A 1,044,548-nucleotide genomic window follows, 5' to 3' on the forward strand; every position below is an offset into this window, starting at 1 on the left:
ATATACACACGCATGCACGCACGCACATGCACACACACACTGGAGGAGGAAATGGCAACCCACTCCAGTATTCTTGCCTGGAAAATCCTGTGGACAGAGGAGCCTAGTAGACTAGTTACAAAGAATCAGACATGACTGAGTGACTGAACACGCACGCATATACATATACACACACAATATAATATTATTCCACCATATGTTAAGTGAAATAAGCCAGACAAAAACCAATACCATATGGTTATCACTTACGTATGGAAAAGAAAGGAAGTGGGAAAGAGACCGAGAAACAAAGGGAAGGAAAGCAAGCCAATTTCACAGAAACAGAAAATAGAACAGTGGTTGCCAGGGACTGTGGGGGAGGAAGAAACAAGGAGATAAAAAGGTCAAAGGGTACAAGCTTTCAGTTACAAGAATAAGTTCTGAGGGTCTAATGTACAGCGTGCTGACTATAGTTAGCAACTCGTTACTGTATACTTGAAAGTTGCAGAGTAGGTATTAAACATTCTCACCCTGTGTACGTGGGTGCATACATACACACACACACATACACACACACACACACACACACACACACACACACAGAGTTAACCATGTGAGGTGATGAACATGTTCATTATCTTGATCTGGGTAATCATTCCACAATGCGTATGCATTAATATTAGAAGTTTCACACTGTGCACTTTAAATTATACAATTATATTTGCCAATTATTCCTCAATAAAGGTGAGGGAGAAATGGGAGAGGTGATGACACCAGAGGAGCAGGCATGTGAAGACAGAGGCAGGGATTAGGGTGATGCAGCTACAAGCCTCGGATTGCTGAGGATTGCTGGCAACCACCAGAAGCCAGGAGAGAAGCATGGAACGCGTCCTTCCCTAGAGCCTTCAAAGGGGACGTGGCTCTGCCAGCACCTTGATCTAGATCTCCTAGCTTCCAGAGCTGTGAGAGAATAAATTTCTACTGTATTATGCCATGCAGTTTGTGAGAATTTCTTCCAGCAGCCCTGGGAAGCTAATACATCCTTTCAATAAAGTTAGTAAGAAGCAGCTAACATTAAAAAAAACAGAAAAGGAGAAGGGGAGCGGCAGAGGATGAGATGGTTAGATAGCATCGCTGACTCAATGGACGTGAATCTGAGCAAACTCCAGGAGATAGGAGCCTGGCACGCTACAGTCCATGGGGGTCCCAAAGAGTCAGAGGTGACTTAGCAACCAAACAACAACAACATCAAAATAGACTTGGAGGATAAAACCACACAAGAGAGAAACCAGGGAGCAAGGAAGACAGGCCCCAGGGCAATGGGGATGACAAGGGGGACGGGAGGGGAAACCTCCAGGCTGGACATGGGCCATTGTTAGGGTCCTAGCTTTTGATTAATGGGCTACATGATGTGAATCACGTGATTAAAATAGCTGTGGAAATGTTTAAGAAAATCAGGTCATGCAAGGACCAAAGAGAATACACCATGATCTGGGTTATGATTGGTCCACCATTCTCTGCACCTGAAGTTTGCTAATAAAATTACTTAAAATCAACAATAACAAAAAATTACTTAAAAGGAATTCCTGCACCACTGCCTTCTTCCACGTCTGTGACAGAGTGCCCCTCTCCCCTGCCCCTTCCCAGTCCCCACGCTTCTCCCGTTACTGTCTTTCCCTTCTTCCCCAGCGCATACACGGTCTGACAAACCCTGCAGAGTACTCATTTCTGCGTTTATCATCTGTCTTCCCTCGGAGATGCTGTGAACGCCGTGAGGGCTGAGGTTCCCATCTGATTCACGCCTGGAGGGAGCTCCCCAGGAGGGAGCACAGTGCTTGGCACAGAGGAGGTGCTACATAAAGATTGGCTAAATCAATGAAAAAACTGAGTAAATAAACGAAGGGTTTGGTGAATGGGCAGTTAAGGGGCTCCGGTGCTCAGATGCATGTGTGTGTTTAGGGGTGGAGGGTGGGTACCACACGTGGAAATACAGGACAGGCTTCAGGCAGGGAGCAACCTGCAGGCAGTCGTGCCCTCCCTACTCCCCAAGACTGCCCCTCATCACGCTGATAACAGACGCCAGAAATGAAGACCAGAACCAACCCAGGTTCCTCTCAGCTCATGACAACCCAGCTGGACGCAGGAGCCCATGAGATGCCTCTGCCCCAGCTGGGGGCTTTGTCTGGCACTGAAATAAGAGCACCGGGCTCCGAGCCGCCGTGGGGTTCGCCTCTGGCGCGTGCTCCACTTCAGCCTTCCACCTGCCCCCATCTTCACCACTGCTAGCCTCCTAACCATCTCTAGTTATTTCTATTACACTTTGCTTTAAATTTGCCCACTTCTTTTTTTTTTTTTTTTTTTTCTCCCTGAAGAGACTGATTTAAAAAGGAATGGAGGGGGCTGGGGAAGGAACTCGCTGGTGGTTGAGTGGTTGCATGTCCACCTGCCAATGCAGGGGACGTGGGTTCGGTCCCTGGTCTGGGAAGATCCCACACACCACGGGGCAGCTGGGCCCGTGCAACGCTACTACTGAAGCCTGCGTGCCCTAGGGCTTGTGCTCCGCAGCAGGGGAGGCTGTCATGGTGACAGGCCCGTGCTCCACAATTAGACAGTGCCCCTCGCTCCGTGCTACAACTGGAGGGAGCCCATATACCTCAGCGAAGACCCAGCACAGCCAAAGAGAAAAATAAAGAGCAAATTTTAAAAAATAGTTTAAAAAAGAGAAAGGAATGGGGGAAATTCCCTGGTGGGTCCAGTGGATAGGACGTGGCGCTTTCACTGTTATGGTGTGGGTTTTAGTCCCTGGCTGGAAACCTAAGATCCCACCAGCTTCGCAGCAGAGCCAACATAAATAAATACATAAAAAGGAATGGGTATGTCACTATCATAAACGGAAAAGCAATATCTGGGCCAAAAATAGACAGTAACATAAACTGCAGAAAACAACACGTTGTTCAATTTGAGATGGGAGTGTGGATTGCCCAAGACTGTCAGCCTGAGGTTATAAGGTTATAAGGGGGCCGAGCTAGCGCTAGAGAGAGGCCAGAGAGATGTTATACCCACCGACCAGCAAAGGCTGATTTCACTCCTTGACCCAGATTGCTGGGTGACTCAGAGTTAGGTAACACCCTGTCTGTGTCCCACCTAACCTCACCCTGCAGAACTCACCTCTCACCCTTTGCGGAACTGCCCTCTGGCCCAGCAGTTCTCTTCATGTTTAGGCCTGGAACCCTAAGAGTAGTGGCCTGGGCAGGAGGCCCCACTGGAGTCTCCCCAGAGGCTGGCTGAGGCCTCTCTATTCCCTGGCAAGCCCCTCCCTTGTCCCAGCCCCTCCTGTGCCCCAAGGGAAGTGGGCACAGGACCAGGCTGGCACAGGGCAGGCCCAGCTGGGCCCCAGCAAGCCCCAGGGAGCCAAGGCGAGCTCAGCCCTCGCCCTTAATTATCTTCCTGGCTAATGAGCATCTAAAAACCTCCCTGTCATCGTCAGGAGGACCCCTGGGATGCTGGGGGCAGGGCGGTTCTATGGACCAGATGTCACCAATGGAGCGAGGTATTAGCACCCACCCCTTCCCGGAGAGAGGAAATGGGCTTGGGGAGGGGAGCTATACTTCCTGTCTCTTTGTAGGGGAGAAAGCTAGGGTTGGGGCAGACAGTTAGGGTGGACTTGGCAGTCTACTGGGAGGGCTCGAATCAAGGCTTGGTGCGCACCACCTGTGACCTTTAGCAAATGCACTAGCCCCTTGCGGCTCAAAGCGTGGTACCCAAACCATCACTACCACCCGGGGGCTTGTGAGAAATGCAGAACCTTGGGCCCCAAACTACTGAGTCAGAATCTACAACTTAACAAGACCCCCCAGATAATTTCTGTGCATATGTGTTGCTCTGTGCCTCAGTTGTCCCATCTGTAAAATGGGGACTAAAATGGGTTCATGTATATGTAGTAGTGCTTAGAACACAGTTTGCTGCTCTTATTATTTATTCGTTGTTATTATTGTTGAAGCAACTCACTCAGGGCAAGACAGATAGCTGGGCTATTCCCAGCCCCCCACCTTTCAGCACCCCAGAGGTGGGTGGTCCCTGTGAAGACCAAGAGCCTGAGGCTCACAGAAATGCAGTGATTTGCCCAAGACCCAAATGAGGAAGCCCAGGTTCACTCCTACACCGATCCAACCCCACTACTAATGTTAAGAGTGAATGGAGGACTTCCCTGGCAGTTCAGTGGTTAAGACTCCATGCTTCCAATGCAAGGGGCACAAGTTCCATCCCTGGTCAGGGAACTAAGACCCTACATGCTATGTGGCATGGCCAAAAAAACAAGTATTTAAAAAAAAAAAAGAGTGAATGGAATTGTTTCCTCTGTACTTAACCCTTGTGGTGCTCACAAATGCCCCGTCAACTCCTTCACAATTGCCTTTGCTGTCACCTCCATTTTTCAGGCAATGAAAGTGAGGGTCAGAGAGGTCAGGCTGCTTTTCTAAAGCTACCCAGCAGGAAAGGCTGCACTGTACCCAGAGAGTTTGATGCTCATCATCCATGCTATGCTATATCCCCCCATCACTATTTTTTCCTCCCAGAATTTTTTCCCCCAAAGTGTCCCTGAGTCCCTTGTCAACGTTTTGCCAACCCTGGCTCTGGGGTTCTGGGCCTGCCCCTCCCACCTGCTCACCACTAATGAGGTCTTTGGCCACTTGAGGCTGGGACCACAGAGGCCGCTGAAACTGACTCTGTGGGAAAAACTTGCTTCCTTTCACCCGGGGCTCCCAGGTGTGGCTGACTGGGCAGGAGCCTTTGAGGGTGGTGCTAAGCCAACTCAGGAGTAGGAGCTGTGTTGAGCTATCTGGCTCTGGCCTCTGGGGAGCTGGCCTGGAGCTGAATGCCCCTCTGCCTCTTTGTCCACTCTCACTTAACCTCCAGCTCACCTCCGGGGCCTAGCCTCTTGGCTAGGGTGCAATGGGGTCAGACCTGGAGGTCTGCCGTCTGCCCATTCATTCCTTCCTTCAGACAAGCAAATATCATATACTCTTGTAAATGTACAATTTTGCAATGCACAGGCTAGAACATAACCTACAACAGCACTGGGTGGAAATCAGGGAGGGCCCTCTGAAAGATGGAGTGGAAGAACGTTTCAGCTGAAGGAAACAGCACAGGCAAAGGCCCAGACGTGGGAAACAGCATGGTGCATTTGAAGCAGGAAGACACCAACCCAGAGTGGATGGAGCAGGAAGAGCGTGGTGACTATGGCCTTGAGGGTGGGGCCCTCCATCTTCTCCCAGAGGGCTCTGCTTTTTTTTTGTCTGTGCTGGGTCATTGTTGCTGCCCAAGGGTTTTCTCTAGTTGCAAGGAGTGGGGGTGATGCTCTAGTTGTGCTTGGGCTTCTCAATGCAGTGGCTTCTCTTGTTGTGGAACATGGGCTCGAGGGTGCACAGGCTCAGCAATTGCAACCCATGGGCTCAGTACTTGTGGTGAGGGGGCTTAATTGCCCCACAGCATGCAGAATCTTCTGGGACCAGGAGGCAGGTGAATTCTTAACCTGTGGACCACCAGGGAAGTTCCAAGGACTCTGCTTGAGACTGGAAAAGACATTTCCAGACAAGATGACCAGTTCTCAGGATGAGGTGCTCCACCTGCCCCCTCCTACCTTGCAAGCCAGAGGCAATGGTCCAGGGAACTTGGGCCACAGAGGCCTTGAAGGACCCACTCTTGCCCCTCTTACAGCCAGCTGGCCACAAGGGGAAGGGGTGTCCTCGTCCTTGACGACCTTCCTGGGTGGACAAGTGGACTGCCTGGCAGTCATTCCCAGGGCAAACAGGCCTGGCCTCCAATCCTGTCTTTATTATATGTGGGCTGTGGTACTTCAGTTCTCTGGAACATCAACTGCAAAATGAGCAGCTCTTCCTTTCCCAGTTGTCTCCATGAAGTGTGTTGAGAGGAGAGCACAGGGCCTAGCGCTGGGTGAGGCCTAATCGCGGGGGCTATTATGTTCAATAACCATGATTAAAAGAGGCCAAAAAGGCTGCAAATCCTGTTTCAGCCCGCAGCAGAATGAGAGCTCTGCTGAGGTCAGGGTCCTTGCTTGTGCTGTTCGTGGTTATTCCGGCCACCACTGGTACACCCAGCGTACATGGTTGGCGTTCCACAAACGTCGAAAGAATGGATGGATGATGCAGTAATGAACTAATTAATAAACAACTGAATGACCAGCTCCCGCCCCGAGGGAGGACATGTAACTCAGGGGTCCTGCCTGTCTTTTGTCCTGCCGGGGCAGCTTGCCACACTCTTACCTGCTCTGCACCTCAGTTCTCGCTTGTTTGCTGGCGGGAGTAAGGGAAGCCTCTGGGGGCTGGAGGCGGGGGTTCCGGGCACCGGGGCCCCGCACCCACCCGCGCCCAATCGCCGTGCGCCGAGGCCGATCCCGCCCCCCGCCCCCAGTCCTGCCAGCTGCGATCAGCCCCCGCCCCGCCTGTGCGGCCCGCCTCGCGCGCACGTGACTCCGCCCCGGCCCGCCCCGCCCAGTCGTCCAAGCGCGGGCTCCCATTGGCTACTCAGGGAGGACCCCGCCCCCCCTTTCGGGGGCGGAGCCGGAGACGCCCCGCCCGCCGCAGAGCGGGGCTCCTGCGTCCGGACGGTGCGCGGCGGCCGGACCGGGCTGGCGGGCGGGCGGAGCCGGGCCCCCGGGGCTGCTGCGGGGCGATCGGGCCGGGCTGCGGACGGCGCCATGGTGAGCGGAGCCAGGAAGGGCCGGGGAGGGGGCGGGTGCCGGGTGCTCGGGCCCGGCGGGGCCCTGCAGAAGGGGAAGGGGCGGCCCCGCCTGGGGTTGGGGCGAGCGCTGGGAGGCTCGGTCGCGGGCTGGGGGGTCGCTGCGGCGGGGGAGGGGCAACCTGGGCTGGGGGCGCGGCTTCGGGGGGAGGGTCTGTTCCGGGGGGCCGCGCCCGCGGGCGGGGGTTCTTTGTCCGCTGCGCTGCGTAGAGATCGGGACAAAGGAGGCGGCGGGGGGCGGCGGCGGCGGCTTTGCAGGGAGCGAGTGTACCCCCCAACGCAGTGCGTGCCCCTCACCGCGGCCCGCAGTTGGGCGCCCCAGGCTGGCCGCGGGGCTCCTCGGGACACTTAGAGATTTTCAAAAATTAACAGGAGGCGGGGATCCTGGCAGCCTTCGGGGTGGTCAGGAGGAATCCGGGGGGTAGGAGAGGGGGTCCTGGCGACGTCTGGCGCCCACTTCGTAGGTGGGGAAACTGAGGACGGGCTGCGACGTTTGGTGCCCGGTTCCGTCGGCGGTGACTGCGCGGCGTGGGCATGACTGGGTCTCGTGGTCCCGCGTCCCCCAAGCTCCCTCCCCCAGTCAAGCCGACTGGAATTGCTTCTCCAGCTGTCGTTCCCCTCCAGCTGTCCCCCCACCCCGGGCCGCGTCCCTTCCTCTCTCCAGCCTTTTCTTAGCTCTTTGGTAGAGGTGGGGAGACGACGGAGTCGCCTGGCAGGGTTAAATGAGAGGGTGCGTGGAGCGCGCCTGGCATCGCCTGGCATCGCGCCTGCACGTCGCCGGCGCTTGGCACGCGGGAACTGACCAGGCGCTTGTCATCCCCGTGTCCCCAGCATAGAGCCCTCAGCTCCAGTCACCCAGACTGCTCTGATGGGGGCGGACTGGGCTTAACCTGTCCCCCTTGACCTCTCAGGCATGGGAGCGGGGGAGGTGGGGTCAAAAAATATGCCATTTGAGTGTCAGAGTTGAAATCCCAGATTCTGGCTCCAGGGCTGCCTGGGTTTGAATCCCTGCACAGTTACTTTCAAGCTGTGTGACCTTGGGCAATTGACTTAACTTCTCTGAGCCACAGACTCTTGAGGTTGAGAGGTGATGATCTTTGTGAAGTGTTTAGCCCAGCGTCAGGCACAGAGTAATCACTGCCAACTTCTGTCAGGCATCTACTGTTATTACCAAAGTTGTCTGGCAAGTGGGCCTACCCCGGGGCAGCCTGTGAGAATGACCAGTGGCTGATTCACAGGGCACGGGCATAGGAGACTGAGACTGACCTTGGGGCAGTCCCTGGGACTCTGCCTGCACCAGCTTCCTCTTCTGCATAGGGGAACCTAGAGGGTTCTGGTGCGAATTTCCTCTTCTGGAGAACCGTGGTGTAATGGGTGGGTGGCGGAAGGTGAGGGTGACACTGGACGCAGAGCCAGGCACAGCGCAGTTAATCTCTCATCTGCATCGCCACTGTCCTCGCCCTGGCTCGTCAAGGGCAGTGGCCTGTGTGATGCTCCCTTGGGTCCGAACCCCGGCTCAGGCCTGGCACAGAGCAGATATTCCACTTGCCCCTTTGACGTGCCCCATCCTCCCCAACTGTCCTGTGTTCCTCATCAGAAACTGGGCAGGAAATGTTTCCAGTTTGTGAACTGGGGTCCCCCGAAGAGACAGAGCAGGGTTTGTTGGGACACCTGACGGATGGCTCTGTCGGGGGAAGGGGCATGGCTTAACTGTGCGGAGGTGGTTGGTCCCCTGTAAGCAGGACAGTCCCAGAAGGTAGCGGCTGCAGGGCGGAGGTAGCTAACTGGGGTCTAGCTGGGCTGGGTAGCACTTGTGATGTGCCCAGTTAAGCGAGAAGGTGGCAGCATGTCCCCTGAGGAAAGTGCTGTTTGTGGCACTGGGGCTGGACCAGGTTTTGTGCCCTTCTGGGAGCAGGTCCTTTGGAGAGGGGGGTGCTGTGAGGGGCCGCCCTGAGGTCTCCCTGTCCTCCCTGTGACACCCAGGAAGGTGTGGGGCCTGGCGACACACAATCCTGGTGGTTCCAGAGTCCCGTTGTCACGTTTCTGATCACTTCTCAGCCTCCCCACAGCCTGGCTGGTGAGGTCAGGGTCTCGTTCCCATTTTGCAGGCTGAGAAACTGAGGCCGTTAGGGGCAGCTTGCTTGGCTGAGTCATAGTAGCTCATGATATTGAGTGGAGGGATGGGATGGGGTGAAGAAAGGGACTCGAATTGAATCTGTTCTGTTGGAGGCTGAGGCTCTACTAGGCCTGGGTGCAGGGACCTGTGGAGTGGGGTTAAGACTTCATTTTGGGGTCCCCTGAAGAGGCAGGGGTGACACACACAACCTTACATTGAGGAAGACCTAAGCGGTGGGCCTCTGAGGCCAGCAGGACAGTGGGAGATGCCTGGCTTGCTGGTGGCTGAGGCAGGGGCAGTCCTTTAAACCCACTGGTGGCTGGTGGGGGCCAGGGTGGCAAGCTCAGAGAGGTGGCGTCTCAGGCACTGGGCTTGCATCTTGTTTTTCCAGGAGCAGTGAGTGAGGTCCCAGGGAGGTGGAGTGGGAGCACGGAGGGTTGGCACTGTGTGTTTGGGGGTCCAAACGGCCTTGAGCTTCCAGCGCCAGCCTCCCTCCTGACTAAGGGAGCTGGCAAGGAGCTGCTGCGGAGGTTGGGGGAGCATGGCCCGTCGCCCACCCCTAGAGTGCCTTGGCTGTGCGCTGGCTCCCGGGCTGGCCTGCCCCTCTCCGCCTGCACTTGGAAGCCCCTGCCCTTTGTTCTGCTGGGCCCCACTTTTGGGTCCATGTTTCTACCCGGGTTCACTCTTGGATAATCCGCTCAAGCTCCCCCCGCCTTAGTTTTCCCACCTGTGAAACTCAGATGGGAACCCTGAGGATTGCTAGTTGCCAGCTTATTAGGAGGATCAGATGATGGTGTGGGATAAAGTGTTAACCACTTGAATGAGTGTTCTGAAGGGGTCCAGGTTTCCCACGTACCATTCTGGGCATTTACCCAGCCTGCGATCCTCCCTGTCCTGCCCTGTGCCCTTTCCTAGCTCAAGGTGAGGAGGGGTCAACTGACTTGCAGGAGACATCTTAGCTTAGCAGGAGGGAAGCCCGGAAGAGATGGAGCCATCGGTAGGGTCCAGCCCAGGCCATGAGGGTTGAGGGGGGGAACTGACCGGCCTCAGGTTGCTCTGGGATCTGTATCTCGGTGACATCTTCCCTTGTCCACAGCCCATGTGGGGACAGCTGCCCCTCCAGGGGCTCAGGTCAGGCCTGCCTGGGACCCACCCCGACGCTCAGGCTGCAGCCTGTCCTTCCTCCTTGGTAGCTTTGAGATTCGGGGGTGTTCAGGGGTGGGAGCTGCCTAGGCCAGCTGCCTAGGACTGCTGCTTCCCCCGAGCTTGGAGTGGTGGGTCAGCAGACAAGTATTGAGCACTTGCTGTGTGCTGGTGACAGGGCTGGGGCTCCAGCAATGGGCAGGATGGATGGCACCCTCCTCCAGGCTCAGAGTCCACTGCGGGAAGGAGTTGGCAGCCAGGGAAGCACCTTTCCTGACCCAAGAGAATGTCAAGTGGCAAAGAGCACCGGGAAACAGGAGGAAGTAAGACAAGACCAGGGCCAGTGGGGGTGGGGGGCGTCTGGAGCCTGGGGAGTCTGGGGAGACCGTCCCCCCCACCACCCCGCAGAGGCATCTTCTGAGAAAGTTCCCTCTGATGGGAAACAGCCAGTCACGGGACGTGCAGGGAAGAACACCACAGGCAGAAGGAACGGAAAGTGCAGAGGCCTTGGGGAGATAGGTCGGAGGCAGTAGGGTGTGAAGAAGCTGGGGAGGCAGGGGAATTCGGATTCTCTGCCGGTACTGGGGAGGGCTCTGAGCAGGAGATGACGCGACCAGATTTTGTAAAAGACGGGTCCTCAGGAAGTACTTGCGGAGGGAATGAAGTAATAAACACACACATTTGGGGGTGGGGGAGGGAACTCCGACCAAGTGTGACTGTGGCCTGGTCACCTGGCTCTGTGCTCCCTCGAGGGAGACACCCAGACCTGGTTCCGCCCCCTCCTCCTGGCCTGGGGTGCCGGGGGCGTGGGGAGGGGCAGCAGACAGGGTTTAGAGGTCACCGCCCCTCTCGGAAGGTCCCTTGGAGATGGGGCTGCCTCTGCCTCCGTTTTTTCATCAGTCCTGGGAGCCCTGGTTCTCCCCCAGGACTCTGGGGGCACTTCCTGGGTTCCCCAGCTGGTTTGGCCCCTGGGGTCCCCATCCCCAGGTTCTTGCTGCCATTGTTTGATTTCTGACTTCCTGTCCCCAAACCCACTCCCTACCCCCTAGTCCCCAAACACACACACTTCCTCTTCCGAATTGATACTGACTTCCCTTCCTGTCCAAGAACCCAGAGTGGGGGCAGGCACCCCAGCAGGCTCTGGACACCCAGGAGGGCAAGTGGAGAGGGCAGGGTGGAGAGGGACTGGCGTGCTCCCAAGTGGGAAGAAAGCATGGGGGTTGGGATGGGTTTACCCGGTGCTGCCAGCAGGCTCTAGTGGGAGTGGGGTTGGGGGAGGGGTCACCTGTCCTACCTGGAGGCCCGAGAAGAGAACGGGCTGAGCAAGGTTGTGGAAGCTGATGGCAGCCCTGATGGTGGCAGGGGAGAAGCCAGGAGGACATGCCCTGGGCGGCACAGAAGTGTGTGGGGCCACCCCTGGAGCAAGTATGCCAGCCTGGTGCTGACACTGAAGCCAGGGTGGCAGACTGAGATGGGTGCCCTGAAGGGAGGAAGGGAGGAAGTGCAAACCGCAGGACCAAGGGGGCTTCCTGCACTGAGGGGTCAGGAAGGCTCCCTGCCTGGGCTGGAACTAACCAGGGCAGAGTTCTCAGCCTCCGCATGATGTTTGGGACCTTTGGGGAGGCATCCGCAGCAGTGTGGGAGGTTTAGCAGCACACCTGGTCTCTATCCAGTTGGTACCAGTAGCAACCCCCCCAACCCCACACCAGTTATAACCAAAAATGTCTCCAGACATTGCCAGATGTCCCCTGGGGGGCACGACTGTCCCCACTTAAGAAGCACTGAGCCAGGGTTAGGGGAGCAGAGCATTTGGGCAGAGGGACCCGGCTGGGCAAAGGCCTGGAGGTAGAAGGAGGTGGGGTCAGCGGGAGATGAGCACGGGCTGGGGCTGCTTCGTATCGATTCTGAAGGTCACTGTAAGGACCTGGGGCCTTTCTGCTGAGTGACGGGGCACTGGCTGCAGTGGTCCAGGTGGGCCGGGGAGCCCGTTGAGAGTGATGACAGCAGCCTGGCCCTGGAGGTGGTAAGAAGGGCACAGACTCCAGGTGTGTCGTCCCCTCCAGCCCCAGACCCCCCTGCCAGTGTGGTGGTGGGAGCAGGGCAGGAGTTTTCTCAAGGCCTGGTCCCTGGACAGACTCAGGGACATTGACTTTGCTGCCCAGAACGTGGTCCTGGGGTGGGGGTGGGGGGAACTCCTTGGTGTGGAGGAGAATCATTGCTAATTAAGGCTGTCATTGCTCAAGGACAGCACTCCATCCTGTTTGGAGGGGACACCTTCCCCTTCCAGCACTGTCTACCTGTACTGATGTCAGTCTTCTCCAAAAACAGCAGCTTCAGACAGCTGAGCACCAGCTCTGCGCCAGCCCGGTGCCCAAGGCGCCCCGGTCTCTCCTGCACTCTCACGACCACCTGGCTGTTACTATTATTTGCTCCATGTGTGGTCAGGCAGGAGACGTTAAAAAGGGCTCGGTCTGGGACCCAGGGGAGCCACCACCTCCAACCTCAGGGGGCTGTCCCTGCCTGCCCCTCCTCTACCCCATACAAACCAGCTGATCTCCACTGGCTGCATGTGGAATCTTCCCAGACCAGGGATCAAACCCCCTCAGCTCCTCACGCTTGCTAGTGGACCCACCTGCCTTCCGAGCCTTAGCAGATGGTGTTCCACTGCCAGGAACGCTTCTCTCCAAGGGCTGACCTTCCCGCATGTCCCAGCATCACCTCCCCGGTGTGTGTCGCCTGCTCCGCCCAGTTTAACCTGGTGGCACCTGGTCCCCTGTGTTCCCAGTGTGACTTTCCTGCATTTGTAGCAACAGGTGTGTGGCATATTGACCTGTCTGTAGTCTGGCTCCTGCACTAGACGCTGAGCCCAGTCAGGGCAGAGGCCAGTCTCTCCCGCTTCTCCTGTGCCCTCCTCAAAGTTCCCCAGCCAGGGCAGCTACAGCTCCTTTGGGAGCAGAGGCTGTCACCCGCTGCACAGTCTCACAGGTGTACCGGAAGGCTCGCTGAGCTGTATACTTCCCCGGTCGGGGCTGATGTCATTTCCCTGCTTTCGAATCCCTCGTCTCTGTCTGTCTCGAAGCACTGGCTCCTTTCATCTGTGAGCACTTACTAAACACCCAGTGGTGCTGGGTTTCTAGAACATCCATTCACCTGGAACAGACGCTCTTTCAGCCTCCACTGCGGTGGGGTCACAGGCCTCGGGTGCTGCCTCTCCTGCCTCTGCCGCACAGGTTCCCTCCCTGAGCGCGGGTGACTGGCTGGCTGGTAGCAGAGGCACTGAAGGTATGAAATGGAAGCAGCTGGGGTGAGCAAAGAACGCTGGTGGCATCGTGAGCCAAAAAAACCAGCAAACGGCAACCGGCCTGTTTTTCACTAGGATGAGGGCGGCCCCGGTCAGGCTTACAAACTGATTAAAAATAGACCCGGTGGAAGACCCAGCGAGAGCGTGTGAGCCGCCAGGGTCCCCAGCAGAGTGTCCCATCGTCTTGCTTTGTCTTTCAGGGCTTTCGGGTCCAGCCTTGCTGAGCTGTCCCCTCGCGAGACCTTCCTGCGGAGCAAGCCCCTGCCCCTACGAGCGCTGACCATGTCTATCATGGACCACAGCCCCACCACGGGAGTGGTCACGGTCATCGTCATCCTCATCGCCATCGCCGCCCTGGGGGCCTTGATCTTGGGCTGCTGGTGCTACCTGCGACTCCAGCGCATCAGCCAGTCGGAGGATGAGGAGAGCATCGTAGGGGATGGTGAGACCAAGGAGCCCTTCCTGCTGGTGCAGTACTCGGCCAAGGGACCGTGTGTGGAGAGGAAGGCCAAGCTGACCCCCAACGGCCCTGAAGTCCACAGCTGAGCTGGGATGCAGAGGCTCCTGGGCCTGTTTGTAGCCAGCCGGGAGAGGCACAGGAGGGGCGAACCCACAGACATGCCTCCGCCTAAGAGGAAGGGTTGACACTTTGCTGGCATGGCCTCGCCAGGCTTCATCATCGCATGCACTGACTCCCGGGGTCCCAGCAGTCCCAATCCGGGGCTCGCTGGCCCTGGGCAACCCCTCAGCGTCCTGGTGGGACTGCCCATTGCAGGCAGTGGGCAGACCTGACCTAGCCGGGGCTCTCGGCCCCACAGCGCTTTTGTTACTTGAATGTTTAGCTGAGCCTGTTTTTGATGGAGCTACTACTACTGTAACGCGTGAACTCACAAGCCTGTGAACTGTAAATAGGCCCCGGAAGCACGTGCTTAAGCCTCTTTTGCTGATTTTTAAAAATATCGCGTGTAGAGCACATGGGATTGTCCGAACTAAGGCTGAGCTGAGTCAAGGCAGTGGGGGAGAGTGGTTTTAGACGTGTAAGGCCCACGTGGCACTTGGCAGGGGCCTCTGATACACGTGCGTCTGTACGTATAGGACGTGACATGTCGGTTTTAAGCCTCCTAGCAGACCCTTCGGGGTGCCTTGGTGGTTTGCTTTGTGAGCGATGAATGGAATCGGGGGCGCCATCCGCCCCCGTGCCCCGCCCCGCTAGCTCCTGGTAGATGAGGTCGTTAAATGGCTGTTCCCTGTTGCCGGTGGAGCGATTGCAAGGAAGCTGCTGCGGCTGCTTGGGAGCCGGTGAAGGACGAAGTCAAGGCACGAGTCCCGAGGCTGTCAGGCGTCCCAGTGGCAGAGCAGTTTCTGGCCCCCGTGGTCTTGAGCATGCTGGGCGCCCCGCCCCCCACCCGGCTTTACTGAGCGCTGGCTTTGCTGGAAAACACCAGAGCTGCCGCCTTCACCCGCATCCGAAACCCAACTGGCCCAGGAAGGGGAGACAATGGCGGCTTTAGTTTGTTGTTGTATTTAATGTTTTCTGCACTGGAGGGGGGCGGGGTTTAGTTTCCCCTCTGTTTCCCCCTCCTGCCCTTTTCACAGATCTGCTTCCTTTCCGCTCAGATTCCCACCCACCTGCTCCATTTCACTGTCCTCAGCCGGCCACCCACAAGGAGGGTCCCCTGACCTTGCTCTGAGAGTGCCCAGTGTCGTTTCTTGGGTCCCTGAGGAAGCAGGAGCCCCGAGCAGCCTGTACTTCAGTAGGCGGGTAGGGGGAGAAGGGGCTTAAGGTTCAGGACTTGGTTTTTGCAAAGATGAGGAGCTGGATGGCCACGGACACCCCACCACCACCCCTTGCCCCTCCACAGGGTCCCTTGTGTAGACTTCAGTGAACTCGGGTTTTTAATCACACCACTGTAAACAGTCCTAAACGATGATTAGATGGTGATTTGTGTGCGCATCCTTGGGAATAAACTGGAGGCCAGCCCTGGCAGAGCTTCGGAGCGCTGGCCCCCAGCACTTGAGCCTCCTGCCGCAGGAGAGGTGGCGAGCGCCTGGCTAACCCCAGGCTGCTGCCACCCTGTCAGAGCTCCCCCCCAGAGTTCTGGCCTCCTGGGCACGCTGAAGGCGGCTCCTCTGGCCTCATCCAGATTTCCCCTAAAAAAGTGTGTTGAACTAATCCAACTTTCTAGAACCCCTAGGAGGGAGCTTAGGGAACACCTTTCTTAGCAGTGTACCCCTCAATTAAGGGTCCAACCTTAAATGATGGCTAGGGGGGAGGGGAGGGGTAGCTAGTTAAAAGACAATTTGAGCTGAAAGCAGGGTTGAGACAGCATAGGATGCTACTGAGGGATCCTTAGAAGGTGGCCGGGCTTTAGAGCAGGGGAGAGGCTGCCTTTGGTCCCTACCCGGGGATGGCTAAGTGTGAGACGAGACCAGCAGAGGCCGGACACAGTGTGGGCTGCAGGCGGGTGTCAGGTTCTAAAGGGGTTAACTGGAAGGTCAAGGAGGTGTGCTTTCTAACGGAGGACATAAAACTGGGGCAGGTGTGGGGGTGTCTGATCCATTCCCCTCACATTTCAGAGCTTCGGGCTTTCTACCTCTACTTTCTGCAGCCGGTGGTCAGCAGCTGAGACTGTCTGTCCTTCCCCCAAGTAACCGAAGCACATGTATTTTCAAATCTCTGAACCTGACCCTGAAAACGACCACCGCTTGACTGTCAGGCTTGCCCCGAGCTTCTTACCATGCCCCTGCAGTTTCAGTTTTGAGAACATGAAGCGTCACTTTCTCCTTAGTTTCACTCTTGGGGGGTCCTTATCTGTTGACATCTATGCCTCTGGCACCGGGCACATCAGCATGGTGTCCTTGCCGGTTCAGAGGCACAGTGGGGCTCTAGTGGGGTCTCTGGGGTAAGTGGAAGGGCCCACAGGACTGGTGACCAACCACACAATAGCTCTCATTGTTCTTTGTCAATAGCTACTTTTTTTAGCAGAGACACCAGAGCCACGTACTCCAATGGCTCAGTTAAGTTATGACCTCTCATTGAATTCTTTCTGAATAGCCCAACTGTTGCGTCCAAGTTTCCTGACTTGTCAGTCAGGACGTTAGCCTTTCATCCTGCGTGTCATGGCAGAGGCAACAGGAGGGGGATGGGGAGGGAACTCCGACACTGAGCCACTGAAACAGGGACTAACTTTTCTGACGAATCTTCACATGGACTGTGCTACTGTTTTTTGTCTCAAAGCTACCAAGTTTGTGCAATAAGTGGAGGGGATGTCACCCCTGTTCAATAAAAGCTGAATGACATTCAAGTTGATTTTCTAGACCACTGAGAAAATCTTTATTTACAATAAATTTCAATAAAATTTGCATAAATATATTCCCAATGTACAGTTTTCTCCTTTGATTTCTTCATGTCATTTTCCAAAGTCAGTCTGTCCGATTCTCAGGGCTCCCTTCAGAGGCCAGTGTGGAGCTGATGTTGGCAGGCAGGGGCGTGCTGGCGGGCAGCCGGGGGGCACCTGGGGGCTCGGGGTGCTCTGAGCGTGCCTTGCTTGGGGGCACGCGGTCATCCGCCCCGTCCCTGCCCTCCAGCTTCTGCTCCATGGTAGCCACCAGGATCTTGAGCCACGTGTTCTCAGTGAGGAGGGTTTCCGAGGCGTCAGCCAGCTCCTGGAGCTTGCGGGCCACCTCATCAAGCTCCCGGGTCTTATGCTCGTAGAGGGCCTGCAGCTGCTCGCTGTGCAGCCGCAGCAGGTCATGCTGCCGCTCCAGCGTGTGCTGCTGCCGGAGCAGCCGGTGCTCGTCCCTGCGTGCGCTGGCGAGCCGGGCCTCCACCTGGACCTGCGCCCGCTGCAGGGTGCCAATCTCTGCCCGCAGCTTCCGGATCTCTCTCTCCAGGTGGGCGATGTGCCCCTGCTGCAGGACCGCCTCGTTCTGAAGACACTCTGCGGTGGGAGGGCCAGCCAGGTTCCGGGGGTCGGAAGCTGGGTCTGAGTGATGCAGGATGAACCGCAGCAGGTTGGGAAGGGTGATGGGAAGGTCTTCAGGGTATTTCACACTTAGGTCCTTTCTGGAGAGAAAGGGGGAAGGAGTCAAAGATCAGAGAGCCAGGCCTATGTTCTTAGTCCAAAACCAGGCTGCCAGCGAAGGTCAAGCTGCTGTTTCCTACCAAAAGGAAGTCCGCTCGGGAAATGTCATCCGGAAAAATGTTCCACACACATGAGGGTGTCCCTGTGCTGGTTCTGTAATTACAGTGGTTTATCTCAAAGACGTGTCTGCTCCTGAGGACAAAGGGCTCGGACTCTGTTCACAACCTTCCAGGAAAGATAAGAGCTCCCAGGCCGAAAGCCAGTGGTGTGTCAGGAAGAGTGTCCTGGGGCCAGATCGCCACCACATCATTCCTGTGGCCATCAGCAATGCTTGGTGAGATGCGGAAAACCTCCAACACTCAGCCTGGCTCTTCAGCAAGCATTTATTACACATTATCTGAGCAAGAGTTCTCAACTAGAGTGACTGTATCCCCAACCCTTTGGACAGTGGGCAACACCCGGAGATACATTTTATTGTCAAGATGGGGAAGGTGTTACTGGAGCCCCACCCTTGACAGACAGATTGAGGGGCTCTGAAGAATGAAGGCTGCCCAGCCCGAAGAAAAGACAAAAGGTGTTCTATCAAAGGGTAGCCCTTTCCCTATGAAAGAAAGATCACAGGGAAATTAAAACCAGATATGCCCCATTTTATATGTTTATGGAAAATTTCAGGTAAATGGAATAATTTTTTTTTAAACTTTGGGGGTAAGCACATAACCATGTCTTCCTTTAAAGCATAGTTTCCTTAACATGTAAGGTTTCTCCACTGGGGCCTCCCAGCCATTCAATCGACAACTGAGAACACCCTGGCCCCTGTGAAGAGCGGGCAAGGACGGGCAAGCAGAGATTGGATCTGCCCCCAAGTTCTGCAGCACAACCTGATCTTCCAGGACACAGCAAATGTGAACCGTCCCCAGCAAAAAGCTTAGTGTGTGTATCTGGGGACACAGGACAGAAAATGACACTGGTAAGCATGCTGTTTTTCAGTATCTGGAGCAATCTCCATGAACCTACCTGAAGGGTGTGCTAAAATACTTTCAAACTCCTTTAGCAGCAAGGACACAGAGCGTCAACAAGCTGCTTCCCAAATGGTAATCGTTTTGCAGGAGTGGTGGTAAAGGTCCCACTGTTTATCTGACTCTTCTGGAAGTTCACCAAGAGCACATGTATGCACCTCTATCTAGCACGCAATAAAAGGCCAAATGCAAATTGGCCAATGGACTATAATAGAGAAGGAGGGTAGGCTGCTCCTCTAAAGAAGCGAGGTCCTTCCCCAGGGGCCACGCTAGAAGGAACCCCCTCCTACTTCCAATGTGCTGGCCCAGCACCGGGCCAGAGTACCTGCCTTGTGAAAGGTCACACAGAAGACGTGGTGGAACAAGAGTGGCTCTGAGATGCCCCTGAGTGGGAAGGTAGCCCTGCAGGAGGAGGCGGCGGCCCAGGCACTGTGGCAGAGGACAAGCTCTCTCCTACAGTTTCACTTTCATGATTATTAAATCCAACGTGCTCACTGAGGGCAATTTGCAAAGGGTGTAAAAAGCACACGAGGCATTCACCAGACCACTTGTAAGCCTCACTCCTGCAAAACCATCACCATCAACCCCTTGATACCTTTCCTTCTGCACATATTTTAACCCAGTGCATGTGTAAATTTATATTTTACCAAAACGCATATGCACTTTTACATTCTCTTCACGGAAGATAAGCATGTGACTGTGAGGAAGGTCTTACCGCATGTTGTCAGCCTTTTCATGTCCTCTTTTGCAAGCTGTCAGCTCTCTCTGCCCATCTACCTTCTGAGTAAACTGAATACTCACCTTGGACCAGCTAGTGAGGAGCTTATTCACTTCTGATTACCATTTCTTTTTAGGAAATAAGAAAAAAATTCTGTTCCTGGGCTGCCCTGGTGGCTCAGTGGTAAAGAACATGCCTGCCAATGCAGGGCACACGGGTTCGATCCCTGATCCAGGAAGATCCCACACGCCGTGGAGCAGCCGGGCCAGAGCACCACAACTACTGAGCCTGTGCTCTAGAGCCAGGGAGTGCCAACTACCAAGCCCACATGCCCTAGAGGCCCAGGCTCTGCCACAGAAGAAGCCACCGCAACGAGAAGCCGGCACACTTCAACTAGAGAGTAGCCCCTGCTCGCCACAACTAGAGAACACCCTCATGCCTCAGAGAAGACCCAGCACAGCCAAAAATAAATAAATATTTTATAAAAAAGAAAGTTTCCATTCCAGGGCAGTAAGACTTTGGTTCTCAAGCTCTCTGTTAAACTAGAACTGGACAGTCTTCTCTATTTAGTATTTACTTCCTTGACTTTTCAATTCAGGGAAACAAGAAAGGGCTGCAGCACCCTTCCTGCAGGGCATGAGCGACTCCCTTGGGTGGCCTCAGAGTGAAAAGTGCCCAACCCAAACACGAAACCATCTAGCTGCTGGGAACGCCTTCCTGCAAAGGCATGTGATGGGGGTTATGACTTCACCGCTTTTTCAAACTAGGCTTGAAATTTGAAAAATGAGGCGTTAAACTTCACCTCTGTCCGACAAAAGGTGAAATTGCTTGTGTCACTGTCCATGCTTCCTGGACTGTGTGGCACTTGAGATGCTTCTTAGAAAGAAAAAGGCTCATCACCGCTCAGCGGTGGAATGGGGTGAGTCACGCTCTGTTTTTAGTGCATGATCTGAAAAGACCCTACTACCACAGGAAGTGTACCAGCAAAAATTCTTTGAGATAGAGAGGAAAAACCAAGGAAATGAATCAATACACGTGAAGGAAGCACTCTCCTTAGAGAAACACACGAAGCACGACAGTGGCTGCAATAAATAGTAAAAGCGAGCGCTGGAGAATAAAACACGTGAGGTAGACAGCATTACTAAACTCATCCTGCGAGTGCTTTTCCCTGAGAAGATATTGTCAAACCCATGTGACTGAGTCTCTGAGGACCCATCCTTTTAAAAACAAAAAGGAATTTATACAAAGAGAACATTTGGTTTGTCAGGCTTTAAAAGGCCAAGAGCTAATTTCCTTTCTACCAAAACATCCGGATCCACGTTCGCTGACTGCCAGGTTGGCGTTCTTTTGCTAACCTAACGACCATCCTGTGCCTGGGCTCTCAGGGAGGGTGCCCTGATGGCTGGCCTTGGAGTGCCCTTAGATGAATGTGGAGAGATCAAGGTGACAGCCCTTGAAGTGACATTCACGGGAAGAAGGCTCTGTGAGCCCTAGAGTGGGGGTGCAGCGGGTAGGAGAGCCTCTTTCCTCCCTGCACCAGGGAGCCGAGGAAGCCATCCGCAGGGCTCAATGAGAAATGAATGACTCACGTGGAAGCAAGCAAGCCAGGCCTGCGTCCCCGAGAGCCCAGCCATGAGCTACTATTTTGCCCACTTGAACCTGGGGCTCTTTGCTGTCAATCTCAGCACACACTGTGTGCTCATAAGGCCAAGAAGGGGAACGAGTTCCAGTGGCCATATTCATGCTTGTGTAAAGCACACTCCGGGAGGGGCACATTTATTAAAACCACTACACCTGACACCCTGACACCAAAGCCCTTTTCCCCTTGGTCCCTAGTGGTACGTTTCAAACAATGCATTTTATTCTCAATATTTTAGTAATATATAATGATTTACGTTTCACTTTTGTGAATTACCTCAAACCCATTTTATTTTCAGCAAAAGAATCCCATCTGCCCAAATACTGGGGGGAAAAAAAAAATCAGCATTACCTGTTACAGGGAAAAAATAAGACAGTAGGAAGACGATCAACCATGAATTCCCAAGGAAGATCATTCTGAGATACATCGATCCTGGTAAAGGGAAAGAACAGAAAATGTAAAAGAGTGGCCCAAGAAACTCCAACCCGGAACCTGAAAGCATCTTCTCAAGTAACTTAAGAACCCGGAGCGCTGTGTGTGCCACACGGACCGGCCCCTGGCAGTGAGCACACCACTGGCAGGCACAGCGCACGCGAGAAACACCGAGGCTTTCAGGACAGGCAACTGCTCACCTGACTCGCGGAGGGAAATGTAGTGGGGTTTTGTTGTTCCTTTGATGTGGACAATTTTTAAGTCTTTTATTGAATTTGTTACAATATTGCTTCTGTTTCATGTTTTGGTTTTTTGGCCAGGAGGCATGTAGGAGCCTAGCTCCCCGACCAAGGATCAAACCTGCACCCCCTGCATTGGAAGGCGAAGTCTAAACCACTGGACCACCAGGGAAGTCCTGAAATGTAATGTCTTGAAAGTAAAAGTGAATTCCAAAAAAGAATAAAAAAGTCTCACTGACACCTGACAGGTAGTCCACCTCACTGACAGGATGTGGGCAAGTACTTCAACCCATGAATCAACCCTGGAATAAGGAAATCACTGCACAAAATACATCGAGCCTCTGAAAATGTAAGAAAGCTGGGAACGAAAGATAATACTCTACATTTTGTAAGTCTAGACAGAGACCAAAAAAGTTGTATTTTCTTACCAGATTTTAGATTAATTTTCTAATACAGGAAATGACATCTGGGCTAAATTACCCAACCTGTGCGCTTGCTTTCTGCTGAACGAGGTGGAGGCACCTCTTCAGCCGGCACTGAGCTGGACCTGGAGGAGGGCCTCCCCACTCGCCCTGGGGACTGCTCAGCTGAAGCAAAAGGAACATCCTACGAGGAGGACGCAGACCGAGGAAGGCCCACTAGGCCAGGTGTCAGTATCCACAAACAGTACATACAAAAGATGGAAATGTTCTGAATCATTAACTTGACAGAAGTTTTCAGAATGTATAATTGGGAGCGGGAGAAATCAGCGCCATGCATTTGTCCAGAAGGATGAAATTCGCTTAAAAAAAAAATGACATAACCAAATCATAGCAGTTTTAAATAGCTTCACTAACAAAACAGCACTCCCGCCTCCCCCTGTGAAAGGCTACAGAGAACATCAGTCCTATTTTTTAAGCAAGTGGTTTATAATCAAATGCTTTTACTCCTGATTTTTTACTTCAAGGAAAAACTAAACGGTAAAATCAAAAAATATATTTGTAAACATCCCCTCCGAATTCCATTGGGCTAATCAGGACCTCCTTTCTGCCATTCTCATTCAAGTTCTGGTGTCTATGTCAACATACTGTGAAGAGCAGCAGTCGTATTTCACGTTATATTCTTTTCAAAATTAACTGTATGAGGTGCATTGTTCTAATGAAGAGGTAAAAATCCCATCAAATGCTCAACCATAATTTATGTAACCATTTTTCTCCTGTCAGATATAAATAACACTGCAATGATGAGCACATGCTTCTCTGGGAGTCCCATTTCCTTAATTCCCCAAAGTGAAATTAACTGGGTCAAAAGTATATAACCATTTTTGTGACTTCTTACAAATGGTACTAAAATGTTTTCCAAAAAGCTTATGCCAATTTACTTTCTCTATTAGCTACATCTGACTGTGACAATTTCATTTGATTTTATCAACACAAGATCCTACCAATGGGAATTCCCTGGCTGTCCAGTGGTTAGGGCTGTGCTTTCATTGCCCTGGGGACTGGGTTTGATCCCTGGTCAGGACCTGGAAGCCACATGATGTGGCCAAAACAAAACCAAACAAACAAAGATTCTACCACTCAAGAGCATTCATTAATAAATGTAAATGACATTTTGTTATTGTTTTAATTTACACTTACTAGATTATCATTTCCCTACTTCTTTATTCACTCTCTCCTCTTAGGTGGAAAGTCTGTTTTGTGACCTTTCTCTCACACTGCAGTCCTTCTCAGCTGTTTCTCCCTCCATCCCCCACTTCCTCTGTGGTAAGACACACATAACACAGAATGTGCCATCTTAACCATTTCTAAGTGCACAGTGCTTTCATAACGCTGTGTAACCATTACCAGCATCTGTCTCGGGCTCTTTCATCCTGCAAAACAGGAACTGACCCCACTCGACAACCACTCCGGTCCTCCCCACACCCCTGGGTAACCACCATTCTGCTTTCTACCTCTATGACTCTGACTACTCTAGGGGCCTCGCGCAGGGAAAGCGCACAGCGTTTGTCCTTCTGTGTCTCATTTCACTTAGCATGAACATCCTCAAGGTGCACCCATGTTACAGAACGTCCTTCCTAAAATTTTTAAGGCTGAGTAATATTCCACTATACGTACAAACGACATTTTTCTCTCAGCAGTTTCCTTAAACCACTTTAATTTCTCAGGGTCTGGAGTATGAAGGCCTGATTCTGAATCCTGATCCCTTATTTACAGGTTGCTTGACTCTGGGCAAGCTGCTGATATTTCTATGTCTCAGATTCATCCTCAGTAAAAGGACTGGTGATCACGCCTGTTCCACTGACTGTCCTAAGGATTAAGTCAGATACCGTGTATGTATGAAAGTCTCCCAGCACAGTGCCTCCTCCAGTGTGGCTCTAAGTCATTTGCAGCACACACAGAAGGAAAGACACACGTGCTGGCAAACACAGCTGCTGTCCTTCTGTGAGTCGGTTTTCTGTATTTTCACTGCACACTTTCCTAGTGAAATCTGTTCATCTTTCTTTCACTATTTGGCAAGTTTCCACCTCTCAAAGTAACCAGCAAATCCAATATTCTATTTTCTGTCATTTTCTCTGATTTGATCTTTTATATTTAATTCTACCTATCTGAAGGGGTTTTCTTGGGGAGGAGGGAGAAAGAAGATATAGCTTAAATTTAAATAATTTTCCCTCCGAACTGCCTACTACCTCATCCAAAAACTCTTTGAGCACTGTTTTTACAAAACAGTGATTTAAAATTCATTTGTTTACTGAAGATCCCACATACAGTGCCATGGAATCACACAACTAGAACACCACATGGGTATTAGCCCATCTTTCCTCTTCCTTTTAGGAATGAGGAGGGAAACAAGGCCTGCAGGAGAGATTCACTCCAGGTCCCAGGGCTGGTTGACAGTATGTCAGAGACAGGCCCCCTTTTGCTGGGCCAAGGCCCCAGTGATGTATATTCCAGAAAGCTGGCCACTTGGGGGGCTGTCTAAGCAAACAGGTCAGCACTGCTCCCACAGAAACACCCTCAACATCATGCAAGGAACACTCAGTATTCACCAGGAAGCCTCTGGCGCCAATGAGGTTTTGCTCATAGCTTCCAGCTGACAATCAACTCAGTCTTATCCAAGTCCACAGAAAACTGGCAGACCCTTGCAAGCCACGTGGCTAAGCTGGAAGCAAGAACAAAGACAGGCACCCAGCCCAGAGTGCGGCAGCATGGGCTTCCTTACCTCGCCACAGTGAATGTGTCTGAGGGCAGGAGCCGAGCTAGCTGGATGAAGACGTGATTGAGGGCTGGACAGAAGCCGCACCACTGTGCGTAGTAAAGTAGCAACACGTCCTGTGGGAAGAAGAAGTTGGCTGTTACTGGGCTTCTGGGGTCCTCACTGTACTTAAGAGCCTGGCAAGCATTCCATAAATGCTGCTCATGCACAAAGAACAGTGAAAATTTGATGTCTGGGTATTTTTTTTTTTTAATATTTATTTATTTGGCTGCACTGGGTCTCTTAGTTGTGACATATGGGATCCAGTTCTCTGACAAGGGATGGAACCCAGGCCTGTTGCACCGGGAGTTCAGAGCCTTAGCCCCTGGACCAGGGAAGTCCCTGATCTTTTGTTGGTGTTTTCAGTTATGTATTTTTAAGGATGCTTTGCACTCACAAAAGCACCATGTAATTCACGCACATTCTGCAGTAAGGCTGTCATGTGGCTAGTCTTCTGTACGTCAGCACCAACTGCTCCACCCATGACTGCAGCTTTGGAAATTATTTTAATAGGGACAGATAGCTTGATTTCTGCCTCGCTCGATTCCATACCTGTTTCTGAAGGACTACTTCCCAGAAAGTATCAGTCGTCACTTCAGTGATTAAACGCTGAGAAGTGAACTGGGTAGAGTCACTTCCAATAAGATGCCTTTTCAGGGGACTGTAGAGAACGCTGAAGTTTTGAATGAAAGACTCTAAAAATAAAGAGAAAATGAGATCAGCTCTTCTCTTGGTACAAGGAGAGTAGCTGGCCCACTTTATACTTTAAAAAGTGGGCTGGCTTCACAGGCCCACTGAAAAAAATCCACACAGGAGGGGACAGGGGGTTGCACTTTAGTTAACAAAGCACCACTCAAGAGTTCCATGGTCTACTGTGCACGGGCTAGGAATTCAATGCTCTTTTTTTCTAACACTGGTCCACAAGACACCAGAGACTGGGTAAGTCATCAATGAGTCACCATCGAGATTTCAACCTACAAGACCAAGACCTTTAAGCCTAACTACTGATGTAGTAACTGCACAAGCTACTGTAATGTGGGAGGTGTTCAAACACTCATTCAAATGAGGGTGAGGAGCTATGGTTTGTGTTTCCTTTACTAAAGTTCCTCAAGTTTCTTCTTTAATTAAAAGGTTAAGCGAAATAAACAACTATATTTAGTGGGAAAACAGCATCAATAAGACCCATAAATAATACAAAACCCTAACTTGAACCAGCAGTTTTACCCTCCCCACCAACGACTATGTTTTCAGATTCCTTTGTTTCATCTGTTTCATCTGAAGCAGCACTAATCTGAGTTTCATTTTTTTTCCCTTCTCTCTCCATTCTGAGGTCCTAGTGAACAATGACAGGCTCCATGGAGGAAGGAAGAAGGGAAGAAGGTTGAGTGAATACTAAAGAGAATCAGTCATCAACATCTGAATGACACTTAGTTGGTTTTTTCAAACATAAAACCCAGAACTGTTCACTAATTTGAATGAGGGCTGAATTCTGAAACTGCCCCAGAAATGGCTGACTTGAGAGTCATCTCTCCAAAACAACACAGTGGATGTTTTTGTATGAGAACTTTGACAAATTTTGTCACCAACCACAGGACAGAGAACAACAGAACTAGATGTTTCAGAGTAGATAAAGAAGATGAAAAGAAATCAGATGATGGCGTCTTTCATATCACCCTTAAATTCAGGGGGGGCCCATCACGAGCTCACTGAATGCTTGAGCAACAGCACAGGAGGCAGGAAGATCCAATCAACGCTTACTTTAAAAATACAGGCTTGTTTCATTTTAAGAAAACTCAGTACACCAAAATATAACTTCAGGCAACATGAATGAGGAGCAAGGTGTGATATCAAAAGTGGACGCACTTCAGTGACTATTCACGGGGTTCCTCTACACATTCAGGAGGCTTCATGTTTTAGTATATAATTTGATGTAGGAAAAATAAATCACTATTTACATAAGGCTTTTCAAACGTGTCTAATACAGGAAACAAGCAAGCTTCACCTGGACTTAAAAGACAGCACCTAAAGTGACTAATATTTAATAAGAGTTTTGAGTTTCTTACTTTCATGCTCTCCAAAACTTGAAAACGAAAGGTTGCCCTCCCCACCACATTCCTCCTGTCTCCATTTAGCAAACACCGAGACTTTCCTCCATGGTTCCAATGAGGCTGAACTAATACAGCTTTTGAATTCACACTTCCTTGTGTGCACATCAAGGATGTCAGCGAAGCCCTGGGAACAGGACGCGTGGGCTGGGTCACTGCTGCTGCCAAGCTCTAAGGGCAAGCTCACGGTGCTTTCCCAGAACAGTGATTTACCCCCTTCCCAGCCCTGCCCCCAAAGTGGGTCTTGCTGATTTGGTCTGACACTTGCTTGTTACCATCTAGGCACCCAAGGTCATAGCAGTATTCCTCAACTTGCTAAAAAGGAGCAGCAGAATAGGTCTGGTAGCCCTGATATGTAGTTAAACCTGCAAGACATAAAGGGGGCCAGGTGGTTCTATCATTCCACTGCTTTCTGTGAAGCTCCTGCCAGGGCTGTTCATCAGCCAGGGGAGTTACCACCAGACCCACTCACCACCACCCTGTTCGTCACTGTGGCCAGGTTCCCACCTTGGAAATGCGGCGGGCACTGACAATCTGGGATGCTGGACTCTTCCCAAGGGCTAAGTGACCAACTTATCCAGAATTTGGAGTTAGGGAGTTTCTGTTTCATTTAACAGACAAAATTAGCTTCTTTTAAAATTACGACTGCAGTGTAAAGATTTAAAATGAGCTAGTAAGAGCCAGCTGTCATGAGATCCCTAAATAACAGTCACCTATGGAAAGTTAAGCAAAGCACTAGGCTTGGGGAAGGAAATGCCCATGGTACCTAGGGTGAACTTCATAAGAGCCTGTTTTGGATCCAAGATATAGTGAGACTCTTCCTTCACGTCAACAATTGTAGCAAACTCCTTCACCCGTGCGGCGCTCGGAGCACCCAGCCTCTCCGCATACAACCAGAACAGATTGGAGTCCAGAAGGTAGATGTTTAGGGTCTTGTTGGTTCTGCAGCTCAGGCCTGTGAAGCTCGAGCTGCTCGTCTCCAGTTCAGGAAAGAGATACCTGTTCTCCTCAATGTGAGGAACAGAGCCCGGGCTCTCAACCTCGCACTTCTTCTCTAGGGAAGAAAATGCAACAGGCGGGGTTTCAAAGACACCTTGTTCAGAATCAATGAAGCCCGCTACGCCCCTGTTTATGGTCCTGCAACATGCAGTGTAGTAGCTGAAAGGGCTGTAGAAACTTAGAAAATTGCTGCATTCTATGCTGTCTGATACCACATGATAAAAGGTCTGCTCCTTGAGGTAGAAAGAATCCAGAGCTGCTGCCATCTCGAAGAAGCTGCACTGGGGCATGCTGACCGAGCTCGGCCTGAGGCCACCGGCCGTCTGGTTGACACACAGTTCACACACATTGTGGGTTCTGGAGATGGAGTGCCACCGTGGCAGCACCACCGTGTTGCAGCAGGGTGACGCTGTTATCAGCGGCGGGTCCGGGAGCCGGGCTGGGGGATCAGGTGCCAGGGACTTGAACGCGGGGGCGTCCACTCGCCGCAGGTGCTGGAGGAGCCGCTCCACCACCTGGTCCCCGTGACAGTTGTTGTACTCCAAGGCCACTTCGGTGATCTGAAACACAGGGCGGAGCTCGTGAGAGGCGTGGGGTGAGGTAGGGAACCAAGGGACTGACACTGGGGCTTGTAGGCCTAGAGAGCATCCTGTCTGATTCAGAAGGAAGAGCCCTGGCCGGAAACAGCAATAAACAGGAAGCTGTCACACCTAGAGCTATTAATAGAGGGTTCCGGGTCACATTTCAGATCATGTCACTCTGTTAAATACTGAACCACCTGTTCAGAGATAGAAGGGGTCTTAGAGGGAGATGTCTTAGCCTATCACGTGATGGGGTGAAGCGGCTCACCCCACAAGACACATCTGGGTCATCGAAGAACCAGGAACAGAATCTAAGTCTGAACACCCAGCTGAGTCATTTTCCTTTATATCCTTAAACTCCTCCAGAGGAAGTCTTCATTCTTCCTCTTAAATATAACAGTCTAGCCTAAAAAAACTTGCCAAGCACCTAACGAGTAGATCAACTATCTCCTGGCATCTATGTTTCCAAATAAATTAATGCACCAGAGGAGCCCACGAATTCAACCTGTTCCAAACCATACTCCTCCATTTTGCCTTCCTGCTCCTGCACCAGCCTCTCTGGAAAATGGCACTGTCAAACCAGAAACATCAGCCAGCCCTCAGTTTCTCCTCCACGTCACCCACGCCTCCAGTCAGGCCAGCACTGACCTGGGCAGCGTCCTTTTGCATCCCTACGGCCACTGCCTCGACTCGGCCTCACTCCTCACAGACCGCCATTCTCTCCCCCGCCCACTGAGCTTCCACACTGCCACCCCTTATTTTTAAAAATACCAACCAAAGCATGAGGCTCCTCTGCCAAACGACATTCAGTGGCTCCCCTTATCTGGAGGGTAAAACCAAACACAGTCTGACCCAAGTCTGCCTTTCTGGTTGGTCAGAGCCTCCTCCATCTGGCAAACCTCAAGACTCTCCCCAAGACTCTACACCAGTGAAGGTGACCCCACCCCAGCCGGGGGAGAGGCAGGCTCCCCATTTTTACGGTCCCAGAAGTCCTTCCCAGAGAGCCTCACAACTGTCTGTCGAGACACCCCTCTTCCCCACAGGCTCAGGGATCCTCACGGGCAGGACTGGGCTTGATTTATCCTGCCGTCCCCTTAAGCCTCGCCCACTGCCAGGCACGTAACAAAGGCTCAGTAAACACCTGGTGAACGAAAGCATCTCGGGGGAATGAATGGACACACTCCCGCTTCTTGGTGAGATGATCGGCTTTACCCTGAGATCAGTGCTAGCCATTTAGATTCAAGTTGCATTCCAGGACTCTTCCATTTCCAAACTCAGGAGCTTTCACCACCCAACACCACCCCAGTTTAATGCAAAAGACAAGCAAGTCATTCTAATCCAGAGGCACTCATACTCCCTAAAACAGAACTGTGCTAACTTAAGTCAAATCCTGCCATGGGTAGTTAGTTAAAGGGTGTTAAGTCACTCAGGATTTTGTTTCATTAAAGAGGGAGCATGTGTGTGCGCATGTGTGTAAAAACCATTTAGTAAGTACTTTTCCAATTTAAAAGAAAACCCATATTTTATAACACATGATACTTACGGACAGAGTTAATTTAAGACATGTGTTTGTACAAAAAAACAAATTGTTCGAACAGTTCTTGGGCATAAAAAAGGTTACTTTAGATGATAAAACCAGTGTTTTGGTCCCCCCCTCCCACACACACATGTACACACAAGAACATCTCAGCCCTTCTTAAAGGGTAAGGCTCCGACAGCACATTATACTGAAAAGTTCAAGCCTATGTGATTAATAAAGAGCCCAGCTGCCCTATTGCCTCATCTGGGTACTACTTTATATTCAAAGACAGATCACCACCCCCAGGCCCCCACCAAACCCACAAAAATTCAACTACAGTCAGCCCTTCATATCCTGTATCAGCAATTCAAACAACATGGATCAAAAATATTTGGGGGGAAAAATTCCAGAAAACAAAGTTTGAGTTTGCTGCACACAGGCAACTATTTACATAGCATTTATATGGTATTGAGACGTACAAGATGGGGGTTTGATCCCTGGGTCAGAAAGATCCCCTGGAAGAGGGCATGGCAACCCACCCCAGTATTCTTACCTGAGAAATCCCCAGGACAGAGGAGCCTGGCAGGCTATGGTTCAAGGGGTCGCAAAGAGTCAGACACAACTGAGCAACTAACACTGTCACTTATACAGTATTAGGTATAGGTATTATAAGTAATCTTAGAGATGATTTAAAATATACAGGACAATGTGCGTAGGTTATATGTAAATGCTATGCCATTTTACAATACAGAACTTGAGCATGTTTGGAGTTTGGTATATGCGGGGGTCCTGCAACCAAACCCCCATGGATACCAGGGGATGGCTGGTTGAAAACCCCACATTTACTAGAAACAACTTTAAAAACTCTTAAGACTAGAGCATCTTAGTAAAGTAAGAGTGTCTTAGTTCACAGAATAACCGTGTTGTGAAGATTTTCCAAAGAAATGAAGTCTTATTACTTCAAGTCCTCCCTAATCAGAGAATCAGCAGATCCATTTCACTTCCTTTTCCTCCCTCCTCTAAGCCACAGGAGCAGCGTCCACTCAGAAGGCCCCCAGCGGGGATGAATCATGTCAGCAAAGAGGCTCCAGAGTAGTCACGGGAGGGGCCTGGCCTGCCAAAGGTCCTGCCTTCCCGTTCCCTCAGGAAGGCTCCTGAGAGGGCCCGGGAGAAGCAGCATCTGGTGAGCCTGGCCAGTGGTTCACGGACTCTCTGAAATTGGTTTTGGCCAATTAAGGGATCCTGGAGGGAAGGAAAAAATTAAACCCCCAGTAAACCCAACTGAGCAATCCCAGGCGCTCTCTGCTGATTGTTATTGCTCTAAGTGCCCCCAAACGATCCATACATAAAATAAACTCACACCCAGAGACAGGCAACACACGCAGAAGAGGCAGGCAGGAGGGGCTGGCTTCTGTTGACGACTGGCTCCGAAAACCGCTCTGTGAGCCACAGAAGGGTCAGGAAAACATGGGGTCCCAAGGTCACCCTGCCACTGCTGGACTGAGCATGGTCAGGGCCACCAGCCTGGCCAAATGCCTGTGATGACGGCACCCCCAAGGCCACACTAAACCCCGCCTGTGCTGTCCACCCGCTCCACACCTCTCCCGAACATCAGTCGCTGCAGGAAGAGGGAACCTGGCCCGTCTTCAAGGAGGCCTGGTTTGATCGCCCTGTCTGCTCTGCCTCAACCAGACCTGAGACACTGTCAGTAACGTGGCTGGAGAGGCCATGGTGGGTCCCAACCAAGAAGGCACAGGCTCTCCTGCCCACTTACAGGAAGGAGTGATACCATGAAATGCAGCAGCCACTCAGCGAGTAAGGGAAACCACTCTGATAGTGGAAAGAGAGAAGCCAATGAGGTTCGCCTGTTGCTTCTGAGACGCCTCTTCCCACTGTGGCTCTTACCTCATCTATCAAAGGGTGACTCTCGGCTAAGGGATTAAAAGGTATGAATACAAAAAGGGCTGGTCCTTTCTTCAGCTCGTTGTTCAGCAGGAGACTCTTGCCGCCATGCGGCCACAGCCATCGGACGAGCGTCTCTCGGTTTTCTAAGGCCCACTTACAGATGTTCTCAGCGGTGTAGTTGATGACCTCCCTGGGAAAGACCTGGGAAGGACAAACGCAGAGACATAAGAGGCGAGGTGGGACGGCAGCACCACCCCTGCCCAGCCTCAGCCCTCTCTTCACAGGTGAGGAAAACGAGGCTCGGAGCGGCCTGGGCGGCTGCACTCTGGCTCTGCCACTCCAGACAGGGCGCTTCCTCACAAGCGGCTTGGAAAGCAGAAGCTGCTGTGAGAGGTGACTTTCAGATCATGTGATTCATCTTTTCCCTTTAGGCAGAAAAGATGAATTTGTTTAATCTACCAACAAATAAGTTTCCCTGCCTGCTGCTGGCAACAGTGACCTCTACCTTCCTGCGTAAAGCTATTGCTAAGGAAACAGAAATGATGCAGTCGGGGGTCATTTTACCCTTGGGAAAATCATGTTTCCCTTGTCCTTGGGGACTCTCTGTTAGAACAGAAGTTTATACCTGCCTTGCTCACCTGTCTCCCCACCCCCATACCTGGCACAGAGCAGGAACTCAACAAATATTTGCATGAAACCCTGAGTGACCTAGAACTTGTATACAAGGCCACAGATCATACTTTATGTGTACAGAATTAAGGAGAGATATGCCTAGATTTTTTTTGCTTTTTTGCTAACAGAGTATGTCAACATAAAATTATTTTTGAAATTCCAATGATGTAAATTACAGGGTTTCAAACAAAACTCCCCCCCAAAATGCTTGGAGAGTTCCACAAAATAAGATATTTTATACTTCCCCAAATAGAGGTTTAAACTGACTTATAACAAGATGTCCACTGCTTTTACTTAAAAAAAAAAAAAAATACTGGTATCCCATTAATATTTCATTTGCTGAAAGGAATTCTGCTGCTCTGTCAATGAGCCACCCTTAAAAACTATGGAATTGACACCATGAATTCAGTATCTTTTTCAATATCTTTCTCATAGTCCTATCTTCTTTTCGCCATCTATTTTAAATTTCTTTCTCAGTACCCGTTACTATACATAAACATGATATACGTTGCTTGTAAAGCATGTTACAAAAGAAGGATGAAGGAAAATGATAGACAGCAGAAGCAGATGAAGTCCAAAGAAACTTAAGACAGAGGCACAAGGAGAATGGGCGGGCGGCAGGAAAAATCGTCAGATTTTTATTCCCAGAGTGGGATGGTGGGAGGTGGAAAAAAATGTTAATTGTCTTCATGAACAATTCTATCTGGAAAACATGGAATATATTTGACTTTGGGAATATAAACTGCAAGAAGTAAAGCCATCTGGGTTACTAGAGAAAGGCAGAAGCCAGGGAGACTGGCCACAGGGGGCGCCCCTCAGCAGTCCCCCCACAGGCAAGAGCCTTGTACGCTGAGCTGAGGGGAGCGTGGGTTTAAAGGCTGGGCACACTGGTACGGGGGTTCGGGTCCTCACTCGACCTGTAAGTCACTGACGCCGTCAATGAAGTCGGAGAGAGAAAACACTGAAGAAAATAAACTCAGCGCTGGGACTGAGGAAGTAGCAATAAACAGAGCAGAAGCACAGGACTAAGCACAACACAGCTCAGAAGCTCAGAAACAGCTAAGTTGGGGCCAATCCACCAACAAGCAAACAAAATCAGGGAACAAAGACAACAATGGAAAACCCAGGCGCTCTGGGGCGGGAAGCCACCAGCTTCTCACTGTGACTTGACAAGAACTTCCAAGTCCATCTCATCAGCTAAAGGAGAAAAGCGTGTCACGTTGCTACTCTTGATAAATGCAACAAATGAACAGAGGATATTGCCCAATGGAACCTTAGCCTTTGAGAACATGGTCCCAGAGGAACACTTCTCCAGTACAGCAATTCTGCCATTTCATCCAAGAAGGAAAGCTAACAAGGCTGCGTCAAAGTCTAAGACTATAAACATAATTTCTAGCTGTTAAATCCAAGAGCTCTGGGGCACAGGCTCCAGAAGGGGCTGAGGGGACTCGGTTTGCATATAAAACCATGTGCACTCTCCTAGAGACAGCGTCTATAGATTTCACCCAGTTCTCAAAGAAGTCTGTGATCTAGACAAGGTTAAGAACCACTGCGCTAATAAAAACGTGATTTTAAAATACTTACAAGTGATGTGTTGAAATGTCTATGTAAATACACACTTCCAGAGTGTACTAAGGATACCAGTTTCGCAAGATGCTTATTTGTGATAACCCCAAATCGTACTGTTCCTAGGTAATCTGAAACAGAAAATTTTCCTTTATTAAAAAGAAAAAGCCTATGCCTTAAAACAACCACAAAACCCAATGATCAAATCTTGACACACAAATTTCCCCGGAGCAAAGCTCGTTTTGGCCACCTAGCCTAGACCGAAAAGGAGGAGCCAAAGAAACCACCTCCTAAAACAGATCGCATGTCTCCTCCCGAGTACCTGCCTCTGACTAGGACCTGCGCTGTTTCAGTCCCTGTTCCCTACTCACGAGCCTCACCTGAGAGCCCAGGCACATGCTATTCTCTCCGTCTGGACATTTCCATGCCAGTTCCTTCTCATCATTCAGATCTCGGCTCCCACCCCACCTTCTGAGAAGGCTTCCTTGACCACCTGCTTCCAGGCAAAAACACTTGAAAGGATGGTCTGTAAGCGGACACCAAGGCTCCCTCATGACTCAAGCCTTCTCTTTACTCTAAGCTTTACTCTAAGCTTTTAACAGCACTTACTAACATTTACATAATCCTACTGATTTATTTAGATTTTCTTTGGTCCAACTTCCTCTTAAAACCTTGTTTATTGCTGTTTACCCCAGCATCTACAGCAGCATCTGGGCATGTGTGTACTGATCTCTTGAGCAATAAATGTTAGTTACATGAATCAATCTAGCATATACAAGGAACTCATGTGAATTACTAAGAAAAATAAAACAGTTAAAAATGGGCAAATCACAGAAAAGGAAACGTAAGAGGCTAACTGTGCACTTAACCTCGCTATTTTGGAGGAAAGCAAATGAAAACACAATTGCCACTTTTCACCTTCAAAATGCCCCAGATCTGAGACATAGGAAATACCAGATATTGGTGACCAGTAAAGAAATGAGTGCTCTGCTGCAGAGCTGCTGGAAAAGGCAGACTGGCAGCCACCTGGGAGAGCAACCCACTGTGCTGTCCACAATGGAACCCGGACACGGCCCACAGCCCCCGATCCACCTTTTGGTGCCCACACATGTGCCCTGAGAGTTACACCCAAGGGCAGTCACCAAGGAATTGCCTTCAGATGTTGAAAACAGTGGGGCAGGGCAATCTATACAGCCTGAACAGATTTTCTAAGACACATGTGAGTAAAAAAGCAAAGACACAGTGTACCTTTTATGTGGAAAAATCCCTCACACTTATAAAGTATGTTTTCTCCTACAGGCACATATGGTTACAAATGTACACAGAATCTGAAAGGATAATAAAAACTGTTTTGTGTTGGGGGTTGGAGATCAAAGGGGACTTGATCCTTATGTGTGAAGCATTCTTTTTCCCCCTAAGGAGTATATTTAATGTAATATTTGTGTGATTAAAAGTTGACTAAAACATGTAGTATTAAAAGAGGGTGGATAAAACGACATAGGAAAAGGTACATTTTTTCCTACCCTCTTTCTGCTTTACTAGCAGGTGTTGAGTAAAGTATCAGTTAAACATTGTGTGCTACACTGTCGTTCAGTCATGTCTGACTCTTTGTGACCCCATGGACTGTAGTCTGCCAGGCTTCTCTATCCATGGAATTTTCCAGGCAAGAATACTGGAATTGAGTTGCCATTTCCTTCTCCAGGGGATCTTCCTGACCCAGGGATCAAACTCATGTCTCTTGTGTCTCCTGCACTGGCAGGTGGATTCTTTACCACTGCGCCACCTGGCAAGCTCTGACTCAAGTCTTATGAAAATAAGTCAAAATCACTTAAAGTGTCCTGTGCACAGAGACGTTCACTGCACCATTATTTACAGAACAACAACAAAAAACTTTTGATGTTACCAAGTGATATCTAAGTAAACACACGAAGCTTCTAGCTTACTTACACAAGCCCTCCTTCCAGCAGGGGTGGCCTCTTCCTCTCAGAGGAGGAGTCACTATTGAGGAAGAGGCGAGAGTGACTGTGTCCCTCACACCAGGCTGGACAATCTAACATAAACCTGATGAGTTGAAAATGGCACAGAACCAAAGAAACACAAGAAGAATAAGCCCAAAATGACAGGAAAGGCTTATATATAGGGTGGATGGCAAAGCGCGGGGTGCGGTGGGCAATGGGAGCCAGAGAATGGGAGTGAGGCAGCCTAATCTTCCTCTCAGCACCAGACTTAGAACCACAGCAACGTTTCACAGCCTTCATGATCAAAACCTAGACTCATTACACCAGCCACCGAGTGGGGATCCAATGTGGAACACAAGCACTAACAGATAAACCTGCTGCTGCTGCTAAGTCGATTCAGTTGTGTCCGCCTCTGTGCGATCCCATAGATGGCAGCCCACCAGGCCCCCCCGTCCCTGGGATTCTCCAGGCAAGAACACTGGAGTGGGTTGCCATTTCCTTCTCCAAAGCATGAAAGTGAAAAGTGAAAGTGAAGTCGCTCAGTCGTGTCCGACTCTTCGAAACCCCGTGGACTGCAGCCTACCAGGCTCCCCCATGCCTGGGACTTTCAGGCAGGGGTACTGGAGTGGGGTGCCACTGCCTCCTCCGAGATAAACCTGACGGCACTGCAAACCTCAGCGAGGGGGTGGTGGTGGGTGAGGACAAAGAACTGAACCAGAGAAGAGCTGCAAACAGTATCTTGACTGGATACTGTCAAGACAGCGAGAGCCAGGCTTCTCGGGGAAGGAGAAAGAAGTTATATATGAAGAGAGGAAAGTTAGAGTAAACGCTGCAGTGTTAGACTGGAATCAGAGGAAATTAAAATAAACTTACAACTTTTAGTATAAACTTATGACTTAAGACACAGATAATAGATATAGAACAGAGGCATGCATGTGCGTAGGAATAAACACATATATGTCTGAGCTCTCTACCTGCTGAAAGGGCCTAGAAGTAATGACACTGAGTATCAAGAAGCCCCAGATCTGGGTTTCTAAATGTCATTCTCCAATAAAAAGAACCCGGGGCTTCTTGGAAAAGAAGCTGATCCCAGCGCTGGGGCAAAGGCAGTACAAGATGAGCCTGAAACATCTTGTTGAGTCAGGAAAGAAGTGCTCATAAAAAGAGGAAAATTTGTTCAAGGGACACAGGCACCAACCCAAGACGCTAATGGCCAAAGCTGGAACAATCTGAGCAACAAAATAAACAATCAGTATTTTTCAAAAGTGTCCATGTTATGGAAAGTAAGAAAAGAGTGAGGAACTGTCAGAGGAGGAGACTAAGGAGAAAAAATAATTAGCTGCGATGCAGGATCCCAGACTGAATCCTGGAATAGAAAACAGACTTTACTGAAAACAATGGCAGAACTCAAATAAGGTCTGCGGTTTACAGACCTTCACACTGGACCAATGTTAATTTCTTAGTTTTGACAAAAGCACCACCACAAATGGTTAAATCATGTTAACACTGGGGGGAGCTAGGTGAAGGTAGAGCGTTAGGAAACTCCGGATCCATCCATCCGCGCAACATTTCTGCAGCTATAAAACTGGTTCAAATTTGAAATTAAAAAAAAAAAAATGGCATAACATATAATTTCAGATTCCAAAGCTGCTGGAAGAAAAAGCAGGACTCAGGAGGGGAAATGCACTGGTAGGAGAAAACACACCACCCTCCATCCAGCAGTAGGCTCAATATTGGCAGACCGCCACCGATAGAGAGAGGGGTGAAGGAGAAGCAGCCAGTAGGAAACTCATTTGAGAGTCCGCCAAAGTCACCAACATGATTTACTGGAGCAGACGAATCAGGAGTGACAGTCTAACTCAAAAGCTGAAAGGGGCCATTCAAAAACCAGCTTAGCTGCATTCATAAGAATGGACAGCCGCCTGCACGGGGCAGATTTTAACATGCCCAAACATACTACAATTTCAAAACTTTATTTTTCACACAGAAATGTATAAGAATCACACCTTTTAAAAGTTCCTTCAGATAGTGGAAATCTTGCTGGAAAAAGCAGTTTATCTGTGCAGTCTCCTGTGTATAAGGAGCACTTAAATTAGCAGGCGAAGTTCACAGTGTAAGAATGACACACGAAAATAACACTTCTCATCTCCATATCCAGAACATTCTGTCAGGCAGGGTTCCAGGGCTTTCTACAATAGGGGTCTTTGTCGATTATAAAACGAATAATTTTGTCCCAAAATGAATGAAGCTTTAATATTTTAACTGAGGATTCTGAATGTACTGAATAATAAAAAACAAATTCAGAACCATGCTCTTCCCTCCCCTACCAGTGGGTCCAACAATGGCATGATCCTATTCAATTAATAATAATAATAAAGTCTTAATAAATTCTGTTAGCCAGGTAACCAGCTGACTACAGTCTATGAGCCATCCAGGGAAAGGTGTCAGAAAGACTACTGCAACATGCATGACATCCTGAAAGAACATCTGGGTGAAAGCAGGAGTTACTGAGCAGTTTCTGTAGCTGGTCACACAGACATCAAGATGACCACAGCAAGAAGACTGGCTTGTCTACTGTCTGCTACAAATAGCTTGTCTATCGTCTGAGTCCTTGGTCTGGTCTCCCTTAGCTACATGGCAACCTACTGGGCACACAGCCACCGCTAGGCTCCCCATGGGACTAGGGATGAGTGGACAATACAGCACGGCGCTTCGCTGTTTGCGTGCTTTGAGGAACAAACAGCCTTGCTTTGACCCATGAAGCCTTGCCTACTTCCAGCACTTACTGCAGGTTTACCCCTTGCTACCTTTCATGAGCTTGGGGTTCTTTTCCGTCACTCACAGTGCTCCACTCCTGCTTCCCTTACCCCTCTGGGTGGAGCTTTCATTGACCTTCCACACACCACTTCACCATTTACCTCCTGGCAACCACCAAGGACACATCGAAAATGGAAAGACCTGAAATGCCATCTGGTTTCCACTCAGACTCATCTGGCTCACTTGTGATCTTTCTGGTATGCTTCAGGGGGTTTTGTTTTTGGTCACTGCATAATGTTTTAATATCAGACTACTTTTATTGCTTAAAACCACTGCTTTAAATTCAATTTTTAACATTAAAACTTCAGTTTGGTATTAAGGTAAACTGCATACATTCTGCGGAGAAGGCAATGGCACCCCACTCCAGCACTCTTGCCTGGAAAAATCCCATGGATGGAGGAGACTGTGGGCCGCAGTCCAAGGGGTCGCTAAGAGTCGGACAAGACTCAGCGACTTCACTTTCACTTTTCACTTTCATGCATTGGAGAAGGAAATGGCAACCCACTCCAGTGTTCTTGCCTGGAGAATCCCAGGGGCGGCACAGCCTGGTGGGCTGCCATCTCTGGGGTCGCACAGAGTCGGACATGACTGAAGCGACTTAGCAGCAGCAGCAGCATACATTCTGAGGCAAGACCTCAGTGAGGCAAAATATTAAAATTCTCAAACATTCCAGAAAAGAACAAAAATTAGCTCCTTTTGTTAGCAAAAGGTTTTTTGTTTCCCTTTTTATTGAAGTATGGTTGATTTATAATCTAGTATGAGTTTCAGGTGTACAGCAAAATGACTCAATTTTATTATATTTTTTCAGATTTTCCATTAATAGATGTTTAACTGCTTTCAAATTAGTAATAAGTCTTGCCAGAAGCAAAGCTACACAATTCACACTCACCAACTAACAGACTACCAGGAGGACACTGAAGCATCAGCTCAAGGAGGTGCCTACAGGAGACTCAGGATCTTAGGATATAATTGCTTTTTCCCAGGACACCGGGATAATGAGGCCTAGGTCCTAAGTGCACGGTCCTAGGTGGTTGTGAGCACTTGAAACATGAGCAACTGGGGGACTAAATTTTTTACTTTATTTGACTTTTAATTTGAAAGTGATACTCAACTCAGTTACAAGGAAACATTCAAAAGATGAGTTTGTAACCTTAAACTAATATCATATTATAAATAAACTATATTTCAATAAAAATAAATACACAAAATGAAACAATATAAAACCGTTTGGTATGTAAAACACTTTTTCAGCTGTAAATTGTATGAAAGTGCTGTTACATATAAAAGACTTGGTTAAAAAATGTAAAATATCTCAACAGTTTTTATGCTGATTACATGTTGAAATGCTAATAATTGGGGTACACTGGGTTAAATAAAATAAATTATTCAATTGATTTCACCTATTTCTTCTTCAATTTTAAGGCAGCCACTAGAAAATTTTAAAATATCTCTGTGGTTCATGTTAAAGTTCTACTGAACTATGCCGAGGTGACCATGACGAAAAAGCAAGATTCATGTAACTCAGGAAGAAGATTAGCCTCAGATAAGTCCAGCAGCCAGTAATCCTTAATAATGGACAGTTATCTGGGAAGGACACATAAGACAAAGATGTTTTCCATGAAAACCTCTCTAAATAGCAGAGAATGGTTACTTTAAGAATGTGTCCCACTCTCTCCTTCAGAAAGGAAAAGGTGGGGCTCTAGACCTTGTGACTCTGGGTACAAATGGCCGAGCTTCTGAAATTCTCTCTCAGAGGGCTACATTAAACAGTATTTGGTGTCCTACAAAGTGAGGTACCCAAGGATACACTGAAAGAATGAGCAGACATGCTGGAACTGAATGGGCCATCTGCTCTCCAGGAGGCTTCTGCGTGAGCTAATCTCTCAGGGCTCTCAGGGCAAACTGGAACAGCAGGTTGAGAAAAAGACTGATACAGAATACTACTAACTAATAAACCACGATATTCTTCAAAACTGACCGAGTACCACTGGATTAAGTCACGTAGATTTTAACCTACATGGCTAAGAAGTTATTTACTCCCTGGGAAAATTTCTCTCAATTCTTTACTCTGGGAAGTGGTCACATTCCCAAAGGCAAAACCTGTATTGTGGTCCCTTCCAGGCCGCCAACAATTCTCACTTTACTCTCTACTCTGACGTTTTTATTAACTTCTGCTTTCCCACTCTTCTTTACAAGCTTTTGGACAAGGAAGAAAAAGGAAGACGGCAAGACTGTATTAACAGGGATAACAACAGCCCCTCCAAGGTTACTTAGGGTTTCCACTGTAGTGACTCGGCATCAGCCACCGGATGATGACTTCATGCACTTCCAATGCTACATGCATTCATCAGAATAAAAAAATTTGCGAAGAAATGCAACTGTATAGAAATGTTCGTCTTCAGCACATGAACTATAGCTATGGCTGGCATTTTTCCACAGAAATGTGACTCAGAGATTTATTACATTGTCAATTTCTTTTTTTTTGGCTGTGCGGCATGGCTTACTGGATCTCAGTTCCCCAACCAGGGACTGAACCCAGCCCACGACAATGAAAGCACAGAATCCTGACATCAGGCAACTCCCCCAAAATCCTAAGCACAAAACAATTATGTAGAAAAAAGTCTGGCATTTGGGCACCACAGACACACTATGCATGTTCTGGTGCTTGCCAAAATACTGCTAAACTCCAAGTAAACATATAACTTCTTAGCAGTGATTTTCCTTCTACTTGTGAGTTAGGAAGGAGGGAAAGAAAAACATCATTCCAAATTCATCATTTGCGGGGAACATAAACTATAGAGCTAAACAGGCACTGTCCTATACACTAACACGACTGTAAACACCCTCACACCATTGTTCTCATTTAGTCAGAGCATAACATTAAAATGATACATCTTTTTATCATGTATGTAAAATACATACATCTCTTGTATGTATTTCAATTAAGTTCCTCTTTAAAAAAAAAGCCTCAGGGAGGGAAAGACTTCACTAAAGAAACATTATCTCCTTAGAAATTCCTCCTCTATCCCCTCTTACACTGCACTTACGGTCTAGCATTGGTGTCATTCATATATATATATATATATATATATATTTTTTTTTAAATCATGCTTTACAAAAATAAAAACAATTCTTAGCTACCAGGTCTAAAAAAAAAAACAGGCCACAGGCCAGAGCATTTTCAAGCTGAAGTCTCCTTTAGAGGCAACTAGGGCAAAGCTCCCTTACGCCGCAGGTGGGGAACCTAAAGAGTAAGCCGTGGTCACACTGGACACCTGCCACTGACACAACTGGGCAGGAGAGCGAGTCCCCGACTACAGGTAAGAAGATGCCACTAACGCCCAGGAGAAACCAGAAAACAACGTTGGTTGCTAAGTGGGAGACACAGCCAAGCAGTGCAACAGGAGTTCCAAGGAAGGAGCCGGTGGATGGAAATCTCCACTCTACGTCCACAGAGCGCCAGATGTCACGCTGACTGGGCAGTATCTACAACTCCCACAGGACTTCGGCTAGGCCCGGAAAAAGACAGACACTAACTAGGGCGAGGCTCTGCATTTTACGTAGGATCATGAGCAAAGCCTTGGAGGTGAGAACCACTACCTCCTCATCCCAGGAGAGCAGAGGCAGATGGAGTGATGTGGTTGCGGTTCCTATCACATTCCTCACGTACTGGACATGACTATATTAAGTCACTGTTATTGCTGTAACAAATTACCCACTAATTTAGTAGCTTTAAAAAATACCTTACAGTTTGGAGGCTGCAGTCTAAAACGGGCCTCATTGGGCTAAAATCAAGGTGTCGGCAGGGAGTGTTCCTTCCAGAGGTTGCAGGGGAGAATCCATGTCCTTGCCTTTCCTACCTTTCAGAGGCTACTTGCATTCCTTGGTTTGTGGCCCCTTCCGTCTTCAAAACCAGCAATGGCCAGACAAGTCCTTCTCTCACTGGATCACTCTGACACTGCTCTTTGCCTCTCAATTCCACTTTTAAATCCACATGCAACCTCCATTTCCTCTTGTCATGCAATGTAATATATTCACAGGTCCTGGGGTTAGAATGTGGACATCTCTGAGGAGCCACTGTTCTGCTTCACAGTGACCTGGGGTCTGTGAGGTCAGTGAATGAGGCCTCCAAGCCTCAGTCTCCTCAGCTGAGATAGTTAACACTGAGAAGGTAACGTTCTACTTCAAAGAGTGGCAGTGAAGATTGGATCTTCCGGGTAAAGTGCTCTGTTCAGCATCAACTTATCGTGCTCAATGTTACATAACAAGCAGTCAAGTGGAGGGCAGAGCTGGGTTTGTCTGAACCGAATGGCTTTACTATAAGTGTGTGACTTTATTATAGAAGGTGATCCCTGAGAGGTTTTCATGATTTTAATGTTTTGGGTTCTTTGCCTAGGAGTCTTATTTCAGCTTAAAACAAAAACAAAAACCCCACCAAAAAACCCCCAACAACCCTGAAAAAAATAGGATCAAAAATCAAATCACACACAGACAGGGACTTCCCTGGCGGGCCAGAGGTTAAGAATCCATGCTTCCACTGCAGGGGCACAGGTTCCATCTCTGGTCTGGGAACTGGGATCCCACATGCCGCACAGCGTGGCCAAAGAGAAAATCCCCAAAACACAACAAAAACACATATACATACACACTCATAAAACAGGTAAACTTCAAAAAGGTAGAAAATACCACAAAACAATTAGAAAGTAAAGACAGTGAAATTTTTCAAACACACGGGTCCAAGGAATCAGAGTATCTACAAGTGACCACTAAGCTTGATTCTGAGCTCTCCGCACACTTTTTGCTTCTCTCAGCACCACCTGTCTTCCACTCTCTTGTTCCTCATCCTCACTCTCTTGTTCCCGACTCCTCATCCTCCTGGGAAACCCAGCCCACCTCCAGTCTTCCCTGACTTGACCCGCACGCCCCCACACCTCCGTGCCTGTCACAGATGTGTTACTGCACTCGCTCTGTGGACAAGCCCACCTGAGGGCCACCCTATGGGGGCACTATGAATGGTAAGAAGTGTTACTCTTTTTCACAGCTGGAGTACAAAGTGGACCCTCCAAAGTTCGCTGAATTAATGTCATGCTTCTGAATCTAACTCAAGAACAGTAATGTCTGGTTTTGGGCTTAGTGCTTATCTAGCAGGGAGTTGGTGATGGACATGGAGGCCTGGCGTGCTGCAGTCCATGGGGTCACAAAGAGTCGGACATGACTGAGAGACTGAACTGAACTGAGCAGCACTTACAAGGCTGAGGAAATGTCATAATGGGAATAAAAGCATTTCCTATGAAAAATGATCATATCCTTGCTAAAATAATAGCAACATAATTAAAAGTCATTTTTAAATGCGAATAAAGACATATGGACTTCCTAATATGTTTACTCTAATGTATATTAATCAGTACCCAGAGGGCCTCAGATCACCAGCAGTTAGTTAGAAAAAGATTTCTCTCTCCAAGTGAGTATAGTGACAACAATACTCACTAATCAGAACTCATTAATACTCAATAATCTCAACAAAAAGATTATCTGAGAAAACCAACTGATCAAGAACCTGTTTCATTCATGGAGAACTGTTAAATCCAATGCCTGGTCCAAAGTTCCAAGAGTTAGACCCAGGAACCTGAGGAAATACAGTAATCTCAGAGTCAACCTTGCCTAAGAAGTCAGTCCTTTGCTTTTTGGGTTTTTTTTTTAATGGTTGTCGGCCTTTTAAAAAATATTTATTTATTTGTGTGTTTCTTAGTTATGGCATGTGAACTCTTAGTTGCAGCCATGTGGGATCTAGTTTTCTAACCATAGATCAAACCTGGGCCCCCTGTGTTGGAAGTGCAGAGTCTTAGCCACTGGACTGCCAGGGAAGTCCCAGCTCCCTGTTTTTTCAATGACTTTAAGAATGTCACTTACAGGATAAGAAAATCCTACCTTTCAGATCTCTTGATGTTGTATAAAGTTTCATAATTTAACAGAAAAGTGCTCCAAAAAAGCTTTATTCATGAAGGGACCTTTTTGTGTCCTGACGGGATTGTCCCAGCAAATAGCAGCACCACAAATCGCCACCTGGTGGAGGAGAGGGACCCTACACTGGAATTACTTCCTCTAATCAATTTCTATTTTAAAAAATTCGCTGCAAGGGTTATTTTCCAAAAGTGTTCCTTAGAAGACTAATGTCACAAAGTCTGCTGTCAACTACACTCAGGAATTCCTAAAGGTGAAAGAAGGGAGTGGGTCTTTAGTTAACAGTTCAGTGTATTTTGAGGATGACATTTAAATGTCGTGTGTGTGTGTGTGACTCAGTCATGTCCAGCTCTTTACGACCCCATGGACTATAGCCTGCCAGGCTCCTCTGTCCATGGGATTCTCCAGGAAAGAATACTGGAGTGGGCTGCCATTTACTTCTCCAAAATATCATGTGTATTTCAATTCAATCCATTAGGATTCTAGTGTCAGGAGACAGTGAGAAGCCAAGCATGAGCCAGGCTAGGCCTCCGTCCAGCCCAGGGTGAGTGACTCCTGCAACTCTGGTCTAGGGAACCTGAAAGGACAGACATAAGGGGACATGGAGGAGGTGGGCAGGAGATCCAAAGTGACAACATCCCACTGAGAAGATCACTCCCTTGGCAATCTCAAGGTAACATGCTCTTTACAACTTACTCATTCAAACTTTTAGCTAAACTCTAAGAACTGCAAGAGCCCAATGACGAAACCTTGGCCTCAAGGCACTCAGTAAATACTGTCTGAACAAACTAGCTCACATTCCTGTGGGATAGAGATGCAGTCAGTTCCATGGGGAGAACACCATGTCTCACCGTCACCCCTTGGTGTCCACAGGGAACCGGTTCCAGCCCCAGCCCCAACTCCTCTTGAATACCAAAATCCAGGGATGCTCAGTCCCCCGTGCAAAACGGCACAGCATTTGCATGTAACCTACACGCATCCTCTGGTATACTTTAGATCACCTCTAGATTACTTGTAACACCTAATACAGTGTAAATGCTCAAAAAATAGTTGTAGATACAATGTAATGCTATGTCAGTTAGTTGGCAGATGTGTGACAAATTCAATTTTTGCTTTGGGGAACTTCCTAGAATTTTCCTAATATTTTCAACCCAGGGTTGGCTGAATCCACAGGTGGTCACAGAAGGCTAACTACACAAAAAACAGCAAGGATGGAGAGCTCAGGGAAAGGGAAGAGGAAGACCTGCTGGCTGGTCTAGGTGCAGAACACCTGGTGTAGTCGCCTGTAAGAATCCAGACCCAGAACTTGCTTCAGGCGCTTTCAGTCGGTGGCTTTCCCATTAAACTACTACAGACTTTCAGACTATAACTGTATTCACACACAACATAATTCACACATGATGTGGCCTTGTAAAACAAGCACTTACCCTCTCACCTCCGCTCTCTCCCATTTTATGGCAGAGAAACTCAAACACAGAAAAGGTGCGTGTTTTGTCTAAGTTTATGGACCCTGCCGGGGCAGACAAAGGCTAAGGACCAGATAGCAGCCCCTACGACCCCGCTTTCCCCTAAGGAAGCACTGCATCCCTTCTGAAGGTCAAATGGACGAAATTCCTTGCAAACTTTCTCTTTTAAAAAGGGCACTGAATCATAGCAGACTATAACAACATTTTACCATAACACATCTTTACAGTAAATAAACAAGCATAAGACAGAAAAAAATCAAGTAGGCACCCTAAAAATATCAACCCCTCCATCAAGTTTTTTTTAGGCAAAAGAAGAAAGAGCCTGTCTGCCAAGATCAAGGTGAAAAGGCTTAAAGAGGAAAGGCTTGGCAGTCTAGAAAGAGGAAAAGTACAAGGGACCAGCGTCCCCAGGATGTGGAAACACACCCAGAATGCCAGCCCGCAGTTAATCATTCAGCACTTTGCAAGGATTAATCAGAAATGAGGGTGTGTAAGACCTGTGGGGCTTCACAGGTGGTGCAGTGATGAAGAACCCGCCCGCCAATGCAGGAGACACTAGAGATATGGGTTCGATCCTGGATCAGGAAAACCCCCTGAAGGAGGGAATGGCAACCCACTCCAATATTCTTGCATGGAAAATCCCATAGACGTAGGAGCCTGGTCAGACATGACTGAGTATGCATGCATGCCAAGACCATTTACAAAAAACTGAAAGGGAGGTTTGAATAAATGAATAATGATGCTGTGAGCCTAGAAAGGGAAGCTAAATTTTATGAAAATGTCAATTACCTCTAAGTCAATATAAACACTTAATAAAATTACCAGCCCAATGCATAGATGGATATAAAAGAACATTTCATAAAACACAAGAACTAAAAGAAGCAGAGTCCAGACTTCACCAAGTACTCACTTACAGAGCAAGAAATGAAATTATATTTACTCATACAAAAAGAGGTTTCTAGACCAAGAAAAAACACAGAAAATAGACCCAATTACACATAAGAAAATATTTTTTGGTTAAGCAGGCATCATCAAGATGAAGGATAAAGGAAGTATTACTCTGTAAATAGAGCTAACTGATTAGTCAGTAAGAAGTGAGGAAAATCAACTGTGCTCTGTATTTTAAGCCAAGGTAAACCCAGGCAGCACAAAGTGCTAAATAATTTTAAAATCCAAAGAGAAGAAAGTGAACTAATTAGTGATAAGATTTTAAAAAAAATAAACAGATCAAGAAAAAGAACCACAGATTTAACTACATGAAAATACAGAACTGCTATATAAAGGAAAAAAAAGATAAAAGTAAAATGGCTAGAAAATAATGGACAGAAATATAACAAAGGGCTACCGCCCACAACCATCTAACAGCAGGGCCAACATAAACTGACAAACTGGCACCTGGATGGAGACCAACAGGCAGAGGACACAGGGGACTGAGATGGCCTCTCGCAGCAGCCCACCCCCAACACCAGGCAGAGTGCTTCATACACGGCACATTCTCAAAATATTTGTAGACCAATGGCAAGCTAAACAAACGTTAGAGAGTGTCCTGGCTATTTCTAAGGCAATTAAAAAAAAAACAAACATAAGGCAATGGAAAGACATGTGCATTTTATATATGCCCGTGGCCTGGTGAACCAGGACATCTGCTTTCTACCACAACAGTCTAAACACTTCATCAGTTAAGCTCTCTATAACCAAATGTTAAACGGGTCAAATGTTCCTCAGGCCTCAATTTGTGTACATGACAGAAACGCAACAATGACCTAGAATTTACATTTCAAACTGTCCTGTTAAAAAAAAAAAAGCCTGCATACTGAGCATCGGCTATTAATAGTAAGTAAAATTCCATTTGACCTCAGTGTAGGAGAAAGCAAAGGTGAAAAACACCCAGGGGCCCAAGGAAGGTTTACTTCAGTAATCCTTCACAGTACACAGTTCTTAGAAAGTCAGCCTTCCAAATTTGTGTTTTTCTTCTAAAAATGGCTCATTAAAGCTTAAGTGGGAGCTCAGCCACAAAAATGGAGTGAAAAATTATTAAATACAATGAACTCAGTTCTTGCAAAGTCCATAAGCAACAGGATTTTACAAGACCCAACTAGAGAGGGAAGAAATACAGTAAATTTTCTGAGCTAGATTTATTCCGAGAAGAAATTTGATATAATCATTTGTCAAAATTAGTCATATGATCAAAACATTTGTTTTGTCCCTTCAGGTAGTCTTAACCCATTTGTTACCCTCCTTGCTTAAAAAAGGAACAGAAAAAAAAACTTATTGAAAAAACTTTTATTAAGTCAACTACATTTAAAAAAAAGGGAATAAAGACTACTACCTTATATTTGGAAAGATTTTTTCCAAAAGAAGCAATGTTTTGGAAACCTCTGAATGAAAAGGTAATTTAAGATGAAACATTAACACACATTGTAAGTTAGCTGGATAACAACACACCCTTTCAAATCTTGAAACAGCTTCTCTAACTCAAGAACTTGAATGCTGCCATTATTCTAGTGACTAACTCTAGGCTACCCTTTTATACATCATCTTCAAAGGACTTTATTTAGTTTTCTAAGAGGATTTTTGAACATCTGCTTAAGCTTATTTAAGTTGGCAGTATTTTGTCTTCAAAATTCAAACTCTGACTCATGAGCCTCCTTAGTCACCTGAAGCTGTGCAGCCCAGTCTTAAAGGGGACAGAAGAGACACCTAATGTGACAGGTTGAGTTCCTCTCCCAATGTCCCCTGCGTGAAAAGCATGCACACAGTAGATTCTCTATGCATAAAACCTTAAGACAATGTACACACTAAAATGGCCAATAATATAACTGTTTGATGTATTAATAGTATGCTATCATACTATCCCCCCAAATACTGATGCAATGTAATACCCAGTAACAGGAGGATGGCTGAAAGATCAGTGTGATCCCTCATCTGGCAAACAGTGACTGAGCCCCTGCTATGTGCCAGATGCTGCAGAAAGAACACCGAGCTGAAGACACACGGTCCCCACCCTCAGAACCTCCCAGTCCCAGGAAAACGACAGACAGTAAACAAATCATCTCACAAGTAGACACATCATATCAACTAGGCTGAGTGCTATGAAAGAAAACAACAAACCTCTCCCCAGCGTGGGAGACTGAGGAGGTGGGTGCTATTTGAGGGGAATCTGGAGGATAAACAAGGGTTTAAAAGGTGGAGAGCTGGGCCCTGGGCCCTGGGCACAGGAGGACACATTTCAGGCAGAAGGGCTGGCACAGCGGCCCCCATGTGAGGAAGGAGGGTGGAGACTGGGTACCAGGTAAGTGCCCACTGGTCTCGTCCAGGGGTGGGAAGAGGCTTGGACCACAGCTTGTAATGAGATGAACAGCAGATGAAAGTATCTAACAGAGAGCTGATTTAAGGCCACAGCTGATACAGAGAAAGAAAATGGAGCAACGTGAAAAAACGGGCAGGATACAATGTTTAACTTACAAAGCAGGGCTTCAAATAAGATATGATTCAGCTAAGTAGAAAAACATGTATATATGGATCTGAGAGTAGTGAAGCTGGCCATAGGCTGATGCTGTAACATGACATGACTTTCATACAACCTACAAGCACTAAAAACTGTTATCAAAACGTCCAACTCCACACAAAAGGAGAGAATATAAGAAAATTTAAAGTGCAAAATACAACACTGTAGACACTGTGTGATCAAGCTACATTAAAAAAAAAGTCTCTAAACATTTAAGAGACTGTCCTTGAAACAGCAAACAATTCTGTCAATAGAACATAAACAATGTAATACAAATACAGAGAAAAAGAATCAAGAGAACTAAAATGTATAAATCACAAAGATAACCTATGCAAAAGTAGGTATCAGTATACATACATTTTGGATAAAGCACTAATGTGTTAATATGAATCCTGTTTACCTTTCTTTAATGAATGCAGTGCTGAGGTGAAGAAGGTCAAATAACCGGGTGGCTGGGGTGAGCCACTGAACTCAAAGTACCCGAGAACTCCAGGCTGTAGAACAAGAGCAGAATTAGGTGACTGGGTATCGTTGGTCACTGCATAAAGAGAAATATTTCAAAACAAGAAAGACATGCCATTACAACTTCACATTTGCAACCTGCTGCATTCCCGTTTTTAAAAATCTAACAGAAGCCCATGAAAAAAGTTGCCGGTTAGCACTGACCCTTTCCCTCCATTTAGACAACAGGCAGGGTAAGGGATCGAGTTGAGCTGCAGCAGCTTTTACAGGGGCAGTTAGCTCAGAGCTGAAACGTCCTAGGCAGGCCTCTCACCCTCTGTGGGCAGTTCTCCTATGCCCCTGGTTTGAAACCTCACCATCAAGTCCAAGTACTCATTTGCCTTTGTTTGGCAATTCTAGGCAAACCCGTTCAATGATCTGTAACCTTTCTTACATTTCTTCCTCCCCTCACTCCAAACACACCTTCACGCTCACTGGAAATCAGGCTACCCCTGAGTGGCTCCACTGGTGCTCAAGGTCATCCTTCTAGGAGCTCCTTCCTCTCCCCTCAGAGCCCAGCATTCCTCATGGGCAACGCTCCTCTCTCGTCAGGTCAGTCTGTGGAGAGCTCTCTTGGTCCTCCACCCCAGCTTCCACCTGCTCATTCCATTTCTCTAAGCTTACAACCGCGCGCCCCTCCATTCTGCCAAACCAATTAACTGTGTTCCACCAGACCACATTCTGCTTTCACGTTCAGAATAATTTCTTCCTTCTCAGAAGGCCCCGCGGGCACCATTCTGTCTGACTTTGTTCTGTAACTAAATGTTTCTGAAGCCCAACTGTGAGATCCTTGAGCAACGAGTGCTGGCTGGGAGTCAGGAGCCCTAAGCTCAAGTCTGACAGCTCAGTGATCTTGGGTGAACCCTTCAATGTGAAGCTCAGCTTTCTTAACTAAGGGGACCATTCATCCTGGGGTTACTGAGAAGAATGGGCTTGATGAACATAAAGCACTAGGCAGAGGTTAAGGAGGCCTTTCTAGCCCTAAAACACAACACTGTTTTTAATAAATAATTTTGGAGCTGATGTGATCATTGGGACAAAGACCTAAATAGTAAAATAGAAATTTACCCTGTTGGTAAAGTTTAAAATCAGTATGTTGTACAAAAAAGGACATTTCTGATCTATAATGGAACATACTATCTTTCAAATCTAAAGCACTTGTTTAGTCTAATAAGATTTTATTTTAAATAAATTAACTGCTTTTCATTCTGGTAGAGACTGAGATAGTCAATGTTTAATATAAAAAAAAAAATCCAACAAATACCTAATTTCCCAAACAACTGAGGAAATAAGAAAGTAACAGGATTTTTTTTTTTTTTGCTAAATTTCTTTAAATGTTTTCAACAAGCCAATCCAGAACTGGCTCAAAGTAGAATAATACACTGTTTGGGTTCCTAATGTTTTAAACCAACCTATGACGGAAAAACATCTATTTCTGCTTTATTGACTATGCCAAAGCCTTTGACTGTGCGGATCACGATAAACTGTGGAAAATTCTTCAAGAGATGGGAATACCAGACCACGTGACCTGCCTCTTGAGAAATTTGTATGCAGGTCAGGAAGTAACAGTTAGAAATGGACATGGAACAACAAACTGGTTCCAAACAGGAAAAGGAGTTCGTCAAGGCTGTATATTGTCACCCTGTTTATTTAACTTATATGCAGAGTACATCATGAGAAACGCTGGACTGGAAGAAACACAAGCTGGAATCAAGATTGCTGGGAGAAATTTCAATAACCTCAGATATGCAGATGACACCACCCTTATGGCAGAAAGTGAAGAGGAACTCAAAAGCCTCTTGATGAAAGTGAAAGTGGAGAGTGAAAAAGTTGGCTTAAAGCTCAACATTCAGAAAACGAAGATCATGGCATCCGGTCCCATCAGTTCATGGGAAATAGATGGGGAAACAGTGGGAACAGTGTCAGACTTTATTTTTCTGGGCTCCAAAATCACTGCAGATGGTGGCTGCAGCCATGAAATTAAAAGACGCTTACTCCTTGGAAGGAAAGTTATGACCAACCTAGAAAGCATATTCAAAAGCAGAGACATTACTTTGCCAACAAAGGTTCGTCTAGTCAAGGCTATGGTTTTTCCTGTGGTCATGTATGAATGTGAGGGTTGGACTGTGAAGAAGGCTGAGCACCGAAGAATTGATGTTTTTGAACTGTGGTGTTGGAGAAGACTCTTGAGAGTCCCTTGGACTGCAAGGAGATCCAACCAGTCCATTCTGAAGGAGATCAGCCCTGGGATTTCTTTGGAAGGAATGATGCTAAAGCTGAAACTCCAGTACTTTGGCCACCTCATGCGAAGAGTTGACTCATTGGAAAAGACTCTGATGCTGGGAGGGATTGGGGGCAGGAGGAGAAGGGGACGACAGAGGATGAGATGGCTGGATGGTATCACTGACTCGATGGACGTGAGTCTCAGTGAACTCCGGGAGTTGGTGATGGACAGGGAGGCCTGGCGTGCTGCGATTCATGGGGCTGCAAAGAGTCGGACATGACTGAGCGACTGAACTGATCTGACGACGGTGTACCAGCCTTTATACCAGGAACAAAGGAAAACAAGACCTTCAGGAATTTCAGTCAAGTTAATACTGGGTAATACAAGATAAAATGAAAAGTGATGGAAAGAAAATACACCCATTTAAATTTCTTTCACTCTCCTAAATCAAAACCAATTGGAATAAACTCATTCTAAATATTAAGAAAGGTTTCATGGCCAAAAACTATATGAAGTGAGCTTCCAACTCTCTTCTCCCGTGATAGGAGAAGACATATGGCCCATAAACAAGCATCTGTTTACATGCAGGTATGTAATTACATGTGTGTTTATGTAAACACACCTCAATGGAAATAAAAACTACCTGAATTCTATGTCTTCATGAGAAATGCAGATTAAACCTTTAAAAACGAATAAAGGCTAAACCATTCGCAGGGGTCCTCTGCAGGCCTTTCAACAGCGTAAGGGTTTATCCCTGTTGATGGCACCACTGCTGTGGTTTCCCAAGGGGCTACACAGCTTGAATGAAGGAGCCTCTATTCTCAGACCTGGTACTGAAATTTCCAAAAAAATTCCACAAACAATACAAAAAACCCACAGGTAAAATTATTTTTACTTTTTACTGCCAAAAATATGAATATCATAAAATTCAACAACCATATGAAAGGATTAACAGTTGCATAAATCATAAAATATGATCTATTTTAAAGAAACAGGCAATGTCTATCTATTTTAGGTACTATTTTTCAAATATTCATAGTAGTGTGACAGTCTGTATTAAATTTTGAAAAGTGGCATGTTTCAGAATGTCACTTAAAACATTTCAAAATAATAAAAAGGAAATAAAGTGACAATTATCTGTTTATTTCTATTGCAAATTACCATTTAAAAGTTATTAAACTGGCTCTGGTTATGCTTCAGGTAAAATAAATTTCACAAGCATTTCCCCAAAGTTTCAATGTCTCTCCAACCAAAGCTGTTATCTGAGAAATCATTATATATTTCAGTTTCCTCCACAGTTCTTAAATCTGCAAAAAGGGAAGTTTGGGGAACAAAACACATGCCTATCCACATACACGATCGTGCCAGGTCTACAGCCCTTGTTTGCTGGGCTGTGTATCAACCCAGGGGCTGGTTCAAAGCAGACACTGGGGCCCCTGCCTCATATACTTTTGAGGCTCTCTTTCAGATGAGCAGGCCAAGCAGGTGGGGCAGCCTGACCCTGGGCTGAGGTTGGGGTGGAAGCCTGCTGGCATGCACGCTATCGCTCCTCACTCTGATGCCCACCAGTGTGTAAAGGTGGTCCCACCCTAGGGTCCAGCCACAGCATTTCCATCAGTGCCCTCTGATGCCAGGACGGCTGCCCGCAGGAACCTAGCTGCTGGTATTCCCCTTTCCTTCGTCTGCCCACCTCATCAAAGGTGTAATCAGGACACACCGCAGTCTCAAGACACCTCTGTGCCCTCGACTCCCACCACTCTCCCCTTGGCTCTAGTCACTGCCCCGCCAAATCCAATTCCTCCCTCAGGACCTCTGCACTCACTGTTCCTGCCTCCTGGAGCATTTTCCCCAAATTTCCTCAGGGATGGATCACATCACACAGGCTTCACTCTAAGTCTCTGTCCAAATGTCGCGTCCTCAGAGATGTCTTCTCTGCCTTCTAAGACACTCACACCTCCCTCTCTGCTCTCATTTCCATCCTGTCCCTTGTCTCTGTCTGTAGCAATGGTTTTCTGATATTACCTCATGTGTTAAGCTTTCTAGGGCTGCCATGACAAATCACCACAAACTTGGTGGCTTAAACCAACAGAAGTTTTTTCTCATGGTGAAGAACAAAACACGAAGAGTACCAGATTATACCCTAACCCAGTTTGTGGGTTTTCAACTCCATTCCATGATGTACAGTATATTCAGTACCTGCTATAATGAGGCTGGAAATAGGCTAAATGGGCTATTTATATGAGGCCAGCACAACCTCATCAGCATAAAAATGTCTTTCCTACTTGAGCACCCTTTGCAGTGTGGCATAAATTTCAGCAGATGGTGCGCACGCCCTCTAGTGGCCATGAGAACAGTTACCTCCATGTGTTGCTTTCCTCAATGGCAACAGTATTTCTGAATTAATGTTGCTGCTGCTGCTGCTAAGTTGCTTCAGTCCTGTCCAACTCTGTACGACCCCAGAGACGGCAGCCCACCAGGCTCCCCTGTCCCTGGGATTCTCCAGGCAAGAACACTGGGGTGGGTTGCCATTTCCTTCTCCAATGCATGAAAGTGAAAAGTGAAAGTGAAGTCGCTCAGTCATATCCAACTCTTAGCGACCCCATAGACTGCAGCCTACCAGGCTCCTCCATCCATGGGATTTTCCAGGCAAGAGTATTGGAGTGGGGTGCCGTTGCCTTCTCCGAATTAATGTTAACTCACATTTATTGGAGAAGGAAATGGCAACGCACTCCAGTGTTCTTGCCTGGAGAATGCCAGGGACGGGGGAGCCTGGTGGGCTGCCATCTATGGGGTCGCACAGAGTCAGACACGACTGAAGTGACTCAGCAGCAGCAGCAGAAAATGTAAAGCTAAAGTTGTACAGAACTATGTATCTACTTCTTTGTGCAACATCAGAGTACAAACAACACTTTTACTAACAAACAACAGGATAACAGCAGATACCAGGCAGCATTCTAGGTTTGTCTCCAAAGTGCTCAGATTTCTGTCAATTGGCAATTTACCCAATGCCCTGCTTCTCCCTCCAAATACCTTCCAAATGTTCTCTTATCCCATTTAAATTTAAAACAACTTGATTTATCAAAACTTCTAAGAATAAATGAATGGATATATGCTAAATCACTGCTCTTAAAAAGATAAATTATAGAAATTCATGAAAAGACTTTGAAAAGATTTTGGTTACAGATATGAGTTTTACTGTTGGCATCTGGTGGTAGACTAAAAGGTACAAATCAGATGATTCTGTCACATGCTTTAAAATATAAAAAAGTAAGAATATTGACACAGAAGCTACTGATACTTAAGACAAATTACCGACAGAGGAGTCATAAAATTAGTGACTATGAAAGTGACATTACCACACTCAGTCCTATTCCCTTTCCAATCAACTTAATGTCTAAATAAAAGTGACACGGGTATGTCTGACTATGCTGTCTCCAAGTAATAAACTGTCTTGTCTGTCTCTTAAACAGTTATAAAGAACTTTCAAGGAAGAGGAATTTTATCATACAATTAGAGTAAATGAAGAAAGGAGAATTTCTTAACATGGTTTGCAACAAGATGACATAAAGCTCCTGATCTCTGCCTGCAGTGTCCACCAGGAAGTCCATTTAGTTTTAGCTACATTCATGATTTATAAGTCAGGTATGATTTTAGTGCATATCTGGGAAGAACATTCTAGACTCTACCAAGCGTCAATCCTATGATTTTCATACACATAACACTCCCAGTTCTACAGAATAAATACTAATGACCCAATTAATAAAACTTTGCTTCTTTAATAGTAAGTCAATAGCCCATCCTTTATCACTAATTATTCTTAGAACCATTATTAAAGATGAAGGAAAAAAAGTTACAGTCAAGTTAAGATTTATTTCAAAATTTTTCTTCCATGAAGGATCAAAAATGACACAAAAATAATTAAATATTCAAAGTTTTAACCTCTAGTTACATAGTAAAAATTCAAATCAGAGACTTTAATCATTCCTTTGTAATAAGGAAGAATCTTGGGACCCAGAAGACCTGGACTGCAGCCCAGTCTCACTTAGGGTAAATCCTACCCTCTCTGCCTCTCTGTACCTTTATCTTCTTAATCTGTTTAGAGGATCTACAGTTTTCAACTACCTCACATGGCTGCTGGGAAAATCAGAAGTAAAAGCACTTGAAAACTGCTGGTCACTTACCCAAGCATAGTTTACTCATTCTTTGCTGATAATGTCTAAGGTATTTTAGAATTTACAGAGTCAAGCACTTACAATACTCACCCTTTAATGTCTTTCTGCAATGTTCAGTAAATTAAACGCAATACTGTTTTCCTAAAAATAGCATCTGGGTTTAGTGTCATATTTTACAAACATAAAAGCATGGTGAATGATGAGCAATCTGATTTGGTTAGGTCTGATGTATTCTACGTCAAATAAAATATTGGTTAGGGAATTCTCCAGCAGTCCAATGGTTAGAACTCGGTGCTTCCACTGCAGGGAGCGTGGGCTCGATGCCTGGCTGGGGAACTAAGAACCAGCAAGCCGTGCGACACTGTCACAACTATATACACACGTATATACATACATGCACACACACACATGTATTTTCTCCATTTGTTAAAAACTTCTGCTCTTCTAGGTAATTATCAAATAATCTGAAATAGGCTTTTAAAAGGATTCATCTATAGGACTTGTAAAAATTCAAACCAACCTAGAATTAGAGCATTTCTGTTTATAACAGCATTAGAAGCATATGTGAATAGAGTGCAGTATACACAGAATAATGAAGTTTATGTCAATATAGAAAGTTGTTAATTGCAGAGTAGCATCACTGCCCAAGTAATAAACACTACACAATCTTACAATGATCTACACTATTCATAAATACCTGGATTAGAGACAAACTTATAAGTAACCAATATGGTTTTTTTTAATGAGGAGGAAATTATCAAATGCATTCCTGTAACACATCACAGACACATCTAGAGACAGAAGCAGTGCCATCCTAACAAACCTTAGAAGTGCCACAGAAACATTAAATAATTATTTCTGCCCAATTTTAGTATACCTAAATTTAAACACACTTGATATTGAAATCCGTATTTGTAATTTCATGGAATTATCAATCCATATTAAACACACTTGATATTGAAATCCATATTTGTAAAGACAACATTTGGATATTGTAATCCAAATACAGATTTGATATTGAAATACATATTTGATCAAAGCAAGTATCTGTCATACTAAGATTTCTTTAAATCAGCAATACCCTTAACATACTTAGGATGCATGCTTTTTTGGGGCGGGGGGAGGGTGTGGTACAAACAAACTGAGTAAAAAGCTGAGCATCAGGGACATCTACAGACGAAAAATAACTCACTCCAGGCTCTAGCTCCCCACGGGTAACACTCCAGAAGTTTCTAGTTAAGGCATTGCTTAATTTTCATCTCTCTACTGACACTGTGATAAGCAGAGACACTTGAAATAATTAGATTGCGGCTTTCTGTGTGCTATATGAAAAAAATGTGTGTTTATACTAAGACCTGTGAGGCATCCTAAAGACCTTATTTGAGGAAACAATCATTCAGAACAGCGGTTCTCACCCAGGATGATTCTGTGCCCCTAAGGGACACGTGACAATGCCTGGATATTTTTGCTTGTCACAAGTAAGGGGGAGGTGCAGTGCTATTGGTATGAGCAGGTGGAGGCCAAGGATGCTGCTAAACATTCTGCAGAGCGCGGGACAACCTGCCACAATACAGAATTATCTGATGCCAAATGTCAATACTGCCGAGGCTGAGAAACCTTAATTTAAAGGATGCCTATAACGTTTATTATGGTCCAGAGTGAGGCCTCTAAAAATTCTTTTAAACTTTTTTATTTATTCAACTATCAAAACCATGACAGTGGTTTCATTTCTGGATCGGAAATTGTGTCTTTATGCTATCTTACAGAGAGTGAATGAAGCTGATATTGCTTCTTTCTAAGGCAGTATCTGGTATGTTTCACAAGATAAAAGACTTCCCATTTGAAACCATGCTGGGCGCAACTCCCAAATTCTTTCACAATTAATCAAATACTGTGTCTTGCCAACCCAACAGTTCCATCTCAGTGAACAGAAGCCCAGCAAAGATGATTCTAACAAGATAAAAGCCATCTGCAGCTTTCAGGAGGCATTTGAAAGGCCAAGAGAAGCTCTACAGGGTTCCATCTTGGCAGCACTCTCTTGGGTCCCATCTTAAAAGCAGTCTAACCATTGTTGTCATCTTTCTAATTAAGTGGGCTGCCGAAAACAAACAAACAACTTGAGTAATGTCACTGGCACAACACCGAGTCTGATGTGAACTCAACAACAGACTTGGAGCATCATCACTGAAAGCTGCTGCTGAAAAGCGGGTTCTAAGAATGGAGAAGCTCAAGGTCAGGAATCATCCTTGCTGCTCAGTCATAGCTGTGCCCTCGTCTCTCTCCTGCAGATCCAACTACAGAGACACTACAAACATCTTAGAGACAGTAATAAAAAAGGGTCAGAAAGATCTCTGATACACATGCTCAAAGGCAGTTTCAAAAATACTCTCCCAACCAAAAATGATAAATCTTCTTTCGTCTGCCTCTTTCCAACCTCTAAACTCACCAAAGCCAAAACAGGAGGGATTATCTGAGCCATCTCCCTTACTTCAGAGATGAGAAATCTGCATAAAACGCAGAAATCAAAGATTTCTGTCAGAGCTAGATGTCAGGGCTAAAACCCAGCCCTGTAGAGTCCTGCTGCTGCTGCTGCTAAGTCACTTCAGTCAAGTCCGACTCTGTGCGACCCCAGAGACGGCAGCCCACCAGGTTCCCCCGTCCCTGGGATTCTCCAGGCAAGAACACTGGAGTGGGTTGCCATTTCCTTCTCCAATGCATGAAAGTGAAAAGTGAAAGTGAAGTCGCTCCTAGCTGAGTCCATCTCATCACGTGACCTCTGCTTAAGAACTGGCTCAAAACTCTCTGTACACAAATCTCTCATAGAGCTGGATATAATCATAAAGCCACCTCTCTGTGCTCTGTAAAGCCAAATCATCTCCGGTTTTTTTCCACACTCTTTTGGGGCAGCTCTTCTCCCATTTCTTTACTTTCTAGAGGACACTGAGTGAAAATGTAAAGGGAAAAACAGAGGGCAGCAATCCAGGCCCAATGTTCCCCAGAAGTCTCAACAGAGTTCACCTGAAGGAAGACCTCTTGGCCTCTGCAGGTCATTTTTTATCATCTCAGTTACAAAACAAACAAAAGCTTTTTATATAAGTAGGGAATTCCAGCAGATGTTATGCATTTTGAGTTCTCTCAGTAGTGCTAACTATCCAGGATTTTTCCACAATGTAATTTTCACTGACAGATTTTCATTTATTATGACTACATCCTACCTGGCATTTTCTTTTTAAAATCTCATTTAACCCGTTTTACCAATGAGAAAATGGAGGCATAAAGAGGTTAAGTACTAGCTGGAGGCCACATAGCTTAGAAGACAGAGGTGAGTTTGGATTCAAGTTTGTCTGAGTCCTGATTCTTCACCGTCTTGCTGGACCACCCCAGTGACTGACTGTCATCTACTGAAAATCTACATGAAAACCCTCATTGCACAATCACTGCACCAAAAGGAGTCTCAGGAAAACCCTGTTCCCGGACCTTGACGCCTGGCAGATGAGTGACCTGCCCCCAGTCACAGACCCAGTCAGTGCTGCCAGAGGGATGGGCCCAGGTGCCCTGCCTCCCACTGTAGGTCCTGCTCACCAGCCTCCCAGGAAAACCTACCCTTTATCCACGTAGGAAGAAGCATTCATCCTAAAGCACATCTGGGAACTAGAAGCAGAATACCTGGAGAGGAACACTGCTGCCTAGAGAATCTGCTAACAGTTAACACAAAGTGTTTCTGACACAACTGGAAAAAGCTGTAAATGATGTTCTGGGGAAAGAAATTCATATCCCACCTATATAAAATATACACAGTGCAAAAGGTAACTTTTAACCAAATGACAGTTACTAAATTCTCAAGTATGAGAGGTGGATTCATATGCTTTTTCTCTCTACTAGGTACTTATAGTCTTGATTTTGTTGTAGCTAAGTATCATTTTTACCTGTGACCAAGAGGCTCAGATGGTAAAGAATCTGCCTGCAATGCAGGAGGCTCAGGGCTGAGAAGATCTCCTGGAAAAGGCAATGGAATGGCTACCCATTTCAGTATTCTTGCCTGGAGAATTCCATGGATAGAGCCTGGTGGTCCAAGGGGTCCCAAAAGAGTCAGACACAACTCAGCGACTAACATCATAAGTATGATTTTACATTTGATCCAGTGAATTTTTCTGTGGAACTATTTTTATAATTTTTGAGATTATTTTAAGATTTATATTGGTCTCTCAATAACAACCTGTCCTGAACACGCATTGAGGACCCCAACAAAATAATCCATCAGGGGTTTACTGGCAATAGGAAAACAGTTGAGATGCCATGTTAGGAAACTTTCTGTTAATAAACCTTGACAGTTTTACACATTTAATAAAACAGAAAGAACATATTCCTAGCTTTTTTTTAAAAAAACTACACTACAACTTACAAGAAAACCAGGTATCTCACAGTAAAGTGCTGTCAGCATCATATACAATTTTTAGAAATCTATGTCCTATGTGCTTCAGTCCCTTCAGTCGTGTCTGGCTCTTTGCAACCTCATGGACTGTATCCCCCAGGCTCCTCTGTCCATGGGATTCTCCAGGCAAGAGTACTGGAGTGGGCTGCTGTGCCCTTTTCCAGGGGATCTTCCCAAACCAGGGAATCTTCCTGACACAGGGATCGAAGCCACGTCTCAAGTCTCCTGCTCTGGCAGGCGGGTCCTTTACCACCTTTACCACTGGGATGCCCAGAAGTGCTGTGTTATCTTCTATTTAGAATCCACAAGTGCATATAAATTGTAAATGAATCCTTACATACTCCATCTTATATTCAGAAATCCACAAGTGCATAGAAATTGTAAATTAATCCTTACATACTCTAAGTTAATCGTGAGACAAACTGAAAGTTTGTTTAAAATTCCCGAATAAAAAATAGTACTCACAAGTTTTCTGTTCTCTAAAAACTCACTTGGCCAAACCATCCCTATAATTAAGTATCTCCAAAAGCATTTAGTTGGGGCTTACCTATAATGTGATCTTTTAATTGCTGCAAATCAGGAGGTATAAAGACTCTTCTAATAAAAACAATCCAATGCAACCCAGTGAAGCCTGAGGAAATGGGAGAAGACAGGAAAGACAGGTACCTCGTAGTTTGAGAGAAAATCTAGTAATTCTGATTGAGATGGGATGTAGAGAAGTGGTTTCATCACTCGGCGGACAAACTTCTCAATGTAAACAGCACTCATGGGGCCTTTGTATTCGATTGGTCCAAAACTAGTACCAAAAAAATAAAAATAAAAAATAAAATACATCATGCATTAAACCTGTAATATGTAACTGAAATCATCAACACCACAAAACGAAAATGTCTTGTTTTAGGATCCCAACTGGTTCATATGTCAGTAGCCTTCCTTGTCTCAAGAGGGTAACTGCAGGCCTAATTAAGAGCAAGCATTTTATGTGAGGGGAGGTACAACTGGCCATTACTTTTTAATATGAAATTAATTCTGCAAACTGAATTTCAGAGCAAAGTTCATTCTAGTCTCTGAAAAAAAATTAATTCTCACAGTAACATTGCTATAAAAAACAATAAACAGGCAACTCTGAAAACTGACCAAATGCCAAAGGATTCCAGGATCTTTACACAATTCTGCTGCGGGGTGGGGGAGGGGAGAAAGGCGGGGGAAGGGGTACACTTTCCTTTTCAAGTCACCGTGAAATTAGGAACAAGTTGAGCAGTTGGTCCTTGGCCTACTACAAAGTAGTCATTAAATATTCTCAGAGGCACTTACACAAAGGATCACTAAATAAACCTTAAACATACTTAAAACTTTATTACAACAAAAAATCATATGAAGATATGAAGTCAGGGAACTGTACAAATGATCTTCCCTGTTTTCTCAGGCAGTTGTGCTTGGGGACACACAGGAATTTGATTTAGTACCGATAAGCAATACTGCCAACACCGAGTTACCCTCCTAAGCTAATCAGAATGCTCACAGGGCTTTCTTCACTCTTGCACAACAGACATTGCTCAAATATAATTGGATGGTATGTGGCAAGGATGGGGGAGTACGGCGAAATTCAGCAGATCTATACCCATTCTTCTCTCTGAATAGAAACTGACACCAAGTGTCCTGTTAACAGCAACAACAGAGCATAGAAAAGAACTACGTAAATGGGGATCACAATATTAATATATGATAACAGAAATTCATACACATACACATACATATAATGTGATGACATAAACAATCTTCAGTGTGCACTGCAGAATATGACAGCAGACAGAGGAACATCAGCAGAAAGAGGTAAAAATAGCATTCTACACACAGTGGAGACACTGGGTCAGCGACTCTATGGATTCAAGACTTACTACAATTCATTTGCTAACTAATTTTGTTTTTAATTTACTACCACCACCAACCCTATCATCCACCACCAATTTTTAATTTAAAGGAAGAAATCAAAAAAATCATCTGATAACTTATTTTGCTTAGCAGAAAGTGGGCCAGGGACCTGGAAACCTCATCCACTCACGCAAATCAGGCTCTGCTGAGGTTCCCAGGTCCCGTGTTACAAGGGTCCCAGGGATCAGGTGTAATGAGAAGATCCCCAGATGCGGATCGTAGAGCACGTTTTGCCAGCACACCATGGCCACTGCTTTCGGACAAGCTGACTGAGGGGAGCTGAATTCTGCACAGAGTGTTTTGGGAAAACTACTTCCTGCCTCAGAGCCTTTCCTAAACTGCCTTTGTGACTGGCAGTAAAACAAGACAAAAAAACGGAGTCTGCTCTCACAAAACAGGAAAGCCTGTTAATTTCTATAGGTAGCTACTACTAGTTAAGCTGTTACACAAACAGCACAGAATACAAAAAGGCTACCTTTTGGGTGTCTCTGCCGTAGCACTTTATTTTCTGGTACAACGGGAATGGTAGATGTTGAAATGAGTATTAATGGTTCTGAACCAACTCAAACAAGTAAAGGTTTAACAGGCCAAGAGGAGGGGCAGGCACTTTAAGGTATAGCAGCCTCAGATTCCCCATCTGTAAACTAAGAGGGCTGGACTAAGTATTTCTGACGTTCCTTTCATGTCCTTTCAATCTTTCTATAAAACTAAGAAAACCAGTAGTGTAAGACAGTGCTGCACACCCACATAACCTGAAACGACATTTGTACTCAATTCAAGGGAACTCTTGTGATTTTAATGTCACATCAAGCTAAGTCTACCTCTGGGCAGCGGGCTTGGGTACACACTGTTGCAAGGCCTACACTCCCTGCTAACCATCTGCACCCTATTTCCAAAAAAAGACACACAGGGATCTCTTCAGGGCAAGCTCATCGCCCATTACACATTACCGAGGTTTAGAACTTTCAAATATTAATGTAACACCACATACTTAACTTAAAAAAATAGAAGTGACCATCAGAAAGTTACTCAGAGAAACTGTTTATACCCAGAGGGAAATTTGAGGGTGGAGATGGGGAAGGAATGTGTGTTTTTGCCCAAATACTATTTAATAGCTCCTGAGAAACAACACTCTGAGCCACACAAGTTTTATGTTAGAGACACAGGAATGTGCTGGAAGGGGACAGATAATCCACACATGACAGTCTGGTGATATCTATAATAAATCTGCACTGATTAAGGCCCAAGAATTTTAGAGGGAGGTAATAAAGCCTAACGAAGAAGGCAATGGCACCCCACTCCAATACTCTTGCCTGGAAAATCCCATGGACGGAGGAGCCTGGTAGGCTGCAGTCCATGGGGTCACTAAGAGTTGGACACGACTGAGTGACTTCATTTTCACTTTTCACTTTCATGCACTGGAGAAGGAAATGGCAACCCACTCCAGTGTTCGCACCTAGAGAATCCCAGGGACGGGGGAGCCTGGTGGGCTGCCGTCTCTGGGGTCGCACAGAGTCGGACATGACTGAAGTGACATAGCATAGCATAGCAATAAAGCCTAAAAAGTAAAGTTCTTACTGGTCAACTCTTCTTAACCCTTCAGTAACAAACTTCAAGCCAATTACACTGAACAGAGCCCAGAATTTCATCTTCTGTGTCTAAAATCCTTCAAGTCAGATTTTAGACCTAACATCCACAGCGGGATTTCCCAGGGGTCTCAGTGGTAAAGAATTCACCCGCCAACGCAAGAGCCACAGGAGACACAGGTTCAATCCCTGGAGGAGGAAATGGCAACCCACTCCAGTACTCTTGCTGGGATAATCCCATAGACAGAGGAGGCTGGAGGGCTAGTCCATAGTCACAAAGAGTCGGACACAACTGAGCAACTAACCAACCCGGAGCAAGGCCCGGGCAGTTCTCCAAAGTCAAACACCAGTATTTCTGCAGCAAAGTGAGTACAGAGGCACCTGATGTGGTACAAAGACTATGGGTGGCCTCCTGGTACTTTAGGCCAAATGAATGCATTTGGGGACGATGTTCATGGAACTCTCTCTCTCAGGTCTTCAAAGCTCTCTGGATTTCAGAATGATACATTATAGGATTGCTGACTTGTAGTTTTTTCTTCCCAATTTGAAAAGATGTTAGATACCCTCCTGACTGTGTTATGCTGCTAGATAACGGGATAAGGACTTTAGTACATTTTTATTCCATAAAATACTTCTATAATATTTGAAACATACAGCCACACAGTGGAGTAACCAGTACAATTGAAAACAATGCTACTGAATATGTCATGACATGGAAAAATGTTCACACACAAAAAAAGCAGTTGAGGAGATATTACTACTATCAATACATGATCCCTTTTTTTACGTTAAAAAAGGGGGATGTGGATATGTACAGTCACAGGAGAATATAAATCAAAACACATAGTGATTATGGATGGTTGATAAATCACAGATCCTTCTATTTACTTATTTTTGCTTGTTATTTTCTCAATTTTCTATAGTGGATACTTTTAAACAGGATAAAACAAAAATTCACTTTGAAACTGATAAACTGAATTGGATTAGAAACACTACTTGAAAGTTCTTACCTCCGATGATACAGATATATTACAGGAAAATAAAAAAAGTGTTTCTGTTTTCTGCATTTCCCCTGATTCCACCAACAGTTAATTGCGACAAACAACACCTGCAAGTCAAAGAAGGTTTCAAATGACTATAAATAACAACTGAAAAATCACCAAGATTTAAAAAACAAAATAATAGAAATGAAACAATCCCTCTCTGAAACAGAAAGCATTAAAAAAATCGTTTTGGGTATTCAAAGAAGGGCATCATTTACCCTGACAAGGACAAAGAAAGACTCCAGTGTCCAGCTGCGACTCTGAATACTTTACAGTCTGGTCCAAGAGGAAAATGAGCTGCTCCAAATCCTGGAGTGAATGACACCAAAGAACTTTTTCTAAGCATGATTATACTAAAACTTACCAGTAGGATATGTCTTTTGATAGTCAAACTGAGAATCTGAGAACAAAAACAATTCTTACCTACAGCTGACATACCAAAAATTTCAAAGGACCGTTTTTAATAATGATATTAAAAACCAATAAAGATAATAGATGACTAGAACTATGCTCTAAAATATACTATCAGAGAGCAAAAATATGGATTAAATATGTATTTATAGGCAGATGCTGAAGTATTTAAGGAGACGTATCCCAGTGCCTGAAATTTACTTTGAACTGTACCCAAAATGGGATGGATTAATAGTTAGGTGCAGTTTCTCACCTTTGCTACTACCGACACTTTGAGCATGAACTGATACAGGTTTTTTGCTGCTGTTTGTTTTTGCTGGGGGGCAGGGGTGAGGAGGGCACACAGTGGATGTCGGATGTGGTAGGATCCCTGGCCTCCCCTCTCTAGCAGTGACAACCCAAAACCTCTCCAGTCCGTCCCAAAGTCCCCTGAGGACAAAACTGCCTCTAGTTGAGAACCACTGATTATGTGGATGACAAGATGAATAGATACATGATAAAACAAGCCTAATGTTATTAGACGTTAAGTGGCAGACACAGCTCACCTTTGCTATTATATGTTTAAAAATCTTTGTAATAAAGTACTGAAAAATATGAAGACTACAAATGAAAAGTCACTTTCAGATGCCTTATACTGACCAGAGAGCAGTACTACTCAAAACTTAATGTAAACTCTCCAGAACTCCTTTTATACTCTACCTATACTTTCTAACAGTACCTTTACCAAGGCTGACACCTCAAAAAAGGGCACAATCTACCACATTTGCTAATTGTATTAAGTAATGTGGCTCCAGAAATTTTTGCCTGTTTTCAAAAATAAATCCACTCCTTTTCCCTTCTGAGAACACAGAACAATAAGCTCTCAATTTAGAAGGAGCTGAAATTTTTTCTGAAAGAAGGCAGAGCGCATCAGCTATGGATGGCACTGTAACCTCCACCACTTGTCCTGCAGCCTTTAACAAACTATTCTGCCCTCTAAACCCAAGGTCGTGCTTCAGGGCAACCAGCATCAGCTTGCAGGGCTGTTCTAAGGAGCAGGGGCCTGCACACCAGCACGCAATCCCTACAGTCACTCTGAAGGACATATTCCTTAGGCTGGCAGTAATATAACAAGTAGTTGACACTTACCCTAAAATACAACAGACTCTCACATTTTCCCACAAGTGCTCTAAATGAGGAATGACTTACAAAGGAGTGACTTCTTTAAGCTTGCCTCCCAGAGCTCCCTTAGGGTTATTTTCTTCCCACAAGTGTCCCCAGCTTGATTACTATCAGCCATTCTTAAAGGGAGTTGTGGCGTGGTGGGGGCGGGGCGGGGGGGGGGGGGCGGGGGTGGGGGTTGGGGGGAGACAAGGAATAGATTGATTCCATGGGTCCAAAGGGGGGGGTGGGGGGGTGGGGGTTGGGGGGAGACAAGGAATAGATTGATTCCATGGGTCCAAAGCTGGAACACAAAATCACAACCCCCTGAGAATCAATGCTATCAATACAAAAATCAATGTATTTATACAGTACTTAGCATCAAGCTCAGGGGTATAACTTAATTAAAAAGGTTTTGCTAGGCTGGGCAGGAAGTCTAGCCAACATTTATAACATTGTTTCTAAGAAAATCCAACTGAGAGTTCTAAATGAACTTCTGAAACTGGACTGTGCCACAAGTCACCCCAGATCAGTGGGTCTGGACAGCAGCCTCTTAGAAACCTGTGGGATGCTTTTTGGCTGACTGCATCGGTCGGTGGGTGCTAGAGGGCATGTGGCGGGCAGGGGCCGTGGCCCTGAAGTCTGCAGTGCTCCAAGCTGCTCTGCACATGGAACGATCCTCCATATCCCCCAGAGCAGTTTTAAACGTCCTGCCAAACACTGATGTGGAGGGAAACCTGTTTATTATTATTAAACTCAGATTTTGACTCCATTTTATATATGTCAATCCAAAGCATGGCTTCTCTGTTCACTGAATTTCTCAAGAAGGCAACATCTGTTTAATTGAGGTCAGAAAGGACTTTCGTCGGCTCAGAACTTTACCAAGAGCTGTTCACCATTTAGAAAAATCAAGTCACTGAGAGCAATGCCCTCGTGGCCCCTGTGTGGCCAACATATCCTACTTTATGAGGCTGCGTTTGTAACTGTTCCTGTGTTTATAACTCATAGCGGTTCTACATAAAGGTACAGGGACCTAACTTACCACAGCACTTACATACTAAAACACGTTTAATTATATACCACTTTTCTTTTTCCCCTTATCTTTATGTTATAATTAGTGCATTAGATTGGCTACACTGAAACTATATGTATAGGGGAGTTTTATCATCTATGAATACCTTCTGAGGACAGAAAAAGGGATATCAAAAAATACTTGTTTTATAAAGGTCAACTGGGATCCACTGGTTTGAAAACCACTGCCAGACAGAAGGCCTATTTATCAATTGTCTATACATCCCTCTTACCAAGCATGAAGGTGGCGTTCATTAAATTTTTGTTGAATGTAGCTATGGTCTAGGTATTTGAAAGGTCTGCCTAGTAACACTGTAATCATGACACATAAATTTCTCTTACGTAAAACAACTAACCAGCAAATGTTGACAGTACATTCAATGAGGATTTTCAGTCTCCCCACTGAAACCAGACAACCTGGCACCCTGAGATGAGCACTGGCCTCATCACGAGAAAACGTGGCATCTCCTCCCACTCCTGCCTCTAACCAACTATGACAAGCACAATCAGAAAGCCTCTGCTCACAGGGGCTTTACGATTTAGGCTCAAAATAAGGCTGTTGGCCTTCACCCTGGCAAAACCAGCCGTCTGGGAAAGCTGTCTCTGTGGGAGAAACTGCCCTGCGCCTGGCCTGCCAGTCATCTGACGGTCAGGCTGAATGCCCACCTTACCTGGTCTGAAAGCCGACTCGCTGCTTGTTCAATTTCAGCCCTGGCGGCGATGGACTGGCCACACCACGGAGCATAGAAGAATAGCAGCACCACCTCCGAATCCCGGCGAATGTGCTCTGCGTAGTCCAGCTGCCCCTGGAAGAGGTCAAGAACCGGAGACCTCGAGGAGAAAAAGCTGACAGGTGGCTTTGCTGGAATTATCACATCTTTTGCTCGACTAAAAAAAGAGCAAACACAAGATTGTTTAGTTTATCTTCTTCTAACAACAGCTCTGTGTAGAAAGAGAACAAAGCTTAAAAGAAAAGTCTTCTCTTAAATAAGAAAAGGGACTTCCCCAAACACTGGCCTGGAGGATAAAAGCAGTACTTTGTGCTAAGCGAAGGCAAGATTTGACTGAGAGAATGCAAGACAAGACTCAATGACATGTTAAAAACATTCTCTAACACTGTCTGCCCCGGGTGCGGGGTGGAAGGGCAGGGGAGAGCACAGGAGAAGAGTGTCTGAATAATTCGGACTCTTGCCTCCCCGACCCAAAAGACTCCATCCTTATCTCTCTGCAGCCTTGCTCTCCACAAGCCACTGATGTCCAGGGTTTCAGAGCCACCAGTGAGCTTGCTCAAAATCAAGAGGGGGGAGCACGCATGGCACCACTAGGAGGCATGGGAAATGCTCACAGCCCACTCACATTAAGTTCATTAGCTGTGGCTGGCCTGTACTTGGGACACTCAGGTAAAAGTAATAATAATGTAGATGTCTCCATTATGCATCATGATCCAAAGGTTAATAAAGATGAATAGCAAAGCAACTGCCCATTTAACTGGAAAACAGGTTTCCTAAGTATGTACTTAAGACTCACAGAAGGTCAGGGGAAGAAAGAAAATAAAACTAAACAAGTGGCCAGAGCCAAGACAACAAGGTCTGTGCCGAAGCTGCATCCCATCAGGTTAAAGGGCCCCAGTGAACACTCTTGAGCTGTCCACACATCTGGATTAAAAGAGTATAAAACCATTAGAGAAGCTTAGCTAAGAAACCAAGAGAGGAAATAAAAATGGAACCCTACGAAAATTCAATTAACCCAAAAGAGGGAATTTCCTAGATGTTCGGTGGTTGACACTCCATGCTTTCAAACTGCTGAGGGCCTGGGTTTGGTCCCTGTTGGGAAACTGAGATTCCTGAAGACCATGGGGTAGCAGGTTAGGGGGGAGGGATGGGGCAGGAAGGTGAGCAGAAAAAAGACCAAGAGAGGAAGAAAAACCAGAAAGTATAAATGGAAAACAAACAGCCAGATGGTAAACACAAACCCAACCATATCAACAATTACATTAAATATAAAAGGACTAAACCACCCAATTAAGAGGAAGAGATTGCCAGGCTGGATAATGAAGCAAAACCCAACCATATGCTGTCTAAAAGCATTTTAAACATAAAGACATAGCATGAAACCACAGGGATGGGAAAAGATAAACTACATACATAGTAAGCACAAAAAAAGCTGTAATAAATCATTAGGTGAAAGGATAAACTAATTTGTGTGTTCTTACAATTAAATGTTCCTCAGTAATATAAAAGACAACAAACCAATATATGCTATAACTGGATGAATTTCAAAATACACTGAAAGAAGTCAGACACTAAAGAATACATATAATACGAATGCATTGACATGAAATTCCGTAACAGGCAAAACTAGTCTATAATGAAATCTATCACATCAGCAGTGGTCTGGACTTGGAAGTAGAGCAAGGAAGACTGACTGCAGAGAGCGCTGAGGAAAGTTTCTGGGGACAAGGAATTAAAAGGGTAGCGGTGGCTACACTGGCCAAAAGCCATGGACCTACATATGTAAAATATGTGAATTTTACCAAATGTAAATTATAGTACAATGGCACTGATGAGAAACTTTGGCTGATGGGTCACCTCCTTGGTGAGGACTGCTCTGACGATTCTCCCAATTTTTTTTTCTTCTCTCAGGTTCCTATTATTTGCTTTCAACAGCCCTCACCATAATCTGTGACTTACTTATTTACCTGTTTATTAACTCCATAAGGGTAACAACCCTGGCTCTTTTTTTCACTGATAAATCCTCACTGGATTTGCAGCTCCCAGTACTGCAAAGGTCAGTAATGTGTGAAATGAACAAACCTACCCTACTCACCTCATTTGAATATATGTGACAGCAAATTAAATCCATACAGACATATATTATTAATCTGAATCAAAAATGTCAGAAGGTCCATTTGCTTTGCAAGGCATGATTCTAGAACTCTGTTCTAACTTTAAATGTGTTCAAATGAACTTTGAACTCTGGTCTCTCAGTATATAGCAAAGTAGCAGGATGGAGAAACAGGTAGGAACATGCCACCAGCTCTGAGATATGCAGCAGACAGACAGATACTTAGAACCAAAAAAGAAATCAGACATCTGGGTTGCTTCCACGTCCTGGTGGTGGTTTAGTCGCTAAGTCGAATCTGACTCTTGCGACTCCACAGACAGTAGCCTGCCAGGCTCCTCTGTCCATGAGATTCTCCAGGCAAGAATTCTGGAGTGGGTTGCCATTTCCTTCTCCAGGGGATCTTCCCCACCCAGAAATCAAACCCAGGTCTCCTGCACTGCAGGCAGATTCTTTACCAACTGAGCTATGAGAAGCCCTTGCATGTCCTAGATATTGTAAATAGTGCTGCAATGAACACTGGGATACATGTGTCTTTTTCAGCTATGGTCTCTCAAGGGTATATGCCCAGGAATGGGACACAGAAGCAACCTAGATGTCCACTGACAGATGAATGGGTAAAGAAGTTGTAGTGTAATACAATGGAATATTATTCAAAGCCATAAAAAGGAATGCATTTTGAGTCAGTTCCAATGAGGTGGATGAACCTAGAGCCTATAATACAGAGTGAAGTTAAGCCAGAGAGAGAAAAACAAATACTATATATTAATACATGTATATGGAATCTAGAAAGATGGTCCTGATGAACCTGTTTGCAAGACAGCAATGGAGACACAGACATAGAGAACACACTTGTGACACAGTGGGGGAAGGAGAGGGCGGGATGAATTGAGAGGGTAACACTGAAACCTGTGTCACCGTATGTAGAATAGACAGCCAGTGTGCACGCTGTGTGACGCAGAGAGCTCAACCCAGTGCTCTGTGACAGCCCAGAGGCGTGGGGCGGGGCGGGAGGTGCCAGAGGGAGGGGACGTATGTGTACCTGTGGCTGATTCATGCTAATGTACGGCAGAAAGCAACACAATACTGTGCAGCAATCATCCTTCAGTTACAAATACATAAATTAAAAAAAAAAAGAAAGAAATCATACAAACACCCAAGACCAAAGCTACTCTTAAGAGCCTTGGATCATTTAGTTTGAGGAAAAGAGTACATACCCTTCTCTACATCTAGAAGGTGTCAGCTTCCTGAATTAAGACAGTTTTAAATATATTGCTTCCCCATTTTAACCAAAAATTATTAACATCATAAAGTAATGCTGTTAAAAGTCAGAGCAAATCTCCAATTTACACACTCACACTAATATTTTAACTCTGCAATCAGGGAGCTTTGTCTAAGTAAAACATCTTCATAACCCCAAAAACTCGGTCACTTACACAATAATTCCAAAAAAAAAGTTCAATGAGCAAATGTTACTGGGCTTCAGGCACTGCTGTATAGGAAGTAAGGCTATAGGAGCAGGGACCTGTTCTCAAGGGGCTTCCTTTCTCAGGGAAGAAGACATGCAAACAAGCAAACCTGTAAACAGACATAAAACCATACAAAATGAACATGCTCGCTGGAGAAGTCAACACAGAAATGTGGCAGGGCACCTGGAAGCTCCTCCATGGGGTGGTGGTCAGGGTGGTGTCTTTTAAGCTGAGATGTGAGTGACAGGGAGGCAGTCACCCAGAGGCAAGGCCCTGAGGCAAGCTGACACATTCTCAGCAAGTCCAAAAGTCTTGGAGGTATTATTTTTCTACTCTTCAAATTTGGTGGTAAGAGTTAAATACGCAAACGGAAGGAAAATGCAGGTCTGTGACAAATCAAACAAAGGACAATCATCAGCCTAGTACTATTGATGAGCCAGCTCCTCAAGTAAACAAGCCAGACAAGCCCGTGGCCCGTCAGAAAGCAAACGTTAACCAGGGCAGAGAAACCCGTATGTGTCTGCCCCAACAGAAGCATTCATGAGTCGCCATTTAACTCCTAAATTAGCTACTGTTTTTGAGAAACTAAATGGAGATTAAAGATTTCCTGCAGCTTTGAAGCCAAAGTCTCAGGTACCAAAAAACTCAAAGAGCTGATTGCAAACAAGGAAGTCCTGTCGCAACTCCCAATTTCTATACGAGAATCATGCTCTACACCTCCTTCCAAAGAGGGTCTGAGGCAGCTTTGAGCTTACAAAACAAAATAAAGCAAAATGAATATATACACATAGAGAGATAATGGGGGACAGGGAAGCCTGGAGTGCTGCAGTCCCTGAGGTCCCAAAAAGTCAGAGATGACGGAGCGACTGAACAACAGAGATAACAGAGACAGACACCCAAAGACATACTTATAACTTTTCCCCCACAAAAACACACCCACAAAGCAGGGTAAAAGGAAAGGATGAAGTCATGGACATTCAATGCATAGAAAGGCAGCTAGGACAGAGATTAAGTGCTCAGAAATGTACAACTAATTATTAATAGTGTTTCAATCCCAAATCAACCTTTTTTCTTTTTTAAAAAATAAGCAATAAGACACTAAAGGGGGTTGTCTTATTTCAGGTCTGGAGCTATTAATAAAAAATAACTTAAAAAAAATTCTACTCTCCTTTAAGCCTCTGTCCTTATTAAAACACAAGATCTTAAAAGCAAAATAGGAAAAGAGCGGCAGAAATGTCAGAGTCAGTTGTAGAACAATAAAGCAGTATCATGACACCATTCAATCAAAGGAGATTATAAAAAATCAATTTGAGTCTATTAAAAGACCATCAAATTTGTGGCACAGAAAGAAGCTGGACAGGCAAACAGGCTGTTCACTGGCTCATTCTCCTTGCCTGAAGCAGGTGGGATCTCACTCAGCCTGCTCCATTAACTGGATTTACACTTCCTGAAATCTCAAAGGACTTTCATATCTACTAAGTCTTGTTCTCTCAGAGAAAATACTACGCTTTATTGCTATAAATGGACAAACTGATGCAAGCAAGCTGTCCACTCCTGAAGGAGAGAGAACCTCTCTTCCTCATCTGAACTCGAATACCACATTGCCATATTCTACCTTGTAAAATACTTCGTGTAATTCCCTTGTGTAGGACGTGACACAGAACACAGTTAAGAGCCTGATTTCTGACAATAAAGGATTCAAATTCCAGCTCAGCCACTTATTAGGTGGAAGTGAATTGGGGCAAGTTTTGCAACATGGCCAAAGCTCCACTCCTTCGTGTGTAAACTGCAAGAGTAAGAACATATATATATGCGTGTGTGTGTGTGTGTATCTCTCTCCAGACTTTACTAGGTGACTTAAGTGATCCACAACAGGCTCTCAGGTCACGTGTTAAATAAATAAATGCATTCATGGAATCTGTAGTTCTCAAACAGGTGACTCTGTTCCCCAGAGGACATCAGGTACGATCTGGAGACATTTCTTATTGTCACATTGTGGGGGGTGGCGGGTAAGAGCAGGTAGTAGGTAGAGGTTAGGGATACCGCTGAACACCTCAGAACGTACAAGGCAGCCCGCTACCACAAGAATTATCTGAGTCAAAATATCAACAGTACCAAGGCTGAGAAACCCAGCTGGCAGGCTGCACCTGGCACAATGGCAAATGCTCAATAAGGTTTTTTGTTTAGTTTTTTTACTATATGACTTTTTTTTCAATTAGGGATATAGTTGTTTTACAATGTTGTGTTAGTTTCTGCTACACAGCGAAGTGGATCAGCCATACATATACTTCCATGTGTGTGCACACATGCTCAGTTGCTCAGTCATGGCCAACTCTCTGCAACCCCATGGACTGCAGCCCTCCAGGCTCCTCTGTCCATAGATTTTCCAGGCAAGAATACTGGAGTGGGTTGCCATTTCCTTCTCCAGGGGATCTTCCTGATCCAGGGATCAAACCCATATCTTCTGCATCTCTTGCACTGGCAGGTGGATTCTTCACCACTGAGCCACCTGGGAAGCCCATATGTATCCACGATCCCCTCCTTTTTGGATTTCCCTTCCATTTAGGTCACCAGAGAGCATTATGTTGAGTTCTCTGTGCTGTACAACAGGTTCTCATTATTACCTATTTTATACATATTAGCGTATATATTGGAGAAGGCAATGGCACCCCACTCCAGTTCTCTTGCCTGGAAAATCCCATGGACGGAGGAGCCTGGTAGGCTGCAGTCCATGGGGTTGCTAGAAGTTGGACACAACTGAGCAACTTCACTTTCACTTTTCTCTTTCCTGCATTGGAGAAGGAAAGAGCAACCCACTCCAGTGTTCTTGCCTGGAGAATCCCAGGGATAGGGGAGCCTGGTAGGCTGCCATCCATGGGGTCGCACAGAGTCGGCACGACTGAAGCGACTTAGCAGCAGCAGCAGCGTATATATGTCAATCCCCATCTCCTAATTCATCAGCAATAATTATTATAACTTCTTCTTTCTACTAAAATCTCCAACCTTTTGACATCTCTTTGACAACAGGGGTCATATATTGTCCTAAACAGACTCCATAAAATTGTTCCAAGTTGAAATCTTCCCAGTGGCCGCTATGCCGGTCAGTGGCACCACAAACTAATAAACTGGAGTCCCAGGAGACACACTATGGACACACTAAAATACGAAAACACACTGGACACGCTAAAACATAAAGCAAAACTTGTACTGGTGTCCTTTTCCAAAGCAAGACACATTAACTGTCTTTCCCTCCCCCACCCCACCCACTAGCTCCAGCCTAGGCCTTTCTCCCAGTTTCAGGAAAACACCAGTCCACCAGTCTTGTCCAGCCCCAGGACCTTTGCACCTGCTGTTTCCTTTACCCTGGACATCCCCCCTCCCCCGGATCTCCCCAGTGCTAGCCCCTTCCCCTTCTTGGGTGATTCTCCAATGTAGCTCCCCAGGGAAGGTCTTTAAGCCCCACCCTCATTGCTTCTATTCCCTGCACAGCACTTACTGAAATCCTTTAAGATTATGTTAAGGTTACTCGTTTACTGCCTGTATACCAACCACTGGAATGGAGAACAGGAACTTCTGATATTCATCACACACCCTCGAGGAGCCGTCAGCATACAGTAAGTGCGGATAAATAATCGTTAGATCCATGAGTGCATGAATTCTCAACGTCCGGGACGCTAGTGGTCGTCTACGCCTACCCGAGGCATAGGGAAATAAAATGGGTGATAAATAAGGGTCCTACAGCATGGGCAAAAGGCACGGATGCACCCCCAAGAAATCCCAACACGTGACAAGCACATCTGAACCTGGCCCACCTTTCCTCGGTATGAAAATGGTAGGAAGAGCGCCGGGCAGCACCTCAGAGCCTCGCCTGAGGGCTCGCTGGCCGGCGAGAAGAGAAAGCGGCGGGCAGGGCCGCATGAGGCAGGCGGCAGGGTCAAGTCCACCGGCCGGGGCAAAGGCAGGCCCGACTTCCGGAGGCCGCTTCGACCCTCGACTCTGAGGCCGCCAAACCGGTCACTCGCCGCCGGCCCGGCCGAGGGGCGCCGGGCCGGGGTGGGGTGCGGGCCGTCTCACCTGCAGGTAAACTTGAGGGCGAGGAGTAGCGCGCAGCCGAGCGCCACGGCCCCGCAGAGCAGCTCGGGCCGCCGGCGCGCCATGAGAGAGGCGCCGCGCAACCCGCGGCGGAGCCGGCCCTCCGAGGACGCAGCCGGGGCCGGGCTGAGGGAGCCGGAGCCCGCGGGGCCGCCGCCGCCGCCCTCGTCCTCGGCGTCGTCGCTGCTGCTGCTGCTGCCGCCGCCGCCGCCGCGGCCTCCGCATTCCGACATTACATGCTCCCCGTCGCCGGCTTTATACCGCCGTCGCCGCCGCCAAGGGCCCGAAGGCCCGGCCCGGCCCGGCCCGTCGCTCCCCAATCCCGCAGCTCGCCGCGCCGGCTAACCCGGAACCTCCACGTCAGCCCGGCCGCCGCCGCGGCTCCCGCCCTCTCCGGGCAGAGGGCGGAGCCGGACACCACTCGGAAGCCCAACCCCCGGAGGGCCACGCCCCTCGCTCGTGGCGTCTGCGCGGCCCCATCCCTCACCAGCGCCGCCGCAGAGGCGTGTTCGTCCCACAGGCCCCGCCCCGTCCCTGGAGAGTGTGCGCACGCCACGGGTGCCACGTGCTCGCCCCGCTTACGCCCGTCCGTCCACTGAGTCTGCGCAGGCACAGCTGCTGGGTGTCCGGCTGCTCTTACGCTGGTTAAACCCAGCGCTGCCCTAAAGCATCCCCGGGCTGCGGAGAGTCACTGCCTGGTTCCGGGAGCTTAAAAGAGCTATGTTGGTGACAGCAGTCGTGTCTGGGACACATCTGTGGAATTGCAGTGGCATCAGTACTGACCTCACAGGGGTGCTTTGAAGGTTAACCTGAGGTCCTTGATGTAAACTGCTGGGCCCATAGTGAATGCTAAATAAGTCTTAGGGACTGTTCTCTCCCAGTGTCCATTTCCTGCACAGTGAAGTGCTGTGCGCCACGGTACCACGTCCCTACACCACGGCCCTGGGAAAACGGTCTGTGCATCCTGTACTCACTTTAGAGATGGGAAAACCGAAGCGGCTTGGAGAAGCCGCTTGACCGCGTCCACTAGGCATTAGATGGGAGTAGACTCGAAAACAATTTGGTTAACAAGCCGCTCCAGCGATCCTCTGCCGACTCTAAATCCTTTCTGACTCTAAATGTTAATGAAAGTGAAAGTCGCTCAGTCGTGTCCGATTCTTTGCGACCCCATGGACTATGCAGCCCTTTGAATTCTCCAGGCCAGGATACTGGAGTGGGTAACGTTTCCCTTCTCCAGGGGATCTTCCCAACCCCAGGGATCGAACCCAGGTCTCCCCGCATTGCAGGCGGATTCTTTACCAGCTGAGCAACAGGGGGAGCTCCAAATGTCCTAAATGTTAGGTCATTTCTAAATAAGTTTTTGTGATTAAAAAGGACAAGTCGGAGAAGGATGAAATGTGATTTGAGAGTGACTGGGATTGTTTACCTGGGACACGTGTACCTGGAGCTAAGAGAATGTCCGTAATTACCCAACAGCTGGGGCCAAAGATCTAGGATAGACTTCTGCTGTCAATAACTACAAACCAGGTAAACAAAACGCAGAGAGAACTAAGGCAGTATGATACCACAAAAAAACAAAAAACAGAAGATAAGAAGTCACCTATGCCACAAGCCAGCGTGCTAACCCTGGTGCAAGGTTTCCAGGGAGGTAAAGGGCTCTTACTGACTATGCCAAAGCCTTTGACTGTGTGGATCACAATAAACTGTGGACAGTTCTGAAAGAGATGGGAATACCAGACCACCTGACCTGCCTCTTGAGAAATCTGTATGCAGGTCAGGAAGCAACAGTTAGAACTGGACATGGAACAACAAACTGGTTCCAAATAGGAAAAGGAGTACGTCAAGGCTGTATATTGTCACCCTGCTTATTTAACTTCTATGCAGAGTACATCATGAGAAACGCTGGACTGGAAGAAACACAAGCTGGAATCAAGATTGCCAGGAGAAATATCAATAACCTCAGATATGCAGATGACACCACCCTTATGGCAGAAAATGAAGAGGAACTCAAAAGCCTCTTGATGAAAGTGAAAGAGGAGAGTGTAAAAGTTGGCTTAAAGCTCAACATTAAGAAAACAAAGATCATGGCATCTGGTCCCATCACTTCATGGCAAATAGATGGGGAAACTTGCTGACTTTATTTTTCTGGGCTCCAAAATCACTGCAGATAGTGATTGCAGCCATGAAATTAAGACGCTTACTCCTTGGAAGGAAAGTTATGACCAACCTAGATAGCATATTGAAAAGCAGAGACATTACTTTGCCAACAAAGGTCTGTTTAGTCAAGACTATGGTTTTTCCAGTGGTCATATATGGATGTGAGAGTTGGACTGTGAAGAAAGCTGAGCGACGAAGAATTGATGCTTTTGAACTATGGTGTTGGAGAAGACTCTTGAGAGTCCCTTGGACTGCAAGGAGATCCAACCAGTCCATTCTGAAGGAGATCAGTCCTGGGTGTTCATTGGAAGGACTGATGCTAAAGCTAAAACTCCAATACTTGGGCCACCTCATGTGAAGATTTGACTCATTGAAAAAGACCCTGATTCTGGGAGGGATTGGGGGCAGGAGGAGAAGGGGACGACAGAGGATGAGATGGCTGGATGGCATCACTGACTCGATGGACATGAGTCTGGGTGAACTCCGTGAGTTGGTGATGGACAGGGAGGCCTGGCGTGCTGTGATTCATGGGGTTGCAAAGAGTCGGACGTGACTGAGTGACTGAACTGAACTGAACTGAAAGGGCTCTAGGAATGGCCACATTCCTAAGTGGCCCAGAGCATTCAGTTTGTTCACCATGGAGGCTCAACATGTTGGTAGCTCATGTTCAAATGCCATTTTGCTCTTTGGTTTGTATATCTCATCTTTTTTTTTTTTTTTTTAATACTGTTTTTTTGGGCTGCACCAGATCTTAGTTGCAGCATGAGGGATATAGTTCCCTGACCAGGGATGGAACCTGGCCCTCCTGCATTGAAAGTGCAGAGTTTTAGCCACTGGGCCACCAGGGAAGTATCTCCTCTCACAATCCCATTTTTTTTTTTTTTTTTTTTGCTCTTTACTTCCTTCCTTTATGTTAAGTGGCTCTTTTCTAAAACACTGTTAATTCCTTTAATGATTTAAAACTAATTTTTTTCAGTTTATATTCTTAGTGGCAGCATTTAGGGATTGTGCGTTAGTTGCTCAGTCGTGTCCAACTCTCTGTGACCCCACTGACTGTAGCCCACCATGCTCATCTGTCTGTGGAATTCTCTAGGCAAGGATACTGTAGTGGGTAGCCATTCTCTTCTCCAGGGGATCTTCCTGACCTAGAAATCAAACCTGGGTCTCCCCCATTGCAGGCAGATTCTTTACCATCTGAGCCCTTCAGAGATTACAGTATACATTTTTTTCTGAATCTACTTCTGATTTACACTAACTTAATTCCAGTAAGATACGGAAACTGCTCCAATATAGCTCCATTTCCTCCTTCCGTTTTTATGCTATTATTGTTCTTTTTTAATCTACTACAAACCCAGTGTTATGTTATTGTTTTGTATAATATTGTTGGAAGAAGCTGAGAAAATTTTTAAAAATGCATTTCTAGTTTTTTAACAAGATGTTAACTTTATTTACCATTTCTAGTGCTCTTGATTTGTTTAGATCTGAGTTAACACAGTATATTGTTAACAAAAACAAATACAGTCCAAAGTCATGGGTACTCATTCACTGTAGGCCAGTAGGGCAGAATCCACCCTACTCTTTCATAAGACACCTGTCCTTTGCACAGGATCAAGTTCAAAGTGTTTTGTTGCCTCTGGGCTATTTCATAAGACCACTATATCTTATGGCTGTGCAGGGTGGTGTCTTACAAGCCAGGAGACCAAAGTATGTTTCCTTTACTCCTCTGTTTCCAGATATTGCTGCTCCGGCAATGATGGACAATGGGAAATTCATTTCCGATGACACCAGGCCATCTGGGTCAGGCTGCACTGCTCTTCAAGGTTTGTTCTTGTTGTTCAGTCATTAAATCGTGTCAGCCCTAACTAGTCCACGTCAACCAGTATCTGTTGTGCTTTCATGGTCACTTTTCATACCATGATCAAGGTGGTGGCATTTGCATAGGGGCCAGGGAGAAGATTCCATGTATTTCTTTCTTTGTGCGCATGCTCAGCCGTGTCTGACTCTTTGTGACCCCATGGACTGTAGCCCGCCAGGCTCTTCTGCCCATGGAATTTTCCAGGCAAGAATACTGGAGTGAGTTGCCATTTCCTCCTCCAGGGGATCTTCCCAATCCAGAGATCAAACCCATATATCTTTTGTCTCCATGTTGGCAGGCTGATTCTTAACCACCATGCCACCTGGGACATATATTTTCCCCAGGTATTAATCCTGTCTTACAATTGGGGAGAAATAATTACTTGTTACTTTTTTTTTTTAATTAGAGCTCTTTGTTTTTGTGTATGTGCAAATAATCATAACTTTTCCCCTGCCCAAAATTTTATAATTCTGTCTTTTAAACAGAATTTTAAAATTCTGTCTCGTTACTATTGTTTCTAAGCCAAATTTAGTTATTTTTAAAAGTGAGTTACTATGTTAACTCAGAAAGCAATGCAATCACTTGCTTCAAATATTTTATTCTACTTTGTCCCTTCATCAGCTTCCTTAAATCTGAGTCTCTGGTTTGGTATTGTGTCAGTGTTTCTTGTACAAGAAAGCCCATATTTTACATCCTGTAGTTTCAACAGATTTTTTTTTAAATTGAAGTGTAGTTGATTTACAATATTGTGTTAGTTTCAGATGTACAGCACAGTGTGTTTTGTGGATTATGTCCCATTATAAGTTACTACATGATATTAGGTAATTCCCTCGGAGAAGGCAATGGCAACCCACTCCAGTACTCTTGCCTGGAAACTCCCATGGACGGAGCAGCCCGGTAGGCTGCAGTCCATGGAGTCTTGAAGAGTCAGACAGGACTGAGCGACTTCACTTTCACTTTTCACTTTCATGCATTGGAGAAGGAAATGGCAACCCACTCCAGCGTTCTTGCCTGGAGAATCCCAAGGATGGAGGAGCCTGGTAGGCTGCTGTCTACAGGGTCACACAGAGTTGGACATGACTGAAGCAACTTAGCAGCAGACTTAGCAGGTAATTCCTTGTGCTATATACAAGGTATAGTAATTACAAGATATTCAGTAATTCCCTGTACTATGTAGAAGGTATAGTAAATCCTTGTTGCCGATCTATTTTATGTATAGTAATTTGTATCTGTTGATCCCATACTCCTAATTTGTCCCTCCGTCTCTCCTTCAGTAACCATAATTTGTTTTCTGTTTGTGAATCTGTTTGTGTTTTGTATACAGGTTCATCTGTATTATCTTTTTAGATTCTACATATAATGGATATCATATAGTATCTTTTTCTGATTTATTTCACTAAGTATAATATTCTGTGGTCCATCCAAGTTGCTACAGATTTCACTTTCGTATGGCTGAGTTAATATTCCATTGTATGTATATGTATATATGTGTGCGTGTGTATATATATACACACATATACTTATATACATATATATAACATGTATACACGTGTTGTTGTTTAGTGTCTCTAAGTCATGTCCGACTCTGTGGCTTCACGGATAGCCTTCCAGGCTCCCCTGTCCTTGGGATGTCCCAGGCAAGAATACTGGAGTGGGTTGCCATTTCCTTTTTGGGGGGAATCTTCCTGACCCAGGGATTGAACCCATGTCTCCTGCATTGCAGGCAGATTCTTTACTGCTGAGCTACCAGAGACATGTATTTATCTGTGTGTGTGTGTATATGTGTGTGTGTGTGTGTGTGTGTGTGTATGAAACATCTAATGCTTGATAATTTTTTTTTGCTTGTTAATTTTTAAAGCCTCGAAGCATTTACTTAGTAAACAGGATGTGCCTAACAAGGTACAAGTTGGCAGGTAACGCAGGAGGGAGCCCACACCCTGAGCCTACTTGTAAAGCTGGACAGTGGTGCTGTTTCTTGGAGACTTTATATCAAGATCGAAGAGTTGGCTTTCCATGAATTGGCGCTCCTTGTTCCCTTGCAGCAGGTACTGACAGAAAACCCATAGTCTCATCTCTGCAGGTCAACTAAGGAGTGTTTGAACCCGCACTAACTGCCCAGGGAACATGCTGTCCTTCGGTTTCCCGGTGGGGATCACTGGAACTCAGTCAAAGGCAAACAGCCCTCAAAGAGCAGACCCAAGAAGGGTGAGGATGATGGAGAGGGGTGAGCACTTCCAGCCCCGGCCTACTGTCCAGGCACGTCCAACCTGGGCGGGAGAACTGGGCAGAGGAAAATCTACCTGCCACCTCCTGACACCTCTTCAGGACTGATGGGACCAGCTCATTGTGGCCAACACAACTTACACATGAATGTTCCTATTCACAGGAGTCCAAAGGAGGGAACAAGCTGAATGCCCATCAGCAGAGGAATGGGTAAACAAAACGTAACAGATCTGCAAAATGAAGGATTATTCAGCACTTACAAGGAATGAAATACTGATAACATGCCCCAGTGTAGATGAACCTTGAAAACACTGTTATTGTTCAGTCACTAAGTCATGCCCTCCACAGACTGCAGCAAGCCAGGCTTCCCTGTCCCTCACTATCTCCCGGAGTTTGCTCAAACTCATGTCCATTGCGTCAGTGATACCATCCAATCATCTCATCCTCTGCTGCCCTCTTAAACATTACACTCAGTAAAAGAAGCGTCAGAAAAGGCCACATATTCTATAAGTCCACTTACATGCAATGTCCAGCACAGGCAGAAAGCAGATTAGGGACTGCCCTGTCCTTGTCTAGGACAACCCTAGACAAGACTCTGAGCTCAAGATGCAGGGAGCCTGGGTTCAATCCCTGGTCAGGGAACCTAGATCCCACATGGCACAACCTGGCACAGCCAAATAAATAACATTTTTTTTTTTAAATAAGAAGGAAAACAGATTAGTGGTCACCTACAGCTTGAAAATCAGAGGGAGCTGGTAGACTAGGGTATGGGTTTTATTTTCAAGGAGTAAAACACTTTTTCATTGTGGCAATTGTAGCACATTTGGATTCTACTAAAACCATGGATTTCTACTTTAAAATGGTAACATTTGGGGGTTTTAAAATTGTATCTCCATTTGTTAAACATTGAAACAAACAAAAAATCCACTCTGGAGGAGATAGGCAGGTCAACCTGTCCAAGGAGACACATCAATTTATTAGTTTCCAATGCTGTTAGTACTGCAGTTTTGCTCTTTTATACCTTATTTTCCTTCCCTCTCCTCACCCCAATACTACTCTCTTCATTTCTGGGATGGGGATGTGACTTCATCATGGAGTAATTAGACTGATTTCCTGATGCTGAATATTCACTGATGCTGGAAGGACTGATGCTGAAGCTTCAATATTTTGGCCACCTGATGCAAAAAGCTGACTCATTGGCAAAAACCTTGATGCTGGAAAAGAAAGTCAAAGAGAAGGGGGCAGCAGAGGGTGAGATGGTTAGAGAGCATCACCGACTCAGTTCTGGGCAAACTTTGTCAGACAGTGAAGGACAAGGGAGCCTGGAGCACTGCAGTCCATGGGGTCGCAGATTAAGATATGACTTAGTGACTGAACAACTGTAAATCCTGCTGCTGAGACCAAGGCTGTGGCCTGCAGGGTTCTTAGGTGGAAACCAGAGCAACAAACTGGACGACTTAGGCAGAAGTGGGATTTACTGCAAAGATGGTTCAGAGCACAGAGAACTGCAAGAGAGCCGAGGCACAGAAAATTTTGAGGTGGGGTGTGAAAATAAAAAAAAATTCTCCTCTTGACCAGTCAGAGGATTCCAAACTAGGTTTCAAGCCTAGATTTCCAAGGTTAAAACAACCAACTTTTTAAACTGCAGGTTGAAACAGAACAGCAGAGATATCTTTTTTTAACATCTATTCTCCCTGGAAAGAGCACAAAAGAAGTCTGGAAGGATGGAGAAGAAAAACGTCATGAAGGCCGTCAGACTAGGGAGACTTAGCAGAACGACAACGGTGCCTTTGTCTCTGTGCTGACCATATCTTCAGCGGTCTTTCAACAACCACAACGACCCTATCGAGCGCATCTCGCTCGACGGCTATCTCTGCGGAGTCCCACAGCCCACGTCCTAGCTGACCATGCGTCCCCTTGCTGAGTGTTCATCTCAATGAAACACAGAAGAGTTCCCAGAGGGGTTAGCATGTCGGTCAATAAGAGAAGCCTTTTAGCAACCCGAATCGCAGGAGAGTGAGACAGGAGGCAGTTGCTGCCGTGTCCCTCTCATTTACTTTCTGTCATTGATTGCTTAAAGAAAAGTGTTTTTAAAAAAATCTAGGGAATTCCCTGGCGATCCAATGGTTAGGATTTCACGTTTCCACTGCCAAGGGCCCAGGTTCGATCGCTGGTTGGGGAACTGGGATCCCACAAGCTGCATGGAAGGCCCAGAAAAAAAAAGATCTAACCTTGTGGTTTTAGGACCCAGTTTTAACAATTCTTTGTGAGGCAAGGACCATACCACAAAATGAAAGACATCTATATATAAAATCTTTATTACAGGCAATATTGGTCCATACACTACGCAATACCAACAGTACAAGTGTAATCTTTCAAAATCATCATTTAAACAGCAAAAGACCAAGAAATAAAATTTGAGTCAACTGATTATTTTTCAAAATAGTCTCAATGCACATTATCCTCAGTTCCCTTATTATAGTGAAACATACAAATACAGAAAAATACCCCATTTAACATATACTAGTGTTAAATGGTTATTTGGCTTAAAATCTGAGTTAAGAAAATCCTTTTTAGCAACCTACGTACAGATAAGTAGCGAACTTTATTAGACAAATGCGTTCCTCTTAAAAACGCGTGAAGAATTCATTCATCATGTGTTCTGATCCTAGTACAGGGTTTCTCTCTCACCATCATGGTTCTTATCTGAAGGACCAACTCAAGGAGTCGGCCTGGACATCACCTCTTCCCAAACACAATTCATCCAAAAGTCTGTTCAACAGATGGCAACCGGCAGCGGTCACTTCGCCATGTGACGCCCTAAGAGCCTGGCCAGACCTGTCCAACAGCCCGTTTTCCTACCTACTGTGGGTTGCTGCTCAGGAGGGACGAGAGACGCCAATACAAGCAGGAAACCTGCAGCTCCTCTGCTACGTGCCTTACAACACTTTCAATTTTTCTGGTCAATGCCCTGATTAGGTAACATACATAAAAGCCAGCATATTAGTTTAAATCTTTAAACAAAAAACTATATTTTCCAAAGTCATTATCATTGGGGGCAATTAAGTGATCTTTTCGTGCTTTGTTGAGCTTCATCTTTAGGGCGTCTCTTCTCTCTTCCCATTCGTGAAGTTCAGCGTTGCCGTGTGCAAATTTACAGCTGCTTCCTTCCGTGCAGGTACCATTCATATACCTGTTAGGAAAAGTCAGCTTGGTAAGTGTCCACCCATTGTTTAGAACAATCTTTAAAATGTGCTCTTCACTACCTTTATGGTTTGTGTTAAACTTTTAGCTCAAATTCATAATCCTAGAAAAATGAGTATTTTTAATACTTTTATATTGGAGTATAATAAAAATGAGTATTTTATTGTCTTGGCAGAAATGAGTACCTTAAACTATTTAAATGCATTAGTTAATGAAAAAGACTGATTGCTGGGGGAAAAAACACTCCACTCCTTCCTAATGCAGTAGAAAGAAAATCAGAGGGGACGGGAAGTAGAAAATAATCTTCAATAATTCTACATATCACGTGGATCTAAACTGGGAAATCAAATAGGAATGGCCAACAACAAAATAAGGAGCAATTCAAAATTACCTAGCTTTTCAATGAAAAATTTTCTAACTATACTTAAAAGAGTGATACTATTAATACTACTTCCATCTGACCTGAGAAAGTTCCAGATTGACACTTGGAATATAATTCAAAGGCAGTTTCAAAAGTGATGACCATCTACTACGAAAAGATGGTTGTGAAGAGTCAGAGAATCCTCACTGCCAGCTCAGAGATCATCTGGGCAAGCCTGAATGAACTTCCTTCTCTGTTTGGTTATCTTAAGATGTCTCACTCCAGTACAGGCAAACTAGTAAATCTTTTCAGGTAACTCAGGTGAGTGAAGGAAATGTTCAAGGAGCAACTAAAACTCTGAGCTCAGATGCCAACATCCAGGATTAGAAGACTTTGCCACCCAGGTACCATGTCTACTGCATCCCAGGTAGCTCTCAGTGGCAAAGAACCTGCCTGCCAGTGCAGGAGAGGTGAGTGATGTGGGTTCAATTCCTGGGTCAGAAGATCCCCTGGAGAAGGAAATGGCAACCCACTCCAGTGTTCTTGCCTGGAGAATCCCATGGACAGAGGAACCTGGAGGGCTACAGTCCATGGGGTCGCACAGAGTCTGACAACAGAAGTGATTTAGCCTGCACCCTGTCTACTGATACAATGACTGTGGAATTCAAGCCAGACCAGCAGAGTTCACGTGGGAAGCTACAGAGACCCACGTACCTATCACAAATACTAAAATACCCCGTTGGAAAGCGGTGCTGCCAGCAGTACTGGTCATCCTCAGTGTGGAAGACCTTCTCTTTGTGCTTCTCGGAGGAGATGTGGCCCTGCCACTGCTTCTCACTGTTGCAGTTCTTCCCGCACATCCAGCAGTGAAAGTCCACCTGCAGTGCATGGAAGACAGGAGTCGCGTCAGCAGCTGCTGTCCGGGGGGGCCCCTGATGGGTCACCCGTGTTCAGGCCCCAGATTGACTAAAAACAACTCCACCTAAGGCCCACATTCTATTCCTGGGGAGCCCTGCCAGCAGGGGTAGCTGGGAGAGATGGGCTGAGGGTGCCCCCAGCACATAGGAAGCAGAGAACCGGGGCAATGAGCTGGGCCAGGGGTCCAGGCACTCTCTAGCAAGAAGCCGGTATGCCAACAAGGGTGTCTTGTCGGGAGGATGGGGGGCCAGGTTCAAACCAGGGTCCCGGGGAGGATAAATACCATGAGGAAAATCAGAGAGGATGCGAAAGCCCAGGGTTCGCCTGCTGTGCAAGAACAAGGAGTAGCAACTCCACTCTTGCACGTGAACTGAGCCCCTACTGCGGGCCAGGACGTGTGCCAGGGGCCAGGGAAGTACCCATGCTGGGAAAACGCCACCCCGGGGGCACAGACCCGCGAACTGTATTAGGAACCCTGTGCTGCCACAGATGCAAGTGTGCGGTGTTTGAACAGCACTTCCCAAGTGCCCTGTGTCAGAATCCTGTGTGACGCTGGGTAAGAACAGGTTTACAGAGGGACTTCCCTGGCAGTGCAGTGGTCATGACTCTGTGCTTCCAATGCAGGGGATGTGGATTTGATCCCTGGCAGGGGAACCAGGATCTCACATGCTAGGCGGTGCTGGGGGGCAGGGGTAAGGGGGCAGAGAGAACAGGGTCACAGTGACTCTCACGACCCAGCAAGCTGGGGTGACCCTGCTCTGGAAACCCCAGCAGTACTTTAGGTGGCAAGGCAATCGGCACTGAGCCTGGGCAGAGAGGGCAGAGTCCACAGGGCTTATTGTGAGCAGAGACATGTCCCTGACCTGGGTCTGACTGATTCAATTCAGAGAGAGGCTAAAAAAACTGGAAACAAGGAGCAGAGTTAACGCACATGTCTGTGTCAGTTTAAAACACCACGCTGGGCAGAACTACAGATTAGGAATAGACAGTCCAAGATATGGAGACACGGCCTGGAAAAAGACACACTGGACCTGGTCCCTCTGGGAAGGGTGACAACTGGGGTTCCAACCTCATCTGTGACATTTTATTTACCCAACAGAAGCAAACACGGCAAACTGTTAACATTAGTTGACTTGGGATGGTCGGCCCAAGATACAAGCAAGCCCAGTGAAACACCGCAGGTGACTTATGTCTGGGGTGGAACCCAGAGACAGAGGCCAAACTGCAGGAGGACAGTAAGGGAACACGAGGACTCTGGGGCGAGGTGGGCAGTTCCCTGATGGTCTAGTGGTTAAGACTCCAGTGCAGGGGGCATGGGTTTAATCCTTGGCTGGGGAACCAAGATCCCACGTGCTGCATAGCATCCCATCCAGAAACAAGGAGGAGCATCCTATCCAGAAACCCAGCTGGGGGTGGGGAACCCTCGGTTCCTGAGCACCTGCGTGGCCCAGCCGCGGGATACACCCGCAGGCTCATCACGCTTTGCGTCTCCCTCACAGAGGCATTCCGTAAGCTACCCAGGGTCTCAGGCCAGTGACTCACCAGCTCCTGCTTCCAGAGTCAGAAAAAGGAGGCAGGAAAGGAGTTTTTAGGACAGAGAGGCTTAGACTCACAGAAAGGAGCCAGCGCAAAGAGAAGATGAAGACACTGGGAGGCGGGCAGGCCAGCTGGGAGCAAGGGAGCCAAGTTTGGGAGAAGGTGGGAAAGTAAAGAAAGGCCTGGAAGCACAGGCAAAGGCACCAACCTGCGGTACTTACAGTAACTTCCGCGTAATCCGTCGGCATGTGGATTTGCTTTCCATTCTCTTTGCTGGACTGACTGGCTGCATCATCGCTTTTTTCACTTTTTTGGCTCTTTAGCCAGAGTTCATAAAACTGCTCCATATCTTGTACTACAGAAAAATGAACTCCTTTCAGCGGCAAATATTTAAAGACACCATTTAAAGCATGCACTCTTTTTGCATCAGTCAGCATAATTTTCAAAAGAAAATCAAAAGGCAAACAGAGACTGATTATGTATTAAGCACGAGAGACGGGCCAGTTCCAGACGCTCAGGGTAAGAACCAAATTCAGGTCTGTTAGGGTACAGACAAACATTAGTTTTCAAGATTGATGAACTCCTCCCTGGATTTGCAAGACACCTTGTGGGTGTTTAAAATTCAGAAACCCAAGACTTCCCTGGTGGTCCAGTGGTTAAGATTCTGAGCTTCCACTGCAGGGGACACAAGCTTGGTCTCTGGTCAGGGAACTAAGATCCCACATGCCGCATGGTGCAGCCAAAAAATAAAATTCAGAAGCCATTTCAAGGGCATTGCTGAAAAGGAAAGCCACGGCTTCACAATGGCCCACGTCAAACACACGTTATCAGTGCCGTAAACACTCAGGCAACTTACACAGCTCCTCACTGTTTACTGAGAAAGGTGAGAAACCTACCATAGGGACCAAGATTCTGACCCTGATGGGGCCCCGTCAGGCCAGCTCCTGTCCCAGGGGACTGACACACAGGGGTGCAATTTACAACAGCACAGTGATGACCAGGTCCCGGGCTGTGGCTGCAAGCTGCTGCTTACAGTAGGAACAAGTGTATCCGGCACTACCACCCACTGATAAAACTAAGGTTTCTTGGCCTCAGCCCCCCGTGTGCTGAGCCGGATAATTCCTTGTGGCTGGATAAGCCTTGTGCACTGTACGATGTTTAACAATCTCCCTGGCCTCTGCCTACCAGCTGCCAGTAGCACTGGCCCACAAGTCATAACAATAAAAAAGGTCCAGATGCTACCAACTGTCCCCAAGGGGAGAGGCGTGTGGGTGGCAAAATTCATTCCTAGCTGAGAGGTACTGAGTTTAAAAAAAAAAAAAAAGCTGGAAATGAGGATCTGGTCAAAACCCGGCTCTACTGTCTGCTCAAGTGTTTCTAACAATATATCTCCAGCTAAGATTAGAGATAAAATAGGAAATCCTTCTTCCTTCAGGCCAGTGGTAGCAGGAATTGCTGCAAGAGCCCTGATTTGTAAGGATACCTTCAGGAAGGCCAAGCTCAAGTCCTCACTCCAAGCAAGGAGTCCCACTCACACAAGTCACTGAATGTTTACATGGCTGAAATACAGTAGGTGATGTGCTTAAATCAGATTGGTTCTTGAAATCCCCAGATTGCAGATCTTAAGCCATCCATAAATTTTGATCAGTTTACTTAAGACTGAAGAACAATGATCCTGGTAGCAAAACCTTTTCTGGTCGGAAGTGAAAGGTTGCCTGAGGCTTCTTTCCAAGGCTCTCACAGTAAAACTGATGCTTGACCAAGACAAACATTCTCTCCTTGGGCCTTTGCGTCTGGGCCTGTTCTACCCATAAGAGTTCCCAGAAGAAACCTCCAGTTCCAACCTGATGAATTCAGGGGTGACTCTTCAAACAGGAGCAGGTGATCTGACCCAAGCACTCGTGGAAGGAATGAACTTCCCCAGACAGTGACTCAGGGACACGCCTATGATGTCAGAGGATGCTGACCTATGTTTTTGTATCCAAATTTGACCTAAGCAAACATGATTGGTGGTCAGACTCTGCTTCACTGATAAAATGAGATAATGGTTTACAGCACAGACTGCCTTCTGTGTTCCCTGTAAGCTGGCAATTTACAGGGAGGAAAGAGGCTTCCAGGCGAGCTGGATTCCGTGGGTGTCGAGGCCATGCTTAATCATCAACTTACTCCCGTTCTCCTTCATGTAGGTCCACACTTCTCGTTCCTCAGGACTGTGAGCAAAAGAACAGTTTCCAATGTACTGACATTTTTTCCCAGAAGCAATATGATTGCACAGCTGTATAAAAAAAAAATACATGAATATGCTTTAAGACAGAGTACACTGAGTAAAACTGCCTAATTTTTACATGTAAGCAAAATAAATATTATTATTCATGCTAATGCTGAATACAATTTTTAAATGAGATTAATTTGCTCCTATTCAAATTGACTATAAGCCTCAAAGACATGAGATGATATCAAGCTTTCTGTCTCAAAACTTTTCAAAAGAGCATAAGTATGGAACTGGAATATGGAACATTTTCTTATGAGAAAATGTCAACAGATTCACTTATTCAGAGTATCTGCTTTTAACACAGCAGAGCCCTTTATCTCTGTGGTGCAAGTCTCTGGCCCCCTCAGTATGACATATGCTACTCTCCTCTGCCTGACACCCAAGATACCTCCTTGTCAGCGCTTGGGAAGCAAGAAAGAAACTGCAGACGCCTCCAATAAATGAGGTCAGAGAAAACCTCCGATGTTTTCTTCTCACTGACAATGGCCGCTAATCTCAGCCATCATTCACTATCTCTGCAGTGTCAGAAGACAATTACTCCACTAACCAGGCCATCCAGTCATACAGCATTCAAGTAATACCTCTTGTGGTTATTTGCATTTTTATTTTACAGAGTAAATACAGTGATACTGATAGGAAAAATAAAGTGATAGCAGTCAGCAGAACACAGATTTCCCTAAGACCCGTGACTATTAAGAACGAGGAACACCACTGTCACCTAGAGCTCATTCCTAAGTATTATCAACGTGCTTGTCTTTATGGAGCATGAATCCTGGTACAACTCACTGTTAGCTTGTCTTAGTTTATCCGTGATTCAACAGAGCTGGCTCTATGTATTAGTTTACAAAACAGTAAAGGCTTAGCATTGACTTTCACCAAAAATTAAGAAGCAGTTAACACTAAACACTGCTCCTTTCCTCCTCTGAACCAAAGTCAGGGACCCCCCCCAAAGTCAGGGACCCCCCAACCCCTTTACAATTTTTTTTCAGGAAGTCAATAGTCAACAAAACATTCTTGTGATGGATTTTCTTATCTTCTTTTCCCAGTCAAGCCCCAGGAAGTACTTAGGTATTACTAGGTAGACACTGATCATTGTCTTTCAAAGCTCAGTGATAAGGAGCAGGGAGAAGAGAAGATAAAGGAGAAGGCCGCTCTGTGCTGGGTTTTTACACAACACCATCTCACCATGTTCCCTAGGATGCAATGATTCCCATTTACAGATAAGCAAACTGAGGCTAACTAACTGGCCCTTCGGGCAGACCCTGAAGCCCATCCTCTCCCCGCCTTGCCACACTGCCTACACACATACACACAGGCAGAGTATTATTTCTTCTTTTAGAAAAAGGACCCCTTAGCAATATCTAGAGGGGTAGGGAAACAGAGGAAATGGGTTCCTGTAAACGCAGTGTAGAACACCGCATCTGCAATGAGAGAATAATCAGCGGTTCTAGGCAGCTGCCTCATGAGCTAGAACTGTTCCCAGTCGTCTTTGTTTTGGCAAAATTTTGAGGAGTACATCTATAATCTCCACCATCTACTGAAGCACAAGATAATCACTGGTTCTAATAAGCCTTCCTCCTCTCTTTTTATAGCCCACTAATAAATCACCCGTATCTATGAGGCTGAAACCACAGTGGAGAAACACAAACACATCACCTCCTTCAAAGACTGGCCTTGTAACCTGTGTTAAGTTTCACGAACTCCAAGGTGCCCTGGGTGATGGGAAATGGACCCGCCTCTCCCTCAGCTCCTTGGCAGTCTGGAGAAGGAGCATCGCCAGTGGAGACTCTGCAGTGCATCTGCACTGCTGCTCTGGGCAAAGGACTCTCTCCATGGAAAAATAAAGCGCCCGCTGGGGCAGAAAGCGCCCCTCACCTGAGCTCAGGTATAACCCCGCCAGACCCTCTCTTGGGAACAAGCAAGTCGGGCCAGTTCCAAGCTTTGCCCAGACGACCGTGTAGGGGACCAGAGGGACCAAGATGAAACGTGCCACCTTGTAAGTCAGTTTGGTGTTCTCAATCTAAGGGCTTTGGGGGAACATGTTGCTCTAACAGGAAGCATTTTTCCCTTGGGTTACTTCAAGAAAATCCTGTAACATTAGGTATCCTTTAGCGAGCATCCATTGCTTCAGTAAAAGAAACAGGCGTGATAAAAAAAAAAAAAAACACACCAAAAACTCATCAATAGAGTTAATAATACAGAAAGTCTTGGGTTTGATAGCAAAGCTGAGGAATCAATGAAATTCTCTCTCATTTGCTCACAGTCATCCATCTGGAAAACAAGCTGAGTCTAGACCATCGCTTCTCTCTAGCTCATTTTCTACGTCTCCTAAGTAACTCATTCCAATCAGCCTAAACACTGCGCCAGAGCCACACACACCAAAGGGGAAGGAGAACGAAAGGACCACTTAGATTTAGTAACACGGCGAGCATCATTTAAAGGGCACCAGTTTCCATCTGAATTACTACTACTTTCTAATGATTTGAAATGCCTAATAAAAAAAAAAGTGGCTTAAAAATTACGTATGTACATCAAACTGTAAAGGCATTTGTTTCTTTGTGGGAAGAGGACGGATGTTCATCCACTTCTTACGTTCAATAGACATCACTCTCATCGCACGACGATCTTTGGTCCACCTAAGAAAAATGGAGTTCAGAAAAAACAAAAACACACTGGCAAAGGCATAATATAAAGGGGCAGGTACAAAGTCTGTACCTAAGGGACCAGAGATTTTTTTTTCAACCCTTCTAAAAGAAATGCCTTATGATTCTGTCATTTTACTTCCTGTTGATATTTATAGACAGACATTCCCTATGAATGCTAAACAAGGAAATGGTAAAATACAGGAAAAACACTATTGAATTTTGTTGAATTCTTAGCTACTAAAGCCTAAAAATCTCTTTCCTTTTGGTTTGCAATTACTCCTAAATTGTCTGCTTTCCTCTGCTCTCCTCACAGCCTTAATCTTTTTTCTTATATGTACGATTTTACGCCCCTGAAAAGAAACAGGCACTCTTTGCACACACACACTACTTACGAATGCCTTGCTTTTGCACTGCAATATTTTCTGTTTTTGTCTGGTTCAATGACTTGGCCATTTCTCAGACACTGAGCACATACGAATTTTATCTTCATATTAAGGGATCCAGGCATTATTTGATTGCCAAGTACCTTAAGTAATTAAGAGATCAGTTTTAATTGAACAGAAAACCATTTTCTGAGAACACATTCATTCACCATGCACAACTGTGAGCTATTATTTTTTTTTAATATAACAGCACGCAACTTCTGTTCTTGTCTGGTCTGATGATTTGACCACTATATATATGATCTGATAACTAAATCTCCAGTTCTCTACCCAAATATAAGAGAATATGATGAAAGTAGATTACAGATGCCAAACCTCAATTTAGCAAAGCCAGCTCTGGTGATAATGTTTAGGACTTGTGGGGAGAAAGGAAGAAAGATGGCTGGATAAAGCAGTCTGGCTAAGTGGTAAGCAAAACTACATCGTCTACCTCCCCTACTCCGAGGATCCCCACAACCCAAGAACCCAACTGTTTTGCCAAATAAACTAAATAAGAAAACTGTATCCTGGAACATCCCTGAGAGTCCAGTAGTCAGGACTCTGCACTTTGTACTGCAGGGGATGTGGATTCAATCTCAGGTTGGGGCACTAAGATCTTACATGCTATGTGGTGTGACCAAAAGATAAAATAATTAGAGAAAATTGTACCCTATATTCTTTTCTTCTTTGGCTATGCAGGATCTTAGTTTCCTGACCAGGGATCAAACCCATGGCCCCTGAAGTGGAATCGCAGAGTCCTAACCACTGGACCACCAGGGAATTCCCTAACCTGTATTCCTGGCAGGTGCTATGAGATGCCTAGTTTTTTGTTTTTTTATCTTAATGATAATCAACTAAAATTCAGAAATTTTTTTTTCACATTTATACAATTTTTTTTCCCATTTAACTCAATAAACTCAAGAGAGTTACTGGATTGTATGGAAGTATAAACTGCATCTGCCAACTACTAACATCCACCAGGCAATTCCAGAAAAGATCCCAAATGCAGAAAGGATAAAGGAAAAACATACCTGAGCTCCAGGTACGTTTGCTTCCAAATTTTGCCAATATCGTTTAGATTCCTGGGCAATATCATCATGTGAGATACCTGAGAAATGCCAAAGACTTTTTTTTTAAGGATCTTAACGCAATACCAGGCCACCTGTCTAGGCACAGTCAGACTCAATTCTTTACCCCCATTTGGCATAATCTGTCACCAAGGAGGAATATCATACTACTCTTTTGAAATGGAATCTTTACAAATACAGCTCTTGGTGCCTTCCGAAGAATCTTTCTTCCTTACGGATCCGTACTGCATACATGAACTTGTATCAGCAATTACTTATACGAGACTACATTCAAAATAGGCCACTCGAAAGATGAAGTGACTCAGGTTTAAGACTCAGGATAAAATCTACAGTGCTGCCACACCAGACTGATGGAGAAAGGTCTTCGATACCCTTTCGTAAACCCTGAATGCTCTTGAGGGGACTTGTCTCAATCTCGCACAAACCTACCTGTTTCATTTTGCAATATCCAGACTTTCAGTTCTACAAGACTATGTGCATAAAAGCATTCGTCTTCCCTTAAACAGCCATATCGAACCTCATGTCGACATAAATCAAGCTGACACTGGCCATGGAAAGAACGTATTTTGGAATACTTTACTGTTGTCTCTCGCAAAATGTGGACAAGGCACCTACGAGGAAAATAGAGTGACATTTTACTACTGTTCTACCATAGCTTGTTTTTTTAAAAAATGTATATACACGTGTGTGTGTGTGCTTAATCGTTCAGTCATGTCTGACTCTTTGCGAGTCAATGAATTGTAGCCCGCCAGGCTCTTATCTATGGGATACTCAGGCAAGAATACTAGAGTGGGTTGTCATTCCCTTCTCCAGGAGATCTTCCCAATCCAGGGATCAAACCCACATCTCCTGCATTACAGGTGGATTTTTTACCATCTGAGCTACCAGGAAGCCCATATACATATACAAAATGTAAAATTCTAGACTGAAAATACATTTTAAATCATTATCAGAAAAAAACAAATCACTGTATGCAAGTGTAGGATTAACTGGGGAGAGGAGAGGATAATTATATTAAGCTATATTAAAATACCTAAATCCATGTCATGAGAAGCTATAAATCAGTATTGATTTTCTGTATTAAATATTAATAATTCATTTAAAAATTCTAAGCAAAACCTATTAGCCGTTTAAAAATAGTTACCATCTTTCAAATCAACAAAAGGAGAGGGGAACGCCTGGGAAGATACTACTCTGGTTTTATTGGGATCTAAAAAGAGGATTAATTGTCTAAAAATATTAGAAAATACCAACATACTTATTGTCTTCAAATTCATGCTTTGTAACCGGATGAGAACAAGAAGTAGAATTATCTTTGTTTCTTTTACTTATCATTCTAGGCTTATGATCAAAACATTTCTGAAACAGAGAAGAAGAATTATCGTAAAAATGTATTACAAGATGATAACTTTTGTGTGATGCTGATGACGTTCATACTTACACATTACAAGCATATGTCAATTAACACTCGGCAGATAGGATGTCTTAATGTTATTCTTTTGGATAGTAACAGTGGCTACCATTGCTAAGCAAATGCTTTAGCATACAGCAGGACCAGAGCGAAGCCCTTGATACTACTGGGTCAGAAACCACCACCTGTTTCACAGTTGAAAGAAGACTTGGAGACAGTACCTCACAAAGGAATATAAATTCTCCAAGATGCTCCTGGAACAGTCTGAACACGGTAAAGCTGATCTTTCCATTGCCACCAAAGAAAGCCTCTCTGCTGAACGCCCCCTTCCGCTCCAGCGTCCAGACATCTATCTCCTCCTGGCAATAAGCAAATGTGCAGTGGCCTGAATATCTACATTCCTCCTCAGCGGCAACATCTAGAAAGACAGGAAATTAACAGAGGTGGGATGGATTAAGAGATTGGGATTGGCATGCATATACTAATATGAATAAAACAGGTAATTAATGACAACTGACTGTATAGCACAGGGAATTCTACTCAATGCTCTGTGGTGACCTAAATGGGAGGAAAATCCAAGGAAGAAGGGATGTATGTATACGTGTGGCTGATTCACTTTGCTGTAAAGCAGAAACTAATGCAACATTGTAAAGTAACTATCCTCTGAAAAAGGAAAAAAAAATAATAGATTTTCAAACAAAATTTAAAAAAAAACACTAGGGGGGAGACAGGGAATTAAAAGACATTTAAAACATGGGCCACTGTGTTTTCAAAACCAATGAATATTAAACACACTAAGGGCACTGTTTAAATTTTTGTAACAATTAATGGATAGCTTCAAACCACTGTACACATATTACTATGCAGGAATGGTGTATTGAAAGCATGAAAGTGTTAGTTGCTCAGCTGTGTCTGACTCTGCGACCCTGTAGCCTGCCAGTCTCATGGAATTCTCAGGGCAAGAATACCAGAGTGGGTAGACATCCCCTTCTCCAGGGGATCTTCTTGCCCCAGGATTGAACCTGGGTCTCCCGCATTGCAGGGAGATTCTTTACCATCTGAGCCACCAGGGAAGTTCCAATGGTATTAACTCTTAAAACAAACAAACGAACAAACAAAAAATAGCAGCACAATTCTAAATTACTTTTACTTCAGACAGGGCAAAAAAAGCCCTGATGTTTGCATGGTCACCACTTAAGTTTAAAAAATCATTTCAGTTCAGTCACTCAGTCGTGTCCAACTCCTTGAGACCCCATGGACTGCAGCACGCCAGCCCTCCCTGTCCATCACCAACTCCCCGAGTTTACTCAAACTCATGTCCATTGAGTCAGTGATGCCATCCAACCACCTCATCCTGTGTCATCCCTTTCTCCTGCCTTCAATCTTTCCCAGCATCAGGGTCTTTTCAAATGAATCAGCTCTTCACATCAGGTGGCCAAAGGATTGGAGTTTCAGCTTCAACATCAGTGCTTCCAATGAATATTCAGGACTGATTTCCTTCAGAATGGACTGGTTGGATCTCCTTGCAGTCCAAGGGACTCTTAAGAGTCTTCTCCAGCACCACAGTTCAAAAGCATCAATTCTTCAGCGCTCAGCTTTCTTTATAGCCCAACTCTCACAACCATACATGATCACTGGAAAAACCATAGCCTTGACTAGATGGACCTCTGTTGGCAAAGTAATGTCTCTTCTTTTGAAAATGCTGTCTAAGTTGGTTATAACTTTTCTCCCAAGGAGTAAATGTCTTTTAATTTCATGGCTGCAATTACCATCTGCAGTGATTTTGGAGCCCCCCAAAATAAAGTCTGACACTGTTTCCAGTGTTTCTCCATGTATTTGGCATGAAGTGATGGGACCAGATGCCATGATCTTTGTTTACTGAATGTTGAGCTTTTTTTTTTTTTTTTTGAATGTTGAGCTTTAAGCCAACTTTTACACTCTCCTCTTTCACTTTCATCAACAGGCTCTTTAGTTCTTCTTCACTTTCTGCCATAAGCGTGATATCATCTGCATATCTGAGGTTATTGATATTTCTCCCGGCAATCTTGATTCCAGCTTGTGCTTCTTCCAGTCCAGAGTTTCTCATGATGTACTCTGCATATAAGTTAAATAAGCAGGGTGACAATATACAGCCTTAATGTACTCTTTTTCCTATTTGGAACCAGTCTGTTGTTCCATGTCCAGTTCTAACTGTTGCTTCCTGACCTGCATACAGATTTCTCAAGAGGCAGATCAGATGGTCTGGTATTCCCACCTCTTTCAAAATTTTCCACAGTTTATTGTGATCCACACAGTCAAATGCCAATTGACTACTGGCATATTCAATAAAACATAAATAGATGTTTTTCTGGAACTCTCTTGCTTTTTCGATGATCCAACGGATGTTGGCAATTTGATCTCTGGTTCCTCTGCCTTTTCTAAAACAAGCTTGAACACCTGGAAGTTCACGGTGCACATATTGCTGAAGCCTGGCTTGGAGAATTTTGAGCATGACTTTACTAGCGTGTGAGATGAGTGCAATTGTGCGGTAGTTTGAGCATTCTTTGGCATTGCCTTTCTTTGGGATTGGAATGAAAACTGACCTTTTCCAGTCCTGTGGCCACTGCTGAGTTTTCCAAATTTGCTGGCATATTGAGTGCAGCACTTTCACAGCATCATCTTTCAAGATTTGAAATAGCTCAACTGGAATTCCATCACCTCCACTAGCTTTGTTCATAGTGATGCTTCCTAAGGCCCATTTGACTTCACATTCCAGGATGTCTGGCTCTAGGTGAATGATCACACTATCGTGATTATCTGGGTTATGAAGATCTTCTTTGTACAGTTCTTCTGTGTATTCTTGCCACCTTTTCTTAATATCTTCTGCTTCTGTTAGGTCCATACCATTTCTGTCCTTTATTGAGCCCATCTTTGCATGAAATGTTCCCTTGGTATCTCTAATTTTCTTGAAGAGATCTCTAGTCTTTCCCATTCTATCATTTATGGACATTCAAAGCTCATTTCCTGAATATTCATTAGAAGGAATGATGCTGAAGCTGAAGCTCCAATACTTTGGCCACCTAATGTGAAGAACTGACTCACTGGAAAAGACCCTGATGCTGAAAAGGATTGAAGGCAGAAGGAAAAGGGGACAACAGAGGTTGGGATGGTTGGGTGGCATCACCGACTCAGTGGACATGAGTTTGAGCAAATTCCAGGAGTTGGTGATGGGCAGGGAAGCCTAGCGTGCTGTAGGCCATGGGGTAGCAGAGTCAGACATGACTGAGCAACTTAATTGACTGAAAGCTCATTTAGGTGGAGCGGTCTGACAAAATGAAAACACTATGTTTCTCTCAAAAATATATTAAAAGAGTAACATTATCAAAACCTTAGTTCAGTGTTCTGATTCTGTTTAGACTATGTCAGAGAACCCAAAGTTTGAGACAGTTTTCTCTTTAAAACCTGGTAAAATCCCTATTTCAATAAATAACTATAAAACACCCACTAGACAGCAAATTAAAAGCAAAGGTAAAAATAATACAAAAAAATACTAATCTTTCAAACCAAGGAATTTGCTGTTAACTAAACATTTTTAGTAACAGTAATACTAGGACCACTGCAATAAAAGTAGCAAATTGTTTCTCAGCTAGGCCATGTACACCAATTAAGTAATTATAGCACATACCTTTACATATATAATAAGGTCCTTCATAATTTGTTTTTGTCGGTCTTGGACGTATTTTTTTCCATGACTTATCTTCTACATTCTTTATCCTACCAATTAAAATATCTTTCTTACATTTATGGTCTAAATTAGCATGATAAGTGAAATCCATTAGCTTAGGGCCTGAAAAAGATATTAAAAGGATTGTTCACATGCACAAGAAGTATCATTTCATTTTACAGGCACAGTTATAAGCAGATGTGAGAAACTGAATAATGATTATTAAATTCCCATGAAAAAGTCCTTTCATAACCCCCAAGTATAAACAAGCTAGGGAAAGTAATTTTTGTCTTTTGTGCTGTCAGACAAAACACAAAAATCAGAACAAAAACACCAGTGCTCCAAGATATAACCCTTATTTAATTATTAGAGTAAGAATTCTAATGGCTTCTAAAGGTAAAGTGAAAGCGGAAGTCGCTCAGTCGTGTCCGACTCTTTGTGACCCCATGGACTCTACAGTCCATGAATTCTCCAGGCCAGGATACTGGAGTGGGTAGCCTTTCCCTTCTCCAGGGGATCTTCCCAACCCAGGGATCGAATCCAGGTCTCCCACATTGCAGGCGGATTCTTTACCAGCTGAGCCATGAGGGAAGCCCAAGAATACTGGAGTGGGTAGCCTATCCCTTCTCCAGCAGTTCTTCCCAATCCAGGAATCGAACCAGGATCTCCTGCATTGCAGGCGGATTCTTTACCAACTGAGTGAAGGTAAAGCATATGCTTAAATAAACTAAGAAAGAAAATGAATTTGGGCCCCGTTTAGAGTAAACTGTGTTTGTATCACTTGACTTAGGGGTAAAGATATGAAATAACCCAACAAAAAGTACTCTAATTTTCACAAACACTGTATCACATGCTGGTCTTAAAATGCTTTTTTTCTAATTCTCACTCTATTTGAAAATGTTCACATTCTTAAACATATACTTAAAATACAAAGAATTTTCAAAATCAGGTCAATATTCTATTCCAAATGATTCTATACATAAAATTATATCAAAGAAGAACCGAGACTTATCCTATTAGACTCTAAAGGCTCCTCCTAATCAATAACTGCTGCTTCTTTAGAAAGAACTCAAATAAAGATGCAAGAGTCACAATAGTTGGTGTTTCCACTTAGATTTACAAATTCCTAAGAACTCTCAGGTTATTGACAAGCTCCTTGCTTTGGTCCTGACCTGATTTTACGAAACAGATCTGGCAAGCTTGTCTCAGTTCATGGGTTCCTTCAAGGGGATGTCTTGGGGTCACTGAAGAAGTGGGTTTAGTTACTGCACTTCCAAAAAAGTTTCCAAAGTCATTCCGAGGGTGACTTGAAATTCCCAAGAAACTCTCAGAAGCAAACAGACTGCCTGGTCCATTCATCTGCAAGAAGCATAAGAAAACAAAAAACAAAAAAACAAAAAACAGCCAACAAATATTGCACTATCACTAAAGAAGAAAACAAACGCATCTGAAAAATGAGACATTCTGCACAGACTAGACAGAGGACTATCCTGTCCTTACTACGTTTCTATTTGAAAACCATTGCCTTCTACATTTTCCTGTCTTTGGGGTCTCTAGGCCCCTCCCCCACATTTTGGGATGCTCCATGAGTTGTTATAAGCGATGGGTAATTGTTCTGCTTCATCAGCCAACAGGGTTTTCATGCCCTGATCTTGCATTTCTTCGTCATTCACACTGTGCTAAAGCCTCTTACACTGTTGATTAATTTGCCATGACAGATCCAGCCTTAAACCCAGAGCACTTATTACTGGATGTTCCAGAAGAGTCTTATTTTAGCACTCTTTCCCACAGCACACACAAAATTCCAGGGAGCTGGTACCGTTCATTCAAATAACTCAGTTACTTAAGTAAAAGACCTATTTGCAATTTAAGCGACGAAGTTACAAAAGAGGAAGTGGCACTTACAAGTAAAAGGGAAGAATTACTGTTGTTAAGCGCTGTTCCCTCTCTAGAAGTTGAGGTGGACAGATCTAAAATAATAAAAAAACTTCAACAGACCTTTTCATTCTAATCATGTAATAAGAACATCAGGGCTTAGCAGCTCACTATGGCTTCCCACCTTATTTCCCCTCCCAGTTCCGAGAAGTTTTCTTGCTCATTATTGACATCCAAAGAGGGCTATGGAGTCTCTCCTCTCCTCCAGAAACCAAGGACATAAATAATCCTTAGACAAACAAATTTCAATAAAAAGCAATTTTCAGAAACATGAGCTAAGGCAGGGCCTATCAAATGGGAATGTTAAAAAGACTAAGAAGATAATTCATATTAAAAATGGGAAAGGATTCTCTCCTTTTGAAAGTATGAAGCAGAAACTCATCAAAACATTAAAGAGAATCAGTCGGGTTCAATTTCTTTCTTTTTCTTAGTCTACCACTCAATTACTTTCTCTCTGCCCTCTGTTTTCCACAAATTTTCATTTGTTCAGTTGCCAATCTTTAAATCAATTATTTTGATGTTGATTTGTTTAACTGTAATGATGACTGACAAAAATATGAAGATTTTTCTTGTGGCTACTTAAAGGATACATTAAGCCTAGGATTACAAAAACAGGAGTCAGGCCCAAACCTCAGCAATCCCTTGCCAAAGTAAGGCACTATAGTTTGCTATGGATGAAGCCAAAAATACATGGTTCTATTATCATTCGAAACACTGATTTTAAATTAGTCTTAACTAAGTATTGCCTAGTTCACAATTTAAAAGGATAACCTGTCTTTAAGACCCTTTAAGAGGGGGTTATCCCTTTTCTAGAGAAAACATTAAAAGTCATTTCACGCCCCCCCAAACAACAGACACCCACCTTAACAAGTTATCTTATTAAAACAAACAGTACCACGTGTACTCCTACTCTCAGGCCTCTGCTTCTTGACCTCCACAACGGCACAGGTAAGTCCACGTGAGTTTAAAACAGGAAGCTTCAGGTTTTAGAGCTACAGTGTGTTTTCAGCTACAATGAAAATAACTCAAGTACCAACTACCTAGTGTTAGTTAAACAGACTGTCTTTTTTAGAAAATGAACTGTAACCATTTACATAAGCAGCTCGAGTCTTACCTCGTTTGGATTCACTCATTGAAAATGAATTTAAAGAAGAACAGAAATCTTCTAAGGACGAAGTCAAAGGCGGATACAGCTCTGAGAAGGAGGGCGCGGGCGCATACCTCGCCCCGATGGGCAAGGCGCCCAAAAGAGACGCCGCAGAGAAGGGGACGCTCGGGCCAATGCTGGCAGTTGGGAGGGGGCCTCTGACTAAGGCTGACGGCTGGGGAGGAAACAAGACCGGATTTAAGTCCATGAAACTCTGTCCCAAGCTAGCCAAACTGCTTTTAATACCAGCACATAAGAACCAATTAGTCCACTGGGTGATTTTGTTAGGTAACAAAGTTGAAGTCATAACCAAGATGGCAGAATCCAAGCGACAGAGCTGACTTCTTCTCCAGCCCACTTTTTAAAAAGTCTGGAGATGTGACTTCTAATATCACTGTGACCCAAATGAGAAGTCCCTGCTTCATTTTCCAAGCTTCCTAGGATTGCTAACATTTCCTGCTCTGAGCCAACCAGAAGGTTTCCTCAAAGAGGAACCACGAGGGCAAGTATGGGGCCAGGGCGGAAGGAAGGGTGGTCTAGAGAAGGGAGCTGGAGCAGCCTGGAGAACTGGCGACCATCTTTTTGGAGATGTCAGTGTACAGCCTCATGAGAACAAATGGAACGATGCCTTGCCCCTCCCCGACATAGTGACAATTTTTCGAGAGCCTCCTATATCAATTAAAATACCTTCCACTATTTTAATATACTTCACGGCAGGAGTCAGTGAACTTTTCTATAAAGGGCGGGATATACCGTCCATTTAATCCTCCTAACCCTCTGAGGTGCACCCTACAAGGACTGTCACCATACAGATGAGGAAACCGAAGGACTGAGAGGTGAAATAACCTGCCTCAGATCAAAGTGGAAGGAACCAACTCCCCCCACCCACACCCCCCATCGTCTGTCTGCCTTTTACACCTTCTCTTTGTCAGCTCCACACGGACATCACTGGTTTTACTCTCCCTGGAAACCAGCTCTGAGTTTCCCTCTCCACGCCATCATTCTAGTATCACTGCTGCCACTATCTTAATATACTTCACAGCAGGAGTCAGTGAACTTTTCTATAAAGGGCTGGATATTAACACAGCCCTATTAACATTGTAGGCTTTGTGGATTACACGGTCTCTGGTGCAACTACTCTACTCTGTTACTGCAGTGTCATGAGATATTTTCATGTATCTTAAAACATTATTCTTCTTTTCCCTTTCTTCCAGCCATGTAAAAATCTCAAAACCAGTCTTAGTGTTCGGGCCAGACAAAAGAGGCAGCGGGCCAGATCTGGCCTGTGGACCCGAGTTTGCTTTATGGTTATGTAGCTATAGGAGAATCATCCTTAAGGAATGAGAAATCCTTAATCCATCGACTCATTTTGCCTTACATACCAAATGTCTATTTTTTGCCAGGGAGTTAAATTTCCCTTTCCCATAACATGTGATTCCTAGCATGTTCTGTTTTTTTAATTTAAAAAAATGACAAAATTAGCCAGTTACCACTGGAAAAGGACAAAAGTAATTTTCAAGAAACCCTAAGTTTAGCCTACAGTCAATACTGAAAATACCTAGCAGGTTATATCACAATTTTTTTAAAAAGGGGGGGAAAAAAAGCCAGGTTTTAAGGAGTCAGACTGAAATTTACCATGACGGTTTCATTGGCTTCAGGCGCAGAATCCAGGAGATCGTCTATTTCATCTCCGAGGACCATGTCTCCATCATCTAAAAACACCTCCGGTGTGCCGAAGGGCATCTTCCCCCCATTTGCCAACACCGTCGATGGTAGAGAACTCTCTTCCACTTGCAGTGGCAAAACAGAAGTTAAGGGCATAATAGAAATTGAAGCCAGCTCATTTCCAACTTGGTGAGAAAAACTGGATGCGGGTATAGAAACAACAGACAGTGCTTCTTGCCTCGGAGTTAATAAATCTGTAACATGAATGGACATATGCTCACTTATTTTCAGTATATTTACGTAATACTAGTGTTAATAGCCAGTAACAGAGAAAATGAAGAGCAAGGTGAAAATATGAAAGCAATTATAAACAGAGAGATACAACAGTGAAAGCAATTCAAATAAAAGAGTAAAAGCAATTCTAAAAAAAAAAAGAGTTTCTTTTGCCCAGGAACAGATATATTCACTTGTGAAAACGCTTCCTCCTTTCTCAAAATGCCTGGGCTCCTTTTGGGTGGGGCTACTAGAGGGTGGTGACGCCACGGTGGACACCGAACAACTGCTCACCAACAGTCAGCACCATCAGTCACTACTGACACAGCCAGAGGCACAGAGGTGGTTTCGGAAATTGCTCTTGTTTTAATACTAATGACCCAGCAATCCTAACTGACAACACTATAATGTACATAACACCTGAGGCTGGCACTTTTTTTTTGGTGCGTAGTGAGGCATGCGGGATCTTAGTTCCCTGACCAGGGTCAAACCTGCACTCTCTGCATTGGAAGCGTGCAGTTTTAACCACTGGACCACCAGGGAAGTCCCCAAGGCTGGCACTTCAGATTAAGAGGGCGTGTGTGAAAACATACCTGGTTCGATATCCTCCACAGAACAGTTCAAAGCCTAGAAATTGAACCAAATAATAGATCATAGTATTTTCAGGATTCTAGACTAGAAAGCAAGCTATAAAACTCACTCTAAGAAAGCAATGCCGATTCTCACATCTAACCTCCTTCCAATTAAGACAGAGACAAACAGAACGTATAAACCTTTGCAATGGCCAGTCCAGTGCATGCCCAGTCACGTCTGACTCTTTGTGACCCATGGACTGTAGCCAACCAGGCTCCTCTGCCCATGGAATTTCCCAGGCAAGAATACCAGAGTAGGGTTCCATTTCCTTTTCCGGATCTTCCTGACCCAGGGATTGAGCCTGCATCTCTTGCATCTCCTGCATTGGCAGGCCACCTGGCTGGGAAGCCCAACCTTTGTAATACGTAGGATTAAACAGTGCAGGCCTCTTGCCACTCATTTCGTGTGGCTTAGTATTTCTCCAAGGATATTCAGGAGCCTTCCAGTTCCAGAGGGACCCGTGTAGCCACTCCACCCTCCCCAACTCACAGCGACCTCCTAACAGCTCTAAGAAGACTTATCTTTAAAAAAGATAAATCTTGTTAGTTGTGTTTAACCCAATGACTTCTAAAATTAGTATGTGGCCGCAACCCACTTTTTCTAACAACACCTAACTTCTATGAACATCCTGTAAAATGCTCCATGGGCTTTCAGGAAATACTGATTGAGAGTAAAAGATATGACTGGAGATGTTTGTTTTCTTTTCATAGGGCAGGAAGCTCTGGCCACTTAGGTGTATAAGGAATAAAAAGGTCTCAAAAATAAACAAAACCCAAAAATATTAAAAGCAGAACTGCTAATACTTCTATCTTTTCTTTTTTCAAAATTATGATTCTTACAAGAGTAATAACCTTACCTTTGTAGCCCCATCCCCAGGAACTGATTTTAGTGAGAGCTGAAAGAAAATTAAGATGCTAATTTAAAACCAGAACTGACTCCAAGTTACAAAACAAAATGAAAATACCTTATGGCGAGAACTCTAGCTTACCTCGGCTCTAACATATGCTTTTCTTATTTTAAATCCCAATTTCTGAGCTAGTTCTTGAGTTAGTTTTATTACATGTTCATCCTGAAAAAAGTCAGAATATACGATTAACGGAGGGTTATATTTACTAACCGTAGAGGTGAAGGGACAAAACAGGTCTAATTTATCCTTGTCAAGACACTTGCTTTATGGGCAATTATTCCCAGCTGCAGCAGGTGGACGGCTGGCTGGAAAACATAACTTTTTGATGCCATTCGTCTACATAGAAGCAATAAAATGGCTAGAATGTAAACAAATGAATTAGAACATAAATACCATACCTGAGGCACTGCCAAGGAGCACTTTGCTACAGCATCATAAGCCTCTCTGAATCTTCCTAAATCACTTAGAGCCTTGGATTTCCGATACAGAGCTTTGTAGTTACTGGCATTTAAACTGAGGACTGTATCACAGTCTTCTAAAACTTTATCATGGAAACCCTGGTGAGTGAGACCAAATAAAGTTAGCAATCAATTCATGTCTTGCAATGATGCAAACACAAACAAATTCAGATTCTCCTCTCAAATGGATTGGTAATGGTTTTTATTTGTCTTTTAAAAATTATTTTCATTATGAAATTTCAAATACAGAAAAGTAGAAAGAATATCATGGCTACCTATGTACCCACCACCCAGACCTTTGGCCATACAAGACCCCAGATCTTCAAGAAAGAAAGCTGTCCAGGTATAGCTGAGGTCCTAAGTGTGAATGTCTATATGAAAACTTTAACAACATCAAAATACTACTTTTTAAGTTTAGATAAGTGAAGAGGTTGCGTTAATTCTTTTGAAGGCTCACTACTCCTTTTTTTTAAATTAAAAAATAACAATAACTCCTAAGAGAAACATAAGGAGCAAACTGTCAGTTGAGATACCTGATACCCTCATCTGTGAATACCTGTATCTTCCCAGGCTGACTTTTTTTTTTTTTGTAAGAGCAGATTACCCCTGCCCCCCCAAAGCCATACTCAAAAGGGTATCTCCAAGGACCAGTATCTAAAAAACCAATTATTTTTAAAAATTCCTAAGTATTTGGCCAAAACTGATTTTTCAAAGCTTGAAGCCTCTCTAAAGCAGCTAATACATCTTTCCTATAAATTGAAATTAGAAAGCTGACTTTTGCTAATGTACTATGTTATTGAAAAATCTTTTTTTCTCTCCAGAAACACTGCTTTACAAGTCACAACTCACCATATTGGAATAGCAAGCAATACGATTTATATATAGTTTTTCAATGATTTCTTTAGGGATTAAAATTTCTTCAGACTTTGCATAATCAGCTATACTCAAAGCTTCTGAATACTGACTTATAGAGTGGTTCCAATCACGTTCGCGATAAACATCATTTCCTTCATTAAAAAGATTTCTCACAAGAGCATGTAAATATACCTTTAAAAAAAATAAAAAGAATGTTACCCCTTGAAACTTTTTAAGGAACAAGTCAGAGTGCAAGCAAATTTTAATTTCTGTATCTAAAACTTCAGAGGAAATAATTTGACAGAGCAATAAGCACTATTGTAAGAAATTATGAAATCTAGGCCAGGTCACTACTATCTCAGCTAGAGTTTCCTCCTGCTTGCTTTTCCCAAGAAAAAAATCAATTAAGAAAAGTGCTGCAAAAGCAGCCTGTCAATATTTGTTGACATCGCCAACTCTGTGCCGAGGACAAATTCCTACAAGTGGAATGAGCATTTTAAGGCTTCTAACTGGTATTTATTGTTGTTTTCCAAAAAAGGCAGTAACGATGAATGTGTATAGTGGCTTGCTTGAGAGTACCCCTGCCAACACGTGTACACACGTGCGTGAGCATGCACACATAAAATCTACCAATTTCTAGGGGGAAAACGGTAACCTTTACTTATTTGCATATCTGATTACCAGCAAGGTTGAACTTCTTCACATTTTAATGGACCATTTGTATTTCTTCTTTTGTAAATGTTCAGGTGGCTTACTGATTTAGGGGGTTCAGTTCAGTTCAGTCGCTCAGTCGTGTCCGACTCTTTGCAACCCCACGGACTGCAGCGCGCCAGGCCTCCCTGTCCATCACCAATACTCCCAGAGCTGGCTCAAACTCATGTCCATCAAACCGGTGATGCCATCCACCCATCTCATCCTCTGTCATCCCCTTCTCCTGCCTTCAATCTTTCCCAGCATCAGGGTCTTTTCCAATGAGCCAGTTCTTCGCATCAGGTGGCCAAAGTATTGGAGTTTCAGCTTCAGCATCAGTCCTTCCAATGAATATTCAGGACTGATTTCCTTTAGCACTGACTGGTTTGATCTCCTTACAGTCCAGGGAACTCTCAAGAGTCTTCTCCAACACCACAGTTCAAAAGCATCAATTCTTCAGTGCTCAGCTTTCTTTACGGTCCAACTCTCACATCCATACAAGACCACTGGAAAAACCATAGCTTTGACTAGACGGACCTGTGTTAGCAAAGTAATGTTTCTGCTTTTTAATATACTGTCTAGGTTGGTCATAGTTTTTCTTCCAGGGGATGTCAAATCTTTTTTTTTATTGCTTTTAGTACACATATTCTTTTGGTAGGGGCAAATGTTCTTTGAGTTTCCTTCAGGATTACTATCATTGCTTTAAGATTTTTAAAAGTCCCTTTCCGGGACTTCCCTGGTGGCCCAGGGGTTAAGAAACTGCCTTCCAATGAAGGGGACACCAGTTCGATCCCTGGTCATGGAACTAGATCCCACATGCCTCGGAGCAACTAAGCTTGTGCACCTCAACTAGAGAGTCTGTGCACCGCAATGAAGACCCAGTGCAGCCCCCAAAATAAATTAAATAAATAAGTAATCCTTTCCTATCAACGGGGCAGATAAACATGCAGCTCTTCATCTCGTTTCATGAATTCACGTCTAAGCTGATGAAAGTGACAAAGGAAACTGTCCAGATCGATCTTTAATGACTGAGGTGACTTGAGAGACAGGCTGGTTCCCCTCTCTGGGCCCTGAGTGCCCGTCTGTAAAATCAAAGGACTGCTCCACATGATTGCTAGCTCTCATACTTTACAGTTCTACATCTGTTTGGAGAAAAGGAAGGAAGAGACTGAAATGAACAGAGAGGGAGGGAGGCAGAGAGAAAGGAGCGACGTTCAGAAACACCAAAACCCGCAGAGACACAAAGCCAAGGGGAACTAATGGTCTGCAGAGATGAGCATCTTTAGTTCCAGGCCTAGTCAACTGGGCTTTCTCTCTAACTCAATTCATCTCCAGCTCTTTCATTTGATTACCCAGCCACCCTTTTACTGTGACAATTTCTCTGCTAAAGAAAAACCAGAAGATACTCTGTCCCTCTCATTCATAATCTGTCCCTCTCATTCTTCCTGAAATGAAAGGCTAAAAGTAATTGTCAAGGGACTCAAAAGAAATTACTTCAAAACTACATTAACAGAGGAAAGAAAATACACAACTGTCCAAGTATGCCAGAAAAAACTAACCTTATCTTATATACACAAGTTGACAAACTTTTCCTGTAAATACCCAGACAGTAAGGATTTGAGGCTTTGTGAGCCATACAGTCTCTCTCAACCATGTCATGAAAGCAGCCAGATAACACACCAGCAAATGAGCACGGCTGTGTTCTAATAAAACTTTATTTACAAAAACAGACAGAGGGCTGCATTGGGGTTTGCCAAGCCAGGCTACATGTGACCGTTCACAAGCTACTTTCAAACAGATTTTTTCCTTACCGCATATTGTTCCTGTGTTCCTGGATACGACAGCGGTGACCTAAGAAGAAGAAACCAGTTAATTTTGATGATCAGGTCCCTGTCAGGATTTGTTCATCCAGAAGTGACCCTAAAACTGGGCTTCTCATTAGCTCATCACTGGTTCAAAGTACATTTGAAAGACCTACTTGTCCTCTATGACCTTGATTCACATATAACTGTAGTCGCAAAAAAAAATCTAAAACTATTCTTTTGTATCTTCTTTAGGGTAACATTTACCTTTCAAATCTACTTCTACTAACAGAGGGCCTAATTCTTCAAATGTCGAAAAAGTTTTAAAATAGTACAGAACCACTAGTTCTACTTGTTCCAATTCACTGCAGACAGAGGGAAAGAATATCCCCTTCCCAGGAGGGACAAAGAAGTCTTTCTGCCTGGACACGGCCACCCGGGCTGTGGTCCTGTCACTTCGTGCGTCACGAAGGCCAGTTGGAGACCGGGCTTCTCAACAGAAGGAGTGTGACCACAAAAGCCCTGGGTGCTGACCGATGTTGACTTTCCCTCATCAGAGTGAAACTAGGTTCAAATTCCTCCGTCAAACATTCTGGGAGATAAGTCAGGATTTTAACCCTGAAATATCGGTGATGGCAAGATCCACCTTGGAACACAAAGGGACTGATGTTCCAGGAACAGAAGGCATTGCTGGGACAAAAATATCCGATTTCTAACCCAAGTGAATAGGACTAAAAGTATCCCATCCCCTCCTAAATGCAGAGCCACAGCAAAACGGAACTGTATGTGGCGAGGACACAGGCGTGCAGGGAGCCCTTACTGTATAAACTGTAGTCCTTCCTTAATGTTCTGCTGCCTTTTTCTTCTCTCCTCGGACACACTGGACATGTTATCCCACACATCCACTTTCTAAAGGAGAAACCTGGAAAGAAACAGGCAACAAGTTACACAAGGCACGGGGCTCCTGGACCCCAATTAAAACACTCAGGATCGAGGTCATGCCGCACAATTAACAACTGTGGACGCATCCATCTCCTCCGGCTTGACTAGGGTCTTTGAGGCTGAGGACACCATCTGAGCTGGGCCCGTGGTCCCCGCTGTCTCGTGCGCCTCGAGCAGAGGATGTCCACATTCTGCCTGCTCCACGTTGAACAGCCGGGCAGATTCGGCAGGCCCCTTCTAAACAATCCTCATGCACAAGTCACCTCTCTCTCCCCCTCTCATCTACCCTCCTTCAACTGCGGGTTTTGTTTCTGGCCTGTCTCCACGCACGCGGAAGCAGCTATGAGAACAGTCCTGGCCTTGTTTTGCTTCTGGAAACCTTCCAGGAGCAAAAAGGTTTCATATCCGCTTGCCTCTGAGGGATTTTGACTTCCTTATGAGCAGAGTCTAAGCCTGATCCATACTCTGTTACACAGACTTTTGAAACAATCCTTGTTGATATAACTGATAGAATGAGGATCTAAGAGAAGTTACTTTAATCGGAATTTTCTAGACGGTAAGGGTTTACCTTAAATGTAACTCAGGTTGATGTCAACACCGGGGGTATTTACCCTGACTGGCCATTGTTCATGAAGTATTTTCCAGAAAGCTACAGGAGACCCACAGAGAAGAGAAATGGGATAAAACATCACCTCTCAGCATCCTAAACCAGGGTCACTCAATCTCAGCCATTCGGGGACAAACCCAGACAGCATATTAAAAAGCAGAGACATCACTTTGCCTACAAAGACATACACTTTGCTATGATTTTCTAGTACTCATGTATAGATGTGAGGGTTGGACCATAAAGAAAGCTGAGCACCGAAGAATTGATGCTTTTGAACTGCGGTGTTGGAGAAGACTCTTGCGAGTCCTTTGGACTGCAAGGAGATCAAACCAGTCAATCCTAAAAGAAATCAACCCTGAATATTCACTGGAAGGACTGATGCTGACGCTGAAGCTCCAATACTCTGGTTGGATGTGAAGAGCTGACTCGTTGGGAAAGACCCTGATGCTGGGAAAGATTGAAGGCAAAAGGAGAAGGGGACGAAAGAGGATGAGACGGTTAGATGGCATCACCAACTCAATGGACATGAATTTGAGCAAACTCTGGGAGATAGTGAAGGACAGGGAAGCCTGGCGTGCTGCAGTCCACAGGGTCGCAAAGAGTGAGTGAATAACAACAACAAACTCTCTTAGCATGGAGAGCTGTCCTGTGTGCCGTGGGATGCTAGCAGCTTCCTGACCTCTGCCCACTAAGTGCCAGCAGCATGACTCCCCTCAGATGTGACAAACCAGTATCTCCAGATATTGTTAAACGCTCCCTGGTGGGGTGGAGAGGGGTTGGGAGGTCCACACAGTCACCCTTGGACGAGGACTCCTGAGAGTTAATTCTAAGAGGACATCGTGTCACGCAAACTATGGATCTACACCCATGTTTCAAGTATACATAACTGAATTGTTTTAGTTTCATTACTGCTTACCATGTGTTATGCAAGTTTTTCAAAGTGTAGAGTGGGATGGAGGCTGGAGTGCCCTGAAACCTGGGAACTGGTGCTAAGGCTTTTTCCCTTTCTTCCCCCTTTCAGTTTTATTGAGATACCACTAAATATAGCACTGTGTAAGGTTAAGGTGTAGAACACAATGATCTGACATAAAAACCTCATGAAATGATTACCGTAACAGGCTTAGTGAACATCCATCACTTCACATAAACACAAAATTAAAAGAATATAAAAATTTTTTTTTTTTCCTTGTGATAAGAACTTTTACTGTACATTCTCAACAACTTTCATGCTTCCCTGGTAGCTTAGCAGTAAAGAATCCACCTGCAATGCCAGAGACATGGGTGCGATCCCTGGGTAGGGAAGATCCCCTGGAGAAGGAAATGGCAACCCACTTCAGTATCCTTGCCTGGGAAATGCCATGGACAGAGGAGCCCGGCGGGCTACAGTCCATGGGGTCACGAAGAGTCAGACACGGCTGAGGCAACTGAGCATGAGCCACAGACGAGATAGCTCCAGATGGATTTACAGAAGCAACAGCAGTGAGAGAAACCTGGGGGCTGGGAGAGGGTAAGACAGAGTCTCTTCACAGCAAACCTTTAAAAAATTTTTTTTAATCTTGTGGATAAATGACCTCTGGAAAAAGAAAGTACTCAAAGAAGCCTATGTGGCTTCTGAGCCCTTCCGGGGCCACTCGAGTTTTCTCTTCTTTATCTTAAGGCAGAGTCAGAACCTTGGAGCTCAAAGGCACCCAGGGCTGCACTTGGGGGCCCAGGGTGGTCAGGCCAGAGTGACTGGGATGAAAGAAAAGAAGCTGCAGGCAAGAAGCCTCTCCTCTCCTCAGTGAACGACGGGCCTCTCCCCACCCTTGCCTGGCGAGCTGCAGAATTAGTCTGAGGTTCACTTGAGAAGTAAACCTGGCTCTTGGGCCCGGACCTAGGTGGCGGCTACCTGGTGAAATGCACCAACAAGGTCAGAATCGTGGGCAAACACGGGACCTGTTATGATGCCTCCCTCAGTAAGCCGGTGAAGAAAACTGAAACCAGCCAGCATGCCAAGCAAACCTGCTCCTTCTGTGGCAAAACCAAGAAGAGACGAGCCGTGGGCACTTGGCACTGAGGTTCCTGTGTGAGAACAGCAGCTGGTGGTGCCTGGACCTTCACCACCACCTCTGCCATCACAGTCAAGGCTGCATCAGAAAGAAGACTAAGGAACCGAAGGACCAGGAGAAGTACCACCATTTGATAACGTTGCCTATAATAAATGGGTTCATTTACGTAACAACAACAAAAAAAGCAAATCTGTGGACTCAGAAGGGACTCTGGGTTAGGATAATCTGCCAAGATAAGAGCCTTAGAGCTGCTTCCCCAGGAAGTGCTCAAAAACCTTGAACCTTTGCCCTCTTAAGGACAAAGGGCAGCAGAGAAAGAGCTGACGACTCAAGCCAGCGATTAAGAGAAAGTAAGATGTAGATTCTTAACAGCAGGAAATGCCATGCCACTTTCACATGTTTAAAGACTGGGGAACAGAGCATGAGCTGACATTTAAATATAATATGACACAGCATTCCGTGTTCTGTAGAATTTTCCCCTAAATTTTGTTATGAAAATTTTTTATACACCCAGAAAAAAAAATTTTTTTTTTACCATGAATACCATATACCTCTATACTACCTATATCTTACAATTAATATTTTGGTATATGTATTACATCTGCCCATCCTTAATGACGTCTGCCCACCCTCCGTCCATCCACCAACACAATTTTGTAAACTGCAAAGTGAGCTGCAGACATCAATTATAACTCACCACAAAACACCTCAGCATTATGTGGAGTTCAACATCTGTTTGCAGTTTTTAAGGTAAAACGCACATACGTTAAGGCAGGTTTTGACAAACGATACATTCGTGTAACCCAGACCCTGGCCTTGAGACACACCCCTGCCTTCACTTCAGGAAGCTCCCTCGGGCCCCTTCTCCGGCCAGTCCTCCCCTACCCTGCACCCAGGGCAATCGCTGTTCGGATTTTTTCCCACCATAGTTAGTTTTACCTGTGAAATGAAGCCTCCCCCCACATCTCATTTTAAAATAAAACAATAAAGGCTTTCCACACCATCTTATTTTGGGATCCAGTCAACAGAATCCAGCCTCAGTTTTAAAGTGAAGGAGAACTTGATAAAGTTAATCCAACAACCACTTCTCTTCAAATTCAGCAGAGGCAGGGGGCTTCACCTCCAGCTGACCTCTAAACGTGAGGGCCCTGGGGGGCACCAGAACCCCTCTCCCTGTGTCCCCCCCTCTCTCCCCTCAGGAACCCCCTGCCCCACCCAGATGTGAAATATTCTCATCAAGGGCCCAACAATGCCCATGTCCATCCCCTGGCAGAGCTCACAGATACCTTCTTCCTGGTCGTTCTACTTGGATGTCCAGACGCCACCCACTGTCCAGAAAGCAGGCCTTTAAAATACCATGAGAGTGAAAAGGAATGTCGTCTTCCCAGCCCGATCATTCAGCCACTTGTGTGCCCTCTGAGGGCAATCAATCAACAGAACATCATTGACACAGATCTGCTGGGCATCCTGACGAAGACACTCTGTGAACAAAGCTGTGCCTGGACTACAGAGGTGGTTACATGAATCTACACGTGGGATAAAACTGCCCAGAAACACACACACACGTAAATGAAGAGCTGAGTAAGGTCTGTATTATACAGGTGTCAGTTTCCTGGCTTGGCTACGGCACTTCAGGTAGGCAAGACGGCACCACTGGGGGAAGCAGATGAAGGGTTTGTGGGAGTCAATATATGACTTTCGCATTATACTGTGAGTATGTAATTATTTCAAAATAAAAAGTTAAAAATATCCTGTGGATACGCTATTTTTTATACAAACTGGGGCTTCTAACACGTGTCCACACCTTACTTTTCTTGACTGGCACCTCGTCTTGAAGGTCAGTCCACGTCAGCACATATCAAGCTGTGTTAACAGCCATGCAGCGTGCCCGTGATATGGCTGCACCCGAACGTCACCAGGTCCCTAGGACACTGTGGTTGTTTTCAGTCTTTAAAAGTTCACCAGATACACAGGACATTTCATATGTGCATTATCTTCAAAGAATTTCCAAGGAATGAAGGGTAGGTGCGTTTCTTTATTTTGCCAGCTACTACCAAGTTTTACCAAATGACCCTACCCAGCACCAGTGCACAAGAAATCATCGGACGTTTCCACTGCCGTCAGGGAGCTGACAAACAGCGTGACAACTGTGGCTGGGGCTTTGTTTGTTTCAGTCTTCCTATCATTAGTGAGGCTGAACATCTTTTAAGATTTAAGAGCCGTTTGTACTTCCTTTTCTGTGAACTGTTGTTTCATTTCCTTCATGCATTTTTCTTCCAGGCTGAGCTGTTTTGATTCATGGAAGCTCTCTATGTGTTGAGGAAAGCAATCCTTTGTGATGTTATTATTATTTTCCCCAACATGATGTCAAACATTTGATGTTGGTTATGATACTTTTTGACAGCAAAAGTCTTATTTTTAAGTAGCTCAATACTTTCTTTTATGGCTTCTGGATTTTGACATTATCAGAAGCGCCTGGGCTTCCCTGACGGCTCAGTAGTTAAGAATGGCTGTCAAGCAGGCGACAAGGGTTTGATCCCGGTTCTGGGAAGATCCCACATGCCACGGAACAACTAAGCCCGTGTGCCACAACTACTGAGCCCACATACCACAGTTATTGAAGCCCGCAAGCCTTCGAGCCCAGGCTCTGCAACAAAAGAAGCCACCACGAGAAGCCCATGCGCCGCAACTAGCGTAGCCCCTGCTCGCTGCAACTAGAGAAAAGCCCTAGCAGCAGTGAATACTGCCAAAATAAATAAAGAAGTAAAATTATTTAAAGAAAGAAAGAAATGCCTGCACCACTCTGAGATTATGAAATAACTCTCCAGGTTTTCGTCTAGTAGTCTCACTGTTTCATTAAAAAAAATTTTTTTTTTCCTTAAACCGGATCCACCGGTTTACTCTAAGGAGTGATATATATATACACACACACACACACACACACACATATTCATTCGCAAATAGCTAACAGGTGTCCAAATGCCATTTACAAAAAGGCCATCTATCCTACAATGACATGTTTAAGACCCATAGAGAATTCTGGGCCAGTGTGTGACCTTTACTCAGCATTTCTAACTGGAAGGCCCCTAATGTTATACTCTCGTCCTCCCAAGCCTAACTCTGCCCTTCTCAGTACTGAAATCACCTCCTGGCCAACTACTCAAACTAGAAACCTTTCTCTCACCACATCCAACTAATCTACCGGCAAAGCATCTGTCGGTGACACTGTCAAAAATACATGCCAGGCACCCCAAATCTGAGCACATCAGGCCTCCTGTGCCACCCCGGCCCCAGTCGCAGGGGGGTGTCGCAATTCCCTCCTCCCTCACCTCTGCTCTGGGCCTCCGAGCTCGCCACTGTCCCTCCCCCACCCCGTCCCCACACTACACTGAAAGGAATGCTCTTTAAAAACACAAGTTGGGTATCACGGTCCACTTAAACTCCTCCAGAACCAAATCTAGACTCCTGACGGCGACGCCACCCTCACCCGGCCCGGGTCATGCTGTTCCTCTTCCTGTGGGTCTCTGGGGTGAGTCAAGGGCTCCACGCTTCCGGGAGCTCATGCATGCAGTTCCCTCTGCCCACGACACCCTTCTCAGATCTGCCCTGAGCTGGCTCCTCTCAGCCCTGAGTCTGGGCTTCAGGGTCAGCTTTAGAGGCTGTCTCCCCCATCACTCCCTGCCAGGAGAACCCCTGTCTTTCTTGGCCGCGATCACCTCACACTTCCTGGGTCCAGGTCAATGACAACCTGAGCAAAGAATGAATGAAGTGGCCAAGTGTAAAGAGAACACTCCATTCAAAGTCCCCAGGACAGCGGTTCAGTCAAAGCAGGCGTGATAAACCAAAGGATGGGGCCAAAGTGGAAGTGACCAGACGCCAGCGGGGCCGGCTGAGGGGGATCCCAAATCCTTAGGGAGCAAACAAGGGAGTGAATCAATAGGGTGGGAATCAACTGGACAGCAACAGAGGAAAAACCTGAAACCCTAAGTCACTCCTGAAGGAAACTGCCGGGAGAAATATCAATAACCTCAGATATGCAGATGACACCACCCTAATGGCAGAAAATGAAGAGGAACTAAAAAGCCTCTTGATGAAAGTGAAAGAGGAGAGTGAAAAAGTTGGCTTAAAGCTCAACATTCAGAAAACGAAGATCATGGCATCTGGTCCCAACACTTCATGGGAAATAAATGGGGAAACAGTGGAAACAGTGTCAGACTTTATCTTTTTGAACTCCAAAATCACTGCAGATGGTGACTGCAGCCATGAAATTAAAAGACGCTTACTCCTTGGAAGAAAAGTTATGACCAACCTAGATAGCATGTTGAAAAGCAGAGACATATTACTTTGCCAACAAAGGTCCGTCTAGTCAAGGCTATGGTTTTTCCAGTGGTCATGTATGGATGTGAGAGTTGGACTGTAAAAAAGCTGAGCGCCGAAGAATTGATGCTTTTGAACTGTGGTGTTGGAGAAGACTCTTGAGAGTCCTTTGGACTGCAAGGAGATCCAACCAGTCCATTCTGAAGGAGCTCAGCCCTGGGATTTCTTTGGAAGGAATGATGCTGAAGCTGAAACTCCAGTACTTTGGCCACCTCATGCGAAGAGTTGACTCATTGGAAAAGACTGATGCTGGGAGGGATTGGGGGCAGGAGGAAAAGGGGACGACAGAGGATGAGATGGCTGGATGGCATCACCGACTCGACGGACCTGAGTTTGAGTGAACTCCGGGAGATGGTGATGAACAGGGAGGCCTGGCGTGTTGCGATTCATGGGGTCGCAAAGAGTCAGACATGACTGAGCTACTGAACTGAACTGAACAGGCGAAGAGCCAGTCAGCCACACCCTCTTCTCCTTAAACGGAAAGGAAGTTGTGGGAGGGTGAGGGGGGAGCTTTGAACAGTAAAAATAAATAAACAAAATCAGCCAGAAACTCCGGGAGATGGTGGAGGACGGGGAGCCTGGAGTGCTGCATCCAGGGGGCCTGAGAAGAGTCGGACACTAGGTAGCCACTGAACAACAACAATTCATTAATTAGCTAAACTGTAAACTAGAACATACATCACCTCTCTGGAACCAGCTGATTTTAAGTTCCTTACTCACTCTGAAGCTTCACAGAAGGCAAGGTACCCTGGCTCTCCGGTACGATTCCTTATATATTTATTCTGTACCTGTGACATGACACCCACTAGTCGAAGCCTAGTACACAGCTATAACTAAACCATGAAATGCGAAATTGTGAAATTCTGGCCTTTCATGGTAACTTTGGGAACCCGCGTCCATTATCAGAAGACACCAAGGAAGCGAAATGTGACCACAATATACGGCAGAGGTGAAAATCACAGCCATCACTGACGGCTCTGGCTGGATGCCAGGCATTGTTCCAAGTGCTTTCCGAGGGTGAAATCATCTAATCCTAAGAATCCTGAGAGGCAGGTACTGAGAGGAAGCTGAAGCAGAGAGGTGACGCGGCCGGGCCAGCATCGCACAGCCAGGAAGGGGCCCAGCTGCCCGGGCTGGCCCTGGGCCTGAATTCCCATCCAAGGAGCTCTGCCAGGAGGGCCAGCGTGGCTCTGAGGGCGCCGGGGCTGGGCTCTGAAAGACACACGCAGCTGCCACAGACAGGTGGGCACTTCAGTGCCACTCAAGAGGAACCAAATAAATACAGCCCTCTGCACACTCAGGCACACAGGATGACGTCGGCAAGGGATGAAATTTAAAGCAACTCAGAGAAGCAGACGGGGTCGATGGTGTGGACACAGGGAATTTTAGGACAGCACTCCAGGGCCAAGTGGCGAGTGGAAATACCCTCCGCCCAGGACATCATGTGTTTAGAAAGAGGAATAAATATTATTAAACAGCCGTACTTCCAAGACATCCTCACACAGGACCAGAGAAGGTGCCCCAGGGAATGTGCAGCACAGTGCCTGAATTTTTGCCTTAAAAGGCATTCCTAAGCTGCAAGTGAAAAATTATAATCATCAGCCTGTAGTCAATGCGGCCCTCAGACTCAAGCCTCTCTGGGTCAAGCCGCAAACAACACACAAAGTAGTTAAAGTAACTGTTCCCTGTCACCCCGGCTTGCAACACTTACAAAAGCAGGTGGACACATTACATCCCACAGAGACCACAAACCAGGGAGGGAAAGGTTATTATAGATGTTCTGGCACCTTCTTGGACATCTCCTCCTGGATATACTTATGAGACAGTTTGCCCCTTCTACTGAAAATGAAAGCCCCAAGATGAAGGCTGTGCTAAGCAACAGCAGGGAGGAAATTTCACACTTCTACTCCACCCCCAACCCCTCTCCCCACCCCACCCCCAGCTGTTCACTTTGAACTTGCTCTCAGATCTCTCAGATATAACATGTGCCAGGTGGCCCTTCCAGGGCCCAGGCCTCCTAAGGCCCTGGGAACATCTTGCCTGACACAGGAATCCTTATGGGACGAATGGACAAGAAAGACAAAAAATCTTGCAGACAGCTTGCCCAGGGGCACCCAGGCCCTGGGTCAGTGACATGCCCAGGACTGCAAAGGTGTGCTGAACTGCCAGATTACTACCCTGCTCCAGACTCACATATTCTAATAAAATACAAAGGTTCCACTTTCTCATTTGTGCAACAGAAAAATTTCTGCCTTTTACTGTATCCATTATCTGGTTCCCAAGGCTTCACAGTATGTGAAATTAACAGTAATTAGTTAACTAAACAACACATTGCTAAACTCATAACAAAATTAAAAAGCAAACTCCTTATTTGGGCAAAACCTGGTAAGGATAAATGACCCTGTTTCTTTGCATCAAAGGAAATTTTCACCTCACTTAATATGCTTCTATTGTGTGTGTGCGCGTGTATGTGAATTAAATTTTTTAAATTGATATTTGGAACAAGTATATATTTTAAACTTCTGGATGAATATTTTCTTATTTCTCCACCCTAAAAATACTATCTAAAGTTTTTCTGATGATTTGTAAACATTTCACACTTTAGAAAACACAAATTTCACTTTCAATCCTAAGATTTTGGAGAAAAAGTATTTTCACTAACACACACACACTTCAAGATATTATCTGGAAATCCAATCTCCACACATTATACTTTCTCTTGAAAGTCATTCTAGAGTAACCAAGGCAACAGAATACAGACACCTTCTATTCTACCTTGTCCTTTACTGGAAGGCTCACAACTCTCCAAGGGTCACTGTCACCATTACTGGGCTTGAGATTGTATACTAATTGATTCTCTCCCACTTAACATTGATTTAACCCTCCCAAACTGACAGGCTTTACAGTTAGTCAAAATGAAGAATTAGAGGACAGAATCTGACAACCACCATTTGTACTTGTAAAAAGTGACAGTATCTAACAGTTGGGAAGGGAAAAGAGTGTAGGTCAGTGTGATGAGCACCCAAGAAAGAGCCATGGTAACTTGAAGGAAGGCATTTAGGTGGCAGAGGACCTGAAAATCAACATGTTCTTTGCATTACACACACACAAACATACACCCCCCGCCAAAAAAAAATATTCAGCTTCAATAGCTCAAGGTCTGATTCTGAGTGAAACTATTTGCAGACTCCTGTAGACAGCAGACGGAAAACATTTTTTCAGCAAAGAAAATTCCGTCCACTAATTTGAATTATTCTGCAAATTAGGACAAGATCCTCATTAAGCAATCAGCTGGGCAGTCCAGCTGAGGGTGAGAAGGAAGAGGCAGGGGATTCCTTGAGAGCCTAGCAGAGAAGGAGGCCACATGCCATCACAGAAGCAGGAAAAAATAAGCAGATGGCACAGGCTCCTAATCACCCCTGCCCCATTCCAAGGCTCTGGCTGAACGCTGTCCAATAGAAATATAATGCCAGTCACATATCTAATTTTAAATTTTCAAGTAGCCATGTTAAAAGGAGAAGAGAGAGCAAAATGAAACCAGTGACATTAATTTTAAGAATGTATTTAAGTTAACCCAATATGTTCGAAACATCATCTCAACCTGTATGATTTAAGCAGGAAAAAAATTACGAATGGGGGTGTTTTACTGTTTTCTCCTAAGTGATTTAAAATCAGGTGTGTTTCTTTCACCGAAGAGGACATTTCTAGGAGGTCAAGCCACATTGCAAGCGCTCCGGCGGTCAGCGGCCACCTTCCGGGGGCAGCTCACACGAACTTCAGGCTGACGGTTGGCCTTTAAAATACCCAACTACGTATCGGAGTAAGGGGTTGGGGGGAAAGACCCAAGTCCCGAAAATTTCACCCAATCAGGGTGCAGGCGCGACCTCTCGGGACCAGCCAGAGCTTTCCAGCTGGACCACACCCCTGCAGCGACCGTCCCCGACAGGAAATTCACGCTAATGGGAACTGACAGGTCTTCATTCTTCAAGGGTGGGGAAAAGAAACCTCCAGCCCCGGCCGTCTCGGTGTCCACAATAAAGACAGGAAACCGTTCGTGCACGTCCTAGACGTGAGCCCCGTGAAAAATAAATAAATAAATAACGGGGAGGTGGGGCGGAGAGAGTGACCCGAAATTAACGAGCCAAGCGCCCCAAGCATCCTTCCCGCTCCCAAAACCAAGGTACCGGATTGGTGGGGGGTGGGGGGTCCTCGATCACCAAACAGACACAAATAGTACGGGAAAATATATGCATATATATATATGTGTGTGTATATATATATATTCTTTTTTAGTTAAATAACCAGAGAGGGGGTGTTTTGTCAACCGAAACACATGCGGTAATGGGGAGGACGGCGGCGCCCCTGCGCCCCACTTGGCGGAGACGCGCCCCCCGCCGCCCCGCAGGGAGGGAGGCACCGGGACCCGCCCGGGGGCCCCCGTCGGCGCGCCCGCGGGGGCCCGGGTGGCGGCGCGCGCTCGGGCCGCCCCTGCGCCGGGGCCGCGCGCCCTTTGTGGCCGAGCCCCGCGCCCCCGGGGCCGCCGTTCCGCCGCTGGGCGGCCGAGAGCGCGCCCCTCCCCCGCCCGTGTCCGTTACCGGCCGCGCGCGAGCACGAGGCGGCGGCGGGCGGGGGCCGGGTGGCGCGCGGGCCGCCGCGCGGGCGGCGCGCACCTACCTGCGGGGACGGCCGGGCCGGCGGGCGGGCAGCGGCGCGCGATGAGCGGGCGACGGCGGCGGCGGCGGCGGCCTGGGCGCTCGCTCTCAGCTTCCCTCCGCGGCGACCCGGCGGCGGCGGCGGCGGCGGTGGTGGCGGCGGCTCCTCGGCCTCCGCGCGGCGCCCTCTGGCGGCCGGAGGCCGCGCCCGCCGCCCGGGAGACGCCGCCATTGGCTGCGCCCGCGAGCGTCGGCGCCGGGGGCGGTGGCGGCGCCACGTCGGGCCCGGCGGCGGCGGCGGCGGCGGCACCGGGAGGCGGTCACCCTCGGCCTCGGCCTCCGGGGCCGCCCCCGAGGCGGGCGCGCGGTCCTCGTTGGGCTGCGGCCCCGGGGCGGAGCCAGTGGAGGGGCTGCGCGGCTCCCGGAAGCAGCGGTCCCGGGAACCGATTGGGGGTGGACGTGCGGTTCAAATGGATGCTCGCCGGGCATGTGTTTTTCTGGGCTCCGCGACCCCGGAGCAGAAGAGCTAGGAGTTAGAACAGCGTCTCACAGGGAACTGACCTCGTTTCGGGTGTCGGGAGGTGCCTTCCCCGAGACACTGTTTATTTAGCCAGTCCTTAGCTGGTGCTCCCGGAGAAGGCAATGGCACCCCACTCCGGTACTCTTGCCTGGAAAATCCCATGGACGGAGGAGCCTGGTAGGCTGCAGTCTACAGGGTCGCTAAGAGTCAGACACGACTGAGCGACTTCATTTTCACTTTTCACTTTCATGCATGGAGAAGGAAATGGCAACCCACTCCAGTGTTCTTGCCTGGAGAATCCCAGGGACGGGGGAGCCTGGTGGGCTGCCGTCTCTGGGGTCGCACAGAGTCGGACACGACTGAAGCGACTTAGCAGCAGCAGCAGCAGCAGTAGCTGGTGCTCCTTACTCTCCGGCTTGTGAACTGTTTGGAGCCTGTGGACATCGTTGTTGTCCTCTTTCCTGCAGATGAGGAAGAGCACGGAACTCAGTCGTGGCTCTGACATGGACGGCTAGAGGGCCTGGCTCCCGTCCTTCCAATGCCACCTCATCTACGTGTATTTTCTTGTTTCTTTTTTTAAGATTTTTTTTTTAATGTGCACCTTTTGTTTTTCCCTCCACCAGAGCATCACTTTATTATTAATCTGCCGTCAGCAATCGAAAACTCTTTAATAGGTACCCCCCTATCCTGGTGATGTGGACCTTTTTAAAAAGTGTTGGATTTGGTACAATGTTTATGTTTTGGTTTTTCGGCTTCAAGGCATGTGGGGATCTTTGTACTCCACCCCCACCCCGCCCCGACCAGGGATGGAATCTGAAGCCCCTGCGTTGGAAGGCCAAGTCTTGACCTTTGGACCACCAGGGAAGTCCCCCATCCACCTGTATTTTCTTCAGCCAACGGTGCTCGGGGCTCTGGCGGTGGACAAGGCAGGGTCCCTGCCCCATAATGGGATGGGGAGTAGCAGTGGGAACCCACCAAGACGCAGAAAAGACCGTTCTGGGCGGTGAAAAGCCAGGAGACTCAGGTCTGGGTTAAGAGACCGTGATGGGACAGCTTCATTTACAATAGAGGGGAGGGACGCCTCTGCGAAGGTGAGTGTGCAGAGCTGAAGAAGGTGCTCTCGGCAGAAGAAGGGTCAAGTGCAAAATCCGGGAGGCTGGAGCTTGTTGTCTGCAGAACAGGAGGTGTGTTAGAGGGTAGACAGGTCTGAGTAACCGAAGCGGGCCACTGTTTGGAATTTGGAGCTTGTTCTGCGTGGCTGAGTCTGAATTGGGAGTGACAGAATGTGATCTGCATTTCAAGAAGTTCTCTAGGGCTATTGCGCTGAGACTGGGCGTAGTAGGAGGAACAAGAGGGGGAACGGGGAGACTGCTGGGTGGCTCTGGCAGTGGGCTGGGTGATGTCAGTTTATAAACCTGGTGTACTAGCTCAGGCTGCTGTAACAAGATACCAACAGACCTGGAGGCTTTAACAAGAATGCATGTTCCCAGAGCTCTGGAGGCTGGAAGTCCAAGATCAGCGTGTTGGCAGGGTTAGTTTCTGAGGGGAACTGTCTGCTTGGCCAGCAGAGGGCCACCTTCTGTCTATGTCTTCATGTGGTCTTTCCTCTGTGTACAAGCCTTTCTCTTCCTAGGAGGACACCTATCATATTGGCTTGGGGCCCCACCCTTATGACTTCATTTAAGCTTAATTACCTCCTCGAAGGCCCTGTCTCCAAATACAGTCATGTCAGGAGTTAAAGTGTCAACATATGAATTTGGAGGGGACACAATTCAGTCTGTAACACCAGGTAAGCACTGTGACAGAAACGTTCAAGGAGGGCTGACCGTCTAAGGAAAGGATTCTGTTCATCACTCAGGTCTCAGCTCAAACGTCTTCTCTTGGAGAGTCCTTCCCTGACGGTCACCTAAAATTGCCCATTGTCTCAGCGCTCTCTGGAATGACCTTGCTTAATCATTTGGGTTCTTATTTGTGGTCTTCCTCCTCCCCTGTAGGACAGCAGAGACTCTTCCTGCTCTGTTCTCTGTTCCCAGCCCCTAGCATAGTGCTGCTGCTGCTGCTAAGTCGCTTCAGTCGTGTCCGACTCTGTGCGACCCCAGAGACGGCAGCCCACCAGGCTCCCCCGTCCCTGGGATTCTCCAGGCAAGAACACTGGAGTGGGTTGCCATTTCCTTCTCCAATGCATGAAAGTGAAAAGTGAAAGTGAAGTCGCTCAGTCGTGTCGGACTCTTGGCAACCCCATCTAGCACTCTATAAATTTTTCTCAAATGGATGTCCCCAGGTAACTAGGAGCTAAAGTCTGCAGGATGAGCAAGAGGTAACTGGCTGCAGGGGTGCATGGAGAGAGAGGAGACTTAAGTCAGAAGATGCTGAAAGGGGACTTCCCTGGTGGTCCAGTGGTTAAGACTCTGCACTTCCAATGAAGGGAGTACAGGTTCCATCCCTGGTCAGGGAACTAAGATCCCACATGTTGACAGAGCAAAAAGAAAAAAAGAAAGAAAAGAAGATGCTAAAAGGTCAGAGTGGCTAGACCACAGACACCTGAGTGGGGTCCCAGGAAATTTAGATAGGATATGAGCAAAGGCCAGGCCCTGAAGGGTGTTGTATAGCTACATGAAGATGGACATCATTTTGCCAGTACAAGAGAAAACTCCATGGGATTGTATGAGTTGCCTCTGGCTGCTGTAACAAAATCACCACAAACTTAGTGTCTTAAGATAATGCATATTTACTATCTTACAGTTCTGGTGATCTGACAGTGGGTCTCATGGGCTAAAATCAAGGTATGGACAGGGCTGATTCCTTCTGGAGGCTCCAGAAAAGACTGTTCTCTTGCCTTTCTCATCTTTTGGGGGCTGCAGCCTCCCTTCACTCATGGTACCTCCCGTCATCTTCAAAACCAGCAATGATTAGGGAAGCCTTCCTTAGGATGCATCTCCCCAGCTCTGCCTCTGATGTCATGTCTTCTCTGACTCTCCTGCTTTCTTCTTTCCCTTGTAAGTACCTTGTGGTAACAATGAGCCATCCAGATTATGCAGGATAATCTCCACATTTATCTCATCTATCTATGGGAGAGTTCTTATGACCAGAACTGTGTATTCTACTAAGCAAGAGAAGGCAAACCAGGCCTGTTCTTTTTTAAATTAATCTATTTTATTTATTTGACCATGCTGGGTCTTAGTTTCTACATGCAGGATCTTTCATTGTGGTGCACAGGCTCAGCAGTTGTGGTACATGGGCTAAATTGCTCTGTGTCTTACAGGATCTTAGTTCCCCAACCAGGGATCAAACCCCTGCGTTGCAAGGTGGATTCTTAACCACTGGAGCACCGGGGAAGTCCCAAGGCCTGTTCTTTTTATTTTAATTATTTACTTTTTAATTTTATTTGGCCTGTTCTTTTTAGATGGGTTTTATTTTTGCCAAGGTGTGTTGCATTCGTTTGTGATCCCAGTCTTCCTGCTGCTGCTGCTAAGTCACTGCAGTCGTGTCCGACTCTGTGCGACCCCATAGACAGCAGCCCACTAGGCTCCTCTGTCCCTGGGATTCTCCAGGCAAGAACACTGGAGTGGGTTGCCATTTCCTTCTCCAATGCATGAAAGGGAAAAGTGAAAGTTAAGTCACTCAGCCATGCCAGACTCTTAGCGACCCCATGGACTGGAGCCTATCAGGCTCCTCCGTCCATGGGATTTTCCAGGCAAAAGTACTGGAGTGGGGTGCCATCGTCTTCTCCCCCAGTCTTCCTACCCACCTTGAATTCTCCACTCCTCTGCATGTTATTCTGTCAAAATTCTCAACTGTATAAGGAGTCAGTGTATGTCTATTTTTGGTTGCCTTGGTTTTTCCTTTTAGCAGGGCACCAAATTAGGAGTCTTAGTTTAAGAACCTCATCTCGTAGCACTCATCTGGAAATGTGGGAGTGAGTTCTTAGTGGGGATCTCTGGCCAGTAGCTCCTGCATCCTGGCAGTAACATCAGTGATGGCTTTGTTTTGTGTATAAAGTTTGCAAGATTCTCAGTTGGAGCTGTCACGCACACATGACAAAAGTGGGTTTTGTTTTATATAGTCACATCCTAAGTCCCCTCCAAAGGGAAAAAGAGGTGTTCATATCATTATAAACACGATTCTCTCTCACTCAAGTTCCTCCAAATCAATACGAAGTGGGGAGACGTCAGGCTCCCGCGGCCGGAGCGGCGGCCCCGGCTCGGCGCGGCGCAGCGCAGTCTGGTTGAGCGCTCACCGCAGCGAGAAGTTTTCCTCTGCCGTCGCGCCTTCCGCCGCCGCCGCTGGGTGGTATAAAAAAATAAATAAATAAATAAATAAATACGAAGTGAATGTTGTGGCATGAATATTTGTGTCTCCTCTCTTAAGTTCATGTATTAGAAATCCAAACCCCCAATGTGATGATATTAGAAGGTGGGTCTTTGGGAGGTGATCAGGTCATGAGGGTGCAGCCATTATGAACAGGATTAGTGCCCTTATAAAAGAGGCACGAGGGAAATGATTTCTCTCCCCATCGTGTGAACACAAGGAGAAGGCAGCTGTCTGCAAGCTGGGACGAGGGTCTCACCACACATGTCAGATCAGTTGTCGTCTTGATCTTGGGCTTTCCCAGCCTTCATATCTGTGAGGGGAAAAAAAATGTTTCTTGTTTAAGCCACCCAATCTATGGTTATTTTGTGAGAGCAGCAGGTACAAACTGAGACAGTGAACATCCAAGATACAAGCAGTTGGTTAGTGGGAGATAGCACAGTGGGGAGGGAACTTGGAGTTTGGGAAACAAGGGTTAAATCCCAACACGCTCCTTACCCATCTGGATGGCCTGGGGCCCGTTTCTTACATCTCAGTCTTGAGCTCATCATCTTAACATGTGGCTAATAATCCCTCTCTCGTGGTGAGGATTAAATAATGTGTACATAAGGCGCCTGGCGCAGAGAATGGTCAATAATTAGCAGTTACATTTCCCTCAGGGTGTTGACTAATGAATAAACTTGCCACCATGATCTTGGAGGTGGGGAAGGGCACTTGCACCAGGCCCCACCCCCAGACACCATGAAGCATGCTCCCTAGTCCCCCTACATTTGGAAAAACTGTTCCTGAGGGGGGCATGATGGAAGGGTGACAGATCTCTTAGGTATCCTGAAGGGGAAAAATGCTTGTGCACTGGCTTGAAAATGGAACCTCAGGGGACTTCCTGGGTGATCCCATGATTAAGACTTTGCCTTCCACTGCGGGGGGTGTGGGTTTGATCCCTGGTCTGGGTGCTAAGATCCCTCACGTCTCTTGGCCAAGAAACAAAAACATAAAACAGATCTGAGCAAAAACATAGAAACAAAAACATAAAACAGAAGTCATATTGTAACAAATTCAGTAAAGACTTTAAAAATGGTCCACATCAAAAAAAAATCTTTAAAAAAATGATTTAAAGATAGACCCACCATCGCAGAGATAAACCCACTATCCTGAGGCTATTATCAATGTATTATCTACAGAAATGGATTCACCACAGGGCCAACCTCAAATAAGAATGAAAATAGAAACGATCTGTGTGCAAGTATTGTATTCGTTGTTGTTGTTCAGTCACTAAGTTGTGTCTGACTCTTTCCGACCCCATGAACTGCAGCATGCCAGGCTTCTCTGTCCTCACTACCTCTCTGAGTTTGCTCAAACTCATGTCCATTGAGTCTGTGATGCCATCCAACCATCTCATCCTCTGATGCCCCTTTCTCCTCTTGCCCTCAATCTTTCCCAACATTAAGGTCTTTTCCAATGAGTTGGCTCTTTGCATCAGGTGGCCAAAGTACTGCAGCTTCAGCATCAGTCCTTGCCATGAATATTCAGGGCTGATTTCCTTTAGGATTGACTGGTTTGATCTCCTTGCTGCCCAAGGAACTCTAATCAAAGAGTCTTCTCCAGTGCCACAGTTTGAAAGCATCAATTGATATACGTGTTCTAGAAAAGGAAAACCTTCAATTTTATGGTGACTCAGAACAGGAAACACACATGTTAAATATTTGCTAAATGACCACATGATACTTCGACAAGCCACACACATGAATTATGTCAGTGCTTCTATGGGAGGGAACCTGTGCTGGAACCTACATGTTCAGCATTTTTAAAAATGTAATATTATTATATTCCTTCTTGAATAGTCATATGAACTGAGTAATCACAGTAAATCACTGGTACTATACTTCCACATTCTGCTTTGATGAAGTGCTAAAATATAAGAAAGATACAAAAAGTATAAACTGGATTCCTTTATTTGGCTTTGTAGGCATTATATGGATTAGGCATGTGCTTCCTCTCCACTTTCTCTTGTTATTTATCTCAAGTTACTCAGCTTTGAAGATAGCTTTCTGAAACCTCCACCCATGGGCTGGTGGCCTGTACATCAACTTACATGTGTGACGAAGTGCCGGGGAGGAGACATCCCAACTCAGGGATGGAAGCCGGGTCTTCTGCGTTGCAGGCAGATTTTTTACCATCTGAGCCACCAGGGAAGCCCAGAATAGAGCAAAAGAGCCCTAATTATCCAAGAAAATAAAAGAAGCAGATAGATAAATAATTTGGGGAATAAGATGAAAGACTTTACGTTTTACTTGAGAGCATTTTTTTCTAGGAATTCTTCGGAGTTCCCCCAAAAGAATACAGTGGTGGGAAAGCAGAGTTCTGCCTCCAAATTATGTTCCCGTGATTCTCAGCCTGGACTTGATACTAAGTTTGGTGCCACAATATATCACACAGTTCCTTTCTTTTATGTGGGGAGACACATTTAACATTTAGAAAAAGAATTGCTCCAGTTCCTGTTAATAGCAGCTTTGGGGGATGGAGGATCATGAGAAATCCAGGAGTGCTGTCTTCACAGCAGGAGTTATTTTCAATTCCTTCCCCTACTTCTTCCTGCCCCAAAGCTGGGAGTACAAGGGTCCCCTTTCCATGTGTTCTGTCTTCCCCTCCATACCTATTCCCAGCTGACTTTTCCTCCCCCATCCACTGATTAATCCAGCCCAGGCTTTCTACTGCCTCCGGCCTCTGGAACTCAAACCACCTGGAAATGGTCCTTCTGGAATAGTGGATGGGATCCAGGGAGCTCCATTCATCTGTTCAACAAATGTAAGTGCCAACTACATTCAGTGTGCTGAATTCCAAAACCTACAGCCAGGGTTCCTATACTCAGATGCTTAAAATTATACTTGCTATTTGAAGATCCTCCAAGATGTGGGCTTGGGAAATAGACAATTAGAACAGGAAAGAGCACAGGGACCCTGGGCGGGCGTGCTAAGTCTCACAGTCACGTCAGACTCTTTGTGACCCCATGAACTGTATGTAGTCTGCCAGGTTCCTCTATCCATGGGATTTTCAGGCAAGAATACTGGAGTGAGTTGCCATTTCCTCCTCCAGGGGCTCTTCCCAACCCAGGGATTGAACCCGAGTCTCCTGCATTGGCAGGTGGTTTCTTTACCACCAAGCCATCTGTGAAGCCCCTATGATGAACCTAAAGCACAGGTTAAGTGAACGTGATCTGTCTTTTAACATGTGAAATTCTCAGGACATGTGTACATGAGGAGGATTAACATGAAATCAGAAGAAAACTTACCACGGACACTGCAGTTTAAAAGGTACTTACTGCCTCAATTAAAGGAAACAGCTGGCAGGCTCCTTTAATCCAACTAATCTACAATAGGGTGCTTTTTTTTTTTTAAACATGTTCAAGGATCATAAATTTTACTCAGTCTTTTATAGCCTTTGGCAGGGTGCCAAGGCTTATTAAGAAATTGCAGAAGCCATAAATATAAAAAATGTACAAATTCTCCCTTGAGTAACCACATGAATGTTTCCAACAACATGTCCAAAGCCATTTTCCCCCTTCTGTGAAGTTGTTATAAAATATACTTGGCACAGATCTACATCTGCTGCTCTAGACTGATTTATAGCAAAAATTTAAATTACTGTGTTTTTAAGGACATTTGCAAAAAAGGAATAAATGTGAATAAACTCTAAATCTGAATCATAGTCATCTGGTTATGCTATAAATTTTAAATATCAATTAAAAAAAAACAAAGAAAAAACCCAAGCTGGCTCTGCTCCCTATCATTCAGCGTCCATCCTTCAGGCATGCTATTTAAGGCCTGTGTTGTCATTAGAAAAGACGTTTCTAGGAACACGAGTGTGTGTGTGTGTGTGTGTGTATGCTGCAACTCCCCAAAATTCATATATTCCACACAAATTTATTATAGGATGGGCTTAAATCTCTTGTTTCTTTTCTAGAACAAAATCTAACTAGGTCTTAGGGACTTCTCTCTGGCAGTCCAGTGGTTAGGACTCCACGCTTCCATTTTAGGGGCACAGGTTCAATCCCTGGTCGGGGAACTGGCATCACACAGGCTGCACAGTGTGGCCAAAAAAATAAAGTTTATATTTTTTAAAAATCTAACCAGATTTTAAACATTCTTAGGTTCATCATGACTTTGTAAGAGCTGTCTTTGCGTCTCAATTCAAATGTTACTCTTCCTCCCCTTATCTACAGTATCAGCAAAGTCTGCCTTGCTTTTCTTCAGCTTTGATCAGAGGAACAAGTTTTAACTTGGCTAATTTATCCCGAGTAAACATTGCAGTAGTTGGCACCTTGGGAGTACATCAAGTTCTGGCAAAGAAGTCCCTCTAACCAGGGGAACCCAAAGTCTTAGTGATTTACTTACCATTTCAGCGGCAAGATCCTCTTTAAGGACAACCCTTTACCGGCATCTTCTTTCTTTTTTTCCCCTGGCTGCACCACTTGGCTTATGGGATCTTAGTTCCCCAACCTGGGATCGAACCCCAACCCCTGTCATTGGAAGCATGGAGTCCTAATCTCTAGACCACCAGGGAATTCTCCACTGGCATTTTCTTTAAAGTCTATGAATGGGTATATCAATAATTTTTAGTAGCAATGATCTTTAAGTAGGGGCCCTGCTTAGCCTAGATTAAGGCAGAAAGCAAGTTAAACTTAATCACATGTAAATTCACCTATCCAGGTAAAGCCAGCTTCAATGTCAACAAAACCCAGTCTTTCTCTATCAGTCAACTCTGTTTGTCTGTCTCAGGCAGTTCCTCCCTTTACAGAGTCCAGAGAGCTGCTAGCAGTTTCAGGCTTATGGGGCGTCTTCTAAGCAACCCCCACAAATATTCAAGGCCTGAGTCTTATTGACCAGAACCAGGTCATCGTCTGACCATCCCGAATCAATCCCTGAGGCTTGGGGGATGTCATACAATTGAGTTGTTGTCCATTGACATTGTATACAATCAACGTTAGAAAATAATGACTTAGGCTTCAATTATATACTCACCCCTGGTGCTGGGGGGTCAGTATATAATTCTGTTTCTTGGTCAAGCTCTGTCAACTCAGACAAGAAAGGGAAAAGAATTACCCCTCCAAGGAAAAGTACTTGGTACCTAAAGAAGATTATAAGTGGCTGGCACATTTTTCCAAAACAAAAACTCTATTTCTAGTGCTGATAAAAGAACATAATAAATGGGTTTAGGTCCTCTTCTTTTCCAATTCTCTACCGTCCTAGCCAATCTCATTGATGGTTCTGGCCTCCATTGTTGTTTATGCACTGATGGCTCTTCCATGTAGGTCTCTAGCCCAGATCAGTCCTGAGTCCCAGCCCAATAAGTAATCCAACTGCCTACTTAACATCTCTTCTTGGACAAATCAGAAGCATTTCAACATCGCATCTCAAAAGTTGAACTCATGGCCTCCCTGTCCCCGTACGACTCTTTCTTAGGGAAGCCTTCCCTAACTTTCCCAAGGAGATCAAGTCTGCCCAGCAGAGACAGCCAGTGTATGGTGTACCTCCCTTTTGGCGCTGGACACAAGCACAGGGTCACATTTGTTTGCATGTTGTTTGATTCGTATTTGTCTCCCTTCCTAGACTGAAGCCCCATGAGGGTAGTGACTGTATCTTTTTTCCTTAACATCATATCCCATAGAGACTGGAACACAGATATTCAATCAACATGTCATTTATTATATTAGTATTTATTGGTACATAACTATTTATTGAGAAGTGTGTCCCACTACTGTATAAATACCCTCTAAGAAAAGACAGTTTGCTAGTCAGAAATTAATCCAAAGTACAGAAGACCAGATGGGTGGTAGTGGGCAGGAAGATATTGATTATGAATACATGCTCCTTGACACCCACTGCCCTGCAACACTGATCTCCTAAGGTGAATTTAAAAGGCCACCTTGAAAGATTTCCAAGGGTGTGAGGGCTCTCAAAGACATGAAAGTAAAAAAGATTGAATGTAATATCATATATGTATATATTTTTATTGCATATGCATGCATTTATATTTCTATTCAACAATACAGCAGATCTATTCAGTTCTACATTTGGGTTCCTCTAAAATGTATAGAGCATTCATATTTTTTCTCTAAAGTTATAGATAGCGCTTTTATTACAATGAAAATGCTATAATCTTTTCATTAAGTTTCCTAAGCTATTAAAATTTTTATTGACTAAAAGATTCTTTAAATTCTATAATGTTTATAATTTTCAAATGTTTCCCACACACGGTTTCATGTAATCCCCTAAAAACCCTCATCTCCCCACCCCTCTGTGTCCCCTCTGCACTTACTCCTCCCCACTGGTTTGTTCTCTGGTCTCTGAATCTGCCTCTTGGGGATTTTATTCACTAGTTTGTTGTAACTTTCACAGTCTACATATAAGGGATACCATAAATTACTTGTATTTCTCTGTCTTATTTCACGTATGTTCTCCAAGTTCATCCATGTTGTTGCAAATATCATTCTTTTTATGGCTGAGTAGTATTCCATTGTGTGTGTCTCACATCTTTATTCATTCATCTGTTGATGAACGCTTAGACTGCTTCCATTCCTTAGCAATTGTAAATAATGCGGCTATGGACCCTGGGGTTCGTGTATCTTTCTGAATTTGTATTTTATAATATTTTATATTTAGTTATGAAAATCAAGCAATTATTGAATAGCATCCTGTCCATTATGGTTGAGATGTCCCTGTGTTAGAAGTGATCAGCCCAGGAGGAAATAAATCAGAGACTGATAAGATCAGAGAAAAGGGCAGGGAATGAAACGCAGACAAGGAAGGAAAAGTCAACAATAAGATGTGATCAGCCAGGGAGCAAACTGTCCTTCAAGGAAGCCAACTCTGTGACAAAGTTCAACATGTTTAATAAACAAATGTAGCAGTTCTGGTGGTAATTTTTGTGTTATGTGCTTTTTTACCATTTTTTAAAGTGGCAGTTCTGGAAATTTTTTGTCCCATAAAAGCAATTAAGTAGATTACCAGAAGGCTGTGAAGTAAAACAGCTTTAAAATAGTGAGGAGCTGTTAGTTTTATAGACAACAGCCATCATAATAAGAATCTATTCTTTTTTTAAAAAAATTTTATTTATTTATTTTGGTCGTGCTGGGTTTTAGTTTCAGCATGTGAACTCTAACTCACAGCATGTGGGATCTAGTTCCCTGACCAAGAATCACACCTTGGCCCTCTGTATTGGGAGCTTAGACTCTTAGCCACTGGACCACTAAGAAAGTCCCCTAAGAGTGAAAGACTGCAGAGGAATACTGAAATATTAAAATCAAATGCACAAGTTAAGAGAAAGGACATGGGGAAAGTGAATAGCATTCATGAACAGCAGGAAGCAAACAAGGTGAATTTACACAACCGTAATATCAAGAGATTAAAAAGTAAATTTGCTAGAGGAGAAAAAAGTAAAAGTTTTCCCCCATTAAACTCTGAAAGCTTTACTTCACAATACTCTGAGAGCATCCTGGTAACATTTGAAACTATCTGATTTTATTAGCAATTCTAAAGAAGGAAGTGACATGGTATATTGTTCAAATTCAGTAATTATTAAGTGATCATAGAATATATCATTTCATTTAAAAAATCACGAGGCTAGTTAAATCATATTGATGATTTGGTCTAAATTTATAAAACAAGCTACCTTTAAACTTTTTTTTGCAAAATCAGGACCAAAGTTTGATATACAATAAACATGGAATACAATATACATATTTTATGTGCATACACACATATGTGCAAACATTATTTTGTAGGTATAATTATGCATTTGCACACATTATAACACAATATTTAATCCAATTCAGGTTAAAATTGTAATTCGATTCGGTGAGCTCCAAATTAGGACAGTTTTATAGTATTGGCAGCAACTGGTATTTCCCATGCCTGCATTTATTTTCTTAAGTCTCTTTCTTTTTTTTCAATGAAGTTATTAAAAAAATTTTTTTATTTTTTATTTTTCTAATAATTTATTTTAATTGGAGGCTAATTACTTTACAATATTCTGGTGGTTTTTGCCATACATTGACATGAATTAGCCACAGGTGTACATGTGTCCCAACATCCTGAACCCCCATGTGTCTTAGATTTTTACTACTTAGAGTGTGGTGGGTGGACCTTTGAGCTTGTTAGGAATGTAATTCAGTACACCTGGGGTGAGGCCTGAGGGGAGGTTTTTTTTGGTTTTTTTTGCACATCTTACAAATTCATAGGCCATGCCAACACTACTGGTCCACAGACCACACTTCTGAGAAGTGAGATTCCTCTAGAGACTGTCTTAAATGCCTTGGGTAAACTCTATACCTTTTCTTAGGGGTTTCTGTGTTTTCATCTTAAAAAAAAAAAGAATGAGATACTGGGACTTCCTAGTGCACCCAGTTAGAAAAAATATGTTTGAACATATTCAAATATATTAAATTTACATTCTTTATTCTTTAAGAAGAACAACTCCTTTCTTCCCAAATGACAACTCTTATTTAGTGAGAGTTAAAAACAAACTTTCAGAGAGCTATGACAGGCCACTGGTGACACCCTGTGGTCAATCCTTATAATTACAGTAGCACTCTTGAGAGTCCCTTGGACTGCAAGGAGATCCAACCAGTCCATTCTAAAGGAGATCAGTCCTGGGTGTTCTTTGGAAGGATGATGCTAAAGCTGAAACTCCAATACTTTGGCCACCTCATGTGAAGAGTTGACTCATTGGAAAAGACTCTGATGCTGGGAGGGATTGGGGGCAAGAGGAGAAGGGGACAACAGAGGATGAGATGGCTGGATGGCATCACCAACTCGATGGACATGAGTTTGGGTAAACTCCGTGAGTTGGTGATGGACAGGGAGGCCTGGCGTGCTGCAGTTCATGGGGTCACAAAGAGTCGGCCACAACTGAGCGACTGAACTGAACTGAACTTGGGGTATTTCTTGGTAGGGGGCTTCCCTGGTGGCTCAGATGGTAAAGAATCTGCCCACAATGTGGGAAATACAGGTTCGATCCCTGGGCTAGGAAATTCCCCTGGAGAAGGGAATGGCAACCCACTCCAGTATTCTTGTTTGGAGAATTCCATGGACAGAGGAGCCTGGCAGGCTACAGTCTATAGGATCACAAAGAGAGGGACAGAACTAAGCAGCTAACACTTTCACTTTTACTTTTCAATGTAAAATTAGACAAACTGACATTAGGTGGTTTTGGTTTTGGTTTTTTGTTTTTCATTTTTATTGGCGTATATTTGGTTTACTGTGTTGTGTTAGTTTCTGCTGTATGGCAAAATGAATCTGTTATATATACATATAGCCCTTCTTTTTTGGATTCCCTTCCCGTTTAGGTCACCACAGAGGACTGAGTAGAGTTCCCCAAGCTCTACAGCAGGTTCTCATCCATTTTATACATAATATCAATAGTACATATCTGTCAATCCCAGCCTCCCAATTCATCCCGCCCCTTGCCATTCCCACTTTGGTATACATAAGTTTGTTCTCTTCATCTGTGTCTTTATAGCTGCTTTGCAAATAAGTTCATCTGCATCATTTTTTAAGATTCCACATATAAACCTTAATACATGGTATTTGTCTCTTTATGAGTTACTCTATATGACAGTCTCCAGGTCTATAAATTTCAGTAGTCTGTGTTTTCATACAATTTAATTTTAAAACTTATTATTTTGGAATAATGACAGATTCATAGGAGATTGCTAAGAAATGTATGGGGAAGTCCCTTGTGCCTGTCCCCCAGCCTCTCCCAGTGTTAGTATTATACTATCAGCACCAGGAGGCTGACACTGACCAGATTTCACCAGTTAGACTCATTTGTGACAATAGCATTTTGACAGGTCAAGGAAACCACAGTAGGTCTATAAGAGTATTTTATGTTGGTGCTTCGTGGTTGGTCGCTCAGTTTGTGTCCGACTCTTTGTGACCCCATGGACTGTAGCCCACCAGACGCCTCTGTCCATGGGATTTTCCAGGCGAGAATACTTGAGAAGGTTGCCATTTCCTTCTCCATGTTGGTGCTTGCTGCTGCTGCTGCTAAGTCACTTTAGTCGTATCCGACTCTGTGCGACCCCATAGATGGCAGCCCACCAGGCTCCCCCATCCCTGGGATTCTCCAGGCAAGAACACTGGAATGGGTTGCCATTTCCTTCTCCAATGCATGAAAGTGAAAAGTGAAAGTGAAGTTGCTCAGTCGTGTCCGACTCTTAGCGACCCCATGGACTGCAGCCCACCAGGCTCCTCCATCCATGGGATTTTCCAAGCAAGAGTACTAGAGTGGGGTGCCATTGCCTTCTCCGATGTTGGTGCTTAAATAATATTAAATTCAAAGACCAACTGGAAAGTCTCCCTTAGCACTGTGGCAACGTAAAGTGAATCTTGTATTCTAAAACTCACAGTTTTATTGAGACAAATATTGCAAACAGTGTAACATAGTAAAATCACCACTGGACTGAGAACCAGAAAGCTCGGGTTCTAGTTCTTGGTTTGATTCAAGAGAGCTGTAATCTCCCCTAACTCTTATGTCTCTATAAAAAGCTTTCACTTTCTTGGTTTAAGAATTTGTTTCTGTAAGGTGTGCGTGCATGCATGCATGTGTATGTGTGTGTGTGTGTGTGTGGCCGCACGGCATGTGGGATCTTAGTTCCCTGACCAGGGATCAAACCCACAACACCCTGCGTTGGAAGCTCAGAATCTTAACCACTGGATCACCAGGCAAGCTCCTGTTAGGCTTCTTGAGAAAGAGTACATGTCAAGCCAATGTTTCTGACCTTGTGTGTCTGAAAATATCTCTATCCTAACCTCACCTTTGATTGATAATTTTCCTGAGTATGGCTTTTCTTAGGCAGGAAATTATTCTTCTGTTGGGAATGGGAAGGCACCCTGCATTGTTTTATTCTTTCCTAGTTCCTTTTTTGTCTTCTTGCTTGGGTGACTCATTCATCATAGAGCTTTCTTCAGATGTTTGGTAATTCTTTACTGCCTGTGTTAAGAATAAAGCATCGAAAAGCCATTCAGGATCTCCTCAAACAGGCTTTTCAACCGGTGAATTTGCAGAAGGAGCATAAAGAGGCCAACCAACTTTTCACTGAGTAAGCCTAGGTCTATCTGTGTTAAAGTGGTAAGTCTCCTGCGAAAGGAGTCTCCCAGTCCAAGGAGAAGTTGGGGGCTGGAAATAAAGATGGACGAGAAGTCTGATGCCCAGTTGACGTGGGTGAACTTGATTTTAGATCAACATACGTCAGTTTAGGCATAATGTTTAACTGCCTCAGTACAGCCATCCAAGAAGTAAATTCTTCTTCTTTTTTTAAATATGTTTTACTTATTTATTTATTTGGCTGCACCAGGCCTTAGTTGCAACACACAGGCTCTTTCACTGCAGCATGTAAATTCTTAGTTGGGCATGTGGGATCTAGTTCCCTGACCAGGGATTGAACCTGGGCCCCCTGCACTGAGAGCTCAGAGTCTTAGCCACTGGACCACAAGGGAAGTCCCAGTAAATTCTTATATTGACCAAGTTTCGTGTATTTTAAGAAGCAGAAGGTAGAATGGAGGGGGAGAGATAAGGAGAGTTGGAGACTTTTGAAAGGAACCAATCACGGTGAAATACAGGGTCTAACTCAAATGAGGGGAGACATGAAGACATTAGAGGATTCATGGAAATTGAGAGAACTGGGAGATTTTGTATGTGTGTGTCTGTATATGTTGGCAGTCTCATGAGAAAAGAATTTCAACAGTGGGAACAATAGCATGAAGGACCTGAAAAGGGCTTCCCTGGTGGTCCAGTGGTTAAGAATCCACCTGCCAATGCAGGGGACACAGGTTCGATCCCTGGTCTGGGAGGATTCCACATGCTGAGGGGCAGCTAAGCCCATGCACCACAACTACTGAGCCCCCATGTCCTAGGGCCCACGCTCCACAGCGAGAGAAGCCACTGCGGTGAGAAGCCTGCACACCGCAACTAGAGGAGCCTCAGCTCACCACAGCTAGAGAAAGCCCAGGCACAACAGTGAAAACCCAGTGTGGCCAAAATAAAGAAGTTAATTAATTTTTGTGAAAAAAGAACTTAAAAGGTTGGAATGATTAAAAGTGAGAATTCAAGGCACTGTTGTGGGTGATAAAGTATGGAGTGTAGCAAAAAGGTCATTGGCTAGAGAGAGCCCAAAACCAAGCTGCTGCCCAAGTAGTGAATGAAGAAATAAAATATGGTCTCTCCATGCAATGGAATATGATTTGGCAACCAAAAATGAAGTACTGATACAAGGTACACATGGGGGAGCCTAGAAACATGCTAAGTGAAAGAAGCTGGCTGCAAAAACCTACATGTGCGTGAAATGTCCAGAATAGGCAAATCTCTAGAGACAGAAAGTAGATTATTAGCTGCCTATGTCTGGGAGGAATGGAGAAGGAAAATGGCAACCCATTCCAGTATTTTTGCCTGGAGAATCCCGTGGACATAGGAGCCTGGTGGGTTATCTGGTGGGTTCTAGGCCATGGGGTTGCAAAGAGTTGGACACGACTTTGCACACACACACACATGTCTGGGAGGAAATAGGTTACAAGGTTGGGGTGGGGCAAGGAAAATGTTGTACAGTTGGTGATGATTGCACAATGGTGAATATACTGGAAACCACTAAACCACACACTTTAAATGGATGGGTTTAAAAACAAAAATAAACAAATGGGACTTAAAAGCTTTTGCCCAGCAAAGGAAATCATAAAACAAACAAAAAGATAACCTACAAAATGGGAGGAAATATTTGTAAATGATGCAGCCAATAAGGGATTACTTTCCAAAATATACAAACAGTTCATGCAGCTCAATATAAAAAAATAATAAAAAAATGTGCAGATCTAAATAGACATTTCTCCAAAGAAGACATAAACACAGCCAACAGGCACATGAAAAAAAATGCTCCGCACTGCTGATCATTAGAGAAATGGAAGTCAAAACCATAATGAGATATTACCTCACTCTGGTCAGAATGGCCATCATCAAAAGGTTTACGAATAATAAATGCTAGAGAGGGTGTGGAGAAAAAGGAATCTTCCTACACTGTTGGTGGGAATGTAAATTAGTGCTGACACTATGGAGAACAGTATGGAGATTCCTTAAAAAACTAAAAATAGAGCTACTATATGATCCTGCAATCCCACTCCTGGGCATATATCTGGAGAAAAACATGATCCAAAAGGATGCAGATGCATGCACCCCAGTGTTCATTGCAGTGCTGTTTACAATAACCAAGACATAGAAGAAACCTAAATGGCCATTGACATAGGAGTGTAAAGAAGATATGGTACATATATACAACAGAATATTACTCAGCTATTAAAAAAATGAAATAATGTCAATTGCAGCAACATAGATGGGCTTAGAAATTGTCATATGGACCGAAGTAAGTCAGAAAGAGTAGGAGAAATATTTTATGACACTGCTTATGTGTGGAATCTAAAATGAAATGATACAAATGAACTTACTTACAAAACAGGCACAGACTCAGAGAAGGAACTTACGGTTGCTGGGGAGGGAAGGGGGAAGATGGGTGGAACAGATAGGGAGTTGGGATTGACATGTACATGCTGCTATATTTAAAATGGATAACCAACAAGGTCCTACTGTGTAGCACAGGGAACTCTGCCCAGTGTTATGTGACAGCCTGGATGGGAGGGGAATTGGGGGGAGAATGGATACATATATATGTATGGCTGAATTCCTTTGCTGTCCACCTGAAACTTATAACATTTGTTAATCAGCTATACTCCAATATAAAATAAAAAGTTCAAAAAGTCCTGTGATAACTATAATGGGAAAGAATATATGTGTATAACTGAGTCACTTTGCTGTAGAATAGAAATTAACATTATAAATCAACTATACTTCAATAAAATGTGTTAAACAATGAAAAAAAGAATTTTTTTTAATGTGGACCATCTATGAAGTCTTTTTAGAAAAAAATAGTAATTTATTTGGCTTTGTTGGGTCTTGGTTGTGGCATATGGGACCTAGTTTCCTAACCAGGGATCAAACCCAGGCCCCCCACATTGGGAGCAAGGAGTCCTAACCCCTGGATCACCAGGGAAGTCCCTTGTAAAGTCTTTATCGAGTTTCTTACACCATGGCTTCTGTTGTTTATGTTTTAGTTTTTTTGGCCAAGAGGCATGTGAGATCTTAGTTCCCCAACCAGCGATCAAATCCACACCCCCTGTAGGATGGATTCTTAACCACTGGACCACCAGGGAAGTCCCTGCAATCAAAGTTATTTTTTTAAATTCCAACAAGAACCAAGCAGTTTTTGTGCTGATGGGCCATCCCTGTCCTCAAGAATAATAGTCATGAGAGCAAAACAGTAGGACAGGAGAAGCTGTCAATGGCTGATGGGGGATGAGGAATAAGGTGCCACACGGTGTGTCGGACCTTAAGAGGACAGTCCCAGGCGGAGGAGGCGTGCTATCACGAGACGGCACGAGTTTTGAAGAATGAGCGTTTCAATAGGAGGAAATACCAGTTCAAAGGAAGAGGGGGGACTTCCCTGGCGGTTTGGTGATTAAGTCTCTGAGGTTCCAGTGCAGGGAGTGCAAGTTCGATCCCTGGTCAGGGAACCAGGGACCCATGTGCCATACTGTGAATGAAGTCAGCTATGAATGAAGCACTAAGGAGAGAAGTCAATAAGACAATTGGTGTTGGCTGACAGCTATGCTGGGAACATGGGTTGTATGCTAAGTCGGTTTGGTCTTGTCCAACTCTTTGTGATCCCCTGGACTGTAGCCCACCAGGCTTCTCTGTCCATGGGATTCTCCAGGCAAGAGTACTGGAGTGGGTTGCTGTTCCCCACCCAGGGATTGAACCCACGTCTTCTATGTCTCCCGCATTGGCAGGCGGGCTCTTTACAACTAGCACCCACCTCTTAAGCTTCCCTGGTAGCTCAGACAGGAACATGGGTTACTGGCACTATATTTCCATTCCAAATCATTGGATCCACATGAGAACTGAGGCTGGAGCCTAACAGATCATAGTACAAACTCCAGGTCTATCTCTGGAGAACTGGGCAGTTTGAGGCCGAGATTCAGGGGCCCAAAACAGATTTCACAAGTCTCTGTGGATGAGTGGAAAGACTGGATTCTACAAGAGAAGTCCGTGTAGGTATCTCTTCTATATGGCAAGGTTCAGCGTCATCACCTGTACTCCAACATTCCCTTCTTTCACCAGAGATCAGAAGTCAACAGTCATGAACTTCTATAGCAAATCCAGTGCGTTGGTGTGGCCAAGTTAAGAGAAAAAAAAAAAGGGACATTGAAAATCTCTTTCACAGTAGCTTTCAGAATTTTATTTCAAGTTTGAAAATGCTGCATAAAACAAAATTGGAGTCCTAGAGATATTCAGATTAAATATGAGGTTATAAGCAGATGCTGGCCAAGAGTTCAGGCTCTTGATGTAGAACCTGACACCACATGAGGTGAATGTTCTCAGCTGCCCCTCGTGCTTCTAAGGAGCTCTGGAAGCACGAGTAGGTGGTGTACATGTTTATACCCCCCAAAATACCAAGAAGGACACCCAGAAAATCAAGCGTCATCCCAAGGAGGACAACCACGTTGTTAAAAGCTCCGATTGTGATAGCAATTCCCAGAGCCAAAGTCACGAATCCCAGGCTGGTGAGGATGAGGGAATCCCGGTAGCGAATGTAAAAATGTTTTTGCAGCATGCTTTTTGGTCGCCTTATCCTCCAGTTATGAGGCTCAAACATAGTGAGTCTTTGCTGCTGCGGTTGCAAAAAAAAAAAAAAAAAAGTAATGTGTTAGATATGCAAAATATTAATATTTCTCTCTATTTGAGATGACATTTTATTTAAATACAATCTAAAAATCTACTGTGAACATGACTTGTTAGACTATTTATTGGATGTAATACTCTTAGAAGATAACGTAAAGGGCTAGGTGTGGGTTTTTGTTTGTTTTGTATTTTTTGCCACCTTGTACAGCATGTGGGATCTTAGTTCCCCGTGTGTGTGTGTGCTCAGTTGCTCAATCGTGTCTAACTCTGCGATCCCACAGACCGTAGCCTGCAGCTCCTCTGTCCATGGGATTCTCCAGGCAAGAATACTAGAGCGGGTTGCCATTTCCTCCTCCAGCTTAGTTCCCTGACCAGGGATCAAACCCAAGCCCCCTGCCTTAGGAGTACCGTGTCTTAAACACTAGACCGCAGGGAAGTCCCAAGGCTAGGTTTCAGACAGTACTTTTGTCCTCCATGAAGATCCGTCAGAAGTTACCGTCTATATACCTTTTAGATGCACTTCCCAGGTGTCTCAGCAGTCAAGGATTCGCCTGCTTGAGTGCAAGAGATGCCAGTTTGATCCCTGGGTAGAGAAGATTCCCTGGAAAAGGAAATGGCAACCCCCTCCAGTATCTTGCCTGGGAAATGCCACAGACAGAGGAGCCTGGTGGGCTACAGTCCTTGGGGTCACAAGAGTTGGACACGACTTACCAACTAATGTACTGTCTTTGGGGATGGAATTACAGTAACAGGCACTGCAGGTAATATCCTGGCATCCATTTTTACATCGGATTAGCTATTCATTCATGCATTCATTTCCCAGATTTAAACAATCTTCTCAGTGACAAAGAAGTTATCAACAAACTGTTGTTAACTATACGGAAATATGAATGCTTCATGTATAATTAAGAAATACTCTAGTTTAAATTCAGCATTCAACATCATGTGTCCATGCTAAATCGTTTCAGTTCTGCCCGACTCTTTGCAACCCCATGGACTGTAGCCTACCAGGCTCCTCTGTCCATGGGATTCTCCAGGTGAGAATACTGGAGTCGGTTGCCATTCCTTTCCACAGGGGATCTTCCTAACCCAGGGATCGAACCCGAGTCTCTTACATCTCCTGCATTGGCAGGCGGGTTCTTTACCACTAGTGCCACCTGGGAAGCCCATTGAGCATTGTATCAATATTTAAAAAGAAAACACACGCACACATATAGCCAACAAATAATGGCTATCCCAAGCACGGAAAGATGGCTTAGCATGACAAAAATCTCACATAACACAACACCACATTTAAAAAGTATATGAAAAAAAGCCCATATGAGTATTGCAATGCTGCTACTGCTGCTAAGTCGCTTCAGTCGTGTCTGACTCTGTGCGACCCAATGGATGGCAGCCCACCAGGCTTCCCCGTTTCTGGGATTCTCCAGGCAAGAACACTGGAGTGGGCCGCCATTTCTTTCTCCAATGCGTGAAAGTGAAAAGTGAAAGTGAAGTCACTTAGTCGTTTCCGACTCTAGCAACCCCATGGACTGCAGCCTACCAGGCTCCTCCGTCCATGGGATTTTCTAGGCAAAAGTACTGGAGTGGGGTGCCATTGCCTTCTCCGGAGTATTGCAATAGGTGCCGATAAATCATTTGATTACATTTCAGAGCCATTCACGATTTTTTAAAGTACTTATCAAAATGGTAACTGAAATTTTCTTTTTTTTTTTTTTTACAAAATTTTCTTAATTCAATGCATATATCTGCAAAAAGTTAACACTTTCATGAAAGACAGTCTTGTTTTACTTACCCAGTAGTATGTAAACCTAAAAATGAGGAGGAGTTTAAAGAAATCAGCTAGCAGGCTTTCCAACCTAACTGGCGTAACCTTCGGAGAAGAGTTGAAGCCTTTCCTTTTCCTTTTAAGAGGGAGAGGAGCTTGATTAGATAATGAGAGTAATGTGAACTTTCTGGGGATGCCATTGTTAAGCCTCAGATGAGCACTTAGTCCTACTCAGCACAGTAATTTGCCCTCTCTGGAGGGCTATGAAGGACTTCACTAATGGGAGTGGTAGTAAGTTTACTCTTGTTAGTGTTAGCACAGGGAACACCCAGGTATCTCTGAATACTCTCAAGACATTATGGGTCTATGTCACACGGATAACGTCTTCCACTGAGGAGCTAATAGACATGGTCCTTCTACTGTTTCGTCTTCTACTAGTTTGTTAACTACTAAGTCAGTGGTTCTCTACTCTTGATGTATATCTGACTCACTTGGAAGCTCGACATAAATACACAACCATATGTAAAATAGACAGTTAGTGGGAAGCTCCTGGATAGCACAGGATTTCATCTCAGTGCTCTGTGATGACCTGGATAGGTGGGAATAGGGGTAGGTGGAAGGGAAGTCCAAGAAAAAGAGAATATGTGAACAGCTGATTTGCCTTGTTGTACAGCAGAAATTTACACAACATTGTAAAGCAATTTTGAAAGTGAAGGGAAAGTGAAAGTCACTCAGTTGTGTCTGACTCTTTGCAACCCCATGGACTGTAGCCCACCAGGCTCCTCTGTCCATGGAATTCTCCAGGCAGGAATACTGGAGTGGCGTGCCATTTTTTTCTCCAGGTGATCTTCCTGACCGAGGGATCAAACCTGGGTCTCCCACATCGCAGTCAGACTCTTTACCGTCTGAGCCACCAGGGAAGTCATTATACTCCAATAAAAATGAAAACATACCCACGGTGTCATCCCAGCTACTATATCAACACCTCTGGGGATGGTGTTTGGGCCTCAGGAGGTCCCCAGATGACTCTAATATGCAGCCAGGACTGAGAAGAGTGGTGAGAAATTTATAAACTATTTATGAGAAAGGTCACCATCAGAAATGCTATCTCCTGTATGTTACTTTAGGCCAAGTGTTTTACGGACAGAATCTTGTGAGGCAGGTATTATCATCCATATTTTACCAACAGGAAAACCAGGTACAGACAGTTAAATAATTTGCACAGAGTTTTCAGGCAGGAAGTGGCAAAATTAGGATTCAACTCGGAGTCTGTTTTCCTTCTACGGTCTCTTTGGCACCATAGAGTAGTCATAACACCTTTGGTATTTCGTAAAACCTCCCTCTCAGACCTGGGCAGGTGGAATAGATCAGAGTTTCTCAAAGAGAGTTCTCCAAGGTAGCAGCAGCACCATCACCTGGGATCTTGTTAGAAATGCAACTTCTGGAGATTCCAACCTAGACCTACCAGATTAGGAATTCTTGGGGGTGGGATCCAGCAGTCTGGCTTTCAGTAAGCCCTTCAGGAGACTCTGAAGCCCTCTCTGTTGGCTTCCCTGGTGGCTCATCCGTAAAGAACCTACCTGCCAATGCAGGAGACGTGGGTTCGATCCCTGGGTCAGGAAGATCCCCTGGGGAGGGAAATGGCAACCCATTCCAGTGTTCTTGCCTGGGAAACTCCATGGACAGGGGAGCCTGGAAGCCTACAGTCCAGGGGTTCGCAAAAGTGTTGGACATGACTGAGCAACTAAACAACAACAGCAAAGTTTAAAAATGACTGAGTCAAGGACTTCCCTGGTGGTCCAGTGGCTAAGACTCCACTCCCAGCGCAGGGGGTTGGTGTTCGATCTCTGGTTGGGGAACTAGATACAACATGCTGCAGCTAAGAGTTCTCATGCCGCCATAAAGATCAGCGATCCTGCTTATCTTTAGTGCTGCAACTAAAACCCAATGCAGCCAAATAAATAAATAAATATTAAAAATAAAAACGATTGTTTCAGATATTCAGTTCTGTTTGGCCATCCGCACAATGCCTGGAACTCCTCATACAAAGAAAGGAAGCCTCTGTCTTTGCATACTCCCAAGTAGACTGTACATCTATTTTATCTGATATTCCCAGTTGAAAACTACACCAAGGATAAGCAAGAATCTCAGAAGGGGCTGAGAAAGATTTCTTGATGAAGAAAGAAGATAATTTTAAAGTATTTCATTAAAAGCAGGAGTCTACTGCTTCTTCTATTACCAAATCAAACTTGGGTCTGCTTACCCACATGCAGTAAGATCTACTCACAGTGGGTCTTGGTGAAAGTGCAGTGTTTATTGCAGGCACCAAGCAAGGAGTCCAGGCAGCTAGTGCTCAAAACACCCAAACTCCCCAACGGCTTCCAAGATAAAGGAGAGGGGTTGTGGGCACATAATCAGCTCATGAACATTCTTCTGACTGGTTGGTGGTGAGGTAACTGGGGAGTCAACATCATCAACCTTCTGGTTCCAAGCTGGCTGGGGTCTATGTGCTTGTGGTCAGCAAGCAGTTAACTTCTTCCACTTGATGGGAGTTGAAATACTTGCAAAAGACTCAAAAACATAGCTCAGAAGATAACTGGTAGCCCTTGAGGAAGAACTAAAAGTCCTTGACTTTGTTTAATTGCTAAACAAATTATTGCTAAACAACAATTGTTGTTTATTGCTAAACAACAATTACTATTGCCTTGCTTGAGTATTTCCTTTTGTATATAATGTAATTTCTACATTTTCTCACTTCTCTGATTAAATTTATCCTTTGGAACTCGGGGAAGGTCTAGGAAGCCAAAGTTTTCTGCAGACAAGAGGCAGCTGGAGGACATGGGTTGGGGGTGTGGGATAGTCTGTCCCGGGAAGGCCCCCAAAGGTCCTACTGGGTTACACCCCCAGTTCATCAGACAGAACTACTCACTGAAACCTCATCAAATCAACAGAATCAGAAGTGCCCCTGCTCAGCCTAAACTGATGATCTTCAGCTGGATGTACACATCAGAATTAGATTCTCCTGGCAAGCAGACTTTTTAAAAAAATTTTTCATCAGGTGATTCTGTTCTGCATCTAAAAACAACAGGCTCAAATAAATTGATTTGTTGGTACAGTCTACATTTTCTCATCATGAGGTACGAGTATGCATTAACAGAGGGTAAAAATCAATGTAGTCAGGTAGCTAAGGATTTATAGAATTATGTGGCTCTTGGGGCATCATAAATCTCATTGACACCAACAATTCTATGAAGAGCTGTGATAAAAATTGCTGTATGGAGATCCTCATGGCCTCGTACTTTTTGAAAAAATAGGAAGAGGAACATCAACAGAAGAGGCAAGAAACACATTTGCACATGAACTCTGCTGCTGTGAACTCACGAATCCTGGATTTGGTCAGCCTTTCATTTCCAGTGCATATGTGTTGTTTCTAGCAGATATTAAAAGTAAGACCAACAGGGACTTCCCTGGTGGTACAGTGGATGGCAGTCCACCTGCCAAGGCAGGGTACATGGGTTCGATCCCTGGTCCAGGAAGGTTCCACATGCCGCAGAGCAACGAAGCCCATGCACCTCGACCACTGAGGTCTGAGCACCTCTGATCTGCAACAAGAGGAGCCTGTGCAATGAGAAGCCCGTGCACCACAGCAATGAGTAGGCCCCACTTGCTGCAACTAGAGAAAGCTTGCTTGCAAAAACGAAGATGCAGTGCACCGCACCCCCCTCCACAAAATACCAGTGAGTGGTCTAGAAGGTTATTAGGGGATGACTCATGGTCCTACTGGAGAAGGCGATGGCACCCCACTCCAGTACTCTTGCCTGGAAAATCCCATGGATGGAGGAGCCTGGTGGGCTGCAGTCCATGGGGTCGCTAAGAGTCAGACATGACCGAGCAACTTCACTTTCACTTTTCACTTTCATGCATTGGAGAGGGAAATGGCAACCCACCCCAGTGTTCTTGCCTGGAGCATCCCAGGGACAGGTGGGTTGCCGTCTCTGGGGTTGCACAGAGTCGGACACGACTGAAGCGACTTAGCAGCAGTAGCAGCATGGTCCTACAGGTTACGAAATCCCCCTGAGGACTTCAGCCTCAACGACCAACTTTAATCCTCTTTATCATTTGCAATTTAAAGTATATCTTCTATAGCCCTTCCTTTATGTTAGCAATTATTGCACCACCCCCAAGTCATACATTGGTGGGAACTTTCATTTGAAGTCCTTTTTTTCCCCCATATCAGTTTGAATCCTGTTTTCTTCTGCCATATCCCATTTCTAAAAAATGATTTTTGATTGTGGTAAAACAGGCATAACATGAAATTTACCACTGTAACCATTTTTAAGTGGACATTCAGTGACATTAAGTACATTCAGGTTGTCAGTGCACTCTGTCCAGAGAACTTCTTGCATCTTGCAAAACTGAACTGTTTTTTTAAAAATCTCATGTGTTTAAACACTGTTTCCACTGTCCCCATCACAAATGGCTGACCTTGTCGACTTCTCTCCTTCATCTTCCAAATCTTTTCACTTTTCAATTTCTGCCCTCGTTTTCAATTTCCAAGTGTCCTTGCCTTGGTTACTGATCCTTCACACAGTCTGATTCTTGTTTCATTTTGTGATACAGCCTACTACCCCAGACCTGAGGATAGTAATTATATGTTGAAAGAAAAAAAATTGTCCTCTGTTTACTATCTGCATCGGCTCCCTCTGCAAATTACTTTTAGCTGTTCTAGCATGAGAGAAGAATTGCTTGCAGGTCCTTGATTCTGGACTCTATCTTCCTATATCAAGGACCATTGGGTAGGGCCGTTGACTGGTGAGATTTCTAGAATGAGTAGGTGGCATGGTGAGTCCATTTCTCAATGGTGGCGGGGGGAGGGGGCACCCAGAAACATCAAACAAAGGGAAGGAAGATATTCTTTTGAGGCACTTTTCTCGCAGACACATTTGCCAGTTCCCAGCCTGGCAGCAAAGGAGAAGATATAATGAAATAGAAGGATCGCAGTATGGGTGACTGGACTCTGTGATCATGATTTGAAGGACACTTTCTCGTGTCGTTTGCTCCAGGAGGTGTGGCTTCTTGGGTTTCTGGACTACGTGGATAGGCCAGTAAAAGTGCCAGGAATATACAGGAGGGTCAGAGGGGGTGAAAAATTTGGAGCCCAAAAGGGACAAGAAGAAAGTCAAGGCGCTATGGGAGGAACTTCCCTGGTGGTCCAGTGGCTGACTCCTTGCTCCCAGTGCGGGGGGCCCGGGTTCCATCCCTGCTCAGGGAACTAGATCCCACAGGCCACAACTAAGACTTGGCACAGCCAAGTAAATACATATTTTAAAAAAGAAAAATGTAAAAAACCCCACAGACTTAGAGAATGAACTTATGGTTGCCAAGGGGAAGGGATGTTTAGGGAGTTTGGGATCGACATGAACACACTACTGTATCTTAAATGGATAACCAACAAGTTACTATTGTAACACGTACCACCTACTGCAGAGTACCTGGCACTGGGCTCCATGTTATGGAGCATCCTGGGTGGGAGGGGAGTTTGGGGGAGAATGGATACATGTACATGTGTGGCTGGGTCCCTTTGCTCTTCACCAGAAACTATCACAACATTGTTAATCAGCTATACCCCAACACAAAATATAATTTATTTTTTTAATAAAATGTTAAGCTAAAAGAAAAAAAAAAACGGGGCTGTGTGTTTAGAGGATGCAGGGTCTTGAGGAGGGCTGTGAGCTAGGCACCTGTGGGCCTGGAAGGGTCTGCTCTGTGCATGTTAAAGTCCACAGGAATTGATGTGAAGAGAGAGTGAGAAGCAGCAACCGGATCTTAGTGATGGGTGGAAGGGAGCAAGAAGGTTGGTAGTCATGGCAACAGGGAGGCGAAACCTGGTTCCTTCATTTGACGTGAATTCGAAAGAACAAGGATTTCTGCAGAAAGATTTCATAGAGGCAAGAACATTCCAAAAATCAGATAGTAAGCTTTTTAAAAGCCAGAGTTTATTTCTTTTTAAAACAATGCTCAAGGGATTTTTTAAACTGTCCAAAGGCACAAAGGTATTTGGGGTTTAACATATAAATAAAAATAAATATAATATAAATAAATATAAATAAATAAATAAATATAAATATAAATAAAAATAAATAAAAAGCACTATAAATCAGGTGCTTGTGGTTGGTGCTCCCATTTCAAAATTGCTATTTCTAAGCTTCTGGGGGTTTCTAAGGTTTGATAATTCTTCTAGGCTTAAAGGTGAATTTTCTGGGTTTTGACAAGCTTCAGACAAGGCAAAGATTGCAGGAATGACAATAGAAACAGTTCCAGAAATAGCCATCATCATTGCTAGACGAAAAGGTATCTGATCAGCAAAGAAAGCCACTGCAGAGAGTTCCAGGAACAAAGTGATTACTCCAAAATAAAAAAGCCAGATGCATTTGTATAAACTCTGTAGTCTCAGCAGCTAGCTCCTCAGGTTATGAGCTTGAAAAGTTGGGATCATGACGATCTTATCTGCAGAGGTTAGAAGAGAAAAATGAGGTCAAATAAATCAGAGGTTGACTGGGAACCCATCTCTCCATTTGCCATGACATTGCTTTTAGACAAAGTTTTTTTTTTTTTTTTCAATTTTATTTTTGCTTTTAGACAAAGTTTTGAATTCTATTCACTCTAAGTTGTAATGTGTCCTGATGGACTGAAACAAAGGGCTAGGGTCTAGGATGACCAAGGAAGGTTGCCAGGAAACATAAGTATGTTAATTTCCTTTAAATGCTTATTTCAATAACTTTAATGAAACTATCACAAACTTCTGGAACATTTCCACAGAGCACTTGGGCATAGCTCATAGTCCTGAGGTTTGCTTGGGGACGAGAAGAGACTCAAGATCTCATTTTAAGGAAGTGTCAGAATTACTTAAATGCATCATTTAAAATTGTTATACTAGTTTCAGTATGGGTGATACAGATCACAAAGCAAAACCCCTATTAATTTAGGTTTAATGGAGTAGAGGCAGAAAGCAAGGTGTACTTGAGACAAATGCTATCAAAGGTAATTTGAACTCTTGCATGCATGTGTGAGTGCTCAGTCGCTTCAGTCACGTCCTACTCTTCACGACCCTTTGGACTGTAGCCTGCCAGCCTCCTCTGCCCATGGGATTCTCCAGGTAAGAATACTTCAGTGTGTTTCCACGCCCTCCTGAACTCTTGCATAGGGTCCCTTATATACACAAAACATTGACAATAAAGAAAGAAAACCAGTAGAAAAACAGACGGTATAACAAGAAACTGTGGAATTGCAATGGCTGGTGAACTTGAAAAGGTATCCCTGACCTCACTTAGAAATAAGAAAAGGAGAGTCTTTAATGACTTTCAGACACATCGCTGCTTTTATAAATAAATAGAGGTGATGGTGGGGTTTACCTGGTATGAAATGCAGCTTTTTCACAACAGAAACCAGCAAACACACCTCAAGATGAGATGCTAAACACAGCAATTTCTGTTTCTTTTATAGGAGACAGGATCCTGATTGGGTAACTGCAATAACATGGATTCTATGGAAAGCCTGTTTCACGCATCAGCTTAGCTGTCTCCCAATTGAGCCAATGATATAAGATGCGGGGGTCTGAGAAAGCTTCTTAAAGGAGAGATTGATGACAAACACTTGCTCTATAGTTTGTTATTGTTGTTTAGTCCCTAAGTCGTGTCTGACTCTTTGAGACCCCGTGGACTGTAGCCCACCTGCCTCCTCTGTCCATGGGATTTCCCAAGCAAGAATACTGAAGTGGGTTGCCATGCCCTTCTCTGGGGAATCTTCCTGGCCCAGGGATCGAACCCATGTCTTCTGCACTGGCAGGCAGATTCTTTATCATTGAGCCAGCAGGGAAGCCCTTGCTATGTGGTAGTTAAGAATAATGTGTCTTGGAAAAAACCTAGGAAATGATCATTTGTTCTCCCCCGGCTATTAATGGTGGTTGTTTCATTTGGCTTCACCTGATGGTTTGGACTTCCTTCCCAGATGACAGTAGTGGTAAAGAACCTGCTTGACAATGCAGGAGCTGTGGGTTCAGTCCCTGGGTCAAGAAGACCCCCTGGAGGAGGGCATGGAAACCCACTGCAATATTCTTGCCCAGAGAATCCCACAGACTGAGGAGCCTGGTGGGCTGCAGTCCACAGGTTTGCACAGACTCAGACATGACTGAAGTGATTTAGCACGCATGCACCACAATGATGGTTCGGTAAAGTTGAGGAAAGTGTCCTTGTCAGCTGCAACCCGCCTTATACCAGTTTTTCCCAACCACCACTGGGCTTGAAAAACCCCAGGGCACTTGTTGAAAGCACAATTCTCCAGATCCTTTCTTGAAGGACCAGTCTTCCACAAGCACCTCTGGGGAATCGTAACACCATTACCAAACCAGGCACAGCAAGCCAAACGCTGAGGTGCCGAGGCTTTGCCAAGGGAGGTGACAAACTAGAGAGAGGAGAACGAGTCTCAGATCCACCTCCCCAAAGCTGAAGGGGGTTGGGATAGTTGTAAGATGAGCAGGATGGAATTGGGCATGAGGGAAAAGTGATTGGAGGTAGAGGGAAAGGTGAGGTAACTCTAAGTTCCTGTGTAACAACTGAGCCATGCGAAGCTGGGCAGGTATGCAGCTAAACAGAGGAGACAGAAAGAAAGGGAAATAACTGATCCAGCGTGGCCAGGGAAGGCAGTTTACAAGCAGAGGTGTGTTAGCCAGCTGCTCCCTGATCTGTCGCTCTGCAGGACAGACCCAAGAATTCCTGTTAGGGCTTCCTTGGTGGTCCAGTGGTTAATAATCTGCCCAGCAATGCAGGGTTCAATCCCTGGTCCGGGAAGATCTCACATGCCACGGGGCAACTAAGCCCGTGCACCACAACTACTGAGCCCGAGCACGCTAGAGCCCGTGCTCTGCAAGAAGAGAAGCCCTCATGCCATGAGGAAGAGTGGCCCCCGATCGCTGCTGCAACTAGAGAAAGCCCTCACACTGCCACAAAGTTCCAGTGTAGCCAAAAAGAAACATTTTTTAAAAAGCACCCCTGTTTATTGCAGCACTATGCATGAGAGCCAAAACATAGAAACAAGCTAAGTGTCCATCAACAGATGAACAGATAAAGATATGGTGTGTACACAATGGAATACTACTCAGCCATGAAAAAAGAATGAAATCATGCCATTTGCAGCAACATGGATGATCTAGAGATTGTCATACTAAGTGAAGTAAGTCACAAAGAGAAAGACAAGTATCATATGATTTCACTTATATGTGGAATCTGAAATATGACACAGATGGTCATACTTAAATATGACCCTGGTGGTCCAGTGGTTAAGACTCTGCTCTCAATGCAGGGGGCACTGGTTGGATCCCTGGTTGAGGAAGATTCCGCATGCCATGTGGTCTGGCCAATAAAATTTTAAATTAAGAATTTTTTACATATATAAAAATCAAAATGTGACACAAATGAATTTATCTATGAAACAGAAACAGATTCATAGACATAGAATAGACCTGTGGTTGCCAAGGAGGAAGGCGTTGGAGGTGGGATGGATTGAGAGTTTGGGATTAGCAGATGCAAACTATCATATAGAGAATGGATAAACAGTGAGGTCCTACTGCATAGCACAGGGAAATACATTCAGTATTCTGTGATAATCCATAATGGAAAATAATATGAAAAAGAAAGTGTATATGTGTATGTACATGCATGTATAACTGCCTGCTGTATATCAGAAATTAACACATTGTTAAATCAATTATGTTTCAATAAAATAAATTTTTTTAAAAACCATGCTCTCAGTTAACAAGAGATGACAGAGGGGTATGGAAGGAAGGGAAGCCAAGAGTCCAGTTCAAAGGCAATTTCAGTGACATTTTTTTGTAAGATGTTACTGACTCGATGGACGTGAGTTTGAGTGAACTCCGGGAGTTGGTGATGGACAGGGAGGCCTGGCGTGCTGCGATTCATGGGGTCGCAAAGAGTCGGACATGACTGAGCGACTGAACTGAACTGAACTTATACATTATCTAGGATTTTTTTTTTAAGTAGGATGCCTATATTATCATCTATGGTGGGCCGTATGGCCGTCCAGCAAATTTAACAATTTGCTGGGTTTTGATTAAAAAGCAACACATATGTTCTTTGGGAGACTTTGAAAAAAATAAGAAAGATCCAAATAGAAGTATTCCACCACCCAGAACCAATTCCCATTAACAATGGCTTCCACTGTGTTTAGTTTTTTGAGGCATACTTACTATATTAAAAAATCATACCTATTTGATATATACATTTTGATGTGTTTGGACATATACCTATACCTATGGTATCATGATCAAAATCAAGGTAATAAATATATCCTTCACCTCCAAACCATTTATTGTGCTTCTTGGCTTTTTTTTTTTGTAAGAATACAACATGAGATCTACTCTCTTAAGTTTTTAAGTGCACAAAACCATTTTTGAAAATGGTTTTGATGTCAGTTTTAGGAACAGTAAAATAAGGTCATGTGACATTGTGTGTGTGTTCCAGGGTTGATTTGTTTTCATTTCTTTGGGGAAAATTCTTGGAATTGTGGCAGCTTATGTCTTGGCTACAGTCCGATAATCATGTCATTAATTTCTTCCACCTGGTGAGGGGTTTGGTCTCTACAACACAGCCCACAGGATATGGCTCAGAATATTATCTATAATCCTTGAGAAGGATCTAAAGGTCCTTGACTTTGCTTACTGACTATTGTTTTGTCCTATTTGACTGCTGTTCTTAGCTTCCGCCTTTTCTCCCTCTGATTAAAGTTATTCTTTGGCTCAAGTTTTTTTCACACACAAAAGGCAGGCTGAGGACATGCAGGGCAAGGGCCATAGGGTCCTGCTCCACTTCAATAGCGGAGATAAGACTGGGACATTGCAAGTGAGGAGTCATGAGTTGGGAACCTGGAGTCTTCAGTGGGTCACCTCCGTACATGATAAAATTAGCAGGAGCTGATATGAAAAGCCAGAGTAAGAGGTAGGTTGTAAGTGATGGGACGAAGAGAGCAAGAAGTTGGTACAAGCAAAAATTTCTTGGAGGAAGGACTTCCCTGGTGGTGCAGAGGATAGTAATCTGCCTCCCAATGTAGGGGACACAGGTTCAGTCCCTGCTCAGGGAAGATCCCACATGCGACAGAGCAACTGAGCTTGAGAGCTGCAAATACTGAAGCCCAAGCACCCTGGAGCCCGCGCTCCGCAGCAAGAGACCCCACCGCAGTGAGACACCCATGCACTACAGCGAAGAGTAGCCCCTGCTCCCCGCAACTATAGAAAGCCCACACAAACCATCGAAGACCCAGTACAGCCAAAAATAAATAAAAACAGGTGGGAGAACACTGGTATATTTGTCTGTCACATATTTGAGGGGAAAAAAGGGCTTTCCCCAGGAAGAGATTTCACAGAGGCAATAGGGAACAAGAACTTTCCAAAATCATAACCTTTTAAAAAGTCAACGTTTATTCCTTTTAAAATGCTCAAACGACTAAAAAGGTTCAAAGTCCCAAGGAGGTTCAGATTTCAGATAAGATGATAGTCAGGTGCTGACGATTGGAATCTGTTGCTGAAGCTTAAATTTCAATGTGTTCGATTCTATACCTCCATGATTCTTCCACTTGGGGAGGGATAAATTCCTCCAGCTTTCGGCAGACTTCATAAAAAATGAGCACTCCAGTAATGATGAGAAAAACGATGGCAGTAATAATTATTGTGATTACCAGGAGTAACGTCTTGCGATCCAGAGGGAAAGCTGCCATGGCAATTCCAAAAAGCAAAACGATGAATACAGCAAAGAACAAAAAGAATTGTTTGTATAATTGATATGAACACTTGATGTGAGTTATTCTTGGAAACCAGTTTGACTGACCATAAACTCGAGGTGATGAGATCATAATGAATCTTGTCTGTAGGGATAAGAGGGGGAAAATGTTAAGGTTAGATAAACCGAAAGGTTGACTATTGTCAATGCTGGAGATGAGGATTCAATTCCTGGGTTGCGAAGACCCCTTGGAGAAGGAAATGGCAATCCACACCAGTATTCTTGCCTGGGAAATCACATGGACAGAGGAGCCTGATGGGCTACAATCCATGGGGTCGCAAAAGAGTTGGACACAAATTAGCAGCTAAACAACTGTATAGTACAGGGAACTCTTCTCAATACTCTTTAATGATCTATGTGGGAAAACACTTTAAAAAAGAGTAGAGCTATATATAGCTGATTTGCTATACAGCAGAAACTAACACAACATCGTAAATCAACTGTACTAGAACAAAAACAACAAAAAAAATTTTTTTAAGCAAACCAAAAAAAAAGGTATACGTGTTCTATGACTGTAGGTGCGATTCTTAAAAGTTTTCGGTGTTTAATATATTTTTGTGTTGTAATATATTTTCTCAGTCTATTTAGGCTGCTCTAACGAAATGCCACAGACTAGGTGACTTATAAACAGCAGAAATATAGTGATCATGGTCTTGAGGCTGCAACTCTGAGATCAGGAAACCAGTATCACCGGTGAGAGACCTCTCCTGGGTTGCAGGTTTTTCCTTTTATCCCCACCTTGGGGAAGGGGAGAAGGAGGTCCGTGGGATCTTTTTAAGAGCATTAATTTCACCTATTAGATCTCAGTCCTTTTGACCTAGCCACCTCCCAAAGGCCCCCACCTCCTAATACTATCGCTGAAAGGGGTAGGATTTCAACATATGAATTTGGGGACACAGATGTTCAGACCATAGCAGTGTTAGTTTGATCACACGTATACGAATTGTAACTGTAACCCAGTTCAGAAGAAGTTTTACAGTTAGAACATCATGGTCAGAAGAATTTGCCTTAAATCCAAGCATATACATATACATATTAATATATATCTTTGTTGCAGAGAACAATGATATGAGTGATCAAAAAAGACTTTAAAGCATAACATACTATATTAAGACACATTTCAGGAGAGATTGAATGAAATGGAAGAACAGATTAAAGAGAAGTAAATAAGGCAAAGCTTGAGATAAAGAAAAATTTGTTTATGTGTATTTCATATGAATGATGGTGGTGAAGACTGAGGCTTATACTTACATTTAAAAGTGGTATAGCAGTTTTATTTTGATGGGTCAGCATTTACAATATACCAGACGGTGCATTCTTTGTGACTGTTGAAGGTGACGGAAAACTTTAGAAGTCAACTTAATGTATAAGTAACTATGGAGTTTCTCCAAAAATATTTGATGCATGAGATCAAGGAAACTGAAGAACTCAAATACAGGGAGAAAAACATCGAAAATTGCCTCACTTTGTAGAATGCCTTTAGCTCAAATGCTTTGGTTGTTTCACCATTCTTTTACATTATTTGTGTTGGCAGATTGTCTTTTTTAGAATCAGCATTTCTATTCTTTGAGAACTTATCAGCAATTGCAGGGAATTGTGTCAAATGCATTTGCAGCACTTGCTGGTAAATGTGACTTTCTGCTTTTTTTCACTAATATAATAAGGTTTATCAATTTTTCTAATTTGGACCTATCCTTGTGTTCTTGAAATAAACTCATGGCCATCTTTATTAACTGGTACAAGTAATTTTCTAATCCATGGTGGCATTCAGTTTTTGTAGGAGAATGCCCCCTCCTTTTTTTTTTTTTTAAACAGGAGATGCATGTTCAAGCATTTAGGCAAGAAATTCATAAAGTCTGCCACTGATTCTTCAGTGATTCAGCCAACAACAATAAGAGCAACAAATGTTATAAACATGTGCTAAAGTTACAACAAAATGTTAAGTTGTTAACATTAAGGAGGGTAGGTGAGTGTTCATTGTGTTTTAACATTTTACACACTTGAAAACTGTGGTTACATGGAAGCAACCTAGACGTCTATTGACAAGAATGGATGAAGAAGCTGTGGTACATAAATACAATGGAATATTACTTAGCCATAAAAAGTAATGCATTTGAGTCAGTTCTAATGAGATAGGTGAACCTAGATCCTATTATACAGGGTGAAGCAAGTCAGAAAGAGAAAGACAAATATCACATTAATGTATATACACATGGAATCTAGAAAGATGGTACAGATGAACCTATTTGCAGGGCAGCAACGGAGACTCAGATACTGAGAACAGACTTGCGGACACAGAATGGGAAGGAGTGGGTGGGACGAATAGGGAGAGTTGCATGGAAACATGTACCCCACCATGTGTAAAGTAGATAGCCAGTGGGACTTTGCTGTATGACTCAGGGAACTCAGACCAGTGCCCTGTGGCAACCTGGAGGGGTGGGATGGGGTAGGAGGTGGGACAGAGAGCCACAAGGAAGGGGACATATATACACTTATGGCTGACTCATGTTGCTATATAGCAGAAACCAACACAATATTGTGAAGCAATTATCCACCGATTAAAAATAAATAGACTTTTAAAATTGAGGTTAAAGGTTGTTTAAAAATATTTTATTTGTTCATTATGTTAGGAACTTTACCAAGAAGGTTTTTGAGTTAGACTATGCCCCAGTTTCATCATGGAGATTTTTACGGGTGCTGGGCTGAGGTAAAATTATCTTGATAAAAAGGTGCCTTTGAAAGGTTTCCAGAGCTCAGAGCAATAGGCCACTCAGGCTCTTTAGGTGGAGGTGTGAATTTATCTTCTGGAGTGATTTGTCTGCTCTGTTACTTCTTGATCCGTTTTGGTAACTTTTCAAGGAAACTATCCCTTTCACATAAATTATCAGGTATTTTAATATGCAGTTGTACATTACCTTTTACCTGACTCTATTTCTTGTTATTGCTCACCAAATGCTCATTAAAACAACAAATTGATCTACTTGTCACCGTTTATAAGAACAAGCTTTTAGTGTTACCCTTCAGGCATGGTATTGTATTTGGTTCCAAGTTTAATTTAGGCTTTTACATTTCCTCCTCTATTTCCACTGATTTTATTTATTCTAGTTTCTTAGATTGAATGCATATTTTCAGTCTTGCTAAGTAAGGGAAGCACTTATATATTACTCAGAAAAATGCAATAAAGGAAGAAAGAAAACTCTTGAATGGCATTAAGACATCACAGACAAAGTTCTGGTAAGTCACTATTTTATACACATAGAAGAGTTAATGTCCTTCCTAAACAAAGAACATCAACAAATTAAGGAAAAAAGAAAAGCAGACAAACGGCAAAACAGGAAAACAAATCTGAGGAACTGCAATGATCATTGAATCTAAAAAGATACCCCCCCCCAAAAAAAAACTCTCACCTCACTGAGTAATGACGAAAAGAGCTTCTATAATGATTTCCAAACACACCACTACAGTTACGTGCAAAAAACTGTAGATCCCTTTACCTGGCTTGCAATGCAGCTCTTGAACAAGTAGAAACGTCAAACTCCTTTCAAGATGAGACATCCAACACGGCTCTTTGAGTTTCTTTTATAGGAGACAGATGTTGATTGGATAACAACATGGACTCTGTGGAGGGCCATTTCACTCATTAGCTCAGTTTTCTCCCAATTCATCCAATGATATAAGATCCTGGGGGTGCTGAGAAAGCTCTTTAAGGGAGATCCTGGTGACAAACCCTTGCTATATGGTGGTTAAGGGTCATGTACTTGTGGAAAACACTAGGAAATCGCATAGGTTTTTTCCCCTGCTTGTTGATGGTGGTGGTTTCCATTTAGCTTCACCTGTTGACGGTTTGGTCAAGGTGAGGGAAAGTTCATTCTTTCTCAGCTGTGACCCGCCTTAAACCAGGGTTTCCCTACTTCTCCGAGCTTGAGAATCACTGAGGCTCTTATTGGAAGCACAGTTCACCTGGTGCTTCATGGAGTACTCAGCAGTGGGACCAGGAGTATGAACTTTACACAGCACCAGGGGCTTCTTTTTTAAAAATTCATTGTTTTGTTTTTTGAATTGTATTTTGTTTTCTATCACATAATATGGCATATGGGATCTTAGTTCCCCACCCAGCCAGGGATCCAACTTATACCCCCTGCAGTGGAAGTATGGAACCTTAACCACTGGACCACCAGGGAAGTATCTAATTTTTTGGATTCCATGTTTCAGTGAAAACATACAGAATTTGTCTTCTTTTTATCTAGCTTATTTCACTAAGCATGATCCTTTCCAAGTCCATGCATGTATGCATGCTAAGTTGCTTCAGTCGTGTCTGATTCTTTGCAATCCTATGGACTGTAGCCCGCCAGGCTCCTCTGTCCATGGGATTCTCCAGGCAAGAACACTGGAATGGGTTGTCATGCCCTTCTCCAGGGGATCTTCTTGACCCCAGGATCGAACCCAGGTCTCCTGCATTGCAGGCGGATTCTCAACCGTTTGAGCCACTAGGGAAGCCCTCTCCAGGTCTATGATGATGTTGCAAATAGCAGAATTTCATTCTTTTTTATGACTGATTGTTGTAGCTAACACTGCTGTTCTGTGCTGTGCTTAGTCGTTCAGTTGTGTCCTACTCTTTGCAACCCCATGGACTGTAGCCTGTCTGGCTCCTCTGTCCATGGGGATTCTCCAGGCCAGAATACTGGAGTGGGTTGCCATGCCCTCCTCCAGGGGATCTTCCCACCCCAGGGATTGAACCTAGATTCCTGCATTACAGGCAGATTCTTTACCATCTGAGCCACCAGATAAGCCCAAGAATACTGGAATGGGTAGCCTATCCCTTCTCCAGGGGAACTTCCCAACCCAGGAATCAAACCAGGATCTCCTGCATTGTAGCTGGGTTCTTTACCAGCTGAGCTACTCGGGAAGCCCAGCTAGTACTTCTAATACTATGTTAAATAGAAATGATGAGAGTGGGCATTCTTGTCTTGCTCTTGAATTTAGAGGAGACACTTTCAGCTTTCCACTGTTGAGTATGTTAATTGTAGGTACTAGGAGCTTTTTAATATCAGCAAAGTTTGGAGAAACACTGCCTAAAATAATTCACTCTATGCTTCTTTATTCACTTGAATGTACAAGTGAGGTACAAAGCCAACACATATTCAAAATGTACAATTCATTGAGTTTTGGCATGTATGAACCAATAAAAGCATCAGTCTAATTAAAATTAAAAATATATCTATCACCTCCAAAGTTTCATTGTGCTTCTCTGTAATCCACACCTCCTCCCTTCCATTCCCAGGCAACCACCAATCTACAATCTGTCATTAGAAGTGATTTCACATTTTTATATAATGACATTCTCTGGTATGTACTTCTCTGTGTCTGGCTTGTTCCTTCAGCATAATTATTTTGAGATTCATTCATGTTGTCTTGAGTATCAACAGACTTTTTTCATGTTGAATAGTATTCCATTGCAAAATGAAGTGAAGTGAAAGTCTCTCAGTCGTGTCTGACTCTTTGTGACCCTAGAGACTATACAGTCCATGGAATTCTCCAGGCCAGAATACTGGAGTGGGTAGCCATTCCCTTCCTAGGAAATCTTCCCAACCCAGGGATCAACCCCAGGTCTCCCGCACTGCAGGCAGATTCTTTACCAGCTGAGCCATCAGAGAAGCCCAAAGTGGGCTTGGAATGGAAGGGAAGAGGTGTGGATCACAAAGAAGCAAAATTCCATGCAAGGATAAACCCATTCCCTCTGTGAATGGATATGAAAGTTGGTTCCAGTCGAGACTATCACAGGTAATTCTAGATACCTGAAGAGGTACAATGAAGGAGAGATTGCTTTTCCCTTTTCTTTTGAAAAAAAACCACTAGGAAAAAGTTGAATATGACAGATGGTCATAAAGAAGAGAAGAAAAACACCCTATGTACATGGAAAGATGGTCAGAAAATAGACCATCCTTCTGCTTGAGAAGTGGGGACTGGAATATTATTTTCTTATAAATTCTCAGTCTCAAAAGTGCAAGACAGGGCTTCCCTGACTGCTCAGGGGTAAAGAATCCACCTGCCAGTGCAGGAGACATGGGTTGGGTCCCTGATCGGGGAAGATCCCACATGCCTCGGAGCACCTGAGCCCATGTGCCACAACTATTGAAGCCCTCACTCCACAATAAAATTCACTACAGTGAGAAGCCCACTCGCCACAATTAGAGGGTTGCCTCCACTCACCACAACTAGAGAAAAGCCCTCAACAGCAACAAAGATCCTGCTTAGCCATAAATAAATAAATACATATATTTTTAAAGTGCAAGGTACTTCAAAAACATTTAGGGGGTGTATCCATAGTTCAAGGGTAGAAAACTCAAGGCAAAAAGTTATAGCTGTCTTTAAAATGTAGCACGCATGAGAGATGCGCCCAACACTGGTACCCACATAGTCTTCTTGCCACTGGATAGCACAGGAAGTCTCCCTTTTGGAAATGTAATTTCACGTCATGGATTCTTTAACCAGGTCACCTGGATATATTTTATTTTTCAACACTTGATTTTTTTTGATGACAGAACCTTGAGAACTTTGGGGGGAAAAAAATTGCAATTTTATTTTTTGACATTCGATTTTTTTGATTACAGAATCTTGAAAATTTTGGAAAGATAAAAAGAAATATTCAAGTACAAATAGGGTCGATAGTTATTCCAGCCCCCGGAAACAGTCAACACTGATGATGGTTTCCTTTTGTGTTTCTATCTTTTTGATATCAGTTAGGGATGGTAAGAGATTTCACGGTCTTGTTCTATTGTATCAAGATTTTGAAAAATTCTTCATTGCTGGACATTGTTTGCAGTTTTCCCCCACTGTAAGCTGCTCTTCTTGAATATTTCTTTTTACATTTATTGTACCCAACTTTTTGAATTAAGTTCTGCTCTCATTTTAAAAAAGAATTTTACTTTTTTTTAATTGGAAGATAATTGCTTTACCATGTGTTAGTTTCTGCTGTATAACAACATGAATCAACTATAAGTATACATACGTCCCCTTGTCCTCAAGTATCCCTCCCACCCCTCTATTTTTTTAACTTTTTATTTTGTATTGGAATATAGCCAATTAACAACATTGTGACAGTTTCAAGCGGACAGCAAGGGGACTCATCCAGGCATATAAATGCATCCACTCTCCCTCCAACTCCCCTCCCATCCAGTCTGCCCCATAACATTGCCTGAACTCATAATTCAAGAGTTCCTGCTTTTTTCTTATGAATCCTTTATAACACCCTATCGTTTCAATTATGTAGTATGTTCTAAGTGTCTGAAAATGTCAGTTACATAGTTGAAATCTTGGTCTGTTTACTGCTCCCTACACTCTCCATGCCCTCTAACATCTTCTGAGTTTGCAAACCATGGCAGAGGCTTTCTCAGAGGGTCCTAGTTTCTGGGCTCTCCATTCTTATTTCAGAGGGAAGACCCCAGGGCTTTTGGGTAGGGCTTGTTGGAGGATAGGGTTTCCTTGGTGAGTAGGTTTTGTTGTTCAGTCACTAAGCCATGTTTGACTCTTTGTGACCCCATGGGCTACAGCATACCAGGCTTCCCTGTCCTTCACTGTCTCCTGGAGTTTGCTCAGATTCATGTCCATTGAGTCAGTGCTGCCATCCAACCCTCAGGTCAGAGTAGGTTGAGCAGTGTTTTTATTATGGGATCCCTACATGTTAGGGGAGAAGGGACAGTTTTTCTTTGGCCAGTAAACTTAGCAAGTGAAAGTGAAGTCACTCAGTCATGTCCAACTCTTTGTGACCCCATGGACTGTAGCCTACTAGGCTTCTCCATCCATGGGATTTTCCAGGCAAGAGTACTGGAGTGGATTGCCATTTTTTTCCCCAGGGGATCTTCCCCACCCAGGGATTGAACCCAGGTCTACCTACATTGTAGGTAGATGCTTTTACCGTCTGAGCCACCAGGGAAGTCTTAGCAAAGAGTCTTCCAATTCCTGCCTGAACTGAAGGACTGGAAACAGCTCAGAAAAGCAGGACAGCAGTGGTGATCCCTTTGGTGAATGATCATGATTGAAAGGAATTAAAATCCCTGCGGCTTTCCTGGTGGCTCGGTGATAGAGAATCCCCCTGCCAATGCAGGGGGCATGGGTTTGATCCCTGGTCCAGGAAAATCCCACATCCCTAGGAGCAACTAAGCCCATAAGCCACAGATGCTGAGCCTGTGGTCTAGAGCCCAGGAGCCATAGCTACTGGGCCCATGTGCTGCACCTACTGAAGCCCACATGCCTAGAGCCCATGCTCTGCAACAAGAGAGGCCACTGCAATGAGAACCCCACAACCAGAGGGTGGCTCCTGCCTGCCGCAACTAGAGAAAAGCCTGAGCAACGTGAAGACCCAGCATGGCCAAAAAAATTAATAATATTTTAAGAAAAAGAAAGGAAGAGTTCACCTTTATTGAGTGATTATCTCCTTGGATTCATGTACACAGGGAGATAGCTTAGTTCAAGCGGGTTCACATGTCCACACGTCACCAGGCATGTAGAAGGGAATGTATAAGGCAAGAATAAGGGGAGGGAAAGTAGAAGGTAATTCCAAGAAGAAGCCCCAAAGAGATAAGAAGTCGAGGCACTATGGGAGAGTAAGGAGACCTTAGCATCAGAAGGGTAGACCACACCATTACATCAGAGGATGGTCAGGTGAGGGATGCCAGGGGAACTGACCAAGGATGATAAGGGCTGTGTGGTGGGAGGAAGGGGTGTCTGAAGGATCGTTTTGGAGACTCACAGGCAACAGTCATGAAAGGTTACAGGACAGGACGATGGACAAGATCAGGGCACTGCCAGGGAGGTTGGCCATGAGCTGCACACCTATGGTCTTGGATGGGTCAGTTAATATCTGCAGGAGTCCACGTGAAAAGCCAGAGTGAGAGGCAGGGGCTGGGTCTTCAGTGATGGTTGGAAGCATGCTGTGGCAACAGGGAGAAGGAAACTGGTCCATTCATCTGGCTGGAACTTGAAAGAACAGGAGCTTCTTTAAGAAGACTGAAGAGAGGCAATAGGGAATAGAAACATTCCAAAATCAAATAAAAACTTTTTTTTTTTTAAAAAAAGGCCAGAGTTTATTTCTATTTAAACCATTAAAATATCCAAGTCCCAAGGATTTCCAGGTTTAAGATGATATTACAGTCAGGTGGCAACCGTTGGTTGTTTTTCTTTCTAAAGCCTTACAAGGATCCTGAGCAATTCTCCTCCTTGAAAATTTTTCTTGTATGAAAGCTGATACCTTGTTTGCTTCACACAAGTACATCAGTCCAGTGAGGATGAAAAACACAATGCCGGTAGCAATCATTGTTGTTACCAGGGCGAAGGGTGGATGATCAGAGGACAAAGTGATGAAAACACCGCCGAGTAGCAGTGCTAACGTCACAGCGTAGAACAAATAGAAGCACAACCAGCATCTACGCGAGACCTCTTCTTGCGAGATTCTTTGAAACCAGGTCCACTGACTGTTAGCTGGAAAAGCTGGGATCATGATGAGTTTTAGCTACAGGGATTAAAGGAAGGAAAAAGTAAAGGTCAATGAATCACAAGGTTAACTTGATGGGACTTCGCTTTTAAATGAAGTTTCAAATGCCATTCACCCTAAGTTATCTGCCTGTCAAGGCAGGAGACTTCGGACATGAGGGCTTGGTCCCTAGGTCGGGAGGATCCCCTGCAGAAGCAAATGCCAACCCACCCTAGCATTCTTGCCTGGGAAATCCCATGGACAGAGGAGTCTGGTGGGCTACAGTCCATGGTGTTGCAAGGAGCCGGACATGACTTAGTGACTGAGCATGCATTCACGATAAGTTATCAAGTGTCCTGGTGATAGAATACATAGGGCTAGTAATTAACACAACCTAGGAGTTGAATTCCAAAGAATGTGGCTAGAAAAATAAGGGATGATTGGTATTTAATCCGTATTTTTTTTAATTTTTATCCTTTTTATTTTTTAAATTATGCAATATGATAACACATTTAAAGGAGACTTGGAAAATCCAGAACAAAAATATATAGTTCCACTTCATACCTATTTTTCTTTAAAAAGTCTACTTAATGTAGAATAAACATTGACCAAAGGTAACCAAAACACCTGAGATCTCTTGTTTCCAGAGATCATTTGCGTGCGTAATACTCAGCTTGGTTGGATCTTGTTTTCTTTGTTCTGTTCTTACCCGCCCCAAATATCACACGTGGTTGTTATGTGGATTAAATAGCATAAATTATGTGAAAATCTTTATAAATTATAACTTGCTATGTAATATCAAGTGCACTTATTACAAGGAAGCTAATCTGTAGGTATTTTTATCCAGTAGAAGGAGTTAACTCTATGTGTTTAAAAAAATGTGAATTTCTCCTCCTGTTAAAATGATTTATTATTATGTCAGTAAATTTTTGAAGCAAAGTATATACCTATTAGAATTCTTTTTTGCTGATATACCAATGATAAAATCTTTGGATGCAAAGATATTTAATAGTATATTAAATAAAATGACAATGTACATTTGATTCTTTTGAAGTACATAATATAGGTAGGTTTAATTTTGTATTTCCTGCTACAAGAGAAAGTGGTTCATAGTGGATACAGTTTATATCTTCGATCTATTGACCCATTTCAGTCTCGAGGCTACTGTGACCACCAGTGTAATGACCAGTAGTGAAAGTGTTGGTCACTCAGTCTTGTCCACCTCTTTGTGACCCCATGGACTATAGCCTGCCAGGCTCCTGTGTCCATGGGATTTCCCAGGCAAGAATACTGGAGTGGGTTGCCATTCCCTTCTCCAGGAAATCCGTATTTATTTTAAATATTTCTTTCAATATCTTCATGAAGCTGTCTATCCCCAACTTCTGGGTCATTTTTAGAAAGACCACTAGGGATTGGGTATATCACGTTGTCCTGAGGTTTGCTGGCAGACATGTAAAGACTCAGAACACATGTTGCACTTTATGGGAATATCAACGTTACTTGGAGGTGTATCTAAGATTGTTCATCAGATACAGATGAAATGGAGCACCAAGCAAGGGCCTCATTATTTAATTTAGATACAGGTGTATGGCTTCCCTGGTGGCTCCGAGGTAAAGAATCCTCCAGTCAACACAGGAGATTCGGGTTTGATTCCCGGTTGAGGAAGATCCCACTTGCCTCGGAGCAACTAAGCCCCTGAGCCTGTGGTCCAGAGCCCAGGAGTGGCAACTGTTGAAACCCAAGTGCTCTAGAGCCCTGCTCTGCAACAAGAGAAGTCGCAATGAGAGGCCCGTACACCGCAACTAGAGAGGAACTTCCCGCTCAGCAACTAGAGAAAAGCCAGTGAAGCAGCAAAGACCCAGCACAGCCAAAATTCTTAAAAATTAAAATAACATTCTAAAAAAAGATTATAGATACAGATATAATGGAATGGAATGCATGCTAAAAGCAACACACTCTCCACACAAAACATAACTAGAGAAATTTGACCTGCAGCCCACGGGGCTGTGATTTCCTTCCTCTGCCAGTGGAAGACCCAGCTGCAAGGTTTGACCAACAAGACAGAAAGAAGCTTCCAGAAGGAAATTCCCACCGATGCCCTTGTCCTTGCCTGAGTGGACTGAAGAGGAGTCTTGAGTTCACCAGGCTTCCCAGGGCCACTTGGGAGGGCAGAGTTAAGGAAGAGTCAGCAGATAACTCCTGTTTTGATTGATGTCTTATCAGACAGATGGGCTGCCTGCTGTCTCAGGATCCACCTGACAAAGGACAGGGTTTCTAATTAGCATGGTTAAGGGCCACAGTCTCCACAACATTGTAAATCGACTATAATTTAAAAAAAAATAAAATTTAAAAAAAGAGCCACAACAATCTCAACTGAATCCCAGGATTTATTACTCTCCATTATATTATTAATCTCTACTTTCTCAGGTATAAAGTCCATTTGATCAACACATCCTGGTAGTAGCACATTTTGTTACATTTCAAGAAACATTTAAGGAATAATACCCCACATCAATACTGTCAAGTGTTACATTTTAATAACGGTGTCCTTCATTTTAATCCGTTGACCATGTTTGTACTTTTGCTTGAAAAGGAACTCTAGATTCCCTCCTAAATGAATAGCCAAGTAGTCCTCTCCACTTACGGAATATTTAATCCTTGCACACTGTTTTGAAATGCTGCTGCTGCTGCTAAGTCGCTTCAGTCGTGTCCGACTCTGTGTGACCCCATAGACGGCAGCCCACCAGGCTCCCCCATCCCTGGGATTCTCCAGGCAAGAACACTGGAGTGGGTTGCCATTTCCTTCTCCAATGCATGAAAGTGAAAAGTGAAAGTGAAGTCGCTCAGTCGTGTTCGACTCCCAGTGACCCCATGGACTGCAGACTCCTCCGTCCATGGGATTTTCCAGGCAAGAGTACTGGAGTGGGGTGCCATTACCCCTATCATATTAAATAACTCTACACCATAGGATGTGTTTCAACACTCTATCTTCCATTCGTATCTAGTCTTTTGCCAGTCCCAATTTGTACTGATTTAGACCCCCTTTTGTGATCCTGTTCAAAGTGTTTCCCAACAGCCTGTTAACCATCTCTTGGCATTACCCTCAACAGCCGGAGACAAGTTGGGCCTTATAATTGAAATTGAAACTAACCATTTCTTGGAAAGACATTGCATTTTTAATAATAAGAATTCCTTTTCAGGAAGGGCTCTCTAGAGTTCATCTTTCTAGTCTTCATTACTGCTTTATGCTCAGTTCTTATTTAATATTTATATTTCTGTTCCTTTACTTCTATGTATAACACAAAATTACAATTATATCCAATGACATTAACTTAATAATTAAAATTTTTATTCATTCTAACTGGCAATTACCATCATAAAGGAAAACTGCTAGATTTGTAAACCATTTCTTATCACTAGACATTTAAATTTGTTGTACTAATTCTAAAACTCTTCAGTTAAATCCTGGATTTTCTAGGTATAAAACTATATCCATAGGAATAATTTTCCCAATCATTTTACTATTGTATTATCCTATTTTATTACCTCGTCTAGAACAGTGATCTTCAAATGAACCCACGTGTACCTTCAAGGGACGCAAAGTCCACCCAGGTGCTTTGTGTTTGGAAAGTTCTATCAAGCTCTACAACCTCAGCCGTGGTCCTTCCTACAGCTGCTCTGCCTGCAGGTAGGGTATCCCTTTGGCAGATGCCCTTTACCTTCTTCAAACGAAAATCATCTCATTCGTATTTATCTTGCTATGGTGCATTGCATTACGGTAGGTATTAAAAAAATATCTGAGGCACCAAATACAGGAACAATTAGAAATGTGGGCAGCTATCTTAAGAAAATAAATGACTAATAACCGGGTAACAGTTTTACAAGTGGAAGTCACTTATTTTTTGCTGTTAACAAAAACTGGAGGAATCAATGGAAGCTTCAGCTCAGGAAAATAACTCAATAAAAGATCTTGTAATTTTTCCATGTAACCTTGAAGGAGTCCAAAATATTAAATAACATCTCTGTACATGCCCATCTCTATGTTTGTGAATGAGTTTGTCTTGGAAAAATAAAAGAAGTGTAATGATGCTGATATTGGTCTCATTCTAGCTATGAGAATTCTCTACATATGAATTTTGAAAAGGGAAAAAATGAGAAAAAACATATTATTACATCATTGGAGATGAAGCCCTTACCAGTTTCCTTTTCCTGTTCAAATTATGATTTGCACTATCTTATTTTGATCACAAGTATAGTAACTGTATTTTTAACTTAGAAAAAACTTAACACCTAGAGTCTTATAGTCAAAAATATTTCTTACAATTTAAGTTTATGTATACTCTTACTGCAAAGGTCCATCTAGTCAAGGCTATGGTTTTTCCAGTAGTCATGATGTGAGAGTTGGACTATAAAGAAAGCTGAGCACTGAAGAATTGATGCTTTTGAACTGTGGTGTTGGAGAAGACTCTTGAGAGTCCCTTGGGCAGCAAGGAGATCCAACCAGTCCATTCTAAAGGAGATCAGTCCTGAATATTCATTAGAAGGACTGATGCTGAAGCTGAAACTCCAATACTTTGGCCACCTGATGCGAAGAAGTAACTCATTAGAAAAGACTCTGATGCTGGGAAAGATTGAAGGCAGGAGGAGAAGGGAATGACAGAGGATGAGATGGTTGGATGGCATGACTGACTGAATGGACATGAGTTTGAGTAAACTCCAGGAGTTGGTGACGGACAGGGAGGCCTGGCATGCTGTAGTCCATGGGGTCACAAAGAGTCAGATACGACTGAGAGACTGAACTGAACTGATACTCTTACAGCAGAGAACTACGATATATTGATCAAAAAAAGATTTAAGGCATAACATATTGTATTAGGACAGCACATCTAGGTGAGAGAGCATGGAATAAAAAGGAAGTGGAATAAAAAGGAAGTGAAGAATGTGAAACTTTGAATTTTAATGAAGAACTCAGTTCATGTATATTTCAAACAGATGATGGAGTGACAGATTCAAATTCAATGCATGCATTTAAAAGTGGTATAGCAGTTACTTTGAAACACCATTTACAATATGTCAGTGCATCTTTTGTGAATATTTTAATTTACAATGAATTGTTTTAGAAGTCAGCTTAATGTATAATGAAGGACACAATTTTCCTCCAAAAATGTTACGGTTCTTGGGACAAGGAAAGTGAATATCTCAGACACACTGGAAACTACAGAGCTGTGTATATTACATTTCTCAGAAACACTTTGATTGTTGTTCATGCTCTTGGACAAGTGCTGATTCTCTTTTGCACATTTAGAGAACATTTCTGTTTTTCTGTGACAAATTGTGATGAAAATTTCTAGGGAGTTTTTTCAAACACATTCTCAGTATTTGTTGATAAATGGGACTTTCGGTTTTCTTTTATTAGTACAATGACATTTGATGATTTCCCCAATTTGGATTCATCTTTGTGTTCTGAAATAAACCCTCATAGCCATCTTGATTATATTAAAATTATTTAGTAATTTTCCTGCACATAAGTGAGTTACTGTTGGAGAATGTTTCTACATGTAGAAGATGCAAGTTCAAGTGTTTAAGGGTGAAATGTCATGAAGTCTACAACTTACTCTTCAAATCATTCCAATAACAATAATAATGATAATAATTACATACACATGTACCAGTTATGACCAAATAATCTGTTAAATCTAAGTATAGATAAGCCACCTTTTGATTATTTAAATTTTTGTAAATAAAAACTATTATGACCAAGTTAAAAAAAAAACACAGATTAATTTTCTTGTTTTGTTAGGAATTTTTACATATATGTTTTAAACTTAAGACCCCAGTTTTCTTGTGGGAATTTTTATGGATACCAAGACTAGGGTAAATCTGTTTACCTTAGTAAAATAATTGCAAAGCTTTCAGCAACTCAAAGGAATCACTCCTCAGGCTATCCCTAGGTAAATATGTGACAAACTTTTAAAATTCTTTGAAGAACATGGTTTGTTTGGAGTTTCTGTCCTCTCTAAATTTAATTTTGGTAATGTCGGTTTTCAGAAAATTACTCATGTAGTCTAGCATGTAAAGCATATAGGTATGAAGTTGTCTGTTGTCTTATTTATAACTTTTTGTCCAATATTTCTTGTCTTATTCATAATAAACTTTAAGTTTTTAGTTGACTTGACAGGGTTCCAAAAAGAAAAATACCTCCCTTTCCCCAAAACCAGCTTTTACTTATATCCATCAACCATAATGTTTGCTCTCCAGTTGATTAATTTTAGATGCTCATATTAAATTCCTTCTCCATTTCCAATGTTTAAGGAGCATTTTTCTCAATTCCAAATTGAATGAATGTTTATGTAATTTCAGTCTTGCTAAATAAAGAAAAAAGTTCAAGTTTTTACTGAAAAAAATTAGCACAGCTGCCATAAAGGAAAAAAGACACTAGAGATGAAGTTAAAGTGACAGATGGGAGTATATATTTTCAACATAGAGAAGACAAAGAGTTAAAATCCATTACAAACAAAGAACACCACAAATTAAAGGGGAAAAAAATAAACTGACAAAGGGCATGAGAGAAAACACACATCTCAGGAATTGCAATGCTCTGTGAATCTCAAAAGATATTCCTGACCTTACCTAGTCATGAAAAAAAGAGCTTTCTTAATGACTTCTAATCACACGACTACTTTTATAACAATGTTAAAAAAAAAAAAATCATGCTTTACCTGGTATTAAAAGCAGCTCTTTCTTAACAGAAATCAGCAAACACCCTTCAGGGTAAAATGCTAAACACAGCTCTTTGTGTTTCTTTTATAGGAGACAGGATCTTGATTGGATCATTGCAATAGCATGGATTCTATAGAGAACTATTTCATTCATCAGCTTAGTTTTCTCCCAGTTCATCCAATGATATAAGATGTCAGGGGACTAAATAACTTCTTAAAGGAGAGACAGGTGACAAACACTTGTTCTAGGATGGTTAAGGATAATGTGGCATAAATAAAACAAACGATCATTTGTTTTCCCCTTGGGATATTAATGGTAGTTGTTTCATTTGGATTCACCTGATGATAGTTTGGTCAAGATAAGAGCTGCCACTCAGTGGGTACCAGGGCTTTCCAACTGCCCCAAGCTTGAGAATTCCCAGGACCCTTGTTGAGAGCACAGCTCACCTGGTGCTTCATGGAGGCTCCAGCAGTGGGCCCAGGAGCACGGACCTCCCACGGCACCACAGGCTTCCTAATATCAACACACTGATATTAAGCCTGCTGGGGGGACTCTGCTTAAAATGATCACTCTGTGCTTCTTTATCACAGCTTCATGGATGTACAAATGACATACAAACGATGGCACAAATTTAAAGTGTAAAGTTCAGTGAGTTTTGACATATCAATGAAAGCATCAGCACAAACAAGATCATTAAACACATCCCCTGCCCTCCAAAGTTTCCTGATGTTCCTCTTGTAGTCAATGCCTCCCTCCCTAGACTCAAGCAGCCACCCAGACTGATTTCTGTTACTAAAGATTATTTTGCAATTTATGTAAATAGTATCAAGTATGTATTCTTTTCTCTTTGGCTTCTTTCACTTAGGATAATTATGTTGAGATCCATTCCTATTGTTGTGAGTATCTATAGTTTGTTCCTTTTTATTTTGAGAAATATTGCACTGTATGGATATATCGCTGTTGGTTTAATCCATTCTTTTATTTATGAACATTAGGTTTTTTCCAGTTTGGAGCCATTACAGACAATTTAGGACATTAAAGAGTAGAAATGCCAGTTTACTGTTTCTTTATTGAAAAGGAAATTTTTTTCTGACAAATACTTGAAAACATATAGACTGGGAATATAGATTAAAAGTTAAAAGCCTTATATATTTTGGGAAAAGATCAGAAAACCAATCATCCTTATGCTTGGAAGTTGTTGGATTTGAATATCTTTTCTTACAGAGCTTTTCAGAAGTGCATTCCAGTGGTAGAAAAGCCAACACGAAAAGTTGATGATTGTGTTTAAAATAATACCAAGAAACGGTCTGTATGTGATATCAGCAGACAAGCTAGGTACTGTCTTTCAGCTCCTTGCCACTTTTGGAAGGAATATATTTTCATTTCCTGTAATATTTCACTGAGCCACCGAGATAGAGAGAGACATCCATCCGTACATATCGATACATATATACATAGATAGATGGATGGACCTATCTATAAGTGAATATGTGTATGCATATATACACATATATATGCAATTTTGTTTTTTAAACTATTTACTCTTTTTTATTGTTGTTTTTGTTCAGTCACTCAGTCGTGTCCGACTCTTTGCAACCCCATGGACAGCAGCACGTGAAGTTTCTCTGTCCATTTTATTGCCATGTAATAAAAAAAAAGCCTTAGTGAAATGTTGGGAAAATCCAAAAAAATTCAACTAGAAACAAAGTTCATTACTTACCCCACTGAGAAACAATCACCTAAATGGTGATTTCCTATTATGTTTACTTCTTTGTGACATCAGTTCAGGGATGGTAAATGTTTCTTTGTCTTATTCTATCGTGTCTTTCAAAAAGTATTAGTGTTTTCAGTATTTTCCACTGGAAGTGATTTGTCTTGAATTTATCCTGTCACTTGTATGACACAACAGTTTTAGATTTTGAATTTTTGCCCTCATTTTTTATTTTCAAGAGCTCCCGCATTTTTTTTTTTCCTGGATCCTTTATGACACTCTATACTTACTTCTGGAGAAGGAAATGGCAACCCACTCCAGTGTTCTTGCCTGGAGAATCCCATGGACAGAGAAGCCTGGTAGGCTGCAGTCCATGGGGTCGCACAGAGTCGGACACGACTGAAGCGACTTGGCAACATACTTACTTCATTTATATACTGCTTCCTACATGTCTGAAATATTAAAGATACAGGTTGAAAAATGTTTTTTCTCTGTGCTGCTCTCTGCACTGTTTGAGCATCCTCTAAAGACCTTTGAGCTTGCCAAGCATGACAGAAAGAAAAGTGAAAGTGTTAGTCACTCAGTCATGTCTGACCCTTTGCGACCTCATAGACTGTAGCCCACCAGGCTCCTCTGTCCATGGAATTCTCCAGGCAAGAATATTGGAGTGGGTAGCCATTCCTTTCTCCAGGGAATCTTCCCAACCCAGGGATCAGGCTAGGATCTCCTGCACTGCAGGCAGATTCTTTACTTTCTGAGCCACCAACCGTAACAGAAACTTTCCCCAAAGGTCTTAATTTCTGGGCTCTCCCTTCATGTTCAGTGAGGTACTCAGAGCTGTTGGTAGGGCTGGTGCACTGGTGGGATCTGTAGGGTGATTAGGTGAGTTGGTGGCATAATAAGTCATCATTTCATTGTGGAACCCCACACACACACTTGTTGAGGGAGCAAAGACGTTTGGTCAATTATATTAAAAGACAGGATTTCACTCTTGGGAATTCCTTGACCATCTGTCCAGTGGTTAGGACTCTGTGCTTCCATTGCCCAGACCTGGAGTTGATCCCTGGTTGGGGAACTAAGATCCCGCAATCTGCATGGTGTGCAAAAAAAAAAGATTTCACTGTCCATTAGGACTGAAGGAGTGGGGAACAATCTCAAAAGGTGAAATAGAAGTAGGGCATGAAAATCACGATTTTCAAAGAAGTCACTCAACCTTGTAGCATGACTTTCTCTAAGATGTTTGGGTCTGTAGAGTCATATCCACAGTGGAAAACCTCAGTGGGCTTCCTATGTGCCCAGGCCTGGAGAGTTATAAGGTGTAGAAAATTGGGGGTACTTTCAATGACAAAGTGTCTCTTCTTGACCCAGATTTAGTCTGGCTCCTCTGAGTCCTCATCCCAATCAGGACTCAACTTCTGCACTTCTGTGCTGGTCTTTGCATCTTCCAATCTGAGCTGGAAATTTGCTAAGTTGGTTTAGTTAGAAACCCCCACCCCTGATGGCTGATCAGATTCCTGTTTCTCCCCACCGCAGCTCTCAGGTGATCTCACCTTGACCTGCCTTCTGCAAAAATCCTGTTAGGTTGATTTAGCCAGATTCACCATGTCCTTCCCACATACCCCTAATGTTTCCTCAGTAATTTTCTACCCAGTGACTGATTTCCAAACTTCACCTGCACCATAAATTCCCACTTGAACATGTTGTAGGCAGAACTCAGCCCAGGGGGCTTCCCTGGTGGTTCAGTGGCATACATTCTGCACTCCCAATACAGGGGGCCTGGGTTCGATCCTTGGTCAGGGAACTAGATTCCGCATGCCACAACTAAGACTAGGCTCAGTTAAATAAATACATATTTTAAAAAAAAGAAGAAGAATTGAGCCCAGTTCTATGCTGGGGTCTCTTTTCCCATTACAATATTTCCTGAGTAAAATCTAATTTTATTACTTTAACTACTGGCTGGCTCTAGTTTTCTTAGACACCAAGAAGCAGCTCAGAACTTCCCTGAGGGAAGTGTGATGAGCCAGTGAGGTGTCTGCAATGATGTTCTAGGGGTCTCACAGGTAGCATTTATGACAAGGTACAAAACATGACCATGGATGGTGAGAAAAGAACAGGACATGGCATGTCATGAGGGCTGTGAGCTCGGCCCCTGTGGTCTTGAAGGGGTCACCTCTGTGCTTGTTGAAATCTGCAGGAGTTGACAGTGAAGACCCAGATGAGAAGCACCAGTGATGATAGGAAGAGAAGAAGCAGCTTGGGAGCTGCAGAAACACGCAGGACAAAACTAGTTTCAAGATGAATTCGAGACAGAGAGGACTTCTGAAGAAGAACGATTTCATACAGGCAAGAGAGAACAAACACATTCCAAACTCAGAAAACAAAACTTTTTAGAGGTCAGAGTTTATTTCTACTTTATACTCAAGGAACTTTCAGAAGGTTAAAAGACCCAGTGATATCTGGGTTTAATATATATCATAGTGAGGTGCTGATAGTTGCTGCCTCTGTTTCAAAACCTTCAGGATGACTGTGGGCAGTTCGATGATACCTCACTAATTCTTCTGGTTCGAGAGAGGTGTAGTCTGAGTTTTGGCATAATCCATACAAGAGTATCCCTCCAGAAATAAGGAATAAAACGATGCCAGAAGCAATTATTGTCACTGAGAGGGAGAAAGGTAAATGATTACCAAAGAAGGCTACCACAGCAATTTTGAGGAGCATAATTATTAATCCAATACGGAACCAACAGATGGGCTTGCAGAATTCTTGCTTTAGTCTTTGAAACCAGGTCCACTGATCACGAGCTTGAGTAGCTGGGATCATGACGAGTCTTATCTGCAGGATGAGGGGTGGGAAAAAATGTTGTTTGTTGTTTAGTCACAAAGTCATGTCCGACTCTTTTGCAACCCCATGGATGATAGCCCATCAGTCTCCTCTGTCCATGGGATTTTCCAGGCAAGAATGCTGGAGTGGGTTGCCATTTCCTTCTCCAGGGGATCTTCCTGACCCAGGAATTGAACCTGTGCCTCCTGCATTGGCAAGCGGATTCTTTACCACTGAGCCATGTGGGAAGCCCAAGTTAAAAATTAAGGTTAGAAAAATCAAAAGGTTGACTAGGAACCTATCTCCTCAATTGGCATGACAGTACTTTGGATCAAATTTTTAATTATATTCACTGAGTTACCAAGTGTCCTGATGTATAAAACAAAGGCGACCTGGGAATTGACTTCCAAAGAAGATTGGCAGAAAATCCAGGAGGATGAGTACATATTCTTAATTTCCTTTCCACTATTTCTTTCAGTAACCTCCAAGAAAGCATCTATTACAAACTTCCAGATTATATCCAGAGAACACTACAGAACTGGGCCATGACCCATAGACCTGAGGTTTGCATGAGGACATGGTCGCATTTTATTGAACCATCAGCCAATTCTCAAATGATTCAACAAATAATTAGGTACCTATGCACCACATAAAAACATTAACAAGCTTCTGCAGCACAGTGGAGAGTAGGGACTGTGTATTGTGCCTTTCTAAAACTTGTCTAAATGTTTGTAAATTATGATTAAACATTTTTAAAAGACACGATTTGCTTGCATTGTTAAGAATTTTTCCATTATATTTTTAGTTTTGTCAAGAGGATTTTTATGGGTGCTGAGGTTAGGGTAACACTGCTTTTATTAGATGACTACAAAGCTGTTAGAATTGTCTTTTCAGGCCAGCATAGGTAGATGTGTGACCTCCTTTCTCATTTCTTCTAAAAAGGTTGGTTTGTTCTGATGTTTCTACTCTCCTTGATTCAATTTTGGTCACTTTTGGTAACGTGCTTTGGTGACTTATTTAAGAAAACCATACGTTTTATGATATGTCAAGTGAAATAATGAAGACAAAGACAAATACTGAATGACCTTACTTATATGTGGAGTCTGAAAAAATAAAACAACAAACAAAATGAAAATTGACTCATGGATGCAGAGAACAAATGGGTCGTTGCCAGAAGGGCAGGGGCGGAGACGTGAGTGAGTGAGACACGTGACAGGGATTAAAGGTACAAACCTCCACTTATAAGTCACAGGGATGAAACAGACAGTAAAAGAAATATGGTCAATAAAATTGTAACTTTGTATTGGAACAGATGGTTACTAGACTTGCTGTGCTGATCGTCTCATAATATAAATGCAAATATCAACAGTACACCTGAAACTAACATAATATTGTACATCAATTATATTTCAATTATGCTGCTGCTGCTGCTAAGTCACTTCAGTCGTGTCCGACTCTGTGCGACCCCATAGACGGCAGCCCACCAGGCTCCCCCATCCCTGGGATTCTCCAGGCAAGAACACTGGAGTGGGTTGCCATTTCCTTCTCCAATGCGTGAAAGTGAAAAGTGAAAGTGAAGTCGCTCAGTCATGTCCGACTCTTAGCGACCCCATGGACTGCTGCCTACCAGGCTCCTCCATCCATGGGATTTTCCGGGCAAAGTACTGGAGTGGGGTGCCATTGACTTCTCTGATATTTCAATTATAAAAACTCTCTAAATATGGCCAGACACAGAATTAATGTATTAACATTTGTTTAAATAAATGGTGAGAAAGAAAAATAAAACCGTTTTTTTTTTTTTTGCCTAAAATGCCAAGTATATTGCTATGAAGTTTTACATGAACTTTTTTATAACTTCTTTTATCTGACTATATTTCTTGCCTCATTCATACAATTTTCACTTTTTTTTTTTTTTGGCTTGCCACGTTTAACTACTTGTCACCTTCTTCAACAACTAACTTTGAGTGTTACCAGGCATGGCTTCAGTTTTCCAATTTATTTTGTTCCCTTATTAAACTACTCCTGCATTTCTATTGGTTTTATTACTGTTTTTCCAGAGCCTTAGGTTGAAGGCATGTTTTGGTTTTTCTGGCTAAATAAATACTTTCAAGTTTTTCTTGGAAAAAAGTGAAACAGGTGCTTCAAAGGGGAAAAAATGATCAGTTGGGAGAAATATACTTTATATGCATAGAAAATAAAAACATGCAGAGGGCTTCGCAGATGACACAGTGGTAAAGAACCCACCTGCAAATGAAGGAGATACAAGAGACTCAGGTTTGATCCCTGGGTGAGGAAGATCTCCTGGAATGGGAAACGGCAAACCAGAATACTGGCAACTCCAGTATTCTTACCTGGAAAATTCCATGGATGGAGGAGCCTGGAAGGCTGCAGTCCATGGGGTCTCAAAGAGTCAGAAACTCCTAACACATATATACAGAACATCGATAAGTAAGGGAAAACAGACAAAAGGTAAAATAAGAAACACATCTGAGGAACTGCAATGATCAGTGAATCTTTTCTAGCTATACCTGAGTTCACCTAGTAACAAGGGAAAAAAATATTCAATGACTTTCAAACATACCACAACATATATTTTTTAAAAACATAGTTCACTTTACCTGATTAATGAATCTCCTTAATAACAAACAGGCAAACAACGAACAGGCAAACACATCTCAAGATGAAACCTTGAGCACAGCACTGCGTTTCTTTTATAGGAGACAGAGTTGTGGTTGGATAATTGAAATAACGTGGATTCTATGGAGAGCCTTTATCACCTGTCAGATTTCATCCCAATTAATCCAACGACAGAAAATGGTGAGAGGCTGAGAACCTTGCGGGACACTCACGTATCATATACTGATTAAGGATCGTGCATTTATGTAAAACACTAGGAAGTCATAGGTTTGTTTATCCCTGGGATGTTGATAGTTATGGTTTCATTTGGCTTCACTTGATGATTTGGTCAAGATGAGGGAAGTTTCTTTCCTTAGCTGTCACCCAGTTGGTACCAGTGGTTTCCAACTGCCCTGAGTTTGAGAAGCCTGGGACTCTTGTTTTTAAAGATTTCTTCATGTGGACCATTTTTAAAGTCTTTACTGAATTTGTTACAATATTGCTTCTGTTATGTTTTGGATTTTTTGGCCATGGTGGATGCAGGATCTTAGCTTCCTGACCAGGGATTGAACCTGCACCAATTCATGAGTTTTTGAAGTGCAGTTCAATGAGTTTTGACATATGTATATATATATTTATCGATGAAAGCATCACCACAAATATGGTCATAAACACATCCATTGCCTCCCAAAGTTTCTTTGTATTTCTTGGTAATCCACATCTCCCCTCCCATCCCCAAGCAACAACCACTGATGTGCTTTTTGTTACTATATTTTGCTTGATACTGAAAGAAGTACAATTAAGAAAAGAGAACTTTTCTTTTTTCATTAGAATAGAAATTTTATGAGTGAAACTTGAAAAAATATAAATGGTTAAAAAAAGACAAGGAAATGAAAAATTCTGCTTGTATAAAACAACAATAGAAAATACACTATTCTCATATGTTTTGGATGTGGGGTTTTGGATATTATTTTCTTGTAATGTTTAGTCTTTTTTTTTTTTTTGACCACGGGGCTCAGCATATGGGGATCTTAGCTCCCTGACCAGGGATCAAACTGGCGCCCCCTGCAGTGGAAGCTTAGAGTGCTACCCACTGGACCACCAGAGAAGTCCCTAGAACACACCAGAATCTGGTGGTACTCAGGGAGAAACTGGAAGGGATTTAGAGGCATCTATATGAAGTTTGTCGGAGAAGGCAATGGCACCCCACTTCAGTACTCTTGCCTGGAAAATCCCGTGGATGGAGGAGCCTGGTAGGCAGCAGTCCATGGGGTCGCTAAGAGTCGGACACAACTGAGCGACTTCACTGTCACTTTTCACTCTCATGCATTGGAGAAGGAAATGGTGACCCACTCCAGTGTTCTTGCCTGGAGAGTCCCAGGGACGGGGGAGCCTGGTGGGCTGCCGTCTATGGGGTCGCACAGAGTTGGACACGACTGAAGCGACTTAGCAGCAGCAGCAGCATATGAAGTTTGTGGGAGGAAAATGCAAAACATTTTCTGTAATCTGGAATTATATTAAAGTACACCCTATTAGGAAAAACTAAATATTGAATTTTTATAAAACTCCCCGATAGTAGGTTTTTATATTTGTAAATGAGAAGTTTGAACTTGCTTCTGTGAACATTAGTTCTTCTTATCAAAGCTGTTCGAGATATAATTCATGTAACATACAATTTACCCTTTGCAAGTGTACAGTTCAGAGGGTTTTCGTATTTTTTTCACAAGACTACAACCATCAGCATGAATTCCAGGACATTTTCATCACCCCCAAGGAAACCTTGTACCCATTAGTGGTTACTTCCCATCCCCTCCCTCCCTCTGAACCTGACAACCACTGATCTACTTTTTGTCTCTATGGCTTTACCTATTCTGGATATTTTATATAAATGAAATCTTACAATGGATGGTCATTGTGTCTGGCTCCTTTTACTTAATACAGTTAAGTCCCCTACATACAAATTCCATTTCAAGAGCAATTTCGTAAAGTCCAACGAAGTTAGTTAGGTACCCAACAATGCGATCAGCTATAAAGTACTGTTTGACCACTTCCAATTTACCTTGATTCATGGACCTAGCAATCCAGGTTCCTACGCAAGATTGTTCTTTACAACATCAGACTTTACTTCCATCACCAGTCACATCCACAACTGGGCATTGTTTTCACTTTGGCTCCATCTCTTCATTCTTTCTGGAGTTACTTTTCCATCCTTCTCCAGTGGCATATTGGACACCTACCAACCTGGGGAGTTCATCTTTCAGAGTCCTATCTTTTTGCCTTTTCATACTGTTCATGGGGTTCTCAAGGCAAGAATACTGGTTTGTCATGCTCTTCTCCAGTGGACCACGTTTTGTCAAAACACTCCACCATGACCCATCCTTCTTGGGTGGCCCTACGTGGCATGGCTCATAGTTTCATTGAGTTAGATAAGGCTGTGGTCCATGTGATCAGTTTGGTTAGTTTTCTGTGATTGCAGTTTTCATTCTGTCTGCCCTCTGATAGATAAGGGGCTTATGGAAGCTTCCTGATGGGAGAGACTGTTGGTGAAACTGGGTCTTATTCCAATGGGCGGGGCTGTGTTACCTCCCTGTTGTTTGGCCTGAGGCCAAACTATGGTAGGGGTAAGGACTGTAATGGCCATCTCCTTCAAAAGGACTTGTGCACGCACGGCATTACTTTGCTGACAAAGGTCTGTTAGTCAAAGCTATGGTTTCTCCAGTAGTCATGTATGGATGTGAGAGTTGGACTATAAAGAAAGTTGAGCACCGAAGAATTGATGCTTTTGAACTGTGGTGTTGGAGAAGACTCTTGGGAGTCCCTTGGACTGCAAGGAGATCCAACCAGTCCATCCTAAAGGAAATCAGTCCTGAATATTCATTGGAAGGACTGATGCTGAAGCTGGAGCTCCGATACTTTGGCCACCTGATGTGAAGAACTGACTCCTTGGAAAAGACCCTGATGCTGGGAAGGATTGAAGGCAGGAGGAGAAGGGGACGACAGAGGATGAGATGGTTGGATGGCATCACTGACTTGATGGACGTGAGCTTGAGCAAGCTCTGGGAGTTGGTGATGGACAGGGAACCCTGGCATGCTGCAGTCCATGAGGTTGTAGAGAGTCAGACATGACTGAGCAATTGACCTGAACTGATATAGTGCTGTACTGTAATAGGTTTATAAAACTTTTCACACAAATAGTGCATTAAAAACAAACACAGAAATCAAGGAAAATATTTTTAATCTTAGGATACAGGACCTAGGACAGTACAACAGCTGGCATTAAGCGGCTGGCATCGAGTGAACAGGCAAGAACAGTGACTGATGGAGGAGGAAGAAGATAGTAGCATTGAAGGATCACCAGCAATAGGAGATGGAGGGTGAGCTGCAATTTCACTCACCCCTGATGTTGGCACAGGTTCTGGTTCCTTGCTAGATTCAATTCTATCCACCCTCTTGCTTCCAGACACCCTGGGCTTGAAATAAAGATACCATACTACTGTACTCTATATAGTACTGTACATAAAAGCACAACTACTCACAGAAGATGCACACCTGACAATATATGCCAGGCACGTGAGCCACCTTATGTGACTGCACTTGCAAACACACAATCCCACCTTGAAAGTTCGGACTTGGAGGTTAACAGGTCATGGTATTTTCAAGGCCCATCCATGTGGAATGATGTATCAGTCGGTCATGCCTTTTTGCGGTTTAATAATATTCCATTGAATGGATATATTACATTTTGTTTATCTATTCATCAGCTGATGGACATTGGGTTGTTTTTACTTCTCCATTATGATAATGCTGCTATAAACATTCCAAGTACAAATCTTTCTGTGGACCTATGTTCTTAACGTCCTTGGGTGTATACAAAGGAATGGAAGTGGTTAACTCTGTTTTATGCCGTTTCAAAAAATGACCAGTTTTCCAAAGCAGCTGCACCATTTCATATTGCTATTTGCAATGCATCCCAATTTCTTCATATCCCTCTTGTCTTTTAGGGTCAAGTGGTGTATCTTGTTGTGGTTTTGATTAGCATTTTCCTGATGACTAATGATGATCATCTTTTCAAGTGCTTGTTGGTCATCTGTGTATCTCTTTTGGGCTAATGTCCATTCTGATCCTTTGCTCATCTTAAAAATTGGATTGCCTTTTTATTTTTGAATTATAGGTTTATGGTCTTAAATACACCTTCCCATAGAACCTAGTTTCTATGGGAAGGTAAACAAATCCACTATGCTAAACCCTGACATTAAATGTAGTATACTCACTTTAAACAGTCTAAAAGGACAATGGAGTGAGAAACTGTTTCAAAAGCTTTCATGGTTTAAAAACCTGGAGAACCACCTAAACTCATTCTTTTAGTCGTCCCATTCATCAATGATGTGATCTTTGAAAGCATGCCTCACTTTGCCCTTTCTGTACTGGTGACTACATCACTTACTAGAGACGTACAGTTCAGTCGCTCAGTCGTGTCCGACTCTGTGACTCCATGAATCACAGCACGCCAGGCCTCCCTGTCCATCACCAACTCCTGGAGTTCACTCACACTCACGTCCATCGAGTCAGTGATGCCATCCAGCCATCTCATCCTCTGTCGTCCCCTTTTCCTTCTACCCCCAATCCCTCCCAGCATCAGAGTCTTTTCCAATGAGTCAACTCTTTGCATGAGGTGGCCAAAGTACTGGAGTTTCAGCTTTAGCATCATTCCTTCCAAAGAAATCCCAGGGCTGATCTCCTTCAGAATGGACTGGTTGGATCTCCTTGCAGTCCAAGGGACTCTCCAGTCTTCTCCAACACCACAGTTCAAAAGCATCAATTCTTCGGCACTCAGCCTTCTTCACAGTCCAACTCTCACAGCCATACATGACCACAGGAAAAACCATAGCCTTGACTAGCCAGACCTTTGTTGGCAAAGTCACGTCTCTGCTTTTGAATTTGCTATCTAGGTTGGACGTAACTTTCCTTCCAAGGAGTGTCTTTTAATTTCATGGCTGCAGTCACCAACGTACACTCCAGTTCAAATTCAGTGGAAGTACCTGCAAAGTCAATTTACTGCCTCAGATATGTTTGACGATGACCTGAAGTTTTAGTCTTTTCTCCTGAGCTTCCTCCCCTAGGAAAGTAAGTCTATGTAGGGTGAGGAGTAATCTGGAGGAATAAGGAAAGGCTATGGGAAATAAGTATTTTCTCGCCTCCAATGTGCAGGATTGGATCCAGGGCTTCTCTAACTGATGATAGTTAATTTCCCTCAACAAATTCATGCTAATTTGGTGATCTGGAACCTTGGGCCATGGAATCAATTATTTTATTTCTGATTCAAGGGTCTTTCCCAAGATCCGTCTCAGCATGGGGGCCATGAAACTGGAGTTGGTCACCAGTTCCATGGCTGATTCGCATGTAAGTCCACCAGTGGCCTGCAGACAAGCTCTGGATACGTCTGCACAAATTACTGTAATGGAGCTGTCAAGTGAACAAATGGTTGAAAGCAGATGAAGTCAAGAATTATCTCATAGGCTTTATTCAAGTAAAACACCGACAAGATCTGGAATGCCAACAGTGTATCGTGAAACAAATGTGACACTTTAATAATAAAAAACACAACCACGAAGAAGCACTATACTTTCCCTCTATTACATTAGCAAATACACAGAAGAACAACAAAATAAATGGACCTACTTCCAACCACTGGTTCTCATACACCCATGAATATTTATCAGAATTACTTGCGGAGGTATTAAAAAATATACTGAAGTCCAGGTAGCCTCACTCTGAGGTTGCAGCAGGGGTCAGAGTCAGAACCCAGGTATTTTTTTTTACAAGCTCTTCGGATAGCTGAGTTTCCTGCTGGTTGAGTCTCTGATTTTAGGTTGACTGGGGTACTTTGGGTTTTTTGGGTCGCTGTGTCAGGGTACGGGGGGCTTTTTTCACAGAGCTACTAGCAGTGGTGAAGAACTTGGCCTCTGGCTTTTTGGGAGTCTGTCTTGGGTCTTTTTTCCCCAGGGAAGAGTTTCTTTCTTTCTCCACCTCTTCTTTGACTCTGGCCTTCTTCCCTGGGCCTTTCCCTGGGGTCTTGGGCTCCGCAGCTATTGGGGTCTCCAGGGCTGGGGAGGCCTTTCTCTTCTTCGCACGAGCTGTGTTGGGACCAGGACTCTTTTTCGGAGACTTCTTTCCTATTGCAGCTTTTTGTATCTAAGAAAAAGAAAAAGGGGGGTGAATATGGGCCAGACTACTAACAATGTAACCAAAAGAGCTTCTGTTCTTAAAATTTAGAGAACCCCTAAAAGGCACACTGCAGCACAAATTGAAAGGAACGGCTTTTCCTTCTGCCTTGCAAATGTTTTGAAAGGCAGCTAGCTGCATTTCATTATTAATGACTGTAGAAAAGGACCCTAGCATTTTCTTGGTGCAATCAGCGGAAAACCATCTTTTCCTATGGCTGGGGCTAAGGGCTCCGCGAAGCACACGTTGGGAGCACAGCAGGGAGACCTGTGACCTCATCCTGACTTTTCTTCACCCCCAGGAGTAAATTCCCTATATGTGTGTTAGGGCAGTGGGTTACCCTGCTGAAAACCAGGTTGATTGGCTGGTTATCCAGTTAAAACCAACTGTGGGGCGTGTTAGAAAAAAGTGGGGACTGTACTCCAGGCTGGGATGCCTGGATTTTCCAAACACCCTAGATGATCTGAGGACAACATTCCAGCAATGGATTGTGTCCCACACAGAGAGACAATATAGACAAAACCACCAAAAGGACTTTGTTTCTGACGATATAAAACAACAGACGGAAATTTTGAAAAACATTAAAAATATGATGAAACTTTCGTATCTTTCCCCAAATTTCCTAGGTGGTTCAAAAGGCACACACACTTCTACACTCTTTTCCAACCATGCTGCACAGCTTATGGGATCTTAGTTCCCTGACCAGGGATCAAACCCGGGACCATGGCAGTGAAAGCGCCGAGTCCAACCACTGGACCTCCAGGGAACTGCTGACACTTGAATACTCTTGAATTGTATAACCCCGGCAGCGATGCTTTCCCCTCCAGCATATCACCTTCCAGTCACGTTAAAACAAATACAGCTTACTTCTAGAAACAATTATACTGCTTACAGTAAACATACTAATCATCAACATTAATTTCAAGTGTATTAAAAAAATCTCAATAGCACTGTGGGGATACTTTAAAAGGAATATTTTCACTAACAGAGGAAAATTATAATTCTGTTCAAAGAATTTCAACAGAATTTGAAGGATTTTAAGGATTACTGTTACGAAAATATACCTAATAGGTAAAATGCAGGGACAGCCATGGGACAACCCTGACGGGCTATGCCCAGAGAGGCTGTGAGTCTCCCAGACGTATGGCGAGGGCCACCCTCCAATCTCTTAAAAAGGACCCACTGCTCCCTTCTGACTCTGAGGTCTCTCCCCAATAGCTGGATGGATACTCTGAATGAAAACATTAACAAAGCACCCCAAAATAAAAAAACTCAGTTCCTTTAAACTACCTCCTCTGAAACCCATGAAGTCAGAATTCTGTTAAGAGCCACGCAGGGCCGAGTGTTTACAAAGGTGTTAGAGGCAGGACCCAGCACCCAAGTTTCCCCTCAGGTAAGTTTTCTGAGATCAATTATGTGGTGACTGAGGACTCACCTTTGCAAACGGAATCTGCTCTTCAAAACCACAGGCAACATGGTTGAATTATTAGCATTATTAATATGGCTGAGTCTCCCTTGATTCCAAGGTACATGAAGAAAGCCTTGGCTGACTACAGGTCACTCCAATATTTAAAGAGGGGGGCAGAGTCAGTCAGAGGTTCTTGGGGCTCACCCTGGTATTTTTCATCCCTTGCTTCACAAATTTCTACAAGAGCTGCCTCCCAGGTGTAGCACTCCCCGTCCCTCAGCAGTGCCTGCCGGCACACGTGGGCCCCAGAACCCATCCACAACGGGAACCAATATTAATGAAAATACCTTGGTGCTTCCTGCAGCTGGAGTTTCCTTCAATGGCACCAGCAATGGGATTTCATCTTCAGAATCATCTTGTGCTTTAGGAAGGGCGCTCACCCCACCGGTTTCCTCCTGGGGTGCAGGGTCCTGGGTTGGAACACCCCCAGTTTTGGGGGCCACTGCATCGGTTGTTGGGGCAGGTTTGGCCTTTGCAGCCTGCTTCAGAAGCTTCTTTTCTTTCTTCTCCTGCTGTCTTTTAAGAGCTCTTTCTGTCTTCTTCCGGCTTTTCTTTGATACCTCCAAAAAGAACCAAGTGTAATTTTAAAGGTAGAATCTTCTTAGCACGTGTAGTCAGGTCTTTCGTCAGCTCCTGAAAGGGCCTAGACCTGCACAAGATCCAAGCAAACGAGCCCCACTGCCACCACTTGAAACTCAACTCCACAGCTAAAGATGCATTTTATGTGGTGAATTCTATCCAGAACCTGGGTATGTGAAGCGTGTGGTCACCGGCTGTGTGGAAGTCAACTTCGTCTATAGGTCGAGTTATGAATAATTCGGAACTGTACAGTATGTGTTGTGAAATAGCTGGTCTTCCATACACACAGGGTTCCATATCTACAGACTCAACCAGATGTGAATCAAAAATATTCGGGGGCGGGATCCCCAAAGTTCAAAACAGCAAAACTTAAATTTACTGCACTCTGGCAACTCTTTACATAGCGTTCACACTGCGTTCAGTATTATAACCTAAAGATGATTTAAAGAATACAGGAGGATGTGTGTAGCTTACCTTATATACTGGACATTGTTGTTCAGGCATGTAAACAAACAAACCAAAAAACCACTCACTGGACACATGGATGAAGAGGGCTGGAGAAAGACTGAATCAACTAGGAGACTGGTCCAGCCAATAACAAAAGGGTCCACTTTCTCTCCTGCCACTTTTCACAATAGTACCAGCAGTACTTAAAACCCACACACCAGAAGCAAGAGGCATGTCAGCCTCAAGCAGTCTTACATTTTGCCCACAAATAACCAAGTACTCGACAGCCTAGATTTTGGGTTTCCTCTTCCTCTCAGCCTCTCCTGCAGGTTCTTCTGAACCTCTGTTCTCTCTTCTTGGGCTGTGCTTATAGACATGATGAAGCCTGTCCAGGATATGAACTTCTACTAACCTTTTTCAACAGGTCTCGTGTGCGGAGTCCCTTGGCTTCACCCTGACTGCTGACAAAGGAAGAGAAGACAGGCAGGGAAACCGACCGCTCAGTCTTCACGAACAAGAGCTTCACGCTCTCCCACTTCTAAAACAGAAAGAAGAGCAACGTCACCCGTGCGGGTTTTGCTTCTTTAATATGAAGGACTGACTGCGAGACATCTGCAAGACCGTACCTCTGGCAGTTTCTGTGAGAGACTTTTCGCAACAGCAACGACATTTTCAACGATGTGCTGAATCGGCATCCCCGTGTGACCGATGCGGATAGTGCTGGAAAAGCATCCGACACAGAGATGTGAAAATGTAACTTGCTTCTCAAAATAAAGCATAGGCTGGTACATGACAAACAGAAGTACACAACTCAAACTTTTTTTTTAGGGTAGAAACTCTAAGATCTTCAGGTCCTCCATTTATTTTAAGAGAAAATGATCATCTTTCCTGTTCTAGAAGAAACACCTTCCTCCTGAAATATCAAGAGGTGATTAGCCACTGCTCTCTGGTGACCTAGATGGGAGGGAAATCCAGGAGGGAAGGGGTACGTGTATATGTATGGCTGATTCGCTTCACTGTATAGCAGAAACTAGCACAACTTTGTGAAGTAACTATAGTCCTGCCATCAAAATAAGAAGTGACTGAGGAGCTGGCACATAATTGTGTGAGGTTGGGAGGGTCAGTGGGGAGGACCACAGGAAATTCTACCTGCATTCTAGAGAACACAGGTCCCCGAGCCAGCCCTCAAGCTTTGCTGAGGGTGATAACCCCCGATGGCTGCTCTGGAAAGGACCCACTCCCAGGAGGACCGCTTGTTATTTTCATAGCCCCACTGCCCTGACGCAGCATCAGCTGCTCGTGGAATAGCATATTCTGGCCGAGAGCAAAACTATCTCCTCAGCTGAAGCAGAGGGCACCCACGGGCCAGTGGAGAGTCCAGAAGCGCCCACAGCTCAGCCACCAGGTCCCCTGGTCCTGCCAGCTCCCACTCTCCCTGCCAGGGGAGCTGACAGGCAGGCTGGCTGTTGGTGGGGTATCTGCAGAATGAGGGTGACACGGGCTGGTGATCCCACCTCTCTCAAACCAAAGAAGGGGCTCGCCCATCCTGTGTGCCCACTGGCACCGACCTGTAACCACACCCTGAACCAGGCCTCTGACCCTCAAGCTAACTGATTCCCAAAGACCACTGCTTTTATGTCAGCCTATATATATATATATATATAGTGGGGGATCCAGCCTGCCCATCAACTCTACTCAGCTGCTTAACTCACCCAAGTAGGAGGGTTCCCACCTGCAGGCAGAAGATGACACCAGAGTCCATCGGTCTCCCCAGCCACGCCCTGCTCTAACTCGCCCGGAGACACTGCTGAGGGCTGGCCTCCCTGGTGAGCCTGTTTTGTTATGGATGTGACTACTGGGTCCACATGGGTTTCTGGGGTATCTCTGGGTGGAAAGGCTCTACAGCCCTGCCCTACTGGCAGCCGCTCATCCCTACACCACAGATGTCCCAGTCATCAGATTATGTGTTTTATGAAATGATGTTGAATTATGTTCCTCCACACAACTCAAACTTAACCATCCCTTCAAGCACTCAAACTCAACCTGCTTCTCAGTCTAATTTAAAAAAAAAGAAAAAGGCTGAGCTGCTCTGTCCACCTGAAGGCTGGGATGCAGTCACTGTCCTAAAAGGTCTTTGGTGGGTGTGGGGATTCCACCCAGCTCAGCATTCCAGCAAAGAGAAGCTCCATGAGACCATGCCGAGATATAAGACGGGCTGGTAAAACATGGGAGATGCAGAACTCACTTCTCAAGAAGTTAAAGCAAGACTGAAGTGGGCCTTGACTTTAAAGGACAAATGATGCTGGTCAACACAGAAGCCCAGAACTACTAACATTCCCTAAGCATCGGTCTTATTCTCCTGTTTTCCTGAATATCTGGAGGTGCCCTATCCAATACAGTAAAAGTCAGCAAACATGCCTTTTTAAATTCAGCTAAAAACAAGTGAAGTTGGAAGTTCGGTTCTTCAGCTGCAGCAGCCACATCACGAGCTCAGCGCCCATGCGTGGCTCATTCTCCTGTGAGACTGCACAGCCACAGACCGTCTCCAGCACTGGGGAAAGTTCTAGGGGGCAGCACCGTTCTAGAGAACTGCATACTTCTAAGGAATGAATTTTAGTTTATCTGAAGAATCTGATTTCATTAACACCATCTTATAAATGTTTATACAGCCATCGCTGTTGTTCAGTCATTGAGTCGTGTTTGACTCTGCAACCCCAATAAAACCATTACTAAAGACAAAATTAAACAGAGGCCCACATTCACGCCTTTTACCTACCTGCAAGAGCCGCTCTTAGAAATGTTTAAGACAGTTCCCCCAATGCAGTCGTTGATCTCTCTAGATAAAGTCTTGGACTGAAGGTTTACAGATACTGGAACCCTAGAACAACACAATGGCTCTTTACCGCAGCACATAACAGCCATAAACATCACGTTACTCAAGTCCGGTCAGTGCTGAGAAACTTACTTCTTTCTGTTGTAGAAATGCCTCCCCAGATGTGAGGGCAAGAGCCGCCTGATTCTGGCATCTGTAATGAAGAAGTCAAAACTACCCAAGAGGCGGAGCTTGGCTTCATAGGCTTTATATTCCTTTTTTAAAGTTCGGAAGGGGATAATCTAGAAAATTTAAGAAAATGTAAAAACATGAATATACAAAATAGAAACAGACTCAGTGACACAGCAAACAAACTTATGGTTACCAAAGGGGAGAGGGGAGGGGAGGGACAAATTAGGAATTCGGGATCAACAGATACAAAACGATATTGTAAACCAACTATACTTCGATAAAAAAGAAAAAGGAGAAAGCAAGCAGAGGGGAAAAAAGAGAAAGTATAAAAACACAAAAAAACTAAGAACCTGGAGAAGAAAAAGAAACACAGGGACAATTTGTGTTTAGATTCTAAAATGCCCTGGAGTCACAGCTGCGTGGACACGAATGTGCCCAAAACAGCGCAGGCACTAGACTGACCGCTGGGGACACAGAGGAGTGAGCGGGACCCTCGGCTAAAGACACTGCACCACCAACCACAGAAACGGCGAGAAGCGCTGAGCCAGAGGCAAACCCAGGACACCCCGAAGGAGAAAGGAGCAATTTAACAGAGCAACCTTCTGTAAAATCTTCAAGATAGAAACATCACTGATGCTCATGTAGAGATCTTAGGCCAACCAACCTCAACAGATCACTCGTTACAAGCTGGAGGGAATATGCCCTACCCAAAGCCAATGGGTAAATTAAGTTAAAAATTAAATTCCCAGGAGAGGAACATGTACTAGGTAACGTATTACTTGTCACTTCAACTGAAATCTTTTTCTTGGGGGGGTCAGGCGCAGGGGAGAGCCAAAAGGCATGAGGGATCTTAGTTTCCTGACCAGGGCTCAAACCCAGGCCCCCAGCAGTGGAAGCACAGGATCTTAACCACCAGACCACCAGGGAAGACCCTCCTATCACTTCAACTGAATCCAAACTTTAGTTGCCTTGAAAATATTAACCTGCTCCCTACCTGAGAAATGGTTTTGATCCCATGGTTGTTTAGAAGCTTCTTATAATAACGTTCTGTCTGTTCAGAGCTTAAATTTGGTTCATCTTTGGTAAATAAACAAACGTCTGCTAAATCTGATCGAATACCATGAGGCAAAGACCTGCAAAATACATGAGACAGACCAAGGAATAAAGCATTATAACTGATCATATATATGTTTATATCCCACAGAATACACAATAAATCCAATCATTTCAATAAACTTTATCCATGGTTTTTAAACAAATAAGCTACTGAGCACAGCACACACGTACGCATAGTTTTCAATGGTACAGAAAAGTTAAGATTCAAATACTAAATCACCACAAATATCCACAGACCGAAATACCATTAACATTTGGGACGCAATTAAGAGTTAAAATATATCAAGGACTCTCAAAATAGTACAAATGTAACTATTATTTGGCCACAACACACATGGCATTTTAATTCCTTCCAGGGTTCAAACCTATGCCTCCTGCATTGGGAGGTGGAATCCTACCCACTGGCCCGCTAGGGAGGCCTGATCATTATATATTTACTGTATATACACATGTACTATGAAGCACGAGAATAATCCAGTTTCATCAGGGCAGTTCTGGTTCAGAACGCTACCTTGCAGAAACCTCTGGGCTCCATAATCATAACTCTTAAGAGCTGAAACAGAAAAGAGAGCAAACCCACAGGCCCCAGCAAACATGCATTATGCTGAGTCTCAAAAAGGGCAAAAAAGGCTTAGCTCGGGCGCTAGGTCTGTGTGTCCTGAGGAAACATTTCCTTAGTTTAAGAGGAGAGCAAGCCACAGCAGCAGGGCTTGGACAATGAGATGGCAAGTGGCAGAAATCACCAAGAGGTGAGCGGTTGGGAAAATAACCTGGATAATGTGAGGGCCACAGTGTGGAATAAACAAAGAGCACGCCCGGATATGCGAAGCAGGAACTAAAGCAACATGGCTAGGGCTGCTCATGGCCATGAGTTAAGAGTCTGAGGGTTACAGGGGTCTTCCCAGTTTGTGATCATTCTTTAAAAAAAAAATTGTTTTTAGATGTCTTCAATGACTTTATTACAATGTTTCTGTTTTTCGTCTTTGGCCAAGAGGCATGAGGGATCCCAGCTCCCCAATCAGGGATCGAACTTGCACCCCCCAGCATTAGAAGGTGAAGCCCTAACCATTGGACATCTGGGGATAACATCTCCAATCGCAGTTATTCGTAACCCCTATCCTCCACTCTTATGGGGGAAAGAAAAGCTACCCCGCATCTTGCTTTCTATAACAGAGCAGCTAGCTTTGGAAATGAAGGATTCCACAGAGAGGCAGGTTACCAGACAGAATATAGGACACCCAGTTAAACCTGAATCATTTTTTAAGTATAATTATGTCCCCATGCTACATGAGACCTACTTACACTAATAAAAAAATTCCCCCGTATTTTTATTTGCTAAGTCTGGCATCTTTGACCTAAGAGTTCTAGCAATAAGAATGTGTAATCTTCATGGGTTTCTTTTCTGTAAGGAATTCACTGTCAAATTTTTAATAGTCTCTGTATATAGGAATGAGTTTAGCGCCTCAGTAATTTTAACTTGGAACTAGTTGGACATGGAAAGATAACAGATTCTATGAAAATATGAAAGCTGTTTCATTTATTCTAACTTTTGTCCTCTCAAAAACCAGGTTTTCAGATTCAACAGAACTGAATCTGGCTTTGGTCAAATCATCCACCAATCATTCAGAAAACTGATGGAATTTTTAGAAAATTTAAGCATGTCTAAATCCGATGGTTTTCAGATCAGATATTTTGAGTTTACAAAGTTTCCACCAAAAATTAAGTTGACAGCTGTTAAAGTTCCACGAAACAGCCAAGCAGTTAAGACCAGCAAAAGTAGAAAACAAGAACTTACAATCTGACCCTCAGTTCTTTACTTGGAATTTTCCATAATACCACCATTAAAAAGAAATTTTCATTCTCGTTCAGAAGTAATCCATTTGCGTTTTTCCTGGATCTGGAATGTGCCAACAGAGCCTCCACTGCCTTCTTAACCTGCAAAGTGGAGATACACAAGTGAGTCAAATTTCAATTCAATTTAGCAAAATTCAAAATCTAGCCCCTCCCCAGAATTCGCCCCTGCTCAATTTCTATTTTCACAGGTAATCTCCACAACCATACTCATCAAGATTGTGTAATTTGTAAACAGAGGAATGCAGCCACCCGAAGTCCAGCGGTTAAGACTCTTGAGTTTCCACTGCAGGAGGCACAGGTCCCCACAAGGCCAAAACAAAACACTAAGTGGGAGCACGCTTCCCCCGCACTCAACAATGAAGGCAGCAAACCCCATAAAAGCACAGTACATCTGCGTCTCACACTTGCTGAGTGCCTATCATGCGCCAGGCCCCCCCGGCCCCCTTGTTTTGTTTGCATCACCTTCTCTGATCCTGGAGAGCAGAGCCCATTTTTAAATCTGAGGAAGTTACCAAGGATCAAGCAACTTGGCCAAACTGCAGGGGTATGTGTATACATACAGCTTATTCATCTTGCTGTACAGCAGGAACTAATACAACGTTGTAAAGCAACTATACTCCAATAAAGATTAACAAAAAATAAAGCTTTCTAATTTGCAGCTTTATTTCTAACAAAGCCTAATCAGAATGTTAAAGGGAAAAGCAGTCCATCCTAAAGGAAATCAGTCCTGAATATTCATTGGAAGGACTGATGCTGAAGCTGAAACTCCAATACTTTGGCCACCTGATGCCAAGAACTGACTCACTAGAAAAGACCCCGATGCTGGAAAAGATCGAAGGCAGGAGAAGGGGACGACAGAGGATGAGATGGCTGGATGGTATCACCGACTCAATGGACATGACTGAGTAAACTCTGGGAGTTGGCAATGGACAGGAAGGCCTGGTGTGCTGTGCTTCATGGGGTCGCAAAGAGTTGGACACCACTGAGCGACTGAACTGAAAGGGAAAACTTGGTAGGACCTTAAAAAAGCATTCCTTTAAGAATACCCAGAAGGAGCCAAACCAGTCGTGTGGTTTTCAAGGTATAATTTGGGCCTGTTTTAGAGACATTCCCTTTTCTCTTGCCCCACTGTACTGCTGTTATAAGGTGATTCCTTTTGTGTTCTGATACCTACTCATCTTGTGAAAAACTTAAAACATTTAAGCAATGTTAAACTCGGAGAAGGGGGCAGCAGAGGATGAGACAGTTGGATAGCATCACTGACTCAGTGGACATAAACTCCAGGACATAGTGAAGGACAGAGGAGCCTGGCATGCTCTGGTTGGACACGACTTAGTGATAGAACAACAAAAACTCTGTGAGGCAGTTCAAAATGGAGTCACAGTGGCCAGCATGAACTTCCGTATCAATTGTTTTAAAACATCTGCTAGCAGTTTCCCTGGTGGTCCAGTGGCTAAGACTCTGTGCTTCCAATTCAGGGGCCTGGGTTCCAACCCTGGTCAGGGAGCTAGATCCACATGCAGCAACCAAGAGTTTCCACATGAGGCCACTAAGGCCCAGATCTGTCAAATAAATATTTTTTAAAAACCTGCTGTAACACTGAAAGTGTCTCAGAGTGATAAACTGAGAGTGTTACTTTAGATGAGAAATTTGATGGGCAATGTGTGTGGGACAGAAGGAGCAACTGATAGAACCATAACCCACTCCCCTGCAGTAACTGTGTGAGCTAAGTCTCTTTAGTGGTGTCTGACTCTTTGGAACCCCATGGACCCACCAGGCTCCTCTGTCCATGGGATTCTCCAGGAAAGAACACTGGAGTGGGTTGCTATTTCCTTCTCCAGGGGATCTTCCCCACCCAGAGATCAAACCCTGTGTCTCTTATGTCTCCTGCACTGGCAGGTGGGTTCTTTACCACCACTCCTCAAAAAGGGACCCTGGAGCCAAGAGACGTGATGTCTCCTCGCTGGACGACGAGTCTCCATGCTGCTGAGAGCTGGTGCAGACGGATACTGCCGGAGGCCTTGTTTCAGTAGGAGCCTGCTTCCCTCTCGGGCTTGTTAAGAGACCAGCTGCCAGACTGCTGCTTGTGCTGCGACGCCTCCTCCCAGGACTTCTCCTTGGAGGCTACTCTGTGTTCTGCGCTAATCATTTGCAATCAACTAAGAGATTTATCGGAGAAGGCAATGGCAACCCACTCCAGTACTGGAAAATCCCACGGACGGAGGAGCCTGGTAGGCTGCAGTCCATGGGGTCGCTGAGGGTCAGACACGACTGAGCGACTTCACTTTCACTTTTCACTTTCATGCATTGGAGAAGGAAATGGCAACCCACTCCAGTGTTCTTGTCTGGAGAATCCCAGGGACGGGGGAGCCTGGTGGCCTGACGTCTATGGGGTCACACAGAGTTGGACACGACTGAAGTGACTTAGCAGTAGCAAGAGATTTATGAATTATCAGAAACAAAAGCAAAAAAGGCAAACGGCAGGGAAGCAGAACCAGGTGGGCCTCACTCCAGGGCCCCAAGGTATATCTGAAATCCAATTCAGGATCAGGGACTCGCCTGGCGGTCCGGCGGTTAGGACTCTGAGCTCACACTGCAGATGGCACGGGTTTCATCCCTAGTCTGGGAAGTAGAACCCCGAAAACCGCGCGGAGCGGCCACTAAAAAAAAAAAAATCAACTCAAGAGAGCCAGGCCGCAGGGCTGGAGGAGGCGGGCATCTAGCCGGCTGTTTAAGGCAGCGGGAGAGCGGAGGACACCGCGAACGAGCGACCCTAAGCCCAGAAGGCGTCCGCACCCGCGCGGAGCCCGCCCTCGGAATCCGCGACTCACAAGGCCTCGGCAGCCCCGCTTCCGAACTCCCCGCCCGGGGGCCACTCACCTGCTCTTCGTCCAGCTGCTCCGGGCCGGGCGGGGTCTCTGGAGTCGAAGCTGAAGTCTCGGGTGAGGTCGACGGCGGGTTAGAAGCCGAAGCCTCCATGTTGCCCTCACCGCGTGGAGACTCGCGTGCCGACCCGGGAACTCGCTCTCCGTGCGCACGCGCGGACGCACGCCCGTAGCCGGAAGCTGGGAGGCGGGAACCGGACACTCGCGTCACTTCCGGGAGCGCGGGGTCGAACGCTTCGGCGTCGCGGCGTCAGAGATTGGCGGGCTCGAGCAAACTGAGGTAGGTTCTTCCTTTGGGATCTGAGTCGCTACGATGAGGGGCATAGATGCCTCTCAAGTTTCTTCAGCTCCCGGTGTCTGTGAGGCGCGGGGAGCTGCGTGGCAACGCCTGGCTCTCACTCTTCCACGAAAGCGGGCGAGCGCCCTGAAGCGGAGAAGGAGGCCGGTCCGCCCACCCGGTGGGGCCACCCTTTCTGGGTGGACCCCGACTTTGGAGCAGGAGGCGCTGGGCGTGGGGAATCTGGCCCCATCACCTACCTGCCGGGTGACCTGGGGCGAACCCCCGCCGCTCCCCAGCCACAGGCCTTTCCCCGCCGGCTGGTGACGGTTCCGTGCACGGGAAACACCGGGCGAGTCGTTAAGCGGTGTGGGGCCCGAACGGTGAGCCGGGGCCGGTCTCCTGAGCTTCGAGTTTCACAGAGGCGGGAGGTAAGAGCAAGTGCAGCTAACGGTGCAGACTGGAGAACGGGAGAAGGCCCCTCTCCCTCCCCGCGGCCCCACAGGTGACCACTGGTTACCTGTTTCTCCTGGAGCTTTCCAGGGATGTTCTACGTATGTTTGCTGCTGCTGCTAAGTCGCTTCAGTCGTCAGAGACGGCAGCCCACCAGGCTCCCCCGTCCCTGGGATTCTCCAGGCAAGAACACTGGAGTGGATTGCCATTTCCTTCTCCGTCTACGTATATTTAGGAAACTTATACTTTTTTCTCTTTATGGATGGTTGGGCTTCAATTTAGTTTTTTTTTTTTTTTTTTTAAGACAAGCAGTAGGCTCTATGCCCATCGTTCTGTACGTTGCCCGTTTCTCTTAAGGTATCTTAGAGGTTGTCTAAGTCAGTACTTAAGTCTTTGCCTCTTTGTTTGTTTGTTTTTACAGTCATATGGCCTTTGACCACGGAGGTAAACCAGAGGTTTTTTTAGGAGCTTTTTGATGGATATTCAGGATGGCTCGTTTTGCAAAGAGCTATAGATACATGTGTATGTATGGCTGAGTCCATCTGCTGTCCACCTGAAACTGTCACACATTGTTAATTGGCTATACTCCCAATACAAAATAAAAAGTTTAATTAAAAAGATTAAGTACAAACTACTGTACATAAAATAGATAAGCAGCAAAGAATTACTGATAAAGAAATTAGCTGAATCGCTGTGTTGTACACCTGAAACTAACACTGTATTGTAAGTCAAATATGTTTCTTAAAAAGCTATGAAATTTTGAAAGGATGGGAGTGGGATGCTTTCCATGTCAGTTGCTTTCAAGGAAATGCTCCTTCCTTATTGCCAAAGCTGAAAAAAGGGGAGTTCTGCTGATCTCTAATACTGACTTTGTCTTTAAAAAAAAAATTATTGAAATACAGTTAATTTACAGTATTATGTCTCGTTTTGTCTTTAAGCAAAAACTTGTAGGAAAAATGTTCTAAACCTTCGGCACCAATTCCCACTTGCCTGTTTTAGAATCTGGAATTCTAAATGGAATTCCAGATTGATCTGCTAGCAGATTGGAATTCATTTTAACATGATAATGAGCTGTTACTTTAGGCTGCATGTACTGTGTCTCCTAGTATTCTGAAAAGAACATTGGGGCTGCCACATGTTGTGTCACCTGAATTCAAGTCCAGAGCCAGACTTCCAGGCCAAGGGAACAGTGTGAATTCAGGCAAAAGAGGATGGTGGTGTTTGGATGTAGTAAGTGGCTGGAGTAGGGATGTGCAGAGGGGAGGAGGAGGAGATGAGGCTAGAGTGGGTAGGTTAAGGAATTTATTATCAAGCTGAGTTTTATATTTTGGAGAAACCATACGGATACAAGGTTTTTGAACTGGTCTCAGGGAAGAAGAGAAGGCAATGGCACCCTACTCTTGCCTGGAAAATCCCATGGACGGAGGTGCCTAGAAGGCTGCAGTCCATGGGGTCGCTGAGGGTCGGACACGACTGAGCGACTTCACTTTCACTTTTCACTTTAATGCATTGGAGAAGGAAATGGCAACCCACTCCAGTGTTCTTGCCTGGAGAATCCCAGGGACGGGGGAGCCTGATGGGCTGCCGTCTATGGGGTCGCACAGAGTCGGACACGACTGAAGTGACTTAGCAGCAGTAGCAGCAGCAGGGAAGAAGAGGAATTAGTAATGAATTAGACTTTAGGAAGGTTGATCTTTCTGTGGTATTGTAGTGGTTAAAAGAGTCACATGCCTACAAATTGACTGAAGCCTTAAGTGATGGAGTTTCATTCCCCTGTGGCTTGAGTAAGGGCTCGACTTAGTGATTTGCTTTTAGTAAATAGAATAGAGCAGAAGTGAGGGGATGTCACTTTGAAATTAGGTTATAAAAAGACTATAGGTTCAACCTTAAGTGTTCTTTTCCCCTCCCTCTTTCTGTTGTTCAAATTACTTGCTCTGGGTGAAGCTTTGAGAAGACTACTCAGGCAACCTAGTGAGACTTTACTGGTGGTCCCATGGTTAAGACTCCAAGCTTCCACTGCAGGGAGAACTAAGATCCCACAGGCTGCACAGCAAGGCTGAAAAGAAAAAAGGAAACTGGAAATACATGAGATTGCCACAAGCAGTAGCAGAGAGTCAGAATAGAGGTATGGAGAAACCCTGTTAGGAGACAGGAGAAAAAAGAGCCTATAAAATCGAGAAATTGTTTAGGATGTAAAAGAAAACCAAGAAGGTGCTTAGAAATGGGGAAGTGAGGATGTGTTAATACCATAAATACTGAAGAACTTCTGAAAAGCCATTTGTTGGGCAGTTAAGTCATGGTGACCTTATAGAAAACAATTTCAGTGAAAGGATAATGAGAGATATGAGTGAGAGAGGAAAAGGAACATTGGTATATTTTAAACTTTTATTTACCATTAAGGCAGATGAAAGTGAAAGTGAAGTCGCTCAGTCGTGTCCGACTCTTTGCGACCCCAAGGACTGTAGCCTAACAGGCTCCTCTGTCCATGTGGTTTTCCAGGCAAGAATACTGGAGTGGGTTGCCATTTCCTTCTTCAGGAGATCTTCCCGACTCAGGAATTGAACCCAGGTCTCCCTCATTGTAGGTAGATGCTTTACCATCTGAACCACCAGGGAAGCCCACGCTAAGGCAGATGAAGTAAGTGAAATTATTTTCGTGTCCCAGGGGATTCTTTATATCGCCAGTTCTCCTTACTATCAATGATAACATATATAATAGCACTTGCTTATCTACCTCTCTGTCTTCCCTGATGACTCAGTCGTAGAGTCTGCCTGCAGTGCAGGAGACACGGGTTCAATCCTTGGGTCAGGAGGATCCCCTGGAGAAGGAAATGGCAACCCACTCCAGTACTCTTGCCTGGCAAATCCTATGGACAGAGGAGCGTGGCGGGCTACAGTCCATGGGGTCACAAAGAGTTGGACATGATTATATATTTAAATATAGATTTATGTAGATATAAATGCTATGTTAACCTCTAAAGCATCTGTTGAATTACTAGTTAGCATTTTTTATTTCTCCAGATTGAACATCTGTGGTCTTATCCTATTCACTTTCAATAGGTCGCAGCTCATGTATGTGCTTACTACCAGGGAGTTTACAACTTAACAGGGCAATAGGGCAAAGTAAGACCTATGAGGCAGGATGTGATCAATGCTGTAATTTTTATAAGCTGCCGCATGAACTCAGATTACTTACAAACTGAAAGAATAGCAATGGTAAGAAGCATTCTTCTCTAAATTTAGTGTTTTCACCCTTGTGTGATAGTGACTGTTGATTAGTTTGTTTCCTCTATGCACTAGATTGAGTCCTTTGAGACCAGAACTGGGGTTCAAGTTTACTTGGTACACACAAGGTCTGCGTGGCACGTGGTGAGTGGACACTGAATCTGTGAATCCCTTCTTACTTTCTGAAGGCTTTACTCTTTTAATTTGCTCCTCCTCCATTGTCTACATTTCCCTTTTCTCCAGTAGCTGGCTTTGTGCTTCATGTATGTTCTTAAGAAATAGTGCCGTGCTATTTTTTTTCCCCTACCTTGTTTTGTCTTTGTAGTCAAGTGCTATAAAGTGCTTTCAGCTTTCTCCTAACTCTTTCATTTCAATCACACTATTACTATTCCCTCTAAAGTCATCAATGACCTTTTAATTCAAATAATTTTTTAAAAAATCCTCATTCTTTTTGCTCTGTTGTATTTGAAACCATTCTCATGTTCAGTGAAATTTCTCAAGGAATTTTATCCCTTTCTAAATATCCATGCCTGCTATTTATTAAGACCTAAATTAGCCATTAGTGAGCACTAGTTTTAAATGTGAATTGTACTTCATTTGTTTCCGTATAGATGTAGTTGCCACAGTATGTTATTTAACTTTGGGATTTATGCTGGAAAATATTTTACTCTTGTCAATTAGTCTTTTACGAGAACTAACCTGAATAATCCACATTATTCTATAAAGTTTCACTCAATACCTGAGGGTAAATATTTCATTCATAAATTAAGTAACTTAAATTTTTCTTAAACTGCAGTCAATTTTACCTCTTCTTTTTAAAACTTTTTAAACTCAAGATATTGTTGAACACACACAAGATTAATACTCTGTAAACTTTATCCAGACTCCACCTACTTAATTACATTATTTATGCCCATCTATCCTTTATCCAGTTTTAAATGAATTAAATATAATTGCCAGCCAAAATGAAAATTGTACTTGTAAAGGAATAATAAAAGGAGTTCTTTAGTGGAAATGGAGTTAAAGGAATAGTAATAAGTATCTTGAACCATATATGCAAATTGCTTTTTAAAAATTAATACATTAACATCTTGGGGAAGAAATCAAAGTCATTAGCATGTACATTTCTAATGGGACAATTACTAAGTTTTGTAGTATTTCTTTTCTAGTAAGCATATATTAAGTAAGAGTCAGTCAACATTTTGAGTATCTAGGTCTCACTGAATACTATTGTTTTCCTGAAGGTACTAAAAGGTTTCCCTTTATTTTTGAAATTTTTTTAGTAGTTGCAAATCTGCCTGCTTATTAACAAAATGGCATCAACTGTATGCAAAATAGTATTTAATCGTATAAAGGATTTAATAAATCATAGTGCAACTACCTGCAAAGAATGTATGAAGATGTTGCTGGATGGTAAACAAAGTTTAATAACAAATTTAATAATGGAGCTCAAATTCTAGTTACTTGAAAATAAATATTTGCTAGAATCAACTAGTAAATCTAGACAGCCCTGCAGAGTTAAGATAATTATTAGTATAAATGGCAAAACAAGCCATATAGTTAAATATCCATGTCTGAGTTATCTAAAAGCAATTTTTAAAGTGTTCTGTCAGTGTCCTCAAGATCCATCCTGGTATTGAAATCTGCTAGGAAATATTGATCTAGGCATGAGGGGAAACAGTATTGCTAACAGGATAGACTGTTACATAAGGGAAATAGGAAGAATATGGTCTTTTTGGTCAGAAAGATTTGAGTCTGGATCCTAACTCAGTAATATAGTAGTTATTTAGCTTTGGACAAGTCAGCTAATCTCCCAAGCCTCTTTTTTTTTTTTTTTTTTTAAATATGTAAGAGGAAACTAGTTCTGCACTGGAATTGTTAAGAGAATTGAATGAGATAACGTATATATGTACATAGTACCTGGCACATACTGTAATAGGACAGGCTTAGCCCTTTGCTGAAAATAATCATTATTAAAAGGATTGGAAAGTGGAATGTGCATCTTAGGGTCTGAAAGAGGGGAGGCAGTGTGCCTAAACTCAAGGAGGGAAGAAGAGGTTGTTAAGTCAAGAAATTACTAGATTCTGATTAAAAAAAAAAAATTAGGAAATGAAGGCCCTAGTGAATGAGAAGCAGGAAAACAGTGAAACCAGATAAAATTTCAGTAGGGAAACTATTAACCTGTTTGCTATTCCTGTTTAGCTCTCTCCTTGTATCTGTGTAGAGCTGTGTGGGTGCCTTGAGCACCCCATTTAACTCTGTCTCACAAAGGACACCAACGCCTCCTTGTACACCATTTAGGAAGACAACTTTTTAATCCTATCAGCCTTATATTCCCTGAGAAATGTCATCAAGACTATTCTCAGAAGTGATTTCTAGGCTTAAAAAAGTGTGTGTGGGGGTGCTTTCAGCACCATTGATCATATTTTATTATTGAAGATAAGCAGCTGACAACTTCTTGGAGGACTGTGTTCATTTAACCACAACAGTATGTAACTGGTAAATGTTATTGATAGTCAAAGTGCATCTTTACTTAAATTAGGAAGGTTTTCAATAGCCTCAATATTTGGGCTTCCCTGATAGCTCAGTTGGTAGAGTCCACCTGCAATGCAGGAGACCCCGGTTCAATTCCTGGGTTGGGAAGATATCCTGGAGAAGAGAAAAGCTACCCACTCCAGTATTCTTGCCTGGAGAATTCCAGTCCATGGGGTTGCAAAGACTTGGACAGGACTGAGTGACTTTCACTTTCAATAGCCTCTGTGAAGTATTATGATAGGTCAATAAGTGATCAATAAAAGAACTTCTAAAAGTTATTCATACATGTAATTTAGTAAAATCTACCAAAAAAGAAAACAAGGACTTAGCCTTGAGATTTAAAGAGTTAATCAGCAGAGGTACAAGTCAGATGAACTTGGCTCTAACAACATGAAAGTCTGATAGGGACAATCTAGTATTTTTTCTCTTAGTATTTATTTATTTGGCTGCACGGAGTCTTAGTTTTCTGCATGGGTTCTAGTTCCCCGACCAGGGATCAAACCCAGGCCCCCTGCATTGGGTGCTGAGTCTTAGCCACTGGGCCACCAGGGAAGTCCTGGGACAATCCAGTGTTATAACTGACAGGGCACATCAAAGAGAACAGAGTGCAGCAGGCACTCAAGACTGATAGATCGGGAGGGAAGCTCAAGTTATTTCACCACCTTTAAGGAATACTAAGTGGTCTGTATGTGGTAACAGCTTTATAAAAGCAGATAAAGGAAAGAGATGTGAAGCTTTCCTCTCTGGCTTATTTACTCATTTGCATTTCTAATGATAATTCAAACAAATTACCCAGCAGTAAAGAGAATAAACTAGTGATAAGACAGGTGAGTTAATTAATCTCTGAACACCCCTGGAAAAAAGACATCTGGGTGCATAATATGATTCCATTTACCTGGAATTCAGAAACAGGCAAAACTAATCTATGGCAGAGTAGTGATTGCCTTGGCAGGAGTAAGGGATGGCTTGGAAAGAGGCAGAAAGAAACTTTCTGTAGTGATGAAAATGTTCTATATGTTGATGGGGATGTTAACATAATTGTATATACCAGGTTAATTCATTGTTAAACTTGAGATCTGTGCAGTTCTCTGTATGCAAGTTTTATCTTAATTAAAAAAATTCTCCTTTGTGTACACATTCTGTCTGCCTGACCTTCTTTATAAATAGTAATTACTCTTCAGAATCTAATCTTTCAAAATTTCTTTCTTTTATTCTAAAACTAAGTGTATTTGCCAGGAAAATAGCAAAGATGGCAATGGAGATAGTTTTTGTTTGAAGTGTAACAATTTGTGTGATTTATTAGCAAAGTTCTTTAGGAAGACTGTACTGCTCAATTCAGAGGGGTGAAGTCTCAACCTAGACAGTCACAAACAAGAGTGCAAAACAATTTCAACATGTTTCTTTCATTATGTCCCCTCTAGCTAAACTATTGTTCGGGTAGAAATTATCAGTAGCCTCGCTCTTCACTAAACTCTCTTAGAACTTTTGGTGAAAATGCCTTAGAATGCAAATTAGGCTCATATAAATCATAAAATTACAATTTCTTTTACTGCTTATTCTTGTTTATTTCACTTTAAAGACTAATGTTGAGTTTAGAGGACAGATTAAATACAAATTAAATACAAAGAAGCTCAGCATTCAGAAAACGAAGATCATGGCATCCGGTCCCACCACTTCATGGGAAATAGATGGAGAAACAGTGGAAACGGTGTCACACTTTATTTTTTTGGGCTCCAAAATCACTGCAGATGGTGACTGCAGCCATGAAATCAAAAGACGCTTACTCCTTGGAAGGACAGTTATGAACAACCTAGATAGCATATTCAAAAGCAGAGACATTACTTTGCCAACAAAGGTTCGTCTAGTCAAGGCTATGGTTTTTCCTGTGGTCATGTATGGATGTGAGAGTTGGACTGTGAAGAAGGCTGAGTGCCAAAGAATTGATGCTTTTGAAGTGTGGTGTTGGAGAAGACTCTTGAGAGTCCCTTGGACTGCAAGGAGATCCAACCAGTCCATTCTAAAGGAGATCAGCCCTGGGATTTCTTTGGAAGGAATGATGCTAAAGCTGAAACTCCAGTACTTTGGCCACCTCATGCAAAGAGTTGACTTATTGGAAAAGACTCTGATGCTGGGAGGGATTGGGGGCAGGAGGAGAAGGGGACGACAGAGGATGAGATGGCTGGATGGCATCACTGACTCGATGGACGTGAGTCTCAGTGAACTCCGGGAGTTGGTGATGGACAGGGAGGCCTGGCATGCTGCAATTCATGGGGTCGCAAAGAGTAGGACACGACTGAGTGACTGATCTGATCTAAATACAAAGAACCACAAAAAGATGCCATGACTGTATATGACTTTTCGAAATCTTCATGTTAGCATCAAATTTTGGTTCTTTTAAAATTCAGAAAACTTAAAATCTAATCGTAATTTGGTCATCATTTATTCTAGACTGGGAGATAAAATTCTCCACTAGAAAGCTAAAACATCCAAGGTACTAACGCTATTTTTCTGCTTTAAGATGTGTTGATACAACTTTTGTATCTGACACTGGTTCCATGGGCCATAAAGTATAAAAAATACTCTATTGTCAACCTTGCACACACAGCTATACAGTGCCTATGTGTCGTCTGATGCCTGAACACGACATTGAGAACTGTAAAGAAAGCAGATACACTCAGAGTATGACAGAATACAGTAATTATAAACAAATGGACAAATCCTTCAAAAGGGAAGATGACAATTTTTATTGTTATTACAAAAGCAAATTTTTTTTAACTTCAGTCATTTGAATAATTGCAAGAGCAGACTAAGGGCTTAATCCTCACACAGGCACCAAGTCAGGCACAGTAGGTAGCTACAAATCGTAAGAAAAAGGTTTCTTTACCTTGGATTCCCATAATTCCTATCTAGAGCATTCTGCCATGCTTTTGAATTAGGTTAAAAACCCAGCAAACCTAATCAGTTCCCTTCAATTCTGTCTTTTAAAAAAGGAGAACTAGGTATTAACCTGCCATCTAGTGAAAACTAGTCACTAAATCCTGGCCTGAGAGAGATCCACATTTCTTCTAGAACAAAGATAAGAAACTAGTTAACTAAGATGTGTGCCAAATGTTAAGTCCTTAAAATGTAGACCTGGGCTCAGACCTAAGTTTCACCTAACGCATGTGGGTGGTCTGGTCGCCTGAGGTGTGCAGGAGCTCCAGCTCCAGCACAAACACTCTTCCTGGGCAGCAAGCAAGGAGGTAGCAGGGACTTGGGCTGACAAGCACTAAGCTAATGTGCCTGGCAGAGGGGAGCCTTGGGAAGCACAATGTCATTCTACCTTTGCTGTCCACAAACCTGAGGTTTCCACGGTACATAGTAAAGGGCACAGTGGCATGTGTGACAAGGCAGAAAAGACTACCACCATTCTGAGGGTCACTTAAATCCTGCCTAATTTTCTGCCTAATCAGACATGGTGCCTTACTGCTTCTCCCTTATTTTGGAGAATACTCCAATATTCCCACACCTTCATGCCCTTAAAACACTTCTTAATAAACAACTCAGCTAGCACATTACTGTTTCAAGGAAGCATAGGATTAGAGGTATGTGAAAAGTATATTTACTGAAGGAAGACTCAGTTATGTCCTAAGATATTGAAAATTAAGAATATCCTAGAGCCAAAACCATCATAAGTTGAACCAAATTTACCCTATCTGAAATTTGGCAGTACATTGGTTCAAATGGAAACCACTGAACTACAGGGAAATAAAAACACTTCCTATTCCATTTACTATGAAATCTAATATAACCAACTGACTGCTAAATTTAAACCTACTAGTCTTTGAGTTGTGCACGTGTTAAGTACATTTATTTACTTAAGTTGCTGCCATGGCAAGATCTGTAGAGGAAAGAAACAAGATCATAAAGGTATTAGATGACATCTGCTACAATCATGGAAAAAATCAGCTGGAGGAAATATAAGCCATGTTATTTGGAGACAGAAAATCGTCCCCTAAATTCTGTTGATTGCTATCTACCTTATGTATGTATGTCTGTGAGAGGATTAATGGCACAGTTTATTCTGTTAAGACAGGCCAACACTGAACATTTAATCATTCCACAATCAGCTATAGGGCTGTTACCAGAATTTTCACAAAGGGTTTTTAAAAGCTGAAACTTGCTTGATGTTAAGAGCTGTAATAAAAACTTTCCTACCCAAACCAGTGAAGCTGTCATCCATGAAGCAGCAGTCCATAAGAAGTCCACGCCAGTGAGGAAAGGTGCTAGAGTGCTGCCAGATGGAACAGCCATCAAAGACCATGGAGTAATTACAGTCACAGCTAGTGTTTCTGAAGATTGCCAGGGAGTTTTCTTGATTTTTTTCAAAAGTTCATCATGAAAGCAGTTTTTGAGCATAAGTTCACCTTTTTCTTGGGTTGCAAAACTGCAGCTGGTTGAACGTATGACCCCCAATATCTGTAGCACTTCAGCTGAGGATGCCAGTATCTGTCAACTGCATCACATTCAAAGTCCATCCTATTTTGTAAAAGTAGTTCTTGTAGTTTATGTAACTAGCAGACAAGTATGAACTACCTCTTGTTACAGTGAATAACCTTATTCTTCTACAATTCACAAAGTTTTTACATTCAATTATCACATATTTCAAGACTCAATTCAAAACAAATATACATGGGCTTAATTATTCAAGAATACCTTACTATTTGTCACTTAATTTCATAGCATTATATACTCAGTCCATCTCTTTTAGTTTGATTTTACATAGATTTTCACTGGATGAATTATGTTTGCAAATTAAAAACAAGAAACCTATTTCCCCTTCTCCCATAGTAAGAAATAAAGGTTGAAAAATGGCAATTATTTAATGTTTATTTCAGTATCTTAAGTTTATTAATTTAAAAAACTATGATTAAATAATCTAGCATGAAAGCTGTATAAAGAACATCATTAATGTAAAAAGATGCAAAGAAAATTGTGATTCTAACATATCTAGGCTAAAGACAGCAAAGAAAAATGTTTAGGTCTGTCCTAAGTCTGTAGCCAGTTACCCTGTTTTTGCATTGTCAACAATATAAACACACTTGCACTTGCAGAAGACAAAATGACAGCATAGGAATCTGTATATTGCTTTTCATAGGTCTGACATCTCCCCACACTGCCAGTTCACTTCAGACACATCTGCCCATCCAAGTAACCAGGCAGTGTAATGAAGGTTTTTAAATGCATCAAGTAAGCATTCTTCCCACAGAACTTCAAAGCCCACAAAAATGCATGGTGTTGGTTAATTTAACAATGAGGTTTCTTCTAAATAATCTTACTTGCATAAATGTGCAAGAATCCATCAAAAGTTTTATTTCATAATTATATTTATTCTCTTTATTTTTTTAGAGGTAGGCCCTTCACAGTTGATATCCAAGTCATTTTGAGTCTTGGCAACATGCACATAATATTCTAAAAGTGTAACTGTTTTAATAGCAAACATAACTTTTTTTCAAAAATGTGTTCAATTTAAAAATGGAAATATATCTCTGGAAATAATTTCAGTGACTCTTGAGCTTTTAAAGATTCATTAAAATCCAAGCAGTTGCTAGTATTTTGTTCTTATTAACTTGGAAGTATAAAAAGTTATAATATATTAATTAAAGCTCCCACATATTCCAGAAAACTAAAAGCCCAGATTTGCAAACATAGTGTAACTTAAATTTCATGCAACTTTAATAACCATGAGTATAGTTACAGGAAACTGCAGGACAGTAACTGTGCTCTGTCCATAAGCTGTAGCGTCATTCATGAAATGAATGGGAATTTTACAGTTATGAAAACATGATAGATTTAGTTTTGATGTTTGTGGCTGGAAATAGAGGAGGCTTTTCTTTTCTGAGGCAGGAAGATTACAGGGAAGTGACATGTCATTAGATATACACTTACAAAGTATCTTATTTAGAGATTAAGCCAATCTAAAAGAGGCCAAGTCTTCTGTAAATGGCAACACTCAAAATCAAAGTGGGGCTTCTAATAAACCCAGAAAAAAATCCCTGAAAGTATCCCTTCCATTTCCCATTTATTCTCATTAAAAATTTCAAAATCATGACAGTTGTAGCAGAAGGTCAGGATTCAATCTAAAAACCACCACAGTGCTGCACTCTGGGCCATCCAAATCATAATTTAGCAAATTTCAGCATATATTTAAGAAAACAATTTTGAATAATCGAGAAAAACATAATTCTACTTGTTAACTTTCCTGTGCAGATTCTGATGGTTCTAAATATGTATTCATTTAGTTACTGGATGAGATTTAGCTTTAACCAGCAAGAGTCATCCAGCCTTTAAAATTACTGATATAAACAATAAATAAACTGAATAATTTGTAGAACTGGCACTTGCAATTGATATGGTTTTCATACTAGTTGCATGCAGCTCTTATAAATACTAAAGGAGGCATTTTTGCCAGGTCTCAACATGCTGTTTTTATTGTAAATTCCACTAATTTAACAAGTTAATGGAATTTTTTGTAGGGGTACAATTTCATTATGCTTTATACTTATGAAAACTACAGATATGCTGTTCCTGTGTCTTAAAACCACTTACTTTGTTTAAGAAACCATGTTAAAATATCAGTTGGCAGAAAATAACTGAGAGACCTAATAAAGCAGTGTCATAGTTGCATAAAGATATTGTATGTATGCATTAACCATCAAAAGAAGGGTTCCATCTAATTCTTTCTTTTAATACAAACTTGAACATGGTTTGTAAGTGCCTCATTTAAGTAGTGGAGAGGAAAAGAGTTTAGAAAAGTCCAAGTAATAAAATGTACTTGATTACTTGGTCCAGTTAAAAAGCTAATGCAACAATGTTACATCCAGATAAAAAACAGTATTCAAAAGCAATTCAAATACCAAAAAGGGTTTCAAATTGAATATTTTATTAACATGGTAGTTGTCTTTGTAACATGTGCACACACACTCGCACACTCAGAATGATCTGCCTCGGGGGAAAAAGACTAGGTATGCCTAAGGGGAAATGAAAAATAAAAAAATTCCTGGTAGGTTTTTCATTATTGTAGGCGATTATGTCCACATCACTTACAAAGCTATTGCCAAATCTGTCCAAGGAAGCAGAGTTTGAGAGGGGAAGAAAAAATCTTGGGAAAAATTCAACAGTGGCATAGCAGAGCTCTCAATATGAGAAAGCTGACATAATGTGGACTTTTGCTGTGAATTTTGTCTTTGCAAAATATGGGGAGAGTTTTGTCAATGGGCAGAAAATAAGAGAAGGCGGTGTGAAGTAGGCTTTTGCAGTCAATTTTCCTCACAGTATTGTGCAGGGTCATCAAGAAAATGCTTAGTCTTTCTCTGGAACCAGTTTCAGAACTTTTCCAATTGCAATGGTCTTACCTAGAAATGAAATTTTTAAGAAACCTTTTCAGTAGTTAACAGCAAGGCTATGTTAGATATTAAAACTTTATCATTATTTTACAATGTATTACTAATTAAAACCTATGCTGAAAAGTAAAGTATGGATATATCTGTACAGTAGAATTATTATTTGGCAATAAAAAGGAATGAATTATATACATATCACAGCATGGGTGAACCTCAAAAACATGCTGAGTGAAATAAACTACACACTAAAGGTCACAAACTATATGATTCTGTTTATAAGTCATGTCCAAAAAAGGCAGGCAGAGAAAAAGTAGACATATGGTTGCCTACAATGGCCAGAGGTGGATAGAATAATCGGTGGTAACTTGGTAAACAAGTATTTGGGTTCCTTTTTCAGATGTTATAAATGTTATAAAATTAGGATGTAGTGATGACTATACAACTCTGAACATTCTAATTCACTGAACTATATACTCCAAACAGGTCAATTTCACGGTATTTAAATTATCTCAATAAAAGCTGTTAAAAAGGGCTCTCAGACCCTATTATTAGAAATACAAAATCCATTTGGTCTTGTGAAAAACCTAAAAGCCAAGCTATTCTTTAGGGGGGGGGGAAAAATCTGAAGTTAAAAATTCTTGCTACATTAATTTCTAATTGCTAAATAAAATTCTCATTTTGTTATATTAATAGGAAAGCCCCAATAGCCAGTTTCACTATCATCAAGAAGACTTTTAAGATAATGTCTTTAAATGTATACCATCTTTATATAGTTTCCTCTGAAATAAAGCTCAGGAACCATATCCATCATATTCCCAGTGCTTGGCACAACTCCTGACATTCAGTGGATATACAGTAAAGTTTTTGCTGAATTGAATTAGAACTAATATATGAACTGACTATTCTGTATTTTAAGTGAACCATAAAGTTTTATGTAAAGTCTTCCATAGTCTTAAAATAGTAACCTAAAGTAATACTCTATAAGAGAAATGTTCTATTAAACACAAAGTCATTTTGTTTCTATGATACCAAAGTTTCATAGCTGTTTGAAATAGGAAAATTACAGCTATTCCAATTCACTCAGGCAGAAGTGGACACACACACACAAGAACATGAACATTAAACCCTGAAATAAATAATAAATATTAAAAATATAATAAAAATATTTTTATTTTATATTACCTTTTATTTTAAATATTTTTATTTATAAAAATATAATGAATAAATACTAAACCTTGAATATATTAGGCATTAAGGCTATCAATCTATGTACTCCTTTATCTCCTCCCATTTCAGTGCAGTTAAAGTTTATCATATTGGATTTTAAAATGATTTTTTCTAAAAAATAAGCATGTCTACCTCAAAGGTTTGCTTACTAGCAAAAATTTGCTCTACTGGATAAAGTCCTTCAAGATGAGGTTTTATCACACATATTAGAGAGGATTTTATCATAGAAATATCTTATTTAGCAATAAATAAAAGGACTCCCAAAACCTACTGCCTGCAAAATATCAAGATTAAGGTTCTTCATCTAGAGCATTACTACTAAAGTGTATGGTCAAGTCTGTTTAATTCATTCAACTCATAAAACATATATAACATATATTATAAACAGGTATCCAAGTTTCCTATGAACTTCTAATGTGCACTGTACTCAGATGAAAACTACCAAAGCTAAGCACCTTAGACAAACCTCTGGACATCAATTTAAAGGCTTACCCTCATCTCTTAAAGTAAAGCGACCCATTTGAGGGAAGTCTTTAAAGGTCTCAAGGCAGATGGTTCCTGCTGTCCTCAAGCGGGCAATGCACACTTGATCCTGTTTCACAAAACGGGGTCGAGTCTTACTTTTTTCTCCTGATTTCTTGTCTACCAAGCAGATTAAGGCCTATCCAAGAAAAAAGGATGAGATTAGAATAATGCCTAATAAAAGAATCTTTAAGACCAGAAGTGTGAATAATGGTCTTAAAACAAAAACCCCAATTATCTTAAAACTCACTGTTATTTCAACTTCTTCAATACAGGTATGGATATGCAGCACCGCATTATAACCTGGGCAGATGATGGACTTGTGCTCTATAATCACTATCTGTCAAACAAAAAAAATTATCATCTTTATCCCTAGGTAAAAAAAGAATTCAATGTGTAACTCACAATTTCAGTAGGGCAGCAACTTATTTTTGTGTTGGAAGTGATAGGTCAGATTGGGTTACCTCAAAGCATGACTTTTTGATATCCTTATCCTACAGATCTTCTTGGCAAGTGCCCAAACTTTAAAAACATAGGCATACTTTCTTCTCTGGGAAGCCTTTCCTCTATACTCCTCCACCAAGGCATTCACTGCTGCTCACATGCTACAATTTTCCCTCCTGATATGAACTTAGTTTTATCCATTTCCCAGTATCCAAGCTCCAAAGTTAACAAGCTTGTATCTGACAGAAAAACCTAACTTGACTAATCATCATGTAACAACTCAAAAATTCTGTGAGTTGTACCAGTTAACTTACTCTGTTATCCTCCTGGGGAAGTCAGGTTGCTAATAACATGGAGAAATTAATTGTTTTCCTATCTGGAAATTTGCTTGCTCTGAATAAGCAGACAAACCATGACTTCCAAGGCAACTATGCTCTACTTAAAGTAGAGCATAAAGACACTTTAAGCAAAATATTAAGTATCAATATATATTATCAACAGAATATAAAAACTAAAAATGCATACTTTCTACCCAGGACTTGTACCATCAAAGACCATTTGGGTATGAGATATACATCACAGCTGTTGTGATCTCTATATATGGTTTATCCTATTTCAGTTCCCCTTCTGCACACAATGGCATATCATCAGTTATCAGGACAAAGGGCATTTAAATCCTAGCCTCATTGTGACAGTGAAGGTCATCATGATAACAACAATATCTGGTTTACCTGGGCATCAAATGTGCGACCAGAATGACAAAGATTATTAGGATCACAAAGTATGAACCCTGGAAGAATCTCCTCCTCTTCAATTCCTTTCAGTCTGATTTTGAGGTTTTCACCTGGGGCTACAGAATCGGTTTCCACATCATCAGAAAGGATTCCAAGAACTTCCACATTGTGCTTAAAAAGAAACCAAGATTGGAAAACTTGATACATTCACTACATTTTAGAATGGAAAATAATGTTTGCTGAAGACTTACAAGTCACATTTTTCTGTGGTTGTTGATTAGCCAAAGTAATTCTTTTGAGTTTAAAACTCTGTAACATTTGTATAACATGAACTTAATGAAAATCATATCCTAGAATTACAAGCTGCCAATTAAAAGATTTATCTGTCATCTTTTAAATATCACATCCTAATAATTTCCAAACAGAATATCTACCTTTCTTACTTTTCTAAAATTAAAACATAAATCATTTTAATTTTATAGATATAACTTTCATTATTCTTAAATTTCAGGAGTTAAGAGACATAGCTTCTGCTGCTGCTGCTAAGTCGCTTCAGTCGTGTCCGACTCGGTGCGACCCCAGAGACGGCAGCCCACCAGGCTCCCCTGTCCCTGGGATTCTCCAGGCAAGAACACTGGAGTGGGTTGCCATTTCCTTCTCCAATGCATGAAAGTGAAAAGTGAAAGTGAAGTTGCTCAGTCATGTTGACTCCTAGCGACCCCGTGGACTGCAGCCTACCAGGCTCCTCCGTCCATGGGATTTGCCAGGCAAGAGTACTGGAGTGGGGTGCCATTGCCTTTTCCGGACATAGCTTCTATTACCTATCAATCCCCAAACATCTGAAGAATGTATTTTTCTAAGGTTATTTGAACAACTAAGCTTTAAAAGCACACTGACTGTTTAATAGGTAGAGGTTTCCTTCTAGGGTGATGAAAATGTTTTGGAACTAGACGTGGTGATGGCTGCACAATACTGTGAACGTACAAAATGTCAATAGTGGTAAAATTTGTCTTTTATTACAATAATTTTTTTAAGCATATAGATGGGGAAAAATGTTAAAAGCCATACCCACAAAGTAGTCCCTTATTTTACTCCATTTCCTCCCTTGGAGATAATTCATATTTTTAAAACACATGCCAGAAAACAAAACAAAATAACAACCTTCAAGACAAAAGTGAACTTTCTCATTGGATGGTATATAAACAGTAGAAAATCCAGAATCATTGTATTACATACCAGAATTCTACAAACTGTCATTTGCTAAACTCCAGTAGTTTCTCCCCCATACACATACACAAGTAATGGCTTTCTTTCCCAAAAGGTAGCTTATACCTTACTGATACCTGTCTTGAAATTCATTCCAAAAACTAGCAGTACAGCCATATTTGCTAGCAAATTCTTTAGAGTAATGGAATAAAGAGGTAGAAACTAGCAGTTCCATCATATATAACCAAACAAGTATGTTTACTACCTTTTGCCCAAATAATCCAGTGTAACAATTCCTTTCCCTAAATGAAGACTTTTATAACTAAACAAAATAGAGCAAGTCAAATCTGTAATCCATACTTATGAAAAATTAAGATTAATTTTTTAATTACTTTCTGAGAGGTAGTAAAGATTTTATCTACTCAAAGTGCTTCACAAAAGTGGAGAGTCATACATGATTTATGTATGTATGGCTGGCTGGCTTATTTCACTTAGTAGTAATGCCCTCCAGGTTCATCCATGTTGTAGCTTATATTAGAATATCCTTCCTTTCTAAGCTGAGTGATACGCCGTTTTTATGTGTACACCGTTATTTGTTTGCTCCTGCTTCCGTGTGTTGGGTGCTATGGACATTGGTTCTTCAAGGTCTGTTTTCAGCTTTTAAGGGTGTATACTCAGATGTGGAACTGCTGGATCATGATTACTCTATTTTTATTATTATTTTTGTTTTTGAAGAAATGCCATTAAGTCTTCCCCAGCAGCTGCACAATTTTACGTTCCTAACAACAATCCAGAAAGGGTTCCAAATCCCTACATCCTTGCCAGCATTTGTTATTTTCTGGGTTTTTCTTTTTTTTAAATAGCCATCCAGATGGCTGTGAGGCATTATCTCACCAGAGAAGGCAATGGCAACCCACTCCAGTACTCTTGTCTGGAAATCCTACGGATGGAGGAGCCTGGTAGGCTGTAGTCCATGGGGTCAAGAAGAGTCGGACACTTACTGAGTGACTTCACTTTCACGCATCGGAGAAGGAAATGGCAACCCACTCCAGTGTTTCTTGCCTGGAGAATCCCAGGGACGGCGGAGCCTGGTGGGCTGCCATCTGTGGGGTCGCACAGAGTCGGATGCGACTGAAGTGACTTAGCAGCAGTAGCAGCAGCGGCAGCAATGATTAGTGATGTTGAGCTTCTTTTCATGTGTTTGTTGGCCACTTGTTCATCTTCTTTGAGAAATGCCTGCTTTAAGTTCTTTGCTAATTTTTTAGTCAGGTTCTTTCTTTTTGTTGATGAGTTGTAGTTCTTGATATATTATGGATAGTAACCCCTTTATCAGATTTATGATATACAATTTCTTACCCCCATTCTGTAGGTTCACTACCTATAATTTTTCAGTGTAAAATAGTCTTACATCTGGGCTTCCCTGGTTGCTCAGACAGTAAAGAATCCAGCTGCAATGCAGGAGAACTGGGTTCAATCAATCCCTGGGTTGGGAAGATGCCCTGGATGAGGGCATGGCAACCCACTCCAGTATTCTTGCTTGGAGAATCCCCATGGACAGAGGTGCCTGGTGGACTACAGTCAATGGGATTGCAAAGAGTTGGACACGACTGAGCAATTAAGCACAGCACAGCATAGTCTAACATCTTTTAAAACATAATTCTATTCCACTGAAACTCAGGGACTGAAGTAAACTGAGTTCTTAAGGACTGATTAACACCTGTAAGATATGCTACACTGAACTGTTCAGTAATTAGTGTAAAGTGATAGTTTCTAAAGAGAACTAATATATTGAGTCCCTTCACCTTTAGCTACAGCCCAGCACTCAGTTCACTTGCCCATAGTAAGTACTTTTCTATTGTGATAAAATACTCATATTTACCTTTTAAAACTATTTTACATCATACAATTCAGTGGCATCGACATTCACAATGGTATACAACCATTATCAGTATCTGGTTCCAAAACATCATTACCCCAAAAGGAAGTTCTGTGCCCATTAAGAATCCACTCCCCATTCTTCTTCCCCCAGCCCCTTGCTTCCATCTCCACAAGCAAATTTGACTTCTGTGATTGCTCAACAGACAAAATACAAGGATTCAAACTGACCATTATTTTCACTCGTTTATCACTGCATAATTACCTCTTAAAGAAAAGACACTATGATAGCATACTCTGATCTCCAATGCATAAGGCATCAAGACCCCTGAAGTATACTTTGTAAGGTTTCAATTAAAACTCAACAGTACATTGACAATTGTCTTTTGTAATATTCTTTGCCTGGAATAAGCATGGTAAAGAAATTCTCAGTTAAATCTAACAAAATGTCTATTTGGAGGTTCTGATAATTCAGGCCTTTTCCTACGTAAACAACATCTTTGGATTGTTAGAGAAGTCCTCTGGAAAACAGGTAACAGTTTCTTAGTAACAGGTCATCTGCAATTACCAGCAACTGACCAGTCAAAAATAACACAAAGGAATATAGTTCATTGAGATTTTTTCATGTTATTTAATGAAACCCTCTGCTATAATGAAGAAACTACAATAAGGTATTAAGAGTCAAGAAAAGACCCATTTATTATTAAAAAAAAAAAAAAATCCCTTTCTCCCCAAATAAATTAGGGGCATAGCTTGGACACATTTTATAGTATCCAACATAACTACTATGTACAAAAAAGAAAGCTAATTATATTAATGTTAAACCTGAGTTTTCATCCCTGGCTCACTTACTAATCTAGAATGTTAACAGAAGCAAATCACTCAACCACTACAAATCTCTATTTACTTCCTATAAAATAACTAACTGAAGCTCTCATGATGATGTACTTTTTAACTCTGACATGGTGCCAATACTGTCCCTTCTCCATTTGTCAATAAATAACACCACATATTCTTGATTAAATTTTGCACTTGACATTAACTAGCTCCGCATAGCTCAGTTGGTAAACAATCTGCCTGCAGTGCAAGAGACCTGGGTTCGATCCCTGAGTTGGGAAGACCCCCTGGAGAAGGAAATGGCAACCCACTCCAGTATTCTTGCCTGGAGAATCCCATGGATAGAGGAGCCTGGCAGGCTACAGTCCCTGGGGTCGCAAGAGTCGGACACAACTTAGCAACTAAACCACCACCACCACCACCAATGTTGGATTTAAAAAGTGGTTTCTTTTAATGAAATCCCTAAGATTGAAAAGTTCTGATTCCTTACTAATATTTTCAAGAGAAAACTTAAATGAACAAGAGCACTATGAATTCTTACCTTGTTTGGCATCATCACAAGCTGCTGGCCTTTACAAATAGATCCTGATTCCAGCTTTCCCAGGACCACAGTGCCCATATCCTGTTTAAATTTAAAATAAAAAACCAAATGTCAGACTTCTGTTACTACTATACAGGAGTTCAACAACCCAAAGTGAAATATTGCAAGGCTTATTCAGAAAAGAAAATCTTTAGCTCAAGTGGTAGAATCCTTAGGATTAATCTTAGACACAGGCAACAAATATACATATATATAATACTAATAAATAAGTATGCCTAGGGATTTAAAAAGAACACACTGCAGGAGACAGAATTTTACGTTTGAAGATCTAAATTTGTTGTTCAAATTGAGGTTCTCTCAAAACTATCTGAGACATTCCCTATTTAAAAACTAAATTTCAAGAAACTTAGCATGAAGCTAATGAAATAATGACGTATTTGAAAAAAAGCAAAATACTACATATTGATAGTGCAGTACTTAAAATGAAGCTGAAAACATAGTTAAAAATAGTGAAGCTTATTATTTTTTTCTTTATTTGAAGCTTATTTTTTAAAGACTACATCCAGTGTTGGTTAGGCTATGGTAAACACGTTCATATGCTGCTGGTGGCCATGTAAATTAGCACTGCATTTTGGAAGGCTATTTGTCAGTATCTATCAACTTTAATGTAGAAACTCTTTCAGAAGTTTTACTTATAAGAATCTCTCACCAAAAAATGATCACTGGCTCCTAGAAAAACAACCAAATTAAATTAAACTGATTTAATTATGGTCTATATCACTGAATAACATAATCTTTATTAAAGAGATACCTGTGTTATGTTGTTAATTATTAAAGTTATTTCATAGTTTAAAACAGAACACAAAATAATTTGTCACCTCCCATAAAACCCAGTTTCTTTAACATTTTGGGTACCTTGTACTTATCCACAATTGGCAGCCTGATTGGTCCATCAACTGATCTATTGAAGTTTGGCAAATTATCCAGATATGGAATAAATGGTAATCCACTGAGAATATAATAAAGAGTCAACATAAATGTTAAAATTTTAAGAAATTACATGGCTCTAACTTTATCTAGTTCATCTCACTTATTCCTCAGAAATGTTTTCTAAAAAAATAACATAATAGATCAATATAATGAAAAAGTTTCCCTGTAAACTTATAAAAATATTTAATGGCAAATAACCCACATGTTGTAATAAACAGAAGCCACACTATATAACTTAATTTTTCATGGACTTTTTCCAGCTCTGAAATCAAGATTCTGTAATTTCCCCTTTAAAAATACAGTATGTGAATTGGGAGGTATAATATTGCCAAGATTGCAATGTTCCCCCCAAACTGATCTACAAATTCAGTCAGTTCTTATTAAAGTCCCACTGCCTTTTTGCAGAAATTTGACCAGCTGATCCCAATGTTCATATGGAAATTCAAGGGACCCAAAAAGGCAAAATATTCTTGGGGGGTGGAGGGATAAAAGTCAAAGACTCACATTTCCCAATTTAAATACTCACAAAGCTGAAGTATTCAAGACTTTACCTTATAAAACATTAATCCAAAAATGAAACACACACCTAAGAGCTTCAATAGGCTTAAATGAAAATAACAGGTCTAATTCTTTATGACTGGATTGGGCAACAATTCCCTAGGCATGACACCAAAAGCACAATTAAGAGAAAAAATAAACAAGACTTCATCAAAATTAAGACCTTTTTGTATTTCAAAGGACACTATGAAGAAAGTAAAAAGATAGCCCACAGAATGGGAGAAAATGCTTGCAAATCATGTCTCTGATAAGGGAATTGTACCCAGTGCATAAAGTACCCTAACAACTCAATAACAAAAAAGAAAACCCAGGTAAAAGACAAAGGTCATGGCATTTTTAAAGCCAAGGTTACACTCAATATTTTCTTAAATTATTGGGCTTCCCAGGTAGCTCAACCCATGAAGAATCTGCCTGCAATGCAGGAGCCCCTGGTTTGGTCCTTGGGTGGGGAAGATCCCCTGGAGAAGGGAAAGGTTACAGTATTCTTGCCTGGAGAATCCCATGGACAGAGGAGCCTGGTGAGCTATGGTCCATGGGGTCGTAAAGAGTCAGACACGACTGAGTGACTAACACACATAAACACACTGGGCCTTCCCTAGTGATCCAGGGGGGCACAGATTCGAGCCCTAGTCAGGGAAATAAGATCTCACATGCTGTGCAGCCAAAAAATTAATTAAAAAAAAAGATTACTTAATAAGACACAAACTTTTAAAAAGATTACTTACATGTACCAAGGACAGAAATCTGATTGCTCCTTAAGATTTGCTCCCGTCAGTCCTGAGCATGGCATGAAGTGAATGTCCTTTTTGGGATTAAAGCCAACTTTTTTCAAAAACGGCACCAGTTTCTCTTTACATTCTTCATATCTATGAATATTTATAAATAATTATAATGTAAAGCAACTGAACTCTATAGTTTCAACATTAAACAGAGTATGAACAAACATTAAGACATCCAAGCTTGCCTCTCATTGCTCCAATTCACTGTTGGGTCGTCCATCTTATTAATGAGCACAATCAAGTGTTTGACGCCTGCCGTCTTTGCCAGCATGGCATGTTCTCTCGTCTGTCCTCCTTTCTCAAATCCAGTTTCAAACTCTCCTTTCCTGGCAGAGATTACCTGTTCCAAGAAATCAACAGTTTATTCTTACACATTCAAGTACACTCTTCTAGCAATACAACATTTTTCTTTTCAGTTTTATCAGAAGCATCTTGCAAGAAAATAGAAGTGAGTGAGTTAGTCATTCAGTGTGTCCAGCTCTTTGTGACCCCACAGCCTGACAGGCTCCTCTGTCCACAGGATTCTGTAGGCAAAAACACTGGAGAGGGCTGCCTTCTCCAGGGGAATCTTCCTGACCCAGGGATTGAACCTGGGTCTCCTGCATTGAAGGTAGATTCTTTTATCGTCTGAGCATATATGTACTTTTGAATGTCACAATGTCTAAATACTTAAAAAAATTTTGGTATATGTTTCTTCTCATTCCCAATTCTCCAAAATCTAGTACATTTTTATATTTTATATTTTATTTTTACATTTATATGTAAATTTATATTTTACATTTCAAACATATATGTGATTTAGTGCTAGTACAATAACTACCCCCAAATTGCAAAATGACTGAAGATCTTAAACAGATAATTTCTTACTCGTTTTTGTACTCACAGGATTGCGTACAAAATGGATTAGGTTTAGCAGTCAGTGGACACTAATTTCTGACACAGAGATAATAGCAATGGTAGAGAAAAGCAGAAACATTTTCATAAGTAAATCAAATTATGAAGATTTCTTGGGCAGATTAGTGAAACAAAGTGAAAACTGTAACTTTGTATATTTTACAGTTCACTGTAATCTAAATTCTAGCTTTTAGAAGGTAAATCCAAGTGTTTATATTTCAAGTTGGGCTGCGAACAAATACAGGGATGAACTGGAAACATCTTTCCTTACCAGTACAGCCAAATCAGCTTGAGAAGCACCACCAATCATATTTGGGACAAAACTCTTGTGGCCAGGGGCATCTAGAATTGTAAAATGCTTCTTTTCCGTTTCAAAGTAGGCACGACCCACTTCTACTGTTTTACCCTTGTCTCTTTCTTCCTGATTTGTGTCTAAGGCCCAAGATAAGTACCTGAAATAATTTTAAAATAACAATACTGGTAAGAACAGGAGTTTTAAAAATATTCTTCTACCATTAAACATGTAATTAATGGTAGAAGAATTTTATGTTCAACATACATTTAAATCACGAACAGGACTGGGTAGAAGTAAAAATTAAATGACTAAAACTTATATTCTTCTGATTCAAACACTCAAGAGCTTTTATATATATCCAGTGTCAATTATACATTCTGTAAGCAAATATTATGTATAATAACAAGATGACAACATACATAGAAAGACTATTTAGTACCAATGCCAATATCACTATGAGTTAAGTAATGAGTTCCTTTATATTTCATTTTAAAAATCATCTAGCACAAACTATAATACAAGTAAGGCTGTCTAAGGGTACCTTCTAAAAGTGAAGGCCACTAACCCACCATTTGGAACCAATGGTTACTTGCTAAGAATTATTTGGTTATTTCTTTGCCATATAAAATTACATATATAAATTCAAACCATCCGTAACAGTGTTAATTTAGATTACCTCATCACATCATCTGTATTTCATAGTAAGTAAGAAATAACAACAACCTAAGATATGCAGATGACACCACCCTTATGGCAGAAAGTGAAGAGAAACTAAAAAGCCTCTTGATGAAAGTGAAAGAGGAGAGTGAAAAAGTTGGCTTAAAGCTCAACATTCAGAAAACGAAGATCATGGCATCTGGTCCCATCACTTCATGGGAAATAGATGGGGAAACAGTGGAAACAGTGGCAGACTTTATTTTTTTGGACTCCAAAATCACTGCAGATGGTGACTGCAGCCATGAAATTAAAAGACGTTTACTCCTTGAAAGGAAAGTTATGACCAACCTAGACAGCATACTGAAAACCAGAGACATTACTTTGCCAACAAAGGCCAATTAAGCTATGGTTTTTCCAGTAGTCATGTATGGATGTGAGAGTTGGACTGTGAAGAAAGCTGAGCACCAAAGAATTGATGCTTTTGAACTGTGGTGTTGGAGAAGGCTCTTGAGAGTCCCTTGGACTGCAAGGAGATCCAACCAGTCCATTCTAAAGATCAGTCCTGGGTGTTCATTGGAAGGACTGATGTTGAAGCTGAAACTCCAATACTTTGGCCACCTCATGCGAAGAGTTGACTCATTGGAAAAGACTCTGATGCTGGGAGGGATTGGGGGCAGGAGGAGAAGAGGACGACAGAGGATGAGATGACTGGATGGCATCACCGACTCGATGGACATGAGTTTGAGTGAACTCTGGGAGTTGGTGGGAGGCCTGGCGTGCTGTGATTCATGGGGTCGCAAAAAGTTGGACACAACTGAGCGACTGAACTGAACTGAATCCATTTTTTAGTATTATATTGATTAGGAACTTTTCCCCTTAACACAGAATAAAAAAAAAAAAAGACCACCAATGTCCTATTGAGATAAAGCTTGTTAACTTAAGAAAAAATAAGATAAGGTTAGAAAGAAGAAAAGAGCTGACCCTCTCTCCATGCAAAGGCAACTTACTGTCAATATATTATTCCATCTATTCTTTTATCTTTCAACGGTTTACTCACATAATGATCATACCCTTAAGTACTATTATGTTATCTGCTTTCTCCCCAAATTCCACTGTAACATCTGTTCCTGATTATTATAAATTCTGTGAATGAAATTTTGTAGCCAGGTAATGTCTCAATTAAATAGATGCTTTATATTTATCCCACAAGTCTCCTCTTATGAATTTATATGTTAGTAGACTACAAAAGCATAAGTCATTTCCTGAAAAGTAACTTATAGTGTCATAAAAGTTTACCAAGTTTCTCTGTTTTTTTCTTTAGCTTCTCTTTCATATTTCTCAAGTGTCCTTTTGTCAACCATTCCAGTCAAATACCTGAAAATGTTGAAAGAAAAGAGAAACAAACATTTAATTACTCATGGATTGCTCAGTTGTGAAGTTAGGAAATCTTTAAAGCTCTCGAAGGCAATTTGAATTCCATAAAAAAGCTACTTTAAAGTACAAGTGCCACTGGGGTAGATGCTGAAATCATGGAGAATTTCAGTGGAAAAGACATTTACAGTCTCAGATTACCTCCCCCAAGATAATGGGAAAAAAATAACTTTACAGTGCTAAATTCTGGCAGCGGACACCTTAACCAAGTAATCATGGCTTTTATCACCAGTAATAGATAAAACATACTGAATATTGCAATCATCTGCACTCTCATACGAGCACAACATACCTTCTGAGATATTCTCTTCCAAAATGCATACCCTCAGTCTAATTATTAACACTGTCAAACCCAAATTGAAGAATATCCAATAAAATAACCAAACAGCACTCTTCAAATTATGAAGGTCATGAAAGACAAGACTGAGGAAATGTCACACGTTGGAGGAGACTAAAGAGACATAACAACTAAGTGTAATGTGGAATTCTAGAACAGAAAAAATGATACTGGTTGAAAAACTGGTGAAATCCAAATGCGATCTGTAGTTTAGTTAGTTTGTACCAGTGATAACTCGCTAGTTGGGATGATTGTACAATGGTTATTTAGTATGTTAACATTAAGGTAGGCTGAATAAAATTGTCTAACAATTCCACTACTGTTTTTGGAACCTTTCTATAAGTCTAAAATTATTTCAAAATAAATTTTTTTTTCAAACAGCACATGTAAATACTAATGTAAAAGAAAGGAATTCTAAGTGCTATCCAAGCAATTAAGTCTTACTGTTTAATATTTAAAACATACTAGTCAAAATGAGATCATGATTTTTAAATAATACCCAACTGCTTCCCTTGACTCTATCCAAATCAAATCCTGTTCTAAGCTTCTGTCTCTGGGTGTTCTCAATAGTCATCTAAATCAAAAAATATACACTTGCATAAAACACAACATCAAATGGGCCTGCCACTTCTTCCCAGAGTCTTAGGTAACAATTCCTGTATAATAGCCTGCTTTAGGATCTGTTGTAGAAATTTTCAGCAGTAACTGGCAAATTTACTGATTAAGATTACTTAACAAAGCAAGACAATGAAGATATGCCCTCTATACCCTCTGTTATCCTTTAAGATAACAGCTTAAAGAAATGCGTCTACTTTAGGAGAGATTAAAAAGATGTTTAAATGAAAATATTTTTCAATTCTAGAACACATCACTAAACATCAACCATGGCATTTTCATACCTAGATACCTTCTATATATGATAAAAAAGAAAAAAAAAGCATGTTAGCCAGACATTCTGATTAAATCCACATATATTTAAGGAGTTGATGAATAAGGAAACACCAGTTGCCCCAGATTCATTATTCCAAAGAAAATTATATTTAAAACAAAGTAAAATTTCTTATAATTAGGGTTCTATATTACTTTTTATTAACAAATCTAAAAGACAGCTTTTAGAAATACTTTTAATTAAGGTTTCATGAGAGTCTTACAGTGATAACAAAAGGTATTTAACAAAAAATATACTTACATTATTTGTCCTCCAATGGTTGACTTGCCAGCATCTGAAAGTAACAACATAATCAACAACAGGCAAACCGTAGGCGCAGTCAAACCAAAACACAAGGACTATATAGGAACACAACCAAAGGCCCATTTAACATACCTAATTACAGCTTGCAAAAGCAACTGCAAAGAATAGAATCTGGGTCAGAAGTTCCGGTTAGTTACCTTCTCTCCTTGAATCTAAGACCCCCCCCTGCAGCTCTATAGTGACCTAGGACTACCTTACTGACAATATGAATTACCCAAGGGGAGCCTCAGAAGGAGAACTAAAGTAGCCAAGACCCCTGAACTACATTTAGGTAGTCTGCTTTGCACTTTTAGCCAGTATAGGTATTCCTTTACAAATTTCAAAGGAGTTCTTGCTACCATAAAAAGCAGAATGGTCTATCATCAAATTCAAAAGAAGGCAGAGATAAGAGAAAGGAAAGAAAAAGGGGGACATAATTCTGTTATTTTCTTTTCACACAAAAAAATAGACTTTAAAAAAAAATACTAACTAACAGACGTTATAACATGCTGAGCCATCACCGGTGGCCTACAGACCAATTATGTATCACATACAAATATACTTATTTTCTTCCAGCTACGATGCCACCACAGCTTCCAAGAATACACTGCTGGCAATGTTCTGCCAGCTAAAAAATCTATTGAGTTAAAAATCAAGACGTTTTAGATTAGTTCAGTTTCACTAAATATTTCAGGTAGCTAAATAAGATATTCTCTGATGGATTCAGTAACTTTGGTCATTTCTTATCATTGCTACAAGTGCAACTCACCTACGTGCCCAATGAATACGACATTTACGTGTTCCTTCTTAGGAGCGCCTGGCGGCGCAACCACAGATTTAGGTTTTGGTATTTCCTCTTCCTCCTCCATCATTTCCTGGGCACTTTCCTCTGCAGGCCTTCCATCTCCCAAAGAACCACCATCTGGCTCTGCTTCACTTATTTCTTCTTTGTGCTCCCATGATTCTTCTGGGGACATCTCTGTCTCCCCATTTTCTACTGAAATAAAACATTTTAGTTTAGTATTCTGAAAAAGGTTTATCATCTATCTATACATTAAAACACAGATGCTTTTAAACAAACAGAACTTAACATATTCAGTTCCATATCCTAACATCTAGTGACACACAAGAAAATCTCGTTCATAAAAGAAACATACAAGCTGGCCTCACAGGTGACATCAGAGCTCTGACTCAGATTAGGAGAGACTATTTTAATGGAGCTTCATCTTCATAAGGATGAACAAAATATGAACAGGACATCTAACACTCCCAACAGCCCAGTTACTCTGGCATCAAGATGTCCTGACAGAAAAGGGGAAGTTCAAAATCAGAATACAAAAAAGTGTGAAAAGATTTAGATTTCTGTTTTTCCTTTGGAAGTAGCAGAACTTCTTTACTGAACACCTTGGGAATATGAAACCCTTAAGGGTAAGAAAATTACAAAAAGGAAAAAAAATTTCACAAACGTAAATTAAGTACACCTATTCAAACTGCTTTAGCATTTCCTCCATTTGATTCTTTTATATTTGCCATCACTAAATTTATCATGGCAGTGTTAATGCCCCATTAGCTCTGCTTGCTAAATCCTAATGGCAAAGACTGTTTTCACTGTAGTTTTAAATGTAGGCATTATAATAATGATAACACTTAAACACTTGTACCTTAAATCTTGAGACTGAAAGAGTTTCATATTACTGTATTAATATGGTCAGAAATTTTCTTACCAATAGGTTCTGAAAGTTCCATGCTAACAGCTGAATTTGAACCTAGACAAGAAATTGAGATATATATTTACCAAACACTATCTAGATTTACACACCACAGACAATTTAATGCTTTCTCAATTAGTTGTTCAAAGAGTCACATCACAGAAAATTACCTTCACACAACAATGACTGTTCCTCTTGAGAAGATTCCACAGGTGCTGTTTAACAGAAATAAGCTCTATTAAAAATTGAGACCTATACATCCATTTTACTTATCTTTTAAGAAACAGGAAAAACAGAAGTTCAATAGCAAAACAAAAACCTCAATAATTCAGAACAATGACAACTAACCCAGGGTTTCAAATGACAAATCTGTTTAACCTAAAAAAAATCTACCAACTACAGCCAATTTTAAAACATTTTCAATGTTTAAAATGTTTTCACAAAAGCATGTTTATTCTCTGACTCTACTTCATAAACTTTTCCTTTACAGATGCTGTAAAAGTAACCTGCAGCCCAGCACAAATCAAATTAGATTTTACTCAACAAATACACATTACTACTCTAGATTCTCTAGCCCAAGAAGTAATGATTAGTCCTTGTTAAGATTCTGTAATACATGTTATCATCAAGATCCTTAAATAAATTCTATTCGATACCAATAAAATGAAAAGGACATTCGTATATAGTCTCTGGAATGCATCCAGGCCCTTACATCATCTCAGAAAAAGTGGTTATAATGATGCTGCTGCTGCTAAGTCGCTTCAGTCGTGTCCGACTCTGTGCGACCCCATAGACGGCAGCCCACCAGGCTCCCCCGTCCCTGGGATTCTCCAGGCAAGAACACTGGAGTGGGTTGCCATTTCCTTCTCCAATGCATGAAAGTGAAAAGTGAAAGTGAAGTTGCTCAGTCGTGTCCGACTCTTAGCGACCCCATGGACTGCAGCCTACCAGGCTCCTCCGTCCATGGGATTTTCCAGGCAAGAGTACTGGAGTGGGGTAGTTTTCTCCTATATTAGAATTCTAAGGTCAAGCAATAACCCAGTTTCCATAACTATCACATTACAAACTTTATGGAAGTTTGTAATGGAAGAGATGTATGTGAAATATACACTAATATCCCAGTCCATACATTTATTTTTTATACTAAATACTTCAATACCTAAGTACTCTTGCTTTAAAGCATCTACAAGAGGCAAAAGAAACCAGAGAATTTGAAGTCACATGAATCCTCCACACCAATAAAGAACAGTGAATTCTTAACCTGCAAGACTCACATTTAAAATCAGTGTCCAGTCTGCCTCTTTAGCACAGTAGGCAGCACATCAGTCTCATAAAATCAGTGCCCAGGAAGTATTAACACCCGTAAGTCAACAAAAAGCTTGGGGCCCAATCTCCCAATAACATGAAGTGCTGAAGAAAGTTAATTCCTGAGAGGCCCCTGGTGGCCTATTAGGATTCCAGGCTTTCACTGCCACAGCCCTGGGTTCAGTCTCTGCTCAGGGAACTGAGACTGCACAAGCCACATGGCATGGCCAAAAAAGAAAAGAAGGAAAGAAAGAAATTCCTGTCCCTGAAAGGTCAAGGGCAACAGATTTTTTTTGAGGAAGGAAGTGACATGCCAAGTGTGACTTAGGGAGATCATTCTAAGGTAGTACACAAATGAACCAGAGAGGTAAAGATACCACAAGTCAGAAAGACCAACAACACTACTTACAAGAAAGTATGCCATCAGAACAAATGAGTGGTACAACCAGAGAAGGAGTTCAGTGCAAAGATAAAGGGAGCAAAGATCTGACAGGAACAGGGAGGAAGAATGAAAAGTCTAAGATGACCCCACCCTGTGTGATTAACAGGGTATTTTAACAGGAACTGGGAGGAAAAATCCTTTGAACTCAGTCCACAAAGTAAAAGGAATTGTACTTCAGATATAATATAGATTAGTGGGTTTTTTTGTTTGTTTTCCTATTAAGAAAAGTTTACAGGTAAGATAAGGAAAAATTACTCAATTTTCAGAAAAAGTCAAGTTCATATGCCACCCTAGGGATGGAAGAGGCGGCACAGGGTAGTAGCAAAAGGACAGAACTGAGCTGATTCCTGGCTTGAAATCCTGGCTTGTCATTTGTTAGTTCTCAGATACAGTTATTTCACTGGAGTCATGAAGATGACATGCCATCTGCCAGACAGGATTAAATGAAAGAATAATTTGTTTAGTTATCAAATAACTCGTGGCACCTAGATATTCAACAAATGAGTCTCTACCTCCTAACATGGACTGAGTATCAATTCTATCAACTAACATGTACTGAGTGTCTATTATGGTCTAGACAGGGATTAAGAAGCATTCCCCAAGTCCTGGAGGTAAGGAGGGAGTTGGTGGCAAATTACCCTAATTCCAATTAACCTTTATTGAGCCCTTATGTGCTAACCCGTGTCTCTTCTAATTCCCTTGAAAACCCTATGAAATAGACAACTATCATCTAACATTCAGATGGCCCCTGTTGAAAATGACTCAGAAAAAGTGAACTGAATAAATGACGATATACATATATTCTAAGGCAGGAAAAGACTAAGATAACTGGTGTAGTAGACTCTCCTGTCACTTAGTAAGATAACCCAAACTGCAACTGAGCTTTATAAAATGAAATAGTACATACACCTGAGCACCTAGTTCTAGAACCAACTGTTAAATTTAGAAATACACAACATATGCATTAGGCTGTAAGGCACTTCTCCTGACAGTGACATCAGTAATGAGTTCACCGCCATGGGTGCATAATGCAAAATCTGTTCATGGTTTTATTTTTCAAGGTGTCTTACTTTTATGGAATATTTGTCTTAAGTTTACAAAGCTTAGAGACAAAGTACCAAAAGCAATCAAGTGCTTAATATACACCTAATGATATGCATTCAGACCACAGAAGACGTTATAAACTTTTTGATAATGCTAGCGACATTTGCAAACTGATGTTTTTCGAATTAATAAAGCAGTAAAATCACATATAACAAGATGTTCCTTAAATTTAAGCTTCTCAATATCGTTGTACCCAGGCTTTACACATTCATGTAAGCCCTTCTTGTTCATTTTACTCTGGTCTTATTCACAATGCACATCACATCCAGATTTTACTGGCTACTATTAATCCTGGGCTTAGAATTCTACTAGACCCAAAGTCATTTGTTCATGGTTAGCAAACAGGATTTTTAGCGCTTGATTTCTCAAGTCTTGCACAGTTCATACCTATCAGTGAAAGAGAAGAAAACCCTCCCAAGGAATGAAATTATGGTTTCATATATTCCAATGGTGTCTCCATGTTCAGACACACATTCTTATCGAGTATTCGAAGGAATAATTCTAATAAAGTAGGAAGGTTATCAGAGTGTACAAGTGATTAAAACTGCCACACCCTAAGTTAAAAGGAGAAACTAATAATTGTGGTGAAATTATTACAATTTTTTAAACATGACTTGACCAAAAGACAGCCAGGCAACAGTACTGCCTGTGTTTTAACACAGATGATAATCTGGGTCTTAAAACTGCTAGTTAAATATGATCATGGTGAAATAAGCCAGTCACAAAATGTCCTATGTTATACCATTCCACTTCCATGAAATATTCAGAATAGGTAAATCCAGAGAGCAGAAAGCAGACTGGTGGTTACCAGAAGCTGGAAGGAAAGGGGAATGGGAAGGGGTGGCGAAAATGCTTTGGAACTAGACAGAGGTGACAGGTTTACAACACTGAGAATGTTTTAAATGCCATGAATTGTTCACTCTCAAATGGTTAATTTTATGTTATATAGATTTTTTTAATATAAAAAAAATTTAAAGATACAATCATGGATCAAAGGACTTCACCGTGGCAACTCCTATTTTGCCAGCTTACAAGTAAGGACAGCACAAGTTAGTCAAGACCATACATGTGGCAGGTAATGAAAGCTATGTTTTAATTTAAGCTACATATTTTAAACATAAACGATGACCAATTCTCAAAAAGTGCTTAATTCATCTATTTCATAAATCAGCAAGTTAAATTTGCACTGCTTTAGCTATAAAACCAGTCTCTAATCCCCTTTATACACTAAAACAGCTATTTATAATGCCATCTTAAGTAAAATATCTTCCTCCTTTACGCTAAATGGTGTGTTCAGTAAAGAAAAATAAAAACGACTCCAGTGCTGTCACAGAAGTAACAAGTGTCCTACCTGCATGGATCTGAGGAATAGTGATGATTCTGTCTGAGTTTCTACAATGATGGAAACATCTGTGCTGTGATGATAGTCACTAGCCACATGTGGCTCTTAAGCACTTGAAAGGTAGCTACTGTGACTAAGGAACTGCATTTTAGATTTTAGTTTTAAAATTAAACACCCACATGTGCACAGTTGGCTCCTCTGAAGGAGTGACCTCAGTTGCCCTATGAACTTGCCTTATCTGGATTTCCACTTTGCCCTATTCTCCAACCACTTTCCACCTGAAGAGCTAAGGACCTGGCTTCTTGACTCCTCTAAGATATGACCCTCTTTCAATTATAGATCCACCCACACCCACAGCTTAGTTCTTGTTCCTTAGGAGATTATGGACTTCTAGAATGACTGGTTTTCTGAAACAAGGAGACTTTTTTCTCTACTTTGTCTCCACAGGTTGGCACAGTGTACTGTATAGAATAAATACACACCTAATTTTTACTGAATTAACTTCAGCAGTAGGGTTCAGAACAATTTTATATGTGCCAATTTTCTAAGGGAGTTAGAGAAACAATATCCAAGAGATGTTAAAGAACAGTTTGAGTAAGGAACTAAAATTCTCTGGCACACAGGTGACCACATGGTCTCACAAAAGCTCAGGCATTTTCTCCCAGACAACACTGGAAAATAGTAAAGGCAGGTATCAGAAAGAAAAGCCTGCAGAACATGTACAAGGGTCCATGGTTTTGCCTTAACTACCTAACCCTCTAAAAATAAAAAGGCACAATGTTACAGATAGTGGTGATCACAGCTGTTTACTTTATATCATTTCCTAAAGTGTTTCAAATAATTTCAAAATGTTACTTTAAATTAGAGCATTGCCATACTTCATGGGTGGCTCAGTGGTAAAGAATTCGCCTGCCAATGCAGGAGACACAGGTTTGCTCACTGGTCTTGGGAACTAAGCCCATGCACTCCACAACTACTGAGCCTGTTTGCTGCAACTGCTAAAGCTCGTGAGCCACAAGAGAAGCCACTGTAATCAGAAGCCTGAACCGTAACTAGGGAGTAGCCTCCACTCACAACTAGAGAAAAGCCTGCACAGCAACAAAGACCCAGCACAGCCAAAAAATAAAATAATAAAATTTAAAAAATTATTAGAGCATTGCCTACTTATGACGTGTACCCAGCTACTGCTGAGAAAGAACATGGAGACAGTGCCGTGGTGCACAAACTCATAAGCCCCATTTTTGAAACTGTCTCAGCCAAAAGACTGTTTAGCTTCTAATTACAAGGAAAAACTAATGGACTTACTATTGCTAGGATAAGCTCTGAAATCAGATCTAAGTTCTAATCCCAACTCCTCCATTTATTCATGGATGTCACGTCCCCTATTTATTTAGCTTCTCTGAAACTTAATTTTCTTATCTGTAAAAACAGGTCATCAGTATCTATACCTCAAGACGTTGTTGTGAAGGGCATTTTAACCAAGTGGTAACTGCTCAATGAATATATTATTATAATAAGCATTTCAATGTCCCATAATGATTATAAAAACTTTTAAGAATGAAATATAAGAAAGGCAAATTCCAGGACCACTTTCTCAGAAGATCCATGCTGGCTGTAGTAATTAGCTCTGGGCATGCTCTTTTTTTTTTTTGTCATTATTAAACAGCATGGTGTGGTAGAGAGCACTAAATTAGCAACTGGCAAATTTGGATTCTAGACTCAGCTGTGTCCTTAAACCTGTGAGTGACCTCAGGCATTCATTCAACATCTCTTATTATTACTGCCAGGTCATCTCTGGTCCTAACATTCTGAAGAACCTATTTACTCAGTCACTAAAGCATATCAATCTGAACAGGCTTTTCTGTAGAGTAACTTAAGTTCTACTCTATTTTTCAAACAATGCTAAAAGATAGTCTTTATAATTTATATACTATCTGCTGCAAAAAGAATGAGATATTTAATTTCAGATACCACAAAAAAGTACAAAGATAACAGAATACCATGCACGTGAAACCAACCACCACAAAGGAGATGGGCTCAGTAGTACTATAAGAACTCCTACTGGAGTTCCACAGAAACAGGCAACCTGATGACATTCTAAGGTACATACTTTTTTAAATAAATTGAGGGATAGTTGATATACAATATTGTATAAGTTTTGGATGTACAACACAGTGATTCACAATTTTTTTTTAAAAATTTATTTTTTTGTGATTCCAATTTTTAAAGGTTATACTCTATAATTACTATAAAACACTGGCTGAATTCTCTATGCTATACAATATATCCTTGTAGGTCATTTTATACATAGTAGTTTGCTAAGGTATGCTTTTTTTATTTCAAGTGAAGAGAAATACAATTACTTAGAATATGGTCTGGAATTAGGTTTGACCACTCTCAGACAAGGCTAGCTCAAAAAATCCTTGAGAACTGTTCCTCTCACCTAGAAAGGAGAGTATGATGGGGACTGGTTTAACTTGGAGTAGTAATGTAACAACTAACCTTTCCTTAGAACAAAGTCATTTATGAAAAAAACAACAACATATCTGTAGCTCAGCCACACTTCGTTAAAATCTACCAACAGCAGGAAGAAAACTCTTAAGAAGTTTCAGTATGAACCATCAACTGACAGCTAAAAAAGGAGTATGAGGACCTCAGAACAACCAAGTAGCCAAAATCTAACTTCTCTCAAAATTTTAAGAACTGTGAATTGAATGATGAAATTGTAAATAAGGAGCCAGAATCAAAGTAACTCACCCATGTTTAATACGAAATAAACAAGTCTTTACTTAGAAGTGGGCTTTCCTGGTAACTCACATGGTAAAGCGTTTGCCTGCAATACCGGAGACCCGGGTTTGATCCCTGGGTCTGGAGGGTCTGGAAGATCCCCTGGAGAAGGAACTGGCAACCTACTCCAGTATTTTTGCCTGGAAAATCCCATGGATGGACGAGCCTGGCAGGCTATGGTCAATGGGGTCGAAGAGAGTCGGACGTGACTGAGCGACTAACACTTACTTACAAGTAAAGATGACTGGTACTCTAGCAAATTCCTAGGAAACTTGAAGTCCAGAAACACAAGAAAGGTGAATTTTATGTTAATTGTACCTCAGATATTCACAGAGAACACTTAGTAGAAAACAAATCTGTGGTTTTATGATTAGGGTGACACGAGTGAAATTATCTAAAGGGACCTGTGAACGGTGCTCCCCAGCTTTGAAAGCCCTCTCTGTGCACTCTGTGTATGGCCCTCTTATCATGAAGGGTCTTCCATTAGAGTAGACTGGGTATCATCTGATCCCTTTCTGGACTCCTTGAGAATCAGTTATCCATCTTGGTGGTATCACTTTGAGGGCCTAGCACAGTATCCTGCCTTCTGCAGGCAGGCAATGTCTGTTCATTAACTGCCATACACATACCTGAGCAAAACCAGAGATTCACATCTCGAAAAATTCCATTCCAATTCAGCTAACTCTTCAGGAAAGATGATCAAATCTCTTTTTCATTCCTTCCTCTCCAATTAGAAAGACAACACTATTTTAACACTTTAAGACATTTCCTCTCCAGCAAATAAAACAAAGCTAAAAATCTGTTCTCTACAATATTTCCCAACATGCCATGATATGTTTTCATCATCTTTTTATGCAGTACAATTCCAGAAAAAAAGCAAAAAATAAACAAAAGGAAAAAAAAGCAGTGAATAAAACCTGCTCTAAAATTCCCATGGGAATTCCCTAGCAGCGCAGTGGTCAGAACTCCATGCTTCCACTGCAGGGGGAAATAAGATCCCAAAACGGCAACGTGGCCAAATAAATAAAAAATCAAACTTATTCCCAAAGTTTCTAACAGTTGAAACAGTTGCTCAATATGGTGCGGCCTTAGTGGATGCCCTCACTTGTTTCCTGAACCCCCACACCTGAGCCACTCCACATGTAAAATCATGAAACGAGAGCCAAAATTGAATGATCTCTAATAATCAGTATGACATGGTAGGAAAAGAAATACTCCTCCAGGAACAATACTTTACCTGATCTTCTCAGCCCACTTACTCCATTCACTGTCTCATCTGAAAAGTCCTTTCTATTACAATTGTTACTGCAGGCATTCAGTCACAAGAAAAACAAAGGGGCAACCATATCTACCATCTCTTTAAACTTAACTATCAGTCAACTGGTATTCTTTAACATAAAAAAGTGTAAGAGCCCTTCAGGACAAAACTGACTATTACTTTGAGTCTGTATCTTCTCTACTCTGGTGGCTCAGAAGAGGTCAGTCACCTTTGGGAAAATTCAGTGAATAACAGCATCCACCAAGTGACTTAAACCCCTCCTAAGGACTAACTGGCTTCCCTGGTGGATCAGCAGTAATGAATCCACCTGCCAGTGCAGGAGACATGGATTTATTCTTGGATTCCCTGGAGAAAGAAATGGCAACCCACTCCAGTATTCTTGCCTGGGAAATCCCATGGACAGAGGAGCCTGGCAGGCTACAGTCCACAGAGTCGCAAAGAGCTGGACATGACTTAGTGACTAAACAACTGCTGGTTTTATTCCATATCCATTTCACAATGGCAGTTTTGAGAGGCAATGAGGGAGGGATGACAGAACTCTATGCCATTACTTTAGAAGCTCTGGCCAAGTTCTATGGCCTGTTTTGTGTTCCTCCCCAAATCCCTATGTTGAAATCCTAATGCCCAAAGTAATGGTATTAGGTGGGGTCTTTGGGTGGCCTTAGACCATGAGGGCAGAGCCTTCATGAATGGGATTAGTGCCTTTATAAAAGAGGCCCCCAGAGAACTCCCCTGCCTCTTCAGCCCTGGGAGGACACAGAAAGCAGTCAGTCAGCAGTCTGTTATCCAGAAGAGAAAAGAGAGCCTCACCCAACCAGGCTGGCACCCTGATCTCAGACTCTGAGCAATAAACTTCTGTTGTTTACAAGCTACGAAGTCTACAGTATTTTGTTATAGCAGCCCAAACACACCAAGCAATCCTGATGAACACTGGTGAACTTGTTTCTCATTTAACAATAAAAAAGCCTGAACTTGGTGCAAATTGGAACCGAAAATAAGTACATTCGATTATAGAAAATGTTTGTTCTGGCACACACAGCACTTGTCTACATTTCATTCATCTGAAGGATTCTAAATGACCATTACTTAGCCATTTTACTTGGATCTGGAGAGAACTGTACTTAAATGAATTGCATGTAATTACACTTACATGGGTTCTACTTAATCATTTCTTTGGAAACTTATGTTAAAAATTTTCAGAGATCCAAGGTCAACACTGAATCCCAAGCTGTGACTCAGGATATCCTATAGCTGGATATAAGGATTAACCAGCAGCCTGCCAGTTAAAGTGGATGACTTTTTGTGCAAAAGCATCTCCCCTTACCGGTTGCTCCAAGTACCACTGGAGGAAAAAAAAAAAAAAGGAAGAGAGAAAAAGAGAAAACTAGCCTTCTCTTTCAGGAGAATGACAGATACTCATCCTATACACGTACATTTTAAAAGCTGTCAATTCTTGGGCCTCCCTGGTGGTCCTGTGCTTAAGAATCTGCCTGCCAACGCAGGGCACCTGGGTTCAATCCCTGGTCCAGGAAGACCCCACAAGAGGTGGAGCAAGTAAGTCTCTGCACCACAACTACTGAGCCTGCGGGCATACAGGCCTGCTCCACAAGAGAAGGCCCGCGCACAGGAAAGAAGACCCAGTGCAGTCATAAATAACTAAAGTCGTTCGTGATAGCGCTCTTCCTCTAGACTCCTTCAAGAGCTCTCCTGAAGTTTTTAAAGTTTTAAAAACACATCCACCACCAGTTTTAGCTGACTTTTAGCTAACAACAGAAGAACACTTAACAGAAGCTATGACTTAGCAACACGCTAGCCCTACAGTTGATTTCCTCACTAAAAAATACTTGCACCCTTTATGGGCTTCCCCTTCACAAATTTCAACCTAAGTGCCATGTCAATGTTTTCCCTGCTTCTTCCAAACACAGTTCTTTGCTCTTATGCTAGTATAATCTATGGGCCTGAATTTATGCTGGAACGTGCAATCCAACAGTGCCACATTAACTCTGGACCATCCATTCTTTCCCAAATAGACATCCTACAGAGGATGGGTGAGTTGTTTTTTAAATATTAACTGGCATTTTGTAGAAACAGCTAGTAAGAGTCAGTAACACCAAATTAGGTTTCTGATTTTAAAAAAAAAAAAGAAGAAAAAACTGACCATAATGTAGGGATCCCTAAGGTAGGAACAACCACTCCCCTACACATTCTACATCTCCAACTTCTGGCAGTGTCACAGAGGAAAGGATTAAGAGTAAAACTTCACATCAGCACATAAATATCAGGAAGAGAAAAGACAGTCCATCATAAGAGGCAATGCCTACTCATTCAAGAATGACCACCCTTCCAGACCACTGCTCTAACGACTGCCATCCCTTGACGACTGGCTGATGGCTACATAGGCTGGAAATAGAGTCCTAGGTCTAGTCACAGTGATACTAGTTAACTCCAGATTTACAAGTGAGGGTCAAAAAAGAAAATGGCTGGATAAGAGCAAACTGCATGATAAGGTTTGGGGAACTAGGCACTTTTAGGAGTTGGTAAGTGAAGAAGTTTATGTAGACCAAAGTAGTAAGCAAAGTTAACCTTCTGTTTAAAGGGAAAACATCAACGGCTTCACACAAGTAAAAGAAATACCAGTCAATAAAATAACTAAGTCCAACTGTGTGCCCAAAAGCATTTCCCCAAACTCTCTTTTTGCCTCAAGAGAGAAAACTGCAGGCAAAGTTTCTTAAGAAACTAAACTCCTACAGCACTTTTACAGTGTCTACCTATCCAAGAAATAGGACAACAAAGAACTAAAGAAAGGAATCAGGTTCACTCACTTGACAAAATCAGTACCTGAAAGCATACTATCACTAAGCAGCCCCTAAGTACAGTGAGATTTTTGAAGACTTAACTTGAAGTCACAGAAAGTCACTCGACTAGCCATGGTCAAAACTTCATATGACCCCTAAGAAGTTTTTAACAAATGCTCAGGTGTCTGAACAGACTAACTCCTGACACAAGAACAAAGAGAATGAGTTACACCAAGCAACCTGAATGAGGCAAACGATTTTTAACGCAATAAAAATTCTAAACGTGTCATCAACTAAAGGGAAGAATCCGAGTCCCATTTAAGAAAAAGGGCACACAGATCAACGTCATTTCCTACACAATTTAATGTTAAGTATAGAACGCTAACTTTGCGACACTCTGTTTACTTCACAACCTTACAAAATGCTAAGGATCTATTGACAGCCAACAGTTTCGGCCCGGTGGCAGGGCTGCAATGCATCCTGGGATTCCGTCGGGACTGTTGGGGTCCGTGGACATTTAAAACGTAATTACACTTTCAGTAACAGGCATTGCAGCGGGGGAAGCTCTCTCGCCCAGGCCCAAGGTGAAGGTAAAACGCGAGCTTTCGTCCGCCCCAACTCCTCAGCGCTCTCAACGCCCATCCGGCCGACTCCTGGCTCCATCTGTCCTGGCTTCTAGGCCTCGTGGCACTGACCCGCTCTCCGTCCCATACGGTTCCCACTTCCCAGCAGGGAACTGCTCCCCTGCGGGGGGCGGTGAGAGGTCGACCCCAGACCCCACCGGTGCGCCCCGCACCCTGCTCCCGCCCCCCGCCGCGGTCGCCCCACGCAGACCCCCTCTCCTGCCCCAGGTCGCCCCACCCAGGACAGCCGGCGCCGCTGTCAGCGGCCCACGTGCCTCCCGGCCCCACGGCCACGCGTCCCTCGCCGGGCGAGGCGCGCCCCCGATCCTCTCCCGGGCCCCGTCCCAGGTGGGCTCTGGCCCCCAGGCCATCTTCCCCAGCCCTCGCAGCACGGTTTCCTCCCGTCCCGGGGGCTGATCCCGGCCCTTTACCCGAAGGGCCTCCCGCGCCGTTGCCGGCTCCGTGGTTGTTGGCGGCGGCGCCAGCTGGGGATGCCGGCAACTGGGCCGGGCCCCGCAGGAAGGACGGCACGAACTCGGCGGCGTGGACGTTGGGCACGAAGGGCTTGGCGTTGACGTTGAGCTGCCGGCTGAAGGCCGCGCTGAGGTGCTCACGCTGGGCCTCGGCCACCGCCGCCGCCAAGGGGCCGCCGGCACCGCCGCACGGGCCCGGCCCGGGAGCTTCCATGTCCGCCTGGTCCCAGCAGTCGGGCGCCGAGTCGCTGCTGCTGCTGCTCCCGCCGCCGCCGCCGCCGCCACCGCCACCACTGCCGGGATCCATGATCGGGGGGGCCGTGTGTGTGGTGAAGAGAGGGCGGGAAATGGAGGCGGGGGAGACGGGCTGGGGAGGAGCAGGCCGCGCTGACCCAGGAAAGCGGCAAGGCAGAAGGGCCGGGGGCTAGCGGCACAATCCTCGGCGTCGTCGCGGCGGCAGCTCAAGTTCCGACTCCGCACTCGCGACGACTACGGCGGCGGCGGCAGCGGCGACTCTACCCTCCTCGTGTGTGCGCGCTGATCTCCACCCACCCAGCCCCAACCACCTCCGACCGTCTCAGCGCCAACCCCACGCCCGGCGCGGTTTGACCCCTCGCCGCCACCCGTACCTTCGCCTCGGTAGTTCTCGGCCCCGGGCGACCCCGTTTCCGCTTATGAAGCGCGGCAGAAGGCGAAACTACGAGTTCCGGCAGCGCCCGCGCGGACCCCGCTGCGGTTTTCCCGGGGGCCGACGGGAGTCGGAGTTCGGGGCCGAGAGCAACCGGAAGCGGCGCCGGCTCCCGGCAGGCAGCGCGAGGAGGCGGAGGTCTGGTTGCCTCACGGCTGCCCCACCTGTCACCGAGTGGGGGCGGGGGTGGGAGCGAACCTTGGCGCGACTCGGCGCGGGGCGGCGGAACGCGAGCCTCTCAGGTCGCGGGGGTGGTCTTTTCCGTGCTGTTCTGCACAGAATGTGGGAAAATGGACAGCAGTTCCAAGGTGGAGAGAAAAGCCTTCAACTCCTGAAAATCGTTCCCTTCTCGTTTCACCAGCCCTCTCCGTTCCCTGCCTCACAGGCATCTTACCTCGTTCTCTTTCTTTCCACCTTCCTCCTCCCTGCCCCCAGTCAGAATTTGCCCTACATTTCAAAGACAACTCAGGGCGTCTTTCATTTTCTGTATTCATTTGGTAGAAGAAACCATAAAACTGTGAGCCATTACCATTTAAACTGCTTTGTGGCTCATAAAGCCCAGCCCGGCAGAGGGGATTATTAACTGGAAACTTACAGTGACTCACTGTCTGTATGACTAGTCATTTAAAGCCTTCACTCAAACTTTTCCATCCCTTCCTCCTCTCGGCCAAGGGCTTTGTAAATTAAATAGAGGATTACCATATTCCATGATGTAACCTGCTAGTCCCACCTAACAGGGTTATTTTTGTGCTTCATTGTACACCTTCCGGTGAGGTGGTTTTATTTTGAATGGCCGAATTTGCTCAGGTTTTCCCGAAGTACTTTATTGACTGCTGCTGCCAGTTACTGTTTGGTAAACATAGGAAAAGGAAAAAAAAAAAAAAGCAAAAGATAAATATATAGATCCAACTGCTTGAAGTAGGAAAGTACCTGTTAAGTTTTCCTATAATTCTCCCTTGCGGAACCCAAGACGGAGAAAAACATATTGTTGATATTTTTCTCCAAGAAGTCTAGACAGAGTGCAACTAACTAGCTCAATAGAAATTACGGCATAGAAGCAGGAACACAGAATGTTTCTTAAGAACCTTATGTGAAGATCTCAAATCTAGATATTAATTTTAATTTTAAATGTCTGTTTTAAGGATAAAAAGAGGACCCAGCCTAATGAGACAAATCAAAAGCAAAGCTGTCAGTTATCTTTGAGAACAACTACTACTCTAAAGTGGTTTGAAATTGTGTTTAATATGAAATTAGCAAACTTGCTGGTTGCATTGTTTCTTTAACACATAACACTTGGGAAGTTGAACCCTATAAATGTAAAGAAACCAGAAATCTCAATTATCACGAGGCTGGATTTAAGCTTCTGGACAGGTCTGTGGTTCATGTTCCCTGAAATTTTCTGGACCTAAATTCCACCTCCACCCCCCTAACAGAGGATTTATTCCTCTCATTAATACAAAGTTCCGGTTACAGCCTATTAATATAGTTCTCTGAAGACCCCACTGAATCTTATATGTTCCACTTTAAACTTGGTGTTAAGTGGATTGTCCTCAGGTTTACAGAGAATTTATCAATGACTGATATAAAAACCGGACCTTCTTTTATATATAGGAGGCCACCTTTGCTGTTGAATCAGAGTCAGGAGAAGAAGAAAATACAATGTATCCAAAATAAAGTGCCTGATGTGCTCTCACAGTCAAGATTTGCTCTCCCCAACCTGCTCCTAAGAAAATGTCAACACAAGCAGCTGACTGAAATAGTGAACCACAGTGTCCTTCTCCAACCCCATGTCATCGGATACCACACTTCAAGAGGAATCACCCTGAGGGCACTGGGTGATCACTCTGATAGGTTAGTTCTTCACACCTAATTACATCAGCAGAGTTTCTTTGGTGTATTTTTCCTAAGATTGAAGAAACTACTAAAGACTGCAGCTTAGAAAAGTTGATGTCATTATGTCATTGATGTCCCTGAATAGGATAATTATTCAGGAAAGAATCCACTCTGTTGGTTTTCAAAAGCCTTAAGCTGCCTGGGTAGAGATACTGCTCCAAGCAGAAAAGGAAGAAGCTTTTTTTTTCTTCTCTTTTTAAATGAGATATAATTGATTTACAGTGTCTTGATAATTATCGTTGTGCTAAGACTGAGCAATTTGAGGTTAGAATCTTTTGTTCATCTTCTTTGTATTTATAATGCTCAGTATAATTCCTGGCATAGAAAACATGCTTAATAAATGTTAGATGAATGAATGGGGGAATCAGTAGGGAATCTGGGACAATACTGCCCTTTTACACTCATTGGGGCTATTGAGACAAAGGATTCTCAACTTAAAGAGTTAGTTTTCCAAGGACAACCTGGTAGTCCCTGTGATGCACACACAAAGTTAGTTGACAACAAGAGGAATCACCCTAAGGGCCCTGGAATTGGAATATGGAAATAGCTCCAAACTGTTAACAACCTAAATGTCCATGAACAGAGAAATAGTTAAGTAAGTGATGTATGTAGCACGGGCTAAGTCACCTTACTCATGTCGGACTCTTTGCGGCCCTATGGACTGTAGCCCACCAGGCTCTTCTGTCTATGGGATTCTCCAGACAAGAATACTAGAGTGGAGTTGCCATTTCCTTCTCCAGGGGATCTTCCTGACCCAAGCATTGAACCCAGATCTCATGTGTCTCCTGCACTGGCAGGCAGGTTCTTTACCACCAGCACCACTTGGGAAGCCCCTAAGTAAGTGATGGTGTATCAATATTATGAGATAACATTTAGCTATGAGGCCAACTTGGAAGTACATGTGTAATGAATATGATGTATCACTATTATGGAATAACATGTAGCTATGAGGCCAACTTGGAAATACACGTATAGTATATGGTAAAGAAGGGGGGATAAGAAAGCTGTGGTACATATACACAATAGAGTATTACTCAGCCATTAAAAAGAATACATTTGAATCAGTTCTAATGAGGTGGATGAAACTGGAGCCTATTATACAGAGTGAAGTAAACCAGAAAGAAAAACACCAATACAGTATACTAACGCATATATATGGAATTTAGAAAGATGGTAACAATAACCCTGTATACAAGACAGCAAAAGAGACACTGATGTATAGAACAGTCTTTTGGACTCTGTGGGAGAGGGTGGGATGATTGGGAGAATGGCATTGAAATATGTATAATATCATATATGAAACAAGTCGCCAGTCCAGGTTCGATGCACAATACTGGATGCTTGGGGCTGGTGCACTGGGACGACCCAGAGGGATGGTATGGGGAGGGAGGAGGGAGGAGGGTTCAGGATGGGGAACACATGTATACCTGTGGCAGATTCACTTTGATATATGGCAAAACCAATACAATATTGTAAAGTTAAATAAAATAAAATTTAAAAATAAATAAATAAATAATTTTAAAAAAAAGAAGGGGGAAGGCGAGATATCTAATACGTGTATAAACATGTAGTGGATCACTGTGCCTAGTATACAGTCTTATTTCTGTAAAGATACCTAGCTTCTTTTAGTATTTTTTTTTTTTTTTAATGTATTTGGTTGTGCCAGGTCTTAGTTGCAACATTTGGAATCTTTAGTTGTGTCATGTGAGCTCTAAGCTGCAGCATGTGGGATCCAGTTCCCTGACCAGGGATGGAACCTGGGCCCTCTGCATTGGGAGGGTGGAGTCTTAGCCACTGGATTGCCAGGGAAATCCCAAGATGTTTAGCTTTATTTCCTTTGTCTTGAATTCTCTTTCCATAGATCTTCACCTCCCTAATTGTCTTCACTCATTTCAGATGCCATCATTCATTTCAGAGACCTTTACTAGCCACCCTGGCCCTCCACCAACCCACATCACTCTCTACCATCTTTCCCACTTTTATTTTTTCAGAGCATTTACCACAACTGAAAATCACATTCACTCCCAAGCTTACTGCCCATCTCCTACTAGAAAATTAATTCCTCCAGCCTGTCTTGTTCACCATTGAGTTTCCCATCACCTACAACATCGCCTGGCTCACGTGGGTATAAAGTCCTCAGTAAGCCTCCAGGAGAGAAGGAAACATATGTATCTCTCTGGATACTATAAAGCTTTTTAAAGTTTGGAGAGTTTTATATATATATATATAAACAGTTAAGGAAGGCTTCCTTGGTGGCTCAGTGTAAAGAAGCCACCTTTCGTTGCAGGAAACATGGGTTCGATCCCTGATCAAGATCTCACATACTGCAAAGCAGCTAAGCCCGGGTGCCCCAACTACTGAGCCTGTGCTCGAGAGAGCCTGAGAACTGCAACTACTCAGCCCATATGCCACAATTATGAAGCCTGTGCACTCCAAAGCCCGTGTTCCACAACAAGAGAAATCACTGCAATGAGAAGCCTGGGCACAGCAAGCAGAGAGTAGACCCCAGTCTCTACTGCTAGAGAAAGTCCAGTGCAGCAGCAAAGACCCAGGACACCCAAAAAGAAATACAATGCAATTATAAAAAAATAAAAATAAAAGACCTCCTCCCTGTAAGACTTCCCTTGTTAACTTAAAAAAATAAATAAAAATTAAAAAAATAAACAGTTAAAGGAAGGTATATTTGTGGGATGGGATTGGACATGGAGATGAGCAGCTGGGAAAAGAAATTATAATTTTTTACTTTTACCTTTATGTTTAGATTTTCCTACAACAAGCAAATTGCTTTAAAAAGCTTTTTTTAGTAAGATGAAATTCACATAGCATAAAATTGACCATTTAAAATAAGTAAGATATTCAGCAGTATTTGGTGAGCTTACAGTGTTGTGCAACCACCTCCTCTGTCTAGTTCCAAAACATTTGATCATGGCATAAGGAAACCCATAACTGTTGTGAGAATAATCCTCATTCCCATAGGATCCTGCTCCCCATCTCCTCTCCCCACTGCCCCTGAAACTCACCAATCTCCTTTCTATCTCTAGGATTTGCCTGGTCTGGTCATTTCATATAAATGGAATCATACAATATATAACCTTTTGTGTCCGACTTCTTTCACTTAGCAAACTATTTTCAAAATTCATCCATGTTGTAGTATGTTGTTTAGTCGCTCAGTTGTGTCCGACTTTTTGGGACCCTGTAGACTGAAGCATACCAGGCTTGTCTCTCCTTCACTGTCTCCCAGAGTTTGCTCAGATTCATGTCCATTGAGTTGGTGATGCTACCTAACCATCTCATCCTCCGCTTTTGCCTTCAGTCTTTCCCAGTGTCAGTGCCTTTTCTGATTAGTCAGCTCTTCACATCAGGTAGCCAAAGTATTGCAGCTCCAGCTTCAGCGTAAGTCCTTCCTTGAGTGAGTATTCAGGGTTGTTTTCCTTTAGGGTTGACTGGTTTGATCTCCTTGTTGTAGTATGTATTGGTATTTTATCCCTTTTTATGATGGAGTACTATTCCATTATGTGGATGTACCACTTCTTATTTATCCATTAATTTGTCGATGAGCAAATTGCTTTTGTAACTTAAAGACATTAAAAACAAAAGAAAGGTTAAATAGGGAAAGTCCCAGTAAGGTGTCGAGGCTACTTAATTGTACTGTGGCAATGACAGTTTCCTGGTTTTGATAGTGTACTATGGTTATGTAAGGGGTTGCGGTACATTGGACCTTTTGCAATGTTTTTGAAAATTCTTATAAGCCTATGGTTACTTCAAAATAAAAAGTTAAAAGGTTAAAGACTATCATACTGGGATTTCACTGATGGTCCAGTGGTTAAGACTCCATGCTTCCAGTGCAGAAGGCACAGGTTCCATCCCTGGTTGGGGAACTAAGATTCTGAATGCCGTGTGGCACCACAAAAACAGATGAAAAACCTCTTATATAACAACAACAAAAAAACACCCCATATATTCTGAACTCTTAGAGCCCACCTGTAATTTTACAGACATTAGCTTAAGTTCCCTAGTCTTTACCAAAAGATTTTTTTTCTGTCCTTCTTAATTAATTTTGTTTGGGCCAGGGGTAGCATTAGGGAAGCTTTTTTTTTTTTTTTTTTTTAATCTTTGAGGATTTTGTAAATATAGAAAAGTACAAAGAATCATAAGCATACACATACCTACATACAATCCCAGTATTGTCAATTTTTAAAATATCATCATCTTGTTTCATATTTTAAAATCAGAAATAGAACATTCCAGTGTACATGCTACCTCTTTACTCCCACTTCTGTCCCATTCTATCCCTCCAAAAAGGCAACCACTATTATACATTTGAAAGTGAAAGTCACTCAGTTGTGTCTGTCTCTTTGTAACATATACGTATATGTATTGCTGATACATATATGTATGTGAACCATGAACTTCCAGGTGTTCAAGCTGGTTTCAGAAAAGGCAGAGGAACCAGAGATCAAATTGCCAACAACCGCTGGATCATCAAAAAAGCAAGAGAGTTCCAGAAAAACATCTATTTCTGCTTTATTGACTATTCCAGTAATCAATTGGCATTTGACTGTGTGGATCACAATAAACTGTGGAAAATTTTGAAAGAGATGGGAATACCAGACCACCTGATCTGCCTCTTGCGAAATCTGTATGCAGGTCAGGAAGCAACAGTTAGAACTGGACATGGAACAACAGACTGGTTCCAAATAGGAAAAGGAGTACATCAAGGCTGTATATTGTCACCCTGTTTATTTAATTTATATGAAGAGTACATCATGAGCAATGCTGGGCTGGATGAAGCACAAGCTAGAATCAAGATTGCCGGGAGAAATATCAATAACCTCAGATATGCAGATGACACCACCCTTATGGCAGAAAGTAAAGAAGAACTAAAGGGCCTCTTGATGAAAGTGAAAGTGGAGAGTGAAAAAGTTGGCTTAAACCTCAACATTCAGAAAACGAAGATCATGGCATCTGGTTCCATCACTTCATGGGAAATAGATGGGGAAACAGTGGAAACAGTGGCAGACTTTATTTTTTTGGACTCCAAAATCACTGCAGATGGTGACTGCAGCCATGAAATTAAAAGAAGCTTACTCCTTGAAAGGAAAGTTATGACCAACCTAGACAGCATATTAAAAAGCAGAGACATTACTTTGCCAACAAAGCTTCGTCTAGTCAAGGCAATGGTTTTTCCAGTAGTCATATATGGATGTGAGAGTTGGACTATAAAGAAAGCTGAGCGCCGAAGAATTGATGCTTTTGAACTGTGGTGTTGGAGAAGACTCTGGAGAGTCCCTTGGACTGCAAGGAGATCTAACCAGTCCATCCTAAAGGAGACCAGTCCTGGGTGTTCTTTGGAAGGACTGATGCTGAGGCTGAAACTCCAGTACTTTGGCCACCTGATGCGAAGAGCTGACTCATTGGAAAAGGCCCTGATGCTGGGAAAGATTGAAGGTGAAAGGACAAGGGGACAGCAGAGGATGAAATGATTGTATGGCATCACCAACTCAATGGACATGAGTTTGAGTAAACTCTGGGAGTTGGTGATGGACAGGGAGGCCCGGCGTGCTGCAGTCCATGGGGTCGAAAAGAGTCAGACATGACTGAGCAACTGAACTTACTGATACATATACATGTGACTGTATAGCCCATGGAATTCTCCAGGCCAGAATACTGGAGTAGGTAGCCTTTTCCATCTCTGGGGGATCTTCCCAACCCAGGGATCAAACCCAGGTCTCCCACATTGCAGGTGGATTCTTTACCAGCTGAGCCACAAGGGAAGCCCAAGAACACTGGAGTGGGTAGCCTATGCCTCCTCCAGCAGATCTTCCCGACCCAGGAATCAAACTGGGGTCTCTTGCATTGCAGGCAGATTCTTTACCAACTGAGGTATCAGGGAAGCCCTATGAGATCCATCTATTTAAAGATAGATATATATATACGTATATATATATATATATACGTATAAGTCAATGAAAAATACACTGTATTTAGAATTTACATATAATATGCAAAATCTGTCTTTCACGTCATGTGTTTATCTTTAACTACTATATAATAACTCCATTTATGTTTATACATCTTTTTTTAAATTCACCCATTTCCCTAAACTTTTAGGTAATTTCCAATTTTTTGTTATACCAACAATAATTATACAAGTGTCAGGATCCTTTCAGAACCAGTTATAGAAATTTCAACTCAAAGTAAATTTAACTTTAAGAAATGCATTTTCTTACTTAACTATAAACCCTAAGATAGGACTGACTTCTTAGTCCATTGGTTTGGGAGCTTAATGACATCACCAGTGACCTACATCTTTCCATCTGTCTGCTGCCTTGGGTGGTGGCTTCAGTCTCCGGCTGGCCCCAAGATGGCTGCAGGGTTCCAGATAAGAGAGAGTTCCAGATGCACCCAGAGAAGTAAGAGAGAGCATCTCACCCTGCAGCCCTCTTCTAGGAATGAGGAAACTTTTTTCAGACGCTCTCTATGAGATATCTCCTCCCATGTCACTGGCCAGAATTTGGATCACCTTCCCATTTTTGAAAAGGAGATCTCTCTGTTTTTATTGTAAAATAGAGATAACATAAAAAATGTACCACTTCAGCCATTTGTAAGTGTACATTTCAGTGCCATTAAGTACCTTCATGCTGTTGTGCAGTCAACACCCCCATCCATCTCCAGAACTTCTTCCTCTTTCCAATCTGAGACTCTGTATCCATTAGAGTAACTCCCATCCTCCCCTCCCCCCGCCCTTGGCAACCACCATTCTGCCTTCTGTGTCTATGATTTTGAACACTTTAGATGTCTCCTAGGTTTCCCTGGTGGCTCAGAAGGGAAAGAACCTGCCTGTAATACAGGAGACCCAGGTCCTATTCCTGGGTCGGGAAGATCCCCTGGAAAAGGAAATGGCAGCCCACTCCAGTATTCTTGTTTGGAGAATTCCATGGAAAGAGGAGCCTGGGGGGGCTACAGTCCATTAGGTCGCAAAGAGTCAGACATGACTGAGCACACACACATACACACACACACACACATACCTCATAGAACCCTATGGTGACAAATACTGTACTTAATTTAGCATAATGTCCTCCAGTTTCATTCATGTTTAGAATATATTAAAATTTATTTCCTTTTCAGAATTTCCTCTTTAAGGTAGAATAATATTTCATTGTCTCCACATACTACATTTTGTTTATCCATCAGTCGGTAGGTACTGGGGTTGCTCCCATCTGTGGGCTATTGTGAATAATGCTGTTTTGGATATGAGTGTACAAATATCTACTCAAGTTCCTGTTTTCAGTTCTTTTATGTATATACGTAGAAGTAGAATTGCAGAATCATATGGTAATTCTATGTTTAATTTTTTGAAGACTGCTATGCTTTTTTTCCACAGTGGCTGTGCCATTTTACATTTTCACCAGTAATTCACAAGGGCTCCAGTTTTTCCATATCCTCACCAACACTTGTAGTTTTCTGTTTTTGCTTTGTTATTTTCTTTTTATTTATTGGCTGTGCTGGGTTTTCGTTTCTGTCTCTGGGGCTTTCTCTAGTTGCAGAGAGTGGAGGCTACTCTCTAGTTGCGGTGTGCGGGCTTCTCATTGTGGTGGCTTCTCCTGCTGCAGAACGTGGGCTCTTAGGCTTCAGTAGTTGCAGCTCCGGGGCTCTAGAGCACAGGCTCAATAGTTATGGTGCACAGGCTTAGCTGTTCCTGAGCATGTGGGATCTTCCTGGATCAGGAATCAAACCTGTGTCTCTTGTATTGACAGGTAGATTCTTTACCACTGAACCACCAGGGAAACCCTGGTTTTGTTATTTTAAATAATAATCATCCTCATGAGTGTGAAGTGGAATCTCACTGTGGAAAATGGATCTCTTAAACTAGTGGCTTGCACTGTTGGTTGCAGATGAAAATTACCTGGGGAAACTTTAAACCCAACCCATATCTAGATTCTGATATTCTTGGTCTGGGGTAGGAACATGGACACTGATTCTTTTTAAGTACATTCCACCAAAGGCTTCTGTGTGAGGCCAGGCTTGAGAACCACTGGTCTAGTTGTTTTCATTCTTTAAAAAAAAATTTATTTTTCGGCAGCACCTGGCAGCATGTGGGATCTTAGTTCTCCAACCAGGGATAGAACTCATGCCACCTGCAGCGGAACCTCGGAGTCCTAAGCACTGGAAGGCCAGGGAATTCTCCTCCTAAAAATTTTTTTAAATTGAAGTATCGTGGTGGTGGTGGTTTAGTCGCTAAGTCGTGTCCAACTCTTGCGATCCCATGGACTGTAGCCTGTCAGGCTCCTCTGTCCATGGGATTCTCCAGGCAAGAATACTGGGGTGGGTTGCTCTTTCCTTCTCCAGGGGATCTTCCCAACCCAGAAATCGAACCCGGGTCTCCTGCATTGCAGGCAGATGATTTACCAACTGAGCTATGAGGGAAGCCCCAAATTGAAGTATAGTTGATTTACAAATATGTGTCAGTTTCAAGTGTGTGAGTGTGTGTACGTGTGTATCTATCTATCTATCTATCTATATTTTCAGATTCTTTTCCCTTTGGGTTATTACAAAATACTGAGTATAGTTAGTTCCCTGTGCAGTAGATCCTTTATTATCTATTTTATATATAGTACTGTGTATATGTTAATCCCAAACCCCTAATTTATCCCTGCCCCCACCCCCACCAGCATTTTGTTTTTGCTAAGTACAGTCAACTCTGACTTATTGATAGAAATTTGGAACCAGATAGCAATAATGAACAGAAAATACGTGGCTTGTTTTAATTTCCTCACCCAGCAAACATTTTGTCAAAATTGGCAACAAACACTGTGATAAATTGATTGGTTCTGCACTTTGGCTAGACTTTCTCATTTTATGTGTTGTGTTTGTTTTTAACAGCTTATTAAGATTTAATTCACAAGCCGTACAGTTTGCCCATTTACAGAGTCCTGTTCAGAGGTTTTTAGTCTATTCTCAGTTGTGACACACTGTCACCAAATTTAATGATATTTCTTTGTTTTTTAAAGTCTAGATCAATGAAAATGGCCCATTGGAATGAAATTACCTAAGAGCTGACATCAAACAGAAAAGAAGCAGAGAAAAGGGCTCTCAATGAGTCACAAATACATAAACAAGATTGCACTGTGCAAGATATAAAGGTAAGGACAGATTGAATTACTACAGATGATGATGATGATGGTGATATTATTACCCGAAAAACTGGGTTCACCTCTGGGTAGGTATCAAGCCAAAAGATTTATTACCTGCCACAAGTAAAGAAGATACCAGGCATCTTTCTCTAAGCAATGTCTCCCTGAACAACTAAATTGGGAAAGTTTTACGGTAAGGGTTTATGCATATTCATGAAGGGGCTTGAGCAGAGGAGAATTCAGGACGGAACTGGGGCCAGGGTCAACGGAGTCCGAGCTTTAGCTGATCAAAGTCACGAGGGTCCACATCACCATTCCGTTCTCCACCCGAATTACTGCAGAACTCAAAGTCTGTTATCAGATTGTTCCTCCCTTGAGGAAGAACTAGGACCCTGTCTTACCGCTGAACTATGGTTTCCTGACTGCTTGTTCTTTGTTCCTGTGCTCTCCCATTTCTGAGAGCCCGTTCAAGGGCAAGCCTGATGGCCAGGCTTGCATCACAACATGGCTTAGGCCAAAAATGGCTTCTTTTATGTCAAGAATTGTGAAATGTCTTCTGCTCTATGCTCTACTGGTAACCAAGGAACGAAGATGTGAACAATCAAGAAAGAAACTTTGGCCCCAGATCAGATCAGATCAGTCACTCAGTTGTGTCCGACTCTTTGCAACCCCATAAATTGCAGCACGCCAGGCCTCCCTGTCCATCACCAACTCCCGGAGTTCACTCAGACTCATGTCCATCGAGTCAGTGATGCCATCCAGCCATCTCATCCTCTGTCGTCCCCTTCTCCTCCTGCCCCCAATCCCTCCCAGCATCAGAGTCTTTTCCAGTGAGTCAACTCTTCACATGAGGTGGCCAAAGTACTGGAGTTTCAGCTTTAGCATCATTCCTTCCAAAGAAATCCCAGAGCTGATCTCCTTCAGAATGGATTGATTGGATCTCCTTGCAGTCCAAGGGACTCTCAAGAGGCTTCTCCAACACCACAGTTCAAAAGCATCAATTCTTCAGCGCTCAGACTTCTTCACAGTCCAACTCTCACATCCATACATGACCACAGGAAAAACCATAGCCTTGACTAGATGAAGCTTTGTTGGCAAAGTAATGTCTCTGCTTTTGAATATGCTATCTAGGTTGGTCATAACTTTCCTTCCAAGGAGTAAGCGTCTTTTAATTTCATGGCTGCAGTCACCATCTGCAGTGATTTTGGAGCCCAGAAAAATAAAGTCTGACACTGTTTCCACTGTTTCCCCGTCTATTTCCCATGAAGTGATGGGACCGGATGCCATGATCTTCGTTTTCTGAATGTTGAGGTTTAAGCCAACTTTTTCACTCTCCTCTTTCACTTTCATCAAGAGGCTTTTGAGTTCCTCTTCACTTTCTGCCATAAGGGTGGTGTCATCTGCATATCTGAGGTTATTGATATTTCTCCGGCAATCTTGATTCCAGCTTGTGCTTCTTCCAGTCCAGCGTTTCTCATGATGTACTCTGCATATAAGTTAAATAAACAGGGTGACAATATACAGCCTTGATGTACTCCTTTTCCTATTTGGAACCAGTCTGTTGTTCCATGTCCATTTCTAACTGTTGCTTCCTGACCTGCATACAGATTTCTCAAGAGGCAGATCAGGTGGTTTGGTATTCCCATCTCTTTCAGAATTTTCCACAGTTTATTGTGATCCACACAGTCAAAGGCTTTGGCATAGTCAATAAAGCATAAATAGATGTTTTTCTGGAACTCTCTTGCTTTTTCCATGATCCAGTCCAGTTCTAACTGTTGCTTCCTGACCTGCATACAGATTTCTCAAGAGGCAGATCAGGTGGTCTGGTATTCCCAACTCTTTCAGAATTTTCCACAGTTTATTGTGATCCACACAGTCAAAGGCTTTGGCATAGTCAATAAAGCAGAAATAGATGTTTTTCTGGAACTCTCTTGCTTTTTCCATGATCCAGCGGATGTTGGCAATTTGATCTCTGGTTCCTCTGCCTTTTCTAAAACAAGCTTGGACATCAGGAAGTTCACGGTTCACATGTTGCTGAAGCCTGGCTTGGAGAATTTTGAGCATTACTTTACTAGCGTGTGAGATGAGTGCAATTGTGCAGTAGTTTGAGCATTCTTTGGCATTGCTTTTCTTTGGGATTGGAATGAAAACTGACCTTTTCCAGTCCTGTGGCCACTGCTGAGTTTTCCAAATTTGCTGGCATATTGAGTGCAGCACTTTCACAGCATCATCTTTCAGGATTTGGAATAGCTCAACTGGAATTCTATCACCTCCACTAGCTTTGTTCGTAGTGATGCTCTCTAAGGCCCACTTGACTTCACATTCCAGGATGTCTGGCTCTAGGTCAGTGATCACACCATCATGAAGATCTTTTTTGTACAGTTCTTCTGTGTATTCTTGCCATCTCTTCTTAATATCTTCTGCTTCTGTTAGGTCCATACCATCTCTGTCCTTTATCGAGCCCATCTTTGCATGAAATGTTCCTTTGGTATCTCTGATTTTCTTGAAGGGATCCCTAGTCTTTCCCATTCTGTTGTTTTCCTCTATTTCTTTGCATTGATCGCTGAAGAAGGCTTTCTTATCTCTTCTTGCTATTCTTTGGAACTCTGCATTCAGATGCTTATATCTTTCCTTTTCTCTTTTGCTTTTCGCTTCTCTTCTTTTCACAGCTATTTGTAAAGCCTCCCCAGACAGCCATTTTGCTTTTTTGCATTTCTTTTCTAAGGAAATGGTCTTGATCCCTGTCTCCTGTGCAATGTCACGAACCTCATTCCATAGTTCATCAGGCACTCTATCTATCAGAGAGCTAGATGCATATGAAAGAAATGATTTCAGCAAGACTGGACCCTTGCATATTCCTATACACAGAAGATCACTAATTCTCTTCAGTTTTGTTAATCTTTTGATATTCAGATTTCCTGCCCCTTGCTGCAAACTTGTGTGTAGCCTGGCTCCTACCCCACCTCCTCAGAGTCAGCTCTCTCGGGGGATTGCCTGAGATACTGTCTCCCAGACTTGAGTCCTTAACATTCCCACCAAATAAAATAACTCTCTATTTACAGGTTGTGACTAATTTTTTTTTTTTCAATCGACAAAAGCCCTGCCTGGTCCTCTTTCTCCAGGGACTCCCTGCCCTACCTGTTTACAGTATTGTTAAAACTTGGTGATGCCAAGGAGATTACAACTTTGAGCCTGAGAACTCCGTCTTAATCAATCAACCTGAAATTGGTTCTTGTCGTGAAATTGGCTTCCTCTCTGCTCCTGTGTATTATCCGCCTTTCGATGAACTGCTACAAAAACCTGTTGCTCTGGTTTCTCCAGAATTCAGAGGGATGCTTCTGTGAGTAAACCTTGTATGTCACTTTTCCCATTCACCTGAAGCAAATGCTTGTTTTCAGAGCTCTTGGTCAGTTAAATCCTGGGGCCTTCCACGTCCGAAATCCAGGAAGTTTAATGACTGCTGAACCCCTGGAGTCCCTTTAAATGGGTTTGTCTCCCTGTACTAGAATGAAGCCACCAGGACCACCCTAGAAGCTGCCTGGTTCCTCAACCGGCAAAGCCCAATTCTCCCTGTGTTATCAGAGCGGGGCCATTAAAAGGTGTCTATGTAGCAGCAGTCCCCAGGTTCCACTGGCTTATTGATTTACATTTCAAATAGCTGTCTCAGTGCTAACGATTATCTCATTACATCCCCTTTGTGAATGTAAAAGACCCATGTTGGAGAGCTGAGAGAAAGTCTGATAGTAATCAGCTGACTCAGATGAAAAGTTGATTCATTCTGCAGAAATAAGCGTTCGTGATTCCTGAGGTATGAACATAATGTTGGTGAGATTTGACACCCAAGAGCCCCGTGCCTTTCATTCCAGGGTCGCCACTCCCCAACCCCCTCCCAACATTTCTACAGACCTCTTACTGGGAAAGGTATGTTGTAGGTGGGAAAAGCAAAACTCCAACTTGGTTCAGTAGTTTTAAACTTCACAGCTAGCCTATGAAATCATGTATATATTATAACAAATATGTAATAATAGCAATGATATTTTATTAACAAAAATAACTAGCTTTATATTTCTATTTTTTAAAGAATCGGGGTAAAATATACGTAACACAATTTACCTGAACTGAACTGAACACAATTTACCATTTTAATCACTTTTAATAAAAAAAAAATATTTGTGTATTTGGCTGCTCCAGGCCTTAGTTGTGGCATTCAGGATTTTTAGTTGCAGCATGTGGGATCTAGTTCCCTGACCAGAGTTTAAACCCGCAACCCCTGATTGGGAGCTCAGAATCTTAGCCACTGGATCACCAGGGAGGTCCCTTAGTCACTTTTAGTTCCCTGGCATTAAGTACATCCACATTCTTCTGCAACCATCACCACCATCCATCCCTATAACTTTTCCATCATCCCTGACAGAAACTTTGTAAACAATAACTCCCCTCTCCTAGCCCCTGGTAACCTCTATTTTATTTTCTATCTCTATTAATTTGCCTGTACTAAGTACCTCATATGTGGAATCATACAGTAGCTGTCCCTTTTTTCTGGCTAGTTTTTCACTTAGCACATTTTCAAGGTTTATCCATGTTGTATCAGAATCTGATTCCTTTGTAAGGCTGAATAATATTCCATCATAGGTTTATACCATATTTTGTTTATCCATTCATCCATTGATGGCCTCTTGGTGGTTTCCACTTTTTGGCTGTTGTGAATAATGCTGCTATGAACATTAGAATACAAGAATTTTTGAGTCCTGGCTTTCAGTTCTTTTGGGTATATACCCATAAGTGAAATTGCTGGATCTTATGATTATTAAGCGCAGGCGGCTGCGACGGGCGCGCTAAGCACAGCCGAGAGGAGATACCTCACGTCTGAGGTCAGGGGCAGAAGCCGGGCAAGAGTGCCAGACTGCGACGGCGCAGGAATGGCCGAGAGGAGCCACCCCACGTCTGAGGTCAGGGGGGGCGGCCGAGAGGAGATACCCAGCGTCCGAGGTCAGGGGCGGCGACGAGAGGAGTTACCCTGCGTCCGAGGTCAGGGTCTGCAGCCGGGAGGAGATACCCTACGCCCTTTTAAGCCAGAGGCCAGGGGCGGCGGGCGGGAGGAGCTACCCCATACCCCCACGCCCAAGGCCAGGGGTGGCGGGCCGGGAGGACCAACCTCACGCCCAAGGCCAGGGGCGGTGGCCGGGAGGACCAACCCCACGCTGGCTGTGCGGGCACAGGAGGGCCTAGAGGAGCTATCCCACGTTGAAGGTCAGGAAGGGCGGCGGTGAGGAGATACCCCTCGTCCAAGATAAGGAGCATTGGCTGCGCTTTGCTGGAGCAGCCGTGAAGAGATACCCCACGCCCAAGGTAAGAGAAACCCAAGTAAGATGGTAAGTGTTGCAAGAGGGCATCAGAGGGCAGACACACTGAAACCATACTCACAGAAAACTAGTCAATCTAATTACACTAGGACCACAGCCTTGTCTAACTCAATGAAACTAAGCCATGCCCATGGGGCAACCCAAGATGGGCGGGTCATGGTGGAGAGATCTGACAGAATGTGGTCCACTGGAGAAGGGAATGGCAAACCACTTCAGTATTCTTGCCGTGAGAACCCCATGAACAGTATGAAAAGGCAAAATGATAGGATACTGAAAGAGAAACTCCCCAGGTCAGTAGGTGCCCAAGATGCTACTGGAGATCAGTGGAGAAATAACTCCAGAAAGAATGAATGGATGGAGCCAAAGCAAAAAGAATACCCAGCTGTGGATGTGACTGGTGATAGAAGCAAGGTCTGATGCTGTAAAGAGCAATATTGCATAGGAACCTGGAATGTCAGGTCCATGAATCAAGGCAAATTGGAAGTGGTCAAACAAGAGATGGCAAGAGTGAATGTCGACATCCTAGGAATCAGCGAACTGAAATGGACTGGAATGGGAGAATTTAACTCAGATGACCATTATATCTACTACTGCAGGCAGGAATCCCTCAGAAGAAATGGAGTAGCCATCACGGTCAACAAAAGAGTCCGAAATGCAGTACTTGGATGCAATCTCAAAAACGACAGAATGATCTCTGTTCGTTTCCAAGGCAAACCATTCAATATCACAGTAATCCAAGTCTATGCCCCAACCAGTAACATTGAAGAAGCTGAAGTTGAATGGTTCTATGAAGACCTACAAGACCTTTTAGAACTAACACCCAAAAAAGATGTCCTTTTCATTATAGGGGACTGGAATGCCAAAGTAGGAAGTCAAGAAACACCTGAAGTAACAGGCAAATTTGTCCTTGGAATACGGAATGAAGCAGGGCAAAGACTAATAGAGTTTTGCCAAGAAAATGCACTGGTCATAGCAAACACCCTCTTCCAACAACACAAGAGAAGACTCTATACATGGACATCACCAGATGGTCAACACCGAAATCAGATTGATTATATTCTTTGCAGCCAAAGATGGAGAAGCTCTATACAGTCAGCAAAAACAAGACCAGGAGCTGACTGTGGCTCAGACCATGAACTCCTTATTGCCAAATTCAGACTTAAATTGAAGAAAGTAGGGAAAACCACTAGACCATTCAGGTATGACCTAAATCAAATCCCTTATGATTATACAGTGGAAGTGAGAAATAGATTTAAGGGCCTAGATCTGATAGATAGAGTGCCTGATGAACTATGGAATGAGGTTCGTGACATTGTACAGGAGATAGGGATCAAGACCATCCCCATGGAAAAGAAATGCAAAAAAAGCAAAATGGCTGTCTGGGGAGGCTTTACAAATAGCTGTGAAAAGAAGAGAAGCGAAAAGCAGAAGAGAAAAGGAAAGATATAAGCATCTGAATGCAGAGTTCCAAAGAATAGCAAGAAGAGATAAGAAAGCCTTCTTCAGCGATCAATGCAAAGAAATAGAGGAAAACAACAGAATGGGAAAGACTAGGGATCCCTTCAAGAAAATCAGAGATACCAAAGGAACATTTCATGCAAAGATGGGCTCGATAAAGGACAGAAATGGTATGGACCTAACAGAAGCAGAAGATATTAAGAAGAGATGGCAAGAATACACAGAAGAACTGTACAAAAAAGATCTTCATGACCCAGATAATCACGATGGTGTGCTCACTGACCTAGAGCCAAACATCCTGGAATGTGAAGTCAAGTGGGCCTTAGAAAGCATCACTACGAACAAAGCTAGTGGAGGTGATAGAATTCCAGTTGAGCTATTCCAAATCCTGAAAGATGATGCTGTGAAAGTGCTGCACTCAATATGCCAGCAAATTTGGAAAACTCAGCAGTGGCCACAGGACTGGAAAAGGTCAGTTTTCATTCCAATCCCAAAGAAAGGCAATGCCAAAGAATGCTCAAACTACCGCACAATTGCACTCATCTCACACGCTAGTAAAGTAATGCTCAAAATTCTCCAAGCCAGGCTTCAGCAACATGTGAACCGTGAACTTCCTGATGTTCAAGCTTGTTTTAGAAAAGGCAGAGGAACCAGAGATCAAATTGCCAACATCCGCTGGATCATGGAAAAAGCAAGAGAGTTCCAGAAAAACATCTATTTCTGCTTTATTGACTATGCCAAAGCCTTTGACTGTGTGGATCACAATAAACTGTGGAAAATTCTGAAAGAGATGGGAATACCAGACCACCTGATCTGCCTCTTGCGAAATCTGTATGCAGGTCAGGAAGCAACAGTTAGAACTGGACATGGAACAACAGACTGGTTCCAAATAGGAAAAGGAGCTCGTCAAGGCTGTATATTGTCACCCTGTTTATTTAACTTATGTGCAGAGTACACCATGAGAAACGCTGGACTGGAAGAAGCACAAGCTGGAATCAAGATTGCCGGGAGAAATATCAATAACCTCAGATATGCAGATGACACCACCCTTATGGCAGAAAGTGAAGAGGAACTCAAAAGCCTCTTGATGAAGGTGAAAGTGGAGAGTGAAAAAGTTGGCTTAAAGTTCAACATTCAGAAAACGAAGATCATGGCATCTGGTCCCATCACTTCATGGCAAATAGATGGGGAAACAGTGGAAACAGTGTCAGACTTTATTTTTCTGGGCTCCAAAATCACTGCAGATGGTGACTGCAGCCATGAAATTAAAAGACGCTTACTCCTTGGAAGGAAAGTTATGACCAACCTAGATAGCATATTCAAAAGCAGAGACATTACTTTGCCAACAAAGGTTTGTCTAGTCAAGGCTATGGTTTTTCCTGTGGTCATGTATGGATGTGAGAGTTGGACTGTGAAGAAGTCTGAGCGCTGAAGAATTGATGCTTTTGAACTGTGGTGTTGGAGAAGCCTCTTGAGAGTCCCTTGGACTGCAAGGAGATCCAACCAATCCATTCTGAAGGAGATCAGCCCTGGGATTTCTTTGGAAGGAATGATGCTAAAGCTGAAACTCCAGTACTTTGGCCACCTCATGTGAAGAGTTGACTCATTGGAAAAGACTCTGATGCTGGGAGGGATTGGGGGCAGGAGGAGAAGGGGACGACAGAGGATGAGATGGCTGGATGGCATCACTGACTCGATGGACATGAGTCTGAGTGAACTCCGGGAGTTTGTGATGGACAGGGAGGCCTGGCGTGCTGCGATTCATGGGGTCGCAAAGAGTCAGACATAACTGAGCGACTGATCTGATCTGATTTGATGATTATTACTAATGCAAGAAACATGCCTACTGGCCTAAACTCAAAGAATGGACTTGGAGAAACAAGCTGCAGCCAGAAGCGATTCTTTAGTGATGGTCTTGCAAGATCGGTGTCTGGTGGGCAGGCACACCCAGGGTTGTTACACTGAGCACCTTATCCCTAGCACACAAGTCCCTCCCCTAGTTCCTCATTGGCTGGGCACTATGGGTGAACAATCTTCCTGTATATTGCCTAGGTTTGTTCCCTCCCTCTTTATGGGCTGGCCCTTGCCTTACATCTTGTTTCCTCCTTTCCTACACACCTATTTCTGTTCTTACATTTTGAATTCACCAATAGGATGAACCCGCACAAAACCCTAATCCCATTCTTAGGTTTTGAATTCACCAATAGAATGAACCCGTGGGAAAATCCTAGGCATCCCGCCCTCCCTTTGTTTGCCCGGACTTTCCAGTTTTCTTAGGACTATCAGCTATTATTATCTCAGCAAGCTGTGACCCAGAGCTAGCTTTTCTTGAAAATGGACCACTTTAAGTTTTTTATTTCTTATATTGACATCTTTAATGTAACTTCAGTACTCTTGCCTGGAAAATCCCATGGATGGAGGAGCCTGGTGGGCTGCAGTCCATGGGGTCAGGAAGAGACGACTGAGTGACTTCACTTTCCCTTTTCACTTTCATGCCTTGGAGAAGGAAATGGTAACCCACTCCAGTGTTCTTGCCTGGAGAATCCCAGGGTCGGGGGAGCCTGATGGGCTGCCGTCTATGGAGTCAAACAGTCAGACATGACTGAAGCGACTTAACAGCAGCAGCAGCAGCAGTGTAACTTCAAAATTTACTTTAGTGTCACAACGGCCGTGAAGAGCCATGTGTTTTAGCTCCTTCGTCAAAGGGAGAAAATTCAAATTCAGAGAAATTAAATGACTTGAACCCAGATCTGTCAGACTGCAAAGCTGGGGCTCATCCTCTACATCTTCACACATAATCCTAACATCACTGGTATGTCTTGCATAGAAACTCAGTCAGAAACTGCACAGCAGCTTCCCTGGTGCTCCAGTGGCCAAGACTCCATGTTCCCAGCTCCAGAGGGGCTAGGGTTCGATCCCTGGTCAGGGAACTGGATCCCACATGCCGCAACTAAAAGATCCTGTATGCTGCAACATAGATCTGAGATTCCACGTGCCACAACTGAGAAACTTGTCAACTTCCAGAGCATTGTATAATAAAACTGTAGGGACAGTAATGCCAAAAAGCATGAAACAAGGGGAAAATTAGAAACTGAAATATAAAAATAGGAGAAGGGAGACAGTTTATCAAGATTTATTGATTGAGGAAGGGTACATGGACTTAGCTCCAGTTCCTCAGCACAGGGTAAAGAGAGACAGTGAGCGATGTCCTTCTCTTTGGTAGTTGAGTACACACCACTTCATTTATTTATTCACTCATTCATTGGCTCATTTTTTTTTTAATATCTTTTTTTTTTTTTTTGGCTGCTCTGTGTCTTTGTTGCTACACACAGGCTTTCTCTGGTTGCAGCATGCAGCCTTCTCATTGCAGTGGCTTCTTGTGTTGTAGAGCATGGCCTCTAGGGTGTTCAGGGTGTTTGTTCATTTTATTTCAGGTCATTGTGAGTCTACTGAGAGCCAACAAACTTCCTTCTGATCCTGATGTCATCCCCTGGAAACTGACGTTAGCACAACCTACAATGTTGGGTTCTCCTTCCCTTCCTGTGTGCATGTGGGCTAAGTTGCTCCAGTCGTGTCCAACTTTTTGAGATCCTATGGACTATAGCCTGGCAAACTCCTCTGTCCATGGGATTCTCCAGGCAAGAATACTGAAGTGGGTTGCCATTTCCTCCTCCAGAGGATCTTCCCCACCCAAGGATCAAACCTGCATCTCCAATGCCTCTTGCATTGCTGGAGAATTTTTTTACCACTGAGCCACTGAAGAAGCCCCCTTCCCTTCCTAATGTCTAACATTCCTAAATGTGATTGGCTTTCATTATTTCCACTTTGTTGAGGTCATGACAAGCATGCTCAAAAAGGTGGATTAGACATTTATCAGTGTATAATTCAACATAAGCTTAATATGTAGCTTTCCGAACATGAGAAACATCAAAGACCATCTCTACCCTCAGTTCTTCAAAGATGGTCCCTACCCTCAGTCACTGTCATTATTCTTGCCTCACTGATTCCTCCATCAGCAGTCATCTGGTTCTCTGACACCTTTTGTAGTGGGGTTTCTTCCTCTAGATGGCATCAGGATTCTGAGAACTAGCAAAAGATGCACCAAGAACTGCTGATTGCTTTTCTGAGCTTGAGTCCACCTTGTTCTTTCCTTATTCTTTATTCTTGAAGAGGGAGGGAAAGAAGTGGAGTGAGGGCATGGTTTTAGCCATATTGGGGTCGCTAAGAGTCGGACACGACTGAGCGACTTCCCTTTCACTTTTCCCTTTCACGCATTGGAGAAGGAAATGGCAACCCACTCCAGTGTTCTTGCCTGGAGAATCCCAGGGAAGGGGGAGCCTGGTGGGCTTCCTTCTATGGGGTCACACAGAGTCGGACACGACCGAAGTGACTTAGCAGTAGCAGTAGCATAACTAGTTAGTTGTTTCAAAAAAATATCTGACACAAATATTGCAAAATGTTTTTATTTAACTCTAAATGATGGATAGGCAGGTGTCTTAGAAGTTATTTCTCTGTAACTTTTTGTGTTTGAAACACTTTGTAATTTTTAAACATCTAATTTGTGCAACAATAGAAATCTCTGCATGGCTTCCCTGGTGGCACAGCCAATAGAGGATCTACCTGCAATGCAGGAGGCACAAGAGACACAGGTTCGATCCCTGAGTGGGGAAGTTCCCCTAGAGGAGGGCATGGTAACCCATTCCAGTATTCTTGCCTAGAGAATCCCAAGGACAGAGGAGCTTGGCAGACTACAGTCCATGGAGTGGCAAACTGAAGGACACGGCTGAAGTGACTGAGCAGCAGCAGCGGAAATCCATGCAAGGTGATTTTCTAGCTGCTTATGGGATTTTTTTTTTTTCATCTTTATTGAAGTATAATTGACAAATAAAACTGGAATATATTTAAAGTAATAATATGATGATTTGATATACATTGTGAAATGATCACCACAAACAATTTAACATTTATTACCTCATATAGTTACTTTTCAGAGAAGGCAATGGCACCCCCACTCCAGTACTCTTGCCTGGAAAATCCCATGGACGGAGGAGCCTGGTGAGCTGCAGTCCATGGGGTTGCAAAGAGTCGGACGCGACTGAGCGACTTCACTTTCACTTTTCACTTTCCTGCATTGGAGAAGGAAATGGCAACCCACTCCAGTGTTCTTGCCTGGAGAATCCCAGGGACGGGGGAGCCTGGTGGGCTGCCGTCTATGGGGTTGCACAGAGTCGGACAGGACTGACGCGACTTAGCAGCAGCATAGTTACTTTTGTTTTAATGAACATGTTCTCCACACGATTTAAGGGGAAGGCAGAGTAGGGAATATGTACCTTCATTAGGAGAATACCCAGAAGGCTTTTCTGAGGAGGTGACCCCTTAGCTGAGTTCTGACAGATAGATAGGAGTTCACCAGAGGAAATGATCCTCAACATAAACTCAGCATGACATGCATAATTCAGTTACAAGAGGCTTTGGGGAAGGGAAGTGTATGGTTCAATAATAAGCAGCAGCTGCTAAGTTTTATAAAGGTGATGGCCCAGGATCTATGTGGACTTTGGGACCAACCCACCCTCAACCTCACTTCTCCAACTGCGTCTCCTGCCTCTCTCCATCACGGGCTTCTCTGTACACTTCAACTGCTCCTTTCAGATTCCCCGACTCACCAAGCTTGTGTCTTCCTCACGTCCTGCACTCTTGCCACTCCTTCTGCCTGGTATGCTGTGTCCCCTGAACCTCACATGACTGGCTGCTTCTCATCATTCAAGTTTCAGCTGAGAGGTTACCTTCTCCTCAGAGAGATTGCTTTCTTAAAATTGAAATCCCCCTCCTCCTCACTCTCTATCACATCACACTGATTTACTACTCAATCCTCATTACTTGCAGGTTTGATGTTTGCGAATCTGTCTACTTGCTAGAATTTATTTGTAACCCCCAAATCAATACTCAAAATGTTTTCTTGGTCATTCTCAGACATGTATAGAGTGGAAAAAAAAATCCATCATCTGACATACACTTTCCCTGCTGAGTTGGAGAAAGACCATCTTCTGTCTTGGTTCTGCTGTCACATTATAAGCAAGAGTCCTCCTCAGGAGGAGATAGGGACACAGACTGCCTGAAATTGTCCCGTGTCTGTGTCTTCTTGTTGATTACTGCTCATCTATGAGCCTCAGCAGTGGAGGTGCTCTGAGAGCTGCAACCTCAGCTTCCACATCAGGGCTGTCTCCCCTGTGCCTAGCAGGCATTCAATGTGTCCCATTAGTGAAGAAACGAATGAAAAGGTCAGTCTATTTGCACTCAGGAGAGGGGTTCAGGAGCTGAAAGAGTCCACTGATGGATGACCATGGAAGAGATGAAGGCAAAGAGCATCCAGGCATGCCAGTGTGGGACTCATCCAGAAATAGCCTTTTCTGTGTTGCTTACGTGGCCAGGGATGGACCCTGTGGGGACAGACTTCTGAGTGTTTACCAAGAATGTGGTCCAAAGGTAGGCGGATCAATCGTCATAAAAATAGCATCCACTGTTGTTGTTCAGTCACTCAGTCGTGTCTGACTCTTTGTGATCCCGTGGAGTGCAGCATTCCAGCCTTTCCTGTCCTTCACTATCTCCCAGAGTTTGCTCAAACACATGTCCATTGAATGGATGATGCCATCCAACCATCTCATCCTCTGGCGCCCCTTCTCCTCTTGCCCTCTATCTTTCCCAGCATCAGCATCTTTTCTTCCCATCAGGTGGCCAAAATGTTGGAGCTTCAGCTTCAGCATCAGTCCTTTCAATGAATATGCAGGGTTGATTTCCTGTGGGACTAACTGGTTTGATCTCTTTGCTGTTCAGGGGACTCTCAAGAATCTTCTCTAGCACTACAATTCGAAGGCATCAATTCTTCGGTGCTCAGCCTTCTTTATGGTCCAATTCTCATATCCATACGTGACTACTGGGAAAATCATAGCTTTGACTATACAGCGTCCATTGAGTGGGCTGTGTTTATGAGTCAGATGCCTTACTTGGTGTGGCGCTCACATGTTTAATCCCCACAACCTCTCTGTGGGGATGGGTTATCCCCTCAAACAAGTGAAATAACCGACCCAGAATCCCAGAGCTAACCCTGATACACTGACCATTGGCGATGTACTGTTGGGTTATTTTTTTTACATTTCTGAGCTATAAATGCATTCTGCTTTCAACTATCTGCCAAAAGCATAAATAGCTGAGCTTTAAAATGACACCTAGCTAGATCTCTATTTGTCTGAATAAATGCTGCATATGATATGTTTGTAACTGTTGCAGTACTCCTTTTCTTCACCCTGACAGTTCTGTGGAGATACAGTGTATCATTTTATAGAATTTAAAACATGTTCAACACTTTGTGCTAAGGCACTGCTGCTTCAAAAATGTTTACAATTTGAGAGGGGTGGGGCATCAAGAGAAGCTGGAAAGGCTATAGGAGTCCTCCTGGAGTCTTAAGTTACAGAGCCTGATGGGAGTGGTGATATCAGAGGATAAAATGCGCTTGCTGTAATTCATATGAGATAGCTGGGAGTTTAAGTCAAGGGTGATATTGTGACATCTCAGAACTTGCAGATGGCTTGGATGGTTGAGGGAAGTTACTGGAAAGGCTTTGGGGAGGGAAGAAAGGTGTGTTTGTCTTTTATTTCTCTCTCTCTTGTATCCCTCACCCTTAATCGTTTTATGGTGACCATGCCTGAGATAAGGAGATCCAAGGCATTTCTAAGTTCCATTATAATGTTTCAAACCATTTTTAAAAAGTTAATAAAGGTTTTATTTATCTATTTTTTGACCTCATGGCACGTGGAACTTCCCTGACCAGGGGTCGAACCCATGCCCCCTGCATTGGAAGCACAGAGTCTTAACCACTGAACCACCAGGGAAGTCCTCTCTCTATATGCATTTTAAATTACTTAGTTGGATTTACTTGCAACATTTCATCTCAATATTATTTATGGATAAGCAAGGTGCCGTGGCACTTGTGCTGAGACCTGTTTGCCTTTTTCATATCACACCTTTTGTTGAATTCCAGGGGTGCCCCGTCAGCCTCGGAGGGTAGCTATGCCTTCATATGGTCCTGATGGTCCAGGGTCTAGTGAGTTGGCTTTGTGTATTTTTTTCAAATCATTCAGAGGTTATCAGACTCAAAAACTGATTCATAAATATGAAAATATTGAGAACCTAGTATAGAAAGAAAAATGTCAGTTCACTTACGTACCTAGAAAACTGTCACTGCTGAGATGACTGGAATCCTGTGCTGGTTTGATAAGCAGATCTCTACTATACAGGAAAATGAACATGGGACTTATAAAATAATTATCTTTTTTGTGTTTGGCTTATTTCACTTAGCAGAATGTCCTCTAGATTCATCCATGCTGTAGCAAGTGTCAGCATGTCCTTCCTTTTCAAGGCTGAACAATATTCCACTTTGTGTGTTTCCATGTTTGGCTTATCCATTTATCCATCAGTGGGCCTTTGGGTTGTTTCCACCTTTGTCTATTGTGAGTGAACATTTGGCTTTTGCTATTAACATTGGTGTACAGATATCTGTTCAAGTCCCTGCTTTCAATTCTTTGTGTATATACCCAGAAGTGTAATTGCTGAATCATTTAGTTGTTGTTGTGTTCAGTCATGTCTGACTCTTTTTGGCCCCACAGACTGTAGCCTGCCAGGCTCCTTTGTCCCTGCAATTTTTCCTGGCAAGAATATTGGAGTGGGTTGCCATTTCCTCCTTCAGAGGATCTTCCCAACCCAAAGATGGAACCCACATCTCCTGCATTTCAGGCAGATTCTTTACCACTGAGCCACCAAAGAATCATAGAATACTTCTAAGTTAATATTTTTGAGGAGTCACCATACTGTTTTCCACAGTGGCTGCACCATGTTATATTCCCACCAATACTGCATAAGAATTCCAGTTCCTCCACTCCATATCCTCATCAACATTTTTTGTTTTCTGTTTTTTTTTTTTTTTTATAGTAGCCATCCTAATGGGTTTGGAGTGGTGTCTCATTGCAGTTTTGATTTGCATTTCTCTAATGATTAGTGATGTTCAACATTTTTAAAGTGTTTTTTTTTTTTGCCATTTGCATATGTTCTTTGGAAAATGTCTCTTCTTCATGCATCAGGGTATCCAGTTCTGTAGCATCTCTTTTCATAGTACTCTGTCGTGTGGGTGCTCTCTTGTTTGTTGCTGTTCATTCACTAAGTTGTGTCTGACTCTTTGCAACCCCAAGAACTGCAGCACACCAGGCTCCCCTGTCCTTCTGTCTCTCTGAGTTTGTTCAGGTTTATATCCATTGAGTTGGTGATGCCATCCAACCATTTCATCCTCTACTGCCCTCTTCTCCTCCTGCCTTCAATCTTTCCCAGCATCAGGGTCTTTTCCAATGAGTCGGCTCTCTGCATCAGGTGGCCAAAGTATTGGAGCTTCAGCTTCAGCATCAGTCCTTCCAATGAATATTCAGGGTAGATGCTCTAAACCAATTTCTCACGGTTTTAAGCAATGTGATGATGAGCATTCTTGTAACCAAATTTTTGAAAGGTTTTTTAAAAGTTATAATTCTATAAAATAAATTCCTGGATGTGGACTTCTGGATCAAAGAATGTACCTACTTTCAGATCTTTTCAACCCACATTCCCTAATGCCTCTTGGAGCAGGAGCACTGCCTTCATCCCTCCCACATTGTAAGAGACAGACACTGCAGTAGTTAGTGTTCAGAAACACATTTTAAGCCTTTATCCCTTATAATATAAGTTATAATTACGTCCTGTTTCTTTGGGGTTTCAATTGCCTTTGTCAGATTAGCCCGGCTGGTGGGTGCTAATCTTCACGGCTCTTACTAAACACTATTAATGTCACGAAGCTAATAACAGCAGCAGCATTCGACTCAGCAAGCTTGCGTCTCACTTCCAGCCAAGCGATTAGAGTCTGTTTGTAATTGCTTGGTAGAAAGACTGGCTGATTTCCAATTAGCAAACCAGACAAATAGTGTTCATTTGCAATGTTTGTTAGTGTATAATAAACTGAGTGTTTCCATAATTCACTTTCTAATTAAACATAAAATCAGAGAATGATAACTTGCCTGATATTTTCTGATACTTCTTGGATAAATATTTGCACCCTTGTTATTGAATATTTGTTTCTGAAGATGCATTTGGTTTTTGTTTTCACTTGTCCATAGCTCTTCAGTGTTAGATGTAGGAAGGACACGAAAGACTTGCGCAGATCTGCGCAATGATATTCAAATGAAAATGGCTTTGTCTTCGTCAGAGTGAACCAGCTCTCACTTGTTTTATGTCTACATGACATTCATGCTCTTCTCTTGCATGACCTGTCATGAATGGGTGGCCCATTTCTAAGAAGACAGCATAAAAAATAGGGGGCTACAGTCAATTAAGATTCTGGTTGAGGACTTCCCTGGTGGTCCAGTAGTTAAGAATCTGCCTACCAATGCAGGGGATTCCGGTTCAGTCTCTGGTCCTGGAAGATTCCATGTGCTTCAGGGCAACTAAGCCCATGCACCTCAAGGACTGAGCCTGCATGCCCTAGAGCCTGTGCTCTACAAGAGAAGCCATCACAGTGAGAAGCCCGTGTACTGCAACTAGAGGAAGTGACTGTGCACAGCCACGAAGATCCCAGGCAACCAAGAATAAATAAACAAATAAAACCTTAGAAACAAACAAAAAGATTCTGGTTAAATACTGAGGTTGAGCCCAAACTTCAGTATGTGCCTAATATTTATTTATTTATTATGTAACATGTTCTATGGCACTGATACATATATTTTAAAACACACACAAAACATTTTAAATTAAACCTTAAGATAGAAAAGAAATAATGGTCTAGGGCCGGAAAAAAAAAAAAAAGAAATAATGGTCTAAAGCCCTAGACTCAGAGAAATTTGGTTCTACTATGTACCAGCCTGGATAAGTAATCAAATCTCTGTGTGTATCAGGTTCATCTATAAACAGGCACCATAATAATCATAATCATAGCCTCCCTTTAAATGATAAAAATGTCTAGCATGCAACAGAAATGTAAAACTATTCCCTTTGTAAATATTAGGTATTATTATTGTTGTTCAGTGGCTAAGTCATATCAGACTCTTTGCGACCCCATGCACTTCAGCACCTCAGGCTCCCCTGTCCTTCACTGTCTCCTGGAGTTTACTCAAACTCATGTCCATTGAGTCGGTGATGCCATCTCATCCTCTGTCACCCCCTTCTCCTGCCCTCAATTTTTCCCTGCATCAGCGTTTTTCCAGTGAGTCTGCTCTTCACATCCGGTGGCCAAAGTATTGGATCTTCAGCTTCAGCATCAGTCCTTCCAGTGAATATTCAGGACTGATTTCCTTTAGGATTGACTGGTTTGATCTCCTTGCATTCCAAGGGACTCTCAAGAGTGTTCTCCAGCACCAAAATTTGAAGACATCAATTCTTTGGCACTCAGCTTTCTTTATGGTCCAACTCTCACATCTGTACATGACTACTGGAAAAATCATAGCTTTGACTATACAGACCTTTGTCAGCAAAATGATGTCTCTGCTTTTTAATATGCTCTCTAGGTTTGTTATAGCTTTTCTTCCAAGGAGCAAGCATCTTTTAATTTCATGTCTGCAGTCACTGTCCACAATGATTTTGAAGCCAAGAATATGAAGTTTGATGCTATTTCCAATTTTTTCCCCCATGTATTTGCCATGAAGTGATGGGACTAGATACCATTATTAGCATCATTGTTATAATGCCTTCCAGATCTTCTTGCAGAAATTGGTAGTAGAACATTTGAGAAGAAAATGGTGTAACAAGAGCTGTACTTCTGGTGATAAAATGTTGTTTCAGGTCTGCTAATGGTATTTTGGGTGCTAGCTTCCCTGGGTTGGGAAGATCTGCTGGAGAAGGGATAGGCTATCCACTCTAGTATTCTTGGGCTTCCTTTGTGGCTCAGCTGGTAAAGAATCTGCCTGCAACGCGGGAGACCTGGATTTGATCCCTGGGTTGGGAAGATCCCCTGGAGAAGGGAAAGGCTACCCAATCTAGTATTCTGGCCTGGAGAATTCCACGGAGTGTATAGTCTATGGGGTCACAAAGAGTTGGACACGACTGAGTGACTTTCACTTTCCCTGGGCCAGAGAGACATTTGAACTTGTTTTGAACATAATCAGGGCTCTTAATTCCTGTGAGAGATGTGCCTTATCAACTCATAGTCTTTATGTGGGTTAAGCAGAATAGTTGAGCCATTGGCACTGAGTTTAAACTCTGGTGCATTCACAGAGTAGGTGCTCAATAAACCCTCTTGACTGTTGTCCAGGGATTTAGTCAAAGGTGTTTTGGGGAGCACCATCACCATTTCCCCTCTCTCCCTCCGTGTTTTAGGTGACTTCCTTCTTCTTTGAAAGTACCTGCGATGCGCTTTCTGAAGCTGGTTGTATTTGTGCTAGTTTATTCCACTTACTTGACACGGATGGTTCAAGTGTCAGGTTACTGACACCTGGTTCAGAAACTGCCATTCTGATGCTGAATGCTCAGCTTATCTGTACACCAAATTGAATCTCAGAGCCAGAGTTTTGGGTAAAATAGAAAAGGATAGCTTTATTACTTTGCCAGGCAAAGGGGGCCACAGTGGGCTAATGGCCTCAAAACCATGAGTCCCCACTTGGAAAAGATAGACGTTCTGTAGTAATTGTTCAAAGAGGGTGTGATCAGCTCGTGAACATTCTTCTAATGGATCAGTGGTGAGGTAAGTAGGAGTCAGCATCATCAAACTTCAGGTCCAACTGGTCTGAGGTCTCTATGCTTGTGGGCAGCATACCATAGTTAACTTCTCCACCTGGAGGGGGTTCCAGTATCTGCAAAGATATTGTCTTGTGCATCCTTTGATGGGGATACAAGGCCTTGCCCTGAGGCTTCCTTTGACTGTTTCTCACTGGTCTCTCATCCCCTCCGTTCCCTAATTAACAACTGCTTAAAACTGCCCACTGGGACTCAGGGAAGGCTGTAGAGGTTGAATGAAGGCTGCTTCCTATAATCAAAGAAATGGGGGACACAGAGAGGCCTTGTGCCCAGGAGCCCCACAGGGCCCTGCATGCTATCAATACTTCTAAGGAAGACTCCTTCCTTGCCTTTGCTAGCTCCTGGTGATAGCTGGCAACTCTTGGCCTTACTTGGCTTGTAGAAACATCACTTCAGTCTCTGCCTCTGTCTTCACATGGCTTGCTCCATGTGTGACTGTCCAAATTTCCCTCTTTAAAAATTTTTTTAATTAATTTACTTTTTTTGCTGCACTGGGTCTTCATTGCTGCGTGCATGGGCTTTCTCTAGTTGTGGTGAGTAGGGGCTACACTCTAGTTGCAGTGCCTGGTCTTCTCACTGCAGTGGCTTCTCTTATTGGGGAGCAAGGGCTCTCTAGAGCATGGACTCAGTAGTTGTGGTACAGACTTAGTTGCCCCTCAGTATGTGGAATCTTCCTGGGCCAAGAATCAAACCCTGCATTGGCAGGCAGGTTTGTCACCACCAGACCACCACGGAAGTCCTCTCTCTTATAAGGACAGCAGTCCTGGATTGGGGGCACCCTAATGACCTTATGTTAACTTGGTTACCTTATGTGACCTGATTACATCAGTAAAGATCCCAGTTCCAGGTAAGGTCCCATCACAGATACTGAGGGTTAGGGCTTCAGAGTACCTTATTCTAGGGCGACACAATTCAACCCGTCATGAGCGGGGCACACGCTGTTCTTTTGGGTTGACAACATAGACCAGAAAAGGAGGGCTTCAAGAGCAGAGTGAGGACAGGACAGGACCTCTGTCCTTCGGTGGGAAGGTCCTAGGTGTGTCTGAACAAAAGCCAAGAGGACAGTGTGGCTGGAACAGAGTTCAAGAAGAAACTGAGGCCAAACAGGTTGAGGGGTAAGGGACCCAGGTGGTGGGTGCAGACCCTTCCCTTTATACCCTGTTTTTTCCACAGGACAGTGCTGGCCCATGATGACCAAAATGACCACATTTTTAACAGAGATTAGAAATCTAGATTTTTAAAATATGAAACTTCTTAGTTTTTGAACATTAATAACAAAATTCATTTGATATCAGTTCGCAGGATGGCATTGGAGGAGAGGAGGGAGTCCAAAAAGGCATCATGGAGAAGGTTCGAGTTAGTGAATAGGAATGAAAAAAATAAAGGACCCAGTTACCAGAATCCAGAGAAAGGAGCTGTAGATGTGGGACAGGGCTGCCTGGCAAGAGTTGTGGCCTGTAGTAGAGAAATACAACCAACACGCCGTATCTTGGCAAGGACGGTGCTGAGGATATTAATACCTCAGCCTCTTTCCTCCTGTGTCCTATTCGTCTGCAAATGTTTTCAGTTGGCTGAACCCAACTATGAGCTAGAGGGCAGGGATTAACTGCCGTTGATGTGGTCCACACTGCTCAGCCTCCTGGGGCAGAAAGCAGGGTAGAGGCATAGAGGGTGGATCTGGATGAGTACGTGGAAACCATTCAGCACAGGAAGCAACTCCATATGTCCTTGGCAGCAACGTAGAACTTTCCAACAGTCCATAGATAGAATGGGCCACCTGATGGATGAGAATGGTGTTATAGACAACTTAGTGGGGTCAGACATCAGCTGAGAGATCGGGCTACATGACAAAGTCTTTATTAAAGACTTTAAGAGATTAAATGATTCTGCGAAAGGTATTGCCACCAGCTGTCCTCCTCCTTTATCTATAGATGGGACAACAATAGTAATAACAACAACAATAGTAATAGTAATAACAATAACTGCCAACATGTAATTAACATGTAATGGACACATGGTGTTTGAGGTACCGTGCTAAGCTATTTGCATGTGCCACCATATTGATGCCTCACGATAACACTATTAGGTAGCTACTTTTACTGATGCCATTTTATGGATGAGTAAACTGTAAACTGTGGATGGTGACTGTAGCCATGAAATTCAAAGATGCTTCCTCCTTGGAAAGAAAGCTATGACAAACCTATACAGAGTATTAAAAAGCAGAGTCATCTATCGCTTTGCTGATACAGGTCTGCATAGTCAAAGATATGGTTTTTCCAGTAGTCATGCACAGATGTGAGAGCTGGACCATAAAGAAGTCTGAGTGTGGAATAAATGATGCTTTCAAATTGTGATGCTGGAGAAGACTCTTGAGAGCCCCTTGGACAGCAAGGAGATCAAACCAGTCGATCCTAAAGGAAATCAACCCTGAATATCTATTGGAAGGACTGTTGCTGAAGTTGAAGCTCCAATACTTTGCTACCTGATGCGAAGAGCTGACTCATTAGAAAAGACCCTGATGATGGTAAAGATTGAAGGCAGAAGAAGAAGGGGGTGGCAGAGGATAAGATGGTTAGATAGTATCATTGACTCAATGGACATGAATCTGAGCAAACTCCAGGTGATGGTGGAGGATGAGGAGCCTGGCAGGAGTTCTGCAGTCCCTGTCCATGGACTTACAGAGTCAGACATGACTTAGCGACTGAACAACAACAACAACAGTATCAAACTGAAGCTTAGAAAGAACAGTAATTTGCCGGAGGTCATACAACTGTAACTGTCAGAGTTGGCACTTGAACCCAGGTTTCTGCAATGGATAGATGTAACCTGAAAGCCAGGAAAACAGTAGTGGTCTTTCAGTGAGAATGAGGAGGATGTATGGAGTTCCTCTGAAAAAAGTGAACCTCCCAGGCATAGGCATCTCTAAGAGTGGGATCCAGAGTTCGCTGTGGTCTCTCTCCAGTGTCTGGAGACAGGGGCTTTACTGGCTTCCAGAGCAGCTGAGGTCACCAGTTTCAGTTCTTCCTGACAGTTCACTAGGGCTCCGTCAGCTTTTCAGTCTCTGGCTGAGTCATCCATCAGCTAAGTACATAAACAGAGCTCCCTCTCCAGCTGGGAGAAAGGAGAGCTATAAATAAAGTTGGGGTTCCGCCTGGAACCAGATTCTCATGGGAGAGGACACTGGTGGTGGCCAAAGTCTGTCAGTCTTCCTCTTTGCTGATGTCCAGGCCTGGCTTCTGCTGATCCATGTGTCTTGGCAAACCGAATGGAAATGATGCCCTCCTGAGGCCTCTAACATAGATCAGCAGACGCTTTGTGCCTATGACCCAGGGCAGAATTGAGGGTCCTATTTTTCAGAGAGGAAGATAATAGTTTCAGGGCCACATGGCTCACTGTGGGGAACTATACTTTACAGCTGGCTTGTACTCAGTCGTGTCTGACTCTCTGTGATCCCATGGACTGTAGCCCACCAGGGTCCTCTGTCCATGAAATTTTTCAGGTAAGAATACTGTAATGGGTTGCCATTCCCTCTTCTAGGGGATCTTCTCAACCTAGGGATTGAACCCACATCTCCTGTGTCTCCTGCATTTTCAAGCATATTCTTTACCACTAAGCCACCTGGGAATCCCATACTTAACAGTATGCAACTATAAAATGGGATCATCATTGAATCCACTGCACGAGGCTGTAATGAAAACTAGAGGGTACCACGTAAAAAGTATGTGTAGATGGTACTTGATACCAAGTAGTCACTCAGTAAGTGTTTGTTGAATGAAAATGCCTCACGATATAATTCTAGAAGGAACACTTCTCTGTTAATTTTGCCCCACTATGTGTAACATTCTTGGATGAATTACATTAAATGCTTTCTCTACATGAATTGTGATAATCATATGATTTATTCTTTTCAGACTACCAGTGTGATAAATTACAATGATAGGTTTTCTTATGTTGAGCCATCCTTGCGTTCTGGAAATATACCCTACTTAAGATATACTATTTTCTGAATACACTGTTGGATTTTCTTGGCTAATTTTCTGTGTAGAATTTTCTTTCCTTTTTCCAGCTTTATTGTGTGTAATTGACTAGTAGAAATTTGTATACTTAAGGTATACAACTCGATAGTTTGGTAAACACTCACATCATAAAATAATCACTGCAATCAAACTAATTTGTATGAATCACTGCACATATTTACCATCTTCTTCTCCTGACTTTTTTTTAATGTGGTGAGGACACTTAAGATACATCCTGTTAGCAAATTTCAAGTGTGCAGTATAGTACCATTATTCATAGTAAATGTTGTACATTAGATCTCCAGAACTTATTCACTTTGCATTACTGAAACTTCGTACCTCTTGACCAACATCTCCTTATTTCTCCTTCCCTATAGCCCTTGTCAATCACCATTCTACTCTTTGCTTCTATGAGTTTGAGTTTTATTTTTTAAATGTTTATCTTTTTATTTATTTACTTATTTTTGACTGTGCTCTTCATTGCTGCATGCAGGCTTTGCAGTAAGTGGGGGCTACCCTTTGTTGCCCTGCATGGGCTGTAGGTACACAGGCTTCTGTAGTTGCTGCACACGGGTTTCAGGAGTTGTGGTGCACAGGCTTAGTTGTCCCATGGCATGTGGGATCTTCCCAGACCAGGGGTTGAACCTGTGTCCCTTGCATTGGCAGGCAGATTCTTAACCACTGGACCATCAGGGAAGCCTGAGTTTGACTAATTTAGATTCCACAAGTGAGATAGTGTAATATTTGCCTTTCTGCCTCTGCCTTACTTCCTTTAGCATAATGTCCTTCAGGTTTATACACGTCATTGCAAATAGCAGAATTTTCTCCTTTATAAAGGCTGAATAATAGTCCATTATTTAGATATATACCACATTTTCTGAATCAAGAAGTAGAAAGCCTTAACAGACCAATAGGAAGATTGATTCAGGAATTCAGTTAAAAACTTCACAACAAAGAAAAACCCAGACTGCAGGAGTGAACACTACCAAACATTCAAAGAAGAATTACTATTGATCCTTTTTAAATTCTTCAAAAAAAAAAAAAAAAAGAAGAAGAAGAAGAAGAAGAAGAAGAAGAGACAATACCTCCAAACACATTTTGTGAAGCTAGCATCACCCTGAGACCCAAACAAAAAAAACTACCAGAAAAGAAAAGTACAGACCAATATCCCTGATGAATATTGCTGTAAAAATCCTCCATAGAACATTAGCAAACTGAATTCAACAGTGCATTAAAAGGATCATATGCTATGACCAAGTGAAATTTATCCCTGGGATGCAAGAATGTTTCAATACTATGTAGGGTTTTGGGTCTACATTCATAAATAAAATGGGCCTATAATTTTCTTATATTGATCTTCTCTGGTTTTAGAATCAAGATTATACTAGTCTTGAGCTTCCCTGGTGGTCCAGTGGTTAAGAATCCACCTCCCATTGTAGGGGACACAGGTTCAATCCCTGGTCTGGGAAGATCCCACATACCATGAGGTAACTAAGCCCATGTGCCACAACTGCGGAACCCACATGCAGCAACTGCTGAAGCCTGCAGGCCTAGAGCCCATGCTCTGCAACGAGAGCAGCCTCTGCAATAAGGAGCTGGCATACCACAACTAGAGAGCAGCCCTCACTCACTGCAGCTAGGCAAAGCTCACGCACAGCAACAAAGACCCGTCACAGCCAAAAAAAGAGAAGATTATGACAGTCTCATGTTATCTGGGCAGCTTTCTCTCTTTCTCTGTCTCAGATAGTTTCTTGAAAGTATCTACTTATAAAATCATCTGGACATGAAATTTTGGGAAGATGGAAGCCTTTGGTGATTTTTTCATTTTAACACTCATCAGTTTATTTTAGCTTTCTATTCCTTTTACATGCCTGTTCCTAGGAATTCATCTATCTCCCAAGCCATTGTAATGGCTGAATAAGAGTTCATCTAGTCTAGGTATGTGTGTGTAGGGGCTTCCCAGGTGGCCCTAGTGGTAAAGAACACGCCTGCCAACGCAGCAGATGCAGGAGCCATGGGTTTGATTCCTGGGTTGGGAACATCCCCTGGAGGAGTGCATGATGACCCACTCCAGCATTCTTGCCTCAAGATTTCCATGGACAGAGGAGCCTGGCAGGCTACAATCCATAGAGTCACAAAAGTCAGACATGAATGAAGTGATTTAGTATACACACACGCACACGTGGTAACTCATAGACCAGCTGGGGTCCTGCCTACTACAAGAGGGATAGATGACATATGAAATTGTCTTAGAAACACCTACCATCTTACACCCCAGGGGATGTGGAAACCCAAAGTCCTCCTCTTATTTTCTGTTTCTTTCCAGGAAGTTTACCTTTTCCTGGTGTTCCCTGCCCCTTGGGGTTCTGGTTTGTCTATGTGCCGTCTCTTTTCCACACCAGGTCACACCTGATGTGAACTCAACTTCTTCAGTTCCCACAACAGCCAATAAAGCAGAGATTTTAGGGGAAATAATGGAGAGTGGTCCTTCCGTATAGTGCATGGCTTTCTACCACCTTACTGACGTTTTATCTCCTCTCCTCTTCCTGTCTCTGCCCCCCATCCTCTCCCTCTAAGATTCACCCCCAGCATCTTCTCTTTTTCTTTTTTAAAGTAGCTTCCCCTTCTTCCAAAGCCTTAGTACCCCAAAGCCTGAGAAAGAAGTGGAGACTCATTTTCTTACCCATGCACTTATTTAGTCACATTTACCAATAAAAGGAATTAAGTGAAGAGGAATTAAAGAGCCTCTTGATGAAGGTGAAAGAGGAGAGTGAAAAAACCGGCTTGAAGCTCAACATTCAAAAGATGAAGATCATGGCATCTCGTCCCATCACTTCATGGCAAATTGATGGGGAAACAATGGAAACAGTGACACTTTATCTTCTTGGCCTCCAAAATCATAATGGATGATGACTGTAGCCATGAAATTAAGACACTTGCTTCTTGGAAGAAAAGCAATGGCAGACTTAGACAGCATATTAAAAAACAGAGACATTACTTTGCCTACAAAGGTCCATATAGTCAAAGCTATGGTTTTTCCAGTAGTCATGCGTGGATGTGGGAGTTGTATGATAAAAAAGTCTGAGTGCTGATGAACTGATACTTTTGAACCTTGGTGTTGGAAAAGACTCTTGAGTGTCCCTTGGACAGGAAGGAGATCAAACTAGTCAATCCTGAAAGAAATCAGTCCTGAATATTCATTGGAAGGACTGATGCTGAAGCTGAAGCTCCAGTACTTTGGCAACCTGATGCGAAGAGCTGACTCATTGGAAAAGACCCTGATGCTGGGAAAGATTGAAGGCAGGAGAAGGGGACGACAGAGGATGGGATGGTTAGATGGCAGAGTTTGGGCAAACTCCAGTAGTTGGTGAAGGACAGAGAAGCTTGGCATGCTACAGTCCATGGGGTCGCAAAGAGTCAGACACAATGGAGCAACTGAATAACAACAACCAATAAGACTGTTCTCTCTCCCTAGAAGGGATTCTTATTTTGCTATTAAAGATATAATTTTCTCAATTTTTTGAATCTATCCAACTTTGGGTATTAATTATCCAATGTCTAGCTAACATTTGGGCTATTGGGTCTTTATTAAGATGAGAAAAGGATAAATAGAGAATGACTGAACCTATACTCTGGAATGAAAACTCTACAACTTTAATAACTTAAATAGAAAGGCACACAATGGATTAAATGTTCTATACGATGGGATTCATTCTGATATTAATTTCTTGTACTTTCTCATGAAGAAACTTTACACTCTTCTTAGTTTGAGCTAAAATAATATTTTGATTGTGGTTCAGTTGAGTGTTCTTTTCTCCCCACTATTCTCTGTAGAAAGTGAAAGTGAAGTCGCTCAGTCGTGTCTGACTCTTTTGTGACCCCATGGACTGTAGCCTACCAGGCTCCTCCCTCAATGGGATTCTCCAGGCAAGAGTACTGGAGTGGGTTGCCATTTCCTTCTCCAGGGGATCTTCTCGACCCAGGGATTGAACCCGGGTATCCTGAATTCCAGGCAGACGCTTTAACCTCTGAGCCACCAGTGAAGCCCCCACTATTCTCTATACTTTCCTTTAAAAATGTTTTACTTATGAATACATTTAAAAATTACTTGTTTATAGCATGTGGGATCTATCTTTGTTGCGGCATGCAGGATCTTATTAGTTGCAGCATTCGAACTCTTAGTTGTGGCATGTGGGATGTAGTTCTCTGACTGGGGATTGAACCCCGGCCCCCTGCATTGGGAGCATGAAGTCTTAGCCACTGGACCACCAGGGAAGTCCCTCTGTACCTTCCTTTGTTCTTATTCCTTGATGTCTCTTCTGGAGGCAGTTGCTTCCTTGTTTCAAGTCCTTTGTGTTCTTTGAATTGAATTCTTAGTCTTCACCTCAGCAAGTATGCAAAGTTCCCTCCAAATACCCCGTGTTTGCCTCAGAATTGATAAGGGAATGTGTCCTTCTCTACTCTATTCAATAAACTGCAAGTTACAGAAAATCCAAATCAAGCTGGCTTAAACAATGGAAAGGATTTCTTGGCTCATGTGATGGAAGAAGTCTGGAGGTTGGATGGACTTGGAGTACTGTTTCATCAGTGTTCTGAAGCTGTTCTTCTGAGTCACTTTGTCCTAGAATAATGGGAAGGTCCTGGACCTCACAGCTGTTTAGAAGAAACAAGATTCCTGTTTCTTCATGCCTTGCTCTTAAGAGCAAGGAAATATTTCATGAAAAGATGCCAAACAATAATCATTATTACAGAAATGCAAATTAAAACCACAATGAGGTACTTCCCTGGCAGTCTAGCAGTTAAGACTCCAAGCTTCCACTGCTGGTGGCGTAGGTTTAATCCTGGGTTGGGGAACTAAGATCCTGAATGCCATGTGGTGAGACCAAAAACACCCCCAGGAAACTACCCCCCTAAAAACCCATAATGTGATACCACTTCATTTCTATTAGGGCAGCTATAATAAAAAAGAATAACAAATGGTGAGGATTTGGGGAAATAGGAACCCTTATATGTTTAGGGGTTCTAAGAGTCAGACACAACTTAGTGACTAAACCACCACCGCCACCACCACCGAACGTTTGTGGTAGGAATATAACATGGGGTAGTCACTTCACAAAACAGTTTTTGGCAGTTTATTAAAAATGTAAACTTAAATTTACCATCTGATCCATCAATTGCCAAAGTATTTTATAAGTGAGAGAAAAGAAAACATATGTCCCCATAAAGACCTGTACAAGAATGTTCACAGCAGCATTACTCATAATAGCCAGAAAGTCAAAACAAGTCAGATGTCCATCAACTGATGAACGAATAAACAAAATGTGGTATATCCTTATGATGAAATATTATTTGGTGATAAAAAGGAGTGAAGTACTGATATCTACTACGGTGCAGGTGAACCTTGAAAACATGCTAAGTAAAAGAAGTCAGCCACAAAAGACCATGCATTGTATGATTGTATCTGTGTGAAACGTTCAGGAGAGGCAAATTCAGAGACAGAAAGCAGATTAGTGTTTGCCTGGGGCTTGGAGTGGGACTAGAGTTGTCTATAAATGAGTATAAGGGCCCTTACTGAGGTGATGAAAATGTTCTAAAACTATGGTGGTGATAGTTGTACAGTTAAGTAAATTTACTAGAAATCATTCAGTCGTGTACCTGAAATGGTTCATAGTATGTTAGAAAAAAGAGAGAGAGAGAAGAAAATAAGAGAGAGAATGTTTTCCCAAAAGCCCCTAACAAACCACTTCTTCGATTCATTGGCCCACGCTGTGACTTAGGGAATGGGATGCACTGATGGGCCTTGATTCTGGAAAGAGAAAGCCCATGCCTGGAGCTGGGACTGTGGTTAGCTCACCTGAAGCACGTGGACTGTGGGGAGAGAGCACCACCTAAACCAATCGGAGTGAGGCAAGGAAAGTAGAAGTGAAAGCTGAGTGTGCAGCCACTAAGGTGTCAGCCACACCCAAGACTGACTGCTTAGTATGGTGACCCTACCCCTGCATTCTCTGGTCTGTTACCATGTTTGGTCTGAGTTCTCTGCCTGGTATGGCAAAGGGAAGGAGAGGTTATGGGAAGAATCACTTCGTGAGAACATGGAACCTCACCTAGGGTGACCAACCGACTCGGTTTCCCTGGGATGGAGTGGTTTCCTGGGATGCAGGACTCAAGGTACCAACACTGGGGAACTCACAAGCAAACAGAGACGCTGGTCACCCGATGACCTCACCAAATACAATATTGAAGCGCTTCTAATGAATTGATCAATCTTTGCATCCATGGCTACTAATGCCACAGAAAGTCAATCATTGTGTGCCTCTGATGAACACACACCCAACACCACTTCTGAAATTTTTTTTTTTGGCACAAAATCTGAACCTAAATATAAAGAAATCTGTAGATATAATCAGTTAATAGGAAATACAGAGGCCATGGATGATGTGAAATGATTGCACACAGGCATTCTAGGACAAATGACAGATGACCTAAATTCTTCAATGAATAAATTGGAAGGGGAAAAAACAGGGATGGAGGGAGGATCTGTAGGTTGAAAGACACTTAAGAAGCATATCAACTGATTGCCTTATTCAGATCTTTTTTTTTTTTTAACTTTTATTTATTTACTTGGCTGCACTGGGTCTTAGTTGAGTCTTGTGGTATCTTTAATCTTCATTGCGGCGTGTGAACTCTCAGTTGTGGCTTGTAGGATATAGTTCCCTGGCCAGGGATTGAACCTAAGCTCACTGCATTGCGAGTATGGAGTCTTAGCTACTGGCCCACCAGAGAAGTCCCTATATCTTTTTTTTTTTTTTCTAAATATTTATTTATTTGGCTGCACTGGGTCTTAATTGCTACATGTGGGATCTTGGTTCCCTGACCAGGGATCAAACTCAGGTCCCGTGTATGGGAAGCAATGAATCTTAGCCACTGGGCCACCAGGGAGGTCCCACCCAGATCTTATTTGGATCCTGATTTGAAGAAATTAAGAGTGAGAGTGTCTGTGTGTCGTGGAATGTCTAACAAGATATTTGATGATATTAAGAAATATGTTCAGTTCAGTTCAGTTGCTCAGTCGTATCCGACTCTTTGCAACCCTATGAACCGCAGCATGCCAGGCCTCCCTGTCCATCACTAACTCCCGGAGTCCACCCAAACCCATGTCCATAGAGTTGGTGATGCCATCCAACCCTCTCATCCTCTGTCCTCCCCTTCTCCTCCTGCCCTCAATCTCTCCCAGCATCAGGGTCTTTTCAAATGAGTCAGCTCTTCGCATCATTTGGCCAAAGTATTGGAGTTTCAGTTTCAACATCAGTCCTTCCAATGAACACCCAGGGCTGATCTCCTTTAGGATGGACCGGTTGGATTTCCTTGCAGTCCAAGGGACTCTCAAGAGTCTTCTCCAACACCACAGTTTAAAAGCATCAATTCTTCAGTACTCGGCTTTCTTTATAGTCTAATTCTCACGTCCATAACAAGGATTTACTATAGAGCACAACAAACTATATTCAACATCTTTCAATAATCTGTATTAGAGAAGAATTGGGAAAATTTTATATGTGTAACTGAATCATTTTGCCATACACCTGAAACTAACACAATATTGTAAATCAAATATACTTCAATTTTTAAAATTATTGGTATAATACTGTATTGCGGCTAAACTTTCTCAGAAAGAGTCCTTACCTGTTAGATATACGTACTGAAATATTTGCAGTCAAAATGGTATGATGTCTACGGATTGCTTCAAAATAATCTGGGAGGAAGTGAGTGGGGGTCACACTAAAGACACGTTGGCCTATAGTTGATAATTTTTGAAGCCACGTGATGGTATACAAGGGTTGTTATATTGTTCTCTTTACTTTTTGAAGGGTTGACATGTTCCCTTATCAGAACAATTAAAAGCAGCAGCAGGGTCTACGTAACCCTCCCTGCTCGGGGGCTACTCTTAGTCACAAGTAGGTCAGGGTCTCACCAGAATTTAGACTTTCACAAAATTCTGTGAATTTTCCAACAATTTGGGTGAAGGACAAGGCCAACTTTTCCTTATGCCAAATTAAAACAAAAGAAAACCAGGAACTTCCCTGGTGTTCCAGTGGCCAAGACTCTGCAGTCCCCAATGCAGAGGGCTAGGGTTCGATCCCAGGTCAGAGAACTAGATCCACATGGCACAACTTAGACCCAGTGCAGCCAAATAAGTAAATAGAGTGGAGAAGATCCCAACACATGGATTGAAGCAGGGTCTCCCACATTGCAGGCAGATTCTTTACCATCTGAGCCATCAGGGAAGCCCAAATAAAAAATATTAGAAAAAGAAAAGAAAACCAAACAACAATTTACAACTCCCATCTACTTTCAGCGTCGTTTCATTAAAGGAAGAGCATACAGACACCAATAAGATCATTTCAGAAGAGCTCAGTCTTTCACCTGGGCACATGAGCCTCACAGACAGCCTTGTTCTGTGTCCCCCATGTGTCAGTTCACCCTGAGACTGGCTACCCCAACACCCTGGGGATAGAAAGGGAGGCTGGAGGGCCAGCTGCTCTCACTTCTTTCCTGCTAATGAGGGAAGGACTTGGAGGCTGCTGTCATTACCATGTGTAGGGCTCTCAAACCTCCAGCCTCTCTAGAGGTTCAGGTGAGGGTCCCCCCCAACTGTGTCCCCTGGGACTCATGGATGCACTTCCCTTGAATCCTGGTAGTGTGTCTGTGGGAGGAAAGGGAGTTGTCAACTCAGGGAGGGCTTTTCTGCTTGATGAAATGCTTTGTACTTGAATGCAAAATAACAGCTGGGCTCAAGGCAGCAAGGGCCCTCTGTCTGTGCTCAGCTGTGGTGAGGGCTCCTCTGAGACCTCAGAAGAGTGGAGCTGGCCTCGCTCTTTGCATCCATTGGCTGCCTGGCTGTGCCCCTGAGACCCAAGCTACCACCTCATACACTGACTTGCTCCATTTTCCTTCTCTTTCTCCTCTCTCTAGCACCCCACCTAACAAGGGATTTTGATTTTTTTTCTGAAGGCAATACATTTAAGGATCAAAGCCTCCTTTTCCTTGAAACTCAGGCACGTGGAAGACAGATCTTCTTTTGGGTGAAGAAATGTTCTAAAACTAGATATGGTGATAGTTGCAGCACAATGTTAGAAATGCATGACGTCCCACTAATGGTAGATGATATGTGTTTATTCATCATTCATTCAGTTGCTCAGTCGTGTCTGAATCTTTTGCAGCCTCATAGACTGTAGCCCTCCAGGCTCCTCTGCCCATGGGATATCCTGGACAAGAATACTAGAGTGGGTTGTCATTTTCTTCTCCAGGGGCTCTTCCCAACCCAGGGAACAAACCCACTTCTCCTGCATTGGCGGGCAGATTATTTGCCACCGTGCCACCTGGGAAGCCCGTGCTATATGTATTTTACTACAGTTAAAATAAGAAACAAACAAACAAAAAGAAACAGAGGTCCCTTCTGTTCTCTTTGGGGAAAACTCTTAAAGAAGGTCCAATATTAGAACATTGGAAATGGAAGAGATCTTAGAGGACATCTGGTCTACCCTGGCAATTCATAGATTAAGGATCCTGAAGTTCATCCTGGAGAAGTGATGGACCTCAGGACCCTCAAGACCACACAGCAATTTAGACAGAATTTCACCCTCTACCAATGGCTCTTGTTCCTGACAAGGGAGAGGCACTGGTCTTGTGTCTTTTCACAGTAATGATCTCTTGGACCTGGGCACCCTCAATTTATATGCAGCCACCAGACATGTTTTATTTGGCTGTATTGTGTTTAATATTCAAAATTAATTGCTAGCATTTAAAATCAGGCAAATTCTGGGATTTCCCCAGCAGTCCAGGGGTTAAGACAGGACTTCCTATGCAGGGTGTGAGTTTGATCCCTGGTTGGGAAATTAAGGTCCCACATGCTGTGGGGTGTGCAGCCAAAAAAAAAAAAAAAATTAAATCAAGCAAATTCACATAAATATCCAGATTTCCAGCATCTTCTAACAGAAAGTCTGGCAGCGTTGGGCCCATATTCCCACATGGCAGTGATGGGAGCTGATAAGTACCGGGTTCTTCCCACTTCTCCATAGTCCCCACCCCTCCCCACTGCCTCCCACTTATCCTCAGGCATCTGTTGTTTTTCTAATGTTCAGCCTGCTTTTGTCATTTCTCCTGCCTGCCTGCCCTGGGGAGGCAGGAGGATTGGCAGCCCTGCTTCAGCCTGGATTGGAGGACTGTGGGTCTCTGAACATTTTTCCTAGGTGCATTTCAGCTGCTGGATGGAGTACAGTAGGCCCTTTGTATCTGCAGTTTATCCACATCTGTGGGTTCAACTAATCATGGATCAAAACTGTTGCAGGAAGGGGGACCTCTTCCAGAAATGTTCCCATTTTACAGATGGGGAAGCTATAAGAGAAACAAACAGGGATGTGTCCAGAGAAGAAAGTCACTGGAAGGCTTGGCACTGTGTTTGAATGGTTGCAGGCTTAGAGTGATACCTCCATACAATGGAATATTATTCAGCCATAGAAAGGAATAAAGTTCTGATACATGCCACAGTATGGATGCACCTTGAAAACAATGCCAACAAAAAGACACGTTTCATATGACTTGACTTATATGAGGTGCTTAGAAGAGGCAAATTCATCGAGACAGAAAGTAGAACAGAGGTTACCAGGGACTGGAGGGAAGGGGGGTTGAGAAGGTATTATTAAATGAATATAGAGTTTCTGTTAGAGGTGGTGAACAATTTTGGAAAAATAAAGTGATTATGGTTGTAGGACATGCTGAATATAATTAATGCCACAGCATGGTTCACTTAAAAATGGTTAAAATGGTACATTTTATGTTATATACAGTTTATCACAATAAACACAATAAGGAAATAACAGAAAAATGTTAACATCTGTAAGAAGTTCCACGTGGTGTTGCTGCATCTTTCTCTAAATACAGAGACAGAGAATGTATTTCTCTAAATACAAACATGGTACTAAATACAGAGAAACAGGAATAAACATTTTTTAAAGTTTTGTTATCATCTAGGACACCACTGAGAAGTGAGTGGCCATTCCATTCCTACTCTTGACAACAACAACAACTCATTCCTCACACAGCAGTTCACCTGTTGCGCCCCTGTCCTTTGCACTCCCAGAATTTTGCATTCACAGCATTTAGTAAGTTGCAGTATATCATCTTTCAGGGTGATGATCTGATTAATGTGTTTTCTCGCTTGGTTATAAGCATCACAGCATCATGAGGGCAAGAATCGGGCCTGGTTTTTGGTTCGGCATTATATCCCCAGCGCTTAGCCCAGGGCCTGGCATATAGTTAGGATCTCAACAGATATTTCATGAATGAAAAGACTAGAAGTTCATAAAGAAGGTGTACTGAAGGTCAAAGTGTCACCAGTGAAGACACATTCTGTAGCTGCCATGTTGCCCAGAGGGTACTTCCTCTATGATTCATGCAGCTTGGGGTTATTCTGCATTTTTGCTAGCCAGAGTCTCTTTCTACTGTTGGGAACCAAAAAACAAAACAAAAAAAACCTTCCATTATATAATCTCCCTGAGCCTGAGTTTCTTTACCTGTAAAATAGAGGTAATAATAGCTTGCCACTGTTGGGACAATTATGCTTAGCTGTATCTGACTGTTTGCAACCCCATGGACTATAGCTTACCAGGCTCCTCAGTTCATGGGATTATCCTGGAAAGAATACTGGAGTGGGTTGCCATTTCTTCCTCAAGGGGATCTTCCGCACCCAGGGATTGAACCCGTGTTTCCTGCATTGCAGGCAGATTCTTTACCACTGAGCCACCTGGGAAGTCCAGTAATGGAAGGTACTAATACTAATAGTACCTTCCATGTATTCATTTTAATAAGGACTACATCAATGAACTCAGTGTTCACCAAGATGATGAGAGAAAAAGAGGAGAAAGATGGCGCCAAGTGTATTTCCTATCCTGCTGTAACAAATTACCACATATTAAATGGCTTAAAACAATCACATTTATTCTCATATAGCTCTGGAGATGGAAAGTCCGAATTGGGTCAGCAAGGCTGCCTTCCTTCTGGAGGTTCTAGAGAACAATCTATTGCCTTGCCTTTTCTAGGGTTGCCCTTTCTTTCTAAAGGTCACCTGCATTCCTTGCCCCATGATCCCCCATCATTCCAACCTCTGTTCCTGTTGGGATCCCTCCTTCTCTGCTTCTTACCCTCTTGTCTCTCTCTTATAAGGACCCTTATGACTGCACTGAGCCCATCTGGAGAGTCTATGATGATCTCTCCATCACAAGATGCTTAACTCAATCTGCAGACTCATTTTGCCAAGTGCCTTTTGTCATGTAAGGTATCACTTTTCTTTGGAGGGCTCTTATGCAGCCTACCACTCCATGTGTCTGAAGTTTTGATTTGTAATTGTTTATGTGGTTATAAATATTCCAAGATTCCAAGAAAAATAAGTTATCTTCCCTGCCTTCAATGCTTACAATACTGTTGGGGAACGAACCATTTATCAGTTTGTGAAGACCCAGGTAGTGATCAATGCTGCCCTGAGAGGTGAAGGTGATGTTTTGAGAATATGAAGATGAATGTAAGGATCCTTTGTTTCACTGGGTATCTCCTCTGCTCAGACCTGCAGCTTACAACCTCATAGGCTATGCCCTCTCAGATTCTGGGGGCCACCTTCCCAGGAAAGACGATGGGAGTGTTGTCTCCTGGAAGTGTGTGACACAGCATTCCTACCTTCTCCTCACAGGAAGTGAGAGCTTTGGGAAAGGCAAGGTGGAATCTCTTCACTAGATCAGCAGATGTCTTTACTTTCTACTTTTGTAGATTCCTGTGGTCTGCATGTCTGTGTTTTCCCCAAATTCACATGTTGAAATCCTAACCCTAAATGTGACAGCATCAGAGGTAAGGTGTTTGGGAGGTGCTTAAGTCACCGTTCATTGGTGAGTTCTTAGTTTTTCAATTGGCATCTGTCCTGGGACCTGGTCCATGAACTCTGCTTTCCTAGAATAAAAATTGTGATGTGTGTCTCAGTAAGGATTACTTGATATGTGTGAGCTATGTGCCAAATACGAAGGTCTTAAAACTTACTTATATGTCAAATTAAAAAAAATTTTATTATGTGCTTATTCATTTGGCCTTGTTGGGTCTTCGTTGCTGCATGCAGACTTTTTTTCCCTAGTTGCAGTGAGCAGGAGCTTTTCTCTAGTTGCGGTGCACAGGCTTCTCATTGTGGTGGCTTCTCTTGTTGCAGAGCTCAGCCTCTCGGACACCTGGGCTTCAGTCATTATGGCCCACGGGCTTAGTTGCTCCACATCAGGTGGGATCTTCCTGGAGCAGGGATCGAACCCATGTCTCCTGCATGGGCAGGTGGATTCTTTACCATTGAGCCCCCAGGGAAGCCCTTATTGTGGTTTTGATTTGCAGTTCCTTGATGGTTAATGATGTTGGGCATCTTTTCTTGTGCTTATTGGCTGTTCGTACATCTTCCTTGGAGAAATATCTGTTCAGATCCTTTGCCCATTTTGTAATGAGTATATGCAATCTTGAAGGGTCTCCTAAATGATTACATGCAGCAGCCACTATAGAATAGTGATTCATTGTGGGAGCTCTGCTGTTGGTGGCCTCCATTTGAATCTCACTTTGGCCACGTATTAGTACATGACCTTGACCATTCTCTCCAGACCTCAGTTTTTCCTGTCCTATTGGGATAGAAATATTAGCGACTTCTTAAGGTTGTTGTAAGGATTAAAAAGGCAGCACATATCAAAGGCTAGGCTATGGTTTTTCCAGTGGTCATGTATGGATGCGAGAGTTGGACTGTGAAGAAAGCTGAGCGCCGAAGAATTGATGCTTTTGAAGTGTGGTGTTGGAGAAGCCTCTTGAGAGTCCCTTCGACTGCAAGGAGATCCAACCAGTCCATTCTAAAGGAGATCAGCCCTGGGTGTTCTTTGGAAGGAATGATGCTAAAGCTGAAACTCCAGTACTTTGGCCACCTCATGCGAAGAGTTGACTCATTGGAAAAGACTCTGATGCTGGGAGGGATTGGGGGCAGGAGGAAAAGGGGAGGACAGAGGATGAGATGGCTGGATGGCATCACTGACTCGATGGACGTGAGCTTGAGTGAACTCCAGGAGTTGGTGATGAACAGGGAGGCCTGGCGTGCTGCGATTCATGGGGTCACAAAGAGTTGGACACGACTGAATGACTGAACTAAACTGAACTGAAATATTATTGATACCCATAATGGAAATAACATTAACACTTACCAAATATATGACATCTCATTTCATCTACACAGCAATCTTGCAAAATAGGTTTGCTGCTGCTGCTGTCACTTCAGTCGTGTCCGACTCTGTGTGACCCCATAGACAGCAGCCCACCAGGCTCCCCCGTCCCTGGGATTCTCCAGGCAAGAACACTGGAGTGGGTTGCCATTTCCTTCTCCAAAATAGGTTTAATCATCTCCATTTTACAAGCAAGGAAACTGAAGCTCAGGGAGATGAGGGAATGTGTCCCTGGCTACACAGCTGGTAAAAGACTGAGCAGATTCCTACCTGGATCTGAATGACTGCAGTGCAATGCCGTGCTTAGTCGCTCAGTCATGTCAGACTCTTTGTGACCCCCTGGACTGTAGCCCGCCAGGCTCCTCTGTCCATGGAGATTCTCCAGGCAAGAATATTGGAGTGGGTTGCCATTTCCTCCTCCAGGGCACCTTTCCAACCCAGGGATTGAACCCAGGTCTCCCAAATTGCCAGTGGATTCTTTACCATCTGAGCTACCAGGGAAGCCCATATATATATATTTATATGGTGGCTTCTGATTTTCCACCTTTAATATGAGAGAGGTTGCTCCGGTTTATGGAGGGAAATGCCTCCACCATAGTGGCCTTGATTGGAGCAGGACTCTGTGACATCTAACACAGTAACTAACTGAAGGCCCCTCCTCAAATGTTAGTCTCCAGAAAGGTTTTAGGTTCCTACTGCTGCTGCTAAGTTGCTTCAGTCATGTCCGACTCTGCGCGACCCCATAGACAGCAGCCCACCAGGCTCCCCCGTCCCTGGGATTCTCCAGGCAAGAACACTGGAGTGGGTTGCCATTTCCTTCTCCAAGGTTCCTGCTATTCAAGTGCAATTGTCATTAAGCAAATACTGTCAGAAAAGAATCAGTCTTTTGGCTCTCTGAGCAGCACCATGGCAGTCGACAAGAACAAGAGCCTCATGAAAGGTGGTAAAAAGGGAACCCAGATGAAAGCAGTCGACCCATTTTTTAAGAAAGATTGGTATGATGTGAAAGCACCAGCTGCGTTCAGTGTAAGAAATATTGGGACAACATTTGTTATGAGACCTCAAGGAACCAAAATCGTATCTGATGGCCTCAAGGGTTGTGTTGAGGCCTGTTGGCCTGTTGGTCTGTAGGTCTGTAGGATGATGAAGTTGCACTGAGAAAATTCAAACTCATTACTGAGGATGTTCAGCACAAAACTGCCTAATTTCCATGGCCTGGATCTCATCATTGACAAAATATGCTCCATGGTTAAAAAAATGGCAGACCATGATTGAAGCTCATGTTGATGTCAAGATTATCCATGGTTGTTTGCTTCATCTGTTCTGTGTGGGTTTTACTAAAAAATGCAACAATCAGATTTGGAAGGCTCCTATGCCCAGCACCAAAAAGTCCACCAGACCTGCAAGAGGTTGATGGAAATCATGGCCCGAGAAGTGCAGATAAACGACTTGAAAAAGGTGGTCAATAAATTGATTCCAGGGCTTCCTTTTTGGTGCAGTGGCTAAGAATCTGCCTGCCAATGCAGGGGCACCAGTTCAATCCCTGGTCAGGGAAGATCCCACATGCCACAGGGCAATTAAGCTCATGTCCCACAACTACTGAGCCTGCACTCTGGAGTCCCATAAGCTGCAACTACTGAGCCCATGTGCTGCAACTCCTGAAGCCCGTGCACCTGGAGCCTGTGCTCTGCCACGAGAAGCCTCCACAATGAGAAACTCCACATGCTGCAATGAAGAGTAGCCCCCGCTCACCACAACTAGAGAAAGCCTGAGCGTGGCAATGAAGACCCAGCACAGCCAAAACTACCATGCATAAATAAATAATTTAAAAAATACATTGATTTCAGACAGCATTGGAAAAACATAGAAAATTCTTGCCAGCCTTTCCACTCCATGATGTATCTATTAGAAAAGTAAAAATGCTGAAGAAGCCCAAATTTGAATTAGAAAAACTCATGGAGCTACACGGTGAAGGTAGCAGTTCTGGAAAAGCTACCGGGCATGAGACAGGTAGTAAAGCTGAACAAACTGCTGGATGTGAGCCACCTCTCCAGTAATTTTTTTTTTTCCTAATTCAGACTTTTCATGGTGACAAATAAAAGGTCTTATTTGTGACATTTTTGGGGGTCATTCTTTTTAGATAATCTGACAGCTTGTTGACTTATGTGTTCTGATTTGTTAGTAATGTGAATTTTACTGGAAAAAAAAAAAAAAGAAAGGAATCAGAGAAGAACGTATTCATGAAATCAGCACCAGCTTATTTGGACAGAGAAAAACTATAGCATCCCATGGCCAAGGATGTGTTCATTTCACTTTGGGCAGGTTTTTGAGTCTGAGGATCTTTTTGTACAACCCTGGCAAGCTCTCCCTGTTTAGCATGGCTTCTTCTTTGAGAACCTCACAGAGCTAACTGGAAAAGGATGAAAGACAAGGATCCAGGGAGGCTCCCTTTTCCCAGAACCACTGTTTAGGATTCTTGTGTAGTTCCCCATAGTGACATTAGGCGTCACCTTTGAGTCGTCTGAGGCCAGTCTCTGAGCAACTGACAAAATGCCTCATTTCCTAAGAGTTTCTGGCTCTCTAAAATCCAGTTTGGAGGCATTCATTACCAGCACCCTGGCCCCAGAGCAGTTTGGATAATCTGGTTCTCATTTACGGAACCAAGCTTGCCCCTAAGAAGAGGCTCCCAGCAGCTGGATAAGCTAAAAGGGGCTCTGTGCTTGTGACTTTACAATTGATTTCTCTGTTGTTGAAAGGGGGAGGTGATGGATGAGGCTTCCCTGATGGCTCAGCAGGTAAAGAATCTGCTTGCAATGCAGGAGACATAAGAGATGTGGGTTTGATCCTTGTGTCGGGAAGATCCTCCGGACGAAGGCATAGCAACCCACCCCAGTATTCTTACCTGGAGAATCCCATGGACAGAGAAGCCTGGCGGGCTACAGTCTATGGGGTCACAAAGACTGAAGTGACTAGGCACGCATGCACTATATATGGATAACAGACAGTTTATGTAAAGGCCCTACCAGCTCAGAGCCCTATTCTCCCAGAGTTCTCTGCTCTGCCCTGTCTGATCGTCTCACACCTGTGTCTACACTAGGCTGTGAACAACTGTGGGCAGTGGGGGAGTGGGGACTCTTTCCTTTCCTCCCTTCTTCCCTCCCTTCCTTCTTCCCTCCTTTCTTTTCTTCCCTTCCATCTTTCCTCCCTCTCTCTCTCGATTCCTTCCATTCCGTGCATATTAAGTGCCAGACACCGGAGCTAAAACAGAGAACAAAACAGCCAGTCTCTATTCCTTCATGGAATTGACATTCTGATTCCTCATTTGTCTGTAAGTTCTCAGCACTTAGCACGTGGTAGGCACTTAACTGCTTTCATGGCTTGGTGTATACTCTTCCAGTTTTTTGCTATGTGTATACTAACACGATACATAATATTTAAATTTTAGATGGAAATGAGATCATGCATTAATACTATATATATATACATATAGCATATGTATATATAGTATCTATATATAGTATATGTATCGGAGAAGGCAATAGCACCCTACTCTAGTACTCTTGCCTGGAAAATCCCATGGACAGAGGAGCCTGGTCGGCTGCAGTCCATGGGGTCGCTAAGAGTCGGACATGACTGAGTGACTTCACTTTCACTTTTCACTTTCATGCATTGGAGAAGGAAATGGCAACCCACTCCAGTGTTCTTGCCTGGAGAATCTCAGGGACGGGGGAGCCTGGTGGGCTGCCGTCTGTGGGGTCGCACAGAGTCGGACACGACTGAAGTGACTTAGCAGTATATGTATATACATATACTATATGTATATATATATTCTGTAACTCACCACCCCCCACTCCAGCTTAATAGTGTCTCGTGGCATCTTTCCAGGTTAGAATATAAAAATCAACTTCAGGGTTTGCATGTCCCCAAGATGCCATTTTGGAGAAGGAAATGGTAACCCACTCCAGTATTCTTGCCTGGAGAATCCCAGGGATGGGAGCCTGATGGGCTGCGTCTATGGGGTCGCACAGAATCGGACACGACTGATGTGACTTAGCAGCAGCAGCAGCAAGATGCTATTTGGGCTTCCCAGGTGGTGCTAGTGGAGATGCTAGTGAAGATCCCCTGGAGAAGGGCATGGCAACCCACTCCAATATTCTTGCCTAGAGAAATCCCATGGACAGAGGGGCCTGGTATGCTACAGTTCATAGGGTCACACACAGTCGGACACATCTTAAGGGACTTAGCAAGCAAGATGCTATTTGGAGTCGCTCCGCCCCTTGGAGTTTAGAAAAGACTGGCTTCAACCCAAATTTATTCCCCGTGGAATCTCAGGGTCAGGTTAGGATTGTGAATGGGCCAGGTGTTCATGTTCTCATGGTCCCTGTTAATTTCATTCAATATATTTGATTAATCTCCTACTATTAGACATTGAGGTTGTTTCCAGTCTTTTCTTATAGCAAACAGTGCTGTAGTGAAAAAGCTTGTTCATCCTTTGTTTTATGTGTGTTGAATAAATTGCTGTAACTGGCGTTGCTGGGTCAATCTATATTGCTATAGATACAGGTATTATAGTATCTATGAATACTGTTTAATTCCCTTCACAGAAGCTGTGCTACTTTTTATTCCCAATAGGATATGTTACAAATTGTGATTTTTGCTTAACTGTGCAAATATACACACACACACACACCTTTTCATATTCTTTTCCTTTTTGTTTTTTTTGGAACTGTTGATCTGCAGGAGCTTTTCACATGTCAGAGAAACTATCCTTTTGTAACTTAAAAGTACAGATATTTTTTCTTAGTTTATTATTTATTTTCTTATCATCCTTTTTTAAAAAACAGCTGCTTAGTATCCCATAAATAATTTTAAGCAGTCTCTTTTTGCTAGACATCTTGGTTGGCTGTTATAAATGACACAGATCTTTCTACTAATCTGCAGTGCATCTCTTTATGCTAAATTCCTAAAAGTGGAACTGCTTGGTGAAAGAAAGTGCTGTGCTGTGCTTAGTCGCTCAGTCATGTCCAATTCTTTGTGACTGCATGGACTGTAGTCCGCCAAGCTCCTCTGTCCATGGGGATTCTCCAGGCACAAATACTGGTGTGGGTAGCCTATTCCCTTTGCCAGGGGATCTTCCTGACCCAGGAATTGAACCGAGATTTCCTGCATTACAGGCAGATTCTTAGCCAGCTGGGCTACCAGGGAAGCCCTGATGAAAGAATATGGACCATAAAAAGCCTTTTGATACATATTGGGCCTTGGATATTATATTTTTTAAATCTTGTATTTATTTATTTAACTTTTTTTTTTTTTTTTTTTGGTTGCACTGGGTCTTAGGTGCAGTATGCAGAGCCTTTAGTTTTAGTTGTGGCCTGTGGGATCTAGTTCCCTGACCAGGGATTGAACCTAAGCCCCTTGCATTGGGAGCGCTCAGACTTAGCCACTGGATCACCAGGGAAGCCCTTCTTTTTATTATTTAAAAACAACAATTATTTAGTAGTTAAAAAAAGAATGCCCCATGTCCCATTGGCCCATCTACTCAGAGAGGTGAGTCTAATCTATCCTCCCACCCTTTTTCACTTGCTCTGTATTATTTTGAAGGAAATCATTTCATCTATAAAGATCAAAGGATATAGAGAGATGCTATCTTTGGATGAAAAATTCACCGTCTCTCACCCCAGTTCTTCTAGGTAGTGGCAATGGAAAGCTACCACGATGCTGTTTACAGTCTTCCTCCTGGAGCCTGCTGGGGGGCAAACATTGAATCCCATTGGCATGCCCCTTCTCTGGAACTCTGCTCTTGTTTTGCGGACAGGACAAAATGTTCACCCACATAGATGACTCAGCTAGCCCCAAGCCTCTTTGGTTCACTGCAGAATCCCCACAGACCCAAAAGCTTTGCTTCAACCGTACGTTTTCACTTATTTTTATTCATTCCAGAGGCAGGCAGGAAATTGCCATTGGTCCATGAGTCATGCAGGAATCTTTCCTCTGCCCTTTCGCATTTGGATGTGGCTTCCTTGAAAAATACCCAGGTGGACGGGCACTTCTCCCATGCAGTCCTGACTTTGTGGGCACTGGCTGGTGGAGGGCTCTGTCTGTTCCATGGCTGAGCCCCGGAGCCTTGGGGCATTGCCCAGAGCCTACCCAGAACCCTCCAGGCCATATTCTGAAAACTCCTCCTGCTTCTGACAGGCCTCCAGTCTCCTTCCTTAGTTGGCTTCACCCCGGGGGTACTGGGCATTGAGGAGGTTGGGGTGGACACTGTCAGCCAGGCCTGCTTCCTCATTTACATGGCACCAGTTATTGCCAAGACAGCTGCTAGCTCTCAGAATTTGGGAAGCAGAGAATCAATAGGGGTGCAGCAGTATCCATAGCAGCTGCTGGCTGCCTGGCTGTCTCTGCACGAATGACCTGACCCAGTGCCGGCACCATGGTGCTGGGGCCTTCCCACCTAGCTCACTAAAGCCTCCAGTGCCCTGCAGACAGGCATTTCATTATTCTGATTTTACCCAAAAGGCTCTGAGAGACCGAGGGACTCAATGAAAGTTATATAGCTTGAGCAGATCCTGGTTCTGGAGTTTTGAATCCAGGTCCTTAAGCTGGAATTTTGACCCTAAGGTCCTCAACCTTTTGATTCATTTTTAAAGTTCATTTTATTTTTGTTTATTTGGCTGTGTCAGGTCTTAGTTGTGGCACTTTGGGGCGCTTAGCTGTGGCTCAAGGGCTTGGTTTCCCCGGGCATGTCGGGTTTTAGTTCCTCGACCAGGGATCAAACCCACGTCCCCTGCACGGGAAGGCAGATTCTGAACCACTGGACCACCAGGGAAGTCCTTTGATTCATTTTTTTAAAACAAAGCAGGTAGAGGTCCTAGCAGAGAGGCTGTCCAATCAAATCCCACTCTGAGGCCCAACCTGGAGAAACCAAGGGCAGTAAGGTCAGGTTGGGGGTGGCATGAACAGTGGCTAATGACACTTTTCTGGGTATAAGTGATTGCCAGATGAGGCTTCCAGAGGGAAAATTTGCTTGTAAGTAATGGCTGCTGACCTCTTTGGGGTACTATCTGTGTTACTGAATGCAAGTTCCTATTGCTTGCCATGTGACAGGACAGGACAGATGAGTTATTGGGGCAAGGAATAGCAGCTTATTCAGAAAGCCAGAAAACTGAAAGATGGTAGACTAGTGTCACAGAGAGTTGCACATGCCTTAACGACTGAACAAGTGTCCCAAAGAACCATCTTTCCTGAGTTAGAATTCAGTCTTCTTTTATACAAAGTGGAGGAGGTAAAGTCCTGATTCTGGTCAGATTCTGGAAGAGATGTCTTAATTTCTTCCTCCTTATAGTCGTTCACATGTGGGTCTGGTCAGGAGGTTTTCTATAAGGCAACAAAGGTATTTTAGCTTAACATTCATTACATGGGAGCCAGGGTTCTCAGAGATAGGCCATTATGTATAATTTAATCTTATGGGCAATATCCCTTTTGTGATTAACTTGCGGACGACAGAGGATGAGATGGCTGGATGGCATCACCGACTCAATGGACATGAGTTTGAGTAAACTCTGGGAGTTGGTGATGGACAGGGAGGCCTGGCATGCTGCAGTCCATGGGGTCGCAAAGAGTTGGACACGACTGAGCAACTGAACTGAACTGACTGAATTGCAGCAAAAGCAATGGAAGACAAAGCGTAAAGTAAAAGAAACATCCAATACGGAGTCAGAATTATAGCTAGAGATGAGAGGGGGACCTCTCAGTTCGGCAGTGGGCCGCATGGGGGCTTTGGAATGTTCTCCTGTCACTCTGAATGGACAGACCTGTACATCCACGCAGAGTGGAGTACTTTGCCTAAGTTGGGATGCTGGGGCTGTGGTCTTCTCTGCCCACCTCATCAAGACTCTGAGTCACCAGGGGAACTATGGAACATCAACATGGTAGAAATTTTCCCTTCTTATAAGGAGAGGGAAATTTGCACATGGACAGACACCTGGGAGAATACATCTGAGGCATCTGATAGAGGCAAATATTGGAGCCAAGGAATGCCAAGGATTGCTGGCAGTGTCCAGAAACTGGAAGGAGTGAGGAAGGTTCTAGAGCCTCCAGAAGAACCAAGCCTACCAACACCTTGATTTCAGACTGCTGGCCTCCGGAACCAGGAGATAATATATGTCTATTGTTTCAAGCCACCCAGTTGTGAAAGTTGTTACCTAGGAAACAAACTCGGTTAATTATTTTGTTTGCTTACTTGCTTATGGCTTTTCTTCCAATTGACAAGACTCTTATTTGTTTATTCTCTCTTGTATCCCTAGTACCTAGCTGTGGGTTGAACACAGAAAGAACTCGCCACGTATTTTTAGATGAATCAAATCTCTCACGTAATCAGCCATAACATCTTGTCAACTGTAGCTTGTCTTGTGTTCATTGCCTTGTATCGTGTTCTTCACTCTCACTTTAGGTCATCACCTCCTCTGAGTTTTTTTTTGGGAGCTGGGTGTATCTTCCTTGCTGTGCCTGGGCTTTCTCTAGCTGTGGCAAGTGGGCTTCTCACTGCAGTTGCTTCCCTTTTTGGGGAGCACAAGCTCCAGGGAGCTCAGGCTTGAGTAGTTTCAGCTCTCAGGCTCAGCAGTTGTGGCTCCAGGGCATGTGGGATCCTCCCTGAAGAGGGATTGACCCCTTGTCTCTTAGCTATTGCACCATCAGAGAAACCCTCTCCCTCTGAATTTTTGCAAGAGCCTTCCATCTTGTCTCCTTGAAGTTTAACTTTTTCTCTTCTTTTTAACACAAATCTGATCTTCTCACTTCCCCATTGTAAACCCTTTATTCTTTCCCCGCTGTCTATATTAGCTGTTGGACGTTGGGTATGTGGGTATGTATGAGGATGTGTGTGTTCAGTTGTGTCCAACTCTTTGTGATCCCATGGACTGTAGCCCACCAGGTTCTTTTGTCCATGGAATTTTCCAGGCAAAAATACTGGAGTGGGTTGCCATGTCCTTCTCCAGCGGATCTTCCTGACCCAGGGATTGAATCTGCATCTTTTGCGTTGGACCTGGGGTATGCGCCATAAACTCTCAGCCTCAGTTTCCTCATCTGTGGAATGGGAATAATAATTGCACCTACCTCCCACCAACTTGATGTGAAGATTAGCTGAGAATCAGTTGATTCTCACAGAGCACAATGCCCAGCACATCACAGGGGCCCTGTGAATACTGGCTTTCACCATTAGGTCAGCATTTGTGTGGGATTGAGGCTAGAGACCTGAGGCTATATAAAATGAGTCCTTTGTTAAGATGGAGAAAAGCATTTTAAAAATCATGCATTCAAAATTGGCTTGCCCAACAAAGTGATTAAAAAGCAGAGTTTGTCTGGCCTTTTGGCCTGTTAAAGTTTGGAGAAGACATCTATTTTCAAAGCATGAGTTTGCATATCATTAAAGACACAATGAAAACACATTAAGTGAAAAACTTAAAGTAGGCTCATATTTATATTAAAATTATATCATTTGTATCATAGACATAATCTTAAATGTGGGAATAAAGGAACTGATTTTAATCATGGCTCAGAATTGATGCTTTCTATCTCTAAAAACCTCTTAATCAGGAAATTTCCCAAGAGAAATCGTTTAAAATACAGGGTAACACATGTGAGAGCAATTCCAAAATTTAATGTGTGCAAATTATTCATATATTCATAATTTTATTATAGCATATTGGATTTGGGGAATCAAGCCCAGGTGAAGAGAAGCTTAAAAAAGGCCCATAAGTGAAATGAATTTAAATATTGCAACTACCTTCCTGTCGACCCAGAGAGTTCACTAAAGCACTAGCAATTTTAATAAGATTGGAAGTTCTTATTGATTTGAAAGGCTAAATTGATGAGAACCTCTCTTTTTTAAAAAAAGCTTTCTTTCAAAAAGTCAGACTTTCTGTAGAATTGAACAGTTCTGTAATATGGTCAGATGCTCTTCTCAAGCTGCTTTGTTTGATTTGGCAAGTTTTAAAAATAGTGCCAGCAAGGAAGATAGTAAATGACTGAAAACAGAAATATGAACATGGCTTGCTAGTATTATTATTTACTACTTATTAAAATTAGAAATTCTCTTAAAAGTTAATAGATGAGAGACTTCCCTGGTGGTCCAGCGGTAAAGACTTCACCTTCCATTGCAGGAGGTGTAGGTTTCGATTTCGGGTCCGGGAGTTAAGATCCCACATGCCTCGTGGCCCCCCAAATCCAAACATAAAACAGAAGTAATAATGTACCAAATTCAATAAAGACTTTATAAAATGGTCCACATCAAAAGAAAAAAAAATCTTAAAAAGTTAATAGGCGAGACAGAGAGGCTTTTGGGCAAAGTAAAGTAGACTGGGAGGGCACCCTCGTGTGTGTGTGTGTGTGTGGTGTGTGCTTAATGACCTTTCTGCCTTGTGATGCATCTATTTTTGGACCCATCTCAGTCATTGCGGATCCTTGGTTTCCTAGAATCAGAGGAGGTAAAGACTGTTTGACAAGAAGACCAGAGATTTTACTGTCTCCTGGGAGCATATCAGGCCATGGAAAATTGAACCATGACTTGGGCCTGTGCCCAGTAGGAAAGGAGAACTCTCTCCACTGTCTTATTTTATTCAGTTCAGTTCAGTTCAATTGCTCAGTCGTGTCCGACTCTTTGCAACCCCATGGACTGCAGTACGCCAGGCTTCCCTGTTCATCACCAACTCCTGCAGCCTGCTCAAACTCATGTTCATTGCATCGGTGATGCCATTCAACCATCTCATACGCTGTCGTTCCCTTCTCCCGCCTTCAATCTTTCCCAGCATCAGGGGCTTTTCCAGTGAGTTGGTTCTTCACATTAGGTGGCCAAAGGATTGGAGTTTCAGCTTCAGCATCAGTCCTTCCAATGAACATTCAGGACTGATTTCCTTTAGGATTGACTGGTTGGATCTCCTTGCAGTCCAAGGGACTCTCAAAAGTCTTCTCCAACACCACGGTTCAAAAGCATCAATTCTTCGGTGCTCAGCTTTCTTTATAGTCCAGCTCTCACATCCATACATCACTACTAGAAAAACCATAGCTTTGACTAGACGGCCTTTGTCTTATTTTGTTAAAAAGTTAAATCTCCTAAAATGGTCTTTGCTTACACACATATACCTTCATGTTGTATACAATGAAAACAGTACAGACAGGAACTTTCCTGGTGGTCCAGTGGGTAAGGCCCCATGCTCCCAATGCAGGGGGCCCAGGTTCAAGCCCTGGTCAGGAAACTAGATCCCACATCCCGCAGTTAAAAGAGCCCACATACTGCAACTAAACATCCTGTATGCCAAAACGAAGCTGGACGACCACACGTGCTGTAAGCAAGACCCAGAGCAGCCAAATAAAGAAGGAAAGAAAGAAAAGAGTACGGATGAAATGACAGTGTCGCTTGACCCTCTTACTGTCCCCTCCCCCCTCCACTTGGGACCCTGGTTCCTCATTCCAAGTTCAATAGCCATCGTTGTTACCATTTCCATGCATCTCCTTCCAGATATTTTCTGTGCATTTGTAAACACGTATGCATGGAGAAACCGAGTTTGTACATGGCTTCTAACTCACATTAAAAAAAAATTCTAAGCTATACATGCTCCTAGTTGAAGGCTCCAATCATTAAACAAGTTCTGCAGGAGAACAGCAGGCCCAGCCAGCCCTGTTTCTAGCTCTCTGTTCACGGTGCCCTAAAGTGAACACTTCCAACTTGTTCCTGATCCCTCTCTAACTCTCAATAACATGCTTAGATGTCTACTTCAGGTGTTTTCAGCTTCAGGCATTGTCTTTTGACTTCCCAGGGTGGAAGAGGCTTTAGACTTCAGTTTTAGGCTATCGCCAGCAATCACTCAACCCCCTGCTGTGCTCCTCTCATCATGGTACCAAAATCTTGGTTAGATCAATATTTGCATTATTATAAACATGGATGTGCCTTTCACAGCTGAGCCATGCTGAATACCATGGAGTTCAGGGGTCTGTTTTTTTCTTTGCTTTCTTGACATTAGTAATGGTTAAGTTTCCTCATGTGTGTCACGTTCTATATTCTCACCACTCATTAAGCTGTAAGCTCTCTCTCCAGATCGTCCCCACTGCTATATGCATTAGGTTTTCCATCAGCCTTATCCTGGAGTGACTCTCCAGGAGCCTTTTGACCTGGTCCGTTTGGGACTATCTTCTCTCTAAGCTCCATGTACAGATGTTACCCTGGGAACTTTCCATCACCCTGGGATTGCTTCTCCTTTCTCTTAAGCTGGGTTTCCTCTTGCCTGGGTATCTTCCTCTTTCCTGGTGTGTTTATTTATTACCCTCTCCAGTAGATTTCTGAGGAAAGATACATGGGTATTATGTGTAGTTTTCTGTGAGAGATCTTATTAGACTGTTGTTCTATATTATTCCTTTTTCCCACTTAGCCTTGTGTTTTGACAGTATCTCCCCATTGGTGTGAATAATTTCCCTCTTACTTTGATGACTGAGTAGATCATAGAAACCCTCTTAACTGAAACAATTGGCGTTCTCTGTTGGATACATGGCTTCCCATGTGGCGTTAATGGTAAAGTTCCGCCTGCCAACACAGGAGACTCCAGTTCGAACCCCGAGTGGGAAATTCCATAGACAGAGGAGCCTGGCAGGTTAAAGTCTATGGGGCTGCAAAGAGTTGGACACGACTGAGCACGCACGATACTTCATTGAAAATCAGAACCATAAGAAAAACATACAGTGGCAAAGAGTGGCTCAAAGCTCACCAATTCTATTCTATTCTTTTCTGCCCAAGAAGACTCCCCTGCCGTTAGGGTGGGGGCCATGTACCAGGGATTGACCAAAGATAAGTAAAATATTTAAATGTATGTATTAGGGTTCTCCAGAGGGACAGAACCAATAGGGTATATATAGAGGGATTTATTATAAGGAATTGATCACGGAGGCTGAGAAGTCCCAAGATTTGTAGTCAGCCAGCTGGACACCCAGAAAGCCAATGGTTTGGTTCTAGTCCAAGTCTGAAGGCTGATATCCCAGCTCCAAGACAGTTGGGCACAGAGGGTGGATTTTTGAGCCTTTTTGTTCTATTCAGGTCTTCAATGAATTAGATGAGGCCCACCCACACTGGCGAGGGCCATCTGCTTTCCCTAGTCTACCAACTCAGATGCTCACCTCATTCAGAAACATCTTTATAGACAGAGGCAGAATAATATTTGACCAATATCTGTGCACGCTGTGGCCCAGTCAAGTTGACACATACGATGTATCATCGCAGTGTGATAGGTCACTTGCAGACCTCGCCCGAATGCCCCTTGTGGATTCCTCTATATAGTCTTTCTTTCCTTTCTGTGGTGCTTTTGCAGGCCACATACTAGAGGTGATGGAGTCAGAGGGAAGGTGCCTGGACCCCTGATTCACCATCTGTCCATAATGATATTAACAAATGAATGAATGAATGACCGGGAAAGAAGGAAAAGCCCTTCCTTACAGAACAATGCCAACTCGCACATGTACAAGGAACGATGGAATTAGAAAGTCACCATCTGGCAGCCACCGCAGTGAGGAGTGTTTTGGGCAAAAATCTTCAATGGATGCTAAAATTAGTAGATGAAAGATTGACGAGAAACTGGATATTTGCATAGTTTCAAAATAAATCCGAGTACGATATTTATAAATCAGGAAGGTTAAAAAGTAATAATTTAGAATGGAGAAACCTGGCTGAGACCATCTTAACCAGTAATCCAAATGGACATCACCAGCAGTGTGTCAAATATACATCCTGTGCCTTTGACACAGAGCACTGAGAGGGACCAATATCACATCTGTGGTGTTCTGACCACGTGTGCATCAGGGGGAAAAAAATGCAATGAACTACAATCAAGGGACATTCTAAAAAAAGAATAGGCCTGTGCTCTTTTAAAAATTATTTATTTGTTTATTTATGGCTGTGCTGGGTCTTCCTTGCTGGTTGGACTTTTCTCTGTTTGTGGTAGGCAGGGGCCACTCCCTAGTGATGGTGCATGGGCTTCTCATTGCAATGGCTTCTCTTGTTGCAGAGCACAGGCTCAGTAGTTGTGGAGCATGGACTTAGTTGCTCCAAGGCTTGTGGGATCTTCCCGACCCAGGGATCAAACCCATGTCTCTTGCATTGGCAAGTGAATTCTTTACCACTGAGCCACCAGGAAATCCCTGGGCCTGTGCACTTTGTTTTTTTCTTTTTTTTTTTTCCCATTTATCTTTTGGCCATGCAGCTTGTGGGATCTTAGTTCCCCACCAAGGATTGAACCCAGGCCCTCAGCAGTGAGCGGCTTCCCTGGTGGCTCAAATGGTAAAGAATCAGCCTTCAATGCAGGAGACTTGAGTTCGATCCCTGGGTCAGGAAGATTCCCTGGAGAAGGGAGTGGCTGCCCACTCCAGTATTCTTGCCTGGAGAATTCCATGGACAGAGGAGCCTGGCAGGTTGCAGTCCATGAGGTCGCAAGGAGTCGGACCCGACTGAGTGACTAACACTCAGCAGTGAGAGGAAGGAATCCTAACCAAGGAGTTTCCAAGAACAAACTTTTAAAATTTATTTTTATTAGTTTTCTCTATTTTTTGTGCATATCGCCCTGCATATGGGATATTAGTTCCCTCACCGTGGATTGAACCTGGGTCCCCTGCAGTGGAAGCGTGGTGTCTTAACCACTGGACCAGTAGGGGTGTCCTAAGGGCCTGCGCTCTTTGAGAAATGCCCGAACAGTGAAAGGCAAAGACAGAGGAAGGGTTCCAGGGTCAAGGAGAATTGCTTTGTTCCTGGATTGGATTCTAGACCAGGGAAAAAAGCTGTTTTCTTTTGCTATTCATGGGAAATTGGTGAAATCTGAATAAGGTCTTAGATGATAATATCCATGTTCATTATCATCAATATTAATTTCCTGATTTTAACAATCATACTGTACCTGTATGATAGAATGTCTTTGTTTTTAGGGAATATATACCGACATATTTAAGGGTGAAGAAATATCATGTCTGCAAGTTGATTCCTAAATCATTCATAAAAATGACAAAATTATGTATATATAAAGAGAGACCCTCATGCTGGGAAAGATTGAAGGCAAAAGGAGAAGAGGGTGACAGAGGAGACGGTTAGATAGCATCACTGACTCATTGGACATGAATTTGAGCAAACTCCTGGAGATAGTGAAGGACAGGAAAGCCTGGTGTCCTGCAGTCCATGGGGTCTCAAAGAGTCGGGCACGACTTAGTGACTGAACAACAACGACAAACAGAGAGCATGCTCTAGAGAGAGGTAGAATTACAGAGCAAGTGTAAATGTCAGCATTTCCGTAAGAATGAAATTTTGTCAAAACAAAGTTCAGGGAATTTCCTGGTGGTCCAGTAGCTAGGATTTGGCTCTTTCATTGCCAAGGACCTGGGTTCAATCCCTGGTCAGGGAACCAAGATCCTGCAAGCTGCACAGTGTAACCAAAACCAAAAATAAATAAATAAATAAATAAAACCAAAACCAAAACAAAAAAGTTAAAAACAAATTGGCATAATAGGGAAACCTCTGCCATCATAAATCTCAATGTTGATTTCACCACAATGAATTTTCTGAAAAGTAATTTTCAGGTAGGATGTACTTTTTGTTACATAGTGACAATTATCATTGTAATTTTCTTTATTCTATGAAGGGATCCATTAATTAAACATTAAATGTGTTTAATGTTTAATGTGACGTTAAATGTGTCAAAGAAAATATCTGGCAAGTTGCTTTTTAAAAACGTCTGATGCTCTTAGGTATTTTTGTGGATAGTTTGGATAGTATACTTATTTCCACTCAGCCTGAGAGTTTTGAGTTCATGGGGCTTACAAAATATCCCACAACGTTGACAGAAATTAAAAATGTATAAAAATAGAAAAACTCAAGAATGTATTTCTACCAAGAGACAATATTTACCTAAGTAAAAATTGACGTGCTTTGGGACTTCCTTGGTGATCCAGTGGTTAAGACTGTGTTCCCAACGCAGAGGGCCCGAGTTCAGTCCCTGGTCAGGGAGCGAGATCCCTCATGCTGCAACTAAGACCTGGTGCAGTTGAAAACAAGCAAACAAAAGATCATGCTTATTAAAAAAAATAGATGTGCTATTATCAGGTCTTTCCAAAGTGTTCAAATTAGTTTTCAAATACATGCTAACTCTTTTTATTTTTCACATTTTTACTGGTTTATGTGATATTTACACAAGAACGAGTACAAATGTAAATAGGTCTGGAAACCAGACAATTGACTTTCGGAAAAAACATGCAGTTCAACAAATGGGAACAAACGTTCACCTCTGTGTGGTAGTTCAGTGTCTCCTCCCGCTCTTGCTGTGGGCCCCACATGGTTGATCTTACAGACTGGTGAGTATTGATTAGTCCAGCTGGTTGGATAATTGGAGATCATTAAAGGAAATCAGAGATACCAAAGGAACATTTCATGCAAAGATGGGCTCGATAAAGGACAGAGATGGTATGGACCTAACAGAAGCAGAAGATATTAAGAAGAGATGGCAAGAATACACAGAAGAACTGTACAAAAAAGATCTTCATGACCCAGATAATCACGATGGTGTGCTCACTGACCTAGAGCCAGACATCCTGGAATGTGAAGTCAAGTGGGCCTTAGAAAGCATCACTACGAACAAAGCTAGTGGAGGTGAGAGAATTCCAGTTGAGCTATTCCAAATCCTGAAAGATGATGCTGTGAAAGTGCTGCACTCAATATGCCAGCAAATTTGGAAAACTCAGCAGTGGCCACAGGACTGGAAAAGGTCAGTTTTCATTCCAATCCCAAAGAAAGGCAATGCCAAAGAATGCTCAAACTACTGCACAATTGCACTCATCTCACACGCTAGTAAAGTAATGCTCAAAATTCTCCAAGCCAGGCTTCAGCAGTATGTGAACCGTGAACTTCCTGATGTTCAAGCTTGTTTTAGAAAAGGCAGAGGAACCAGAGATCAAATTGCCAACAACCGCTGGATCATGGAAAAAGCAAGAGAGTTCCAGAAAAACATCTATTTCTGCTTTATTGACTATGCCAAAGCCTTTGACTGTGTGGATCACAATAAACTGTGGAAAATTCTGCAAGAGATGGGAATACCAGACCACCTGATCTGCCTCTTGAGAAATCTGTATTCGGGTCAGGAAGCAACAGTTAGAACTGGACATAGAACAACAGACTGGTTCCAAATAGGAAAAGGAGTATGTCAAGGCTGTATATTGTCACCCTGTTTATTTAACTTATATGCAGAGTACATCATGAGAAATGCTGGACTGGAAGAAACACAAGCTGGAATCAAGATTGCCGGGAGAAATATCAATAACCTCAGATATGCAGATGACACCACCCTTATGGCAGAAAGTGAAGAGGAACTCAAAAGCCTCTCGATGAAAGTGGAGAGTGAAAAAGTTGGCTTAAAGCTCAACATTCAGAAAACAAAGATCATGGCATCCAGTCCCATCACTTCATGGGAAATAGATGGGGAAACAGTGGAAACAGTGTCAGACTATTTTTCTGAGCTCCAAAATCACTGCAGATGGTGATTGCAGCCTTGAAATTAAAAGACGCTTATTCCTTGGAAGGAAAGTTATGACCAACCTAGATAGCATATTCAAAAGCAGAGACATTACTTTGCCAACAAAGGTTCATCTAGTCAAGGCTATGGTTTTTCCAGTGGTCATGTATGGATGTGAGAGTTGGACTGTGAAGAAGGCTGAGCGCCGAAGAATTGATGCTTTTGAACTGTGGTGTTGGAGAAGACTCTTGAGAGTCCCTTGGACTGCAAGGAGATCCAACCAGTCCATTCTGAAGGAGATCAGCCCTGGGATTTCTTTGGAAGGAATGATGCTAAAGCTGAAACTCCAGTACTTTGGCCACCTCATGTGAAGAGTTGACTCATTGGAAAAGACTCTGATGCTGGGAGGGATTGGGGGCAAGAGGAGAAGGGGACAGAGGATGAGATGGCTGGATGGCATCACTGACTCGATGGACGTGAGTCTGAGTGAACTCCGGGAGTTGGTGATGGACAGGGAGGCCTGGTGTGCTGCGATTCGTGGGGTCGCAAAGAGTCAGACACGACTGAGCGACTGATCCGATCTGATCTGAAAGGAAATTCGGTCTTCCCTGGTGGCTCAGTGGTAAAGAATCTGCCTGCTGATGCAGGGGATGCAGGTTCAATCCTTGGGCTAGGAAGATCCCTGGGAGAAGGAAATGACAATGCACTCCAGTACTCTTGCCTGGGAAATCCTATGGACAGAGGAGCCTGGCGGGCCACAGTCCATGGGGTCTCAGAGTTGGACATGACTTAGAGACTAAACACCACCACCACCACCGCCAAAGGAAATTCCCATTTTATTAACTAGTATGCGTTTACTGTATTTGGCTTCCCTGGTGACTCAGTGGTAAAGAGTTGCCTGTTGATGCAGGAGATGTGGGTTTGATCCTTGGGTTAGGAAGATCTGCTAGAGATCTTATTTAGCTTAATCATTCCCCTAGTGATGGACATTTCAAGAAGATATTCTAAGCCTGATAATACAGTGTGTTCTAGTTATGACCCATCTCTATGGCAAAACAGATAACAAGAGCGGAAAGGGAAGCCATCCTTGATACTGTCTTGTTTAGGGGTTTTCAATGTTTCACAGTTGGCAACGCCCCTCCTAAATTCAGCATGGTGTTTTAAAGAGCCTGATGAGGCTCTTTCCTGATGGTCCAGCTGTAAAGAATCCACCTTCCAGTGTAGGGGACGTTGGTTTGATCCCTGGTCAGGGAAACTAAGATCCCACATGCCTCAGGGCAACCAGAGAAAGCTTGCATACCGAAACAAAGAGCCCAGACTCTGCAACAAAGACCCAGTGCAGTCTAAAATAAAAAAAATAAATAAATAAAAAACAGCCTTGTTGCTAGCATTTTCACTTTGATGGGATTGAGTGTCTATTAGAGAAAGCCAGAAGTAGCTCATTGTATTGGTCATGACTCTTCAAAATGCAAGACAGGGACTGGCCTGGTGGTCCAGTGGTTAAGACTCTGTGCTTACAATGAAGGGGGCTCAGGTTCGATCCCGGTCAGGGAAATAACATCCCGCATTCCGTGTGGCCAAAAAAATAAGTTAAAAATACATTTAAAAAATGTAAGAGACAGAAAAGAAACTCATGTGTGTTCAAAGGAAAGGAATTTATTGGCATGTCTGAAAAATCCCTAACTTTTGGCACTGCCGCCTTCAGACGTTCAAATAGGTAAACATTTCCATTAAATTTATCTCTTCCTCCCAAATATTGAGATTCATTAAAGGGAGTGAATCATTTGTTGGCTGGAGAAGTGTATCGATTAGTCACACATGCCTGTACACTTTAGTCTACGATGTATGTATCTGTAACAGCATTTCCTAAAATGGGTTCCTTAAGACATCAATTCTGTTAATAGATGTTCTGTGAAAAAGGGTTCGTGGTCAGATGCGTTTGGGAAACCCTGAACTCTGTGCTATACGATAGAACCTTGCTGTTTACCCATCCTATGTAAAAGCTTACATTGTGTATAAAAGCTTACATCTGCTAACTCCAACTTCTCATTCCGTCCCTCCTCCAATCCCTTCTTTGGCAACCACCTGTCAGTTCTCTGTTTCCATGATTCTGTTTCTGGTTCATTTTGTCATATTTTGGATTCCACATATAAGTGATATCATATGGTATTTGTCTTTCTCTTTCTGACTTACTTCACTTAGTATGATAATCTCTAGGTCCACTCATATTGTGGCACATTTCATTCTTTTTTATGGCTGAGTAGTATTCCATTGTATATATGTATCACACCTTCTTTGGCTTCCCAGGTGGCCCAGTGGTAAAGAATCCCCCTGCCTATGCTGGAGATGCAGGAGACATGGGTTTGATCTTTGGGTCAGGAATATCCCCTGGAGTAGGAAACCGCTACCAACTCCAGTATCCTTGCCTGGAGAATTCCATGGACAGAGGAAACTGGTGGGCTATGGTTCATGAGGTCACAAAGAGTTGGAATGGCTGAGTGACTGAGCACTCACGAACACCACACCTTTATTTATCTGTCCATGGTGACCCACTCCAGTACTCTTGCCTGGAGAATCCCATGGACGGAGGAGCCTGGTAGGCTGCAGTCCATGGGGTTGCAAAGAGTCAGACACGACTGAGAGACTTCACTTTCACTTTTCACTTTCATGCATTGGAGAAGGAAATGGCAACCCACTCCAGTGTTCTTGCCTGGAGAATCCCAGGGACGGGGGAGCCTGGTGGGCTGCCGTCTATGGGGTCGCACAGAGTCGGACACGACTGAAGCGACTTAGCAGCAGCAGCAGCAGCATAGACATTTAGGTTGTTTTCATGTCTTGGCTATTGTGAGTAATGCTGCTATGAACATGTATCTTTTTGAATTATAGTTTTGTCTGATATATTCCCAGGTTGGTGGATTATTTTTTGTTGAACTTGACATCCTAATGGGAGAGACAACTATTAAATAATTATGCCATCTCTTTTGCTAAGCCATAGGGTATTTTTTTTAAGTTATTTATTTTTTAATTGAAGGATAATTGCTTTACAGAATTTTGTTGTTTTCTGTTAAACATCAACATGAATCAGCCATAGGTATAGATATGTCCCCTCCCTCGTGAACCTCCCTCCTAGCTCCCTCACTATCCCACCCCTCTAGGTTGATACAGAGCCCCCATTTGAGTTCCCTGAGACACACAGTAAATTCCCATTGGCTATCTATTTTATATATGGTGATGTAAGTGTCCATGTTACTCTCTCCATACATCTTACCCTCATCTCCCTTCTCCCCATGTCCATAGGTCTGTTCTCTATGTCTGTTTATCCATTGCTGCCTTGCAAACAAATTCATTAGTACCATCTTTCTAGATTCCATTTATGTGCATTAATATATGATATTTATCTTTCTCTTTCTGACTTCACTCTGTATAATAGGCTCTAGGTTCATCCACCTCATTAGAACTGATTCAAATGCGTTCCCTTTTAAGCATAAGTTTTTAGTCACTCAGTTGTGTCCAACTCTTTGCGACCTCATGGACTGTAGCCTACCAGGCTCTTCTGTCCATGGCTTTTCCAGTCAAGAGTACTGGAGTGGGCTGCCATTTCCTTCTCCAGAGGATCTTCCTGACCCAGGGATTGAACCCAGGTATCCCACATTGTAGGCAGATGCTTTACCATCTGAGCCACCAGGGAAGTCATAAGGTATTTTAAGCAATAGGGTATTTATAAATAATATTCTTGGCATGTTAACTGATATTCTTAATCTTTTTGAGATACAATATGTCCAGATTATTAGACTCCATGAAATATTATTAAATATTTGTGGACGAACATTGATTGGTGACATGGAAAAAATCATGTAACAGTGTTCCTGACATTCACTTAAGTGATGTGGAAGTTGTATATTATGGAACTACTCAAACTTTTAAAATATTTATCAAACAACATGTATAATAAGCCCACTTGGAGACTGGTTCCTATGTTCTAGGCCCTGTAATAATTGTATTATATAGATTGTTTTGCAATATCCTTATAACAGCCCTCTGAGGTAGATGGCTCAGTGGTAAAGAATCTGCCTGCAATGCAGGAGATGGGAGTTCAATCCCCTGGAGAAGGGAATGGCTATCTACTGCAGCGTTCTTACCTGAAAAATCCCATGGACAGAGGAGCCTGGCAGGCTACAGTCCATGGGGTTGCGAAGAGTCGGACACAACTGAGCGATGGAACAGGCACACGTGCATGTATAAAACAGATAACTGCTGAGGACCTACTGTACAGCACAGAGAGCTCTCCTCAAGGCTCTGCGGTGACCTAACTGGGAAGGAAATCCAAGGAAGAGGGGGTACTTGTGTACGTGCGGCTGATTCAATTTGCGGTACAGCAGAAGCTAACACAACATTGTAAAGCAGCTCTACTCCAATTAAATAATAAAAAATAAAAGAAAGGCCCATGGAAATCATAGAGGGCTGCTTCTCAAACACACCTGGAGACTGGCAGTCATGACAGTGACCCTCGGAGGGGAGTGCCGCCGGGTTCCTGCCTTCCTGACCATCCCAGGTGCCACGGCTCATCACTGCTTCCCCACCGAGACTCCCAGTCAGGCCCAAGCACAGTCACGGGACTAATGCATTGAGCCCATTCCTGTGAGACCCAGGACTCCTTGATAGGAAGCTTGGGCTCAAGAACTGCTGCACCCCCCGCCCCAATCAGCCTGGCCTTGGCTGCAGCCTGAGACACTTGCTACCCAGTGTCTCTTCCTTGCCTTCTTCAGTGGCATCAGACCTGCATTATGGCCTGAAGTTTCTTCCCCCTTCTTTAGCTCCTTTCTTGTATTCTTCACAAGTGCGTGCATGCTAAGTTCCTTCAGTCGTGTCTGACTCCTTGCGACCCTATGGAGTGTAGCCCACCAGGCTCCTCTGTCCACAGGATTCTCCAGGCAAGAATACTGGAGTAGGTTGCCATGCCCTCCTCCAGGGGATCTTCCTGACCCAGGGATCAAACCCTCATCTTTTATGTCTCCTGCATTGGCATTCTTTGCTACTAGCACCACCTGGGAAGCCCTATTCTTTACAAGGGCTTTGCTTCAAAACCTGTCGCAATCTAATTCCACTTTGGTGACTGCTTCTCAGAGGGCCTCCAACTCACAGTTGAGTTTCTTTCCACTGTACCCTCGGCCCTCACTCACCTCTTTTCAGCTTTCTCTTAGCACCATGCTTTTCCCTTAATATCACTTTCTCAATTTTAGGTAGTTAAAAAAAAATTTTTTTTTTTCCCGTGTCCTCCATTAGACTGTAAACTCTGTTAGGGCAGGAACCACATCTAAAATGAACTCAGCATTGTATCCTGGTGCCTGACAGTGCCTAGGATGAAGTGGACATTCTGTCAGTATTTATAGAGTGGGAGGAATTTTCTCCGCTTCTCAAGTCATCTAACAACCCAGGCCCCGCTGGGTCAGCATGCTCTGTATGTTGTGGGTGTTGGTATTTACAGTGGAGACAAAAAGTGTCATGGGGAGAAGTCATTGGTTTGAAAAACAAGAATTCAGACTTCCCTGCCATGATGAGTCTTAGAAACAGTCAGGACCCCCTGGAAACCAGAGTGAAGCCACTTTGAGAAATTATAAAGAGCTAATAGAAGGTGGCATTTCCGAAGAGGTTAGAAAAGGTGGGAGTTCAGAGAGGCTGGTCTTCAAAGGAAATGTTCTTGGAAAACTAGCAGACAACCTTGAGACTTGGCCCCAAATCAAATTAGCCTTTTCATGTTCACAAGCAAACAGGTGTCTGAGGGATGCAGAAATCTGAGTACGAGGGAGAGAGGGAGGAAGAAGGCCTTTGGGACTGATCTGAGTACGAGGGAGAGAGGAGGAAGAAGGCCTTTGTATGGGACTCTGCCATCGCAGGATTTACCCAGCAGAGGTGCTGAGGCTTCATTGGATCCTGGCTCTGAGCTGTTCCATCTCCTCCAGCTCTCCTTAGCACAAGCCCAGCCTCCCCCAGGCTCTGTTTCGGGTTTAAGAAGAAACCAGGTCATCTGCAATTTATGGATATATGCCAGAGGGCCAGTGTTTCTGGCTTAATGTTTGCTGTTCCTTTCTGTTCCTGTTAGTTTTGTGTTCTTTTGAAGTTTCTTTCCTTTTGGACTGCAGTACACTAGCAAAGGGCTTCCTGGGTGGCTCAGTGGTAAAGAATCCACCTGCCAATGTAGGAGACACGGGAAATGCAGTGTTAGAAATGGCAACCCATTCCAGTATTCTTGCTTGGGAAATCCCCTGGACAGAGGAGCCTGGTGGGCTATATAGTGCATGGGGCAAAAGACTGGACACGACTTAGCGACAGCACAACCACAACACTAGCAGAAGCTTGTCTGGAGATATTTAGTGTTCATGAAGAAGTTTTCAGTGGTAGTGAAGAGGCAGTGCAGTCCAATGGATAATACTGTGGCTTTGGACGCTGTATCAGTCAGGGTAGACGAGGCCATGCTGCAGTAACGAACATCACCTAGGTCTCATTCACGCCACATGTCTCAGGATGCATGCATTGCTATCACAAAATATCATAGGCTGGGTGGATTAAACAATAGACATTTATTTCTATTGTTTAGAAATAAATTCTAAGTCTGGGCAGTCCCAGATTTGTGGTGTCTGGTGAGAGCTCCCTTCCCGGCTCACAGCCGGCTGCCTTCTCCCTGTGGTCTCCTGTGGCACTTGAGCTCTCAAGTTCTCTGGTGGAACTCTGCTCAACGTCATGTGGCAGTCTGGATGGGAGGGGAGTTTGGGGGAGAATGGATACGTGTACACGTTTGGCTGGGTTGCTCGGCTGTGCACCTGAACCTATCACAGCATTTTTCTCTTTAAATGTATTCCTGGCTGCCCTGAGTCTTTGCTCTGCACGCAGGCTTCTGTCTAGCTGTGGCCAGCAGAGGCTACTCCAGTTGTGGTGTGCGGGCTCCTCGTGGTGGCTTCTGTTGTTGCAGAGCACAGGCTCTAGGGCATGCGCACTTCAGTAGTTGTGGCTTCCATGGGCTTAATTGTCCCATGGTATGTGGAATCTTTCTGGACCAGGGATTGAACCCGCGACCCCTACATTGGCAGGCAGATTTTTAACCACTGGACCACCAGGGAAGGCCTATCACAATATTGTTCGTTGCTATATTCCAAAATAAAATAAAAAGTTTAAAACTTTTTTTTTAAAAAAAGAAGAAAGTTTCCCTGGTGTCTCTTCTTGTAAGGGCACTAATCTCATCATAATGGCCACCCCCCTCATGACCTCATCTAAGCTTCATCACCTCCCAAAGGCCTCACCTCCAGAAACCATCACATTGGGAATTAGGGCTTCAGCAGATGAATCTGGGGTACAAACATTCAGCCCATCACAGTTTCCTTCCTGGGTCCTCTGGGGCTGTGCTTCTGTCATCCTCCCATTGGAATCCAGGCTCATGAAGCTGTCAACATCTGGGGCATTGCTATTCAACGTGGCAGAGGAAAAGAGAACATGGTTGAATTAAGCCCTGGCCCCTGTCTTCGAGTGACATGTGTCTCTTCTGCCCACATTCAAAAACAAGTTATTCATCTATGTGTGACTTCAAAGTGGGGCATAGAAAGTACAGTCCTGGCTTTTGCTTAGGCGAGAACTGTATTACTGGGCACAGCTCCAGCGATCGCCAGAGTCACACAGTCTAGACATTGCCATGAGGATATTTTCTAGGTGGACTAACATTCAAATCAGTGGACTTTCAATAAAGCAGATTACCCTCCATAATGGGCATGAGCCTCATCTAATCAGTTGAAGGCCTTAAGAGCAAAGACTTCAGTCTGCTCTTCCCCCAACAAATTTGGCCTCAAGCCTGCAACTTGGAAACCCTAGAATTTCCAGACTGCCTGGTTTGCTTTCTGGATTTTGGACTCAATACTGTAACATCAACTCTTCCCTGTATTTTTAGCCTGTTAGGCTGCCCTTTGATTTTGGACTTGCAGCCCCCACAACTGCATGAGACAGTTCCTTAAAATACCTGTCTGTCTGTCTATCTCTGTTTGATATTTATGTATTAATTGGCTATGCTGGGTCTTCGTTGCTGCAAGAGGGCTTTCTCTAGTTGAGGAGAGTGGCTGCCACTCTCTAATTGTGATGCGTGGGCTTCTCTTGCTGCAGAGCACAGGCTCTAGGGCACTCGAGCTTCCCTAGTTGTGGCTCATGGACTCAATAGTTGCAGCTCTCAGGCATTAGAACACAGACTCAGTAGTTGTGCTGCACGGGCATAGCTGCCTTGAAGCATCTTCCTGATCCAGGGGTCAAACTCATGTCCCCTGCACTGACAGATTCTTACCCACTGGACCACAGGGAAGCCCTGTCTATATCCTTTTGGGTCTGTCTTTCTGGAATAACTTGGCTAATATATAGTTATACCCCGATTATACAATTAACCCCTCAACCTGTCAACGTCCAGTCCAGAGCTAAACCTTGTTTCTTGAACCTGCTTCCAGATCACCTAATACAAATGCAAATCCTGTAATGAGAACTGTCTAACCTTCTCTAATAAAAAGGATGCACTAAATAATAATTATCAAAATAAAGTGTCATAATAAATACCATGTACATCTACTAAAGTAAAGGACATTAAAAGTATCTAGCCTGAGTGAACTCCGGGAGTTGGTGATGGATAGGGAGGCCTGGCGTGCTGTGATTCATGGGGTCGCAAAGAGTTGGACACGACTGAGTGACTGAGCTGAACTGAACTGAGCCTTTGACAGTATTGCAACAATATTTGAATTTCTAGAAGCTGTTTTTCTACTTTGAGAAAAAGTAAGGGTTTTGGACTGAACTTGTGGATTTCCTGTGGGCTATTATGCTAGCTCTGTGCTAGCAGAGTCATCAGTCATCCTATAAAACGGGAATTCTTGGGACTTTCCTTGTGGTCCTGTGGCTAGGACTCTGTGCTCCCAATGCAGCAAGCCTGGGTTTGATCCCTGGTCAGGGAATTAGCTTCCACATGCTGCAACTAAAGATCCCACATGCTGTAACTAAAGATCCCACATGCTGTAAGGAAAATTGAAGATCCCATGTGCTGTAGCTAAGACCGGGAACAGCCAAATAAATAAATAAATATTAAAAAAGAAAAAAAGAACTCTTGCTTTTGCTTGCTACTTATTACTTTAGTACTAACCCCTTGCCTTAACCTATCTCTCAAACTCAAGTAAGTACATTCTGTCCTCCACCCTTGCAGTGCCTCTTTGCTTCATCTGCCTTTGAAATTCTAGCATTTATTATAATTAATTGATTTATTTGAAATTTCAGCAATTCATGAATGATATTGTTTTCCTGGCTTTAGTTTTGGGGAATCCCATTGGATAGCAAGGAGATCAAACCAGTCGATCCTAAAAGAAATCAACCCTGAATATTCATTGGAAGGACTGATGCTGAAGCTGAAGCTGAAATACTTTGGCCACCTGATGCAAAGAGCTGACTCATTGGAAAAGGCCCTGATGCTAGGAAAAATTGAGGGCAAGAGGAGAAGGGGGCAACTGAGGATGAGATGGTTGGATGGCATCACTGACTCAGCGGACATGAGTTTGAGCCAACTCTGGGAGATAGTGAGAGACAGGGAAGCCTGGTGTGCTGCAGTCCATGGGGCCGCAAAGAGTTGGACACAACTTAGCGACTGAACAACAGCAACATTTATATGGGGTCTCCTCCTGGTTATACTGCTCTAGCCAGCCTTGGGACGTACAACCTTCCCAGAAGTTGATTAGCTCTGGGCTTCTAAAAAGAAAAAAATAATAACAAAATCACTAAAATTTGCTGAGCACTTACTCTGGGCTTGAAACTGTGCTCATAAATTTTTTGCACATAGACGTAAGTGTTCTAGAAATCATCTTACTTAATCTTTGCAACAGTTCCACGAAGTTGATATATTATCAAGGACATTTCTATAGATAAGGAATTTGAGGCTCAGAGAGGTTACATTGTGGTGGGGCTGGGCTTCAGATTTTTCTGGCTCCAAAGCTTGTGCCTTAATCATAATGTGCCACTGTGCAGGCAGGATTCTGGACAGTTCTGAGAGAATCTCTCTTTCTTTTAAACATTTATTCATTTGGCTGTGTCAGGTCGTAGTTGCAGCATAGTCTTTCACTGCAGCGTGTGAGCTCCAGAACACTCAGACCCTGCCCCATGTGGAATCTGAATTCCCTGACCAAGGATCCAACCTGCATCTCCCACACTGGAAGGCGGATTCTTAACCACTGGACCACCAGGGAAGTCCCTGGGTGGATATTTCAACAGCAAGAATAAAGAGGTATATCAGTCAGGGATGGTCATGGGAGCTGAGCCACCGTGAGTAGAGCATCTGGGACGTATTGTAGAAATCAGAACTTCCATAGTTGTGGAGGGAGCTGGGGAGCTGAGGACCAGAGGAATCACTGACCGGCTGATCTGAGGAGTCAGGAACGTCCAGTTGCTAACATGGCGCTGTGAGAGGGAGCTTGTGAGATTTGTTTAGGTTGCCTCTGTGCGGCCCCGCCTCTGTGAATCAACAGGTAAGCTAATGGCAAAATGGCGGGGCTAGGGCCACTGTTGGTCAGCAGGGCATCAGGTGGGAAGAAGAGCTAAATGCAAAGCAAAGGAGAATGAAGATGTGCCTGAACCCATGAGGCGTCTTACCATCCATCACTGCATGTGACAATGATATCCTTTGGAGAATAGGAAGCTGCCACTTCCTACGCTCTTTCCCAGTCTCATGCATGCTCCTCTGTGGGTCAACTCTGCCCTGGAACCGTGTGGGGGTGCTGGGAGACACAGCTCCCAGAGAAACCTGGGGGACATAGGACGACAGAGCACAGAGGTTACTCAAGGTGGTCAACAGAAGGCAAGGACTGGGTGTGCAGTCAAGGTGTGGCTGGAAGGGGAACCCCTACCAGGGCCTGAGAGCAGGCTCTTGTCTAACACTCAGAAATGAATTGGCCAAGGAGACACATGTGCTGAAAAAGCAAGAGACTTCATTGGGAAGGGGCTCCCTGGGTGGAGAGCAGGAGGGTCAGGGAACCCAGGAGAACTCCTGGGCCACGTGGCTTGCAGTCTGCAGTATGGTGATGGGATTAGTTTCTGGGTTGTCTTTGGCCAATCACTCTGACTCAGGGTCTTTCCTGGTGGCGTATGCCTTGCTCAGCCAAGATAGGTTGCAACAGAAAGGATTCTTAGAGGGGGTAAGACACATGGCGTCTCCTTTTGTGCTTTCTCGAACTCATCCGGTTGGTGGTGGCTTATTAGTTCCATGTTCCTTACCAGGACCTCCTGTCGTAAAATAACTCACGGAAATGGATACTATGGTGCCTGGTCAGAGTGGGCAGTTTCCGTCCGTGTGTTTCCCTTAACGAAAGGCCTTGGTTTTTGTTTTTTAAAATATGTATTATTTATTTATTTTGGCTGTGCCAGGTCTTAGTTGCAGCATTCAGGGTCTTTTAGTTGCAGCATGTGGGGTCTAGTTGTCTGACCAGGGGGGTGAACCCTGGGCCCCCTGAATTGGGTGCGTGGAGTCTTAGCCACTAGACCACCAATGAAGTCCCTTGTCCAGGGCCTTGTGATGGTGAATTTTGTGCGTCAGTTTGAAGGGCCAAGGGGTGCCCAGATACTTGGTCAAACGTTATTCTGGGTGGGTCTGCGTGGGTGTTTTTGGATTTATTAACATCCAAGTGGGGCTTCCCTGGTGCCTCAGATGATAAAGAATCTGCTTGTAATGCTGGAGACTCGGGTTCGATCCCTGGGTCAGGAAGATCCCCTGGAGAAGGGAACGGCTACCCACTCCAGTATTCTTGCCTGAGAAACCCCATGGACAGAGGAGCCTGGCGGGCTACAGTCCATGGGGTTGCAAAGAGTCGGACATGACTGAAGCAACTTAGCACGGCACAGCATCTGAATGAGTATACTGAGTTAAGCAGATTGCCCTCGTCCAAAGAGTTGAAGGTCTGCCTGCCTGCTGAGCTGGGACCCCAGTCTTTTCCTGCCTTTGGACTCAAGCTGAAACATCAGCTCTTTTTGGGTCTGGAGCCTGCTGGTTCTTGAGCTGGAACTTTAAACTCAGACTGAAACGACACCATCACTGTTGATTTTCCTGGGTCCCCAGCTTGCCAACTGCACATCTTAGGACTTTTCAGCCTCCTTTGTGAACCACTTTCTTATAGTAAATCTCTTTCTCTCTATATATACATCCTGGTCGTTCTGTTTCCCTGGGGAACCCTGACAAACATAAGTCTAGAGAAATCTACTAAAATCCTTGGAAAAACTTGTGTACTGTTGGTTTGGAGTTAAGAGCTAAAGGTCAGCGTGTTCTGCTGTTAAAACTTGCTAGTCGTTTAGTAATTTGGGAAAAGAATCTTTTAATTGAGTGGATTTTCCTTGTAGTTGGGAGCTGTTATACTAGTCAGTTATACTTAACATAACACGCTAATGGCTTTAGAGTTTGAGGCAGCGTCTTTTCGCTTCTTTAGAGCGTTGAGTGACTGCTGAAGCTTGATATCGACTCGGATTGGTTTTCCTCCCTGTTTTCTCTGTGTAAAGTGAGGTCAGACCCAGCACTCTTTTGGTGATGTTATTACATCTACAAACTTTTTCAGGAAACTTAAAAAAAAAAAATCCTTATTGTTAAAACATACTATTTACTTCTGTTTTATTGTTTTGCTAAACCCCCAAATCACAGTCTTTGCGGACTAGAGAGAATTGTAGAGATAATCGGGCCTGACTTTTCCCAAATCATATTCACAAAACATTTATTCCTAAATTTTCATAGGTGATCCTTCAAAAAAGAGATTCAGTGACCACGTAGGTTTGAAAAGGCAGCATACACGCCCTCCCCCTTTTGAAGAATCCAGCACTTTAATAAAGTTTGAGATACATCTTTAAAAAAATATGTATTTGTTTGGCTGTGCCGGGTCTCAGTTGCAGCACACTGCATCTTCAGTTGTTGTTGCAACATGTGGGATCTTGTTCCCTGACCAGGGATCAAACCTGGGCCCCCTGCATTAGGATACTTCTTAAACTTTGAAATGGATGTATCAAGTAGGCAGTTAGTAGATGGGTCTGGATCTCAGGGTCAGGGCTGGAGTTGAATATACAGATTTGGAAGGTAAAATATTGAATATCATGGGAACAGAAGAGACGAGTAAGGAGGGTTTAGAAAGCGTGAGTGTGTGAGGGCTGGAAGTGGTGCAGCTCCCTTGTGACCATGAGGGAAAGATCTAGGAATGGAGCCAAGACTCAGAAGATGGCATTGATGAGGCAACTGACAGAGAGACACTTCAGCTACTATACTTTTCAGCTATAATACTAGTAAATTCTTTTTGAACTTAAGTTTTTATATCATTTCTATGGGAAGAGTCCTGACTAACATAACATCTCCCAATCCCTTATCTCTGTCTACGTTTCCCCATCGCCTTTGCTGTCATGGAGGAGAATCAGCTGACCCAAAGATGCCAGAATTCACGTGTTCTGCTGTGAAAACTTGCTAGTTGTTTAGTAATTTGGGAAAAGGATCTTTTAATTGAGTGGAATTTTCCTTGCAATTGGGAGATGTTATACTAGTCCCCCTTATCCTGAGGAGCAAAGGGGAAGGCACAGCTTACCTCAGTCAGTGTCTGTTCTGGACATTTCAAGCAAGAGTGGAGGAATCAGTTAAGAATGGGTGACTATGGTTAAGGATTTTATGTTTGGATTATTAGCAATCAATGCAAACTGACTCTGGCTAACATAAGCCAAAAGGGAGCTTTATTGGAAGGATCATGGGTTTCCCCCACAAAGTCAGAGCAAGCTGAACAGCAAACCTGGGGAAGGGGAGCTGCCCTGGGGAGCCTCAGCAGGCTGGCATTACCCTCCTCTCTGGGCTGCCCATCCACTGATGGGATACAGCTGCAAGTTCTGCTCTCTCTGGTTCAAGCTTGAAATGACTTGGAGAAAGATGCTTTTGGGGAGATAGTGTGCTGTAAGATGAAGATCCCCAGCCTGGTTCCCAGGAGTCCACCCAGCGCATCTGAGATGCTTGGCAACTGGTCAGGAGGTGATTGCCATGACCTATCTGAGGATGGAGCCATTCTTGGGCTTCTCCAGGATGTTTGAGGCCTACAAGGGATTAAGAACAACCTCTTCAGGGACTTCCCTGGCAGTCCAGGGGCAAAGACTCTGTGCTCCCAATGCAGGGGACACAGGTTCAATCCCTGGTCAGGGAACTAGATCCCACATGAGGCAACTAAGAGTGTGTGGCGCAACTGAAAAAGATCCTGTGTGCTGCAACTAAGACTTGGTGCAGCCGAATAAATAAATTATTGTTGTTGTTCAACTGCCAGGTCGTGCCAGACTCTTTGTGAGCCCCTGGACTGCAGCACGCCAGCTTCCTTCCCTGTCCTTCACTGTCTCCCAGAGTTGGCTCAAATTCATGTCCATTGAATCAGTGATAAATAAATACTTAAAAAGAGAAAAAGAACAACCCCTGGAGGCCTTCATCGCTTGTAAGTCCCAGTGAGGGTGCTTTGGCCCTCACACTGTCTCAGACTCTGCCCATCCTGGTCCGACATCTTTAATCTTTATTCTTTCCTCTTTAGACTATGATCTTCATCTTTGGGTAACTTTCCTTTTACTCTACTCTTTTCCCTCCTCCAAGCTCCTCAGCTACTATAGGCAGAATTAGTGAGAAGACAGCTCGTTGTGTGTGGGCTCTCACCAGACACCAAATCTGCTGACACCTTTATCTTGGAGTGCCTGGCCTTCAAAGTTGGGAGAAATATAGTTTTGTTGTTCATAAGCCATCCAGTCTATGGTATTTTTTATAGTAGCCTGAATGGACTAATAGAGCACCCTTTAAAAAATGATTCTATTGAAAAAATAATCATTACTATTAAAAATAATTATTCACACAGTACCAAAATTTTTCAATGAAAAGTAAATTTGTTTTTCCACCCTGGACTTTTTGTGTCTTGCCGGAGGCAATGATTACTGTCTCCTGAGCATCTTTGCGGATGTAGTGTATGTTTATATCTCTATATAGACCCTACATGGAGAAGGCAATGGCACCCCACTCCAGTACTCTTGCCTAGAAAATCCCATGGATGGAGGAGCCTGGTAGGCTGCAGTCCATGGGGTCGCGAAGAATCAGACACGATTGAGCGACTTCACTTTCACTTTTCCCTTTCATGCATTGGAGAAGGAAATGGCAACCCACTCCAGTGTTCTTGCCTGGAGAATCCCAGGGATGGGGGAGCCTGGTGGGCTGCTGTCTATGGGGTCGCACAGGGTCAGACACGACTGAAGTGACTTAGCAGCAGCAGACCCTACATATTTTATTTTTTTGTTTGTCTTTTTAAATTTTACTTTTAAAAATATTTTAAAAATATTACATATTTTATTTGTAAACACAACAAAGAAGATTTGAAAACACACTCTTCAGTACTTTGCATTTTCCACTTAGTGATGTACTGTTCACATCAGAGGGCATTGGTTTCATTCTTTGCATAGTATTGAATTCTTTGCATGGTTGCATAGTATTCTACTGTGAGGTTCCTCATGACGGACAGGCTCGTGTGACTACAAATGATGCTGCAGTGAACATCTTTCTGCATAGTACTTCAGGCACCTGAGCCAGTACATCTGTCAGAAACAGCAGTGCTTTCCACCAGACTTCCCCAGCATGGCCTAGTTTAGCCACTTCCTCTTTCTCTCTGCTCCTTAAGTACCCTCAATATACTGACTGATCGACTCAAAGGCCACCAGTGACCCCTTCCCTACTGTATCAACTCTGACTTTTCCACAGAATTTGATCCCATTTCCTATCCTTCTCTGAAACTCTCCTTGCTCAGCTGATAGGAGAGATAACCTTTGTCCTGGCCTATCTCTAATCATGCTTTTCCTGTGTCCTTTCCTGTCTCCCAGGGTCACTGTTTGGCAGGAGTCTGAAGGCGTAGGACCTGCTGGGCCAGCCCTTTCAGCTCTTGGTTGTCCCACCCAGGCTATCACACCCGTTGACCTCACCTCTGGAGGAATGTGAGATTTGATCAATCTAAGTTCAAACTTTCCTCTAGGCTCAAGCCCTTCATTAAAAAAAAAAAAAAAAAAAAGTGTGTTCTTTTTAATTCTTGCATTTTATTTTATCATTGTTTTCATATCAAAAAGTGTAAAGAATAACCAAAATAAAACAAAAGAATAACACAGAAACTGTCAATTTGTCTACCATTCAGCTTAATAAAATGTGACCAATATAGGTGAAGCCTCTTTTGCCCCCTTTCTGCCCTCTAGAGATAGGCACTGCCCTTAATCTGAGATTTTTCGGGTCCTAGCAGTTTACTTGAGTCCTGTATTTCTGACTGAGTTTTTGGGACATTTCCATATGGGTATCTCTCAGTATGGTTAAATGCAAACACATGCAATTCCATTTATGTAAAAGGAAGAATGTGCTACATGAATCAATCAATCAATCTGGCCACCTACAGAAATCCTTCCAGAAAGATCTATATCACGAATTGGCTAAACAGAACACATTGGCAATAGCATGGGGGACTCGACTCTGTCATAACCCATATGGGAAAAGAGTATGAAAAAGAATAGGTATGAGAATATGTATAACTGAATCACTTTGTATAATACAACATCATAAATCAACTATACTCCAATAGAAAGTGAAAACAGACAAAGAACACACTGGTGGGCCTGTTTGCAAATTCTGCTTTATACACCCCAATATTAACGGTGACTGTTTCTGTATGCTATGACTATGGGTAATTTTGCTATATGCCCAACTGTTTTTTCAAAGTTTTCAACAGTGGAACATAGACATTGGATAGACGTTCAACAGTGGAATATAGGCATAACATAGACATATGTTATAATATTATGTTAGTTTATTGTTGTAGTTCAGTCACTAAGTCATGTCCGACTCCCAGAGTTTGCTCAAATTTATCTCCATTGAGTCAGTGATACTATCCAACCATCTCATCTTTTGCCACCCCTTTCTTCTCCTGCCCTCAGTCTTTCCCAGCATCAGGGTCTTTTCCAATGAGTTGACTCTTCACATCAGATGGCCAAAGTACTGGAGCTTCGGCTTCAGCATCAGTCCTTCCAATGAATATTCAGTGTTGATTTCTTTCAGGATTGACTGGTTTGATTTCCATGCTGTCCAAGGAACTCTCGAGAGTCTTCTCCGGCACCACAGTTCAAAAGCATTATATTAATAGTCATATATTATTATTATGTCCCAAATATGTCTTCCTCTAGCCCTCTTTTACCTACCTCTTTTTTTTTTTAACCTATTTTACCCTAGAAGTAAAAATAGAAGTTGCCTCTTTTACCCTAGAAGTCTCTATTTGTCGGAATTCTGGGATTCTTCCTAGGTTTAAAACTTGGTAGTCGTGCTTCATACTCCTTTTTTCTTAAAAAAAAAAAAATTGTTCATTTGGCTTCATCAAATTGTTCCTTTGGCTTCACGGTCTTAGTTTCAGCAGAATCTTTAGTTGCAGCAAGTGAATGCTCGGTTGCAGCAGGTGGGATCTAGTTCCCTGAACAGAGATCGAACCCGGGCCCCCGGCATTGGGCACATGGAGTCTTAATCACGAGATCACCAGGGAAGTCTCCCCCTCTCACATTCTCTCTTCCCACTATACTTTGTGGTTATTTGAGTGCATTTCTATCTCCTCTAAGAAATGGCAACCCACTCCAGTATTCTTGCCTGAAAAATCCTATGGACAGAGGAGCCTGGTGGGCTCCAGTCCAAAGGATCGCAAAGAGTTTGACACTGAGTGACTAAACACGCATGCACACTGTCTCCTCTGTTAGATTTTAAGTTCTTCAGTGGCTCAGACCTTGTCTTATCTCTCTCCTTGGGGCCCATCACACAGCACAGCTCAGAGAACAGATGCTCCAGAAATGGTTACTGAACCTTCTGCTTGGTGCCTCAGGCTTGTTGACAATGCCACAATTGTCACCTGCCTGGGAAATTTCCTCTATAAATAAGCAGTTTCTGTTTCAAGTATGGTTTGCTCTTGCTGCATATACCCCCTCTCTTACTTAACTCAAGCCTCAAACTTAGAAACTGGAATTAGTGTTGGTATTCAAATCCTTAGCCACAGTACAAAGAGTCAGCCCCCTTAAGAACCAAATCTTCAATGTGAAGTTCTGTTTTTTCCCTCGACATTCTGGCTGTTGTCACTACATTTGCTGGGGAATTCTCAACAAGAGTTTACTTGTCCTTCCATGCTGTTCTTTCTGCGGTTTCCTTGTTTCTTTTTGTGATCCAGTTCCAGATGGCTCAGCGGTGCTCCCCAAATGAATATTTTGACAGATTGCTGAATTCTTGCATATCGTGTCAACTTCGATGCCCTAATACCCCTCCTGTAATATGTCAGCATTATTGTAACACAAGTAAGTAATCCTGTTTGAATGATTACTCACTGGTGTGAAGTATTTGCTGTGTGTGTGTGTGTGTGTGTCTGTGTGTGTGTGTGTGTCTGTGTGTGTGTGTCCTTGCTGTGTCCAACCCTTTGTGACACTATGGACTGTAACCCACCAGGCTCCTCTATCCATGGGGATTCTCCAGGCAAGAATACTGGAGTGGGTTGCCATGCCTTCCTCCATGGGAATCTCCCCAGCCCAGGTCTCCCACGTTGCAGGTGGATTCTTTACCGTCTGAGCCCCCAGGGAAGCCCAAGATTACTGGAGTTGACTATTTATTCAAAGAAGAAACATTATGGGGAAGGTGGTGAGATTTTCTGAATCAAAAAGAGAAAGAAAATAAGGCAATCATTTAAATGCCAACAGGAATGGATACTTTTTCAGAACTCAACTCTATTTTATTCTGCAATCTTCGCAACATAGATTTTTATCATCTCTCCTAATTAAGTATTAACTTAGAATTTAAAAGTCAAAGCTGAGGAATTAGGGGAACTGGATGGCAAATAACCTTTACCTGATGTGAATATTATGTTATCAAGTTCATTCTCTCTCTGACGTTCTTTTGATTCAGTGAAAGGAACAAATACATTTCTCTGGACCTGTTTGGGCCTAAGCTTGATAGTTTCCTTGACAGTTTTCGTATTGATGTTCTTGCTAAGGAAGATGAGCTCCGAACCATTAAAGGACAAACTTAAAAACACAGGTTGGTTTGATGGTTGATCTTTGAAATCTCTTTCCAAGAGGTGGCTATTGTGAATTTCAATTCCTTTTCTTCTTTCATGTTGTGTATCTCATCCGGTAAGTGCCCTTTTGAGTATGTTACATGACAATTGGGTTAAATGAACTTGGGAGAAGGGAGCTTCCTTTCCGATGTTTACACCTTCTTTGTTGATATCGTACCATATCAGCCTTCCTCAACATTCTTCCTCTGGTATTTACTCTTTTGAAGTACTGAGGCCTCTTTGGGAAACATCCATCTCTTTGACCAAAGTCAGCACGTTGATTAAACATCACACTATCAGAAATAGCCAGCCAGGTCTGGTACTATATGAAAAAAATGTATTTGACAAGATTGGTGGCCGTATTTTTATACAAATACAAGTGTTGTTTGCTCAGATGAACAGTCTACTGCTGAAAAAAAGCTAGAAATGAATACCAATTGCTCCTGGATTATTTAAGCAATCATCTCAAAGGTCTTTATTAAGCAGTAGGGAATCAGTCCCAGGGAAGTGAATGTTCTGCTGAAGAGTTTCTTAAAAGAAAAATCTTTCAGCACCTTTGCCCATGATCTAATTTCTAGACTGCTTTCAGTCATTGCTCTGTTTCTTTATGTGTGTATTTTCCGTGCATAGTCTATAAGGCAACATTTCATCTGCTTTCTAGTGCAGAAAGGAGAGGAAGATGACTGTTCCATATCATTTACTCATTTCTCTTTTTTTGCCTGGGGCCTGAGAGACAGGTGGGGAGTGACTTTAAGTGTGACATTTTGGAAGATGGAGGTATACCATGTAATGTTGGGAAAGTATTAAAACATGCCTGCACAGGCGTGTAATGGGGACACAACAGAGACTCCTTTATGGGATTATGAAAGATTCATTAAAAAAAAAAAAAAGTAATCTGCCCAATGCTTTGTAAGAGAAACATCTTTACTTTGAATTGTAAAGTGTCACCCAAGACTCATTCTGGTATGCTGTAACACACGCTGATCTGTCATTTCACAATTGTAAAAAGGGTCGGTATCTTAATGCATCCAAGGGCCAAGTGGATCAGAAATGAATGTAGTGGGTCACTGGAGGTTCGGTGATAGGGGAGCGCGTGCCCAGCTTGAAGGAGACAAAGGCTCTTGACTCCCAAGTGTTTTCTTGTAGGAATGTCAGTTCCCACTGGCCACATTTTGTTGTCTTTAAAAAAAAATAAACTAAAAGAGGGACTTCCAGGGTGGTCCTCTGGTTAAGACTCTGCACTTCCACTGCAGGGGGTACGACTTTGATCCCTGGTGGGGGAAATTCTGCGACCCTTTGGACTTTGTGACCCTATGGACTGTAGCCCACCAGGCTCCTCTGTTGGTGGGATTCTCCAGGCAAGAATACTGGAGTGGGTTGCCATTTCCTCCTCCAGTGGATCTTCCTGACCCAGGGATTGAAACTGTGTCTCTGTGTCTCCTGCAGTGCAGGCGGATTATTTACCGCTAAACCACCTGGGAAGCACCCCCAAGCCATGAGGTGTGGCCACAAAAAAGAGAGACCAGTTGTCTAGATTTGTATGTAAAATCTCTTGATTTTCAAACATGGGCCAACATAATAAAACAGATAAGCAAACACTTTAAAAATACTGTGTGCCCTAAAGTGAGCATGTCTTTGAACCCAACATGGCCCATGGTCTTTCAGCTCATGACCTGGGGTGTAAGGCCTGCTTTTTTGGGGAAAGACTTTTGTCTCCTGTAGCTTTGATCCCTGATGCATGTTGCTAAGTGTGGCACAACCAAGCAGCCTGAAAGGTTTAGGATAACGGTTCTGTTTTTGTGCAATCAGGAGCGGTTCTCCAGAAGAATGCTAACGCAGATCTGGATGTTAGCAATAACAGCACCATCGTGGCTGAACCTCTTCTTTCGAGAGGCCTGGGGTACACAGTAGAAGAATGTACGTGCGAAGACTGTGTCAGGAGCAAACCGAAGGTCGATTCTGACCATTTCTTCCCCCTTCCAGCCATGGAGGAAGGCGCGACCATTCTTGTCACCACGAAAACAAATGAGTACTGCAGCAGTCTGCTCGCTGCCTCCAGTGTCACGGGGATGGAGAAGTCAATTTATACCAGATAATTAACCATGTTAATGGTATAGAGTTATTTGGAAAATCTTTGTCCTAAGGGAAGGATGGTGTCTCAGATCTCTTTAAGATGATTGTACTTATCAGCGGATGATATGGCTTTCCATCCTCTAATTCTGGAAAATCTTTATGTTAGCTATGTTTTTCTACCTTATTGTTGGGAGCTTAACTCTGGAAACTTCCTTGGTTTCATGATTAAATTGACTCACTGAAAAAAACAAAAAAAGCACCGCAATGTGTAGATCCCACAGTCACATATTTCTATGGTTAGGCAGCTTCTCTCCTACACATGCGCACGTACATTTCAGGATAGACTGGATTTCTCTCTTTATTGTTAAAAGAAAGCAAGGTGATCCAATGTACTCTCTGTATATAGGAGAAGCCTGGAGTCACCACCCTGCTTCGGTGTGCAGCGCATGACTGGTTCCTGACTTTGGGAGCTTTCAGCTTCATGGAGTCATACAGGCATTATTATAATCGTATAAATGAACATGTAGCTGCAAACTGTGATAAAGGTGTACTCAGCATCATTTTTGTAGTTAACACAGGAAGTAATAATGACAGATAGCATTTATTTAGCCTTTCTAATGTGCCAGGGTTGTTCCAAGTGCTTTACCTGTACTAAGGCATTTAATGTACACAACAAATCACAAGGTAGGTGGATCATTACTATCTCCTTGTTACACATGATGACAGAAAGGGAGTCGGAGCAAGGGTCACATAGACGGTAAATGAAGAGCCAAAGTGAAACCCAGACTTCCTGATCTATCCCTTTTTCTTCTTCTCACATCAATTTAATTCCATTTCTGAGTTTCTCATCTCATTGGGTTACCCATTATTGGGAGAGGGTTGCCTTCCTTGGGTTGTGCAAAGATCCTGGGGTGTTATGGAAACAGGCAATGCCCTCTGGTGTCTGTTGACTTTGATCCTTCTTAAGATAATGCCCATTAGCACTACATCAGAGAACCTCGAGGTCTTGGGGCTTTGTGGCTTTTGTGTTGGGTTTGGGATACGGAGAAACTTGGTGAGACATTTCTACCTACCTGGGGCCCATCATGGCTCCATTCCAGGGCCTTGAGGGCCATAGATGGTACAACATAGTGGTGAAGACACTGGCTCTTTGAGTTTGAATCCTGACTCTGTTACTAGGAAGTTATAGACACTGAGTGATTGAGACAGTTAACCACTCCCTGTTTCAGTCTCCCCATCTGTAAAATGGGGATCATGACAGTATCTACTTATAACATTGTTTTGAAGATTAAATGAAAATATACACACACGTACATTTATTATTTATTTTTTTCCCATGATAAGTTTCTGGTTCATGATAAGTACTTTGTGTTAGTTCCATCGCAATCGTGGTTTTTATTAGTGCTTTGAGGTCTAGTTTCTCTGAGCGCAGGCAGACACTCTTTGTTATATGGCCTGGGAATATTCCTCCTAGCTTCTCACAGCCCTTCTTCCTTCTCTCCTTACTGCTCCATTCCCCTCAATGAGTTTAGATTTTTCCCAAAGCCCAGAAATGCTATTGACCTTAGGCTTTTGATTTTTGGTTCTCCACTACCGGGCTAAGTCTCAGGAGGAAGGAATTACCGTACTTAAAGGGAGTAGCTGGTGGTGGAGGATGTGAAGTACACGTACATGTTCAATAACATATCCCGTCTCAAGTGCCAAGAAGACAAAGTTCAGGGCCCTGTAAGAAGGTGCATCACTTCCTGACAACTCCGTGAATCAGGTATGTGGTGTCTCAGCAAAGTTACAGAGGCAGACAGACCTAACCTAGACTTTCTGGGGGAAGAGAAGGGATTCAGGCACATTGAGGCTCTACCTAGAGTAACAAATTAGCAACAACTGTAAAGCACAATTTTGAACATGGGAAAAAAACCCACCTTAACAGCCAAAGAATTTTCAAGAATTCCCCAACACAAGAATTTCTACATTCTATCGCAGTCCCTACACATGACTGTATTTTGACACAGTTGTAATCATAGCGTACAGACCATTTTGCATGCGGCTTTTTAAAATTACTGTATTATCTGTGGCCTTTCCTTGTGTTTCCATTACCTTTATAATTAGCATTTTCAAAACTGTGAAGTGGGCCATGATTTGCTTAGCTATTCTCTAACCTGGCTTTGGTGCTTTCCACTTTCTATTATAAACAGTGCTGCAGAGAGAGCATCCTTCTAAAGATCTCTCAACCTCTGCTGAATCCACAAGGTAAATTCCTAGGGGCCAGAGAAGATGTGTAGAGAAGCAAGGTAATAGCAGAAGACCACGGGGTTGTAGGTCACACGGGGCTGTAGGTCACACACAGGGGGCCCTATTTCCCCATGGGGCCTCAGTTCAGTGTTTTGTGGATCAAGTCTTGGGAGTGGATCAATCGTCCTCAGGCAACACTGGGAAAAAAAAAAAAAAAAATCGAAGAGAATACATTCCCTGCAGAATTTTGTTAAATAGCTTCTTAAATGTATGCATTTGTGTGCTGGGTTGTGGTGTAAAATGTTTGGAGGGCTACAGTCCACTGGATCGCAAAGAGTCCGACAGGACTAAGCGATTAACACTTTCACTTTCTTTTTCTTGGGACAAAGGAGTTGGGAAAATGCTTTTTCACCCTTTCTGAGCCCTCTTTCTCTTATCTGTAAAACGGGGCAGTAACAACTTTTCAAACACTACCCATCCACATTCAAGCCACTGCTACCACCCTAGCCTCAGGCACCACACTTTTTGCTGAACAACTGCAGTGCCCCTCTAACCAGCAGCCCTCTCTTCCACCCTGACCCACTCACTACAGTTCATTCTCAAACCAGGAAGAGGAATCATCTTAAAATCTCCTTAAGATTGTGTCCTCTGCTTCAGTTCAGTTCAGTTCAATCACTCAGACCTGTCTGACTCTTTGTGACCCTGTGGACTGCAGCACCCTAGGCCTCCCTGTCCATCCCCAACTCGAGAAGCCTACTCAAACTCATGTCCATTGCGTCGGTGATGCCATCCAACCATCTCATCCTCTGTCATTCCCTTCTCCTCCTGCCTTCAATCTTTCCCAGCATCAGGGTCTTTTCCAATGAGTCAGTTTTTCACATCAGGTGGCCGAAATATTGGAGTTTCAGGTTCAACATCAGTCCTTCCAATGAATATTCAGGACTGATTTCCTTTAAGATGGACTGGTTGGATCTCCTTGCAGTCCAAGTCCTCTGCTTAAACTCCTGTAATGATTTCCCACTCCCTACCTCCCTTCCCTGGTGGCTCAGACGGTAAAGAATTCGCCTGCATTGCGGGAGCGCTGGGTTTGATCCCTGGGTTGGGAAGATCTCCTGGAGAAGGGAACAGTTACCCACTCCAGTATTCTTCCGTGGATAATCCCCATGGACAGAGGAGCCTGGCGCTAAAGTCCATGGGCTCCCAAAGAGTCAGACACGACTGAGCGGCTTTCACTTTCACCTCCTTAGAGTGAGGCAGAAAAGCCCAACCCCTATGACCCACATCTTCCATCTCCTCTCTCAAAACCCTTTTCTTGCTCACCCTTTGGCTCCAGGCAACCCATCCAGGCAGGAGGTTCCTTCCGGAACACCCTTCTTGCAGATCTTCCCGGGCCGCCTTCCTCTTACCATCCAGGACTCTAAAGTCATCTGCATAGAGAGGTCCCCAGGGACTTCCCATCTCCCTTGTCCCCAAGCTTTGGCCCATTCCTCTTTTTTAATTTCCCCTTTCCGCTCCTAAGGCTCTCGTAGCCACCTTCCCGCCTGGCTCCCCCACAGGGGTGTGAACTCAGGCTGGCGGGGAGGCGTCCCAGTCGGTCTCCACCGCATCCGGGGACTAGCGAACCACGCACGAGGCGTCCCAGCCGGTGTGTTTACGACTGCCCCGGGAGTCCTGCAGCCTCTCGGCACAGCAAGCCGCGCCTCAGTCTGGCCACCTCGCGCGGGTGCCCAAGTTTACCTTCCGGGTCGGAGGGCGGGGCCGCGGCGGCTGCGCTCCACTTCCGGGGCGGGGCGGCAGGCGGGGCGGGGCGCGCCGTCTCCCGGCCTGTCTGGAGCGCGGCAGCGGCAGTGGCGGCAGTGGTGGCGGCGCGGCAAGCACCGGCCCGGGGAGCAGCACCATGAGCGGTGAGTGGCGGCCTGGCCGCTGTCACCCGCCCCGGCCGCTCCGGCTCTCGCCGCTCCAGCTACACACTCCAGCCCCCGAGTCCCTGCGTCCCGCTTGCTCGCGGACCCCGTCCCGTCGCTCCCAGTTTCCGGACCCCTGTACGCCCAGGTCCTGGCCCCTGGTCACTGCACTTTTCTGGAGTGCCGGGTCCAGGCATTCCTAGTCCCTTGACCCCTGTCCATCACTTACACAGCCTGCTGCTGGACACCTGTCCCCCGGATCCCTCAGTCCCTGCCCATCCTCCGACCCCCTTGTGCAGTTACCGGACCCCCAGTTCTCAGACCTCCTCAGTCCCTCCTAACTCCTCGACCCTCTGAGTCTCAATTGCACTCCTGGGTCCCCCTGCTCCCCAGCCACTCCCGAGGCCTCTGTCCCCAGTCACTCCAGTCTCCGCAGGGGCAAAGATGTTGCTGACCATTATGTTGCTGGTCATTCTTAGTTTGCTGACCCCTGTGCCCCGCGTTCCCCCGGCTCTCGGTTCCCAGAGGACTCTGAGTTCTCCAGCCTCTTTGTCTTCCCCGACCCTGCGGTTCCCTCCTCCCGTCTCCCCCCAGTTCTTTGCTGTCCCAGTCCCCAGTTGTTGGGTTTCTCATTTTCCCTCTCTGATCCTTGCTTCTTGCATTTTGGTTATTTTTTCATTCTTCAGCTCCTTCCATTTCTTCTCCTGCTCCTTTGAGGTCTCACTTGACCTGCCCTGCAGTGCTTCCTCTGCTGTCCAGTGTTGAGCCCATCTGGGGGTCTCTGCCCTTCCCATCCACTCCTCTCCCTTCCACTGGAGTGCTGGGTGGTTTTGGTGGGAGGCTGGGAGGGGTGTGTGTACAGCCTGTCCTCAGCATTTCTGAAGTTTAGTCCCTAGGCTTGGACGGGTGTTCTCAGCCCTTTCCACTCATGAGATCTGATGTGTTTTGGTGCTAAGTCATCCCTGGGTGTAGTATGTGGAGACGGGAGTGACTCAGGGAAGCCTCCCAGCTACCCTGACTGGGATCTGGATTTACTTAGGAGGACCCGCCTACCCTCCTTCTGCCTGTTTTCCCCTCACTGTGGAATTGCCTCTACAGAATCCTTGCAACCAGCGCTGCTGGCCCTGACCTTGGACCCAGGCTTTTCTGGAAGTTGAGGCGGGGCAAAGTGAAGGCCCTGTGTCTCTCTTCATCTTTAACTTTTAAGTTAACTCTGTGGATCATTTCCAACAACTTAGGTGCCTTTTGTTTTGCTATTCATGAATAAAGTTTGTGAAATTGATGATGCTGTTGCGGGAGCTTGGGAGGGGCATTTTCCTGGGAGGTAGTCCAGCTTCTGTTGTCAGATGATTTTTGGTCTACTTAAGGGTTTCTGGTCCTTGAACTTTAGTGATACCACAACAAAGATGTGATGAGTTCATCCAGGAGGTAATGTAGCCTGGGATAAGTGCAGACCCTGGGGGCAGACAGCTTGGGTTCAAATCCCAGGTTTGCCACAGAAAGCCATATGATTTAGAGCAAGGTGCTTGAACATTCTGGAAGTCTCGGCAAAATGAGGATAAATAATAGCACCTGACTCTTAGGCTTGTTGCAGTGACTAAATAACATTACTCAGGTAAAGTGATTGGTACTGTGCTTCTCACATGGTAAGGAGCTCGGAGCTGCTATTATTGTTTCTGTAAGGACCCTGTGGGGTTCAGTTCGGGTTGTTTTCTGGCTTCCCTTCTGGGACAAGGGCTGGGGCTAAGTAGCCCTGGAAATCTCTTCCTTTTTATGTGAGCATGGTGCCTCCACCTTAGACTGTCAATCCTGTACCATTCTCTCTGCTGCCTACATTGTGAGAGCCAGTGAAATTGACAAGCCAAGGGAAGCAGACCAATGTAACCTTCAAGGAGCAACTTAGTATCAAAACTAAAGAAAATTTAAAATTCAGTTGAAAAACCCCATTAGGTTTAAGATTAAACAAATTATAGAATGAAACTAACACATGATTTTTTTTTTAGGAAACAGCATTAAGGATGAAAGTCTTCTTTTGGAAAGATTGTAACTGAGGCAGAAAAAGTTGTTGCTGATGATTGGAAGGGAAAGTCCAAAGTGTTTTTCACCCATGGGATTAATTGGGACATAAAAAAATGTGGCATGGAACTGTTTCCTGTCTTCTGTTCTTTTTTTTTTAATTTAAGAAAATTTCAAGGCAAAAGAAAAAGTGGTAAGAATAGTCTAATGAACCGTTACAACCTCATGACCATTTCACCCACATACCTATCTACTACCTGCCTTCCTCCCCAGTTTATTCTGAAGCAAGTCCAAGATACTGTATCATTTCATCTGTAAGTTTTTCTAAAATATGTATCTCTAAGCTATAGGGATCCTTTTTAAAAAACACAATTCCATTATCATACCTCTGAGAAATAAGCGGTGATTCATTAATATTAGATATTCAATGTTCAAATTGCCATGATTGTCTTATAATTTTATTTTATAGTATTTTTTTTGGAAGAGGGGGCCAAGCAGCGCTACTTGCAGGAACTTAGATCCCCGACCAGGGATTGAACCCGCCCCTGCAGTGGAATGCTGAGTCCTAGCTACCGGACTACTAGAGAATTCCCTATGGTCTAAAATCTCAGGGTCTAAATAAGGTTTAAACAATGCAGATTGGTTTGTCTTTTACTTTTTTTTTTAGATCTCTCTCTTTTTGTTTCTTTAAATTTTTGTCATATTCACAGAATTGTGCAAACATCACCGTAATAAATTTTAGAACATTTTCATTACTCCAAAAAGAAACTTCATACTGATTAACAGCTGTTCTTCATTTTCCATTTCCTCAGCCCCAAGCAACCACTGATCTACTTTTTCTCTCAATGGATTTGCCTGTTCTGGATATTTTGTATAAATCAAATCATACAATAGGTGGCCTTTTGTGTCTGGCTCTTTTCACTGAGTGTCATATTTTGAAGCTTCATCATGTTGTAGCATGTATCTGTACTTCATTGCTTTTAGTGACTAAATAATATTCTGTTGTGTGGGTATTCCATATGTTGTTTGTCCATTCATCATTTGATGGACATTGACTTGCTTCCACTTTTGGGGTATTATGAATAATGCTGCTGTGAACATTCACATGTAAGGTTTTGTGTGGATAGTATGTTTTCATGTCTCTTGGGTAGATATCTAAGAATAGAATTGCTGAGTGCATTTTTTAAAGCAATTAATTAATTGTGCTGGGGCTTTGTTGCTTCATGTGGGCTTTTCCTCTAGTTGCAGCTAATGGGGGCTACTCTTCGTTGTGTGCAGGCTTCTTGTTTTGGTGGCTTGTTGCAGAGCACAGGCTCTAGGCACGTGGGCTCAGAGGTTGTGGCTCACGGGCTTAACTGTTCCAAGGCATGTGGAATCTCCCTAGACTGGAGATCAAACCCGTGTCCCCTGCATTGGCAGGCAGATTCTTTTTTTTGTTGTTGTTGTTTTTTCTTTTTATTTTAATTGGAGGCTAATTACTTTACAATATTGTGGTGGTTTTTGCCATACAGAATCAGCCATGGGTATACATGTGTTCCCCATCCTGAACCTCCCTCCCACCTCCCTCTCCATCCCATCCCTCAGGGTAATCCCAGTGCACCAGCCCTGAGCACCCTGTCTCATGCATTGAACGTGGACTGGCAATCTATTTCACATATGTTAATATACATGTTTCAATGCTATTTTCTCAAATCATCCCACCCTCGCCTTCTCCCACAGAGTCCAACAGTCTGTTCTTTACATCTGTGTCTCTTTTGCTGTCTCACATATAGGGTCATTGTTACCATCTTTCTAAATTCCATATATATGCGTTAATATACTGTATTCATACAGTATATTATATGCTGGTGTTTTTCTTTCTGACTTACTTTGCTCTATATAATAGGCTCCAGTTCCTCCACCTCATTAAAACTGATTCAAATGCATTCTTTTTAATAGCTGAGTAATATTCCATTGTGTATACGTACCACAGCTTTCTTATCCATTCGTCTGCCGAGGACATGGAAGCAACCTAGATGTCCATTGGCAGGCAGATTCTTATCCACTGAGCCACTGGGGAAGTCTTGTTGAGTTCTTCTGAAAAACTGTCAGACTATTTTCCAAAGTAGCTGCACCATTTTCCATTCATCCAGCACTGTAAGAAGGTTCTGGTTTCTTCATGGCCTCACCAGTGCTCTTTTTGATAATAGCCATTCTAGTGAGTGTGAACTGGTATCTCTCTGTGGTTTTGATTTGCATTTCCCTGATGAGATCCAACCAGTCAATCCTAAAGGAAATCAGTCCTGAATATTCATTGGAAGGACTGATGCTGAAGCTCCAATACTTTGGCCACCTGATGGGAAGAACCAACTCATTAGAAAAGACCCTGATGCTGGGAAAGATCGAAGGCAGGAGAAGGGGACGATAGAGGATGAAATGGTTGGATGGACGTGAGTTTGAGTAGGCTCCGGGAGTTGGTGATGGACAGGGAAGCCTGGTGTGCTGTAGTCCATGGGGTCACAAAGAGTCGGACATGACTGAGTGGCTGAATTGACTGAAGAGTATGGATACTGAGCTTGTTGGCCATTTGTGTGTTTTCTCTGGAGAAAAGTCTGTTCAGATTCTTTGTCCATTTTTCTTTTTTTAAACTGGGTTTTTCTTTATTGCTGAGCTGTAAGAATTCTATATAATTTCTGGCTACAAGTCCCTTATTATATCTTTACAATTTTTTTTTCTCCCATCTGTAGGTTGTTTTTTCACATTCTTGATGGTATCCTTTGAAGCACAAAGTCTGTTTTTAAACTATGGATTCCCCTTTCATCTCTCTCTCCCTTTTTGCCCCCCTGACATTTTTATTGAAGGAAACACTTGACTTTCGTGGGATTTGCTGACGGCATCCTTTTGGTGTGGTTCATTCTCAGTCTCTCACATAGCCTGTAAATTGGCAATTAGAGTTTGCTGTGTTTTGCAGTTGAAAGTGTTCCAGTAGAGGCAGAGGTCAGATGGCTACAAGGCCCAATACATTAAGTGCAAATAACCAGGAGGTGGAATGGTTAGGTAATGCACGCACAAGATAAATGGGCATCGCGGGGCCAGAAACAACTAAGATGACCGCCGATAGGGGAGTGGACATGTGTATGTGGTATGGTCACATGGTGGGAAACCTCAGAGATGTTAAAAGGGATAGCACAGATCTATACACATCAGCGTGACTGTATCTTACCGTGAGTGTTCTTTAAAAAGAAGCAGGGTGCAGAGTTACACCTAAGATATACACCTTGATTACATTAAGACGTGCATGTAAACAGTGTTTATGGATTCACGTATGTGTGTAGAGGAGACAAGTGGCCAGGATGATGGCTACCTGCTGGATGTGGGTGGTTGTCTTAGCACAATAGTGTCATGAGTTGCTTGTTTCTCATTAAAGAATCCGGTAGGTGGGAATGCTTGATCACCAGCCTCTGTCAGCTAAGGCATTCTGATGTTCAGATAACGCTTCTGCTCTTCCTGGGAAAAAAGTAGAACTTGGAGGGGCAGAAAGTCATTATTCTGGTTCTCAGGCACTGTCTTTGGTAAGACTTTATGTTTGAAGCTCCTTGGTACTCATTTCAATCAATAATTATTCTGTCATGAATCCTTCTTACAGTAGAAAGACCCTGAAATCCTGGCTTCAAGGTCTGGGGAAAGCCAGACCCAGAGAGGTCAAATAATGAGTGAAACAGACAAGCTCTAAAGGGCCGAAACACCAGAGTTTGGGGGCTTAGTGGGTAGTTTACTGCGGCATCTGGCCTGATGTTTAGGTGCATTCTGGCAGCTTTTTCTTATCTTTCTGGAGTGTTGAAGATTTTCTCTCAGATTTTCATGATTTTTTTCATGATTGTCATGATTTTCTCTCTGGCATTGACTACTTCATCTCCAGCATTGTATTTGGGTACAGGATCGGCTGATGGCAGGGTTGCAGGGAGACAAATTAGGAGTTTAGGATTAACAGCTAGACACTACTATATATAAAATAGTTAACAATAAGGACCTCCTGTATAGCACAGGGAACTATATTCAGTATCTTTTAATCAACTGTAATGAGCCTATAATGGAAAAGAATGTGAAAAAGAACGTGTGTGTATATATATGTATATAATATATATAAAATACATATAATATATGGGTTTCCCTGGTGGCTCAGATGGTTATATATATTATATATCTGAATCACTTTGTTATATACCTGAAACTAACAGAACATTGTAAATTGCCTATACTTCAATTAAAAAAAGTGGTTTAAAAACAAAGAATGAGCTGAAATGAGTGACTGGCAAAGAGAGCAACTGTGGTTTCCATTCAGGGCAGAAAAGGCGATGATGCCACACGCAGAGCTCCGCCACCCCAGATGAGGGCCCTGGGCTGGTCTGTTACAGCGGGCTGTGAGAAGAAGGTGTCCTGCTGTCAGCAGACATCTGACGGCCTCCCTTGTCAGCAAGTGACACTGGGCTCGGTTCCATGGATCTCCACTCCCACTTCCCTGTTGCATGGCTGTGCCTGGGTGACCAACAGGAAGTCAAATGCTCAGAGGGCTTGCATTTTGAAACTGAATCCTGTAAATTCTGGCAGTGTGAACATTTGTCACCGTCGTCGTCGTCGTTCCATCGCTAAGTCATGTCTGACTCTTGGCAACCCCATGGACTGCAGCATGCTGGGCTCCTTTGTCCTTCGCCGTGTCTGGGAGTTTGCTCAGATTCACCACTGAGTTGGTGATGCCATCCAGCCATCTCATCCTCTGCCACCCTCTTTTCCTTTTGCCTTCTGTCTTTCCCAGCATCAGGAGTTTTCCAGTGAGTTGGCTCTTCGCATCAGGTGGCCAAAGTATTGTAGCTTCAGCATCAGTCCTTCTTGTGAACATTCAGGGTTGATTTCCTTGAGGATTGACTGGTTGGATCTCCTTGCAGTCCAAGGAACTCTCAGGAGTCGTCTTCAGCACCGCAAAATCCCAGATAAAGCAGCTCCCGTGCTGCCTGCACATCAACTGTGAGTTTTCAACGGGTGATATCACCCCTGTGGAGGTGAAACATCTGCTCTTGTGTCTAAGGCACAGATCTGCATGATGTACAGATTAGCGGTATTGAGATTTCATGGCGGGAGTGATGAAGAAGATAATGTCTAGGAAGGATCCTAGGAGGGAAGGAGAAAAAGCTTGAGAAACACTGACATAAGCTGAAGTAATTTTAGCACTATCACATAAATTCGCATTTTGCTTTTACCCTTAACATTTCTGAATAAAACTTTATCATATTGCTATGTGGTCTTCATATCGATCACTTTTGTGGACTTCACAGTCCATCAGTAATCCATCATTATGCATGTGACATAATTTTTAAACCACTGACTTGCGGAAGCTTATCCACCCCCTCTATTTTTTCTTTTCCCTTTCTCTGGCTGAGCCGGGTCGTCTTTGCGGCGCACAGGCTTCACTCACTGCGGCATGCGGGCTTCTCTGGCTGTGGCGTGTGGGCTTAGCTGCTCCATGGCACGTGGGGTCTTGATTCCCTGACCAGGGACTGAACCGTGCCCCCTGCACTGGAAGGCAAATTCTTTACCACTGGACCGCCAAGGAAGTCCTCCCCCCATTATAAGTAATGATGCAGTGAACACTTTTGTCCAAGGTAGTCTTCCTTTCTTTTAATGATGTCTTGAGGATAATTTCCCTAAAGTAGCCTTAACGTGAAAGTATTGATGGTTCTTGATTTCTCTTTCTGCCAAAGCCGTTGCAACTTGTTTAAAATGCTCCCAATGAGAGTGAGGCGCTAGTGGCAGCAGAATCCGGCCGGAAATTCAGGGTTCAGCGTTCCTCAGGCTTTTATTGAGTGACGGTTTGGCGCATCTTCGTCACATAGCAAAAGGTCAGTATTTGTTGAAGGGACTTGAATGAATGTACCCAAAGTGTTAGAGTAATGTATGTGTTAACCAGGACTCTTTAATTGCATGTGGCGGAAGCGGATTCCGGAAACTGGGAATTTATTTATTTTTAACTGTATATAACTCTGTGTATTTAATCATTTTTGGCTGTACTGGGTCTTTGTTGCTGTGCCCGGGCTTTCTGTAGTTGTGGCCAGCGGGGGCTACTGTAGTTGCGTGCGCGGGCCCAGTAATCGCGGTTGGTGGCCTTCAGTAGTTGGGGCACATTTTAGTTGCCCTGTGGGATGTGGAGTCTTCCTGGACCAGGGATCAAACCCCTGTCCTCTGCACTGGCAGGTGGATTCTTAACCACTGGACCACAGGGGAGTCCTCAATGGGAGTTTAAAGCATCTTGTGCTGGGAAGGTCTAGCGTAGGTGCCTTCAGGCTCAGCTGGCGCTTAGAGAGTCATCAGGACTACCTTTCTGTCTGGCTGGCTACTACCTTCATCTCTGTTGGCTTTACCCTCAGGCAACCTCCACACCTTGGAGGCAAGAGGGCCACCAGCAGCTCTTGGGTCATATCCTACCTTGTAGCAACACCCGAGCAGGGCAGATCTTTCCCAATCGCTCCAGCAGAAATCCTGGGGCTCACTCATAGCTGTCTGGCTTGCCGTGCAGCCATCCTGGAACTGACCGGTCACCACGGCCCTAGCTGCCCAGGCCTGGGTCCTGTGCCCAGTCCAGAGCCCAAGGGTGGCATCTGTCCCACCTGTCCTCTGCTTGGAGGATGAACTGAAGCGGGAGGGCTCTTGCAGTTGGGAGCGGGGTGCTCAAGGAAGACCTTGTGGGAAGGTTCTGTTTCAGCAGAGCACCGAGGAAGGGAGAGGCTCCTGAGCTGCTGGACGGGTCAGAATTCCTTTTGCAGAGGTGGGGAGGGGTGTGGGAGAAGCAGCTGAGGCCCCCAGGGGTAGGCAGGACCCTTCCCCTCCCTGACTTCAGCTCGTCCATCTGTCTATCTCGGAGACTTCCCCTCCCTGCCCCTGCCACCCTTCGCCGGCTTTGCACGAGGTGGGAAACTTGTCCTCAGTATCTCGTTTCTCCTTACCCGCGTCGGCATATTTTGGAATCTGCCCTTTCCTCCTTCTCCTTAAAAAAATTAAGCAAAACTCTAAAATACCAAAGATTATTATGAAAACATAATAGACCTATAAATATATTTACCTTTCTAGGGTATTAACTGTTTAGGTAACTTCTGTCTGTGCATTGCAGGCAGATTATTTACCATCTGAGCCACCAGGGAAGGCCTGACTATGTTCAGAGCACAGGCATTTTACCCGATTCATTGAGTCTACACTTGAATTAGTGTTTCCATTTATTATAACATTTTCCTGTGTTCCTTCTCCTCACAATTCTTTAGAAATGCGTAACATTCCGCTAAATTGACATGCTGCAGTTATTTAACCTTTCTCCTAGTGCAGGAAAAGATAGGAAATTCCATTTTTGATGTTCTGGGACGGAGCTGGTAAACGTTTTCTGCAAAGGGCCAGATAGTAGGTATTTTGTGCTTTGCGGGCCATCTGGTCTCCATCCCAGCTACGCATCGCTGTTGTACAAAAGCAGTACGGGCGATATGTAAGTGAAAGACGTGGCTGTGTTCCAATAAAACTTTATTTAGAAGAACCGCAGTGGTTCGGATTGGCTTGGGGGCTGTTGTTTGCTGCCCCCTGTGCTAGAACACTGCTGGAAAAATCTGTGCCCCTGACACTGGGTTAGGCAGGGGTCATGTTGCAGTGGAAAGTGATGTGAACTCAAGCCGTTCTGCATTTAGCTCCCTACTTGAAGGACCTGGGCAGGTTGTTGATCTCTGACTCTTTATTGGTTCATTTTTATTTTATTTTATTTTTTGGCTTCATTGCTGCAGCCGGGCTTTTTCTAGTCATGGAGAGCGAGGGCTGTTCTCTGGTTGCGGTGCGCGAGCTTCTCATTGCAGTGGCTTCTCTTCTTGTGGAGCGCAGGCTGTAGGCACAGGGGCTTCGGTAGTTGCGGCTTGCGGGCTCTAAGCTGCTCAGGCCTCAGAGGTTGTGGCGCAGGGGCTCACTCGCTGTGGCTGGTGGGCTCATGAGTTGCAGCATGAGGGCTCTGGAGCACATGCGGGCTCAGTTGCTCCAAGGCATGTGGGATCTTCCCGGACCTTTCTTATCTACCGTGCCACCAGGGAAGTCCATGAACTTCTCTGACTCTTAATTCCCTCATCAGAGGATGGAAATGAAAGTGAGTGATGGCGGCTTGCTTGCCTGGTGGTCCAGTGGTTAAGAATCCAACTTGCAGTGCAGGGGATGTGGGTTCTCTCCCTGGTCAGGGAAGTGAGATCCCACATTCTGCAGAGCAACTAAGCCTGTGTTAGTTGGGATCTACTGGGGTCCTGCATGCTGAAACTAAGATGCCACGTAGCCAAATAAATAAATATTAAAAAAAAAAAGTGAGTGCTGAATGTGAGTGTTGTTACTTTGCTCATCACCTGCGCTGCACCCCACCCCCTTCCACCCCTCTCCACCCTTTTCCACCTTGGTTTAGGTTCCCAGGGATCAGGAAGGTGCTTTGATATTCTTGTAGCTTTTGGTGTTTCCTATACCTTGCTTTCCAGTCTCTGGACCACTCCTCATTACCAGTAGTTCATTCCTGTTTCCCTGAAGCTTTACCTGCAGTGGGGAATTCATTTTTTTTTTTTTTAAATAAATTGAAGTATAATTGATTAATGATGATGTTCTAGTTTCAGATGTATACCAAAATGATTCAGTTATACGTGTATTCTTTTTTCCATTATAGGTCATAAGATATTGAATATAGTTCCCTATGCTATACAGTATGACCTTGTTGTTTATCTACTTTATATATAGTAGTGTGTATCTGTTAATCCGAAACTCCTTATTTATTCCCCCCTCAAACTACTGCACAATTGCACTCATCTCACACGCTAGCAAAGTAATGCTCAAAATTCTCCAAGTCAGGCTCCAACAGTACGTGAACCAAGAACTTCCAGATGTTCAGACTGGATTTAGAAAAGGCAGAGGAACCAGAGATCAAATTGCCAACATCCATTGGATCATAGAAAAAGCACGAGAGTTCCAGAAAAACATCTACTTCTGTTTTATTGACTACACCAAAGCCTTTGACTGTGTGGATCACAACAACTGTGGAAAATTCTTCAAGAGATGGGAATACCAGACCGCCTTACCTGCCTCCTGAGAAATCTGTATGCAGGTCAAGAAGCAACAGTTAGAACTGGACATGGAACGAACAATGGACTGATTCCAAATTGGGAAAGGAGTATGTCAAAGCTGTGTATTGTCACCTTGCTTATTTAATTTCTATGCAGAGTACATCATGTGAAATGCCAGGCTGGATGAAGCACAAGCTGGAATAAGTTGCTGGGAGAGATATCAATAACCTCAGATATGCAGATGACACCACCCTTATGGCAGAAAGCGAAGAAGAACTGAAGAGTCTCTTGATGAAAGTGAAAGAGGAGACTGAAAAAGCTGGCGTAAAACTCAGCATTCAAAAAATGAAGATCATGGCATCCAGTCCCATCGCTTCATGGCAAATAGATGGGGAAACAATGGAAACGGTGACAGACTTTATTTTCTTGGGCTCCAAAATGAGTGCAGATGGTGACTGCAGCCATGAAATTAAAAGACACTTGCTTCCTGGAAGAAAAGTTATGATAAACCTAGACAGCATATTAAAAAGCAGACATGTTGCTTTGCTGACAAAAGTCCGTCTAGTCAAACTATGGTTTTTCCAGTAGTCATGTACTGGAAAATGTACATGTGAGGGTTGGACCAGATTGCCTTACCTGCCTTCTGAGAAATCTGTATGCAGGTCAAGAAGCAACAGTTCTTGACCTGCATACAAGCAAATGTACATGTGAGATGTGAGAGTTGGACCATAAAGAAAGCTGAGCACTGAAGAACTGGTGCCTTTGAACTGTGGTATTGGCGAAGACTCTTGAGAGTCCCTTGGATTGCAAGGAGATCAAACCAGTCAATCCTAAAGGAACTCAATTGTGAATATTCATTAGAAGAACTGATGCTGAAGCTGAAGCTCTAATACTTTGGCCACCTGATGCGAAGAACTGACTCATTGGAAAAGACCCTGATGCTGGGAAAGATTGAAGGCAGGAGGAGAAGGGAATGACAGAGGATGAGATGGTTGGATGGCATCACCGACTGGATGGACATGAATTTGAGCAAGCTCCGGGAGTTGGTGATGGACAGGGAGGCCTGGCGTGCTGCAGTCCAGGGGGTCACGAAGAGTTGGACACAACTGAGCGACTGAATGGAATTGAACTGAACCCCCTCCCTTTCCCCTTTGGTAGCCATAAGTTTGTTTTCTGTCTGTGAGTCTGTTTCTGTTTTGTAAATAAGTTCATTTGCATCAGTTTTTTAGATTCCAGATATAAGTGGCATCATAGGATATTTGTGTTTCTCTGTCTTGACTTCACTTAGTATGATAATCTCCGGGTCCATCCATATTGCTGTAAATGCCAATATTTCATTCTTCTTTATGGCTGAGTAGTATCCATTGTAATATACGTACCACATCTAATTAATTAATTTGGCTGCGATGGATGTTTGCAGCTCAGGGAATCGTCAATCTTCATTGCAGCATGCGGGATCTTTAGTTGTGGCATGTGGGATCTAGTTCCTCGACCAGGGATCTACCCCCTGCCTCCTGCATCGAGAGTGCAGAGTCTTGGCCGCTGGACCACCAGGGAAATCTGTACCAAATCTTCTCTATCCATTCGTCTACCGATGGACATTTATGTTGCTTGCATATCCTGGCTGTTGTAAGTAGTGCCTTTGTGAGCATAGGGGTGCAAGTATCTTTCTGAATTAGCGTTTTTCCCAGATACGTGTGTAGGAGTAGGATCGATCCACTCTCTGTATATAATAGTTTACATGTGCTAATCCCGCATGCCCAGTCCTTCCCTCGCCCGCCTCTACCCCCTTGGCAAACACGTGTCTGTTCTCTGTGTCTGTGAATCTGTTCCTGTATTGTGGATGTATTTAAATAAATATTTTTATTTTTGTCTGGGTCTTCGTTGCTTTGCGTGGGCTTTCTCTAGTTGTGGCCAGCAGGGCTACTCTGCAGTGTGTGGGCTTCTCGTCGTGGTGGCTTCTCTTGTGGAGCACAAGCTCTCGGCACACGGGCTTCAGCAGTTGAGGCTCACAGGCTCTAGATCGCAGGCTCAGTAGTTGTGGCTCCTAGGCTTTAGTTGCTCCACGGCATGTGGAATCTTCCTGGACCAGGGATCGAGCCTGTGTCCCCTGCATTGGCAGGTGGGTCTCATCTACTGCGCCACCAGGGAAGCCCTTTGCCATATTTTAGATTCCACATAATTAACATCATATGGTATTTGTCTTTCTGACTTACTTCACTTAGTGTTTTAGTCTCGAGTTGCATCCGTGTTGCTGCAGATGGCATTGCTTCATTCTTTATGGCTGAGTAGTATTCCATCGCATATACGCACCACGTCTTCTTTGCCCATTCGTCTGTGGACAGGGATTTAGGTTGTTCCCATGTGTTGGCAGTTGTGAGTAGTGCTGCTATGAACATAGGGGTGCCTGTGTCTCTTGGAATTACAGTTTTGTCCAGGTACATGCCCAGGAGCAGGATTGTTGGATCGTGTGATATTTCTATTTTGAGTTTTCTCAGGCACCTCCACGCTGTGCCAATTTACATTCCCAGCAACAGTGTGGGAGGGCTCCCTCTTCTCTATATCCTCTCTGGCATTCGTTATTTGTAGACTTTCTGATGATGGCCTTTCTGATCATTCTGTTTCCCTGGAGCTTCCCTTGTGGCTCAGCTGGTAAAGAATCCACCTGCAATGCGGGAGACCTGGGTTTGATCCCTGGTTTGGGAAGATCCCCTGAAGAAGGGAAAGGCTACTCACTCCAGTGTTCTGGCCTGGAGAATCCCATGGATTATATAGTCCGCGGGGTCACAGAGAATCGGACACGACTGAGCGACTTTCACTTCACTTGCCAGCAAATGGGGAATTTCATTTTGAACGTTTCTTGGTGAATTTAGTGGGTATACAGCGATGGCTGACATAGTAAATTTGCAGTGTGCATTTCTCTAAACGTGAGGGAAGATACACTATCTCTTCATAGTGTTTGCAGCTGCACTTTTCCTAGAGCAAAGATTGGCAAACTGGGCCGACAGCCTGTTTTGTAAATAAAGCTTTATTGGAACCCAGCCACACCCGTTCTAGCTGTTGCCTCTGGTTGCTTTTGCACTCTAATGGCAGAATCAAGTAGCTGTAACAGGGACCAACTGGCTTGAAAAGCCAAAAATATTTACCATTTTGCTTTTTACAGAAAATATGTGCCGACCTCTGCTCTAGAGCGAATTCTTTGCCTGTTTATGAGTCCACTGTTGAGCCAGTCTTTGTTTTCAGGCATCACAAGGCCACTTGGACGGCCCGAGCCCATCTGCCTCCCAGCACAGGCTGCCTCTTTCCATTGTGTGGTGGCGGACAGCTTGTCCTTTTGTCCTCGTCCACCTGCGCCGCTTTGCCCAACAATACTGGGAACCAGCGCCCTGACTTTGGGAGTGAATGCCTGCCCGTTTTATCTGTTCATGTGCTAATGTGGACAGAGCTGGTGCTTCACTCACGCTGCGCAGTGCACACTCGAGGCTGCTGCTGTGTCCTGGCCGTTCGGGCCTTCTCCATTCTTTTCCTCCTCTTTCCCTCCCTCCTTTCTTTCCATTTCTGTCTCTCTGTCTTTCTCTCTTTCCCCCTCCCTCCCTCCATTCGTTCCTTCTTCCTTCCTTTTTCTCTTTCTGTCTTCTGCCACACTGCACGTGGGATCTTAGTTCCCTGTCCAGGGATCAGACCCGTGCCCCCTGAAGTGGAAGCTCAGAGTCTTAACCGCTGGACCACCAGGGAAGTCCCGAGACCTCTCCATTTAAAGCAGCCATTTGGGGGACCAGAGGACGGAACCCCAGTCTTTTAAAAATTATTTATGTATTTATTGGCTTTTCTGGGTCTTCGTTGACGTGTGGGCTTTCTGTAGTGGGGAACGGGGGCTCCTCTCCAGTTGTGTGCACAGACGTCTCTCTGTGGCGGCTTCTCCTGCTGCAGAGCATGGGCTCAAGGGCGCTTGGACTTCAGTAGTCGCGGCACGTGGGCTCAGTAGTTGCAGCTCTCGGGCTCTAGCGCATAGGCTCGATAGTTGTGGTGCTCGGGCTTAGTGCTCTGAGCCATGTGGGATCTTCCCGGATCAGGAACTGAACCTGTGTCTTTTGCATTGGTGTGCAGATTCATTACCACTGAGTCACCAGGGAAGCCTCAACCCTGGAGTCTTGATCCAACAGTTGTTGAGTTCCTTCTGTGAGAAGGGGAACCAGAAACACAAATCATCCAAGATAACGTCCCACAGGGCTCCACAGACATGCCATGTGAACTGCAGTGTGGCAGGGTATAATATCACTGCAGGTGTCTTGTGTTTGTTGCATGATATCAGTGAGTCATCTGTTGTGTTTTCATCTGTGCTTTCAGGTGTTATGGCCCCAGTGTAGATAATTTGGTGCAGAAGGAGATGCGAACAGAGGAGCTTTGGGCCAGAGCAGGGAACAGCCATCGTGGAAGCGGTGGCCCTCATTGAGGGCCTGGCCACTGTCGTGAAGGAAGAGCTCTGCTGGACAGGGCAGCAGAGGAGTGGGGTTGCGTCTGGAATGGCATGTTTTTATTAAACTGTGGGGAAATATTATGACATCCCCGTATGCTGCAAGAATTGCATACACAAGAAGAATTGAAGATGTAGGATAAAGATGCTGGAGTATGTCTTGGAGCAGGTGAGAGGAGGTGGGGTTCAGAGCACAAGTAGAGGTTTATGTGTTTTCACCTCTCGGAGCCTCAGTTTCGTTATCTGTGCAATGGGATAATTGAACTTACGTGAGGGCAGAATTTCCCAGTTTCGGCCCTCTTGACATTGGGCTGGATAATTGTGTCAGGCCGTCCTGTACACGTGGTAAACGCCAGCGGCAGCCCCCTAGTTGTGTCAAAAATGTCTCTAGATGTTGCCGAGTGTCCTGTTAAGGGGAGGAATCCTGGTTGAGAATTGCTTCTCCCTCCCACTCCTCTGTTGTTATTGTTATTAGTTGCTGAGCTGTGCCTGATTCTTTGCAACCCCATGAACTCTAGCAGCCTGCCAGGCTCCTCTGTCCATGGGGATTCTCCAGGCAAGAATACTGGAGTGGGTTGCCACGTCCTTCTTCAGGGGATCTTACCAACCCAGGGATCGAACCCACATCTCCTGCATCGGCAGGTGGATTCTTTACCACTGAGCCACCTGGGAAGCCTCCTGCGCAGGGATCCCTTGTATTAAATAAACCTCGTTGAATTCTCCTCACTTGAGAGTGCCTGCCACTTCCTGTTAGGAGCCTAACTGGTACATCAGACAGACACTCCCTCCCCTCAGTGTAATCAGAACCGTGGAGGAGAAGTGAGCTTGGCTTTTCCTCCCCGTGTTTCCATGGGGGCTGGGCACTCTCTGGAGTCCTGTCCCACCCCTAGGGGATGCCTGCTGTGGTGGCTCCTTTGGCTTCTAATGGGCTTTATCTGTTGTCCCTCCCACAAAATGTTTTCTTATTGAGGTGAAATTCAGATACCCTAAAGTCAGGGAACCTTCTCTTTGGACTTTGCTGGTGGCTCAGTTGGTAAAGAATCTGCCTGTAATGCAGGAGGCCTGGGTTTGAGCCCCGGGTGGGGAAGATCCTCTGGAGAAGGGAATGGCACTGCACTCCAGTATTCTGCCCACGGACAAGAGCCTGGCGGGCTGCAGTCCACGGGGGTCACAAAGAGTCGGGCACGGCTGAGTGACTAAACCCGCCACAGTTTGAAACCCTGTATGCTTTTAATGCAATTAAAACAATGAACAGTTGTGAAGTTAGAAATTTAAGCATTATAAAAACAATTAACCAGTTAACAATCCTTAACTGTTTAAAAATGAACAGTTCAGGGGCAGTTTAGCACATGGGAAATGTCATGAACTTACCACGTCCGTCTAGTTCCTAAACACCTTCCCCACCCCCAGAGGACACCCTGTACCATTAAGCAGTTATGTTCTCTCAGTGTGGATTTTCCTCTTCTAGTCTTTCCTGTTTTTTTTTTTTTTTTTAATTATGTGTTTGTTTTTGGCTGCGCTGGGTCTTAGTTGCTGCATGCGGGCTTTTTTCTTTTCTCCATGCATGTGGAGCATGGGCTCCAGGGTGCATGGGCTTCACTAGTTGTGGTGTTTGGATTTTCAGTAGTCCTGAGACAGGTGGAATCTTTCTGGACCAGGGATCAAACCCATGTCCCCTGCATGGACAGGTGAATCCCGAACAGGTGGACCACCAGAGAAGTTGCCTTCCTATTTTTTTAAAAGCACAGCTCAAGTTCCTGCCTTCCCTGGTGGCTCAGTCGGTAACGAATCTGCCTGCAATCCAGGAGACCACTTGCAATGCAGGAGACCTGAGTTTGATCACTGCATTGGGAAGATTCCCTGGAGAAGGAAATGGCAACCCACTGTAATATTCTTGCCTGGGAAATCCCATGGACAGAGGAACCTGGTGAGCTACAATCAATGGGGTCGCAAAGAGTTGGACACGACTTAGTGACTTAAACCACCACCAAAATCCCGCTCTTGCAGTCTGCTTCCCCTGGCCCCCAGCAGGCCAGCAGTGTGGTGTGGAAGGTCAGCAGACCAGGGTCTCAGCAGTGCTTTGCTCCCTGATCCCTGGCCCCCAGAGAACCGTGCCATCTTCTTTTCTTTTACCTTGTACCCACTGAGTGCATTGCCAAGGATGACGTTGTTGTTGTTTAATCCCTAAGTCGTGTCTGACTCTTTGTGAACCAATGGATCATAGTCCACCAGGCTCCTCTGTTCATGGGATTCTCCAGGCAAGAATACTGGAGAGGGTGGCCGTTTACTTCTCCAGGGGATCTCCCCAACCCAGGGATGGAACCCACGGATTCTTTACTGCTGAGCCACCAGGGAAGCCCAAGGGTTGGCCTTAGACCAGAGAAATGACCTTTCCCTCTGCTACTGCGTAGAGAGGTAAGGAAGTACTGCTGTGTCAGCGTCTGTGCAGCCTTGACCAAGTGACCTGACTCCTCTGTGGACAGGAACCGTGTTTACCTTGACCTCCTGGATTTTGACAGGGATGAGAGAAGGAATATACACCGTGGGGGCATCTTGCTGGTTTTTCCCTCCCCAGATGCCAGAGATGTGTTTGCACCTTCACACTCCCCTGGGCCACAGCCACAGAGGCCTGGATTGGATTGCTTTGCCTGTGGTCCAGATGAAAGTACTTAGAACCAGAGGTCTTAGGCCTCTGGGATGTAGGGCTGCCCACAACAACAGCAACAATAATAAGTGAAGTCAAGTCGCTCAATTGTGTCCGACTCTTTGCGACCCCATGGACTGTAGCCTACCAGGCTCCTCTGTCCATGGGATTTTCCAGGCAAGAATACTGGAGTGGGGTGCCAATTCCTTCTCCAACAACAATAGTCAACATGTATAAAGTGCTTGGTGTATACCAGGCACTGTTCTAGATGTGTGATACCTATTCACTCATTTACTAACTGTGGGAGGTGCAGAGATGTTAAGTAACTTTCATGGTCACACAGCTGGTGACCTTGGCTACTCTTAACCCCTACTCTGCCTCCCCAGGAGGTCACTGAAAGCTGGAGGTTTGTGGGAAAAAATTAGTGTAGGATCTGAAGGCTTCTAAACCTGAGAGACAACAGGGAGGCGCGTGAACTGGGTGACTGATTTTCATCGCAGGTGATTTCTAAGTTAGAGCTTCAGGGGACCACTGTGGACCCCGGAGGGCATCCCGTGGGGCTCCTCTCAGTTTCTATTTTCATTTTGATGGTGCTCTAACAAGAAACTGGGCTTCCCTGGTGGCTCAGATGGTAAAGGATCTACCTGCAGTGCAGAAGACCCAGGTTTGATCCCTGGGCCGGGAAGATTCCCTGGAGAAGGGAATGCCAACCTACTCTAGTATTCTTGCCTGGAAAATTCCTGGACAAATTCTTGCCTGGACAAAGGAGCCTGGTGGGCTGCAGCCCATGGGGTCACAAAGAGTCAGTCACGACTGAGCGACTTAACACTTTCACTTCAACAAGAAATTAAAAAGAAGCCTGTTCTATGAGTCACTTTGCTGTAAACCTGAAACTCACACAGTATTGTAAATCAACTCTACTCCAGTTTTTTTTTTTTTTTTTTTAAGAAAAGGAAGCCTGTTCTGGCTCATCTGACTGATAGTGTTGACTCAGGGCCATTGTTGCAGAAGGAAGGAAGCAGAAAGGCTGGGATTTTATGGAGAAATTGTTCCTGAATTGGCGCTGGGGCTGTCACTTCAGGCTTCTTACAGGTTGAGGGCGAGCAGGTCTTAACAGATGGCCGAACCAGTGGACGTGAATTAGAATCCCTCCATGAGCACTGGCCACGAGTGAAGGTCTTTCCCTCTCAGCCTCAGTGCTCTGTTCAGTGGAGCCCACCTTTCTTTCTTCGCGAAGGATTAGATGTGTGTGTGTGCGTGTGTACCCAGTCACTCAGTCGTGTCGGACTCTGTGTGACTCTGTGGACTGTAGCACACCAGACTCCTCTGTCAATGGGATTTCCCAGGCAAGAATACTGGAATAGGTTGCCTTTTCCTTCCAGGGGAATCTTCCAACCCAGGGATCAAACCCGCATTTTCTGCATTGGCAGGTGGATTCTTTACCTCTGAGCCACCTGGGAAGCCCTGAAGGATTAGGTGCTGGCCACTTCATGGGCTTAGCCCACCATGAGGCTCAGTAGGTGGGCACCTGCTCCTGCTCCTTCTGGTCCCTGGAGAAGGTAGGAAAGAGCCCGGTAGCATTGCTGAAAGAGCCCGGTAGCATTGCTTGCCCTGCCTGCCGTCTCAGAACAGAGGCCCCAGGTTTGCTGACTGCAGAGCTCGGAGGGTATGATCTCATGCAGAAACCAGTGGCCCGAGAAGGGAAGTGACTGTCCCCGACACAGGGCCAGCAAGCAGCCTGGCCGGGATGAGAACTCATGATACCTTGTAACTTCCCTCCAGCGCTCCTTCCACGGGGCCTCGTGGCCCTGGGCCTCCTGGGCACCTCCTGCCATCGGTGAATGTTGCCAAGGGCACCCATGCTCCCCCTGCCCTGGGAGACACGGGTCCCTTTATCCCATTCAGGGCTGGGATGGTCATGGGCCCCCCTCCAGGGGTCAGGATTGTCTCCTTCAAGTGCACTTCTTGTCTGGGGAGGGTGTGTGGTGGGCTGTTTCTCTGGAGAGCAGGCTTTCTTTCCACCGCGGAGAGGCTTTGCAGGGTGAGGCAGGGAAGGCTGCTGGCGGCTCCAGGAAAGCAGGGTTGCAGATTCTGTAGGAAAGCTCTGGGGTCCTCGCTAGGGGTAGGCACTCTGTCCTCGCTCTTCCCGTGTGCGTCGGGAACCAGCAGCATCAGCGGCACGTGGGCGCTTGTGAGAAATACAGAGTCCCAGGCCCCACCCAGCCCTCGAATTAGAACCTGCCTTTTAGCCAAGACCCCAGCAGATTCGTGTGCAGGTGAAAGCTTGTGAATTACTGCACTAACAATGATCAGTAAGGAGATGATGGAGATTTTTATTTTCTTTGTCAATCCCGCCCCCCTCCCACGATTTGTTTATTGTATTTCCTCACATGAATTACTTTATAAAAAAATTGTGGTGAAATACAGGTAACATAAAATTTGCCATCTTCACCATTTTTGGAATATTTATTTATTTATTTACTTTTGGCTGTGCTGGGGCTTCGTCGCTGTGTGGGGCTTTTTCTCTAGTTGTGATGAGTGGGGCCTACTCCCTAGTTGCAATGCAAAGGCTTCTCATTGCGGTGGCTTCTCTTGTTTCAGAGCACAGGCTTTAGGGTGCTTGGGCTTCAGTGATTGTGGTTCCCGGGCTCTAGGTCACAGGCTCGGTAGTTGTGGCACGTGGGCTTCATTGCTCCGCGGCATGTGGGATCTTCCTGGATCAGGAATTAAACCCCCATCTCCTGCATTGGCAGGTGGATACTTTACCACTGAGCCACCACGGAAGCCCCTAATATTTATTTATTTTTATTTTGTTTGGCTGCTTTGGGTCTTAGTTGCAGCACACGTGATCTTTAGCTGTGGCATGACTAGTTCCCTGATCGGGGATCGAACCTGGGCCCCCTGCATTGGGAGCAGGGAGTCTTAGTCTGGACCACCAGGGAAGTCCCCATCTTAAGCATTTTAAGTGTACAGTTTGGTGGCATTAAATGCCTTCTGACTGTTGTGTGGCCGTCACCACCGCCCATCCCCAGGCCTCTCTTCATCTTGTAAAATCCAGATGTGTAACTATGAAACTCTAACCCCCATTCTCTCCCCTCGCCTCCCCTGACAACCACCATTATGCTTCCTTTCTTTATGATTTTGATTACTCTTAGTAGCTCATGTAATTGGAATCATGCAGTGTTTTATCTCTTTGTGTCTGGTTTATTTCACTTAGCGTGATGTTCTTCAAGGCTCATTTGTGTTGCAGCATACTGCAGAGTTGCCTTGCCTTTTAAGGCTGGATAATATGCATTGTGTGTGCATGACACATTTTGTGTCTCCATTCATCTGTTGATGTACACAGGAGTTGCTTCCACATTTTAGCTACTGTGAATAATGCTGCTATGAACATAAGCATATAAGTAGCTCTTCAGGACCGTGCTCTCAATTCTTTCGAGCATACACCCAGAAGTGCTGGGTTGTGTATGATAATTCTAAAACACGAATTACTTTTATGATCAGAAAAAATAGCAAAAGCACTTCAGGGGGGAAAACTTTGTCAAGTTTCCAGTTGGCATCGCCCAAGGGCAAGTAGAGTTGTTGGGTGCAGTACTTGGAAAAAGGAAGAAAGCAAGGCTGCCTTCCCCATTCTGGTGTTAGAGGGAGAAGGGCGGAAACTCGCCCTCCTGCTGTGTGAGGAGCAGGGTGTGTTGATAGAGGTGTGTGTGAGGCCCTCAGGCAGGTGGGGTTTCTAGCCATCCTGAAAGATGCTTCGAGATGGCCTCTGGTCTGGTGGGAAGGGTGCGTGGGCTGACCTCTCTCAAGACCTCTTCCAGAAAAAATTACAGTGGCAGTGTTTGGGAAGTCAGCTTTATTACTGTGTGTCTATAGAGAGTCTATGGACTGGTTTAATCTCCAGGCCTGGGGTAAGGCAAGAGCCCATGCGATAGTCCTGACATAGCCCTTAAGGGGCAGGTCTCCAGTTAGGGTCATGGTTCCAACTGCTAGTGTGCAAGTTAGAGCAAAAACCTGAACCCACTGTCATGGTCCACGAGGCCTTTGTGACTGGCCCCTGCCTGCCTCTGATCTTTGCTTCCCCTTTTCTGCTTTCTGCTTAAGTCACTGGAGACTTCCTTCAGGTCCTGGGAGACGGAAGCCAGGCTGTTTTTGCCTCTCTTCCCTGGCTGTTTGCTCCGCCTGGAACGCTGGTCTCTCAGAACTTTCCATGACTGCTCCTCCACGTTATAAAGGGCTCAGCTGGGGTGTCGCGTGCGCAGAGAGACTTTCCACGGCTGCCCGTGGCCCTCCAGCTTCCTCCCGGTCTCTCCACTTCATCTGGTTTTTCTTCCTAGTATGACTCTCTAACACCTTCTCCTCTGTTAGTTTACTTAGGAGCCATTTGTTTCTTCCTAATAGCATTTTCACTCCACGAGAAGATGGCTCTTTTATACCACTGAACTCCTGTGTCCCCGGCACTTAGAACACTGCCTGGCACCCAGTAGTTCAGCAAATGTCGAGTGGGTCAGCGTGTGCACTTGCTTGTCTTCTCTGAGCTTCTGTTTCCCCATCTGCGATTCAGGGATCCTAATACCTGGTTGGTAGGGTGGTCATGAAAATTACAGGACGCAGCGCACTCAGAGGACTCAGTTTGGTGCCTGGTGTACAGGAAGTGCTCAGCACATGGGCACGGTTGTTAGCAACTGGGTGGCCCTGGCATGACTTGGATGAAACCCTGACCATCTCGCTTTCTCTTTAAAACGCTATTTATCTGTCTGTTTATTTGGCTGTGCCAGGTCTTAGCTGCAACATGCAGGATCTTTTTGTTGTGGCACGTGAGATCTAGTTCCCTGGTTGAACGTGGGCCCCCTGTACTGGGAGCCACTGGACCACCAGGGAAGTCCCAACACTGACTTCCCTTGTAACCCTAGATTTGGGTCTCCTGTGAAACAGTTGTGTCCAGTGTCTGGTGTATCATAATACGTAGCCACGTCTCTGTGGATTGGAGTCACTGGGCCCCCTGTGGAGCGTCAGATGTGGTTCTGACAGTGTTCTGCCTGGGCCTGTGAAGTGGCCTAGCCTGCATCTGTGCTCAGTTGCTCAGTTGTGTCTGATTCTGTGCAACCCCGTGGACTGTAGCCCACCAGGCTCCTCTGTCCATGGGATTCTTCATGGACAAGAATACTGGAGCAGGTTGCCATTTCCTACTCCAGGGGATCTTCCCAACCCAGGGATCGAACCCGCCTCTCCTGCATCTCCTGGATTGGCAGGCAGATTCGTTACTACCACTGAGCCACCTGGGGAGATGGAATTGGCCTTGCCCCACACCCTCGTAAATGGGAGTTTGGTGTATGGCATGTGTATCATTCGGGAATGCCTTTGACTGTAAGTAACCACTCAGTGTTCAGGGCTTGAACAAATGGAACGATTTGTTCTGTGAAAGCTCTCAGATTTCTAGTTTGGTTCAGCAGCAAAGTGACATCAGGGCTGGTGTCTTTGTGATTCTCTTGGGCTTCCCTGCAGACGCTGCTCTGGCTTCCTCCAGTGTGTTTAGGATGCAGGCATGAGGGATGGAAGCAGGAATGAAGCTATTAGCATATGTCCTTTTCCCCCCAGGCCCCTCCCAGCGCTCTTCTGCTTACATCTCATCAGCTGGAGCTTTGTAAGGTCAGCCTTACAAGAGAGGCTGAGTAATTAGGGTTTTCATGGGAAAATGGTGTTAGAGATGATGGTGAGGTCAGCCAACCAGCAGTGCCTGCTGTACTAGGAAACCTATGTTTTAAGTTAGACTATTGCTTCTCAACTGGGGGCAGTTTTGTTCCTCAGAGGATGTCTGGCAGAATCTGGAGATTTTTGTTGCCACAACTAGGGTGTGTGTGTGTGTATGTGTGTGTGTGCATGCGTGTGTGTGCATGCGCACTAATGGTATCTCATGGGTACAGGCCAGGGATGCTGCCAGATATCTTAACAGTTCACAGGGCAGCCGCAGAGAGTTATCTGATCCACATGTCAGTGACACCAAGGTTGAGAAACCCTTAAGTTAGATCATTCCAGAAACATCATCCAGATTTGGGGAACACTAGTTTAGTTGCTTTCCTGTGATATAGTCATAGGAAAGGGGTCAGACCTCATTGTACTGGTGCAGATTATTGATACCTGGTGTTGTTATGGATTTTATGAAAGAGAAAGTTGATGCTGGCTGAGAACAGCCAAATGCTACATCTCAGAGAGTCTTAGTAGAAGGCAAACGTCAAACAGAACTAATGAAGCCCCTTGCCTTCTAGGAACACAGAACAATGACATGAAAAGACAGTTTCTGCTGGAGCGACTGCTGGATGCAGTGAAACAGGTAAGAAGAAAGCGCACGTTGGACTTTGAGTTCCAGTCATAGTGTCAGGTGATGAACGTAGAAGTCATTTCTGCCCTTCTGTCTACACAGACCTACTTCTGCCATGAATCTGGGAGGCTAACCATTTCCCCCAGCAAGTGACAGTGATCAGAGGTGGGGACAGAGGGACTCCTGTGTCCTGACATCCTAAAGCCCCCGGAGGACCCACCCCCATCCTTCGGTGGTGTCCCTTTGAGAAGGGCATTAATGTGGGTTTAAAGTCTTATTTCCAAGCAGTTATTTTTGTTTGTTTGTGCTGCGCTGCATGGCTTGTAGTAAAATGCAGGAACTAAAATCCCCAGATTGAACCCAGGCCCTCAGCAGTGAGAGCAGGGTCCTGACCATTGGACCGCTGGGGAATTTCCAAAGCAGACCTGGGTTCGATCCCTGGATTGGTAAGATCCCCTGGAAAGGGAAAGGCTACCCGCTCCAGTATTCTGGCCTGGAGAATTCCATGGACTGCATAGTCCATAGGGTTGCAAAGAGTCGGAAACGACTGAGCGACTTTCACTTTCTAAGGGCGCTGCAGTGCTGGCTGGGAGTCAGGGCCCCCGTGAGCACAAGCACAGGAACCAGGCCGTGCTCAGGGTCGTGTGGCGTCTGCAGATGGGCCCTGCTTGCTTTGGTTGACGCTGAGTTGGCGCCTGGCTTTTGGCTGGGTGTGGAAGTGGGTGTTGACACAAGGTTGGCATCAGGTTGTCTGCTTATAACCACCCGGCAGGCCTCGTTCCTTGCATGTTCATCGTGTGTCTGGTGCTCTGCTGAGTGCTTTCCATCGAATCCTTCCAGCCACCCTGTGAGATGGTTCTTGCAATTATTGCCATTTTACAGATGAAGGAATGAAGAACTGAAGCTCAGGTCCAATAACTTGCTGCCAGTGTCATAGTTAATAGGCAGCAGAGCTGGGATCCAGCCCTAGGAATTCACGTTTCAGAAGGGGCGACTGGCGATTACTGGTGTCATCACAATATAAGGAGATAAATATGTCCTTTAATGGAAGTGCCTGTTAAGGGTTGATGTGAGCTCAGAGAATTTAGCATCTGCCCAAGCCTCGAGGCATCCAGGCATGGCAGAAAGGACTCAGACTCAGGTGTAGCTGGGTTGGAAGGCCAGCTTTGTCTCCTGACAGCTGTGTGTGCTGGGGCAACTTACCCAGCCTCTCTGAGCATCCTTCTTCTCTTTAATTGGGTCACACATCTCTATAGCGCTGTGGAGGGAACTGCTTAAAGGGGTAAAGGGCCATGGCCAGTGCCTGGTCCCCAATAAATGCAGAGCTGATGTTATTAGTTTTTTTTCTTTCTTTGCTCCAGAAATGGAACGCAAAATAAGATGAAGAGTAAGTCCAACCACTTCAAGTGTAGCAGTTAAACAGAAATAACTTGGATCTTCCACCCAGAGCTATTATTACTATTTGGGAGGGTGAAAGTGTTGTACATATGCCTTTTAAAAACCAACTTTAGTTATTACAGTGCTTGGCAAATAGTAATTTCTCAATACGTAAAATTTAATAGTTTAGTTTTCTTTAATATCTTGAGTGTTGAGATTGAAACTCTATTCAATTTAGGATTAATTGGACTGGGTAACCTGTTAGTTTTTAACTTCATGTTTTGTTTATTATGTGTATTTTTTTATATGCATGTGGAATATACTATGATTTCTTAGCTTCATTAAGAAATTAAAATTTCTTCAAGTTGGAAAGAAAAAAATAAAAACCAACTTTATTGAGGTGTGATTTGCATACAATAAAAATACCAATTTTAAGTGTGCAGTTCTGTGAGTTTTGACCGAATTTTCATTTAAATTTCTATATACACACACATGCATCCCTACACACAAATGTGATAATAAATTTAGGAATCTGGTAAACCTGTTACCCACAGTGGAGGTTCTGTACCTTTGAAAGAGAGTAGTGGAGAGTGGTAATGGTTGCACAATATTGTGAATTGAGTTGCATGACTAAAAATGGTTGAAATGGTAAATTTTATGTTATCTACATTTCAGCACCGTTAAAGAAAAAAAAAAAAGAAAGTTTGCTTTTGTTTGCACCCTCCCTGGGTGAATTGTCATTCGGCACAACCAGAGGGCTTGTTTGAAGCTTGATTTATGCTGTCATAACTTCACAGCAGCCGTAACAACTCTGGGCCCTGTCAGAAGGGACCCGTCATCATCACAGATTTGTGGCAGTTTTAATTATTGCCTGTTAAGAGCTCTGCGTTATTGACAGTCAGCTGCTGACAGATAGAAGCAGCTTCCTAAAGAATCTGCAGACGGCTTCTGTTTTCCTCTTAGCGCTGTCTTTGTGCAAGGCTCCCTTCTGTACAAGTGGGAGGTAAAAGGGCTTCTTCCTTCAAATGGCGGCTGGAAGGCTGGGGTGCCTGCCATCCCATTTCTTGGGCTGACCCCCAGGGCTCGGGGACGCCCTGATTTGGCCACCAGAGTTTCTGGCCCTGGGTCCTCCCGGACCCCAAAGGCCCCTGGAGGTGGTTTTGTGTGTCCATCCCATTGGCTGATCTCAGCGACTCTTTTTTTCCTGCAGTGCCAGATCCGCTTTGGAGGAAGAAAGGAGATCGCCTCAGATTCCGACAGCAGGTAAATAATGTAGCCTCTGAAACCCATTACCCTCAAGGCCAAAAAGGTAGCCAGAGATTCACCAGCTTTTATATTCTGCCACGGCAGCCAAGTGGGGTGGTGATTACATTACCAAGTTGAGTTTGGACAGCAAGCCAATAATTGAGAGACGAGTTGTTGGGGCAAAGAATAACGGCTTGATTCAGAAAACCAGCTAACCAAAAGATGCTGGGCTTGTGTCTCCAAAGAACTGTCTTGCCTGAGTTAGCATTCAGGCTCCTTTTATAATAAAAGGGAAGGGGATAAAGTCAAACACTTCCTGGTTCCCACTGGCCTCCAAAGGGATGTGTTAATTTCTTCTTCCTGTAGTCATTCACTGGTGGTCCTGGTCAGGAGGTTTTCTATGAGCTAAACCAAAGTATTTTAGCTTAATGCTCATTACCTGGGAAGCAGGGTTCCCAGAAATGGGCCATTATGTGTAATTTAAACTTCTAGGTAACATCCCTTTAGTGATTAGCTTGTAATAGAATGCAAAAATTCTTCTCTATCACAATTACATTTGGTGGGGGGGTGGTGTAGGTCTATACAGTGACTGCTTGTCTAAAGTGCTCCCAGCTCCCTGCCATCCTCTTTCTAGGAATCTTCTCTGAGGGAATTACTTGAAATGCCTTTCCACGTGAAGTTATTTTCACAGTAATTTATAATGATGAAAACTCAGAAATCTGAAGGCTCAACAAATGGGAAATGGTGAATAATGAAGCATAGTGCATCAGTAGTTTGAATGTTCTGTAGCCCATTACATGGATGTCCATACAGAATTTGTTATAAGCAGCAAAATGCAAATCTAGGAATTTAAAAGTAATATATTTAGTAAACATTAAAAGAGCAGCATTCAGAGTTAATATGGATGCAGAGTGATCCTCCATGTGTTAGACGACTCTGGCAAAAAACATACCAAAATGTAGATAGAGATCATGTTGAGGTTAAATTAAGACTGTTGGGAACCTGTATCCTTTCTGATATTTTGTCACATTTTATACTGTGATCATGTGTCCCTTTTATAATTAAAAAAAAGTCCTAAAAATGGCCATTGACCTTCATGACCCAGGAAAGGCTGACATGACTGAATAAGCTTGTGTAGGACATACAGGCATTTGCTGAAAATGCCCAGTGACGTTCAAGGCTGATTTGTTCTCTGCAGCTAGGGAAGAGCAGGAGGAACATTCCTGAAAAGGAAGAGATGGGAGGGAACTCGTTGCTCAGCATTCGTCTCAATCTGGAGACGTGTGTTTTCCCTCTGACCCTGACCCACCCAGCCCAGCCAGTTCCTCCTCTGTCCCTCCAACCCTTGCTCTTCTCTTGGCACTTACCAGCCATGAGCAGAACGTGCAGTGCTACATTTTCATGGATTTATAGGGACTTTTTGAAACCAGTGCAGATTTAAAATTCTACCCCTCACCCCTACAGTCTCTGCCTCTTCTTTGCTCAGTTTTTCTCCACAGCACCAACTTACAACTGTATATTGTGCTTTTAAAATTTTTTATTTCATTTCTTCCAGTTTCCCCATACCACAGTGTCCACTCTGCAGGCAGAGAGGTTTGGCTGTCTTGTTCAAGGTGCATCCTCAGCCTGGAAGCATCTAGAAGGTGCTCAGGGAGATCTGTTGCCTGGTTGATTGTGTGCCTGGCTTCCTACCACACATGGTCAAGGGTATAAAGATCTGTGAGCTTGGAGGGCAAAGGGGCAGCTTCTCCATTTCTTTCTGAGTATTTTGCACAGACGTTCTGTGCCTGTCACTCTTGAAGTTCTCTACATGTTTGTGGCATTAGATCATTAAATTGACTGATTGCTTCAGTTCTTCCTGAGGGCCTACTATGGGGCCTGGTCTCCATCAGTGCAGGGGTCCTCCTTTTGGGACCAGGGTCACCTGCATGAGAACGGGAGTCCTTGATCTCCTGAACCAGGAGGTAGGTGTGTGTGTGTGTGTGTGTGTGTGTGTGTGTGTGTGTGTGTGTGTGTGTGTGTGTGTGTGTGTGTGTGTGTGTGTGTATGGGTGCGTGGGTGTATGTAGTCAGGAGTTCTGTATCACTTTTTTTTGTAATTATGCTTTTTATTTCCTTAGAGAAGCCATCTCTGAATGTTAGATGAACATGTTCTTATATAGTAGAGCTTACCATTATAACTTTTATTCTGTAAACTGTTGTATTTTATAGTAGAATTTACAAAGTTAATTCCTTCTGTGGTATCAATACCTGTGGTTTCCGGCTTCCAGCAAGACCCTGCTTCATCATGATAATGATAGTTACTGTCTCTGACTGTTCCTGCTGCTCCTTGTTTGTGTTGACTCTTAGTCTCAGGGCAGCCCCAGGAGGAGCATAATTCTTTCTTCACAGATGAGAAAACAGAAGCTCGGAGAGGGAAGCTAATACAGCCTCAGTGTACCATCTTGGCAATGTTAGGGTTGAAGTTTGGACCCTAGTTTCTTGGGCTCCAAAATCTGTTCTTTCTGTGTTATATCACATTTAGCGATTGCATTGGTTGTGAGCTAGGTTAAATTTTTTTGTTTTTTCCCCTCTAAAGGGTTCCTTCTCAATATCCGAGTCTTAGTCCCCTCTTGCCGTGTGTCTGGCTAGAGGTGGCACCACCTTTGTGTAGGAAAGGCCACATCATTGTCCTTATTTGGTGAGAAAGTCTAACCTCGAGGGAAAGTCAGTGACCGTTTTAAAGCCACTGTCGTGAGGTCTGAAAAGAAAGAAAGGTGATTCGCCTCTCTCTGCACCCCTTCAGACAGCCTGGCACCAGGATGGATCTCAAGTCCATTGGCTTCTCTCCAGCCCCCCAGCTGTAGCCCATTGCGGTCACCCCATGGCTCACAGGGCGGCCGCTGTGGACCTTCCCCCGTCTCCTGTCTTGCCTTGCCTCCTCTGCATCCAGCGGGCTCTGCAGAAGCAGATTCCCGTCCATCACGGCCCCCCCGCCCCCCCCACCTCCACGGAAAACCTTCCACTGCCTTCTCTTTGCTGTTGGGAAAACGACCCACATGCTGAACGACCTGGAGGGCCCCCTAGCTCTCCCCTGGCTCTTTGCCCTGCCACCCTGGCCTGGCCTTTTCTGGTTTTTGTTTTTTGTTCTTAAAGCCTTTCAGTCATTTTTCAGGGAAGCCTTCCAGGTCCCTGATATGAATCGTCCACACTCTTCTCCAGCCCTGGCCGCCTGGGCTGTTTTCCTTGCTCTCTATCGGGGACTGGCAGACTCTTGCTGTTAAGGCTCGGATTTGTCCTCAGGCTGTACTGTGCTGACCCGGCTCTGTACCATTTGAGGCTATAAACCTCTGTGGGATGAATGCATTATATCTGTCTGCTCAACTAGAGGAGAAGAAGGAGAGAAGCCTGGTTTGCTCACGCTGCTTCCATAGTACCTGACACATAAAAGTGCTTGTGTGTGTGTGTGTGTGTGTGTGTGTGTGCGTGCGTGCGTGTGTGCGCGTGTGCTGAGTCACTTCAGTCATGTCCGAGTCTTTGGGACGCTATGGACTGTAGTCTGCCAGGCTTCTCTGTCCATGGAATTCTCCAGGCAAGAATCCTGGAGTTGCCATGCCCTCCTCCAGGGGATCTTCCAGACCCAGGGTTCGAACCTGCATCTCCTGCATCGGCAGGCAGGTTCTCTCTCCCTGAGCCACCAAGGAAGCCCAACAGTGAGTTACTGAGCACCTGCTTGGTGTAACATTCTGTGCTCGACACTGGGGCTTCCAGAGTATTTCTGACATGTTTCTGCCCCTCAGATGACTTTGTGTCCACCAGGGAATATAGAGGCGGCAATGGCAGAATGTGACACTGAGGGTGACATCTTAGGAGCTGTTGGCTGCCCTGCACAGCTGGGCTTCGAATGTTATCCCTTCCCCTTTCCAGCTGCATCTCTCACCTCTCTAAGTTCAAGAGTTAGATCTACTGTCATACTGTGATTTATAATAAGAAATATGCATTATTGCTCCATCGCTTCTGGTCCTACGCTCTTAAAACCCCTGAAATTTCCAAAGCAATGAGAACCAGAAAGGTATCTTTTGTAATGTTAATGTAGTGACTTTGGAAAGCACTCGAGGTTGGGGCCTGGCTGCCAGGAGGACCAACCACATGATTAAGGGGTTGGAACTTTCAGTTCCAACCTGGGACCACCAGTTCAGAACCACCAGGGACCACCAGTTCAGACCACCAGTTCAGAACCACCAGTCCAGACTACCAGTTCAGACTACCAGGGAGGGGAGAGGGGCTGGAGATGGAGTTCAGTTGCCAGTGGCCAATGATTTAACCAAATAATCTGTATAATGAAGCCTCCATAAAAATCCCGGGGTTTAGAGAGCCTCTGGGTCAATGAACACTTACAGGTGCAAGGAGAGTGGGCCATTGGGGGAGTGGCCCCCTGGGGAGTGGCCCTGTGGGGGAGTGGCCCCCTGGGGGAGTGGGCCCCTGGGGGAGTGGGCCACTGGAAGCCCTGTGCTCTCTTCCCATGCCTTTCTTCTGTCTGGCTGTTCCTGAGTTATATCCTTTTCTAAAAAACCAGTAATCTAGTAAATAAAAGGTTTCTCTCAGTTCTGGGAGCTTCTCTAGCAAATTAATTGAACCCAAGGAGGAGGTCATGGGAACCCCTGAGATACGTAACTGGTCAGTCAGAAGCGCAGGGGACAGTCTGGACTTGTGATTGGTGTCTGAAGTGGTGCTTGGGGCAGAAGGTGCTACCCTGTCGAGGGCCCACGGTGCTGGCTTTCCACTTGCAACAGTGATGGAGGTTTTCCCTTTAAAACAGGTTTATACACATGGAAAAAGTGAGTTGGACTCCAGACAAGTAAATAATAGAAACATCCCCAGGGCCTTCGCTGGTAGCCCAGTGGCTAACACTTTACCTTCCACTGCAGAGGGCGAGGGTTTGATTCCTGGTCTGTGAGCTAAGATCCCACATGTCTCATGGTCAAAAAACCAAAACATGAAACAGAAGCAATGTTGTAACAGATTCTCTAAAGACTTTAAAAATGGTCCAGATCCAAAAAAAAAAAAAAAACCCAGGAAAAGAAAAGGAAAACCCTCACAAATGACAAAAGTGGCCGAGTTCTCCATGGATAACTGAAGTTGAGGAAAGAGAGAACTGGCCAGGGCTACATGATGTTCAGTATTCTTTGGCTAAAACCCCGATTGCAAAGCATGTCTGTGTCTGTGTGAGAGATTTGTTTGGTTTTGCAAGATGACACGGCAAGATGCAGCAGCCCTCGCATGAAGTATAAAACAGCGTTGATAGGAAGGCAAGTGACAGTCAGGCATTGTTTTTTCCTCATCAGACTTTGTCCTCGGTAACCCTCTCGGGAGGAAGAGGTGGTGGTCATAAGGCTCCATCCTGCGCTCATTTCTCCTCTGTTGGCCTTGTTCTCCTGCTCTGTTTCCTCCTAAGGACAAGGACACATTCTTGTGCTTCATTAAACTGATTGCTCATTCCATCAGTCACACTGGCCTGTGGGGAGGCAGTAACATATCTTTTGAATAGTTTGCCTTCTAGAAAGAATGGCTTAAGAACTAGCCGGTGCTGAAGTCCCTGTGAAGACTACATACGCTGGTGCTCCACAGGTGCATCTTCTTCCCACGTGGGATTACAGAACATGCTAACGTTTCCTGTGGAATTAGAAAGAGCAACCCAAACCAGGGGGCAGCAGAGTGAGCGTGGGATATGGAGCTCAGAGCTCGAATCCTGGTGTTGCCAGTTCCTGGTTGTGTTGGACTATGGACAAGTTTCTGATTTCCTTGTGCCTCAGTGTTCTCGTCTGTACATGGGGAGAGTAGTGATAATATTCACTCCATAGAGCTGTGCGGCCCTTAGGTTAGTGCCTGGTGGCTAGTAAGTTTCTAGCAATTGTTAGCTGTTGGGCTTCCCTAGTGGCTCAGATGGTAAAGAATCTGCCTGCAATGCAGGAGACCCAGGGTTGATCCCTGGCTCAGGAAGATCCCCTGGAGAAGGGAATGGCTACCCACTCCAGTATTCTTGCCTGGGAAATTCCATGGACAGAGGAGCCTGGTGGGCTACAGTCCACGGGATCAGAAGAATTGGACACAACTGAGTGACTAACACTTTTACTTTCAGTTTTCACTGCCATTATAATTTTCTGTGAAGTGTCTTGACGCTTGGTAAATATTCTCTGCACATGGGTCTCTTCCATTGTGGGTGGCAATGAGTTGGCTTTGGGTATTTGCCTTGTTTAGACAGCGTAGATTTTTGTGACTCCAGTACTCTTGGAAAACCCCATGGGTGGAGGAGCCTGGTAGGCTCCAGTCCATGGGGTCGCTAAGAGTCGGACACGACTGAGCGACTTTACTTTCACTTTTCACTTTCATGCATTGGAGAAGGAAATGGCAACCCACTCCAGTGTTCTTGCCTGGAGAATCCCAGGGACTGCGGAGCCTGGTGGGCTGCCGTCTATGGGGTTGCACAGAGTCAGACATGACTGAAGCGACTTAGAAGCAGCAGCATGTGACTATGTCAGAAGAAATCAGAGGGAAGCATTCTCCTTCCAAAACATGCCAGGGAAGAGTTCTTGTTTTGGTGATTTTTCTTGGTTGTTATTCAGTCACTCAGTCGTGTCCAACTCTTTTGCCACCTCGTGGACTGTAGCCCACCACGCTCCTCTGTCCAGGGAATTTCCCAGGCAAGAATCCTGGAGTGGATTGCCATTTCCTTCTCCAGGGGATCTTCCCAACCCAGGAATTGAATCTGCATCTTGTGCACTGGCAGGCGGATTCTTCACTGAGCCACCTGAGATTTTTCTTCACCTGTTAAGGAATTCGAAACTGTGTTGAACTTTTTAGGAAGCTGAAGAACGAAACCAGCTGCCCTTTGCTGTTCCCTAATGTTATTTCTTAGACACTGTTGAAAACTGTCCTGTGCGGTCCTCTGGACACTTATGAAACTGAATGGCTTTTTCAGACATTCCTTTTCCTCTTTTAAATGTTCGTCATGTGATGTTCGTCATCTTTTTTTTTTTTTAATGTTCAGTTCGTCACAGATTTACCAGCCTCTTAGCGGTTTGAGGTGTTGACTGGATATTCTAATTCTCATCCTGGCAAAACCCCCTGGGGTTCATTAATTGGATTTCTTATCTCCGCTGCCTGAGCACTTGCTTTCCACCTTGAGGCTCTAGTAGGGGATGGTTCTGTATTGCATTTGCTTTCATTTTACTCCATGAATCAAATGAATTGATTTCTTTTTGGGGAAAGATTATTTTTAGCAAATGGGAGGAGCCCTAGGGCATTTAGCAAATCTGAGCACATTTCCATCTGAATTTTAATAAATACTTGTGTTTTTATATTGATAATCGTTGAGAGCAGTGCTAGGCCCATAGGGAATCACGCTTCAGCACGATCATCACCGTCATCGCCACCATCCTGCTGTGGAGAGAGGTGTTGGTGTGAAGGGTGAGCTTTGGAGTCAGGCATACTTATCTTCATGCTCACCCAGTCCACAGACCACCAGTTGTACACATGGGCTAAGTCAGGTGGCACTAGTGGTAAAGAATCTGCCTGACGGTGCAGGAGATGTAGGAGACCTCGGTTCGATCCCTTGGTCAGGAAGATTCCCTGGAAGAGGGCAGAGCAACCCACTCTAGTATTCTTGCCTGGAGAATCCCATGAATAGAGGAGCCTGGCAGGCTACAGTCCATAGGGTTGCAAAGAGACACGATTGAAGCCTCTTAGCATGCACACATGTGGCATCTCTAGGCCTTTCTTGCCGGAGAAGGCAATGGCACCCCACTCCATTACTCTTGCCTAGAAAATCCCATGGATGGAGGAGCCTGGTGGGCTGCAGTCCATGGGGTCGCTAAGAGTCTGAGCGACTTCACTCTCACTTTTCACTTTCATGCATCGGAGAAGGAAATGGCAACCCACTCCAGTATTCTTGCCTGGAGAATCCCAGGGACGGGGGAGCCTGGCGGGCTGCCGTCTGTGGGGTCACACAGAGTTGGACACATTGAAGCGACTTAGCAGCAGCAGCAGCAGCAGCAGACCTTTCTTGCAGCATCTGTAAAATTAGATAATGAGGGTTTTCCTGGTGGCTCAGTGGTAAAGAATCTGCCTGCCAATGCAGGAGGCTCAGCTTCAATCCCTAGTCCGAGAAGATCCCACATGCCGTGGAACAGCTAAGGCAGTGCTCCATTCTATTGAGCCTGTGCCCTAGAGACCACGCTGCACAATAGGAGAAGCCACCACAGTGAGAGTTCACAGACCACAACTAGGGAGTGGCTCCTGCTCATGGCAACTAGAGAAAAGCCCTCGCAGCAATGAAGACCCAGCACAGCCAAAAATAAATAGAGATAGATAAAATAAAATAGATAAACAGATAATTAAAAAAATTAGGTGATGATCATGGTACCAACTTCCTGGGATTGAAGTGAGGATTAGATCTAATAGTGTTTGCTTGACACACCCAGTGAGAACTTACTAAGTGCAATACATTTTCTTCCTGTGACTAGACATACCAGTGTTTTGGCTAATTTGGAAACTAAAGGCTAGAATGATTCTCGTTAATTCCTTCATTCAGCAGATACTTACTTAGAGTCCCTGAGTTGGCATTGGCGCTGTAAGCTGGGTGAGATGGCTGCTGTTCTGAAGGAACTCAGAGTTGGGCCTGGGCAGTGGACCTGTAAACTGCAGACAGTCACGGTGGCCTGTAGTAATAATTACGTAGTATAGACTCGAGAGGCGAGCAGGGTCTTCAGTTGTCAGATGGGCAGGATGGGACTTCCAGACAGCAGGAGTGGCAAATGCAGGAGAGAAAGTCTTGGGATTGTGGATGGTGTGTTGTTTGTGCCGAAGTTTGGCTGGAAAGTCAATAGATTCTTGACTTGCTGTCATAGGGAAGCATTTGAACTTTATCCGATAGAGTATTATTTTTTTAAACTATGGCTATTTGTATAAGATTTTCACAATTTTTGCCACTCCCCTGTACTGTTTGTGTCAGAGATGGGCTTGAGGTGGAATTTTAAGGCCTCCCTTTTCTACTCAGGTCTTGTCAGTGAAATCACAGATTGATGGCTGCTGAAATATTTTTCTTGTCATAGTAAAATGATTAACCTGAAAATGTCATTTTATGGTCCCCCTGAAATCGTCATGTAACCCGAGCAGAATGTGGCAGGAAGGAAAATGGTGTTGTCAGGTTTGCATTTCAGGAGGGTGGCTTCTGATCAGCAGCAAGGGGGGTGGGCCAGGGAGATGGGGTCGGGGTTGCAGTGAGAGGGGGCTGCTCTGCGCAGTGGACGAGGAAGCCGAATAGAGGTGGTGGCGCTGGGAGAAGGGACAGAAAGCTTAGGGTGAGCCTGGATGAGGCTGACTGACCGGGGGATGAGACCTGAATGCTCTGGCTCTAAGGTATGGCCAGAAACCAGAACAAATGTGTATTGTTTTAGATTTTGTTTATTTTTTTTAAAAACAGCATTTTGGGGGGCTCTAATAATAGGCGGCAAATTTTATTCTGATCCACCTTTGCTTTCCCAAAGATGTATCTATACTGCGGGGTGGCCTGCATCTTGCCTGTTTCTTTGTTTCTTATTGGAGTACAGTTGATTTACAATGTTGTGTGAGTTTCGGGTGTCAGGCAAACTGATTCACTTTTGTGAATATATGTTGTTTTTTGTTTTGTCTCCAAATTGTGTCTGACTCTTTGCAACTGCATGGGCTGTAACCTGCTGCCAGGCTCCTCTGTCCAGAGGATTTCCCAGGCAAGGATACTGAAGTGGGTTGCCATTTCCTTCTCCAGGGGATCTTCCCGACCCCAGGGTTGAACCCACATCTCCTGCACTGGCAGGCGATTCTTTACCACTGAGTCACCAGGGAAGTCCATCTGTCTATCTATCTATCTACTCTTTTTTAGGTCCTTTTGCCATATAGGTCATTACAGAATATTGAGTAGAGTTCCCTGTGCTATCCAGTAGGTCCTTATTATTATTTTATGTAGAGTAATATGTACACCGGTTCCACTCTATCTCTCCCCCACAACCCCCCACCTCCCCCTGCCCAGTAATTGTAAGTTTGTTTTCTGCATCTGTGACTGTATTGTTTGTTGAAAAGAAGCTTTTGGTGTGGAGTTTTCTTTCTTCCAGGTTATGGACTCTGACCAAACTAGGAGATCCATTGGCCACTGGACCTGATGGCACGTCTCTGCTTCCTCATTTCCCGTTTATTCAGTCCTTCTGCACTGAGGGTCTCTTGGCTTTCTCCATCCTCTTTTTCCCTTTCGATTTATCAGCTCCCTAGACTGATTCCTTCTCAGCTTTCACCTCCCATCCCTGACTTTGAAGCTCCTCATCTGCCAAAAGAATCCCAAGGGCAAGCAGGTGTTTGCATCTGGACCAAAGCTGGGGGGTCTGTCTACCCCAGAGAAGACAGTTGCTGTGTTTCTGTATGTGTGTATTTTAATAAATTAATATTTATTTATTTGTTTGGCTACACTGAGTCCCACCAGGGAGGTTCCTATAGTTTTGTGTTTCTTTTTTTTTTTTTGGCCAAGCTGTGCAGATTGTGGAATCCTAGTTCCCCAACCAAGGACTGAACCCACGCTCCCTGTACTGGAAGTGCAGAGTCTTAACCACTGGACCGCCTGGGAAATCCAGTTACTGTATTTATTTTAGTAACTTTTAACAATGGTCAGAAATGATTTAACTCATTTAAAAATAGGTTATTTTTCCAGTTGCGGGTTCCTCTGGTAGAACATTCATCCTATTTCTTTTTACATGCCCATCTGCCATCCTCAGGCCTAATAGTATCTTGAAAACTGTTGGCTTGTGGGTTTTCACTGTTACCAAGCTTGCATTTTTTTCCGGTTCTTTGTTACCTGCTTTTTTTTTTTTCCCTCCCCCTCTTTTTTCCTATCCCATCTCTTCTCCTTCCCTCTGGATAACTTATGTTAATGATCAAGAATCATTTGTTCTGTGTATTTCTCCACATTCTTAGAAATAAAATACACATGTGTATACACACACACACGTACACATTGTCTTCCAAAAATTCAATTGTATATAATGTTCTGCATCTGTATTTTCTCTCTTGGCACTATCCTGTCAAATCCTTTCCAAGTTAGAGTTCTAAAAATTCTTCTTAAAAAGCTGCACTATATTGTATTATGTGAAACGTACCAACAGGTGCCTACGAAGTAATACTGACTTTAAGTCCAATTTTTACTACTGTGGACAGTGCAACAGTAGACATCCTTGAGCATCTTTTCTCATGTATTGAGGGTTTTGTTTGTTTGGCAGAGATTTCCCGGAGCTGAGTTGCCGGGCCATAGAGAATGCGTTTATTTTTAACAGTTGTGGTCAGGTATCTTTCTAAAAATCTTCTACTGGTAGTGCATGAAACTGCCCTTTTCTTCCTTTCTAATAATAGTTTTGAGTGTTGTTTTGAAGTTCTGTCAGTCTGATGGGTGAAAAGAGGTGGCTCACTCGTCATTGTAATTTGCATCTGTTGATTGCCAGTGAATTTCAGTTTTTTTATTTTTTTTAATGTTTGTTGGCTATTTGACTTTGCTCTTTTGTGCAGAGGAGCTTCATATTCTTTGCCCTGTTTCCTGTTGGATTATTTGTCCCCTTATCAGTTTGTGAGAGCTCTTTGTGTATTACAGTAATTAATTAACCTTTCACCTGTTTTTTTGCATTGCACATATTTTTCAGATCTGTCCATTAACTTTGTAAGCACAGATAATACTATCTATTATAATACTACATTGAAATTAAGAAAAATTATTTTTGGCTGTTCTGGGCCTTCATTGCTGCGTGTGGGCTTTCTGTAGTTGCGGCAAGCAGGCTTCTCATTGCAGTGGCTTCTCTGGTTGCGGAGCACAGGCTCTGGGTGCACGGGCTTTAGCAGTTGTGGCGCACAGGCTTAGTTGCCCCAAGGCATGTGGAATCTTCCAGCCCCAGGGATCGAACCTGTGTCCCTTGCATTGCCAGGCAGATTCTCAACCACTGGACCGCCAGGGAAGTCCTTAAAATTCTTTACACAATTAAATGTTTCTTTACTGGTCCATATACTAACCTTCCCGTTTCTGGGTTTTCAGTGTTTTATGATCTTCCTCAACGTTGGAGTGTGCGTGTGGTCTTTAACATTTTCCTGTAAGATTTTTACTGTTTACAGTTAAGCCTTTGATCCTTCTGGGATTTATCTTTGTATAGTTCCTGGGATAAAATTAAAACCAGTTTTAGTTTCTTCTAGACGGGTGCCACCTTTCTCAGAGATCTTTTTGGCTCTTTATCCCTGGTCTGCCGTTTACTTGCGTCCCATTTACCTAGCACAGCGAGAGGACGCTCTGGGCCAAAGCAGGGAGGACTGATTGAGAGCACGGCGCTGATTTGACTCACTGGCCCACGGACCCCTGGCTCAGCAAGGAGTGGGCGAGAACCTCGCGTGTTGGCGCTGCCATGCTGTGGGTGAGCAGCCCAGCCTCACCTCCCTGCCCTCATTACCCTTCTCTAGACGTGCTGGCCTGAGTTGCCAAGGATGCTTCCATCCTCTCACATGAATGTAGATGATGCAAATAACTGAAGTCCACTCCTCTTCCTCTTTCTCTTCTTCCTCCTTCAGATAAGAATCCTACCATGTCTGTTACTCTGTAACTTGATTTAAAAAAGAAACAAAAACCTGGGCATGTATTATGGACCTTGTTCCAGGTCACTGGGTAACATAACGGTGCAGCCTGCCGTCAGTGGCGTCTCCGTAATAAAGGACAGCCAGTGCCGGTTTTCATTGGGTAGTTCCATCGACTGTGAGGCGCACCTGGATTTCCGAGGCCTTAAAATGTGTGGAGAAAGGTGCTGTGTAGGTTGTTTAGATTTGGCATCTCATTCTTTGAAAATTTCTGCCTAGTGTTTGGCCGTGCGGCGGTCCTGTAACTTATTAGCGCTCTCCTGTTGGTGGGCGTTCGGGCTGTGTCTAGCTTTGTTTCGGCTTTTACTGTTATAACAGTGCCACAGCAGAGATGGTGGTTGTGTATATGTCTGTTCTTGCCTTCTCATGCTTTTATATTTGTTTATTTCGGCTTCTAATTGTGAGATGATTATGGAGGCATAGGCAATTGTAAGAAATAGAAAGATCCCATTTATCTTTTACTCACTTTTCTCCAGTGGTCTTACCTTGTAAGATTCTTGGATGGTAGGTATTTCAAATTTTGCTGATTTCACTTGTGTGGGTGTGTTTAGCTCTGTGCAGTTTTATCACTCTGTAGGTTCACGTGTCCCCACCACAGTCAAGATACAGAATAATTTAATCACCACAGGGTTCCTCCTGTTTTTTCTTTTCTTATTTTTAACCATACCCACCTCCCTCCTGTCCCCTCCATCCCCGTCCCTAATTCCTGGCCACTACCACTCTCTTCTCCAGTTCTAAAATTTTGTCATTCTAAGAATGTTATGTAAATAGAATCGTGCAGTGTGTAACCTTTTGGGACTGGCTTTTTTTTTCTTTTTTCCCCAATCAGGGTAATTTCCTTGAGATTCATCCAGACTGTTGCATGTATCAATAGTGTATTGCCAAGTAGTATTCTCTGGTCTGGACGCACCACAGTCTGTTTATCCCCTGAAGGATGTCTGGGCTGTTTTCAGGTTTTTGCTACTGCAAATAATGCTTCTGGAAACGTTTATGTACAGGTTATTGCTGTGACCCTAAGCTTTCGTTTCTCTGAGATAAGTACTCCAGAACACAGTTTCTGGGTTGTATGACATTTGCACATTTAGCTTTATAAGAGACTGCCAACCGTTTTCCATATTGACTATACCATTTACATTCCCTCCAGCAACGTGTGAGTGATCCAGTTCCTCTGCATTCTTGTCATCTTTTAATATTCTCGTGATTTTCTATCTTAGCCATCCTGTAGGTGTGTAGGCGTATCCAACTGTAGTGTTAACATGCATTTCTGTAACGGCAAATGGTGTTGAACATATTTTCACGTTCTTGGACATGTGTATCCTCTTTGCTGAAATGTCTGTTCATGGTTTTTGCTCATTTCTAATTAGTAGTGCTATTATTTTTATAGGATAAATTCCTAAAAGTAGGATTGCTGAGTCAAAGGGTCTGTGCTTAGTTGCTGTCCGACTCTTGGTGACCATATAGACTATAGCCCACCAGATTCCTCTGTCCATGGGATTTCCCAGGCAAGGATACTGGAGTGGGTTGCTATTTCCTTCTCCAAAGGATCTTCCCGACCCAGGAATTGAACTGGCATCTTCTGTGTCTCCTGCATTGCAGGCGGATTCTTTATCCACTGAGCCATCTGGGACAAAGGGTATAGGCTTTTAAAAAAATGATATTGCCTGATCTCTTTGTAGAGAGATGTAGCAATTCACATTCATATTCCTATCAACAGGACCCACTTATTTGTACTTTTGCTAGATCTGTGACTGGTTTTAAATTGATAGTCCCCAGTTGGTATCTTAGTATAGATCTGTGACTGGTTTTAAATTGATAGTCCCCAGTTGGTATCTTAGTATAGATCTGTGACTGGTTTTAAATTGATAGTCCCCAGTTGGTATCTTAGTATTGCAGCACTTTCCTGGTCACTAGTGAGATTGAATATTTTTTCTGTGTTTGTTGGGCAACTGTATTTCCTCCTTTCATGGTTTATTTGTTCACCTTCTATAATAGTTTTTTTATTTTTCTACCTGTAGAAACTCTTCAGGTACTATGGCCTGTAATTTTTTTTCCAGTTATGTGATTGTAAATATTTTCTCTAGTTATCATTTATTGTTTCACCATATTTATCATATCTTTTGCTATATTGAAATGTAAAACTTTTTTGTGGTTAATTCTATAAACCTTTAAAATTCTGCTTTGAGAGTATCCTGTCCTGCAGTTCACCTATATTTTTCTCTATAATTTTTTACAGTTTTATTTTTCTTGTTGGTGTTGTTCAGTTGCTAATTGTGTCCAACTTTTTGCTACCCCATGGACCGCAGCACACCAGGCTTCCCTGTCCTTCACTGTCTCTTGGATTTTGCTCAAATTCCTGTCCATTGAGTTGGTGATGCTACCTAACCATCTCATCCTCTGCCGCTCTCTTCTTCTTTTGCCTTCAATGTTCCCCAGCAGCAGAGTCTTTTCCAATGAGTCAGCTCTTTGAATCAGGTGGCCAAAGTGTTATTTTTATACACTTTTATATTTTCTTGATCTTGATGCACACTTAAATATTTTCTTGATTTTTATGCATGTGGAATTTAGTTCTGTGGTTGTTTGAGACAAAAGTTTATTCTTAATTTTCTTTCAGCCCTATGGCTACTTGTGTCAGTGCCACTGTTAAATAGCTCATTCTTGCCCATCTGAATTGAAGTACTTCCATTATTATATATAAAATGTTTCCATATTTTTTTGGATTTTTTGGGGCAGGGAGGTTCTCTATACTGCTCTATTAATGCTTATCACTGTACCCAGAACCACACTGGACCAAGTTCTTCTTGTGATTAGTATTGGAATTGTATTAAATGTATATGTTAATTTGGGAAGAATTGACATTTTTATGTAAATAAATCTTCCCATTTAGGATAGCAATGTTTCTATTTATTTTGATCTTTATACCTTTTAAGAATATTATGGTTTTATTCATATAGGACATGTATCTTTCTTATTAAAAATATGATTTATTTTACTTTTGTTACTATTGTGAATGTTGTGTCCCCTCCACCATTTTGTTGACTTAAAAAAATCAACTTTTAATGTTACTGTTTCTTTTATTGCAACATTTAAAATTTGCTGGTTAAAAACATTTTTATATCTTTTTGTAGGTCTCCTTTTTTTGGCTTAACTTTATAATCTATGCTTTTAAAAAATGCCATTTCAAATTCTCTGCATATAAATAATGATTGCATGAGTTTTTTTTCCCTCAGTATAACTTTGATGCCAGATTTTTTCATTCTTTGTAGCTCAGGGTAGCAATGTTTCTGGTTCTTGAGACATGAATACTTTTTAAATGCAAAAAAAGAAGCTAAGTGAGAAAAACATAGAGGTAAGAAAGACATCACCAGTAATTATTTTATCAAGTTGCTGTTAATTTTTTACATAATTCCCTTCAAATTTTTTTTTTTTAGTATAGTTGAAAACATACTTAATATACAGTTGCATACCCTGCTTATGTTTCATTTCATATTGTAAACCTGTTGGCTTATCATTATAAACTCTTGATAAATATTTTAAATGCTAAATGGCATTCGATTATATTTTGTATTATCATTTAACCAATTCCCCAAGTGTCAAATCTTCATGTATTTTTAACTTTCCACAGTTGCAAAGGATGTTTTGAATATTTTCATTCTGAAATCTTTATCTGACTTGTAGATTACAGTTGAGGATTGATTGGTGCTGGTAAAATTCAGCCAGAAAGGATGTGCACTTTGCTGAAAATTTGTAAGGCACAAATGTAGGGCGTGGCCCACTGCAAATGACTGTCATGTGATGGCCGTGTAGCAAGGCTGGTTGATTGCGCCGTCTTAAATCGGAGATGTGGCTACTGCTGTCAGTGGCTGGTTTCCGTGGGTACAGCCGGCTCTGTTCTGGGTGACTCTGGAGCTTCCCACATGAGGACAGTCCACTCCGTTTTCACTGCTGTACTTGCTCTTCACCAAAACATTCCAATGAAGCTGTAACATCTGAAAGGATCAGTTTAAAGTTACGCCCTCTGTCACCAGGTTAATCTGATGTGGTTCTTAAAATGCAGCTTTTATTACTGATCCTGTCTGTCTCACATTCACCATAAATGCCTCATAGTTGCCATAAAAAAGCACAGGATTCTTAGGACTCTTATTAAAGATGAATGTGATAGGTTAAGCAGTCTTGAAATATAGGACGCAGCTCAGGAAGACCAGTGCCTGCAGAATTTTAGCAGTAAAGCAGTTAAGCTCGTGCAAAGTCCAGCTGTGCTGCTGGTGGTGGGAGACAGCTTTGGCAGGAGAAGGTTATTTCACTTCCCACTCGTTAACTCCTTCACTCCTCCATCAGGGTTTTACTGAGCACCCTGAGAGCAGGTTTTATTATTTTGTTTTAAGCAGCTTAATTGAAGTCTAATTTACTTACCATAAAAATCTACTCCTTGTACATGTACAATGCAGTGAATTTTTAAAAGTAAATTTATAGAGCTGTGCAGTCATCACCCCAATTCAGTTTCAGAACATTTTCATTACCCCAAAGAGTTTCTTTATGCCAGTTTACAGTTAATCCCTGATTCCAGCCTTAGGCGAGCACTAATGTAATGGGTTGGCCAAAAAGTTCTTCTGGGTTTTTCCATAAGATGTTAGGGAAAGGCTACCCACACCAGTATTCTGGCTTGGAGAATTCCTTGGACTGCAGTCCATGGGGTCGCAAAGAGTTGGACACGACTGAGTGACTTTCACATAAGATGTTTTGGCCAACCCGATACTTGTAGTTTCTATATATTTACCTTTTCTTGACATTTCATGGAATCATACAGTGTATGGCTTTGGGTCTGATTTCTTTCCTTTAGCATTATATTTTCAAGGCTCGTCGTTGTTGTAGCATGTGTCAGTACTTTATTCCTTTTTATTGCTTGATAGTATTCCATTGTATCAATATAGGGGCTTCCCAGGTGGCGCTAGTGGTAAGGAACCTGTCTGCCAGTGGTAAGAGACACAGGTTCTATCCCTGGGTTGGGAAGATCCCCTGGAGGACATGGCAACCCACTCCAGTATTCTTGTCTGGAGAATCCCATGGACAGAGGAGCCTGGTGGGCTGCAGTCCATAGGGTCGCACAGAGTCGGACATGACTGAAGCAATTTAACACACACACATGCATGTATCAATATACCACATTTTATTTATCCACTCATCTGGTAAACAGCTGTATACATAAAAACTTGAAGTGATTTTCTTGGCTGGTGTTTTTTTTTTTTTTAATTAAAACATCCACTGTTAAGTGCCCTGCTTAATTAAAAACATGGCCAATTCATTAACTCAGATAGATGTGAGAAAATGCTGTGGAGGCAGCCAGTCCTTCCCCCCACCCTCAACGTGGGTCTCAGAGAGCACTCAGGGGAGAGCATCCTGGAAAATAGGAGAGACTGAGCTGAGAAAACAGTGAGCTCCATGAAGGCAGGTGCCCCGTTCTGCAGGAAGGATCATCTTGCCGAGTCAGATGAGAAGAAATGGAACAGCTTCAGGTGACGTGATTATAAGTCAGTACCCATAGCACGCCCACTACAAGATGAAGGGTGTAGATTCCTGTGGTTGGACAAGTGTGTTCTCTTTGGTTCCCTAGTCGTAACTGACCTGGATTCCACCTCATACAACATCTCCAGAGATGCCCCTCTTACCTAAGTAGACGTCAAGCCCATGTTCTGAGTTCTTCGAGGGGAGGGACAGTTCTGATCACATACATCGCAGAAGCCAGGCGTCCTGCCGGGTGCTGGAGCAACTAAGACGATTGAGGCGTGATCCTGGCTGTCAGGGAACTTGAGTTAGCCAGAGGAGACAGCGGTGGAGAGCAGCTTGTTCATAGAGAGATTAGCCAAGTGCTGCAGCCTGAGGAAGACTCAGGAAGGCTTCCTGGAGGAGGGGCTCCTTGAGCTAAGTCTTGAATGACCTGTAGATACAAGCTCAGGTCAAATGGGGAGGGTGAGAAATAGAATGGCCTTCAGTAAGGCAGACATTATGTAACAAACTAATTATAGGACTAACGCCCACCTTGGTTTTCTGCTGCGTTGGGCTGATTGTGACCTAGGTGCACCTGGAAGGCAATACTGCTGACGTAACCCAGACTTCAGGGGCTGGGTTAATGCTGTTCCCCTGCATTCCATTCCCTTTAGAGGCCAGATGTTATTATAGAGTTGGTGGGGCAGTTATCGACTTGTGCACTGGAGCCAAACAACCTGACTAGGATTGTTGAGTTAATCATTGTATTTGCTGATGATTCCTTTAAAGGTAGAGGCTGTGGTTTAATATGGAGACCTCTAAACACAGACCAAGGTTCCTCCTCCTCCTCCTCGCCCCACTGCCCCGAGACAGGGCCCTTGGTCAGGCTCCACTGTATCATGCCTCTGTTTTGGTTTCTGTGGGGTTTAATTTTGGTGGGCGTCCTAGCTTTGCAGGGAGCCCTCAGCAGTGTGCCCCTGTGGATACACAGAGAGACTAGCATATGCACATCTAATGTCTGAGTGGCATCTGCCCAGAGAGGAGGATTGTTTCAATGCGGGGGAGTCTTCTGGGGCCGAGGTTCCTCACGCTTTTACATACCTGCCGAAAAAGCATATACAGAGCACACGCTGTGTGCCAGGCACTGCGTGAACTAGCTGCAGGGGAGCCAGGAGGACCAGTAGGAGTTGGAAGCCAGGTGGTGTAGGTGAGGACACGAGTTAGGTTTGGGATGCAAGAAGGGACTCCTTCCTTTGGAGGGCTGACTTTGATCATTGACAGTAGTAGCCTGGAAGGCTGGGATGGATTAGTGATGTCTGCCACAGGCACAGACTATAGAGTCAGTGTACATGTGCTGTGTATTTGCTGGTACTGTGTTAGGATTTCCTGGTATAGACAACACTCGAGTAAAGGTGGCATATGGGAGAAAGTGGACTTTTGTCTTAGAATAAAGCCTGTTTGTCGTGGTACAGAGTGTAGTGGGAACTACCTTGGGTAGCGTGGGGGTGGGTAGGTCTGGAGTACGGATATTGCTGTTAATTATGTACTTATTATGTGCTCTTACCTGTCTCTAAGCCTCAGTTTCCTGACATGTACAATGCAGGTAATAATACCTGCTCCAATCATATCATCATGGGAGTAGCTAGTGAAATCATGGATGTGAAAATGTTGACCACCCATAGCGTGATAAATACTTGGAGTATAATTACTGCATGTGTGGGGGGGCGGGGGTGGAGCAGGAAATGCCTGCAGTTAGGCAGGGATGAGCCAGGTGGTGGTGGCCTCAGGGTCTTTGCACTGCGCCCCTCTGCCCAGCCTGCTGCCTCTTGTCACGTCTAGGTCATGACTCTAAGGTTACCTCCATTCAGGCCACACCGTCTAAGCCTGTTCTTGCCTTGGCTCTGTCTACCACCTCATCTTGTTTTATTTTCTTCAGAGTTCTTGTCAACTGATAGGATCTGGTTGGCTTATTTGGGAATCTCTCCCTGCTAGAACCTTGTCTGTCTCACTCCCACTTTTGTATCCTCAGAGCCTAGAACAGTGCCTGGCACCCGGGACGAGTTCTGGATTTCCTAACGTTTGTTGCCTGAGTGAATGGAAGAGTTTCTGAGGTCCACAGATCCAGCCGGGTGGGGGCCCAGGAGCCCTGGGGGGACTGTTAAGAATTGAGTGTGGTTATGGTGACCTCATCTCTGTGAACATGTTCCTGAATCTCCCATTTCTTTGGTTATTGAGAAATAAATTCAATTAAATGCACAGTAATTGTAACTTAATTGAAAATTCCATCAACTCCAGATCTGCCTTCAACAATGTAATCTCTTAACAACAAAATAAAGAACAAGAATCAGAATTCGTATTATTTCTTTAGGGTATGTAACAGGCCATGAAATTACACAATGTTTCCAATTTGGCAGACCTGCGAATTCAATCTCTTAGAAGATAATCTTGTTTCATAAAGGACATGATATGAATTAGAGTTGAAACTTGCGAATTGGATACAAATTAACACCCAACCCCTCCCCGCACACAACTGATTTGTTTTTAAATTGGTTTTTTTCTCCTCCACCCCCGCTGGCTGGCACCAATTCCATTTCCCCTTGTCTCTTGTGAATTGTTTCTGTGCTTTCACCAGTCTGATGAACAGGGGCTGGACTGTGTGGGGCTGCCCTGAGTTAACCTGAAAGGAACACAGATGCGGAGAGCTAGTGGGGAGTCACTTACATGTCAGTTACCTGCTTGTAAATCCTGGCATCTAATGTGTTCCTTCACTCGCTCCCCTGGGAGATGCTGACACCTCCCTGGTTGTTTTTCTCCCTTCCCGGGGTGGACTGATGAGTCACTGGTTCTCTTGCAGGGTAACCTGTCTGTGTGCCCAGTTTGAAGCCGTCCTGCAGCACGGCTTGAAGAGGAGTCGAGGGTTAGCACTCACGGCGGCCGCGATCAAACAGGCAGCAGGCTTTGCCAGCAAAACCGAAACAGGTACTCCTCGGCCGGGTGAAGCCCAGAGCATATCCCTTCCTCTCTGCCCTTTTAATTTTTATTTATTTTTTAGTAGCAAGCAAGGCAGTCATTGTGCGGGACTGCTGGGGGCAGGAGGCCCGTGGTCATGCGGAAATCCACGGTGAGGATGTCTCACCACAGTCAGTACCTGTGTTGTCTGGCACATTAATTGAAAGGAAGTCACCCTTTGTGCAGAATTCTCAGAGCCACGTGTTGGTGGTCTCAAGGGACTCGGTGGGGGCCTGCCGCTGAGGTGCTTATTTCCCCAGTGTGGTGTAGCAATTGGTGAGAAGTGAATAATCTGTTCTGATTTGACGCACAAGGATGGCACGGCATTTCATAATTAAATCTGTCTTCAGTAACAGTGACAGAAATCAGGCAGATCTCTGAGCTTAGAATTCTGCCACCATCCTTTTTAAAGTTGTCACAGCATTTCGCTTGTCCTGTCCTCTTGTGTCTCTGAATGACAGGAATGATGCTCGTAATAATAACTCTTAGCACCCATGGGTACTTAGTGTCAGCCTGGCATGTTGTTAGTCTTAAATTAACTCGCTCAGTTCACAGGACAGTTCTGCGAGCGGTCGGGATCTTCATCTGTGTTCTCTGCAGTGCAGCCATTATTTGTTCAGTGGTTTGCTTTGGATCTGAACTTGTTTTTGTTTTCTTTCTTAATTAATTTATTTTTAACTGAAGGACAGTTGCAATACTGGTTTCTGCCCGGATCTGAACTTTTTTGTTTTTAATATTTATTTGTTTATTTGGCTGTGCCGGGTCTCAGTTGTGGCATGTGGGATCCAGCTCCCCGACCAGGGATCGAATCCGGGACCCCCGCTGCATTGGGAGCGCTGAGTCTTAGCCACTGGACCACCAGGGAAGTCCCTGGATCTGAACTTTGAAGTGTATCACGTTGTATAAAACCCCCCCCCCACACCCCCGATTTTGAAGAGCAGGTTAAGACCCTGCTTGTGGGTGCCACCTTGAATTCCTGAATCTTGCTGCTGTGACGTTAGTGTCCCTGCTGAGTGAAATGGGTTACCTTCTGCTGGTCTACCTCCTTTCACATCGAGAAATCAGCCCTGGCTGTGTTTGGTAGAGCCGTCTGGAAATTCTCTGCCCACTGCCTTTCCCTCTCACCCAAGTTGGCATATCTCCCTTCCCCTTTCTCTCAGCCCTCCATCAAGTCTTTGATCCTGCTCATCTCACCAGTTGCTCTTTTTCAAAAATGAATGTGGTTCCTCTTGGGCCTGCAAGAAGGATTCCTGTCATCATTGATTTTTCTTCCACCTTCCTGGGTCACAGTGGGCCAGTTCAGAGAAGAGCCAGCTTCAAGAGCCTCAGTCCTGCTTGGCCTCCTTGAATGTCAGCCTCAGTAGTCTCTGTGGCACTTAAAAAAAAAAAAATTTTGTCTGAGCCAGATCTCAGTTGTGGCGCATGACATCCTTGATCTTCTTTGTGGCATGCAGACTCTTATTTGGGACGTGCGGGATCTACTTCCCTGACGGGACTGAACCTGGGCCCCCTACCTTGGGAGGGCAGAGTCTTAGCCACTGGACCGCCGGGGAAGTCCCTTGGTGACATCGTATGTCCAGGACACTTCCCTGAGCTCTGTGTGGAGGTGGTTTAGGGCTGATTGATGGCTATTTGAGGACATGGCTTTTCCGAGAGTCCCCCCCAGCTTGTTGGCCCCTCTTCCTTTTTATGTCCTTCTTACTGTCTGTGGGGAGCTACCTTGGAGAAACTGGTGTGGAACGGACCGCAAGGCTATGGACAGTTCCTGGGCATGGCAGAGGCAACCATGGCTTTGGAGTCAAACTCCGAGGGTAAGCCTGGCATGACCCTGGGAAAACGCCCCTCCGTACCCTCCATTTTCACTTGTAAAGACAGAGCGTCTCTCTCCCTGGGGGGTTGTCAGGCGGATTCACATGATAACCTCATGTGAAGCACCTGCTTCATTTCAGAGACATGCGCACCCCACTCCAATTGTTTAACCAGTTACCTTCTCCCAAACACCCTTTACATGTCTAACCTCTTTCTCCATCTCACCCCTTCTTGAGGCTCTGACCTTTTGACCATGAAGAATGGCTCTTTGTATTCCCATCCAGACTAGAATTCCTGTCTTTTTGTTACTTGGCCCTGAGGATCACAGAAGCACCTACACATTTGCGAGGCATCACCAGCCTTCGCATTCTCACTGTTTCCCTGCATCTTAGCATGATTTCTATCCTCGTGTCTTGGAGACGCTGATGAGCGAGTAGCCTCTGGCTTTGTTTCTGCTGGGGAGTGTGTGCTGCACCGTCTCCTGGCCAGTTAGAAGGGAAGCAAAGACCAGACTAGTTTCACACCTGAGTGGCTGCCAGGGGCTTCTGTCATCTTTGTTGGCAGCAGTAATTAACCATTCACAGGTGCAGGATGGTCCTTGGCTGATTAAAACCTCTTTCCTGCCATTGAATGTTTGATTAAAAACCTCATGGGGGAGGGCAGGTGTTTTTTCAGCTGCTAAGAGTTGGGAAAGATCAGGTCAATGGCTTTTTATGGTTGTTCTTAAAGCCGTTGGAATGGCCTTGCCAGGCAGAATGGAGAAAATGAAATCCTGAGAGATGGATCAGACAGAAATGAGCCTTGTCCGGCTCCCTCGTCCCTCCTGGCTGTGGGGCTGGGCCCTCTGTGTAGCTTAGTGATCGGGAAGCAGGGTTGAAATCCCCTCTCCACGACTTGTCACACACAAGCTCTCTGGGACATCTTCTCTCTGAGCTTCTGTTTCCTCTTGTGTAAAATAAAGATCGTAGCAGGATCTGCCTCGTAGGGTTGTGGTGGGGGCTTGAGGCCTTGGTATTGATCTGCCCGAGCTGGTGCATGGTGATAACATGCCAGTTACTTTCCAGCGTAGGTGATGGTGTCCTTGCTTTTCAAACGATGACCCTGAGTCTCAAGTTAGTTACTAAGTTGCCCAAGTTCCCGTCTACAGCTGGTAGATGGCAGAGCTGAGGATTCCAGCCCAGGTCAGACCCATGTCAAATTCCTGGCTCTTCCCTGCTCCCTGCCTCCTCGGGCAGCCGGCCTGATGCCCGTTATCGCTCTTCTGTGGACCTCTCCAGCTCTGTTAACTGAATTGAAAGTGACAGGAGAGAATGAGTAATGGTGAATTAATCCACAAGGCTTGTTGCATTAGCTCTGTTTCTAAATGAAGAGAGAAAAGCTGAACTTCAGCGTAATGACTGAACAAAGTGACATTGTTGGAAATCACAATAATGGGATAATGCTGAGAGTCTACCAGGGGCATGCCTGCTGTGTTTGGTTGTCGGGGGTTCGGCTGCATGTAGGGCTGAATTTGGAAGTTGGTGCCCTCGCATAGTGTGATTTTTAATTGATTTGTTACAATACTACTTATTTTGTGTATGTTCTGGTTTTTTGGCCCCTGAGGCATGTGGGATCTAGGCTCCCTGACCAGGGCTCGAACCCGCACCACCTGCATTGGAAGGTCAAGTCTTACCCTGGACTGCCAGGGAAATCCTTTGTAGAGTGCGTTTAAAAATTTGTTTTTAAGATTCTAGCATTGAAAGATTTTGAGATCTTATGTGGAGATATGGGTTTGTAGGTTTTCTTGAACCTGGACCTGCGACTTTGGGCCCACGTTGACAGTTGACCCCGCTGGGGGCCCCGCACCCCTACCCTCTGTCGGTGGGCCGGAAGTGCTTCATCCACCGCAGTCTGCGCCCTGCCCTGTGGCCCCTGACCCTCGAGATGGCATGTTGGCCACCGTTTATCCTTGTCCTGTTAGTACTGTTCCCCCTCTTCTTATCAGAAATTCAACAGTTTTCAAGAGTAAACCGCTCCCAGGTGGTAAGCCACTGAAGCCAGTTTCTGGAGTGTGGGAACCATTATCTGTGTCAGATTTGTTCAGCTTTATCATTGCTTTCAGGGCGAGGATTTGTTAACCTTCTCACCGGGCTGTAGCGGAAAGTCCGTTATTTTTTGTTTTTGTTTTCTTTTTGAATACGCTCTTGTCTTTGCACGGTATCTGGTTATTTTCGACTGGATGCCAGATGTTGTGTGTGAACAAGGGTAGAGATACTTTGAAGTTTGGGATGGCGCTTTCTTCAGAGAGGGTTTATTGCTGCTTCTCAGACAGTTAGGGCAGAGGGAGACCCACTTAGTCCAGTAAAGGGTCAAGCCGGTTCACACCTGGGCTTTAGTATTTGTGACGGCCCATGCATTTCCAGGGTGTAGTTTTTTGGGGTTTCCAGCTTATATCAGCTTCCTGGAGCTGCCATGGCAAATTTGCACACCATGGGTGGTTCACCAACAGAGGGATAATTTACCTTTTCACAGTCTGGAGGCCAGGAGTCCAAAATCTAGGTGTCTGCAGGGTTGGTCGCTTCTGGAAGGCTCTGGGGGAGGGTGTGTTCCTGGCACTCGGTGCTTGTCAGCAGCCCCTTGCCTTGCAGCTTTGCTGCTCCCATCGCGGTGTGTCTTCACATGGCCTTCTTTCCTTTGTGACCGTGTCCCTCTGTGTCCCCTCCTCTCCTCAGGTGGACACCAGTTGTATCAGACTAGGCGCCCTCCCCCCTCCCCGGCTGCGGTATACCGCCTCTCAACTAATGACATCTGCCTAGAGCCTTCCCCCAAATAGTCACATTCTGGGGCTCCGCGTGGACTTGAATTCTGGGGGGACGTAGTTGACGTGCTTACCAGTGCCCTTCTGCATCTGCAGGTCCTGACCTGTGTTTTCTTTCCTTCTTCTCCTTTTTTTCTTTTTTAAGACTGTGGGAATTCTGAAAGCTCCTCTTCTCACCAGAGTTGCTCTGTGGTTGGCAAAAGCCTCAGAGCAAAACCTGGCTCTCCATGTAGTTAGGACTCACGTCTGTAGACTTCCCTTCTCTTTGGGATCCGAGTTCCTCATGTCTTTCCTATCTTTGCATAGCTCCTAGGACTTCAGTTTTCTTTTCTTTTTTTTTAAAAACAAGTCTGGCTTTTGCAGTTGCTGTTGTTTTTCTGGGGAAGTTGGTCTGGTTCAAGCGAGTCTTCCGTAGCTGACGGTGTGTCCTTGAATGGTGCTGCCACCGTGTGCTTTTCCCGTGGCCCAGCGTGCCTTATGTGTGCGTGACCATCCTCAGTTACCTTTATACCAGTCGGGTACCAGGATTTCCTCCTGGGATCAACTGTAGTCTGGGAAAGGGAGTCTGCAGGCAGTTTTCCTTCCGCTTTGTGATGATTTTAATCCCCACCTATATATTGTATATCTCCCGTTCCCTAGTTTGCTGTCTGTTAGGTGTTTTTGTCTTGTTTGTTCTTTTAATTAATTTTTATTGGAGTATAGTTGCTTTACAATGTTGTCTTAGTTTCTTCTGCACAGCAGAGTGAATCAGCTATACATATTCATATAATGCATCTTTTTTAGACTTCCTTCCCTTTTAGGTCACCACAGAAACTTGAGTCGAGTCCCCTGTGTTACACAGTAGGTTCTCATAAGTTATCTATTTTATTACATATAGTAGTGTATATTTGTCAATCCCAGTCTCCCAATTCATCCCACCCCTCTCCCTGCCTTGATATCCATACATTTGTTCTCTACATCTGTCTCTATATCTGCTTTGCAAATAAGTTCATCTACACCATTTTCCTAGACTCCACATATAAGTGTTAATTTACGATACTTGTTTTTCTCTTGCTGACATACTTCACTCTGTATGACAGTCTCTAGGTCTGTCCACGTCTCTGCAGATGGTACTGTTTCATTCTTTTTTATGGTTGAGTAATAGTCCATTGTCTATAGGTACCACGTCTTCTATATCCACTCTTCTGCTGATGGACATTTAAGTTGCTTCCATGTCTTGGCTGTTGTAAACCATGCTGCAGTGAGCACTGGGGCGCGTGTGTCTTTTTGAATTACGGTTTTCTCCCAGTATGTGCCCAGTAGTGGGATTACTGGGTCATACGGTAGTTTTGTTTTTAGTTTTTTAAGGAACCTCTCTACTGTTCTCCATAGTGGCTGTAACCAATTTACATTCCCACCAACACTGTAGGAGGGGTTGCTTTCCTCCACACCCCCTCCAGCATTTATTGTTTGTAGATTTTTTTTTTGATAATAGCCATTCTGACTGATGTGTCTTTTGTTTGTTTTTGATTTTAGTTTAGCATTCAGATTTCTCTTTGTTTTTAGCTTGGGGAGTTTTTCCCCATTTTACGCACTATGAAATGTTAGTAAGGTAAGCATTACTCTAAGCAGTCACACTGCCAGCTCAGCTGTGCCTTGGTGGGCATCCCAAACTGTGATCCCTTTAAATAGACTCTCCAGTGAGTTGGGTTACACAGGACCCAGAGAAGCTTGGAATTAGGTCACTTGGTGTGTCTCCTTTAGAATTCAGACCCCAGAAATAAGAGCCTGCCGTGCCTGGTAGAGTCGTCGGCTCTGACTTTGACAAGTGACTGGGTTTATTTGCTCAGACTGTTGATTTGTGGTGATGAGATAGGAACCTGTGTTTTCTGAGTCTGGTCCTGCAGTTTGTTTAACTTTTGCATTCCAGTTATGCAAGTGAGCATGAATAATTACAACAGACAGTGGTAATTCCCCACCCTACAGCCCCTTCTTTCTTGCTAATAGAACTCTTTGTTCTAACGTTGGGTGGCCACCAGCTTCTGCCCTGAGGCTGGCTGCGGGGGGAGTGAATCTGGATCAGATCAGGCCAGCTGTAACGAATTCCACGCTGCTAGTACTTGATGTAGGAGAAGGCCTGAGATGCAATCCTGACCAACGGGAAGGAAGGAGAGGTCTGCCAAGAGGCTTCTGAGAAGGCCTCTTGCAATTTAAATGAAGACACAGAAAGGCTTATCTTATGGCCATGGGTTGTTGTGTGAGACCTGTGTGATGTTTGGAGCTGTGGCAGTGATCTTATGAGGATGGAACAAGTCTGAAGACGAAAGTCAGTACACTCAGGATGGGATCTCAGAACGATGGAAAATACCTGGCCCCTGATAATGTCACTGAGCTACCGAATCAACCAACCCTGGACTTAGTGTTATGTGAGATAATTAATTCCTTAATATTTTAAGGCACTTTAAGTTGGATTTCTTTTTACTTGTATCCAAAATCATCCTAACTTAAATGAGAGAGAAAAGCAAGACAACTTAAGAAGAGTCAGAGCCTGTGTGCTGGAAATGGGAGGAATGATGTGATTAGCACATTCAAACACGTTCATCCTAGAAATGACACCTGGGTGTTTTCTGCTCCTTTCCTTGAACCGCAGGCCTGGCTTTCTTAGTGTTTGCTGGTGACTCATGTTGAGCAGCTCTGTGACCTAGGGGGTTTGTCAGACTGTGCTCATTTTTCCATTTTATTGTTGAAATGATTATGCAGAGTGAATGACAGCATCCCCATTTTACAGATAAAAAAAAAATGAGGCTCAAAGAAATGAAATAATTTCATTAATGTACCAGAGCCAAAAGTAGCAGAGCTGGAATTTCTATTCAGGCCTACATGATTGTGATTCTGAAGCACCCAACTTCAAAAAAAAAGCTCTCCTGACTTTTAAATAAAGCTCCTGACTTTATTTATTTGTCTGCTCGTGGTCCTGGTTGAGGCATGTGGGCTCTAGTTCCCCCACCAGGGATGAAATCTGGGCCCCGTTGCATTGGGAACCTGGAGTCCTAGCCACTGGACCACCAGAGAATTCCCTGAAGCTCCCGATTTTATTCTTAATGGCATATTGTTTCCAGAAAGAGGACTCTCTGAAATATCACAATCACCCCAGTTTGAACTTGTGAGTACATTAAGCAGTAAGTATTGAGTAAGTTAGGATCACTCAGTGTAAAGGTCAGCAAACCACGTCCCACCTCCTGCTTTTGTGAATGAAGTTCTGTTGGAACACAGTCACAAACATTCATGTGTTTACTGTCTGTGGCTGCTTTTAGGCAAAAGTTGTGACTGAGGCCATGTGGCCCATAAAGTCTTAAGTAGATATTAGCGCGTTCTTTACAGCAAAAGTGTGCCAAGCCCTGTCTTCGAGAACAAAGGTCAGAGGATGCCGCCAAAACCTGTTGCCACACTGTGTTCAGATGTCTATGGTCCATTTACCCCGCTAGATGGTGCGCGCTGGGCGTGCCAGGCACCATGTCTGTTTCACTTCCTCCTGACTTTCCAGCTCCTGGCATGGTGTCTAGAAGTATATGGGTTCTTCAATAAAATTATGCTCAGTAAATATCCTTCGGTGGGAAGGAAGGGGATTGTTCAGTGTGCACAGCACTGTTTCTCACGATTCCTGAGGTGCCTTGGGCCGTGGTCACTCTCGAGTTGCTTCCTTTTGCTGGTTCATAGCCTGTGCCTTCTCACTGTGCTCTCATGTGTTAGAAGGAGCCTCGTTTAATCCCATTCACGAGGGTGCCACCCTCATCACCAAAGTCCACTCGAAGCCCCATATCCTAATCTTGTCATCTTTGGGGGTTAGAATTTCAATAGATGAATTTTGAGGGGACCCACTCAGTTATAAAAGTGGCATTTCAATGGCATTACCTTGGAATTTGATGTTCTTGTAGATCACCATCAGGTTATGTGTTGGCAGTCTGTTTCAAGGTGATAGGCCTGATTCTGAACATACCAGAGGCACATTTATTATTGAGATGCCCGTCTTGTAAAACTAAAATGTAATTTTCCTTATTTGCTCAGCAGCCTTTGTCACCTCCGACCTTGACACTTTGTCTTCTCTCTTCTATAATGCCATGGCCCAACCTCTTGGCACACTTTCTACTTCTCTGAAGATCCTTCCTGGCACATCACTTCTATACCCTCAGACATTAAATATTACTTATACTTGGATTGGGCTTCCCAGAATCTTCCTGCCAAAGCAGGATACATAAGAGACTTAGGTTTGATCCCTGGGTTGGGAAGGTCCCCTGGAGGAGGACATGGCAACCCACTCGTGTTCTTGCCCGGAGAATCCCATGGACAGAGGAGCCTAGTAGGCTGCAGTCCATGGGGTCGCAAAGAGTCTGATATGACTGAAGTGACTTAGCACGTATGTATCCTTGGATTCTGTTGTTGACTCTTATTTCTATACATACTGTCTGAATTTCATGGTGAAAATTGCTGTCTATGTGTTGATTAAGTTATGCCTCCCGCAGGTCAACTCCTGGTCTTTCTCCTGAGTGTCTCCATTTGAACGTACCAAGGGCTTGTGAGAGTCTACATGACTGAGTCGTCATCCCTACCCTCACCCCCATGTTTGCTCCTGTGCTCCCTGCTTAGTGCATGGCTCTGCCCTTCACCCAGGTCCCCTGGCCAGCCCTCGGGCTTCCTCCCAGCCTCCTCCTTCCCCTGCAGCTGCTCAAACTTCTATTTTTTCTCTTTATCTTTTAAAAATTGTCATAAAGTTCAGTCGCTCAGTCGTGTCCGACTCTTTGCGACCCCATGGACTGCAGCACTGCAGGCTTCCCTGTCCATCACCAATTCCTAGAGCTTGCTCAAACTCATGTCCATTGAGTTGGTGATGCCATGCAACCATCTCATCCTTTGTTATCCCCTTCTGCTCTGCCTTCAGTCTTTCCCAGCATCAGGGTCTTTTCCAGTCTCTCAGTTCTTCGCATCAGGTGAAAGTATTAGAGCTTTAGCTTCAGCATGAGTCCTTCCAATGAATATTCAGGACTGATTTCCTTTAGGATGGACTGGTTTGATCTCCTTGAAAAGATCAAAAAAGTATCCACACCATTAAAATGTCCATTTTAACCATTTTTAAGTGTACAGTTAAAAGGCATTGAGTGCATTCACATTATACAGCCATCACCACCATCCATCTTCAGAACCTTTTCATCTTCCCAAATTGAAACGCCTCCCCTATTAAATAACAACTCTCCATTTACCTTCCCCTAGCCCCTGGCAACCACCAATCTATGTCTCTATGAATGTGATTACTTTAGGTCCTTCATATAAGTAAAGTCAGTTAGTATTTGTGCTTTTGTATTTGGCTTATTTCACTTAGCATAATGTCTTCCAGGTTCATGCATTTGTAGCGTGTGTCAGCATTGCCTTCTCTTTTAAGGTTAGGTAATAATCCATTGCATGGATAGAGCACTCTTTGTTTATCCACTCATCTGTCAATGGGTTACTTCTGCTTATTGGCTATTGTGAAAAGTGCAGCCGTGAACATGGGTGTACAAATAATTGTTCAAGCTTAAGTAGATGGCTGGATCACATGGTAATTCTACGTTTAGTTTTTTGAAGAGCCACCATACTGTTTTCCATACTGGATGCTTTTAAAATTCCCACCAGCAATGCACAAGAGTTCCAGTTTCTCCATAACACATAAGAGTTCCAATTTCTCCATGTCTTCACCAACATTGTTACTTGTGTGTGTGTGTTTTAACATTTTGTTACATAAATTAACCTATTTATTATAGGCTAAAAGTGAAAGTATTAGTTGCTCAGTTGTGTCTGATTCTTTGCGCCCCCATGGACTGTAGCCCACTAGGCTCTTCTGTCCATGGAATTCTCCTGGGAAGAATACTGGAGTGGGTTGCCATTTCCTTCTTCAGGGGATCTTCCTGACCCAAGGATCGAACCCACTGTCCTTTGCATCTCCCGTATGGGCAGCCGGGTTCTTTACCACTAGCGCCACCTGGGAAGCTAACAACACTATCCGGTGCTGCTTCTCCTGGTCCTTCAGCTCCTTAGTCTTCTTTCTGATGCAGCCTTGACTGTGACGGCAGAGGTGGTGGTGAAGGTCCGGGCACCACCAGCTGCTGTTCTCACACAGGAACCGCAGTGCCGAGTGCCCACGGCTCGTCTCTTCTTGGTTTTGCCACAGAAGGAGCAGGTGTGCTTGGCGTGCTGGCTGGTGTCGGTCTTCTTCACCGTCTTCCTGAGGGAGGCATCGTGACGGGCCCCGTATTTGCTCATGATTCTGACCTCCTTGGTGCATTTCGCCAGGTTGCCACCACTTACGTCTGAGCCCAAGAGCTATTTGTGTTCTTTCTGGTGGTAGCCATTCTGCCAGCTGCCAGGTGATATCTCATGGTGGTTTTGATCTCTTCTCTCTTGAAGTTTCAGATATCTCTCAAAGTCATTCACGAGCTCCCCACCAGTTCAGCCTGACAGTGCCCCCCCCTTGGCTCCTGCCAGCCGCCCCGCCCTACGCCCCCCAGTAGTCCTGAGTCCTCAGTATGATGCCACCTGTTTTCTTGTCTCCCTCTCTCGGTGGTCCGGGGCTGGGTCCATTCTTGCTCACATTGCAGCTCCGGTGTACTAGAAGGACCTGGCCATAGAAAGACTGCATTCGGAATAATGACTGGAGGACCCAGACTTCAGGTCTTGCTGCTCATTCTCCTGGGGTGCCAAGCCCCGCCCCTTCTGTCTGTGCATCTTCACAGTTGAAAGCAGGTGGTATTAATATACCCCCAACTCTAAAATTAGAGAAACCAACTCCCGTGATCCTCGGTGGGGATTTTTGAAAATGGTTGATTGCATTTAAATCAAATCTGAGTTTATATTTTGCTTCACCACGTCACCGTGGGTAACAATTTCATTTCTGTAGAAAATTATTTGTGGAGGAAGCCGCCTGTGCCAGGAGAGCCCTGGGCCCCTCCTTCTGACTGTGAGGGGAAGTCCACCCTACCCAGCCTTCCATCCCGTCATGTTTTCAGTTCCCTGTTTTTATTTCTCTGGTGAATTCGAAAACTTGCAAATCAGCTAGGTCTGGTGAAAGAGACATTGGGAGGATGTTTGCCGAAGGGGCAGAGAAGATGTCCAGATTGGCAATAAAAATGTTCAGCAGCTGGAGGGGAAATGCTGGCCTTAGGGAGGGAGCCAGTGTGCTGCCCCATGGGTGAGCTGTTAACCAGTGAGATGCTAGATTCAGGCAGTGTCCACGGAGTCCTGGGGAGGGTCCTTGACTGCTGGGGTGGCTGAGGGCTTGGGCCAGTGGCCACTTAGAAAGGGGAACACAACTGCCCCAGGATATTAGGATCTGGGGTTTCCCTGGTGGTGCTAGTGGTAAAGAACCTGCCTGCTAATGCAAGAGTCGTAAGAGACACGGGTTTGATTCCTGGGTCGGGAAGATCCCCTGGAGAAGGGAATGGCTACCCACTCCAATATTCTTGTCTGAAGAGTCCCATGGACAGAGGGGCCTGGCAGGCTACAGACGATGGGGTCACAAAGAGTTGGACATGACTGATCAACTTAGCACGCACATATTAGGATCTGCTGTAGCCAGACTGGTGCCTCTTGGCCGGAGGGGACCTCTGGCTGTTTCAGAGGTGTTTAATCTTGATGTCCGGTATGTTAAGTCTCAGACTCGGAGACTTCCCTGGTGGTCCAGCGGCTGGGAATCTGCCTTCCAGTGCAGGGGATGTGGGTTTGATCCCTGGTTGGGGAATTAAGATCCGACATGCCACAACCATGGAGAAGGAAATGGCAACCCACTCCAGTGTTCTTGCCTAGAGAATCCTTTGGACAGAGGAGCCTGGTGGGCTTCCGTCTATGGGGTCGCACAGAGTCGGACACAACTGAAGCGACTTAGCAGCAGCAGCAGCAGCAGCATTCCACAACTAAGACCTGATGCTGCCAAGTAAATAGTTTTTTTTTTTTCCAAAAGGCTCAAACCTGGGCTCAGAGTTGCCAGTTTAGAGTTATTATCCAGTCTATTGGTTCCGTGGGTCCTTCACCCTGTCAGTGTGAAAATGGATCTTGCACGGAGTATGGAGTACACCCCTAGAGGAAGGCGGGGCACAGGTTTGGGAAGTGCTGGAGGATGTTCCCACTGGGAGCATGAAGGAGGTGCCACGTGGACCCCTGTGTCATGTGGACAAGGGCCAGCTGTGCCGGGCTGAGGTGTTAGGGCTGGGAACCCAGACGCCAGCTGCTCCCAGGGCCAGACAGCCCCCAGAGATGAGTGAGGAGGGCGCCAGGGAGAGGCGGCACCTGTGAGGCACGTTGCCCCCGTGGAGCAGGCTGGGACGTGTGGTCCGTCTGTGGGTTCAGGTGGAAGCGAGGACAGAGTTAGATGAGCCACCAGCAGTCTGCCATGGTGGATGTTTTCCTCTTCTTTATAGAGTAGTCAGATGGGGACATTAGAATAGAGCCCAAAGGAAGGGAGGGGGTTAGCCGTCCTGTTATTGCGAGAAGGAATCCCAGGTGGTTCAACAAGTTCAATGTATGGCAAAAACCGCCACAATATTGTAAAGTAATTAGCCTCCAATTAAAATTAAAAAAAATTTTTTTTCTTGCCTAAAACACACACACACCCACACACACACACCCACACCACACACACACACACACACACACACACACACACACACACTCCTGCAGCAGTCAGTCGTGTGTTTGCTCTCCAGTTGACTCCCTGCCTTCCCATGCAAGTTCTGTTTCCCAGGCCTCCTCGCCCATCCTTTCGGTGGGAGGTGGTGGTGCGGGGGGCAGGTGAGAGGACAGGGAAGCAGCTTGATTGGGGGTGGGGGCATCTCTAGCACTGAGTGCTTCCTGTGGTCCGTGGAGGTCCCCCCTCTGCTGCCAGTTCCCCGACTTTACCCCTTGGTCCCTCTGCCACAGTCCAGCTGGTACCCACAGCCACGGTAGCGTCACCTGGTACCGCCTTTGGTTCCTCTGGCTCTAGGGTTGGGTCCTTTTTTGTTTTGGCCACGACACATGGCATGCAGGATCTTCCCTGACCAGGAATCGAACCCGTGTCCCCCCGCACTGGCTGTGCCCCTCACATTGGGAGCATGGAGTTCTTAACCACTGGACCACCCGTGAAGTCCAAAACGGTTTGGATGTCTGACGTCGGTTGTCTCTGGGTTCCCTCGGTATCTCCTATTCGCTTTTTGGCTTCCACGGTCTCTGTAACAGATGTCTTATGTGAAGCTCCTTCAGTGGGCTAGCTCATGTGGTTTCTGATTTTGTGACTGGGTGGGCCCTGGGATGGAGCAAGCTTGGCTTGTTGGTGAGCGGCCAGGAGACCCGGGGGATTGTCGCAGGGTGAGTGACAGCGAGAGTGGGATGAGGTGAGGCGGAGAGGGAGAGGGAGAGGCAGCCAGGTCCCGTCTGGGCAGTAAGTGCCAGTTCACCCTCCTTTCCTTGCTTTATTTCTGTAATTTCCGTTCACCCCCACCAAGATAATTGGTGCTTGTTCTTTAGAGTCAGTAGGGATGTTTACGTTTAAATCTCCCGAAGTCTTCAAAAGCAATCTCAGATCATTGTGTGTTTATTTATTCTTTAAAAATGCATCAAGTTCTGAATTATACACTTTAAAATGCTGAATTTTATATTCAGTGAATTTTACTACAATTGAAAAAAAAACAAAAAACAGGACAGTGGCTAAGTTGCCTTTACTGGCAAGTTTGTTTTCCTAACTGAAAGGGAATTTAATCGCAGAGTTAATTTCAGTTTCAGAATGTAAAACGGTATAGCCAATGTGGAAAATACTTTGATGGCTTCTCAAAAAATTAAGCACAGATTTACCAAACAATCCTGCAATTCTATTCCTAGATGCAGACCTAAAAAAACTGAAAGCAGGGAATCACAAATATTCATAGCAGGGTTATTCACAGGAGCCAAAACGAAGAAACGAGAACCCAAACGTGCATCGACAGGTGAATGGATAACGAAGTGTGGTGTTTACTCTAAGTATGTTTGTGCTCAGCCACTGAGTCGTGTCTGACTCTTGCAGCCCTAGGGACTGTGCCCCACCAGGCTCCTCTGTCCATGGGATTCTCCAGGCAAGAATACTGGAGTGGGCTGCCATTCCCTTCTCCAGGGGATCTCCCCAACCCAGGAATCAAATCTGCATTGCCTGCATTGGCGGGCAGACTCTTCACGATGGAGCCATCTGGGAAGCCCATACTATTTATAATGGAATAGTATTCAGTCATAAGAAGACACGCTGCTACTTACTATAACATGGATGAGCCTTAAAAACATACTAAGTGAGAGTTGTCAGACACAAAAGATCACATGTGGTGTGATTCCACTTATACGTAGAATCTAGAATAGTCAAATTCATAGAGAAAGTATGTGGAATAGAGGTTTACGGGGGGCGGGATATGGGAGGGAGGATGGGGAGAGTGTTAGTGTTTAATGGCTGTGAGGTTTCTGTTTCAGTGATGAAAAGTTCTGGAAATGGAGAGTGGTGGTGGTTGCATGACTTTGTGAATGTATTTCATGTCACTGAATTATACACTTGAAATGGTTAAGGTGGTATTTTATTATGCATGTTTTGCTACAATTTAAGAGAGCAAAAAAGTTTCAAGTTTACATGTTTTGTATGAGTCTTTAGCATGTGTTCTTCGTGGTCAAAGCTCAGTCCCTGTGTTCTAGTTCCAGGAGGCAGCCTTGTGGCTGATTGAATCACGGCCAAGTGAGAAAGCCACGGCCCCTCATTGGAAACTCGGCTTTGCCAGTGAACTTGTGTCTTGTCGTCAGGCTCACCGAGGTGTGAGCGGGCTTTGAGGACGCCTGTGGTCACCCAGGTCTCAGGTGGAAACGTGGAAGCGCTTGGCTTGCCTTTTGTTCCTGGAATGGTTGATACTATGTATGGCTGATTCTGTTGGCTTCCTACTGAAAAATCCATCCCTCTTTTCTTTGGCTTATTATAGCCCTGATTGTGCTTGGGGCTGTGGGGTGTCCTTCTCTAGGTCAAAGCTCATGAGCGGTTTAGCCAGTCTTGACATGTTCTTCACTCTCTTGTGTGCATTTATCCTTGTCTGAAAAAAACGAGGTAATAGAGCTGGCTTTATCTTAACCTCTTTCTTCTGTTCCCGTTGTGAATGCGAGGCCCAGAGTGGCCACCTGATGCGAAGAGCTGACTCACTGGAAAAGACCCTGATGCTGGGAAAGATTGGGGGCAAGAGGAGGAGGGGGCGACAGAGGATGAGATAGCTGGGTGGCATCACCGACTCAATGGTCATGAGTTTGAGCAAACTCCGGGAGATAGTGAAGGATAGGGAAGCCTGGCGTGCTGCAGTCCCTGGGGTTGCAAGGAGTCGGACCCGACTGAGTGAGTGAACGATAGCAGAGAGGTGACAGTGCCCTGAGACAGTGAGGCGAAGGCCAGGAGGGTGGGTGTTCTGCCCACGGCAGAGCCTTCCAACCAGCTGTCTGTACCTCCAGACTGAATTGTCCTTTGTTGTTTACGGGGAGCCTAGCTCCTTGTCTCTGTGTTTTCTGTTTTTTGTTGAGTGGTGCTTTTTTTGTTTGTTTGTTTATTTTAATTTTATTTTTAAGGTTTTCGGTCATACCCCATAGCATGTGGACCTTAATTCCTCCACCAGGGGTTGAACTCGCGCGCCCTACATGGGAAGGCAGAGTCTTAACCACTGGACTGCTGCAGGAGGCCCTGTTTCTTGTTTAATTTTGAGGGATATCCCCACCCCCCCCCCAGAGCCTGCCATGTTGTGGGTCCCCCTGAAATGATTGTCAGGTGATTGAAGAACATGCCCAAGCTCCCTGCATTAGGCTTCTTCTAGTTGCAAGTGACAGCCAGACTCGCAGACAGCCCGAAGCAGAAAAGGGCACTTCCTGACTTCAGTAAATAAGAAAACTAGGGGTGGAGCCGGATTCAGGGGCTCAGCATCCCCCACGTCTGTCCCTGGATCTCTCTCATCACCACTTCTCTGGGTGGGCCACTCTACATGAGAGGGTACAGTGGCCCCAGGAAGCTCCAGATTGACATGACTATGAAGAGTTCCTGCCTCTAGCACAGAAGTTAGCAAACTTCTTCCTTAAGGGATCGAATAGCGAGTACAGTACTTCAGGCTTTGTGGGCTGTAAGTTTTTGTAGCAGCTCTGCCTTTGTAGCAGGAACGCAGCTACAGACGACTTGTAAACAAATGCCCGTGACTGCATTCCCATAAAACTTTATTTGCACACACATTGATGGGGCTGCTGAATCTGGCCCTTCAGTTGTTGTCTGCTGACTTCACTCTGAAAAGAGACAAGGCCTCTCTTCTAGTGGTTCAGGTAGAGTCGTGGGGAGGGCCCACTGGTCTAGGGCTGGGACCAGGGGAATACTCACTTTAGGCAGAGAATTGCAGGGAGCTCCAAAAACCCTCAGCAATCAAGATCAATCATATTTTTATATAATATTAAAAAAATGAAAACACAGAAAAGACTCCATCACACGAAGGTCACACAAAAGTCATACAAAATGTCAAGCAGGGCCAGAACGAGGGGGCGCTGAGTAAGGTGATTTGAGGCGCCCGCCCTGCTGTGGCCAGGTGGTTGCTCAGCCCGGGTCACCTGCCGAGCCCTGTAGCGCTAAAGGCACCTTACAGAGAAGCGAATGGAACACAGATCCCCTGGGAAAGAGAGGCACACGGGCCAGAGGAAAGGGCAAGGCTTGCTCTTCGCCTGTCTTGGCCGTGAAGTACTTCATACACATGCTTTATTTTCTCAGTTTTCTCCCCCTCATCTCAAACCTCAAAGGCAGGTAGTAATCCCCATTTTACAGATGAGGAAAATGAAGGACAGAATAAGTCGCCCAGGGTCACGCAAGGCCTGAACTAGAATTTGAGCCAGGGTTTTTGTCTGCCAAAGTGCATTCTTTGAATTGGCATTGGTTAGTGTTGAAATTTTGCAAAAATCCTCTGTCATCCTGTCAGCAGGGACCCCCAGGTAGCTCACCTTAGTGCTCCCCTCCTGGCTCCTGTTCTTGTCAGCAGATGGCTTTCAGGAGCTGGGAGAACCAGAAGCCCTCACCTGCTTTTGGAATCAGCCTCCGGTTTGGAGCAGTAAGCAATCAGTGTATACGCCCCAATTAAATTATGGACACCGCAGTGTTAAGTGGCAGGTGAGCTGCGCTTTAAGTAGACCACATTAATTCTGGCAGTGGGAGCGGAGCCCTGCTGGGATATTGATGATCAGCAGCCGCATCATTCAGGCGAGCTTTAGAAGGATTCCGGAGTGGTAAGCAATTTAGAAATGGAAAGATGAAAACACGCCTTGAAGTGTTTCGTGTGTTTTCAAGGTCAGAGGGAGGTGACTGCAGTTTTCAGAAAAGACAGGATGCAGATGAGAGTCTCTGGACTGAAGTCATGCTGGATGTACTGATGGTTGTCTGGTGGGTTACGATGCAAGTTATTGGCTGGCTGGCCGGCTGGCCCCAATACTCTCAGCAAATGTCCTGTCTTGGTTTCTGAGAAAGGCTTCAAGTAGAAGCCTTCCTTCACTTTATTCTATCTTTATGTACAGACACTGACACAGAGTGATTTCATGCAACACTTTGCTGCCTAGGCCAATTTTTTTTAAAAGAAAAAATTTTAACTTTTAAATAGGAAACGTGTTAAAAGAAAAGTTATGCATTTGTGTGGTTTGGACTGATCTAATGGGTTTCGGGGGACTTTCCTGGTGGTCCAGTGGCTGAGACTCCATGCTCCCAATGCAGGGGGCACAGGTTTGATCTCTGGTCAGGGAACTGGATCTCACATGCTGCAACTGAGTTAAAATTTTAAAGAAGTAACTAGTGGGTTTCAGAAGGGGGTTAGTTTGGCATTTAGGGATTGAGAGAAGGCATTCTGAGTGATCCACTCTGCTGGTGGTTTTACCAGTCCTTCTTGGGATGTTTCTTTGAAATGATTTCAGAGATTGACTTGATCCACGAATGCACACACACACGTGTGCGTATGTACACATTTAGATGCCGTGAAAAGAAAAAGGAAAAGAGGAAACAACCTGTATGTTCTCGGATAAGAAGGTAATTCTTTAGCAAACAGTGGTTGGTCACCATGGGCTGGACGTCACGCTCAGTGTTTTATCTCCCTTTTCTCCAGTTACTCCAGAAACCCTGGGGGAGTCTACACTTGGGGGCTTCTGTTAAGAGAGAGGAGTCTGAAGCTTAGCATGCTTGAGGGATCTGCCCAGAGGCATTCCCCTGAAGACCTCCTCACCTGTTGTCCTGCCCACGAGACCAGAAGCTTGTTAGGGACACGTCCTTCTTGTCTACCTGGGGGCCCATAGCTTCGCCCAGCTCATGGCTCCCAGGAAGAAGGCAGTCTGTGCTCCCTGAGCTAAATTGCAATCTTAGACTCAGCTTGTCAGCCTGGTGTCCAGTTTATGGAGATGTGCGTATTCACATCCTTCTGGAAGGAAGGTTCAAAGATCTTGTCACCTTCTCAGAGGGGTCCGTGAGTCTGTTTAGCTCCTGGGTTGGAATCCATCAAGCAATTGTGAACACGATCCTTTTCAAGGAGGGGAGCCCCCCTCACTTTGCAAGATGGTTTGATGACGTGGTTCACAGTGAGACAGCTCTGAGGTCCTTTTCTGCTGTCCCACTTATAACTGTGTATCACTGGGCCGGTTACTTCACTTGGCTGGGTCTCAGCCTTGTCTTTGACATGGAGACAGCAGTGGTAGTTGAGAGGACTGAGGTTAGATGAAAAGTGTGGAGTGCAGTGGCTGGTACGTACTTAATGCTCAATAAGTAGCAGTGTCTGTCCCTGTTGTTGCTGTTATTATTATTGACAGCATTGAAAAGTATTGATGAACTACTATTAAGTAAAGGTTGGTCACAAAATTAGGTATATACTAGAATAACACCTATGAAAAAAATCTGTGTGTGTATGGACAAAAAAGGCAGGATGTGAAGCGACGTGGTGACTATTTTATGGATAAAGACACACTTCTTAGCTTTCCCTTAAAGCCTTAAATCTGTTCCTATTATTAGACATACAGAAATCTCCCTGAAGGAACTAGAAATGAGGACGGTTAGTTATGCACAGGGATGTTCAAATCACTACACGGGGAAAATTGGCATTGTATTATGTTCCCAGCAGTCATGAAATAAATTATGTTTAACTGGGGAGCCATCGAAAATCATGTTTCCAAAGATCTTCAAATGTTACGGAGAAAATGCCCATGATCTAGACAAGGAAAGAAACAAGTCCAGATACAAAGCTACGAATGTGTGGTGTGTGTGTGTGTGTGTGTATGTGTATATATATATATACACATACACACACACATGTACACGTGTCCCCTGGAGGAGGGCATGGCAGCCCATTCCAGTATTCTTGCCTGGAGAATCCCATGGACAGAGGAACCTGGCGAGCTACAGTCCATAGGGTCACAGAGAGTCAGACGTGACTGAAGTGACTGAGCGCACACACATACATATACAGCACACAGTATGACGATATGTTAATTTCTTGCTGCTGCTGCTCCAACAAATTATTGCAAACTTTGTGGCTTACAACAACACGAATTAATTTTCCTACATCTATGGAGGGCAGAAGTCCAGAGTCAGTCTCACTGGGCTAAAGGCAAGGCGATGGCAGGGCTGGTGCCCTCTGGAGGCTCCCGGGCAGGATCTGTTCCTTGCCTCTTCCGGCTTCTGGCAGCTTCTGGTGGCTTCTAGCAGTTTCCAGCATTCCTTGGCTGTGGCCGCATCACTCCAGGCTCTGCTTCTCTGGTCATGCTGCTGCCTTCCCTTCTGCCTCAGATCTCCCTCCCCACCCCTCTTTTCTGTACAAATTTTATTATTTATTTTTGTTTTTGGCTGTGCTGGGTCTTCGTTGCTATGCACAGGCTTTCTCTAGTTGTGGAGCACAGGGGCTGCTCTTCGTTGTGCACGGGCTTCTCATTGCCGTGGGTTCTTTTGTTGGGGGGCACGGGCTCTTGGGTGAGTGGGCTTCAGTAGCTGAAGCATGTGGGCTCACTGGTTTTGGTTCCAGGCTCTAGAGCACAGGCTCAGTGGTTGTGGCGCATGGGCTTAGCTGCTCCAAGGCATGTGGGATCTTGCCGGACCAGGGATCTAACCCATGTGCCCTGCATTGATTGGCAGGTGGCTTCTTTACCACTGAACCACCAGGGAAGCCCTCCCCCTACCTCTTTTAAAGATACCTGTGGTTATGTCAGGCCCAGAGAGACTATCCAGGGTAGTCACCCCATCTCAAGATCCTGAATTTAGTCACAGCTACAGAGTCCCTTGTGCCGTGTAAGGTAAGATGTCCAGGTTCCAGGGCTTATGATGTGGTTATCTTTGGGAGTCACAATTCAGCTATCACAGATGTCAGTTTTGTAGAAAAAAAGCAAAGTGCAGGCAAAGAGATTGATTTGAAAATGTTAACAGTGATCACCTCTGGATGGTGATCAGGTCATTTTTTTTTTTCCTGCACCAAGAAGCTTGTGGGATCTTAGTTTCCTGACCAGGGATCGAACCGAGGCCCACGGAAGTGAAAGCCCTGAGTCCTGACCACTGGACTGCCAGGGAATTCCCTGGGTAGGGGGGGTTACGTTTATTTTGGGTATACTCTCCGGTATCTTCCTTTTCCGTGCTAAGAAATAAGTCTTCTACCACCATCAACACGGCCCCTGGATGCTCCTCTGGACGCGATGTGCGCCCCACGGTGTGGTCCCCTGTCTCCACAGAGCCCGTGTTCTGGTTCTACGTGAAGGAGGTGCTCAGCAAGCACGAGCTGCAGCGCTTCCACGCCTTGCGCCACATCGCCACGGACGTGGGCCGCGGCCGCGCCTGGCTGCGCTGCGCCCTCAACGAGAACTCCTTGGAGCGCTACCTGCACATGCTCCTGGCTGACCGCGGCCGGCTCAGGTACCCGGGCAGGGTGGGGGAGTGGGTGCCCCCGGGGCTGGGGGTGACCATCGCAGGATGTGCCTGCCTGCATCCGGGATGGCTGGGTTCCCCTCTTCCAGCCCCAGCTTGTCTGGCTGAGCCGTTGGGCACAGTCCACTGGAGACCAAGTGAAGATGCCTGTCGGGCTCCTTCCACGTGGCAACTGCATGCAGCAGGCACTCAATAGATGCCTGTTATTAATAAGGCCTGGGGTGTGGAGGGAGCTGTTGTCTTAGGACACGTGTGCCCCTCTTGGCAGAATCTTAATCTCGGTTTCTTTCAGATCCAGAATTTCTTGCTCTTTAGAAGTCGGGTGTTCAGTGCCCTGTCTCTTGCCGTGTATCTCCTTGCACACCGGGTACTGGATGGTTCTTCTGGCTTTTTTTTTTTTTTTTTAAGAGCTTCGTGATCTCAAACTGATGGAAAGTAATAGGGGCGTTTTAAGTTGAGAGAAGTCATTTGTTATTAAAAAGAACCCCTCCCATCCTTTTGTTTTCTTTTTTTCTTGATCATAAAGTTTATTCCAGAAGTGAGGTTATGCTGCCAAAACAAGCGTTTTGGAAACCTCAGTGGCTTGAGACCACCAGGTCCATGTCTTCTGCCTGCTGCGTGTCTGTCATGGGTTGAGGGTCTCATCTCAGAGACCCAGGCTAACAGAGGCACATCTCTGCGTATGCTTTCTGGACTGCCAAGGCAGACAGGGGCTCTGGCTAAGGGAAACACTGGCCCTCCAAGCTTCTGCCCACCATGAAGCTTCACTTCCACGCGTATTTTATTGGCCAGCAAGTCACACTCAGTAGGGTGGGCAAGGTATGGTTATTCCACAGCCATAGGGAGAAGGCACTCAATGTGTATCAGTGAATAGTACAGGCAGCCGCCTTCCCTTCAGACACGTTTGATGGATGCTGTGGAACCCGCTGGGATGAGACTGAAATCACTCGTAAACCGCATAGACGGAGCTCTGCTGGCGTGTTGGTGTGTTTCCCTGTCGTTGTGCCTGCGTGCTGATCGTTATGACTTCTCTCTCTGTCTGCCTCTCTCTACCCATCCCTCCCTGTCTCCCTTCCTCCCTCCTCCTCTCTCACATTATTATTTTCCCTCTGAGACGGGTGGACCAGACATGTTGTTTTGTGTCACCTGATGGTCCAAAGAGACAGTGATCAGTTCCGCCCTAGTCCCTTGAATAACTTCCACACCCAGCAGTGCCCAGATCCTCAACAATGAGATGTCACTTAATTCAGTAAGCTGGCCTTTATTTCATCAGTGCTGTGATACACTCCTGTGATTTCATATCTTGCTCTGCGTTCCCTGGCTCAGGTCTTCTCTGGTGTTTCTTCTGCTGCTTGAGGTCGTCTTTCTTCTAATAGTTTAGGGGTTCTGGTGTTAGGTGTTCCAGGCTTGTGTACTAAGGTGTCAAAGATACCCTTGAGGTTCTCTTATTTGATGTGGCCTGTGATATAGCTGTAGGGATGAAATGGGAGGGATGGGGGCCAGGAAGACGGGAGATAACCGTACCCACATGCTGCCTAGGACTACTCATGTCTGAGTTGGGAGGCTGTGCATGTCTGCGGGTACCTCTGAGCATTAACCAGCTTTCACTAAAGAAAACACACTCATGTTTCTTGATTCCCTGGTGGCTCAGCGGTAAAGAATCTGCCTGCCAATGCAGGATAGGCAGGTTCAATCCCTGGATCAGGAAGATTCCCTGGTGAAGGAAATGGCAACCCAACTCCAGTATTCTTGCCTGGGAAATCCCACAGACAGAGGAGCCTGGTGGGCTGCATATAATCCACGGGGTCGCAAAAGAGTCAGACAGGACTAAGCGACCAAACAACTCATGTTTCTTAACAGTAGTTTTTTTGTGTGTGTAAATCTCTTTCCAGCAGATTATTTACAAGTGCCATCTGCCATCCATATCCCCAGGTTCTGCATCTGTGGACTCAACCAGCCGTGGATTGAGTGCTGTGTTTAAGATCTGTGGTTGGTTGAACCTATGGTGGCAGAATTCGCAGATTTGGAGGGCTACCTGTACTATGCTCTTGTATGTAAGCATCCTCAACTTTGGTATCTGTAGTGGGTCCTGGAGCCGATCCCCCATGGATACTGAGGGACAGGTGTCCTTTAGAGCCGTACTCTGTGTCAAGGTTGAATGTGACAGTGAGCAATAGAAGGGAATATGCTGTTAAGACTCACCGTTGTACTTCGCTGAATCACTAGCCTCTAATTCAGTGCGGGAAAACCAAATTTATTTACATGCAAGAAAACTGGCTCCAGTCTGTAAAGAATCACAGTTTGGGAATCAGAGGTCTGACTGCACTGCCAGCTTGAAGACACAGTCTGTGCTTCCACTGACTTCTTTGCCAGGTTAAGTATGTTGACAATGATGTCTGTCTTTTCTCTTTCTGTTGGTTGTATTCAGTCACTTCAGCAGCTATGTATCCGGTCTTTTGCTGAACTCCAGGTCACCCATCACTGACCGTGCTTTAGTGAAATTGAATTTTGACTCCATTAGTTTAGAGTTCTCTGACCCGGTGGGGAAGTCAGAGATGAGAATATTTACTTGTTATTGCTTAGCCGGGGGTCGGCTAAAGAGCTGGGCCGTGGGGCAGGGAGAGCTGCCTTTGAGCCCAGGCTGTACCATTTATTGCTGAATGACCTTGGACAATGGAATGACCGATTGGCCTTCTGGTCCCCTTCTCTACAACTGCCGTTTAGGTCTGTGGGCTTTTTTAGCTTCCCAGCCCATTCCAGGGGGTAGTTTGGGCTTTTGAGGCTGCTGCCCAAACTGGTGTTACATACAGATGCCTCGGTTGAAGGGCCCAGGGAACTAAAATTTCGCTCTGAAATCGTCTCTTCTTGTATGAGTCCACTCGGGGTCCCTGTGGGCTGGCTTGGATTTCCTGTCTTATTTCTTAGAAACGTTGCTCGAGTGAAAGTCACCACTGTTTGCCCCCTTTTCCTTTTCTGCTTCATAAGTAGTGCGTTTCCATCTCATGCCTGTCTTGGTACGCTCAGGCTCTAATGATCTCAGGGGACCCGTGAGGAAGTTGTAGGGTATACGCATTCAATCCTTTGTTTATAACCAGAAGACCCAGCGCAGCAGACCTTGCACGGCCACGTTGGCATGGACAGGCACGAACTTTCAGGGAGCCATGTGAAGGAATTGTCTGGCTAACGGATGCTGAGAATGACGGTTCAGAGCATTCCCCCTCTCTCTTTTCCATTTGCAGCACGTTTTATGAAGACTGGGCTTTTGTCATGGATGAAGAAAGGTCTAGCATGCTTCCCACCATGGCAGCTGGTAAGCTTGGCCAGGGCCAGGGGTGCGGGGCAGGGGGTCCTGTGAAGCCTGGTGAGCAGAGGTGCTGCCTGGGAGTGAATGTGTAACTCCACGGGGTGCTGTGGGTTCCCCGTCCCTCACTGAATGAAAGGACCACTCATCACTCGGCACTATCCTTCCTTTAGTGGTGAAGAACACGGAGTCCATTTATCTAGAATTGTGATACCCTGGCTGGGAAAGCGTGAGGTTGTGGGGTTTTGGCTGAGGCTTTGCAAGTGTGAGATAAAGATCCAGGGAACTGGGGGAGGAGACACGTCTCGGAAGCCTGGCTCTCCCTCCCTCTGGCAGGTGGCCTGAGGCAGATCCGTTGAGTTTTTCACCTTTACCTTCCTCTTCTGCAAGGTGGGAATCCTGATGGCACTGCAGTCACACTGATAGGGTTGTGAAAGAACCAGATGAGACAGTCAGTATCTGATTTGTCTGGTGAAAGCCCTGCCTTGATGCTAGTTGACGAACTGTAAAATTGTCTGACGTTTGACTCTCACTCAAAAGGTGAATGCAACCGAAGTGGGTGCCTTGCTTCTTTCTTCCAAATCCTTTGTGCCTCCCCTTTCTCTCTTTCCTGAAAGTTTTCAGAGTCCCACCTACTGAGTTACATTAGGCTTGTCCATCGATGAGGAAAAGTCAGATGGCCATGATGTCGTACGTAGGCCATAGGAGACCAGTGCGCATTTTTGCCTGAAGATATAATGGACATGATATTGGTGCACATTTCTTTTTTTTAATTGGAGGATAATTGCTTTACAGTGTTGTATTGATTACTGCCATGTGACAAGGTGAATAGCCATAATTTTATATATCCCCTCCTTCTTGATTGGAAGGAAATGGCAACCCACTCCAGTATTCTTGCCTGGAGAATTCCATGGACAGAGGAGCCTGGTGGGCTACAGTCCATGGGGTCGCAGAGAGTCGGACGTGACTGAGCGACTATCACTCCCTCCCTCCCTCCCTCTTGATCCTCCATCCCCCGCTCCTATCCCACTCCGCTAGGTCATCACAGAATGGCAGACTGGGCTCCCTGTGTTACATAGCAGCTTCCTGCTAATTACCTGTTTTGCACAATAGTGTGTATATGTCATTTTTTGATTGATTACCAAGCTGATTTTGGTGGATGATGGTATTTAATACTCTGTAAGAGATGCTGTTGTCCCTGTTTTATAGGTAAAGAAACTGAAGCTCAGAGAGGTCATGAATGGCTTGACCAAGGTCTCAGAGCTACTGAGTGGCCGTGCTGGGGCTCAGCCCAGGCAGACCGACCCCAGAATTTAAGCCTTCCCCTCCCCATGACTAACTTCTTATTTGAGTTTGTCTTCCTGACAGATAGGGAGAGACTTTGGAAGTCTCAACTCCCATGATAGCGGTGTCTCCTGACCCCAGTTTTGTGGGAGTTTTTTTTTTTTAAGTCATCGTTTGAGATGAGTGTGTCTTGTGTCCTCTGACGTCTGCAGCTTGTTTATTGTGTTGGAAGTGTGACTGTTGAACAGCAGACACTCCAGACTTTTCCCTTTTCGGGGGATAGGTCTGAACTCCATACTCTTCGCGATTAACATCGACAACAAGGACTTAAACGGGCAGAGTAAGTTTGCTCCCACCGTCTCGGACCTCTTGAAGGAATCCACGCAGAACGTGACCTCCTTGCTGAAGGAATCCACGCAAGGAGTGAGCAGCCTTTTCAGGGAGATCACAGCGTCCTCGGCTGTCTCCATCCTCAGCAGAGCTGAGCAGGAGACCGACCCCTTGCCTGTGGTGTCCAAGCACGTCAGTGCCGGTGAGAGAGGACGGGGACACGGGGGTCGGGCGGGGATGAGATGAAAGCGCCCCGGGAAGTGAAATCCGATACACTGGTGTTTTCAGCTCATGTTTGTGTTTGTCTTTCTTACTCTTATTCACTCAGAAAGGGTGCTGAGAGGCTTCCTGGGACGTGAAGATGACAGGGTAGCCAAGCCAACAGCTCAGTCAGAGCAAACCGAGAGGGAGGGCATGATGGTCACGCGAAGCCGGAGGAGGCTGCCCTTCATGCCTTTGTCCCTTCATCCATTCGTTCGTTTAACTATCCTTCTGATCAGTGGGGTGAAAGCCCAGCTATGGAGAATGTAGCCTGTTGAGGGGGAGACGTTTAAGTGGAGGCCGGGGAAAGAGAGGAAATGGTTGGTTTTGACTCTAGGCTCTGGGGAGGCAAAGGAAAGTGGATTCAGTTCTGATTAATTTCGTAAGAAGTTTTACAGTGCCTCTTGAACCTTTTGGGATATCCAGAACGTTGAAACAGCAAAATAGGAAATTTGGGGTATAAGGGCTTAATCCTGGTATTCTCAAATCCCTTAAATAAGGCAGTAGTCATGGTCTTCCCTTTGGAGTTATTAATGATGGGGAAGCTCAGAATTCTGTGAAGTCTTTGGTATACACTGGCTTTATCTGTCTTGCCTTCTCCTTTTTTTTTTTTTAATTATTAAAAAATTTTTTTGGCTGTGCTGCAGAGCATGTGGGGTCTTAGTTCCCTGACCAGAGATCGAACCTGTGTCCCCTGCATTGGAAGTGCAGAGTCTTAACCACTGGACCACCAGGAGGCCCACCCTCTCCTTCTTGAGCAGAGACCTCATGCAAATGACATGGACTGTTGATGACTGTCCCAGAGATGCTGGGATCTGTACACCCGAAGGAGTGTCTTTTCCATCCATTCTGGGAACCCTGCTTTTGGCGTCGTCTCCTCGTTGTGACACACTGGTGATAACGTCACCATGTCACACTTAGTGGATGGATTGGTCTTTTTGGAATTGGCTCCAAAGTGCTTCACACCCAAGACTGATGATTAAAATGCATGAACAGGCTGGCTCACCTAAGTGCCAGGCACCAGGGCAGTCCTGACTTCTGTTTCAGTTTGTCTCTGCTGCGTAACAAACAGCTCCAAAATGTAGTAGCTTAAAACAGACAACCTCAGTTCATTCCTTTTTTGTGAGTCTGTGGGTTGGCGGATGGTTCTTCTGCTGGTTTCACCTGGGCTCCCTCATGGGGCTGCATTCAGCTGGTGACTGAGCTTGAAGGTCCAAGGTGGCCCCATTCACGCATCTGGAGTTGGTGCTGACTCCTGGCTGGGGCGTCTCAGTTTCCCCTACGTTGGCCTCTCATCCTCCAGTAAGTTAGACTGGCCTCCTCTGTGGTAGTTTCAGGGCATTATTCCATGAGGGTAATGCCTGGGCTCTAGAACTCACAGATTTGTTATTTCTGCCACATTCTGTTCTTAAAAGTAGAGCACTAAGCTGGTTAGAGTCAAGAGGGTGGAGACGTAGGCACCACCCATGATGGGAGCAGTCCTGCTGAAAAGGGGCACCTTGCAGGGTTGGGAGAAACTGGGGCTGTTGAACAATCAGTTACAATCCCTGAACTGATTTTCTTGGTCTCATCTCCCAGCCATGAGAGTGTTTTCCAAAGTGAACGGGTAAAAATCATTTCAATAATGATTCATCTTTTGAATCAAAGTGCTTGGAAAGATTGCTTAGAAGGAATGATTGTAATGTGTGCTCTGTGACATATTTCAAACCAGAAGTAGAGGCCCACATTCATTTTGCTTGGTCTTGGCATAGACAGATTTCCACCCCCTGCCCCCTGCAAGGATTAAAAAAAAGATCTGAGTTTATCTTCAATTTATTTTTGAGTAGAATAGTAAGAGATTTTCCACAGTCTAGAGGCAGGATCATCGCTTTTTCTTATCTCATATCTTTTGCCAGATGCCAAATGTAAAAGGGAGCGGAAGAAGAAAAAGAAGGTGACCAACATCATCTCATTTGATGATGAGGAAGATGAGCAGAGCTCCGGGGATGTTTTTAAGAAGATCCCCGGGGCTGGGGAGAGCTCAGAGGAGAACTCCGACCGGTCCTCGATCAATATCATGTCGGCCTTCGAAAGCCCCTTTGGGCCAAATTCCAATGGAAGTCAGGGCAGCAACTCTTGGAAAATTGATTCTCTGTCTCTGAACGGGGAGTTTGGGTACCAGAAGCTGGATGTGAAAAGCATCGATGATGAAGACGCGGACGAGAACGAGGACGACGTGTGCGGGAGCATGCCGGGAAGGAAGCGCCCGGGCCACTCGGAGTCGCCAGAGAAGTAAGTTCCCCCCGAGAGCTTCTACGAAAGGGTAGTTGGGGACTTCCCGGGTGGTCCTGCGGCTAAGACTCACCTTCCAATGCAGGAGGTGTGGGTTTGATTCCTGGTCAGGGAGCTGAGATCCCACGTGCCCCAAGGTCAAAAAACCAAACGTGAAAAACAGAAGCAATATTGTGAGAAATTCAATAAAGACTTTAAAAATGGTCCACATCTCAGGAATCTGCCTGCCAGCGCAGGTGACACGGGTTTGATCCCTGGTCTGGGAGGATTTCACATGCCTCGGAGCAGCTAAGCCCGTGCACCACAACTGCTGAACCTGTGCTCTAGAGCCCGAGAGCTGCTAGTTGCAGCTGAGCCCGTGGACTGCAGCGATTAAAGCCCACACGCCCTGGAGCCAGTGCTCTGCGACAAGAGAAGCCACTGCAATGAGAAGCCCACGCACCATAACGAGAGACAGTGGAGAGTGGCCCCTGCTTGCTACAACTAGAGAAAAAGCCCACGCAGCAACGAAGACCCAGCATAGCCAAATAAATAAGTTACAAAAAAAAGATCCACAGTAAAAAAAAAAAAAAAAAATCAAACCTTAAAAAAAGGTTAAAAAAAGGGGGGGGGTACACAGGCTGCTGGCTCTTTCTGCTGTTTTGGGTGATGTTAGACTGCAGGTTTTTTATTTGTTTGCAGCATCTTTCATTATTCAGATCTTGATTTTGGGGGAAGGAGCGTGAACTTACTTTCTCCTGAGAACTCAGTGGAGGGAGTGTACATATTATTGGAAGCTACTTATAGCATTGGTGTCAAGAGGTATGACCTGAAATTCTTGCTTTGTGTTTATGTCTTTCATTTTATAACTTGAATTTTGCTCGCATGTCTTACTTGCCACCAGCCCAGGAAGTTCAGGAGAGAGGCAGGGTATTTTAGAGAACAGTCTCAGGCTGGTAATATCTGTGTTTATTCGCAGGGTAACTTGCCTGCACTTATCGCCTTAACACTGGGGCTGTAGTATGTTTATACCTTCGAGAGGGGCTGGATGCAGTGAACGTGTGAAGCAGAAGAGCAAAGTTAGGAGGTTGAACCTTAGAATCCTGACAACCCGGGCTCTCATCTACTAGCTCCGTGGCTTAGTTTAGACTAGGTCGGACAAGTTTCTTCGCCTCCCAGAGCCTCAGGCCTCACCTGAGATCTGAGAGAACAACAGCACGTGCTTTGGAGAGTTATTGTCCCGTCTGTGGGACCCTGCGTGTGAGGCCTTGGGTTGGTGCTGGAACATCGAGAAGGACAGCCCCGCCGCTGTGGCGCTGTAAGCCTTGTGATCATTCCTGTCCTTGTTCTTACCCTTATTCCTGACTGCTGGGTCTCCATTACTGTGACGGCTTTTCTCCAGTTGCAGAGAACCGGGACTGCGCTCACTTGCGGTGCACAGGCTTCTCACCGTGGCACCTTCTCTTTTGCAAAGCATGGGCTCTGGAGAGTGGGCTCGGAAGTTGTGGCACAGGGGCTTAGCTGCCCCGTGGCCTGTGGAATCTTTCTGGACCAGGGATCGAACCCACGTTGCCTATATTGACAGGTGGACTTTTAACCACTGAAGCACCAGGGAAGTCCTGCTCTTCCTCTTGATGCTGAATCAACTAGTGACTTCTTCACCCGAGCTCTGAGTGTGCAGTGCCGCCTAGTCACGGCCGTCTTCAAAATCAGCTGCGAGAGCGTACAGTGAAGAAGCCGAGACCCCATGGGGCGCCGAAGAGGCCAATTGGCCTCCAGTCCTAAGCTTGGCGTCTCCATGTGTTGAGTCAGAGTTTTTCTTCTTTCTTGTGAGACTCTGCCTGTTTTTGTCTTTGATTTTTACTCTTGTCCTCGTTCACGTGGATGCTCACGATAGTAGCATTGCCTCCGTGTCATCTAGGAGAGGCCAGATGCTGCAAGCTGCAGATACACTGCATCCTAATACTTAGGCTGGTCCCGGGGGGTCATGGGTGTCACCCCACTTGATGGATGAAAGAACCAGATTCTTTAATGCAGAGAGTCGAGATCTGTCAAAGCAGTGGGCAAAACCAGGGTTAAGGTTAGGTTGCTCTGGCTCCATTTGTTTTCCTGCCCAGGGTTTTTTCCTCCTCCTGATGTCTGTTAGGGAAGCCCACTTGTGGCATTGTTCTAGCTCACCGGGTATGGATGATTTTGTACCCGGATCCAGTCTCGTGAACCATGCTGTTAGAGTTCTCCGGAGAAACAGAACCGATAGTGTGTGTGTGTGTGTTTCTGCATGTGTATGTACGTATGTATTCATCTCCGGAGATTTACCTTAAGAAAATTGGCTCATGTGATGGTGGAACTTGACGTCTAAAATCTGCAAGGTAGGCCTGCAAACTGGAGGCCCAGGGAAGGACTGCAGTTCGAATCTGAAGACAGTCTGCTGACAGAATTTCTTCTTTGGGGGGAGAACGTCTGTGTTTTTCTACTGAGGCCTTTAACTGATGAGCTGAGGCCCCCCTGGCTTATGGAGGGTGATCGGCTTTACTTGCACTCTCCTGACTTACATTTTAATCTCATCTAACCAAATGCCTCCCCAGAGACATCAAGAATAACATTTGGTCAAGTATCCGGGTACCGTGGCCTAGCCAAGATGACACATAAAGTTAACCGTCACACCTGCCTGTGGTTCTTTCCCTGGGCCTTTTAGGAAATGCTGTTTGCATTTTCTGTCACTCTGGGCAAGCGCATCTCCGAGTTGCTTCACTCCATGAGTCAGTTTGTGGCCTCAGACAGTTGTTGCTCTTGCTGCTGGACCAGCGCCAGTGAGGGGAGGCCAGCTTTCGAGCCGGGGCAGCCGGCGGCATTGTGATGTGTGAGCCACAGAACAGTGCAGCCTGACCTTTACAGGCTCGGCCCTCCGAGGCCGCTGGGCCTCCTGTGGACTATGGACAGCTGCTCCCTGGCATAAAGAGGGGATCTCGAGCCAACATCCTGCAGAGCATCTTGGGGAAAGAGCAGTGATGAGATGGCCTACTGAGTAATGCTTTGATTTTGCTTCTAAGCTAGGTTCATGTGAAAGGTTTAGGAACCTGGAGGGGCCGGGACTTTAGAGTTTAATAGCGCAGCCAGGTTTGTGGGAGGGAAGGGGCCAGGTCGGGAGAAGCACGTGCTGGGTGGCAGCGGCCTCTGGCAAAGTCAGATGCTCTGATTGTTTTTCGTTAATAGATGCGCTGTTGGCCAAATACTGGGTTTACACCTACACGTGCTGGCAATTAAACCACTTCTTGGATGACTGAGCAAAGATCTTGTGCCTCCTGCCTCAGTATTTAGAAGTGGTTCAGTTCAGTTCAGTCGCTCAGTCGTGTTCGACTCTTTGCAACTCCATGAATCGCAACACGCCAGGCTTCCTTGTCCATCACCAACTCACGAAGCTTGCACAAACTCATGTCCATCGAGTCAGTGATGCCATCCAACCATCTCATGTTCTCTCGACCTCTTCTCCTCCTGCCTTCAATCTTTCCCAGCATCAGGGTCTTTTCCAAGGAGTCAGTTATTTGCATCAGGTAGCCAAAGTATTGGAGCTTCAGCTTCACATCAGTCTTTCCAGTGAATATTCAGGACTGATTTCCTTTAGGATTGACTGGGTTGATATCTTTGCAGTCCGAGGGACTCTCAAGAGTCTTCTCCAACACCGCAGTTCAAAAGCCTCAATTCTTCGGTGCTCAGCTTTCTTTATAGTCCAACTCTCACATCCATACATGACCACTGGAAAAACCATAGCTTTGATTAGACGGCCTTTGTCTTATTTTGTTAAAAAGTTAAATCTCCTAAAATGGTCTTTGCTTACACACATATACCTTCATGTTGTATACAATGAAAACAGTACAGACAGGAACTTTGCTGGTGGTCCAGTGGGTAAGGCCCCGTGCTCCCAATGCAGTGCTCAGCTTTCTTTATGGTCCAACTCCCACATCCATACATGACTACTGGAAAAACCATAGCTTTGACTAGATGGACCTTTGTTGGCAAAGTAATGTCTCTGCTGTCTAGGTTGGTCATAGCTTTTCTTCCAGGGAGCAAGCGTCTTTTAATTTCATGGCTGCAATCACCATCTGCAGTGATTTTGGAGCCTGAGAAATAAAGTCTGTCACCGTTTCTGTTGTTTCCCCATCTGTTTGCCATAAAGTGATGGGACTGGATGCCATGATCTTCGTTTTTTGAATGTTGAGTTTTAAGCCAACTTTTTCACTCTCCTCTTTCACTTTCATCAAGAGGCTTTTTAGTTCTTCTTCACTTTCTGCCATAAGGGTGGTGTCATCTGCATATCTGAGGTTATTGATATTTCTCCCGGCAATCTTGATTCCAGCTTGTGCTTCATCCAGCCCAGCATTTCTCATGATGTACTCTGCATATAAGTTAAATAAGCAGGGTGACAATATACAGCCTTGACGTACTCCTTTTCTGATTTGGATCCAGTCCATTGTTCCATGTCCAGTTCTAACTGTTGATTCTTGACCTGCATACAGATTTCTCAAGAGGCAGGTCAGGTGGTTTGGTATTCCCATCTCTTGAAGACTTTTCCACAGTTTGTTGTGATCCACACAGTCAAAGGCTTTGGCATAGTCAATAAAGCAGAAAGTAGATGTTTTTCTGGAACTCTCTTGCTTTTTCAATGATCCAACAAATGTTGGTGATTTGATCTCTGGTTCCTCTGCCTTTTCTAAATCCAGCTTGAACATCTGGGAGTTCTTGGTTCATGTACTGTTGGAGCCTGGCTTGAAGACTTTTGAGCATTACTTTGCTAGCGTGTGAGATAAGTGCAGTTGTGTGGTAGTTTGAACATTGTTTGGCACTGCCTTTCTTTGGGATTGGAATGAAAACTGACCTTTTCCAGTCCTGTGGCCACTGCTGAGTTTTCCAAGTTCTCTGGCATGTTGAATGCAGCACTTTAACTGCATCATATTTTAGGATTTGAAGTAGCTCAACTAGAATTCCATCACCTCCACTAGCTTTGTTCGTAGTGATGCTTCCTAAGGCCCACTTGACTTCGCATTCCAGGATGTCTGGCTCTAGGTGAGTGATCACACCATCGTGGTTATCTGGGTCATGAAGATCTTTTTTGTACAGTTCTTCTGTGTATTCTTGCCACCTCTTCTTAATATCTTCTGCTTTTCTTAGGTCCATACCATTTCTGTCCTTTATTGTGCCCGTCTTTGCATGAAATGTCCCCTTGGTGTCTCTAATTTTCTTGAAGAAATCTCTAGTCTTTCCCATTCTATTGTTTTCCTCTATTTCTTTGCATTGATCACTGAGGAATTTCTTATCTCTCCTTGCTATTCTTGGAACTCTCCAGTCAGATGGGTGTATCTTTCCTTTTCTCCTTTACCTTCAGCTTCTCTTCTTTACTCAGCTGTTTGTAAGGCCTCCTCAGACAACCATTTTGCCTTTTTGTATTTCTTTTTCTTGAGGATGGTCTTGATCACCACCTCCTGTACAATGTGACGAACCTCTGTCCTTAGTTCTTAAGGCACTCCATCAGATCTAATCCCTTGAATCTATTTGTCACTTCTACTGTATAATTGTCAGGGATTTGATTTAGGTGGATTTGATTTATAAGTGGTAGCTTTTCTGTTTTTTGACCATGCTGCGTGGCATTTGGGATCCTTGACCAGGGACTGAACCCATACCCTCTGCAGTGGAAGTGCACTCTTAACTACTGGACTGCCAGGGAAACCCCTGATTATTTTTCTTAAAAAAGAATAATACCTTTATTATAAAAAGGGGTTTTCCTGTCACTTTATATGTGCTCCATGAAACCAACAGAGAAGTGGGGTGAAAACATAATTCAAAAAGAACTACAAGCCTGAAAAAAGTTGCATTTAAATAGCAACTGTGTAAACACAGAGTGAAACCAGACCCTGCACTTTGCCATCATCTTCATCACGTTTGAAAAAGAGAACTAGGTGGAGGGCGGCCCGGGGTGAGCACCCTGCCAGGACGGCTGGCTCTTTGTGCCCTCAGTGCTCAGAATCTTCCAGACACACAGTAGCATTAACTCGTACAATGATCAGGCCAACCCTCGCTCACGTCATCCTGACCGAGCGTCGGCCACGTCCACAGCCTCTGCAGAGAACAATGTGACACTTCAGGAGCCTCAGAAATGTTCTGTTGCTGTTGTTCAGTCACTCAGTTGTGTCCGACTCTCTGCGACCCCATGGACCGCAGCACGCCAGGCTTTTCTGTCCTTCACCATCTCCTGGAGTTTGTGCAAACTCATGTCCACTGAGTCACTGATGCCATCCAACCATCTCATCCTCTGTCGTCCCCTTCTCCTCCTGCCCTCAGTGCTTAGTCCCCTCGATTTAGTAATTCTGCTGCCGGGAAGCCGTGCTGAGGACAGGTCTGAGGACAAAGGCTGTTGCCTCCAGATGACAGCGTACTGAGTTAGAGAGACAATGCAGGGGAGCAAAAGGTGCAGGTGTGGAGGAACCACTCACAGTGAACAGCGGAGTGTTTCATAGTTCAGATTAAATCTTAATGTTCAGAATCTTAAACATCTTAAATGACATCTGAGAGTGTCCACATAGTGTGAGGATGAACTTATACATTGAATGAGAAAAGGAAATTATAAAAACCTACATTTAGTTGCGTCACAAACTCTTAAAGAGAAGTATGCAAGTCGAGAAAAAGACAGAGGCGATCGTGTCCAGGTCAGTCATGTTTTGGATAACGTGCGTTTGGGTGTGTTATTCTCCCCCTCTTTGGCTTCCCTGGTGGCTTAGACGGTAAAGAATCTGCCTGCAATGGAGGAGACCTAGGTTCCATCCCTGGGTCAAGAAGATCCTCTGGAGAAGGGAATGGCAGCCCACTCCAGTGTTCTTGCCTGAAGGATCTCTTGGACAGAGGAGCCTAGCGGGCTGTCGTCTCTCGGGTCACAAAGAGTCAGACACGACTAAGCAACTAACACTACCCTCCTCTTTGTGGCATTTTCTAGTTTTTTTTTTTTTTTAACTATCTTCTCTAAAGAAAAGCAACATCCATTCTGGTATTGGCACCGTATTCTGAACTGGTCTGTGCCTCAGGAATAACTTTAGTGTAACCCCTTTTTGAGATGGGGATCCTTTGCCCACTTTTATGTGGGTCCGAACCTCAGCGGGTGGGACCTGACTTCACCTTGTGCTCTGCACGTGTTGTCGGAAAGTGGCAAGATGTATGTCCCCTTAGAAACAGCAGAGTAGCATAGAAACATACATATCGCCATGTATAAGCGAGATAGCCAATGGGAATTTGCTGTATGACACAGGGATCCCAGCCTGGTGCTCGGTGACAACCTAGAGGAAGGAGATGCGGTGGGAGGTGGGAGGGAGGGAACATATATATTACCTGTGGCTGCTTCATGTTGATGCTCGGCAGAAACCAGCACAACATTGTAAAGCAGTTATCCTCCAATTAAAAATAGATAAATTAAAAAAATTACAGAAGTAAAGATTCAACAACAAAAAGAAACAGCAGGAAATCCCACCCACTTGGAGCCGGTACAGCAGCCAGGAAAGGACTGTGGTTTTGCTGCCGTGTCCCGAGGGGCACCCTGGCTGCCTCTGGGCGTCTGTCTGGGAGTCCCCCTGGTTGCCAGCTGCTGGATCGGAGCCCAGGGCAGGCAGGCAGTTCTTTACAGATTGTAGAGGCAGGGCCACGTGCACCCCAGCACCCAGCTCTGCTGCGGGGCACACCGGTGGGGCACTTCCTCTGCCATGCCTCACGGAGTGCGTTACCTGCAGGCCTAAGTCACAGAGCTGGCAAAAGTCTGCAAGGTCACTTCTCCCTGTGTGTCTTGCTGAGTGTCACATGTGTAGCCAAAAGCTCCAGAGGACTCAGAGGAGAATGGCTACAGGACAAGCCTTAAAGGAAGAGTTGGCAGGGACTTCCCTGATGGCAGCATGGTTAAGAATCCGCCTGCCAGTTGGGGGGACACAGGTTCAATCACTGGTCCGGGAAGATCCCACATGCCGTGGGAGCAGCTAAGCCCTAGAGCTCCTTAGAGCCCATGCTCTGCAGCGAGAAGCCACCACGATGAGCAGCCTGGCCCCTCAGCACAGCCCCCACTCACCGCAGCTAGAGAAAGCCCACACATAGCAATGAGACCCAGTGTAGCCATAAATAAAGAAATAACATTTTAAAAAAGTTTAAAAAAAGAGCTGGCAAACTAGCCTGTTGGCCAAATCTACCCCCAGGCCAAGAATGGCTGTTACATGTTTTAAAGCTTTGTAAACCAGTCAAAAAAAAAAAAACAAAACAAACCAAAAACTCAACAAAGAAGTATACTGGATGAGATGATTAGATAGCGTCACTGCCTCAGTGAACATGAATTTGAGCAAACTCCAGGGGATGGTGAAGGACAGGGAAGCCTGGCGTGGTGCAGTCCATGGGGTTGCAAAGAATTGGACATGACTTAGCTACTGAACAGCCACAATGGCCACACAGCCTAAAGTATTGACTGTCTGGTCCTTTTCAAAAAAATTTTGTTAATCCCTGCTCCATATGAAATGTATCGTGTATCATGTATCGTGATGGGCAGTGGCCAGGAGACTCGTAGTAACTGGATCTGGAAGACCTGGGCTGAATTCTACCAGCCTTGGTCCCGGCCAAGTGATGAACTTGGACCAGTCGCCTGATCTCTCTGAGTTGTTTTTGTCCCCTCCTTTCCCCTCCCCTTCCTCTCCTTTTCCTTCCTCCTCCTCCTCCTCCTCCTCCTCTCTGCCTCCCTCCCTCCATTAAGTAGCTGTGACTGTGATCTGCTGTGGACTTCTTTACATCTGATTTACGACTTGAGTTTATAAACCTTCAAGTCCTGCACAGACGCATCTTGGTGTTTATCACTGTTGGCTTCTTGCCCAGAAGTAGATGCTGCAGTGGGCAGATACTGTCTCAAACCCACGTAACCAAACCAGCCTGGCGTTACAAAGGTCGAACAGGCTAGTTTGGCAGTGGTGGGTAAGTTTACACTGTAGCAGATCATATGAGCCTGGTTAATATTCGAGCTGACTCCCTTTCTTGGAAGTGGCCCAGACACGGTCTGGTCTGGTTCTGTCCTTTTACTCCTGAGGGTTTGAGAACCAGTGAGGCAGAGGGACACTGGCCCAGGCTTATTGGAGAAGCCAGAGCCCGTGGGGCCTCCTCTTGCTTCAGCCCTGGCACGTGCGGCCCCCCACTTCCATCCCTGTTCCCCCCTCCACCTTCCCTCGTGGCCCCAGCGCTTCCCTCCCCACTCACTTCAAACCTCCCTTCTTCGTGGAATCCTTCCACCACCTTCCCGACCAGCCCCATGACCCGCGCTGCCGTTTCTCACTTGTTTGTGGGATCATATGTTTCATGTCGGGCTTCCCAGGTGGTGCTAGTGGCAAAGAATTAGCCTGCCAGTGCAGGAGATGTAAGAGACGTGGGTTTGATCCCTGGGTCGGGAAGATCCTCCTGGAGAAGGGTATGGCAACGCACTCCAGTATTCTTGCCTGGAGAATCCCATGGACAGAGGAGTCTGGTGGAACAGTCCATGGCGTCAGAGTCAGACGTGACTGAAGTGACTTAGCACACACACACGTACTTCATGTCTGCACCTCCAGCAGACTGTAAGCTCCATGAGGGCAGGATGGACCTTGTTGGCCGGCTCGTGTGTGTGTGCGTGAGTGTGCATGCACGCATGTGTGTGTTCACTGCTTGGCAGGTAGGAGGGGCTCAGTACACATGGGCTAAAGGAGCGAGCACAGGAGGGCCAGCTCCCGGCTCCCGCCCGGGCCTCCTCATGTTCTCAGCCCCTCCCAGCCTGGGTGGTTCCCTGGGGGGGCCGGGTGGGGCCCTGACCCGCAGCTGTGTTCTCTCCCTCAGGCCGCTGGACGCAGGCACCTGCCTCTCCCAGATGCATGGCTGGGCCCCGCTGCAAGTGCTGCACGGCCACGCCGAGGTGCTCTTCCCCGTCAGCGGCGTGGGCTCCTACGGGCCTGCAGGTGGGTGTCCCTGGTTCCTCCCTGCCTCCCTCACGGGTTGTGGCTGGAGCAGCGGCAGGAGAGGCCGGATCAGTTGTCATGTCTGTGGGCAGGGGTGGGGGGAAGGGAGGCGGGGGCTCAGGGCAGGTAGCCCCTCTCAGCAGGGGAGCCCCAGTGGCTTTGGCTTGTCTCCTCGCTGAACCAGGGTATTTTGCGGTGCTCTCGCCTGAGCAGGAGTTGGCATGTCACCTGGGAGCCCCCAGGCCTGCTTCCTTTCTTGTCAGCGATCTGTCGAACTTGGTGGTGTACAGGCAGATTACAAACGGTGACCATTATTTTGCCTCTCAGGAGTATGGAGGTCAGAACCCATAGTTCTAAAGACCTTCGCACCCTTGGCAGCTGAGGGCGTGGGGGTCAGGGAGTAAGCTTGCCGAAAAGTGGGCAAGCCTTTCTGGCCCGTTCCTTGTGACTGAGGGGACACGCGTGTGGTTTGTTATTATTTTCTTTAGCTAGAGCAGGTCGGGGTGGGAGGTGTCGGGGTGCAGGTGGGAGTCGTGGCTGAGCCCGGCGCTCCCGGCCGGGTGGGTGTGCGTGGTGCCTGGTCGTTCCGGTGCCCCCGCAGCCCCAGTGTGTTGGCGAGGCCTCCCTGCACCTGCAGCGTGGGTGCCCCTCTCACCCTCGTGGGCCCAGGTTTAGGAAGCCGTGGACGGTTGGGAACGGGGGCCCACCGGCTGCTCAGGAAGCTGTCGACATTCTAAGCCGGATGACAAACGGTTGTCATGGCTCCATGTGAGGAACAGAAACCCCCTCAGACTAGCTCGGGGAGGGCAGGCCCATTCCCGGGTGCAGTCGGGGCTGGGGGGCGTGGCGGTCACCTCAAAGGTGCCGGGGGGTTGGGGGCAGGTGGCCGCCCGTGAGGCAGTGTTGCTGGTGTGAGTGACCACCGTCCGCCAGGCTGGTCTCCCCTCCGGGGAAGTGTGGATGGCGGCGATGAACACGTGGTGCTTGTCTGGGTTAGCTCAGTCCCTCCTGGCCGCAGCCTGCGAGGAAGGGGAGTCACTGTTCAGACGTGGGGCGAAACTCCCCCGAGGAAGTCTGAGAGGAGAGGCTGGGCACACAGGAGGGCCTGGGCAGGCTCCCTGCTGGCTTCATACCAGTGGGGTGGCGGGGGGCGTCTTTGGGCCTGGCCTGGCCTGCAGTCCTCCTGGTCCTGTGCCCCACTTCCTGGTGGGGTCTGCCCCCTCTCCTCCCCTCGCTGGTTGGTCTGTGTTCTTTCAGCCTTCTCCCCCTCCCATCTGGTCTGTACCTGGCTGAGGTGCCAACAGAGCACCTTCGGTACCAACCAGAGCTTCTGTCTGGGTCTCGGTGAAGCCCGGGGCGGGTCGGTCTGGGAGCTCCTGCCCTCTTTCCGCTTGGGTGACCAGCCTGGGTCCGAGCCCCCCCAGGCTGGGGATATGGTCACCTCGCCCTTGCCTGCGCAGGGGCAGTGCAGATTGGGGCAGAGTGTCTGAGAAGTGGGGGTGGCTGACAGGAAGTAGGTGGTCCTCACGTGCGTCTAGGACCCCTGGGGGGTTTCCAGGGCTCGTTCATAGCATCTGAGTTAGGGTCCACACCCCTTATTCTACTCCCCACTGATGGGCCTTTTGGCCGGGTCGTGAACTGTCGCTGGGCTGGCATGTCAGGCTGCCCCCAGGGCTTGGCTGTGTGCTGTTCACGTTGGGGTTCAGTCACAGAACCCGGCATTCTGGCCGGCCTCCGGGATCCTCGCTGGGAGGCGTCCCCTGACCTGGCAGGTTTCTCTCGATCCCTCCTCGGGCTGTCAGCCTCCCAGGCCCAGAGGCTCCATCTTGTCCCTGGTGAGTGGACCCTGAGCTCCAGCTGGTCTAGACCGTCCTCACCAGGGATACAGGGTGTGAGCCCGTCTGCCAGCTTTTTGATTTACTACAGTAACGAAGCTGCCAGGAGTCTTGGAAGCTTGTGACAGCCTTAGGGGCACACCCGCTGTTGGTGGGAGCATTGCACGGGAAGGCGTGTTATCCTCAGGCTGCTCACAGATGCTAGAATCAGAGCTGGAGGAGCCGTGGCCTGGCGGGCATGCCATTCAGATCCCGGCTGTGTAGTGCAGGGAACTCAGTGCTCTGTGGTGACCCAGAGGGGAAAGAAATCCAAAAAAGAGGGAATATATATATATATATATCTCAGATTCACTGTGCTGTGTAGTAGAAACCAACACAGCATTGTAAAGCAACTCTAATATAAATTAAGAGAAATAAGAGGCGGGAGTGAGTGCAGTAGCTTCGTGCGGACAGCGGGTGGAAGGGAAAGCGAGAGAATGCTTTTCCTCTTAGGATTCCCTTTTTCAACCCCTTAAGAGCGGGGAATCCTGAGCAGGTGAAAACGGAGGAGGTCACAAGACAGATGGCTTAGGGAGCGAGATGAGCTCCCTTCTGTCCCCGTCCCGACCCAGGCCTGGTTGGGGGCCTGGACATGCCAGGACTTTGTCTAGTGCACAGGTGTTCTCCTGAGCGACATTGGCCTTGATGTCCCCCAGGGGCACGGATTTTGCACTTTTTCCTGGAAAGAGACACGAGCAGCAGCCAGTACATCTATGAAGGCCCGTGCTGCCTCGTGCCTGTTGTTTGTCGAGATGACTTATGGCCTCCCGTCTTCCAAATGCCTTTCCGGCTTGGTGCAGGGCTCTTGACAGAGTGGCAGTCACGCGGCTGTGACAGGTGGACGCTGCTGCCCCCGCGTGGCCTTCTCCAGACATTGCAGGCGGGAGCCCTTTTGTCTAACAGCTGATTTATTATTCTCTGGTTCTGAGGTTGTTCTTGGATATGAACTTCATGCATAATTCCAGGTGGCTCAAGATCAGAAAGGTTAATAAATAAAGTCATAGGGAATGTAGTCAGTACTGTTGTAATAACCGTGGGTGACAGGTAGTTGCTGGATTTATTGCGGTGATCAATATGTAATGTAATCAGTTTCCAATATAAGTACTGAGTCGCCATGCTGTACACCTGCAGCTGATAAGAGTATTGTGTGGGAGCCATGCTTCAGTGAAGGGAAAAAAAAGCCGAAGTGGGAGAACAGGGCCTCCAGCCAGTGACTGATGCCAAGTCCCAGATGACGGCCGAAAAAAATGAAATGGGCGGCAGATGGAAGTCCAGTGTGCAGGTGGGGAAGGCCTTGCATGTCAGCGGAGTTAGCAGGCGAGCCAGTGTCTGTCTCATGGGGCAGCTGAGGGTGAGAGCAGAACCCTGACCGTCTCTGTGGCTGCTGTCTGTGCAGATGCCCCCCTCGGGAGCCTGGAGAACGGGACGGGACCTGAGGACCACATCCTCCCGGAGCCGGGACCCCGGTACAGGTGAGCGCGCAGGCCCCGCCTCCGGCTGGCTCTGGGGCCGGGCTGCCCTCTTCACAGCTCCGCCCTTCCTCTTTTGGAAAGTACCCCTGCTTGACGGGCAGGGCCTCACTTCACAGAGATTCAGTTCAGCTTTGGTCTGACGTCCGAGGGCACCGAGTGGCCAAGGGTCTCAGGCCCGAGACCTGGTGTCGGTCACAGTTCCTTTGCTGCGGCTTTACTTTTCCTTCTTGGGGGGCCACGGCTAGGTGCTCCCACGGTCATAATGTGCTTGATTTAATATTTGGCAATAAACCATTGGACAACTTTAGTATTACACTTCACACTTTTAGTATTATGTAATATTTAAACCTGGGGAAGGAAATGGCACCCCACTGTAGTAGTCTTGCCTGGAAAATCCCATAGAGGAGCCCGGCGGGCTGCAGTCCATGGGATTACAAAGAGTCAGACACAGCTGAGCGCACACACACGTAGTATTGGAACCACCTTGGTATCAGGTATTTGTGAAGTGCCTGGGGCTTCCCAGGTGGCTCAGTGATAGAGAATCTGCCTGCAGTGAAGGGGACGAGGGTTCGATCCCTGGGTCAGGAAGATGCCCTGGAGAAGGAAATGGCAACCCACTCCAGTATCCTTGCCTGGAGAATCGCTTGGACAGAGGAGCCTGCCTGGCAGAGTCAGATATGACTGAAGCACACACGCACCACATCAGGTTGGTTTTTTTTTAATCAAATCTAAGTATGTCAAGGGAAAGCTGAGCTGTTCAGAGTCACTGGACATTAGGTGGCAGAGCTGAGATGGACACTGAGGAGCCCCTGCTGTCGCTGTGATCCTCGCTGCCTTTACAGCCCTCTCCTTCCTCCTTGGCTTTAGTTTGGTGTCCCTGAGATACAGCATCTGCATTTTCAACCTCGGCCCCCGGGTGTGGGCGCTGTTTCCCTCCGCCCGTGCTTGGCGCTCCAGTCTCGCCCTGCTTTTGGAGAGGCGCTGCCTGTAGGAGGCTTGTACACGTTAGTGCGGTGCCAGGAGGGGTTGGTGTCACCCGCAGGAAGCATCGGTCCTCCCAGTGAATATTCACGATTGACTTCCCTTAGGCTTGACTGGTTTCATCCCCTTGCTGTCCAAGGGTCTCCCAAGAGTCTTCTCCAACACTGCAGTTTGAAGGCATCAGTTCTTTGGCGCTCAGCCTTCTTTATGGTCCAACTCTCACATCTATACATGACTACTGGAAAAACCATAGCTTTGACCGTGTGGGCCACTGGGTATTCCCCTAGCTGTTTTCATGATGTGAAGGATTATTTTTCCATGTTGCAAATTCTTTGTAACTACACAATCAGCGCTCATTTTATCTGGTGCTAGTGTTCTCTCAAGACGGAGTCATTGCTCCTGGGTTCCTAGGAGTGTGTCTGGTCACAACGTTTTGGTCAGTGGATCAGTAAGTACCTTTGTTTTCTGTCTGCTCCTGTTTAAAGACATTTCATCTAACATCTGCTGTTGATTCACTGAAAGGGAACTCATGACCAACAGCAGTGTCATTGTGTATGTGTGTGTGCTGAGTTGCTTCAGTCGTGTCTGACTCTCTTGCGAGCCCATGGACTGTAGCCCACCCGACTCCTCTGTGCATGGGATTCTCCGAGCAAGAATACTGGAGTGGGTTGCCGTGCCTTCCTCCAGGGGATTTTCCCACACCAGGGATCCAGCCCACATCTCTTGCATCTCCCGCATTGGCAGGCAGGTTCTTTAGCACACTGCACCATCAGGCTGAATAGAGGCTGCCTCACACAGGCTTCCTCCAAGAGGCACCACAGCGTCCTGTGTTTAGGAGCAACAGACAGCACTTCGGACTTCCTAGGAGGTGCTAGTGTAAAGAACTTGCCTGCAATGCAGGAGATGTAAGAGACATTTTGGTTCGATCCCTGGGTCGGGAAGATCCCCTGGAGGAGGAAATGGCAACCCACTCCAGTATTCTTGCCTGGAGAATCCTGTGGACAGAGGAGCCTGCCTGGCTATAGTCCGCAAAGAGTCGGATACGACTGAAGTGACTGAGTGCACACGCACGCATGTATGTGTTCACGGATGACCATGTCAGCCCCGAGAGTGTGGAATTTTGGGGTTACGGGTAAACTTCAGGGAGTAGGCGAATTTCCAGATATGGAATACACACATAGAGAGGATGGACTGTGACCGCAAAGGGCGCCTTCCCTTCCTTTGAGTTGGGAAACCTGAATGAGCTCAGGGCCGGCTGCATGTGTTTTGAATGTCGAGATGGCATGTTTTAAGTGGCTGACTCTTAACTTCCCTCTGCTTGCCTTTCCAGTGTGGAAGCCAGTCCTCCAGGCCAGGAGAGTCCTCTGAGCAGCCTGTTACCTTCTGCCTCGGTACCAGAGTCCATGACAGTTAGTAAGTACTTTCTGGGCAGCGTCCGCCATCCCTGGGTGACCCTGGGGCCTGCACATCCTGGAGTCAGTGCCTTCGCGCTGGCTCCTGCATGACCGCGACTTTACAGAGTCTGGGAGGAAGTCAGGTGTGTGGGTGCCTGGTTGTGGACTTGAAGTGTGGTGTGTAAGCTCCCTGAGCTGTGAAACCTGATACCTGGGTTCATGCATCGTTTTGTTAAAGTAGGAGCCCCCAGCCTTTACGCCCCCAGGGACCAGTTTCATGGAAGACAATTTTTCCATTTACCCAGGGGGCAGGGATGGTTTCTGGATGATTCAGGCTCTTTACCTTTATTATGCCTCCCCCGATGTAAGGGGAGGCAGAGCTCAGGCAGTTAGGCGCGTGATGGGGAGCAGCTGTGAATGCAGATGAAGGTTTGCTCGCTCACTGCCTTTCCCTTCTTGCTGTGTGGCCTGGTTCCCAGCAGGTCTTGAACTGTACCAGCTCGGGGGTTGAGGACTCCTGCCCTAAAGGACATGGAGGTGGAGCAGCAGGGAGGCCGAGGGAAACTTCCGTCCTTCGTGGTTTCAGGGTTTGCTTCCTGCAAGGCCGTCAGCTACAGAGGAGGTTTCTAGTTGGGTTTCCTTTGTATCTCTGGAGGAATCACTTTTGTACATAAGGGAGAGTCTGTCTCTCAAAGATGAGTGAAGGTTGCTAATGATCAGGTGCAACCTGTTGACAACCTCACCGCTCAGAAAATGTACAGCAGTTAAGGTTAGGTTTCAGTTCAGTCGCTCAGTCGTGTCTGACTCTTTGCAACCCCAGGGACTGTAGCACGCCAGGCCTCTCTGTCCATCACCAACTCCCGGAGCTTGCTTAAACTCACGTCCATTGAGTCGGTGATACCATCCAACCATCTCATCCTCTGTCGTCCCATTCTCCTCCTGCCTTTAATCTTTCTCAGCATCTTTCTCAGGGTCTTTTCCAATGAGTCAGTTCTTCACATCAGATGGCCAAAGTATTGGAGTTTCAGCTTTAGCATCAGTCCTTCCAATGAATATTCAGGACTATTTCCTTTAGGATGGACTGGTTGGATCCCCTTGCAGTCCAAATGACTCTTAAGAGTCTTCTCCAACACCACAGTTCAGAAGCATCAGTTCTACTGTGCTCAGCTTTCTTTATGGTCCAACCCTCACATCCATACATGACCACTGGAAAAACCATAGCTTTGACTAGAATGCCCTTTGTTGGCAAAGTAATGTCTCTGCTTTTTAATATGCTGCCTAGGTTGGTCGTAGCTTTTCTTCCTGGGGGCAAGCGTCTTTTAATTTTGTGGCTGCAGTCACCATCTGCAGTGATTTTGGAGCCCAAGACAATAAAGTCTGTCACCTTTTCCATTGTTTCCCCATCTATTTGCCATGAAGTGATGGGACTGGATGCCAAGATCTTTGTTTTTTGAATGTTGAGTTTTAAGCCAGCTTTTTCACTCTCCTCTTTTACTTTCATCAAGAGGCTCTTGAGGAAAGGTTAGGTTTGAGTGGCTTTATATAATAAAGAATAAACCAACCAGCTGTGGCTTAATATGATAGAAATCACCTTTCTGCCCAGAGGTAGGCAGGCTGGGCCAGTGTGTGGCTCCATGGTTACTAGAGAGTAGGGCTTCTTCTGTCTTGCCTCGTTGTACAAAATGGCTGTTTCAGGTCCAGCCATCTCATTCTCATCCCAGGTATCAGGAATGAGGAGGGGGCAAAGGAGAAACTTCCGCCATTTCCTTAGGTAGGAATCAGGGATCTGAACTTGGGAAAAAAGTTACGACTTTTTCCTCTAGCCTCTGAAATTTAGTATTCAGTATTGCCTTCACTTTTTATTATTATTTTTTAATTAATTACCTTTGTTTCTGGCTGTGCTGGTCTTCTTGCTGCATGGGGGCTTTCTCTCATTGTGATGCGCAGGCTTCTCATTGCAGTGGCTTCTCTTGTTGCGGGGCACAGGCTCAGTTACCCTGTGGCAGGTGGACTCTTCCTGGACCAGGGATCAAACCCACGCACTCTGCATTGGCAAGTGGATTCTTAACCACTGGACCACCGGGGAAATCCTGCATTTATTTTTTTTAGTTGCAGTATTGTTTACAATGTTATTAGTTCTGGGTGTGCAGCACAGTGACTCAGCGTGTTTGTGGGCTGTGTTGGGTATGAAGTCACTGTGATGCTGGCTGGGTCTCTGTGCACAGTGTTCCCCTGCGGTTTATTTTGCCCATCGTCACATGTACCTCTTACCTTCCCTCCATTTTGCCCCTTCCCATTCTCTCTCCCTACTGGTAACCCCTAGTTGTCCTCTGTATCCGTGAGCCTGTTATTCATTTGCTATGTTCATCTGTTTGTTTTATTTTAAGATTCCACATACAAGTGATATATAGTATTTGTTCTTTTCTGTACTAAGCATGGTACCTTCTGAGTCCGTCTGTGTTGCTTCTAATGGCAAAATTTCATTCTTTTTCATGGCTGAATAATATTCCTCTGTGTGTGTGTGTGTGTGTGTGTGTGTGTGTGTGTGTGTGTGTGTGTGTGTCTGTCTGTCTGTCTTTGTGTCTGTGTGTTTGTGTGTATCTTCTTTGTCCACTCATCTGTTGATGGTTGCTTAGATGGCATTTTCTGTAACGATGAAAGTAGCAGCGAATCATAGAAACCTTAGGCGTCTCAGCCAAGCGAGCAATGGAAGTCACTGGCTCCTGTAACAGTGATATGAAAAAGATCTCATGATGTCATTGCTGCTTGAAAATAGTTTTTTAATGAGAAAATGTAAAATCCTGTGTGCTAGTTTGTCACTTGTCTTTTTTTAACATTTTGTTAATTCTGTTTTAGTGTAATCAGTTTCCTTTGTAATCTTGAGTGTTTTATGTTATGTATTTGAAAACATTTTTCTGAGAAGAGACCCATGGGCTTCATCACCAGACAATGCAATGGATCTCTGGCACAAAGAAGATGAACCTTTCCGCTCCCCCAAGCAGTGAGGACCCTTCCTAGAAAGTGCACACAGGTTCCCACTTGTGTGGCTGACATCCGTCCCAAGGCCTCCTCGGCTACTCAGGAGACAACGTGTCCATCTCGTTTTCTCCCAAAAATAACCTCATGGCTAAGGAAGGAAGAGGGTTTCCCTGGTAGCTTAGCTGGTGAAGAATCCGCCTGCAATGTGGAAGACCCCGGTTTGATCCCCTGGGTTGGAAAGATCCCCTGGAAAAGGGAAAGGCTACCAACTCCAGTGTTTTTGCAATTCCATGGACTGTATAGTCCATGGAGTCGCAAAGAGTCAGACACGACTGAGTGACTTTGACTAAGGAAGGAAGAGTGGAATCTGAGGGGCATCCAATGTTCTTTTATTTATTTAAAAATAATTTTTTTATTTTTGACTGTGCTGGGTCTTAGGTGTGGCATATGGGATCTAGTTCCCTGACCAGGGATTGAGCCCAGGCCCCCCTGCATTCGGAGTGTGGACTCTTAGCCACTGAGCCACCAGGGAAGTCCTAAAAGTGGAGTTTTATGTGATTCCTGTACTGGGGAGAGCCACTCTTAGTTGCCTTGAGTAGCAGGTAACTGTGAAAGTAGAGACAATGAAGAGGAGCCAGCGCCAGTGAGTTGGCCTGGACGTGGTTGCCTGTCTAAGGGTGAGAACGGTGGCAACACTATCTTAGTGCAAAAGGCAGGTATTAACGTGTTTCCAGAAGTCAGCGGGAGGAGCGGAAGCGGGCAGAGGAATTCTCTCTCTGCCCGTTTGATGCCTTGTCTTGGCACTTGCAGTGCTGCTCTGGGTCACACCGTGATGTGGAGAGCTGAGAACTAACTCTGGCCCCCAGGTGCATCTGCTCTGAATCACACCAGTTTTTGCCTCATTTACATTTGTTTTGAGAAGAATGGTGACCCCGAGATTGAGGGCAGGAAGGCCAGACTTCCTTGGCGCCTCGTCCTGGGCACCATTAGCAAGGATACGAACATCTCGATGCTCCGCACCCGCCTGGCCCCGGGGCACCCGGCGCTGTGCTTTCACGTGGGTCTCTGCACCCTGGGATGTGGTCCCGCCATCTCAGACACGATGAGCTTTGTCAGCTACTCTTCAGGGTCAAGAGAGATTGTGGTCTGTGGGTCTGCCTCAGACGTCTTCTGACTTTGAGGAAGATGCTGGCCCGTGTGTTTCAGTAAGGACATGCCTCTGAATGCACTTGGCTTATGCTGATGGCAGGGATCTAGACTGGCTTTTTTATTTTTAGTTGTATGCTTTAAATAAAAAAAGGGCTTTCCTGGTGGCTCAGATGATAAAGAATCTGCCTGCAGTGCAGGAGACCTGAGTTTGATCCCCGGGTCGGGAACATCCCCTGGAGAAGGGAAACGCACCTTCCCTTGGACAGAGGAGCCTGGTGGGCTACAGTCCCTGGGGTCGCAAAGAGTCGAACAGCTGAGCAACTGTCACTTTTTAAAACACAATTTTACTTGTTTTTATTTTTGGCTGTGCTCGGCGGTCGTTGCTTTGCAAGAACTGCGCTCTAGCTGTGGTGCGTGGGCTTCTCGTTGCGGTGGCTTCTCCTGTTGCGGAGCACGGCTCTAGGGCTTCATGGGCTCAGTAGTTGTGGGTCCCGGGCCCGAGAGCACAGGCTCAGTAGTTGTGGCACGTGGGCTTAGTTGCTCCACGGCATATGGGATCTTCCCGGATCAGGGATAGAACCCCTGTCTCTTACCTTGGCAGGTGGATTCTTTCCCACTGAGCCGCCTGGGAAGCCCAGACCTACACTTTTCTAACAGTGTAAATCTGGTTTTCTTATTTGGTATCTTTGGCAAATCCAGAGTTTACAGCCTGCATCTCTGAAGAAAAACTTCACCACATCCACATTTTGACCCTCAACACTCGGTAGCAGTGTGGTTTGTTGGGGATAAGGGTGTGTGTGGTGGGCGGGGGTTCTGTTTTTGCAGTGGTGGCTGTAAATTTCAGGGAACCTTCACTGAAGTTGTTGTCTGTCCGGTGGGTATTCCAGACGAGAGATCAGAACCCTTAGAAGTTTTGTCAGCGTGGGTGCTTTTGACTTGTACCCTCCCCATCTCACCCCTGCCTCCTGTGTTATTGCAAAAAAAAAAAGAATGAGAGCTAGTCTGTCTGGGTATCCAGGGAGTATTATTGTACTTTGCTAGGGTTGTTGTTAATAAAGTACCCCACACCGGCAGCGTAAACAGCAAAAGTGTGTTTCTCATAGTTCTTGAGGTGCCTGCAGTCTGGTTTCTGGTGAGGCCTCTCTCTTGGCTTGATGGCCTTCTCCCTGTGAGTGCGCATCCCTGGTGTCTCTTCTTCTCATAAAGAAGCTTTAATTGCCTCTTTAAAGTTCCTACCTCCAAATGTAATCAAAACACATGAATTTGAGAGAGACGAAATTTCCAGGTGGCGCAGCGGTAAAGAACCCGCCTACCAATGCAGGAGACGTGGGTTCGATCCCGGGGTGGGGAAGATCCCCTGGCGGAGGGCATGGCAACTCGCTCCGGTATTCGTGCCTGGAGAATCCCATGGACAGAGCAGCCTGGTGGACTGCGGTCCATGGAGTCGCAGAGTCGGACACGACTGAAGGGACTGAGCATGCACGCATACACGTACCTATGTGCAGCCTCTTGGATTCCTCTCCAGAGGAGACGCTCAACTCTCTCGAACCCCAGAGGAGCCTGGCGGAGGAACCCCAACTCTGTCCCCTGGACGTCGCCCTGACGTCCCACCAGGTGACCCCCGGCCTGCGTTGTAGCTGCTTCATCCTGTCGGAGGGTCCTCCCCTGCCCACCCTGGCGCCCCCGTCTTAGACTTCCGGCCCCCAGAACGGTGAGCAGTACATTTCTGTTGTTTATCAGCCGCCCAGTCTGCTGTGTCCTGTTACTGCCGCTCAAACGTACTGAGACCCTGAGGGTCAGTGGGGCCGTGACCCTGGCCGCGCTGACCCCACGTCGCTGCCTCTCGGCCTCCCCGGTCCACCCCTTCCTCGAACGCGCCCGCCGTCGCGGCTGACTCCCCCCTGTCCTGGGTTCATGCGCCACCTAGTGGATGGTCCGGGAACTCGCTCTGCAGTTTCTGCCCGCACCTCTCCGCCTCTCCCTGCTCAGAACCCAGGGCCTCTGCCACTCTGCTCACTGTAGATGGTTCTTGAAATTTCACCTGAAAAGTTTAAAATGAAAGTCGCTCAGTCGTGTTCGATTCATTTCTCTGTGACCCCATGGACTGTACAGTCTATGGAATTCTCCAGGCCAGAACACTGGAGTGGGTAGCCTTTCCTTTCTCCAGGGGATCTTCCCAACCCATGAATTGAACCCAGGTCTCCCGCATTGCAGGTGGATTCTTTAGCAGCTGAGCCACCAAGAAAGCCCAAGAATGCTGGAGTAGATAGCCTATCCCTTCTCCAGGGGATCTTCCCAACCCAGGAATTGAACTGGGACCTCTTGCATTGCAGGTGGATTCCTTACCAACTGAGCTACCAGGGAAGCCAGAGGCGATCATTTTCACGTCTTCCTGAAATAACAAATATTTAATTTTTTAAATTATTATTCAAATCCTTTTAACACTCGTTCTCTCTTTTCCATCTTTATCTCAGAAGTCTTTGTCTCTCTTTTATGGGACCAAAGTATGACCTTATTTTGAAGGGGTAAATAGAAAAAGAGTTTGCCTAATATACTGGAATGGACACAAAAGAAAATGGTTTATTTTTGAAGTGAACCTGGACACAAGAAATCCGTGTGGTTCACCTCCAAGGCCTTTAAAAATACCCAGCAGGACTTCTCATTCTACCCTGGAATTGGCACAATATAGCTTTCCACCTGGTCATCATTTGCTGTTGAAGCTGACTTACTCCAGTCACCAAATTTTATGATGAATAAAATTCCATTTTCTATTTTGCAGTTCCGTTTAACTTTTGGCATTCTTTTAAACTGAACTTGTGGCAACAGTGTTTCAACAGAATTTTAGGTTAAATAGTCCTCAGCTCTAGTCTGGGGCCCGTGAGGGTCAGATGGGGGCGGTGGGCAAGAGAGAAGCCGTGCTACAGCACCGTCATGACAGAGGTTGACCCAGACCCCGGGAGTGTTTTTGAAACAGCAGGCATCTCTGCTCTGGCCGGGCGTGCGTTAGTCTGTGTGGTGACGAGCAGGGTTAGCTAATGCTGAGGGCTCGCAGGCAAGCGTGGCTCATGGGGATGGCGGAGGAGGGGCTCTCGGTGGTGGGTAATAATTATGATGCTGCTGCTGCTGCTGCTGCTGCTAAGTCGCTTCAGTCGTGTCCGACCCTGTGCGACCCCATAGACGGCAGCCCACCAGGCTCCCCCTTCCCTGGGATTCTCCAGGCAAGAACACTGGAGTGGGTTGCCATTTCCTTCTCCAATGCATGAAAGTGAAAAGTGAAAGTGAAGTCGCTCAGTCGTGTCCGACTCTTAGCGACCCCATGGACTGCAGCCCACCAGGCTCCTCCGTCCATGGGACTCTCCAGGCAAGAGTACTGGAGTGGGTTGCCATTGCCTTCTCCAATGATGATGATTAATACTCATTAAATGGTATCACCTCAGTCAATGGCGGAAACACAATCCATCACTCACCAGTTTCCTCCCAACCTCCCGACGGGTTGGTTGAATGATGAAGAGCACTTAACATATGATCTGCCCTCTTGGCAAATTTTTGAAGAGTGCTTTTCTGGATGAAGAAAAAAAGCGCTTTCCTTTTGTCCCTTTCTTTCTTCTTCCTTCCCTTCCTCCCATTCTTCTACTGTTTGATAGATTTTTTTTTTTTGTACATTCAGAACCTTTTTATGCCAGTGCTGACCAGTTGACAGACACTGCCATGCTCCCGGCCTGCACTTGGCGGAACAAGTGGCGAGTCTTGCCCTGGGGGCTCAGCAGGCCAGTGGGAGGACAGACACGTGGGGGGTGCTGTTTTCAGTGCGTTACTCCGGAAGGTCTCTCTCTCGGGAGACAGGCTGCAGGACGCGGGGCCGGGGCCGGGCTTGGCGGCACCTGGGCGGAGGTGAGGGGGAGAGCTGAGCTGGAGAACCCGGGCTTTACCCCCAGTGCAGCAGGACGTCAGCGCGGGGTCTCAAGCAGGCGCCACGTGACTCTTGCCACTCGTTCTTGCAGAGCGCAGACTGTTGATCTGCGTGCCTGCCTGTCTCCTTCCTGGCGGCCCTTCCTCTCCCGAGTGGACCCTGAAGGGCCTCCCTTGTGCCTCGAAGTTGACTCTGCCATCCTCACTTTCTCAAGCGCTGACAGTGCCTGGTGGGCACCCTGAGTGTGGGGCGCCAACACCCATAGTTCAGACAGACATGCTAAGGGCGACAGTGGGAGAGGCTTGGGGTAGGAGGCCTGTCTGGAGCCTCCGTCCTGGGGTCAAGCCCCAGCTCCAGGAACTTCCCAGCTACGTTTCTGTTTCATCAGTATTTGTTTGTTTGGCTTCACTGGGTCTTAGTTGTGACATACGAACTCCCAGTTGGCAGCACGCTCCCCGACCAGGGATCAAACCTGGGCCGCCCACCTTGGGAGCACAGAGTCTCAGCCTCTGGACCACCAGGGAAGTCCCTTGGTTTCTTTTCCTTTTACCCCAGACTCTCTGGGCCCTGGTTCCTCATTGGTAAAATGAAGACACTTACACTGGCTTCTCAGGGTCGATTGGAGGGTTAAATGTGCTAACATCCCAAGGCACAAAACCCGAGCCCTGAACCAGGCGTTGTGTGGGGTCAGAGCCTTCTCCTGTGTGGAGAAGCTTCCATAGGTGGTGAGCATTGCTCTTCTGGTTCTTCAGAGTCGGGTCATTGCCTGTGGAGGCCGAGGACCTGGCCAAGGACGGGGGACAGTGAGAGACTCAGTGAGACGTCCAGTGTCATCTTGCCGTGCGCAGGTTTCGGGCGGTGGTGTCACCCAGGCCCCAGGGAGGCCAGCTCTTCCCGAAATCTTTTCTGGGGATCCTCTTCGGGGATTGGCTCTGAGCCCATTCAGTAGCCCCAAGGGTCCACACTCTAATGCTGTTGTTGTGGTTTAGTTCCTAAGTCATGTCCAACTGTTCGCGATCCCCATGGACTGTAGCCTGCCAGGCTCCTCTGTCCATGGGATTTCCCAGGCAAGAACACTTCAGTGGGTTGTCATTTCCTCCTCCAAGGGATCTTCCCCACCCACGGATAGAACTGGCATCTCCTGCACTGGCAGGTTCTTTACCGCTGAGCCACCTGGGAAGCCCACGCTGTCAACCTTCAGTTCAGTTCAGTTCAGTTGCTCAGTCGTGTCCGACTCTTTGTGACCCCATGCATCGCAGCACACCAGGCCTCCCTGTCCATCACAAACTCCCGGAGTTCACTCAGACTCATGTCCATTGATATAGTGATGCCATCCAGCCATCTCATCCTCTGCCGTCCCCTTCTCCTCTTGCCCCCAATCCCTCCCAGCATCAGAGTCTTTTCCAATGAGTCCATTCTTCGCATGAGGTGGCCAAAGTACTGGAGTTTCAGCTTCAGCATCATTCCCTCCAAAGAAATCCCAGGGCTGATCTCCTTCAGAATGGACTGGTTGGATCTCCTTGCAGTCCAAGGGACTCTCAAGAGTCTTCTCCAACACCACACTTCAAAAGCATCAATTCTTCGGTGCTCAGCCTTCTTCACAGTCCAACTCGCACATCCATAAATGACCACAGGAAAAACCATAGCCTTGAATAGACGGACCTTTGTTGGCAAAGTAATGTCTCTGCTTTTGAATATGCTATCTAGGTTGGTCATAACCTTCCTTCCAAGGAGTAAGCGTCTTTTAATTTCAAGGCTGCAGTCACCATCTGCAGTGATTTTGGAGCCCCCCAAAATAAAGTCTGACACTGTTTCCACTGTTTCCCCATCTATTTCCCATGAAATGATGGGACTGGATGCCATGATCTTCGTTTTCTGAATGTTGAGGTTTAAGCCAACTTTTTCACTCTCCACTTTCACTTTCATCGAGAGGCTTTTTAGTTCCTCTTCACTTTCTGCCATGAGGGTAGTGTCATCTGCATATCTGAGGTTATTGATATTTCTCCTGGCAATCTTGATTCCAGCTTGTGTTTCTTCCAGTCCAGCATTTCTCATGATGTACTCTGCATATAAGTTAAATAAGCAGGGTGATAATATACAGCCTTGACGTATTCCTTTTCCTATTTGGAACCAGTCAGAGCTAAACCCGTCGGATTCTTGACTCTGGTCTCATGTTTCCATGCTGGTTGTTTCCAGATGATGCCTGCCTGGCTTCAGATACCAGATCCACCTGTAAGTTCGTACGTACTTCTGGGGGCAACTACATATCTTCCTTCACTGAGGTCCTGGAAAAGATGAATAACGTGGGTATCTCCCTGTGTATTTTCCAGCTGTGAACCAGGCTGTGTCTATGCTATCACTCAATTTTCTCAGCATTCCTGCAAAGTGGGGGTGTTAGCTTCATTTTGCAGTTGGAGAAGTGGAGGCTGTGGTGAAGGTCCCACTGCGAGGACTTGGGGGAGCCTGGGTTCCTCTCCCACTGCTGTTCCTGGATACTTGCAGCCTCTGGAATGCTCTGCCCTCAAGCCAAGCATTCAGGCCTGTGGAAATGACCCCATGGGCTTCCCTTCCCTGGCCGCCCATCTGAGGGCCTGCTACCGTCACCCACCTCTTACCACCCACCTTTTTGTCTGCGGGCTCCTTCAGTGCCCGGTGCTGGAAACCCTGCCGGCCGTGTACTTGCTGCTCAAAGACACTTTAGTTGGGACTTCCCTGGTGGTACAGTGGGTGGGAATCTGCCTGCCAGTGCAGGGGACAGTGGTTCAATCCCTGGTTGGGAAGATCCTACATGCTGTGGAGCAGCTGAGCCCGTGCGCCACGACTACCGAGCCTGCGGCTGCAACCACGGAAGCCTGTACGCCTAGAGCCTGTGCCCTGTGGCCAGAGAGGCCACTGCAACGAGACCCTGTGCACCACAGCTAGAGAGCAGCCCCTGCTCGCCACAAGTAGAGAAAGCCCGCACCGCAGTGAAGACCCAGCACAGCCGAAAGCAAACAAATAATAAAAGACACTTTAGTTGGAGGCATGAAGGAAGGAAAGCACGAGCGGGTATTCTCATTGTAACACATGAAAAATCACAAAGGCTCTGGTAGGAACGAATTGAAAGTGAGTTCCCCAAGTGCAAGCGTACATCTGTTATCATCATCTTTGCGGCCCTTGTCTGGTCCTCGGGAAAAACCCGAAGCCATGCAGCTGCCTGCGGAGTGGAGGAGCGCGTGACTGTTTTCCCCATTCCCTGCTGCATCGGGGAGGAGGCAGCTGGGGCAGGAGGAGCATCAGCCTGGGAGTCGGGAGCACCTGATTCTGATTCCGGCTCTGATAGCAGCAGGCCCTTGTGCCTCTCTGGGCCTCAGTTTCCCCAGCTCTAAAGCGGAGGAGCCCACCCTCAGGGACTCCTTGCATTTCTAGCCATCTGTTCCAGGAAAAGGGCCATGATGTTCACACCCCACCTTTGCAGCCGTTGCAGCGCTGGGTTGTCAAAGTCTGGATGACTCCAGCATCAGGCCTGGTCTCCTGGGCTGTCCCGATGGCAAGGCAGGCGTGTGCATCTCCCCCTTGCTGACTCTTTCCTCTGCAAATGTTGTTGACTGTTGCATTGACTTTGAGTGACCTTTGGCTGTGGGATCTGGTATCCGTGATCACACTGGCTCTGATACTTGGCCGCAACTTTCTCGACTCTGGGCCAGGTGTTGGTCGATGTGGGAAGTGTGAGTGAGCCCAGGCTCCTGGAGACTGCTTTGAAACGACGCTGTCTTGCAGAATGTGTAAAGCAGCATCAGCATTCTTTATGAGAGGCAAAGGTCACCTTGAGGTTTTCATTCTGAGAGGCCAGCAGCCTTCCCGTGGTCACTGCCAAGTTTCCATCGCCAGTCCTGCTAGTTCATGCGTGTGCATCCGTTGTCTCTGTGCATCCCTTATTTTTCTAGTACCCTGGTGTGGGTGGTGGTGGATGGACTGCTGCGAAGGCAGCCTTTCGGGGCGGAAGGAATGCTGGGGTCAGGCAGACCACGGTGCTGCTGTTCGAGAGCTGTGTGACTTTGGGCAAATGCCTTGCCTTCTCTGAACTCGGCTTCCCAATCCGTGAAATGAAAGTCATATTACCTGCTTGCAGGATTCTTCTGAGGTCTAGCCCAGAGCCTAGGCTATATTGTCTAGGAGCTTCTTGGAGGCCCATAGATAGTTTACGAGACCTCAGAAGCCTCTTGCAGTTGTGTGCAAAATGATGTTTGTGTATTTGTGCTCCTTTGTGAATTTTCCTGGAGAGAAGGTCCTTTGCTTTTATCACGCTCCTTCAAAGGATTGCAGACCTCGGAAGGAAGTAAGAGCACTTTGTGATAATTGCACCCGGCGTCTGCCACAACCTTCATAATCTCGGTATCATTATTCTGCTTCCTGACGATCCTTCCAGCCAGACCGACTGTGTTCTTACCCACCTCCTTCCTCAGATTAGCAGTGGGGAGTTATTTAACCTGTCCGGGCCTCTGCGTTCTCCTCTACATAAATGAGTCTCTGCTAATCACACGCTTCTGACAGGGTCGTGAGGATTCAATGAATGAATCTGTGAAAAATGCTCAAGATGGTTTATGTAAATTATACCTTGATAGGAAAAGCGAAACGTAACGTGACTAGGAGGAGTGCCCGGCATGTTAAAGACATGCTGTGTCTGGAAGGTGCTGTTTTGTTGTTAACATCCTGAGGGGGTACCTTGCTGGCTAGTCATCCTGAAAACAGTGTCTGGGCCTTCTCGTTGACCTGCAGGTGAACAGACCTGATTTTCGGTTTTCCCAACACCATCCTTCCTGCAGAGGCCCCTGGGGGATGCCTTCCCGTGGCGTCTCCTCCTCAATCTCCCCTCCCCTCTAGAGGAGACGAACCTGTGTACTCTTTCTGTGAGGCCAGTAGCCTCAAGAATGGAAGTGTGGGGCTTCCCTGGTGGTCTGGTGGTTAAGAATCCACCTGCCAACGTGGGGGATTCGGGGTTTGATCCCTGGTCCGGGAAGATCCCACATGTCGGGGCAATGAAGCCCTACACTCCTGAAGCCCGTGCACCTTGAGCCCGTGCTCTGCAACCAGGGAAGCCACCTCAAGGAGAAGCCATGTACCACAATGAGGAGTAGCTCCTGCTCACTGCAGCTAGAGAAAGCCGGTGTGCAGCAGCAAAGACCCAGCACAGCCACAAAGAAATAAATCTTAAAAAAAGAGAGAGGGAATGGGTGTGTGATGAGATAGGATAGTGGTTCTCAGCCGGGGGTGAGCTCAACCCCTGGGGTGCACTTGGCAATGACTGGGGACGATCTTGGTCATCACAGCTGGGATACAGATGCTGCTGGAATCTGGTGGGTGATCCCCAGGGATTGCTGCCCAATGCCCTGCAGCACACGGGCCAGGCCCTGCAGTGGAGAAGTACGCAGCCCCAAATGTCGGTGCTCAGGATGAGAAACCCTGAGCAGGCAGTGGGGCTATTTTCCAGGAGCCATGTTTTTATTTTAGAGTTGTTTTTTTTTTTTTTGGTTGTTGTTGTTTTTAAACCACCTGCCTCCTGCATGATTCAGGGAGTGAAACAGGCTAAAAATGAACCTGAGTGAAATGACAGATCCCAGAAAGCGTTTGTTCTTGCCTGTGCACTGGGGAGCTGTTTAGTTCTCTCACGTCTGCACTGAAGGTGATTTAGGGGGGCTGCAGGGTGCATAAGGACGAGCATCTGTAAAAGTTACCAGAATAAATGATCCCAGCCTGATAGCTGCAGTGACAGTCATACCCAGCGTGTGTAGCTCATTCGACCCTTTTGTGACCCCATGGACCGTGTAGCCTGCCAGGCTCCTCTGTCCGTGGGATTTCCCAGGCAAGAACACTGGAGTGAATCGCCATTTCCTCCTCCAGGGGGTCTTTCCCGACCCAGGGATGAAATCCAAGCCTCCTGCACTGCAGGCGGGTTCTTTACCACTGAGCCCCCAGGTGATGTTTTCCCAGAAGATAATTGAAAATTCCTTCAGTTGATACTTACTGGCATTCAGTCAGTCTTGCGTTCCTTTACTCCCTCTTTAGAAAATGAGTTTCTGCCCTCGAATTTATTTCTTTGTTTGAATATATGATGATTTGGGAAGTTGTAAGAAACCAGGCTCCAGCCTGTATCTCTGTCAGTTGCAGGAAGAGCAGCCCTGGAGCCACCAGGGGGCGCTCTGGCCCTTTCTCTGCCTGCCTCTCCCCTGCTTTCCTTCTAGGGCTTGCTGCTGGCTCAATTTCCGATGTCCAGCGCCGGTGCCCTATTTTAATGATGCGGGGGTGGTGGGGGCAATGGTCTTTTCTAGAGGAAAACATCACGTGCTCACAGAACATCCTATTTGCTGTCAGCACAGTTGTGTCTGTAGGTTGCCAGTCACTTTCCGGATTAGGTGTCTGGTTGTGTTTTTGAAATGCAATATGCAGCTAATTAGAAAATATTTCTCTTTGTCATTATTTTTCATGAGATATAATTGATTATCCAGGGATATTATTCAGCACTTGAATCCCAATCATTGCCTTCTTTTTCCTCTTTTGGGCGGCAGATGGGGAGTGATAGGTAGACGGGGGAGTTAAGCCCAGGTAATCAACCTGATCGCTTCCTTTTGATTTCTCCCCACTTCTGATCTTGAGCCTGGGCAGAGGGGGCAAGAGAAACATCCTCGGTTGTCAGCAGGCCTGGCTGAGCGGGTCCTTTTTCCTCCTGGCAGCTATTGTGGGAAGGGATTCTCAGAACTAGTGAGGAGGTCTGGCCGGTTGCCTGGCAACACGGTTCCAAACACTGGGCAGCTTGGAGAGCCCATAGTAAATGATTCAGAGGGAGATGGCCAGGCCTGCCACTGCCTGGATGAGGGCTTGACAGTGCAGTTTCAGGAGAAGGTGGTGGGCCAGCAGCCCACACGCTGGTTGTGCAACCACACGGAGTGAATCTGGTTGGTGTGTACATGCCAAGTCGCTTCAGTCGTGTCCGACTCTTTGTGACCCCAAGGACTGTAGCCCGCCCACAGGGTTCTCCAGACAAGAATACTAGAGTGGGTCGCCATGTCCTTCGCCAGGGGATCTTCCTGACCCAGCTACTGAACCCGCGTCTCTTACATCTCCTGCATTGGCAGGCAGATTCTTTATCACTAGAACCACCTGGGAAGCCCGAGTCTAGTTGGTATAGTTGGCACAAAGCCTCAAGCTGGGCAGGTCTCTTGCAAGGGGAAATTTCCCACTGAATTTTGTCTGTTAGACTTTCAGTGCCTGACTTGGTAATTGGAACATTCCAGATGGAATTTATTTCATTTATTTAAAAAAATTATTTTAAAAAATCAGCAGTATAGTTGCTCTACAACGTTGTGTTGGTTTCTGCTGAATGATGATGTGAATCAGCCATATGCATACATTTATCCCCTCCCTCTTGAGAGGATGGAATTTAGACATATGTCTCCGGTCTTTATTCATCTGTTATTCAGCCCACAAAGATTTACTGAGCACCTGTCACATGGCGGGCCCTGGGGAGTCCAGGTGACAGTGACCCAGCTCTGCCCGAAGAGGCCCTGTGCCTGAGGGTCACCGTCATTCAGGTGCAGATTTTAAGAGAACCAGCATCAGAGCCGTGTGGACCAGATGAATTGGTACAGATGAAGTGCTTAAAGCCAGTGTGCTCAGGACCTAGTCGATGGGAGCTCCTGCTGCACAGACACTGCCCACAGGGAGCTGAAAATCCAGGGGAAATAACAGTGGTCATTAAATACAGAAACAAAAAAAATAAAATCCTGAAACAAAGAGAGATTGCACAGGGGAAAAGGGAGGCAGTTGGGTCCCTCCCCCTGGGGTGATGGATTCTTTGTTACCTGTGTGTGACCTCCACGGTGACCTCCCCCACCCTTACCCTGCAGGAGTTCCCCCCTGCAGGAGTCCCCCCCCCCCCCCCCCCCCCCCCCCCCCCCCCCCCCCCCGCCCCGGATCCCGGAAGTGGGGAATCCTAATCCAAGTTGCAGATCACTAGCACAGCTCCAGCCTCTTACCTGGAGCCACAGAGGCCGGGAACCACACTGGGGGTGGGGCCGGGGAGATCAAAGTCACACATACTGTGCTCCTCAAACAGCAAGGGGCAAACCCATACTGGTGGGGGAGATGAGGGCGGTGAGGGTGGGGGCTCGCTGGGGAGAGGACAGTGGAGGAGGAGAGGGTGCAGCGGTGGGAGTGAGGGAAGCCTGGACATGCGGGGGTGGGCAGGCCCAGAGTGGGGTGGCTGCCGGGGCTCCCTGGCGGTCGGAGGGGCTTTTCCCACCCCCGGGGCCGCCGCTGCTCAGTCCCTTGCCCTGTTCACTCCGCCTCCACCGTGACCCCCGTGTGCCTGCAGCCTCGCCCCAGCCCCGGCCCAACCCGCTCCCCAGGGCCTTTCTAGGAGTCTCTTGCAGTGCTTTAGGAGGTGGCACTGCCCTTGCAGGACTTCCCTTGTGGCTCAGCTGGTAAAGAATCCGCCTGCAATACAGGAGACCCAGGTTCCATCCCTGGGTTGGGAAGCTCCCCTGGAGAAGGGAAAGGCTACCCACTCCAGTATTCTGGCCTGGAGAATTCCATGGACTGTAGTCCATGGGGTCTCAAAGAGTCGGACACGACTGAGCGACTTTCACTTTCACTGCCCTTGCAAAGCTCCTCCCACCAACTGCAGTTAAGCAGGGGGCGCCGTGAGCTCCTGGTCTCAGCTCGTCTCTGTTGTTTTTTGAGCCACACATGGTGTTCTATTTTTTTCCTTTTGAGTTTTCTCCTTTCAGTAGAGGTCGGTTGATCCCCACAAGGGTCACCCTTAACAACTCCGACTCCTCATTTGTCCACGCATGTGGGAAGGAGGGAGCTCCTGGCCCCTAGGCCAGGATGTCTTTGAACTTGAGCTTCCTCCTTCTCTCTCTCAGCCTGGCCTGGTTGCAGTTTATGTAACAGCTCGGTGCAGTTCACGGCGGGTCCGAAACAGGCTTCTTGCTTAGCCGATCAAACAGGCACCAGTTGCACCTGTTTGAAGTGTCAGCTTTGCCGCCAGGAGAGCCAGGAGGTGGGGGCCATTTTGAAGGTGGGGGTCACCTGGCCGGGCGTGGATGGAACCAGTCACCCTGGGCTGTGTCCTGAAAGGAGAGGGGCGGTGAGAACACCCCAGCTCCTACAGCTCTGGCCCTGCCGGACCGACTCATTCCCCTCCCTGGACCCCTTTTCCTTATTTCTAAAAGGAGCTAGTAACACCCACCTGTGAGGAGCCACTCGCTCAGCTTGGGGGCCTGATCAGTGAACCGGAGCGGGCACCTGTGTGTCAGTTGTGCCCAAATTCTTCCAACTCTTCCCTTCCTCCAGCTCCACTTCCCCCCAACGCCGCCCCCCGGATCTTAAACATCAACTTAAAAAATTACTGTTAACATTTTTTGTTTTGTATATTGATACACTTAGGTAGGTTAAAAAACCTCAACAGGTAACTGCTGGGCACAGCTAAGTTTCCCTTCCTGTCTCAGCCCCAGCTCCCCCTGCAGGATTCTGAGCTTTGCGGTTCAATATCTGGGAGCCCACAGCCGTCAGGCAGAATTGGGGGTCAAAGGGACAAAGCTGGCGCTCGCCTGTGACCGTCCTCGAGCGCTTTGCAGTGATGCCCCCACGTCTCAGCGGCTCTGGGCTGCTCCGGGGCTCCGCACTTGGGGTCAGGTTCACGTGCTGATGCCAGCCATGCCGCCCGGCTGCCTGGGGCGTCCTTCCCGCCCCAGACCCCCCGCCCTCCCTTTTTTGGCCTGCGTAGCACTTCCTCATCCTTTAAGATTTGGCTCAGATGTCACCTTTTCTAGACAGAGAGATGCAGATCAAAATGGTAGCTTGTTATTAAATCAAGCTGATTGCGAAACAGAGCTTTGAGCCTGTGGCCAGGTGGGCCTGTATAGGCGCCATCTGAGTGCTTGTCAGGTGGGGACCCCACGGTGGCGGCTCCTGAGTGTACACTGTGGTGGGTGGGCTGTGGCTGTACCCCTGAGAGAGGGAGACCTCGTGGGCTCTGAGCTGGGCTGGCCCAGTTCCCCCTCTGGGCTCTGGAGTGGGACCAGTCACCTCTCTCCTGGGAGCAGAGAGAGAGGGGCGAAGAGATGGGGTGGGGGCGGGGAGGGGGTGCTTGTTCCAGGTAGAAATGGACAGTCAGGGACTTGGCGGTTCCCCTCCCAGCTCCTTGCTGAGATTTCAGGCTGTTTTTAGGTGTATGACCAGAGGTCAATGACTTTCCTAAGGCTGTTTTTTTCTTCTGCAAAACAGGGTCACTAACCCATCCCCCCAGATCTGCTGGGAATGTTTGGTGAGATAAAGCAGGTCAGGACAGGTGCCTGAATCTGCGGGGTGAGTGACTCCCATGAGGCATCTGTGTAGCAGACAGTTGCTGAGGGCCTCCACGCGCCAGGTGCCGTGCGGGCTCTAGGCAGGAGTCTCAGCCTCTGCGCGCTTTCCTGTTAGATTTCTCCCTGTCGTGCGCACTGTAGGGTGTTGCCAGCATCCCCGGCCTCTGCCCACTCGATGCCAGCACCCCCGCTCCAGCTGTGACACCTGAAACTGTCTCTGACATTGCCAGGTGTTCCCTGTGGGGGGAAGTCACTGCTCCAGCAGGAAACATGGAGCTTCCGTCCCAGAGGGGGAGCGTGGAGACCACAGACGTGTGTCAGGCGAAGGTCTGTCAGAGCAAAGTGAAACGCAACGAGAGCACGGACGGAGGGGGCCAGAGGGGCTGTGGGTCCTGTCTCTGCGAAGGTCCATCTGATAAGGGACTCGTGAGTCCAGGCCTGGACGGACTGAGGAGGGGTGTTCCCAGCGGAGGGACAGCCCGTGCAAAGGCCCTGGGGCAGGAGGGTGCTGGGCATGGCTTAAGCAGAATGAGTCTTTTTCTTTTTAATAAAAATTTATTTATTTTAATTGGAGGTTAATTACTTTACAATATTGTATTGGTTTTGCCATACATCAACATGAATCTGCCACAGGTATACACGTGTTGCCCATCCTGAACCCCCCTCCCTCCACCCTCCCCATACCATCCCTCTGGGTTGTCCCAGTGCACCAGCCCCAAGCATCCAGTATCATGCGTCGAACCTGGACTGGGCTCTGTGGGAGAGGGAGAAGGTGGGATGATTGAGAGAATGGCATTGAAACATATATAATATCATATATGAAACGAATCGCCAGAATAAGTCTTGGACGGTAGGTGGTGAGGGTAGGGCAGGTGGTGAGGCTTTCGCTTTTACTCTGGATGAGATGGGGAACCATCAGGGGCTTTAGCACAGGGGAGGGACTCCATCTGACCTGTGTCCACTGGGTGGAGAGTTGATCAGGGGGAGGGGCTGGAGGGCCAGGGAGACGGCAGGGGCAGCAGCTGGTCCAGGCAGGAGATGCTGGCCACGCGGAGGCAGGTTTAGGACTCTCCTTGTAAGAAGATGACCTCAGATGGTGAGTGCAGTACACGGCCATGACTGAAGGACCCGGCCCACCTCTCTCCACCCCAGCCCTGCTCCTCTTGGGATTAAGAGACTCTCTCCATCTTTTAGCTGCCATTTCTGCTACTCCACACTCTTCTTGATCCACCGTTTCTTGAGTGAGCACTCCGTAGCTTTCTGTCACTTTCTGCTAGGATGGGGAGGCGTGGTGTGTCCTGAGCCCTTTTCTGGCCTGAAAGCGAGAACCCCTTCTGTTCTCCTTGCTCAAGGCTCTGCTGTTTCCTGTTTTTTCCCCTCATCTAATTGAGACATCCTAAGGTAGCTTTCACCCCGGTTTTGTCTTTCAGGATCTTTGGTTTCTCTCTCAATGTGTTCCTCCCTCTAATGAACAGTTGACCCCTAATTAATTTTAATCATTTTATACTGGCAACTTGAGTTAGTCACAGCTGTCCCTTGATGTCTTTTTAATGCATCCTTGTTTTTCCATTTATCATCTCTCCATGGTGTTCTTGTAATCATTAATTTATTCATTCATTCCTAGAGGCCTAACTGTGTGATTAGGGCCCTTCTAACGTTTACAGGTAAAAAGATGAAATATACTTGAGAAAAATAACTTCCCCTCACTTCCGTCTCCTAGAATTAAAAACCCTCGTCTTGAGAGCCAGGCTCTCCCTGCAGAGGAGGCAGCCCCGAGTAAGAACTGGTCTCCTTAAAACTGTGGCTGCCCCTTGGTCCCGGACCATCTGACCCTTTGATGCTTTGTTTGAAAATGAAGCTGTCGCTTGATGCTTGTGGGCACTTAGGTGACAGGAGAATCTTCTCATTGGACCCCAGACACAAACGTCACCCTCCCCCGAGATCGCTGAGGCCAGCGCTTTTGGGAATGTTCTTGTCACCTGAGTTGCCTGGCCACGTGGCTCCACCCGTGGTCACTCCGGGGTTAGCTCTGGGTTTGGCGTCATTTTCACGCACCGTATCCATGACTGTTCTCTGTTGTTTTTGGTTTGGGCTCCAGTGGGTGTTTGTTGTGGCGCGTGGGCTTTGTCCAGTCGCGGTGCTCAGGCTCCAGAGCGCAGACTCAGTAGTTGCGGTGCGGTTTTAGTGGCCCTGTGGCACGTGGGATCTTCGTTCCCCAGCCAGGAATTGAACCTGCGTCCCACGCACTGGAAGGTGGATTCTTAGCCGCTGGACCACCAGGGAAGTCCCAGGAATGATTTTTGTAGTGCACAGAATAGGTGATGTACCAATCGCTGTGGAAATCTCTTAACTTTCTCTGTGAAGGTCTTTGATGAAAGTAGTTGGTGACCCTTTGCTTTATTGCCAGAGCCTTCTTTGCCTTGTGGAGATAGGTCCCAAGGAATGATTATGCCAAGTAGAAGGACCTAGAAAGGATGCCAGAGGCTGGTACCGCATCCCTGTCTGCCGGGAATGTGGCTGGTTCCGCTCCTGCAGGCGTGTCTGGCTCCAACTTGAACCTGCTTGCAGTTTATCACCGCTCCTTCGTGCCCTGTTCCTGGTCAGTCTACCCAGGGAGGAATGGAGGCTTACCCTGCGTTCCCAGGAAGTCAGCCTGCATCCTTAAAGTGTGAGAAACACAGCGAACACTTGTCTTCACAGTTAGACCCTCAATCAACCCCGATATGAAGCTGGACTGTACGAAGAATCCAGTTTTAACACATTATTGACCAGGGGATTTTTGCAGAAACCAGTGCCTGTGGCTGGTGACTTACCGAAACATCTCTGATCAATAATGTTTGGGTAACAAAAGATGTATGACTGTGTCTCCAGTCAGTAAATTGTTAAAAGAGTATTTTGGGAATACGTCCATTAACGGATTTATGATGAAGTTTGACCCTTGAGTCTAAATTAGGTTTTTCTTTTTTTCTCCCCTCTTCTGAGTAGCACTGATCACTTAACACAGCAGATGTCTTTTTTCAGGTAATAAGTTAGCAATCCCTGGTGTCTCAGTGGTTAAGAGTCTGCCTGCCGACGTAAGAAATGCCGGTTCAATCCCTGGGTCAGGAAGATCCCTTGGAGCAGGAAGTGGCAACCCACTCCAGTATTCTTGCCACGGACAGAGGAGCCTGGCGGGCTACAGTCCATGGGGTCACAAAGAGTTGGACACGACTGACATGACTGAACAACAACAATGACGAAGTTGGCAATAGACTAAAAATGGTGACATTGGTCGCCTGTGTGTCCAGAGATTCCTGTCCCCACCCCCAGATTCATCGCCTGGTCCTGTTTCCCCAAAGTGGAGCGATTACTCTGGAGAGGCGAGTTTGGCCGAGTTCTCTTTGTGTGGATGTTAATAATTAATAAGTTCAGGTGACTGAGCGGAGAACTTGGGACCGAGTGACCCCAACTGGACGTGTTTAATGCTGTTTGGTCTGCGTGGGAGGAGACAGAGCAACTGCTTTCTGGAGGGCAGTCTCCATTATCTGTCTTCACTGAGGCAGCGCCTCCCTGGGTACTGAGCAGATGTCTCCATGTAAATCAGGGGAGGGAGGTGGCCGAGACACTGCGGCGAGACCATCTCAGCTTCCTGTGAGATGCTTGCATCAGGGGCCCGGGAGGCCTGGCCTCCGTGAATCTCCTCTGCTCTTCCTGGCTGGCGTGGGCTGAGGGATGGGACCAGTCACCCCGCCAGCGCGTTCGTCGCTGCATCGGGAGGTGTGTCTGTCGGGCCTCAGGCAGGAAGTTGCTCTGTAACAAGGACCCAGAGTAACACTGGCTCAGACAGGCTAGGGTTTGATTTCCTCCCACACGGCAGCTGCGGACCCGGCGTCCCCTCATCTGGTTGCTCTGTCGTCTGTCCACGTTGCCCTTGTCCACCTGCATGTTTCTGCCCTAGAGGAGGCACGGTCCCTGCTCCTGGGGTGCAGGCCCCACGTTTCCAGCCTCGCTTCCACCACCTTGCTTCGCCTGGAGGGAGTTAGAGGGTCACTTCCAGCTGCTTCGGAAGGTGGAAGGCGTATTTGTTCCACATGGTCCTGTGGCCAGCTGTGCACACGGACGGAGGTGCACAACACCGTCCATCTGACCATTGCACTTTCTTGGAAGATATGCATTTACACACACACACACACACACAGGCTGCACACACACACACACAGGCTGCACACACACACACACACACACACACAGGCTGTACACACACACACACACACACAGAGGCTGCACACACACACACACAGGCTACACACACACACACACACAGGCTACACACACACACACACAGGCTGCACACACACACACAGGCTGCACACACACACACACACACACACACAGGCTGCACACATACACAGGCTGCACACACACACACAGGCTGCACACACACACACACAGGCTACACACACACAGGCTACACACACACACGCTACACACACACACACAGGCTGCACACACACACACACACAGAGGCTACACACAGGCTGCACACACACACAGGCTGCACACACACACACACACAGGCTGCACACACACACACACAGGCTGCACACACACACAGGCTACACACACACATGCTTCCCAGGTGGCACAGTGGTAAAGAATCTGCCTGCCAATGCCAGAGACACTAGAGATTTGGGTTCGATCCCTGGGTCAGGAAGATCCCCTGGGGGAGGAAATGGCTACCCACCCAGTCTTCTTGCCTGGAAAATCCCATTAACAGAGGAGCCTGGAGGGCTACAGTCCATGGGGTTGCGAAGAGTTGGACACGACTGAGTGACTTGAGCACATGCACAGATAATATAGAAAGTTTTCTGTTTCAAAAGATTTTAAGCCTCACAAGAATTTATAAATTGTGGTAGAGAATTTCCATGTGCCATTCCCCAAGCTTCCCTCGATAACATCCTACAGAACAATAGCGCATTGTTAGAACCAGGGAAAGGATGCCGCTGAGGACCTTATCTGGGTCCCGGCAGTTCTCCGTGAGCTGTTGCACATGTCTGGAGCGGTGAGAGATGCTGTCACTTATGTTAGAGCCACGTGGCCAGCGCCATAGGTGGACCTTCTGAAACTCCCTTCAGTGGTTGCCCATCCTCGGGGGTCAAGTCTGGGGCTTCCATGGGCAGCCCCCACCTCGTCTCCCACGGTCCTGTGTCCTTGACCTGCATACAAACGCTGGTTCCGGCGCTTACTGTGTGGTCGCCTCGCTTCCTGCCTTTGCTTATACCCATCGGTGCCAAACTGGCGAGCCACAGAGGGGTTCTGTTTGGGCTGTGCAATGATGAAAACCTTTTTAGAAATTAGTTGCTGACACTGAGTCATCAGGAGGTTTTCCTATTAGAAACAGCATCAATAAACCAGTACATTTGACCTGAGTGGAGAAACCCGAACCTTTGCGGTCCTTGGGCATGTATGCCTGGCTGCATCCTTGGAGAAGGCCATTACTATGCTCCTTCCAGCCCCATCCGGGGGTCCCCAGGGAGCTGAGTGTGCCCTTCCTGACAGAAGCAGTTTCCTCTGTTGTGGGGGTCTTGCTCAATTTGGGGGTGACCCCTCCTCACTCCAAGCCTCTGTGCAAGTGTCTTTCCTCCGAGGAAGGGCTCCTTGGCCCTCTTCACCCACAGGCTTTTGAGGGCCTCTGCAGTCTTTGCTGGCCTCCATCACTCAGCTCCCTGCCCACTGTTAGCCTGGCAGCTGCCCCCTCAAGTCTGCAAGCTCCTGGAGGGCAGGGGGCCGGCTCGGGCGTCGTCTCTTCTTTCCTCCTCTGTGTGTTGGCAGCGTTGTGCCTGGTGCCTGGCCCTTCGTGAGTGATTCATCACTGCTGGTCGAGTGAACAGAAGAGAATCAAGCTGATTAATAGGTGATGGGTAGGTATCGGCACATGGACTGCCCATCTGCAGCAGGACTCTGCCCTGAGCCGCATGCTCGTGCATCTTCCCCAAGATCCTGGGGAAATTTGTTCTCTTGTCCATCTTATGTCTGAAAAACTGCAGCCTGGAGAGACCACAGAGCTGGTTTCAATGATAGAATGAGATACTTACCGGCAAAGCTATGACATGACTTTGGCCATGGGCTTTTTTTTTATGGCCACGGATTGATCGACAGCCCTAGATTGAGACATAAATATGTATTACAAATTGCTAGAAAAGCACAGGAAAAAGGGAAAGGTCAGTGCTGAGGCATAGAGATTTCCTGTTGATGTATCAATTCCTGTTGGAAGTCCCAAAGAGGATAATTATGCCAGTCCAGCCGAGATGGCAGACGGGCCTGGCATTGGAGGAGAGGTTCTTGCTGGACAATCCTTGGGGCACGAGAAGCCCTCCTGGTGGCAGAGGAAGCTGACTTTTCCTAACCTTCCCTGATGTTCTTTGAGAAGCACTGAGGGAGATGAGGAAGGGGTCGGAACAAGGTTGGAGGAGAATGCCACCTGGCTGTCGGGCCAGGTTTCCCGTTCTGGTGCCTCTTTAAGGAAAGTGCTGTGCCAGGCCCTGGGGAAATACACGTGGTGACTTCTGCGAAGCAGGAAGACCTGACCCTGGAGAGCTGGGAGCCCCTGGATGCTGGCTCTGGCTCCAGCCTTCGAGTGTTGGAGGTGCAGTGTCTTTTGTTTTTAAATTTTATTTTATTTTTAAATTTTTGGCTGCCCTGGGTCTTCATTGCAGCCCACGGGCTTTCTCTAGTTGCGGCGTGGGATCTTAGCTCCCCATCCAGGGTTCAAACCCACGTCCCCTGCATTGGAAGGCACGTTCTTAACCACTGGACCCCCCAGAGAAGTCCTCTCTCCTTTTAGGAGAGGGTTAGAGGCATCCAGGCTTGTGGGGCCCCTACTGTTGTATGTGGGCACTGTGCGGCAGGAGCTTTTCTGGCCTGAACTCACCCGGTTCCCCTGGCAGCCCTGTGAGTTGGGTGGTCATACCCCTGTGCCCAGAGGCCACCGCTGGGGACTGAGAGGTCAGTTTGGCTCCTCAGTTACCCAGCCGGTGCTTGCTGGAACAGGGACTCGAACGCAGGCTCAACCCTGAGGCCTGTGCCCCGTTCGCCACGCCACGTGGTGGCCTGACTACTGCCCTGGTCCTGACCGACTGCGCGTGGGTACCTGTCATCACTCCACGGGGCCGTGGCAGCAGGAAGCTGTCCAGCTCAGAGGCCAGCACCCGCTCTAGAAAGCTCTTGTGAGAAAGACGTGAAAGTCTGTACAGAACCCAGCGTTAACCTCTCTAGCTTCCAATTGCCTCGTCTTTAAAATGGAGTGAACCCACCAGCCTGCTTTCCTCGCAGGGCACAGTGAGTGTGGCGTTTGCAGGGGTCAGCGTTGGAGGCTTGGCTCGGCTCCGAGCTGGCCTCGGCTCGTCTGTCTCCTGTGACTCTCTTGCTGTGTCTCTGCTCGGGGGACGTTCGGCCCTCCAGCAGGGTTCCCGAGGCAGGAGAGCGGTGGACGTGTTATCTGTTTACTTGTGGTCAGTCAGGCCCGGCCCTCTCCAATTTAATATCTCTTGCCGCCCACCGTGGCGCCTGTGTATTCGTCTGATTAAAGACTAATTTTCTAGCTCCCAAGGTGGAACTTGGCATAGGTTTTCTTCTTGTCTCCAGATGAGTGGGTTTTACACAGATGCCTCAGACCATAAGCTGTGAGGAGCCCAGAGGCAAGCTTTCAGGGTGCCCCCCACCCCGGCCCGCTGCGGCCCACCATGAGGATGAAGATGAGGAGGGGAGGGTGTCCCGGTGAGGGGGCGGCTGTGCGGGCTGGCCGGCTTAACTCCCTGGTGTCTGCAGGGCTTAGCACAGGCCCACCGTCACTTCCCCCCAGGCCTGTTAGACACAGGCCCCGAGCCCCTGGAAGACAGGCTGGCAGCCTGGGAGAGTAAACCTGATTAGGAATAGAAAAGAGCATTTTCCCCAGGGTTTTAATAATTGGAACGTGTGCAGGGATGCCTGGAAAGAGATACTGAAGCATCGTCCACAGCACGCTCGTCCTCTTGGGATAGTTTGCCTGGGCGGATGGGGAGGGGGACATCCACCTCCACCCCCATCCTCCCCCCACCCCCGGATCCCCGCAGTGACCTTTTTCTGCACTTGGAGCAAAAGCAAATTCCTGTCATGGCCTTTAACACCCGCGTGGCCTTGATCTCTGTCCCGCCACACGACCCTTCGGGATGCCAGGCAGACCCTTCCTTCTGTTTGGAAGCTCTCCTCCCCACCCTCTGCCCAGCTGAGGCCCCTTACTTTATCACCTCCAATTTCACCTTTTTCTGCCTCAGCTTCACCTGGCCACGCCCCATCACGAGCTTCCCTTACCCTTCCCGGCATCCGTGGTGAGGATTTCACCCAGCTGGTAGGAGCGCTGAGAGGGATTCCTGCGCCCCAGCCGCTGGGGTTCTGCCTCCCCTCCTGCCTGTGGCATCAGGAGCAGCCTCGGCAGGTGAACTGGGGCCTGAGCCAGAAGGGCGTGTGCTGTGGGCTCAGGCTGAGCCTGGTTCTCTGTGTGGCCCCCCGCCATGTGACCTTGGGGGCTCCTCTTTCCTCTCTGAGGGACGCCCTGCAGGTGGGATTAGGGAGCCTGCCTGCTGCTCCTTCCAGCGTCTGGGCTCTTGCCCTGTGTTCCCATCAGGAGGCCCGCTGCTGGCTCTCTCTGGCCTCCACCTCCCACCCTCCCTCCCTCCGCTGGTTCTTGAGGGGGGTTTAGTGTCTCCCGGGGGGAGTCGATGCAGCCCAGGAGTTGGAACTCTCACCTCCAGGAGCACCCAGAGAACACCATCATCTTTCCTCACTCCGCCTGCAGGTACGAGTTCCGAGCCCGGCCGCAGTATCTGAAAGCTGGAGGCCTGCCCTCTGCGGCTTTTTAAATCTCCAGGGGCCAGGATTCAGCACAGAGGACGGGGGCTCATTCTCCCGGACGCCATTCTGTGAGGTGCGAATCCCCCGCTGAGTCCAGGGTGACCGTTTCTGCTGGAAGGAGGCTTTCAGTCTGTTCACCTGGGGCAGCGCTTTTCCTTCCAGACTTTGGCCCGGGCTGGGGAAGGGCGCTGAGAGGAAGTTGGCTGCACTAATAAAGCCAAGGTGGCCGTGTTGGCTTCCTTGGAGGGTTTGCTGTTGGTACTGAACAGAACTTGGGTCTGCTCGTCTGTGAGCAGTCAAGCCTTTCTCCTGGCACCGGGTTGTGGTGAAGGAAGATGCCGCGTTTAGTGCAGGGACGAGCAAGGAGACCAGGCAGGCAGTGCTCAGAAGCCCTGATGGTGACTTTCAGCGGTGGGTGAGGGGTGGGGGGCATGTGACCAGCTCGTGGCCGTTCTTCTGATTGGTTGGTGGTGGGGTCATCGGGAGTCGGCGTGACCCTTCTGGTTCCAGCCCGCCTGGGGTCTACAGGCTTGGTGGTCATCATTCAGTTAACTTCTTCCACCTGGTGGGGGTGTCAGTCTGCAAAACAGTTCACAGGATTTGGCTCAGAATATTATCTCTGGCCCTTGAGGAGGAACTAAAGGAACTTGATTTTTGTTTAATCGCTAAACTTACTATATTGTTTTGCTTGACTGTTTTCCTTTTTCCCTGCATTTTTTTTTCACTTCTCTGATTGTCAGAGAAGGCCTGGGAGGCTTAAGTTTTTCTGCACGCAAGAGGCAGAGGACACGGTGGGGAGGAGGGTGTCGCATCTGGGAAGGCTCCATAGGTCCCCGCTTGGTTACACTGTGAGGTGATTCTGCCCTGAGCGGGAGGGTGGGATAGGAGGCAGAGAGACCAGCTTTCCTGCCCCTCCTGGAGCCTGGTGCTTTCTCTTCATCCTTCACTAATCTGCACAACAGCCAATGGAGTTACGTTTGAGTTCCCCATTTTGCAGGTGAGGAAATGGGTTCAGAGAGGTGAATTCACTTGCCTGAGGTAACACAGCAGGTACCGGACAGAGCCGGGTGCCCAAGCTCACCTGACCACCAGGCTGGGCTGTTTCTTTGGCTGTGCTGCCTCCAGGGAAGTCTGTGAGGACTGACGTGTGTGAGAGGTTGTCACACCCTCTCAGGTAGTTTATCTCGTTGACTCTCCAGGGCCAACCCACGGTGTGGGTAGTATGACCCCACTGTGGCAGCTGGGGATGCTGAAGCTTGGGGACGACAGGTAACCCGGCTCAGAGTGGGGTCCGGGACTCCGTGTGGGGTGGTCCCAGGGAGGGCTTCAGGGACCAAGAGGGTCCACGTCGCTGCTCAGGTCCAGGTGGGCCCGAGAGGGCTGCTGTGTGGAGGCGGGAAGTCAGTGAGGAATGCCATCAGCTGCAAGTACTTGAAAACCCGGGGACAGTGGCTACAGCAGGCGTTCATTTTTCTCTGGAATGTGAAATGGGAGGGGAGGGGTTGCGGGCCTGATTCTGCAGCGCAGTGCTGCCAGGGATTCAGGTTCTTTCTTGCCCCAGCCTCTTCGGTTGCTGGTTTTCATCCTGGTTTTGGTTGCCTCGTGTTTGCAAGATGATTGCTCCTGTTCTGGCGACAATACCCATTGTCAAGCAGGAAGCAAGGGAGAAGGGGTAGCCCCTGCTGTTTCTTCCTTTTACCAGGAAAATAGAAACCTTTCTGCGAGCCCACCTGACCCTGCAAGCGGAGCTGAGCCACGTGGTCCCTCCGCATGCGGGCAAAGCGCCAGGCTGTGGGTGGAGGGAAAGTCCAAGGTGACAGGCTCATTCCTGCTCACACAGAACTCGCCACGTCGCAGGGGAGTTTGTGAAAGGAAAGGCTGAGGCCCTTGGGCACCCCAAGGAGAGGAATCGGCTTCATTTGATGGAGTCCAGAGGCCTCCTTCGGGAAAGGACAGCCGAGCTGGGTTTTCAAGGTGTCGTTGGAGTGAAGTGTTTAATCTTGACTGTGTTAAATCCTGCTGGGTCAGTCTCCAGTGATATTCCTCCTCCAGTAGGGTGGCTCTGAGCTTAGGAGTCTCCTTACCTGCACTGAGGGCTTCCCCAGATAGTTCAGCAGTAAAGAATTTGCCTACCAGTGCAGGAGATGCAGGTTCAGTTCCTGGAAATGGCAGCCCACTCCAGTATTCTTGCCTGGACAATGCCATGGACACAGGAGCCTGGCGGGCTCCAGGATCCAGTCCAGGATCACAAAGAACTGGACACGACTGAGTGAGTGAGCACGCTCACGTACGTGCACTGAGGGCAGTGTGACGGGGTGGGACTCTCATATCTTGTCCAAGGTTAGAGGTCACCTCTGCTCCTGAGCCACCAGGGTGCTTGGAGAGAGCGTGCGTGGCACCGGGCAGCAGCTGAGGATGCGGAACACCCAGGGGTCAGTGTGGTGGCCTCGGCATCGGGAGGGCCCAGCCACATGCATCGATTCTCAGCCACTCGTGTCCTGCTGTGTGTCTCGGGGTGGCCACTCCGCCTTTCTGGTCCTCACTGTAAGACTTGGGAGCACGGTTCCGCCTTCCTTCCCTCCCGCTCATGACTGAGGAGGCGGTTTGAGGGGCTCAGCCGGATGCCAGCTCACCTTGCACTGACCAAGCTCCCCGTGCCCCCTCCCCCTCTGTAACTTTGGAGGTGGACGAGCTGCCATCTTGTCCATTTCAGAGGGGGAGGCAGGTTCAGAGACAGTGAGCGACATGCCCACGGCTGCACGGGAGGTCCGTGGCAGAGCTGGGACTGGAAGCCGCTCCTTGGCCACAGGGAGCTGGTGTTCTGTGCAGCAGACCTCAAAGCGTCCAAGTGTGGAGCAGGGCAGCGTAGAGTCGGTGTGACTGCGTCTGGTGTGAGGGCCACCTGAGCCCTCTCGGTAGCTGTGTGCTTCTAATTAATTGCACCTTTACGTGCCTGGGTCTGTTTGACAGTTGCCCACACACATGATGCCACTGCCTGAGGGTAGACGGAAGCTCTGCCGCGGATGTCCCAATTATTTATGCACATTTCACATGCGGTTAGTCTTCCTCGCTGTCAGTTAACCCCACCACCACGCGGTGCGTGAGCCCGGGCTCAGCAGGGGCTGGTGTAACTGCGCCCTGGGTGGACCCAGGGGCCTCAAACAGGTCAGGGTCCCGTTTCTGCTGGTTGCTGTTGGCAGCCCAGCCACGCGCAGGCAGCCAGCGGGTAGAACAGACGGTGGGGGAAGCCTGGTGCTTCCCATCTGCTTGCAGGAGCCAGAAACATGCAGGAAGGCTCATCGACTCCCGCTGATGATCCCAGAGTCTCGGAGCCAGGAAGCTTCCGCAGGGTCAGCTCGTCTCACCTCCTCATCTTACAGACCGAACGTCTCAGATGCAAAGTGCGTGTGATGTGTCGAACGCCCCTGCCAGCTTGCGGCTGGACCGGCCGTGGACCTGGCATCCTTATCTGTTCCTTGTCGTCACACGGCACATCTCTGCTTACGCTGTTTTCTCGTCCTCTGTGTCTCCCAGCTTGCTGGCCGCATGTGTGGCCTGGTGGCCAGGGACCCGTCCTGCGGGTTCCCAGGTGCAGCAGGTGAGGAGTGATTCCTTTGCTTGAGGGTGGCAGAAACCAGCTCAAACGTCTTAAGTATGGGGATGTGGTTGCCCCCAGACCTGAAGCACCCAGGGTGCCTGTGGCATTGAGGCTGCCTGGACCCTCAGACTCAGGTGGTCTCCAGGGCTCCTCCTGAGGGCTGCTAATGGAGTGATGAGGAGGTGCATGTCTGCGACCTCTGGCCAGGCTGACTCCGCCCAAACCCTTTGAGGCTGGGTTCTTTAATGAAAATCTTGAGAATGTTGATTTTTTTGAGGGAGGGGGTTAAAATACAGGCTGGCTTTGGGCTCTGGCCTCCTCTTTCTATCCCACCGTGGGGCTGGGGGGAAGAGTATAGAGTGGTAGGTATGATTAGGTGGAGGTCATGATGTCAAATATCTTTTATTCTGATCTCTGTGTCTGTTTTTTTATGTATAAAAATAGATTTGACTCGAGCACCTGCTTTGTGGGGCTGTTTGGAGGGCTTAAGGAGACGATTTACGAACAGTTTCACCCAGGGTCTGGCACGTGGCCTGGGCCCCATAGCAGCTGTTAGCAAAGTCATTTCACATCTTGTTTTTTCCACCTATAAAGCAGGGGGCTGACACCACCAGTTCTGTGAAATAAGAAACTCGGTTCCTTTAGTACAGCCAAGGTCAGACCCATGCTTCAAGGTTGGTAGTGGATGAAAAATTGCTACACGCAGAGGGGCACTAGACCCCGAGGCCCTGTCTTCTCTCCATCGACTTTTCCCTTTTGGGTGTTCCCATCACCCTGAAACCGTGTCTCCTCTGGGGGATGTTAACACTCACGGTGCCATGGACAGGGCAGGGCTGGACTGGTTAACAGGGATTGTCTGAATGTTGGGGTACAGGTATCAGTTCCCTTTCCCCCAAGGGGGAACGTCAGCAAACTTCCCCAGAGAAACCTACTGTGCTTGTTCAGGACCAAGGACAGAGGCGTTCCTGCACCTCCCCCCACCCCAGCTGGCTCTGCAGCTAAATGGTGAGGAACAGGCTCTAGGCCTGGCAGACGCCCCAGCTTCCTAGCTGTGGGTCTCTGAGCAGATTGTTCAGCCCCTCCGAGCCTTGGTTTGTGCACCTGAAAAATAGGAACAGTGATGGCCTGTGCTTGTTGGGAGGAGAGATTGAGGTAACGTCTGTGAAGCTCTCTGGACGACGCCTGGCCCGCAGTAGGAGCTTTGGAGTGATAACTGCTGCCCTTTCTGCTGTGCTGAGTCGCCTTCAGCCTGGGGTCTCCCACAGCAACTTCTCTTTAGTTTCTGATTTTAGTTCTTTTGGCGAATACCTCTTTAAAGCTAAACGAGAGCTGTTTTCTTTTTCTTTAATTTTCAGAGAATGAATACAGACTTTTGACTCCTTGATATAAAAAAAGATGTTGAAAAGCATGAAATTATTCAATAAAGGAGATCCGCCTCTTCCCCTTTATTGCTTCTAACCTTCTGACAATTTCATGTTCTCAGATGCTCTCTTTTCTGGGCCTTTCTGATGGGGGCAGACGTGCCTGGATGCTTTTTGGTCCCCAAGTGAATCACTCTGAAGTCCTTGGGGAACTGCCTTTGGCGGGGGGGTTATGCACAGCCCCTGCCCATTCTGTCTCCTGGCGATCTCTGCCTCCATTAGCGCCCCCTCAGACTCTACACTTTTGACATTCTCTGACGTGGAACGGAAGGCTGACTTTTCAGAAACGACCGTGTGCTGTTGTGTGCTACTCATCTTGATGTTTTCAAAATGATGGATCAGGAACTCAAACTTCCAGGTTGGGGGTCTCAAAGTGGGGGTCCCAGAGCTGTCATCTGTTGGGCTAGCCTGGAAAAAAACTTTGTTAACAGCATTTAAAATCAAATTTATGTAAGAATATAAATATACATACAGATAAAGATAAGACACATAAAATCAGATTTGTGTAAGAACATGGATGCTGGTTTCTCTGAGCCAGGCTGTGTCCCTGTGAGGGACAGTGGGCTGGAGGCAGGGCTGCCACATGGCTGAGCATGTCTGCCCTCTACCCAAGGTCCCTGCTTCCCGCTGAGCCCCTTATAGCATCCACTGCTATTACTTTTTGTCCTGTCTGTATCTACTTTGGGGACAACTTGCTTTCCAAGTCACTATAAAGAAATACTGTGTGTGTGTGTGTGTGTGTATGTGTGTGTGTACGCCTGCACTTGTGTGTGAGACTGTGCACACACACCAGTGAGAAAACCCACCATTGCACATATGGAGAAGTTCACAAAAATTTATCAAGATATTGAAACCATCAAGTTATTGAACTTTATCAAGACATTGAAAGATACGTTTCTTATCTCTTGTGATTTCCTTGTAGTTCTCATTCTGTTTGCATGGGTTCCTCAAACCTTTTCTTCTCATTTCCAGATTATGTAGAAACAATTGCTTTAAAGTGGGGGTAGGGTAAGGGCTTGGAGGACAGAATTTCATCAGATTCCTGATTTTCCTGGGGAGGGCAAAGGAAGGTTGGGAGAGTTGCTGGAGGCTGTACTCTGGGATCTGGTTGAGTGTTGAGGGTGTGCGCTCCATCCTAGGGGGTGACTAGGCCCGGTGCTGCCAGCTCAGCTCGGGGACAGGCTTCCCAGGGGACCTGACTAGGCTGGGTCCTTGCCCCGCCACCTTCTGGTTTTGTGCTTTTCTGGGCCTCCGTTTCCTCATGCACGTAACGGGCGTAGTACATTTTGCTTCTCAGGGAGGTTGTGAGAGTTCATTGAGATTGTGTGTTTCAAGTGCTTTTCGCCTTGCTGGCTATACAGGAAACGACGCATAGCAGCCACTGGCCATCTGAACACTGGGAACATATCCTGAGGCATTTTAATTTTTTCATCATAACCAACTGCAAAACAGAAACTCTGGGTGGGCAGGGGGAAAGGGGAGGCAGGAAGGAGAAACAGAACAAAGAGCTCGAATGGGCCCAGGATCCATTTAAAAAGTTATGTTTTGGAGCTCAATATAGTTCATCCTTTCTTTTAGAGATAAAAGGAACGGGAGTGGGTAGTCAGAAAAAGATATAAAAAGCGGTTATAAGTTTGGAGAACGGCGGTGTAGGTTAAGTATATATCCACAGAAGAGCACTCACTGTTTATTTCTATGCATGTGCCCTCACGAGCCCTCTCTTTAAATATCACCACATACGCGCCCCAGGGGAGTGTTTGTAAAGGCTCTTTGAGGTCTTTGAAAAAAGATGCTATATAAAGCCAAAGAATTATTACCCAGATCTATGTATATGGGAGCGAGCGCATGCGTACGCTTGCACATGTGTGCACACGCCCAGATGTCTAGCTACAGCCATCCAGTTTTCTCCCTTTAATCTTGAAAAGGGAATTAAAGATCAGTTGATCTCAAGACAGTTTCCCTCCTGGAAGGTCTGTCGGCTGCAGGTGGGAAGGCTCTCTTCCCCTCCCTTGAAGCCACTCTTTCAAGCAGCCTCTGACGCCTGCCCTCGTTGTGTGAGTGGAGAGGTCCCTGTAGTGTCTTGGTTTCCATTCGGGTGCTTGGCCTCTGGTGGCTGGCCCCTGCTCTGCTCGTCTGTTTCAAGTCGGGGGTTCGTGTGTCGACAGGCGGGGGAGTGGTTTTGCAGGCTCGCCCAGTTCCAGGTCATGGTCACGATATATAAGAATCCATCTCTTCCTTCCTGTGTGTATCCATTTATGAGGCACCTACTGGAAAAAAGTAAGTCTGAATCCCCTGCACTGGGGCAGGAAATTGCAGCCGTGAACTGGTAGTTAGTTCCACTAAGTGAAGCCTTGAACTTATTATTAAATGTGCTCGACATTTCTGCCCGGCCCATCTGTGCTGGGTTCCAGGAGGTGAGGGGCAGATTCTAGCAGAGGGCGTGAGTCAGTCACTCACTCGTTGATTAATGATCCACTTATTCATCCGGCCTTGGGTTCATTCTCCCAGTCTTGTGGGTGCCGGGCCCAGGGGTCCCTGCTCTCAGGGGCCCCACAGGCTTGGGGGCAGGGCTCTGCCAGCCACACCTGCGGAAGGGTGAGTCCATTCTGATGGGTGGAGCGTTCATGGAGGTGAGAATGGACAAGGTGCGGTGGGGCTTGGGGAGAGTAGGGGCCGCGAGCTCTCCTTGGCTTGTTGGGCTGGAACTCAGAACCTCTAAGGTGAGAACCGCAGCGGGGAGGTTATGGGGGCTCCCGGCGGCCTGGTTGCTGGGTTCCTGCCTGCCTCATTCCTGGGGCGGCTCAGTCTCTGCTGGGCTGATCCCAGAGAGCTGTCTTGGCAGTACTAGTGTGGCCAGAGATCAAGCCAGCCAGCGGTGAGTTCACCCACTCAATGGGGATTCTGTTCAGAGTCTGGGTTCCCCTGTGGCTTTGTCCCATTGTCAGGCCACAGGGCATGTGTGACATCTCTGATGCCAGCTACTTGGCCGAAACTCAGCCTTCTCTCTGCACTGAGTGGTCTTGCCCCTCCCTGAGGGGCTTTATTGGCTTTATCTCTTTGGGCTTCTGTCTGGGGCTTGCATCTCACGTGTCCCTGGCCAGGCTCCTGCACCTGGCCCAGCGCCCTGTCCTTGGCTAAGTTCTCAGCAGGCGGATCCTGGTGGAGTGATTTAGAACTGTTTGCGCTCGGGCCAGGTGCCTCTGCTCCCATCCTCCTGTATCCCTGATCAGAGCTGGCGGCCCATCCCAAACTTGTGGAAGTCTCTATCAGAGTTGGCCAGCCACCCTGGGTCTCAGCACTACCTTCAACCTATGGATGCCCAGAGCGCCAAGCCCGTGTGCAGCCCAGGCCCTCTGCTGGGTCACCTCTGGAGAACCGTTGTAGGTAGAAGATGATGTAGGGCAGGGGCCAAGCCAGGCCTGCCAGAGGGATGGAGGTGAAGCCGAGGGGACCGGTAAAGAGGCAAGAGGGATCTGCAGTGTCTAAGACAGCAGCGGGTCCCGGCTGTGTTGCATCTATGAACAGTCTGGGTTCCAGCCATTGGGCCCCACCATCGACGCCGTGTCTGGCGGGCCGCACACTAACCGCAGAGGGCCCGCGTAGGAGAAGGCTGTGGTGGGGAGCGGGGGCAGGAGCTCCTGGGGACCTTCTCGTCTTTTCTGTAAAGGCCTGATGGTCAGTGGTTTAGGCCGTGCGGCCCCGCAGACTGCATGCCTGCGGCTCAGTTCTGCCGCTGCGGCACGACCGCAGGACAGACGGGTTGAGGACGGACGGACGGCAGGGCTGTGACCCAGGAAGACTGGTGCCGCGCCCCGCCCTGTCCCACGAGGCCGGCCGTACCAGCGCCGGTTTTTTTCCAGCTGAGGGAATGGAGAGGGAGAAGGGTCCCAGGAGACCGGTGGGATCTGGGGCTTGATTAGAAAACCTGTGTTCCTCCTGCTCTGCCTCTTCGCTGCCTTGAAGAGCTTAGTTTCCACAGTGGACCAATTTTCTGTCAGATTGGCCTTCAAGGTACAAAAGTTAAAAAAACAAAGCTATCATTTCCTTAATCGACTTGTTCTTCGCTTGCACATTGAGATGGGCCGCTGTTGCTGCAAGATGGCGTAAATGTTTGTTTCCATATTTATACTGTTTTTATTGCTGCATTTCACATATTTAAATTACTCTTTTTGAACTTTATATTGATATATAGTAACAACAGAGATTTAAGCCTTGTTTCTTGCTCCTAAAATGCTTCCCTTCCCCGGCAACATTTATGAACCAATTCGTCCTTTTTGCTTTCCAAGTGGCTCAGTGGTTAGAGTTCGCCTGCCAATACAGGAGATGCAGGTTTGGTCTCTGGGTCAGGAAGATGCCCTGGAGAAGGAAATGGCAATCCACTCCAGTATTCTTGCCTGGACAATCCCATGGACAGAGGAGCCTGGTGGGCTACAGTCCATGATGTCGCAAAGAGACACGACTGAGCGACTAAACAGCCATCCTTTCTGCAGTGATTCCAAATGCTCATTAACCCAGACTGATTTCCCTTGGTTAACCTTCTCCCGTGTTTTTGACTGGATTTGCTCTTCAGTTCTTCGAAGCCAAGCATGAAACCGATTTCTCAATAGATCATTCTTTGCCCTTCATCCTTAGGAGGGAGAGCCCCTGACTCTGCTGGGCTCTGCAGAGGCTGCAGTGCAGAAAGACTGCGCTGCTGTCCCTCAAAACGTGCCGTGGCAGGTAATAAAGATGAAAGGAATAACCATGGTAGAGACCAAACAAATCATGGGATGTGGGTGCCTGGAGAGGAGAGAAAATTACAAGCTAGGCAGCACTTCTGCTGATGTGTGTGCCTGAGCTTGGAGAAAGAAGATTGTTTACATGATGTAGGGGAATCAGCCCCTTGGCGTTACCCATCCCAGAAAAGTCAGCAAAGTGAATGCATATAAAGCTGTGTGTATGTGTTCATTTGCTCAGTTGTGTCTGACTCTTTGTGACCCCTTAGACTGAAGCCCATCAGGCTCCTCTGTCCATGGAGTTTTCCAGGCAAGAATACTGGAGTGGGTTGCTGTTTCCTTCTCCAGAGGATCTTTCTGACCAGGGATTGAACCCGGGTCTCTTGTGTCTCCTGCATTGGCAGGTGGATTCTTTACCACTGCGCCACTTGGGATGCCCATGTCAAGTTGAAGCCTGTCAAAAGAGTGATTTTTTTGGGGGGGTGCGGGTAGGCTGGGAGAGGATACCAGCTCTCAGGCTGTTGCCTTTTTCACCATCACCAGGAGGGTTCTGTTTTGGCAACTTAGGGAAGACTAAGGACACAATCTTTTTTGAAATATTTACAGTATCAGAGTCCTGCTGGACCTGTGTTTGTGTCCTCTGAAATTTAGATGTTGGTGCCAACACAGGACCTGTGTCTGGGGGTACACAGCATGCAGGACCAGGCAGGGAAGGGTTATGATGGGAGGATGTTGTGGCTCAGCAGCGATGCTCATCCCCCTGCTCTGTGGCTTCTGTGTGGACCAGTTGTGGCCCCTGCAAAGTGCACCTGTGGCCAAGATGTCTCATTGCAGCTGGTCGTGGCTGTTCTTTGCCCAAAGGGCATTCGTGTTTTCTAGGTCCTCCTAGGAAACCCTTCCTCCTCCAGTTTTCTTCCCCCGCGGACTGCACACATGTTAGCCACATGATTCCTAGTGGCGTGTTTGGGATCGCCGCGTTGTCTTTGTTGTCAGTTGCTCAGTCTTGTCTGACTCTTTGCAATCCCATGGACTGTAGCCCGTCAGGCTCCTCTGTCCACGGGATTTGCCAGGCAGGAATACTGGAGTGGGTTGCCGTTTCCTGTGCCAGGGGATCTTCCCCATCCAGGGATAGAACCCGCATCTCCTACATTGGCAGGTGGATTCTTCACCACTGAGCCACCTGGATATGCCATGCCTAAAAGCCCAGCACCCCGACCTCACTTCTGCGGTCCCCTCTAAGTGACATCTCGCTCTCCAGGTCTGATTTCCCATGTTGCCCGTGCTGAGCTGGTTTGATGGCTCATAAAAGTCTATTATCTAGTCTGTTGCCCTAGGGCATAGACCACTTAAATTCCTTTTCAATTCCCAGGGTTGAGGTCTGCGGGAGCTCAGTAAACCCTGTAACTCCTCAGCATGTGCCCGGCTGAGTCCAGCTGTGCTTGGGCAGCCCCTGCTGCCTTGCCCCCGTCCCTGCCGTGGGAGGGACGGGCGCTCATTTATGGTGATCAGTAACGTTTATCAGAGGCTTTCTGTGTGCTGGGCGTCGAGTCGTTATAATGCTTGTGTGAGGTAGCGACCGAAAAGATCCCATTTATAGATAAAGGAGTCAATGCTCAGAGAGGGTAGGTAACTTGCCCAAGGTTCCCCAGCGACCGAGGCAGAATTTGAACCTGGGACCTGACTCTAGAGATCGTGCTCTGAAAGCCAGGACCCTGAACCACCTCCTTGCAATGGCTGTGGTGCGGAGTAATCCCAGGGAGCTTTAATTTAGTCTTACATCCTGCAGGGAATTCCTCTTTTGTATTTTGCGGAGCTAGAACCCCGCTCCAGGTTACCCAGCAGTTTGATGGCTGAGCTGGGGCTTGAACACAGATCTCCCCAGCCCCAGGGTCTGGCAGTAGCAACCTTCCATGGGTCCTGCTCCTGTGGTTGGAATGGAAGCTATTGGAACCACCGCCCCCTCCACCTGACCTTCTTGCCCCCGACAGGTCCCCGGTGAAGCCCTTTCTCTCTCTCCAGCTCTTGGACCTGCGCAGGACAGTATCCACAATCTTTGTCCTTAGGGTTTGGAAGGTGACTTGGGGCCCTGCAGGCAGCTTGGCTTGTCCCACGTGGGTCCCTGCTCTGTGTTCCTGAGCATCCTCATCAGGTGAGAAATGAAACGAGGCTTCAGCCCTTGTGTCATTAGATGAAGGCGTGCCCACCACATGACAGCTGGTACCTTTGTTCTCCATTTCAGTGGTGTTGTGCTCAGGTAGAAATCATCTCTCTGTGTCACTTACTTCCCATAAACCTTGACCAAGCGCCTGGTGGGCCTCGCATGTGGTAAAGAATGCACCTGCCAGGGCAGGAGATACGGGTTTAATCCCTGGGTCGGGAAGATCCCCTGGAGAAGGAAATGGCAGCCCACTCCAGTATTCTTGCCTGGACAATCCCATGGACAGAGGAGCCTGGTGAGCTATAGTCCAGGGGGTCGCAGAGAGTCAAGACATGACTGAGTGGCTGAGCGTGCACACACATGCTCAAGCGCCTGGCGTGTGAGAGCTCTGGGGACCCCAGATGCATGGCATGCTGTGTACCTTGAAGTTGTGAGGTGATTGCAAGAGACAGAGGCAGTTAGCTGTTGCACACTCTGCAGCTTGCTGCGGGGTAGGGGAATCATGGTGGGCTTCTTGGTTGAGGTGTCTTTTTCATCCTGGCCTGAATAGATGAGTTTCATCAGATCAGGATGAGGGGGTGGTGGTGAACACGAGGAAATTCATGAAACAACAATGCGTTGGAATGTTATTCAGCCTTAAAAAGGAAGGTATTCCTACCACAGGTGATGACATGGATGAACCTGGAGGACATTAAGTTAAGTAAGATAAGCTGGATCCAGAAGGAGAAACACCGCATAATTCCACTTATGTGAGGAATCCAGTGGTCGAACTCTGAGACATAGAGAGTGGAAGGGTGGTTGTCAGGGGCTGGGGCAGGAGGGAGTAGGGAGATGCTCTGGGTGTCAGGCTTCAGGCCAGCCAGACGGGTCAGCTTCAGAGCCCTGGTGTTTGATGACATTGTGCTCAGACATGGCCATTAACATCCGTGAGGAGGGAGATCTTGGGTGAAGCGTTCTCAGCACAATGGAAAACTCCGTTGGGCTTGCGTCTTATTTAGGGAGAGGCGCTCACATTTGTGGGGAGGAACAAAACAGTGCAGCCCCATCACTGAAGAGCGTCCTTAGGGAGGCTGGCTCAGAGGCTGCTGGCCCAGGCGGGTGGCTGGCCGCAGGTGAGGCCAGGTAAAGGGGTTGGTGACGCCAGGCGGGGGCGCGACACCCACATCTCAGCATAAGGATCGTGCCTGTGGGTGGCGAGCCGCTCCCTCTAGGAGAAGCCTGGCACGGGAGGGACCAAGGGCCCCGGAACCCGAGCCTTCTGCCCTGCTGGGTCCAGGGTGCCAGGCGCCCTGGCCGTGGGCATGTCTGCACCAGGCGCATGTGCCCTGCTGAGCTCTCATCCCACTTGTATCCAGGGCACGTGTAAATCAGGCGGGCACGTGGCACACTCAGCAGATGAGAAGGCTGGCGTGATCCCTTTGATCAAGAGATTTCAGCAGGGCTTGGTGGGGAGGGCGATGAGCGGGCGGAGCACAGAGGACGTTTAGAGCAGTGACACTGTGACGATCCCGTCGTGGTGGATTCATGTCGTCGTGCGGACATCCAGACCCAGGGAACATGCAACCCCACTGGCGAAGCTGATGTGACTGGTGACTGTGGTGTGTCAGTGTGGCTTCGTCATTTGTAACAAACGTCTGGCTCTGATGGTGGGTGTCGGTAATGAGGGAGGCTGTGCGTGAGCAGGGGCTGCTGGTAGATGGGGGGACCTCTGTACCTTCCTCCTGATTTTGCTGTGAACCTGAAACTGCTTTATAAAATAGTTGGTGTGAGATATCACGTCTAACCTCATGTTGCAACGATGAACAACAACATATCCAGGTCTTTGCTTCTATAAGAAGCGTGGGGCAGCTGAGCCCTCCAGAAGAAGTCCTTGTAAGAAGACGCAGATGTCACACAAGCCTTGGAGTGAAGGAGCAGCTTCCTGAGCCTAGGTCTCCAGCACCTGGCTGCAGCCTTGCCCCCTGCTCTGGGTTTCTTGAAGATAAGAGCCCAAGAGATATCACTCAGCTGGTCTTCAGTGACGTATTAAGTCTTGATTTCTCCCCGCCGCCCCCCCCCCCCCATGGCTATGGTGTCACGGAATTAGACTACCGGCTTGTTTTTAGTTTTACAGATTTACCAGTGTTTTAAGTTACCATAAAAGTGTGAAATCTAGCGTCATGTCAAGTTCTTCTAAATCGTTAGTGCTCTCTGCTGCCACCTGTGAGAGGCAGTGTCTTCACCCAGCGCCACCTTGCCTCGTTTCTCCTCTGAAGGTTACAGTGCTCCAGGGAGGTGGAAAGGCGGGTGCTGTTCCCCCAGAGAAAGGCTCAGAGAGGCTAGACCCTGGTACAAGGCTGAGAACCAGGGCCCTTGTTACCTGGTCATGTTCAGCATGCAGTCAGACAGACTGTCTCCTCGGGGGCGCGTGTGACTGTGTGTGTCTGTCCTCCATTGAGAAATGCTCTGTTAAGGACACTCCTCCCTTAGGTGAGTCGGGAGCCCGGCTCTCTCCTTGGGAAGGGGCCTTGTAGCCAGCAGGCAGGTGCTCAGCAGATGCTTGTGCTGTTGATGTTCAGTTGCTCAGTCTGTCTGACTCTGTGACCCCATGGACTGCAGCGCACCAGGCCTCCCAGCCCCTCACTATCTTCCAAAGTTTGCCCAAGTTCACGTCCACTGACTTGGTGATACTACCCAACCATCTCATCCTCTGCTGCCCTTTTCTCCTTTTGCCTTCTGTCTTCCCCAGCATCAGCGGCCCTGGTTGTGGACACAGCATACCACGTCCCATGGGACCGGGGTCTCCTCCCCTGCTGGTAGAACACCTTGGCTTCCATCCTGGCTCTGACATGGAAAGGTGCATGGTTGCACAGCTTATTTCATGACATCTCAGGTTCTTCTGCCTTAATATCCCTGTGATATTTTGATGAAATAGTAGTTCTTAATCACTGCAAGTGAGTGGTGATGATTACCACTGGTTCCTGGGTCACATGCAGAGATTGGAGTTGGACAAATTTGGACGCCAGCTGTGACTTTACATCTTCACTCTGAGCCTGATTAAAGGCCTGTAGAAGGGACTGGGAGACCACTTCCCGGAGAGTGATTCTGTGACACCAGCAAGACTGTGTACCCGGGGCGCTTGCCTGGTGGGCACTGGAGTTGTCATCAGATCCTCGAGTCTCCAAGCTCCCTGAGGGCTGGGCCACATGGCCCTTCCTGGCTCACCCTGCCTTCCTCGTGTGGCCCGGCTCGCGCCTGCCCCCGGGCCTTTGCATGTGCCTTGTGCCACATGCATCCAGCAGCTCACTGGCTCCCTCTCTGCCTTGGGGCCCCCAGAGAGGCCTTCCCAGCACAGCCCACAAAATGACACCCTCCCCACCACCTGTCCTTGCACCCCACCTGGCTTTCCTCCCAGCGTGTCTCGTTGTCCCATCTGTTCCATGTTGGTTGGCGTGTCTCCCCTCCTAGGGAGGGGGCCCTGCCTCCTGCAGGCAGAGACTTTGGTTTTCTCTATTCCTTCTTTACTCACAGCGCCAGGAGCAGCTCTTGGACCTTGTAGGTGCTCAGTAAGTTTGTGTCAACCCAGTGAATTTCAAATTTTCTTTGGCAACACCTTAGTTGACCCCAGGAGAGGGACACCTCAGACCCTCCTCCTCACCAGCACCTTAGATGGCCTGGTTTCTCACCATGTGACTCGCGGGTTTCACACCGTCACAGGTATGATGGGGAAGCCAGGCCTCGACCTCCTAGCTGTGTCCTTGTGATGCTGACGTGGCTGTTCTGGGTCAGAAAAGACAGGGAAGGGCCTATTTTTTGACCCAAAGGCTGAGCAGGAGCCCTCGTGATTCCTCATTCTTCCCTTCCTTCCTCTGAGACCTGGATGGTGGGCTTCTGCCCCCTCTGTGGCCGCCTGTGGACAGCGTGTGTCCTGGGACCCATTTCTCGCCTCAACGTCTTTGGGCCTCTTTCTGCCTAGGTATCCTGAGTATAATGGGACAGAGGGACCACCTATTTATCTTGTCCTCATCCTCCCCCATTTCTTCCTCCTTCCAATTCATTTGTACCCCAACAACGTGGGGTAGTGTTTCTTAGGTGTGTGTAAAGGAGTAAACGAGATAATGGGCTTTGAACAGAGCTTGACAAGTAGAAGAGCTTGAATTTTAGCTAAAAAGAGGTACCAACACACCATACTTCTTTCCAAAAGAGGACTTGAAGCAGCATATTAAAACAGTTTAAAAAATAGAGTGAAACGGGTCATATGTAAGTTGGCCCCAGGTAGAAAGGCAGTTTGGTGATCAGAGGGAGGGTTAGGGCATGTTGTGGTGGCTGCATGGCCGAGTGGCTGCGCTGGATGTGTGACTTTGGCTGTGAGCTTCTTGCAGCCAGTTCTAAGAGGATTGGTTAGGGGAAAAAAAATAAAACTGGCTTTCCGGGGGAAATTCACAAGTTCCTGGGCCTGAGATCTGAGTGTTGTAAACAGTCCACTGTGGGTGGACAGTGACAACAGGTAAGCTTGCTGTAGGTGGAAACCTTGGATGCTCATTGAATTTAAAGGCGAGATTCTCTATCACTGAATTGCTGTCCCACATTGAAGATGTCAGGAGAGCTGCTCCTGCAAGTAATTATCAACTGTGTGTTGGAGGGGCCCCTGTCCCTCTTCACAGTATATGGGAGTCAGCGCAAGAAGACCAGATCTCTCAGTAATCTGGAGTATGTCTGTGTCAGTATGGAGTCACTTGGGCTTCCCATGTGGCTCAGTGGTAAAGAATCTGCCTGCCGATGCAGGAGATGTGGGTTCGACCCCTGGGTCAGGAATATCCCCTGGATCAGAAAGATCCCCTGGAGGAAGAAATGGCAAACCATTCTAGTATACTTGCCTGGAGAATCCCATGGACAGAGTAGCCTGGTGAGCTGCAGTCCACGGGGTCACAAAGAGTCGGACATGACTGCACACGCAGGAGCATGAAGTCAGTTTCATGAAATCTGCTGTCTGACCGGTGGTTGATAACTGGCTCTAACTGGGAATAGATCAGTATTCAAAGCAGACGCCGTCCGCTTAGCAGGGACTTGGAAAAACACTCAGAAGTCATCACTCTGTAATTCCTTAGTGGCTGGTTAGCTGGTTATGTTCACCAAGGAAACGCCTCCACATTTATTCTCATCCTGCCCTGCCTTTGGATTCTGTGTGGTTAGTAAGAGTGATTGACTGAGCCCACTGGATCTCCTAGACTGTATAGGAATTATTTTTGAAAGGGAAAAGGGAACTCGTCTAGACAAGTGGCCCTAAATAGCACATAATCCAGACCGGTGAGGGGTGGTGTAGCAGGCAGGATCTGCCGGTTAATTTGCACTTGGCTTTCTTCCCTTAGGTGACCTGCGACAAGCCATCGTGGCCATGATGAACAGGAAAGACGAGCTGGAGGAAGAGAACAGGTATCCAGCGCTGGGGCTGGAGGGGTCGCTCCTTCATGGAAATCCTACCTCTGGGGCAGAGAGAAGATCACCGTGAAGGAAGTTTTGCTTCAGGGGAAGAATTGTGACCAGTGATTTCTGATTTTTTGTTCTGAGATGTACTACTTTATTTTTCAACTTTTTATTTTATGATGGAGTAGAACCAACTGACAGTGTTGTGATAGCTTCTGGTGAACAGCAAAGGGACTCAGCTGTATATATGCGTGTATCCATTCTGGGATGTACCACTTTAGTATATGTAATGTGGCTTGAGTGTTAACAGGGAATGAAATGATCATGCACTATCTTAGAACAAACTGAGAATTTGTAAAGCAGTCTTTTTAATTTTTTAATTCTTTTTTTTTTAAATAGCCTTTGAGATATAATTCACATGTCATATAATTCATAGATTATATAATTTAAATATCATATAAAACATAAAACTTTAGTATTCAGTGGTTTTCAGATATGTGCAACCATCTCACCACAGTCAATTTTAGAACATTTTCTTTGCCTCAAAATGAAGCTCCATCCTCACAGCTGTCACCCTGAGCCCCCTTTAAGCAGCGGGTAACCTTTCATTGAGGTTCTGTCCACCACGTTCCAAGCACTAGCGTACTTAACATTTTCTCGAATGGGGGATACCTATAGTAAGACGGTGTATGGAGTCTTTTGATTTTCCCCAAAGCCCTGTTGCAGACACTGAGAAGCCAAAGGGTTTTATTCATTTTGATTCCCTGTTGAAACCAGGGCTGGATACCAGACAGCTGTTAGCTGTGTTGCCTCTGTCTAGCTGCCCAAACGTGAACCACTTCAGTGCCGGGACCTCGTCTGGGCTACAAGCTGGTCAGTAGAGGGATCTGCCTGCGGTTATCTGCAGAGCCTCTGTGAGCACACGTCTGCCGGCCTGGGGGTCAGTGAGTAGGTGTGTGTGTGCGTGCACACGTGTGTGCACGCTCATGCCGCCCTCTTATGCTTGCCCTTGAGCAGGAATTGTGTCCCTGGGGATGTGCATTCTGATTCTCCTTTTTAAAACTTGCTTTGGGCCCTGTTTGACAAGCTTCTCCCTCACCCTTTATGGAAACATACAAGAGCGAACAAACGTGATTTGGAAAAACAAGTGTTTTTAAAAAGGAATCCTCAGACAGTGTGATTTTTCCAGTGAAAGTAAATCTCAGTGACAGGCTGTGGACTTTGTAGGGTGCTTTTTCCTTTTTGCAGCTGGGGCCGTTATCTTAGAAAAAGCCACAGGTTTTGTGTTACTTTGTAGAGAACAATAGTCACTGTTGGGTCATTTCTTCTCCTTCCCATCAAGAGAAAAAGAAATCACACCCAGTTTGTGTTGGGGGGGTAGTTTCCAGGCCCCAAGAGGGAATTTTTTCAAAACTTTCAAGCAGTGTTGAGACACGCCGTGTTTGTTTTTGGAGCGGGGCTTCAGGGAGCAGTGGAGGTGGGGTGGTTCAGACACTGCTGCTTGTGGTCTGGTGCCTCATGGCAAGTGTCCTCTAGATTTAGGATGCAGCTGCACCAAAGTTAGTAAATGTTTTCGGGAAATAGCCATTTGAGGTCCGTAGCTGGTCATTAGAACCCTGCTTGGCTCAATTCTAGGTGGTAACTTGTGGTTATTTCTGGAAGAGCTGCTGTCTTCTCTGCTATTCAAGACCAAAGGTGACAGGCGTTCAAGCGAGCGTGTTTGCAGGGTGAGCGTGCTCCAGATACAGTACAAAGCACACTCACGGCAATGTCAGGTTATCCATCTCCAGATACAGTACAAAGCACACTCACGGCAATGTCAGGTTATCCATCTCCAGATACAGTACAAAGCACACTCATGCAATGTCAGGTTATCCATCTCCGTAAGACAGCCTGTATGCTTGTTTAACCTGGAGGTGGCGACGGAGCAAGGGTGAAGGGCGTTTTGTGAGATTGTGGGCAAAGGAGAAATGAGACTCCCGTCGTCCATCAGATAACTGGAGCCTGTCTTCTGTGTTTGTGGCTCAGGTGGTCTTTTTTGGCCTGTCCTGCCAGCCCTTCCTTTGTTAAATCTCATACGTAGTGTAGCTGGGCCGAGACGTCCCGGTTGAGCACGCACACCTCAGTGTGGGATGTCTGGGAGGGGGCGTGCCTGGGATTGGCTCAACTCATTGTTTTCCCTTGGTTTAAACCACCAAACCCACAAGCTCTCAGAGTCAGGCCTCCGGTGGTTCCCCAGGGCTCATCCTAATTACGACGCAGAGACTCTTGAGCAGAACTGGGTAGCTCCTCAAAGCAGTTTGTACGAGATGGACGTGAACTGCGGTTTCTGCAGAGCCTTATGGAAGATGAATGAACTAGGACTTGACTCTGTGAACCCCGGGTTGGCAGCCTCTGAACAGGTGGGATCTCCTCCTCCTCCCAGGTCGCTGCGGAACCTGCTTGACGGAGAGATGGAGCACTCAGCCGCGCTCCGCCAGGAGGTCGACACCTTGAAGCGGAAGGTGGCCGAACAGGAGGAGCGGCATGTTACGAAGGTCCAGGCACTGGCGAGGTAGGGGGCGGAGGGGCTGGGGGAGGCGCTGACGAGGTAGGGGGTGGAGGGGCTGGGGGAGGCGCTGGCCAGCCCCCAAGCACACTTTTCATCAGTACTTACTAATTTAAAGTGACCAATGGAAACAACACTTACATAGCTGAAATTTTAACTTATTAAATATTGAGTAAGTATTAAATAGTATACATGCACATGGTTCAAAATACAAAAGTCATGAATGGTTAAACTCTGCAATTGCCAGCTCACCCCTGGAGGGTGGGCAGCGTCACCTCCTAGAGATGCCCCTGTGTACTCGAGCAGATGCGAACATTCCGATACATGAACTTTCTCTTCTTCCCATCTCCCTCCTCTCCTCTCTTTCTTCCTTGATACAAGTGGTCCCGTATCCTGCACCCTCCTCCCTCCGCAGCTTAGAGACCGTCCTGCGCTGGGTGCACAGACCTGCCTGCTGATACCCCACCGTCTACCCACAGCAGGGCTCATTTGGCCGAGGTGCCAGCAGCCAGGTGTCTGAGTCATTTCTAGCCCTTTGCTGCTTCTGATTATCTTTGCAGTTGTCATTGTGTCCTCGTATGAGTGTATTTGCCAGAAAAGTTCCTGGAAGTGGAATTGCGAGGTCAAAGCCCTGTGTTTTTCTTTCCTTTTATTATTATTTATTTGTTTAACTTATTTGGCTGCTCCGGTCTTAGTTGTGGCATAGGATCTTTGATCTTAGTTGTGGTGTGTGAACTCTTAGTAGCGGCCTGCGGGGTCTAGTTCCCTGCCCAGGGACTGAACCTGGGCCCCCGGCATTGGGAGTGTGGAGTCTTAGCCACTGGAGCACCAGGGAAGTCCCCACAGTGCTTTCTGAGTTGGATAAGGGTCGTCAACCTGCCTTTAACAAGGGCTGGGTCTCCCCCAGCACACCCCTGCCTCTGGCGGATCCAGCTTTGGGGGTCTTTGATAAAATCCCAGGTAAAAGCAGGGCTGGCGAAATAGTTTTCATTTCCCTGATTCAGAGTATGGTTGAACCTCTTTACAGTTGAGTTATCTTATTTTCTTTTCCATGACTTTGTTTAGATCTAATTAAAGAAAACTGTAAAGCAACGCACCCCCCCCCCCGCCCCCCGCCCATCCCCAAGGTCCAACTGCCATAATGAGATTTTACTGAATTTGTCACATGCAAACATATTTTCATGGGCTCTACTTGAAATCTCCAGCCCGTCGCTTCCTAGGCTGTGTCCTTCTACCATAGTAAAAGCTTCATAGTCACCATGTTTATGTGCCTGGATGTGGCATTTCATTGAGCCAATGCACCATATGAAATAACCATTTCAGATTGCTGGATATTTGAGTTGTTCCAGTTTTTTCCCCATTTTTTGTAAGATAAGCACTTTAACTGGTTGTTCTTTTGTTGTTGTTCAGTCACTCAGTCATGTGTGACTTTTTACGACCCCATGGACGATAGCACACCAGGCTTCCCTGTCCTTCACCATCTCCCAAAGTTTGCTGAACTCCACTGAGTCAATGATGCCATCCAGCCGTCTCATTCTCTGTCATCACCTTTTCCTCCTGCCTTCAATCTTCCCCAGCATCAGGGTCTTTTCCAGTGAGTCGGCTCTCTGCATCAGGTGGCCCACGTATTGGAGCTTCAGCTTCAGCCCTTCCGATGAATATTCAGGGTTGATTTCCTTCAAGATTGACTTGGCCTGATCCCCTTGCAGGCCAGGGGACTCTCAAGAGTCTTCTCCAATGCCACAGTTCGAAAGCATCAATTCTTTGGTGCTCAGCCTTGTTCATGGTCCAAGTTTCACATCTTTACATGACTGTTGGAAAAACCATGGCTTTGACTATATGGATTCTTGAAGGCTTTAAAATAGACCGGGAGATGCATCTATCTTGTGGAGGGGGTAGGGTGGGGGAGCCCAGGGTTAAGGAAGCTCGACCGCGGCAGCATTACCATCCCCGCGCCATCAGCTGTTGTGAGTGATACGAATGTAATTGTTATGTATATGTAACGGGAAGTTGGCAGCGTGATCCCACATTTATGTATTTTTTGGCTGTGCTGGGTCCTCATTGTGGCATGTAGGCTGAGTAGTGTGGCACACGGGCTTAGTTGCTCCACAGCTGGGTCCCCTGCCTTGGAAGGCAGTTTCTTAACCACTGGACCACTGGGAAATCCCCCTGTGTTTGATTTCAATTTGAACTTCTCTCCTGCATTCACGTTTGAAAGTGACACATCCCGAGCATCAGAAACAAGTCCCAGGTGCCTGATACGGCATCTTCTCACCTGGCCCCCGTCTTACCTGGCCATGCCAGGGTTCTGTGGTGCGATTGTGTTCTATGTTCTCAATAAAGACTGTGGTCTGTGGAGACCTGGGTTCTGAATCATTGAAGACAGACAGACTTCCATCCTTTATTATTTTTTATTGTGTCAGGAGCCAGCTCAGCCTCGAGTTGCTGCTCCATGGCTTGCAAATTGGGTGTTGGGTCTGAACCGCTTCACTTTCACAGGCGTGTGTTTGTTCATTTATGAAATGGACGGGATGGTCTTATCCCTTTGAGAGGGCCCACTGAGGAAAGTGTGTGAAAGTCCGTAAGGCAGCGGCGAGTGATTGGAGTGTGTTTTACAGTAAATGTGTTTTGAGTATATGATAATTTTGGGATAAATTTTCTTTAGCCCATGAATGAACTAGAAAAAGGTAACTTCTTAACCACGCTATTCTGTAATCTGGTTTCCCAGGTAAACAATGGGGTGGCTGAGAGTTTGGGCTTCCCTGGTGGCTCAGGGGTAAGGAATCTGCCTGCAAGTGCAGGAGACGTGGGTTTGATCCCTGATTCAGGAAGATCCCCTGGAGGAGAAAATGGCAAACCCACCCCAGTATTCTTAGCTGGGAATCCCATGGACAGAGGAGCCTGGCGGGCTGCAGTCCCCGGGGTCACAGAGGAGTTGAACACAACTTTAGTGACTGAACACACAGACAGCTGAAGGTTTAAGGTGCCTGAAGGTCTGCAGTTTGCAGGTAGAAGGAACTTGGATAAAGCGGGCAAACACTTCAGGAGAAAACGGCACGAAAGTGGACGGAGCAGCGGGACATGTTTTGAAAGACTCGACTGCTGACATTGCAGACGGACTCCTGCCAGCTGTCAGAAGTTTCTCCTTGCTTCTGGCCGCAGAAGGAGTGGCTGTCCGTGTTGTCAGATGGCGGGTCCCCGTGGTCAGCTGTGGTTGATGGCCCGGGGGTGCTGTCATCCATGGGTCACAGGCAGGGTGTGGAGGGTCAGGGCTGGGGGCGGGGCCCGCACAGCTGCACCAGCGCAGCCCTGTTCCAGGTCCCCGTGTGTCCAGGTGGCAGGTTTCATCATGTAGGTAGTTTAGCCTAGTGGTTGGTGGTACCGATTCTGGTGTTGGATCCTGGGGGTCCATTCATGGCTTTGCTGCTTATTAGCTGTGTGACCTTGAGCAAGTCACTTAACTGTCTCTGTTTCCTTGGCTATAAAATGAAGAGAACTCTACCCCATAGAGTAGTTAGATGATAAAATGAGAGACCATATATCAGCTCCATGAATGGGCTTCATAAATGCTCAAACACATTACCTATCATTATCATTTTTCTCTAAGATAGTAATTGTATTATTACTAAGAAACCTTGCCTAATCAAAAGTTGTATTTTAACAGCAGTGGTGCAGAAAGAATTAAGAATTAGGCTATTTCAGACACAGGACAATGAAATTATTTTTGCTGTGTTGCTGAGAAGCATGTTCGGGTGTGTGTGTGTCTTCCTGGCCCTGAGTACAGAGTTGTGAAATGGGAGCATCCCTGAGCAAATGAAGCGTCTTATTACACATTCATTTTGCTCAAAATTAATGGCTTTCCTTTCACGCCATCACGGCTCAACAAAGAGCAAGGTCATATAAGCAGCCCAGTGCCCTTGTGGCGCCAAGCGTCTGCGCCTTCCCAGGGGGAGTCCTTGTGATCAGTAGCGGTTCAGGATGAGTCAGTCTCCCTCCCTAGATGATGGATTGCCTTACTTCCTGTGGAAGTAAGAAATCTCAAGCTCAACGAGGTCTTAGTGTTTAAGCACAGGGAACTATATCCCATATCCTGTGATAAACAGGATGGGAAATGGAAAAGAACATGAAGAGTAATGTGTGTGTGTATATATGTGTGTGTGTGTATGTGTATAACTGAATCACTTTGCTGCATAGCAGAAACTAATACAACATTGTAAATCCACTGTATATACTTCAGTTAAAAAAAAAAAAGCTCTACCTGTGACATAGGTGTGAGCAGAAAGAAAACTCACAGTAACTGAGTGGAAGTACCTTTGAGGGACGCAAGTGGCCAGGATTGTCGGGGCGTTTCTGTTGCTGCCCTATTTATTTATTTGTTTGTTTGGCGCATCAGGTCTTAGCTGTGGCCCGAGGGAGCTTTGTTGTGTCACGTGGCCCCTTTCGCCGTGGTGCACGGACTCTCTAGTTGTGGAGCGCCGGCTCGTAGTCGTGACACACAGGCTTGGCTGCTCCACAGAGTGTGGAATCTTAGTTCCCCAACCAGGGATCAAACTGGCGTCCCCTGCGTTGTAGGGTGGTTTCATAACCACTGGAACACCAGGGAGGTCCCCGGCTCTGCTTTTTTTTGTTTTTAGATACCCCCGGCTGTGTAACAAATGATCTCCAAACTAGACAGCTTAAAACGGAATGTTGAGGATCCTCCACAATTTCCATGAGTTGGGAATGTGGGAATGGCTCAGGGTTTCTCATAAGGTTGTGGTCAAGCGTTAACCAGAGCTGCGGTCATCTGAAGGCTTGACTGCGGTGGAGGGTGCACTTCAGAGCTCACTCGCGTGGCTGTTGGCAGGAGGCTTTGGTTCCCTGCCATGTGGACTGCTCTGTAGGGTTGCTCACAACCTGGCAGCTGGCTTCCCGGGGCAAGTAACCCAAGAGCAAGGGAACACACCCAACGCGGAAGCCACTGTGACTTTTGTGACCTAATGCCGGAAATGACAGACGATCACATCTGCCATATTCTGTTGTCACGCAGCTCAAGCCTGGTTCAGCATGGAAGGGGTCTACACGTGGATGTCAACACCAAGAAGCAGGGGTCTTAGGGGCCACCCTGGAGGCTGCCTGTCACACCTACCCTGGGACAGCACTACCCCAGTCTTCCTTGGCTGGGTCTTCTCCTCTCCATTCTGTCCTGGTGCTTTGGCAGGAATAACCCCACCACTGCCCCACTGGGCTCCAGAGCACGGCAGATGTCACCGGCCTGGACAGTCAGCTTGTTCCATCCCGTGGCCACCATGATTGGGCTGTGAGCAGTCCCTCGAGAGCAAACCCATGTGCTGGCAGAGTCGTGGGAATGAGAACTCAAGTCCCGAAGCCAGAAGGGCAGAGTCATACATGAGACCGAAAAAGGGAGACTTCCTTTCTCATTCTTTCATGATGTCCCATCCTTCAGTTCTGTTGTTTTCTTTCTTATGGCATTAGCATTTTATTAATATATATTTAGGTCATTGTAATCTTTTCCTTCAAACTTTGCACTGTTTATTTTGTATTGGGGATATAGCCAATTAACCATGTTGTGGTAATTTCAGGTAAACAGCGAAGGGACACAGCCATACATATACATGTATCCATTCTCCCCCAACCTCCTCCCCCCCCCCCAATCCAGGCTGCCACATGGCCCTGAGTAGACTTCCCTGTGCTTACACGGGTGGTCCTTGGTGATTGTCCATTTTGATGTTCAGTTCTATGTCATTAAAGAAACATGTTCCGGAACTGTTTCAAACCCATTATGTAAAGCAAAACTGCAGTCAGAATGAGTGGAGACCAGAGTCCAGTTTTTGTGTGTCTTTCAGAAGATTAGCGTTTGCGTTGCTGCCTGATTCTAAATGCCTGTGGCTGCAGCCTGAGAGTTGGGAAGGAGCTGAGGGTGGGGCTCCCCCACTGAAGAGTTGCTGTAGCATCATTTCCTGAAAAGCTACCCCTTTTGTTTTTCCCACGCTAGAGAATCAGCCATCAGTTCAGTTCAGTCGCTCAGTCGTGTCCGACTCTTTGCGACCCCATGAATCGCAGCACGCCAGGCCTCCCCGTCCATCACCAATTCCCAGAGTTTACCCAAAGTCCTGCCCGTTGAGTCGGTGATGCCATCCTACCATCTTATCCTCTGTCATCCCCTTCTCCTCCCACCTTCAATCTTTCCCAGTATCAGGGTCTTTTCCAATGAGTCAGTTCTTCACATCAGATGACCAAAGTATAGCAGTTTCAGCTTCATCATCAGTCCTTCCAATGAACACTCAGGACTGATGTCCTTTAGGACAGACTGGTTGGATCTCCTTGCAGTCCGAGGGACTCTCAAGAGACTTCTCCAACACCACAGTTCAAAAGCATCAATTCTTCAGTACTCAGCTTTCTTTATAGTACAACTCTCACATCCATACATGGCTTGGTTTAAAAAAATTTTTTCCCTCTTGGTTGGTTGTAGGGATTAAACTCTCCCAAGCACCAAGGCATCAGCTGTGATCTGTCTAATCTGGTCAAGATAATTCCATCTCCTTTCCGAAATGATTGGTTCCGGTAATGGGTTGACCCAACTTGGATTTAGTTCAGGAGGTGAGCGTGAGGTCTAATTCTGGCCATGGAGATGTGGTTGAGGTTTGCTAGGGCTTTGGAGGAAGACGGTCCTTTGCTTGTTGGATGGCGGGAGTGGCTCCCTTTGGAACACGTGCTGTGAGGTACAGAGGCTGGAACTGCTGTGGCCGTTTTACCACCATGAGGGAGACAGTCTCAGGGTAAAGCTTGCACCACAACTTCGCAGGGAGAGGAGGGGTGAGAACTTTTAGTGTGAAGTGATGGAAACCCACCAGAAACTGGCTTGTGAAGAGGTGTCCTTGATTGGCTTGTGTAGCTGATAAATTTGGAGAAGAGCTAGCGCTCTGCCCAGCTGGACCCAGGGACCCTGGGGGTTGTCATGCGGGATCCATATCCTTCTGTATCTCCCCTTCTTTTCCTTGGTTGTAGCTTCATTCTCAGTCCTGATCTTCTCGCATGGTGACAAGAGGGGCCCCAGGCATCGCTAGGCATAAATCCTGTTGGCTCAGTATCCAGAGGAAGGAAAGCGTGTCTTCCTGAAAGCTCGTGAGAGAGTTCTGGGATTCACTCATTTTCCTGGCGGGATGTGTTATCCTCTCTGTCCCGGCCTGTGTCACGTGCCCCCTGGAGCCAGAAGGTGGCTTGTTTTTCCTCACCTGGCCATGTGGAGCAAGGGCAAACGACAGGGGCATTTCTTCAAAAGGACAGTTGGGGAGCTCGTTCTGTCAGATGGGGGTGAGCGGTGGTCAGGCAGAGACTGTGGGTGTCCCCTGCCATGGGCTGAGTTCCTCGTCACATTTGGAGATTGTCGGTTTCCCAGTGTATAGATTCTGTGCCCTGGAGCCAGCCCTCCCGTGAGTGATGGCGAAGTCTGCGCTTCCGGTCATCCCGGTGTCCCGGCATGGCTTTCCTTGGTGGGATGTTTACATCAGATGCAATTTGACCTTGTTAACAAGCACCTGGTCCAGCCTCTTTGGCCTCCTTAAATGTATAGTTCTCGGTACCAGCCTCAGTATCCTTTTAAAATAAAAACCAAGCCTTTTATTATACTATCCTGAAATGAAATTCATAGCTAACACACCCTGCCTGCACAAATAATTTAAAAAATCAGTATCATACCCTAACTCTAATCTGAAGGAGAAGTAATAGGGAAGTAACTTATAATACAAAGTAGATTGCAGTGTACACGGACTGGGCATGACCTTGCCTGAAAAACATGAAGTGGTAAAGTGCCTAGTTGTAATGCACATGTTTGGATTTAAAGGCGGTCAGGTCAGAAGTCACTCTTTAGAAGAAGTACAGAAAATGGAAGAACAGAGCGTGGTTGGGCCCTAGGGTAAAAAGTGGTATATGCAGTGTAGAGTTAATTTGAGGATAGGCTCAGATTACAAACAAGCTTTTTTTTTTTTTTTTTTTTTAATATATTTTTTTATTTGACTGCACCGGGTCTTAGAACAGTTCTAAGCAGCACTTAGGATCTTTGATCTTCACTGTGGCCTGTGGAAGCTTTTTCAGTTGTGGCCTGTGGGATCTAGTTCCCTGACCAGGGATTGAACCCAGGCCCCCTGAAGTGGGAGCAGGGAGTCTCAGCACCTGGACCACCAGGGAAGTCCTTACAAATAAGCTTTTCACTCACATAAAGGGCCATCAGGATGATGGAAAGCAGGGCAGGATATAGTTTGCTCTTGGTCTTTCAGGACAGTTTGTAGCCTTGGCCCCACTCTTTTAATGCTGGTAACACCATCGTCTTGGTGACCAAAAGCATCTCCACACTTTGGCCTTGCTTAGCCTTTGCATTACAAGGCCCTGGCGAGCTTTAAAACAGTGTCCACACCCAGTTGAGAACCACTGCTTTCGCCCTTTCTGTGTTCTTGTCTTCAAGTTTGTAAACGTACCTTTAGAATTCTGTTCCCACAGCCTTGCGGTCCATGGTCACGTGGCCTCTCTTTTGGTGTCCTTGGCTGGGGACCGAACCCTGATCACACGGATGCTCCATTGAGCCCCTGGTGTCCCCCTCCCTTCGCCACTTCCGTCCTTCACTTCTCCTTGAGCAGGAAGCTGGCGTCCCCAGGTCGCCGGCTCTCTCGCCCCGCTGGGTCTCATTAGCCGAGGGAGCTGTGCTCTTCGTCATTCCTCAGCACACCCCTGTCAGCAGCTGACAGGTCCTTAGTGATGAACCCCAGAGCAGCCGAGGAGAGCTGAGTGCACGGGGTGGGACAGGGTGAGGATGGGACATGCGTGTCCGGGCAGGAGACAAAGTGATGGCCCAGGAGGAGGAGCTGGCTTCCTGAATTTTAATGCTGCCGGGGATCCAGTGAAGGATGGTTGGTCAGTTAATACCCATTCACTGATGAGTTGATTCACTCATCAGACACCTATTCTGAGTGAGCTGGGTCCATCAGAGAGAAACAGGATACAGCTGACTAACCTCTAGGGGCTGAAAAGGGAGGAACATATAAACAGACTTTAACCTTTCGCTGCTAATTCCCTATGCTCTGGTTAAGGTGGCTGGTCTTAGAAGGAAGTGCAGGGCAGGCCTGGACTTGAGCCCAGCCTCTTTCCTTCAGTTTGGCTGTGCCGGGTCTTTGTTGTGCTGTGCAGGCTTTCTCTGGCTGCGCTGCGTGGGGCTTCTCTTGTGAAGCACGGGCTCTAGAGCACACAGGGTCAGTAGTTGTGTGTGGGCTTCCCTGGTGGCTCAGATGGTAAAGAATCTGCCTTTAATGCAGGAGACCCAGGTTCAGTCCCTGGGTTGGAAAGATCCCCTGGATGAGGGTAGGGCTACCTACTCCAGTATTCTTTCCTGGAGAATCCCATGGACAGAGGAACCTGGTGGGCTGCAGTCCATGGGGTCACAAAGGGTTGGATGTGACTGGGCGACTAACACTTACTTGCCCTCTGGCATGTGGGGTCTTAGTTCCCTGACCAGGGATCGAACCTGTGTCCCCTGCACTGGCAAGTGGATTCTTAACCACTGGACCACCAGGCAAGTCCCTTGAGTCCAACTTCTGTAGGACTGGACTAGAGTGAGGTTAGTGAGGCCCCTCGGTGCAGAAAAAGGGGGGCGCTTGCTCGCTCTGAGGGCCCTGCGAGTGCTGCTTGCGCTTCCAGATGTGATCTCGACTGGTGATTGCACCCCTGATGCTTCTCACCTAGAAACCCAAGACAGCGTAGACTCTCCTTGCAGACAGCATGGAAGAGGCGCTGCGGGGCCGGCGTGGAGCACAGTGCGTGCCCTGCCCAAGTCCTTAGGAAAGGCCAGCCGTGTCTGTGCTTACCAGTTCCGTGTAAGTCAATTTTTCCTCCATGCAAGGCTGCACAGACTCATTTTCTGGAGTTAATCTCACCTGCTGTTGCTCAGATGTAAGTAACTATCTAACTAAGAATTCTCCGGGCTGAGGAACTACATGCTTTGTTTAGTTCTGGCTGTAGATACATGGCAGTCACCAGGGGAGCTTTTAAAACTGCGACGACCAGACCACCCTCCAGACCAATTCCATCAGGATCTCTGGAGGCAAGACCCAGAATGCTCAGCTGCAGCCAAAGTTGACAGCATATGGCTCAGAGCAGCACGTTTCAAACCGTAACTTGCCCACCATGCCCCTGGGGGTCACGGTGGCCCCTCAGACTCTGACTCCATGGGCCTGGGGGGGTGGGGGGCCTGAGAGTGAGCATTTGTAGCAAGCTTCCGGGAGGTGCTGATGCTGTGGGCGTCCACACCGCGCTGTGAGTGGCCCGGGCTCACTCCGATGCTGGTGATGATGAGCTGAAAGAGGAAGGTCAGTGGTTCAAAACACCTGGGCTGTTAGAACGAAGTGAAGGCACTTGTGACTGTTCTTCAAATCTCAGAACCAAGTCAGGCTGTTGGCCTGTTTGAAGCGTACAGAGAATGCTATACGATCACTACAAAATTAGCACCATTCGCATTTGTCATCTCTGCTTTCAACTTTATTTTTAAGTGAACTATAAACAACATGCCATCTTGTTGTCTGTGGGTTCTGAAAGATCTGCGTGTGGGCTTTTAACTTGAGCCTATCCTTCTGCAGCTTGCCTGGCTTGACCCTGCATCAGGTGGAAGGCTTTTAGGTTAAGATGCCTACAAGGGGGATCCTGGGCTGGAATTCAGTCATGACTGGCCAGTGTGAGATTTCTTAAGAAAGCTCTTGCTTCTCTGCTTGCAAAAATTACTTTTGAGTTGTGAAAGCAACAGAACGACTTGCAGTGGAGAAGAGAGTCCTCAGTCTCAGGACCCAGCATGACAGTTATTCCTATTCTTTGTCCACTTCAGCGCCGTTTTACAAAGTCACACAACCGTTAGCGTGTACATGTAATTGTAAAAAGAAGTATAGTTGATTTACAGTGTTGTATTAGTTTCTAGTGTGCAGCAAAGTGAGCAGTTATATATGTGTGTGTGTGAATATATTCTTTTTCAGATTCTTTTCCATGATAAGTTTTTACAGTATATTGAGTAGAGTTCCCTGGGCTATACAGTAGGATTTTGTTGTTTATTTTATATATAGTAGTGTTTATCTGTTAATCTCGAGCTCCTAATTTATCCTTCCCCTCCCATTTCCCCTTTGGTAACTATAAATTTGTTTTTTTGTGTCCGAGTCTACTTTGGTTTTGTACACAAGGTCATTTGCATCATGTTTTGGATCCTATGTACAAGTGATATAACGTGGTATCTGTCTTTCTGGCTGACTTCACTTGGTGTGATCATCTCCAGATCCATCCGTGTTGCTGCAGATGGCGTTATCTCATTCTTTTTAAACGGTTGAGTAACGCTCTATTATGTAGATACGTCACATCTTCTTTATCCGTTTATGTGTCTCTATAAACATTTGGTTGTGTCTGTTCTTGGCTGTTACAAACAGTGCTTCACTGAACACTGGAGTGCATGTGTCTTTTTTTGAATTAAGAGTTTTCTCCAGATATATGTCCAGGAGCTGGACTGCTGAATCATATGGTAGCTATTTTTGCTTTTTAAAGGAACCTCCGTACTGTTTTTCATAGGGGCTTTAAATTTGCCGCCAGCAGTATGCACGCGGGCATGCTAGGTGGCTTCAGTTGTGTCTGACTCTCTGTGACCCCGTGGACTGTAGCCCACCAGGCTCCTCTGTCTGTGGGATTCTCCAGACGAGAATATTGGAGCGGGTTGCCACGCCCGTCTTCAGGGCATCTTCCCCCTCCAGGGATCGAACCTGCGTCTCTTATGTCTCCCGCTTTGGCAGGGGGGTTCTTTACTGCTCGTGCCACCTGGGATGCCCCCCCAGCAGGATAGGAGGACTTATATATACATACAATTTATTATTCTGTTTATAATATTTTCTTGTGTTTCTATGTAGATTGCAAATGATGTTTAGAGATTTTTACCCTTGGAATAGAAAGAAAGGGCACAAATTACACAGAAAAGTTTAAAGAAGAAAATCACTTGGACACAATTACTGTTAATGTGTTATATTGTAGTTTATATGTACATTCATTTTACATAAATCAGATCGTTTTGAGTTCATAAGTTGATGGTCTGTTTTGAAAACGACTTAACAGAGTAAGTAAAATGTCCTCGTCTTGTTCACTTACATGGATATTCCTTATGATGGTCGTATAGAATTTTGTGTTTAGATATGTCCTTGTTTCTCATACCACTTCCCCCTTCCCATCTTTATAGCAGTAGTCCTTCCGTGAACATTTTCTGAGGGGTGGGTTATCTCTTCCTTTTATTTAAAAAAAAAAAAAGTCTTAAGCTGGATTTCCGGAATTGGAATTCTCATTTTAGAAAGTGTGAGTATCTGTAAAGACTCGTGATTCATATTGCCGAAATCCTTTCCAGGAAAGAGGTCTCGCCTGACCACCCCTGCCTGCCCCCGTCCCCATCAGGATGTGGAAGGCCTGCTTCTTTGGCCTTGTCAATGACTGTATAGCACACCACCGTTTACTTTATGTTTCTTCATGTGGGTTAGCGTTGAGGCTGCTTCTAGTTTCCTGAGACTGTAGGGAAAGGTTTGGGAGATATTCCTTTGTCTGTGGCTTATTCTGCCTCTGTCAGTTTCTTCCCTCAGTCTGTATTTCAGGGGTGAGGTCACAGGGCAAAGGATTTGAAGGTTTTACTAGCACACAGGTTGTGTGGTTCTGGCTCCAGAGCGAGGCAGGAGGACCCACCCGCTAGAGCTTGAGCAGATCCTGTCATGGTTTCGTCACTGCTTGACTCCTGCTTTCCTGTCCGTGAAGGTGAAGGTATCCTTGGCATGATGGATTTCCCAGCTGACTTTCCTTTTGGGAGCAGAGATGTGGGAATCCCAAATGCATCCATTATCTAAACTCGGAACCGTGGACACTGGAGAGCCATGTACATCCATCCCTTCAGGGCCCTTTCAAAAGTCTGTGACCTGTGTCACTTTCCTTGATTTTTTTTTCCCAAGTGAGAATGGTGGGTAGGAACAGCTGGAGGAACAGGAGCACGGCAGTGTCTCTTAAAGCAATCACGCGCAAGGGAGAACGCCACGTGCTTGTTTATTTTCTCTAATGCCTCTCGAATGCAATCAAAGACCCAGGTTTTGTTGCCGAACTCAAATTTTTAGGGAGTAAGCAGCAAGGTATATTTGCAGGCCCATCTGCATCTTGGAGCCCGTGCCCCCGTGGAATGGCTCAGCGTCAGAGCCATTAGCCGTCGGTGCCAGATGTTCCCCGCAAAATGTGCACCAAACGCGGACTTGGGTGGTTCATCAAGATGCGAGAAACAAACAGCTGTTCAGGGAAGAGGGAGCTGCTTGTGTCTGAAACGTCGCTTGAGCCCATCGCTTTTCCCCATCAAAGCTCAGAAACAGGAGGAGATAAAAAATTACCCCAACCAATCAGTGTGATAGAACTCTCATTAAAAGGTTATGATAATTACCTACGGGGGAGGCAAATGTGTTTACCATTCATTAACGCTCCGCTTGCTGTCTTTTATAATGAGAACTAGGTAGGAACGTCTAGAGGAGTAAATAAAAATGAGAGAATGGCTTTTAGGGAGAGCAGGAAAGGAGCCCAATTGAGAGAGAGAGAGATGACGCTGCCAAGTGAGTGTTGGGGTTTGTGTTACTTGAGAGAAAACAGTTGAAATGAAACAGCCAGACCTGGGTGATCCCAGGGGCTGCAGCCCTTTGCTCCCTTGAGTGCCCTGGCTTCTTCCTCTTTGCCTTGGGAGAGGCAGAGTTGGCAACCTGGTTCTTTGCAGAAAATGATTTTTCAAACCTTGCCTTTCCAGTGCGGTTTACAAGGTGGCAATTTCCATGTCACTGAACATGAAGGCTCGGTCTTAAATATAGCCAGCATGTGAATGCCCTGCAGGCGGTGACAGTGGCAATGACATCACTGCTAAGCAGCTTCTTGTTATTTTGGAGCCGGGGAGGGAGCAGCAGGAAGCTCAGCGGAGAGGAGATATTCTTGGCAGCGGCAGTAATGCACTTTCAAGAGAGGCAGCTGTCAAGTCCTGTGGCTCTGGAAGTTTGCAGAGTTTATTTGTTCCGCGAGCAAACAAAAGTTCACTGAGTTCATCCTCGGTGCCAAACACAGACAAGGTGCAGACACGTGAGACGCTCACCTGCCGTCACGCGGCTCACGCCAAACAGCCATCACAGGCACGTTTTTATTTTAGGCAGAAGAACTGTGTCTTCAAATGCAGTCTTTCTTGGAAGCTCCAAATGTAGCCTACCTGAGAGCTGAGCTGCATGGGTTGGAGTGGAGGGCGGCGGGGTCCTGGAACACCACCTCCGGAGGTGCTAATCCCCCACGTGAACCACACCTAAAAAGGCAGTTTAGAAATGATCAGCTTGTGTGGAACAGGTTTTCCTTCGAGTGCGTTTCCCTCGTTTCTGGTAACGTGGAATAAGGAGTTGTTAGGACTGAACGAAACCCGCAGATGGTCCCTGGAGCTCCTCTGTTTTGTGAGGCTGTTGCTTTCCCCAGGTGGTTTTGCTGGAAGTGGAGGGAACTGAGTCTCCTGAGACGTTCCTGTTCCCCTCCTCCATCAGTCGTGGGTCTGTCAGGTCTCAGAGTTCAGTCTCTCCCTTTCTCAGTCTGCTTTATTTTGCTCTTTTCCTTTTTTCTGTAGCATCGATCATCTTCTGATATGTTATGGATTATAATCAGGTGTTACTGCCTTTTCCTCTTATGCTGTAAACCTCATGGGGGCAGGGACCTTTGTTTCAGTCTGTTCACAGCTGGGCCTGTCTTGTGGGCTTGTGCATTGCCTGGCACCAGCAGAGCCAGAAACTTTTCAGATGAACAAATGAGTACTTCTGTGTTGTTGCTCTGCTGTGTTTCTAAAGTGTCTAAGGTCCTCATGGTCTAAGACGGCTGCTAGAGCCCCAGCCATTACATCTACATCCTAGGTAGCAGGCAGGGGGAAGCAGAGGAAGGGTAAAAAGAATATGTGTCAATTTTTTTAAGGAGGTTACCCGCAACTCACCCAAAATATTTTCTTTTACATTTCATTGGCTGTACTCTGTTAGGGATTTTGAGAAATGCATGTGTGTGTGTGTGTGTGTTTAGTAGAACACATTATCACCCTAATTAAAACAGAAGAAGGGAAGAACAGGTATTTTGGAAGGTAAACAGTGGTCTGTGTTCCGTGCCTTGGATATAGTAAACTCTCACAGAACTAAACTGAACATAGAAAAACCCACTTCTGTTGTTCCATGGAGTGAAGAGGCAGCTTAAGTTCTGTTCTGTAGATATCAGTATATCAGGTGATTAACAAAACAGCTTTTGAGTCAGAAAGACCTTGGCTCAAATTCCTATGTGAAGCTGTGCGACCTTTGACAAGTTACTTTACCTCTCTGAGCCTCAATTAAAAAAAAAAAAAATCTATGAGATGGGGATAATATAGAACCTCTTCAAGGGTGATGGTGAGGATTAAGTGAGATAATGCAGGTAGAGAAACGTGGCCTGGTGTCCGAAGCCCAGAAAGTTAGTAAATGGAGGTTGTTATATGTTATCACTGTCCTCAGATATATTTTCTAGATGTCATCCACAGATGACAGATGATTTCTGTGTTCCAGAAGCTCGCAGAGGGCATTCTGGAAAAAGAACCGTTTGTGCAAAGGGAGAGAGGAAGGAGGCAGGGTGGCGTGCTGAGAAAGCTGCGGGTTGCTCTCGATGGCTGTGGCTCAGCGTCCTGGAGTCCAGGGTGTGTCTGGGGAGTGACTGAGGAAGGTTCTTGAAGGGCAACCTGGGGACAGAGCCCAGAGGCCCTAGTGAGGCATTTGGACAGTGGGGAACTAATAAGCAAGGCCTTTAGGAAGGAGAGTAATGGATCAGATCTGTTCTATGGACAGTCCCCCCTCCAGGGCCCCACGGAGAAGTGGATGGAAGGAGGGAGGGGAGAGTCTGGGCTGGAGATGCCCTGAGCTGTTCAGGCAAGAGATGACGCTGGTCTCAACTAATCAGGGCCTGCGATTCTAGAGGGAAGATGTGGTGGGCAAGAGCGAGGGAGTGTCTACACTGGCTAGCGTGAGGCTACTTGTCCTTCTGGGGTCAGAGTCTGTTTTCCCAGTAGACTTGGTTACGTCTGGGGTGGAAGGATGATAAACAGGATGTCAATGAAGTATTTCGTACGCCCAGCATAGATTTCCAGGTAGAAGATCAGATCCAACCCAGGTCCTTGCTGTGCTGTGCTATGCTTAGTTGCTTAATGGTGTCGGACCTTTGCGACCCCATGGACTGTAGCCCACCAGGCTCCTCTGTCCATGGGGATTCTCCAGGCAAGAATACTGGAACGGGTAGCCATTCCCTTCTCCAGGGGATCTTCCCAACCCAGGGATCAAACCCAGGTCTCCCTCATTGGAGGCGAATTCTTTACCAGCTGAGGCTCTAGGGACACCCCACATCCTTGCTAGCACCAGTATTTTCACTGTAGACATTTAGTTCTGAGCCTGTGCCTCTTTGTTAACCTGAGCCAAGCAATGGCAGGTCTTTTGAAGAGCGAGTCAGCATCAAAGCTTTAAAAACCTGCACCCGGTGCCCAGGAACAACAGCTAATGAACTAATTATTGCCCATCAGTCACATCTTGAGATCATGTGTGTGAACCTGCATCCCTTCATTATTACCGTGGTCACAGGGGCAGCTGGCCTCGAGCTTACAGGAAGGAAGTTGTCCCTGGGTCACCCATGGGGTCACAGCCTATGATTTCGGTTCACTTGTGCAGATTGGGGCTAATTTATTTTGGCTCTTTTATCTGAAATAGAAATTGCTCAGCAGAGACAAGAGATGTAGTCATTTAACAAACAGATGTGCTGGGCTGGGGAGCGTGAGGTGGGATGTGACCTGGGTTTTCCTCCAGGTTCATTGCTAATAGAGGTGACCTTGGCTTTCAGAAGACCTTAACCAGGTCAAGATGCCTTTTCTCCCTCTGCCATGTGACCATAGAGAGAAACTTCTAATTGTTGTTCGGTCGCCAAGTCATGTCCAACTCTTTGCCACCCCATAGACTGCAGCACGCCAGGCTTCCCTGTTCTTCACCATCTCCTGGAGCTTACTCAAACTCATATCCATCACATCGGTGATGCCATCTAACCATCTCATCCTCTGTTGTCCCCTTCTCCTCCCACCTACAATCCTTCCCAGCATCAGGGTCTTTTCTAATGAGTTGGCACTTTGCATCAGGTGGCCAGAGTATGGGAGCTTCAGCATCAGTCCTTCCAATGAATATTCAGGGTTAATTTCCTTTAGGATTGACTGGTTTGATCTCCTTGCTGTCCTAGGGACTCTCAAGTAGTTGCTTATGTTGCTTATTTAAATTTTTAAAAATACATCTTTCAAATACATACTAAAGTAGATGGAAGAGTATAACAAACCTCCATGCACTCGTCACTCAGCCTCACCGTTATCCATATTGTATTGCTCTTGTTTTCATCCCATTCCACTCTCTACTATTTTTTTTTTTTTAATATTTATTTGCTTATTTATTTGGCAGCTCTGGGTCTTAGTTGCAGCACGTGACCCACAGGTCTGGGGAACAGAGGCTGCCTGTTAATGATGGGCAAATTGTCTTTACATTTTTTTGTCTAATTTTAATGCACTTTTTAAAGGTTACCTTCCATTTACAGTTATTACGAAATATTGGCCGTATTCCCCATGTTGTAAGTGCATCCTTGAGCCTGTCTTACACCCATGAGTTTGTACCTCCCACTCCTCCACCCCGACTCTGCCCCCTCCCCGCCTCCCCACTGGTGAAGCACTGGTACTCTGTGAGTCTCCTTCTTTTATGGCCAAACATATTGTACCAACTAGCTTGTAAGTGTTTTCTCTGTACCAGGGCTTGTTCTGTCTCATGTATCCTCTGCTCAGTTAATTCGCATAGCACTTCCACTCTGAGGTTTTCTCATGTCGGATGAAGCAGCTTGAGGTCACGGGACTGGGACTTGAACTTCTGTCTGCTTCCAGACCCTGTTGTCAGCCCCCCTGGACAGCCACTCTTATTTAAAAAAAAAAGTTTACTTATTGGCTGTGCTGGGTCTTCATGTTGTGTGGGGTCTTCCCTACTTGTGGCATGCAGGGGCTGCTGTCTGGTTGGGGTGTGCAGGCTTCTCATTGCGGGGGCTCCTCGTTGCGGAGCACGGTCTCTAGAGTGTGTAGGCTTCAGGAGTTGCAGTTCCCGGGCCCCAGAGCACAGGCTCAGCAGTTGTGGCGCACGGGCTTAGTTGCTCTGCTGCTTGTGAGATCTTCCTGGACCAGGGATCCAACCTGTGTCTCCTGTGTTGGCAGGCAGATTCTTTACCACTGAGCCACCAGGGAAGCCCCACAGCCACTCTTGATGGTCATCGGATGGTTTTTGTCCTGTGCGACTGTGACTTGTGCAAGAACTGTCTCTTGTTCTGTCTCTCGCTGTAGGGTTTTTTGGTTCCCTCCATGGCTGCTTTTAGTCAACGAGGTTGACAGTTTAAAAAGGGGCCGAGTCCTTCATTTTTGGCTGCCAGGAGGGACATTTCATCTTCCAGAACTGTCTGATTCTGAACGCTGCATCTTGCTCCCCGTCTAAACTTCTCGGCTGGGCTCATCTCAGGTTGTAACATATGCTGAAAATGCCCCACATTTTGCCTTTCGTCCAAATCTTTATGGTGAAAGCAGCTTCTTCACGATGTTTTATGTGGCAAGGCATTGTGACAGGAAGACAAATTGTGGAGCTTTAAATCGAAGAAAAACAGAAGGCTATTTGTCTGATGCGTTCCAGTTCTGTTCTGCCTTCCTCGAGTTTGAATCATGGAGACAATTTCCTTTCGCGTTGAAGGTTAAACTGCTGGGAGGAGGTTTCTCAGGGAATGTTCTGTTAAAGCATTAAGAACAATTGGATGTAAAGTCCTTTCCTTTTTCTGCAGATTTTGACATGGAAATCATTGAAAGTGTGGCTGTCTTTTACTGTTTCTTCAAAGAATTCTAAAAGCCCTGGAATGAAATGTATTTTAGGGGGTGTCGGGCTGCAGGCTTAACCGTAGTTGCCCAGAGAGAGAAAACACATTCTTAATTTTGGAGGTTGAAGCTAAATCCCTAGGCCTGATTGGTCTTGGTAGGGCACGCTGTCCCCGCCTCTTGGAGGCCCCTGCAACGGAGTAGGCTGTTCTTTTCTTCCTGGTCTCACTCTGGTTTATAATTATGTATGTGTGTGCATCTGTGATTAGAGTCTGTCTCCTCTGCGAGAGACTTGAGACTCAGGGGTGGGGCGTGGAGGGGATCTTGGCTTTTGCTCTCATCTCTGGCTCTTCATTCCCAGGTCTGAATCTAACACACAGGGGATGCTTGGTATCTTTGAAATTTGAGGAATGAGTGAAGCTTAAGTCAGGCTTTCCTTCTTACTCGCCACCACCGGCCCTTCCACCTGTGCTTCTTTCTGCTAGATGCCCTCCTGCTGGCATTTCACTTGTCCACTTCCCATTGGTGCTGGCTGACTCTCCTTTCGCCAACCCCAGGCTCCTCTGGTGTTTGTTGCCAGAGTGGTGATCCGAGGAGAAAACTCCAACCCACAGGAAATGGATTTGGTTGGGAGGTTTGTGATGGTGTAATGAGGTAGTTTGTGTGTGCTTGGAAATATTCTGAGTATGATGTTGGTAGAAAAGCATTGTATTAATTCAGGAAACTCAGAACATGTACAATTCAGCAAGCCTTTGGGAACACCAGCTAACACGGAGAAATGAGATGCTGAATGTTTATTTTCTTGAGAACCCACGGGTGGGGTGAGCCAGGGATACAGTCATTAGCAAGTGGAGGAAAGGGACTGGCTTGGGTGGAAGGACCCCAGACCCCTCAGTGGCCTGGTACAGGCCCAGTCCTCAGTGAGAGGCAGTCCCGAGTGAGTTTGAGTAGAGGTTGGTGCCATGTGCTTCGATGGAAAATGAAAGGGCAGACTGAGCTGGGTGGCTTCGAGCACCTTGGGCCTGAAACTGTCTCTAGTTTATCCTGCTGGAGTGGCCACGCCGGCCAACAGCCCCAGTGATACGCCCTTGACAGCCAGGCCGACCTGGGCGGAGTCCTGACCCCTCGCTTCCTGCTGTGTGACTCTGGGCACGTCTGAGCCTGTGTGTGAAATGGGGGTGTGAGGACGAAATGCAGCCCGAAGCCCCATGCTCAGACCTGGTTGTTGACCACTAAGTGTAGACCCTGCCCCACGTTCCCCAGTTCAGGCCCAACTGGAAGCGAAGTCTTCTTGGTCTGCGGGGTCCGTTGTTTCTCTAATGGTGGATTCAGGTGGATTCAGGATGGGATTTGCAGCACGCTTGCTGTTGGTTTTAGTTCAGCCCTCTTGTCAGGAACAGTCTGAAATTAATGTGGTGTGGGTGTTGGTAGAAAGCACGTCTTGTTCATTATCTTAGCAATTAGCCCAAACGGAGCTTCCACGTGACCCCCGCCGAGGACATCAGCCCAGCAAAGGCTTTGGCTCCAGCAGTGGCTGGTTCCTCTACAGGGCGTGATGGTTCCCGCCAAATTAATCCCCAGCTTTGCCTAATCCTCATTGCCAACAGAGCCTGCAGAGTACTCCAGGGAGTTGGCTGCGTTCCCCACTCCAGCATTCTCTCAGAGATGATGGCGCAGAAATCTATGTGTTTGGCCGCTTCTCTGAACAGAGGCAGGGTCTGAATCCTGGTAATCAGAGAGCCCAGCAGTGAGCAGATAGGAGGATCTGAGAACTCTCACCATTTCACTTGATAGACTTTGGCTTCAGATGTCCTGGACTAAGCTTTTTCCTGCAAAGATGGTGAAATTTCACCAGCTATGCTGATGACATTTGAGGCCCCCTAGAAGGCAATGGCACCCCACTCTAGTTCTTCTGCCTAGAAAATCCCATGGACGGAGGAGCCTGGTAGGCTGCAGTCCTGGGGTTGCTAGAGTCGGACATGACTGAGTGACTTCACTTTCACTTTTCACTTTCATGCATTGGAGAAGGAAATGGCAACCCACTCCAGTGTTCTTGCATGGAGAATCCCAGGGACGGGGGAGCCTGGTGGGCTGCCGTCTATGGGGTCGCACAGAGTCAGACGCGACTGAAGCGACTGAGCAGCAGCAGCAGCAGTATATAAATGTCCCAGGATCTAGGGTCCAGTCCCTGGCATCTTAGTGTCCTGGTGTCTAGGGTCCTTAGCAACTAAGTGCCCCAGTATCTAGGGTCTCTATCATCAAAGTTCTGAATTATATAGGGTCACAGCATCTCAGTGCCCCAGTATCTAGGCTCCTTAGCATCTAAGTGCTCTAGTATCTAGAGTCCTTACATCTAGTGCCCCTGTATCTGGGGTCCTTAGCATCTCAGGGTCCCAGTATCCATCTAAGTGTCCCAGTGTGTAGGGTCCTTACATCTAAGTGTCCCTGTATCTAGGGCCCTTAGCATCTAAGTACATCAGTGTCTAGGGCTTTAGCATGTCAGGGCCCCAATATCTGGGGTTTCTACTATCTAAGTGCTCTGTATTATCTGAGGTCCTTAGCATCTATCTGCCTTAGTATCTTGGGTCTCTAGCATCTCCGTGCCTGAGTATCTCAGAGTTGTTTCTTCAGTGAAAACCTATTCTTTGCCTTTCCTATTTCCGTGACCCCTAATAAGGACCCTATGGAGAGGGCAGTCTAGATAAACATCTCAAATAACATGATTCTAATACCTCGGAGGATGGCAGGCTTCACCATAGCCAGGAGCAGCAAGCCCATGCTCACGGGCAGGCGTGGTGATGATGCCAGTGAGGCTGAGTGTCCGCGGTCTGTCCTGTTCCTGGTCCTGCTGGGCCCCCAGAACTCCCTCTGTGCCACTTTCTCTCCGTATCTGTGCTGCAGGTGGGCATCGTAGGAGTAAATGTCAAGCTGTAACGTGAAGAAGCTCTTGTCTGCATGGAGAATGCTGGGGCTGCATGTAATTTGTACCCGCGGTCTTAGTCCTCTAAGCTGACCCCCTGGGTGACATAACAGGGGTGAGTGTGCTCTTCTTGCAGCTCACGAGCTTTGAAAGGTCACAGCCAGAAAGGTGGTCTGAACACAGCGGTGAAGAATTCCGTGGTAGTTATCTGACTGTGTGCATGAGTGATGGCCAGAATAGACAGATTTACTGGGACGCAAAGGTGACTGGCTGTCAGCCTAGGAGTGGGCTGGAGGCAGCTAAGAAGTACTTTCTGATTGATGAACCGCAGCACACCAGGCCTCCCTGTCCATCACCAACTCCCGGAGTTCACTCAGACTCACGTCCACTGAGACTCACGTCCATTGAGTCAGTGATGCCATCCAGCCATCTCATCCTCTGTCGTCCCCTTCTCCTCCTGCCCCCAATCCCTCCCAGCATCAGAGTCTTTTCCAATGAGTCAACTCTTCGCATGAGATGGCCAAAGTACTGGAGTTTCAGCTTTAGCATCATTCCTTCCAAAGAAATCCCAGGGCTGATCTCCTTCAGAATGGACTGGTTGGATCTCCTTGCAGTCCAAGGGACTCTCAGGAGTGCTCTGGAATTAGTGCTAATTGTTGTAGAACCTTGGGAATATACTGAGGTTGATTGAATTGTGCATTTTAAATGAGTGAATTGTGAATTATGTATCTCTCAATAAAAGTAGAAAGCAGTACATGGTGATTTTAAGCTAAACAAAATCATTTGTTCATAACAGCTGTCATTAGTCAAAGACTGAGAAAACTAACTGGGCACGAGGGTCAGTACCACTCCCTGTTTGCTGACGACTTTGGAACATCAGCATGAGGACGATGGTGACTTTCCCTTTTGGGTCCAAAGCAGTAGAGAGACTTGATTGCTTTCATCTCTGGCCCTGTGCTATGAGCACCTCATATGTGCATGCTTTTAATATATGCAGTCATTTTTTTCTGGTTTTCCTAATTCCACTCAGAGATGCTGATGTGCTGTAACTGATCAAAGCACACACCAGTTACATTTTTGACAGAGATCCAGTAATAACATTTTCATCTTTCGTTTGCTTCACAGTTTCCCCTCCACCAGAGTGTCTGTCTGGTACTTCACAACAGTCTTGGGGTTGATATGATTAATCTCACTGATGGCCCTTAAAGTGACACTGACCTCTTTTCTGACCTTCAGATGTACCAATATACATGTACCTTGCTCTGTGCCCCAGGAAGTACACCTTGATGGGCTGGGTCACTGGGCTCCCCTGCCCCCAGCTTCCGGTGGGGCTTGGCCCCTTTTGGTCCAGTGGGAGGCTCAGGCAAAAGGAAGGCAAGGTCAGAGCATTCTTCCTCCAGCCCCTACCCGCTAGGCTGTGGGTTGTGCTCTCGTCCTGGGGGCCATGGCTCCTTGTGTGTCCACCTGTGTCCCAGTGGGTCTGGGAACTGCTTCCTCCCTCCCCCTCCAGGCCTGGAGGGTTCTCGGGTGGGGGTTTCCGCCATCACCAGCCCCTGTGTCCCTCCCCGTCCCTTCTTGGTTTCCCTTCACCTCCTCTTCCCCTTGGTAGAGAGTCTCTTCACTAAGCCCCATGACCTCTGGCTTCGTGCCATGAGTTTCCTGCTGGGCTGTGACTGAAACGCCAGGCCTGGTCTAGCTTCATGACTTTTCACTTGGTTATTCCCCCTCCAAGAAACGCTCTTTCCCCAGGTCTTGGCCTGGATGGGTCCTTCCCAGACTTAGCACCGCTGTCACTGCTTGAGGGGCCTTGGCTGTCTGCCCTCTAAGTCATTCTATCCTAGTCCCAAGGCTTCCTTTCTTCATAGTACTTTGACCTTTAAATCATCTTTGGCCTGGTTGACTGGCTTGCCTTGTCTAGGCCGTCCTCCTAAGTGACCAGGAGTCAGCAGACATTTTCTGTAAAGGGCCAGACAGGGAATAGTTTCGTCTTTGCGGGCCATAGGGTCTCTGTTGCAGCCACTGAAATCTGCTTTTATAGTAAGAAGGTGGTCACAGATAAGACATGAATAAATGTGTGTGTCTGTGTTCCAGTAACAGTTTATTTACAAAAACAGTGGAGCAGAAATTTGTGGTGGTTGTTGTTCAGTCTTCAAGTCGTGTCTGACCCTTTGTGACCCCATGGACTGCAGCATGCAGACTTCCCTGTGCTTCCTTATCTCCCGGAGTTTGCTCAAACTCATGTCCCTTGAGTCAGTGATGCCATCTAATCATCTCATCCTCTGTCACCCCTTCTCCTCTTGCCTTCAATCTTTCCCAGCATCAGGGTCTTTTCCAATGAGTCGGCTCTTTGCATCAGGTGGCCAAAGTATTGGAGCTTCAGCATCAATCCTTCCAGTGAATATTCAGGGTTGATTTCCTTTAGGATTGACTGGTTTGATCGCCTTGCTGTCCAAGGGACTCTCAAGAAGATTTGTGGTGGGTAAATTTTATCTCAGTAAAGCTATTAAGGCAACAAAATAGGCGGCACAGTGTATTCGGCCTGTGGGTCAGAGTTTGAGAACCTGAACTAGACTGAGAACTCCGTGAGCACTAAGACCTTCCTGTCTTACGCGTTTCGGGCCCCAGACTTTGGATGGGGCCTGTGCCGTAGCAGGCGTGTAGTACACGGTCCCTGAACGCGGGGACCTGTGCCGTAGCAGGCGTGTAGTACACAGTCCCTGAACGCGGGGCCTGTGCTGTAGCAGGCGTGTAGTACACGGTCCCTGAATGCGGGGCCTGTGCCGTAGCAGGCGTGTAGTGCATGGTCCCTCAACGCGGGGCCTGTGCCGTAGCAGGCGTGTAGTACACAGTCCCTGAACGCGGGGCCTGTGCCGTAGCAGGCGTGTAGTACACAGTCCCTGAACGCGGGGCCTGTGCTGTAGCAGGCGTGTAGTACACGGTCCCTGAATGCGGGGCCTGTGCCGTAGCAGGCGTGTAGTGCATGGTCCCTCAACGCGGGGCCTGTGCTGTAGCAGGCGTGTAGTACACGGTCCCTGAATGCGGGGCCTGTGCCGTAGCAGGCGTGTAGTGCATGGTCCCTCAACGCGGGGCCTGTGCCGTAGCAGGCGTGTAGTACACAGTCCCTGAACGCGGGGCCTGTGCCGTAGCAGGCGTGTAGTACACAGTCCCTGAACGCGGGGCCTGTGCCGTAGCAGGCGTGTAGTACACAGTCCCTGAACGCGGGGCCTGTGCTGTAGCAGGCGTGTAGTACACGGTCCCTGAACGCGGGGCCTGTGCCGTAGCAGGCGTGTAGTACACAGTCCCTGAACGCGGGGCCTGTGCTGTAGCAGGCGTGTAGTACACGGTCCCTGAACACACACGTAGTGACCGCCCCTGGGTAGGTCGTTGTGCTGAGCAGTGGCAACAGTGGAAAAACAAGACAAAACCCCTTTGACCTTGCTGCCCTGGAGGACACGCGAGGGTGTGCTCATTGTGCAGCACAGCTGGTGGGCCCGATGAACGGGAAAGTGCCTGTGGGAGCTCACAGCTGACTTGGCTCACCTGCTGGGAAGATCGGGAACTGGCCTTTAAGGGGAGCACCCTTGAGTTGCTTGGCAAGTGGACGGGGGAGATATTAGGAAGGCAGGCTTTTCGAGAAGGTTGGGAGAAGTACGGTATGTTTGAGGGACTGGACTCTGCAAACCCGGGGCAGCACAGGACCCAGAGGAACATTCTGGACAGGGGCCAGATCCTGGAGAGTCCTGCATGCTGTGCTTTGGGACTTGGTAGCCAGTGTCCTGTAGGCAGTGGAGGGCCTGCAGGAGGCTGAGCGGAAAAACTGTCAGCTGACACGTTGTCGTCACGGGTGGTACAGAGGCTGTGCTGGGGGCGCAGGTGGAAGCAGAAGACAGGCTGTCTAGAGTCTTTTTGCCTACAAGCAGGTCTTGGTCTGGGGTGGGGTCTTGAGAGGATATATAGTTCTTCAGGCTGATATTTTACCTTCAACCCGGGACCACGGACTGTTCCTGCCTTGAACTTGGTGTGGGTGCGAATGGAAGGCAGGCTGATGCAGTGCTGTTTCTGCATACTGATGGATGGCACTGCTGTTGGTGCGGGAGGATGAGTGGGTGATGACGAGAAGGGCTCACGTCTCCACTTTCTAGCGGGGTGGGGTGGGAGGGAGAGACAGTCACAAGTACTGTCGACCCTTGAACAACTCGGGTTTGAACCGCGTGGGTATTTTTCCGTAGTAAGTACTACAGTACTGTGTGGTCCCTGGTTGGTGGACTCGGTAGACGCGAGGACTATACCGAGGGACAACTTCAAGTTGTGTGCGAATTAACCCTTGCATTGGTCAAGGGTCATCTGTTACTCCAAGAGTATGAGTACTGAGAAGATGGTAAAAGTGGTGGATGTGAAGCAGGTGGGGGGCGTATGGGGGCAGCTGTTTCCCTAGTTGTTGATCAGTTGCTCAGTCGTGTCCGACTCTTTGTGACCCCATGGACTGCAGAGGCCAGGCTTCCCTGTCCTTCACTGTTTCCTGGAGTTTGCTCAGTCTCATGTCCATTGAGTTGGTGATGCTATTCAACCATCTTACACTCTGCCACTCTCTTCTCCTCCTGCCCTCAATCTTTCCCAGCATCAGGGTCTTTTCCAATGAGTCAGTTCTTCGTATCAGGTGGCCAAAGTATTGGATCTTCAGCTTCAGCATCAGTCCTTCCAATGAATATTCAGGCCTGATTTCCTTGAGGATTGAGTGGTTTGATCTCCTTAGTCCAAGGGATTCTCAAGAGTCTTCACCAGCACCACTTGGTGGGGGAGTCAGGGATGGAGGAGTTGGGATTGGAAAGTTGAGAAGGCACCAAATCTCCCATGATTGGGACCAGATTGATCCAGATAGAGGGAATGCCCTGAGGTGAAGATGAGTGTGGGGTGAGTAAGGACTGCAGAGAAGGCCAGTGTGACTAGTGCAGAACCCTTGAAGGGAAATAAGATACAGAATTAGCCTGGTGATACTCATCATGCAGGCAGCCATAAGAAGTCTGGGAAACAGAATTTCCAGTTAATTGAGATTTCTAGTGAATAGAATTGGAGAAGGCAATGGCACCCCACTCCAGTACTCTTGCCTGGAAAATCCCGTGGACAGAGGAGCCTGGTAGGCTGCAGTCCATGACGTCGCTAAGAGTCCGACACAACTGAGCGACTTCACTTTCACTTTTCACTTTCATGCATTGGAGAAGGAAATGGCAACCCACTCCAGTGTTCTTGCCTGGAGAATCCCAGGGATGGGGAGCCTGATGGGCTGCCGTCTCTGGGGTCGCACAGAGTCGGACACGACTGAAGCGACTTAGCAGCAGCAATAGCATGCCACTTTAAGAGAACTGGTGCCCTAGTGAATTGGGCTGCTTCCCAGGTGGCGCTATAGAATCTGTCTGCCAATGCAGGAGACCTGGGCTCAATCCCTGGGTTGGGAAGATCTCCTGGAGAAGGAAATGCAACCCACTCCAGTATTCTTGCCTGGAGAATCCCACGGACAGAGGAGCCTGGTGGGCTACAGTCCAATGGATCACAGAGTCGTACACGACCTGGCAACTGAACAACAACAAACGTAGTGACTTGTTATGTAGTGGGGGTTTATAAGACACACTTGGGAATCCTTGATAGTGCAGGTTCGAGGCTTTCAGAAGTTGAGCTGTTGCATTGCTCCTTCTGGCCCAGCATTACAACTTTGAGGTTCAGTACTGTTTACGAGTGTGTTCCTTTTCAGTTGTTAATATTTTTTTTTTTTTAAAAACTTCTCACTTTGAAATGGGCTGGCATTCGAAAGCTGTGTGAGCAGTCTGAGCATTTGGCTTGTTTTTAATCCTGGGATTTTCTTATTTTGGGCAGTGAAATTCACATGGAGTGTGTTTATTCATGCTTCCTTGACTCACTTCTCCCACGACTGTTCTTGAATTTGCATCGCCACCGTATGAATGAATCAAGAATCTGTCAGGTTTGGTCTTTTGAGGAACAGATAAGGAGAGCTGATCAGGACTTTCCAAGAAGCATTAGCTTCTCATTAAGTGGAAAATACATGGTTTTACACGGAAGCGAGTGTGGATAGAATAGGCCGTGTTTTTGCTTTGGAGTCATGATCACTCCGTCTGCCTTGCAAAATGTGCCTTTTCTGGGTAATTGTCCTAAAGCATAGAGTAGCTTGAATGACACTCCACCTGCAAACACCTTTTCCCTATCACACCGTGCTTTCTGGTTATCAGGTGGTGCGATAGGACTCGTCAAGCCACTCAGCTGTGTGGCGCGGAAAGTGGCTCTCATTTTTTTGTCTCAGGTCAACTCGCTTCTGTTTAAGAAGCAGCAAGAATAATCTGTGCAGTCAAAATTGTCGATCCTTTCGTTTCTCAGTGCTTATTCAGCTGAACATTTTATGAGCCTACTTTATAGTCCTATTTTTATCATTCAAATATTAAAAATAAACTTTGATTCCCTGAGCACTTTTGGAGGGCATGTGTATCCTTTAGGGCTCTTGATGATAAGTGTCAGAAAATCCAATGCAGATTGACAGAAGCAGAAAGGTGATTCAGGAGCTCCCATGAGCCAGTTAGGTTTGGCTTCAGGCACAGCTGGATCCAGGGTCCATTTCTGTTCTGTCTGGGCCTCCTTTGTAGAGAGTTTCCACTCTCCATGTTTTCCAAGCATGAGGTAGCTACAGCGGCTCCAGACCTCCTGTCTTTTCAGTGTTACGTCCAGTGGGCAAGACAGAGTTTCTGGCCTCGGAGCAGTCAAACAGGAGACTCAGGCTTGACTCTCTCTGGCTCATATTGGGCCCAAACGTATGTCCCTCCCTGAGTCGGTCCCTGTTGCTGGGAAGAGTGAAGGCCAGATTAGCCTGTTCTGAATTCTTCACCCACCCTCGGAGGTGAGGTAGGTGGAGGGATCTACTCCCAGGTGAGCATCCTGGGAGAAAACCAGGTGTGCAGTTGATGTTCCTGCTGAGAGCAAAGCAGGTGCTGCCCCCTGAGCTGTGTCTTGTCTGTGTGTATTGCCCCGGTGCCCCACGGGAGCCCAGTGCAGCTCAGAAATGTCCTCAGAATCTGACTAGCTGTCCCTGAGAAGCTGCAGGTGAGGCTGTGTGCAAGCTGGTCAGAGAGGGCGCTGCGGGGCAGGGCTGTGTTCCCAAGTTTGTAGAAAAGGATGGTCTCTCTTGTTACACAGAGGAATATTTTTATTTCCCTGATTACCTTTATTTGGCTAAGTTTTAGAAAATAGAATATAACCTGTCAAATCTGTGAGTTTTCATATTCCATTGTTTAGGACAAGGTGATGTAAGAAAGTGGGCCAATTAAAAAAATATTGCAGAAAAAAAAAAATATCACAGAAACGTTAGCATGGGTTCCGTTGTTGTTGTTCAGTCACCCACTCATGTCTGATTCTCTGTGACCCCATGGTCGGCAGCATGCCAGGCCTCCCTGCGGTAAAAAGCTTGAGAGTGACTGCTGTGTGTGCAGGCCTGGCCCAGGGACAGGTAAGGGGGTGGGTGTTGAGGCCCCCGGCTCTGCGCACATGGGCTGTGTGACCTTGGACTTCTCGCCTCCCCTCTCTGGGCCAGTCTCCCTGTGAAGTGGGGCTTCCTTGGAGGATGGTTGGGAGGATTATATGAAGTGCTTAGGACAGTGCTGAACACGTGGTGCAAGTTTCATCTGTATTGGGTATCAGGAGTAGTAGTACTCACAGTACCAGTACTACTGCTCGTAGTAGTAGAGACGTGCCTCAGGGTTAAACGTGTGGTTTGGAGAGCCAGTGAAGTAGGTCCATTGGTTCATTACAGAGCTGTGTTCACTGAGCCTCTGCCCTGTGCCGGCTGTGGGGGTGAGCAGCAGGGCTCCAGCGCCCGCGGTTGAGGAGGGGGCCTCATTTTGGTCCGACCTGATTATGCCCTTTGGGTCATTTCCTCATCACATCCTTTCACCACCTACTTCTCAGGTGCTTCTCTTTGTTGGCAGAGCAGGTGGGGAGCAAATTGTAAATCCACAGCTCCTGAAAAGTGTGAAAAGCCTGTGTGTCTTTCCTCCCTTTGAGGTTCTCTGTTTAAGAACTGCCACCAGCCGCTTCACACGTTAGAGTGTGTGTGTATGTGTGTGTGTGTGTGTTTAAAATCAGTGGAACATGATACAATTTTAAAAAAATGATTGCAGAGAATCCCTGGTCTAACCTAATGCTTTGAATTTAATAACTGTAATTACTGGTCTGCCTGGACTATTTATGTTAATTTCGCAAAACAATATTACCTTTGGACTGCTGCATGGACCTCCCCTTAGAGGGGTCTGCCAGCGGTCAGTGATGGTGGTCAGCTGGGGACATTCTATCTCAACTGCCCACGTGGCTCATTAGCTCAATGCCTGTCTCTTTTGCGTCCAGAGGAATGTTTGACTTTATGGGGGACCCTGTAACAAAGTCTTAGCTTTGCTGGCTGAACCAGGAAGACTGACTTCCTGGCCAGCTCTTAACAGGTGAGGTCCTTGTCCTCATTTGGTAATGGAAGTGCTGTGTCATTTTTTTCCCTGCCTGTTGAGGAATCTGAGTTCAGTGACCCATGACTGTACCAGGTGGTTGGCTGACTCAGAGCTGGAGTCACCCAATGGTCTTTGTCTGAGCTCTGCCAGGGAAGCAGGTGGGTCAGCTGAGAGAGGTGACCGGCGGGCCACCTGTCTGGCCATCCAGACTGGCCAGACAATCACCTCTCTCAGCTGACCCGCCTGGAGCCTCTGTGTGCCCCAGAAGAGTGCTTGGAATCTCTCATAGCTCACCTGTCAGGATTGGCTTCCTCCTCCTCCTCATTAATATGGTCACCGTCTGGGCAGCGGCCACTGACCAAGTGCCTAGGGTTGGGAGATGCAGTCACTGATTCTCTTATCACCACCATCATTAATTATGACTTTAATGATTATGACAGCTCACATACATTTGTTCCAGCTGTTGTTTTGCTGTTGTTGTTCAGTTGCTCAGTCATGTCTGACTCTTTGTGACCCCACGGTCTGCATCACAGCAGGCTTCCCTGTCCATCACCAACTCCCGGAGTTTGCTCAAACTTACGTCTGTTGAGTCCATGATGCCATCCAACCATCTCATTCTCTGTCGCCCCTTCTCCTCCTGCCCTCAATTTTTTCAGCATCAGGGTCTTTTCCAGTGAGCCATCTCTTTGCATCAGGTGGCCGAGGTATTGGAGCTTCAGCTTCGGCATCAGTCCTTCCAATGAATAGTCAGGGTTGATTTACTTTAGGATTGACTAGTTTGATCTCCTTTCTGTCTAAGGGACTCTCAAGAGTCTTCTCCAGTGTCACAGTTTGAAAGCATCAGTTTCTCAGTGCTCAGCTGTCTTTATGGCCATTGTTTAATCTTCCCAAAGCCCTGGTCTGATTGGACACATGAAACCTTGGCACAAAGAGGTTAGGCCACTTGTCCAAGGTACCCTTGCAGGGGAGCAACCTGGCCAGGATTCAAATTCACATAGTGTGACTCTAGAGCTTAAGCTGTCAACTATGGCCTGTGGGCCCACCATCCATTTTTGTAAATCATGTGTTGTCTGTAACTCAGCCATGGCCATGCGTTTACCCACTCACTTACAAATGGTCTCTGGTGGTTTTTGCATTACAGCAGCAGAGTTGAGTGGTTGTAACAGAGACCTCTGGCCCTTTTCTGAAAATGTTTGCCAGCACCTGCGCTGAGCCCAAGCTCTCAGCCACTAAGCCTCGCTGAAACTCGCAAAGAAAACTAAAAGCACAGAGTTCGCTTCATGTGCCAGGCACTGGGAGACGGTGATGAAGCAGTGGACATGTGTCACCTTCTGGTGGGGGGGAGGTGGTAGCTAGGTACTTACCTTATTAGTAAATCTGTGTTTGTAAACAGAACTATCTGAAAGGAAAGCATAGGCTGTGTGAAAGCAGGAAAGAGGCTCTCAGTGCTGGAACACATGTGGTAGAGGGCAGGGGTCAAGAGGGATTCTCTTGTGGGATCTTCAAGCTGGCAGAGTTTGAGGGAGGAACCCCCAGGGAGAAACAAAGGATGTGCAAAGGCCCGGGGGTAAGCAGCAGGGTGTGGGAGAGTACCCTGCTTTGGAAGGTCTCCTTCCAAACGAGGAAACCCAGGCTCAGAAGCTGAAGGGATCCTGCTCTAGGTCACATGGCGAGGTGAAAAGTCATGCAGAGAACTGAACCCACCTTTGATTCTCCGCCCACATTGTTCCTCCTGGTATGTTCCTCCACTTGCAGTGTCCGTCCCCTTACATGCAGTGTCCCAGTTGGAACCATCTTCTCATAATGGGACAGGCCCCTGGGGCCCCGGGATGCAGCCTGGACCCGGGCGGACAGGAGCACTGATGTGCCTGGGCCATGAGAGCCTGGGGTACCTTTGGAGCCTGCCCTACTTTGCCTTCCTGGTTTCCTCCTTGAGAGCTACTTCTTTTATCCCTCATCACAGGGAAGCAATTGGAGTACCTTCCCGAGTTCCCTTTGCTGCTCGAACGTTTTAATGATAACATCTTGAGTTATTATTAGATGGTTACATAAATTCCTATCCGTTCACTTTGGTAGCCTGCCCTCTGAAGTGATCCTTTAGGAGATAAAAGAAAGTCATAGGAGGAAGGTGTGAGTGAAAGTTGACTTGCATTCCCCTTGCCCCGAATCGTCAAGGGCTGAATGGTTGGCACCTGGGGGTCAGGTGGGGAGGGGGCTGTCCCACTTCTGAACAGGACCCATGGGGAGGACGGTCCTGCGATAGGGTTTCCCTCCCGAAGATCATGGCCATAACTGAAGGATGGCTTTGGAGGTGACCTCAGAACTTCACCTCAGCTCCTGCTAAGGGCAGGTGTGGTAAAACAGAGTGTATGCGGGGCAGGGGGATTCGTTAAACATGTTCCCAGGGTATTAGTTGTGTTGTTGTTGTTTTTCAGTCGCTCAGTCGTGTCCGACTCTTTGCCACCCCATGGACTGCAGCATGTCAGGCCTCCCTGTCCTTCACCATCTCCCGGAGTTTGCTCAAACTCATGTCCATCGAGTCGGTGATGCCATCCAACCATCTCATCCTCTGTTCTCCTCCTCCTCTCCTCCTGCATCAATCTTTCCCAGCATCAGGGTCTTTTCCAGTGAGTTGATTCTTTGCCTCAGGTGACCAAAGTATTGGAGCTTCAGCTTCAGCATCAGTCCTTCCAATGAGTATTCAGGGTTGATTTTCTTTAGGATTGGCTGGTTTGATCTCCTTACTGTCCAGAGGGCTCTCAGGAGTCTTCTCCAACACCACAGTTCTTTGGTGCTCAGCCTTCTTTATAGTCCAACTCTCAAATCCATACACGACTCTGGAAAAACGATAGCTTTGACTATACGGACCTTGGTCAGCAAAGTAATGGTATTCATTTTTAAAATATGTGAGTGTCCCTTGCACACAGGCACTGGAAAAAACAGAAAAGATGATAGAGGTTTGGGCCTGTACTCGTGTGCAGGTACGTGCTTGTGTGTGAGTGTGTCTTTGTGTGCGTGTACACCCACCTGCTTTTTATCAGCAAGGGAGGTCTTCTTGGGCACACGAGCCGTAGGAATCATGCCCAGATGCCAGAGAGCTGGTGGCGCATCCCAGCAGCTGCTCATGGTTCAGTCCCGTGTGTACGAGGCCTCTGTCCTCGGAGAGGACTGCACTGCTGTGGGGGAGAAAGGCTGGGGTGACCTCAGGCTGTGGGCAGGGGCCAGTGAGGAGAGGGTGGTAGAGACCCAGGCGGTTAGGGGGGCTGTCCCTGAGGGCTGCTGTGAGGGTGGAGAAGGGCACCCACAGGCAAGTTTAGGAGGTGGGCTTCAGGAGGCGGGTTGGTTACAAAGAGGGAACTTGGAGGCTGATGTTCAGGTCTCTGTTGAAGGTGCGTGTGCACGCTGGGGTGTGTGTGCGTGTGTGTGTTGATGGTGACCCCAGCTGAGGACTCGACTTGTTGCAGCACCCTGAGACATCCAGGAGCATTGATTCCAGGTAGACAGTGGTAGGGTTTATTCATGACTCAGGAGACCTGGAGAAGAATTGTGGCTGGTGCTTTACGGGTCTTGGGGAAGTGATGTGACTTTATATCTTAGGTTACCCTATCAGCTTGGAGGAGGGCTGGGGAGACCTTCCACGAGGGCCAGGGGTGCCCCTGGTGGTCTGTAATTCCTTCTCCAGCTCCCGATGGACCCAGAGGAGGGTGCTGACCCTCCTCCCTGGTTGGCAGCGGCTCCCAGGTGGACCAGCTGAGGGGTCCTGCAGAATCGTGCCGCTCCTGTGGTTAACTGGGGGTTTCACACAGCTGCCTGCCTTGTCTTCACGTGATAACCGAGGGCACCGAATTGAACCCAGCTCTGGGGTTGGCTGTTGCATAAACTTCTCGAAAAGGCTGAAATTTATACAAAAGGAGGAAAAGTCATTCGCAGTCACTTCCATCTTGTGATCAGCCCACGTCAGGTAGCAGGGAAGGTCTGGTCTGGGTGTGTCTTCCTCTGAGCTTGAGTTTGTCAGGTGGGATCCATGGTCTCTCTCATCTTGAGCCAGTGCTGTCTCAGAGGGGCTGCGAAGGGCAGGGGGGATCACCATCTCCCCCCAACCCACTCCCCTCTGGCTGGTGTTGTGGTTGTCAGTCTTCAAGAGGAGAGTGTGGTTCAGGACAGTAGCCCTCCTGTAGTCTGTGGGTGTTCTCTCTAGGCATGGTGACCATAGGGGAAGCTGTATGTGTGAGGATTCTGGGTTGCAAATCAAAGGATCCCAACTCAGATGAGTTTGTATAGAACAAATAAAACCCAAACCCAAGGAATCTATGGGTGGTTTGTGGTTTAGTCGCTAAGTCGTGCCTGACTCTTGCGACCCCATGGACTGTAGCCTGCCAGGCTCCTCTGTCCATGGGATTCTCCAGGCAAGAACACTGGAGTGGGGTGCCTTTTCCTTCTCTTAGGGATCTTCCTGACCCAGGAATTGAGCCTAGGTCTCCTGCACTGCAGGCAGATTCTTTACCAACTAAGCTAAGCCCATAGGAATCTATAGGATTGGCCAAAAAGTTTATTCGGGTTGTTCTGTACTCTCTGAAAAGCGGACATCCAGTCCATTGGTTAAGGCTTTGCCTTCCAGTGTAGAGTGTGTGGGTTTGATCCCTGGTCAGGGAGGGCCTGACCTGGTAGGCCAAAAAAAAAAACCCTCAAAACAAAAACAGAAGCAATATAGTAACAAACTCAATAAAGACTTTAAAAAATGGTCCACATGAACAAAGTATCTTAAAAAAAAAGCTTATGGAAAAATCTGAATGAACTCTTTGGCCAACCTAATACCAGGTTAATATAACTGGGAGCCTCCAGGAGGGGCTGGTGTGGGCTTCCAGTAGGTCTGGCTCCAGAGCAGTGCTCGAATCACCGGCCTCCGAGTCTCCACACCCCTGCCCCCAACCCCGAGCTTGCTTTCTGGGTTGATGTCATGTTCAGGGGGGCTTTCTCCAGAGGTGGCACGCAGGGCTTCCTCAGAGCCAGGCTTCCATTCTCCTTGCAGGTCAGGGTCTTGGTGAAGCGAGCACCCCAGGCCCTTCCCCAGAAGGGCTCCTGGCTAGCCCTCTGTGGGCCCTATGGCCTCCCAGCTCAGTCTTCAGTTCTGGAGGGATGAGCCAGCTAGGGTCACGTGCCTACCCCTGGGAGGGAAGGCGGGGCTGTGTGATTGACACACCCACCAGCATCTCATGAAGGGCTGTTTCTGGAAGGAAGAGAAATGGAATGACCCCAAAATAGAAGAATTCCCTCCACCTGAAACCTTGGCAAGTGCCAACGGCCCCAACATCCCAGATTGCAGGTTTTTGAAGCAGAGTAGAGAAATTTCTCCTGGTCAGATGGGTAGGGGGCCTTGTTTTCAGGCGTAATACAAGCATTTGGGTCAAATTCATGTTTCTCGTTATAGGTACACTTTTGAAACGGCCTCCAAGTCCTTCTGTGTCCACAGCTCAGTGCTTGGTGGGTGGCCCAACTGTTTAATTTGGTCAAGGACTTACTCTTTAATTCTCACCTGTGCTCCTTGCCAGCTGTGTGCCTTCAGGCAAGTCTCTTGACCTCTCTGGGCCTTGTTGCCAGTGAACACCAAGCCTGCCAGCCTCTCTCAGTGCTTTTGTGAGGATCCCACAGAGTCCTGACTTGGTCAACTGTGCAGTTCCTAGCAGACATCTCTGCTGCTACTTACCGGTGTTGTTGTGCTGGGACACATGTTTTTTGTTGTTGTTGTTGAAATTGCATCTGAAACTTTGAATCTTTATTCCAGAAGTGTTACTCGCTCTGATTAAGAAAAAAATTTTTTTAACCTGCTACACAATGTGAAGTGTTGTTTACAAATGAAATGCTCATCGAGACCCTGAGGCTTTGTTCACCAGCTGAGGAGAAGTAGTCCGTATCCATTGTTAAAATAAACACAGGATGGCAAACTCTTCTTGGCAATTTATTTATTTAAAAATATTTATTTGACTGCATGGGGTCTTAGTTGCGGCACCTGGGGTCTTTGTCTGCAACATGGGGGCTTCTCTAGTTGCCATTCATGAGCTCACAGGCCCTTTGGCACGTGAGATCTTATTCTCCAACCAGGGATTGAACCTGCGTCCCCTGCATTGCAAGGCAGATTTGTAACTGCTGGACCACCGGGGAAGACCCTTCTTGGCAATTTAAATGGGGAGGGAGTAGAAAGGAGAAGAGGGACAGGGCTGGAAGGAGAGTGTGGAGGCGGTCCAGAGGGTACTGCAAGGGTCTGAGATCTATCACGTGACTGCGCAGGTGTCGACACCTCCGGCATCCTCGTCCTGGGGTCTGAAAGAGCAGAGGGCAGTGGATGGGCTAGGTCATCACTGTTGGTCAGTATCCTTCGTTTCTTGATCAGCATCCTTCATTTCTCTGAGTCTTATTTCCTCATCTGTAAAATTGTTACCTTTCTCACAGTGTTGTCAGGATTCAATAAAATAATCCAGGCAAAGTGCTCAGAATGCTGTCTGACAGATGCTAGGGGCTCAAAGAATTGTCATCATCATTAGTATCATGTTTTAATGAATGAATTTGATTTTTACAACCCTTTGAGATATGAAAGATGGACGGTCATTCTGTTCTCGCTTTAGGGATAGTGGACACAGATTCAGAAATGTAAAATCACTTCTGTGAGGTGTCACATGGGTTCACAGACTTTGTAAAAGACCAGGCAGTAAGTATTTTCAGGTTTGTGGGCCATCTGGCCTCTGCAGCAGCAACTCAGCACTGCCATTGTAGTGTGAAAGCAGCCACAGATGACACGTCAACTGATGGTTGTGACTCTGTACCAATAAAACTTTGTTTACAAAAACTTTATTTACAAGGCTGGATTTGCTCTATGGCTGCAGTTTCCTGAGCCCTGATGGAGCTGCTGAACGGCCAGGTGCTGAGTCAGGTCTCGAGTCTGGGTCTTCTGGCTCAGAACTCTAACCCTGTCCCCTGTGACACATGGCTTCCTCTATGTGTGGCCCAGGAGAGGCTTATCCACCAGCCCGGAGCCAAGCACCTGTTTCTGGAGCTGCTTAGAGCCTTTGGGAGAAGGGAAGGCTGCGTTCCCAGCCTGTGAGATGCCTGCAGACACTTCCTCTCTTATGGCTTGATGTGTTGTGAATCCCCTGATGCTCAGGCGGGTGTTGCCACGCCTCTGCTGCTGGTTGACAGTTCAGCAAAAGTGAACCCTGTGAGCTGGAAGTCGTGACCTGGACAGGCAGGCCCGTCTCAGTCTGCAGGGCAGGTCAGCTGCCTCCCTGGTGCCCTGCTGCTGTTGTGCATCTCTAGGGTGGTGGCTGGGCATCTCTGTGCTCCTGAGCTGCTGGGATAACCACGTGGGAGGCATGGAGGAGCAAAACCCACCAAGAGAGCCAGTGGCCCTCGGTTATCCTGTGGCCACTCTGCTGAAAGTCAGGGCAAGGAGAAGTCCCATCTTGGCAAGAGGAGTCATTGGCACTTTTAGCCTTGACTTCTTCTCAAAGGGAAGGGTGGACACACCCGGTTATTACTGCCAGTGTCAGCTCTGGGCACATGAGAGGCAGAGAGATTTATCATTGGATTTCAGCCAATCCTGCAGCAGCCTTAGCGCTGGGAGCTGGGCTGGGAGAGGGCTTAACCGTGACAGACAGACCAGCTCATGTGTCAGTCACCAACTTTCAAGGTGGCATTTGAACCAGCACAAAAGAATTCTCAAAGCTCATTTAAAAACTGGAGGAGTAGGTCTATTTTCCACACGGTAACTCTGTTGGTGCTTTATAAATAATGAATAATAAAAAGATTAGGAGGCGACAGAATAATATGAAGATGGACCCTGTGCTGGGTGGCTTGTTGGAGAGTTGCTGTGTTCTCCCCCACCTCTGAGTAATACACCACATGTTTGAGGAGAGTTTGTCTTTGGTGGCTTTGCTTTTTTGTATTTTGGGGGCAGGAAAATGATTCTGTAAATTGAAAGTGTTGTTAAGATTTCAAAATTCTCAATCCCTTTGTCCCTGAGATAGGAGGGTTAGTGCATGGCGTGGTGTTCTCTCCTGAGAAGCCTAACAGAAAATGTTAATTATATTTCATTTACCGCTTAGGTAGTTTCTAAAGCGAGACTGGCTTGGGAGTAATTATTTGGGTATTATTCTATTTTTAGGATCGCTGTTGGATGATTACCTAAATTGTTGCTAATCTATTTCTAGACTGAGTTTTACTCACTGCCTCTGTTACACGTTTGCAGCGGACTTTGGCCCCCGAGGTGGGTCACTGTTTGTTATGGACTGTGCTGTGTCCTCCCAGAATTCATGTGCTCAAAGCTCTGATGCCCAATGTGACTGTACTTGGAGACAGGGTCTTTAAGAAGGTTGTTGCTGTTCAGTTGCTAAGTCATGTCTTTCTCTTTGCGACCCCATGGACTGCAGCACAGCAGGCTTCCTGGTCCTCCACTGTTTCCTAGAGTTTGCCCAGGTTCATGTCCATTGAGTCGGTGATGCTATCTAACCATCTCATCCTCTGCCGCCCCCTTCTCCTTTTGCCTTCAGTTTTTCCCAGCATCATGGTCTTTTCCAGTGAGGCAGCTCTTTGCATCAAGTGGCCAAAGTATTGGAGCTTCAGTTTCAGCATCAGTCCTTCCAATGAATATTCAGGGTTGATTTCCATTAGGGTTGACTGGTTTGATCTCCTTGCTGTCCAAGGGGCTATCAAGAGTCTTCTCCAACACCACAGTTCAAAAGCATCAATTCTTCACTGCTTAGCCTTCTTTGTGGTCCAACTGTCACGTCTGTATATGACTACTGGAGAAACCATAGCCTTGACTACGTGGACCTTTGTTGGCAAAGTGATGTCATGATGTCTCTGCTTTTTAATATACTGTCTCGCAGTGGCACCCCACTCCAGTCCTCTTGCCTGGAAACTCCCATGGACGGAGGAGCCTAGTGGGCTGCAGTCCATGGGGTCACTGAGAGTCAGACACGACTGAGCAATGTCACTTTCACTTTTCACTTTCATGCATTGGAGAAGGAAATGGAAACCCACTCCAGTGTTCTTGCCTGGAGAATCCCAGGACAGGGGAGCCTGGTGGGCTGCCGTCTATGGGGTCGCACAGAGTCGGACACGACTGAAGCGACTTAGCAGCAGCAGCAGCAGCTTTATCATAGCTTTCCTTCCAAGGAGCAAGCATCTTTTAATTTTATGGCTGCAGATCACTGTCTGCAATGATTTTGGAGCCCAAGAAATAAAAATCTGCCATTGCTTCCACTTTTCCCCTTCTATTTGTCATGAAATGATGGGATTGGTTGCCATGATCTTAATTTTTTTAATGTTGAATTTTAAACCAGCTTTTTCACTCTCCTCTTTCACTCTCATTAAGAAGCTTGTTAGTTTCTCTTCACTTTCTGCCACTAGAGTGGTATCATCTGCATATCTGAGGTTGTTGATATTTCTCCCGGCAATAATTACAGTTAAAATGAGGTCATGAGAGTGAGACTCAACTCTAATATGGTGGATGTTCTTATTAGAGGAAGAGATCCCAAGAACGTCACACACAGGTTTGACCGTGTGAGGATAGGGAGAGAAGGCGGACGTCTGCAAGCCTGGGGCACAGGTCTCAGGAGAAACCAGACCTCCTACACCTGGGTCTTGGGTTTCAGGTGCTCAGAACTCTGAGACATAAGTACCTATTGTCAAGCCACCCAGTCTGTGGCATTTGATTATGACAGCCAACGTACTCTTAACTGATGTCTCTTCTCCCAGCTTGTGACGGGTACAGGTTCATCCTGGGTCCACTGCTTAGCTGCTGTGAGCACTTGGGACAAGCCGATTAATCTGAGTTTTGGTTTTCTTCTCTGTAAAATAAGGAGTGTGTCCTAGAAATTATGCATTATGTGTATATGTGCTGTTTGTGTGTGTGTGTGTGTGTGTGAATTGTGAAAAGGGCTGACCCCAGCTTAGCCTTGCTGTCTCTGGATAAATGCACATGCTGAGGTCCAGTGTCCCTGTGAGATCTTCTGTGTTTCCAGGGACTCGTGTTCATTGCTGGGGGAAGCAGGCGTCGCGCCAGGATTGATGACGAAGGTGGTGTGGTGTGTGCGGGGGAGTCCGTCTGCTCAGTGTCCATCTCAGCTCTGCTGCTCTGTTGGCTGTGGCCATTGGCTGGCTGTGCTCCTACTCACAGCCTCAGTTTACTCAGCCGAAAATGGGAGTGGGCGTGGAGTTGGGCTGGGTCACTAGTGTTCTTATATGTGATACAAACCCTGATTCTGCAACTCCCGTTTAGGAACCCAAACGTGACTTGGCCCTGCATGACTGTCCTTGTGGCTTCTCTTACCTTGAAAAGTATTAGCCTGTTGAGGGTCTTAAATGAAAGCCGCGTTGATCTTGAGAGGCAGACCTTGCTGGTTATATTCTCTTACATTCCCGTGACTGTCTGAGTACCTGGTATATAGCAGATTCTCAGTTATTTTTATTTTTTAACAGCTTTATTGAGATACAATTCATACTAATACATACAGTTCATACTAATTCATGCAAGTCACTTGTCTAAAGAATGCAGTTCAGTGATTTTTTTTTTTTTAGTATATATAGAGTGCTACTTATTTATTTATTTTTTGGGGGGCTCTGCTGGGTTTTTGTTTAGTTGCCCCTCGGCATGTGGAATCTTAGTTCCCTGCTGCTGCTAAGTCGCTTCAGTCGTGCCCGACTCTGTGTGACCCCATAGACGGCAGCCCACCAGGCTCCCCCGTCCCTGGGATTCTCAAGGCAAGAACAGTGGAGTGGGTTTCCATTTCCTTCTCCAATGCATGGAAGTGAAGAGTGAAAGTGAAGTCACTCAGTTGTGTCCTACTCTTAGCGACCCCATGGACTGCAGCCCACCAGGCTCCTCCGTCCAGGGATCAAACTCACATCCCCTGCATCGGAAGGCCAATTCTTAACCACTGGACCACCAGGGAAGTCCCCTCAGTTACTTTCTTGTCTCAATTATTTTTTAAAATAAGTGAATGGATGCTTTATCTGTTGCTTCATATGTAGTATTTATTCATTCATTCAGTGTGGGCCCAGTGCCTGCTGAATGTAAGGTCAGGCTCTAATTGCAGCACTTGGGATCCACCAGTGTCCCAGTCAGGTGACAATCCCTGCATTCATGGAGCTCACACTCCTGTCAGGAGGTCATTGTGAACCAAGAGTTGGTAACGTATCTATCTGTCCCATAACTTCTCTCCACTTACTGAGCAGAGCTACTTTACGATAACCCAGAGTCCACACGATCTTAGACTTCCCTGTCCCTGCCATCCCCAGCTGGCCAGTAGAGGCTCTATGCCTTTGTAGTTTTCATCTGATCAGTGTTCATGAGACAAGGGGAGGGGCCCAGGGACAGGCGTGTGAGGCCGGAGGTTATAGGATTCCTCGAGCTCCAGAGGGTGACATGTGCTGGGACCTCTTAGGAGCAGTGTCTTCTGGTGATGAGGTGTGGCTGCAGTGGCAGAGTCGGCTCTTCTGGTCTTTTCTGGTCATTTTTCCCTCCCTTTGCCACGGTCTGTGGATGGGTCTTGTGCTGGAAGGGGGCTGGTGTAAGCTGTTACTCCTGTGGGCAGAGGTGGGGGGTTGAGTCATGCTCATTTGAGAGTGAAGCTAGAGACAGGCATTGCTTTGGTTCCACGGAACACAGCCCTCAGTCTGGACACCAACCAGATCCCAAGATTCCACAAACCAGCCTGACTTACATCCTCTTTTAAGTCAATCCAGGACCCAAAAGGTCTGACCTCCTTCAGAAAAAGGCCTTGTTGTGCTGAAAACAATTTGGAACTTGAATAATCAGGAAGCTTGATTCCTAGGCCTTTCTGTGTTTGTTGTGGAGCAGAGAATACTAGGTGATTGGATTCACCAAAGATGCGTCAGAATGGAACTTTCCAGTGCCCTTTACACTTGAACGTCGGTCTGGTGGCTCTAAAATCCTTAGGTTTCACCATCTGCAGTATCTTAAATATGTTACTACATTTTGGAGAAGCATTGCTGTCCAAGTTGGAGGATAATTAAATTTTCTTTCCCTTCAAAGTCACTTGCCCAAAGGAGTTTTTCCATGTCTGAAGTTCACTAGTTTTACTAGGATGCATCTCCGTATTAGTTACTCAGAATTAGCACTCTCAGGTAGCTGGTGGGCTCCTATGTGTGATTTCCGTCTCTTTATTTCAGCAAAGTTGATTCAAATCGTAATTTAGTGTCTGTTCCTTCCCTTTGGTTTTCCTCCCTGGGGGCTTCTGTTTCCTGTATGTTGGGTCCTGTCTTTACTCTTTGTCACTTTCTTGCTAATCTTTATTCTTTGTTCACTTTTTAGTTTTTTTTTTTTTTTTTTAAGCTTCCTCTCTTCACCGTCTAGGTGTTCCTTCCAGGCTGGTCTCATTTCTGAAAACTTTGCTTTAATTTCCTGAGTTTTGTCCCTTCACCACTGAGTTTTTCTAATTCTGGTCCACGTTGTTCTTTCGCGTCTCGTTCCATCTCCGCAGTGTCATTGAGTTTGGATTGAAATAGAAAGCTGCAGTTACGTGGGTATTTCTGGCATGCCGTCATTGTCTGTAGAAACATTCTCCTCCTTCCTCTTTTTTCCTTACAACTTCAGTATGGGGTGTTCTCTGGCCATTTCTCTGTTGCTCTTCTTTCTGCATGGTCAAGAAACCAAACAGTTAGAGGGAGGGGGTAAGGTTGAGGGCAGTGCTTTTTAACTTCTTGTAATCACGGAGGGACCAGGTGTGTGACAGCTTGCTTTCTGAGACTCCTGGTTTGGTTCTTCTCCCTGACTTTCTTTTTTAAAGTTTTTTTTTTTTTTTTTTTTTGATGTGGACCATTTTTACAGTCTTTATTGAATTTATTACAATATTGCTTCTGTTTCATGTTTTGGGATTTTTGCCAGGAGGCATGTGGACCTTAGCTCCCTGACCAGGGGTTGAACCCACACCCCCTGCATTGGAAGGCGAAGTCTTCACCACTCGGTCAGCCGGGAAGTCTGTCCTCCCTGACTTGTATTTAGATCTTCGCTTCCCTTCACCTCTAGTGTCTCTGTTGTGCTCAGTCGTGATTCCACTCGAGTAGTTGTTTCTTTCTTTTCCCCCACTGCGTTGCCCTGACCTGACAGGGAGCCCGAGGGGGCCAGTTTGGAGGGGTGGAGGCCTACCTGAGGTATCCCTTTGGGGTTCACCTCACGTCCCTTGCACTCGCCTGCTGTTGGGAGAAGGGAAGTCTCTTCTGGCTTTGTTAGAGTTCTCAGCTTGGTCCAGCACGCTTTCCTTTCCAGGATGCTCACTGGCAGTTTGGGGGTTCTTTTCTGAGGGGGCTCGTCGGATGCCCTGTTGCTGCTTCCTTCTCTGTCCGCCTGCATAGATGCGGATGCCCTGCAGGCCTTGGGGCTGTTAGTCTGTCCTTACCTGCTTGCGTTTTGGCTTTGGGGGCGTCCTTGTCACCTAGTTTTTTTTGTACTGTCCATCAACTTTGGGTTTTGTTCTATATTATTTAGAGAGATTAAAAATTAGACTGCCATCACAGCTGTCTTCCCAGAATGTCTTTCTAAATAGACATTTAAAACACTACAAATAAATGCCCCCTTAATGATGATCCCACCAGACAAAGCACAAAAGAAGGAAGCTGCCTGTGAGAGTGAAACTGAAGGTGAGCAGGCAGGCTGATAACAGGCCGGTTGGTTAACTCATCTTGCTTCACAAAAGCGGTTGCTCTGCTGGTTCCTCGAAACCTTGGTTCGTTCAGAGCTGAGCTTCCCCGCCAGGGTGCTGCAGAGGCTCCCCGGGCCGAGATAGCGATGCTTTCAGCTCTCAGCGCTGTCGGAGAGACCCAGACGGCGGGACCCCTGCCTGTTGCCTCCAGCCTAAGTGGTTTCGTCTGTTCACCCTCAGTGGGATACAGAAATGTCATTTTGAGCCCTGCTTATGGATATATTTATTCATCAAACATTTCTTTTATTTTAAAATTCCCTTAACTTATAATTTTGAAAAATTTCAACCCGACAGGAAAGGAGCAAGATGAGTGTAGTGAACTTGGGTACACCCAGCCTTTACCTAGATTCACCAGTTAATGTTTTGCACATTTGTCTTTATTTTCTCTCTTTTTTATTAATAGATAAACAAAGGAATAAGCACGTGTGTGTATATCTATATATTTATGTATTTTTTTCTGTCCTGTTAAAAGTTGTCTCGGGCACTGTGATTCTTGATTCCTAAATCTTTCTACGTTTCTCCCTAAGAACAAGGGTGGACAGCGACATTGCCACAGTATTATCATTATACCCGAGAAAATGGACAGTAATTCTACTATCTGATATGCTGTCCGTATCACAACTGCCTCGTTGTTCCTAAAATGTCGTTTTTAGCCATTTCTCCCCTGTGATTCAGGATCCAGAAAGGTTTATGCTTCATGTTTGGTTGTCAGGTCATCAGACCATAGCCCAAGTTCCATGCCGTGTGCTATGACGGATGCTGGGGACATGGCAATCAGGTGGGCCCCAGTTCTTCTAAGGAGCTCGTGGTCTAGAAGCAGCCAGGGTAAAATAAGAGCAGTACAGAACTGGACTTCCAAGGATCTTCATGCTAGTAGCTATATTCCTACCAGTTTCGACTCACCGTTGTAACAGTAGCATCCAGCTCGCTCCTGGTTTTCAAGTCCTCCATGCCTGCCCAGCTTCCTGGAATCTATGGGAATCCATTCATGTTTGGGCTCTTGACATGTATCAGTATACAGGCATCTGAAAAGCCTTCCAGCACACTGTCTTGATCCCCTTGACATTCTATTCTACCAGGACGCTGGAGGCCCCAGAACACACCTTCCTTATATTTAGTGGTGTCTTCTATAGTTTCTCAATAACTCATCCCCAAGATGTGCGGTGAAATTGAACCCAAAGGAAAAATGTTTTAATCAAGTGAAGGCAAGCAGCGGTGATAGACAGCTTGAAGGAGCCTCATTTTCTTTTTGCTTTGTGAGCTCACAGTCATTAATGTCAAGGGGGAAGTGATTGTGTTTTCTCAGCAGTGTGTTTTTGTTGGCCAGATCTTTGGGGACTCTTGTTGCATCAAGACAGGAGGGCCGGTTGGAGCTTGCCAAAGGCAGTTTGAACCATAGTCTCCAAACCATAAGCCACCCCCCCCAGGGAGGGATGTAAGCCTGGACTTAGAACTCAGTGGTGACCTATTAATAACTTCTCTATCACGTTCATGCTTTGACCCTGAAATTCCCATTCCATAGCTGCCTCTGGAATTTTGTCGGCATCCCAGTAGGGGGTCTTAAACAGGAATTCCAACAAACGGCCTGGTAGTTAATGGAAGTGGATGCAGCAGGTCACCTGTGAGAGGACGAGGGCACGGGGCTCTGAAGAGCGCTTGTCTGAAGAAGCAACCGTGCCAGCTGCAGTGGCCTCAAGAGTATGTGAGTTTGGTCAGACACTTGGATTTTTCAAGAAAAGTTGGAAACATTGATTTGTAAGGGAAGTATCTTGATTTCTAATTATTTGCACCTAATTAAAAAAGACATCATACACACTCTCACACACTGCTCTGAGGGGCAACAGAGCATGTCTCCAAGCCAGATGGTCCTTCCATCTGGGATGCGCGGTCATCTCCACCCTCCTTGGGTCATCTTTGTCTCTCTTTCTCTGCTGTGTGGCCTCCATTGCTGTATTTTGTTACCTTTTTATTTTTGCTTCATTCACAGTCCCTGTTTCCTGCCTGTGGTCTCAAGAGGCTGGCATTTGATGAGACTATTGTGACTTGTTCAAGAGCCAAATTGAGTTTTCAACTTGGTATTCAGATGCAGGATGTCTCTCTCTCCTAATACTGTATCAGTAACAATAGCTCCTCTGTGGCCCATCAAAATCCCCAGACTCCACTCTGCCTGGTGGAAAGAGAGAGGCCCTTTCCTGGCCTTTACCCCCGCTTTCCTCATATGCGGGTGTGAGATAATAACAGTGATTTAACACCTTTGTTCCCAAATGTGCCTTGAAGTGTTTTTCTAGGTTCTAAGTGGTCCTGCCGGCATTGCCATGAAGGAGGTGGGTGGATTTCATGAGCGGCACTTTTCTGAACCACGATGTTTGTCAACGTAATAATGGTGGCTGGGCCTTGTTGTTCCCAGACACTATTTAATATTTAATATACTGTATTTATATTTATCAAGCAAATTTCCTTGGCTTTTTGGTGCCAGTTATGAGCTATTCACTTAATTAACCTTTGCAACCCTACTGTGTGGGCTGCTATGATAAGCCCCTATTTTTGTTGGTTGGGAGTTTTTCTTTCCAAAGAGTTCTTTTTAAAAAAAATTATTGTTTTGAAATAATTTTAAATTTGCTGAAGAATTGCAAGAATTGTAAAAGAATTCTCATGTTCCCTTTAGCTAGGTTCAATTCAGTTCAGTCACTAACTCATGTCTGACTCTTCGTGACCCCATGGACTGCAGCACACCAGGCTTCCATGTTCTTCACTGTTTCCCGGAATTTTCTCAAACTCGTGTCCATTGAGTTGGTGATGCCATCCAACCATCTCATCCTTTGTCATCCTCTTCTCTTCCTATCCTTAGTCTTTCCCAGCATCAGAGTCTTTTCCAGTGAGACGGCTCCTCGCATCAGGTGGCCAAAGTTAGGTAGATTAACTAGGTGTTAATATTTTGCTACATTTGAGGTAGATTTATCTATTATCTCCATCTGCATTTACCCATATAAACTTTTTTTCCTGACTCATTTAAGAGTTGATTGTGAACATTATGACCTTTTACCCTTAAGTACTTGTATTTCCTGAGAACAATGGCACTTTCTTACACCACTGCAGTGTGAAGATCAAATTCAGGAAATTTAACATGATGCAGTATTATTTGGTAAAGTATAGGTCATATTCATTTTTCTCCAATTGGGCCAGCTAAGCCCTTTGTGGCCATTTACTTTGCCTGATTCAGGAACTGGTCCAGAACCAGCCATTGCATTGAATTGTCCCTTCCCTGTAATCGCCTTTAATCTGTAACACTTCCATAGTTTCTTTGTTTTTCCTGACCTTGACTTTTTTGCATTCCTCTCCTGATGAGTTGCTTTGTAGGATGCGTCTCAGTTTGGGTTTGTCAGCTGTTTCCTGATGACTAGATTTGCGTTATGCATTTTTGACAGGACCTCATGGGTTTGAAATCCATTTCCTCTTGGCCTAATAAAGGGACATGAACACGCAGTAGACTTCTAGTCTTACAGATGGCAAAGCTTGGTATCAAGAGGTGACAGTCAAGAGCAGAGGTAGGACTTGGTGGCCCCAGGAGGATTTCAGCTCACAGATGTGCTTTCTTTGGCATATGATATATTTTTTTTTTAAATTTTATTTTATTTTTAAACTTTACATAATTGTATTAGTTTTGCCAAATATCAAAATGAATCTGCCACAGGTATACATGTGTATGATATATTTTTAAAAAACGTGAATTAGTGCCTTAAGACCTCTAGACTTCACAGAGAAATCCAGACTTGCAGCTGCTCTTGACGACTTTGACACTGGGGCTGCCCTCCCACATGCTTGGTGTTGAGCTGTGATGTGCCCTTCATGTAAGCATGTGCTCTCCACTGTGACCTTCACACGATGCCTGACATGCATTGCTCCCAGCCAGGTTCACTCCTTATGTTACTTGCCTGCCTCCGATAGATCCATGACTCCAAAACCTTCGGGAGAGTTTCGTTCTCTCAGTATTCTGCTCCTATATGTCGTATACATTCATCTTGGGGCCCATCAGGAAACAGTTTTCCAGGTCATGTCTACTCTACTTACCTATTCTTACCTCTTTCGGGGAGGTTGATTTATTTGAACACCCATTCTTACGCAGGGACTTTGTTTGCATTCACTCTTCATTAATGTAGACTGGCATGCGGAAGACCTTTGGGTATCCTGACTGGCTCCCGTGGAAGCCCAATTCATAGAGAGACTCCTTCAGCTCCCAGTTAATGTAGGAACTGCTACATCCCAAAGAGACCTACATGAACCTGGGGAGACCACACAAGTCTTTTCTGAGGAGGTGAGGTTGACTTGGTAATGCTTGAATTAGCTAGGCAACAGGATGATGTAAGAGGACTGAATATTGATGTCTGACCTGGGAATCTGACCAGGAATGATTGGAGCATCACTCCAAGTTTTCCCTGCCTTTTTGCTTCCATGGAGAAAACAGACCTCTTTGGATTAGAATATGATGACAGTGGAGCCCTGGCTTACAATTTGTGACTAATGATTAATAATGATAATAAAAATAACAGCTAATTATTTAGTTCTAATTTTTTAGTACTTATTATATACCAGGGATTGAACTTATGCCTATGACAATGAGAGCATGGAGTCTTAACCACCTGGACCACCAGGGAATTCCCTGTGCCAGATACTCTGTCAGCTTTGATCCTTGGGTTGGGAAGATCCTCTGGAGAAGGGAAAGGCTACCTACTGGCCTGGAGAATTTCATGGACTGTATGGTCCATCAGGTCACAAAGAGTCAGACATGACTGAGCGACTTTCACTTGCCAGCAAAAGGGATTTTATTTGGGAGTAGGCAGAGGATTTGGAATTCAGAATGTGTGAACTGTGGTGGACCATAGGCAACTCTGAAGAACTTGCCTTTATGGGGAAGAGGAGCGTAGTTTGGAGGGGCTCTAATAATCAAAGAGTCAGTTGAAGGAATCTAGGAGTCCAAAGTAGCGAGGCTTCTCATTGGGTGGGCTAGTACAGTCTGATTGGCTGGGCTGTCATTGGGTGGAGAGAAGTTTTCTTCCTGCTGGATAGTAAAGTTGGGAACATCTTTTTGTTTGGAGTAGTTGATGTGTTCTGGGGAGCTTTCCCTACAGGTCTTTCCCGACTCTAATTTTTAAAGTCAGGTTTCTTTAATTAATTTCACATTTCCCCCTTTTGATCAAGATCTTTTTTCCAGAAGAATTGCAGATCAAGAGTCAGGACCTTTGTATGCAGTGGCTTGTCCCTCAGTGCCAGGTGGGACCTTTCCTGGTTGACATCTCCCACTTTGTAGGGAAAGTACGCAAACCAGACACTTCATGGGGCCACATTTGAGGAACAAGGAAAGGTGGTAGGGAGAGCTTTCAGACGTTTCATATTTGGAGTCTGCTTCATCAGTGCTGTAAGCACTAGAAATTATCTTCAAATGCTGAGCTAACATTACCTTACTAGGCATCTCAATTTTACAAAAGTTCAATAAACCGTAGGTGCAGAACTTAACAATAAGTATACTGTATCAGAGCAGAATTAAAAACATTCCAAACCCTAGTTTGCAAGATGGTTCTAAATCAGATCTGAAGGTAGTCAGCTGAACAAAGAGAGTGGATTGCCAGGTGAAATTTGCTGTAACCAAGGTACTTGTTTTTAATTTTATGTAATTGGGTCTTTACTTCCCCAAAGGCATTTATCCACATCCAAGAGGTGTTTGCTCTTGCACAGACACTTCCTTGCTCAGCAAGTGTATAATCCAGGGCTGTGTCGTTATCCAGTGAGTTAAGTGGCCATTGCTGAGCTGAAACTGTGGTGGCTGTGGAGTCCACTAACTCCTAATGTCAGGGAGAGGTTGTTGAGTGATTGTTCTTGCTCACTTCGATTTGTGGGAAGAAAGCTCTCCCTACAGAGGCAGAGCCAGAATCACATATGCCTCTTGAAAGTTTTTGCTTAATATGGTTATAGAGGTTTAATGGGATGCACCAACCTGAGGCTTCTGTTTGGTTATGTAGGAAGTACAGGAAGTGAATACAGCAAGGGCACACTGTCCTTGTATTCCTCAGTTGTCAAGGCAATGAGGTGCCCGAGCATTAAGGGCATTCCTCAAACCTCTACATGTGAAGTTGTGACCAAGGGGTGCACATAAGGCATAAGTGGTAGTATCTGATGGAGTCATTTTATTGGTGCACGGAGGCAGTAACTTAACCAAGGCTCAGAAGTTATATTGTTATAGCCTGAACAGTTACCTAGATATATAGATATGCCAGCCAGTTTACGAATGACCTGACTTGTATTACCAGCTCCACAGAGCCTTTCATACCAGTATTTACTCATGGTTGGGTAAAACTGAAGTGAAGAATAATTTTAGGCAGGCTTGGCATCCTGACTATGTGATGGGCCCATGGAATAATTTGGTGAGAAAAGAGTGTCTCGAACCCCAGTGAAACGACCTATAGGGTGAACCAGAGAGTCATTGCTCTCTTGCAGAGCTGAGGTTTCTGATGGGAAATCCAGTGATCAGAGAGTTGTCCTTTTTTTGTAAAGGGTTGGGAAATATGGATGAGGGCATTTCTCATGGAAAAGAGGGAGAAAGCAAGATAACAGACACTATTGAGACAAAGGCATACAGGCCTGGTCCAGACATCTTGGGAAAGCATCATCCTCAGATATCATCTGCTTCTGAGCCTAGTAAGCTTTCCCTTCAGGTTACTGGATGGTGTGTAGGTTTAATGGGGTTCCTTGCTTTCTTTAGGTGTGACACACGGATCCAGGGGTCTACTCCCTGGAGTTTGGTACCGCAAGGGTTAGTCAACAGGACTTGATGGGACTCTTTTAGCAAGAATGGAGAGAGAGTCCTTTTGGAGGTGCTTTTTCAGTATACAAGATCTCTAGGCTATAGGATGTGACATCTGGGATCTTTGTCTTCCATGAATGCGCTGCGAAAAGAGTGCTCTACCAGTGCATGGTTATTTTGAACAGAAGCAGTTTAGGCCTTTACAGCAGAGAAAGAAGTACATGCTTTCCTTTACCATTTGTAGATCAAAATAAGCACCTCCAAAAGGAGACTCTCTTCATCCTTGTTAGATCGACCCCTGTCAGGTCTAAGTGGCTGAGTACATTGGGCATCTTGTGATTACATCAAATGGTGAGAGTTTATGATTCTTGAAGTGGGTAGGCCTAAGAGTCAGAAGGACAGTGGCTATGCTCTTGGCCAGGATAGCTTGAGAGCTTCTGTAGACTTCACCAGTTTATTTATTTTTCTTTTAAAAATAATGTAATTAATTTATTTTGGCTGTGCTGGGTCTTTGTTGCTGCATGGGCTTTTTTCTCTTGTTGCGGCGAGTCGGGGCTACTGTCTGGCTTCCACGTGCGACATTCTTGTTGTGGCTTCTTGTTGCGGATCATGGGCTCTGGGGCACGTGGGCTTCAGTCATTGTGGCGCACAGGTTCAGTAATAGCTGTGGCTCCTGGGCTGTAGGGCACAGGCTCAGTAGTGTGGGGCACAGGCTTAGTTTCTGTGCAGCATGTGGGATCTTCCTGGACCAGGGATCGAGCTCGAGTCTCCTGCATTGACAGCCAGATTCTTTACCACTGAGCCACCAGAACAGTCACCAGTTTCTTCTTAATGACATCATTAATGTGTTTGAGCAGCCCAGAGGATTGAGGACGATAAGCAAAAAAGTGTTGCAGAACCAGCCAGATGGCACAAACATGCTGCAGTATTTGGCTTACAAAGTGGTTTCTGAAGTTAAGAAGGGGATCCCCAGGTGGGAAGGGTCTTTTCCAACAGGACTTCAGACAAGCAGAGAGAGTAGCTTGTTAACAAAGGAAGGCTTCTGTGCAGTCAATAGTGTACAAACCACGTCCAGAGCCTAAAAGCCAGTTTCCAAAGCTGGAATGGTCCTTCGGGCCTTTTAAAGTGTCCAGGAGCAGGATAGTCAGGTTTCCCTGAATTAGATGTTGGACGGGTAGGGCAAGCAAAATGAGTGTTTCTGCAGCTTTATTGATATTTCCTCAACAGTATTGATGAATAAAAGCTATCTTTTATTGGTTGACCAGTGATTTCAGGGCAGGGACGGTGGGCAAAAATAGGAACTCTAAAGTGTTGTGTGACTGAGTGGTTATTTTGGCCTGAACCAGAACTGCTTTTTTTGTTTTGTTTTGTTTTAAATCAAGCCGGTAATTGTTGAATTTCGAATCTTGTTTTTCTTTTTCTGAAGCAAATGGTTGGTTTTCTGAAATCCGTTTCTCTAAGCTCTCATTGAGGAAAACTTCCCTTTAGATCATGACAGAGGTTTGGCTGTGATTGGCTCCCTTTTTTTGCTGAACTGTCAAGATAGTTTTCCTTATCAGTCCTTAGAGCGTCGTTTAGCATGTCCTGGAATCTTGATAACAGCCAAAGCAGCAGGGACGATCATGGCAGCCGGTGGTTCTGAACATAAGGACTATTCTTAACTTTATCTCCACTGGAAGTGAGGAAGGCGTTTTGTTCCTGTGGCATCTCAGCGTCTCCGGCCGCTCTGAAAGCATACCTGTGGTCGGTATAGAGGTTGGCAGCCTTGCCCCAAGGCTGGTGTACAGGCTTGAGTAAGCGCACGTAATTGGCCTCTTGGGCCAAAGTAGCCGAGGGCAAGGGCGCCACTGGCCGCTGTCAGGTTTGAAATCGGAACCAACAGGAAACTGTGAGATGTCAGCATTACTCAGACGAGTTTCTTGTAGGTCATGGCAGTCAGGTGGGGGGAGGGTTGCTTAGAAGGTGGTTCATCCGTGTTTAACAGTTGTGGGGATTTCATCAGTAACAGAGGAGATGAGTAGCAGGGTTATGGTTATTATAACGAGAGCTATATGAGGAGTGGTTAGTAAGAGAATCTCATGAGAGGTGAGATGGATAGCAGAAAGATGCTGTGCATGGTGAGAATTTAGAAAGGCTTCCACTGCCTGAGTTAGGAAAATGGGCGAAGGAGAGCTTATGACTGTTTCTTCGGGTGTTGTTTAGTCACTAAGTCGTGTCTCCTTGCAACCCCATGGTCTGTACCCTGCCAGGCTCCGATGTCCATGGGATTTCCCAGGCAAGAATACTGGAGTGGGTTGCCATTTCCTCCTCCAGGGGATCTTCTCAAGCCAAGGATCGAGCTCACATCTCCTGCATTGCGGGTGGTTTCTTTACCACTGAGCCACCTGGGAACCCGTTTCTTCAGTGGCCTTAACCAGAAAGGCAGTGGCAGGGGCTGGCTCTCAGGCAGGGAGAGGGTCCTCGTGCTGCAAGGCGTGGTTGTTGGCTGTGCTGCCCTCTGGGCCAGCGGTGATCCCAGGGCCATTCCCTTCTTTGTCACGCGTGGCAAGGAAAGCTGGTAGTTGATATTTGGGATGCCTCAGAGCAGGAGTTTTCATTAAACTTTCCTTTAAGGCTTTAAAGGGTATTCATCCTGTTCTCTCCATAGAATTGAGTTGGGATGGTGATTATTATTTTTTTTCTCCTAGTAAAATGAACAGGGATTTGGTTGTAACAGAAAAAATTTGGAATCCAGTTCTAACAATGGCAAGCCAGCCTGAGAAAACCTCTTAACTGGCATCTAGTTTTGGGTTTTGAGACACTCAGGATACTATGAACCTGGTCTGGATCTAGATTGTACCTTTGTTTCAATATCAGATGACCTTCCCAGGTGGCGCTAGTGGCGAAGAATTGGCCTGCCAACGCATAAGATGCAGGTTCGATCCCTGGGTCAGGAAGATCCCTTGGTGGAGGAAATGGCAACCCACTCCAGTATTCTTGCCTGGGACATCCCGTGGACAGAGGAGCCTGGTGGTCTGTAGTCCATGGGGTCACAGAAGAGTCAGACACGACCTAGCAGCTGAGCACACACAGATGCCAGTCTTGGGTCTGGACATACTGCAGCTTCTCTTGGCGACCTCGCGTCCTTTTAGAGCTAGAAGTCTTGGTGAGTGGATGCTGTCTTCCTGTGAGGAGGCCTGGGAGGGACCAAGGGCCACAGAGTAGAGCCTCTGGGAAGCCGTCTGTTATTCAGGTCAGCCTTTAGGACTTGTGAAAAGTAAGAAGGACTTTAAGCAAAGCCTTGAGGCTTTGCTGTCCAGGTAAATTGTTTTCCCTGCTCTGTGAAAGCAAAAAGGCACTGGCTGGCTTTGTCAACCAGATTAGGGAATGAAGGCATTGCATAAATCAACTATAAAGAATTTGCCTCCAGTTGGGGTGGATCCCAGTAATGTATGAGAGTTAGGAACAGCTGGGTGCCTAGGGACGACCATGTTATTTATCACTTCGAAATCTTGTTCAAATCTCCATCTTTAGCCACTGGATTTGTTCACAGATAAAACAGATGTTAGCGTGAGGGACAGTAGGCCTTGGGCCTCCATTATTAGCCTAATGCTGTAGTTGTTTAGTTGCTAGAATCCTGTCCGACTCTTTTGCACCCCATGGGCTTTAGCCCGCCAGGCTCCTCTGTACTAGAGGGCCTCTTTATTTGTAGGGTGCTGGTTAATTCTGGGGAGAGGCTTTCCAGGCTCTCTTTGCATGTTGGTATGAGGTGCACTGTGGAGTCTGCCAGTGTCTGTGCAGACTTTGCCCACAAGGAAGGTGGCAGCTGATCTAATAGGGATGAATGACTAGTGTTCGAGTTCGTTTTGCTAAGAGAACAGATAAAAGATGTTTTATGATCATTTAATTTACCCAGGTGGCTGTTTTGGTTGTTGCTGCTGCTGCTGTAATCAGACTCTGGAATTATTTCCCCGTTTTGGAAGAAAGAACTAGCAGCATGGAATTTTTTTAGGAAATCTTGGCCCAACAGATGAATAGGAGCACAGGGACTAAGAAGAAAAGGATGGGTGTCTCTCAGAAGGTCCAAACAGAAAGGAAAGGGTATGGAACAGTTGTTGAGACCCCCCCCGCACCCCCCCCCCCCGTCTGAACTGTTGAATGCCTCGAGGTGGGGCTGTTAACTGGCAGTGGGGTTGAGCACCGGCACCTCCAAGGATGGGAAAAAAGGCTCAAAGATTCATTCTCAGTCTGGAGAAGGGGTTTCCACAAGCTGATTAAAGGGAATGATAGGGACAAGGCCCTGTGGTTCCTGGGAGCCTTGTCACTGGGGACTGGGTTGGTTGAGGGTTGAAAACACCCGGAGCGTGTTAAGCTTGTAACAGCCCTTCTTTCAGTCTCCTGGCCTCTTGCAATAATGGCAGAAACCAGGAAGGTTTTGGTTTTGTTTAGGAGTCTCCTTTGGTTGTAGTTGACAATCTGCGTATATTTGCATTTGCACCACACTTCTTTTCCTGCTCCCTAGTTTCTGAAGTAGGTACTTTGGCCATCCCATTTTGCAGGTGCTTAAACCATAATCAGAGAGGTCAAGGGACTTGCCTAAGGTCACACAGAAGCTGGGCCAGCATTCACATTAGGCCTCTCTGACCTCAAAGCAAGCACTTTTAATGGCACTGAGGACTGAAGTGAGCAATGAGCTGCCTGCTTGATATATAAATGCACCAAGAAGGTAACTTTAAAAAGAGTTTTGAGTGAGTGAAATGACAGTCTAATATGATTCCGGCTATTAAGTTTGGAACCCTGTGATTTTCCTGTTGTACTCAGGATAATTTTGGGTGTGTGTCATCTGCAATTAATTACCTTCATGAGTTGCTGGAGTTGTTTGGGCTGTTTCCCTGGCTCTGGATATGAGTTTCAGGGGCCAGCATGCCATTCTGTGGGGGATTTACCAGGTGGCTAATGAGATGGGGTTTATAAAAGAAGCAGTGAAGTGATGGGAACAGGGGAGTGAGCCCTAAAAATCAAACAAGCTTTTTACGGCTCCCCACGTCCTCCAGCTGGCAGGTGAGATGCTGCAGAGCCCAGGTGAGAGAACAATCAAGGAGAAATGCCAACTCCCTGGAACTTGAGTTCCCTGGCAGCCCCGGCCCTGTCTTTTTGGTGAATATAGCTGCAGAGAAAGGAGAAGTAGTCAGATATCTTGGGGTGAGAAGAGACCCCTGTTTTCTGAAGAGTGTTCAAAGGAGGATCCTCGCTTTTCTGGGTTCTTCATCCGATTGGGATGTAGGGGAGCGCACAGGGCGGTGTGTGGGCCTTGGGCTTAAGTGTGGCCTGGTAGTGTCCTGGAAGCTGGTTAAAATGCAGGGGCCAGGCCCACCCCAGGACCTGTCTGCTGATGGCAGGGCCTGGGGGCCTGCTTTTTACTTTTCACTGTTTTTCAAATCACAGAATATTAGGATGTGTCTCCTACAAACAGGACATTTCTCCTTCACAACTGCACAACAATCACAATTGGAAAATCCACAGCCACGCATCCCAACCGTCGAGCCCTCCCTTCCTGTTCAGCTCTCACACTTTGCCTCTGCTGGCAGATTGATTATGTCCAGACTGACTTGTGGCATGTGACTGTCAGGGTTCTCATGTCTGGAGCAGTTTCTCTCCTTCCTGGCCTGTCGTGACCTTGACACCTTTGACGATTACAGGCCGGTTTGTTTTGTAGCCTTTTCCTCAGTTTGCTTTGTCTGCTGTTTCCTCAGAGGTGCAGCTTCTGTGTCTGTGGTGCTAATATCACAGAGGTGATGTGTGTTCTTCTCAGAGCATCCTGACGGGTAGTGCAAGGCCTCAGTTTGTTCCTACGATCGTGTTAACTCTGATCCTCCGATTAAGGTCATGTCTGCCCCCTGCTCCTCTGTGAAGTTACTCTTTTCCCCTTTGCAATTAGTGTGTGTTTTGTGGGGCTGTAGTTAGAACCTGTGTAAACATCACTTTATATTGGCTTGGCCAAAAAGTTCATTTGAGTTTTTTTCCATACGATATAATGGAAGAACCCAAACGAACTTTTTGGCCAACCCAGTGGTGAGTCAGATGGTAAAGAAACTGCCCACAATGCAGGACACCCTGGTTCGATCCCTGGGTCAGGAAGATCCCCCGGATAAGGGAATGGCTACCCACTCCAGTATCCTTTCCTGGAGAATTCCATGGACAGAGAAGCCTGGCGGGCTACAGTCCATGGGGTCACGAAGAGTCAGACATGACTGAGTGACTAACACATGCATACCTAATACATTAAATGCTCCATTTATTCATTTTTGTATTCCTGGGTTCCTATTTCATTTAGTAGCTCACAATCTCTTACTGTCACTATTTAGATGTTCAACTTGCCCCAGATTTGTCTAGTGGGAACGCTTCTGAACTGGCATCCAGGCCCTTCTGAAATGACCCCATGAGTTTACACCAACATCTTGAATTGCAGTCCAACACCATGGTGTTGACTTCTGGGTTTCTCCCTGTACGTATTTGTCACTCCCTCCTCGGACAGCAGGAAGCCTGTCTCCTGTTGTCTGCTGTGTATTCAGGTATTTGCGCCGCACCCCCACTTTTTTTTTAAGACTCACAATCTTATTTAAAACAAAACAAAACAAAACTTACGAGTGTACTGGGTCTTCCCTGTGGCTCACACACTTTCTCTTGTTGTGGCGTGTGGGGGCTTCTCTGGCTACGAAGCATGGCTGTACAGTGTGGGTTCAGTAGTTCCATCGCGTGGGCTTAGTGGCCCCGTGGCAGGTGGGATCTTAGTTCCCTGACCAGGGATTGAACCCATGTCCCCTCCATTGAAAGGCAGATTCATAAGCACTGGATCACCAGAGAAGTCCCTTTCCCACTCGTCTTCTCTCTCCAGTGGCCTTCACTGAACAGGAAGGAGCAAGCGGGACTAGGGGAGATCTGCCCTCTGAATAAGCTCCTCCAGCCGATTCTGCTGTCAGAGAACCTCCTTCCTCTGACCATGTTGCCAGAACCCTGGCCTAGCACTTGAGGGTGTGGACGTTGAAGTTGCCCAGATGCCAGTCTCAACTCCACTCCCGAGTGACCTGGACCGGCCGCCAGCCCCGCAAGTGTGGACCGTGGTGATGCATACTTCATGGTTACAGGGGCTGAAACGAGCTAGGGAAGCTCCAGCTGCTCCCCTGAAGGTCTCACTGGGGGAGACCAGCCCCAGCCAGGGGTAGTAAAGGCTTAGACTTGCGCCTGGAGCTTGTAGGGGTGAGGTGGGGGCAGAAGGGGGGATGGTCACAAACCCCGGAAGGGGGACTCAGGGTCAACCGGCAGAGCTCAGAGAGAAGACGGCCTCCAGGGAGACTCCTGCAGAACTCATCGGTGATCACCAGGGAGCTGGAGTGGGTGGGAGAGCCCGGCTGGTGTGGGCGCTGGTGAGGAGCCGGTGGCCACATCCCTGGGTGGGGGTGGGTTCTGCGTCAGCCCCTCCCCTGAGCCACAGGGTGGGGTCAGTGGCCCTCGGGAAAGTCTGGGGCAGGCTCCCCTAGCCCCTGCTGTGGCCTGGGGGCCGTGCTCTGAAGGCATCCTCTGCTTCCTCCCCTGCCCCTCACTGCCTGGGTGATGGTTGACTGTGTGTGCCAAGTTGCTTCAGTCGTATGCCACTCTTGGTGACCCCATGGACTGTAGGCTGCCAGGCTCCTTGGGATTCTCCAGGCTGGGTTTTATTGCTTCAAACCTCTTGTGCTTTTTTTTCCTGTGGAGAGAGGAGTGGTCTGGTTCTGACTCAGAGTCACACTTCCCGGCTTTTAATCCTAGCCCGGCCTCTTGCCCGCCTGTCACTTGCCCCCGCATCCCCTTGGAGGTGTGTGTGTGTGTGTGTGTGTCTGTAGATGCTTGAGGGCCTGCCTGACCCACTCCCTGGCCCTCCTTGCCTGTGTGTGTGTGTGTGTGTGTGTGTGTGTGTGTGTAGATGGTTGAGGGCCTGCCTGACCCACTCCCCGGCCCTCCTCGCCTGTGTGTGTGTGTGTAGATGCTTGAGGGCCTGCCTGACCCACTCCCTGGCCCTCCTTGCCTGTGTGTGTGTGTGTGTGTGTGTAGATGGTTGAGGGCCTGCCTGACCCACTCCCCGGCCCTCCTCGCCTGTGTGTGTGTGTGTGTGTAGGTGGTTGAGGGCCTGCCTGACCCACTCCCCGGCCCTCCTCGCCTGTGTGTGTGTGTGTAGGTGTGTGTGTGTAGGGGTGTGTGTGTGTGTCTGTAGATGGTTGAGGGCCTGCCTGACCCACTCCCTGGCTCTCCTTGCCTGTGTGTGTGTGTATGTAGGTGTGTGTGTGTAGGTGTGTGTGTGTGTGTGTGTGTCTGTAGATGGTTGAGGGCCTGCCTGACCCACTCACCGGCCCTCCTCGCCTGTGTGTGTGTGTGTGTGTATGTGTCTGTCTGTCTGTCTGTCTGTAGATGGTTGAGGGCCTGCCTGACCCACTCCCCGGCCCTCCTCGCCAGTCAGTGCTGGACAAGCCTTAGCTTCTAGTCGCTGTGAACACAGAGATGCCCTGCAAAAGACGATGCAGAAATACATGTGCTCGTTTCAACAACAGGGGTGAGGTTGTGTGCCCTCCAAAAGGAGGTGTGACTGGAGTTGGAGGTCTGAGGAACACACATACAGTTTTGGAAGAATGTGTGTTTTTGTGTTACTTTGCAGTGAGCTTGGGGGTGACTGTAGACACCACAGAGGTGGGGGATTTATGCCTCCCTTCCTGTCTTTTGTTGCTGCCCGCTTGGGACATCATTGTCGGATAGCTTGGTCGCTGAGCCACGTTCTTCTAGTAATCGGGTGTGGTTATGGATTGGTACCTAGCAGACCGGTCTGTTCTTTGCTACCCTGGGGCCCACGCGTGGCTGGGGGAAGGCAGAATTCCTGTTCCTGCCTTTCTCTGTAATGCTTTGATGCCTGCAAATTACCAAATGAACTCAACAGGTTCGTTGGTTTTGTTTTGAGTAATTACCCTTTGAGTGGTGCTGTCTGGGGCTGCCGGTTGTTTGTTCCCGGGGCAGGCATAATTGCTTTGACTTACACACATTAATTATTGCAGTCGTTGGAGGCTGTTCGAGAGGTACTTTCCCCTCCTTGATGGTTTGCTTCCTTTCCTGATGCCTTAAAACTGCAGGGTGGCCCACAGGCGTGTCTGGGGCTGGGGGTGGGAGCTGGCAGGGCTGTTTGGAATCCTAGAGATGAGACCCGAACGCATCTCTGTCTCAGCTGCCACCACCCCAGGCCTTGGTCCTGGCCGTCGTCGTCTCTTCCCTGCATGGAGGAGCACGGCAGCTTCCTTCTGGTCTGACACTTGTCCCCTCTCTACCCTGCTGTTTGTTTGTCCCACATAGCCTGCCATGCCCCTGCTGACCACCTTCTCTTGGCTGCCCTTGGGGCTTAGACTGAGGTTCACACCTCGGGGTCCCTCATGATTCCTCACCTGCTGCAGCCTCCTTGGCTTCCCTGAGTTCCAGGAACAGGCCAGCACTGGCCTTGGGGCTTTCCCTTGGTTTGTTTCTCTGCCCAGAGCGCCACTGCTCCACCTGTGGCCCAAGGTCTGGTAACAGCGGCGTCTTTAGAGGGCCTGGTCGAAACGCCTTCTCAGGCTCCACCCAGACAAGCGGAGTCGGAGTCTGGGTTTTTGCAAGGTCCCCAGAGGCCATCTTCCCCCACTGTCCCACTTCCTTGAGGTCTTGCCTCTTTGTCACCTTTTAGAAAGGCCTTCTCAGATGACCCAACCTAAAATACCCTTTGTATCTTCTTCTCTTGCTTCATTTATGTATTTTTACATTAGTAGGCTTTGGGGAGCAGTTTTAGATTTACAGGAATGTGAACAGACAGCCCAAAGGTTCCCACATGCATCAGTGCCCTCCTCCCCAGGCTCCTCTGTTATTAGCATCTTGGCTTGAGTTGGCTACATTTGTTACAATCAATGAGCAATGTGGATCCTTTATTACCAATCAGAGTCTGTGTTTACATTAGGGGTTGCCCTTGATGGTGGACATTCTGTGGGTTCGGACAGATGGAGACGTGTGTCTACCGTCGCACTCGCACACAGGCCAGTTTCATCGTCCTAAAGGTCTTCTGTGCTTCACCCGTTCATCCCTGTCTTCGAATCCCCGTCAACCACGTCTGTGATCTTTTTACTGTCTCAAGTTTTGCCTTTCTCAGAGTGTCATATAGTTGGAATCATGAAGTTAGTAACCTTTTCAAATTCGCTTCTTTCACTTAGCAATATGCATTTCAGTTTCCTCCATGTCTCTCTATAACTTGATAACTCATTTCTTTTCACTGCTGAATAATATTCCACTGTCTGGATAGACCATTTGTTTATCCATTCACCTATCAGAGGACATCTTGATTACCTCCAAGTTTTGGCAACTGTGAATAAAACTGTTAAATATTGTGTGCAAGGTTTTGTGGGGATACGCATTCTTAACTCCTGTGGGTAAACACCAAGCACTGTCATTTCTGGATCACATGGTAGGAGTGTGTTTAGTTTTGTGAGAAGCTGCCAGACTGTCTTCCAGCGTGGTTGTCAGCGTTTTGCATTCCCACCAGCAACGAATGACGGTTCCTGTTGCCCCACAGCCTCCCCAGCCTTTGCAGTTGCCCGTGTTCTGGGTTTTAGCTGTTCTACCAGGTGTGGCTTTCACTCTTGATAATTCTCATTGTTCTCCAAAGCCTGTGGCTTGGCTGGTTTGACTACCTCCCCTTTGTGACTGTCACTTCTGTGAGTGTAGAGACTTGGTCTTTCGCGTTCCCGCCTCCATTTCTGTTTTCAAAACAATACCTAGTACACAGTGGGTTTCAGGAAAGCCTCTGTTGAATAAATTATATAGCTCCTGCGACAATCCGGTGAGGCTCTCGTTATTCTTCTGTTGTTTAGGTGAGTAGATGGAGCTGCAGAGAGAGACGCCACCCTTGCACACACTTGTCTAGAGGTGAAGTTGCCCAGACTGCAGGGCTTTGACGGATGAGGGACTCGCGGGTCGGGAATGAGTCACCTTGGGCACATTATTTGTCCTCTTTGTCATTCTTACCTCCCTGTTCCTTGGCCCGAATTTGAGGATCAAAATCCCTCATAGAATAGTTCTGAGGGTTAAATGAATATAATAAGTAAAGCTACATTAATTATCAGGTGTGTAACAAAGTAACCCAAAGTTTATTAGATTAAAACAACACGTTTATTTATTTAAAACAATTAAGGGATACATTTATGTATTTGGCTGCGCTGAGTCTCAGTTGCAGCATGCAGGATCTTTCGTTGTGACTTACAAACTCTTTGCGGCATGTGGGGTCTAGCTCCCTGACCAGGGAGGGAACCTGAGCCCCCGACGTTGAGAGCATGGAGTCTTAGCCACTGGACCACCAGGGAAGTTCTCAACAACCTGATTATTATCTCATGGTTTCTGTGGGTCAAGAATCTGGACTTAGCTTAGCTGGTGCCTCTTACTCAAGGTCTAATGATGTAGTCAGGACACTGGGTGGAGTTAAGTTCATTTCAAGGCTCCACTGGGCTTGGAAAACCTGCCTCTTAAGTTTACTCAAGTGGCTGCTGGCAGACTCCTGCCTCACTGTGTGGTCCTCTTTCAGCCTGCCTGGGTGTCCTCAAGACAAGGATCTGGTGACCAGAGGCGAGAGGAGGGAGGGAGGGAATGTGCAGAAGCTGGAGAGATCCCGGGTAGCTGTCATAATCTCTCTCTCTCTCTTTTATTCTCTACATCAGTATTATATCTTATTTATTTTTGGCACTAGTGGTAAAGAACCCGCCTGCCAATGCTGAAGTTTCAGGAGTCGAGGGTTCAATCCCTGGGTGAGGAAGATCCCCTGGAGGAGGGCATGGCTACCCACTCCAGTATTCTTGCCTGGAGAATCCCATGGACAGAGGAACCTGGTAGGCCACAGTCATAGGGTTGCAAAGAGTCGGACATGACTGAAGTGACTTACCAGGTGTGGATGTTTATTTATTTTTTTTTTCTTTTACATATTTTTAAAAGTTTTTTTTTTTAATTGAAGGATAATTGCTTAACAGAATTTTGTTGATTTCTGCCAAACATCAACATGAATCAGCCATCAGTATGCATGTCCCCTCCCTCTGGAACCACCTTCCCATCTTTCTCCTGGTCTCACCCCTGTAGGTTGATACCGAGCCCCAGTTTGAGTTCCCTGAGTCATAGAGCAAATTCCCATTGTCTTTGTATTTTACATATGGTGACGTAAGTTTCCATGTTACTCTGTCCATACATCTTCCCCTCTGCATATTTATTTATTTTTTAAGCAGAGGGTAATTGCTTTACAATGTTGTTAGTTTCTGCTGCACAGCAGTGTGAACCAGCTCTGTGTGTACATATGTCCCCTCCCCCGTGAGCCTCCCTCATAGTCTGTTAATAACTGATCTCACAGCTGACAGTTTCCTTCTGCTATTGGAAACGAGTGAGTAAGACCCATCCGAACTCAGTTCAAGAAGTGGTTATTACATATGGCTGCTAACACTGGGGTCTCTGGGGGACAGTCCAGAGCTGGCTCGCCACAGCAGTGTGCAGGACAGCGCTTGGTGCCCGGTGAGCCCCTCGTAAGGGTTTCGATGGTGCTGCCACCACCACCCCCACCGTGCCCCCTCCTCTTCCTTCCACCACCACCGCTATGGTGGCATCGAGGAGTTGGTCAGACCTGGAGCTGAGAGCTGCGCCCAGCTTTGTCTGCTTCCAGATGTTTCCAATTTCCTCTGCTGCCTCCTCCAGTTGATTGTCTGCTCTGCGTCGTGGTTGCCTGAACCACCTTCCGCCCCGCCACCCCCCACATCAGCCTTTGTTCAGTGGGTGCTTTTTGATGACGATGCTGGTAAAAGCCCCTCAGGGTAACGTGTGCTGGTCATGAGAACAGAGTCCCCCTTTGGGCGTCCTGGGGAAAACACACTTTTTAAAGCACAGCCATTGTCAGGAGCCCAGGTTTTGTGTGATTTGGGTCTAATGCATATTCCTAAAGAGAAAGAGGAATGACTGTGAGTGAGTGCCTGAGTGTTGGTCACTGACTTTATACCCACTGTCTCTCGTCTCAGCCCTGCAAGGCTCCTCACCTCCTACTTGGAAACTAAGGAGTCCTGGGCTCAGAGAACTGTTGGCCCCCATCTGGGAAGGGACAGGAAGGGTATGTGAACCCAGACGTGGGTAACTCTCTAGCCAGACAACCTGCTTCCTCTTTGGCTTTATGCATATAAAGGATTCAGTGCTTTACCATAAAAGCCTGCCAGGATATAAGTCCAGTACTGATTGAAGAAACTAAAAGCCTGAAGCAATTGGGAACAGTGGGTATTTGGTTACTTTTTTAGGTGTGATGCTGGTGTGGGGATTAGATTCAGATAAAGACTCCATACCGCTGAGAGGTAAATCCTGACATATTTATGGATGATGTTCTGTGTCTGAGATTGACTTCAGAATAGGTTGGTGAGGGGGCTGCGGGTATATATGTGCGTGTGCTCAGTTGTGTCCAACTTTTTGTGACCGCGTGGACTGTAGCCCGACAGCCTCCTCTGTCCAGGGAATTTTCCAGGCGAGGATACAGTGAGTTGCCATTTCCTACTCCAGGGGATCTTCCCAAACCTCAGATTGAACCACATCTCTTGTATCTCCTGTATTGGCAGGTGGGTTCTTTCCCACTGCACCACCTGGGAAGCTCTAGGGCTGTGGGTAGGTGAGGCTTGAAAAGAAACAAGATCAGGTGTGAGTTGGAGAGCTGGGTGGTGGGTCCAGGGAAAGCTGGCTAAGGCTAACCAGGAACCCAGAGTCTGGTTAGCTCCTGGAGACAAGTCTTATGCATGTCTGGAATAGAACCTTACTTTACTTTTCAACTTTGGCAGCCTGTACCTACTCAAAAGGAAAAATTAAAAGAAGTGGGGGAATAAGTGAAGCTCAGAGAGGCCAGGGAATTTTGTCCTTTTTGTTTGTTCATGTGTTTTCAGCACCTCGATCGATGCCTGGCAGTCAGTAATACCTGCTGAATGCATGAGAGAATTGATCCCTTTTTGTAGCCAACACTCTAGCCCCCATCTGCTGATGCTTTTGTTAAACTAGTGATGCGTTCAGTAGAGGTTAAATCCAATTGTCTGGCCACGTTCACACCTGCTCTGTTTGGATTTTCAGGCATCTTATGCTCTGGATGTGAGCAGTCAATTTCCAGACAATTAAGGGGTAATAAAACAGTTGAATCTGGAACGGAACATAAACTGATTTTTAAATTTAAAATTTTATTTTTTATAATTTTCTTTCTTTTTGGCTTTGTCGGGTCTTCACTGCTGCAAGGGAGCTTTCTCTGGTTTCGGCAAGCGGGGGCTACTCCTTAGCTGTGGCGTGTAGGCTTCTCGTTGCGGTGGCTTCTCTTACGACACACTGGCTTAGTTGCCCCGCGGCATGTGGAATCTTCCTGGACCAGGGATTGAACCTGTGTCCCCTGCATTGGCAGGCGGGTTCTCAACCACTGGACCACCAGGGAAGTCTTAAGTTGGTTTTTGATTCTGCAGTTGAGTCAGGATCTCGGGAAGGAAAGTTCAGGCTTCCATTGAATTCCGCAGCCCTCACTGCCCTGAAGTTGCACGGAACTGCCGCAGTGTACGGACCTCTGTGTGCTGGAAGCCAGAGCAAGCCAGGCTCGGCTGTTTTCTTTGTGTTGATGTCCTCGTGTGAAGCTCGTTTTTCCCTCACGAGTCTTTGGGAGCCACGTCTCAAACTGAGTTTCGAATTGGCGTCTCCTTTCATCAGAGCCACCTTCAAAGCTGCACCCCTGTCGACAGTAACATTTACTTGATCGTCTTTCTTAAAAGGAGATAAATCATAGAGACAGCAAGTAGAATGGTGGCTGCCAGGGGCTGTCGGGGTTGAGTGGGAATGGAGGGCTATTGTTGAATGGGTGTGGAGTTTTTGTTTTTCAGATGAAAAATGTTCCAGAGATGGGTGGTGCTGATGGGGGCGCTGAAACGTGAAGGTACTTAACTCCACAGCACCATATACTTAAAGGTGGTTGAGACGGTAAAGTTTATGTCACGTGTACTTTATCACAATCAAAAATAAAAATTGAAAAGAGAGAAAAGCGGGCAGACCAAGTCTGCTCTGTCAGATGCTCGCTCTGTTACTGTTGCTCTCTTCTGTCTTCCCGCCCTGCCCCTCCGCAGTTGGCACGCCCGTGGCTGTGTGGTGCCCGTGTGATGGCCCCTGGTCAGTCTCCTCCTCCTGTCTCACTCTTTTTTTTATTCACTAAATATTTTGGTTTAAATGTCCATACAGTTAAATTCAGGTTTTAAAGGTGTTCAGTTGGCATGAGTTGTAAGCTGTACATCGAAGAATGTAACCCCACCACCGCAGCCTGGAGACGACAGTTCATCACCCCCAGAAGGTCTCCCCCACGGCCCCCTTGTGGTCTCTGCCCATATGCCTAACTCTTGTCTGCCAATGACCTATCCTTCTCCCCTGTAGTTTCTGCTTTTCTAGAGTGTCAAATACATGAGCTCACTATATGTATATATATCACTATATACACTATATAACTTCTGGGGACTGGTTTCTTTTATTTGGATGTTTCTGAGATACATCCAAGTCATAACATCCCTGGATAACACATTCAGTTTTATTGACCAGCAGTATCCCTTTGTATGGATGGACCAGGGTTTAACCATTTACCCATTGAAGGGCATTTGAATTGTTTGCCATTTTTGGTGATTATGCCTGGTGCGGCTATAAACATTCATGGAGAGATCTTTGTGTGAAAAATGAAAGGTCATTTCCCCAGGAAAAATACTCAGAAGTGAGTTTCTGGGTCATAGGACAGCTTTCTAAAAGGCTGTTTTACTGTTTTCCAGAGTCACCAAACTTTTGTGTATTCCTGCACAGTGGAATTAAGAGTTTTAGTTGCTTCAAGATCCCCCCGGTACTTGATGTTGTCATTTGATTTTTTAAGGTGATTTTACTAGATTCATAGTGCTGTTTCAGGGATTTTGATGATTGACATCTTTTCATGTGCTTATTTGCCGTCTGTTTATCTTCTTTGGTGAATTGTTTAGGTCTTTTGCCCTCCTCTCCTGCCTTTTTTTGGTTAGTTATGTTTTGTTTGTTTGTTCTGAGAGTTCTTTCAGATAGGAATTCTTTATCTGATTTGTAAATACTTTCTTCCCATCTGCAGCTTGTCTTCTTCCGCTCTTAACAATGACTTTCACAGAGCAAATCAAGATTAACTTTTATTTTTTTAATTATGGCTCATGCTTTTGATGTTAAATATAAGAACTCTTTGCCAACCCCCGTTGAGGCATGAAGACTTTCTCAAGTTTTGTACTTCCATGTTTTACATTTATCTATCTTCCAGTTTGACTTAATATTTGTATAAGGTGTGAAGTATTAGTTGAAGTTTATTTTTTGGTGTATAAATAGCCAGCTGTTTCCAAACTGTTGAAAAGGTCATCCTTGTTTCTGAACTGCTCTTGTACCTTGATCAAAAATTATTTGGCCGTATTCGTGCGAATTTATTTCTGGACTCTGTTCTGTTGATCTGTGTCTTTCCTTAGCCTGTGTTATGTTCCTTGATTGAAGTTGTATAGAAAGTCTTAGAATAGTGTGAGTCCTTTGAATGTTGCTTCTGTTTCACAATGATTTTGGCTTCTGTAGTTTCTTTGCCTTTCTGTGTGAATTTTAGAATCGGCTAACATACATGTGTAAGACATCCTGCTGGGATTTTTGTTGTACTTGCATTCAGTCTATAGATCAGTCGGGATGGACATCTTACCTCTTACTGGTTTTGAGTCTTACAGCCTATGAACCTGTTATTTACATCCGTGTAGTTCCGTTTTGATTCCTTACACCCGTGTTTTATGGTTTTTAGCACACAGATCCTGGACATGTTTTTATTGGACTTGCACCTGTGTATTTCACCTTTATTTTTTTTAAAAAACAACAACAACAAACTAATTTCACTAGGTAGAACCTCCAGTGCTGTGCTGAACAGAAGAGAGAGCTGAGACAGGCTTCCTGGCTTGTTCTCAGGTTGCACGGGGAAACCGTTCAGTCTTTTGCCACTGAGTGTGGTGTTAGCCGTACAGTTGCTCTTGTGTTTTGTAGGTCTGCTCTTAGTCTTCATATATTGTTTTTTTCTACTCTGCTAGTGAAGTGTGTTGATGACATATTAAAAATTTCTTTCTCCTGATTTCATCATTCAGAAACAAGCTCTGTTAATATTGTGCGGTGTGTATATTCCTTCCTTCCTTTCACTGGGTCTTAGTTATGGCACCCAGATCTTTGTTGTATCATGTGGAGTCTTTTGTTGTGGCTCGTGGACTCTCTAGTTGTGGCATGTGGGCTTCAGTATTTGGAGCACTCGGGCTTAGTTGCTCCATGACATGTGGGATCTTAGTTCTCCGACCAGGGATCGAACCCACTTCTCCTGGATTTCAAGGCAGATTCTTTATTGCTGGACCACCAGGGAAGCCCCAATATCCTGGCATGTATATTTCTAGTGCAAATGAAAAGTGAAAGTCGCTTAGTCGTGTCTGACTCTTTGTGACGTCATGGACTGTAGCCTGCCAGGCTCCTCTGTCCATGGAATTCTCTAGGCAAGAATCCTGGAGTAGGTTGCTGTTTCTTCTCCAAGGGATCTTCCTGACCCAGGGATCAAAACCAGGTCTCCCGCATTGCAGGTGGATTCTTTGACATCTGATGGAAATATATGCCAGTAAATATACCTGAGGGGTTAAACATACTTTCTTTGTTCTCTGCTGCATTCACATCATCCTGTATCGTCAATATTTATCCATGTTAATAGACATGTATATTCATTAGGGTTTCCCTGGTGTCTTAATGGTGAATAATCTGCCTGTCAGTGCAGGAGACATGGGTTCGATCCCTGGGTTGGGAAGATCCCCTGGAGAAGAAAATGGTAACCCACTCCAGTGTTCTTGCCTGGGAAGAATTGTGTCCTCCTGGACAGAGGAGCCTGGAGGGGTACAGTCCATGATGTTGCAAAGAGTTGGACACGACTTAGCGACTAAACAACAAACAACAACAATGATATTCATCACAAAAAACAGTGTCTTATTACAGATGGATAAACCGTGTCAGCCTCTTCACTCTCCCAATGTCAGCAGATAATTTGTAACCAATTTCTTTCTGATAACATTCACAGCATCCGCATGTGTATGTTTTGAGACTTCCCTTATTTCCTGAGCATGGTTTCCTAGAAGTGGAGCTGTTGGCTCAAAAGATAAACAGTTCTTGAGGCTGTTGATTCATATTTAGAAAAAGCTCACCTCGGACCCCCTGTTTCCTTTTGTGAGCTGTCTGCTGATGGGCCAGCAGAGGCTTGAGCTGTGTAACCCTAGGACAGTCCCTTAACCTCTGAGCAAAGCTGGCAGGTCAGGAGAATCCTGTTCACGTTTGCACAGCAGGCCATCCAACCAGGAGATCCTGCAGACCTATGCTCATCCTCTCTCATTTCCCAGTGGACTCCCTCGAAGGCTTTATGTTTTCAACTTTGTCCTGTTCATTTAATTCCCTGGATTTTTATAATTCCAGCTAGAGACTTTGGAGTTAAAGGACATGGGTTTGAATCCCAGATGTGTTTATGTTGTTTGACTCTCTGGGCCTCAGCTTTCCCATCTGAAAAATGGGCACAGTACAACCAACCTCATGAGGCATTATTGGTGACCCAGCAAGAGCAATCGTATGGTTGAAAGGAGAAGGACGTGGACTGACTTGGAGAGACTTGAGTGTGAATGGTGGCCCTGACTAGTATAACAGTGTGAATTCTTTTTTATTGACCGCTGAACCTCTCTGAGCTTCAGTTCCTTCCCCTGTAGAAATGCAAGTAATAAAAGGTCGGGGACAGTAACCCCTCTCGCAGAGCTCTTGTGTAGACTGAACGAGAGCAGGCCATGGCTGCAACCCCTTGAATGTTCAGAGCCCCTCTCAGAGGTGAGTACTCTTGTGTTGCAGGTTCAATTCAGTCGTTCAGTTGTGTCCGACTCTTTGCGACCCCATGAACTGCAGCACGCCAGGCTTCCCTGTCCTTCACCAACTACTGGAGCCTGCTCAAACTCATGTCCATTGAGTCGGTGATGCCATCCAACCATCTCATCCTCTGTCATCCCCTTCTCCTCCTGCCTTCAATCTTTCCTGGCATCAGAGTCTTTTCAAATGAGTCAGTTCTTCACATCAGGTGGCCAAAGTATTGGAGTTTCAGCTTTAGCATCAGTCCTTCCAATGAACACCCAGGACTGATCTCCTTTAGGATGGACTGGTTGGATCTCCTTGCAGTCCAGGGGACTCTCAAGAGTCTTCTCCAACACCACAGTTCAAAAGCATCAATTCTTCGATGCTCAGCTTTTTTTATAGTCCAACTCTCACATCCATACATGACAACTGGAAAAACCATAGCTTTGACTAGATGGACCTTTGTTGGCAAAGTAATGTCTCTGCTTTTTAATATGCTGTCTAGGTTGGTTTTAACTTTTCTTTCAAGGAGTAAGTGTCTTAATTTCATGGCTGCAGTCACCATCTGCAGTGATTTTGGAGCCCCCTAAAATAAAATCTCCCACTGTTTACATTGTTTCCCCATCTATTCGCCATGAAGTGATCGGACTGGATGCCATAATCTTTGTTTTCTAAATGTTGAGTTTAAGCCAACTTTTTCACTCTCCTCTTTCACTTTCATCAAGAGCTCTTTAATTCTTCTTTACTTTCTGCCATAAGGGTGGTGTCATCTGCGTATCTGAGGTTATTGATATTTCTCCCGGTAATCTTGATTCCAGCTTGTGCTTCATACAGACTGGCATTTCACATGATGTACTCTATGTATAAGTTAAACAAGCAGTGTGACAATATATAGACTTGACATACTCCTTTTCCAATTTGGAACCAGTCCATTGTTCCATGTCCAGTTCTAACTGTTGCTTCTTGACCTGCATACAGATTTCCCAGGAGGCAGGTAAGGCAGTCTGGTCCAACTCTCACATGTACATTTTCCAGTACATGACTACTGGAAAAACCATAGCTTTGACTAGACGGACTTTTGTCGGCAAAGTAACGTGTCTGCTTTTTAGTATGCTGTCTAGGTTTGTCATAACTTTTCTTCCAGGAAGCAAGTGTCTTTTAATTTCATGGCTGCAGTCACCATCTGCACTCATTTTGGAGCCCAAGAAAATAAAATCTGTCACCGTTTCCATTGTTTCCCCATCTATTTGCCATGAAGTGATGGGACCGGATGCCATGATCTTCATTTTTTGAATGTTGAGTTTTAAGCCAGCTTTTTCACTCTCCTTTTTCACTTTCATCAAGAGGCTCTTCAGTTCTTCTTCGCTTTCTGCCATAAGGGTGGTGTCATCTGCATATCTAAGGTTATTGATATTTCTCCCAGCAACTTATTCCAGCTTATGCTTCATCCAGCCTGGTATTTCACACGATGTACTCTGCATAGAAGTTAAATAAGCAGGGTGACAATACACAGCCTTGACATACTCCTTTCCCAATTTGGAATCAGTCCATTGTTCCGTGTCCTGTTCTAACTATTGCTCCTTGACCTGCATACAGATTTCTCAGGAGGCAGGTAAGGCGGTCTGGTATTCCCATCTCTTTCAGAATTTTCCACAGTTTGTTGTGATCCACACAGTCAAAGGCTTTGGCATAGTCGATGAAGAAGTAGACATTTTTCTGAAACTCTCTTGCTTTTTTGATGATCCAGCGGATGTTGGTGATTTGATCTCTGGTTCCTCTGCCTTTTCTAATTCCAGCTTGAATATCTTGAAGTTCACGTAATGTGGAAGTCTGGCTTGGAGAATTTTGAGAGTTACTTTGCTAGTGTGTGAGATGAGTACACTTGTGTGGTAGCTTGAGCATTCTTTGGCATTACCTTTCTTTGGGATTGGAATGAAAACTGACCTTTTCCAATCCTGTGACCAGTGCTGAGTTTTCCAAATTTGCTGACATACTGAGTTACAGCACTGAAGTAGCTCAACTGGAATTCCATTACCTCCCCTAGCTTTGTTCATAGTGATGCTCCTAAAACCCACTTGACTTCGCCTTCCAGGATGTCTGGCTCTAGGTGAGTGATCACTCCATCATGGTTATCTGGGTCATTGAGATCTTTTTTGTACACTTTTCTGTATATTCTTGCCACCTCTTCTTAATATCTTCTGCTTCTGTGAGGTCCATACCATTTCTGTCCTTTATTGTGCCCATCTTTGCATGAAATGTTCCCTTGGTATCTCCAATTTTCTTGAAGAGATCACTAGTCTTTCCCATTCTATTGTTTTCCTCTGTTTCTTTACATTGTTCACTTAAGAAGCTTTCTTTTCTCTCCTTGCTATTCTTTGGAACTTTACATTCATTTGGGTATATCTTTCCTTTTTGCCTCTCTTCACAGCTATTTGTAAGGCCTCCTCAGACAACCATTTAGCCTTTTTGCATTTTTCTTTGGAATGGTCTTGATCACTGCCTCCTGTACAGTGTCACAGACCTCTGACCATAGTTCTTCAGGGACTCTGTCTATCAGATTTAATCCCCTGAATCTATTTGTCATTTCCACTGTATAATTGTAAGGGATTCAATGTAGGTCATACGAGAACCGTCTAGTGGTTTTCCCTACTTTCTTCAATTTAAGTCTGAATTTGGCAATAAGGTGTTTATGATCTGAGCCACAGTTAGCTCCCGGTCTTTTGCTGACTGTATAGAGCTTCTTCATCTTCGGCTGCAAAGAATATAAACAATCTGAATATAAACCATCTGGTGATGTCCATGTGTAGAGTCTTCTCTTGAGTTGTTGGAAGAGGGTGTTTGCTATGACCAGTGCGTTCTCTTGACAAAGCTCTGTTAGCCTTTGCCCTGCTTCATTCTGTACAGGTAGAAAATGTGTTGCAGGTAGGAAAGTGTATTTCCTATTTTCCATGGAGGGAGCTTCTGAATGAAGTTTTCCCCGTAGGAGGTCTTGGCACTGAGCTGCCTCTTATGTCTTAACTGGCATGGAGGGTTTTAAAGGAGGTGGAAGCATCATAAATGCCCATCTCTGCCATGCCCACATGGACAGTGCTTTTCTATCAGAGATATGGTTTTCTTGCCCTAGAATTTCTTTCCCATTTCTAGAGGGCTGTGCCCAGTATGAAAATGCAGCATTTCACAAACTATTCGGTTTGAGGAGTTAATAGACGCTCAGTGTACATAAATATATTGAGGGCTCTGAGAAGCCCTGGGGAGGAGGGGGAGGGCGACAGAACTTTTCTAATGTTTCTAAACATCTCTAACTCTCTTCTTCCGTCTGTCTGTCTTGGAATCCGTTGTCATCCCTGGGAATACAATTTGGAAAGGACTCTGTAAGCAAAGGTCTCCTCCTTATTTGCTTATTTTCTCTAAAGCAAAGGTTCTCTTCCTCAGATGTGTCACTGCTCTCGTGGTCTTCACCACGTGGTGTACTGCCCGTTACTCATTCCATAATGCTTATCGTGCAATCCACTCAGTTTTAAAAACTTTTACATACCTTTCCAAAGGATTCTTTATATCAGGGGTTCCCAGCCTCTGGGACCTAATGCCTGATGATCTGAGGTGGAGCGGATGTAAATAATAGTAGAAATAAAGTGCACAAATAAATGTAATGCACTAGAACCATTCCTCCTTACCCTCCGGTCCATGGAAAAACTCTTTTCACAAAACCAGTCCCTGGTGCCAAAAAGCTAGGGGACTGCTGCTGCTCTGTATCATTTATGTGCCATACATGGAAAACTGGTGTTTTGAAACATACCAGAAGAACTGCCTAGGCGTTAAAATATGAACAGTTCGGTGAAGCCCGCAGCCGATCTCCAGGATGTACCAGCTTTGGGAGATTCTGTTCTAGTTCATCCTCTGTGTTTTTTTTTCCTTTCCCTGAACTGTGAGGAAGTTGTATCCCACCCCCACCCCTGCTTAAGAGTGGAAAGAACTGGGTGGGTACTAAAGAGGCGGCAGGGAGGGGGGTGTCTTCGGGTTTCTCTTCCCTTTCACGGGATGCACTTAATCATTGTCCTGTCCTGTCATCTGGTGAGGTGGCAGAGGAAACGGCATTCTCATTTGATCATCAGGATTGATACATTCTATATGCTTCTTTTGTCTACAGATTAAAGTTCTATTGTGTGTTAATCGCCCAGTCAGTCTGACTCTTTGCGACCCCACGGACTGTAGCCTACCAGGCTCTTCTGTTCATGGGATTTTCTGGGCAAAAACACTGGAGTGCGTTGCCATTTCCTCCTCCAGGGGATCTTGCCAACCCAAGGATTGAACCTAGGTCTCCTGCATTGCAAGCAGATTCTTTTGAACCACCAGGGAAGTCCAGAGTTCTATTGGCTGGTTGCAAATTAGTCATTCAGAGCCTAGGAATTATTTTCTCGGGCCATTGACTTGTTAGGGATCTATTTGTTTATTTTTTTGGCTGCATCGGGTCTTAGCTGTGGTGCACAGCGTCTCTAGTTGTGGCGAGGGGCTCAGTAGTGGCACTAAGGCAGCTCCTGCCCCAAGACCCTCTTGTCTTATTTGGGTTACTCAAGTCTCGTCTGTCTGCCTGCTGTGGTCATTTGAGCCTGTATCTCATCTTCAGATTGTTACGAACATCAGTTAAAATACTGGGCTGGATAGAACCACATACATGATGTGACCGTGTCAGCATCCTGGATTTGCCATCAGAGCATAGTTATAGAAGGTGTAACCCCTGGGGGAGGCTGGGCCAAGGGTATACAGGACCTCTCAGTAATGTCTTTGCAACTTTGTGGGTCTATAAGTACTTCAAAATAAAAATGGAAACAAAGGCCTCATCTTTCCCGGGATCCGTAGCTAGTTGCCTCTCTGGGGCAGTCAGTGGGTCCTCCCGATGTTCATGTTTGTGTCAGGAGCAGTTCTACTGGCCTGACAGTGTGCCTTTCCCACAGAAGGCAAACAAGTTCATTGAGGCAAAGTTGGCTGGGATGAATTTATGGTTCCTAAAGCTGCCCATCTGTAGTGTATTCTCCATGATATCTCATCATTTTGATGAAAGTTGGATTTGTATTAAAGGTCTTGATCTTCCCCTGTTAGGTCGATCTCTCTTGTGGCATGCAGGAGCTTTAGTTGGGGCATGCTAACTCTGAGTTGCAGCGGGTGGGATCTAGTTCCCTGACCAGGGATCAAACCCAGGCCTGTTACATTGGGAGTGCAGAGTCTTAGCCGCTGGACCACCGTAGAAGCCTTAATATTTAGATAGTGTTAAGATGTTAATAGTGGAGAAGGCAATGGCACCCCACTCCAGTACTCTTGCCTGGAAAATCCCATGGATGGAGGAGCCTGGTAGGCTGAAGTCCATGGGGTCGCGAAGAGTCGAACACGACTGAGCGACTTCACTTTCACTTTTCACTTTCATGCATTGGAGAAGGAAATGGCAACCCACTCCAGTGTTCTTGCCTGGAGAATCCCAGGGACGGAGGAGCCTGATGGGCTGCCGTCTCTGGGGTCGCACAGAGTCGGACACGACTGAAGCGACTTAGCAGCAGCAGCAGCAGCAAGATGTTAAAAGATGCCTCCAAACCAGAAGAAAAGCAGCCTCTTGAACATTTCAGTGCTGGCTGCAGAGTTGACAATGAACTAGGCAGCTGAGGGTTGGCCTGGATGGTATGCTTGGGCAAACTGAGGCTTGACAGCCCAACCCAACTCACCAGTCACTGGGCCTGAGTAAACCTACCTCTTCTTGCCTCTTGCCTAACATTCTGAACATATCATTGTTAAATTAGGCCATTTGTTGTTCAACCTAAGTCTTGTCTGACTCCTTGCAACCCCATGGACTGCAGTTCACCAGGCTTCCCTGTTCTTCATTATCTCCTGGAGTTTTCTCAGACTCATGTTCACTGAGTAGATGATGCCATCTAACCATCTCATCCTCTGTTGCCCACTTCTCCTCCTGCCCTCAATCTTTCCCAGCATCAGGGTCTTTTGTAATGAGTCGGCTATTCACATCAGGTGGCCAAAATATTGGAGCTTCGGCATCAGTCTTTCCAATGAATATGTAGGACTGATTTCCTTTAGGATTGACTGATTTGATATCCTTGCAGTCCAAGGGACCCTTGAGAGTCTTTTCCAGCACTGCAGACCATACAGAGATGCATATCAATTTCTTTCCCTTATTTTAAGCTATGTGCTTGGAATTCACACAAGGGGATTAGGAGTAAGCTGGATGAATGACAAGAGCTGGCAAGGGGATCCAGGAAAAGTAGCTGTGTCAGCATGTCCATTGGGCAGTGTTTTCCTGCCCGCAGATCTCGAGATTCCTTAGTTGTTTATTACCTTCAGACACTGGCTCTTTGTATCACAGAGAAAGTGCAGCTGCCAAGAGAAGCATTTGTGACAGGCTGTCTAGGAGGAGGAGGATAATTAAGGAACTCCTTCATGTCTGACTTTCTTTCCAAGTTTCTGAGATGAAACTTGGTGACACCTCAGTATACGGTCATGTCTGCAGTTGGTACTTGTGTTCTTTCTGCCAAAATACAGTGCAGAAAAGCACAATGCCAGGTGCCATCTCTGTGGGCTGAGGTATAATAAGATGCATCAGAAACAGAGTCAGTGATTTGCAGTCTGCAGTTTGGCAGTCTGCAGTTTTTCCACTGAGCATATATGTGGCATATTATTACCAAGGAATGGCATCTCCATCCATAAATAGATGGAATCAGAAGCTTACCTTGGTGAATTGTTAAATGAGACAAACCAGTTGTAGAAAAATTTATAGCAGGACCCAGTTGCATAAAGTAAACTCTGAGTGTATCGTGTTTGTAGTGAGTCTGTGAGCATGGAGGAGACATGAAATGTGTGTACCAGATGTTTAATGGTGGTTGCCACGGAGAAGGATGTGTGGGACAGTAGACAGAGGGAAAAAGTCTTCAAACAGAAAAATTTTGAGGCATGTGAAATTGTGTTTCACCTGTGAATAATTATATTCAGTGATGTATGTATGTGTGCATGCTCAGGCGAGAGTTGATAGAATGAAAGTAAAAATGTTGTTATTCATTTTCTCAGTTGTGTCCAACTCTTCGTGACCCCAGAGATTGCAGCATATCCCTGTCCTTCACCATCTCCCGGACCTTACTCAAACTCATGTCCATTGAGTCGGTGACGCCGTCAAACCATCTCATCCTCTGTCGTCTGTTTGTCCTCCTGCCTTCTATCTTTCCCAACATCAGGGTCTTTTCCAGTGAGTCTGTTTTTCACATCAGGTGGTCAAAGTATTGGAGCTTCAGCTTTAGCATCAGTCTTTCCAATGAATATTCAGGGTTTGATTTCCTTTAGGATTGACTGCTTTGATCTCCTTGCTGGTAAGAGACTCTCAAGAGTCTTAAGAAGTTAGTGAGATTTACTTCAAGGATTTTTAGTGGAATTTTTACATTCCTTCTTAAATGTGTTCTGATTGAGTATTTTGCAATGAGTGTTTTATTTTTTATAATCATAAGAGACACCCAATCGTAAACCTGTTTTCATCGTAAGGCAATATTCCAGCATATGTAAGAACACTCAGGCTTAAAACCTTGTGGGATAGGGAATGTGTAGAAGCAGAAAGTGTGGAAGAGGCATTTGTCTCTGGGGCTGAGGTAAGAAACCAGTTTCAAATCCCAAGAGAGACCGAGAAGCGCTCACTGGGGCCTTGGAGACACAGACCTGGGTTTGTATCCAGACTCTGTGTCTTACATATGACCTTGGCGTTGGTCATGTGACTGTCTCCATGACCTGGGTTTGTATCCAGACTCTGTGTCTTACATATGACCTTGGCGTTGGCCATGTGACCGTCTCCATGACCTGGGTTTGTATCCAGACTCTGTGTCTTACATATGACCTTGGCGTTGGCCATGTGACCGTCTCCATGACCTGGGTTTGTATCCAGACTCTGTGTCTTACATATGACCTTGGCGTTGGCCATGTGACCGTCTCCACGCCCCAGCTCCTCTCCTGCAGAACGAGGAGGGTGTTACAGGGTCACCGCACCTGACGTATTGTTAGGTACTTAAGAAGCATGCTTCCATTGAATGAAGAGTGGATGAATGTATATATGCGTGCTTGATTCACTGAGGTCACACATGTGAAGTCTGAACTATGTGGTAAATTCTCAGCAGATGGTATTTTTCTCTCCTGACTTTCATGTCCTAGTCCTCAGCCAGGGTACCTGGGGAGTGAATTCAGTGGAGTGGGATCTTGTCATTGCCCGAGTTTCAAGTTCCATCCTACAGTCTCACCTGGGGAGAGGGGTGGGGCAGGTGGACTCAGTTAACTGCTTTTCATCATTGTACCACACTTTGAGAATCTGTAAAGTGGGTGGTGGTGTGCTAATATGTACCTTGGAAGGTTTGAATGAGATAATAAAGGCTTCATGTGATGCCTGGCAAATAGTGTTTAATACGTGTTCAGTTCAGTCGCTCAGTCATGTCCGAGTACGTGTAGTAGTTACTAAAAACACTGAGTGTTCCCCAAGGAAACAATAGCTAGTATGTGTTTGTGTAAATGGACATACTGTAAATTTGTCCATTTTTACAGTTTCTGTAAATACTAGAGTGCCTGACACAGTCGTCACCTAACAGGTTGTTAGATTCAAATAACCTGAGGACCGCACATGCCAGCATCCTGAATTTGTGGGTGCTGAAACCAATTAGCGCTTATTTCCGCCATGAATGAGTGGTTCTTGACGGCATTACACAAACGTGCCCTCGCTAACCTTATCTTTCCAGCAAAGATCTCTAAAACAGAATATATTAATATTTACCAGATGCACACTGTGTATTTTCCTTACGCAGATTCTCTTCCTTCCTTGGGTCTAAGTTGCCAATTTTAAAATACATTTTTCTGACATTCTTGTGCCCACAGAGAAAATGAAGTGCTCAAAGTGCAACTGAAGAAATACGTAGGCGCTGTCCAGATGCTGAAAAGAGAAGGTCAAACAGCCGAAGGTGAGGGGCAGAGGGAACCCGGGGGGGGGGCGGGGCTGCACCCCTGTGCCTGGCCCGGCGGACGCTCAGCATGGGAGGAATACACCTGCAGGTGAGTTAGAAAAACAGTGCTGCTTAGGATCCCGGAAAATTAATTAATGAAAGACCCTGCTCTTCATTCTTGCAAAAGTAAGACTTACTTGCTAGACTGTTAGCAATCATTGTATCAATTTGTGCAGTTAGGGAATTTTATGACTAAAGTCTTAAGATATTTGCAAGGTGGTGAACCTGTAGCACAATTAAGTCATGTCAGGCCATGGGTGAAAGCAACAGAATGCCAAAGTGGCGGAGAATCATTGGGGTTAGGCTGATCAGGCTCCAACCCCAGTTCCAGTTCTGTTTCCTAATCTCTCTGTACCTCAGTTTTCTCATCTATAAAATGGGGGCAGCTGGCAGCACCTGCCTCATGAGGCGATCCATGTAGACGTCTTAGCATAACGCCTACCAGAGAGGGAGCACTGAGTAGGTTTGTCGTTCAGTCACTAAGTCTTGTCGAACTCTTTGCAACCCCACGGGTGGCAGCACACCAGGCTTCCCTGTCCTTCACTGTCTCCTGGAGCTGGCTCAAACTCGTGTCCGTTGAGTCAGTGAGGCCATCCAACCATCTCATTCTGTTGTCCCCTTCTCCTCCCGCCCTCAATCTTTCCCAGCATTAAAATCTTTTCCAGTGAGTCAGTCCTTCACATTAAGTGGCCAAAGTGTTGGAGCTTCAGCATCAGCCCTTCCAATGAATGTTCAGGGTTGATTTCCTTTAGGATTGACTGGTTTTATCTCCTTGCTGTCCAAGGAACTCTCAAGTCTGCTCCAGCACCACAATTTGAAAGCATCAATTCTTTGGCACTTAGCTTTCTTTATAGTCCAACTCTCACATCTGCACATGACTACTGGAGTAGATTTTAGCTGCAAATAATAATATTCTTGATCAGAAATACAAGTAGATAGAGAAGTGATCACCTGGGCAAGATGCCACCAAATAAGGTGGTGCCGTGTGCTTCCTCCCGTGCAGTTTGGCTGTGCTTTAACTGTCATGACTCTGCTGAAATGTTTCTTAGGTCAACCTGCAGACAGGGTATTTAACTAGGGCTAAAGTGTCTTGCGACCTTCAGCCAACTGACCAGAACAAGATTTTCTTATACAAAAACAAGCCCTTGGAGTGTGGACATTTGAACAGAGGGGAGTATGCTCCATGCTCACAGGTCTTGGGAGTCAGCCAGTCCTGAATTCGAGTTCAGGCGCATCCTCCATAACTTGACCTCTTGGAGTTACTTAGCCATCTGAAAGAGGAAACGCCACACCAGTGTGAGGGGAAATCACACGAGTGGCACGAGGGTTGTGTGGGGATTTACCAAGACAGTGAATGCAAAGCCTTCATTCATGTAGCACCCAGTGTATAGTTGGTATCCAGTACATGTAGTCATTTCTCTGTGTCATAGAGACAGGATTATAATCTGAGTGTGATTTGCATAGTAATATCATGAAAGATTGGACTTTTTTTGAGTGTTTGTATTTATTATGGTCTCCATTTGATGAGGTTCAACATGTTGATTTTCTTTTTGCTTTTCTTTGATAGCATGCCTTGCTTTCTTCATCACTAGTTTGTAACTGCCTCCAGTCTGGCGGTTATCACTGCAGCATTAATCTTGTCTTTCTCAGGGGGACCATCACCCTTTCCACACAGATACTGCTCGTGTGGCCCGGACTCCATCTCATTACACTGGGTTGTGTCTGCGTTGGCCTTGTGACTCCTCGCTTCTCATCTCTGTTTCCCCAGGACCTGGCTTTTGTAGCCATTCATTTGATTCACTGCATGTTTTGAATGAGTAGTTTAGCCCTTTATCCTTTCCAAGCAAGTTCAAGTCTATTCACATTTGACTCAGTAATCCCGGGATGAGTAGGTGTTTCCCCTGTGTTTTAAAATATTCGTTATTAGAGGTTCAGGAGAGCTTAAAAGTCTTGTCTGTGGCTTTGGGGTGGGGAATGAACTCAGGTCATTTCCTTCCAAATCCCTGATTCTTTGCCTTACGAACTTGTTGAACTAGTGTTCAGAGGCCTTTCCCGGGGGCCACGTGCCCGTGCCTCCTCTCCGGGGATCGCGGCATGGGGCTGGGGGCTCGGTTTGCAGGTTTAGATGTGTGACTCTCATGCAGGTGGCCTGTGGACTATGCCACCGCCGTTTCTGAAATCTATACTCTGCCCTCACAGGAATTTAATTTGATCCTGTAAGAAAATTAAACTTGGGGTGGGGAATACCACTGGGCTTGAATTTGGTTTAAAATCTGCAATACTATATAGTACATTTCTGAGTAGGAGCATTTTTGGAATGAGTCGTCCCCCCCACCCCCCCAAAACAGAAGCTACAACATAGAGAAGGGTTTCTCACCGCAGCTGAAGTCGATTTTCCTAAGACCCAGCTTGAATGTGCTGAGCCAGAGCTGGGTTTGTGGTAACCCTTAAGTGGAACAGAGCAGAGAGGATGAAGCATACTTTGTCACTCATTCATAGTCCTTTTGTTGTTTGTTGTTCAGCTGCTCAGTTCAGTTCAGTCACTCAGTTGTGTCTGACTCTTTGTGACCCCATGGACTGCAGCACGCCAGGCCTCCATGTCCATCACCAACTTCTGGAGTTTACCCAAACTCATGTCCATTGAGTTGGTGATGCCATCCCACCATCTCATCCTCTGTCATCCCCTTCTCCTCCTGACTTCGGTCTTTCCCACCATTTGGGTCTTTTCCAATGGGTCAGTTCTTCGCATCAGGTGGCCAAATGATTGGAGTTTCAGCTTCATTATCAGTCCTTCAAATGAATATTCAGGACTGATTTCCTTTAGGATTGACTGGTTTGTTTTCCCTGCAGTCCAAGAGAGACTCTTAAGAGTCTTCTCCAACACCACAATTAGGAAGCATCAGTTCTTCAGCACTCAGCCTTCTTTATGGCCCAGCTCTAACATCCGTACCTGACTAGTGGAAAAACCATAGCTTGGACTCTCCAGAACTTCATCGGCAAAGTCCCTTTTGCAGTCCCTTGCCACTCTATTTTCACCAGGTCAGAAAAGACCATCTGCCATATCTGGGAGTCATCCTGGGTGGAAGGTCTTTATGAAAGTCCTTCAGTGCAGGCATGAACTGAGTGATGCCCTTCTCTTCCTTGCTTAAGTCCTGCATTTTATTCTTTCTTCCACTTAAGTAAAATTTGTGAGCACCAGCTAACATGCCAGACACCAGCAAGCAGCCTGATTAGAAGATGTGCTTTCAGAAATTGTGCTCTGGCCTTTCCAGAGCCTTTACCTAATTTTCAAGTGATGTCATCTACTACTCAGAGAAATTGGGGCTCACTCCTCAACCCCAGCCAGCTGTTGACTCAGTTTGTTGAAAACTATGGCATATGTGCTCTGGCCAGATTGGGGTGCCTTGGGGTGCCCTTGTCAAGCTGTGGTATCTTGGGGGTGTCCTAGACAGGCTGCGGTGGGGGACTTGGTGTTTCTGGGGAGCTGGGGACAAGGGGTAGGGAGAGGTTGGCCAGGGAGAGTCTTTTCTGATCCGGGATTTGCATGGCTTCTGATGTTAGGTGGACATAGCGGTGTGGACCAGCTTCTCAAATTCTAGGTGAGAGTTCAGAGTGCTTTTTCCACAAGAGAATCCTTTTAGGTTGAGGCTATAAAGCTTTTTCTTTTTTAAAAATCATTTGGACAACAAATTGTTTGTGAAACTGAGCTCATCAGTAGGGAAAAGGGTGAGAAATCATTGAAGCCCCAGACGCCTTCAGGATTGAGTAGATGGCTGAGGGCTATGTTGGGATCGTTCTATTCATTGTTGTTCTGGGAAGTGCCTTCAAGATGAAGAAAAAAAAATCAACTGAAAATGGACCTTTAGAATAGATTGTTGACAATGTTTAAGAGGTCAGTCGGTAACTTTATTTCAATTCTGAGGTTATCATGACTCTTCTTCCCCCTCAAGTTCTTTATGAAACATCGATGTAGGCATCTGACAAAAGTGTTCCAGGTGATGTCTTTATTACTGACGGTTGGTTGGAAACTCCAGCTTGACTGAAGCTAGAACCACACTCCCCAGTGCATTGTTCTCCCAACTGTGGACCCTGGGACCCCCTTGTGAGGTGTTGTTGGGTCTGCTGAATGATGCCCACCCAGTGGGGACCAAGGAGGAGGACGATCCAGGGGGGCGTTCTCTGTTTACCGCGGCATCTCTGTTTGACTGAGGCTCTCACAGTCATGTAGGAGGTGGGGAGTGAGGCTGAGAGTGTGTTAATGGGGGATGTCTTCTCGTGGACGTGTGGCCCAAGGTGGGGGCCCTTTGGTAAGACCTGTGATGACTGCAGATCTTTCTGGGTGCCTCCTGAGGGAGACGCCAGCAGCGGGGCTGGGTCAGCAGTGTCGTTCCCTGAGTAGGCGTCTCCTCCATCACACCTGACCTTCTGGGGAAAGGCTCTGTCAACAGAAGGAAGGCTTGTTTCACCTGTCGCTGTGACCTTTATCTCCAAAGGATCACCGCATCCTAGTCCCTGTACATGTCCCCACCAAAATAGTGGTCATGGCCAAAGCGTTTGGGAATCACTGTGCATTCCACATTCTTCTTGCTCGTCGTAATTGACATCAGTGGACGAGGGACCCCTGTGCCAAAGACACTGAGGACCTCCCCAGGGCACCTGACTTAAGAGGCCATGCAAGTTTCTATGCCTCAGTTTCTTCCTCTGTAAAATGGGAACTGTAGCAATACCTTCCTCATAGGGTTTTGGGGGAAGAAGGGATAAATGAGTGTATGGAAAGCACTTAGAATAATGTCTGATATGTAGCAGCCCCTCAGTAAATATGACAGTTACTGTTATTACTATTTTTACTGTCTCACTTTATTTCTCAGGGCCTCTCTGATCACTTGTAAAATTAGGATTGATTAAAATAGTATATATGCTTCATAGGTTGTTGTGAGGATTAGCTGTTAAGAGGTGTAATTCAGATAACATGCTGGGATCTAGAAAATGCTGGGGTGGGTGGAATGTCGGGCCTCCAAAGATGTCTGTGTCCTGATCCCTGAAATCCGTGCCCACACCACCTTCCATGGTGAGAGAGACTTTAGTTGTTGTTCAGTCGCTCAGTCATGTCTGACTCTTGTGACCCTGTGGACCGCAGCCTGTCAGGCTCCTCTGTCCATGGGATTCTCCAGGCAAGAATACTGGAGTGAGTTGCCATTTCTCCTCCAGGGAATCTTCCCAACCCAGGGATCAAACCCACATCCCTTGCATTGGCAGGCAGATGCTTTACCACTGAGCTACCAGGGAAGAAAGAGACTTTTCAGATGTGATTAATATAAGGCTTTTGACAGGCAAAAGGAGAAAGCAGCAGAGGATGAGATGGTTAGACAGCATCACTGACTCAATGGATGTGAATTTGAGCGAACAACAGGAGACAGTGAAGGACAGGGGAGCCTGGCATGCTGCAGTCCATGGGGTTGCAGTCAGATACGACTTAGTGACTGAACAACAACCGCAGTGTTGCGTATGCATTTGGGGAGTCTGGGTTCTCTGAGCGCCCCATGGTGGGGGTGGGGCTGGTCTCATGGAGGTCTTAGCTGCAGAGCAGCCCCTTGGTGGGTGTCGGGCTTCTCCTGGGCTTTCCCAAGGAGCATTTGCCCGTGAGTTTGGAGGTGGTTCTCAGTACCAAGGAAGAGGTTCTACAGGGGCAGCTGAACGTGGGATTCCAGACGCGCCCGTGTCCCTGTGTCACACGGCTTGGGCCGCCGCCCCCCGCTGGCGTGGTGGCCGTCTCTGGCCTTGTGGGGTCAGGTCGCCTGTGCTCCAGCTTCTCTGGGCCCAGTGTCCTCACTCAGGGTCAGCCCTGTGATGTCGATGAGGCCCTACCCTCCCTCCTGCCCTTGACCTCAGCCGACTGGCTCCAGCTGGGCGTCAGGGCTCTACTAGGCTGTCACGAGGAGTTCTCCCTTTCCCGTCAGGCCTGGAAGGCTGGAGCCACTGTAGTTACCTTGTCTCCGAGTGGAGCCTGAGTGTGAGGCCGTCACACAGGGAGAGGAGCTGAGCTGAGAGGCAGAGAGGCACTGGGGGTCGATCATGTCCTTCGAATCCCCAAATCCAGCTGTCCTGATGTGACGGTCCAGCCCTAAACGTACTGTTAACAAGAGCGATAATTAACTAGCCTCCCTGCCACTGTCTTCAAGCTTGGGTTGGGTTTCCATAGCTTGGATGCATGCATGCTCAGTTGTGTCTGACGCTTTGAGAACCAATGGGCTGTAGCTCACCAGATCCCTCTGTCCATGAACTTCTCCAGGCACGAATACTGGAGCGGGTTGCCGTTTCCTCCTCCAGGGGCTCTTCCTGACCCAGGGAGAGAACCCTTGATTCCTGCGTCTCCTGCATTGGTAATCGAATTCTTTACCACTGAGCCATTTGGGAAGTGCAGTCATGGCAAGCTATTTGCTCTTTCCTGGATGCAGGGTCTGTTCGGTCTTCAGGGGGAGCTGTCGTTTCTCTGAAGCCTGTCTTTCCTAGCCTGCAGTGTCTGTATGTTGTGAGGTCCTTCCTTCTGGCCCCCTCCTCTCATGAAGTCCCCTCCACTGGAATCATCTGTCCTGGCCTCCATAGTCCTATCCTGCGGTGATGGATTTTAAGGCTGCAAGCTCTTGTTGGTATTGCCATTTAATTCATCAGCCACAGGCTCAGGGGCAGAGGGAGAAGCAATGGCCTGTTGCTGGTGGCAATCAGAGTAATCGGCAGTGAGAGCAGGTGATCTGGGGGAGGAACTTGATGGATGAGGGAGGCTTGGGAGCAGTTTTAAAAGTTTAAGAAACAAAAGAAGTTTAAAAAAAAAGAAAAGGAAGCTGTCAGCCCATGTCCCATGTCGTGTCTCTGCCTGCATGTGACTCGCCCAGTGACCCCTGGCTTCCATGCCGGCATGTGCTCCATGTCCTCCTCAGGGTCTCACTTCCCCCGGGCTCCGGAAAGTGGGGCGGGACTGTGGAGAAGCCTGGTCCTGTGATGACGCAGGGTCAAGGGCGAGAGGATTCATGGAGCTTGTGGGTTTCAGGGTGCGTGTGGCGCCGTGGGACCTTTCAACCTGTAGCTTCCCTCAGGGACTGCAGGCACTGGGGTGTCTCCCTTGGTGGCCACGTATTCTTGCCCCCAGTGTGCACACAGGCAGAGAGGTCTTCGTTTGAGGCAGGCTGCTTTGGTTGCAGGGGAAGCAAGCTCGGGAGTCGTGTGTGTGTGTCTGGTTCCAGCGTGATCAGCACTGGACTTCGTGGAGACTCTAAGATCTCGTCACTCTGCTGTTTAAAACTCAATCCAGACTTTAAAAAAAAAATTATTTTTGGTGGTGCTGGGTCTTCGTTGCAGCCTGCAGGGGCTTCCTCTAGCTGTGGACCAAGGCTCTAGAGCACGTAGGCTCAGTTGTTGTGGCACGTGGTCTTCGTTGCCCTGCAGGATGTGGGGTCTTAGTTCCCCGACTGGGGCTCGAACCCACGGCCCCTGCAGTAAAGCCCAGAGCCTTAACTGGACCACCAGGGAAGTCCAGTCTGCACTTTACGATGAGGGCCTGCAGTGCTCGGTGTGATCGGCTCTTCCCTACTTCCCAGCCCCGTCTCCTCCCGCCCTCTCCTGGCCCGGCCACACTGGCCTTACCAAGTCACACCTCGGGACCTTGGCTGTTGCTCTCCTTCTGGAGTGCTTGTCCTGCCTCGTCAGGCAGGCCCTGTTCAGTGTCACCTCCCCAGCCACCCCGCCTCTCCTTCCTTCGTCCCGTCACTTCCTTGATCTCCATCACAGCACCTTTATGAGCGCCTCAGCATGTGTCGATTGTCTGTTCCCTTCCTTGTTCACTGTCCGTGTTCAGCCCTGTGGTGTACCGTTCAAGGAGCAGAGACCTTGCCTGTTCTTCCCTCTGCTGTGTTCAGAGGGCCCCGCTCAGGCTTCACCCAAGGGATGCACTCCATAAATATTTTTTAAAAAATAATCTATTCTTTAATTGGAGGAATATAGCTTTACAATGTTGTGTTGGTTTCTGCCATACAACGATGCAATTCAGCCATAATTATACATATATCGCCTCCCTCCTTAGCCTCCCTCCCCTCCTCCCATCCCTCTGGGTCATCACGGAGCACCAGGCTGGGCTGCCCGTGTTATATAGCAGCTTCTCACCAGCTGTCTGTCTTGCTCATGGTAACGTAGGTATGTTGATGCTGCCTTCTCGCTTCATCCCACTCTCCTTCCCCTGCTGTGTCCTCAAGTCCATTGTCTATCTGTGTCTCCATTGCTTCCCTACAAATAAGTTCATCGGTGTCATTTTTCTAGATTCAGTAGATAGGCGTTGTTGTTGTTTAGTCGCTCAGTCATGTCTGATGCTTTTGTGACCGCATGGACTGTAGCCTGCCAGGCTCCTCCACCTGTGGGATTCTCTAGGCAAGAATACTGGAGTGGGTTGCCATTTCCTTCTCCAGATATATGCATTAATATACAACATTTGCTTTTCTCTTTCTGACTTAATTCACTCTGTATAACAGGCTCAAGGTTCATCCACCTCACTAAAACTGACTCAAATTCATTCCTTTTTATTTTTTATGGCTGAGTCATATTGCATTGTATATATGCACCACATCTTCTCTATCCATTCCTCTGTCAGTGGCCACGTAGGCTGCTTCCATGTCCTAACTGTTGTAAACAGTGCTGCTGTGGACCCTGGGGTGCATGTGTCTTTCTCAGTTATGGTCTTCTCAGGGTATACGCCCACGAGTGGGATTGCTGGGTCATATAGTAGTTTTATTTCTAGTATTTTGAGGAATCTCCATACCCTTCTCCATAGTGGCTGTCTCAATTTGCATTCCCACCAACAGGGCAGGAGGGTTCCCTTTTCTCCACATCCTCTCCAGCATTCATTGTTTATAGATTTTTTGATGATGGGCTTTCTGACCGGTGTGAGGTGGTATCTCATTGTAGTTTTGATTTGCATTTCTCTAATAATGAGCAATGTTGAGGATGTTTTCACGTATTTCTTGGCCGTCTTCCATAAATGTTCATAATACGAATGATTAGAAATGAATAGAAATCCAGGAGGAGTTGTAGAACCTGATTGAAAACCCACAGCAATTAGGGAGAGCCCAGCGGTGGGCGGGGTCGTGGGTCTTCATTCTAAGGGCACTGGTAGCATGCTGTACCACATGTAACTGCGTTTTTCAGTTGTGCCTCCAACCAGATTCTTCTGATCACGTGTAGTTTTGGCTCCTTATAACTATACTTATTAGCACATGACTTTGACTCTTCAAGGGTTTTGTCATTCAGAGCTATTTTGATTACAAGAATCATAAAAACCCAATTTAATCGGTTTTCAATTAAACAGCAGAAATCCAGGAGTGTCTGTCTTTAGGAATGGCTTGATCCAGCAGCTCAAACAATATCATTAGGAAATGTTTTTTGTTTTTCGTGTTTTGACTTCTCAACTCTGTCCCCCTCCCTCCAAATATTAGCAGTGTGGTGCTGCTAAATGTTGAACCACTAGCCCTCAGAGGAAAGTACTAATTTCCACGGTGTTGGTGCTGCACTGTGGTCAGTTTCCAGCTGTTCACATGACGTCACTGAACGCAAAGTTAGGAAGAGATGCACCCGTGGGTTCCCGTGAACCGGTGTGCCCCAGCTTTGCAATGCCTCCTCGTTGTTGCTTCCTTTTTCAGGCAGGTGTTCTTCTGGTGACAGTAAGCTGCCAGCAGCTCTTGTTTTCATCTTCCCAGCAACCCAATCAAAAAGAGCTTCTTCCCACTAGTTTCCTTATAAACCACTCTCCCATCTTTCCCCTTGTGGAGCAGAGCTTCTCAATCTTGGCTCCATTTGAGTCACCTGGGGAGTTTTTAAAACGTCCCAGTGCTTGACCACTTGCAGCCACCACGTTAGAGGATATTGCTTTCAAGCTGATGAAGTGATGCCTGCCACTTCATCAAGTTGATAAAGTGCTTCAGATGTGTCAGTGTTCGTTGATTCTTGGCCCGTGGTAGAAATCTTGACTCACATGGACATAAGAAATTAATCATCACAGTCATCCTGCTCCAAAGTGGCTGTGCCAAAATTCCTCCCCAGGTGTAAGCTGAGGCCATGTTTCCCCTGCGCCCCTGAGTTGGTTCTCCCAGAGATGCCTTAGGTGATAAACCTCAGTGTCTGGCAGGTGACTGAGAGATGCCTGTTCTGCAGGACGCAGCTTGTGCCTGGGATGGCTGGCCCAGCTGGTTCGAATCTCTGCCTTCACTTTATCCTGAAAAAACCTGCTCTATTCCTCTGTCCTCATGGGCCCCTGAAACCCGATCATGCGCCGTCAGCCAACATGGGGAACCGAGTCAGAGCATGAGGGGCTTGGAACTGGACATCAGCTGGGGACAAACAGACGGGCTTCTTGGCAGCAGTGCTTGGTGCGGACCAGATGTGCTGTGGACACAGGGAAGGCTCTTCCTTCCATGGGAAAGAGAAGCCTCTGCCTTGAGAAGGAACTCAGAAAAGGCGATAGCAGAGCTTGGAGGCCAAAGGCAGGCACACGTTTTCCATTTGAGGGGATCTGGCTTGAAACTCAGCCCCGTTGTCTAGCAGCTCTGAAGTCTTGGACCAAGTTTTAATCTCGGAGCCTCAGTGTTTTTATTTGAACAGTGATAATGGTTTTGATTTCCTAGCATTATTTGAAGTTTAAAAGAGATGATGTATGTAAAGTACCAGGCAAATGTTGACATTATTTTGGGTTATGGAAGCATTTTGAAGGGTGTCCAGGCTATGGCAGGTCAGGGTCCATTAGCAGAACACCTGTTCATTAATTTCTGGAAGTGGGTGAATAATTATGGTGATAATTGTAGAGTAAACCCCTTTGAAAGCTTTTGCAGTCCATTATCCTGGTAAAACAATATTTGTGTGATCAGCCAATTTCCTGACCTTTAAATAAAAATCTGAACTGGTAGCCCCAGTCCCTGGTCCTTGCTGAGCACTCAGTACTGCCAACACCAGGAAGATCCTCCAGGGATGGTGGCCACGGATTTTAGCTTTGATAGTTTGAAATTAGAATTTGCTGAAGAAGTTCGGAGAGTAATGTACCCATCACCTAATGTACTCACCACCACCTAGATGTAAAAGATGAATTTCCATATTGATTTCAGATACTTAAAAGTTGGCAAGTGTAGTTCAGGATGTCCTTACTGATTGCATGCACAGATGTTTCCAGGTTGATTCTTCTTGGCCCAGCTTGGGGGGCAGGCCTCAGACTAATGTGGGGTACTTGGGGGGTATATGTGTGTCAGGGGACTTAGAACTTTGGTGGGAGCAGCTCCATTCAAACATTCTGGATTGAGAGGGGAGAGGGGCAGGCCTCCAAAAGTAAGAGATGGGTTTTGCCAAGAGAGGATGTTGAGGAGGAAAGAGATAGGGGTTGTTGCATCTGGCGTGACATGGGCAATTGGTAACACCAGCATTTTTAGGTAGGAGGGGTTTGGTGGTTTTGTTGGAAACGAGGTTTGAAGGCATTTTCCTGAGACCGTATCTGCACAGCATGCTGTCCATTTTTGTTGAGTTTGTATGTTTACGTGGGATAGTGTAACAGAACTAGATTTAGCATCATGAAGAAGAAAACCTAGACAACACTGACTTCCACAGGTTTTTTTCCTTACCTCACATAAGCCTAGAAGTAAATAGTCCAGGGCTAGTGTGATCATTTCATGGTTGTTGTGACCTCGGGCTACTCTCTTCATTTTGCTCTACCATCCTTAGTACATGGTTTTTTAGCTTCATGATTGCCTCATGGTATATATATTGTGGCTAGTGCTCCAGCCATCACATCTATATTTCAGGCCAGTAAAAGCAGAAGTGGGGAAGGGCAGAGAGTGCATTTTACAGCTGAAGTCTGTAAGGATTTAAAACTTTAGGATCATAAGCTTTCTCTAAGGAGCTTTCCCACTCCAAATGACTTCTTTAGAGCTCTTGAAGGTGTTAGTCGCTCAGTCGTGTCCTATTCTTTGCCACCCTATGGACTGTAGCCCGCCAGGCCCCTCTGTCCATGGGATTCTCCAGGCAAGAATACTGGAGTGGGTAACTTCCTTTCTCCAGGGCATCTTTCCAACCTAGGCATTGAACTCTGGTCTCCTGCATTGCAGGCAGATTTTTTTTTTTTTTTTTTTTACCATATGAGCCACCAGGGAAGCCCTAAAGCTCTTAGGCCTCCCCTAATTGTGGGGAAACATGGTTGCCTAATTGGCACATAAGGAAACAGGGACCATGGAGATGGGGTTGGCAGCCAGCAACCCCTACCCCTGGTGGCTTTGAGAAAGGGGAGGCTGATGACAGTAACACCAGGGTGGATGCAGGGAGGGTGTTTCTAAAGTCCCCCCAAGCCACCCCTGAGTGCCATAGCTACGGGGAAAAGCTTCATCAAGGATACAGGGTCAGAGCTGCAAGATCATCCATTCCCTGGTTCTGGAAGTGGCGCCTGTCTCTCTGGAGACCTTCCATAAAAGTTCATGTTTTATTTGCTCCACCGAACTTCATTCCCTGCAAGATGCTTTCCTCTCCTAAATCACTGCAGAAGCAATTGCCTGAAAATGCCATGGATCGATCCATGATTTTTGTTCATTTCCTTTTTATTGTCTGGCAGGAAACAAAAGCCCAGAGACAGAACAGGAGCACTTGGAGTGCCTCCTTAGAGGCTTAGCCCAGACGTGCATTTATCTTTGTCATCGTGACTTTTTTCTGGCCCTGCAGGCTTTGTGCTTCTCCCAGAGCAGTTGTCTGTGCCTCCTCTGGTGTCGGCGCCTCCCCTTCCTGGAAGCCGGCAGGTGGCTCGTTTTGTTAAACGCCACTTTCATTCTGACAGCTACTCTGCTTTAAGTTTCTAATTACAGTTTTCATCAGGCAACTGGTCATTTTGCTTTGCTTGAGTGGGTAATGATGCTTCTAACCTGGGCAGAGAGTGACTTGCCTAAATGTTTCCTTTGCACTTGGACCGAACAGAAAAAATAGACATCCTTCCTATAAAGAGATAAAGCCCATTTCTTGGTCTGTGGTTATTTCACTGGTTTATGGCCTCAGTTTCATTCTTGCGTTGCAGGAGAAATACACTCTCTCCTCACCCCTCTCCATACTTTCTCTTCATTCATTTTAGAATCTTTCTTCTGCCTGGTACCTCTCCTCTTTACAGGCTGAGGTTGTTGCTCCAGAAGCCCAAATGAAGCTCACCATCATTTCCCCTAGTTGGTCACTCCCAGATCTATTGTATGGCTGCGTATTTTGTGCTTTAAAATTCTGATTTCTTCCTTTCTTTAGTGACATATTCAGTAAACATTTAGCAGGATGTAAGCTCCATGAGAATGGGGACTGACTTGGGTTTTTTTTTTTTTAACTTTTAATTTTGCACTGGGGTATGGGTGACTAACAATGTTGATAGTTTCAGGTGGACAGCGAAGGGTCTCGGCCATACATATACATGTATCCATTCTCCCCTCCCATCCAAGCTGGCACATAACATTGAGCAGAGATCCCTGTGCTGTACAGCTGGTTCTTGTTGGTTATCCATTTTAAATATAGCAGTGTGTACATGTCCATCCCAAACTCCCTAAATATCCCTTTCTTCCAACCTTCCCCCCGACAACCGTAAGTGAGACTGACTTGATTTTGATATCATTGTGCACTCAGCTTCTAAAATAGATCGCTGATCCTTGGTGGGTAGATGTAGATAAGTGATTGACTGAGTTTATAATAATAATAATAATAATAGCAAATGTCGGTTAAGCACCATATGCCATACCCTCTGTTAACTACTCAATAGGCAACCTTCCTGTGAGGTGAGTACTCTTATCACCTCCCCACTTTACAGGTGGGGAAACTAAGGCCAAGAAAAGTTAGATAGTATAGGAGGGCCAAACTGTCTGCTTTGAAGTCCTTCCCGTATCCCATGTGAGATCGTTATTGTCAACATCACGGTCAAGTGCTCTGCCTGCCGCACTCAGCTGGTGAGCGGGGTGGGCCACTGATGCTCTGACACAGAAAGGAATGACCCACAGTAGCTACCGCCCTGGAACTAGCAGAGGGGTGCCTGGGTGGGTGCAGTAACCTGGGCTCCAGGAGAGTGTGTACCTGGTCCTTCCCGTCCCTGTTTGCTCCAGCCAGCCAAGCCTGGGCAGAGCAGGCGAGGATGTGGATGGGGGCCAGGGGATGTGGTGCCCTTGAACGGAGTTCCTGGGCGGCGTTCTGGTTCGTTGTTGTTGTTCAGTCGCTCAGTCGCGTCTGACTCTTTGCGACCCCGTGGACTGCAGCATGCCTGGCTTCCCTGTCCTTCACCATCATCCGGAGTTTGCTCAGACCCTTGTCCATTGGGTCAGTGATGCCATCTAACCACCTCTGTCTCCGCTTCTCCTTTTGCCTTCAATCTTTCCCAGCATCAGGGTCTTTCCCGATGAGTTGGCTCTTCGCATCAGGTGGCCAGCGTGTTAGAGCTTCTAGCATCAGTCCTTCCAATGAACATTTGTGTTGATTTCCTTTAGGATTGACTGGTTTGATTTCCTTGCTGTCCAAGGGACTCTCAATAGTCTTCTCCAGCACCACATTCAAAAGCACCAATTCTGGTCCATGCTGTACCTCAGATGGCTCACCTTGCCAGGCTCCTCCCCCATTACCTTTTCATTTTAGGCTTAGAATCTCACTGTTTCTGAGGCCCAGTCCCTCCAAAAGCACCCACCTTTCCCCAGGTGGAGCCAATTATGCTAAGCTCAACTCCACCTTTAATTACTTTTGCCCTTATTTGCATCTGATTTGTCTCATTATAATGCTATTCACAGCATGGCAGCCAGGCATGGTGCATACACATTTTCGAGGTCTTGGCTTCCTTCTGAGTAAAATGAAGGACTTGGAATAGATGCAAGCACGCATGTACCCATCGGCCAGGAGCAGCCTGCTGAACTCACCTGCTGGCCTGAAAATTCTTTCAACAACTTTATGTGGAAGAACAATTCGTTAAAAAATGAAACCGTATTCATTACAGAGAATTTAAAAAGATAGAGACAAAAAATAAAGGAGAAAAATCAAAATCACAAACCCTCAATCATTATTAATACCCTGGGATAGATCCTTCCAGATCGGTGTAGCACTTCTTTCTGGGAACTCTTGGGCTAAACACATCCTGCCTGAAGAGCCTGGGGATCCCTTATCCCCTGCTTGACACATGGACTTCATGGGCTAAGAGGAGAACTGGATCGTATTTTAAAAAACATGCCAATAACAAATAATTGGTAGGGATTTTAATAGGAAAATCAGGCAGTGGTCTCATAGGACCGTAAATCATGCCAAGGTCCTGTCATAACAAGCCATACGTGTGCCAAAATGATGGGACGTGTGGTTTGATGGGCCGGCAGACTGGCTACTGCTGTCTTTGCCTCTTTTCCAGAGGAAGATGGGACAGTGTTCATGAAGGCTGCCCATCCTGTGTTGGAGCGTGAAGGTGTAGACCATCCCATGGGTTTGCCCGGAAGACCCTAGCTCTGCCTTTTGCCAGCATTGTGACCTTGGGCATATAGCCTGGCTTTTTTGTGTGTTCTTTTCTTTCCCTTTCTACATGTTTATTTTATTTAAAAAATAATCTTATTCATTTGTTGAGTTACTTTTGGCTGTGCCTGGTCTTGTTGTTGCGTGTGGGCTTTCTCCAGTTGCGGGGAGCAGGAGCTCCTCCCCAGATGCAGCGCTCAGGCTTCTCAGCGTGGCTTGTCTTGCTGAGGGGCACAGCCTCTAGGCAGGCGGGCTTCAGCGGCGCAGTGCACGGCTTCTAGAGTGCAGGCTCGTAGCTGAGGCATGCGAGCTTAGTTGCTCTGAGGCATGTGGCATCTACATAGACCGGGGCTCAGAGTGGTGTCCCCTGCATTGCAAGGTGGTCTCTTAACACGGGGCCACCGCAGAAGCCTTCTGTGTGTTTATGTTTTGGACAGTTTCTGTTGCCAGGTCTTCAAGTTCGCTCGTCTTTCTTCTGCAGTTTGCTGTGACACTTCACAGTGGCCGTACCCGGCTATAAGGGACGCTGGGGAACACTGACTATTCGGCCCACATGTCCAAGTGCCCAGCAGAAAGTTGATGTTTCTCTTTTTAGGGGCTTCCCTGATAGCTCAGTTGGTAAAGAATCCTCCTGCAAATGCGATGTTTTTCTTACTACAGAAGAAAGATTGACTATTAGGGGATACTAGCGTTAGAGGATATATGTGTTTGCATTAATTGCTACTCTGCTTTTGATGAGCAAGTGGAAGCAAAGTGCTAGCTTTTTGGGGCAGTGGCACTAATGGGGTGGTTTCAGTGGAGAAATGAGGAGAAGTGAAATGTGAAAGATGATCTCCGCTCAGCACTTGGAAACTCTCACCATTTGGTGACACAGGAATCATTGTCTTCATTTTTAAGAAGTAAGACAGTCAACTGCTGTGCGTCCCAAGTTTATTTCCCCTGTGAATCTAGAGTGCTCCTCTGGTCTGAAGGGTAAGATTTATCATGGGCATGTGTCCTACCCATCAGCTAGGTCAGTGCCAAGAGAATTTGGTTAAACTAGAATAGAGACCCAGGTCCGAATCCTGGCTTACTGCTCTTCCTGCTTGTGCCGTTTTCAGATGGTGTAAGCTCACCCTCGCCACCTATAAGGTGTGGATAGTAACTCCCTGGTCCAGTGAACAGTGGATCCCAGGGTTACGAGATCAAGTTTTCAACTGCTCTTTCTATATCATTTGGTCTCCACTGGGAGAGGAAAATAAACTTAACAGTATTTTCTTGGTTTCCCATGATGTGTTATTGTACTTTCTACCTTCCTTGGAAATTTCTATCTGGAGAGTATGACAGTTGACATTCAATTAAATGTGAAATATAGAAGGTCTGTTCTGTTACTTGCAATGATAAAAATATTGGTTTAATATTTTAGAATTGATTTCAGTGAAAGCAGTCACTGCATAGCTTGTTTGCCATACATTGTTTTTTATAGTTGAGTATTTTACTGGAATTTAAAAAATGAGTTATTTTTAATTTTTCATAACAGGTCCAACAATATAAAGGAGTATAAAAGAGACATATAAAGGAGTAATCTCCCTTAATGCTCCCCACTTAAGATAACCAGGGTAAATTGATGTACATACACTTTGGCAAATCTATACTCTACACACATGTTCTACTTATTCCATTTTTTTCCCTTCAAAAATGGGATTCCAGTCTCTTATCAGGGATTGGCAGACTCTGACCCCTGGGCATGCCACTATTTTTGTAAAGTTTTATTGGAATGCAGCCCCACCCGTTTGTTAGGAATTGCCTGTGTGCTTTCTCTATACAACGGAGGGGTTGAGTGGTTCCAGCAGAGACACAGGGCCTGAAAAACTGAAAACCACCTAGCCCTTTAAAGAAAGTCTGCTGTTCCCCGGTCTAATCTGCTTTGACTTTCTCAGGTAATGGTATATAACTGAACAGTTATAACTCTTCACTCCAGATCAGTAGATACAGATCTAAGTCATTCATTTTATTTATTTTTTTCTATTTTTTTGCCACCCCTCAAGGCAAACAGGATCTTAGCTGCCAAACCAGGAATCGAACCCTTGTCCCCTGCAGTGGAAGCGTGGTGTCTTAACCACTGGACCGCCAGGGAAGTCCCTAAGTCCTTCATTTTAACTTCATGTACACCTGCGTGTCAGAGTTCATCATGTGACTGTGCTGTGATGGTTAAAATCATTCCACCATAGATGGCATATAGGTTGATTCCAGGATTTTGCCCATAATAAACAGTATTTCATAAACCCCATGGAAGTGTATTTTTATATCCCAGGGGCTTCATTTACGTGGGAAAGATTTACAGAAGTACCGTTGCTGAAGGAAAGCCTGGATTCTTTGCCCATCAGTTGCCTTTTGGTTCCCACGTGTCATGTCATCAGATGTTCTCTCTGTTCTGACACCTCTTTTGGGAATCTGACATTTGTAATAAAAGTGGTTTTCACTCCCTGTTGACTCTGGTTCACAGTAATAAATCTGCTGCTGAAGCAGACATTTTCAAGTAAGTATATAGTTGATACCCAACCTTCCTAGAATAGTACTTAAGCCTTACTACATGCAAAATAGTCTCATGTTTTGTATCCTGTTCTGTTCCATCTTAACAAACATCAGTTGTAACTCACTGAATTGTTTTCCCCACCCCAGTAAAGGGACACACCTGTAGTTTGAGAGACTACCCTTTTCTAGAAAGGGGTACCATTCTGAATCTTGTGATCTAGTTAAGTTTGATATTTTATCTGTTGGTCAAGGCCATTCCTCTTCCTTCCCTTATTTAAGGAAAAACTTTGTTCTTCTTAGTGAAAATTCCTACATAGTTTAATGCATAATGTCTTTATAGTTGTGAGGTGGGATACAGACCAGTTTCCTTTGGAAATGGGAGTTGTCCTTGGTCTTCATGTGTTTCCCCAGAGAGACCAAATACCCGGACTTTGCCGTCATGCAGCGCGGATGTACCTGTAAGCCGAGCCACCTCATGGGGGATTTGTCCTCTTCTGGGTCTAGCCCAGTGGTCACACCTTGATCCTGACCACCCCCTGGCCCAGCGTCCACACACATCATCACCCCTGCTCAGCTTCGACTGCCACCTGTTCTCTGCTCAGTGCTCTGTTGCCTGTGGACCAGATCAGTCATAAATACTGTGGTTCCGTTATTCCCTCTGAGGCTGTTGAGACCTGCAGCCTTATTTTAGTAATTGAACTTTTCCCCGCTTCTGCAAACCAAGAAACCAATCAGAAAGGGCTTTCTCTCATAGAACTTCTTCGGGTGCAGGTCTGGCTGGATCCAGGTGTGCATGAGCGGTTCACCAGGGAGATCTCTCTCTCTCCCCCTTCATCCTGCTTCAGGTTCTGGCAGCTTTGTTTCATTTTCAGGCAGCTTATCTTTTCTAGGGGGAGAAGGTGATCAGCTAGGAGCCGGAGGGGTCGGAGCAAAGGTCACTCCCCGTGACCTGCAGAGAGGTTTGGATTTTATCCTCAGGCTGGGGAACCTGGTGAAAAATGTAAAGTGGAAAATGACGCGAGTCAATATGCGTGTTTCCTCCCCTCTCACGAGGGTCTGCTCCACGTGTCTTATTGGTCTATGCACATCAGAAACCGGATTCTTCCTTTAGAGGGATGGTTACTTTCAGACACCTAAAATATTTTTCTTTTTCTCTCTCTCTCTTTTTTTTTTTTGAAATTTCTGACATTGTTTGAATTTAATGATTCATATTACGAATTATTCATGAAAATGATCTTTTAAGCTTCTTATAATAGCTGAAATTATCCTTCATTAGATACTGACAGTTCCTGTGATGGGTGTAATTATAAAAAAAAATATTCTTAGGCTGGCTATATTCTGCAGTGTTAAAATTACGCAAATGAGCAAGAGATAAGAATAGCAGCTGAGTAGGATGGTCAGATTTTATGGGAAAAGGGGGGATGGCAGCATTGCAAATTTTCTAAAAATGAATAAATATGTGCTGTACACAATAAGTACGTTTTTATTACTGTCTGCCATGATGTTCACCCTCTCCTCATTGGCCCAGGAGTGCAATAATTTTAGCGCCCTGAATTGTTTGTAGCTCTTGCCCATATATGAATCGCATCAAGGAGAGTTTTTTTTTTTCCTTTCCTCCTTCTTTCCACTCAGCATTTTCTGCAAGGCAGGCTGTAGTAATCTCTGATAGTTCCTGAGAATGGCACGCTTGTTGCTAATACAGAGAAAGCTGAGATGGGAGGGTGGGGGCAGGGAGTCAGGTGCTGCGGTGAGGGGTGGGTCTCTGGGTAATGAGCCTGAGAAATGAGGTCTGCATCATGTTCATGTCCCAAGGATGGCCAGGTCGGGTGTTTGTGGCTGATAGGGGTCAACCTACTTCTTGGGATTAACCTTGGCAACCTTGTAGGGACAAGAAGAATGGAGGAGCCATATGGCACGTGGCGTCCAGGAGCCCCTCAGGACCTGCTCCTGCCTGTCCCCTCAGGGTCTCTGTTAATAATGCCCCATTCTGCCCTTCCCCACATGGTCCCATCCCTTCTTGGGGGCTGTATAGAACCTCCCCCCACCAGAGAGTGATTAGGGTGAATACGGTACCATCAGTGGCCGTACAGCCTCAGATCAACTCACGTAAAGCAGATGGACTGAATTCTCCCATCTCCCTGCCTTTGAACTGGACCAGTCCGTGAAATGAAAAGTAGAGGGTGATTTCAAAGAGAAAAAGGCTAACATGTAAGTAGTGCTTACTCATCTGAAGAACTGCCCATGTACTCATTTAATCCTCACATCCGCACGATGTGTTGGATGCTATTATGATCTTCAGTCTGCATGTGAGGAAACATAAACAGAGAGCTTAAGTCACTTTCCCAAGATCACACAGCAAGTCAGGAGGGTGAAACAGTGCTGGTAAATTTCCACTGATTGATGATGGCTGGGGTGGGGACCTACCTGATCAGCTCACCTGAGAGGCTCTCCAGCAGGCTTGGGTTTATTCACACAGATGTGGCTTCCAGCTCTCTCCTTACACTTCAACCTCTTGTAACCTCATCCCGCTTCCCATCAGCTTCTGGGTGCCCACCGTGATGCCTGCTTCTGTGCCCACTTTGGCGTGTACCGCCACCCCTCGTGTCACGTGTTCCTGCAGTGATGGCTTGCTGTCTTCCTCACTTGCACCTGGGCAGCCCTCCGCCTTGGTGTTTGGTTTTCTTCTAGAATGTGCACAAACCTCATTATGCCTTCAGATGACAAGAAGCAGATGCTTACTTTCCGTTATATCTTAGAGACCAGAGGTTGGCAAACGTCTTTTTGTAAAGGCCCAGTCGTAAGTATTTCAGGCATTGCAGCTGGTCTGTCTGCTTCTTCCTTTCCTCTTTCTCCCCTTGTTTGCATTCCCTCCCCTCTCTCCCCCGACTCCTCCTCTCCTAATTATGTACAGTTTTTACTATAACGTGGACCTCAGGCTGGATTTCACTCAGGGGGTGTAGCTGGCCAACCCATCTTGCGGGCATTCGTTGGTGTTAAACTGCCTCTTAAAAAATGGAGCTGTCCTTGTTCCCGTAGGTCTGATTTTTGCTTCAGCTGGTCCTTCTCGCATGCACGTCTGCTGATTTCTGAGGTGTCGGGACCCACTTGTCTGCTGTTTTCCATTCCCTGAATCTCCTCTCTCTCTTGCCTGCTCTGGTTTTGCTCCAGCCAGGCTGGTGCTCTGGACATTTTCTCAGAGCTGCAGACCCAGTGGAGTGAAGGGTGATGCTTATTTGCTCTTTCAGACTTTTCTTTCTGTAGTTTACACAGGGAAAAGCCTGCTTGATAAAGAAGGTAAACCACCAACCTGTGTGTTTACACCTGGCTGTTTCTTTGGGGTGGCTTCTCCCAGAGTGTCCGGTGTTGCGGGAGGAGGAGTGGGGTGGACGCTTTGTGCTCTGCAGGTGTGGTCCTCTGACCCATCCTTCGCCAGCCTGCTGAGGTCACCGGCGTAGATGCCCTTCTCCTCACTTCCAAGTGAGAGAACAGGCTCCATGCAGAGTTTGCACCCAGCCCACGACAGAGCTGGAGAGTCAGTTTAGGTCTTTAGGTGGCACATCTGGGACTCTAGCTGGTGCCTCCTCTGGACATGAGTAATTCTTTTTTGTAAAATTCACTTTTTTATTTAATATATTTTTTGGCTGTGCCACATGGCTTGTGGGATCTCAGTTCCCTGACCAGGCGTTGAACCCACGCCCGATGCAGTGGAAGCGCAGAGTCTTAACCATCAGGGAGTCTCCGGATGTAAGTAATATTGGAATGCTCTCCTTACTGTGCTTATGGTTCAAAGCAGGGTTTCTGGAGTCAAGACCATCTGGGGGTGAGCCCAGCTCTACCCCTCAGCAGCTGCATGATATTGGGCATGGCATCACCAACCTGATGGACATGAGTTTGAGCAGGCTCCGGGAGTTGGTGGTGGACAGGGAAGCCTGCAGTCTGTGGGGTCTCAAAGAGTCAGACACGACTGAGTGATTGAACTGACTCTCTGGACCTCAGCTTTCTTACATGTAAAATTGATCTAATAGTTTCATCCTCGTGAATTGTTATGACTGTAGAATGAAACCATTAAAACGATGCTCAGGAAACATTAACTGTCCTTGTTTAGTCGCTCAGTCATGTCTGACTCTCTGCGACCCCACCGACTATAGCCCTTCCAGGCTCCTCTGCGCATGGGATTTCCCAGGCCAGAATACTGGAATGGGTTGCCATTTCCTTCTCCAGGGGATCATTCCAACGCAGGGATTGAACCTGAGTTTCCTCTTTGGCAGGCAGATTCTTTACCACTGAGCCACTTGAGAAGCCCCCAGCTGTCATTGCTATTTCTTTTTTCTTAAATAAATTTTATTTTTTATTATAGTGAAATACACATAACAAAATTTACCGCCTTAACGGTCGACAAACGTGCACTTGGGCAGTGTGGGTACATTCACGCAGTTGTGTGGCTGATGTCTGGCCCTCCTGTGGTCTCTGAGATCTGAAGCTCTGTCCCCAGCCCCCGGCTTGGCTCTTTAGAGCAGCAGGCACTGGACTGAATCGAGCCCAGCACCTGCCGGCCATGGACAGCTGTTCTGCTCAGGCCTGTGGGTGGCCTGGCTCCAGCGGTGAGGGCGGGGAGGCATCGGGACTTGGGGGTCGTCTCCCTCCCACCCGGCCCAGGCACCTGCGGTTTATTGCGGGCTCTCTCCTCTCGGGCTGTTGGCTCAGCACTTCTCGGTCAGCACCTACCGGAGTCCACGCCACCACGGTTTCTGGCATGTTCTCGGACTTCCTCTGTTTTACGTAAGAAGAAACTGAGTCTCAGGGAGGCTCAGCAGCGTCTGTCAGACCACGAGGCTCGGACGGCCTCCCCCGGGGCTGCTCTGCAGCCGGTGGCCTTGCCCCCCACCCCCAGGTTCTCGTTACTGGACAGCTGTGCTGAGAGTTCTTTCTCATTGCTTTCCTCAGCACGTGAAATACTGAGCCACTTGAGTGGGTTATTGGAGCACCCGCCTCTAACTTCAGGAGTGGACTTTCGTTGTTTAGTTGCCCAGTCATGTTTGACTCTTTGGGATCCCAAGGACTGTAGCCCACCAGGCTCCTCTGTCCGTGGGATTCTCCAGGCAGAAATACTGGAGTGGGGTGCCGTTTCCGTATCCAGGGGATCCTCCTGACCCAGGGAGCGAACCCGCATCCCCTGCCTTGGCAGGTAAGTTCTTTACTGCTGAGCCTCAAGAGTGGAATAGCTGCGGCAAATTCTGCATCTCCCCACTGCTTCCCCTTCCCTTCCCTCTCCTCCTACCCTCTCCCTTCCTGCCTCTCCTGGGGCTGCTGCTTTCTCTAACACATCTTTATGGAGGGCCTGCCACAGGCCAGGCCCAGTACCCAATGCCTGGATACATTTTGGACGCGAAACAAAGTCACTGCCCTCAGAGCTCACAGATGAGAAGGGCAGACAGATGAGTAGGAAGAAGTTACGATGCAATGTGATAATGCCTCCTAGAATGACACTGAGGGGACTCCAGGTGGACATGAGTCTGGGGGGAGCATCTGCTTCTTAGAGAAGTGCCGCCTGGTTTGAGGGTTGCAAATTGAGTAGGAATTTTCTGGGTCAAAGAAGGAAGGATGAGATGACCAGAGCTTTCTGAAGAAATCTAAAGAAACCAGCTATTCAAAAACACTGGGTCATTGAATTTAATCTTTAATATGATTTTTTTAAATTTTTTAATTTATTTTTGGCACTGGATCTTAGTTCCTGCATGTGGGCTTTTCTCAGGTCGTGGCCGGCAGGGGCTACTCTGTAGTTGTGGCACTCGGGTTTAGTTGCCCCGCGGCATGTGGGATCTTCCCTGACCAGGGATCAAGCCCATTTTCCCTGTTGGCAGGTGGATTCTTAATCACTGGACCACCAGGGAAGTCCCCCCATGGCCCGCCCTGCCATTTTTTTTTTTTTTAAAGCAAGCAGAAACAAAATCCGGTAATCCACCAAGACAAGCTTGCTGAAGTCCCAGCTCAGGGTCCTTCTGGCTCATGGAACTTCCAAGAGTACCACATGGAAGAGTCCAAGGCAGAAGTAACAGCATCTCAGGGCAGGATCAGTTAAGATAACTAGGGTTTGGGATCGGTTGGCTGCACACAAGACCAGGTTAGAATCCAGCCTTGCACCTCCCAGCATGGGACGGCTGCTGGGCTTCCTGAATGTTACAGTCTGTTCAAGCAAGGACAGAGGCTGTGCTTACCATCCCTTGTGAACCTGTAAGTCTCAGCCTCCCTGCGCTGCTGCTCTTTAGTCGCTTAGTCGTGTCCGACTCTTTCTGACTCAGATGGACTGCAGCACACCAGGCTTCCCTGTCCTCACTGTCTCCCAGAGTTTGCTCAAACTCATGTCCATTGAGTCAATGATGTCCTCCAACCATCTCATCCTCTGTCGCCCCCTTCTTTAAAAGGCATCTTCCATACTTGACTCTGGATGTGTTGTAAAGTGTGCAGTAGGCGTCCGGGTCAGCTGAGGTTCAGGGTGCAGCGTCAGAAGCAGCATGGCAAGTTTCAGATTCTTTCCTGAATTGTTTGAAGAGTTGAGGAGCTGAGGTAGGGGTGTCACCACATCTCAGCAAAGCCCAAGCAAGCCGTGGCAGTGAACTCAGCAAGCCTCTGTTAAAAAAAAATGCATTGACTTCGCAGCCTGCAGCCCCATGTTCACTCTGCCGTCCTCACTGTAGTTAACTCTACAGTAATACACCAGAGTTAATGAAGAGGCCCTCTGCCTTTAAATTAACCCCAGCTAGACAGATGAAACAGTTGAGCTCTGTGTTTTACACGTGGAAACCAGGGCAGCGTTCAGCCCTCATCCTCCAGGATTCCAACAAGAGGTGAATTTATCCGAGGTACGAAATCCCTCACGTACAAATGACTTCTCTGCCATCCCAGTCCTTCCTAACAATTAATCCTGGTGATGATTAATCTTTTTGCTCTTACTTTCTCTAAAGAACAGTCTTGTTCAACATTCTGGAAGCCTGAAAGGTGCTGTATGTGTTTAATATTTATATGCAACCACTCAGGTGCAGAATAAATGGAATTAATATTGTCTGGGAGTTTGGGAGGTGGTAAACCAGCAGAGGCCCAAAAGTGAGGTGTCTGCTGGTAGAAATCATGAATCACCTCCTTGCAACAGGAGAATGTTCTCATGATTTTTTAATGGTCCCCCCTGAAAATGAATGTGTGCTATTAAGGTAAACTCTTTAAAAATTAAGGCTTTTGTAATTCTGTGAGTTTAAAAGGGAGAGAGAGAGAGAAAGAAAAGAATCTGTGGACTGTGTGATTCAGAGGAGGCAGCTCTTGGGACTGGCTGGGCAGCAGGAAGCTGCGGGGTCTCTGTTCATCATAAAAAGGAGGCTTTGGTTTCCTGGACACCCGAATGCCTTGAACTAAGCTTTCAGGTTTGAGGAATGTTTATTTAACACCCAGTCCACTGCCCAGCTGATCCTATTTGCAGTCAGCAGGGTCTGGCTACAGTCCTTGATCCAGAGCTGATTTGGATCTGACCAAACTGGGAAACTGGGACTTGGCCAACTCTCATATTAGTTGGGAGTATGGACCAGGAGTGTGATGGAGTTCCAGACACAGGACGCAGTTCCCATTTGGTGCTTAAGAGCCAGCCTTGCAGTCATCATGCAGTGCAGCCAGGTGTCCAGCAGGGGGTGCGGCGCTGTCTTCTGGGGAACCAGCTGCAGCTCTTTGTTTCCTCACTGTATCTCCCCATCATTCCTTGGAGCTTAGAGTTCAGACAGTAGCCCCGTGGTTAGAATCAGCCTGTTAAGCAGATTTCTCGCCTGTGCATTTTCATTACTTCTTACCATTGCGTGCTAAGTCGCTTCCGTTGTGTCGAACTCTGCAACCCTATGGACTGTATCCTCGGTCCATGGGGATTCTCCAGGCAAGAATACTGGAGTGGGTTGCCATGCCCTCCTCCAGGGTATCTACCCCACTCAGGGACCAAACCCACGTCTCTTACATCTCCTGCATTGGTAGGTGAGTTCTTTACCTTACCCTCACCCAAATGATCTTCAGCTCAGTGAGGATGAGGTGCAGGTCCCTAGGCGATGTGTAATACACATATGTGATGTTGTTGGTGATATTCTAGGGCGATGCTTTTTATGGACAGCTACATGGAATTTTTCAGAGTTCTCTTTATTTCAGTTGAGAGCTGAAAGTCACACACATGCAGAAAAACAAAACAACAGACCCAGCTTGGCTCAGTCAGCCTTTTTTCAAGATTTATTTTTTATTTGTTTCTTTATGTCTGTCTGCACTGGGTCCTCTTTGCTGTGCATGGGCTTTCTCTAGTTGCGGGAAGCAGGGGCCACTCTTTGTTGCAGGGAACAGGCTTCTCACTGCAGTGGCTTCTCTTTGGTGTGGAGCACAGACTCTAGGGCACACAGGCTTTCAGTACTTATAGCACGAGGGCTCAGTAGCTATGGTGCATGGGCTTAGCTGCTCTGAGGCATGTGGGATCCTTTGAAACCAGGGATCGAACCAGTGTCCCCCACATTGGCAGGCAGATTCCTAACCGCTGGACCACTAGGGAAGCCCTCACCGTTTGTTGAGTGTCCTTCCGTGTGGAGCCCTGGGAGCTGGTGTTCATCCTGTACAAATCTGTGGGGGCAGAAAAGAGTACACGCTCTACGTTCATGCTGTTTAAAGTGAGGTCTCTGGACCAGAGGATTGGCGTCATCACCCTGAAGTATGAGTGAAATACAGAATCGCAGGCCCCATCCCGAGCCCCGCTGTTTCAGAACCTGTGCCTTAAGGCTCCCCACGTTACAGTGTGAGTAGCTCTGCTCCAAGTTTCTGTCGACGGAGGACGTGTATTGATATCTGTTACTGTTACTCCCTGTCTTGTGCCTGTGGTAGGCATCACTAGTCAAACCAGATACTTTTTTCCCAATGAGCCCTGTCTGAGCTTCATAATCCTTGTCACCGCAGTGGTCCAGGCAGTCACATCCAGCTGTCTAGAGCAGGTAGTCAAGATGAGGTTCAGTCGCTGTACCCCGCCTCCATCTAGTCCCCGATTACCTCTTAACCTGGACAACAGTGATGACCTGGGCCCCCTTCCTTTCTTACCTCCCTCTCTTCCTGTTAACACAGTTGTCTTTTAAAAGTAAAAACTGCCCTGCTTCAAGCCCTTTAGTGACTTTCCGTTGCAATTGAAATAAATCCGAATTCCTTACCACGACTTGCAAGACCCTGCCTGACCAGGCCCTGCTCAGCCCCTCCCTCCCCAGCCCCTCCTGCTTGCCTGCTGCTCTCCGCCTCCCTGGCCTGGTACCAGGTCCTGTCCCCACAAGAAGGTGGAGGACATGGAGGTTTGGTCTGCCTGAGGCCTCAAGACCAGTGAGAACGAGCCCGAGATGCTTGTGTCGTTAACTCCCTCCCCCCAGCCCCCTGACGGTGGCCACACCAGGGAGCCCCCCCGAATGTCGGCTGAGTCTTCCTGCCTTCTGTGACAGCGGGAAGAACGCCACCTTCCTAGGCTCCCCCTCCACCAGCACCCTGTGTGGCCAGCTCCTCTTCATCCCTCGGGACTGGCCTGGGGCCTGTCGCCTCCTGAGAGGCCTCCTCTGACTGTTCTAGCCGAGCAGCCCCCCACGTTCTCTGCCTCGGTGCTCTGGAGAGCTCGTCATCATGTGCAGTTCGTTTTTTAAATTCTTTATTCGAACAGAACCGCTTTGCAGTGTTGTGTTAGTTTCTGTAGGGCACCAGCGTGAGTCAGTCATAATCACACACGTACCCGCTCCCCCACCCCGGCCCTCTAGGTCACCCCAGAGCCCGGGCTGAGCTCCCGGTGCCACGCAGCAGCTTCCCGCTGGCTCTCTCCTTCACGCACGGCGGTGCGTGCGTGTCAGGGCTCCTCTCCCGGCTCCTCCCACCCACGCGAGTGCGTGCGTGTCAGGGCTCCTCTCCCGGCTCCTCCCACGCACGGCGGTGCGTGCGTGTCAGGGCTCCTCTCCCGGCTCCTCCCACGCACGGCGGTGCGTGCGTGTCAGGGCTCCTCTCCCAGCTCCTCTCACCTTGCGCAGCTAGTTTTACCTATTTGTTGTTGGGCTCGTGTTCAGTCCCTGGAGAAGACGGTAACCTTCTTGGTGACAGGATTCCTGTTTGTGTTACTGGCCCCACACCCAAAGCACCAGCCTGGCACATAGTAGGTGTTCGTTAAATATAGTCTGAACATATGCGGGAATGAGGGACGCAAGTGCAGGACAGCCCTCACATTTTGGGCTTGATTTGCACTCAGGAGCACATCTGACCTGGTCTCCACTATGTGCATAGGGTGAGGCTGAGAAATGGAGAGGTCTGATCTGCTGGAGGCCACGTGGCCAGTCAGATCCAGAGGGATTTTGTTTAACTGCATGGATGTTTTTTAAAAACCAGGCTGTGCCAGGTCCCAGCTGTGGCACAAGGGACCTTCAGCTGCGGCGTGTGAGCTTTTAGTTGCGGCATGTGGGATCTAGTTCTCCACCCAGGGATCGAACCTGTGTCCCTAAATCGGGAGCACTGAGTCTTAGCCACTGGACCACCAGGGCAGGTCCTATGCAGATGCTTTTTGAAGTTATCAGATAGCTCCAAAAAAATATTTTTCATACCATTTTTATCTTATTCCCTTTGAAGAATGGTGTCTTTTCAGACTATCAAGTGATTTTTTTCCTCAGTCCAGTGAGACCCTTGTTGCCTTCTGCAGGATCTTTTAGCAGCAGAATTTACCTAGAATTTGGAATGGGGGGTTGCTTTCCTCGGGTGGACAGTCTCCACAGGATGGTGTCTGCGAGCCGCATCTGAAGGGATGAACTGTGCGGGCTTGGAGTTCCACCTGTTGTCCTTCCAGCTCAGTCCCATCTCCTGCTTGTCTGCTTGGACTCACAGGGTGACTCAAATGAATTGCCTTCATTTTTCCTAGGACAGAAGTCAGCACATTTGTTCTCTGAAGGTTCAGGTATTACTATTCTGGTTCTGCTGACCAGAGGGGTGTTTGTCACGGCTCCTCAACTTTGCTCTCATAGTGAGAAGCGACCCTAGACATTATGTAAATATAGGCACTGTTGAGTGCCAATAAAACTATTTACAAAAACAGACATTAGCCCAGGTTTGGCCTGAGGGCCATAGCTTGAGGCCTTTGTTCTAAGGTGTCCACCTTAAAAACAAAGCCAAAACTTGTTAAATGTTAGATAGCTTTCATTTCTTCTCAAATTTGTTTGCAGAATGCCTCAGAAGACAGATTTGAAGCTGTTCTTGGGACTCAGGAACTGATTCCTAAGCTTGAGAAACATCCTTGTTTTTCACTTCCTGTTTGGGCAAAGAGTCAAGCAGTGATTTCTTAGTTTCAAAAAATACTTCTTATTTTTCAAATAAACAGTCACATTCCCTTCATTAGTCATCCATCTGCTGGGCTCTCTGCTGTTTCAAGGAAAGATTCTTTTCGTCAACAGTACAGGATTGCATCGTCTAAACTAACCTTGCTTTTTGAGCGATGGCTCTTTTTTAGAGACTGGGCCGTTCTGCGTGTGGGTCCATCAGCCTTGCCCAGATGCTGGGAGGGTCAGCATTAGTGGAAATGTCAATATGTTTGCAGATTGATCCAACAAAGCTGCACATGGACAGGTTTCAGCATTCGTTTTTTGACCGATGAACACTCGATAGGCCTGGAATGTCCCAAACGCTTATCTCTGAATTAGGTTGGGGGAAAAAAGTACAAAACCAAATCTGAAAGTGAGAATGAATGCTGCCTTGCCCCTTAAATAATTTGGGTTGCAAGTAACCATTGGGGCTCTGAAGAATAAGGGTTTGCCTTTGGAACAAGTCATGTAAAGGTTGAACCGGCTGATGAAGAAACCAACTCTCTGGTTGGTTTGAAAGGGTGCACATGTCACTCTCCTGGGCTCAGAAGCTTGGTCTCTCTCCACCCCACTGAGCCCCTTCACTGCAGAAAATGAGGAAAACAGGACTTCTTTCAGATTTTTCTGGGACTTCTCTGGTGGTCTAGTGGTTAAGAATCCATCTTGCTTTGCAGGGGATGTAGCTTTGATTCAACGCATACTAATTTATTGGCTCAAACCCAGACAAAACCCACGGTACCTGGTTTCAGGACCTAATGGAGCTCAGGTTCTTGATGCCTCGTCACAGAAAGAATTCAGTGAGAGACAGAATGATAGGTAAGAAGTGGATTTATTCAGATTCAGAGAGAAGCATACTCCACAGACAGAGTGTGGGCCATCACAGAGGGCGAGTGCGGCTGCGAAATGTGGTGTGGTTGGTTTTTATAGGCCGGGTAATTTCACATGCCAGTGAGTGGGAGGATTCAGTTCAGTCGCTCAGTTGTGTCCGACTCTTTGTGACTCCAGGACTGCAGCACGCCAGGCTTCCCTGTCCATCACCAACTCTCCGAGCTTGCTCAAACTCCTACCCATCACGTCAGTGATGCCATTCAATCATCTCATCCTCTGTCATCCACTTCTCTTCCCACCTTCAATCTTTCCCAGCATCAGGGACTTTTCCAATGAGTTAGTTCTTCACATCAGGTGGCCAAAGGATTGGAGTTTCAACTTCATCAATCATTCAAATGAATATTCAGGACTGATTTCCTTTAGGATGGACTGGTTGGATCTCCTTGCAGTCCAAGGGACTTTTAAGAGTCTTCTCCAACACCACAGTTCAAAAGCATTAATTCTTTGGTGCTCAGCTTTCTTTATAGTCCAACTCTCACATCCATACATGACCACTGGAAAAACCATAGTTTTGACTAGATGGACCTTTGTTGGCAAAGTAATGTCTCTGCTTTTTAATATACTGTCTAGGTTGGTCCTAGATTTTCTTCCAAGGAGCAAGTGTTTTTTAATTTCATGGCTGCAGTCACCATCTGTAGTGATTTTGGAGCCCCAGAAAATAAAGTGGGAGGATTATTCCAACTATTTTTGGGAAGAGGTGGACATTCCTGGGATTTGGCCCACTCCCCACTCCTTGGTCTTTTGACAGTGCCTTGGAACTGTCACGGCACCTCTGGGTGTGTCATGTCACTTGCTGATTGAGGATCAGTGTCTAGTTGAAGTTGACTTGTCTGCCATCTTGATCCCATTTGATTCTACTTGATTTATGTTGTGTCCTCGGGCTATGTCATTCTTTCAAAAGTTGTGCCCTGCCCCCTTCCCTCCTGGTGCAATAACTCTAGTCTGTAACAACTGCATGCCTATCCATCTAAAGGATGGCCAGAATTTCTTTAGCCCATTTCCTATTCTTGGGCTTTTTAAAAAAAAACAAAAACAAAAAACTCTTTACTGGCAGTGCCGCAGTGAATGTCTTTTGTATCCAAAAATTTCCCATGTTTCCAGGTTATTTGGGGAATATGGTACCATAAACTGATTTGCTGGATGATGTGTTGTGACTTCTCTGACTTTTGTTAAAAATTCCCGTGTTGCTCTGCAGAAGGACTGTGTCCGTTGGAATGTGTCACCTGACCACAGGGCCTGTGGCCGTTCTCTCCAGCAGTAATGGGTGCTTGCCTTTTGAATTCTGGTAGGCAAAAATATACGGCTTTCCCGGTGGCTCAGCGGTGAAGAATTTGCCTGCAATGCAGGAGCTGCGGATTCGATCCCTGGGTTGGGAAGATCCCCTGAAGGAGGAAATGGCAACCCACTCCAGTATTCTTGCCTGCAGAATCCCATGGACAGAGAAGCCTGGTGCGCAGCAGTCCATGGGGTCGCAAAGAGTCGGACACAGCTGAAGCAACTGAGAGCACACACAGGCAAAGATACGGCTGACTGTACTTCCTGAGTCGCTATGGAGATGAAATGCCTTTTTTCCCCCCTCTGTTTATAAATTGAATTTCCTTTTGGTGAATTATCAGCTCATTTCCTTGGTGTTTATGTCTTAGGGATTTTTCCTAATGGTTGTGTGAGGGCTTGGCCTCAATCACGATGCTGGCTCTTTGCTCTAATGGGCTCACAGTAACTAGCAATGGTCAGAGATTGTCCTCTGCTTTTGCAGTGTCCCCCGGTTGAGATTTTCAGTGGGTGGCCTGGTTAGGGCACTTGGCAGGCCGTATTTCGAGACAGAAACCTTCAAGCCTTTGTTTGAAGGTACTTACAGGGGCTTATGGTCATGAAGCGGGGAAAAGCATCAGGCAGCCCCATTGAAAGCCCCTGTCGTCTTTCCCATGGTATAATTACTTTGGTAGTGGATGTGTCTGAATGCTTGGATCCTGGGCCTACTTTTCCTCCGGTAAACAAAAAAACAGCTCTGGTGTATAATCCCTCTCTGAGTCCCACAGCAGGCTGGCAGGAAGCTTGGGGAAATCTGGCTCCACTCACAAGAGTGTCATTCTCCCTGAAAGCTACAAGGTCTTAGACACTGAGTACTGCGCACCGCCCGTGACTGTCAGAAGCAAGCCAGACTTTGGAGGCCGCAGTGTCGATGGGGGGCTCCTTGAGAGCTCAGTTGGTAAAGAATCTGCCTGCAGTACAGGAGACCCCGGTTTGATTCCTGGGTTGGGAAGATCCCCTGGAGAAGAGATAGGCTACCCACTCCAGTATCCTTGGGCTTCCGTTGTGGCTCAGCTGGTAAAGAATCTGCCTGCAATGCGGGAGACCTGGGTTGGGAAGATCCCCTGGAGAAGGGAAAGGCTCCCCACTCCAGTATTCTGGTCTGGAGAATTCCATGAACTATAGTCCATGTGGTCGCAAAGAGCTGGACACGACTGAGCAACTTTGACTTCACTTCAGTGTAGACGGTGTAGTTGAACCCTTGCTTAAATACAGTTAAAGCCTTTGCTGAACTCTTGAGGCGTGGCAGAGGGAGACTGCCTGAGGGGTGGGTCGGGGCCAGACCCTTTCTTGAGCCGCCTGCCTTGGCTGGCTGCTTCTGTGACCTTTACATCCCTTACCTGACAAATGGGTGTGGTGACAGGTCCCTGACTGCTGTCCTGAGATGGAGCCAGTCCAAGCCGATCCAAGCCTCTGGTACAGGAGGAACTCCAGTGAGCAGTTTTCTTCCTTGTTCTCCATCTGACATGGATGTGCCTTGAGTTTATAAAGTGCTTTTGTATCTGTTACCTCCGTTTTACGCATTTTTAAAAATTTTTGGCCACCCTGGGTCTTTGATGCTGCACGGGGGCCTTTCTCTAGTTGCGGTGAGTGGGTGCTCCGCTCTGGTTTCGGCAAGCAGGCTTCTCACTGCAGGGCTTTTCTTGTCGTGGAGCACGGCTCTGGGACACGGGGGCTTCAGCGGTTGCCGCATGTGGGCTCAGTTGCTGTGGCGCAGAGGCTTACCTTCTCCGCAGCCTGTGGGCTGTTCCCAGACCAGGGGTCAAGCCCGCGTCTCCTGCACTGACACATGGATTCTTAACCCTGGACCACCAGGGAAGTCTACCTCGTTTAATTTTGAAAATGACCTCATGGGTTCTGGTCTTTTGAACTTGCAAATTGAACAAGACCGTTGTGTCGCTGCTTAAGCCCCTTCCTTGGTCCCTCATTGCTCTCCAAGGTCAGCTCTCGTCAGCATTTCCTGGCTTGAGGTCCTCCCCCCTCATTCCCTCATCCCCAGTCCCCTGCCCCACGCAGGTACCCCTTCCCCTTTCCCTGTCTGCTCCAGCAACGTGGGCCTCTCTCTTCCTCCAGCTTCCAGGGGCCGTGAGCTTTTTTCTCTTAAGGCCTTTGCACTGATCACTTTCTTCTTTCCTTGAACCCCCTCCGGGGGAAAAAAAAAAGCCAACTCCTTCCCCTTGCTGACTGGCCTGCGCCTGCCTCCTTTAGGCCTCGGCCCAGGGCATGAGGTCTGAGAGGTCCAGGGACCGGGGGATTAAGGAGGTGCCGGGAGGATGGCTCTAGCCCTGGAGTGGTTGGCTGGCCTTGTGTCATCATTCGTGGAATTCTGCATCCAGTTCTGGCTTCCCCACTGGAAGCAGCCACTCCCAACGCTCCTCCCTCCAGCCCCTGGCAGCATCTCGTCTGCTCCTCGTCTCTGGAGGTTTGCCTGTTGTAGACATTTCAGATAGAGTGCTGTAACACGCGACCTTGCGTGTCTGACCTCTGTCGTTCACCGTGACGTGTTCAGGGTTTGCCCACGCGGTAGCAGGTATCAGCACTGAATGCCTTTTTATGACGGAATCACGCTCCCGTGTATGGATACACCGCATCCTCTTTATTCATTCACCACATGTAGACCTTCGGGCTGTCCCCACCGTTTGGCTCTTGTGAATAACGTCGCTGCGAGCGTTCACGTACGGTCGTGTTGTGTGCCGTGTTTTCTCATTTCTCGTGGGTGCACACTCAGGAGCGGCGTTGCGAGGCGAGTGGTGACGTGTTTCACTGTTTGAGGCACCACCGCGCCGGTTTCCGAAGCGACTGCGCCTCCCACCAGCGCCGGGTGAGGCTTCCAGTGATTCGGCCTCCTTGCCAACCTTGGCTGCCGTCTGCCTCTTTATTACAGGCATCCTAGTATGTGTGAAGTCGTATCTCATCGTGGTTTTGATTTGCATTTCCCTGATGGGAAGCGATGCTGGTGATCTTTTCCTGTGCTTACCGGCCATCTGCGTCTCTTCTTCAAGGGAGATGTCTCTTCAGATCCTTTGCCTATTGTTTGATTCAGCTGTCTTTTGAATTGTTGACTTGTGAAAGTTGTTTGTATATTCTGGACACCAGGCCCTTATCAGATATGAGATGTGCAAGTATTTTCTCCCATTTCATGGATTGTCTTTTCACCCTCTTGATGGTGTCCTCGAGGCATACAGGGTTTCAGCTTTGGTGAAGTTCATCTGTTTTTCCTGTTATGTGTAATTTTGGTGTCACAGTTTTTTTTCTTTTTAAATCATTGGTTTTGTCAATTAATTTTATGCCTCAAGATGATGTGATATTTAGAGATTATGTACCCTTTGGCTCTGGCCCAGTGGCTCAAGGGGTGTCTTGAATGGAGGGGTGTTCATCCCCTCTTTGGAGTCGCCGTCATGCTGCATTTACGTGCTCCTGTTACGGTCACCAGGCACCCGCGACGGGAGTCACTGGTAGCAGAGCTGTCTCCTGCTGGGCATCATGGCAGATGCTCAGATGGCAAAACAAAGCACTCCGCATTGAGGCCGGTGTCAGTCTGTCTTTGGTTCCGTGTTGCTGCTTTTCTTCTCTGTTCTCCCTCTGTATCTGGGAGTGTGTTTGCTGGGCATGTGTGTCTGCCGGCATTCCCCATCCTCCTCGCCTATGCCCTCCTTTTGATTCTCTCTCCTCTTTCTCTCCTTGTTTTCAGCCTCTTGGTCTGCCTGGGTCCCTCTGGCTCGGTGTCTTTATTTCCCTCAGAACCTCTCCCTCTCCTGCTGTCTTTTTTCTTCATTCTTCTGAGCAGTTTACCCCATCAGATCTTGCAGGTGACGGAAAGCAGGCCTGCTCTCTCTCTCTCGTCCTCTCTTCTTTTCCTCCCTTCCTCCTCGTCTCTCTGTCTTTGCTGTCTCTCCCCCACCCTCCCTGGGTCTCTTCCTTCTCTCCTCTCCTCTCTCTCTCCTCTCCTTTTCTTTCTTCCTCCCTCCCTCTCTGCCTGTCTTCCTCCTTCTCCCTTCCTTCTTTCCACCTGTTTCTTTTCCTTTCCTCTCTCTCTCCTCCCACCCCCTCTCTTTCTTTCCTGTTGCTTCAGTTTTCTTGGTGTTCAGTGCGTTTGGAGATGTTTTACAGAAACTGTTGCTTCCTCTTTGCCGATTGGCCCGGGCTGGCAGACGTTGCTCGGGACGGCTGGCCCCCAGGCTGCAGCTCTTGTGTTTCCAGCTCGCTGTCTGCGAATCTGTCCCCCGGGCCTGCGGTACTTAATTTGAAATTTGGTTAGCAAGCTGCCGATACACATTTTCACATTCCGAGGTACTATTTGGCCTGTCGGATGGGATCTCTGCAGGCAGATTTTTCCCTGTGCGCTACTGCTGGCGTTTGTCAGAAGCTTTATTATGAAAATAACCATTTCTGCCTTTCCATTCTCCCAGGTTGCTCTCCTGTACTGAGGTATTTTCACCTGTACAGTGTTGGGCTATCCTTCAGGGTTCTTGCTTTCCGATTCAGTGGCAAGACTCAAAATAACACAGAGGAAAGAAATGGAAAAACCTCTGGGTAAAACAGATTTGCACTCCACATTTCTTCTGTTGAAAGGAAAATTAATCAGCGTTCTGAACAGAAAACATAAGTGCAATAAAAGGTGGATGAAAACGTAGGTCGTAAATTTGATCTGCGTGTCTGTGTATGTTTGGAGTACAGATTCTTATTTATAGGCTCAGTTCTTTGGGGGCATTGTACAGAAACGTGAGGGAACTGAATAGTAGCAGGTAAGGATTCAGAAATGAATAACAATTGAGGGCTTATTGGGCAAGTACAGTGTTCTGTTTCTGTAGGACTTGTTTTGCCTGGAAGAGGGGCTGAAATATGTGTGAGTTAAAACCTGATCTCTCTCTTTAATGTACGCCGCCTCTGCTTGCACAGATAACCCAGACCTGCTTTGCCTATTTATTTCCCAGTACTATAGGTTTGGATTTTATATCTCTGATTTCTTCATGTTAATGTGACGCAAATCTCATTAAATAAATATCCATCAACTGTGTTCCAACAGTTAACTGTATCCTGTTGGTTGAACCAAAAGACTGGATTGGGGAAAGGAAGATGGTCATGTTCAGATTTTGAGTATTTTATTTATTTCTAATTGAAAGATAATTGCTTTATAGTGTCGTGTTGGTTTCTGCTCTACAGCAGTATAGATCAGCCATCAGTATATGTATGCACTCTCCCTCTTAGGCTTCCTTCCCATAGCACCTCCCCCCACCCCCTGGATCATCACAGAACACCAAGCTCAGCTCCTTGTGCTTACAGCAGCTTCCTTCTAGCTATCTTTTTTTATACATGGTAGTGTATATATGTCAGGGCTTCCTTGGTGGCTCAGTGGTAAAGGATCTGCCTTCAGTATAGGAGATGCAGGAGACACGGGTTTGATCCCTGGTTTCGGAAGATCCTCTGGAGAAGGCAATGACAGCCCACTCCAGTATTCTTGCCTAGGAAATCCCATGGACAAAGGAGCCTGGCAGGCTATAGTCCATGGGGTCACGCTAAGAGCCAGACACAACTTTAGCGACCTAACAACAATGTATATCATTAAAAAATATGTTTGTATTTATTTATTGAGGCTCTGTGGGGCCTTTGTTCGTGTGCCTGGGCTTTCCCTAGCTGCAGCAAGCAGGGGCTGCTCTTTTGTTGCAGAGCACAGGCTTTAGCTGCCCGGCGGGATGTGAGATCTTGCTTCTCAGACCGGGGTGGAACCCATGTCCCCTGCCTTAGCAGGTGGGTTCTTAACCACTGGACCACCAGGGAGTTCCCTGTGAATATCATTTTGTGTTCTCCCATTTCACTTGGGATCGTATCATGAGCATTTTCAAAGGTGGTTAAAGAATTTTTCTTAACAGTCTTAAAGACCACATTATGTCTCATACTTTCTATGGCTGGGCACTGCCCCTGTTTTTATGTAAATTGTTTTAGTTTATGATTCTAATGGTTTCTCTGGGGTCAGCTCCTGTGAAGAGAATCAACTGGGTGATTTAAGGCTCTTAACAAAGATGCCAGCTTGTTTTCTAGAAAGAGGATATTGATGGCAGGTGTGTGCATGTGTGTGTGTGTGTGCATGCGTGTGTGTGTGTGCACACTCACGTGCCTGGTTGTTTCTCACTGGTACAGTTAGGATTTTAACTCTTAAAATGGTTGGATTTTTTCAAAAGTGTTGACCATTTGTTCTTTTTTTTTTTTTCCTGAAAGAAGTAATTTACAGACTTCCCTACTACCCTCCCCCAATCTGATTTTCAGGTTTTCTGGTTTTGGTTTGGGCGTCCTTCTTGTTTATATGAATATCAATATGTGGCTTTTGTGGGCAAATACTTATTTTCCGTTGATTTTTATGTGTAATTTTTTTTTGACATAGGATAGTTTTTAATTTTCACTCTTGCCTGGAAAATCCCATGGACGGAGGAGCCTGGTAGGCTGCAGTCCATGGGGTCGCTAACAGTTGGGCACGACTGAGTGACTTCACTTTCACTTTTCACTTTCATGCATTGGAGGAGGAAATGGCAACCCACTCCAGTGTTCTTGCCTGGAGAATCCCAGGGACAGAGGAGCCTGGTGGGCTGCCGTCTATGGGGTCGCACAGAGTCGGACACGACTGAAGCGACTTAGCAGCAGTAGCAGCAGTTTTTAATTTTCACTAAATCAAATCTATTGACTTTTATTTAGAAATTCCTTACAGATACAAAACACTAGTGTTTGTTTATATGACTTATTTCAAACTTTTAAATTTCTTTAATACATCTGGAATTTATTTTAGTGGAAGGTTTTAGAAGAGGATGTGACCTATCCCACCTCCCACCCTCATCCACTGATGAAACAGTTATTTTGTTCTGCGTCATTTAGCAATGATTCTTTGCCTTCAGTAATTTGTAATGCTTTCTGTCTTTATTATAACATTAAAAAAGAGAGAGAGAGAACATTTTTAGGGCTTGGATCTGGTTATCTTTTCTGGTGCAATAAATCTATTGGCGAACACTTGTGCTTTATTATGTTAATTAGTATAACTTTGTAGTATGTGTAAGTGTTGGACAACTCTCAACTTACTGTTCTGAAAAGTAACTGTTTATTTGATCATTTTCTTGATGAGCTTTGAAATGTAGTAGATTAAAAATTAATTAGGATTCCAATAGTAATCTTGTAAAAATGCCTGGATGGCTTATAAGAAGATTAATGATTATTGGGTAAGCTCCTCTTGTCTAGTTTGGCCTGGTGGGTCCCTCAGAAGTCATTGTTGTTGAACAGAGGAGGACCATTGACTTAGTACTGAGACACGGAACCCTGAAAACCACTAATCCTGTTTTATATTAAAAGTGGTTTATTGATACAGGTAACAGAAGTTCTTTGGCTTTGGCCACTGCGTGACCGAGGACTTGGTGTTACCAGGACCTCGTTTGTCTCCGGGTCTGTCTGTCTCTGCTTGTGTGCGTTTGTCTGTTAGTACCTCTCTGTTTCTTTCCTTGTCCATCTTGCTTGCTCGCTCTCTTTTTAAAACATTTTTTATTGGAATATAGTTGCTTACAATGTTGTGTAGTTTCTGCTGTACAGCAAAGTGAATCAGCCACAGGTACACATGTATCCCCGCTTCCCTGGGTCTCCTTCCCGTCTAGGTCACCACAGAGCCTTGAGCAGAGTTCCCTGTGCTGTGGAGTATGTTCTCACTAGTTATCTATTTTATACATAGGATCAATAGTGTATACTGTCAGTCCGTCTCCCAATTCATCCCCTCCCCTCCCTTCCCGCTTGTGTCCATACCTTCCTTCTCTGCCTCCCTCTCTGTCTTTCTGCCTCTCGCCCATGTAGGCTCTGTTACCAGCCCCATCAGTCTCCCCACATGACTGTAAGGTGATAGCAGCAGCTTGGATCCTTAGGTCGATAGTAATTTCTCGAGAGTGGTGGATTATTCTCTCCACCTTGGGGAGAGAGGAGAGGGGAGCAGTGAGGGGGCTGGTGGAGGTAGCTACCAGTGCCTTGACTTCTTCCATTCAGTCCTGATCTCGAATCCTGTGAGTGTTGCTGTTTCTGGCCCTCTTCTTTTTTTTTTTCTGTCTTAAAAGTAGCCAGTTGTCAAAGAGCTCTAGGCTACTCAATTTCAGGGGAAAAGCATTGATCTCAGGAGTTCTGTTACATGGGCTGTGGCTGCCTTTCATTATTACCGGAGGATCTGAGTCACACTTCATCCACCAGAAAAACGGAGACACTGTTGCCAATTTTTTCCCACCTCAACAGATGATTTCTCATAGGATGAAGCCAGGCAGACAGTGATTGTGTGAACATTGCTGCAAAGCAAGACGGTGGTCGTGGTTCATCAAGAAGTCACATCATGACCTTGTGGGTCAGGGAGGGATGAGAGGGGAGGCGGATGGGTGCTTTGAAGAAGGCAGAGTTTGGGTTAAAGCACCTAGGTTTAAGGAAAATGAGTTCCAGTGTCAAAAAGCACAGTTAACTTTCAAATTCTTTCTTCTTTTTTTAAAATCTTGAGCGTGGCATTTTTTGGAGTGTAACATCTTATTAACTGTTTGGCTGTGTTGGGTCTTCGTTGCGGAGGTGGGATCTTTTGTTGCTGAGTGTGGGCTTAGTTGCCCCATGACATGTGGGATCTGTTACCCGACCAGGGATTGATCCTGCATCCCCTGTGTTGGAAGGCGAATTCTTAACCACTGGACCACCAGGGAATTCCCCTTCAAGTTTTTCCTTGTCATTCGTGATTCTCTGACGCATTGTTCTGTGGCCTTGGGTGGTATATTGTGTTCCTGTGAAAGGTACTGCCAAGCTTCAAATTAAGTGGCTTTTTGATTGAGTCATTAGTGGCCTCCAGAGAGGCCTCTAATCTATCCGGGAATGCTGATAGCTTATTTGGACCTGCCTGCTGGCTCAGACACTTGAGAAGCATTTCATTGGGTTGAATAGTTATTTGGTTGGGTTTCAGGCCCATCCGCTCAGATGACTCTAAAGGCTTTGGTTGCAGGCCTGGTGCTGCCCTCATGGATCTTGGTGACTGTCAGCATCCCTGGGTACCAGGTAGTCCTGCGGCTCAAACAGAAGAGCGGCTGGTCACTGGTCACACTTGCATCAGCAGGTCCTGTGGATTAAGGAGGATAAAATCCATGAAGATTCGGGGTCATCATGGATGTGCATTCAGCGCTCCAGTGTCTTTTGTCTAATGTTGCAGAGCCCTTTGTGACTCTTGCAGAGTTTTGCTTCTCACCAGCGTGGATGGTGACAATCACTAATAATTAGAAATACTCTGGAGAATCTCTTAGGAAGTTACCATTTTGGAGCTGCTCCTTCTTCCAGCAGTGGAATAGATTGTTGTTTCTGAAGTCAAACACCAGATGCAGTGGCTGGTGAGTATTTAAGGGTGTTTAAGAAGTAGGCTGTGTTATAAACACACACACTGACACACACACTCTCTCTGTCTCACACACACACACACACACACTCTCTCTCTCTCTCTCTCTCTCTGTTAAACCCTACAGCCTCTCACTTCAGCAGGAGCCTTGTGCAGGGAGGAGCACGTGGCTGCTCAGACTCTTGGGGAGTGGCCATTCCCACACCTGCCCAAGCACGTTCCAGCTCACAAGCTGGGGGAGTGGAACTGTGGGGTGGCACTGACTTTATTTCTCTGCTTTTCCTTTCTTTATGTATATTTCGGTGCAAGTCTGGTGTCCTTCACTTACATGCCAATCCACACACATAGTTGAATCTGAAAAAACTAAATGTGCCCTTAATGTCACCACAGGGCACGTGCTGGACACAGCCAGGTATTAGGCACATTGCTTGAAAATGTGTGGCTTATTTTCAAACATCTTTGATATTGATTTCTAACTTAATTCTACGTGACAAGAGAACAGACTCTGTATGATTTCAGCAGCTTTAGACCATGAAATTTTTGTGGCTTGCTTTATGTCCCTGGATATGTTCCACTGTCTCCTAGTTTATAGTCTATGAGAACTTGAACATAGTTTTTACTCTACTGTTATGTGAAAATTGTATAAATCTTAATTATGTTGAATTGGTTCATGGTACTTTTTAGGTCTACTATATCCTTCTAACTTTTCTGTATATTCACTTATTCTATTTTTGAGAATTTGATATTGAAACTCAAGCTAAAAGTCTTAATTTATTGTCTTAAAATATTCTAATATATTGTTCAGTTGTTCAATTGTGTCTGACTCTTTGTGACCTCATGAACCTCAGCATGCCAGGCTTTCGAGTCCTTCAGCATCTCCTGGAGCTTGCTCAAACTCATGTCCATTGAGTCGATGATGCCATCCAACCGTCTCATCCTCTATTGTCCCCTTTTCATCCTGCCCTCAATCTTTCCCAGCATCAGGGTCTTTTCCAGTGAGTCGACTCTTGGCATCAGGTGGCCAGAATATCGGAACTTCAGCTTCAGCATCAGTCCTTCCAATGAATATTCAGGGTTGACTTTCTTTAGGGTTGACTGGTTTGATCTCCTTGCTGTCCAAGGGATAGTAGAACTATATGTAACTTTGTTTTGTTATCTTCCAAGTCTCCTGTAAATGTCTTATCATAGTTTCATAATGTAAAAAATAAAAAAGAAATAGAAAAATAAAAGAGGAAAAAAGAATACATTGGGCAGAGGCTGTTGTGGGACGTGAGGCTGTTGGGTAACTGGATCCTGGTTAGTATTCTTATCCCCTCAGAGGGATACAGTGGGGTCTAGAATTCTGAGAGTGGAAGAGAGAATTCTGTTTTTTCCTTCATGTAAGTGGACAAATGACGTGTGTTCAGTGGAGAGTTTCCTGTGCTTCCTAGAAGCAAAGCTCCCCTCTCAATACTGACCTGGGCCTCGTATGATCTACATGGAAGGTGATTTCCTTCTCTGAGGAGTCAGGGCCTCAGAGCTGATGCAAGTGGGTTAATGGGAGGCTCGTGGGTTAATGGGAGGCTCGTGGGTTAATGTTCAACTGCAGATGTGTGTTTCTCCCAGAGTCACACTTCTCACCATTTGTTACTTAATTTGAAACTACAGTTTTGTGTTCTCAAAAGAACTGTCACGTTTCTCCTTCTAGAGTTGTTGTGGCAACTTATTCAGCAGATCTAATTATAATGTTTGTTCGAGGAGGTCTCACTGTAGGCCTACCTAAGTGGTAATAGCACTGCTTTAAAAATAAGTCTGAAAGGACACATTTTCCTTATAATAATGGAGAACATCGATTTCCCCCCACTTACGTGAATTGCTAAGTGGTCAACTCATGGGGTCGCAAAGAGTCGGACAGGACAGAGCGACTGAACTGAACTGAAACTTACTGAGAAAGGGTGTCTCCCTTTCTCGTTGGATCCGTCATGTGCCGGCTGAGTGCTTCGGCCCTGGCGTTGGTCCACATCGTGGCAGAATCCCGGCGTGGCTGCTTGCTCCCTGTGTGCCTGTGTGATGTGGGCAGCCTCAGCTTCACCTTGGGCAGTGAGGTTGCTAGGACACGTGCAGGTCTGTGATGGTGCTGTGACCGTGCGTGGCCGGCACTTGGTAGGACGGCCCTGGAAACTGCTCAGTACGTGTGCCTCTCATTAGGGTTACTTTAAGTTTTTGTCATCTGTTTGGGTATTGCTTCACACTGACACCTTAAGTTTCCTCTGGCATGAGAGATGCTGACTCTTCCTGGCTGTGTTTAAGGGAAAAGTTCTCTTAACCCTGTGTAAAAGTGTAGTCCTTAAATACATTTAATTTTGTTCTTTTTAAAATTTCCTTCTTGACCCAACTAAACCCTGTGGTTGACATTTATTATGTCTCTGCCCATACTTACCCCTCACCCCACCCCCAATTTATGGCAGCACTCACAGGTCTCGGTTGCTGAATTCTGAAACAAATGTTCTTTGCTCCCAAAGCATCATCTGTTTCTTGGCCTAGAAACACACTTGTGCTGGCTGCTCTGGTGTAGGCCGGTTTTGTGGTTGACCGTGTGTTGTGGAGAGCTGAGGCAGGTTGGGGCATGCAGAGTTTCTACTGCAGGTACTGGATGGCTTGATTGACGGTGGAAGTGTTACATGTTTGGATTTACCAGCCTTTTGACCTTGGGTTAGTAATTCCCATAAGCCTCGTTTTTTCTTACGTGTGGAATTAGGGATATTAACAATGTTTACTTTGTAGAGCTTTTTTTTCCCCCCACAGATTAAAAGAGAGCACAGAAGGTAACTAACACAGTGCCTGGTATGTAGTAATAAGCGCGCCATAAATGTTAACTGGTAGGTTGCTATTTTGTTATTGCTTTCGTTGTAAAGCACTAATGATGACCCAGAGAGTACTACATGCATAGACTTTGTTATCTTTCTCCTTGGAGTCTGTGTATTATATTAATACATAACTTTATACATACACACACATATACACTGAAATAAGTTCAGTTATCAGTGAGTTAAGGTGATACCCTTACTAAAGAGATGGGCACATCTCTTCATTGCTCTGGGAACATCTAGCTTGCAGAGATTTTAACAAGGGCCTTGGATGGTCTGAGGAAGAGAAATGATGCTGGGGGGTGGGAGGCAGAACTAACAGTATTTACAGCTAATAATCCCTCCTCCTTTTTGGGTGGGTCACAGTTGAGATGAGTCTTTGGATCAAAAACAGTGCTAGGCTTGATCATTAATGATTACGTCCTAGAGTCAGAGAGTAGCCTTTATGTGTGACCCGCTCAGAAGGGCCAGTTTGTGGTCTGCTGAGAACAAGGACGCCGGGCCCAGCAGTCCCCGTTCAAAGCAGCAGCTTCAGAGTATCTGCTCAGGCTTGGGGGTTGGGTGTCTGTACGGGTCAGAGACGGCTTCTCTGAGGAGGAGACGGTGGAGCTCAGATCTGAAAGGAGGAGGGTGATTGCGTTTCCTCACCAGGCTTAAGGCCTGAGGAAGGAGGGGAGCAAGGAGTTAGGGGGACTGAGGAGAGCCTGGTGTCGTTGGAGCTTGGCGCTCAAGGGGCCTGTCATGGAGCCCAGGGCGCCAAGGGCCCCATGCCTGCCAGGAAAGAGTTTGATCTTTATCCCAAGAAAAATGGAAAGTCTTTGAAGAGTCACGAATAGAAGACTGACGGGATCAGAGCTGCAGTTTAAATTTCTCACATTCCCTGTGCTGTGGAGAGAGAATTGATGAACCAGAGGCCTCTGTGGGGTGACCCGCTGGCCACTCAGCAGTCACTCAGCCGGGCGTGCTGGTGGGCATGCAGGGTGGAGACGACAGGAATTAAGATCAGAGGAACCAGGAGAGGCGTGGGGAATAAAGTGGACAGGGCGAGGAGCACATGTCTTGATTTTTTTGATAGAATTCTTTCTTATCAGACTGTATTCATTCATCAGTCTTTCTGCATGAACTTAGTTTTCCTCCAACCTGCACAGTCTGTTTCCTTTTGCTTTTCCTGAAAATGATTCTGTGGGTAAAAACAAGTATCTTCCAGCTTAGAGCAGCTCCTCTTCCACGTGAAGCAAATGAGAGGACCTGAAATGAGCTGTGACTTGTGTTGAGAAAGGAGCTGGTGGCCCCCGATTGACCCAGGCGCGGTGTTTCCTCCCGGAGAGCCGTCAGGTCTGTGTGCCATTCACAGAGTGCGCGGCGGGGCCTGCGTTTGGTGGTGGCGTGACCCAGTGGGGCATTACGGTGTCGTGTAGTTTATTCCCAGCCTCAGTTAAGGTTGAAAAGTCCCACTTCCAGGCAGTCTGCAGACTAGGGTTGCTTTTCATCCCATTGGGTCCCTTACATGGCATGCTCAGGAGGTGCTACCGAAGTCAGTCTTAACAAAGGAAACCAGCTGTGTGGCAGCCACGTGCGTTTCCTGTTCCAGCCCTGAAGTTGTTCAAGAATGGCAGTCAGTCTCATTTTTATCCTGAGAAAGCCAGGTCCATCTCTGGGTGGTGTTGACCAGTGAGGGGTTACCATGGAAACACGGCTAAGGCAAGCATCTCTCAGCCCTGCCACCTCCCAGTCCAAGTCATCATCATATATCTCCTCCTCCCTGCTTCCTCTCTGGCCGACCTGCCCCTTCTCCACTGTCAGGGTGATGCTTCGAGAAGCATCTCTCCCCAGACTCTGTCTCTCAGGCTTCCCTTCATCCTGAGGATGGTCAGGCCCTGAGGGTGGTCCTCCAGACCCCGCACAGTCTGGCCCTGCCCTCCTTTTTCCTCTCTGTCTCCCACCACCATCGTGTCCAGACACCTCCCTTCCTTCCTCTCTGGCGAGGCTCAGTCTCAGGTCCCTTGCTCCTGTTGTTTCTGTGGCCTGGAATGTTCTCCTTTTGGATCTTTGTATGGCTTCCCCTCTCCTCCAGGTTTCTGCTTCAGCATCACACCATGAAGAGGCCATCCTGTGTGGAATAGCACCCCTGACACGGGCATGTGCACAAGCCGAGAAACGAGAGGAAAGTGTGGTTGGTGGGGGACCCAAAAGAATTATGGTGGGGATGTCTGCCCTGCTCCTGTGGAGAGACTGACTGGTGGTTTGCCACTTGTCAGGCTGGGGAGGTGGGGGTCCCCGAGGACAAGATGTCAGTGGGAGCCCCAGGACAGGGAGCCCTGGGTGGAGTCTGGGCAGGTGGCCAGTTGGTCCTCAAGCTGGAAGAGCCTGGCAGAGAGAAGAGGGTTTCCAGAAGGAATGAAAGTAGACGTCGGTTGGCCAAGAGCCGGCCTGAAGTGCACGTGTTCAGTTGGAGCACGTGTGAGGTGGGGAGGGCAGAGAGATGGGCTGTAAGGGTGACTCAGGGCAGACTTCCTGGAGGAGGTGACATCGGAGCTTAGTGTAGAAAGGTAAGCAAGGATTTTCTGAGAGAGCCCTGTGTACATCCAGCGATAGGACCTGTGATTTTGTTCTCTTCCAGGAGCAGTGAAGGTCACTCATAGCCAGCCTAGTTTGGGGCACAGACCACTGACCCAGGAGACTCTGATTCTTACGGAGACTTGGGGTGCTGGGGAAAATGGCACAACAGAGGGCTGCCCGCTGCTCCTTCTCTGAGCTCCCTGAGGGTCCCTTTCTGGCCTCCAGGGCCCTGCCCTTTGGGCCACAGGCTGTCCTCGCGATCTGTGTGGTGTGGTGCCCTCCTCATACCTGCTTTAGGACTGCCTCTTCCTGCTTCTGGCGGCTTGTGTCTCAGGAAGCTCCACCCCTTGGGTCACACCCCTAAAATGCGGCAGCCCTTCTAGGGGCTCTAGATGCCCCGCCATGCAAAGCCTCAGTGGGCTACCAGCTGCCTCTCCAAGTGGCATGGTGCCCGCAGCGAGGGAGCAGCTGCCTCTTCCAGCTGTCTAATTGTGCATCAGATCCACTTGAGCACCAGCTTAACAGATGTTGCTCCTCATCCCAAGCCGTCTTTTCCATGATCTGCCCACCAGTCCAGGATTGGGGTGGGTGAGGGGTCACGGGTTGGGTTGGATGAGCGTTCAGGCCCAGATGGAGGAGCTGGCGGTGTCTGGGCCTCTGAGTCATCTCTGGGGGTGCAGTGATCCCAGAGGACTGGCCCTTTTTTGCTCACTCAGCAGATGTCCTCTGCTCCCTACCACATGCTGGGCAGACTGGAGACGACAGACAGAAAGGTGGAAGGACACAGTCGTCCGGGCCGTATCCCCCTGGTAATTGGGCCCTCGCCTGCACGTTGTTATTCGTTCATTCATTCGTTCATTATTTAATGAATATTCATTAAGTGTCTCTCATGGGCCAGGCCCCCTTCTGGGCATTTGGGTAAACAGTGAGCAGAACAAGGATTCCTGCCCTTGTGGAGTTACAGTCCAGCTCGGGAGAGATGGATGACCGTCCCCACGGGTGACCCATACTGTATGGCTGGTTGGAAGGTGATGGTTGCGATGGAAGAAGAGTCAGGAGTAGAGCAGGCTGAGGGGGCTCAGGAGGGCAGGGGCTTCAGACACACGGGGATGCGCTTCACTGGGAAGGCGATGCTTGAGCACAGACGTGAAAGAGGGGAGGAGTGACCGTCAGGTGGGAGAATGTTCCAGGCGGAGGGGGCAGCCTGGCACCAGCTGGGGGAGGGGTCATGCCCGGCGTGTCTCAGGACCATCAAGCAGGTGGTGAGGGCGGGGGTGTGGAGTAGGAGGAGGTGAAGTCACCAAAGCTTCCAGCAGGTCAGATCCTGCAGGGCCCTGTGACCCCGTGGGGAGGTTTTGTGTTTTTGTGTGTGAAGTGGGAAGCCCCTGGAGGGTTCTGAGATGGGGTATGATCTGACTTAGCGTTTTCAGTCACTGCCTTGGCTGCTGTCTGGAGACGAGGGTGGAGCGGGCAAGGGTGGAAGCTGTTGATTGCGCTGAGTTTTGCTTTGGGCAGAGTAGAGGCTTTGTGGGGGCAGGGGTGACGAGGAGTTGTGTTGTGGATGTGCGGAGTCTGAGATGCGTGGGCATCTGGAGGGAGACAGGCGGGAGGTGTGCATCCTGGGAGTTTAGAGGAGATGCCGGGGCCACTACAGACTTGGAAGGTTTGGACATTCAAGGCATTTAGACCCCAAGACTGGAGGAGGTTCCCCAAGAGGGCGTGTGTAGATGGACCAGGACTGAGCCCCAGGGCCTCCCCCTACGAAGAGGATGCAGGAGGCAAGGAGGTGCCAGCAAAGGAGATGGAGAGGGAGTGTCCGAGGAGGAAGGGGGGACCCGAGGGAGTGTGGGGTCCTGGAAGCTAAACGGAGAGCCTGCTTGAAGGACGGTGAGCAGCTGTGCCAGGGGCTGCTGGTGGGCCAAACAGGAGGGGGCAAGTGGGCTTTGGGATCATTGAGGGGTGAGCATTTGGGGTGGTGTTGACAGCAGATCGGTAGACTTGTGTGATTAGAGAATGTTGAAGAGAGAACAGAAGAGGAACTGGGTCCGGCAGGTGTAGACAGGGCTTCCCAAGAGGCTCAGTGGTAAAGAATCTGCCTGCTATGCAGGAGATGTGGGTTCGATCCCTGGGTCAGAAAGATCCCCTGGAGGAGGAAATGGCAACCCACTCCAGTATCCTTGCCTGGAGAATCCCATGGACAGAGGAGCCTGGGGGGTCACATGGGGAGTCCATGGGGTCACAGAGAGTCAGATACGACTGAGCCTGAAGTGTAGACAGCTCCCTCGAGGAGGATGAGTGCAAAGGAGAGAGAGGAAGCGTGGCAGTGAACGTCAGGGATGTGGATGACACTTACCTTTATTTATTTATTTGGCTGCGCTGGGTCTTCCTTGTGGCATGTGGAATCTTTAGTTGAGACATGTGGGATCTAGTTCGCTGACCAGGGATCGAACCAGAGCACCGAGTCTTAGCCACTGGACCACCACGGAAGTCCTGAGCGAAGCTTTTTTTCTTTTTTAAGAGAGAACAATCATTCATTCATCAGTTGTTCAGGGAGCACCTGCTTTGTGCCAGGCACCGTGCTCTGACCGTAATTCCCGATATGTGGGACTTGCATCCATTGGGGGTCGCCATGGGAGAGGCGGGTGTGACCGCAGACCTCCACGGTAGCTCAGTCATGCGTCGTCACCTGCCACCTTGCCTGCTCCTCTTGGATTTATGGGAGCTGAAAAGGAATGCTTGTCCTTCCTCCCAGACCTCCTGTCTCCCCCCCCGAGTCCTCGCGGTTGTGACAGTAACAGGTGGTCAGAACCTTAGATGCTTGGAAACCACACATTATCTTTCGGGTCTGGAAGCCACGGATCTCTCTGGGTTTCGGCAGGATTGTGTTCTTACTGGAAGCCCTAGGGGAGAATCCCATTTCCTTGCTCACTCAGGTGCTAAAGAATTCAGTTGCAGTGGCTTGTAGAGCCAAGGTCTTCATTTCTTTGCCGGCACTCAGCAGGGGTCACCCGTGGCTCCTATCGGCTTTTCTGCACACGGCTCTGCATCTCAGAACCAGTGATGGCAGGCTGGGTTCTTCTCATGCTTGGATTCTGATTTCCCTTTGCCAGGGTCTCCTGTCTCCCTCTTCTGCCACCTCTCTCGTGGACTTCCAGCCAGAGAACGTTCTCTCCTTTTAAGGACTCATGTGATCGGATTGGTCACACTCAGGCAATCCAAAATCATCTCCCCCCTCAAGGCCCTAATCCCATCTACACAATCCCTTTTTCTATCTAAAGGTAATATTTTCATAGCTTCTGGGAATTAGGGCCTGGACATTTAGGGGAGGGAGCCATCCTTCCTACACACCTATCTCAGGAAATGCCACCAGCTGGCTGCCCAAACCAGACATCTCGGCATCATCCTGTTTCTCTGGATAGTTCGGCTCCCACGTCCAGCCCACCAGGAAGTCCTGTCAGCTCTGAGGTTCTTTCCAAGGTGACGGATGGACCACTTCTGACCATCTCACTGAGGCCAGCTTGGGTCAGGCACCACTGTCTCTTGCCTGGACCTTTCCAGTAATTCCTGTCTGGTCTCCTCTCTTCCGGTCTTGCTCCTTTGTAGCCCATTCTTCACACAGAAACCAGGGTGATTTAAAAAGAACAGGAGCTGCTCCCAGCACGCCTGTCACTCAGGGGATTACAGGGCTTTTAGAGCCCTGTGTCGGGAACCGGCTCAAAGACCTACATATATTTCATAGTGTTTTATGATTGCTTTGTCTCTCTATCTTATTAGCTTAGGGGAGGAAATACTTTCCATCTGCCCTTGTCTCATGGGACTTGTAAAGGGCTGGGAGTCGGTTCCTGAATTTGATGTCTCCCCAGTCAGAGGTGCCAAGTGTGGAAAGAGTGGTTATTTTTTTTTATCTAATATACAGTCAGACACCCTCGAGGACTTCCAGTCTCCCTTGGGAAATTTCCTTGAATCTCAGCAGGAGGGGGACGTCTGTCTTGTGGCATCATCTGACTGTAATAGTCAAGGACAAAGAGACTTCCTTAAGCGGACCAGAGCCATCCCATCAGCGCAGAGACAGAGAACTGGATTCAACCCTGCGGCTTGGAACGTTCCAGTTCCTTCCCCCAGGTTCCTTCTTGTCGCTCTCTCCTGTCCTGCTTCCTCCCTCCAGATCGTTTTTGCTTTGGGCTCTTAGAAATAAATAAGGTTTTTTGGGGAAGTTGTCAGAGCTGCAGAACATCTCTGTGGGCTTTTTGAAGTGGCCTCCGGTCTGTCATTTATTAGCATGTTGTTCCAGATACATCAGGATCTCTTTGTCACGTGGGAGAGAAACACTCCAGGTGCTGAGAATGCCGAGTGGTCGTGGCTGGGCTGCCGAGTCCTTCAGCCCCGTCTTTGGGGCGGAGGCAGGGTGGCTCACTGGCTGGTGCGGGGCCCTTGCTCTTTCTGTCCCCCGCTCCCTTGCCATTCTAACAAGCCCGAATTATGCTGGGAGCCCTGAGGAGCAAGATCGGCCCAGTCCTAGGGCAGAAACCTTGGATGGGGCTGTTCTCCCATCTCCCAGTCTCTGTAAGACATCCTCTCAATGTTTCATGCTCTGGTTCTCAAACATAGCTTGTGAATTGAAATCAAGCCAGTGTTTATTAAAAATGCAGATTCCTGGCCCTTCCCTCGGACCCACTGAAGTAATTGCTTGGAGTCGAGGCCCAGGAACCTGCTATTGACATCTTCTCACTCCTACCCCATCCCTCTCCAAGTCATTCTGAAGAAGGGCACTTACAGTTAGAGCACTTACTTAGAGCCATGCTGACCTTGTGGACCTTCCTGCCGGGGTCACCACCATGCCCTCGACCCCCTGCCCTGTGTCCCCGTGTCTACAGCCTCCCCCGCCCCCCGCCCCGCCTCACAAATGCAGCCACGCAGACCTTTGCTCCTCTCTGCCAGCCACTGCTTTTCTTGCTTTTCTGTCCCCCTAGGAGGCAGCTGCCAGGTTGAGGCTTCTCCGTGATCCCCTTTTTCTTTGCATCATGACCTGACCCCCGTGGCATTCTTTAGAGATGTGAGCTTTCAACATGATTTCTTTTCTAAAGCAGTCTCTTCTTACCCCTCGAAACATTAGGCTTCCCCGTGACCTTGAGTCTCAGAGATGATGGCTTTTCTTTTCCTGCCTGTGTTCTGGGCAACCCTTGACACTGCTTTCTGGTGGGTCCCTGGAGCAGGGAAAGATTTCAAATTTTCAACATTAATTTTGTGAGTTTTTTTTTTTTAACCGCTTCTGATAAAGTCCTCTTTCTTGCCTTCTACAGTGTGGCTTTCCTCCACTGGCTCTGTCCTTTGGGTGTCCAGGGGGAGGGTCCTCAAGTACTTGCAGGTGTCGCCTGAGGGCTGGACGAGCCGTCCTGCAGAGCCCAGCCTCCTGTCCCTCACAGCAGGGGTGGGGGTGTCCCTGCCCTGTAGCCTGAGGGTCCTGGAGACCCAAGGACTGAGTACATTTCAGCCTCATGCTATCTGTCCCCACACTTACTCCAGCCCCACAGTGACTTTGTCATGCTTCCTCTGGAGCTTAGGGTTTAAATAATGAATATTCAAACCAAAATTGACTGGAAAGTCCTCTGCGGGTCCCATTGGCGAGGGTGCTGAGGCCCGTGGAAGCGAAGATGTTGTTCAAGGTCACTGGACACTCTGTGCGAGTCTGTGGGTAGGGAGCATGCATCAGCTCTCAGAATTGAAACTGTATCCCCCCCTTGACCCGCCAGCTCCATCTCAAGGATTCCATCGCAAAGAAAGCTTTACACACATGCAGAGGGAGATGGGTACGAGGCTGCAGAGACGGCGTTGTTCAAATGGGGGATCAGTAAAAGAAGGGTGGGATAGACTGTGGTTCCTTCTGGAAGTGCAGCCACTGTAAGAAAGAGGTGGGTGTGTCTGTGCCTTGGGGCGTGGTCGCGCTTGCCGGTTGTGGAGGGAAGGGTAACTGTGCCCTGTGTGCTCCTTGGGTTTATAAAGATCAGAGCCTATAAGAGAACATCAGAGGGTGTGCACATCTGTGCATGCCTGGAAGAATGATCCTGGGATAGTAGTGGGAGGAACGGGATTGGGGAGGAAAGGTGAGCCCTGGTAGAGGGTGCCCTGCACTTAAAAATTTTTTTTCTATTGAAGTATAGTTGATTTACAGTGTTGTTAATTTCTGTTCATCAATCCAAAGTGATTCTTTGCTGTGCATATATATATATATAGAGAGAGAGAGAGAGAGATTTCTACATTCTTTTTTTAAATATTCTTTCCCATCATGGTTTATCATAGGATACTTTTTTAAGTGGAGGATAACTGCTGTGCAGTGTGGTGTTAGTTTCTGCTGTACAGCGACGCGCATCAGCTGTAAGTATGCATGTATTCGCTCCCTCTGCAGCCTGCCTCCCACCCCTCTAGGTCATCACAGCCTTGCTGTTTCTATGCTCAATGCTTAGGCGTTTGAATTTTTTACTGAGATGTAATCTGCATACTGTACAGCTCACTGTTTTCAGTGCACAGCTCAGTGTTCTTTAGTGCGTTCACCAAGTTGTGTAACCATTGCCGTTTTATCACTTCATTTTCGTCACCCTGAAGGAAACCCTGAATCCGTTAACAGTCACTCCCACCCTCTGCTCCCCCAGCCCGCAGCAGCTGGGAAATACTTCTGTTTCTGTGAATTTGCCTATTTGGACATTTCGTGTAGATGAAGTCACAGTGTACGTGTCCTTCTGTGCCTGGGTTCTTTTACTTAGCGTCATGTCCTCAAAATTCACCCACTTTGTGGCATCTGTCAGCGCTTCATTCTTTTAAAAATATTTAAGTATTTTAAACCGTGGTGACATACGTATAACGTGTAGCTGACCGTCTTAACTGCTTTGAAACGTACAGTTTGGTGGTAGTAAGTCCATTCATACTCTGCGTAACCATCGCCACCGTCTGTCTCCAGAGCTCGCTCTGTCTTTCTAAACCGAAACTGCACCGTTAGACAGATCAGGTCAGATCAGTCGCTCAGTCGTGTCCCTCCCCGATTCTCCCGCCCCTCCGCCCCTGGCAGCCACCGTTCTACTTCCCAGCTCTACGACTAAACTTGACTAATCCAAGTGCTTCTTATAAGTGGGTTCACACAGTGTCTGTCCTTTTGTGACGGACTTACTTCGCTTAGCACAGTGTCTTAAGGTTCCTCCGTGTTGTTGCGTGGGTCAGAATTTCTCGCCTTTTCAAGGTCAGACGCCTGTACATCATGTTCAGATCAGATAGCGTTCATCCGTCCTTCATCCCTGGACGCTTGGATTGCTTTTGCCTTTGGAACCATTGAATACCAGTTTTTTTTATTTTTTTTTAATATCTTCAGTTCTTTTGGGTTGAATCTTTTAAAACTACAAACTTATGCTCATGGATTGATTTCGAAGTTTTAATGAAATGGGGAAAAGAAAATAAGTAGTCACATCCACGATATCAAGGTTTCCTCACTTGTGGTGCTTTCTTCTGGGATGTGGTATCACATGGGGGGAATAAACCAGCCTCCCGGAGAAGAACAAAGCCAGTCCGTCTGAGGCTTGCTCAGGCTCTCCCTCTGGAATCAAGATTCCCATCCGTCTCTGCCAGGCCAGAACCCCCACGTCGGAGCTCGTGGGCAGAGACGTGGCATCATGGTTCAGATCACAGCCTCAGAATGCAAAGGTGGATGCTTCGTGTCACTGCACGTGAAGTGCTTACCGTCAGGTGAGCGCTCAGCAAGCATCCAGTAAATATTAACCGTTGCTATTATAGTCTCATCCTCTAGGCGGTTCCCCCAACCCCTGAATAGTTGTATGGGCCAAGTGAGAGGTGGTGTGTACACCCCTTGGAAGGAGTGTGAACTGCACTCTATACGAGAGTCTAGAAATATAATGGATTATCCTATAACTTGTTGGCTGGGTTGAGATTTATTCCTGGTTAACGTCCCTTGATTTCAGTCGTCTGGTGTATGACAGGGGCTTGAACATATTAAGATGGATTATTTTTCCTGCAGTGAACATGTGTTACTTTTATAATTTGAGAAAGTAAACTTGTGGAAGAAACAAATAGGAGACATAGCCACAGGGTCTGAGAGCCACACTAAAAAATGTGCCACAGTGGCTCAGTGGCAGCTCCAGTGAGAGTGGCTGACTGATGCTCTTGGTATATTGGTACGTTCCGTTTCTAAGCGATGTCGGTCAGCCACCCAGGAAGTATTGAGAATCTAAAATGGACCATATCGGATTCTGGGCTTTTTGTGGGTTCGGAGAAACAGGAGGGAGCTTTTGCCTTTTAGGAGTTTCTAGGGCTTCCCAGCTGACTCAGTGGTAAACAAGCCACCTGCCAATGCAGGAAACCCAGGTTCGATCTCTATGTCAGGAAGACTCCTTGGAGGAGGAAATGGCAACCCACTCCAGTATTCTTGCCTGGGAAATCCAAATCCCCTGGACAGAGGAGCCTGGCGGGCTGTAGTCCATGGGGTCACAGAAGAGTTGAAGATGACTTAGGGACCAAATAGCAGCAGTCTGGGTAGACAGTCAGTGTCACCGTCTGATGTTCCGTTAATCACCCTGACAGCCCCCGTCACCATGACCGCGCACACAGCATGTTTTCTGTGCCGGGCCTCTGCTGGTAGCTTTGTCTGTTTTCTCTCTGAATCCTCCATGGTTGCCCTGCAGGATGGGCGTGTTATTACATCCCCTCTTTACCAAGCAGGAGACTGGGCCCAGGGCAGCCGAGGGCCTTGCAGAAAGGGCCGAGCTGATGTTTGAACCCAGGTCCAGCAGACTCCGGCTCTTAAGCCTTTGGCACTGTTGTGTCCGTCTCAGTCTGTTGACACACGTTTTTCCTTTCTTTCTGGCCATGCCGCTTGGCTTGTGGGGTCTTAGTTCCCAGCCAGGGATTGAACCCCAGCCATGGCAGTGAAAGCGCAGAGTCCTAACCGTTGGACCACCGGGGAAGTCCCAGCTCATTTCCTTTTCAAAAAAGTGCACGACATCTGCCCGGGGGATGGTGCAGAGTCCTAGCACTGAGGCAGTCCAGAGAAATCTTCCACGTGGCCTTTTGAAATTTCAGGAGGCTCTTTTTAAAGGCAGGTCTTATGGTGATTTCTCAAGGAAGATTTGATGCCCATGAACCTGAGCTTACAGACAAGCAGTTCCTGCTTCTGATAAGCATGGCACTGCTGCTATAGGGATGAATTGCAGACGTCACACGTCTTTGTTCGGAATAAAATGATTGAGAGGTTTACAGGGAAAACTCTGATTGTCGTCCGCGGCTCTCCACACCCAGGTGACCAATGTTAGCAGCTCGGGTTGGCCCTGTGTCCTAGACAACCTGATTCAGATCCAGATCATCCTCCTCCCTCCCCACTCCATCCCCCCTCCCTCCCGCCAAAATGGAACCGCATCACACACATATCTGCTGCTAGTGGGATTCTGGACTTAGACATATCTGTGTTTTGAAATGAACAGCTTTACAAATGGCATTCGGAGCCATCCGTGTCATCTTGCATCTCTGCTGACAAGCTGGCCCTCGTGGGTCCGTAGAGTGTGGTCGGGTCCAGAGCTCTGTTCAGCAAACGCTTTCGCACCACTTAGATCGTGGCAAAGAAATCGTTCCGTCTGGCATGCCTCGCTGCCTGTTTTATTCCAGCAACAGAGTGGTTCTCGCTCTGAGACTGGTTTTCACTTTAAGGGGAAGAATACAACTCTCCAGTTTCCATCAAAGCCTCTGCTGGACTGCATCACAGGGGCAGGTGGAAATGTGCTTGGGCGTGATGACAGTTGTGGTTGTAGGCAGCAGTCACTTCCAGCTGTCCCTGTGCATGCGTTATATATTTAGATGATCCCTCGCAAGAGAGATGCGACGTCTAAACAGGTGAGCAGATTTCTCTGGCAAGACCTGTAGGAGATGGAAACTTCTAGTGAACAGACTTTCTGATTTGAAAAAGAAGGCAGGATCTCACTTTATATTTGCCTTTAAAAAAAACTATCCAAGGGACTTCTGTGGTGGTCCAGTGGCCAGGACTCCACACTCGCAAAACAGAGGCCTGCTCAGGCAACCAGGTCCTGCATGCTACAGCTAAAGATCCCACATGTCACAACGAAGACCTGGTGTAGTCAAACAGATAAATAAATATTAAAGACTATCATATCTTTAATGCATGAGGCGAGAGTATAAAGTAACTTATATTCTTCTGCTTAGTCCTCACAAGAGGTATTATCCCCTTTTACAGGTGGGGAAACTGAGGCTCACAGCCATGAAGTCATGCGCCTCCTATTTCACTCTGCCTAGTGACAGAGCCAGGGTTTGAACCCAGGGATGCACTTGTGTCTCTGCTTCTAGTATATTTGTCGCTCAGTCATGTCCCTCTCTTTGTGACCCCATGGACTGCTTGGAAGCAGGGAGCCTGCCAGGTTCCTCTGTCCATGAAATTCTCCAGGGAGGAATACTGGAGTGGGTAGCCATTCCCTTTTCCAGGGGATCTTCCTGACCCAGGGATTGAACCTGGGTCTACTGCATTGCAGACGGATTCTTTGCCGTCTAAGCCACAAGGGAAGCCTTCTCATCCTATATAATTACTCGTCTATTAGAAACAGTATCCCCCTCGATCCCATAGTTCCTGGTCCTATTCTTGAAGGATACAGATGAGTATGCATCCCTTGGGGCAATGATGTGGGTGTAGATGTCACGTTCTAGGATGTTGTTTAGGTAACGTTTTCTTGGCTTGGCTATCTGTGAGGTGACTAGGTATATATCAGGCTTTTGGAAAATAAGGTTTGAAGTTTCTGGAGGGTTTGGAATTTATAGTTACCCACGAGCAGGCAACCAAATATGCATGCATACATGTGGTGTGTGTGTGCGTTTGATGCATTCAGGGAGGCAGGTTTCCTCTGGGGTTTTAGCACGTGGCCTGGGAAGTCTATCAGGTGGAAGTTGGTGACACGGTGGCCAGTGGGCTCAGGAGGTAGGGAGGCAGTGTGGTGAGCCTGGGAGAGCTTGGGGCTTTGAAGTCAGGCAGACGGTGATTTGCAGTACCAAGAACATTGATTGCAGTGCTGTAAAAGAAGCCACACCCCCACTTCCTCAGTGCTGTGCAAGAGATCCTGCATAGTGGTGGTTCAGGCTGTGTACAATATGATAGAAATCATTTGCTCATCAGGCTCCATGAACAGTAGCTTTCCCCCTATCTGCTGCCTGTAGATGTTCTGTGCTGCAGCCTGAGACCCCGGCACGGAGGTAGAACCTTCTCTCACTCCAGTCGGGAGCAGCTATTCCTTTTCAGCTTTTCAGGATTTCAGCTATTCCTTTTCAGGATCTCTTGTCTGTTTCACCACCTTTCCCCCCAAGTGCTGTGGCTTGGCTTCTCATGGAAACTCCAGGTTGAATCAAGATTTCTCAGTTTGGGGGGCAAGTACTCCCTTCCCCAAGGTTGAAACGGGCTGACTCGGAGCCTGAGTTCATCTGCTCCCCATCCCTGAAAAGTCTGCACATGTTCAGTGGTAACTCAGAAAGCCCCCAAGAGAAGCTGTCCTGAGAGATGCCGGAGACTTGCTGCCCTGGTGACACCTGCTGCTGTGACACTGGAGCCACCTCCCCTGACCCCAGCCTGTCCTTGACTTTCTGGGCTCACGAACACCTGCTGAACAAAGGTCTGAGCCAGAGACTGGGTGTGTCCCCTCTAGTTACTCTGCTGCCGACGGAGCTGGGGCAGGAGCATGTGGGGGGAGGAACAGAGGCTTGGGTTTCATCCTGAACCTGCCCTTTGGTACCTGTCTGACCTTGGGCTCATGCCGTAACACCTTGGAAACTCATTTTTCTGGGGTTAATAACATCTACCATGTATGTTCACTGTGAGAACAGTATGTGTAATACATATAGTAACGTGCCCAGCAGAGTGCATGGCAAGGCAGAAGGCATTGAAGGATGACCCCAGTGGTAACGGCATCTGGACCCCTGGCTGCACACGAATTGAGTGCTTTGCCTGCTTTATGGTGTTTCATCCTGTGACTGTTTGGGAAAAGACCCTGATGCTTGGGAAGGTTGAAGGCAAAAGGAGAAGGGGGGTGGCTGAGGATGAGACGGTTAGATAGAATCATCAACTCAATGCACATGAGTTTGAGCAAACTCCAGGAGATAATGAAGGACAGGGAAGCCTGGTGTCCTGCAGTCCATGGGGTCACAAAGAATCAGACATGACCTAGCAACTGAACAGCAAAAACGAGGGTTATTATGAAAGGGCTCCCCTGGTGGCTCAGTGGTAAAGAATGTGCCTGCCAATGCAGGAGACACAGGAGACATGGGTTTGATCACTGGGTGAGGAAGATCCCTTGGAGGAGGAAATGGCAACCCACTCCAGTATTCTTGCTGGGATACTCCCACGGATAGAGGAACCTGACAGGCTACAGTCTGTGGGGTCTCAAAGAGTCGGACATGACTGAGAGACTTGGTGTGCGGGCATGTCTAGTGCCTGGCATGTAATGAATCGTAAGTAGCTAGTTGTTGAGTGAGTGGATCAAAGACTTGCCCACGGTCGCTCTCTGGTGAGTGGTAGAACCAGACTTTGCACTTGGCGTCTGTCTGATGGCAGACCACACAGTGTCTTCTTCACCGCGCCCTCCCCTCACCGCAGCAGCGAGTGCTCAGAATGGTGGGTGCTGTTGTTATGAAGACTCATTCCTTTGCTGGAGCAAATGTGGGTCCCTGCTGCCTTGTGAGGTCACTGTCACCATACCCAGGAAGATTAGTTCTCCTTTGGAGCCTCCAAGTGTCCCCAGTCCCCGTCACACCACACCCGGCCCGCGGTCACAGGACCTGGCACACCTCCTCGTGTCCATAAGAATGTTCAAGGGAACCGTCTCTGAATTTTAGATGGTTCTTTATCCTCTTCCACGGCCTGCACCTCATACTGTTTGCAGCTGGGGTCATGCTAAGATTGTTCATATTGAAAGGAAAACAGTAATGTTATCATACTGTTTGCCAGGCCACTCTCCGTGGTAGCCGAAGCTTGGCTTAAAATAATTTAGGCAAAAAACCCCATGTGTTCTCTGGTGCCTTGCCTGCTAGTGAGACCAGCTTAGCATCTGCTTATTTCAGGTGACTTATCACAGATACCTCGGCAGGCTGCAAGGAGGCGAAAGGCTGTCCTGTTCTCCAAGTGTAAATAACAGTGGTGCTAACAAACCCACAGCCTCTCTAGAACATGAAAGATAGTTCTGATTAAAGTGAATGTGTTTGTACCAGACACACTTTCTGTGTCTCTCTGGGTGTAGAGAAGGCTTATTATTTTTGCCAATGTTTTTTCCATTTGGAATCTAACTTGGATAATTATGCCATCAAGGAAATACATACAGGAGAAGACTGCTGACTGCTCAGAGTTTGTACAAGTAAATAAAGTGTAAATTTTCCCGTGACTAATGTGGATGTTAAGTAGGTTGCCTGGGTTATGAGGCATTCTGTGCTAGACAGATAACCTAGATAGCTTCAGCTCTGGCACAAACCTCAGCTGGCCATATTGAGTCCTATATGAAGGTTTCTGTGAATGGAGCATTTGAAGATGCTTGGTCAACTCCAAAGTGCCAAGTAAGATGAAGCAATTATCACTGTTTTATTTTTATGAAGACCCATTGTGTATGGATGTAGCTTTCAAATTGTGTTTAGCAAATTAAATCCAGCCCTTACTCCATTTTGCTTTTGGATTTATGTTTTGGCCGTTTCGACACTGTATCCCTTATCCCATCCCCCACCCTCTGGCCACCATCCCCCAGGGCTATGTTCTAAGACCCCCAGTGGGTGTCTGAAACTGTGGATAATGCCAGATCCCATATATGCTGTTTTGTCCTGTACTAATAGGCAGGTTGTATCTACAGCATTGAATACACTGGACAAAGAGATGGTTCATGTCCTGAGCAGGGCAGGATGGTACAAGATTTCACCGTGCTACTCAGCATGGTACGTGATTAAAAACTGAATGTTTATTTCTGGAATTTTCCATTTAATATTTTTAGACCACAATTGACCACAGGTATCTGAAACCATGGAAATTAAATTGCAGATGGGGGCAGGCTACTATACAACTTTCTCCTCCATGGTTGAAATATCTAAACACGTGGGTCAGAGTTTCTTTCCGTCCTCTTTGTGCAGCGCTTGAGCAGGGCAGAAGGTCAAACTGTGGACAGAGATTGTTAATGAAAAAGTTTAGGCTTGAGACGGCATTGCTAGCCAGTGTTTTTAAGTCTTGTATTCTGGAATTCAGAGTGAGCCCTTTTGGACCCAGATTGTTTCCTCCTGGGCTGTTGAGTTGTCTTTCTGTGCCCAGATTTACTAGATCACTCTCAGGAAACATATCTTAAAACAGCAACAACAAACATGAAGTGCAATCAGTCACAGAGGTGTGTGTCTGTCGTTCAGATTTGATGTGCAGGATTCAATGGCAGTTACCCTCTCCAAGGTGACTGGTTTGCTGGAGGATGTGTGGAGAGGAGGAAGCAGTGCTGTAAGCTGCTGTTTTGGGCTCTCATATGACTTGATGTTACTCACACTTTTATTGTGCTGCTTTCCTTGAACACCTGCATGTGAACACCTGCTCCCATGGCAGGTGAAATCTTTTGGGCTAGAAAACACACTGATAGATGTGATGCTTGTACAAACTTCAACTAAAGGGACAAGTGGCTTCCGGTGCCTCGCCCCAGATTCACCTTGCCAGTAGAGAGGTGGCTCCCCTCACGTTCCTAATATTGATCTGTAGGCTGTAGAGGTACATCTCCTTCCATTCACCTGTTGATGGACACTTAGGCTGTGTCCATGTCTTGGCTATTGTAAATAATGTGCTGCTATGAACACTGGGGTGTATGTATTTTTTTTTTTTTTCCAAATTAGTGTTTTTATTTTCTTTGGATATATATCCAGGGGTGGCATTGCTGGATCATATGGTAGTTCTGTTTTTAGCTTTTGGAGGACCTCCATACTGTTTCCCACAGAAGCTGCACCAGTTTGCTTCCCTCCAGCATTTATTGTTTGTGGTCTTCTGATGATTAGCGGTTTTGATGGGGGTGATGCCGCTGGTGGCTTTGATTTTTATTTCTCTGATGATTAACAATGTTGAGCATCTTTCCATGTGTCTGTTTGCCATCTGTATATCTTTTTTTTTTTAATGTCTATTTAGATCTTCTGACCATTTTAAAATTGGGTTGTTTGTTTTTTAGATATTGAGCTGTAGAGAGCTGTGTATATATTTTGGATATTAACCTGTTATTGGTTATGTGAAAGTCACTCAGTTGTGTCTGACTCTTTGTGACCCCATGTACTATACAATCCATGGAATTCTCCAGGCCAGAATACTGGAGTGGGTAGCCTTTCCCTTCTCCAGGGGATTTTCCCAACCCAGGAATTGAACCCTGGTCTTCTGCATTGTAGGAGGATTCTTTACCAGCTGAGCCACAGGGAAGCCCAAGAATACTGTAGTGGGTAGCCTATCCCTCTCCACCTGATCTTCCCGACCCAGGAATCGACCTGGGGTTTCCTGCATTGCAAGTGGATTCTTTACCAACTGAGCTATTAGGGAAGTCCTGATACAAATAAAAAATTGGTTATGTTATTTGCAAATATTTTCTCCTTTTGGTAGCTTGTCTTTTCTGTTGTAGCTGATGGTTTCCTTTGTTGTGCAAAAGCTTCTAAGTTTAATTAGATCCCGTTTGTTTATTTTAGGAACATTGAAAAAATATTGCTGCACTTTATGTTGAACAGTGTTCTGCCTATGTTTTCTTTTAGGAGTTTTGTACTTTCTGGTTTTATATTTAGTTCTTTAATCCATTTTGCATTTATTTTTGTACATGGTATGAGAGAATGTTCTAATTTCATTCTTATACATGTATCTGTCCAGTTTTCCCAGCATCAGTAGTTGAAAAAACTATCTTTCCCCCATTGTATATTCTTGCCTCCTTTGTTTTAGATTAATTGACCTAAAGTGTGGGTTTATTTCTGGGCTTTCTATTCTGTTCTCTTGATCCTGCTGTCCTTTTTTATGTGAGTACCATACTGTTTTGATTGCTGTAGCTTTGTAGTATTGTCTGAAATCAAGGGAGTGTGATGCCTCCAGCTCTGTTCTTTCTTAAGATTGTTTTGTTTATTTGGGTCCTTAGAAGTATTTTAGTTCTGTGAAGAATGCCATTGGTATTTTGATAGGGATTGCATTGAATCTGTCTGAGAAGGCAATGGCACCCCACTCCAGTACTCTTGCCTGGAAAATCCCATGGGTGGAGGAGCCTGGTAGGCTGCAGTCCATGGGGTCGCTAAGAGTTGGACACAACTGAGTGACTTCACTTTCACTTTTCACTTTCACACATTGGAGAAGGAAATGGCAACCCACTCCGGTGTTCTTGCCTGGAGAATCCCAGGGATGGGGGAGCCTGGTGGGCTGCCGTCTATGGGGTCACACAGAGTCAGACACAACTGACGTGACTTAGCAGCAGCAGCAGCATTGAATCTGTAGATTGCCTTGAGTGTTATGGTCATTTTAACAATATTAGTTTTTCCATTTCATGGACACAGTGTATCTTTCTACCTGTTCGTGTTGTCTTCAGTTTCTTCCATAGGTGTTTTATAGTTTTCTGAGTACAGATTTTTTACCATCTTGGCTAGATTTATTCCTAGGTATTTTATTCTTTTTTATGTGACAGTAAGTGGAATTGTTTTTTAAATTTATCTTTTTTTATGGTTCGTTAGTAATGTATTGAGATACAATAGATTTCTGAATATTATTTTTGTATCCTGTAACTTTACTGAGTTCACTAATGAACTCTAGTAGGTATTTAGTGGTATCTTCTGGATTTTCTATATATAATATCATGTCATCAGCAAACTGTGACAGTGTTACTTCTTCCTTTCCAATTTGGATTCCTTTTATTTCTCTTTCCTGTCTGATTACCATGGCTAGGACTTCCAGTGCTATGCTGAACAAAAGTGGTGAGTGGGAATCCTTATTTTATTCTTGATCTTAGATTAAATGCATTCAGCTTTTTATTTGAAAACTAAAAATTTTTTTCACCAAATAAAATTGAATTTAGTTTTTCAGAGAATTGAATTTTAGTACAATATGAGCTTTGTCGATAAAAGACCTATGATTCCAGCCACCATCTTCCCCCACTTCCTACTACTCACAAGCAAACGCTTTAAACCATTTTCTAAAAAACTAATTTATTATTTTTGGCTCTGCTGGGTCTACATTGTGGCGAGCAGGCTTTCTCTAGTTGTGGCAAGTGGGGGCTGTTCTTCGCCGTAGCTTCTCATCGCAGTGGCTTCTGTTGCTGCAAAGCACGGGCTCTAGGCCCACATGCTACAGTAGCTGTGGCTCCCGGGCTTAGCTGCTCTGAGGCATGTAGAATCTTTCCAGCCAGGGTCAAACCTGTGTTCCTTACCCACAGTTCTTACCCACTGTGCCACCAGGGAATTCCTACTTTAAGCTTTTAACTGATTCTTTCAGTAGTTACCTTGATATCTCTGAATAATTTGTCTGTTATTTCTTGTTGATTTTTTTTTTTTTTTAAGTTGTTCAGTTCAGTTCAGTTGCTCAGTCGTGTCCGACTCCTTGTGACCTCTTGGACTTCAGCATGCCGGGCTTCCCTGCCCATCACCAACTCCCAGAGCTTGCTCAAACTCCGGTCCATCGAGTTGGTGATGTCATCCAACCGTCTCATCCTCTATGGTCCCCCTCTCCTCCTGTTTATTGACTTCTTATTGTGGAAGATGAAGGGTAGCATTCTCTGGTCCTTCACACCCTTGAAGTATGTGTGTACACACACACACACACACACACACACACACACACACAACACACACAAGCACACACCCTCCAGTTGTCATATAATCTAGCACAGTCACGTAATCATTTTGGTTCAGTCAGTGGTCCGTGATTACATTATTATGACTCTGAAAATGCTCTCCACAGCTCAGCCATGAGATACATACATACATGATCAGTATTTTTGGACAACTTTTACATTTCTTCAAAGTTAATGCTTAACTGTTTTGAGTTTAAAAATTTTTTTGGTATTATGTGTACTTTTCACTAATTCAACTCCAGAGGCTCCCTCAGTTGTAAAAATCTCAGTATTTTCAAACACTTGAGTCATCAGTGTCGTCCTGAGATGGTGTCTCCTGGAGTCCTCTGATCTTCAGCTGGAAGCAGCCTGACTCCTCTGTGTGCCTGTTCTTTCCAGTTCACTCCTCATTTATTGCAGTGTGATTCACATGCTGCACCAGTCACCCCTTACCGTGCACGGTTCACTGCTTCTTGGGACGTTCGCAAGGTTGTCCAAGCATCATTTTCTAGAACACTTTTATTACCCCAGAAAGAAACCCAAGACTCATGAGCAGTCACTCCCCATCCCTCCTTCCTCCAGACTTCTGGAAACCAGTACCTGCTCTGCACGTTTCATGATGTCATACAGTGTGAATCCTCTGTGGCTGGCTTCTTTCACTCAGCAGCATGTTTTCAAGGTATCTCCATATTGTGGCAAGGGTCAGCACGTCATTCCCTTTTAAAGCTAAATAATAATCCATTGGGCTTCCCTTGTGCTCAGCTGGTAAAGAATTCGCCTGCAATGCAGGAGACCTGGGTTCCATCCCTGGGTTGGGAAGACCCCCTGGAGAAGGGAAAGGCTACCCACTCTAGTATTCTGGCCTGGAGAATTCCATGGACTACCGTCCATGGGGTTGCAAAGAGTCAGACACGACTGAGCGACTTTCACTTTCACACTTTCACACAATGATCCATTGTGTTGTCACACTACACTTTGTTTATCCATTTATCCATGATGGGCCTGTGGGTTTCTTCCACTTTGGTTGTCATGAAGGATTTTCTCACAACTCACTTTTGTGTTGGGTCCCTGATATCTTGGCATCTCTGTGTTCCTCATTTTAGATTTCTTCTCTTCTTTGGGTGGGAGATAAAATTTTTGAGACGTTGCTTGTCTGTAAACGTCCTTAGCATTTCTCACATGGTTTGGCTCTGTAGATAATTCTAGGTTGGAAATCATTCCTCTCAGGGTGTTGAAGATAGCCCTTTATTGTTTTCTAGCTTACACTGATGCTGTTTAGAAATCCTATGCCATTTCTAATTTTTTTTAAGCATAAATATTTATTTATTTATTATTATTATTTTACTTTACAGTATTGTATTGGTTTTGCCATACATCAACATGCATCCGCCATGGGTGTACACGTGTTCCCCATCCTGAACACCCCTCCCACCTCCCTCCCCATACCATCCCTCTGGGTCATCCCAGTACACCATCCCCAAGCTTCCTGTATCCTGCATCGAACCTGGACTGACGATTCATTTCTTATAAGATATTATACATGTTTTAATGCCATTCTCCCAAATCATTCCCGCTTCCCTCTCCCACAGAGTCCAAAAGACTGTTCTATACATCTGTGTCTCTTTTGCTGTCTCGCGTACAAGGTTATCGTTACCATCTTTCTAAATTCCATATATATGCATTAGTGTACTGTATTGGTGTTTTTTTTTCTGGCTTACTTCACTCTGTATAATAGGCTCCGGTTTCATCCATCTCATTAGAACTGATTCAAATGTATTCTTTTTAATGGCTGAGTAGTACTCCATTGTGTATATGTACCACAGCTTTCTTATCCATTCATCTGCTGATGGACATCTAGGTTGTTTCCATGTCCTGGCTAATTTTTTATCCTTTGTAAAAATTCTCCTTCCACTCTGGGCACTTACACCCTCTCATCTTCGTCTCTGGTGTTCTGGAACTTCACTGTTAGCTTGTGATCGCCTAGCTTGTCCTCATGGAGCTCTTTCCTACTGAGCTCTTCGACCTCAGCACTCATTTCTGGGACATTTTAGTTCTGGGACATTTCTTGAATTGTGTCTTTGACTTCCTCCTCCTCTATTATTTTGTTTTTTCTTTCTTGAGCTCTTCTCACTTGGTAATGCGTGATTTCCTCTTTGGTTCTCTGTTTTGTCATCCTTTGGCTCTGCTCTCTAGAAGTTTCTTTGCCTTCTGTTCCCTTGTGCCTGATGCTGCATTTCTGCTGTCATGGTTTTGCTTTCCAAAGGGCTTTCTTACACTCTGTGGGTTTTTTCCAAATATCCTTCTCTTCCATTTCTCAACTTGCTCCTTCTCTTCTCTCTGGGAATGTGACACATAGCTTGCTTTTGAAGTGTTCTTCTTGCTTAATAATTTTCCTTTCCTACAGCTTGATTTCTCTGTTTGTTTATTCTAGTCCCTGTCTTTCATTTTAGGGGCTTGCCTTAAATAAAAGGTGATTCCTGGCTCTCTTCTCACATGCAAGAATGGGACGCTAAAACACTGATTAAAAACTACCCCTGATCATTTCCTGGTGGGGTGGTGGGGCTGTGCCATTTCCCTGAAAAGCCTCCCACATTGAGCCCTTTAGGGCTTTTCTCTTTGGCTGGTAGATTCTTAGGATCGGGCTATCAGTTCCCTTGCCTAGAGGTGTATGCCTGCTCCTCTCGGAGGTGGGTGGGTGGGTGGTGGCTCAGATGGTAAAGAATCTGCCTGCAACATGGGAGACCCAGGTTCAGTCCCTGGGTCAGGAAGATCTCCTGGAGAAGGGCATGGCAACCCACGCCAGTATTCTTGCCTAGAGAAATCCATGGACAGAGGAGCCTTGTGGACTGTAGTCCATGGGGTCCCAAAGAGTTGGACACGACTGAGTGACTAACACACTGGGAGTTGTGAAGGGGAGAAAAATGGGAGAACTGCAAAAGTTTATTATGTATTATTTTTACCTCTATTGTGAGTAAGATACCCCTGCCTTCAATTCAGGCACAGCTACTATTTTTTTTTTTTTCACCTTTTCCAAAGACTAAGCTCTTTCGTCATCTGCTAGTTGCTTCTTAAGACCGACTCGTTAATCCCTTCTTTGGACTGTTAGCTGGTGCTCACCCTTACTCCTAGAAGTGTCTCGTTTAGCAGTTTAAACAAGTTGTTCATTTTAATCAGAGTGTATTTTGGAATTGCCCACTTGCAGCTGAGAATGAAATTTTCTCAGGTCTGTCAAATTATTCACCAGTTGCTGGTCTACTTCTCAGCTTTTAAAATTTTGTTGTGTTTTCTTTCTGATTCTCATTTTTTGTAAGGGTGGTGCCTTTAGAAAGACTAAAAAAAAATCAATACTTACTCTTTATCGTGTCTCTGTTGTGATGTCCTTGTTCATTCGCTAAGTCGTGTCTGATCTTTGCAACCCCATGGACTGCAGCATGCCAGGCTTCCCTGTCCTTCACCATCTCCCAGAATTTGCTCAAATTCAAGTCCATTGAGTCAGTGATGCCATCTCATCCTCTGTTGCCTGCTTCTCCTCCTGCCTTTAGTCTTTCCCAGCATCAAGGTCTTTTCCAGTGCGTCGACTCTTTGCATCAGGTGGCCAAAGTATTGGAGCTTCAGCATCAGTTCTTCCAAAGAATAGTCAGGACTGATTTCCTTTAGAATTGACTGTTTGATCTCCCAGCAGTCAAAGGGACTCTCAAGAGTCTTCTCCAACACCACGGTTCAAAACCATGGTGTTTTGTTTACGGGTTTGTTTACGGGTTGACCCTCACATCCATACTTGACTACTGGAGAAACCGAGCTTTGACTAGACAGACCTTGGTTGGCAAAATAACGTCTGTGTTTTTTAATATGCTCTCTAGTTTTGTCATAGCTTTTCTTCAAAGGAGCACGCATATTTTAACTTCATGGCTGCAGTCACCATCTGTAGTGATTTTGGAACCCCCCAAAATAAAGTCTCTCACTGTTCCCATTGTTTCCCACCTACTTCCCATGAAGTGATGGGACCAGATGCCATGATCTTCCTTTTTTGAATGTTGAGTTTTAAGCCAGCTTTTTCAGTCTCCTCTTCCACTTTCATCTAAAGGGCTCTTTAGTTCCTCTTCATCTTCTGCCACAAGGATGGTGTCATCTGCATATCTGAGGTTATTGATATTTCTCCCAGCAAATATCTTGATTCCAGCTTGTGCTTCATCCAGCCCAACATTTCACATGATGTACTCTACATATAAGTTAAATAAGCAGGGTGACAATATACAATCTTGATGTACTCCTTTTCTAATTTGGAACCAGTCCGTTGTTCCATGTCCAATTCTAACTGTTGCTTCTTGACCTGCATACACATTTTTCAGAAGGCAGGTCAGGTGGTCTGGTATTCCCGTCTCTTTCAGAATTTTCCACAGTTTGTTGTGATCCACACAGTCAAAAGCTTTGGCATAGTCAATAAAGCAGAAATAGATGTTTTTCTGGAACTCTGTTGCTTTTTCAATGATCCAGCGGATATTGGCAGTTTGGTCTCTGGTTCCTCTGCCTTTTCTAAAACCAGCTTGAACATCAGGAAGTTCACGGTTCATGTATTGCTGAAGCCTGGCTTGGAGAATTTTAAGCATCACTTTACTACTGTGTGAGATGAGTGCAATTGTGTGGTAGTTTGAGCATTCTTTGGCATTGCCTTTCTTTGGGATTGGAATAATGAAAACTGACCTTTTCCAGTCCTGTAGCCACTGCTGAGTTTTCCAAATTTGCTGGCATATTGAGTGCAGCACTTTCACAGCATCATCTTTTAGGATTTGAAATAGCTCAACTGAAATTCCATCACCTCCACTGGCTTTGTTTGTAGTGATGCTTCCTAAGGCCCACTTGAGTTCGCATTCCAGGATGTCTGAGTCTAGCTGAGTGATCACTCCATCATGGTTATCTAGGTCATGAAGATCTTTTTTGTATAGTTCTTCTGTGTATTCTTGCCACCTTTTCTTAATATCTTCTGCTTCTGTTAGGTCCACACCATTTCTGTCCTTTATTGTGCCTATCTCTGCATGAAATTGTTCTCTTGGTATCTCTAATTTTCTGGAAGAGATCTATAGTCTTTCCCATTCTATTGTTTTCCTTTGATTTGTTTGCATTGATCACTTAGGAATGATGTCTTATCTCTTCTTGCTATTCTTTGGAACTCTGCATTCATATAGGTATATCTTTCCTTTTCTCCTTTGCATTTTGCTTCTCTTCTTTTCTCAGCCATTTGTAAGGCCTCCTCAGGAAACTGTTTTGCCTTTTTGCATTTCTTTTTCTTGGGGATAGTCTTGATCACTGCCTCCTGTACAATGTAATGAACCTCCGTCCATAGTTCTTTAGGCACTCTGTCTATCAGATCTAATCCCTTGAATCCATTTGTCACTTCCAGTATGTAATCATAAGGGATTTGATTTAGGTCATACCTGAATGATCTAGTGGTTTTCCCTACTTTCTTCAGTTTAAGTCTGAATTTGGCAATAAGGAGTTCATGGTCTGAGCCACAGTCAGCTCCTGGTCTTGTTTTTGCTGACTGTATAGAGTTTCTTTATCTTTGGCTGCAAAGAGTATAATCAATCTGATTTCGGTGTTGACCATCTGGTGATGTCCATGTATAGAGTTTTCTCTTGTGTTGTTGGAAGAGGGTGTTTGCTATGATCAGTGTATTCTCTTGGCAAAAGTCTGTTAGCTTTTGCCCTGCTTCATTTTGTACTCTAATTTCTTACTTGCCTGTTACTCTAGATATCTTTTGACTTTCTACCTTTGCATTCCAGTCCTCTATGATGAAAAGGACATTTTTTTTTGGTGTTAGTTCTAGAAGGTCTTGTAGGTCCTTATAGAACCGTTCACCTTCAACTTCTTCAGCATTAATGATTGGGGCATAGACTTGGATTACTGTGATATTGAATGGCTTGTCTTGGAAACAAGTAGAGATCATTCTGTCACTTTTGAGATGGTACCCAAGTACTGCATTTCAGACACTTGTTGACTATGAGAGCTACTCCATTTCTTCTAAGGGATTCTTGCCCACAGTGGTAGATATAATGGTCATCTGAATTAAATTCACCCATTCCGGTCCATTTTAGTTCACTGGTTCCTAAAATGTCGATGTTCAGTCATGCCATCTCCTGGTTGACCACATTCAGTTTACCTTGACTCATGGACCTAACATTCCAGGTTCCTATGCAATATTGTTCTTTATAGCATTGGACTTTATTGCCATCACCAGTCACATCCACATCTGGGCATTGTTTTCGCTTTGCCTCCATCTCTTCATTCTTTCTGGAGTTATTTGTCCACTCTTCTCCAGTAGCATATCTGGCACCTTTCGACCCGGGGAGTTCATCTTTCAGTGTCGTATCTTTTTGCCTTTTCACACTGTTCATGGGGTTCTCAAGGCAAGAATACTGAAGTGGTTTGCCATCCCGTTCTCCAGTAGACTGTGTTTTGTCAGAACTCTCCACCATGGCCCGTCCAGCTTGGGCGGCCCTACACAGCATGGCTCATAGTTTCATTGAGTTAGATGAGGCTGTGATCCATGTGATCAGTTTGATTAGTTTTCAGTGATTGTGGTTTCCATTCTGTTTGCCCTCTGATGGATAAGAATGAGGCTTATGGAAGCTTCCTGATGGGAAATGCCTTGCAGTTTTATTCAAGCATGTTCTGTATGGTCACTCAGATGCCTGGACCAGCTGTAGCCTGATGGAGGCTCCATGAAGGGCTGAAGGTGGAGCCATGGATCAGGCCCAGAAGCCACTCCCATTTTGCTCAGTCTTTCCCAGTGTTGACTTCTGCCTGAGTGCCTGACCAGCATCTGTGCCTCCCACATCCCCGTGGCTGGAGGACTATGCGTAGCTTCCTGTTTTGCCTCATTGCTGTCTCATCACACTTGACTGGTGCATCCAGGAGTCTCATCTTAGGACACAGGCCTCTGCAGCCCTGATGCTTGTTTTCAGACCCGGCGAGAGTCTACAGTCTTAAATCACACCACTGGATTTTCTTAACTGCTCATGTGGCCATTTTTCCTACTCTTGTTCTCCTGCTTATCTTGGAATTATCTGGCTCTTTTCCAGGTTTTATCTACTTCTGTCGTATTTTATCAGTTTCTATTGTAGAAGCAATTTCCATGGGCATCTACTGTGCAGATTTTTTTATTGAAGTCTAGTTGATTTACAGTGTTGTGTTAGCTTCAAGGATATAGCAGAGTAATTCAGTTGTGCATATATATCTTTTCAGATTCTTTTCCATTATAGGTCACTTTAAGATAGCAAGTGTAGCTCCTTGTATTATACGGTAGGCCCTTGTTGTTTTCCTATTTTATATACAGTCATGTGTATATGTTGATCCCAAACTCCTGATATAGCCACCACTGAACTACCACCTTTGGTAATCATAAGTTTTTTTTCTTTGTGAATCTATTTTTGTTTTGCTGAGAAGTTCACGTACCTCAGTTTTTTTGATTCCACATATAAATGATACCCTATGGCATTTGTCTTTCTCTGTATGACTTACTGCACTTAGTATGACAATCTCTGGGTCCATACATGTTGCTGCAAATGGCATTATTTCAGTCCTTTTTATGGCTGAATAGTATTTCATTTGTATATGTACCCCGTCGTCTTTACCATTCATCTGCCAATGGACATTTAGGTTGGTTCCATGTCCTGGCTGTTGTAAATCATGCTGCTGTCAATTGGGATGCATGTATCCTTTCAAATTAAAAGTTTCCTCTGGGTAGAGGCCCAGGGTCTAGACTTGCAGGATCCTATGGTAACGCTATTTTTAGCTCATACAGCTTAATATGGAAAAAACAACCCAATCAAAAATGAGCTGAAGACCTAAACAGATAGTTCTCCAAAGAAGACATATAGATGATCAACAGACACATGAAAAGAATCAATATCACTAATTATTATAGAAATACAAATCAAAACTACGATGAGTTATCACCTCACAACAGTCAAAATGGCCATCAATAAGTCTACAAATTGTGAATGCTAAAGATGGTGTGGGAACATGGGAGCCCTCCTGTACCACTGGTGGGAGTGTAACTTGTTGCAGGCATTATGGAGGACAGTGTGAAGGTTTCTTATAATACTGTGCTAATTCTTGTGCTGATCTGAGAGCCCGTATTTCGTGGAGATGTCTTTGCATTATCATTGTGCACTGGCTTTGGAGTTTTTCCAGAAGCTTCCTTGATTCTAGATGCTGCCTGAGCGGCCCTACTGCCATCTCACTTCATGCTGTAGGCAGGTACTACCTCCCTGAAAAACTTTTTGGTGGAGAAAAAGAAAATTAACCAACATAGAAGATGCGCATGTAGGCTCTTATATCTTGTCAAAGCATCATCTGTTTCCCCTGAAATGGAAAGTAGCGACAAGATTGTTCCCTAGACGTCTGTGCGTCTATCTCGAGGACAGTTATTCCGTTTTTAAATATAGCTTATCATTCACTTTATTGTACTTGTGTGAAAATGATGCAATGTGGAAGTAGTTAGTAATTGTGATTTTTTTTTTTTTCTTCTTTAACAAGAGCTTTCTTTCCAGAGAAGCCATTTGGAAAAGAAGAAAAACAATTTTTTTCTTCAGAAAAAAATTCTACAGAAAAAAAATTTAATTGAGGAAATTATAGTTGATTAAGTTACTTACAGAAGTCTTTCTTTTCCCAAAAGTTGTCCCAAATCTTTGGAACATTGATGGAGAAGTTACAGTCCCTGAGCAGAAACCCGGAGAAGTTGCCGAGGAACTCGCAAGCTCCTATGAAAGAAAGCTCATCGAGGTAAGGCTGATGGCGTTGATGTGTATCTCCGACATTGGTTGCCTACAGGACTTTTCAGACACGGCCCTAGTGTGTTAGACAGATGTTGGCAAAACAACCAGTGGCCATTGCCCCACCACCTCCCCCACCAACAAACAAATCGTAAAATGGTTAAACCACATTGTAATTGATATAGAACCCTAAGACGTGGTTCTTTGAAAGGTATCATTTAATGAGAAACCTGTGGTAAGAGAGAAAACACATATAATGTGAAGAATAAGAAAACAATTGTACTCTTGGATTTGGAGAATATTTAAAACAGAAGAGAGTATCACATCCAACATTGTGCTGAGAAATGGGATAATATCGATGTAGTGGACTGCTAGAATCACATGATGCGGTTAGTTTCTGGGTCGTCTCTGGCCAGTCTCTCCGACTCTGGGACCTTCCTGGTGGCGTGCGCATCACTTAGCCAAGAAGGATTCCAGTGGGAAGCCTTCTGGGAGGTTGGTGGGACTTGTGGGCTGGTGTCTTCTCTTTCCTTTTGATCTTTCCTGAATTCTTCTGGTTGGTGGTAGCTTGTTAGTTCCATGTTCCTTCCCAGGACCTCCTGCTTAAGATAACTCATGCAGGTGAGTTACTATGGCACCTGGCCAGGGTGGGTGGTTTCGGTCAGTGGTTCCTCTAACACCCGGAGGGTCTCTGCCACCACCACGCCCATCTGTGGACCCTCATTCTGTGGGGTCATGAGACCAGAATTGGCTGTTGGTAGAAAGCCCAAGTGGAGAGAGGAACAAGCCCCTTACTCTCAGGAGCTGGCGAATTCTGAGTCTCTGGGTGGCAGAGGCTCTCTTCGATCTCTATTCTCACTGACTGTTTGTTGCCAAGTGGTGACTTTAGCTAAATAGTCCTAGAATGAAAGTATTTAAAATTCTCCTGGGACAGGGACATCTCTGGTTGCTGAATGAATGAAGAGTCACTGAGCTAGGAAGGGTGAAGGGTTCTGGCCAGGGGGAAACGGCTTGGGAGCTTCTGTCCCTTCAGGGAAACCAGGATAAGGTGTCCACTTGTACAGATGTCGACAGACCCGCCAAGTGTAGAGACCAGCATTCGTGTCCCCGGATTCCTTTGGACTCTGGGCCTGGGGCGGCGATCTAGGGGGCTGACATGCTCATCGGAAGCTCAAGCTTGAAAGGGGGTCAGGAGGAAGTAACTGCCTGACCCACTGAGGAAGCACCACGGTCCATTCATGGGCTGACTGCTCAGTTGGTTGGCTGGTTGATTCAGTGTTTGTTGGGTGCCCTCTCCCCACCTCCTGTGACTGTGAGAGGGTCTCACAACCTCCCTGTGTTCCAGCATTGACGGGCAGGAAAGATCTAGGTGTCTGATGTGAAGTTGGTGTCCCACCCCCTGACATCATTGCTCTTGTTGCCTGCGAGCGAGATCGGTGCTGAACTCCTACATCAGAGGGAATGGCAGTCGGGGTAGATTGATCGTGCCAGCCTTAAACCTTCTCCATGTCTTTGTTACCCCTGGGAGAAGAGGAGTCAGTGTCTCTGGTCAGTGAGCTCGATGAGAGGTGAGGTTGGAGTGGAGATGGTCCTCCCATGGCATTCACTACCCTGCACTCATTTTTCATTGTTTTTGTTTGCAAAGTGAGGTGCTGTCAGCCATCTTTCATTTGTGAATAGCCTTCGAGCTGCATTTTATCACGACTTCTGCCAAACCCTCTCTGTTGGCCTTAATCAAGCCCATTCTTCGTGATGCTCGTCTGTCATTTTATTAATGGGTCGGTTTTTACCAAGAAGAGTTGTAAACACACGTTGGAGTGGAGTAATGAAAGGATGTGGGGGAAGAGTCCACATGTTCTCTTTCCATTTCAAAAGGGCAAAAGAAGCAAAAACATTTTGTTTGAAGTAATATGACTATTTAAAACACCCCAGCAGTTGAATGACTCTCCTCTGATTCATCCCAGTGAAATTGGAGTTCCCGAGCCTTCTTTCTCTAGGTGTCTTTCAAAGCATTAAAACCATTCCACCCACCTGCACACAGCTGCACCAAAAGCTGAGAAGCCAGAGCAACACCGTACATAGTGGCTGGTAAGACTCAGGGGCCCGGATTGGAAGGAGTGTGCAAAGATAGTTCCTGACACCCTGTGATGGTCAACTTTTGAAATCAGGATGGAAGAGAGTCCTGGCAGGCGTAGGTTAATCTGGCAGGAAAGAATACTAATATCAAACATCGTGTAAGAGCCGCGGTAATCCTGGCAGCCTGCTGGCAGCGTGTACTTTCAGTTCTGCTTGCTGCACTGAGGCGTCACGTCTGCACCCTCGCGGTCTTCAGCCGAGTTCCTTGAGGAAGCTGCTGTCCACTGATGAGATTTTGAGACGTGAAGTAGCTTGTCTGGGGTTCCCCAGCTGAAAAGAAGCAGGGCTGAGTTTGAATCCCTCAGGGCATCTAGCCCCAGGGCCCAGACTCATCTTCCAGTTGTGTACTTGAAGGCTGGGCTCCCTGAGGAAAAGAGTCTTTGAAGAGAAGGGCTAGGCAGTGGTCCCATTGAGCCAGACGTGGAGGGAGATGAGGGGGTCCCCAGCAGTAGCTGACGGACGTGTGGCCTGTCAGCCATTTTGAACCTGCTGGAGGGGCCTTCGTTCACACCCTCACTTACCGCGTGAGGAAGAAACTCGTTCTATCGGCTCTGGTACCAACCTGCTTCTGAAGCGACTAGCAGGAGTATGCCAGGCTGGGAGCTTCTCTGGCGACCTGTGGCTATTGACTTTTTCAGGGTATATTTATTGCCCAGTTTGGCTCCAGCACACAGTAGGAGCTTTGTAAGTATTGAATGGGATGACAGCCAGTCAAGTGGGTTCAGCTACTCAGGGTCATGTTCAAAGAGTGGTAGACGGACTTCTCTCACTGCTCAGGGTGAGAGAGGGAGTTGTACCGGGTACGCCTTCTACTCAGAGCATCCTGGTGGAGGGGATTCCGTATCTAATAAGAGGAATCAGGGCTCTTTGGAGGAGATGCACATTTTTCTGCTGTCAGTTTTAGGAGAAGTTTTAGCTTAGAGAGTCTGGAGGGGACTTTGAGTGACAGATGGGTGGTACCAGCTCATCCAGCACATATTTACTGAGTCCCCCTGAGTGTCCAGCCTTCAGCTTCCTGTTCTCTTATCTTCAGCGGCTTCCCTTCCCCCAGGAGCAGTAGAATTGATAACTCTAGAAAGTGAGCCAACAGAGATGTGAGTCTGAAGCAGAGACATTCCTCAAATGGCTTCTTCTTGCCTAGACTGAGTTTTCCTTCATTTTTGACTGCAGAGTCAGTGATGTTTCATCCATGGGAAGCATCTGTATAACCAAGGCTCATCGGTGTCGGTTACACAGATGAACAAGACACAGTATCTGCCCCTGGGGAAGCTCACCTGGGTAGGGGGTGAGGAAGACATGTCCATTATGATCATTAAGAAACAGGTTTGAAGGGCCAGAGGTGCAGGCATAGAGTGACACCTGCCTCATGGGCTCCTTGAGCTATGTCCTTGGCAGTTTTGCAGTTCGGGTGTCTACTTTCTGCTGCTGCTGCTGCTGCTAAGTTGCTTCAGTCTACTTGGAACTTCTCAAATGTTCCTCTCCTTTTCTTTGGGACTGTCAATGATGATGCTCAGAAATTTCTTTTGTCCACTTCCCATCCCTCCTGAAGATCTCAGCATCAGAGGAAATGGATTTGTTCTCACCAAGGGCTTTGAGGATAAAAGATCCTGGATGTGTCCAAGATAGATCTCCTCTAAGATTCTTAACACTTTCAAATACAGTTCTCTTGCTTTGGACTCATTTCCCACTTTTTCCCTAGCAGTTGCCATCAAGAAAAATGGAGAATGTTGATAGCATTCAGACTTTGGACCCACATCGCCTCCTATAGCCTGGTGGCTTGGAGAGCACAGGTGTCCTGCGTCAGACTGAGTTCACCTTGGCCCTCTCACCACCGTGTACCCCTGAGCAGGTCACCTGACCTCTCTACACCTCAGTGTTGCTGTCAGTAAAACTGGGCAGGTAATACCTACTGGTCGAGTTGCTTTGAGGATTAAATGTAAAGAATCCACTTCAGTGCCTGGAGTAGACAGGAGGTTCCCTTGTGCTCGCTTCTTCCCTTCTGTGCTGACGTTCTCTGGAGAATGGTGGCCCCACCATGTCCTGCCATCTCAGTTGGGGGGTAAACTCTGCCTCCTTTGGCCTGGGGGCAGGCCTGTGAGCTGAGCCATGGCAGTTGGGGCTTTAGCTCCTGAATTGACCAAGAATGGCAAGAATGCTTGAGAGGCCATTTATTCAACAGCCAGGTCCTGATGACTTTCTGTTTGCTCCTATGGGTACTGGCCAGAGCTATTCTGGCTTCATTTCCTTCTCTGGGTCAAGTTCTCCCAATTTCCTGACTGTTGACAGTAATTCTTTTGTAGCTCAGGTTAGAATCTGTCTCTCTTACTTCCGAAGTACCTTGGCTCAGGGGTCCCCGACCTCAGCGATCTAATGCCTGATGATCTGAGGTGGAGTGAATGTAACAATAATAGAAATAAAGTGCACATATAAATAAATGTAATGCACTCGAATCATCCCCAAACCATCATCATCCCCTGACCCCCAGTCTGTAGAAAAATTATCTTCCGTGAAACCTGCCTCTGGTGCCAGAAAGGTTGGGGGCCGCTGCCTTAGTTGATACGAAGCTTTGAAAGTGTCAGCGACGCACAGATGCCTCCCCCTTCCCTGTCTGTCCATCCAGGCTCCTCTGTTCTGCCTTCTCCATGCTGGCCTAGGTCTTGCTCACAGCCCCGCTTCCCCCCACCGTCTGCCTGCCTGTGTGCTGTGTACGATGCTGCCAGTCCGTCCTCAGCAAACAGATCTTTACTTCCTCCTGTGTGGAAGGACTCAGCTAGCTGTTGATTGATTTTTCAAATTATAGGATACTTATCATTTACTGTGTGAATGTAGTTAGTCCCTGAATTTTTGCTCATGGGTGAAATAAATGTGTATTAGTGGCATTTGTTCTCATTATAAAGGCAGAGTTACTATTAATGGAAAAGTAAGCTTAAGCATCAAGCTGGTAAAAAATACATTCATAATCACATGCTGTGGATAACTGTGAATGTGATCATCATTTTAATAAAACGGAAGAGTTCCTGAAGCAGCTAGGACCTTGGGAGGAGTTATACCAGCAGGGCTGGCTTCGTAAATCGGCACCAGTGGGTTCTAACACTCTTGATGGATCTGAGAGTCATTTTTATACAAACAAAAACAGACTTTTAAATAGAAGCCTGTGTTCTGTGTAAGGGTTCAGAATACCAAACTCTGAGCTGAGATCTCCATTAAACTGTTCCTCAAAATGAAACATTTTGTGTGGGTTTGTATTTGTGTTTTATTTTTATTTATTTTTTAAATTTAAATTTATTTATTTTAATTGGATGCTAATTACTTTACAATATTGTATTGGTTTTGCCATACATGAATCCACCACGGGTGTACACATGCTCCCCATCCTGATACCCCCTCCCGCCCCACTCCCTGTACCATCCCTCTGGGTCATCCCAGTGCACCAGCCCCAAGCATCCTGTATCCTGCATCGAACCTGGACTGGCGATTCGTTTCTTATATGATATTATACATGTTTCAATGCCATTCTCCCAAATCATCCCACCCTCTCCCTCTCCCACAAAGTCCAAAAGACTGTTCTATACATCTGTGTGTCTTTTGCTGTCTCGCATACAGGGTTATCGTTACCATCTTTCTAAATTCCATATATATGCGTTAGTATACTGTATTGCAGAGGAACCAGAGATCAAATTGCCAACATCCACTGGATCATAGAAAAAGCAAGAGAGTTCCAGAAAAACATCTATTTCTGCTTTATTGACTATGCCAAAGCCTTTGACTGCATGGATCACAATAAACTGTGGAAAATTCTGAAAGAGATGGGAATACCAGACCACCTGATCTGCCTCTTAAGAAATGTGTATGCAGGTCAGGAAGCAGCAGTTAGAACTGGACACGGAACAACAGACTGGTTCCAAGTAGGAAAAGGAGTTCGTCAAGGCTGTATATTGTCACCCTGTTTATTTAACTTATATGCAGAGTACATCATGAGAAACGCTGGACTGGAAGAATTCCACACAAGCTGGAATCAAGATTGCCGGGAGAAATATCAGTAACCTCAGATATGCAGATGACACCACCCTTATGGCAGAAAGTGAAGAGGAACTCAAAAGCCTTTTGATGAAAGTGAAAGTGGAGAGTGAAAACGTTGGCTTAAAGCTCAACATTCAGAAAACGAAGATCATGGCATCCGGTCCCATCACTTCATGGGAAATAGATGGGGAAACAGTGGAAACAGTGTCAGACTTTATTTTTCTGGGCTCCAAAATCACTACAGATGGTGACTGCAGCCATGAAATTAAAAGACGCTTACTCCTTGGAAGGAATGTTATGACCAACCTAGATAGCATATTCAAAAGCAGAGACATTACTTTGCCAACAAAGGTTCATCTAGTAAAGGCTATGGTTTTTCCTGTGGTCATATATGGATGTGAGAGTTGGACTGTGAAGAAGGCTGAGCGCTGAAGAATTGATGCTTTTGAACTGTGGTGTTGGAGAAGACTCTTGAGAGTCCCTTGGACTGCAAGGAGATCCAACCAGTCCATTCTGAAGGAGATCAGCCCTGGGATTTCTTTGGAAGGAATGATGCTAAAGCTGAAACTCCAGTACTTTGGCCACCTCATGTGAAGAGTTGACTCATTGGAAAAGACTCTGATGCTGGGAGGGATTGGGGGCAGGAGGAGAAGGGGACGACAGAGGATGAGATGGCTGGATGGCATCACTGACTTGATGGACGTGAGTCTGAGTGAACTCTGGGAGTTGGTGATGGACAGGGAGGCCTGGCATGCTGCGATTCATGGGGTCTCAAAGAGTCGGACACGACTGAGCGACTGATCTGATCTGATACTGTATTGGTGTTTTTCTATCTGGCTTACTTCACTCTGTATAATATGCTCCAGTTTCATCCACCTCATTAGAACTGATTCAAATGTATTCTTTTTAATGGCTGAATAATACTCCATTGTGTATGTATGTACCACAGCTTTCTTATCCATTCATCTGCTGATGGACATCTAGGTTGCTTCCATGTTCTTGCTATTATAAACAGTGCTGCGATGAACATTGGGGTGTCTTTTTCAATTCTGGTTTCCTCAATGTGTATGCCCAGCAGTGGGATTTCTGGGTCATAAGGCAGTTCTATTTCCAGTTTTTTTAAGGAATCTCCACACTGTTCTCCATAGTGGCTGTACTAGTTTGCATTCCCACCAACAGTGTAAGAGGGTTCCCTTTTCTCCACACCCTCTCCAGAATTTATTGCTTGTAGACTTTTGGATCGCAGCCATTCTGACTGGCGTGAAATGGTACCTCATTGTGGTTTTGATTTGCATTTATCTGATAATGAGTGATGTTGAGCATCTTTTCATGTGTTTGTTAGCCATCTGTATGTCTTCTTTGGAGAAATGTCTGTTTAGTTCTTTGGCCCATTTTTTGATTGGGTCATTTATTTTTCTGGAACTGAGCTTCAGGAGTTGCTTGTATATTTTTGAGATTAATTTTTTATCAGTTGCTTCATTTGCTATTATTTTCTCCCATTCTGAAGGCTGTCTTTTCACCTTGCTTATATTTTCCTTTGTTGTGCAGAAGCTTTTGATTTTAATTAGGTCCCATTTGTTTATTTTTGCTTTTATTTCCAATATTCTGGGAGGTGGGTCATAGAGGATCCTGCTGTGATTTATGTTGGAGAGTGTTTTGCCTATGTACTCCTCTAGCAGTTTTATAGTTTCTGGTCTTACGTTTAGATCTTTAATCTATTTTGAGTTTATTTTGGTGTATGGTGTCAGAAAGTGTTCTAGTTTCATTCTTTTACAAGTGGTTGACCAGTTTTCCCAGCACCACTTGTTAAAGAGATTGTCTTTTCTCCATTGTATATTCTTGCCTCCTTTGTCAAAGATAAGGTGTCCATAGGTGTGTGGATTTATCTCTGGGCTTTCTATTTTGTTCCATTGATCTATATTTCTGTCTTTGTGCCAGTACCATACTGTCTTGATGACTATGGCTTTGTGGTAGAGCCTGAAGTCAGGCAGGCTGAATCCTCTAGTTCCATTCTTCTGTCTCAAGATTGCTTTGGCTATTTGAGGTTTTTTGTATTTCCATACAAATTGTGAAATTATTTGTTCTAGCTCTGTGAAAAATGCCATTGGTAGATTGATAGGGATTGCATTGAATCTATTGATTGCTTTGGGTAGTATACTCATTTTCACTATATTGATTCTTCTGATCCATGAACATGTTTTTGTGTTTTAATATTCCATGTTGCTGGGTGGATTGAGACTATGCTCTTACTTCCTAAGAGGAAGAACGATTGCTTACCCTTCAGAACTGGGTATTGAAGTGCAATTGTTATGTGTGAATGAATACTGGTGAGGAATCCTCCTTTCTGGAGGGCTAGGGATAATTCTCAATAAAGTGTAAATGACTAACAAGGCTAACTCTCCAAGGAATTCTTAAAATCTTTTTATTATAGAAAGGTACCAAAATGGAAGAGTTTCATCAGCCTCCAAACACCCATAGTGTGGCTTTGACAGTTGGTATAATAACTCCTGGCCAGTCTTGCTTCATCTCTATGTCGTCCTACTCTCCAGTTTCTCGTGGTATTTTGAGTTTTCATATCATTCCACTTCTAAGTATTTCAGGCTGTAGCTATAAAAGATGTGCTCAGCAGCTTAGTCATGTCTGACTCTTTGCAGTCCAATGGACTGCAGCCTGCCAGTCTCCTCTGTCCATGGGATTCTCCAGGCAAGAATACTGGAGTGGGCTGCCATTTCCTTCTCCAGGGCATCTTCCCAACCCAGGGATTAAACCCGAGGCTCTTGCATCTCCTGCATTGGCAGGAGGATTCATTACCACTAGCACCACCTGGGAAGCCCTGTCTGTAAAAGATGTGTGTTTGTGTGTGCGTGTGCTAGTCACTCAGTTGTGTCCAACTCTGTGTGACCCTATGGACTGTAGCCCACCAGGCTCCTCTGTCCATGGGATTCTCCAGGCAAGAATACTGGAGTGGGTTGCCGTTCCCTTCTCCAGGGGATCTTCCCAACCCAGGAATAGAACACGGGTCTCCTGCCTTGCAGGCAGATTCTTTATTATCTGAGCCACCAGGAAAGCCCTAATGTGCTAGAGCGGCTCACAGAACTCATACATTTTACTCACTAGATATCTGGTTTATTGTAGAACAGTGTAAATTAGAAACAGCCAGATGGAAGAGACATGTAGGACAAGATATGCAGAAAGAGAATAGGGCATCCATGCCCTCTCCAGCCACTCTGCTCTCCCCAGACCCATGTGTCCACCACCCTGGAAGCTTTCGGAACCCTGTCCTCTCCATTAAAAACAGAAGCTTCATTACAGAGCAGGAGTGATGAAATCATTGACCATGGATGATTGACTCAACCTCTGGCCCCTCTCCCCTCGCTGGAGGCCAGGAGGTAGGACAAGAAGTTCTAACCCTGTAATCATGGGGTTGGTTCTTCTCGCTCCCAGCCCCCATCATTAGGTGATTCTGAAAGTCACCTCATTGATATAACAAAAGATGCCTTTCTAAGGCGTTCTAAGTGTTCTTTCTAAGTGTTTATTTTCAACACTTAAGAAATTCTACAGGTTTTACGAACTGAGAACTGTGGCCCAAGACCAAATGTATATTTCATATGTATGTTCAGTCATGAAGTTGTATCCAACTCTGCAACCCCATGGACTGCAGCACACCAGGCTTCCCTGTCCTTCACTATTTCCCAAAGTTTACTCAGATCCCTGTCTGTTGAGTCAGTGATGCTATCTAACCGTCTCATCCTCTGCTGCCCACTCCTCCTCCTATTTCTTATGAGTAACAGTATTGCAGGGCCTCTAGCTTTCTGTTCACCCTCTTCACTTTGCTGAGGAAGGAACCTTAGCACCTGATTCATGGGAGATGCTAAGCCCAGGCCTTTCCTCCCCTTTGCTTGGCTTTCTACATTAGTTCCAGTTAATATCAGCCACAGCCCTGTCTCCAGGACAGCTGCATTGACCCTTGGATATGAAGCAGGTTGGAGAGAAGGAGATGTGGTTTCGAGGCTCTCCCTGTGCCCTTGTGCACAAATGAACTAGTTCCATGATAAAGGTCATAGGCAGTCCGTTTTTTCAAAGTACTTATTTTTTGTATTTTTTTTTAAAAAGAACGCTATCTTTTAAAATTGAAGTATAGTTCATTTGCAATATCTTGTTAGTTTTAGGTGTATAGCATAGCGATTCAGTTATACATACAGGTGTGTATGTATATGTGTGTGTGTGAATATATACGTATATATACGTGTTCTTTCTTCTTCAGTTTCTCTTCCCTTATTTAAAATGTATTTTTATTATGGAAACTTCGAATATCAGAATAGACAGAAGAGCATAATGAGCCTTCAGGTGCCCACTGCCGCCCAGCTGCAGCGGTGGCCGTCACAGCCAGTCTGGCTGTGTCCGTGCCCCCTTCCCCAGCTGCTCTTCGGTGCACTGAGGCTCATCCAAGCCACGGTGTTGTTTTCCTCCCAAAGTATTTGGGAAATTGTCTCTAATAAAGCATAAGGGCCCTTCTACTTTTTAGAAGAAAAAAGAAAGTCCTATGATATCACTCCTAAAAATTAGCAGTAATGTCTTAACATTATCAAATATCTGGTGAGTATTCAGATTTTCAAACAAACACTTGAATAGGGTTCCAAACAGGGTCCGTCCACACATTGTGGGCTCTTAATAGACTGCTTCAGCCTCCTTGAGTCTACAGATTTCCCAACTGTTTTTTCTCTCATTCCCTGCTTTTTTTTTTAAATTGATTTTATTTATTTTTATTTTACGTTGGCTGCCATGGGTCTTCGTTGTGACGCGTAGTTGCAGCGCGCAGGCTTAGTTGCTCTGTGCATCTGGGATCTTAGTTCCCCAACCAAGGAGCCAACCCGCACCCCCTGCTCTAAAAGGCAAATTCTCAACCACTGGACCACCAGGGAAGGCCCCTCTCCATTTAATCTTTAGTTGAAGTTTATTCGTGGAAGAAATTAGATTGTTGGTCCTGGAGAATTTCTCGCCCCAGTGTTTTGTGAGGGTCTGTTATGTGCCTGGTACTCTGTGACCTCTCTTAGGCTTTTGGTGGCGTTTTCTTAGAGAAAAGCAAGCCCCGACGTCGGCGACAGTGATGGTAAGAGCAGTCATCCTAAGTTGAGGGCTTGTTCTCTTCTTCGGCCCTGTGCTCACTGTGTCACATTGGACTGTCTGATCTAATGTTTGCTGCGTCTTTTGTTGTTGTTGTTCAGTCAGTGAGTGGTGTCCGACTCTTTGCGATCCCATGGACTGCAGCACGCCAGGCTTCCCTGTCCTTCACTCTCTCCTGGAGTTTGCTCAAACTCATGCCCATTGAGTCAGTGATGCCATCCAACCATCTGTCATCCTCTGTCACCCCCTTCTCCTCCTGCCCTCAACCTTTCCCAGCATCAGGATCTTTTCCAGTGAGTCGGCTCTTTGCATCAGGTGGCCAAAGTCTTGGATCTTCAGCTTCAGTCCTTCCAATGAATATTCAGGGTTATTTCCTTTAGTATTGATGGCTTGCATCTTCTTGCAGTCCAAGGGACTCTCAAGAGTCTTCTCCAACACCGCAGATCAAAAGTGTCAATTCTTCATGCTCAGCCTCCTTTATGGTCCAACTTTCACATCTGTACATGACTACTGGAAAACTATAGCAGTGTCTTTACAGATGAGGAAACTGAGGCATGGAGATGACAAGCCACCTGCCCATGGTCGCCAGGCTTCACATATTGAATGAGGTTATGGCCTTGGCTGTCTGACTCCAGAGTTAGTGCTCTTTGTATCATGTTGGCTAGAAGCAGGAACCAGGCCTTCCTAGCTGGCTGGTTCAACTTTTCACTCTAAGGGGGATGATGGCTATGAAAGCGTTGCCCAGCATGCTAGCTCTGAGCTTGTCAAGCCTGAGGGACTTAATGAAGGGATGAGGAGGGATAATAGGAAGAAATTGTGGCTGTTATACCTGCTGAAAGCCCAAGTGCTGGCTTAGAGGGCCTCTTCTGATGCCTCTTTTGCTCATCATATGTCCCCAACCGTTCCTGTGCTCAGGCGACCCTCCAGGGTAGCAGAGGGGAAGGTTCCACTTGGGGCAGCATGCCCTTCTCGCCGAGTGGGACCTCTTTATTTCTTGCAGGTCCCCTGGCCCTTCATCACTCAATGCAGTTGGCCAGGGGTGTTGAGTGGGGACAGCCGGGCTCCTGTGCAGACACGCCCACATCCCAGCCTTGTTAGCTCTCTCACGTCCCTGCCCATCTCCTGGTCCATCATCTCCTGGTCCCTCTCGTGGATCTTTGGACTTCTCTTCTCCATCTCATGGTGTGGCCCCCGCCCTCCATGGATGATGATACCATAGGCCCTGTTTTCGCTTGGTGTCTCCACCCTGGGATTTCTCTTTGGCTCCTTTCCTGCTACAGCCTCCTTTCTGGTGGCGTCTCTGGAGCCCGCAGCACTTGAGATGGAACAGATGAAGCTCCTTAGAGAGACACTTGGAAAATGATCTGCTACTCCTTTTTGGGCAAGGGATAAAAATACTTGTAATTATGGTGGCTGGTTTTCAGCTTTTCAGACCCGCACTATTTTGGGTCTGTTTTATATTTGCTTTCCCTCTTGAGGTGGGAAGTGGCTTCATGAAGCTGCCTCCTGGGGAGGAGTTGTGTGGTCTGGGTGGAGGGGTGCAGGAAGCACTGTGCTGTCAGGTTCAGGCTCCGTGTGGAGTAAGGGGCAGGGCTGTCCCACGTGGATCCACCCACCAGGAGCATCTAGGGGGTGTCCTTAACAGTGGGGAGCCACGGAAAGTGGAGGTGCCCGGGTGAGGGCAGGCAGATGCTGAGTTGGGGGGAGGGAGGTGGTGAGTTTAATGAACGTGGACGGAATAATGAAAAACTACCCCAGGGCTATCTCCCAGCTTAAAATTCCAGTGGCTCCTCTTTGGCCTTTGAGTTGCTTAAATGTAGTCCCCGCTCCCTTTTTAAGACATTTTATTTTATATTGGACTATAGCAGATTGACAATGTTGTGATAGTTTCAGGTGGACAGCAAAGGGACTCAGCCATACATATACATGGATCCATTTTCCCCCCAAACTTCCTCCCATCCAGGCTGCCACATAACATTGGGCAGAGTGTCTTGGGCTAATACAGCAGGTCTTTGTTGGTTATATAGTTTAAATATAGCAGAGTATACACGTTGATCCCAAACTCCCTAACTATCTTTGCCCCTGGGTAAATGTAAGTTCGTTCTCTGTCAGAAACATCTCTTTCATAAGTTCATTTGTATCATTTCTTTTTAGATTCCACATATAAGGGATGCCATCTGATATTTCCCCTTCTCTGACTTAACTTCACTCAGTATAACAATCTCTAGGTCCATCCAGGTTGCGGTATATGGCATTATTTCTTTTTAATGTATTATTATATGTATGTTTATATATGTATACATATGCACATACATGCCGCATCTGCTTTATCCAGTCCTCTGTCAGTGGACACTTAGATTGCTTTCATGTCTTGGCTGCTGTAAACAGTGCTGCAGTGAGCATTGGTGTAGCCCCTTTCCGTATGTTGCCAGGAGACGCTGTGTGCCATGGCTCCTGCCTCCGCCTTTGCCCATATTTCCCAGCTCACCATGAGCTGGTGTCAGTGTCCACACGCACGTGGCCTCACTCGTCTTTGGACCTTGCCACCTGTTGGTTTCTTACCTGGAACCCTGTTCTTTCTCCTTATTCCCTCCCCTCCCCGTTTTCCTGGACTGACCTCTGAGCTTTCAGAGCTCACCTGAGAAGCTGCCCCCAGCCACCCTCTGCACTCCCAAAGGCCGAGCTGCTTTCACCAGGTGTCCTGCTTCTCCTGCCCTCTTCACCCACCCTCCCCTGCCGCCCCGCATCTCCGCTCCTCGTCGTGACTGTGCCAGGGTGTATGTTTGCTGTCTCGTCTGTGCCTGTTTCCCTCATTCCTTCCCCCGCCTCTCACTGTGCTGTGGGTTCCGCTGTGGCAGCTCCCGTATCGTCCTGTTCACTCTTGTGGTCCCGGTGTCTCCCGTGATCCCTGGCACCCGGCTGGTACTGATGTAATTTCAGAGTCTTTTGGCTGCAGGTGACAAACAGCATGGCTGATCCTGTGGTGGCAGAGACTGTGCTGTGTGTTCATCAAGCTTGTCTCACTTCACTCTCCCTGGATGAGCAGGGCTGGTGCATTTCCCAGTCTCCCTTAGGTTAGACTGGGGCCATGGGACTCGTTCTGGCCAGTGGGCTCTGAGTAGAAGTGATGAGTGCCCTCCAAGGCTGAAGCAGAGAAAGCTGGCATGAATTCCCTTCATTCTTATTATCCTTGCCGTGATGGCCCCGGGAGCCATATGCTTCCTGTGGCGTAGCTACGGGGTGATGCTCACCTGTATCCCTGCGTCACTGCCTGGAAGGAATTGGCCCCATCATGCTGCCAGGCCTGCTGCAGACTTTGGGAGAGCAGGAATGGACCATATCTGTGCAGCTGCTAAAATATCAGGGTTTGCTTGTTATTACAGCAGAGCATAGCCTACTCTGATTCTGCCTAGAAGGAGAATTTCTTGATTGAAGGGAGAGTTTGGCTTTTGGTGTGGCTGAATCTTGGCATATTGGAAGATGCCAGGCTCTGTTACGAGGCTCTTGTCTCTGTCTGTCTATCTCTCTTCCTGACCTCTACCATGTCTGGGTTGATATCATTTTGGTGGGTTTATCCTCCTCCTGGTCACAGCTGGCTGTGATAACCCCTGGGTGGATAGTTCTTCCAGGTTCACATTTCAGGGGAAAAAGAGTCTCTTTCTTGATTCCTGGGGAAAGCCTTGAGTTCCTTCTGATAGAGCCAGCTTAGCTTCCCTCTCCCTCTTCAACCAATGGCAGGATACCTCTCATGTGTCCAGGACAAGGGAAGAGCCCAGTTCAGACATGAGAATGAAGGCTGGGGTGTGCGGTGGATCCTCAGTGAACACTGAGACTGTTGTTAGACAGGAAATAGGCACCATAGGGGCAGGTGACCAAGATCTGCTTCAGTGCTCAGTGAATGTTTAAATGTGTGCATGAATGAATGAATGAATGAATGAGTGCCAGATTAGTGGATACATTGATGACTTACCCTCTCTCCTGCTCCAGGGGGCTTGAAACCTGTCAGGGGAGTTCGCATAATAAAGGAGTAGTCAATAGTAGCAAGTGATCAGGAAATCAAAAAAAGTCACACAGGAAAGGGGGGAATTCATCAGAACTGGTGGTCGTGGAGGGGCATGGCTCAGGGTGTCTCAGAGACAGTATCATGGAACCGTTCATTTCTAAGTTGGGTTCTGAAGGTAGAAAAGGAGTTTGCCAGAAAGATAAGGAAGGACAGGGCAATCCGGGTTGCAGGCACAGCATGAGCAAAGGCTTGACCAAGTTCTCAGGAGGCGATTAACTGATACAGAATAGAGTGAGACGGAGGCAGGCGTCTTCAGGTTTTCTTTTTATCAGCACTCTCCATTTTTCATTCCTCTTAGAGTCTTTTCCTCTTCAGGTGCTACGGTTAATGTTTATTTTTCTGCACTCTGTACAGTGGGGCAGCTGTATCTTTCTTTTGCCTTCTCCTGCCCGCCTGATTTTCCCTGACACCAGGACACGTGGACTGCCACACATCCCATCCCCTCTCTGCCCTCAGCCTCTGGATAGAAATTCCTTTCTAAAGTCCAGCCAGTCATCTCTGACCTTCTCAAGAAGGTGTAGTTTTGTGGGTCAAGCCGGTGGTGCTGAGAAACTTGTTTTTCTGCAGTTGGGTCCTCAGGAAAGTACCTGAAGGCTTCCAGCGTGAAGATTTGTATTAATAGCAGTTTTCTTGGGTGTGATTGGGACATATCCTGTGAAAAGCATTGCCTGAGGATGTCCATCATTTTAGAAGTGGAACTTCTCCAGACCTGGGACTTTGCCTCCAAATAGCTTGATGCTCTTGCTTGTTTTATTTAAAGGATCTAAAACTTTCTATCACCTGTCTGTCTTCTTGCACCTAGAGGCCAACGCATAGCACAGTGGCTCTGGTGATAGGCTTGCAAAAGCCAAGGTTCGACCAACTCTGTCCAAGCTTGTATGTGAATATTGCTGCTACCATCTATCTGAACAACTTTCTTATGTGGAATAAGTCACTTACGCCCAAAGTGGTTCACTCACCTGGAAGTGAATGAATGATTACTAAGTACAAATTAATTCAGTTGATACCATTTAATAAGTGCCTGTGTGTGTGTTCAGATGCCAAGTCGTATCCAACTCTTTGCAACCCAATGGGCCGTAGCACACCAGGCCTCCCTGTCCCTCACCATCTCCTGGAGTCTGCCCAAATTCATGTCTATTGAATTGGTGATGCCGTCCAACCATGTCATCCTCTGTCACCCCCTTCTCCTCCTGCCTTCAATCTTTCCCAGCATCAGGGTCTTTCCCAGTGAGTCAGATGTTCACATCCAGTGCCTGCTGCTGCTGATAAGTCGTTTCAGTCGTGTGTGACTCTGTGCGACCCCATAGATGGCAGCCCACCAGGCTCCCCCGTCCCTGGGATTCTCCAGGCAAGAACACTGACTGGAGTGGGTTGCCATTTCCTTCTCCAATGCGTGAAAGTGAAAAGTGAAAGTGAAGTCGCTCAGCCGTGTCCGACTCATAGCAACCACATGGACTGCAGCCTACCAGGCTCCTCCGTCCATGGGGTTTGCCAGGCAAGAGCACTGGAGTGGGGTGCCATTGCCTTCTCCCATCCAGTGCCTACTATGTGTCAAAAACTAGACAGGGGCATCACATGCATCCTCTCAAATACTTTTTACTAAGACATCAGAAACTAGGCTCAGAAAGGGTGAGTCAAATATCCTAAGTCACACAGTAGAGAAGTGGTAGAATAGTTTTTTTTTTTTCTTTTTCCAGTTGAGGTTTAGTTACAGTGTAGTGTTTGTTTGCTTTACATTAATCACACTAGGACCACAGCCTTGTCTAACTCAATGAAACTAAGCCATGCCCATGGGGCAACCCAAGATGGGCGGGTCATGGTGGAGAGATTTGACAGAATGTGGTCCACTGGAGAATGGAATGGCAAACCACTTCAGTATTCTTGCCTTGAGAACCCCATGAACAGTATGAAAAGGCAAAATGATAGGATACTGAAAGAGAAACTCCCCAGGTCAGTAGGTGCCCAAGATGCTACTGGAGATCAGTGGAGAAATAACTCCAGAAAGAATGAAGGGAGGGAGCCAAAGCAAAAACAATACCCAGCTGTGGATGTGACTGGTGATAGAAGCAAGGTCCGATGCTGTAAAGAGCAGTATTGCATAGGAACCTGGAATGTCAGGTCCATGAATCAAGGCAAATTGGAAGTGGTCAAACAAGAAATGGCAAGAATGAATGTTGACATTCTAGGAATCAGCGAACTGAAATGGACTGGAATGGGTGAATTTAACTCAGATGACCATTATATCTACTACTGCGGGCAGGAATCCCTCAGAAGAAATGGAGTGGCCATCATGGTCAACAAAAGAGTCCGAAATGCAGTACTTGGATGCAATCTCAAAAACGACAGAATGATCTCTGTTCATTTCCAAGGCAAACCATTCAATATCACAGTAATCCAAGTCTATGCCTCAACCAGTAACGCTGAAGAAGCTGAAGTTGAACAGTTCTATGAAGACCTACAAGACCTTTTAGAACTAACACCCAAAAAAGATGTCCTTTTCATTATAGGGGACTGGAATGCAAAAGTAGGAAGTCAAGAAACACCTGGAGTAACAGGCAAATTTGGCCTTGGAATATGGAATGAAGCAGGGCAAAGACTAATAGAGTTTTGCCAAGAAAATGCACTGGTCATAACAAGCACCCTCTTCCAACAACACAAGAGAAGACTCTATACATGGACATCACCAGATGGTCAACACCGAAATCAGACTGATTATATTCTTTGCAGCCAAAGATGGAGAAGCTCTATACAGTCAGCAAAAACAAGACCAGGAGCTGACTGTGGCTCAGACCATGAACTCCTTAGTGCCAAATTCAGACTGAAATTGAAGAAAGTAGGGAAAACCACTAGACCATTCAGGTATGACCTAAATAAAATCCCTTATGATTATACAGTGGAAGTGAGAAATAGATTTAAGGCCCTAGATCTGATAGATAGAGTGCCTGATGAACTATGGAATGAGGTTCGTGATATTGTACAGGAGACAGGGATCAAGACCATTCCCATAGAAAAGAAATGCAAAAAAGCAAAATGGCTGTCTGGGGAGGCCTTACGAATAGCAGTGAAAAGAAGAGAAAAGCAAAGGAGAAAAGGAAAGATATAAACATTTGAATGCAGAGTTCGAAAGAATAGCAAGAAGAGATAAGAAAGCCTTCTTCAGCGATCAATGCAAAGAAATAGAGGAAAACAACAGAATGGGAAAGACTAGGGATCTCTTCAAGAAAATCAGAGATACCAAAGGAACATTTCATGCAAAGATGGGCTCGATAAAGGACAGAAATGGTATGGACCTAACAGAAGCAGAAGACATTAAGAAGAGATGGCAAGAATACACAGAAGAACTGTTCACAAAAGATCTTCACGACCCAGATAATCACGATGGTGTGATCACTGACCTAGAGCCAGACATCCTGGAATGTGAAGTCAAGTGGGCCTTAGAAAACATCACTACGAACAAAGCTAGTGGAGGTGATGGAATTCCAGTTGACCTATTTCAAATCCTGAAAGATGATGCTGTCAAAGTGCTGCACTCCATATGCCAGCAAATTTGGAAAGCTCAGCAGTGGCCACAGGACTGGAAAAGGTCAGTTTTCATTCCGATCCCAAAGAAAGGCAATGCCAAAGAATGCTCAAACTACCGCACAATTGCACTCATCTCACACACTAGTAAAGTAATGCTCAAAATTCTTCAAGCCAGGCTTCAGCAATACATGAACCGTGAACTTCCTGATGTTCAAGCTGATTTTAGAAAAGGCAGAGGAACCAGAGATCAAATTGCCAACATTTGCTGGATCATGGAAAAAGCAAGAGTTCCAGAAAAGCATCTATTTCTGCTTTATTGACTATGCCAAAGCCTTTGACTGTGTGGATCACAATAAACTGTGGACAATTCCGAAAGAGATGGTAATACCAGACCACCTGATCTGCCTCTTGAGAAATGTGTATGCAGGTCAGGAAGCAGCAGTTAGAACTGGACACGGAACAACAGACTGGTTCCAAATAGGAAAAGCAGTTCGTCAAGGCTGTATATTGTCACCCTGTTTATTTAACTTATATGCAGAGTACATCATGAGAAACGCTGGACTGAAAGAAACACAGGCTGGAATCCAGATTGCCGGGAGAAATATCAGTAACCTCAGATATGCAGATGACACCACCCTCATGGCAGAAAGTGAAGAGGAACTCAAAAGCCTCTTGATGAAAGTGAAAGTGGAGAGTAAAAAAGTTGGCTTAAAGCTCAACATTCAGAAAACGAAGATCATGGCATCCGGTCCCACCACTTCATGGGAAATAGATGGAGAAACAGTGGAAACAGTGTCAGACTTTATTTTTCTAGGCTTCAAAATCACTACAGATGGTGACTGCAGCCATGAAATTAAAAGACGCATACTCCTTGGAAGGAAAGTTATGACCAACCTAGATAGCATGTTCAAAAGCAGAGACATTACTTTGTCAACAAAGGTTCGTCTAGTCAAGGCTATGGTTTTTCCTGTGGTCATGTATGGATGTGAGAGTTGGACTGTGAAGAAGGCTGAGCGCTGAAGAATTGATGCTTTTGAAGTGTGGTGTTGGAGAAGACGCTTGAGAGTCCCTTGGACTGCAAGGAGATCCAACCAGTCCATTCTGAAGGAGATCAGCCCTGGGATTTCTTTGGAAGGAATGATGCTAAAGCTGAAACTCCAGTACTTTGGCCACCTCATGCAAAGAGTTGACTCATTGGAAAAGACTGTGATGCTGGGAGGGATTGGGGGCAGAAGGAGAAGGGGATGACAGAGGATGAGATGGCTGGATGGCATCACTGACTCGATGGACGTGAGTCTGAGTGAACTCCTGGAGTTGGTGATGGACAGGGAGGCCTGGCGTGCTGCGATTCATGGGGTGGCAAAGAGTCGGACACGACTGAGTGACTGATCTGATCTGATCTGATTACAAGATATTGGGTTTAGTTCCCTGTTCTCTACTCGGGCCCTTGTTGTCTTCCTCTTTTATATATACTAATATGTATATGTTGATCCCACACGTCTGATTTCTCTCTCCCCACCACCCGCTCCTCTTCCTCTGTGGCTCAGATGGTAAAGAATTTGCCTTCAATGTAAGAGACCCAGGTTCGATCCCTGGGTCGGGAAGATCCCCTCGAGAAGGGAATGGCTACCCACTGCAGTATTCTTGCCTGGAGAATCTCATGGACGGAGGACCCTGGTGGGGCTACAGTCCACAGGGTTGCAAAAAGTCAGACACGACTGAGTGATGAACACTTTTACTTCACTTTCACCACCCCCTGCAGAATTGTTTTTTTTTTTTTTTTTTTGAGCCCGTTCCGATGGCAGCAAGGGCTGAGATCCCGCCACCTCCCATTCTGCCGGTGCTTTCATGTACAGAGATGTTACTGTGAGAAGTGTCGGCGCTCCGTGGAGGTTAAGCACATGGTCTCTATTTCCTGGCACATTTTATGGGGGTCTTCAGTGGAATACTCTTCCAAAGCTTGAAATAGACTCGAAGTTGGACTCGAAGCCACTTTGGGATTTTGACGCTTCTCCCGGCTCCTGGCGGTGGAAATTAATCAAATGAATTATGTAGCCCAGCTAATAACTTGCCTTGATCCAATGACTGTGTAGAAAGAATGAGTTGAACGGTTTTTATTTAATCCCCTTTGGGGGCACATTTGAGTGGATTGAAAAATCAAAAGCACAAAGAATCCTTTGTGTCAATTAATGGTGAACCGTTCTGTTCTTGGGGGCAGGTGTCTTTCTCAGTGATGGTTCAGATCCTTTCAAGCTGCCTGACTTATTGTCTGTTCTGTGCTTGTAGGAGCCAGGCAGTTTTCTGAGCACTTTATCTCACTTGATCCTAAGTGGTCTTAACTCTTATCTCTGTTTTTTAGAGGAGAAAGGTGAGGCATGGGGAAGTGGCTAATGTTTTAGGTCACATAGGTAACTGGTAGGAGAGCTGGGGTGAAATTCCAGGCCCAGAGCTCGTAACTGCTCCCTGTTGAAAAGCACCTTGAATCTGAACTAAAGGAGCTGGCAGAGGTGGTTTATCTCATTGTTGGCCAGAGTGTGAGGGTCCCAGTGTTGGCCCTAGCTATGTTACCCGGCCCTGCTACCCAGCCTCTGGGACTTGTCCTCATCTGTAGCCTGGGAATGTTGATTCTGATGTTTACAGATCAGTCAAGGCATCATTTACACTGCTTCCTACGAGGGGAGCGACAGTGACACTCCTCATGAACAGCCCATGCGCCCCAGGGCCGAGACGGGCTGGTAAGAGCACGCAGGGAGGGAGGGTGAGTCGTTTTGGTTTCCAAGGACAAAAGGACAAGCCCCTTCACCCAAGGTCAGGGAAGTCCGTGGTCATCACTCCATTCCTGTTTGTGTAGGAACCTGGGCAGCTGTGGCCTCCTGCTGCCTTGGCAACTGCAGAAAGCGTGTTTTCTGATGACTGGGCGTGGCTTCTTGCCCTGATCCTCTTCTAGGCAGTGAGTCCATGCTTCCTGTCTGGGCCAGCCCAGGTGCTTCCACAGCCTGTCTCCCCAGGCTGGCTCCTTGCCTCCTGTGGCTTGCTGTCACAGGGCTGAGGACAGCTTCTACCACTGGAGCTGCTCTAGACCACGCTGGGTCTAGACCACTGCTCCCAGTGCTATCAGAGCCCCAGGGAGAAGATGTTTCTGCATCCTCCCCTTCTTGGTTCTCCATGCCGCCTTTCCTGGGATTGACCTGACCAGGATGAGGAGCAGTGGGATCATTGATCCTCTTTAGGGAACCCCACACCCCACCACAGGGCAGTGTAGTCTGCCTCCTGCGTCTCTTGGAATTTACTGTGATGCTTTCTGGTTTTTGTGGGGTTTTTTTGGCCATGTCGAAAAGGGAGAGATCTTAGTTCCCCAGCCAGGAATTGAATCCACCCCCAACTCCCCACCCGACCCCCTCTCAAGGAGATCAAACCAGTCAATCCTAAAGGAGATCAATCTTGAATGTTCATTAGAAAGATTGAAGCTGAAGCTCTAATACTTTGGCCACCTGATGAGAAGAGCTGACTTATTGGACAAGACCCTGATGCTGGGAATGATTGAAGGCAAGAGGAGAAGAGGGAAACAGAGGATAAGATGGTTGGATGGCATCAGTGACTCCATGGACATGAATTTGAGCAAGCTCTGGGAGATGGTGAAGGACAGGGAAGTCTTCAGTTTAGTGACGGAACAACATCAGCCCCCACAGTGGAAGCACAGAGTATTAACCATCGGACGGCCAGGGAGGTCCAGCTGTGATACTCAGGAGAGTCCTTACTCATACTGTCTGGAGGGGCTGCCAGAGTCCCTAGCCCTTCCTCCCCCTCCTCCCCAACTCAGAACTTTTGCTGGCTAAGTTGCCGACAGCTCTCTGCGTTTTGTTTATCAGAAAGCAACTCTGTCTCACAGCATCCTTCATGGCAAATTTTTTTCGCCATCAGCATCCTGCTTTTTCTGCCGCTTCCGTTGACGCAGGTACATTTTACCTCTGTACCCGGCGAAACTCAGACCTGAGTACATCCTGCCTTCCCGACGTGACTCACAGGTTCCATTTCTGTGCTGAAAACCCAGCTTCTCCAGGGCAAGCTGTCAGCCTCCTTTACAGTGACAAGTCCTTCTTAAAAGTTTCTTTCTCCTTCACAGAACCTTTAAAATACCCTGATCCAACTTCTCTGGGTCATACAGACAGCTCTGTGGCATGCTTAGGGCAAAGAATATGACTTTTTTAGCAAAGGAGATCAAAATTGGGTTCTCTTGATTCTTTTTCCCTCCACGCCCTCCAGGTGGTTTTTAAAAAAAAGATCCATTTTTAACAGTGTAAAGAGAGAGAAGGCAGGCCAGTCTTCCAAAAACTTGGAAATTCTTTTTTCCTACAAAGACCAGCTTCTGTGCCCCAGCTCTTTCATTTCCAGGTGCCTGAGATGAATGCTTCTGAACATGAATCTTCTAAATTCCGTAATTCTCCTCTAAATGAAATATGTAACAACCCAGTTCCTACCATGTAGAAATTATTTTCCTTCTGTGGAGAAAACTGGATTTAAATGCCAAAAATATTGCCTTTTTTGTCTTCTTGAAAAATCTTTTTTGCTTTGGTAGTTAAGAGCTTTTAAAATTAATGGAAAATTCCCCAGCCCTTTGCTGCAACTCAGGAGGAGAGCAAGATATCGGTTTCTCTGTAAATAACATAACAACCGCCTTCCTGGTGTTTGAGGTTTGAGCTGCTTTGATGGTGTGTACTTTAAAGCAAAGTGGTGGTCAATTTGGATGAAAAGTGATGAAATCAAGTGGATTAAATTGGCCGTCAGTTAAAATGCCCTTTTGCATCTGAAACTTTGTGTCAACAGCTTTTATATATCTAGGGAAAGAAAAGTAAATTTCTGGAATTTTTTTTTTTTTTTTTTGACACATCAGAAGTATAACTTGCTTTTCTGGTATAAGCACTTCACAGTTTCTCCATCATCGGTCAGCAAATGTCTTTTTTTCTCCCCCCTGTCAAATGATAAGTATTTTAGGCATTGTAGATTGTAGAGCACATAGTCTCTGCTGTAGCTACTCACCCCTCCCGTTGTTGTGTGCAGGCAGCCTCAGACAACTCACAATAAGTAAACAAATGGATGTGGCTGTGTTCCAATAAAACTTTATTTATCAAATCAGGTAGTGGGCCATATTTGGCCAGCAGGTAAGAATGTGCCAGCCCCTGGTCTAGAAGATTCTCCTACTTGATGATAACAGTAGTAGTGGTGAAGAGGGAATCACCGTGCTATCAGAGTCAGACCCTGTTCCCAGTGCCTGTCCTGTGCCGGGCAAAATGCATGTTCATCACTGGTGTGAGTATTGCTACTTTGTTGTTGTTCATCGGCTAAATCGTGTCCAGCTCTTTGCAGTCACATGCACTGCAGCAGGCCAGGTTTCCATTGCCTTCACTGTCTCCTGGAGCTTGCTCAGACTCGGATCCATTGAGTTGGTGATGCCCTCCAGCCATCTCATCCTCTGCCGCGCCCTTCTCCTCCTGCTCTCAGTCTTTCCCAGCGTCAGGTTGTTGACAGTTGTGTTATTTGCTCTTCTGTCGTTTTGGAAGCTTTCTGTTAAGCAGTGCCTTTTACAAAGCACAGTGGACTATCTTGGCGTCACATCTGAGAGTGAATATGTTTTGAAATCTCACCATGTTCCCAAAGCTTTCCTAATTCAAGAGGGTCCATTCTGGGTTCTTTAGGAGAGTGTGTGTGCACGCGCGTGTGTGCTAAGTCACTTCTGTTGTGTCTGACTCTTTGCGACCCTATGGACTGTAGCCTGCCAGGCTCCCCTGTCCATGGGATTCTCCAGGCAAGAATACTGGAGTGGGTTGCCATGCCCTTCTCCAGGGGATCTTCCTGACTCAGGGATTGAACCTGCTTCTCTTATGTCACCTGCATTGGCAGGCAGGTTCTTTACCACTAGCACCACCTAGAAAATCCGCTTAAGAGTGGCCATTGCAAATTTGATTAGTAACACTCTTGTATCACCAGGAATAAAAGTAACATAGGATCGTTGAAAAAAATTACAGACAAGTAAAACTTTAAAAAAAATTCACTTGCAATTCATCCCAGAGACAATCACTGTTGACACTTTAGGATCTGTTAGGACAACATTTTGCTTCCATAATGGACATATAAATATAGACGTTATCTGTCACATTGCTTGTTTTTGACTGGAATGTATAGAGTTTTTCAAACCTGGCATCATACTCTCTGCTGAGTTTATAACTTTTATCATTGAAGTCAAATTTCTACTCTGGAGGCGTTGTCAGTGGTGGGAGGTTCGGTAGAGTCACTTATAGTGCACAGTGTGCCCTGCTCATGGATGGTCAGAGTTTCAACACAACAGCCTGTGAAAGGGTACAAATCTGTCCTTGGTCAGTAGCCCATTTGTCTTCCCTCTGGGTTTGTATGAGTGAGTACCAAGTCACATGTTGTTCCATCTAAAAGACTCCAGAAGCTCATTTAAAAAAAAAGTTATATTCACAAACCCCTGCCTGAAGGTCAGATGGTCTGTCCACTTGGGCCCTTTGACCTTGAGTTAAGCCATTTCATGGCAGGAGCACAGGCAGCGTTAATCGTCTTCCTGCTTGGAGAATCATTCCTTTGCAGTTTACCGTGGACCTGTCAGTCTCTGTTGAAGGCTGCAGACCAGCAGCCCCCAAGCAGCATCTAGCCCATGGGTGTATTTTCTTTGCACATTTAGAGTTGATGCAGTTTTTTATTAATAATTGCCAGTGTTCTTTTTTTTTTTTTAATTTGCCTGCACTGAGTCTTAATCATGGCCTGAGGGCTTGCCTAGTTGTGTCACCTGGATTCGGTAGTTATGGTGGGCGGGCTTAGTGGCTCCATGGCATGTGGGATATTAGTTCCCCGACCAGAAATCGAACTTGAATCTCCTGCATTAGAAGGCAAATTCTTCACCACTGGACCACCAGGGAAGTCCCCAAATGCTTTTTCTAAATTGAATTATTTTGGCCAGTGTTAAAATCCAGGTTTGGGCCGCACCCTAGTGAAACAGTTGGCCACACACACCAAGAGGGACACAGACAGCCATGCCCATGGCGTTGCTCATAATGACAGAGCACTCGGTGCAACTCGGACATCCATCAACAAGAGAGGAGATCTTTTAAAAGGTGTGGCATAGAGATCAATACAGCTGTGATACTGGATGAGCCTCAGCTGCGCACGTCAGTGTGGCCGGGCCTCAGGAATATTAGGTGGCAAATAACAGAACACACTTATATAAAGATGAGTGGAACAGGAGTGGCGTGGAAGAGGAGGTAGATTAGGAATTCACCTATGTGGTAAGCCATCCAGAAAAACCTTTCATGGTGGTTCAGTTGGTAAAGAATCTGCCTGCAATGCACGAGACCTGGATTCGATCCCTGGGTCGGGAAGATCCCCTGGAGTAGAAAGTGGCACCCCACTCCAGTATTCTTGCCTGGGAAACCCCATGGACAGAGGAGCCTGGTGGGCTGTAGTGCATGGGGTCGCAGAGTCGGACGTGACGAGATACACAGAAAACCAAAGGGATGGCAGATACGGAAGTCAGGGCAGTGCTTACAGGGGAGAGGTTCTTAAAAGTACCGGATGTTTCTGTATCTTAAGTGATACAGGCAGTGAGTGGGTGCGCGGGTATTTGTTTTGTTACTGTTACTTATCTCCTCTATGTATGTATGATGTTTCTTTCTTTGTATGCTTGAACTATTTCATAAATTACAAAGTTGAATTTTCTGGAGCCACTGGGCCCATATTCACACACAGCAACTGTCAGGCTGTTGCCGAAACTCAGCCTCAGTTCACTGGTGCCGAAGAGAAATGCAGAGACAGAGTTTCGGGTGAAATAGCAAACTGTAGCTTTTATTGCTTTGCCAGGCAAAGGGGGCCACAGTGGGCTAATGCTCTGAAGACCGTGTGACCCACCCTGGAGAGTGCAGTGAGGAGTTTTATAGTGTTCGAGGGGCAGGGTGTGACCAGTTCGTGGACAGTTCTTGGATTGGTTGGCATCAGGATGAAGTTTAAGGATCATCAACCTTCTAGTTTCCACCAGTCTAGGGTCTGTGTTCTGTGGTCAGCAGTTTTCATCTGGAGGGGGTCTGCTTCCTGTAAAAGCAACTCAGGACTGTGTGCCAGGCTTTATGTTTCAGGAAACTGGGAGTTCGTTGGTTCTGCTATGTAGCAGAAATACAGTCTGAATTGTTACCAGTCCCCTGGCCCCAAAGCTCGTCTTTGTTTCAACGTCTTCACATTTCCCAGTCATTAACTCTTGAGTCTGCATCATTTTACTTCGAAAGACGAGGACACAGTGGTTTGTTCACGGTTTCAAGGTGAAGCTGAGTTCCCACTGCCTCCTTTAGATGCTCTGCGCAAACTTGCCTGCTTATTACAGTCCTTAACCGCCCGCTCCTCCCTGGTGTTCCCAAGGCTCAGCCTATCTCGTGTGTTTTCAGTGGCGTTTGAGTTTTTGTCCCCCACCCTTGGAGTTTCAGGAGATGCAGCCTGCTGAGAATCTTGTTGTGTTTTCTACAAGCACGTAGGTAAGAATGTTGGTGACCACTTACAACACACTGTGCGTAAAGTGAGAAATTTCTCTCACTTAGAACATGAGTAATTTCTATGTGAGAGAAACTTCTCAGAGTTAAAAGTCCCAGGAGTGATTCTCTTGACTACGCAGTTAAGTCTTATGGATGTAACAAATATTGCCACTGATCATGTTTTCTTCTTTGCCTTGGCTGCTAGGAAGCTCAGAGGCAAATGTGGGCTCATCTGGATGGAGCTGTCCATAGTGGAGACATTGTAGTGTGAGTTTTCTGTTTAAGCTTGCCGTTGGCTTCGCCTGTTCTCTTGCCTCTCCTCCCTCCTTTATTTCCTCACTTAAGTATAAAATACTGTTCTTTAAGATACCCGTTTGTAAGTGGCCATATTATTTTTGGAAAAAGAGCGTGTAAACAATTCTCATTTACCTAGAATAGCAGAATATGGGTTCGTGAGAGCATTCTGGAAATCTGAGCTTTATCCAGAGTATTTTATTCACAAAGCTGTCTTGATCATCTTTTCCAGTCATGTGGGTTACTAATTTTCCAAGAATGAGAATATAATTAAAATACACTTAACGCTGAAATGCAACTGAACATAATTTGATATTCGATAATTTAGAAGGCAGTTAAGGAGCTTGCCTTGCCTCAAGGCCATAATTACGAACATCAGTTATATAATGTGACACTATATAAAAAAAAACAAGCTGGTTATTTCAGCTTTCTGATTATTTGAAATCTGTAGGAACTAGAATTTAGAGTCAAAGCATGCAGCGTATATAATGGTCTTTCAATCCCCCTGCCCTCATATGAGTAGTTCATACAGGCTTCATGGCTGATGAGTGTCAGGAAAGGGCAAGCGTATGGTAGGAAGAGTTTGGTTCTCCAAACATTCAACAGCTTTTAGTAGTTCTTGCCATGTGCTGCGTGCTGGAGAAGTCTTTGCCGTTTCTGGCTCGATGCAAAAAATTCAGGAATAATTAGGTTTTTTTTTTTTTTTTTCCTAAGTGTTAAATGCTTTAGCAGCACAGTTTGGTCTCTTACCTGAGCATAAAGTGGGTAATGAAGGGAGTCACTGTTCCAGGAAGTGATTCTTCCACTGAGAAGCACGGAGGAAGTGGAATGGGGCTTGGGAGGATCTCAGAAGGCCCAGAACAGCCTGGTTTGTTGAAGGGGCTTATCTGTTTTTTCCATCTTTCTCCTCACGCTGACAGGGGAGGAGGTGGAGGCAGTGATGGTGGAGGAGGAGGTGCTAACGATGGAGGTGGTTTCGACTGAGGGTATATTGATGAAGTGTATTGAAGAAGGATGTGATGGTGGTGGGACTGTTTTTGGTGGGGGAAGAGGTAGGGGTAGAGGCCTTATTGCGGAGAAGGCAATGGCACCCCACTGCGGTACTCTTGCCTGGAAAATCCCATGGACGGAAGAGCCTGGTAGGCTGCAGTCTATGGGGTCGCTCAGAGTCGGACACGACTGAGCGACTTCACTTTCACTTTTCACTTTCATGCATTGGAGAAGGAAATGGCAACCCACTCCAGTGTTCTTGCCTGGAGAATCCCAGGGACAGGGGAGCCTGGTAGGCTGCCATCTCAGGGGTCGCACAGAGTCGGACACGACTGAAGCGACTTAGCAGCAGCAGCAGCAGAGGCCTTATTGATGGAATAGGTGATGGCGCTTGAGGTGTCATTGATGGAGATGGTGGTGGAAGCGTTACTGATGGAAAATGTTGACGGTGATGGAGATGTTACCGATGGAGTAAGTGGTGGGGATGCTGCGTTCAGCGTTTACTGAGCATTTCTGGGCCGGGCACTGTGTTCTACATGCTTCACACTTACTGTCTCATTCAGTCCTCATGGCAGCTCTCAGAGGGAAGGTAATTTTTGTACGTTCCATCTTCTAGATGAGGAAGCCAAAGTACAAGGAAGTTAAATACATCCTTCAAGAGATGGGGCAGCTGTGTTGAGCCCAGCCACATCACAGTCTGAGGTGATAGGACAAATCAGTATTACTCATCTCGTCTTGATGAAAAATCGTGCTGTTCTTTTCATTATAGATTTTTTTGCATTCATCTTGATTTTTCAGAATGTTGCCCAAAAACATGACTTAGTGGACCTCCCTGGTGGTCCAGTGGTTAAGACTGTGCTTTCAGTGCAAGGGCATGAGTTCAGTCCCTGTTGGGGAGGATCTCACGTGCTAATAAGCATAGAAAAACCAAACCAAACAAACAAACAAAAACATGACTTATCTTGATGCCTGATTGTTTTGGTGCTTTCTTAAATTTTTCACTGGGCTCCTAGTCACCCTAGGCCCACCCCGAAAAGCAGATTGCTCTTGATCTTGGGCCTATCCAGGCTCTGAAAACCTCAGACACTGCAATTACAGTTTCCGAATTTCACATCTCTGGGTTTTGGAGAGGAAAAGACAGTGTTTCCACTAGAATGTGGTCCAATTTCTTGCTTTTTTTATTTGTATGTGGCAAGGCAGAGTAGCTGGGCTTCCCAGATGGCACTGGGAGGAACCAGTAAAGAATCCACCTGCCAGTTCAAGAGATATAAGAGACTCGGTCTCAACCCCTGGGTCAGGAAGATCCCCTGGAGGAGGGCATGGCAACCCACTCCGATGTTCTTGCCTGGAGAATCTCCGGGACAGAGGAGCCTTGGGGGCTATAGTTCGTAGACTCGCAGAGTCGGACACAGCTGAAGCAACTGAACACACACACACGAGGCAGAGTAGCTACAGGCTGTAACCTGTCAGGACTCATAACAAGCCTTTAAATGTATCTTGAGATTTGTTGGAACAGCAGACTCTTTGGCTGGAGAATTGGAATATTACAGAGCTTTTGACATCTTCGTCCTGTTCTGGCTGAGGCTAGCGTGTGTGTAAATGTCTTTGAACGCAAGTTCTGCTGCCTTTACAACCACACTCCCTCCAGTTGGAATTGAAGGGAACCTATGTTTGGCACTGATGGCTTGCGGCAGCGCACTGCTGATGGCAGAGCTCCCGAGGCAGCGGCCTGGCCTTTGGGGGTCACGGCGGGATGCTCCACTCTGCTTCCCCAGCACTTTGGAGACGCTTCAAGAGTTATTAGAGACGTGACAGCAAAGGACAGACTTATCCGCCAGGCTGTTCTGTCAAGCTCACCAGGAGCCCCTGCATCCAGAGGAGGTGAAGCGTTGGTCTTGGTGGGAGTGGTGAGAATCGCTGCTCTTCTAAACTTTGTCTTAAGACCAAGAACATAGGGGGACGTCCCTGGCAGTCCAGTGGTTAAGACTCAGCACTTTCCGTGCAGGGGGTGCAGGTTCGATCCCTGGTCAGGGAATTAAGATCCCACATGCCTTGTCGCCCATTTAAAAATAAATAAATGATTTAAAACTAACTAAATAAGTTAAATAACAAACCAAGACCTAGAAAAAAAACCTAGGAAAAATACAATAAAAAAGAGAAAAAGACTGAGAATGTTGGGATCATGGGGACGTGGCCCCTGAGCCCCTCTGCACCCCAGCTTCCTTGCCTTTAAATAGTTGAAGAGTGGGTTTCAGAAAAGAGCTCCATTCACTGGGATGGCTTTAACAGAAAGATGCAAGTTCAGATTTGCGGTGCTCAGAGCTGCCTCAAGTCTGAGTTTTCTCCTCCTTCGAGTGGGCTCGTGATGCTGGCTGCATGCTGTCTTGGGGGTGAACGGTTACACGTATCGGGGCCCAGCAGACCGAGGGTGTGGGGATTAGTGGGATGTGGTGGTGAGGGGATGGGGGACGGGTTTGTTCTCGCGGCAGTGAGGATGCTGTGACGTTATGAATGGAGCCATGTTCCAATTCATGGAACTGTCACCATGCACTTGTCTCACAAATGGGGAAGCCGATGCACAAGTGAGGACCCGTGCTGAGACCTCACGCGTCTCATGAATGCTGGTCAGGGTCTGTTTTCCTCACCATCTTACCCCAAGTGTCTGGCACAGTTTTGTGCAGCCTGGCATCTGTAAGCGTTTGCTGGGTGCCTGTCTAGAGAGGACGAGGCAGGAGGCTGTCAGTGTAGACTCTATGGGGGCCTTCAGGCTCCTGAGCCGTCTGCCATTATCACAGCCTGAGTGGCTCTGGGATTCCCGGGGGCTTGTCTGCACAGCGGGCAGTGCTCGGCTGCCTTCTGTCAGGACTCGGATTGAGCACCGGTGTGGCCAGGCTAGTCATTCATATGATCAGATACAACCCCAGGTTTCTGCAGAGTGCTGCTGCCAACCCTCCGTGTTGTCCTTTACCTCCCCGGTGATCTTGACCCTCAGGACTCTCAGACCCTCCGCCTCCACTGCTCTGAGTGTTGTACAGCCAGCAGCAGAGGTGACACCTGACTGGCCTTGGCAGGCAAGCGCCTGCTCTTGCTCATCCTCCACCATCTGGCATTCCACCTGGTCCCCTCGCTGGGTGGCTTCTGACACCTGCAGCCTCTGCTCTGTACTGACTGTGTGGCCTTGTGACCATTTCCCCGCAGGGTCTGGGGGGGGGTCCCGGACTTGATTCCTGCCTCAGGTTCGCTGGGTGATCACCGGGGCGCCATACCGCGTGGGTCCGGACAGGCACAGCTCTCAAACCTCGGCACGCCTGCTCGCTTATCCTCCACATATGTCCTGAGTACCTACTACATGCCAGTCACTGCTCTGAGTGCCAGGGGTTCACAGTGAACAAAACAGGAGAAAAGCCTTGACTTAATGGGTCCAAGGCTGATGGCTGCCATGCCTGTGTAATATCTGCTGTTGCTATTTCCACATAAGTGATGTTCCTGGACAGGTACAAATTAAAGACAGTTCCATCAATTTCTCAGCTGGAGAGTCTTGACAACACCTAAGGATTTATTTGTCTCGTGAGCAAAAACGACAGGGTACAGCACTTATAAGTGTAATTATGTAAGCTGTCGATTATGTCCAGACCCATTAGAAGATCATTAACCTGCTGTGTGTGGAGAAGAGAAGAAATGCAGGTCACAGTTGACTGGGGATAAAGGTTCAAACATGTATGTTTATGGCAGAGATTTTGTGTAAAAGGCAGCCTTGCTAGGACGGAAAGGTCGTTTCTCTTTGGGGCATTAGCATCAACAGAAACTGCTCCAAGATAAGACGATCCACCATTGTGCTTGGGAGTGCTTTTGGTTTCTGAGGCTCCACTCTGATTTCTTGTGTACCCTGAGAGAGGGGAGTGAAGTGATGGGCTCCCCTGAGGGTTTTGGGTCCTCTGGAGTCATGCTCAGTTAAGACGCATGGTATAGACAGAGCACTTGTTATCTGCAGAACAGCGAGTCTCATCCTATGCCCAAGGTGCTCAGGTGGAGGCATGCAAAGATACACATCTAACTCGCGGTCCCCACAGCCCTGCCCGTGCCTGTAGCTGATGCTGTGACAGTTGCCGACAGCCTGCCAGCGTTCACTGTCCTGAAGGTCTCATGGTCCCTGCTCAGAGACCTGTCTCTCAGGAAGACCCTTCTCCCTGATCCTCGTCTCCAGAGTGCCCCGCCTCCTCCCACGGTGCTCTGTGCACTGTACCCATCCTCCCCTCAATTGTCTTCCCTGCCCCCGCACATACGCTGATGTGTGTTCCCTGTGCCTTTCTCGGCTTATTCATCCTCTCCATGAGAGCAGAGGCTGCTCTGTGCACCAAGAAATCTGTATGCACGGATGTTCTGGAATCTGGTCTGGGAGTTTGGTATCCCAGAGCCTCCATGGTTCCTGGCACATAATAGGTCCTTTGTAGATGTGTGTTGAAGGACCATCATGAGGCCTGCGGAGGTGGGTGCCGTCGTCCTCACCTGGCCGCTCTCCGACCCTGGCGGTGACGAGGAGGCAGGGCCAACTCACAGCTTCTGATCACCCGTGTCCATCGCTGCCAGGCTAGAGGTGCGGTGCGGTTTGGAGACGCTGGAAGAGTGTCGCCTAGAAAGGGCAGGGGTTGAGACTCCAGCGAGCATGTCATGCTGCCTTCGATCATCTCCCTGCCCTTGGCCTGGAATCCACGCACACCCCTTTCATCTGCATAGCTCACGTCTGGCTCGGTGCTGGGTCATATTTTGTCCTCATACTTCTAAAGTCAAACATGCAGCAGTTGGAGTTCTGAGAAAGAAGCAGAACTGCCAAGTAATCTGTACACACGGATGTTCTAGAATCTGGTCTGGGAGCTTGGTCTGACACGATTGCGGAAGCAGGCTGAACCTCTGTAGGGCCGTTGTTTTCACCACTGATGCTGGAGCCTGAAGTCCTCAGGGCGGCTGCCATCAAGGACAGATGACCTGAAGTGTGGGGTGAAGAGCAGGCTGGCGCCATGCCTGGGCCAAGGCCAGGTTCGTTCTTGTTCCTTCCCCAGGGTGCTGTGGGTGCCCCAAAGTGGCTGGGTCCTTCATCACAGAGATAGACCCACAGCCCTGCCCAGGACGGGGTGACCCCCAGGAGGACCAGAGAGGATGGAGGAGTTGCAGACCCAGCTGTTGCTTCACCCAAAGTCATGAGTCAGCAGTGAGCAAGAAGGCACGTGAGCTATGAAAGGGCTGCTTGCTACATTTCTGCCCACAAATGTCCACTGGCGTCTCTCCATGGACCACCCTCATGGAAACCTGCAGGGGAAGTTGGATGGTTCTTCAGTAACCACTGTGGAAGGAGGAGAGGAGGCATATAATGAGATGAAGCTTCCCTGGGAGGACCGTCACCTAGTTATAAATTGTATTAAAAATAAAGCAAGGCTTCCTTTAGATAAGAAAGTTATAAGCCAGCACTGGTCATTTATAATCAACTCCACAGGGCAAGGATGCAAGGATACATCATTAAAAAATCGAGCTCTTCATTTGAAACCCTATCAGGGGTTCAGAAGAGTCCCTTTCTAGCTTTCTGAAATCCCCCTGAGCTAGGAACCTGCTGATTTCCAACCCTTCAGTGCTTCTCTTCCCCAAGGTTGCTGGACCTGTGTCTGCAGGTTCCATCACAAAAGGGACAGATGGGAGCTGAAGATTCTGAGGGCTACCTCCTGAGCTCCTTCTGTTATGCAGTTCCCTCTGCTGGAAGCACACCTTCTTGCTTGTGGACATCAATTGATATCCTGACCGTCTGTCTGTTGTTCAGTCTCAAAGAGTGGGACATGACTGAGTGACTGAACAATGACCACCAGGTGGCGTTTCCTCCAGGCAGTCCTCCTGGACTTCTGGGCTGGTTTAGGTGCCTTCCTCCAGCCTCATTTCTGGTCTCATTCTCCCCTCTGCTCACTGGACAGCCCTGCGCTGGCCTTCTTTTATGTCTTCCCAAAGCCACCTCTGCCTGTAAGTTTCTTCCCAGTGCCGGCAGCTCTCAGCCTTCAGGTCTGAGCTCTCACTTCCTAGAGTGGGTGTTTTTGAGCACACATGCTCACAGAGGTGAATCTCAAACCCTTTGCCTTCCTTCCTTTGAAGCAACACGGTCTGAAGTACTTGTTGACGTCTGCCTGTGGTTACGATGTGAGCTCTGTGGGGCAGAGACTTCGACTGTCACTGCTATATTCCTGGCACCTAGAGCAGATGGGCTGCCCAAACCAGTCAATCCTAAAGGAAATAAACCCTTAATATTCATTGGAAGGACTGATGCTGAAGCTGAAGCTCCAGTATTTTGACTACCTTATGCATAGAGCTGACTCACTGGAAAAGACCCTGATGCTGGGAAAATTGAAGGCAACATGAGAAGGGGCAGCAGAGAATGAGATAGCTGGATGGCATCACCAACTCAATAAACATAAGTTTGAGCAAATTCCAGGAGATAGTGAAGGATAGGGGAGCCTGGTGTGCTGCAGTCCATGGGGTGGCAAAGAGGCAGACATGACTTGACTAAACAGCAACAAAAACGGGTGAGGCTTGTTATAATGAGCTTAATACAGACAGATTATCTTTGGGATCACCAGAAAAAATTACTTCTCTCTTACATGAGAGCTGGAGTTGGTATGGGGTCGTGCAGGTATGCAGCTCTTCTCCATGAGATGATTTAGGGACCCAGGTTCCTTCATTTTTTTTTTGAAAGCTTACTTTAAAAAAATTACTTATTCATCTGACTGCTCTTTGATCTTTGTTGTGGCATGCGATGTCTTTAGTTGCAACATGCAGAATCTAGTTCCCTGACCGGGAATGGAACCTGGACCCCCTCCATTGGGAGTGCGGAATCTTAGCCACTGGACCACCAGGGAAGTCCCCAGGCTCCTTCTGTCTTGTTGCTCTGCTGGCCCTCGAGAAGGGGAAAGGGAGAGGCAGCTCCTTGACTCTGAGACCCAGGAGTTGCTCACATCACTTGTTCACATCTCACTGGGTGGAACTTAGTCCCATGGCCATACTGAGCTGCAAGGGATGCTGGGCTGCAAGGGATGCTGGGAAACGTAGTCTCTCTGGCAGCCATGTGTCTAGTACGACTTATTAGCTTTATTACTTTAAAGCAGAAAGGATATTGTTACAGTGCTTGATCACTGTTTGTTGAATAAATGAATAAATGAGTGAATGCCCCCTCCCCTCCCAGCCCCTTGAGCATCTTTCTATCACAACATTAACAGCATTGTAATTTATTTATGGCTTATCTACTTCCAAATTCCCAGTGCTTGGCCAGGGGCTGGTGCATAACAGATGCAGAGCATAAGTTGAATGAAAACCCATCACCTGTATAGTAAAGGTTTTCCCTTAGCTCTGTGCCCGTTGGTGGGAGTTGGGGGTCTGTCTTTAAGAAAGCTCTGTCAATGAGCACAAAGAGCTTTTCCTGTGAATGCAGCTGAAAATGAAGTGTCCCATGAGGCAGGTGGTTTTGTCCCAGGAGCAGAGTTGAGGTGCGCAGGGCAGGGGAGCCCAGAGCCTCCTGTTTCTTTGGAGCTCAGGATCTAGTGCCTTATCATCTCGTCCTCCTCAGGAACATCCTTTGCTGCTTTCCTGGGGGCCAAGGGGTGGAGGAGATGCTTCCATAGGGCTCTATTATTTTAAAAATTTATAGGCCAAATAACTTCTGTGTTACGGATGGAAATGATTTCCTAGATGTGTGTGTTATCAACTCTTAGAAGATGGAAATAGAAGAACTTTTACAAAGTTGCCCCTGAGACATTCCTGTGGGATCCAAAGAATAAGAAAACCAGTAAGTGTATTGGCTTTAAAAGCCCTCTCACAGAGGATGGCATGGCCCATTGGGGACAAGATGGCCTTTGGAATCAGGAAGGTATGGCTTTGTCACGTAGGAGCTTTGAGACCCTGAGTCTTAACTGCTCAGGTGATACCTCTGTGAAATAAGTATGATGACCCCTCCCTCATGGTCTGTGCCAGGGTAAAATGGTGGTGCCCAACCACAGGCTGACCTTAGGACCTTTGCACATGCCCTTCTGTCTTCTGGGAAAACCCCTGCCAAGTGTGACCTGGTACATTCCTGTGGGGCTTGAGAAGGACCCTTCCATGGCCCACCAGTATGAACGAGGACAGTTCCTATCCTGTTTCTCATTATCTCTGGTCTTAATCGGTGATTATCTGTGTGAGCGTTTGTTTTCTGTCTGTTTCATGACTGCAAGTCCCGTGAAGGCAGGGTGGTGTCAGATTTTGTCACCATTATATTCTTTGTGCCTCACCCAGTGCTGGGTGTGGAGTAGCTTCCCCACTGATACTGGTTCAGAGAATGATTACATAAGGAACAGAGTCTCAGTAAATGGAATCTCGCAACAGTGGTTTCTTATAATGTAGAGAGTGTTTATGATCTTAGCTCTTTGGTGTCTAAGCTAGTCATTCTTCCTTTTAGACTTCTATATGTAGTCTTCGTTCGCTGCTATATATATTCCTAGAATTATATGATATATCATAGCATTTGTGGATGACTGAACCGCAGATGAGATATATCCACCTGAAAGAAGAAATACCGAGTGGTGCTTGGGGGCAAACTTGAGCCAGATGGCCTGGGTTGCAATCTCAGCCCCTTGACTTTGTAACTGTGTGATCTCGGCTGAGCTACTTACCTTTTCTGAGTCTGTTTCCTTACCTGTACAATGAAGATCATAGCATCTCACCCTGTCCCCCCACCATCATTTTGTCATGAGGATTGAATGAGTTAATGGAGACGAAAGGTTTAGAACAGTGCCTGGAAATGGGAAACACTATCTAAGATTTGTTTTTTAAAAAAAACTCAAGTTGCGTCTTCAGCATCTTCTTCCCCTGAGCTTTTGAAACTGAGGTTCTTTGACTGTAATTGAAATTGTGGTTGAACCGAAAGGGAGAAAAAGCCACAGGAGGAATAGAAGCCAGGCATGTCTGGGGCGCTTGGGAGCTCTTCGTGGATAAAAGGTGACACCTCTAGTGTCGCTTCGTCTCCTCCTGGAACACCAGACCCCTCTGTCCTCCAAATGGTCCTCGCGTGGTTTCTGAATTACACTGCAGATGCTGTTAGCAAACTGTGTATCCTCACAGATTGCCGGAGGGCTAGCATGTGACAGGTAATTCTCTTCCCTTGTTTCCTGGGTGTATCTTAATTATGGCTTTGCGGGCTTGGGTTTTTTATCTCTGGTATCATACTTTGCAATCAGGGGTGCCTCAGTCACCGACCCAGTGATGAGATTACTGGTGGTAGTGAAGCTGGAGAACATGTCGCAGCGCTCTGCGCCGGGCTTCTCTGGGGTCTTCTGATGGTGGGTCTTGGGAAAAATGAGGATCACTGTGATACAGTAAACACAACAGGAGCCCTGCTCTAGACCAGGGGTCAGCAAGCTTCTGTGCAGGGCTGCTTGGGGAATGTTCCAGGCCGTGCAGATGTACTGGTCTGTGTCACAACCAAACTCTGCTGCTGAAGCATGGTAGTGGCCAGAGCCATGTGTCAAGCATGGGTGTGGCTGTGTTCTCTTCTCTACTGAGTTGTGTTCCCACCTCCTGCCCCAAATTCCTGTGTTGAAGCCCTGCCCCACCGCAGTGTGACTGTAGTGGACACAGGGCCCTTAAGTAGATCCCCGATGGCTCAGTGAGTAAAGAATCTGCCTGCCAGTGCAGGAGACACAGAGAATCTGAGTTCAGTCCCTGGGTTGGGCAAGTCCCCTGGAATAGAAAATGCCAACTCATTCCAGTATTCATGCCCAGAGAATCCCATGGACAGAAGAGCCTGGTGGGCTACAGTCCATGGGACCACAAAGAATCGGACACGACTGACTAAGCATGAGGTCATAAGAGTAGGTGCCCGAGCCACCAGTAAGGCTGACGTCTTTGTACGAAGAGGAAATTTGGACACACAGAGACACCAGGGCTGTGCGCTCACAGAGGAAAGGCACACAGGGCTACAGCGAGAAGGTGGCCATCTGTGAGCCGAGAGGGGCCTCAGGAGAGGCCAGCCCCTGACACCGTGACTGTGCACTGCCAGCCTCCAGAACTGGGAGCAGTTAAGTTTCTGTTACTTAAGCCTCCCTGTCTGTGGCATGTTGTCATGGCAGCCCTAGGAGATGGAGCCAATGCCGATAAAACTGTTACAAAAACAGACAGTGGAGGGCTGTCAGCACTAAAGAAAGCAGTAGAAGTTTTGGGTCACATGTTCTGGGCCAGGTGCTGGGGGCCTAAGAGGGGCACGGGGCACACATTCTCTGCTGGAGTGGAGGTGACATTCTCGTTGGGGAGACAGTCAACAAAGGCACAGATACACAGCCAAGCTGATTCCAGGTAGAGCTCCCTACTCTGCAAAGAACCGGGTAATGTGACGGGTGACAGCTGGGTGAGGGGCAGGGAAAAATGGTCAGGGGTCCCCTGAGGAGGTGATGCTTGAAGTTCAAGGTCTAGGAGTGTAGCGTCCCGGGCAGACAGCCAGCCAGAGGCCAGAGGTGGGATCGAGCTTGGTAGGTCGGAGCCTGGCGGTAGCCGCAGGTGTGGAAGGGTCCAGGGCACTTGTCCCAGGGAGGGGCTGACTTGTCGTCCACTGGAGTCACCTGCAGGAGGCGCCTCTGCGGGCATCAGGCCTTCCTCTCTCTTACTTCAGGGCCAGCCCGCCTGGGGTTACTCCCTCCATTCCCACTGCTGCGCCCCACCCCGACTGCCCCTGTGGGCTCACACAGGCATGACCCCTTCTCTGCCTTCCACTCCTTCCTTCTCCCGGTTCCCGTGTGTGCTCCTCCGTCTTGGCTTTTCCCGCAGCCTCCAGGTGGACAGAATGATGAAGACAAGTCCGCTGCGTGGTGAGCTTGGAAGATGGCAGGAAGTGAGCGCTTCCAAGGCCACGTGCAAAGTCATCAGAGGGCTCTGAGCAGAGGCAGGGTTTAAAACGCTCCTCTGGCTGTCGAGTGGAAAGTAGACCATGAAGTGGTGGCCAGGGCAGAAGCCCCATGTCCCTTGGGATTAGACACATCTCACTTGATTATTTGATTCTTTTTTTAAACTATTAAATGAAATTTGACCTGTACACTTTGGGCTCAGCTTGCTTCCTACCTGCTTTGTTTGGAGGAAATCTAATCATAGTCATTCCCCTCCCGCCTGCCCTTGTCCTCCAGAAGTTTCTTTCTCTACCTGTTATTCCCGGGCTTCTCCTGCATTGCAGGTGGATTCTTTACTGTCTGAGCCACCAGAGAAGCCCTCACAGACAGTGTCAGGTATTAAACAATTAAATGTGCACTGGATTGCTCACAAAGCAAGGAAGTGTCGTTCCCAGGAGCCCAGGGCTTCTCCAGGGAAGGGAGTCCATGCACAGATTGTAGGCAGGCAGCAGCCGTGCTTGGCCACAGGCCTCCATGTGTGATGCTCTCCACCTTTCCCATCTCGGGTCCTGCCCCCTGAGTTGGTGCTCCCCTTCCTCCATCGTCTCCTCATCCCCTGACAGCTTTCTGTCATGGCTCTTTCCCATGATCCTCATGAACCGCCCATCTTTTGTTTTCCTGTCCCGCTTTTTTTTTTTTTTTTTAAATTATTTTTTGCTGTGCTGGGTCTTCATTGCTGTCCACGGGCTTTCTCTAATTGTGGCGAGCAGGGAATACTCTTCGTTGCAATGCTTGAGCTTCTCATCACGGTGGCTTCTCCTGTTGCAGGGCATGGGTTCTTGACACATGGACTTCAGGAGTTGCTACCCGTGGGCTCAGTTGTTGCAGCTCCTGGGCTCTAGAGCACTGGCTCATTAGTTGTGGCACAGGGGCTTTGTTGTTCCATGGCATGTGGGATTGTCCCAGACTGGGGATCAAACCTGTGTCTCCAGCATTGGCAGGTGGGTTCTTAACCACTTGACCACCAGGGAATTCCCCCCACCCCTGTCCCTTTCCTGTATGATGGGGCTTAGTGACTCATCTAGAGATGCTGGGGAGTTTGAGCAGCCAGGCCCCAGACCCAGGGACCACTCGAGTACCTGCTGGCCTTTCCTGGGTTCTGTCTGGAGACTCACAGTGACAGCCGCCCTTCCATCCCCTGAAGGTGGGAGGCACTGCTTGTCGAGCCACAGAGAGCACTTCAGGTGCTCATTTCACTTTGTGAGCAATCCAGTGCACATTTAATTGTTTAATACCTGCCACCGTCTGTGAGGGCTTCCCAGGTGGCTCTGACAGTAAGAATCCACCTGCAATGCAGGAGACTTGGGTTCGATCCCTGGGTTGGGAAGATCCCTGGAGAAGTGGACGACAGCCCACTCCTGTAATCTTGCCTGGAGAATCCCGTGGACAGGGAAGCCTGGCTGGCTGCAGTGCATGGGGTCACAAAGAGTCAGACACGATGGAGTGACTCACACTTTCACTTTCACTGTGAATGTAGGGTGAAGGTACCTGTCTGTATTAGGCACCATTGTATACATGGTGGCTTGCATACAGTGGACACTTAATAAACGTGGAACAAATATGAAATGAATCAAGTATGCATTATTAACCGGATGACCCTGGACTCGTTCCTGAAACTCTCTAAGCCTCAGCTGCTTAGAGAAGGGGTATGGGCAGCAGTCCCAGGAGGTGTCCGCTCTGTGCTCGGCACGTGCTGGCTCAGACCCCTCCTGTAACAGCCCTGGAGGGAGGGGTTCTTCCTGGCTCTGTGGACTGTGGAGGCATTTAATCAGGAAGAAGGAAGAACTAGCATTCTCTCTCTTAGAAGTTTTCCTGGGGAAGACTGCTTGGGCTCGGCCGTCGTGAGTCTGTCGGGGCAGGTTTCTGTAGCTCCGACAAGGAGGAGGTCAGGGTGCAGGCTGAAACGCCCCTCCTGCCAGCCGCAGGCTTCCCTCATCACTGGCCTCACCTGCTCCCCAGGAGCCGCTGCTGTTCCGTAGCTGAGCCCAGCTCACTAGACGAGCCAACACTGAGGAAAACTGGTGGCTCTAGGCTGACCCGTCGGCTTGTCCTTTTGCTCTGTGAGGTGCGGAGAGACTGATTTGTGAAGAAGCAGATGGAGCAGACGCAGAGGACAAGCGTTTGTCCCGGTGTTCCCGCCCAGGACCTGAGCCGGAACCCGTCGTCCCAGTCATGCTGGTGGTGGCAGTGCAGCGGGGAGTTCCCTGACGGTCTAACCCATCATGTGCTCCACCCTGGAGCCAGGAGAGGAGCCTCTTGCCCAGAATTACGTGGGGTCGCCAGTGGAAGTCAGAGGCCATCATGGAAGGACAGGGAATGGATGCTGGGGGGCGGGGGGCACCAGGTGATCACTGCGGATCTCGTGGGGTCCTGCCCCTTGGGAAAGTGGAAGTCTGGTCTTGGGTAGCTGAGCTGCTTTGATGGAATACCCCAGTTGATAAAAAGAAATCTGCAGTGTACATCTTTGCTTGCAATATGCATAGATTATTTATGAGACAAAGCAGAACCCTGAAAGCTTTTAAAATGTCAGGTAGAACCAGATCTAAATTGAAGCACCCGTGTTTCTTTCTGTGTCCCTGGCGATTGTCTTGAGCACCCTGTTCCGACAACCCGCATGAAGATGCACTCACCTAAGGCTGAGTCATCACCCGCCGCGTATCTTCATGCCGTCACCTTGAGTTGAGTCATTCCTATTTGACTGTCATGATTTTTGCCGTGTCTGCCCACCAGTACCAATTTAATATTTTCTCTAAATTGGTTCTCAGTTTTTGCCTAACGTAAATTTATTTATAAGAAAAACCAGTACTGTCCTTCGCTCTCAAGAGAAAACAACTGCAAATACCATGATGAATACAAAACAGCTGGCCAGAAACTGTTGCCTGCCCAGAGGTGAATTGGGAGATGAGCACCACGCTGAATCTTCAGAGAGACCGAGAATGTATTCAGGGGAGAACTTTGTCTTTGGAGCTCAGTGTTGCTCTCTGGTGTCCAGACTCTGCAGAAAATGACCCTGGGTTCAGAGTTCCCTGCTTGGGGAGACGCTAGTAGGGTGGCTAAGGGCTTGTGCTCTCGAGAGGGATGTATATGAGTTTGAATACTGACTTTATCGCTTCTCTCCCCTGCCTCAGTTTTCCCATCTGTAATATGGGCCTACCTCCTAGGTTTGCTGAGGTAGACAGAATCGGATTTTCAAATTCTCCACATAACCCACAGTTGATAGATACAAGCTTGTATTATTGGTTGGTTATTTGAGCCATCCCATTTTTTTCTTCATGACTCAGTCCATTTTCTCAGCATTCCATGGGTTTTTAGGCAACTCTTTAGTGTTGAAGACCGTATCTTTGGAGTCTAAGAAAACAGAGCAGCTCATCACCAACTGGTCCCTGGGTGCTGTGAAGGTGGCCTCACCAACGCAGACCCCAACGAGGTCCAGGCTGGGAATTGGATGGGTGGGAGGACTGTGTGGGAGACGGGAGTGTCCAGAGAGGATGACCCTGGGTCAGTGCCAGCTGACTCTTGCCCTGGGAAATGCTTTTGGCATTTACATGTTGGCACCTGGCTAATGTTTTCCTTCTGTAGGTTATACAGAGTGAGCAAAGCCTGTTTGTAATCCCTGGCCTGAGTTCATCTGGTGAAGTAATTCTGTCTAGTACTTTTGCCCCCATATAGCTCACCTTAAGGGGGGCTTCCCAGGTGGCTCAGAAGCATAGAATCTGCCTGCCAGTGCAGGAGACTCGGGTTTAATCCCTGGGTCGGGAAGATTCCCTGGAGAAGGAAATGACAACCACTGCAGTGTTCTTGGCTGGAGAATCCCAGGGACAGAGGAGCCTGGCGGGCTACAGTCTCTAAGGTCGCAAAGAGTCAGACACGACTGAGCACACAGTACAGTTAGCTGACCTTGAAGCTTAAGTGTTGGTTCTTCGCTCATCTCCTAGCCCCTCTGATGGTAACCAATGTGCCACGAACTCAGCTCAGAGCTGATAAATGGTCCTCCTCACCCAGCAATCCATTTCTCTGGGAAGTTGCTGAAACCTCCCAGGCTGCCTGGACATTCATTTTTAAAGCCCCAGTAACTCCATCAGGTAATGAAAGATGTTGAGAGAAATTAGAGAAGCAGAGAAAGCAACAGCAAAGTTTCAACCAGGACACAAGCTCTGAGTGACTTCCCCCAGAAGGCTCCTTCTCTAACTCTGGCCGCTTACATAATCCTCCCTGATGGTGAGTGTGTTACACCAAGATTGCAAAGCAACTGCCTTGTGAAAGTAACAGAAACCATGTGATGACACCCAAGTTTCAACTGACTTTCCTTTGCAAAATTTTGCCCTGGGAAAAGAGAGTCAAAGACTAAGAATGCCTCCATTTTGACTGTCTCCACTCCAGTTGACCCCTTGGAATGTCATTGGTAAGAACGGCAGCATTGTTAGAATGTCGCAGGCATTTATTTGCATGGTATCAAGAGCGGATCTTAATTTGACAAGGAAATCTGCCAAAAGAGGGAGGAATAGAAAGCCGGCACGGGGTGACTTGGGAAAGGTTTGCTTTGTAAAAATTAGTTACATGCATCCCAGCAGCTCTTCTTTGAAGGTTAATTGTGATACCGACTGTTAGGAAAAAATCTAATTAATAATAACAGAAAAAAAAAAAGCTACATTTAAGTAATATCAAGGTTGTGACAAGCACTTTATAAAACCAAGCATTCAACAGTAAGGCTTAGATTTGATCTTCCAACCTGTGGCCCATTGTTCCCAGGTGGTGAAGCAGATAAAATGCATTAATTAAATATTTGGGAAGCACTTTGCTGGTTCTTCTTATTTATTATCTTGTATGAGGTTGACATCTTGGCAGTGCCTGAGGACAAAAGAACTGCAGAGAATTTGATTTGTTCTTTATTTTATCAGGAGGATTATATTTAAATACAATTTTTTCCTCTTTTTTATCTTTTCTCCTGTCAGGGTATGAAAGGCAATCAGAGTTGGGGAGAGACCTGGAAGGGTTGAATGGGGCGGGCTTGGTGTGAGGTCAAGAGCCAATAGCAAGGTTGGCAAGCTCCCATTAAAAAAATATGTATTATTTATTATTTTTGGCTGGGCTGGGTATTTGTTTCTGCAAGGGCTTTTCTTTTTTCTTTTTACCATGAAACAGAGTTTCTTCTTCTTATTATTATTTGGCACTTTATTTATCTTTTAATTGAAGGATAATTGCTTTACAGAATTTTGCTGTTTTCTGTCAAACCTCAACGTGAATCAGCCATAGGTATACATACATCCCCTCCCTCCTGAACCTCCCTCCCATCTCCCTCCCCATCCCATTCCTCTAGGTTGTTACAGAGCCCCTGTTTGAGTTCCCAGAATCATACAGCAAATTCCTGTTGGCTATCTATTTTACATATGGTGATGTAAGTTTCCATGTTACTCTCTCATATACCCTACCCTCTCCTTTCTCCCCTCCCCCCTATCCATAAGTCTCTTCTCTATGTCTGTTTCTCCATTGCTGCCCCGGACATAAATTGATCAGTACCATCCTTCTAGATTCCATATATATATGCATCAGTATACGACATTTATCTTTCTCTCTCTGACTTACTTCATGCTGTATAATAGGCTCTAGGTTTGTCCACCTCATTAGAACCGAGTCAAATGTGAGCTTTTATCGAGTTGTAGCGAATGAGGGCCGCTTCACTGCAGTGCGCGGACTTCACGCTGTGGTCGCTTCCCTTGTGGAGCACAGGGTCTGGGACACTCGGGCTTCAGCGGTTGCAGCTCCTGGGCTCTGGAGTAGTTGCAGCTCGTGGGCCCCAGAGCGGGCTTAGTTGCTCCGCAGCGTGTAGACTCTTCCTGGCTCAGGGATTGAACCCTGTCACCAACATTGGCCGCTGGATTCTTAACCACTGGACCACTAGGGAAGTCCATGGCAGGCTCTCTGCTCTGTAAAGGGCCACATAATTTGTTCAGCTTTACAGCCACGTTGTTGGTCACTGTGGCATCTGCTCATCTTTGTGGATGTCACAGAAAGGACTCGGCAGGGCTGTGTTCCAAAGAGACTTGCTGTACAAAAAACAGCAAGGCTGGCTGCGGCCCACGGGCCATAGTCTGTCAACGCCAACTGGAGTCTGGAGTCAGATGGCCTGGGTTTGAAGCTAGGTCACTTGCAAGTCTGCAAGCCTGAGCTAGTGCTTTCAGTTTTTTGGAGTTAAATGGGGGTAATAATGTACCCGGCCTCACAGTGAAGGGGGCACAGGGCCTGGAAGCTGTGTGTGTACAGTGGGTGGGGTGGGGGTGTTGTGGTGATCGTGGCTGGGGTCAGTGGAGGCTGGAACTTGGTGCATTTATTACTGTGGACCATTGTCAGAGACATTTGGGAAACACTGGACTGGGCTGGAGGCAGCTGCTAAGAGTGGGGAGACGTACTTGAGGCTTCCTGTAGGGTTGATGGGCCTCTGGGCTGTTGTGTTAGAAAACTAGGGGACTCGGGATTTCATGTCTTCTGTGTGAGTCACCTGTGTGGCCAGCGTTGATGCTGAAACAGCCCCTGGGCAGCTTTGTTTGTAGATCATATTTGTTGTTGTTACATGCTAGTCATGTTCGACTCTTTGTGGCCCCATGAGTGTAGCACACCAGGCTTTCCTGTCCTTCACTATCTCCTGGAATTTGCTCAAGCTGATGTCCATCGAGTCGGTGATGCCATCCAAACATCTCATCCTCTGCCACCCCCTTCTGCTGCCCTCAGTCTTTCCCAGCATCAGGGTCTTTTCCAGTGAGTCAGCTCTATGCATAACGTAGCCAAAATACTGGAGCTTCAGCATCAGTCCTTCCAATGAATATTCAGGGTTGATTTCCTTTGGGATTGACTGGTTTGATCTCCTTGCTGTCCAAGGGACTCTCAAGAGTCTTCTCCAGTGCCACAGTTTGAAAGCATCAATTCTTTGATGCTCAGTCTTCCTTATGGTCCAACTCAGATCACTGGGTTCATATTAAGCTTCTGAGCCATCAGCCTTGGCAGCAGGTTGGGAGTGCCTCTAATTTGGGGAGATTGGAGGGAATATTAATTGGCTCAGGCCACCATGACCAAATGTCACAGGCTGGGTGGCTTAAATGACATGTTTATATTTTCTCTCAACTCTGGAGGCTGGGGTGTCTGAGACTGGGGTGTCAGCAGAGTCACTTTCCTCTGGGGCCTCTCTGCTTGGCTTATAGACAGCGGCCTTCCCTGCATGGTCTCCCCTCTGGCCATGTCCATGTCCTGATCTCTTCTAAGGACACCAGTCATATTGGCCTAGGGCCACCCTGGTGACCTATTTCCAATTCAGTCACATTCTGATATCCTGGGACTTAGGATTTCATTCCACTATGTGAATTTGGTGAGAACACAGTTCCGATCCTAACAGGTGGAGTCTCTAGGCACATACAAACCGAGTGTGTGTGAGAGAAAGTGTCCGGGAATCAGAGATTGCAGGGCACTGGTGGGTGCAGGGAGGACTCAGGAAGGCCGCTAAATTGGGCCACGTGCTGGGCTTGCTCCAGGGAGGTGGCCATTTTGGTTGAGGTCCTAGCACCATCTTACTGAGTGTCAGGCGGCCAGGGCCCTTCGTGATGAGTCACGAGCCTCTCGACTTCTGTAGGACCTTCCCATGGAGCTCAGCCCCACTCAGGGACCATATTCACACAGCGTCACAGCCAGACAGCGGCAAGAGCAGCATCGTGAACTCGAGCTGTACCCCTGGGCAGGCTCTGCTTTCCGAAGCCTCAGTCTTCTCACCTGTAAAATGGAGTTGCATATACCTATCTTAGAGTCTTGGGACAATGTAGTGAGAATCGGCATGTAGAGTATTTATAATCCTCGTACACGGTATACTTTGTGAACTGAGGCTGTTCTATTATGACAGCTACAGTCATACCTCGCTCTATTGAGCTTCACCAGTGCTGAGTTTTTACAAATCAAAGGTTGGTGGCAGCCCCATGTCGAGCAAGCCTATCAGTGCCATTTTCCAACAGCATCTGCTCACTTCCTGACTGTGTGTGACATTTGGGTAATTCCCCAAATATTTTAAACTCTTTTACCGTTTTTTAAAGTTTATTTTTGGCTGCGCTGGGTCTTCATTGCTGAGCAGACTTTCTCTAGTTGTGGCGAGCTGGGGCTGCTGCGTTGCGGTGCACGGTCTTCTCATTGTCGTGGCCTCTGTTGTTATGGAGCACAGGCCGTGGGTGTGCGGGCTTAGTATCTGTGGCACATGAGCTCAGTTACTCCATACCGTGTGGAATCTCCTGGAGCAGGGATCGAACCCATGTCCCTTCCATTGGCAGAGGGATTCTTAACCACTGGACCACCAGGGAAATCCCTATTTCATTATTATCATATCTGTTATGGTGATCCGTGATCAGTGCTTTTGATGGGACTGTTGCAAAACGATTATGACTCGCTGAAGGCTCAGATGCTGGTTAGCATTTTTTAGCCATCAAGTATTTTTTAACTAAGGTTTTTTTGTTTTTGTTTTTTTTTCTCAAAGACACAGTGCTATTGTGTCCTTTAAGTAGACTGCAGGACAATGTGAACGTAACTTTTATACGCACTGGGGAACCAAAAACCCTGACCCTGTGTGATTTGCGTTGTTGTGGTGGTCTGGAACCAAACCTACAACATCTCTGAGGTCTGTCTGTATTGCTCTTGTTGTTTGACTACTATAATTATGAGTGAAAAGTGAAAGTGTTTGTCGCTCAGTCATGTCCGACTCTTTGCGACCCCATGGACTATAGTCTCCTAGGCTCCTCTGTCCGTGGAATTTGCCAGGCACCAATACTGAAGTGGATTGTCATTTCCTTCTCCAAGGGATCTTCCTGACCCAGGAATTGAACCTGGGTCTTGTGCATTGCAGGCACACTCTTTAGGGTCTGAGCCATACCCTCAGCCAAAGATGTTTCTGGTTTGTTAGTATCTCTCAGTCTTTCAGATCAAGATTGTTTATTAAAGTGGCTAATTCTGAAACAGACTCAGTGGCGTTCTCAAGAATCTTCGAGCTAAATTTTAGGAAAGGAAATTCTTCCACAAGCTCAGTAGCAGGGTCTGGGCTGATTGACATCCCCAGTGACTGTTTTTCATTCTGGCAACAACTGTTGGGAAACAGAAGCACAGACTGTGGCCCCGGCCTCGAAGCACTTGACTCTTGGCTGGAGTGAGACTGCAGATGGTGACTTCCTGGAGCATGGCCGATTCCTGGTGCCCGGGATTTGTGGGTGTCCGTCTCCAGAGGACCAGACTCTCTGACTCATCAGTCACCTTCCTGTAATGTCACCACGCTCAAGTCTTTTGTGAGGAGGAACGTACATCCCTTCCCCTGGGCACTCTGTTTTTTGGAGTACATTTCTATCACAGTCCCCGTGTCTTATTTTTTATGTCTGTGTCTCACTTTTCTCTGTGTTGTGAGTGCCAGAAACCCATCTTAAAATGATTTACGCAAAAAAAAAAAAAAAAAAAATGATTTACGCATCGCTCAGCAGGGTTTATTGGCTCATGTCGCACACTGTTCTGAGAGGTGGCGTCAGGCCCGGCTGGATGTGGACGCTGATGTGCTGCTCTCAGGCCGCGCTGCCCCTGCTGGCTCAGTGGCCTTCCTCACTGACTGTATCCTCAGGGGCCTCTTCATCCGGAGGGGCAGGATCAGCACCATGACTTCAGGCTTCCACGCTAGTGGCTCAGCAACCCCAGCTGAAGACCTGCGGTGGCGTCTCCATGGCCACTTGGAGAGAACTCAGTAGACCGGCCAGATCCGGGCACTTGGCTTAGCCTCCGGTGCCATAGGCGCTGGAGGCGGGCAGATCATGGTTTTCCCAACAAAATGGTTGTGTCGTCACCAGTAGACACAGACAGGAGACATCTTCTCAAGCTCCATGGGGCCAGGAGCTCTGACCTCATGGGTTCTGTTGTCTCAGCGCCTTGCAGAGTGCCTGGCAGATAAATCCCAGGCATTGGAGCAACTTGTCACATGAAGATAATTTGGATCCTCACTTGGACTCTCCTGTTGGCTTTGGTGATTGTATCTTTCAGTGGCATAAGTGATCTGAGAATGATTGGCACCCTGTACAGCCCCATGAAGTAAAAAGGAGATGCCCCACAGATATGCTGTGTGATCGTGATGTTTCTTAGCCTCTCTGAGCCTCAGTTTTCTCCTCTGTGAACTGGGGACAACAGAAGACCTCTCACACAGTGTTTGGAGAATTAAATAATTTACAGCATCAGTGTTGGTTACTTTTGTTGTCGTTACTGGTGCTGTTAACATATCATTACTCGTCTCGCCTTAGAAAGGAAGTGGGGATCTGGGAAGATGGGCTTTTAGTCTGGGTTAGAATGCCGAGGCAGGGTGTATGTGCACTGGTGTACCTGTGCACGCATTTATTCATGTCCTGGCCTCATTGCCAAATGATTGCATGGGTTTTCCCCTGCTTGAAATGCCATCATTTTCTCTGGATTCTGAGCAAATTAACATTTGCTTCTCACCGAGATGGCTCATTAGTGTCACGGCTGTTAGGAATGTCTGGTTAAAGCAGTTTTCATTGGTGATATTTTAAAAATGGGTTACTCTCTGCGTATCCCTTTTGCCTGTTGGATGATGCCAGCAAATCTCCCCCAGTCCTGATGTGGCTTTAAAGCCATGACCACAAAGCTTGAGAAGGACCTGGTGCTTGGTGGGATGGCTGTGTCCCCCGTCCCCCAGCCCCTGGTCCTTTGAAAAATGCTTTTGGCTCATGAGAACTCCCATCTTCAGGCCCACCTTCCGAGTTCACCCGCATCTCTAGCTCCTGGATGGACCCCCGTCTCTCTGTTACTCTTGCAGCCTGATCTCTGTCGCTCCTGTGCTCCCACCCTTGATTCTGCAGACCCTGCTCTCCTCCTCTGTGCTCACAGTCCCGTCTGCGTTTCTACTATTTCCTCTGGGCTTCACCTGCTCTCTTTCCTCCTCAGGACATCTGCCTCAGCTTCAAGCCTCTGCTCCAAGCCAGCTCCTCCCCTGGGCCAACTTCAAGGCCCCCACGTGAGTCCTGCTCACGTTGTTGTTGGGTGCCCACCCAAGTCGGGAGGAGATGGGCGGATGGAGGAAGGGAGGGTGGGGTGCGGATGGTAACACCTCTGATGCACTGGGTGCCATGTTGTATGGTCACTGGACGGTGGGGATGGTTTTCCAGTTTGAGAGACAAGAAACCTGAAGGTTGGAGAGAGTCAATAATTTGACCCATGACTTGTGATGATGAAGTGTTGCATTCTGAGTTTGATGGTTCATTCATTCATTCAGCAGCTTTCTTTTTTTATCAAGCGCCTGTGATGGCCCCAGCACCTTTGCACATGCTGGGCAGATAGCTGTCAACAAAAGGCTCTCTCGCTTTGGGGGTTCACAGTCCAAGCTTAAATCCAGTTCTGTCTGACTTCAGGATGTCGGTTCTTTTTTAGGGTACCGCATCAGCCATAAGGATTTCTTCCCAAGCAGGTGATCAGGTCCTACTTGGACCACAACCCCCATCCCCCACAGAGCCTTCATTTGGGGGGCCTGGGTGGGATCAGGGAGCTGAAACACCCACAGTGTTGAATGGCTGATTGAGAAAAGAGCGGGTTTGGCCAAGTCCTGTCCGGCTGTCCTCAGAGGTCCTGTCGAGAGTGACGGGAGCAGCTGTCGGCCCCGCTGCACGCAGCCCTCTGCGTTCCCCGTTTATCGCTGTCGTTTCACAGCTCTGAGTGCACCCTCGCGGGAATGCTTGTTGTTTCCTGCTGTAGCTGATGGGCCGATTTGTTAAATATCTCAGTTGTTTAATTTTGGGGTAGCCTTTTAGAAAGAAAAATAAAGATGGATCATTGCTTTCAGCTTAAAGGAAACAAATAGGAAACCATGCTTCAAAAGACAGGGTCCCCTCGGAAGCCATCCCCTCTAGAGTTTCAAGTTTTGACTGAAGACAAGTGTAATGAAATGATGAATGTTGATTTAAAACCGTAGGCAGTCTGAAGAGCTTTGGGAGGGGGATTTTAGAAGGAAGATGAACCCTCCCTCTTTTCTTGGATCAGCTTCCCCCGCAGTTGCTTGTTTATGGCCTTTTGATGGAGACTCCCTGGAGACTGAAGTCTGGGCTGGGCTTCTGTGAGGTTCCCTCCTCCTCTGTAGACGGTCCCACTTCAGGGAAAAATATTACTAAGCCACATTTGGACATTACCATATGCGAGGCACTGCATAAAGCACTCAACACAAATTATCTCATTTAATCTCGATCTGTACAGCAGATGGCTGAAAGCGGACACGGTTCTGATGACAGCAGATTCCTTCCCTCAAAGATGAATTCATTTGTGAAGTGAACGTGAAAGTCGCTCAGTCATGTCCTGCTCTTTGCGACCCCATGGACTAAACAGTCCATGGAATTCTGCAGGCCAAAATACTGGAGTGGGCCTTCATTCCAGCGGGCCCCTGGAGTGGAATTCATCTGTGGGACTCCTTTAAACCAGAGATCGAAATCTGGCCAACTGGGCCATGTCAGGGCCAAAGATCTGTTTCTTTTGGCTTCTGCCATTTTAAAGATTGAATTTATTGATGATATTGAGCAACCCACCATTGAATTTCCCATAAAATCTGGAGAACACGGAGCAATCCAGCAGCAGCAGGTCTGTGCTCGCCCAGGGCCGAGCAGTGGCTGCCCCGTATCTAAGAGCCGCCCTGGCCACAGCTCTAGCCCACCTGGCCAGTTTCTGTCTCTGCTTTTGCCCTCCTGATCCCTCAAGGCCTTTGTCCCCTCTCCTTCTCCCCTCCCACTTGACATTATCCAGTCTTCCTGGGCTTTTTTTTAGGGAGGAGTGTGCTTTTTCTTCGTTGGTGTGCAGGCTTTTCTGTAGTTGTGGTGAGCAGGGCTACTATCTGGTTGCAGCACCTGGGCTTCTCATGGCGGTGGCTCCTCTTGTTGTGGAGCTCAGGCTCTGGGGTGCGTGGGTGTCCTCAGTTGCGGCTCCCGGGCTCTGGAGCACCGGTTCAGTAGTTGTGGCACACAGGCTTAGTTGCTCCGAGGCATGTGGGATCTTCCTGGATCAGGGATCGAACCCGTGGTCTTCTGCATTGACAGGTGGATTCTTTTACCACTGAGCCACCACGGAAGCCCCCTTCTGCCCAGGCTTTTTAAAGCAACGCTTTCTCCAATTTGATTTCATATGCAAACTTTCCGACGTGTCATTGGTTCAGCAAATCTGTGCCAGAAAGTGAAATCTGCCAAGATGCCTGAGAGGTTGCTTGACTGTTGCTTCACGACCTCTTCTGTGGGAAATGACTTAAATTGCAGCAGGGGAGAGACAGCCAGGTCGGGTCAGCAGTGCTTCCCACAGGAGTGCCCCATGGAGGCATGGCTCCTTTGGGGATTCACATGGTCAGTCATGTCTCTGATGCCCAGGTTATAGATCCTCGAGGACTTGGGAGTCCAGGTGTGTGTGTGTGTGTGTTCCCATTGTGGAAAAGAATCATTAATTTTACCTGAAAACTGTGGCTGTGTGGAGTGTAAGAATTCAATTCATCTATCCAAAAAGGCTAAAGCCGTGCAGTTCAGTGGTCATAATGTTGTAACAGCAATATTGTAACAGTTAATGCTGTTTGCATTTTCCCTTTGTGCTGGCCGGCATGCTGGGCACCTCAGCCAAACCATTTCAGTGATTTCTTAGCGCAGCCCCTTAAGATGGTCACTGTGATTATGCCTCTTACTGATGAAGAAGTCAAGGCCCAGCAAGATTCATTGCAAACTCATAGACCTCTCAGTGGGGAAGATCAGGAATGAACTAGCCTTCCCTGGTGGTTCATTGGTTAAGAATTTGCCTACCAGTGCAGGGTTCAGTCCCTGTTCGGGGAAGATTCCACGGGCTGCCAGGCAGCTAAGCCTGTGAGCCACAGCTAGAGTCCTCACTCTAGAGTCCACTAGCTGCGACTCCTGGGCCCACACACTGCAACTACTGAAGCCCGCGTGCCCTAGAGCCTGTGCTCTGCAACGAGAGAAGCCACCGCAACGAGAAGCACACGTCCTGCAACTGGAGGGTGGCCCCACTCACTGCAACCAGAAGAAAGCCTGTTTGCAGCAACGAAGACATAGTACAGCCAAAAATAAATTAATTAATTAAAAAAAAGAAAAAAGGTCAGGAATGAACCCAGGTTGTGGGACTCACCACCTCCACCCTCTCCTGCCTCCCGTGGACTGAGACCGACAAAGACCGTCCATCTGGGTCTGAGTGTGTAACAGTGACCAGGGTGCTGTCTGTCTTTGTTAAACCAGGATTGCTTTTGAGGAAGAATCAGATTGGTGTTGAGGGTGATGGAAAAGCATAATATTTTCATTTTAAATCAAATTAAATTAGACCATCGCCAGAGATCCAGAGGCACCGATTACTCCCAGAACAACTAACAGAAGGTTGAAATGACTTAATACTGTGTCTTTCCAGCCTTTAGGGAGGAAGTTCTGGTTTGGAACTCCGTGTTGCACACGTAGAGAAGGTGTTCAAAATAGAGTCTGCTCAGCATCTCGAGGCAGCACGGGAGCCATAAATAAGTCTGACTGCAGAGCCATTCTTGGCAGGAATTAAAAAAAAAAAAGTCCTGAGGCAGTTGACATGACATGAGGCTCTGTTCGCACTGCCCTGTGTGTGTGACGCCGCCATTCAGGTTGGCCCGGCCACACTGGCGCTTCCCACTGACTGCTGTTTGTGTTGGTGACTCTGGTATCTTAAAGCTGTCCTTTTATAGGACAGGGATCAGTATTAGGGGGCTTCCCAGGTGGCTCAGTGGTAAAGAATCTGCCTGCCCATGCAGGAGACACAGGTTCGATCCCTGGGTTGAGAAGATCCCCTGGAGAAGGAAACAGCAACCCACTCCAGTGTTCTTACCTGGGAAATCCCATGGACAGAGGAGCCTGGCGGGCTACAGTCCATAAGGTTGCAAAGAGTTGGACACAACTGAGCAACTGAACACGCATGCACATCAATATTAGGAGACTCTGTCTTTCTTTATCCAGAGTGTGCATTTAAACTCCTGATGCTCATTTTGCGTTGTATCTTCTGGAGGGATGGCAGGTGACACGTGCTTCAATGTCCCATTTTCGAGGTGGAACATCTCAAGGTATGAGGAAGCCACATCTTCCTGCAGCCGTCCCCTAGGGCTGGTACTAGAAGCGGCTGCAGAAGGCAAAGGGGCTGAGCGTTCACTTAGCACCAGCCTTGGCCAGGCCTGGGAGAATTTTTTCTCCCATTTTATCTTCTGAACCAGCCGAGGTGGCCGGTAGCATTAGACCCTTTTATAGACAAAGACACAGAACACAGAGCTTACGTGTTATGTCACCTGTTCAAGGTCACCCAGCTAGCAGGTGATGGAGCTGGGATACAAATCTATGTTTACTTACTTACTTTAAAGCTACATTTACATTTTTAATTTTATATTGGAGTTGTTGTTCTGTCGCTCAGTCGTGTCTGACTCCTTGTGACCCCATGGACTGCAGCATGCCAGGTTTCCCTGTCGTTCACTGTCTCCTGGAGTTTGCTCAGACTCATGTCCACTGAGTTGGTCATATTGGAGTATGGTTGGTTATTAGTGCTGTGTTAGTTTCAGATGTATAGCACACTGATTCAGTTATGAAGCATCTATTCTTTCTCAAATTCTTTTCCTATTTAGGTTATTACAGAATATGAGCAGAATTCCCCGTGCTATACACTAGGTCCTTGTTGGTTATCTGTTTTAAATACAGTGGGGTGTACATGTCCATCCCAATCTCCCTAACTATGGGTTGCAAGTCTAGATTTGTCTTCTGTCCAAAAGCCCCCTTCAAGTCCCAGCGCCACATTGCTCCCAAAACGATGAGATATCGATCTTTTAAAGCACCCAGGAAAGCTTCCCTTTCCCTAAGCCACCAATTTGACCTTTCCGCCTTTCCAAAATGTCCCGAAGGAGACAGCTGCAGGTGAGGCATGCTCAAGCACATGAAAGCAGTCGCAAAGGACCAGAGTCCTCTCCCTTCTCCCTCCTGCTTCTGAGGGGTACACCTTTGTCTCCTCACACTCCTCCACTGCACCTCTGGAGCCCCTAGACTGGTCCAGGAGCCAGAGGAGGCCGCCAGCTTCTCTTTTCGGAAATCTCCACTCCTTTGTCATGTAAATACCCTAAGGAGGCTTTTAAAAATCTCACTTTGAAGAAGAAAGCTCTGGAGCATCTCCCAGCCCATTCGCCCAGGCATTTAGTGGAGACGTGACGTGTGTGGGGGGGTCTGTCCAGCCGTGCAACCTCCTGGAAGAACCTGGAGCTGCCAGTCCTGACCCGGCTGCTGCTGCTCATCCCACGTCTGGAACAGTCCAGCTCAGGTCCTTGGAATATGAGCACCAAGGAAGCAGACAGATCTTTCTTCAAAACCAGAGCTGAGTGACAGTCTCTGGGGCTGAGTAACAGCAGAGGGGAACTTCCACGGCCCGCCCTCAGCTGCTTCAGCCCAATGGGCTGCGTCCTGAAGCCAAAGTTGTCTCTCTGCAGCCACGTCCAGAGGAGCCTCTGAGGCTGGTGGACAACGTTCAGTGTGTTGTCAAACCCAGTGTCTGATGGGTTTTGTTTCTCGGCATAAGTAGATTTCTACCTCGGTGTCTCCCCGGTGTTTTGGGGGCTGAGTCATTTTGCAAATGGGAGGGCGATCAATTTTTTAGGCCAGACATCACCTGTTTAACTTGCTGTCGGCAAGGACTCTGTTTCTTTGACAAAGGAAGTGTTGGAGAGCAGTCCGTGTCCGTCACCTTGGGAGGCGCTCCAGGTTCATCCTCCAGCACGGGTCCACACTGCCCACCTGGACCCGAGCCGCGTTCGTCCTTCTGTCCAGTTGTCCGTGCCCACAGTTCACTGCTCCCATGAGTCTGTCCTCTATTCTGGAGAAGCTAGGTGGTCGCTACCTGGAGGGGCTCCTCTCAGCTTTAAGTCAGTGCTGTTCGGTATGAGAAAGAGACCATCCAGGGAGAAAAACATTTTCTGGTGCTCATAAAATTTAATGTTTTTCATTTACTGTCTTCCTTTGGAAACTTGGACGTAATTTATTGAGCCCCGTTTAAAATATTCAGGAGGGTGCTTTGTATTCCTTCCGAAGGAATGTGATTAAAAATGCACTGGCCTCCCCTGACTCCTGGAAGACGTTAGAATGTGACAAAGAGCCACATAATTTCTTGATTTACATTTTTATATGAAATCCTGCGCTTTCCAGAGCACCCTGCACCATAAATGTAAAAACAACTCTTGAGGGTGAAATATTTTCTGGAGAAAACCTCTGAATGGGGGAGTGAGTGGCAGGTCCGTGATATTATGTAACTTCTGAGGTCTGGTGTCTGGTTCTTAGGAATGGGAATAAGCTGCCCTGCCTGTGTGGCAGCCCGGGGCTCTGAGGTCAGCTCTTGTCCCATCAGGGTCTCCCACCCGCGAGCACAGTGGGTCCCCACTTAATAGTCCAGGAGCCTGGGGGAACTGGGTAGGAAATAGCAACCCACTCTAGTATTCTTACCTAGAATTTTCCATGGACAGAGGAGCTTGATGGGCTACGGTCTATGGGGTCACAAAGAGTTGGACATGACTGAGCACAGCACAGCCCAGGGGGTGTACTCGAGTGCTGGGACCCAGGAGCAGCTGGGCCTGGGTGTGAGCTGGCTCTCCTGCCTCCTGCTGGCTGATCTCCCACCCCGCAAGCCTCACCTTGGGTACCGTCTTTGGGATCCATCCCCTGTTGCCACTCCTCCCCAGCCCCCAAGGCTGAACGCCTTCTGTCATGCCCCCAGGACCCCAGTGTGTTCCGCTGGCACATTGGTCATGCTGTATAGGAACCATCAGCATCTTGGGAGCTCCCTGAGGGTCACCACTGATGTCCAGCACCCAGGACAGCACCTGGCACTCAAGCCAATGATTGTATGGGTGAAGGAAGTCATTCCAGATGCAACTGCAGACAGGAGGAGCTTTATAAATGAACCACCCCCGAGGCAAGAGGCAGGCCCTTTTGGTGGTGGTGAGCTTGGACTCAGGGTTCAGTGCCTGGGCTCTTAACTCGTCATCCTCAAATAAGACTGAACCTCCTTGCACGTCTGTCTCCTTGACGGGGTTGGTGGGGGCGTGTTCCTGCTAGAATGGAGACCCCCTCCAAGGTAGAGATTTCTCTCTCTCATTTGCTATTGTGTCTGTAGTACTTGGTAGATATACAGGGCTTGGTCAATGCAAAATAGAAATTTGTTGAATGAATGAATTTTTGAGCGTTTTTGGATACTGAAGATGAATTTCTTTTAAAAAAATTTTTATTTGCTTATTTTTGACTGTCTTCTCTGATATCTCAGATGGTGAAGAATTTGCCTACAATGCAGGAGGCCCAGGTTCAACCCCTGGGTCGGGAAGATCCTCTGGAGAAGGAAATGGCAACCCACTCCAGGATTCTTGCCTAGGAAATCCCATGGATAGGGGAGCCCGGCAAGCTATACAGTCCATGGGGTCACAAAGAATCAGACACGACTGAGTGACTAACATACACATATTTTTGGCTGTGCTGGGTTTTTTTGCTGTGTGGCCTTTTCTCTAGTGGTGAGCAGTGGGACTGCCCTCTGGTTGCAGTGCACAGGATTCTCGTTGCGATGGCTTCTCTTGTTGTGGAGCGAGGGCTCTGGGCTCGCTTCAGTAGCTGTAGCATGTGGGGGCAGCGGTTGCAGCCCCCGGGCTCTAGAGCACAGGCTGCATGGTTGTGCTGCTCGGGCTTCGTTGCTCCAAGGCATGTGGGATCTTCCTAGATCAGGGATCGAACCCATGTCTCCTGCATCAGCAGGTGGATTCTTTACGCTGAGTCACCAGGGAATCCCCGATGAATTTTTGAAGGAGAGAGAATGCTGTGGCTGGGCCTCAAAGGTTGCCTGTGGATGAACTCACGGGGGGACGGTGCTGGGAACTGGGTCTGTCCCAGGGTGTGTGTTCAGCAAGTGTGTATTCTTGATGACGAGGGCCTCTCCCTTTTTTCCCCCACTCAACGCTAGAAGGCTGGAGAAGGCCCCCTGTGCTGGACAGGTAGATGAGGCCAGCGCTGAGCTGCCTTCCAAGTCCACGATCCTGGGAATCGATAGTTGTCCTCCATGAGCAAGCCTGTAACAAAGGTGCTTTTGAAAGGAGAGGCCAGCAGAGCCTTTCAAAGTAATCCGTGACCCATTTTCACAAGCCTGGCAGAGCACAGTGCTTTTGTAGTGGTGATGGGTTATAATTACGACCACTGTATGATGCCAGGTAAACGACATAATCTGCTGTGTTCACAGAAAGGAACTTTCACCCTCTCCCCTTCTGTGGCCTCCTACCCTTCACTGATCCAGCAGAAATGAGCCCTGAAGTGTCTGGTTTTGTTGGTGGTTTGGCCTCAGTCCCCGGGAAGATACATGGAGTTGGATGAGAGCCTGTGCTCCAGGACAGGCCTGGGGAGCAGCGTCGTGTGCTGTTGTGTGCTGTTGTGTGCAGAGGCTGCCCCACCAGGCCACATCTCCTCCTGGCAGCGGGGTGAAGGGTGGGGCTTGTGTAACAAAATAAGTGTGGGTTGAGGTGTCCCTGCCCTCATCTCCGTGGGTCCATGAGCAAATAGTCCAGCTGCTCTGGGCCTCAGTTTCCTCTCCTGTAAAGTGGAGCAGCGGTTTGCATCTGGTGAAATGTCTGAGGCTTCTGTGTGTGGTTGTGTAGGCTGTTCACTGCACAAGGGCCTGTGGCTCTGGGGACCACGTGGGAGCTTTGTTAGGCCCCACGTGCCCCTCACCAGGCCCCTGTGGGGCTGTGGCTGGTGTGGCCCTGAGAGCGTTTGACATGGAGTAAGTGCTCAGTTCAGTTCAGTCACTCAGTTATGCCGACTCTTTGCAACCCTGTCCGCAGCACATCAGGCTTCCCTGTCCATCACCAACTCCCAGAACTTGCTCAAACTCACATCTGTTGAGTCGGTGATGCCATCCAACTATCTCATCCTCTGTCACCCACTTCTGCTCCTGCCCTCAATCTTTCTCAGCATCAGGGGCTTTTCCAATGAATTGGCTCTTTGCATCAAGTGGCCCAAAATATTGGAGCTTCAGCTTCCACATCAGCTCTTCCAATGAACTTTTGGGACTGATTTCCTTTAGGATTGACTGGTTTGATTTCCTTGTGGTCCAAGGGACTCTCAAGAGTCTTCTCCAGCACCACAGTGCAAAGCATCAATTCCTTGGTGCTCAGCTTTATGGTCCAACTCTCACATCCATACTTGACTACTGGAAAAAGCATAGCTTTGACTAGGTGGACCTTTGCTGGTAAAGTGATGTCTCTGGTTTTTAATATGCTGTCTAGGTTGGTCATAGCTTTTCTTCCAAGGAGCAAGTGTCTTTTAATTTCATGGCTGCAGTGATTTTGGACCCCAAGAAAATAAGTAAGTGCTCATGAAACCGTAACTGCTCCTACACTCTTGAGGAATCATTTATGGAGAAGATGGATAAATGTATCAAAAGATCTGGGGAGTAAGGAGAACTGAGATGTGAGTTTGTCTTTGAAGGGTAGATAGGATTCCAGGAGATGTGCCTGGAGGGAGGTGGAGATGCAGCATGTAATCTCACGTGCTCAGTGTCGGTTTTTCCTTTGAAGTATTTCTTCCTGCTTCCTCCCTTCCCTATCTCTTCCCGCCCCTTCCCCCCTTCCCCATTTTCCTATCACTTGTATACCATGCCAGGGAAGTTCATGGGAATCCATTGAAAGAAATTTTTAAAGTTTGGGTTATGGAAGAATTTTAATATGGGCAGAAGAGTGTCATGTCCCTACCCCTACGCATCACATCATCTCAGGTGGCTCCAGTTCCCAAGGCCAGCCGTACTCCATGCCTCGACCTTCGTGTCATTTGGAAACAAATTGCAGACCTCTGGTCATTTTCTTTGTCAGCATCAGTGAGAGGTTTTAAGTGGAGAAGGAATGTGCTCAAGTTTGGGTCATAGGGAGAGTTGGACTGTGAAGAAGGCTGAGCGCCGAAGAATTGATGCTTTTGAACTGTGGTGTTGGAGAAGACTCTTGAGAGTCCTTTGGACTGCAAGGAGATCCAACCAGTCCATTCTGAAGGAGATCAGCTCTGGGATTTCTTTAGAAGGAATGATGCTAAAAAGCTGAAGCTCCAGCCACCTCATGCGAAGAGTTGAGTCATTGGAAAAGACTGTGATGCTGGGAGGGATTGGGGGCAGGAGGAGAAGGGGACGACAGAGGATGAGATGGCTGGATGGCATCGCTGACTCGATGGACGTGAGTCTCAGTGAACTCCGGGAGCTGGTGATGGACAGGGAGGCCTGGTGTGCTGCGATTCCTGGGGTCGCAAAGAGTCGGACACGACTGAGCGACTGATCTGATATGATCTGATCTGAGGCCATTTGAGTGTCAGCTTGTATGTGGGGCCGATGAGGAGAGAGCAGTGGGAAATGGGCTTCTCAACCAATACTGGGGTGACGGAGATGACAGAGAGGGGACAGATCTGAAGATCTGAAGGCTGTAGATTCTGCGGGACCAGTGACGCGGCGTGCTGTCCTTGGTGCTGCTTTGTGTCAGACGCTTTTATGACCCCGTGGACTGTAGCCCGCCAGGCTCCTCTATCCATGGGATTTCCCAGGCAAGAAATACTAGAGCGGCTTCCCGTTTCTTACTCCAGGGGATCTTCCTGACCCAGGGAAAGAACCTGAGTCTCTTGCATCTCCTGCATTGGCAGGCAGATCCTTTAACACCTAGGCGCCTGAAAGTCAAAGTGTTATTTGCTGAGTCATTCCCGACTCTTCGCAACCCCATGGACTGTAGCCCACCAGGCTCCTCTGTCCATGGAATTCTTCAGGCAAGAATACTGGAGTGGGTTGCCATTCCCTTCTCCAGAGGATCTTCCCGACCCACGGATCGAACTTGGGTTTCCAGGCCAAGGCTGGTGTAAGCTATATGCCCAAAGTCACAGCTAGGAAGCGGGAAAGGGTGGTTTTTAATCCCAAGACTCTGGGCTCTGGAGTTTGTGCTTAAATTCCAGGCTGTGCAGCCCCTCTGGTCATGCTTCCCCAGGATCGGTGACCGTGTCATTTATTTTTTTTTCTTTTGGCTGCATCACTCAGGATCTTAGTTCCCCAACCAGGGATCGAACCCATGCCCCCAGCAGTGGAATTGCAGAGTCCTAACCACTGGATTGTCAGGGAAGTCCAAGGGTGTGTGAAAGTTGATGGAACCTGTTTAAAAACCTCTGTAGCTGTACGATGCCTCTTGTGTTCTTCTGATAAGAACATGTCTTTCAGCAGAGTGCTAGAACTCAGAGGTTTCGTGTTTGCTTTATTTTCCTCTCTTTCACTCATCTGTCTCAAACGACCTCCAGGAAGGGGTTGGCTGCCCTTTTATTATTGCCATTTCTGTCTGTCCTGCCTTTGCTCTTTAAGGGCTGTTCGTGGAAGGCAGGAAAGAGAAGGTGTCATCTGGGCAGGTTATTGGCTGCTGCTGTGTGCGACCTTTCTCCGGCTTGCCTGCTGTGTTGTCTGAAAGATTGGGCGTCAGGGGAAGCCAGGGCCAGTGTTGAGGACGGGGACGCTGCAGCCCTGCGGTGGGGCCGCACCAGGTACATAGCATCTGTTCTCAGAGGTGTCCCATAATCTGTTAGTGCTGAGTGTTCTGAGTGTTTCCTTCTCCCTCAGGAAACCATAATCCCAGGCAAATGTTTTTAAGCATCCCCTCCTCAATTTCAACTTCCTGAACACAGAGGAGATGAAGGGAGGGAGTCTCTCTTCATTGTGAACTTATCTCAGCGGCTCTGCGGGTGGAGCCCACGTGGCGCTGTCCGGGTGGCACTTGAGGATGGAGCTGGCCCTCCCCCAGCTTCTGGTGAGCCTGTCACTTGGTGGCTTGGCAGTGTAATGTCCAGGAAGATCAGTCCTGAGGTCCCAGCGCTCTGCCTCACCAGGACAAGCCTGCCCGCCTTTTTGGGGCTGGCCCCACCGCAGTATCAGAGTACAGGGCGGGCTGGAGGGCACAGGAAAGCTGGGGAGACTCTGGAGATGCAAGACCCCGAGCCCACGTCGACTTTAAAAATAATCATGACCGAGGTTTTATTTGGTGGAAAGTTTAGGACTTCAGGCCTGGGATCCAGCATCTCAAGTGACGCTGAGAGAACTGCTCTGAGGGGGTGGGAAGTGGGGAGGAGTTAAGTTATATAGAAGTTTGTAATAAGGAGGAGGTGGTCTGAACATCAAAAGATTATTGTTAAGGAAAATCAGATATTTCAAGTTAAGGGATTTAGTGCCTTTCTATGGGAAGATGCAGGAGTCTGGGCTCACTGAAATCATTTGTTTTATATGGATCTCAGCTCTCTGGTCTGGTTTTTCACATCTTCAGTTCCTTGCTCACCGCTCACTGTGGGGAGTTTCGGATGCTGTCTGGTACCCAGAATTGTTCTTCCTGGGTGCCCTCGGGGCTCAGAAATTCACATTCGGAGGGCCGGAATTACGGATGGCTATGACATCCTTGTTTATTGGTGTGGCAGGAAATAATCCATTTCACACCCCTCAGTCAAACTGGCTTTGAACCATCACTTTACCTTGCTGAGCCTTGCTTTCCTCATCTGTAAAATGGACATAAATCTCAACCTCCCAGGCCATGGCACATGCTCCTGTAAGTACCTGGAACACTGACTGGCCAGAGGATGCGCTCCCTTGGGAGGAATTCAGGATCACACTCTGTGGCAGGCAGCAGGTGCTGCCCATGCTCTCGTCATGTTTTTGTTGCTCATGACAACCTGGACTGCAGGGCACAAGACCCTCATTTGTAGAAAAGATACCAGGAGTCCGAGGCCACCTGACAGCAGATGGATGGGACCCAAGTTTGACCTCCACAGCCCTCCTCTTTCTGCGCCTGATCAGAGGTGGCCTCACTTGGATGGCTTGTTGATGCCGCATGTCCCCAAGTGTCCCTCACTGGCCCTGGAGCGTCTCCGGTTGGCATTTCCTTTGCTGGTTTCTGCAGTGCTGTGTATGAAGCGAAGACCACGTTAAACAAGTCTCATTTTGGCTGCCGGCCAAGTTGCTGGGTTCCTCTTTGGGACCCTGAGTCCCACAGTCAGGCTGCCTCTGCTCAGGTTCTTGTTCACTCTGGGTGTTCCTTCCTGAACTGCCAGGGTCTCCTCGGGGACTGGGGGGTGTTGGGCAGACTGGTCTGTGATAAGCCAGACTAGGCCTCAGGCACGCCCAGAGACGGTGCCTTTTCCAGGGTTGTGCACGTGTGTGGTGATGCTCTTGGTGCTCCACCTAGGTTCCTCACCTCCTCCAGGTCCTCTGGCATCTGGAGGTGCCAGCTCAGCATCCTGGTCACGGTGTATGCAGAGGGGCAGGGTAGAGAGCCTGCCTCAGAACCGGGACCCAGAAATTTGAAAACCAGTTCTGCTGCTTAGGGCTCTCCTGGTGGCTCAGCTGGTAAAGAATCTGCCTACCAACACAGGAGACCTGGGTTCGATCCGTGGGTTGAGAAGATCCCTTGGAGAAGAGAATGGCAACCCACTCCAGTATTCTTGCCTGGAGAATCCCATGGACAGAGGAACCTGGCGGGCTATGGCCCACAGGGTCACAAGAGTCTGAGCCTGGCGGGCTATGGCCCACAGGGTCACAAGAGTCTGAGCCTGGCGGGCTATGACCCCACAGGGTCACAAGAGTCTGAGCCTGGCGGGCTATGGCCCACAGGGTCACAAGAGTCGGACGCGACTGAGCGACCGTCGCTTTCACTTCCTTCTGCTGCTTGCTTCCTGTGTGGCCTTGAGCAGGGTGCTTGCCTTCTCCCGCCTTCCTTTTGGTTTGCTGCTCGGGTCCTGAGCCTTACCTTCCTTCTCTGCGAAATGGACATGATCCGGCGGCTGTAGGAAACGCTCACTGTGTCTTAGGGCACCGGCAGGTGTGGTTTTTATTTTCAGCTGTGTGGGTCTTCGTTGCTGCGTGGGCTCTTCTCTAGCTGAGTGGGGGCTACTCATTGCAGCGCACAGGCTTCTCGTTGCACTGGCTTCTCTCGGTGCAGAGCGCAGGCTCTAGGCTCACAGGCTTCAGTCGCTGCAGCGTGCGGACTCCCGGGCTCGAGAGCGCAGGCTCTGTAGCTGTGGCGCACGGGCTCAGTTGCTCCGTGCAATGTGGGATCTTCCCAGATCAGAGATGGAACCCATGTCTCCTGCATTGGTAGGTGGGTTCTTCACTACTGAGCCATCAACTGTAATTTTTTGAGGATGTCTGTGTCCTGGGCTAGGTCTGTACGTGTGTTGTTCAGTTAACATTTGTGATTTTCTTAGTCTTCAAGCCTACATTGACACTGTAACAAGGGAAATACATCTGAAGACCAACAGATGTGGATAACATTGGTTCTTATTTTTCCTTTCTACTCTCTTTACAAATTTTATCCAAAAATGGTCATATTTTGACTTTTTAAAATCCTTTTATTAGTCATTGTCTCTAATAATTATTAATGCAAGATGTTTCAATGATGGCATACGTGATATAGATAGATGCTTCTGAAACTATCTGCGAATAACCTGTTTTTTTTTTTTTTTTTTTTAGTATTTCTAATTCATTACAGACTGGAACTTTTGTAAAATGCGGGAAAAAAAAACCCAAAACAAAACCCCCCAAAACTAGAAAAACTGTGGAATTCCTGGATTTCATACCAAGATGAGATGGCTTCAAATGTTTTGAAATGCTTACTATGAATTTCTGTGCTTGCCTCAGATGGGTAGCAGACAGCTGACACCCCAGCTGCCACTCACCGCGCCCTCAGGCAGCGCTGTTGCGGAACTCCTGTGCCATCGCAGGAGGAGCCGTTCTGCCCGGGGTGCTTGCCGCTGTCTGGTATTGGCCGGTAGGCTAGATGAGGTTTTTCTCTGGCCGTGGCTTTGTTCACCTCCTTGAGAATCCAGAAGTCGAGAGCTGACAAGTGGAGGAGCTTCCATGACCTCCTGATTCTACAAATGCTGAACCGAAAAGCTCGCAGTTCACATCTATGTACGTGAACCCTCTTCCCCCCTTGTCTTTGCCAGTGGTTCCCAAGTCTGATTGAGCATCACGGTCACTAGGGTCTTTTAAAAGTATTACTCTGGACTCCCCCATGTTGAATCAGCCTTTCTGGGAGTGAAACCCAGAAATCGGTATTTCTCAGAAGCCCTCCAAGCGTCTAACCATCAGCTTGCTTTGGGAGCCACTGGTCCACATGGGACTGTACCATTTACTCTGTGGGACTGGCTCATCTTCTTAACCCCTGAAGGGCTCGGCTCCTTGCTGTGCCCCAGGGTGGAGGGCAGAGGACACAGACAGTGGCTCTGACTCTGGTGCCTTTGGCTCATAGCCTGACCTCTCTGAGCCTCAAGGGCCCATGTGTAAGAAGCCCTGCCACTCACAGGAGGGTGGCAAGGGTCGCGAGCTGGGTGATCTAATGCCCGGAAAAGGCCCGATGTATAGTTGGCATTCACAGGTGTGTTAAGGGACTTCCCTGGTGGTCCAGAGATTAAGACTTTACCTTTCAATGCAGGAGAGGCAAGTTCCATCCCTGGTGGGGAGCTAGGATCCCACATGCCTCCTGGGCAAAAAGCCAAAACATTAAACAGAAACAATATTGTAACAAGTTCAGTAAAGCTTTTAAAATGGTCCATGTCAAAAACAGCAACAACAACAACAAAACCCTTGAAGACTGGTAGGCACTGGTGAGGGCTTTGTCTCTCAAAGGCGGTTGCAGTATCCTTACCACAGCGGAAGGTTCCAGGTCTCTCCCCACAGCCATTGTCAGTGGGACTCACACACAGCCTGCGCATTTTATAAAATCGAGGTAGATTCTGAGGCATCAAGTCAGTATTCTCTGAGAGTTTGGGAATGTGACCTGAAGAGTGTCAGTTGCTGTTAAAATTTGGGGGTGCGTACGTGCCAAGTCGCTTCAGTCTTGTCCGACTCTTTGCCACCCTGTGGACTGCAGCCCACCAGGCTCTTCTGTCCATGGGGATTCTCTAGGCAAGAATACTGGAGTGGGTTGTCATTTCCTGCTCCAGGGGATCTTCCTGACCGAGGGATCGAACCTGTGTTCTTTACCTCTCCTGCATTGGCAGGCAGCTTCTTTACCGCTAGTACCATCTGGGAAACTGCAGGTATCTTGGTCTAATTAATCAGGACGTGTCTCATTCCACAGCCAGAGGAGGGGCGAAGCAAGATTTACTTGAATGTGATTAGATAGAACATCGTGATATGAAAGGAAATGCCAAAGGCAGTTTTTAAAAAATTATAATCTTTTCATGATTTGGCAGGTCATTATGATAATTCCTGGGATTTTTACAGACTTAAGAGCTTTTTCACAGACACATTTTTTTTCAGAGAGCATCTTTCCTGATGCTCCAGCTGGAAGGGATTGCTCAGCCTCTTGAATCGCCAAAGGCTTCATCTTATAAAAGCGTCTTATAAAGGCATCATCTTCATAAAGGCACCATCTTATAAAGGCATCATCTTTAGCCCAGCTCAGACGTCAGCCTTCTCTGACGCCTTCCCCCAACCCCGTCTGCCAGGAATACTAAATAGGTGTCATCCTGTAGGCCAGCCCTCTGATCGATTGGTTTGGGGTGACTGAGTGTCTTCTTGAGGAAGAAAGCCCTGATTGACTAGTGATGTCTGCCAAGCAGCAGGAAGGGGGGGATAGCAGCAAAACCTGATAGATTTCACTAGGCCCTGTGGTTGGGCTTTTAGGTGGACTCCAGCCATTTGGAGCTAAACTGCTTGAGCACAGGTTTACTCCCTAGCACACAGGATACTCCCTAGCACGGGTTTGCTAAACACAAGGTGAGAGATTTTAAAAGTTTGACATGTATTGCCAAAGAGTCTTGTGACTTAAACTTCTTCAATCTTTCTCCCCTCTTCTCTCAATGCTAAAGGGCAAAACCCAAATGATGACTGATAAGCAGTCACACGTTATTAGCTCATGAGTTGTGCACCTTCCAGACACAGCTTGGGAGCCATGCATGGTGTTATTTATTCATTTATTTTTAGCTGCGCTGGGTCTTTGCTGCTGCACAGGCTTCTCTCTAGTCGCACCAAGCAGAGGGTCTTCTCTCTAGTCGCACCATGTGGGGGAGTGCTCTCTAGTCGTGGTGGCGTCTCACTGCAGGGGCTTCTCTTGTGGGGCAGGGACTCTAGGGCTTGCAGGCTTCAGTGGTTGCAGCTCGGGGGCTTCGTTGTTCCTTGTCATGTGGAATCTCTCTGGACCAGGAATCAAATCTATGCCCCTTGCCTTGGCAGGTGGATTCTTAATCACTGGACCACCAGGCAAATCCCACGGCTGACTTTTAAGGCAGCCCTGAGCATTGATGGTCCCAGAACACAGCGAGTGCCTGACTGTGATTTAGGGCATGGGTCAGCCATGGGAGGCTGCCTGGCATGTGTCAAGGCCCATCAGAGAAGTGACTCCTGAGTGTTTTCTCTGGACGAGGCCTTTCCTGATTCCTTCCAAGTCCTCCTCTCTCCCTGAGTGCTAGTCCAGTTTGTCTGACTTCTAGGATGTGAACCCCATGACTTCCCTGTGCCTCACCACTGAGAACATTGCCTGGTGAGTGGTCAGCAGTTCTCTGGGTGATGCGCCCACTTTGGGGGACAGCGAGCCTCTCTCCACAGCCCTCTGAGCCGCTTGTTACGGCTTGGTACTTTTCCATTTGGCTTCCAGAAATCTGCTTGTCCTTTTCTTCCTTTCTCATGTCCCTTTAATGTGATCACCCTCCATACAACCACTTCACATTCACTGAGCCTTTGCCACGCTTGGGCACAGTATTGAGCCTGCTAAGGGCCGCAGCTCATTTCATCCACACTGCGGCCCCTGAGATGAGTGTTGTTTTCTTTTTTTTTTTTAATTAATTTATTTTTGGCTGCAGTCCATGGGGTCTCAAAGAGTCTGACACGACTGAGCAACTGAACTGAACTTATTTTTTGGCTGTCCTGGGTCTTCATTGCTCCTTACCGGCTTTCTCTAGTTTCTGCGAGCGGGGGCTACTCTTCATTGCGGCACTCAGACTTCTCATTGTGGTGGCTTCTCTTGTGGATCATGGGCTCTAGATAGAGCATGCGGGCTTTGGCAGTCGCAGTGTGTGGGTCGCTAGTTGCGGCTCCAACCTCTAGGGTATGTATGGACTCAGTAGTTGTGGCTCACTGACTTAGTTGTCCAACAAACAGCATACGGACTGTTTCCAGACCAGAGATTGAACCCCTGTCCCTTGCATTGGCAGGCAGATTCTTAACCAGTGGGCCACCAGGGAAGTCCGTGAGTGTGGTTTTTAATCCCCATTTTGTAGATGACAGGCCTCAGGGTCATAGAGGTTAAGTGACTTGCGCAAGAGCATGCATTAAGTGAGCCAACCAAGGCTTGCCTTGCATCAGAGTCTGAGCCTTTTCCAAGCACCTCTTTCAGCTGCTTTCCTGCCATCCTCTGGGCCTTTGTACCTGTCATTTCCTCTGCTGGTTGTGTCTTTCTCCTTTTTGTTCATAAGGTGAGCTCCCAGAGCTCAGCGTGTTTATGGAACATAGAAGACCCTCTGGGTCGAGTGACTTTGGGGAGAAAACGCGAGAGGAAGGGGCAGGAGATGATGTTAGGGAGAGAGGCTGAAGCCAGATCTGCAAGGAGATGGATTTTTATCTTTAGGGCAGTGGGAAGCATTGAAGATTTTAAACAGCAGGTGACAATATCAGCTGTTGCTTTGGGAAGATCACTCTTGCTCCTTGGTGGAGAAGGACTGGGGGACATTTCTCTCTCTCTCATTCCCTGCGGCTGTTGGAAATAGGGAAGGAAGGTCATATGCAACCTGTAAGTGCCCTCAGAGCCTCATAGAAATTCCAACAGGCAGTGGTTGTGCCTTTTATTTTGATGATAATGGGAACCATTTGTGATTTCACGTTTCTCTTCTGAGGCTGGCTCTGAATCTCGAATTCATTTCTAGTTATGCTATAGTTTGGAAAGAGTTATTTGAGGAGTAGGAAGCTCAGTGTGGTTTATGTAAGATGAAAGCTGTTTATATCAATAACTGTTTGTGGGGATATGAAATGGAGAAATCCAGGGTTTCAGAGCTTACTTAGTAACAGTGAGCATTGCTGTTTTAATGACTGCTGGAAACTGTTTGTCAGGTTTTGTCTCCTTGGTTCCATAGGATTTCCCCCCCCCCCCCATTCTCTAGTGAGATGAAAGCTTTGTCTGATGTGGTCAAGTTACTCTCTGGCTGCAGAATAGAACCAGGGTTTTGACAGTTCGTGTAAACACCACTTGCAGGTGGGATGTTCCAGTGTTTTATGCATGTATGGGAAATGGTTTTAACACCCTGGCTTCCACTGCCAAACAAAACACAAACACAAAGCAAAACCCTACTTTGCTTTGGAAATGATGGTGACACTTGTTTAAAGCTTGTATGTGGTGGGGGTATATTAGCAGGTATTTAGCAGCAAAATTGGCAGTTGTATGTGTTTCCTGCTTACTGTGTGGTAAATGGATTCTCAGCCCCAAGGAAGCTCGAGGAGGGTTTGTATGATTTCTGCGTGTGCGGAGGAATCAAGTAGGTATTATTAGTGATGTTGTATTTGTTTGTGAAAGGCCTGATGGTCATCTTAAGCTTTTTTATACGAAAATAAGGCAACCGGGGAATACTGATTTTAGGTCTGTATGACACGAGAGTTTGGTCAAAGGCTCAGTGACTTATTCTCCATTAGTTAATTGTGTGGCCATCACAGTATCTGCTGTGCCTTTTTCACTTTGCGTTTCTCACCGGTTTGAATAGGCTGGGCTTCTGGGAGACGGAGGGATTGCCATCTGAGTGAAGAGCCACTGAGCGAGTTAACAGAAGCATCAGGATTGCAGCGGGGAACCTGAGAAGTTTCATGCTGACTGCACCTGGCTGCTTCCTTGAGTTGCACATGAAGAATTTTTAATTCTTTTAAAGAGCCTGAGTGGTTATTCTCTCTGATAAATGAAAGAATGCTCATTAATAAGAAACTGAAAAGTAAGGAAAAGTAGAAAGAATGGAAACCAAAAATATCCCATGACTAATGTCAGTATCTTCTGTATTTCCTCCGTGTGCCTTTTACCTTTTATATATATTGTATTCAGAAAAATAAAATGACAGCTTCCCTTTATTCCTTCTGAAGCATCTAGATTTAGGTTAATCTCTTTTTTGCCCACAAAACTTCTCCTTACATCCCTTCTGTATTCTAACAGTATGTTTTATATTTTACCTAGAGTACTTATAAATGTTCTGATACTATTTATACATTATACTGAATGTAGTAAGACCCTGGCTAAAGTCTTGGGTATAGGAGGGGTGATTTCTTGGGAGGGGCAGGGGGACAGGGGCTGGCTGGGGTCTGCTTGACCTCTACATTTGGCGGGGGCGGGGTGGGGCGCGGGGGTGTGTTCTCTGTAAGGTACTTGCCAGAGTCATCTTTCATGGTTTCTGATGAGCATGGCAAGATTATACCTCACATTTATCTAAAAAATTTTTTTAAATAAATTAGTTTATTTTGATTATAAGCCCCAATAAGATCACTTTTCTTAAAAAAAAAACTTTTTTTTCTTCTTTTGGCTGTATCACATGGAATGTGGGATCTCAGTTCTCTGACCAGGGATCAAACGTGTATCCCCTGCAGTGAAAGTGTGGTCTTTTAACCACTGGACTGCCAGGGAAGTCCCAAGATCACTCTTACAATCAGAGGAATTACTGTATGCTTTGACCATGCAGGATATCCTTGTTCCCTTTGTATGTTAAACGCGGAAAGATCTGTTACTGATTCTGTGCACCGGTCATAGGCTATCTTATCCCAACCTCCATTTTTTATTTGGGATCAGCCAAGAGTATTGAAGTGTGGATAAATCTGCAGGCTCTCTGCAGGCCTGAGTGGAGGGGCAGGATTGTGGCATGTGGCCCAGTGATCAAGAGCCAGGACTCCAGAGTCAGCCTTAGCTGTGTGGCCTTGATCCTGCTCCTGAGACTCCTCTGACATCATTCCTCTGTCTGTGTGGCAGGAGTAATACCACCTACCTCAGGTGTCTTCCCAGCAGAGAGCAAGCAGGGGCCACTGGGCATCTGTGTTGCCTCAGGCGTGTCCGTCACTCTCCCCATCACCATCCTCAGCAAGACTCTGATTCTGTTGTCTCGGTTTTCAAAACCAAAGCCTCAGTGAACAGAAATGGTTCATCAGGGACTTCCCTGGGGGTCCAGTGGTTAAGAATCTACCTTCCAGTGCAGGGGATGCAAGTTCGATCCCTGGTCAGGGAACTGGGGTCCCAGTTGGTACAGGGCTTCTAAGCCTGTGCACCACACCTAGAGAGAAAACCCACTCACCCCAACAAAGACCCCACATGCCACAACTAAACAAATGCTGCTGCTGCTGCTGCTAAGTCACTTCAGTCATGTCGACTCTGTGTGACCCCAGAGACGGCAGCCCACCAGGCTCCCCTGTCCCTGGGATTCTCCAGGCAAGAACACTGGAGTGGGTTGCCATTTCTTTCCCCAGTGCATGAAAGTGAAAAGTGAAAGTGAAGTCGCTCAGTTGTGTCCGACTCTTAGCGACCCCATGGACTGCAACCTACTAGGCTCCTCCATTTTTTAAAATCCATGGGATTTTCCAGGCAAGGGTACTGGAGTGGGGTGCCATGTTACAGCCAAATAAATTTAATAAAAATAAATTTTACAGCCAAATAAGTTTTGTTTTTTTTTTTTAAAGAAAGAAAAGACGTTGTCGGCCATTCTACTTGTGCCATTAGCAGGGGGCTCTTGACAGGCACAACTCAGATGAGAAAGAAAGCCTTTGCTAGACAAGTGTTCATTTCCTAAGAATAAAAGCCCCAGGTCCAAAAATGACCTGATGTAGTCATATTCTGGACTATAAACTGGGACCATTGATACTACAGTGTTCAGTTCCACCAAATCAAAAACATATTCAGCTTAAATGGGTGGATTGCATAGCTGATCCATAAGGAAGCAGCGTTCATTGTTTCCAGCTCAACAACCTCTCGGTGCCAGCTGACCAGTGGTGGGCTCAGAGAAGGCGGGATGGGCCGTGGGGAGGGTCTGCCCCCGAGCTTTACCGTCTGGTGCTTGTGTGTTGCAGGTGGCGGAGATGCATGGCGAGCTGATCGAGTTCAACGAGCGCCTGCACCGGGCCCTGGTGGCCAAGGAAGCCCTCGTCTCCCAGATGCGGCAGGAGCTCATCGACCTGCGGGGGCCGGTGAGTGCCCCAGCCTTGCCCAACTTATGCCCACACTGTCTGCCTACCACCTCTGCTGCCCGCAACCCTTCTGTTACATCAATGTCGAGGGCATGGAAAAGTACAGAAATTAAAAGGGAGAGCATCCAGGTACCCCCACTCAGATGGTGCCCCCATCCAGGTACCAGCCACCCAGGTGGTTGGTGGGCAAGTGAGTGAAGCTTCATCTGTGTTACAGCCACTCCCCATCGCTCACATGAGCAGCTGAGCTCTGCCTCCTGTCAGATCAGCGGCGGAATTAGGTTCTCATAGGAGTAGGAACCCTACTGTGAGCTGCACACAAGAGGGATCTAGGTTGTATGCTCCTTACAAGAATCATCCCCAAACCACCCTCCCCTCCACGGCCCATGGGAAAATTATCTTCCATGAAACCAGGCCCTGGTATCTAAAGGTTGAGGGCCACTGTAATAGAGGGATTTTAAACTGCAGCCCTCTTGATACTTTGAGCCATTTCCTTCTTTGTCGGGGGCCATCCTGTGTATCATAAGATGTGTAGCAGCATCCCCAATTTCTACTCACTAGAGTCCAGTAGCAACCCCCCGCCACCCCAGTCACGGGAGCCAAGTATATCCCCAGACATTGTCAGATGTCCGCTCAGGGGCAGAATCACCCCTGGTTGAGAACGCCCCACTGAGTTTGTTCACTTTGTTAAATCTGTAATTCTCTGTTGAACGAAATACTGCTCTAGTTTAAATCTGGCTTTGCGTCCATAAACATTGGGGTTGTTTCCATTATTTTGCTACTGCAAACCACGTTGCTGAGAGCATCTTGTCCTTTTGTGCACGTTTATAACAGCTTTTTCTTTGCTTTAAAACTTTCTTATGATGTCAGATGTTAATAACACCCAAAGGTTGGCGGGTATGTGATACACTTTGATGTGACCATTGTTTGATTGAACTATTGTCAGTCATAGTCAATCTTATTTCAGATTCCCAACACCTGCTTTCCCCTTCTGTATTGTTTTGAATCAAATATTAGGCATTATTTCATCTCTAGACATTTCAGAATATAGCTATAAAAATCAAGAGAACAGAGCAATCAAGTATAATTGAAACAAATATCATTGTCAGCCTCTGTTATCAATAATTCATTTATACCAACAAATATCAGTGTTCAAATTTCTTCTTGTCTCATAATTTTCTTAGTTTTTTGAATTGTAGTGAGAAGTGACAGATCTGGGTTTGTGTGCCGTCAGAGACTTGGATTTTTCTTTTTTAAACAATTGAAAATTATCAAAATTTGGACTCTTGGCAAACCTTGTTACATACATGCTAAACAGCCAAGTAGCATAAAAGGGTATATTCAGTGAAAAAGAAATCTATTTTCTGTCCCAGAGGCAATAACAGCGATCAGTCTTGGGTTTGTCTTTCTAGAGATGAGCATGGCTTGAGTAAGCCCCATGCACGTGCCTGCGTGTTTAATCACTAGTCACCTGCTTTATTCACTGTTGTGTCTATTACTTTTCTTCCTTCTAACTATACACTTTAGAGGTCACTTTATTTTATCGACACTTTGCATGTAGGTCCACGTCATTGTTTTAAAGAGCTGCATCGTAAGCCTTTGAACTGGCAATACCATAGTTCGTCTAACCAGGCCCTATTGATGGATATACGGTTGTTTTCTGTTTTTATCTTTAAAACAGAGTTGACATAACATCCCTGTGAAATCCCACACTTAGACCGGAAGGTTGTCAGGCAGCTCATGGAGCTCGCTTGACTGGATGTAGATCCAGAGTTCTCATCTTACAAGATTCTGGGGCACTGAATCTTCTTTTTGTCCTCCATCAGAAGGGAGGACCTTTTTCTGTCCTTCTCCACCTGTTGCAGGAAAACTCTTTCTGAGCGCCAGTACCCGTCAGGAGCTCCCAGTTGTCGGAGTTCAACAGTGTGTTGGGCACACATGGGTCTCTGCCTTCCTTATCTCATTTGATTTTTTTTTTTTAAGTCTTTATTGAATTTGTTACAGTATCACTTGTGTTTTGTTTTGGTTTTTTGGCTGGGACGCACGTGACATCTTAGCTCCCTGACCAGACCAGTGAACCCCCTGCATTGGAAGGCAAAGTCCTAGCCACTGGACTGCCAGAGAAGTCCCCTCTCATTTGAAGTCCAGCCTGTGAATCAAATGAAATTAGCCTCCTCTTGAGTAAGCACGGCAGCTGAGATGCAGAGGGTTCAGGCCCCGCTGGACTTATGATTAAGCTCCAGCACGGTGCTGGGCCCCCAGCCCATTGGGCTCCTTCAGCTCCAGGTCCTTTGCTTTCTCCCTCTGTGGGGCCTTTGCTCCCGTCCCTTCTGCCTGGAGTAAGGCTCTGGGCCCAGGCCACTCACCATCAGAATCACCTCCTCAGGAGACCCGACAAGGGCAGATTTTCCTTGTCAAGTGTGATGTTTGTATGTATCTCTCCTTCTCTTACTATAATTTTATGTTTATCTCTCACTAATCAGTGTCTCGAGGCACCACCACCTCTTTGAGGGTAAGTGCACCTCTTTGAGGGTAAATTCCAGTGATTCACACAGTCGGTACTTAATGACTCTAAGTTGACTTACAGAATGAATGAGTGAATGTCAAGTAGTAAGTGGTGGAGTCCAGGTTTCCCTGGACCCCTGATAAGTGACCCATCTTCTCTCCTCGTGCCGCACTCCCTTTGGCCTCCAGTCTGGATGCCCATGAGGGCAGTGACATCCTTTACCCAGAGGCAGCTCGAACTGTCACCAGAGCCTTTCCGGCGGGCAGGCTGTGATGGCCAGCAGTCAGGAGAGAGTAAGTGGTCCTGCAGGCTGTTGGGAAGAGCTGGCCTTTCTGACACTGGCCCAGGGAAGCCCCTTGACCTTGTCGATTTTGCCTCAGGCCCGCTCTGGTCATCTGCCTAGAGCCAGGCAGCCTGGACAAAGGAGGGAGGCAGCCGTGAGCTCAGTTTCGGTTCTGGATCCCACTCTTCCTTCCCAGGTGGTACTAGCGGCAAAGAACCCGGCTGTCAATGCAGGAAACATGAGACGAGAGTTCTATCCCTGGGCTGGGAAGATCCCCTGGAGGAGGGCGTGGGAACGCACTCCAGTATTTTTGCCTGGAGAATCCCCATGGACAGAGGAGCCTACCGAGGCTATAGTCCATAGGGTCGAAAAGAGTCGGATACCACTGAAGCGACTTAGCACGCCTGCATGCTCCCGCCCATCCTGAGGGGCCTCTGCTGGGGGAGGCTCTTCCCATTGCCACTCTCTGCTGCCCTCAGATTAGACTTCCTCCCAGACACCAGAGTATTCAAGGGCCTCAAGGGCAGCCTGGTTTCCTCTTCTATCGGGTGGCTTTGGGGATTCCACGAGATGCTGCTGGTAAAGGCACTTGTTGGTGGGCACTGGGGCGGAGGGGGGTGGCCCTGTTTTCGTCTCTGAATCTCCATGCCCAGGACTGTGCCTGACACAGAGTAGGTGCTCCGTTAAGTGTTTGCTAGGTGAGAACTTCACTGTTTAGAGCAGAGGACAATTCCATGGAGCAAATAATAATTTTTCTTTTGGTTGCACCTGTTGGCCTGTGGGATCTTCCCTGACCAGGGACTGAACCTGTGACCCCTGCAGTGAGAGTCAGAAGTCTTAACCACTGGACCGCCAGGGAAGTCCAGATGGTAATTGCTTTTTTAGAGATAGGTACAAAGACACAGTGTCTTCTCAGTAGTATGTTTTTATGACTTTTAAAGTAAGTCGTTTATTTTAAGGAGGAGTTTGGGATTAAGGGTTGAGTTTTTTCCTTTTATTTTTTTGAATGCAAGTATTTTTAGGACTCTCTCCTCATTATTCTCTCCCCCTCTGGTATGAGATGTGAATGAACGCTGGAGTTTTTGTTTGTTTGTTTTTTTAAACCTTTTAGCAGGATTTGATTACAGCCCTGAAAATTCTCTGGGAGAATAGCTCCTATTTTGAATAAATGGGGACAGAGTCTTGTAAGACGGCAGGGTGCGGCTGTCAATTACAGTCACAGCACATGGAGAGCAGCTCAAATTTGGTCTCACTTTATGTGACTGCACTTGGATTGCTCCCTTTCCTGCCGCCTCTGTGGGTCTCTGTTTCCCCGTCCCATGTGCTGTTTAAGTTGATCACCTCCGCTTAAGCAGAAAAGACGGCGCCGCCAGGTACGGCTGGAGGTCTGTAGCCTCACTTCCCTGACTCGAAGCATCAGCCCTCCTGGCTTGTTCTCCTGCCACCTGTCCCCTCCCTTGTCTGTGTGATGAGAGCCATTCACTACGTGGCGTGCACTTTTACCTTTCCCCAGCACAGTATAGTCATTCGGTCCATTTTTCAGCTTAGCACACCGAGGCACAGAGGTTTTAGGACTCACCCCGAGGCACACAAGCTCCGAGGTTCCACAAGATTGCAAATCCAGGACCATATCATTCTTCAGTGCTGTGCTGCTTAACTCTCCTGTTTCTCGTTCCTTTTTCATTTCAAGCAGGGTTTAATGTCTTTTGTCCTCCAGGCACAACCCTCCTGGCGATTTTAAAGGTTCCCATCCCTCTGTGGCAGAGTTCTCAAGCATTCCACTCCCTGCCCGCAGACTGCATCTTCCACTGCCTCGTCTCCTCCTCTAGCTTTTTCACATCAAAGTGGGTTGTTGTTGTTGTTTTTTACTTAACTGATCACTTCATCTTGACATCAGACTACACTCTTTGGAATTTGTAATCTAGAGAAGGTGGAGTATTCTGAGAGCAGAATAGTTTCCTGACTGTAAAATAGTGATTGGAAGGATGCATTATAGGTGGTGGTGGTTGTTCAGTCACTAAGTCGTGTCCAACTCTTGGTGACCCCTTGGGCTGCAGCACGCCAGACTTCCCTGTCCTTGACCATCTCCTGAAACTTGCTCAAACTCATGTCCATTGAGTTGGTGATGCCATCCAACCATCTCATCCTCTGTCATCCCCTTCTGCTCCTGCCTTCAATCTTTCCCAGCATCAGGGTCTTTTCCAGTGAGTCAGTTCTTCACCTCAGTTGGCTGAAGTATTGGAGATTCAGCATCATCAGTCCTTCCAATGAATATTCAGGGTTGATTTCCTTTGGGATTGATAGGTTTGATCTCCTTGTAATCTGAGGAACTCTCGAGAGTCTTCTCCAGCACCACAGTCTGAAAGCATCAATTCTTGGGTGCTCAGCCATCTTCATGGTTCAGTTCTCACATCTGTACATGACTATGGGAGAAACCATAGCTTTGACTCTGTGGACCTTTGTTGATCAAGTGATGTCTCTGCTTTTTAATATGCTGTCCGGATTGGTCATAGCTTTTCTTCCAAGGAGCAAGCGTCTTTCAATTTAGTGGCAGCAGTCACCGTCTGCAGTGATTTTGGAGCTCAAGAAAATAGTCTGTCACTAGGTGGTACATATAAAAAAGAAGAGGGTATTGTGATAAATCATCTCGAACAAAGATGGTCAGGAGGCCTCTCTCTGTAGCACTTTCCACCAGGGCCATCCGTGAAGGGTAGAGCTGGCACACCTCTTACGCGTTTATTTCCCCAAGAACCATCTTTTCTAAGATGCTTTCCAAGAGATGCTTTTAGGAAACTTAGGGCCGAGTTACATATCACATTCGTTACCCACACATGCTGCAGGGAGACCCTGACAGCCTGGGCTGTCCCATGAAGCTGCCCCAACCCGGGACCCACAGAGCTTGGAGGGGGAGGTGGCATTGCATGACTGTGGGGTGCCCTGGACCTGCCCCTCTGGAGGCGAGTGACCGGCTGGGTGTTTAGTCTTGGGTTCCACTGCCCTCCCACCCGCCACCCCCATTGGCCTGGCTCTCGGTCATCTGAACTCCTGTGTGTTCCCGGGCACTTTGAGCCTCATGCACACAGGTTCCCAGAGAGGAGGCTGTGCGGGGCTCTTGGATTCCCTGCGCTCTCTTTTTCAGCCTCTCATTTATTTACTTGGCTGCATCGGGTCTTAGTTGCGGCACGCAGGGTCTTCATTGTGTTGCGGGATCTTTCACTGTGGCGTCCGGGCTTAGTTGCTCTGCAGTATTTGAGATCTTAGTTCACCATCCAGGGCTCGAACCTGCATCCCTAGCACTGCCAGACATGTTCTTGACCACTGGACCGCAGGGAAGTCCATCCCTCTGCTTCTGTAATCTCTTTTTCTGTCTCTCTGTCTCTCTCTTCCTCCCTACTTCTCCTTGTTTCTCACTCTCTGTCCCTTTCTGTCTTGGTCTGCCTCTGCCTGTCTTTCCTTCTCTCTCTCTCTTTCACCCACTGTGTGTGTGTTGGTCTCTCTGCCCCTGTCTGATTGTCTGTCTGTCTCTCCCCAATGCTGAGTCTCTCTCTCCGAGGCTGTCCCATGCTCTGTCTGTCTCTCGGCTCCCCGCTCCCTTCCCATTATCTCTAGTTTCATAAACACGTCCATTGCTCTACAGTGTAATGATGATGCTATTCATTGCAACTGCCTTGAAACATTTTAAACGCTTTCCATTTCAGGTCCCCCAAAGCACCTTACAGTAGAACCACCTTCCACAAAAGCCTGCACAGATCCTCCCCTCTTGCCCACACCCCTCCTGAACACCTGGCTAAGCCCCTAATCTGTTCCAGTGACACTTTGTGGGTCAGCACCTGTCGCTCTGTGTTATCACCTGGTGTTGAATTTTCCTTTTTAAATCTGAGGATGGATAGCTGCCTGGCGACAGGGGCCGTGTTCACTTTCCTCTTCTTGGAGGCTGGTGCGCACACTCAGGGAGCAGGTGCTGTGTGAGTCTGCCCACGCACCTGCGGTAGCTATGGAAACTCTCTATTAACCGCAGTGTTTGATTATCCAGAAAGGTGCCATCCTGGAGGCTGTCGGATGGCAGAGACTTCCTGTTAATTCTCGCTGTAAGCTGCTCAGTGTTTCCATGGGACCCCTTCCCTCCATTATTGGAATGATGGAGCTGATGGGAGAGAAAGATGAGGGATTTAAAATTCAGGTGTGAGATAGATGGAAGAAACTCATCCCAAGTTTTGTAATAAGGTTCACTTTGAAATAAAATGCTTCTTGGGACTTTCTTGGTATCTTTAAAACCTTCCGAGGGAGTGATCTCATTTGAGAGCTGATGCTATTTAAGTCCTGAAGCTTAATAAGAAATATATTTTTCAGCTGGGTGGCACTTGCTGAATATCTAATGATCAAGCACTAAATTGTCTGTGGTCCCACGGCAGCGCTAAACAGCGTGTTCCAAATTATAAGAAGCTTTTTAATTCGGCGCTTGGACATCCGTGTTCTAATCGTCTACCGTCTTGAAGGAGATTATTTTTAAAAGTGCCATTTAAGAGAGGCTACTAAAAATATGTCTCACATAGAAGCTTAGCTCAGAAATATTAGTTTCTGACACAGAATCATCCGGAAAGATGCTTGCAGAACCCGCTTTAAACAGCTCAGTGCCGGGGAATAAAAGCCCCTCTTTGAGCCCAGTCATCTGTCTGTGTGCAAATAGGCAGTCACGTGCTCCCTGACGTTAATGCTGGACTCACAGGTCTGTCTTCCCAAGGGTGCCCAGGTTATACCCCTGGTTTATGCCTGGTTCACTCATCACAATGAGTAGTTCGGTTCCTCTGGGGAACCCTGAGGGGCTTGGGTTTAGGGTTTGGGTGGACAGAGCCTGGCTAACCCAAGGCTTATGGCTGCGGAACTTTGAAATTACATTTGCAGTAAGATTGCAAGTGTTGGGTGCTCAGTCATGTCTGACTCTTTGTGAACCCACAGACTGTGGCCCACCGGGCTCCTCTGTCCATGGAATTCTCCAGGCAAGAATACTGGAGTGGGTTGTCATTTTCAGTTGGATGACGGAAATCCTGAGCTCGTGACCCATACCAATTACTGGTGCAAACAAGGCTACTCATCTTTATTTAATAACTTAGCTCTGATCTCACTTTTTGCCTTCTACAGAAGCTGCTCCCAGCCTCAACCCCCACCTCTCAAGGGTTAAACCTCAAGGTCTTGAGTTGCTTGGCTCCTAACCATTGTGTTTTATTGACATGTACGTTTCTCAGTCTAAGGTCATTAACCAGGAAACACGGTTCTTGAGTCTCAGGCAGCCACTTGGGACTCCTGTGTAGACTGGCCCAGGGTTGGACCTCTATCTCATGCTGTCAGACTGGGCCACTGTCCTTGACTCATGTCATTCTTGTCATCCTCAAAATGCAGATTCTTCAGCCTCTTCTGTTCTGTCCCCACAGCCTCTTGTCAATTCTCCTGATCATAATGTGTCCATCTAAATTCCAAGTTAATTGACCATATTTCTGCTAAATTAACACACACTGTATTTCCAAGGATGCATAATAACCACATGATTATACTTGTACATACCCTCTAACTAAATATAGGTGCTTATTTCTTAATTGAATAAATATCTTTCTTCATGATAACAGAGCTCCCTTCTGATTAGTCTTGCCTTCCCTACCAATTACCCATGACTTAATTTTTTTTAAAGATTTCTGTTTTTTATAATTTTTTTAAAAGGCTCATCTCCTGTCCTTTTTCTCCTGGTTCATCATGCACTTGGGGCTGCTAATACGAAGTGAGGTTCAGTGATGGCTCAGTTTTCATTGAGTGGCATCAGAGCCTCAGAGGGACCGTACAGTTTGTTCTGGGAGTGTTCCCAATCTCCTTAAAAAGTGAAAGTGTTAATCGCTCAGTCCTGTCCGACTCTTTGTGACCCTATGGACTGTAACCCATGGACAGGCTCCTCTGTCCATGGATTTCTCCAGGCAAGAATACTGGAGTGGGTTGCCGTTTTCTTCTCTAGCGGATCTTCCTGACCCAGGGATCAAACCTACATCTCCTCCATTGCAGGTGGATTCTTTACTGTCTGAGCAATAGAGAAGCCCAGTGTCCTTGAGGTGGATTTATATAACCTTCCAGTGGAAATAGATGCTGTTTTTACTGTGTGTGTCCTGGAGGTGGATTCCCTGGTCAGCCGGTTTGCAGGCTCTAGAGCAGACTGTGCCTGGATCCGTTGTTACTTCTCTGGGAAACCAAGCCAAACACTTTGCTGCCGTGACCTGTTCTTTTGACCTCTTCCTGAGGGACAGGTACCGTCTTGGAACTGACCCTGGGGTTCCTGAGCCTCCATACCCATTGGGTCGACAGAAGTACTGCTGCTCTCGTTTCTGAGGGAAAAGGTTCAAGTGGTGGTCCCCTGAGCCCAGAACCTGCAGGCCTCACCCACACCGAGGTGGGTGGCTGTGGTTTGAGATGTGACATGAGATCGGACTTTGCCACAAGACTTTTGATAAAGTCAGAAGAGCCTTGTGTTCACTTAGATTTTTATTTCTTTCCTAGGAAAGTAGCTTTCTTTTTTCGTCCTCCTCCTTTTTTTTTTCGTTTGGCTGTCCAGAGTGTCATCGCCTCTGTCGGCATGAGAGCATGTGCCCCCGGTGTGAATCCCCACCTCCCCCTGTTACAGTGAGGCTCCCAGCCAGCTGTGGCTCCCAGAGTCTCTGTACAGGCAGAGCGATATATATTTATTTGGCCTGTGCTGGGTCTTCGTTGCTGTGAAGACTGCTCTCTAGTTGTGACGAGCAGGCTTCTCATTGCAGTGGTTCCTCTTTTTGTGCAGCACGGCTCTCAGGCGTCCAGGCTTCAGCAGTTCCCTCTCCTGGGCTCCAGAGAAGCACAGGCTCAGGAGTTGGGGTGTAGGGGCTTAGTTATCCTATAGCATGTGGGATCTTCCCAGAACAGGGGTCAAACCCGTGTCTCCTACACTGGCAGGCGAATCCTTTACCACTGAACCACCAGGGAAGCCCGCAGATCTTTTAGTTTCTTCCCTCCCCCTCCACCCCCCATTGAAGTAGATTTGACTTACAATGAATGCTGTGTTACTTTCAGGTATACAGCAAAGTGATTCAATTGTATATTTTCTTCTTTCAGATTCTTTTCCATTATAGGTTATTACAAGGTATCGGATATGGTTCCCTGTCCTGTACAGTAGGTCTGTGTTGTTTTTCTGTTTTTTATGTGCTGTTAGCTTCGTTTTAGAAAGGTCTGGCAGATGCTGCAGCGGGACGTGACCCTGGCCTTGCCTGGCCCCTCACTCTCGGCCTGTGGGCCAGAGGCCAGCCCCTCCCCTGTGCGCATGACCTCCAACTTGCGTTGCCTTGCTTCTCTGCTTTTTGTCTTTCAGATCTGCTTTCAATTTTTTTTCTAAATGACGCAAATAATGTAAGAATCTATTTTTGAAAGAAATGAAGCATTATCCAACTGAAGAGAGTATAAGATCAAGTGCCTCTCTCCCAGAGATCCTGACTCGGAAAAGCTTGCTTGTATCCTTCATGAGTATGTGTCTCCTCCTCCTCCGTGCCCACCCTCCCAGGTCATCCCTGCCCTTGAAACTCTGGCTCATTCTAAAGCCCGCAGTGACTCCTTCAGTTCTAACTTCTGTGTTTACTTTTAGCTTCTGAGCTCCTGTAACCCTCTTCCCCTCTGGACCACCCACTTTGCCTACTTTTCTTATGTTGCCTTTTGTTTTTGTTCAGTTGCTAAGTCGCGTCTGACTCTTCGCGACCCTGTGGACTGCAGCACGCCAGCCTTCCCTGTCCTTTGCTATCTCCCGGAGTTTGCTCGGATTTGTGTCCATTGAGTTGGTGATGCCATCCAACCATCTCGTCTTCTGTCGCCCCCTTCTCCTCTTGTCCTCAGTTTTTGCCAGCATCAGAGTCTTTTCCAGTGAATCAGGTCCTTGCATCACGTGGCCAAAGTCTTGGAGCTTCAGCATCAGTCCTTCCAATGAATATTCAGGACTGATTTCCTTTAGTATTGACTGTTTTGGTTTGGTCTCCTCGCTGTCCAAGGGACTCTCAAGAGTCCTCTCCAACACTATAATTCAAAGGCATCAATTCTTCCTTGCTCAGCCTTCTTTATGGTTCAACTCTCACATCTATACCTGACTGCTGAAAAAACCATAGCTTTGACTAACCCGACCTTTGTTGGCAAAGGGAAGGCTTTGCTTTTTAATACTCTGTCTAGGTTTGTCATAGCTTTCCTTCCAAGGAGCAAGTTTCTTTTAATTTCATGGCTGCAGTCAGTGTCCATAATGATTTTGGAAGCCAAGAAAATAAAATCTGTCACTGCTTTTCCTCCATCTGTTTGCCTTGAAGTGATGGGCCCTTTTGTTTACTTCAGATCAGATCAGATCAGATCAGTTGCTCAGTCGTGTCCGACTCTTTGTGACCCATGAATCGCAGCACGCCAGGCCTCCCTGTCCATCACCAACTCCCAGAGTTCACTCAGACTCACGTCCATCGAGTCAGTGATGCCATCCAGCCATATCATCTTCTGTCATCCCCTTCTCCTCTTGCCCCCAATCCCTCCCAGCATCAGAGTCTTTTCCAATGAGTCAACTCTTCGCATGAGGTGGCCAAAGTACTGGAGTTTCAGCTTTTGCATCATTCCTTCCAAAGAAATCCCAGGGCTGATCTCCTTCAGAATGGACTGGTTGGATCTCCTGGCAGTCCAAAGGACTCTCAGGAGTCTTCTCCAACACCGCAGTTCAAAAGCATCAATTCTTCGGTGCTTCACAGTCCAACTCTCACATCCATACATGACCACAGGAAAAACCATAGCCTTGACTAGACGGACCTTTGTTGACAAAGTAATGTCTCTGCTTTTGAATATGCTATCTAGGTTGGTCATAAATTTCCTTCCAAGGAGTAAATGTCTTTTAATTTCGTGGCCGCAGTCACCATCTGCAGTGATTTTGGAGCCCAGAAAAATAAAGTCTGACACTGTTTCCACTGTTTCCCCATCTATTTCCCATGAAGTGATGGGACCAGATGCCATGATCTTAGTTTTCTGAATGTTGAGCTTTAAGCCAACTTTTTCACTCTCCACTTTCACTTTCATCAAAAGGCTTTTGAGTTCCTCTTCACTTTCTGCCATAAGGGTGGTGTCATCTGCATATCTGAGGTTATTGGTATTTCTCCCGGCAATCTTGATTCCAGCTTGTGTTTCTTCCAGTCCAGCGTTTCTCATGATGTACTCTGCATATAAGTTAAATAAACAGGGTGACAATATACAGCCTTGACGAACTCCTTTTCCTATTTGGAACCAGTCTGTTGTTCCATGTCCAGTTCTAACTGCTGCTTCCTGACCTGCATACACATTTCTCAAGAGGCAGGTCAGGTGGTCTGGTATTCCCATCTCTTTCAGAATTGTCCACAGTTTATTGTGATCCACACAATCAAAGGCTTTGGCATAGTCAATAAAGCAGAAATAGATGTTTTTCTGGAACTCTCTTGCTTTTTCCATGATCCAGCGGATGTTGGCAATTTGATCTCTGGTTCCTCTGCCCTTTCTAAAACCAGCTTGAACATCAGGAAGTTCACAGTTCACATATGGCTGAAGCCTGGCTTGGAGAATTTTGAGCATTACTTTACTAGCGTGTGAGATGAGTGCAATTGTGTGGTAGTTTGAGCATTCTTTGGCATTGCCTTTCTTTGGGATTGGAATGAAAACTGACCTTTTCCAGTCCTGTGGCCACTGCTGAGTTTTCCAAATTTGCTGGCATATCGAGTTCAGCACTTTGACAGCATCATCTTTCAGGATTTGAAAGAGCTCACCTCGAATTCTATCACCTCCACTAGCTTTGTTCATAGTGATGCTTTCTAAGGCCCACTTGACTTCACATTCCAGGATGTCTGGCTCTAGGTCAGTGATCACACCATCGTGATTATCTGGGTCGTGAAGATCTTTTTTGTACAGTTCTTCTGTGTATTCTTGCCATCTCTTCTTAATATCTTCTGCTTCTGTTAGGTCCATACCATTTCTGTCCTTTATCGAGCCCATCTTTGCATGAAATGTTCTTTTGGTATCTCTGATTTTCTTGAAGAGATCCCTAGTCTTTCCCATTCTGTTGTTTTCCTCTATTTCTTTGCATTGATCACTGAAGAAGGCTTTCTTATCTCTTCTTGCTATTCTTTGGAACTCTGCATTCAGATGTTTATATCTTTCCTTTTCTCCTTTGCTTTTCGCCTCTCTTCTTTTCACAGCTATTTGTAAGCCCTCCCCAGACAGCCATTTTGCTTTTTTGCATTTCCTTTCCATGGGGATGGTCTTGATCCCTGTCTCCTGTACAGTGTCACGAACCTCATTCCATAGTTCATCAGGCACTCTATCTATCAGATCTAGGGCCTTAAATCTATTTCTCACTTCCACTGTATAATCATAAGGGATTTGATTTAGGTCATACCTGAATGGTCTAGTGGTTTTCCCTACTTTCTTCAATTTCAGTCTGAATTTGGCAATAAGGAGTTCATGGTCTGAGCCACAGTCAGCTCCTGGTCTTGTTTTTGGTGACTGTATAGAGCTTCTCCATCTTTGGCTGCAAAGAATATAATCAATCTGATTTCGGTGTTGACCATCTGGTGATGTCCATGTATAGAGTCTTCTCTTGTGTTGTTGGAAGAGGGTGTTTGCTATGACCAGTGCATTTTCTTGGCAAAACTCTATTAGTCTTTGCCCTGCTTCATTCCGTATTCTAAGGCCAAATTTGCCTGTTACTCCAGGTGTTTCTTGACTTCCTACTTTTGCATTCCAGTCCCCTATAATGAAAAGGACATCTTTTTTGGGTGTTAATTCTAAAAGATCTTGTAGGTCTTCATAGAACAGTTCAACTTCAGCTTCTTCAGCATTACTGGTTGGGGCATAGACTTGGATTACTGTGATATATGGAATTTTATCCAGTTTGTTTTTTCCTGCCACTGGACAGAAGTTTGCTGTCCAATGGAGGACACACAGAGACCCAGTAACCATGTAATTGCAGGATTGGGTGAGGAGGGTCTGGCAGAGGGAGGGCTCTTGGTACAAATGTGTTGAATGACCAAATAAGAGAATTACGTAGAATCAGGTGTAATGATGGCACAGTGCTGGGTTAATTAACTGCTGAGATTATTCTGAAAGTTATAAGAGAGGAAACATTTGACTTGGGTTTTGAAGGACGAGTAGGAGTTGGTTGGGAAGATGGGTCTGTCAGGAGAAGGGACTGGTAGTGTGAATGAACATGGCATGTCCATGGATATGTTCATCCCCTGGTTGCCCCAGTGTATCATTTGGCTTCTCCATTAGATAATGAAGTCCCTAAAAGTGAGAGTGGCATTTCCACTCCTGCCTTCAGTGGGCAACATTTATTGAGCACTTTTTATATACCAAATACATCCCCAAGTGGTTTACAGGTATAGCAAGCCCATAAGGTGGCTATTCCTGATTCCATTTTAGAGATAAGAAAACTAAGGCACAAGTGAGATAGATAATGTGCCCACGTCATCAGGACTGGTAAGCATGGAGCTGATCAGTCTCACTTTTTCATTCTTCATGTCCTGTCCTTACATGGGGTGATACCCCCAAGAGAGTTCTTTGAGGTTTGAATTAAATGAGATAATCTCTCTAAATGATCCAAAGTTGGGGTCAAATATCAGCTTGTCAAAAGCCTGAATAAAATAGTTCCCACACCCCCTGCATTATTAACGTTTTTCTTCACAGCTTCAAGTTAGCACTGCTTGGCATAGAGTTATTTGCTCTCTCAACCTTTGTCCATTGTAAACTTGACTGTGTCCCAGTACCTGGCAGACAGTATTAAGTATTTATGGCATGAATCAATGAATGAATGGATATTAGCTCTCACTTCCCACAATAGCATCCTGACTATGGCTGCTCAGAAAGTACTTGGTAAATTCGAAGCCTGCCCCCTACTCTGGCAAGGGATCATGGATTTATATGTCTCATGATGATCAACATTCGTTGTCTTCATTTTTTATTTGTTGTTGTCATGTTCATGGAACTAAATATCACACATCTCCCACCCCCTGATTCTCATGATGTCTCTTTTAAGCATTTCCAATTTGAATATGAAATTATCTATCAATTACAGAGAGAATTTTTGCTTTTCTTGGTGGCCTGGAACCAAACCAGGGCTTAATGGGAGAAACTATTGATGGGAGAGAGAGGGCTGGCTGGAGGAAGCTCGTCCCCTCTGCCCTGGGGCCCCAGCTGGAATATCACTTCTCCCCTGGATGGTGGTCAGATCTTGCCCGTCCCCCGGGATCCAGGATAACACCTCCTCTGTTTATTCACTGTAGACCTGTTAGCATCCTCTGTGTGTCAGGGGTTGACCCGTGCACCAGCAATACAGAGAACTGGCCTTGGAGTGTCGACTGGGTCCTCCCTATCAGCAGCATGCTGGAGGAGATGCCCATGTGAGCCAAGCTGGGTTGATGGCATCCAGGCCCTCGCCAGAGCCCATGAGCCACGAGCGTGTATTCCGGGATGTCTCAAGGTCCGGATGCAAGGGCTCAACCCCAGTTCAGTGGAAGGAGAGTTTCTGCAGTGGGGCCAGGACACCCTTCTTGTTGCCACGAGTGATTCTAACACAGGTGGTGGTGAGAATCGTGACACTACGAATTTAATGAAGTTCTCTTTTCACTGGATTCAGTTTGCTTTCTCTATATCGCAAGTGCATTTGGTTTTCTATTTGCCAGAGTGATTTCCTGTTGAGTAAATTTTATAAGTAAAAAGAGAGTTGATTTAAAAATGACATCAGTGAACAGTAGGCAAGTAAACAATATGTGAGTGTGGCAAACATCACAACGGTGCCTCCTGATGGACTGAGGTGTGGGCAGTCCCCCGCTCCAGTTTATCCCAGGGTCAGAGTTTTAGGCCTCCTGATTTTGGCTCCCGTAGCATCACTGGGACTAATTGGGCAGTGCCAATGATTCCTGAAGGGCTAGCACCGAAAGAGTGAACAAAACTGACCGTTATACTTTTTAGGGGTTGTGGTGAGGTGAAGTCGCTCAGTCGTGTCCGACTTTTTGTGAGCCCGTGGACTGTAGCCTATCAGGCTCCTCAATCCACGGAATTCTCCAGGCAAGAATACTGGAGTGGGTTTTAGGGGTTGTACCAGTTGTCTATTTCTGCATAACAAATTGTCCCAAAATGTAGGGGCAGGAATAACAGTTTGAGATAACAGCATTTATGATCTTATGGGATCTGGAGGTCTGGAATCCACGCACTTTAGTTGGTTCTCTCCCTGGGTCTAGGCTACAAACTGGACTGTTTGCGGGTAGATCTCGGTTTCGGAGGCACAGAGGGACCAACACCTGTTTCCCTACTGCCTGGATTTCCCACCAGGAGCATGTGGGCCAGGCTAACAGCAAAGGCCCTGAGGCGGCTGGTTGGCGGCATAGATAGCAACTCCTCGGAACCTGAGGGACAGTGGCCACGGCCGTCTTCTCCTGGCCTGCACATGCCTCTCGGCCTCAGTAATGACATGGCTTGGGACGAGGCCCTTCACCTCTTTGAGCCTCAGTTTTCCCTTCTGTAAAATGGAGTTGATATATTAGTCAGGCTGGGCTGCGTTATGCTGCCGTAGCAAAGAACTCCAAAATGCCGATAAGGAAGACACAGTGGTTTCTGTCTCGTCCATGTGGCGTGCCCTTCACGAACTGGCTGGGCCTCTGCTGCATCTTGTCATCCTCACACCCGCACCCAGGCTGTGATGGGGGACTAGACAGTCTGGCTGAGCACACAGTCTTCTCTTCCTCCCAGATGTGAGACACCTCACTTCTCTCTTGTTTCATTGGTTAAGCAGGTCCCTTGGTCACACATCACTTTGGATGGGTGGGGAAGTACAGTCCTGCCAGGCAGCTGGAAACAGCAGAGTTATTGTGGCTGGCCCTGGTGACTTCCAGTGGTGACTGCATACTTGCCTGCCAGCGTGGTGATGAGCCTCAGTTGGATGGTCTCTGCAGAGCTTTTGATGCCTGGCACCTCGGTAGCACTCCCTGAACCGTGATGCTGGTGGTTATGGCAGCTCTCATGGCGATGCTGATTAGAGAAGTAAAGGTTGTCTAGGGCCCGCAGCGTATAGACCTCTGCTTATTGATCTGTTCCTCCAGTCCCTGTGTGTCGGGTTCTCAGTTTCCTGGATTCTGCGTACTGTTCTTTGAACTGGAGATCAAAAACAAGATCGACGTGGTCTGTGCCTTTAAGCAGCTCACAGTCTCTCCTTGGCAGCAGGGATTGAAGGATTTCCTTTGGGTTTTCACTTGGAGGGCTTGGCCTTCCTAGGAAAACATATGGAATGAAATAAATGCCGGAATCGGAGAGGGTCATGGTTTCTGTATCAGGACGTGTTCAGCAGCAGAAACAGAGGACTCGAGTCAAAGCGGCCTCAGCAGAGCATGGCATTTGTTTCAGCGGGTCACTGAAAAGTTGAGACCAGGGTGAGCAGTGGTCCCGTCTTCTCGGACATTGTCAGGAGGAAGAATGAAACTGTCCAGTGTTGCCAGCGAAACCTCCAGGCTTCACTCCTATTGAACCAGTTTGGTTTGTTGACCAATCTTGAACTAATCACTGTGGCCATAAGGACGGGACGTGCTGACTGACCTGCATTGTTTGGTGCTCACCTTGGATCCGGATATAGGGTATGCTCCGCTCGAGTCTCAGCCCTTGGGTGGGCTGATCTCCCAGGAGGGGAGTGGACGCCAGGCCTTAAACAGCCACAGTCCACCTCTTCATCCTGCCCTTTCCTTTCCTTGGACAGGAAATGAAGGTCCAGAACAAGGAAATGACTTTACCTGCTTCTACTCAGCATGCTGGAAACAGAGCGGGGGCCAGGCTGTGAACCGAGGACTGTGCTCTCAGTTCCAAAACACATTGTCTTGGGAAACCATCAGTTTCAAAGGGGACTCGGGAAGCATCACACTTTGGGAGCTGTGATTATAAAACAGATGCTAAATTGCACTGTCCCCAGCATCTTTAGCAAAACTTCATTATTTATTGCTTGTTGATAACAGGTTGAAGATCAGGCAGATTGCTCCGTGGCAGGACTGCTGCTTGTGTCTGATCTCTGTAGGGAATGGTTTGGGGCTCTAAGTGAGTGAGGGTTTTGGTGATTGGCTTCCTAAGTCATCAGTGGCAGCAAGTGAAGGCTGCCCAGCCGTGATGTGGCCATTGTTTAGCTGGTTGTGGGAGCCGCTGTGGGGGTGGGGGTGGTGTGTGTGTGTGTGTGTGCGTGCGCACGCGCGCGCCTGCTTGTGTGAGTGTGTGTCGGGGCTGTTAACTTTGACACATGAGCATTTCGGAAAGTACTGTTTTGGAGTTCATTGCCGGACATCACATAGCAAGTTGCCTGAGGACAAATTGCGGAATGGGCCTTTTTAGTGTTTGAGAACCGGAGCTCAGCTTTAAAAGAATTCTTTCCCCGACCAGTGCCATCATCTTTTATACTCACACGATGGAGCCCCTAAGGCGGACCAACTGCCCGCGCTGTTCTATGGAATTGATCGACCCATCTGTCTTCCCTCCCATCTGGCGCTTCTGATCCCACTGTGGGTCAGGTTGGGCGAGCAAATGCAGGAAACGGTTTGCACCTGTAGTCAGTGTGTTCCTCATGGAAGAACATGTCTTCTAGCCACTTCCTACCCCTGACTTCTGACATGACTGTCCCTACCAGTAAATAAATAAAACCCTGGCCCATCTCCCATGCCTTCAGGAGATGCTTGCTGAGGGCCCCCTCTGTGCCCAGCACCGGGATACTACATCCCAGACTCTGTGTTTTCTTTCTTCTATTTAATCCATAATAAGCACAGTAGAGAAGTATTACTTGCCTGCTTTTTTTTTTTAATTAAAAAATAATATTTATTTGGCTGCACCAGGTCTTAGTTGTACACTGGAGATCTTTGCTTCAGCCTGTGGGGTCTAGTTCCCTGACCAGGGATTGAACCTGGGCCCCCTGCGTTGGGAGCACGGAGTCGTAGCCACTGGACCACCAGGGAGGTCCTGAGCCTGCTTTATAGTTGAGGAGAGTGGGGCTTGGAGAAGTTGGGGGCCTTGGTTGGGATGGCAGAGCAAGAGTATAAGCCTAGATCTGTGAAACCCCAAAGCTGTGTTCTTTCGTTACATGTTACCATGCATTGAAGGCTCTGGAGCCGACCCCTGAGTCCACTCCTGGCTTGGCCGCTTACAGCCCTGTGCCCTTGAGCACGTGAAGTCAACTCTCTGAGTGTCTGTTTCCTCATCTATAAAATGAGGATGGTAATAGTATCAACCCCTTAGAGTAATGAGGCATTTAAAATGTATAACACAGGCCTGGCAAGAGATCAATGAATGTAACAAATCTCCACGAGCTTGGTGGCTTAAAACAACACACATTCATTCTCTCACAGTTCTGAAAGCCAGAAGCCTGATATCAAGGCTTTGGACTTCCCTGGCAGTCCAATGGTTAAGACTTCGCCTTCCAATGCAGGGGGTGCAGGTTCGATCCCTGGTCGGGGAGTGAAGATCCCATACCTGGTAGCCAATAGCCGAAACAGAAGCAACAAATTGAATTGTACCAAATTTAATAAAGACTTAAAAAAAAATGGTCCACATTAAAAAAAGAATCTTTAAAATCTTAAATAAATAATAAAAGTAGAGCATTGACACTGGCCAGGGCCAGGCTTTGTCTGGAGACTCCAGGGAAAGAGCCTTCCTGCCTCTTACAGCGGCCCGAGCATTCCTTGGCTTGTGGCCACATCATTTCAGTCTCCACCTCTGTCTTCACCTGGCCTTCTGGTTCTTTCAGTGGCTCTCTCGTAAGGACATTGGTCATTGAGTTGAGGGCCCACTTGGATAATCCAGGGTAGTCTCATTTTGAGATCTTTGACTTAGTTACATCTGTAAAATTGTTTTTCCAAATAAAGTCAGAATTAGAGATTCTGGGGCTTAAGATATGGACATACCATTTGAAGTGGGGCGGGGGGGGGGCTGCCATCAACTCACTGCAGCTGCTATCATTTAAACATTTTTTCGGAAAGCACTGGTATTACATGAGTGGGCTTCCCAGCTGGCACTAGTAGTAAAGAACCTACCTGCCGATGCAGGAGACATAAGAGATGCAGGCTCGATCCCTGGTCAGAAAGATACCCTGGAAAAGGGCACGGCAACCCCCACCAGTATTCCTGCCTGGAGAATCCCATGGACAGAGGAGCCCAGCAGACCACAGTCCATGGGGTCGCAAAGAGTTGGACACAACTGAGCGACTGAGCACGCACGCAGTATTACCTGAGTACATTCCACATGCAAACATTCAGGCATTAAGTTAAAATCTTTTTAACGAATGCCCTCAATTCCACCCTCCTCTCCCCCCACGACCACCATCCTGATGAGTTTGGTGCTATCCTTCCAGACCTTGCTGTTAGGACAAAATGATAGATGTTGTCACAGATCATGACCCTGTTGCTGGGCCCTGTGAGAGGTCGTGGGCATCTGAGGTGGGTGAGAGCACCGCCTGGTGCCTGGTCAGCTCTCAGGCATCCAGAGAAGCAGGGAGTAAACCTGTGACCTCCAGGCTGTAACAAGACACACGTGCAAAGTGCATGGGAGCAGCATGGGGCGGCCTTCAGCTGTCTTTGCAAAAGAGGAACGTCTCATTCCAAAGGCTTTACTGAGCGGGGCCACCTGAGCCTTGTCGGGTTCAGAAGATGCCAACCATGCAAGGCACACGTCCGGGGAGTGGGTGAGGAAGGAGCCTGGTTGGATGTGGTTGGTGGCAGGAAGTGAATCCAGAGTCCCCGGAGGCCTGGGGATTCTCCTCTCAGGGAACGGGAGTTTTTCTCCAGGGTGGTAGGTTTCAAACTGTGTCCCTCAGGGGCCCGAGGCCTCTGAAGAGAGGACACTGGGGTCGGGGTAGGTGGCAGGACGGCTGGTCTTCAGGCTCTCACCCAGCCGGGGCCCAGAAGCCCCTCTCCCTGGTGAGTGACATGCACAGGGGTTGCGCCCAGTGGCCCATGGTCCCCTCCCGCCTCGGTCTCCATCAGCTGCCCCCAAACCTCCTGAACAAACACGCAAATGAAGGAAAAGCCTCGCACTTTGGACGACCGCTGTGATGACAAGCGGCAGTAACATGTCTGGAGAGACAGTGAAGACCATAGGAGCCGCCTCTGGGTGACTTTTAAAGTCACCTTTATAGGGTTTTCTCATGTGAAGGACACAGAGGGTATCCTGTGCATGACAGCCAGATGGGCTCTGTTCTTTCTCCAGGATCGATGGGATACACAGCTGCCCAGACCTGCGCCTCGCCAGCCCCTGAGCTGCTGTGGGTGTGACAAGTGAGAGGTGCTCAGACCTTCCAGAAGTATTAGATCCATCTCCACACCCAGCCCAGTGGACTTGGCCTTGAGAGGATTCCTATTGGGTCTGCACATCCCAGGCCGCTCTGGGTGACCACAGCCACGGCTGCACATGAAGCCCTGGCATCTTGGACTTTCTTCCCTGCACTTAACATCAGTTGTCTCACTTCTTCAGGACAACCCTGTAAGGCAGGTGGAACTGACGTATTTATTCTACAGAGAAGGGAACAGAGGCTCAGAGAGGGCGAGTCACTTGCCAGGCTAACACCACAGGGGAGAGGGCCCCGGGGGCTGGGCGCTGCCGTCCATGCCCTTCGCTCTTGCTGTCCTGCTGCCCTGCATGCATGCCCGAGCCCTCAGCTGCCCCACATAGCAGCCGGGGCACTGCTGTTAACACTGGGCCTTTTGGCAAGATGTCAATCAAGAGAAGTGGTTTGCTTAAAAAAGAAAAAAAAATTTGAAATCCTGGAAGTGCAGGGAAGGAAAAACCCACAGATGCGTTTTCAGCCTGGGCTGTATTATTTGCAGACGTGTGGCAAATACAGTGCCAGCTCATTGTTAATAGGAGGGGGTTGAAGGGTAAGAAATGAAACAGGCAGCCTTTGGTTCCCGCAGAGGGGACAGGTCAGGGAGAAGAGAGGCGGTTCTGGGTCTCTGTTACCGCTGTGCAGAAACCAAGGGGACTGTTCTTTCTTTGGCGCCTTAGCACCGACTAGAGGGACACGGGCGACGTCAGTGCTCTTTGCTCCTTGTGACACAGCTGGAAGGGACGAGAAGTGCCGGGCGCGGGAGAACACGGACGGCTTGCCCAAGTGCCTGTCCCTCCCTGTAGGGCCAGTGCTGCTCTGCTCAGGGTAGCTGGTGGGCGGCCCCCCGAGGCAGATCAGGAGAGGTGGTGGATTCTCAGTAGTAGAAAATGGGTTCCGATTTAAGAGAACAAATGAACTTCCTTAAGGTCCTGTAGTTAAGAATCCGCCTTCCCATGCAGGGGATGCGGGTTTGATCCCTGATCCGGGAACTAAGATCCCACATGGCACAGAGCAACTAAGCCCGTGCACCACAGCTGCTGAGCCTGTGCTCTAGGGCCCATGGTCCGAAACAAGAGGAGTCCCGCATGGACCGCAACCAAGACCCAGCACAGCCAAATCAAGCAACCCAAGCTGAAGGCAGGATCGCTGAAGTTCAGCGCTGGCCCAAGTTCCCCTTCCTGTTGTCTTTCTCCTGCAGGGAGGTGACAGGGAAGGTGGGAAATGGCAGCTGAGGGCGACCACAAAACCACACAGGCAGTGTGTCGGGTGGTTTATAACAATGGTACAGAGGTTGGGATGGGCGAGTGCTGGCCACATTTTACAGAAAAGGAAACTGGGCACAGATTTCATGGATAGTAAGCGGTGAGGCTCAGAGGTACCTGACTTTAAGACACCAGACCCTGCGTCTTTCCCTGAGGACCTGGGCATTCTCTGGGAATTGCTGGAGAAATTCCTCAGAAACTTACCCTGCCAGCCCACTCCGCAGTCCTGAAGCAGCCTCCAGGGTGTGGCTCCATTATTTAGAAAGAGTAGACATTAAATCCCCATAAAAATCCTGGGAGGAAACATTCCAGAGTCCTTCTGATTTTATCTGCCAGTCAGCAGTGCCCACTCATCTGCCTATGTAATCACCACACCCATGACAGCAGAAATACAGTCCAGATGCATTGGTAGCTGCAGAGAGCGAAGGTGAATACCTCTCTGATTGCCCGAGTGTCTTCCTTTCTGTCACAGGAGCAGATTCCTGCCTTCAGAGATTAGGCTGGATTCTTGTTTTGCACTCAGGATTCTCTGGGGGGAGGCAGCGGATGTAGGCAGAAGAGCACAGCTTGGGGTTGAGCTAAACTGGGCTTTGAATTCTCGCTGTGTCCACGGGCACCTCACAGAGCCTCCCTGAGCCTCTCGCAGAATAGGGCCAGACACAGAGTCCTCACGGTAGAACACTGCTGTGAGGTTGAGGTAAATGAATGTATATAAGGGCCTTAAATGTCATTTGTGTTTAAAAAAAAATGCTTTTTGATTGGAGTATAGTTGCTTTACAATGTTGTACTGGTTTCTGTTGTACAGCAGCGGGAATCACCTGTAGGTATACATGTATCCCCTCCCTGTGAAGCCTCCATCCCACTGCCACACCCCTCAGATGGTAGAGAATCTGCCTGCAATGCGGGAGACCTGAGTTTGATCCCTGGGTCAGGAAGATTCCCTGGAGAAGGGCATGGCGACCCACTCCAGTATTCTGGCCTGGAAAATCCCATGGACAGAGGAGCCTGGCAGGTTGCAGTCCATGGGGGCGGGCGTCACAAAGAGTCAGACACGACTGAGCAGCTAACGCTTCCACACATATACCCCCTCCCTTGTGAGCCTCCCTCCCGCTCCCCGTCCCACCCGCGGAGCGCTGAGCTGGGCTCCCTGTGTTGTGCAGCAGCTTTGCATGAGCCGTCTGTTTCACACACAGTAGTGTATACATGTGAGTGCCGCTCTCTCAGTCCCACCCTCTTCTTCCCCTCCCCCCGCCCCCACCTCCTGATGCCTCTATTCCTGCCCTGCAAATCCCCCCGGTCCTGTTTTTCTGGATTCCAAATATGTGTGTTAATACACCATACCTTAAATGTCACTTCTTATCCCGCCCCCTCCATTAAGATTGGGGGCGTCTCTTTAGTCTCAAGTCACTGAAAGTCATTTCGTGAAGCCGTGGAGCTCACACATTTGTGTGAAGAAGTGTTTCCCTGAGATTGCTGATGATTGCTCTCATCTGTTCAGCCATCAGCGACAGCAGAAGTGGGCACACTTTTCCCATAGATGCCCAGAGAGTCAGCGTTTTAGGTGTCACGGGTCCTACTGTCTGTCACAGGGACTGGACTTTGGGGATGGAGTGGCAGCAGCCGCAGGTGATACACACACATCATAGCTGTGTCACTGTGGTCCACAGAAAGTTTATTTACAAACGCAAGCTAGATTTGGCCTGTGGGCCATCATGTAACCCCTGATCTCCAATCTGGAGAGGCAGGTCCATAAATGTGAAAATGAACAAGCTGGGGGTGGAGGTGAGGGGCATCTGTTGTCCTTACGGCCTGGTGTCTCCAGTGCATCAACCCAGATAGACCCAAATCGGCTCCTGTGTGCAGCTGTGAGCTCCTCAGAGCTGCCGCTTAAACCTCCTTGATACATCTTAATGCTGTTAATGCGGCTGGTGGTCTGGCTGATTTCTAAGTGACAGCTTCAGTTGTTTGCTGCGTATTCAGGGAAGCCCTACACCCACTCGCCAGTTACAGCGGAAGCCTGGGGAGGGCATGTTTGGATTCTAGAGTTTGCACAGTGCCACTTCTCCTTGGCATCTTCTGGTAGCTCTGTGCCTCTCTGTCTCTGGCTGTTCAGTGAGAGTTGAGGGTGAGATGAGGCAGTTGGCTCAGTGTGGCCTAAACGTCTGTCTTCTTGAGTAAATCATGCCTGTGTAACCTTTTCTTTGAAAGGAGGTCTGCCTTGGAAACTCAGTTTGGGAAATGTGTTGAAGTATTGATAGAAGCTAGGGTGTATAAATCCCATGGATGGAAGAGCCTGGTGGGCTGCAGTCCATGGGGTCGCTAAGAGTCGGGCACGACTGAGCGACTTCACTTTCACTTTTCACTTTCATGCACTGGAGAAGGAAATGGCAACCCACTCCAGTTTTCTTGCCTGGAGAATCCCAGGGACAGAGGAGCCTAGTGGGTTGTCGTCTATGGGGTCGCACAGAGTCGGACGTGACTGAAGTGACTTAGCAGCAGCAACAGCAGCAGGGTGTGTGTGTGTGTGTGTATATATATATATATATATATATTTTTTTTTTTTTTTTGCTGTTGTTTGTTTTTTTGCTTGTTTGCTTTTGCTGGGCATCATCAGGATCCTAGTTCCATGACCAGGGATCAAACCTCTGCCCCTTGCAGTGGAAGCACAGAGTCTTAACCATTGGATCTCCAGGGAAGTCTCTAGAAGCTAAGCTGGTCTTGCTGAAGAAGGGTGTGAGGGGAGGCCGTCTGGCCACTAAGCCCTTGGAGCAGCTTCTAGAAACTTTGGGGACCTGTCAGGAGCAGACAAGACCCCCTGATGTGGTGTGAGGCTGAAGAAGTATGCATGGGGGACCCAGCCACTTTTCATCTGTAGCAGGAGTGAGTTTGGATAAGTTGAATGCTCTCAGCTCCTTCCTAAGAAGCCTGAGTCTCTTGCTCGAGATTGTCTGAAAATTTGTAACTGAAGAATAGCTTTCTATTAGCAATTAAGCCTAGAGAAGCTGTAGACAGTTGTGGATTTCTTCTTAGAGGTCCGCCTTAAAAAAAAATCTGTCGATGAAAAGGCGGTGGGCAGACAGGTTGGCAAGCGATCCAGCGTGTAGAATTGAGATGGCGCGCGCGCGCGCGCGTGTATGTGTGTGTGTGTGTGTACACACACGCTTGCTCAGCAGCCTCCTGGCTGTTCCTCTTGCCTGTTGCCCAGTCTTTCCTCTGCAGCCAGAGTGACTTATTCAGATGAGGTCTCTTCCAGTCTCTCTCTTGCTTAAATCCGCTTGGAGGTTTCCTTCCACTGAGCAAAGGCCAGAGCCTTGCTGTCCTCCTTCGGGCTCCAGCTCTCACCATGGTCCCTCCAAACCCCTTTCCCTATTGCCTTCCCAGACACCTTAGTGAGTCTGGTTTTTCTCTGTGGACTTTTCACACCATAATTGTGTTATCAGTTGTTTAAAGACTGTCTCCCTGGATAGACTGTGTGCTCCTTCATCTCCTCTGCCAACTCCCTGGTACCCAGAGTGCCAGGGCCATAAGAAGAACCTAATGTGGATTTGCGGGCTAAACGTCTGAGTAACGAGGGTGTATACGTCTTTGCTGGAGCAGCTGGCGCTTTACTTGTGGGTGGGGACTGCTGGGCCCCAAACGTCCATCTGTTCTGTCCAATGCCCTTGAACTCTGTCCCTGAACAGTGAGAGTAAATGCCGCTTAGTAAGCCCTTTGTACAGATGTTGTCCATGCAACTTAATCACTTGGGAAAAAAAACTAGATGTCCATTCTCAGTAAATTAGATAATTCTCTCCCAGTCCGACCCTCTCATCTCTGCTCTCATCCACCATCCCGTCCCCCATCTGTTTGCTCATCTGTGTGTCTATTCATCCACGGGAAACATGCTCCGAGCGATCAGTATGTACCTGATATCATCTGGGGCCCTGAGAATATGGTCCTTGAGACCCTCAGAGTCTTTGGGGAAAAACAGATACATCCACAAAAAGTTACAGAAGTGTGGCAGGCTGCGTTTGTGCAGGCTTCAGGACTACTCAGAGGACAGAAGTAAAGACTCTTTAAAGTTCTGGTTTGCCAGTTCTTTATTCCCAGCAGAGAGTCTTTGGCCTCCGCTGACATCTCTAATTGTATATTTGTACAAACAGAAGAACAAATTAACAGATAAGCGCAGAACCCTGAAAGTGGTCCAGACCAGGCAGCTGCCTCCCTCCTGGGGACGTGAGGAGAGCGTAGGGCTGTCGCCTGGCCTGGCTGACCAAGCTGGAGACAGCCGTGCATCTGATGTGTTGTTCCTTCTTGAAAAGTGAGATGAGAAAGCAGGGTATTGGTTGAATGGGAAATAGTTGTCATTTCTGGCAGTGCAAAGTGAGAGCTAATCGTTTTGGGGAAGGCTATTTGAAAAGAGGGGGTGTGTGAGAAAGCGCCTGGAAGACGTAAATTACGGGTGTCGTTTCACGATTGGGACCACGATTCACCGTCCTGTATTGTCCGCCTTTTTGCCTTGTCCTCTGAGCGGTGAATCCGAGAGCCCTGTAATTAGAAGACAAAGACTGTGATTCTCTTCCTTTGGTTCCTCTTATCTCCAAACTAGCTCATCCTTCTCATGCATGACGACTGCGGATTTGCTCCAGAGCAGTTGGAGGCTTGATTGACACTTTCATGGAAGTGGAGCTTCCTTCATCATTCCCTTGCTTCCTCAGTCCCAGATGCTCAGTCAGGGTCCACAGTGTGCCAGGGCCAGTGTGAACGAGAAGACGTGGAGGCTGCTGTCCCCAAGCTTGCAGGGAGCAACCAGTTGCAGCCTGAGCCCCGGGGACGGTACAGGGCAGCAGTGGAGGGTGTGGTTAGTTCTGGTGGTCAGGAAGGTGTCTCACAAGAAGTCCTCTTTTAGCTGAATCTTGAAAGATGGGGGAACAGCCAGCTGCACACAGGCTGGGGAAAGAAAGGAGGGGGACATGACTTGCAGTAATACTTGCTTCACATGTTTATTGGAGGATTAAGTGTACAAATACATTGGTGCATAGGCATTCAGCTTTGGCCACCGGATGCTAACAGCTGATTCATGGGAAAAGACCCTGATACTGGGAAAGATTGAAGGCAGGAGGAGAAGGGGGTGACAGAGGATGAAATCGTTATATAGCATCACTGACTCAGTGGACATGAGTTTGAGCAAACTCTGAGAGATGGTGAAGGACAGGGAAGCCTGTCATGCTGCAGTCCATGGGGTCACAAAGAGTCGGACACGACTGAGTGACTGAACATCAACAAAAGGCGTTCACCACACTTTGGCTTCCCCTCCAGCCAGCATCTCTGTTGCTTTCTAGCAGGGACTTCAGAGAACCACGTGACCTCTCAGGTAATCAGTGAAGGCTGCCTTGTGTACCCAGAGATGAAAAGGGTTCTGATTGCCTGTGGGTCTTGCCTGTCCCTACACGCTAATATGTGCAGCACCTGGGGTGTTCACTCCAGAAAGGCCCCGAAATCCTGCTGCCCTGTGTCTCCAGCCACGGGCTCTGCCTTTCCCTGCAAACTAGCATACTGCCCCCTGATCCCCCTACCCAGACCATAGCCCAGATGGTGAGCCGCCTTCTCTCGGGGGCCAGGGAGAGGGAAGTGAGGATGACCATGCTATCTCACGCTCTGTGTTGGTGGGAACTGAAGAGAAGGCTCCATCACGAACACGTGTCCTCCAAGAGTCCTGGGGCTTCAGGAAGGCATGAGGATGTTTGTGGCCAGTATCAATAGAAAGCTGATTTTTCATACAAAATCTCTGCCCCACACTTCTTTCATGGCTAGAATTGGAAGTCAAATCAGCTTTTGGGAGGATTGCTGTAACCCTCAGATGCTCCCTTCTCCAGTCTCTGTAGACAGTGTGAAAAGACAGCTGGTTAAGTTGGTGAATAAGATTTGCCACCAGTTGTCATCCTGCGCTTGCTGTCGACCCAGGCCTTGTTTTCAAGATGGATCCACCAAGGTCAGAAAGTTCATGGATTCTTTTTCCAGCCAGCCACCCTGAAACTGAGGCTGATTCGTGTCTCCTGACTTGCTGATGCCAATAATGCCACCAGTTAGAAGAAAAGCTCCTGAGTGGGAAGGATTTAACAGCTCTCAGGTTCTTACACCCACTGTCCAAGAGGGTCCCGACAAACAAGCATGTGTTGTTTTGTTCAGTTGCTAAGTCGCGTCCGACTCTTTGAGACCCCATGGACTACAGCGTGCCAAGCATACCCAAAGGGAAAGTTGTCCATCAGGAAAATACCTTCTTTTTTAAAAAATATAGTTATTTTAATTGGAGGATAATTGCCTTACAATATTGTGGTGGTTTTTGCCATACATCTACCCTCTTTTTAAAATTGATTGTTTTGAAGAAGCCCTTTGTTCACGTTACTGTAGAATGAGTGGCATCTGTCCTTAAAGTCCTCAACTTGTCTTTTGTTTTGGTCCTTCTGGTCACCCTTCCCCTCAGCCTGGTGGGACAGGCAGTCAAAACTTTCCTTTTTGTAAGTGAGGTTCCCTTTGTCCAAGCTTTGTTCGTGTCCGATCTGAGACAAGGCTGCACTCAAAAGTGTGGTGATGCCACCGCTGCCTTCACTGTCTGGGAGTCCTGCCTCTGGTCTGTTTGCCTGATTCATGTCGTGCCAAGGAAGCTTCTCCTAGCCTTGTTGTTCAGTCGCTCAGTAATGTCTGACTCTTTGTGACCCCATGGACTGCAGCATACCAGGCTTCCCTGTTCCCAGTCTCCCAGAGTTTTCTCAAACTCATATCCACTGAGTCAGTGATACCATCCAACCATCCCATCCTCTGTCGTCCCCTTCTCCTCCTGCCTTCAATCTTTCCCAGCATCAGGGTCTTTTCCAATGAGTCGGCTCTTTGCATCAGGTGGCCGAAGTATTGGAACTTGAGCTTCAGCATCAGTCCTTCCAATGAAAATTCAGGACTGATGTCCTTTAGAGTTGACTGGTTTGGTCTTCTTGCAGTCCAAGGGAGTCTCAAGAGTCTTCTCCAGCACCACAGTTTGAAAGCATCAGTTCTTTGGTGCTCAGCCTTCTTTACAGTTCAACTCTCACATCCATACATGACTATTGGAAAAACCAAAAGTCAAAAGGCTTTGATTCAACAGACCTTTGTCAGCAAAGTGATGGCTTAGGTGTGGAGGTAAACTCAGAGAAGCGAGTTCCAGAGAAGGTATTGGGTTCCATGTGGAAGCAGCAGGGGGAGAGTGGTGTTTGGAGGATAGGCTTCAGAGCTGCCCTCAGCCCTCTTGCCCCAATGCAAGGAAGACTTGAAGACATTGGCCCTCTCATCCAGTGGGGGAGGATTGGAAAGAATGTTTTATTTACTTTATACAGTAATGTGATACAGATACATCTGTTAGTGGTTACAGGATTAATGCATCTTCCTCGTAGAAAGTATAGAGAAGTCCAGACACATGCTACAGATTCATCTGACTGCCCTCTCTCTGATACCCCACCGTCTTTCAGATCTCTTCCATCCTCACCTTACTGATCCACAGTCATTGCTAGTTTTATCTAGGACACATACTGGGTATTTGCAGTTAATGTTAGTAGCAGCTTTAAAAAAAAAAATTTTTTTTTTTTTTAATTGTGCTGTACAGCTTTTGGGATCCTAGTTCCCTGCTGCTGCTAAGTCACTTCAGTTGTGTCTGACTCTGTGTGACCCCATAGACGGCAGCCCACCAGGCTCCCCTGTCCCTGGGATTCTCCAGGCAAGAACACTGGAGTGAGTTGCCATTTCCTTCTCCAGTGCATGAAAGTGAAAAGTGAAAGGGAAGTCGCTCAGTCGTGTCCGACCCCTAGCATGGACTGCAGCCCACCAGGCTCCTCCGTCCACGGGATTTTCCACCCCACTCGAGTGGGGTGCCATTGCCTTCTCCCCTAGTTCCCTGACCAGGAATTAAATCCGAGTCCTGGTATCTCAGTTTGTAAAGCATCCGCCTGCAGTGCCGGAGACCCCTGTTCGATTCTTAGGTTGGGAAGATCCCCTGGAGAAGGGATAGGCTGCCCACTCCAGTGTTCTTGCCTAAGCTCACTTAGCAGGGAAAGTGCGAAGTCCCAACCGCCTGGACCACCAGGGAATTCCATAGCAGCATTTTGTTAAACGGAGAACAGGAGCTTTTTTCCTGTGCCATTAAAAGTTTATCAAGAGCACTCTTTGGTGGGATAATACATTTTAGTTTACATTTTTAATGGATGTTAGATTCTTTCAAAGCTCAAATAGTAGGTATAAAGGTGTGGTAACTGAATAGCCTCACTCCCACCCCGCTGTCCAGGCCCTGCCCCAGGGCTGGTGCCCCTTTGGTTGGTGCCTTGAACTTCACTTCTGTACCTTCCTAATGCAAAAATAAAGAGCAACAACTTGATATTCTTCCTTCCCCGTTTTTGCACCCAAGGTAATGTATTACACCCACCGTCTGTAGTCTGCTCTCACTTTCCTGTTGCTGCTGCTAAGTCTCTTCAGTCGTGTCCGACTCTGTGCGACCCCATAGATGGCAGCCCACCAGGCTCCCCCATCCCTGGGATTCTCCAGGCAAGAACACTGGAGTGGGTTGCCATTTCCTTCTCCGCACTTTCCTGTTATGGTTTCTCTTTTAGATGTTTTCATAACTGCACATGGATGGTATCTCATTCTTCAAAAGCACCTTTAAATTCTTTTAAAGAAGTTCACTCGATCATTTTTTTTAATCTTACAGAAAGATAGTGAATGAAAAATAAGCGTCATTTTTCTCCCCAGTCCCACTCCTAATCTGCTATCAGTGTTGCTGTTTTCTTATATACTTTCCCAGAATTATTTTTGTTCTTGTACCCTCATGAGTGTGTGTGTGTGTATATTTATGTGTATAAGTCATTTTCTTAAACCAGGCATCTCCTATGGACATGTCATAATTTCTTGAATCATTCCTCTATAGTTGTACCGTTAGATTCTTTTTTGTTTTACTTGTCTAAGCCTGGGAAGAGGAATCATCTTCAATGTAAATTTTTGTTGACGTCTTTGTTTCCTCTGGATAAATCCTGGGAGTGTGATTTCTGGGTCAAAGGACGGAGATGTTTTAGGGATCTTGGTTCACACGAGCTCATGGCTTCCCCCAAGGGATTGTATCTCTTCTCACCGTAGATACCCTGAGGACAATGACAGTCCCTCTAACAACAGGGCCACCCCAACTCCCAGCCCAGGGAGTCCCTGGTCTTTTGTTCATTGCAGCACTGTTTACAATAGCCAAGACATGGAAGCAACCTAGATGTCCATCAGCAGACGAATGGATAAAGAAACTGTCATACATATATGCAGTGGAATATCTCTCAGCCATAAAAAGGAACGAACGTGACTCAGTTGAACTGAGGTGGATGAACCTTGAGCTTGTTATGCAGAGTGAAATAAGTCAGAAAGCGAAAAACAAGTACCATATATTGACGCTTGTATGTGGAATCTAGAACAATGGTACTGGTTAACCTGTGTGCAGGTCAATAACAGAGATGTAGGCATAGAAAATGGACTTGTAGACACAGCAGGGGAAGGAGAGGATGGGACGAATTGAGAGAGTAACACTGACATATATATACTACAATGTGTAAAATAGCTGGGGGAAGCTGCTGGATAACACAGGGAGCTCAGCTCGGTGCTGTGACGACCTAGAGGGGTGGGATTGGCGGAGCAGGGGAAGGGAGGCCCAAGAGGGAGAGGATATGCGTATATATCTCCGTGGACAGAGGAGCCTGGCAGGCTACAGTCCATAGGGTCAAAAAGAGACACTACTGAGCGACTATCACACGGCTGATTGCTGGTGGTGGTTGGTGGAAAGCAGCACAACATTGTAAAGCGATGATCCTCCAATTAAAAAAGAAAAGAAAGAAAGAAACTGACGTTTTCTCAAGTGGTTACGCAGGTTTCTCTTTGCTGGATTTCAGAGACTCTCTCAAAGCCCGCTGCCCAGAGCCCAGTTGAATTGCTTATTAGCTCCAGGAACCTGGAAAGGGCTCAGCTTGGCCATCCTCCTTCTGGGCTGCCGAATAGAGGGTGAGACACCCCTAGGGTTGTCGGCAGATTAGTGTCTGGTGTCAAGGATAGCACACTGCTGTTCCTTCTCAGTAGTTGTCATGTTATTCAGTGGGTGAGTGAGTGAAAGTCGCTCAGTCGTGTCCGACTCTTTGCGTCCCCATGGACTATATATAGTCCATGGCATTCTCCAGGCCAGAATACTGGAGTGGGTAGCTGTTCCCTTCTCCAGGGGATCGTCCCAACCCAGGGAACAAACCCAGGTCTCCCGCATTGCAGGCGGATTCTTTACCAGCTGAGCCACAGGGGAAGCCTCATGTTGTCGTATTACTGTTTTAGCATACAGGTCAATCAGGGAGACCCTCCCACCTGCCTGGCACTGTTGCACACACACAAGACGTGTCAGCTCCTCTTGTGCTCAGAATAACCCTGTGCCTGTGACTGTTACACCCATTTCACCGACAAGGACAGTACAACACAGAGAAGTCAGGTGGCCTGCTCGTGGCCACGCTGTTAGGGGCTCAGGACTCGGTCAGGAGCCACGTGGTCCCCAGAGCGCAGGCTGCTCAGCCATCCCTCCTCCTGCCTCCCGGAGGAGCCTGCTGCCTCTTTAGGGACCGCCTCCTAGTATCTTCTCATCCTCTGTTCAGGCAGAGCTTTGTCAAGTCTCTCCTCCTCCCGTCACCTTTGAGCTGGCTTTTCCTCTTGTTTGCTAAGGGTTGGTAGTAGAAAAGCCTTGAAAATGCAACAGACCTGAATTTGTCTCCCCTTCCTACGTGTGCGGCCTCGTCTGGGGGACATTACCCACCCCCAGAATCATCATCACGATTTAAAAAAATCACTTAAAAGGTTACTCATTTGGCTCCGCCGATTCTTAGTTGCGGCATGTGGGATCTAGTTCCCCAACTAGGGATGGAACTCGGGCACCCTGCATCGGGAGCACAGAATCTTAGTCACCGGACCACCAGGGAGGTCCCTGTTCACCACAGTTAATGATGATCGAAGGTAACCTAAATGCCCTGACGGCACGCAGTGTGAAAGGAAGGGCCCGTTTCCCTCATCGCCTCTCCCCCTTCTCTGTTCCATTGGATTCCTCTCAGTTTTGATCCACAGTCTTACATTCTGTCCAGTTCACATTCCTTTTCTTTTTAAAAAAAAAAATGTATTTTCACTTTTTGGCCATGCTGGGCGTTCATCACTGCACGTGGGCTCTCCCTGGTCGTGGCAAGTGGGGGCGGCTCCCTAGCTGCAGTGCTGCTTCTTGCAGTGACTTCTCCTGTTGCTGAGCACAGGCTGTCGGGCGCAAGGGCTTCAGTACTGGGGCGCATGGGCTTAGTTGCCCCAGGACACGTGTCCCCTGAATTGGCAGGCAGATCCTTAACCGCAGGACCACCGGGGAAGTCTCCTCCAGTTCACACACGATCCTGTCACAAAAGGAAGCTCACTCCCAGGGTCTGATAACATCATGACTGACTGAGCGTCTACCAGTGCCGGCTGTCAGCTGTCTGCGAGAATTACCATCCCACCAGGCGATTTAGCGTCTTGCACCCAGTCCTGTTCTCATGGGGCCCTTCTGAGTCAGAGGAGGAGGTCATACTCAGCTGCCTTAACTTGCCCACACATGACAGGGGAAAGGATGGAGCCATCTTGGGGGACAGAAATTGGCCTCTGTTTGCACACCAGGTGTGTCTGTGTATGTGACCATTGTCCTGGTCACGGTGACTATTTTTTGCCATTGCGTGTTTGATGTCTCACCTCTCAGCTCCTAATTAGGCCTCTCTAGCTCCAAAACTACATGCTTTTTCACACCCACAATGATCTCAATGGGATTAACAGCCTTTTTTTTTTCCTGTGAAGGTAATTGAGATCTTTCATGGTGGCATATTTTTATTACTGTAACTCCGTCTCTAACCATCCTTCCACTAAATCTCTTACTGTTTTCCAGTAACTGCTTCTTCCCCTCATTCTGAACAGGAAATGTTAAGGGACCATTGAGAGGCAGAATTTCCCGTGATTATGCAAACCATGTTAACCATGATGTGTTTTCTCTCTCCCCCTCTCCTCTCTCCTGATGGCAGGTGCCTGGAGATTTGAGTCAAACATCCGAAGACCAGAGTTTGTCGGATTTTGAAATGTAAGTCCACAGCGCCTGCTCATGAAGAGCCTTTTAGAAACAGGACTCTTGTTGCTTGGCTCACATCCCAGGAGACCACAACCAAAAAAAAAAAAATGTTTAAATCTGCATGGCTGACTTGGTTATTGTAGAGCTGGGGAGTTGTCCGCCTGCAGTCTGCGTCCGGCCTTTAGATGTGTTTTTAGTCTCCCTCCATGGGTGTTGAAAAACAATTTAATCTTTTTGGCTGACATTTAAGAGTGGGAAGATGCCACATGAAAATTTAAATTTCTCCATTTTCTTTAAAAGAAGAAATCCCGGCAAGGCCACCATCAGCTGGAGCTGAGCGGCAACCGCCTCTGCTGTACGGGGCGTGTGCCCCTCCGCTCGCCTTGGTCCCCACTCCTCCGGCCCACTTCACTGGTTCCATTGTCTGGGTGTCTCCTGTTCCAGTTTTGAGTTTGCAGCCCCAGGGTTTTTGGAAGCACAAGAGTTCAGTATCTTGGTCTGATTTTTGATTGGGTTTAATTCTGTCTGGTGTTTTTGCCGATAACCCCTAGGCTATTTGGTTGATCTTCAGACTGACTCTTTCTGATTGAGTTGCCTTGGTTTTTGGACTGAATAGTCCTGTGGGGTTGAGGAAGAGAGTGGAGTGAGTCCCGAGTCAGGGTCAAGCAGAACCTCCCTCTTCTCATTTAGATGTGCTGAGTGGAGGAAGCTTTAGGCTCCCCAGGAGATGGTGTCATCTGTCCCTCTGCTTCTGGAGGGGGGGTGGGGGTGGGGGACATTGGAAGAGCACTTTGTTAGAGCCAGGCCGGGCCAAGTTGAAACCTTAGTTGTGTGACCTCGAGCTGCTTAATCTCTCTGGGCCTGAGTTTGCTCATTCATAAGATGCAGATCACAGCTGGCCTTGTGAGACGGAGGTAGAGATTAGAGGCAGGGGGTATCTAGAGGCCCTGAGTGCTGGTGCGTGGGGTTGTGGAAGTTATAGTGAAGGATGAAAATCAAAGACAAGTTTGTCTCTGCTGGCTCTTTGGGGGATGAGTGGAGGGGGGTATAGCATGAAAGAGGGTCATGAAATGGCAGCCTGGTGGAGGGCAAGGGGGAACCAGCTGGGGAGAGAGGTGAAAGCCAAATAGGGGATCCCAGAGGTGGGCCACTCATGAGGTGGAAGGGACTCATTGAAGCAGGAATTCATCACTGCCTACTGTGGGAGGCACCCTGCTAGTTCCTGGTGGAGGGGTTGAATCAGCACAGACCAGCCACACTCTCCTCCTCCTACCCCCAGGGTGCTTGTCTCCACTAAAGCCAGAGGGAAGTGCCATTCCCTCCCTTGAGATGGAGCTGCAGATCCCGCCTGTCCTTGCAGGGAAGGCCCTGGCTGACCTTGGCTCCATCTCCAGTCTCCCCCCACCCTCTCTTCATACCAGCTGCCCTGGTGGGCTTGATTCCTCCAACTTATCTGGTCTTCCATACACAGGATCATGATTGTATTCACTTAACCCACACTTGTAAATGTAGGAGAGAGATGGTCATGTAAACAGTCAATTCTAATACAGTGTGATACAGAAAGGGGAACACACCTAACCAGCCTGTGTGATCTCCTGTGAGGTTGTCCAGACCTCACCCATCCTGGGAGGTTAATGAAAACGGGAGTATTAGTTACACTTCTGCACCCTTCCCCCGGCCGAAAGAAATGAAGGGGGAACACTGGTCACTAGCACAGTTTTGGGGGTCTTTCCAGGAGAGGTGTTGTAGATACCCAAGTCAATTCAGTGGACCAGAATTGCAGGTTGTACTCAGATCCCCAGGGAGGTGATCAATAGGCCTTATTTTGCCCCATGAAGGGGATCAGCGACTTGGCTCAGAGCTTAGAAGAAATGCTATTTCAGGAAAGAATCATTTCTTTGTGAAAATGAAATGCTCTTTACCCTGGAGGTTGTGAGACTGTTGAGTCATGGAATCTTCCATCATCAGCGCATCAAACCGTGTTCCAAGCACAAGAGGCTGGTGAATTTTTATGAGCTGCTCTTTAGAGAGAAGGAGAGCTTGAGAAAAAGTGTTTATCCCTAGAACGGCTCTGAATGGAAGCAAGGACTGGGACCTCCCAGCCCTTCCAGAAATGCACAATACTGTTAGGAGAGCTGTTAGGAGTGATCTGGAAGTTTCAGTGACAGCTTATCAGCTCTGCATGTTGATCCAGCTGTGGAAGAGTGGTGATGGTGGGCGTGTGCACCCACGACTCAAGAGTGTGGTTAAAGTCATCCAGTAAGGCACAACTGTCATGCTACCGAAAGAACCCTTGAGGTTCTCTCGAGTAGCCTGTGAGGATCAACAGAGATGATCTGGGTGAAAGCGTGGGTCCGTCCATGGTACATGTGCAGTAAATGATTCTGCGTTTGAATTTAAATCTGGCTTTATTCAACCCTGACTTCAGACCATACCACAAAGCTACAGTCATCAAGAGAGTGTGGTACTGGGACAAAGGCAGAAAAATTGATCAACAGAACAGCATAGAAAGCCCAGGGACAAACCCACGCACCTGTGGATACCTTATCTTTGACAGAGGAGGCAAGAATATGCAGTGGAGAAAAGACAGCCTCTTCAATAAGGAGTGCTGGGAAAACCTGGGCAGGTGCATGTGAAAGAAGGAAATGAGAACACTCCCTAACATCATAAACAAAAATAAACTCAAAAGGGATTAAAGGCCTAAATATAAGGCCTTTGCGACTTCTTTGCAACCCCATGGACTGTAGCCCACCAGGCTTCTCCATCCATGGGATTCTCCAGGCAAGAATACTTGAGTGGGTTACCATTTCCTTCTCCAGGGGATCTTCCCGACCCAGGGATCGAACCCGGGTCTCCCGCATTGGAGGCAGACGCTTTAACCTCTGAGCCACCAGAGAAGTTGCACAAATATAAGGCCAGACATTTAAAACTCTTAGAGGTGGGCTTCCCTGATGGCTCAGAGGCAAAGAATTCGCCTGCCAATTCAGGAGATATGGGTTCAATTTCCTGGTCTGGAAAGAGCCCACATCCCGAGGAACAACTAAGCCCATGCACCACAGCTACTGAGCCATCGAGCCTGTGCCCTGGAGCCCAAGAGCTGCAACTACTGAAGCCCGAGCACCCTAGAGCCCGTGCCCTGCAGCTAAAGAAGCTACTCCAGTGAGAAGCTTGCACACTGCGACTAGAGAAGAGCCCCTGCTACAGGAGAAGCCCATGCAACAGTGAAGACCCAACAGAGCCAAAAATAAGTAATAAGTAAAATTAAAAAAAAAAAACAAAAAAAACCCAATACAACTCTTAGGGGAAAATACAGGCAGAACACTCTTATAAATTGCAGCAAGATCCTCTTTGACCCACCTCTTAGAGTAATGGAAATAAAAATAAAACTTGCTCTATTCAAGCCACACAGTGTTTTTGGAAAAGCTGCAAGAGTGGTTATTGGTGCCTGACTTTCTGAAATTCCCTTCCCCCACCCCAAACAGCCATTGCTTGCATGACCATGAGCGTTGTTTTCATGGAGTCTGATCTTAAAATGAGGTGATGATGCTGGTTTAGTCGCTAAGTTGTGTCCAACTCTTGCGACCCCATGGACTGTAGCCCATAAGGCTCCTCTGTTCATGGAATTTTCTAGACAAGAATACTGGAATGGGTTACCATTTCCTCTTCCAGGAGATCTTCCTGACCCAGGGATTGAACTTGGGTCTCCTGCATTAGCAGGCAGATTCTTTATAGACTGAGCCACCAGAGAAGCACCGCCCCCCCTTAAAATGCGGGTCAAGGTTTAAAGTGGGCACTGTGAGGACACTGCACGAATCCTCCGAACACTCTAGACACCCTGTGAGCATTAGTGCTCTTGACCCCCGCTAGGCTCGTGGAGTCTTCCCGTGATCAGCCCCCTCTTCAGATGAGCAAAATGAGGTTCAGATAAATTACAGGCCACCGTCACTCAGGTAGTAGGACCTGAAAGGCAGCTGTCTCTCAGCCAGAATGTGAACGGCATCTACAAATTTTACACACACCCGCACACAAGCATTTTAAACTAAGGCCCTTAAAAATAATCTTGGGCGACCAAGTAATGAAACCGTGAACTGCTCTTTTAGTCTACTGTCGAGCATAATACATGCTGACATACATGGTGTGCCTCTTAGAGGAGAAAATTAATAGCTTCCTCCCTTTTTTGGTAAATTGAAATGACCAGTTTCGATCTTTCTTCTGTTTAGATCAAACCGAGCTCTGATCAACGTCTGGATCCCGTCAGTGTTTCTCCGGGGCAAAGCTGCCAATGCCTTCCACGTGTATCAGGTAATTACCTGGTTTTCAGTTAGACGCCACTGCCAGGGTGGAGCCCACACTTGCTTGTTACTCTCTGGAGCTTTTACATCTTGGTGGTGGAGTGTGGAGTGCCGTACAGAGAAGGCCACAGCGTTCTAACACCAGCATCTACCTGCCCAACCTCCCCGAGGCAGCGGTCCTTCCATCAGGCTGGGGGTGCTTCCTCATGCTGGCCGGGGGTCCTAGTGTGGCTGTGACCACTCAGCTCAGGCTGCTTGAGCAGAAAAGCAGGGCGTTGATGGCTTTGTTACAACTGAAGAGTCCAGGCATGGGTCTGGCCTCAGGCTCGGCTGGACCTGTGGTCAGGAAGCTGCCACTATTTCCTCCTGTTTCCTTTGCCAGGGCATCCTTTTCAGGCTAGTTCTCTCTGTAGGTGGACCAGGCGGCTCCCGGAAGCATCAGACTCTCAGCCAGTCTGGGCATCTCTCAAGGGTCTGTCTTGGATCCCAGGCACATCCCTGAACCCAGGGGTGGAGTGATGGACTTCTGTGCTGGGCCAGGTTCAAATCATGTGACCCCCTCACCTCCACTGGCAAGGGGGTTGGAGTTAACCTCATCTGACCTTGCTACTGAGGGAGGGGCAAGGCAACACCGCAGATGAAAACCAGGCCACTCGGTGAAGAGAAGGGGCTACTGAGGGAGGGGCAAGGCAACACCGCAGATGAAAACCAGGCCACTCGGTGAAGAGAACGGGCAACAGACAGTTGTCAGGTGATGTTCAATTTGCCTCCTGGGGTGGAGCCGGCCAGCCTACACCCAGTTGGGGATTGAGTGTCTGGGACAAGGGGAACCTTTGCTTTAGAGCTGATTTTGCCCCAACAATTGGGACCCTGGTTTTCCATCTTTTCTCTGATTTTCTGATGTCTTTTCCAGCCCTGCCTACTTACCCACTTTCTTTCTTTCTTCTTTCTCTTCTGAACTGAACTCCAGCCATTGGTGTTTTGTGCTGGGGCTGTTTGGTTTTCAGCTTTGACTCTTCACTGCTTCTGGCTCCACTGTCATCCTGTGTCACAACAGCTTTCATTAGGTTTTGTTCTTATTCCCACGAGCTCTGTGAAAAACCTTGGTTTTGTTTTGTTTTGTCATTTTTCTTAGTGGGGAATTGACCGTTGAAGTTTTCTCAGCTATGAAGGCATGTCTCCAGGAGACTGGGGTAGGGCTGAAAGGATGCTGAACTTGGGAATAGGGGCCCTGGTCTCACTTTTATGGCTTAGGTAAAGATCAGTTTCCTTATCTGTAAAATGGAAATCATAATAATGCTCACTTTGGAAAGCTTTTGTCGGGACGAGGAATACGTGGTGCCTAATAGGCACTTGAGATTCGTCTCTCATCTTCTGACTTGGCTGCTGCCTTTGGTCACTGATGGCAGGTCTGGCAGTGGGCGTGGGTTCTGTAGGGATGGGCCTGAGCATGCTACACGCCGCTCACCTGAAATCTTCTGGACAGATGAGCTAGAGTTTGGCAAGGAGGTTTGCACTAGAACGTCACGTTAGTTTGCTTGTTTGGCCGGGCGACAATAGCACTTTAGTAAATATTAGGGAATCTTTGTGTTCGCGATGTTCTCAGCTCTGGCTTGAAAAGAGAATTGGAGATGACAGATTTCTGAATGTCCTCTTCTCCTTTTTTATCCCAAACCAAACCAAGAAGACACCCTCTTATTTGAATGTCCTGTAACTTCTGCCTTGCGATCATCAGAAAGCTGGGGGTGTTGCCTGGAGGAGGAAGAGAGGGAAGCAGACAGCTTTATTTTAGAGCAAAATTAGAATGCGAGCTCCCTGGAGAGGTTTCCTTGACCTTTCGTTCCTGACTCCTCCCCCACCTCACCCCGGCAAGTCACAGGGCCGTTTTCAGTGACCAGAAGTCTGTTACGAACGAGACGGACACAGCACATATGCCGTTGCCTGGGAGATTGTTCCCACACTGGTCACGGCGGCGTTCGAGCCGCACTTGCCCTGTGCTTGACCAGAGTTTCCAAAGCTTTCCTGGATATGATCCAGCCCATTGTGCAGAGGACGAGGCCCAGATCACATGGAGCCGCGGGCCTGGCAGGCCTCGCATCACCCAGAGCAGCTCCATCCCATGCTGCGGGCTCTCTGAAAATCCCCTCTGGTCTTGGAGTAGTATGGAGCAGCATTTCTGGAAGGCAACTGTCTCTCTCCTTTTAGCAAACAGTGCTTCCGGTCAGTGCCTCAAGAACAGACTCTGAGCATGTGGCTGGAAGCTTTTGAGAAAGGCTTTGTTACAGTGTGCTTTGCTTTGACTTTGTTGTTTTTTAAACGATAATGATAATTGGAGAGAGGGTGACTCATTTAAAATAGTGGTACCGTTGGACTTTATTTTTACTAGCTTAAAAATACATTTTATATAATTCCACAAAGGATTTCAGATAATTTCTAGAGAAACTCAGAAAGGAGTGATAAAATAGAAGAAATACAATATCAAAATCAGAGTAAATGTAAACTAAGAGCACTTTCATTAAGGGAACACTGGAAATCACACATATAGATATACATATATATATATATTTATAATGAGAGCCTACATGGTTGCTCTCATTAGTTTGAAAGTTTCCCTTTGTGCTTCCTGGCAGCCAGTGTGAAAATGGAAATGTAGCTATTTTGGGTAAGTCCATCACTAACTGGAAGAAGATATGTCAGTTCCTCAAAGAGCTCTAAAAGAAATGTCGCTATGGGACTTTAGACTAAACGATAATAGAGGACATGGCAGACGATGCCCTGTTGCATCCCTGTGGCAGATCACTCTCAGGTTTACTTAAGATCTCCCTCCAAGGAAGCTAAGTGCATAACCATAAAAAGGACCTTGAGTCCATTTGAAGAGCCCAGATGAAAGGAACAGCATGTGTAGCTTTTCCAGCAGATCTGCGCTGTCCAGTCCAACAGCCACTAGCCTCATGTGGCCATTTAAATTTGACTTAATTGAAATTTAACTTGAGTCCCTCAGACGCGCCATCCGCGCTTCAGGTGCTTCATAGCCACGTGAGGCTGGTGGCTGCCACATTGGACAACGTAGACACAGAACATTCCCATCATCACAGGAAGTGCCGGATGGGGACCATTTAGATCAGTCTCTCCTGGAGTGGCAGGAAGCTAGGTGGTCTTCTGTGTCGTCCTATCTGTGCTTAGTGAAGTTTTGGAGTGACAGAAATCGGGCATCCCGTGACAGGTTCTGCAGGGCGACGACCACTGGTCTTATAGCTCCTCAATCACTGGCAATGATGTAGAAGAAGTCTCCCTGTGGCCACGGGGCCTTGAACGCACTCTAGTCTAGCCTTTTAGCAGAGACTGAGGAAGACCCAGGATTAACACCTCCGACAGGCAGCAGACTCGATCTCACTGAGCTACATTGTTTTCTTTTATTGTAGGTATTATAAAAATAATACAACTTTATGCCTGCCTTCTACTTATGGCTGGCATGCTTGCTAAGTTGCTTCAGTCATGTCTGACTTTAGTTGTGTTTGACTCTCTGCGACCCTATGGACTGTAGCCAGGCTCCTCTGTCCATGGGATTTCCCAGGCAAGAACACTGGAGTGGGTTGCCATGCCCTCCTCCAGGGGATCTTCCTGATCCAGGGATCAAACCTGCATCTCTTACATCTCCTGCCTGGGCAGGTATGTTCTTTACCACTAGTGCTGCCTGCATGGGATTCTGTTTTTCCATTTAGCATGGTGATGTGCAGTTTCCTTTTAAAATAAACTTGAGAAAGAAAATGATTCAGTTTAAAGAAAAATACTAGATGTATGATAGTGAAAACAGCAAGAAGTTTAGGACGGTGACACGTGAATGAATAACACTTGGGAAATGCCACCTCTCACTGGCCTATGTGTTACATAAAGCAGCTCATTCAGTCCTCACAGCAACCCTGTGGGGTAGCAAGCACTTATTCTCCCCATTTTATATATGGGGAAACAGGACACAGAGAAGCAGCTCAGTCAGAAACATGATTTCCAGATATTCCCTAGTGGTCCGGTGGTTAAGACTCTGTGCTTCTGCTGCAGGGGGCACAAGTTCGATCCCTGGTTGGGGAAGTTCCACATGCCACATGGTGCAGCCAATAGTAATTATAAAAAATAATAAAAATAAAATACCCATGATGTTTAGACCCCAAAGCATTTCCGGACAAGGTACCAGTTTGCACAGATTCTATAAATGTGGGTGGAGTCCAGCTTTAGCAATCCAGGGAGCAGATTGGCCAGTTGCCTCGGAAGGACCCAGCTTGACCAGGAACTTGCCTGTGTGGATAGCCACCTGCATCCCTGAGACCGTGGACCAAGGACCCCCTACGACTAAGCCAGGGATGCCCTGGTGCCGCTACTCCAAGCTCCCTGCAGAACACACATTAGAGTCCTGCAAAGCCGAGAGGGGCCTGTGGTGGGTTTGCTTTGGAAAATTGTTGAAGTGGGTGCCTATTGGCCGTGACTGCTCTTGTTTGAGCAGCAGCAGGGTCCCCAAGCCTGCCCGGACGCTTGGGAACTGGGGTACTTCTGACCACAGAGGAGGAGCTAAACTGGTTCTCCAGCTGCTCGTAGTTCCCCGGCTCTCACCGCTTGTTTGTAGAAGGGGTCTGGGTGTGTATTTTGCACACAGGTTTCTGGCCAGAAGCACTGTAGTCCCTTGATAGGACTGAATGCAAGTTATTTGAAAGGATTTGTGTCTCTGAACACTGCAGTTTCCATGCTGTGTTCCCATGTCCCGAGGTGGGCGCTGAGGGTGTGCTCTGGCATAAAAGAAAGAAGTGGCAGCCTTTGGCCAGGTTTCAGGACAAAAGTAAAATTGATGTCCAGAACTTTCCCAACTTAAGTTTTTCTTCTATGAAGATTTCTTACTTCTGGCCCCTGTTACAATGCTTGGCTGCCTGCAGACACGTGCCAGAGACAAAATGATTAAACAGCAACAAACAGAATGGAAAAACAAAACGAAGCCCTATTTACTAACTGGTCTTGGTTAGTTTCTGTGTGTGTGTTAACACACAGTTGTGCTGGTGGGGTTTGACTTTCTGTCCCTTCCACGTGACATGGTTACATCTGTCATTTATCAATTAGTTCCTAGTTTATACTTTTGCAAGCGTTTGCTCTTATTCCCCAAATACCCCAACTTCCAAACAAATTTGCGGTCCTCTGTCTTAATATCCTACCGTAGTATTTACAAAGGCATGTTAGACCTTAAAACAATCCACCTATTTTTTTTTTCCTTAAGCCAACATTACAGCCACCGAATTGGCATGAACTAATACATCAATCCACTTATTCTCTGAATCCTTAGCTCTTTCCCTTTGAAAAGCACCAGTAGCATAAATACAGCTGAAATCAGTCCTCTCCATGGCGTTCATTTCAGCCTTTGAATTTCACCACCAGAAGCACTGGCTACGGTACCGTATTCCACTTGCCCAGATTTCCTTTGTAATGACAATTGCTTTGTTTCACCAGCGTTTTTGTTCTAGAATAAGCCCCCTTTCCTGGGGACCACAGCGGGGCTCTCTTGACTTGGAGTAAAGATGGTGTCCCAGGAAGACTCATTCAGTTTTGGGGTTCCCCCACCCCCTGAAGGATATCATGCAGCAAAGGCAGGAGTTTTCAAGGTTTATCCTGGCAGAGCATATTTATATATGCCGTACAGTGAAGATCCGTGATTTTTTTGTATTAATAAAAGATCACAGGGTCTGGTGGGCTGCATAGGAGGATGGCGATGCTTTTGTACCTCAGTCTTTGGGTGCTTCAGCCCTTTTCATCTCTGTGCTAAGATGGTTTACCCCTCAGGCCTTCAAGTTTGCTTTTAGCCGCGGTTCCATCTTTATACTTTCTGAGTCAGTAGCTGTGCAGAGAGGGAGGAATTCATTAAGCAGAGAAAGATGAGATGTTGGAGCCTAGCACAGAAATGGGCATGGCAGCCACAGTAACATGGGCTGATCAGAAGCCTCTGCCCTCGTGGGTTACCTTCCAGGGGTGGGGGACACAGGACAAAGGGGTTCACGTTAGGTCCCTCCCCCCACACTGCTGGGAGCCTGGCAGTGGGTCGTTTGATTTCTGAGTTTCCTTCCAGCCAGGTTGGTGTCTGTGCCGCATGATAAGCGAAGCTGTGGGAGCCATGGCCTCTGTTTTTGCTCTCTCCTTCCCGGAGAACTTTCTACACCACAGAGGCAGGCACCTCTGGGGATTATAGCACATTCACCTCCTGCTGTTCCTGGGATGCTCAAGGTTTCTGGGAAAGCCTGATACAGGTGGAAAACAAAAAGCCAAACCAAAAAGGCCTGTTCTCCTCCCCTTGGACACTCAAGTCACTATTATTCTCCATTACTGCTTTTATCTTCTCAAACAGGCGGAACTTTATGATTTTTTCTTTTGTAGCATAATTCCTTTATCCCAAAGCTGTGGATGGAGGGTCAACTAGATGCCAGGCACGTGTTAAATGCTGCAGAGCAAGGCTTGACATTGCATTTACCCTCCCACCTTCACATCTAGAGGGGACAGACGCTACCAGCTAAATATAACAATCTCGCGATAGAAGGGCTGCAGAGAGAGATACCGGTGGGAGGGACGGGCATCCATCCACTCACTTTACAAAGTGACAACAGAGGATGACAGATAAAGCGGTTAGCACAGTGCCTGGCACACAGCTACCCTGCAAACGCTGCCGTTAGTGATCTAAGAACTGCTTGACTTGTGATCAACAATTAGACCTGAAGGTAAACACAGAAGGAATTCCCCCTGTTGAATGTCTCTGGGCTCGTCTGCGTGATTGGAAGAGCCTTTATTTAGCATCTACTTGATCATGGACTCCACCTCAGCCTCCTTAGAGGCTGCAAGGAGCTAGATTCCTTTTTTTCCAAGTGAGGCAGTGTGGAAATTATTACATAAAAAAGGAAGGAGAGGTATGGAAGTCCTTCCCTTTACCTGTAGTGCCCTGAACACTGCTGAATGGGCCTTCTTCAGCATGTTTGCCTTAGCCCATCTTCAGCCTCACCAATAGAGAAACAGAACGGAAGAAAGAAAAACTTGGCTAAGATATGAATCTGTTTTGCTGCAGTAATTCCCTTTTTCTGGTTCCCCAGTCCCAGCCAGCTGCTCCTTTTCTGTTCCCTGGTCTGAAGGGAGAGTTCTGGTGAAAACAGAAATCTGGACAAAGCCACTTTCCTGTCTGGCTGTTGCTTTTCAGAAGTCTGAAGTTTGTCGTTTTATGAGAGACTCCTTTGCATCACTTCTGTTGGTCTCCTGAGAAGAGAGAGTGGGGTCCCAGCCTGGGCAAAAAGTTTCCCCAGCCTTGAACTGCTCGGGAGCAGAAACCAGGACCCCGCAGGCAGACAGCCCTTTCTTAGTCCTTGCCCATTCTTAGTTCTTGCCTCAGAGAAGAGAGCAGCTCAGCTTTCTTCTGCCCTGGGAAGAAAAGTTCTGCAAACCACAGATCAGCGAATGTTTTCCATCTTCAGTCACTGGACGGCTTCTTGGTATTCCCCGTTCTCTCCATTTGGCTGCAGACTTTCTTCTCTGAGCTTTGGAGAAAGGCAAAATGAAAGAATCAGGTTAAAGTGGAGGGGGGGCACTTTTTCTCCTGGAAGTCCTAATTGCATGCAAATGCGACAGCCCCAAGCTGCCTGCCAGTGGCATGTTGTTGGAAATTGGAGGATCCCTGCTGCTGGGAAAATGGTGTTTCCTGGCACAATTACCTAGTCACTCCTCGTAATACTCACCTAAGCTTTTTAATGACCAATTATTGTTCTATTGCAGAGTTAATATGGTACAGAGCTAATTGGTTGGTGCTATTTTTATTCTTATGAACTTTACTGCTTTTCATCAATATCTGTAAAATCATATACCGGTGCCCCCTAAATTAACCCAAACAAGCAAGAAAGCGTCCTCCTTCACCATACAAATCACAGAGTGTTCCTGTTGACAGTGAGAATTTTTTTTTTTTTTGCCAGAAAGTTGTTTTCCAAGTGGAATGGGTAAGAAGGGGGAAGAGTACCTGCTTTATCTCACTGTGGTCTTGGATTTCTGGGCGTGGTTTGGCCCTCTGCACTAGTTTCTGCCCTGCTGTGTTTCTGTGGTTTTCTCCATATGCCTGAGAACAATTGTGGTCTCAAGGCTTGAGGATCTCCGACTCAGAGTCAGCTCAGACGTCTCTTCTTCCCATCACCAGGAGCTATCACTGTAAACCTGCCTACACTTGTCTTGTGCTAGACGATGGAGAGGGTTGGGTGCTTGGGATGCGGCTCAACACCCTGTAACACACAGGACAGCCCCCACGACTATGATCTAACGCAGGGTATCAGCAGTGTCACAGTTGAGAAGCCCTGGTTCCCCTGGATGCTTTTGTTTGCTGGTCCCTGTGCTTGGTCCCTTGTGGACAGATTTCCATGGGGAGCCATGTCTTGGTACAAGGGCTCGAAGTGGAGGGTGAATCTGAGTAGTCTCAGAGAATGGGATAACAGGGTGTCCAACACAGCCACCTCTGTGGCAGGACCCAGCCCGATCCTGGCATGCGAACCCCCTTCACATCCAGGCCAGGGATCCTCAAACTGGGACAACGTGGGTGGCTCGGGTGGTTAAGAATCTGCCTGCAATCTAAGAGACCTGGGTTCGATCTCTGGGTTGGGAAGATCCCCTGGAGAAGGAAATGGCACCCCACTCCAGTAATCTTGCCTGGAAAATCCCATGGACAGAGGAGCCCAGGGTGGCTACAGTCCATTGGGTCACAAAAGTTGGACACGACTTAGCGACTAAACCACCAACTGACCACCTGATTCTTCTAAACAGGACATTAATTCCTGATCTGCCCCAGCACTCTCTTCCTTGTAGGAGATAGAAATCCAGCTCGATCCAGCGTCAGAAACGAAGGACATTCATTGACTGCCTAATAGAAAAGACCAAGGACGGGCATGGCTTGAATTCCAGGAACTCACGGGCTTGAGGGCTCCACCTCCACTCTTTGGGGAGGGTCGTCTTGCTCTCTTTGCTGGCTCCGTTCACAGCCAGGCTGTGGTGGCAGGAGGTCAGTGGGCAGCTTCAGGCTTGTGTCCCCTCAGCTCAGCTGCCCCCATAGGAAAGGCCTCTGTTCTCCCCTCCCCAGTTCTGACAAGGGTCCTAGATCTGAGCCTCTTGATGATGGCAGCCGTGCCCCTTGTCTGCCAGTCTCTGTGTCCGCCTGGGCGCCATGCTTGCATACCTCCTCATAAAACTGCAGGCCAGTGGGAGTGGGTGCTTCCTCCCAAAATGAGTGTGCTCTTACTGGGGGGATGGGGTCAGACTGGCCCAAAGAGCACGTGGCCCTCAAAGGCTACAGGCTGCTCATAGCCTGAGGTTGACTCAGGAGCCAGTTTGGTGACAGTTAAGTATCTCTCTGCACCAGAGTTTCTCAGCTGTAGCACAGTTGACATTTGGGGCCAGATAATTCCTTGTTGTAGGCTTCTGTGGTAGCTCAGTGGTAAAGAAGCAGCCTGCCAATGCAGCAGATGTGGGTTCAATGCCTGGGTTGGGAAGATCCCCTGGAGAAGGAAATGGCAACCCACTCCAGTGTTCTTTCCTGAAAATCCCATGGACAGAGGAACCTGGCAGGCTACAGTCCGTGGGGTTGCAAAAGAGTCGAACATGACTGAGCGACTGAACAACCACAGCTCCTTGGGGTGGGGCCTCACCTGTGCATGCAGGACACCGAGCTGCACCCTGGCCTCTGCCTAGTGTCACTGTCCCCTCTCCCCACCTGTGATGACACAAGATGTCCCCAGACATGGCCAACATCCCCCGGGACGGAGAACCTCTGCTTTGCGTGGTGCCATTAAATCCTACTGTGGTTTTTATCAGGCGTTTATTGTTCTTCTTGGGAAAAAATGGAATATAAGATACGTGCTCTCCTCTCGCAGTAAATAGACCTCTCTTCTCCTCACTCTTTTTAAGCTTCCGCAGAGTTATTTTCCAGTATGAAGGAAGCATTGTTTATGTAACTGTTCTCCTGATGGACATTCCGATTGTTTTATTTCCCCACCATTGCAAACCAAACTGCCGGAATTGTCCTTGTATGGTGTAGACCTCTTCGTACACATTGTAAGTAATTCCCTAGGATAAATGACTGGAAGTGGCTTTGCTGAGTTGAAAAGTATATACTTAAAAGAAAAAAAAAGGCCCAGCCAAATTGCTCTCCTAAAAGGCTGAACCAGTTGTCAATCACACCAACAACATAAAGGAATGTTTTGTCCCCATGTCCTTGCCAACCTTGGGGATCATCAGTCTTTAAAATTTTACCAATCTGATAGAGGAAAAAAAAATGTTTACGTGATATTGGAACTTGCATTTTCCTAATTATTTGTGAGTTTGCGGTTCTCTGTGCTTTAATTTGTCTTTTTTTTTCCTTTTTCTTTTCTTTTTGTGAATTACCTGTTTGTATCCTTCCCCCATTTTTCTGTGAAATTGCTCATCACTTTTTTGGTCAATTCATGCGAGTCCTTTGGATGGTAATTCTTTTTCCTGGTCTCTTGCTTATCTTTTAACTTTATTATGAGAATTATTGTTTGTTCTTTTTTTCCTGATCTCCAAATCTTGGGAATCAGGAGGCTCCTGGTTTACCTGATGAAGTGCTTATGTTTATTTCATTTCACTGTTGCAACAGTCCTGAGATCCTGTAGACTTTCTTTCCATTTTTGGGGTGGAGAAAGACATGTTCAGAATGGTTAGGAAGTAACTTGTCCAAGGTCAAACGAAAGATTCGCTGTTGGCCTCCCCACCCCAAGTCCCAGGTTTTTACCTGGACTCCCAGCTGTCTCTAGAGGAATGAATGGAGACCAATGAGTGGAAGTGAGAGAGAAACAGTTTTGGCCTGACCCTGTATTCTTTGTGTCTGTTTGTCTATCCAGCTGGCTTGCATCAGGCTTGGTGCTAAGGATGTCCTTGTAAGTGACAGAGATACAGTCTTGGTCACTGACTACTTACTTACTATGAATAAGATGGAACAATGAAGAGCCCTTCGAGGCAGGGTGGTGCTTCCAAATGCTGATCTTTATCCCCCAGCCACACTTGACCCTTGTCCCATGCAGGAGGGACCAGTTGACCTCTGAGGCCGCTTTCCATGCTTGTAAGTTTGTGAGAGCTTAGCTGTCAGGTCCTGCTGGTCTGTATGGGAAAAGGCCCTTTAGCTGCTCTCTGTCATTGCTGGTTTTGCTGCCCCAGCATGAGAAGTGGGCACACAAGTACCCATCCGTCCGTCTTGAGGATGTGAGTGCAAACAGCAGCCAATACACTGACTGGAGAAGGGAATGGCAGCCCACTCCAGTATTCTTGCCTGAGGATCACATGGACAGAAGAGCCTGGCGGGCCACAGTCCATGGGATACGACTGAGTGACTAACACATGCATGCTGACTGACCGCCAGCCTTCACGTCTTAGATGGAGTTCCTTCCCTCTGGGCACTTTGCAACTGGCAGAGTTAAGAGACTGAGGACTTGCCCCTCACCTGGGTCGGGGGTGGGGGGTCGAGGATCAGAGCATCAAGGGTACCCCAGCCTCTCATCCCATGTCATGGTGATTTAGCAGAAACCACTCAGGTTGATGCCATGGTTCTCATGCAGTCAGCGTGGCCATGGCTACCATATTAGTATCCCTAACCTGGACCCAGCCCCTGAGGTCTAGACCCAGACCCACATGTGCCACTGTATGCAGGCTGTGACCTGCTGCAGACCCAGGAGGTCAGCTCCACAAAGCACAGCTGACTGTCAGTTCTGTTCACTGCAGTGTCCCCAATGACTTGAGCAGAGGAGGCAAGCTCATTGCATACTGGATGGATGAATGGATGGATGGATAGATGAATAAACCAATACATGAACCTACAAATGAATCTTTCTAGTGGGAGGCCTGCCATCTGACATCTTGACTTCATACTCTTGACTCCAGTTCTTCAATTGTAGTATATCCTGATAGGCCCTGAGTTCTTATTTTGCATTTCTTATAAAACTTCTCCCTAAACAATCAGTCCCTCCTGGATCATTCCCCTTGTCATTCAAGGTCAACCCTGCCTCAGTTTTTCATTATTCAGGCAACTTTCCTCTTCGGTGGTTAACTGGCCCAACCTTGGTTCCAAAAGTTTTACCCGCCCAGGTATTATTCAGTCTTGTGGTGTAGTAGTTCAGTTTAGTCACTCAGTCGTGTCCAACTCTTTGCGACCCCATGGACTGCAGCATGCCAGGCTTCCCTGTCCATCACCAACTCCCGGAGCTTGGCTCAAACTCAAGTCCATTGAGTCGATGATGCCATCCAGCCATCTCATCCTCTGTCATCCCCTTCTCCTCCTGCCCCCAATCCCTCCCAGCATCAGAGTCTTTTCCAATGAGTCAACTCTTCGCATGAGGTGGCCAAAGTACTGGAGTTTCAGCTTTAGCATCATTCCTTCCAAAGAAATCCCAGGGCTGATCTCCTTCAGAATGGACTGGTTGGATCTCCTTGCAGTCCAAGGAACTCTCAAGAGTCTTCTCCAACACCACAGTTTAAAAGTATCAATTTTTCGGTGCTCAGCTTTCTTTATAGTCCAATTCTCACATCCATACATGACCACTGGAAAAACCACAACTTTGACTAGAGAGACCTTTATTGGCAAAGTAATGTCTCTGCTTTTTAATATGGTGTCTAGGTTGGTTCTAGCTTTTCTTTCAAGAAGCAAGCACCTTTTAATTTCATGGCTGCAGTCACCATCTGCAGTGATTTTGGAGCCCAAGAAAATAAAGTCTCTCACTGTTTCCATTGTTTCCCCATCTATTTGCCATGAGGGGATGGGACCAGATGCCAAGATCTTAGTTTTCTGAATGTTGAGTTTTAAGCCAACTTTTTCTCTCTCTTCTTTCACTTTCATCAAGAGGCTCTTTAGTTCTTCTTCGCTTTTTGCCATAAGGGTGGTGTCATCTGCATATCTGAGGTTATTGATATTTCTCCCAGCAATCTTGATTCCAGCTTGTGCTTCATCCAGCCTGGCATTTTGCATGATGTACTCTGTATATAAGTTAAATAAGCAGGATGACAGTATGCAGCCCTGACATACTCTTTTCCCAATTTGGAACCAGTGTGTTGTTCCTTGTCCAGTTCTAACTGTTGCTTCTTTACCTGCATTCAAATTTCTCAGGAGGCAGGTCAGGGGGTCTGGTATTCCCATCTCTTGAAGAATGTTCCACAGTTTGTTGTGATCCACACAGTCAAAAGCTTTGGCGTAGTCAATAAAGCAAAGGTTGATGTTTTGTAGTAACAGTTTTGTTTCTCTAGAGCTTGGTGGTCAAGTGTAGCTCAAACCTTCAGCTGGAATCCCTAGACTTTCCCACGATTCCCTTTACACACTCAAGGTCCCAGTCCCAGCACCTTGATTGCTGGGGTTGAGAGTTCAAGATCAGTAGGAGGGGCTTAAGAGGGTCAGACACTGAGGATTCAAGGAGCCCTCATGTGAATCAGGCACTGTGTTGGGTCCTAGGGATACATCAGTGCAGATTATAGATGTGATCCCCCCACCCCAATGGAGCTTACAGTCTTAACAGAGAGGAGACTTTAAACCTATTAATGTGAAAATATTTACAAATGAATCAGTAGTTACAATTTGTGTACATACTGTGATGGAATCCTACACAGGGCTCCAGAGATTACAGGAAGGGGCCCAAGTAATTGGGGGCAAGAAAGAGATCCTCTGAGGATACCTGCTCATTCCTGAAAGATGATGTAGAGCTCGCTAATAACTAGAAGAGGAATATTCTAGGCAGAAGGAACAACGCATACAAAGCCCTGGAGGTGTGAGAGGGCTTGGTTCCCAAGAGGAACTAGAAGGCTGGTGTGGCTGGGGCAGAGGGCAGTGGGACTCAGGGCACTGCAACCAGCTGGGTCTGTTTGTCTTTATGTCTGTCTGTCTATCTGCCTGCCTGGCCACCCACCCACACAGAGCGGCCATGGAGAGGAGAGCAGATGATGAGTCTGAAACTCCTGGGCATCTGAGAGGGGGTCCAGACGTGGACTCTGCGGTCGCCTCAAGTGTGAACCCGGAGCTGCCTCTTGGTTCATAGTTGGGTGACTGTTTAGAACAGGGTCTCTATTATCCTGTCCAAGTCACAACTTTCTCCCCTTTTAAGCAGGGCTGCTGCTTCGTTCACGGGGTCATTGTGGATTGGAAGATGTGTACGCTGTGGGTCTTGACACCCACACGTTTGCACTCACAAGTGCACAGGGGCCCCTAGTCCTAGAAATGGCTTCCTCTGCAGCAGGGAGTCTGGAACCCAGGCTACCCCCACTTCCATTCCAGTTGTTGGAGTCTTTGGGCACAAGTGTCTTCCCCTCCCTCCTTGACTGCGAGGTTTTCCTGTGACCAGAAGACCCAGACCATTGTCTGGAGCCTCCAACTGCGTGATGCTAAGCTGTGGTTTCCTCATTGGAAGATGCCACTCCAGCCCAATGCTCACGCAAGGTGAAGGGAGACAGATGTAGAAACAGTTGATCAATCATTAGGCAGCTGTTCAGATGTCAGCTGTCATGATTCATGTTTATGTGATGAATGCTTTCCCAAGGCCTGTGGTGCAGGAATGTGTTTCCGGCTTTTTCACTCCTGTGTTTGAAACAGCAACCCTGGGCATGGGGAGTCGATGCTTCTGTTAGCTTGGGTGAGTTCTCTTATGATCTTTAGAACTCGAGCTGTCCTGGCATGAGGAGGGCTTTTGCATCACCACTGCAGTATTCTGGGCTTCCCTTGTGGCTCAGCTGGTGAAGAATCCACCTGCAATGCGGGAGACCTGGGTTCGATCCCTGGATTGGGAAGATCTCCTGGAGAAGGGAAAGGCTACCCAGTCCAGTATTCTGGCCTGGAGAATTCCATGGACTGTATATAGTCCATGGGTTCACAAAGAGTTGGACTCCACTAGGCGACTTTCACTTTCACTTGCATCAGCTTAGTACGCATTCACCTGAACCGATGAACTTGAACCATTAAGGCTGTTGTGTTTTGGGTTTTTTCCTCCTCCCTGGTCTGGGCTTGGCGAAGCCTTTGTCTCCTAATAAAGTCAGCTTGGGGTTGGGGGAGCGGCTGGGGGGAGAAGAGGGGCTGTCGCTGAAAGTTTTGGATCTTTTCTTCTATCCCTTCAGATACTGAAAAGCAGTTTGAGTCCAACCTTTAAAGGTTATCTCTTTGTGCCGCCGGCAGGCGCATCCAGAGAGACTGTGAATCCCAGCTCCGTGCCAGACTTCCCCACTGAGTGAGATTCTGCCAGACTGCTCTGTCTGGAGCCGGAGGAGGCAGCTCAAGTTGGCGGCCACGTGGAGGCTGCTTTTTTTTTCAGGAGCCGCAGAGAGGAGAGTGTGAGAAAGGAGCAAGCATGCTGATTTGGGGTCTCAGGGAGTCCCGAAGGACGTTGAGATGACCGTCCTATGGGGTGGAGGAAGGGGAGAGGAGGAATCTCACCTCTAGGGCTGCTGGTCTGCTGTGGTCCCAAAGACTTAGAGGGAAAAGAGGCTCAAGCACTTCAGCTCCTGGGAAGGAAAGGAAGGCAAGGTGCATTTTGCAGCGGTGGCTTCGTGCTGACTGTGGAAATAAATAACGGAGTCGTGTTACCAAGTCTGCCCCGACCCTGTCCATTTGTACCTGAAAAAAGCACGTGGGAAAGAGATCCACAGGCCACTGTTAACAGTAAACACCTAATATTGAGCCTTTCGTTACATGATTCCGATTCCTTGCCACCAGCCTGTGAGGGAAAGTATTTTCCTGTTTGTTTACAGATGGGTAAACTGAGGTCAGAGAGGTTTGGTAACCTGCTCGAGGGGACACAGCTGGTGGGTAGCAGGCATGACCTTCAAACCTAGGTCCAGATGACCTTCCAGTTCTGTATTCTTTAAGAGAAAAATGCTGCCTCTTTCTTAACAGAGTTTCTCTAAGAAAGGAGAAAGTGAAAGTCGCTCAGTTGAGTCCGACTCTTTGCAACCCCATGGACAATACAGTCCATGGAATTCTCCAGGCCAGAATACTTGGGGTGGGTAGCCTTTCCCTTCTCCAGGGGATCTTCCCAACCCAGGGATCAAACCCAGGTCTCCCACATTGCAGGTGGATTTTTTACCAGCTGAGCCACCAGGGAAGCCCTAAGAAAGGAGAGAGACGTGAAATACAGATGAGGAGGAAGGTGGTTGATGAGAACGACTGATGAGGTTGAAGGCGAGGATGGTGGTGGTGGTGGTGGTGGGGGAGGGGGCAGATGAGAATGGTTGATGACGAGGAGGAAGGTGGTTGATGAGACGACTGATGAGGGTGCTGGTGATGATTGCTGAGAATAACTGAGGAGGATAGTGGTGGCTGATGAGGGGAGCAGGTCTGTTTGCCAAGTACTTCCCCTGTACTGGGCACTGTGCCAAGTTCTCTTCATGTTCTGTCTCCTTTAAACTCACACAACTCCTCAATGGGAAAGTTCTGATTTCCTCTGCAGGAGTAAGAAGAGGCACACGTTTCCTTCAAATACCCCATCATATCAGGAAAGATTCCAGAATCTTTTCACTGTTAAGATTTTCTGCACATCACAGCTGGTTTTCGGGCATTCACAGTCAAGCACCTGGCAGAGCCTGGGGGTGGAAAGCCCAATTTAGTCCCCATACCTCCCTGGGGACCCTGGCATGTCCTGTCTCCCTGACTAGATCCTTGCTGAGACTTGCTAAAAGCACGGAGTAGCTGCTTTTGACTCCCACCCCTCCAGCCCTGGCTTTTAGGAGTAGCAGTGCCATCACTTTGGCCCTCTTGCTCTCTTCATGAAAAACAAAGACGTTGTGGCCAACTTGGCTTCTACTAATCTTTTTTTTTTTTTAACCACCTTGGTCTCTGAATCAGAAGGCAGAGCCCACCCGTCTTATTTACCAGCTGTGTGTATTTACCACTTGTGTCCCTTGACTGTGAAATGTAGCTACTGACCACCTCTCATGTAGGATTGGTGGAAGAATAAGAAAAGGGCCCAGCATGGTACCTGGCACATAGTAGGTGCTTTACAGACCCATGTCCCCTGTGTGCAGCCTTCTTGCTGTCACACTGCAGCACTTTCTTTTGTGTATTTATGTGCTTGCTTGCTTACTTTCTGCTTTTTGGATTTTCTCTACGAGCACTGTTGTATTTTTCTGCTGTATCCTGCGGCCTCAACCAGCGCCTGTCGATAAATATTTATTAAATGAATGAACAGGCAGACATGCATATGCATGCATTGGGAAAGCAAGGATTTGCATGAAGAGTCAAGGCATGTGGGCATAAAAGCTAGTGAGGCCGGCAGGGGTCTCGTACCAGGCTGTTCATATCTTTCACCACAGAGCATAAGCTCCGCGGAGTGAAGTCATAAGCTCATCTTCTGAACTGGTCAGTCACAGGGGAGCAGGACCCCAGGTAGCCTCACCTGTGCCTGTGACTGAGTTAGAGCCTCACAGGTAGGACTGAAAAGACTCAGTTTTAGAAGGATGATGTGTAATACACAAATCCCAGAAGCCAAATTCTGCTCCCACGTGGTAGTCGGTGACTTCGTCTTGTCAATGTCCATCAGAGGGAGAAGGAAGAGGGTGGGGTCTGGGTGAGGTGGGGTGGACGGTGGGGTCCCTCTAGGGTGTGGCTGCTGCCCAAGGCTTAAGTCCCTGCCCAGGAAGCCCTCTTAGTACTTTTTTTAGTTAAAAAAAAGTTTAACTGGAAGAAAATTGCTTTACAGTATTGTGTTAGCTTCTGCCGTACATCAGCATAAATCAGCCGTAGTTATACATTTGTCCCCTACCTCTTGAACCTCCTTCCCACCTCCCATCCCATCCCTCCCATCTAGGTTGTCACACAGCACTGGGTTTGAGCTCTCTGCGTCACACAGCAAATCCCTGCTGGTTGTCTATAATAACAAATGAAACAACTGACAAGGGATTAACCTCCAAAATATACAAGCAGTTCATACAGCTCAATACCAGAAAATCGCTTTCTGTTCCCCACCTCGTGCGGGAGTTTCGTCTTGTGTTTGTTTGCTTTTTTCCTCCTACCAGGGCATACTTTACAAAGAAAATTGAAAAGATAATTGTGGATGGTTTTCTGTCTTGAACGTGCTAATAACATGAGGACGATAATATTCTGTCTTAGAGCCCCTCCCCAGGCAGCTAGAATCTTAATAAGGAACTTTTTTTGAGAGCCAGAGACTTCTGGTGCCTGTAAATTTTTACTTAATAACATCTAAATATCTTTATTGGCAACGAGAGGCAGGAATCCTTTAAGAGCCTGGGGGCTTAATTTAGTGTGAAATATGCAAGGAAGAAAGGAGCTTATAGCAAGCAGAAACTAGGAAATTAACTGGATTGCTGAAACAGACCTTGTGTTTGGGGGTAGGGTCCTGTCTTTGGACATACTAGTGACATGTTCTCCCTCCTTGCCTCCTTCCCGCTCCTTTCATGCCCCTCTTCCCTCCCGTTATGCGTCAGGCACCGTGTTAAGGATTGAATCACAGTGATGAGAATGTATAAAGTAGGCTGTTCTCATTGTGGAGTTACCAGCTAGCGAGGGGAAAACATTTATTAATCACACACATAAATAAGAGGAAAATAACAACCATGACATGCCCAGCCACAGAAAGCGGATGAGTAATCTCTGACATATTCACACACTTAGAGTACCAGACAGCAAGGAGTATGAAGATCTATAACTGTATCCAACAATATGAATGAATCTTATAAACAATGTTGAATGAAAAGCTATATTTAAAAACAAAATAAAGAGGAAGGATATATATATATATATATATATATATATATGACTGTGTTATGACTGATCTGCATTGTTGTACAGCAGAAGCACAACATTGTAATTATCCTCCAATTTAAAAAAAATTAAAAATATTTTTATTAAAGTACTCCTCATCCTCCTCCAAATGCACGCTGTTGGATGGGCCTGTTGTGCTCAGCAGGAGAAGCATGTTTGACCACTACATCATCATCAAGTTTCCTCTGACCGCCCAGTCGGCCATGAAGAAAGCAGAAGCTCCCGGCACACTTGTGCTGACTGTGGAGGTCAGGGCCAGCGAACACCAGGTCCAACAGACTGTGAAGAAGCCCCGTGACATTGATGTGGCCAAGATCACCTCCCTGATCTGGTCTGATAGAAGAAGAAGCACGCATTCAGTTGGTTTGTGACTGTGGTGCTGTGGATGTTGCCAACAAAATCAGAATCATCTAAACTTAAGTGTAGCCAGCTTATTCTAAATATACTTGGGTGGTTTTTTTTTTTTTTTGGTCATAAAAAATTCCCCCTAAAACCAGGCCCTCTGGGGGCCTAGTGATGATGGGTGGCTGATGAGGGTTGCTTAGATAAATGGGGCTCGAGGTAACAGTGAAGGAGCCGGGAGGAAGGAGAAAGCTGGGTCATTCAGCACGTGTTGAGAAACCAGGATCAAAGCCCAGGCTGATCTCAGTTTTTACTCTGAGAGCATGTGTCCCAGTGTGCACACGAACCACACGAGTGTCAGGGATCTGCTGCTCCCTTGGTCACCCTTCATTGCTAAGTTCCTTTTATATTGTGAGCATCTCACCTCTTAAAGCTGCCTGCGTTTTTTTGGCTCTTTCTTCTACCCTTGGACACCACTGACATAAATAACCATCTCTGCCGTGAGAGTTGGTGTTTCCTGCAGGGCCGATAGGGGCCCTCCGGTCCCAGATCCAGCTGGAGCACGGGGCCCCTGCCCCAGCCGCATCCTGTCAAGACCTTCAGGCCCAGGCTTGGACACTGACCAGAGATTTTTTGTAAGATGGTTTGAGCATCTTTTAATTATTTTAATTTTTAATGTTTTGATATATTGATCAGCTGAGGCTTCATTATGCTGTTGTAACAAGTAAGCCCCAGCTCTTGGCTGTGGGCAACATTAAGTGTATTACATGTCTGTTTCCCACTTGCGCTACACATCCATCCCGGGTCAGCTGTGTTCAGGTGCCACATCGTCTGCGTGTCAGGATCCAAAGCAAAGCAGCAGCCAGGACATCCTGCTCTCGCAGCAGAGGGAAGAGAGAGGATGGCAGACCGTGCTTGCGTCTGAAAGCTTGTGCTCAGAAGTGGCACACATCACTTCCACAAGACGCAGGTCAAGCCTGATGGTAATGGACCGGGAGGAATAATCCTCTTACAGAGAGGATGGCAGAGAGGAGGCCCCGCAGAGGGGAGAATTGGACTACACTGGTAGACCTCACAGGCTTCCCTGGTGGCTCAGGGGTTAAAGCGTCTGCCTCCAATGCAGGAGACCCGGGTTTGATCCCTGGGTTGGGAAGATCCCCTGGAGAAGGAAATGGTAACCCATTCTAGTATTCTTGCCTGGAGAATCCCATGGACAGAGGAGCCTGGCGGGCTACAGTCCACGGGGTCGCAAAGAGTCAGACACGACTGAGCGACTTCACTTCTGATAGACCTCACAAGTAATGCTTGCTCATGGAAGAGTCAGCCAAGATAGGGAAGTATTATATAGCTATTAAAAATGATGTAGGTCTTCTGTGTTAGCTTGTGGCCAGGATGGGAGACCCCTTCCAGGGCCCAAGAGTGGATTCTTGTCTAACACTTGGAAATGAATTGTCCCAGGAGACACATATGCTGACAGAGAGGGGCGTTTGAAAAGGCTGCTCCAGTGGAGAGCATCAGGGTCAGGGAACCCAGGAAAACTGCTCTGCCTCGCAGCTTGAAGTCTCAGGGTTTATCAGGTGGGGTTAGTTTCCAGGTTGTCTGTGGCCAGTCATCTCACCCTGGCCGTATTTGATCTGACTCAGGGTCCTTCCTGGGGGCACATGCCTCTCTCAGGATAGGACTGGGAGGTTGGCAGAACATATTATGGGCTATTTTCTCCTTGCTCTTTTTGGCCCCTCCCGAATTCTTCCAGTTGGTTTTGTTGGTGGCTCCTCAGTTTTGTGTTCTTTCTTGGGACCTCACGTTGTGAGACGTCTTATACAGGCACCTAGCAGGCAGTTTTGGTCCACAGTTCCCTAACAAGCTTGGGAGGTTATTGCTTATATGTGACAAGTCAGGGGGAAGTAGGTAACTGAATAGAATATATTGTTTAATCTCATTTTAAAAAGTAACCATTTTAAAATGTGTGCATTAGCATAAGAAATATAAAATGGAAAGTTCTAGACCAGCTGTAGTAAACCGAGATGTCTAAGAGTCAAGGCAAGAAATGACCCAGGTCTAAGAGTCTAGACAAGAAATGACCTCAGTGCTAGCCGAGTGTCACCACGCAGAAACTGGGACTCTGTGTCTCTGATCTTTAGGCTTTTTAATTTTAAATGGAAACCTGGATTTAAACACTGCTGCTGCTGCTAAGTTGCTTCGGTCGTGTCCAACTCTGTGCGACCCCATAGATGGCAGTCCACCAGGCTCCCCCATCCCTGAGATTCTCCAAGCAAGAACGCTGGAGTGGGTTGCCATTTCCTTCTCCCATGCATGAAAATTAAAAGTGAAAGTCAATTCGCTCAGCAACCCCATAGACAGCAGACCACCAGGCTCCTCCGTCCATGGGATTTTCCACGCAAGAGTACTGGAGTGGGTTGCCATTGCCTTCTCCAGGTTTAAACACTAAGATCTCTTATTTTTAAATGTTGGCAAGTAATTAAAAGTTTTAACCTTACACAGGCTTTCAGGTTTATAGTCTTTGACATGAACCAAAAATGGTTTTATCTGGGCAGTGAGACTTTGAATGTTCTCTTCCTTTTTCCGTATCTTTGTTTCTCAAAATGGCTGTTTTTTCCTCAAAAATGGCTGTTTCTTGGTGACATGTAATGGGGAAAACAACAAGAAAATCACTCATAAAAGGGAAAATGTGTTTTAGCTGCTGGAATTGCTCTTGACTTTGTAACTCTATTCAGTTGATGTTTATTTGGTGGTTAACCAAAAAGGTAGTGACCCAATGAATAACAAGCAGCTCCGTATTTGGAGCTGCTTGATTAAACAGCCAAAGACCTGATCTCGGGTGGCCTTGTCCTGAAGCAGCATGAAGCAGGGTTTTGGTTCCCCGCCAGAGACTGAAGTCAGTCCATGGCAGTCAGAGTGCTGAATCCTAGCCACTAGGCCGCCAGGAAAAGTGGCCAGTGATGAGGTCCTGGCCTGTCAGCTGTGTAGAAATTAATTTCCAGACAGAGATTAAAAGTAGTGAAACAAGTCAAGTAAAAAGAGTACGTGTGGATAGACACATGGGCGGGCTCAGAGAGTCAATTTTATGCGCATTTCTTCTGGGTTTTTCCTCTGGCCAGTCATCTTGCTTTGCCATGTTCTGAGTCTGTATTTGGTGTATCTCAGGGTATTCTGCTGTGCGTGTATACATCTCTTAGCCAAGATGGATCCTAGTGAAGAGGCCTATGGGTAGGTCGACATCACCTACTGTGGGGTGGCATCCCTCCCTTTTTGACCTCCAGGGAGTCTTTCTGCGAGTGTGTAGTCAGGAAGGTCTCCTTGACCTCGAGAGCGAGGAATGTGTGGTCTTTTATCTCTTATCTGGGCAGGCCTCAGCTTCTCTTTGCTCCTGCTATTATCATCATGTTGGAGTATCTATCCACAGGCAAAGACTCCAGCTATTTGGCCCTGGGTCCACCTGTCTCCTGCCTCAGACCCAGGTCTATGATCAGGAAAGGCCAGGCCCCTGGGGGAGGTCACGGGGAAGGGAGCCCAGGGGTCCTCTTTGGTATCTTGCTGACCTCAGGCATCAGGATTCTCTTGTGCTGAAAGTGATGCTGTGACTGAAGAAGCAGTCAGCTCTCTTCGTGAGAGAAAGACAAGCTTCTGAGGACAAGCTCCCAGGGCAGTCTGCTTAAAGAAAGTCAGGTGGAAACACGTGGACCCCATGTGCCTTTACCAAATGCAGCTTTTGTCTTTGAGGATGCAGAAGATGGTGTGGAGGGGAAATGTTTTGGGTTTGAATGTGGATGTAGGAATAGGCTTTATGTTTAACACATGCTGTTGAATATTCAGGGTTGTTGGTTTTTTTTTTTTTCCATTTCTTTTTACCCCCAACTGTAATTCCCTGCTTCATCACCCATCATGCAAATGTGATTCTTACATTTTCTGATGTTACTCTTTGCCTAAACAAGTAATCAAAACAAGGTTTTGAGCTGTATTTGAGCTGCAAATAAGTTTAGTATAAAATGCAATTATTCGCCTCCCAAAATCAAGAGAGACAATTTGGACTTTTCAAAGGCTTGAATTACCCTTAATCAGAACTCAGAATGGCGTCCATTCCGAGGATTTAAAATCATCTAGCTCTCAGCCTTAGTTCATAATAGCCAGTTGCTTTAAGGGGGGAAAAAACATTTAAAAATGCTAAAAGTAGCACACGCTCATTATAGAAAATTTGGAAAATAAAAGAAAGTTAGAACTAAGGAAAACAAATGACTCAGTCCCACTGTGTAGATACAGTTACAATTAATATCTTTCATTTGCCCTTTTTCTGTGCACTTTGCTCTGGGTGGAATCATCCCGTGGATGAACTCCTGTGTCTTCCTTTTCATCTGGCTTCATTTTTCCCATGTCACTCTGCACTTGATGGTAAAGTCATCTTTCACAGCTGTATAATGTTCTCCCATAGCAATTTAATTTCTCTGCCCATTCATTCTGATAAAAAAATAAACTCAGTCATGTTAACCATTTCAAGAGTTTCTTTGAACAAACTTGGATTCCAGTCAAATGGCACCAAACCGGAAGTGGCTCAGAGCCTTCCACAGACAGGAACTGGGCAAGACTTTTGTAGAGAAGATAGGGCTGCAAAGAAAGGAAGGAGATAGTTTGCTTGGCTGTAGCTTGAGTGAGCACATTACCTGAGAAAGGCTCGCTGGCTGTTTTCTGACGGGTGCATCTTAGCCTTGAGGCCACTGCAGAGGCTGACTGTGGCTTGTTTATGTAGGCTGCCTGAGGACTCAAGCTGCCACAGTCTCTGACCTTCCTGTCTGATTAGTTTTAATAACAAATCCTGTCATTCAGCATTGTTTTTTTCCAATTTCTCACTGTCCTGAACAATTACAGAGGACCATGATATCCTTCAGGCCTGTGCTGTATTTTATCTTTTTTAAAAAAGAAATATCACCTTTATTGACAACATAGAGCCACCATGGACAGCTCCACAGAACAAAAGTAAGACCGTCTCCTGGTGGATCAGACAGTAAAGAATCTGCCAGCAATTCAGGAGACTCGGGTTTGATCCCTGGGCTGGGACAATCTCCTGGGGAAGGGCGTGGCAACCCACTCCATTATTCTTCCCTGGTGAATCCCATGGACAGAGAACCCTGGCGGGCTACAGTCCATAGGGTCGCAGAGTCGGACAGGACTGAAGCGACTCAGCACGCATGCAAGACAGGAGTATCAAGTTGCAGCAGATGGGTTAATACTCATCACCCACATCCTCTCCCTCAGCACTATCCGCTCCATCCTCTTCATGATTCTTCTCAAGGGCAGCCGTGTCCTCACAGACCTCAGCAAATTCCTTCCTCCCTGCCTTCACCCACGTACCAGTGAGCAGACACACGCTTGATATGCCTGTGTGCATGCTAAGTCACTTTAGTTGTGTCTGACTTTGTGCGACCCTATGGACTGTAGCCCTCCAGGCTTCTCTGTCCACGTTAAACCTGTGGTCCAGGTGAGCCCAGGTCTCAGTAATGGCTGTGGTATTATATGCTATATTTTAGATGCTTTTTCTTTTAAAAAAACAATTAATTTATTTTTGGCTGCACTGAGTCTTTGTTGCTGTGCCTGGGCTTCTTCTAGTTGTAGCAAGCAGGGCTGATCTCCAGCTGGGGCGCGTGGACTTCTCCTTGCGGTGGCTCCTCCTGTTGTGGAGTGCAGGCTCAGTAGCTGTAAGAACTTAGTTGCCCCACAGCAAGTGGAATCTTCCTGGCCCAGGGATCGAACCCATGTCCCCTGCACTGGCAGGCAGATTCTCAACCACTGGACCACCAGGGAAGTCCTAGATTCTTTTTATAAACTGATCTGCGGTTGGAGGAGAGGGCAGCAGTGTGATACAGCGGGAAAGGGCCTGGATTTCTGGAGTAGATGGATACGAATTCTGATCCTGACCTTACTGTTTTCTTGCTCTGTGAGCATAGGCACCTTATTTAATCGCCTGTGCCTTTCTTCATCTGCACTTTGGAGATGATATCACCAACTTAGAGGTCATGGTGAAGCTTAGAATGACGACTGTGAAGTCCCTGGCATCCAGGGGACATGTAGATAACTTGATATGTTGTTGGCTGCAGGGAACAGATCAGACACACCAGCTTTGGAATCAGGTCATTCCTGGGTTGACATCACACCTCTACTCTGAGAGTGCTGAAACCTTGGGCAAGTTGTATAACACCCTCAAGGCTCAGTTAATTCACTTGTAAAAATGGGGATGGTGGTACACAGCCTGCAGAGGGATTATGAGGATCAAGTGAAATTAATAAAATGAGATTACATGTACGGCACTCCGTATAGTGCCTGGGCTACATATCGTTCACACTTAGTACATGATAGGAGACTTCCATGGTGGCTCAGATGGTAAAAGCGTCTGCCTACAATGCAGGAGACCTGGGTTCGATTCCTGAGTTGGGAAGATCACCTGGAGAAGGAAATGGCAACCCACTCTAGTATTCTTGCCTGGAGAATTCCATGGACAGAGGAGCCTGGTAGGCTATAGTCCATGGGGTTGCAAAGAGTCAGACACGACTGAGCGACTTCACTTTTCACTTAGTACATGGTGGTCATGACTGTATTATGTCTATCCCCCTCATTGTTAGCAGCACCGTAAGGGAGCTCTGCAGAAGCTGCTCTGGACAAATAAGGGGAGACCCTCACTCACTTGCAGTGGTGGTGGGAGGTCATAGAAGCTTACAGGAAGAACTGATGCCTGGACCAGTCTGTATTTTTTTTTAATATTTATTGATTTGACTTTGTGGGTCTTGGTTGCAGCATGTGGGAACTTTATTTGTAGCATGCAAACTCTCAGTTGTGGCATGCGCGATCTAGTTCCCTGACCAAGGATTGAACCTGGGCCCCCTGCATTGGGAGCTCAGAGTCTTAGCCACTGGGCCTCCAGGAAGTCCCTGAACCAGTCTTTCATGCTGAGCCAGGATGAGCCAGGAGGTAAGAGAGGCAGAGGATCCCAGGCCCCCACAGAGATGAGAGCAACCTGGAGGAGGAATGCCCAGCACCGCCCCCACCCCACCATGCAGGTGTCGCAGGGGCAGATGTAGATGACTTTACTCCCTTAACTGAGCGAGGGGGCGTTGGGAGGAGGAGGAGAGGACTGAATCCTTCTTGCTGATTGTCTCTCTGGGGCTGGCCCTTCCTTTTGTTCTTACATTCCTGTTATCGATCCGCAGTGTCAGAGTGATGCTTGCAGCTCTGCGGTGGAGTGAAAAGCCCAATTCTGATGGAACACATCAGTGAAATACTCATTCCTCCTTTTAAAAAAATCCGGCCTTTTGCAGAGTTTCAGAAAACGAGTCCTTCCATATTATGTAAAATGCTCTTTCATTTTCTGCCTGAGTCGAACAAAGTCAAGAAACAATGACATAAATGTTTTCTACTTCAGAGTGTTGAGGTCAGGGATGCCGCTCTGTGGCTAGTGTCTCCCAAGCTCTTACTCATGCCCTTGACTGACCCCATGAGGTCAGAGTGCAGGGAGGGCTGGCTCACAAGATTCTTTCTGGTTGTTTATTTCTTCACTCACTCACTCACTCATTCATTCATTCATTCTTTGAGCCAACCAACCAAGGACCCCACCAGCAAATATGTTTGGAGCACCTTCTGTGCCAGACTGTTTTCTGTGCCCCGGGGATGTACTGATGGGCCCAAATGGATACAAACCCTGTCTTCTCGGAGAAAGGCTCTCATATCCCAGTGCAGAGGCTCCAAAAATAAGCCCACAGTGTAATTTTATTCAAGAGTTAGCACTGGGAAGCAAATAAAACCAGTGATGTGGTGAAGGGGACTGGGGCGTATTCAGGTGGAGCTGCATCTGATGGGGTCATCGAGGAAGGCCTTTCTCCGTTGGTTGGCGTGGGAGTGAGTCCTGGGGCTCATTGGTAACCCTGACTGGGTGAATCGGTGCTCCTGATTCACACAGTCATCAGACAGATGTGCTCACTTACAGCTCTTGGTGCTTGACCGCAGGCTCTCTGCCTGGAGAGACCAGCTCCAGTGACACCTGAGCGACCCACTAGCGTTAGCCCCTGTTGAGAATAAAGGGACTTTGCAGAAAATGTTCCACCCTACATATGTTTCTTAAAATCCTGAGCTGTTCTCTCTCCAGCTTAGAGAAAGACCCCATTTATTCAACTGAGGACCAGCAAGGAGGTGGTCAGGTGATTTACTTGCTCGAGTAGATCAGGAGCTGACCCCTGTGGTGTGGGAAGCACAGGGAGGCCCCAAGAATCCCCTGGCGGGAATGCTGAGCAGAGCTTCGTTCCCTTCCATTTCTTCAAATATCTGTGGACGTCTCCTGTGCCAGGGCTGTTTCAGGGCACAGTTTAGAAAGCGCCAGTTTTGTAGGACTTCCTTGGTTTCCCAGTGGTTAGGGCTTTGCCTTCCAGTGCAGTGGGCACAGATTCGATGCCTGGGTGGGGAGCTGAGTTCCAGCATGCCGCATGGTCAAAAATCCCAAACCAAACCAGACAAAAATCAGCTTCAGTACCTGTTTTCCCTCTTAGTTAACATGGTTCTGCCTAGAAGCTGAGTCCAGAGGTGCCACCTGGGTCCTCAGCATGGCGTCTCTTGCTCTGCTCCCCGAGGACAGCGGAGGATCCACGCCCCCCAGTCCTGCCCGGAGCCGCTGCCATGTGGGGAGGGTGCTGCTAGGCCAGGGCCCAGGCTGGTCTCTGGGCTTCAGGTCTGCCTCGCTTGTGGAGCAGCCTCTAGGATCGGATGAGAAAGGGGCCTTTGACTCCAAGAGGGCCTCACTAGACCCCAGAGCTTTATATCGAGACACAGCTTCTGTCAAGGTTAATTTCCTGAAAGGTAAAGCCGTTTTCTGAGGATGCTTTCCAACACCAGGTGCTCCACACAGCCCCCCAAGGTGGCACTGTCGTGGGCGAGGGCCATGTCATCTGCCTGGGTTGAGCATGAGGCTGGCGACAGGAGGCAGCAGGCTCGGGAGCTCTCCAACAGACATTTCTATTCAGAGAGAAGGGAGGGCACGAAGGCAGGAGCACAGCACCATTTTTAGCACAAGGAGGTGCAGCAGCTTGGTGTCAGTGTGTGTGGCGTGACATCTCCGTGTATAAGGTGTGTGCTGCCTGGTGGGCTGGGGAGCCAGCACCTGGCAGATTGCCTCCCGCCGGATGCCTCCAGGAAGACTGAGTTGCTCAGACAGGTGTTCACGGCCTCCACTGCTCAGACACCAGCCGTGCTCAGGATGCAAGGCAGTTGAGCGTCGTCTCTGAGCCCCACTTGTGCCTGTGAGAGAGATACTGGGTTCCTGGCCTACAGAGACATAGCCATTCCTCCAGGGCACCCTCTGCCTGGGTGGTGGCTGACCTTGGCTGCTGGGGACCGAGCTTCCCTTGTCTGTGAACTTGAGGGTCCGGGTTAGATGAGGCTGACATCTGTGAATGTGTGAAAGGCAAGTACCAGAACTGAGATTCTGAAAGACTGTGTTCCAGCAGAGAGTAGGATACAGGCAGACCGCGTTACCACAAAGACCTGTTCTATCTTAGTAACATGTTACTGAAATCCTGTGTTGTGTCACCAGAACCAAAATGGATGTCTTTCTTCCTTCCCTTCCTATTCTTTCTCTTTTTCTTCTTCTTTTCCTACTCACTCTTGATTTATGCACTGGCGTCTTCATCCATTCTTTAACGTCTGAGTACTGGTGGGATGATGCTGGAGGGGACCCAGAGCCTGCACCCCGATATTCCAGGCTCGTGGGAGAAAGATTCACATGTTCAGGCCACCATGATGCTGAGGATCAGGGGTGGAGAGAGAGGGGCTCCTGGGGTGGTGGGTGTGCCTCTTCTTGGAGGGCAGGTTTCACCCGAGTCTTGGGTCACAAGCCTGAAAGAGATTAGCACAGAAAGTGAGGGGGAGAGTCAGGTGAGAAGTTAGGGCGCCTCCTCTTTCCACTCTTAATCCCTGGAAACCAGTCATCTGCTTTTCTTTCTCTGTGAGTATCTCTACAGGTTTGCCTTTTTGTGACATTTCCTGAATCATACAGATCTTATAATACATGGCTTTTGTGTCTGGCTTCTTTCGCTTAATGTAGTACCTTTAAGGTTCACCCATCTTGTAGCAGATATCAGTGTTCTGCCCCTTCTGTGGCTGAATAGCATTCCATTGTATAGAGAGACCACGTTTTGTGTCCCGCTTCATCCATGGATGGACATCCACGTCGTTTCTACTTTGTAGCTGTTTTGACCAACGCTGCTGTGAGTATCATGTACAAGTTTTGTGGGCATTCGCTTTCAGTTCTCACGGGGACACACCTGAGAGCGGCACCACTGGGCCTGCATCAGTTTTGTTGATTATAGGCATCCTAGTAGTGCCAAGTAGCGTCTCATTGTGGTTTTAGTTTTCACTTCCCTATTAGCCAATTTTCCCTAATTTTTACTTCCCAGCTGGCTTCCCTGGTGGCTCAGTGGTAAGGATTCTGCCTGCCAATGCAGGAGACTCAGGTTTGATCCCTAGGTTGAGAAGATCCCTTGGAGAAGGAAATGGCACCCTACTCCAGTATTCTTGCCTGGTAAATCCCATGGACAGAGAAACCAGGCAGGCTACAGTTCATGGGTTCACAAAAGAGTTGGATAGGACTGAGCGAATAAACAACCACAAATGGCTAATGATGTTGAGCATCTTTTCACGTGCTTACTGGCTTTATGTGTATCTTCTTTGAAAGGGGAAAGTTGAAAGTTCAGTTGCTTACTCGTGTCCAACTCTTTGCGACTCCATGGACTGCAGAATACCGGGCTTCCCTGTCTATCACCAATTCCTGGAGTTTACTCAAACTCATGTCCATTGAGTTGGTGATGCCATCCAACCATCTCATCCTCTGTTGTCTCCTTCTCCTCCCTCCTTCAATCTTTCCCAGAATCAGAGTCTTTCCCAGTGAGTCAGTTCTTCACATCATGTGGCCAAATTATTGGAGTTTCAGCTTCAGCATCAGCCTTTCCAATGAATATCCAGGACTGATTTCCTTTAGGATGGACTGGTTGGATCTCCTTGCAGTCCAAGGGACTCTCAAGAATCTTCTCCAACACCACAATTGAAAAGCATCAATACTTTGGTGCTCAGCTTTCTTTACAGTCTAACTCTCACATCCATACATGACTAGTGGAAAAACCATAGCTTTGAGTAGGTGGACCTTTGTTGGCAAAGTAATGTCTCTGCTTTTTAATATGTTGTCTAAGTTGGTCATAGCTTTCCTTCCAAGGAGCAAGTGTCTTTTAATTTCATGGCTGCAGTCAACATCTGCAGTGATTTTTGGAGCCCCCCAAAATTAAGTCTGTCACTATTTCCATTGTTTCCCCATCTATTTGCCATGAAGTGATGGGACCAGATCCTATGATCTTAGTTTTCTGAATGTTGAGTTTTAAGCCAACTTTTTCCACTCTCCTCTTTCACTTTCATCAAGAGGCTTTTTAGTTCTTCTTATCTTTCTGCTTAAAGGTGGTGTCATCTGCATATCTGAGGTTATTGATATTTCTCCCAGCAATCTTGATTCCAGCTTGTGCTTCTTCCAGTCCAGCGTTTCTCATGATGTACTCTGCATATAAGTTAAATAAGCAGGGTGACAATATACAGCCTTGACCTACTCCTTTCCTGATCTGGAACCAGTCTGTTGTTCCATGTCCAGTTCTAACTGTTGCTTCCTGACCTGCATACAGATTTCTCAGGAGGTAGGTCTGATATCAGGTGGTCTGATATTCCCATCTCTTTAAGAATTTTCCACAGTTTATTGTGATCCACACAGTCAAAGGCTTTGGCATAGTCAATAAATAGAAGTAGATGTTTTCTGGAACTCTTTTGCATGATCCAACGGATATTGGCAATTTCATCTCTGATTCCTCTGCCTTTTCTAAATCCAACTTGAACATGTAGAAGTTCCTAGTTCACGTACTGTTGAAGCCTGGCTTGGAGAATTTTGATCATTACTTTACCAGCAGGTGAGATGAGTGCAGTTGTGCGATGGTTTGAGCATTCTTTGACATTGCCTTTCTTTGGAACTGGAATGAAAACTGACCTTCTCCAGTCCTGTGGCCACTGCTGTGTTTTCCAAATTTGCTGGCACATTTAGTGCAGATTTGCTGGCATCTTCTTTGAGGAATGTCTTTTCAAATCCTTTCCCTGTTTTTAAATTAGATTATTTTATTTTGTTTTGTTTTTGAGTTCTGAGAGTTCTTTGCGTATCCTGGATACAAATCCCGTATTTGCAGGTATTTTCTCCCATCCTGTGGTGGTCTTTTCATTTGGTCGATGGTGTCCTTTGACGCATAAACGTTTTCAGTTTTGATGATTTCCAGTTTATCTGTTTTGTTTCTTTTGCTCCTCATGCTTTTGGTATGGTATCTGAGAATCCTTTGCCTAACCCAAGGGCAGGAAGATGTATACCTATTTTCCTTCTAGGAGTTTAACAGTTTTAGCTCTTATATTCAGGTCTTGATCCATTTTGGCTTAATTTTTGTACATGGTATAAAGAAGGGTTCAGACTTCATTCTTTTGCCCATGGACCCATTTGTCCTGACGGTTTGTTGAAAAGACTATTCTTTCCCCCACTGAAAGGTCTTGGCACTCTTGTTACAAATCGATACAACGTAGATGAATAGGTTTCTTTTCGGACTCTCAGTTCTATTCCGTAGATCTGTATGCCCATGCTTAGGACAGCACCACGCTGTCCCGATGCCTGTGGCTTTTAATCAGTTTTGAAACTAGGAATATACCCCTCTACCATTCCTTGTCCTTTCCTCTATTCTTCCTTCCTTTCCTTTATCTTTTTCGTGCATTCTTTTTTATAAAAATAATTTATTTTTGGCTGCCCTGGGTTTTTGTGGCTGCTCGGGCTTTTCTCTAGTTAGGGCGAGTGCGGGCTGCTCTCTGGTTGGGTTTCTCATTGCAGTGGCTTCTCTTGTTGCCGAGCACAGGCGCTAGGCTCATGGGTTTCAGTAGTTGCAGCACGTGGGCTCAGCAGTTGTAGCTCCTGGGCCCTAGACACAGGCTCAGTAGTTGTGGTGCATGGGCTTAGTTGCTCTGCAGCATGTGCGATCTTCCCGGATCAAGGATTGAACCCCTGTCTCCTGCATTGGCAGGCGGGTTCTTTACCATTGAGCCACCAGGGAAGCCCTCTTCTTGTGAATTCTTTAGAGCAATTGCTCATAAGTGTTTTCAGTAAAGGGCTGAGCATCACAAGAGAGGATCGTACTGCATATCACCAGCCTGGGAAAAGATCAGAATTCAAAATCGGAAGAGTGGTCTCTATTGAACGTATATCCCTTCTGCGCCATCGTAAAGTTACAGCCCTGAGTGGAACCATAGTCAGGGACCGTCTCTGCTGCACTGAGATGTCAGAGCACTGTGGTCTGTGAAGCCAAGGGAAGCTGCACCGCCGGGTACCTCTGTGGGGAAGGAGAAGAACTTTCCTCTCCCTTGTAGGTTCTTCTGGCTGGTCTAAGAATTAAATTGACATGAGGCAGGACTAACAGAAGAAAAACAAATAGAATTTGAATAACCTGTATACATGGAGAGACCCAGAAAGACTGAGTGACTCACCAGAATGGCTGAACTACGTGCAAGCTCAGTCATGTCCAACTCTTTGCAACCTCGTGGACTGAAGCCCACCAAGCTGCTCTGTCCATGGGATTCTCCAGGCAAGAATACTGGAGCAGGTTGCCACTTCTTCTTCCAGGAGATCTTCCCTGCGTTAGCAGGCAGATTTTTTTTACTACTGAGCCAGCTAGGGAAATGGCTGAAACCCTCACCCAAATACCATCTTCAGCTAAAGACAAAAGAGGATGTTGAGGGTAGGAGTTTGGGACTTCACAGGGGAGGAAGGCAATTCACATGGAGATGGAGAAGCAAATGTTTGGTAAACAGATGTTTGCTGAACCAGATGGAGAAGATAGGATGCAGTGGACTCTGATCTCCAGGCCCTGCCAAGTTCTCCCCACTCAGCTTGCCATCTTCGCAGGGAGCCCTGGTGATAATTCTCTTCCTGGATCAGGCTCTTTATCCAAATTCTTTAGGCAGTTAAGTGAAAGTGTTAATTGCTCAGTCATGTCTGACTCTTTGGGACCCCGCCAGCCTCCTCAGTCTGTGGATTTCTCTAGGCAAGAATACGGGAGTGGGTTGCCATTTCCTTTTCCAAGAGGTTAAATAGAAAGACTTCCTAAGTCTGCTGTTTCCTAGAAATAATCAGCCTAAAATAACCCTCCAGAGAGACATATTTCTGGGTGACAAATTTCGCTTTCCGACAGTCTCACCTCTGAAATGTCTCCAAAGAAGTTTTGTAGTCCAGAAGCTGAGTTTGTAGGTTGTTCCATCCCTCGGAACCAGTCTCTTAGTCCTAAGGATAATAGGTCAGTCCAGCTTAACTCATCTCAGGAGGTGGTGTTGCAGGTGGGCCCCCAAAGTTGGGCCTTTGGTACAAGCAACCAGGTGTTTAATGAGAGACACTTCTGTGGAAGCAAAAGAAAAAAATGATTAAGGATTTTAACCGTAATCCCAGTTCCTGAGTTCTGAAGGCAGCCGGTCGGGAAAATTTTTATCAACAGATGTCCTGCTGGGATCATTCTCAGTCACAGTGAGGACAGCTAGTGACAGAATGACAGATCTTCCAGCTTTGCTGTTCAGGTGTCTCTGGTGATCTGTTCTGAGTGGTCAAGCACAACAACAGGCCAAAGAGTGTCTATACGTGAGCTTCGTGGTGGTTTCTCTGAAGTGTGTATCAACTTGTCTAGCTTTAGTCTACAGAGCTTTGGGGAAAAGGGCAGTTTTACTTCTTAATGATTCCAAGTCAAAAGGATGGGGGAAGTTGGAAATGTGGCCAGATGTGAGGAACTCAGGATCTAGTCCAGTTTATAGTAGAAAACAAGTCTTAAAGACAAAGGATAGTATTAGGATCTAATAACCACAAAGGTTTATTACTGAAACAATTTTTCCTCTCTAAAATCACCCTTATTTCTCCCAAAGATAGCTAATGATGACCGATTTGTTTGCAAAATAAGCTTGAACTTGGCCCAGTTGTTTACATAAGTTCAGCAAGAATAGTGATTGGTCATCTGTGTGCTCAGTCCCTTCAGTTTTCTCCAGCTCTTAAAACCCTAGGGACTGTGGCCCACCAGGCTCCTCTGTTCATGGCATTCTCCAGGCAAGAATACTGGAGTGGGTTGCCATGCCCTCTTCCAGAGGATCTTCCCAACCCTGGGATTGAACCCTTATCTCCTGCATCTCCTGCATTGCAGGCAGATTCTTTACCCACTGAGCCACCTGGGAAGCCCCCATTGATCATATAGGCTCTTTTAAATATGCTTTGCTGGCACTTTCCATAAGGAATTGCCAGACTGAATTTTAAATATCTCTGAAGGCCTGGAAGGCAAGCCAAATACTTGCTATCAGACTCATCTGTAATACCTATTTGTTGTCCAGTCACTCAGTCGTGTCCGACTCTGCGACCCCATGGCCTGCAGCATGCCGGGCTTCCCTGTCCTTCACCGTGTCCTGGAGTTTGCTCAAACTCATGCCTGTTGAGTCAGTGATACCTATAGATTTGGGTGAATTCTCTTTTTGAGGTTCCCTAAATATCCTGAGGTTCCTGCACCTGCCAGGAAGTGACCTACATCACTCACCAGATGAAGCTGCTGGGATCTCTGTAAGCAGTTTCCCCCAACAGAGCTTTATCGGATCCATAAAGTCAACCTTAAGTTCCTTAAAGCCGTCTGGTCATATCTGAATCTATATGCATGTCTCTCTCAAATATGGCACATAATATGGTAATATGTCCACTTTCCAGTTGTGTCCTGTTATGAGAAGAACAGATTCTTACTGAACTTACGTAAATATAACTATACTGCCATGAGAAAAAGCCATTCACTAGGAGCTTCCAAATTCTGGAGCACTTGGTTAGAGAGAAAAAGGTATGTGTTTCAGTTCTGCTTATAAAGGTATAATTTACCAAATTACTTTAGTCATAGTTAGCAAAAGAGGAAAGATTTCCTTATATCTGGAAACAAAGCTTTAAGAGGCCAGAAATATTTCAGACAGAAGTCATAAAAATTATAATCATATTTATCAGTTTACTCAGTACTGTGTAACTGTACTGACTTGATTTTGACCTTTTGTTAGTGGTTTTATGAAGCCATTTGTTTTTCCATTTAGAGTTCTATAATTTCTTACCCAATTCAGTGGTATGATTTGAAAGTTATTAGAAACTTGCATTTTATTTATTTTTTAAAAATTTAAATTTATTCTAATTAAGGCTAATTACTTTACAATATTGTATTGGTTTTGCCATACATCAACATAAATCCTCCACGGGTGTTCCCAATCCTGAACCACCACCCCCGCCACCTCCCTGTATGCGAGACAGCAAAAAAGACAACAGATGTATAGAAACTTGCATTTTAGAGTACTTGTTAGATTCCTTTCCATGAATTTTTCTGAAGATTAAACGCATTTGCAGGAAGCTTTTGTAAAACCATCCAAGTAGAATAATAACTGTCTGTAGATGAGAAAGACTTAGAATGGCCGTTCCGTTGTTAGAGTTCATTTTTTAAGGAAGTATAATTAGTTTTGTGTTATATAGTGTTTTAAGATAACAGTTGAAATTATGATGACAACATATCAGGGTATATCAGATTTTTAGAGCTTTCATAAGATTTCTGAAATATTTATAATATATCCCTATACACACACGACATAAAGAAGCTTAGTATTACTTCTTAACAATGGTTCCCATGTAATTTAACATGTCAAATAAACCTAATTAGTTTAATATCTCCTTTTTATAAGAAGAGAGAACAAATCCTTTGAGATGTTTCAGGGGCCCTCTGAAAACTTCAAAATTAGTTTCATGTTTTAAAAAAGACTTCACTTAGAATTTGGTTTAGGGTCAGTTTGTCAAAAATATTCAAAAAGCTTTAAACTCTTGATTAAATATTAGGATCACAGGTTACTCTGAAACAATACGTACTCATTTAACCATGGTAACAAAGACTGCAAGCAAATACAGAAGCTTAAATAGTTTTAAAAAGCCTTAGTTCTTTTAAAAAAAAAATTTTTTTTTTTGCTTTGCTTTTTTAATATTGAAAAGGCTTCTTTTTTTTTTTTCCTTCTAAGTAGTTAGAGACCTGGTACAGACAAAACAGAATCTTTTTTTTCTAGACAGACTACATTAAAGGTAAAGAAAAACCTTTGTTTACAGTTTCTCATTAAGAACAGACCAATAATGTAATAAAATCTTGTCTTTCTGACAGAGAAAAAACAAATTCTAATTTTGCACTGGTGTACCTTTGATAATGAAATTTGTTCACTCAGTTAAATGTATTCCTGTCTTAGCCACCTTGATCACATATAAAATCCATTTACCAAAATTCCTTTTGTGCAAACCTTCTACAACTTTGTGTCCATTGTTGTTTGTTCCTTGTTCTCTTTTCCATTTAGAAGTAGTCAGCTGAAGGGCAAAAATCACTGTCATTCCGTCTATAAAAATGCATCTCCATCTGTTGTTCAGCAACTCAGTCATGTCTGGCTCTTTGCAACCTCATGGACTGCAGCTCCAGGCTCCCCTGTCCTTCACCATCTCCCAGAGTTTGCCTAAACTCATGTCCATTGAGTCGATGATGCCGTCCAACCATTTCATCCTCTGTCGCTCCCTTCTCCTCCTGCCTTCAGTATTTCCCAGCATCAGGATCTTTTCCAGTTAGTCAGCTCTTTGCATCAGGTAGCTGAAGTATTAGAGCTTCAGCTTCAGCATCAGTCTTTTCAATGAATACTCAGGGTTGATTTCCTTTAGGACTGACAGCATCTCCATATCTCAGACCTTTTCTTAGCCCAAAATACACCTTACTTTCCTTGCATACAGAATTGTCCTCATTACTTCTAGTAGCCTTCTGTTCAGTTCAGTTCAGTTCAGTTGCTCAGTCGTGTCTCTGACGCTTTGCAACCCCATGAATGGCAGCACACCAGGCCTCCCTGTCCATCACCATCTCCCAGAGTTCACTCAAACTCACATCCATCGAGTCGGTGATGCCATCCAGCCATCTCATCCTCTGTCGTCCCCTTCTCCTCCTGCCCCCAATCCCTCCCAGCATCAGAGTCTCTTCCAATGAATCAACTCTTCGCATGAGGTGGCCAAAGTACTGGAGTTTCAGCTTTAGCATCATTCCTTCCAAAGAAATCCCAGGGCTGATCTCCTTCAGAATGGACTGGTTGGATCTCCTTGCAGTCCAAGGGACTCTCAAGAGTCTTCTCCAACACCACAATTCAAAAGCATCAATTCTTCAGTGCTCAGCCTTCTTCACAGTCCAACTCTCATATCCATACATGACCACAGGAAAAACCATAGCCTTGACTAGGCGGACCTTCGCTGGCAAAGTAATGTCTCTGCTTTTGAATATGCTATCTAGGTTGGCCATAACTTTTCTTCCAAGGAGTAAGCGTCTTTTAATTTCATGGCTGCAATAATCACATATATTAATTAGAAGCCTTAATTTCTTGTGAAAATAAAGAAGTAAATTCTTGGGAACTGTGACTAGCATTTTTGGCTTGGTATATTTATATATACCTTTTATAATTTCTAGAGACATGTGCCCTTTTTAAATAGTGTGATCTTTGAATGTGGCAAAAGACATGGTTACTAATAGACCCTACTTTTTCTTTAGTTTTTCTACTAAAGAAACTAAAGTTTCTTTAGGAAGCCAGAAGTAGATAGATTTATGTTCAGTAATGCTGTTTTTTTTTTTTTTTTTTTTGTCTTCTTTGGAAATGATCTAGATGTTTAGTGTGTTTACCTGACTCATCATTTAACTCAGCTTAGCAAAACTTTGAGAATTCTGGTAATCAAAAAGATTTTGGAAGCTGTTTGTAAGTTTGCATATACTATAACATACAAGTATTGTTAAAAGGTTCACCTAAAATCTTTTTATCCTGCTTGGTGGTGGTGGTGATGGTGGTTTAGTCCCTAAGTCACGTCCAACTTGTGACCGCACGGACTGTAGCTGCCAGGCTCCTCTCTCCATGGGATTCTCCAGGCAAGAATACGGGAGTGGGTTGCCATGCACCTCTCCACTTTATCTTCCTGACTCAGGGATTCGAACCCCTGTCTGTTGCGTCTCCTGCATAGGCAGGTGGGTTCTTTACCACTCTCACCACCTGGAAAAGCCCTTTTATCCTGCTTACATCTATTTAATTTTATATTTTATTAACAAGTATATTTAGATTACCTGTAGAAACTTTCATGAGATATTAGATAAAATCAGTTATCATCTCAAGTTATATATATTTTTTTGTGAAAAATTTTCTAACAGAGGAAACATGAACTTATTTGATCCACAACCCAGATGGAGAGAAAAACTGCATGTCTACATTGTATCCAGTGCTCATACACTGTGTAAGTCAACATGATATCAAATGATCTTTGGTACAAAAGATGATTTTATATCATGTTAGCTTGAAAAAAAATTGGGCCCTTAGTTTCTATTATATTGTTAAGAGTTTTTATATAAGCACTTGTTTGTTTAAGCCAATTAAATAGAACTCTTTTACAAATTAATTTTGGCAATACCCTTGTTGGGAGGGATCACATATCTCTGCACGTAGAGACACAGACATGAGCAAACAGATGAGGATATAAACACACACATGACCATACAGAACACATATATGAGCACACAAATACATGAGTATATAGTCACATGAGCCTATGACACAGACATGAGCACACAAACACATCGCACATAGACACACACATGAGCACACAAACACATCAGCACATAGACACACACATGAGCACACAAGCACATCAGCGTATAGACACACACATGAGCACACAAACACATCAGCACACAAACACATCACCATATAGACACAGACATGAGCACACAAGCACATCAGCACATACACACACATGAACACACAAACACATCAGCACATAGACACACACATGAGCACACAAACACATCAGCGTATAGACACACACATGAGCACACAAACACATCAGCACATAGACACACACATGAGCACACAAACACATCAGCACATAGACACACACATGAGCACACAAACACATCAGCACATGGACACAGACATGAGCACACAAACACATCAGCACATAGACACACACATGAGCACACAAACACATCAGCACATGGACACAGACATGAGCACACAAACACATCAGCACATAGACACACACATGAGCACACAGACACATCAGCACATAGACACAGACATGAGCACACAAGCACATCAGCACATACACACACATGAACACACAGTCAGCATATAGACACACACTTGAGCACACAAACACATCACATAGACACACACATGAGCACACAAACAAATCACATAAACACACACATGAGCACACAGAACACATATATGAGCACACAAATACATGAGCATATAGACACATGAGCCTATAGACACAGACATGAGCACACAAACACATCAGCATATAAACACACATGAGCACATAGATAGAAAGATCTTAGAGCTTTCATTTTTTAAAAAAAAAATTTAGTCATGAGATGGTTACAATAGTACAAAACTCACTGGTTTGTAAAAAGAACAGTTGGATCCAAATATTGTTATGGCAGCTTGAAAAAGTTAAGTTTGTCTATTCAGATGGCAAAAGCCTTTTTTACTTTTTGGAAAGTGAAAGTCGCTCAGTCATGTCTGGCTGTTTGTTACCCCTTGGACTGTAGTCCATGGAATTCTCCAGGCCAGAATACTGAAGTGGGTAGCCTTTCCCTTCTCCAGGGGATCTTCCCAACTCAGGAATAGAACCAGGGTCTCCTGCATTGCAGGCAGATTCTTTACCAACTGAGCTATGAGGGAAGCATTTGCTTTGTGGAGAGGACTTAAGTTTGTATTTGACAAGTAATCTTAAAGAGACTATTTGGGCAAAAAAGCTTGTCTTGTAGTTTGTATTTTTACCTGCTTTTGGTTTTAGGCTCTAACTGAATTAAACCAGCTCAGTTTCAGGGACAGTGCCTGATGTTTACGTTTCCGAGTTTGCAGCGATTTACAAGACAAAAACAGATGATTCTGTTGGCCCTTGGACACTGGCCTCCTGCTTGCACCTCACATCTGTGGGTTCAGGGCAACCCTCCTGGCTCCCTTTAGCACATTGAATTAACACTGCCCCAAGAGTAGAATCTGCTTACCAGTCCAGGAGACATAGGAGTCGTGGGTTCCATCCCTGGATCCGGAAGATATCCCCTGGAAGAGGAAATGGCAACCCACTCTAGTATTCTTGCCTGGAAAATTCCACGGACAGAGGAGCCTGGTGGTCTATAGTCCATGGGGTCACAAAGAGTCAGACACGACTGAACTCTGTCTCACACACACACACGCACACACACACGCGGGTGGATTTATGTACCCCTGTTTTACAATACAGGCAGGGAAAATGAGACACAGTGCCCAGCCCCACTAAACAATCAAGCAGCAGAGACATAACCCTTCTAACAGAAAGCCCAGTTTTGCTACAAGCTTTCACCTCAGTTTCATTAACTCTATTTTAAAAATTGTAGTATAGTTGATTTACAATATTGTGTTTAGTTTCTGGTGTACGGGAAAGTGATTCCTTAATGAATGGATAAAGAAGATGTGGGGGGTGTGTGCATATATATACAGTGCAATATTCGTCATTAAAAAAGAATGAAATAATGTCCTTTGCAACAATATGGGTGGAGCTAGAGATGATCATACTAAATGACAAAAGTCAGAGTAAGACAGATATCAGGTGGTATCACTTATGTGTAGAATCTAAAATATGACACAGATGAACTACTTACACAACAGAAAAGACACACAGACGCAGAAAACAGTCTTAAGCCTTCCATTAACTCTTCTGCCTCTGAACGAGTGCATCTCACTAGGACCCTATCAACTAGTCTGTTTTACAGTTTTGGATAAAGAAAGCGTTCCTGGCCAGACCCCAGGTCCATTCCTATGAAACACTCAGGCAGAGTTGACACAGCCTCTTCATGTAACACCCACTCAGCCATTCTAGCCTTGACAACCAACCCTCACATTTTTACGTTTTCTCAATATAATTATAGCCCAAGTTGATGCCCCTACAGTGGATTTTGGTGTCATAGCCCAGGAAGCTTCCACATCAAGGGGTCCTGGAAACCTCTCTACCTCCCTGGCAAGAGGAAGGTACCCATTTCTGTGCAAAAGGCCTTGGCTGCCAAGTGAGGGGTCCAGCCAAGGGTCCCAGGCCTTTCTGTCAGTCTTTAACTTGCTTGATCAGCCTAACTGTTGACCCCAGAGATTGCCGGTCAGGTTTCTCTGTGTCATTTTTGCCTTCTGGCCTTTTGCTGCTGCTGCTGCTGCTGCTAAGTCGCTTCAGTCGTGTCCGACTCTGTGCGACCCCATAGACGGCAGCTCACCAGGCTCCCCCGTCCCTGGGATTCTCCAGGCAAGAACACTGGAGTGGGTTGCCATTTCCTTCTCCAATGCATGAAAGTGAAAAGTGAAAGTGAAGTCGCTCAGTTGTGTCCGACTCTTCGCGACCCCATGGACTGCAGCCTTCCAGGCTCCTCCATCCATGGGATTTTCCAGGCAGGAATACTGGAGTGGGGTGCCATTGCCTTCTCCATTCTGGCTTTTAAATCTCTACAAATGGATATGAACAGAACAGACTTGTTTGGGGCCTTTTAATGTTGGGGGAGGGATAGGAGGTCCCTTTGACCCACCCTACCTTAGGTAGTGCTGTATTAAAAACCTTTGTTTAACCCCGTCAATATCAGTTTTATATATCCCATTTCTTTTTAAAAATGTATTTATTTTATTAGGAGGATAGTTACCTTACAACATTGTGATGGTTTTTGCCATACATCAGTATGAATCGACCCTCGGTATACATGTATCCCCTCCATCTTGAACCCACCTCCCACCTCCCTACACGCAAGGCAGCAAAGGAGACACTCTGTGTAAAGAACAGACTTTTGGACTCAGTGGGAGAAGAAGAGGGTGGGTGATTTGAGAGAAAAGCATTGAAACATGTCCATTACCATATGTAAAGTAGAGAAACAGTGCGAGTTTGATGTATTTCTTAATAACCATTTCTTAACAACCATCTAAAGATTTCTATCCTGCTGGGACCAGTCTTCTTGACTTCTCTCTTCTTGATTTCCTCTGTGTTTTGCCTTTTTCAAATATTTGCTTTATTCACCTGTTTCTTATTGACCCTTTGAAAATTTCCACCTTTGGGAAGTCCACTCACTCTCTCCTTGGCCTCTTCCCCTTCTCCTGTTGATTAACATTTCTTTGCTTTTTCTTTTTAAATTTTAATTAAATTTTTAATTGAGGCATAGTATTTAAATTTAATTGATTTACAGTAAGTTTCAGGTGTGCAGAATAGTGATACAGAGTTTTGAAAGGTTATACTCCATTTATAGTTAATATAAAATAGTAGCTATATTCCCTGTGCTGTACAATGTATCCTTATAGCTTATTCATTTTATACGATATTTTACACCTCTTCCCATCCCCTTCCTCTGTCTTGCCCCTTTCTCTCCCCTCTGTAACCGCTCATTGGTTCTCTGTATCTGTGAGTCTGTTTCTGTGTGTGTGTTGTTGTTATATTCACTAGTTTGTTTTACTTTTTGATTCTACATGTAAGTGATCACATAGAGTGTCTGTCTTTCCTTCTGACTTACTTCACTAAGCATAATCCTCTCCAAGTCTTTCCATGCTGTGAATGGTCAAAATTGATTCTTTTTATGGCTGAATCGTATTCTCTTGTGTGCGCACCACATCTTCTTTATCCATTCATCTATCGACGAACACTTAGGTTGCTTCCATAACTTGACTATTATAAATAACGCTGCTATAAGCATGGGGGTGCATGTATCTTCGTTCGAGTTCGTGTTTTCATTCTCTTCAGATGGATACCCAGGAGTGGAGTTGATGGACCCTACGGTGGTTTTCAGTTTTTGGAGGAAGCTCCATACTGTGAATTGGTGGCTATACCAATTTACATTCCTACCACTGTGTATGAGGGTTCCCTTTTCACCACACCCCCTTGCCAGCAGTTGCAGTTCGTGTTCTTTTTGATGATAGCTGTTTTGACATGGCAGTTCTTCCCTGGTAGCTCAACTAGTAAAGAATCTGCCTGCAATGTAGGAGACCCCAGTTCAATTCCTGGGTCAGGAAGATCTGCTGGAGAAGGGATAAGCTACCCGCTGCAGTATTCTTGGGCTTCCCTGTTGGCTCAGCTGGTAAAGAATCCGCCTGTAGAGTGTGAGATAATATCAGTTGTGATTTTGAATTGCGTTTCTCTGATGATGGTGATGTTGAGCATCTTTTCACATGTTTGTTGACTTTCTGCATGTCCTCTTTGGAGAAATGTCTATCCACGTCTTCTGCTCATTAAAAAAAAATCAGTTTGTTTGTCTGTATGGAGCTGTATAACCTAATGTTTTTATTAGCATCTGTGAGACTCATGAGGGGAAGCTGAGACCCATAAATTTACTAATTTGATAAGGCCTTTTGAATACCAACTGTTTTTTTTTTTTCCTGTTTTAATTAGAGGAGTTCTTAAAACTAGACATTCATTTTCTTTGTGTTTATCTTTTAGTGTAATCTTTCCATTAGTTCAGTCACTCAGTCATGTCCGACTCTTTGCGACCCCATGAACCACAGCACACCAGGCCTCCCTGTCCATCACCAACTCCCAGAGTCCACCCAAACCCATGTCCATTGAATCCGTGATGCCATCCAACCATCTCATCCTCTGTCATCCCCTTCTCCTCCTGCCCTCAATCTTTCCTAGCATCAGGGTCTTTTCAAATGAGTCAGCTCTTCGCAACAGGCGGCCAAAGTATTGGAGTTTCATCTTCAACATCAGTCCTTCCAATGAACACCCAGGACTGATCTCCCTTAGGATGGACTGGGTGAATCTCTTTGCAGTCCAAGGGACTCTCAAGAGTCTTCTCCAACACCATAGTTCAAAAGCATCAATCCTTAGGTGCTCAGCTTTCTTAATAGTTCAACTCTCATATCCATACATGACCACTGGAAAAACCGTAGCCTTGACTAGACCGACCTTTGTTGACAAAGTAACGTCTCTGCTTTTTAATATGCTGTCTAGGTTGGTCATAACTTTCCTTCCAAGGAGCGTCTTTTAATTTCATGGCTGCAATCACCATCTGCAGTGATTTTGGAGCCCAAGAAAATAAAATCTGACACCGTTTCCACTGTTTACAGCTGTTTCCCCATTGTTTCCCCATTGTTTATTCAGGAGGGTATGAGTTTTTGAGCCAGTCCAGACCTGGCTGCATGCCATCCTGTGGTGGGGTTTGACTTTGGTGGGGTTGGCCAGCCTGAGGGAGCCTCAGGTTCCTCACTTGTATAAAGGGGGCGATGACAGTACCTTCCTCACTGTTGGAGCATTCAGTTCTTAACACAGCACCTTGTCCACAGCAGGCATTTAATAAGGTTAGTTTCTGCTTTGCTATTTGTACCACTGCATCCCCCGCTGTGATGGGTGGTGAGGAGGGTAAAGGGGGCTGAGGCCAGCACGTGGGAGTTCCCTGAGCTCCTGTGACCTGTGAATACGTATATGTGCACTCAGTCATGTCCAACTCTTTGTGACCCCCATGGACTGTAGCCTCTAGGCTCCTCTGTCCATGGAATTTTCTGGGCAAGAATATTGGAGTTGGTAGCCATTCCCTTCTCCAGGGGATCTTCCCAACCCAGGGATCAAACCCATGTCTCCTGTGTCTCCTGCACTGGCAGGCGGGTTCTTTACCAGCTGAGCCACCAGAGAAGCCCCAGATACTCAAGCAATGGCTGCACACCCCGGGACAGAGCCAATGCTGGCTTCCGTTTTTGGCCTGAGATGGATCAGGTGATCTGGGGGAATCCTCACCCATACTGGAGTTATTATTTAAGGGCCTCCATGGCATGGTTACCAAAGCAGTTCTCCTAGACCTGTTGAGTCAGGGGGAGCATTTTCTCCCCTGCCTCTAAGCCTGGGCTGACTCATTTGATAAGACCTTGGTGCTGGAAAAGATTGAAGGCAGGAGAAGAAGGGGACAACAGAAGATGAGATGGTTGGATGGCATCACCAACTCAATGGACACAAGTTTGAGTAAAGTCTGGGAGTTGGTGATGGACAGGGAGGCCTGACGTGCTACAGTCCATGGGGTCGCAAAGAGTTGGACACGACTGACTGAACTGAACTGAACTCTAAGCCTGAATCCCCAAGCCACAAGCCTTTCTTTTGTCTCTTCCCCCCAGCCCTGGATCCACTGTGCAGGCCCTGCCCATCATATCTATGTTACTCTAGATCAACCATCAACAAACTATTGGCCTGTGACCACATTGATCCCTGGACAGTTTTTGTTGGAATACCATCATAACCATCTTCTATACCATCTGTTGCTTCTTTTATCCTACAGTGGCTGAGTTGAGTCTTTGTGACAGAGCCCATAAAATATTCTGAAGCCTGAAATAATTGCGCTTTATCATCTGGTGGCATATTTAACGCATTCACCGCCTTTAATTGAATGGGTAATTCAGGATTGATCGCTCGCTCCTAGAGGCACCCGTTGTATACTCGACGAGCAGAGAAGAGCATCGAAACAGCTCGTCAAGGACTTGTTTCAGAATAGGAGCCAGCAGTACATGAGAGGTTTCAGGCTGTGGGGCTCTTGATAACTTCTCAGGGAGCCCAGGTTTCCCCTGCTGGAAGTGGAGTGGGTCAGCTTAAACCAGGGTCAAGGGACAGGATCCTTAAAGCAAAATCAGGATGCTGTGACATTGAACAGGGTGTGAACATACTGGGAAGAAGCAAATGAGAAAAATGGCTCTTGCTGTTATTGGCACAGATTCAACTAGATGATGGTGTTTGAAGTGGGTTATGCACGCAATGAGATTGGTGTCTGGCACTTTCCCCGAGAAGTGACAGAAAAGTCAACCCAAACGGGCCCAAACAGGAAGGGAACTTATTACTCCCTATAACTGACCAGTTCTGGGGTACTTCAGCTTCAGGCACAGGTTGATCAGGGCCTCACACGAGGTCCACCTGCTCTCGACAGCTCCCTGCTTTATTCTCTGGGGACACATTCTCAGATGGACTCTCTTCTCATGGGTCAAGTCAGCTGTAGCAGCTCTAAATATGATCAACTGTTAGCCAGTGAGAGAGGAGTAAGAGTTGCTTGCCCGTTCATCCCAACAAAAGCCTCACTGCATCCTAGGGGGTCACGTGCTCTTTCTTGAACCATTGTCTGTGGCCAGGGGAGTGAGGGAATGAACTGACTGGCTTAGGCCTGGGTCATAGATGCCTTCCAGAGCAGCTGGAGAATCAGGGCACCATCTTACTGGCTGGCCCAGAGCAGCCCACGTCCAGTGCAGGCTGGGGAAGCAGGCCCTTGTCTGCTGTGCTGGGAGCTCAGGCAGTGCCCAGAAGGAGACAGGGAACCTGCCAAGTGTTTCGGAGACAGCAGTGACACATAAAGGGGAGTGATCCAGGCCAGTCATTGTGGCAGAGGGAAAGGTGGCATGGATTGGGGCCCCTTGGGGATCCCAGCAAGAGTAGACGAAGGACTGAGCTCAAGAGTGAAGAAGGGGGAACAAACCCAAGACACACAGGAGGCAGACTCGGCCCCACTGGGTGGCTCCTTCGCCTTGGTGAGAGACGTGATTTGCTCTGTGCTAAGCAGTCAGTTGGAGACCCAATGCCGGGGGAATGACAGGGCTTTTACCTGTGATTTTAAACTGAGTGCTTACCTTCCACAAGCAAGGGAGAAAGTCCATCTGTTACCCACAGGGTAGCCACTTTCCTCCTTGAATAGAAGAGCTGCAGAAGTACTTACAGCTATTTTTATTTATTCGGCAGCAGCCGCTAAAACTCCGAGATGTGCACCTTCATTCCTCCACGCCACATTCCCCTAAAGGACACATTAGCTTCCTAACCACAGCTTCAGATTCTGGAGGCTTAGAGGTGGTCTTCATCTTAGAAAGTCTCAGAGCTCCCACTTTCTGAAAGCAGGGGAGCCAGAAGGGATTCTTAGCAGCACACCTGAGACCATCTCACTTAATGGCAGTGTGTGCCCCGCTCCCACCCTCTGTGCAGATGTAGACATCAGAGTGCCAGCGCAGCATTTCCATAGGTAAACTGACCACCAGAAGTCTCGAAAGCAGGACTGTGAAATGCATGTCACTCGTGCCACCACTCCCCATTACCGTGTCCATGGCAGACATAGCTAATCAATCACGGCCTTTCTCAATGAGCTCAGACCCATTCTTCGGAATCCTCCTCCACAGAGCCACTGCCTTCCCCAGGCAGCTACCACTAATGGACTAGAGCAGGCAAGCAACCCTCGCCTTGGCAAATCTGCCATCCTGTTCTAAATCCTCATGGCTGTGTGGCCCTGGACACATTAAACATAACCCTTCCAGGTTTCTTCTGCAAAACTGAAATAATAATAATTCCTTTCAGTGGTCGCTGTGAACACTAAGATGTAAAAATACATAAAGTGACCAACATAGCACCCAGTATACAGTAAGTGCTCAATAGCTAACTGCCTTCTTTTCTGCATAAAACTTACCCTGCCAAGACTGCACCATGACGTGTAGTCCATTTCAGTCCTGCTGGATAGTGCCATTTATCTCAACTGCATTTGTCTTAGTCTTCAATCAGATTGTGGGTACTTAGAGAGCAGAGATGATGTCTTTAGATTCTTTCTGTCTGCTGGTCTTCCATCAAGATGTAGCAGCTGGGTATATAGGAATGTAGCAGAATCTGCTAGTTGCTTGCCCCAAATATCCATTTTGCTTATCTTTTAGCAGTGGGGGCAATGTGCCCAAGGGGAGAACACGAAATTTCTCAGCATCCCGTGCACCTGCATATGACTCTGTGACTAAGCACTGATCAGTGAGATATAGGTAGACATGTGTTGGGGGTGGCCTCCCAGGAGGGCTGCTGCTGCTGCTGCTGCTAAGTCGCTTCAGTCGTGTCTGACTCTGTGCGACCCCATAGACGGCAGCCCACCAGGCTTCCCCGTCCCTGGGATTCTCCAGGCAAGAACACTGGAGTGGGTTGCCATTTCCTTCTGCTAATGCATGAAAGTGAAAAGTGAAAGTGAAGTTGCTCAGTCTTGTCCGACTCCTAGCAACCCCATGGACTGCAGCCTACCAGGCTCCTCCGTCCATGGGATTTCCCAGGCAAGAGTGCCCAAGTGGGGTGCCATTGCCTTTTCCAGGAGGGCTGCTAAAGGGAGATAATTCATCTGGGTGCTGCCTGCTTTGCCATTTTTGTCTGTTTCCTATTGTCTAAAATTCAGATGTGATAGCCAGAGCTTCAGCATCAATTTTGGTCCTTGAGAATGACAGCTTAAGAGTGAGGATGGCAGAGCAGAAAGATGGACAGCACTTGGTCCTCTGATTTTGTGGAGTGGCTGTACTAACCCTGGACTGCCTTCCTCCAGACTGCTTGTCCAGGAGAAAATAAATCCCAAATGATCAGGTCCCTGCTATCTTGGAGCCAAATGCAGTTGTTCACTGCTACAGAGAGTTCTTTGAAAAAAGCTAAGAGAATTGCTTTCCCAGAACCCTAGAGGCGATACAGCACATAGCATTTAAGGATCTTGGAATTCCATTTGTTTTTTCCACCATCTATTTATGAGTTCCCACACAGGTCCGGTACTGCTGGGCAGTAAGATTCATGGCTGGGTTCTTAAATAGCCCAAGCGGAATAATCAGAGAAGAATCTGAGGAAAGAGAGAGGCCAGAGAAGATCCCGCTGTGCCCTTTAAGTCGGGTCCAGATTAAGATTAGACTTCACCTTGAGCCCTGGTGACTCAGATGGTAAAGAGTCCACCTGAAATTCGGGAGACCGGGGTTCGATCCCTGGGTTGGGAAGATCCCCTGGAGAAGGGAATGGCTACCCACTCCAGTATTCTGGCCTGGAGAATTCCATGGACAGAGGAGCCTGGTGGCTACAGTCCATGGGGTCCAGAGTCAAACATGACTGAGCGCCTTTTACTTTCTAACCTTGAGTGCCACGTGGGCCCCAGTGAGCGGCCTCGATTCCTGCCTTGGAACCTTGCTCTGGCTTTGGCATGGAGAAGGGGTGGGGAGGAAGAAAGCTGCCTTCACGTATTCTGGCCAGAGTTCTTCTCCCTTCTAGAAGATCTGAGCCTGTCAGCCAGCTCTAAGACTGCCTTTTCCACAGCAGAGCCCCAAGTCTAACTTGGGCAGCCAGTCAGACCTTGGTATATATCTGGAGTTTTCTGAAGCACCCACAGCTCTTGACATTCTGGGCTGGGCCTTCTAGACGCTTGGTCAGCTCCTATCAAAAGCCCTTTGATAATCTCCTCTATTCCTGGTCAGCCACATACCAGGCAAGCAGTGAAGGTTTGGCCAACATCCGCTGTGTCTGTGACTGACCTCTAGGTGGTGGTGGTTGCCCACTGCCGCTCTGGCTCTTGGCGCCACGGCAACTAGAAGTCTTTCCTCCACATGAGCCAGTGTCTCTTTCCTCTCTGCAACTTGGACCCAGTTAACCCATCTCTTGCTGTCTTTTATGTTGCCCCTCTGACTTCCATGTTTTCGCTGCTGTGAATGTCATGGATCATCTTTACAAGAAAGCCTTTATTTGCACAGAGGGCTAGACTGGGATATCATGCACAGAAGTCCATATACATACACCTGGGTCATACGTGGTATATACGCCTGTCAAAGACATCAGTCCATTGCTCTCTGTTAGTCACCAGTGAAGTCACTTGTACCTGGGGGTGGAATTGGGAGGAGGGGCAGCTCCCTGGTGGCTCAGTGGTAAAGAATCTGCCAATGCAGGAGATGTGGGTTCAGTCCTTGGGTGGGGAAGATTCCCTGGCGGAGGAAATGGCAACCCACTCCAGTATTCTTGCCTGGGAAATCCCATGGGCAGAGGAGTCTGGTGGGCTACAGTCCGTGGGGTTGCAAGGAGTGGGACGTGACTGGGCAACGAAACAACATCAGGCATTGAGTGAGCTGAGTCTTGGGAAATGTGTGGGTTTCTGCCTGGCAGATGAAGGAGGAAAGGCCTGCAGACAGAGGGCCGGGTATAGACAAAAGCCACGTGGGCTGGAGCACCCATGTCAAGGAGGGAGAATTCGGGGGCTTCTGAACAGCTCAGCACATGTGGCCCAGGCTGCAAGACGGAATGAGAGGGGGTGGGGCTGCCGAGGCAGGCAGGGAAGCGACGGGGAGGGGCCTTGGGAGCTTTGTCAGAGAGCGTGGACTTGATCTTCCAGTCCAGGGGTTTTCAGACTTGGGCTTGTCGTGACCTGGCACTTCTCCAAGGGGCCTCAGATCCACCCTCGGTATCAGGGCACAGGTGGAGCCTTACCCTCCTCCTCCTTTTACCAGAGCTGCTCTGCCATCATCTTCTGTATCAATCTCTCTAACTCTCTCGGACACAACTGAGTGCACACACACGCCCGTTACACAGTTGGTGCTCAGTAAATGGTGGTGGTAGTTACTACTGTATTTCGTATTCGTTGTCATGCCTTTTGTTTTTCCTGCTTCCTCTCCAGTGTTTAGCATGGTTCTGGATACACAGTCATCTCTCACAGAATTGTTACTAGTTGTCATTTCTCTTTTCAGCCCAGATCCTGTGGCAGTAGAGCTCGTCCCGGATTCCTCTTCCACGTCAAGCGCAATGGAGGCTAGAGGAAAGACAGTGTAACACAGTCACTAAAAAATTCAGGCTCTGTGGGTCAAACAGGCTGAGGTAGAACGGTTGCTCTGTAAACTTTCTACAGTGTGAGTTTAGGCAAGTCATGTAACCCTCTGATCCTTAGTTTCCTAATCTATAAAATGCTTGGGATGATTAAATAGGACGTGTAGAAAGCAGGAGAGTGAAAAACAGTGACCACATCATCAGAGCTCAGCAGCGTAGCGTCATTTGGTCAGCTTGTCCAGTTTCACGTGTTCTAGCCAAGTGTATCAGTCAGCTCTTGCCACAGTAATGTGGTGTAACAAACAGCTCCCAGACTCAGAGGCTTAAAATAATTTTTGCTTGCATGTCTGTGGATCATTTGGAGGTTGGATGATCTAGGCCAGGCTTGGCTCCAACATGAAGTTGGTCTTCTCTCCTCATGTCTCTCGTCATTCTGAAATGAAGACTGATGAGGGTGTGCCCTCCTGATGGAGGCAGAGGTGCAAAGACCAGCCAGACCGTGCACATGCGTCTGAAGCCTCAGCCTGAGTTACACACACTGATCTTCTGTTGACCAAAGCAAGTAACACAGTCAAGCCCGAAGTTAAGGGAAGTGTTATCTGCCTCTGGTTGTGTGCTAAGTTGCTTCAGTCCTGTCCGACTCTGTGACCCCATGGACTGTAGCCCACCAGACTGCTCTGTCCATGGGATTCCCCAGGCAAGAATAGGGGAGTGGGTTGCCGGTTCCTCCTCCAGGGGAGCTTCCCAGGAGGAGCTGAGCCTGTGTCTCTTATGTCTCCTGCATTGGCAGGTGGTTTCTTTACCACTAGCGCCCCCTGGGAAGGCTCTAGTAGAAGGACCTGCAGTCACATCTGAATGACATGGAGTATGTAGCAGGGAGAGAAGGGGAAGAACTGGGCCAGTAATTCAGTGGCCCTCGATTGGCAAAATAAAAAGGGAGAAAAAATATAAAGCATGTCGCCAGCCTACTTTTCTCTCATTAAGTATCCTCAGAGAAGCATAATACAAGAGACAATCTGCTGGCCCATTTCTTGGTCTTCCACGTAAAGTTGCTCCCAGAGTATAGTGTTTAAAGAGCTGCCTCTTCTATAAAATTAAAAATCTTATAAAATTACATTTTGTGCATAGCCTTCATATAGCATATAACACTGTGTGCGTTATACATTTATATAGCCAAATTACCACTCAGAGTTGTACATCAGACCCAGCTCACTGTACTTTATGGGCAATTTAAGACATCTCCAGGTGGTCATTTTGACCAAGCTCACTTTTTGCCTCTGGGCTGGTTTTAATACATTAAGTTCAACTTCATTTAAAGTTGTCTTATTAAAGGTCCATAACCCATAATTCAAAACTCTTGAGATCAACACAATTCAAGATTCGCATTTTCATTTTTCTTTTCTTTTTGAACTTTAGGAAAGAATAAGAGCATAATGAGTAGTCTGGGGCAGCGCCCAGAACCAGACACTCAGTGTCCCTGCAGTGAAACAGGAGCATTCACGCTTAATGGGATGGTGCAGGCAGGTTCCACTGCTGAACGTGTCTGCGCTAAACTTAATAAGAGCCTTTTGGGTTTCAGAGCTTTTCAGATCTGGGGAGTTGAGGCGGGGTGTGTGGCTGAGGGGTTGGGTTCCTGTTGACATTGTAGTTGTTGACATGTCCCCCTGCCCCAAGTGGCACACAGGCCAGTTGGTCCTGGGTCCTAGGAGACCGCCCCCCCCTTCCCTGCACCAAGAGCCACTTGAGGACATGTTTTTGCTCAGGTCCCTTGATGTGGATCAGCAGGTACCAGAGGTGTGGTTTTCACAGCTCCTTTCTGCAGAGAAAAGTGAGCTGTCAGGTGCTGTGGGCTCAGACACATCTCAGGAGGACCTGGAGAGGAGGCCCGCCGTGCTCAGCCACTAGATCACCCCGGGCTGCCGGGCCACTGACTCATACACAGGCCTTCCCGCCCCCTCCGGCTCTGTGCACAGGGGGCAGGCCTGAGTGGGCAGCTAGGACCTAGAACAGGAGGATCTCCTAGAAGCAGGGTGTGGGTGTCCTCGGGAACCTTAGGGCCTTAGGTGGACCCTTTTGGAGCTGGTGCCACTCATCTTTTGGAGGTTGTGTGTCCCCCTCTCTAAAGAAGGGAGGTGACTCTGGCCTGCAGGGTTGCTGCAGGGAGTAAAGGAGTGAACGGGCGAATGCCACTGAGCTGGCCCACAGGGGGCGCTACAGCAGTGGGGACGGGGATGTTTGGCAATTGTTTCTTAGACCTGGCTGCTGGTGACTTCCTCACTGTGTGTGGTGGCTGGATGGGCCCCAGCTTTGTTGAATGGTCTGAGATGATTTAGAAAAGTATATGTACTGTGTGTGTATGTTCGTTTGTATATACACACCCACCTAGTGGGGCTGTGTGTGCATGTATGTGTGCATGGGTTTGTGCTAAGTCGCTTCAGTCGTGGCTGACTCTTTGCGACCCTATGGAATGTAGCCTGCCAGGTACCTCTGTCCACGGGATTCTCTAGGCAAGAATACTGGAGTGGGTTGCCATGCCCCCCTCCAGGGGATCTTCCAACCCGAGGGGTTTGAACCTGCATCTTTTATGTCTCCTGCATTGACGGGCGAGTTCTTTACCAATGTGTGTGCCATTGTCTTTTTTTCAAGACAGAATCCCCAGGCTTTGTGAGTTATTTAAGGGAGTCTGTGATGAGTCTGTGACCTTGGAAAGTAGAAAGGCCATGACCAGGTTGGTAAGAACTGCTCGAGGCTCCCCTGCATATAAACTCCTAGAAAGCAGGAGACCTTCATGGTCTTTCCACCAAAGACCTCTAGAGAAAATGCTTCACACGTCTAGGTGCCAAAGGAATGTTTGAATGAAATTACCAGAGTTGACTGTGACCACCGGGCCCCCTCTCTAGTGGGCAGTAAACTGAGCTGTCAGGCAAGCCCTTTTCAACTCTTTTCTTCCCCTTACCAAATAGCAGGTGATCCCAGCATTCCCAAGTGTTCAGTCCACCCCTATCTTTGAAGAAAACTTTTTAGGTTTTATTTATTTTTTTTTGGCTATGCTGGGGTCTTCACTGCTGCGCCTGGGCTTTCTCTGGTTGCGGTGCACGGGCTTCTTATTGCGGTGGCTTCTCTTGTTGCGGAGCATAGGCTCCAGGCACATGGGCTTCAGTAGTTGCAATTCACGGGCTCTAGAGCATTCCAGTCCCATCTTGAACATCAGAAACTTAAAAAAAAAAAATGCTATCTTATTGGCATCATTATAAGGAAGAGATGAATACATGGACCAAATTAACTGTATTACAGTGTTTGTGGTCTGCAAGCAAGCAGCTTGGTTGTGTAGAGGGATAAAAGAGGGCTCTTCCTAATGACTAATGTGTCTCTTTAAGCGAACATTAAGAGAGAGGTGCACAGAGTTCTCATCTGAGATGTTCTATTGTTCTGTTTGTTTTTCATGGCTCTGAAATGATTACTGCAAAATTTCTGAAATTGGATGCTTTTCAAAGAGGGAGATTAAAGAGCGCGAGCACAGGCTTGCAGCTGTGTAAAAAAGAATGTGCATCTGGGTTGCTTTAGGATGCTTTGGGCAGCATGTCTTCAGCTTCACCTTAGGCTCTCCGACAGCTCGTGAAGGAACTTTGAGGCCTCTTGGGGGTGCGTCTGCCGTGTTCCTTGCAGCTGGTAGCATCTCTGCCCGAGCTCAACGCCATCTTTTTCATGTTATTTAACTAAAGCCTCCTAAGTGCAGTTTGATGGGGGTGGGTTTCCATAACGCCAGGACAGAGATGCTGTGGCATTCTGAAGAAATCCAGACTGAATGAACTGAATGAGTCCACAAGGGGGAAGAGAAATGTGGTCTTGACATGCTCGCTGAAGTATTCTGCAGTGACTGCCTGAGAATTCGTAGCTATTTGATTAAGGATCAGTTCTAGTTGGAGAGTTCTGTATTTCTTATCCACATTTTTTGGTCTGTTTGACAGTCACCACTTGTCCTGTTTCTAGGCTGTGCTGGGGGTAGTATTCAGACTCTTGGCTCAGCTCCAAGGTTATCTCAGCCCACAGTTGCCAGACTCACTACAAAGGGCACCAGAAGAAGCTTCGTGTTGTGTAAATAAACTGAAGGCCTCTGTGGAGGAGGGATCCTTTGAGGCTTCTACTTCTCTAGAAATTGCTCCCTCCTCCTACATACACGCTGCCCAGATACACAGACACTTGCCAAGGCTAATTGACCCAGCATGGATGCCCACCCAGGGGAAAACTATGTAAATACTTGCCTAATCATCTCTCTTTTGGTCTTAATTCTTTTGATTGCAAGTGGCAGAAATGTTGTCTTAAAACAGAATTTATTGGCTTAATGAGTTCAGGTGTGGCTTGATCCAGGTGCTCAGTCACTCTCCCTCCCTTTGCTTTTCTCCATCTTCCTCCTCCTCCCACCCTCCCTCCCTTTCTCTTACGATTTTATTCTCTAGTAGGTTCCCCTCCTTGTGGGGTTCCTCTCCTTGTGAGGATATAAGCTCCAGCAGATCTGAGCTTACATCCTCACAGGGAAAATACAACTAAAATATGCCTCACCTCTTTCCCAGTAATACAAGCTCCCTATTAGACTGGCTTGGGTGACATGCCCTTCCTGTGGTAACCCCAGGGCTTTGATCGGCCAGGCCTTGATCTTGTGCCTGCCTCTAGGATCAGAGCTCAGGTGGGGTCCCCAGGAAGCACAGGGACTGAGGTTGGGTAGACACCGGGTCCCTAGAGGAGAATTGGTGTGCTGCTGCCAGAAGGAGGGGGTATGGGTGCCCGGCAGAGAAGAATGCCCAGTGTCCACTGCGGAGGCTCACCCCTGGAACATTTAGGATTGGGCAAGCCGTGAGTGGGTCAGTCTGAACGTGTATGGGGCTGGGTTTGAGAGGTGTCACGATTGGACCATGAGCGCAAGAAGTAGAGAAAGCTAGCATGCAGAGAGAGAACGCGCAGCGTGTAGGATACCTGACTCCCTGTCCTGGTTCTGATGGCTCTCTGGCTCCTGGTCTAGCCTCTTGGAGAGCCCAGCAGCACTTCTAGCCCTCGTTTGTCTGAGATACCCTTGTATTTTTTCAGTAAGTCTCTGTTTCCCCAAAGCTGTCATGAATTGGTTTTGCTTCCCAGCAATGAAAGGGTCCGTGACTGGGCAGAGAAAAACCAGGGACTGTGTTAGGCTAGCTCACAGGGTTTCCCTCCAGGAGAGATGCGCCTGCAGGAGATTGATGTGCTTGGAGCAGAAGCATCGTGCGATGGACCCGCGCCTGGTATGGATCGAATTCTGCACATCACGAGCAGCTCCCAGTTCTTTAAAGGACAATTAGCAGCAGCAGGAGGAGGGAGGTCACTTAATCACATTAGAAAGTGACACTCATGGTCAGCCTTGGTGAATAATCGCCTCCCTCGCCCATTCATTTACATGAGAACTGCTTGCCTGAAAGATGCTTGATCACACAGCCCAGGTCTTTGGAGGCCAAATGTGGCTGAATAGTCCCGATGTGTCTGAAACTCTTCATTTAGAAAGGGAAGCCCTAAAACTGTCTTTTATGGTTAGCCGTCTCTTTGGTATCTTCAGAGTTGAGTGTACTGCTTGTTCAGACACCAAATTCTTTTATCACGAGTTCATTTTTGCTATATCTCTATTCTTAAGAACACTTGGTTTGGAAAAGTCTCCATGTAATCAAAGTAGAAAACTTCAGTAGCTTTGACTTGGATTGTCCTCACCCTTCCTTCCCCTCGCCCTTGAAGTCTTTGCTTAGACATCACCTCCTCCAGGAAGCTTTCCTTGATGGACTCCGCAATGCATTCCATGCTGCTTCTCCTTGTCTCCCAGCCTCCTGTGTCATAGCACTGATTCCACCCGGACTGTAGTTTTTGTCCATTTAGTTGTCTGTCAGCCTCATTCATGTGGGACCTTTTAGAGCGGGCCAGAACTTTGGTTGCACTGGGTCTTGGTTGCAGCACTCGGGATCCTTAGTCAAGCATGCAAACTCTTTATTTATTTATTTTTATTTATTTGGCTGAGTCAGATCTCAGGTGGCATCTGGCATCTTTCGTTGTGGCATGTGGGCTCTAGTTCCCTGACCAGGGGCTGAACCTGGGCCCCCTGCATAGGGAGCTCAGAGTCTTAGTCACTGGACCACCAGGGAAGTCCCTGCCCCGCCTTTTACATTAAGAAATGTAAGTCATGTGGAGAGCTTTAGTCAGTTACTGAGGTTCACAGCTAATAAAGGAGGTGAAGTCACGATTCAAACCCAGGCAGTCCGAGTCCCCAGACAGCTCGTAATCACTGTTCCAAACTGTTGGTCCACCTCCATCTATCTCCTTGCAGCTGGCTCAGATCCTGGCTCGTAGTAGGTGCTCAGGAAACACTGGATGAGCTGAAGTAGACTGAATACTTATGTGTGTGCAGCTTGGCTTAGGACTTTTTATTCATTTTTTTTTTGGCCATGCCATGTATCACATGGGACATCAGTTCTCCAGTCAGGGACTGAACCCATGCCCCTTGCTGTGGAAATGAGGAGTCTTAACCACTGGAGCTCCAGGGAAGTCCTGGTTTTGCTTCCTTCGTGGCTCTGATGAGAGTTAGAGACAGGGTTGGCTTCCCCCTTGAGCAGAGATGTACAGCCAGAGTGAGTTTTCACTGGGACCCTTCTCTCCGAGGCTGAGAGACTTCCTCTGTTTGTAAAACTTTCCCTGCACCAGCAACCTCCTCCAAGACTTTAGCTCTGGGGTGACAGAGTGACAAGGAGCTTCCCGTCTATCTCAGCAGTGTCACAGCTGTTTGGGACTGGGAAGCGGTTTGGAACATCAGATCTTCCAAGAGCGTTTTTCTTGCAGTTTCATTATAGTGGCAGAATTCAGGTGCATATGGAGATCAGTATCTCAAATATCCTGGCCCCCCTTCTGCCTTCACAATCATGCCCAGCTTGGTTTCGTGCTGTGGGCAGGCCTGCATGGTCCCCAGGCCCCAGCGAGCTCTCAGGCCCTGGAGCCCAGGTCGGGCCTGAGTCCTCACCACCACACTCATTCAGGTTTCCTCCTAAATGACAAGGACAGTTGTTTTGTTTTGGAATGTGGCCATGCATTTCAAAGCAGCTCTGAATATTTATCCAGTTGCATTTGGAGAGAAGAGGGAGGGTGACTATGCATTGTCTTCTCAAAGCTCACCGGAAGCCCCACTGACCTGAAATGTATCATTGCATTTTTCCCTCATCAAAGTCAATATTCAACAGAAGCAGAAAAGTTGGGAAACTGGGAAAACCATAACAGTAATAAGAATTGACCAAACATTCCAACACAACCGCTGTTAATGTTTTGATTTGAAGCCTTCTGGTTATTTTCAGGGATATAATTGCGCACATACACACATGTGATTGGAGTCATACTTATCGTCTCCTAAATGGTCTCTAAATTGAATTATTTGAGAGTAAACAGATATCCGACTTCTGCTTCTCCACTGCCCCCCGCCCCCAGAAGACTTGGCTGGTATTTACATCTGTGAAGAGAGAAGCAGAAGGTCTCATTGCCTTTTGCAGTGAGTCTGAAACCCTGTCTGTAGCTTCAGTGCTGTGAACGGAGTAGCCAGCTTTTGGCAAGCGAACGTTGACTGCCGTGCGCGTGGCCCAGTCACAACGCGCGTGACTCAGTTATCCAGACTGCGGCCTGTGACTGCGGGATGAAGTTATGCTTCCTTTTAAAATTCCCCAAGTGTGATCCCTGGAGCCCCCGGCAGCTTGATGGCTGGAAATAAGCCCCCATCACAATGGTTCCAGCTATTTCTGAGTTTCCTGGGAACTGTCTCAAGCGCGCTTGGGGACCTGCCCCTGTGGTTTTCTCTGTGGCCCCTAACATTGCTGCTTGGCTGAGGATGACCCTCATTAGATGGCCAGGGATCTGGGCACCTGGCCCACCTACGGTCACCTTTGCTCTGGCTTGGGTTGGGGAGGGGGTAGGATGCTTTCTCTAACTTTCTGTGTTGTTCAGTCGCTCAGTCATGTCCAATTCTTTGCAAATTCATGGGCCGCAGCAGGCCAGGCTTCCCTCTCCTTCACTGTTTCCCAGAGTGTGCTCAAACTCATGTCCGTTGAGTCAGTGATGCCATCCAACCATCTCATCCTCTGTCGTCCCCATCTCCAACTGCTCTTAATCTTCCCCAGCATCAGGGTCTTTTCCAGTGAGTTGGCTCTTTGCATCAGATAGCTGGGCCTGTTCCCTGTGTCCACTCTGCACAACCGAGACCAGGCCAGAACTTGTAATAAAACTGGGCCAACAGTGTAGGGATCATGGCCAAGAAATACAGCACTGGGGAGAACTTGCAACTGGGGCTGCCCTCAAGTCCAGGGGTCTCAGAAGGGTAACTCTCTGCCTTCCTTCTGGTCTCCAACTCCCTTGAAAGGGCACATGACTCTCCCAGCAGGGGAGAGGTCCACCCCAGTACAGGGTCAGATCCATGAAGTCAGAGCACAGTCAGTGTCACGCTTGTTTCCTCCTGGTCCTCTGGCCAAGGCTGCTGTTAGCGGTGATGGGGGCCACAGTGGGCGTCTGGCAGAGCAGAGGGTCCTAGTGGGCCCGATTGGCCTGGAAGGTTTATTTGCATAGCAAGTTATGACATGACGTGGAGACATTCCCCATGGTTCCTCTGTGAGAGTCCGTCTGCCTCTGACCTTCATTAGAAGTGATCCCACCTGTGACTTACCTAGTCAGAGACTTGACTTTAGAGCCAAAAGGTGAGCCCCTGGGTCAAGATCTCAGCACGCCAAAGAGACCTGAGTCCCAGCTTCTGTCACCAGATTGGTGGGTGGTCATGGGAAGATGCGATCCCCAGAGTCAGGACGACCTGGGCCCCAGTGTTCGCTTGCTTTCTGACCAGTTCTGTGTTGGACCAGTGGCTCAGCCTCCGTAAGATAAGATGGCAGGTGAAGGTGCAGGTGAACGGGCACTGCAGCCATGGTTCATGGGCTGTGCTGCTGCTACCGGTGCCATTGCCTTCTCCGTCATGGGCTATAATGTTTACCAAAAAAAAAAAAGTTTCCTCTCCTCTTAGAGACTTAGGCCTGGAAAATTCCACGGACAGAGAAGCCTGGCGGGCTACAGGTCGAAAGAGCTGGACATGACTGAGTGGCTGAGCACAGCACAGCCAGAGACAGTAGCACTCAGGCTGGAACATGGTGTGCAAGGTGCGGTAGTCCCTGAAAAACGGAGACTGGGCAGGTCTATTCCACTGCTCATCCTCTATCCTTCCTTTTTTCTTTCTTTCTTTATGGCTGCACGGGGTCTTGGTTGCTGCGTGGGCTTTCTCTCGCTGTGGCTGGTGGAGGCTACCCTTGGATGTGGAGTGCAGGCTCCTCGTGACGGTGGCTTCTCTGGCTGCGGAGCCTGGGCTCGAGGGCGAGAGGGCTTCGGTAGTTGTAGCACACAGGCTTAGCTGCCCTTTGGTATGTGGAATCTTCCCAGACCGAGGGTCAAACCCGTGTCCCTGGCGTTGGCAGGCGGATTCTTTACTGGGCCACCAGCAAGGTCTTCCGCTGTCTTCCTTTAAAAGGCACGTGGGCTGATGCTGGCAGTTTTTGGTAATGCATTTCCGCCTTTACAAGTCTGCCTCATCTGCATAACCCAGTGAACCAAAAAGTCATTTTTCTCCAACTCAGTTATTCATCTTATCCTCGGCATTTGGCTATAATAATATCACTCCATCAGTGTGATCATGCAGTAATTCAGGCATTTTGTTCTAGCAACGAGGACACTTACAGTTAATAACACATGAAGCCATTTCATTAAGAAGAAAGTTTTGTTCGGAGCCATTAACACAGGCCGCCAACCAAAACACAAATCATTTCCTTCCTTGGATATTAAGGAAGCAAAATTAATCAGGAACCTAAAGCCATTCCTCAGAGAATCTTTCTTACCCTGAAGTCATCTGACCCTCCTCATTTAACAGGCCTCATAAAGGGCATCTGAGCTTCGAGTTTATAGCACTTGCTCTTCTCTGGGGCTGAGAGCACGCGGCCTGGGCTTCGGGTGTAGCAGCAACTTAAGGCCCCTTAAGTTCTGGTTCTGCTCCTCACCCCCTGGGTCATATTGGGCGCGTTGCTTAGCTGCTCCAAGACTCCATTTCTCGGCATATAAAATTGCAGGGCTCTGGTGAAAACTGTAGGTCAAATGTCTGTCCCATGGTTGGCAATACTAAATGGTACATCATCTTCTGGAGGCCTGAGGACATTCACATGAACTTAGCTTCTGTTCTTGAGTATCACAATACACATGAAAAAGCATTTGGGGACTTCCCTGGTGGTCCAGTGGTTAAGAACCTGTGCTTCCAATACTAGGGACGTGGGTTCAATCCCTGGTCCAGTGAAATAAGATCCAGCATGCCCTGAGGCATGGCCAAAAGATTAAAGGGGGAAAAAACAACAACACATTTTTGGTTTTAAGATGGAGGACTGTGGATAGTAAGGAGTTGCCTGAAGGACTTTGCTGGTGGTGCAGGGGATAAGAATCTGCCTGCCGGTGCAGGGGACACGGGTTCAGTCCCTGGCCCAGGAAGATCCCACGTGGCGGGGAAGCTAAGCCCGTGCGCCACAACTGCGGAGCCCGCACTCTGAAGCCCGCAAGCTGCCGCTACTGAAGCCCACGTGCCTAGAGCCTGGGCTCCACAACAGCAGAAGCCACCGCAGTGAGGAACCCACGCACCGCAACCAGAGACAGGCTTCACAAAGCAGGAAAGGCCCAGCGCAGGCAAAAATAAAGAAACGGAATAAAAGTAAATTTAAAAATGAAGTTGCCTGAGGCTGGAAACAGGCACGCATTTGGTGGAGGTTCTCAAACAAGCAGCGTGTAAATGAGCATTAATTTCAGGGTTCTTGCTACATTCCCATCAGCAGCTTTCTCTGGAGGGTCTGGTCCTTGCAGAGGTTAGTAGCATCCATCAGGGATCACCTATGAAGTTCCTCTCCCAGAAGAGCACCTTGTCCAGAGACCCTGGTGCTTGTGTGGCAGGAGCTGTATAAATGCCCGTGTACCAAGCTTGTTTCGAGTCAGAAGGCCCAGTAGCACTTCCCAGGTTTCATTTGCATCCTTGAAAACCCTCCCGAGAAGGTCATTTACTGAACTCCGCTGCTTCTGTTGACAGTTTTTTGGAAGCAAAGGGGATGCTTAACTGCCCAGCCCACAGACTGTGCGTTCTGTTTGTGTTTCCTTGCCTGCCTGGCATTCGACAATTAATTAGGCAGGCATGGTAATTACCTGCTTTAATTTTGTGATTGCACAGCCTATAATTACCCCTAATTCTGTAATAGGGAGGTTCATGTACACAAAGGCAGATGAAGACGAAGGTGATGGGGTTACCATCTCAACAGCTGCCATCGCTTCCTTCCTGCCAGGCAAGGCATCTCACAGCCACTCGACAGGATTGGTCTTGGCCCCATTTTACAGATTGAAAAGCTGAGACTTGAGGTGGAGTGTTTGAACCCAGACCTCTCTCCCTGTGCAGCCCATGCACTTTCTCTGGGCCCTTCTGCCCCTCATAGAACAGGCCTCACACATGCCTAAGGTTCAGCATGTGGCTGGCTAAAGAATCTGTGCTTGGCAGATCTTAAAGCAGAGCTGAGACTTCAGCCCACTGAGAACAAACTCTTAACTCTTCATTCTCCCTCTCCCCTTCTGACTTCTTGGCTTGCTCCCTCCCTTCTTCATATAGAGAGAGAGAGGAGGGGGGAGGGCTTCCCTGCTGGGGTAAAGAACCTGCCTGCAATGCAGAAGACCAGGGTTTGATCCCTGGGTTGGGAAGATCCCCTGGAGGAGGCATGGAACCCACTCCAGTATTCTTTCCCGGAGAATCCCATGGACAGAGTAGCCTAGCAGGCTGCAGGTGCATAGGGTTGCACAGAGTCAGACACGACTGAGGTGACTAAGCAGTAACAGCAGCAGCAGCATAGAGAAAGAGACAGAGAGAGAATGGAGGCTGGAAGAGGTAAATATACATACCCAGGACAACTTGGCTCCAAGAGGGAGAGCTGGAATTCAGGCTCAGGTCTCCCCGAGGCCAGAGTCCTGAACCTGGACCCCCTCTCAGCACTGACATCTGACTGTGTCAGGCTCACAGACTATTTCAGACATCCCGCCATCATAAATTAGGGTAAAAAGCTCACTCTCCTGAGGATAGTATCAGTATGGCTTTTTTTTGACTTCACTTTTATATCCAGGTTTAATATAAATATCAGATGCTTAAATAGTTTTTATTGACGTATAGTTTGGTTTTCTTAAGAAAATATCTATTAGTTTGTTTGGCTCTGTCAGGTCCTGTGACACGCAGGGTCTTCCGTCGTGGTGTGTGGGCTTCTCTCCAGTTGCAGCACACAGGCTCAGCAGTTTCGCTGTGTGGGCTTCGTTGCCCCGCCAGGGACTGAACTCACGTCTCCTGCATTGGAAGGTGGATTCTTAACTGCTGGCCCATCAGGGAAGTCCCTTGAAGGATAGTTGATCTATAATGTCGTCCAGTCTCTGCTGTACAGCAAATGATTCTGTTATACACGTGTATGCCTTCTTTTTTCTATTCTTTTCCATTGTGGTTTATCACAAGATACTGAATATAGTTCCCTGTGCTCCACAGGAGGACCTCGTTGTTTATCCGTAGACGTGTAAATCTTCAGTGTATGTTCAGTGAACTTTTACTTCTGTGTATTTCTGTGTAGCCCTGCCCAGAGACACAGGGCGTCTCAAGCACCCTGGATTGTGCCCTTCTGTGCTCCCACTGGGAATCCTCACCTACCCCCAAGGTCATGAAGCTATCCTGCTAGGCTTTCTCTTGGTAGCTTTCTGATTTTACCTTCCACATTTAGATCTGTGATCCCAAAAGAAAAGAGCAAAAGCCATATATGCAATGGAATATTGCTTAGCCATAAAAAGGAACAAAATTGGGTCATTTGTAGAGATGTGGATGGACCTGGAGACCTTCTTATACAGTGAAGAGAGATGAATTGGAAGTTTGGGACTGACATATATACACAATTGATACTATATATAAAATAGATAATTAATGAGAACTTACTGTATAACACACGAATTCTACTCAGTGCTCTGTGGTGACTACATGGGAAGGAAATTCAAAAAAGAGGGAATATGTGTGTACATAGAGCTGATTCATTTTTGCTGTATAGCAGAAAATAACACATTATAAAGCAAGTATACAGCAATAAAAACTTAAAAAAACCAACAAGAAAAGAGAATCGTCAGTGCCCATAGCTGCCTTACCCATGACAGTCCCAGCTGGAAGCAGTGTCCACCCCAGCACAGAGGGCGTATAAGCTGTGGCATGCCCACAGCGTGGACAGTGAGCAGGACACGGGAGTGCTACCCACACCACACGGAAACATCACCCAGACACAACAGGGAGTGAAAAGAACCAAACACCGAGGGGCACACTCTGCGGAGCCCATTGAGATGGAGTTCAGAAGCAGGTGAAAGAAGCCTGGGGGAGCGCTTCGTAGAGTGGGCGGGTGGGTGGTGCTGCTAGGCGGCGGGCACAGGGGGTCTGATGGGCACGCCCCTTCCCAGCAGACGGTCTTCATCTTCCAGATGAGACTGTCTACCTGTGAGTCTGCTCTGGGTTCAGTTCATCCAGACTGAGAATTTTGCCTCCTCCCCCACTTAACCTCTCCTTCCCCCCAGGATTATTACACACATCCCTGGGGTCATTCTTCCCCATGGAAAAGAAACCTCAAGATTCGAATTCCTTCTTAAAATAGAGAAGAGAGGATTTGCCCCATTCCTGATGACAGATATTACCCTTCTATTTTCTTTTTCTTTTGCTGAGTCGAGGAGATTGGACTTGAAGTGTCTTTTTATTGCTCATTTTAAAAGGGAACTTGTTTTTGCTGGGAGAGGTCAACTCTTTTTATTCCTCCAAGGAATTATTATTGTTATGGCTCAAGCAGACAGAACTGGGGCCTATCAAACTTAATTTGGAGGGAGCAAGCCCTTAAAAACAAAACAAAACAAGAACAGAAACCTAATAATTTTGGACATAAGCCCTTTGAATTCTTCAGTGAAAGAAGTGCACAGTTTGGTTAAGTATAATTCAAGGACAACTTAATTTTCAGAGATCATTTCCTGATTTCAGATGCTAAAAGCATGGCTGTTGAGGCTGGACTGTTGAGGTAATTCTGCGTGATTTTGATGGCATTAGATTCCTGAAGGGAGAGGCATGAATGAGAGAGAGCAGTTGACATCGCTGGTACCAAAGAGACTATTGTAAGGACATGTGGTCTCCCCAGCAGAGGGGCGGTTAGGCCTCAGAGCTGTTGAGCAGGGACCTTCCTTGCCAGTTGCCAGCATTGCTGGCTTGGGGTTCCTGGGGCCCTGGAGGGCCTGGGTTCTGCAGCTGTGTGCTGTAATAGAAAGGGCCGGGCCTGGACTTCCCTGGCGGTCCAGTGGTTAAGACTCTGAGCTTCCACTGCAGGAGGTGTGGGTTCAGTACCTGGTCGGGGAACTTAGATCCCACATGCCACTTGGTACGGTCAAAAAGTACAGCCAGGCCTTCGCCATGAGGCAGACCTGGGTTCAACTTTCCATTTCCCTACCTCCTCTGGGCAGGCGACACACCCACTCTGAGCCCACATCTTTATCTGGGGAAGGGGCAAGTTCACACTGTCTGCCTTGCAGACTCGCGTGAGGATGCCTGGTGAGGTGTGTGGCATCCCTTACACATAGTAGGTGCTTCATAAATGGCAAGTGTTAGCATCGAAGGTGTTTCTATGTTATTGGCATTCTGAAAAATATTGTTTCACTCTCTTGGGTCTGACCGTGTTCTTGACTCTTGCTTCATGGCTTTGACTGCTAACCAGAGAGGTCTGGGTTTGATTGACATCCAGACAGCAGTGAAAGCTGAGAACAGGGATGCTTGACCAGAAGTGTGTTGTTGGTCTCCATGGGCTCCGTGACCAGCTCCCCTTGTCTTGTTATCAGATGGCCTCCAGCTAGAACAGAGGCTGGTGCCAGAAATGCCCACTGGCCGCTCTTCACCTCTGAGATGGCCTCAGTCTAAAGATACTGGCTGGGGCAGGGTGGTCACTAAACTCGAGGAAGTGCCTGGACCCTTCTCTGCCCCCAGTCCCCCTGGGGCATCAGTTCTCCCCACCCAGTGTTCCCGGGAGGCTTCTCTCCCACTTTCTGGGTGACTCAGACAGCTGAGCTTTCAAGACAGAGGCTCCAGGGATGGTTCTGCTATTGCCCTGCCCCTTGGGTATGAAGTCCTCCTAAGTCAAGCCCAAGGTCAAACCTCCTGCCTGATTTCCATGAACCCCTTGGTCTCCACAATGAAATGGGAGTGGAATGTGGGTGGAAGAGCCCAGTGAAGTGCTTGGGGTTTGTGAATGACCTAAGGACACAGAGGCCCCCTGAGGGGGTCCGTGAAGGGACCTAGAGGCTCTCCAGTTCAACTCCTGCACCCCATCCAGTCTCAGGGACAGAGCTGCTTTCACAGACTCTGGAGAAATAATGTGTTTTGGGAGTCATGTTTAGGGAGCTTTTTAGGGGAGAGGCATGATCATTCATATTTTTATTCGAAATTTTTAATGACCCACAGCATAACTTGTTCTGAACTCTGAGTCTAAGGCTCAGCAGTAATCTGTATACTTATTCTTTACTGAGCAGAGCTCCTGGGGTGGAGACCGTAGAGCTAAGACCGGCGTGCCTTCAGCGGCAGTGCTTCTTCCCGTTTGCAGAATTTCATGTTTTTGATGATGATGGTTATAACAACAACAATAATAATAGCAGCAGGTAACCCTCATGGCATTTGTATAAACACTTTCAGGCACGTTCCTCCCTCCCCGCCCCCCAGTTATACCCGTTTCTCAAGTGAGTAAACTGAGATTCAGAAGCAGTTTACCTGACATCACATAACTGACTGGTGGTCGAGGTCTGATCTTCTGGGATTCCCCCTGCAGTCCGTGAGCCAGCTATGACCATTCCCATGTCCTGGTAGAGCCCAGTTCCCATCAGCCAAACCATTGGAGGGGATAAATATTAAAGCTGATTACCAAGATCAGAGACTTACAAAATCCATACCTTTGTAAATCCCCAGTGGCAGCCTAACCAATGGGTTGCATTGTTTTTCAATGTTGTTTATTTATGTGTTTTATTTTTGGCTGTGCCGGGCCTTCGTTGTGGCGTGTGTGCTTTCTCTAGCTGAGGCGAGCTGGGGTTCCTCTCTAGTTGTGGTGTGAAGGCTTCTCATTGCAGTGGCTTCTTCTGCTGCAGAACACAGGCTCTAGAGTGCTGGCTCAGTAGTTGGCAGCATGCGGGCTCCAAAACTGGCTCCATTAGTTGCGGTGCATGGGCCTAGATGCCCTGAGGCACGTGGGACCTGAGTTCCCTGACCAGGGATTGGACCAGTGTCCCCTACTGGACCACAGGGGAAGTCCTTATGTTACATTTTTAATTGTTTCTTTATCAAACACTTAAATGGCATCTTCTGTCTACCAGGCCCTATTCTAAGCCTGTTACACATGTGAACTCATTTACTCCTCCCAAGACCCAGCAAGGGAGGTAATACCCTTATTTCTCAAAGGAGGAAGCAGAGGCACAGAGAAGTGAAGTGGCTTTCTCAGGGTGCACGGCAGAGCTGGGGTCTGAACCCCAGAATTTGGCTGCAGTGTCTCCGCGCGTAACTGCCTCCATGCATTGGGTGTGCTTACTGGTGACACTGCTCTGATGTCAGAGCCCCCATTCTCCACCACCAGAAACTTGCTTCCCTCCCTGCCCCAGTCATCATGCCCATGGCCTTCCCTCTCTCCAATGCTGTTTATTCAGATTGTCAGTCCGGGTGGCTTTCCCCAAGCCATGGGCCCCCAGAGCCAGACATCAAGGAGGATATGAGATGAGCAGGGAGTATTTGTCATAGAAAGGAAGGATTGAACTAACGGTTTCTTTTTTGAAAAACAAAATGTGTTGGTTGGTGATTGGTTGGTGGGTGCACCCGGTCTTAGCTGTGGCTTGAAGGCTCTCTAGTGTGGCGTGCCGGCTCTCGAGTGCACAGGCTCAGTAGTCGCAGCTCACAGGCTTAGCAGCCCATCGGCTTCTAGTTCCCCAACCAGGGATCGGACCCGCGTCTTCTGCATTGGACCGCCAGGGAGGTTCCTGAACTAATGGTTTCTGAGGTCCTTTCTAATGCTGCTGTTCCAAAGTTCTGAGTTCTTGAATGCCTGCTATCCCCAGAGCAGGGGGTAACACTTGGAGCGTGGAAGGCCAAGGGATGATGCTGTTTCTAGAACAGGGTGTTTGCTCTCATCCGAACATTTTTAAGAAGGTTTTAAAGAATGCAAGCAAATCAACACCATCCTGGTTGTTAAGACATTTTTAAGAATTTAAGAGGTGAAAGAATTTTAAAGAAAAGGCAGGCAGGTAGGCATGATCCTGGTTTGCCAAAGCGAGGAATGGAGCCTGAAGAAGTGAGATGGTTGTAATGATGCAGGAGCGTTCCCTGCTCGATGAACCTGCCCCAGAACCTAGTCTCTGGCATGAGCATCCTTCTCGGACAGCCGCTGGAGGAGTTTGAATGGGGAAACACGGGAGGGAAGGAGCGCCTGAAGCCTGCTGTTGTGGTCCCACAAGGAGCGGGGCTGCCTCTGGAGGTGGGCTTGGCTAATCCCTGCTGCTTAGTACTTGGACATGGGGGTAACGAACAGCACTGGTCAATGCTGATGCCCAGATTTCTGACTCAGGCAACTCAGCGATCCATTCGCCGAGAGAGTGAGGTAGAGATCCTGAGTGTAGATCTAGACAAGAAGAGCTTTTTCAAGCCTGAGTCCAGAGTTCACGTTGGAGATCCAGACTAGAGATAACAATTTGAGAGCCGTTGACCTAAAAGCGAAATGTGCAGATGTGGGAATGGACACCTGTGTCAGGGCGAGGAGGGTCCTGGGGAACACGGACAGGAGAGGAGGTACCTACGAGGAAGCCCAAGAAGGGTCCATTGGAGAGGCAGAAAGGAATCAGTGCTTCCACAGAGTGAAGCATTTGGCTCTTGAATGTGTTATGAGAAATGTAGAATTATAATTTATAGCGCACATTAGAGTTGCCAATTTTTATCGTTATGTGAGAGGTTTTTAAGATGTGTATTGACATTCAGTGATTGCAGATTATAAGAGCTATTTATCATTGGAGATTTTACTCTCTGGGCTGTTCTTAACTCATGTAATTTTTAAAAATGCATTGATCTCTCTCCCTCTGTTTTCCCTCATGATGCAGTTGCTGGGTGTCCCTGGGAGCTGTGAGGTCCTGTAAATGCTGATGACACAGCCCTCGTGTGTTGTGCCCCCAGAGTGTTCTCTTGATTAAAGAAGTTTTACACCCCAGTTATGCTTATCCCATCTGGATGTGACTTTCCATCCAACTGGGTCGATCTCAACTCTGGTCTCTCCCTCCTTCTCCAAATCAGTCTCCACCCACTCCGTGTGCTGGTCTTTGTGAAGCCAGGCATAGCTGGATGGCTTCTATACCTAAACACTCTCCATACTGCCTTGGGAACAGGCTCTATCAGTAAGGTCTCAGCTCCATTTTCTAGATGAGGAAACACGTAGTCAGAGAGGAGGGAGAGTCTGTGCTTTGCATTAGAGGTTCCCCTAATTGCCCATTGTCTTAGTCCACTTGGGGTGCTAATGGTCCACTTGGGCTGCTGTAACAACTACAGACGGGGTGATTTCAACAATAAACTCTTCCACACAGTTCTAGAGGCTGGGAAGTCCAAAATCAAAGCTCCAGACAGCTCTCTCCTCACTGTCTTTGCATAACGGGAGGCATGAGGGAGCTGTGGGGTCTCTTTTATAAGGGCACTAATCCTATTCATGAGGGCTCCACCCTCATGACCTAATCATCTCCTGCCCCAGTACTGCATTGGTGGTTTGGATTTCAATATGTGCATTTTGGGGGAGGGGCACATTCTGACTCTAACATCGCCTACTTGTCAGAATCACCAGAAGGCTTTGGGACTCTAGGAATTCCTGGGTCTCAGATGGTTTCTGTGTGGTCCACCCCAGGGCTGGTAATTATTGGAAAGCACTGCCCTTCTCTGCACTAAATTTGTATATGTTTGTTGAAAAACTACAATAATGAGGACTTTCTGAGTATCTAAATCAGGGACCAGAGAAGTTTTTTTGTAAAGGACCAGAAAGTAAATGGCTTCCCAGATGGTGCTGGTGGTGAAGAACCCACCTGCCAATTTAGACACAAGAGATACAGATTTGACCCCTGGGTTGGGAAGATCCCCTGGAGGAGGGCACAGCGACCCACTCTAGTATCCTTGCCTGGAGAATCCCATGGACAGAGGAGCCTGGTGGAGTCCATAGGGCCACCCAGAACTGGAGTGACTTAGCGTGCACACATGCAGAGAGTAAGTATTTTCAGCTTTGCAGGCCGTGTGGTCTTTGTTGCAGCCACTCTGCCACTGTAAGCGGCTATAAACAGTAGGTAAACAAATAGCATTACCAACTCCATGAACATGAAATTGGAGCAAACTCCAGGAGAAGGCGGAGGACAGGGAAGCCTGGCGTGCTGCAGCCTGTGGGGTCGCTAAGAGCCAGACACAACTTAGTGACTGAACAGCGACAAACAAATAGATGCGGCTGATTTGACCCACAGGCCACAGCTTCCCTCCCCTGACCTAGGTAATTTGTTTTGTACTTGCTCAGATAAGCAGTAACATTTGCCACTCTTAAGGGGATATTTGCACTTGTGTGAAAATATAGTACAAGTAGATACAGTCCATTCAAGATGTATCAGAGAAGAATGGCATTCAGCCATGAGTCTGTAGACCTCTAAAGCATTAGCTTGACCAGTTTAGAGGTGAGTATTTCTCTTTTAAAGAAAAAAAAAAAGTTTTGAATAGATCATCTAGTATTTGGTGTAATAATTTGGCCTCATAATTTCATCAGAGACCCAAGGTCCTTCCACTTTTCTATATCCATTCTCTTGATCACCTCATGATCATAAAATGACTGCTGGAGCTCCAGTCTTCACATCTGTGTTTGAGAAAGAAGAAGACAGGGAGAAGAGTTAAAAGGCACTTATTGGCTGGGTCAGATCTCTCCTATGAGCTTTCTTTCATCTGTTTGTTGTTCAGTCGCTAAGTCGTGTCCAATTCTTTGCGACTCCATGAACTGCCGCACATGAGGCTTCCCTGTCCTTTACTGTCTCCCTGAGTTTGCTCAAATTCATGTCCATTGAGTCAGCGATGCCATCCAACCATCTCATCCTCTGTTGCCTAATTCTCTGCTTGCATCTTTCCAACATCAGGGTCTTTTCCAATGAGTCTGCCAGGAACACCGGAAAATGTGGTTAATTTTTTTTGTTCCTGAACACATTGCTCTCCCCAGAAGTATTGGAGGGAAATGGATACTGATTGGGCAGCTTGCATTTGCTGTGACTTGTAAGGACCCAAAGAATGCCCTACAAGTGCTGCATTAAAGTCCTAGCTCCTGGGTTTACTTGCCGACTGACCCATCTTGTCTCAGTCCCTGGAGACTAATTCCTGAAGTCTCTGTTCCACAGCTAGCCAAGACTTTCCAGATGCTTCTGGGGTCTAATTATCCTTCCCTGTTACAAAGCAAATCCTTGCATAATCGTGATAACCATCTGTCTATCTGCTTGGGTACCTAGTGCCAGAAAAGCTCTTGAGACATATCTTTTCCTCTTTAGGCAACTTTGGCTGCTATAAAGTTCTTTCCTAATGAAATTTGTCTTTCTCTAGCTTCTGTCTGCTGGAAGTTTGCCTCCTGGAATCATCCAGAACACATCATCTCGGTCTTTCCTTTTCCTCATTGCAGTCTTCAGAGTTCCGTACCTCCTCCATCTTTGAGGCTCAGTTTACCATCCTCCAGTCTCTTCCATCTTCCTTCTGATAATTTGGTTGCAGATCATCTCTGAGGACCTGTGCTTCTAAACTTTTACAGTGTGTGTGAGCTAGTTGGGGTTCTGGTTAAGACACAGATTCTGAGTCAGTACATCTGGGGTGGAGCCTGAGATGTTGCATTTCTGCCACCTTACCACATGATGCTGATGCTCCTGGTTTGCGGACCACGTTTTGAGTAGCAAGTCTTCTGGGCGTTTCTGAACCTATTTCAGTTCATCTTTTAACAGGCAGCAGCTAAAACCTAAGTTGGTGTGGTCAATTTAGAATAAACCAAGACTCGTCAACTCCTTTTATTTAAAATATATCAGATACCTTTTAATGAGATCTAAATAGTTGGAGAAGGAAATGGCAACCCACTGCAGTATTGTTGCCTAGGAAATCCCATGGACAGAGGAGCCTGGCAGGCTACAGTCCAGGGGATCACAGAGAATCAGACACGACTGAGCAAATAATACATAGGCCTTTTCTTGGTGACCCTTTGACGGTATTCACTTAACTTGAATTTACTAAAACCCGTGAGTCTTTATCCCAGGCCGTTGCTGTACCGTATCTCCCCCATCTTATCTTACAGTGTTGGCTTTTGGGGTTGTATTGCAAAGTCCAGCACTGATCTTTTTAAGTTTCATCATGTTGCGTTAGACTCATCCCTCAAGTCACTTGACATCACTTGATATCTGTCATCCAGGATATTTACTGTCTCCACTTGGGGGCTTCTATCAGACTTGATAGGCCTCCATTTCTCCATCTAAGTCCACTGGAAACTTCCATCCATTGATTGGCATTCTTTGGGTTTAAATTCTCCCTCCTTCACCTTGTTCGCCAGAATATCGGTGGTCACCTTCCCAGAGCTCAGATGTATGAGGTCCACATTTGGGGATGCAGGTACTCTTTAGAGAGAGGCAGAATTTATCAGTCACGGTAGACATGCCTACTTTTACGGTGAAAGAGGTTTTTAAGACATGTATTGACATTCGCTGACTGCAGATTACAGTAGCTATTTATCAGTGGAGACTTCACCCTCTGGGCTGCTCTTTTCTTTTTTTTGTTTTTAATTCTACTTATTTTTGGCTGTGGCGGGTCTTCATTGCGGTGTGCGGCTTCTCGCTATGGTGGCTTCTCTTGCTGTGCAGCATGGGCTCTAGGGCGTGGGCTTCAGGCGTTGTGGCCCACGGGCTTCGTTGCTCCGCAGCATATGGGATCCTCCCTGACCAGGGGTCAAACCCATGCCTCCTGCACTGGCCAGCAGATCCTTTACCACTGAGCCACCAGAAAAGCCCTGGGCTGTTCTTATTAACTCATATCATTTAAAAAAAATTCTTTGCGCTCTCTCCCACTTCTCTGTTTTGCTTTCTGACGTAGTTGCTGTGTGTCCCTGGAAGGTGTGAGGGCCTGTAAAAAAAAAAAAAAAAAAAGGCAGGTGAAATAGCCCTTGCATTTTATACCCCTTGAATGTTACCTTGAGGACCACATCTTGATTAAAATGAAGAAGTTTCATGCCCCAGGTGTGTGTATGCCATCCTGATGTGACCTTCCACTGGGTTGTGCTGATCTCAGCTCTTGCCCCCTCCCTCCCTCCTCCTCCCTGGGATTGATTTCATACCACCGCCCCCACCCCTCCCCACCGGCGTGCTGGTCTGTGTGATCCAGGCACAGCTGCTCGGCTTATAAGCCTGACTGTTCTCCCCACCACCTTGGGAGGAGGTGCCGTTAGTCAGCTCCATTAACAGATGAAGAAACGCAGGCCAGCAAGGATGAATGGCCTCTCCACCGCCATCTGTCACTGCTACAGCATGCCTGGGACAAAAGCATGGAAATGCGTCTCTGAGATGAATTGGGCTGTCGGTCTCCGCTGATACTGGGAACTGACGTTCATCAGTACACAGCCTGCCAGAGGGTGCCATTCTCTCGTGTACCCATTTATGCACATGGTACACTGAGTCCCTCCTCCACGCCCAGCACTGGGCCTCCAGTGACCCAGGGGGCAGATGTGGCCCTGCGGTCACAGAGCTGGTTTTCCTGGAGTGGGGGGAGGTGTTGCCAGAGCCCCACCCCCTTTGTAATGAGAATTTTTTTCACTTTTAAATTTTAATTTTTACAATGTTGTATTGGTTTCTGCCGTACAGCAATGCAAATCAGCCATAATTATACATATATCCCCTCCATCTCGAGCCTCTCTCCGCTCCCCAATCCCATCCCTCTAGCTCATCACAGGGCACCAGCTGGGCTCCCTGTGCTTACAGCAACTTCTCATCAGTTGTCCATTTTACACAGGATAGTATATAGGTTCATCAACACCATTTTTCTAGATTCCACATATATGCATTAATATACAATATTTGTTTTTCTCTTTCTGACTTATTTCACGCTGTATAATAGGCTCTAGGTTCATCCACCTCACTAGAATTGACTCAAATTCATTTTTTAGGGTTGAGTAATATTCCACTGTATAAAGAAGATGTACATCTCCTTTATCTGAGATTCCTTAAAAAACTAGGAATAAGCCTACCATATACCCAGCAACCCCACTGCTGGGCATATAGTGTGAGAAAACCCCAGTTCTAAAAGACACACGACCCCCAGTGTTCATTGCTGCACTCTTTACAATAGCCAGGACATGGAGGCATCCAGCGTGGAATGAGAGTTTTAAGAGACTTGATATTTTCTTTCTCTTTTCGTTTTCTCCAAAGGTCTACATCCGGATAAAAGATGACGAGTGGAACGTCTACCGGCGGTACGCGGAGTTCAGGACTTTGCACCACAAGTTACAGAACAAATACCCTCAAGTGAGGGCCTTCAACTTCCCGCCCAAGAAGGCCATCGGGAACAAGGTAGGTGCCGCCGCTGCTGTGGGCCGGGCAGCTCTCCGCCTGGTGCCTCCGTCTCCTCCTTCCGCCGGCGATTTAAACATCTGGGCTCCTTTATATAACTCAAAAAGTTGGCTGATACGAGAAAAAAGATGGGAACGAAGTAAACCCACCATTCGTCCCCCTAAAGACAGTCGAGTTACGTCTTGTCTGCGTGTCCATCCTATGATTTCTTGGGAGCGGGGCTGCCACACCTGTTCTGCTAAAGGGCCAGAGAGTAAGTGTCCTGGCTTCGCAGCCCCTACCACCTGAGCCAAAACACCAGCTCTGCCACCGTGGCAGCAGCTGCAGACAGTGCGTGCGCGAGCATGCCTGTGTGCCAGGAAAGCTTTATTTATTAGAAGAGGTGGCAGCTGGATCTGGCCTGTGGGGCATAGTTTGCCAGCTCCTGTTTTGGACCAAAAAAAAAAAAAAAGTCTTCTGGTTTTCATCCATGGTTGTCATGATATTTATTTGGACTTAAGGGTATGGAGTTGTTTCCCAGGTAAGGCTTTCTCAGAAGAGCTTGTTTTATTACAGGATTGCTGCCTCATGGGGGTTGGTCATTGATAATGAACTAGTGTGTTTCCGTGTGTTCATCCTTGTGCCCTGGAGAAAGGAGGCACTAGCCCTCCTCTCTGGCCAGTTAGCATCCATGCTTTCATCCAGCCAGCATTACTGAGCTCCAGTCAGTGTCACACTGTAAGTGGCCCAAAAGATGACAGCCGAGCTTGGCATAGGGCCCCGCTGTGTTGTCTGCTTCAGCCGGTTGGCATCATTTTTGTCATCCATCACATTTGCAGCCATTCTCCATCTTGGCTGAGCTTTGGATCACTCGGGAAGCTTTCCAGACTCTGCGACCTGCCTACTCCCCGCCCCCTATCCTGGGCTGACTGGCCTGGAGTGAGGCCTGTGCATGGAGGGGTTTCAAGTGACTCCAGGATGCAGACAAGCCAGAGAGCCCCTGGCTTCCAGTCAAGTAGGAGACAGAGACACTTCATCAATTGCACCATATGAACTAGCTTGGCAGGGGCAGTTGAATCAGATGAGATAACATGGATTCTTCTCGGGACCTGGGAGAAGTTGGGCCTTGGATGGGAGTTGGTTTTCAGAGTGTGACCCCCGATCCACAGCATCAGCCTCACCTGGAGCTTGTGAGAAATGCAGGTTCTCAGGCTGCTTCCTGCACCTACTTGAAGACAGGTTCTGGGGCCGGGACCCCACAGGGAGGGCGGGGCTTAGCAAGCTCTCTGGGTGGTGCTGACCCATAGGAAGTGTGGGAACCCCAGCACTGTCACATGGATGAAGCCTGTGCAGGTCCCACTGGCCTTGAATTTCCTAGGATATCCTACGGTCTTCCTCATAGAAAAACCAGAGCAAGAGTTTCCATAACCCACTCCCCACACTCACCAATTTCATAGAGAAAACTTACTGACCATTGTGTTTATATGTTCAGAGGTGTCCGTGTTTAAACCAGATTAGAAATCTGATTATATCAGGGTCTGCTGCTGCTGCTGCTAAATCACGTCAGTCGTGTCCGACTCTGTGCGACCCCATAGACGGCAGCCCACCAGGCTCCCGTCCCTGGGATTCTCCAGGCAAGAACACTGGATTGGGTTGCCGTTGCCTTCTCCGACATCAGGGTCTGCTGGAACATAATTTAAAGAGTTATAAAGCAGGTTTGTCTCAGACCCAGAATAAATCTGTTGTTCCTTTTCTTCTGTTGAAGAAAAATAGAATTGAGCCCATAAAAAACAGAAGACTGAGAAATTCTATACTTGTTCACAGCAAGGAGTAAAATACTTCTTATGAAAATGGGGGAGGGGACTATATTACTGATTTAATCTCATGACTTGCAGGCTCATACAAATCTTGGGACCCATCCAGAATATCTTTAAGTGTCATAAAATGAAATTCTATGTAACCAACATATTATCACTGTAAGATGTTCTCATCTGCAGAGAGCATTACCCTGGCGCAGCCCTTGCACGACACCTGCAGGGAACATGGCCTGTCTGCGTCTCACTGAGGGAATTAGTATGAGGCTGGACCGGGGCATTTCTGTCTGCCACTGTGTTTTCATCTCCTGTGGCTGCTGTAAGGGGGCTTCCCCGGTGGCGCAGTGGTAAAGAACCCGCCTGCCAATGCAGGAGATGCAGGTTCGATCCCTGGGTCCGGAAGATTCCCTGGAGGAGGAAATGGCAACCCACTCCAGTGTTCTTGCCTGGGAAATGCCGTGGACAGAGGAGGCTGGTGGGCTGCAGTCCTTGAGGGCCACAAGAGTTGGGCATGACTGAGTGACTGAGCATGCATGCATGCACATGGCTGCTGTAACCGTTTCCCACACGTTTAGTGGTCTAAAACAATTGCAGTTAATTCTCTAAAGCCAGCCTCAATGGGCTACGATTCCGGCATGGGCGGGGCCCGTATTACTCCTGGAGAGGCCACTCCTTGCGGTTTGCAACTTCTAGAGGCCCCCACATCCCTTAGTTTGTGGCCCCCTTCTTTCTTCAAGGCCACAATCTCATCGCTCTGGTGTCTCTGCTTCTATTAACATAGATCTCCTTCTCTGACTCCTCTTCCTCTAATAAGGACTGCTGTGATCACAGTCCCCCTCCACCCCCCAAAATCTATGATCATCTCCTCTCTCAAGTTCTGCAAAGCCCCTTTTGCCGTGTAAGGTGAGATGCCCTTGGACTCTGGGATGAGGATGGGGAGGGACATCTTTGGGGCCCTACTTGCTGAATTCTTTCTCTGCAGCCCCAAGGGACCACCCCCTCCCCCCCGCCCCTGACCCTCACTTCATCTCTCCTCAAGCCTTATGGTTGCACAGAACTTATTTAAAATAAGACAGAGCCATCCAGAGCACCACCGGTCCTCAGTGTGCTGGTGTGCCAGGCTCAGGTTTAGTGAAGGAAACGCAGCCCTGAGGGGTTGGAGGAGCCTTCTGGAGTCACGTGACCATAGACAGAGCATGAGCAGTCCTGCCTCTCCTGTGCCAGGCACACCTGGCGAGAGAGAGTTTCCCCTCTGAGTGGGCCACCTGCATTTGTGCTCTGGTCTCCCATCCCTGTCAATCTGGGCCTGACCTTCACCAGCAGTGGGCTTTGCACCTGTGAAATCTGTCAATAGGGTACCCAGGGCAACCCTGTTTGCGAATAAATGAGCTTGGAATTAAAGGTACCCTCTGGATGGGCCTGACCCAGTGGTGACTGGCTTATACACACACACTGGCTGGTTCTTCACCAGATCATTGGTTCTGTTCCCCATGGTTAGGAGTGGATCTGACAGTCTCCAGTCTTGCTTGGGAATCTCACAGCTCAGGGCCTTGGCTGCTTGTCTGGTCTGTGTGGCCCTTTAGCTTTTAATTGGCTGGTTGGGTTCTGCATGCATGAGTGCTCAGTCGTGTCTGACTCTGCGACCCCATGGACTGAAGCCCGCCAGGCTCCTCTGTCCTTGGAATTCTCCAGCCAAGAATACCGGAGTGGGTTGCCATTTCCTTCTCCAGGAGACCTTCCTGATGCAGGGATCGAACCTGCGTCTCCTGCATCAGTGGGCAGATTTTTAACACTGAGCCCACCTGAGAAGCCCTGGTCAGGTTCTGACTCTAGTTTAACTCCCTCTAGTCTGTGCTGCCACCCGCCAACCCCCATCAGATCTGAGGATCTGTCTGATTTTCAAGGGCAGAATGAGTCAGGATTCAGGACCTCAATGCCCAAGGCCGGTGATGAACTCTTCTTATAAGACCAAGCTTTCACTGGCTACACCTGAGTCTAATAACTCAGGAAACCTGCTTTGATACCCTATGGGCAAAGTTTCTAGAGTGCTTGATTCTCAGTTGAGCCAGAAAAATGTACCCCACCAAAGTCTTTTCTTTGATTGGGTCACTTCACCAGTGGAAGGAACACTTGCCTGCCTGGACCATTGAGCCATGTATTAATATGGAACACTTGCCTTCCCGGACCATTAAGGTGTGTATTAATATGCAGACACACATCTCCAGGGGGGCTGAGTTACATGCACCTGGTTGCTCTAAGCCTTAGACCCGTTAAATGATTCACTGTAGAATCTACAGTCCTGGACAGTATTCAAGGACGTATTAAGCACACTGTAGCCTTTTAAAATTCATCAGATGAGCACCTTTCTAGCCTGAATTTCTGTTTCCCTAGAAGTAAAATGTCATCTTAACCCCAGTTTGAACTTTTAAAAAATCAATTAAATTTACACATTTTATAGCTTCTGGATGCAAGATTTGTCTTCACCAATGCATTTCTTTAACCACAATATGCTGTGTATGTGTTTAGTTATAAATGCGCAGGAAGCCCAGTGCACTCGATGGAGATATAGTCATGCCTTCATGTACCAATCCAACCCATCGCATTAAAATAGTTTTCTGAGTCAGTGAAATATGTATTCCTTCGTAGCCAAGTCAGGCCACAATAGTTGTGTGTTAAAGTTGCTAGTGTTGGTTTAGTTGCTAAGTCATGTCCAACTCTTGTGACTTCATGGACTGTGGCCCACCAGGCTCCTCTGTCCATGGGATTCTCCAGGCAAGAATACTGATGTGGGTTGCCATGCCCTCCTCTGGGGGATCTGCCCAACCCAGGGATCAAACCTGCGTCTCCTGCACTGAAGGCGGTTTCCTGCATTACCTTCAGATTCTTTTCCGCTGAGCACCAGGGAAGCCCATATTAAAGTTGTTCAGTCTGTAAGTTGTGTCCGACTCTGCAGTCCCATGGACTGCCACACGCCAGGCCTCCCTGTCTTTCACTATCTCTCAGAGTTTGCTCAAACTCATGTCCATTGAGTCAATGCTGCCATCCTACCATCTCATTGTCTGTTGATTAAAATACTGGAGTGGGTAGCCGTTCCCTTCTCCAGGGGATATTCCCAACCCAGGAATCAAACCCAGGTCTCCTGCATTGCTGGAGGATTCTTTACCAGCTGAGCCACCAGGGAAACCCAAGAATACTGGAGTGGGTAGCCTATCCCTTCTCCAGCGGATCTTCCCAACCCAGGAATCAACCTGGGGTTTCCTATATTGCAGGCAGATTCTTACCAGTTGAGTTACCAGGGAAGCCCCTAAAGTTACTTTTTAACTATTAAATATCACAGGCATGGGACTTCTATCACTCAGGATAAACTTGGGGTTTTTTTTTGTTGTTGTTGTTCAGTCACTCAGTCGTGTCTGACTCTCTGCAAGCCTATGGACTGCCGCATGCCAGGCCTCCCTGGTCCTCACCATCTCCCAGAGTTTGCTCAAGTTCAAGTCCATTGAATCAGTGATGCCATCCACCCATCTCAGCCTTTGTCAGCCTCCTCTTCTTCTGCCTTCAGTCTTCCCTGGCATCAGAATCTTTTCCAGTGAGTCAGCTCTTCACATCAGGTGGCCAAAGTATTGGAGCTTCAGCTTCAGCATCAGTCTTCCAACGAGTATTCAGGGTTGATTTCCTTTAGGGTTGACTGGTTTGATCTCCTTGCAGTCCAAGGGACTCTCAAGAGTCTTCTCCGGTACCACAATTCAAAAGCATCAATTCTTCAGCACTCAGCCTTCTTTATGATCTAACTCTCTACTATAAAAGACCTTGAGCACATAGACCTTTGTCAGCAAAGTGATGTCTTTTCTTTTTAATACAATGTCAAGGTTTGTCTTAGCTTTCCTGCCAAGAAGCCATCATCTTCTAATTTCATGGCTGCAGTCACCGTCTGCAGTGATCCTGGAGCCCAAGAACAGGAAATCTGCCACTGCTTCCACCTTTTCCCTTTCTATTTGCCTTGAAGTGATGGGACCAGATGCCATGATCTTAAGTGTTTTTAAGTCGGCTTTTTCACCCTCCTCTTTTACCCTCATCAAGAGGCTCTTTAGTTCCTCTTCACTTTCTGCCATTAGACTGATCTTATCTGCATATCTGAGGTTGTTGATATTTCTCCCAGCAGTCTTGATTCCAGCCTGTAGCTCATCCAGCCCAGAATTTCACATGATGTGCTCTGTATATAAATTAAATAAACAGGGTGACAATAAACAGCCTTCCTATACTCCTTCCCCAATTTTGAACCAGTCAATTCCATATAAGGTTCTGACTTTTGCTTCTTGACTGGGATACACGTTTCTCAGGAGATAGGTAAGACGATCTACTGTTCCAATCTCTTTAAGAGTTTTCCACAGTTTGTTATGATTCGACTGAAGTAACAAATAGCACTATGATCTTGGCAGCCCAGAACAACCCAGGCTCACACTCAGGGTCCATCACGTGTCATTGGTGAGGAGCTCTGCCACTCACAGCATCACCACCCAGGCTACCAGAGCCTCCTCTCAGCACGGTTATGGCAGCAGGACAAGGCACAGAAGCAGACCGGATGCTGGTTCTTACAGCTTCTGCCTGGAAGTGGGTACATGTCCATGCAGTTCTCTGGCCTTTGCACCCACTCTTCCCTCTGCCAGATGACTTTTCCCCGATCTCTGCCTGGACTATTCCTTCGACTCGTGAGGGCTCAGCTCAGCACCACTCCTTAGAGAGAAGTCTTCCCCAGCATCCTTGTGCATGCCGCCCCTCAGTCAGTCTCTAGCCCATCACTGTTTTCATTTTCGCCCAGCCTCTCCCGGCACATACTGTGAGTGGAGATGGTTTCTTTGTGTCTTTGGGTAGCATCCTTCTCTCTGCCCTGGAACGAAGCTCATGAAAACTGCTCTCTCCAGCTCCTAGAATAGAACCCAACACACCAGAGACGCTCGTGGCCTGAATGAATGACTACGTGGACAGAAGCGAAATGGAAGAGTTTCCCTTTTACTCTCTTTACTTCACTGGGTCTTGGCACAAATGTAGAAAAATCTGAATCCCAGAAAGGAGTAGAGTAACTTTCAGGTTATGTTTAGAGGTTGTTCCCATTCCGCTTTTGCCTGAATGTTTCTTGCAGGATGAGCAGAAGACTGGCAAGCCTTTACAGACAGGAAAGCTGGCTGCCTCATGACCAAAGGTCGTGGCTTGAGAGCTCCCTGTCCAAATGGATTTGACTGGTACGAGGACTTAGGTGGAAGACATGTTTTTTGATGATACTACTAAAAAATCTCCATTGTTGCTCAGTGAGCAAATGAGAATTAAGGGCCTGTCGTTCCTTCTTAGGATAATGGAGTCAGTCTCTGAAAGTTCATTTGGCACAAAGGCAAGGCGAATCGCTTTCCCCCAAGCCGCAGATAATTCAACTTGTTGGAGAAATTATGCATTAAAATTCTCATTAAAAACACACACACCAGTGTGCTGTGGAGGAACCGACGGGCACTCGCTGAGCCGTGGAAAACACCTTGCAACTCCCTAGAGGCGTAGGTTTCAATGCAGCCGCCAGGGCCAATGGCAGGACCCCAGCAGAGGTTGGAGACAGCAGGAGGAACGAGCAGGCATCTGGAGGAACACAGAGGTGAATTCTTCCACTTGGCAAACACGTCTCAAGGTCAGGACTGTCATGCTAGGTGTGCGGAGTTGAAGATGATTCAAAGTGTAGTCTCTGCCTTCACAAAGTTCACAGTCTTGTGGGGAGAAAAGCTCGTGAATCCTGCAGACTGGAGTGGGGTCCCCGTGAGCTCAGAGAAGAATGAGGAGGGGGAATCAGGGCTGCTTTCTGTTGGAGGGACAATGCTCACAGGGCCGGCAGGCATCCTGGTGATGAGCCTCACACAAGGGAGCAAGTGGGAGCACAGGCAGTTTGGGGGGGGGTCCCCCCGTCCGTGTGCCATTTCCTCTGTACGTCTGTCTGTGTTAGCCTCCGATGACTGCCTTCTAACAAATACAGACCAGGCAGTTGAAAGCACCACGCATGTGTTGTCTTATAGTTCAGGAGGTCAGGAGTCTGAGCCAGGTCTCACTGGGCTGAAGTCAAGGTGTGGGCACAGCTGATTCCTCCTGGTGGCTCCAGGGAAGAATGGCTTCCTGGCCTTTTGCAGCTTCTAGAGGCTTCCTGCATTCCTTTGCCCGTGACCCCTGTCTCCATCTTTAGTGCTGCATCTCCCTGACCACTCTGCCATAGTCCCATTTTCTGCTGACCACACCAGGGGAAGGTTCTCTGCTTTTGAGATCAGTTGTGGTCCAACCAGGTAACCCAGGAGCATTTCTCCATCTCATGGTCCCTCATCACCTTTGCGAAGTCCCTGTTGCTATGTGAGGTAGTGTAGCCAGGTCCTGGAGATCAGGGTGAGAGCATCTCAGGGAAGATGATCAAATCAGTCTTAAGGGAAATCAACCCTGAATACTCGTTGGAAGGACTGATGCTGAAGCTGAAACTCCAGTATTTTGGTCATCCGATGTGAACAGCTGACTCATCGGAAAAGTCCCTGATGATGGGAAGGATTGAGGGCAGAAGGAGAAGAGGGCGTCAGAGGATGAGGTGGCTGGATGGCATCACTGATGCAATGGACATGAACTTGGGCCAACTTCGGAGGTGCTGAGAGACAGAGAGGCCTGCCATAGGGGTGCAAAGAGTTGGACATGACTGAGTGACTGAACAACATCTCAAAGGAAACGTTCTTCTGCCTGCCTCACACCTCCTTCCTTGCCTGGAGCAGAAAACCATCACCGAGACCTCACTCTACAAATGAAACAAGAGACACAGGGAGGGGAAGTGACTTGCCCAAGGTCATCTCGCTCAGTGGTGTCAGGGCTGCTGTGTCAGCCCAGGCAGACAGTCTGCAGGGCCCTACACCTTCACCCTCTCACTACAGATCTGCTCTCCAGAGGATGCTGGAGAGCGGGCGAATGTAGATTATTTAGTCATTGCTCAGTTGGTGGACATTGACATTGATTTCTTAAGTCAGTTTCTTTATTTTTTAATTGTTTTTAAAAATTAAAGTCGTGCAGTCATGCAGTCATCCACGAGTCATGCAGGTTCTTATTAATAGTTCCTCCACCAGGGATTGAACCCAGGTCCCCTGCAGTGGAAGCAGAGTCTTAAGCACTGGAAGACTGCCGGGAAAGTCCCTTAAGTCAGGTTCTTAACCTTGCTGGTATAGAAATCAGGGAGCAGGTGAAGCCAGAACCCTTGATTGCCTCTCCCTTCTGCTGAACCATCTAGGTTCACCCACCACCCACCCTCACTTAGGGGCCATTTTTAGAGCTAGGAGCTGTGCCTTTATAGTCAACCCACAGGCTTATAAACCTTCCTGATAAGCCTAAGTGTGTGCAGCATCATCCATCCACCTATTTGTGCGTGTATTCCTTCTGTAGGTCTTTGCCAGCCCTGAGAGTAAAACAAAAGGAAAAAGGTTCTCACTCTCTCACTAGCTCTGTGTGCTCAGGCAAGTTTCCTGACCTCTCTGTGTCTCAGGTTCCCCTTCTGTGTACCAGGGGTGGTGCCAGCATTTCCTTCCTAGTGTTGTTATGAGGATCTGAGGTGGTCATATGTCTGTGGTGCTCACAACTGTGCCTGCACATGGTAAGCGCTGTGTGCCAGCTGGTTAAGGGGGGTGTGTGGCTCGGTAGTGAGATGGAGCAAGTGGACACATAGGCACGCACATCTTTCCCGTAGAGGATTCTGAGACTCTGAGCCCGAGCAGTGGACAAGCCTGACAGGTGGTCTGTCCGGAGTCCCCCACTTTTGTGTGCATATTAATGCAAGCCATCCTGTGCCGGGCTTGTGTACTGGAGGCTCTACAGTCATTTTCTCATGCTGCAGTTCTTGCCAGGCCCTGTAGAAGGATGTCTTACAGATGAGGAAACTGGCTCGGCTGCCGTAAGCCTCCCACCCAAGGTCCCGTGGCTCCCATCAGGGATCAAGTCCGGCTTGTGCTGATGGCCCTGTGCCTCCTGGTCGAGAAGCCCACGTGACCTCCCCGCTCCACCCCCGCCCCGCCCAGACCCGGAAGCCAGCACCACAGGGAGTCACGTGGTACCGCAGGTTTCCCTGCAGAAAAGCAATGTCTCGGGGGATTCTCCCAGGAGCACCCTCATGTGGGGAAAAGATCCAGAAGGCAATGCAGATACGGCCACCCAGTCGGAACTGAGACACAGGGAATGCAGACGCTGTCCCCAGAAGCTCACGGTCTTCCAAAGAGAAAAGATGCTTCAGCTGAATGAAGCCATAAACGCAAGCTTGTTTCTCTTTTGACACCCTGCCAACTACTGTGTAAATAGTCCTGGTACTTAATGTATTAAACAAGAAGGAGAAAGAAATTGGGCTCATTATACACCACACATTTGTGTTTCCCTTTAATACAGTGAAGAGCCTCTTAAGATATTTTCCAGAGAGCAGTTGCCAAAGTCATCTGGCCAGAAAAATTGTCTCGAGAGAGAAGCAGTGCTGAGCCTCGGATCTAGACTATATACGCCTATGTATGGAGATGTGGATTCTTGGGGGGACTGCTCTATAACATCTAATTAAAATCCAGTTTAAAAAATCAAGATCATTTTATAAACGAATAATCCAGAGACTCAGCTAGAGGTGTAGTTACTGCTTTGTTCCCATCCCTCGCATTTCCTGTATGAAGAGTTTGATTCCAAGAGGATCATCCTGGTGGTCTCAGGTCACAGACCTTGCAGGTGCCACCTCCTCCAGGAAGTCTTCCCTGGACTCAGAGTGTCAGCTATCTTTCCCCTGACTTCCTTTTTCATGCCCCCTCTGGGCTGCCTGATGCACAGTCCTCTCTCTGCCCCCGTTATCCCGTGGAATTAGAGAGCAGGACCCAGCCTGCTGCATGTGTCTTCTCAGCATCTCACTCAGTGCCTGGCACATAGTAGGTGCTGAGTTCAATGTCGTTTTCTTTTTAAACGTTTATGTATTTTTGTCTGTGCTGGGTCTTCATTGCTTCGTGCAGGCTCTCTCTGTTTGTGGCAAGTGGAAGCTGCTCTCCAGGTGCGGTGCGTGGGCATCTCACTGCCACGGCTTCTCATTGCTGTGGCTCCCTCAGTAGTTGCTGCCCGTGGGCTCAGTAGTGGTGGCGCACGGGCTTAGTTGCCCTCTTGCCCCACGGCAGGTGGAATCTTTCCAGACCAGGGATCAAACCCATGTCACTTGCATTGGCAGGCAGATTCTTAAGCACTGGACCACCAGGGAAGTCCAAATGCATTTGATGAACAAATGAACTCAAGCTCCATCGATACCAGTGTGTGACACTTGTGTTCTGTGGCTTCAGTTCCCTTTCTCCTCTCTTCCCTGCATCACTGAACACTTACAGCTCTTTTATTTATTTTCTGGGAGCATATATCAAAGAGCTGTAAGTGTTGCAGCAGATCCCGCATGCCACAACACTCAAAGCTCTTTGGTAATTGCTCTCAGAAAGATGCTCAGGCCCTACCTGCCCTCTGGATGTAGACCCAACAGTGAGAATATTTGCAGGAGGGTCTGCAGAGATGTTGCTTCAGCCCTGCCTTGTGACTCACCAGGGCCCTGGCCCCCCAGTTCACCAGCCAGCTTCCCCCTCACTCCACTCTGGTTGAGGCCTCTGCTGCCGCAGTGTGGAACCCACTGGTTTGGAAATGGCCGTGAATTACAGAACACTGGACTTGCTCCTGGGCATTAAGGGTTGCCCCACATATTTCCGGGGCTGTTAAATAACTTGTATGTCACTATTTAATCTCCGTTCTAGCTCTGAAGGCCTTTCTGAACATACTTAATCCACATTATGTCTGCTTTCCCCTCCTCACATTTGTGGACAACTGCTTAAAATCGCAACCCAGAAGAGTACCTCTCAGTTTCATTTACGTCTCCAATAAGTAAGAATAATTGCTCCCTTCCCCTTAAGTGCTCCCATTGGCATTCCAGAGCTGTGTGTTGCAACCTCGGTTCATGTCAGCAACTAGGGAAACATCTGTAGTTTCTCAAGTTGCCACCATCTTAGTTCTGTCCCCATTGCCAGGTGTCTGGAGTCAGAATTCCTCATGTACGGAGGGAGCCAGCTGCTTCCCCTTGGCTTTCTCTGCAACGTGTGTATTTTTTTTTCCCCAATATTTATTTATTTGACTGCGCTGAGTCCTAGTTGCAGCATGCAGGCCTAGTTCCCTGACCAGGAATTGAACCCTGCCTTGAGAGCATGGTGTCTTAGCCACTGAACCACCAAGGAAGTCCACTTAGGCATTTTTAGAAGCTTTGCAATTTGGCAATTTGGCTTCTAAATTGCCAGAGGCTAAGGGTGTGGGCTTTGATGTGTCATTAGCCGCAATCAGACCCTGTGTCTGATTCCTTGGTATCTCAGATGGCAAAGCGCGTGCCTGTGATATGGGAGATCCAGGTTTGATCCCTGCATTGGGAAGATCCCCTGGATGAGGAATGGCAACCCACTGCAGTATTCTTGCCTAGAAAATCCCATGAATGACGGAGCTTGGCAGGCTACAGTCCATGGGATTGCAAAGAAGCAGACACAACTGAGCGACTTCACTTTCCTTTCTTTGCCTTTCTGGCATACACTGGCCACATGACCTCAGGCAAGCCTGTGACTCGGTTGTCTCAGCGGTCACGTGGGATGAGGGCTTCTGTGATGATCCAATGAGGCGCTGCTACTTAGCTGTTAACCCAGTACCTCAAACGCTAGCTTGAAATAATAGGTCTACAAGAAGCCTCCCTAATTTGGTTGCCATTCTTCTGTAACCTCTGATGAGTCAAACACAGGCATGCTGGGTTCTTTCCTCCCTTCTGTCGTCTTCTTCTCCCTCTTCATTTCTCTTGTTGCTCTGGTGGTGGTTTTTTGTTTTGTTTTTTAAACTGAGGTATAGCATACCTCCAATCTTAAGTGTACTGCTTAATGGGTTTTAACAAAATGAACACACCTATGTAACAGCACAGAGACCAAAACGTAGACGGTTAGCAGAACTCCCAGCCTCCACTTGTCACTCTCCACACAGGGGTGGCCACTCTCCTGATTTCTAATACCATCGATTCATTTTGCCCAGTTTAGAATTTGACATCAGTGGGATGATAGTCTGTCCTCCTTTGGATCTGGCTTCTTTCTCTCAGTATCACATCTGTATGATTCATTCATGTTCTTGCAAGGAACAATCATTTTTTTCATTGCTGTGTAGTATTCCATTGCATGAAAAGTTGCATTGTATAAATTCCATCGGGAAGATTCCATTGTATGAATATATCAAAATGATTTTTTGTTGTTATTTGACTGTTGCTATGGCTCAGTTATATGTAGTGCTTAATTAGCGACCTTGTACAGAGATGTCTTCTAGTGGAGATCAGCCCTGATTTCTGTGGGTCTATACTTAGGAATGGAATTGCCCAGTCAGAGGATGCAGATGCTCCACTTAAGTAGATACAGGCAGAGAGCGTCCCAGAGTGGTTATCCAATGGTGTATTATTATACAATGATGAATTCTTAAAGGAAGGGGAAAAAATGTAAGAATATTAGAGATTCCAAGAGAACATTTTTATGCAAAGGTGGGCACAATTAAGGACAGAAATGGTGTGGACCTAACAGAAGCAGAAGGTATTAAGAATAGGTGGCAAGAATACACAGAAGAGCTATACACAAAAGATCTTCACGGCCTAAATAATCACGATGGTGTGATCACTCACCTAGAGCCAGACATCCTGGAATGTGAAGTCAAGTAGGCTTTAGGAAGCATCACTTTGAACAAAACTAGTGGAGATGATGGAATTCCAGCTGAGCTGTTTCAAATCCTAAAAGATGGTGCTGTGAAAGTGCTACGTTCGGTATGCCAGCATATTTGGAAAACTCGGCAGTGGCCACAGGACTGGAAAAGATGGTCAGTTTTCATTCCAGTCCCAAAGAAGGGCAATGCCAAAGAATGTTCAAAATACTGCACAGTTGCACTCATCTCACATGCTAGCAGGGGCTTCCCTGGTGACTCAGATGGTAAAGTGCCTGCCTGCAATGCGGGAGACCTGGGTTTGATCCCTGGGTTGGGAAAATCCCCTGGAGAAAGAAATGACACCCACTCCAGTACTCTTGCCTGGAAAATTCCATGGACAGAGGAGCCTTATAGGCTACAGTCCATGGGATTGCAAAGAGTCGAACACGACTGAGCAACTTCACTTCACTTCACTTCATACGCTAGCAAAGTAATGCTCAAAATTCTGTAAGCCAGGCTTCAACAGTATATGAACCAAGAACTTCCAGATGTTCAAGCTGGATTTAGATAAATCAGAGGAACCAGAGATCAAATTACCAGCATCTGTTAGATTATAATCCAGAAAGCAAGAGAATTCCAGCAGAACATCTATTTCTGCTTTATTGACTACGCTAAAGCCTTTGACTGTGTGGATCACAACAAACTATGGAACATTCTTAAAGAGATGGAGATACCAGACCACCTTACCTGCCTCCTGAGAAGCCTGTATGCAGGTCAAGAAGCAACAGTTAGCACCAGACATGGAACAACAGACTGGTTCCAAATTGGGAAAGGAGTACGATAAGGCTGTATATTGTCACCCTGCTTATTTAACTTATATGCAGAGTACATCATGCAAAATGCTGGGCTGGAGGAAGCACAAGCTGGAATCAAGATTGCCAGGAGAAATATCAATAACCTCAGATATGCAGATGATACCACTCTTATGGCAAAAAGTAAAGAGGAACTGAAGAGCCTCTTGATGAAAGTGAAAGAAGAGAGTGACAAAGCTGGCTTAAAACTCAACAAGCAAAAAACTAAGGTCATGGCATCTGATCCCATCACTCCATGGCAAATAGACAGGGAAGCAATGGAAAGAGTGAGAAACTTTATTTTCTTGGGCTCCAAATCACTATAGATGGTGACTGCAGACATGAAATTAAAAGATGCTTACTCATTGGAAGAAAAGCTATGACAATCCTAGAAAGCATATTAAAAAGCAGAGACATTACTTTGCCAACAAAGGTCTGTCTAGTCAAAGCTATGGTTCTTCCAGTAGTTAGGTATGAATGTGAGAGTTGGACCATAAAGAAAACTAAGCACCAAAGAATTTATGCTTTTGAACTGTAGTGTTGTAGAAGACTCTTGAGAGTCCCTTGGACTGCAAGGAGATCCAACCAGTCAATCCTAAAGGAAATCAGTCCTGAATATTCATTGGAAGGACTGATGCTGCAGGTGAAACTCCAATACTTTGGCCACCTGATATGAAGAGCTGGCTCATTGGAAAAGACCCTGATGCTGGGAAAGATTGAAGGCAGGAGGAGAAGGGGAAGACAGGATGAGATGATTGGATGGCATTGCCAACTTGATGGACATGAGTTTGAGCAAGCACCAACTGGGAGTTGGTGATGGACAGGAAAGCCTGGTGTGCTGCAGTCCATGGGGTCGAGAAGAGCCAGACATGACTGAGCTACTGAATTGTCTAACTGAACTGACAGTAATGAGCACTCATATTCCTGCTACCTGGAATTCACAGCTGTTCCTTTTTTGGTGTACTTGCTGTTAAGCTTTTAAAACTTATTACAGAATATTTTATACATGCCCCAGAAGATAGTGAGCATGCATGTATCATTATCCAGATTTAATAAATGTTAATGTTTAGAAATTAAGCATTTCAGATATAGCTGAGTCCCCTGTATGGTTGTGCCCAAAGGGACCCCACCTGTGGATCTGTGCATCCTTCCTGTTTGTGGTTTTACACTTTGATTATCATACATACGCTTAGGAGAGGGTTTGCCTTTTGTGACATTGCATAAATGATAGCATTCTTTTATCTTTTCACATGTTGTGTTTTTCACCAGTATTACCTTGTTGAGATCTATACGTTTGGATTCACGAATACGTTTTAATTCACGAATACGTTTTAATTCACGAACTGCTGTACTTGTACTCTGTTGCACAAATTCTCCCTTTGACGGGCATTTACTAGGTTGTTTACGAGTTTCCTTATTCATACATTGTTACCGTGAATGTCCTTCCGCATCTCCTGGCACACACGTTTTAGGCCCATCAGGGACATCATCTGAGTGAGGTGCCAGCTCACAGGTCATGTTTGTCTTCAACCTCCCTAGCTGTTGCCAAATCGTGCTCCCCGGTGGTGGGACCAAGTGTTCCCTCCCAACCAGGAAGATGAGAGCTCCCCGTTGTTCTCAACAATAGTTGGCACCGTTAGACTTACAATTTGTATTTTGCCAACACAATGAGAACAAAATGGTACCTCATCGTGGTTTTCACATATTTGCCTGATTACTGATAAGGCTGATGAGTCATTCCTGATTTTTGACCCTTTGTATCTCCTCTTCTCTCTCTTTCTGGTCTGTGTCCTTTGGTCATTTTCCCACCGGGATTCTTGCATCTTTCTTATTGGTTTCTGTAATCGTCTAATGTTTTCTGGATGCCAGCCTTTGTGTGTGTTCTTTTAAAAAGACATAACTCTTTTCTTCATCTCCAGTAAACCCCTCTTGCTCCCCTCCCACCACCTCTTCTTTCTTCTGTGCTTCCACGCGCTCAGCGCCCGTTTCCTCCACAGCCTCCAGAATGCTTTAGTGCACACGCCTTTCCATGTCTGCTTTCCTCACTGGTCCCGTTTTCCAGAAGAGCACTGACTTCTCATCAGACTCTACATGCCAAGACACTGGCATGAGGTTCGCCATCACTGGGGGCTGGTCAGTGGTTACTGGCACAAAGGAACTTGAGGCCCCGGGTTGCATTTTGTAATGTGCACTCGGGGTTCACCCCTCGATGGCTCCTCTGCTCAAGATGCAGTTCAGAAAGCCTTCTGTGTCCAAGAAGTGTTGAACACAACTTCCTCTGCTTCTTTGGAGAGCCAGTCTTCTCTACCACTAAGCTTAACTGCCTCCTTGGAACTTTCTCATCATTACTTTCTCAACTCTTCTGCCTTCCCAGGGAAAGCAAGGTACTTTTTGTAATGAGTGTAGAAGCTTTTTTTGCATCAAGTGCCTGATCCTCATAAGCCCGTGAGAAGGGAACTATTTTGTATCATAAAGGAGGCTTTGATGCTGGCTTTTAGCTCTCCCTCCTGACCTGGGCAGCACTGTTCCTAGCAGCAGGAGATAAACAAGCCCTTTTTCACATCAGCACTGCCATCTTACTAAGAATAGCAGCTGTTCATTGAGCGCTAACTCCATCCCAGCCTGGTGCCAAGGGCTTGCCTGCACTCTGTCGCCTAATCCTCTCGGTGTTCAGGTGGCTGAGGACCCATTATCCCTGCCCCACCTCAGGCCACTGTCCGTGTCTCCCTCTTAGGTCTTGAACCCTCAAGCTCTTCTATGCCTTAGGGCCTTTGAATATACAGTTCCTTCTAGAACACTCCATCCCTCACCCTTCCTGTGACTCATCTTTCTCATCTGTCAGGTCTCAGCTTAAATTCTACCTCCTCAGGAAACCCTTTCCCAGCCCCCCAGAATAAGTGCTCTCTCTCCATTAGGGGCTTTTACAGCCCAATGTTTTTTTTTCTTTTTCCTTTGTAGCATTCATCCATTTCATAACTGTGGGGCTTCCCCCATGGCTCAGTGGTAAAGAATCCACCTTGCAGTTCAGGAGACTTAGGAGGCAGGTTCGATCCCTGGGTTGGAAAGATCCTCTGGAGGAGGAAATGGCAACCCACTCCAGTATTCTTGCCTGGAGAATACCATGGACAGAGGAGCCTGGCGGGCTACAGTCCTTGGGGTTGCAAAGAGTCAGACAGAACTGAGCACATACGCACGCAGCGTTCATACATTTGATAACTATAGTGATTTGTTTAAACATGGTTTATGTGCGGAGGAGTGTGTCTGTGTATGTCAGGGATGGGGAAGCCATTCAAGGACTTCAAGCAGAGGAATTACAGTGGTCTCATTTTTATTGTGGGCTCATCACTGCTGTGCAGAGGATGGCTTGATGGGGTGAGCAGAGAGACACATGCCAGGTCATGGGCAGAACATCTCCTGGTGCCAGTGAGGTCTGGTTTGTCCAGAGGACTGAGAGGGTCATGAGCAGACCTGGAGATGTGGGGTCCAACCTGCAGAGACGGAGCCTTGTAGGAGAGATGAGCACACGTAGGTGATGGTATCCTGTAGTGTCAGGGTCCCATCCCGTGCCCTGGACAGAGCCCCAGCACGGAAGTTGTCAACTGATGGCCCCCTGGGCACAGTCCACCTGAGACACAGTTTGTATTTGATGGTGGTGATGAGGTTCACAGTGACAACCATAATAGTAAACCCGTGTCTGCAGATCAGAGCACACAGGCTGCCCAGCTGTAAGAGGCCGGTCTTTATCTTGGATTTTCTGGTGGCAGCGGTTGGCAGGAGCTGAGGCTGGTCCTTCGATGGGGCGGGCGCTGCCCAGGCTGCTGTGCTTCTCTCACTGCCTGTCCCCGAAGGCTTTTGAACTTATCCTCTCTGGGAGTTCAGGGCAGACTTTTTGGAGGGGATAGCTTTTCAAGTAAGCTTTGAAGAATTAAGTAGAGAAAAGAGGGAAGGGCGTTCAGTCAGGGGAAAGCCTCCACACGGGTCCAGAAGCCTGAAAAATTAACAGGTTCAGGCATGTGTTGGATCCGTTTTGTCCCAGTGCCCCAGCCCCTCAGCTGGACAGTGTGGAGGTCCAGGGACGGCTCCAGCCTTGGATGAAGTCCCAGTGAGCAAGAAGCACAGTTATGTTAGAACCCTGGGCCATGTGCTTTCTCAGCAGCTTGGATCTGCTCCTTCCTGTTATCTCCAGAATGTCTGACTTTGAAGATCTGAAAAACTAGCACTCAGGGGAGTAGAGCAGACTGAAGACAGTCAAGATCCTGAGAAGTCTATGAGTTCTTGTCAGAAAGGCCCTTAAAGCAAAACAGATCGATGGAAAGCTTCAATAATTTCCAGATAAACTGTCCTTCACCCTTTCATTTCACAATCTCTGTTATATATCTATGGTACATCAAGTCTTAACACTTCTGAGGTGAATGAGATGGGTTTCTTGCCCTCAGGGAGTTTACAGGTTAGAAGGGCAATTGGGAGATAACCCCCACCCCCAGGAAGTACTATGGAGGAGGTTCAGTCAGGGTTTCTGCAGAGGGGAGGATATATCATCTAAGATGCTTTTCACTGCAAGTGACAAAAACCCAAATTAAGCTATTTTTAATTTAAAAAGAGGATTTGTTGGCTTGTGTAGCACAGAAGTCAAGAGCTGACTTCAGGAATGGCTAGATTCAGGAATTCAGTGACATCATCAGAGGCCAATATTTTGGCCAATCATCTTCTCTTTTGCTCACTCACTCTCTTGCTTCTTATCTGTCTACTTATCTGTTTCTCTCTCCACCTGCTTTTTTTCTGAGTTGGCTGCATTTGCAGTCAGCCTCCCCTCTTGTGGCAAAGATCACACAGCTCCAGGCTTTCTCTGTATCCCCTTGGCAGCTCAGGCAGAAAGAGCCAATCTCCTTTCAGTGTTCTGGTCTTGGCACTGACACTCATTGGCCCAGTTTGAGTCCTGTGCCTATTCCAGGGTCAATAGTAATGACTGTGATTGGCCAGGTTGTGTGCTCAGTCTGGAGTCAAAGGGTGGAATTAATCCCATCCCAGCCCTGTGATCTGAGAGTGGGAAAAGGTTGATTTTTCCCCAGGGGAAGATTATAGCACTGTCACCAGGAAAGAAGGGTTTGGGGAGTGTGTAGGCGAAACAGCAGGGGGACCAGCCTGGGGCAGAAGGAACAGAGAGAGATCAGACAAGCTTCAGAACAGAGGTGAGCCCTGAAGGATGAGCAGGGTCCAGCTGTTGAGTGAGATGGGGAATTCCAGGCAAAGGAGATGGCACTTTGGAAGCCAGAGTTCCTGGAGCAGCTCCACCCCTCCGGCTTCTTGGGAAGCCGTGTGGAGGATGAACAGCAGGAGAGACTGGCCCAGAGAAATGCCCAGAGGTGTACAGACTTCTCCAGAGGAGCATCATGCATTCACTCACTCATTCAGTCAACAAATCTTTCTTGAGCACTTACTATGTGCCAGCCACTGAGGCTAAATAGGTAAGGGTCCTGCTTGCACAGAGCTTACAATTTGGGAAGAGGAGGATGTGAGGAGGGAGGGCAGATGACATCTGCTGAAACAAACATATAGATAGTTTCTGATCTCTGAATAACACGCTAGGTCAACAGATTTAATGATAGAACTGTCCTTGAAAACTGTCCTGGGAAAGGTTACCCAGGTCAGAGGAGGTATTAAGTTATGAACTGAGCAGTATGGAATTTCTTCAGCCTGCAAAGTAAAAAAACAATTTTTTTTTTTTTTTTGCACAGTGCTGCCTACCAAAGTAAAATTACCCAGCTCCCTTTGAAAGACTAGAGTAAAAATAGAGAGGTAGTAGGTTTTCAGCTAGCAGTGGACTATCATTTGGACTTGACCTTCTGCTGCTTGATGTTTGAAGCGGCTCCGTGTCTGGGTAATGGATCTGTAATTCGTTTTGGACAGGTGCATACATCTTTGGGGAAAGCTAGAAAAATGAGCCAGCCGGGCCACCCTGGCATCCTGCTTAATCCTCATTTCCGGCTTTTATCCTCTCCCCTTGCCCCCACTCCTCCTCTTACAGTGGGGAATCCCCGCAGAAAGTGCAGACTGGAGTTTCACACAGGCGTTCTTCAAATCAGAGCATCAAATAAGGGACGGTTTTGCTATCTGGGGACTTCCCCTCAGTGCTCAGACAGATCTGGAGAGCTGTAAATCATGTCCCTCGGCATTGCTTTGGGGGCTGTCGCAGACACCTCGAGTGCATTGATTTTTGTAAATAACGGGGCATTACTGTTTTCCCTCTTCCTTAGATTAGGCATCACTGCTGTGCTCCAGCTGGCTGATGGTGTGCCAGTGATACTGGTAATGGGACAGGACAAAAGATGGCTGCGTTGTTTCAGATTCTCAAACAGGGTGGGAAGTTACTGCCTCCCATGCATGTGTGCTCAGTCGTGTCTGACTCTTTGCAACTCCATGGACTGTAGTCCTCCAGATTCCTCTGTTCATGGGATTTTCCAAGAAAGAACTCTGGAGTGAGTTGCCGTTTCTTCCTCCAGGGGATCTCCCCAACCTAGGGGTTGGACCCAAGTCTCTTTTGTCTCCTGCATTGGCAGGTGTTTTGTTTACCACTGCACCCCCAGGAAGCCTCATTACCTCCCAGGGGTCTACGTTTAGTCCACATTGCCTGACGCTGGTCAGCACCATGGAGAGTTCCACCACTGTTGTCAGTTACCTGATGGTTTCCCACTCTGGATGTATATCTGAGTCATTAGGTTTAAACACATTCAGATACTCAGACCACACCTCAGACCTACTGAATTAGAATCTGTAAGGGTGAAGCCCGAAAATCTATTTTTTAAATGCTTGGAAAGTGTTGACACAGCTGGTCTGCAGATCAGAGATGGGAGCCACTGGCCAAAGGCCGAGGAAGAGGAAACAGGTTGCTCGAGGTCACATGATGAGGTGTTCAGAGAGCCAGGACTGGAACATCTGGTGAGTCCACTTCTCCTTATGGTCTCAGCAGGCTCCCTTACTCTCAACCTTGTGCTTCTGGGCCATGGTCTCCAGCCAAAATCCAGTTTAAGATTAATGATATCAAATAGGACCTCAAAGGATGATTTCAGATTGTGTCCTATCCTTTCTAAAGATCTCACCACTTAAAGTGTGTTTCTTGCACCATCAGTGTCACCTCACCTGATCGCCTGTTAGAAATGTGGAAACTCAGCTCCATCCCCCCTCCCCACCCAGGTTCCAGTTGAATCAGAATCTTTGTGTTTTAAGAGGCTTGCCAGGTGAGTTTGAGAAGCAGTGTCCAAGGCTTTTGTTGTTCACTGTCTGACCTGGATCCTTCCAGCAGGGCTCTTCCTCACTCTTCCCTGTTCCCCTCTAGGGGCTAAATTGCTGCTTGAGATCTCAGGTGGTCAGACTCTGAGTCATACCTGTTGGTGGTCAGAGTAACCATGTTAAATCAGTACATCGGGATGTGTCCATGTCCAGTCTCGACCTCCTAGGTTGAAACAGGAAGTTCCCTGGAAACAGGCTGGCTCAGTCCTCATTGCTTTTTCTTCTTCCCATATGATTACCCTTTGTATTCATTAAGCAGTTGTGTTGTGTTGTGTTTTGTTTTTTAGCAGTTGTGTTTTAAGTCAATAGGGAAAGAAAGATGTGGTCCCTGCTCTGGGGGCACTTGTAGATCAGCAGACAGACATTAACAAGCAAACCTATAAAGGTACTTTCAAGTACTTTTATGAGCTCTTATGTAGGAACAGCACAGAGAGCTATAATGAAGAGGGTCTCATCTAGTCAAGGGGTCCAGGCACCCACATTTAAACTGAAATACAGGAGTTGTGTAGCAGTTAGCCAGAACCCAGAAAGCCTGCTCCAGGCAGAGGCAGCGGCAAACGCAGGCCTGCAGGCAACTCTGCACCAAGTCCTGGGTCAGAGGCTCTTCTCCTCTCGGCTCATGGGGCATTTCCTCTCTTTGGGATGGAAAGCTCCTAGTTCCTGGTTAAAACTTAGGGTCAGAAATGAAGACATTATTTGTCATTAAAAAAAAAAAATAAAACAGTGAACAAGAGACGACAGCAGCCATACTAATCTTACTTTTCCAAACTAGTAGCTTTCAGAATATTATATAAGCAATTTTTACAGTTTTAATTTAAGATTACAATCATTTTTTATTCTACCACACTGGAAAATATTTGTGAAAATAAATGATGCATAGATCCAGGAAAATTTCTTAAAAACTGAACTGCTGCACAACATATCAGCGTGAGAATACTATATGCCAGTAATATAAAGGTGCATTTAAATACATTCCATCGATATGTTTCATAAATCATAAATACATGTCACCTACTTACTGTTTAGAGTCTGTGTTGTCTCCAGGCTCAGGACTGCCTGACCCAGGCTGAAAATGTGTTCCTTATCGACGTGCAAGGTTTGGAACCAAGGCCTCAAATTCTAAATCAAGTCTGTCTTCAGCCTCTGGGTGTTTATCTCCCTTAGGTCTCTGGGGCTGGTGGGTGTCAGAGGCGGTGGAGGAGAGCGTGGCTCTGGGGTCCCCTGAGTTTGAACTTGAGTCTGAACCCTGATAACAGTGTAAACCAGCCCATCACCTTGCTGTGCCTTGGTATCCTCAAACATTGGCATCTTCTTCTCAAGGTTGCTACAAGGATTAAGAGCAGGTAACCAGAACACGCTTGGCCCACAGTGAGAGCTCGGAAGCTGCTGGTGGTGGCCGGTGCTCAGCCATCTCCTGGGTTGTCTGGCCACAATCTCTTAACATCATTCCGCCACCTCCTCACTCCCCACCCCTCCCCATGGTGGGCAGGGCACCATCCCCAGCCCACTGTACCAACGGGGACTCTGGCTCAGACACTGCTCCGGGGTTCACCCTGATCTAGCCCAGGAGTTCTTACCCTGAGGTCTGAGGATAAAATCCAGGCCATCAATGAACAAGGATCACAGCTTTATTTTCACTGACACATAAAGTTAGGCTACAAACCATAACAGTAGTTGTATCATCTGTGACTTTGTCCCCAGTAGAAATCAAGTGTATTATCCAGTCACATGACAGTTGTTGCAGATGGCTCTCTCTCCTAAAGCGCATCACCACTTTAAAGGTAGTGATCAGACCTGCCACTCCGTCTTGTTATTTATGCCCCAGCAAAGAAACACCTGGATTTCCCAGGTGGCTCAATGGTAAAGAATCCATCTTCCAATGCAGGAGCCGAGGGTTCAATCCCTGGGTCTGGAAGATCCCCTGGAGAGGGAAATGGCAGCCCGCTCCAGTATTCTTGCCTGGAGAATCCATGGACAGAGGAGCCTGGCGGACCACAGTCCATGGAGTTGCAAAGAGTCCCACGTGACTTAGCAACTAAACAACAGAGACGCCTGCACTGCTTATCCCAAATGTGACAGCTGTGCTTAAAATGTATGTGCTTCTCTTTTGAATTCTGTGTATCTTGGTTCATGAATTTCAAAGCATAGTTCTGACAAGGGGATGGCAGGACTTCCCCCAAGGCCTCACAGAGAGCCTTGCCAGTGTTCCCCTCACGTCCCCAGGGTCTCTCTCTCTCTGCCAGCCCCGTTTCTCCCAGTCCTGGTGGAGGGCCACCCTGCTCCTCTGCTGTTTTCAGCAGCCTCACTCTTTCCAGGCTCTTCCCCCATCCCTTCCCAACCAAGTTCCTTTTTTGTACAAGCAGGTGCGGCTAAATAATTAATAGGGTGGGAAAACTTGTTGGAAATAGTACAGCTCATGTTTATTTTTAAGCAGCTGAGTTATAGAGCCCTGCTGCAGGTGCAGTGCAGGTGGGGAAAGCGTCTTTGGCTAAAAAGAGGCGCTATGAGGTTGACGGGGGCTGCTGCGTGCAGAAGGCAGAGAATTTTTGGATAGGCCTGGGCCCTGGGAGAGTTGGGGGGTTTGGGGACAGGTTGGGGCTCCAGCATGAGAAACCCAGGGAAGGAGTGACCAGAGCAGTGAGTGCAGGGTGCCCAGGAAGAACCACAGGTGCAGTGAGGAAGTAAGCAAAGACCCTCCCAGATTGGCAGAGGCACGAGAGGAATTTGGTGTATGTGGTTGGAGAGAGCAGGAATGGATTGCAACTTCAGACGTCGCTGGTCCAGGGCTCAGAACCATCAGAACTGGTCTCTCTCTCTCCCTCCTTCCCTCTCTCCCTTGCTTTCTCTGTGCTGGCTTCTTCCTCGACAGGTGTTGTCCAAGACAGACCTGCTGGCAGTTTTTAGGCGTCTGTCATCCTGACAGCAATCCCAGAAGAAAGAGCTGCTTTTCCAGCAGTTCCAGCAAAAATTCTGAAATTAAATTTCATTAGTCTGTCTGGATGATGTGCTCATTCATTTTTTAAGATAGCTTTAATCTACTTCTTTTGTCTATAGGTTTGCCTGTTCTGGAAATATTATCATATATAAATGGAGTCATATACTATATAGTCTTTTGTGACTTCACAGAAGAATGTTTTCGGGGTTCGTCTGTGTTATGTATCAGCACTGCATTCTTTTTTTTTTTTTAATGTATTTATTCATTTCATTTATTTGGCTGTGTTGGGTCTCAGTTGCAGCCGCGGGATCCTCATTGCATCATGCAGGGTCTTTCACTGCGGTGAGCAGGCTTCAGTGGTTGCAGCAGGCAGGCTGTCTAGTTGTGGATTGAGGGCTTGGTTGCTCTGGGGCAAGTGGGATCTTAGTTCCCCGACCCTGCATCTCCTGAATTTTAAGGCAGATTCTTAACTGCTGGACCAACAGGGAAGTCCTACCACATTCCTTTTTACTGCCAAATACTGTTCCATTATGTAGATATACCAGATCCTGTCTATCAACGCAATGGTTGATAGATACTTGGCTTTCCACTTTCTGGCTATGATGAATAATTCTACTAAGGACAAAGCTGAGCTGGGCATATATTTTCCTTTCTCTTTCGTTTCATATTCTTGTTTCATTTCATTCCACCCAGGAGTGGAATTGCTAGATCAGATGGTGATTCTGTATTTCACACCTTGAAGAACCGTTTATTTTCCGAAGTAACGCACCATTCTATATTCGCATCAGCAGTGTATCAGGGATCTGATTTCTCCAGATTCTTACCAACACTTACCATTATTTGTTTTTTTTAATACACCATGATGGGTATGAAGTGATATCACATTGTGGTTTAATTTGTGTTTCCCTGATGACTAATGATAATGAGCATTTTTTTTCATGTCCTTATCTTTGTATCTCTTCTTTGGAGAAATACCTATTCAGATGCTTAGCATTTTAAAGTTGGGTTGTCTTTTTATTGTTAAGTTGCAGTAGATCTTTATGTGTTTTAGATATAAATCCCTTATCAGATTGATGATTTACAAATATCTTCTTTCATTCAGAGTTGCCTTTTCACTTTCTTGATGATGTCCTTTCCAGAAAACAAGTTCTTAATTATGACAAAATCCAATGCGCTTATTCTTTCTTTTGTTCCGTATGCTTTTTGATGTATATAAGAAAGCTTTGCCTAACCACACAAAGATTTATTCCGGATTTCTTCTAGCAGTTTTATAGTTTTAGTGCTTACATTTAGTTTTGTGATTCATTTGGAGATAATTTATGTGGTTTTAAGAAGTGGTCTAATTTCAGATGGGAAACAATGGAAACAGTGACAGACTGTATTTTCTCTGTTGTTGTTCAGTCACTCAGTCGTGTCTGACTCTTTGCAGCCCCATGGACTGCAGCACACCAGGCTACCCTGTCCTTCACTATCTCCTGGAACTTGCAGAAACTCATGTCCTTTGAGTCAGTGATGCCATCCTGGTTGAATGGCATCTCATTCTCTCTTGTCCCCATCTTCTCCTGCCTTCTGCCTTCTCCCAGCATCCCATCTTTTCCAGTGAGTCAATTCTTCGCATCAGATGGCCAAAGTATTGGAGTTTCAGCTTCGGCATCAGTCCTTCCAATGAATATTCAGGACTGATTTCCTTTAGGATGGACTGGTTGGATCTCCTTGCAGTCCAAGGGACTCTCAAGAGTCTTCTCCAACACCACAGTTCAAAAGCATCAATTCTTCGCTGCTCAGCCTTCTTTATGGTCCAACTCTCAGATCCATACACGACTGCTAGAAAAGCCATAGCTTTGACTATACAGACCTTTGTCAGGAAAGTAACATCTCTGCTTTTTAATATGCTTTCTAGATTTGTATTAGTTTTTCTTCCAAGGAGCAAGTGTCTTTTAATTTATTTAAAATTTAAACATATTTAATTTATTTCCTTGGGCGCCAAAATCACTGTGGATGATGACTGCAGCCATGAAACTAAAAAACTGCAAGGAGATCAAACCAGTCAATCCTAAAGGAAATCAACCCTGAATATTCATTGAAAGGACTGATGCTGAAGCACCAATACTCTGGCCACATGATGAGAAGAGCTGACTCATTGGAAAAGACCCTGATGCTGGGAAAGATGAAGGCAACAAGAGAAGGGGGTGGCAGAGGATGAGACGGCAAGATAGCATCACCCACTCAATGGATATGAGTTTGAGCAAGCTCTGGGAGATGATGAACAGGATAGCCTGGTGTGCTGCAGTTCATGGGGTTGCCAAGAGTCGGACACAACTGAGCAACTGAAGAACAGCAACAAATTTCATTCTTTGATGTGGGTATCCAGCTGTCCTAGTACCATTTGCTGAAAAGATAGCCCATTCCCCCATGCCGTTGTCTTGTCATCCTTGTGGAAAATCAATTGACTGGAAATGTGAGAGTTCATTTCTGGACTTTCAGCTTTTCCCCATTGATCTAAATACCTGTCCTCATGGCAGTACCATTCTGTCTTCATTACTGTAGCTTTTGTGTTAAGTTTTGGAATGGAGAAGTCAATCCTCCAGCTTTGCTCTTCTTGTTCAAGAGAGTTTGGCCCTTCTGGGTCCCTTCACCGTCTATGTGAATTATTTATTTATTTATGTGGCCGTGCCAAGTCTTAGTTGTGGCACATGGGATCTTCAGCTGCAGCATGTGGGATCTAGGTCTCTGACAGGGATCAAACTTGGGCTCCCTGCAGTGGGAGCACAGAGTCTCAGCCTCTGGACCACCAGGGAAGTCCCTCCATATGAATTTTAGGGTAAGCTTGTCAATTCTGTTAAAAAAAAAAAAAAAGCAACTGGAATTTTCGTAAGAAATTTTGTTGGATCCGTAGATCAATGTCAGGACTCATCATCGTTATAATAGTAAGCCTTCCTTTTTATGAACATGGGCTGTTTTTCATTTATTTAGGTCTTCTTTGGTGTCTTTCAACAATGTTTTGTAGTTTTTGGAGTACACGTCTTGTGTTTCTTTTGTTTCTGTGCTCATTCTTTTTTTTTTTTTTTCCTGGTTTAGATTTTTTATTTTATTTTATTTTATTTTTAAACTTTACAATATTGTATTAGTTTTGCCAAATATCGAAATGAATCCTCCACAGGTATACACGTGTTCCCCATCCTGAACCCTCCTCCCTCCTCCCTCCCCATACCCTCCCTCTGGGTCGTCCCAGTGCACCAGCCCCAAGCATCCAGTATCGTGCATCGAACCTGGACTGGCGACTCGTTTCATACATGATATTATACATGTTTCAATGCCATTCTCCCAAATCTCCCCACCCTCTCCCTCTCCCACAGAGTCCATAAGACTGATCTATACATCAGTGTCTCTTGCTGTCTCGTACACAGGGTTATTGTTACCATCTTTCTAAATTCCATATATATGCGTTAGTATACTGTATTGGTGTTTTTCTTTCTGGCTTACTTCACTCTGTATAATAGGTTCCAGTTTCATCCATCTCATTAGAACTGATTCAAATGTATTCTTTTTAATGGCTGAGTAACACTCCATTGTGTATATGTACCACAGCTTTCTTATCCATTCATCTGCTGATGGGCATCTACGTTGCTTCCATGTCCTGGCTATTATAAACAGTGCTGCGATGAACATTGGGGTACACGTGTCTCTTTCCCTTCTGGTTTCCTCAGTGTGTATGCCCAGCAGTGGGATTGATGAATCATAAGGCAGTTCTATTTCCAGTTTTTTAAGGAATCTCCACACTGTTCTCCATAGTGGCTGCACTAGTTTGCATTCCCACCAACAGTGTAAGATAGTTCCCTTTTCTCCACACCCTCTCCAGCATTTATTGCTTGTAGACTTTTGTATCGCAGCCATTCTGACTGGTGTGAAATGGTACGTCAGTGTCTGTGACTAGAGGGAACTTGCAGTTGCTGGACCTGTCTCATGTGAGCCTGCTTCTTTGGCTGGAGGGGTGGGTGATGAGGGCAGCCCTTCCCTGCCTCTGAACTGAAAGTGAGGAACAGGAGATCTTTGAAAGGATTATTTTAGTCTTCTTAACAGAGCCATGGAGGGGATGGTTGCTGGACAGGCAAAAGTAAGAAAGGAGAAAAGAAGAAAAATTACCTATTATAAATTCTTACAATCTCAGCCTCAGTAAAGCCATCTAAAGGATATAGAGGCTGTGGAGCCAGGATTTCAAAGGCCATTGTCCAGTTGATTACCCCAGGGAAGAAGAGATGAAAAGAAATCTCTGAAATCCAGGGCATCTTAGCATACAAAGGTTTTTTTTTTTTTTTTTTTGAATCTTATGTTTATCAAAAGCTTAAGACACAGTGGAAAAGACCCTGATGTTGGGAAAGATTGAGGGCAGGAGGAGACAAGGGAGACCGAGGATGAGATGGTTGGATGGCATCACCGACTTGGTGGACCTGAGTTTGAGCAAGCTCTAAGAGATAGTGAAGGACAGGGAAGCCTGGTGTGCTGCAGTCCATGGGGTTGCAAAGAGTCAGACACAACTGAGCGACTGAACAACAAAAGACATCAAGGCTTCATCAAGGGCTTCAGACAAAGCTGGTTTAAGAGCCTCAACTCTGGTCAGTGAACGGTAGTATTGAAGAGTTAGCTGGGGAGATGAGGGTCTCCTGCCTGGAAAACTTATACTAACCACACCTCCATCCCTGATATCGCACCAAATCCAGCCAAAACCCACTCATCGCTCTGGTCTCTTTCCTGAGGCTGATCATCACAACACATGTTAAGTTCCTTCTAATCGTCCCTCGGACACCCCACTCCAGTACTCTTGCTTGGAAAATCCCATGGACGGAGGAGCCTGGAAGGCTGCAGTCCATGGGGTCGCTAAGGGTCGGACACGACTGAGCGACTTCACTTTCACTTTTCACTTTCCTGCATTGGAGAAGGAAATGGCAACCCACTCCAGTGTTCTTGCTTGGAGAATCCCAGGGACGGGGGAGCCTGTGGGCTGCCGTCTATGGGGTCGCACAGAGTCGGACACGACTGAAGTGACTTAGCATAGCATAGCATTTTTTTAGTGCATGAAGACCGTATTTTGTGTACTTATCAGCCAGTGGGGATAATTACTATGCTGAACCCGTAGGTTATTTGTGAGAATTAAATGGCACAACGAGGAATATGACAATGGTCTCAGCTGACGCAGACTGAGTGCTTACTTTGTGCCGGGGCTGCAACTCCTACTATCATCATCCCTCTCGGAGATGATAAAGCTGAAGTAACTGTTCCAAGGCCACAGATCTAGTACATGGTAGGGCTGGGCTTCAAACCCAGGTGGTCTAACCAGCTTAGGTTCTTCACCACCAATTCAAAGCGCTGGTACAGGGCGTGGCACAGAGCAGCAAACCCTCAGTTTATGCTGGATTCTGTGTGTGTCAGAGGAGGAACGTCTTTACTCCTGTGCGGAGTTGCTGGCATCTGTGCACTGGCCCCACGGTCCCAGGGCTGGACACCGGTGACCAGGGTAGAACAGAGGCCTCTAGCTCATCCCTTTCTCCACACGTTAGTTGGGGCAGAACTCGCTGCTGCCACAGATTTAAACCCCGCACTCTCAGTTTGTTCCCTGTTGGTCATTCATATATATGACTCTCTGGGAAGATCCCTTGGAGGAGGAAATGGCAACACACTCCAGTATTCTTACCTGGAGTATTCCATGGACAGAGGAGCCGGGGCTGGGTGGGGGTGGTGGGCGGGTGCAGGGTGAGGAGGGGAGGGGGCGGAGGGCTACAGTCCACAGGGTCGCAGAGAATCGGACACGACTCAGTGACGCAGCATGAGCACCTTGACTCCTGGAAGAATCAGTTTCTCCTTTCATCATGTCTCCTTAGCTCTAAAATCCTAAGCCATTTTTTTACATCACTTCTTTATTTATTTAATTTGACCACACCACAGGTCACGTGAGATCTTAGTTGCCTGACCTGCATTTAAACCCCTATCCCCGACAGTGGAAGCGCTGAGTCTTAACCACTAGACCACCAGGGATGTCCCCCTTATTGGTCTTAGTATCTGATATTTGTGGTCAGGAGTGCCCCCCACCCAGAGTATGAGGATCAGACCCAGTAATATATGAAAACTGTTCAACCTTGAGCCCAGCAGGGAGTGCGCTCTCAGTCCATGGCCGCTCTTGTTATCACCAGCCTCACCATCCACATCACCCTCAACAGACAGAGGGGGCGCTGCTTGTTGAATCAGAGCCTCCCCTCATTCCCCGGGTGCAGCCCCGACTCGAGACACTTCCGGGGAACCCTGCAGGAACCTCCTTTGAAGACCCCCGAACTCCACGAGACTTCAGAAGGCCCTTTGGTTCCCAGGGGCTCTGAGTCGAGGAGCCTGGATTAAATCTTGGGTGCCAGGCAGGTCTGTGCTTCAGTGGCCCCCATCTGTGGGGTAGGGTAGGCCACAGCTGTTCTGCCATGAGCAGGTCATCTGAGGCTGGAAGGGAGAAGGACAGAGCACATCTTGAAGGAGCGTTCAAGAGGAAAAAGGAGGAGGGAAAGGAATGGCCCCCAGGTCACCGCAGCTCTCCCTGCAGAGAGGCATGGGGGAGACACGCCAGCCCTGAGCCGCCCCCGCCCGGAACTGGCAGGGCCCACTCTCGTCCGCTGCCTGTTGGCCAGAACTTGTCCTGGCGCCCCGCCTCCCTGCAGAGGTGACTGAGGAATGTGGACCCTGTGGATATTTTGTGAGCACCAGCTTTCTGTGCTGTAGCCTTAGTCACCCCTAGATCCCAACTCCTGGCCCCGCGCCTCGCATGTCATGTTGATTGAGTCAGGGCATGATGACAGCACCACTCGCATTTTACAGACACAGAAACTAAGACCCCGAGTCGGGGCATGTCTTGACTTGCAGTTCCTTATTTGACCCTGACTTTATTTTTCAGTTCGTTCAGTTCAGTCGCTTAGTCGTGTCCAACCCTTTCTGACCCCATGAACTGCAGCATGCTAGGCCTCCCTGTCCATCACCAACTCCCAGAGTTCACCCAGACTCATGTGCATTGAGTCGGTGATGCCATCCAACCGTCTCATCCTCTGTCATCCCCTTCTCCTCCTGCTCACAATCCCTCCCAGCATCAGGGTCTTTTCCAATGAGTCAGCTCTTTGCACAAGGTAGCCAAAGTATTGGAGTTTCAGCTTCAGCATCATTCCTTCCAAAGAAATCCCAGGACTGGTCTCCTTCAGAATGAACTAGTTGCATCTCCTTGCAGTCCAAGGGACCCACAAGAGTCTTCTCCAGCACCAGAGTTCAAAAGCATCAATTCTTTGGCACTCAGCTTTCTTCACAGTCCAACTCTCACATCCATACATGACCACTGGAAAAACCATAGCCTTGACTAGACAGACCTTTGTTAGCAAAGTAATATGTCTCCTTTTTAATATGCTATCTAGGTTGGTCATAACTTTCCTTCCAAGAAGTAAGTGTCTTTTAATTTCATGGCTGCAATCACCATCTGCAGTGATTTTGGAGCCCCCAAAAATAAAGTCTGACACTGTTTCCACTGTTTCCCCATCTATTTCCCATGAAGTGATGGGACCAGATGCCATGATCTTCATTTTCTGAATGTTGAGCTTTAAGCCAACTTTTTCACTCTCCACTTTCACTTTCATCAGGAGGCTTTTTAGTTCCTCTTCACTTTCTGCCATAAGGGTGGTGTCATCTACATATCTGAGGTTATTGATATTTCTCTCAGCAATCTTGATTCCAGCTTGTGCTTCTTCCAGCCCAGCGTTTCTCATGATGTACTCTGCATATAAATTAAATAAGCATTGTACTTCAGAAAAGGAAACTCCAGAGACCTTGTCCAGTGTAAATAAAATTCCCAAGTAAATTTAAAACAATCCCTTTATCCTCCCAACGTCATCTCACCCGTTTGGTTTTATGATACTGTGATATAATAAGGAATACATATTTGCTCCGTCCCTGGTTCCTGACAGAAAACTCACAAACCCCTTGTAATCTCCTGAGTGAGGTGAAAGGAGCAGCTTTTGTGACAATATTGGGTCTGACACAAGAGCTTCTAAAACCCTTAGAAATTATGGCTCAGTAAGAGTGGGTTTTTGTATGGTAATGAAATGACCAGCGGCTGGAGTCCTTAGGTAGCTTGAGGATGGGGGGTGGTCCCCAGAAGGACCAAGGCGTGATTAGTAGGTTGGAACCTTTAGCTTCTGGGGAGGGAGAAGGGCCACAGATTGAGTTATCACTAGTAGCCGATCGTTTACTCAATCACTGCTGTTTAGTGGAATCTCCATAGAAATCCTCAAGCCTGAAGTTTGGAGAGCTTCTGAATTGACACACATTTTGAGGTGCTGAGGGGCTTCCTTGGTGGCTCAGACAATAAAGAATCTGCCTACCATGCAAGAGAACCAGGTACAACCCCTGGGTCGGGAAGATCCCCTGGAGAAAGGAATAGCACCCCACTCCAGTATTCTTGTCTGGGAAATCCCATGGACAGAGGAGCCTGGCAGGCTACAGTCCACAGGCTCCGAAGAGTCAGGCACGACTGAGCGACTCATTTTTGCACTTGAGGGGCTGGGAGGGTGGTGCACCCAGAGAGGGCAGGGAAGCCTCGTCCCCTCACCAGGACCTCGTCCTCTGCGTCTATTCCATTCGGCTGTTCTTGAGTTGTATCCTTTGTGATAAACTGATGACAGTATGTAAGCTCTTTTCCTGAGTTCTGTGAGCCATTCTAGCAAAGTATCGAACCAGTCAAGGGTGTCGTGGGAACCACCGATTTATAGCCAGTTGGTCAGGAAATGGCAACCCATTCCAGTATCCTTGCCTGGAAAATCTCATGGACAGAGAAGCCTGGTGGGCTGCAGTCCATGGGGTCGCTAAGAGTCGGACACGACTGAGTGACTTCACTTTCACTTTTCACTTTCATGCATTGGAGAAGGAAATGGCAACCCACTCCAGTGTTCTTGCCTGGAGAATCCCAGGGACGTGGGAGCCTGGTGGGCTGCTGTCTATGGGGTCGCACAGAGTCAGACATGACTGAAGCGACTTAGCAGCAGCAGCAGAGCAACTAACACTTAACTTAACCATTAGCTTGGACTCGGACTTGGCATCTGAAGCGGGGGCAGTCTCGTGGGACTGAGCCCTTGATCCGTGAGGTCTGATGATAATCTCAGGTAGTTAGTGTCAGAATTGAGTTGAGTTGTTGGACACTAAGCCCCTGTCCAAAACTTTTGAGACTTGGTTGTTGGTGTGGAAGTAAAACCTGCACACACTTGGTGTCAGAAACATCGTAGATAAAACAGTTTCAGTGTGCCTTAAACACAGATGGCCTGGCCCTGACCTCTTCCTCCTCATCCCTCCAGTGTTGCAGCAGGCAGGTGGTAGAGGTCAGGCAGAGTTTCTGAATCGAATGGATTTTTTGTAACCCGCCCCTGTGTAGACAAAGAACAGTGTAAGACAACAGAGTCCCTGGAGGTTCGCTGGACCTGAGTTCAAATTCTTTCTCCGGGACTTCCCTGGTAGTCCATTGGTTAAGAATCCGCCTGCCAATGCAGGGGACACAAGTTCGATCCCTGGCCCCGGAAGATCCCACATGTCCCAAGGCACCTAAGCCCGTGCAGCTTAGAGCCCACGCTCTGCAACAAGAGAAGCCACCACACGAGAAGCCCTCGCACCGCAACTAGAGAGTTATCCCCACTCACTGCAGCTAGAGAAAAGCCCGCCTGCAGCAGTGAAGACCCATTGCAGCTAAAAATAAATAGTTAAGAGATTTATTTTTCTGGTCATTCTGTCATGACCACCGGCAGATTCATCTCTGTGTGTCTCCGTGCCTTTCCTGTAAATTGGAGACACCATCACCTCCCTGAGTAGTGTGTTTTGAGAGTTAAGAAAAATCCTGTTATTCTGAATGTCTAGCCCCAGGGCAGGTGTGCTGGGCATTCGGTTGCTAGCAGGGTAATCGAGGGAAGGAGTCCAGAGCAGGCCATCATGTGTAGCGTAGCCCCAACCCTGCTCCGGAGCTGGGCTCCACCCCTTCCTGGGCTGTCTGGGTTGTTTCTCTGGAAAGGCGCTTGGCTCCCAGAAGCATGGATCCATACCCCGCCCCACCACCAGTAACATAGCTTGGGGGGACTCATTTTGCAGAGATCTGTGTTTGATGACCTGGTGATTTTTTTCCTCTGGCTTCTGGATGGCCTGTGGATGTATTTGATTCTGTCTGCACCATCATAGTCAAACATGTGAATTAGCTGCCAGCTGTTACGAGAGCTGAGGGATTTCCCCTCACAGCCTAGGTTGGCAGCTTCCCCTAAAGCTGAGGAGTGGCCCTGCAGGCCCCAAAGTCCCCTTGCAGCGGCATGCCGAGCATCCTGCTTCTCCAGTGTCGCCGTCCCCCTTGGGTCCCGCGCATCAGGCCTGGGCCCTAGAGGGTGGAGTGTGCGCCCCTGGTCCCTGCCGTGTGGTCGGGGCCGGGGTGTTGGCATCTGTCTGCAAACTCTCGAGAGGGACACAGCCACCTTGCCACCTTCTCTTCATTGGCTTTGAAGCCTGCTTGTTCCTCCCAGCCATGACCCGCCCCTGGAGGGGCTCCGTGGGGGCGTGATGTCTGGGCCCAGCGAGAGGAAGACCGGCCCTCTAGTCAGTTCCTATCCTGACACTACTGCTCCTTAGCTGTGTGATCCTGGGCCTAGCACTTAATGTTTTTGAGCCTCATTGGTGAAATGTTGGGGTCAGAAATAACACTCATAACCATGTCCTCTCAAGTCCTGGCATTCGACACGCACTGCCTGGCATTGTTTTGGCTCCATTATGCCTCTCTCTGCTCAAACAGCCATTTCAGGCTGTGGCATCAGCAGTTAAGCATTTATACTGGTCGTAGAGACTACAATTAAGACAGTCAGAGACAGCTCCACACAACGCTGCTGTTGCTGCCATTAAAACTTTCTCTAAAGCAGACCCTGTGTGACCATCATACTTGCAGTAGACTGTGAAGTGGTCCAGGGCATTGCGGGGAAATGGCTGTGTGCGTGCCATCTGTCTGCCCAGCAATCGCTGTGCCATCTGGGGCCCCCGCAGACAAAACAGTTGCATAGAGGGGTTGAGAGGGAGGGGAGTGAGACCCCACGGAGCCCTCAGGGAAGACTGGGACATAAAATACATGCAGGCACTCTCAATTTCTGGTCTCAGCCTCTGAAACTGTTGGAGTTTTTCAGGGCAGGACACATAGGAACCCAGGATCCCACGAGGGTCTTTGGATCTGATGGACGGAGGTCCTGGCATTAAACAGTTGCAGAAAGAGGAAATACATCCCTCCTCTCTGATTTTCCTCTTTGGACTTCCCAGACAAAACAGCGAGTTCATGCTGTTGCCCAGCTCCTGACGCACGCATCTCAGTGTTCACTCTGAAGCCCTTCTCCCATCAGCTCTTCTCACCACCACAAATAGCTGCTCCATTGTGTTTGGCTCAGAGCTGGAAATTTGTGTGTTTCCTTCCAGAATATGTTGCACTAGTCATGTTTTTAATTTACTTACATGGCATAGTGCTAGCCTCCATCCTTTCACTTTTTTGACTCAGCCTCCTGTTCAGCTCTATTCATGTGGCTGCGTCAGCCTGTCCTTTGCTTCTGTGACCGTTCAGTGTATTTTGGGGAGGACACAACCACCACATTTCACTTGTCCTTTACTCCGGAGATGCCCCCCAGTGGCTCCTGACTGGTCCCCACTCAAAACAGCACAGCCATTGGTCTCCTTGTACGTGACCCTCAGGGTCCTGTGTGAGAATTTCTCAGGATAGGTGCTCAGGGTGGAATTGCAGGCTGTGTAGTGAACTACAGGACTTCCCTGGTGGCTCAGACGGTAAAGCGTCTGTATATCTTCTATTTATTTTTTCAATTTTATTGAAGTATAGTTGATTTACAGTACAATGGGTCATGTAGTGTACTATATTTAATTTGACCAAATTAATTTGCCAGCCTAAAGAATATGGCTGACGGACCTGAATTGTGACCCCTTCGAAAAAGGAAATGTCTCTGTATTGAGTGTCTACCATGGGTTGAGAACAGCTGCGGTTTTTGTTTTGCATACATCGTTCATTTGATCACATAATAATCCTCTAGGTCGTGTGTGCTAAGTCACTTCAGTCATGTCTGACTTTTTGCGACCCCATGAACTGTAGCCCACCAGGCTTCTCTATTCACAGGATTCTCCAGGCCAGAATACAGGAGCGTGTTGCCATGCCCTCCTCCAGGGGATCTTTCCCACCCAGGGATCAAACCCACATTTCTTAATGTCTCCTGCATTGCCAGGTGAATTCTTTACCCACTGAGCCTCCTGGGCTGTGCTGCACGAGTGGAGAAATTGAGGTCCAGAGAGGTGGAGATAACTTGCTCAGGGGTCGCCCAGCTAAGCCGTAGCTGGGGCTGAGCTCAGCTCTGAGTGATCCTTGTGGACACACCATGCTGCTTTCCTAAATAATCCCGGGTCCTAGGTCTTCCTTCCATAAATTTGTGGAAAGCATTCTAAGTTACAGAGCATCTCATTAGATCAGACATCTGAAATTGTGGCCTGTCTTCTGTTTTGTTTGATCCACCTGGACTTTAAATCTTTTATGGTTTTCAATATTTAAAAATCTGGGATTTCACTTTTAAAAAAAATCTAGGTGATCTGGGAACAGTGGACCCACTTCCCCACGAGGCAGCAATTACTGGGATTAAAGCTGCGGCTGTGTCTTTCCTGCTGACCTTGTCCCCACTGGCACCTGTCCTTACCTGTGTTACCCACTGGCCCCTCCCACACTGGAGCTCACAGCTCTGGGAAGAGACACTTGCATGTGGATACAGTCTTTTTTTCCCCCCACTCTTGAGTTTTTCCCAGTGAATGCATGAACCAGCCTTTCCCCCATCCCCACCTCAGCTGTCCGCCTGCAGGTTGCCTTGGCTGCAAAGTCAATAACAGAGAAAAATGGGCTTTGACTGCGACAAAGCCTTCTGTTCTACTGCTAGGAGATCATTTGTCATGTCCTATCTAGGACCCAGCCTGTGCCAGCGTCACGGAGGGGGGAAGAGACGTTGCAGGCTGTTTCCTGCCTGTGGGCGGACAGGTCCCTGTATCCAGCGCTTCTTGAGCCGCAGAGGCTGCTCTAAAGCTACTGTCCGTAATCCCCCTCCTACTGACGGGCAGGTTCCAATGATGGAAGAATGAGACTTATCCAGCCACAATGCATAACGCTGTGCCACAAGGGGAGTTTTTAGAGCTCTGGTATCTGGTTCACCCCATGTGAACCGCAGGGCTACTCTGTTTTTTCATTCCTATGTTCAGCGAAGCTGTAGAAATCCTGCTGTTTATGAATACGTTGACCCTAAGAGCCAGGACAGCAGCACAGTTATGAGCTGAACTCAGACAGACATGGCCCTACAATCCCAGAGCTGTTCCTCCCTAGCTGGGTCACTGTAGGGGAGGTACTTAATTTCTGGGAGCCTCTGTTTCTTCATCTGCATAATGGGAATATTAGTATCTAGTCCATAGAGCTGTCGCAGGGGTCTGTTGAGGTAATTCAGGGGGACACTCCACATAGTGCTCAGCACACAGAAGCTTGGCAATAAACGGTATCACAGTAATTACTATGATGATCATTCTGAGAAGTGCGTGGGAGGAAAGTGTAAATGCACCTGGAGCCCTGGAGGTTGGGGTGGGGGTGCTGCTCCTTTTGTGAAATAGAGATTGGCTTTGCTTCTTGTGTTTGCAGTCCAGGTGTGGGGTGGAGCTCCCTTCATTGCGGGTGGGGGTCGGGATCCGCCTTCTCTTCTGACATTTAGCGTAGTTCACGTACATCACGCTAGTGCCGTGTTACACTCTTCAAACTCTTCCGCGTTGTGTTCCCTCCTTGAGCTTCCCAGCCCTGGGGGTCTGATCTGTTTTCCCCATTTCTGAGTGAGGTTTTGTGAGCCATGAGGCTTGTCCGTAGCCTCACTGGGGGCTTTCTGAACAAGAGGAGGAGTGTCTCCTGGATCAATAGGAAGTGCAAGCTTAGATTTGGTGCAAGCCCTAAGTCCCCTGGCGTTTTTCATGAAGGAAGTGTGGGGAGGACTTTGGGGTCTGTGGTGTCTTCTGGAACCTGCCCTTTCTCTTCCCACCACAGGCAGCGTCTCAACCGGAAGCCCTCAGATCCTTGGGGCTGCCAGCAGAGTCATGCATCTTGCTGTGTGTCTTGTGGAAACTCCTATTTCCACAAGAAATGGGAAATATTTTTTAAAATATTTAAAAAATAAGAAATATTTTTATTCATTTTATTATATTTTTATATGGTGAGGGAGGCAGTTCTGTTTTCAGTAGCCCCTTGCCTTCCCGAGGGAGTGTTAGCCTGTGCCACTGACGGAGACAGAGGAGCTGGCTTCACAGTCCAGGCACTGTAGCTCCTCTCCCGGGGATTAAACCTGAACCCCCTGCATTGGAAGGTGAAAGCGAAGTCTTAACCACTGCACCGCCAGGGAAGTCCTCATCAACTCCTTTCTGTTCCTCCCCCGAGTCTCGACTTCTGGGCCTCCTGAACCCCCAGTGCGTGCACTCGGTCTCCCCCAGACCCTCTACACAGACTTCACGCCTTACCTCTCCAAAGCCTGACTGCTTCAGTCCACACACACGCCCCACCCCCACCAAGAGGATGTCTTCCGACCCACCTCAGGCACTCCATCTGGATTCCTTTCCTCCACCCGGCCCCCCACCGCAGACCCAGGCTAGAAGTGCCTGCCGATTCCCAGCAGCCCAGCTCAGTGGGCGTGCCACCCCCACTCCAGGAGCTCTCCTCCTGCTCTGCCAGTGTCGGCCCTGACCTCCTGGTGGTGTCTACCGAAACCAGGACTTGTCATCTCATCTCGGGGGCCCCCAGCACAGGGTCTGGCCCAGCAGTGTTGGAAGGGAGGGGATCTTGATGGCCACCTCCATGAGGGCAGCCGTCCCATTCACCTTCTCCAGCCCCTGCTCATCACGGGCCCTGGAATGAGGCAGGCATCCAGGGCAGGTGTGGATGGGCGAGTGGAGGACCCTCCACTCTGCCACTTGGTGGATGCTCAAGTGTATAGATGAGTGAGAGGCCGTTCATGCCTTTAGGCCAAGAACTAGGTGTTTTTCACGAGGACTAACTGGGCATGGCAGGGAAGGCTTCAAGTCAATGTTTGCTTGGGTGGATAACTGTAACATCCCGGGACTCAGTAAATGTTCCGACCGGGAGACGCTGACCCCCACGGGGCTATGCCTGTTTCCTGTCTGTCTCTGTTCATCCCAGCCCATCACCAGGCTACTTGGTAAATGGTGGCCAGGCTGAGTCACTGGGGGTAAAGTAATTCAACTAACAGGGCTGTGCTCCTCTGGCCCTGCACATGGGGCAGTGGCTCTGGTCTCTAAATTAGTGGGTGTCTGTCAAGGTTTAGAACCTGAAATTCTCAGCAAGGATGCCTTAGAGACGCGTGGGCCTTCTTCACCCCTCGCCGCTCTCCCCTCTCCACCAAACTACTCTAAATAAAGGCCTCCTCCTCCCCGCTTCATTCACATCTGGTCCTTCCAGCTGATGAAAGTGAAAGTGGTTTGTCGCTCAGCCGTGTCCCACTCTTTGCAACCCCAATGGACCGCAGCACTCCAGGCTCTTCTGTTTATGGAATTCTCCAGGCACAATACTGGAGTGGGTTGCCATTTCCTTCTCCAGGGGATCTTCCCAACCCAATTATCGAACCCGGATCTCCTGCATGACAGGCAAGTTCTCTTACCAGCTGAGCTACCAGGGAAGCCTGGTGATTTTCCAGGTCGTCATCCAGCTGATGATTACCTGGAAGAAAGCTTGGGAAACCAGACTCATTTAAACAGCCAGGCCACGCCTACCTGTTTGGCCCAGATGTGAATGAACATCAGCACCTCTGTCCTGACCTCTGGGGACCCACTCATGGTGTACAGATTAGGAGAGCTTCCTTTTTTAAGTTGCGATTTTATTATTTCCGAGTTAGGCAAGTGAAGATATTTTGTGCGGTTTTGCTAAAAACACCCAATGAGGTGCTTATCGAAGGGGCTCAGTGATGTTTGCAAAGCTGCTACGAGGGTCCTTCCTGCCTGGGCTTCATTGCTCTCAGAAGTCCCCGTCCAGCGTGTTTAAAGCAACAGCGACAGGCCCTTTCTCACCTCGGTTTCCCATTAGCAAGTGTGTGATGGTCTCCCCAGAACAGCCCTCCGGCTGTGGTCTTTGGACTCCAGGTGGTTCTCAGAGCAGAACACCCTTTTCTGCCTCTATCTTAGAGTAGAGGGATCTCGGCTTCCAGGGCCGAGTCCTGTCTCCACCCCTCAGCAGTCACGTGTCTGGACACTGCCCCTTGCCCCCACCTCTCTGAATGTCAGCTTCTTTCTCTGACATGGGGATACTAAAATGTATCTATCCCAGTGGGTCTGTGCGAATCCAATAAAGCATTTAATGTACTCAGTCTTCCCAGGTGGTGCTAACGGTAAGGAGTCCACCTGCCAGTGTGGGAGACCTGAGTTCAATCCCTGGATCGGGAAGAGCCCCTGAAGAAGGAAATGGCAACTCACTCCAGTATTCTGGCCTGGAGAATTCCATGGACAGAGAAGCCCGGTGGGCTACAGCCCATGAGGTTGCAAAGAGTCGGACATGGCTGAGCATGCGTGCACACACTCAGAATGTTCAATAAATGTTAATAGTAACACCTCCTCTTCCTGTTGCTGCTGATGCTACTGTAACTATTATAAATGCCGGGAAAGGCCTGCCTACCCCACTGTGTGCTTCCCACACACACTCCCCCCTCCCCACAGCAGACCTTGTGCGCATCTTTATCCTGTGTGTTCCTGGCCTCATCGCACTTTTTGTAATGATCAGCTAATCTGTCTTTTCCATCGACTGTAAGCTCTGTGAAGGCAGGATTCGAGACTGATTTATTCCTTCCCCTGTAGCGCCTGTCTCACAGCAGGCTATCTGTTGCATTAATGAGTGAACTAATTTGTGGCTGGATCATCGAGTAAATGAATGAATGACACCAGCCCATCAGGACGTCCCACCTGGGTTGTCGGCTCTGAAATAGAACTTGAAGTCATTCACTGATGCTGGGCTCCTTGGGAAACTAGTCCTAGAATTGTTCTGGGATTCTCCAGCCAGTGAGGCACTGTCAGATCAGCTGACTTGCCATGGCCTCTCTCGACAGGGCCTGATGCCCTTGATGGACAAGACCTTCTATATATTGTATAAATCACTGCGATATACTTAAATGGGAATGAAGAGGCACTCTGGAAGTGCAGACGGGTGGGGACAGTCCTCTTGGAGAGACGGGGTGTGGTTGAGGAGGCGCAGTTTTAAGGAAGGACCTAGGAAAGAATAGGCTGGAAAGTACAGGGGGCTGGGGGTCTGGTTCCAGGAATGGTGGCTCATTGTCTTGTTCACATCCTTCCATTGTTTTAAAAATAGCTCTTCTTCATTTGATGGCGTCTTTATCTTCTTGAAGCTCAAGATAAAATTAACCTTTTCAGGAAGGAGAAAAAAAAATACCCCCATTAAAATAGTCCTGAGTATTCTTTTTTACCGTGAGGACTAACTGCCTTTGCTATTCTTAGTCCTCAACCATAACTGACAATAGCATTACGATAAGAGGGCCGGGCAGGATGACTGCAGGGCCACGGGCAGCGAGGACTCATTAAGCGGCCACCAGAGGCGCCTGGCACATTCCGAGAGCTGGGCTGCTGTCCAGCCCACTGCCACTGATGCTGCGTGTTGGCGGCAGCCCCAGGAGCACAACCATGATCCGTGGCCCTTTAAGTGCTGGCCCCTATCCAGCGGGGCAGGCCCTATGTGGACGCCAGTCTCTTCCCCGGGGGCCAGCTGACCAACAGGGTCCCCGAAGGACCGGCTCCCCATTTTTGCTCTCTCGTTGTCTGCCCCTCACTCCCTGCCTGAGGGGAGTTGGGGACCAGGGAGCCAGCCTGCAGCCACTTCTCTCTATGTCTCTCCCCACTAGGGGGCTTGTCGTCTCTTGTCTGGGCTCATTCTCTCCAGTGGCTTGCCTTGTTGCCCCTAAATCCACCCCCCCACGTTTGTACGTTCTTACAGCAAGTGTTTACGGAGCTGCTGTGATCGCCTGGATGTGGGGTGTGTGTTGATGGGGTTGGGGGTAGGGTAACGTGAAGGGAGGTTGGCAGGGCAAGCTGGGCCATGTCGAGAAGGTTCATGCGAGCCACGCTGAGGGCTGCGATGTGCACCCTGGGCAGGGGGCAAAGTTCACAGGCGTCTCTTTGCGTCAGGCTGCCTACAGCCCATTGGCCACCAACAGTCTTTCTAAATGCACTTCCTGCATCCCACCTCCGTCTGCGGCCTCTTTCACGGTCCCTGAGGCTGTGTGCGATCCAACCCCTGCTGCTCCAGCCTCAGCTCCTGGGAGCCACTCAGCCCAGCCCCGCTGGCCTGCCTTCTGCCGCTCCCATAAACCTTACTCCTTCTGCCTACAGTCTCCACATTGCCGTTCCCTCCGCCTGGCGTGCCCTTCCTCCACTGAGGGCTCCCACCTAGACCCCCGATGGGTGTCTCTCCTGCAAGAGATGCTGAAGAGCCCCTTTAGGAGTCGGCTCCTCAAGTGAAACCCTGTCTGTTTCCCACCCGAACTTCCCTCGCGCTCCCCTGCTCACCTCTGGAAAGCGGCCTCCCAGCACTTGCCCTACCTGGGCACTACTGTCTGCCAGTCTGTCCCCACCCTGTGCCCAGAGACACTCCCTGAGGAAAGGCATCCTGGCTGAACATCCAGAGACATCAGCATCCATCGCAGAGCCTGGCAGACGATGCAGGCCACCAGGCGCTTAGCTTAAGCTATCCCAAATGACGTAGACACCACCCTTACCCCATTTTGCAGATGAGGAACCACAGCTCTGAGTGGTGTAGCCACTGCACAGTAGAGCTGGTCAGTGGTGGGGCAAGCTGTTTTGGAAGGTCACCTGGAATGTGATCACCTGGAACGTGATCGTCTCGCTGGGTGGATCTTGGAATGGTCTGTGGTGTCTTGGGCAATCCCATGTGGCACAGAGTTGGGTCCCCACAGAGGCCGGCTGGGACGATGGCCCTGTGCTTCCAGCTAACGAGGGCCACTTCTCAGGAGAGGCCAGGAACCCACACTGGATGCAGCTCCATCTGTCTGTGCTCAGTTATGTCCGACTCTTTGTGACCCCATGAACTGTAGCCCTCCAGGCTCCTCTGTCCATGGGACTCTCCAGCCAAGAATACCGGAGTGGGTTGCCATTTCCTTCTCCAGGGGATCATCCCGACCCAGGGATCAAACCAGTGTTTCTGTGCCTCCTGCATTGGCAGGTGGATTCTTTACCACTGCGCCACCTGGGAAGCCCCTACACCCTGGTGTTCATGTTTTTAGGCCACACAAGCCCACTAGCAGCTTGCGGTGAAAAGGCACCACCATCTGCACCTTTGGTCAGTTCAGTTCAGTCGCTCAGTCGTGTCCGACTCTTTGTGACCCCATGGACTGCAGCACGCCAGGCCTCCCTGTCCATCATCAACTCCCAGAGCTTACTCAAACTCATGTCCATTGAGTCGGTGATGTCATCCAACCATCTCATCCTCTGTTGTCCCCTTCTCCTCCCGCCTTCAATCTTTACCAGTATCTGGGTCTTTTCACATGAGTCAGTTCTTCACATCAGGTGGCCAAAGTATTAGAGTTTCAGCTTCAGCATCAGTCCTTCCAGTGAATATTCAGGACTGATTTCCTTTAGGATGGACTGGTTGGATCTCCTTGCAGTCCAAGGGACTCTCAAGAGTCTTCTCCTACACCACAGTTCAAAAGCATCAATTCTTTGGTGCTCAGCTTTCTTTATAGTCCAACTCTCACATCCATACATGACTACTGGAAAAACCATACCCTTGACTAGATGGACCTTTGTTGGCAAAGTAGTGTCTCTGCTTTTCAATATGCTATCTAGGTTGGTCATAACTTTTCTTCCAAGGAGTAAGCGTCTTTTAATTTAATGGCTGCAGTCACCATGTATAGTGATTTTGGAGCCCCAAAAAATAAAGTCTTTCACTGTTTCCCTGTTTACCATGAAGTGATGGGACCAGATGCCATGATCTTAGTTTCCTGAATGTTGTTTAAATCAGCTTTTTCACTCTCCTCTTTCACTTTCATCAAGAGGCTCTTCAGTTCTTCTTCACTTTCTGCCACCAGGGTGGTGTCATCTGCATATCTGCAGTTATTGATATTTCTCCTGGCAGTCTTGATTCCAGCTTGTGCTTCATCCATCCCAGCGTTTTGCATGATGTACTGTGCATATAAGTTAAATAAGCAGGGTGACAGTATACAGCCTTGACAAACTCCCTTTCCCAATTTGGAACCAGTCTGTTGTTCCATGTCCATTTCTAACTGTTGCTTCTTGACCTGCATTCAGATTTCTCAGGAGGCAGATCACGTGGTCTGGTATTCCCATCTCTTGAAGAATTTTCCACAGGTTGTTGTGATCCACACAGTTAAAGGCTTTGGCATAGTCAATAAAGCAGAAGTAGATGTTTTTCTGGAACTCTCTTGCTTTTTCGATGATCCAGCGGATATTAGCAATTTGATCTCTGGTTCCTCTGCCTTTTCTAAATCCACCTTGAACATTTGGAAGTTCACAGTTCACGTACTGTTTTGAGCATTACTTTGCTAGCGTGTGAGATGAGTGCAATTGTGCAGTACTTTGAACATTCTTTGGCATTCCTTTTCTTTGGGACTGGAATGAAAACTGACCTTTTCCAGTCCTGTGGCCACAGGACTTTTGGTCAGAACTTCACTAATCCCGAGGGGGAATCTGATCTGAACCAGACTGCATTCAACCTGCTGGAGAATTGCCAGCTTTGTTCTAGGATGGACTCCACCCTTAAAAAAAAAATTCCATAAGCAGTAGGCACATTTGAAAATTCAGATGTTCGAATACACACTAGGTATGAGGTAACACCAACACATTATCATTCACCTTGTTAGAGGTGACCGCAGTGTTGTGGCACAATAGGAAAATGTTCTTAGTGTTTTAGAAATGCACCCTGGAGTGTTTAGGGGTAAAACATCATGGTAGCTATAATTTAAGACAGCTTAGCAAAAAGGTGAAAATGATGAAATATGGGAAAGGGTTAAGACTTTATTAGATAAAGGGTCATGAGGGTTTATTATACCATGCGCTCTACTTTCTGCCATAATTTGGAACTTTGATAGTGAAAAACGAAATGACAGTCCCGGGAAAGACTGAGGTATTCTGAGATCTTTGCAGCCTCACCGAATCCTGCTGAGTCGTGTGTGGCCACTCAAGGCGTCCAGACCCCCAGATGAGATTGAGATCTGAGGACAGTGTGTCCAGGCAAAGGCTCGTGGTCTGAGGACAGCCCGCACCATCCTAGCCCTATCCCCATCATTCCCGTGTGACCGGCTTCCTTCTGCTACAACCGACGGGCAAGTGCAAGTGTAAACTGTGTATTGACTGGGAGACGCCTTGGGGTTTAAAAGACCCATAGATTTTTCTTCTGTAAATTGAAGAGTGTCTTCAGAATTGAAGGCAGCTCTCCCTTGCTCATCGGCCAATGACCTGGGACCCTACTGAGCTGCCTCCAGGTCCTGAGACCTTGGACAGTTTCCCTACCCTTCCCGAGCCTCCACTGTGCTGGAAATATGCGGCGCTGGGAAAGCGCTGAGCGCAGAGCAGGCATGAAGACTCCACAAATACCTGTCTCTTGTTCTGAACAGCTCAGTAGAAATTGCTCAGCAGTCAGACTCAGATTGCTACCATGCAGGGTTTTATTAGAAGCTGGCTGGGGTTTCCTGGGACTGGTGAGCTCGAGGATTCAGCGCGTGGCAAGGATGTGGGATTCCTCCAGGTGGCAACCTTTCTGCCAAGCCCCTGTTGGCCCTGGGACCTGGGCCAGCAGAAGCCCTAGTGAAAACAGGCAGATTCGACTCCTGGGTGGGATCCTCTGACCTTCATTGGAGGGTCCTCCTGTCCTCCCCTCCCAGGACCGTATAGCCCAGCACGGCCCCACAAGCCGCACGGGGAGCCTCCTTGGTGCTCAGAGAGTTCTAAGCATCCTTCCTCTGAAAAAGGAGGAATCCCCATGAGTTCTTCCAGGACTGCTGAGCCCCTTTCTTGCCTTCCTGCCGCAAAGCCTTTCAAGCCGTCCTTGAGGGTTTCTTGCGCAGATTACAAACCAGGCCTGAGTGGCTCCGTTCAGCATTAACCTGGCATACTAATCACCTTCCCAAGGCGGAGGATCTAATTGCTTATGATAGGTTGAAACTTGGAGACCGCGGAGCAGACCCAGGCATTAGACGGGTGAGCGGAGCCCGAGTGGCTGAGCTTGGGGCGAGGACCCGCGGTTCTCCTGGCCTGATGCCTTCTGCCCCCACTGCACGAGATTCTAGCCCCAACCTGGGACCGCGCTGGCAATCAAGTTGGATGGCCAACCACAGTGTTGGAGCACCATTTCCCCTGGAGAAACATCCCACTGAGGCACTACATCAGAGGGTGGCTCTGGGAGAAAAGACCTTGCTGTGACCTTGAAGCGGCCCCCAGGGGGCAACAGATGCTCTGTGTTCCTTCCTCCCCGCTGGCATCCAGAGGAGGGCTGCAGATGAAACTCAGGGCACCCCATAAAATCTGAATTTCAGATAAATAGTGAATACTTTCCAAGTCTGAGTGAGTCCCAAATATTATATGGAAAGGTTTTATTGTATAGCCATACTTGAATACCGAAAAATTATTGAGTCATGAATTATTGAATATGGAGTTATGAATACTGAAAAATTCATTGTTTATCTGAAATTCAGATTTCACCGGGCATCCTGTCTTTTTATTTGCTAAGCCTGGCAGCACTTAAGAATCTCCCGGCTGCGCTTGGGTTCCTGGCAGGGCCTTGTCAGGACAGGGCTTGTCCTCAGGTGTCTCTGAGAGTGTGGGCGCCTCCTGCAGACTTCCAGAGCCCCAGGCTGGCTGGGGCGGTTGGCGAGGGGGGCGATGAGTGTCCTGCTTTTGGTGTGAGGCCTCGTGGGCGAGCAGCCCAGCCTCGCTCTGGGCCACTGTTCCCTCCTTTGTCATGTGAAACTCATCAGAGAGTGCGTCTTGTGTCCCTGTGAGGATGAGTAACCCTGTTCCTCCCATCCCTTTGCTCTGCTGTGCCTGTTCGCCTCACTCAGCCTCCAGTCTGGAAGAAGCATCGCTTCCTCAAAGAGGGATGTCCCCCACCCCCAACGCGGGCCCGATTTCCTTGTTCCAAACCAGCCCCCTCTCCCCCGCGCCCCCCGGCCAGTTCAGAGGCATATGAGCAGGTGGGGCTCTGGGATCTGTGGGGCCCATGGCAACAGGCAGATGTAGGGCCCCTCATGCCGAAATTATTCAGATTTTCAACATGGGGACAGCACGTCACCACATGGGTCCAAGTTCTCACCCTGGGGCACGCCTGGAAGCCAGCCCTGCCTACGAGGGCCAGGCAGACATGGGGGTGTGAGCCAGGAGGGTTCTGAATGTGGACCTGGGGCCCTGTGCCTGCCTTGGGGCCACACCAAGCAGACCCCCACCCCCGGAGTGGCCCTGGGAGTGGGGCCGTGTCACTACGTCTCTTAGTTTCTCAGAAAGGGTGGAATTTGTTTATTAATGAAATCTTTCTTAAATAGTGGTGACTGATTCCAATTTCAGAAAATTCCCGTGAAGGCAAAATTAAGCACCCCCTCTGGAGGGAGGCATACTACGTGTGATGAGTGACGCTGTGTGCTGACCTGTGTGGTCACTGGGTTTATTTATCTCCTCCAGCAGGGCCACCTCAGGGACCCTTTGTGTTCATGGTCTGTCCCAGATCCCAGTGCCCTGCTTGGCACGTTGCAGGTGCTGAGATTTCATTCGTTCCTGGGAATACAATGTAGGAAATTTCATGAACCTGCATTGCCCCCACTTAGCAGTAATAGTGGGGCTTCCCTTGTGGCTCAGATGATAAAGAATCTGCCTACAATGCAAGAGACCTGGGGTTTGATCCTTGGGTTGGGAAGATCCCCTGGAGAAGGGCATGGCAACCCACTCCAGTATTCTTGCCTGCAGAATCCCATGGACAGAGGAGCCTGGGCGATTACAGTCCATGGGGTTGCAAAGAGTCAGACATGGCTGAGTGACTAACACACACACACACACACACACACACACACAACAGTAGTAGCATCATGAGCTGTTGCTAAGTGTGGTCACACATGTAAAGCCTGAGGCACACTTGCACTCGTTCTGGGTAAAGAAGATTGTTGGTCGCGTGTTCTCTGGGCGGTTGAGGAAAGCAGAAAGCATACCTGAGGATGCCTGTCTGTCTGTCTTCCCAGGACGCCAAGTTTGTGGAGGAACGCAGGAAGCAGCTGCAGACCTACCTGCGCAGCGTCATGAACAAAGTCATCCAGGCAGTCCCTGAGTTTACCGCCAGCCCCCAGAAGGAGACCCTGACCCAGCTGATGCCCTTCTTCTTGTGAGTACCGGTCACGTGCTCCGCCCAGTGCGGCCTGCCTTCTCCTCTGAGGTTACACTGCGGCGCCTGTCTGTGTCCTGACACCCCAGGAGACCCGAGGGGGCGAGCCCGCAAGTCAGCATTGTTGATTCGAGGCTCCCCAAAAATCAGAACTCTGCAGTTTCATCCTTTGGTACATTTTGATCGCAGGAAGGATTGCAGCCTACAGGTGTCCCGGAGTTAAAGTAGTCTCTCTCAGACTTTCTTAGCATGTCAGCAGTGAACCCAAGGAAACTTCTTGAAAGACTCCCACTGGTGCCAACTTAGATTACTTTCGTATTTGTATGACTTAAGTATAAGCCAACTTAAAACTAGGTACATAGACCTTGTTCTTACAGGTCGTATACAAGTAAAAGCAAAAAAGATATTTACGTATTGGACACTTAGAACATTATCACAATTCAGAATCGTCGATTAACACAGTGGCCACTGCTTTTTATGAAACCAAGTCTTTGCTCACAGTGATATGCAGAAGAAACTTGGCTTCTCCCAAGCTTGCCACATACCTTGCTGGTGATCCACATTGCTGACCCCACCTGCCCCTGACCCAACTTTCCTTGGGTCATGTTGCTGGAGAACATCTGTTTGAGCCACACTTTGGGGCCGGTGGGCCTCACTGGTGTCACTGCCTTATCGCTGATTATTCCGCATAGTCCTCATCCATCTCTCATCATATCAAGACATCTGCATGCTTGGATTCAGGGAACCCAAACAATGAAGCTGCTCTTAGTTTTTATTGAGTCTTCAGATGCTAGAGAAGATAATTATACTCCACCCTTGAATCACACGGAGGTAAGAAGCACCAGCCTCCCTCCCAGTTGAAAATCTGTGTATAACCTTTCACTCCCTCCAAACCTAGCTGCTCATAACCTACTATTGACCTTACCTACGACATAAACAGTCAGATAACACATATTTTGGGTGTCTACATTTATTTTATCCATTTATGACATTCCTAGCTTTTTCTTAATTTTTTAGTATTTCTAGACTATGCAGTTTATCTGCGAGTTTTTAAATCATTGCAAACCTTCAAAAATCTTTCTAATATGTCTATTGAAAAATACCTGTATATAAGTGGACCTGCTCAGCTCAAACCCATGTTGTTCAAGGGTCAACTGTATATGATTTCTAAAATGTTGTCATTGTAGTGGAAACAGTAGACCTAAGGATCCATATAGCAAACCCATGGGCCTCTGAAAGTAGGCTGGGACTTGTCATTTGATAAAGACTGGTTTGCTGATAATGCAAGAGTTTCCCTGGAGCTCTTCAAAATGGGTGTGCTGAGGGTTCGTGGATCTGTTTTGTCTTAACGGTGATGCTGTAACTCAAAATGGGGCTTATTTCTGCTTCTGTGTGTGGGGAGTATCTTTGGCTTCACACTCTCTGGAATTTCCAAGTTGAATTTCCAACCAGACAGACATTGGCAGGACTTACCTGCTCCATGAAATTAAAAGATGCTTGCTCCTTGGAAGAAAAGTTAATGACCAACCTAGACAGCATATTAAAAAGCAGAGACATTACTTTGCCAACAAAGGCCCATCTAGTCAAAGCTATGGGTTTTCCAGTAGTCAAGTATGAATGTGAGAGTTGCACTATAAAGAAAGCTGAGTGCCGAAGAATTGATGCTTTTGAACTATGGTGTTGTAGAAGACTCTTGAGAGTCCCTTGGACTGCAAGGAGATCCAATCAGTCCATCCTAAAGGAAATCAGTCCTGAATATTCATTGGAAGGACTGATCCTTAAGCTGAAAGTCCAGTACTTTGGTCACCTGATGTGAAGAGCTGACTCATTAGAAAAGACCCTGATGCTGGGAAAGATTGAAGACGGGAGAAGAAGGGGACAACAGAGGATGAGATGGTTGCATGGCGTCACCGATTCAATGGAAATGAGTTTGAGTAAGCTCCGGGAGTTGGTGATGGACAGGGAAGCCTGGCGTGCTGCCTTCCATGGGGTCATAGAGTCGGACACAACTAAGCGACTGAACTGAACTGAACCTGCTCCAGGCTTTGAAACTGAAGCCAAATCCGCTTACTCGCATCCTTCTAATTGTTTTAGGACCTTTATGAGAAGATTCAGTTGTTCTCTGCTATCTCTGATAAAAAAGATGTCTCCCCCTCCACCCCTCCAAATAGAATACACCATATGGTATTTTTCTTTCATTCTATTATTTGTGCCACTAGGGGCTTGATTTTGTTTTGAAAACACCACTACAGTTCATGAGAGGAGGCCCCCTTCTTTTCTTTTTAAACATTGCATATTGTATGTACTTGGCTGTGCTGGTTCTCAGTTGCAGAATGTGGGATCGCTGTGAGGGATCCAGTTCCCTGACCAGGAATGGAACCCAGGCCCCCTGCTTTGGAAGCACAGAGGCTTAGCCATTGGACCATCAGGGAAGCCCCCCTTCTTTTAAAGGCAGCCCCCTGGCCTGTGATGAATACTGGAAATCAAATTCTCACTGAGTCATGTGTGTTTGGATCAGATTTCCTGGTGAAAATGGAGTCCAAGACATGGTCCTAAGACCCCGATGTTACAAAAGGCTGCCCACCTCAAGTGTGAGAATAGGCTGCCTCATAGGGTGAGCTGGTGCCCCCACTGCTGGGGTGGGTGGTCCAGGCAGTTCTGGGGGGGCATGCGCCAAACTCCAGCCTGTAGAATTATGACAACTGCCTGGTAACACAGGAGCATCTTGGTGTGTTGTGCAGTCCCAGCCACGCTGGCTGCCATCGATCACAGCTGAGAAATAAAGCTCTATGCCCAATTAGCATGGAGAACGTGGGGTTCCATTGCATGGGCTTTAAAACATACAAAAGAGACTGTGGCAAATGACACAGTATTGACATGAGACTCTGGACGCAACCTTGGTCTCAAATCCAGTTGATATCAAACAGCTTTCCTTGCAGTTCCACCGCTCGCTGCCCTCGCCTCCTCTATTTTGAAGTCAGATGGTGCTACAGGTTGGAACTTGCAGGTCATTTCATGAGGGGGTGACAGAAGGCAAGCCTCACCCTGCTCTGTCCTTGCCAGTGACCTCCATGGCATCATGTCCTGTCTCTGCATCCTTCTAGAAGACAGCAGGCCTGCTATCTCAGCTCAGAAGCTCACTCTGAGAGAGTCCCAGTTAAAAAGCGTCTATCTCAACTAAGGAAATAAGCCCCCCTCCCCAAAGCAAGATTCTTCTTAGAATCTTGACAGATTTCCTTGGGTCTTTCCTTTTTTATTTGATTTTGTTTATTTATTGGCTGTACTGGGTCTTTGTTGCAGCGTGCGGGCTTCTCTACGTGCAGCACGTAGGCTTCCCTAGTACGGTGCATGGGCTTAGTTGCCCCTTGGCACATGGGATCTTAGTTCCCTGATCAGGGATCAAACCCATGTTCCCTGCGTTGGAAGGCATATTCTTTACCCCTGGTGGTGGTGGTGGTTCACTCTCAGTCACGTCCGACTCCGCGACCCCGTGGACTGCAGCACGCCGGGCTTCCCTGGCCTTCACCATCTCCCAGAGAGACTGTGTTCCCACTGGACCACACCTGGCTGAAGTCGCACAGTGCTGCCCTGTCCCCACCGATCCCCCCCCCTCATCCCTGGACACTGAGCCGACTTCTCTGCCATTTGCTGTTAGCGTTTGGGTGGTTTTTTACCCACAGTCACTCGTATTACCTGCCTGACCCGGGAGACACTCGATTTTGCAGTGCTGGCTCTGACCCGCTGCTCAGCCGTGTAGGTTCTGGCTGTGAGGCGCCCGCGGTGCATTGCTCACCCTCTGTGCTCCCAAGTGTGTTCCATGAGCTTGTCACTGCTAAGCATCCGTCAAGATGGTCCCTTTCCCATGAGGGGCGGGAGGGTGAAGGGAGGCAGGGGATTAAACCTAGCAGGTAGAGTTTGCTCATTTTTCTTCACTGAAATCCTTCAAACGTTCAGGGCTGTGCAGGGCTGGCATCCAGTATTGCATGGCACCCGCTTTTACACACACTGTTCTGCTTCGTCTTTCCTGTTTAACGTGTCAGTATTTCACTCTTCTGCAAGGGGCAGCATGACTTCCAAGGATTCTGCCATCTGCACACGTCTGAGAGCTGAGGAATCAGCAGGTTGAATTCTTTTTTCTCCAGATCTCTCTGCCTCCCATTGACTTCCTGGCTAATGCCAGCAGCAGTCGGAATTAGAAAGTAGGACAGTAGGAAGTGGGCCGTCTCTTTTCCATTTTGAACCCTTGTGTGTGCCTGGCCCACGTGGAGATTTGAGCCTGCCCCCAAAACCAGCGAATAGACAACACACCCTAATACCCTCTTCCTTTGGGGGACCCCACGTTGTTTGCATCCTCCTGGCTTTTTGGAGGGACAGGCAGACCCCAGGACGTGACACGTGGCAGATGTGAGCAGTTACTTTGGGAAATGTCGCGTGCTCCTTGGAAGGTGCATTAACGCAGGGGGCGGGATCGTGGATTCCAAGAAGTCATTCTGCAGAACTGGACCGCAGCTCCATGAAGACTTCAGTGATTTGCGGTGCTGTTGTGAAGCGTGTTATTAAGACGTTTTTCTGCAGAATACTTTAGCCTTGGGAAATGCACCATGTTCTGTCGCTCCGTGGAGGGAGAGGAAGAGTTCCGGGGGTGGGAGCAGGAGTAATGTAGGGCACAGCACACCCTTCCCACCGGATTCTCGGCAGAAAACACGGTTGATGTTTTCCCCACTCCCCGCCCCCATCTGCTGCCACATTTACTCTCAAAGCTGTTAAACATATTTTTTGCTGAAATAGGAGCTGCCACGTTCTCCCTGCGAGCGGGAGGTTTGGCTCGGGGTTGAGATGTTTCAGCCTGGGCGCCTCCAGGATCACGTGGAGCCCAGAGGACATGCCGCTCTGCCAGGGGCCACTCACAGGAGCCACGCAGTTCCTTCCCAGGACCCTGGGCTCACACTGCTTTTGGGGACTGGCCCAAATCTCCCAGGCCAGAAAAGAGTGAAGACCCCATTCAAGAAGTCTCACTCTTGAGGCCAGACTGGCAGACTGGTGAGATGTGGGTCATGCTTAAAATGAAATATCCGTGTGAGTGATTTGTGATGAGCAGATGAGTCTGAGACCCCCGGTGTCCAAATGGAGAGCGTGGGGATTTGGGCGTCACTGCTGTTCCCCACTAGCTCTGCCACAGAGGAGGAGGGTGATCTCGGGCCAGGATGCAGCCTCTTGAGTCTTAGGTTCCTTTTGTGTGAAATGGGAGGAGAGGTATGGATGCAGGATGGTAGGTGAGAGCGGAACTCGGCCGCTTCTCTGTGTCAACTGCAGCTGATGACGAGACTTGTGAGAAAGACCAGGAGAGACTCCCCACAAAAACCCTACGGACATTTCTCTGTCTCTCTCTTCATCCATCCATCCATCATCTATCCATGTCTACAGGTAAAAAACTGAGTCCCAGGAAATTTAACCAGTTTGCCTAAGGTCCTGGTGAGAGCATGTTGCAGGTCAGAGCAAGAGTCCAGTGCGCTGCCCTGAGCCGCAGGGACGCTGAGTGCCCAGCACATAGTGTGTGCTCGTGAAACGCTAACTGGTAACGTGACTGTTTCTGGAAGTCCGCCTCCCCCTCTCCTTCCCCACCGGGATCTCGCATCTAGACACAGGGACTCAGGGAGAAACCGTGTGCACCAGCTGGGCTCTGGCTTTCTGTGGAGTCTGATAGCCCATGGCAGTGCTCCCTCTAGGGACCAGGCCCTTCCTCCAAGAAGACACCCCATCCCTCAGAAGCTCATTACCTGGAGGTCTCTCCAGGGGGACCCACCACCCCGTCGCCTGGAGAGATGACATGCAAAATGCCGCTTCATCACCTCCGTCTGCTGGCCTGTGGAGGGGCTGTGTCAAGGGATGCAGAGAAAGTGCAGTCCCCCAGAGTACCGGCCCTCCAGTCCTCTGCAGGACTCCTGCCCACGGAGCTCAGAACAAATGACTCTTTCTGAAGATGACGAGGGTGACAGCTACTCTTCTCTGTGAGTCAGATGGCCCCCCTACCCCCCACACATCCCACCAGTGACAGTAATTATGTTTCACTCCTGCCGTTTCTTTCTGTTGGGTGGTGAAGAGGGGCGAGATCAGCTTCACAAAGCTGATGATGGTGCAGCTTTTACAAGTCCGGGAAAAGTGGGGGAGCCTGGAACACCTCCAGAGCAGGAACACTGCTGAGCTGATACACGGAAAACCCCCGTCAAAGGGACTTCTGTTCGGCAAACAGCCCTGTCATCCACTCAGTGTTTACTGACCACCTGCTAAGGACTCAATAGGCACTGGGCGGGTAATAGCGAACAAAACAGAAAAAAAGAGCATAAACCACCTTAATGGAGTCAAGAGAGATGGAGAATGGACAAATAAACATGTCATATGCTGCTAAACAAGAAGGTCTCTGAGGAAAACTAACAAAGAGTTATAGACTAGAGAGTCCCAGTCACGCGGGTGGTGTTTCCACCAGATGGTTGGGGAAGGCCTCTCCGAGGGACAACCTTGTGAATTTCCGAGGGAAATTGGAACAGTGAGTGCAAAGGCCCTGAGGCAGGAGCGAGCCCAGTGTGTCGGATGAGGCCAGTGTGGCCAGAACAGAGAGCAGGAGAACGAGGCTGGAGAGGTCACCAGGGTTGGATCACACAGGGCCTTGGAGGCCATAATAATGACGTCAGGATTTACTCCAACCTGAAGGGGTTGGGGCAGGAGTGCGACGTGACCTGCTTTATGTTTTTGCATCCTCACTCTGGATATAGATTAGGGAATAGAATCAGGGTGGGGGCGAAGGGGAGGCAGAGGGGGAGGCTTTTGTAGGGTCCAAACAGGAAGAGGTAGTGGCTTGACCAGAGTGATGAGAAGAACCGTGTGAAGGGTGATTGGACCCCAGATACATTTGAGGGCTGGCTCTTGGGGTTGAAAGAAGAGGATTATGACACACTTGAGGTCCTAACAGACCAGGCAGGTGTGCAGATGCTCTGTGTTATTATGTACAGATAACCCTGTATTCTCTGGTGGCTTTCCTGGTGGCTCAGATGGTAAAGAATCCACCTGCAATGCGGGAGACCTGGCTTCAGTCCCTGGATGGGGAAGATCCCCTGGAGGAAGGCATGGCTACCCACTCCAGTATTCTTGCCTGGAGAATCCCCACGGACAGAGGAACCTGGCAGGCTACAGCCCAGAGATTGCAAAGAGTTGGACACGACTGAGCGACTAAGCACAGCACAACGCTGTATTCAGGTCACAAGCACCTACATGACTCCATGTAGGCGTCTGGGGTGGTAAGTAGGTTGGTGGGGAGTATCACCACACAGATGACTGAGACAGGGCCCCAGGCCTCAGGGTCAATAGGTGTCCAGGTCACGCACTTATTCCAAGGCAGCGTTTTTTTTCCTTCTTTCCCAAGCTCATTCACCAGGAAATTTGCAGAGTGCCTGGGTAGGTGTCAGACTGTCCCATTTGTAGCCCCACTCTGCTTTGGACTAGCCATGTGGCCCTGGGCAGCTCACTGAAGCCCTTCCAGCCCTCAGCGTCTTCCTCTGTACAGTGGCAAGGTTCCCAGCACCCTCTCGTGGGGCCAGCAGGGTTCCACGTGCACGTCGAGCTCTTAGAATGGCACCTCGCACATAGTAAGCCCTGTATGTGCGTAACTATATTTTACCAGCAGAAAGGGAGCACGGGAAAAGGAGTCTGGGGAGCAGACGTTTTGGAGGAAGTGATAAAATCATGGTATTAAAAAAAAATCCTGAAGCACTACAGAAAGATATAAGAAGGAGAAGTAAACATCACACCCCACTCCACTGTGTGTCGGGCCCCCCACCCTCCGCGATCGCTGTCAAGTTTCTTATGTAACTTTGCAGAAAGCATCGATACTTATGTAAGCCAAAGCCGGGCTCCAACCAGCCCTCTGTAGTTTGCCTTTTTAATTTAATAAAGCTGGCTCATTCCCTTTGAAAGCTACAGAATACTCAGTGCAATGGCTGTTTCATAATTTATTTTACCATCGCTCCATCTGAACGCTTAAGAGGTTTCCAGATTTGGCTCCCTCAAACAGTATCGCCAGAAAGGTTTCAAGTAGATGTACGTTTTGGCAGGTAGATCTGTGGGACTGATCTTTTGAAGTGGTTCTGGCTCTGAGGGCAGGCACATGTTTGAATATTGACAGGTATCACTAACCGCTACCACTCATACCGGTTTGATATGCACCATTCTGTTAGACATGAAGAGAGAGATGTGTTTTCCCCCCCCCTAGATGTGCAGAACAGCTGAAAAGCTCAGAGGCCCCCTGTCCTCCACTGCAGAGAACAGGGCACTGCCCTTGTGGTCAGGACGCCCTGGGGAGCAGGGCTGGGAGCTCAGAAGTCTCGAGCTAGTTGCCGTGTTGGTCTCCAGGAAGGGAGTCCTTGCAGGTCTCTGAGCTCAGGTCTGTGCTTCAGGAGGATCCTATTGGCAGCCGGGGATGGGGCGTGAGCGCTAGGGAGACAGGGCATGGTGCTTTTATAAGAGCCCAGAGAAAAGGTGGGAGGGCCTACACCAGACGATGCCAGGATTTTTTTCCATGTTTTTTAAATTAATGAATTTATTTTAACTGGAGGATAATTACTTGACAATGTTGTGATGGATTTTTGCCGTACATTGACATGAATCAGCCACGGGTCCACGTGAGTCCCCCCATCCTGAACCCCTCCCACGTCCCTCCCCACCCCATCTCTTGGAGTTGTCCCAGAACACCGGCTTTGGGTGCCTTGCTTCATGATGCCAAGATTTTGACGCTAAATATCTGGGTGGGTGATGATCAAGGCTGGTTTGGAGTAGATGAGAGTGTGGGGTGTTGAGCTTAGAGATGGTCTCTGTGGGGTCCAGAAGGCAAGAGAGGAAGGTGAGTGTCTCCTCGGATGGCAGCCTCTGGACTTGGTATCAGCTGTGAGTTCCTGCCTGCATTTCTCAGGAAACGTATTCTCTCCAGATCTCAAGAAAAACAGGAAATCAAGAAAAAGTATGATGATTCTTCTGTGAAAATTAAAGCGTAACAGTCAACATCCCTGGTTGAAGGAATCCACATTAATGAGGCAAAAGCAAGAACAGGAGGAGCCACATGTGGAATTGAGGGCCAAGGTCAGTGGTTCTAGGAACCAGGATGAGCTTGTAGGAGAGAAAGGGTCACGATCTCATTAGTCATTCTTGCCTTCAGCTGATGCTGTCATAAGTAGTGTGTCTGTGGCTCTGCCTACTGCAAACAATGAATTATTCTTGCAAATAAAATAAATACTAACAAGTTTATTGCATAAAATCACTGCAGATGGTGACTATAGCCACAAAATTAAAAGATGCTTACTCCTCGGAAGAAAGCTATGACAAACCTACATAGGATATTAAAAAGCAGAGATATCACTTTAATGACAGAGGTCTGTATAGTCAAAGCTATGGTTTTTCCAGTAGTCATGTACAGATGTGAGAGTTGGACCACAAAGAAGGCCAAATGCCAAGGAATTGATGTTTTCAAATTGTATTGGAGATTCTTGAGAGTCCCTTGGACAGGGAGATCAAACTGGTCAATCCTAAAGGAAATCAACCCTGAATATTTGTTGGAAGGACTGATGCTGAAGCTGAAGCTGTGATACCTTGGGCCACTTGATGTGAAGAGCTGACTCATTGGAAAAGACCCTGATGCTTGCGAAAGATTGAGGGCAAGAGGTGAAAGATCATGAGATGATTGGATGCCATCACCAACTTATTAGACATGAGTTTGAGCAAACTCTTGAGAAATAGTGAAGGATAGGGAAGCATGGTGCAGTCCCTGGGGTCACAAAGAGTTGGACACTTAATGATTGTACAGCACCATACTTGATGTGAATGGCATTCCAAGAAATAAGTTTCAGAGGCACAAAATGTCCTTAAATTGCCTGTTTTAACACAGGACTCTCATAAGAGATTCATATATTGCATTATTATCTGAACAGGACTCCTTAGTGTTCACTAGCATTTCCTGATTTGAATATTTGATCTAGGCTATGATTCTTTGTGAATTACCTCTGAACTTACTATTTCTTCCTTATTGAGCAGATCATGGTAGAGTTCCACAATAAAGAGTAAATTGTATGAAGAATGTTGGGACTATTTTAAGAATAACTTGTGATTTGGGGGATGAATTTCCAAGAAAACACTCAGGAATTACTCTGCAATCCCTAAGACTTGTCTCTTTCAGGATTTTGGCAACCCTTCTTGGGAGACAATTTCTGGGCACGAACTTGGGAATGGGGGTCATGGTGCTGGGGTAGGGCCCTCAGGGAAATAGGGTGAACAAGAGGAGGTGACAGGGAAGGGACTGCAACAGATTGGGCCAGGAGCCAGCAGAACAGAGAAGACAGGAGGCAGAAACCTGGAGAAAGCTGGGTCAGGGTTGCCAGGGGAGAGAGCATTTCCCAAAGAAGGCTTCCTCTGTGTGAACAAGCTGCCAAATTCACACCTAGTCCCAGAGCAGTAAGAATAGCAAGCTGTCCTCCTTCCTTGCTGCCAAGTTGGCTGAGGAGCACGGAGCATGTGGCAGAGCACAACTGTGGTGGCGTCCCTGCCACCCGCGTCAGGGGAGGGCACATGAACAAGGCATCGAGGGCAGCAGGGGTGGAGCGCCTATGAGATCCCCAGCTGCCTGGTTGGCCTGGGGTTTTGAGGGGGGTGCAGTGGGCAGTCAGTTCCACAGCTCTGCTTAGAAACGTGTGCCTTTGACCGGCAGGACTCTCTCTGCAGTGACCTTTCAGGACCTGGTAGCTGTCCAAGGTGCTGGAGGACTATTGGCCTAGTCTCGCAGGTTGGGGCAGTTCATTCTGATGTGGAGCCCCTCGCAGAGTTCAAAGCCTCCACCTGGGGATTCAGCCCTGGTGGCTTTGTGGCCGGTGTCTGGCCATTATTTCAGAAATCATGACCCTTTGGGGCCCTGGATTCTCTAGCGACTCAGACATTAGAGAATCTACCTGCAATGCAGGAGACCTGGATTCAATCCCTGGGTTGGGGAGATCCCTGGAGAAGGAAACGGCAACCCACTCCAGTGTGTTTGCCTAGAAAATTCCATTGACAGAGGAGCCTGGTGGGCTACAGTCCATGGAGTTGCAAAGAGTTGGACACAACTGAGCAGCAATCCCTTTCAATAACTGATCAGATAGAGGTCAGCTGGGATTGCAGAACCTTTGGCTCCTTTTCTGATACACTGGTGGTTCATTTGGATTTGGGGATTACCAGTTGGCACTAGTGGTAAAGAATCTGCCTGCTAATGCAGGAGATGTAAGAGACATGGGTTCGATCCCTGGGTTCGATCGGGAACATCCCTGGAGGAGGGCATAGCAACCCACCCCAGTATTCCTGCCTGAGAAATCCCATGGACAGAGGAGCCTGGAGGGCTACAGTCCACAGAGCCGTAAAAGGGATTGGCAGGACTGAGCAAATGAGCACATTTGGATTTGATGGGGCAAAACACTGATGTCTCATCCCCGGTTCAAAGATGGCTTTTTTCCCATTGCCGCCTTCGTCGTTGTCTCTTAGCTTCTGCTTCTTACCCCACCGTTATTAATCAGGTGGTTACTGGGAGAGGAGGGAGTTCCCCACCAGCACTGGCACCCTAATTGGGACAGATATGCCACCCTCCTTGTTTCTGTGATCTTTCACCATCTTGCTTATGGAGGTTTGCACCTTACATCATCTGGGATCAACAGAGCAGACAAACACCCCGAGTGTATCCCTGTTGACTGGACTATGACTGCAGCAAACTCGGATACCGATAGGGTCCAGGCAGGTCTTGTACGTGAATTAAGCCAGTGAGCTGTGTTAATAGGGAGGTGTGGGGAGTGGAACTCAAGAGCATCAGGCCCGCCTCAGCCTGGTTGATTACCACTGAGACCACAGGTTGGTGGTCTGTGGACTTTCCAAGAGATGGCACTCGCCCATGTCTTGATGTGAAATCTGACTCTTAAATTAGTTGGCAGCTAGTTTGTTTGTCTGTGGTCCAGACACAACAGCTGTGGGCTGCATGTGGCCCACTGTATTCACGCGCCTTCTGGAGCCCAAAGGGCCTGCTTTAGACGAATCTGTTTAAAACCTGAAGAAATATGGGGTAGAAGCAGGCAGTGACCTACTCAGGCAGTCACAGAGGACAGTGACAATAGGATAACAGCCAGGGTTGCTCTGAACCCAGATGCTCAGGACACAGCGGCCCCTGCAGTTCTGATTGAGGCCTGGTGAGTGACGAGCCCACTGGGACAGGCCTTAGGCAGTAGACATCAGCTCAGCTTCCAAGAGCAGCCCATCAGGCCTGTCTGCTTCCACAGTGAAGAAGGTACCGTGTTCCCAGAGAGGGGCCTTGACCAGCCACATGTTCAGCTCCTCCAGACAAGGTGCCTGCCAGAGCCTCCCACGTCTTCTCCAGGGCGGTTCTCTTGTTTCTTATCTTTGTGTAACCATAGGCCATCCAACCCAGGTCTCTTGCATTGCAGACAGACGCTTTACCTTCTGAGCCACCAGGGAAGCCTTGTGTAACCACAGGCTATGCTTATTTACCTGTAAAAAGAACACGGCCAGTAATTGTGTGGTTTTGCTCCTAGCAAGAGGAACATGGATCCTTGGAGTACAGTTACCCTTCCAGGGAATTGGTCACAGGTTACTAGGGTTGATATGTTATTGACAGGTTGTTAGGTTCATGGACAGAGGAACCTGGCGGACTACAGTCCATGGGACTGCAAAGAGTCAGACACAACTGAGTGACTAATCCTTATTAGGATTGCAAAGGAAGTGTGGTCATCTCACCTGTTAAGTTCAAGAAACATACTCTCTTCGTGGGTACGATTTACCTGAAGGGCTTTTGTGCAGAGAAGCTTTTTACTAGGATTGTGTTTGTGCCTGTGTGGCTCCTTTTTTTTTTCACTTGCTGCCCCTACCCATCTAACTCCTGTTGTGTCTCCTCCTGCCTCCAACACCATGGTTCTCAACTAGGGACATTATGCCTTCCTCCCCAAGCCCGGGGACAATTGGTAATGGATAGAAACGTCTTTGGTTATCACACCTGTAAGAGGCGGGGGGCTAGAGTCTAGTGGGGGGAGGCCGAGATGGTGCTCTGCATCCTACAGTGCACAGGACAGCCCCACAGGAGAGAGCCACCTGACCAGGTATCAGCCCCGCTCCAGCCCAAGAAGCTGGTCTGTCATTGGGTCTTTTTTTTTGCCTGCACTGGGTCTTCACCATGTGTGTGTAGGCTTTTCTCTAGTTGCAGCGAGGCAGGGGTGACTTCATTGTGCTGTGCAGGGTTTTCTCTTGTGACACAGCACAGGCGCTAGAGCACGCAGGTTTCATGGGCTCAGTAGTTGGGCATGTGGGATCTTCCCAGATCAGGGATCAAACCTGTGTCCCCTGTATTGGCAGGTGGATTCTTACACCCTGGACCTCCAGGGACGTCCCTGTCATCGAATCTTGTTTAGCAAGCTGCAAATCCCTCAGGTCCCATGGCTGAGAGAGAGGTAAGAAGACCCCAGAAAATGGGCCAGGAGCTGTTCTCTCATTAAGTCCTCATATCTGCCCTCTGAGGTTGGGGTTATTGTTCCCATTTTTCAGATGAGGAAACGGAGTCTCTGACAGTGACAGGACCTGCCATAGTCTCACAGCTAGAGGTGGTGGAGTGAGGAATGTAAGCTGGGTTTCTGTGGTTTGGCAGTCTCCACTCTGTCACAATTCCATCAAAATGAAAAACATGATAAAGCATTCCTAAGTATCTTCTGATGGGCTGTCGCCAAGTTCAGGATTCTAATTGTGGGTTATCCACACCCCAGGAAGTAAGCCTGGCTTTGTCACACTCATCACTGTCCACTTGTCTCTCCTCTGGCAGGGTGGGGGTTGGGGGGGGTGGTCTCTGGCATGGGTTCGGGCCACCGCTTTAAACCTTTCTGCACCGTAGCTTCTTATACCATGCATATCTGTTCTAGGGCCGCTGCTTGGTGCTGTCCAAGGTCCTACCCATCTCTGCCTCTTTGGAGTTAACTCCCAAAGTAAATGTTGTGGAAAGAAAGGGAAAATGGGGCTGAGGGTTCGGAACTCATAGGGCTTTGACCCAGTTGCAAAAAGCGGTCTTAGATACCTGCTCCTCAAGCACTTCACACCCCTCCCATCCCTTCCTCAACCGGTTTGCTCATAAGCCTCAGCCCTTTCTTGTTCATCAATCTAATACACCCAGGATGTTTTAACTGGGCCAGAAGGGTAAACTGAAGTCCTGCTTGGGCCCTGGGAACTCTCCTTTGAACACACCATCTGCTGGCTTAGCAAGCATCACTCAGAAGATAAAGCGGGTCATAGGCTGCTGAGCGAGAAGAAGGTGCCTTGTTTTTATTTTTCTTTTTCACATGTGAGAACTTGCTGTGACAGAGTTTTGGATGTTTTTCTCACTAGCTTGTTCTGGGGAGGCAGGTTGAGAAATTACTAATGCAACAGGAAGCAAGCCATTCTGCCAGAGTTTGGGATGCAGCGTGTTTTATGACTTTTGCGTTAAAGGTACAAGCTAACTTTGTTGTTAAGAGAAAGAGCTACAGTCATGCAGACCCTGGTTCCACTCGAGGCCATCCCGTTTACTAGCTCAATGATCTCAGATCAGACCCTTTAAGGACGTTATGCCTCAACATCCCCATCTGAAAAATGGGATTCCAACTAGGCCCCGCCCCACCCCACTTCAGAAGGCTGGTTCAGAGCTTCAGCATTGCTGAAGCACTTAGACCAGGCCCATCCTAAGCATTTGGGTGAGCTGTGGCTGTAGGGGTAAAACGATTGGTTCTGTTAGCTGGAGGATACACAACTTCTTTCTGGCTTCTCAGAATCAGGGCAGACCTTGGAGCTACGGTATTTGCAAGGCATGATGGCCTGAGGAGCACACAGCAAGTGCGCTTGTTGAGGATTTGTGGGAGACAGTATAGATTTCTCTGCAACTCTCCCAGCCATGGTCACTCCCTTTCAAGTTAATTAACTCCCAGTCAAGTTAATCTGGGAGGCTGGTGCTTTGTGATCATGTTAGCATCAAGATGGCAATCCCATGGCCAAGCCCTACATTGCTGAGCCCAGTGACCAGGCAGCAAAGTGCCAGGTGCCCCTAAAATATCAGACCTATTCACCCCAGTAACTCTTCACTGTGATGGATAGATCACACAAGCAGATAGGCTGAAGCTCTGTTATTAGTTTCTTACAACATTAAAACGGCAGCTTGGTGTCTAACTGAAAAAGCGAGACTTTGAGTCAGAGACCCGGGTTCAGTGTCAACCACACTACCCAGCAGCCTTGGCCTCTCTGTGCCTCAGTGTCCTCAGCTGTAAAATGGGCCAGTAGCACAGACCTTGCTGGCTTGCTAAGAGGATTACATGAAATATCACCTACTGGGAACTTCTCCAAGAGGAGCTATTTTTGCTGTAGTCACAGTTCACTTCTTTGTTCAGACTCTCACTGCAGTCTCGAAATGATTTGAGTTGGCAGCTTCAAGATTATTACAATTGCTTGCCCTACTTCATGTCTTTCATTTTTAAATATTGGAGCATCTGAAAATTCAGTTTGGAGCAAGGGAAGCAGATTAAGTTATTTTGGACACAATAACTTCTATCCAATTTGGTGTTAGTAAAAAATAATAATAGTAGTAATAAAAGTTCTCTAATATTGGGGGATAAGACCACAACACGCAAGAAGTCAGGTGCTCTTTGCAGACGGGATTATTCTGTTCTACTACATTATAATCAATCTCCATGGCAGCTTTTTTCTCCATGGGTAAAACAATTTCACAGCTTTCTGCATTTCCCCCTGCTCTTTTTAAATGTTCTCCCTGAGTGGTAACTGAGAATGGCTGCTTAATTGGGTGATGTATCAGTTATTTACTGCCATGTTAATGCTGTGTAATAAACAACCTTGACACCTTGGTTGTAGCAAACAATAATAACAACATATTGCTCACATATTAAGTGATGGGCTAGGAAGTTCTGCTGATCTTGGCTACATTTGCTTCTGTGTCATTTGCTTCTATGCCAGCTGACTGTCAGCTGGCCCAGGAATGGCCTTGACTAGGAGTAACGTGGCTGCTGGGACCAGCAGGCCAGCCTGAGTATGTATGGCAGAGTGAGAATGGGGAAAACCCAATCACTGCAGCACCTACCAAGCTCTGACTGTGCCATATTTGCTAACACCCCATGTTGGGCAAGGCATGCTCTGGACCACAGTGGAGAACAAGAGTCAGAGCCAGAGGACTCTGCAAAGTCAGAGAGGGAGTGAATAACTGGGGCCATTTGTGCAACTTATTCTAGGTAGAAAGTGAAAGGGCGTGGGGGAGGCACAGCTGTAAAGTTCTACACTGGATAATATTTCACCAGTAGGAAGGTGGACGGAAGCCCAGTGATCAGAGCCCCAAGTGCCCAGTAATCAACAGTGGGTCTCAGAGAGGGGTCATCCCGCTGCATTCTGGGAAGGGGCCAGTTCATACCTTGCATATATTGACCAGAGTCCCGCTTGCCTTGACTTAAAAAAAAAAAAATCAACTTCTTTTTACAATCAGCATGCAGGGAAGTCCCTGTGGTCCAGTGGTTCAGACACGATGCTTTCCCTGCTGGGACCTGGGTTCGATCCCTGGTTGGGGAACTAAGATCCCGCAAGCTGCATGGCAGGGTCAAAAACAAAACAAAAAGCAGCATAAAGTTGACTTTGTGCGTGTGTGCGCTCAGCTCTATGAATATTACCACATGTATACATTTGAGAGCCTCATCGCAATCAGGATAAGGAACAGTCCTATCAACCCCCCAGAGCTGTCACGTGCTACTCCTTGTGGTCACGCACTCCCCCATCCCTGAGCCCTGGCCACCACTGCTTGTTCTTATCACTGCAGTTTTCTTTCCAAGACCGTCATCTAAATGGACTTATATAGCGTCTAAGCTCTCGAGACTGGATTCTCTCACTTAGCACAGCTCCTTTGAAGTTCACCCAGCTGGCAGGTGTATCGGTTGTCTGTTCCTTTTTATTGTTGAGGAGTGTTCTATCACACGAATTTCCACAGTTTATCTGTTCACAAAAGACATTTGTGAACAACTTTTGAATGGAGCACATATAACCATTCATGAGCAGCTTTTTATGTCAACTGAAGTTTTCATTTCTAGGGTAATACCTAAGACTAGGGTGGCTGGGTCGTAGGTTAAGTGTAAAAGTGTGTCTCGGAATTGCTGTGCCGTTGTGCAGTCTCACAAGCAGTGTGTGAGAGTGTCAGATGCTCTGCACCCTCCTTATTGCTTGGTGTTGTCACAGCTGTTTGAAAGGGTGCCCTGCAGTGTCTGGTCATGGTCTCCATTGGCATTCCCTTGGTAGCTAATACTATGAAGCATCTCTTTATGTGCCTACTTTTCTTTATTGTGTCCTCTTTGAGGAAGTAGCTACTCAAGTCTTGTGCGCATTTTTATTTATTTATTTATATTCTATAACATAGCACTTTTATCTTTTATTTATTTATTTATTTTAATTAGAGGCTAATTACTTTACAATATTGTATTGGTTTTGCCATACATCAACATGAATCCACCATGGGTATACACGTGCTCCCCATCCTCAACCCCGCTCCCACCTCCCTCCCCGAACCATTCTTCTGGGTCGTCCCAGTGCACCAGCCCCAAGCATCCTGTATCCTGCATTGAACCTGGACTGGCGATTCGTTTCACATATGATATTATACATGTTGCAATGCCATTCTCCCAAATCATCCCACCCTCACCCTCTCCCACAGAGTCCAAAAGACTGTTCTATACATCTGTGTCTCTTTTGCTGTCTCACATACAAGGTTATCATTACCATCTTTCTAAATTCCATATATATGCATTAGTATACTGTATTGGTGTTTTTCTTTCTGGCTTACTTCACTCTGTATAATAGGCTCCAGTTTCATCCACCTCATTAGAACTGATTCAAATGTATTCTTTTTAATGGCTGAGTAATACTCCATTGTGTATATGTACCACAGCTTTCTTATCCATTCATCTGCTGATGGACATCTAGGTTGCTTCCATGTCCTGGCTATTATAAACAGTGCTGCGATGAACATTGGGGTACACGTGTCTCTTTCCCTTCTGGTTTCCTCAGTGTGTATGCCCAGCAGTGGGATTGCTGGGTCATAAGGCAGTTCTATTTCCAGTTTTTTAAGGAATCTCCACACTGTTCTCCATAGTGGCTGTACTAGTTTGCATTCCCACCAACAGTGTAAGAGGTTCGCTTTTCTCCACGCCCTCTCCAGCATTTATTGCTTGTAGACTTTTGGATGGCAGCCATTCTGACCGGCGTGAAATGGTGCTTCATTTTTAAAATTTGGTTGTTTGTTGTTTTACTGTTGAGTTTCATAAAAATGTAGTGACTTACGTACTATAATGTTGTACTAGATTCAAGTATACAACATAGTGATTTGCTTTTTATAGATTATGCTCCAGTTAAAGTCATTATAAAATGCTGGTTATATTCCCTGCATTGTGTGTTATAGCCTTTGTTGTTGTTCCATCGCTGAATCGTGTCTGACACTTTGGGACCCCGTGGACTGCAGCACACCAGGCTCCCTGTCCTTCATTAACTCCCAGCATTTGCTCAAATTCATGTCCATTGAGTCAATGATGCTATCTAACCATCTCATCTTCTGCTGCCCCCTTCTGCTTTTGCCTTCAATCTTTCCAAGCATCAGAGTCTTTTCCAATAAGTCATTTCTTCGTATCAGGTGGCCTAAGTATTGGAGCTTCAGCCTCAGCATTAGTCCTTCCATTGAATATTCAGGGTTGGTTTCCTTTAAGAATGACTGGTTTTATCTCCTTGCAGACTTTCTCCTAGAATTTCTGCTTAAAATTTTATAATTTTATGTTTAGGTCAGTGGTTCATTTCGAGTTAACTTTTGTATAAGGTGTGAGGATTGGACTGAGATTCACATACCTTCCATAACTATGTCCATGTCCGAGACCAAGTGCAGGGGGACACAGAGGTAAAAAGCAGTGAGGGTTTGTCCTGCCCTTGTGGGGCCAAAGCTCTTTCATTTGAAGAGTATTTCCCCCATATCAGTTTCCGACACCCACTGTAACAAACCTCCCACAAACTCAGTGACTTAAGACAACGCGACTGTAATGCCTTTGAGTTCTGGGGGTCACAAGTCCACACTCAGTCTCATGGGACTGAAGTTGAGACCTCAGCAGGGCTGGTTTCTTCTGGAGGCTCTAGGGCAGAATCTGCTTGCTCGCATTTTCCAGCTTCTAGAAGCTGCCGATGCCATGGCCCCTTCTTTGCATCACTTCAGCCTCTACCGCATCAGCTACTCTGTGACTCTGATCCCCAGTCTCCTTACAAGAACCTTGTGATCACACTGGACCCACCCGAATCATCCAGGACCACCTCCTCATCTCAAAGCCTTAAACTAACCGCATCTGTGAAGATCCTTCTGTCACATAAAGTAACAGGGAGTGAGACAGGGCATCTTTGAAAGTGAAAGTCGCTCAGTGGTGTCCAACTCTTTGCAACCCCATGGATGGTATGGACTGTAGCCTGCCAGGCTCTTCTGTCCACGGAATTCTCCAGGCAAGAATACTGGAGTGTGTTGCCATTTCCTTCTCCAGGGGATCTTCCCCATCTAGAGATGGAACCTGGGCCATCTGCATTGTAGGCAGACGCTTTACCATCTGAGCCACCAGGGAGGTCCCAGGGCATCTCTAGGGAGCCATTATTCACCTTTCCACACCCTCCCTCAGAGTTTTGGGTGCTTCAGGAACAGACTGAGGCATGAGAACCAGAGGAAGGAGAGAAAAAAAACACAGGAGTCCCCCACCCAACTCTTCCTGACTGTTAGGAAGCCCCTCTCCTGCCTCTGAATAGAACCAGAGGCTGGCCCGGAGCTCTCTGCATCCACACACAGGTGTCCGGCTGCCTTGGGTCCAGGCTAAAAGATAGTTAAAATTATGAGCTCGCTTGAGGTTCAGTGGTCATCTTCCCCAGTCCACCTGCTATTATTGACTTTTCAGGATCCATAGATAGCTCCCTTCGTGGATTCTCTCCAGGTTTTATAGCCACATTTGGTGGGAGGCCCAGAGTGGAATGAGGCTTACTCTGTTCCTCAGATCTGGATGCCTTCTTCTGCATTTTCTACACCAAAGAATCATGGACCAGTTGTGTATGCCAAGAAAGAGTGTCCTGTATAAACATGTGTTATGTCAGGGAGTGAATGCTCAGTGCTGGGGAATGTTCGTGGTAATTGTGATGGGCAGGATGTATTGAGCACTTTCTGTCTGCCAGAATTATTAGTATCTCCATCTGCTAGAGTTATCTTACCTGATGTTTACAGTATTCCCTTTGAGAGCAGGTACCATGTTTAGGCTCATTTTACAGATGAAGAACTGAGGCTCTAAGAAGCTAATGAATTTGCCAAAGGATCCATCCGTAGCGAGTAAGGAGGACAACATCTCAGACTCAGATGTGTGTGACTCCAGGGTCCCAGGTCATAACCACTCTGTCCTGCAGTTTTTAATCACCCTGCCCTAATAGGGACTGCCCAGGTTCTTGCCACAGCCCAGCCACTCCCGCAAGTCCAGACCCTGGCCACATCTCTGTCTGACCCCATCAAATCTTTCTTTAGCTGACTTGACACGCTGGTACTGTTACCAAAAGGACTGTGTGGGGGTCCGGCTGCTCGCTGCTCAAAAGCCAGTAAACAGGCCAGGATGGTGGAAAGGAAAGTTTGCTTTCCTTCAGGTGCCGGCCACTGTCAGGGGAGGGTGGTGGACATCTGTCCGAAGGCCGACTCCCCCCTACCCGACACCCGGCAGGCAGGGGGTGAGGGCATTTATAGAGAGAGTGGGTGGGGGCTACATGCAGAAACAGCAGAGTCATCTCTAACAGTCATCCTCAACTGGTCATCAGTGGTCTGACTAGCATCATCTTGGATGTTTTAGGTCCAGTTTATCTTCAGTTCCAGGGTGCACTTGTGCCCATTTCTTTGTGGTCAGTTCTCGGAATTGTGGCAGCTCATGTCCTGGGTACAGTCTGGTCACCATGTTATTAACTTCTCCACCTGGTGTTCCAGTATCTATAGGACAGCTCACAGGATATGGCTTGGAACATTATCTATAGCCTATCTTGAGAAAGAACTAAAAGTCCTTGGCTATGCTTAATGATTACATTATTATTATTATTTAGTCTCCTTGGACTGTTTTTGTTTCAGCAGTTCTCACTTCTCTGATTAAACTTATCCTTTGGTTAAAGTTTTCCACAGGCAGAAGGCCAGCAGAGGGCGTGGGGTGGGGGGTGGGGGTGGCAAGGGCCATAGGGTCCTCCTCCATGTCGGTACCAGCTCATCAGGCAGGGGTGCTTCCCTCCACCAAGGCCGCCAGGCCTCGTGCTGACCTGTGTGGACGTGCCCCCTCCAGTGTAACCATCCAGAGGTCAGGAACCTCCCTCCCCTTTGATCTGTGCTGTGGAGCTTAAGCGAGTTTATTGTAATGAACCCAAAGCTCCTTTCCGTTGACTCCCTGCAGCAGGGACCTCCCCAGGTGGGATGTGTGATCCGTTTAAGGAGACTTGTCTGATGCATCCAGAAGGGTGGAGCACTGCTTCTCTCTCTTTTTCTTTTCCTTTTTCCTTCTTTTTTCAAATTAGTATAGCAGAGATAGACCTAATCCCCAGCCTTCTCAGATCCTGCAATGCGGTCTCCTCCCAGAGTGTCCCTAAAAGGAGCCACCATTTCCGCTTCACCCACCTACGTCGGTGCTCCTGCCGTGTGTCGGGCCTTGGGTTACACATTTTACCGGCAGGATCTCGTTTCCCCTGCAGTTCTGAGAAGTGAGACCCATCCTTATTCCCACCTTGTAGATGAAGAAGTTGAGGCCTAGAGTGACTGAAGGACTTGCCTAAGATCACACAGCTTGGCAGGTTTCAGAGCTGACACTGAAGCTGAGTTTAACTCTTCAGTGTGTACGCTTTGAAGGCGAAGCGTTGGAAACGTGGACTTTGCTCCCAGGTGGGTATTGACCCCTGGTCTCTGACTCTAAGGTCATTCATTGCTGGAAACGCTATACTCTCACTGCTTTTTACAAAAATAAATTATCAGTGAAGTGGGAGAATGAGGTAAAGGCACGTCGTATGGCAACCCACTCCAGTATTCTTGCCTGGGAAATCCCATGGGCAGATGCGCCTGGCGGGCTGCAGTCCATGGGGTCTCAAAGAGTTGGACACGACTGAGTGACTGAACAAGGTATCTAGATCCACGAGAGGCCCTCAGAATGCTAAACGCCTGAGTCTCTAAAGGTCCCAGAGGTATGGTATGTGTCACAAGGGACTCTGGTTTGTAAAATTTCAGAAACCTGCTTTGAATTATCTTAACCTGAAAAAAAAAATACTGTTAGCTCACCTAACTATGAAGCCCAAGGATAGTGATGACTTCAGTGGCTGGGTCCGGAGGTTCATATAATGTCAGCAGGACCCTGTGTTGGCTTCATTTTCAAGGAGATTTTTCTTTCTCTGATGAAAGGTGGCCCCCGGGCACCTACATGCCCTTATGAACCCTCTCGAGGCGGGTCCTGAAGAAACAGCATCCTCAAGGTGTGAGGCACTCTCTATATTTGAAGGAGAGCAGTTTTGTCTGGGAAATCCTATGGATAGAGGAGCCTGGCAGACTGCAGTCTATGGGGTCAAAAGAGTTGGACAGGACTGAGCGCACTTTAAAAATTATTAATGCGTCTAGGCCAAGAGGTCTTATCACACTAACAGGAACCCTCGTGGCCCTTCGCCCCAGGTCACAGAGGTAGACTGCCATGCCCTCTTGTGGATGAGGAACAGATCCGGTGAGGGGTGTGTGGGATGGAAGGGGAGGGGCTCAGCCAGGGTCACCCCACAACTGCAGAGGCCCTGGACGCCAGACCCAGCTCTGACTTGTCACGTCCCGAAGCCACAGGAGTGCTTCCTGTTGCTCACGTCAGCAGGGGCAAAGGTCTTTCAGCAGTTTTGATTGCTGAAGGCTGTTGCAGCGAATAAGTCCACGGTCCTCAGCTTTGTTGTTTAGAAGAACACACAGAAGAAGGGAGAGGGAGGTGTGTGCATTGATCGGGAGCCACGACACCCCGGTTCCTTAACACCCAGGGCACAGTTCACTGTCACGGGTAAACATGGCCTTAGGACTGTTCCCGAAAACGGCCTTGCGGCCTCCAAGGATGGGTGTCCCTGATGCTCAGGCAAGGTTGGGGGAGGCCGACCCTGCGGCCATCAGGCAGTGAACATCAAGAGTGTTGGACAGGGGAGCTGATGTTGGGAGGGGCCCTGGCGCCTGTCTGCTCAAACCTGATGGCTCACATCTGCAGAGACTCTAAATTTCCTTTCTAACCCTTGTCTTTTTTTTTTTTTTAACATGGGACCATTTTTTTTTTTTTAAGTCTTTATTGCATTTGTTACAATATCACTTCTGTTTTATGTTTTGGTGTTTTGGCTGGGAGGCTTGTGAGATTTTTAGCTCCCCAACCAGGGATCAAACCCATGCCCTCTGCATTGGAAGGTGAAGTCTTAAGCACTTCAACCACCAGGGAAGTCTTCTTCTGAAGAGGCGGGTCCCTTCTTGGGGCCTCTAGGAATGTTTATGTGGGGCCTGTATGGGGACTGTGCGTTGTCCCAGGATATTCCATTAAATGGCTCATTTGTCCAGCAGGTGTTTATTAATCAGTTGTCATTCCTTATTCTCTGTCACACCCTGGGATTAGAGGGTTTATGGGAGATCCCACTTAATTCTCCCTATAGCCCCTGAGAGAGCTGTTCTGAATTATTTTCACTTATCCTTTTCATAGGGGCAGGAAGTCATCTCCAAGCCCAGAGGGGTGGAGTCATTTGCTGTGGGTCACACCGCTGGTAAACGGCAGAGCTGAGATTCCAAAGCTCAAGCTCTTAACCCTGCCAGGGCCTTGGGCTGAGGAATTCAGCAAGAGCCCCCTGGTAGGATGCCCAGAGCTTCCTTGGGAGGGGTGATAAAAGAATTTCATGAAGCTGCATGAATCCCAACAGGTAGGTATAGCGAGAGATGTGGATCAGGCTCAGAAATCCAGGATCTCGGGAAGGTCGCCACAGCTTGACCCTCAGAGAAGAACCCAGACGTGTCAAGGAAATAACACTTCATGTGCCTGTGGACCGTCCATGACCCGTGGTGGGTGGACCAACAGCGAGCATCTGTTAGCTGTTATCATCCCCTTCTCTGTGCACATTATTTCCAGATGTGAAAACAGGCTCAGAGAAGTCAAGCAACTTGCCTAAGATCACACAGCCAGGACGCAACAGAACTGGGCTTTTCATGGCCACTCTGAAGCTCCATGGCCCAGGCAAGCTCTTCCCACACCACCAGCACAGTTACTAAGTGCAGACACCCTGCTGGCCCCCAGAGAAATAGGACTGATTAGGAAAGGGGTAGGGGAGAGCTGACAAAGAGACAGCTCCTGCCTCCCGAACAGCTACGCAGAGTTCTGGTGAGTAGCCGGCTTGCCAGATGGACCTATTTAAATATGGAGGACCTGCAGCCCCCAGGGAGGGGGTGACGTTGACTCCCAGGGCACGCAGATGGCGGTGCCTCCTGGCTGTCACACGCCAGGGGCACAGTCACCCTTCCAGCCTGCCCCCACCTGCCTCCATCCCCCGGGGCTGCTCCCATCCAGCTCGTGGGCTGATAAAACACCACCCCGCTCTCTGGCTCAGGGGCTCGAGGGCCTGCTGTCTTAGAGCAGGACTTTGCCCTCCTGTAGACGGCATGTCCTGAGAGCAGTGTTCGCTCCAGTCAGAGCAGGTGATGAGGACCTCTGCCAGCCGGGGCTTTTTTCAGAGAGCTGGTTTGAAGCAGACTGAGGAGCCTGTTTCCTCTGGGATCTGTGCATACAGAAAGCAAAGGTCAGGTTGTTTTCTTCTGTTCTCAGAGCCCAGAGTATGGCCTTTACCTGTCTTGTTGCCTCCAAATAAAGGAGAGTGGGTGGTTCAGAAGTGGCCCCAATATTGCCTCAACTAGGGCTTCCCTGGTTGCACAGTGGTAGAGCATCCATATGCTGATGCAGGAGGCGCAAGAGACGCAGGTTCGATCCCTGGGTCAGGAAGATCCCCTGGAGGAGGAAATGGCAACCCATTCCAATATTCGTGCCTGGGAAATCCCATGGATAGAGGAGCTTAGTGGGCTACAGGTCATGGGGTCAAAAAGAGTCAGACATGACTGAGTACGCTAGTGTGTATACGCGCACACACACACACACACACACACACACGCAAGATTGCTTTCCCCAAAGGCTGAAGTTTCACCAACAGTGTCTAAGATGGCTGCATGAAATTAAAAGGACTTTTAATGGACCAGTACATTTAATGCTGCCTCTTTGGTTTTTGTTCCTGTTGTTCCAGAAAGATGTGATTGACTGTGAAAGGTGCATCCCACCATTGCTGACATCCAAAAATCAAGGAGGGGCTTCCCAGGTGGCTCAGTGGGTAAAATCTGCCTGCAACACAGGAGATGCGGGTTCAATCCCCTGGAGGAGGGCATGGCAACCCACTCCATTATTCTTGCCTAGAAAGTCCCGTGGAAAGAGGAGCCTGGTGGGCTATAGTCCATAGGGTCGCAAAGAGTCCGACGCGACTGAGCACACAGCACGCATGTTAACCTAAACTAGACGTTCACAGACTATGTAGCCCAGGGGCCAGATCTGGCTTGCTGCTTGGTTTGTTGTTTTTTTTAAGTTGGAGGAGGGCTTTGTTTATTCTGTAATCTGTAATATTATGTGCATGGAAACTAATTTTAATTTTTCTCATGTTTACCACATTTTAAAAATTAATTGGAGGCTAATTACTTTACAATACTGTGGTGGGTTTTGCCATACATTGACATGAATCAGCTACAGGTGTACCTGTGTCCCCCATCCCAAACCCCCTTCCCACCTCCCTCCCCATCCCATCCCTCTGGGTCGTCCCAGTGCACCGGCTTTGAGTGCCCTGTTTCTTGCATCAAACTTGGACTGGTCATCAATGTCAAGTATGGCAGTGTGCATGCTTCAGTGCTATTCATCCCCCCGCTGCTTGTCCTCATGGATAAAGTTCTGCTGGGACAGAGCCACGCCCATCTGTCACTTCCTGTCTGTGCCCGCTCTCACACTGCACTGGCAGGTGAGTGGTTGCAGAGACTGCATGACTCTATGGCTCAAAATACTTACCATCTGGCCCTTCACGAGAGCTTGCCGACCTCTGCACTGTGCAGTTGCCGGCAGTGACCTCAGGTGCAGTTAATCCTAGGAAGGATGGCTTCAGAATTCAGAGTGTTAAAGACATGGAGGCGGGGAGGAAGGAGTGGGGGGGATGTATGGAGAGAGTAACATGGAAACATACGTTGCCATACGTAAATTAGATATCCAAGGGGAATTTGCTGTATGACTCAGGGAACTCGAAACCAGGGCTCTGTAACAACCTGGTGGGGTGGGGTGGGGTGGGGAGGGAGGCCATATACGTATACCTATGGCTGGTTCATGTTGATGTTTGGCAGAAACCAACACAATACTGTAAAGCAATTATACTTCAATTAAAAATAAATACAATGTAAAAGCAACAACAATAAAAAAGAACATATGCATGAAAAAAAAGAGGGAGCTTGGGTCCCATCTCAGCAGGCAATGTAGGGCAGTAACCAAGAGCATGGGCCTGGGAGCCAGATCGGGTTCCAGCCTGGACCCTATCCCTGGCCACCCGTCAGACCTTGAACAAGTTACTTCACCTCTCTGAGTCTCAGATTCCTTGTCTGTAAAGTGCAGTTAATAGTAGCACAATGCTTGTTTGGTTGTAGTGCTGCTTACATCTGGAACACTGTGTGCTGCTGCTGCTGCTTCTGCGTCGCTTCAGTCGTGTCCGACTCTGTGTGACCCCATGGACTGCAGCCCACCAGGCTCCTCTGTCCATGGGGTTTTCCAGGCAAGAGCACTGGAGTGGGGTACCAGCGCCTTCTCCGAGAGCACTGTGTAGGCCGTGGTAAATGTGCTATATGCTTTTGCCATCTTCCCTGCTGCTGCTGCAATTATTATTATCCGGAGCATGGACACGGTGTCAGAGCATGGACCACCTCCTCTGTTGTTTGATAGATGTGTAAATCTGGGGTGAGTCACTTAACTCATTATTGACCAGGGGAGTTTTGCAGAGATTAACTCCTGTGGCTGGTGATTTGTTATGTAAGTGGATATTGAAACAGTCCAGTCAATAACATTCAGGTAACGAAAGACATATTAATATGTCTCTGGTCAATGATGTGTTAACCTCTCCGGGCCTCAGTTACCTCCTTTATAAAACGGGCGCAGTTGTAGTTCCCTCCTCTTGCTAAGGGAGGTTGAGTGAGACCAATGCACTGAAAGTCCCTGCTGTTCAGTCAGCACAGGGCTGTGCTCCGGAAGACAAGGGTGCAAGGGTATGTTGTGCAAGAACATTGAATTTTGTCAGATACTTTCCTGCATCAATTGAGATGATCCATTTTTCACCTTATTTGTGTGCTGTTACAGTGATCAACTTTGGTATGTTGAGCCATCCTTGCATTCCAGGAATAAGTCTTACTTGGTCATAGTAGATAATCCTTTTAATAAGCTTCTGAATTTGGTTTGCTAGTGTTTTATTGAGAGTTTTTGCATTAATATTCTCCAGGGATTTGAGTCTGTACTTTTTTCTACAGTGTCTCTGTCTGGCTTTGCGTCAGGGCAATACTGGCCTCATAGAATGAGTTAAGAAGTGTTGCCTCCCTCTTCTGTTTTTTGAAAAAGTTTAAAAAGTACTGGCATTCATTCTTTAAATATTTGGCAGAATTCACCAGCAAGGCGATCAGGTCCAGGCCTTTCCTTTGACAGGAAATTTTTGATTACCGATTCATTTTCCTTACTAAGCAATGCATCTATTTGGATTTCCTGTTTCTCTCATATGTTCAGTCTTGATAGGATTTTTGTTTCTAAGGATTTGTCCATTTCAGTTATGTTATCCAATTTGTTGGCATGCAGTTGTTCACAGCACTTTTATAATCCTTTTTACTTCTGCAGAATCAGTAATGAGGTCCACATTTTTATCCCTGATTTTAATAATTTGAGTCATTCCTCTTTTTTCTTAGTCCATCAAGACAAAGATTTGTCCATTTTGTTGATCTTTACAAAGAACCAATTTTTGGTTTTATTAATTTCCTCTATTAAATTTCCTCTGTATTCTCTGTTCTCATCCTTATTTTCTTCTCCCTGTTAACTTTGGGTTTGCTTTGCTCTGTTTCCAGTTCCCAAAGTCATAAAATAAGAGTTCTGATTTCACATCTTTGGTTGTTGTTTTTTTAATACAATCATTTATAGCTAGAAATTTCCACCTTAGCAATGTTTTCCCTGCATCCATAGGTTTTGGTATATTGAGATTTTGCTTTCATTCCTGTTGAAGTATTTTCTAATTTCACTTGTGATTTTTTCTCTTTGATCCAGTTGTTGTTTAAGAGTGTGTTTAATTTGGTTCCAGTTTTCCTTCTGTTACTGATTTCTAACTTCATCCTCTTGTGATTGGAGAAGATAGTCCATATAAAATTGATCTTTAAAAAATCCATTGAGCCTTGGTTTGTGGCCTAATGTGTGATCTATCCTGGGTAATGTCCCTTGTGGCTTTGAGAAGCGTGTGTGTACACCTGTTATCTCTAATTGGTTTATTCTGTTATGTCTCCTTTTTTCTTATCTTCCCTCTGGTGCTTCTGTCCACTGTTGAGAGTTGGAGTATTGAAATCTCCATCTGTCTGTTTCTATTTCTCCCTTTGAGCCTATCAATATTTGCTTCATGTATTTTGCTCCATTATTGGGGCGGGGGGGAGCAGTGTTTATAATCATTATTGCTTCTTGCTGTATTGAACCTTTTGTCAATCTCTAATGTCCTTCTCACCTTTTTGATTTAATTCATTTTGTCAGATTTCCATGCAGCCATATCAAGGGTGCAGGGGTGGGAAGGAGACTCGCAGTCACCCTGCCTTGAGATTAAGTCCTTTATTTAAAGCTACTTATTGAGCCTCCTCTGTGTCTCCCAGGCCCCATTCTGGGCTTTAGGAAGACACCACCAGCAGTCTGTCCTCAGGGGCTTCGTGTCAGCCTGGAGGCTCAGCTGGAGGTCAGGACGCCCAGTCAGTGGAGGGGTCTGACTCATCTTTACATTGTTGGGGGTGGGTGTTATGGGGGTGGCCCCTTGGCACTGCCACTGTTAGAGCGACTGTGACCCCGTTACCCAGGGAAGGGTTCCAGTTATGCCTGTGGGTGCCACACGGGAGCCTCGGCTGGTCTGGGATTGGAGAGGTGTTTGTTGCATGAGGAGGATGCCTGGGAGTCAGCCAACCAAAGAGGGTGGGGGGAAGAAAGGAGGGAGGCGTGGAGCTGGAGGGTGGGGGCCATGGGCCAGGGCGGGCAGGTGGTAGTGACGAAGTCAGGGTCTAAGCCAGGGCTTCAGAGGTCATGGTGAGGCCTCTAGATTCCAGCCTGAGACCCAGGAGCAGCCTTTGAAAACCAGCTCTCTCCCCTTCACTGGGCACGTGGGCTCTCTGGGTGGCTTCCTCATCAGACTCTGGGCCCCAGCTCTGCAGGCTTCTGTGGCCAGGGAGGGACTATCGTTGGTGCAGCCAGCGGGGTCGGGCAGACACCAGGTCTGGGCTTTCTCCGCTTCACGCGGCTGCCTCGGCTGGTTTTCAGAATCCGTACTACCTGGCCCTGGCAGGACACCCCAAGCCTTCAATGAGTCGCAGTCTTTTCACAACAGTAACACGAAAGATCACTGATCACAAATCACCACGGCAGACATAATCAGCATAAACAAGTTTGAAATATTGCGAGGCAGGGGCAGGCGCCCCCACCCCGCCCCACTGCCATCTGTGTCTGCAGGGCTGCGTGGAGGCAGCGGGAGGGGCGTGACTACCTCTAGGCACGGGGGCCCCTTCTGAGAGAAGAAATACAGGCACACATCTTATTGAGCTTCGCAGGTTTTGGTTTGTTTTGCTTTTCCCCACTCTTGAAGGTTTGTGGCAACCCCGCCTTAGGCAAGTCAGCCTCATTTTTCCAACAGCTTTTGCTCATTTCCTGTCTCTGTGGCATATTTTGGTAGTTCTCACCATATTTCAAACTTGTTTATGCTGATTATATCTGCCGTGGTGATTTGTGATCAGTGATCTTTCGTGTTACTCTTACAAAAAGATTACGACTCACTGAAGGCTCAGATGGGGGTTAGCATTTTTCAGCAAGGAAGTGTTTTTTAATTAAGGTATGTACATTGTTTTAAGACCTAATGCTATTGCACACATAAATGGACTACAGTATTGTGTAAACATGAATTATTTACGGGCAACCACAACAATCGTGTGACTTGCTCCATTGCAATGCTCTCTTGCAGTGTCTGAAGCTGAACCTGAGGTATCCGGAAAGACTGAGTCTCAGTGCGGCTGCCTCAGAGCAGCCCAGATATGGGGGGATATTTATTTATTTATCCTGCACTTTAGTGGGGACTGTAGTTTGACTATCTGAATATCCAAAAACAAAAAACTGTAAAGAGTGGGGCAGCCCTGGGCTCAGATCCCCAGTCTCTCTCTTAGCTACATGGCCTCGGGCAATTTATGTTCTTCTCTGCACTCATATTTCTTCATCCATAAAATGGAGCCCGTAACTCAGACCTCACAGCATGGCAGAGGGGACTGACGCAGTGGTTATAAAACAATCAAGTATGTAGTCGGTGCTGTACGCCATCAAGTCAAAAGTAATTTCCCTTCTTCATTCTTTCTTCAACCCAAGAAGGATGATATGAGTCAAGTACAAATACTAACTTGATCAATTGGTAATTATAAACAATGATTCAGAACAAAGGGGGAAAAATCTTTTTATTTCTTAATATATGTAGAACCCCTGTGATTAAAGCTATTGTTTTGACTAGAAAACCAAGAAAACATGATGAGAAAATTACAGAGACATTTAAGCAGCTGCCTTCTACGCAGGTACATTTATTATGGGAGATTTTAAATATAAGCGATTAGGATTGCTTTCAAAATAGGTGCAAATAAAGAGATTAAAATTAGTCTAAACACTAAAAGGTACACTCAGTTCTCCCCAGGATCTGTCAGAGTTCCAGGAAGAAGCTCAGCTGCCTCAGCCTCAGCTGGGCTGGGGCGGGGGGTCGGCCTGAAGTCATGGTGGGCCTGGAGCAGCGAGAGTGGGAAGGAAGAGTCCTCCATGTATCTGTCCGTTTCATCCATCCCACCCAACAAATTCTTACTGTGTACCTACTGCGTGTACCTTTTCAGACTCAGATAGTTCAACAGTGAATAAAACGAAGTCCCTGCCCTTTGGACCGCAAATGAACGTGTATGTGTGTTGTTGCTGTTCAGTCGTCAAGTCATGTCCAACGCTTCACGACCCCGTGGGCTGCAGCACACCAGGCTTCCCTATCCTTTACCATCTCGCGGAGTTTGCCCAAGTCCATGTCCTTTGAGTCGGTGATGCCATCCAATCATGTCATTCCCTTCTCCTTCTGCCTTCAGTCTTTCACAGCGTCAGCGTCTTTTCCAGTGAGTCAGCTCTTTGCATCAGGTGGCCAGAGTATTAGAGCTTCAGCTTCAGCATCAGTCCTTCCAGTGAATATTCAGGGTTGATTTCCTCTAAGATTAACTGGTTTGATCTCCTTGCTGTCCAAGGGACTCTCAAGAGTCTTCTCCAGCTCCACAGTTCAAAAACATCAATTCTTCAGCGCTCAGCCTTCTTTATAGTCCAGCTCTCACGTCCATACATGACTACTGGAAAGACCATAGCCTTGACTATATGGACCTTTGTCAACAAAGTGATGTCTTTGCTTTCTAACACACTGTCTAGGTTTGCCATAGCTTTCCTTCCAAGAAGCAGTCGTCTTCATGGCAAAAAGAAGGGGAAAAGGTGTGAGCAGGGACAGATTTCCTCCTCTTGGGCTCTAAAATCACTGAAGATGGTGACTGCAGCCATGAAATTAGAAGATGGTTGCTTCTGGCAGGAAAGCTATGACAAACGTATATATGTCAGATGGTCATTACTCTGGAGAAATGACCACCCAGAAGACGTGTAGGGGAAGGGGCTTGCTGGGGTTGTGTCATGTGTGGTTGGAGAAGGCCACAAAGATAGTTTGACAGCATGGAGACCTGGGGGGCTGAGTCAGGAGGCAGAAACAGCAAGTGCAAAGGCCCTGAGGCAGCACCTGCTGGAAAAGCGCCAGGGAAGCCAGTGTAGTGGGAGCAGAGTGAACAGGGGGAGAGCACCAGAGGTGAGGTCGTGGGGCAAGGAGGACAGTCAAAGGAGGACTCTGGCTGTGGACTTGGAGTGGAGTGGGAGCCATGCGAGGCTGTTGTGAATAATGACAGGACCAGAAAAGAAGCCATCAGGCCGGGCAAGGAATGATGTGATCACCAAGGCGAGAAGAGATAATAGCTGAGTGGGGCCGTGCTGTGAGCAGCAGTCAGATTCTGGATGTATCCTGAAAACAGAGCAGACAGGATTTGCCACTGGGTCAGTGTGGACAGGAGGGAAAGAGAGGAGTCAGGCTGGCCCCAGGGTGGCTGGGGTGAGGAACTAGCAGAAGAGAGTTGACATTTACGAAGTGAAAGTGGCCAAGGGTGGTGGGGGAATCAAGAGGTGGCCCTGGACGTGGTATGTTTGCCATACCCGTCAAACATCCGGGTAGAGATGGGTGCTGGAGTCTCGGAGCCTAGAGCCTAGGATGGAGGGCTGGGTGGGGGTTGGAATCTTAGGCGTCATCACATATGGGGCGGGAAATGCCACCGGCCTTGTTGCGGGAGGCAGGATGGAGCCCTGCCCACCCAGCTAGTAGAGGCTGGTAACTGAAAGGGCCCAGCCAAGAAGATGGAGGAGCCTGGGAGTTCTGAGAAGGATCCAACTGGAGACCAGAGGAGAATGAGCCCGAGGGCTGGGCTCTTTCCACTGGAGCCTCCTCTGACCTTTGTCCAGGAGGCTGGGATGTAGTGGGAAGACCCCCAGTGCCTGACATACAGTCACACATTTGCCAGCTGTGTGTGGGCTCCGTGGCAGTGACCCTCCGAGAGCCTCGCCCGTAACAGGGCACTAACATCCGTTTCTGTATTAATTCCCTGATCTTCCTGGTCCACACCCCAGAGTGTTGTTCCCCGTTTCACCATTCAGGTGCCCAGTCTTTGAGCCTTGAAAGTAACCAGTAGCTTTAGATGTTGCACAGAGCCTTTGGAGGGAAGTTGGGACGAGGTCAGCGAAGCCCTCAGCCAGGCTGGGCGGGGCTGTTCCCACAAAGCTGCACACCTCGTCTTCTCTGTCACTTGCTCTGCCTCAGCCTGGAGTCTGCCTCATCTTTTTTTTTCTTTTTTCTTTTTCGTTGAGGTATAGTTGATTTATACTGGTGTGTTAATAGCTATACAGCAGTGATTCAGTAGTTACACACACACACACACACACACACACATTCTTTTTAAAAAATATCCTTCTCCATCATGGCTTATCATATGATACTGACTACATTCCCTGTGCTGTACAGCAGGACCTTGTCATTATCCATCCTATACATAGAAGCTTACATCTGCTAATCCTGACCTCCCACTCCATCCCTCCCCCACCTCGCCTCCCCCTCGGTAGCCACCAGCCTGTTCTCTATGTCTGTAGGACTCTGTTTCTCTTTCACAGATTCGATATATAAATGATATCATGTGGTATTTGTCTTTCTGACTTCCTTCACTTGGTATGATAATCTCTAGTTGCATCCATGTTGCTGCGGATGTCACTGTTTTCTTTTTATGGGTGAATAGTATTCCATGCCAGCAAATTTGGAAAACTCAGCAGTGGCCACTGGAAAAGGTCAGTTTTCATTCCAATCCCAAAGAAAGGCAATGCCAAAGAATGCTCAAACTACCCCACAATTGCACTCATCTCACATGCTAGTAAAGTAATGCTCAAAGTTCTCCAGGCCAGGCTTCAGCAATATGTGAACCGTGAACTTCATGATGTTCAAGGTGGTTTTAGAAAAGGCAGAGGAACCAGAGATCAAATTGCCAACATTTGCTGGATCATGGAAAAAGCAAGAGAGTTCCAGAAAAACATCTATTTCTGCTTTATTGACTATGCCAAAGCCTTTGACTGTGTGGATCACAATAAACGGTGGAAAATTCTGAAAGAGATGGGAATACCAGACCACCTGATCTGCCTCTTGAGAAATTTGTATGCAGGTCAGGAAGCAACAGTTAGAACTGGACATGGAACAACAGACTGGTTCCAAATAGGAAAAGGAGTTCGTCAAGGCTGTATATTGTCACCCTGTTTATTTAACTTATATGCAGAGTACATCATGAGAAACGCTGGACTGGAAGAAACACAAGCTGGAATCAAGATTGCTGGGAGAAATATCAATAACCTCAGATATGCAGATGACACCACCCTTATGGCAGAAAGTAAAGAGGAACTAAAAAGCCTCTTGATGAAGGTGAAAGTGGAGAGTGAAAAAGTTGGCTTAAAGCTCAACATTCAGAAAATGAAGATCATGGCATCCGGTCCCATCACTTCATGGCAAATAGATGGGGAAACAGTGGGAACAGTGTCAAACTTTATTTTTCTGGGCTCCAAAATCACTGCAGATGGTGATTGCAGCCATGAAATTAAAAGACGCTTACTCCTTGGAAGGAAAGTTATGACCAACCTAGATAGCATATTGAAAAGCAGAGACATTACTTTGCCAACAAAGGTTCATCTAGTCAAGGCTATGATTTTTCCTGTGGTCATGTATGGATGTGAGAGTTGGACTGTGAAGAAAGCTGAGCGCCGAAGAATTGATGCTTTTGAACTATGGTGTTGGAGAAGACTTTTGAGAGTCCCTTGGACTGCAAGGAGTTCCAACCAGTCCATTCTGAAGGAGATCAGTCCTGGGATTTCTTTGGAAGGAATGATGCTAAAGCTGAAGCTCCAGTACTTTGGCCACCTCATGTGAAGAGTTGACTCATTGGAAAAGACTCTGATGCTGGGAGGGATTGGGGGCAGGAGGAGAAGGGGACGACAGAGGATAAGATGGCTGGATGGCATCACTGACTCGATGGACGTGAGTCTGAGTGAATTCCAGGAGTTGGTGTTGGACAGGGAGGCCTGGCGTGCTGCGATTCATGGGGTCGCGAAGAGTCGGACACAACTGAGCGACTGATCCGATCTGATCTGATATATATTTATACACACACACACACACACCCACATCTTCCTTATCTAGTCACCTGTCTTGTCGATGGACATTTAGGTTGCTTCCATGTCCTAGCTATTGTGAATAGTGTTGCTATGAACATAGGGGTGCATGTGTCTTTTGAAATGGTAGTTTTGTCTGGGCATTTGTCCATCATCTTCATTCTCTTCCGAGTAGAACCCTTGACTTGTGACAGAAGCAGTGCTGTCAACACAGGTCCACTCTCCTGGAGCCACATTCTGCCTCTTCAGCTGCTGAGCTAGTAAGGCCCCTTCTTGAACCTGGGACTGGCCAAGGGCGGTCTGATACCAGGCGAGGAGCCCAGGCAGGGGCAGGAAGAAGGTCCACTGGGCAGAGGAGGGGCTGGACTTGTCTTTAAATCGCTGGAGTAAAACACTCGATGTGAAGAGCCAACTCATTGGAAAAGACCCTGATGCTGGGAAGATTGAAGGCAGGAGGAGAGGGAGACAGATGGTGAGATGGTTGGATGGCATCACCAACTCAACGGACATGAATCTGAGCAAACTCCAGGAGATGGTGAAGGACAGGGAAGCCTGGCCTCCTGCGGTCCATGGGGTCACAGAGAGTCGGACGTGGCTTAGTGACTGAACAACAGCCACCACCCTCGATCCCTCACGTCCCCTCTCTGAGTCTCTGCCCCTCGCCTCTGAAGTGGGTGTATTGCAGTAAGCCCCCTAGTGTGATGGCTGTGGGGCCTCTAGGCCCCTTCCTGCCCAGCGCCCCACCTTAGTGGGTTTTCAGTGGATGAGCATTTGCCGTGTCTTCCTTGAGTCAGAAGAAGCACAGCCACGTATGGGCTGATTTAGCAGTCTGGCAGGCTTCCTGGGGGAAGTGGCTTCCGTCCCAGTCATTTTGAATCAGAGCCCGGAATGTTCATCTGTTTGGGTCCAGCTGTGGGCCCCTGACACCGGCACCCTGGTGTGTGCCATCCCAGTCTGTCATCATGGTGATGCCCAGCATCTCTCTGGCTCAGCCCAGAGGTGGCATCAACTGTTTGTCGAGACCATGCTCGGGACAGCTGGTCCGAGTGGAACCGGGCCGGGTTTGGGAATGAAACGGGATCTGATTTTCGTGAAACAACAACGGTGGCGATAATAATTATCAGCAGCTTTCATTTGCGGAGCTTGTCTCTGGGACCGGGGGAGACACTTTCTATGCCTTTTCTAGTCTCATCCTCAACCCTGTCCCTTAGTTAGCATTGTTGCCATTTTACAGGTGAGCAAGCTGAGGCTCCATAGGTTAAATGACTGGCCTGAGGTTCCAGAGCAGACCCTGCTGGCTGCAGAGTTCAGGCCTTCCTGTTCCCTGCCACGGCTTCCCCTCAGAAGGACACGAGGGCTGCTGTGTTGCCTCACAGCTGAGAGCAGGATCTGGTCTGCAGCCTATTCCAGCTGCTCAGGGTGGCAGAGAAGCCCTGACACAGAGAACACTCCTCTCACGCCTGACCGAGAAAGTTCGCCTGTGTTAGGGCTCCAGTGCAGAAAGCGTGGGAGCTGTGCGTTGGTTTGCCCCTTTTCAGGTGAGAGCAGCCGTCAGCTGCCACGGCTCCTTCCCATGGGCTGGGCACGGGCTGGCTGCTCTGATAACCGTCTCATAGTTCTCACCACGGGTCCTCTCTGACCCTCAGTGTTCTCCTCTTTGCGTTCCCGCCAGGTCACTTCAGTCGTGCCCGACTCTGTGATCCCATGGACTGTAGCCCACCAGGCTCCTCTGTTCATGGGAGCAAGAATACTGGAGTGGGTTGACATGCCCTCCTCCAGGGGATCTCCCCAACCCAGGGATTGAAACTCTGTCTCCTGTAGCTCCTGCCCCGCAGGTAGATTATTTACCGCTGAGCCCCCAGGAAGCCCGGTCCTCCGCTGTAAGACAGGCTTATTACTAGCCCTCCCTCAGAGGGACGCAGCTCTGGTAACAACTCATTTTAACTTCCCTGCGTCAGAGCCTGCGCCCAGCACCTTCCTTGTATTTACTCGTTGATCCTCTTGACTTTGGGGCCGTCAGGGTGCCAGCCTCAGCCTACAGAGGACGGCACAGCAGTGAGGCGACCCTCCCCGGCCCCACAGCCTCTCCTGAGGGCAGGGACCTAAGCCCGGGCCGTCCACCTCAGAGCCGCTCAGCTGCTCGGTTAAACCCGATGCTCTAAGAGCCCGGCGTGTTGCTGGGCAAACAGTAGGTGCTCAGTGTACGTGAGTTTTCTCCTCTTTAGTGAGTGCCCCGAAGGAATTCCTGCAGGCTCCCACAGGAGGGCCGGCCGGTCTGTCCACTGCCCAGGTTGAGCTCAGGGAGAATTGTTTCTATAGAACTTTGGTCCCTCTGAGTCTTTTCAGAGCTTCCTCGAGGCCTTGGGCTGGGCCAGCCAGGCCGAAAGCCTCCCCGCCTGCCCCCGCAACCAAGTGGTGCCGGGAGTGGGGGCCCAGGGCGCGGGCAGCCTTCTGGCCAATGCGCTGGGCCTGCCTTCTCTGTAGAGGTTTCCTCTCCACTCCCTAACCCCACACCCTGCGCAGTGGGGCGGGCAGCCTCCCGGGAGGAGGGCCGCCCACGGGCAGGCCTGCAGGGTGAGCATGGGGTCTCTCCCGCAGGACCAACGTGCCCACCCCCGTTGGTGGAGGCCCACCTCACACGGTGCCCAGCTCATGCCTGCAGGTGTCTGAGATGTGGGTGCATGCGGCAGTGAGTGCCTTCCTGTTGGGGAGAGCTGAGCCCCCTGGGGGCATGGTCTCTCCCGCAGGACCCATGTGCCCACCCCTGTTGGTGGAGGCCCGCCTCACATGGTGCCCAGCTCACGCCTGCAGGTGTCTGAGATGTGGGTACATACGGCAGTGAGTGCCTTCCTGTTGGGGAGGGCTGAGGCCTTCTTTCTCACAGAGGAGCGAGGCCGCATGAGGCTGGATGCCAGGTGAGACGTCCTCACCTGAAGCCAGTCCCTGAGCTGGATGCTCCCCTGCCTGCTGAGGCCCCGTCTCCCTTGAAAGAGGTTCTCACCTTGGTTTTCCTACTCCTAGCGCCTCTGGGAAGCTGGGCTCCCCCAAAGGAGGAGAGGAGAAAGGGGTGCAGAGGGTCCCCATTTGACACAGGTTTGGGGTGAAATCAAGGACACGCTTGGGAACTGGACACCCATCTAACCCTGGCTCTGCCAGCCCTCCAAGCCCAAAGGTTGGTCTTCAGGCCAGGCTGTCCTGGCAGGGAGCCCCGCCTTGGGCTAGGGACGGAGCAATGAGCCAGGCACCCTAGTGCCCGCTTGCCCAGAACTCAAGTGCAGTGAGAGGGTGGGTGTCAGGGGTCCCGAGGTCACCCCCAGATCCATTGAGCCACTGGGAAACCCAGAGACCCGGCATAGACTCACACTCTTGGCTCTGATTCATCCTGGTGAGTGGATACAGGGCAAGGTGAGCAAACAGGAAAGGTACGGGGCTGGAGTCCAGGGAGGTCCAGTTGCAGGCTCCAAGATCCTCAGCCAGGGACTCACACCGGATGCACTGAACTCTCCCAAAATCAGACTGTGACATGTGAAATGTGGCCAAGCTGGGAAGCACTTCAGAGACTCCACAGCCAGTCTCTTTACTGGGGTGGAGGCTGACATACCAGGCAGCCCCGGGGATGGTTTAGGCCAGAGCTGGAGAGTACAGATCAGTGGTCAAACTGCCTTTAGTCCACTTGAAGCATCTCCAGGGGCTTCCCTGGTGGCTCAGCCTGCCAACGCAGGAGATGCAGGTTCAATCCCTGGGTCGGGAAGATCCCCTGGAGATGAAATGGCAACCCACTCCAGTGTTCTTGCCTGGAGAATCCCATGGACAGAGGGGCCTGGTGGGCTACAGTCTGTGGGGTTGCAAAAGAGTCAGATAAGCAACAACAGCATCACCAGATATTAACCCTGGGACCAGAACAAGGTCTCCCTCTAAGCCTTCACTGATTCATCCATAAAATGGACTGCATGCTGGTCAGCAGTTTCCATCTGGTGGGACGTCTGCTTCCTATAAAAACGACCTAGGAGTGTGTGTCAGGCCTTCGTATTTTTCAGGGAACTGGAGGTTCGGGGACTGTGTGGCTGGATTGCAGTCTACACTGTTGGCAGGCTCCCAGCCCTGGAGCTGTACTTCGTTTCCACATCTTCACATTTCCTAATCATTAAAAAAAAAAGACTTGGCTGCACCAGGTCTTGGTTGTGGCACGTGGGCTCTTGAGTTGCAGCATCTGAACTCTTAATTGCTGCATGTGGGATCTAGATCCTTGATCAGGGATCGAACCTAGGAACCCTGCACTGGGAATGTGGAGTTTCAGCCACTGGACCACCAGGAAGTCCCCACATAATCCCATCCCTAACTCCTGAGCCTTTAGAGACTTAGGGAGGCTTGGGAGACTAAAGCAAAAGCCTTTGACTTCAAAGGACAGGGACACAGGGTTTTATATGTGGTTCCAGTCCCTTCTTTTCTTTGATTCTCCTCAATGGACATGAGTTTGAGCTAACTCCAGAGTGAGATAGTGAAGGATGAGGGAAGCTTGGCATGCTGCAGTCCATGGGATCGCAAAGAGTCGGACACGACTAAGCAACTGAACAACAACAATTTTAAGGGGAACAGATTCAGGAAAAGAAAGGGAGTAAAGGTTTGGATAGAGAGAGTTAATCAGAAACTTGGCAGAGGAGCTCAGCAGGAACACCTTGGTCTTAGCTCAGTGAGACACATGTAGAACCTCAGGCCCCCAGAGCTCTAAGAGAATAAACACATCCGTGTTGTTGGAAGGGAGCGCATGTTAGGCAGCTTGTTAAAGCAGCTGTGGGACCCGAATACACCACTCTTTCCCCTCTGCCCTTGATTCTGCTCTCTGCCTTGCTGGGTCTCGTTCTGAATCCCCTGCCTTCCAAGGCTCAGTCCAGATGTCACCTTCTTTGTGACCGGCCCTTCCTGCTGCATCTGTGTGGCAGGTGAGGCACTTTTCTCTGACAGCACTGTCACCGCCTGGCTTGTATGGGGACGCAGGGACAGTTGGTGACAGCCTGTGTATCCTCTGAGCCGTGTGCCTTGAAGGTGAAGCCCTCTGGGAATCACCTCTGGCGCCTTCTATCGGCTCTCATTAAAGTAGGCTTGAATCACTCTTTTCTCCTTGAGTATTCATTGGAAGGACTGATGCTAAAGCTGGAGTTCCAATACTTTGTTCACCTGATATGAAGAGCTGACTCATTGGAAAAGACCCTGATGCTGGGAAAGACTGAGGGCAGGAGAGGGAGCAACAGAGGATGAGATGGTTGGATAGCATCACCAACTCAATGGACATGGGTTTGAGAAAACTCTGGGAGATAGTGAAGGACAGGGAAGCCTGGTGTGCTGCAGTCCATGGGGTCGCAAAGAGTCCAGCGTGACTTAGCTACTGAACAACTATGTCCCCTTAAGCCCCATGAACTTGGCCAGCCAATGTGCTCTGCCCAGGCCGTCCGTGTGAGTCCTGCGCTCCAGCTAGAGCTGTGGGGGCCCTGGTCAGAGGGTGGACCTAATGCCATCCAGCTCTCTCTCGGTTCCTTGAGTCTCCAGCCAGGGTCCTGGGTGTGCGTTCTGCAGATGCCGGCACTCATCTAGGCAGCTGATGTTTTCCAGGGACGTGCAGTGGGCCAAGTGACCAGGGAAACCTCAGAAAATATGAGAGCTGAGTGCCCGCTGTCCTGGTGTTTTTGGTCTGCTGAGGGCAGCAAAGAAAACTGAACAGGTGATTCTAACTACAGGCCAAGGGGTCAGGGCAGAGTTCTCCAACAAAGGGACAGCTGGTCACATCAGGACATCTGGGCAGGAATTCCAACATGGACCAAGCATGGGGGCGGGGCGACAGGAACAGGTCATGGAATGTCTTGGAACTTAGTGTCATGATTACAGCCAGCTGCTCATTGTAGCATCTGGGTTTATGTTTAGTGATGTGGTTTCTTGAGGACACAGCAGATGGAAAATCCCGGGATCAAATTTTGACCTTTTATTTAACACTTTTCATCCTCATCCTTGTATTGCTGTCTGTTCAGTGTCTACAAGTGAGGCCCCCTCACCAGGCCAGGCCCCTCACGATGCTGTGTTTTAGTGTCATTCTGGACTCTCCCATGCCTCCGGGAAGGGTTGGAGCAGGGTTCAGGCCTTGCCCTGGGACCCAGTCCTAAGCCTAGGCCTCTTTTGCCCCAGGCCTTCCATAGCCAGCCTCAGCACTCTCGACTTCTGCACATGTCTCTGAAAAGAAGACAAAGCACAGGACTTCCCTGGTGGTCCAGTGGTTAAGAATCCACTTTGCGATGCAGGGGACGTAGGTTCAATCCCTGGTCAGGGAACTAAGATGCCCCCGTGCCGTGGAGCAACTGAGCCCAAGGGCCACAAATATGAGCGAGCCCAGCACGACCAGAGGGAAAGATCCGTATGACCAGCTGAGACCCAATGTGGCCAAAAATAAGGGAAAACACAGCTGCCTAAACCAGCTCAAAGCAGTCCCCACGCCTGGCATTTTGGTGTCCTGGATGCTATTCAGGGGCCACTGGAGACCCAAGCAAAATCTGTTCCGGCGTTTCACTCGAAACATGTTGGGTGATAAGCAGACGGCTCATTTCTGTTTGCTGTCAAGTGCTGGTAGAGGAGGAAGCCCTTTCCTGGTCCCTGCGTTTGGGGCCAGCCAGCCCTGCCTCCGTGATACCGTGCAGCCATTGATGGATAAGATCCAGCTGGGATCAGACAGCCAGAAAGTTTAGAACAGAACTCAGTAAACCGTGGCCCACGAGCCAAGTCCCACCCACTGCCCATTTTTGTAAACAAAGATTTGTTAGGACACAGTCACTCCCATTTATTTACGTGCTGTCTGTGGTGCTTGCATGCTTCATAGGCAAAGCTGAGTAGTTGCCGGAGACCAGAGGGCCTGGGAAGCCTGAAACGTTTACTGTCAACCCCACTGGAGAGGAAGTTGGCCAGGCTCTGATTGGCGCTGATCTTTGTATGGTGCGTGCATGCGTGCTCAGTCGTGTCTGACTCTTTGTGACCCCACAGACTGTAGCACCCCAGGCTCTTCTGTCCTTGGGATTTCCCAGGCAAGAATACTGGAGTGGGTGCCATTTCCTTCTCCAGGGGATCTTCCCGACCCAGGGATCAAACCTGTGTCTCCTGCATTGGCAGGTGGATTCGTTATCCCTGCACCACCTGGGAAGTCCCTGATCTATGTACAGTGACAGAAAATCACCAGGATACATCAGTAAGAGGAGAAAGCAAGATGCAGCACAGTGCCTACGTTTTCACTTTTAGAAATAGCAAAGAAAACATATGTACATTTTGTGTGTGAGTGTGTATGTATATACACACACCGGTACGTGCTTTATGTCCGGAATCTGGGATCTAATGCCTGAGGATCTGAGGTTGAGACGATGTAATAATAGAAATAAAGTGACAACAAATGTGATAAAGTTGACCAGCCCCACCCCCACCCCCAGTCCGTGGAAGAGTTGTCTTCCGTGACACTGGCCCCTTGTGCCAAAAAGGTTGGGGACCGCTGCTGCTCTGTGTGATGGATAGCCCTAGGAAGATGAAAAGATCTCTTCCACCCCACCGTGGAGGGTGGGGGTGGGGAGATTTGCTTGTTATGTGTCCTCTGCATATATACTTTTTCATTTTACACCACTTTCTATGTCCCTTATTCAAAACTTTCTATGTTCCTTGTTCAAAAAATGAAATGATTTTGTTTAAAAAGTACATTGAAGCCAAAGAGTTAATATAAAGAAGGTGGAGGAAGGAATATCTTTTGCCTTATTTTCTTTAACCTTTTTAGGAAGACAGAGCTACTTTTTTTTTTTTTTTTAATGAAGTGAAGTGAAGTTGCTCAGTCGTGTCCGACTCTTTGCTACCCCGTGGAGTATAGCCCACCAGGCTCCTCTGTCCATGGGATTTTCTAGGCAAGAATACTGGAGCGGGTTGCCATTTCCTTCTCCAGGGGATCTTCCCAACCCAGGGATTGAACCCAGGTCTCCCACATTGCAGGCAGATGCTTTAACCTCTGAGCCACCAGGGACCTCTCAATTCAAATGACATTTTCATAACAGACTCTGGGAAGAAGACTCTGTGAAAGAAACTCAGTATTGCCAGTTATACGGAAGTGGAAATAAATCTCCAGTTGACTCACAGAGGTAGAAAGGGTTAGGGCGCAGTGGGAAGTGATCTAAGTGTTTCTCCATCTCAGGACAAAGGATCTGTACTCCTAAGTGAGTGCATCCTGGTGGGGGAAGCAAAGCTTCTTCATCTTCTGGTCATGAGGCCTGACCCAAATGATGAAACCAGGGTCCATAGCTGCTGGGAAAGTATCAGAAACCACTGGGACCCTCCATGAGTCTCTTCCACCAGCAAAACTCCATGCACTGTGCTCACATCTGCCCTCTTCCAAGGATGGTTCAAATCATTCCACCAGGAAGTTCTGACACTCTCCAGTGTTCCACCAGTTCGCCAACCCATCAGAAACCCGCCTTTGACCTCAGAGCAAAAGGGCATTGTTCTCTCTTTTAAAAAGTGTTTATTTGGCTGCACCGGGTCTTAGTTACGGCATATAGGATCTTTGGTTGTAGCATGTGAACTCTTAGTTGCTGTATATGGGATCTCGTTCCCTGACCAGGGATCAAACGTGGGCCCCCTGCACTGGGAGTTCAGAGTCTTAGCCACTGGACTAGCGGGGAAGTCCCTCTTCTCCCCTTAGCTGGTCTTCATGTTTGCGGCCCTCAGCCCTGGCACGGCACGCTTCTGGACAATACAGAGGCCCTGCCCCCTGCCGTGTGGCCCAGCTGGAGGGAGTGTGGCCTTGGCAGCAGGTAGTAGGACGGAGTATGGGGCTTCCCAGGTGGCACTAGTGGTAAAGAACCTGTCTCCCAAGGAGGAGCCATAGTGATGCGGGTTTGATCCTTGGGTGGGGAAGAACTCCTGGAGGAGGGCATGGCAACCCACTGCAGTATTCTTGCCTGGAGAATCCCATGGACTGAGGAACCTGGTGGGCTACAGTCCAGAGGATTGCAAAGAGCAGACACAACTGAGTGACGAAGCACAGTGGCCTTGGCAGCAGGCTGTAGGAGCATGGGATTTATTCAGAGTGCAGTGGACAGCCTTTGAAGGGCTATAATCAGGGGAGTGAGCTACTATCAGCCTTCTGTCTTAAGAAGTTGCTAAACCTAGTTAGAGGTGACCATTCTGACACCATTAGCCGTCCCTCATCAGAACCACCCTGTCACGCAGGCTGGGCCTAGGGGTGCAGGCTGGGGTGGTCATGGACACCTGGCTCCCAGCTCTGGGATCCTTCTGGGGGTTTTTGAATCCTTAGTCAGTGCCCGACCGCAGTTCTTCCTAGGGGCAGTGCCGGAGGACGGGGACTGTACGAGACCACTGTTGCCTGGAGCTGCCCACCCAGGCTGTGCACGAGGGCAAAGTCGAGAGTGGGGCAACATGGATGGAAATGCGCCAGGGCTGGAATCTGAGCGACAGGGCAGGCGGAGAAGACGGTCCGGTCTTCCCGGAGCTTGCTGGGGGGTCAGAAATTGAACAGGTTACCAGCAGATCTGATCAGTAAAAACTCATTTTGCCACACTCCTGCTAGTTGAGGCTGCCCCGGTTTCCCTCGGCTCTGGGGGGTCTTGGCCTGTCCCAGCTGGTGTGCACGCCGTCCCCGGGCGGGAGAGTGGACGCTGGTGAAGCTGGGGGTCTCCAGGCAGCAGCTCAGGGCTTTTTCGTGGACTATTGTGTTTTTTAATTGTGTTTTTCATTAAATGAGTGATGTGTTTTAATTGAAAGGGTTTAAATAACGTGAATATACAGAACAAGCACAAATAGGCCCTTCACCACCGTCCTTCAGGGCTTCCCTGGTTCCTCAGTGGTAAAGAACCCGCCTGCCAATGCAGGAGACACAGGTTTGACCCCTGGGTCGGGAAGATCCCCTGGAGGAGGGCATGGCAACCCACTGCAGTATTCTTGCCTGGAGAATCCCATGGACTGAGGAACCTGGTGGGCTACAGTCCAGAGGATTGCAAAGAGCAGACACAACTGAGTGACGAAGCACAGTGGCCTTGGCAGCAGGCTGTAGGAGCATGGGATTTATTCAGAGTGCAGTGGACAGCCTTTGAAGGGCTATAATCAGGGGAGTGAGCTACTATCAGCCTTCTGTCTTAAGAAGTTGCTAAACCTAGTTAGAGGTGACCATTCTGACACCATTAGCCGTCCCTCATCAGAACCACCCTGTCATGCAGGCTGGGCCTAGGGGTGCAGGCTGGGGTGGTCATGGACACCTGGCTCCCAGCTCTGGGATCCTTCTGGGGGTTTTTGAATCCTTAGTCAGTGCCCGACCGCAGTTCTTCCTAGGGGCAGTGCCGGAGGACGGGGACTGTACGAGACCACTGTTGCCTGGAGCTGCCCACCCAGGCTGTGCACGAGGGCAAAGTCGAGAGTGGGGCAACATGGATGGAAATGCTCCAGGGCTGGAATCTGAGCAACAGGGCAGGCGGAGAAGACGGTCCGGGCTTCCCGGAGCTTGCTGGGGGTGAGAAATTGAACAGGTTACCAGCAGATCTGATCAGTAAAAACTCATTTTGCCATGCTCCTGCTAGTCGAGGCTGCCCCGGTTTCCCTCGGCTCTGGGGGGTCTCGGCCTGTCCCAGCTGGTGTGCACGCCGTCCCCGGGCGGGAGAGTGGACGCTGGTGAAGCTGGGGGTCTCCAGGCAGCAGCTCAGGGCTTTTTCGTGGACTATTGTGTTTTTTAATTGTGTTTTTCATTAAATGAGTGATGTGTTTTAATTGAAAGGGTTTAAATAACGTGAATATACAGAACAAGCACAAATAGGCCCTTCATCACCGTCCTTCAGGGCTTCCCTGGTTCCTCAGTGGTAAAGAACCCGCCTGCCAATGCAGGAGACACAGGTTTGACCCCTGGGTCGGGAAGATCCCTGGAGGAGGGCATGGCAACCCACTGCAGTATTCTTGCCTGGAGAATCCCATGGACAGAGGAGCCTGGTGGGCTACAGTCCCTGGGGTCACAAAGAGAGTCGGACGCCACTGAGAGCGCGTGCGCACGCCCCCGGCCTCTGGTCTCTGCGTTAGATGCATATTTGTGTGCACATGCATTTTGAGGTTTCATTTTTTTCATAAAAACAGCATCCTGCCCTGTCTTGTTCTGTAACCTGTTGTCACGTGATCGTACCGTGGAGATGTTTTCTTTTCGGAGTGCGTTGCATCCTTTGAGAGGGCAGCGCTGCTGTTTACACAGGTGCCATCGTGCATTTGATGTGTCTCCTGCCTCCAGGCAGGGTGTTTCCACGCTTCCTCGTTAGAAACCACACTGCCTTGAACATCCTTACACCCAGTGCCTCTGTAGGAGTGGCCCTTAGACGTGGCATTCCTGAGTCAGAGAGTTTGCACAAGTATGTATTTGTGTGTGTAAACATGCACACGTGTGAACTCACAGCCCCCTCAGCTTTCCGTAAAAACTTCCACTGGTCTGTACATTTGTGACCACAACCCCCCCGACTTCTCAGTATCTATATCAAAGCTTGCTAAGGGCCATCTTTCACCTTGTGCCAGGACGACTAATGAGGATGACTCTCTGGACGCGCTGGTCCCCCAGCAGAACTCATTCATTCTCCCATTGGTCATTGAGCACTCCTGTGTCATTCTGTCTCTGCATGCTGGGTTCAGCCAGATTCCAGACCCTCATCGACATAACACACCACGCAAGTCTGGAGTAGGGGGCGGGGGAGGGCGTGGCGGCAGGGAAGGTGGCCCTGAGAACATCCCAGAAGAGGAAGGACCTGGAGGAGGAGGGAGAGAGCCAGGCCAAGAGCCCCCCTTGCTGTGGGAGTGAAGAGACAAAGTAACTGCAAAGGCCCTGGGTGCCCAGCTCTGCTGAGGAGCCCCGAAGCGGGGATGGAGTGGGGAAGGGGACTGCCTAGTCAGCGATGGCCTGGGAGAGCGTCGTGTCCACGGAAGGCGGAAGACTGGCAAGTTTGGAGCAAAAGAGCGCTGTGATTGGGCTTGTTTTATCTGCTGGATCGCTCACACCAGAGGAGAGTAGCAGCAGGCAGAACACGGGAGGGAGTGGTGGGTGGTTCAGGCGAGAGGCGATGGCACCTGGCCCGTGAGGATACCTCCCCAAGAGCAGGGGCTCTGTCTGCGACGGGGCACCTAGTAGGGCTTCAACAAATAGCAGAATTACTGAAAAACCTAAAAACCTGTTGCTTTTCTGCTGTCCAGCGCTCACAGTATCCTCTCCCTGTGCGCCGCTGGGCTGCAGCCTCTTTCTGGTTGGTTCGCAGGAGCCCCGCACACACTCTGGACATTTCATTCCCTACCTCCTCCCAGTCTGCCTGTCGTTTGAGCCACAGCTCTGTCTTTACATATTTCTGCATATGACATTAGGTCTGTTCACACCAACTTGTATCCCAGCCCAGTATTCTCTCTGCAGCCCTCCTGTTATAACCACTGTAGCTTCTGCCTGAAGGGACAGACCTGGGTGATGCTTTGGAGGCTGTTTTTTTTCTTATTCCAACTCTCATAAAAGTGATACCACCTCTTCTGCTTTCTATGAGAGACATGAACACAGGTTATTACTTGTCTTTTCAAATTGAACCACGGAGCCATTAAATAACTTTTTCACAGTCACACAGCTGGTACATTACAGAGTCAGGTATCAACCCAGGGCTTTCCGATTCCGAGGCCCAGGTTCTTAAGGAACACGCTGCTGCCTCCTCTGGGCGAGGACAAAGCACTGTCTGACCTGGAGGATAAGTCTGGTGGGGATGAGCTTGGCGTGTACAGGCCGCTTTGACATGGCCCAAAAGGTTAAGTGGCCCAGGCACAGTGCTAGGCATTGGGATTAGGGTGGTAAAGATGCCGCTTCAGAGAGTGACGGCTGCTGTAAAGAAACCAAAACAGAGTAACTGGCAGTGACCTGAGTGAGACTCGGAGGAGGACTTCCGAGCCATCCAGGGTCCCAGTGCAGCTGCAGGAGGTAAGGACGAGATGTAAGGATTTGACTGAGTGCAGAGGGAAGCCATGGAGGAGGGCAAATGGCGGGTGACTTTGAGTTGCAGAGGAATCAAGAGGAAGCAGGGAGAGCACGTGGGAATCTGTCCTAACAGTCCAGACAAGAGGTGGCGGTGGCCGGACCTGTGATGTTAGAGCAGAGTGGAATGTTGAGCGTGTATCTACAGGTGGAACCCAATGGGCCCATGCTTGGATCGGGTCAGGAATATAAGGGAGAGGGAGAAGCCAAGGTGGTGTGTTAGGTTCTGGTTTGTGCGATGAATAGGGTGGGGGAACTGCAGCAGTTACTAAAGTGAGGGCCGGAGAAGGAGCAGAAGTTTGATGGGGAAAATCACAACATGCATTTGGGCCACGTTCAGGACAGGAATGCCTATCGAACATCCATGTGGAAATGCCAAAAATTCCAGTGGGTCCATTGACTCTGGAGCATAAAGGCAGTAAGGCTAACGTGTAAGTCTGGGAATCTCTGGCATTTAGACACGTGTGATCCCCTAGGTCTCCATGAAATATCACATAGGCGCTGTTGACAGAGACGAGGAGAGAACCCAGGCCCAGGATGCTTGGAGGGGTTGGCCTTAAGTAGGAGCAGGGCCGTGTGATCCTATGTCAGGGAGGAGAGGAGCCAGAGCACCCCGTTTCTGGGTGAACTGCCAGGCAGGGTGGGTCGGGGATGGTCTGGGAAGAGGGAAAAAATGAAAGTCACTTCTGTGGGTAGGGCCCAGTGGGGTTAGCCACGAACTGAAAATACAGCCAGTAGCCCCATCCTGGGCTTTTGTTCCCGCAAAAGGATTTTGTTCTACTGCTTGGCTTAACTAGGGTGGGGTTTGGTCGGGCTTTGTGATCGGGAAGAGCAGCCATGAGGGGATGGGCAGTGATTACCATGGAGATGTGATGCGGGCTGATGTGTGAGAAGGGGACTGAGATGGGGTCAGTGGCGGGATTCAGAGAGGGAGCTTCATGAAAGACTGAGAGAGGGGTCCTAAAGGGCAAGAGCAAAACTCATCTAGCCCCTTTTCCCAAGAGCCTCTCGGGGTAAGATCCCCAACCTAGGACATGACGTATACAGACCTTTTGAGATGTCAGTTGAGTCAGATCAGGAGCCCCAGAACCCCGACTCTGGGTAACACCCCGCTCTGGATAAAAGGAGCTTTAACTGCAGAGGCTCCCAGCCAGGCACCTGGTGCAGCCCCGTCAGCCTCAGGGCCACCTGTAGCAATCAGAATCTCATCCGTTGTGGTTTGTTCCGTGAAGGGATGAAAGCTGGCACGTCCAGGCTCATAGGTAGACAGTGCAGTGTGTGGGTGGACTTGCGTGATCTTCCTGTAAACTAGGCCAAATGCATCTTTACATTTTTAATAGCACAGTTTATCCCAGGGACATGCCTGACCCCCATCCACCTGTCACTTTCTTTACCCACCCCCCTACACCCCCACCCAAGCTCAGCCACTCCCCAGAGTCCGGTTTCCAAGCACAAATGAAACCCGTTCTCACTCCCCCATCCGATTGGTCAACAGAGCCTTAGGGATGCGGTCTCTTCAGCACCTCGGGAGCGTCATCCCAACCCTGCTGCTTTGCCTTGCCCTGTCTCGGCTCTTTCCAGGATCCTCCTCCCAGGGCAGGGTTGCACCAGCCCCAAAACAGGGCTCCCTGTCTCTGGGGCTCATCTCTGTCCCATGGCTCCCAGCTCCATCAGGAGATCTTTAGAGGCTGTGCCTTCAAAGTAGGTTCCACCCCTCCTGCAGCCCCCCTGCCCCCCGCAGCCCCCACGATCCTCTGCCCCACGAGGCAGCCCCTGCCAGTCCTGCCCCCGCCACCAGAGCCCACATTGATGGAGAGCATCCCCTGGGTTGTCCTGTTTAACCCCACAGCCCCATTTGTGAATGGCAACCGTAGATTAAGAGCCTTTGCCTAGAACAAGACCAAGAAATTTCTTAAAATAGGTGACTATAGAGAAGATGCAGAGATGGGGGTGGTTGGAGCATGAAAAGGCTCACTCGAGGAAGGTAAATTCACAAACTGTAGAGTCTTCCCAGAGCCTTGGAGACTTCTTACCCCCGATCCCCCGCAAACATCGCCCTGCCACCTGCCACCCAGCCCAGAGGCTGAGAACACGGGCCTGGACTTCTGTCCTGCTCTGTGACATAGGACTCACGTGACATCACACAAGTCCCTCCAGCTCAGGAAGCCACCCTCCATGGCCGCTTCTTGAGTTTTCACATGTGAAACGAGACCTTCCCTCCCAGGGTTGGTGGGAGGGAGAGCTTCGTAGAGTAACACTGCTGAGCCCTGCGCCTGCCACACAGCAAGCCCGCTGTGAGCGGACCTGGTAGAATTACACATTGTCACTGTCACCAGTCTTTTCCAGGACACATCACCGACATCTGTGGCATTCTGTGAGCAGGATGCCTTGATTTAAAAGGATGTCAGATTTTAAAGCCGGTCTCTCTAGGAAGTAACCATTTTTTATATTGAAAGGTCCCACTATGAGAAATGCATTTGACGGTGGCCTGGAGAACCCAGACTTGCACCAACAGCTGTCGTCCACGGAGGGCAGGGTTTCAGGCTGTCTCTGCTCCTTTTCATGCCTGTGCGTGCTGGTTCCATTTCTCCCCTACAGTGAGCCTGGGTCGCTCCTCTTTAACTTCTCTACACCCTCCTGCTCCCCGCCTGCCGTCTTTTAAAATCTGGCTGTGCCGGGTCTCAATTGCCACATGTGGGCTCTAGTTCCCTGACCAGGGAGGGAACCCAGGCCTCCTGCATTGGGAGCATGGACGGAGTCTTAGCCATTGGATCACCGTGTGAGTGTCCCCTCCTCCTTCTTCCCTTTTTTAACCTGTGTGTGTGTGTAACCCCCGGGCCAGAACTCAGAGTAGAAAAGCCGAAAGTTGAAATGTTAGAAATCTATCAACAGAGAGCAGCAATCCCATCAGAGCACTACTGAAATCACGCAAGAAAGATCCTGAGACTACAGTACGGGATTTGCTGAAATGGGGTGTGCGGTCCCCCAGTGATAGATGTGCCCTCCCCAATTCAAGTTGTTCCCAAAGATCAGACCATCAGTGCTAAAGGCACAGCCACTTGGATGGCAGCTCCCAGCAAATGGAGTATTGACCGGCCCTCGAAAGCCACTTCCTAAGTGAAATGAACAGCAAATCTCTCCTTGAAATCACTTTCACTGATGAGTGGTTGAGACCACTGGATCAATTTCACCTCTGAGCTGGGAACGGGAACACCATGCCAATGTGCCCCCAGAGGCTTATTAAAAGAAATAGTCCTCCCCTCTCCAGGGCTCCTGGCAGGGGCCACTTTCACAAGGTTGGTCTCCCTCGGTGCCTTGATGGTGGCCAGCACTGGAGAGTGAGTTTCCGAACAAATGCCGAACACATCTCAGGAATGGGAGAGCAGGCAGGATGAAGGGGCTCCTGGGCTCAGCTCTGGTCCCCCATACCTGCAGGAGAGGAGAGGAAGAGGGTACCCTGGGGATGTCTGGGCTGTCTCCATGGGCAGCCATCAGACCTCAGGAGGCTGTTTGTCCACCGCCTTCCAGCTGAAGACCCAGTTCTAGCTGAGCTGAGTGCCACATGTAAGGTGTCAGCCCTGGGGAAGCCACATCCCCAGAAAGGTCCCTAACCCCGCGACAGGGGGTCTCTGCAGCTCAGGACAGCCGGCACCTTGCGGGCCTGGGGAAGGAAGCCATGGCACCATTGCCTTCCTGGTCTCCTGCCCGCTGGTTGGAACTGAGCCTCCAGGACGAACCCTTCACGGCCCCGGAAATGGCTCCAGCAGCCCCACAGGGTTGACAGGGCTCGGTGATGACTGGGCTCAGTTCCCTCCGAGAGAGAGTGAGCCACACTGGAGGCTGGCCAAAGCCGAGTTGAGAAGCAGGTGAAGAGAGGGGACATTTACTAAGCATCCTCTCTGCAAGCTAGCCATCCAAGTACAGAGTGCGTCCCTCAGCTGTCAACAGCCTTCCAGAGAAGATCCTGTAATACTCGTCTTCTTTTCTGCTTTTTAACATGTGCCATTTTAAAAACAGCCTTACTAAAATAGAGTTCACACACAATTCACCTATTTAAAATGTACACAAGTCAGTCGTCTGTAGGGACTTCCCTGGTAGTCCAGTGGTTAAGAATCTGCTCTGCAATGCAGGGGACGCAGTTCAGTCCTTGGTCAGGAAACTAAAATCCCACATCCGTGGGGCAACCGAGCCTGTGTCACAACTACTGAGCCCGTGCACCCCAACTGGAGAGTCTGTGCACTGCGGTGAAAGATCCCACATAACACAACCAAGACCCCACTGACTGTAACTAGGGCCCCATGGAGCCAAATAATGAAATTTTTTTGAATCAGATTTTAGTATATTCACACATATACACAGCCATCGCCACCGTTGTTTTTAGTGCATTTTTATCGCTTGGAAGAGAAAGCCCACACCTTGCTTGCTCCTGGAAATTACACACATTTACTTTGTCTCTCGAGATTACCCTGTTTTACCGTATAGAAACAGAATCATCATGTGGGTTTTTGCATCTGGCGTCTTCACCGAGCACCGCTGCAAGGCTCATCCATGCAGTAGCACATGGAGAGGGCAGGGTTTCTCTCTCCTCTCTCGGGGTTTCTCACCTTTGTTGTCGTTCAGTCACTAAGTCGTGTCCAGCTCTTTGTGACCCCATAGACTGCAGCACACCAGGCCTCCCTGTCCATCACCAGCTCCCAGCGCTTGCTCAAACTCATGTCCATCGAGTCAGTAATACCATCCAACCATCTCGTCCTCTGTCGTCCCCTTCTCCTCCTGCCCACAATCTTTCCCAGCATCAGGGTCTTTTCTAATGAGCCAGCTCTTCACATCAGGTGGCCAAAGTATTGGAGCTTCAGCTTCAGCAGCAGTCCTTCCAGTGGACATTCAGGGTTGATTTCCTTTAGGACTGGCTGGTTTGATCTCCTTGTCTGAATCAAACCGACATAAGATGGAAGAACAGGGGAAGCTCATCCAGGTTTGTAGAAGGGTCGTGTGACATGGGAGCCTTAGTAAGGAAGTGAAGACCCAAAGAAATGGCCTGGCCAAACCTACCTGCTGTTTCTTGAGCTGATTTTATATTTTGTGAACAGGAAGGATCAATTGTGAAAAAGTAACTAAACTGTGTGAGTAGGGCCAAGGAAGACAGTAATTTTAACAAGACCTATTTGTACAGAATTCGCTCCATCTCAGCTTCTCATCCTCAACAGTGAGAGCGTGACTTTCCTTCTGGTGTGGTGAGGACGTCTTTCACTTGGGAATTCTGTCTCCTGCTTTAATGAAAAATGGGAAGGTCAGAGTGTTTGCTTGCATTCACTTCCTTTCAAGTGCCTTTAACCCCAAAACAGTCAGTATGCAGAGCGGCCTTTTGGTGTGTGGTATATTCTGCCACCTTCAGCCGTATCAATGATTCATGCCTCCTGTGGCTGAGTAAAATTCCATTGAGTGGATAAACTACGTTCTGTTCATCCATTCCACCGATACACATTTGCATTATTTCTAAGTTCTGGCTGTTATAAATGATGCTGTTTTCCACATTCATGTACTAGTTTCTACGTGGACATGTTTTCATTTCTCCAGGGTGTATACCAAGAAGAATCCCCGGGTCACATGGTCATTCTGTGTTTAACCATCTGAAGAATTGCCAGACCGTTTTCCAAAGCTGCACAATTTAATGTCCCTACTGGCAGTGTGGCCGGGTTCTGATTTCCCATCTTTGCTGGCACTTACCTGTCTTTTCAACAATCACCATCCCAGTGGGTGTGAAGTCGTGTCTTATTTTGTTGGGGTTTTTAACGTATTTCTTTTTGGCTGTATCAGGTCTTAGTTGCAGCTTGTGGGGTCTTGTTGGAGCGCGTGGCCTCATGCGGCGCATGGCTTCTCTCTAGTTAAAGCACGCAGGCTCGGTAGTTGTGGCTCTCAGGCTTAGTTGCCTCAAGGCATATGGGATCTTAGTTCCCTGACAAGGGATCACCTTCCCCCGACACCGGAAGGCGGATTCTTAACCACTGGGCCGCCAGGGACGTCCCTCCTATTGTGGTCTTGATGTACGTTTCCTGATAAGGATGTTGAGCATCTTTCCGTGTGCTTGTTGGTCCTCTGCGTGTTGGCTATTCACATCCTTTGCCCGTTTGTTGATTGAGTTGTCTTTTCACTGTGATGCGATCCCTTCTTACAGGTGAGGAATCTCAGTCCCAGGGCGCATCAGTGACCATCCAGGCAGTCAGCTGGTAAATGACAGAGTCCGAGAATTTCTGTCCCCATGGTTCCTGCCCTTCTTAGCTGTGGAAATGGGGTGAGGTCACTGTCTCCTGGATGCAAGGTGCTCCTTCATGCGGAAAAGGTAGAGATTTTTAAATACAGCCTTTCTCAGCCAGGCTTCTTAAGACTGAAGTAAAATTTTCATGTGGTAGCATTTCCCCTTTTTGTTATATAGTTCTGTGAGTTTTGAAGGATGCGCAGGGTCACAGCACCACCGGAACAGCCCCCAGGACCCCCCAGTGCCTGTCTGTAGCCAGTCTCTGGCGCCCGCCGCTGCGGCTTCTGTCCCTATACTTTTGCCTTTTCCAGAATGTCTTAGGAAGGAATCAGGTGAGGTGCAGCCTCTGAGTCTGGCTTCTGTCATTTAGCAGAACGCCTTTGAGATTTACCCATGTTACCAAGAATACACATTTTGAAGGAGGGAACAACCATTTGGGGTGGTAAATGAGCCAGTGGTGATATCTAGGAAATGGTTTTTTTTTTTTTTTTAATTTACTATTAATATGCTTACATCTATGTTTATGGATGATTTTGCATAAGCCAAAGTAACCTAAAAACAGAGGTGAAGAAAAATCTTGGGTATTATATAGGAGGTGTGCAGATAATGAGAGGTGGGAGGTTAAAGCATCAGAGATGATAAGGCAGTATTCAGGAAACATGGCTCCATGTTCCCATCACAGCTCCAGGCAGGGTGACCCTGGTCTCCAGGATAAAGAGGCCATGGCCCTGAGAATCATATCCCTAGCGTGGCGTGCTCTGCCTGGTACCAGAGGAGCCTCAAGGTCATCTAGACCATTGGTTCTGACCGTCCCATGTGTGGTCTGGAACTTGTCCCAGAGGGCGTGTTCTCTAAGCAGGAGGAACCACAAGCAAAGTAGTAAGACCTCCCCTCACCTTTGCAAATAGTTGGATTGTGCTCATGTGTCTTATGTCTCCTTAGTTGGCAAATTGACAACCTGAGGTTGAGTTTTGTTGCCATTAAGACGTCATCTCGGGCCTTCTTTGCTGGCAGTCCAGTGGTTAGGACTCCACTTCACAGCAGAGGGTGCAGGTTTGGTGCCTGGTGGAGGAACTAAGATCCTTCATGCTTGTGATGTGGCCCAAAAGTCATCGCTTGCCACGGGCTGACTGGGTCCCCACCTTTGAAAAGGTAGTTTGTAGAACTCATGTAGACCAGAGGTGTCTACATCATCTGGGGGCCTTCCTGGCCCACGCAGACTTGGGCAGCTGCAGGCCCCGCCACCTGTCTTGCTCCCCATGGAGTCTTTTGCTGGCTGCTCTTCCTGCCCAGAAAGCCCTTTCCATCCCCCTCTACTCCACTGAGCCTTACCTCCCCCCCCCACCCCATCTCAGTGCTCAGGCCCCCTCCAGAGACCCTCCCAGCCCCTGACTCTACCGCTGTGTATATTCTTCATCATTTCCCCCTCTCCCTCCACCACCCCTGCCCTGTTTTGAGTAACTTAAGGGTAGAAACTGTTGTCTTGATGTCCCCAGAGTTTAGCACAGGGTCTGGCCTTATCTCAAGGGAAACAGTGGTTTGATCTTCCTTTACAGGAGGGTCACGATTTTTCCACCCTTGTTCCCCGATGGATCCACCTGTTTGCTCACTTATTTCCTTAAGCTGTCTCGAAACAGCCCTGCCAAATTCCAGAGCTCTTCTGTCTCTGTAAATTTTAGGGCTCCTCTTCCAGAAAACCTAGTCTGATCTCTTCAGAGAAGGTTTCTTTCTCCGTCTCCTGCCCCCAGGACAGACAGATGGAAGACTTGAGCTGTGGTAGTAAAAGGAATGGGAGGTATATTATTTTCCTTTTATTTCGGCCATGCCATGCAGCTTGTGGGATCTTAGTTCCGCAACCAGGGATCTGACCCACACCCCCTACAGTGAAAGTATGGAGTCTTAACCACTGGACCACCAAGGAACTCCCTTGAGGTTTATTTCTGTCATTTGTAAAATCTTTATAAAAGCTTCTACCCACTTCCTTTGATATATTGATGCCTCAGCCATCAGAGTTCTTAAGATTTTGCTGGCTAGAATTTGCCTGTGCCTCTGAATTTTATCTCAGAGATCCTGGGGTCTTAAGGAGCCAGTTATATTCCTATTTATAACAGATTCAATTCATATGTGTTGAATGATACATAAACAGTAGGGAGAACCAATATTATACCCATTTCACAGATCAGAAAACTGAGTCTTGGGGAGGAGATGTATCTTCCTCTAAGGTCCTAAGGGGTCTAAGTGAAGGCACCTAGGTTTTCTGCCTTTGAATATGGGGTTTCTATTATTCCATACACCTTTAGGATCTATTCTTATGATGGAGTGGGGCCTTTCTTGCCCTCCATACCCCCCTTTTCTTGTCTGCAAAATTGGGGTAGACATGTGTGCTCAGTTTTGTCTGACTCTTTGCAACTACTTGTACTGTAGCCCGCTAGGCTCCTTTCTCTGTCCATGGGATTTTCCAGGCAAGAGTACTAGAGTGGGTTATCTGCTTCCTCCAGGGGACCTTCCCAACCCAGGGATTGAATCCATGTCTCCAGCATTGGCAGGCAGATTCTTTACCACTGAGCCACTGTGGAAGCCCTGGGGTAGACAGACCTTCCGCATTAAAACAGAATCGGGTAGATGAGGAACATAATTTTGCCTTGCTCAGTGGTTCTGCTCCTGCCCAGACCCAGACTCACCAGCCCGCTTTATTATAACATCATCGTCAGCAGGAAGTAAAAAGAGCTTCTTGGTGGCCTGATTTCTATTGATGGGGCCAGGTGAGAAACACACCCCTCCTTTAAATCTCAGCAGTGCAGGTGGCTCACAAAGGCTGTAAACGATGAGGAATTGCGAGAACCAGCGTTGACACACACACACCAGCACCCACCCACCCACCCAGCAGGAAGCTGCTATATAATACAAGGAGCTCAGCTCCATGCTCTGATGACCCCGGAGGGCAAGGGAGGCTCAAGAGGAAGGGGATATGTGTAGCTGATTCGCGTTGTTGTACAGCACAAACACTGTAAAACAATTACACTCCAATGTAAAAAGTCAAATACAGGACTGTTGACTGTAGGTAGTGTTGTACAGATCTCGAACTTAACTCATCTTTTTTAAAATTTAATTTTATATTGGAATATAGTTGATCTACAATGTTTTGGTTTCAGGTGTATGTTCATTTTTTTAAGATTCTTTTCCCAGATAAGTCATTACAGAATATTGAGTAGAGTTTCCTCTGCTATATAGTAGGTCCTTGTTGATTATTTTACATATAGCAGTGTGTATCCGTTAATCCTAAATTCCTAATTTGCCCCCCGCCCCCAAACACGTTTCTCCTTTGGTAACCAAAAGTTTGTTTTTCAAGTCTGTTGAAGAACAGACTTGTTGAGTCTGTTTTGGTTTTGTAAATAAGTTCCTTTGTATCATTTTTTAGCTTACATGTAAGTGATACTACATGATATTTGTCTTTGACTTCCTTCACTAAGTACAATGACCTCTAGGTCTGTCCAGGTCGCTGCAGAGCACAGTATTTCATTCTTTGCAGCTGTAATGGACACGGCTGTATCCATTGTGTGTGTGTGTGTATAGACACATATATCTGTATTATGTTTATATAATATATATATACATTAATGTATGCATGTATGTATACACACACACACTTTTTTTAATCCATTCCCTTCTCAGTGGACATTTAGGTTGCTTCCATGTCTTGGCTGTTGTAAACAGTGCTGCAGTGAACATTCAGTTCAGTCGCTCAGTCGTGTCCAACTCTTTGTGACCCCATGAATCGCAGCACGCCAGGCCTCGCTGTCCATCACCAACTCCCGGAGTTCACTCAGACTCACGTCCATCGAGTCAGTGATGCCATCCAGCCATCTCATCCTCTGTCGTCCCCTCCTCCTCCTGCCCCCAATCCCTCCCAGCATCAGAGTCTTTTCCAATGAGTCAACTCTTCACCTGAGGTGGCCAAAGGACTGGAGTTTCAGCTTTAGCATCATTCCTTCCACATTAGGGTGTATATATCTTTTCAAATTACGGTTTTGTCCAGATAAATGCCCAGAAATGGGATTGCAGGGTCATACAGTAGATCTATTTCTAGATTTTTAAGGAACCACCATACTGTTCTCCATTGGGATTGTACCAATTTACATTCCCACCAACAGTGTAGGAGGGCTACGTTCTCTCTCCAGCATTGGTTGTTTGTAGATTTTTTATGTTAGCCATTCTGATCAGTGTGAGGTGACACCTCATTGTAATTTTGATTTGCATTTCTCTAATAACTAGCAATATTGAACATCTTTTCATGTACCTCTTGGCCATCTGTATGTCTTCTTTGGGGAAATGTCTACTTAGGTCTTCTGCCCATCTTTTGACTGGGTTGTTTTTTTGTCATAGAACTACATGAGCTGTTCATAAATTTTGTCGATTAATCCCTTGTTGGGTACTTTGTTTGCAAATATGTTCTCCCATTCTGTGGGTTGTCTTTTGGTTTTATTTATGGTTTCCCTTGCTGTGCAAAAAACCTTTTTAAGTTCCACTAGGTCCCATTTGTTTATTTTTGTTTTCATTTTGATTATTCTAGGAGATAAGATACTGCTGTGATTTATGTTCAAAGTGTTCTGCCTGTGTTTTCCTCTGGGAGTTTTATAGTATCTGATCTTTAGTCCATTTTGAGTTTAGAACTTAAGTCAATTGAGACATTTTTGCCTGTCAATTAGTAACTCCCTACTCACCCCCTCCCTCATCCCCCTCTGAGTTCGACTATTTTGGACACCTCCTGTAATTGGAATCATGCAGTTATCTGTCCTTTTGGCTGGCTTGTTTCATTTAGCAGGAGGACACTATACTATTGCATATGTCAGCGTTTCATTTTTTCTTGTAAGGCTTGCATATTGCTTTGTATGGATGAAACTTTTTTTTTTATCCATTCATAGAGATCTAAGTTATTAATAATTGCACATCTTGCCTCTTGGGAGTGCAGAGAGAGCACTTCCAGATCCTGATTTCTATTCTTTCCGATAAATATTTACTCTACCCTAGAAGCCATTCCAAGCCGATGAGACACTTGCCCGAGGAAACGCAGTGCACTCTCTCCTCACTCCCACAGTGCCATCTCTGAGTGGCAGCCCCAGGCAGGAGGCTTAGGGGCAGGCAACCCCCCTATCCCCCTCCCCTCTGCTGATCCTCACATAGTAGGTGCCTTTGGAGAAACCAAATGAAGTACCAAAGCCCTGGCCCCATGACTCAGAACTGTCCCCCACTCCGGCCTTTCTCCAGTCCTCTGAGGAGCCGGCTCCTCCAGGGACCACAGGCCCTCACCTCCCAAGCCGGGCAGGAGAGTCAAGGGGAGAGAGATTTGAAGAGGCTGCACTGCTGGCTTTGAAGATGGAGGCAGGAGCCGTGACCCTTAGAGTGCCTGGAAAGGCTGGAAAGGCCAACTTCTGGCCTTTAGAATCTCCCTTGGAGCCTTCCGGGGCTTCCCAGTGATAGCTTATGGTGAATGATGTCGGATTCCTGATCTCTGAAGGAGGAGATTGAGCTTCGGGACCAGGCTTGATCACTCAAGAGCTTTTGTGTAGCAAAGTTTTATTAAAGTAAGAAAAGGGACAGAGCAAGCTTCTGACACAGACATCAGAAGAGGGATGGAGAGTGCCCCCCCCACTAGTCTAAGCAAGGGAGTTATATAATTTAACTGGTTATTACAAGAAATCAAAAGAATGTCTCAAGGTTGTTCAGTTCAGTTCAGTCACCCAGTCATGTCTGACTCTCTGCGACCCCATGAATCGCAGCACGCCAGGCCTCCCTGTCCATCACCAACTCCCAGAGTTCACCCAAACTCCTGTGCATCGAGTTGGTGATCCCATCCAGCCATCTCATCCTCTGTCGTCCCCTTCTCCTCCTGCCCCCAATCCCTCCCAGCATCAGTCTTTTCCAATGAGTCAACTCTTTGCATGAGGTGGCCAAAGTACTGGAGTTTCAGCTTCAACATCAGTCCCTCCAATGAACACCCAGGACTGATCTCCTTCAGAATGGACTGGTTGGATCTCCTTGCAGTCCAAGGGACTCTCAAGAGTCTTCTCCAACACCACACTTCAAAAGCATCAATTCTTCAGTGCTCAGCTTTCTTCACAGTCCAACTCTCACATCCATGCATGACCACAGGAAAAACCATAGCCTTGACTAGACAGACCTTTGTTGGCAAAGTAATGTCTCTGCTTTTGAATATGCTATCTAGGTTGGACATAACTTTCCTTCCAAGGAGTAAGCGTCTTTTAATTTCATGGTTGCAGTCACCATCTGCAGTGATTTTGGAGCCCCAAAAAAGTCTGACACTGTTTCTTCATCTATTTCCCATGAAGTGGTGGGACCAGATGATCTTAGTTTTCTGAATGTTGAGCTTAAGCCAACTTTTTCACTGTCCTCTTTCACTTTCATCAAGAGGCTCTTTAGCTCTTCACTTTCTGCCATAAGGGTGGTGTCATCTGCATATCTGAGGTTATTGATATTTCTCCCGGCAGTCTTGATTCCAGCTTGTGCTTCTTCCAGCCCAGCGTTTCTCATGATGTACTCTGCATAGAAGTTAAATAAGCAGGGTGACAATATACAGCCTTGACGTACTCCTTTTCTATTTGGAACTAGTCTGTTGTTCCATGTCCAGTTCTAACTGTTGCTTCCTGACCTGCATATAGGTTTCTCAAGAGGCAAGTCAGGTGGTCTGATATTCCCATCTCTTGAAGAATTTTCCACAGTTTATTGTGATCCACACAGTCAAAGGCTTTGGCATAGTCAATAAAGCAGAAATAGATGTTTTTCTGGAACTCTCTTGCTTTTTCGATGACCCAGCGGATGTTGGCAATTTGATCTCTGGTTCCTCTGCCTTTTCTAAAACCAGCTTGAACATCTGGAAGTTCACAGTTCATGTATTGCTGAAGCCTGGCTTGGAAAATTTTGAGCATTACTTTACTAGCGTGTGAGATGAGTGCAATTGTGCAGTAGTTTGAGCATTCTTTGGCATTGCCTTTCTTTGGGATTGGAATGAAAACTGACCTTTTCCAGTCCTGTGGCCACTGCTGAGTTTTCTAAATTTGCTGGCATATTGAGTGCAGCACTTTCACAGCATCATCTTTCAGGATTTGAAAGAGCTCAACTGGAATTCCATTACCTCCACTAGCTTTGTTCGTAGTGATGCTTCCTAAGGCCCGATTGACTTCACATTCCAGGATGTCTGGCTCTAGGTGAGTGATCACACCATCGTGATTATCTGGGTCGTGAAGATTTTTTTTGTACAGTTCTTCTGTGTATTCTTGCCACCTCTTCTTAGTATCTTCTGTTAGGTCCATACCATTTCCATTATCGAGCCCATCTTTGCATGAAATGTTCCTTTGGTATCTCTAATTTTCTTGAGATCTCTAGTCTTTCCCATTCTATTGTTTTCCTCTATTTCTTTGCATTGATCACTGAGGAAGGCTTTTTTATCTCTCCTTACTATTATTTGGAACTCTGCATTCAAATGGGAATATCTTTTTTTTCTCCTTTGCTTTTCTCTTCTCTCCTTTTCACAGCTATTTGTAAGGCCTCCCCAGACAGCCATTTTGCTTTTTTGCATTTCTTTTCCATGGGGATGGTCTTGATCCCTGTCTCCTGTACAATGTCACGAACCTCATTCCATAGTTCATCAGGCACTCTCTCTCTCAGATCTAGGCCCTTAAATCTATTTCTCACTTCCACTGTATAGTCATAAGGGATTTGATTTAGGTCATACCTGAATGGTCTAGTGGTTTTCCCTACTTTCTTCAATTTAAGTCTGAATTTGGCAATAAGACTCACTCCCATAATATACATTTTAAGATAACAGGATCAGTCGGAAGCTGTTCAGGAAGGAGAAACTGTCCTCAAGCAGGAGACAGTGTTGTTATATAATCCTTAAGCTGAGTTGTTTGTTGTGTAATTATCAGTTCTGGGCTTAAAGAAAAAACTGTATTACATGACTAAGACTAAGGAATGTAGAGGAGAAAAAAAGACGTTTGTCTTTTCCTCCTTGAGAATTCCAGACCCTTATCTCCTCCTCGGGGACCCCGGATTTCTTATCAACCTGCCTAGGAATTGACTCTCTCACCAGGTGGCTCAGCAGTGAAGAACCCACCTGCCAATGCAGGAGATGCAGGTACAGTCCCTGGGTCGGGAAGATCCCCTGGAGAAGGAAATGGCAACCCACTGCAGTATTCTTGCCTGGGAATCCCATGGACCGAGGAGTCTGGTAGGATATACAGCCCATGGTGTCAGAGAGTCAGACACGACTGAGCACACACACTGGTACATCTTGAGTGAAGTCGCTCAGTCATGTCTGATTCTTTGCTACCCTGTGGACTGTAGCCCTCCAGGCTCCTCTGTCCATGGGATTCTCCAGGCCAGAATACTGGAGTGGGTAGCCATTCCCTTCTCCAGGGGATCTTCCCCACCCAGGGATCAAACCCAGGTCTCCCTCATTGTGGGCAGATGCTTTAACCTCTGAGCCACCAGAGAAGTCTGGTACATCTTGAGCGTGGCCTCATCACACCCACTGAGGCCTGCCGGCCTCCAGAACTGTAAGACATCTTAGTGTGTGCTAGCGTGCAGCAGCTGTGGGAAATAAGACCGAGTTCACCGCCTGTACGTTCACAGCCCCAGCCCTGGCCCTGTGTGCTTGGAGCAGTGACCTTGGCAGTGGGCACTTCAAATGCAACCAGACCAGGGACATCACCTTCTTGAGTCCTCCAGCTGCTGCCTCCACCCACTGCTCCTGTGCCCAGAGCCTCGGGGCCCCACCCCCCATCCCAGGCCCTTCCTACCTTGCTTGGGACTCCCCACTCAGGCAGGCTTTGTACCCTAAGTCTTAGAGTGAGCGCATGATGCTTTTAGCCCTCCTTCGGACTGTGAGCTCCACAGGGTCTGGAAGAATCCATTTTGCTGTTTACCCCTAGTGCCTTGCACAGTGCTTGGCCCACGTGGGTGTGCAAAGATTCATGGAGTAAACAGGTATATCCTTCAGGTGTTTTCTGTATACCCCTTCTACTGTGCTGTAACGTGGGTTGGAATTGAGAAATGGAATATTTCCTGCCATATCAATAAACAAAGGCTGTCATAGGCATCAGTAATTATGGATGGTGACCCCCCTGAGGAAACTCAGGAAGGAAAGAATACCCACCATCTAGCAGCCATCAGATTGCCGGCACTCCTTACTGTGAGCCCCTGGGAAACTCAGGATGAGGAAACTCGATACTGGCCCCAGACGGCTGAGGTGCACATCAAAGGAAGAGTCAGCCCGGGCTCTTGCATCTTCCCGTACATAGAAAAGTGCTAAATCCCTTAACTTGGGATACCTGGTTTTCTTTAAACAACAACTTTTTGACATTCAGACTGCCTGCCCTTTGTTGCAAAACTTCTTTTAATATATATAACCTGGCTCCCCTCCTTGCCTCCTCGGAGCAGGTCTCTCAGGGACACTTGAGATGCTTTCTCTCGGCTTGAAGTCCAAACACTCCCAATGAATAAAACATAACTCTCAGCTTTTAGGTTGTATTTTTTAGGTCTGCAGAAGTGTACACCCTCACTGGCCCGTAAACGCACGTCTGTTCCCCTTTGTTCGTGGGCTGCCGCCGTCTTGCGATGTGAGGGCTTTATATCCAGGACCAGCGAGCCCCTCACACTGGACTTGCAAGTAGTTCCCCATTTTTGGCTCGTTCACGCAGTGCTGTTGTGAACGCCCTTACAATTAGACGTGGGCAGACCTCTGATTATTCTTTTAGGATCGACTCCACCGGAATTCCGTCTCCTGGGTTTTCGCATCTTTTGACTTTTAAATGCAATATTCTCCAAAGCAGTTTTTTTCTTTTCTCTTTGAAAAATGCCTTTGCTGGAAGATCAGTGAAAATGGTGAGAAGAAAGCCAAGACCAGAATCTTCTTTCATCGACTTAAAAGAGGGTCCGGAACTGTGGCCCCACAACTGTGCTGGTCACGGCAGAGAGGAGGTTTATTTCTCCAGGTTGTTCTCGCCACCCAGCCAGGCAGCCGCCGTGGCCCTGAGCCACTCCCGCTGCTCCCCTCTCCCCCCTCAGCCCCCAGGGGCTGCCCTGCCTGTGACCAGTTGCCCTCAGAACTCCTGACTTACCCCGATTCTCCCCACTCTGTCTTACAGCGACATCACCCCTCCCGGAGACGCACTAACCAAGAACAGCCGGCCCAAAGTGGCTTCCCGCTTCCCCAAGCTGGCCCGAGGGCACCCCAGGGAGACACGCAATGTGGAGCCCCAGAGCGGTGACCTCTGACCTCGCCGGTACCCCGGACTTGGGCCCTACGTGCTGCGCCAGCCGTCTTCACCCCGGCCACGGCAGCTGGCCCCTGCCACCTCGGAGGGACCACCCTACCCCCACCGGTGAACCCCAGAGAGCACACCTGCCCTGCCAGGCGTGTGACACCCCGATTAAACTGGGCTGTGTGAGAGCAGGGCGGCTCCTCGCTGGACGGATGTGGACACGTGGGCCCTGCTCTCCCCGCGCCCCACCTTGGGCCTCAAGGGCCAGGCATTCCCCTTCCTCCAGCCCAGAGGCCAACTGGAGGGCTCAGAGTCAGAGCCCCCTGGTCGCGATGCACAAGTCTGTCTCATTTGGTCAGAAGTTTCATTCACCTCTTGACTCTTTCCCACGTGGGAATTCGAATGACTGTTACTTCCCTACCCCCGTTTAATGTAATTGCCTGCTACAACCTATGAACACGGAGGGGGAGCTAGTTCCTTTCCGCATACGCCCCACCAGGGATCAGTAGACACCCTAGTTCTTGCCACCAGGTTCCAGGGAGACAGCCCCGTGGCCTTCGTGCAGCAGCGCCATTAGGGATGAGGAACGGTGGCTCTTGGAGAACTTCCTACCTCCTCTCTGGTTGGTTCTGGAAGGACTGGCCCCTGTAGGAAGCCTACATGTACCTGGTCAGGCCAGCCATCAGCAGCAACCTAGTGACCTGAACCAGAAAGCCCTGAGCTATCTAGGGGTTGGTGGCCTTGGCCGCCAAAGCCAAGAGGAGTCCTCAAGGCTTTGAAAGACTCGGTTCTGGGAAGTACTTCAGAAGCTTCTGTGGGCCTCTGGGGGTTCTGTGGAGCTCAGCGTGACTCTCTGTGAACTTGGGTGAATGTGACTCACTCTGAACAAATCATGATTGTCCCCTAAAGACAGCACATGTGTTGTTGGCCAGTATGCTCTCGGTGGGAGCAGGGCGCTGGGTGCATCCCAAGATTGACCCCTCTGCTCCCCCCATTCAGAGAGCACCCCACCACCAGCAGCAGCAGTTGGGAACAGGAGGAGAACAGCATCAGGTCCACCCGTGGGACCAGAGCTGTTTGGCCAGTTTTAACATCCAGAAACGTGGAACTCTTCCCTACCCTGGGTAGGAGTCACCCTCAGCTGCTGATACAAAGGACCAAAAGGCGGCATAAATGTGTGAAAAGCAGAGGGCTGAGCACACCTCAGCCCATGCCTGGGTGAGCAATGTGGGTCATCATCGAGCCTGTAGTGGAAACCCTGGAAGGGCTGTGCCGCACGCCCCATGCTCACCAGAGGGAGGCGTGTCAGAACTGACGTTTGCACACGGCCCTCCAGGGACTCAAGGAGGCTGCAGCAACTTCAGAGGGGACATTCTACCTGGTGAGCTAGGCCCAGGGGAGCGACACGAGCCGGCTGTCCTGCATGGATGGAGGTGGCAGTGTGTGTACGTGGGGGCCCTGCTGTCGGCCTGTGGGGGTCAGAGGACCCAAGGGACAGCGTGTCCCAGAAAGGCAGCATGGTTGGTTTCCCCCTCGTGTGCCCAGGGATCCACTGCGCATGCACCGTGCTGGAATCCCACGCCCCAGAGCACTGCCGTGAACATAGAGCCCTCCTCCACCCAGGCCTCCGGGACCATCTGGAAGTTCCAGCTGCCCCAGAGCTCCGCCCCGCACGTGGCGCCCTCCACAGGGGTCACTTTGAGGCCAGCTGATGGCTGCACAGCCAGATCTGAACCCAGGGTGTCTCCTCTCTGTTCACGTGAGACCCAGAATAGATCCAGCGCCCCAACATTCTCCAGGGTTCTGATCAGCCAGGCTGTGTTGGCGCCTGACCCCAAACACATCTGAGAACGATTTCTAGCCTCACCTTCTCCAGCTACCCCACCAGGAAGCGGCTTTGACGTTCTGTGCATGGAGTGAAAAAACAGCAAAAAAAGAAAAAAAGGCACCCAGAGCTACAGCAGACAGATGCTGAGCGGGAGGGAGACATAAGAGCACTCTCGGCCTGTATTTGGAAAGGAGCAGCTCTGCCTTCCTGTTTTTAAAGCTTAATTATTCATGGGAAGCTTGCCCTGCCCTCCCACACGTGGGTTGTAGAAAGCATGTTCCTAGGGGCCCTGCGGGGGCCCCTCCAGGCTGCTTGCCCTCTGTGCCCCCGTTTCTGTGACCCTGCAGAAACCCCGATCTTCAGTCCGTCTGGTTTCAGCTCAGATACGCACGTGACATGCACATCACAGCTCCTCCTCCAGCCTTACCTCTGGAGTCACATGGAATGTTCTGCCATGATAGAGCCCTGCTCACCAGGGGAGTGGGGTGGACTTAGAAGGGGCAGACCACCAGCTCCTGGAGAAAGAGAACAAAACCCTGAGGTCCAGGCCGGGATGTGGCTCACAGAATGCCACCCCCCCGAGGCCGTGTCATCATCTGTGCATCCACCCCCCAATCTAAGTCAGGAGGCAGGATGTCCCCCCTGCCCCCGAGACCCATCAGGTGAAAGACAGCCCCCCAACAAAGGACCAGCTGACGCTGGCTTCTGTCTCCTTGATCAAAGATTCTTTAGCACCTAAGAAAGCGCTCCCCATTCTTCAGAAAGGAACAGAAGGGCCCTTCTGTCTCCAGGCCTTGACCCTCTTGGCGCCCCACCTGCCCTGGGAGCAGGAAGCGCCCCCTCCAAGTCCCCAGAGCACAGTCCAGCAGGCTGTTCAGGGGTGGCTTCAGCCGGGTTGGGATGGAAGCCCAGCCAGGTCCAGCTCCGTTCGCATCTCAGAGAAAAAGCAGAGACATCTCTCCTTAAGAGAAAACCAGAGCTCCCAGGGAGTGAGGGCTGAGGCTGGTGTATACCTCACCAGCTTTCTCGGCCACCGCTCCGCAGCCCCTGTGGAATCCTGGCTCGAAACTGCACAGATCTCTCTACAGTCAGGCCCTGGGGGAAGAGGCGGCTTTCCCAAGAGGCTGTTGCACCTCAAGGAGGTCACCGTGAACACCATAGCCTGGCCCATCTAAGGGCTTCCTGGCCACAGAAGGATCACTGACGGAGCTGCAGAGACAGGGTACCATCCTGTGAGTCCTGGCAAGAGGTGCGAGCAGTGAGAGAGAGGCTGGTGAGCCGGGGTGTGTGGACCAGGTGTGGTCGCTCGGGGCCTGTTAGGATGCCTTCTTTGATAACCGCTGGATTCGACAGCACTGCCAGGCTGTGTTGTGCCTTTCAGAACACAGAGGCAGTCAAAGTTGTTTACACCCCAGGACTGGTAACACAGCTGCAGCCAGTTCCGAGAGGCAGCGGGCACTGGAGGCCCGAGAATTCATCCCCAGATTTTGGGCCCGGAAACAGGAAAGAAGTCCCTCCGGGCAGCCCAGGGGATCCGAAGCTTTGCTGCTTTTGTCTCCTGACACCCAGCGCCCTGGCATCTGGGGCCTGGGGTGGCCTCTTTGCTCATGAGAGAGTGTGCCCACCAGAGGGCCCGGTCCCAGGGTCCCAGGCCTCAGCCCCCGTACCTCACCTGCTCACCTTCACAGGGGTGCAGCCTGGAGCCGCCAGCTGGCCCCACACCTAGAAACCAGAGCCCGTTCTCAGGTCCCAGCAGACCTCTCCTAACCAGTCACCTTCAGCATCCTTCATCCCTCAGCCCGGCAGCTTGGTGCCAGCGCCCGTGCACAGGAGGCGCCTTCCTCTAGGAGGAGGATCTCGCCTGGGCGTATCACTGACTGGATCCTCAGCCTGGAGCTGGGATGGGCAGCCTCCAAGACCTGTCAGAGAAGGACCCTGAGCAGGAGCATCTGATGAGCTAAGAGCTTTCTCGAAGGAGCATGCCACGCTCAAGCTGCTACCCCAAAGGCAATAATTGTCTCAACTCTGCCTCAGTGTCCCCCTCCGGACAGTGCCACCCATGCTGAACCTCACCCCCGGGCTGGGTGCCCCCGGCAGGCAGGTGTCTGCTCACGAGCAAGGCCTTTTGCAACGATCATTTTTCAAAATACTGCACGTCGCTGCTTTACGTGTCTGCTGTTCAGATTGGCTTTCTGTGTTTATCGCACAGTTGCAGCACTAGATATTTTATCTAACCTTGCCAAAAATTTCATTTTTCCTGTTTCCCTAACACGTGGTCTTGATTATGTGTCTAAAAGAAAACTTCAGCTCCCGGATCGATAGGCGTGAGCAGGGAGCACTGCCCACTTCCACGCTCTGAGCAGAGCAGCCCTCTGTCCGGCCCACAGTGGAAACGCCCCTCCCTCAGTTCGTCTCGGCATTTTAGACCGTCCCGTTTGCCACCCTTGCCTGCTGCCAGGAATGGGCCTGATTTTGGTAGTTCTCAGTTCTAACAACCATATTGAATGGGTTTCCTTACTTAATCAATTTCTGAAGAGAAGCAAAAAAAAAAAAAAGAAAACTGGTTTTTCTAAAAGATGGGTGAGCTTATACCAAGGATGAGCAACCCCACTAGAAGAATAGAAGAACGTCCGGATCCACGAGGGTTTCATGGTCCAGGGATTCAGTTGTTTGTGGCACAGGGATGATTTGCCATCCTCACCGAAGACCACTAGCTGACCTGCCAAGATGCCCCCCTTGCCCTCAGATCCCATCACTGCCTTCACGAACTGCAAGGGGAGAGGCCATGCCCCTCCGGCAGTTCTCTCTGCCATCGCTTGAGGCCATACAAGGGGACGACCTTTGCAACAGCTGGGACGGAAGACACAGAAGACGGGATCGCAGGTTTACAACCAGCATTGAGATGAGCTGGAGAATGGGCATTGCCAGGAGTGAGAGGGTGGTGGAGCTAATTAGGGCCTTCTTATTACCTGGGATCCATCCTGGAAAGAATGTCTTTACCTCTGTAACCTTAGCGGCACCATCTCCAGCATCACCATTTGGTAAAACACACTGCTTAACTCATCAGATGCTGACTTGGTGGTGGAAGAATTCTTTTGACTACAGGCTCCATGGTGACCCGTGAGTGGGTCCCCATGAGCCGTCTGTTCGAGGGGGAACCGGCGACAAATCTGGAGTCTATGGTCTGGATGGAAGCAAGGCTGAGAAGCCCACAGATGGGCTGCAAAACACGTGGTATTATCTTAACTACCCTCTTCCGTTACGGTTTACAGGATAGAATTTTTAAACAAATGTGTTTAATTTTCTAAAATCTCTTGTATTAAAATTTTCCTTTGGAATAAGCTGTGGTAATTTTGTTACAATCTAGTTGAGACACACCTCTTTACAATGACAAAATTAAAACGGTTACATTTTCTAAATTAGATACTCGGTTTATGGTCTAATTCTCCGCGTCCATTCTTTTTCAGCAGTTGGGGATTAGGTGAAGTTTCAGTATACATTATAAAAACTTCTTATAAGGCCCTTCACCATTTCACATGTTACCCTGAACAACATGATTTGATTGGACAAGCATCACTTTTATTTGAAGTAGAGCAGGAGCTTATGTTGAGTTATTAGGCAGATCTATATTAATTGGAGATGTAGCATCAAAATTCTATACAGAAAAAAAATTCCCTTCATTATAGGTTCCTATTCACTCAGAAACCATTTTTGGGCACCTACTGTATACCATCATGCCAGGCCCTGGGCATACAGCAGTGGCCAAGGCAGAAAAGACCCCTGCCTTCTTGGACTAAGATTCCAAGTAAGACAGATGGACAATAATGTATATTTCTGTGTATCTGTCTATCTACACACACTTCCCTGGTGCCTTAGCAGTAAAGAATCTGCCTGCCAGTGCAGGAGACGCCAGAGACACAGGTTCAATCCGTGAGTCAGGAAGATCCCCTGGAGAAGGAAATGGCCAACCTCCACCCGAATTCCCGGGAACATCCCATGGACAGAGGAGCTTGGTGGGCTACAGTCCTTGGGGTTGCAAAGAGTCAGACACGACTGAGCATGCGTGTACGCGTCTATCTAAACACACAGACCCTGTTTAAAATCAGCCCTGCAGACAGTTACCGACCACCGTAAGCTCCACAATGGACTTGGAGAAAGATCTCCTTCTAACAGTTCAAGCCAGGCTTTCTCGGCCTCACACCGATGACATTTGTGGCTGGATAGCTCTGGGGCGTGAAGACTGTCCTGTCACTAGTGCGATCAGCCCTGGTCTCCAACCCCTAAACGCCCTGGAACCTTTTCTGTTCTCACAACCAGATGTGACCACACATCCCTGGAGTGAGGAATGGTCCCCTGTTGAGAACCCTGAGGCTAGACCAGGGATTCTCTTGGCAAAAGTGACATTTAAGTTATGACCTGAAGGATGAGAAAAAATGCTACGCAGTCCCCTGCTCCCCACCCCAAATTTACATTGGCTTAAAAAATTCACCCCCTGCAACCAGGTATCTAACCTTTTTAACCAGGATAGTAAGAGGCCAGGTTGGCTTCCCTGGTGGCTCAGACGATAAAGAATCCGCCTGCAATGCAGGAGACCCAGGTTCGATTCCCGGAATCTGGAAGATTCCCTTGAATGGCTACCTACTCCAGTATTCTTGCCAGGAGAACACCATGGACAGAGGAGCCTGGTGGGCTACAGTCCATGGGGTCGCAAAGAGTCGGACATGACTGAGTGACTAAGCACAGGCTCTAATGAGATCGGTATTTAAAAGGCATCCCAGCAAATCACGGGAGATGCTGCCCAGGGGCCCACAAGGGATGCTGCAGACCCCTCAGCCCGGGGCCGTGGGAAGGGTACTTCCAGGCTGATACGAGAGAGGAGGGACCAGCGCTGGTTTTCGAGGGCGTGTACGTGGACCACATTGCGCCTGCGCTCTCCAGCCTCCAGGTCACTTAACCCTTTGGCCACCACAGTGCATCCCCCATTTGGACAGATGAGAAAGAGAAAACTACGTGCAGGCCGAGTGTGGGCCCTAGTGCCCCAGCCTCGAGGCGGAGGAGCAGCAGGACTGTCTCCATCGTGCCCACAGCCAGCACTGTCCTGGCCACACTGTGATCGGCCCAGGCCACCCTCCCTCACATCCAGTGTGCATGCAGCACCTCCCCGTTCTCTCTGGCCTCTCCCAAGGGATGTCTCAGCTCCTCAGCCATCTCCAAGCACAGCTGACCCCCCAGCTGGAGGCTGTCTCCTTGATTATCCTCAGTCCATATTCCCAAGGGCTTCCCTGGTAGCCCTACTGGTAAAGAATCCGCTTGCAACACAGGAGACCCCGGTTCAATTCCTGGGTCAGGAAGATCTGCTGGAGAAGGGATAGGCTACCCACTCTAGTATTCATGGGCTTCCCTGGTGGCTCAGCTGGTAAAGAATCCACCTGCAGTGTGGGAGATCTAGGTTCAATCCCTGGGTGGGATTGAACTTGCTTCCCTACTGTAAACCACTTTGCCTCCTTAAAAACCTCAGTTCCTCAGGAGCTCATGCCATCCACCTGTATCACCCCCTATGTCTAGGCTTGGACTCGTCTATTGACCTCCGAGCTGCTTCTCACACACTGATGATTAATTCATCACTCAGGGCCCCTTGATCCTCTCCAGCCACACCCCACCTGTCTCTCCTCTGAGCTTTTCCTTCTCCAGAGGCCATTCCCCTGTGCCACTTGCAGCTTTTCAAGACCAAGAGACACAGCGGCCATCAGCACACACCTCTGCAATTCCTGACTTCAGATTCTCTGCTCTGATCCACTCTACCTCCTAGCTCTTCTCTCTAGTGGGCCCCCACCCCAGCAACAGCTCTTCAAATTCTTCAGGAATGCTGTCATCTTAAAAAACTCTGTCCTCAGGACTTCCCTGGTGGCCCAGGCTTAAGAACCCACCTGCCAATACAGGGACACAGGCTTGATCCCCGGTCTGGGAAGCTTCCACGTGCTGCAGAGCAACTAAGCCCATGCAACACAACTAACGAGCCAGCACTCTGGGGCCCCAAAGCCTCAGTGACTGAGCCTGCACGCCTAGAGCCTGTGCTCTGCAACAAAAGAAGCCACAGCAATGACAAGCCTCCACTCACCACAACTCGAGAGAAGGCTGAGCAGCAATGAAGACCCAGTGCGGCCAAAAATAACCAAAACACAAGATCCTGCCCTCCTCTTTGCCAAGCCCCCGCCTTTCCCAGCGTTGGTTCTGTGGCCCATGCCGATCACTGCTCCCTTGGGGTCATCCCAGTCTGCCCTGCATCTCCTTCATACTTGCTTGGTAAAAACCCAGCCCTAGTCAAGCTCAACTGACAAGCTAGTCTAGAAGCCAGTATCATTTGTAACTTTGGTTTGTAACTCCATATTTTGTTTTTGACATAATTTAAGAGACTAATGCATTTAAAAGAATTACTTGTTTATGTTTGGGGGCATACAATATATAAAGATGTATGAAGGGAATGGGGATAGAGCTGTAAAGGAGCATAGGTTTTTTGTTACTTGTTATGAATTCAACTTATTATTCAAATTAACTTCAGGTTGTTAAATGTAATCCTCATGATAATCACAAAACAGCTGTAGGATATACACAAAAGGAGATGGAAAGGAACATTCATGACGAAAGATAGGAATGCATAGAATGAGGGACAAAAAAGCTATGAGACTTATGGAAGACATAGCAATAACTGAATAAGTCCTTCCTTATCAGTAGTTACTTTAAATATAAATGGATTAAACTTTCCAGCCGAGACAAAGATTGGCAGAAAGAATAAAAACACATAATCCAACTATATTCTGTCTACAGAAGATTTACTTTAGATCTAAGACCACAAATAGATTGAAAGTGAAACCATAGGATAAGATATTCCAGGCAAGTAGTAACCAAAAGAGGTCAGAAGTGGCTATACCAATAATAAACAAAATAGATTTTAATGAAAGTTTCAATACAGGAAGAAGCTATGACAGTTATAGGAATTTACATACCTCATAATAGATGATCAAATATAGAAAACAAAAAACTCATAGAATTGAAAGGAGAATCAGACAGTTCTACAGTAGTCATGGTGTTGCAAAGAGCCAGACACAACTGAGCGACTAACACTTTCCCAATAATACCTGGTCACTTCAATACCCCACTCTCAATAGTAGACAGAACAGCCAGACAGAAAATAAGGAAGGAAGGAAAAGTAATTGGCTTACTGAGTTAAATCCTCTCACAGACACACACGGGGCACCCTACCAACAGCAGAAGCACACGCATGCTTCTAAAGTGCATGTGGGATATTTTCCAGGGTAGACCATACGCTAGGCCACAAGTCAAGTCTCAACAGATTTTTTTTTTTAAAGATAAGATTTCATACAACATATCTTCTTCAACCTGATGGGATAAAGTTAGAAATCCGTAATAGAAGGAAAACGGAAAATTCACAAATTCATGAAAAACAACATGAACAGCCTGTGGATCAAATAAATTGTGAAAAATTTATAGAAAATACTCCAAGGACTTCAAGACACTGAAAACACAGCATAGCAAAACCTATGGGATACAATGAAAGCAGTGACAAGGGGGAAATTCACAGCTATAAATGCTTTTATTAAAAAACTAGGATGACCTAAAACCACCACTCTAATCTTGAGGCAGGAGGAAGATGCCCTTGCTCCTTGAGGTAAGCATTAGTTTGTTCCCTGTGGCCAGAAAGTCCCAAATTTCAATAGCAGGACAATGAGAGAGGAGGCTGGGCCCAGGATATAAGAGACCACATATTTCTCATTCTCAAAGTCAAGGAAACCCTCCCAACTAGAAAGCTCCTTGGAGGTCAAAAGGGGAGTGATGCCAAGGCTACCCACAAGCCTTTCCATCTTGGCTGAGAGATGTATGTACACAGAGGAGGACCCTGAGATATACCAAATACAGACTCAGAACCAGGCAAAGGGAGATGGCTGGCCAAAGAGCACCCAGAGAGATACCCCACGTAAGTGATTTAAGCTACCCAAAGGCTGAGACTGACCGAGTCAGCCCGTATATCTATCTACATGCACTGTACTCCTTTTCCTCCTAATAAACAGTTTATCTATTTCACTACTTTCTATCTTTGTGGGAATTCTTTTCTGCAAAGCCAAAGGGCCAGGGCCCTTGCCCCTGACCACTGGTCTGGTGGCTAGGATCTGGTGCTCTCACTGACATGACCTGACCTTAATCTCCGGCTCAGAAACCGAAACCCTGCTCCAAGCCACTGCAGGCTGAGGCCACCTGACATTATACTTGCTGCTGAAGCCTGGGAATTCAGAAAGTCAAGGTAAAGCAAGGGCTTCCCCCAGCTGCGGCTTGAGGCCCTTGGCCCGCTCTTGCTTGCTTTCAAAACCCACAGAGCATAACTTCTATCTGTCCACAGCCTTTGGGCTCCCTGCCAACACTGGGGGTGTCGAGGGGATCTCCCAGGGGCCGTGCAGATTCAAATAATGCTTGGGTGACAGCTGGCACTGTCCTTTGGGACATGGTGGAAATGTGATTTCTGACCACAGAGGAGCCCAAGGGGTCACACTCCCTCTCTCACTCCCATGTGGAATGTTCCACCAGAGTTTTCTTTCCTACCTTACTCACACAACAAAGTCTCTTTCTTACTTCCTATCTCTGTGTCCTTTTAGAGAAGAAATCCTGCACATTATCCCTAAACTGCATCCCTGCCACTGTCAAACCCAGTGCTGTCTGTGTCAGATAAAACCATCAGGATGATTCCCAATTCTACCTTAGCCACCAGACAGGTAGCGCAAAGGAGTTGCGGTTCTTCTGCTGTCTAGTCTCTCCCTTCACCCCGTGCCCATGAGAGTTTCTCCCCTCCTGGCCCTCAAGGGCCTTAAATCCCATGACATCGTCCATAGCACCCAACTCCAATTTCTCCAAAGGTTCCTCTTTGCATCTATCGGACCCCCTTCACTCCAGGCCTTGGCAGTGGGCACACTGCTATGGAGAGCTTATCAGGCTGGCAGCCACCCAGAAGCCCAAATCATAAACTCTGTAGATGTTTAGTTGTAAGAAACCCGCCCCAGCATAGAAGACTTGTCACGGGACGTCAGCTCTATAGACAAAGGATCCCTCTTCAGGAATGTCTTGACAACCCGTCTGTACTGGTTCAAATGTCCTCCCCTGGCCACGTGGGGAGGCACCTTGTGCAAGATACCAAGGAAGACCAGAAATGTCTGGTCAGAAATCCACGGGAGAAATCCATGCTTGAAACCCCATCAGGTTTGAAGGGAATTCAGGTGATGCCCCAAACCTCTTCAGGTTGAAGCCTCCTCATAAATGTGTCCAGGACCCTGGATTCTGTACCTCTCTTGTTCTTGGCTGCAGGTCACCCCACGTGGGAGAATCTGTCTCCAAGCCAAAAGAAACACCTCTGAGTATATCTCTAAGAACTGGGTATTTTTTAAATAGAAGGGCTAAGAAAGGAAAACCTGTAAGTTCTACTGTACCAGTGCCTGGCCTTTGTATAAGTTAGGGAATGAAAGAAAATGACTTGAAAACGGGTCTCTAAATGATATCATGCTGCAATTGGATCTTCATTGCCTCGGGAAAGTAGACTGAGGTTCCCTATATTCAGATTTTCATGGTCCTTAACAAAACCCTGCCCTATATGACTCAGTAATTTAAAACCTGGGGAAGCAGAAAACTCTCATGACATTTTAGATGATCCCCTTCTAAGCTCTCCTATCTCTAAGGGGGGAAATTAAGCTCCCCCTTCTCTGGACAGTACCCCTTCTTCTCCAGCGTCACCGACTTTTCTTGGTCCTCCTGACCGATCCCAAACTCCATCTCCCTGTGTCCCTCCATTACTCCAAAGAAAGAGAGACCAGTCCCTCTGGGGTGACCTGCATCAAAACTCCCTATGACCCAGGATCAGGAAAATTCTGCCCTCCTAGGGAAGGCTGAATGGCAAAGGCACAGTCGGAGTACATGTGCCCGTCTCTTTAACTGACTTAGCCTGATGCACACAGAAACCGGGCTGGTTTTCTGAAGACCCTGGTAACTTTGCTGAAGAGCTTCATGCCCTCACTCTGGTCCATGATTTAACTTGGAAGGATGTCCAAGCAGTCCTCTCTGCTTGCTGTACTCCTCAGGAAACACAGAGAATCTGGACAGTAGCCCAGGGACGCACTGACCAGAGAGACTGCCCTCAGTCCCAAAGGGGAAGCGGGGCTCCTGCTCCCAAGATGGCCCTGCTGGACGACTGAGGCGGCCTGGAGATTCCGGGGGCGCCCCGCAGTGAGACATCTATCTCCATCGAGAAACCCCAGAGAGTCTTTGACAAGGCAGGTAAGAAAATTGATTACTTGATATGGGAGCCACTTGCTCTGTCTTAATTTCTCACACTGGACCTCTCTCCTCCAAAAGTTCTACCACGACTGGTGTTGATGAAAAGCCTCACACTCTTCACTTCCCTGGGCTCTCGCTTCCCAGTTCCAGCAGCGGTTGATTTCAGATGCCCTTTTAGCCGCACCTCAGTGGCCAACCCTTGTCCTTGGGAGGGACCTCCTGAGTTCCCTTGGGGCCATACTGAGCAGTCCCTTATCTTGACTCTCAGACAGACCAGCCGGAAAAGCAAGGTCCTATTCCCAGCTATAATCTTCACTGCAGGACGAAGGAATCCTTGAAAGGGCCCAACTTGTAAGAATACCCAACTTGTAAGAATTAGCCTTAGGCCAGAAACCGCCTATTTTAACGAGAGACAATAAAGTTCCCCGTAAAGTTGGAAGCAAAGAAGGGTTTTACAACCCCTCATGGATACTTACAAGTACTTACTAGTCTTTACAGATACCTTTGCTGGATGGATAGAGGCTCTCCCTACTAGAACAGAGAGGGCAACTGAAGTGGCTAAGGCTCTTCTAAGGGAAATTATTCCTAGATTCAGATTGCCCCATCACCTTCAGAGTGACAAAGGACCTCTGTAGCCAAACTCAACAGGTTTTGCAGGCTTTAGGAATTAAATACCACCTCCATTCAGCCTCAGGAAAAGTGGAATAGGCCAGTCATACCCTAAAGAAAACCTTGGCAAACTGCCAGGAAACCTCAGAGTTGCAGTATCACCTGCTGCCAGTAGCTCTCTTAAGGGTCAGGGCAGCCCCTAAAACAACCACTAAGTTAAGCCTTTTTGAAGTGACATACAGAAGGCCATTCCTTAGTCTAGACACGCTAACTGACCCAGAAACCCAGCCTCATCTTAAATGATTATAAATCTAGGTCACGTCCAGATATGGCAACAGACTACAGTCCTCTCCAGATGACAGTCCAAGACACTTGTAAGCCCTGGACACTGGGTACTTTTACAGATCTGGAAGAATAGTCCCCTGGTGACCAGCTGCTCCCCAAATGAAAAGGTCCTTACCCATAGCACTTCAACTCCAGGGGAGTCACCAGCTGGGTTCATTGGTCCAGGATTAAGCCTGTCCCCATTGATACATTACAGGAACCTGAAGACCCACATTCCAGCCATCCCTGTGAATCCATGCCTTTCTTTGAGTCTCCACAGGATTCAAAGGATGTAGGATAACCTGAAAATTCCAGGTGGATATTGAGCCACTCCAAGACCTGAAGCTCTTATTCAAAAAGATTAGAAAGACTTCTGAGACCCTAGGCTGGGAACCGAAACCCTGTTCAAGCTACTGCAGGCCAGAGGCATCTGAGATCAATCTTACAATTTTAGGAACCAGTAAAAAAAGAACAAACTAAACTCAAAGTTAGCAGAAAGAAGGAAATAACAAAAGTTCGAGCAGAAATGAAGTGGAGAATGGAAAGGCAAAAGATAAAATTAATGAAAGTTGTTGAACGAATCAACAAAATCGACAAACCTATAGCTAGATGGACTAAGGGGAAAAAGTGATGCCTGAACTTGCTAAAAGCAGAAATGAAAATGGGGACATTACTAGTGATTCTACAGAAATAAAAAGGATTATGAGTACCATGACTAATCTTATGCCAACAAGTTGGATAACCTAGATGAAACAAATTTCTAGAGCCACAAAATCTACCAAGACTGGATCAAAGAAATAGAAAAGCTGAACAAGCTTATATATAACTAGTAAGAAGATTGAATTATTATCAGTCTCTCAAGAAAGGAAAGGCCTGGACCTGATGACTCTACTGGTGAATTCTGCCAAACATTTAAAGAGCTAATTCCAATCCTCAAACTTTCCCCCCTAAGATTGAAGAGAGCAAAATCTGGGAGAACGAGATGGCAGAGGAGTAGGTGGACGTGGAGTATCTCTCTCTCCACGGATACATCAGGAATACACCTTCAGACACAGAACACTGGCTGAGAGCAGACAGGAGAAACTTGACCAGTAGAAAAGGATATACAGAACTATGCAAAACCCGGTAGGAGGAAGGAACTAGGGGGAAAAGCAGTAGTGTTAGTAGGACTGGACCTCCCCTCAGCAGGTGGGGCAACTGAAGCAGGGGTCCGATCCCCACATCAGGGCAACAGTCTGAGTCAGAGGAGAAACATTTAAGGCTGAGAGTGAAACAGCTGATCAGTGGCAGCCTAAATGGAATGAGAATCAGACAGTCCTTGCCGCCGCCATATACACCCCGGATAGGGATGCCCGTCCCCTGGAAGGTGCAGCAGCTGGGAGCTGGAGTTTAGGGGTTGTGGACCAACCCAGGGGGAGGGCTGCTGTTGACTGTGGAGAGACGGATTGAGGGGATGTGAGGAAGGAGATTATGGTACGAAATGCCTGTGGAGGAAAGCCAGGAAGTCATGGAAGCAAGAAGATACTGTTGAGTCACGTGTAGGGGGTGGAACCATCACCATAGCCTCTCTCTCCCCACACGCCAGCATTGGCAGCTGAACGATAGAGAGGCTGGCCCATCAAACGCCTGAGGTACTAAACTCCAGAGTAGGACCCCACCCAGGGTGCCCCTTAAGTGCCTGAACTGCCGAACAAAAGAGAAGGACCCCAGGTAAAGAAGCCCTCTAAGTGCCTGAATGGGCGGAGCTATGGAGAAAGACTGGCCAAAGAGGCCTTCTGATCACCAGCTACAAGAGGCTTGAAAAAAGACTCAGATAGGGCCATAACTCCTGGGGCAGAGGCAGTCTGTGTCCCTGCACACTTGGCACCACCAGGGTCCCTGCAGGCCAAGCAGCTGCACCACCTTCACACTCAACTCTCACTGGGACACGTCTATGTCTGCAGGGTTTCTTTGGTCATATCCAACTCTGTGGCCCTGTAGACTACGGCCTGCCAGGCCTCTCTGTCAGGGGTGTTCTCCAGGCAAGAATACTGGAGCGTACTGGCCAATACTGGTTGCCACACCCTTCTAGAGCACTATTATTTCCTGCTGCCCTAGCTGCCAACTCCCCTGAGTATCTGGTGCTGCCAGAACCCCTGAGACCCAAGCAGCCGCACCACCTCCACACCTGGCAGAGGTGGAAATAAAACCACAATTGAAACCCAGGGGCAGTGTGGCTAAGGGAGAAGACCCAAAACCTTCCCACCAGTTGTACAAGCTGCAGATTAAATCCATATGATCAACTAGCCAGACTCTGGGTCCATGGAATATATAAAAGGTCATTGAGAGCTCCCACAGAAGAAAACACATTACTTCCGATAGCTGTGGGCATTGGAGGCAAGAACACACTAGGACCAGATTAGAATCTGAGCTGCCCCAACAGCAGGTCCAGAGACCAGCACAGTGTTGGAGGGCATCCCTAGGGAGGTGAGGTGGACTGACTCCCAGCGAGGGAAAGGACTCTGACAGCAGTGACTCAAGAAAAGCATTTATTATTCTTATGTTTTGACTTGTTCTATAGATTCTTTTGGAATTTTTTTCTCCCCTACCCCACCCTGATGTAGTTGTCGATTTTATTCGCACTATGAAATCTAAGCTTTTGAGCTTTTTTTCCCTCAGTCACATTTTTTATAGTTGTTATAAATGTCTGCCTCTACGTTGGGCTTTTGCAGTTCTGTGGAGCTTTTTTTTCCTTTCCTTTTTAATTTTAATTTTTAAACCTGTTATTATTTTTTCTACATTTATTCCCTTGCTTGCTTCTCCTACTATTCTTTTCCTTGCAGTTAATCTTTAATGTATATAAATCATCTTTATCTACCTCTAACTTTGCATATCTATTCTTTCTTTTCTTTCTTTCCTTTCCTCTCAACATATATGTTAGTTTTATTTTCATTGCTTTATCCCCCAATCGGCACCTTGCTTTAGTTTTGCTTTCCAGTTTGTGCTTTAGTTAGTTTTGTTCTTAACTGGTAGATGTAATTTTTAGTCTCCTTTGTCCGTTGGATCAATCTATTGTACTTTACTTTTGTTGGACTGTTTTGATTTTGCTTATGGGTGTATCTGTATATGTGTATATTCAGTCACACTTTTTATTGTTGTTATAAACCTCTGCCTCTACATTGGGCTTTTGCAGTTCTGTTTTCCTTTTGTTTTTCTTCTTCCTTTTTCTTTTCTCTTTTTTATAATTTTTTTCAAACCTACTATATTTTGTCTACACTTATTCCTTTGCCTTTCCTACTGTTCTTTTCCCCTTGCTGTTAATCTTTAATGTATATAATTATACATATATATAAATATATATAATGTATATAATCTTCATCTACCTTTATTTAACTTTGCATATCTATTATTTTTTTCTTTTCTTTCTTTCCTTTCCTCTCAACATATTTGTTAGTTTTGTTTTCATTTATTTATTCCCCACTTGACACTTTGCTTTAGTTTTCTTTTCCGGTTGGTGCTTTAGTTAGTTTTGTTCTTAACGGGTAAATATACTTTTTGATTTCCTTTGTTTACCAGGTGAATCTACTGTACTTTATTTAAGCTGGACTGTTTTGACTTCGGTGGAAGTTCTAGCCAGAGCAATTAGCCAAGAAAAAGAAATAAGCAGCATCCAAATTATAAAAGAAGAAGTAAAATCCTTTCTATTTGTTGATGATAAGATCTTATATGTAGAAAACCTTAAAGATTCTGCAAAACGAAACAAACAGAGATAATAACTGTTAGAGACAATAAATTTCAGCAAATTAGTAGGGGACAAAGTCAACACACAAAAAAATCAGTTGTACTTCTGTACATTACAATGAACAGTTTAAAAGGAAAATTATGGAACAGTTCAGCTGACAATAGCATGAAAAAAAAATACTTGGGTGTTAACTGAAGAGGTAAAAGACTTGTAAATAAATGATAAGACATTGCTGAAAGAATGATAAGTCATAAAATAGTAGAAACACGTATCATGCTCATGGTTAGAAGATTTAATATTAAGATGTCACTACCCAAAAGAATTGACTGATTTAATGCAATCCCTATCAAAATCCCAATGACTTTTTTTTTTTTTTTTTTTTTGCAGAAATAGAATGTGTGTGTTAGTTGCTCAGTCATGTCTGACTCTTTGCGACCCCACAGACTGTAGCCTGCCAGCCTTCTCTGTCCATGGGATTCTCCAGGAAAGAATACTAGAGTGGATTGCCATTCCATTCTCTAAGAAACAGAATGATCCATTTTAAATTCACATGGAAGTTCAGGGGACCCCAAAGAGCTAAAACAATCTTGAAAATCAATAAGTTGCGAAGACTCACGTTTCTTGATTTCAAAATTTTTAACAAATTCATCCAAACAGTGTGATAGTGACATGACTAGAATAGAATGGGGAACCTAGAAACAAACCCTTGCATATACGGCCAAATCACTCATTGACAAGGGTGTCAAGACCATTCACTGGGGAAAGGACAGTCTTTTAACAAATGGGAAAACTGATTGTCCATGGGGAAAAAGAAGTTGGATCCTTGTTTAACACCATGTACAAAAATTATCTCAAAAGAGATCAAAGACCTAAATAAATGTAAGACCTACAACTATAAAAAGTCTTAGAAGAAAACAAAAAGGGAAAGCTTCACAACATTGGATTTGGCAATGATTTCTTGAATATGACACCAGAGGCACAGGCAACAAACGAAATGGACAAATTAGACTTATGAAAAAATTTAAGCATTTTGGACATCAGAAGACATAATGAACAGAGTAAGAAAGCAAACCCAGAGAATGGAAGAAAATACTGGCAAATAAAATTTTTGATAAGTAATTAACATCTTCAGTTAAGTTGGTCACTCATGTCTGACTCTTTGCGACTCCATGAACCACAGCACACCAGGCCTCCCTGTCCATCACCAACTCCCAGAGTCCACCCAACAATGTCCATTGAGTCAGTGATGCCATCCAACCATCTTATCCTCTGTCGTCCCCTTCTCCTCCTTCCCTCAATCTTTCCCAGCATCAGGGTCTTTTCAAATGAGTCAGCTCTTCTCATCAGGTGGCCAAAGTATTGGAGTTTCAGCCTCAGCATCATTCCTTCCAATGAACACCCAGGACTTATCTCCTTTAGGATGAACTAGTTGGATCTCCTTGCAATCCAAGGGACTCTCAAGAGTCTTCTCCAACAGCACAGTTCAAAAGCATCAATTCTTTGGTGCTCAGCTTTCTTTATAGTCCAACTCTCACATCCATACATGACTATTGGAAATGCCAAAGCCTTTGACTGTGTGGATCACAATAAACTGTGGGAAATTCTGAAAGAGGCACCTGATCTGCCTCTTGAGAAATCTGTATGCAGGTCAGGAAGCAACAGTTAGAACTGGACATGGAACAACAGACTGGTTCCAAATAGGAAAAGGAGTATATCAAGGCTGTATATTGTCACCCTGCTTATTTATTTAACTTATATGCAGAGTACATCATGAGAAATGCTGGAATGGAAGAAACACAAGCTGGAATCAAGATTGCCGGGAGAAATATCAATAACCTCAGATATGCAGATGACACCACCCTTATGGCAGAAAGTGAAGAGGAGCTAAAGAGCCTCTTGATGAAAGTGAAAAAGGAGAGTGAAAAAGTTGGCTTAAAGCTCAACATTCAGAAAACTAAGATCATGGCATCCAGTCCCATCACTTCATGGGAAATAGATAGGGAAACAGTGGAAACAGTGTCAGACTTTATTTTTTTTTTGGCTCCAAAATCACTGCAGATGGTGACTGCAGCCATGAAATTAAAAGACGCTTACTCCTTGGAAGAAAAGTTATGTCCAACCTAGATAGCATATTCAAAAGCAGAGACATTATTTTGCCAACAAAGGTCCGGCTAGTCAAGGCTATGGTTTTTCCTGTGGTCATGTACGGATGTGAGAGTTGGACTTTGAAGAAGGCTGAGCGCCGAAGAATTGATGCTTTTGAACTGTGGTGTTGGAGAAGACTCTTGAGAGTCCCTTGGACTGCAAGGAGATCCAACCAGTCCATTCTGAAGGAGATCAGCCCTGGGATTTCTTTGGAAGGAATGATGCTAAAGCTGAAACTGCAGTACTTTGGCCACCTTATGCGAAGAGTTGACTCATTGGAAAAGACGCTGATGCTGGGAGGGATTGAGGGCAGGAGAAGGGGACAACAGAGGATGAGATGGCTGGATGGCATCACCGACTGATGGACGTGAGTCTGAGTGAACTCCAGGAGTTGGTGATGGACAGGGAGGCCTGGCATGCTGCGATTCATGGGGTTGCAAAGAGTCGGACACGACTGAATGACTGAACTGAACTGAACTGACTAGTTGGACCTTTGTTGACAAAGTAATGTCTCTGCTTTTCAATATGCGGTCTAGGTTGGTCATAACTTTCCTTCATCTAGAATATGTAGAAAACTGCAAAACTCAACAACAAAACCCAATTCAAAAATGGTCAAAAAGGGGGTTTCCTGGTGATCTATTAGTCAAGCACCTGTCCTGCAATGCAGGAGATGAGAGTTCAATCCCTGGTCTGGGAAGAGCCCACATACCAAGAGGCAACTGAGCCTGTGCTCTGGAGCCTGCGAGCTGTGACTACTGAGCCCACATGCCTAGAGCCCACATTCCGACACAAGAGAAGCCACCACACTGAGAGGCCTGGACACCGCAACAGTAGGCCCTGCTCACTGCAAACAGAGAAAGCCTGCACACAGCAATGAACACCCAGTGCAACCAAATATAATCAATCTTTAAAAAATTTTTTTAGCTTTTTTTAAAAGAATGGTCAAAGGACTCGAATAGACACTTCTCCTAAGACGATATCCAAATAGCACATGATCCAAAGCACATGAAGAGATGCTCAATGCCAGTGATCACTGCTGCTGCTGCTAAGTCGCTTCAGTCGTGTCCGACTCTGTGTGACCCCATAGACGGCAGCCCACCAGGCTCCCCTGTCCCTGGGATTCTCCAGGCAAGAATACTGGAGTGGGTTGCCATTTCCTTGGGAAATGCAAATCAAAACTGTAATAACACCTCCTACCTATTAGGCTGGCTTTCATTTTTAAAGACGCAAACAGAAAACAACAAGTGTTAGGGAGGATGTAGAGAAACGGAATTTTGTACACTGTTAGTGGGAATGGAAAATGGTACAGCTGCTGTGAGAACAGTAGGCTGGTGACTCCTCAAAAACTTAAACAGAATCACCATGAAAGAGTTAAAGTGTTAGTGGCTCAGCCACGTTCTACCCTTTGTGATCCTGGAGACTGTGGCCTGCCAGGCTCCTCTGTCCATGGAATTCCTCAGGAAAGAACACTGGAGTGAGTAGCCATTCCCTTTTCCAAGGGTTCTTTCTGACCCAGGGATTGAACCTGGGTCTCCTGCAATTGGAAGCAGATTCTTTACCATCTGAGCCACCAAGGAAGCCCATTTTTTTCACAATTGAAATAAGTAATTATCCTGATTTCCTCAACGCAATGATTGAAGCCCAGAGGAGTGATTAGCTTGCCTAAGTGTAGATGGTTTTATGTATTAATATCATTGCTGAGGATTCAAACAAGTCTGTCCAAACCCAAGTGATAGCTCTTTTCACTGAAGGGCATTAAAAAAAAATAATGAAAAAAAAGTTGAATGAAAGTTCACTAATGTGTGAGTTTTTCTATCCTATGCCACTGTGGGTCTGTCACTAATATAGACTTCAAAGTTTGAAGATTTTAAGTCCATATAATGGAAAAAGTTAGAACATTTATCATGGACTGTGTAAAGACTCCATGAAAGGGCTTCTGTACTGGTCCAGTGGATAAGAATCCCCTTACCAGTGCAAGGGACACCGGTTTGATCCCTGGTCCAGGAAGATCCCACATGCTGCAGAGCAACTAAGCTAGTGCCCCACAACTACTGAAGCACTCACATTTAGAGCCCAAGCTCCACAATTAAGAGGAGCAACCACAGTGGGTAGACGTCACACCACGACTAAAGAGTAGCCCCCGCTTGCTGCAACTGGAGAAAGCCTGAGTGCAGTAACGAAGACCCAGAAAGCCCGAGTGCAGTAACGAAGACCCAGAAAGCCCGAGTGCAGTAACGAAGACCCAGAAAGCCCGAGTGCAGTAACGAAGACCCAGAAAGCCCGAGTGCAGTAACGAAGACCCAGAAAGCCTGAGTGCAGTAACGAAGACCCAGAAAGCCTGAGTGCAGTAATGAAGACCCAGAAAGCCTGAGTGCAGTAACGAAGACCCAGCGCAGCCAAAACTTAAATAAATAAATCTTTAAAAAAAAAAAAAAAAAAGACTTCATGGAAAAGGTAAACTTTATGATCAAACAGAGGTGAGTGACTCGGAACTTCCCTGGTAGTCCAGTGGTTAAGACTCGTGCTCCCAATGCAGGGGCCCGGGTTTGATCCCTGATCAGGGAACTAGATCCTACATGGGATAAATAAGACCTGGCACATAAATTTTTTTTTTTTTTTTTAATGAAGTGAGTGACTCTCTCTCAAGAAGGCTGCTGGAGAATTACTACTCAAGCTGGGGCTTGGACCAAATGACTTCTAAAATTCAGATATAATTCATTTTGGTACTCATCACATTTACTTTTTTTTTTTTTAAACAAATTGAAGGTTTCTGACCACACTTCACTGTCAGATGACAGCATTTTTTAGTAATAAAATATTTTTTAATTAAAGCATGTACATTGTTTTTAAGACATAATGCTATTGCATGCAATAGACTACAGTATAGCATACACATAACTTTTATATGTGCTGGGAAATAAAAATCATGTGACTCACATGATTGCTACATTGGCTTGATTGCAGTAGCTGCCTCTATCATAACAGTCCACAGGGAAGGGAGACAGGCAGGTAGCAGGGCTGGGAGCCCTGAGGAGGAGGGAGAAGCCCACCTGCTGTAAAGGACCCCTGGGACTTCCCTCTTTGATGACATCACCGGCACTTACTGCTTCCCCAAGTTTCCTGGCATAAACGTGATGCTCAGACCCAGAAACACTAGGTGAGTGAAGAAGGGAGCACCTTGAATGAAAAGGCATCGTCCTCTGTGAGGCAGCAACCTGAATGCCAGCTCCACCACCTCTTGTGTGACTATGGGCACCTCCCTTGACCCCTCTGGGTCTCGGTATTCCCTTCTGTAAAATGGGGATAACAGCACACCTTCCTTATAGGTCATCGCATTGAGTACAATACGTAAAGTCCTTAGAGCACCAGCCCTACCTGGGCATCCCCAGCATCCACCAGGACGGATGCTGTTCAGCATCTCACGTTCATTTGTTATCACTTACTGATCCCTTATTGATCCAGGCTGCACATTCCAGGCGGGCACTTGTTCCTCACATTCTCTGCTCTGACCCTGGTGCCCTTCCAGGACTCCCCTGGCATGTTTCAGGAGCAAGAACACGTTGTAAAGTGAATGCACGAGCACATCCCCACATCCTCTGTCTTATTTAAAATCCTCACAATCTCACAAGGTGGGGATGGCGATGAGCCCTCCCCCTGCCAGGGAAGGGAAGTGCCTCACAAACCCAAACACCCTGAAGAAGCTCCACTGAGATCCTAAAAGACCGAGATGGAGATGCAGGCAGATGCCCTCCCCTCTGCCTGTCCGGTGGGAGCGACCTCACTCACTTCACAGGGTGGACGGGAGAACCATGAGAGAGGATGACAGTGCAAGAGCATACAGCGGGTGCTTAATAGGTGGTCCTTCCCGCCCCCTTGCTGTGGAGGCTTGGGTTGCCCCCTTACAGCATCCCATGGAGGAAACAGGCCGAGAGAGGTATGGTGACTTGCGCCAGGTCACACAGCACTTCAGGCTGACTTAAGCAAGCACGGCATGCTGGTGGGGGTGGGGCTGCCGTGTCCCGGCCTCGCCTTTGCCCGGACCCCCTCTCTGGGGATTGTAGGCGTGTGGAAACGGGCAGATCGACCTTCCCGTGTCTTTTCCAGGAAACAGTAACAAGAATAATTTCCTCTCATTTCCCATCATTATTCTGTGAACATTCTGGCTTCTATGTTCTCGGTCCGCCTGCCGGGTTCCCGTTTCCTTTCTCTGGCGGTTTCTAAGGCAGGTATTGATCACTTTGTGTTCTTTGTCTTCATGTCATCAGAGTTGACCCTGAAAGAGCTCGGTGAGGAATCTGAGAGACGTCCTGTGTGTGCACGTGTTTTAGGTGCACACCCTCCGAGGTGGCCTGACAAGCTGTCACCTGAGACTCCTGGCTGGGGCTGTGATTCTGAGGCCACCTTCTTGCCTCAGTGACATCTGCAGTGTCGCTGTCACTTTAGGGTACGCAGCACTGGTCATGAGAACAGGACTACCCGAGGCCAGCAGGTCAGGGGACCCAGATCCCGGGCCCTCAGAGGGGCACCCTGGGCAGCGGGTTTTTTACGGATACAATTTTTAATTAATTTTTTTGGCTGTGCTGGGTCTTCGTCACTGTGAGGACTTTTTTCCAACTGCAGCGAGAGGAGTGCGCGGGCTTCATCTTGCCGTGGCTCCTATTGTTGCAGCGCAGGGCCAATAGGGTGTGCGGGCTCCCGTAGTTGCGGTACGAGGGCTCGGTAGTAGTGGCTCATGGGCTTAGTTGCTTCACTGCACGTGGGATCTTCCCAGATAAGGGATCAGACTTGTGTCTCTGGCACTGGCAGGTCGGTTCTTCACCACTGAGCCCCTAGGGAAGCCCCGGGCGGTGGCTTTGTGTGGTTTTCAGTGTTTCCAGCCTCTGGCCCTCGGCTTCTTGTTCCGTGACTGACGCTCAGACACCCGGCCCCCTACCTCCCTACCCCAGTGGGTCTCACATTTGATGGTAAGTTGCCACTCAGAGGGCTTGTTAAAACCCAGTCACTGGGCCCACCCCCAGGATGCTGGTTGCTGGAGGGCTAGATCAGGCCTGAGAATGTGCGTTTCTAACAAGTTCCCAGGCAACACCACCTCTCCCAGTCTGGGGACTGCCCTGAAGCACCTGAAAGGGGAGGTGGGGAGGTCACAGCAGCAGTGACAGGAAAAGAAGTGTTAGGCACAAGCAGCCACCAAACGCCTGCCAGATTCTAGGCTCCAAATGGAGTCCTTTACATAAATATATCATGGGTCCTCACTGCAACCCTGTGAGACAGGCGCTATTACTACCCCATTACACAGATGAGCAAACTGAAGCCCAGGGAGATTCAATGGCCTTCCTGCCTAGTCTAGGAATGTCTGCACTGGAGCATCACAGCCTTCCAAAACCAGTGGGGAGGCCTCTGGGTGGTGGGGTGCTAATGGCTCCTCCCACGAGGGCAAGTGTTCCAAGACAGAAGGCCATAGGTCACCCAGCTGGTGAGAGCCGATGCCAAGGCTGAAACCCAGGCCTGTTGTTTCTGCAGTCTGTGTTTGCATTCTGGAGATGTAAGGACCATCCCCCCACCTCCCCTCACTCCTTCTACTCCTCTCCACCCACCTTCCCATGGCTCAAGCATGCCAAGCCCTTACCCACCTACCCCAGTCCCTCCACACAGCCTGGTCCCCCTGCCTTGATTGCCTTCTCTGCCTGGCTCACTCATTCTTTGGGTTCAAATTGAACATCACGTCCTCAGAGAAGCCTTTCCTGACCTCTAGGTGTACCATCATCTCCTCTCCATCAGTCTCTCATAAACTGTGTTGTAGGTACTCAGTTGCTTAGTCGTGTCCAACTCTTTACAACACCAAAAACTAGAGCCTGCCAGGCTCTTCTGCCCATGGAATTTTTCAGGCAAGAATACTAGAATGGCTTGCAATTTCCTCTTCCAGGGGATCTTCCCAACCCAGGGATCAAATCCAAGTCTCCTGCATCGGCAGATGGATTCTTTACCACTGAGCCACCTAGGAGGCCCGTGTGTGTGTGCTTAGTAACCCAGTCGTGTCTGAATCTTTGCAACCCCATGGGCTGCAGCCCACCAGGCTTCTTTGTCCATGGAATTCTCCAGGCAAGAATACTGGAGTGGGTAGCCATGCCCTCTTCCAGGGGATCTTCCCAACCCAGGGATCAAACCCAGTCACCCACATTGCAGGTGGATTCTTTACCATCTGAGCCACCAGGAAAGTTCATGAATACTGGAGTGGGTAGCCTATCCCTTCTCCAGGGGATCTTCCCAACCCAGGAATTAAACTGGGGTCTCCTACATTGCAGGCGGATTCTTTACCAGCTGAGCTACCAGGGAAGCCTGGGAGGTCCGTATCTCTACTTAAATATTTATTTGCAGTTTGCTTACTAATGATGGCAGTGGCCCCTGCTCTAGGGGAAATGGACCATGTTGGTTTTATGCACCATCGCACCCTCATTGCTAGACTATAAAGGACACTCAGACGCTCATTTGTTCAGTGGATGAATAGTGAAGCGAATGAATGAATGATCACTCACTTTTATGACTCTTCTCTGTATGTCCTGGTTAAAAGGCCTAATTATTTACCCTCATCTAAGAGGCTTCTCTGAAAAGCTGGCCAAGATGCTGACTGGCTGTTGGCCCTAGGTGAATAAAGGCTCAAGTTTATGCCTTACTGATGCTTGCCCCCCAAGCAGGTGCTCTGTGAACGGGGGTGATGTGTTGGTCCTCTCAGGTCCACCCATCTTTAAATACTCCACCCAGGTGACTATGAACCTCAAACTAGGGATGCAGTGCATGTGGGGCCCCAAACACATCACTGGGACCATGAGAACTGTTTACCCTCATTCCCAGCGGGCACCCCACAGACCGTCTCCAAGGATGAGGCTCCCTGTATTCTGTGAGGGGGGGATTCTGTGTCTGTCACAGAAGTGGGTCTCTTGAAGAGTTCTTTTTGTGTTTCCCTATCCCTGGCTAGTGAAAGTATTAGTCACTCAGTCATGTCCCAAGTCTTCGTGACCCCATGGACAGTAGTACACCAGGCTCCTCTGTCCATGGAATTCTCCAGGCAAGAATACTAGAGTGGGTAGCCATACCTTCTCCAGAGGATCTTTCTGATCCAGGGATCGAACCTGGGTCTCCCACATCGCAGGCAGATTCTTTACCATCTGAACCACCAGGGATGACCATAAAGAAGGCTGAGCACTGAAGAATTGATGCTTTTGAACTGTGGTGCTAGAGAGAACTCTTGAGGGCCCCTTGGACAGCAAGAAGATCAAACCAGTCCATCCTAAAGGAAACCAACCCTGAATACTCGTTGGAAGACTGATGCTGAAGCTCCAATATTTGGACCACCTGATGCAAAGAGCTGACTCACTGGAAGACTCTGATGCTGGGAAAGATTGAAGGCAAGAGGATAAGGGAGCAATAGAGGATGAGATGGTTGGATGTCATCATCAACTCGATGGACATGAGTTTGAGCAAACTCTGGAAGATAGTGAAGGACAGAGAAGCCTGGTGTGCTGCAGTTCATGGGGTTGCAAAGAGCTGGATGTGACTGAACATCATCATCATCATCATCATCATCATCCCTGGCTAAGAAGAGGAAAGCGAAGCCTGGATCACCCAGAGGCTGACAATTTACTGATGCTGAGCACTGTAAAAGCTTTTTCATTCTTTACAAATCAAAAGTGTTTCCCTGTCCCACTTGAAATGGATTAGGTGAATGAGAGTGGGCTGATTTGTCAATGCACACATGGACCATAATTCTGATTTATCTCGGCAGTACAACTGCAATGTCTTAAAACTCACCTTTTTTATTGCTGTTACCATAACCCACCTTTTTAAAAATTGCATTTCTGTTTCGGAAGATTCACAAGGCTTCTGGTACTTCTGTTTCTTCATTTTGAAACCTCGCAGCGTTAAGACTCAAGGATGGGTACCAGCCTCTTCTTTTCTGAGGATCTCACCCACAGCTTTGAACACCATCTATGCACATGCATGATACCCCAGTGTATTCATTCAGCCTCCCACGGGAATGCCTAATGGGCATCTCAAACTAAGTGTGCCCCAAACAGAACCTTCGTGGGCTCCCCCAGAATAGCCCCTATTCCTCTCCCCAAGCAAGGTAAAGGGCACTTCCCACAGGTTGTTCCAGCTAAAACTTGAGTCACATTTGACTCCTCTTCCATCACCCTCTTCCCTTTATATTCAATCCATCAGCAAGTTCTTTCTACTCTGCCTTCAAATTTTGTCCATATTGGTTGCTTTGTGTCTACCCCAAATTCATGTCTACCTGAATCCCAGAATGTGGCCTTGTTTGGAAATAGGCTCATGCAAGTGTAATTAGTCATTAAGGTGAGGTCATTGTGGCATAGGGTGTCCTAAATACAATGACTGGTGTGTCCATGTAAGAAGAGGAGACACACAGATACAAGGCTGTGTGAAGATGGATGAAGAGGCTGGAGTGATGCTATAAACCGAGGATGAATAGCCACCACCAGAGTCTGGAAGACACAAGAAAGGACCCTTCCCCAGAGACTTCAGAGGGAGCGTGGCCCCGCCAACACCCTGATTTGGGACTTACAACCTCGAGGATTCTTGGAGAATAAGTTTCCTTTAAGTCACCAAGTTTGTAGTAGTTACAGCAGTCACAGGAAACCAACACAGTGTCCAAATCCATCTGCTTCTCCAGGTTACCATCGACCTCACCTGGAGACCCAGTCTGCCTGCTGGTCTCTGTTCTACCTCCATGTGCTTACGTACATATGTGTGTACATAGGTATACATGTATATACACACACTTACACACACATATAACACATGCAAATTATATATAAGCAGGTATGTAAATGTATAGGCCATGTGTGTAATATACACTAGTGTATCACATGTATGTGACACTTAATAAGATTGAGAATATTTCCTTCTTCCCAGAAAGTTCTCTCCTATGGATGCAACTACAGATAATCATACTAAGTGAAGTAAGTCAGAAAAAGAAAGACGGATATCATATGCTATCACGTGCAGGATCTAAAATATAGCACAAATGAACCTATTTACAAAACAGCAATAGACTCACAGACACACAGAAGAGACTTGTGGTTGCCAGATAGAGTAGGAGTCTGGGGTTAGTATATCCAGACTATTACATATAGGGTGGATAAACAACAAGATCCTACTGTATAGGACATGGAACTATGTCCAGTCTCCTAGGATAAACCATATTGGAAAAGAATATAAAAAAGAATGTATATATGTGTACAGCTGAGTTACTTGGTTGTACAGTAGAAATTAACATGACATTGTAAATCAACTATACTTCAACTTAAAAAAAAAAAAGCCTTAAAAAAAAAAAAAGTTCTCTCCTACCCTTTCCAGTTAATTCCTGCCCCACCCCTCCAGGCACCCACTTTCTGATTTCTATCACCACAGATTAGTTCACCTGTTCCTTGGTGTCATATAAATCAAGTTGTATAGTATTTACTCACTGTATCCAGCTTCTTTCACTCAGCATAATCTTTGGGAGACTCACCCACGGTTATGTGTCTATCAATAATTCAATCTCTTATTGCTGAGTTATTCCACTGAATCAAATAATGTTTTAAAAATACACTCAGGGACTTCCCTGGTGGTCCAGTAGTTAATAATCTGACTGCCAATGCAGGGGATGTGGGTTCCATCACTGGTCCAGGAAGATTCCACATGCTGTGCGGGCAACTAAGTCCGTGTGCCACAACTCTGAAGCCTATGCTCTGCAACAAGAGAACCCACTGTAATGAGGAGCCCACACACTACAGCTAGAGAGTAGCCCCCACTTGCCACAACTAGAGAAAGCCTGATCACAGCAACAAAGACCCAGCACAGCCAAAAACAAACAAATGAAAAAACACAATCAGATATCATCACCATGCTTAAAACCCACATGCCTAAAACTCATTAAATGAAGTAATGTGCAAGAAAATTCAAATATAGGTTATGCTCTGTGTATTATTCATTTAAAAAGTGAAAGTCACTCAGTCGTGCCTGACTCTTTGCGACCCCATGGACTGTAGCCCACCAGGCTCATGCTATTCATTGATATCCCTGGTTCCCTCCTTCTGGACACTCTTTGATGTCAGGCATAACCATGTGAGCTGCTTTTAGCTAATGAATTTGAAAGGAAGTGATACGTGTCTATTCCAGACAGAATCTTGCATGGCTGGTGCATGATTCCCTTCACTTCCTTCCCTCTGCTGACATGCACGTTTGTGTTGAGAGAGACCCTCTACTAGCCTGGGCAACAGAGTAGCTCCAGTAACCACAGCCCTCTTGCTGACCTCTACTGAACACATATTACAAACAAGAAATAAACCTGTCATATGAAGACAAAAGACATTGGGGGATGTTTGTTACTGCAGCATAGCCTGTCCTGTCCTGACTTGTACAGCTTTCTTCTCTGATGGATTCTCCAAATTCTTCTCCTCCCATTGCTCTTGAGCCCCCTGAGTCAGCATTTCCCAGTCACTGACCTGAAACTACTTCATTAAGGTAAGAATGAAACTAGAGGAATCAACTTTCCTGACTTCAGACTATACTACAAAGCTACAGTAATCAAGAGAGTATGGTACTGGCACAAAGACAGAAATACAGATCAATGGAACAAAATAGAAAGTCCAGAGATAAATCCAAGCACCTATGGACACCTTATCTTTGACAAAGGAGGCAAAAATATACAATGGAGAAAAAATAGTCTCTTCAACAAGTGGTGCTGGGAAAACTGGTCAACTGTGTGTAAGAGAATGAAACTAGAATACTTTCTAATATCATCAAATAAAATCAAAATGGATTAAATGTAAGACCAGAAACTATAAAACTCTTAGAGGAAAACATAGGCAGAACACTTTCTGACATAAATCATAGCAAGAGCCTTTATGATCCACTTCCCAGAGTAATGGAAATAAAAACAAAAATAAACAAATGGAACCTAATTAAACTTAAAAGCTTTTGCACAATGAAGGAAACTATAAGGTGAAAAGACAGCCCTCAGAATGGGATAAACTGATAGCAAATGAAACAACTGACAAAGAATTAATCTTCAAAATATATAAGCAGCTCAATATCAGAAAAAAGAACAATCCAATCAAGAAGTGGACAAAAGATCTAAACAGACATTTCTCCAAATATGACATACAGATGGCTAACAAACACATGAAAAGATGCTCAACTTCATTCATTATTAGAGAAATGCAAATCAAAACCACAATGAGGTTATCATCTCATACTGGTCAGAATGGCCCTCATCAAAAAGTCTACAAACAATAAATGCTGGAGAAGGTGTGGAGAAAAGGGAACCCTCTTGCATTGCTGATGGGAATGCAAACCGGTACAGACACAATGGAGAACAGTGTGGAGACTCCTTAAAAAACTGGGAATAAAACTGCCATATAACCCAGAAATCCCACTGCTGGGCATACATCCCAAGGACACCAGAATTGAAAGAGACGCATGTACCCCAGTGTTCATTGCATGATTTACAATAGCTAGGACAAGGAAGCAACCTAGATGTCCATCAGCAGATGAATGGATAAGGAGGTTGTGGTACAGATACACAATGGAATATTACTCAGCTATAAAAAGGAACGCATTTGAGTCAGTTCTAATGAGGTGAATGAACCTGAAGCCTATTATACAGAGTGAAGTCAGTCAGAAAGAGATCGTATATTAACACATACACATGGAATTTAGAAAGATGGTACTGATGATCCTACATGCAGGGCAGCAAGGGAGACACAGATGTAATGAACACATTTTTGGGTTCATTGGGAGAAGGCGAGGGTGGGATGATTTGAGAGAACAGCACTGAAACATGTATATTACCATATGTAAAATAGATGGCCAGTGTGAGTTTGAGGTATGAAGCAGGGCACTCAAAGCCAGTGCTTTGGGACAACCCAGAGGGATAGGGTGGGGAGGGAGGTGAGAGGGGGGCTTAGGATGGGGGGACATATGTATACCTGTGGCTGATTCATGTTGATGTATGGCAAAAACCATCACAATATTGTAAAGTAATTATCCTTCAATTAAAATAAATAAATCAATTGGGGAAAAAAAAAGATTACCAACAACCACCGCCCCCCACCCCCACAACCCCGACCCTTCTCCATGGTGAAACCCGATAGTCAGATCTTGGTCTTCATGGAACTTGACCATTATAGCACCTGGTGAGGTTGCTTTGTTTTCTAACCTTTTCTCACTTGGGTGACAGGACACCACACTCCCCAGCTTCCATCCTATACTTCTCTGGACACTCCTGTCCAGTCTCTCTTCCTGGTTTCTCCTCCCAGGATCTTCCTCACCTCTTCCCGCAGAGCACCCCAGGGCTCCCAAGAACCTGACCCTCCCCATCCAGGCTTGGTCCCAGACCTCTTCTCTCCACTCCTGAGTGGCCACATCAGCCTCCTGGCTGCCACATACTGATGACCCCCAGGTATGTCCGTCATGCACTGCTGCTGCTGCTGCTAAGTTGCTTCAGTCGTGTCCGACTCTGTGCAACCCCATAGATGGCAGCCCACCAGGCTCCCCCATCCCTGGGATTCTCCAGGCAAGAACACTGGAGTGTGTTGCCATTTCCTTCTCCAATGCATGAAAGTGAAAAGTGAAAGTGAAGTCACTCAGTCATGTCTGACTCTTAGCAATCCCATGGACTGCAGCCTGCCAGGCTCCTCCGTCCATGGGATTTTCCAGGCAAGAGTACTGGAGTGGGGTGCCATTGCCTTCTCCACTGTCATGCACGCTGCTCCCTGATTCCAAGCCTGTATGTTTACCTGCTCACTTGACAGCTCCACATGACATCGCATCCACATCTCAAACTTAACATGTCCAAACAAAGCTCCTGATTGTCCGCTCAAGCCTGCTCCATCCCTAACTGTTCCTCCATCAGGGTCTCTGAGTAACTATGATGAGTAGGCCAGAAACTCTGGAATCATTTTTCAGTCCTTTTTTTTTTTTTTTTTCCCATGCCTCAGGCATCCTGTTTATCAGCATTTCCTGTCAAAATGTATCCAGGATCCCACCTCATCCCACCACCTTCTCTGCTGCCACCTTGCTCCAAGCCACCTGCACCTCTCCTGGATTATTGCATTAGCCTTGTAACTGCCCCTACTCTCACCCCTGCCCCCACCGTGTGATTCTCAACCCAATAGCCAAAAAAATCCATTTGAAAATGTCACTCTTTTTCTTAAATTCCTCCAACTGCTACTCATTTCTCTCAAAATAAAACCTATGTTATAGACTCACAGATGTAGAAAACTAAGGGGGATTGGGGAGGGGAGGAATAAATTGGGAGACTGACATATACAGACTACTATATAGAAAATAGATAATAAGGACCTACTGTATAGAACAAGGAATTCTACTCAATAGTCTGTAATGACCTGTATAGAATCTAAAACGTAGTGGAGAACAGAAGCGAAAAGCAAAGGAGAAAAGGAAAGATATAAACATCTGAATGCAGAGTTCCAAAGAATAGCAAGAAGAGATAAGAAAGCCTTCTTCAGCGATCCATGCAAAGAATGAGAGGAAAACAACAGAATGGGAAAGACTAGGGATCTCTTCAAGAAAATCAGAGATACCAAAGGAATATTTCATGCAAAGATGGGCTCGATAAAGGACAAATATGGTATGGACCTAACAGAAGCAGAAGATATTAAGAAGAGATGGCAAGAATACACAGAAGAACTGTACAAAAAAGATCTTCCCAACCCAGATAATCACGATGGTGTGATCACTCACCTAGAGCAGACATCCTTGTGAAGTGTGAATGTGAAGTCAAGTGGGCCTTAGAAAGCATCACTACAAACAAAGCTAGTGGAGGTGATGGAATTCCAGTTGAGCTATTCCAAATCCTGAAAGATGATGCTGTGAAAGTGCTGCACTCAATATGCCAGCAAATTTGGAAAACTCAGCAGTGGCCACAGGACTGGAAAAAGTCAGTTTTCATTCCAATCCCAAAGAAAGGCAATGCCAAAGAATGCTCATACTACTGCACAATTGCACTCATCTCACACGCTAGTAAAATAATGCTCAAAATTCTCCAAGCCAGGCTTCAGCAATATGTGAACCATGAACTTCCTGATGTTCAAGCTGGTTTTAGAAAAGGCAGAGGAACCAGAGATCAAATTGCCAACATCTGCTGGATCATGGAAAAAGCAAGAGTTCCAGAAAACCATCTATTTCTGCTTTATTGACTATGCCAAAGCCTTTGACTGTGTGGATCACAAGAAACTGTGGAAAATTCTGAAAGAGATGGGAATACCACACCACCTGACCTGCCTTTTGAGAAATTTGTATGCAGGTCAGGAAGCAACAGTTAGAACTGGACATGGAACAACAGACTGGTTCCAAATAGGAAAAGGAGTATGTCAAGGCTGTATATTGTCACCCTGCTTATTTAACTTCTATGCAGAGTACATCATGAGAAATGCTGGACTGGAAGAAACACAAGCTGGAATCAAGATTGCCAGGAGAAATATCAATAACCTCAGATATGCAGATGACACCACCCTTATGGCAGAAAGTGAAGAGGAGCTAAAAAGCCTCTTGATGAAAGTGAAAGAGGAGAGGGGAGGAGCCAAGATGGCGGAGGAGTAGGACGGGGAGAACACTTTCTCCCCCACAAATTCATCAAAAGAGCATTTAAACGTCAAGTAAATTCCACAAAACAACTTCTGAATGCCGGCAGAGGACATCAGGCACCCAGAAAAGCAACCCAACTCTTCGAAAGGAGGTAGGAAAAAATATTAAAGACAAAAAAAAGAGACAAAAGAGGGAGGGACGGAGTTCCGTCCCGGGAAGGGAATCTTAAAAAGAGAGAAGTTTCCAAACACCAGGAAACCTTCTCACTGCTGAATCTGTGCCGAGCTTTGGAAGCACAGAGGGCAACATAACAGGGAGAAAAAATAAACAAACAATTAAAACTCACAGATTGCGAGCCCTATGGTAACTCCCCCAGCGGAGAAGCAGCGCAGATGCCTGCATCCGCCATTAGCAGGCGGGGGCTGGGCAGGGAGGCGCAGCGTGGGCTGCATCGCTGAGAGTAAGAATCTGGCCTGAATACCCTGAGCGCTATCTGAGCGAAATAATTTGGGCTAGCAAACCAGACTGTGGGATATCTACCACGCGAAAAGCCAGCCCTAACCTAAGACCGCCAGGCCCGCGCACGGAACAAAGGACTGAACAGAGATAGCCGGCTGCAGACCTTCCCCCTCCGGTGACAGGCAGCCAGAGCCGGAAGGGGGCAATCGCAGCCCCAGAGAGACATTATCTATAAAACTGTAAGCAGGCTTCTTTGCTAACTAAAACTTATTGGGGGTCTGGACGGTCAACATCTGCCTGAGAAGGTGCGCCGGTTTTACACCCAGATAACCGAGTGGCGGGGAGGGGATAAGTCGCAGCATTGGCGCTCGCCAAACACCTCATCACCTGAGCTGCTCGGACCTGGGAAGAGCACAAAACGCAGGCCCAACTGAGTCTGCGCCTCTGAGGACTACCCGAGTGCCTGAACCTGAGCGGCTTGGACCTGGGAGGTGCATGCAGCCCAGGGCCGGCCTCGGATTGATCCAGGCAGAACAACCTAGAGCCCGAGCAGTGTGGACAGAGAGGCTACACGCGCCGTGAGCAGGGGCAGACCCAGGGTGGCTGAGGCACTGCGAGCCCACACCAGTGTTATTTGTTTGCAGCATCCCTCCCTCCCTCCCCACAGCGCGACTGAACAAGCAAGCCTAAAAAAAAAAAAAAAAAAAAAGTGTCCTCCACCGTGCCCTTTGTGTCAGGGCGGAAACCAGATACTGAAGAGACTAGCAAACAGAAGATATAACAGAGGGAAACGCCTTGGAAGCTACAGGCAATAGATCAAAACCCTGTGGTTACTACGGACTACATAGGAAGGGGCCTATAGATCTTGAGAAATATAAGTCTGACCAAGGAACTAGCCAAAAATGCATTGAACCCACAACACCCACAAAAAAACCAAGAAAGTCCTAGATATATTTTTATTATTTTTATGATCATTCTTTCTTTTAAAAAAAAAAATTTTTTTTTGTAAGTCCTCTATTGTTCCTTTAATTTTCACTTTTATAACCTATTACTTTGCAAAAAAAAAAAAAAAGACCCTATTTTTTTCTTCTTCAGCAAACTTCATATATATATATTTTATAATTTTTTGACCTTGTTTTTTGTTTTTGTTTTTGTTTTTTTTGTTTTTGTTTTTTTCTTCTTTTCTTTAACATTGTATTTTTGAAATTCCAAACTCTAGATTTTTAATTTTCGCTTTTTGGTATATGTTATCAATTTTGTACCTATAGTTTTTTTTTTATATAATTTCTCTGACCTTTTTTTTTCTTCTTCTCTGTTTCTTTCTCTTCTTCTTTTATATAACATTGTATATCTGAAATTCCAAACTTTACTCTAGATTTTTAATTTATGCTTTTTGGTATTTGATATCAATTTTGTACCTGTATTTTCTTTATAATTTTTGTGACATTGTTTGTATTTGTTTGTTTGTTTTCTCTCTTTATTTTTCTTCTTCTTTTTTTTTAACATTGTATTTTTGAAATTCCAAACTCTACTCTAGATTTTTAATTTTTGCTTTCTGGTATTAGTTATCAATTTTGTACCTGTACTTTCTTTATAATTTTCACGACCTTGTTTGTTTTTGTTTGTTCATTTTTTCTCTCTTTCTTTTCCTTCTTCTTTTCTTTAACATCGTATTTTTCAAATTCCAAACTCTACTCTAGATTTTTAATTTTTGCTTTTATGTATTTGTTACCAATTTTGTACCTTTAAGGACCCAATCTTCAGGACCCATTTTTCACTAGGGAGTGAGATTACTGGCTTGACTGCTCTCTCCCCCTTTGGACCCTCCTTTTTCTCCACCAGGTCGCCTGTGTCTCCTCCCTAACCCCTCTCTACTCTACCCAACTCTGTGAATTTCTGTGTGTTCCAGATGGTGGAGAACGCTTAGGGAACTGATTACTGGCTGGATCTGTCTCCCTCCTTTTCATTCCCCCCTTTTATCCTTCTGGCCACCTCTGTCACCTTCCTCCTTCTTCTCTTCTCTGTATAACTCCGTGAACATCTCTGAGTGGTCCAGTTGTGGAGTGCACATAAGGAAGTGACTACTGGCTAGCCCACTCTCTCCACTATTGATTCACCTCATCTCATTTGGGTCACCTCTAACTCCCTCCTCCCTCTTCTCTTCTCCATGTAACCCTGTGAACCTCTCTGAGTGACCCTCACCATAGGGAAACTTTTCATCTTTAATGTAGATGTTTTATCAATGGCGCTGTATAGAAGGAGAAGTTTTGAAACTACTGTAAAAATAAGACCGATAACTGGAAGCAGGAGACTTAAGTCCAAACCCTGACTCCAGGGAACTCCTGACTCCAAGGAACATTAATTGACAGGAGCTCATCAAATGCCTCCATACCGACACTGAAACCAAGCACCACACAAGGGCCAATAAGTTCCAGGGCAAGACATACCAAACAAATTCTCCAGCAACAAAGGAACACAGCCCTGAGCTTCAAGATACAGGCTGCCCAAAGTCACCCCAAAACTATAGACATCTCATAACTCATTACTGGACATTTCATTGCACTCCAGAGAGAAGAAATACAGCTCCACCCACCAGAACACCGACACAAGCTTCCCTAACCAGGAAACCTTGACAAGCCACCTGTACAAACCCACACACAGTGAGGAAACGCCACAATAAAGAGAACTCCACAAACTGCCAGAATACAGAAAGGACACCCCAAACTCAGCAATTTAAACAAGATGAAGAGACAGAGGAATACTCAGCAGATAAAGGAACGGGATAAATGCCCACCAAACCAAACAAAAGAGGAAGAGATAGGGAATCTACCTGATAAAGAATTCCGAATAATGATAGTGAAATTGATCCAAAATCTTGAAACTAAAATGGAATCACAGATAAATAGCCTGGAGACAAGGATTGAGAAGATGCAAGAAAGGTTTAACAAGGACCTAGAAGAAATAAAAAAGAGTCAATATATAATGAATAATGCAATAAATGAAATTAAAAACACTCTGGAGGCAACAAATAGTAGAATAACAGAGGCAGAAGATAGGATTAGTGAATTAGAAGATAGAATGGTAGAAATAAATGAATCAGAGAGGATAAAAGAAAAACGAATTAAAAGAAATGAGGACAATCTCAGAGACCTCCAGGACAATATTAAACACTACAACATTCGAATCATAGGGGTTCCAGAAGAAGAAGACAAAAAGAAAGACCATGAGAAAATACTTGAGGAGATAATAGTGGAAAACTTCCCTAAAATGGGGAAGGAAATAATCACCCAAGTCCAAGAAACCCAGAGAGTCCCAAACAGGATAAACCCAAGGAGAAACACCCCAAGACACATATTAATCAAATTAACAAAGATCAAACACAAAGAACAAATATTAAAAGCAGCAAGGGAAAAACAACAAATAACACACATGGGGATTCCCATAAGGATAACAGCTGATCTTTCAATAGAAACTCTTCAAGCCAGGAAGGAATGGCAAGACATACTTAAAGTGATGAAAGAAAATAACCTACAGCCCAGATTATTGTACCCAGCAAGGATCTCATTCAAGTATGAAGGAGAAATCAAAAGCTTTTCAGACAAGCAAAAGCTGAGAGAATTCTGCACCACCAAACCAGCTGTCCAACAAATACTAAAGGATATTCTCTAGACAGGAAACACAAAAACGATGTATAAACTCGAACCCAAAACAATAAAGTAAATGGCAACAGGATCATACTTATCAGTAATTACCTTAAACGTAAATGGGTTGAATGCCCCAACCAAAAGACAAAGACTGGCTGAATGGATAAAAAAACAAGACCCCTACATATGTTGTCTACAAGAGACCCACCTCAAAACAGGGGACACATACAGACTGAAAGTGAAGGGCTGGAAAAAGATTTTCCATGCAAATAGGGACCAAAAGAAAGCAGGAGTAGCAATACTCATATCAGATAAAATAGACTTTAAAACAAAGGCTGTGAAAAGAGACAAAGAAGGTCACTACATAATGATCAAAGGATCAATCCAAGAAGAAGATACAACAATTATAAATATATATGCACCCAACACGGGAGCACCACAGTACGTAAGACAAATGCTAACAAGTATGAAAGGAGAAATTAACAATAAGACAATAATAGTGGGAGACTTTAATACCCCACTTACACCTATGGATAGATCAACTAAACAGAAAATTAACAAGGAAACACAAACTTTAAACGATACAATAGACCAGTTAGACCTAATTGATATCTATAGGACATTTCATCCCAAAACAATGAATTTCACCTTTTTCTCAAGCGCACATGGAATCTTCTCCAGGATAGATCACATCCTGGGCCATAAAGCTAGCCTTGGTAAATTCAAAGAAATAGAAATAATTCCAAGCATTTTTTTTTTTGACCACAATGCAGTAAGATTAGATCTCAATTACAGGAGAAAAACTATTAAAAATTCCAACATATGGAGGATGAACAACACGCTGCTGAATAACCAACAAATCACAGAAGAAATCAAAAAAGAAATCAAAATTTGCATAGAAACGAATGAAAATGAAAACACAACAACCCAAAACCTGTAGGACACAGTAAAAGCAGTCCTAAGGGGAAAGTCCATAGCAATACAGGCACACCTCAAGAAACAAGAAAAAAGTCAAATAAATAACCTAAATCTACACCTAAAGCAACTAGAAAAGGAAGAAATGAAGAACCCCAGGGTTAGTAGAAGGAAAGAAATCTTAATAATTAGAGCAGAAATAAATGCAAAAGAAACAAAAGAGACCATAGCAAAAATCAACAAAGCCAAAAGCTGGTTCTTTGAAAGGATAAATAAAATTGACAAACCATTAGCCAGACTCATCAAGAAACAAAGGGAGAAAAATCAAATCAACAAAATTAGAAACGAAAATGGTGAGATCACAACAGACAACACAGAAATACAAAGGATCATAAGAGACTACTATCAACAATTATATGCCAATAAAATGGACAACGTGGAAGAAATGGACAAATTCTTAGAAATGTACAACTTTCCAAAACTGGACCAGGAAGAAATAGAAAATCTTAACAGACCCATCACAAGCACGGAAATTGAAACTGTAATCAAAAATCTTCCAGCAAACAAAAGCCCCGGTCCAGACGGCTTCACAGCTGAATTCTACCAAAAATTTAGAGAAGAGCTAACACCTATCCTGCTCAAACTCTTCCAGAAAATTGCAGAGGAAGGTAAACTTCCAAACTCATTCTATGAGGCCACCATCACCCTAATACCAAAACCTGACAAAGATCCCACAAAAAAAGAAAACTACAGGCCAATATCACTGATGAACATAGATGCAAAAATCCTTAACAAAATTCTAGCAATCAGAATCCAACAACACATTAAAAAGACCATACACCATGACCAAGTGGGCTTTATCCCAGGGATGCAAGGATTCTTCAATATCCACAAAATCAATCAATGTAATACACCACATTAACAAATTGAAAAATAAAAACCATATGATTATCTCAATAGATGCAGAGAAAGCCTTTGACAAAATTCAACATCCATTTATGATAAAAACTCTCCAGAAAGCAGGAATAGAAGGAACATACCTCAACATAATAAAAGCTATATATGACAAACCCACAGCAAACATCCTCAATAGTGAAAAATTGAAAGCATTTCCTCTAAAGTCAGGAACAAGACAAGGGTGCCCACTTTCACCATTACTATTCAACACAGTTTTGGAAGTTTTGGCCATAGCAATCAGAGCAGAAAAAGAAATAAAAGGAATCCAAATTGGAAAAGAAGAAGTAAAACTCTCACTATTTGCAGATGACATGATCCTCTACATAGAAAACCCTAAAGATTCCACCAGAAAATTACTAGAAATAATCAATGACTATAGTAAAGTTGCAGGATATAAAATTCAACACATAGAAATCCCTTGCATTCCTATACACTAATAATGAAAAAACAGAAAGAGAAATTAAGGAAACAATTCCATTCACCATTGCAACGGAAAGAATAAAATACTTAGGAATATATCTACCTAAAGAAACTAAAGACCTATATATAGAAAACTATAAAACACTGGTGAAAGAAATCAAAGAGGACACTAATAGATGGAGAAATATACCATGTTCATGGGTTGGAAGAATCAATATAGTGAAAATGAGTATACGACCCAAAGCAATTTATAGATTCAACACAATCCCTATCAAGCTACCAACAGTATTCTTCACAGAGCTAGAACAAATAATTTCACAATTTGTATGGAAATACAAAAAACCTCGAATAGCCAAAGCGATCTTGAGAAAGAAGAATGGAACTGGAGGAATCAACCTACCTGACTTCAGGCTCTACTACAAAGCCACAGTTATCAAGACAGTATGGTACTGGCACAAAGACAGAAATATTGATCAATAGAATAAAATAGAAAGCCCAGAGATAAATCCACGCACATATGGACACCTTATCTTTGACAAAGGAGGCAAGAATATACAATGGATTAAAGACAATCTCTTTAACAAGTGGTGCTGGGAAATCTGGTCAACCACTTGTAAAAGAATGAAACTAGACCACTTTCTAACACCATACACAAAAACAAACTCAAAATGGATTAAAGATCTAAACGTAAGACCAGAAACTATAAAACTCCTAGAGGAGAACATAGGCAAAACACTCTCCGACATACATCACAGCAGGATCCTCTATGACCCACCTCCCAGAATATTGGAAATAAAAGCAAAAATAAACAAATGGGACCTAATTAACCTTAAAAGCTTCTGCACATCAAAGGAAACTATTAGCAAGGTGAAAAGACAGCCTTCAGAATGGGAGAAAATAATAGCAAACGAAGCAACCGACAAATAACTAATCTCAAAAATATACAAGCAACTCCTACAGCTCAACTCCAGAAAAATAAACGACCCAATCAATAAATGGGCCAAAGAACTAAATAGACATTTCTCCAAAGAAGACATACAGATGGCTAACAAATACATGAAAAGATGCTCAACATCACTCATTATCAGAGAAATGCAAATCAAAACCACTATGAGGTACCATTTCACACCAGTCAGAATGGCTGCGATACAAAAGTCTACAAATAATAATGCTGGAGAGGGTGTGGAGAAAAGGGAACCCTCTTACACTGTTGGTGGGAATGCAAACTAGTACAGCCACTATGGAGAACAGTGTGGAGATTCCTTTAAAAAACTGGAAATAGAACTGCCTTATGATCCAGCAATCCCACTGCTGGGCATACACACTGAGGAAACCAGAAGGGAAAGAGACACGTGTACCCCAGTGTTCATCGCAGCACTGTTTATAATAGCCAGGACATGGAAGCAACCTAGATGTCCATCAGCAGATGAATGGATAAGAAAGCAGTGGTACATATACACAATGGAGTATTACTCAGCCATTAAAAAGAATACATTTGAATCAGTTCTAATGAGATGGATGAAACTGGAGCCTATTATACAGAGTGAAGTAAGCCAGAAGGAAAAACATAAATACAGTATACTAACGCATATATATGGAATTTAGAAAGATGGTAACAATAACCCGGTGTACGAGACAGCAAAAGAGACACTGATGTATAGAACAGTCTTATGGACTCTGTGGGAGAGGGAGAGGGTGGGAAGATTTGGGAGAATGGCATTGAAACATGTAAAATATCATGTAAGAAACGAGTTGCCAGTCCAGGTTCGATGCACGATACTGGATGTTTGGGGCTAGTGCACTGGGACGACCCAGAGGGATGGTATGGGGAGGGAGGAGGGAGGAGGGTTCAGGATGGGGAACACATGTATACCTGTGGCAGATTCATTTTGATATTTGGCAAAACTAATACAATTATGTAAAGTTTAAAAATAAAATAAAATTAGAAAAAAAAAAAAAAAAGAAAGTGAAAGAGGAGAGTGAAAAAGTTGGCTTAAAGCTCAACATTCAGAAAATGAAGATCATGGCATCCGGTCCCATCACTTCATGGAAAATAGATGGGAAAACAGTGGAAACAGTGTCAGAGTTTATTTTTGGGGGCTCCAAAATCACTGCAGATGGTGACAGCAGCCATGAAATTAAAAGACGCTTACTCCTTGGAAGGAAAGTTATGACCAACCTAGATAGCATATTCAAAAGCAGAGACATTACTTTGCCAACAAAGGTCTGTCTAGTCAAGGCTATGGTTTTTCCTGTGGTCATGTATGGATGTGAGAGTTGGACTGTGAAGAAGGCTGAGTGCCGAAGAATTGATGCTTTTGAAGTGTGGTGTTGGAGAAGACTCTTGAGAGTCCCTTGGACTGCAAAGAGATCCAACCAGTCCATTCTGAAGGAGATCAGCCCTAGGATTTCTTTGGAAGGAATGATGCTAAAGCTGAAACTCCAGTACTTTGGCCACCTCATGGGAAGAGTTGACTCATTGGAAAAGACTCTGATGCTGGGAGGGATTGGGGGCAGGAGGAGAAGGGGATGAAGAGGATGAGATGGCTGGATGGCATCACTGACTCTATGGATGTGAGTCTGAGTGAACTCTGGGAGTTGGTGATGGACAGGGAGGCCTGGCATGCTGCGATTCTTGGGGTCTCAAAGAGTCAGACACGACTGAGCGACTGATCTGATCTGATAGCTGATTCACTTTGCCATACAGCAGAGACTAACACAACATTGAAAATCAACTGTACCTCAATAAAAGTTAATTTTTAAAAACCCATGTTTATGTAAAAGAATCAAATTAGAACACTCTCTAACACCATACACAAAAATAAACTCAAAATGGATAAGAGACCTAAATGTAACGCCAGACATCATAAAACTTAGAGGAAAACATAGAACACTCTTTGACATAAATCACAGCAAGATCTTTTTTGACCTACCTCCTAGAGTAATGAAAATGAAAACAGAAATAAACCAATGGGACCTAATTAAACTTAAAAGCTTTTGCACAACAGAGGAAACCATAAACAAGACAAAAAGGGAACCCTCAGAATGGGAGAAAACATTTGCAAATGAAGCAACCGACAAGAAATTAATCTCCAAAATATACAAACAGCTTATGTACCCCTCTCTCTCTATATATATATATAAACTCAAATGACCTGATCAAAAAATGGGTGACTGAACAACTATAACATACTATGTATAGAATAGGTAACTAATGAGAACCTACTGGAGAGCACAGGGAACTCCACTCAATGCTCTGTGGCAACCTAAATGGGAAGGAAATCTGAAAAAGATGGGATACATGTATATGTATCCCCTGGAGGAGGCATAGCAGCCCACTCCAGTGTTCTTGCCTGGAGAATCCCATGGACGGAGGAGCCTGGTGGGCTACAGACCATGGGGTCACGAAGAGTCAGACACGACTGAAGTGACTTAGCACACATCACACATATATATGTATAGCTGATTCAGTTTGCTGTAAGTAGAAACACAACAGTGTAATCCAACCACACTCTGATAAAAAATTGTTTTAGGTGAAAATAAATAAATACTTGGTAGGCAGAATTCTAAGTCCCCATTGACCATCCAGAGGGGGTGTAACCTATAAAATGATGGGATATCAGTCCAGTGACTGTATTTTATACACAAGGACATAAGTGGTTTTGTAGATATAACAATTAAAGTTACTAATCAGCTGACTTTGAGTTAATCAAAAGGGAGAGTATCAATATCCAGTGGACATGACCTAACCACATGGGCCCTTTAAATTGGGTCTAGAGATGGGAGACAGAGGAGGCCAGAAGTTGAAAGCATGAGAAAAATCTGGCAACTGTGGCAGGCTTTGCAGACAGAGAGGACCAGATGGGAGCAGCTCCCAGCTGATAGTCATCAAGGGAATGGGGACCTCAGGCCTCAGACACAGGAACTGAATTTGCCAGTGACAAGGATGAGCTTGGAACTGTATTTTCCCCATATCTTCCAGATGAGAACTCAACCCCACTGACGCCTTGATTTAGGTTTGAGTAGAGCATGTAGCCAGAGAAGGCAATGGCACCCCACTCCTGTACTCTTGCCTGGAGAATCCCAGGGATGGGAGAGCCTGGTGGGCTGCTGTCTATGGGGTCGCACAGAGTCAGACATGACTGAAGTGACTTAGCAGCAGCAGCAGCAGCAGAGCATGTAGCCAAACTCTGATAACTTCCAACCTACAGACCATCTGTGCTGTGTATCAGTGGCTATATTTGTGGTAATTTTCTGTGTGGCAACAGAAAACTAAAACAATAACCACCTTCAAACCTCTGGCATAGGAGAATATATTTTTGCAATTTACATATCCCACATAACAACTCAGATCCAGAAGAACTCCTACAAAAATGAAAAACACAGGAATCCTATTAGAAAAATGAGCAAAACACCTGCATAGACATTTCTTGAAAGAGGATACCCAGGTAGCTCAGAAAATACATGAAAACATATTGAATGTCGGTCATCAGGGAAACATAAACTAAAACTGCATATAACTGGAGAAAACCATAACTTCAAAAGATAGATGCACTCCAGTGTTCATAGTAGCACTATTTACAACAGCCAACATATGGAAGCAACCGAAATGTCCATCGACAGCTGAATGGATAAAGAAGATGTGGTACATGGATGCCTTGGAACAGTATTTTGCCATAAAAAAGAATGAAATAATGCCATTTGCAGCAACATAGATAGGTCTAGAAATTACCCTACTAAGTCAGTCAGAGAAGATAAATATCTTATGATATCACTCATATGTGGAATAAAAAAAATGATACAAATAAATTTATTTACAAAACAGAAACAGACTCACAGACCTAGAAAACAAACTTATGGACACCAAAGGGAAAAAGTTGGGAGGAGGGATAAACTCGGAGCTTGGAACTGTCATATACACACTGCTTTATATAAGACAGATAATCAGTAAGGACCTACTGCATAGTCAGGGAACTCTACTCAGTATTCTGTAATAACCTACGTGGGAAAATAATTCAAAAAAGAATAGATATGTGAATGCATGCTAAGTCACTCAGTCATGTCTGACTCTGAGACCCCATGGACAGTAGCCTACCAGGCTCTTCTGTCCGTAGGATTCTCCAGGCAAGAATATTGGAATAGGTTGTCATGCTCTCCTCCAGGGGATCTTTCTGACGCAGGGATTGAACCCGTGTGAATATGTACAACTAAATCACTTTGCTATACATCTGAAACACAGCACTGCAAATCAACTGTACTCCAATAAATAATAAAACATGTTTTAGAAACTGAAATGAGATAGTGAAAGTGAAAGTGAAGTCGCTCAGTCGTGTCTGACTCTTAGCGACCCCATGGACTGCAGCCTACCAGGCTCCTCCATTCATGGGATTTTCCAGGCAAGAGTACTGGAGTGGGGTGCCATTGCCTTCTCCAGAAATGAGATAGTACTCCACACATATCAAAATCCTAAAATGGAAAAAAATAGGAAATACCAAGTGTTGGCCAGGATGTGGTACAGCTAGAATTCTCATTCTGCTGGTGGGAGAGTGAATTAGTACACACACCAGAAAACTGATATATCTACTGAAATTGAACATATGTGTCCTCTATGATCCAGAATTCCACCCCTGGATCTACAAATTAGTTCACGTGTCCAATACACATCAGGTATAAGAATATTCATACATGTATTATTCATAGCGCCTTACAATGGCTGAGCTTTCCAAGGCCTCTCTGTCCTCACCTCCCTGTACTCACTCCCTTGCTCACTCTGCTCCATCCTCATTGACTTTCTTGCTGTCTCTAGAACAGCAGGAACGTTCCTCCCCTGAGGTCTTGGCATCTTCTGTTCCATCTGCAAGGGAACCTCTTGCTTTAGAGCAGGAGTTTGCCACTGGGGTGTGACTTAGTCCCCCAGGGGACATTTGGGAATATCTGGGGATGGCTTTGATGAGCCATCTCCAGATGGCTGGGGGATACTACTGTCATCTAGCAGGTGGAGGTCACGGATGCTGCTAAACACCCTACTGTGCACACAACAGCTTCAACAATGGAGAACTCCCCCATTTAGAATGCCCAGCTTGCTGGGGTTGAGAAAGTCCACCCTGCATGCCATCATGGCTTGATGCCCAACTTCTTGACATCTTTGCTGGAATGAATGTCACTCTCCCAGTGAGGTTTTCCCAAACCACCCTCATGAAATGACCCTCCTACAGGACACTCCTTCCACACAGCCCTTTGTTTCTCCATAATAGTCATCATGATTATTATAGGACACACCACATAGTTTACTGATGAATTTGTTACTGTCTCCACTCATCAAAGGTACCCTTTTACAAGGCAGCAATTCTTGTTTGCTCTCTGCATTCCCAGCCTCTAGAAGAAGTGCTCCATAAACATTTATTGGATGGATACCAGACGAAATGAGAGGAAAAATAATCAAACTTTACTACTGTGCCCAGAAATTTTATTTACTCTCCAACACTGGTGGCAAAAATTGCATTGAAAGGTTGGAGACAATGGTTGAGAAAGCACCAATAAGTACATGCAGTGATTACAAAGGAAGGCTTCTCATCTGCCTGTATTTTACTTGTTTCAGTTTGCTTTCAAGGTCTAGTGTTTTGCTGTCAAAATCAGCCTCTTTGTTCAAGGCAGCTGGCCATTACTGTCAATAAAACAAACGGGGGAAAGGAAAAGTGGAGGCAAAGCCCACACGTGTTTAGAAAGCAGATTCCGACAATTGTGCTTACGCTCAGTCACTCACACTATCCCCAGATGTAAAACCTTGATGGCCAGAGGATATTTTGTGCTGGATGGCGTTCCTCCACTAGACAAATGCTTTCCTTTCTAATGCTATTCATCTCGGCTCTTTGAACAGAAGGAGTTGAAGTAGCCACGACTTCAACTTTACTACAGAAGATAAACACCTCCATCCTGTGGTTCTAATGCCAGAGCTGTAGGGAGAGGGACTCAGGAAGAACCAGGGCTGCCTCTAGCAAACAGGGGGAGGAGCTGCCTGTGAAGCACCTACTATGACTTCAGCTGCTCTCTTGGTGTGTGCTCCCAGAGTTCTTGATCATGTGACCTTGCCTGCCAATTTCTGAGCATGAGATGAGCTCACGATAGTTTTTTCAATCTTTTGGTTCTGTTTTGGCTGCACTGGGTCTTCACTGCTGTGTGTGGGCTTCCCATCGTGGTGGCTTCTCTTGTTGCAGAGCACGGGCTCTAAGACGTGTAGGATCAGTAGTTGTGGTTTGAGGGCTTAGTTGCTCCACAGCATGTGGGATCTTCCAGAGCCAGAGATCAAACCCGTGTCCCCTGCATTGGCAGGCACATCCTTAACCACCGGGAACTCCCAAAAGAAATGTGTGTGAAGACCCTGTTTAATATATATCTCAAAACGTGAAGCATGGTTACTATCTAACCTGGTACTTATTCTTGTAGGTATACACCCAAGAGAACTGAAACATGTGTTCAAATAAAAAATGTGTCCACAAACACAGCAGCATAATTTGTTAGAGCCAGAAAGAAACAATCTACTGTCCATCAGCTGATGAATGTGTGCAAAATGTGGTCTATGCATAGAGTGGAATAATAGTTGGCTATAAAAAAGAATAGAGGAAAGAAAGAGTCTTAAACAGAAGAGTCTGAAATGCAGTACTTGGGGGCAGTCTCAAAAATGATGGAAATGATCTCTGTTCACTTCCAAGGCAAACCATTCAATATCACGGTAATCCAAGTCTATGACCAGTAACACTGAAGAAGCTAAAGTCAAACGGTTCTATGAAGACCTACAAGACCTTCTAGAACTAACACCCCCAAAAGATGTCCTTTTCATTATAGGGGACTGGAATGCAAAAGTAGGAAGTCAAGAAACACCTGGAGTAACAGGCAAATTTGGCTTTGGAGTACAGAATGAAGCAGGGCAAAGGCTAATAGAGTTTTGCCAAGAGAACGCACTGGTCATAGCAAACTCCCTCTTCCAACAACACAAGAGAAGACTCTACACATGGACATCACCATATGGTCAACACCGAAATCAGACTGATTATATTCTTTGCAGCCAAAGAGGGAGAAGCTCTATACAGTCAGCAAAAACAAGACTAGGAGCTGACTGTGGCTTGGATCATGAACTCCTTATTGCCAAATTCAGACTGAAATTGAAGAAAGTAGGGAAAACCACTAGACCATTCAGGTATGACCTAAATCAAATCCCTTAGGATTGTACAGTGGAAGTGAGAAATAGATTTAAGGGACTAGATCTGAAAGACAAAATGCCTGGTGAACTATGGATGAAGTTTGTGACATTGAGACAGGGATCAAGACCATCCCCAAGAAAAAGAAATGCAAAAATGCAAAATGGCTGTCTGAGGAGGCCTTACAAATAGCTGTGAAAAGAAGGGAAGTGAAAAGCCAAGGAGAAAAGGAAAGATATACCCATTTGAATGCAGAGTTCCAAAGAATAGCAAGGAGAGATTAAAAAGCCTTCCTCAGTGATCAGTACAAAGAAATAGAGGAAAACAACAGAATGGGAAAGACTAGATATCTCTTCAAGAAAATCAGAGATACCAGAGGAACATTTGCAACGATGGGCACAATAAAGGACAGAAATGATATGGACCTAACAGAAGCAGAAGAGATCAAGAAGAGGTGGCAAGAATACACAGAAGAACTGTACAAAAAAGATCTTCACGACCCAGATAATCACGATGGTGTGATCACTCACCTAGAGCAGACATCCTAGAATGTGAAGTCAAGTGGGCCTTAGGAAGCATCACTACGAACAAAGCTAGTGGAGGTGATGGAATTCCAGTTGAGCTATTTCAAATCCTAAAAGATGATGCTGTGAAAGTGCTGCACTCAATATGCCAGCAAATTTGGAAAACTCAGCAGTGGCCACAAGACTGGAAAAGGTCAGTTTTCATTCCAATCCCAAAGAAAGGCAATGACAAAGAATGCTCAAACTACCACACAACTGCACTCATCTCACACACTAGTAAAGTCATGCTCAAAATTCTCCAAGCCAGGCTTCAGCAATACGTGAACCGTGAACTTCCTGATGTTCAAGCTGGTTTTAGAAAAGGCAGAGGAACCAGAGATCAAATTGCCAACATCTGCTGGGTCATCAAAAAAGCAAGACAGTTCCAGAAAAAAATCTATTTCTGCTTTATTGACTATGCCAAAGCCTTTGACTGTGTGGATCACAATAAACTGGAAAATTCTGAAAGAGATGGGAATACCAGACCACCTGACCTGCCTCCTGAGAAACCTGTATTCAGGTCAGGAAGCAACAGTTAGAACTGGACATGGAACAACAGACCGGTTCCAAATAGGAAAAGGAGTACTTCAAGGCTGTATATTGTCACTCTGCTTATTTAACTTATATGCAGAGTACATCATGAGAAACACTGGGCTGCAGGAAGCACAAGCTGGAATCAAGACTGCCGGGAGAAATATCAATAACCTCAGATATGCAGATGACACCACCCTTATGGCAGAAAGTGAAGAGGAACTAAAAAGCTTCTTGATAAAAGTGAAAGGAGAGTGAAAAAGTTGGCTTAAAGCTCAACATTCAGAAAATGAAGATCATGGCATCTGGTCCTATCACTTCATGGGAATTAGATGGGGAAACAGTGTCAGACTTTATTGTTTGGGGCTCCAAAATCACTGCAGATGGTGACTGCACCCATGAAATTAAAAGTAAATCCAAATTACTCCTTGGAAGGAAAGTTATGACCAACCTAGATAGCATATTGAAAAGCAGAGACATTACTTAGTCAACAAAGGTCCATCTAGTCAAGGCTATGTTTTTTCCAGTGGTCATGTACGGATATGAGAGCTGGACTGTGAAGAAAGCTGAGCACCAAAGAATTGATGCTTTTGAACTGTGGTGTTGGAGAAGACTCTTGAGAGTCCCTTGGACTGCAAGGAGATCCAACCAGCCCATTCTAAAGGAGATCAGCCCTGGGATTTCTTTGGAAGGAAAGATGCTGAAGCTGAAACTCTAGTACTTTGGCCACCTCATGCAAAGAGTTGACTCACTGGAAAAGACTCTGATGCTGGGAGGGATTGGGGGCAGGAGGAGAAGGGAACGACAGAGGATGAGATGGCTGAATGGTGTCACTGACTCAATGGACATGGGTTTGGGTGAATTCTGGGAGTTGGTGATGGACAGGGAGGCCTGGCATGCTGTGGTTCATGGGGTCTCAAAGAGTCAGACACGACTGAGCGACTGAACTGAACTCCTTGGAAGGAAAGTTATGACCAAACTAGACAGCATACTAAAAAGCAGAGACATTAGTCAACAAAGGTCTGTCTAGTTGAGGCTATGGTTTTTCCAGTGGTCATGTATGGATGTAAGAGTTGGACTATAAAAAGGGCTGAGAGCAGAAGAATTGATGCTTTTGAATTGTGTTGTTGGAGGAGACTCTTGAGATCCCTTGGACTGCAAGGAGATCCAACCAGTCCATCCTAAAGGAGATCAGTCCTGAATATTCATTGGAAGGACTGATGCTGAAGCTCCAATACTTTGGCCACTTGATGAGAAGAACTGACTCATTTGGAAAGACCCTGATGTCGGGAAAGATTGAAGGCAGGAGGAGAAGGGGACAACAGAGGATGAGGTGGTTGGATGGCCTCACCGACTCAATGGACATGAGTTTGAGTAAGGTCTGAAAGTTGGTCATGGACAGGGAAGCCTGGCGTACTGCAGTCCATGGGGTTGCAAAGAGTCGGACACAACTCCGCAACTGAACTGAATTGATAAAAAGGAATATGGGCTTCCCAGGTGGCTCAGTGGTAAAAAAAACCTGCCTTCCCATTCAAGAGATGTAGTTTCCAACCCTAGGTCAAGAAGATCCCCGCAGAAGCAAATGGCAACCCACCCCAGTATTCTTGCTTTGGAAATCCCATGGACAGAGGAGCCTAGTGGTCTATAGTCCATGGGGTTGCAAAAGAGTCGGACACGATATAGTGACTAAACAACAACAACAACTTAAGAGATAAGGTATAGTAAGTCCCCTACATACAAACCTTCAAGCTGTGAACGTTCAGAGATGCAAGCATGCATCCCATGTCCAATCATATAAGTTGGTTCACGTGTCTGGTGTACACTGTCATGTGTGGGCATCCCCTCAAAAGGCTGGGCTTTTGTGTACTTTACTGTACAGAGTGCAGTAGTACAATGTCTCTATTTCAAGCCTAGGATGTCCAGAAGCAAGCACAAAAGCAGCAGTGATGTAGCTGGCACTATCGTACTTTTCAAGGTACTGTACTCTAAGATTAAAAGCATTTACTTTTTGTGTTTGTTGGTTTTTAATGTTCCATTTGTGTGAAAAGTATTATAAAACTACTATAGTACAGTACTATATAGCCAATTGTGTTGGTTGGGTACCTAGGCTAACTTTGTTGGGCTTATGAAAAATTGGATTTACGAATGGGCTCTCAGAATGGAACTCATTCACATGTAGGGGACTTCAGTTCAGTTCAGTTCAGTTCAGTCTCTCAGTCGTGTCTGACTCTTTGCGACCCCATGAATCACAGCACACCAGGCCTCCCTGTCCATCACCAACTCCCGGAGTTCACTCAGACTCACGTCCATCGAGTCAGTGATGCCATCCAGCCATCTCATCCTCTGTCGTCCCCTTCTCCTCCTGCCCCCAATCCCTCCCAGCATCAGCGTCTTTTCCAGTGAGTCAACTCTTCGCATGAGGTGGCCAAAGTACTGGAGCTTCAGCTTCAGCATCATTCCTTCCAAAGAACACCCAGGGCTGATCTCCTTCAGAATGGACTGGTTGGATCTCCTTGCAGCCCAAGGGACTCTCAAGAGTCTTCTCCAACACCACAGTTCAAAAGCATCAATTCTTTGGCGCTCAGCTTTCTTCACAGTCCAACTCTCACATCCATACATGACCACAGGAAAAACCATAGCCTTGACTAGACAGACCTTTGTGGGCAAAGTAATGTCTCTGCTTTTGAATATGCTATCTAGGTTGGCCATAACTTTCCTTCCAAGGAGTAAGCATCTTTTAATTTCATGGCTGCAGTCACCATCTGCAGTGATTTTGGAGCCCAGAAAAATAAAGTCTGACACTGTTTCCACTGTTTCCCCATCTATTTGCCATGAAGTGATGGGACCAGATGCCATGATCTTCGTTTTCTGAATGTTGAACTTTAAGCCAACTTTTTCCACTCTCCTCTTTCACTTTCATCAAGAGGCTTTTTGAGTTCCTCTTCACTTTCTGCCATAAGGGTGGTGTCATCTGCATATCTGAGGTTATTGATATTTCTCCCGGCAGTCTTGATTCCAGCTTGTGCTTCTTCCAGCCCAGCGTTTCTCATGATGTACTCTGCATAGAAGTTAAATAAGCAGGGTGACCATATACAGCCTTGACCTACTCCTTTTCCTATTTGGAACCAGTCTGTGGGACTTACTGTCCCAATATCCGTTACAACATGGACGCACCTTGAAAATATTATGTAAAAGAACCCAGACACAACAGGATAAATACTGTATGAGTCCACTGATGTGGAATGTCCATAATGGACAAATTCAGAGAGACAGAAGATAGGCTGGTGGTTGCCAGGGGCTACCTGGGAAGCCCAGGGAAGAAGGGAATAGGCTACCAGGGAAGAAGAGAATAGGAGAGTGATGGTCAATGATGCTCAGTGGGTCATATCAGCTTTCCTCTTGGGGCAAAATGAAAACATTGTGAAGTTAGATAGTGATGATAGTTACATCGTCGCTGTGAATATACTATGATTGACCTGCTTTCAAGGAATGAACGGTATGTTGTTTGAGTTCTGTCGCATTTATGCTGTTTTAAAAAACTCATTTGGCAGCTTTCCATTACCTTATGCTAGATCCATGTGCACAAGTATTGACGTTTTCCTTTAAAGCCACTCAAATTTTTTACTGGATATCTTTCAGAAAAGAAAATTATTGCTCTCTTAAATGAAAGGCTAATACCACTTGAGAGAAATAAGGGAACTATTGACAAGCTCCATCTTGCTCTGATTGGTCAGTGTTCATACCATTACTGCTACTAAATATTTTGAATTTAAATAAATAAAATCCATGACTAACTTCTAAGATTTGTTTTCTGAAATCTTCTCTCAATTTTTAAAGAAAAGAAAGATGGGGGAGGGGATTAGTGTTAGGTGTTAAAGACAAATTAGCATCCACGGGAGAGTTCCTCCTTGATGCGACCAGGCTAGAAAGGAAGAGGAAAAAGGAATAACTTTTCCTGTATGGGACTTGATAATTTAATGTGGCCACCCTGACACCAGATATGCAGATGATACCCCTCTAAATGGCAGAAAGTGAAGATAAAACTAATGAACCTCTTGATGAGGGTGAAAGAGGAAAGTGAAAAAGCTGGCTTAAAACTCAACCTTCAAAAAACTAAGATCATGGCATCCAGTCCTATCACTTCATGGCAAATAGATAGGGAAAAAGCAGAAGCAGTGACAGATTTTATTCTCTTGGGCTCCAAAATCACCGTGGACAGTGACTGCAGCCATGAAATTAAAACACGCTTGCTCACTGAAAGGAAAGACATGACAAACGGAGACAGCGTGTTAAAAAGCAAAGACATCACTTTGCTGACAAAGGCCCATTTAGTCAAAGCCGGCGGCTGGGAGGACCAACCCCACACCGTGGCTGTGCCGGCACAGAAGGGCCTAGAGGAGCTATCCCACATTGAAGGTCAGGAAGGGCGGCAGTGAGGAGATACCCCTCGTCCAAGGTAAGGAGCATTGGCTGCACTTTGCTGGAGCAGCCGTGAAGAGATACCCCACGCCCAAGGTAAAAGAATCAGAGGGCGGACACACTGAAACCATACTCACAGAAAACTAGTCAATCTAATCACACTAGGACCACAGCCTTGTCTAACTCAATGAAACTAAGCCATGCCTGTGGGGCAACCCAAGACAGGCGGGTCATGATGGAGAGATCTGACAGAATGCGGTCCACTGGAGAAGGGAATGGTAAACCACTTCAGTATTCTTGCCTTGAGAACCCCATGAACAGTATAAAAAGGCAAAATGATAGGATACTGAAAGAGGAACTCCTCAGATCCGTAGGTGCCCAATATGCTACTGGAGATCAGTGGAGAAATAACTCCAGAAAGAATGAAGGGATGGAGCCAAAGCAAAAAGAATACCCAGCTGTGGATGTGACTGGTGATAGAAGTAAGGTCTGATGCTGTAAAGAGCAATATTGCATAGGAACCTGGAATGTCAGGTCCATGAATCAAGGCAAATTGGAAGTGGTCAAACAAAGAGATGGAAGAGTGAATGTAGACATTCTAGGAATCAGCGAAATGAAATGGACTGGAATGGGTGAATTTAACTCAGATGACCATTATATCTACTACTGCAGGCAGGAATCCCCAGAAGAAATGGAGCGGCCATCACGGTCAACAAGAGAGTCCAAATGCAGTACTTGGATGCAATCTCAAAAACAACAGAATGATCTCTGTTCGTTTCCAGGGCAAACCATTCAATATCACAGTAATCCAAGTCTATGCCCCAACCAGTAATGCTGAAGACGCTGAAGTTGAATGGTTCTATGAAGACCTACAAGACCTTTTAAAACTAACACCCAAAAAAGATGTCCTTTTCATTATAGGGGACTGGAATGCAAAAGTAGGAAGTCAAGAAACACCTGGAGTAACAGGCAAGTTTGGCCTTGGAATACGGAATGAAGCACAGCAAAGACTAATAGAGTTTTGCCAAGAAAATGCACTAATCATAACAAACACCCTCTTCCAACAACACAAGAGAAGACTCTATACATGGACATCACCAGATGGTCAACACCGAAATCAGATTGATTATATTCTTTGCAGCCAAAGATGGAGAAGCTCTATACAGTCAACAAAAACAAGACCAGGAGCTGACTGTGGCTCAGACCATGAACTCCTTATTGCCAAATTCAGACTGAAATTGAAGAAAGTAGGGAAAACCACTAGACCATTCAGGTATGACCTAAATCAAATCCCTTAGGATTGTACAGTGGAAGTGAGAAACAGATTTAAGGGCCTAGATCTGATTGATAGAGTGCCTGATGAGCTATGGAATGAGGTTCGTGACATTGTACAGGAGACAGGGATCAAGACCATTCCCATGGAAAAGAAATGCCAAAAAGCAAAATGGCTGTCTGGGGAGGCCTTACAAATAGCTGTGAAAAGAAGAGAAGCGAAAAGCAAAGGAGAAAAGGAAAGATATAAACATCTGAATGCAGAGTTCCAAAGAATAGCAAGAAGAGATAAGAAAGCCTTCTTCAGCAATCAATGCAAAGAAATAGAGGAAAACAACAGAATGGGAAAGACTAGAGATCTCTTCAAGAAAATCAGAGATACCAAAGGAACATTTCATGCAAAGATGGGCTTGATAAAGGACAGAAATGGTATGGACCTAACAGAAGCAGAAGATATTAAGAAGAGATGGCAAGAATACACAGAAGAACTGTACAAAAAAGATCTTCACGACCCAGATAATCATGATGGTGTGATCACTGACCTAGAGCCAGACATCCTGGAATGTGAAGTCAAGTGGGCCTTAGAAAGCATCACTACGAACAAAGCTAGTGGAGGTGATAGAATTCCAGTTGAGCTATTCCAAATCCTAAAAGATGATGCTGTGAAAGTGCTGCATTCAATATGCCAGCAAATTTGGAAAACTCAGCAGTGGCCACAGGACTGGAAAAGGTCAGTTTTCATTCCAATCCCAAAGAAAGGCAATGCCAAAGAATGCTCATACTACCGCACAATTGCACTCATCTCACATGCTAGTAAAGTAATGCTCAAAATTCTCCAAGCCAGGCTTCAGCAATATGTGAACCATGAACTTCCTGATGTTCAAGCTGGTTTTAGAAAAGGCAGAGGAACCAGAGATCAAATTGCCAACATCTGCTAGGTCATCAAAAAAGAGAGTTCCAGAAAAAACATCTATTTCTGCTTTATTGACTATGCCAAAGCCTTCGACTGTGTGGATCACAATAAACTGTGGACAATTCTGAAAGAGATGGGACTACCAGACCACCTGATCTGCCTCTTGATAAATTTGTATGCAGGTCAGGAAGCAACAGTTAGAACTGGGCATGGAACAACAGACTGGTTCCAAATAGGAAAAGGAGTACGTCAAGGCTGTATATTGTCACCCTGTTTATTTAACTTATATGCATCATGAGAAACGCTGGACTGGAAGAAACACAAGCTGGAATCAAGATTGCCGGGAGAAATATCAATAACCTCAGATATGCAGATGACACCACCCTTATGGCAGAAAGTGAAGAGGAACTCAAAAGCCTCTTGATGAAAGTGAAAGTGGAGAGTGAAAAAGTTGGCTTAAAGCTCAACATTCAGAAAACAAAGATCATGGCATCCGGTCCCATCACTTCATGGGAAATAGATGGGGAAACAGTGGAAACAGTGTCAGACTTTATTTTTCTGGGCTCCAAAATCACTGCAGATGGTGACTGCAGCCATGAAATTAAAAGACGCTTACTCCTTGGAAGGAAAGTTATGACCAACCTAGATAGCATGTTCAAAAGCAGAGACATTACTTTGCCAACAAATGTCCGTCTAGTCAAGGCTATGGTTTTTCCTGTGGTCATGTATGGATGTGAGAGTTGGACTGTGAGGAAGGCTGAGCACCGAAGAATTGATGCTTTTGAACTGTGGTGTTGGAGAAGACTCTTGAGAGTCCCTTGGACTGCAAGGAGATCCAACCAGTCCATTCTGAAGGAGATCAGCCCTGGGATTTCTTTGGAAGGAATGATGCTAAAGCTGAAACTCCAGTACTTTGGCCACCTCATGGGAAGAGTTGACTTATTGGAAAAGACTCTGATGCTGGGAGGGATTGGGGGCAGGAGGAGAAGGGGATGACAGAGGATGAGATGGCTGGATGACATCACTGACTCGATGGACATGAGTCTCAGTGAACTCTGGGAGTTGGTGTCGGACAGGGAGGCCTGGCGTTCTGTGATTCATGGGGTTGCAAAGAGTCGGACACGACTGAGTGACTGATCTGGTCTGATCTGATGGTTTTTCCAGTACTCATGTATGGATGTGAGCAATGGACCATAAAGAAGGCTAAGCACCAAAGAGTTGATGCTTTTGAATTGTGGTGCTAGAGAAGACCCTGAGAATCCCTTGGACCACAAGAGATCAAACCATTCGATCCCAAAGGAATCAACCTTGAATTTTCACTAGAAGGACTGATGCTGAATTTCCAATAATTTTGCTACCTGACGCAAAGAGCCGACTCATTGGAAAAGACTCAGATGCTAGGAAAGATTGAGGGAAGGAGGAGAAGGGGACAGCAGAGGATGAGATGCTTAGATAGCATCACTGACTCAATGGACATGAATTTGACCATTGAGACAGTGGTGCACAGAGGAGCCTGGCTGCAGTCCATGGGGGTGTAAATAGTTGGACATGATTTAGTGAGTGAACAATAATGACAACAATGTAATGTCTACCTGAAGGACATGCCAACTCTTGGAAACACTGACCTTGATGAGAAAGGCTCATGTCTAGTCCTAAATACATGTAAACTCCTTGAGAGTCACAACAGTATCTCATTCATCCCTGGATCCCCCTGTGCCTAGAATCCTTTAGGAGACACACTCTGCACTAAACATACGCTAGCACTTGCTGTCAGTTCTCCAAGGGGTCTCCTATGGCAGCAGTCCTCAACCTTTTTGGCACAAGGGACCAGTTTCATGGAAGGTGCTTTTTCCGTGGAGCAGGGAGAGAGAGATGGTTTCGTGATGATTCACCCACATTACATTTGTTGTGCATTTACTTCTATTATTATTACATCAGCTCTGCCTCAGATCATCAGGCCTTAGACCCCAGAGGCTGGGGAGCCCTGGTGTACGGTTTGTATTACTGTAAAGGCTGTAGTTTCAGACTTATGGTTACCAAAGGGAAGAGCAAGGGCAGGGTGGGGGAGAGAGAAATTAGGAATCTGTGTTTAACATACACACACTACTATATATAAAACAGGTAGAAAACAAGGATCTACGGAATAGCACAGAGGACTCTATTCAGTACCTCGTAACAGAATATAGTGGAAATAAACCTGAAAGAGCATATATATGTGTGTGTTTGTGTGTACAACTGAATCACTTTGTTGAACACTTGAAACTATCATGACACTGTAAATTAATTATACTTTGATAAAAAGATCTTGGGAAAAGATAAAGGCAGGCAATGGTTTCTCTCTCAATAAGGGTTGAGTTTGCCATCAACAAACTCTTTTCATATAGAAGTTAGACATCACTTGTCAGGAATATGCAACAGACTCCTGGTGCCTGTGATCCTGGATAAGTCCAAAGTCTCTTCCAAGTCTAAGAAGAATGAACACACAGGAATCCACCCATGTCCGCTTCCTGCAGCAGGAAGCTGTGCTGAGTGCTGTAGTCTTGGTGGTCTCCCTCAAACTCAGTTGTCCCATCTATAAAATGGGGACACCATGCCGACCTTTCAGGGCTATTTTAAGGATTAACTATATTAATGAATGGTGCAGTGGTAAAGGATCCACCTGCCAATGCAGGAGATACAAGAGATGCATGTTCGACCCCTGGGTCAGGAAGATTCCCTGGAGAAGGAAGCGGCAACCCACTCCAGTATTCTTGTCTGGAAATGAGATAGAAGAGTCTGGTGGGCTACAGTCCATGGGGTCCCAAAGAGGCACGACCCAGCACACACATATACATATAATTGGAAGGTGGACAATTCAGGAAAAGGAGGACAATAGAAGGCTCTGAACTGTGGCCAAGCCAGTTTTCAACCATTGCCCTTGTCTTAAAGATGGGAAGAGCAGAGCAAGCCGACCCAGTAGCCTAGTCTCCTCATAGTGGTTCTTCGAGGTAGAGGTGAGCTAAGGTTTTGGCTCCATCTTCACTTCTTTTAGCAAGCACTACATCTTATTAGTTTGCTCAAAAGTGGAAACTTTGCCCTCTCTTCCACCCCCAGCCATGATGGGTTATCTGGGACCCAAATAAACGACTCTGTAAATGACTATAATACTGGCAAAATATACGGAATAACTGGGCCCAGAGTTTATGCAACTGATTGCAGGACTATAATCCCCCAGACACAGGTAACAAGGGAGTGCCAAGATTTCTGCTTGAGATCCCTTCTGGACACAGCAAAGGCAGGCAGAGTCCAAACAAAGCGAGGAAGAGAGAGATTGGAGATTGGAGGGGCTGAACTGCCTGGAATCTGTGGGGAACGGTCCTGGAGAGAAGTCAGCTGGTCACAGAAGGGGCTACAGAGAACGGCATCGGGTCCCTTTGAGTATTTGGCTGAGCATGAGGCTGTGAGTGCAAAGGTCAATCTTTTGTGACATTGGCTATTAGCACCTGCTGTGGAAAGAGTGACCCAGGAAAGAAAACACTAGGGAGTTGTGAGTTGAATAAACATCAGAGCTCACATCAACCACCAGTGTGGAGAGGCCCAGCTGAACCCATGGAACTTTCAGGAGAGACCCCAGGGAGTCGCACTTAGGAGTAGAGCTAAGCTAGCCTTAGAGTAAAGGCTACTCCAGGTGCACACCAACAGATTTTTAAAGGAACAAGCTAATTCATAAATAAGTAATTGCCTGCTGAAATAACATTCGATTATTACCACGGAACCCTGACACCCAGGAGCAAAGAATCTATACAATGAAACATACACTGCATATGACAAAGCAGGAAAAGGTAACCATAATCCAGAGGATCAGTCAATATGAACACATCCAGAAATGAGACTCATTATGCTGTACAGCTGAAGCTAACACTGTAAATTAACTTTGCTTAAGTTTATAAATAGTAAAAAAAAAAAAAAAAAAGAAAGAAATGCAATTTTTTTTAAAAGACGGAGATTTTAAATCCAAAACTACCAAAGTGGAGATGTTCACTGGAAGGAAATCAAAGAAGTACAGACATCGCATAGGAAAAGAGAAAGACTAGCGAACTTGAAATTAGAGCAATAGAAATTATCCAGATTGAAGCAGAGGAGAGGAAAAAAGGAGGGAAACAGAGCCTTAGTAACCTGTGGGAGAAAAATCAAGGAATCTAATATGTGTGATTGGGGTATTAGAGGGGAAGAAAAATTGGGGCGGGGCTTCGACTTTTATAGCAGAGCTTAGATTGAATGTATGGCTTCCCTGGTGGCTCTGCCTGCAGGACAGGAGAGACCTGGGTTCAATCCCTAGGTTGGGAAGATCCCCTGGAGGGGGAAATGGCAATTCATTCCAGTATTGTTGCCTGGAGAATCCTATAGACAGAGGAGCCTGGCTATAGTCCATGGGGTCACAAAGAGTCAGACATGATTGAGAGACTAACATTTTCATGTTCACAGCTTCTAAAGCAGAAATGTGTGAATCATTGACTCAGATGTCTACCTTAAAAAGTTAGAAAAAGAAGAGCAACTTAAACCCAGAACTGGCAGAAGGAAGGAAACAATAAAGAAGGAGAATTCAATGAAAGAGAAAATATATGATGTTTTAGAAAAAAATCAATAAAAAATAAAGTTGAGGAGGTATCTCATTGTGGTTTTATGTTTCCGATGATTAGTGATGTTGTGCATCTTTTTGTAAGTTACAAGGATGTAATGCACAGCACAGGGAATACAGTCAATCTTTTATAATAACTCTGTTTGGAGTGTAATCTGTAAAAATATTGAATTTCTATTTGTACCCCTGAAACTAATATTGTAGGTCAACTATACTTTCAAAAAACTAAGAAAAAAGAAAAAAAGCTGAATCTTGGAAAAGGTTGATAAAATTGATATGCCTCTAGGCTAGACTGATTGAGATATTAATATGAAGGGAGGGCTTCTCTGGTGTCTAGTGGTTAAGAATCCACCTTACAATGCAGAGGACACCGGTTCGATCCCTAGACCAGGAAAATCCCACATGCCACGGGGCAACTAAGCTCATGTGCCACCACTACTGAGCCCAGGTACTGCAACTATTGGAGAAGCCTGTGCACCCGGAGCCTGTGCTCAGCAACAAGAGAAGCCACCTCAATGAGAAGCCCACACAACAAAGCCAAAAAGAAATAAATTTTTAAAAAACAAACACAGGAAGGCTAACCAATATGCTTGTGAATAACCAACAGATCACTGAAGAAATCAAAAAGGAAATAAAAATATGACTAGAAACAAATGACAATGAAAACACGACAATTGAAAACCTATGGGACACACTAAAAGCAGTGTTAAGAGGGAAATTTATAGCAATACAAGCCTACTTCAAGAAATAAGAGAGACCTCGAATAAACAACCTAACCTTACACCTAAAGCAACTAGAAAAAGGACAACCCCCACCACACCAAAGTAAGAAATCATAAAGATTCGAGCAGAAATAGATGAAAAAGAAATGAAGGAGATAATAGCAAGACAATAAAACTAAAGGCTGGTTCTTTGAGAAGATAAAATTGACAAATTGTTAGCAAGACTCATCTAGAAAAAAGGAGAAGACTAAAATTAATAAAATTAGAAATGAAAAAGGAGACATTACAACAGACAACACAGAAATACAAACGATCATAAGAGACTACTATGAGCAATTATGCCCATAATATGGACAACTTGGAAACCATGGAAAAATTCTTAGAGAAGCATAACCTTCCAAAACTGAACAAGGAAGAAATAGAAAATCTGAACAGACCAAGCACAAGCACAGAAATCAAAACTGTAATAAAAAGTCTTCCAACAAACAAAAGCCAAACAACTTCACAGGTGAATTCTACCAAATATTTAGAGAAGAGCTAACACCTATCCTGCTCAAATTTTCCAGAAAATTGCAGAGGAAGGAAAACTCCCAAACTCATTCTATGAGGCCACCATTACCCTGATACCAAAACCAGACAAAGATGCCACACACATAAAAAAGACAGTTACAGGCCAATATCACTGATGAACATAGATGCAAAAATTATCAACAAAATTCTAGCAAACAGAATCCAACAACACACTGAAAAGATCATACATCATGATCAAGTAGGCTTTATCCCAAGAGTGCAAAGATTCTTCAACATATGCAAATTAATCAATACACAATAATGTGATATACCATATTAACAAATTGAAAGATAAAAACCATATGATCATCTCAACTGATGCAGAGAAAGCCTCTGACAAAATTCAACACCCATTTATGATAAAACTCTCCAGAAAGCAGGCACAGAAGGAACATACCTCAACATAATAAAGGCCATACATGACAAACCCACAGCAAATATGATCTTCAATGGTGAAAAACAAAGCATTTCCTCTAAAATGAGGAACAAGACAAAGGTGCCCACTCTCACCTCTATTATCCAACATAGTTTTAGAAGTCCTAACCACAGAAATCTTAGAAGAGAAAGAGATAAAAGGAATCCAAATTAGAAAAGAAGTAAAACTCCCACTGTTTGCAGAGGACATGATTCTCTACATAGAAAACCCTATAGATATCACCAGAAAATTACTAGAGCTAATCAACGAATACAATAAAGTTTCAGGATATAAAATTAATACACAGAAATACCTTGCATTCCTATACACTAACAATGAAAAAATCAGAAACAAAGATTAAGGAAACAATCCCACTCACTGTTGCAACAAAAAGAATAAAATACTTAGGAATAAGTTTACCTAAAGAGACAAAAGACCCGTATGCCAAAAACTCTAAGACACTAATTAAACAAACTGAAGATGACACAAACGCATGGAGAGATAAACCATGTTCTTGGATTGAAACAGCCAACATAGTGAAAATGACTATACTACCCAAAGCAATCTATAGATTCAATGCAATCCCTATCAAACTACCAATGTTATTTTTTATAGAACTAGAACAAATAATTTCACAATTTGTATGGAAACACAAAAGACCCCAAAGAATGAAAGCAATCTTGAGAAAGAAGAATGGAGCTGGAGGAATCAACCTTCTTGACTTCAGACTACACTACAAAGTTACAGTCATCAAGACAGCATGGTACTGGCACAAAAACAGAAAACAGACCAATGGAACAAAGTAGAAAGCCAAGAGATAAATTCATGAACCAACGGGCAACTCATCTTTGACAAGGGAGGCAAAAATATGCAAGGAGAAAAGACAGTCCCTTCAACAAATGGTACTGGGAAAACTGGTCAACTGTATGTGAAAGGATGAAACTAGAACACTTTTTAATACCACACACAAAAATAAACTGAATATGGATTAAAGACCTAAATGTAAGACCAGAAACTACAAAACTCTTAGAGGAAAACATACGCAGAATACTCTGACATAAATCACAGCAAGATCCTCTGTGACCCACCTCTTAGAGTAATAAAAATACAAACAAAAATAAACAAACAGGACCTAATTAAACTTAAAAGCTTTTGCACAATGAAGAAAACTATAAGCAAGGTGAAAAGACAACCCTTAGAATAGGAGAAAATAATAGCGAATGAAAGAACAAAGAATTAATCTCCAAAATATACAAGGAGCTCATGCAACTCAATACTAAAAAAGCAAGCAACCCAATCAAAGAGTGGGCAGAAGATCTTAACAGACATTTATCCAAGGAATATATACAGATGGCAAATAGACACATGAAAAGATGTTCAACATTGCTCATTATTAGAGAAATGCAAATCAAAACTACAGTAACGTATCATGTCATGTCAGTCAGAATGGCCATCATCAGAAAGCCTACCAACAATAAATGGTGGATAGTGGGTGGATAAAAGGGGACACTCTTGTCCTGTTGGTGGGAATGTAAACTGATATAGCCACTGTGGAGAATAGCATGGAGATTCCTTAAAAAAAAAAAAAAAACACAAAACTGGGAATAAAACTACCATCTGGCCCAGCAATCTCACTACTGGGCATACACCCTGAGGAAACCACAACTGAAAAAGATACATGTACCCCAGCGTTCACTGCAGCACTGTTTACAATAGCTAGGACATGGAAGGGACCTAGATGTCCATCAACAAACAAATGGATAAGGAAGTTGTGGTATATAAATACAATGGAATATTATTCAGCAATATAAAGGAACCCATTTGAGTCAATTCTAATGAGGCGGATGAACCTAGGGCCTATTATACAGAGTGAAGCCGGAAAGAAGACAGATATTGTATATTAACACATATTTATGGTATCTTCAAAATCCTACTTGCAGGTAGCAAAGGAGACACAGACATAAAGAACAAACTTGTCAACACAGAAGGGGAAGGAGAAGATGATATGGTTTGAAGAATAGCATTGAAACATATACATTACCATATGTAAAATAGCCAGTGGAAATTGGCTGTATGATGCAGGGAACCCAACCTGGAGGGGTGGGATGGGGAGAGATGGGTTCAAGAGGGAGGGGACATAAGTATACTTGTGGCCGATTCATGTTGATGTATGTCAGAAACCATCACAATATTTCAAAGGCATTATCCTCTGATTAAAAAAATTTTAAGTAGATTAAAAAAATTTTTTAATAAATTAAAGATATAAAGGGAATAAAATTAACTATCAACATTAGGAACAAAACAAAGTACATTGCAATAATCTGAGAGACATTAAAACAGTGAGAGAATTTTATGTACAATCATTTCAATAAATTTGACAACTTAAATTTAAAAAAATCATTCAATTCTCTGAATGAAATGAATTACCAAAACTGATGGAAGAAATAGCAAATCAAAATAGTTCTACTTAAATATTCAGATTCGTAATTAAAAAGCATTCCACAAAGAAAACTCCAGTCCTAGAGGGCTTCACTGGTGGATGTTAGCAAACTTTTAAGGACTTGTGTCAAGCCACGTGAATGCTAAGTAGGCCCCTATCTCTTATAAATCTATATCCTTAACAAAATACTGAAAAGTCAGAGCCAAGAATCAGATGAAGTTTGATTCTAGAATGCAGTACTGGTTTGACATTTGAAGAATCAATGCAATTTGCCACATTAAGAGGTTAAAAGAGAAAAACCATACAATCATCTCAATAGAGGCAGAAAAAGCTTTGGGGGAAAAGTCCAGGTGCATTCATGACAAAAACTCCCAGAAAAGCAGATAAAGTGTATCTACAAATACCTAGAGCTAACATTGTACCCAGTGACAAACAGCTTTGCTCAAAGATTGGAATTTCTATTGAACATCTTACAGAAAGTCCTAAAGACAACAATAAAAGAAAATTTGAAAGACATAAAAATTAGAAAGGAAGAGCTAAAAATATCCTTATTTACACACTGCATAACTGTATATGTACAAAATCCTAAGGAATCTACCAAACAAAAAAAGAACCCACCAGAACCAATAAGCAAACTTAGCAATACTGTAGGATATGAAGAGAACATACAAAAAAAAAAAAGTCATTCTATCAGTAATGAATAACAAAGTGAAATTTTAAAATACCATTTAAACTAACATCAAAAAACATTAAATACATAAGACTGAATTTCAATGAATATATAAAACCACTGAAACTTACAAACATCACTCAGAGAAAGTAATCTAAATACATGAAGAGATATATTATGTTCACGGACTGGAAAATTCAGTGTTAAGTTGTCAATTCTTTTCAAATTCACCTACAGATTTAACACAACCTTAATAAAAATTTCAGTTGGGTATTTTTTGCTAGAAATTGACATAGTGAATGTAGGATTTGTATGGGAATGCAAATGTTTTCCAAAAACAGTTTTGGAAAAGAAGTATGGCTTTGACTTAAAAATAGACAAATAGAACAATGGAACAGAACAGAAAGTCTTGAAGTAGATCCACATCTATGAAATCAATCCCACTTCTTTAAAAGGTACCAAAACAATTTAATGGAAAAATGAAACTCAACAAATAATGCTGGAACAACTAGATATCCATACAGAAAAACAAAAAACTTTGACCCATCTGTCATTTCACAGATAAAACTTAGAATGAGAGAGATCAAAATTCCAATGTTACTGCTGCAACTATAAAGATTCTAGAAAACATGGGAGTATCTCTTAGTAATCTTGGGATAAAGATTTCTTAGACAGGCACAGAAATTATCATAAAAGTTTTTAAATGTTAAAATATATTTCATAAAAAAATTCTGTAAAATGGATATCACTAAGAAAATAAAAAGTCACTGATTAGGAGAGAAATAAATATGTACAGCTGACAAAGGATTGGTACCCAGAATACAGAAATGAATTTTATATCTCAATGACAAATTGACAACAAAATAAAAATGAACCTTCCTTTATGGAAGATATGCTAAGTTACTTCAGTCGTGTCCAACTCTGTGCGACCCCATAGACGGCAGTCCACCAGGCTCCCTGTCCCTGGGATTCTCCAGGCAGGAACATTGGAGTAGGTTGCCATTTCCTTCTCCAATGCATGAAAGTGAAAAGTGAAAGTGAAGTCGCTCAGTTGTATCCGACGCTTAGCGACCCCATGGACTGCAGCCTACCAGGCTCCTCCATCCATGGGATTTTCCAGGCAAGAGTACTGGAGTGGGGTGCCATTGCCTTCTCCTATGGAAGATATAGGAATGTCCAATAAGCACACAAAAAAAGCACTCAATGTCATTAGTTGCAAGGAAATGAAATTTGAATCAATGAGAGATTACTACATACCATCATAATGGCTAAAATTGAAAACTGTCAACCTCATGTTGTCAAGAGTGTAAAGCCAATTAACTCCTATACACAGTGGAGATGTGTAAAATGGTACAACCAGAATGATTGTTTCTTATAATGTTAAACATAAACCTTCTCTATGATCCAGAGATTCCACTCACAAAATAAATGAAAATATGTATATATATACTAAAAAAAAAAAAGCCTTGTACAGGAATGGTGACAGCAACTTTGTTCACTGTAGCCAGAACCCAAGAATTACCCAAATGCTCAACAAGAAAAAGTGAAGTCGCTCAGTCGTGTCCAACTCTTTGCAACCCCATGGACTGTAGCCTATCAGGCTTCTCTGTCCATGGGATTTTCCAGGCAAGAGTACCAGAGTAGGTTGCCATTTCCTTCTCCAGGGGATCTTCCTGACCCAGGTATCGAACCCAGGTTTCCTGCATTGCAGACAGATGCTTTACCCTCTGAGCTACCAGGGGAGACAACAGGTGAATACATAAATGATGCTATATTCGTACAGTGGAACAATGTCTAACAAGAAAAGAACGCATGCATGCATGCAAAGTCGCTTGTTCTGTCTGACTTTTTGTGACCCAATGGATGGTAGCCTGCCAGGCTCCTCTGTCCATGCAATTCTCCAGGCAATCCTGGAGTGGGTTCCCATGCCCTTCTCCAGGGGATCTTCCCAACCCAGGGATCAAACCTGCATCTCTTATGACTCCAGCATTGGCAGGCGGGTTCTTTATCACTAGCACCTCCTGGGAAGCCCAAGAAAAGAATGAACTGCTGATATATCTCACACCATGGAAGGACCTGAAAACAGGCTCCTGAAAAAGGCTGAACACAGAAACAGGACACACTGTCCGATCCTGCTACATGAAGTCCTAGGAGAGGCAAAAGTAGTCCACAGCAAAAGAAGTGGGAACAATGCAGCCACTCAGCAGGGTTGGGGGTGGGGGGGTGGCTGGAAAAGGATGTGAGCCATCTTTCTGGGGATGAAACATTCTGTGTCTTGGGAAGGGTGTGGATTACACAGATGTGAGAATCTGTCATTGAACTCTATATACTTTTAAGATCTGTGCATTTCTCTATAAGGATCTCAGTTTTTAAAAAGCATTAAAAATTGGAACAACCACTGCTTCCAGTCCTTAAGTTTCTAGTTTTCTTGAGCTGAAGTTCCTGTGCAGAGAAAGCCATATTCTAGATTTCTCCTTTCCATCACAACGCCTCCATTTATTGAGCATTTACTATGTACTGGGCACTCTAAGTGCTTCACGTAGATTAGCTACCCAACATTCACAAATGGTCTTCGTGATATTCGTCATTTTGACTTTACAGATGGGAAAGCTGACCGACACATTCCCTCTGGCAGCCTCACCTGAGAGACCTTTACAGATGGATTTCAGTTAATGATAGTGGCGATACCATGTCCTGAGGGTATATGGCTTTGCCACTGGCCAGGTGATGTCACACTTTACATTTAATGACATCAAGTTCACAGTGAAGATTGTAGATCTCAGAAACAAAGCTCATCAAGACAAGACTGAAATACAGGTTTTCTGGAGCACACAAGAGCAAAGGGACTATTTAGGAGACTGAGGCTGGTGAGGAAGGGTACTTCTGCCTGGGGACCCCCCCCCCCCAGGGGCCATGTTTGGGTCCTGCTAGGTCCTCCCATGCAATCTTCCAACCTTTTGCATCCTTCATGCAACCTCACCCAGCCCATGAGGGACAAACCCAACAGGGCAGGCTTTCATGGAAGCAATTTAGGAGCACCCTGAAGTCCCATGACGTCACTGTGTGAATTTACCATTTCCCTTGGAAAGCAGCTGAGTTATAAATGGAGTCCTATAATATTTACTTATTTTTCCACTTTGGGTCTTAGTTGCGGCAGGCAGAATCTTCTGTTTATCATGTGAGATCACGTTTTATCTAGTGCAAGGACTCTAGTTGTGGCACATGGGCCTCAGTAATTGTGGTGCCTGGGCTTGGTGGCCCCCCCGCATGTGGGATCTTAGTACCCCAACCAGGGAGAGAACCCGAGGCCCCTGCATCAGAATGTGGAGTCTTAACCACTGGACCACCAGAAATCCCTGGAGTTCATTTTTAAGCACATCAGTATCTGTGTGTCCATTGCTACATGTGGCCAAAAAGGAAGAACCATAGTGCTTTAGGGTCCCTGTTTCCTTTCTAGGTTTCTGTTGGCCATTGGGGGAAAATGTGCCCCTCAATACCCCAAATGCACTGAGAGCTTTGGTTGCCTGGAACATGTGTTTGTGCAAATGAGAAAGCAATGTGTTTCCCCGGGTAGAGGCAGCTCCATGCTTGTGTGCTCAAACTTGGCAAGTGGGTAATGGGTTGGGTTTTGTCTCCCACTTGCCCCTGTCATGGGACATCCCATGGGATTACATACGACCTGCCCAGTTACACGCAGCAGCCCTTACAGAGGACTAGGTTCTCCATCCAAGAGGAGAACCCCAAACAGTTGCTGTTTCCTACCCGACTTACCCACAGAGCTCCGCTATGGTAAGAGAACCTCTTTGTAACCACACCTCAAACAAGAGCCCTGCTTAGACAATGAAGGAGCCACCTTTGACTGAGGTCTGTGTGCATAATTACAAGCGCCACTGCACAGGTCTTCTGATATCACAGAACTTCATCCTTTCACAATGAGAAGAATCAAGGCAAAATCAAACCCAGAGAAATGGGCTGCCCATGTTTTGTTGGGTCTCTCATCCTGGATTCCTTCACTCAGGCCCCTCTGTCTTCTATGCTCATCTCCCTCAAAAGATCCCAACTTGATCCTGTTCACCTTCCCTGGTTTAAGTAGAAGTTATTGGGTATCTTTTTAAAATTAATTTAAAAACCACTTTGTATGGTGAGAAATGAGACCCAGAGAGGAAGAGTATGTCCATAGCCACACAGCTAATACAGTCAGAGCCAAAGTTAGACCCAGGGCTGCCAACTCCAAATTCAGTGCTCTTTCCATGTGTCCATCTCACTTGGGGTCCAAGCCAAGAAGGCACTCCCACAAATATCAATATTCATAACACTTAAGAGGATGGTACTGATGCCTTAGAGGTAAATATGCCTCTGTGCATGCATGCATTCCTGCTCAGCCATGCCTGCCTCTTTGTGACCCTGCCAGGCTCTTCTGTCCATGAAACTCTCCAGGCAAGAATACTAGAGTGGGTTGCCATTTCCTCCTCCAAGGGATCTCCCCAACCCAGGATCAAACCCGTGTCTTCTGCTTTAGCAGGTGGGTTCTTTACCAGCTGATCCACCAGGGAAGCCCTAAATATGCCTCTAATGAATCCAAATTAAAATCATGATGATCCATCATTTCATGCATGCCAGGCTGGCAAAAATTAAAGTAACAAGTGGCACGTGGAAAAATGGTTCCAGAGATGTGCACGTCCCAATCTCTGGAACATGAGTCTGTTCTGCCATGTGGTAAGGGTGAGCTTAGGGTACAGATGGAGATAAGGATGCCCGTCAGTCGATCTAAGATGGGGAGATTAGCTGGGTAGGTCCCGCATCATCACAGCGTCTGTCAGACAGGAAGATGGAGACAGAGAAGGGGAGGGAGATGTGAGTAATCCGCTGTTACTGGCTTTGCGGGAAGGCACCACAAGCCAAGGAATGTGGGTAGTCTCTAGAAGCAGAAAAGACCTAGGAAATGGATTCTCCCAAAGGAGCCTCTGGAAAGAATGTGGCCCTGCCTACACCTTGATTTTTAGCCCAATGAGACCCATTGCGGACTTCTGAACTACAGCACTGTAAGATGATTAATTTGCGTCATTAAGCCACTAAGGAAGTAATAATTTGCTACAGCAGCAATAGGATGCCAAACAGCCAGCAGCTCTCCTGCACGTGCTGGGTGCTATGGGAACACAAGATCTCCAAACCCAGCCTTGGAAGAGAGGGAAAGTATAGAATTGAGGAGACTTTCTAGAAGAGGCAGTATCTAGAGTTATCATATGATCTTGTAGTCCCACTCTGGGGCATATATCCAGAGAAAACTACAACTCCAAAAGGTATCCCTATGTTCTTAGCAGCACTATTCACAGTAGCCAAAACATGGAAACAACCTAGATGGCCACTGACAGATGAATGGATAAAGAAGATGTGGTGCATATAGGCAATGGAATAGCACTCAGCCATAAAAAATGAAATACCATTTGTAGCAACATGGGTGCAACTAGAGATCATACTAAGTGAAGCAAGTCAGAAAGAGAAAGGTAGAAAATCATATGATATCACTTATATGTGGAATCATATCACTTATATGTGGCATCACTGATTCAATGGACATGAACTTGGGTGAATGCCGGGAGGTGGTGAGGGACAGAGAAGCCTGGCATGCTGCAATCCATGGAGTCGCAAAGAGTCAGACATAACGTGGCGACTAAACAACATCTGGGAAATCTAAAATATGGCACAAATGAACACGCACAAAACAGAAACAGACACACGGACACAGAGAACATACTTGTGGTTGCCAAGAAGGAAGGAGGGAGGTCGAGGGATTGACTGGGCATTTGGAGTTGATAGATGCAAACTATTCCATTTAGAATATGAACAACAAAGTCCTACTGTGTAGCACAGGGAACTATCTTCAACATCCGGTGACAAGCCATAAAGGAAAATAGTAAAAACCATGTATATATGTGCATAACCAAGTCACTCTGCTGTACAGCAGAGACTGGCGCATTGTAAATCAACCATACTTCAATTTTTTAAAAATTGAAGGGAAAAAAATCTTAAGGCTCAAGTCACAGAAGGAACGGGCTGTGGTTTCCACAGAGACCTCCATGGAAAGGCGAGCTAGAAAGAGGTGCCTGGGGGAATGACAAGCAGCTGGCTTTCTGCATGGGAGGATGGAGCAGGCATTGAATGTGATCATGGGTGGTGGCCACCATTAAGGGTCGTGGACTTTAGGGGATTCTAGTCGGGGCATCAAACTTGCCTTTTGCAAAGCCCACCCTGGCTGTGGAGAGTGGATGGGAGGGTGGGCTGGAGGGAGGTTGACCACATGAGAGGCCACTGCAGCATCCAAGCTGAAGGTGGTGGCGGCCTGGACCAGATGCATGTGGTCATGCAGTGGACTCGCCTGGACCTGGGGGTGGCGGGGAGGAGCCACCTGGGTGTCTTATTTGAGGTTCCTGGCACGTCTCTTCCACATTCTTTTCACCTCGCCCTCTCGAGTCTCCAAAATTTGCCCTGTGCTCCTTGAAACCACCACCAGCTCCCTCCTGTCCCAGGAGGGACATTTGTCACGGAACAGGGGTTGTCACTTACCATCTGCTAAGAGAGGCCCCAGAGGAGGATGAGGCGTGTTAATTAGGAAGGGGCAGAGGAGAGGGAAAGACAACGACCACCATCTGCTCTGAGGCTTTGGAGGAAGGGGTGGGACCAGGATGGGGAGATGGAACTGGTGACCCCAATTTAGTTAAAACTACAGCGGTCTCGAGGTCTGAGCCAGAGGGACCCAGATGTCCTTGGCAGTGCCCTTAGCAGACAGGTGGAGTTTCTGCAGTCCCTGCCTCGAAAGTGGCTCTGGGCCTTCTCAGACAGAGTGGGGTCAGCAGGTGGAGGTCTGGCTACACAGGGGGTCCATGGGAGGGTACCTGGGCAGAACCACGACCATGGTGGGGGGATGATGGGTCTGTTGGCTACAAAAGATGGGGTGTACAGGGAAGGGGAGGAAGGAAGGAAGGGAGGGAAGCTGGCTGCAGGACAAATAGATTCATTCTGAAAAGAACAGATACCATTTTCCAGGCAAAGTTGGGTAAGAGGTTCTTGTACAGCCCAAATACTGTGTAAGTGAGAATTAAAAAAAAAAAAATTCATTTAGTCTTTACAAAGATCACACAGAGAAAAGGGATGAGTCCCATAACATGGTCATTTGATAGATGGGCAAACTGAGGCCCAGACAAATTAAAAAGTCAATACCAGTGTGCAAGACTGCAGTTCTGGTCTGCAGCCTGCATGGGCTTTGTTTATCCACCCAAGAGGACTATAAGCTTAAGAGCTGGGCCCTGTGTGCTGTTCCTGTGACCTCTCCCCAAACACTGGGCCATAGCAATTGGCTGACTTGGTCCACTGACTGACCCTCAGTTAGCTCTGATGACACAAGCTGATAATAATGTCAATCCTAGCTCAGGAAGAAATTGTTGCTCTAAGCCAGGGATAGGCAAACATTTTCCTTACAGGGCCAGTTAGTATTTTGGGCGTTGCAGGATGTTAGGCCTTCAGGGACTCAACTTGGAGGCCTGGGCATAGCTGTGTTCAAATCAAACTCTATAAAATGGGGGACTGGCTGGATGTGACCCACAGGCCAAAGTTTGCAGAACCCCACACACCCTCTATAGGGGCTCCCCTAGTGGCTCAGTGGTAAAGAATCTGCCGGCCAGTGCAAGAGATGCAGGTTCAATCCCTGGTCTAGGAAGATCCCCCTGGAGAAGAAACCAACCCAATCCAGTATTCTTGCCTGGCAAATCCCATGGACAGAGGAGCCTGGGGGTGGCGGGGGGGCGGGCGGCTACTGTCATGGGGTCACAAAAAGAGTCAGACATGATTTAGCGACTTATAACATACTCCATAAGCTATTTACTGAAAAGCCAGCTACGAGGATGTGATGTTTGATCTTAAAGAAAGAGGCTCATGTTCTTTCTCCTTCCTTTCTCCGAGAAAATGAATGAAATCTGCACGAGGACAGAACAGTGACATTGACCCATAATTTGGTGTCTGCTCCTTTCCAGTGCGTTATAGTCATTCACTGCAGTCCTTAAAATCATTCTGAGGAGGAAAATTTTCACCCCACTTGCCAGATTCAATCCCTGGGTCAGGAAGCTTCTCTGGAGAAGGGAATGGCAACCCACACAAGTATTCTTGCCTGGGGAATCCCATGGACAGAGGAGCCTAGCGGGCTACAGTCCATGGGGTTGCAACATTAGATGGAAACCACACTCCAACCAGAGGATGTAGACAAAAGAGACACACACATACTTTGGTTGTGCTCCTAGCATTAGAACTGCACAGACCAGAAGATGATGATCATTTGTTAGCCAGCAAAAACCTGGGTTTTTCTGCCCTTGAACTCAGAAACAGAGACAGATTCTTGCTTATTTCCTATCCACACCCTGCACCACCTTGTTGGTTCCTGAGAAATCTCCCAACAGCCACAGGGTCTGGGATAAACTACCCAAGAAGAGAAGATTAAAAAAAAAAAAAAAGGTGCCCTCATGAAAAGATGCTCATTGTTACTAATTATTAGAGGAATGCAAATTAAAACCATAATGCGTTACCACCTCACACAGGTCAGAATGGCCATGATTAAAAGTGTACCAATAATAAATGCTGGAGAAGGGAACCCTCTTACACTGTTAGTGGAGATGTAAATTGGTACATCCACTATGGAAAACAGTACGGAGGGTCCTCAAAAAACCAAACACTAGAGTTGCCATATGATCCAGCAATCCTACTCCTGGGCATATACCCAGACAAAATATAATTTGGAAAGATACACGTAATCCTATATTCATAGCAGCACTATTCATAATAGCCAAGACATGGAAACAATCTAAATGTCCCAACAGATGAATGGATGAAGAAGATGTGATACATATGTCCAATGGAATATTAGCCATAGAAATGAAATAATGCCATTTGCAGTAACATGAATGGACATAGAGATTATCATACCATGCAAAGAAAAAATATTAAATCAGTTATATGTGGAATATAAAATATGACCTAAATGAACCTGTCCACAAAACAGAAACAGACACATGGACATCGGACAGACCTGTTGTTGCCAAGGGGAAAGAGGGTGGGGAGGGATGGATTGGGAGTATGGGATTAGCAGATGCAAATTACTTTAAAAAATAATTTTATTTATTTTTGGCTGTGCTGGGTTCTTTGTTGCCGCACCAGCTTTTCTCTAGTTGTGGCACACGGGCTTCTTAGTGCAGCGCCTTCTCTTGTTGCAGAGCACAGGCTCTAGGGTGCACAGGCTTCAGGAGTTGCAGCTCCCAGACTCTAGAGCACAGGCTCAATATTGTGGCTCATGGGCTTAGTTGCTCCGTGGCACGTGGGATCTTTCCAGACCAGGGATTAAAGCTGTGTCTTCTGCATTGGCAGGTGGATTCTTTCCAAACGAGCCACCAGATGCAAACTATTATATAATGTGGAAAATTCTGAAGGAAATGGGAACACCAGACCACCTGACCTGCCTCTTGAGAAACCTGTATGCAGGTCAGGAAGCAACAGTTAAGGACATGGAACAACAGACTGGTTCCAAATAGGAAAAGGAGTACGCCAAGGCTGTATATTGTCACCCTGCTTATTTAACTTCTATGCAGAGTACATCATGAGAAACGCTGGGCTGCAAGAAGCACAAGCTGGAATCAAGATTGCCGGGAGAAATATCAATAACCTCAGATATGCAGATGACACCACCCTTATGGCAGAAAAGTAAACTAAAGAGCCTCTTGATGAAAGTGAAAGGAGAGTGAAAAAGTTGGCTTAAAGCTCAACATTCAGAAAACGAAGATCATGGCATCTGGTCCCATCACTTCATGGCAAATAGATGGGGAAACAGTGGAAACAGTGTCAGACTATTTTGGGGGGCTCCAAAATCCCTGTAGATGGTGATCACAGCCATGAAATTAAAAGACGCTTACTCCTTGGAAGGAAAGTTATGACCAATCTAGATAGCATATTCAAAAGCAGAGACATTACTTTGTCCACAAAGGTCCATCTAGTTAAGGCTATGGTTTTTCCAGTAGTCATGTATGGAAGTGAGAGTTGGACTATAAAGAAAGCTGAGTGCTGAAGAATTGATGCTTTTGAACTGTGGTTTTGGAGAAGACTCTTGAGAGTCCCTTGGACTACAAGGAGATCAAACCATATGATCCTAAAGGAAATCAGTCCTGAATATTCATTGGAAGGACTGATGCTGAAGCTCAATACTTTGGCCACTTGATGTGAAAAACTGACTCATTAGGAAAGGCCCTGATGCTGGGAAAGATTGAAGGCAGAAGAGAAGGGGATGACAGAGAATGAGATGGTTGGATGGCATCACCAACTCAATGGACATGAGTTTGAGCAAGCTCTGGAAGATGGTGAAGAACAGGGAAGCCTGGCATCCTGCAGTCCATGGGGTCACAGAGTTGGACACGACTGAGTGACTAAACACCACCACCACCACACATGCACATTATATATATATATAAACTGAGCCACTTTGATGTGCAACAGAAATTAACACAATATTATAAATCATACTTCAATAAATTTAAAAAATAATGCCTCAGGAGCAAAGCCACGATCATTCATTCTTACTTTTCAATTTGGGTGCAAGGCCAGTCAAAATCAGATGACAAAAACTAGGAATAAAACTACCCTATGACTCAGAAATCCCACTACCAGGCATGTACCCTGAGGAAACCATAACCGAAAAAGACACATGTAGCCCAAGGTTTCATTGCACAACCATTTACAACAGCTAGGACATGGAAGCAACCTACATGTCCATTGTCAGATAAATGGATAAGTTTTGGTATATGTACACAATGGAGTATTACTCAACCATAAAAAGGAACACAGTTGAATCAGTTCTAATGAGGTGGATGAACCTAGACCCTATTCTGCAGAGTGAAGTCAAGTCAGAAAGAAAGAAAAATATCGTATTAACACATATATATGGAATCTAGAAAGTCCTGATGAACCTATCTGCAAGGCAGCAGTAGAGATGCAGACAGAGAAAGGACTCCTGGGCACAAGCGGGTAAGGAGAAGGTGGGAAGAATCGAGAGAGTAGCACCGAAACGTATGCATTGCCATGTGTAAAATTATTAGGTTGGTACAAAAGTAATCTCGGTTTTGCATTGTTGAACTTTGTCATTTGATATTGGAATACATTCTTAAATAAACGTGGTTATGTTATTAAAAAAAAATCAGATGATGTATCAGAGCACTCAATCAGAAGAGATATGTAAATGGGTTACATTTTGATCCTCCACCTTGGATTTTAAGAATTCTTAGTGCTGAGAAAGACCTTAAGAAATCATTTGTGTATACACATGCAGAGAACAAACATATGGATACTGAGAGGAGATGGGGTGAGTGAGGTGAATTCAGAGATTGGGACTAACATATACACACTGTTGATACTATGTATAGAACAGATAACCTACTGTTCCTGACAGGGAACCTACTGTACAGCCCAGGGACCTCTACTCAGTGCTCTGTGGTGACCCAAATAGGAAGGAAACCAGGGAAGAGGGGATATAGGTACAGGTGTGACTGATTCACTTTGCTGCCCAGCAGGAGCTAATGCAACACTGTAAAGCAACTGTACTCCAATAAAAGGAAAACATGATCTTACTGATACCAGGTAACTTTTAAATTTAATCTCGACTACATTTCCTCAGATTTTGTCTGCCCCACCCTGACCCCACAAAGAAATCATTTGTGTCTAGACAGAGCCATGCCCGAAGAGTCCCTTGTTACAGAAGCGGTGAAGAAGTTGAACCAATAACTCAACAGCATTTGAGGTCATGAGCAGAACCGACGTATCAGACAGGTCTTTGTCCTGCAAAGCAGAAGAAAGGGCCAGAAGCCAGAGAGCAAAGGAGAAAACGATTAGGGAGGAGAGAAAGAGTGACTCTAAAATCTGTTGGCTTTCCCAAGAAACTAAAACAAAAGGAATAAACAAAGGCATAGCTGAGGAAATGATTTCACCCTGAAGAATATTCGTAAGGTTTTAGTATCAGGAAGTAAATTCTGAAAATATCCAGGAAGACAAAGATTAGCCCACAAAAACCAGAAATATTTCTGGGGGGAAAAAAATAAAAATAGAATAAAATCTAAAGAATTTTGAGAGGAAAAGCCATGATGTAGCAATTTCATGCCCAACCAAGCTGTTTATGCTTAAAGCTGAGAAAAAGACATCAGAAGAATAAAAAGGCAAGGAAAAGTGAATTGGTGGTGACTAAGCAATCTGTATGTCAAAACTGCCATAAATTGAACAGTGTGATGCTAGCATAAGAATTCGTCCTTTCATCAGTGGAACTGAAATCAATAACCTTAAAATGGGCTCCATTATAATTTTGTAAAACTTAGGGACAAGGCAAGAGTCACGCCATCTTTCTGCTACTTTTAAAAACTATACTGGAGGTTGTTGTCTGTGTAAAAATAAAAAGACCTACAAATATTAGAAAAAAATACAAAATTAATTATTTGCAAAAGATACAATAGAAAAGATAAGGGAAAAAGTTGATCCCCTGAAGGAAAGGGCAACCCACTCCAGTGTGTTTGCCTGGAAAATCCTATGGACAGAGGAGCCTGGTGGGCTACAGTCCCTGGGGTCACAAAGAGCTGGACATGACTGAGCAGCTGAGCATGGACCCACACACAGATACGATGTTTTAAGTCTTAAGAGACTAATAAATTTGATAAATTTAACTGATAAATTTTAAGGTTCTACATAACACAATATAAGAAAGTTAAAAGTCAAGCAACACTGAAGTTATTTGTAGCACATATAATAATTATTATCTAGAGAAATATATATATTCAGGTGAAGAAAACCCTTTTTACACTGGTTAAAGTAAATCAAAAAGAAAATTTCGAACAGTGGCTATGAATGACCAATTTGCATAAGATGACCATATGAAATGATCATGCAAAAAATCATTTAACTGCATTAGCAATCAGAGAAATGCAAATTTAAACAATGAAATAACGTTTCTATCTATATTAAATTGCCCCAAAATTAAAAATGGTAATTGCTTTTATATATCGCTGGTGATAAATTGCTATAGCCCTTTGAGAATATTTTGGCAGTAAAATATTGATAAGTGCATGCCCCAGGATGGAGGTTTCACTATCACCCCCTGGAAAAGCACAAACAATTTGCCCATGTCAATAAGAATGCCTGAATAAGTATGTCTATTGCATTGAGTGTAACAACAAAATCAAAAGACTACCCAAATGCCCACTGCTGCATGAATGAATAGACTGATACATTTGTACCATAATATATTGCACAGCAGTTAGAAGAAGGAAATCTAAGTATACTGAGAGAGCTTGAAGATGTGTGTTTTTTTAAAGCAAATTGAAAAATGATGCATACATCATACATATATATTCCTGACTCCAAAAATGAGAACAATAGATTCTAAGGGTGTGGATATGAAAGCGTAGGAAAAGGTCTGGAAAGGAGCACTCTAAACCAGTGAGAGAGATCAGGCCAGAGAAAGGAAAGGACGGGAGGCCTGGGATCATGGTTAGTGGGCCAAGGTGACTTTCCTCTTAGAAGCCTCCTTTTTAAAACAGCCAGGTTGTGATGAATGTAAGTCTCTGAAAGGATCGAGACTATACATATCGACCACTTGTGGATCAAAGACCTGAAAATGATCTTGAGAAATGGCTGGTTGAATCCTAAGAAAACAGGCAATGGACATGAGTGGGGGCCCAGACTCAGATGTGTAAGGTGGGGTCTAGTTAACTCGAGTAAACCAATTTCAGGAGGAAACTTTGTTCAAGTTCCTGGAGATCAACCTAGCGACCTAAAGGAGTAATTTTTCTGGTTCCCGTGACAGTACACATCCAGTTACAAAAATCAGAATTCCCAAATTCAAGTGCTAACTCCAGTATTTCTAAACCGGCAATCTTTGGGCAAGCGTTTAATTTCTATATGCGTAGAATGGGATGACATGGCATGCCGCATCTACCTTCTGGGATTATTTGAATCTTACATGAGATAATATCTCATTAGCAAAAGTTCTATGAAAGGTGGCAGAACTATAAAGACATAAAATATGACACTGCCCCCACCCCCCGCCAAAAAAACCCAACACACCAGGATAAAATATGCACATGCTCATTAAGAAATTAAAAATTTGTTTTAAAATGGCTCTTTTCCATCCAGAATTTCTCATCAGTTCAATATCTCACACCACATTCTTTTTTAAAAGCCCAGATGAAATAATTAGTCAAATAGTAAAAATGAAACCATTAAAAAAACTCAACAATATGGTTCTTGAACATAAAGGACGTATTTGATCACATGAAGACGTTAAACTCCTTTACACCATGCAAACTATTATATATAGAACAGATGAACAATGAAATCCTGCCATATAGTGCAGGGAACTATATTCAATATCTTGGGATAAACTATAATTGAAAAGATATGAAAAATAATGTGTGTAGATACATATATAACTGGAATCACCTTGTTGTACAGCAGAAGTTAACACACCACTGTAAATCAACTATACTTGAATAAATTAAAAAATAAACTCCTTTACATCAAATAATGTGTAAAGGATAATAGTTACACCTTTCTTTGGAGGGATACTAATTCTTTGATAGTGTGTATTTTACACTTTTAGCATCTTAATCCAGATGCTAAATGTTTATTGCAAATGTATTTTCAATTTCATAATATTTTCAGTTGAAAAAGGAGATTCATCTACCCAAGTGGCTCCAAATATACTTTTTAAAAAAGTTTTCTAGTAACTGAATGGTATATCAGGTTTTAAAATTGGTTCTAAATTAAATCTCAGTTGCTCAGTCCCACCAACCTGAAAGCCACACGTCACTAGTAACCACCTTACAGGACAGCATAGTCCTGAAATAAATCTGACTTTCATCAACCCATGCCCCAGCCCTGGGTTGGGAGAGCTGCCCTTCTCCCAGCCTCCTGAAGCCTATCACAGTGGCTCTCTGATCAATATTCACGAATATTTTGAGACTTACGCTCTTCCTCCAATAGATCCGTCCTGGCCTCCTTTTCCGGTTCCTGCTATGACTTTTCCCATGAGGTACACAGCCAGGCCCATCACCACTCATCTTGAGTTCTCAGGCTCTAAACGGTAAAGAACAATGGGATTAATAATAATAAAGAACAGTGGGTTCTGCGTCTCCTAGGTGGTGCTAGTGGTAAAGAACCTGTGTGCCAATGCAGGAGAGATGTAAGAAATACAGGTTCAATCCCTGGGTCGGGAAGATCCCCTGGAGAAGAGCATGGCGACTCCAGTATTCTTGCCTGGAGAATCCCATGGACAGAGGAGCCTGGCAGGTTACAGTCCATCGAGTCGGACATGACTGAAGTGACTCTGCATGCACGCACAGTGGGTTCAACCTGTTGAGAAGATTGTGGTGTCCAATGCTTTCTACTCTTACCAATAACATATACCCTCCCATTTACAGACAGGAGATTGGGACTTAGAACACCAACAAGTTAGGGTCAGGCCATAAGTGGCAGACACTCACTGCTGGGACCAGAGCTGACTGGCCCTAATCCCTTGCTCACACCACTTCTCCACGATGTTCTGTGCCCTTTGTGTGTTAAGGCTCCCTCCCCACCGTGCAGTCACCCACAGGGGCCCTCAACCCTCCTTGCGGCATCAAGTGCACTGGGGGTCTCATCCATGGAGTCGCTTTTTTTCAGAGCAAGTCATTAGGCCAAGTCTAAGGAACCACGATACGAGCGCCTACTGGGCAGCGAGCCCTCTGCAACAGGAACCCACTTTACAGAGAATGACCAACTTGTCCAAGAGCCAACAGCTAAGAAGGCGGGGCTGGGATTTCATATTCAGATCTGGGTCCCACGTGACTTGTGATGCAAGGTGCTTCCCCTGGCAGCTCAATCTCCACTTCTGAGTTTATCAACCCCCTTCTTTGGATCTGTGGTCATAACTGAGCATTATAACCCATAACATGTCCAATATTTTGGCCACCTGATGTGAAAAGCCCTCACTGGAAAAGACCCCGATTCTGTGAAAGACTGAGGGCAGGAGAAGAAGGGGGTGACAGAGACGAGATGGTTAGACAGCATCATCGACTCAATGGACGTGGACGCACACGAACTCCAGGAGATGGTGAAGGACAGGGAGACCTGGCTTGCTGCAGTCCATGGGGTTGCAGAGTCGGACACGACTGAGCGACTCAAAAACAGCAACCCTGCAAAATATGTAGCTGTGCCTTCCAGGAAGCTAGAGAGGCAGACTTGGGCCCTACTTCAGACCTGCTGAATCAAACCGTGGGTGGGAGCTTTGTTTAATAAGCATGATGCACCCCCCGACCTGGTAAGTGAGCGGCCCGGCCTCTTCCTGGCCGTCTACATAAGCCGTGCAGAACTTCTCCACTGGGGCAAAAACCACAGGCCTACGTGTGGGAAGGGGGGTTTATAGAGTCCCCTGCTTTCTGCCTCCAGCATCTGCCTTCCCCCTTGCCACCATTCAGAGCTGTCAGTCCCGAGGCAAATTTAACAGGAAGCTAATGATGTTTCAGCCTCCCTCAGTTGCAAAGGCCCCTTCTGAGACCCAGTAACTAGTTTACATCTGTGATTCCACAGTCTTTTCTTAAAGAGGCCCTGCAAGTGTAAAAGCTGCAGGCCTAGAGCACTCAGACCTGCTGTGGTCTAGACAGGCAGGTGGGATTATCTGAGTTGTGATATTTCAGTTGCTAAGTAACGACAAGACAGGGCTTCTCAGATGCTCCCGTGCATCAGTGTCACCTGGAGAGTTTGTTAAAACAGATTGCTGGGCCCCACCCTGTTTGTCAGGAGGGCTGAGTGGGGCCCTGCCTGTGTGCTAAGTCACTTCAGTTGTGTCTCTTTGTGACCCCATGGACTGTAGCCCGCCAGGCTCCTCTGTCCAGGGGATTCTCCATGCAAGAATACCGGAGTGGATTGCCAGGCCCACTTCCAGGGGATCTTCCTGACCCAGGGATCGAATCTGTGTCTCCTGCATTGGCAGGTAGGCTATGGGCATTTCTAACATTGCCCGGGTGAGGCAGCTGTGGCTCCAGGGACCACGCTTTGAGAACCAGCGCCTTTGAGGATTCTTCCCACCTCCACCTGCTCCTCACTCCCCAAAGGGTCACGGAGCTAAAGCTGCTCCCTCAGCCAGCAAACACTCTTGATTTCTGCCTTAAAGGGGCCAAACCCTGCTTGTCCACCCCACTCCAGGAGGCCCTCCCTGACCTCCCATTCTGGGCTTGGAACCCCATCTTCAGGCAGCTTTAGGTCTTTTCTGTCAAGCCCTATTGTGATGGTCAGGTGCTTATCGGTTTTTAATTTTTAACCATACCCCGTGGCATGAAGGATCTTAGTTCTCCAAGCAGGGATTGAACACAAACACCCGCTGCATTGGAGGGTGGGGTCTTAACCACTGGACCCCTGGGGAATTTCCCAGAAAAGCTCTTTATCTGGATTCCCGGTGCCCACCTCCACTCTGCAGATGAATGGGAAGGCACCTCCTTCTCTAAGGACTATGACACTGGCTGCCTGCCTGGGGCCTTGCCCTCTCCCCAGCTGGAGCTCCTGCACGAAGCCTCAGGTTCCTCCTGAGAGGTCCTCCAGGTCAAGGTGACTTTCCAGCGAGTCCCTGGAGGGAGGTGGAGACCCAGGTGCTGCAGGAGACGGGACTTAGAAGTCTGCGTCTTCGAGGCTGAATTAGTACCTGGGAGGTGGCGGCTCCTCCCAGCACCGCCGTCTCAGCTGCTTCCTAATTAGGTTGCAGCCAGTGGAGGGGACAAAGGGACCAGGCTGTGGCTCTCCTTTCCAGGCGCCCCTCCTTTCTTTCCAAGAACAGGGCCCAGAGTGTGAAGCTTGTGGATTAAAAGGCCTTCATCTGGCACATGGTCTCCAGGTCTACCCCCCCGCCCCAGCCTTGCTGTCTCCGTCCCTGGGGTGTCACTGGTGCCAGGGTGCTCCTCTGCTTCCCCGTCACTGGCACAGGCTGGCCTTTGTCCCCTCAGCCATTCTGCCTCTGCCCCTTCCCCCCACGCCTGGCATCCCCTCCTCCCGGCCCTCCGGCAGTGAGTGGCACTCCAAAGTGGCGTGAAAAGCCAGAGACCTGGCCCAAGGTGGAGTTCCCAGGGTTACAGATATGGCTTGAGGTCCATGGAGGTGTCCGGGCCCCACCCCTGTCCCCTTGAGGATGGAAGGGAGCTACTCACCTCTCTGGCTTCCCAGGACATCCTCAAGGTCTGCAGGAGATCTGGAAAGTCCCAGCCACGAGGCCCTAGGGTCACGTGGGCTTTAAGCTGGGCAGGTTAATATGGTCCACACCTGGTGAGCCCCGGGCTGACCCTCAGGCAAACTCTCAGCCGGCCTCTCAGCCCTGGGGCTGAGCCTTGATCTCCATCACCTGGGTCAGATCACCTGAGCTGCTGGGCAAACATTCCCAGTCACCCCCACCCCAGACCCACTGAGTCACTGTTGCTGCTGGTGGGGGCTGGGAGGTCTGCATTTTCACAAGCAAGCCCAGCACACATACACACATCTGCATTTTCATAAGCATTCCCAACACACACAGCTTTGGGGACCACTGCTCTGAGATCGCCATCATTCTTGGTGCACATTTTCACATTTTCTTTATTCCCAGGCGAGGAGCCTTGGCTGCGAGAGGGTTTCTTCTTTCTTCAGGTTTTATTTATTTGTCTTATTTATTGTCTTAATGAGCGAAGGTGGGAAATGGGCATTAGCTCTTATCAGGAGCCAGATGCTTCACAGACAAGGAAGAAAAGCTTTATCATTGCAAACCGCCCTGTGTAAAAATAGTGGTTCCTTCTGTTCAATCAAGTCTTGCACGTCCACTATAAGGAACTTGCAAACCAGAGCAAATTATAAAATGACAGTCATGCTGAAGCTGAAACTCCAATACTTTGGCCCTCTGATGTGAAGAACTGACTCATTGGAAAAGACCTTGATGCTGGGAAAGATTGAAGACCAGGAGGAGAAAGGGGGGACAGAGGATGAGACGGTTGGATGGCATCACTGACTCGATGGACATGAGTTTGAGTAAGCTCTGGGAGCTGGTGATGGACAGGGAGGCCTGGCGTGCTGCAGTCCATGGGGTCACAAAGAGCTGGACACGACTGAGCGACTGAACTGAACTATTATCCCACTAGCTACAGAGACACCAACCCCATTTTTAAAAAAAATCTTGATTGCTTTAGCACTAAGATTTCTCTTTTTAAAAAAAAAATAATTTTATTTATTTGGCTGTGCTGAGTCTTCGCTGCTGCACGGGCTTTTCTCTAGCTGCAGAGAGCAGGGGCTACTCTCTAGTCGCGGAGCACAGGTTCTAGGGCACGTGGGCTCAGTAGTTGCGATCCCCGGGCTCTAGAGCACAGGCTCAATAGTTGTGGTGCACGGGCTTAGTCGCTCCTCAGCGTGTAGGATCAGAGATTGAACCCATGTCTTCTGCATCAGCAGGCAGATTCTTTACCACTAAGCTATCAGAGAAGGCCCCCAACACCATTGTGATATATTTCCATCCAGTACTTTTCCTAATGCTGGTATCTGAACATAATTGAGAGTTTACCAAAGATCATTTTTTAAAAAATGAAGCTTGATCAAGGTATAATTGACATACAATAAGCTGCTCATATTTAATGTGTATAATTTAAAATGTTTTGACAACTGTATCCACTCATGAAACCATCACCACAAGTAAGATAATGAACAGATCCATCACTCCCAAGTCAATTTTTAAATGGAGTTTTTATTTTGGAACAATTTTAGACTTGCAGGAAGGTTGCTAAGATAATAGAGAGAGATCTGGGATAGCCCAGACCCAATGCCCCCTAATATTAATATCTACATACCATGAATGGTAAAGAATCTTACTGCAGTGGGGGAAACACGGGTTTGATCCCTGTGTCAGGAAGATCCCCTAGAGGAGGGCATGGCAACCTCCAGTATTCTTGCCCAGAGAACTGCATGGGCAGAGGGGCTTGGCAGGTACAGTCCATGGGTGGCAAAAGAGTTGGAAGCAACTGAGTGGCCAACACACACACGCACCATGAAACATTTATTAAAACCAAGACTTTGGTATCAGAACACTGCCATTAACTTAGCTACCGACTTAATTTGAATTTCACTAGCTTTCCCACTGACATCCTTTTTTCCCCATTTTTTAAAAACTTTAAATTGTGTACTGGAATATAGCCGATTAGCAATGTTGTGATAGTTTCAGGTGTACAGCTAAGAGGACTCAGCCATATATATACACGTGTCCATTCACCCCCAAACTCCCCTCCCATCCAGGCTGCCACGTGACACTGAGCAGAGTTCCCTGTGCTGTACGGGAGGACCTTGTTGGTTATCCATTTTAAATACAGTGTCGTGTACATGTCCATCCCACACTCCCTAACTATCACTTCTCCCCGTCCTTCCCCGATGGCAATCTTCAATTTGTTCTCTAAGTCTGTGCATCTGTTTCTGTTTTGTAAAACAGTTCATTTGTACCATTTCTTTTTAGATTCTGCTTATAAGGGATGACATCCTTTTTCTGTTCTAGGATCCAAGTCAGGATATCAAATTCCTTTTAGCCAGATGTAGTTTGATACTTTACCTTCTATGACTTAACATTCAGTGGGGACAATTTCTTCAAAATCTTGCTTTAAATGAGTGCCTCCTATTTCTTGGTATCAATTTACTGCAGTGCTTGATTTTCCATTTTTTGCTCTTACTAGCAATGTTGCCATGAAAACCTTTGTACTCATATCTTTGTTCACATCTTACATTGCTTCCTTGAGCTATTTTCTCTTTCCCCACCCCCCAGCTTTACTGAGATAGAATTGACCTATAATATGATTTCCCTTGAAATATAACTAGTGGGTCAAGGTCCTTTGATATACACTTAACTTTTCATATTCTGAACAGTGCTGAGATTCGGCAACTATCATGATACTTGTTTCAGTGAAGAATCGTCAATGGAGGCTAAAATTAAAGAGCGAAAGTTTGATGAGAAACAGGATAGTCACGTGGTGTCAGAATAGCTCCCCACTGATTCCTGGTTGATTACAAAGGCAGGAGTAGCCACTTGATGGGAGAGAAAGCCTGCAGGCACCGCCTTAATTGAGTGATCAAAGTTAAGGACATCAGAAAGAGACAGACCGCCTTGTGAGCCTCCTCCTCTGACATGCAAAGAAAAACACGAGATCAAGCTGGGACATTCCTGCCAAAGACGTATTACCTGAATTTCGTGATGAGAAAACGCCAGGCAAACCCAAATGGAGGAAAATTCATAACTGGCTTGTGCTCTGAAAAAAACATCAAGATCCCGAAAGGCAAAGAAAGGCTGCAGAACATTCTAGAAGGATGGAGATTAATGAGACATGCCCACCAAATGCAATATATAATCCTGAATTGGATCCAGAGTAAGAAAATACAGTTAAAAATATTTGTATGTAAAAGATATTATTGGGAAAATTGATCCATGGATTAGATGATAGTACTATATCAATGTTTATCTCCTAACTTTGATAAATGTATTTTATGGCAGAAGAAGCATGAACTTCCATCAATAAGGTACTCCAGAAAGACCCATATTAGACTTTTTTTTTAAGTGCTAAAAGGCATATTACGATGCTTTGTAATTCAAGCAACAGAAAAGCTTTATTATCTCACCAAGATGACGGTGAGATGCTTGCATAAAATCGTGGAGTTTTCAACTTACATAAAAGTTGTATAACGGTAACAAAGAATTCCCATACACCTCGCATCCAGAGACCTCATTTAAGGTTTGATAATTTGATGATGCTTTCTAGGACAAACCCATCCACTCCAGATTAAGTGTTGTAACCAAGTTTCATGTCCCTCTAGGCTCCTTCGATCTGGGCTGAATCAAGAAGGAAGGAACGAGAAGATGGAGGGAGGCAGAGGGAGTACAGATTTTTAGAGCATCCTTTTGTTTTCTGAACAAGTTTCTGAGCTGGGAAATTTGGAAAACACAGCAAAGCTCAGAAAAGAAGCTAACCTCAGACTCACTTCAGTCAAAGACAAGCACTATTCTCTTTGATGAGCCCCATTTTTATTCTTTGATCATATGTGAGATTATAGTGAATATATAACATTTTAAGAGTGCACAGCATCTCTTGGTGAGCTTGCTAAAATACAGATTGTTTTGCGCTGGTCCTATCCCAAGTCTACTGAGTCAGGACCTGCAGGACTGGTGTCCTGGCATCTGTATTCTTAACTAGATCCCAGGGATGCTGAAAAAGACTCAACTTTAAGATTCACTCTTTGTATGCTGCATTTGCTATTTAATATTAGGTCATAAACATGTCCCTCCACTGTTAGGAGGCCTATTCAATCACTTATAGGAGCATGCATTATTTATACTACCCAAATGATATTTTATTCAGTAGAAAATCTTTTAAAGGCCAGCCAGCCTCATAATCCTGGTTAATAACTTGTGTTCGAGGAGCTACGTAGAGGTGGATACCTAGCAGGGGCCAAGGGAACATCTGTGGAATCTCAAAGGAACAAGTAGGATCCACGCATCAGTAAATGGAGTCAAGTGGATCCTGTCTCAGAGACGCTCACATATTTTGGGGAGAGAATGAGTTGTGATGTTGCTTTGGATGGTGCTATCTCAGTTCAGTTCAGTTCAGTCACTCGGTCATGTCCGATTCTTTGCGACCCCATGGACTGCAGCATGCCAGGCTTCCCTGTCCATCACCAACTCCCGGAGCTTACTCTAACTCATACACATTGAGTTGGTGATGTCATCCAACCATCTCATCCTCTGTTGTCCCCTTCTCCTCCTGCTTTCTTCAATTTTGCCCAACATCAGTGTCTTTTCAAATGAGTCAGTTCTTCCCATGAGGTGGCCAAAGTATTGGAGTTTCAGCTTCAGCATCAGTCCTTCCAATGAATGTTCAGGATTGATTTCCTTTAGGATTGACTGCTTGGATCTCCTTGCTGCCCATGGGACTCTCAAGAGTCTTCTCCAACACCACAGTTCAAAAGCATCAATTCTTCAGTGCTCAGTTTTCTTTATAGTCCAGCTCTCACATCCACACATGACTACTGGAAAAACCATAACTTTGACTAAATGGACCATCTGCGTGATTTTGGAGCCCCCCAAAATAAAGTATGTCACTGTTTCCATTGTTTCCCCATCTATTTGCCATAAAGTGATGGGACCAGATGCCATGATCTTAGTTTTCTGAATGTTGAGCTTTAAGTCAACTTTTTCACTCTCCTCTTTCACTTTCATGAAGAGGCTTTTTAGTTCCTCTATGCTTTCTGCCATAAGGGTGGTGTCATCTGCATATCTGAGGTTATTGATATTTCTCTCGGCAAACTGGATTCCAGTTTGTGCTTCATCCAGCCTGGCATTTCACATGATGTACTCTGCATATACATTAAATAAGCAGGGTGACGATATACAGCCTTGATGAACTCCTTTCCCGATTTGGAACCAGTCTTTTGTTCCATGTTCAGTTCTAACTGTTGCTTGTTGACCTGCATAGAGGTTTCTCAGGTGGCAGGTAATGTCTGGTATTCCCATCTCTTTCAGAATTTTCCACATTTGTTGTGATCCACACAGTTAAAGGCTTTGGCGTAGTCAATAAAGCAGATGTTTTTCTGGAACTCTTTTGCTTTCTCGATGATCTGACAGATGTTGGCAATTTGATCTCTGTCTCTATCTACTGAAATTAAAAACACACTTAGCCATGGGCCTGGCATTTCCATGACTTGGAACTGGTTTCCTGTAGATATTTTGAGATCAAGCAAAGACGGATGATCTAAAGAGCTCATGGAAGCATCACCTGTAATAACAAATGATTGGACACAACATAAATATCATCAAATGACGTGGAAACCGAGTCATGGAGTGCTGGGCAACCATGAAAAGAGCAGGGCAGGTCTCCATGTAGTGCTATCAAGAGAGGTCCAGAACGCCTTATGAACTAGGAAAAAATTATGTGTGTATGTGTTTTAAAAAAATTAAAAATTATTGTATTTGCACATTTTTGTATGCATAAGACATTTCTGGAAGGACCCACAAGAGACTTAAAATAGCCATGGCTTGGGAGGAGATTGGCCTCAGAAGTCTGGGGTGAAAGGGAGATCTGCTTTTTGTTGTATATTTTCTTGTGCTGTTTGACAACTTTACCGTGTGGCTGGCTATATTATCTGCTTAATATTTTAAAATTACAGGGAACTATATTCAATATCTTGTGATAATCTATAATGGAAAAGAATCTGAAAAAGAATATATATACACATTTGTGTGCATGCTAAGTCACTTCAGTCATGTCAGACTCTTTGTGAACCTATGGACTGTCGCCTACCAGGCCCCTCTGTCTATGGGATTCTCCAGGCAAGAATACTGGAGTGAGCTGCTATTTCCTCCTCCAGGGGATCTTCTGACCCAAGGATCCAACATGAGTCTCTTATGTCTCCTGCACTGGCAGGCAGGTTCTTTACCACTAGTGACACCTGGGAAGCCCCCATATATATGTGTGTATATATATATATTTTAACATATTGGATTCTTCATAATGGCTTAGAAGGTAAAGAATCTGCCTGCAATGCAGGAGGCCTGGGTTTGATCTCTTGGGTTCCACAGGAGAATTGTATGGACAGAGGAGCCTGGTGGGTTACAGATGATGGGGTTGCAAAAGAGTCGGACACAACTGAGCGATGGACACTTTCTCTTTCATATTAATATATAACTGAATCACTTTGCTGTACACCTGAAGCTAACACAACATTGTAAATCAACTATATGTCAATAATAAATAAGTAATAATAAATAATGAGTAAATTAATACTTAAAAAACACTAGCACTAAAGGAATGAATGCACGAATGAATGAATGCCGATGAAATATTAGCTGGGGTGGGAAGGCAGTGATTCGAGAGTGTGCAGCTGTTGGTCCCCGCATGGCATTCCCAGGTGATCCTAACGGGTCTTGACACCTCCTCCTGATTAAAGTGGGTGAGCCAGGGGTGCCTGTTGGGTGGTGATGCATCCATCACCAGCCCCCACTGCAGGGGCAGGTTTGGGTGATGGACATGTAGAACACAGAGTCTTTGCTCTGCCTGCTCGAAAGCGCAGGTCCAATCCAGAAGCTTCCAGATCGGCTCCCACACCACTGCACTTCTCCTTGCTGCCTCCGTGTAGCCCACTTGTCCTTGCAAACGGCTGACTCCTCCTCCTGGGTTTATGCAATGTCTTCTGTGTCTTGAAGTCCATCCCGCATCCAGTCTAAGGTGGGGATCATGGGCGTAGGCACAGAGGGCAGAGACAGGGGCTCAAGGCTTGCTTCCACCACTTACTGTGTGGCTTTGGGAAACAGACCTAACTTCTCCGAGCCTCCTTTCCTCATCTGTAAGATGGCACTGGTCACAGTATCTATCTGAGTTCCCTGGTGGTCTAGTGGTTAGGATTCAGTGCTTTTCACTGCTGTGGCCCAGGTTCGATCCCTGATTGGGGAACTAAGATCCCATATGTCAAGGAGCAGCTAAGCCTGAGCACCACAACTACTAAGCCCGAGAGTCACATCTAGAGAGTCCACGCACCACAGTGAGGGATCCCACATGATGCAATGAACATCCCGTGTGCTGCCACTAAGACCCGAGGCAGTCAAGTAAGTAAATATATATTTTAAAATAATAATAATAAAGAATCCTGGTCAGGGAACTGAGATCCTACAAGCCCAGTAGCACAAAGAAAAGAAAAGAAAAGTCTACCTATCTTAAGGGGACATAAGTGTTTAATGTGATAATTTCTAATAAGAGCTCACCTGGGCTTCCCTGGTGGCTCAGAGAGTAAAGAATCCACCGGCAATGCAGGAGACCCAGGTTTGATCCCTGGGTAGGGAAGATCCCTTGGAGTAGGAAATGGCAACCCGCTCCAGTATTCTTGTCTGGAGGATCCTATGGACAGAGAAGCCTACAGTCCATGGGGTGGCAAAGAGTCAGACACGACTGAGAGACTAACACTTTCACTTTTTTCCAATATCAACTATTCATTTAATTAACAAACATTTATCAAGTACCTTCAGTTCAGTTCAGTCACTCAGCCGACTCTTTGCGACCCGATGAATCGCAGCACACCAGGCCTCCCTGACCATCACCAACTCCCGGAGTTCACTCAAACTCATGTCCATCGAGTTGGTGATGCCATCCAGCCATCTCATCCTCTGTCGTCCCCTTCTCCTCCTGCCCCCAATCCCTCCCAGCATCAGAGTCTTTTCCAATGAGTCAACTCTTCGCATGAGGTGGCCAAAGTATTGGAGTTTCAGCTTCAACATCAGTCCCTCCAATGAACACCCAGGACTGATCTCATTTAGAATGGACTGGTTGGATCTCCTTGCAGTCCAAGGGACTCTCAAGTGTCTTATCCAACACCACAGTTCTTAGCCTTCGCCAATTCTTTTTGCTAAGAACTTGAGATTAAAAAAGTTTTAAGGTGAAATGGTTTTTCCTCTTAAGTAATTCACAGTTGAACAGGAATGGGGTCATACATAATATTTAATAAATTGTTTTCAAAATGCTTCCAGATTTATTAACATCTTTGATTTTGACTATAACCCTATGAGGTAGCTCTGATTACTCATATTTTCAAAAACAGTTACTTTTATTTATTTAGTTAACTGTGCCAGGACTTAGTGGCAGCATGCAGGTTCTAGATCCCCAACCAGGGATTATACCTGGGCCCCCTGTTTTGGGAGCTCGGAGTCTTAGCCACTGGACCACCAGTGAAGTCCCTGATGACTCATGTTTTATAGATGAGGAAATAAAGGTTCAGAGACCAGAGCAGTGGACTGTGATGAAGAGGAGGCTTCTGGGAAAAACACACTTGTGTTTCTCCTGTGCTCCGTCACTACTGTCACACTTCACTTCTAGTACCACATGCGTGGGTTTTTTCACATGTCAGGCAATTCTCTGCAACACCAGCCAAGTATGCTACAATCCACTTTCAACACGACTCAGAGTTAGTGCAGACCCCGCTGGTTCAAGGATCCATCCCACCCGTGCCCCCACCAACTTCAGACACCAATCACGAGTAGTGGGTCCCCAGGTTAACTGTAATGTCTTCTAACTTGGCTGCAAATCAAAGGTTCCCATGACCTCTTTCTGGGGTTCCATAGTTTGCTAGAACAGTTCACAAAAACTCAAACAAGGAGTGATGCAGGGCATCACGGAGACACAGCCCATTTACGGGCTTCTGGAGTGCGTGGGGGCCAGACACACATGACCCTGTGACCCTGCAAAGGCTCCTCTCTACCTGAACCAAGTTCAGGTCATGGGCCTTTCTGAACTGGAGGGTTGCTGAGGGCATTGGCTTGGTATTCAGGTACCCCAGCTATGTGCGTCTCCTTGGCTGACCCTCCAATTCTCTTCTGAAAAAAGGTGCAAGAGTTTGGGGCTGCAAGTCACAGAATGCCTGTCTAAAAGTGGTCCAAATAGCAAGGACATTTATCCTGTCCTTGAATGAGCAGCCTGGGGTTAAGTGTCTTCAGAGTTGCTTCACTCAGCCCTTTGATGATGTCTACACAGACTCTAGGACAGTTTCCCCACAATTTTTGTTTTGTTTTACCTTCCTCCATGGGTTGCACAAATGCCACAAGCTCGTGACACCCAGAAGCAGGCAGGGAGGGAAGGAGGGGTTCTTTGAGCACAAATCCTTCTTTTAACCTGAGAGGAAAGTCTTTCCCCAGAGCCCCTGCAGGCTCCCCCTTACATACCATTGGCTAGAACTGGGTCACGTGCCCCAGGTCTGGTAATTTCAGCCTAAGCTTCTTTGCCATAGACATCTTTGCCTCAAGCACTTTTGCTGCAAACGTTTCGCCACATAACTAAATGGCAATTTTGCCATGAAAGATAAAATAATCTGTTGAGAGTGTGTTTTGACAGTTTGGTTTTCAACTGGTTGGAATTTGCTAGCACTTCTTCCAGTCAGTGATGTTATTGATGGCTTTATCAAGCTGAAAGATGATGAGGATTTGCCCAAGAATTGTTTCCTTATTTTGAAATGCACTACATCGAAGGAGAAAGAGGCTGAGGGCCTTGAAGGTTCGGAGTTGAACCCACATATCCCACAGAACTTTGGAAACCTATGGATGGACGTGTGACGGTAAGTCAAGAACACAATGTGTAAGCATTTCCTGACACATTGTAAATCTCAGTTACAATTATACACCCTGTTATTGGGAAATTAACGCCTCTCAATTAAGGAAGACCTTTTAGTGAAAAAGTGCATCCTGAATGAGGAAACAAATCAAGAAGCAAAAAAAAAGCATAAAGCACAAAAGGCACTGAAGACAAGTGCTTTGGTGCAACCACAAAATCAAATCAGTTTTTTTGCATGCAGTCGCCATGAATCCACACATATTTTAAATGGATTCAAACATTTTGTAGTTCACAATAACATCTTTTAATTTTGTTAATCATTTCTCATGTTTCGTTAGGTCCTCTTTATTTTTTTTTTTTTTTTTCGTTAGGTCCTCTTTAAAGCCCCTCTTTCACTTATCATTATTTTACCTTTTACAGAAAAATTGCCTTATGGCCAATTAGTTATGTGGCAAAAAGGTCTGTGGAAAAATTGCTACAGCAAAGATGTCCATGGCAAAGATGCTCATGAACCGTCATGGCCATGCCTGGACCAATCACTGGATGCTGCCAGCCTCATCAAATGCCACTGTCCCCACAGTGTTCCTTGAATGACGTGTTTCCTGCCTGATATAGGACCTTTACATGTCATAGTCCCTGTGCTTGGAGTAGCCCCTGTTAACACCAATGCCACCCAGTATCTCAATTAAGTTTTTCAAGGCAAGTTTTCACTGAACCTCTGTAGGCCTCCCTATCCTTCTTGGCAAAAAGCATTCATATTATTTGCTTGTGTATCTTCCACAATTCTGTGGGGAGGCTGTGCTCAGCTGGATGGTTCTTCAGCTGCTCTCACCTGGCCTCATGCAGGTGCTACAGCGATTGTGACCAGATGGCCTCACTCACAGTCTGGTGCCTTGGAGGGGATGGCTGGAGGGCTGGCACTTCTCTCTCTCACGTGGTCTTTCATGTGACTTGGGATTCTTTATGTGGTGGCTATATTCACACAAGCGCAAAACTGCCAAGTTTTCTGGAGGCTTGGATCCATACTGATGTATGGATCCAATAAAGCCATTATTTCTGCTTTATTCCATGTGGTTAAAATGAGTCACAGGACCACCCCTGGTGGGAGTAAAAGTCTGGTATGGGTGTGAGAGGGAAGGTAATGGAAAGAATGCCTCTTTGGCCCACTGCTAGACTAGATTTTCTTACAGGGTCATCCTAGCTCTAACATTCCAGAATTATACATTTTTCAGTAAATTTGCTGCTGCTGCTGCTAAGTCAGTTCAGTCGTGTCTGACTCTGTGCAACCCCATTGATGGCAGCCCACCAAGCTCCCCCGTCCCTGGGATTCTCCAGGCAAGAACACTGGAGTAGGTTGCCATTTCCTTCTCCAATGCATAAGAGTGAAAAGTGAAAGTGAAGTCGCTCAGTCATGTCCGACTCTTAGTGACCCCATGGACTGCAGCCTACCAGGCTCCTCCATCCATGGGAGTTTCCAGGCAAGAGTACTGGAGTTGGGTGCCATTGCCTTCTCCATCAGTAAACTTAGTACCCACTTAATTGTCTAACCCAGGACATATTGGAAATATGTGTCTCTGGTCTCTTTGTTCCTTCTTTGTACTATCTGCTTCTTTCCTAATAAATGTAGAGATTATTGCCTAGAGGGAATAACTGTAAAGCAGTTAGCCACATCTACAAGCTTTTGCTCCCAGAGCTAATGATTTCAGCCTTGTGAGATGTGAGTCACCTTCTCTTTTTCTCCAGAAAGACATTGAAAAGCCACCTTTTCAGAGGCAAGGGGTCATTAACAATGGGAAAGGGAAGGGCCCCTTCCGTTTAATGTGTGGATAAAAGTGGGGTGCTGCAAATAGCCTTTTCGCATGTGATCACAGAGGTGGGACAGGCTGTCATGGGCTTCAGTTGCCTTGGAAAGGAAGCCACAGGTTCCACTGCGGAAAAGAGAGGTAGGGCGTGGAGCAGCATCCTCCCCAGGGGGTCAGGAGGCTGACAGCTCTTCCCCAGCCCTCCACCAGAGTCTCTGCCAAGAATAGAGGGATGGGTTGTGGGGCTGACCCCGGATGCCATTTCTGACAGCTTTATAATTACACCATCTATTTGTCAAGTTACTGGTAACCTTTTGATCTTCTCACTGAGGAGCGTGATGTGCCTTTCATCCTAGCCTGATAGTCTAATCATCACGTTCTTTTTTTTCCCCCTCTCTGGTCTTCTTAATCACATAGACCACAACCCTGGATTCTCAGGGCCCACTTGGATTCTCTTTCCTTCTGCTTTTTTCCTATTGTTCAATTGCCTTGAACAAGCCCCATCACCTCTCTGAAGTCAGCTTCCTATTAGTGAAATAAAGCATTTTGATTGGATCGTAAGCATTGGTGACACAGAATACCAGACTCAGGCAGCCACACCTCTGACCAAGTCCTCATCCTGTGTCACAGGGGGCCCCACTGCGGAACATCCCCAAATGGTGTTCCCATGGGCATCTGAGCTGCCCGCACAGTGCACCTCCACCTGAGCCACAGTGACCTTTTCTAACTGTAAACTGGATCATTTCACTTCCCAGTACCATCCTCACACCTTCCAAGACCAACCTCCCTGCTCCCCAAGGACCCACGTGGTCCAGGGTCTGCCCACTTCTCCTCTCTATTTCATGCCATATCCTCTCTGTCCTCCAGCCTCCCAGCCTTTCAGCTCTTCAAATGCCCCATGCTCCCTCTGGTCACATCAATCGGTCCTCTGGCCTAGGAAAGGTGACTCAGTGGTAAAGAATCCGCCTGCCAGTATAGGAGACACAAGAGACATGGGTTGACTCCCTGGGTCAGGAAGATCCCCTAGGAGAGGAAATGGCCACCCACTCCAGTATTCTTCCCGGGAGAATTTCATGGACTGGGGATCCTGGCGGGCAACAGTCCATGGGGTTGCAAAGAGTCAGATGCAACTGAGCACACAGCCTACAACAGGGGTTCTCACATTACAATGCTGCACATTACAATCACTCTGGAAACTTAAAAAACCCAAAGGGCAGCCAAGATGGAGAACCAAGAGTCTGGTGCACCCTGTTTCCTTTCTTCATCTCTTACTAATCATGTCCTGCCATCCCAGAGGCCATGTGAAAGTGCCATCCTTGGCCCCCACCTATGTCTGAGTTAGACCTCTTATTACTTTCACAGAACCAGGTTCTGTGTTTTCAGAGCACACACCTCAGTTTGCAATTGTCCACCCATGAGTGTGATATTTATTACTGTCACCTGACTGTGATGGCCGGCCTTCTAGATGGGCCCCAATACTCTCTACTTCCTGGTATTCAGACCCAGTGTGGCCTCTTCCCACAATGCACTGATACCAGGATTGGATTCTATGACCAACAGCATATGGCAGAAGTGATGGTAGACCACTTTGAAGATTAGATTTTAAGGGATGTCCTGGTGGTCCAGTGGCTAAGACTCCATGCTCCCAATGCAGGGGCGCTGGGTTCAACCTTGATTAAGGAATTAGATCCTAGCAGCAGCAATTAAAAATCCCGCAAATAAGATCCAGCACAGCCAAATAAATAAATATTAAAAAGAAAATATTAGGTTTTAAAAGACTAAGGCTTCTGTCTTGGAGATTCTCTTTGGTCACTTACTTCAGGGGACACCAGCCACCATGTCATACGGACCCGCTAGACAGCCTACGGAGAGACCCACGTGTTGAGGACAAGGGCCTCTGACCAACCGCCAGCAAATAAGAGTCACATGAGTGAGCCTGGAAGTGGATTCTGCAGCTTTTAGGTATTTGCTGTCCCAGCCAATAGCTTGACAACAACTTCATGACAGACTGGGCCTGAACCGCTCAGCAGAGCTGCTCCTATATCTGCAACTTTCAGAGAATGTGAGATAATAAAATTTATTACTTTCACATTTTGGGGTGATTTTTTTTACACAGCAGTAAATTACTAATACATTCTCATAGTTCCCTAAGCATGGAGACCATGGCTATGATGCTCACCACTCTATTGCCAGAGTCTATAGGAAGGCTCAACAAAGATATTTTAGAATTTGTCAATCAAAAAATGGCTCCAGGGGCTTTCTTGGTGGTCCAGTGGCTAAGACTCCCTGCTGCCAATGCAGGGGGCCTGGGTTCAATCCCTGGCCACAGAACTAGATCCCGCATGCTTCAGTTAAGAGTTCACATGCCACAGCTAAGAATTTGCATGCTGCAACTAAGATGTGATGCAGCCAAACAAGCAAGTAAATATTTGTCTAAAAACGCTTCTCGAGCACCTCCTCTGGGCTGGCGCTGGACTAGGAAAGGGAGATACAGTGGGGAAGGGGATGGTGTCCTGTCCTCAGGGCATCTACATTCCAGTGGGATTTGGTGAATAAGTGAGACGTGGAGTCTAGAAAGAGGAAACAGTTGGAGCAAGAGTGGGGAAGCTTGGAAACACAGAGACGTGTGGTGAGTTAGAGAGGATTCAGTCATGAGCAAAGGGGGTTGGGGCTTCTCTGGCTGTGCATGGGCCTCAGGGAGGTCATGAACCCATTAGCCTTGTGTGTAAAATGACGTGCAGATGTGCCTTTGGGACATAGAGGGATTCTACATGACATTAAAGTCTCAAAAGGAAGGTAAAGGATAATTGCTGTTGTTCAGTTGCTAATTCATGTCCAACTCTTTGTGACCCCATGGACCGCAGCACACCAGGCTTCCCTGTCCTTCACTATTTCCTGGAGATTGTTCAGATTCATGGCCATTGACTCAGTGATGCCATCCAACCATCTCATCCTCTGCCACCCTCTTCTTCTTTCACCTTCACTCTTTCCCAGCATCAGGGTCTTTGCCAATGAGTCGGTTCTTCACATCCGGTGGCCAAAGTATTGGAGCTTCAGCACCAGTCCTTTCAATGAATATTCAGGGTTGATTCCCTTTAGGATTGACTGGTTTGGTTTCCTTGCTGTCCTAGGGACTCTCAAGAGTCTCCTTCAGCACCACAGTTCGAAAGCATTAGTTCTTCGGTGCTCAGCCTTCTTTATGGTCCAACTCTCACATTCTTTCATGACTACTGGAAAAACCATAGCTTTGACCATATGGACCTTTGTTGGCAAAGTGATGTCTCTGTTTTTGAATATGCTGCCCAAGTATGTCATAGCTTTCCTTCCAAGGAGCAAGTGTCTTTTAATTTCATGGCTGCAATCACCATCTGCAATGATTTTGGAGCCCCCCCAAAATAAAATCTGTCACAGCTTCCACTTTTTCCCCTTCTATTTGCTGTGATGTGACCAGATCCCATGATCTTAGTTTTTTTAAGAATAATAAAGGATATTAGGCCTAGATGAATGCTATAGGCGAGTGCTGTGGACTGAAAGTTTGTGTTCCACATCCTCCCCTCCTCACATTCATAAGATGAAACCCTCACCCCAAGGTGATGGTATTTGAAGATGGGGCCCTAGGGAGGTGATCAGATCACAAGGGTGGATCCCTCATAATTGAGATTAGTGCCCTTGTAAAAATGTGAGAGATAGCGTGCTTCCTCTTTGCTCTCTGCCATGTGAGGACACAATAAGAAGGTTGTTGCTGTTGTTCAGTCGCTCATTCGTGTCCCACTCTTTGCGATCCCATGGACTGCAGCATGCCAGGCTTCCCTGTTCTTCTCTCTCTCCCAGAGTTTGTTCAAACCCATGTCCATTGATTCAGTGATGCTATCTAACTATCTCCTCCTCTGTTGTCCCCTTCTCCTCCTGCCTTCGATCTTTCCCAGCATCAGGGTCTTTTTCATTGGGTCAGCTCTTCACATCAGGTGGCCAAAGTATTGGAGCTTCAATTTCAGTCCTTCCAATGAATATTCAGGGTTGATTTACTTTAGAATTGACTCATTTGATCTCCTTGCAGTCCAAGGGACCCTCAAGAGTCTTCTTTAGCACCACAATTTGAAAGCATCAGTTCTTCAGCATTCAGCCTTCTTTATGGCCAATGAGTAGGTATGTGTTAAGTCACTTCAGTCATTCCTGACTCTTTGCGACTCCATGGACTATAACCCACCAGGCTCCTCTCTCCATGGGGTTTTGCAAGCAAGAATACTGGAGCGGGTTGCCATTTCCTTCTCCAAATGAGAAGGTGGCCATCCACAAATTAGCAGACTCCAGATCTGCCAGCATCTTGATCTTGGACTCCCAGCCTCCAGAACTGTGAGAACTAAATGTCTTTTGTTTAAACCACTCAGTCTGTGCTCATTGGTTCTATCAGCCCAGACTAAGGCAGGGAGGCAGGTGGTGGTCTTCCAATGCAGCCAGTTCCTATTCTTGTGGGCAGGAAGGCAGAATGGGGAGAAAGTTGGACTTTGGGTTTAATTATGTGTTCTGACATCCACCTTCTGCAGACTGTGGACAAGCTACCATCTGAAGCCTCAGATTCTGCACCTGTACACTGAGTACTAGAGCAACAGCTTCATTTTCTCATGAAAATGGAATAGGACATGGATGTCAAGCTCTGAGCCCAGAGCCTGCTGCCCAACAAAGGCCTACTGACAGCTGTTAAGATCCTTAATGGGGTGAAAGAGATTTGAGTTCTGATGTCTTTTTTCTCAGGGCTTCTCTGGTGGCTCAGTGGTAAAGACTCTGCCTGGAATGCAGGAGCCCCAAGTTTGATCCCTGGGTTGGGAAGATCCCCTGGAGAAGGAAATGGCAACCCACTCCAGGATTATTGCCTAGGAAGTCCCATGGACAGAGGAGCCTGGGAGTCTATAGTCCATGGGATCACCAAGAGTCAGACACAACTGAGCAATTGAGCTGCTGCTGCTGCTAAGTCGCTTCAGTCATGTCTAACTCTGTGTGACCCCATAGATGGCCTCCTACCAGGCTCCTCTGTCCCTGGGATTCTCCAGGCAAGAACACTGGAGTGGGTTGCCATTTCCTTCTCCAATGCATGAAAGTGAAAAGTGAAAGTGAAGTCGCTCCGTCGTGCCCGACTCTTCACGACCCCATGGACTGCAGCCTACCAGGCTCTTCCGTCCATGGGATTTTCCAGGCAAGAGTACTGGAGTGGGTTGCCATTGCCTTCTCCGTAACAATTGAGCACACATGCCTTTTTTCTCAATACTTTTAAATGAAAAAATTCCAAATATAATGAAACATTGTAAAGGCTTTGCAATGAACACAAACATACCCACCACCCAGGTCCTACCATTAAAGTTTTGCTGTATCTGCTTTATCATAGAGCTATCTGCCACTGTCTAGCAGACGGCGGTGTTGCCTGACTGATGTTTTCAGACTGTAATTAAAAATCTTTACTAGTTAAGAATCCTTAATTCTTCAAAGCTCAATGGAACTCTGGCATTGAGGAATTCAAACAAGTCCCTTGCTCTTTTTCCTTTTTAAACAAAAGCACATGGTGAAATTTATCAGCATCAATGAATATTTGTACCTGCTCTAATCCTTTAGGTATTGAATGGCTTTCCTTTCTCCTGGTTCGATTTCATGACAATAAATGGTACCCAGGGCACACTGCTGTATTTAAAATGGATAACCAACAGGGACCTGTTGTGTAGCACTGGGAACTGTGCTCAATGTTATGTGGCAGCCTGGATGGGAGGGGAGTCTGGGGGAGAATGGACACATGTATATGTATGGCTGAGTCCCTTCCCTGTTCACCTGAAACTACCACAGTATCCTTGCCTGGAAAATTCTATGGACAGAGGAGCCTGGTGGGCTACAGTCCATGGGGTGGCAAAGAATCGGACATGACTGAGCATGCACGAACATCACAGCATTGTTCATCAGCTTTACTACAATACAAGATAAAAAGTTCAAAATAAATAAATGGTACCTGGGGGCACAATGATTGCATTGGTGGTTTGAGCTGAATTTCTGACACTTAGCAAACTCACCCCAAAGTAGACAACTGGTTTTTGAGCCCTTGAGGAGCCCAAGTTGAGAGGAGATCTGCGAGGTGTGTGGGACAGAGAGGCAGAGACGTTTCGGATTTCTAGCTCTCCAGGATCTGGTGTCATCATCATCAGACAAACCCATCATGCACTGAAAGGGCATCATAATTATCAGCCCTGCTGGGGGGGGATGTTGCTGAACTGTCTACACAACATCAACAAGCTTGTTTTCTTAAATCGTAATGAGAGACTCTCCACAGGGGAGCTAGTTCATAACGATGCTCCCTATGACACCGCTCCCTGCGCACAAGCCAGCCAGACGGGAAACTGCGACCAGCAGGGCAGAGGCTGCCACTAATTAGACATGACATCAGCATTTAGACCCCGCTGGCCAGTGCTGCCGGGAGCAGTAAATTAAGCTAATGTAACTTTCTTTTCATCTGTACCAGGAGCTGTGGCAACTCTGTAGGTGAGTGGGGTTGGCTCAGAAACTCCCGCTGGATATCTCTGTGGGGATGTATGATTTTATTGGGCTTCCCTGGTGTCTCAGTGGTAAAGATTCTGCCTGCAATGCAGGAGACTCAGGTTTGATCCCTGGGTTGGGAAGATTCCCTGGAGGAGGGCATGGCAACCCACTCCAGTATTTTTGCCTGGAGAATCCCATGGACAGAGGAAACTGGCGGGCTACAGTCCATAGGGTTGCGAAGAGTCAGATACAATTGAGGCTACCTAGCATGAATGCATGTGACTTTATTGCTAGAATTTGTTGGAAGGGAGAAAAATACTTAACTAAGTTGTATTAATTAAATGGATAAACTTGGTTGCATGTGTCAGAGGAGACAACTTTAGAATGGGAGTTGCTTGCCAGGCTACGACTCCAAGAGGAACAGAAGGACTTCCGTGTCGGAGGACGGGCTGGGGTCCTACTTGGTGACATGTGCCCCGCTGTGCAGCTGAGGGGGGATCTGCGTTGTTTACCCCCCTTCTACCGCAGGGGGCTGGAGACTTGTCCCCTGCCAGACCTCAGGAGGACCACTTTGAGTCTTGGTTCAGTGTGGAGGTCATGGGTTCTGGAATCACACAGCTGGATTTTGATTCCCAGCCCTGCCATTTATAAGCTGTGTGATCTTAGAAAGTTCCCCCATGCCTGTGAGTCTCCATTTCCTTATTGGTAAAATAGAGATAATAAAAGTACTTACCTTGGACTTCTCTGGTGGTTCAGTGGGTGAGAGTCCATCTGCCAATGCAGGGGACACAGGTTCGATTCCTGGTCCAGGAAGATTTCACACACCGTGGAGCAAGGAACCCCATGCGCTGCAAGTACTGAGCCCGTTTGCTGCAACTACTGAAGTCCATTCGCCTACATCCTGTGCACTGCAACGAAGAGTAGCTTCCATTCACTACAACTAGAGAAAGCTCAAGTGCAAAAATGAAGATCCAGTGCAGCCAAAAATACATAAATAAGTAAATAAAAAAATTAAAAAATATCAGTTTATCAGTCAACTTCTAAAAAAAAATACTTACCTTAGAAGGGTTGTTTCAGCATTCATTGAGTTCAGGCACGTGAAGTGATCAGAAGAGTGACGGGTCATTCAGCTGACCTCTCGGCTCCTTTGTCCTTTTGAGCCCGAATTGTAAAAATGCCAACTGCGTGCATGTATGTGCTGTCCCTTCAGTTGTGTCCGGCCCTTTGCGACCCCAGGGACTGTAGCCCTCCAGGCTTCTTTGTCCATGGGATTCTCCAGGCAAGAATACTGAAGTGGGTCGCCATGCCCTCCTCCAGGGGCTCTTCCTGACCCAGGGTTCAAACTCGAGTCTCTTCAAGCCTGCCTTCCCTCTGCCCTAACCCCCTCTGCTGCAGCCCTTCTCACGTCTGTCGTAACGATGACCAATGATGTTATCCTGGGAAGTCAGGAATACAGATATATTTTATAAGGAGGCTCAACACAGGAAGGGCTGGGGGCAGTGTGGGCCTTCATGATACACTACTGGGCTTTATGTGGGGGTGGGGGTGGGGAGTCCAACTGTGATGTTTGATGATTCGCATCCTATCCTCTATACGTGCATATTCTGCATCTAATATGCTAACACATTAAAGAATACGTTCATTTCGACTTTACAGGGAAGGTACTATATTGTACCCATTTTAAAGATCAAGAAACAAAGTCCTGCCAAAAGGCCCTTACCTGCCAAAGGCCACAGAGCTACTGAGTGAGTCACAGAGCCAGGAGTCAAGCCCAGATGGGCTGATTCCGTCCCATCAACATGTTTTCCTTCTGGGCCTGGAAAGACCCACTGGAGGGAGGGAGATGGGCTAGGAGGCTGCAGCAATGGTTCAGTGAGCTGGATGGAAGCTGTGGCTACACGGATGCCACTCGCTGAGTGCCCACTGTGCCTGGCACAAGGTTAAGTGCCAAACATGCATTGCTTAGCTTAATCCTCTCCGAGATACCCTTATCATCCTACAGATAAGGACGTGAAAGTCTGCAGGGGCTAAAAACACACAATGTCGGGCAGCCACTAGTGACCAGATGGTATCTGGGTCCACAGTCTGCGTTGGTGGCTGTCACTACTGTGGCCCCTGGGGGTCACTGCAGTGTTGGGGTCGTGAGAGATTGGACATGGGGCAGTGGGAGAGGGAGAAGCTGGTTTCTGATTCTCAGCAGATGGTAGGGAGTTGGTGGCACTTATCAAGGCAGGGAACAACAGAAGCGGAAGTGGTTTGACAAGGGAATTGAGTTCTAGAGATGTCGTGCTTGAGTCCACTCTGGGCCACTGTTATGGGTCTGGTTGGCATTTGGGAGGCTGTGAATCATGGGCTTAGAAGGTCATTGCATTTTAAAAATGGTGTATTTGGGCACTGTCATCACGAAAGTGACAACTGATGCTTCCTAAGACAGAAAGGGGCAGAGAGGGCTGTCCGGGATGCAGGAAGCATCAACGTTTAAATTGTCTCATTGCTCCCCATCAGTGGCCAACAAGAAGCCGTCCTGTCCCCAGGGGCTCATCACCTTCTCTGACAGACACTGGAGACCAGGGAAGTGCAGGACTACATGGTAAGTACAGGACAATGTCATTGACAAGGCTCTTCAGGAAAACCGTGACAGCGAAAATAGGTGGTTTAGGGACACAATGTTCCAGTTTGATAGTTTCCACAAGAAGCAAATCCAGAGAGTCTTTCAAAGACATTATAAGAGATGAAATGGATGAATTTCTCCATGAAAGCTTGAAAGAACAGCTTCAGAGCTCAAAGAGAGACTGATAGACCTGGGAGTAAGCCACACCTTGAATATGCCCTCCTTCAATGTCTTCAATCCCATTGAGTCTATCTGGGGCAGAGATCCTATGAAAGTCAGATGGTTACCAGTCTATGCAGATGGTGGCCTTTGCCTAACAAGACAGAGGTGAACTGAGCATAAATCCAGAGAGTCTAACCCCCTCACAATGAAGCACAAGCAGACAGCAACTCTGAGAAACGAATTCACAGGACACAGAATATGCCTGTCAATTAAGCAATCAACCCCAGGCTCCTCCACTCTTAGCATCGCCAACCTGTCCACCCTCCTCCGTCTTATCTCATGGCCGAGGCTGTGCTCCTCTTCAGTGTCCCTGGCCCATCAGTCATTTCCTTTCCCACTCCCACATTTTTACGCACCTTCTCTCGATTGCTGCTGCCTCTGGTAACATGCTCAACCCACACTTTCTCCACTTTGCCCTCAACCTACTCCCTTCCTGCTGCTGCTGCTGCTGCTAAGTCACTTCAGTCGTGTCCGACTCTGTGCGACCCCAGAGACGGCAGCCCACCAGGCTCCCCCGTCCCTGGGATTCTCCAGGCAAGAACACTGGATTCGGTTGCCATTTCCTTCTCCAACGCATTAAAGTGAAAAGTGAAAGTGAAATCACTCAGTCATGTCCGACTCCTAGTGACCCCATGGACTGCAGCCCACCAGGCCCCTCTGTCCATGGGATTTTCCAGGCAAGAGTACTGGAGTGGGTTGCCATTGCCTTCTCCGACTCCCTTCTTGAGGTCTCTGGAAAAACTGGACTTTGCTGATTCTCTTGCTTACTATTCACACCTTCAGCAATTTATTGGGTGGTGTCCAGTTAGGTGAGCATTCACAGTCACTGATGGTCCTAAACCCAAGCTCCTGTATTTCTTTGTGATTGGTGCTGGTTATTGGGTTATATCACTGGTATTTCTGGTTCTGGCCAAACCAGATTCTGGATGACTGGGGAATGTTTCCCAATGATTGACTCTGGGTAGTAAAGACCCACCCCACCAACTCTGTCTTCCTGTTTTTGAACATGGTTCTATGAGGATGTAATGCTTGGAACTGTGCAGCTGTCTTGTCAGTAGGAGTCATGAAGTCCTCAGCACAGAACCCTGACACACTGAGCTGCTGGAACATCTCAAAACCACAGACCTTAGGACTCAGGACTGATGTATGAAAAAAAAATGTACCCCAACTTGTAAAGTCACTTCTAATCTGATATTGTTACCATCAGCTAGAAGCATTCCAATTGATGGAGTGTGTGCACTTTTACAGATGAGGAAACTGAGATGCAGTGAACTGTGCAAGACAACACAGCCATGGCACAACTTGAGAGCCTGGATCCAAACTTCGGTCTGACTTTGGAGGCACAGCTGTTCTGGAAACAGCACACCACAGGACAGAATGCCTCCCTGGCAAATGCTGAACACAAACACTGCTCTCTCCCAAGCTGGAATAAGTCCTTCTTTTCTAAAATTATTTCTAAACAACTTTACTGAGATACAATTTATGTAAAATAAACTGTTAAGCTGCACATATTGACAATATTTAATTCAATGAGGTTTGGCAGATTACACACCTGTGAAACAGGCACACAGGAAGATACAGATCACACTTTTCTCACTCCAAGTCTCTTTGTGCCCCCTTTTCAAGCCATACTTGCCTCCACCCCGATTCCCTAGCAACCACTGACGTGTTTCCTGTCACTATAGATTAGTTTGTATTTTCTAGACTTTTATGCAAATGAAACAGACTTAAATGTATGGGGAAAAAATGTGGCTTCTTTCACTCAGCAAGATATCTTTGTGACTCATCTGTGTTATTGCATGTATCAGTAGTTTTTTTTTAATGATGAGTGGAAACAGTGTCAGACTTTATTTTTCTGGGCTCCAAAATCACTGCAGATGGTGACTGCAGCCATGAAATTAAAAGACGCTTACTCCTTGGAAGGAAAGTTATGACCAACCTAGACAGCATATTCAAAAGCAGAGACATTACTTTGCCAACAAAGGTCCGTCTAGTCAAGGCTATGGTTTTTCCTGTGGTCATGTATGGATGTGAGAGTTGGACTGTGAAGAAGGCTGAGCCCCGAAGAATTGATGCTTTTGAACTGTGGTGTTGGAGAAGACTCTTGAGAGTCCCTTGGACTGCAAGGAGATCCAACCAGTCCATTCTGAAGGAGATCAGCCCTGGGATTTCTTTGGAAGGAATGATGCTAAAGCTGGAACTCCAGTACTTTGGCCACCTCATGTGAAGAGTTGACTCATTGGAAAAGACTCTGATGCTGGGAGGGATTGGGGGCAAGAGGAGAAGGGGACGACAGAGGATGAGATGGCTGGATGGCATCACTGACTCAATGGACTTGAGTCTGAGTGAACTCTGGGAGTTGGTGATGGACAGGGAGGCCTGGCGTGCTGTGATTCATGGGGTTGCAAAGAGTCGGACACGACTGAGCGACTGATCTGAGTACCCCATCATAGGAATATACTACATTTTGCTCATTCATTCAGTTATTGATGGGCATTCAGGCTGTTTCTAGTTTTAGTTATTATTACAAATAAGGTACTATGTACAAATTTTGGAGCTTAAGTATGTCTACAACTTTCTTAGGTAAATATTAGGCTGGTGCAAAAGTAATTGTGGTTTTGTGTTGTTGAATTTGCTGCTTGATATTGGAATATATTCTTAAATAAATGTGGTTATGTTGGACATCATTTTAATGTGGATTTCTCACTTTGTGTTTTTTTGATAATGACATTACTTGCTGTTCATTTTACATTTATTTTAGACTATATAAATGATGTTAGACAAAAAGCAAATTCAAGAGACTTTTATTCCAGTTCAAAATGGGTTGTAAAGCAGCAGAGACAACTTGCAACATCAACAACGCATTTGGCCCAGAAACTGCTAATGAATGTACAGTGCAGTGGTGGTTCAAGAAGTTCTGCAAAGGAGACGAGAGCCTTGAAGATAAGAAGCATATTGGTCAACCATCGGAATTTGACAATGACCAATTGAGAGCCATCATTGAAGCTGATCCTCTTATAAACACACAAGAAGTTACAGAAGAACTCAACATCAACCATTCTATAGTCGTTAGGCATTTGAAGAAAATTGGAAAGGTGAAAAAGCTCAATTAAGTGGGTGCTTCATGAGCTGACCACAAAAAAAAACACACAAAACATCATTTTGAAGTGTTGCCCTCTCCTATTCTATGCAACAACAATGAATCATTTTTTGATCGGATTGCAATGTGTGACAAAAGCAGATTTTATATGACAACCAGTGATAACCTTCTCAGTGGCTGGACTGAAAAGAAGCTCCAAAGCACTGCCAAGAGCCAAACTTGACCCAAAAGAAGGTCATGGTCACTGTCTGGTGGCCTGTTACCCTCCTGGTCAGCTACAGTTTTCTGAATCCAGCTAAAGCATTACATAAAAGTACGCTCAGCAAATCGATGAGATGCACCAAAAACTGCAATGCCTGCAGCCAGCATGGGTCAGCAGAATGGGCCCAATTCTTTCCCATGACAATGCCTGATGACAGGTCACACAACCCACACTTCAAAAGCTGAATGAGTTTGACTACGAAGTTTTGCCTCATCTGCCATATTCACCTGACCTCTCACCCACTGACCACCACTTCTTCAAGCGTCTCAACATCTCCCTGTTTGCAGGGAAAACACTTTCACAGCCAGCAGGAGGCAAAAAGTGCTAAGGTCTATCGAATCCCAAAGCATGGGTTTTTATGCTACAGGGACAAACTTATTTCTCATTGGCAAAAGTGCGTTGATTGTAACGGTTCCTATTTTGATTAATAAAGATATGTTTGAGCCTAGATACAATGTTTAAAATTCGTGTTCTGAAACTTCCATTACTTTTTAATCAACCTAATACGTAGGAATAAAACTGCCGTGTCATATGGGGGACTTTCATTTTTTAAGAAATTGTACAGGATTGTACAATCCTAACATGCTTGTACAGGATTTTTGTTTATTCACTACTCACAGAACACTTCTGGTACTTCTGCTCATCAGATATTAGGTTTTTTTTTTTTTCCTCCCCACATGAAACAATTCTGGGAAACGCGCTGGGTGTACTACAATGTGACTCAACTCTGACATTATCTACCTAGATATCAGGTCAAATTCCAAAGGTAAGGTTCATCGCCACAAGACTGCCTCACTGCACTTCAGATGCGAGTCCAGGTCCTTCTGTGCTTCTGACTGATCAGCTCTAAAATGGAGGTTCCCACAATGCCCTTGTCGGGTTCAACAAAATTTGCTATAGGGCTCGTAGAACTCGGGGAAACATTTCACTTACTAGATCACTGGCTTATTCTAAAAAGATATAACTCAGGAACAGCCAGATGAAGAGGTGCACAGGGCAAGGTGCGTGGGAAGGGGCGCACAGCTTCTGTGCTCTCGCGGGTGTGTCACTTCCAGCACCGTCACCTGTCCTTTGGGTTTTCATGGAAACTCTGCTACCTGCTGCTGCTGCTGCTAAATCACTTCAGTCGTGTCTGATTCTGTGCGACCCCATAGACGGCAGCCCACCAGGCTCCCCCGTCCCTGGGATCCTCCAGGCAAGAACACTGGAGTGGGTTGCCATTTCCTTCTCCAATGCATGAAAGTGTAAAGTGAAAGTGAAGTCGCTCAGTTGTGTCCGACTCCTAGCGACCTCATGGACTGCAGCCTACCAGGCCCCTCCGTCCATGGGATTTTCCAGGCAAGAGTACTGGATCGCTTGTGGTGGTTGATGGTGGTTTAGTCGCTAAGTCATGTTCCACTCTTTGCGACCCCATGGACTGTAGCCCACCGGCCTCCTCTGTCAGTAGGATTTCCCAGGCAAGAATACTAGAGTGGGTTGCCATTTCCTCCTCCAGGGGCCCTTCCTGACCCAGGGATTAAATCCAGGTCTCTAGCATTGCAGATAGATTCTTCGCTGTCTGAGCCTCAGGAAGCCCCAAAACATCATTTGCTGGTGATTAATTCAGTCTGCAGCCTCCTGGCCCTCCCCTGAGGATGGGGCATGGGCCTGAAAGTTCCCACCTTCTAATCTGGTTCCCTGGGCAACCAGTTCCAATCTATCGATTTCTAAAAGTTGCCTCATTAGACAGTTCAGTCCAGTCACTCAGTCGTGTCCAACTCTTTGAGACCCCATGGACTGCAGCATGCCAGGCTTCCCTGTCCATCACCAACTCCCAGAGCTTGTTCAAACTCATGTCCATTGAGTTGGTGATGCCATCCAACCATCTCATTCTCTGTTGTCCCCTTCTTTTCCTGCCTTCAATCTTTTCCAGCATCAGGGTCTTTTCAAATGAATCAGTTCTTCACATAAGGTGGCCAAAGTATTGGAGCTTCAGCATCAGTCCTTCCAATGAATATTTAGGACTGATTTCCTTTAGGATTGACTCGTTTGATCTCCTTGCAGTCAAAGGAACTCAAGAATCTTCTCCAATACCACAGTTCTAAAGCATCAATTTTTCAGCACTCAGCTTTCTTTATTGTCCAACTCTCACATCCATACCTGACTACTGGAAAAACCATAGCTTTGACTAGATGGACCTTTGTTGGCAAAGTAATATCTCTGCTTTTTAATATGCTGTCTAGGTTGGTCATAGGTTTTCTTCCAAGGAGCAAGTGTCTTTTAATTTCATGGCTGCAGTCACCATGAGCAGTGATTTTGGAGCTCAAGAAAATAAAGTCTCCCTGTTTCCATTGTTTCCCCACCTATTTGCCATGAAGCGATGGGACTGGATGCCATGATCTTAGTTTTCTGAATGTTGAGCTTTAAGCCAACTTTTTCACTCTCCTCTTTCACTTTCATCAAGGAATCCTTCTCTCTCTGCATTTAAGAAATTCCAAGGGTTTTAGGAACTTTGCTTGGGACAGGGATGAAGACCAAAAGTATATTTCTTATTATGAATCACAGTATCACAAGAGTTGTACCGAAGTCTCACTAACATTTGGTGTTGTCAACCTTTTACCCTTTCAGCAATTTTACTTAGTGACAGATAGCACTGCACTCTAGTTTTAAGTTATACTTCCAGGTGGGCTGTGATGGTGAGCATTTTTCATGTGTTTATTAGCCTTTCATATATTTTAAGTGTCTGTTCAAATATTTCATCCATCTTTTTTAGTAACCTTTTTAAAATTGAGTTGTAACAGTTCCTTACATATTCTGGATACAACTATGCTGCAAATGTATCATTCCAGTATATAGCTTGCCTTCTGATTTCTTAGTAATGTCTTTTGAACAGCAGAATCTTTTAAAAGTTCAGTTTGGTGATATTTTGTATTTGCTGAGAGTTTGGAATTTGTAAACTTCTATCTTTTACCAAATATGGCAAGTTGCTGGCTTTAGAGTCTTCAAATATTTTTTTGTTCCATGAGTCCCCTTTTGGGGACTCATATTACTTACAAGCCCCTGATACTGGGAAAGACTGAGGGCAGAAGGATAAGAGGGCATCAGAGGATGAAATGGCTGGATGCATCACCAATGCAATGGACATGAACTTGGGCGCACTTCGGGAGATGGTGAGGGACAGAAAGGCCTGGCATGCTGCAGGACAAGGGGTTGCAACGAGCTGGACACAACTGGGTGAATAGCATTACCTGTATGGGGGCTTTCTTGGTGGCTCAGACGATAAAGCGGAGAAGGCAATGGCAACCCACTCCAGTACTCTTGCCTGGAAAATCCCATGGATGGAGGAGCCTGGTGGGCTGCAGTACATGGGGTCGATACAAGTCGGACACGACTTCACTTTCACTTTCACTTTTCACTTTCATGCACTGGAGGAGGAAATGGCAACCTTCTCCATAGTTCTTGCCTGGAGAATCCCAGGGACGGGGGAGCCTGGTGGGCTGCCGTCTATGGGGTCACACAGAGTCGGACACGACTGAAGCGACTTAGCAGCAGCAGCAGCAGCAGATGATAAAGAATCTGCTATATTTGCTTCCCTGGTGGCATAGAGGTAAAGAATCTGCCTGCCAATGTAGGAGACACAGGTTCAATTCTTGGGCTGGGAAGATCCCCTGGAGAAGGAAATGGCAACCCACTCCAGTATTCTTGTCTGGAAGATTTCATGGACACAAGAGCCTGGCAGGCTACAAGTTCATGGGGTCACAGAGAGTTGGATACAACTGAGCACACACACACTTTACCCGTATATTAGACCTTTTGACATTGTCCCACAGGCCCCTGAGGCTTTTTTCCAAACTTTTTTTTCTTTTATTTATTTTATTCAATATTTATTTATTTAGCTGTGCTGGGTCTCAGTTGTGGTATGAAGGAGCTGGTTTCCTGCACAGGTATAGAACCTGGTCCCCCTGCATTGGAAGCATGGCATCTTATTGACTGGACCACCAGGCAAGTTCCTTCTTTAAGCTGGGTGATTTCTATTCACCTATCTTCATGTTCATCCATTCCATTCTGATATTAAGCCCATTCAGGAAATTTTAAAATTTCAGATATTGTTTTTTGATTCAGAAATTTCCATTTGATTATTTTTATACATTTTATTTCTTAGATGAGATATCCTTTATGTCAATTCATTATAAGCATATTTTTTACTTTTTAGCATTGTTTTCATAGCTGCTTTGTTGCCCCAGTGTGATAATTCCAACATTTGGGATATCTTGGGATTGACTGCTTTTTCTTTTGAGAGTGGCTCACATTTTCTTGTTTTTGTTTGCTTTTTGAACATCATGTGATTTGGATTGCATCCTGGGAATTGTGCATGTTAAACTGTGGAGACTTGGGATTCTGTTATATTCCTCTAAAGAATGTTGAGGCTTTTGCTTTAGCTGGCTGTTAACTTGATTAGACTCAAATGGTAAGTTCTTTTTTGATTGCCCATAGCAGCAGTTCAAATAGCAGTTCAATTCTTTAAGCTTCTGCTGCTCAATCTGTACAGTTCATGTATTCTTAGAGTTAAGCCAGAGATTTGCATGAAGTTCACGTAGAAAATCAGGAGATTAAGATTACCATCCCCAGCTGTCTGGGATTCTTCACTCTCCAGTGACCTGGGCTTCCTCCCTGGCGTCTCTGGTCAAATAGATGGTAGGTTTGGGAGAAACCTTTATCCATCTCAGCTGACTGCTCTACAACTGTGGTTAACCCTCAGGGCAAAGTGAAGGGGGGAGAGGGAAAATTCTGAGCTCCCTGCTTCTGTTCATGCTCCAAATGACCAAGAAGGATCTTTAAGTTCATAGTTATCTGCAGAAGGACTGGTCTGTGGGAACTAAACCACTCAGCTCTGAGTAAAGCTCATTCCTTTTTCTATTTCTTCAGTGTGGACCAGTCTGAACTTGAAAAAAAAAAAAAAAAGAATTCCTCTTCACCCCTTCTGTGACTTCCATCTGTCTTTTCCTGTGCTGAAACAAAGATGTTCCCTAAAGGTCTATTTTAAGGTTGTGACCTTAAGGCTCTTCCAGGACTGCTAAATTTTCTCAGGAATCTCATTCATTCACATAACCTTTCTGGGAAGCACTTCCACAATGCATTTTTCACTTCTTTTGAGGCCCTCACTTGGATTTCCAGCCCTCTCTTTTCCCATATAACCTTTGGTCTGGAATCAGTCCCTTCTCTGGGCTCACCTGCTTTTTTAACGGTACAGTATTTGTTCAGTAAACAGGACTTAGAATTACTAAGTCAGGGACACTTCTCTTTTTACTCCCAATTTCTTCACTTTGAGTGGAGAACCAAAGATAACACTGATATTGTTATTCACTGACCTGTTGTTGATAATACCTAACTTTAAGGACAATCCCAAAAGAACTACCACAAGACTTGGGAATATGGCCTCTTCTCCTTCCTTCCCTGTATTGAGTGTTGATGTATTACATGAATACATACAATATTGATGTCACTATCAGTATTGCTATACATCTTATTCCACATTCATTGCTAAGTCCTTATTGAGCAGCTGCTCTGTCCCAGGCAGGGTTCTAAGCATTGGGAAGAATGGCCAATGAGATGGACAAGGTCCTTCCTTGCATTCTGGGTGGGGGTGGCTGGTACACATAAAGATCATGGAAAAACAAGCACAGTTCTTAGTGATATGCTATGAAGAAAATAAATGAGCGGGGGAGGCGATGCCTGTGGCGGATAAGGAGCACAACGACAGACAGGTGAGGAAAGAAGGACATTCTGAGGACTTCTGAGCTGAAGCCCCAAAGGACAGGAAGCCAGTTCCCATCAGAGGAGACAGCAAGAGCACAGGGCAGTGGGGCTGTCAGCAAGAGCAAGGGGGCGGAGCCGAGAGGTGGGGCGGGGCAAAGGGGGCGGGGCCTGGGAAGTCACAGGAAGGAGTCCGAACTTCGTTCTAAATGAGATGCAAAGCCCCTTTAAGGAAGAAAATTATTTTTGAAGACAAATATCAGAACAGAAAAATAAAAGGTAATTTCTGAATATTCACATTTAATGAAACTTATTTACAGAGTTTTTTATTTAACTTCTATAGTTCCTTTGGGTTTTATCCAAAGAAAAAAACCAATCTGAACATATATATTTTTCTGTGTGTGTGTAGTCACTAATGAAAATCCATTGACGGAAAAAGAGAATTTAGTCACTAAAATGTTTTCTAGAAAGATGCTAGAGGTCATTTATTAATCCAAGAAAAAATTCCTTCATTTTGTGTGTATATAAATATACCTAAAGAGCTCTCCAATGGCATTAAGACAGTATTTTCTGAAGTTATAAAAAAAAAAAATCAATATTACCTGTCAAGTACTATCTCTTGCATGTGCAACCAAAACCGCTAAGGTTATCTGAACAAGAAATCCGTGGCATCTATTACAGAGAGCTTTTAATAGAACTTGCCTTGACAATTTATTCCTAAATCTTCTTTTTTTCACTTAGCTCAATACAGTATTGCCACTTAATTTCACAACTGCAAAAGGCTGTTTTAGACACTACTTGGGGAATAAGTACTAAGGGTTCAAGTAAATGCAAGTGATGTTTTTGCTACCTTTTCTCAAAAGATTTCACATTAGAGAACAGACTGTAATATTAAATTGTATTATGTATATATAGATTTATAACTCAGTATCTTTTGCAGGTTCAGCTCACTTCAGTTGCTCAGTTGTGTCCGACTCTTTGCAACCCCATGAATTGCAGCACGCTGGGCCTCCCTGTCCATCACCAACTCCTGGAGTTCACTCAGACTCATGTCCATCGAGTCAGTGATGCCATCCAGCCATCTCATCCTCTGTCGTCCCCTTCTCCTCCTGCCTCCAATCCCTCCCAGCATCAGGGTCTTTTCCAACGAGTCAACTCTTCGCATGAGGTGGCCAAAGTATTGGAGTTTCAGCTTCAGCATCAGTCCTTCCAATGAACACCCAGGACTGATCTCCTTTAGGATGGACTGGTTGGATCTTCTTGCAGTCCAAGGGACTCCCAAGAGTCTTCTACAACACCACAGTTTAAAAGCATCAATTCTTTGGCACTCAGTTTTCTTCACAGTCCACTCTCACATCCATACATGACTACTGGGAAAACCATAGCCTTGACTAGACGGACCTTTGTTGGCAAAGTAATGTCTCTGCTTTTTAATATGCTATCTAGGTTGGTCATCACTTTCCTTCCAAGGACTAAGTGTCTTTTAATTTCATGGCTGCAATCACCATCTGCAGTGATTTTGGAGCCCCCCAAAATAAACTCTGACACTGTTTCCACTGTTTCCCCATCTATTTCCCATGAAGTGATGGGACCAGATGCCATGATCTTCGTTTTCTGAATGTTGAGCTTTAAGCCAAGTTTTTCACTCTCCACTTTTACTTTCATCAAGAGGCTATTTAGTTCCTCTTGGGGACTTTCCAGGTGGCTCAGGGGTAAAGAATCTGCCTGCCGATGCAGGATATGCCAGAGACGTGGGTTTGATTCCTGGGTCAGGAAGATTCCTTGGACGAGGAAATGGCAATCCACTCCAGTATTCTTGCCTGGAAAATCCCGTGGACAGAGGAGCCTGGTGGACTGCAGTCCATGGGGTCACAAAGAGTCAGACACAACTGAGTGACTGAGCATGCACACAAGATAAACGGTCCTAGTTTTGTTTTTTATAGTTGCTATGAACGTTGTTGTTTGGTCGCTCAGTCATGTCCAACTCTTTGCGACCCCATGGACTGCAGCATGCCAGGCTTCCCTGTCCTTCACCATGTATCCTTTTAAAAACATTTTATTGGAGCATAGTTGATTTACAATGTTGTGTTAGTTTCTGCCATACAGTAAAGTGAATCAGTTACATGTATACATATGTCCACTCTTTTTTAGATTCTTTTCCCAGTCCTTGTTATTAATCTCAATTGACATGAATTTGGCCAAACTCTGGGAGACAGTGAAGGACAGGGGAGCCTGGAGTCCTTGGGGGACTGCAGTCCATGGGGGTCTTAAAGAGTCAGACACGACTTAGTGACTGAATCACCACAAGTTATTCAGGCTTAAAACTTGAGTCTATTAGGGACTATCTTGGAATACTGAAAGTCAAGACATCATGAAATACTCCAGGAAATTTACCACATCCCCCCGTCCCCACTCTTCCCTCCAACTGGAGGGGACACATGACTGAAGACTTGAGATGAACTTATTTATTGTAAAAAGCAAATATGGTTAAAATGATCATCTCTCCACCTGTGGTCCACAAACCCACTCCTGAGTCTTGACAACCTGATTCTAGATCACTGTAAATATCCTTCTTCCTTTAGCAGTCCCTTATTTCTTTTCCAATTAAAATCATTAATTGAAGAAGGGAGCCCTGAGAGAGCAGCTGGTTTCCTATCCCCTGGAGTGGGAACTTGAACAAGGAAGGAAGCATCACAAGCTGAAGCATCTACTGGTGTGGCCAGAGCTATGTCCTGTGGCCCATTATGGTTCAGTTCAGCTTTTTAGTTTCCTCCAGTGAAAATTCTCTGCCTGGAACAACCTGTTCCTTGGACAGGCTTTTGCCACCCTGAACCTGGTGTCAGAGAAGGGGCTTCTGGGCCCTGCTCAGGCTTTGCAAACCTTGGGATGAAGTCCCAGAGCCTCTGACTAACACTGAGTGCTGAATATTGACTACTGCCAAATGCAGGTACAAAGCTGTCACTTGTGAAAAATGTTTTCCAGGAAAGAGGACAGTGTTGGGGAACACAGGCTCAGCAGCTGGACTGCTTACACTTCAATCTTGACTTGCCCACTGTGACCTTGGCCAAGTGGTCCCACTACTCTGAGCCAAAGGACTTAAAACAGTACTTAGCACATAATCAACAATCAAAACCATGGCATTTATGATCATGGTGTGTTTTATTATTTATCATGGCATAAGGCACTTTTAAAGAAATATATCTCTTTTTAAAAGGAAAAGGAATCATAAGTGAACACACTGGTAATTATCAACTATCAGACTGATAATACTTTCCTAACTCCTTTCTGAACCTAACACCATTGGAAAATAATGCTGTTTGGCATACATACCGAGGAAACCAGAATTGAAGGAGACACGTGTACCCTAATCTTCATTGCAGCACTGTTTACAATAGCCAGAACATGGAAGCAACCTAGATGTCCATCGGCAGATGCATGGATAAGAAAGCTGTGGTACATATACACAATGGAATATTACTCAGCCATTAAAAAGAATGCATTTGAATCAGTTCTAATGAGGTGGATGAAACTGGAACCTATTATACAGAGTGAAGTAAGTCAGAAAGAAAAACACCAATACAGTATATTAATGCATATATATGGAATTTAGAAAGATGGTAACGATGACCCTATATGCGAGACAGCAAAAGAGACACAGATGTAGAGAACAGACTTTTGGACTCTGCGGAAGAAAGCGAGGGTGGGATGATTTGAGAGAATAGCATTGAAACATGTATATTATCATATGTGAAATAGATCGCCATTCCAGGTTCAATGCAAGAAGCAAGGTGCTCAGGGCTGGTGCACTGGGATGACCCTGAGGGATGGGATGGGGAGAGAGGGGGGAGGGAGGGTCAGGATGGGGAATACATGTACACCCATGGCTGATTCATGTGAATGTATGGCAAAAACCACCACAATATTGTAAAGTAATTATCCTCCAATTAAAACAAAACAAACAAAAAAAAAAAGTAAAAAAAAAAAATTTAATAATAAAAAATGGAGATGTCATAGGATTCCCTCTTAGTATATTCTTGCTGTGTATTGAGTCAATTACCTTCCTTATTAGGTTTCTGGAAAAGGAGATCTAGAAGTTTCATTTCCATTGCTTTGAATTATTTCCATATCCTTTCCCAAACCTAAGTGCTACAGTCTAGAGTATTTCTTACAGGTGACATGACAAGGCATCTCCATTAGCCCTTGGTGATGAACTCTCCCCAGTTGCCCGCAGAAACCCCGAATCTGCATTGATGACTCCAGTTCACAAGTTACGACATCCCAGGCCTCAGAAACCAAGGCTTACTGGTTACACCTCTTCCTGAATTCCTCTTCTTGATTTCTTCTAGCCACATTAGTTGTAAAGAAAGATCAACACAAGGCAAGAATGCAGCAGAACTCTTAAATAGGAGCATACTAATTTTGAAAATTTTTAATTTTCTTGCCACATAACAATGAGCTATGGTGTCACCAATCTGGAGTATAATTAACTTCTTGTCTTTTGTTCCTTATGAATTTACATATCCAATTATCTTTCTCTTTAATTTCTCATGGTTTTGCTACATTGACTGAAACTTTTCAACAAGAAAGGCATTTAATTTAATGGACTTTGCAGTTCATTTGTAACCAGTTTTTTTTTTTTTTTTTTTTAGGATGACTGAATGCTACTGTGTAACACTGTGAAGTTTTCCTTCACAGGAAAACAGGCAGGATGGTGAGTACCCAGGTTCCTGGTCCACCAGGACATCTGCTGAAAAAGATGTGGATGGACTAACGCAGTGGTCAGGAGCAGCGGAGAAGTAGATTAAACAAAGAGAACATTGATTTTAACCCATCCATGCTCCTTGATCAAGGCACCAGTGAGCGCATTTAATCAAAGTTGGTGCCAATTTAGATAACGTGGCTGAAACCACTGTTTTTGCCCCAGAGTAATTTACACTTGGTTTCTGGAGAACTCTGCATCAGCTCCCATGTTTTCTGTGAAAGCAGAGCTAAGGATCTCATAAACAGAGGATGATTCCCATCATAGGAGAATGTCCACATGCAGAGGGAGTTGCTGCAGCAGTGAATGAGAGGGAATCAGGTGTGCCACCCTTGACTGCAGAGATGGACCTTCAAGGGCTCCATTCTAGACTCTGTGGTGAGGTTTTCAAATACGGACAATTTATGGCTTCCCAGGTGGCTCTTGCCTGGACAATTCCATGGACAGGGGCGCGTGGATCACAAAGAGTCAGACGTGACTAAGTGACTGAGCACACTGAGGTGCAAAGGTGACTTTTCTAGCTGCCAAGAAGGTAAACTCAACATTTGACCTGTATCAACTTCATCACTGGTCCCAGACTTTCACAGCAAATGTCAGCTATTCGGCTCCTTATTAAGATGAGTCTGCAGCTCTAGTCATGGGACATGGT

At 46.3% G+C, this 1,044,548-nt stretch overlaps 8 protein-coding genes, 3 non-coding genes and 2 pseudogenes across 21 annotated transcripts; 6 read left to right on the top strand and 7 right to left on the bottom strand.

Annotated features, from left to right (window-relative positions):
• The first annotated feature begins 6,602 nt into the window (after nucleotides 1–6,602).
• Nucleotides 6,603–14,221, top strand: SNN (stannin). Its single transcript, NM_001113722.1, has 2 exons — nucleotides 6,603–6,697; nucleotides 13,496–14,221. Exon 2 carries the CDS (start codon nucleotides 13,578–13,580, stop codon nucleotides 13,839–13,841), a length of 264 nt encoding a protein of 87 aa, NP_001107194.1. The 5' UTR covers nucleotides 6,603–6,697; nucleotides 13,496–13,577; the 3' UTR covers nucleotides 13,842–14,221.
• Nucleotides 14,222–16,601: 2,380 nt separating this feature from the next.
• Nucleotides 16,602–76,972, bottom strand: TXNDC11 (thioredoxin domain containing 11). Of its 3 annotated transcripts, NM_001083420.1 has the most exon segments (12): nucleotides 16,606–17,361; nucleotides 21,105–21,185; nucleotides 24,626–24,735; nucleotides 25,211–25,353; nucleotides 27,530–28,322; nucleotides 31,768–31,968; nucleotides 34,024–34,136; nucleotides 50,116–50,209; nucleotides 61,711–61,840; nucleotides 65,573–65,670; nucleotides 68,899–69,115; nucleotides 76,612–76,875. In NM_001083420.1, coding segments are annotated over 12 exon segments (2,874 nt in total). In that variant the 5' UTR covers nucleotides 76,863–76,875; the 3' UTR covers nucleotides 16,606–16,718.
• Nucleotides 23,758–23,817, bottom strand: MIR12042 (microRNA mir-12042). The gene has a single exon (NR_162408.1). It is a non-coding gene; the product is annotated as a microRNA mir-12042 (primary transcript).
• Nucleotides 76,973–85,155: 8,183 nt separating the features above from the next.
• On the bottom strand, nucleotides 85,156–123,539 carry ZC3H7A (zinc finger CCCH-type containing 7A). 2 transcript variants are annotated; one of them, XM_024985017.2, is made up of 23 exons: nucleotides 111,797–112,011; nucleotides 111,610–111,711; nucleotides 110,799–110,838; nucleotides 108,292–108,489; nucleotides 107,383–107,541; nucleotides 107,066–107,146; nucleotides 106,934–106,972; nucleotides 106,038–106,071; nucleotides 105,142–105,425; nucleotides 103,474–103,681; nucleotides 102,330–102,394; nucleotides 101,597–101,783; nucleotides 100,386–100,547; nucleotides 96,943–97,139; nucleotides 96,569–96,669; nucleotides 95,740–95,921; nucleotides 95,254–95,330; nucleotides 94,193–94,326; nucleotides 93,686–93,791; nucleotides 91,050–91,158; nucleotides 89,105–89,238; nucleotides 87,144–87,307; nucleotides 85,156–86,057 (listed from the first exon to the last, which is right to left on the bottom strand). In XM_024985017.2, the coding sequence occupies exons 2-23, from the start codon at nucleotides 111,675–111,677 to the stop codon at nucleotides 85,868–85,870; spliced, it is 2,919 nt and encodes a 972-aa protein (XP_024840785.1). In that variant the 5' UTR covers nucleotides 111,678–111,711; nucleotides 111,797–112,011; the 3' UTR covers nucleotides 85,156–85,867. The 2 variants fall into 2 exon arrangements, with proteins under 2 accessions (XP_024840785.1, NP_001098900.1); NM_001105430.1 differs by lacking the exon at nucleotides 111,797–112,011 and adding an exon at nucleotides 123,438–123,539 and having other exon boundaries at nucleotides 85,161–86,057.
• On the top strand, nucleotides 113,769–115,077 carry LOC112444358 (60S ribosomal protein L37a-like; annotated as a pseudogene).
• Nucleotides 123,540–166,023: 42,484 nt separating the features above from the next.
• Nucleotides 166,024–173,874, bottom strand: BCAR4 (breast cancer anti-estrogen resistance 4). Its single transcript, NM_001111263.1, is given in 3 exon segments — nucleotides 166,024–167,142; nucleotides 169,214–169,358; nucleotides 173,823–173,874. A coding segment is annotated over 1 exon segment (363 nt). The 5' UTR covers nucleotides 167,131–167,142; nucleotides 169,214–169,358; nucleotides 173,823–173,874; the 3' UTR covers nucleotides 166,024–166,767.
• A 12,661-nt stretch (nucleotides 173,875–186,535) lies between these two features.
• Nucleotides 186,536–198,657, bottom strand: RSL1D1 (ribosomal L1 domain containing 1). Its single transcript, NM_001014876.1, is given in 9 exon segments — nucleotides 186,536–187,162; nucleotides 188,948–189,220; nucleotides 190,099–190,224; nucleotides 190,313–190,406; nucleotides 192,463–192,564; nucleotides 192,652–192,800; nucleotides 193,685–193,823; nucleotides 195,602–195,741; nucleotides 198,541–198,657. Coding segments are annotated over 9 exon segments (1,449 nt in total). The 5' UTR covers nucleotides 198,640–198,657; the 3' UTR covers nucleotides 186,536–186,835.
• Nucleotides 198,658–198,778: 121 nt separating this feature from the next.
• On the top strand, nucleotides 198,779–330,492 carry TNFRSF17 (TNF receptor superfamily member 17). Of its 2 annotated transcripts, XM_059881681.1 has the most exons (9): nucleotides 198,779–198,825; nucleotides 202,575–202,643; nucleotides 229,174–240,327; nucleotides 243,133–243,372; nucleotides 252,429–252,560; nucleotides 255,674–255,891; nucleotides 326,239–326,362; nucleotides 326,964–327,095; nucleotides 328,924–330,492. In XM_059881681.1, exons 7-9 carry the CDS (start codon nucleotides 326,245–326,247, stop codon nucleotides 329,208–329,210), a joined length of 537 nt encoding a protein of 178 aa, XP_059737664.1. In that variant the 5' UTR covers nucleotides 198,779–198,825; nucleotides 202,575–202,643; nucleotides 229,174–240,327; nucleotides 243,133–243,372; nucleotides 252,429–252,560; nucleotides 255,674–255,891; nucleotides 326,239–326,244; the 3' UTR covers nucleotides 329,211–330,492. The 2 variants fall into 2 exon arrangements, with proteins under 2 accessions (XP_059737664.1, XP_059737665.1); XM_059881682.1 differs by lacking the exon at nucleotides 255,674–255,891.
• GSPT1 (G1 to S phase transition 1) lies at nucleotides 207,755–241,483 on the bottom strand. 3 transcript variants are annotated; one of them, XM_015460209.3, is made up of 15 exons: nucleotides 241,463–241,483; nucleotides 228,854–228,898; nucleotides 228,699–228,740; nucleotides 227,744–227,971; nucleotides 226,933–226,966; nucleotides 225,272–225,349; nucleotides 223,295–223,475; nucleotides 222,315–222,469; nucleotides 222,076–222,216; nucleotides 220,718–220,811; nucleotides 219,803–219,883; nucleotides 215,341–215,514; nucleotides 214,416–214,505; nucleotides 214,136–214,304; nucleotides 207,755–212,428 (listed from the first exon to the last, which is right to left on the bottom strand). In XM_015460209.3, the coding sequence occupies exons 3-15, from the start codon at nucleotides 228,718–228,720 to the stop codon at nucleotides 212,376–212,378; spliced, it is 1,500 nt and encodes a 499-aa protein (XP_015315695.1). In that variant the 5' UTR covers nucleotides 228,721–228,740; nucleotides 228,854–228,898; nucleotides 241,463–241,483; the 3' UTR covers nucleotides 207,755–212,375. The 3 variants fall into 3 exon arrangements, with proteins under 3 accessions (XP_015315695.1, XP_005224573.2, NP_001091540.2); XM_005224516.5 differs by lacking the exon at nucleotides 241,463–241,483 and adding an exon at nucleotides 240,792–241,379; NM_001098071.1 differs by lacking the exon at nucleotides 241,463–241,483 and adding an exon at nucleotides 240,792–241,370 and having other exon boundaries at nucleotides 211,482–212,428; nucleotides 227,744–227,968.
• On the top strand, nucleotides 290,993–292,257 carry LOC782055 (small ribosomal subunit protein eS1-like; annotated as a pseudogene).
• A 2,750-nt stretch (nucleotides 330,493–333,242) lies between the features above and the next one.
• On the top strand, nucleotides 333,243–930,690 carry SNX29 (sorting nexin 29). 5 transcript variants are annotated; one of them, XM_024984883.2, is made up of 23 exons: nucleotides 333,243–333,320; nucleotides 340,129–340,337; nucleotides 341,072–341,209; nucleotides 357,807–357,871; nucleotides 360,447–360,499; nucleotides 381,482–381,606; nucleotides 402,971–403,151; nucleotides 406,403–406,473; nucleotides 408,032–408,280; nucleotides 410,235–410,610; nucleotides 420,457–420,575; nucleotides 423,846–423,921; nucleotides 426,233–426,315; nucleotides 470,789–470,852; nucleotides 473,269–473,397; nucleotides 552,137–552,219; nucleotides 625,116–625,222; nucleotides 697,944–698,060; nucleotides 732,580–732,635; nucleotides 736,844–736,925; nucleotides 811,372–811,512; nucleotides 860,468–860,607; nucleotides 925,324–930,690. In XM_024984883.2, the coding sequence occupies exons 4-23, from the start codon at nucleotides 357,824–357,826 to the stop codon at nucleotides 925,451–925,453; spliced, it is 2,430 nt and encodes an 809-aa protein (XP_024840651.1). In that variant the 5' UTR covers nucleotides 333,243–333,320; nucleotides 340,129–340,337; nucleotides 341,072–341,209; nucleotides 357,807–357,823; the 3' UTR covers nucleotides 925,454–930,690.
• Nucleotides 716,796–716,868, bottom strand: TRNAG-CCC (transfer RNA glycine (anticodon CCC)). Its single transcript has one exon. It is a non-coding gene; the product is annotated as a tRNA-Gly (tRNA).
• TRNAW-CCA (transfer RNA tryptophan (anticodon CCA)) lies at nucleotides 757,135–757,206 on the top strand. Its single transcript has one exon. It is a non-coding gene; the product is annotated as a tRNA-Trp (tRNA).
• Nucleotides 930,691–1,044,548: the final 113,858 nt, after the last annotated feature.

This window comes from Bos taurus, chromosome 25 (assembly GCF_002263795.3).
Source record: "Bos taurus isolate L1 Dominette 01449 registration number 42190680 breed Hereford chromosome 25, ARS-UCD2.0, whole genome shotgun sequence".
Taxonomy (NCBI): domain Eukaryota; kingdom Metazoa; phylum Chordata; class Mammalia; order Artiodactyla; family Bovidae; genus Bos; species Bos taurus.

What these genes read in the sequence shown, in the direction of transcription:
- SNN (NM_001113722.1), top strand. Translation starts at nt 13,578, where the DNA reads ATGTCTATCATGGACCACAGCCCCACCACGGGAGTGGTCACGGTCATC.
- TXNDC11 (XM_010819082.3), bottom strand. Translation starts at nt 76,862, where the DNA reads ATGTCGGAATGCGGAGGCCGCGGCGGCGGCGGCGGCAGCAGCAGCAGC. An exon ending in CGAGTCGGCTTTCAGACCAG is followed by an intron (nt 50,210 to 68,898) that starts GTAAGGTGGGCA and finishes CTTGTTCTACAG; the next exon opens with CCTGGAGTTCTCGGGTACTT. An exon ending in TTATTTTTTCCCTGTAACAG is followed by an intron (nt 17,362 to 21,104) that starts GTAATGCTGATT and finishes CTTTCTCTCCAG; the next exon opens with AAAGGACCTAAGTGTGAAAT.
- ZC3H7A (XM_024985017.2), bottom strand. Translation starts at nt 111,677, where the DNA reads ATGTCCAGTGTGTCCGAGGAGAGAAGAAAAAGGCAGCAGAACATTAAG. An exon ending in GAAGGACTACAGTTTATACA is followed by an intron (nt 110,839 to 111,609) that starts GTAAGGGCTCCC and finishes TCTTCTTCTTAG; the next exon opens with GTCACCGCTGTCGTATCCAG. An exon ending in AAATGCCTTTACAGTTTGAT is followed by an intron (nt 91,159 to 93,685) that starts GTACATACGTAA and finishes TTTTTTATACAG; the next exon opens with CTGTGCAATCATATTGCTTC.
- GSPT1 (XM_005224516.5), bottom strand. Translation starts at nt 241,140, where the DNA reads ATGGATCCCGGCAGTGGTGGCGGTGGCGGCGGCGGCGGCGGCGGGAGC. An exon ending in ACAGTCATTGTTGTGTGAAG is followed by an intron (nt 228,741 to 228,853) that starts GTAATTTTCTGT and finishes TTTCTTGTCTAG; the next exon opens with GTTCAAATTCAGCTGTTAGC. An exon ending in TTGAAGAAGTTGAAATAACA is followed by an intron (nt 214,305 to 214,415) that starts GTGAGTTTTAAG and finishes TTTCTTGGATAG; the next exon opens with GCCTTAATCTGCTTGGTAGA.
- TNFRSF17 (XM_059881681.1), top strand. Translation starts at nt 326,245, where the DNA reads ATGGCTCAGCGGTGCTCCCCAAATGAATATTTTGACAGATTGCTGAAT. An exon ending in TCAGCATTATTGTAACACAA is followed by an intron (nt 326,363 to 326,963) that starts GTAAGTAATCCT and finishes CTTTTGATTCAG; the next exon opens with TGAAAGGAACAAATACATTT. An exon ending in GGACAAACTTAAAAACACAG is followed by an intron (nt 327,096 to 328,923) that starts GTTGGTTTGATG and finishes TTGTGCAATCAG; the next exon opens with GAGCGGTTCTCCAGAAGAAT.
- SNX29 (XM_024984883.2), top strand. Translation starts at nt 357,824, where the DNA reads ATGAAAAGACAGTTTCTGCTGGAGCGACTGCTGGATGCAGTGAAACAG. An exon ending in GAGCCGGGACCCCGGTACAG is followed by an intron (nt 423,922 to 426,232) that starts GTGAGCGCGCAG and finishes TTGCCTTTCCAG; the next exon opens with TGTGGAAGCCAGTCCTCCAG. An exon ending in CAGCTGATGCCCTTCTTCTT is followed by an intron (nt 860,608 to 925,323) that starts GTGAGTACCGGT and finishes TCTGTCTTACAG; the next exon opens with CGACATCACCCCTCCCGGAG.